This window comes from Malaya genurostris, chromosome 1 (genome assembly GCF_030247185.1).
Source record: "Malaya genurostris strain Urasoe2022 chromosome 1, Malgen_1.1, whole genome shotgun sequence".
Lineage (NCBI taxonomy): Eukaryota > Metazoa > Arthropoda > Insecta > Diptera > Culicidae > Malaya > Malaya genurostris.
The window spans coordinates 141,218,320-142,287,898 of NC_080570.1; the positions used below are offsets into that span (position 1 = coordinate 141,218,320).

The 1,069,579-nt window shown below is 37.5% G+C and overlaps 27 protein-coding genes, 2 long non-coding RNA genes and 1 other non-coding gene across 52 annotated transcripts; 19 read left to right on the top strand and 11 right to left on the bottom strand.

Moving 5' to 3' along the window:
• Window positions 1–4,218: 4,218 nt before the first annotated feature.
• Window positions 4,219–5,837, top strand: LOC131425348 (uncharacterized). Its single transcript, XR_009228980.1, has 4 exons — window positions 4,219–4,370; window positions 4,431–4,483; window positions 4,544–5,302; window positions 5,369–5,837. It is a non-coding gene; the product is annotated as an uncharacterized LOC131425348 (long non-coding RNA).
• Window positions 5,838–28,010: 22,173 nt separating this feature from the next.
• On the top strand, window positions 28,011–545,789 carry LOC131425966 (cadherin-86C). 6 transcript variants are annotated; one of them, XM_058588302.1, is made up of 15 exons: window positions 28,011–29,455; window positions 173,546–174,146; window positions 484,311–484,546; window positions 484,622–484,866; window positions 491,092–491,175; window positions 491,256–491,381; window positions 514,586–514,735; window positions 514,799–514,913; window positions 514,984–515,176; window positions 515,291–515,534; window positions 515,598–516,662; window positions 516,724–516,854; window positions 529,645–529,735; window positions 530,236–530,567; window positions 541,970–545,789. In XM_058588302.1, the coding sequence occupies exons 2-15, from the start codon at window positions 174,124–174,126 to the stop codon at window positions 544,380–544,382; spliced, it is 5,448 nt and encodes a 1,815-aa protein (XP_058444285.1). In that variant the 5' UTR covers window positions 28,011–29,455; window positions 173,546–174,123; the 3' UTR covers window positions 544,383–545,789. The 6 variants fall into 6 exon arrangements, with proteins under 6 accessions (XP_058444285.1, XP_058444284.1, XP_058444288.1 ...); XM_058588301.1 differs by having other exon boundaries at window positions 28,011–29,451; XM_058588303.1 differs by lacking the exon at window positions 28,011–29,455 and adding an exon at window positions 74,700–75,315.
• On the bottom strand, window positions 179,635–185,988 carry LOC131425968 (uncharacterized). Its single transcript, XM_058588307.1, has 2 exons — window positions 185,620–185,988; window positions 179,635–185,493 (listed from the first exon to the last, which is right to left on the bottom strand). The coding sequence occupies exon 2, from the start codon at window positions 185,472–185,474 to the stop codon at window positions 181,272–181,274; it is 4,203 nt and encodes a 1,400-aa protein (XP_058444290.1). The 5' UTR covers window positions 185,475–185,493; window positions 185,620–185,988; the 3' UTR covers window positions 179,635–181,271.
• LOC131425969 (uncharacterized) lies at window positions 295,808–324,541 on the top strand. Its single transcript, XM_058588309.1, has 2 exons — window positions 295,808–297,424; window positions 324,321–324,541. Exons 1-2 carry the CDS (start codon window positions 296,212–296,214, stop codon window positions 324,386–324,388), a joined length of 1,281 nt encoding a protein of 426 aa, XP_058444292.1. The 5' UTR covers window positions 295,808–296,211; the 3' UTR covers window positions 324,389–324,541.
• LOC131425970 (uncharacterized) lies at window positions 345,874–346,713 on the bottom strand. Its single transcript, XM_058588310.1, has 2 exons — window positions 346,648–346,713; window positions 345,874–346,581 (listed from the first exon to the last, which is right to left on the bottom strand). The coding sequence occupies exons 1-2, from the start codon at window positions 346,658–346,660 to the stop codon at window positions 346,040–346,042; spliced, it is 555 nt and encodes a 184-aa protein (XP_058444293.1). The 5' UTR covers window positions 346,661–346,713; the 3' UTR covers window positions 345,874–346,039.
• A 4,305-nt stretch (window positions 545,790–550,094) lies between the features above and the next one.
• On the top strand, window positions 550,095–555,673 carry LOC131425971 (uncharacterized). The gene is made up of 2 exons (XM_058588311.1): window positions 550,095–550,257; window positions 550,384–555,673. Exon 2 carries the CDS (start codon window positions 550,403–550,405, stop codon window positions 554,594–554,596), a length of 4,194 nt encoding a protein of 1,397 aa, XP_058444294.1. The 5' UTR covers window positions 550,095–550,257; window positions 550,384–550,402; the 3' UTR covers window positions 554,597–555,673.
• A 16,068-nt stretch (window positions 555,674–571,741) lies between these two features.
• Window positions 571,742–574,319, bottom strand: LOC131428312 (uncharacterized). Its single transcript, XM_058592177.1, has 4 exons — window positions 573,396–574,319; window positions 572,803–573,330; window positions 572,437–572,741; window positions 571,742–572,191 (listed from the first exon to the last, which is right to left on the bottom strand). Exons 2-4 carry the CDS (start codon window positions 573,161–573,163, stop codon window positions 571,742–571,744), a joined length of 1,116 nt encoding a protein of 371 aa, XP_058448160.1. The 5' UTR covers window positions 573,164–573,330; window positions 573,396–574,319.
• An 8,276-nt stretch (window positions 574,320–582,595) lies between these two features.
• LOC131428315 (uncharacterized protein K02A2.6-like) lies at window positions 582,596–583,060 on the top strand. Its single transcript, XM_058592192.1, has one exon. The coding sequence runs from the start codon at window positions 582,596–582,598 to the stop codon at window positions 583,058–583,060; it is 465 nt and encodes a 154-aa protein (XP_058448175.1).
• Window positions 583,061–583,759: 699 nt separating this feature from the next.
• Window positions 583,760–588,429, bottom strand: LOC131425972 (uncharacterized). The gene is made up of 2 exons (XM_058588312.1): window positions 588,301–588,429; window positions 583,760–588,183 (listed from the first exon to the last, which is right to left on the bottom strand). The coding sequence occupies exon 2, from the start codon at window positions 588,162–588,164 to the stop codon at window positions 583,935–583,937; it is 4,230 nt and encodes a 1,409-aa protein (XP_058444295.1). The 5' UTR covers window positions 588,165–588,183; window positions 588,301–588,429; the 3' UTR covers window positions 583,760–583,934.
• Window positions 588,430–593,484: 5,055 nt separating this feature from the next.
• On the bottom strand, window positions 593,485–598,393 carry LOC131425973 (uncharacterized). The gene is made up of 2 exons (XM_058588313.1): window positions 598,065–598,393; window positions 593,485–597,929 (listed from the first exon to the last, which is right to left on the bottom strand). The coding sequence occupies exon 2, from the start codon at window positions 597,910–597,912 to the stop codon at window positions 593,758–593,760; it is 4,155 nt and encodes a 1,384-aa protein (XP_058444296.1). The 5' UTR covers window positions 597,913–597,929; window positions 598,065–598,393; the 3' UTR covers window positions 593,485–593,757.
• Window positions 598,394–600,462: 2,069 nt separating this feature from the next.
• LOC131425974 (uncharacterized) lies at window positions 600,463–641,703 on the top strand. 5 transcript variants are annotated; one of them, XM_058588317.1, is made up of 4 exons: window positions 638,241–638,673; window positions 638,731–638,792; window positions 638,850–638,906; window positions 638,973–641,703. In XM_058588317.1, exon 4 carries the CDS (start codon window positions 639,070–639,072, stop codon window positions 641,614–641,616), a length of 2,547 nt encoding a protein of 848 aa, XP_058444300.1. In that variant the 5' UTR covers window positions 638,241–638,673; window positions 638,731–638,792; window positions 638,850–638,906; window positions 638,973–639,069; the 3' UTR covers window positions 641,617–641,703. The 5 variants fall into 5 exon arrangements, with proteins under 5 accessions (XP_058444301.1, XP_058444300.1, XP_058444298.1 ...); XM_058588315.1 differs by having other exon boundaries at window positions 638,731–638,788; XM_058588318.1 differs by lacking the exons at window positions 638,241–638,673; window positions 638,731–638,792 and adding an exon at window positions 600,463–600,481.
• An 8,758-nt stretch (window positions 641,704–650,461) lies between these two features.
• LOC131425975 (uncharacterized) lies at window positions 650,462–652,804 on the top strand. The gene is made up of 2 exons (XM_058588319.1): window positions 650,462–651,796; window positions 652,468–652,804. Exon 1 carries the CDS (start codon window positions 650,620–650,622, stop codon window positions 651,730–651,732), a length of 1,113 nt encoding a protein of 370 aa, XP_058444302.1. The 5' UTR covers window positions 650,462–650,619; the 3' UTR covers window positions 651,733–651,796; window positions 652,468–652,804.
• Window positions 652,805–673,395: 20,591 nt separating this feature from the next.
• On the bottom strand, window positions 673,396–678,288 carry LOC131425976 (uncharacterized). Its single transcript, XM_058588320.1, has 2 exons — window positions 678,141–678,288; window positions 673,396–678,051 (listed from the first exon to the last, which is right to left on the bottom strand). Exon 2 carries the CDS (start codon window positions 678,024–678,026, stop codon window positions 673,770–673,772), a length of 4,257 nt encoding a protein of 1,418 aa, XP_058444303.1. The 5' UTR covers window positions 678,027–678,051; window positions 678,141–678,288; the 3' UTR covers window positions 673,396–673,769.
• Window positions 678,289–679,050: 762 nt separating this feature from the next.
• LOC131425355 (uncharacterized) lies at window positions 679,051–681,285 on the bottom strand. Its single transcript, XM_058587183.1, has 6 exons — window positions 681,004–681,285; window positions 680,536–680,943; window positions 680,151–680,483; window positions 679,789–680,089; window positions 679,297–679,722; window positions 679,051–679,242 (listed from the first exon to the last, which is right to left on the bottom strand). Exons 1-6 carry the CDS (start codon window positions 681,223–681,225, stop codon window positions 679,115–679,117), a joined length of 1,818 nt encoding a protein of 605 aa, XP_058443166.1. The 5' UTR covers window positions 681,226–681,285; the 3' UTR covers window positions 679,051–679,114.
• Window positions 681,286–683,755: 2,470 nt separating this feature from the next.
• On the top strand, window positions 683,756–684,867 carry LOC131428322 (uncharacterized). Its single transcript, XM_058592206.1, has 4 exons — window positions 683,756–683,983; window positions 684,104–684,267; window positions 684,401–684,771; window positions 684,855–684,867. Exons 1-4 carry the CDS (start codon window positions 683,878–683,880, stop codon window positions 684,865–684,867), a joined length of 654 nt encoding a protein of 217 aa, XP_058448189.1. The 5' UTR covers window positions 683,756–683,877.
• A 41-nt stretch (window positions 684,868–684,908) lies between these two features.
• On the top strand, window positions 684,909–686,883 carry LOC131425359 (uncharacterized). The gene is made up of 2 exons (XM_058587197.1): window positions 684,909–685,346; window positions 685,400–686,883. Exons 1-2 carry the CDS (start codon window positions 684,932–684,934, stop codon window positions 686,512–686,514), a joined length of 1,530 nt encoding a protein of 509 aa, XP_058443180.1. The 5' UTR covers window positions 684,909–684,931; the 3' UTR covers window positions 686,515–686,883.
• Window positions 686,884–692,624: 5,741 nt separating this feature from the next.
• Window positions 692,625–694,855, top strand: LOC131425368 (uncharacterized). 2 transcript variants are annotated; one of them, XR_009228982.1, is made up of 6 exons: window positions 692,625–692,812; window positions 692,873–692,926; window positions 692,987–693,776; window positions 693,838–694,138; window positions 694,206–694,631; window positions 694,686–694,855. It is a non-coding gene; the product is annotated as an uncharacterized LOC131425368 (long non-coding RNA). The 2 variants fall into 2 exon arrangements; XR_009228981.1 differs by having other exon boundaries at window positions 692,625–692,926.
• Window positions 694,856–718,216: 23,361 nt separating this feature from the next.
• LOC131425978 (SRA stem-loop-interacting RNA-binding protein, mitochondrial) lies at window positions 718,217–718,696 on the top strand. Of its 3 annotated transcripts, none has more exons than XM_058588322.1 (2): window positions 718,217–718,354; window positions 718,415–718,696. In XM_058588322.1, exon 2 carries the CDS (start codon window positions 718,421–718,423, stop codon window positions 718,694–718,696), a length of 276 nt encoding a protein of 91 aa, XP_058444305.1. In that variant the 5' UTR covers window positions 718,217–718,354; window positions 718,415–718,420. The 3 variants fall into 3 exon arrangements, with proteins under 3 accessions (XP_058444305.1, XP_058444306.1, XP_058444309.1); XM_058588323.1 differs by having other exon boundaries at window positions 718,223–718,334; window positions 718,394–718,696; XM_058588326.1 differs by having other exon boundaries at window positions 718,223–718,334.
• A 63-nt stretch (window positions 718,697–718,759) lies between these two features.
• On the top strand, window positions 718,760–719,523 carry LOC131425977 (acyl-CoA-binding domain-containing protein 6). Its single transcript, XM_058588321.1, has one exon. The coding sequence runs from the start codon at window positions 718,760–718,762 to the stop codon at window positions 719,513–719,515; it is 756 nt and encodes a 251-aa protein (XP_058444304.1). The 3' UTR covers window positions 719,516–719,523.
• Window positions 719,524–720,147: 624 nt separating this feature from the next.
• LOC131425377 (mitotic spindle assembly checkpoint protein MAD2A-like) lies at window positions 720,148–721,059 on the top strand. The gene is made up of 2 exons (XM_058587220.1): window positions 720,148–720,335; window positions 720,402–721,059. The coding sequence occupies exons 1-2, from the start codon at window positions 720,269–720,271 to the stop codon at window positions 720,956–720,958; spliced, it is 624 nt and encodes a 207-aa protein (XP_058443203.1). The 5' UTR covers window positions 720,148–720,268; the 3' UTR covers window positions 720,959–721,059.
• A 10,163-nt stretch (window positions 721,060–731,222) lies between these two features.
• On the top strand, window positions 731,223–731,903 carry LOC131428324 (mitotic spindle assembly checkpoint protein MAD2A-like). Its single transcript, XM_058592219.1, has 2 exons — window positions 731,223–731,289; window positions 731,353–731,903. Exons 1-2 carry the CDS (start codon window positions 731,223–731,225, stop codon window positions 731,901–731,903), a joined length of 618 nt encoding a protein of 205 aa, XP_058448202.1.
• Window positions 731,904–740,394: 8,491 nt separating this feature from the next.
• On the top strand, window positions 740,395–740,574 carry LOC131426780 (U12 minor spliceosomal RNA). Its single transcript, XR_009229197.1, has one exon. It is a non-coding gene; the product is annotated as a U12 minor spliceosomal RNA (small nuclear RNA).
• Window positions 740,575–770,780: 30,206 nt separating this feature from the next.
• On the top strand, window positions 770,781–984,536 carry LOC131425983 (muscle-specific protein 20-like). Its single transcript, XM_058588330.1, has 4 exons — window positions 770,781–771,323; window positions 878,106–878,317; window positions 971,321–971,441; window positions 984,020–984,536. The coding sequence occupies exons 1-4, from the start codon at window positions 771,300–771,302 to the stop codon at window positions 984,209–984,211; spliced, it is 549 nt and encodes a 182-aa protein (XP_058444313.1). The 5' UTR covers window positions 770,781–771,299; the 3' UTR covers window positions 984,212–984,536.
• Window positions 819,160–840,341, bottom strand: LOC131425981 (circadian clock-controlled protein daywake-like). The gene is made up of 5 exons (XM_058588329.1): window positions 839,941–840,341; window positions 839,744–839,836; window positions 821,068–821,218; window positions 820,865–820,998; window positions 819,160–819,527 (listed from the first exon to the last, which is right to left on the bottom strand). Exons 1-5 carry the CDS (start codon window positions 840,017–840,019, stop codon window positions 819,211–819,213), a joined length of 774 nt encoding a protein of 257 aa, XP_058444312.1. The 5' UTR covers window positions 840,020–840,341; the 3' UTR covers window positions 819,160–819,210.
• LOC131425984 (myophilin) lies at window positions 856,654–866,030 on the bottom strand. Its single transcript, XM_058588331.1, has 3 exons — window positions 865,787–866,030; window positions 857,639–857,959; window positions 856,654–857,562 (listed from the first exon to the last, which is right to left on the bottom strand). Exons 1-3 carry the CDS (start codon window positions 865,790–865,792, stop codon window positions 857,380–857,382), a joined length of 510 nt encoding a protein of 169 aa, XP_058444314.1. The 5' UTR covers window positions 865,793–866,030; the 3' UTR covers window positions 856,654–857,379.
• Window positions 895,614–900,127, bottom strand: LOC131425979 (uncharacterized). The gene is made up of 2 exons (XM_058588327.1): window positions 900,059–900,127; window positions 895,614–900,000 (listed from the first exon to the last, which is right to left on the bottom strand). Exon 2 carries the CDS (start codon window positions 899,987–899,989, stop codon window positions 895,697–895,699), a length of 4,293 nt encoding a protein of 1,430 aa, XP_058444310.1. The 5' UTR covers window positions 899,990–900,000; window positions 900,059–900,127; the 3' UTR covers window positions 895,614–895,696.
• Window positions 924,019–929,052, top strand: LOC131425980 (uncharacterized). Its single transcript, XM_058588328.1, has 3 exons — window positions 924,019–924,141; window positions 924,323–924,448; window positions 924,575–929,052. The coding sequence occupies exon 3, from the start codon at window positions 924,600–924,602 to the stop codon at window positions 928,800–928,802; it is 4,203 nt and encodes a 1,400-aa protein (XP_058444311.1). The 5' UTR covers window positions 924,019–924,141; window positions 924,323–924,448; window positions 924,575–924,599; the 3' UTR covers window positions 928,803–929,052.
• Window positions 984,537–989,908: 5,372 nt separating the features above from the next.
• On the bottom strand, window positions 989,909–1,026,282 carry LOC131425985 (mitogen-activated protein kinase kinase kinase 15). 6 transcript variants are annotated; one of them, XM_058588332.1, is made up of 10 exons: window positions 1,026,094–1,026,282; window positions 1,024,388–1,024,925; window positions 1,001,285–1,004,012; window positions 996,302–996,466; window positions 995,978–996,085; window positions 995,684–995,789; window positions 995,136–995,601; window positions 994,632–995,064; window positions 994,269–994,565; window positions 989,909–990,783 (listed from the first exon to the last, which is right to left on the bottom strand). In XM_058588332.1, the coding sequence occupies exons 2-10, from the start codon at window positions 1,024,452–1,024,454 to the stop codon at window positions 990,468–990,470; spliced, it is 4,686 nt and encodes a 1,561-aa protein (XP_058444315.1). In that variant the 5' UTR covers window positions 1,024,455–1,024,925; window positions 1,026,094–1,026,282; the 3' UTR covers window positions 989,909–990,467. The 6 variants fall into 6 exon arrangements, with proteins under 6 accessions (XP_058444315.1, XP_058444318.1, XP_058444317.1 ...); XM_058588335.1 differs by having other exon boundaries at window positions 1,024,388–1,024,952; XM_058588334.1 differs by having other exon boundaries at window positions 1,024,388–1,024,986.
• Window positions 1,026,283–1,029,963: 3,681 nt separating this feature from the next.
• LOC131425986 (uncharacterized) lies at window positions 1,029,964–1,031,343 on the top strand. The gene is made up of 2 exons (XM_058588339.1): window positions 1,029,964–1,030,250; window positions 1,030,308–1,031,343. The coding sequence occupies exons 1-2, from the start codon at window positions 1,030,125–1,030,127 to the stop codon at window positions 1,031,130–1,031,132; spliced, it is 951 nt and encodes a 316-aa protein (XP_058444322.1). The 5' UTR covers window positions 1,029,964–1,030,124; the 3' UTR covers window positions 1,031,133–1,031,343.
• Window positions 1,031,344–1,031,959: 616 nt separating this feature from the next.
• LOC131425987 (phospholipid-transporting ATPase IF) lies at window positions 1,031,960–1,065,330 on the top strand. 6 transcript variants are annotated; one of them, XM_058588343.1, is made up of 11 exons: window positions 1,044,999–1,046,044; window positions 1,052,040–1,052,247; window positions 1,060,675–1,061,804; window positions 1,061,873–1,062,173; window positions 1,062,234–1,062,662; window positions 1,062,735–1,062,894; window positions 1,062,956–1,063,436; window positions 1,063,504–1,064,202; window positions 1,064,266–1,064,411; window positions 1,064,472–1,064,801; window positions 1,064,925–1,065,330. In XM_058588343.1, exons 1-11 carry the CDS (start codon window positions 1,045,943–1,045,945, stop codon window positions 1,065,166–1,065,168), a joined length of 4,230 nt encoding a protein of 1,409 aa, XP_058444326.1. In that variant the 5' UTR covers window positions 1,044,999–1,045,942; the 3' UTR covers window positions 1,065,169–1,065,330. The 6 variants fall into 6 exon arrangements, with proteins under 6 accessions (XP_058444327.1, XP_058444326.1, XP_058444325.1 ...); XM_058588342.1 differs by having other exon boundaries at window positions 1,060,675–1,061,289; window positions 1,061,347–1,061,804; window positions 1,061,873–1,062,662; XM_058588344.1 differs by lacking the exon at window positions 1,044,999–1,046,044 and adding an exon at window positions 1,031,960–1,032,536 and having other exon boundaries at window positions 1,061,873–1,062,662.
• The last annotated feature ends 4,249 nt before the right edge of the window (window positions 1,065,331–1,069,579 follow it).

Below are 1,069,579 nucleotides of genomic sequence, written 5' to 3' on the forward strand. Positions count from 1 at the left end.
GATCGGATGAAGCAAAAACCATTCAGCTTGTGGCCGGTAAATTCTTTCAGTGCAATGGATTTTTTTTAATCAAAGGAAACATTTGAGAGAAAAACAATAAACTTAATCGTTCATAGCTGTCATGACAAACCCCGAGTATAATAGAATAACAAACCGGATGCAGAAAAATATTTTATTTTGTTACAAGAAACAGAAAAAGAACTAGTTTTGGTTCCAAATCCTGAAAAAAGTAGAAGGTAACAAATTTTGATATACACTTGTTATCAATAATCGGAATGGTAAACATACAAATTTGCTACACATTTGATAGTTGCTATCAACGGAAAATATAAAGAAATAACTGAGTTCTAATTATGGGTTATCTTTCAAATTTAATTATGTTAGTTTTTATTCTTACCAAAAAATATTACCGACAAATAAAAACGATAATTTTGTTTTATTTCATTACGAGTGCCGGTTTACTATCACAAACTCTTTTATCTGAAACTTAAAAAAACATTTGAAGATTTATGCTAGTCTCTGAAGTTTTAAAAATTTCCGTATGACTCTTACAATTATTGATTGATATGCTGCTAATATCTGTAGTTATTTGTACTTTTTAGTCGACTTGAGTACGAAACTTACAAATAGAGATGAAATTTAGTATTTCGTTTACCTGCCTTATTGTCATGTTCACACATTGTCTTATTGTATTGTTTATCTTAATGATTCGACATAAGGAGCTGAACTCGTATAGAAATAAATTATTAAAAACACGCTCTGAATTCAATTCCTGTCCTACAATGTATATGTTATCATACTCATCGGTTAGAATATTCTGTATTTGAAAGAAACAATTGTTTAAAAATATGAAAGAATCATCATATTTGAATTTTTCACATGTTAATTTGGTGCAATACCTGATTCCTTTGAAGGAAAACTTACTGTGATATGAAAAATTAGTAGCAACAATATCTTTATCTAGCATTTCTCTGTCTGCAACGAACTTAAATCTTGAATCATATCGCAAACGAGGAAGTTTTAAATTAAATTTTGTTTTTTGAATCGTTCCTTTGGAGGCAATTCATTGATTACCACAAATAAAGGATACATAGGTGTTTTCATTGAACACTCAAACACTTCTACACCATCCGTATTCACTGATAGAGTTATAAATCTTCCGTCTTCATTATCGATAATCTCTTTTGCAACATATCCGTTTCTTATATCACTGAGGTTATATTTTGATATTTCTTTGGAATATTGTTGTATTTCTTCCTCTCCAAAGAAATAATTCAAGTGTGAAGTTTCACCGGTTGAGCTAAGTTCTTCGGACACCTCTGATTCCCCAAACGATGTGTGTTGTGATAAAATCACTCCGTCTCTTTGATTTTGATTTTGCTACTAGGTGTACCGATGCATATTACTTGAGATGCTGTAAAAATAGATTAGCACACATAATCATTATACTTATTTTACAATATTTTGAAAATTTCCTGAACAGTTATTGGAAATCGACTGTATTTTAAATCAAATAGAACGTATGGATCTTCTGTACGTACTAGCATTCTGTTCCCAACTAAGTTCATCCGAAGCAATGTCACTCAATGACAAATTTGGAATCCTCGATGTGTATGGATGACTTTCTACGTCATTGATAACACACATGTTTCGTGTGCGTCTCTGCGGAAGATCAAGATAATCATAAATTAATTGAGTTTTCAGTTCAGCCTTAAGTCACTTTGCTAGATTTTATGAGAAAAATAACTGGTTAACCAGAAGCCTGCTATGTAGAAGAAAGCAACATTTGAAAATATTTTCCGGATAGATATGTTTGACGATTTTGTTTACATATCAATGAATTTATAAATTGTATACGCACGTACACTAAGGTTTTTATTTTCAGGCAAATCACTCAATCAAAGTGTATTGTACATTGTAACTTACACACATATTTTACATATTTCTTGCCGTACCACGGAGAACTGAGAAAATAATGTTTAGGACGACGATTGCGCATGCCAACGAGTAATTGATTGCCTTTATTAGAACTTATTATTACATAGGTGTTCCACAAATGGTAGAAAACGAATATGAATCAGTCCTCTGACGGGTGATCAAGAATCATAATATTTAAGAAATTGGGGTTGGAACCGATTTGTTTACTATAGATGTTCACTACGTTCAAATTAGCTGCAGCGCAGAGATGCCAGGTCAAAATTTCAAATATCTGCAGACAAGGACTGTAAATTTGAAAAAAAAAATCTGCCGTCAGCAAGTATGTCTTGCTGGCAGCATTTTCTCTATAAAGTATGACACGCAAAAATGACTTGGCAAGCAAAAAAAGTCTGTAAATTTGGACGAAAATCTGCGAGAAACTCGATTTTTAAAAGTCTGCACAACAAAAAATGTCTGCAGCACTATACCCGAAATCTGCAGATTTACAGACAAATCTGCAGATCTGGCATCTCTGCTGCAGCGGCATATTCTTGTCAATGAGCTGATATAAATAAATAGTATGAGCCAGGGATGCCATGTCATGTTGTACCAATATCTGTGAAGGTAAAGAAGGCTTTAAATTTTGCTTGCTAAATCGATTTTGCCGAGCTAAAGGTTTCACGATTGTGCACCATCATATAATCTGTTCAAATTGGTGTTAAATAACCAAAATCTGTGTTTACAATTGAGATCTCTGAGCAAATCTGTGAGTCTCATAGAAATCTGTGTCACAATTCGAAAATTTGTGTTGCACAGATTAATCTATGATACTGGCATCTCTGGTGCATGCATATGTCAATTCAGAATACACGCTATCTGAAAATATTCATATAATGAGTAGTTTATTAATTATAGCCAGAGAAAATGAGTTCAGTCAGAATTAAGATATGAATTAGATAAGTTATTTCGATCTTTTTAATGTGTGGATATGTGAGCTAGTTCTGGAAAACTACACGAAAGTGACGTGCTGTTTTATATTATATATTCGCATATATTTCGTTGTTATATTATACAAAATGGTTTATACAGTGCTTCATAACATATGACTTATCTATTAACGTTAGTGAATTAATACACTGAAGATCTTTCGTCGTGAATACGACTTACTTACTATGGGAAGGCCTTTTCAAAATTTAGCCTGTACAAGAATGGGTAGAACTTTATCGCGAATATCTTAACCCAACAACATATGTTTTCTACAAGCTATCGGAAATGTGATCAGGAATTTGTGATAAAATTTGGCAATAGAGTTTTTGAGTTTTGTTTAGTTCTTGAATCGTGGTCCAGTTTTTGAATTCTAAAAATCGGTTCTTTTTAGAACTATTAACATATTTCTAAAGAGCTATACGAAGCTTTCCTACTATGTAAATCTATCATTCCAGTTGGTTCAAGTCCAGAGCTCAATTCCAGTTACAGTATCAATAATTCAGTTCAGTATTGAATCAATTGCTGGACGTTTGCAGAACCAGTTTCCCTTCAACGAAGATCGATTGCGTCATTCAGCTGCAGGTCGTTTGCATTGGAGCAAAATACAACAAAAAGCGGACAACAATGGGGAACATTATGCAAAATCAGCCCTTTCAATGGCTCCAAATGTTATCTAAAGAACTATAAAGATTGTTTCTTTGCAAATCGGAGATTAAAACTATCAGTGTAGTGCAAATCTAGAAAAATTTTATTAGCTTTATGCAATTTTCTAAAGCAAAATTTGCAACAGTGTTGGCTATCGTTTATATCCGAACAGTGTTTAAGATTATAGAGAACTACACAATTTGGCCCTTCTGGATGTCAGAGATTCCGTACAGTATTTTGATAATTTCTGTACTGAAATATGCAAATCCGAAATGGAATAATCGACATCAAAATTCCGTATGTTGCTATTTTTGACTTCGTTTGTTCCACATTATTTAATTGTAAGATAGAAAATATTTGTTGCCAATAACTCAATATTTAGTAGAAATGCACCTTCAATTCTGGAAGTAGTAAAAGTTGCGAAATTCACACAATCAACTAATACTTCGGAAATCCGCATAAAAGCAAATAAAAAATCTCAGTGTGCCTCTTTTTTGCAGAAAATTGCGACACTTCGATTGTGCATATCATATTTTTAACTCCTTTTGGTGGATAACTAATTGTTAGCAAATATTTTTAAAATTCAGAAATTCAAGGAGAAGAGTACATATCACTTAAAATTCTATATATTTAATTTAACGTGCATAATTAAAATTGTCGGAAAAACAACGGTCACGTTTTCCTATCGTGGTCAGTTTATCAACTTGTGCAGCATGAAGAAGAAAAAGACCAGAGTTGTGAAGCAAAATACAAACCTGCGTTTGGAATCGAACCGTGACAACATTGCATTTGTCGCTGAAATAATTCGATCTGAGCAAGAGGTAAAATTATTTAATTATTTCGAAAAACTATCAACTATATATAACCTCACTTTTTCGCAGAATGTTCATCAGCACAATGTTTCAGATGCACCGGAAAGTGCGATTCCCCTCAGGTTTGTAACAAAATTATTGTTGTACGTCTTCGTTATACTAAGTATTGTTCATTTGTACAGAAATTTCCAAGAAAAACGGCCATAGAATCTGATTGTAGTAAACGGTCTCCAAAACAAAAACAAACAGAAAGTCAACATCCTATACCAGCTACCGGCTCCCGATCAAGTGGAGCTCGCTTGCAACAACCTGATTTAAATAGCTCAAAGGAAAGTGTATGTTCACCAAAAAAGAGGTCGAAGTTGGACAAACTATATCTCGATAACCATTCAGAATCTAATAAAGAATGCGAAATGGAAGAACGGAGAACGCAAAATTGTAATATACCTGGCATACCGATGTCTTGCAGAGTACGGCTACAAAAGAAAAGACAAATTTGTTCATGCACACCATGCATTGCAAATCTATAGATCTATTGGGAGAAACGAAGACAAGTAGTAGTTGGAAAACATCCACCGGTAAATTTACTTAAGTGAAAAATAGTTATAGTTTTTTAAGTTTCGTGTAGAATATTTGCAGATTAACAACTCTTCTGTCACTAATAATGCGAAAGTTGTCACAAGAATAGAATCAAAATAAATGGAATCTTCGGATACAGACTTTACGTCATTGGATGATGTCAACGGTGAATATTTCGTTTCTCGTTCTAAATTACCTATATCTAAAACAATTCGAACAATCATTAGAGATACCACAAAGAAAAAAAAATCGTATGCAGTCTATATTGACCCCCTTAAGTAATAGGGTATCTCCAGCAACCAACAGCTTTACAGATTCCTCAACTGACGATATGGCTAACGTTGGCGATTACTCTTCAAAAGGTTATTAAACCCATTTTTTATAGTATCATTGGTTAATTTTCTGATTAATCACTTAATCGATTTCAGGTTGCGTCAATTGTAAGATACTTAGTAAAAAAATTCTAAGTTTAACAAAACGTTTAACAAATAGTGATAGATTTCATTTTCATTAAACTTGTAATGAAAGAACTCTGGCCACAGGGATTTCACGGCAGAACTGTAACTGGTAGAGCATCTAATAATTCTTCAGGTCGATCGATTGATGTCAGCAATGCTAATTCATCAGTTAATATGCCCTTGGCAAACGATAGTTCTGGGAAAGAACCACTTGAGAAAGAAAAGGTCAACTATGTTAAAGGCAAAATTTTTGAAGTGTACATGAGAAAATCATTTATGTTTTTACCTGTTTTAGAACGCCTTTATGAAAGGAAAATACTGACTGGAATGGATCCAACGACTGCTGCACAAGAATCTGCGAGACAATCAGAAAGACATATGGCAAGAGTAATTGCATATTATGCCAAAATGGGACATTTTTGAAGTTGAATTATAACAAATAATATGCGTTGAAATATTACTTTAATAAATGGATTGAAATACAAATTTATATTGTTTGACTTGAAACAAAATTTGACATATTAAACCAAAAACAAAATAAGTTATATTTCTGTTACTGATCATAGCATAAAATAACAAGTTTCTAGCAAAATTTGTTATCACACGCAAATCTGAAATTGTTCCTATTTTGTTACAGATGTATTAACTTTAGTTATTTTTTTGATAAGTTCCATGAGTTTTTTGTTATCAGTTATGTTATTTAAGCAACTAACGGATCCTCAATTATAACAAACTGTGTTACTGAAACAAAGTAGCAAAACATGTTATTATTTTGCTACTTTATTTTGCTCGGGACATCATTAAAGACATCGGTTGTGACATCGCGCTAACGCCTAAAACTTTTGTACACGGTGACTTAAAAGCACTCGAATGGAGCAGGAAATTGCTATTATCAAAACATATGAGCTCACATAATCTAATAGCGGCTAGAGTATTGCTGCGAACGGGGTAGCGAACCCTACAACATCTAAAAAGGCATGCGTTAAGAAAATTTGCCACATGAATGATTAGTGTTGCCGCTCCTTCTTATTAAATTCAACCGCATTGGAGGCTTTTTTGTATCCCCTAACCTAATGACATGATTTCAACCACCAATTCCGACTTAAGTTGACCATCTGTCAATCTCACACTTCGCTTGAAAACGAGCCTAATGCACTCAGTTTGAAGAGCCAGCCTACTTCGAAGGTGACGAGATCGCAAAAAAAAAAACAGAAAAATGACTGCACCGTGGCTAATTTGATTGCCGTCATTAGGTCTCAAATCGGACACTCTCGAAGTTGCGGTTTTGCATCAATGACAGAAGTATCGGCAAAAATATGCACATATGTGAGTGATTGCACCAGGCGGCAGTTTTGCAGCTCTGGGCCCCCTTCATCGCAAGTGATACGGCGCAGTCGTTAATTAACCACGGTGGAACTTCTTCCACACATTTGAAATGAAATGCTTGATCTCGCGAATTTAACGTCACTGGGGCTCATACCGAGGTTGCAGTGCTGGCTGTCACCCCACCGGCCGACCACGGATTGCGCCGATGCCGGTCAAATGCTTCAAATTGTTCAAATACTGTCACATAGCAAAGCAAGCTAACCGTGCCGTTGCAAACTCCGAAGAAAAAAAAACTGCCTTGATCTGTTCGTTTTCGGTCGCCGTTTTCTGTTAAATAATTCATTTCTAAGAAGAGTAAAAAAAAAGACTTGCACTGTTTATGTCTCCTTCACACGCATGTGGGCCCTGCGCAGTGAGCCTGGGCTCTCCGGTTGAAGTGACTTGCATTGCAAAGTGGCCGAACGAAACGAATGAACAGTGGGACGGACGGACGGACGGAGGAGAGCGAAAAAAAAACGGTATTGAGAGGTAGACGTGGCTATCATAATTATGAAATATGTGATTCGTATGTCGTCTATCCGCCACAGCTACCCTCGGCTGAGCACCGACGAACGTAGATCGACCAACGTGAAAAAAATCCGTTGCCAACACCGGGACGGATCGTTCCGTGAGTTTGGAAATTGGCCCATATTTTGTAGCACATAAATATGACAGCTGTATAAAATGTGAACACATGAATGTCACTTTAAAAGATACTAACAGAGCAGAGAAAGATTAGATAAAAGAAGTGGAGGGCTGCTAGTTCTCCCATTTCTCGATAGAGGGATTTGGAGCTCAAAACCCAAATGAAATCGATATCTATTACATTGAATTCAAACTGTATTAGAAGCTCTTTTAGCATATATTTGAAGCATATCCTTCCGTACTTTTCAATTCTTTTTAAAACAATGTATTCTGTTCTCTCTAATCTCCCGTGTTTTGCAGAACGACGCACCATTGCGGCAACCGCATAGCAACCATACCATGGTGTAAACACATTGAAATGTTGTCAATTTACGATCGTCCGTATCGGCAATCGAAAGTCCTTTAAACGCTTTAACAGTCCTGTTACGTGACAGATAGTCGTAATTAAAAATAGATTGGAACCGGTGTGGTTTATGACAACCATATAAGCGGTTGTCGGGCAACACGACGGCTCGGACTGTTGTTCGCACACCGATCACACTGGGGCCGAATCTAACCTCCTCATCGGCGACGACTCGCGTGTGAGACACCCCCCTGGACCGAGGAGGCGGGAATGCAAACAGCGAACGCAGCAATCGCAGTAAGCCACGAACGGTTCGATTATCGAGTGTGTTGCCTTTTATTTTCAATAAATACGGTGAGAGTAATCACGTACAATAAGTTGCGTTTAAGCACGCAAATTACTCGAATCGATTTTAACTTAATTGGAACTTGGCGGGCGGGTTATCGACTCGAACAGTATTTTCCTGTCGGATTCCATGTATTTTGTGGCCTTCAGATACTACGTCAATGGGTTACAAAGAAACTGATTCTCGTGAAAATTTCAGTAATGACAGTACAGGGATTAATCGACTAACGACCAATACTTCATTAAATCATTTTGAAGTCAATTCATGCGGTTTTCGACGAGTAATGAAATTTTTAGCAACACAGAGAACCCGATTAACAACGACGCATTTTAACCCAACATTATTTAAGCATTAAAAGTGGGCGTAAACAAATTGATTAAATGCAACAGAGTAAACTAAGTTTTTATAATGCTACTATTTAGCTGAAAAGGGCGGTTATTAGACTCTTCCCAGTAAATTCAAACATCGGACGTATCGTGCACGAAAGCTACTACAATTGAAACAACAAAAATGTCCGATACTCTTTATTAACTTATCGGGAAGACGTCGGCTCGAAAATGCCTTGTTTGGTATCACTTCGTTCTTTCGCTCTAGCGATACATAATGAAAGCGTAAAGCTTTTTCAGGTTGACGCGGTTAATGGAAATGGTGCAGAATTGTCCGATGACAACGCGCTGGAGGCGCCACGATCGGGCAGATACTGTACTCAATCGGTGCGACAATCGGGCCTTGTACGCGGCGGGCAGATTTCCCCCCAGACGGCTGGTTATGTCTGCCAGAATTCCGGCAAAAGTCTGGTAACAATGCAACAACCGTTTCCGGCAGAGAATTTCGCCTAGCGGTTCTTAACGGCTCTGTTTGTGTCGGATTCTTGCCATACAAGATTGGCAGAACCGTTTTGAATCGGTTCTACATTTTTAGCGTCTTGGTTTTATTTTTTCAATAAAAAATACATATGAAAGGCAATAAGTTATTGCCCTTCATATATACTAATTATGGAAAATGTTATTGCCAATAACATTGCTTTCTCACTACCAAACATACCCATAATTTGATCTCATTTATCTCGTCTTAAGATACGTTTTGTTATGGAAATGCGGGATTGACGAATATCAAAGGAAGTCGAATAAAAAAAGAAAAAAGAAGGAAGAGAGAAATAAACAAGACAAGTACGGCGAGATAATGACGCAATTTCGCCTGGACAATTTTGACAGCAGCCGGAATGCAGCCAGTCTTCTAACGTTTGCCAGAATTCCTCACAAGCGGGTAGTTCTTCACTACACTGTAAATACGTTTTATATTTCTAGGCACACTAAGAAATCAATTACGCTTCATTTGTGCTTTTAAAATTTAATGCATAATTTTAAAGTTTGTCGTCAAGTGCGAGTGTCATTATTTCTAAATCTTATGTATAAGCATGTTGATATCGAATGATTCGAACATAAGACTAAAGTGTGCAACTTTATGACATAAGTCATTGTCAAAACATGTTAGTCACCATAGTGATGTATATATGTCATATCCATAATATTTATTTTCTCCGACAATTACGGCAATATTAAGTGCCAAAAATAAAATAAAAAAGTTTTGAACAAAATAACTGCAAGAAACTTCGTGACCTCAAGTTTTCCATCAAATGTTATAGAAATGTTTTACACAATAGTACATTTATAAAATTGCCGGTGAATTTTAATGAAAAAAAAATTCAGCATGTGATTGCCTTTGATTGGTTTTCTCATCTAAACTCTGTTTATGAAACGAAAACGGGCGATAAAAATTATGATCATATCCCGGCAATCGGAAGAGAAAATAAACAAAGGAAAACTTTTGAACAAAAAAAAAACACGAGATATTTTTTCATTCTAATTTGCATGATTCAAATAATGTTTGTGTTTTCAGGTAATGAAATTGTAGAAGGCCAAATTCGCTCTATCAATTCATGGGATTTGTGTCTAACAACAATGGTGATAGTTATCGTTTTACAATATTTAGAATATAAAACTATATCGCATAACTTCAATACAATCAAGTATGTTTAGCAATTTATTTTTATGACATTTCAATAACAAGTTTTTATGCATTTAATATGAAAAAGTATTCTACATGAGAATAAGTGAAAAGTCAGCTAAAAATTAAGTATTTCGGACAGTTTATATGCATTGGTATGACAACCTCATTTCATGTGTCAAGCCAATTGAATGTTAAGTGGCATATTAATAGAATCAATCTTCGGTTTGCTAGATGGAATGAAAGAGTATTATTTATATGTTTCAATGTGATTTCATTTGAAAAAGATTTCAAGTGATTTACATTTGCAATTTAAGTATCCAATCCAATGCGGCAAAATTAAGTGTAGAACACTTTTATCCAACGTGTCGAATGTAATCAGTGTAATCTTCGGCACACTCACACTATACACTGATAAAAATCGACTCGTTGGACCAAAGTGTTTTACTCTTATTTTCGCCGTATTTGTCTCGACGCTTTAATCGCAAGTGTAAGTCTCTTCAAATGAAATCATATTGAAACCAACAGCAGACAAATTCCGAATGTATAACTTTTAGTATTCAATTTGCATGACACTTGCAGCCGAATTATCATGCAAGTGTATACGAACTGATGTAAAAGCTTAGACTTTATCAGAATGCATTTTCGTATGAGGTGCAAGAAATTTGAAATTGAAATTTACATTATAGTTTATTTACATTATATAATTTTATGATATTGATGTCTTTCCGTTTTCACTGACCTACACCCCTATTGGCACATTGTCGTGAAGCTGATTTACCAGTAGCGACACCTGCCAATGCTGAATGGAACCAAGAAAAGGAGGACTCTTTCGGAAATTTTCATATCGGCAGTAGTGATTTGCAACATTTTTATCGTTTACTCAATAGTACAAATACAAGGTGAGATGAAAAAACTGCAACCAACTTCAGACTGCTGTCATTTCTAAACCGCTCGTCCCACAGCTGTCAGATTTATTCTAGTGACAGCTCATTATATTATTTACAAGCGCACAAAAGCATTTTGGTGGGAATTTTTCAGAAAAAAAGTTATTTGTGATGGAATTCAAGTGTGATAGTGTGATTGCTTTGCATTTGGCTGGAAAACCACAAGTGGCTATCGTTAGAGCCCTCCACCATTTAAAAGTGAATAAATCTTTTGTGTCTCGTACCATCGCTCGTTACCGTGGTACTGGTAGCGTAGCCCGACGTCAAGGAAGTGGACGAAAAAAAACAGCAACATCGGCAGAAATGGTTCGAAAAGTGAAGAAGCGAATTGAACGAAATCCGCGTCGCAGTGGCCGAAAAATGGCTCGTGAGCTGAACATATCGCAATATGCCATTCGGCAAATATTGAAAAATGAGCTTGGACTAAAGCCATTGAAGTTCCAAAAAGTGCAAGATCTTACTGATGCGCAAAAAAAAGTTAGACTCGAAAAAGCTAAAGAGTTGCTTCGCTTGGCCGAAAGTGGTGAACTGCCGAATTTGGTTTTCTCCGATGAGAAACCATTCGTTATCCAGCAGTTTGTAAACAAACAAAATGATCGTGTTTACTTGCCAGAGAGGTCAGCTGAAAATTTGCAACTTCGGTTGGCCACCAGAACTCAAAAGCCGGCTATATAAGCTATAGAAGTACAGAATCACAGAAAATCGACTTCAAAGTGATTACTACTACTTTTTTTTAGTGTAAACTACGATTAAATATGGAAAATCTTCAGAAATGTGTGAAATTGGGTAAGGTTAGGTTTTTTTCGGATCAACATTTTTTAAACAGAAACCAGTGTAATGTTGATTTCTCGAGTACTAGAATGTATAGCGATCGAGTACTATTTATTTTGGATACTTTATTTGTTATTTCCAGGCATTTGAAAAATGGTATCAAACCAAGTTTAATGCACTATTCTAAATAAACGGTAGATTTCGCACAATGAACTAAGATCAACATTACCACCTCAGAGTAAAAACATTTTCTTCAACTCCTACTACGATTTTTCAAATGAATTTGCCCGTTTTCATAAGAAATCGTTGAAAAGATGAAGTATTTACAAATTTTCCTACCGATTTGACAGCTCTTGCTGAAAATATCATCTCTAAACAAGCAGCGCCTCTACATTTCAGTTTTGCGACAATATACCAATACCTTGAAAGAATTGGACGGTTTTGTTTATGAATCCAAAATTCCATTAGCCATTGCATTCGAATTTTTTTGTTTTTATATGCTTGACATTTAGCATTACCGCAATTGTCCAGGAATATATGAGTTACTGAGAAAACATATATACATCAATACAGCACTTCAAACTGACATTGATCTATGTCATAAAGCTACACACTTGAGATCTATGTTCGAAGCATTTGATAATAGCATGTCTACACTTAAGATTAAAATGTGTTGAGATATGATGAAGTCATTTGACGACACACTTTACATTTATGCGCTAATTTTTGGAAGCACAATTGAAGCGTACTTGATATCCTAGTGAGTCTAGAACTTGAAATGTATTTAGAGAAACACATCTTAAAAAGGGTCGATTTTTAGCAGTGTAGTATTAGCCACACTATCACATTCACAATACCCTGTGAATATTGTCGATTATTGAAGACATATACGCAATGAAAACTAACACAATGCCAAGAAAACAGTTAAAAAATCATGAAACTGTTTTTGAAAATCTATAGCATATTATAGAACTGATTTTTGCTTGGTTCATACGTCCATAGCTTACGAAACTATTAATGTTTTTTTCCAAACTGTATGATTATATGTCTTAAATGGTTTTTCATCAGTGTAATATTGAACCCCCAACAACCTTTATTTTCGGCTCGCACATGTTTTCATTTCATATATTATGAATAGATCTGTGCACACTGCATCAGTGTGGGTAGCAGGGTCGTCAAATTGCTCATTGGAAGAAAAGACTCGAAACACCTCAAAATCAAGTTAAACAGCTGATTCAAATGGTATATAACACCATGGGTCTCAAAGGCTCCTTTCGTAAGTTAGTTTTCCAACAATTCAAATAAATTTCTAATACCTTTCTATTGAGAACGGCAAAAGTGAAAACAAATTAAATTTTCAGTTGTCCACACAGTACTTGATTTGCAATTTCCTGTAACAGAACCCGAACCCTACCGATCAAACATACCCGCTCCCAACCCAAACTCGAGAATAAATTTCCATCTGAACCCGAACCCGATCCGTACCCGCTAAAAATAAAAATCTTTACCCGTAACCGACTGGAACCCGAAAAAACTTTGGTAGTCGGGTTCAAATATCCGAAACCCGACAAAATTTTTGTACCCGAACCCGACTCGTATCCGTTTAAAATGAAAAAAAAATCGTTACCCGTACCCGACAAACTATTTTTTTCTGTTTTCGTCCGGTACGGATTTCGGGTATTTTTACCCAAAACCCGACCCGATCTCTAGTGAATAGGCCTACTATGTCAGTTGCTATATCACACGCTTAGTTGCTTCTATTAGGTTCTGATTGAGTAATTGGTCGAATTGATTCACTAAAGTTGTAGCGAACTAGAAAAAAAAACTAGTCTCCCAAGCGCAATATCTGACAACCCTTTGACAAGACGTTTCCATTCAATTTATATCAGCTGGGCTCATTATGCAATGATCTCTCTTCCCTCAGGTATGAGTCAAAAAACCTGTTCATCCATCATGACGAAAAAATGAACGATGCGAATAAAGAGGAATGAAAACATTGCTCAATCATGCCAAGAATCGAGAACGCGATTTTTTTTGTCGTGCTCATTGCACTTAGTACCTAGACATTTACAATTTTCCTCGCGTTAATGACTTAATCAAGTCATCTGCGTGTGAAAATCAAATTAAAAACGTGTCATAGAACCAGATTGCGTGGCATTGACTCATGCCCCCATACACGACTGTTGATAGTTGAAGACAAGAGGAAATGGGTTTCTTTACACTTCGAATATTTTCTGTACAAGTAATTCAACCAACCATAGACACGTTTGATATCTGTAACGGTTTCCGTACGACTCTGTCAAGTGTGTTTACTTTTTTTATCTGTTCAATTTCAGTTCAAACGCAAACTGGAAATACAAAGTAAAACGTTTCCGGCCAATTGGTTGCTAACACTAGGGATTATCATCAAGTGGTCGTCACATGAGCACTGACAAGTGTCAGTACGGAGTATAATGGCATTAATTACGTCATTTATCGCACTCCCATCATCATTACAAGCCAGAATCACTCCTCGGTAATTACAAACACCTCATGCAAGGAACCCTATATGGGAAACATCGAAGGGACATTCACCTAAAATACCGAAAGTTCCTCGCTGCCATCATCATCAACGAATCGATCGGTGGCATTTCGCAGTTATGGCGCTGTTACTCGCAGTGCGCCCAGTAATTACCCGGTTCGTCGCCTGCCGGGCGTTCGCTCGTTTGAGTCTTTTGTTGTTGAGGTCCCAACCAACTGAACGCAAAACAGCCTAGCGTCAAAGTGTCAACCATTTTGACTGTCACTTCACGTTCCTGTGCCAATTTCGATCTGCAACTGATCATGTCGAACCGATCGGTATCAAATTACTTTACATATTGTGATTTTTTTTTCTTCGATCGACGTTCAGACTGGTGGAACTACGGGTGGTATGCAGTTGTTGTTGTTGTTGTTGTTTGCATGTATAAAATCAAAACCCTTGTGAATCGTACTGGCCTGCTGCGATTCAATTTGCGAATGCATCTCAGCCACCCTCCTCGCATGCATCGTTTCGTTCACCAAATAGCTCACGCTCTACGAATATGCAAAATACCATCCCAGGACCCGTCGATTCCAATCAATATCCTCCGAATAGAACGCAATGGTGGTGGACCTCTCCGGTGTATTATTCGGTGGTGCAGTTCGCAATCACCACCGACCCGACCCGGTGCTCAAATTAATTGAACAAATTATTACCGCCGAACGCCGGTTTCCGTCACAGGAATGGCCACCTGGTGCGCCAAAGGTGACAAACAGTACCGCCACGTTGCCGTCAGCGTGCGAATTGCTATATGAGCGTCAATTTGTAGAACAATTTGTTCGACATTCTCAACCGGTTGGGTTCCGAGTTCCATAAAGATTACGAGTTGATTACCGAGATTGCCTCAAGCACCACTAGCTAGCCAGCAGCACCAGCAGAATCATCGCCATCAGGGAGTGTTGAGTTGATTGAGTAATTTCGGTTGTATTGCAGTTTCCTGGTTGCACATTTTTTCGTGGTCAAGTTTCGAGTTTGATCAAAATCTCCTCCAGAGCTGCTGGAGGTATGTGTGTGCAATGTCTGTACCGCTAGCAAAGCACTGTGATCCACAATTGCTTTAATCGCGTGAACCATTTACACATCAGTTAGGGGCGCCATGTCGCGTAAAGTTGTACAATGATGTACAGCAAAAACGGAAAATAGAGACAGCTAATATGAGTTATGTGTATTATTTGCAAATATAATGATATAATAATAGTAACAATAATAAGGCAATGTGCCCTGTACCCGAAGCCAAAGCCGCAGCTGTGACTGAGCAGGACACTGACGGGCCAATAGAGCTGAACCACGAGGGCAGAAAATGAAAAGTGAACAAAAAAAGGCGAGACATATAGCATAATTTGTTTGATCTTCAAGCAGACACAATATTTCATGTACGTCACGTTGTGGTTGGCTTGGTGCGTTGCACTTTTCCACTCTTTGCTCAGGAAACGACGGCACCGAATGTGGTTTCGCGAAAGTACACTCTTAGAAATAAAAAAAAGTACTCTAGAAAAACTTGGACTTTGATCTTGCTGATTGTAGTCCAAATTTTTTCTCTCCAACTTAATTTCACTACACGTAAAGTTAAAACTAGCGTTTATTTGACTTCTTTTTACTTAATTTTGGGTTCTTTTGCATCTTTTCTTTTATTCGTTCCTTGAATTGTTGTTAAAATACAAAGAGCAAAATCACCCAACAGCGAGAGTTTCGTTCAATTAGCTAAAATTAAGTATTTTTTTGCACGTGCCTTACGGAAACTACCTAGAGCCACTTTACCTAATATTAGGTTATAGAACGGAACCCCCAAATTGGGTGGAATGTACTTAAAATTAGGTTGTTTTGCGGTTCCGTGTACTTTTAGTTATTCCTGTACCCAGAGATGCCATTTATACAGATTAATCTATATTATACAGATTTTTATATACGCATACAGATTGGTACAGATTTTCTAAATTTAATACGGATTTCATTAGAAGCAAAAAAAAAAGCTTTTTCGTATGAGCAAACTATTAGTATTTGAGTGCAGTGACAAGAAGCAAAGTCTTGGGATTTAATTCCTTTTGTGGAATTTGACCTTTCTGTTCCAACAGACAGATGGAAAGAATTATTATTATAATAATGTACAATTCTACAGCCATAATGTATTGGACTAACATATTTGAACATCATTTTATTGTTGATATTTAATTTTATTAGAGAATACAGATAATACAGATTTTTATACAGAATACTACAGATTTCCTATGAAAAAATCTGGCATCTCTGACTGTACCCTACTTCTACGCGGCGGGCAGATTCCCCCCCCCCCCCCCCCCCCAGACGGCTGGCTAAGTCTGCCAGCCTGGACAATTTTGACAGCAGCCGAAATGCAGCCAGTCTTCTGACGGTTGTCAGAATTCCTAACAAGCGGGTTATTGCCTTTCATATGTACTTTTTATTGAAAAAATAAAACCAAGACGCTAAAAGTGTAGAACCGCTTCAAAACGGTTCTGCCAATCTTGTATGGCAAGAATCCGACAGAAACAGAACCGTTAATAACCGCTAGGCGAAATTTTCTGCCGGAAACAGTTGTTACATTGTTGCCAGACTTTTGCCGGAATTCTGGAAAATTCTGGCAATTCAATTTGAACTACTCTGCACTGATGACTCACAGACGAAACGTAAAAATAATAAAAACGGTTATGTGCCCTAGCACAAAATTTGGCTAACCCCTAAATGAATTAATTCTAGGTCAGGACTATTGTATTTTGATAAAAAAAATTACAGCAATTTTGGTTGAAATTGAGCCAGTCCCCCTCCGAAAAAAAATTTCTACGCGCCTGTCAGTTACACATGGTTGTCAATTTGTTTTATATATCGATTTCAATGGCATCACGATTTATCAAATCAAGTTTTTTATATATACAATTGTGCTATATTATTTTTTTCTTGAATTTATAGCAGATGGAGAAAAAAAACGGGGACGTCGTTATGCCATACCAAAAACAATTTGCATACGAATCAAATCAAAACTTTTTACAGCAAGCCCTACATATCGGAAGTAAAAGTTGTTTGTAGGAGGATTAAAAAGAACAGCCTCAACTACGAAACAGAGAAGGGCAAACAACAAGCAAAATAAAGTCTGTAGGTAATTGTCCTGGTATTGTAGTTTACCGTAGAGTTAGTCTGTTGAGAGCGTTGGCAGCCCATGTGCGGATATTTTACTTAACTTTTCAAACTACTGGTATTGATTTTTTTTTCGTTTTTTTTTCATTCCGTCGACGATCGTTCTAAGATCGCATTACCATACTAACATTCAATAGTTCGAGGTCGTTACTCCATCCAGTCCACGAACGTGATTAACACCCACTACTGGCTCCAGCTCCGAACACGATCGGAGCTATTGGGAAAAGCTTCCAAAGCTCGCACCCTTCGGTTTGTCGCAGCCAGCAGCAGCAACCGTCGTCCGAGTCTGAATTGGAGCGAAAGCTATGCCCATATGCTGCTCAAACCCGCTGTAACCATCTAACGATCGAGCGGCAGGTCGGTAGGTCGGTCGGGATAGGAATAGAATCCCTCTCAAAACCTGTTTTCCTCTTCTTGGTCGATGACGAAAGAGATCAGCACCATGCTCCCGCTCGGTGGAGTTTCGTTGTTCTCTGCGTGCTGCTGCCGCCGCCAGTGATGTCAGATCGAAGGAATTCGGTTGACAATGTGGGATAAACGAAAAAAACAATTGCGAGCATTTAATTTCGAAACAGTGGATGTATATGTCTTGTAGCTATTTATTTATTTATTTATTTGGAGCAGGAAAAAGCCCAATGGAGTTGAAATATTACAATCACTCACTCCAGCAGGCATAAAACCTCCTCATCGTTTATATCAACAGATTACAACAATCCAACAGATACATGTATGTACTTAATACTATCAATTATCTTTCAAGTTCTCTTCTTTTCACCGATTTTTAGCCAAATTTCTAACAACATCATGAGCAGAGATCAAAATTTTCGTGACGAATAAGACCCGCAGTTCCGGCTCTTCGAGAGATTTTGGGCAATACTGAAACGGAAGCTTAAGAAAAGTGAAAAAAGGGCTCGGGACGCGGAGGTGTGCAGCGTTTGATAGGAAGAATCAAGAAGAAAGTGCGAATTTTCAAAAGTGTGGTTTATTTGTGTAATCATACAACTGAGTTTACTGTTTAAATGAACCGTAATAGTATTATTTCTTATAGAAAAGAGCAGTTTTTCTCTCGAGGATAAAGATTGTACGAGTTTTATAAGTAAAATTCCAGGAGTTTTTCAACAATTTGATTGTATATATTGTTATTTAATATTGTTTTTGAAAATTTTATAACATTACATAACACATTTCCTCAACAAAAATGTCTGATGCAGGATCTCTATCTTGACGGGAATGATGGAGCTGGGAACTCGGATAAAAAATTTCCACTGAGAGAAAACCTAAATAGCGGCCATTTTTCGATTTTAGACTTGTTTATAGCTCTTTTAATTGTTAATGACTTTTTTAAAACACAATAAATCGATTCAAAAAGAAAACATGTATTTCATTTAATTCCACTACATTCTGATAGTCTTAATTTTTTGAAGTGTAGAAGTGTATTCAGGTTTATGGCTATACAAACCAGGTATATTTCGTTTCTTACACTTCTTACTTGTCATGGCACGTGATTTTCTGAAAAGTAAAGATACTACACGGAAAAATGGGAATAATAAAACCAATAATGTTTTTGAGCGTTTTTCTTTTTTCATATAGAAAGGTTACGCAACTCAGTTCGTCGAGTACGCAAAATGTCTGTATGTGTGTATGAAACGTATTTTTGCACTAACTTTTCTCGGAGATGGCTGAACCGATTTTAGATACAAATTAAAGGTCTTATGGTCCCATACTAAATTCCTGAATTTCATTTGGATTTGACTTCTGGTTCTGTGCAAAAAAATAATGAAAATATGTGTTCTAACTAACTTTTCTCAGGCCGATGGCGCGACCTATTTTCACATACTTAGGTTCAAATGAAAGGTCCTGCGGTCTCATATGGAATTCCTTAATTTCATTCCGATCCGACTTCCGGATAAGGAAATATAGGGTAAAGTGCGCAAAAATTTTTTACCATCACTGAAAAGATCGAAAAACCGTAAAAAAAAGTTCTAAATCGTTCTCAAATCTTCTCCAATTGATAGTTTTCTCAGTAGACAGAAAAACAAACCGATTTCGGTTATTTTCTCAAAAATGGAAGAAAATTATTTTGAAGAATACCACGGTATTATATATGATAGTATGATTGATATGAGAAAGTTATCATTACACCACTAGGTGGATTAAAACAGGTTTTTTTTTTAATATTCCTTTGAATCATGTATACAATTTGAGTAGTGCTTGTGTCTCTACATTCTGTATTTTAAGATGCCATAAGCGATTCCTGATTTTAATTCAGATCCAACATCCGGTTCCAGAGATACAGGATACTTTGTGTAAAAAAGTTAATTTCAAGAGTATTTTTTTGTGATAAGTAACGAAATCTTTAAATTGACTTACGCATTTCTGTAGTTTTTAGACCATGATAGTCTGTGATATCAAATCAGATTTTAATAGATTAAAATTTTAATAAAAGATTCATTTTGTTTTTTAATCAGATTCGACTTCCGGTTCTGTAGATACTGGGTGATTAGTGTAAAAGTGTCGGTTTCATATAAGTCAATCGCGTTTCTCGGGTTTGAAAGTTTCGATTCCGGAAGGTATCCAAAAATTTTATTTGAAACGCACTACGATTTCTCTAAGATGGGCACACTGATTTTAAACAATTTCGAATTAAATGAAATGGCTTGCAATTCCTTAGGTGAATTCAAGGGGCGGGTAGGGTCTAACACTTTTGGAAAATCATTTATTATTTTCGTTGTATTTTCTCACAGTAAAATATTTCAAGTATATTCTGTGGAATTTTCAAGCCTATCGGAACAAAACTCAGTAAGTTATGAGCATTTATCTTTATTTATCTCATATTGCGAAAGAGTAGGAGCTCGGAACACAGGCCCAAGATTTCTGTTTCGTTTGACTTGAAAACTTGACAAAACATTCTTGAAATGTTTCATTATAACAAAATATAACAGAAAAACGTGATTAATCCATCTAGCAGTGAGATGATACCTTTTTTTATAAATCCGCATGTGTTTTTTGCATGAATATTCTTCGGTGTTTAAGTTTTCATTACATTATTTTAATGACCGTCGTTTTAAGCGACAATTTGAGATTGTAATCACTCATTACTCTGTAATGTCGAAACTGCAAATCGGATCGAATTTGAATCTAGAAGTGTGATAATCGATTAAACATGCCATGATATGTAAGTTCCACTTTAGAGTTTACGGTAATTTAAGGTTCTTCCAGAGCCGGTATTCAGGAACCAGCATAACCCAAACCGATTCGTATGGCCATATGACGAATAAATTACAGTTTTGAGTACAACTTTGAAGCTTAATTGGATAAAATTCATTATGTTTTGTATGTATGTATAAAACTAATTAATTTTGTATATAAGTTTAATTCAATTTGATTTTTTGTTTTCTGAAATTTGATTAGGCTTTTTTGAGAAAACGATTGAGCTTTGAGAAACGATTTTATACTGGAACCGGAATTCTAAAATCGTTATGGCCGAAGTCAGATAAATTCACCTGAATAGCTGTATAGTTTACATTTGTTTCAAAATATTTGAAAATCAGTGAAGACATCTTTGAGAAATCATAGCACGAATTAAATTTTTAGATGCCTTCTGAATCGACAACTGAATACCACTAAAACTGAAAAAAGTTAATTTTTTTTATCGACTATCCAAATCTGCTAACCCGATAAACCTGATTAATTTATGTGGAATAGACATTTTTATACCAATCACCCTGTATCCCGAAACCGGAAGTTGGATCTGACTGAAGAGCAAGATGTTTTATAGAATCTTGCAACTTTTCATTTGAATCTTAGATCGGTTCAGCCATCTACGAGAAGAATGAGTTACACAATTTTGATTTCGTTTCATATATCATCCTGTAGTTCCGGAACCAAACATAATTCAGGAACTTTGTTTGGGAGCATACGACTCTTCGTATGAATCTGAATTTGAAGAAAATAAATTTTCCGAGAAAATTGAGTGAAATTATTTGTCACACACGCATTTGCTGATCTCGACGAACTCATTCGAATGGTATATGGATGTTATGTTCTTCCAGCATTTATTGCTGTAAGTAGTTTAAAACAATATAATTAAAAAAAAAATCTGCAATCATCTGGTTTATATATGTCATATTCGAACGATTGTGTTGCCAAAAACGAGCCGTGCTAAAATCGGTCCGAGGCAAATTGTCATGAAAAAGGATGTTGTACACAGTCTGTTTGGTACTTAGAAACAATTATACGTAACAGTATAAAAAATCGTGTTTCACGTTGTTCCAAAGCATTGCTTTGTCATACAGCGCTCAAAACTCCTACTGCTCCGTTAAAAATGGACGGATTTTAACAATCTATGGCTTGTTGGATAGGTATTATCGTGCGGAATCTAAGTCTGAAAACATATTCTGTTTTCAAGGTTAATTGTGACAGATACTGTCAAAAACTGAAAATTTTGACATAAAAACTTCTAATAACTCAAAAAGTAAACATCCGATCTCAAAACCATTCAATAGCGTTTTGGGTGACGGGGAGACCTTTCATTTGCGACTAGTTTGATCAAAATCGGTCCAGCCATCTCTGAGATCTCGACCTCTTAGTTGACAACACACACACACACACACACACACACACACACACACACACACACACACACACACACACACACACACACACACACACACACACACACACACACACACACACACACACACACACACACACACACACACACACACACACACACACACACAGACATTTGCTCAGTTCGTCGAGCTGAATCGATTGGTATATGTCATTCGGCCCTCCGGGCCTCGGAAAATTTTTCGAAAGTTTGAGCGAATTCTATACCTATTTTTTATATATATAAAAAAAGGTAAAAAGGTAAAAATGTGATTTTTTGAAAATGTTAGACTCTACGGGCTTCCTTGAGTAATAAATTGTTTCGATTGATTTTATAGACAAAAAACTTGAAACGCGTTTTTATCGAAAGCAGGTTTTGAAAGTCCGTGTTCATCGTCATTCAAAAACTACTGCACTATTTTTTTTTTCAAATTTTGCACCCAACGTTTTCTGTTGTTTGTTACTCCGGGGAGGTTTTACAGTTACAAAATTATGGGTTTTTTTTCGTACAAAATCGTAATTTTCGCTTTGAACAATGATTAAAAATTTAAAAAATCAAACAGAAACGTTGGGGTCTAGAAAAATTTCTACTTTAACTATGCTGCTTAAATTTGTTCACTTCTGATTAGTCTGCGCTGCGAAACAGTGGACACCGCAAATCATGATTTATAAGAAGCGTACTCAAAAAAACCTCTTCACCGGCTTATTTTTCAATATTTTTCCACGAAAAAAATACAAAATGTTGTTCAAATGATGCTTTTTATCGAGCAACATTTTTGAATTTATTTTGTTGAACGATAATTCTGGAAAAAAATGCAAAACTTATGATTTTTTCAACATTTAGACACTACCCCCCTCAACTAACTTCGGCTCACCGGTTTCCGAATGTATCGAAAATACAGAAAGAAGACAAACCCGAATTTCAATAACAAAAATTCAAATTAAACGTCTTATGATCCTATACATCATCTACTCTGACTTCTGGGTGAAAAGTTTTTCATATTGAAACCATCAAAGAAGATGACGATACTTAACATCGAAGAAAAATCCTCAAAGTTGGGCTCAAAACCATTTCGATTTGTTCGTTATGCTGGCCTTTGGAAACCGGTTCCAGAAGTACTGGAAATAATTATTGAAAAAATTTAAAGTGGAGCTCACTTTGACATCTCATGGAATGCTTAATGGATTTTCACACGTATAGATTCATAGCAATAGTTTTATGGTTTTACACAATTTTTGTTTTCGATATGACTTACAGTTCCGGAATTACAGTGTAATTAATATAACGTCATGAAAACTGGAAACACCGTAGAATATTCATGCAAAAACACATGCGGATTGATATAATAAAGGTAACATCTCACTGCTAGGTGGATTGGGCATGTTTTTTTTTTATAACAAACTCCAAAGTTTTGAGTCTATTCCTGGAGACAAACAAAGGTGGAGACGAAAAGGTACACTGAGATCAGTTTTACGCGGCTTTTTTTGGGCGGATTTCCGACGCTCTTTACACAGTTTTACATTTCGAAAATTATGCGTTTTTTTACACGTTTTTTTTACGCGGATTTCCAAAGTTACACAATTTTCTTGCTTTGTCTTAGAAATGCATGAAACGTCGAGATCTGGTTTTATCCCGAATTTTTTTTTCTAAGTCAACTCACTGATAAACAAAAAAAATTTTTTTAAGATTACACGAGATCTCGGCGTTTCATGTATTTCTAAGACATTTGGCATAAAAAATAATTTCGATTTTGGAAATCTCAAAATTTTATAACCTAAGCTCCTAAGTCGATTTTTCTGAGATTTCAACAGATTTTGACGTTTCATGCATTTCTAAGATGTTTGACATCAAAAAGTTGCGCGGTCTTCAAAGTCGATATTTTTTTTGAGATTTCACCAGATCTGAACGTTTCATGCATTTCTTTCTGAAATAAAAATTTCTTTAGTTGATGATGATGATGATGGTCCCACCTCATACCCCTACAAAGGTGTGAGCAGAACGAGTTATCTAAATGATAATTAATATTTTTGCACATATCTTAACCAGTAAACAAAAGAAAACGATCTGATTAATCTAGCAGGTCTAGATTCTTCTTCAAAAGAACGACTGACCACAAAATAACATTCAAATATCTCGGATTTACTATCCAGGGTTAATCAAGAAAATTTCCAACCCGGGAAAATCCTTGATCACATCAGGAATCGAACCCGATATCTTTACCAGTATCAGACAGTAATTCACCTGGCTCCTCCCGCCGGACCAGTTCATCGCTACACACATCAGCTACGATGGAGTAACGAGACTGCGGATGAACAGAGCCAAGCCCAATTCCATCAACAACTGTCGATCCCAATTAGTTTCCCGAATCTATTTCTTAAATTATTAATCAAACCTTGCGATCAAGGTCAAGAGCAAATTTAACACACTGAATGCTAAGGCTCTTCGACCAGTCCTGTTCGCTTTCCAAATAGTCACTACCTGCTTCGCGCGCGAGGCTCAAACGTTTGTAGACTGCTCATTATTTTTAACTCTTAAACAAACTAAAAATCCATCATCATCATACCGAACATAGTAACTTAATTCGTCTCACAATAATATATATATATATATATATATATATATATATAAACAAAAAGAAAAAGAAAATACAATCTTCGTAATACGTAAAAAAATAAAAAATCTAAAAAATTTGAACTAACTAACTAAATATTTGCTTACAAAGCGGACTTTATGTGTGAAATACATAACCTTTTGAACTCCACCAATGTCGCTGCGCGTTTGATTTCTCTTGGCATCGAATTGAAAAAACTTATTCCCTTGTACAACAATGAGTTTTGCGATCTGGCTAACAGAAAGCTTGGTGTTCTAGCATCAGATGCGTTTCTAGTATTGTACCTATGCAAATCAGTTCCTCTTTCAATTCGATCACACAAATATCGAGGCAGCATGCCGTTTAATATCTTGAAAATAAATACCATGGTTAAGTAGTAAATTCTCTGTTTCACTGAAAGCCATTGTAATGCGTTCAGTAGAAAACCTGACGAGGTATATCCACTACATTTTAGAATTAATCGCATGATTTTATTTTGCAGTCGCTGTAATCTCAAGATTTGTGTGTTATTAGCAAGAAACAGAATGGATGGGCAAAAGTCAATGTGTGGTGAAATGACTGTTTTATACAAAAGAATCTTACTATGGGTCGTTAAGTCATTTTTCAAACGACATAATACACCATACTTTTTGGCAATCTTCTTGATGACGTTATTGATATGAGATTTGAATGTTAACTTTTCATCAATTATGACTCCAAGATACTTCATTTCTCTAACGCGATCAATAGTTTCACCATCAATTTCCACATTGGCGTCATGACCGGTGCTAACAGAAGAAATAACCATATATTTAGTTTTCGCGACGTTTAGTTTCAGTTGCTTAAATTTTAACCATCGAACCAGCGAACCTAGATCCTCGTTTAAATGTGCAACAGCTTCATTGAAATCTTTAGCCGTAATGAACAGAACAGTATCATCAGCAAACAAATTTATATCACAGAAACGTAAGACTCGCTTCATATCATTAATATACATGATAAATAGAATAGGACCTAACACACTTTCCTGAGGCACACCAAGTGAATTGCCGAGGGAACTAGACATTACATCGTTAAAAACAGTCTTTTGAGATTTACCACATAAATAGTTTTCAAACCATTCATGTGCCATTCCCCCGATGCCAAAACGCCTCAATGTCTGCAACAATAAAGGTCTTGAAATTGTTTCAGAGGCTCTCTTCAGATCCAAGAACACAGCAAAAATACTCTCTTTGGCTTCGATTTTCTCCTTCCATTTTGCCAATACTAGTTGTGCGGTTTTGTACGCGGATTCCCGAAGTTACGCAGTTTTTTTTAAGTGGTCCGTATCCCCCGCATAAATGGGACCTCAGTGTAATGCAATATACAGTGACAAAAACTCTTCTCAATACAATTTTTAATTGATAAAAATATTCTTAGTTGCTATATTAGACCTTCTTCTCACATACTGAGAAAAACCTGTTGCTTTCGTTGGAAAAAAATACACTGAAAAATAAATCATTTTGGACAAGGAAAAGATTTTTTTAAATAACTTTTTTTTCGTTAAAAGTGCCCACCTTGAATTTTTGACTGCAGGCAGGGAACATAATCAGCTATCTGGTCACAAAGTTTCATCCAAATCAAAAGTGGTTTATTTCTTTCAAATCGACATAAAATTTTCAAAATCGATTAGGATTTTTTTCAATATTTTTATTCAAACACTATTTTTTTAGAAATCACTCATACAACACTTGTTTGTAGTCATTTTTCGAACACAGAAATTTGAAAAAAAAATGATAAAACAAGTTTGGCCCTTTTCAAAAGACAGTCTAGATCACGTCATCAAAGTATGCAAAGTGTTATTTTTTTGTGACTAAGCAGAGATGCCAGATATTTTCATAGAAAATCTGTATTGCTTTGTATAAAAAATCTGTATTAATATGTATTCACTAATAAATTAATGAAATCCCAAAAATGATGCCAAAGATGTTATTCCAATATAACGTGGTTGTAGGATGGTAGACTCAATCAGTCATTGCCGCGCTCACAAGAATATTCAATGACGAAATTTCATAGTTTTTTTTAATTTTTTTTTATCCACAACAATTGAATTGTAATTCCATAAATCTCGGTTGATTTTGCAGAAGGCCGTAAGAGCAAGTGACAGTTATCATTGTTTACTCTCTCTCTTTCGATTATTGTGATGTAATTAAAAAGATTTTTTTTTGGATTTCACAGTTGTTTGAAAGTCGAATGTTTCGGGCATCATTCTATGCAAAGAGTTAAGTAATAAACGTTTAAACCGGTTTGTAATTAATAGAAGAGAAAATGAACAAAGAGAAACTGTCATTTGCTGTTATGGCTTTCTGAAAAATCAACCGAGATATTTATCTAGTTTGAAATTGTTGACTTTATTATTTGACATAAAATTTCAACACCCAATATGCAACGTCAAGTCGGGTCATACAGCTCTCAGTTTGACGGTAAAGTTTCATGATGCCATTACTTCCTTGAATATTAGTTCAAATTGTTTTCAAATTATAATATAAATGGATTTCACAACAGATTTCCATAACAATTTGTGATTTGTCCATTGATTGACAGACTTTTATCTCGTCACTGGAATCAAATTCTGAAAGATAGCTCAGAGAGAAAAGTTTAATTTTTTCTTTCTTACTTTTTGTGAGATCTGAATAAATCTGTATTAAATTGAGGAAATCTGTATAAAATCTGTACTCTGTATGATCATGTAAAAATCTGTATAATACAGATGAATCTGTATAAATGGCATCTCTGTGACTAAGTCTTAATGTACTGCAAGTTTCATTAGAGTCTGATATGGTGCTGCCAACTTTGAATACGATTTAAGGTGAAATTCATTAATAGGTTTTTATTTTTCTTACGACGCGACGCCCTCTGCCGAAATGGCATCACTGTACTCCCACTGCGAAGCAGCCTTCACTCCTTCGCCAAAACACTCACTGCACGAGCGAGAGCAGATTCTGCCACGACAACCACGGTTCAAAAACACGATCATTTCACCATTGTAGCAACGCACGAAGAGAAAGAAGGAGAGAGCGAACGATTTTGCATCAACCACGACTGTGAGAGGAGAGTGCCTACTAAGAGCCTCCTCGCTTCGCTACTACACTCCTTAGTAGGCGGCTGCTGCGATCGATCTTGTTGCTGTTGTTGTTGTTGTTCTTCTTCTCGTTCTTTCGCCAAAGCAGGCAGCGCAACCGAACGAAGAAGGCTAAAGGTTCGTGTGTGCGCGCGCGTTTCATTCGCTGATTTGCCGGCAAACCGATCGGACGCGTTACTCGTTTTTTTTCGGGTGGATCTTTGACAGGGATCACACAAAATCGGACAGGATCGCGTGTTACCACGTCGAACCGTAAACCGTCGTGAGTGTTTTCGTGCGTGCGTGTTGTGAAGAGGTGCCAGAACTAGAAAACCGTTCGAACGGTTTCGGTGAAATTGGATTCAAGCAGTGACAAAACAAGTTGTTCGGCGAGGCTGAAACCGGGGGACAAACCCGTGAAGGAAAGTGTTGATATTTGCTGTGTCCAGTTCTCGAATAAAGGCCTGTCTGCAGGCCTACCTGCCTGCCTGCTGGAAAGCAACGTGTCGAACAAGCTGCGGGAAGCCGCGAAGAAAACACGTTTCGTTTTTTTTATAATTCGACCGATAGTTCTGAATTCTCGATGTCGTGTTCGCGTATTGATGGGCAACTGGATGCGTGGTGAGCCATATTTTTAGTGGTGGGACTCCCACGCACCCCCAAGCGTTATTGTTGTTGCTGTTGTTGCTGTCGAATCGGTTGCTGTTATTGTCGTTCCCTGCTTCGACTGAGTAGGCGCTTCAATCGTAGAATACGGAACGAATGGTTGTTTGTTTTCCGAGTGTGGAAGAGTGTGTCATTTGACAGTGCGTGACGTGCTTCAAGGTGTCGAATGTAATTGCATCAGAAGGAGCATCGATCGATTGGGGTGTCGATATTCGTGGCAGGGCAGCACCACCGCGGAATGTGGTTTTTCGGTTCCCCTGCCCCGGGAAGAAGGTCGTGTGTGCCAAAAGACCATTAGTTGAGACCGGGCCGGATCGGAGTGTGAAATCGGAGGTGCTGGCGGTGGCAGCAGCAGATAGCAGTTAGGGAAGGTTAGAATTTACTTTGTCGCGCACGAGCGACGAGTTACTGCTGCGGCCCGGCGATGGATGGCGTGAAAAATCGAATCGAAGAAGCTGATTAAAGCGAAGAGATTAGAGTGTCAGCTCCGCGAGGCTAAATTGGTTGTGTGGCTGTGGGGTTGTGATGATTTTTTTTTTCGTTCTGTTGTTTTTGTTGTTTGGTTCCATTCTACTCTAGTTGATGAAAGAGTGCAGAAAGAGTGAAGGGAGGTACAAGGTGCTAAAAAAAGGAGCCTGAAGTGAACGACAGAAAATAACAACGGAGTTGGTGGTACCGACGAAGGTAGCAAAATAATAAAAAAAAACGTGATTTTAGCGAAACGGTCCTTGCACACATACTCACACTCATACACACACACAAACGTATAGATATATACTCACACGTATCCAGCGGGAAAGAGGTGGATTCGATTTTTAAACGGTCGTGCTCTCGGGATGGTGGTTTTTTCGAGGAATTCGTTCGAGGTAAACTGATTAGAACGGCTCGAATGGCAAGAAATTGTTTGCTGGTCCGAAGGAAGCAAAGGAAGGCAGGAAGGTTCCAGATCGAAAGGTAGGTAGGTAGGTTTTAATTAGATTCCTATGCCATTTTATTGACGCTTTAAGCGGCGTGATCCGTTGATTGCAAATTGTGGTCTGAACATTGGCAGAACATGGGAAGGATTTGTCCAGAAGGCGAAGGAATTACAATTCTGCCTTGCGGGGTCTTTGACATGCGGGCCTTGGGGATTCCTTTTGGTGATTGAGGAACTGGAGCGTTGTCTGCAACGAATGGACGAGTTGTTTTTTTTGTTCGATTTAAGCTTCAGTCAGAATGTGGTTCAAAAACCTAGCCCCGAACCGAGCCTAATCAAGTCAAGCCGTCTCGTTTTTTTTGTGCCATTTCATGTAATTTGGTTATCTTAAGATGTAAATTACTTTAATCTATTTTTTATTTATTTATTCATTCATTTATTTATGTGAGGCTCATCAACACTTGTTTATGATGAGCCAACTGCTATCTCGAAAAAGCCGACAATAAAATGAATATAAAACGTATGATTGACGCTAATTCCGTTTTTATTGTCACATAAATCTGGTTTTATTTTTTGTTTTCGTCGCTATTCTACCTTTGTTTTTTTTGGTATTTACTCGTACGAGAACTATTCGATGAATTAATTTTTATTTTCAAAATAATTAAACTCAATTGTTTAAAAGTTCTTAAACTTATTTGTGAATTTCCATGATAGCAAATTTTTGTTCTAACTTTTTGAACTGTTTAGGCTACATACAAAAAAAAAGAATGTTACAGATGACTTAATCCGTCTTACCACTTAATGTTGAATGAGACTGAATATTACTCGTTCCGACTGTAATTTCCTGTAATTGGTTAGCAAGCGAGACTATATGAATTTATGTGCATCATTTATCAGCCCAGCAGATGTGTGCTTCTGTGGCTCAGTCGATTAACGGACGTACTTTTTCGATTCAATGATTCTCGGTTCAAGTCGCCGCTGACGCGCTGCTGCTATCAAAGTTTTTTTTTTATTTCATAGAATTTCATGTACATTTTCTTGAACGTAAATTTATGTCGAATGCGTCGCTCCATTTATGTGCATCTCATAAGATGTAAAATTACTATGTTTTTTTTTTCCAAGGTTGTGGACCATCTCGCAAATTATTTTAATTTTTAGTTAAAATTTGACAGTCGAGCAGTTATTTTGTGATTGTCGAAAATAACCCTGCTCGATCGAATGGTTATTCTGGTTTTGACAGATCGATAGTTGTTTTCCGACACTAAAAAAAGGTTTCAGTCATGGAGAATACCTCAATAAAAAGCTTGAATACATTGTCCATCGAAATAAGCTTTTCTCGAAGATTTTCGTACGTTTTTTGTATTTCAATTATAAGACCTCTTGATATCATTTTTTTTTGAAGTGCAAAATAAATCGAAATTTCTTTCCATCCGTCAAATTTTGAAATGAGCCTAAGTGTAATTTTGATTTCACTTTGATTTGAAATGATGTAGTAAACCTCTTTCATACACACTTGAATATTCGGTAAAATAAATGCCGACATTTGTAATCCTAAATTTGTTAACTGCCTATTATTGCCGAAACTTTGTCCTTAGCTCGACAATCAGGATTGAATCATGGATTGTCGAGTCATATCCCAATGCGCTTTACCGCTTTGCGAGTTCAGTTTATAGTGTGCATTTTTAAATTTTTATGATAGAAAATTATTGATCTTATTTTCAATCGGTTTAGATCCTTAAAATTTTCATGTAGTCGGCAGTTAAATTCAGACAATTTCATGTTTGCACATAACCAATTTTAGTTGAACATTTAGGAGTTTTTTTAATATTCAATGGACGAAATCAATTCAGCCATCTACAAGTAAAATAAGTGACTTTACTACCTTGATCGAAAAGTTCCGGGAATTTATTTAGAAAATTTAAACTACAAGATTATTCATCAAAATTGATATCGTCCCCTTCAAAGTACTCTCTATCGACTGCAACAGCGCTTGATCTAATCCTCGTAACCTTTTTTATATGGCCATCAGAGTCATCTGCGACTTTTCCATAATCTCATCTCGGGTGCTGAAAAGCGTTCCACGGAGCGGTTTCTCGAGTCGACCGAATATAAAACAGTCGGAGGGAGCCAAATCAGTTGAATTCGGTGGATGCTGAATTGTATTCGTTCGTATTTTCGAATAGTTTGCCCACAAATCTCGTCTTTTTCGGCGAATTGCTTCACGCAAACGTTTCATAACACCCGAATAATACTCCTTGTTGACGGACTGGCCTTGTGGAAGAGATTCATGATTCACAACACCCTTGTAATCAATGAAAAATGTGAGCATCGCCTACCGCTTCTCTCATCATCATTCGCAGACTCACGGCCACTTCTGAAACGTTCGTGCCACGGATAAACGACTGTTTTCTTCGGATTGTTGCCGAAACACTCTTCTAACATTTGCAATGTCATCGCACCATTGAAACCGTTTTCAAAGCAAAATTTAAGGCAAACTCGTTGAAAATTCAATTCCATTTTGAAAATTGTAAAAAAAACCGAGGACACGCACAATCGCAGATGTATTCAATACAGCGTAACTTTTACAAATGTCCAAATATCAAACTGAAAATTTGATAGAATATCAATGACAGATGTGGCTATCTAAAAAAAATCTAATCGTGTGGCTGAGAGCGTCACACGGTGGTGTTTCCGGGAATTTTTTGATCAAGGTAATATAAGATACAATTTTTAGCAGTGCAGAATAACCAAAAATAACTCAAAATTCAAGTTTCCTGAAACGGTTGGTATCCACGAATGTTAACGAGAAAATCTCCTGATACTTGTTTGTCTTTCTGGTGCTCGGATGACGGTTTTGATGCGGAGAACGACATTGCATTCTCTCGTTACCAACTGGGCAGGCAAAAAATGTAAAAATTGACGCGTTTCGTTTTTGATATTTTCATCCATTGAAAATTATTGTAATTCGTACCGTGTGTACTTCTGCGGGCCAATTTTTTTTACTTTCTTTTACCCTATCTTATTATTTTGTGTGTTACAATAAGTGTAATTATATATCAACTATACATATTCAGAAGTGTGCAGGATAAGTGTTAGTTTTATTCAAAGTCACGTTCACAGCATCTAGTTTTGTCTTTGACATGACCCTCCCACTTTTTTTTCAAAGAGATGTTAGTCTCACATTTTATCTACTTGTACATCTAATATCATTGGAGGTTAATGTTCCAAAAAAATGTTTTGATAACTTTCATTCGTTTTGCTATTCCTTAGCAATCCGGAGATACATCATGTTTGATTTTTCAATCATTTTAAAAATGGGTAGTTTTCTATCCATTCTCAGTTTGTTCCTTCATATAAAACGGGCTAATAAACAACCCAATATTTGACGCATGTTAGCTTTATTCATTCTCGTGAAAATGTCTCTTACCCATTAAATGAGTTTTCCCAGTTGTCTGAAATAAGCCGAATAATCCACATAAATGAGTACTTTATTTTAACCGTGTAGGAACTCAACTTTCAACTTCAGAATTCTGGAACAAAATTCTGCATACGAATGTTAAATCTAGATTTTGGAACTAACTGTTAGATTTCAACTCCGAAACTGACTTCTGAACCACAGAACCAGAATTTAACTTCTTAATTCAGTTTCCGAATTTAGTTTCAAAATTCAGTTTTAGAATTGATTTCCACAATTTAGAACCTGAATGCTGAAACTAAACTCGAAACTAGGATTCTGGAATTAGATTTTGGCACTAGGTTCAGTTCCTTTATTCAGGGTTGGAATTCAAGTTCAAAATTCAGTTATAGAATTTCTGGGTTCTGAAAATGAGTTCAGTTTTATAATTCTAGAACTAAATTCACGAACTCAATTGTTGAATTCAATTTCAGTTCCTGAATCCTGGTCCTGAATTTTTAGTTCTTCGTTTGTTTTAGTTGCGATCATTTACGAATGAGACAGTAAAAAACGAATATGAGGCTGTTGGTTGGATTTTTAATCGGGACACGTGAAATTGAAGCTAAACTTCAATCTTTTCTCCGACAAGTTTCATGGAACGAGTAGTAGTTTTGCTTTAACATGTTTATGAAATAAACCGTTTGAGCAACGTAATTTTGGCTAAGTAGCTACTTAGAGTTTTCAACTCTAAGCTCGTAGATGATATAGAAATGCAACGATAGATTATGATCCCCGAGATGGATCAAACCAGCAAGATTTTTTTAAGCAATGTTTACTCCATCTGGAACGCAGAAATTTTGTTTACCTAAATGGTTATGGAAAAATGAAAAAGTAAACACTTGACATTACTTTCCTTTTGTGGACTTTAGCCTTTCCGTTTCAGCAGACCTGGCACCGATTCATAGCGTACAGAATCATTGCATAGCTAGTACTACGATTCTACTGACACTAAGAATGAAAATCAGTAGATATATTAGTTGAAGCAATAGTATTTTAATTGAAACAACCGGGTTGTGAAACAACAATTGCATTATAGCATTTTTCTTATTTGGCGCTTCTCCGTGTATAGACATGTTTTTCAATGCCGATTCAGAAGAACTACGTCGCCAAATCCATTTTGCCATCTCTGAGACTATTCGAGGGTTGATCAATCTCCGACTTCGCTACGAAGTTTCTTTTCTGGCAAGCGAGCTGTAGGTGTAACAAAATGAGTTAACCCGTGATGACATCTGACAACATCAACGGGTGAATTGTCAAGGTGAAAAGTCCTTTTGTAGAGTGCATTGAAGAGGCTAAGATACTGCTCTTAAATGCATTTTGTCCGGACTTGACATTTTGAAATTACGAATCTTAGAATTGTGCTAAACCAACAATCAAATGCACAATCGAGGTTGTAAATATAATTGGTGCTGGTCGTTCTGTTCGAACACAAAAGAATGTAGAAGACGTACTTCAAGGATTATGAACGGAGGCAAAACGAAGAATAAGTCAGATTGAGATTTTTTTTACGGTGCTGAATTGGAGTTGAAACCAGTACCTGTCAAATATTTACAACACTGCTGAAGGAATATAAAAAAGATGCTTTCATTGAACGTAAGTGGTTAAAATGTGCGACCGTAATTTTTCATCACGACAACGTTTGGTCATATGTTGCGGCTGTTAATTGAAACTATTAGAAATATTTGAAATCAATAGAAAATGGAGCGGTAGCCCAGAATTATCGCCATCTAATTACAATGCCAGGACGAACAGACTCCAACAATATGCAGAATAAAAATATGTAACTATTATTTCACAACAAAAAGGTTCGAAACTTTTTTAAGAGACGCAAGTTTTTTGGTCAGAGCATCATCAAGACAATAAACTTATTATTAATTTCAGAATAAAATTATCAGTCAGCATCATGAGTTGATAAACCAATAACTACAACAGATAGTTCATTTATCTGGGTAGAGAAGGAAATATGGAATAGTGCTAATATAGAGAGATCATCATTTTAGTGAGGCTTGTGTTTGCATTACATTAGTAGTACAACATAATGTACTAATAGTATGGAGAATATGGTTTCAACGGAATCGTTAGAAAATTTCCAAAAACTTCGTACGAACATCGAAATAAAAATGAAAATCCTGTACCTTGTTCTTCTTGACTCCTCGATCGGTTGCGTAATTTACCTTTGTCCCTAATAGTCAAAAAAGTAGAAACAACAACCTAAAACATCAAAGAGCGAACTCGGGCACTGTCTGGCCGTCCGCCGAAACAACTATTAATGTGACTCTCAATCGCCGACGTAATCCGTCCGTCACCTACACTGAATTTCATAAACCACCAGCTCCAAATTGGAGTGCCGCTGTGCTATTGCTTTTTAGCTGCTGGTGCTGCTGCTGGTTTTTAACCGCGTAACAAACAGCCCCCGGTGGTGGTTAGTAGTTACTAGTCAAATGTCGGTCGGTGGCTAGAGACGACGGACCGACCAATCCGATTATTGCCAGCAACAGTAGCCGCCAAACCAACGGAGGAGCGTAAATTGACAAGTTCGAGCCGCGGTAATCCCCGAAAGTAATCCACCGTCCGACTCCACCTGATACCGATAGACCGTCGATTCGTCGTCATCCTCGTGACCTCACCGATCCCACCGTTTTCTCCCCCGTCCACCTAAGGCAGTCTAATTGGATTACCCTTTCGTGAAGCTAATGGGGCGCGCCGAGACAGCAGCCGGAGTGACACACCCGGGCGGGTTTGCTACTGACTGATGGTGGCGGCGCGGCGGCGGCGGCGGTTAAGATGCGGAGAAACTACACGCGTACTTCGTACATGTTTCATTATGGTTGTGTCCACAAGTGGAGGATTTGAACTGGGGCGCGACGGAGGTGGATAATCCCAAGCTGCAATAAGTCGTACAAGTGAACCATTTCGAGAGAATATGTCGCAACCGTATTCGATATCCTACGTTCGGTGACAGTGGTGAAAGGGGGGGGGGGAATCGGTTAATCGGTTCATTGCGGTCAACGTAAGAGAATGTACAGGATATTTCACAAAAAGAAATTGTTTCGGAAGTACCGGAAATAGTGGTCAAAAACTCTAAAACGGACCTTACTTTATTTTATCTGAGATAACTCAACCAATTGGCACAAACTGACACAAACTTGAATTCGGCATTGAAATATGCCTTGTCTATAGTAATGCGTATTGGTGTGGAAAATCTCTTTCGGTACAACTTTCGGGCAGTTAGATGGATTCGGTACCACATGGACACCATTCGCTTCATACCATTCCAAGACCACTTTGGCGTAGTGACAAGATGCCAAATTAGACCAAAATAGCGAGGAAGCGTCATGGCTGGTAACGTAGGAATGATAACAATGATTCATTAGGCATTCTACACGCTATATTTCCATGTTAACCGCTCCGGTATTGATGAAGCTTCGGCTTACTGAACCACAGCTACATATTGCCTGCTAAACAAATTGTTTTTTGAAAGCTGTATAAAGTCTGCCAGCACATAAGTTTCATCATCCATTATCACGTAGGAAAAAACTCGCGTCGAAACTTGTGAACCAGAAGTTTTGGCCTTCACATTCTGTTTAACATTGGGGTTCGATACAGTTTTCATCTTTAACGACTTCGTACCTTGCCGATCTTTGGAAGTTTGCACGAAAGTTGGAGACATTTTTATTTTTCTTGAACAGTACGTACTGAAAGATCTGGTCTCTGGCTGTTGTCAAACGGCGACTTCCGGTTTGTTTACACGATTGCAAAATGGGATGTTTTGGAACGGATTTGATGATCACATGCCGGAAAGCTATGTTCGATGTTACTTAAAATCTAAAATGGCAACTTCCGAGTTATTGATTTGACTTGAAACGCTTACAATATGGGTATTTTCAGAACGATTTTTACGAATGGATAACGGAAAATATTGTTCAAAGTCCATGATGGCAACTTTCGGTTAATCAATATTCCTTGAAAAACCCTTAGGAAATGTATGTTTTCGAAGCGAATTCGATTATTATATTCCGGGAACATGACGTTTGAGTTTATTCCAAAATCCAAGATGGTGACTTCCAGTTAATCGATTTCCAGAAAAACTGTGAAGATAATAAACCGGAGGTTGTCGTTTAGGGTTCTGGATCGAGTTCAAACATCAGTTTCTGGTATCTACTTTTTTATTGCCGTTCCAAAAAAACCATGTGGCAGGGTTTTACGATGAATACTCATTGACAAATGCACAATTATCACATTTCTATGAAATACAATCCCGGTAACCATACTAAAGCCGTATTATGACAGTAAATAATCGGCAATTAGCCTTTCAATCGCTCTTGAGACTAAATTAAGGCCGATTTTGGCAAAATATAGGGCTATTCATAGACAATGCTTATTTATGGCTGGTGTGCGTTCTGAAAGCTAAATTCTGATTGATTTACAACAGATGAACTTGCTGATTGCTGATATAGAGCTATAAGCATTTTTTTGTGCTCATAAAAGGCTATTTTAATGCCATTATTAGTGCTCAGTGGTTACCTGGGAAGTGCTGTCCAGGTGTCCAGCTGTCCAGTGATCAACAAAACCTCATGTGTTAAGGATCTCGGTGCAATTCAAAACGAACAATTGTCAAAGATGGTTATTCAGGACATAAAAGACATACGCTAGTGCACTTCGGTAGCCTGTTTGGCGTTGCTGATGCAGATTCGGTTAGACATTTTTCCATTATTTTATATCAAAACACGAAATTATTACCCAATAATGAGCTGAAGACGGCGACGAGTGCTCTAAAGCAGCCTGAGGGGCTCATTGGATCGGAAAGGGCTGTTCGTAAATGAGACATTCAGTTAACTCTCGTCATTTAAAGTAAGGAGTGTATCGAAAATAAGCTATCCACATACATTTGTGTTGTACGCATGCATTTGTGATGGTTTTTTATGCTCAGATCACAGCATGCTGTGCGTTTGGCTGTCAGCTTTCGTTTGTTTACTTGTTTGTGCGGTTGGAATTCTGCGTTTTCAAAATGTCGCATATTGAAAAGGAAGTGAAAATTAAGGTTCTGGACACATGGCTAAGTGAGAAGAGTATTGCTTTGCGAAAATGGGCAAAGTGGTTTGGATTCCATCATGCCAGTGTTAAAACCAGCATTATTAATTTTGGGGAACTCTATTCCTTTGATGAGCTACCAGGAAGAGGCAGAAAACTCGGTTCTTCCAACCCGAAAATGGACCAGAAAGTGGTATCTCTTATCATGAAGAACAAATCAATGTCAATACGTGATTTTTTCCAAAAAGCAGGAAGGAGTGTCGGAATGATCCAGCGAATAAAGAGGCGAAATCACCTGAAGCAGAAAATCTCGAAACAAAGTGTAGAACAGAAGAGGCGAGCAGCAACAAGGACCCGGAAATTGTATTCGCGTCTTTTGCAGTGTCCGGATGCATGAGTTTTTATGGACGATGAGACTTATGTAAAGGAGGACTCAAAACCCCTTCCAGATCCACAATACTTTACTGTCGTCGTTGGGGAGGATGTGAGCGATGCGGACAGGTCGATTCAAGTGGAGAAATTCGGTCGAAAGGTATGGCTGGTATGGCAAGCAATATGTTCCTGTGGTTTGAAGTCAAACATTTTGTACACTACTTGAACTATAAATGCAGAAATCTATCGATATGAGTGTCTCCAGAACAGATTGCTGCCTTTATATAATAAGCACAGTGCACCTCCACTGTTTTGGCCGGATTTAGCGTCGGCTCACTATGCCAAAACCACTCTCAATTGGCTTACGGAAAAGGATATGAATTTCGTTGAGAAAAATATCAATCCATCAAATTGCCTTCAGCTTCGACCCATCGAACGTTACGAGGCAATCGTGAAGAGCGTCTTCAAGAAGATTGGTAAGGCAGCTGGGAACATGCAGGAGTGAAAAAAAATTAGACTCAAGCGTCCAAAATTTGCGAGGCAACACTTGTCCAGAACTTGATGACGAGTGTTCGATCAAAAGTTCGAAAATTCTTGAAGGAATAACTTAAATTTCATTCGGTTTTCATTATACTCAAGTTTAACCTCGTACAATAAAGGGTAAATTTGTAGATTGAATAAAATATCGTATTTTTTATCATAATTAGAAAAAAAAATGTGTGGATTTTTGCTTATTTTAGATACACTCCTTATTTTGTATACGTCGGATACCGATTTTCACAAACTTTCAAATTTTCACTAAGATTTAAATTATGATCCTTTACAAAACTCCTGAATTTGGTTTTCAGATCCGACTTCCGGCTCCAAAGTTTCGAACCGTCGCACAGTTGGGAAAAAAGGATAAAAAACGCAAACTTTTCTCATTAATTTCATAGAAATCCATGTAAATATTTTCAAAGTGGGAATTTCTTATCTAAAATTGACCGTCGAATCAGTTGATGATAATTACAGTAGCCACAAAATTTATTATAGGGCACGTTTACCACCAGATTCCCACCTTCTTCGAAAAACTGACTGTAAAACTCGGAAAGAAAAATTAATTCGACTAATCGAAAAGGTACTCCTGACATTTTCATAAGTTCTATCAAAGATTGCTGTTAATCAGAACAATCGCAAATAACCGTATTCTGTTTTATCTCAAATCTTTTTCTTCCATAAATTTCTACTGATCGGTGCTTGGGCCAATTTTGGTAAACCAACACTATGTTTCGCATATAAGCGCACAAAGTAATTATCAGATAGTTTACATGATCGTTATCCAGTTTCAGTCTAATTTTCTCTCAAACTTAATTTTGATTTGAATCCCTGAAGCAGATCGTTTATTGTTTATTGCGGAGCAGCGAAAAGCCCACTGGAGCTAGTTTAGTTAAAACTTCCTCTCCAACAGGCATAAAACTTCCTCTTCTTTTGCATCAACAGATTGCAATGATCCAAATGATATATAATAACTTAAAACTAAAAATTGTATAATGATAAGAGCCAATTTAGAATCCAACGAAACTCCTAGATCCACGACTGACGATCTTCGATTTAAAACTGTGTTTGAGATATTATAATCGAAGCTCACGATTGAGTGTTTGCGACTGAAGAAGACGGACGGACCACTTTGCAGAGTTTAGTATCATCTGGTTGACTTCACATCAGTTTGAAAGATTATCCAACTGCATTTGCAAAAGTTTGCAGTTGTGTGTTCAATGGTGTTAAACAGCCTCCGCAAAAGATAGCTTTATCCTTTCATCCATTCTATCGAAAACTTCAAACCGTTTAGATAAGTTAGGAAGAGGAACGGTCCGAGATGACTACCCTGAGGGACACCAGAGCCGTCGGGTGAAAGGTGAAGCCGTGCAGTCTCTGCAAACTTCACTATCAAAACTATGCAAAACGGGTTAAACGGGCTGGCACTGTCAATCCCATTGTATGTACTTGGATCACTGAAGTTTTCCACGTAAAGTGTATCACTATCGATAGGTTGCACAGTGATCCGAAACTGCACAAAAAGGCGGTCAAAAGTCTGTACTGACTGGCACTGGTTTTCACGAACTTACGTGTCTTCGAAGAAGTTTCACAAGATTGTATAACGCCTTTTATGAAAGGAACACAAAAAACGTTTTTTTTTCAACGAAAATTTGTTTATTCTTTTCAATTCTGAAGAAACAATCATTTCGAATATTTTTGTTGAAGATATGAATTAAACAAAAAATGTATTAATTGCGATATATTCGTTTCATTTTAAAAATAGTTTTGATGTGGAACACATCTTTATTAGGGGTACAAATCAGAAACTCAAGAAAAACTACACGTAGAAATGTGGTCAGGTTTTAAACACTTACAGCTCAGTCTGTTTTGTATCAATTATTAATATTATTTCATCATTTGAAAGGAAATATTTCTACGTATTGATTTGAATGTTCATAGCCATGTATTTTGAATTGTATATCATTGAAATGTTGATTAATAGCTAGCAGTGTCCTATTTTGTCTGAAAAAAATCTCCAGCGTACCGGATTTCCCTGCCATAGTCGACGGTTTTGAAGGAGTAAGCGATGTATCAAAGAGAGAGCATCGCTCTGATTGTTCAATCGATGCAAAAGCGAAGCTGTTGGAAGCACGCGAATCTATAAATAGAAGCGAAATTAAAGCTAACGTTTCAGTCCTATTCTTAGCATGCTAGAGATAGGTTGTTGCTAGACAGCAAGACAAAAACGTGCTATAAAACGATTTGAAGCTTCAAGGGCTGCTGCCAGTTGTTAGCGTAAAACCGTGTCGCTCGCTGTGCGTATTACATTTCTCTTCATGCTCTCTCGTAAATGTGTAAAATGACTCTCGATGTGGCCGGGTGGCCAAGAAAGTTTTGATATTTTCGGTTACAAGTTTGACTACATCACATAAAATCCAATAAAGCTACCGCTTGTTTGGCAGCCTTGCTGAGCCGAGTTTATTTCTCTCTCATGTTTCGTTACGTTACCAGGCAGAAATGGTGCCGCCAGAGAAACGTACTTACCATTACAAAAATAACATTCACTTAATTTTTATCGCGACAACATATATGTTTTTATGCACTAATCGCATCTAAACTAAATTATTTAGATATTGTCAGAATAGATTTTTGATCCATGCTTTTGAAGGCGAGATATTCAATAAACAAGTTGAATGTTGCCGTTTTCAGCTATACAATTCTTCCTTCAGAAAAAAGAGTTTCCCGACCACTGAAGTCAATGAATCATTCTGAAATTTTCACAGAATAATCTGAACTAATTTTCTAAGAGATTGTCAGTTGGGTTTTTTGATATTCGTCATCGTTTCTGAAGAAAATCAGATTTGAAGCGTGAAAATAGCCCTTTAAAACGCCCTAAAACACACTGGCCTCAGCCCTTAATTGGTATACTCTGATCGTGTGTCATGCAAGCTCGGAATTCCATGTTATGTCGTTTCCCCATGAGAAATTGACAACTACCTCTGGATAAATTTTGAGTGCTTAAGATTAATTTCTAATTTATATTAGATGAACTCGATTGATAATGAGAAATAGTTTATCGCTTCAACCGAAATCGCAGAATGGTAGAGAAACTTAACGCTAAAAAACTGCTTGCATAAAAAAACTTGAACACAAGCTTGGCGAGGAGAAGCTTAATGATCGAGATCGCAAGTATGTACAAAGATATAATTGCATACATTTGGGATATTGGTGTAATTTCGTCGGTCATAAAACAAATGCAAATCAAGACAAATGATGTTCGGTGTTGGTTCGGATTGATTGAACTTTTTGATTGTAGATCATTAGAAATTTTGGTTGCCTTGTTCCACATCAACGGCTCGAACAACCCCATGGGGCTGATCCTTGTAGTTTTTTTGGTTTTATCTACGTAGATATCATTTGAATAAGTAACTTTTCCCTATACACCGAGTTTATATGACGTCTCTATCGGGACATTGGTTAAAAACCAATCTTACATCGTCTTACACTCAACTTAGACAATTTTATGCGAAAAATAGACGTTTTTCGCAACTGAGTCACACCAAAAGTACTCAAAATATTCTCATTGGTAAATAAATTGTACCAAAAATTATTTTTTGCCACTTTTGGCCAGCTGTTTTCGGGTGAAGGTATATATTTTTACAATATTTCATGATATATTGTTTATTGAAATTTTTTCGTTTTTTCCATGCGTGTTTGATAATTTTCCGGATAATTAAAACGTTGTAAATCGACAGTTCTACTGGTTTTTTAATACGATGCACGGTTTGCAGTCGGCATTCCCAGCTTGGTTAAATGCAGAAGCTCAGGTTCGAGACGCTTTTCTCTTCGATTTTGCGACATTCGGTGTTCGATTTCCTCCCGATTCCGTCTTCCTGGCGTTCGACAAACGTTCTCCGAATACTTTCATCGCACTAGTAACAGTAAATTTGGCAACATTCATTAATTTCGACTACTTTCCGCGCGAGTAGCTGGGATTTTCGAAATAGACGAGCAAAATTTAAACGTTATGGCAAAATGTACAGATATGTTAGTTAAATCAATTACATTTTAGTTGAAAAAACTAGAACATGAAACAACATTTGCGATATAGTAATTTTGTGATCCGGGGGCTCTTCGTGTTTACTTCCACCCAAGAATTTTCATCAGTTATAAAATTTTATTCCGTAGATCGTATCTACATGAATATTTATTTCCAGTTATTCGAAATTCCTACTGTGTTTACTGTGTTTCTGCGAAAATTAAAACACGAGAAAGTATTTCGCAAACGGAACCGCACCGATGCGAAATTGAATTCCCGACGCAATTTCGATTCACATCACGCGCCGTGCCCCTGCTGCTGCTGCAGCATTTGACGTTCTCGGACTTCAACGCCCAGAAATAATGGCATTCGGGTGCGCATAAGGCGGGCGAAACGGGCCTGCTGCTAGTCCCATAGGGCACCCACATACGGAACGGACTGGTTGGTCACTGTTCCACCCCCCTCCTCCTCCTCCTCCTCCTCCTCCTCCTCCTCTGTTGCCTGCTTCCGAAACAAACCACTCACGGACTCAGTAATCGAAATGTAATTGATTTTCCATAACGACGACACACACAACACTCAACAACGGGTACGATGTGCCACCTTCGACGAATCGAACCGAGAAACTGACCGAACCCCGTCCCGCTGCAGGATGTTACCGTCTGGGAACGCAGCACAGCATTCTCTTCGGGGACTTCTTCGCCAGAGAGCCTTCAACGTTGTCGTCGTCGTCGACGACAACAACGGCGACAGTGCCATAAATTTAACGACTCATTCGCGGGGACGACTCCCCGGGTATCGAGCAGCAGCCGTTGCGGGGGACGCCAGTCGCGACCATAGAATCTGCGACTATGATTAATTGATGTCTTATACCCGGGGGATTAATTGGACACGGGTTGGAATTTCTGGTTTGCGACGATTTCAGATAGACCGAGAAAGAGAGAGAGAGGTCGAGAGGCTTTTAGGCAAATTTCAAAATTCATCCGATTAGGGATTGGCACCCATCAAGCAGCAGCAGCAACAGCGAGGTCGTCGTCCTTCCTTCGGGACGGCATCGACTGCAAGAAACATGGCTGCAATTAAATTCGAATGGTGATTTATGATGGATGTAAAATTTTTGACCAACTCGATGACAGTTGGTCGGTTACACAACCAGATCCGAGCGTAGCTGTGGACTCACTTCAAAGAAACAAAAAGAAAAAACTAAACTGCATCCTTTCCCCGTTAGGTAACAAAAGTGCGAACCGGCGTCGATAACCGTTCTCCGTTTGCAGTCAATGCACTCGTTCTATGCGATTATATTCCTGCTCATTGACCACCGGGCTAATCAGTTACGATTGGCGGTAGGGCTTCTTCTTCTTCTTCGCGAGCCGCTGAACTTAGCATAGCTAAGTGCATCGAAAGTCCGCCCCAAGCGCCCCATTCCTTTCCCAAGTGCCGATCCGATTGTATGTTAATTCCTCGGTTTCTCATTCTTGTAGTTCTTTTCTCGTGCCACCGTCCGAACAGCACTGGCCGGCCGGTTCAGGCATATAAAATACCAATTCATTACTATTGCTAATCGCGTTACTCATAATTTTATGCCTGTACCGGCCGTGGCTCGTCTCCGGATTCGCCTCCTTCCCCAAGTCCCACCCCCCCCACCGAACGAACGATGCAAGAAAAAAAAAATGTAATCGCACAATTCCAATTTATTTGTTTTCATGCCCATGTGAGTGAGTGAGTGAGTGAGTGCAAGCTCATCTTCGGGAACCACCGGGACATGAACAAACGATAAACGACCTTCCGTGCTTCGTCGACTACTCCCGGCCCCCGGATGCGCTACCGTTCCGGGCAGTTACGGACTCGGATGCCGGCCAGAAGCGGTACGAAAGCAAAGGGCGATCATCGGTACAAACAATCGACTGGATTTGCAATTTGATGGTGGTTAGATGAAGATGGCATTCCACGGGGGTTTCTTCTTCGAAGGTCAACTCGCCGAACTCATTTTGCCGCATATTATAAAAATGATTTGAAGAAAATTTATTAAAATGTTTTTCAAGTTAAGAGTTTTACAAGATTCCAAAATTTACATATTTCCAAAATTTGCCCTTTTGTCGTTCAAAAAGTCCCCGGTCTGACTAACAGATGGCGTCACTACTTAAAAATCCCTTTAGCCCTTGTGGGGATGTCGTACGGATGATGAGCATGAACTTAGCGAGGTATCTCTCGCCGATGATTACGCAAATAGGTGAACAATTTGTTGCTAATTTGTTTCAAATTAGTTACGGAAATTTTGAATTTGTTACTCAATTTGTTTTTATTTTTTTGAGTGCTTCGCTAAGTTCATATAAAGTTAGCGAAGTACTCAAAAATATAAAAAAAAAATGAGCAACAAATTCAAAATTACCGTAACTAACTAGCAACAAATTTTTCAGCAGGCTTCGATTTGTTTTGAAGAATATTTCGTATAAACTTTCATATGAACTTAGCGAAGTACTAAAAAAATAAGAAAAATTGAGCGACAAATTTCAAATTACCGTAACTAATCAACAACAAATTATTCACTGGGCTTTGGTTTGTTCTGAGAAATATTTGGGAGAGGGTTTTCGCTAACTTTATATGAACTTAGCGAGGTACTCAATAAAAATTGAGCCACAAATTTAATATTATCGTCACTAACTAGCAACAAATTAGCAAGAAATTATTCACTGGGCTTCGATTTGTTTTGAGGTATATTTGGAAAGGGGGCTTCACTAATTTCATATGAACTTAACAAAATACTTAAAAAAAAAATGAGCGACAAATTCAAAAATACTGTAACTAATTAGCAACAAATTATTCACTGGGCTTCGATTTGAAAAGATTGTTCGAACGTAATGTAGAAAAATCTACGAATCAACACACCCTATTGCTCCGAAACTGGAAGCATTACCCACAACGAACTCAGGAATTCTGTATGAATATATAAGTTTGTGAAAATCAGTTCAGCCATCTAGAAGAAAAGTAAGGTAGATCCTTTTTGCAGTTTTTGACCATTATTTCCAAACAAATATGACCACAAATTGGAACAGTTTTGAACCTTGAAAATTGAGAAGAAATTTTCCCTCTTTTGCTTCGTCCCTTGAGGTAGCGGTATAAAATTTTTAACGCTTAACCCAGTAATTCCAGAACCGGAAGTCGGACCCAGATGAAATTCAGGAATTTTATTCGGGATTATAACACCTTCTACTTAAACCCAGATTCATGGAAACCAGCCAAACCATCTCTGAGAAAGTAGTCTGAGTTTCATTTTGGAGTTTTTAAACACTTTTTTACTTTCGATGCTTCCGGAATCGGAAATCGGCAACCAGGACAGCCGGAATTAGTTTGATAGGCTGTCTGCTAACAATGACTAACGGTTGAAATAGTTTCGAGTCCAGCTTAGAATTTTTTCACGTTTTTAGCTTAGCTGCCCAAAGTGACGCTATACATTTTTTTTAATACTTTTCACCCCGTAATTCCGAAACCGAAAGTTGTAATCGGATCGGAGCTTTGTATGGGAACATAAGACCTTTAATTTGAATTAAAGTTTTTGGAAATCAGTCACCCTAAATCTTAGGAAAGTGAGTTAGTAATCAACTTAGGTGTTGGTTTTCGTTTTCTTTATAGCGTGTACGAAATTGAAATTGAGTCCGCCGTGTGCATCCTTTGTAAAAGCGAGTTGTGTTTTCTTCTTCCGTGCCAGCACGTACCGGTGCGTAGCTGCTTTGTATCGTCATTTTATCTGGTGGATTGAAAGCTTTGACACTCATCGCCCTATAATTTCGGAAGTCAGATCCGGATGTAATTTCACAGTAGTTTTTTAGATAACGTGAGATTCAATTTAAATCAAAATTTGTGAAAATCGGTTCATGCATCGCTGAGAAATCGAAGTGAGTTCTACTTTTGGAGTTTTTCTTCACTGTTTCCGGTACTTTCGGGACAGGAAATTGCAAACTGTTAGTGCCGAATCGAGTGTATATGCCCTCAAATTAATAAGTTCTGCAAACTAGAAGAATTTATCAGTCAATTTTATGCACTTTGTACTTGTTTTTGCCATCGTTTATAAAAAAAGAACATATGAAATCAAAATTTTTACACTTATCGTACCGAAAGTCGAATCCGGATGAAAAGTTCTAGAATTTTTTTAGTAATTTCAAGACCTTTCATTTGAATCTCAGTTTGTGAAAATCGATCAAACTATTTCGGAAAAAAATCGAATGCATATTTAATACCTAATTGTCGCATAGTATCCTATAACTCCGGAACCGGAAGTCGGATCCAAATGAAATTCAATAGCAGGCTATGGGATCATAGGACCTTTCATTCTAAGTTTGTGAAAATCGGTTCAGTCATCTCCGAGAAAAGTGGGTGCATATTTTTGTTACATACTTACACACAGACATTTGCTCAGTGCGTCGAGCTGATTCGAATGGTATATGCAATTCGGCCCTCCAGGCTTTGGTTGATAAGTCCGGTTCCACAGTGATTGCATAGCCTTCCTATATGAGAAAGGCAAAAACAAAAGAAATAAATTTAATCAATATCTAACGAAGAAAACAGATTGAAACAATAATATGCGAATACAACTATGTAATGCAAACCGCGAAAAAGCTACCGCAGAAACGGGACTCGAACCCGTAGCTAGCTCCCGTATCGGGGGTAAATCGTTTTGTCAATTAAACTACCTGGATATAAACCACACGAAAAAACAGATTAATTGAGGACTGAAACAGGTGTCGGAACGATGGCAATTAATATATGAATATATTTGAATACCGGGGCGACCGAGCACAGCGAAGCATGCCCGGTTCTTCTAGCTAATTAGGCTGTTTCTTCATGTGTTTTTACATACTGGGTAGGTTACTCGACAAACCGATTTCCCCCCGATACGAGAGCTAGCTACGAGTTCGAGTCCCGTCTTAGCGGTAGCTTTTTCGCGGTTTTCATTGCATAGTAGTTTTCAAATGGCATTTATTCAACCTCGTTAGATACTGATCAAATTTAAAACTAGCTCAAGGTGGCTCTACGTCTTAGCAAGACTAAACAAATCATTAAAAGGCAATAATTATCAGATGACTTAGTTTCACAATCTCATCTTTTATTTCCCTTTATAAAGGCATTTTTTAATTCAATAAAATCTAAAAAAATACACAAATTCATCAAACATTTGATTGAGAAACGGATATTTTTGATGATGATTTTGTTTTAGTAGAGATATTTATCTTTTTTTTCTAATCCACAATTTCGCACATGTATTTACAGCCACTACGTGTTTTCACCGTTCTTTCTGAACTTTTGTATTGCAGCAAATCAACATTCGGTGTGTTAAAGATTAAAAATTCTGTAGTAATTTGCGAATGTGCAAAATACAGTACAATGCTGTAAAATGCAGTATGTACAATAAGCACTAATAATAGCCTTTTATGAGAACCAGAAATTCTTATAGCTCTATATCTGCAAAATGTAAATGTAAATCAATCAGAATTCAGCTTTCAGAATGCATACTAGTCATAAAGCAGCTTTATTTATGAAGAGCCGTATATTTCGTCAAAATCGGCACTAATTCAGTCTTCAGAGCGATTGAAATGCCAATCAACGATTTTTTGCTGTCATAATGCGACATTAGTATATGCTTTTTAGTTACCTGTGTTAGGTCCACCAAAAAGCAATGTATTTGGTCATCAGACCAAACCAGATCTGCCTAATTGGAAATTTGTACGACTAGTAGAAAGTGCGTTGTTCGATTTCTCAGATTCGTGTAAAGAAATACGCTTTTGAAATTAAAACTTTTATACTTATCAACCTGCCTCTCCGGAACCGGAAGTCATATCTGGACGAAATTCGAAAGAGTTATCGTATCAGATCGTAAGACCATTGCATTGGAATTGAGGTTCCCGAGGTTGGCCGAGCGGTTTGTGAAAAAAACTATGAACTATGAAGTTACAGAGCGTTTTAAATGAACCTGAGTTGAAGAAAATAGGTTTTGCGGTTTTTGGTCTCACTATTTTGAATTTTCTTCACATTTTACTCCCCGTTACACCGGAACCGGAAATCGAACACGCATGAAATTCAATGGCAGGCTAAGGGACCACCACGAGACACCTTTCATTTGAATCTTAGTTAGTTTGTCGTGACAAAATTTACGGGTTGTAGTTCTTTGTAAATGAAAACAATACAATCAAATAACGAATGAGAATTTTATTTCGTATCATAGATAACAGTTCGGCTGAAAAGTTCGTGTCGTTTCTATGAGAGGGCGCCACTAGAATTAAATCCATACCATTTTCAGTTAGTACCAACCTTCAAAAGATACGTGTATAAATTTGACAGCTGTCTGATTATTAGTTTGTGAGATATTGCATTTTTTAGTGTAGCTACTTTTGTTATTGTGAAAAAATGGAAAAAAGGGAATTTCGTGTGTGAAGTGGGAACTTTGGAATGAAGTGATGGAGCCATGTTTCGTCCATTGTTATATATCGACGAAAAAAATCGGTTTTATTTCGATATAACAGCTCCAAACACTGCTCAGAATCATCAATTCGTTGTTGTTTTTGATCGATTGTGAGCTCACGGGGCACCCATTTTGCACAAAGCTTTCTCATATCCAAATATTCGTGAATAATATGTCCAACACGTTCCTTTGATATCTTTAGGGTGTGAGCTATCTCGATCAACTTCACTTTACGGTCATTGAATATCATTTTGTGGATTTTTTTCACGTTTTCATCGGTAACAGCCGCTTTTGGACGTCCACTGCGTTCCTCGTCTTCGGTGCTCATATGACCAGTACGAAATTTTGCAAACCACTTACGAATTGTTGCTTCGCCCGGTGCAGAGTCTGGATAACACTCATCAAGCCATTTTTTGGTATCGACGGCACTTTTTTTCATCAAAAAGTAGTGTTTCAGCAACACATGAAATTCTTTTTTTTTCATTTTTTCACAATAACAAAAGTAGCTACACTCAAAATGCAATATCTCACAAACTAATAATCAGATAGCTATCAAATTTATACACGTATCTTTTGAAGGTTGGTACTAACTGAAAATGGTATGGATTTAATTCTAGTGGCGCCCTCTCATAGAAACGATACGAACTTTTCAGCCGACCTGTTACAATCGAAGAACCTCGATCTTCTTCACGTCGAGCAAACCTGTCAGTAACTTCATCCAAAAAACCGCTTCGAAATTGCAACTGAGACAGCAATTTGTTTTCAACTGCCATAAGCATAAGCCACTGAAGCCTCTCCTGAAGGTTTGCGTACAAGTTCTCATGGAGCCAAACGAAACAGCGAGAACAACATATCTCAGAGCTGAACTGAGTAATTTCTTCTCTTGCTGGAATCTGTGCAGTAACTCATGTGCACGGGAAAAACAATAACACAGCGGCAAGAGATACTTGAAATTTTAAGTTGGATGTATAATATGATTTCGGTGCACAAGGTAAAGGGCTCGAGTTCAGAGCATCACGGCAATGCGATATGAAAAGATCGTTAGGCTGTTATTTTATCCGGATCCAACTTCTGGTTCCGGAATTACGGGGTGGTATGTAAAATAATCAATTTTAAGTGCATGGTTCCATACATGGCAATGTAGAAATGAATGAAATCCTTTGAGCTAGCCATACAGTTCTTATATTGAGTACTCCTTGTTTGTTGATGTTTCGAATGGTGTTTGAATATCATCCGGATCCGACTTCCAGTATTGGAAATACATTTCGAGCGACATTGGAAAAATTATAGTCAATTTAACTCAAAACTGTTTCAACTCGTAGCTTTGTGCCAGTTTACACCAGAGCAAGCATACTTGTTTTTATTCATCACTCAATGAAATGTCTAATTTTATGAGGAAATGAGTAATAAGAGAAAAGCATCATCACACCACTAGATGGATTAAAACAGGTTTCTATATTGTACAATTGGCCGCGCGAAGCTCTCGCAAATGAACCGAAATAGAAGATTCCTTTCAAATTTTAAAAAGACAGGTAAAATTTAAGAGTTTTAGTTTTACTAATTAGGATATTAGGATAAAATTTAAATCCAAAGATTTATAAATGATTCATACTTCATGGTTCGGAGATGTACAATTTACGGTGTGAGATAAAGAATTGGGGAAAAATTTATAATTTCAGAATTATATAAATTGATCAAAGGTTCAATTGCTTTTCGTTGGGGTTCATCTTCAATTCGCCTGTGCCAAGCAGTTTCCATTGAGCTGTTAATGCAGCATCGCAGTTTGGTTTGAACAGCCATGCAAGGGAAAAGTTTGACGCTACCACAGAAACACTAATTTATGTATTATAATTCAACAGAATAAGATTTAACTCGGGTTCTTGTTTTCAATTGAAATCCAATTTAGTTTGTGAAATCTAATTCTAATTGGTGGTTTGCGGATCCCCATCGTTACTGTTTTCGTTACTAAGACGATTAAAATGCAACTGCTGAAATACCCGAAGCGCCCCCCCCCCCCGTAGTTATCCTGAAAATCAAAACCAATCAGCATACTGATGGAACTCTCCGAATGGAGCCTCGCACAGAAGCCGCCACACTGTGATGCAAATCTGACATCCAAGGGAACCCACGGCGTGAGCGGGACACGCACCAGGGAACAGGCATAATTAAAATTCTTGATACATTTGTTCCTCTCACCACCGCTCACCTCCACCACATCACTTGCTGCTACCGAAACACGGTTATTCCCCCTTTTTTCCCGCTGCTACTGCTTTGATCCGATCCGGCCGAGTACCGACATTGCGTGATTGGGGTTTTGGCCGTTTCATCATCAGCCGATCGGACGAACCTCGCAGAGGAACCCCGTGATCATGATCTTATTCGGCGATCTAAATCAATGACTGCGGCCACTGCGTGCGCCCGATCGGGGCCCTATCATTTCCAGTGACCCATCAACGGACGCGGGCTTGGTCCCGGCGGCGGCGACGACGACGACGACGACGACGACATGCTGACGACTGATTACAGAGGCCATCATTATTAGAAGAGCTGTCGTCTCGTCGTCGTCGTGGTCGTCTCCTTCTCCGATCCAAACCTGAATGCACCGCAAGCAAATTTTCGACGAAAGCATCTTGCAGCAGCCTGTTTGCCTTTCCCCCTAATTAATAGTCCGTGTGATGACAGGGGCGAACGGTGAAAAATCGAAAGCCTCGAACCCACCGAAGATGGGAGCGCGTGATTCGAAGCACCGAGGTGGGGAGAAGATAGGTTTCTTCTGTCAGGGGGTTCGAGATTTAGGTCAAGCCAAAGACTATTCGACGATTCTTTGTCGACGTCGTCACGTTCGTTCGGTGTTTTGTGGATGCTGTGAGAGTTCTATTAAATTAGAAACGAAGAGTGTTAGAAACGGATCGCTAACGAGTTCTAACGGGATTCCTTATAGGGAGGCGGGAGGTATTCAAAGATCCGTCACCCTTGTCCGGATGTGGTAATGGGAGCGCTAGATTGGCTCTTTTATGCGGCGGAATGAGGCTCTAATGAGATGAGGAGACAAGTCGATTGATTGTTGAGAAAAATAAAATGGTTCGGTTCGTTTTTTTCCTCCTCTGAATGAGGTGTGTTTCTTTTCGATTAGGAATGTTTAGTAATATGATGCTATAATAAAGGTTGACTAATTATATTTTCAATAGGATAGCCAAATTATACAATTCTCCGTCAGACAGATGAGTGCAGTCAGACCTTTGTCGTTTTTTACAATTTATAACATATTATAAATTTATAATTCGACTTTTGGTTTCATGCAGCTTCATGCAAATTTGATTGGATATCGATCTTTGCAAAAAAATCCCTGATACACCTCAATTTACACAAAAATGTATAGAAATTTCACGTCCATGTTTACAGTATAGAGGACACACTGCTTCAAGAATCTTCGAAAACTTTATAGGACAGCCTCATGGCGCTGTTTGAACTGTTGACGTAGGACTACACAACTTTTGTCAAAATCGCTTACTTTTTCATCAAATCAAATTTTCTTTGAATATTTAGGCTGTAGCTTTATTATTCCATACAGTCTTATTAGTGTTCATGTCAAATATTGATTCGAAAATAGCTTTTTGCCGAATTTGGGATGCCCTGAAAAGGACCGTTCAGTAGGACAGTTTGGGATTAAACTTATTCTAATCCTTCTAGTGGTGCTATGATTCCTTTTTCCTATTAATCATTATCTCTTCTATATCACAGTGGGATAATTTAAAAAAAGTTTGGGAGCTAGTTTTAAAGAATTATTTTGCATAATAGCATAACAGTGAGCTCCATTTGTAAGAATTTTACCATTGTTCCCGTTACTTCTGGAAACGGAAAACCGGAGGGCGGGAATAATGATTCGTTTAACCATCAACTAATCAAATCAAATATTGAAACAGTTTTGAGCCCAGTTTAAGAGAATTTTTAAGTTTTTTGTACCGTTGTTTTTAGTGATGGTTTAAAATTTCAATTATTCATTATCCTGTAATTTAGGACCTGCGAATCAGATCGACACAAAAAATTGTGGAATTTTGTGTGAAACCTTTCCTTTGAATCGATCAGCCCCGCCTTAATGCAATGTTTGCATCAAATGCATCCCAAACATTACAGAAAGACTTTCGATCCGATGCAATTGACAAGCAACCGACGCGTATTTAGTTTATGTTCTTCAGTTTTCTATGAATATTGGTGTCGGGAAGCATCTCAAGTAACAACTTTTGCCGCATAAAATAAAAGTAATTTTACGGAATACCCAAACTAATAATTAGAAAATAAATGGGTTACTTTATCAGGGTCCTGTAGTCCAGGCAAATGTTGGAGAAGAAAATTAGTCGATCTGAAAATAACACTTCACTCAATAAGTCGTGTGACTGACACACAGATGACGCTAACATTGTCAAATCAATATGACGTCAAATTCAGATTAGTCAAAAAAAAGCAACAGCCATTTAAGTGAAGCTGCCTTTGTCATTTTCAAAACAATTTCGTGTGTTGATTTATAATTGCTTCTTGCTTAAAAATAAATACTGTGTAAGCTCAGCAACGGCCTTAAAAGCGCTGAATTTAAACGTGATATTACGGGCACCAAAGATGGTGAACGATCTGATCGTCCATTTGAGGTGGTTACTCCAAAAACACCAACAATGTTCACAAATTGGAAATGTCTAAATGTCAAATGTGAATCAAAACCAACAACGTGTCGAAGATTCAGAGCAGTGCTGTGCCATGTTTGCAAGTAAGAAATCAGATTTTTGTCGTCAATATGTGACAAAGGATGAAACATGGATCCACCACTCTACTCCGGAATCAATACGATCATCATCTGAGTGGACTGCAGTCGGTGAGCCACGTTCGAAAGCTAGGAAGGTTATGGCTTCAATACTTTGAGATGCACATCCAACGTACCTCCAACGACTATCTTGAGGAACGAAAAAAAACAACAATCAATCGCTGATACTACATAGCGTTTTTAGATCGTTTGAATGCAAAAATCAAGGAAAAACAACCTCAAAGGAAAAAACACTGTTTCATCAAGATAGTGCACCTAGTCGATAGAAACGATGGTTACAATGAACGAATTACACTTCGATTTGCTTCCTCATCCACTGTGTAGTCCAAATGTGGCTACTGGTCATTCGCTGTTCTAATAAAATGCCCATTTGAGGCAAAAAACTTCGGCATCAGTTTCAGGCAGACTTAGAATTTAGTTCAGGTAGTATTCAGGTTCAAAAATGTAGACTCAGACTCTGCAACTGAATCCTAGCTCTAGATTTTGGAACTAGATATTCGAAACTGATTTCTTGACAAGTTTCTGGAACTGAGTTCTGTGCCCTGATTTAAGTTCGTATTTCGTATACAACATTCTCATTCAGGAATTCTACCTCAGGATTCTAGAACAAAAAATAATTCAAGATATGAATTCTAGATTTGGATTCTCAAACAAAATTTTCGATTTGAGCTCCGAACTAGAATTTTGGAACTGCCTGCCGAACCAGAATTTAATTTGATTAATTCTGCATTCAGTTTCCGAATTCAATTCGGAACCAAACTAATTAATTTTATACTGTTAAATTCACTCAAATTTTAAATAAATAAATTTTATTTTTTTAAATAGAAAATTTAAGTAGAAATTACTCAAATTCTGACAACTTTGTTCTTAAACTCAAAAATAAGCAGATGGCTGGAAATTGAAATTTTTACTAAACATATGAACTGAGTTCTTGATCTGAATTCCGAACCCAAATTTTAGCACTAAATTTGGAACCTCCCACAGGTCTCGAATTTAGTTCTTTAATCCAGTTCCAGTTCTTAAATGTTCAGAATTCTGGGCTCTGGTGTAGATGAATAGAAGGTTACAAAAAGTACTCCACTGTTGCTATTGATACTGGGAAGTGTGAAAAGGGAATGTAAGTTTAATTCGTACTCACTCCCCGCAGTAATGTCTCTGCCATTACCCATCCACCTTTTTTTCGGTTTTCTGAAGTTACGCGGAATTTCGAAGTTACGCTGTTTTCTACGCGAATTTTCAAAGTTATGCGGTTTCCTTGTTTTATCTAAAAAATGCTCGAAATTTTTTCTCATTAACACGTAGAAAATTTTCGATTTTTGTTAAAAAAAATTTAAGATTACACCAGATCTCTACGTTTCATCCATTTCAAAGACAGTTGGCATCAATCTAATTTTTTCCAAAAAAAATCAATCAAATTTTTTTCCAAAAGAATTTTTTTGTGAGATTACACCAGCTTTGGACGTTTCATGCATTTTTTAAGATATTTGGCATTAAAAATTATTTAGTTTTTTTTAGACATCAGTGTATTTTGCGTTGCTGGGTAACAATCCATAGGAAAATGCCGTGATCTGTAGGGCAAATTGAGTTTGAATTGACCGTTTGTTTGGAAGATGCAGAGATTTTTCTTCAAAATGTATTTGTTAGGGGTTTTTTATGCTCAGATCACAGCAGGCTATGCGTTCGGCTGTCAGCTTTCGTTTGTTTACTTGTTTGTGCGGTTGAAATTCTGTGTTTTCAAAATGTTGCGTATTGAAAAGGAAGTGAAAATTAAGGTTCTGGACACATGGCTAAATGAGAAGGGTATTACTATGCGAAAATTGGCGAAGCGGTTTGGAATTCATCATGCCAGTGTTAAAACCATGAATAATAAGTTTGGGGAAGCTACCAGGAAGAGGCAGAAAAACCCGGTTCTTCCAAACCGAAACTGGACCAGGAAGTGGTATCTCTAATCATGAAGAACAAATCAATGTCAATAAGTGATTTTACCAAAAAAGCAAGAACGAGTGTCGGAATGATCCAGCGTATCAAGAGGCGAAGTCACCTGAAGACCTACAAGAAGCTAAAAATCTCGAAACAAAGTGTAGTACAGAAGAAGCGAGCAGCAACAAAGGCCCGGAAATTGTATCCGCGTCTTTTGCAGTGTCCGGATGCATACGTTTTGATGGACGATGAGACTTATGTAAAGGAGGACTCGGGTTTTAGAGTCCAGGTCCACAATACTTCACTGTCGTCGTTGTGGAGGATGTGAGCGATGCGGACAGGTCGATTCAAGTGGAGCAATTCGGTCGAAAGGTATGGCTGGTATGGCAAGTAATATGTTCCTGTGGTTTGAAGTCAACCATTTTTTACACTACCGGAGCTATAAATGCAGAAATCTCTCGATCAGAGTGTCTCCAGATGAGATTGCTGCCTTTATATAAGTATATATAAGTTTATATAAGCATAGTACAACTCCACTGTTTTGGGTGGATTTAGCGTAGGCTCACTATGCCAAAACCACTCTCAATTGGCTTGCGGAAAAGGGTATAAATTTCGGTGAGAAAAATATCAATCCACCAAATTACCCTCAGCTTCGACCCATCGAGCGTTACTGGGAAATCGTGCAAAGGGTTCCGAGAAGACTGGTAAGGCAGCTGGGAGCATGCAGGAGTTCAAAAAAAAAATTGGGCTCAAGCGTCCAAAAATGCGATGCAACACTTGTCCGGAACTTGATGAAGAGCGTTCGATCAAATGTTCGCAACTTCGTGAACTTAAATTTCCTCCGGTTTTCATTATGCTCAATTTTAACCTCGTACAATAAAGGATCAATTTCAATCAAATGTGTTTGTGGAAGTAAGCTAAAACTAAAATAATTTTTCTCGTGCAGTTTTCAGGAAAACAGAAGAGTTTGGGACTAACATATCCGCTTTTCTTGAAAAGCAATTCTAAGCTGGATGAACTGATTTGTTTATTTTTCGACCATGTGGAAGAGTTATCGGATAAAATCAGTAAAAGAAGCGCAGGAATCTGTTTTACGCACACATTGTTGACATTACTCATACGCTTGCAAAGTGTCTTGCCCCTTAAGCGCTTATTTTCGCACGATTTCAGAATGGCTCAATCGGCAGAGCGTTTGCTCGGTTAGGAAAAGATTTGCGGCTATTTTATGCTTCTACCGTTTTTGATCTTTATTCTTCATTCAATTTGGCACTGCATGTTTTGTGCCATAAATAAATGCTGTAAAAATGGTCAAATACAACCATTATTCTGAACTTCATTATTGCGATTTCTTTTGAACTAAGAATAATGTTTGAAGATGCCATCTGCAACTTAGAAAAAGATCTTGATCCTAGCTTAATTGATACTCATTCGTAGTTTCATGGGCCCAATGACAGCCCAGTTTGGTTGAGGAAGCTTCTGTGCTAGATGATCATGCGCGTGGGACCACCCTTGAATCGTTTCCGTAGACTCTCTTACGACCCGTAATGAGTTCTACAGTCGTTAACATGACGGACGACCGCAAATCTTTACGGTTGATCTACCCAAACCCAAAACCAAACCGCCGAGGATCACGCACGGTGTAATTAAGATGTTTACGTTCGTGGGCATTCGTTCCAATCAAAAGGTCAACATGGTTTACTTGGGGCGTACAACGTAGCAATGAAAAAAAACTCATTCATCATGTGGGACTCTTGTCTAACGGTGCTTTAATCACCCACCCAAATCTCCCCAAAACTTCCGATGCAATGACCTGTGGGGGTACTTGAAAATCAAATTACAAACAAAAAAAAAAACAACCCGGCCAGTTCATTAAACCTCATTTATGCGGTCTCTCCCTCTCTCTGACTCGTCTCGCCTCGTCTTCCCGATGATGGATGCTTCAATCTAACGAACCCAAAACGTTCCTTTTATTATCTATTACTGGGCAAACTGGCAGGGTCATGTGCCACGGATTGCAAGACAACCGGGCGCAGACATTATTTGATGAGTTGAACAAATTATAACGCTCATAAATAACCGGCAATCAAAGCAGTCTCCCGAGGCCCGTCCCTCGTCTTCCGTCTCAACGAAATTCCCCAGAAAGGAAAATAATTCTTCTCCAGAAATCGCATCCCAATTGTTTTCCTAATCTTCAACCTCAACCGCAATCCGTTCGGTCGGAGCCCGGATCCCCACTCCCTCGGGCTACGGGCTTCAACCGACGGCGACAGCGCGAAGATGCTAATGAAACGAACGAAACGGTTAGAATGAAACAACTTCGTCCCCCCCGTCCCAGTCCACGGACTCCCTACACCAATCCTGAGTACCCCACGTTCTCCAGTGTATAAATTTCAATTTCTTCGATCTTCAACGGATCGCGCAAAGCCCGATCCCCGGGTGCTGCGTGTACACACACACACACACGATCCCCTCTTGCTTCTCTTTCTTCTCGAGTCCCGGCCATTCTCTTCGACTCAACTGGCTTTTGTTGTAAATTCCACGTCCAATTAATCTTCTCCCAATCTTATTCTTTCGGTTTGTTCCATTCTGTTTGGGGATCGGGTTTATTTTTTGTTGTTGTTGTTCTGACGCAAGCAGCAAAAAAAAAATTACAATCGAATAGCCTGGCCTTCCAAATCTGGTCGCTCGATCTGACAGTGAGATCATTCTCTTCCGGAACATCAAGCGTGATCGATTTTTTCTTGTTGTCTTTTGCTAGGTAAACACACAAAATGGATCAGTATTCTGTCAACAATCGCACAACCTGAACTGATCCGATCCCCAGTGCCGAGCGAAACAAACGAAACAAACAAACAGAAAAAAATGAATAAAATAAAACAAACCCCCAAAAGAAATGCCAATTTAATTGTTTTCCATTCTGTCTTGTGCACTGTCCCAACCTCGGCTCCTTCGGCTGTTTGGCGTTCGGACATTTTTATTGACAAATGTGTTTGCATTGATTTTTATATCACTTCCAAATCGGAAACTGGTAACCTTCAGAAGGACAAATTATCGCCTTTAGTTGGTTGGTTCGACGACGACGACGAGAAGAAGAAGAAGAAGAAGAGAGGCTTTCGAATTAAAATTCTCATTAAGAAAAAGAGAGAGAGAGAAAGATTAAAAAAAAACCAACGACGGAACAACGACAACACCAGTCCAAGCGATTTTGGAAAACTGCCGTTCGACAATGGACGAATGTGCGCCCCAAAAGAGGGTCCCGGATTGAAACCTGTTTCTCTTTTATTTATTTTTTCGATTTTTTTTCGGATTCGTGATACTGTCTGATCGAAACCAGAAACATGATCACCTTCCAAAAGGTAGGCGTCCGGCGGTCGTCCCCTCGAGCACCCCGAGGCTTTCATTCGACAACAACAGTTACGCAATCCCACGATTCTTGCTGTTTCATGCTCCTAAACCTAGCAGATTGCATTGGCCGAACGCCCCCAGGAGGATGGATGGATGGCAGCCGTAAAAAATGGGACCCGAAGGAATTGGAGTTTAAATTGCGATTTTATTTTGGATTTTAACTTGGAATTTTTCGAATATTAGCGAAATTTCGTCGACAGTTAACATTTTCATTGCGGTCTCGGACTTCACTGGGTTTCGGTAGGAATTCTTGGTGAGGATTAAAAAAAATCCACATTTTTTTCCTCAATTTTCTAGACTGTTGGAGTGCTTAAGTTTCTCGAAAAACTGACGGTATTTACCAAACTCACTGTAAACTAGTTGTTCGTTGAATTTTCAGAGCGTTCGTGAAATTTTGTCTTCACGAAGAAAGTTAGCTCCAATATTTGAGTAAATTTACGTTCCTCTTCCCGAATCTTGTTGAAGCAAACTTCGATCGAAGAAAGTTTTTATTAAGATCAATAGAAAGTTTTTTCCCATCATTTGTTGTTAGGAAAATAGTTATATCACGTGAAAATCCATCGTTCCGAAGGGATAACCTTATGGTTTTGCCCTGAAGATGAAGCAATCACCTTTCGAAACGTTGGTCATTAACGTTTAAAATAGATATTATTAGTACAACAGAAACTCGAAAAAAGCTTTTTTTTTTAAACAAACTCCGAAAGTGGCCTAACTTCGTATTTTGAAAATGACTATCATGGGTCATTGGATATCTTGGAGATAGATATTCGAACTTAAAAAATGAGTCATTTTTGCAGTTGATCCACATATTCAATGCATTTCGACATGCAAATGACATGTAAATTTGCATGTCGAAATGCATTGAATATGTGGATCAACTGCAAAAATGACTCATTTTGCTTGAAAGACGGAGTAAGTTTGTCACAACTCTCAATCATTATTACAAAATTCAGTCATTTTACGAATGATGTTTTTTTGAATGGGTCAGGGTCATTTCGACGAAAGCCGTTTCGCCAAAAGTAATTTCTTTGAAATGGGTCATTTCGCCGAAACCTTCAATTGTCCTAATATCGTACTTGGAATTGCCCGTTTTTGTTGACCTACAATTGTATATACAAATTCGAAATGACTCTTTCAACGAAATGTCCCTTCCGACGAAATGACTCTTTCGGTGAAATGTCCCTTTCGGTGAAATGTCCCTTTCGGTGAAATGGCCCTCTCGGCGAAACGGTTTGCGTCGAAATGACCCGTTCCCTTTATGAACTGTGTCATATATTGGTTGAGTCTCTTATAAATTTCATATATTTTCTGTTTTGTATATCGTTCAAGCAAGCTCAATGTGTATCATTCAGAAAATCGGAATTCGCAGGCTCTCCGATTTATTTGGAGCAATATGAACAGCAAGGTTTTCAGAATGCAAAATCTTCCGATTTTCCTGGGATAGCTGCTTCAAATTGCGGCTTTCCAGCAAGTTTGCTTTTCATGATGGCCCCAGACATTGTCGGTAGGATTTGTGTCAAGAAACTGGAAGGATCAGGAGGGATGTTGTTTTCCCTCTTTTTCGGCACGACAGGAGTGGATTTGTCCTTTCCTTAATGATGCACATCCGTCTCTGGAACATGACCGAACCAATTTTTGATTTTCAGGATATCTGATCTTGAGCCGCCACGCTCGAGACGCTCTGTGCTCCCGCTGCACGCACATTTTTCTTAATTGCCCTCACTCAGCAAGTGCGAGGTCTTCCCCGCAGTCGACCATCTTTTCCAGGTTCTCTGCTGAGCATCACGTAGGCCATTTTCTCTTCTGGCATTCTTGCTTTTCAATGAAATAGAGCCTGCCCTGTCCTGTCCCTTGTCCTGTCCCTTGTCCTGTCCTGTCCCTTGTCCTGTCCCTTGTCCTGTCCCTTGTCCTGTCCCTTGTCTTGTCCCTTGTACTGTCCCTTGTCCTGTCCCTTGTCCTGTCTTTTGTCCTGTCCCTTGTCCTGTCCCTTGTCCTGTCCCTTGTCCTGTCCCTTGTCCTGTCCCTTGTCCTGTCCCTTGTCCTGTCCCTTGTCCTGTCCCTTGTCCTGTCCCTTGTCCTGTCCCTTGTCCTGTCCCTTGTCCTGTCCCTTGTCCTGTCCCTTGTCCTGTCCCTTGTCCTGTCCCTTGTCCTGTCCCTTGTCCTGTCCCTTGTCCTGTCCCTTGTCCTGTCCCTTGTCCTGTCCCTTGTCCTGTCCCTTGTCCTGTCCCTTGTCCTGTCCCTTGTCCTGTCCCTTGTCCTGTCCCTTGTTCTGTCCCTTGTCCTGTCCCTTGTCTTGTCCTTGTTCTGTCCTTGTCTTGTCCTGTTCTTGTCCATACTTCAACTTGTTACAGAAAAATGCTAATAAAATCAGTCAAAAATTTGGCAGCATTTGCAACCATATAAGCAAAATTGTTGACATAAAATGGAAACGGAGATGACCTCAACTGACTACCCTGTGGAGACTATTAACCTGTATTATTAGTTTAATATCACAACTATAATCAGTAGCATATTTGTTTTCCTTTCACAGAGCTTCTAATTTCTGTTTATTTTTCTGTCTAGTTTACCTACCTGTGCAACATTTATTTGTCAAAAATAACATCTTCATTGATTCATCGATTTACCCCATCGTCTATTTTGCTGGCGGCACCCTTTTCAACGCGGCAACCGTTACGAACTAATGTTTACCGTTGACGCCCGCGATAGATAGTTTATACAAACATGGGTGGCTTTGAAATTTCAGGTGACTCTCCATTCGCCGTTTGGTTTGCGGTGTCGCGGCTACTTCGATGACCTTGACAGACTGGAATCGATAAACATCGGCTTGTTTTTTGTTAGTGCAGTATTCAGGGTTGTGGGATGTGAATTGTTTGGAATTTTGTTATTTTCTGTCGATTAGTAGATAAAATTGTTAAATGATAAAAGTTTTTTCTTCTTTCCTTTTCAGGTAAGCAATTCTGAAGATATTTCCCAGGAGTAAGTTTTCATGAATAGAACTCGAGTGCCCCAAAAACTGACCAAAGAAACCATTGTCCTTGAGTCACATAGCTTTTCCGGGTGATATTTAATTGCTTTTTATGGTCGCTTCCTGTCCGACCGTTTGCTTTCGGATGGAGAAAGTCAAACGCAATTCCATCGGTGTGATGTGGTCGGAGGGGCTGCCGAGCACTAGATACAAACCGTTGAAGCTATTCCCCAAACCTGTACTTTTTAGCTGACCAAAGTAGTCGAATATACCACCAATCCGTGACCGGAAATGAGTAAGCTTAGCCCTCGAACCGCTAGGTCAGACCAACCTCGTGGCATTATCTTTTATGGTGGCATCCGATTCGTCAACAATTTAGGCCAAAAACAAACGGCCGCTGCTGACCTTGGCGGCGTCGTGAAACACAGTTCTTCTGGTGCTCGGTGGGGGCCTGGTTAATAACGGAGTTTCTGGATGATAAAAATCAACTATAACAAATAGAAATTTGTCCCGCCTCTGTTTCGGCATGGTTCGTTTTTCATTCTTCGTTCCATTAGCGGGTGCGACCTTCGACCATGGTGTGGAAACATAACGAAACCCGTTGAGAGTTAGTCCTATTATAAATTCACCATCTCTTCCGGACCGGGGAAAGTGCCCCAGAACCGGTGGCACGTAATCCGGAAGTAGCAGTCGTCGTCACAAACACAAAAGAGAGGCAAGAGCTCGCGATCGTAAAACAAAGTAAACCGGATTTTTCAACGTTACTAACAGGGCTTCCCTCAAGCATTATTCTAAATTCACAAAATTCCTTTTCGTTTAGGTTTTTTTGCCATTCGAATTCGAATTGCAACTAAAAGCAAGGAAACCAGGAAAAATGTGACATTCGTGCCGTGGGAATCAGCTCAAACGTCAAAGCGAGGTCCTTGCGGTGGACCCCCCTCCGATAGGTCACCAACCATTCTCGAAGTAGGCGAAAGCATAAAATTTGTGGTTTCCCTCTTTTTCTGTGCTATATTACCATCGAAGAGAGCATTCAATTCTCGGGTGCTCAGCCTAAATTTGAGTTGCGTGCGGTCGACGATGATGATGCGGCTGTCGATCACGATTGCTTTTCACGCATTCGCGGTGTCAAATTCCGCGCGGTCTTCTGACCACGGGGGCGAATCCATCCATCTATCCATCGAACCGGGAATGGGATGATCTTGAAACACTTACGGATGGGATGGCCGGTCGACCTCACTGATATTATAATTATTTTTTTCCGATACCGACACGCTTTTCGTTATTGACCCGTTTTTCCGGGCTTTTATTGAAACTTTTCTGGTTGACGATTGATGGCGCGCGATAAGACGCGGCGGAAGTTCTTTGTTGGCTTTCCATTAACATTCGAAGATATAAAGTTTAGCGTGTTTTTTTTCGATTTGTGTCAAGGTTTTGCTTTCAATATCCCTTAAGGCAGGTCTGGTTTTTTCATACTAGTAAAGTAAAGCCTGAGTCGTTAAAAATCTGGACATACTCGCCCTTATTCTGAATAACGTCGTATCGTTTTTTTCCCTCGTATTTCATTTGTATTCCCAATAACGCTAGCAAAATCAAAGGTAGCTATGATTCGATCGAACCACATTCGATCGAAAAATCAATACGTCGTTATTCAGAATAAGGGCGACTGTTTATCTGGAATGTTTTGGTAGTTCGATAGGTAAAACGATTTTTCCGGGTTAAAGCTAACTACGGGTTCGAGTCCCGTCTCTGCGGTAGCTTTTTTGCGGTTTTCATAGTTGTATCCACATGTCATTTTTCCAATCTGTTTTCCTCGTTAAAAACCGATCAAATTGAAAGGCGATTCTTCCTCCTAATGCTTTATGTAGCCAGCCTGGGTTTGAGATCCCAACCCCGCACATAGCGTCAGAAAGTTTTTCTGACCCGAAGAGGTGAATGACCTAAAGGTTAACACCTCTATCATCGAAACAGAAAAAAAGCCTAAAAAAGCTTTCCTTCCTGTAATGTTTTGGCGTGATTTGGCATGCTGTCACTATAGAGGGGACGTCCTACTGTAGAGACAACGGAAAAGGATCGGAGTTACAAATAAACTAAAAAACAAAGTAAATGTTTTGCATGAAAAAAACCTACTTTATCCTTCAAAATAATTATCTTAGATTATTGCTTCGCTCCTTTAAATGATGGTAAAATTTGTTTAACACACTTTACCCTATAATTCCGGAACCGGAAGTCGGATTCGAATGAATTTTAGAAGTTTTGTATGGAACAATAAGACCATTCATTTTAATCTTAGTTTGTAAAAACAGTCATTCCATCTATGAAAAAAGTGAGTAAGTAATTTGAAATTGAAATTTTTACACCTTTTCTCGGACTGAACTAACTGAACCGATTTTCACAAACTTAAACTCAAATGTAAGGTCTTATAGTCCTTTACAATACTTCTGTATTTCATTGGGATCCGACTTCCGTGTGTTGAAAGTTTTTTACCATCACTTAAAGAGACGAAACAAAAAACGTGAAAAAAAAAAACTACTACAATCGGTAGTCATTGTTAGTAGAAGGCCTAACAAACCGATTCCGGTTATTCGATGATAATTATTGTGAAGAATACCACAGTATTATATACCTTATGATCAAAAAAGAACCGGAATTTTCATTTTAAAATTCCCGCGCTTGTCCAATCGGTAAACTTTTATTCTCTCAACGTTGGCAACACTTTTGCACACATTCTGTCAAATTTTGACGCATATCGTACGATTAGTTTTTGTTTGGCGTCTATACAAAGAAGTTGAAAAATTTTCGTGTGGCGATTTTTATAATGGATGAAAATTTAGAACAACGGCTCGCCTTCGAAGCGCCATTCGGTCGATTGTTGTGCGGTTTCGACGTCATATTCATAGATCCACACCTCATCACCAGTTATGATGCATTCGATGAATGTTGGGTGACTATCTGCGTTGGAAATCATCTCTTTGGCCACAACAATACGACGCTGTTTTTGAATGAAATTCAGCTTTTTTGGCACCAGCCGAGAAGCGTCGCGTTTCAAACCCAAAACATCAGTTAAAATGTGTTCGGCTGATCCATAAGAGATGCCCAACAACACAGCAATCTCTCTAATCGGTACAGAACGATTTTGCAACACGATTTGCTTCGCCGATTCAATGTTTTATTCAGTAACAGATGTTGTTGGGCGGCCAGGGATCTCATCATGATCCAAGCTTGTACGACCACCTTTGAAGCGTTTATACCACTCGTATGCCTGTGTTTTTCCTAGACACGATTCACCAAAGGCCTTTTCTAACATTTTCAACGTTTCGGAACACTTAAATCCATTTGCAACACAAAATTTGATGCACGCACGTTGTTCTAAATTTTCATCCATTATAAAAATCGCCACACGAAAATTTTTCAACTTCTTTGTATAGACACCAAACAAAAACTAATCGTACGATATGCCTCAAAATTTGACAGAATATGTATAAAAGTGTTGCCAACATTGAGAGAATAAAAGTTTACCGATTGGACAAGCGCGGGAATTTTAAAATGAAAATTCTGGTTCTTTTTTTTATCATAAGGTAAGATAATCCCTACACCACAAATGGTTTGTCATACTAAAAATTGGTGCAAAGTTTCATCGAATTCGGACCATGCTGACAATAGAAGAAATTGATTACACTATGGGTCAAGATGAGGATATATTGGGCAAAAAAGTTTCTTCCTTCTGAAGCTAGATGGATTTTGAAAAATGTTGAAATGATTTTTCACGACCGCAATATACGAAAAAAAAACTCAACATTTTCAATATTAAAATAAACCAAAATTTTTTTGCCAAATATTACAATTTTCGTTTATTTTAGTCAAACCCAGGAAAAAAGGTCTGCCAGCCGGAAGGTTAAACTGAAATTTTCCGTTAATTCTCAACTTACGGTCGTTTTCGGATGTTTTTCGAGTCTTTTCCTGACCTTTGAATAAATTTTTCTGACAGTGTGGATAAGTTTTTACATTTGTAGCAGAAAAAAATGCGATTATCATAAATAAAAATGATTCTCTTTCAAGTTTTCAATCATTCTAATTATTTAAAAATTTGTCGTTTGAGCTTGATTGTTCGACTTCAGTTCTTGAATTAGTGGTTTTTCATGGTTTTAAATCAAGTTGAAGTAGATCGATGAGCAATAAAGTGAAATTGAGTCGGTTAGTGCGGCTTTAAAAAAAAAATCAATCATTTGCAAACATTTATTCGAAATATGTCAATTGGAAAAAAATGAAAATGATCGATTTGTGTTTTAGTCTGTATTAAGACGTAGAGCCATCTTGAGCTAATTTTGAATATGATCAGTATCTAACGAGGAAGGGCAAATTGGAAAATTGACATGCGAACTCAATTATGTAATGAAAACCGCGAAAATGTTTCCGCAGGGACGGGACTCGAACTCGTAGCACCAACCGGGGAAATCGTTTTTCCAATTGAACTACCTTGCATATGAAAACAAATGAAGAGATAACCCAATAGGTTAGAAGAAACCAAGCATGCTTCGCTGTACTTGGTCACCACGGCGTTCACTTGTAGTCCTGTTACTATCACATATTGGCTGAGATCGTCACGTTGGACCACGATAGGTAGCGGAATAGACAGAAATAAATTCTCGAATGTCGGCGGCAAAGTAGAAAGGGAAAATAGGCCTGCGATCAGTGTGTTTGTGTTCTGTTGATGTTGTTTTTGCGTAGATACTACGGACTGCAAATGAATGCCGTGGTGACCAAGTGCAGCGAAGCATGCTTGGTTTCCGTCTAGTCAACTGGACTTTTACTTCATGTGTTTTCATATGCATGGTCGTTTAATTGATAAAACAATTTCCCCGGTTAGGAGTTAGCTACGGGTTCGTGTCCCGTCTTTGCGGTAACATTTTCGCGGTTTTTATTACATAATTGCATTCGCATGTCAATTTTCCAATCTGTTCTTCCCCGTTAGATACTGATTATATTTATTGAAAATTATGTTCCTCAGCCGTATTGCAATGAAATACTCACATTCTAGAGAAAAAATATATTCATGCATTTAGAAATATCTCAAATTCAATCATTTGAATCTAGGTTAGATACAATTGGTTCAGCCATTTCTGAATACATTTGTTATAAATTTTAATCTTTTCCAAATATTGTTCCACAATATTCCAAATTTGAAAAAAAAAATCGGATATTAGAGAAATTTATATATTTTCCTTATTTCAAAAGCGAAAAAAGGCGGGTGGGTAATGTCAGAGACATAACTGGATGTCGTGAATACGAAAACAACTGACATGTTCCTTAACACTTCCGAATATCAATTAGTTGATCAATTGTATGAATTATGCAAGCATTCCCCTTTTCCATATTTTTCGCAAAAACAAAGAAGGCTTCACTTGATCTCGATTACTGTGAATTTCACACTGCGAAAAGTGCACAAATCTAATCAAACTGTTCTAGATTTGCACTAAACTGAGGATATTTACCTTCGATTTGCGAACAACAAATCCTAATAATTCTTTAGAAAACTTGTAGAGCCATTACAACGGCTGATTTTGTGTAATGCTCTCCACTGTTGTTTTTTCACCAATGCAAATGACTGGCAGCTGTGACGTATTTTTACGTGATTTCGTTTGTAGCTTTTTCACTAATGGGCGGTCCTAACGGCTATAAAAATAGCAGCATATATAATTTTAATTTCGATTATTTCATTTCGGATTTGCATTTCATTGAAAGAAACTATTCGGATGCTGTACGGGATTCATTCCTGTCTTTCAGAAGGACCAAATTGTGGAACTCACTACGATATTAAATACTGTTCGGAACATTTTCTCGAACGATTTGTTATACAGCAGCAGATATTTTGTTCTCTTCCTCAGAACGCGTTCTGATTGGCTGGTATTGACATGGGTCAAATGAGACAGGTTTTTCAAGAGTGTGTATTCAATGCTGATGCTATACACGTTTGAGTTGAGAAATTTCGATTCTATTGATAGTTATATTATAGAAATCCTTTCACAGATCACGAGAAAGGCAATCGTGCCTTATGAATTATACCAAACATTTAAGAAAAGTTTAATTTCGATTTATTTGAGATTATGTCACACAACTGAAAATTTTATCATAAAATTGCGATATTTCCGATGGCATGTAGCAAGAATTATGTTGATTCGTTAGATATAACAGGAGATATTCACGATCCAAAACTTATAACTCTCTCAGAGGGTAAAGGCTATAGCAGGATAAGCATGTAAAATCTGCCCCCAAAGGGAATTCATATTGTTATACCACATTCGAAAGGTCATAGACTGGAAACAATTTTCTCAAAGTTTCAACCCTTTAACTGCCATATTGACGGAGCTAGGGTGGTTCTATTGATTTTTATTTTATTTGATTTTTGAAGAAACTGCTTCTCCGAAAAATTTGAAAAAAATCAGGCATGTTTAAGGCATTATGGGGATGCTTTACAATTTTTTTCAAAATTTTCGAAGATGTATTTCTTTTATTAAAAAATACTAGAAATTTTTGAAACATATTTTTTCCCTCTTCCAATTTTTGCACCACCCTGGATTTTTTAGTGATAAATAAAGAATTTTTGGACATGTTAAAATGGTATGTTTTCATATTTTTTAAAAATGTGGACGACCAAAATATTTGATTTTTTCTAAAAAATCAATAACAGTCGACCATGCGTCCCCATCGAATTCTGAGAGAAGGAAACGCATGGTGCTTTATCTTAGCAGTTTCTAGTAGTAGTCGACCATGCGTTCCCATAAAGTTCTCTTAAAACGGAAACGCATGGTGCTTTGTTCTAGTAGTTTATGATGCAACTCAAGCGCAGGGCTTAGAAATCAAAGTAACGAAAAGAAGGAAATGGTTTTTACAGGTTTAATATGGTCAAATATCATTGAGCTTCGTGATATGCTGGTGTAAATGAGAAAGATTTATTCGTATTTTTGTTCGAATTGCGAACGGGAAGTTCTAATAAGATAATATTATCAATCCTTGGATTGGAAAGAGTGCAACAAGTATCGGAATATAGTAGTTCTGGAACAGAAGCTTTCGAAAAGGATGTTCTGCCAAGTAATTTTGGATTTAAAGCTTTATCACGAGATGACCCAATTGAGACACACAGATCACAAAAAAGCTATTCGGGCCGGTAATAAGTCTCATTTTTAAAAGCTTACAAATACTATATCGAGTACACTACAAATTCGACTGGATATTTGGGAATCCAGCGCCGTTGCTGTGAATGCGTTATTGGCAATAGAACTGTTGGTTGCTGTTCACACGAGGCCGCCATTATTCACTACCTTTCCTTATGCTCGGTTTTTATCCAGAATTGTGAGACCGGCGAAAATATTGTCAGAAATGCTTAAATCAGAACAGCTACCAAGTGACGATGATAATTCTATAGAATAAACGAAAAGAATCAGAGAGAAAATGTGTGCATTGAAACAGCAATGTATTTTTATAACATTTTTATCCCATTTCCTATTTAAATGAAAAATACAGTCAATAATTTTCAGAAATTTTTTCGTGACCTTTCTTACATGAAACTTCTTAATCATTTCATAAAGACAATCGAAGTTTCAATTTAATAATTGACCCTTTTGAGTCTTAGTTCTGACTCCTACTGCGTCCATTAGTTCATCCAATAGCAAAATTTTATTAAAAATGATGTGCTGATAAAAAAAAACTCCAAGTGGGTTATGAAATCAACCACAAAATGTATAAAAATTTCAGCTTATTTTAAAATTTATAGGAGTTCATCGTTTGGTTTAAATAATATGATATTTAAAAAATAAGAGGAATATGCTTTATTAAACTCAAATTAATGTTACTATATTAGTATTACATTAGGATAAGAATTCTATGTAAAAGTGATGCCACGGCGAAGAACAACTTATGTAAATTGCCTTAAGAAATAAACGTATTTATGGAAAAACAATTCTAAGAAATCGATTCCAACCTTCATCAGTGGCCACTTTTGTTTGACACCAATATAAAAAAAAGAAAAAATTAAATTCACTGCTGTTTCAACTCGCTATGCATTTAGTGAAATGCACAGAGCTGGCAAAAAGAAAACCGCGTTGTACGAGACCCAACAGTGCAAAACGATTTTACTATTTCATGAAACACTATCGAATCATCGAATTATATACAGTCACTCGCTCTAGTTCTTGGCTGCTGTAACCGAACTGCATATGTGTGATACTCGCAACGTTCATATATTACTACCATTCATATATAAACCACATACCAGTAAGTTTCGCGCTTTGTAGCTTTCTAGGTTGTACCCGAAGTATGATCGTGTATGTATTATGCAAAGGTTGATACTCATTTCCTTCTTTTCGTAACTTTGATTTCTAAGCCCTGCGCTTGAGTTGCATCATAAACTACTAGAACAAAGCACCATGCGTTTCCGTTTTAAGAGAACTTTATGGGAACGCATGGTCGACTACTACTAGAAACTGCTAAGATAAAGCACCATGCGTTTCCTTCTCTCAGAATTCGATGGGGACGCATGGTCGACTGTTATTGATTTTTTAGAAAAAATCAAATATTTTGGTCGTCCACATTTTTAAAAAATATGAAAACATACCATTTTAACATGTCCAAAAATTCTTTATTTATCACTAAAAAATCCAGGGTGGTGCAAAAATTGGAAGAGGGAAAAAATATGTTTCAAAATTTTCTAGTATTTTTTAATAAAAGAAATACATCTTCGAAAATTTTGAAAAAAATTGTAAAGCATCCCCATAATGCCTTAAACATGCCTGATTTTTTTCAAATTTTTCGGAGAAGCAGTTTCTTCAAAAATCAAATAAAATAAAAATCAATAGAACCACCCTAGCTCCGTCAATATGGCAGTTAAAGGGTTGAAACTTTGAGAAAATTGTTTCCAGTCTATGACCTTTCGAATGTGGTATAACAATATGAATTCCCTTTGATTTTACATGCTTATCCTGCTATAGCCTTTTGAAAAGGCACCCCATAATAAAGTAACTCGTATTCACGACAAAAAGATTTGTTGTAATGCGAATGCTGTGAATTTCATGAGTCTAGAACGTAAAATTTTTACAAGGACTTTTCCCTCGCACACTAATATTAGTACAAATACCACATGCCATTCATATCAGGGATGCCAGGTCGAATTTATAGACCGGGTTTTGAAAATTGGTTCTATCTAACTGCTTCAATGACAGTTTTAGCAAGCAAAAATGACCGTCAGATCCTCGGAAAAGTGTGTTTATTTAAGGTTTTATAAAATTAAGTAAAATCCTTAAAACTGTGCGGTACCATAAATATCAGCAACGGTAATCATAAATCTCAAATTTAGAGATTACTCTACAAAACGTGGCACCACTGGTTTTCCTATACTGAGGGAAACAGACTGTGCAAATATTTTTCTTGCACTGTCTAATCAAGTACGATGTGCGTAATAATGCATTCATGATATGACTTCAAAAATTTGCATTAAAAAATAACACCAAATCTTAACGTTTCGTGCACTTCTAAGGGTGAAGCCAGAGTGGGAGCGATAAGCGACGCGAATCGATGCGATGCGAATTATAAAGGACCGCATGGCGAAGCACGACCGAATTTCGTCCATTAAAAAAAAAATAAACATGCATGCCACAGTAAACACGATACGTTGCGTAGCGACGAGCGATTTTCAGCGCGACAAGCGACCAAGCACCACGTGCAAAGTTTGTCATGCGATCTACGAGCGAACAGAGGTTTAATTGATTTTTGTCATGACGGAACAAGATAATTCGATTGATGTTGAAGCGCTAATCGGTGCTATTTTAAAACAAAATGTGCTCTGGGATCAACAATATCGTAATTACTGGAAACAGGTTCCGGTGAAGAAGTTTTGGAAATATTAGGAACTACTGGCTAGTATAGTCATGAAATTTTTGAGAATCTGTGAGCAATTCTTTATACAGATGGTGATATTCACCGAACTTTCTACTGTTTCGATCAATGGAATGAATTCCGAATTCTTTTATGATTTCTAAAGAAATAGTTGCGTACGCCCTCGGACATAAAAAACTCTTCGTCCAAATCCATTCTTTCGAAACTTTAACAACGAATTAAAATGTCAATTTTTTTTTCTCTGGTGATTTTGAGCGTCACTTCTAGTTGCTTTTACTATGGCTACTATATAACATTGAACATTTTCGCGTTACGCATCGCATCGCTTCGCGTCGCTTGTCGCTCCCACTATGGCTTCACCCTAAGACAAGTAGAGATGGGCAATACGGCTCATTTCAATGAGCGGCTCTGAACCGAACGCTCTTTCGTAAGAGCCGGTTCAATTGAACGGCTCATTGGCTCTTTTTCAATAAACGTCAATGTGGAGAAGCGGTTCGAGAGAGTGAGTGTGAGAGACACGGAAATGCATGAGCGGTATGGGCGATCTAAAATTGTGTTTGTTTTTGTTGTTTGTTTGTGCGAGGAAGCGGGATATTGAAATAAATAAGTTGAAATTCCATTTGGAAAAAATCTATTTTTCTTCTCCTATTACGACAGAATTCTTTGAAAATTCACTGCTGAATAAATGTTTCTATGTATTTTTGACAGCTTCATTAGAAAACATCATCGTTTAACCAACAACGCAATCAAATTTGGGCAATCAAACACAGATTTTCCAAGTTGAAACGCAGATTTTAAAATGGCTACTCTGCTTGAGAGCCGCGGTTCAATTTTGAAGAGCCGTGGTTCGTTCGCTCATTGCTACGAGTCGGTTCAAATGAACGGCTCGTGAGCGCTCGCACATCACTAAAGACAAGACGCACAAATTCGCATGAGAAACACATCAAATTAGGCTTGAATGTATCCTTTATTCAAAGTACCGTCGAATATTAGAATAACAACACAAATCCGATTCGATTGAAAAAGGCGGAACGAAGAAAAAAGGAGAAAGAGGAATATTTATTCCTTCGCGCTCGTATCCGAGTCCGATCAAATTTGTTTTGTTCATCGTTCCAACGGCCTTTCGCCGGCTCTGTAGGATGAAATTGTTTTCCTTTCAGGCTTTGCAGCGTTTTTGGAAAATTGAAACAATGCATGAAAGTACACACTGCACTCCTCTCTACCGCCGGATGTTCGTTGACGATGATTTGCAACAGTAGCAGCAGGTTGTAAGTCGACGGGAAATTTGACAGCTGTGGATTGTGGACGAACGGAATTCCGATGCACGTTGTTTCCCACGTTTACACGTGTGTCCCAACCTCGGTCTCGGTCTTTCTTCGTCGCGCGGACGGACGAGGACGACCCGAACAATTGTGTTGGTCAACGTGGTTACCATGGTTTCGTCCTGGACCCGGACGGGACTCGGTTTTCACATTCACCGCCTGCCAACCGAGAGTTGAACGAGGTAGCGAGGTATTTCCTGTTGACATAGTTTCGTCCCCAAAGGGCTGAGGTTTGAATGAAGTTGGTGATGATGAGTCGATTGTTGTCTCTTTTTTTTCTAGAGAATAACTGCACTGGACTTGGAACTTGAATTCTTCTACTGGTCGACTCCGACCGGGTGGCCGGAATCGGTTCTAAGTGGATCAAGTACGAGATTCCAGCTACGATAGCCAGCCGCCGTACTTCCGTTCTATGTGCGGCGGCGAAAGGCGGCTTGAGTCAAAAGCCGACGGCCAACGATGACCAACGGTCAGAAGTTGCTCGACTCCCGTGCGGTTCGGATCGGTTCTGGACGAGCGTCAGTCGCGCGTGCCGCGTTGGGTTTAGAGTGCCGTGCGTGTGTGTGTCTCGCCGGGAAACTTTGTGGTTTAGAGAGCTAAGAACGGGAGGGAATTTACCTGTGCAGTCGGTTTCGAAAGAGGTTAATTGGATTAAGCGGTGGTGTCTCAAAGTTGTCACATTTGATACGAGTGAAAAAAGGATCGGATCGCATGATGTCCAACATTTCTGGTGTCAATTAGAAAGTAAAAACCGCCAGAGGAGAGTTTCTATTAGTCACCGCTTAAATTAATCACTTCAGTCTACCGGTGCAAAGAAACCCGAACGGGGTGCTGCGGCGGACGTCCTTTTTTTGTGTCGCTCCAACAGACAAGGGAAGTTACCGAAAGGGTCAATCACGGCACGACATTTCCTAGCCCCAGTTTATAGACAGCTAAACTCGAACATGCAAACCAACAGTGGACCAAATTGGACCGGCATTATTCAAACTGCAGCAGGACCCTTCTGCTAAGAATAAAGTCCTCCTCTTTTCGGTGCTGCTGCTGCTGGTGGTGGTGGTGGTGGTGGTGGTGGTGACGCACGGTGGTAGCTGGTCAAGAAATCAGAACCATTACTTTCTTGCCTTGTCGCGGTTCCCGGCATCCTCCCCTCGGTCACCTCGGTGGCAGAATCTAGTCCTCGCGCGCGCGTGTTTTTTTTGTTGTTTTCTTCGGACGACGACGAAGGAACTGGTCGCGGTTCTGTTGGTTCTTGAAAACCGGCTACCGTTTTCGTCCGGCTCATCTGCAGTCGACGGGGGAGGGTGGCAGAGAAAAAAAGTGAAAATAAAGAAAATAACCGGGTCAAAGTTGAATGAAATCTTCAGGACGCGCCGGGGTGGGTCCGGCCGTCCGGTTCCAATCGTCAAACAATTACGGCAGGGATGAATTCGCTCGTTTCTTTCGAAGAATAACAAGATTCGGTGTTTTCTTCATCGTACAAACTAAGTTTGACCCTGGAAAAGTGGCACCTAATAATTTTAGACACAGGTGAAGAGTAGTGATTTTTGTGGATGGAATGTACGCCCTAGGGTAGTAATTTTCCGAAATTGCGGTTCATTTTATTTCCGAGATATCCTTTTTATGCCGCAGTGTTTGTGGGCTGTGAATCGTAATTGTGATTGCTGTGATAAATCTGCGGTTGTTTTTCCACACCGAGAACCTTCGCAAGTTGCGAACCAAACAGGTGAGTTCCTTTCCGAAACGATTGGGTACCTATGTTAAATAGGTTAGAGTCTACCATTTAAAACTTTCAATTTCTTGTACTGGGCGAGCTTTCACGAAGGTAATGAGTAATTAACCTGATTTAATGGCAAGATCAAGAACGCAAACTGTGACTGTGTTTGGCAATTTAGATAAACTAAATTGCGGGTGGATAATATCAGTAATATAACCGAAATGTCGTGACTACAGTTCAAATTGTAATATTTTAACGACTTTTTTCATTAGTTTATTGGTTTATTGTACATAAACCGGAGAGAGGGCAGGAATTCAAAATGCCGAGCATCTTCCGAGGCTGGTTTTAAAAAAGTCGATATCATTTGCAGTTGAACTCTGATACATTCAAATAGCGAATCAAATTGATCAGGAAACTTGACCCAAGTGCGTGAGTTTAATACTTAAACATCACTCAATAAGTCGTGTGCCATTTATAAAGTGCCAGCTTTCAAAAAACTAAAACTGTGAAATTACATGACATTTTCAGAACAATGTATGCAAAACAATTTCTTGTGTTAATTGATCATTGCTTCTTGATAAAAAAATAAACCTATTCTTAATCCACCTAGTGGTGCGTATATACCTATTTCTTTCATCGACACAGGCTCATTGAAATATTGTTTGTCTTTTAATTGAGATGATTCCTATTATTCAAATTGTTGCGGCCGCAGGTTCGTACCCAGATAAAATCACATTTACAGTTGTTCGAATTTTCTAACATTTGAATGAAACTTTCTGGACATGTAGGCTTTGTCCCAAAATGTCACATTACATACTTTGTTTTTTTTTTAATTGATCAAGACTTTTTTTTTTGAAAAGGGCTAAACTTTTTTAAACAGTTTTTTAAAATGACAAAGCCTACAAAAATGTATTATGCGAGTGATTTTCACAAAATCATCAATGTCGTAGTTTGTTTGTTATACGGACGGTTCTCTGCTGGGTGGTCGTGCTGGTGCTGGTGTCTACTGTCGTGAAATGAGGCTAGGGCAGTCTCATTCACTTGGTAGATACTGTACTGTGTTCCAAGCAGAAATCTACGCGATTTGGTGTGAAATACAATCGACACTCCAGCAGAGAATCTGTGGTAAACGAATTTATTTTTTTTCCGACGGTCAGGCAGCTTTAAAAGCACTCAGTTTGAATGATGCACGGTCGAATCTAGTGAACAGCCTTTTGGCAATTTTGGCATGTGGCTATCTGATTGTCATAGGTAACAAGTGATTTGCACGGGATTCTTGTATCCTGACCGAATGTCACATAAGAAGGTATAGGCCTCCTCAAGCGTATTGGGACATGGTATGGTGAATATAAGGATCGATGACGCTTGAGGGAAGATCATGCACACGCACTTCTATAGCACTATTTTCCATATACGAGGTCTGTTCAAAAAGTTCCCGGAATTATTTAATAGCGCGCGTCTGGAGAGCCCGGCGGTCAAAATTTTTTTTTGTGTTGTTACATATGTCCCTAATGTATGGTGAAATTTTCAGCTGTATTCATTGTTTACATTTTGCGTGAAAAATGAAATAAAGTGTAACCAAGTGTGCGAAATGTTACAGAGAGCCTACGGTGAGTCTGCTATGAAAAAAAAACAAGTGTTTACGAGTGGTATAAGCGTTTCCAAGATGGCCGCGAAGACGTTGAAGACGACAAACGCTCCGGTCGACCCAGCACGTCAATAATCGATGAAAATGTGGGAAAAGTGGAAAAAATGATTATGGATGATCGCCGAATCACTATTAGAGAAGTTGCTGATGAAGTTGGCATATCAGCTGGCTCATGCCATCATATTTTTTCAAATGTTTTGGGCATGAAACGAGTGGCAGCAAAATTTGTTCCAAAACTGCTGACTTTTGATCAAAAAAACAAACGCATTACCATCGCTCAGGAGCTGTTAAACGACGTCAACGACGATCCAAATTTACTTGAAAGGGTCATAACTGGTGATGAAACATGGGTGTACGGTTATGATGTCGAAACAAAAGCACAATCGTCCACGTGGAAGCTCCCAACGTCACCAAGACAAAAATCGCCGAGCTCAAAAGAACACGTCTACACCAGCCGCTACAAGACAGAATGTAAACAATGAATACAGCTGAAAATTTCACCATACATTAGGGACATATGTAACAACACAAAAAAAAATTGTTGACCACCGGACTCTCCAGACGCGCGCAATTAAAAAATTCCGGGAACTTTTTGAACAGACCTCGTATACTGGAATGTTGTACTTGATATTTTCATACTCCACATAGTGCACATTATTATTGTCTTTAGCGAATTGAATTGCATCAAACTCTTTATAGAACTGGATATAAACAACGTTATTGGTCTTATTGCATTGAAGCAAATGCACACGTTTAATGTCAAGATGCATTTGCTCCTTAAGCAAACCTTCAAGTTCTCGGCCTACTTAAGGTCAATATGGGATGCCGAATTTACTTCTGCTCGTGTTTACTGCGAATCGTTCTGTATTCTTCCGGGAATGTAAAGTTTGTAAAATCCCCAAGTCATCTCGGGGGTTGGAGGTTTTATTGACTGTGCATTTTGGTACTTGCAGATCGTTCTGCATCCTTTCGGGGATGTTTTGTGCTGTTTCCCCATCTCACCCACTTCACAATTCCCTTCCATGCTCCGTTTATCCGTCCTTTCCCATCAGAAAGTTGACGAGAAGCTATGGCAAGAGACAAACCTCCAAATAACTAGGGGAACGTGCCACCTGAACCAATTAGTTCGGATTTCTGATTGTCCTAAAATGTCACATTACTTGACATACACATACACACTTTGTTTTTCCTAAATTGATCTAGACTGTCTTTTAAAAAGGGCCAAACTTTTTTAAACATTTTTTTTTCAAATGACAAAACCTACAAAAAAGTATTATACTAGTGATTTTCACAAAATCTATCAAATTTTCCAATAGAAATACTGTAAAACTCCCATATTGAATTGACTTTGAAAATTTAAAAACAATTCTCAAAAAAAAAACATTTTTTTATAGAAAAAAAATTTTGTTGATTTTTATCAAAAACTAAACTAATCTAAAAGTCATCATTATCCAAGTATTCAATGGATCTCATCAAAAAAGTTTTACTAAAAACACTTTTATCACAAAACTGCCAGCTTGCGGTTTTTTTCAGTTTAAGATTCGAATAGACGAATTTCGCTCAAAATCGTTTTCGTAGTTGGCAGCATATATACTATATCACAAAAAGTCACTTTTCTTACCTTATATTTTTTCAAAATTTATAAAGACTGCTATCTTATTTTAATAGGACTAGATATTTTCACCAATATTTGGAGAATAATTAGAGTATAAAATGACAAACCCTACAAAAAATGGTTGTGCTGGCGATGTTCTCACAATAGGTCGAATGAAAATACTAAAAAACTACTAATCGAATTTTACACTGAGAAAAATCGATTTTAAAAATTTCCGTAGTTAACGTGCTTTTTTCGATTTTCTTTAAAAAATACTTTTTTGGTATATTTATAACTTTTGAACCACTCGACCGATTCCGCTAATTTGTGGTTTATTTGTCAAGAAATGTCTGCAGTTTTTAGGAAAAATATGTGAATTTGACAAAAATGTTCAGCTTTCAGAGAAAAATAAAAAATGACAAAGTGCCTATTGGTTGCAAAGAATGAAAACTGTTAAAAAGTTATACAATTGACTATTTCAAACAGAAAACTTCAACTTTACAATATTCGCATATTTATCCTAAAAGCAGTAGGCATTTATCGGCATTAAACTCGGCGAACCACCGACAAATCGTTGCTTTTGATGGGCAAGAGTCCGGATAACATTTTTCAAACCATTGTTTTGCTTGCACGGTGTTTTTACCCATTAAAAAGCAATGTTTTATCAAAACACGAAACTCGGGTTTTTTCATTTTTTAAACAAACTACAAAACGACTTTACTCCAACCTCGATAACTCAGCTGTTTCTGGTCGGATCGACTTAATATTTTGACCCGTTTCAAGCAAAGGTTAGTACTCTAGAAAGACGTGGTGACTGATTTACTACGAGCGCCATCTCTGCTTTAGTCTCGAGACTTATTGATCCATGTGTTAAATCGGTCGAGATGAAAAAAAAAGTATGAAAAACGAAAAAAAATCGACAAATAAATGCTCGCCCTAATGACAAAATAAAAAATGTGGGTCTAATATTTTTCAAAGGGTTTTCTGAGAGATCGTATATCAGTTTCTCAGGGCATTGCTGCTATAATGCATGTCGATTGCGTCACTTGTACGATTATATCTCCGAAACTTGAAATATCAGCCAAATGATCTTCGAAATCGACTTACGGTTCAATTTTATTCTCGAACGAGTCTTAAATCATTGATATCGATTAATCCATATATACGAAAATTGAGTGGTTATTAGCTTTGACGTGTACGTCACTTATACCATTATTGCTCCGACACCGGAATCGTCGAATCCAATAGTAGCTTTGAACAAGCTTAAGATTACGGTTCAAATCGGTTTGATCATATCCATAAAAATTAATCGAACAGAAAAAGATTACGAGTTGTCGTTTACGTCATTTGGACCATTTCATCTCCGTGGCTGAAAGTGCCAGCCGTTCGATCTTTGAGATTGAACAATGACCCAATAGTAACTTACAAACGAGTCTGAGATTGCAGAAATCGATTCATCCTTCTCCGAAATTCTGTGCAAATACACACACAGAAGAGAGAGAGAGAGAGAGAGAGATTTTCCGATCTTGTTGAGCTTACTCGCATGGTAGGGCTTATTCGGGGCTTTGAACGAAAGTCGGCTTTCCAGTCGATTGTCTATCTTTGATATAGAAAAAGGCAAAAATTTCGCAGTAACTAGAAAAATTTCAAATCGTTGTAACTAGAAAATTTAAAATGGCAAAAATATTTGTATCCGAGAAGAAGTTGCCAAAAATCATGTGGAAACTCAAAGTATATATGCACTAAAAACAGATTAACGGTTTTGCTATAATTAGAAAATTAGCGGAAAAAAATACAGCAAATAAAAAGCATCTCGCTTTACTTTGAATATTTTTCTTACTAAAACCAACACTAGGTATTAATGCGATTGAAACAAACACTTTTGAAATTATCCGAAAGATGTTTGATCCTAATATCAGAAATTGGGTACTTCTAGAGGACATTTACCGGATGTCTTCTCCTGAGCGAAATAAAAAATACAAACATTCTCGGTAGCCAGCTGCCCCGAAAAAAATCACATTAGCTGGGTGTAAAAATTCAGAGAACTGCGCGTGGTTTACCTTGGTTCTAGAATTCACTAAATTTTTTATTCATTCTAGTTCACTAGACAAGGACACTAGGACCTGTGTCGGACTGTGGTTTGAAAACAACTAATTCCGATTAAAATATTTAGCTCGATTTGCTTACAAACCACACGTTTTTTTTGCAGAACCAGCTGCGCCCTCCCATTCGTACGTCGGGAAAGAAGTTAATTTCATAATAAATCAATTATATGTGCGAAACGTGATTTTATTTTCGTCCCTCCCCATTGGACTGACCCTCGAGTCCCGTCTAGAATATGGGCTCCGGTTTTTTCTTTCTCTTTCTATCTACCATATTTTGCTTCCAACAGTGCATCGTTTTTAATTTTCGCGCGTGATTTAGAAATTTGTCCGATTGAATCTGAAGTAAATGGCCACCGGTGTTTGAAGCTGTTTTTCACGCGGCTCTGTCTAGCGAGGTTTCCACGACTGCCCGGACAGCATTTAGTACGTGAGAATAATCTACAAACAGGAAATTGACTCATATTTCTCCGGATTGCCACCAACAACTCGGCAGCGGATAGAGGCGGCAAATGGAGACCTGGCATCCTGTTCCAAGTGGCCCGGCTGGTAACCTGGGCAACCACCGGGTAAACGACGCCGAACCCAAACTAGGTCAAATCAGAAATGCGGCACGCGGAATTCGACCCCGGCTGAAATTTGAATATTTATGTACTTCTCTATGACTAGCAAATCGATTCACGGCTTCGCGTCATCATCGATCGAAGGAAACGGAAACAAACGGAGGAGCGGTGAACTTGGTAATGCGTGTGTAAAAACAACTTTCAGAAGGTTCATTGATCCCACCCCCCCTCCGACGCCTTTTGCGCTCACGGAATTAAGTGTTTGGTTTTTCTGATAGGGCAGTGATTTGCTTGAGCAATTTTGTACCAATTAATTCAGGGTGGCATTGCAGTTCGACATGCGGAATGTCGATGATTGTGGACGCCTGTTTCGGGTAATAAACAGGGTTTTTGCTCTTTTCGCCGTTGTTGAGCGGAAATCAAATTACTACAGGGACACGCAAAATTTTTGCAAACATTTTTTGGAAAATACAGACTTTTTGATTTGGCAATATGCAGAAATGTGTTTTCTTTGGACATCAAAATAGACGAAACAAGGAAACCACACAAATTTGAGAATTGGCATACAAATTTCACATTGAAAACCCGTTTAAAACATCGGGTGGATGATGTCAGAGACCTAGCTGGTTGACGAATAAAACTGACATACTTTTTTCCGAATCGCCTCTTTTTACGTAACTCTTTTTACGAACCAAGTTTTTAAGGAATATCGACAAACCGGAAGTCGCCATCTTGGATTTCCGAACTACTTCAAACATCGTTTTCCGTCATCTACTCATTAATTCCGGTTCGAAAATACACACATTGTAAAGGTTTTTAGGAAATATCGACAAACCGGAAGTCGCCATCTTGAATTTCCAAACCACTTCAAACATCGTTTTCCGTCAACTACTCATCAATCCCGTTCCGAAAATACCCACATTGTAAAGGTTTTTAGGAAATATCGACAAACCGGAAGTCGCCATCTTGGATTTCCGAACCACTTCAAACATTGTTTTCCGTCAACTACTCAGTCCCGTTCCGAAAATACTCACATTGTAAAGGTTTTTAAGGAATATCGACAACCTGGAAGTCGCCATCTTGGATTTCCGAACCACTTCAAACATCGTTTTCCGTCAACTATTCATCAGTCCCGTTCCGAAAATACCCACATTGTAAGGGTTTTTAAGGAATATCGACAAACCGGAAGTCGCCATCTTGGATTTCCAAACCACTTCAAACATCGTTTTCCGTCAACTGCTCATCAATCCCGTTCCGAAAATACCCTTATTGTAGAGGTTTTTAGGGAATATCGACAAACCGGAAGTCGCCATCTTGGATTTCCAAACCACTTCAAACATCGTTTTCCGTCAACTACTCATCAATCCCGTTCCGAAAATACCCTTATTGTAGAGGTTTTTAGGGAATATCGACAAACCGGAAGTCGCCATCTTGGATTTCCGAACCACTTCAAACATCGTTTTCCGTCAACGACTCATCAGTCCCGTTCCGAAAATACCCACATTGTAAAGGTTTTTAAGGAATATCGACAACCTGGAAGTCGCCATCTTGGATTTCCGAACCACTTCAAACATCGTTTTCCGTCAACTACTCATCAATCCCGTTCCGAAAATACCCTTATTGTAGAGGTTTTTAGGGAATATCGACAAACCGGAAGTCGCCATCTTGGATTTCCGAACCACTTCAAACATCGTTTTCCGTCAACTACTCATCAATCCCGTTCCGAAAATACCCTTATTGTAGAGGTTTTTAGGGAATATCGACAAACCGGAAGTCGCCATCTTGGATTTCCGAACCACTTCAAACATCGTTTTCCGTCAACTACTCATCAGTCCCGTTCCGAAAATACCCACATTGTAAAGGTTTTCAAGGAATATCGACAAACCGGAAGTCGCCATCTTGGATTTCCGAACCACTTCAAACATCGTTTTCCGTCAACTACTCATCAATCCCGTTTTGAAAATACCCACATTGTAAAGGTTTTTAGAGAATATCGACAAACCGGAAGTCGCCATCTTGGATTTCCGAACTACTTCAAACATCGTTTTCCGTCATCTACTCATCAATTCCGGTTCGAAAATACACACATTGTAAGGGTGTTTAAGGAATATCGATAAACCGGAAGTCGCCATCTTGGATTTTGAACCGACCCCAAACATCATTTTCTTGCACCGACTTATCACATCCGTTCCGAAAATGGCCATGTGATTGGAGGTTTCCACATTCATTACACAAAACTTTTTTTACGTAGTAAATTCAAAATAACGTAAACTTTTTTTACGAACCAAATCCCAAATAACGTAAACTTTTTTTACGAACCCCCGTTTAGTTCGTAAATGGAGGTTTCGGTGTAACATGTCCCACTTTGAGCAACCATATCTCAGGAACAACTCGATGTGCTTGCATAACATTTTCCCAGTAGTAGTTTCTAATAGAGAATAATAACTGTTGGCAATTCATAGTTGTTTTAAATTCACGCTCAAAATGAAGGAACGAAAAATGCCGTTTACAGGAGAAGCTTCCCTTAAACTAATGATTTTTGTAATATATTTCAGTGTTAGCCAGACATCATCAGAAACTTTTCGCTTTTTCGAAACCGACCAATACGAATTGTGATCGAATTTCTACATTTTTGAGCTCCATAAATGGATAGAACTATGAACTTCCCGAACAACAAACAGTGATCATAGTCAAAGTTTCCGTGTTTTTTTTTAAACAACTCAATTCTTTTATTCTGTTATTTTTAGCCTCGACGTATAAATAAGCATTCATCATTCATTCTGTTTTATTTTTATCTCACGTACTAGACTATTTATTCTTATATGAGTGTTTTTTTTTCGAAGAACGATAATCTGTTTTCCCCCTGAAGAATACATCAACCAACAACGTCGAAACGTTGGGTGTTGGAACGAATGTGTTCGTTTTAATCCACTGTAAAGTCGCTAAATTACACGAAACATTTTCTTGGTCTAAACTGTTGGTTAAAAATGAATGGGACCTTAGCTTAGCAGGAACAGAAAGTGTGTTAGTGGTTACGTAACAAATTGGCTCCAGCAGCACGTTTCCTTGATTTTTTGAACATTTCAGAATCACTTGAGACATTTTTAACTCATCTTTGAAATAACTTTCTAATAGATTTCAGATCATTCTCAGATAGCTTAAACTATTTTTGTTTTCTGCTTCCAAATATCTGATTTTTCTAATACTAAACCGCAATGCACGGTTGCGACTACGACCAATACAAATTGTGATACGATTTCCACATATTGGAGTGAAGTTCTTTCGGTGAACGGAGAAGTAATTCGAAACTGTTGAAACTTTAAGCCTGTCCCACAATTGTTGATCAAATAATAAGTAATGTCAGATTACCGAGAACAGAAAAGGGTCTGGTTCAAGTGGCACGTTTCTCTGTTTATTGGAACTTTTCCAAATTGCTTGAAACATTTTTAACGGCTTTAATTTTTAAACAATTTTCCAATACTTTGGCAGACCATTCTCAGACAAGTTTTAATTTTTTTTCCTGTTTCTAAACAACAGTGTTTTTTTGTACTAAACAGCAATTCTCGATTCCCACATATTTGAGTGAAGCTCAGGATAGAAGTGTAATTTGAAAATATTGAAATTTTTGCTCGGCCACAAAAATGGTAGACCAAAACATAAAAAAATAGTGTCAGCTCAGGAAGGACAGGAAGTGTTTAGGCGACTTCATAACAAATTGGTTCAAGTGGCACGTTCTCGCTGTTTATTTGAACATTTGCGAATTATTTGAGACAATTTAAGCTCTAAACCATTTCCAATTTCTAATATGATCCTAATATCCAGTTTTTCTTATACTAAATTGCAATGCCGATTACCGACCAATACAGATTGAGACCTAATTTCCACATATTTGAGTGAATCTTCATCGAAGAAGAGAAGATTAATTTGAAAATATTGAGGCTTAGTCCCATGACTGTTGCTAAATAAGTAAGTAGTATCAGTTTAACCAGAACAGGAAATGTCAGAGTGATTTCATAGTAAATTGGCTCAAGCGGCGCGCTCCCGCAGTTTATTTTAACATTTCAGAATTACTTGAGATAATTTAAACACATCTTTTGAAGAATTTTCCAGTACTTGTCAGACCATTCAAAGGAAGCTTTCAGTTGTTTTTTTCTGCTTTTAAACATCTCATCTTTCCTACATTTTTACCAATTTGAAATCGACCCACGTATTTGAGTAGGGCTCGATCGGAAAACAGAAAAATTCTTGCAAATTATTGAAACTTTGCCCCAAAAATACTGGTCCTGGAAGAAAAGTAGTCTCAGCCAAACAGGAACCGACAGCGCAGTGGGTGATTTCATAACAAATTGACTCAAACGGCACGTTCCATCTGTTTGTTTTGGGTTGCTGAATTATTTGTGATATTTTAACGCATCTTTTGAACCGTTTTTTCTAGTAGTTGTCTGATCATTCTCATACCGTTTCAGTCGATTGGTATTGAGTTTCAGCAGTATTTTCCGAAATTTCCTAAACTTTGATCGAGGACGAATTAAGTTAGCAGAGTTGGGTAGTTGAATTTTTTCGAAGCTATCCTTTTTTTCTGATACGTTTGGTTGCACCTCGGTAGATAATCTGAATACAAGCATTTCTTGGCAAGAAAGTGAAACTCAATCTTCACCGTAATTCAGTATCCCCGTCGTTGTCGTGTACTTACAATTGACTTATGAACATGCTGCGAATATGAATTGTCATCATAGAAGACGAGAAAAAAAAACAACCACACTCCGGCGAATCCGATCGCGAGCAAGCGAAAAACGTTCTCCGTGGCTCATGCTGAAAAAAAAATAGAGACAAACAAACGGCTGAGACGACAGCCGCGACAAGTGACGCAACAACACGCACTTCACAAGTCATAATTTTCCCACGCAAAGTAGCAAGACGAAAAAAGAAGAAAAAAAAACAATCACCATGTCGAATACATCGTCGAATCGAACGATCCCTGAGAAGTGTCCAAGTCCTGAGTCGAGGGTGTGTCAAGGGCTGTAGGGAGAAAAAGTTTATTTCAGCTTTTGTGCAAGTCGCTTGATTTGTGTTGTTTCGTTACGTCAGTTGTGAACATTCCCGGAGCCACTTTTGGCCGGAGAAACCACGGAAACTAATTTTATTCATGACAACTCAATTCACCTGAATTGCAGACCGGAGTCGGAGTGTTTGCCAGGTGACACCGATGATTGGAAAGCGTTTGATTTCTTGTCCGTCGAAGAGGGGCGTTTAAAATTTACGCTCTGTTGTATACATTTCAACTGGACTGTTTTAGAAGAAGGCATTATTTTTCTTCTGCTAAGGTGAAGCGTATTCCGGAAAGATTGTTTGGCACCGATTGTACCGAATGGTGATCCAATGGCGTCCGGCCAAGACTGAAGGCAAAATGTCGCATTCGCTGAAACATGTGGACAAGCGTTGTCGAGATGAAAAATTACGGATTCAATTTAAGAACAAAACCAAAAATTTCTTAAAAAACGATTATTTGACGCAAAATGTGTCCTAAAAAATATTTTTATAGAAATACACAAATATGATAATGCAATATCACGAGTAAATAGCCGCACTTGCAAAATGACACTTGACAGTTTGCACTCCTGCCTGAGTTCTACTAAGCATCTATGAGAAAAGTGAAGCAAAGTATTAAGAAACTGACCAAACTTAAGTTTCGTAACGTTTCGTCTTCGATTCGTCGGTGCAAAACAGTATCACCTAGTGGCTCAACATAAACCGCTAAGCAAACGTAAAGTCTCTACTACAGGGTCCGGCACTCGAAGTGTAACCAACTTCAGACCGCTCGCGCAGCTGACGCACGGGCATCAGCTCTCTAGAAATTTGCTAAATGACAGTTCGGAGTTGTATTGTTTACAAGCGCAAGAAAGCATTTTGCCAAAAGTGAATGCGAAAAAAAAAATCTTGACTTGAGAGAGCGAAGGGGTTGCTTCGTTTGGCCGAAAGCGGTCAATTTCCGAACATTGTATTTTCTGAGGAGAACATTTTTCCAATTGAGCAATTCGTAAACTCTCAAAACAATAGGGTTTACTTGACCGACCGGTCATACAAGAATTTGAGTCATCGATTGGCCACAAGGAGGCAGCACCCGCAACAGATAATGGTTTGGGCCGCTGTAACCGCAGATGGGCGCTCTCCAATCGTTTTCATCGAGCCTGGCGTCAAGGTAAATGCGACATATTATCGGGAAAGTATTCTGGAGGTTGCTTTGAAGCCGTGGGCAGACAAACATTTCGGTGGCAGACCATGGACGTTTCAGCAGAACTCGGCACCGTCTCACAAAGCTCGAGTGAACCAAGAATGGCTGAAAATCAACGTTCCGAACTTCATCACGTCCACACAATGGCTCTCGAATTCACCAGATGCGAATCCAATGGATTATTCTCTTTGGGCCATTTTGGAGAGCAAAGTCCGAACTAAAAGATACACCAGTCTCGAGGCGCTGAAAAAAGTTATTGTCCGCGAGTGGGCCTAAGTACCTGCAAGTCACATTCGGCAGCTTGCGATTCGTTTTTTGACCGTCTCAAGACCATAGTCAAGGCAAAAGGTGGTCATATCGAGCAAAAGTGAATTGATTCTGAATTTTGTATTATTTTTACACTTTTTGTACTTTGAATTAAGTAAAAGTAATTTTCCAAACTGAATTTATTGCCTTTTTTAATTGGTTACACTTCGAGTGCCTGACCCTGTATGAATTATGAAAGCATTCCCCTTTTCCACATTTTTCGCAAAAACAAAGAAGGCTTCACTTGATCTCGATTACTGTGAATCTCACACAGTGAAAAGTGCACAAATCTAACCAAACTGTTCTAGATTTGCACTAAACTGAGGATATTTCCTTCCGATTTGCGAACAAAAAAACCTAATAGTTCTTTAGAAAGCTTTTAGAGCCATTAGAACGGCTGATTTTGTTGCTTTTTCACCAATGCAAATGACTGGCAGCTGTGACGTAATCTGTGACAACTGATTGGCTGGTGTTGACATGGGTCAAATGAGACAGGTTTTACAATAGTGTACTATTGAAATACTTCAATGCTTTTGCTATACACGCTTAAGTTGAAAAATTTCGATTCTATTGGTAGTTAGATTATATAAATCCTTTCACAGATCTACTGAGCCATGAGCTTTAAAAATAAGAGAAAGGCAAACGCGCCTTATGAATTATCCTCTTTGATACTCGTTTGTACCAAACATTTCAGAAAAGTTTAATTTTGAATTATTTGAGATTATATCACACAACTGAATATTTTATCATAAAATTGTGATCATATTTCCGATGGCATGTAGCAAAAATTATGTTGATTCGTTAGATACAACAAGAGATATTCACGATCAAAAACTTATCACTCTCTCAGAGGGTAAATTTTTAAAAGGCACCCCATAGTAAAGTAAGTCCTATTCACGACAAAAAAACGACAGGTCTTATGGTCGCATGGTTCGCCATTGAATTTTATATTTATCTGACTTCCGGTTCCGGAATTACAAGGCAATATGTGCAAATTTAGGAAAAAATGCGCACTCAATTTTCTCGGAAGTTTTTTAACCGATTTTTACAAACTAAGATGCAAATGAAAGGTCTTGAAATTTTTCAGAAAGTCCCCGAAAAGTTTATCCAGATCCGACTTTCGGTTCCGGTGTTACAAAGCGATTACTAAACAATTTCAATTTCATGAGCAATTTTTCAAAAGCGATGGCGGAACGAGGTGCACATTTTTATAAAATTTACTGGTAAATTCATCTGGTTGGTAGACAGTTGGTGGATATATAAATCTACTTTGTGACTACTAGTGCACGGTTTCCGCTTCCGAACGCACCGATAAGAAACGCTCCAAAAACGGAACTCGCTTAGATTCCTCAGTAACGGTTAGTCGGATTCACACAAATCATGATTCATATTGAAGCTCTCATTGTCTAAAAATATACTGTACATTTTCATCCAAATCCGACTTCCGGTTCCGTAATTATAGGGCTATTAGTATCAAAACCTTAAAATTGTCATACAAAATGATACAAAATCGGTACGCATCGGTACGTACTGATACGGAAGAAGAAAACGCCACCGCCTAGCACACAGCGTGCTTTGTACAATTTTGTATAGCGTGCAGAGTTGCTACATTTAAATCTATATTAATTTGATATAACTGTTTACAAATTGAAAAGGTTATGGTAGTTTATACCCAAGGGTAGTTTTTTATTTTATTCAAGTTTGTATGCAAATATGTTGCTAGAATCTTCTAGTGATGTTTTTGAAATTATAAGTACTATGAGAAGGGCATCATTACACTACAGGGTGGACTAAAAAAGGTTTCTTGTCTGAAAATCATTTGTGAAAAATTTCAGCCGCGATTTTCGAAATTTTGATTTTTTCCAACACTGCTTCAAGATATTGAATTTTTTTTTGAAATTTAACTTATAAAACCATTATAATCACAAAAAAGTAGTCTGTCGGGTACAGCAAAAGTCTCGAAGACATCAGATTTTTAAGATGACAATTGCTTCCTGCTAAATTTGCTTCTTGAACCACTGTAGTTTGTCTTTAAATAATACGGGCAACGTTCAGATTGAGCCAATCTATTCAAATTTTGATCCTGTTCCCAGAAATGAAGCAATATCTAAGATATATTCAAAATATGGTGAAGAAAAAAAATTAGAAGCAATATAGACCAACAGATGTTCTAAGCTTTTCAAAACCTCAGACCCTCACTGGGGCTTCGCCACTCCACCGTTTGTTCTGACTCGAACTGAATTTACCTTAAAAGCCTATAAAGCCAACCGTTCTACTCTCCGGGTTCTGTCACTGGCCTGGCCCAGTTCAACATTATATTGGTTGGCTTTTAGCACTGATCTACACCTAATCACTGTCCGGGCCTTTGGCTGGACCGCCGACCGCAGCGTACCACAAAAGGGTAGGGACATGTGCGCGGACAAACGGCGAGGTGGTAAGTCTGTGGTCGGTCCATGGAAACTGGTTCGACCAGCAGCTGCATCTTGCATCGGTAAGACAAACACCACAACCGCAACCTGGCCGCCATCGCCGCCGCCGCCGCCAAAGCAAGGGTTTTAGCCCAATCTCTAATAGGGATATTAATGTACGCGGACATGACTGGCGGCGGCGGCGGCGGCTGCGGCCGCTGGGTGACCGCACATCAGACTGCAAAAAAAATGGGCAACCGCCGTGCGACACACCGCGGTAATACGATTGCGGTTTTTGATTAATGTCGATTCGGATCGCCATCAGCCGCAAACGGTGCGCCGGTAGGTTTGCTGTTAGGTAACCAATTGTCCGATGCCACGGAGGAGGCGATGTCCCTCGGCATCCCGGATGGATTAGGAATTTCCTTATTTCCTGCTGCTGCTGCTGTGATGTGATCAATCATCGGAGCGGAGGCGATCCCGAGCGCGATTTAGTTTCGCGGGCGAACTTCACATGTCAAACCAGTTCGAGGCTGGGCACCCATCGAACGCCACCGAATGAAGCGGGCAACATCCATTCCGTTATCCTATCCTGTTCGGTTTCGTTATGGTCGTGTTCTGATTTTTTTTTTCAGCCGTCCCAGGTCGGTTGAGTGTCTTCTTCAAAGTGCAGATGCGATAGTCGGAATTGGCAAGATAAACATCTGCCTTCGGTCGGCAAAGGGGTGTTGGTGGAAGGCAGCCTGACTACTCTGGGAAGAATTGCTGGAACTGCTAACCTAGTTTACGTGACAGAAATGTTGCTCCCGTCATCGGCGGGACCAGCGGAACCGTCGGCGGTGTCGGCGTTGCGCGCTTGGATCTTCGCCAGGAGCAAAAAAAAACGGCAAATGACATTTATTTGAACTACTTTCCGCTCAAGTAGGAAGCTGTCAGTTCTTCGAACCACGCGGTATTTACTGGTTTTTTTTCGCGCTCTCTCTTTCTCTCTCTTTCTCCTGAATCTCCCCCGTGTTTGTTCCCTTCGCGGCAGTTCTCACGATTGTCACTTGTTGCAGCACGTAGAGGCGTAGCAGCAAGCAAGATGATGCCTCTTCTGATGGCAGCCGATTTCGGCATCTGCCCTTCGAATCGGTGTGAGGCACCAATCAACCGCCCCGCGACCTGGTCGGAATAAATCAACCTCTGCTTAGAGCATCGATTTCCTACGGCACATAAATTTGCCGCGAGCCGCGAGGCGTCTTCGGCTCCGATAGTTAGTTTCGCTAGCCGAACCAAGAAAATCGCTGCACTTATCTTCTATAAATCATTTCACTTCGACCGCCGTCGCCGCAGCCGCCGCCGCCTCGCACAACCTTCCATTTCGTGTCCTAGTCCTCCTGTGTCTTGCCGTTTTCTTTCGTAATCTAGAACTTTAAAACACCAGCAACAACAACAAAAAAGGTCCATCTCCCGGATAGCAGAAAAAAAAACACAAAAGAAAAGAGGTCACGTACCTCCTCGAGGTGAGGTGAGATCCGCTGCAAATCGCTCGGGAACTTGGAACGCGCGCGAGTGGCCACCAATCAGGCGGGCGGGAATGGTGCTTTTTGCTTCCCCCCTTCTTCTGATGATGGCTATTACGGGGCCATCCGAAGGTGTAGATTGTCTAATAAATCTCGTCTCTAGAAGAAAATTATGAACTGTTGGGGTCTGGGTTTTTAAGGTGCAAGTCGCGCCCGGATGGACTGCTGCCGTATTGCAGCTGCCCTCCTTCCTTCCCAGTAGTAGAGGTGGTAGTTCTGGCGTGGAGGGGCGGTGGTGGAAAGCTGGTGATGCTACAAAGTAATGAGCGTTCTTGAGCGATGTTCGTGTACGCCGCCGCCGCGGCCGGCCCCAGGCGGAGAATGCATTGTTGTTGTTATTCACAGGGTCTGGGTTCTTCAGAGACGCTATCGCCAACTAATTTATGATGGAATGATTACCGGTGGTGTGTTGTTTCAGCACAGTTCGCTCGCACCTTGATCCCGATCGAGTCGTTCGCACTCGGGAGGACACTTCGGATTGATTTCCGGCCGAGGTGAAACCCATTCCGATCTGGTTTATCTGTTTGGAAATCAGTTCATTGCTGCCACCTAGCGGAAATTAAACAAATTGATACTTAACTTTTAATAAGTTTTTCCCAAGGAACGATTGACTGGACAATTATGGAACCGGAAAAAGGTGGACCCTAGAGGCAGAAATACAACCCTTGGAAACGTTCTGCCAATTGAGCTACCGTCAATTTTTCGTCTTACTCCAGTGACCAAGTCGTGCCAAATTAAACTTAAGTTCATGATGACTTTTACGTCGGAACTCTTAAATTAAAATAACTCACTTGAAGTTGAGCTTCTAATAGTAATAATGAAATTCGGAAACATCTGACCGTGTCCGATAGTCAATTGACAGTGGCTCCAACACGGTTCATCCATTCACTTTCTTACTATGGATGTTATAAAAAAATGAACAAAAGGGGTTGAGCGAATATGTAAGAAGAGTCACTTACGCGCATTCCAAGGGCAAAACCTATACTCTCTCAGCCATAAACATGCTTGAATCCGCCTGACCATTTTTACGGCCATGAAAGTTTTGTTAGTGATAATTCCTAGAAAAAATAAAACACTTCATCCATCTAGTGGTGAGATAAACAGTCTCATTAACATTTTTGTTCATGGGGATAATTTTGGACTAAAATTCATTCCAATTGATTTGGGTAGTTCCCTAAAAGCGCACATGAACGCTTACGTAGCAATCCTGACGGGAGCGGGTCATTCCGCCGAAAGCCATTTTGTCGAAGTTCGTTTCGTCGAAAGGGTACATTTCATTGCAAACGAGTGCGGCAGTCTCTTTAATAAGAACGGATGTTTCACTACCCGCTTCGGCTACTCGAATACTGATTTTGTGGATCAGGGTCATTTCGCCGAATGCTATTTTGCCGGAAGAGTCATTTCGCCGAAAGTCGTTTCGCCGAAAGGGTAATTTCGTCGAATGCGTCATTAGTCTTAATATCGTAATTGGAATTGATAAAAAAAGACAAATAAAAAATGATTATGTTTACTCCCGTTTTGTTGACCTACAATCGTACTTCTGATATGATCCAGAGACATGAATAATTTTTGTAGGTTTATTCATGATCCTTTGAACGAGATTCCCAAAATAACTTGTTGACATTATTAGTGCGCAATTGTTTGCGGAATTTTCCGATAACTGAGTGCAAATGGAAAAATTATCTAATGCGGCTTCGCCACATCGTTTTGTTCGTATGCTATCCGACCTCGCTACCGTTCGTTCGGACCTAACTGAAGCAAAGAAATCCAGCTTTGAGTAGACCGGGCAAACGAGGCGGTTACAGGTTTGTATGCAAGAGGTCGCCGCTTCTGACGGCGGGTCGGCGACCAATTCAGCTCGGCTTTGTGCCACCGAGCCATCTTGGCTTCGGTTATGTGGCAGCGCCACATGCGGAGATATAAAAACAAAAAAATATTTTTCACCCTAAAAAATGACCCTTTCGGCGAAATGGCTTTTTCGGCGAAATGACATTCGGCGAAACGACTTTCGGCGAAATGACCCGCTCCCGATTTTGTTTCTGATGATTCTCATACCCGAAAGCAAGGATGGCTTTTATCGTATCAAAGAACGCTCTCTAGTAACTTTTTACACGATTCAATCAGTGCCATCAAAGAAAGACGGATATCATCGCCGCAACAAAAAACCGGCATAATTCATTTAACATAGAATGGACACCAATGCGAGAGCGAATTTCTCTCGATGATCTGTCTGAGCATCACGAGTTAGCACGCTGCCGTGGGGATTCTCTCTGAAGCAACAAACGGTCGCTTGTTCTCGTTTCGTGATCCGATTCTGTATGGATTGTGGATAATTGCGATAGAATCATTTTACTATTGCCGCTTATTCTAACTATGTTCATATAACCTTTGTACAAGTTGTGTCAAGGGCTTTTAAATATTGTAACCTAGTATGAGAATCATCAAGTCGAATCATCGATTCGATTTTCTGCGATAATTGTCAACTTCTCTCTAGGTAAATTCCACACAGCACCGATCATTATCAGACTGTAATTTTTTGTTAAGGGCCGTGAAATACTCAGAGTATGAAGTGGAGCGAAAAATAGTAGAAGAATTCTCTCGTGGTTCATGCATTGAGAGACTCGAGTTCTTGTAGCATATTCTACCGGATTGAAAATGTTGCATACAATATAGATAAAAATCGAGCCAATCACCAACACTGATTGTGGTCATATCTAATTCCTGAGCGTCTGCGGAGAAATGATATGACGGAGCATTTAGAGGCGTTCAATACCATCTCGTTGGAGTGACACACTAGAGGTGGGCAAAACAGTTTATTTCAAAGAACCGTTCAGTGATGCAGAGTTCTATTAAAAGAACTAGTGCTCGAGAGCCGTTCGTTCGTTCTTTTCATAGTTAATTTGCTTATTGAATAACTAACCGAGATTCCAATTAAAACCAAGACTTCGTATTTTTCTTATTAAACCGTTCTAGAAAAAGATTGAGCGAGAAGAAAAAGAAAAAAAAGGTCCACGGCTTTGAACTGAAGAACTATCGTTTTAAAAAAAAGAACTATTGGTCATTCATTCTTTCAAAAGAACTAGTTCTTTTGAACCGTTCGCGAACGAATTGCCCATCTCTAAGTGACGCCATTCCACGAATGTATCTAATTGAGCTTGCAAAAAGCGTGCATCTTCTTGTTGGTAGATGGTAGAGTTTGAAGTCATCCGCAAATGATAGTTTGAAACATATCAGTAAGAAGCGCAAATCATTAAGGTAGAGTGAAAATATATACGGTCCGAAATGACTTCCTTGAGGTACTCCAGAACTCATTGCAAACGGTTATGTTGTACAGTTTCCTATTTTTACCGACATCTCACGACCAGTAAGATAAGCAGATGATGCAGATTTTCCAGTATAAGCTCGACTGTGACATGCAACTATTATGTTGCCGAAAAAGAACCGTGCGCTAAAAACAAATCATGCCAAATAGGGACGGGTATAGCGTGATGGGATAGTCGATGCCTATCACGCAGCCCGCCTGGGTTCGATTCCCAACCCCGCACATAGGGCCAGAAAGATTTTCTGGTCCGAAGAGGCGAATGACCTTAAGATGTTAAAACCTCTATAATTGAAACAAAAAAAAAATCATGCCAAATTAGGATGTTGAAGAATACTGTATTCAAACTTTTGATAAAACAGGAACACGTGTATTGAAAATTGTGTCCAATTTTGATTCCAAGCGTCATTTATTCGTGCTTCGTTGAAAACCCCTACTTTTGGAATACACTGAGGTCTTCTTATACGCGGATGACCTAAGTTACGCGGATTTCCGAAGTTTCATGTTTTTTTTTGTTTTGTCTTAGAAATACATGAAACGTCAAGATCTGGTTTTTTTCAAGTCAACTCTCTGACACTTAGGAAATTTTCGATTAAAAAAAATGTTTTATTCAGATTACACCAGATCTCGACTTGTCATGCATTTCTAAGACATTAGGCATAAAAAAATATTTTTGATTTCGAAAATCTCAAAATTTTTCAGTTCCAAAGTCGATTTTTTTCCGAAATTCTTTATTTGGATTATACCACATCAGAGTAATTCAGGCGATTCTAAGATATTTGGCATTAAAAAAAATTACTTTAGTTTTGCGATTTTTTTACGCGGATTTCCGAAACTACGCGGATTTCCGAAGTTACGTGAATTTTCAAAGTGACGCGTTCTTTTTACGCGGTACGTATCTCCCGCGTAAAAAGAGACGTCATTTATTCGTGCTTCGTTGAAAACCCCTACTTTTGGAATACACTGGGGTCTTTTTTTAAGCGGATGGCCTAAGTTACGCGGATTTCCGAAGTTACATGTTTTTTTTGTTTTGTCTTAGAAATAAATGAAACGTCGAGATCTGGCTTTTTCAAGTGGTTCAAATGTTGTAATGTGATTAAGGCTTGTTCGCCTTGATGGTGGCCTCCGTTCGCTTTAAACCATTCCACAACATCTTTGGCGTAGTGGCACGCTGCCAAACCAGACCAGAAAAGCGAGTGGGAGCGGGAGCGTCAGGGACAATCGCTTCTTTAGGTATTCTTCGCGTTATATTTCTTTGTTTTGATAGTGAAGCTGCTTTGGTATGCTCGACCAGAGCTGCATATTGCCAGTCAAATCAACTATTTTTTGGGAAACAGGAGGTAACGTTTTTAGAGGGGCGACAAACCAATCCTTGGGACTTTTTTTTTCATCGTCCAAGTAATCTTTCTGAAGAGGGAGTTCAGCTTTTTTTTGTTCACTAAACCAACGATGGGGGCGGCAGGAAATCTTTTCTTCCAATTTTCCTACTGACAGATCCAGGTTTTCATAGCGATTGCGTATTCACTAGCTCTTCTTTCGACGCCATCTTCGATCTAAAAGCAACTCCACACCAAACATTGATTTTACACAATAAACAGTTTGTGAAATATTTCACGCATAGATGAAATATTTCCAGAGTTGTACACATTTTTAGGGGTGTCCAGATATTGTTACGAACAAGTGTTATATTGAGTAGCGATTCTGTTCAGTTTTTGTCAATCCTCTATTTTTACATTTATGAGTAAATATTTTTTTAATGAATTGATTTTTCTCCTCACTTTCAGGGCTTTTGCAATTGGAATACCATTCTTTAGTTACAAAAATCAACAATTATTTTAGCATAATCCGAAATCATTTTCCTGAAAACATTCACAACCATCCGTCAAATTTCCCAGTTGTCCGTATCCGTTCCGGTGTGTTTCAGCGTCGAGAACGCGAGAATAAACGGAAAGCATTCAGCATCGTTAACCCTGCTGGACGATAATTAGTATGTCTGTCCGTTTTGAATGTCTCGGCACCGTGGTTGGAGCGTAGGACGAGGACGGCACACGGGAAGCCACCCATCAAAACAACTTAATCTTCCAAGGAATGCCACACCGGACAGCATGACGGACGCGAAGATTTGTGTCTATTTCGTCGCAAGGCTCCAGCGACAGCCAAGAATAAACACATTCCAACCGTTTGGTTGTTGGCGGCGGCGGCGGCTGCTGTCCAATTGTTCGTCAAATTGAAGTTCGTCTCGCGCGATGTCGGATCGATCCTCCGGACTGAGCCGCGTCACAAAACGCACCCAAGAGACGACCAGTCGGATGGACTGCAAATTAGCTGCACTGTGTGAGACCGATCTGCGGCAGCATCACCAGCCGTCGGTGTGATAATTCTTGCGTCCAGTGCCAGAGCATTTCAATCAATGCGCTCGATGTCACACCGCAAACAGAGACGACAACGGATCTAACGTTCCTTCGGCTTCGGTCGGTCCCATCGGGTTTCGAGCAAGGATTTATCGTCGGCTCAAAATGGAATTCTGTTCGATTGTTTCAGTCGTCTTGCCAATCAAGTGGCCACGATCGATTAGACTTTCGTTTTCCCTGCGGGAACCTCGGACAGATGAAGGAGACTGCAGAGGTCTAAGGGCACCGGGAGTCTTCGAACCCGGTAACAGGTTTAAACTTTAGTTTTTTCCTCCCACCGAAACGTTATCGTTCCGTGTTCCAGCAGCACCAGCACCAGCAGCAGCAGCAGCAGCTCCAGCAAGGAACGTGATCGATAATTATAAACGGGAATGACGGCGTCACGATCCTGCCAGGGACCGGAACGTTTCGGTCGCGGTAGAATTGCTTGAATCCGATACGGTGATGATTGTGATCGGAGTTGGCATTTAGGCGTTGGTCACCGATTTGGACCGTACCGGCCCCCATTTTTTCTGTCGGGATTTCAGAAGCTTAGTTTCAGTGGATGGGCGTGCGAATCATGAATCGGAAATTGTGCTAGAGTTTTGTGGTGCAATGGCTAACTGGAAAAATAATAGAAATAGACCTTAAAAAGAAACAAAAACATGAAGGTGGTTCGAATAATGCCTATGGTTTTGGTGCTGCCGAGAATTTCAAGCTTTTCGTCACACAGAAAAAAAAAACAAAGCTATTCGTATTTATTCGAATTTATAAGTTTAGTTTTTAGGTAAGAAATTATTCAAAATAGGATCTGATAACGGGGTTTGTTCCACGATGGAGGAGAATGGATAGAAAAAAAACAAGGTAATTAGATTGTCTCTAAACTTTTCAAGAACTTTCTAATTCTTACGAATCCATCGACCAACTAAGACTGAGCTAGTAACAGGGACAGAAGTGATTCAAACGCTAACCAGTGACGAACCTTATCGGGCTAGAGTAGGATAAATAAAGTTAAAAAAACATTAACCAACATATCATCACAATAATTTCAAACTTAAACAGAACACCTCAAAATCTAGAACGAAGCGTGATGGAGCGGGAACCGAATCGAAATAGGTGTATGAGAGAGATAGAGCAAAACAGACAGCACAGGCAGCTTCTTTCTAAGCCGGGCGGCCTCTCATAAATTATTCAAATTCACGACCCGGGACCGCGGTCAACATTTGATTATTCAAAGTAGCCGTTTATCCAATAAGCAGTTATTATAATCCGACCCATTTGGATCCGTCCGGCAGCTCGTTTCAGGTCGACCCGATCGGCTAACATGGATGATGATGGCGATGATGATGCGTTCGGTATTCCCATTCCGAATGTAGTTTAAAATTCGAACCGCGTTTGCTGCACGCTACCGAGAGTCGTTTAGCGACTGTGCTTTCGCGGCGGTGTGTATTTTCACAGCCCGGTGCCGTTACTGAGTAACAACAAGCGGTGTTACGACCAGCCAGACAGAGGCACTTTTGTTGGTCGTTGGTCGTTTATTTTCCCACAGCTGGGTGACACTGTTTTCGGTTTGTTTTGTCCGGTTTTGACGACCCAACCAAAGCCCAGCAGTGGACTGCAGCTGCAGTTTGCAGTGCGGTAATTATTGCACAGTATCGCGATTTAAGCGAACGGTTAAGGAGCTCGGTTGGTGTTTACTATTTTAAGGAGTAGAAAGAGCTACCGAGAGACGACTACAACGACGACGAACGCTAGATCGACACCGTTAGGGACAAAATGGGGCATGGGCTGCAGGCTGTTCGAGTTAACGCCGTTGCTCATAAGCGTGCGAGTAAAGGAAATTGACCATTTAGTTGGAATCTGATAAGTGTTTCATTTTAGAAACTGTTGTTTGACATTTCACCAGGAAGTAAGAATTACTATGCATTCGTTTGTTTGAAATATAATGCTATTGCTAATGGGTATTCCTAATTCAGACAGGCAACTGTAATTAGATGTCCAGCAAAAAAAAGCTCGATGCTTAAAAAACAAAAATAATTTCAAATAGTCTGAAATAATTTTGAAACATTTCACTTGCTCCTCATGATTGAAAAAACACCTCTTGGGCGCCACTAGCACGTCTCTGGTGTTAGAAAACTCAAGTATCTTTGACAGTGGTCTGTTTACATTTGTATAGAGACCAACTAGGGCAAGAAATAACGTCAAATGAAACTCGAAAAATGAAAATGTATTGTGCACAAGTACCACCTATGAAATCCAAAGTACTCCGTTTCTACTCTGCCTAAGATGTTAGAAGATGCCTACAAGGAGACCCTGATGTTCGAAAGGAAAGCTACGAAAATGCTGGAACCAGGGATCGGTTAGCGTTGCTCGCCTTCTGTTTTGACGAAACCTACTGGTCAAACTCGATTTTAAGTAGCTTCCGGGTCAAAAGTTTTGCTTCGTCACTGGATGTGCCGAGAAGATGCCAGGTCATGTTTGCCGACAAATTCACGGAGATGGTCATGATTTGGCAAGCGATTTGCAGTTGTGGTCTGAAAACGAAACAATTCCGCACAGCTCGACGATGACGTTCCAAGTTTACATCGAAGAATGTGTTAAAAAGCATGTTTTGCCATTTTTCCGCAAACATAGGGACAAAGTCATCTTTTGGTTCGATTTCGCCAGCTGCCACTACTCAAAGGAGGTTCTGGTATGACCAAGATCAATTTTGTTCCGTTCTAATGTATTTTTGAAACTGTCCGGAATTTCGACCAGTCGAAACAAGGAAATTTTACCTTATGAAGCTATTAAACAAAGCAGGCACGTACCCAGAAAGAAATTTTGGAGGGGCTTTCAGACTCTACAAAGCCCACAAAAAAGTATTACACTAATGATTTTCACAAAATAAGTCAGATTTTCGAATAAAAATATTGAAAAACCTCCATATCGAGTTTGAAATTATATTACAAAACGAAACATCATTTTAGTTTTTTGATGTTACTTTGTAACAAGACAGGTAATTTGTTGTTGATAAGTTGCTCATTTTTTTCGAGTACTTCGCTGAGCTCATATGAAGATAACAAAAAATTTCTTCTAAATAGGCTTAAAAACAAAGCAAAATTCGGATGATTATTTGTTGCTAAGTAGTTTAATTAATTAACGGTAATTTTGAATTTGTTGCTCAATTGTTTTCGAGTACTTAGCTCACTAATTAGTAACTTGCCAGCACCAAATTATCCACTGGGTTCCGATTTGTTCCTAAGTTAATTCAGGAGGGGTGTTTCGTTAATTTCAGATTACCTTCAAAATTACCCACAGGATTCTGATTTGTCTTCAAGCTTATTTAGAAGGGGTGCTTCGTAAAAGTCATATGAACTTTTCTAAAAAAATTGAATAAAATTGAGCAACAAATTCAAAATTATCGTAACTAGTTAGCAACTCATTAGCAACAAATTATCCACTGGATTTCGATTTGTTTTAAGCTTATGTAGTAACTAATTCAAAACTATCATAACTGATTAGCAACTTATCAGCAACAAATTATCCACTGGATATTGGTTTGTTTTAAGCTTATTTAACAGGGGTGCTTTGTTATCTTCATATGAGCTTAGCGAAATGCTAAAAAAATGTAGCAACTAATTCAAAACTACCATAACTAACTAGCAACTTATCAGCAACAAATTACCTATTTGATATCGATTTGTTTTTAAGCTTATTAAGAAGGGGTGCTTCGTTAACTTCATATGAACTTAGCGAAAAAATTAAAAAAAAAAAAATTTAGGAGCAAATTCAAATTTACCGTAACTAATTAGCAACAAACTATTCACCTATTTGCGTTATCATCGGCGATAGGTGTTTCGCTGAGTTCATGTTCTCATGAACCAATGAGCTCAAGTGGCACGTTCATAGAATTAGGATTGCAGCGAGTTATAAAAGAAAATCTATTAAATGATTAGTCAGTCGACTCTACGGTGTAATTCTGCAATGTGTAAGTTTTCTATAAAATTGGCAGGTTACCCTCTGCTTCTCGTATGTCACCATGGTGTTTTGTAATGGGCCAGTATCGCCCTGTCTCATAACGATAGACATAGACAACAGAAATGTTTTTTCGAGAGACTGTCGGTTTGCGCAAACTCAGTCGAAGGCCGATGATTTTTCACTCAATATTTCGCTAGTCCCAATACAAAAGGGACTAACTGCAAATGAAGCGTAAAATAATGTATCAATTTAGTAATTCCCGAAGGTAAAAGTAGTCAAAGAGAAACAGTTAGGACCGTAGGACGCCGATATCGTTTGAACTTTTGCTATGGATTTGGGACTAGAATACTTCTCAAGTCGTGAATAAGCTTCTAGTTAACGAATAACAAATTATGTATTCAATGATTGCAAATACAGCATATCACGCGGAGTGAAGTAATTCATCTCAAAACGTATTCTCCATTGGGAGGGTGTTAACTTATTTAAATTAGTTTAAAAAATACCTTTAAAAAACCCAAAAACATTGCATAACTCTTAAACGTCTTAACGTATCAACATACTTCCTTCAGCAGAATAATAGTATCAAATTAGTTCTACAAGTGTTCCATACATTGTCCTTCCGAGAAATCAGACACAAAAAACTACAGCCGAAAATAGATTTGTTGTAAGTCAACGAACCTCCTGAAACCCAAAAAAATCATTAGTTTAAATTCGGTAAGAAAGCTATGGTCTGGCAAGCAATTTGTAGCTGCGGTAAGATTTCGAAACCCTTCATCACCACTGCTTCAATGAACAGCGAAATAGACATCAAGGAATGTTTACAAAAACGACTTCTATCTATGATTGGAAGCCACAAAAGGATCCTGTTGTCTTCTGGCCAGATCTTGCTTCTTGCCACTACTGGAAATCAACGGTAGAATGGTATACTACCAAAAATGTCACTTTCGTCCCAAAAGACATGAATCCACCAAATTGCCCACAACTTCGACCAATTGAGGAATTTTGGGCATTAACGAAGGCACATCTTAGGAAACATGTCTCGGCAGCCGAAACCATTCAACAGTTCGAAAAAGATTGGAAAAAAGTGTCAAAACTTGTCGCCAAGAAGTCTGTAAGGAATTTAATGAGGAACGTTCGCAAGAAGGTGCGCCAGCTAGTCTACAATGGCTAAGTAGCAAATGTTAAGAATAATATTCTGTTGTTGTAGTCTAATATTATCAGTATATCGAATGAAATTTGAATATCTAACACTTGTGAATCATTTACAGCGAAATTAAAGTGCGTCCATACTTTCTGGGACAGTATTTAGGTACCAGTTTGGGAATCACTGTTATAATCAATTGTCGGACCCAGAGCCGGTGAAACATATTAAGGTGGATAATTATTCGTATCGGGGAGAACGACCCACTATTTTAAAAAATTATTTAGTCGATTTTTAAATAATATTTTGTTTCGATATAACTTTGCATGAGACGCGTAAATTCGAAGCTTGAAGCGTTTTCGATATTTTGTTGTAACACAAAATTGCGCATTTTAGGGTTAAATACAATATCAATCTACAAAATTTCTGCCAGTATTTGTTTGGAATATTAAGTCAGCAGTCTTTTAGGTTCTGTATAAACTTATTTGTGTTTGCAAATTTTCGAAATTATTTCTTTAAGAATTTTGGTTACCCTGATCGTTTAGTTGGTTGGGGTTGATGGTGAAAGATGTCTCGCATGAATCGAAAGCAATGTCTTGGCATTACATTCTTTCTGTGGAATTTGGCCTTTCTTTTTCAACAGACTTCGCAGCCGATTCTTAGCATACAGAATCATTTTATGGCTAGTACTACGATCCTACTGACACTATGAATCATTCCACGTCGGAGCTCGAACATGGCTTATAAGACCAGCGCCGTATACATTGAACCGCAAACCCGGGCGAATCGAACGGTGCACAAAACAAATCCAGCCGCTGATGTGCATAGCACATTGTTAAAAAAAGTCCCGGGACCGACTGAGATGACGTTTGTAATGTCGAACTATCATCATCGTTCAGAAGACAAGTGTTAAATTTTCACGTCAATCGCACCACAAACACTAAACTTCTTACCGACATATAAGTGACGTTACTTTTTGATTTACGAAAACTTAAAAATATCGAATTCCGTTTATTGATAAAACATTGCTTCCTATAAGGAAAAACCGGGCAAGTCAAGCAATGGTTTAAGAAGTGTTACCCGCACTCAGATTAAAAACAAAGATTTGTGGTATTCTGATTTTAACGTAACCAAATTAAGTAGTCATCCGGACAAAATGTGAGCAAGTTTTGAAAATCGTTATGGATGAACACAAAATCAAAGTCCGGCTGAACTGGAAGTGCTGAAGTATGCGAAAATCTGGGCATGAAAAAAATCTTTTCCAAATAGGGGCCTCGTTCGCTCACAATCTGTCAAAAGCAACAACGCATCAACAATCCAGAGAGCTGGTCGGCACTGTTTAGTCGCAATAAAAAGGATTTCTTGCGTTGGTATGAAACAGTGGACGAAACATGGATCTATCTTTTTACTCCGGAGTTGTTCCAACATTTAGACGGGAAAAAAGGAAAAGGTAGCTGCAACAGGTATGGCGTCAGTTTTTAGATGCTCGAGGTATAATTAACATCGACTATCTTGAAAAGGAAGTACCATCAAAAGTTTTTTGTTATTAATGCGTTAGGAGTTATTAATGCGTTTGAAGTAAGGAATCGTAAAAAACGGCCTCATATGAAGCAGAAAAAATCATCTTTAACCATGACAATGCACCGTGCCACAAGTCAATCCAAATAATGGCCAAATGGAACCTGTATAGGGCACCGATCTGTTTCTTCACCCACCATATTCTCAATAACCTAGCCCCCAGCGGCTACTTGTCATTTGATGATCTGAGAGAAATTTAGATAATAAATAAAGAAATTTTGCTCAAGAAATGTTGTTTTCCTAGTTAGTTCCTGAACTTTTTGGACGATGTGGAAGCAACACTCGACACTCAATTTGGTTTTCTGTGAGTAATTTTCTCAAATGCGAACGCACTCATTGTGGAGCAGAAATCATATGGAAACCGTAAACTTATGTATACGAAACCGACATATCAATTAGAGGAATGACAATGGTTTGAAAAACAGGGAGAATTAGACATTGTTCGTGGTTGAGTTGTAGATGTTCAAAACCTAACCACTGTCTATATGGGTTTACTTCTATATTTTGACTTTGTACCCCGGTATAGAAAACAAAAACGCAATCCTACGTCAAAAAATTTTGAGTGATTTCATTTATGTGAAGATAAAGAATGGAAAGAAAGATTTATGTGAAGATAAAGAATGGAAAGGCGAGATGTGACAAGGTTGATTTTAGCAAACTGAAATCTTTTACTAACTTAACTGTCGCAAGAGGAGTTGAACTTAAGAAAGTAAAAATAGCATGATGGGTTTCCCTCAGATAGCGGTGAGTGCAGCGCTACTGAATACCGCTTACAACCTAAGCTAAACAGCCAGCACGCTGTGACTCTGGGGACATAAGCAATAGTTCGAACAAACCTTTCATTCTGATGTTCAACTAGCTGTATAGAGATTGAGAAAAATATCCATACAGTGAAGAACTCAATGTGTATAAGAATGCTGTCGCAAGTAGAAACTGACAGCTTCTGGTAACTTTTCTTTTACCGGTTCGTATAGTAAATGGTAAAAGACCTTTTTCGGTACTTTCCGGCATACCAGAGACTCGAGTGATTTGCATGAATGAGATGCTTAAACTCGACCCCTTTGGTTGAAGGTGAAAGTTTAGTCACTAAACGATTTCTGCTTGCTCTAATGACCATTGTCACGCCTCACCTTTTTGTTGCATATCCTCACATCCTTGCTTTACTTTGAGTACTAGCATTTCATAATTCTGATTTTATTTATTATTCTCAGTTACAATAGAACTATTTTTATTGTTATAAATGATACTAATATTACTATTATTTTTCGTTTCGGGTGGGTAGTACTACCCACCGTACCCACCTCTTTCAACGGCCCTGGTCGGACCCCCGGTAGTCATACGACTGCTGATCTGCTGATACGTAGTGAAATTCTTGCTCCGACACTTTAAATGCAAAGTTATGATCGAAATGTTAATTCTTTGCTTCTTTGTTCCGTTCGGTAGCCCGCAAATCCACTACTGTTCCGATAAGCAACAATGTTCGGAGTGCGAAGCAAACCTTAATTTTTATACCCCTCCGGTAGAACAGTTCGCCACTCACTTCCTTCGACGGTCGTCTGTTCCTGAGAAGCGTCAGTAAGCATTATGATTGCAATCAGGTTTAAATACATTGTTGAAGATACTTTCGAATATAGATTGTGGATATCTACAATCAAATCCTTTCTATTATTCGTTCGATAAGCCTTCAAACGGCACCCAAGGTAAGCGCCGCAGTCACATTAAAAACGAGATAAGACAACAACAAAAAAAAAACACCGAACGGCACCAACAACGATGACAACGTCCGCGTTCGATAAGACTCAATTAGCAGTACGGCGGCAATTTGTAGCGGCATTTTAAATTAATTAAATTTCGCAATCGTAAAGCGGGTCGGGTAAGTAAGTGACGCATAAAAAAAAACACAAGTTGTCTAATAAACGGTCCTCACCCTCCCTGGTTCCAACGCCGGTAGAAAGGAAAAAAAGCGAACGTACTTGTTTTTTTATCCTAGCAGCGGACTGACTTTCCATCTTACGTCGTTCGATACTTGACATGGTTTTTGTTACAGATCTTACACAGTAGCCGCAGCAGCAGCAGTAACAACAGGAAATTGACTTCTCAAATCGTGAACCAATCGTCACTCAAGCGTCACACAGGTAGCCCAATCGGTCGAGCATGGCGCGGTTAATTTTTTTTCGCGAGTTTTCTTCTCATTTTACGGTGGTTTTAGATTTATTAAAATAAGCCAACCCATTCGGTCTGCCTGTGCTTCGACTCCGGAGATCTAAAGTTAATTGATCTACATTAATCGGGCATCAGCGCATTCGACCCAGTTGTAATTGACCGCGCAGCGGTAACCATTTCGGGTTGTATAATCTGCTGACTTTGTTGTTCGGTTCGGTCCAATCACTTTCGATTTTTTCCTTGACACTCGAGCAGCAGCAGTAGCAGCAGAGTCGCAGATGCTCTCGGCGCGTCACGCTTTGGCCGAAAACACAAAAAATCCCTCCGGCACGATTTCCTGGAGCTGGAACCTGGGCCACAGACTCTCCGGACCGAGTAGGTGTCAAAAGGTAACCATCAACTACACGGAAATCGTGTCCACACTTAATCTTTTTTTTTTCTCTGTTCACTTGACGACCGACCGCAGAAGGATAGGGCACCGCCGCAACTCACTCGGCCGCGAAGCTGTCAATCTGTGCCGCAGTGGAGCACTCTCCGGCTGGGCATTTAATCGAGACCGAAACTGCGATTACGTAAAAGGTCATTGTTGAGGATCGCGTTGTACACAACAGCATCCATCGCCAAGGAAAGTTGGCCCGGGGAAAGGGACTTGAACCGATTTGCATGCAGGGAGTGTCACACCTTAGGGAAAGTTGTGACGGACGGTCGGTGAATGGCGATGACTTACGGCGACAGTGTCGTGGTTTGTCACCTTATGGGCTGACAGTTAAATGATTAACATTTAAGTACGAAGACAAAACCGACCGGTGAGAGCCATTTGCATCAAGGAAATGTCCTCATCAAGTCTTTGGGATTTTATAAAAACGATCCCATTCATTTTGGTGGTTCACACTCACTTAGTAGATTTCACAATTCTCGTTTTTCGATCACGTAAAGCATGGTCATATTAGTAGATGGTCATACAAATTTTCTTTGGCTGTACTGGTTTCGGATTCAGGTTCCGGAAGTAGTGACCTGTACAAACAAAATAACGCATGTAACACTTCGTAACGTCTATAGCTTACAAAAAAAGAAACGCTACGTAACGCCTTTAACTTATACAAAAGTAACGCTTCATAACACCTATAACATACATAAAAGTAACGCATGTAACGCTTCGTAACCCCTTTAACTTATAAAAGAGTAACACATGTAACGCTTCGTAACACCTGTAACTTACAAAAAAGTAACGCTTCGTAACGCCTATAATTCACGTAAAAGTAACGCAAGTAACGCTTCGTAATACCCATAACGTACAAAAAAGTAACGCATGTACCGCGTTGTAACGCCTATAATTGGCAGAAAAGTAGTCCATGTATCGCTTCGTAACGCCTATAACTTATTAAAAATTAACGAATGCAACGCTTCGTTACACTTTTAACGTACAAAAAAGTAACGAATGTAACGCCTATAGCTTCCAAAAAAGTTACGCTTCGTAATTCACGAGAAAGTAACGCATGTAATGCTTCCTAACGCCTATAACGTAGAAAAAAGTAACGCATGCAACGCTTCAACTTTCAAAAAAGTAACGATTCGTAAACCATATAACTTACTAAAAGTAATGCATGTAGCGCTTCGTAACGCCTATAACTTACAAAAAAGTAATGCATAGAACTTACCAAAAAGTAACGCTTCGTAACGCTCTATAACGTAGAAAAAAGTAACGCATGCAACGCTTCAACTTACAAAAAAGTAACGATTCGTATCGTAAACCACAACATTCGATTCGTAAACCACAACAAAGTAACGCATGTAACACTTCGTAACACCTATAACTTACAAAAGAGTAACGCTCATAACCTTTGTAACTTACAAAAATTAACGTGTGTAACGCTTCGTAACGCCTATAACTTACGAAAAAGAAACTCTTCGTAACGCTTCGTAACGCCTATGACCTACCAAGAAGTAACACGTGTAACGCTTCGTAACGCTTATAACTTACAAAAAAATAACACAAGTGACGTTTCCTAACGCCTTTAACATACGTAACGCATGTGACGCTTCGTATCGTCTATAACTTACAAAAAAGATACGCTTCGCAACGGGAAGATTTAAAGATCATCCAAAATCGTCACGGAAAACGAAAAATTTCCCGAAATTTTTTCCAAACTGCTGTTAATTTCGGAAAACCACGTAAAAAAATCGCGTAGCTTCGGAAATCCGCGTAAAAAATGCATAACTCTCGAAGCCGCGTAAAAAAGCCTCGTGGCTTCGGAAAACCGCGTAACTTCGGAAATCCACGTGAAAATCGCGTAACTTCGGAAATCCATGTAAAAAAGACGCGTAATTTCGGAAAACAACGTAAAAAAGCCGTGTAACTTCGAAAATCCGCGTAACTTTGGAAATCCGCGTAAAAAAGCCTCGTGACTTCAGAAAGCCGCGTAAAAAAGCTGCGTGACTTCGGCAAACCACGTAACTTTGAATATCCACGTCAAAAAACCGCGTAACTTCGGAAATCCACATAAAAAATCGTAAAACTTCGGCAAACCACGTAACTTCGGAAATTCATGTTAAAAAAGTCGCGTATACTCGGAAAACAATAAAAGCCGTGTAACTTTGGAAATCCGCGTAAAAGAACGCGTTAGTTTGGAAAGCCGCGTAAAAAAGCCGCGTGACTTCGGCAAACCACGTAACTTCGAATATCCACGTCAAAAAATTGCGAAACTTCGGAAATCCACATAAAAAAATCGCGTAACTTCGGGAAACCGCGTAATTTCGGAAAACATTGTAAAAAAAGCCGTGTAACTTCTGCGTAACTTTGGAAATCCGCGTAAAAAAGCCTCGTGACTTCAGAAAGCCGCATAAAAAAGCTGCGTGACTTCGGCATACCACGTAACTTCGAATATCCACGTCAAAAAACCGTGTAACTTAGGAAATCCACATAAAAAATTGTGAAACTTCGGCAAACCACGTAACTTCGGAAATTCATGTAAAAAAAGCCGCGTAAATTCGGAAAACAACGCAATAAAAGCCGTGTAACTTTGGAAATCTGCGTAAAAAAGTCTCGTGGCTTCGGAAAGCCGCGTGACTTCGGCAAACCACGAAACTTCGAATATCCACGTCAAAAAATTGCGAAACTTCGGAAATCCACATAAAAAATCGCGTAACTTCGGTAAACCACGTAACTTCGGAAATCCACGTAAAAATCGCGTAATTTCGGAATTTCGTGTAAAAAAGCCGCTTAACTTCAGAAATCCACGTAAGAAAAGCCTCGTGACTTCGTAAAACCGCGTAAAAAATGCTGCGTGACTTCGTCAAGCCACGTAACTTAGAAAATCCACGTAAAAAACCGCGTAACTTCAGAAATCCGCGTAAAAAAGCCTCGTGACTTCGGAAAACCGCGTAAAAAAAGGCGCGTGGCTTCGGAAAACCACGTGACTTCGGCAAACCACGTAACTTCGAAACTCCACGTAAAAAACCGCGTAACATCGGAAATCCGCGTAAAAATTGCGTTACTTCGGAAATTAGTGCAAAAAAAGCCGCGTAACTTCGAAAAACCATGTAAAAATTGCGTAAAACCATGTAAAATCCGCGTAAAAAAGCCTCGCGACTTTGGAATACAGCATCAAAAAGCCGCGTAACTTCGGCAAACCACGTAACTTCGGACCTACGTAAAAATCGCGTAATTTCGGAAATTCGTGTAAAAAAGCCGCGTAACTTCAGAAATCCACGTAAGAAAAGCCTCGTGACCTCGGCAAACCACGTAATAAACCGTGTAACTTCAGAAATCCGCGTAAAAAAGCCTCGTGACTTCGGAAAACCGCGTAAGAAAAGCCGCGTGGTTTCGGAAAACCGCGTGACGTTGGCAAACCACGTAACTTCGGAACTCCACGTAAAAAATGTAGCGTAATTTCGGAAAACCGCCTAGCTTTGGAAATCCGTGTAAAAAAGCCACATAACTCCGGAAGTCCGCGAGAAAAGTGCCTTAACAAATCGCATAAAAACCGCGTAAAAAAGACCTCAGTGTATATTTCTGAATGGATGGTAATTGAGAGATGATTACATTTGATCAATTTTTATACAATTTATGTTGAAGATTTTATTTATTTGGCTGGTTGCTGGGTGAATAGTTTGGAAATGAAATTTATTTTAATCGAAATCTACGTGGAAACGGAATAAGACACAAGATCATTGTCAAACAACTTGAACTCTGAACGTTCCGAGTGGCTTCCCTGCCCAAGATTCATATACAACTGGTACAAATAAATCTCCCCTGGGTTAGACGCTTTCCACATCCTAATGATTGAAATGAATCCGAAAAATCCACATTTTGTCAGTTAGTTTTTCATTTCGACGGGTCATTCTTTTAATTCAAACATTGCTTAACACCCCCCCCCCTCCCTTCCCCCTTTCCGGGGTCAGCAGCGGTTTTTCGAAAGTATTTATTTATTTACTTTTTGATTCGGTCACGCTGCTTTGCTCTTGATCCGAACGACAATCGCAGCTAGGGCTGTGGTCTAGGGCTTGTGCGAAGGGCGGTCGGTTCTCTACGATTGACAGCACCCAAGGTGGAACCGGAGAAAGGAGGAAGCATAAACATGAAAATAAACACATTATATCCCCCCATTGCTTGTGGACGGAGTGAACCGGAAGGGGGGAACCGTAAGCGCTCGAATCGTTGCGCGCGTTAGCTAATAAATTGAGAACAAAAGTTTTCTTTTTATCGAAGCCGAACTGCGGTTCGTTGTGGAGGTGACGGCGGCGGCGGGAGATTGGCCGGGATCCCGATTACGGAACAAACATCTCTTGCGATCGCATCGGTTAAATGGATTGAACTTTTACTTTTAACGTGTCTGTTGCGGCAACAGAGTCGTCGTTTTCGTTGTTGTTGTTGTCGAGCTGGGAAATGTTGATTCGATTGAACCGATTAAAAACGGTATCTCCTCTGAACGCGGGCCACTTCCGCAGGTAACCAAGCGTTCCGGCGACGACGACGACGATGATGATGATGATGACGGGAAGGTGCGGTTGTGTTAATTGAGAGGTGCCTTAATTACAATAATTTAGAAGCGTTTGAAATGGATCGCTTGTTTGAGCTAACAAAATGAGTCTGAATCGAAGATCGGTTGGAAAGCCGAGGGGAGCCGGAAGCGGAGACGGATCGAAGCAGCCCCTCGCGGGCACTTCCACAATCCAATTAAGCGGTTAATTGTGCGGCTGCGATTGTTGTTTTTTTTTTGGTTTTGTTTTGTATGTTGTGGGTGGGAAATTGAAAAATTGGCGTTTGTTTAACGGCGTTTGGCGGATGGTGAATCGAAAGATGGTTTCGGAAAGAAAAGGGACCGCATAATTTACGGGTTTCGTTTCGTTCGTGCGATTGACAGCCGTTGACAGGGCGCGAGTGAAATTGCTTAATGTGTTCAGATTTAATTTCGAAAGGGGAGGCGTACCTTTTCCTCTTGTGATTGTTTTGGAACTGAAATTGACTTATAGTTTCACGAAGGCGCAGTGATTTTTCTAATTTGCAGACAGATAGGGGAAATTGTGTGAGAAACTTTCTAATGTCGATTAAATGCTAATACATTTTTGTTAGAATTAATATTTGTAATTACGTCAACTAAAATTTTTTTTATCAATTTCTCTTTTTACTTCCTAATCAGGTTCCTGTGCCTTGTTGACTTGGAAACATTTTGTAGACCATGTTCGATGTACGGTCTATCATGCCTAACCGTGTTTTACAGCTGTGCCTATCACAAGGTTTAGGGTGGCGAAATGGTAGCGCGTATGTACGGAATGCATTAGAACGCAGGTTCGAGTCCTGTATCTGAGCGTATCTTTTTCCAAAAAATCATCTTTCCTGTAAAGTTTTTCATTCATTTGGCCTCTCCAATATATGGTTCCACTTAGTTATTGCAAAAACTGAACATTTTGTAGATTTCACCTTGACGGTGCGGCATGACATAGGAATCTATGAGCACTTTGTAATATTGCCATCTTAGTGCTATTTAGCTTGACATCTTGTTCTACTGGAACCCAGAATCGTAGTCTTGTAGCCTCATAATTACTTTTCCGAGTTATACCGACTTCTCGGTGAGGCATGAGATAGAAACTTGTGAGCAGAGCTCATAAAAGTCATTTTCATTGACTTCATCTGCAGACTATGTGAACGAGATTCATGTCCTGTTAACGAAATAGCAGTTTCAAAATTGTGTTCCTTCTTTCATTCACCCTCTTTTATTTTCGGTTTTTAGTGAAAATCGTACCCTATCCAGTATCGATTTTCAACCGAAGCTTCAAGAATCGATAATGACAGAAAACGATTCGCAATGATTTTTACCTGTTGGTGCTCGAACCTCCATTTAGTAGTTTTGGACACTTTTTATACTCAAATTTTACACATTATGATTATATTGAAACAAGAATGAGCATTGAAATTCGATTGATTCATCTTGCAATAGGGGAACGAGTGACGTTGGCATTGCTACTCTCTGTTGTTTCAATCGGAGACGAAATGGATTCGGCTTTCTTCGTTGGTTTTGGATGCGATTGTTTACGAATAAAACAGTTAAAAACGAATATGAGGCTGTTGGATTGGATTCTTTCATTCGAGAGTGCGTGACAGTTTTAAGCTCTGTCTGTGAGCACAATTTTTATGAAAATGTTTTGGATTAAGTCGTTTGTTGAACATTTTTTTAATTGATAATTGACTTAAATATGATTGGAATGAACCTTTCTGGACTTATAAACCTTGTCTTAAAATGCTACATTGCATACTTGTTTTACCTTTTTTTATATATATAAAAAATAGGTACAGAATTCGCTCAAACTTTCGAAAAATTTTCCGAGGCCCGGAGGGCCGAATGTCATATACCAATCGATTCAGCTCGACGAACTGAGCAAATGTCTGTGTGTGTCTGTATGTGTGTTGTCAACTAAGAGGTCGAGATCTCAGAGATGACTGGACCGATTTTGATCAAACTAGTCGCAAATGAAAGGTCTCCCCGTCACCCAGAACGCTATTGAATGGTTTTGAGATCGGATGTTTACTTTTTGAGTTATACGAAGTTTTATGTCAAAATTTTCAGTCCTTGAAAACAGAATATGTTCCCGGACTTAGATTTCGCTCGGTAATACCTATCCAACAAGCCATAGATTGTTAAAATCCGTCCATTTTTAACGGAGATATCGATATTTTTGTGTAAGCCTTATTCCAGTAGAAGGAATTTTGAGCGCTGTATGAAAAAGCAATGCTTGGGAGCAACGGAAAACACGATTTTTTATACTGTTACATATAATTGTTTCTAAGTACCAAAAAGACTGTGTACAGCATCCTTCTTCATGACAATTTGCCTCGGACCGATTTTAGCACGGTTCGTTTTTGGCAACATAATCGTTCGAATATGCCATATGTAAACCAGATGATACCAGCATTATCGAGTTGGAAGTAATTTCATAATTATATTGATTAAAACTATTTACAGCAATAAATGCTGGAAGAACATGACTTCCATATACCATACGACTCAGTTCGTCGAGATCAGCAAATGCGTGTGTGACAAATAATTTCACTCAATTTTCTCGGAGATGGTTAAACCGTTTTCTACAAACTCAGATTCATATGAAAAGTCGTATACTCCCAAACAAGGTTCCTGAATTACGTTTTAATCCGACTTCTGATTGCGGAACCACAGGATGATATGTGAAACGAAATTAAAATAATGCAATTAATTTTTCTCGTAGATGGCTGAACCGATCTAAGATTCAAATGAAATCTAAGAATCATCTATGATTCAAATGAGATGTCTTAAAATCCTATAAAACCTCTTACTTTTTAGTCAGATCCGACTTCTGGTTTAGAAAATGCAGGGTGATTAGTATAAAAATGTTCATTTCACATAAATTAATCAGGTTTATCGGGTTTGCAGATTTGGATAGTCGATTACCAAATAAATTTATTTCAGTTTGAGCGGTATTCGTTTTTGGATTCGGAATGTACCCCCAAATTTTAATTCGCACTACAATTTCTCAAAGATGTCTACACACTCCTCAGGTGAATTTAACTGATTTCGGCTACAACGATTTTAGAATTCCGGTTCCAGTATCGAATCGATTCTCAAAGCTCAATCATTTTCTCAAAAAAGACCAAATCGAACTTCAAAAACAAATATTACAGGACTTAAGGTCCCATACGAAATTGGTGAATTTTATCCGATTCTGGAATTACAGATGATGAGTTTATAAATTTCATGTAAATTGTTTGGCGTAATAATTTATGGCCATTCGAATCATTTTGGGTTATGCTAATTCCTGAATACCGGCTCTGGAAGTACCATAAATAATGACGAAAAACTCTAAAGTGGAACTTACTTCGACATCTCATGGAATGTTCAATCGATTGTCACACGCTAAGATTGAAATTCGATATGTTTTGCAGTTTCGGCATTACAGGGTAATGAGTGATTAAAATCTCAATTTGCCGTTTTAAACGACGATAATTAAAATAATGTCATGAGAACTAAACCACCGAAGAATATCCATGCAAAAACACATGCGGATTGATAAAAAAAGGTATCATCTCACTGCTAGGTGGATTAATCACGTTTTTTTTTTTCAAAATTGATTTGTCTTTTGAAACGTTTTAAACTTTTTTACCATTTATATTCAAATAGTTGACGAAAAAATGACAAAGTTTACAAAAAAGTATTATACTATTGATTTTCACAAAATCAGTCAAGTTTTCCAATTTAAATACTGAAAAACTTCCATATCGAGTTTTACACTGAAAAAAAAGACTTTAAAACTTTTAAATCGTTTTACAAAAAAAAGAAACATTTTATAAAATTATTTATATTTATTATTTATAAAAATGTTTACAGTGTCATAATATTTTATAAACTAAACTGAAAATCATTATCCTTTAAAAAAATTAATGAATCTCAATCTGAGAGGAGATTTCACAGAATACTTGTTGCCCGATATTTGCAAAAAGTTTTAGTCAGAAACACTTTTTTCCGAAAAACTGTCCGCCTTACAATTTATAAACGGTTAGAAGGGAACAGATAATAACCTATCTTGGGACAAAGTTTCATTTAATTCAAAAGTGGTGTTCTTTTTGGTTGTGAACACGACTTACTCACTATGGAGTGCCTTTTCAAAATATACCCTGTACAAGAATGTGTAGAACTTAGTCGAGAAATATCTCTTGTTGTGCTTAAGGCAGCAACATGATTCGTTCTCTATACCAATTTATGAAAAAAAAATCAAAAATAACTCAAAGTTGAAGTTTTCCAAAATGTTTGGTATGAACGTTCATTAAGGTGAACTTCAGTGCCAAATTGAGGTGCACGAAATTCCAAACATACGAATTGGACGAATCATCGCACAAAGCGTATCGTGTAAAACCGACACATAGGAATACGGAATTCTTTGAGCGAATGAGTGCAGTGGGTTTACAACATCTTTTGTTCGCTAGTTACTATGGATGGTTATAAACCATGACTATTTTTGATTAACGAATATGAGTGAACCATATTTGTGCATGTTGTTCAGGACGGTCGATTTGATCATTCAATTTATAACCAAACAGGTTCTTATAATTGATTTTCACACCTATCGCGAAATTGTTCATTTTTTACTACAGATCAAAATCTTTTACCTTAGCTGGGTACTGTACATTCGGTTCATAAGCGAGAGAGATGTGAATGCATCTATGTAATTCCTTATAAACTCAAATTTGACTCATCCATTCAAAACAATTCACTACAATTTTATAAGTTGACGAATCCGCTCAGTTATTATTTTCGCAATTCCAAATTCAAACAGCCAAAATCGAGCATCGAGCAGATTCTAAGAAATTTTGTTTCATTGTATCCTCTTACTGTAAATTTATAATTTATATATTACTAGATAATTCAGATACAACAATTTACCAAATATATTTTGACATTTCGGCATCCAGTTATGTCTCTGACATTACCCACCCGTCGTTTTGTAAGTTGAGCTTGAATTTGGAAAATCAATTTTTTCCAGTGTAGGATTGGAATTGACAAATTTCGCGCAATATCCTATACGGAGTTGCCAGCTTATAAACTTTATCTCAAAAAGCCACTTTGCTAATTTTATTTTTCAAAAATTGATCTAGACTATCTTTTGAAAAGGTCTAGATGATTTTACCAAATTTTCTACAGTTAATTAGAGTAGAAAAATGATAAATCCTTCAAACTTGTGCTGGTGATGTTTTCAAAATAAGTCTAATTTTCGAGTTCAAATTTTACACTGAAAAATTTCGATTTTGAAAAGTCAAGTTACAAAAAAATGCCATTCTTTATTTGAATGAATTTTTTATTTTTCCCAAAGAAAAAAGTTTTTTCAACATTGACAAAAAAGTTTTTTCAACAATGACAAAAAATTTACTTACAAATAGAGATTTTTTTGAGATTACACCAAAATAGATTTAAGCTAAAAAAGTTTTTTTTTGAGATCACACAATATTTTAACGTCTCATGCATTTCTAAGACATTTGGCATCATAAAAAAAATTCTTCAATTTGACGTTTTTGTCGTGAATACGACTTACTTTACTATGGGGTGCCTTTTCAAAATTTACCCTCTGAGAGAGTGATAAGTTTTTGATCGTGAATATCTATTGTTGTAGATATTAGGATTTCGTGCTCGCAAATCGAAGGTAAATATCCTCAGTTTAGTGCAAATCTAGAACAGTTTGATTAGATTTGTGCACTTTTCGCTGTGTGAAATTCACAGTAATCGAGATCAAGTGAAGCCTTCTTTGTTTTTGCGAAAAATGTGAAAAAGGGGAATGCTTGCATAATTCATACAATTGATCAACTAATTGATATTCGGAAGTGTTCAGTAACATGTCAGTTGTTTTCGTATTCACGACATCCAGTTATGTCTCTGACATTACCCACTCGCTTTTTTTCTATGCGGATTTCCGAAATTACGCGGTCTCAAAAGTCCTAAAAACGTTGTTTTTCTCATTTTTTTTTGAGTTTATACCATATTTGAACGGTTCATGCATTTCTAAGACATTTGACAAATCTCAAAGTTTTTTTCAAAGTAAATTTCTCCCAAAATTTTATTTTTAAGATTACACTAGATCTGAACGCTTCATGCATTTCTAAAACATTTGGCATCAATTTTTTAACGATTTATTAATTTTTAGTTTGACGTAAAGCCGCCATAACTAAGTTCAGTTTTTGCAATGACTGAGCGGAAACATATATTCGAGAAGCCAAATGAAATAAAAACCAACAGAAAAGATGATTTTTTGGAAAAAGATACGCTCAGAGACAGGACTCGAACCTGCGTTCTTATGCATTCCGTGCATACGCGCTACCATTTCGCCACTCTGATATTGTTTTAGTCACTCTAAAACGCCAAACAGACATAGTAGAAACGTACATCGAACATGGTCTACATTCTGGCCGTCACTCGACCGCGGTTATTTTTCTTTGCGGTTTTCCGTTAAGTGTTCTTAAAAGTCCCAAAGACGTTGTTGTTTGTTCTATAAAAAAAATATTTTCTGAGTTTATATTATATTTCAACGTTTTATGCATTTCTAAGACATTTGACATAAAATAAAATTTTCGATTTTAGAAATCTCAAAATTTTCCCACTTGGTTTTCCAGAAAAAAGTTTTTTTTAAGATTGCACCAAAATCTATTTAAAAAAAATTATTTCTGAGATTACACCACGTTTCAAGCGTTTTTAAGGCATTCGGCCTCAAAAAAAATTTTTTTTTCTCAATTACTCTATGTGGATTTCTGAAATTACACGGTCTCAAAAGTCCCAGACGTTTTTCTAAAAAACTGCACTAAAATCGACTTAAAAAAAATTAATTTGAGATTTTTCCTAAAATTGTTTATTTTTTCAAAAAAAAAATTTTTTCCAAATTAGTCCAAAATCAATTTAAAAAAATTGGATTTTGGGATTACCCCATATCTTAACGTTTCTTGCTATTCTAGGACAGTTGACATCTAAAAAATATTTCCGACTTCGAAAATCTCAACATTTTTCTCAAAGTAGATTTTTTCCTAAAAATAAATTTTGCATGCATTTATTTATGCATTTTTATGCATTTCTAAGACATTTGGAATTAAAAAAAATCTTCAATTTTGCGTATTTTTTTTTCTATGAGGATTTATCAAAATCACGCGGTCTCAAAAATCCCAAAAATGTTGTTTTTTTTCAAAAATTGTTTGTTTTTGAGAATATACCATTTTATGCATTCCTAAGACATTCAACTTAAAAAAAATTTGATTTCGGAAATCTCAGTTTTTTTCAGTTTTTTTTTCATAAAAAATTTTTGTTTGAGGTTACATCAAAATGATTTATTCAAAAAAAAAAAATTATATTACACCACATCTGAGCTTCTAATGCATTTCAAAGACATTTGGCAACAAAAAAATATTTTTTTCTATTATGCGATTATTTTTCTATGTGGATTTCCAAAGTTGCGCTGTTTCAAAAGTTTCAGACATTTTTCCAGAAAAAATTCCTTCAATTTTGCGGGTTTTTTCCAAAAATATGTTTTTTGGGATTATACCATATTTTAACGTTTCATGCATTTTTAATACATTTGACATTAAAAAATCGATTTCGGTAATCTCAAATTTTTTCCCAAAGTTGATTTGAAAAAAAAATTAGGATTACACCTAAATCCTTTTTTTCCATTTTTTTAAAGATTATACCATATCTTAACGTTTCATGCATTTTCAAGACATTTGGCATCCAAACATTTTTGTATTCAATTTTGCGGCTATTTTGCTCTGCGGATTTCCGAAATGACGCGGTCTGAAAAGTTGCAGAAGTTTTTCAAAAAAAAGTTTTTGAGGTTACACCATCTGATTGTTTCATGCACAAAAATTTTTGTCAAAGGTAATTTTTAAGATTACACCAAAATCGATTTTTTCGAAAAAAAATTTTTTTTGAGATAACACCATATCTATACGTTTCATGCATTCCTAAGACATTTGGTATAAAAAATGTTGTTTACTATTTCGTGGTTTTTTTTTCTATGCGGATTTCCAATATTACGCGGTCTCAAAAGTCCCAAAAACGTTGATTTTTTTCAAAAAAATTTTTTTTTTTGAGATTAGACCAAAATCGATTTAAAAAAAAAGTTTTGAAATTACCCCATGTCTTAAAGTTTCATGCTATTCTACGACAGTTGACATCTAAATTCAATTATCGATTTCGAAAATCTCAAATTTTTTGTTGAAATTACTCCAAAATCAATATCTTCCAAAAAAATTTTTTCCTTATATTACACCATATCTTTTATGCATTTCTAAGACATTTGAAATAAAAAAAATTCTTCAATTTTCCGGTTTGTTTTCTATGCGGATTTATCGAAATTACGCGGTCTCGCGGTCGGTCTTTTATATCACACCATATCTTAACGTTTCATGCTATTCTAAGACAAGTGACAACTAAAAAACATCTCGATTTCAGAAATCTCCAAGTTTTTCCCAAAGTTGATTTTTTTCAAAAAAAATTTTTTTGAAGATTTCACCAAAATCGAATTTAAAAAAAAAATTATTTTGAGATTTTTTTTATTTACACCATATCTCAACGTTTCATGCATACCTAAGACGCTTGGCATCAATAAAAATTTTTTTTTCATATTTGCGATTATTTTTCTATGCGGATTTCTCAAGAGTCCCAGCCGGTTTAAAAAAAATTAAATTACTCAAAAATAGATTTTTTCCAAAAATTTTATTTTTAGATTACACTATATTTTAACGCTTCATGCTATTCTAAGACAGTTGACAACTAAAAAAAATCTCCGAAATTTCCAATTTTTTTCCAAAGTTGATTTTTTCCAAAAAAAATTTTTTGAAGGTTTCACCAAAATCGAATTTTTCAAAAAAAATTATTTGAGATTTTTTTAATTACACCATATCTCAACGTTTCATGCATTTCTAAGACGTTTGGCACCAACAATTTTTTTTTTCAAATTTGCGGTTATTTTTCTATGCGGATTTATCAAAAGACCAGTTCGTTTTTTTTTTAATTTCGATTACTAAAAAATAGATTTTTTCCAAAAATTTTATTTTTAGATTACCCATATCTTAATGTTTTATGCTATTCTAAGACAATTGATAACTAGAAAAAAATCTCGATTTCGTTAATCTCAAAATTTTTCTCAAAGTTGATTTTTTCCAAAAAAAAAATTTTGTTTTTGATTACACCAAAATCGATTTTTTCCGAAAAATTTGCTTGAAATTGAGATCAAAAATCTTTTATTTGATTTAAATTTATAATGGCGAACAAAATTAAAAACGAAATCAATTGTGTTTGTCGAAAAACAATAATAATTTAGTGCTAGCAACGAAATTTTGCGAAAACGTATGGAATTTCTGTCCACTTGAAGGAGAGGCATGCGATAGGAACTTGATAGCACCTAACTCTAGAGGTACATTTCTAGACAACTTGCTTGTCCGGTTGAACTAGTGAAAGCACTATTTCGAATCAAAATCATAGCTCCTAAAGTATTAAATGGTCTGCCTTTTTATAGAAAACTTTGTTTTTAAATATCACATGTAAAGCAAAGCCTTGATATTACATTCCTTTTGTTGAATTTGACCTTCTGTTTCAACAGACTCCACAGCCGATCTCTCAGCGTACAGAAAAATTGCATGGCTGGTGCTACGATGCTATTGATACTGAAAATCCTACCAGGTCGAGGTTCGAACATACGACAACTGGCTTGGAAAATCCGGAATGCCTCGTACATTACATCATCAACCCCGGTCGAAACGTTACAATAGCATCTCAATGACAGAACAACGAAAAAAGAGTACTCAGCCAATAACGTTTGCAAAAGCAACCGGATCAAATTACATCATACCAACTCTGAAACGGTCGCACCAATCTCCGGTTTTGAGGAGAACCGAGGAACCGAGCGGTTCTTTTTTTTTTGCGTAAGAGGATCTTCAGTTTTACGAGAAAAAAACAAGAAGGAACCTTTTCTCCTCAAGCAGCGACGAAGCGACGCGGCGACACTCCGGCACCGGAAGCTGTCGATCATCATTTGTGTGCTTATTTTGTGTAAAATATCCGCCTGTCGCAGAATTGATTCACCAAAAATATACCCACCTTTAAAATGGGGAGAGGCGCGATTTAATTTTCGCCACCTTCGCCAAGGGTTTGAAGCTCCGGTCCTGAGTCAACTTTCATTCGAACAAAAGGTGTCTGGTGCCTGATCCTCCTCCTTTCCTTCAGAACTTCCTGGCTCACCGATGAAAACTCGAGATGCGAGTTCGGTTTCGTAACACAAGCGAAATTATTTATGACGCGGAGAGAGATAGAGAGAGAGAAAAAAATAGCAGAAAGAAACTAAAACATGATTTTTTTTCTGTTCAAAGCGGAACCCCCCCGAACAGCATAAATAAAAGCTGCTGTCCCATTATTGTTGTGCTGTTTGTTGCGATCGGCCGTGGGACCACCGCGAGAGCAAAACAAAAAAAAAAAGAAAAAGAAAAAAGAGCGTGCATATCAATCGATTTCGATCTCGTAAATCACGTGACCTCTTCTGCCGAATCGTTGCGGCGGCGAAAAGCCGTCGAGGGGCGAAGCAAACGGCGGCGAAATCGGGGGAACCCTTTCTAATTTCATTTTTGTTGTTGTTGTTGTTTTGGCTGACGGTTGCTAGGCTTGCTGTTTTTTTCGTTTGTTGCTAACGTGAGTAATGGCGTTTTCGTTTTTAATTTGCACTACACCGGTGCAGTGCTACACTGAGGCATGAATAAACGAACAAAAATGACGAAAACATAAACAGTAACCATTGACTACAATAAACGATTCCATTGCGCAGGGCTACACCAAACTTCTTAAGAGTGCTACACCAGTGGTATCGGTGCAGAAAAAGTGTAGCACTGGTGTAGTGCAATTGGTAAAAACGAACGGTTTCAGTGCAGCTTTCGCTACACCAGTGTAGTGCAATTTAAAAACGAAAACGACATAAGTTCAAACCGTTCGATTACGATCTTGCGATTTTGGTTTGTGTGTTCATGAGAAAGACAGAGAGAGAGAGAGATTGATCTCTGTTTTGAAAAATCATGTACACTTCGGGAGCAGCAATGAATGTCTTTTATTAGTGCGATTGGACTTTTGCTGTACTACTGCGTTTTTCTCTCTCTCTTCTGTCAACTAAGTGGTGACTGCGGGGTTGAAAAAAAACAGTCAATCTACGGTTATGAAATGTGTTTGACAAATTTGTCGTTGGAGATGCGAATCTCGTTACGCGGATGCTTTCATTGTGGGAATTGAAGTGGAATGACCGAAACGAGTAAGGAGTGTATCGAAAATAAGCTATCCACATACAATTGTGTTGTACGCATGTATTTGTGATGATTTTTTTATGCTCAGATCACAGCATGCTGTGCGTTTGGCTGTCAGCTTTCGTTTGTTTACTTGTTTGCGCGGTTGAAATTCTGCGATTTCAAAATGTCGGGTATTTTTAATACGCAACATTTTGAAATCGCAGGAAGTAAAAATTGAGGTTCTGGACATATGGCTAAGTGAGAAGGGTATTACTATGCGAAAATTGGCGAAGCGGTTTGGAATTCATCATACCAGTGTTAAAACCATCATTAATAAGTTTGGGGAATACTATTCTTTGGATGAGCTACCAGGAAGAGGCAGACAACCCGGTTCTTACAACCCGAAACAGGACCATGCTCTAATCATGAAGAACAAATCAATGTCAATGCGTGATTTGGCCAAAAATTCAGGAATGAGTGTCGGAATGATCCAGCGTATGAAGAGACGAAATCACCTGAAGACCTACAGGAAGCAGAAAATCTTTGTTTCGAGAAGAACAGAAGTAGCGAGCAGAAACAAGGGTCCGGAAATTGTATTCGCGTCTTTTGCTGTGTACAGATGCATGCGTTTTAGTGGACTATGAGACTTATGTAAAGGAGGACTCGTAAAACCCCTCCGGGTCCACAATGCTTTACTGTCGTCGTTGGGGAGGATGTGAGCGATGCGGACAGGTCGATTCAAGTGGAGAAATTCGGTCTAAAGGTACTGGTATGGCAAGCAATATTTTCCTGTGGTTGAAGTCAACCAATTTTCACACTATCGGAACTATAAATGCAGAAATCTATCAATCTGAGTGTCTCCAGAAGAGATTGCTGCCTTTATATAAGAAGCATAGTACAGCTTCACTGTTTTGGCCGGATTTGGCGTCGGCTCACTATGCCAAAACCATTCTCAATTGGCTTGCGAAAAAGAGTATAAATTTCATTGAGAAAAATATCAATCCACCAAATTGCTTTCAGCTTCGACCAATCGAACGTTACTGGGCAATCGTGAAGAGGGTTTTCAAGAAGACTGGTAAGGCAGCTGGGAACATGCAGGAGTTCCAAAAATTTGGGCTCAAGCGTCCAAAAAATGTGATGCAACACTTGTCCGAAACTTGATGAAGAGCGCTCGATGAAAAGTTCGAAAATTCGTAAAGGAATAACTCAAATTTCATCCGGTTTTCATTATGCTCAAGTTTAACCTCGTACCAGAAAGGATCCATTTTTAGTTTAAATGAAATATCATTTTTTATCATAATTTAAAAGAGAAATTTGTGGATAGCTTATTTTCTATACACTCCTTAATGTCGAATGACGAAACAAGCCCCCGCTCTCTTTGGTATCCATCAACTCTTTCGACGCCATTTTCGATCTGCAAGCTCGTAGTATTTCCAAAAAATTATTTTACACAATCAGCAGAAATATGTTTAGCAGTCTGCGAATTATTTCACGCGTTGATAAAGTTTTTCCAGATAAATCCGTATTAAGGGGTGTCCAGATTTTGTTGCGAACAAGCCTTAGAACTCATAGAAAAAAGCAAGCGAAACTTTTTAAGTGACTTGACGGTTAGGTTGGGGGTACTAATTATTACTTACGCGAGTAACTTCAAACCTTTTGCATGTAAAATGCACGAAAATGCAGTCATTCTACAGCAGAGTATGGAACGATTTGACTAGCATTCTTCGTATGCGATATTCAACTTTTTTTGTTGGGTAAAAACAACACGTCATTATGAAAATGTGTACACCTTTATTTGGACATCTTGCTGAATGATTTTTGACATTTCAATTTCCGGTGCAAGTTGATTGAAATTTAACGAACATTTCTCGATTGATTTTTCATTAGGGCGTATAAGCAAGTGACAGTTTCTTTTTGTATACTTTCTCTTCTAATAATTATCAAGCGGTTTCCACGTTTATCACTCAACTCTTTGCATGAATTGATACCCGAAACTTTCGACTTTCAAACAGAATAGTGATATCAAAGAAAATCTTTTTAATCACATCACAATAATCGAAAGAGAGAGTGATTAAAGAGAAATTGTCACTTGCTTATATGCCCTAATGAAAAATCAACTGAGATTTTTGAAATGATAACCATTCTTGACACAAGAATGAGCAGTGATGCCAACCCTACGAATTATCCGTAGATCTACGGATTTTACATCGTTTCCCCGAAAATTTCCTGATTGCTCATTATTTCTCTACACAGCAATGGAAGATAATTAAAGATACTCTTGAATTAACTACTCAAATACTATTGAGAAATAACTTGTACTTTGAGTAAATTTAGGACCAATTTTGATTTCAGATAATTCTACGCCTGTTTTGGGGTTTTGGGGAATGCTCTGTTACCGCCTTATTTTTCAATATTATTATACAGAAACTTAACTAAATATTCTTTAAATGATGCTTTATAATGTTAAAAAGTTTTGATAAATTTGCTTAAGCTGTTTCTCCGGAAAAAAAAATACAAAAAAAGTGATTTTTGATTCAAATTAACCTTTACTCCCCCCTCAACAACAATAAAAAAGTAAGGTTATTCTGGAAACCGATATGCCATTTTGTACAGTTTCGAATACCCTTTCCAATGGACCCACGTTTTTGGAAAACGGCTGTAAATTGATCCGCGTTAGACGTATTAATATACAAAAAAAACCTGTTTTAATCCACCTAGCGGTGTAATGATGCCTTTCTCATATCAGTCATACTATCATATATAATACTGTGGTATTCTTCAAAATAATTTTCTTCTATTCTTAAAAGAATAAACGAAATCGGTTTGTTTGACCGTCTACTGATAAAAACTATCAATTGGAAAAGATTTGAGGTCGATTTTGAAATATTTTTAAAGTTTTTCCCCATTTTCAGTGATGGTATACAATTTTTAACCCACTTTACCCTATTTTGCCGGATCCATTTGAACCTAAATTTGTGAAAATTGGTCACGCCATCTATGAGAAAAGTTAGAACACATTTTATTTTTTTTTGCACATTTTACCCCATAGCTCCCGAACCGGAAGTCGGATCCAAATAATATTCAGGAATTTTTATGGGACCTCAAGACCTTTCATTTGAATATAAGTTTGTGAAAATCAGTCGCGCCATCTATGAGAAAAGTCAGAATACATATTTTCTTTTTTTTGCACATTTTACCCCATAACTCCCGAACCGGATGTCGAATCGAAATAATATTTAGGAATTTTGTATGGGACTACAAGATCTTTCATTTAAATCTAAGTTTGTGAAAATCGGTTCAGCCATCTTCGAGAAAAGTTAGTGCAAAAAAACGTTGCATACACACATACGCACATACACACACACAGACATTTTGCGTACTCGACGAACTGAGTCGAAAGGTATATGACACTCGGCCCTCCCGGCCTCGGTTCAAAAGTCGGTTTTCACAGTGATTGCATAACCTTTCTGTATGAGAAAGGCAAAACTGAAATTTAATCGAAAAATGAAAAAACGTTCTCCTGCACAAACGATATCACAAAATTACATGAAATGTCGTCAGTAAATGGGTGACCTAATATTCCAACAAAAAACACTACAGATGTCACCACTGAGCAGCAATAGCAGAGATGCCAGATCTGCCGATTTGTCTGTAAATCTGCAGATTTCGCATATAGTGCTGCAGATATAAATAAACGATATAAAAAAAAGTGCTGCAGATATTGTTTGTTGCCATAATTTTTTCGCAGACTTTTGAAAATCGAGTTTTTCGCAGACTTCCGTCAAAATTCACGGATTTTTTAAATTCCCGCGACCTATTTTTTGTTTGCTCACCAAGTCAGTTTAGCGTAGATACTTGCTGACTGCAGACATTTTTTCGGATTTAGTGACTTTGGCAACCATGTCTGATGATATTTAAAATTTTAACCTGTCATCTCTGAGCAATACACGCTTAAAAATAGTTACTCAAAAATGAGTAAGATCTCACTCATCTACAGAAAAAGTGGAACAACTGTAATTTAGAGTAACTCCGAAGTTACTCAAATTTGAGTTCTTCCACTGGAAACGATATTTGGGTAAAATCTACTCATTTACTGAGTAATACTTTATTCGTACATGTACAAAAACAGAGTAACTATCACTGAAATTTTGTGTGAAATTTTATTTCACATATACCAAATTTGCAAAAAAATTGCTCCTTTTCTGAGTGTATTGTATTAAAATGTTAAATAATTGAACTCAATACTATATCAAGTGGTGGTCGCTTGGAGTAGTGTGTTATGCTCAGGCACCAATCATACACTTATTCCTCATAAATGACATTTGAGCATATTCGTTTCCATTTTAAAGCACAACACGAAGCAGATCATTCCGGTTTTTGCAGACACAACACCGTTTGCTTTGATCGACTCACCCTCGAAATACGCGTCTCACCAACAAAAAATACAACCTGTTGCTACAAATGGTTATTGAAACTTTTAGACTTATCGCGAATGCGAATAGTAACTATAAAACGAGATTTTGCGTTAAACTCAAATTTAGAGTAGGAGTTACTCAATATCATTGATGATAACTACTCAATTTCTGACGTTTCCATGTATCATTTGAAAATGAATAACTAGTACTCAAACTTTAAGTAACTTTTTCTAAGCGTGTAGCCTCCTCACTAGCAGGGATGTCAGGTTCACAGATTAATCTGTGTTTCACAGATTTTCAATTTTCTGCACAGATTTTTAAAATGACACAGATTTTCACAGATTTCTGAAAATGATCACAGATTTTCGCAGATTTTTTAATAAATCACAGATTTTCACAGATTTTTGAATAAATCACAGATTTTCACAGATTTTGGAAATCGAGCACAGTTTAGCATCAAAAAGTACAGAGCGTTTGAGGAAAACGGTACAGAGCGTGTTGGTAGTGAGACCTTTTTTTTTGCTCACCAAATTGATTTTGAACTGGTATTTTGGTACGAAAAACGATCACAGATTTTCACAGACAGGTTTTGGGTTTCATCGCAGATTTTCAAAAAAAATGACCTGGCATCCCTGCTCACTAGTTATGATTTCATGAGAAGAAGCGATTTGTTTTCAATCATGATAGCGGTGTGGGATTTATTTCGGTGTATCGAAAAAGAAAAAGGATAAATCTACGATTTTGGATATTATATTTTCTCTCTTCGAATTCCCTGGGCTTTGGATGATGAGCTACAGGGCGCGTACCCCCGCTTGTAGGATGGGGGTGGGAATCAATTTACACTTCGCGTATTGACAAAGTCGGATTCTAAAAGGAGGACTATTGTTATCAGGAATAGGAGTAAATTGATATCTTATGAACCGTTTAGGAACTTTCAAACCTTTCCGTTCCGGCTCGGTATCGGTAATGTTTACAAATTGCAATGACGGCGAAACTGATTAATCAGGTGTGAATACACTCTCAAATCGGGAAAAGTTTGAATGTACTTAGATTTCTCCAACTTGGACACACCTTCTAACTAAGAGTGTGCGATGTGTGTTTCTGGAAGAGAACGGTTCACGTGAACCATTTCATCCAATAACACCTAGTATTTCTTCACGAAATACATGTAGTTCTTGTTTACTGGATGCGTGCTCAACACTAGAAGGCCTAAGACTTAGTTTAGACCTAAATTGCTCAAAAGCAGTCAAAATGATTGAAAGAGAGAAAGTCAATAATATAAACTGTGACAGAATAAATGAAAGCTAGTGCAGTGTGCCTAAGTGCATATATCGTTAAATAAAGAATTAGAAAAGTTCACAGAATTTCAAGCTATCCTTCCATTGTTTACATATTGAGACTTTCCTGGGAAAACTAGTGTTAAATGCGCATCCTTACATTATATATATGGAGCCAAAAAATCCTAGGGTGCCACAGGAATACCAAAAGGAAATTGAAAACAAATCAAGAGCCCCAGTAAAACGACGAAAGATTGGTGTTTTCATGTAATAACTCATTTGATGACATATTAACACAGACTAACAGACAGGACACTCAAATTAGATTCTTCAATCATTTTAACGGTCATTTCGAATATTCCTTTATTTGGGACAGTACTCACATGTGTCATGATGGCGCCACGTTACCCTATCAAAAACATCCTGTCTGTCATCTAGACTGTGTTTATTTTTTTTCATTTACCAACAGAGTTGCCATTCATACAAAATTACCTGTAATGTATTGATTTGTATACGTCCATGCGAATTTCATGCAGGATACAGATTTAAAAAATATTGCCAAAACTATATACATAATTGTGCCTATTTCTCATCCTCCAACGCAATACAAAATCGAACCCGTTTTGTTACAATATTTACTTGCTTCTGGTCTGCCGCCACTTAATTTCTGGTGAAAACTACCAACACAATCAAAAATAGTCTAGATGAACAACGTTGAGTCAAATAAATGGTTATCTTCTAACATCGCGAAAATGTTAAATATATTATCAACGTAATCCAATAATTTATTGTGACGATTCATTTTCAAATATTTTGATGAAATCAGGCATCCCTGCAAGCAGCTGATCGGTGTTGACGAACGAGGGGAAATCAACTAGTAAAAAAACTTTTACATAACACAAGGGGTGCACCGATAGTAAATAGTTCGCGCAGTACAATATAGGTGGAGCTAGTGCATCACCAAAAATTATTTTTTATAAGAATTTACTCATACTGTCATGTCTGTTAGTCTGTGATATTAACTTTAGGTAAGTCACAATATTTCTATTTTTATTATTACTTTTATTATTATCATTATTATAATTGTTGTTGTTATTGTATTATTATAAATATTATTGTTATTATTATTGTTGTGATTGTCACTATTATTATTTCTTATTGATATTATTATTGTTATAGTAATTATGATTATTTCTTTATTCTTGATAAATTATCACATTGAGATATTAACAGGTTTCTCCGGCATAGTCAAAAAAGCTATGCAATGGGTAAAAGGAAATGTAACGTAACATCGACAAAGATAGAAACAATCAGAGCAGATTAGAATGGATAGTGTTAGTAGACCAAACATATCTACATCTATTTAGGAACTTTAAAGTAATAATCGTTTGTACCGCTCCAGACATAAAAGACTATATAGGAAAGCAGGGCCAAGACCGAAGCGGATACAAAGCGAAATTTTCCAAAGTCTCATCGACGAGGACATTTAAGACACAGAAGCAGTTGGTAGGATGACAAAATACTAATACGATACAGACGCACGACTCAATGATTGACTGGTTACAGGGTGAAGCACACACTTCCTGCCCAAGTGACAAACTCTCTGGTGAACTTGCAATAGAAGATATTCGTATCTTTCGTTGCAAATTGATAACCGTAAAGGAATCTGTCGCTTGGGTTACATGCTGGAGGGAACCTATCAATGATAGGCCGGTTTCCTCCTTCGTTACTAGTGTTCATTTGGGCACCATAGCCTAGTTCGTCCGGTATGGAAAGTGCGGATCGTTGTAACCACCCCCATCGGCCTGAGTAGCCCATAAAGGGATAAAAAAAAAATATTTGCTCTCTTCGTATTCATACATTTATACATTGAAATAAACCTGAACTTTTCGCACAGAGATCTTCCTACTCGAACCTGAACGCATTCACAAACGATCGCGTAATTTCTTGCTGTTCAGCTAATTTTGCGTGATTTTGTTGATACGATTTCAACCTGCCTAGCCTCATCTGTTCTCGGTATTTAACACATTCACCACCTCCCGAAACTATAAGCTCGTAGCTACCCTTGTTTCCTTGTCTGGCTGTCAGTCCCTTGATTCGATTCTCCTCCATAATATCGAAGGATAAAAAGGTCTGAATCACGTGTACTCCTCCGGTGTTGTTGCCGGTTAAACTAGATTTGTACTTCAGCTCGTGAATCGTGTCCACGGTGACCAGAGTGACGGTTCCTGCCACGCCTACCTCGTCGTTGATTCGCTGCTTTTCGGTAACGGGAGTTCCATCGAACAGAATGTTGAGTTGACGGATTTTTTGGCCGTACTGCTTTTCGAAACTCTTCAGATCCCAATAACTGAGAAAAACTATGATAACCGGGCGCTGGGAATTGACTGCTAAGCAAACTTTGCTGATCAGTTTGTCCAGCTCGGTGTGTTCACCATTGTTCAGAGCACCATAATACAGTTCTTCATTGATCTGCAGCTTTGAACAACCGAACACTGAGGGCATTTTGGTCCATTGTTTGATGCCGCCGAACTGCTGGAAGTACGATTTTTCATCCTGATTGAAACCCATTCCAAATACACCGAACACGAGTGGGAAATCACTAAGGGCGGCGGCTGGGACATCCGAAGGCGGTAAATTTATTCTCAAATATCCATAATTCAGTTTATCCTCGGTCATTGTTGACCTGTCCAATTTTCGTTTGGTTAAATACGTGAATGTATTAAAATAACAAAAGTTCTCGGAAGTAAAACTGGTGTTTCGGTGAACTTTGGCAGCCGATTTAATCATGCTTGTTAAATGCTCTTCGAACAAATTTTTATTTGTGTAGTTCATCGGACAATGATAATAACCGTCTAACATTTTGACTTTTACGTACAATTGATACTGACTACGGCTTGCCAAAAACTTTCTCCAATGCTCTTTCGCTGGGAATCCGGATGATTGGATGTACTTGTAAACACTGGATTTGATGGCAAAAGTGTTAGTACTTTTGGTTGTTAAATCCCATACCATTTCTTGAATTTTATCTAAACCTGGCAGTATGATGACAATTGGGTAACTATAATTGTTACCGGAATAAGATACATCCACATCGTCTATCAATAGCACGGAGTTGTCCAAGCTTCCAGCTATCCGTCGCTTGACCGAAACATCGGCGGATTCCGTACAAAGAACGCGTGTTCCATTCGATAGTATGGGTTGGACAAGTTCGAAATGTTGAAAACCATAATCACAGCTGAAGCTAATACTGTCCTGAACGTCCAATATGGCATAAATTCGGCACAGATCAGCTCGATCTCTTACCGCTAGATCGTTGCTGTAGCACAAAACGCGCACGGAATGACCCGTCAAAGCCAACAAAACTGCGATCAACCGAATAGCCAATGTTTTTCCTTGTCCCGATGGAATCTCGGCAAAATGTTTGGACGCTCCGGTGTTCGAGTCATCGGCGCCAAGCGTCCTTAGAATGCACAAAACCTGATAACTGATTAGTTTGGGTTCCACATCGTTTACCGAAGCAAACCACAAAGCGGCAATTCCGGCAAGCAGTTTTGGAAGTTCGACCTGCTTGAATTGAGCAGTCCATGTGTTGAAATGAAGAATTTTTTTGGTAGCCTTCAAATGCTTTGCTATTCGAGAAACACTTCTCGCTTCGATCAATGGCATGTACTGCCGAAACTGTTCCGAATAATGCGCGAATGCTCTGCGAATTCCTTGCCGATCGTGAAAGCTTTGAAACTGTTCAAACTTTTCCAATGCCGTGTTCAAATCGGTTTCCGTTTCTGTCCAGCCGAAATCGGTCGGAATGGCCTCAATTAGGACTTCAAAATCCGTTGCCGAGCGACTTTCATTAACGATGCTGGTTATTGGATTAACGTTTGCGATCACAAACTCGTCAAACTGCAGACGTTCGTGGAAATCTAGCGAATACCGGAGTCTTTTTGTGAGCACAGAAATTAAAGATGTTGTCGTTGAAATTTGATCTGATTCCGCTAAATCGAGCCCAGAAGCCGCCCATTGGGTTCTAGTCAACTGGTTCAGGATAAGAGAGAGCTGCGACTTCACCAGGAGACTCACGTGGTGCTTCGGAATATCGACACCGCCGTGTAAAATTTGTACAATCGAAGTGAACTTCAACGGCTCTAGCACTCGAAATATTTCCCCACTTTTTCGTTCGGTAACTGATTCGATCAGCTTCAACGGGATCATATGGTGCATGTCGACACCGGGAATGGCTTCGATCATCCAATCCATCGGCACGGCACCCAGACGGACGAGGAAATCGTTATACACCAGGAAAAATTTGGAAACCTGCTCGACTGCCGCTTGTTTGTCCAAAGCCAACAGAGCAACATCAAACAACAGTTTCACGATTTCATTCATCACAGGAAGTTCGATTCTAGCAGGAATCTGACCGATTATGGTTCTTCTGTGATTCCAAAAAGTGACGAACCCGTTGATAACTTCATTGAACCGACCGGTGGTGACAGAGGAACCGACCGAAATCTCCGAAGCCAGGCGGTGAAGCTGCTTTTGTACTATTTTCCTGTCGACCTCTCTCCAATTCTTTCCGTCGTCCTCCGTCGCAAAAAGCTCAACTGTACAAGCGATGAAGTTCGCCAAAGCGTGGGTCACTACTCGAACCAATTCTGCCTGATCCGATTGATTTGCTTCCCGTACTAAGCAGCTATACTTTTGAAGGACATTTTCATAGTTCGTCAGTTGCTTTCTGGTCACAATCGACGAAAGAGCATCGTCCAACAGACAATGCCAAATGAAGGATCCCGGCATGGTTGAACTAGGATCAACCACCAGATTTCCGGAGCTCGCGAAAAGTTCCGGTTCATATTTGAAGGAACTGCGGTCCCCAGACGGACAAAGCTCAAACTGATTCAAAAGTTTGAAAACAAAATTATATCCACGTTCCAAACACTTGCTTGAGTGATCTTCCGTGTTCCACGATATTTTACGTGCCGGTTCCCATTTGCCGTCGTCAGTTCGGATCAGCTCCGAGTGTGTCATGTCCGACTTGAGGACAATTTCCTGTATCATATAAATTAAACTTTTGCAAAGAAGAATGAACATTTGATGATTATTGAATGATGTTTCTTGACTCAAGGGAACTCGGAAAGGTTCAGATTGTAAATTTTTGATGAAACCATCTGTCAATATTTGCAAGGGTCCTAGGAAATGATCTTCATTAACAATATGACCCACATCTGCTAGAAGCTCAATATCACTGACGCTGATCCTCATAATCATTTCTAGCGGAGTATTTTCCAAACGAGGTTGCACATATTTTGGAGCTCGTAGAAGTAAACACCTTCGGTGAACATCGGCTCCGGTGGATTTAATCTCATCCAGAACCTTAGACAGTTCCGATAAATCCTTTTCTGGCCGAACATTACGGCGTACAAAAACCCGATCTCGTTTCTTCAAACGATATTCGACCTCATACAGCTTAGTTGCAATTTGGCCAAGCGATCCAGTAAACATACGATCCTCTTTCGCAATTGTTTCACACATACAATCCCAACCTCTATCTCGCAACATCACTTCCAGTTCCATACAACGCATAACGAACTGACGATCGGTGGCCAATTTCGATCCCTCGTCCTTGAGCGTACTCACGAACTCTGTTCGTAGCTGATTACGTTCCACCAGAAGACCATCGAAGTATACCTCCTCGATCCGAATCTGCTTCAGGAGAACTTGCTTCGCCTGCCCGAAGTCTCGTGTGCCGTCCAACAGTTCCGGTTTCTCGATCACCACTCTTGCCAGCAGGTCGTCGTCGACCAACATCAGACAACCTTCGCTGTGCAGTTTCAGTTCCATACTTTCCACGTTGAACCGAGCGGAATAGTGGAGTTCCCGGATTGTTTTTCCACCGGTTGTCCTTCTCTTTTTGACGAATTCCGTACCAACCGAAGATCGAAATTTTCCCATCTGGTTCAGAGTCAAATTACGGGATCGCACAGAAGCCACAGTTTCAAGCACTGGCAAGTTTTGATTCACTTTCACATAATTTTTACTCCTATTACGCTTGGTACTGTGTTTTGGTTTCATTGCGAAAAAGCTTCGGACTGAAATTTAAAAAAAAAATCTTATCAGCGTTAAGAAGATATTCAAATTCCGTTTGAATTCAATTTTGTATCACTTACTTCTAGGGTATCTTTCCATTCTCGAAATCTGTTGTTGACTTGTTCTAAGCCTCCAAAACGGCAGCACTTCCCGATCGCGAATGAGTTTCTCAATGCCTGCCATCATCATAAATATTCCCTGTTCGGTTTTGTTTACCTATCGATGCGGATGTTTGATCCAGGCCAGGCAGCGGTCACCGATTGTTTACCACTGAATATCTAAACAAAAAAAAAAAAACAACAATGTCCTCTTGTCTGAAGCAAAATCATTCCCGGTTCTGACTACCTAACTTAGGTAATCCACTGTCAGCTTCGGTAGAAACATGTACCGGAGCGCCTTGATGAACTGTCTGACCGCCGTTTTTCTTTTCATTTGATCAACATGATTCAAAATTATTTAACTAATCGTACTCTCCAGCAGGTTAGCTATCAGAATTGTAGTTCTGAATTACCGTTCCGTACGAGCAGGTATTCGGCAGAATATTGTAGAATATTTTCTCTTCTGATCTTCCCGATCTACCCATCGGTTGCCAGAACTCGCTATTCTGTGATGAAACAAGTCTGCACGCTTAAAATTAGTTACTCAAAAATGAGTATGATCCCACTCATCTACAGAAAAAGTGGAACAACTCTAATTTCTCTTCCATTGAAAGTAATGTTTGGGTAAAATCTACTCATTTACTGAGTAATGCTTTATTTGTACATGTGCCAAAAATAGAGTAATTAGCACTCAAATTCTGAGTAAAATTTTATTTCAAATTGATTAAGTTAAATTAAATTAATTGTAGCAATTACGCTAAATATAAGTACAGTATGTATAACTCAAGACGAACCGCAAATTGTGTTATTGCTACTAATAATTTACTTTTTTATCTCTGGAAGCGTTTTCTACTTCTACCTCTGGATGTGAGACATCCCTCCGTAAATTTGCAGCGAATTCACTTATTTTTTTAGTGATTTCTGCCAAGGAAAGTTATGATTTAAAAAACATTGGATTTGTTATTCACGATAAGTAACGTTTCAGGCTTTCAAATCTTTGGTATAGTGAACCACACTCGGAGCACACGAAAGGTTGATCTGATTTCCAGCTGGTATTCAAATTATGGCTCTTTCAATTCTTTCGCTTGTCCATGAATTATCATGCCACAACCTTTTTAATATGGCTCGAAAACCCTAAAAACTTACTCCTTATTCTAGATTTCAAAATTATTTCTTAATCTTTACCTCGCAATTTCCTCGCCGTTGTAGCGTCAATTTCATCCAATATTTTCTGCATTGTATTATTGCAGCCATAGAAATTTCCACAAAATCACCAACGAAGTTAACCACAGATACGTAATATGAGCAATAGAAAATAGGGAATGATATCACAAAATTTTTCGTTCGATTTTTCGACAGTTCGCTTAAATAGTAATTCTAAAATTCGATACATAAAACTCAAATTTAAGTAAAAATTACTCACAATAATCACGGGTAACTACTCAAATTTTGACGTTTCCATGCATCATTTGAAAATCAGTAACTAGTACTCAAACTCTGAGTAACTTTTTCTAAGCGTGTGCTAGCCACAGAAAACAGATATTTCGGTTGATTTTTCAAAAGGGTGTATAAGCAAGTGACAGTTTCTCTTTGTTTACTTTCTCTTCTATTAATTACCAAGCGATTTCCACGTTTATCACTCAACTCTTTGCATGAAATGATACCCGAAACTTTCGACTTTCAAACAGAATAGTGATATCAAAGAAAATCTTTTTAATCACATCACAATAATCGGAAGAGATTAATAGTAGAGTAGTTAGTTATTCTAAGCGGAATCAGAGCTGCCAAATGAGAATCGGTGTTGAATACAAAAATCGTTACCATCGTTACGTATCATCAAGCAAGCAAAAATCTGAGAAAATGTGAAACGGGGCAGGTCGAGCTCTTATTCGCTTATCGGATGTCGTTTCGAGTAGTTGTCTACTCAAACCAGCAGCAACAAGTTATCAGTAATTCCATACAGCTTCTGTATACTAAATTGGGAACCAAATTTTGGATTGAATACTGGCATAAAATTAGAAAACTGAATTTTAAAACTGAGTTTAGAACCTGGAACCTAGTCCACCTGAATTCTAAGTTTAATTTCAGGTGTAAAGACTGTCCCAGAAAATTCCTCAATTGGTCGAAGTTGTGGGCAATTTGGTGGATTCATGTCTTTTGGGACGAAAGTGACATTTTTTGTAGTATACCATTCTACCGTTGATTTAGAGTAGTGGCAAGTAGCAAGATCTGGCCAGAAGACAACAGGATCCTTGTGGCTTCGAATCATGGGTGGAAGTAATTTTTGTAAACATTCGTTGATGTATATTTCGCTGTTCATTGAAGCAGTAATGATAAAGGGTTTCGAAATCTTACCGCAGCTACAAATTGCTTGCCAGACCATAACTTTCTTACCAAAATTTTCGACTTCAATCGATGTCTCGGGCTGGTTTAACACTTGCCCTTCTCGCACCGTATAATATTGTGGTCCCGGCAAGGATTTGTAAAAGAGTTTCACGTAGGTTTCGTCGTCCATGATTATGCAGTTCAAATTTCCAGCAAGAATCGTATTGTACAGCTTTCGAACCCTCGGCCTGATCGATGCTTCTTGTTTCGGACTACGTTTTGGTTGTTTCTGCTTCTTATAGGTTCGAAGATTCAAACGTTCTTTAGCACGAAGAACATTTGACTTCGAAGTGCCCACTTTTTTGGCCACATCCCGAACTGAAACCTCCTTCTTTTGCTCGAACGCCTTCAGTATACATTTATTCAACTGAGGGTTAACAGGACCTTTTTTCGACCCCTTTTCGGTTTATCCTCAAAGGTGTTATCCTCACCGAACTTCCTGATTGCATTTCGCACGGCTTTTTCACTTACTCCTTCCATTTTTGCTATCTTTCTCAGTGACAATCCGAGTTCTGTGCATCATTTGTACACAATTTTTCGACGTTGTTCTGCTGAAAGTCCACGCGTTTCGAAACTAACTAATGAAAACGAATAAACAACTGCACAAGTGGTTAGAGAAGAATGTAAACAACAGAACGCAGCCATAAAAATTGACAGATTCTGAACCATTGCGAAATGGCAGCGGTTTTTGATTGCGTCCATACTTTCTGGGACAGTCTTTAGAGTTTTGTTTCAAAATTCAGTTTCAAAATTTAGGTCCAGATGACAGGTTCAGAAATTTAAACTATGACTCTGGAACTGAACTCTAGCTCCAAATTCCGGAACTGATTTTTAATGTGGAACACATTTTGTCGTGAATACGACTTACTTTACTATGGGGTGCCTTTTCAAAATTTACCCTCTGAGAGAGTGATAAGTTTTTGATCGTGAATATCTCTTGTTGTATCTAACGAATCAACATAATTTTTGCTACATGCCATCGGAAATATGATCACAATTTTATGATAAAATTTTCAGTTATGTGACATAATATCAAATAGTTCAAAATTAAACTTTTCTAAAATGTTTGGTATAAACGAGTATCAAAGAGGATAATTCATAAGGCGCGTTTGCCTTTCTCGTATTTTGAAAGCTCATAGCTCAGTGATCGGTGGAAGGATTTATATAATCTAACTACCAATAGAATCGAAATTTTTCAACTTAAACGTGTATAGTAAAAGCATTGCAGTATTTCAATAGTACACTTTTGAAAAACCTATCTCATTTGACCCATGCCAACACCAGCCAATCAGAACGCGTTCTGAGGAAGAGAACAAAATATCTGCTGCTGTACAACAAATCGTTCGAGAAAAATGTTCCGAAAAGTGGTGAATATCGTAGTGAGTTCCTCACTTTGGTCCTTCTGAATGCTAGAAACGAATCCCTACAGCATATTGATAGTTTCTTTCAATAAATTATGCAAATCCGAAATGAAATAATCGACATTAAAATTCTGTATGCGGCTATTTTTATAGCCGTTAGAACCGCCCATTAGTGAAAAAGCTACTAACGAAATCAGGTAAAAACAAACCTTCCAACAAAAATTGGTTTAGTTTGGGTTCTATCGCCACTGCGAGCAGATGTGTTTTGTTTCGTTTGCAAAGCTAGTTTTGCTGTGGTGGAGAGCATTACACAAAATCAGCCGTTCTAATGGCTCTAAAAGATTTCTAAAGAACTATTAGGATTTACTATTTTTTAAGATTTGTTGTTTGAAAATCGAAAAGAAATATCCTCGGTTTAGTGCAAATCTAGAACAGTTTGGTTAGATTTGTGCACTTTTCGCTGTGTGAAATTCACAGTAATCGAGATCAAGTGAAGCCTTCTTTGTTTTTGCGTAAAATGTGGAAAAGGGGAATGCTTGCATAATTCATACAATTAATCAACTAATTGATATTCGGAAGTGTTAAGGAACATGTCAGTTGTTTTCGTATTCACGACATCCAGTTATGTCTCTGACATTACCCACCCGCCTTTTTGTTTTCTATATAGGGGTGCAAATTGGAAACTCAAGAAAAATACACGTAGAAATGTGGTCAGGTTTTGAACAATTACAGCTCAGTCAATTTTGTATCAATTATTATTATTATGTCACCATTTGATTGGAAATATTTCTACGTGTTGATTTGAATGTTCATAGCCATGTATTTTTAATTGTATATCATTGAAATGTTGATTAATGGCTACCAGTGTCATATTTTGTCTTCTAAAAATCTCCGGGATACCGGATTTCCCTGCCATAGTCGACGGTTTTGAAGGAGTAAGCGATATATCAAAGGGAAAGTTGTTGTTGCTAGACAGCAAGACAAAAAGTGCCCTAAAACGATTTGAAGCTTTAATTGGTATGCTCTGATCTTGTGTCATGCAAGATTGGATGAAATTCCATGTTATGTCGTTTCGCCTGAGACATTGACAACTATCCCAGGGTAAATTTTGAGTGCATAAGATTAATTTCTAATTTATATAAGATGAACTCGATTGATGATGCGAAAAAGTTTATCGCTTCAACCGAAATCACAGAATGGTAGTAATGGTAGAGAAACGCTATAAAAATAACTGCTTGCATACCAAACTTGAACACAAGCTTGGCGAAGAGAAGCTTAAATATCGATATCTGTAACGCAAGCATGTACAAACATATAATTGCATACATTTGGGCTATTGATGTAATTTCGTCGGCTACAAAACAAATACAAATCACGACAAATAGAGTCTATATTCTGGGTTCGCGTGTTCGGTGTTGGTTCCTAATAAAGATAAATCTAAGCAGACTCTCGTGCATTTGCGGATTCAAAAGTGTGACGACTAATTGAAAATGTCGATCATTAGAAATTTTGGTTGCTTTGTTCCAAGGTTGCGTCATAATTCTTTTACATCCATTTTCAGAATTCAAAACGTGTATGTTGGAACGATATACCCCGAATTTGGATTCTGAAACTAGATTTCGGAATTGAATTCATTTCCTTCAGAACTTCAGTGCAGTTCAGTTTCAGACCTCTAGATCTAAATTCATGTACTGAATTCTTGATCTGGATTCCGAACGAGAATTTCGCAACTGAATTCTGAGCCTGTCCCAGATTTTGAGTCTAGTTATAGAGTCCACCTGCTTGGGCCTCACCCGGCAGTGTCGGGCTAAAAGCAGATGCTGCCATGCTGCAGGATTAAAACTGTTTTGTTTGTAGAAGTTTCTAAGCTTCATAATTCACACATTATCGAACTATTACAAACCGTCTCGTAACGAACCACATCAACATCAACTGGAACATCAACGCCTCCGCGCCGAGATGAGGAGTCGTTTCTGTTTTTTTTTCATTGCGTACGAAACGATCGTTCCGGACGATTGCTTTCCAGAGCAACACTGAAAAGAAAAGCGAGAAACAAAATCAACCACCGAAAACAGAGGGCCCACTCCGTTTGTCATTCGGTGCCGTGCCTTTCGAATGTCGTCGGCCGGCCATTAGTGACTCGTACGGAATACGCACAACGCGGCTACTCTGTTCGAGTTGTCGCTTATTGCCGTTCGGAGAATTGGAAGTTACTTAACTCTCAGCTCACGAGTGCTGCCTTCTTCGTGTACGTGTACGTGTGACGCAATCCGCGGCCCAGCGGATCGTCAATCTGCTCCGCAACAAAGTCACCGACCGAGTTCTTCTCGTCGAGCATGAAGAGCATCTGGCACGGCTTGGTAAGGCAAAACAGGCGGCGGGCGGTCCGGTTCGAGGCGTCCTCATTTGCTGTGACCACCGTCCATCCGACCGGCGAAGATCGTTTAGAATCCAATTAAATTAACGGGGACCGGAGCGTTAGTTAATGAGAAACTAGATCAATTGACTACTGCTGCTGCTGCTGCGATGCATACTAATTTACGTTCGAAACGATGACTAAAACTGATAGCTGATGCAACTTGACTATCGGTGCCGCGATCTCGCGACGATCAAAGCCGTTTTTCCAATAAGTTTTAAAGTTGTTTTGAAAAAAAAAAACGAACTAATTTAGTTTTTTTTCTCCTCTCTTCTTTTTCAACAGGTAAGCACTATTTTTGAAATGGATAGCCGCCGTTACGTTTCGTTTCCATTTCACCGAGAGTGACAGCCTGATGTGCCTGATTTGATCCGTGACCCGTGCGGGCTTTGGAGACCACCAACAGCATTCTCCGGGGATCGGATTTCACTCATTGCAAACGACAGTTGGATCGGCACGATCCACGAAATAATTGCATCTTCACATCAGTTCGAATCCATAGCGATTTAACAGTTCCAATTGTTTGGGAACCCCCGTTCACCAAATGTAACATCTCGGAACACCTTCAAATCATCACTGTAACAACAGTGAAAAATATTGCTCAACCATCGGAAAGAAAATGTTTTCCCCATCGCAGTGACACCCGGTGCTCGGATAAGTAGTCCAACCGCGTTCCGAATCGGGTCCTGGTGCTCGGGACGGTGTGAGCAAAAATGGTGTGAGAAATTCTGCAACCTTCCAAAGTGGGCTAGGCTACGAATTCCGCTGGGAGCTGCCACCTAAGGGCAATTGTCACTTTGTCGGATGACCACGTGTGTGCCTGCTGCTGCTGCTGTGCTGGTTCGGATCCAGTACTGGTCCGTCTGTTCTGACAGCGGTGTGATCTATTGCACTGCGGATTGCGATAGCAGTCTTTAGGGAAATTTTGTCGAGTTGATTGATCGAATCGATTCGAATCGGGCTAAAAACAAACCGAACCCTCAATCTCCCGGGACTCGGACGGACTCAATTTGTTCAGCTTAATTGACAACTGTGGCGTTGACATACGGCCGTAACAGCTCGCCGCCGCCGCCGTTTGTTGGAACTCGTTGGAACATCATCGTTCATCTTCCTCGCATCTTCTCGATGGCCGGGCAACGAAGGATGGACGGCCTCCGCCGTTATCGTCACCGTTCTGCACTTCACAAGCCACCTTTTAGGCCTGCAGGGCTTCTCCAAATCATCATCCGACCGACCGACCGGGGAGGAACGAATACATGAAGGCTAATTTGTTACACTCACGCTTTTTTGCTATCCGTTCTCGGTTCCGTTTGGTGTAGGCTCTCCGATCATGGTCTTCTGATTGCGCGACAGTTGCTCGGAACGAAACGACGAACGAAAGAACGAACGAACGGAGGATATTTTGTCTCGTTTGCTGGTGGTGGGTCTGATGCTGCCGGGCTGATTAGCAAAAAAAAAAATAAGTCCGTAAGCTCAGCAGCATCGCATGGCACGGCACGGCAGGAAAATTATGCAGAGGATGCTGCTTCGGAAAAAGAGGGGTTCGGTTCTGGTGTCACCGGGAAACAAAACAAATGTGCTCCCCCGTTTGTTGCCGACCCAAGATTTGCAGAAGAAAATCCTCGCGTGAGAGATGCAGAGTTCCGATTTCGGAACCGGTGTTGAAGTTTACTGCTGACAAAATGTTACCCACCGTTTCGTGCTTCGAAGGCCTTCGATGGATGAAACGAGAGCAAACAAACACTCAAAAGGAAAAAAACGTGAACCGATTTCAACACAGGAAATATGACGGGTAGCTGGATTATTGGAAGGAAGGAGGAACGGTAAAAACTGCAAAATAGGAAACTGAAAATATTGAGAAACCGAAATGTCTATTTGGAAACTGACTCACATACGTGAGCTGGAAATTTCGATGCTGATGGCGTGTTATTTTAGGGTGTGTTTTAACAGAAGCATTTGACCATAAAAATGTGCATTAGGGTAAAGTACAAGAACTGCATTGTTGCTTCGATTGTTTTGAATAAATATACTAAATTGAGTAAATAGAAAGTTTTCAAAGTGAATACGTCTTACATACATTTTGGATCGTAAATATCTCCAGTTCTACGCAGTGTAACAACATCTTATTTGCGCCAGGGCAACGGAAATATACTCAGTAAGGTTTTATTCAAATTGTCTGTATTATTAGATATTTACAAACAACTCACAATTAGGCCAGTTTCAAAAACGGCTGAAACAAAAAAACCCTAGAAAACCTGTATCTGCTTGGCTTCCATTTCAATTCCATGTCATCAGCTGGGAAGGTATGAAAGACAAAACTTTGATTCGTTAGATCCATCCAAGGATTCAGGTCGCAGATTCATTTTCTTAATCTAGAATGCAGTTTTAGAATCCTGGTCAAGATTTCAGCTTTAGAATCAATGTCCAGAATTCAGTTCCAGAGGTAAATTTCAGAATTCACTTCCAAAATCCTTATCCAAAATTCCGTACCAAAAGCCAGTTCGTTCGTCCAAAATCTTAGTACCACAGCTCAGAATGCAATTCTAGAATCCAGGCCCATATTTCACGTCCCGAATTCATGTCCAAAATTCAAAAAATGATCCAGAATTGAGTTCCAGAATCCAGTATCGAGGCTCAGAACTGAGTTCGAGAATTCACCTGCAGAATCCAGGTCCTGAATTCTATTCCAGATCCTAAGTCCAGCAATTAGTTCCAGAGTCAACTTTCAAATTACTGATCAAGAACTCAGGAAAAAAACAGAATCCTCTTCCCAAATTCAATTCCTGAATCTAAGTCCGGAATTCAGGCCCAAAGTCCAGGTCCAGGTTCAAAACTCATCCCAAAAATTCACTTTCAAAATTCAGATTCAGAATTCAATGGCAGCTCACTTGGAGAATTCAGTTCTAGAATCAAGATCCAAATATTAGCTCCGGAATCCATGTCCAAAATTCAGAAATGTTTTAGAATTCTGTTCCAAAATCGACACAATTCACGTGCAGAATCCAGGTCCAGTTCCAAACACCAAGTCTGGCATTTAGTTCTAGAGCTAACTTTCGAAATCCTGTTCCAGAGCTGGGTGCTAAGTTCCAGTTCCAGAATCAGTATCCTATTACCAGAGTCAGTTCCTGAATCTAGATCCAGAACTCGGGCCCAAAATCTTGGCCCGCAATTCAGATTCAGGATTAAAGTCAAGGTTTCGGTTTAGTATTCTGTTCCAGAATTCACTTCCAAAATAAAAATCCAGCCTTTGGTGCCGAAATCCAAATTTCAGTTCTAGATTCCAGATCCAGAATTTAGTGCGAAAATGCGAAAGATTCAGAATTCAACTGCAGAATCCAGTTCCAAAACACAGTTTCAGATTGTAGGTCAAAAGTTCAGCACAAGAATTTAGAATTCAGGTTTGAAATGCAGATCCAGATTTGTGTTCCTGAATTCATGTTCAACATTCAGGACTGATCACAAATCGGTTCCAGAATTGAGGTTCAGAAAACAGGATCAATATCCAGTTCCAGAATTCACTTGTAGAACCCATGTTCATAATTAAGTTCCAGAAACCTAGTCCAGAATTAGGTTCTAGAGTGAACTTCCAAAATCCAGTTCCAAAATTAGAATCCTGTTCCCAAATTCAGGTCCTGAATCTAAGTCCTAAACTCGGACCAAACTTTCTGGTCCGGAATTCAGCTCCAGAATCAATGATCAAAATTCTGAATTCCAGATTTCAGTTCCCGAGCTCATGACCAGAATCCAAAAATGATCTAGAATTTAGTTCCAGAATTCAAGGCCCGAATTCAGTGCCAAAATTCAGTTTCAGTATTCAGTTCTAGAAGTTAAGTGTTGAATCCAAATCCAGTAATTTGTTCTAGAGCTAGAGCATTCCAAATCTGGATCCAGAACTCAGTACAAAAATCCAGTTCCAAAATGCGAATTCTGTTTCCAAATTTAGTTCCTGATTGGAAATCCAGTTGCAAAATTTAGGTCAAGAATTCAGCTCCAGCGGTTCATTCCAAGAATTTACTTCAGTGTCCAGAATTTAGTTTAAAAATCCTGGCTCAGAACTCAATTGCGGAGTTCACTTGCAGAATCCAAGTTCTGCGTTCAGTTCCAGAATTGAAATTCACAATTCATTCTAAGAACTTATTTCACGGTCCAGAGTGTAGTTTCAAAATCCAAGTTCAGAATTCAATTGAATCCAGCTCCAGAATTCCGTTTCAGAATCTAGGTTCAATATTCTGTACCAGAATTAAACTCCATGTCCACAATTAAAGTTCACAACACACTAAAAAAAATTTACTTCGGGGTCCAGAATGAAATTTCGAAAACCAGGTTCAGAATTCGATTGCAGAATAAAGTTCCGGAATTGAATATCAGACTCTAGGTTCAAAATTCAGTAAAAAATTCAATATTAGAATCCAGTGTAGGAATTCAGGACCAATAATCAGTTCCAGAGTTCACTTCGAAAAATTTAGTATTCAGTATCAAAATTGAGGCTTAGAGTTAGAGAATTTGCTTCTGAAATCCAAATACAGAATTCCGTATCAAAATCTAAGAATTTAGTCCAGGAATTCAGGTCCAGAGTTCATTTTAAGAATTCATTTCCAGAATTCACTTTAGGCTCAGTACTAAGTTTCAGAACTCACTTGCAGAATCCCGACACATAATTCAGTTTCGGAATTCTGCTTCAGAACTCAGTCCTAGAATTCAGGTTCCCGATTCAATGCCAGAATCTAGGTTAAAAATTCAGTTTCAGAATTCAGATTCAAAAAAGAAGCTCCATTCTAAGAACTTATTTCACGGTCCAGAATTCCGTTTCAAAAAATAAGTTCAGAATTGAATGGTAGAGTTCACTTGCAGAACCCAGTTCCAGAATTCAATTTCGAATTCTAGGTCCGTAATTTAATTGTAGAATCCAGATCCAAAATTTAGTGCAAAAACTCTTGGCCAGAATCCATTGTCACAATGCAATACAATACCAGTCCAGAATCCTAGTTCTCCCATGCCTGAATTCGTTTTCAAAATCCATGGTCAGATTTCAGGAACAGTCCAGAATTGAGTCCCAGAATCGAAGCTGATAATTCAGTACCACATTTCATGTTTCAGAATCCAGTTCCAGATTCTAGATCCAAAATTCGGTTTATTGGAATCCAGATTCACAATTTAGGGCCAACATCCAAGTTTAGAACCCAGTTCCATAATACAGTACAGTCCAAGACCAGAATTCAGGTCAAGAATCTTCGCCCAAAATTTGGTTAGAAAGCGCGAACAATGAATGCAGGTTCAAAATTCTGGTTCACTATTCTGCTCCAGAATTCGCTTCCAAAATCAAAGTCCAGACTCTAGTGCCAAAATCCAAAAGTTAGTTCCAGAAATCGAGAGAAAATCTTGAACCGGAATTTAGTTCCAAAATTCTGTTTCAGAATCTAGGTCCAAAATTAAGATCCAGAATCAAGTATTGAAGTGCACAACTCATTCCAACAATTCGCTTCATGATTAAGAATTCAGTTTAAAAATCAGCATTGAGTGTTCAGAGTTCACTTGCAGAATCAATTTGTAGACTCAGATTTTTGGACCAAAAATCCAGTTTAAGAATTCAGATCCAGAACCAATGCGAAGTAGGTTTCAAAATTCATGTACAGAATCCATGTCCACAATTCAGTTCCAGAAGTCTGCAGCAATTTGTTATAGAGCTAACTTTCGAAATCTTGATCCAGAACTCAGTGCCAAAATCTTGTTTTGGGATCAGAATCCTGTTTCCAAATTCATCTAGGTACAAAATCCAGGTACGGAATTCAGTTCCAAATTTCAGGCTCAGAATCCAGGTCCAGATTTCAGTTACCGAATCCATGTCCAAAATTCAGGAATGATCCAGAACTGAGTTCCAGAATTCGGTTCCAGAATTATGTTTCCCAATCGAAGCTGAGAATTCAAGTTTAGTATTCAGTTCAAGAATTTGCATGCAGAATCTAGGCCCAGTATTCACTTCCAAAAACCAAGTCCAGCATTTAGTTCTAGAGTTAATATTTAAAATGTTGATTCGGAACACAGTGTCAACATCTAGTTCCAAAATCAGAGCTCTGTTCTAAAATTCAGTTCAGTTGAACCCGAAATTCTAGTCCGGAATTCGTTTACAGAATTCAGGTCAATAATTCAGCTCAAGAATTCAGTTCCTAATTTAAAGCTCACAATTCATTCCTAGAAACCAATTTTTGGTCCAGTATTCAGTTTTCAAATTCAGGTTCAGAATTCAATTCCGGAGTACACTTGCATAATCCAGCTCTAGAATTCAGTTTCAGAATGCAGGTCAAGAACACAGGTTAAAAATGTAGCTCCAGATTTTAGGTCCGAAACTTAGTTAAAAAATTTATTACCATAATTCTGGTTCAGTAATCAGTTCCAGAGTTCACATCAAAAATTTTGAATTCAGTATCAGGATTGAGGCTTAGCACTTGCAGAATCCAGATTTCAGTTTAAAAATTCAATCTAAGGATCTGAATACCAGATTTCAGGTTTAGAATTCAGTTCCAAATTTCAGCTACACATTTCAGTTCAGATCTAGGACTCTGTTCCAGAGTCGAGGCTCAAGATTCAGTGCCAGAAACCAAGTCTAGCATTAAACTCTAGAGTTCACGTTCAAAAGCCTGATCCAGAACATAGTGCAAAAATCCAGTTTCAAAATCAGAATCCTGTCGCCAAATTCAGTCCTTGAATCTAAGTCCTGAATTCGGGATCAAAGACCAGGTCCTGAATTTAGTTATTCACTTCACGGTTCAGAATTCAGTTTCAAAATCTAGGTTTAGAATTCAATTGAATCCAGATCCAGATTTTAGTTCCCGATTCTATGTCCAAAATTTCTAGATCTCGGTACCAGTTCCCGAATCAAAGCTCAGTACTCGGGACCGGAACTCATTAGTCCAGAATTTGATGTTATAATCCAAAATACAGTTCTTGAATTAATCTTCAGGATGCAGTTTCAAAATTTACTTCCAAAATTAAGTTCCAGAACCCAGGACTAGAATCCACTTTCAGTATTATGATTCACAGTTCATTCCAAGAATTGACTTCAGCATGTTCAGGATCCGATTGCAGAATCCAGTTCCAGAATTAAAATTTAGATTCAGTTCAAGAATTCAGGTCTAAATTTAAGCTCCCGAATTCATGTCTAAAGTTCAGAATTGTTTCACAATTCGGTTCCAGAACCGAAGCTCAGAATTCTGAAAAGTTATAGAATTTCAGAAAAAATAACTTTCGAATGGAGCTCCGGAGATCCATAGTGTTGAATACCATTCGATTCAGCTCGACGAGATCGGGAAATGTCCGTTGGAGTACTTTGCTAAGATTTTTCTAACCGCGCAATTTTGTCAGCGATAACTAATTAAACTTTAACAAACTTAGGCTCGTTTGACAGCTACTTCTAGGATGTAAAGTAAGTTCGAAGATCAATTGTCTGTTCCGGAGATATAATGGAACAAGACTGTCTTGGAGACGACTAAACCATGAATTGTGACTCAAGGTCAAATATCAAGTGACTGCCGTTTCTGGTTTCAGAGATATGATAAAATAAGGAGCGTAATCAGATCAAAAGAGCTATATAACAAGGTGCCGTTATGTTCCAGGTAAAAATATACGAATATACTGCAATCAAACATTAAGAAAACAATTTTGAAAATTGAAAGGTTTCTGAAATTTAAAAAAAAATGAAAGTTTGCTTTTATTTAATACTAGCTGAATGACCCGGCGTTGCTCGGAAATGTTTCGGGAAGAAAAGGCCGAACAAAATTCCCGAAGTTGTCCTACTTAGTGTAATACTCTGAGCAGTTTTATGTTGCTATTCAATCAATTTTACCTTACACTTCCCATGTTTGGAGCAATTGTTGCACTCCCTCTCCCTTAAAATAACCTTTTAATCTACATTGACATAAAAGTAGTATCTGTATTTGTCAAGAGGCATCGTTTCTCGTCGAATAAATTTTATATTGAACTCCCTATTTACTAGTGAACTTACTACAGCTCTCCTCCCTGATAACCCTTATAACCACCTCTTAGTAGTGTACGAAGTATCTGTAACGATAGCAATACTATCTAGTACAATCTCGACATTCTTGCCCCTCTCTTATTTTATAAAAAATTCAAGATGAAAATTGATTTTCAAGATCCCCTTCTCCTAGTCTGAATCCGACCCCTTATCTTGTTTGACGACGAATAAGAAAATGTTACGATAAATCTTTGTCATTAATATCTAAGCTTTTCGTGAACACCCCTGAATGATAAAAAGTACCTTCCACAAATATCCTTAAAACCACATTTAAGTTTTTCAAAATGTATGTATGGTTTTAAAAAGTATCAATTCTCTTTAAATAAGATAAATTTCGACATGGCCTCCTCAAATTAAGAACACTTGCTACACACTCTCTCCCCTGAGAATGTCCTAATGATCATCTCTGAAGAGCAAGAAGTACCAAGTTTGATTGCAATACGTTCAGTAGTTTTGGAGTTATGCCGTTTTAAACATTCTACCCCCCTTTTTAAAGGTACATCCAACCCCCATATAATGCCTACGGAATGCAAAATGTTTCTATGGTTTACAAAAAGTATCGATTCTCGTCAAATTAGACACATTTTTTCATGACAGCCCCCCCCCCCCTTGTTAAAGACACTTGCTACGCTCCCTCCCCCACGAAAATACCCTTATGATCATCTCTTAAGAGCAAAAAGTATCTGCACCAAGTTTGATAGCAATCCGTTAATTAGTTCCGGAGTTATTACATTACAAACATTACAACCCCCCCCCCCCTTTTTAAAGGCACTTGCTACATCCACCACCCATATAATCATATCTAATATCTGCAAACTGTTTCTATGATCTAAAAAACGTATCGATTCTCGCCAAATTAGATTTCGAACATTACACCCCCCTTTTTAAAGCCACTTGTTACATCCACCCCCCGTAAAGTCATATCTAATGTATGCAAAATGTTTCTATGATCTTCAAAACGTATCGATTATTGTCAAGTTATATGAATTTTTTCATGACCCCCTCCTGTTAATTACACTTGCTACGCTCCCTCCCCTATAAAAATGCTCCCTAAACCATCTCTGAAATGCAAGTAGTACCTGTGCCAAGTTTGGTTGCAATCCGTTCAGTAGTTCCGAAGTTATGGCGTTACAAACATACAAACTTACATCCATTTTTATATATATAGATGTCATCTTTTACAAAATCACATCCATATCAAGTAAAAATTTACAAAATGGAAACGTATAATCTAGAAAAAGGTTTTGAAAAGCAAGAATCCTGAGTTAAACTGCAAAGCCACATTGCAATAGTAATTTCAAGCTTGAAAATTCATACCCAATCTACCAGCTGCAAGCTGTGCAACCGACGACGGAGCATAAAAGAAAAATCCTCGACAAGAAGCTGTAAAACAAAGAAAACAAAAACTCAAAACGACCGGAGTCATTAAATTCCGCCTGCGAAAAGTGCTTCCGCGAATCCGTTAAATGAGCGAAATGGGTCTAAGGGCTAAGCCGGTGTCGTTTGGAACCTGCCAGCATTCCAACAATCCGAGACCCGGTACTGCAGCAGCTCCAACCGAATCGGTTCATTTCGAAGCTCGGATGCCGTGCCTTTGACTTTTTTTTTAGTTAGGATGTTCATCTCTCTCCGTCTTGTTTGGGGGTCACGGACGAACTGCACGCTCGGAACAGCTCGCGGAGACATCCGACCAAACCGGCACACGGAAAAAGGGGGAATTAATTTATGAGATTTCAATTAAACGATGCGCGCTCCGAGCTGGGCTCCACGGTAATGAAAACTTCAATTCCGGCTGGCACGATTCCAGGACACGCGATGAGCGGTGACTCATAATTTAGTGGCCGCGGATGCTGTCACCCGTCCCAATTTTCCGCGGGACTGGGAACCGCCTCCGACGATCGAATACGGTTCGCGGAGTTCGCGTTGGTTGGCGGGTCGTGATTTACAATTTCGCCGGGGTGAAATTCCGGAGTTCATCAGCTCATTTGCTATTTTTTTCTGTGTGTTGGCCGGTGAGAACTAATTGTTTGCCGGGTACAGAATCCGACCGTTAATTGAATTCAATCATCGGGTGGTGATCGGGATTGATGCTCTCACTCCGGCAGTCGTGACCGTCGGCGGCTGAAATGACACAATTTTACTTTATTGAAGAGGAAATGATCATTTGAAGTTTTGCTACAAATTATCTATGTTACGTTATAATTCAGAAGTCCTTCATTGAAAGACACAAAAGCTTTGGAGTTCTGGAAAATTGAAATACGGTTGAAATAGGGCTATTGTACCGAAAGTCATCTCATTAGTAAGGTCACTACGTTGTATAAATGTTGCCATTTTACAAATTCTACACGTTTGATAAATTTTACAAATTGTCAAATTATTTTTTTTTTTTAATTTTTCAAACATATATTTTTAAAGGTGCTTCGACTATAGAAAAATTTTACAAATATAGAACCGGGCAGATTTTTTTTACTGGGCAGATAATAAAATTTGCTAAATATTTCCAATACTTTAACATTTTTTTTATAAATTTTCGAATATCACAAGTTTAAAATAGTTTTCACAAAATATCTTACCAACATTACATGCTTGATGAATGGTCTAAAAATCTTCCATGTCTGAAAGAAATACAAACGTTAAAAGACTCAAAAATATTACAAAACCACAGGTTTTCAAAATTTTTCAAATATACAGCATTTTTGTAATCTTTTTCATGCAAGAAAATTAAAAAATATGGAATAACTGTTAAAAATGAGTAACGTCTAAATAAAAATGTTATAAAATCGCATATGAAAAAAGAAACATTTTTCTGGGACGGGCGTAGCGTGATTGGTAAGTCAATGCCTTTCTTCACACAGCCCATCTGGGTTCAATTCCCAATCCTCCCACAGATGGAGCCAGAAAGTTTTTCTAACCCGCCTTTTCGGGTGAAATGACCTTAAGATTTAAAAATGTCATATACCATTCGACTCAGTTCGTCGAGTACGCAAAATGTCTGTGTGTGTAACGTTTTTTTGCACTAACTTTTCTCGTTGATGGCTGAACCGATTTTCACAAACTTAGTTTCAAATGAAAGGTCTCCGGAATTATGGGTTAAATGTGCAAAAATGGTAAAAATAAGTGCACCAACTTTTTTCGGAGATGGTTAAACCGATTTCTACAAACTTAGATTCAAATGAAAGCTCCTTAGGTCCCATACTAAATTCCTGAATATCATTTGCATTCGACTTCCGGTTCTGGAGTTACGGGGTAAAATGTGCAAATAAATGAAAATCTGTTTTCTAGATTTTCTCATAGATGGCGCCACCGATTTTCACAAACTTAGGTTCAAATGAAAGGTCCTGAGGTCCCATACGGAAATTCTTCAATTTCATCCGAATCCGACTTCCGGCTGCGAAAATACAGGGTAAAGTGTGTTAACAATTTTATACCATCACTAAAAAGGGCGAAAAACCGTAAAAAATTTCTAAATCGACCTAAAATCATCTCCAATTGACAGTTTCTATCAGTAGACGGTCAAACAAACCGATTTCGGTTATTTTTCCTAGAATCGATGAAAATTATTTTGAAGAATACCACAGTATTATATATGATAGTATGATTGATATGAGAAAGGCATCATTACACCACTAGGTGGATTAAAACAGGTTTTTTTTTGTTTCCGTCATAGAGATTTTAACCGGAAGGTCGTTCGCCTCTTTGGCCCAGAACAAACTTTCTGACCCCTTCAAGATATTTTGCACTGCTAAGAAAATTTCCTATTAAATAATTTATATCGTTTATCTCTAACCGGCTTTAACCTTTGTGGTTGTTCGCAGGGTAAGAAAATTTCTAGAGTTTTTGATACAAATTTCGGAAGATTTTTGATGTTTGAAATCAATTTATAAAGATACTATTATTTTACAAATTTAATAAAAATTGCAATTATGAAAAGAATCGCTTTACGAAATGATCACTAATTTGAGAATAATCCTGAGTAATAATCGAGTAGGTGGCAGTAAGTAATCTTTCCAACGTAAAGCAAAATTTGAAATTTACACAGGATTTTGAAAAAAAATTAGTTCGAGTCTGTATATCTGGTATCTGTGGTTTAGCGTGTCATACTTCGAATAATTGAATTCTTCAGACATTTCTATCGGATTTACTGACTTTTGCAATCCTGGCTGAAGATATTGGAAATTTTTACTTGGCCCCTCTGGGTAACAATATCCACGATGAGTCATTTGGATTTATTTATTTTATGTGTAATAAAATACAAATAATGGTTTTTAAAAATACAAATGATTGGTTATAGTGAATAAGAGAATATTCTGTGGTCAGTCGGTGTTGAACAGTCGTTCGCACCGCACGCTTATAACTCTTGGCTCAGTCCTGAATCACTAATAGTCTTTTTAAAGACTAACAATTAGTCAGTCTTTCTCAAGGCTACACAAAGATAATATTCTAATATAATCAGTCTTTTTCAAGACTAAGAAATTATTCCGCCTTTTTAAGGTCAACTATTCAAAGAACTATTCTTCGAACTAATCAATCTTTATTAAGACTACCGCAAAATCAGTCTTTATCAAGACTTTTCCAAACTAGGAGTCTAATCGAAGACTAATTTAGCCTAGTTACTTTGATTTCAAATTTTATTCATTTCAAAAATGCCTGCGTCCAACCGGAAAGGCAACAAGCCTAAGGCTAAAAATAATTCAATACGGAATAAATCACAATCCGTTATTCAAGATTTTTCTAATAACATTCACGATCTTATAGAAACTGAATGTAGAAATAAAAGACAACGGACGGATTTCCCTTCCGTTGATCCTATGCCGTCTAACAATGTTTACGAGATTCTTCCTGAATCCGATTGTAGTGACATAGAAGAAAATTCTTCAAAAATTCCCAAAATGGACGCTTGTCGTTCTGGGAAGAAACAACAATCTATGCCACCAGTGACGGTGATGATTTCCGACTTCAAAGCATTCCGTACTGAGCTTTCTACTTTTCTTCCGGAAGTAAAAGTCTCATTTCAAATCGGACGAAGAGGAGAATGTCGAGTCTTGGTTGATGGATTGGAAGATTACGAACGTCTTATTCGATATTTGTCCGAGAAACTACATAAATTTTATTCATATGATATAAAATCAGACAGACCCTTCAAGGCTGTCTTGAAAGGCTTATCAAATGATCAAAGTATTAATGAAATTAAAAATGAAATAAAAGAATTGCTTGGTTTTGCCCCTTCCCAAGTAATACTTATGAAAAAGAGCGAATGGTACTTCTAAACCACGCTCTGGGATTTCCAATGAACTTTATTTAATACACTTCAATCGAAGTGATGTAAACAATTTGAAAACTTTAGGAAAAGTACGTTTCATTTCCCACATTAAAACTCATTGGGAACATTATAAATGGCATAATCGTATTGCAAACTTAACGCACTGTCGTCGTTGCCAAGGCTTCGGCCATGGAACCAAAAATTGTCATATGGATATACGGTGTTTGAATTGTGGTAAATCGCATTCGAAAGACGTTTGTCCAATGAATGAAACCACTGATAAGTTTTCATGTTCAAATTGCGATGGAAATCATAAATCCAATTATTTGAAATGTCCTGTCAGGGAAAAAATTTTAAACGCTCGTTCGCTTAGACAACAAGTCAAATCAACGACCTTAAATTTACAGAACATACCTGAAAATCAAAAACCCGTTACAAATGCCACGCCTAATTCTTCTAAGGCACTTATTTCTTCGAATTTAAAACAAAAAACAGGTACGTCTTCCAATTCGTTTTCTAACGAAAACAATTTATAGACAGGTAGCTCAACCTTGTCATCATCTTCTTCTAATGTCAGTAACGCTAGTGTAACAGTTAGAAATCTACCACTTAATTCTTCTAATGGAAATAATCAAAACACAGGACCGCCTTGCAGTTCATCTTCTAACGAAAACAATTTATTATTAGGTAGATCGGTCAAATCATCCTCTTCTAATAGCTGTTCTAATGGCAGTCTACCTACAAATATTCCTTCAATGCCATTCGCTTCTTTAAATGAAGTCGATTTAGGCGATATAACTGGAAAAAATGAACTACCTACAAGATCAACTTTTTCAAATGAAATCGACTTCATCACTTTTTGAAGCATTTCAAATCGGATGGCAATTTGCAAATAATATTAGAATAAATTTAAAATTTAACAGTGATGTTAAATAATTATTTGAATATTTGAAATTGGAATGCTCGATCTTTAAAATCGAGTGAAGATGAATTTTATAATATTCTCAAAGTTCACAAAATTCATATTGCCATTGTGACAGAAAATTTTCTTAAACCAAATGTCAAATTGAAAAGCAATCCACATTATGTGGTTCATTTCATTTGACAGGTTTACTACCATTTTGGTCCAACGGCAAATTAAACATCGAATTTTACCTTCTTTCAATACTAAAGTTATTGAAAGCTTGGGAATCGAAGTTGAAACAATTTAATTTCTTTAAAGGCGATTTGCAAAAACTCACAATATATCGACCAAAATTTTTCGTAATATTGGACTTAAATGCAAAGTATGTCCAGTGGATTTATAGGCAAAATAACAGTTATGGTAAAATACTCTCTGCTGGTTACTTTACAGTTCTTTATCCCAGTAATCCGACTTGTTTCTCTTCCGTGGAAAACCCGTCTACAATTGATCTGGTTCTAACAGATCAAAGTCACATTTGTAGTGAACCGATGACACATGCTGACTTTGATTCAGATCATCTTTCAGTAATATTCAGACTTTCCAACGAAGCTTTTAATAATCCAATTAGTTCTATATTCAACTATCATAGAGCTAATTGGTTGGATTACAGATCTCACATTGAAAATCATGTGGATCATGAAACTATTCTAGAAAATTCTGCGGACATCGACACAGCAATTGACAATTTGAATCATTATATTATCGAAGCTAGAAATCTTTCAGTTCCCAAAGCTCAAACTAAATTAAATTCTCCTATCATCGATGACAATCTTCAACTGCTTATTCGTTTGATTCGGATGTTCGTCGACGACAATATCAACGTTCTCGTGATCCTGCTATGTAAAACATAGTTAAGGATTTACAAAAAGGAATTAAACATAGATTTACTCTTATGCGAAATGAAAGTGGGGGGGTGGGTGGTGTGGTGCGATTATACTTCATTCGAAAATTGTACCAAAGTAAACTCATGTGTCGAAAGTATGAACTCCTTAACACACCCGAAACCGTTGAATTCCGGTCTCGGAAATGTCAAATCAAATTGCGTCACATCGATGGGTTTCGTCGCCAAGCCGGAAACATTGTCACCTTTCACGTGAAGCATTCAACACAAATGTTGACATGTCAGCAAAGCAAGCCCTCTTGGAAATCATTCATTTTTCGGTTCCTTTTGCCCTCGGACGCTCGATGGGGCCGGATCATTTCGTCGTATGCAAAGAAAGTGAACTTGCAGGCAGGGAAATATTATATCTTTTTCTGAGTCCAACTGGCAAAGAGCGAACGTTGCTCTTTTGCTTCGTTGACGTTCAAACCAAGCCAAACAAAAACAGTCGACGTCGTAGGCGTCGGAAAAGTGAACGAACAGCAGTGCAGTGGAGAAACAAAAAAACCCTCAAGTGAGCTAAACTTGCACAACATAAACCACTGAGTCTGTACTCTATCCTGGTGTGCGCCCCCGAGGTCTACGAGTGCGCAGCTGATCTCAGCCGGAGGGCACCGTGGGAAAAATTAAACGAAACTTTCCGATCAACGCTTCCCGGTTGTCAATCTGACGAAATGTTTCCCTTCCCAAAAAAACCGTTGATAAACAGAACAAATATCTAAGCTTCTAAAGTGCTTCCCTGTAGCGACAACCGCTTCACAATGAAGAACATCGATTCTCTATCGAAAGCGACGCGAACGAATTTCGCAGTGCCCCGATGTGAGAAAACCGTTGCAACATCGTTGGATGGTCATTTCTGTCGCCATTGCTTTTATTACCTCACGTGTTAAAACAACGCCAACCAACAACTTCTGCAAAGTTGGTCGCTTACGACAAAGCTAGGGAACTTTTTATTGCCATTTTTTTTATTCCTGGTGCGCTTGCATGTTGAACCGATTCCTGCGACCCCTCCCATCGAACGGCGAACGGTCGTTAAATGTTTCTTTACCCGATTTTTATTCAATTCCTACGAAACGTTACCAAGGAATGGAACCAGTTTTGGAACGTCCTTCCAGCAGACACACGTCAACCCGTCGACGGATGCAAAGATGTTCTACGTTCTGAAAACTAAAAGTCTCACCGCGAACATTCCTTCCCAATTCGTCATGTTAGCTATCAGAGTCCGAAGATCACACAACTGCTCTTCTTTTCGAATTCCGGGCAAGACGAATTAGAGGAAGATCACACGGATAATAAAAAAAATATTTGGAAAAAGAAACAAAACGATTTGTGCTGTGTCTGCCCACATCCCGAAAAATGCCAGCGAATCAACGTAAAAAATATGCATAATTCAAGATGCAAGATGCAACATTAAAACAACCGCGCGGTGGTCCGGCGGGGCTCCATCAGGCCATCACTCAGCCAGCGACCGCTGGTTACAGGAAAAAAAGCAAAAATGAAGCGAATCTTTTTGTTTTCGATTCTTTGAGTTCGTGCGTACGTACGAGAGGATTTGGTTTTAAAAAGTTTTTGTTCATTCAGAGACATTCAAGTGAGATTTATCGGGCCCTGGAGCTATCCTATTCAATGTTAAAGAATTGTAGATACCAGGTTTAAAAATAGAATAAAAAAAAAACTATTCCGTTTGGCAAGCCATCTGTGTGTGTGGTCAAATCAGTTAAGCATTCATCTCAATCGAGCATCTTATCAAGGAAATCTACATCAGAGAGTGCCTTTAACAATCTCTATTGATGAATTTTGCGCCAATTCGGACAGATTTCACAGCACCCTCTCATGTTCTAATTTAATTTTCTGCAGCTGCAGACTTTGTCAGAAAGAGCCACTGTGCATTGCATGATATTAAAAAATAGTGTTATATCAGTGCTTTTCACAAAATCAGTAAAATATTCAAATAAAAACACTAGAAAAAATTCTAAGCGATTTTTACATTGGTTTTTGTTACCAAATCTTTTTTTTCAGTGTATTTATGAGTAAAAAAAAAAACATGGAATTAGAAATCTGAATTGAAAAACAAATCGAGAAGCGGAATCGGACAACAAATTCAAAAAACAATCGGAAAACGAAAATCTCAAAAAAAAAAACAAGCCAAAAAACCAAGTCGGATAACGATTCTAGAAATTAAAATTGGAAAACCAACCGGAGGGCGAAACGAAAATGGAAAAAAATCAGGAAAACGGAATCGGAAAATAAAATCAGAAAACGGAACAGGAAACGAAATCAGAAAACTGAGTTTCGAAAACGGTATCGGCAAACAAAATTGGAAAAATAAATCAGTAAATGAAACCGAAACAAAAACAAAATAAATAAATCGTAAATAATATCAGAAAAGGAAATCCAAACATGACATTGGAATACAGAATCGGAAATTGAAATTGAAAAACGGTATCGAAAAACTAAATCCGAAAACGTATGAGGAAAAAAAACAGAAAACGAAATCCGAGAAACGAAACGCAAAATCGAGAACCATATCGAAAATGGGAACGAAATCAGAAAAACGGAATTTAAAAACGAAATCGGAGAACGGAACTTGAAAATGTAGTCAATAAACGGGACCTAAGAACAAAACAAATCGAAAAATGAAATTGGAAAACGAAATCAACAAAACTAAACCGTGAAATTAATAATTAAAATTGGAAAACAAATCAAAAAGCAAAATTCCAAAATGAAATCGGACTGCAAAATCGAAAAAAAAATTTAACAGCGAGATCGGAAATCGAAATCAAAAAAACAAAATCAGGAAACGTATGTGGAAAAAGAAATCAGAATGCAAAATCGGAGATCGAAATTGGAACACAAATCGAAAACCGAAGAATCTGGGAACGAAATAAGGTAAAGAAATCGGAAAACGCAGACGAAATGGAAGTGAGATCAAAAAGGAAATCGAAATCGGAAAATCGAATTACCAAAACAAAAATCACAAAACGGAATTGCACAAATAAATCGGTAACGAACTCGAAATGCAGAATCGGAAAACGAATTTGAAAAATTGAATCAGCAAAACGAATCGTAATATCGATATCGTGGAACGAAATTAGAAATCAAAATTGAAAAGCAAATCGAGAAGCAAAATCAGAAAGCAAATTCAGAAAAATTGAGAAATGAAATCAGAAAACGGAATTTGAATACAAGATCGGCAAACGAAACGAAATGAAACAGAAAACGAATTGAAAAACTCAATCAAAAAACGAACTCGGTAAAGATATTGGAAAACGAAATTGAAGAACGAAATTCGAACACAAATCAAAAAACGAAAAACATTAAAATAAAACTAACCAAAAAACGGAAACTGGAAAACAAACCGAAAGGCGAATCGAAACGAGTCAGGAAACGAAACTTGAAATGAATATCAGAAAACCTAGTTACCAAAACGGTATCAGAATACAAAATGAAAATAGAAAACAGAAATCGAAAAAACAGAAAACCAAATCGAAAAAGCTATCAGAAATGAAAGTCCAAAAATCGACTTCGGGATACAGAATCGAGATCCGAAAACGTATGTAAAAAAAAAGAAAACGAAATCAGAAAACAAAAATGTTAAAACACAACTAGAAATCCAAATTACAGAACAAAATGAAACGCGAAAAAACTATGAAAAATGAAATCAAAAATGGGATTGGGAAACAAAATCAGAAAAGTCGAATACGGAATTTGTAGACGAAATCAGGAAACGGAATTTGAATATGAAGACAAAGTACGCTACCGAAGAAAAATCAAAATTGAAAAACAAATCAAAAAGCGGAGTCCTGCAAAATCGAAGATAGGAATTTCACAGCGTGATCGGAATTCGAAATTGGAAATACAAAATCAGAAAACGTATGTGGAAAAATAATGCAAAATCCGTGATCGAAATTGGAACACAAATAGGAAACCGAAGAATCTGGGAACGAAATCAGAAAACGGAAACAAAAAATCGCTAAACATAAATCGCAAAACACAATGCGATAAACGAAAATCACAACACGAAATCCTTAAACGGAAATCGCTATATGAAAATCGTTAAACTAAAGCCGCCAAAGGAAAGTATGAAAAGTTGAAATCAGAATCTCGAAAAGTTGGATTTTAAAATACGAATTCAGAAATCACAATCGAAGAAAATCGGAAAAAACGAAATCAGAAAGCAAAATCACAAAACGAAATCAGGAATTGAAGTTCGAAACCGGAATATGAGAACGGAATTTGAAGGTGAATTAAATAGGAATAACCGAATTGAGAAATGAAATAAGAAAATAAGAATTATTTTCCAAATTGAAAAACAAACAGGCAAACAAAGAAAATACTCATTCTTTTACAGTTTTTAAAAAATATCTATAGACCGGAAGTTGCCATCTGAAATTTTGAAACTATTTGAACCGTCGTCGTTTTTCGACATCTACTCAATCCTGTTCTAAAACCACCCATTTTTAGTGTTTTTAAGAAAAATCGATGAACCGGAAGTCGCCATTTTAAATTTTAGAACGACTTCAATCATCGTTTTTCGACATCTCATCAATCCTGTAAAGAAAAACACACATTTTTTATTGTTTTTGAGAAATACCGATGAACCGGAAGTCGCCATCTTGAATTTTGAAACGACTTAAACCATCGTTTTTCGACATCTACTCATCAAACTCGTTCCAAAAACACTTACATTATAATGGTTTGTAACGAATATCGATAAACCGGAAGTCGCCATCTTAAATATTGAAGCGATTTGGCACATCCTTTTCCGACATTTCGATCCAAAAATATTTATAACACTGTACGTAGGGAAAACTTTTTATGTTGAATATTTCAAATAACGTAATTTTTTCCGTCATGATGCGAATTTACGAACCCACGACTGTCAAATTCGATTAGTTTTTTTTTTCAATTTTAAAAAAGTGTCCCATTTAGCCCCGGCCTTCCCTATTTTAATTTACATCTTTTTTCGCAGCCGTAGACGCGCATAAGACTAGAGTTTTGACAAAATGATATCTTCGAAAGAACCATTTTTTTGGGTGTGAATTCGGATAAAGCGTGCCTGGTTGAGAAACAGTACCGATTTTGCTTAGCGCACTGTCAAACTTTTGATAGAAAAGTATCAACAGTCGCAGAAGATGACTGTTGAACAGAACTAACAGATCGAACATTTTTCTTTTCGTATTCATCAGCTTCCGATCAGATGATATGTACAAAATACCAAGCTTCAATTCCCTTAGCCCAGCTAAAAATCTCTACTTAGTAAAATTTATATGGTCGAAGTAACTTCTAGGGCGTTGGTTCGAGTGAAGCGTGCCTGGTTAGGAAACAAAACCGATGATCATTCATCACACATTTCCAGCTTCCGACCAGGTGTCATTTACAAAATACTGTTAATTATGCTATTACTGGTTAAAGCATGTAATAATATTAATTATCAATTAGATAACTCGTTCAGCTCACACCTTTGTTAGGGGTATGAGGTGGGACCATCATCATCAAAGAACTTTCAGTTTGGCGAAATCTATCAATAATACGTGATCGTGAACTGGATAATTTACCACTCGCTGATGTCAAGCCACTATTTTAACCAACTCTTCCGTAAAAGCTACTTTGCAGGATGAAAAAATGCAATGTTTTGCAAAAATCAAAGGAAAGAAAAAAAAAAGGCGGTAGGTAATGTCAGAGACATAACTGGATGACGTAAATACGAATAAAACTGGCGCGCTTCATTCACACTTCCGAATATCAGTTAAGTAATCGATTGTGTGAAGTGTGCAAACTTTCCTCTTCTACACTACTAAAATTTGAAACATAGCACCTACACTTAAGTACTGATTAGTTACATCAAACATTCTGACATACAATTAAATATTATAAAATATGTATAGTACTTTACAATGAAACAGAACGACATACACGTTAAAACATTTTTTCACTTGATATTGAATTGAAACTAAAAAAATTCTGATTTAATACAAATGTAAATGACAATAAATTATCTTACACCACTTACAGACTCTGAAGTCTACAAAATGCATTCAAACCAATACACACAAAATTCAATTAAAAGAGAACCGAGAAAAAAAAAAATCGAAAATTTTCTAATTTGAACCCAGTAGACTGTTCACTACCGATAAGCATATTTCAACTGCTAAGTAATTCTAATAGTCCTTTAGATAACATTCGAAGGGCTGATTCTTCATAACGATCCCATCGTTGTCCACTTTTCGTTGTATTTTTCTCCAGTGTCAACGACGCAACCGTTCTTTTTTGAAGCGAAACTAGCTCTGCGAACGACTCGCAACAGAACTGTGCAAATTGATTCAATACTAAAGCAACTTTGGGAAAGAATTTTCTGTTTTACGTGATTTCGTTGGTAGTTTAAATGGACGGTTCCAATGGCCACAGAAATAGCAACACACAGAAATTGTGTTGTAGATTATTTCATTTTGGATTTGCATATTTCAATGAAAGAAACGATAAGAAATATGTAAGGTATTCATTTTTGGCATTCAGAAGGACCAAATTGTGGAATTCTATACGACGTTGAATGCAGTCAAATGCTGCCTTTTTTTCGCTCTCGTTTGGTGCGAATTCTGCACAGCACAAAGTGCACAAAGCTAATCGAATTATTTTAGATTTGCACTGAACTGATGATTTTTACATTCGATTATTCGCAAAGTAGTAATCTTTACAGTTCTCTGGATAACATTTTGAGCAATTGGAAGGACTGATTTTGTATAATTTTCCCCATCGTTGTCCATTTTTCTTTGTATTTTGCTCTATTTGGTTACAAACTATCATAATCTTGAAACTAGAGAAATTTACTAGCCCATGGAAGGAATTGGTAACATATGGAACACTTTTTTCGAATTGACATTTTTACACTAAACACCCTATCTCCGGAACCAGTAGTTGAATTTCGATACTCTTAAAAGTTGGAACGGTAACTACGAGCTGTCATAGCTCAGCTGTTTTTGAACGAATCGCAATAAATTTTACACCCTCGAAATTTGTGAAGTTCGTAGATTGATTCAAAAACTTTGTAGCAGACGATTGGTAAATGAAAGCCATTGAAAATTTGATTTTTCCTATTTTCTTTCCTTTGGCATAACCGTCGCATAGAAAATATTGAACATTACAACTTCACCGAGTCATAATTTCGTTGTTAGTCAACCGATTTTCGAAATTTGTTCACCATTGGAAAGGTACTACTTCCAGAAATAAAATGAACTGAAAAAAAACGAAAAATAGGGTTGTCTACCCAAAGTTATAATGAAAACTGCTGATAGATGGCCTCGGAAAAGATGAATTTATAAATATATATGAATTTTTCATTTTTTTTCACATGTTTGTATATAACTTAAAAATTAAAGCGATGTCATGTACATTTTTCTGCTCCAAAATATTGGAATCATTACCAGAAACAATGTATTGATGAACAAAATTATATATCCGTTCAAAGAATATTAAGAAATTTGGTACAAATTCAGAGAATTTCTATTATTGGGGAAATTTTGCCAAACAAAATCAAAACAAAACTTTTAAATTATATGACATATAGTTTTTTATTATTTTAGTTGGAAATTATGAACAAAATTTACAAAAAAAAACTGAAACTTGGATTTCACTGACAATGTTAAAAATTTTGGTAAATATACCTAAACTATAAAAGTAATTATATTTTTGTACTGGACAAAAGATTTAAACAATTTTTATGCAATACCCAAATGCAACTCATAACTACTGAAATTCTGATTTAGTTTTAGGTTTTCCGTGGAATCTAAAAAAATATCGGTAGAAGATCGGAAATTTCAAAATTTTAAAATTGCCATCCGTGTTGATTTCATATATTTCATTGAGATGTAATAAAATAAGTTTTGTAATACAAAAATTTTAAATAATTTCAATGGCTTTATACAATAAGGAATAGAAAGTAAAAATATAAGAATTTTATATACTAACCCATGGCGAAAAAAAAATAACTACAATTTAAAAATAATACATTGCTTGATTTTTGTTTCACAAGCAATAAACAAAAAAATCATATATCAAACGACATCAATTATAATCGACAAAATATTAAAATTTATATTTCACAAGCTTAGAATTATTTCGGAGTGTACAGGATGCGAAAAATATTTGAATTTTCTATTTGTAAATTCTGAAACTGGAATCGCGCCGAGTATTCACTCTGCAGCAGCCTTTGCGATTATCACCAACAGGTTATCTACCTGCAGCTTACAGTTGTTTTCGTCTCCAAAAAACATCCAGTAGCAGTTTTCCAATCAATAATGTGATGTATCCAAAATTACCCTTTCGACTAAACGACTTTGGCATTCGGCAAAACGACCCGCTTTTCGACACCAATATCTGATCCGGCAAAATGACCCTTCGGGTAGGATGGCGTTCGATGAAACGATTGCCGGTTCAATCACTTTTGACAAAATGGCCCGGACGTAGACGGCAAGCACACGCTTGAAATATAGTACCCATTTATGTGTGTTGCTAGTCCGATTTCAGACCAGTTTGAGGAAATTTATCATTTTCTTAATAAATAATAAAGCGACTATGTGTTGAAAATTGGATAGTTTTTAACTCAGTTTTATATGAGGGAAAAAGAACAGAAAATGGATAGAAAATTACCCATTTTTTGAAAGATTCAGCTACCAAACATGACGTGAATGGCCTAAAATTATAAAAACGCATGAAAATCATTTGCAAAATTTATTGGACTATCAACACTAGCCGTGCCTTTAATGTGATGACGTATATCCGACTCTGCAGTGTACGTCGCAATTAGTCCTATATTAAAATAATGTTGGAACTTACTCAAACTAAACGAACAGGCATCCGTTCTCTCGCTTTCTAATATCATTTATTTGATCTAGTCAACTTTTTCGTTGTCCAGAAATATGGATATTGGCAGTATTTCACTCAATTTCAAATGTAAAAATGTACCCTAGTTTCGAAAGCTGAAAGCTTTTGGGTACTTTATTTTAACCGTGTAGCGAACAAATCATGAGCACGTCTTCGTTCTCGAATTCGAAGAAATTCTGCACTCATTTCAAGCAGTTATATAAAAAAATAAAAACCGCGTGAAGCTCCTGAAGTAGCAATAGCTTAGCTTCCGATGCCACCACTACAAATTGCTAACCAAATAAGTTTTTATTTTATGCAACCAATATAAGTGCACAGAAAATTCAAAATCTATGATTCCCCAGCAATGTTATCGTGATCATGCAAATGCTCCACCACTCGGTCGTAGCGATTAATCATGGGTCCAGCCTCGTCCAAGTAATTCTCGGAAGGGCTCGAGCATGAACGCTTGAAGTGAATGCAGTCGCTAAACGAACGGAAAAGGTATCACAGCTAAGAGATTTTTCACTTTTTTGCTGCCGCCGGCTGCACTTCTTTATGACGGCCATAAAGACTGGGATGATGATCACGGGTTATATTTTTGAATGCAGTCCCGTCTGTCTTTTCGACTGTGTTCTAGAGTTTCAAAATTCTACATGAAAGATGAATCCCCCCTCCCCCTCCCGTTTCGGTAACAAATGAGGCAATTTCGAGAGTTAAAGACAACCGAGATCGGGCATCAGGAATCGCGTGTGGGTTGTTTTTGATTTCGTACCTGACCAAGAAAACAAAGTTTTTTTTTCTGATTTCAAACTGACCAATGATGAATCGTTTTCAATTGCCAAAAAAAACACGTTTCGCTAGGTGTTTTAGTGGAGCTTTTGACTTTTTTACGTGTGCAGGACACAACTTTGACCTTTTACCAAGTGAACCCTCGACAGAAGTAACACGTTTGGTTTAGATAATTCGTAGCATCCTGTCCCGATGCGCAACAGACCGGGAAGGCGAATTGACCCCTTTTCGATTATGCTGCGTCAAACCAAAATTAGATAATCACCGATGCATGAGGTCGCTCTTTTTTTTTGGGGGGGTCACAAGGTGAACTCGTTTCGACGACCTGTCGATTCGGTGATTTATGACAATTGGTTTGTGACCTTTGTTTCCAGCAACAACAGCCAAGAAGCAAATGTACTTCGAAAGCATCCATCGCACTTTCATGACTAGGACAGTTCTCGGAATCAATTTTCGCGGTACTGCGCCTAAGATCACTATTTATATGACCTAACTGATTTATGTTTTCCAAGTCCTTCTCGAGCCATCGCCGTGGGTCGTCGAAAATTCACTGTTCTCTACCCGGAGAGAATCCGGCACCAAGTTCTTCTACATGGGTGTGTGCGTTTTATTTATTTATTTATTATTTTCCTTTTTTTTTGTTATTATCACCCTCAGACTCCGGTACACGTCAAATTTACGATGTCGCCTGTGAAATCGAAATCCGTTCGTTCAACTCCTCCCCCGCAGCAAACGGGAGACCGCAGCAGACGGAATATGGTTCGCAGCGGTCATAAATTGCTTCCCGCGCGCTGGCCGTCGTCTGGCTTCCAGTGCGGGTGAAAAAGCGGGTGGGACCTGGCCAGCGAACGGAGTTGGGAGTTTGTTTTCCGTCCGTTACGGCTGCAGCAGAAATTTGATCCGAACCGATGAATTTTACCATTTTGCTGGAAACGGAAGAATGGGAGGGGAATTTTTGAATAATTCGGTTACTCCGAGTTTTGCAAATTTCGGAAATTAATCGTTGTTTTGCACCGAGTTATCACACAAAAGTACGGACTAGTGACCTCACAAGCCGAGGTCAGCGGAGATATTGTTAGCCTTTCAAATGTACTGTCAAAAGTGGCTCCAATGTGCTTGTTTACAATTGCCTTGTTGCTCAACTTGTATTCGAAAAAAAACGTTAAATAATTTACATATCTGGATAGAATTTTTATTACGACCTAAATGCAAACGACATACTCTCTTTCACTTATTGCAGTACTCTTGGAAATCTTTGTCTCTAACAATTTGCTAAGAATAATAACTAAAATTGTTATCCGGTAAACTTGCGCTGAAAAAATCACCGAAAATGCAAGAATATTCCGTAACAATTGAAACGAGAAAGTAAGCATAGAAAATCAAACTTTTGCTTACCAAAACAGAGTAGATGTCGAAAAACGATGGTTGAAGTCGTTTTAAAATTTAAAATGGCGACTTCCGGTTCATCGATTTTTCTTAAAAAAACACAAAAAATGGGTGGTTTTAGAACAGGATTGAGTAGATGTCGAAAAACGACGACGGTTAAAATAGTTTCAAAATTCCAGATGGCAACTTCCGGTCTATAGATATTTTTTAAAACTGTAAAAGAATAAGTATTTTCTATGGTTGAAGTCGTTTTAAAATTCAAGATGGCGACTTCCGGTTCATCGATTTTTTTCAAAAAAAAATAAAAAGTTGGGTGTTTTTGGAACAAGATTGATGAGTATATGTCGAAAAGCTATGGTAGAAGTCGTTTCAAAATTCAAGATGGTGACTTCCGGTTCATCGATTTTTCTTAAAAAACATAACAAAATGAGTGTTTTTAGAACAGGATTGATGAGTACATGTCGTAAAACGACAATTAACATAGCTTCAAAATTCCAGATGGCAACTTCCGGTCAATAGATATTTTTTTAAAACTGTAAAAGAATGAGTATTTTCTATGGTTGAAGTCGTTTTAAAATTCAAGATGGTGACTTCCGGTTCATTGATATTTCTCATAAAGAAAAAAATGGTCTTCTTGGGAAAAGATTGATGAGTAGATGTCGGAAAACGATAGTTAAAATAGTTCAATATTCAATATCATGACATCCGGTTCATCGCAAGTATGGCTACTGGTAGGATGGTAAAATTACTTCAAACAGTGCTTTTCTACATCAACTCTTCAAACTCGCTTCGAAAATATGATATTACGATGGTTTGTAACGAATATCGATCAACCGGAAGTCGTCATGTTGAATTTTGGAACGACTTCAAACACCCTATTCCGGATTTTGTTTCAAAATCTGTTGCCCTCATTTTACAAGGTTGGTTCGTAAAAAAAAAGTTTACACTATTTTGAAGTTACTTCACAAAAAGAGCTACGTAAATGGAGATTGAGCTGTTCCGTTCTCGATTCTGAACGCCCTGGCTGAACCAAATAATTGATGCTGAAACTGACTTTAGAGTCTTTATTGGAGACTATTTGATTGTTTTGCTTGAATTTATAGTAAGTCCAGTTTTATTATGCGAAAAGAATTAGAATAGCAATATAGATATAAATGTTTTGGTATGTTTCAATAATTCCGGTCCGGTTTTGCACCGCACAGACAATTCATTTTCGAGACACAATGATAGTTTTACCTTCCATTTAATCAAAAACACTCAATAATCATTGAATTCAGCTCTAAATAAACTTTTAAAATCACTAACTAGACCGTCATTACGATGCATTGGAATTATCCTTGAGAAAAAGGCACCAAACACGGTCGAAACGTTGGACAGTTTATAAAAATAAATTATTAATTTGTATCACTGAAAAACAGTTCATTTTAGTCTTAGAAACATTTCCCATTCGTTTAACAATAGATCGAAATCAAATGTTCCCGAAAAAATCTGAAAATTTCAACAACAAAAAATTACAGCTGTGGCATCTGTCAAGGAAGTGATTTTTTTTTCTATCACAGACACAACGGTTTTCCAAACAAAAACAAAAAAAAAAACCCTTCTTAATCCACCTAGTGGTGTGATAATGCCTTTCTCTTCTTTCATAACAGTCTCATAAAAATATGTTTCATACATTTATTAAATAATTTTAGACGCCAATTCATTCAGATTGACTCGAGTAGTTCACAAAAGCATGCTTCAGTGTTTATGTCACACAGTCAGCATCATTTTTCCAAACTAGTGCTTGACATTTGCGTTGCCTATTTGTATGAGAACAGTGATGCTAATCTAAAAATACCTTTCTATAGAGAAAGGCAAAAAGCCTTCTTAGTCCACTTAGTGAAATTTTCATATATCTTGAAAAATCACCATAGGGGGGAGTACATGAAATTTTCGAAATCGAAAAAAAAATTTTTGATGCCAAAAGGCTTAGAATTGCATGAAACGTCGAGATTTAGTGTCATCTCGAAAAAAAATTTTTTTGAAAAAATCGATTTTTTGGGACTTAGAAAAAATATGAAAATTTTTCTAAGTCCCAGAAAGTTGATTTTTTCAAAAAAATTTTTTTTTGGGATGACACTAAATTTCGATGTTTTATGCAGTTTTAAGAGTTTTGGTATCAAAAAAAATTTTCGATTTTGGAAATTTCATGTACTCCCCCCTATGGTGCTTTTTCAAGATCGATAATTGTCAAACCTTTACCACCGGGCAGCACCCCTTAAGCATGTCCGATTTAGGTCAAATTTTGCATGAAGGCTTTTTTCGAGGTGCTTAAACTTTTGAGCACTAGAACTTTACGAAAATAGAGTTGATCCCAAAATTTTGGCACCCTTATATATACAAGAGCGGTAAAAATCAACGTGTTTTGTCGGTTACGTCACTTATACAATCATATATCTGGAACCAAAAGTCACAACCATTTGATCTTCGAACTTGATCAACGGCCCGACAGTAGCTTTCAAACGAGCCCAAGTTTGTTAAAATCGGATCAGCCATCTCTGAGAAAATTGAGCGCGTTCAAATACAACGCTTTTTGTCGGTTACGTCACTTATACAATCATATCTCCGGAACCAAAAGTCACAGCCATTTTATCTTCGAACTTGATCAATGCCCCGATAGTAGCTTTCAAACGAGCCCAAGTTTGTTAAAATCGGTTGAGCCATCTCTGAGAAAATTGAGCGCGTTCAAATATCTTCGAAAAGTGCACACACATACACACACACATACACACACACACACACATACACACACACAGACATTTTCCGATCTCGTCGAGCTGAGTCGAATTGTATATAACACTATGGGTCTCCGAGGCTCCGTTCGAAAGTCGGTTTTTCCAGCAATTCTAATACCTTTCTATAGAGAAAGGCAAATAGCCTTCTTAGTCCACTTAGTGATGTTTTCATATATCTTGAAAAATCACCAGAGTACATGAAATTTTCGAAATCGAAAAAAAATTTTTGATGCCAAAAGGCTTAGAATTGCATGAAACGTCGAGATTTAGTGTCATCTCGAAAAAAAAATTTTTTGAAAAAATCGACTTTTTGGGACTTAGAAAAAATATGAAAATTTTTCTAAGTCCCAGAAAGTTGATTTTTGCCTTTCTCTATAGAAAGGTATTAGAATTGCTGGAAAAACCGACTTTCGAACGGAGCCTCGGAGACCCATAGTGTTATATACCATTCGACTCAGTTCGTCGAGATCGGAAAATGTCTGTGTGTGTGTGTGTGTGTGTGTGTGTGTGTGTATGTGTGTGTGTGTGTATGTGTGTGTGTGTGTATGTGTGTGCACTTTTCGAAGATATTTGAACGCGCTCAATTTTCTCAGAGATGGCTGAACCGATTTGAACAAACTTGGGCTCGTTTGAAAGCTACTGTCGGGCCATTGATCAAGTTCGAAGATCAAATGGCTGTGATTTTTGGTTCAGGAGATATGATTCTATAAGTGACGTAACCGACAAAAAGCGTTGTATTTGAACGCGCTCAATTTTCTCAGAGATGGCTGAACCGATTTGAACAAACTTGGGCTCGTTTGAAAGCTACTGTCGGGCCATTGATCAAGTTCGAAGATCAAATGGCTGTGATTTTTGGTTCCGGAGATATGATTCTATAAGTGACGTAACCGACAAAAAGCGTTGTATTTGAACGCGCTCAATTTTCTCAGAGATGGCTGATCCGATTTCAACAAACTTGGGCTCGTTTGAAAGCTACTGTCGTGCCATTGATCAAGTTCGAAGATCAAATGGTTGTGACTTTTGGTTCCAGAAATATGATTGTATAAGTGACGTAACCGACAAAACACGTTGATTTTTACCGCTCTTGTATATATAAGGGTGCCAAAATTTTGGGATCAACTCTATTTTCGTAAAGTTCTAGTGTTCAAAAGTTTAAGCACCTCGAAAAAAGCCTTCATGCAAAATTTGACCTAAATCGGACATGCTTAAGGGGTGCTGCCCGGTGGTAAAGGTTTGACAATTATCGATCTTGAAAAAGCACCATAGGGGGGAGTACATGAAATTTCCAAAATAAAAAATTTTTTTTGATGCCAAAACTCTTAAAACTGCATAAAACATCGAAATTTAGTGTTATCCCGAAAAAATTTTTTTTTGAAAAAATCAACTTTCTGGGACTTAGAAAAATTTTCATATTTTTTCTAAGTCCCAAAAAGTCGACTTTTTCAAAAAAATTTTTTTTCGAGATGACACTAAATCTCGACGTTTCATGCAATTCTAAGCCTTTTGGCATCAAAAATTTTTTTTCGATTTCGAAAATTTCATGTACTCCCTCCTATGGTGATTTTTCAAGATATATGAAAATTCCACTAAGTGGACTAAGAAGGGTTTTTGCCTTTCTCTATAGAAAGGTATTAGAATTGCTGGAAAAACCGACTTTCGAACGGAGCCTCGGAGACCCATAGTGTTATATACCATTCGACTCAGTTCGTCAAGATCGGAAAATGTCTGTGTGTGTGTGTGTGTGTATGTGTGTGTGTGTGTATGTGTGTGCACTTTTCGAAGATATTTGAACGCGCTCAATTTTCTCAGAGGTGGCTGAACCGATTTGAACAAACTTGGGCTCGTTTGAAAGCTACTGTCGGGCCATTGATCAAGTTCGAAGATCAAATGGCTGTGATTTTTGGTTCCGGAGATATGATTCTATAAGTGACGTAACCGACAAAAAGCGTTGTATTTGAACGCGCTCAATTTTCTCAGAGATGGCTGAACCGATTTGAACAAACTTGGGCTCGTTTGAAAGCTACTGTCGGGCCATTGATCAAGTTCGAAGATCAAATGGCTGTGATTTTTGGTTCCGGAGATATGATTCTATAAGTGACGTAACCGACAAAAAGCGTTGTATTTGAACGCGCTCAATTTTCTCAGAGATGGCTGATCCGATTTCAACAAACTTGGGCTCGTTTGAAAGCTACTGTCGTGCCATTGATCAAGTTCGAAGATCAAATGGTTGTGACTTTTGGTTCCAGAAATATGATTGTATAAGTGACGTAACCGACAAAACACGTTGATTTTTACCGCTCTTGTATATATAAGGGTGCCAAAATTTTGGGATCAACTCTATTTTCGTAAAGTTCTAGTGCTCAAAAGTTTAAGCACCTCGAAAAAAGCCTTCATGCAAAATTTGACCTAAATTGGACATGCTTAAGGGGTGCTGCCCGGTGGTAAAGGTTTGACAATTATCGATCTTGAAAAAGCACCATAGGGGGGAGTACATGAAATTTCCAAAATAAAAAATTTTTTTTGATGCCAAAACTCTTAAAACTGCATAAAACATCGAAATTTAGTGTTATCCCGAAAAAAATTTGGCCCGCCAGTAGCTTTCAAACGAGTCCAAGTTTGTTCAAATCGGTTCAGCCATCTCTGAGAAAATTGAGCGCGTTCAAATATCTTCGAAAAGTGCACACACATACACACACACATACACACACACACATACACACACACACAGACATTTTCCGATCTCGTCGAGCTGAGTCGAATGGTATATAACACTATGGGTCTCCGAGGCTCCGTTCGAAAGTCGGTTTTTCCAGCAATTCTAATACCTTTCTATAGAGAAAGGCAAAACGCAATCAAAACTATCCGAACCAAACCAACACGCAGTTGCCGCAGACACCGAACAAAAAAGGGCAGTGCATATCTCACACGGCTCAACACCTTTCGGTATGGTTACCAGTGACAACCGTTCGATGCAAGGAAAGCTACAACAGGGCAGGCGGTGTCACTTTTCTCGGTTTCTTGGCTTTCAAGCTGTGGAAGGCTTCACATTCCATCACATGACTGTTTTTTTTCCTGTTTTTTTTCTTATCAACTACCAATGAGGAAGAGTAAAAAAAGCTGCTACTTGCCGATTGCCGATATGGAATTCAACTGATGCACGTCGCAGCAGGTTGTGATACTACATTTAATCGCGCCATTTTTTTCCCCTGTCAACGTTTGCCGCTGACAGTTGTAGAATATGGCTAAACGTGGGGGTCCATTACGATCAAACGGCGGACAGGATTGAGTCATCACATGGGGACAAGAATTTTTTGTGCACCTTTTCAACTGACAGCATCGTACACCGAATTTAATCCGACCGTGACCCGATCATTACAGTCCCGTACAGCTGTCAAACTGTTTTAGCGCTACGAACCACGGGATGTCGCAATTAATTACAATTGCTCCCTGCCCCTCCTTTGCCGGACTTTCAACCCAACCTCGACCGGTCGACTGATAGGTGTAATTGATTTGGGTGAACTTTGTAGTAGAATGTTGAATTTGTTTCTTTTCCACCGCCCTGTCAGTTGGGACAGCACCGCTGTCAACTGGATCGTACTGTAGCATGTATGCGGCGATACTTGTTCCGAATCGCACACGATTGACGGCGTCATTTTACAAACGGCACGGAAAATGTCTATTCGGTTTTTCTCCGTCCCGGCCAATGAGTCACTTTACAGGGACTAGCCTGCCTGAATGCCCTGGTAAACAAGTTATTTTTTTTCTACTTCACTCAAATCAAATCACTGCAGCCCGAACGACGACGACGACGACTACGACTTGCGGAGATCGGTTCGCTAGATGGCGTCTGATTAGCATAAACATACCCTCGTGAGAGATTCGAGGCTCCATCTGTCAATCGCCGAACTGGCGGTCGCTTTCAAAACAGAAAAACTCACAGTCCGATAAGATCTCCGGTGTACAGCGTGAACAATCAAATGTTAATTGTTTGTTTTGGTTTTTTCTTCTTTTTCTTCTCTCTTCCAGATGCTGTCCCCGCTGAAGCGCCACTAGCGGTCGATTGCGAAAGCGCCAAATATAAACAACAACAACATCCATCGAATGCTGTCAGTGGAAAATGGGTTAACCGTGTGCATGTCGTCATGATTTCGAAACCAGTGTGAACCCGTCCAGTGGGTGCGCGGTGAACAAACAAAAAAAAAATAAAAACAAGCAAAACAAGCACACCGGCAAACACTTAATTAGAACGAAAGCGAAAATAAAAACACGGACGGAGGTAGAAATGTTCTCATGGAGTCGCCATTTTTGCTGTCGCTTGTGGTTTCCAGAGTGCTGCTAAACGACGTCACCGCGTGACGTCAAATAAAAGAAAAAAAAAACACTCACAGAAAACTAGTGAAAGGATCACGTGACGGTTGGTAATTAGTTAGCTAGCTAGATCCCGGTTTTTTTTTTCGGTGTACCGTCGGTCGGCCGCCGCGTTAAATGGAAGTGCACTCAACGAGAATTCGATGTTCAGTAGCGTGCAGATCAGAACGGTGGGCAAGTGAGTGAGCGGCCGAAAAACAGCTAGGAGCGCAGAAGAAAGGGAAAGCGGAAGCAGTATGACTTGTGCAGCAGAAAAAAGGTGAGTTGTGGGTTTTATCGTCATCAAAATGAAAAAAGACTGGTGGGTAATGTCAGAGACATAACCGGATGACGTAAATACGAATAAAATGAATGATTCAGTTTCTTTGATATTGAAGAATGTGAATTTTGGACTTGGTTTTGCTGAACCAAATTTTGAAGCCGACTGCTAGAACTGAATTTTGAATCTGGATTCTCAATTTTGATGCTAGGTTCTGGAACTGAGCTCCGAAACTGAATTGTAGAACTTAACTCTGGATTGCTGAACTTATTACTGAATCTGTGTTGTGGAACTAAATTCCAGAACAGGATTTTGGCTTGGCACAGAATTCTTAATTAGAATCCTAGTAATGTACTCTGGACCTTTATTCTACAGCTGAGTGTTAGCTACTGAATTCCGGTTCAGGATTCAGTTTTAAAATTCGAATCCCGAACTCAGCTCCGAAATTCAAATTAATTTAGTTCAAAAATGTTCAGATTCTATTTCCTGATGTCAGTTATTCATCTAGATTGTAGAACTGAATTATTGAACCAAATTGTAATCTTGCACTGGACTGAATTCTGAACATGGAATTTGTAGTGTATTTTTGAACTGAATTCTGGAAATACAATCAAATTTTGAATCAGAATTATAATTCTAGATTTCGATCTGAAGGTTCTGAATCCAGTTTCAGGATTCTGATACTGAATGCTGAATTCCGGACATAAATTTCGAAACTAAATTCTGGCCTGATACGCATCTAAGTGCAGAATTCATTTCTGATATTTAGTTCGATAGCCCAGGTCTCAAAACGAGACCATGATCTCAGTTCCAGAATACAGGCGCAGAATCAAGTTCTAAAATTCGGTTTCAGCTACATATTCAGAATTCACTTTTTCACTTATAAAATAGTTAGGAAACATGCTATTCAAATTAGAATTATTTGTGGTTACCTCATGCTACTGAAAATTCTAACACACATTGCTGGTCATGTCTTCAATGATATGGAGAGGAAATTATCTAATTAGAATCTATCAGAGAAAATTTTCTAATTAGAATCTATCACACTGTAAACCTTCACTAAACTAATTATGTTCACTTCCGATTTGTATATTTCAACAGATAAGTTATTCTAAAAGTTCTTTAAATGACAAATTAGAGCCCTTCGAAGGTCTGATTTTGTGGATGTTCCCAATCTTTGTTCCCTTTTCGTTGTATTTTTCTCCAATGCAAACGACCAGTAGCTGGGTGACACAATCGCTCTTGTTTGAAGTGAAACTTACACTGGAAACGATGTACAAAAAAACCGCCACGCAGCTGAACTGAATACTTGATGTGTTGCGGTTTGTACGCAAAGCTAGTTTCAACTAAAACAAGAGCAATTGCATCATGCAACAGAGCTGCTGGACGTTTGCATTTGAGAGAAAGAAAACGAAAAGTGGACAACATTATATAAAATCAGCCGTTCTAATGGCTCTAAATGTTATCTAAAGAACTATTAAGATTACTTCTTTGCAAATCGAAGGTAAAAATCATCAGTTTAGTGAAAATCCAAAATAATTTGATTTCCTTCGTGCATTTTTTGCTATGCGAAAATCGTTCGAGGAAAAATAGCGAGCTGTGCTAAATATCGTAGAGAATTTCACAGTTTGGTCCTTCTAAAAGGCAGAAATGAATCCTGTACAGCATCTTGATAATTTCTTTCGATGAAATATGCAAATTCAAAATGAGATGATCCACTTCAAAAATCGTTTGAAATTCTAGTAGTGAAAAGGGGGAAAGTTACACAATTTACACAATTCGAAAGGAATCGTGTCAGTCTTATTCGTATTCACGACATCCAGTTATGTCTCTGACATTACACACCCGTACTTTTTTTACGACGAGATCAATTTATGGGAAATATTAAAATGGTTTAGACTTTTTTCAAACATTCTACAAATAAAGAGTTTCGCGCTAACTCGAACAAATTTTAACAGCACCCTATCCTATTTTAATGACACTTTCTGAACCGGTAGGCTTTGTTTTAAATAGCAAAATCAGTTATATCTTCCAAATAAGCTATCCACAAATTTTTCTTTCAAATTATGATAAAAAACGATATTTTATTCAACCTAAAAATTGATCCGTTATTGTACGAGGTTAAACTTGAGCATAAAGAAAACCGGATGAAATTTAAGTTATTCCTTCAACAATTTTCAAACTTTTGATCGAACGCTCTTCATCAAGTTCCGGGCAAGTGTTGCATCGCATTTTTTGGACGCTTGCGCCCAAATTTTGTTGAACTCCTGCATGTTCCCAGCTGCCTTACCAGTCTTCTTGAAGACCCTCTACACGATTGCCCGATTGTAACGTTCGATGGGTCGAAGCTGAGGGCAATTTGGTGGATTGAAATTTTTTTCAACGAAATTTATACCCTTTTCCGCAAGCCGATTGAGAGTGGTTTTGGCATAGTGAGCCGACGCTAAATCCTGCCAAAACAGTGGAGATGTACTATGCTTCTTATATAAAGGCATCAATCTCTCCTGGAGACACTCAGATCGATAGATTTCTTCACTTATAGTTCCGGTAGTGTAAAAAAGGCGAGTGGGTAATGTCAGAGACATAACTGGATGTCGTGAATACGAAAACAACTGACATGTTCCTTAACACTTCCGAATATCAATTAGTTGATCAATTGTATGATTTTTGCAACCATTCCCCTTTTCCACATTTTTCGTAAAAACAAAGAAGGCTTCACTTGATCTCTATGTGAATTTCACACAGCCAAAAGTGCAAAAATCTAACCAAACTGTTCTAGATTTGCACTAAACTGAGGATATTTCCTTTCGATTTGCGAACAACAAATCCTAATAATTCTTCAGAAAACTTTTAAAGCCATTAGAACGGCTGATTTTGTATAATGCTCTCCACCGTTGCTTATTCACCAATGCAAATGACTGGCAGCTGTGACGTAATCGCTCTTGTCGGAGGCGAAACTAGCTTTGCAAACGACACAAAACAGAGAATCCAAACTGATCCAATTTTTGTTGAGAGGCTTGTTTTTACCTGATTTCGTTTGTAGCTTTTTCACTAATGGGCGGTCCTAACGGCTATAAAAATAGCAGCAAATAGAATTTTAATTTCGATATTTCATTCCGGATTTGCATTTCATTGTAAGAAACTATCCGGATGCTGTACGGGATTCATTCCTGCCTTTCAGAAGGACCAAATTGTGGCACTCACTACGATATTCACCACTTTTCGGAACATTTTTTTCGAACGATTTGTTGTACAGCAGCAGATATTTCGTTCTCTTCCTCAGATCGCGTTCTGATTGGCTGGTGTTAACATGGGTCAAATGAGACAGGTTTTTCAATAGTGTACTACTGAAATACTTTAATGCTTTTTCTTTACATGCTTAAGTTGAAAAATTTCGATTCTATTGGTAGTTAGATTATATAAATCTTTTCACAGATCACTGAGCTATGAGCTTTGAAAATACGAGAAAGGTAGACGCGCCTTATGAAACGGCTTTGATACTCGTTTATACCAAACATTTCAGAAAAGATTAATTTTGAATTATTTGAGACTATGTCACACAACTGAATATTTTATCATGAAATTGTGATCATATTTCCGATGGCTTATAGCAAAAATTATGTTGATTCGTTAGATACAACAAGAGATATTAATGATTAAAAACTTATCACTCTCTCAGAGGGTTCATTTTGAAAAGGCACCCCATAGTAAAGTAAGTCGTATTCACGACAAAAAATGGTTGACTTTAAACCACACGAACATATTGCTTGTCATACCAGCCATACCTTTCGACCGAATTTCCCCACTTGAATCGACCTGCCCGCATCGCTCATATCCTCCCCAATAATGACAGTTAAGCATTGTGGACTTGAAAGGATTTTTGAGTCCTCCTTTACATCGTCCCATCGTCCATCAAAACGCATGCATCCGGACACTGCAAAAGACGCGAATACAATTTCCGGGTTCTGCGGGTGCTTCTTGTAGGTCTTCAAGTGATTTCGCTTCTTGATATGCTGGATCATTCCGACACTCGCTCCTGCTTTTTTGGCCAAATCACGTATTGACATTGTTTTGTTCTTCATGATTAGAGATACCACTTTCTGGACTAGTTTCGGGTTGGAAGAAACGGGATTTCTTCCGTCTTCCTGGTAGCTTATCCAAACAAAGTGTTCCCCAAAGTTATTAATGAAGGTTTTAACACTGGCATGATGACTTCCAAACCACTTTGTCTATTTTCGCATAGTAATACCCTTCTCACTTAGCCATGTGTCCAGAACCTTAATTTTCACTTCCTTTTCTATACGCGACTTTTTGAAAACGCAGAATTTCAACCGCACAAACAAGTAAACATACGAAAGCTAACAGCAAAACACACAGCATGCTGTGATCTGAATATAAAAAAAAAACATCACAAATACAGATAGCTTATTTTCGATACACTTCTTAAAACACTGAAAAAATTCTTACAACAAAATGACGCTAGAAAATGATATTGTGGTTGTAGGATGGTAGATTCAATCAGTCATTGCCGCGCTCACAACAATATTCAACGACGAAATTTCATAGTTTTTTTTAATTTTTTTATCCACAACAATTGAATTGTAATTCCATATATTTATCTGGTTTGAAAATGTTGACTTCATAATTTGACATGGAATTTCAACACTCAAAATGCAACGCCAAGTCGGGTCATACAACACGCAGTTTGACAGTAAAGTTTCATGATGCCATTATTTCCTTGAATATTAGTTCAAATTGGTTTCAAATTATAATATAAATGGATTTCACAACAGATTTCCATATTAATTTGTGATTTGTCCGTTGATTGATAGACTTTTATCTCGTCACTGGAATCAAATACTAAAACATAGCTTAGACAGAAAAGTTTAATTTTTTCTTTCTTACTTTTTGTGAGATCTGTATAAATCTGTATTAAATTGAGGAAATCTGTATAAAATCTGTATGAGCATGTAAAGATCTGTATAATACAGATAAATGTGTATAAATGGCATATCTGTTGGAGACCCTGTTATATTCGGAGACGCACGAAGAGGAAGCCGACAAGAAACCAAACGAACCGTCAAACGTTGAACCAACCGAGCAAAGTAAATAAATAAACATGGGTTTTTGATGAACATTTCAATAGGAGTATTGTTACTTGAGTTAAAAAATAATTAACCAAGGAATTTTATTAATAAAATGTGAAGGGTCTAAGACTTTTGAAAAATGATTAATTTTTTCTTTATATTTTCTTATAGTAAAACATTTCAAAAATATTCTGTGATATTTTCAAACCTATTGAAACGAAACTTGGGATCTGAAAAAAAAAACATCGGCTACAACTATTCTGCTTTGATTTGTTCACTTCTGATTATAGTCTCCGCTGAGATACAGTGGACACCGCCAACCATGATTTCCGAAGGGTGACCTCAAAAATACTCCTTCACCGACTTATTTCTCAATATTTTTCCACGAAAAAATTACGAAATGTTTTGCGCATAATGTTTTTTATTATTCAAAACATTTGAATTTATTTTTTGGAACTCCGTTACCGGTTAGTTGCTTATGAAAGTAATCTGTTGTTCCAACATTAACAACAAACTTGTCAATAAATTTCATCCCTAATTAAGCCTTCAAGTATGTAATTAAGATCTTTCCCCAGAATTATATTTTCTTTTTTTAAATTTCCTACGCCTAAATGTTGGCTATAAATACATTCAGTTTGTGATTCTATTTTATGATCAGCACGACTAAATCGTACTAATAAAAATTGGGTACAAATAGACATGCAAAAAAAAACAAATAAACTAATATTCTTGTGGTATTGTTTAGGTATCTTAAATAGCTTAACCTTTTTTGAATCCGGTATGAAAAAAGCAAAGTTTTGGCATTACATTCCTTTTGTGGAATTTGGCATTTCTGTTTCAACAGACTTCGCAGCCGATTCTTAGTGTACAGAATCATTGCATGGCTAGTACTATGCATCCTACTGACACTAAGAATCCTTTCAGATCGGGGCTCGAACATACGACAACTGGCGTCATATGCATTGAACCGCCAACGCGCCCATTGAATCTGGTATGAATGGTGTGAGTTTTTGGTATTCAGTTTTGATATTTTAGCTCTTAGTTCAACCTCACCAATACCAAATAAAACCTATTTTGCTATTCTTAAAAAAATTATATAATATGGCTCTTCTGATCGGGATGTGAACAAGGCAAAAGTGTAAAGAATGAATTTGAATTGACTGGAAACCGTCTTCGAAGTAATACAATTTTGACGCTGTTTGGTTTTTTGCAGTGGCGTCTCGTGACAAAATTTACTGGTCGTGCACTGCTCGTGTGATATGGATATCAGATGTAACAGCTCGTTGTAAGCGAAAACTAAATATTGAGGATTGGATATTCGTTTATGTTTTTCAATGCAGGGAAATAACGACATACTTTTGGAAGGGATTGTTTTTAATTAAATTTATTTCATTTCATCGATACAATGGAAGAATTCGGCACACTGCACGTCCAGCAAATTGGTCAATAACTTTATAAATAAAACCGCTTCGACGTTGCAACTAAGACAGCAATTTGCTTTCAACTGCCAGGAGCATAAGTCACTGAAACCTCTCCTAACGGTGCCAAAACGTGACTGTGAGAACAACAAATCTCAGAGCTGAGCTGAGTAATTTCCTCTCTTCTTGAATCTTTGCAGTCACATATTGTGCTGTGAACAAAATTGCTTATTTCATATTCGGCACCATCCGACCTACTTTCATCGATAAATAGAACTTCTAAAAAAAAAAAAATGAATGCAACTGGTTCCTTCAATTTGATCGTTTGTGCAGTTTACGAGGTGTACAGGAGGACGAGACGCTACTGGATTTTTGCAATATGAAGTTTTCTGGGCTTATTTGGAACGTAAGGAATTACCAAGAAAAACGCTTTTTTACATTCCTGATTTAAATTGCTTCTGAACACAGGAATATTTTCTACTTTATTTTCAATATTTTTTCAGTACTAGATGGATGACGTCGGTTTTTTTCATGCATTGATTCTAAGGTGATGTGGTTTTCTTTGCTCGGAACGTATTCGCTTTATGAATATTTTTTTTAATGTAAGAAAATCCGTTTATTTAAAACTTGAACGTATTCACAAATGTTCGCAAAATCTCTGTTTGTTCAGTTAGTTTAGAGTGAGCACTTGGCAAGGATTTCAAGTAGTCCTGAATCATTCTCTCTCTTTCTTTATTCATTTCATCGTACGAATTAGTGTCACTAAAAATAACTATTTCGTAGCTTCCTTGGTTCCCGTGCCTGGCAGTCAGTCCCTTGATCTGATTCTCCTCAGTGGTATCGAAGGAGTAAAATGCTAGAATCACGTGCACTCCCCCGTTTCTTTCTACGGTCTCACTGGATTTGTAGTCAAGTCCTGGAGCCATTTTGCACTCTACTAAGGTGACGGTTCCTGCACCACCGATTTCATCAATAATCCGTTGCTTCTCTTTATTGGGTGTATCTTCGTACAGAAAGTTAAGCCGAGCGAAATACTTCCCGTAGTTGTTTTCGAATCTTTTCATTTTATCTTTCCTATAGAAAACTATTATAACCGAACGATGGGAAACGATAACCTTGCGAGCGCTGTTAAAAATTTTGTCCAACCAAGAACTTTCATTGGTCGTCGAATAATAGTTTGCCTTCTTGTCGAATTGAAGTTTCGAGCAACCGAAAATCGAGGGCATTTTAGTCCATTTCCTGATGTCGCAAAAGCTTTCGAGGTAAACCATTTCATCTTTGTGAAACTTTTCTCCAAATACCCCAAATACGAGAGGGAAGTCGCTGAGTGCTGTGATGAAATTCAAACCAGGTAATTCCATCATCAAAAATCCATAATTCATTTTATCTCCGGTTTTCGGTGAAGTTTGCGATTTCTCATTAGCTAAATAGTGGAATGTCTTATAATAACTATACAGATGGTACCATCTGTTCCCTCTGTTAACTGCATGAGCTGCGCTAATCATGTCAGCTAAATGTGAATCGAACAACTCTCGATTTGTGAAGGATATTTCTTCATTGTCTTTCGAGATCCATTTACATTCACCTGGCAGTGACAAAAAAGTCTTCCATCTATTTTTTTCTGGGAACTCAGACGATTCAATATATTCATATATACAATACTTGATGACGTTTTCCTCAGTTGATTTGATTGTTAATGTCCATATTTTAGCTTGAATTTTATCGAGTCCTGGTAATATGATAAGCAAATATTGGTAGTAGGCAAAATATCTCCGAAACACATTTATATCATCAATCAAAAGCACGGAATTATCTAAGGATCCTGTCATCGCTCTCTCAGGTGAATTCTCCACGGATCCCGATGAAAGGACACGCGTGCCATTCAATAGCACACTACCAGATCTATTTAAATCCTCAAGAGTGCTGTAGCTAATACTTTTTTCGACATCCAAAATTGCAAAAACTCGATTCAGATCAGCTCGACTTTTTTCTTTTTGATATCCGTTCCAGCAAAGCACACGCACTGAGTGCCCCATCAAAGCCAACAAAATGGCGATCAATCGAATAATCAACGTTTTGCCTTCTCCCGGAGGAATCTCCGAAAAATGTTTAGAAACTAGGCGTGGACGACCCACGCCTAACATCCTCAGAATGCACAAAATCTGGGAACCGTACAGTCCGTGATCTTCTGCCAGATTAGGAAATTCTACCGTTTTAGGTATTGAAGTAAACCACAAAGCTGCGATTCCAGCAAGGATTTTCGGAAGCTCGACCTGCTTGAATTGAGTATCCCAAGAATTTAAATGACGAATATTTGTTGCTTTCAATTTCTCTGCAATTTTAGCGACTCTGCTCTCTTCTTTCAAAGATACGTATTGATGAAACTGTACCGAATATTGAAGGAATGCTTTGCGAATCGCTTTTTTATCATTGAAGCTATTAAACTTATCAAATTCGACAAACGCCAAATATAAATCGGCTTCGATTACGAAATCGCTTGCAGATTTACTTTCATTGACAATTTCAACTATTGGTTCAATATAAGTAGAGAAAAAGCTATCAGGGGAATCGTTTTCAAGCTGTTTTCGGATATTCTTCGAACTCAGCATACATTTTTGAAACATTAATATCAAAGTTGTTGTGGTTGTCAACTGATCGGATTCAGACAGTTCGAGTCCAGATGACCACTGCTTTCGATTCAGCTGTTGCATGATTAGAGATAAGTACACTTTCGTAATGGGAATCTCTTGGTGTTTTGGAATCTCTGTATCGTTATACACTAATTTTAGCATTTGACTGAATTTCAATGAATCTGTCACACGGAATGAGCCTGGAAATTTATCATTGGTCATTGTCTCGATCAATTTTAATAGAACAATTCCCTGCATCTCAACTCCAGGAATTGATCTGATAATCCAATCAAATGACACAGCATCAAGTTGAAGCAGCAAAACGTTATATGCTTGATAAAATCTCAGAAACTGTTCCACTTCCACATTTTTTTCTGAAGCCAACAGAACGACATCGAGCAATTCTTCCGATATTTCTTTCATTGCTGGAAGATTAATTTTAGCAGGAATTTTTGCAATTATATCCCTCTTGTAATTCCAAAATGCTATGAAAATTCGGACCATTTCGCTGAATTGATTCGTTGTCGAAGAGTCAAACGAAATTTCTGACATGAGTAAATGAAGTTGCTTTTGCAGTAATTTCCCGTCGACCACCGAGTTGCTTTCTTCGTCCTTCTCCACCGATTCAACGGTACAAGCAATGAAGTCTACCAAAGCATGGCTCACGACTCGAACGAATTCCAACTGATCTCGGTTTGCTTCTTGAATTAAAGCAAAATATTTCCCAAGAACATTTTCATAAACTGTCAGTTGGTTTCTGTGCAAAATCGACGAAAGTGCGTCATCGAATAGACAATACCAAATGAAGGATTCCTGCATGGTTTGACTGGGATCAATCACTAGATCATCGCTTCCGGAACATCCGAAAAGTCTCGGTTCGTATTCGAATAATTCACAGTCGACGTTTGAACCAGGTTCAAAATACTTTAGTAGATTGAAAATGAAAAAATATTGGCGTTCCAAACACTTTCTTGAGTTACCTTCAATTGTCCACGTGATCTCGTTGGTCGGTTGCCAACCAGTTTGGGTGTCAATTTGAATAAGATCTGAATGTTTGGTGTCAGAGACTTCTACAATTTTTTCTATTAGGTCCTTGAGACTTTTGCACAGAAGAATAACGAATGGATTGTTTAACGGATTCGTTTGACTAAATTTGTTGAAATCAAAACCATTCACTAGGGCAGTGAAGCGACTTGCCAAGTTTTCCAAAGGTTTCTGGAAATTGACACCTTGCAAAACGTTTCCCACATCGGAAAGTACACTAACATCATTGGCACTGATTAAAAAGATTCTTTCAGGGGAAATGTTTTCCAAATGAACCGATAAATATTTTGGAGAATGTTTCAGTAAACACTTTCTATGGACATCACTTGCTGTTGACAGAATTTGCTTCAGAGCTTCGAGCAACTTCGACAAATCCTCTTCCGGTGGAGTCGGAATGCATGGAAAAAGTTCACATCTTCTTTTTAAAGCACATTCTACGTCATAAAGTTTGGTTGCTGCGTTGGTGAGGTGCACGGAAAACGAACCACTTTTCATAATTATTTCACACAAACACTGAAATCCTGACAGCTGGCAACCCTCGTCATGTGCTAGAATTCTCTTCAATAAAATACAATCCATTGCGAAGTGACGATCGATTACCACTTTCGATCCCTCATCTTTGAGAGTATTCATGAGTTCAGTCCGAAGTTGATTTCGTTTCGAAAGAAGTTCGTCGAAATACACTTCCTCAATCCGAATCTGCTGCAGAAGAACTTGCTTCGCCTGTTCAAAATCTCGCGTTTCATCCAACAGCTCCGGTTTCTCGATCGTCACTCTTGCCAGCAGATCATCATCGACCAACATCAGACGGCCTTCACTGTGCAGTTTTATTTCCCAGGTTTCCACTGTAAAACGGGCGGAAAAGCTAAGTTCACTGATTTTCCCGCCGGTTGGCTTTTTCTTCTTGATGAATTCGTTGCCAACCGAGGATCGAAATTTTCGCACTTGTTTCAAGGTTAAATTGGAAGATCGACAGACACATGTTTCACTTTTATTCCCGTCATCGGTTAGACTCACACTATGAAGACTCTTCGCAGTTGTTTCAATCCGCATCGAAATTTGATTCACTTCCATTTCTCGTAGTTTATGCGGTTCGGGAACGCATTCCGCTCTGGTTTCATTCGCTTCATTGTTCCGCACCGGCTCCATTACCAGAAAGTTTTCGGCTCTGAAATTTAATTGGAAATTTTGTTCTAAATGTTAAGACTTTGTAGATTGATGTTTGATTATTTAGCATTGATCGAAACCAATTCACAAATTCTATCCTAAATCCTCGAATTCGAGTGAAACTTACCTTTCTGAAATAAATCCTGATTCGAACACAGTTTGCAAGCAGCCAAAAATTGATTCTCTCGATAACTCGTCAACTGATTGTTTTCAACTTCAGCGCAGCTCCAACGGCTAATGAGATTGCAGTTCGCTACCGTCAGCATAAATATCCGATTTCTTTGCTTTAATCGTTTACCCACAGAAGAATGATGCCTGGACGAAGAGGCAAACAACGAAGGCGCGAATGTTTACCTATATTTTCAAAAGGATTGTCACTATGGAAACTAAATTTTGTTATCTAAGATGTGCCCCGATGGGAGTATACGTAATATCGATCGATTAATCGAGTAATAATTTGGTCTTTTAAGATGACCGTGGACAGAAGCCAAGGAAAATAAATGTAAAAGTATTGGTGAAACAATACTTTTTCATGTAGTAATAGTATTTGTGAGTAGAGAGGAATGAAATAATAATATTTGTGTGCTGAAAGGAATATAGGTGCAAGAACAAAATGTAAACATTGAAACTATTCAAATCACCTAGCAGAACAGAGTGGACTTATCTCATCTGCATGCTCATTCTGCAGTTAACAAATTGCAATCATGCGACCAAAATAATTGTGCCAAAGAAGATAGTTTACTGTTTGCCCTCGTTTGGTTCTTGGCATTTTTCTTACATTACAAAGTAAAAAGAAAGCTGTTACATTGATGGATTAAGTATAGTAACACGAAATCAGAAAAAATTCTGTTGCAATGGCTTTTTATATTAATTTTAATTTTTCAATATGAAGCTCCCATATTCAAAACATACAAACAAATTCTACATTTTCCGTTTTGTCGACAACATCATCGTTTTCGGATAGGAAAGCAACCTCACCCAGTGAACAGTCAAGTGGCACTTGACGAGAGGGCTTGATGACAAATCGGCTATTTGCTCTTAAAAGATTTATCATGCAAATTTGAAAATATAATTTCATATGTTGACGAAAATAGTTTAGAACTTTACCTATTGATACCAAATTATTGGATCCAGTACAGTTTCTAAATTCTGTGATATTGTTTTGAACCGGTACATCTGGCAGTTCTTCCACTGTTTGAACTGATGAGTCCCGCACATACTCGCTACCCAAAACACACTCTATCAACATATTTTATCTATTTTTCTATTGATTTTCACGAATGAGCGCTGCTATCTTCTTCTTATATGGACGAGGCATTTCGAAAAAATTGCAATACTTGAACTGTTTGTTTATTTTTTGCATTCCATAGCGACGGTAAATAAGACAACAGGGTTGCGGATAACTTGGAGGGGAAGCAATGTTTGAAATGGCAATAAGGGAAATATTAGACTTTAAAAAAAATATATTGAAATTTCAGATGGTGACGTACGAAAGTAGTATTGATCCGTAATTTTAACTATATCAATGTGCGACTAATTGAAAATAATACCATTTTTAGTGCATTGCAAGGTGTTTTTCTCTAATTATGTATAGCATCACTACCAATATAAAAGGGTGGTACTACCAATACTGAAGCAGGTCGGCAAATTTTTTATCGTGGATTTTTGGAAACCAGAACTGTGAGTTCTTCAAAGGTTTTATAATAAAATGTTTAGAGCAGAGGATAAGTTTACCGGTGAAGAACAACTCAAAGTGTTTTTGATAAAGCTTACTTATGTCACAGAGCTATAAACAGCAGTTGAAATCTTGAGGTGAGTGAAAAATAATAACATTCTAAGAAGAAACCTTCTAATGAAGGTTCGAAAAAGTTTTGCACAAATCATTTTTCAGAATTGATAGTATATCGTAAACATATATCAATACGATGAGTGATTATGTCACCAAATTGCGGTAGCAATTCTACGCAACATATCTACCCCTACGCGTAAAAAAAATATGTTTCATGGTTTGTTTACATCAAGAGCATGGCAAAATAGCGGAAGGTGGAGTGGGAGAGTAGGTGGTTTCTTGGTTGCCATTTGTGGCTCGCTTCCATGGTCACCTTAATGCATGAGTTTTTTTTTATTTAAATTGTTAAAAAAACGTTAAGGTGTCGCAAAAATGGTGCCCAAAATTTTAACCACTGGAGCTGAACGAATCGTCGCACAGTGAATCGAATCAATAAAAACGTGGACATAAATCAGTAGCTGCCAAACCGTTCTTTTAATGCATATAGTTGCTTTGAAGAAATTATTTACAAATATATACCGCGTAATTTGATCCTATCATTAATTGTTCATGGCCTACTTTGACAAAAAAATGTAACCATAACTTATTTTTCTGAAGAGATAGAAATATTTTTTCTTCTACAAAGTTTTAGAACTATTAAAAATAATTTACTTTGTCAAATGTACCAAAAGTCTAGGTCGCACCGTTTCGGATACACAAAGCGTTTTTATGGCAACCTACTTAAAATCAGTTTTTTATTCATAAATTGTTTCGAATTACTTTGTTATGCATACTTTGTTTGGAATAATTGTAGAATTTATAAAATCGCATATTTTTGTTGAAGGTAGTGCATAGGTTTGTTCTTTCCTGGCAAAGTTATGCAACATTTTACCTTTTTTTTTACCTAGGATAAAACCTTGCACCGAAGCGAAATATGCAACTTTATGCAGCTGATTTTTACAAAATTTGTAGGAAAAGATGTGCCCAATATCATAAAAGAAAATCTAAGTGGAACTCGGTGGAACTTTTTTTTAGGTCTTTTCAAAGTTAGTTTTAATTACTGAATTATGGCAACCCGGTTAAAACTAGTTTTCTAGTCATAACTTGTTTCGAGTTAATTTTTTATGCACGGAACGACCGAAATCAGCATTTTCGCGAAAAATTTAGTTGATTTGCTGATTTCAGTTAGTTATTTTTTGAGACAACTAAAAAAATCTTACTTTTGCTGATTTAGATTTTTTATTCTCATTCTCTTAATAATAATAAAATATTTGTTGAAATGACTATTTTTTTTAGTTGAATTCACAAATTAAACGTACTGTCATTTCTTAGCTAAGGCACACTTCATATCCAGTCAACTAATTTTTTAGTTGAATTAAAGAAATATAATGTTGTTTTCAACCAATATGAATGGTTGAATTGGCTTCTGCAATCTGCAGCTATATGGCGCCCTGTCACCGAAACGGTAACACCTTAATGACTACTAGCCACTAGATGGCACACTACTGCCGAAAAAAATTCAGACGCGGTTGTCTTTTCTATATTGGCAGGTATAAATACGATGTTGTGTTGGAGAAAAAGACATAAGCGAAACATAGACTTCTTTTGAAAATTTTACTTCTAAATCGTTGTTTTCTTCATTCGACTTCGCGAAATCGACTCTCTCACTGAAAACTTTGAGCACTCGGAAAACAAAAACCGAATACAAGTAGTACACCGGAAGGCGTAGCCCGGAATGAGAAGATACAAAAAACATCATTTGACGTGTACAATTAGAGTGCAACATTCGAAACTCACTTCACTGTTTCGCGTAAAAACATTATTATCGCTTCAACTGCGCACAAATTCTGAATAAATACACTTTCCACTAACAGTTTACGTCATTTTTATATATCGTAACACATGCGAAAAACATCTAAACAATTTGCGAGCAGTTTCAACAAGACTGTCCCTTTTAGCTTTTGAATGGATTGTTTTGCTTTGACACTGCTGTCCTTCAGTAATGACGGTGATAGATAAATAGAATCAAAGTTTCTGATTTTAATAACGAAATTAGTTGTCAATGAGAATTTCGTGTTGGATTGAAATATTGCTGGTTTGTGTCCAGAATATTCGCCAACTAAACACATTCTCTAAAAATAAGAGTTTTTTTCAGCACAGTAAATTCTAAATTTTAACTAATTTTATAGTTATTTTGGAAATTTTGTTGTTGAAATCAACTAATTCAAAAACAGTAATACGAATTAGGCGCAGAGCTAATTTCGGGCGTTCCGTGTGCATACTTCGTTTGGAATAATTGTAGAAAATATAAAATTTCATAATTTTGTAGAAGCTAATGCATAAGTTTATTGCTTTCTGGAAAATTTATGCATAATTTTACCTCTTTTTACCTAGGAAACCTTGTGCCGAAGCGAAATATGCAACTTAATGCAGCAAACTTTAATAATACTTATAGAAGAACATGTACCTTATCCAATTTATTTTCCAATGAGAATATCTTGAGTACTATTCGTGTGACTCATTTTCACTATGGCCATGCTGAAATCATGAATGGTTAAGAAACAGAGGGTGCGTCTGCTATTCCTGTAACTCACTTCTGCAGTGAGCGTCGCCCGATCAACATTTCGTCTTAAAAATCGTGTTGCTTCGTGATAACTCAATTTATTTACACGTTTAAACATGAAATCACTTCGTAAAGGTTTGTACTTTAACAATACTTTATCATATTTTGTCTAGAAAACATTTTTCCATTTTTTAAATATGTGTTGAAGTTTTGATAATTTTTCGGATTTTCAATAATTAAAACTAAATTTGAAAAGGCCTAAAATTGCATCGAGTTCCACTTAGATTTATTCTAATATTGTCATTTGTAAAAAGTAACAAAATAAAAATCGCAACAATTTGCTTAAGTTGCGCGTGCAAGCATGAACTTGTTTATGCGTGTTTACGCGCGTCCAGACTGGTAGTCAGAAATAGGATTCATATATTTGAATACGTGCATAGCATGTATAGTAATAATCCATGGGGTATTTCACACAAAGCCTTTTTTCAACAGCCTGTTAAATATAACAAAGATACAAAAATTCGCCCAAGGCATGAATGTACGGTTTTTTCTTAGGTTTCAAATAAGCGATTCCATAAAACAACCTTTATAGTTTATTGAATGAAAAAAGTTAAAAATTAATAAACAAATAAAAAAATTCAAACTTGGGCACGAGGAAAAACAGCCGTGAAAAAACGATGACAGATGTTTTTTGTAGACTCCTAGTAGCGTCTGACCCACTGATTTCGAATATTTATTACAAACCTATCAAAACTGAAAAGAAATTGTCACTGGAAGCAATTGATATGCTAGAACTTACAACAGAACAAGAAATTAGCGATACGGAAAACTCGGACGATAGCGTGACTGATACTGATTGATCGAATGCAATGCAACTAAGTGACATATTGTAATGATTTATTAGGTAACATTAACTACCTAGTTGATTGATTAGGTTGTGAAAAGTATTGGGAAAAGTTACTCATTTAAATGCTAACTTTGTAGTAGATACTTAGTTAATAGAGATAAATTCTATGTAGGTAAATCCAAAAAAAACTGTTTTTAAAATAAAGCGAATATCTAAAAAAATATTTTTTTATATTATTCATATCTTAAGAAAAAATACTTGAAATGTTTTTTTCTTTGAAATGAGATAGAAAAAAAAATTTTTTCTTCAAAAACAAAATTATTTTTTTTCGAAATCGGTACTACCCCCTTAACAAAAATTAAGGTGCTACTTTAAAAAGAAGCGTTATATAATTTTGTAAAACTTCTTCGAAGACACGTTAGCTCTTAAAAATCAGTGAAAGTACAGACTTTTGACCGTCTTTTTCCAGTTTTGGACCACTGTGCGCCCTCTGCTTCTTAACCATTCATGGTTTCAGCATGGCCATAGTGAAAATGAGTCACACGAATAGTACTCAAGATATTCTCATTGGAAAATAAATTGGATAAGGTACATGTTCTTCTATAAGTATTATTAAAGTTTGCTGCATTAAGTTGCATATTTCGCTTCGGCACAAGGTTTCCTAGGTAAAAAGAGGTAAAATTATGCATAAATTTTCCAGAAAGCAATAAACTTATGCATTAGCTTCTACAAAATTATGAAATTTTATATTTTCTACAATTATTCCAAACGAAGTATGCATAAAAAATTAACTCGAAACAAGTTATGACTAGAACACTAGTTTTAAGCGGGTTGCCATAATTCAGTAATTAAAACTAACTTTGAAAAGACCTAAAAAAAAAGTTTCACCGAGTTCCACTTAGATTTTCTTTTATGATATTGGGCACATCTTTTCCTACAAATTTTGTAAAAATCAGCTGCATAAAGTTGCATATTTCGCTTCGGTGCAAGGTTTTATCCTAGGTAAAAAAAAGGTAAAATGTTGCATAACTTTGCCAGGAAAGAACAAACCTATGTACTACCTTCAACAAAAATATGCGATTTTATAAATTCTACAATTATTCCAAACAAAGTATGCATAACAAAATAACTCGAAACAATTTATGAATAAAAAACTGATTTTAAGGGGGTTGCCATAAAAACGCTTTGTATATCCGAAACGGTGCGACCTAGACTTTTGGTACATTTGACAAAGTAAATTATTTTTAATAGTTCTAAAACTTTGTAGAAGATAAAATATTTCTATCTCTTCAGAAAAATAAGTTATGGTTACATTTTTTATCAAAGTAGGCCATGAACAATTAATGATAGGATCAAATTACGCGGTATATATTTGTAAATAATTTCTTCAAAGCAACTATATGCATTAAAAGAACGGTTTGGAAGCTACTGATTTATGTCCACGTTTTTATTGATTCGAACCACTGTGCGTCGCACAAAGCAGAACAGACAGAACCGACACACTGAATATTCTCAGCGTTTAAGCACAATGTGGATTTGCCACACTTTTTTTTTTGGCTTGTAGAAAAGACTTTACACTTTGAATATATTCTAATTCAATCTTTATTGTTTTTGATTACTATTACTATTCTGATCCTAATATGAAATAGTTGAGGACCTTTAAGGAGCGGGTAAGGATTGACATTTTTGAAAAATCTTTTCTTTATATTATCTTCTTAAACATTGGTGTCTGATATTTTACATGCTGAAAAAGCGTGAAAAAAGATGGTGAAGTAGTTTTGAAATGACGATGAACACGGACTTTCAAAACCTTCTTTCGAGGAAAAAGGCGTTTAAAGTTTGTTGTTCATGAAATCGACGGAAATGATAATTTTTTCTAAGAAATGGCTAGGCTTTCGAAAAATCTGATATTTTCTTTGTATTTTGTTATAATAAAACATTTAAAAATTATTGTGTCTAGTTTCCAAGTCAACCGAAGGGTTTTTCTCGAAAGTTTATAAACCACGTAGACCAAAATCTGGTATTTTTAAATAAACCCCCCCCCCACCACTTTCCCCTCGTAGACTTTCAAATTACCCCCTCCTCCTCTTAAGAGATCTACGTAGATTTTTCTTCGTCACAAAACTATTTTTTAATCATTTTTCAGTGAAAGGACTCTAAGTCTTCAATCACTGATAGATTATTATAGTTTACATTCTGTAATAAGAATAAATAAAATCTGATCCAGTACCGTTGTCATAAAGTCTTAGTTATTCATGATATTCAAGAGAGAGGTAAAGATATACAATAAATCTCAAACAGCTTCTCTGGATGAACGATAAGAAAGCAAATGTAATTAAAATCACATATTATGTAAACAACCGTTCGTGGGCATACGATTTTTAGACGAGGAACGATAAAATAGTGAGTTAACACACAGTTTTAATCGTTTAGGGGTTAGCCAAATTTTGTGCTAGGGCACATAACCGTTTGTAACGGTTTTGTCTTTGACTCATCAGTGCAGAGTAGTTTAAATTGAACTGCTTAGTGCTAAACTCGGCAGTTCAATTTGAACCGCTAAGCAGACGTAAAGTTTCTGCTACTTACAGAACACTTTTTGTTTTGCAACGGAGTGCAATGTCTTTTCTGACGTGCCGAACGAATGTTTGTGATTTCAAATGTGTTCGTTCTTGTTTCGTACACGGAACGACCGAAATCAGCATTTTCGCGAAAAATTTAGTTGATTTGCTGATTTTAGTTAGTTATTTTTTGAGACAACTAAAAAAATTGTCTTTTGCTGATTTAGATTTTTTATTCTCATTCCCTTAATAATAATAAAATATTTGTTGAAATGACTATTTTTTTAGTTGAATTCACAAATTAAACGTACTGTCATTTCTTAACTAAGGCACACTTCATATCCAGTCAACTAATTTTTTAGTTGAATTAAAGAAATATAATATTGTTTTCAACCAATATGAATGGTTGAATTGGCTTCTGCAATCTGCAGCTATATGGCGCCCTGTCACCGAAACGGTAACACCTTAATGACTACTAGCCACTAGATGGCACACTACTGCCGAAAAAAATTCAGACGCGGTTGTCTTTTCTATATTGGCAGGTATAAATACGATGTTGTGTTGGAGAAAAAGACATAAACGAAACGTAAACATCTTTTTGAATTTTTTTTTTCTTCTAAATCACTGTTTTCTTCATTCTCACTGAAAACTTTGAGCACTCGGAAAACAAAAACCGAATACAAATAGTACACCGGACGGCGCAGCTCGGAAGGTTTGAAGATACAAAAAAACTTCATCACAATTAGAGTGAAACATTCGAAATTCACTTCACAGTTCCGCGTAAAAACATTATTACGCACATTCGCTTCAAATGCGCACAAATTCTGAATAAATACACTTTCCACTAACAATTTACGACATTTTTACATATCGGTTTAGAAATTTAAACAAAGATATATCGAACACATGCGAAAAACATCAAAACAATGTTCAAGCAGTTTCAATAAGACTGTCCTTTTTAGCTTTTTAAAGGATTGTTTTGCTTTGACACTTCTCATGAGTTTTTGGCTAATAAACTTGTTAATAATACCCATTTCAGTTTTGGTTTTTTTGTGCTGTCCTTCAGTAATGATGGTGATAGATAAATAGAAACAAATTTTCTGATTTTAATAACAAAATTAGTTGTCAATGAGAATTTCGTGTTGGATTGAAATATTGCTGGTTTGAGTCCAGGATATTCACCAACTAAACACATTCTCTAAAACTAAGAGTTTTTTCAGCAAAGTAAATTCTCAATTTTAACTAATTTTATAGTTATTTTGGAAATTTTGTTGTTAAGGTAGCGCTTCGCCGTGGTCAGGTCGAAGCGAGACAACTCACTGCTTCCTCTTGCTTTGTCGCCGAAATTTCACCCTAAATTGCGAATTTCTCCAATACTATCCCGATTCACGGAAAATCAAAAACATACGATTGTAGGTAAACGATTTTACTATGCATTTGGCGAAAAATATCAGTTAGAAAGCTTTTCTTTCGCGAGATTTCGTGCGAGTTTTGTAAAACGTTTTGTTTTCTTTTTTCCTTTACTCATTTATTTTTATAACTCGCACGAAATCTTTCGATAAAAACGTTTATCAGGCACAATTTATATACGAATCGATAGAAAAATTAATTATCTAGAATCGCATGTTCTTGGAATTTCCGTTTTCTTCCCCGTTTTCTCACAATTTTGGGTGAATTGCGTGAAACCCCGGGATAGGCAGCGAACTCCCGTGACCACGGCGAAGCGCTACCTTAAAATCAACTAATTCAAAAACAGTAATACGAATTAGGCGCAGAGCTAATTTCGGTCGTTCCGTGTACACAATTAAAACCAAAACCATAAACGCCACGCCCATAGCTACTTTTGGGCGAGCACCCGAAACAAATCTACAGTGTTGTTACAGATCGAATAGTTTTGGGGAATCATTCTGCCAACTGAACTACTGCGGATGTGATATGATACACAGCTCGGAAGACTTCCCGGTAGAAAAGAACCGGGTCCTTAGAGACAGTCAGCATGGGTGAGTATAATTCACAGTAATTCAACCCGAGAAACTTCACGTCTGCTAGCTTTCCGAAGTTTACGAAACCTGAAATTGACATACTAAGTAGCAAGTGAGCAATTTTCTTCGGGAACCTTTTTTTCTAGGTGCGTAATCTTTAGTCGCAACGCCCCGGCCCAACCCCTTTATGATGGCAATCAAATGTCACCTCCTGAATGGCCACCGTCGTCCGGATCAGCGCCGTTTTTCTAGCAAAATTACCAAGTTCGTGCACATTAGGAACACCGTTTAGTAGCAACCTTTCAGCAACGCCACGCCAGCAGCGTGTCCCTCCCCTTGCCAGCCGTCTTCTCTATTTTGGTTTACCCGTTTTTTTTTTCTTTCCTGGTGTTCCGAAGCTTGGCCGCTGGTGCTGTTGCTACCGCAATCCGATAGACTCCGGAGCGAAAGGCGTTGTGAACGTTGTTTCTATTTTGCTCTACGCGAAGCAGCAGCACCAAATGTGAGATGTCAATCGGCAGTGGTGTGTCCTTTTATCCGCTACGTCCTACGAGGGACCGGCCGTTTTGCAGAATTTATCCAGAATTCCGAAACGATTTCGATCGTCCCGCGATATCAGTGGTTATCAGAGCAGTTTACCAACAGTGCAAACAAAGCCTCTCGGTTGGAGGTAGCTGTCAAATGTCATCGATTATGAGCTCGGTCGACATTCGAGAGAGAGAGAGAGAGAGAGAAAGAAAGAGAGACGGCAGAAACCGCGCCGGGAACCGATGGTTCGGAAATTTTCACCGCCTGCTGCTGCCTGTTGTTCGTGAGTTGCTTACAGCAGCGCAAACAGTTCAGCTGCATTTAACTTGCCACCCACCGGCGACCAGGTTTTCGTTTCGAGTTTTTTTTCCCCACTCTGTTCCAGCGATCAAACAAGGTGGCGTCGCGTGAACAAATTGAAAATCGCTGCTACCTTTGCTGTGTGTTTTTGTTTTTATTTTTATTCTCTATACACTGTCATATGCTGGCCAACCGAACCAAGCCCTTGCCTGAACGAGGACGAGGACGGTTTAGGGCCTTTCTTGTGGTCCGACGGTTACGTAAAAGAAACCCCCCGAGCCTAAACTACTAGCCAGCAGCAGCAGCAGCCGTGCTAAATGCTGGCTTTTTTCCGGCTGCTAAGGAGCTAATTCGGCGCGGCTGGCTGCCACCCTCCCTCGTGGTTGACGGAGGGATGGAAACGGCAAAATGAGACAGAAGGAGTGAGTGAAACGGGGAGGGAAAACAGCCAAATGTAAAACTACGGACCGCGAGACTATTACCGACCATGTAGGAGACCACCAGTCACATTAAAACCCGACCGATCCGTGTGTGTTACGTCGGAGTTTATGTGAAGAAAAGAGTGACCTTTCCATAATCGGTCCTCGACAATCAGGGAAAAAAAACGAAGGGCTGGGCTGGGCTGCAAGTGGAGTGGAGCAGGAGCTACTCCCTTCACAGAGTGTGTGGTTTGTGTTAAATTATGTATGTAAATGTGGACTATTGTTAGGGCCGTAACTGGGTGATAGTTGAGTGCCGGGCGACACGAATTTTTGTATTTCGAAATGATATATGGAGTGTACTTCCAACCAAATTGCATTATCACTAGAAACGACTGACTGTTTACAGCTGAATATTTAACCAAACTTTGCCTAAGCTCCTGATAGATAACAGAAAAATCAGTGAAACAATTAACGTTTTCAAACACAAAAAGCTGTAACTTAGATATTATCATACTTTTTTTCTGTGAAGTATGTGATTTTTTTTTCTAAAACTTTGAATATTTTTACGGGAGATGTTTCGATTTGTGGATTGATTTTTGAACCACGCTTTCTTGTGACGGACAGACGTTAGACGTTTGCTGAATCGTTTGCTTAATCAATTCACTGTGGCACCAATCATGTTCGTGCCAAAACGTGTGCGAATCGTCACTGAAATATTTTTTATTATGTTTTCTGATTTTCTAGTATACCCTGAGGTCTCTTCATACGCGAGGGTTCCGTACCGCGTAAAAAAAACCTACCATGACCTTTTCAATTTGTAAACAGTTATGTCAAGTTGTTGTTTTTTTAATATCTTTTTATTGGAATATGAGTTAAAATTAAATTATTAAGATTTAAATTGTGTGTTCAGCCACAAGTGGTGACTTTTCAGCCCTATTGAATACATGATTTGGTTATTACCATGAGGACATTATTTGCTTCCGCAATTCTGAGATATTTGTATAGGGAAAATTCTAAACCTACTCGTATTGTGTAATGTGGAAAAGGAACTTATATACTAACTTACTAACTAATACAGAGAGCGAATCGATTCAATTGAAGATTGCATCGTTTTTTGTCGGAAATTGCTTATAATATTATGTGACATTACATCTAATGGTTCTATATTTGTGAGTCTGTGTAACTCATTTGTACTAAACCAGGGAGGACGCTTCAAAATCATTTTCAGAATTTTATTCTGAATCCTTTGAAGCGTTTTCTTCCTGGTGGAACAACAGCTTGACCAAATTGGTACCGCATAAAGCATGGCTGGTCTGAAAATTTGTTTATAAATTAACAATTTGTTTTTTAGACAGAGCTTAGAATTTCTGTTTATAAGAGGATATAAACATTTAATATATTTATTACACTTTGCCTGGATTCCTTCAATGTGGAGAACCCAGAAGATTCATTTACTTTTATCATGTTCGCTACTCTGACAAGTTGATGAGTAGTTGAATGTTCATGACGAAATCCAAACTGCTCTGGTAAAAAAATTGAATTCTCATTTATATGAGACATCATTCTCAACAAGAAAATTTTTTTCAAAAAGTTTACTGATAGAAGAAAGTGAGCTAATTGGTCGATAACTTGATGTTTCTGCTGGGTTTTTATCAGGTTTCAGGATAGGAATTACTTTAGCGTTTTTCCATCTTTTTGGGAAGTAAGCTAATGAAAAACACTTGTAGAAAATTTTAACCAGGAATCTCAAGGCAACATCGGGAAGATTTTTAATAAGAATATTAAAAATTTCATCATTACCAGGAGCCTTCATGTTTTTAAGTTTCCTAATAATTGATTTAATTTCATCAATATCCGTCTCAATAATGTCATCTTGTGATAACACTTGGGTTGAAATATGATCATATTTCAGTAAGACTTCATTTTCAATAGGACTCACAACGTTCATATTAAAATTGTGTACACTCTCGAACTGCTGAGCAAGTTTTTGAGCCTTTTTTTGCCATTTGTAAGAAGTATTTGATTTCCTTCCTTGAGAGCAGGAATTGGTTTCTGAGATTTCTTAAGAACCTTAGAAAGATTCCAGAAAGGTTTAGAATAAGGTTTAATTTGTTCAACTTCTTTAGCGAAATTTTCATTTCGCAAAAGAGTAAATCTATGTTTAATTTCTTTTTGTAAATCCTTAACTATGATTTTCATAGCAGGATCACGAGAACGTTGATATTGTCGTCGACGAACATTCTTCAACCGAATGAGCAGTTGAAGATTGTCGTCAATGATAGGAGAATTTAATTTAGCTTGAGCTTTGGGAACTGAAAGATTTCTAGCTTCGATAATATAATGATTCAAATTATCAATTGCTGTGTCGATATCCGAAGAATTTTCTAAAATAGTTTCATGATCCACATGATTTTCAATGTGAGATCTGTAATCCAACCAATTAGCTCTATGATAGTTGAAAATAGAACTAATTGGATTAATTATAGCTTCGTTGGAAAGTCTGAATGTTACAGGAAGATGATCTGAGTCAAAGTCAGCATGTGTAATCGGTTCACTACAAATGTGACTTTGATCCGTTAGAACCAGATCAATTGTAGACGGGGTTTTCACGGAAGAGAAACAAGTCGGATTACTGGGATAAAGAACTGTAAAGTAACCAGCAGAGAAAATTTTACCATAACTGTTATTTTGCCTATAAATCCACTGGACATGCTTAGCATTTAAGTCCCCTATTACGAAAAATTTCGGTCGATATCTTGTGAGTTTTTGCAAATCGCCTTTAAAGAAATTTAATTGTTCGCCGGTGCATTGGAATGGCAAATATGCTCCAGCGATCAAATAAATTCCATGAATGGTTTCAACTTCGATTCCCAAGCTTTCAATAACTTTAGTATTGAAAGAAGGTAAAATTCGATGTTTAATTTGCCGTTGGACAAAAATGACAACTCCACCACCCATTCCAGTAAATCTGTCAAATCGATGAACCACATAATGTGGATTGCTTTTCAATTTGACATTTTGTTTAAGAAAACTTTCTGTCACAATGGCAATATGAATTTTGTGAACTTTGAGAAAATTATAAAATTCATCTTCACTCGATTTCAAAGATCGAGCATTCCAGTTTAAAATATTCAAATAATTATTTAACATCACTGTTAAATTTTAAATTCATTACAATATTATTTGCAAATTGCCATCCGATTTGCAATGCTTCAAAAAGTGATGAAGTCGAATTCATTCGGATGATCATTTGAAAAAGTTGATCTTGTAGGTAGATCATTTTAGTTTCAGTTATATCGCCTAAATCAACTTCATTTAAAGAAGCGAATGGCATTGAAGGAATATTGGTAGGTACACTGCCATCAGAAGAAGATGATTTGGCCGATCTACCTATTAATAAATTGTTTTCGTTAGAAGATGAACTGCAAGGCGGTCCTGTGTTTTAATTATTTACATTAGAATAATTAAGTGGTAGATTTGTACCTGTTATACTGACATAAGTGACATTAGAAGAAGATGATGACGAGGTCGATCTACCTGTCAATAAATTGTTTTCGGTAGAAAACGAATTGACAGGCGTACCTATTTTTTGTTTTAAATTCGAAGAAATAAGTGCCTTAGAAGAATTAGGCGTGGCATTTGTAACGGTTTTTTGATTTTCAGGTATGTTCTGTAAATTTAAGGTCGTTGATTTGACTTGTTGTCTAAGCGAACGAGCGTTTAAATTTTTTTCCCTGCCAGGACATTTCAAATAATTGGATTTATGATTTCCATCGCAATTTGAACATAAAAATTTATCAGTGGTTTCATTCATTGGACAAACGTCTTTCGAATGCGATTTACCACAATTCAAACACCGTATATCCATATGACAATTTTTGGTTCCATGGCCGAAGCCTTGGCAACGACGACATTGCGTTAAATTTGCAATACGATTATGCCGTTTATAATGTTCCCAATGAATTTTAATGTGGGAAATGAAACGTACTTTTTCTAAGGTTTTCAAATTGTTTACATCACTTCGATTGAAGTGTATTAGGTAAAGTTCATGGGAAATTCCAGAGCGTGGTTTAGAAGTACCATTCGCTCTTTTTTTCATAAGTATTACTTGGGAAGGGGCAAAACCAAGCAATTCTTTTAGTTCATTTTTAATTTCATCAATACTTTGATCATTTGATAATCCTTTCAAGACAGCCTTGAAGGGTCTGTCTGATTTTATATCATATGAATAAAATTTATGAAGTTTCTCGGACAAATATCGAATAAGACGTTCGTAATCTTCCAATCCATCAACCAAGACTCGACATTCTCCTCTTCGTCCGATTTGAAATGAGACTTTTACTTCCAGGAGAAAAGTAGAAAGCTCAGTACGGAATAGGTTGAAGTCGGAAATCATCACCGTCACTGGTGGCATAGATTGATGTTTCTTCCCAGAACGCCCAGAGCGTCCATTTTGGGAATTTTTGAAAAATTTTCTTCTATGTCGCTACAATCGGATTCAGGAAGAATCTCGTAAATATTGTTAGACGGCAAAGGATCAACGGAAGGGAAATCCGTCCGTTGTCTTTTATTTTTACATTCAGATTCTTTAAGATCTTGAATGTTATTAGAAAAATGTTGAATCACGGATTGGGATTTATTCCGTGTTGAATTATTTTTAGCCTTAGGCTTGTTGCCTTTCCGGTTGGACGCAGGCATTTTTGGAATGAATAAAATTTGAAATTAAAGTAACTAGGCTTAATTAGTCTTCGATTAGACTCCTAGTTTGGAGAAGTCTTGATAAAGATTGATTTTGTGGTAGTCTTAAAAAAAGACTGACTAGTTCGAAGAATAGTTCGTTGAATAGCTAGCCTTAAAAAAGGCTGATTAATTTTTTAGTCACTCTAATATCACTCTTTGTATAGCCTTGAGAAAGGCTGACTAATTGTTAGTCTTGAAAAAGACTGTTAGTGATTCAGGTAGCCTTAAAAAGAAGGAAGCCTTGAATCAATGAAAGTCTAGGTAGCCAGAACAAATTTCCAGGTGCCAAAAGCTATATGCGTGCGGTGCGAACGACTGTTCAACACCGACTGACACTGAAAGACATGATTCGCTGTTCTCTCTATTCATACCCAAAATAAGACTCTTTCTAAACAATTTAAAAACAAGCTTGCTTTTCATCCAACGGAATTCAATCCGATTACACAAGACGAAGTAATAAGAAGATTTAGAGTTTCCAGAAGTGAATATAGGGGACCAATGTGATAAATGGAATTTCGATAGGTCGTCAATAAACAGGATGATTACACGATTGGTTTAGTGATGTGTTGGATATTTATCGTTTATTATTACAACATGTGCAATCATAATAATTGTTTTTATGTTTTTGAATCCATTTCAACAAAAAAATTATTTGTTAATGAATAGAAAACAATTACTCAATATTTTCTATACAAATATGAATAAATTGTTTTCCTTATTTGTATTTCAAAACTTCACCAAATTTATGAATATTTCTTGGTTTGACTGCCTTTTGAAAATATGCTACAAAGTATATAAGTTTTATGCTGCTTATTGGCATTTTACCAAGATTTTTTTTTTCAAAATAAAACGAAGGTTGTTTATTATTTGATACTCAGACGAAGGAAATATTGTTTCATGAGTTCACCATCGCTCATAAATGGCGCTGGTAGCAGTAAACAGTGATGTGATTTTGCACAGTACAACGATAAATGACCGTAGTACGAATATCACCATTGTATCATGATGCTCGCCTGATACCACCGTGATTCAGGGTGACAAACATGTGATTTCATGGTGTACAGTGATACCGATACCACATGTCTGTCATAAGCATACTCTGCATGCGAAACACACGAAAAAATAGACTAACTGAGGGCGGAGACAACTGGCGTAAAGGTTGCTACAGAGAAATGACTACAAATGAACGCCGTGACGCCCAAAGCACCGCTGAACATGCTCGATTCTTTTGTTCAATGAGACTGTTTCTTCGTGTGTTTCAAATGTAGGATAGTTTAAGTGGCAAAACAATTTACCCGGATAGATGCTAACAACGTGTTCGAGTCCCGTCTCTGCGGTGGCTTTTTCGTGGTTTTCATTACGCAGTTGTATTCGCATGTCATTTTTTCAATCTGTTTTCCTCCTGAGATGCTGATCAAATTTATTTTTGTTTTTTATTCACTATTTTTACAAAAAAAATGCAAAATGTACTGCCTTTTTTGAATTTTTACGCTAAATGTACTGTCAAAAAAAATATACGAGCATTAAGTCATGTCAAACTAGTCAAACAACACTCCAAGTCTTAATCTCCATTTATTTTCCACTAATCCGACGGGTTTTGCCTTCGAAAGGGGAACCATTTTCGGTTTGGAGACCATTCTAAAACTGCAATCCACATTTTTGCGGGGTTTTCGTTTTATTTCTACCGTCTCTCCAAGTGAGTGGAAAGTCATACATTGTTACAACGGCTTGTTGTGTAAATTATGCAATTCCATATTTGTGGTGTACACGAGAGAGCTGCCAGGTTTCTATTATCGGCTGCAGCCATGTCACATCGTCACGACTGGCGATGGGTTGCCCGAAAACAAAGCAACAAAATGACAAAAAAACAACAACAACAACAAGAAACGTCATTTGCTTTTTCGAACGGAGCAATCATTTCCAATCGGAAAGGTTAACGGTGGTGCCTGGTGGTGACCTTGCTCGGGACCGACCGAATCTAAAACCTGCCATTTAAAGAGCCGCCACTGATTCACGGCTTCTCGGGGTACCAACCGGTAAATTTGCCCTGAAGCTCTGCGTGGCAACGGGAGAGTGTTTCCTCGGTTCCCCTTCGTTGGATGGTCGATCGAGCCTTTTTTCATTTGGTAGTTTCTGTTGAAATTTCAATTTTATCAATTCCGTTATTGGCCCTGGGAATCTGCGAGCTGCTATTGAACTTCAAACTAGCCCGAAAGAAGACACGACTGCATCCGAGATTAGAAATGCAGGTTTTGACGTTAGGGAAATTTCGATTGAAACCAAAACAAAAACAAATCTATGAACGTTGACAACTTTCGCCTGTTGACATTAGGACAATTTGATCCATTTCAAAGCCCGAGTTCCTGTTGCGTGACAAAGGAACTCCCGTAATCAAAACCAACAAAAGGTCATCGAAAATCGATTCACATTTGTGCTCCGTCCTCATCCATCACATGTCATCGTCGGGTGCCGCCTACCTTGCCCTCCCCTTCCCTATACGAAAACAGTACGGTTCCCGGTTCATTCCCATAACCTCAATCCATCAGTCCCACCCGGTCGAACCGGATACGATGGCTTTGTCCCACCACGACACAATGACCCAGTTTACTCGGTCCTTTGGTCCTTTCATTTGTGTGCATGTGTGTGTGCGTGTGTGTTTGGATGCATAGGTATGTGACACCAGAGGACACCAATGCAACAGCTCCCTCCATTGCATTGGGTTTCGTTCGGGAACAGGGGGAAGCGAGGCTATTTACAGTCGGAACCGGTAACCGTTTCGCGAACGTAAAATATGGGACCCTATTTACGGACACATTGACTATCGTGTTTAACTTTATTATGTTCAAACACGCAAGTAACTGCAGTCCAACTGCGAAGGGGGAGGCATGACGGCCCAGGAGTTGAAATCGATTTACGTCAACCGTGCATCAGAAATGAATGTTGGAGTGATTGGAAGGAGGAAAGGGTCGATAGAAGGATTGTCGTAGGAGCGTAGTACTCTCGGAAGTGGCTGAGAATTATTTTGGTTTATTTATGACGGTGGGGAAGAGTTCTTAAAATAAAGTGCGGTATAAATATTCCCTATAAACCAAAAGAAATCTCAAATCTGAACATTCCACTGCCATTTGGGCTTATGTAATATGAGCATGTAACATTAAATCTTTCACACATTTCAGACCATGTAAAATATTCAAAAGTAAATCTTTCCCACACTTCAACTGACACTGACAAATTTCCATAAAACACGTACTCGACAAATTTCCACTCGACACCAAGTCATGAAGCCCAGAAACCCACTTGAAATATAAACTTCACCTACATAAGACAATTAAATTGTCAGCACTTACTTCAGCCCAACGAAAAATATCGCATTCATACGACAAGTACAAACACGGAAACTTAAGCATCAAATATCAACTAAAAACAATTCAGTTATGTCATTTCCCCGCTTCTCCACTTTCCACACCTCTACACCTCTCTCAAACAGTGCCATATGGCATGACCTAGAATAACGGTAACCCAGGAAAACACACTGACTCGAACCGACACTCACGAGAATTAAACCTGACTACTCTCAACCTCCCCTCTCTGTATCACACTCACACACTTGTCTAGAAACATTACTCACTCTCTCCTACTCAAATACAATACAATGACCGAGACATGTCATTGGTTAAATCGGATTTACGCTGCGCGTTCTAACTCCTCCCCCGGATTTTTAGCAATCCATACTGTAAATTACAACTAGCTAAGTTAGGAGAGGATAGGATATAAATAAGTAAATTTTAAAATAAAGAACACAGATTACGTTTTAAACCGAAACCGTGCGTTATTATTAAACTTATTTATTGCAATCAAATCAGTCGAGAGGCAAATTGGAAGAATATTTTAGGGGACAAAATTACAACTGGTTCAGTATGATCTCGTCTTTCACACTATGCCTATCTGGGTTCGAATCCCAATCCCGCAAATAGGTTTAGGAAAATATTTCTGACTCGACACACAGATAAAAATATTTTGTGAATTTACATTTATTTTCATGCACATATTTGGAGCCGGTAATTGAATGGAAAGTTACATTACAAAACTAAGCGATTTGTAAATATACAGCCTTGTTCAATGAAAAAGTAAATGCATTTCAATGTAATTTTACATCAATCAGGGTTTTAAATCAGATTTTCGTTTCAACTGATGTCTGTTTATTGGTTTACATGTCATGTAAATTTCATCTTTTCTTTCTGTGCAGGTCAGGTTTAAACGGAATAAAAAAAAATTTGAATTTTTTCCACTTATTCGTTTCGTGATAAAATAATCTTTTTTAATCCACCTAGTGGTGTAATGATGCATTTCTTATATTACTTATATTTTCAAAAATATAAATTTTAATGTGGCAACTCTGCATGCAATACGAAATTGAACAAAGCACGCTGCGAACGGAGTAAAGCCGCACGTACCGTCGCTTACTAGATTTGCATCGTCATTTTGAATGTGAGCGGGTCATTTCGCCGAAAGCCATTTCGCCGAAAGTCGTTTCGCCGAATGCCATTTAGCCGAAAGTCGTTTCGCCGAATGGGTCATTTCGGAAGCGGCGGCCGCCTCTTGCATACAAACCTGTAACCGCCTCGTTTGCCCGGAGTCTACTCAAAGCTAGGATTAGATATTTTTTCATCTGCACTCAGTTATCGGAAAATACAGCAAACAATTGCCTGATAGGTACACTTAAAAAGTCAATAAGTTTTTTTTTGGGAATTCCGTTCTGAGGATCATCAATAAACCTACAAAAATTTGTCAAGTCTCTGGATCATTTCAGAAGTATGATTGTAGGTCAACAAAACGGGAGTAAGCATAATAACTTCTTATTTGTCTCTATTTTATAAATTCCAATCACGAAATTAAGACTAATGAAGAGTTTGGCGAAATCACCCTTTCGGCGAAATGGCACTCGGCGAAACGGCTTTCGGTGAAATGGCTTTCGGCGAGATGGCTCTTTCGGCGAAATGGCATTCGACGAAACGGCTTTCGGCGAAATGAACCTGATCCATTTTGAATTACGATTTGAATGTTTTAACACTCATCGCCCTCTAATTTCGGAAACGGAAGTCGGATCATGATGAAATTGCACAGTATATTTAAAGACAATGAGAGCTTTTATCTTGAATCATGATTCGTGAAAATCGGCTTAACCGTTGCTGAGAAATCGAAGTGAGTTCCGTTTTTAGATATCTACTTCACTATTATCGGTGCTTTCGGAAGCGGAAACCGAGGACTAGTAGTCCCAAAGTAGTTTTATATAGTCACTAACTAACAAGTTCTACCAACTAGATGAATTTTGCAGTAAGTTTTATTAAAATGTGCACCTCGTTTCGCTAACGCTTGTAAAAAAATACTCATGAAATTGAAAATTTTCGCACTGTAATACCGGAACCGGAAATGGATGAACTTTTCGGGGACCTTTGAAAGAATTTCAAGACTTTTTATTTGATTCTTAATTTGTGAAAATCGATTAAGAAATTTCCGACAAAATTGAGTGGGAATTTTTTAATAATTTTACACATATTTCCTTGTAATTTCGGAACCGCCAGTCGGATCCAAATGAAATTCGCATTCTATGAGACCTTTCATTTGAATCTAATTTTGAGAAAATCGGTTCAGTCATCCCTGAGAAAATTGATTGACATTATTTGTCACATACACAACATTTTGTGATCTATACAAACTGAGTCGAATGGTATATGACACTCGGCTCTCCGGGCCTCGGTCGTAAAGTCGGTTTTCACAGCGATTGCATAGCCTTTCTGTATGAGAAAGGCAAAAATAGATAGACGAAGAATTCAATTCTACTTTGATTCCAGTCCCAGCTCCCAGTCCCAGGTCCCAGGTCTCAGGTCTCAGGTCCCAGGTCTCAGGTCCCAAATCTCAGGTCTCAGGTCCCAGATCCCAGGTCCCTGATCTCAGGTCCCTGATCTCAGGTCCCTGATCCCAGGTCCCTGATCCCAGATCTCTGATCCCAGGTCCCTGATCCCAGATCCCTGATCCCAGATCCCTGATCCCAGGTCCCTGATCCCAGGTCTCTGATCCCAGGTCCCTGATCCCAGGTCTCTAATCCTAGGTCCCTGATCCCAGAACCCTGATCCCAGAATCCTGATCCCAGGTCCCTGATCCCAGGTCCCTGCTCCCAGATCCCTGATTCCAGGTCCCTTATTCCAGGTCCCTGATTCCAGAACATATACATGTAACAAGTTTAAGGATATTGCACCAAGGTTTGCACCTTTTTTTTCTGACGAGTGTCGATTGATTACTGGTCGCCGCAGAATGTGTACATTTAGTGGCTTATACCGGAGTAGAACAATTGTTCTATTCCCAGGTAATTTTCGTAGGGGCGTTGCATGTCCCCTTCATCATGTCAAAATAGAATGATGATAATCGGATTGTAGAGGAAGTAAACCATTCAGGAGTTTACCTCTCAAGGCTTGAGGATAAAAGTATCAATTGGTCAGGTTAATATTGAGCTTCCAGGAGCTTTTTTTGTGGCAGCAAGTTTTTGGCGAAAAAGAGAGTATTACAATCAGTAGAAATACTTTTAATTGTTGCCAGGCCAGAGATATGTGACGTGCTCTATACGGTTAACGATACAAACAACAGTAACAACTGTGGCACTAAAAGTAGATAGCCGTTGTAGGTTTATTTTATTTTTAGTTCCGTGTGTTCGCCCGTCCGTAGCTGATCCACAGTCCAGCTTGTGTAGGAGCAGCAGTAACAGCAGCAGAAGATGCCAGGAAAGACGGGCTCAAAGCCATCGTCAATATGCAAACCGTGACCGAAAAGTGGCTACAACTAGACTAGGTCCCGCAGGGCCCCGAAGGAAGGGAATGTGTTTTTTTTTTGCGCCGACCGAAACCGTTATGTTATGATGAAATTATTGAACGGCATAAAAATATTATTGCCCGTTCGAATCGTGCGCATGCTGTAAGGGAAAATTTCCCCCTCCCCCCCTCCACCGATCGACCGAACGGACCCGCCGTTCCGGGGGCCGGCTGCATTTGACCCTGCGGGAGAAATTCTTGTCCTTCCTGCGCCCCCCCCATTCGCTTGGGCTGGCTCTGTCCTCGGTCGTGTTCTTCTAGCCCATGCCCGATGGAGTTCATTTGCAGTTATTCTCGCTCGAGGACCACGACGACTTGTGTTGTGCATATTTTATAGTTTTCTGTTTTCGGATCGAAGAATAGAGTCAGGAACGGAGCTCACGTCTGGATCCGGTGGAGGACGCATGTGGCTCGGATGAATCTATTTAAGGTTTGTGCTTGTTTACGACCGAGCGAAGGCGATATTGAACTGAATCGAAAGACTCGTAAATTTTCCGGTATGCGGAAATTGCTGGCTTGGCACCAAGTGGCAGAAGCACTGTCATTTTTAAAATCCCAAAATTCAGAACTCGGACGGAACTAACCATTACAATTGGGGGTAATAAATCTGGCAACTGCCAATTTTCGATTTTTTCCTCCATTGCAGCGAGCAACCAAAACGCAAAAAAAAGCCCGGTGCAAGACGATGAAAATTTAAACTCTAACGAGCACTAATTACAGCATCCCGATCGTCTTCTGTCTTCTTCAGTCCGGGCGAAAGATCATGAATATGTAAATGTTGCCGAGATTCGTCGGAAGTTTTCCCAGTCGCGCTCTCCTTTTGCTTAACGACAGCACAGCAGCTGCCGTAGGAAATGAGAAAAATTTGAATTTTAACTCACCTTCAAGTACCGAATTTACGACTTTCCTGCCGGGTTTGACAGTCAAATGACTGTGCAGCTAAGGCTGAGCGAGAGTCCACAGAAAATCATAATAAACAAAGACGAAATCGGACAAAGGCGAGCGGAGGTCACTTGGATCGGTTTGACTGCCGTCAACAATCGTTTTTTTTTTTCAGTGGGTCAAAAGCGGCGCCACAAATGTCACGAGACTTTGGCGCTAGCCCGAGTGTGATGGAACATGACCGAAAATAACAGCGCCCAACTAAACAATTAATCAAAAACACCGTATGGTTGGTCCTAGGTGACACATTTTTGAAACAACAGACGACGAAACGCGTGCGAAATATGGCCGATGCTGTCAGCGGCGCCGCTTTTTTTCAGTTGACAGATGATCTACTTTGTCGTGTGAGCGAAGAACGCGGGCGCGCGTGCGGGTTCGCTTCGACCTCCACATGTTCCGTTTCGGAGGGTTTGGGGTCCTTGCTGAAGCATTTGTTTTTTTTCGTTCCTGTCCTTTTAAGGAAAGTTGACTTCGAACGTTTTTTTTTCTTTCTATAGTTGACAATCTGGTAACTGGTTTTCTCTCTCTCTCGGATCGAATTCGAAAGGTTGACCTTCGCTGGTATGCAAACATCATTGGACCGAGTTCGAGTGGGCAGGAAACCCCTCGGGGCCACACGCAAAACTACGATTCCGATGGGTACCCGACGAACACGACGTCGTGGACGCTTCACTATATTGGACCTCGAGGGGAGGGGGAATGCGCACAGCGCTCAACATCGGATGGATCAACAGTTATCTGCCCACCGCTTGTCATCTCCCTTCTCTTTCCCGTTCCTACCTATCCGACCAGCGTCTAATGTGTACTTCCAAACTACTCCAAACACGCTCAGCCGTTTTCCGCCGCCCAAGGGCCACAGGGCGATTGTGTAATTTTTATGCAGACCGACCGACCGACCCCCCTTCGGGAGTTCTTACTGGTCATCATCATTATCGGGCATGCATGCATGACTGTTGCTGTTGCTGCCGGGAATCTGATTGCGTTTTCGAATGATTCGACTAATAAGGCCCTCGATTTGCTGATCGATCTTTCTCTCGAGCTTGCGCAGCTTTCCGGGATGGCCGACTGGCCTTCGGGGTCCCGATCGCCACACGCATAATTGCGCAATTGGCCTCCGACGGGGAAGGTGGTACGTGGCTAATTTTTACCGTTAGGATATTTTTGGGACTTTCTTTCCGCCAGTCTCCAGTCAGTTCAGTTGGTGATGGCTGGTTTGGTGAATGGTGATTGGATTGTTTCTATTAGTAGTTTCCACTGTGGAACACTGGTTTGGACACTGGGATTTACATCTTCGATGATTACGCTGACAAATTTAGAGCCGGTATAATTAGAGGTACACGCCTCGTCCGGTAGCATTTTGTTTTCCGGGGGAAAAATAATCGATAGGCCTGTCAAATCATACACTAATTGTGTTGTAATACCAGTAGCAGTTCTGTTGAAGATTGTCCCAGAAAGCACGGACGCAACCAAAAACCGCTTCCATTTCGCAATGGTTCAGAATCTGTCAATTTTTATGGCTGCGTCCTGTTGTTTACACTCTTTTCTAACCACTTGTGCAGTTGTTTATTCGTTTTCATTAGTTTGTTTCGAAATGCGTGGACTTTCAGCAGAACAACGTCGAAAAATTGTGCACAGAACGCGGACTGTCACTGAGAAAGATAGCAAAAATGGAAGGAGTAAGCGAAAAAGCCGATCAGGGGTTCGAAAGCTGTACAATACGTTTCTTGCTGGAAATTTGAACTGCATAATCATGGACGACGAAACCTACGTGAAACCCGATTACAAATTCTTGCCGGGACCACAATATTATACGGTGCGAGAAGGGCAAGCGTTAAAACAGTCAGAGACATCGATTGAAGTCGAAAAATTTGGTAAAAAAGCTATGGTCTGGCAAGCAATTTGTAGCTGCCGCAAGATTTCGAAACCCTTCATCACCACTGCTTCAAAGAACAGCGAAATATACATCAAGGAATGTTTAAAAAAACGACTTCTACCTGTGATTCGAAGCCACAAGGATCCTGTTGTCTTCTGGCTAGATCTTGCTTCTTGCCACTACTCGAAATCAACGGTAGAATGGTAACATACTACCAAAAATGTCACTTTTGTCCCAAAAGGCATGAATCCACCAAATTGCCCACAACTTCGACCAATTGAGGAATTTTGGGCATTAACGAAGGCACATCTTAGGAAACATGTCTCGGCAGCCGAAACCATTCAAAAGTTTCGAAAAAGATTGGAAAAAATTGTCAAAACTTGTCGCCAAGAAGTCTGTACGGAATTTAATGAGGAACGTTCGCAAGAAAGTGCGCCAGCTAGTCTACAATGGCTAAGTAGCAAATGTTGAGAATAATATTCTGTTGTTGTAGTCTAATATTATCAGTATATCGAATAAAATTTGAATATCTAACACTTGTGAGTTATTTACAGCGAAATTACTTTTTTTCGACCCGTTTTCGGTTTATCCTCAAAGGTGTTATCCTCACCGAACTTCCTGATTGCATTTCGCACGGGTTTTTCACTTACTCCTTCCATTTTTGCTATCTTTCTCAGTGACAGTCCGCGTTCTGTGCACAATTTTTCGACGTTGTTCTGCTGAAAGTCCACGCATTTCGAAACAAACTAATGAAAACGAATAACCAACTGCACAAGTGGTTAGAGAAGAGTGTAAACAACAGGACGCAGCCATAAAAATTGACAGATTCTGAATCATTGCGAAATGGAAGCGGTTTTTTGTTGCGTCCATACTTTCTGGGACAGTCTTTATGGTATAAGTGACGTAAACAACAAAACTCATTACCGCTCAATCATCAAGTGGCAGTGCGCAAACGCATTCTATACGTCGCGACAGCTTGATCCAAATTTGGTCGTTACGCGGTCTTACCAAAAAACTAAAAGTACCGTGTTTCGTAATTGCCAATAATTTGACCAGCGTGTGACTGTGGATGGGAAGATTTGAAGTGGTAGAAATTCGAAATGTTCGATCCCGACAAACGGTAGTCATTATTGAAAAACAAAATCCCAATCGTACTGTGCGAAATGTGGCTTGCAAAGTTCGAAAGTCAAAATCAAAAAGTTCAAAAAGTGAAGCAGTGGCAAGGACTGAAGGCGTACTAAATACGAAAATGTGCCAAACCGTGATTTTCGTTATAAACAGTCGTTTATACTATTTTTTGGCAATAATATTCTTATATCATAAAACACGACGACGAAACTCGACTTGCTCGAAGATTTTAAATAACTTCCGGGAATTTTACACAGCAATGAGCATTTCCGGACGAAGAAAGTGTCCAAATTCCCGAAGAAGTATTTGATTTGGCAGGCCATATGTAGCTGTGGTCGAAAATCTAACAGTTCTGTTTCTACCGGCACAATCAATTGGGATGCGTATAAGAAAGAATGTCTGCGAAAGCGATTGTTACCATTTATCGAAACTCTTCATCGGCTCTGTTTTGGCTTAATTTGGAATCTAGTCACTGTGTGAAATCCTTCCTGAAATGGTCTAAGGTACAAGAGGTCTTCGTCCAATAGTGAAGTACTGGGCTAGGATTCTTCCATGAAATGTGTATGTCGTTTAATTCTACCAGCTGCTAGCATTATAGACAGAGTAGAGACCAATCAACCATGGACATAATTCATTATTGATTTAAAGCCATAAGAAAAAAGCTCCGATGTAACAATTCACAACAATATTGACATGACATAAAACCATGCCCTCGGCATCTTATAGCTTAACGCAATGTGCCTTAAAATATGTTATTAAATAAAAAAAAAAAAAATGACATAAAACCATGACGATTTCTCAGTGCTTCTTCTGGAGTAGAAATATGGATGAAACAACCATATGCGTTTGAACATATATACATCTTATTTTATATGAGGCACCATTTTAAAGCTTTTGTTCGTGAATATCTCTTGTTTTATTTTACGTATTAATCTTATTTTTTTTCACGTCATCATTGGTGTGATCTGCAGTTTGTGATAGAATTTTCAGTATTTCTTTCTTTATTTCTTTATTATGGAGCATGAAAAAGTCCACTGGAGCTAGATAAATTCAAATTTTTTCTCCTACAGGCATAAAACCTCCTCATCTTTTGCATCAACAGATTACAGTGATCCAAATCATACATAGTAAACACTTAAAACTATCAGTAGTATGAGATAACCACGAATAACTTGAGATTAAAGTTTTCTAAAATGTTTGATAAGTGAAGAAGCCAATTCTAGAGTTCAGAATAAATACCGATAACTCATGGATCGTACAGATAAATCCCGATTTTCGTTGATAGCTTGGATAGACAGGAGAGAAGGTTGCTACGAGACCTTTTTTTGCTCACTAAAATGAGCTTTGGTGACATTTCCGTGACCTCATGTTGACGAGATTCTGATACCGATATGGTACAGATAGGTTTTTGCGGCGAATACAGATTTTTGGAATAATGACCTGGCAACGCTGGTACGGCCAAAGTGTCTGCCAAATGAGATACTCGATAGTTCAATGACCAAGTAGAAGTATACTCAGTCAAAGACAGACGACTTTTTTCTTTTCTCTCTCTCATTTTTCTATTCCCTGTTGAAATAAAAAAAAATCCATGAGAGTACTAACATAAACATAAATTGATAAACTTCATTGTTCTTTGCAAAAAGTCATCGGATTTCGGAGTTTATTGGTGTAAATGAATTTAATTCAATGTTTATGCTGTTTGATTAATATTTAGTCACATCGTAATCAAGCAGTAACAGGAGAATTAAAGATAATATCAATCGAATCGGCAATACATGAGCGTCCTGGTGAGTATAATATCAAGAGAATTTAAGCAAAGACATCATAATAACAAGATATCCAGCTCTAACATTTCCCGAACAAATCATTGGCAACATACTTTTTTACGAGCATGGCGCCCTCAAGCGAGTCCGCATCGAATCTCGTACATAGAAGTAGAGGAGAGAAATGTCAAACTCGTGCGCGCCAAAATAGCAGCACTGCGCACCCATTCAATTGACATGATATGTTGAATGTGATGCCGTGCGATGGCGTTCCTATACTGAATATTCATTTTGCTCCAAGCTGACAGGGTCTGATTTAAGTTATGACAGATCGGATCTCAGACACTCAATATATGATGATTGGTAGAGCCTGGTTGGCAGCAGTCCAGTGACATAAAGTTTCCAATCTTCGTCGTGCAAAGTTGCTAGTTGATAGTGACCCGGGATGCCAGATCTGCAGATTTGTTTGTAAATCTGCAGATTTCCTGTATAGTGTTGCAGACATTTTTCGTTGTGCAGACTTTTGAAAATCGAGCTTTACGCAGACTTTCGTCCAAATTTACAGACTTTTGAAATTGCCACGACCATCCTTTTTTTTTTGCTCGCCAAGTCAGTTTTGCGTGACATACTTTATAGAGAAAGTATTGCCAGCAAGACATACCAGATTTTTTTAGATTTAGAGACTTTTGCAACCCTGTCTGCAGATATTTGAAATTTTTATTTGGCATCTCTGATAGTGACATTTAGCAGCTCCGCCTGGAAGGATGCTTTGCGTCAGTAGGATCCTATAGTAGCCATGCCATGATTCTGTTCGCTATGAATATCGCTGCGAAGTCTGTTGAAATAGAAGGTAAAATTCCACAAAAGAAATATAATTTTAAGGCTTTGGTTTTTCTCTAAGCTTAGATATTAGAACCGAAATCTAAAATTGAGATCACGATCTTGATTCGAGACCTGCACACTCTGGAACTAAATTTTGGAAATATATGCTGGGCTTCGATCTAAATGTTGAAACACAATTCTGGATCTGAAATTGAGGCTGTCCGGAATTTAGATTTACAATTCAGCCTCTGAGAATCTTAGAACCAGAATTCAGATCCAAAAATCAGTTGTCTTTCGAGAATTCAGTTCTAAAATGCATTCCAGATTCCAGGTTCAGAAATCAGTTCCCGAATGTCGCTCTAGAATATGGTTCAACAATTTAGTTCCACATAATTGAAAGTGTTCCACATAATTGAAAGTGAACTCCGAACTAAATTCCGCATCTGGATTTTAGCACTGAGTTTCGTAGCTGATTCCGAATTTGAAAACTTTATCTTGAACCGGAGCTCTGAAACTAAAACTAAGCTACAGACCAGAATCCAAGGCCCAAGGAGTTGTTCAGTGCTAGGATTCAGGTTCTGAATTCAGTTCCAAGCAAGAATCCTGCTCTAGAATTCAGTTCCAAAATTCAGTTCCAGAACACAGGTTCGGTGATCAGTTCAACAATCCAGATCCAGAGTTCAGTTCAAGAATTCAGTATCAGGATTCTTGTCCAGAGTTCAGGTTCGAAACACATTTCCAGAATCTAGCATTAAAATTTAGTTGCAGAATTCAGGTCCGCAATTCTGTTCTAGCCTACGACTCCAAAATACAGATTCTTTAGCATTAAAGAAACTAAACCATCCATATTGTTAGTGTTCTCGTCGTCCTTTGACATTTTCCACCCGTCAAAATTGTGGATTGTGCTATTTTAAATTTTAAAAATAGATGTGTTCCAATTTTGAACGATTTTTTTTTGTGTCCAAATACCTCCCCCCCCCCCTCATCACACCCCCCACCCCCCCAATCTAAAAGTTCTGTTTCTACCGGCACCTGTTTTTGTTTCTCGTTGAATACTAATAAAACCTAAATCTAAAGCTCAAGACTAGACAAAACTAAAACAAATCGTTAAAATACTGACCAATTCCAAATCAAGGCCAACTTGATACATCGGCAAATTTGGATTTTCTTTTAACTTATTCAATTTGCCGTATTACGTATCAGTTTGAAACATTTTTGCAGGGTTGCCTACTTCGTTGATTGGAACATTTGACCGACACCACGGGCGCTTCCAACTAACCGAAAAATCCTTAGCCCATTTGCATCCTTGACCAATCGGACCCTCGTCCAATTTGCTCATGTTCATTCAAATGGTTATTTTTTCGAAGATTTTTTTCCGGTAAAAAGCAAGAAAATAATTACAACTCAAGCCACATCCATCACCAGCTGTCAGTCTTCTCGAACCGGCAAGAAGCAGCTTCCAACTCATTCTCCACCCTGTCCTGCCGACGAAAATCCCATGTCGGAATACCTATAATTAGTGTTCAAGTCGTTTTTCGCGTTTCGTTTTCGCTGTCGAGTTCCGGTCCGGAGTTTTTGGATGCAGTCGGTTATGTGCACTGAAGCCCGGGACCCGACGGCCTTGCATCTTTCGATGGTTTGGATCAGGTTTGTTTTTTTTTGTTGTCTGTCTCCGTGTTGCTTTGTCTTCGGCCGTTTTCCGTAATCTCCGAGACCGAGAAAATATTACCAGTTCGATCCTTCTCGAGAAAAAAGTGAACACTTTCGCTTGTGTTTTTTTTTTTGGTTTTCGCTGCGGTGTTTTCTTGCTCCAAACGTTGGGGTAAAGCGGTTCGGTTTCAGCTGCCCTTTGGTATTTTTTCTCTGCTGGATCGTTTCAAGTTGTTTTTGCGAACTACAGTCTAAATGAATTCGGTTCAAAACAAAGGCGTCATTTTGTCGTTTTTTTCTGCAGAATGTTATTTGAATTTGATATGCTAAAAATGTTCTCAAAACAACCCAAATCTAATGTAACTTTTAAAGAAAAATAGTTCTTCTAATGAAATCTTTTTCCCATCCAAATTGAATTTTGTTTCCAGTGTCGTTTCATCGGAAACTAAGCTTCCAGTTTAGCTTAGTCATAATCATTCCAAGAGTCCAATTAAACACAATTTGTGAACCGTTAGGTGGCGTTAGCAGTTCAACATAAACTGCTGACGCACTGATGAGCTGAATGCGAAACGTAAAGATTATCAATTTGTGAGCAAATTTCACAGAATACTTCACCGCCAGGGTCGAATCGTACTCAGAGTTGGCAGCAGATTTGAATGAAACTTTTTTGATTTGAAGACTCGGGCACAACAAAGCCACTTTGAATAAAACGTTTTCGGAAGGAGAAATGAAAATTCCCTGAAATTCCACTACGAAAATTTTAAAATTTCTTTTCTAAAACGGTTTAGTTTCATTCCACCATACCGCTCAAACCATTGACATTGAGTAGTTTGTTTTGTTTTCTCGAAAATTTACCAATAAAAAAAACAATAGGAAAACGAAAAGATAACGATTGAAAAACGATACGAAAATAATAGAAAGACGATAAGAAAACGATACAGAAACGATAAGTAAAGTAAAGTAGGTGGAAAACGTTGGGAAAACGATTAGATAATGATACGAAAGCGATAAGATACCAAATGAAAACGATAGGAAAACGAAAATAAACGATAGGATAATGGTATAAAAACGATAAGAATGCGATTGAAAAACGTAATGAAAATGATAGTAAAACGATAACAAAACTATGGGAAAACGATAAGAAAACTGATGAAAGACGAAATATTAGATGACGATAGAAAAACGATAAAATAGCAAATGAAAACGATAGGGAAACGATATGAAAAAAGAAACCGATAGGAAAAAGAAAAAACGACAAGAAAACGATAAAAATGAGATCGGAGAACGAAAGGAAACCGATAATAAAACTAGAAGAAAACGGCAGGAAAACGTTAAAATAATAGTAAAAGGATCGGAAAACGGCAAGAACCCGATTGAAAAACCAAAACAAAGCGATAGGAAAACGATAAAAAAACAGTAAGAAAACGACATGAAAAAGATAGGATAACGGAAGAAAATCGAAATAAAAACGACAAGTAAACAAATGAAAAACAAAAGAAAGTGATAAGTAAAGGATAAAATACGGTAGGAAAATGATAGATACGATAAGTACACGAACGGAAAACGATAAGAATGCGATAGGAAAACGATAAAGATGTGATTGAAGAACGTAAAGAAAACGATATAAAAATTATGCAAAACGATAGCAAAATTATAGCAACGTTAGAAAAACGATAGGAAAACGAAAGCAAAACTATGGGTAAACGATAGAAAAACTATAAATAAACTGATGAAAAACGATAGGAAAACGATTAGATAACGATATGAGAACGATAAAATAGCAAATGAAAACGATATGAAAACAAATGAAAACGATAGGAAAATGGTAATAAAACGAAAGGAAAGCCATAGTAAATCGACAATAAAAACAAAACGATGAGGATGCGATTGGAAAACGTAAAGAATACGATAGAAATTGTATGGGAAAACGATAGCAAAATGATAGCAAAACGATAGGAAATTAGTAGTAAAATGACTGGAAAACGATAGAAAAACTATAGCAAAGCTATGGAAAAACCGACAGAAAAACGATTAGATAACGATAAAGATAACAAGTTGAAAACGATATAAATATCAATCGGGAAAAGATAAGGAAGCGATAGGAAAACGACAAAAAATGATAGAAATTCGATAGGAAAACGAAACATAATCGAATGCATAAAGGATCGAAATACGATTGAAAAACTAGAAGAAAGTGACAGATAAACGATAAAAAACGGTAGGAAAACGAAAGAAAGTCGAAAAGAAAACGATAAGTCCACGAACGGAAAACGATAAGAATGCGATAGGAAAACGATAAATATGCGATTAAGAACGTAAAGAAAACGATACAAAAATTATGGGAAAACGATAGCAAAATGATAGGAACCATAGGAAAACGGTAGAAGAACGATTGTAAAACTATGAAGAAAGGGTAGAAAAACTGATTAAAAAGGATAAAAAACATAAGGGAAACGATTAGATAACGATAGAAAATCGATAATATATCGAATGACAAAACGATAAGAATGCAATTGGAAAACGAAAGGCGACGATAATAAAACTAAAAAAACCTTAGCAAAATGACAGGAAAACGTTAAAAAATATAGGAAAACGATAAGAATACGATTGGAAATCAAAAACAAAGTGATAGGAAAGCGATATAAAACGGGTCGAAAAAGAAAAAAAGGGATAGAAAAAAAGAGTATCGAAAAGAAAACGATAAGTACATGAACGGAAAACGATAAGAATGTGATAAAAAACGATAAAGATGCGATTGAAGAACGTAAAGAAAACGATAAAAAATTACGGGAAAACTATAACAAAATTATAGGGACGATAAGAAAGCGGTAGAAAAACGATTGTAAAACTATGAAGAGAGGGTAGAAAAACTGATTAAAAAGGATAAAAAACATAAGGGAAACGATTAGATAACGATAGAAAATCGATAATATATCGAATGACAAAACGATAAGAATGCAATTGGAAAACGAAAGGCGACGATAATAAAACTAAAAAAACCTTAGCAAAATGACAGGAAAACGTTAAAAAATATAGGAAAACGATAAGAATACGATTGGAAATCAAAAATAAAGTGATAGGAAAACGATATAAAAGGCAGAGATCGCGGCGATAAAAAATCGATAGAAAAACGAAAGAAAATCGAAAAAACGATAAGTAAACGATTGGAAAATGATAAGAATACAAATGAAAAACGAAAATAAAGTGATAGGTAAACAATAAAAAACGAAAGAAAATCGAAAAGAAAATTAAGAAAACGATAAGAATGCGAATGAAAAACGATACAAAAGTTATGAGAAAATGATAGCAAAATGATAGGTAAATGATAGGAAAACAATAGAAACACGATAGGAAAACTATTACAAAACTAATGAAAAGTTATAAGAAAACGATATTAAAATGATTTGATAATGACACGAAAACAAAAAGATACCGAATGAAAACGATAAAAAAAGAAAATGATAGAGAAAAGAAAACACGATAAGATAATGATATCAAAACGATAAGAATGGGATAGGAAAACGGAAGAAAAATGATAGAAAATTTGTGGGAAAACGAGAACAAAACTATGGGAAAACGATAGAAAAACTATAAGAAAACTAATGGAAAATGAAAAGAAAACGATGGGGAAACGATTAGATAACGATAGAAAAATGCTAAGATAGTGAATGAAAGCGATATGGAAACGATACGTAAAGAAAAAGAAAAAGATAGGAAAAAGAAAAAAAAACGCCAAAAAACGATAAGAATACGATTTGAAAACGAAATAAATTGAGAGGAAAACGATGAGTAAGCGTTTGGAAAACGATAAAAATACAATTGGAAAACGAAAAAAAAGTAATAGGTAAACAATAAAGAAGGGTAAGAAACGATAGGAAATCGATATGAAATCGGATAAAAAATCGAAAGGAAAACGATAAGAATACGATTCGAAAACGACAAGAAAGTGATAGTCGAACGAAAAAATAAAAGGTAGGAAAACGAAAGAAAAACGAAAGGAAAATGATAGGAATACGTTAGTAAAACGAAAGAAAAACGAAAAGGAAGCGATAGTAGAAAGATAGGAAAACGGTAAGAATATGATTGAAAAACGGAAAGAAAGTAACAGGAAACTGATAAGAAAACGATGGGAAAGCATTGGAAAAATGATAGGAAAATTATAGGAAAACGATGAAATAAGAATTCACACGATAGCAAAGCGACGAAAAGTCGACAGGAAAACGATAAAAAAGGAAAATAAACGATAAGAAAATTATATAAAACGGATAAAAAAATGATGAGAAAACGATAAAAGACGATTAGAAAACTATAAAAATAATAGGAAAACAATAAGATAACGAGAGAAAAACAGTGAGATAATAGGGGGCAATAAAAAAAATGACTAGCAAAACTACAGGAAAACGATGAAATCGATGGAAAAATAATAGGAAAACGATAAGATAACAAATGAAAACGATAATAAAACAATAGGAAAACAATAGAAAACCGACGAGCAAACGATCACAAAACTAGAAAACGATATTATAAAATTAGGAAAACGATATTATAAAGATAGGTAAACGAGAAGATAATGATAGAAAAATGTTAAGATAACGAATGAAAACGCTAGGGAAACAATAGGAAAAGGGTAAGAAAACGAAAAGATAATGATAGGAAATCAATAGAAAACAATTGGATAACATAAGAAAATAATAGATTAACGACACAAAAAAGGTAGGAAAATTACAGCAAAACGATAAGAATGTGATAGGAAAATGATGAAAAGCTATAGGAAAAAGATTACAGGAAAAAATTACCGGAAAACGATTGGAAAACCATAAGCAAACGAAAGGAAAACGATAGAAAAATGATAAAAAAAACGGCCAAAAACGATATAATTACTTGTCGTTACTTTGCAGACGATAGGAAACATTTAAAGCGACAGGAAAATGATAACAAAACTATAGGAAAACAATAGAGAACCGGCAAGAAAATGGTAAGAGAACTATAGAAAAACGATATTAAAATGAAAGGATAACCAATAAAAAAACGATAAGGATATATTTTCAAAATTTAAATACTCACGCCAAATAAATCTCAAAACCCACCGCGATAGCGAAACTCAACCCACTGACCTAGATCTTCACTTGCCGTGGAGTGCAGAAATCCCCTCCCGGCGGCAGGAGATTGTTCCAAGCATCCATAGTTAGCCCCGCCGTAGCCGCCACATTATCGACAAATGCCGGGCGGACAAATTCTCGACTCGACTTCAAATGCCACTGAAAGTGGATCGGATCGTGAGTAAAATGTAGCCCGGCAGAGTCGCGTTCCCCCGTGTTCGATCGGAAAAAAACCCTTGCTTTTTCGCAGAGATAGGAAAACTCGAACTGTGAACCGATCCGGCAAAGACTGACTTCAAAGAACTGTGAGCTCACAAAAAAAATGATGGAAAACGGCTCCCGAGTCAGTCCCCACAACCAGAAATGGAAGCCAGAGAAGCGATAGACAAGGGGAAAGTCAAAGCGTCACCGGAGAGGTGGGGGAATTTGATTAAGTGCGGTAATAAGTAAGACATTATGATTATTATACATCTGTTTTTTTTATAGTTTTCCTGGTTCTCCCGCTGTCACGGCCATAGGACGGTAGATCGCGATGTTACGTATGTTGGCGACTTCGCTCGAAATCGTGACTTCGGGATCTGGGGCTGCAATTTCTATTCGGTGAAGTGGCACACCATTTTGTGGAATTTATCAATGCTTCAACGGTGACAATCGAGATGGGCGAATGGTGCTGTTTAGTCTCTATTCTATTTGGTTTATGTTGCTTTCGGCAGTCGGCTGCCGAGAGATAGAAAATAGAATGAAATCAAAATTTCACAGGAAGCAAAATTCTCTAGAATCAAGGCGCCTCATAAATCATCACGGCTTTATTCGCAATAGTTTACCTATTATTACCATTACCGGACGTTGACATCCGCCCCAATAAAAAAAACAAGCAGGTTTCTATTTTTTTCATGTTCACTCCCGACTAGTAGTCCATTTGCCTACTACAAATTCACTCATGTATTCTCAGGCAACCGTCGACAAAACTTATTTCGATTCGAGTCGTAACAAATTATTTCACCGGTTCCGAGTGGTTAAATCATTTACCTTATCCTTAGACTAGCCAGGCTCTCGTGGACTTCAAAGGCTTGGATATAAATTAATAACAATCATCACATCACCACAGTCCGAATATTCTCCCGAAACGGATTCCCTACCGGGTTTCGGAAATATCGGCCTCGGCAGGCAGTCTAAGGAATGGAAAATTCCTTCATTTCAAACCGTTCTTCTGGGTGAGGGTTAACGAAAGAACCAAACCATGTGAAGCACAGTAACCCGCTTAGCATGCAGCGGAACTCCGGTTGATTCTTTTCTTTTTGTTTTTGGGTCGATCCCACTGTTGAACGGTTGGCGGCGAAGAACCCCTTCGAAAAGGGGAAAACGGGGGATATAAATATTAATTTATGGAAAAATCCGCACAGGGAAGTCATGTTTTCTGGTGAATCTGTTCTTCGGAATGAATTAGAAACGTTGGATCCCGTGCTGCCTTGTGTGCCTTGGACTTGTGTGCTAGGTTTTCGTGCGGAGACCAAGGACCGAAGGACGAAGCTAGAGAAAACGGAACCGAAGCGACTCGACATCGTTCCATCGAATGCAGGTCACTCAGACAGGCAAGAGTTCGCTTCTTTCTGGAAGTCAGTCGATCGTTTAGGTACGGAATTAAAATATCACGCCTACCGAAAATTGCATTTTAAAATTGTTTGCATTTTTTGTTGCGAAGAATGAAAACGGACACCGAAAGGCCGCGGCGGTAGAAGATTGATGGCCCATTTGTGGAGGCAATTTCGCTTAGTTTGGCAGGCGATTTGGAAATAGAAAAAATTTGATTGAAAAATGTTGGGTTTGGTATCGTCTCGGTTATTCTGATGAAAATCTTCATTCGATCCCTTCGCCACATTGAAAAGCATAGACCAGAGTGGGGAATGCAGGAAAACAAAATGCTGTTGAGATATTTTAGACTATCAACCTGTCTACCAAACTATTCTCATTTCCAATAAAATCAAACAAAACAATAAACGAATTATTTCACATTGATTGTTTTTTTTTATTGCATCCCATGCATTAATAAGTTTCCTTTCTTTCTTCTTTTTTTCAGGTAAGTTGCAGCGTCGAGCTTTCAGATTTCTCACGACATTAAGAAATGCAGTAGTTTTTGTAAGCAAAATCACGCGTCGGTTAATAAGTCCCCGATCTGACGGACAGATGGCGTCATTAACACCCAAACGCTCGGGTAGGGATTTTCAACGAACTTTTTTTTAAAAAAAATCATAACTCTTAATACCGTAGATCAATTTGGATGCGTCCAGTGTCAAAAAAAAAAAAAAAGATTTTCTTCTAGTCCATGCTGACTCATACGGAGTCGCAGCGGTCCAAAAACACCGGAGTTATTCCAGATCGCGTTGGGGTATGTCTGTTCTGCCGTTAGAAGTATGCTATGAAGGTGGCTAAAAGTAGTTGATCAAACAGCTCTAAGTGGAAAGTACTTTGAATTTACATCTCGAAAATCTGCAGATCAGCTAACAAATACTAAACTGGAGTTCCCAAATTAGTTTTGAAAGCCTTCCAACAACTTGAGAAGTCCTCAGATGAAATGCCATGCCAAATTTCAAGCACAATTCTATGGGACCACAATCCGGATTTACCGGAATTGGACATTGCATTTTATGAGTTCTAGTAAGTCCTTCACATTTTATACAATTTCCGTATTAATCTCATACTTATATAAAATTTTATGTATCAAAAACTTCTAACGACAGAACAGACATATCCCAACGCGATCTGGAATAACTCCGGTGTTTTTGAACCGTTGCGGTCCCGTATGAGTCAGCATGGACTAGAAGAAAATCTGTTTTTTTTTGACACAGGACGCATCGAAATTGATCAACGGTATCAAGAGTTATGATTTTTTGAAAAAATAAATTCGTTGAAAATCCTTACCCGGGCGTTTGGGTGTTAATCAAAAATTCCTGTTGCCTTCTAACGACAGTTCGACATATAGATGGTGCTGTTGTACAAACGATGATGTTTTCGAACGAATCTGTCAAAATACATAGGAATGTTTATTCTCCTGTGATTTTTTATTTATTTGTATTTGAAAAAAAAAACTTTGATTTCTATCAATTAGAATTTCAAACAATATTTTTAATACTCCGCTTGAGAATAAATATAAGTTTTTTATTCTTTCAGAATGACCTACAGATTGATAATATTGACTTTACTCCTTGACACTGCTCTGAAATAATTGGTCTGGCCGTTTATTCCCCCCAGTAGTTGTTTAAACCTTTAATTTCGATTACGAAAATTGATAACATAACCTCACTTAGCATTAATATCCAAGTATAGTTTAGTTATGAAGAAACTAAAGGCTTACTTTTCATGCAAAAGTTGAAAGAATGCAAAAGTTTTACCCAATCCGTAGGTTTGTTTAAGGAAAAATTACTATGTTAGTAACTATTTCCGCCTTTAATACTCGATTTCTATATTGCTCTGATTGATAATTTGCTTACATCATCGTTTTCTTGATCCATATAGTGAAACATAGAAGGCGCGGAGTTGATTTGAGTTTTGCGTTTGAAAGCCAATTGACAATCTAACGCAAGACTAATTTTACCTGACACGCCATCTAAGTTTAATTATTTGAACCTTTCTTAGGATGACGATTGCATTGTAGTTATTTAGGATCTGTTACAAAAACTGTTCATTTGAAAATGTAAGAAAACTGGTTTTCTTTCACTTTTTGTAATCATTTTTGATACCTTTGATCATGTTATAAAATGAGTTGAGGCTATTTTGAACTCTATAGAAACAAATGAAATGGTGGTAAAACACTATTCCTCATCCGACGCACAGTGGGGAAAAAACGACCAAAAACGCGAATTTGTTCAATAATTTTATAAAAACCTAGGCAATTATTTTCAAAGTTAGTATTTCTTATGCAAATTTTTCCGTAGAATCGATTTATTATTATCACCGCAAAATTCACTTTCATGCCCGCTTCGCTCCAATTACTCTTTTTTCTGACTTTACTTCGAAAACTAACTGTGAAACTCAGGAAAAAATGCAATTCGACCAATCGGAAGATATTTCTGATATGCTCATAAGTTATATAAATGGATTGTTTTTAATAAGATTGACTACAAATAACTATATTCTGTTTTACCCCCAGTCATCTTCTTCCATGAATTTACAGAAAAAAAAAGTTCTACTGATCGGTGTTTGGACCAATATTGGTTAAACAAAACAGTTCTGTGTTTCGCATATAACCTCAAATTATAATTAACAGATAGTCTTCATGATCGCATGCGTCGTGCTACATCGTTTTACTCCAATTTTCCCACAAATATAATTTTATGTTGAATTCAGATTTACAATCTCGTAGCAGATCCAATATGACCTAACAATATTGGTTCATATCACGTACAAAACATATGTAATCCAATCAAACACAATGGGAATGACAGTACTAGCCTGTTTAACCCGTTTTACCCCAATTTATTCCATAAGTCGTTTTTCTGGTTAAACGTTCTTCTGCATACCGTAAGCAGGCTGATTGCGGTTGATGAAAATCGATTGATATTACGAAGAAAGACCTGAAAATTGGATTACAAAAGAATTTAATGTGAAGCAAAATCTTAAGACTCAGTTAAAGGATACATTGAGGTATTTATTTATTATTTATTTATTTCATTCCTCTCTACTCACAAATACTATTACTATATGAAAAAGTATTGTTTCACCAATACTTTTACATTTATTTTCCTTGGCTTCTGTCCACGGTCACCTTAAGACGAGATGTTGATCGGGCGACGCTCACTGCAAAAGTGAGTAACAGAAATAGCAGACGCGTGGCGCCCTCTGTTTCTTAACCATTCATGGTTTCAGCATGGTCATAGTGAAAATGAGTCACACGAAGAGTACTCAAGATATTCTCATTGGAAAATAAATTGGATAAGGTACATGTTCTCCTATAAGTATTATTAAAGTTTGCTGCATTAAGTTGCATATTTCGCTTCGGCACAAGGTTTCCTAAGTAAAAAAAGGTAAAATTATGCATAAATTTTCCAGAAAAGAATAAACTTATGCATTAGCTTCTACAAAATTATGAAATTCTATATTTTCTACAATTATTCCAAACGAAGTATGCATAAAAAATAACACGAAACAAGTTATGACTAGAAAACTAGTTTTAAGGGGGTTGCCATAATTCAATAATTTAAACTAACTTTGAAAAGATCTAAAAAAAAGTTCCACCGAGTTCCACTTAAATTTTTTTTTATGATATTGGGCACATCTTTTCCTACAATTTTTGTAAAAATCAGTTGCATAAAGTTGCATATTTTGCTTCGGTGCAAGGTTTTATCCTAGGTAAAAAAAAGGTAAAATGTTGCATAACTTTGCCAGGAAAGAACAAACCTATGCACTATCTTCAACAAAAATATGCGATTTTATAAATTCTACAATTATTCCAAACAGAGTATGCATAACAAAATAACTCGAAACAATTTATGAATAAAAAACTGATTTTAAGGGGGTTGCCATAAAAACGCTTTGTATATCCGAAACGGTGCGACCTAGACTTTTGGTATATTTGACAAAGTAAATTATTTTTAATAGTTCTAAAACTTTGTAGAAGAAAAAAAATTTCTATCTCTTCAGAAAAAAAAAGTTATGGTTACATTTTTTGTCAAAGTAGGCTATGAACAATTAATGATAGGATCAAATTACGCGGTATATATTTGTAAATAATTTCTTCAAAGCAACTATATGCATTAAAATAACGGTTTGGCGACTACTGATTTATGTCCACGTTTTTATTGATTCGAACCACTGTGCGCCATCTAAGTTTCAATATTTGAACCTTTGTTAGGATGACATTTTACACAAGCTCCTACGGGGAACGCATATAATTTGAATTATATTGTAGAATTTTAGGATCTGTTACAAAAACTGTTCATTTGAAAATGTAAGAAAATTGGTTTTCTTTTATTTCGTGTAATCATTTTTGATTTTATAACATGAGTTGAGGCTATTTTGAATGCTATAGAAACAAATGAAAAAGTGTTAAAACACTGTTACTCATCCGAAGGTTCGATTTGCGCATCTGTACGGTCCTTCAAGTGACATTTCAAGAAGTATGCGACGAATAAAATCATTTGAAAATGATCAACAAAACATTTTCTCCCATGCTAAAATAGGAACTGAACATTTTAATCGTTTAAATCCGAACCTTGGGTGCTGCAAAAAAAAGCAGAGGTGGAAAATGATTTTTCTCGCACTAAAATTAACTTATGATATAATTATAGTTTACAAGAGGAAATTTTAATTCCCTTGCGTTTTGACAGCCTCTAGCTAGATCGATTCACCAACTTCAATTTAATATACTTTTTTCAAATCAATACATAACCAAAGCGATTTGTTTCAAGACAGCATGTGAAAATTCACTAAGATGCGAGATTAGATTATTTTTCACTTAGCTTTGATGTGTTTTTCCTTTGGATGTGATGTGTTTTGCTATTGAATCGAACTACATGTGTTCAACACTTCATTTTCTAGTGGAAATGAGTACAGCACAAATGTATGTGCAAAACACTTGAATCAATTGAAATCTATGTGGAAAACAATGTGACATTCACATGAGATGCATATAGAATCTAGAGGTAACGATATATCTGATCGTTTTTAAGTGCATTTCATATAAACATAGCATGATTTCCAATAAACATCAACAGTTTTTACACACATTTAATGAGTTAAGTGTTTATTTTCATGAATTTCATGTGTTCTACAAGCAGTGATGGACAGAGATGCCAGGTCATTTTTTCAAAAATCTGTGGCCAAATCCAAAACCAGTCTGTGAAAATCTGTGACCGTTTTCCGTACCCCGATAGCAGTTCAAAATCAAATTTGGTGAGCAAAAAAAAAAAAAAGGTCTCACCACCCATTTTCCGTTCCCATTTCTGCTGATCGAATTCAATTTAGTGAGCAAAAAAAAAAAAGGTCTCACAACCAACACGCTGTAACTTTTTGGTGCTAAACTGTACTCGATTCCCAAAATCTGTGAAAATCTGTGACCATTTTCAAAAATCTGTGAAAATCTGTGTCAGTTTTAAAATCTGTGCAGAAAACTCAAAATCTGTGAAACACAGATTAATCTGTGAACCTCACATCCCTGGTGATAGATCAAATGTTTTGCGATGCTAGCGTGCTAATTATTTTCTATGTAGTGTGTTGCAGGGTTACCAGATATTCGGATTTTTCAGTATGCTACTGATTTTAAAGTACATTGGTAAAATTTTATGGTTTTTAAACGAATTCAAAAAAAATACTGATTTTATACAGATTCCTTAGAAGGTGGTGTTTTGTTTTCAACAATTGGCACAATGACGCTGCAATGAAATGCAGAGGCGCTGCTTGTTTAGAGATGATACTTTTAGCAAGAGCTGTGAAATCGGTACGAAAAATTTTAATTACTTCACCTTTTTGACGATTTCCCATAAAAACGGGCAAATTCATTTAAAAAATCATAGTAAAAGTGGAAGAAAAGGTTTTTACTCTTAAGTGGTCATGTTGATCTTAATGTATTGCGTGAAAAATAAAGTTCATGCGATTGCTAAACATTCTAGTACTCGAGAAATAATAATTGCGCTGGTTTCTGTTTAAAAAAATGCTCGTCCGAAAAAACCTAACCTTACACAATTTCACACATTTCTGAAGATTTTCCATGTTTAACACTAAAACCAGTAGTTGTAACCATTTTGAAATCGATTTTCTTGTACTCCGAGTTTGTTTACATTGCTGATATCTATCAGTACTATTGAATAAACAAAACAATCGTTGGAAATCACTACTGCCGATATGAAAATTTTCGGTAGAATCCTCCTTTCTAGGTTCCATTTTTCATTGGCAGGTGTCGCTACCGGTAATTCAGCTTTACGACAATGTGCCAATATAAGTAATATTACAGAAGTTTTCTCCTGCTCTATCTTATGATGACAGGTGAACGTGATCGACCGGTTCGACAATCGGACAGATTTCGGCCGATAAATTTTACTGGATTAAATAATTGAAAGTTGAACTCACCCAATAAAAAATTTGACAGTTCTCAACTTTCTCCATCCACCCTAAGTCAAGACCTGACAACTGGCTTCTTCTTCTTCCTTCCGAATCATCCTTCTTGTCATTTTCGCTCTGTGGAATAAATACCACACGCTCATTCAATGTTACTCTCAAATAAGTAATTAGTACTCACTTTTGCTTATTTAGTTCAAATGCCGAAAAGTGAGTAATATTGATTTAGAAGACTGAGTAATTTCTACTCAGTTTCTAAATTGACTACAAGTTTTACTCACAGTGTTTTGAAAACGTTATGAGAAAATTTACGTTCAATGATTTTTGTTTAAATATTAAAAGGAAATTTGAAGTAAAATGGAGAAAGATCATTTTCAACTTTCTATGGAAAAACTACAAAATGTAAATAAGAAAACATTAAAAAAAGTTGCATTGTTGTTAATTTTCACGCAGTTTTGTTTAAAGTAAATAATTCTTCAGGTAATTCAAATGATATTGAGTAATATTTACTAACTCGAGCTAATTTTCCCGTTGGTAGCACTGAGTAACTATTACTCATAATTTGACAACTACCATATTTACTCAAAAGTGAGTAAACAAGCTTCACTCACTATAGAGTAATTCCACTTTTAACGAAAGTAAGTGAAATTGTACTCACTTTAGAGTAACATTGAACGAGCGTGCAACGTATCGGCTACAGTGTAGCTATATTTACAGTTTTTTTAATTAGTTTTTGCTGAGCAAAATATATTTATTTAATTTAAATTTTTAGACTTTTTTTAGAGGTTTTTGATTTGAATTAACATGAAAAATGTTTTGTTGTATGCATTTTTGTTTATTATATATTAAATTTGGTTTCAGCCATAGGATAGAGTAATCAATTTTTTTCAACTTTTTTCGCCTTAACGCATTTATCGCCATATGTCACTTTTATCGATGGAACATTAGTAAAATAATCTGACTATTTTCCATTTGAGAAATTAAACTTTAAAAAAATCTTGTTATTATATGTCATTAACATTTTTACAGTTTGACTTACGCCATTCTCTTTCCTGCTTTGATGACACAACACGAAATATCGCATGTTCGACGCAAAACCGAATCCATTGTTGACGTATTACCGTATCTTTGGAAACCGGAAAAGAAGTCAAGTTTGGATAGAAATGCTTAGTGCGACCACAGTGTGGAACGTAACAGTTCATTCTGCTCGTAAAACTAAACACAGTTTACACTAATTCAACAAATCTTTTTTAAGTTACACTTTAATTCACTAAAAAGAAAAACGGCTTGATGTTGATTTTAAATACACAGCGCTGCCATTTTAAACCTTTATTACAAATGAGATTGAAAAAAAGGTGAAACATTCTCTGAAAATTTTCATTTCCATTGGTGAGCAAAAATTATACATTTTGATAAACTTGTTTTCTGATTTTCTTTATACTTGGCATCATTGCTCGCGTACCCTGCAAACCCAACTCGTAAAAATTGTCATATACCATTCGACTCAGTTCATCGAGCTGAGCAATGTGTGTGTGTATGTGCCAAATAATCTCACTAGGTTTTCTCGGAGATGGCTGAACCGATCTTGACAAATTTAGATTCAAATGGAAGGTCTTACGGTCCCATGCGAAATTCCTGAATTTCATCCGGACCCGACTTCCGGTTCCGAAGTTATAGTGTGTTAAATATTGTACACCGTCACTTAAACCGGCGGGACAAAAACCGTTAAAAAAATTTCTAAACTGGTCTCAAAACTAAACAAATCGATTGTCATTATCAGTAGGCAGCCAAACAAACCGATTCCGGCTATCCTGGTTCCCGGTCTCCGGTTCCGGAAGCACCCGATATAGTGGTTATATATTCCAGAGTGGATCTCACTCACTTTTCTCAGCGATGGTTTGAACGATTTCCACAAACTTAGATTCAAATGAAAGGAACACGAAATTGGTTTTTGATCCATTGTTCTGGAAATATCAAAAGTAGCATCACACTAAGCTCAATAACTCACAAACGAATGAATAGAAAATCATGAAATTTTACCAGCTGTCTTTTAAAGGTTAATATTTACTGAAAAAGGGGACTGTAATGAATCTAACGCCATCTATATGTAAGTCGTGAGCTCGTCGTACTTTAGTATAGGTGCTCCGGAACAATTCAGGGGGATAAATAAATAAAACCTTGCACAATTCACACAATATCCCGCTGACATGTGCCTGTCAGATTTCCCTCCCAGACACCTGGCAGCGTCTGCCAGAAGGTTTTGCCGGAATGCTGGCAGAATTCCGACAAGAGTCTGGCAACAATGCAACAACCGTTTCCAGCAGAGAATTTCGCCTAGCGGCTATCAACGGTTCTGTTTCTGCCGGACGTTTGCCATATAAGACTGGTAGAACCGCATTGAATCGGTTCTTCATTTTAGTGTCTTTTTCCTTTAGAAGCTTAAATAAAGGGCACTAGCCGAGCTTTTGCACTACCAACCATGATATGCGAAGCTTCATCTCTAAATATACCAGTATTTGCATTTTATTCATTTCTCATGACATGATTGAGAGAAAAAAAAGAAAGAAGAGCGATCTCGATAGACACCACGTGGCGTGAGAATGACGCAATTTTGCCTGAAAAATTTTGACAGTTTCCGGAATCTTGCCAGGCTTCTGCCAGCTGCCAGAATTTCTCACAAGCGGGATATCACTTTATGAGAACGATTTGAGATATTCACAAGTGGGATTCGTATTCACGTCATCCAGTTATGTCTCTGACATTATCCACCCGTTTTTTTTACTCCCTGGAAATTTGATTATAATCAGACAAAAACTCGAATTTTAAGTGTGAACCTATTAAACTCGTCGTTGCCGGAATTCGTCCAGCCAAATTTAATGAATCAAATTAAAAACTAATTGACTGAATTAACGAAGCGCGATTAGCGGTAGTGTCACAGTAATTCTGATTGACACCCAATTGGCAACCGGGCCAAATCCGTTGATAAATTCCGTATACGCGTTTGTTCGATTCAACAGGAAACGTCTCCGCATTCCAGTTTCCTAACAATTCAAGGAAAACACTGTCTGTCTGCGGCAAATGGAAATGTCAAACAAAGTAGGCCGCCGAAGCTTTTACGGTTGTCAGTTCAAGCACACCGCGGTGACATTAATCAGGTTGCTTTGTTTTCCGAATGTTTTATTGTGCTATAAAAACTATACGACGCGAATCCGAATGCAAATGTCATTACCAAGGTTTCTGCGCGGATTCGCTTTGGGGTAAACGAAAACAAAAAAAATTCATCAGTTTGTGTAATAATTCCGATCAGAAAAACGTCCCTCCCTTTTTCGAGTAATTACTGTTGTATGATTTAAGGTTGCATCAGTGGATAAATGAGTTCCACTCGGTTTGCGCATCAATCAAGCGCCGCGTTGCCAACTGTTTTTTTTTTCTTTCATCTTTTCTTCCCGTCAATGGCAATGGCGATGATTTCAGCGCAGACATTTTCAAATTAAATTCTCTCGGAGACACACACGGCTTCTGGCTTCTCGCCTGCGACTATCGAGTCACGAAAAATGACAACACATTTAATTTCGAGGTCCACCGAAAAGGAAACGATTCGCCACGGCAGGTTTTCATCCCCTCGCGTGACAGATTGCTGTTAGACTGGTAAGGAAACTGACTTGTTTTTAGTTTATGATTGGTTGCTTTGTTTTTTGTTTTGGGTCGAGTTTTGCCTCAGTGGTCGTTTTCGAGAGGGGTAATAAGATAACAATTTTAAGTGGTTTTTGTCCAAGTTTCGATCACAAAAACATATGTCAAGTGATATTTCAACCGAATCAAAACATGCTCTCGGTTAATTAGAATTCGAGCGTGGAAGTTTCAGATCAGAACTCGTTCCGTCGCGCTTGACCAGCCCGCTACGGCAGCGGGAGCTGGGTGCTCGGTGGCATTTGTTTGACATTTCGATATGCCACAAACAGCTGGCACAGCAGTAATGCCCGCACTGGCATTGCATAATGTCGCCTGCTTCGCCTAATTTGCTCAGTAGGACAGTGGCTTTCTTTTGCCATTTTGGTTTTTCTTTTCCTTTTCTTCATTGCTCTGCTCTGCTCTGTTCTAAGAAAAAAGAGGGCGCGCTCGCGATCACACACAAACCACCAATCGCAATTGTATTCAATTTCAAAGGTCCCATACAATAAATTTTTACCCATATGGAGTTGCGCTCATTTCGCCGCTTCCATCTGGCAACAGCAGCCGCCCGCGGGCACTGCAACAGTGCCCAAAGAAAATATCGAAAAAAAAAAATAAAAATAATAAATCACCCGCATTGAGCAAATAAAATCGATCGAAATTGCTGAATCGTAGTAGCCCTTCGGGAGGGGCAAGCGAGCCCGGGGGCGGTGACCCCTTATTGAGCAAGCGGCACTCACAGAAACGCGAAAATCGATATTATGGAAAACCGATAAATAAAATGCCAATGCCATAAGTTTTCGAAGCTGGCCCCACAACCGGGGTGCAGTCTGTGGCAACTTCGGAACGACGGCTTATCTAACGGTTGGGGCGAAGCGAATGTACGTTACCAATTCTCGCCACCGATGGTGGCGCCATTTTGACAGCTTTCGAACCATTCCTGGCAGCGATAGAACAATTCAACAGTTTTGAAAAGAAAAACAGAAGTCTTATCGATATTTCATTCAGCCTGTCCAATAAGCCGCCAGCACACCGAGTTCTTACGAAAATATCTCGATTGCTTTTGGGCTGGGGCTGGGCGTCCGTTGGCCAGTGGCCAGTTGAGTTATGAGTTTTAATGTCTCATTAAATTCGATAAGCTGCTTGCCGAGGCGACCACTGACTACGATCGCACCGAAGGGGAAATCCCTTGTTTCCGTCTCGATCAGACTGTTCCAGGGCTATCGATCGAAACCGTTTCCTTCTGCTGTACCCGGAACCGAACTGAACCGGGCAACCAACTACGGCTATCGATCGAACGATCGATCGAACGGTTGGCTTCGTTACTTGGTATGCAATCATATTTTATATTATCTTTGGGTTTGTTGTTGTTGTTATGGCAACGGCTGCTGTTGTTGGTTCTTATTATTCGAAGGGGAGGCCCTTTCGTAACCGGAGCTGTCGGGATGGTGTCGGTAGGGGTGGACCGCCTGCCAGGTCCGGCAGAGTTCTTTACCGATCACGGGTGAAAACTCGCTGTGGGTTCTCCGCGAACCGGTGAGGGTTTTTTTTTAGATAGAAAACAAACAGAAAAGTCGACAGCAGCGTCGTGGCCGTGGTCGTCGTCGTCGTCGTGTCGGTTTATCTCCGAAGAAGATTAATGTTTTCCGATAAGATGCAGCGAGAGAGAGAGAGAGAGTCGTCTTTGGTCGATCTAGTTGCTGCACAAGAATTTCTTTTCCAACCAACCACGGGTTGAGTATTTCGCCGGTGCTAATATTGAGTAAGTTTCAAACTACGATGCAGCACGATTAGATAAAAGGGCTGTCAATGTGCTGTCAAAAAAAATAGATGCTGGGTAGTGGAAAACGGTTCTGTCAGGAATTCGCCTTCCTCGTTCGGTTCAGAGAAATTCTAACTGCCTCCGGTATGAAGTGAAAGTTTTTGTTTTCGTTACAAAAAACTCTTATTTTAAATGAGCAAATAATGTTTTTTCTAATGATTGGCTGCTTTTGGTCCAATTTTATGTCAGAATGGACCAGTTTCCGGTTGGCTGATTTTGATGCTGCTACCCGCACCTTGTGTAAAGTAAAAACTTTTGCAGGGTACGCGAGCAACGATGCCAAATATAGAGAAAATCAGAAAAGTTTATTAAATTTATAATTTTAGCTCACCAAGGAAAATGATGTTTCATCATTTTTTCAACCTCATCTGTTATAGAAATAGAGACAGCACTGTGTAATTAAAATTATCAATTATCATCAAACCATTTTTCTTCTTTGAGTGAATCAAAGTGTTGCCAAAAAAGATTAGTGTTAATTCGAAAGTGTCTTTACGTTTACGAGGAGAATGAAGTGTTGTGTTGGATACTGTGGTCACAATTTAAACATTGTTTAATGAGGTAATTGTTTTTAGGCGTTAATAAATAATAAAAATAATTCATTCATCGAACAATTTTCAAATCAAAAACCGAGCTTAAAAATTTAAATTAGAATTTTTTTTTCGTTATTAAAAAATCTGTAAATATGGCAACACTGTAACCGATAGGTAAACAGGCAGTTGGTATTTACTCAACAGGGCGGAGATGATGAGAAGGGTGACTCGGAAGGAAGAATAAGAAGCCAGTTGTCAGACAGCGATGTCAGATCTACGGATTCGACCATTTTCTACGGATCCGTAGACAAAACCAACGGAAATTGGATTTTTTCTACGGAAATCTACGGGAATTTGAATTTATCAACGGAGAACTACGGAAACTAGTTTTGTCTGACGAGCAAAAAAAAAAGCTTTTCACCGCCAGAGCTTCCGAGAAAAATGTCAATCTACGGAAATGACACTACTACTATCTGGCATCGCTGTAATGTCAGGTCTTGTCTTACGGTTTGAGCGGTTAGAGGAATGAAAAGAAAAGCAAAGTTCCCTCTCGGAACGACCGAAATCTGCTCTGTGGCTAATTCGCATGATTGGTTTTGAATTAGTTGATTTAAACAAACAAAATGGTCAGAATAAATAACAAGGAAGATAATATTCAGAATTTTATTTTTTGAAAAAAAAAAAAACAAAAAAGCTTTTGTTTTTAGATAATATGTTTAGTTGACGAATGTCCAGCACAATTTCAATTTACACAAAATTCCCGTAAGCAACTACCCACATTTCGAATCAATTCCGAACTGGCGAGAAATTTTCATTCGGAATTCCACGTGAAAATCATAATGAATTCCGCATAAATTCCAACTCCAGTGCAACAACCGATTCCGAATGAACTTCGCCTCCAACCGGTTGATTCAGAAATCTGTCGGAATTGAGCGAGAAGATGCGGACTGATTTTTTAATTCGTTTTTTTCTTATTCTTTCCCAATTTCGCCCGTTTTCGTGTTAATTTTCAGTTTATTTCAGAATAAAAAAAATATATAACTGAATATATACATTTAAATCTTCAAATGTTTCGGACATACATAACTAGTAAATAATCAGTTCTTAGAATTCCAGCATGAACTGTTGAAATTCGCTGGAAATTAACAAAAAGGCCAACCTTCTTAGTTAGCATCATCCATACTTCTAACTGGAGTGTAATGAAATATCGCAGGTCGCCTGGATTTGACATTAACACATTCATAAAATGAGCGAAATATCAATGACATTTGTAGTAGGATCACAATAGTAATTGTAATCAAAAACAATAAAAAATGAATTAGGATTTATTGAAAAATCTATTAAGTGTCTCTTTTATAAGCCAACAAAACGTGTGGCAAACCCACTGCGATTAAACGCTGAAAATATTCCAGGTTTCTGTGTGTCGGTTTTGCCTGTTCTGCTTTGCGCAACGATTCGTTCAGCTCCAGTGGTTAAATAGGTATGCCCGTGTGTGTGTGTCTTGTCAACTAAGAGGTCGAGATCTCAGAGATGGCTGGACCGACTTTAATCAAACTAGTCGCAAATGATAGGTCTCCCCGTCACCCTGAACGCTATTGAATGGTTTTGAGATCGGATGTTTACTTTTTGAGTTATACGAAGTTTTATGTCAAAACTTTCAGTTTTTGGACAGTATCTGTCACAATTGACCTTGAAAACAGAATACGTTTCCAGACTTAGATTTCGCTCGGTAATACCTATCCAACAAGCCATAGAATGTTAAAATCCGTCCATTTTTAACGGAGATATCGAAATTTTTGTGTAAACGACTTTTCCCCTTATTCCAGCAGTAGGAGTTTTGAGCGCTGTATGACAAAGCAATGCTTGGGAGCAACGGAAAACACGATTTTTTATTCTGTTACATACAATTGTTTCTAAGTACCCAAAAGACTGTGTACAACATGATATTTCACCTCGGATCGATTTTAGCACGGATCCTTTTTGGCAACATAATCGTTCGAATATGCCATATGTAAACCAAATGATGGCAAAGATGGCAGCATTTTCGAGTTGAAAGTAGTTCCATAATTATATTGATTTAAACTACTTACATCAATAAATGCTGGAAGAACATCACACCCATATACCATTCGAATCAGTGAAATCTAAGAATCATCTAAGATTCAAATGAAAAGTTTTAAGATTCTATAAAACATCTTGTTTTTCAGTCAGGTCCAACTTCCGGTTTCAGAGATACAGGGTGATTAGTATAAAAAATTCAGTTTTCGTTTCGGAAGGCACCCAAAAATTTAATTCGCACTACGATTTCTCAAAGATGTCTACATTGATTTTCAAACATTTTGAAACAAATGTAAACTATACAGCTGCTCTGGTGAATTTGTCTGACTTCGGCTACACCGAATTTCGAATTCCGGTTCCAGTATCGAATCGTTTCTCAAAGCTCAATCGTTTTCTAAAAAAAAGCCAAATCGAATTTCAGAAACAAAAGTTCAAATTAAAATAAATCCAATTTTATCCAATTCTGACTTGCGATTCTGGAATTATAGGATGATGAATTTTCAAAATTCAAACCTACATAGAAGATGACAATCCCGAAAAGCTTGAAAGTTGAACTCAAAACTGTTGCAATTCATTCGTTATATGGCCATACGAATCGGTTTGGGTTATGCTGGTTCCTGAATACCGGCTCTGGAAGTACCTTAAATTTCCCTAAACTCTAAAGTGGAAATTACTTCGACATATCATGGAATGTTTAATCGATTTTAGATTCAAATTCGATCCGTGATTAAAGTGATTAAAATCTCAAATTGCCACATAAAACGACGGACATTAGAATAATGTCTTGAAAACTGAAACACCGAAGAATATTCATGCAAAACACACATGCGGATTGATAAAAAAAGTATCATCTCACTGCTAGGTGGATAAGGCACGTTTATATAACAATTTAAATAAAAAAAAACTCATACATAAAAAGACCAAATCATTACTCGATTAATCGATCGATATTACGACATCCCTACTCCCATCCGGGCACATCTTAGTTAAAAAAATATAGTTTTCGTGGTGACAATCCTTTTGAAAATATAGGTAAACATCCGTGCTTTCGTTGGCAACGAATTGTTGCCTGCCTCTTCGTCCAGACATCATGCTTCTGTGGGTAAACAATTAGAGCAAGAGATGCGAATATTTATGCTGACGGTAGCGAACTGCAAACTCATTAGCCGTTGGAACTGCGCTGAAGTTGAAAACAATCAGTTGACAGTTATCGAGAAAATCAATTTTTGACTGCTTACAAGCTGCGTTCGAATCAGGATTTATTTCCGGAAAGGTAAATTTCACTCGAATTCAAGGAATCAGAACCGAATCTGTGAATTGATTTCGATCGAGGCTAAATAATCAAACATTTATCTACAACGGTTTGAAATTTAAAACTAAATTTCAAATTATATTTCAGAGCCGAAAACTTTCTAGTAATGGAACGAGTGCGGAACAATGAAGCGAATGAAACAAGGTCGGAATGCGTTCCTGAACCGCATAAACAACTAAAAATGGAAGTGAATCAAATTTCGATGCGGATTGAAACAACTGCGAAGAGTCTTCAAAGCCTGAGTCTGACCGATGATGGGAGTGAGAATGAAACAAGTGTCTGTCGTTCTTCCAATTTAACCTTGAAACAAGTGCGAAAATTTCGATCCTCGGTTGGCAACGAATTCATCAAGAAGAAAAAACCAACCGTCGGAAAAATCAGTGAACTCAACTTTTCCGCCCGTTTTACCGTGGAAACCTTGGAAATAAAACTGCACAGTGAAGGCCGTCTGATGTTGGTCGATGATGATCTGCTGGCGAGAGTGAGGATCGAGAAACCGGAACTGTTGGATGAAACGCGAGATTTTGAACAGGCGAAGCAAGTTCTTCTGTGGCAGATCCGGATTGAGGAAGTGTATTTCGACGAACTTCCTTTGAAACGAGATCACCTTCGGACGGAACTCATAAATACTCTCAAAGATGAGGGATCGAAAGTGGTAATCGATCGTCACTTCGCAATGGATTGTATTTTATTAAGGAGAATTCTAGCACATGACGAGGGTTGCCAATTGTCAGGATTTCAGTGTTTGTGTGAAAAAATTATGAAAAGTGATTCGTTTTCCGTGCGCTTCACCAACGCAGCAACAAAACTTTATGACGTAGAATGTGCTTTAAAAAGAAGGTGTGTACTTTTTCCATGCATTGCGACTCCACCGGAAGAGGATTTGTCGGAGTTGCTTGAAGCTCTGAAGCAAATTCTGTCAACAGCAAGTGATGTCCATAGAAAGTGTTTACTGGAACATTCTCCAAAATATTTATCGGCCCATTTGGAAAAGGTTTCGCCCGAAAGAATCTTTTTAATCAGTGACAGTGACGTTGGTGTAATTTCAGATGTGGGAAACGTTCTGGGAGGTGTAAATTTCCAGAAACCTTTGGAAAACTTGGCAAGTCGCTTCACTGCTAAAGTGAATGGTTTTTAAATTAGAGAATTCAAGCAAACAAACCCGTTTATTAATCCATCCGTTATTCTTCTGTGCAAAAGTCTCAACAACCTCGTAGAAAAAATTGTCGAAACTTCTAACAACGAACATTCGGATCTTATTCAAATTGACGCCCAAACCGGTTGGCATCCGACAAACGAGATCACGTGGAAAATCGAGGGTAACTCAACAAAGTGGCTGGAGCGTCAATATTTTTTCATTTTCAATCTACTAAAGTATTTTGAACCTGGTTCAAACGTCGACTGTGAATTATTCGAATACGAACCGAGACTTTTCGGATGTTCCGGAAGCGATGATCTAGTGATTGATCCCAGTCAAACCATGCAGGAATCCTTCATTTGGTATTGTCTATTCGATGACGCACTTTCGTCGATTTTGCACAGAAACCAACCGGCAGCTTATGAAAATGTTCTTGGAAAATATTTGGCTTTAATTCAAGAAGCAAACCGAGATCAGTTGGAATTCGTTCGAGTCGTGAGCCATGCTTTGGTGGACTTGATTGCTTGTACCGTTGAATCGGTGGAGAAGGACGAAGAAGGCAATTCGGCTGTCGACGGGAAAATACTGCAAAAGCAACTTCATTTACTAATGGCAGAAATTTCGTTAAACTCGACTTCGACTACGAATCGATTCAGCGAAATGGTTCGAATTTTCATAACATTTTGGAATCACAAGAGGACTATAATTGCAATGTTTCCTGCTAAAATTAATCTTCCAGCAATGAAAGAAATATCGGAAGAATTGCTCGATGTCGTTCTGTTGGCTTCGGAGAAAAATGCGGAAGTGGAACAGTTTCTGGGGTTTTATCAAGCATATAACGTTTTGCTGATTCAACTTGATGCTGTGTCATTTGATTGGATTATCAAAGCAATTCCCAGAGTTGAGATGCAAGGAATTGTTCTATTAAAATTGATCGAGCCGGTGAGCAATGATCAATTCCCGGACACATTCCGTGTGATAGATCCGTTGAAGTTCAGTGAAATGCAGAAATTTTTTTATAACGAAATGGAGATTCCAGAACACCAAGAGATTCTAATCACGAAAGCGTACTTAGCTCTAATCTTGCAACAGCTGAATCGAAAGCAGTGGTTATCTGGACTTGAACTGTCTGAATCCGATCAGTTGACAACCACAACAACTTTGATATTAATGTTTCAAAAATGTATGCTGAGTTCGAAGAATATCCGAAAACAGCTTGAAAATGATTCTTCTTACTTTTTTCCACTATTTCTATTAAATCAATTGTTGAAATTGTCGATGAAAGTAAATCTACAACCGATTTTGAGCTTCGAATTAATATCTGGACTGAAATCGAAACCGATTTCAATTTTTCGTTTGCCGAATTCGATAAGTTTAATAGCTTCAATGATAAGAAAGCGATTCGGGAAGCATTCCATCAATATTCAGAACAGTTTCAGCAGAGTATGTCTTTGGAAATAGAAAGCAGAGTCGCTCAAATAGCAAAGAAATTGAAAGCAACAAACATTCGTCATTTTAATTCTTGGGATGCTCAATTTAAGCAGGTCGAACTCCCTAAAATCCTTGCTGGAATCGCAGCTTTGTGGTTTACTTCAACACCTAAAACGGTAGAATTTCCAAATTTGACAGAAGCTCACGGACTGCATGGTTTTCAGATTTTGTGTATTCTGAAAATGCTAGGAGTAGACGACCCAAAAACGGGAGTTTCTAAACATTTTTCGGAGATTCCTCCGGGAGAAGGCAAAACGTTGATTATTCGATTGATCGCCGTTTTGTTGGCTTTGATGGGGCACTCAGTGCGTGTGCTTTGCTGGAACGGATATCAAAAAGAGAAAAGTCGAGCTGATCTGAATCGAGTTTTGGCAATTTTGGATGTCGAAAAAGGTATTAGCTATAGCACTTTTAAGGATTCAAATAGATCTGGTAGTATGCTATTGAATGGCCCACGTGTCCTTTCATCGGGATCCGCGGAGAATTCACCTGAGAGAGCGATGACAGGATCCTTAGATAATTCCGTGCTTTTGATTGATGATATAAATGTGTTTCGAAGGTATTCTGCCTACTACCAATATTTGCTTATCATATTACCAGGACTCGATAAAATTCAAGTAAAAATATGGAATTTAACAATCAAATCAACGGAGAAAAACGCGATCAAGGATTGTATATATGAGTATATTAAATCGTCCGAGTTCCCAGAAAAAGATAGATGGAAGACATTTTTGTCACTGCCAGGTGAATATAAATGGTTCCCAAAAAACAGTAAGGAAAAATCCTTCACAAATCGAGAGTTGTTTGATACACATTTAGCTGACATGATTAGCGCAGCTCATGCAGTTCACAGAGAGGATAGATTGTACATTCTGTATAGTTATTTTAAGACATTCCACTATTTAGCTAATGAGAAATCGCAAACTTCACCGAAAACCGGAGATAAAATGAATTATGGATTTTTGAGGATGGAATTACCTAGTTTGGAATTGATCACAGCACTCAGCGACTTCCCTCTCGTATTTGGGGTATTTGGAGAAAAGTTTCACAAAGATGAAATGGTTTACCTCGAACAGTTTTGCGACATCAGGAAATGGACTAAAATGCCCTCGATTTTCGGTTGCTCGAAACTTCAATTCGACAAGAAGGCAGACTGTTATTCGACGACCAATGAAAGTTCTTGGTATGGCAAAATTTTCAACAGCGCTCGCAAGGTTATCGATTCCCATCGTTCGGTTATAATAGCTTTCAAATGGGAAGTGCAGATGAAAGATTTCGAAAACAACTACGGGAAGTATTTCGCTCGGCTTAACTTTCTGTACGAAGATACACCCAATGAAGAGAAGCAACGGATTATTGATTAGATCGGTGGTGCAGGAACCGTCACCTTAGTAGAGTGCAAAATGGCTCCAGGAGCTGACTACAAATCCAGTGAGACCGTAGAAAGAAACGGGGGAGTGCACGTGATTCAAACATTTTTTGACTACGATACCATTGAGGAGTACCCGATCAAGGGACTGACTGCCAGGCACGGGAACCAAGGAAGCTACGAAATAATTACTCAGAGTGGCTCCGAAATAGTTATTTTTAGTGACACTAATTCGTACGATGAAATGAATGAAGAAAGAGAAAGTAGGATTCAGAACAAATTTAAATTCCTACAAAGTTCTCACTCTAGACTAACTGAACAAAAAGAGGTTTTGCGAACATTTGTGAATACGTTCAAGTTTTAAATAAACGGATTTTCTTACATTAAAAAAAATATTTACAAAGCGAATACGTTCCGAGCAAAGAAAACCCCATCACCTTAGAATCAATGCATGAAAAAAATTAGAGGGTTGTATGCAAGACACGACCGAGCACAATAACATTAAAAATGAAATGTTTTTAGGGTTCCCATAATAAATACGAAAATAAAGATGATAATGATGATGATACACCAAACTAAAAACTTATTCAATTGACTAATTACAAACTTGCTCTAGTTTAAGCGCTTAGATTGTTAGCGAATGATAAAATTGACAATTAGATTCTTTCTTGATAATTGATTCTATTCAATTTTCATCTTTTTCCACAAATTTTTACATTGTTAAGTTTTTGAATAACGTCCTTTAACTAGAAGTCAATTATGATGAATTCAAAGTTTGAAGTAAGCTCAATTTTAGATACAAACAACCTAAAGATTTAAACCTGGACAAATGAAACGATTTTATTTTATGATATTAATTTTTGAAAAACTTACAAACTTATTTATTTTATAAACAGTTAATCGATCCGAGGAAGAAAATATGTGAAACAATCCGCATAAAATAGTTACTTGCTTACATTGATTTTCGCTTTGGCACATTTGGAATATACGGAATGGATACTCAAAAAAACTCCGAAATTTGGTTCATGTTGTAACTTGATGTTATTAACACATGAATGAACATTGTCATAGTTACAACGCGTGTAGCCATCAGACGCTTATTGTTTTGAGGCAAATAATAATTAAACTGAAACTGGCGGTTAACCAAGTTCTACGAGGGTTCCTATTCAAACGATACATGTAAAATCGCAGGTAAACTTGAGTTTATCTTTGATACTATATGATATTGCATCTAATTGTACTTTATATGTGAGCCTGTGGAACTCATTTATACTACTAAACCGAAGAGGCCGCTTTTAGATAATTTTCAGAATTTAATTTTGAATCTTTTGAAGCATTTAATTGCTGGTGGGACAACAACTTGTTCAGTCACATTGTCACGTTTTGTTCGTATGGGAATGGAGACTTAAGTATACAAACCCATCCGTTGACAAATTAAAACATTTTTAAGGTTACAATATTGATGCTTTGGAATCATTTAGGTTAGGAAAATCCATTAACAAATCATCGAGGAACAAGCGCTGCAAATTAGATCCGAAAAATCAATCGCCGATAATTCTAAATTGGCCTGATAATTACCAGAGAACCAAAATAAAATACTACCATTTTTTCAATGGGATTCAATTGAAATATTCAAATATCGTTATATCATAATAGGCATTTTTAATGGTAAAATCGACCAAAAATTTGCTAAATACATGGGATATTTCGAAAGAATCGGTAAACACGCTGATTCGGTTCTTCAATAGCTAGATGATATATAAGATACTCAAGCGAACACGGTGTTGCGCAGACAACCGGAAATTTCACCAACGCATAATGCAAAAGCGTCAATCCAGCAAGTGAACGCATATACAATCCAGTCATCAGCTCACTGGACGAGCTACTTGTTTCATTCGCAGTCAAGTATCGACTAGGCAAAGAAATATTTCGCAGCATATATTTATAGATTTTTCTTTATACTACGCATAACGATGCGGTGTGTTTCATGCATGACGCAAAGCCTCCTATGCCGAACAAGAAGTTGACGTCATTTTGCATCAGGGATTGGTGGATGAAAACATAGGTCGATTCCAACCATTTTTTTAATAGTATGCTATTGAAATACTGAAACGACGTCGTCATACATGTTTAAGTTAAGAGTTTCCGAATCGATTGGTTGTTAAATTATAACAATCCATCAACAAATGACCGAGTTATTAACGTTCAAAATTATGACACAAAAAGGTTACGCGACTATTTTTGAAACTTTTAATTGACACCCGGCCCCATAAAGTGAAGAGTAAGGCATTTTTAATGCCAAAACCGACGTCATCCATCTAGTACTGAAATAGTATTGAAAATAAAGTTGAAAATATTCCTGAGATTAGAAGCAATTTAAATCACGAATGTAAAAAAGCGCTTTTCTTGGTAATTCTTTACGTTCCAAATAAGCCCAGTAAACTTCATATTGCAAAAATCCAGTGGCGTCTCGTCCTCCTGTACACCTCTTGAACTGCACAAACGATCAAATTGAAGGAACCAGTTGCATTCATTGATTTTTTTTAAGTTCTATTTATCGATGAAAGCATGTCGGATGGTGCAGAATATGAAATGAGTGATTTTGTTCACAGCACAATGGCCCTTATTCTGCGAGTCGAGTGAGGTGACTCGACAAATCTCACCTCGCTGTCACGTGACTGTACTCACCCTATTCTACGAGTCGACTCGGGTGACGTGAGAGGTTCATTCCATGGTGAGTGAGAAGATGTACCTCAAGCGACAAACGATTCATTTCCCAAACGTCAAAACAATTGAAGGATCGCCTGTAAATTATTTATTTCGATTGAAACTTATTCAATGAAAATCTTGGGTTGTTGTTGTTGTTGGTTGTTTTGGGTTTGCTAATTGCATGCGTTATTCTAATATAAGAAATAATCTGAGTGAACTAATATAACAAATACGCTAGTGCATACTCGCGATAAATGTTCCAGCATCGAAAATGATTTAGAACACAGTTGAAATTTGCCTAATGGGCCGTGGAAGCCGCTAATAGTTCATGCCAAAATATATTTGATTAGTTTCCTTCATGAATTTGGTTACGATGACCGGTACACTCGATTTTACTACGTGTTTCGATAAACTGATAGCCAGTGACGCTGTGAAAAATTAAAAGAGCAAATTGTTGCAAAACACAACCGCATTAATTAGCGTATCAAGTTGATTGTCGTATGTTGGCGAAGTACGCTTCCGACGATGGCCAGGAGGTGTGTACGATATGATTTTGCTTGCAATTAAATATTGGTTCTGACAGATCAAGCAGGAGTTGTAGCCGCCAAAAGTAGCAAATTCCATAAGTTAAATGCAGGTATTATTTAAGTTGACATGAAAAACTTCAGCCCAACTGTCTGAAAGCGGTTTACAGAAAAAAGATTGCTTTATGTATTTTTTACACAAACAAATCTACTCCTAGATTCGGAAAGGTGAACGAACTTATGAATGATATAGGGCACATCCGAACATCATTCGGTTAGACGAAATAATACTAATGGTCTTGATATTAATAATCATAGAAAAGTATTCCAAAATTATTTATGAATAAAATGATAAGATCGTGTAGTAACATAGTGTACTGTTAAATTGAATTTAGATCAAAATGGTTTTTGATTCACAAGGTCAAATGTTTGATAAAATCAGATTAGGACTCATTTTGCATGAATACTTTTGAATTGATTTCCACAAATGTTGGATATAATGAAAAGTCTCATGGTTCAATATAGCCTGCTATTGTACCGGATCCGGATCTATGTTCCGTTCTGATAGACAATGTAAAAAAAGCACTTTTTAATCTTAATATATCAATATCAAGGTACGCCTAGTTTGGCTTCTCTGCGTAGCTTTGATCTCACTATTGTGACTTTGAGAAAATTGAGTGACAATATACATAACAACATAATAACTGCATCAAAATAGGACTAATTTCATTAGGCGATACAAAAGTACAAAAATAAATTTTAATGGAACAATTATTCCTTTAATTGTATGTTGCGTTTTACAAAAATGTTTCCTGTGGCAGTTGTCCGGAACCATAACCGTGATCAAGGAAAAGATTTTTGTCAACACTTTCGCAACCTTTACATCAATAATCCTCTATATTTTTACTTGTGACATTATTGTTGTAACACCACATATCTGGAGGACATTGGAAAGGTTGACGATCATTGATGCCACGGCTATCTGAAGCTAGTTCATCTCCTTTAGTGATCTCCTGGCATACTGGGCCTTCACCAGATCCGGCCAAAAGGGGCATTCTCATCTCTCTGATCGTCAGCCACAGAAAGACCTTCGTCAGGAACTTGATATGAAAAATACATTTGGTGTCCACGATTTCCTTCTGGTGGGGTACGTTAAATATCAGATTCTCTAACAGTTTTCGCGTTTAGTTAAAAAAAAAAGATGTTAAATGTTCTGACTATAATTTTCGGTTGTTGTTTTGACCGTTATTTGTGGTTCAGAATTCAAGTATCGGTATTGCCAAAGTGATTGTTTTTTCGTGCATCAACTAACCTTTGAATAATACGCTCTTCTTTATATCATACTAGCTGAATTACCCGGCGTTGCTCGGAAATGTTTGGTGAATACAAGGCCTTAAAAACAATTTTAGAAATTGTTCTGACCATTGAAATACTCAGAGCGTAGTGAAACACAGCTTATTTCCACATAATTGCATAAGATTGTGATAATGATTATTTTATAACGAAAGGCTGTTCATAACTACGTTAGATAATACTTTCGTTCTATAGAATAACGATTCAGTTAATTCAAATGCACATTAATTTTATGATTTCTTCAACAATTCAGATTTTACCTCCCTTGGTTAAGAATATTTATTCCCCTGCCTCTTGATTTGATGTGAAGGTAGTATCTGCATTAATCAAGAAGTATCGTTTCTCGTTCGATGAATTTTACATTGAACTCCTCTTTTGTTAGTGAATTTGCAACAGCTCTCTGCCCTCTGAGTAGTGTAAAAAGTATCTGTGCTCGTCAAAAAAGAGAGGGGGGATGAAAATTGATTTTCCAGACTCTTTTCTCCTAGTCTATATCCTTCGACTTCCCTCGTTTGTCGACAAATAAGATAAATTCAACAATAAACCTCTTTTTCGAGGCACTTGCTACAAACTCCAACCTTTTGTTCACCTGTGCAATGAATATCTGATCTCGACAAGAAAAAATAGTTTTATTACCATCTCCGAATTGCAAAATGTACCTCTGCCAAGTTTGGTGAGTTGTTATGTAATTATTCCGATATTTACAAACAATTGAGCTGAGATCTTCTTCAATTGACACTTGTTATCTTTTCACGCGTATAAATATCCTTACGATCATCTCTTAGTTGTAATAAATATCTGTGCCTGTCGAGAAATTTCGATTTCGTAAAACTCGAAACATTTTGCCTCAAATTCCCCCTGTTAGCAAACACATACTGCAACCACCACCTCTCCCACCCTCTCCTCTTTAAAATATCTCTTATAAGAACCTATGAACAGCAAGAACTACTTGTGCCAAGAAAGTTAATAATCTACTGGGTCCGGCACTCGAAGTGTAACCAATTAAAAAGGCCATAAATTCAGTTTGGAAAATTACTTTTACTTAATTCAAAGTACAAAATGTGTAAAAATAATACAAAAATCAGAATCAATTCACTTTTGCTCGATATGACCACCTTTTGCCTTGACTTGATGACTTGAGAGAGCGAAGGAGTTGCTTCGTTTTGCCGAAAGCGGTCAATTTCCGAACATGGTATTTTCTGACGAGAAAATTTTTCCAATTGAGCAATTCGTAAACTCTCAAAACGATAGGGTTTACTTGACCGACCGTTCATACGAGAATTTGAGTCATCGATTGGCCACCAGGAGGCAGCACCCGAAACAGATAATGGTTTGGGCCGCTGTAACCGCAGATGGGCGCTCTCCAATCGTTTTCATCGAGCCTGGCGTCAAGGTAAATGCGACATATTATCGGGAAAGTATTCTGGAGGTTGCTTTGAAGCCGTGGGCAGACAAACATCTCGGTGACAAACCATGGACGTTTCAGCAGGACTCGGCACCGTCTCACAAAGCTCGAGTGAACCAAGAATGGCTGAAAAACAACGTTCCGAACTTCATCACGTCCACACAATGGCTCTCGAATTCACCAGATGCGAATCCAATGGATTATTCTCTTTGGGCCATTTTGGAGAGCAAAGTCCGAACTAAAAGATACACCAGTCTCGAGGCGCTGAAAAAAGTTATTGTCCGCGAGTGGGCCAAAATACCTGCAAGTCACATTCGGCCAAACGAAGCAACTCCTTCGCTCTCTCAAGTCATCAAGTCAAGGCAAAAGGTGGTCATATCGAGCAAAAGTGAATTGATTCTGATTTTTGTATTATTTTTACACATTTTGTACTTTGAATTAAGTAAAAGTAATTTTCCAAACTGAATTTATGGCCTTTTTAATTGGTTACACTTCGAGTGCCGGACCCTGTATTGAGTTGTTTTGGAGTTATGTTCGATCATATATACCTTTGCATGTTTGAGTTTGATCTCCTGTTGAAGACCCTAGCTAGGCCTCCTTTCCCATAAAAATACACTTATGACCATCTCTGAAGAGCAAGAAGTATCTGTGCTAAATTTGATAGCAATCCGTTCCGTAGTTTCGGAGTTATAACATTAAAAACATTACACCCCCCTTTTCAAAGGCACTTGCTGCATTCACCCCATATCTAAGATATGCAAAATGTTTCTATGGTCTTAAAAAACTATCGATTTCTTGTTCCCCCTCTCCATCATCCCCCGGTAAAGGACACTTGCTACGCTCTCTCCCTTTTATGACCATCTCTGAAGAGCAAGAAGTATCTGTGCCAAGTTTGGTGGCAATCCGTTCAGTAGTTTTGGAGTTATGCTGTTACTAACATTACACCCCCGTTTTGAAGGCACTTGTTACATCTACCCCTCGTCAATTCTAAGGTATGCAAAATGTTTCTATGATCTTCAAAACCTGTCGATTCTCGTCAAGTTATATGAATTTTTTCATAACCACACAGCCCTCCCCCCCCATCACTTCTTTTTGTCCCAACCATTTAAAAACATCCCAAGGACCATCTCTAAAAAGTTTGAATATTTGATTGCATTTTAGCGCCACCAAATGAAAGAATTTTATTAACTCCAATCAACGACGTTATAAATCATCACGTTTCAGAGATATAGCGTAATATGTCTTCTATCAGAAACTTTCGAGCGCTGTAGGAGCGCTTGGCCAATAAATTCCTAACTAACATATTTTTCATACTGTAGACCTTGACATCCCGCACAACTTTCCTTAAAAAAAAGCTTTGAAGATTTCAGGTTCTGAGCTAGATCATATTATAGTCAAATATAGTCGATATAGTACAGAAATTTTGCATTAATATTTGAAAAATTTAGAAAACTAGTTTGAAAACCCTATTCTCTAAATAATCAGATTTCCATGAATTATCTATGTTTAATTCATGTTATCTGAAGCAAGCAAATGAATTGCTTAATGTTCGCTCCAAAATTAATCTTCATCGAATGATCCCGAATTTAAGTCTACACCAGAATTAAAAACTTGCTAAATCAGTGTGATGCTGTCTGTGGGCAGAAGTGAGATACTCGTTCATTGTCCCAATTAGTCGGAATAAGTAAGATATTTTGTTTGGAATCGAAATAACATATGATCTGGGATTGCTTATTGTCAGATTCCTAATGCACGTCTCCAGTAAGCCTTTGCTGTAAAAGACTTCACTCTGAAGCGCTCGCTCTTCCGAGCCTAGAAATTCGTATTTCAAAGTGATTACATACTCGAGTAGTGTGAGATCAAATAAATAACTCAATTTGATATTATGATGTTCACATGCTACAGCTTCTGGATACGAGAAAGACAAAGACCACATTTTCATACCTATCAAATAGCCGCACTGCCATTCACGATGGCTCCATCTACTTACAGCTTAACGTCACAGTCCATAGCATTCGCAGAGAGTTCGAAATCCAAATCACCTAGGTTCGAAACCCAAGTCTCTCTCTGTGGAGGTGTTGTGCTTCTTGACGCTTTTTTATTGTTGCAAGTAATATCGCCTAAAGGTATACTATCCCGGGTCTTTTGCCCGATCTATTTTTAGCTTATGATCGCGACTTGTTTGTTTTCAGTAATGTCTTTTTAAAGCAAATCAATAACTGATTATGCATTCCAGGTTTGTTTTCGTTGTTTGATAATAACTTCAAATTGAAAACTAGTTTTGCTATCAACAAGAAAAAATCTATATCTTATTTAGATTTCAGTTTGCGTTCGCTGTTAGCAAAAATAGTTTTCTTTTTGCTATCATCGGAATATCTTTTTGCTTTCGATTTTGATGTTTTGCCACTTAAAACGACCAAAACAACAGCAAATTGAGTAATCGATAAATGCGAACATCACAACATCAAAATGAGTTTTCTATTTGATCTCACACTCTGCTCGGCTATAGCCATTCTGTATGAGAAAGGCAAAAATATACCAAACTTGACTATCACAAATAGGCGAACAAGGATACTCATTCCGATCGAGCGCATATTTTGAGAAAAGCTAAAAAGATTACCAATTTCGTTTTTTTTTCCTAAAAAAACAATTAAATCCTTTTCCGTACATCATTCACCTTTTAATAGCAGAAATTTTGAAAATCTCCATTTTGCGTTTTATATTTCTACTGTCACTTAACTCACAGTCACTCGACTCGCAAAATAAGGACCAATATGTGACTGCAACGATTCAAGAAGAGAGGAAATTACTCAGTTCAGCTCTCACAGTCACGTTTTGGCACCGTTAGGAGAGGTTTCAGTGACTCCTGGTAGTTGGTAGCAAATTGCTGTCTCCGGCCCCCTGTCACGACGGCATCTTGATGACATCAAAATCGGAACTTCAAAATCAGCTGATTGCAACGTAAACAAACAAGCAGTAATACATTTGTTTTACGCGTTTACCTTGTTTAGTGCACGAAAATTAGTGAATTTTGGGTCGACTCTCTCACAATAACTCGTCGGTTTACCTAAAATACAGCAGACAGTGTTTTGGGACATCAAGTGGAGAGTATTTTCACAATTTGAGAGTCGCGATGAGTATCCAAACATCGCAGGGCTCAACGTAATCGGTGTACTTTCAAATGGCTGGTGCTCACATACCGGTGTCAGATGGGTGGGTGTCTCAGTTGCAACGTCAAAGCTGTTTTATTTATGAAGTTATTGACAGATTTGCAGGACGTGCAGGGTGCCGAATTCTTTTATTGTATTGAAGATATGAAATAAATTTAATCAAAAAATAGAACCCATTCAAAAGTATGTCGTTATTTCCCTGCATTGAAAAACATAAACGAATATCCAATCATCAATATTTAGTTTTCACTTACAACGCGCTGTTACATCTGATATCCATATCACACGAGCAGTGCACGACCAGTAAATTTTGTCACGAGACGCCACTGCAAAAAAACCAAACAGCGTCAAAATTGTATTACTTCGAAGACGGTTTCCAGTCAATTTTAATTCATTCTTTATACTTTTGCTTTGCTCACATGGAAAAGGCTATGCAATCACTGTGAAAATTGACTTTTGAATCGTGGCCTGGAAGGTCAAGGGTGGAACAAATGTTCGTGTGTGTGTCATTCACATTTTTATCTTATTGCCTTTCTTTATTGATCAGAAAATGTCTGTGAGTGTGCATGTGTCGAAGATTTTCTCGGAGATGGCTGAACCGATTGCTGCAAGTCTGCAGGGCTCGATTTTCAAAAATTAAGATGCAAATAAAAAATCTTGAAATTCCTTAAAATCTCACCGAAAAGTGACTTTCGGTTCCGGTGTTACAGTATTATTGTTTTATTTCGCACTTTTAGTTAGTTCTATCTAACAATAGTAAATATTGTAATAATCTCAATTTTTATTACTCCCCTTCTTAAGGTAAGGTAAAATAAAAAAAAACCTGTTTTAATCCACCTAGTGATGTAATGCTGCCTTCCTCGTACTATTCATTTTCTCCTATATATTCCAGCAGGAATCCTCCGAAACTCCACAATTTTAAAACGTTTAGAAAAGAATTTTGAAGATTTCTATTGCATAATTCATTTTTTTTTATCTCTTCATGGGCTACTCTGGCCGAGGATGGGGGTTTCAAGGCTCCACAGTTTCCATACCGACCGAAGTAGGCTATGATGACCAAATGAACACTAGCAACGAAGGAAGAAACCCTTTGTAACCTAAGCGACAGATTTATTTGCGGTTACCAATTTGCAACGAAAGATACGAGTATCTTTTATTTGCAAATTTGCCAGAGAATTTGTCACTTGGGCAGAAAATGTGCTTCAACTGGTAATTAGTCAATCACTGGGTCGTGCGTCTGCATCGTATCGGTATTTTGTCATTCTAAAGCTTGCTTCAGATAGAATTGGAACAAAGACAATTGCCTGTATTTCAGTTATTTATTATTGAATTCAAGATCTTTTTTATACAAATGTAGCATTTTCTTCATACTTTTAAGAAAAAATACGGATAAAATTATTCGTCACGGTTTCGAAGGAATTCTCGAATTTTGCCAGTAACACGGCTCATTAGGCGGCGCACACCTTCTTCGTCCAACGTTTTAGCTATCTTATTCAACCAGATCGTCATCTGATTGATGTCTTTGACTACCTTTCCCTTTGCCTTGAGTCTCCTCTTCATGATTGCCCAGTATTTCTCAATAGGGCGGAACTGGGAGCAGTTTGGTGGGTTAAGGTTTTTCGGAACAAACTGGACCCCTTTCTCTGCATACCATTCTTGAACGACTTTGCTGTAATGACAGCTTGCCAAATCTGGCCAAAGCATTACGGGATGAGCGTGGGATCGAATGAACGGCAAAATTCGTTTTTGGAGATACTCTTTTTGATATAGTTCCGATGTCATTGTTTTATTTGTAACGAAAACTTTCGTTTTTTTTTTGCCCAGCTGCAAATGCCCTGCCTAATCATAAATTTTCTTCCAAATTTGTCGGCAAAAACAAATTTAAATTTGGCTGGAACGTCACCCCGAGCCGTTGCCAAGTAAAATTTTTGACCTGGGATTTGCCCGAAGTCAGCCTTAGCATAGGTTTCATCGTCCATCAGAAGACACCCATCGAACTTGGTCAGTACTTGGTCATATAGTTTCCGAGCACGTATTCTGACCATACTATTCTGTTTTATGGCCCGATTTGGCTGTTCGCTAGCTCGATACGACTTGATTACTTCCCGAAGTCGAGCTCTCCTCACGGTACTATGGGCAGCACTGAATTTTCTGGCCAAATCACGGTCCGACAGATTAGGATTCCTCTCAATCGTCTTCAAAATCTTGCCACGCAATTTTTTGGTCGACAATTCCACTCCGACGATTGGCTTGAGGCTTCCGAATCATCGTCAGTGTTTCCTTATACCGTTTGATAACGCGCCATACGGTATTTATGGGCAATTTCAGCTGTTTAGCAAGCCTAAAAGCAGACCACAATGGATTTTCCAAATAACTGTTCACAATTTTTTCCCTTCTTTCGGCTTCCATGTTGATTGTTTACAAAGTACAGTTGATTTGCGGAATATCATACGAAGCTGACAAAATTCCCGTCACGTGGGCGCCAAGAACTCCCAATTCCGTCCACCAGGAGCGTCACAATATGAGCAAAAGTTTGTTCCAATTCTAAATGAAGCAAGCTTTATCAACTGCTTCTGTGTTTTCGATGTCTTTGTTCATGAAACTTGCATTGTATCCGCTTCGGTTTTGGCCCTACTTTCTGATATAGTTCTTTATGTCTGAAGCGGTACAAACGATTATTATTTTAATTATCGAGATATATCTAAATGATTGGTCTACTAACACTAACTGTTCTGATTGTTCCTATCTATGTCGATGTTACACATGTGAATATATCAGAAAATTTATAAACAAAATAAAGAAATACACAATCTACAATCTTGAAAGTGAAAATAAATGTATGTATTTTTTTGTATCCCCATAGTGGGATAGGATAAAAATGATGATTGGTAAGTGAGTAGTGCATTAGTATGGAACTGCGTGAAAATAACGAATGTCTGAGAAAGTACCAAGCATTTTACAATGCAATCTAACAGAGAGCTACATTTAACATGCAACTAAACTACTAGGTGTGGAGAATTTGGACGACCGTTGTTCACACCGTTTGCAGCTCCCCTAATTTTTTTTTCTTTTTTAAGTTGTTTTTAGTTCAACATAAATTTTGATAAGTAAAGATGATTTTGATAAACATAAATTTCCTAGGATGTGCCTTCGTTAATGCCCAAAATTCCTCAATTGGTAGTGGCAAGAAGCAAGATCTGTCCAGAAGACAACAGGATCCTTTTGTGGCTTCGAATCATGGGTAGAAGTCGTTTTTGTAAACATTCCTTGATGTATATTTCGCTGTTCATTGAAGCAGTGGTGACGAAGGGGTTTCGAAATCTTACCGCAGCTACAAATTGCTTGCCAGACCATAACTTTCTTACCTAATTTTTCGACTTCAATCGATGTCCCGGACTGGTTTAACACTTGCCCTTTTCGCACCGTATAATATTGTGGTCCCGGCAAGGATTTGTAATCGAGTTTCACGTAGGTTTCGCACCGCAGTTCAAATTTCCAGCAAGAATCGTATTGTACAGATTTCGAACTCTCGGCCTGATCGATGCTTTTTGTTTCGTACTACGTTTTGGTTGTTTCTGCTTCTTATAGGTTCGAAGATTCAAACGTTCTTTAGCACGAAGAACATTTGACTTCGAAGTGTCCACTTTTTTGGCCACATCCCGAACTGAAACCTCCATCTTTTGCTCGAACGCCTTCAGTATACGTTTATCCAACTGAGCGTTAGCAGGACCTTTTTTCGACCCGTTTTCGGTTTATCCTCAAAGGTGTTATCCTCACCGAACTTCCTGATTGCATTTCGCACGGCTTTTTCATTTATTCCTTCCATTTTCACTATCTTTTTCAGTGACAGTCCGCGTTCTTCGACGTTGTTCTGCTGAAAATCCACGTATTTCGAAACAAAGTAATGAAAACGAATAAACAACTGCACAAGTGGTTAGAGAAGGTGACCGTACCACCTTTAGTACCAGATGTTGATAGTGGTATATGCATAATTTGATCGCCTCGCGGTATAAGTATTAGATGTCTTGGAAACTACAAATATCAATCAAAAGCTCGGTTTTCTATGAATTTTAAAACGAATTTAAATCGAAAAAAAGTGAAAGTTTGAAAGAAAACAAACTTAAATCTGAAAAACAAACGAAAATATATAATTATAACAAACCAACGTGTTAGTTGTAAAAACTAGATTTAAGAGCTGAGCTGAGCTGAAGTAGATCGCTCGTAGTTGCATTTCGTGATTGACCGAATGAGAGGAAATGTACAATGAACCAAGAAAATGAAGCTTGGGAGAAGCAAATCTTTTTCACTGTACATACCCACTCACTCTTAACTTTTTATTAAATGATCAATAACGACGCTGGCCTCGACCAAAGGCTGTGCTACTGAGGGAAAGGAAGGAATGTTAGTCCGATACTCGTTGTTTCCAGAGACCGAGGGTACCACTGTATCTCCACGAGCATCACGGGATAGGAGATTTGTTAGTAGGGAGGGAAAGAGATCCGGATATGTTTTGATAAACAATATGATCTCAACAAAACCTGATTTTCGATACTCAGGAGAAATATAATAAGTAAGAAAAATATTAAATATCTCCAAGGAACGATCTCACCAGTATCCCTTTTCGCCTGCTCCCTTTGCTGTCAGCAACGGGAGATGAAACACGATCACTGAAAGAATAAAATAAAACTGACAATGACATGCAGACGGCGCTTCGATCGGTTAATAGGTTAACATAGTTGAATTTTGGGGCGGTAAATTCACAGTTTCCACCGCTTGAGCATCTTGTTTCGCGGATCAATATTATGCAATAAATAGCACTCTCACTACTAAACACACACTTGCCACACCTGCACTATCACTCAAAACAACTATTTCAACCGAATTTTTAACTATACGTATCAAACAACACATTGAAATTATACTTTTTCGAGAGCAGCACCAGGACACCGCATCACACTCCCAGTGATGCCAACTCTCCCTCCATTTAAACAACCAGCTGTAAACTATAAAAAAAACTAGGAAATTTTTTCAAATCGTACCGAGACGCCTGTGACATTTACAATCTTTCTCATTTTTTGATTCACAACTGCAAAACGGCACACAATGAGTTCAACAAATTTTCACTAATATAATATGACCATTGTATTGTTTGGTTGGTCACCAACTGCTCATAAATAATTAGTACTCGGTACAATAATTAGGCACATTGTGCGCAATAATTAGCTCAACAAATCTTCTGAAGACGGTTTTCTCGTAAAACTGTTCACAAAAAAAGGTAGAACAAAAATGGTGATTTTTTTAGAGCCACCCTACTTTTACTCAGGCAAATTGATGTAACTCGATCAAATGAAGAGGTAGGAAGATGACTTCTTCAGCAAAGAAGCTCAAAATAAAATTTCCTACAACTTTGCTGTGAACGGTAACAATCTTTAAATTCAATTAAGAAAGTTAGAATCCAGATGCAAATCCGACCATGGACCACCCTAATGATCTTTTACATCAAGAGATGCACCAGTTGAATACAAACAACTTTTGTGAAGACACCAACTACAAAAATCCATAAATCATGCCTGATATTGTCCCACGAATTCGTTTGCAATCGGTGAAAGTCGACGGCATAAGATTTGGGAGAGTACCTTGTAGGCGGCGTTCAGCAGAGTTATCGCGCGGTAATTGCAGCATTCTAGCTTATCGCCCTTTTCATAGATGGGACACACGATTCCTTCTATCCATTCCTCCGGTAAAATCTCGTCCTCCCAGATCTTGGTAACGACCCAGTGCAGTGCTTTCACTAGTGCATTACCACCGTGTTTTAGTAGCTCGCTTGGTAGTTGGTCAGCGCCAGCGGCCTTATTATTTTTCAACCGGCTTACCACCTCCTCCACTTCTTGGAGGTCTGGGACCGGCAGTCTATCGTCCTCCGCACGCGTTCCCAAGTTCGTGACCGCGCCGCTACTTTCGTATTCCGCCACATCGCCATTGAGGTGCACGTCGAAATACTGCCGCCACCTCTCGATCACCTCACAGTCGTTCGTGAGAAGATCCCCGTTGGTGTCCTTGCACATATCGACCTGTGGCACATGGCCTCTGCGCGAACGGTTCACCTTCTCGTAGAACTTCCTTGTGTCATTAGCACGGAACAGTTGTTCCATCGCTTCGCGATCTCGGTCTTCCTGTTGGCGCTTTTTTTTCTACGGGATACCGAGTTTAGTCTGTTCCGCGCCTGTCTGTATCGCTCCTCGTTTGCTCTCGTCCGGTGTTGCAGCTTACTCGCCCAAGCTGCATTCTTCTCGGCCACTAACTGTTCACATTCGTCGTCGAACCAGTCGTTCCTTACGTTCGGTGCCGCCGTACCTAGCGTTGCTGATGCAGTGCTACCTATGGCAGAACGGATGTCTCTCCAGCCATCTTCAAGAGTAGCTGCATCCGTTGGTAGTGCCACTGCCAACTGCTGCGCGTAATCTTGGGCTACTCCAGCATCCCGGAGCCGCGCGATGTTAAACCGCGACGTTCGGTTTCGACGTTGGGTAGCCACCGTCGAAAGTTTTGAGCGCATGCATACAGCAACCAAGTAGTGGTCCGAATCTATATTCGCACTGCGGTAGGTGCGAACATTGTTGATGTCCGAGAAAAATTTTCCGTCAATCAAAACGTGGTCGATTTGGTTTTCGGTCTGTTGGTCAGGTGTTCTCCAGGTAGCTTTGTGGATATCCTTGCGGGGAAAGAAGGTGCTTCTGACTACCATTCCTCGGGAGGCCGCAAAGTTGACACACCGTTGGCCGTTGTTATTCGATGCGGAATGCAGGCTGTTCGGCCCGATTACCGGTCGGTACATTGCCTCCCTTCCTACCTGGGCATTCATGTCACCGATGACAATTTTTACGTCTCTCCGTGGGCAGCCGTCATAGACTTGTTCCAGCTGCACGTAGAACGCTTCTTTCTCGTCATCGGGTCTCCCTTCATGTGGGCAGTGCACGTTGATGATGCTGTAATTGAAAAAACGGCCTTTAATTCTCAACTTACACATCCTAGCGTTGATCGGTTGCCACCCAATCACTCGCTGGCGCATCTTGCCCAGCACTATAAAGCCAGTTCCCAGCTCGTTCGTTGTGCCACAGCTTTGGTAGAAGGTAGCCGCTCGATGTCCGCTTTTCCACACCTTCTGTCCCATCCAACAAAGCTCCTGCAGCGCTACGACGTCGAAGCTGCGAGGATTTAGTTCGTCGTATATTATCCTGTCGCAGCATGCGAAACCTAGCGACTTGCAGTTTCATGTTCCAAGTTTCCAATTGTAGTCCTTATTTCGTCGCGTGGGTCTATGCCGATTGTTTCGGGTCGTATTCTCTCCTGTATTATTCGTAATACATGTTTTACGGGCGGCTTATCAGGCCTACGCCAATCCCCTGTCTCGCCGGAGGACCATCGTGCTTGCTCTGTTTAACGTCCCAACTAGCACTAGGAGGATCCCGTTGGTGGGGTTGCCACCTTGGATTTAACTGGACGGGATACAGCATTTCATACTCAGCCGCTGGATACCAGAACAGACGCTGTTTGAAGCCGCTCCTAACATGGAGTACAGACGCGCAGACATCCTCTAAAGAGAACCCCCTTCCCTGTCAGCATACGACCAACGTTCCACCGGGGTTGGTTACCCGATCTTTTTCTTATGGTTGCTCGTACCCCAGCCGGCACCGAGGGGAGGTAGGGATAGGAGTTACTGGACAAAAGGCTAAGAGCCACATTGGGACCTGAATTGTCCAGTCGTTTACCAACCAACGTTTGAAATGTTACTTTGATTATTAACAGTTGTTACTTTTCTGCTGCTTACCAAAATATTGTGATGCGACACACAAAACTGTAGCTTCTTTGAATAATCTCTACTGTTGAGTAAAAAATACTCATTTATTAAGGTACTTTTCACCCAAAATAAAAAAAAAAAACAATTGTGATTAGGTAAATTTAACTCTACCCTTGGGTTTTTTTTGTCAGCGTGTAGATAATTTTGCCATTCATGTTAGGGTATGCTCGCATAGTTTCGTCACGTAAAATATTCAGTTTGACATTGGAAATCATTTTACGTGATTTTTCAAGTAAATCAGACGTCATACGAGTGAAGCTAGTCTCCCGCTTCCAGCAATACTAGCCGTGCTCCCAGTTTCCTGCGAACAACAATAATTCAAATGTCATCTAGGTTTTGCGGTTTTCTTTCGAATGTCGTCGAAAACTTCGATGAATCACCGGAATCGGTGGCTGACTGACCACCCCCCATTCAATGCGGTCAATCACCTCTGCTTCGAGGCGGTGGCGCAGACGGAGCTTGCAGAATCGGGAGAATTTCTGTGGCAAGCTAAAACCAGAACCCAAAACCGTTGTCGTGTTCTCCCCGTGTTGTCGGAGAACCGGTCACATTTCGCCCCACCGCCCACGTTTACGCTTAGCATATATGCAAATGTCGCCGAGAGCATGTTCAGCAGCGATTTGCTAATCGACCGAAACTAGAGAAGGTTCCATTTTTTCATTGGTTTTATTGGAACAGAGAAACATTTCGCATTTTTTTTTTTGGGTTGCTGGGGCTGGTGGAAGCAAACATGGAAGACTATTAAAGTTCGCACTTCCAGTGTCGCTGCGTTGATGGTCAATGGCACACGCCACGCCAGGTTGCTTGGATTTCTGGATGTTTTTTTTCTTCTGTAAATGCGGAAACCAGTTTTTGTTTTCGGTTCGTTTTCGGGAATTGCGTTTTCGGGTTGAAACGGCTGGCGACGGGTTCGTTGTTTGTTTTCTTTTTTTGTTGTTGTTTTGGATTCTTCTTATCCACTTCAGTGGTGTGCGCGAGTTGATATGTTTTTCATTAGTCTGGTTACTGGCTGCCGTCTGGTGTGACCTTGATTATCTACGATCTACGGGCGTTTCAGTCAGTTTCGGCTTTGCATAAATTAGACATAATTTGCGCTGCGAGGCGTGAGTGTATTCATTAATCAAACTGATCCTGCCGTTGCCAAGAGATCCTATTCTTCTAATGGGGCGAACCGAAGGTGCTGGCCATAAATAATTAGATTAAATCAATGATCGGGTAGTGAAGCAAAACAACAACAAAAAAAAAACGACCCGAAAGCTGAAGTAAAAACATCGGCGCAAATGATCAGGTAATTTTTTTTTTTATTGGCGAGGAAAACTGACAGATGGTGACAAATTCGATAGATTGACGGATCTTAACGAGCTGCCAGTTTGATTGATTCTAGTGTCGGGTGGCATTCGGGGAAACTGACTGTACTCCTGGCTAGGACTGGACTCAGCTAGGCCTCCGAATCCTAATACCTAATAAAAAAGAACAAAACCAGAAGATTGCTTACTCACGATCGCGGTGCCAATTTTAGCATAGCCGAAGGACCGAATAATAGCCTGCAGCCATGTGGTTGTTGCGGCACAGTTCGGCTGCGGTGGAGGAAGAAATCCGCCGAGATTCAGTACGGTTCGCAATGCGTCATAAAAATAATTCATATGCATTTCAGCGACTGTTTCGTTCGGTGCATAATTGCCCATTCGGTTTTGCGCGCATGTGCAAATGTCAAAGATCGTTTTCTCACGCGCAGTAGGCGCGACGAAGTCAGCGGAAAAAAAATATAATAAAAACGGGGCGTCGACAGCGCTCTGATTTCCACCATTACCGCCGTCATCACCACCATCATCATCATCATCATCTGCATCGCGTTACGGGATGATGCGCGGGCGGCGAACGGTGATAAATGCTTCACTCACGAATCTTACCGCAAACGAGGCGGGGCCGGGCCGGGGCCGGGTTGAGGGTTTGTGGCGCCACAATTATATATGTTCATATGTTGTCACCTATTATGCTAAAGGGGGCTTTCAAGGTGGACCACCACCGGCGCGCGAAATCGCGTTTCATCTGCACTCGTTCGCTTGTCTCGGTACCATTTTAATCGGTTTCGGGCTTGCTTTTATAAATAATGCAGTCGGTGAAGAGATTACGCGTGCAGGTATGTCGCAAACGAGACCCCGAGATGACCCGAGGTAGTTGTTTTGATTTACATTTGACTCAAACCGGGGACCATTTAACTGTTCTGAGTCGCAGAAAACTACTCTAACAATTATCGTTAGCAAGCCAATGAAAACTTCTGTTTATTTGTTTTTTGGGCGGCTCAAAACAACGTTTAGTTCAAAATAGACGGCTTGAGAAGGAAGGTGTTTTCTCTCAGGAAGGGACAACCCTTCTTGAGCGCAAGAATCAGAACAGATACAAGAAAAGGAATACGAAAATTAGTTGAATTTTTGTTCTTAACACCCGACGTTTCGACGCGATTGGTATTCTGCTTCTTCAGGGTATGCAAACCTATTGATCAACCTTGAGCATGTGGACAAAAGTCAGGACAAAAAAAACATTTGTTTTGAACCTTTATTAATAGAAACATCGATTGTCGAAGATTAGGAAAACGTTTCTTTTTGTTAACAACAATTTTCCCAATGAGTAGAGAAACATACAACTTGCATTAAATTGTGTCTATTTTTGCTTCCAGAACAAAAAAAAAACAAAGCTTGTAACAGTGCTAATATGAAAATGAGTTTAATAGTAGGAAACTTACTGTTGCAAAACAATTTAAAGTCAGATTCTCCTCAAAAGCGTGTTTATTTTACACAAACAAAATCATTCATTGCATAAAAATATTTCAAAATAAAACATTCTTATGTATAAAAGTACGTATATTCAACTACTTAGAAAAATTACATTTTTTATTTCCAGTATGGCGGCTCTGAAAAGCGCTGCTCGAACTCGTTCGATTTGTTGGTGGCTGTCATCATTTCTTGGAAACGGATTTTTCGAAACCCAAAAGTAAAACAGTTTCATATTTCTGTTTCGAGCTGGCTCTGGCCGGTCGGTACCGCAATGAAAAATTTTTCTCGATATAGCGGATAATCGCCCTTATTCTGAATAACGACGTATTAATTTTTCGATCGAATCATAGCTACCTTTGATTTTACTAGCGTTATGGGGAATACATATGAAATACGAGGGAAAAAACGATACGACGTTATTCAGAATAAGGGCGAATGTTCGACCCGTCTTTTTCCATTTTTAATTTTTCAAACTACATGGAATGAGAAGTCCCGGACCTAACAAAGAAAAATTCAATTTTTTGCCGTGAAAACTTTTTTTTTACTTTTCACTATAATCGCCATCTAGAGCGATGAATTTGACCCATCGATCCTCCAACATTTTGATGCCCTTTAAAATAGGCTTCCGTTTCTGCAAGCGACTTCAGCGAATTCGACGAAAAGTTTCTTTCCCTGAAGAAACCTTTTCCGGAAATAGAAAATAGTCGCTGGGGGCCAGTTCTGGAGAATACGGGGGATGGTGGACCAAATCGTACCGCGCAAGTCATTTAATTCTACCGTTACTTTTATTATCAGGACACGGAACTCGTCTTTTTCCATAGCTTGATGAAAACTAGAACTCGTCTGACACAATCAGCTATTATTCAAACACGATTTTAGTCGATAGATTCTCATGAAATTTGGTATTGGGCCATCTAGAGGCTTGTTCTCAACAAAAATATACACGGTTCGAAACTAGGCTCGGGAGTTTCCATTCCATCTAGTAACTTTCCTTTGTTTGTTTTCCAGTCATCATACTTCACATGTTCCGATCGGTCTGAAACTCTGTACACGTTTCCAGTGTGACAAACTATTGATTTTGGTTACTAATGACTGATTTTCGAAAAGGGGTAGGTGTATTTTTGGGTGCCTATTCTCTCTGTTACAAAAATCAAACATTTCACCACATTCTAAACGAATATTTGACCATCGAATTTTTAGCAAATGAAGAGTACAAACAAATATATTTGTCTCCCAACAAATATCGGCTATTGATTTACATCTTCTCTTTCAGAGTGAATTCGTTCGTTTTTTTTTCCTGAGAACAAAGAAGCGAATCAATAGTATCGACACGTTGGAGGCGAGAAAAAAAAATTCAAAAAAATATTGATTGCTCATTTTCTTGTTTCTGTTTCCTGTTACTGTACATGTTCTTGTTCCGGTTCCTGTTTCTGTTTTCAAGTTTTTGTGCTCTTCTGTTTGCAGTTTATCTGTTATCCGTTTTTCTATTTTTCTGATAGGCTGATTTTCTAGTTTTCTGATTTACTATTTTCTATTGCTGTTTATTGTTTTTCTGTTTTCCTATTTTTCTGTTTTCGATTTTTTTTCTTTTCCTCTTTTTATATTTTTCTGTTATCTGTTTTCTAATTTCCAGTTTTTCCTATTTTTCTTTTGGTCTGTTTTTATTTTTTTTTGTTTGTTTGCCGTTTTCGTTTTGCCTTTCTCATATAGAAAGGTTATGCAATCACTGTGAAAACCGACTTTTGAACCAAGGCCCGGAGAGCCGAGTGTCAAATACCATTCGACTCAGTTCGTCGAGTACGCAAAATGTCTGTGTGTGTAAGTGTGTGTAACATTTTTTTGCACTAATTTTTCTCGGAGATTTTCATAAACTTAGATTCAAATAAAAGGTCTTGTGGTCCCATACAAAATTCCTGAATATTATTTAGATCCGACTTCCGGTTCCGGAATTATGGGGTAAAATGTGCAAAAAAAAGAAAATATGTATTCTTACTTTTCTCATAGATGGCGCGACCGATTTTCACAAACTTAGTTTCAAATGAAAGGTCCTGTGGTCCCATACGTAATTCCTGAATTTCATCAGGATCCGACTTCCGGATCCGGAACTATAGGGTAAAGTGTGTTAAAAATTTTATACCATCACTTAAAATGGAGAAAAACCTTTAAAAAAATTACTAAATCGACCTCAAATCTTTTCCAATTGATAGTTTTTATCAGCAGACGGTCAAACAAACCGATTTCGGTTATTCTTTTAAGAATCGAAGAAAAATATTTTGAAAAATACCACAGTATTATATATAATAGTATGATTGATATGAGAAAGGCTTCATTACACCACTAGGTGGATTAAAACAGGTTTTTTTAGTTTTTAGGTTTTTCTGTTTCTCTGTGCGTATGTTTTTCAGTTATTTTTGTTTGTCTGTTTTTTTTTTGTTGCTCTATTTTATTTTGGTTTTCTGTTTTATTTTTGTTTTTCTGTCTTATGTTTTCCTATTTTTCCATTTTAAAATTTTCTGTTTTTCTATTATTTCTCTTTTTCTTATTTCTATTTTTTGTTGACCTTTTTTTTGTGCTTAATAATCTTCAGTTTACTAATTTTTCTGTTTTTCCTTTTTTTTGTATTTCTGTAATCTAAAGGTTTTGGTAGCGCATGAGAACCGTTTTGTGCTTGTTGTATTCATAACTATTTTCTATTTCTACATTTCGCTTTCGGCTCATCAAATTTCTGCATTTCCGAATTTCTGTATTTCTTCAATTTCTGTCTTCCCGTAATGATGTTTTTTGTATTTTTGTTTTTCTGTTCCCTGTTTTTCTGCTTTTCGGTTTTGTTTTTTCTGTTGATCTGTTTTTCCGTTTCTGTTTTTTCCTGTTTTTCAGTTTTTCCGTTTTTCAGCTTTTCAGTTCAGTTCTTCTGTTTTTCGGTGTTTTCTTCAGATTTTTCTTTTTCGTGTTTTTCAATTTTTCAACTTTTTAGTTTTTCTGTTTTCCAGGTTTTCTGTTTTATTGCGTTTCTGTTTTTTTTGTTTCTCCTTTTCTGGTTATCTGTTTATGTTTATTTTCTGCTTTTCTGTTTTTTTTCCTTTTTGCTTTTGTTCTGTTTTTCGTTTTTCTGATTTTCTGTTTTTGCCGTTTTTCTATTTTTCTGTTGTTGTTTTCTTATGTTTTCTGTTTTCAGATTTTCTATTTTTCTGTTATTTGTTTCTCTGTTTTTGTGGTTATCTGTTCTTCTGTTTCTTTCCTTTTAGTCTTTTTCCTGTGTTTTCAATTTTCACTTTTCTATTATTCTATTTTTCTCTTTTTTCGTTTTTCTGTTTTTCTACTTTTCTGTTTTTCTGTATTTCTCTATTTTCTCAGATTTTTCGTTTGTTTTGTTTTTCCGTTTTTCTGTATGTCAGTTTTTCGGTTATTCAATTTTTCTGTAATTCTGATTTCCGGGTTTTCTGTTATTTGTTCTTCTGTTTCCACATTTTTTAGGTTTTCTTTCTTTTCTGTTCCTTATTTTTGCAGTTTTTTTGTATTTCTTTTTTTATGTTTACCTGTTCACTAATTTTTAGTTTTTATATTTTTTCCTGTTCACTAATTTACAGTTTTTTAGCCTTTTAGTTGTTCTGTTTTTTCTTTGTCTGTGTTTCTGATTTTTTCCACTTCAGCTTTTGTGTATTTTTGTTTTTCTTTATTTTCAGGTTTTCCGATTGTTAGTTTTTGAGTTTTTCTGCATTTCTGTATTTTTTTTTCTATCTCTGTATTACTATACTGCTATTATTATTACTGTTTTTCAGTTTTTCTCTATTTTTTATAAATCTTTTTTTCAGATTTTCCGTTTTTTTTTCAGATTTTAGTTTTTCTATCACACTGAGGTCTTTGTTTTTTTTACGCAACTATTTTATGTGAATTTTCAGAGTTATGCCGTTTTTTCTATGCGAATTTTCAGAGTTATGCGGTTTCCCTTCTGTGGTTTATTTTTATGCGAAGTTTCAGAGTTATGCGGTTTTTATGCGAATTTTCAGAGTTATGCGGTTTTTTATATGCGGTACGTAAATTCGCATAAAAAAAGACTTCAGTGTATTCTGTTTTCCGTTTTTTCTGTTATTTGGTATTCTGTTTCCTTTTTTCCAGGTTTTCTTTTTTATTCTTTCTGTTCCTTATTTTTCAATTTTTCTTTTATTCTGTTGCTCGTCCAATAGTTTTTAGTTTCTCTTTTTTTCGTTTTTGTGTTCACTGATTCCCAGTTTTTTTCTGTTTTGCAAATTTTCTATTTTTCAGATTATCAGCTTTTTATTTTTTTTGTTATTCCGTTTCCTGTGTTTCTTTTTTCCAGTTTTTCTGTTTGTCAGTTTTCAGTTTTGCTGTTGTTCCGTTTTCTGATTTTACGTTTTCCAGCTTTCAGTTTTTCATTTATTATGATTTCTGTATTTTGTTTTCATTTTTCTGTTTGTCAGTTTTCTGTTCCCGTTCGCGTTTCGATTTCGATTTCGGTTTCCCGTCCTCTTCCCGTTTCTGTTCCCGTTCCTGTTCTTGTTTCGGTTTCTGTTCCAATTTCTGTACTTGCTCTTGCGTCTTGTTTCGATGGCTGTTGAATGTTCAAAAGGCAGATTTCAAATGGAAGAAATAATTAAACGTACGATCTGTCGTACAAAAACAATGGAACGGAAGACTTCTGAACTCATCGGACGCAAGATTACATGAGTGCTCGACGTATTGCTGAAGCTTTTTCATTACTGTATTATTCTTAAGTCCAGTTGTGAAAAAAAGTTTCGTTCCTGGAAGCATGTTCGATCCTTTTCATTAGAAACTTTTTTTTTAATAAACTCAACAGAAAGATACGTGATGTTTAATATTTCACAAATCATTCCTTTGAAATCACATCTCGTTCCTGTAAAATCCAAATCGTTCGTGCAAATTTCAACTGTCGTGTAGAACTACGCGAAACATCGCATTTCTTGACGTAATTTTACATGGATTTTTCCAACTGTGTACGTAATTGTTTTTCAATATCCATAAAGTGAATTATTTTTAGTGGCTGTATTAACGTCTCACTTCCCAAGAGTTAACTAACCAATGCCCTTTCTTTGTCATCATCGACCAATTCGGATTGGGTAACATTCGAACATGGAATGAACGGTGTTTCGTAGTTCGAACTAGAAACCAACGCTGTCCATTTGTCAAATTCTCGTTAGGCCAACAACGGACGGTATCTGTTTTGCGGTCCCAAACTGCGGGCTGAGGACACCAACCACACCGATAAATAACACTTCCGTGCCCGAGGCGCCAAACGCAATCCTGACATGGCTATTCTTTTTTAAAGTGTCAAAAACCGCATCGCCTGCTGTGCCTCGCTCATCTTCGTCCGATTAGATGGTGAACAAAAAAAAAAGCATTCATGCCTGGTCCCGCTAGAGGTCTCTCTCTCTGTCCCTCTGTCATTAGCATCTTCGCATTAATAATCGATAATCAGATTCGATCGGCGGGGTCACACACACGGGCGTGTTTGGGACGGGGGGGTCCTTCGATGTAACAATTTTAACACGCTTCAAGATTTGAACGGTGAGACCCTCGGGCAGCTGCTGACCGAACCGAGGCTTAATTACAGCCCGCTGTTTACCTACATCTGTCAACCGACGATTCAGCGAAGGTGTGAATTATTGTGGGATCGATTCGAAATTCGATTCGATTTGTGGGGGGGCCTTGCGTGAGTTATCGATTCATGTTCGTTCGGTCGCTCCTAATGTGGTCGTAATTTCGTCACCCCGTTCAGAGTTCCTAATTTTTTTTCAACAGCATAATTTATTCAAATTACCAATCTAATCGTTGGATGTTGTTTTCTTTCTCTCCCTTCGCAGGTAAGCAACCATTTCTCGACTTGCGGAATCCGTTACGTGCCCTTTTGTCCCCGTTCCGTTGTGGTCCATCGACGACGACGGATTCCGAGGCAAACCACCGACAACTCAACCAACTAACCCCGTTTTTTGCACGTAAGTACGGATGCCGTTAGTTCTCAGAGAGACAAATTAGGCAAATCAATCCGCGGTCCGAATCGGGGGTCCGAAAATTGTCCCGCCGAAGATTGGATTTTTTTTGTTCCCGGTTTGTTCGACTGTTCGTTCGTTAGTTCGTTCGCTTGATTGATTGTTTGATTGTGTACAGAAACGGAGAGGTCAGTCTAATTGAGCCTATTTGGGAAGATACAGTTATGTCATCTCATCCCATTGCTGTTGTTGTTGTTGTTGGGCTATTCCAGTGAATGGGACCCACTCCCGAATTGCTGCGTGATGACTGCCATTACTGTTGGAATGTTTGCCGGATTACTCAATTAATCTCTAAATCCAATCATAAAAACTGAGCATTTTCCCGATATGATAGCAACACTCAGCCCAATTGATTCGAATCGGATATTTCATCTTACGATTTCATCAGAAATATTTATCAAAGATACCACGGAATGTTATTGAATTATTAATGATCAATTTTTTTTACCAAATTCTCACATATTTTTTTTTTGTAAGAATTCGATTCACGAAAAAAAAAAATAACAAACTAGCTTTTGTTTAGAATCTTCAAATAAAATTATCCCCATTGCATAGTTCAAACGACGACACGACCTGCCACTCGTCTATCTAAACTGTATCGAAAATTTAACTACCCCTCAGTAACTGGTAATGTCAAAACGAAGTTGCTTGAAAATCTATTGAAACTGGCAACAAAAGTAAAAAACTGTTGATTTTAGATAACAGTTACCATAACCTTGGCTACGTATGTTTTTTAATGGAACGGACTATATAAATAATCTCAAAACAAAAACAAATTGTTTCTGTGAACCAGAGGATATGCGGATTTCTGATTCTTTCGGACCTCCTATGTACGATGATACGGAACGTGATTTCGTGAATCACGCCGATCGATGCGTCAATCTCTTTTGAAGCTACTATCAAGCGTGCCGTGTACCGGTCATAGTGGACGTATTGTGGAGGATAGTGATTGTACACGTTCTACCTTGAATAACCGTTGTGCCGGGACCTTCACGAAATTGGAGCGCCATTCTACCGAACGAGAATGGGGGAACCTATGTTTGAATCAGGGCGCGGGTTGGCCTAAATACATTCTAGAATTCAATCCAGACCGTCGGGAACAATTTTTTTTTATTTTTGTATCCGTATTCTACATCATTACCGTTAGAACATTAAAAAATGCTCGATCGATAAATTGTTTATATTTCTCGATCATGAATTTGATTTTTTACGAAACCATTGCAGCTAGGACATGTTGACTGGTTAGCATTTCCATTGCGTACAATGGAAAGATGACCTTCTTTGGATTTCACAGTAGAAGTTACTGAAATATTGAATAAAATCTGTAAAAATATGTACCATTCGCGTATCTTTTGCGTTTTTTTTAATTGTTTGTTTATTTACTTTCGAGCTCCTTGGTAACAAGTTCGTAGCAACCTAAACAGTGTTGCCCAAGAAGATTATTTTTATCATTATCAAGGGGTCGCTATATTTGCGGTAACTGGCGGTGAATCGTTAACAGACAATTTCATTGCCAATTTTTCTTCGGAGTGCCTGGTCGTGTCGTCGGTTCAAAGCTCGCCGCTTGAGCAGCGTAGCGATCGCAGAAGAGTAGGCTGGATTCTTCAATTGCCATGCACGCTCATTGAACGTAACTGAAGATTTGAATTGTGTTTACTCAAATACTTAAACTAGAACGATATGTCCAAATTTGTGTTTCGGTTGCGTTAAGCTTCCAAACTCGAGTGAAAATAATACTTTACGATCTCGTGTTTTGATATCGATATCGTTCTGTGGAATCCGAGAATGTATCGTTCCCCATTGGCCTTCAAACGCAAAACTCAAATCAACTCAAGGTGCGGATTCTATGTTTCACTTTATGGACCAAGAAAACGATGATGTTAGCATATTATCACGAAGAGCAACAACAGGAATTGATTGTTAAATGCGGAAATAGTTACTAACATAGTAATATTTTCTTAAACAAACCAACGGAGTGGGTAAAATTTTTGATTTCGTTAATTTTTTGCATAAAAAGTAAACCTTTAATTTCTTCAATACTAAACTATATTTAGATATTGATGCTAAGTGAGGTTACGTCATCAGTTTTCATAATCAAAATGAGAGGGTGGACTAAACGGCCAGAGCAGTGTCAACAACTAAAGTCAATATTATCAATCTGTAGGCCATTCTGAGAGCGAAAAAACTTAGATTTGTTCTCAATATTTTGAAAAATAGTTGAAGTTCTAATTGATAAAAATCAACGGTTTTTCCCCAATTACAACACAATGGTTTTTGATTATTCGAATTTCAATTACAAATGAATAACGAATCACTGAAGAATAAACATTTCTATGTATTTGACAGCTCATGGTTTGAACCACAGCGTCCACCAATTCGACCGCCCCACGACAAAAGGGCCTAACTGTCTCATTTGCAGTTTGTCGTGTCTAGACAGAGATGCCATTTATACAGATTTATCTGTATTATACAGATTTTTACATACGCATACAGAATACAGATTTGATACAGATTTTCTAAATTTTATACGAATTTTCCAAGAAGCTAAAAAAGCTTTTTCGTATGAGATATCTATTGGTATTTGAATTAGAGATGGGTAATTCATTCGCGAACGGCTCACAAGAACTAGTTCTTTTGAAAGAATGAATGACCAATAGCTCTTTTTTTTTGAGAACGGTTGTTCTTTAGTTCTAAGTTAGAACTCTTTTGCCCATCTCTAATTTAAATGCAGTGACGAGAAGCAAAGTCTTTGCATTATATTCATTTTGTGGAATTTGACAGATGGAAAGAATTATTGCTCATTGAATCTACCATTCTAAAGCCATACTGTGTTGGTATAACATCTTTCAACATCATATTATTGTTGCAATTTAATTTTATTAGTGAATACAGATAAATACAGATTTTTTATAGAAAGTAATACAGATTTCCTATGAAAAAATCTGGCATCTCTGTGTCTAGATCCTATGCTCCAGAGTTGCCCTGTTATTTTTTTCAGAAATCTGTCTCTGACTCGAAAATTTATCTGGATTTGTTTGTGTCTAACTATGTACCAGGAAATTTTGACCGGGTTTCATTTTCCGTGAGCAAAAAAAGACGGGTGGGTAATGTCAGAGACATAACTGGATATCGTGAATACGAAAACAACTGACATGTTCCTTAACATTCCGAATATCAATTAGTTGATCAATTGTATGAATTATACAAGCATTCTTCTTTTCCACATTTTTCGCAAAAACAAAGAAGGCTTCACTTGATCTCGATTACTGTGAATTTCATACAGCGAAAAGTGCAAAAATCTAACCAAACTGTTCTAGATTTGCACTAAACTGAGGATATTTCCTTTCGATTTGCGAACAACAAATCCTAATAGTTCTTCAGAAAACTTTTGAAGCCATTAGAACGGCTGATTTTTTTTTGTAATGCTCTCCGCCGTTGCCTTTTCATCCATGCAAATGACTGGCAGCTGTGATGTAATCGATCTTGTCGGAAGCGAAACTAGCTTTGCAAACGGCACGAAATACATCTGCTCGCATTGGCGATAGAATCCAAACTGATTCAATTTTTGTTTGGAACTCTCTTTTACGTGATTTCGTTTGTAGTTTTTTCACTAATGGGCGGTCCTAACGGTTATAAAAATAGCCGCATACAGAATTTTAATGTCGATTATTTCATTTCGGATTTGCATAATTTATTGAAAGAAACTATCAATATGCTTTAGGGATTCGTTTCTAGCATTCAGAAGGACCAAATTGAGGAACTCACTACTATATTCACCACTTTTCGGAACATTTTTCTCGAACGATTTGTTGTACAGCAGCAGATATTTTGTTCTCTTCCTCAGAACGCGTTCTGATTGGCTGGTATCGACATGGGCCAAATGAGACAGGTTTTTCAATAGTGTACTATTGAAATACTTCAATGCTTTTGCTATACACGTTTAAGTTGAAAAATTTCGATTCTATTGGTAGTTAGATTATATAAATCCTTCCACAGATCACTGAGCTTTCAAAATACGAGAAAATCAAACGCGCCTTATGAATTATCCTCTTTGACACTCGTTTATACCAAACATTTAAGAAAAGTTTAATTTTGAACTATTTAAGATTATGTCACACAACTGAAAATTTTATCATGAAATTGTGATCATATTTCCGATGGCATGTAGCAAAAATTATGTTGATTCGTTAGATACAACAAGACATATTCCCGATCAAAAACTTATCACTCTCTCATAGGGTAAATTTTGAAAAGGCACCCCATAGTAAAGTAAGTCATATTCACGACGAAAAGGTCTCATCACCTATCGTCCAGCGGAAAGATTCAGTGAGATCTGACGAAATCTGGTAAAATTTGTAAAATCTGGCAAAAGATCTGGTTAGCTAGAGTGTCTGGTGAAGCGATAAGAATTATTTGCCTGATAAATCTGGTAACCTGGCAACGCTGATTGGAACAATGACATTAAAATAAAATGTAGAGGCGCTACTCGTTTAGAGGTGATACTTCCAACAAGAACTGTCAAATGTCGGTGAGAAAATTTTGAATTAGTTCATAGTTTTAGCGATTTCTGATGAAAACGTGCAAATTCATTTAAAACTATGGCAGAAATGGACAAAAAGAGATTTCACTCTGAAGTGGTAGTGTCAATCTTAATTAATTGTGCGAAAACTAAAGTTTGTATAGAACGGAGCATTATACTTGGTTCAATACTAGTTTTCAAAAGCCCTGGAATAACAAATAAAACATCCTATGTCAATTATACTCGACCGCTAAATATTCTAGTACTCGATATGTCAACTTTACTCTGGATTCCGATATCAACGTGTAAGGAAATGTTATGATGATCATTTTCAAATCATTTTATTCGTCGCATTCATTACGAAATGTAACTTGAAGAACCGTAAAAATGCACAAACTCAATAAATGTGTGAAATTATGATGAAAAATAGCATTTTACCATTTTTTAAATTTATTCCTCCAGCGTTCAAAATATCCTCAATCGAAACTAAAAAAAACGAATTGCAATATTGGTCAACATATCATCTTACAAAATTAAAAATGAATATTCGAAACAAAAATTTTTTCCCGCAATTTCCAATGAACTGTTCATGTAATATATCCTAAAATTCCACATAAAAATTAAAATGATGAGTTTTCCAAAGCAGCCTGTACAAAAATTCAATCGTTGACACAAGAAAGGTTCAAATAATGAAACTTTGGTGGCGGGTTAAGTAAAATCCCGATCAAGCAAGTTTACAACGAAAAGCTATTTTCGTAGCAAATGCCGACATAAGCCGGGTATCGTTAGTAAAATGAAATATCACAATTTTCTAACAAGATTCAAAAAGAGTGCTGTCTATAAATAAGATCTGCTAACCCTGTACAAGTCATGTGATTTACATGTAATCTTCGAATGATAAATCCCGTACTCTTTTTTTTTTCTTCTAACGCTTACAACAGGAGACCTCCTTGAAAGTTCGTGTCCGTCGTTATTTATAAACTACTTCACCAATTATTTACAAATTTTGCATACACATTCCACATTCGAAATACCCATCCTCAACGTTTGCCTTTTCGTATTTCGTTACTTTGGAGAGATTTTACTGTTACAAAAAGGTGGATTTTTTCATAGAAAATCGCAGCTTTGACTTTAAACAAACGTCAAAAAATCAAAAAATACTACCTTGATTAAAAAAGTTCCTGGAATTTTTTATGAAAATTAAAATGCAAGATTATTCATCAAAATCGATATTGTCCCCGTCAAAATACCCTAACTTTAAGGTTTCATACAACTTCTATCTTTGATTCGGTTCTAAAATTTGTATAATTAACAGATCGGCTGAAAAGTTCGTATCGTTTCTATGAGAGGGCGCCACTAGAATTAAGTCCATACCATTTCAGTTAGTATCAACTTTCAAAAGATACGTGTATAAATTTGACAGCTGTCTGATTATTAGTTTGTGAGATATTGCATTTTGAGTGAAGCTACTTTTGTTATTGTGAAAAAAATGGAAAAAAAAGGAATTTCGTGTGTTGATGAAACACTACTTTTTAATGAAAAAAGTGCCGCCGATACCAAAAAATGGCTTGATGAGTGTTATCCAGACTCTGCACCGGGCGAAGCAACAATTCGTAAGTGGTTTGCAAAATTTCGTACTGGTCATATGAGCACCGAAGACGATGAACGCAGTGGACGTCCAAAAGAGGCTGTTACCGATGAAATCGTGAAAAAAATCCACAAAATGATTTTCAATGACCGTGAAGTGAAGTTGATCGAGATAGCTGACACCCTAAAGATATCAAAGGAATGTGTTGGACATATTATTCACGAATATTTGGGATATGAGAAAGCTTTGTGCAAAATGGGTGCCGCGTGAGCTCACAATCGATCAAAAACAACAACGAAAAACCATGCTGAAATTGAACGAATTGGGCTTCGAATTGCTCCCTCATCCACCGTATTTTCCAGATTTGGCCCCCAGTGACTTTTTCCTGTTCTCAGACCTCAAGAGAATGCTCGCTGGTAAAAAATTTAGAAGCAATGAAGAGGTAATCGCTGAAACTGAGGCCAATTTTAAGGCAAAGGACAAATCGTACTACAAAAATGGTATCGAAAAGTTGGAAGATCGCTATAATCGCTGTATCGCCTCTGATGGCAATTATGTTGAATAATAAAAACGAATTTTGGAAAAAAATGTGTGTTTCTATTAAACGATACGAACTTTTCAGCCGAACTGTTACGTTCATGAAAACTAAATACAACGAAGAATATTCACGCGAAAAACACATGCTGATTGATAAAAAAAGGGTATCATCTCACTGCTAGGTGGATATAGCACGTTTTTCTCCAAATGAAATTGCCTGCTACAAAATGAATTGTAGTGACGTATTCTATAAATTATCTCAAATCATTTTAAACCATTGATTTATTATTAACCGCGAAAAATGATTAATTCGTTATATTGGTTGATCTGGGCAGCCGGCTACCGAGAAAAAAAAATTTATCAAACAAACAAGTATTTTCCTACCATTTGTTAAATATACCGATTTATGTTAGTTCTGCTATTACGTTTTTAATATTAACGAAGATTCGTTGTAATTCTTATCATTCAATTTTGAATCTTGATATTCATAGGTTGAATGAAGAGATAATTTAGTAATCAGATGTAAAACATTGAAAAAGTCAGATAACTGAAGGAGACTCCTGCAATTGTCGCCTTTTACGACATGGAAGAAAGAACCCAGTGGATCTAATCTTGATTAAGTTTTTTTTCATCGGATTTCAGACGGCATCTAGACTGGTACTGTCCGAAGAAAGATAATAGGTACTTTAAAACTTCTAGTGAACTCCAGCCCTTTTAAGAACGAAAGTCTTAGGCAAAGCAAAGTCTTGGCATTACATTCCTTTTGTGTAATTTGACCTTCCTGTTTCAACAGACTTTGCTTGGCTAGTACTACCATCATACTGACACTATGAAACGTTCCAGTCGTTCGGGGCTCGAACATATGACATTGCCAACCTGGGGTGAGTCGTAGTACTACGTTAAAACTACAAAAAAAAAACACCTCGAAAATTGGTGAGAGGTAAAACTGAATAGTTAGTTCCGGGCAGAGATGCCAGGTTTATAGAGTTTGAATATGCTGCACAGATTTAATAAATGACACAGATTTTCACAGATATCTGAAATCGATAATAGACTGAAAACAAGCCCCCCAAAAGTCTTCAAATTGCTAGGAAAAAGTGTCAAAGCGAGACCTTTGAAAGCGAGATTTTTTAAATAAGTAACCTGGCATCCTTGGTTTCGAAATGCATGACCAACAGGGTTGCCACATATACAGATTATTCTGTATTTTACAGATTTTTCAGATAAATTTGTGACCAAGATTCTGTACATACAGTGAACAGATTTTTGTCAAGAAATTTTACTGATTTTTTATAGCGCGGATTATAAATTGAACAGTGATTGAGTTAAAATATATTAAATAATGGTACTGATTTTTCTCCAAATAAATCCACTATCCTAATGTTGCGTTAATTATAAAGAAGACAATTCTTGCTAAACAAGTTTTTCTTGCAACTAGTGTAGCGTAATTCCTTATGCTCTCAAAAAATGCTTTTGATAAGATAGAAAGATTGCATTATACCTAATAAACGGAAGTGAAAATAATTAGACTATGTTCTTACATTCAGATTAGATTTTAAAAGTTTTTCATTAAATCATCATTTCGAGAGGCTCCAACACAAAACTGATTTCTAGCGTTTTTTTTTCAAATATATTACAGGGTCCGGCACTCGAAGTGTAACCAACTTCAGACCGCTCGCGCTGCTGACGCACGGGCATCAGCTCTCTAGAAATTTGCTAAATGACAGTTCGGAGTTGTATTGTTTACAAGCGCAAGAAAGCATTTTGCCAAAAGTGAACGCGAAAAAAAATCTTGACTTGAGAGAGCGATGGAGTTGCTTCGTTTGGCCGAAAGCGGTCAATTTCCGAACATTGTATTTTCTGACGAGAAAATTTTTTCAATTGAGCAATTCGTAAACTCTCAAAACGATAGGGTTTACTTGACCGACCGTTAATACGAGAATTTGAGTCATCGATTGGCCAAACATTTTCTAAACGGAATTTATGGCCTTTTTAATTGGTTACACTTCGAGTGCTGGACCCTGTATATATCGATATGGATCACCTTGCGATTCACGACGAACATCACAGGAACGTTACGGTAGCAAGCGGTTACTATTATACTGCTAATTTTTTTATACACATGTGACAGCTTTTCCAATCAGTATACTGCATCAAACAACCCCAAATATATAATACATTTCTCCAAATGCACTGTACAGAAAAGAAAGAAACTGTAAATACGACATGAAATAAAATCTTTTACTAATTCGAAAGGGAATACGTTGTTAAATCAAAAATCCCTTTTGATATAAGGGTCTAAAACTCTAAATGTTAACGCAGAACGAAACGAATTCATCGTAATGCTAACTCCAGAATTTCTCCAACATATCCGAAGAAAGTATTAAAATTTCTTTATTTTAGAAATAAATCCACTAACTCAGGTTTATGATCATCATCATTTCCGATTCCAGGGATATAAATACACTCGTTTTATTTTCAGAAAAGTTGAACACCACTTTATCACTTTAGACTGTGAAGACGATAAGTTTAATTCTAATCCTGCACAGAACTTGGGACGCTTTGTTGTTTTGATTGTAGTATTGTTTATACGTGATATTTCCTTCCATTAAAAAAAAATGCGGGTGGGTAATGTCAGAGACATAACTGGATGTCGTGAATAAGAAAACAACTGACATGTTTCTTAACACTTAACACTTAACATTGATATGTGAGGATCCGCGGAGATCAATTGTATGAATTATGCAAGCATTCACCTTTTCCACATTTATCGCAAAAACAAAGAAGGCATCACTTGATCTCGATTACTGTGAATTTCACACAGCGAAAAGTGTACAAATTTAACCAAACTGTTCTAGATTTGCACTAAACTGAGGACATTTACCTTCGATTTGAGAACAACAAATCCTAATAGTTCTTTATAAAACTTTTAGAGCCATTAGAACGGCTGGTTTTGTGTGATGCTCCCCACCGTTGTCCTCTTTTCGTTGTTCGAAACTGGCTTTGCAAACGACACACAATACATCTGCTCGCAGTGGCGAAAGAATCCAAACTGATCCAATTTTTGTTGAGAGGTTTCTTTTTACGTGATTTCGTTTGTAGCTTTTTCACTAATGGGTGGTCCTAACGGCTATAAAATACAGAATACAGAATTATAATGTCGATTATTTCATTTCGGATTTGCATAATTTATTGAAAGAAACTATCAATATGCTGTAGGGATTCGTTTCTAGCATTCAGAAGGACCAAATTGTGGAACTCACTACGATATTAAACACTGTTCGGAACGTTTTCTCGAACGATTTGTTGTACAGCAGCAGATATTTTGTTCTCTTCCCCAGAACGCATTCTGATTGGCTGGTGTTGACATGGGTCAAATGAGACAGGTTTTTCAAGAGCGTACTATTGAAATACTTCAATGCCTTTTCTATACACGCTTAAGTTGAAAAATTCGATTCTATTGGTAGTTAGATTATAAAAAGGATTCACAGATGACTGAGCTATGAGCTTTAAAAATACGAGAAAGGCAAACGCGCCTTTTGAATTATCCTCTCTGATACTCGTTTATACCAAACATTCAAGAAAAGTTTAATTTTGAATTATTTGAGATTATGTCACACAACTGAAAATTTTATCATAAAATTGTGATCATATTTCCGATGACATGCAGCAAAAATTATGTTGATTCGTTAGATACAACAAGAGATATTTACGATCAAAAACTTATCACTCTCTCAGAGGGTAAATTTTGAAAAGGCGCCCCATAGTAAAGTAAGTCGTATTCACGACAAAACAACACTTAAAGTATAGAAAAGTTCCCACCTCTAGGTAGGTGTCACGTGCGATGATGCGAGCTTCGACATTTCAGATTTTCGTACATGCTAAACGCAAACTATTAAACAATATCGAATTAGTAACCTTTTCCGTCGCGAGATAAAGTCTTTTTCGGTTTGTATTGGATTTCCTGGGGTGATCAATATTGGTATATAATATATTTGGTTTTTCCAACTACATCATAAAGTTGCGGTTTCTTTAAATTTGGGTTCTAAAGACTTTTTCATTCCGTTGTGCTTCGATTTCTTATCACATCCATATGCAGATTTTCAATACAGGTTTTTTATCCACCGTAACAGATTTACAGATTTTTCTTCTGAAAAATGCAGATTTCCATGTGGCAACCCTGGTGATAAAATAGAGTAAAACAAATTGGGTAAATCTTAACTCATTCGTTGTTTTTTTGCTTGAAAATTTCGTGAAAAACCGATAATCGGTCTAATTTTTGGTGAGTGTAAATATGTGTGTCAGGGATGCCAGGTTCACAGATTATCAACTTTCTGTACAGATTTAAAAAATGGTAGAGATTTTCACAGATTGTTTAAATCGATCACAGTTTAGCACCAAATGGTACAGAGCGGTTGTAAATAGTGAGACCTTTTTTTGGCTCACCAAAATAATTCCGATCGGCTATTATGGTACGGAAAACATGCACAGACAGGTTTTCAGCTTGATCACAGATTTTTGAAAAAATGACCTGGCATCCCTGATGTGTGTTCCATTTTTATCCCACACACCCTTTCACTGGAAACTGTTAGCGATGAAAAATGTGCGAATTAGACAAGGAAAACAAATAACGAGTCATTAAAGGTGCGCCACTATTAAAAAATATCCTCTTTTTCTCTGCTGGTAATCGCCCCAGCATTGGCTGTAAATCAATTTTTCTCCGATTTCCTGCTCCACGTCCATGTGATACAAAACTTCCGGGTTCGGAGTCGCGAGAGACACGGCGCCAACCCGTTCAGTTCGATCGGATGGAGCTGGAGATTCGTTTTCGCACAATTCAACACAATGCTGACCTTCCACCAGCACCCCTCGAACTCTCGGAGCAAATGCAAAATGCTTCCCCGTCCCGGTCTTCCATTACCGAGTTCTGACCCAGATCGCGAACCGAACGTCGTAAGCTGCTTGAGCTGATCGAGCGCCCACGCGTTCCGATGGCTTCTCCGATGCACACGGCAGCGATGAATTCAATTCACACTTCGACTTCGACTTCGACAACTGGCGCGCGATGTGAACCAATTGAAACTCGTTTCCCCTCGCCGCATCTTGCACCCGCATCGAAAAAAAAGGGCAATGGTTCGGTTTTGGGATTTTTTTTCCCGTAACTTCTCCGGACTTGGACTCGGAGTGTCTGTTGGGACCACCGACCCTAGAGTACCGTTCATTTCTACCGGTGGTAAATTCAGTACAGTTTTATTTTTTTTCGTTTCGGTTGTTGCTGATCCAGATCACCATAAAGCACCAAACAAGGGGCACTGCCGTCGTCTCGGCCCCGCGAAGCCGGTGGGGAAACTGGGAGTCACTGATGGCAATCGATGTCGTAGGCAGGAGGGAAGGAAGCAGGCTCGTATTCTCAATTCTGCATGCGATTGCTACTTGAACTTTGGGGTCAAAACGTTTCGTTTCGTTTTCGTTCCCGTAGGTCCTTCTTTCGACCCGATAGGACCAATGTTCCAATGACCGATGTGCATCGGGACCACAGGTTAATTCAAATGCAAGTTTTTTTTTGTCCCCCCGTCTGTCAGACAAAGGTTAAATCATGTAGGCTGATAATAATAATACAAAAATAGCTAACATGACTCGACGGATTCCGTCAAGGGCAGCTCGCTACGGAATAGTTTAACAATTTAATTATTATTTATACGACCCCATCAAGCGTCTAGCAGGGCCCCATTTCGACGCTGGTAGCTACCACGGTTCATCGAAACATCACAAACGGCACCGTGCCCTCTCAGCCTCCAACCAAAGCCAAATCGGGAAGACACCACACCTCCCAGGCTGACGACAGTCGGCTGCGGTTTGCTATTCGGATTCGAATACACGTTCTTCGAAATTTATGACAGAACCGAACCGGACAATGTAAAGTGTTTTTAATTGTTCGTCAGTACAACTCTGAAAATGGTTCGATCAAGGGCAAACGGAGGTAGCCGCCGCTGCTGGGTAGGAGCGAATTTGACACACAGCCTGACAGCATGGCATTGACTCTGGCCGGTTTGAAGTGATTTTTGTGTGTTTGAGTCTCACCAGGAAATCTCTTAAGCCTACTAGAAATTTCATTGTTCATCAATGACACGATGGCAAAAGATCAGTTTTCCACACCATCTGCGAAACCCTACGGGTTTCGGACGGCATCATTCGAAGAAGCAATTTTAATCAGGAAATTCCTGACGGACAAAGGAGAATTCTAACCTGGCACGACAGCTGCGCCGTGGCCGCACTGATAGAATCCCATAAATCAGCATCAGCGGCGTGAGTTACGAGTTGCTGTGCGTACATACGTAATCATGATTTGCTCTCTGGGTACGGATGGGATACCAGGCGTAGGAATGAACCCCTGGCCTGGCCAACGCTCTCAGCACCCTCGAAGAAAGGACCGATCGTGGCGGGGTCAGTTTTTGTCTAGCACTGTGTCGATCGGGTAATTGAACATCTTTTCTTCTTCTTTTCTCGATATTGATTCGTTGCCGCGCCAGCGTGACAGATGGGGTAAAACATTCGGCGGGGAATGATGTCATATACCATTCGATTCAGTTCGTCGAGTACGCCAAATGTCTTTATGTGTGTGTGTATGTAACACTTTTTGCACTCACTTTTCTCGGAGATGGCTGAACCAAATACAAAGCTACTGAATTTTATTTCGATCCGACTTTCGGTTCTAGAATTACAGGGTGATTAGTGTAAAAATTATTATTTCAAATTACTTCCTCAATTTTCTCAGAGATGGCGTGACCGATTTTATCAAAATTAACTTCAAATGAAAGATCTCATGCTAGCATACAAAACATATATTCAACCGGATCCATCTCCCGGCTCCGGATTTATAGGGTAAAGTGTGTTAAAAATTTGATACCGTCACCAAAAGCGGTGAAACGGAAAACGTTAAAAAAAATCTTAGTTGGCCTCGAAACTACTCCAATATGTAGAGCCAATACCTGTGGACAACCAAACAAACCGATTCCGGCTATCCTGACTCCAGTTTACTGATTCCGGAAGCCCCGGAAATAATGGTTATATTTTCCAAAATGGATCTCACTCACTTTTATCTGCGATGGCTTGACCGTTTTGCACAAACTCAGGTTAAAATGAAAGGTATTAAATTTCTGAATTTCGTCCGGATTCGACTTCCGGTTCCGGAATTACAGGGTAAACATTGTTAAAATATGTATACCGTCACTAAAAGCGGCGATCGTAAAATAGTTTCTAAGCTCGCCTCAAAACTATTCCAATCGGTAGTCATTGTCAGTAGACGACAAAAAAAAACAATTTTTCCGCTTTCCTGGTTCCCGGTATTAAATTAAGGAGAGTATCGAAAATTAGCTATCCACATACATTTGTGTTGTACGCATATATTTGAGGTGGTTTTTTGTGCTCAGATCACAGTAGGCTGCTGAGCGTTTGGCTGTCAGCTTTCGTTTGTTTACTTGTTTGTGCGGTAGAAATTCTGCGTTTTCAAAATGTCGCGTATTGAATAGGAAGTGAAAATTAAGGTTCTAGACACATGGCTAAGTGAGAAGGGTATTGCTTTGCGAAAACTGGCAAAGTGGTTTGGATTTTATCATGCCAGTGTTAAAACCATCATTAATAAGTTTGGGGAATACTATTCTTTGGATGAGCTACCACGAAGAGACAGAAAACCCGGTTCTCCCAACTAGAAACTGGACCAGAAAGTGGTATCTTTAATCACAAAGAACAAATCAATATCAATACGTGATTTGGCCAATAAAGCAGGAACGAGTGTCGGAATGATCCAGTGTATCAAGAGGCGAAATCACCTAAAGACTAAAGCAGAAAATCTCGAAACAAAGTGTAGAACAGAAAAAGCGAGCAGCAACAAGGGCCAGGAAATTGTATTCGTGTCTTTTACAGTGTCCCGATGCATATGTTTTGATGGACGATGAGACCTATGTAAAGGAGGACTCAAAAACCCTTCCAGGTCCACAATATTCTACTGTCGTCGTTGGGGAGGATGTGAGCGATGCGGACAGGTCGATTCAAGTGGAGAAATTCGTTCGAAAGGTATGGCTAGTATGGCAAGCAATATGTTCCTGTGGTTTGAAGTCAACCATTTTTTACACTACCGGAACTATAAATGCAGAAATCTATCGATCTGAGTGCCTCCACAAGAGATTCCTGCCTTTATATAAGAAGCATAGCACACCTCCACTGTTTTGGCCGGATTTAGCGTCGGCTCACTATGCCAAAACCACTCTCAATTGGCTTACGGAAAAGGGTATAAATTTCGTTGAAAAAAATTTCAATCCACCAAATTGCCCTCCAAATTCCAAATTCGACCCGTCGAACGTTACAATCGGGCAATCGTGAAGAGGGTCTTCAAGAAGATTGGTAAGGCAGCTGGGAACATGCAGGAGTTCAAAAAAATTTAGGCTCAAGCGTCCAAAAAATGCGATGCAACACTTGTCCGGAACTTTATGAAGAGCGTTCGATCAAAAGTTCGAAAATTCGTGAAGGAATAACCTAAATTTCATCCGGTTTTCATTTTGCTCACGTTTAACCTCGTACAATAAAGGAACATCGTTTTTTATTATAATTTAAAAGAAAAATTTGTGAATACCTTATTTTCGATACACTCCTTAACGACCTAAGGTTATAGCCGGTTCCCGGATTCCGGCATTATGAGTACCTCCAACAGTGGAACTCAGAGATGGCCTAACCAACCAGAGTGCTGTTTCACTCTGTAGGTTAAAGACTGTCCCAGAAAGTATGGACGCACTTTGATTTCGCTGTAAATAACTCACAAGTGTTATATATTCAAATTTTGTTCGATATACTGATAATATTAGACTACAACAACAGAATATTATTCTCAACATTTGCTACTTAGCCATTGTAGACTAGCTGGCGCACCTTCTTGCTAATGTTCCTCATTAAATTCCGTACAGACTTCTTGGCGACAAGTTTTTCCAATCTTTCTCGAACTGTTGAATGGTTTCGGCTGCCGAGACATGTTTTCTAAGATGTGCCTTCGTTAATGCCCAAAATTCCTCAATTGGTCGAAGTTGTGGGCAATTTAATGGATTCATGTCTTTTGGGACGAAAGTGACATTTTTGGTAGTATACCATTCTACCGTTGATTTCGAGTAGTGGCAAGAAGCAAGATCTGGCCAGAAGACAACAGGATCCTTGTGGCTTCGAATCATGGGTAGAAGTCGTTTTTGTAAACATTCCTTGATGTATTTTTCGCTGTTCATTGAAGCAGTAGTGATGAAGGGTTTCGAAATCTTACCGCAGCTACAAATTGCTTGCCAGATCATAGCTTTCTTACCAAATTTTTCGACTTCAATCGATGTCTCGAACTGGTTTAACACTTGCCATTCTCGCGCCGTATAATATTGTGGTCCCGGCAAAGATTTGTAATCGAGTTTCACGTAGGTTTCGTCGTCCATAATTATGCAGTTCAAATTTCGAGCAAGAATCGGCTGGGTCCTCGAACCCTCGGCCTAATCGATGCTTCTTGTTTCGGACTACGTTTTCGTTGTTTCTGCTTTGCATAGGTTCGAAGATTCAAACGTTCTTTAGCACGAAGAACATTTGACTTCGAAGTGCCCACTTTTTTGACCACATCCCGAACTGAAACCTCCTTCTTTTGCTCGAACGCCTTCAGTATACGTTTATCCAACTGAGGATTAGCAAGACCTTTTTTCGACCCGTTTTCGGTTTATCCTCAAAGGTGTTGTCCTCACCGAACTTCCTGATTGCATTTCGCACGGCTTTTTCACTTACTCCTTCCATTTTTGCTATCTTTCTCAGTGACAGTCCGCGTTCTGTGCACCATTTGTACACAATTTTTCGACGTTGTTCTTCTGAAAGTCCATGCATTTCGAAACAAACTAATGAAAACGAATAAACAACTGCACAAGTGGTTAGAGAAGAGTGTAAACAACAGGACGCAGCCATTAAAAATTGACAGATTCGGAACCACTGCGAAATGGCAGCGGTTTTTGGTTGCGTCTATATTTTCTGGGACAGTCTTTATACTAGTCTATGGACCAACCTTTTTGTTTTTCAAGAATCAAATAAAATTATTTTGGAGAGTACCGCACATTTATATATGAGAGATATGAGAAAGGCATCATTACACCACTAGGTGGATTAAAATAGGTTAGTTCGCAGTGATAGCAAAAAGTCAGGAGGATTAAATTAACCATGGAGAAATATTTTCATCGACATAATTCAACAGTTCGCGAAGAAATAAATTTAAAAAAGTGTGATAAATGAAATAGCAGCAATGAGAGCTTGCAAAAATAATTTCGGAGACGATTCTCGAACCCTAAATTTTCAAGTGAACTATTCCAAATATGGTGAATCACAAATCAGAAAGCAACCCAACTGAGCAGCACCTACGTACCTGTTCTAACTTTGCACGGCCGGTGCGTCGCTAATTTTTCTAGCCTCGTCCTGGAAAAGTTCTCTCTGTTTTGAAAATTTTATTTTCACAGTGTTGTGCGAAAAGACAACATGATTCAACCAACCATGCAAAAAATTCATAGCGATACAAATCGATAGTACAAAAGTATTTGTAAAAAAGTAGGTTACAAGTTTATATGATGAATGTGATGAATTAAGTGGTAGAAAAGATAATTTGCCTAAAAAAATCAGACATAATTTTCCCAATTTTCTTTTTTTTTCAAGAAAATTGTTCATCAATTGAACCATTCGAAATATATTGAAACACATATCAGAAAGCAACCGAACTGAGCAGAACAGTCGTACCGGCTCACGGAATTTTGCACGACCGATGGGTCGTTAGTTTTTTCCCGTCTCACACAGAGCAAGCCTTAGCATGAGACACCCTGTCGTTCAGTTCTCCTTTTTGAAAAATCGATTTTCACATTGCCATGATTGCAAAAAGTTGCAGAAATATTCATGCATCGATTTGACAACTTCATCTGAGAAACGTGCCTACCTAAAAAGAACAGTTAATAATTTTATAGGTTAAACCTTCTAGCCGTGTTGGAAGAGAAATGAATTGAAAATCGAGTGATGATTGAAGTGGCCGAAATGATTGATAATTTACGAAAACATAATTTCAGATACGAAAATGTACTTTTGTTCAGAGGAAATTATTTCACCGATTGAACTATTCCAAACATGGTGAATCACAAATCAGAAAGCAACCCAACTGCGCAGAATCTTCGTACCTGTTTCGACTTTGCACGGCAAAATCAAAAGTGATTGCACGAAATAAAAGAAAGTTAATTACACTTTCAAATAAACAGTTCTTTTAGTAGTTCCTAAAATTCTACAATATAATTGAAATTATATGAGTTCCACATAAGAGCCGGTGTAAAAGTCGATCGTCATCCTAAGAAAGGTTCAAACAACGTTTCTAAACCTAGTCAACAAAACTATATATTGTCCATGTCAATGTAATTAACTACGTTTAATGCTTAAAAATGCTATAAAAGGCGTCCTAAGTTCAAATAACTGAATAATTAGACTAAGACATTTTTTTGCTTTCATGCACACATGCAAATTTGCTTGAAGTGTGTCCTTGCTCAGTTGCACGAGTGACACCTCATTGAAACGTTTCGTTACTTGTTTGTGGTGTGTGTTTTTGCTGGATGTCATTGCTAAACTGCCAGCACGATAAATAAAAAAATGACAGTTTAGTTCAAACAACAATCGTTTAGTTGTACCAAATTTTAACCAATCAAATTCAGAAAAAACAACCAACATTTTAGTTGTTGGCGATGAGTGTAGTTACAAAAACATTTACAGACAAATCTGCAGACCTGGCATCTCTGCTCGCAACCGAAATTTACACGGAATATAAAAACTACCTATTATTTTACTTCTTTTTACTTAATTTTGAGTTCTTTTGAAGCTTTTCTTTCACTCGCTCCTTCCATTGTAGTCAAAATAGTTTCGTTCAATAAGCTAAAATTAAGTAAACCGTATAAATCTGAAATTGAGTCAATACGACTCAACTATAGACTAAATACAACTCATCTTTAAGTATTTTTTTGCACGTGCCTTACGAAAACTACGTAGAGCCACTTCACCTAAAGTTAGGTTATTGAACGGAATTGGGTGGAATGTACTTAAAATTAGATTGTTTTGCGGTTCCGTGTAGTCAATCGTCAGAGTTGTCATGCTATTTTTTTTTCGAAAATCTGTCTCTGACCCAAAAATCCGGATTTGGAGAAATTTGTAAAATCTGGTAAATTTTGTAAAATCTGGCAAAAGATCTGGTTGGTTAAAGTGTCTGGCGAAGAGAGAAAAATCGGGCATTTGTAAGATAAATCTGGCAACCTGGCAACGCTGTCAATTGCGCACGCCGCCAAGTTCGACGTGGACATTTCATAAGGGCACATAAACCAATGAGAGATTCTCTTTGTTTACTTTCTCTTCTGTTAATAGCACCTAAATTTTCACGTTCACTTGCCAAATTTGCATATAGAATGAAAGAAAATATCTCCAGCTTTGTAATAGTATCATACATGTAACGAACAATTGCGTAATAACGCAGATATAATCGAAAGAGAAAGTAAACAAAGAGAATCTGTCAATTGTTTTAAGGCCCTTTTGAAATGTTCACGTCGAGTTGTGAGTGCGATCACTTGTACACGGCGGGCAGAGTCTGGCAACAATGCAACAGCCGTTTCCGGCAGAGAATCTCGCCTAACAGTTGTTATCGGTTCTGTTTCTGTCGGATTCTTGCCATACAATATTGGCAGAACCGTTTTGAATCGGTTCTACATTTTTAGCATCTTGACTTTATTTTTTCAATAAAAAGTACATATGAAAGGCAATAAGTTATTGCCCTTCATATATACTAATTATGGAAAATGTTATTGCCAATAACATTGCTTTCTCACTACCAAATATATACCCATATTTCAATCTCTTTTACCTCATCTCAAGATTCGTTTTTTTTTGTATGTACATGCGGGATTGACGAATATCAAATGAAGTCGAATAGAAAAAAAAGAACAAAGAAGGAAGAGAGAAATAAACAAGACACGAACGGCGAGATAATGACTCAATTTCGCCTGCACGCTTAAAAATAGTTACTCAAAAATGAGTAAGATCTCACTCATCTACGGAAAAAGTGGAACTACTCTAACTTAGAGTAACTCCGAAGTTACTCAAATTTGAGTTCTTCCACTGGAAACGATATTTGGGTAAAATCTACTCATTTACTGAGTAATACTTTATTTGAACATGCACCAAAAATAGAGTAACTATCACTCAAATTTTGAGTGAAATTTTATTTCACATATATTGTTTGTAAAAAAATTGCTCCTTTTCTGAGTGTATTGTATTAAAATATTAAGTAATTGAACTCAATACTATATCAAGTGGTGGTCGCTTGGAGTAGTGTGTCAATCGCAAATTAACATACATGTCAGTTATGCTCAGGCACCAATCATACACTTATTCCTCATAAATGACATTTGAGCATATTCGTTTCCAGTCTAAAGCACAACACGGAGTTTATCATTCCGGTTTTTGCAGACACAACACCGTTTGTGTTGAGCGACTCACCCTCGAAATACGCGATCTCACTAACAAAATATACAACCTGTTGCTACAAATGGTTATTACAACTTTTAGACTGATCTTGCGAATAGTAACAAAAAAAACGAGTTGTTAAACTCAAATTTAGAGTAGGAGTTACTCAATATCATTGATGATAACTACTCAATTTTTAACGTTTCCATGTATCATTTGAAAATGAGTAACAAGTACTCAAACTCTGAGTAATTTTTTCTAAGCGTGTGGACAATTTTGACAGCAACCGGAATGCAGCCAGCCTTTCTGACGGTTGCCAGAATTCCTTACAAGCGGGTTATAGAAAGTGCCACATTCTTTTTTTCAAATGTTCTTCGTCACATTCAGGACTTTAGTTTTTATTTTAGGTACTAGTTTATGGTAAAGTTAGATAATATTTTCAAACCAGTTATAAATATTGAATACAACAATGCACAGGGTAATTTTTACGTAGAACTACGTCTTTTTTCACTGTACTCAACTGGGTGCATTTTCAAAACTTTACAACTCGAGAGTTTCACAAAATTTCTACAGATTAGATTTCCTAAAAACTTTTTCCCTGTTTAGGTATTTACTTTAATTGTTGTTTATTGTCTAAACGTTGTTTGAATACTGAAAAACTAGGTCCAAACACAAACCATAAAAATCCACCGAATCTATTGGCCTTCGAACGACAGTTCGACATGTAGATGGCGATGTTGTACAAACGCCGATGTTTTCGAATGAAGCTGTCAAAATACATAGGAATGTTCATTCTCCAGAGAATTTTAATTTATTTGCGGTTGAATTTTCTTTTAGAATTTGGCTGCTTCGCGTTCGAAAAAAAATACTCAACATCGTAGAGAAGTCCACAATGCTGATTTTCTGAATTCACCTCCTGGCTGGAGTGGCCGTTTTAAGCCATTTTCCTCCGCGAGCACGAACTTCAACAATCCCCGAGAAGTGAAACGACTAGAAAAAAAAGCGGAAGCCAATGGCTATCGAAACCAATCACCATATTGCATATGCTAAAAAGCAGTACTTTTATGCTGTTCTCAGTTCCAACGATGACTCAAACAAGAAAATGCGCATTTTATTTGCGTTTCCCCCGCTCTCTCCCTCGCTTCCGTGTGGGGCCATCCGTTCCCCTCCTCCCCGCATGATTTTTCTATTCTTTTTGAACGAAGGCAAATCGGGAGGCAGCTGTGTGATCTTCGACTTCTTGTGTGCAGAAAGGAGACGATCATTAGAATCGAAGAAAGAATGTTATGTGATCTCAAGATCCAACACTGCCTCCAACCCACCGTGATCAACCTTTTTCCGCTCGCACAGTTCAGTTCATTAAACCTAACAATAACAAATTTATGAAAATGTATGCGAAAATACTTGAGCACTAAGTTGTAATAAAAAAAAGGTTCTCCGTGGCCCACTGGAGGTCGGTTTCGGTTCGGTTCGATTCGCAGAGCACTTATTGGTTTGGTGTCCGGTAGGTTTCCCGTTGCGTCCCGATCCCATCACAAAATCAACAATAGAATCGTACACCCGCTCGATCCTCGCCGGACAAGATTTACCCTGCCCTGCCCTGCCCTTCCCGTCATCTGATTCCGTCTTCTTGACGCGATCCACCAGCAGGCAGCAGCTGAAACAGCAGCAACAGTAGAACTGTGATTGGGAAGACATTTCAACAACGACAACGGTCCCGGTCAATATTGACCCGTTCCACGACTTCCCCCCGCGTCCCCAGTAGCGATCAGCGGAGGTTTTCGGATTGCATCGGGGCGCGATTGGGGTCCGCGTACGGAATCTGCATCACTCTTTGCGCGCCATTGGTTGATTATTGACTGCTGAGTTCGGGGAGTTCGGGGGTGGTATTATGCAAACAATCGATGGCACTGAAAGTCTATCGAGCGACTTGACGAAGAACGTTGTTCGTGAAGATGACATTCACATTTAGACATAGTCATATAGCGCACGACGTTGACGTTGTCCCGTTTCGAGTTTCGAGTTGGTTGGCAAGGATTTTCATTTCCTTTCTGCTATTCTTTTCTCTCGGATGATGGTCGTTGACGGTGACTACGAAGTTCCAGAAAAGAAGGGAGGCGTTCCAGGAAGGGTCTAAGAAGACATCTTTCTTTTGTGCCAAGTCACGACATACCGTCTCGTGGATCGCGTTTTGTGCGCAGGTCGATGATCTTCTTCTGAACTCCATTGGAACTGGGGGGGTACTAGAAATAGGTGGCCATACTTGACGCGGAATTTCTGGGGCCGATTTGCATTTGATGGTGGGTGATTTGTGGGATTGTCATCAATCGACAGCCTAGCAGTTACTGGTTTGCAAAACAAGATCCAAATTGTTTCGAATAGCCTTCGTTAGTCAACGCAAACAATTAGCCCTTGATTGATTTGGGAGCTGCAAAATGTTCCCTGAATCTGGTGTTCTTATATCTCTATCTTCTTTTTAGCCAAAGTAGATTTCATTAAGTTTTAAATTAATATGCGCATTGTCGAAACGGGCGGTATCTTGTTCTGCACCAAACTCTCCTAAGAATATAGTACAGTTTACAGATACTATTATATTCTGAATATTTTTTGAAATTCAGTAATAAACGGTTCAATACTGAAAAGTTAGGATGATTTATAATAAATATAAGCTAAATTTGGTTTTCAATACAAGTCCACCATTTTCAGTACAGAAATTGTAGTTTTGTTTCTTACCTTTATTTTGTATATTTTTCCATTGTATTCTAATTGTTACATAAAGTAAGGAAAACTTCACATTATTATTCTATTTTCATTGTATACATACAACTTATCAATCACAAATACACAAAAAAAACACTGATTTTCAAAAAGGAAAACCTATTTGTTAGATCATAAAAAAAAGTTCAAATTAATATTGTATCCCAGTGTGATGGACCGTAAGCCGAAAAACCACTCAAGAATGCCAGTCAATTGGCTTTTTCGAAATTAATCTCCCTTCACATCTGTGCAATCGAAATGCTTTGATGAAAGTGTAAAACTTTAATTTTGGTTAGGCGAACAAAAATATAATCTTTATTCTACAAAAATAGGTGTAAAATCTTTGGATATCCACAAAATAATCAGCTCTTCTTCTTCTTCTTCATCACTTCTGGTGGCGTCACCTCACTTGAGATGACGCCGATTGATGGCACAGCGATTTAGCTATATTGCCAGTTAGCTTTCGTTTATAGTCCAATGAACTTTCTTTTCACTGGACTACAAGTGAAACCCTCGCTATGTGACAACGTGGAGTCACCGAAGTACGGATGAAAATCCTTTCTTTCTCGCGAAATACTCGAATTTTCACCGCACTAACACGATACGACGTGTTCACTCGTTGAGGGTTTCACCGGAAGTGATAATCAGCTCAATTCCGAAGATGAATTATAAAAAGTGCAACATTAACGAGAATTTGAAGGTTCTCGAGAAATCTGTTGATGGTGGCATCCCTGAATAAGAACGTCATCGTTACTCACGATGCATAAATGTACAGGTAACAAGATTTTTTTATTGCGTGTTAACATCGGAACTAGTACTACAGTTGCTTTAAGTTTCCCATAAAAAATCGTTTCTTACTGTCTGACTATGTCGGAATGCTATTGTTTTTTTTTTCGCTCTGATTATAAAAGCCAGAAAGAGTCTGAAAATTTGTGCGGGGTTGGGAAACGAACCCAGATGGGCTGAATGGCAGGCATCGGTTAAACCATCACGCTATGCTGATGGGCCCCAATGGTATAGTGATGGACGAGCGCTCACGAGCCGTTCATTTGAACCGACTCGTAGCAATGAGCGAACGAACTACGGCTCTTCAAAATTGAACCGCGGCTCTCAAGCAGAGTTGTCATTTTATAATCTGCGTTTCAACTTGGAAAATCTGTGTGCTTGTGTACGCTCAAATTTGATTGCGTTGTTGGTTAAACGATGATGTTTTCTAATGAAGCTGTCAAAAATACATAGGAACATTTATTCAGCAGTGAATTTTCAAAGAATTCTGTCGTAATAGGAGAAGAAAATAGATTTTTTTTTCCAAATAAAATTTCAACTAATTTATTTCAATATCTCGCTTCCTAGCACACGGACACCTCTAGTTGTGAAACACAATTTTAGATTGCCCATACCGCTCATGCATTTCCGTGGCTCTCACACTCACTCTCCCGAACCGCTTCTCCACATTGACGTTTATTGAAAAAGAGCCAATGAGCCGTTCAATTGAACCGGCTCTTACGAAAGAGCGTTCGGTTCAGAGCCGCTCATTGAAATGAGCCGTATTGCCCATCACTACAATGGCATGGTAAAGTAAATTTACCATTTTATTAATTTATAAATTACTTTTAAATGTTTATTATACAGATTAAATGTTTTTATTTTAAATATAAAAGATTTGACCAATACCATTGGCATATTGTCGCAAAACTAAAATGTAGATGCGCTGCTTGTTTAGAGATGATTCTTTCAGCAAGAGCTGTCAGATCGGTAGGAAAATTTCTAATTACTCCACTTTTTCAACGATTTCTTGTGAAAACGGGCAAATTCATTTGAAAAATCATAGTACAAGTTGAAGAAAAAGTTTTTACTCTGAGGTGGTTATGCTGATCATAATTTATTGTTCGAAAACTAACGTTTATTTAGAATGGAGCATTAGACTTTGTTGAATACCATTTTTCAAATGCTCGGAAATAACAAATATTGATATTGATATTCTTCTACACCGAGTTTACTTTTATTACTGATATCTATTCTTAGTATTGAATAAACGAAAAAATCGTTGTAAATCACTACTGTCGATATGAAAATTGTCGAAAGAACCCTCCTATTCTTGGTTCCCTGGTAATTCAGTTTTGCTGCACTGTTCCAGTTGACAAATTTACTTTGGCTATGCTGGTTTCGGATTCAGGTTCTGGAAGTAGTGGTTTGAAATTCCAAAACGAAACTCACCTGAATTTCTCAGAGATAAATTAACGGTTGATTTTAACCATGGTAGCGATGCTCATGTGCTTCATGCCATTCTGATTTGACTTAGTCCTCCAAAAGTATACTATGCCGATCCCAGGAATCTGACATTGTGATCTTTCCATCCCATTCAGACGCCCTTCGAGGCACTCGTGCTTTAATCTATTGTCGGGTAATCATTTTGTTCTCTGGTGTATAATAATGGATGCAGCCAAACATGTACTCGAAGTACGCTTGAGTTCGTCGTTCTAGCCCTAAATTCCGGGATCCAGAGGCAGTATGTCTTGCTCGCGCACTTTCTCTTTCCGGTCGTCCAGTATAATTGTATGTATATATTATTATTATTGTCATTTTTTTACCCCGGTTTCATTCTCCATTTTTAGTGGTTTGGACTCTGTTCCACTTCGTAGGACCTGTCGCTGAGTGCTTTATCGGCAGGCAGCCCCATAATATTTCTCAGGATCCCTCGCCTTTCCTCATTTAAAATATTGAACTCGTTGAATCATGTGAAATAACATTTCAATTAACTGAATACTGTTATATCAATGAAAAAACTACCCAACGCATTATATCATTGCACATTTACAACTTTAGTATGACATCGATAATGTAGAAGCACGTAAATTCAACATGCTTTAAAGCAGCGTGCAAAATATAATGATGCATTATCTTAAAACAGCTTTTTGTCATCCGATATATTGGCATTTTATGCTATATTTTATTGCAATCGGTAAAACAGAAGTAAAATGTATCACCGACATTCACTTACATAGCGCAGATAGCAGAAAATGTAGAGATTTATTTACAGAGAAGTGCGTATGAGCTACCGGACTACAAATGCATGTTACCGTGATCAACTCTAGAAAATGAGTATATTCTAAAAAAAAAATAAACAAAGCTAAATGTTCGATCCCAAAATACACATTACATGTGTGATGGAAAGTAAAATATGTGCCGTTCATTTTTTTTTTAAATTCGCATAACATATTTTATTTCCCAAATTCCAAATTATGTTTCAAGTTTTTCAATGAATTGCTTATGTTTCATAACATCTTTAGTTACAAGTCCTACATACATTACATAAACAAATATAAAGCAGACATACGACTTACTGGTTTTATATCTGTCTTGCGTGGATTCGCAGTGTTTATAAAAGGTTTGATTGTTATTTGGGATGCAATGATTAAATCGATAAAGAATCATGAATGCAATTAACATGCTATACACATATTATCTTTTAGGAGTCCCATAAGTGCCCATTTCCACGTTACATTTACTTTATAAAAGTTTTTAATGTTTTATGGCATTTATAGAGAGTCGGACGGAATTTATATAAGGTGAAATTTATGTAGCTATATAATGCGTTGTGGTAACTTGGGTGCACATCAACAGACAAATGTAGAACAGATTTTAAATCTTCGCGTTGAAATCTTCAAGCTCGAGTTTTATTTTCGACAGTTTCCAATTGTACGACAGCCTGTCATTTTAGAACTGTTATCCATCACAGCGTTGCGAATAACCCCTAAGAACCCACATTATCTTAAATACGGATTGAGTAATGCTTTCTTACTCGACTGCTCGTTTCTTGGTGCTCGATCAACCCGGTTTACAGTGACGTTATAAATGTCATCGAATTTTGACTCATTTTATTAATGTGTTAGTGTAAAAGTTAGGCGAAATACGCCATTTCAATACACTCCAGCTAGAGGAACGGATGATAGTGACTGAGGTAGGCATTCTTGTTAATTTCCAGCGAATTTCAACAGTTTATGCAGGAATTACAAGCAGAACTGATTAACCACTAGTTCTGTATATCCTGGAATCTTGAAGATTAAAATTTATACAGTCAGTTATTTAATTTTTTTTTTCATTTAGAAATAAACGGTAACGAATAAGAAGAAAACGAATTAACAATTCAGTCCGCATCTTCTCACTTAATTCTGACAGATTTCTGAATCAACCGGTTGGAGGCGAAATTCATTCAGAATCGGTTGTTGCACAGGATTTGGAATTTATTCGGAATTCATTATGATTTCCACATGGAATTCCAAATGATAATTTCTATAAATATAGGTAAACATTCACGCCTTCGTTGTTTGCCTTTTCGTCCAGGCCTCATTCTTCTGTGAGTAAACAATTGGAGCAAGGGAATCGGATATTTATGCTGACGGTAGCGACCTGCAAACTCATTAGCCGTTGTAACTGTGCTGAAGTTGAAAACAATCAGTTGACGAGTTATCGAGAGAATCAATTTTTGACTGCTTGCAAACTGTGTTCGAATCAGGATTTATTTCAGAAAGGTAAGTTTCACTCGAATTCGAGGATTTAGGATAGAATTTGTGAATTGGTTTCGATCAATGCTAAATAATCAAACATCAATCTACAAAGGCTTAACATTTGAAACAAAATTTTAAATTAAATTTCAGAGCCGAAAACTTTCTAGTAATGGACCCAATGCGGAACAACGAAGCGAATGAAACAAGGTCGGAATGCGTTCCCGATCTGAATAAACCAGGAGAAATGGAAGTGAATCCAATTTCGATGCGGATTGAAACAACTGCGAAGAGTCTTCATAGCCTGAGTCTGACCGATGATGGGAATGAGAATGAAACAAGTGTCTGTCGATCTTCCAATTTAACCTTAAAACAAGTGCGAAAATTTCGATCCTCGGTTGGCAACGAATTCATCAAGAAGAAAAAGCCAACCGGCGGGAAAATCAGTGAACTCAACTTTTCCGCCCGTTTTACAGTGGAAACCTTGGAAATAAAACTGCACAGTGAAGGCCGTCTGATGTTGGTCGATGATGATCTACTGGCGAGAGTGACGATCGAGGAACCGGAGCTGTTGGATGAAACGCGAGATTTTGAACAGGCGAAGCAAGTTCTTCTGCAGCAGATTCGGATTGAGGAAGTGTATTTCGACGAACTTCTTTCGGAACGGGATCACCTTCGGACGGAACTCATAAATACTCTCAAAGATGAGGGATCGAAATCGGCAATCGATCGTCACTTCGCAATGGACTGTATTCTATTGAGGAGAATTTTCGAACATGACGAGGGTTGCCAGCTGTCAGGATTTCAGTGTTTGTGTGAAAAAATTATGAAAAGTGGTTCGTTTTCCGTGCACTTCACCAACGCAGCAACCAAACTGTATGACGTAGAATGTGTTTTAAAAAGAAGGTGTGAACTTTTTCTATGCATTGCGACTCCACCGGAAGAGGATTTGTCAAAGTTGCTCGAAACTCTGAAGCAAATTCTGTCAACAGCAAGTGATGTCCATAGAAAGTGTTTACTGGAACATGCTCCAAAATATTTATCGGTTCATTTGGAAAAGGTTTCGCCCGAAAGAATCTTTTTAATCAGTGACAGTGACGTTGGTGTGCTTTCAGATGTGGGAGACGTTCTGGGAGGTGTAAATTTCCAAAAACCTTTGGAAAACTTGGCAAGTCGCTTCACTACCCAAGTGGATGGTTTTGATTTCAACAAATTTAGTCAAACGAAACCGTTTATCAATCCATCCGTTATTCTTCTCTGCAAAAGTTTCAAGGACCTCGTGGAAAAAATTGTCGAAGTCTCTAACACCGAACGTTCGGATTTTATTCAAATTGACGCCCAAACCGGTTGGCATCCAACAAACGGGATCACGTGGAAAATCGAGGGTAACTCAAGAAAGTGTTTGGAGCGTCAATATTTTTTTATTTTCAATCTTCTAAAGTATTTTGACCCTGGTTCAAACGCCCACTGTGAACCATTCGAATACGAACCGAGGCTTTTCGGATGTTTCGGAAACGATGATCTAGTGATTGATCGCAGTCAAACCATGCAGGAATCCTTCATTTGGTATTGTCTTTTCGATGACACACTTTCGTCGATTTTGCACAGAAACCAACTCACAGCTTATGAAAATGTTCTTGGAAAATATTTGGCTTTAATTCAAGAAGCAAACCTAGATCAGTTGGAATTCGTTCGAGTCGTGAGCCATGCTTTGTTGGACTTCATTGCTTGTACCGTTGAATCGGTGGAGAAGGACGAAGAAGGCAATTCGGTGGTCGACGGGAAAATACTGCAAAAGCAACTTCATTTACTAATGGCAGAAATTTCGTTTGACTCTCCGACTACGAATCGATTCAGCGAAATGGTTCGAATTTTTATAACATTTTGGAATTACAAGAGGAATATAATTGCAAAAATTCCTGCTAAAATTAATCTTCCAGCAATGAAAGAAATATCGGAAGAATTGCTCGATGTCGTTCTGTTGGCTTCAGAGAAAAATGTGGAAGGGGAACAGTTTCTGAGATTTTATCAAGCATATAACGCGTTTGTGCATCAACTTGATGCTGTGTCATTTGATTGGATTATCAGATCAATTCCCGGAGTTGAGATGCAAGGAATTATTCTATTCAAACTGATCGAGCCGATGACCAATGCAAAATTCCCGGGCACATTCCGTGTGATAGATCCGTTGAAGTTCAGTCAAATGCTAAAATTAGTTTATAACGATGCAGAGATTCCAAAACACCACAAGATTCTCATCGCAAAAACGTACTTATCTCTAATCTTGCAACAGTTGAATCGAAAGCAGTGGTCATCTGGACTAGAATTGTTTGAATCTGATCAGTTGACAGTCGCAACAACTTTGATATTGATGTTTCAAGAATGTATGCTGAGTTCGAAGAATATCCGAAAACAGCTGGAAAACGATTCCCCTGACAGATTTTTCACTACATATATTAAATCAATTGTTGAAATAGTCAATGAAAGTAAATCTACAAGCGATTTCATAATCGAAACCGATTTAAATTTGGCGTTTGTCGAATTTGATAAGTTTAATAGTTCTAATGATAAGAAAGCAATTCGCAAAGCATTCCATCAATATTCGGTACAGTTTCATCAATACATATCTTTGAAAGAAGAGAGCAGAATCTCTACAATAGCAGAGAAATTAAAAGCAACAAACATTCGTCATTTCAATTCTTGGGATGCTCAATTTAAACAGGTCGAACTCCCGAAAATCCTTGCTGGAATCGCAGCTTTGTGGTTTACTTCAACACCTAAAACGGTAGAATTTCCAAATTTGACAGAAGCTCACGGACTGCACGGTTCCCAGATTTTGTGCATTCTGAGGATGTTAGGCGTAGGCGATCCAAAAACGGGAGTGTCTAAGCATTTTTCGGAGATTCCTGCGGGAGAAGGCAAAACGTTGATTATCCGACTGATCGCCATTTTGTTGGCTTTGATGGGGCACTCAGTGCGTGTGATTTGCTGCAACGGATATCAAAAAGAAAAAAGTCGAGCTGATCTGAAGCGAGTTTTTGCAATTTTGGATGTCGAAAAAAGTATTAGCTATAGCACTCTTGAGGATTTTGATGGATCTGGTAGCTTGCTATTGAATGGCACACGTGTTCTTTCATCGAGATTCGCGGAGAATTCACCTGAACGAAAGATGACAGAATCCCTAGATAATTCCGTGCTTTTGATTGATGATACAAATGTGTTTGGGAGGTACTGCCCACAGTTGGTTATCATATTACCTGGACTCGATAAAATTCAAGTTAAAATATGGAATTTAACAATCAAATCAACTAAGGATACCGCTATCAAGAATTGCATATACAAGTATATTGAATCGTCTAAGTTCCCAGAAAAAAATAGATGGAAGACATTTTTGTCACTGCCAGGTGAATGTAAATGGATCTCAGAAGACAATAAGGAAATATCTTTCACAAATCGAAAATTGTTCGATACACATTTGGATGACATGATTCGCGATGCTGGAAGAGTGTACAAAAATTACGATAGGAAATGGGGCTGTAGTTATTATAAGACATTCCACTATTTAGCTAATGAGAAATCGCGAACTTCAACGAAAACCGGAGATAAAATTAATTATGGATTTTTGATGATGGAATTACATGAATCGAAATTCATCACAGCACTCAGCGACTTCCCTCTCGTTTTCGGGTTATTTCGAGAAAAGTTTCACAAAAATCAAATTAATTACTACGAAAAGTTTTGTGACATCAAGAAATGGACTAAAATGCCCTCGGTTTTCGGTTGCTCAAAACTTCAATTCGACAAGCAGGTAAACTTTTATTCGACGACCAATGAAAGTTCTTGGTTAGACAAAATTTTCAACAGCGCTCGCAAGGTTGTCGATTCCCATCGTTCGGTTATAATAATTTACGAATGGAAAGATGAAATGAAACGTTTTGAAAACAACAACGGGAAGCATTTCACTCGGATTAACCTTCTGTACAAAAATACACCCAATGAAGAGAAGCAACGGATTATTGATGAGATCGGTGGTGCAGGAATTGTGACCCTGGTAGAGCCGGAAATGGCTCCAGGACTTGACTACAAATCCAGTGAGACCGTAGAAAGAAACGGGGGAGTGCACGTGATTCAAGCATTTTTCTCTGACTACGATACCATTGAGGAGAACCAGATCAAGGGACTGACTGCCAGGCACGGGAACCAAGGAAGCTACGAAATAATTATGTGGAGTGACACTAATTCGTACGATGAATTGAATGAACTAAGAGAAAGAAGGGTTCAGAACAAATTAAAATACCTACCAAGTGCTCACTCTAAACTAACTGAACAAAAAAAGGTTTTGCGAACATTTGTGAATACGTTCAAGTTTTAAATGAACGGATTTTGTTACATTAAAAAAATATTTATAAAGCGAATACATACCGAGCAAGGAAAACCACTTCACCTTAGAATCAATGCATGAAAAATCGACGTCATCCATCGAGTACAGAAGTAATATTGAAAATAAAGTTGAAAATGTTCCGGGGATTTGAAGCAATTTAAATCACGAATGTAAAAAAAAGAGTTTTTCTTTGTAAAGCCCATACGTCCCAAATAAGTCCAGTAAACTTCTTATTGAAAAAATCAAACATTGTCAAAATTATATTATTTCGAAGAAATTTCCAGTCAATTCAAAATTCATTCTCTTTTACTTGCTTTTACTTCCTTGCTCACATGGAAAGGCTATGCAATCACTGTGCAAATCGACTTTTGAACCAAGGCCAGGAGACTCATAGTGTGCTATACCATTCTACTCAGCTCGACGAGATCGGAAAATGTATGTGTGTGTGTGTGTGTAGGAAATATTGTCACTCACTTTTCTAGGAGATGGCTAAACAGAATGTCATCACCATGAGAGTCTGTAATTAAATGAACCATTGATAGTTCCTGAATATGCTGAATTTTATCCAAGTCCGACTGTTGGTACATTTTTTGTCGTGAATACGACTTACTTTACTATGGGGTGCCTTTTCAAAATTAGCCATATGGAAGAATGGGCAGAACTTAATCGCGAATATCTCGACTTGTATTAATGGTAGCAACATAATTCTTTCACCATTTCATCAAAAATATGATCAGGAATTCAGGATAATATTTTGAACAGTGTGCGATAACCACAAACAACTCAAAAATTAAGTTTTCTTAAAATTTGAAAACAACGCGGAAAACTTTTTACTTTCGCTTGGGTTTTTCGCGCAAGGACGACGATTTTGAGATAGTCAGGCACATATCTTCAACTGAATGCGTATAAAAGGGGAACCGTGGTCGAAAATCGATCATTTCTTTTCGTGCGTTCGATGGAAGCAGACGTCGTGGGAGTGGAATCATCAACCAGCAGCGAGAGAGAATGCACCTTCTGCGTGGTTAATAAAAACCTCAAACGCTCAGGTCGCATCTCTCATTCGCTTGCTGGCCATCGAGGCGCGAGGACCAGCCAGCAGCAGCAGCGAGAGTTAAACTTTCCACCAGCAGCGAGAGAGAATGCACCTTCTGCGTGGTTAATAAAAAGGCGGGTGGGTAATGTCAGAGACATAACTGGATGTCGTGAATACGAAAACAACTGACATGTTCCTTAACACTTCCGAATATCAATTGTATGAATTATGCACGCATTCCCCTTTTTCACATTTTTCGCAAAAACAAAGAAAGCTTCACTTGATCTCGATTACTGTGAATTTCACACAGCGAAAAGTGCACAAATCTAAGCAAACTGTTCTTGATTTGCAGTAAACTGAGGATATTTCCCTTCGATTTGCAAACAACAAATCCTAATAGTTCTTTAGAAAACTTTTAGAGCCATTAGAACGGCTGATCTTGTGCAATGCTCTCCACCGTTGTTTTTTTCCCAATGCTAATGACTGGCAGCTGTGACGTAATCGCTCTTGTCGAAAGCGAAACTAGCTGTGCAGACGACACAAAACACATCTGCTCGCAGGGGCGATAGAATCCAAACTGATTGAATTTTTGTTAAGAGATTTCCTTTTATGTGATTTCGTTTGTAGCTTTTTCACTAATGGGTGGTCCTAACGGCTATAAAAATAGCCGCATACAGAATTTTATTGTCGATTATTTCATTTCGGATTTGCATAATTTATTGAAAGAAACTATCAATATGCTGTAGGGATTCGTTTCTAGCATTCACAAGGACCAAATTGAGGAACTCACTGCGATATTCACCACTTTTCGGAACATTTTTCCCGAACGATTTGTTGTACAGCAGCAGATATTTTGTTCTCTTCCTTAGAACGCGTTCTGATTGGCTGGTGTTGACATGGAGCAAATGAGACAGGTTTTTCAATAGTGTACTATTGAAATAGTTCAATGCTTTTGCTATACACGTTTAAATTGAAAAATTTCGATTCTATTGGTAGTTAGATTATATAAATCCTTTCACAGATCACTGAGCTATGAGCTTTAAAAATACGAGAAAGGCAAACGCGCCTTATGAATTATCCTCTTTGAAACTCGTTTATACCAAACATTTCAGAAAAGTTTAATTTTGAATTATTTGAGACTATGTCACAAAACTGAAAATTTTATCATAAAATTGTGATCATATTTTCATGTCGGCATGTCGCAAGAATTATGTTGATTCATTAGATACAACAATAGATATTCACGATCAAAAACTTATCACTTTCTCAGAGGGTAAATTTTAAAGCGGCAGCCCATAGTAAAGTAAGTCGTATTCACGACAAAAATGGGTTGTATAGAGGTACAGTAAAGTAAATTCCGCATAATTCTTTAGGAGTATTATTATGGTTTTAAGAAGAACCGAATAGAAGTCTGGAATAGAGAACTGGACCCTGAGTTCAAGACTTAAATTTAGATCCAATAACAGACTCAGAATCCAGTTTCAGTCGCTGCTGGTTCTCGCCTTGGTGGCCAGCAAGCGAATGAGAGATGCGACCTGAGCGTTTGAGGTTTTTATTAACCACGCAGAAGGTGCATTCTCTCTCGCTGCTGGTGGAAAGTTTAACTCCCGCTGCTGCTGCTGGCTGGTCCTCGCGCCTCGATGGCCAGCAAGCGAATGAGAGATGCGACCTGAGCGTTTGAGGTTTTTATTAACCACGCAGCAAAAGCATTGAACTATTTCAATAGTACACTATTGAAAAACCTGTCTCATTTGCTCCATGTCAACACCAGCCAATCAGAACGCGTTCTAAGGAAGAGAACAAAATATCTGCTGCTGTACAACAAATCGTTCGGGAAAAATGTTCCGAAAAGTGGTGAATATCGCAGTGAGTTCCTCAATTTGGTCCTTGTGAATGCTAGAAACGAATCCCTACAGCATATTGATAGTTTCTTTCAATAAATTATGCAAATCCGAAATGAAATAATCGACAATAAAATTCTGTATGCGGCTATTTTTATAGCCGTTAGGACCACCCATTAGTGAAAAAGCTACAAACGAAATCACATAAAAGGAAATCTCTTAACAAAAATTCAATCAGTTTGGATTCTATCGCCCCTGCGAGCAGATGTGTTTTGTGTCGTCTGCACAGCTAGTTTCGCTTTCGACAAGAGCGATTACGTCACAGCTGCCAGTCATTAGCATTGGGAAAAAAACAACGGTGGAGAGCATTGCACAAGATCAGCCGTTCTAATGGCTCTAAAAGTTTTCTAAAGAACTATTAGGATTTGTTGTTTGCAAATCGAAGGGAAATATCCTCAGTTTACTGCAAATCAAGAACAGTTTGCTTAGATTTGTGCACTTTTCGCTGTGTGAAATTCACAGTAATCGAGATCAAGTGAAGCTTTCTTTGTTTTTGCGAAAAATGTGAAAAAGGGGAATGCGTGCATAATTCATACAATTGATATTCGGAAGTGTTAAGGAACATGTCAGTTGTTTTCGTATTCACGACATCCAGTTATGTCTCTGACATTACCCACCCGCCTTTTTATTAACCACGCAGAAGGTGCATTCTCTCTCGCTGCTGGTGGAAAGTTTAACTCTCGCTGCTGCTGCTGGCTGGTCCTCGCGCCTCGATGGCCAGCAAGCGAATGAGAGATGCGACCTGAGCGTTTGAGGTTTTTATTAACCACGCAGAAGGTGCATTCTCTCTCGCTGCTGGTTGATGATTCCACTCCCACGACGTCTGCTTCCATCGAACGCACGAAAAGAAATGATCGATTTTCGACCACGGTTCCCCTTTTATACGCATTCAGTTGAAGATATGTGCCTGACTATCTCAAAATCGTCGTCCTTGCGCGAAAAACCCAAGCGAAAGTAAAAAGTTTTCCGCGTTGTTTTCAAATTTTAAGAAAACTTAATTTTTGAGTTGTTTGTGGTTATCGCACACTGTTCAAAATATTATCCTGAATTCCTGATCATATTTTTGATGAAATGGTGAAAGAATTATGTTGCTACCATTAATACAAGTCGAGATATTCGCGATTAAGTTCTGCCCATTCTTCCATATGGCTAATTTTGAAAAGGCACCCCATAGTAAAGTAAGTCGTATTCACGACAAAAACAGAACTGAATTGGCATATTGTCGAAAAACTGAAATGTAGAGGCGCTGCTTGTTTAGAGTCGATACTTTTAGCAAGAGCTGTCGAATCGGTAGGAAAATTTCTAATTTCTCTACGTTTTCAACGATTTCTTATGAAAACAGGCACATTCATTTGAAAAATGTCGAAAAAAATGTTTTTACTCTGAGGTGGTAATGTTGATCTTAGTTCATTGTGCGAAATCGACCGTTTATTCAGAATAGAGCATTAAACTTGGTTTGATAGCATTTTTCAAATGCCTGGAAATAACAAAAAAAGTATCCAAAATAAATAGTACTCGATCGCCATACATTCTAGTACTCGAGAAATTAACATTACCCTGGTTTTTATTCAAAAAAAATGTTGATCCGAAAAAACCTAACCTTACCCAATTTCACACATTTCTGAAGATTTTCCATGTTTAATCGTAGTTTACACTAAAAAAAGTAGTAGTAATCACTTTGAAATCGATTTTCTTCTACTCCGAGTGTACTTTTATTGCTGATATATATTTGTACTATTGAATAAACGATACAAATGTTGCAAATCACTACTGCCGATGTGAAAATTTCCGAAAGAATCCTCCTTTTCTTGGTTCTATTTTTCATTGCAGTAAATCAATTTATCGACATTAAACCCATCCTTCCCTTCGAAACCAGTTTATATCGATCAATGATTAGTAGAATTAAACAAATGACAACAGACGAACTATAGGTGAATAAATCGATTGAAATTATTTTGGTTTTACCAAAGTAGACTAAATCATCTGATAAATATGATCTATGATTTCAATGAAATCAGATGGAACAGGTTCGCCTCAAATTTTAAGGCATTCTGGATTTAAAAATTGTAATAATTTTAAGTAATTCATGTTATTCATTAACCGTTTTCGTCGGTGAAATTAGAGAACTGTCTGATTTTCATTTGGTTATAAAAACCAAAATTAGCTTTTGCAATCTTCAGCTATATGGCGCAATCCAACAAAAAAAAAATGTTAACACTGTGATGACTACTAGCCACTAGATGGCACACTATCAACGAAACGAATTTTGCAGCTGTGGTTGTCTTTTATATATTGGCAGGTATAAATACGATAGCGACTTTTCGTGTTGTATTGGCGGAAAGGACATTCACTTATGTAATCTGCTATCACCGTAACTATTTTTCGTCTTTTTTTTTCGTCGTCTTATTGTAATTTGAGTTGAAATTAAATTATTAAGATTTAAATTGGGTGTGCAGCCACAAGTGGTGACCGCCTACTACAGTATTCAACACAAACTGTGAAGGATCTTAATTTCTTGATACAAAACTATGTTTTGAACAATCATAAACTTACCTTTCTTTTTGTTTCGATATAGCTTTCAGTTGAGAAAAACTCGCTTCACTGTTCCACGTAGAAAAAAACATTATGTACAATTGCTTCAAATGCGCATAAATTCTGGATAAAAACATTTTCCAATAATAGTTTACGACATTTTGACATATCGGTTAGGTAAATTTTAAAAATGCATATTTCATAACACATGCGAAAAACGTCAAAACAATTTGCAAGCAGTTACAACTATTTATTTTAGCTTGCAATGAATGGTTTTACTTTACACTTCTCATGAGTTTTTGGCTAATAAAACTTATTTCATTTTTGGTTTCTTTGTGCTATCTTACAGCAATGATGGTGACAGATAGGCAGAGCCAAATTTTCTGATTTTAATCACAAAACTTTGCCAAAAAAGTTGCAATGAGAATTTCGTGTTGGATTGAGATTTTGCTGGTTTGTGTTGAGGATATTCGCCAACTAAACACATTCTCTAAAAACAAGAGTTTTTTTCCGGCAAAGTAAATTCAAACTTTACGGAAACACGAATTGAGCGAAGAGCTAATTTCGGTCGTCATGTGCCGGAATCAAAAAGCAAATCCACTCAAATACGGGAGTTCAACCTCAAATTGAATAAACAAAACTAAAACGTTGAGTGAAAGCGGACCCTGTCAGCTTGGAGCGTAATCAATCTTCAGTTCAGCAACGCCATCGCACGGTGTCTCATTCAACATATCATGTCAATTGTATGGGTGCGCAGTTCTGCTATTTTGGCGCGCACGAATTTGACATTTATCTTATCTGTGTACGAGATTCGATGCGGACTCGCTTGAGGGCGCCATGCTCGCAAAAAAATGTTGTCGCCAATGATTTGTTCGGGAAATTTGAGAGCTGGATATCTTGTTAATATGATGTCTTTGGTGAAAGCCTGCTAACCAGAGATGCCAGGTGAAAATTTCAAATATCTGCAGGCAGGGTTTAAAAAGTCTGTAAATGTGAAAAAATCTGCAGTTAGCAAGCATGCCTTGCTGGCAGCAATTTCTTCTATTAAGTATGACACACAAAACTGATTTGACGAGCAAAAAAAAAGGTCGCGGCAATTTCAAAACTCGATTATCAAAAGTCTGCACAACAAAAAGTACGGGTGTGTAATGTCAGAGACATAACTGGATGTCGTGAATACGAATAAAACTGACACAATTTCTTTACACTTTCGAACTCGAAATATAGTTGATCGATTGTGTGAATTGCGAAACTTTCCCCCTTTTCACTCCTAAAATTTTCAACGATTTTTGACGTCGATTATCTCATTTTAGCTTTGCATATTTCATTGATAGAAACTATCAAGATGCTGTACAAGATTCATTTCTGCCTTTTAGAAGGACCAAATTGTGGAATTCTCTACGATATTTAGCACAGTTCGGGACATTTATCTCGAACGATTTTCGAACAGTAAAAAGTGCACGAAGCAAATAAAATTCTTTTGGATTTTCACTAAACTGATGATTTCTACCTTCGATTTGCAAAGAAGTAATCTTAATAGTCCTTTAGATAACATTTAGAGCCATTCGAACAGAACCGGAAGGCAAATGAGAACTACGATCTGAGCGTTTGAGGTTTTTAACCACGCAGAAGGTGCGCTCTCCGATGCCGCTGTTTGAATGCGTCTTCTCGCCCCGACATCTGCTTTCATCCATCGCACAAGAAGAAATGATCGATTCTCGACCACGGTTCCCCTTTTATAACGTTCAGTTGAAGATATGTGCCTGACTACCTCAAAATCGTCGTCCTTGCGCGAAAAACCCAAGCAAAAGTAAAGAGTTTTCCGCGTTGTTTTCAAATTTTGAGAAAACCTAATTTTTGAGTTGTTTGTGGTTATCGCACACTGTTCAAAATATTATCCTAAACTCCTGATCATATTTTTGATGAAATAGTGAAAGAATTATGTTGCTGCCGTCAATACAAGTTGAGATATTCACGATTAAGTTCTGCCCATTCTTCCATATAGCTCATTTTGAAAAGGCGCCCCATAGTAAAGTAAGTCGTATTCACGACAAAAATGTCCGAAATCTGCAGATTTACAGACAAATCTGCAGACCTGGAATCTCTGCTGCTGACTATTTATTTTATTCGGCCCATATACACTGAAAATCATTTCTACCTATTTTTTGAGGCGAAATCACCCAAAATTAGGTCGTTATCTACTCAAACTTAGAGTTGATCGGTGGGTACCGTGCTTTGTTAACACCGTGGCATAACACTTGTACTAAACTTACATTTACCTAAATTTTGAGATCATCACTCGTTACCCAAAACTTGGGGAGATGCACTTTAGTTGATTTTGGGCAGGTTTTGACCAGGAGCCAAAATGATATGACGTCATATAATTTTAAGGATTGAAGTAAGTTTTCGAAGAGGAATTGAAAAATACCAATGGCTCATTTTTTAAATTCGAAACAGTTCGTTTTGCAGCATATAAAGCATTTATTTTAAACTGTTTTGTCATTAGGTTCGAAAATGTTTCAATTTTTCTATATTTTTACGAACCACTGCACTTCGTTTATCCGTTTGCTTTCGATTCATTTTTGATTTAAGAAACTTTTGTTCTTTGATATTACGTTTAAAATTTCTTACACGAATGTTGATCTTAGTTTTAATAAACTGCTTGATGACCTGGTTATTAACATTGGGAAATCTTGCTTGCAAAACTTTAGCACTAACTTGCCTAAAATTTCTCTTTTGCCGAAATACTGAATTTTGAGAGTCGTGTAAATTGTTAAATACTGAATCCATATTTCTTGCTAATTCTAGCCAGTTTTCTGTTGGTTGTGTCAGCCCACCGTGGGACAGATCAGTTACGTAAGAGGTTTTGAAGCCACTCACAATCGATTCGCCTTGTGATTCTTCTATTTTGTACGTGTATGATCCAATCTGAGGATGGGTATGTTTGAGCGAACGAGCTACGAAACCCATAGCATATGTAAACCCATCTTCTTCTTCGAGTGTACGATGTTTAGTTTTTTCTACTTGGCTGCAATTATGAAGATAACTTGAAATATCGACATCGTCTGATTCCCCATTTTCTGAAAAAATACGAGCTTCTTTGAATATTCGACAAATGGCGAAATCTTCTTGAATGCGTATTTCCTGGGAATTTTGATTATTACTAAGTTGATACTTTAAGCCTCTCCCTAATATTATGAGTCTTAAGCGGTTTAATGCGTCCAACGGTGATGGATGATTATTTGGTTCTCCATTTTGACGTATTTGTCCAAACAAATTTTCCAAACAATCTTGATTGACTTTGTAGGTCATGATGAAGCGTATTCCATACCGATATTTCATATCGCTAAAAAGACATTTAATTGAGTTGATCGACATTAGCACTGCTTTTTGAAAAACCTGCTTGAATATAAAATGATTAGAGTTACATATAAATCGAATAGTTTGTCTCTACCTGAACAGATCGTTGTGCTTGTTTATGAGATTTTAACACTCTCATTGAAGATATAAAATATGTCATATTATTCAGTATTTGTTCTTGTTCTTGAATAGCTTCCCCAAAACATTTCTTAGAAATTATGGACTCATTTAAACTATACGAGTTCATTGTATTAAACCACGAATCGATAAGATCGATTACGTTTGCTAGTAATGAAGCATCTTCATGTTGTGGGAAATGTCGTCTGACATTAACGGCGGTAGTGTGGCTAAGAAGCTCGACAGCGAGTCTGACATTCTGCCTCTCTGTTCCGATGCAATGAACATGGCGCATAGACAGTTTAAACAGAGAATTATAATCTGACGTATGCGAGACGGATGGATTCGTATCAGTCGCCTTAGATATGAGTTTATCCAGTAACCCTCTAGTAATTAATTTACCTAAAATTAAAGATAATTAATTGATTGGTTTTCATAAATGAATACTCATTGTAATGTTTTTCGGGGAAATTCATTGTTTAATTACCATTATAAACAAAACCGTGATCTAACAACCAATTTCGTATCAGTTTGAGTAAATGAGGAACATCCGGAAAAAAATATATGTCTTCACCGTTGATAGGATGTTTGATCGGAGTATGTGTATGATCTCTCATTATATCAATACCACATTCTCTCCAGAGGCCTTGATTTGATCCATCGCAGTCAGATACACATCCTACAACTGTATATCCTTGTTTATGTAACTCAATTATCGCATTATTCAGTATTTCACGAGTCATTTTTGTATCAAAAGCAGCAAATATTGGTTGCTTCCAGTTTGCAAACAAACCGCGGGCCATTATAACTTGCAAGTTTTTGTATGGACCTACGATACGATCGTTTCTAGAATCATACTCAACAGTTTCTTCAACTGACATTTCATCAAATAATAAAACTGTTATTTTTTCCACTGAGCTCATTTTTCCTGCAGCAACCTTCATCAGTCCAATAATCCGATGTCCATACGAATTCTACTACTCCACTTACGAAGCGTTTGAATACACGGTAGAGGTATTTTCAATTCTTTTTAAAGTAGATTCCATACATTTATTCCATGGTATCTGAAAATAGATAGTAAATTTCTACAAAAAATTTAAAAATCATCTTGAAGAGTGTACCTATTTGTAAACGATAGCGCGATTTCTTCGGACGACCAATGAACTTTTTGCTTGCGTCCCATCAATAAATCGATTTGATTCGCAGTAAATACTTTACTCAGCTCAAGCCTAATTCGCCTTATAATTTCTTCCTCTTTCATTTCTTGAAGCTAATCGCAAGCTTGACGAAGATCTAGAATCGCCTTATTCTTTTCATGTACTTCCAGGCGAACTGCTTTCATAGAAAGTTGCTGACTTTTTTGTTCCTGATCATAGCTCGTATTCAGTTCCCTACTCTCCTTTTCTGATTGATCGGGCGCTTTCACTGAATATGTGTGATCAGATTTTTGGGGCGAACAGAATGATGCAATGGAATTGATGCTAGTGTTTGAAGGATACTCCTGTAGAAGCTCACTAGTGTCCGTTTCTTCATTGGTGAATGTAAACTCACCGTAAATTGTCAATGGAAATCTTTCAAAAGTATGACTGAAATTTGAGTCATAAAAACCAGCAAAAGGTTGTGATGGAGGTGGTAATGCATTAACGGATAATTGAATATTAGTTTATTTATTCTCCTTAGACGATGCATTCAAAAGATCTGCAATCAATAATTTCTTATGTCTTCTTTCAGCACGCTTAGTGCGCATCGAAACAAGATCCGGTACTCGGATGGTAGGAAGAACTGAAAACGTAAACATTATCTGGGTTTCGTGAAAAAGAACAGAATAATATACATACCTCCTTTTCTTAAAATACGACGAAAATTGACTTATCCCATTGCTAGTTGTAGTTCTGAGTTCCGTTCGAAAGAATCATCACTAAAATGCTTGGAGCAAATGAAAATTTGCCTTTTCGTGTACGGAGGAAGACGACAGAAACGCAACCAAATATTTCTTTGATTGTTTTCCTTCGGGGCCCGGTGAAACGAAACGGAGGTAGAAGCTGTTTCTTTTCCATTGGATGCACATTTTGGCACAAAACATTTCATTTTGTCAGTGGTATTATCTCACGTTTTAGAACATTTTATCGTCATTTAGATATGAACACTTCTGTGATGAAAATTTGTTGTGACGACACATTTTTTGTTGTATTTTTTAAATTTTGCCGAAAAATTGACAACCACACCACCACATACGCATATGTTCCCACCCTTTATCTATCATCCTGGGTTTGACCCAATATTAGGTAGCGGCTGGTAAGAGTGTTGCAATAACTTCGAACTCTTTTACTTATTATCAAGTTTGCTGCTTGCAACCCTTCCAAAAGGGCTTGCGTGCAGAGATGCCAGGTATGCAGGTTTACCTTCAACATTAAGCTGCAGACATGGTTTTGGTGCAGAATTTTGAAAATAATGTTTTTATTTTTGCACACAAAAGAATTTCGCGTTCCTTTCTCTATAGAGAACTAGATTCCACAGGCTCAACTTTTTTTTTTGAGTTTACAGACTTTTTCAAATCCTGCTTGAAGATATTACAAATTTTTACCTGGTATCTCTGGTGTGAACAATTGAACAATCCAATCAGCGTGGTCACCACGAGATAGCGTTATGGTGATTGTTTTGACATATCCCATGTATTTAGAAAAAAATTTGACGAATTTTTCAATTTACTTAAGTTTGAAAGAATGCAGATGGCAAAACCTTACAAATATGGGTAAGAAAAACAATTATTCACGTGTTGTCATCGAATATATGATTTCAAATTGTCCTATACTCTTGACAATCTAGGATGGAATTTGAAATTTTCAGTTCACATACAGATTTGATTTAGATGATAAAACATGAGCCAATAGACTAGTCATAAAACGTTTGATCATAATTTATCAATTAATCTCAAAATCCAACCCAAATAACAAAGAATATCCCAGATATGAAAACAGTACCCAACCCCACTTCTTCGAATGTGGTATTGCATCTTACGATTTCTCCATAAATATCAATCAAACATACCACGGAAAGTTACTGAATCATTAATGATCGATTTTCTTACCAAATTTTCACACGTTTTTGTAAGTTAGTATTCGATTCATAAGAAAAAAAATAAAACCCTGCTTTTTGTTCGAATCTTCAAGCAAAATTTGAAAATTATCACCATCGCTTAGTTCAAAGCTCGCCACTCGGGCAGCGCAGCGATCGCAAAAGAGTTGGTTGGATTCTTCAATATTTTTGGCTACTTGGTTTGGGTATTTTGCTTTTCCATCTCTTTTAGTAAAATGTCTGTTTTATCTCTTGAAATTAACCGAGCAAATATTACTTATATATTAGTTTCTGTAATCGTGGAAATAATTGTGCAATTTATTAATGTCTAGCTTGGACTTTTCGTAAGCTACAAAGAGCTTTTAACATGACGGTTTTTTTTTCTGCATCCACGATCCGAATCTAAACACTAGCGTACACAATCTTCAACCTTTGGGGTCCCGACGACTGCCGGAGATTGTGCCCTGTGCGTCGGTGACGCAACCGAGTGCAATCATCTGAGTTCAGGCGTCGTTTCGCCACTCGCCCCCGACAGCGAAGAAATCGAAACCGATTTATCATATCGCATTTCGCAGAGGGACTACGAAACAGCCAAATTCGTGATCCCAGTGCCCAGACAAATGTCCAACCGAAGAGTCACGCAGCTGGCAGTAGCTACATGAACCAGATCGTGCCGTGCAGTGCCAGATCCAGAGGGGCAGGCCTTGCCCTGGGACTCAACAAGTTCGTATCTTTTTTTTTTTGTATATGGGGTCGTGTTGGTTGACCAATTCCGAAAGAGAAAGTATTTACGTAGGTGCCGTTTTGCCTTCTGCTTCTGGCTTCGTGCGTCGGTTTTTTTTCTAGGACTTCTTGGTGGTGATGTTGGTGGTTCTTTCGATGTTGATTGGTTTTGTTATTGCTGTTTCACGCGAGCCGATCGGGTGAACCATTTATCTCGTTGCAATAAAACTCGATTGTCATCTCGGGCAATGTTGGCAATGCGGAGGTCATGCGACCTTTTAAAACAGTACGCAGCTGCTGGTCACGTTTCAACAGTTGGAATCTGCTTTGCGAAACTTTACAAAAAAAATGTGACACATGATGTTATTTAAATGTTCATAATCGAGAGGGTCATTATAGTAAAGCCGAAACGCACAGGTGCTAAGTGACTTCCTTGTGGAAAATTGCAAAATTTCTAATAGATTTCATTGGAACATTTTACGGCTACCGTGGGATAAATTCGGTTCATATCAATCTAAATCGCCCTGTCTTTCAGTCTTTCGGACGGAACTAGCATTTTGCAACGATTCATCTTCCAATTCAATTGTTCCCGATCGTTACTGGCCCCTACCACATTCGATACGAACCGGTTGTGCCTCCCACGACAATTTCGCAACTGTCGACGACGGTTCCATCGTCCATCGAGCCGCAAACTGACCCCCGACTGCAACAACAAAATGACCTACAATTGACCGGTTCGATTCGCTCATGCAGATATCCTTTTTCGTTCGAACCAGACGAGGACACAGCACCGTAACGGATGACCGATTTCACTGTCCGTCCGTCCAATCACTGAAATGACACTTTAGATCACCGGGAGATTGAGGAGCGCCATAACAAGCATCGTAACGGCATCCGTCCCGTCATTGTCTGCGGGTCCAAATTTCACAACTCATCTCTCGCATCGACTCTGGTTCCGTCAGTCAGTCAGTTTTTTTGTTCGCATTGCCATACCAGACCAGATCCCAAACCGAAACGAAATCGAAACTTCATCCTAAAATTGTTTGTCAGTTGTTTTTTTTTTGGTTTCTACCTTTTTCGTAATCGATACGTACTCCGCCTCCTGTTCCGCCCACCCAATCAACACCGACCGAACGGGTTTTCATTCCATTCTTCAAACAGACCATATGGTGCTGATTTTGCGGTTTAACCTCAACGGAACACAGCCCAACTCCCCGGTCGAATTTGCATACGCACTCGGGAGAGTTTAAAAAATCCGAAACTGCTTGCTCGCTTGGGAACCTTGGACCATCTGCTGTTTGTTGACCACCGGTGAGGGCCCTCGAATCCCACACAGCACCAAACGTCGATGAGTCGGTAGATTATCAAGTTACTTTACATTGATTCCGCAAACGACTCGATTGGAAGAAAGTCCGTTCGTTAAACTAAACCGCGAAACTGCCTGAATGAACGCACCAACCGAGGGCTCGCGGGATCCAAATCGTTGCCAGTTATGTCACACTTCGTGGTTATAATTTCTGTTTCTTTCTTTCTTCCTTTGCTCTCGACGCCATTCGAAACTGGACCCGAACGGCATTGCCGTTTATGGTCATGAGTAAGTTTCGGAGTAGTTGGGCAGCAGCAGCGGAATGCGTTCTCGTGATGGAACATGTCCAACAAAAAAAAAACTGATGATAAGTTGGTCGACATGAAAAATAAAAAGATGTTTTCGAGAGGGTCCGTTTTTTTTCGTTCGTGTCAGGAATTATGGTAAATTCAGTCTAGACTGGTTTCAGCTAAGTTGAAATTGACTTTTTTGAGCTTTGTTGAAAACGAAACACGGTGCCAGAAAATAATTATTTGGCAAGCAATTTGTATGGACAGCTACACCAAAAAGCTTGGAGTATCTAATGTCAAAGACAAAAACACAAGATTGACGTAGGACTGCATTCGAGATGTGTACAGACATTAACTGACTTGAGATTAAGATATTGACACATTGTCGCAAAACTGAAATACCGGTAGTGACACCTGCTAAAGAAAAATAGAACCAAGAAAGGGAGGGTTCTTTTGAAAATTTTCATATCGACAGTAGTGATTTGCTACCATTTTTACGTTTACTCCATACACGCTTAGAAAAAGTTACTCAGAGTTTGAGTACTAGTTACTCATTTTCAAATGATACATGGAAACGTCAAAAATTGAGTAGTTACCATAAATAATAATGAGTAACTCTTACTCTAAATTTGAGTTTAACGCAAAAACTCGTTTTAAGTTACTATTCGCAAGATAAGTCTAAAAGCTGTAATAACCATTTGTAGCAACAAGTTCTATTTTTTGTTAGTGAGATCGCGAATTTCAAGAGTGAGTCGCCTAATACAAACGGTGTTGTGTCTGCAAAAACCACAATTTTTAGACTGTCCTCTTGGTTGTGCAATCGACGCAGTTATTGTGTCCAGAAGGAATCCGTACTGTGCTTCAGAATGGAAACAAATATGCTCAAGTGTGTCATTTATGAGAAACAATTGTCTGATTGGTATCTGAGCAGTACTGACATGTATGTTAAGCTACGATTGACACACTACTCCAAGCGATCGCCACTTGATATGATATCTCGAAGTTAGAAATCGGAATAATAAATAAACACAGTATGATTATTTTATGTATTGCGTGTCAATTACTTAATATTTTAATACAATACAATTAAAAAAGAGCAATTTTACGCAAATTTGGTATATGTGAAATAAATTTTCATTCAGAATTTAACTAATTACTCTATTTTTGGTTCATGGGCAAATATAGCATTACTCAGTAAATGAGTAGATTTTACCCAAAAATCGTTTCCAGTGGAAGAACTCAAATTTGAGTAACTAAGGAGTTACTCTAAATTAGAGTTGTTCCACTTTTTCTATAGATGAGTGGGATCTTACTAATTTTTGAGTAACTATTTTCAAGCGTGTAGTACAAATAGATATCAGCAATAAAAGTAAACTCGGAGTAGAAGAAAATCGATTTCAAAGTTATTACTACTACTTTTTTTTAGTGTAAACTACAATTAAACATGGAAAATCTTCGGAAATTTGTGAAATTAGGTAAGGTTAGGTCTTTTCGGACCAACATTTTCTTTAAAGAAACCAGTGTAATGTATATTTCTCGAGTACTAGTATGTAAAGCGATCGTGCACCATTTATTTTGGATACTTTATTTGTTATTTCCGGGCATTTGAAAAATGGTATTGAACCAAGTATAATGCTTCGTTCTAAATAAACGTTAGTTTTCGCACAATAAATTAAGATCAACATTACCACCTCAGAGTAAAACCTTTTTCTCATCAGTTTCTTGCTGGACATGTACCATCACGAGATTGCATTACGCTGCTGCTGCTTTTCTTCTACTATGATTTCTCAAATGAATCGGCCCGTTTTTTATAAGAAATCGTTGAAAAAGATGGAGTAATTAAAAGTTTTTCTATCGATTTGCCAGTTCTTGCTAAAAATATCATCTACAAACAAGCAGCGCCTCTAAACTTCATTTTAACGTCTTTGTGCCAATTGGCCTTCTAACGACAGTTCGACAAACAGACAGCGCTGTAGTTCAAACGATGTTGTTTTCGAATGAAGCTGTCAAAATACGTGGTAATGTTAATTGAACAATCCAATCAGCGTGGTCACCACGAGATAGCGTTATGGTGATTGTTTTCACATATCCCATGTATTTAGAGAAATTTTTGAAGAATTTTTCAATTTACTTGAGTTTGAAAGAAAGCAGATGGCAAAACCTTACAAATATGGGCAAGAAAAACGATTATTCACGTGTTGTCATCAAACATATGATTTCAAATTATCCTATACTCTTGACAATCTCGGATGAAATTTGAAATTTTCAATTCACATACTGATTTGATTTAGAAGATGAAACATGAGTAAATAGACTAGCCATAAAACTTTTGGTCATAATTTATCAATTAATGTCAAAATCCAACCCAAAAAACAAAGAATATCTCAGATATGAAAACAGTACCCAATCTCACTTCTTCGAACTTGGTTTTTCATGTTACGATTTCTCCATAAATATCATCAAACATACCACGGAAAGTTACTGAATCATTAAAGATCGATTTTTTTACCAAATTATCACACGTTTTTGTATGTTAGAATTCGATTCATAAGAAAAAAAATAAAAACCCTTCATTTTGTTCGAATCTTCAAGCAAAATCTGAAAATTATCACCATCGCTTAGTTCAAAGCTCGCCACTCGGGCAGCGCAGCGATCGCAAATGAGTTGGTTGGATTCTTCAATTCTTCAGTGAATTTTCATTTATTTGCGTTTGAAATTCGAATGGTCGAATAATATTTTTTTAGAATAGTAAGGAAAAAAACATTGATTTCTTTTAATTAAAATTTTAATCAATTTATTTAAATGTTTCACTTGAGAATCAATCTTATTTTGCTGCATTCGCAATGGCCTACAGATTGATATTGTTGATTTTTCTTTATTGCCTCTGTACTAAAATAATAGGTCGGTCGTTTATTCCATACAGTAGTTGTTCAAACCTCTAATTTCGGTTACGAAAATTGATTACATAACCTAGCTTAGCATCAGCATCTAAATATAGTTCAGTATTAGGTTTTTTACCATCACTGCTAACCTTAATCAAATGAACACATTTTGACAGTTCAGCAGTACTGTTTGTAAACATAGATGTTTTTGTTTGTCTGTTGACAAATTGAATGATACCATTTTCGATCCATATCGCCTAACTAAAGTTTGAAAACATTTGTTCACGATTGAATACGGTTTGTTTTTGAGATTAAATCAATAAAAGTGACTAGTTGCAAAGTGTAAAGATGATTGTTTTAGATGTGCTCTTCGATTTCTGTTTAAGCTTGTTTATAAACAGTACCGCTGAACTGTCAAGGATGAATACTTGTTCATTTGTGTCGTCACGATAAAAAACCTAATGAAAAATGTTGAAGGTTTACACTGAAAACCATTTCTACCTATTTTTTGAGGAGAAATCACTCATTGTCGAGCTCTTCTATAAGCTACCCAAAATTAGGTCGTTATCTACTCAAACTTTGAATTGATCGGTAAAAATGGGTAGCGTGCTTTGTTATGGCATAACATTTGTACTAAACTTACAGTTACCTAAATTTTGAGGTCATCACTCGTTACCCAAAATTGGGGAGATGCACTTTAGTTGATTTTGGGTAGGTTTTGACCCAAAATTAGGTAGCGGCTGGTAAGAGTGTACATAGAAGGCGCTGAGTTGTTTTGAATTTGGAAGCCAATCACGATGAAGAATGTCCTATTGAAGAATCCAACCAACTCTTTTGCGATTGCTGCGCTGCCCGAGTGGCGAGCTTTGAACTAAGCGATGGTGATAATTTTCAGATTTTGCTTGAAGATTCGAACAAAATGCAGGGTTTTTATTTTTTTTTTTTCTTATGAATCGAATACTAACATAAAAACGTGTGAAAATTTTGTAAAAAAAACAGATCAATAATGATTCAGTAACTTTTCGTGGTTTGTTTGATTGATATTTATGGAGAAATCGTAACATGAAATACCAAATTCGAAGAAGTGAGGTTGGGTACTGTTTTCATATCTCGCATATTCTTTGTTTTTTGGGTTGGATTTTGAGATTAATTGATAAATTATGATCAAAAGCTTTATGACTAGTCTATTCACTCATGTTTCATCATCTAAATCAAATCTGTATGTGAACTGAAAATTTCAAATTTCATCCGAGATTGTCAAGAGTATAGGACATTTGAAATCATATGTTTGATTACAACACGTGAATAATTGTTTTTCTTACTCATATTTGTAAGGTTTCGCCATCTGCATTCTTTCAAACTCAAGTAAATTTAAAAATTCGTCAAAAATTTTTCTAAATACATGGGATATGTCAAAACAATCGCCATAACGCTATCTCGTGGTGACCACGTTGATTGGAATAACATCTTTTAACATCATTTTATTGTTGAAACTTAATTTTATTAGTGAATACAGATTTTTTTTTATACAGAGTAATACAGATTTCCTAAGAAAATATCTGGCATCTCTGGTTTTGAGCTTTAGTTTTTTGGCTACAGGGTTGTAGCTTTGAGTTCTGAGTTTTCAGTTTGGAACTTTGAATTTCCGATTTTTTTTTAATTTGAGATCTGATTTCATTTTGGTTCTGAGATTCGAATCTTGAACGTAGATTTCTTCCCTTTGCTTTTTTTTGTCTTTTAAGGTTGAATGTCGCGTAATGCGCACGAAATTTCTGTTTCAAATGACTAATTTTCGAAAAACCAAAAAAAAAAAACATTTAGGTTTTCTCAATTTTATTTATCACAACTAAGGCTGTGAAACATTTCGCGGTTAATTTTAACTTTTGGGTAAAATCTGACACTCGAGCGGTTAATTTGCTGTTGTCGAAAATAACCCTGCTCGAGAGCATGGTTATTTTTGACAGATCGATAGTTATTTTCCGACACTGAAAAAAATCTTGCAATGAAAATTCTAATATTAATTCTTTGGTTGAAATTATTTCCAGTGAAATATAAACCCGAATAACTTTCCGTCTGTCAAATTTTGAAATGGGCCGCAGTTTTAATTAAATTTAACTACTCGACACAAAATAACCACTCAAGTGTCAGATTTGACCCAAAAGTTAAAATTAACCGCGAAATGGTTCACAGCCTAAGTATTCTTAGAATTTTGGGGTGGTGGGAGAAGTGCTCGGTGGGTTCGGTGGCATTAAATCGTGAGCAAAATTACCTATCAAATGATGACACTAAATTCATGCAATATTGGGGTTTGTGTTGAAATAACAATGAGTTGAATACATTAAAATGGGTGCTCTAAGAAATCGTTCATTTTGTAAGTAACTGTCGTTAATAATACCATTTATTTGGTACAATTGTTTTCGTTGTCTAAAGACTGTCCCAGAAAGTATGGACGCAACCAAAAACCGCTGCCATTTCGCAATGGTTCAGAATCTGTCAATTTTTATGGTTGCGTCCTGTTGTTTACATTCTTCTCTAACCACTTGTGCAGTTGTTTATTCGTTTTCATTAGTTTGTTTCGAAATGCGTGGACTTTCAGCAGAACAACGTCGAAAAATTGTGTACAAATCGTGCGCAGAACGCGTACTATCACTGAGAAAGAAAGCAAAAATGGAAGGAGTAAATGAAAATACCGTGCGAAATGCAATCAGGAAGTTCGGTGAGGATAACACCTTTGGGGATAAACCGAAAACGGGTCGAAAAAAAGGTACTGCTAACCCTTAGTTGGATAAACGTCTACTGAAGGCGTTTGAGCAAAAGAAGTAGGTTTCAGTTCGGGATGTGGCCAAAAAAGTGGGCACTTCGAAGTCAAATGTTTTTCGTGCTAAAGAACGTTTGAATCTTCGAACCTATAAGAAGCAGAAACAACCAAAACGTAGTCCGAAACAAGAAGCATCGATCAGGCCGAGGGTTCGAAAGCTGTACAATACGATTCTCGCTGGAAATTTGAACTGCATAATCATGGACGATGAAACCTACGTGAAACTCGATTACAAATCCTTGCCGGGACCACAATATTATACGGTGCGAGAAGGGCAAGTGTTAAACCAGTCCGAGACATCGATTGAAGTCGAAAAATTTAGTAAGAAAGTTATGGTCGAATAAAATTTGAATATGTAACACTTGTGAATTATTTACAGCGAAATCAAAGTGCGTCCATACTTTCTGGGACAGTTTTTAGTAGAATGCTAGTACATAAAAGTTGTTTTATGGAATAGCTTTGATAGAAGACTATAGTGGTAATGTTATGTGAGTATCATTGGGTGGTAAAAGTATGAATTCTTTGAAGGTCTCTTTATTCAACATATTTTAAAAATTTGATTTGTGTATTCGTTTCCGATTGATTGGCAAAAACTATGATAATTTGTAGGTCATTTAGGGTGGGACGAAATTTTGATTTCAGCTCCGCCAAACTTTTCGTGTTCCTTTTGTGTCCCATAAAAACTATTCAAAATTGTAATTCGAATGGAACGGAAACTATATTTTCGCGTCCGAGGTTCAAAGTTTGTATGGGGAAACTGAGTTTTTTTTTCAAAATTATTCGGCTGGAGGTCACCCTACAGACTCTAAAAATCTGTGCATGTGATATTTTCGTAGAAAATTTAACGAGGAAGAAAACCTCCCAAGACCACAAAATAATCTGATATTTGTAGAAAAAGCTATTAAAGGAAAACCGCCACAAGGTTCGAACAATAGCTCATTTCCTACACTGAAATGAAAATCTTATTTATAATCATCAGATTTGTCATATGAATCATATGCAGAATATAATTTATAGAAGTTACATGGAAACTTATAATCTTTATTTAAAGTGTATGTTAAATCTAAATAGACGTTACCATAATGAAAGTTATGAGAATATCCCATATAATGTATATGAAAATCCGATGAAACCTAACTCGTTACATAATTTATATTCATTAGATGTGTCTTATGAATCGTACACAGATGGTATTTCACAAAAGACATATGACAACTTATGACCTTTAATGGAACTCTACATAAAATCTAAATGATGTTCAATAGATTTTATATCGTCATAATCTTTATGATATTGATAAAAATACCATATACAAGTTGAAGCTGAAGAAGTTGTTGTGTCCTCGATATTCATCAACTGCTCCAGACAGTTTTTCAGGAAGTTCCGTTATTCTAAATCACTGACACGACAGCTCATTCAATTTCGTTCAAGGATATGCCTTAACGGATTATGAAATAATTACCCGATACGTCTCATCATTCTTTCTGTCTAATAAGACGATTTAAATTATTTATTTATAGTTTCGTGATCCTACTTCTCCATTGCGAATATCATAACGACTAGTATAGCTCAATTCCTCAATAAAAGAAGTAGTTTCCGATTCGTTGCGCATCTGATTGCACAGTGGTCTGGTAACAGTAAATATCCGATGAAATCAGCCAGTTCCAAAGAAGTAAGTGTAGTTGAAATATTAAAATAAATTTTCATTATAAAACTCTTTAAATATTTATTGGTTTTGATTCCCTTAAGCACCATTATCCCAGTATTTTAATTAATTTGAATCTTATATGTATCACTCACACAAATAACAAAAATTTCATCTATATATAACTGCTATATAGAACTGGGATGACCTTCATCAAAAGTTATATATAAATTTTATGAAACTAGTCATATGGTATAGATAAACCTATCTATATTAATTCGAAACTAATATAATATGCGCTTCATAAATTGTTTCCTTGTATGTTGTGCGGATATCTAGTAATGGTTATAAGACGCGCCAATAAATTTGACTCAGACTGGAAATTTCATTCGTGATATGAAAATCTTGTAAAAATAACGTCACGAAGAGTTTTATGTTTCATAAGATTATCTTATATATTTGACATGATGTTGAATACACTTTGTAGCTATCAATGGAAATGTTAATAGTGAAAAATCATTAGAATATCATATAATGTGAAAATGAGAATTTAGCTCAGTGTAATATATCCAGCACCACTGCTGCTAGTGATCGTTATATGCAGGGATGCCAGGTTCACAAAGATTTTCACAAATTTCTGAAAATGATCACAGTTCAGCACCAAAAAGTACAGAGCGGTTGGAAATAGTGAGACCTTTTTTTTGCTCACCAAAATGATTCCGATCAGCTATTATGGTCAGAGCTGCTAAATGTCACTATCAACGAGCAACTTTGCACGACGAAGATTGGAAAGTTTATGTCACTGGACTGCTGCCAACCAGGCTCTACCAATCGTCATATATAGAGTGTCTGAGAGCCGATTTGTCATAACTATTATCTTCATTTATCCTGTCACTGCTTGATTACGATGTGATTAAATATTAATCAAGCAGCATAAACATTGAATTAAATTCATGTACACTAATAAACTCTGAAATCCGATTTTATCAATTTATGTTTATGTTAGTACATTCATGGATTTTTTTTTACTTCAATGAGAGAGAGAACAAAACGCGTCACCTGTCTTTGACTGAGAATACTTCTACTTGGTCGAGTATCTCATTTGACAGACACATTGACCGTACCGATTACGGTTGACGATGATTTTAGTCAGTCTGTCAAGGTCATTTGACATGACTGACAATTTGCAGCTCTGATTATGGTACGGGAAATGTGCACAGATTTTGCACAGACAGGTTTTTGGCTCGATCACTGATTTTTGAAAAAATGACCTGGCATCACTAGTTATATTATTTTTTGTGTCTTTAGAGTGAGTTTTAGAACATGATTTGTCACTTGAAAAAAACCCTCATACTAAGCAGTTCGCTTGGTTCCGGAATTACAGGGTGATATGCACCGAAGTGAAAATAATGTCACCGATTTACACCATCCTAAGAATATCCTGGTTCCGGAGGTAGGGTGCTCAGGGTAAAAATGTCAGTTCGAAGGATATTTTTTCGTGAATACGACTTACTTTACTGTGGGATACCTTTTCAATATTTACTATTCCAGTAATAACAAATATTCGAAAGTGGTAAAGTATAGTACATTTCACATTGTAGCATATTAGTTATAAAATTTTAGTAATTTAGTTAAGAAATATGAAGGATTACGGAGATCAACTACGGGGATAACAGAAAAAAGTTATATCATAAGATATCTCTAGCAAATTTTCTAATATTTATTCCAGTTGTCAAAATATTGGGGGGGGGCGTCATGGCCCCTCCAATAAATCTTTTGAGGGGGCAAAATGTGCCTTGCTCCCCCCCCCCCCCCCCTCATAGTTGTCGCGCCTGGTTGTATCTAGAGATATTTGAAATTTTTACCTGGCTTCTCTGGGCGACATTCGCCGTTTCAATACACTCCAGCTATAGGAACGGATGATGCTGACTGAGGTTGGCCATTTTGTTGATTTCCAGCGAATTTCGACAGTTTACGCAGGAATTATAAGATGAACTGATTAATTACTAGATTTTGAAGATTAAAATTTATACATTCCGTTTATATTTTTTTTATTTAGCAATAAACTGAAAATCAGCACGGAAACATGCAAAATCGGGAAAGAATAAGGAGAAAACGAGTTGACAATTCAGTTGATTTGGGATTCATTCCGATCTGATAATGAGGGTAGAAGCACATTTTTAATGTTTCCATGGTGGCAATCCTTTCGAAAATATAGGTAAACATTCACGCCTTTGTTGCCTGCCTCTTCATCCAGACATCATTCCTCTGTGGGTAAACAATTAGAGCAAGGGAATCGGATATTTATGCTGACGGTAGCGACCTGCAAACTCATTAGCCGTTGGAACTGCGCTGAAGTTGGAAACAATCAGTTGACGAGTTATCGAGAGAATCAATTCTGGACTGCTTGCAAATTCCGTTCGAATCAGGATTTATTTCAGAAAGGTAAGTGTGACTCGAAACAGAATTTAGAAATGCTTCCGGTTTTGATCAAGACCCTAATAATCAAAAGACCATTTACAACGGCTTGACATTTGAAACAAAATTTTAAATTAAATTTCAGAGCCGGAAACTTCCTAGTAATGGACCCAATGCGGAACAACGAAGCGAATGAAACAAGGTCGGAATGCGTTCCCGATCTGAATAAACCAGGAGAAATGGAAGTGAATCCAATTTCGATGCGGATTGAAACAACTGCGAAGAGTCTTCATAGCCTGAGTCTGACCGATGATGGGAATGAGAATGAAACAAGTGTCTGTCGATCTTCCAATTTAACCTTAAAACAAGTGCGAAAATTTCGATCCTCGGTTGGCAACGAATTCATCAAGAAGAAAAAGCCAACCGGCGGGAAAATCAGTGAACTCAACTTTTCCGCCCGTTTTACAGTGGAAACCTTGGAAATAAAACTGCACAGTGAAGGCCGCCTGATGTTGGTCGATGATGATCTGCTGGCGAGAGTGAGGATCGAGAAACCGGAGCTGTTGGATGAAACGCGAGATTTTGAACAGGCGAAGCAAGTTCTTCTGCAGCAGATCCGGATTGAGGAAGTGTATATCGACGAACTTCCTTTGAAACGAGATCGCCTTCGGACTGAACTCATTAATACTCTCAAAGATGAGGGATCGAAAGTGGTAATCGATCGTCATTTCGCAATGGATTGTATTTTATTGAAGAGAATTCTAGCACATGACGAGGGTTGCCAGCTGTCAGGATTTCAGTGTTTGTGTGAAAAAATTATGAAAAGTGATTCGTTTTCCGTGCACCTCACCAACGCAGCAACCAAACTGTATGACGTAGAATGTGCTTTGAAAAGAAGGTGTGAACTTTTGCCTTGCATTGCGACTCCACCGGAAGAGGATTTGTCGGAGTTGTTCGAAGCTCTGAAGCAAATTCTGTCAACAGCAAGTGATGTCCATAGAAAGTGTTTACTGGAACATTCTCCAGAATATTTATCGGTTCATTTGGAAAACGTTTCGCTCGAAAGAATCTTGTTAATCAGTGAAAGTGACGTTGATGTACTTTCAGATGTGGGAAACGTTCTGCAAGGTGTAAATTTCCAGAAACCTTTGGAAAACTTGACAAGTCGCTTCACTGCTAAAGTGAATGATTTTGATATCAGTAAATATAATCAAATGAAACCGTTTATCAATCCATCCGTTATTCTTCTGTGCAAAAGTCTCAAGCACCTCATAGAAAAAATTGTCGAAACTTCTAACACCGAACATTCGGATCTTATTCAAATTGACGCCCAAACCGGTTGGCATCCGACAAACGAGATCACATGGACAATCGTAGGTAACTCGCAAAAGTCTTTGGAGCGTCAATATTTTTTCATTTTCAATCTATTAAAATATTTTGAACCTGGGTCAAACGTCGACTGTGAATTATTCGAATACGAACCGAGACTTTCCGGATATTCCGGAAGCTATGATCTAGTGATTGATCCCAGTCAAACCATGCAGGAATCCTTCATTTGGTATTGTCTATTCGATGACGCACTTTCGTCGATTTTGCACAGAAACCAACTGGCAGCTTATGAAAATGTTCTTGGAAAATATTTGGCTTTAATTCAAGAAGCAAACCTAGATCAGTTGGAATTCGTTCGAGTCGTGAGCCATGCTTTGGTGGACTTCATTGCTTGTACCGTTGAATTTGGGGAGAAGGACGAAGAAAACAATTCGGCTGTCGACGGAAAAATACTGCAAAAGCAACTTCATTTACTAATGGCAGAAATTTCGTTAAACTCGACTTCGACTAAGAATCGATTCAGCGAAATGGTTCGAATTTTCATAACATTTTGGAATTACAAGAGGAATATAATTGCAAAAATTCCTGCTAAAATTAATCTTCCAGCAATGAAAGAAATATCGGAAGAATTGCTCGATGTCGTTCTGTTGGCTTCAGAAAAAAATGTGAAAGTGGAACAGTTTCTGAGATTTTATCAAGCATATAACGCTTTTGTGCTTCAACTTGATGCTGTGTCATTTGATTGGATTATCAGATCAATTCCCGGAGTTGAGATGCAAGGAATTGTTCTATTAAAATTGATCGAGCCGATAATCAATGTCCAATTCCCGGACACATTCCGTGTGATAGATCCGATGAAATTCAGTCAAATGCTAAAATTTGTTTATAATGAAGCAGAGATTCCAAAACACCACGAGATTCTCATCGCAAAATCGTACTTATCTCTAATCTTGCAACAGCTGAATCGAAAGCAGTGGTCAGCTGGACTCGAATTGTCTGAATCTGATCAGTTGACAGTCGCAACAACTTTGATATTAATGCTTCAAAAATGTATGCTGAGTTCGAAGAATATCCCAAAACAGCTTGAACATGATATCCTTGACAGTTTTTCCACAACTTATGTTGAACCAATAGTTAAAATAGTCAATGAAAGTAAATCTACAAGCGATTTCATAATCGAAACCGATTAAAATTTGGCGTTTGTCGAATTCGATAAGTTTAATAGTTCTAATGATAAGAAAGCAATTCGAAAAGCATTCCATCAATATTCAGCGCAGTTTCACCAATACATATCTTTGAAAGAAGAGAGCAGAATCGCTAGAATAGCAGAGAAATTGAAAGCAACAAACATTCGTCATTTTAATTCTTGGGATGCTCAATTTAAGCAGGTCGAGCTCCCGAAAATCCTTGCTGGAATCGCAGCTTTGTGGTTTACTTCAACACCTAAAACGGTAGAATTTCCAAATCTGGCAGAAGCTCACGGACTGCACGGTTCCCAGGTTTTGTGCATTCTGAGGATGTTAGGAGTAGACGATCCAAAAACGGGAGTTTCTAAACATTTTTCGGAGATTCCTCCGGAAGAAGGTAAAACGTTGATTATTCGAATGTTCGCGGTTTTGATGGCTTTGACGGGGCATTCAGTGCGTGTGATTTGCTGCAACGAATATCAAGAAGAAAGAAATCGAGCTGACCTGAATCGAGTTTTTGGTATTTTGGATGTAGGAGAATGTATTAGCTATGGTACTGCTTGGAATTTCGGTTACTATCATACCTTGCTATTAAATGGCACTCGTGTACTTTCATCGGGATTTGCGGAAAATTCAGCTGAGAGACTGATGACAGGATCCTTAGATAATTCCGTGTTTTTGATTGATGATATAAATGTGTTTGAAATGTCTATTCCCTACTACCTACATTTTGCTATCATATTACCAGGACTCGATAAAATTCAAACTAAAATATGGAGTTTAACAATCGAACCAACTGAGGAAAACGCAATCAAGAATGCTATTTATGAGTATATTGAATCGTCTGAGTTCCCAGAAAAAGACAGGTGGAAGACTTTTATGTCACTGCCAGGTGAATTAAAATGGATCTCAGAAGACAATGAAGAAATATCCTTCACAAATCGAAAGTTGTTCGAAAAACATTTAGCTGACATGCTTCGCGATGCTAGAATGGTTCACAAAAATTACAAATATTACGATGAGAATAGCTATTATAAGACATTCCACTATTTAGCTAATGAGAAATCACAAACTTCGCTGAAAACCGGAGATAAAATGAATTATGGATTTTTGATGATGGAATTACCTGAATCGAAATTCATCACAGCACTCAGCGACTTCCCTCTGGTTTTCGGGGTATTTGGAGGAAAGTTTCACAAAGATGAAATGGTCTACCTCGAACAGTTTTGCGACATCAGGAAATGGACTAAAATGCCCTCGATTTTCGGTTGCTCAAAACTTCAATTCGACAAGGAAGCAGATTTTTATTCAACGGAGGACTTGGATGAGTGGTTGGACAAAATTTTCAACAGCGCTCGCAAGGTTGTCGATTCCCATCGTTCGGTTATAATAGTTTTCGATTGGGAAAAGCAAATGAAAAGTTTCGAGAACAACTACGGGAAGCATTTCACTTGGATTAACTTTCTGGACAAAAATACACCCAATGAAGATAAGCAACGGATTATTGATGAGATCGGTGGTGCAGGAATTGTGACCGTGGTGGAGTGGGAAATGGCTTTAGGACTTGACTACAAATCCAGTGAGACCGTAGAAAGAAACGGGGGAGTGCACGTGATTCAAGCATTTTCCGACTTCGATGCCATTGAGGAGTACCAGATCAAGGGACTGACTGCCAGGAACGGGAACCAAGGAAGCTACGAAATAGTTATTTGTAGTGACACTAATTCGTACGATAAATTGAATAAACTAAGAGAAAGATGGGTTCAGAACAACTTAAAATATCTACCAAGTGCTCACTCTAAACTAACTGAACAAAAAGAGGTTTTGCGAACATTTGTGAATACGTTCAAGTTTTAAACGAATGGATTTTACTACACAAAAAATATTTGTAAAGCGAATACGTACCGAGCAAAGAAAATCACATCACCTTAGATTGTATGCATGAAAAAACGATGTCATTGATCTAGTAGTGAAAGAATATTGAAAATGAAGTTGAAAATTTTTCTGGAATTGAAAGCAATTTAAATCATGAATATAAAAACGTGTTTTTCTTTGTAATGTCCATACGTCAAGTAAAATTCTTATTGCAAAAATCAAACATTGTCAAAGTTATATTATTTCGAAGAAAATTCCAGTGCATTCAAAATTCATTCTCTTTTACTTTTGCCTTGATCACATGGAAAGGCTATGCAATCACTGTGAAAATCCACTTTTGAACCAAGGCCTGGAGACCTATAGTATTCTTTACCATTCCACTCAGCTCGACGAGATCGGAAAATGTCTGTGTGTGCACTTTTGAGCCGATTGTAACAAGTCTAAACTCGTTTGAAAGCTTCCATTGGACAATTGATCAATTTTGAAGCTCATATGTTTTTCACTTCTGGTTCTGAAGATTTAGTAGGATAAGTGAAGTAACCTACTAACCGTACAATTTTCATCGGTTGAATTTTCTCGAAGATGACTATACAAATCTCAATAAACTTATTTGAAATCAAAAAATGTCAATGAAATTTAGAAGGTTTATGGCGAACATTTCCGGTTCGAGACGTAACCGACAAATCCCAGTGTTTTTGAATGCAGCAAAATTTCTCGGAGATGAAAGAATCGATTTCGACACGTTTGAAAGCTACTTTAAGGTTTTTTGTTAAGCTCGCAATGCTAATGGCCGAGGATAAAATCTTACAAATGTTTTAATGAAACTATCTAAACGACAAGAGAAAGGCATGATCACAACACTAGGTGAATTAGGAAAGGTTTTTTTTCTATAAGCATAAAAAATAAGTACAAACTTTGGAAAAACTCTCGCAGGCCCAAGTGTCATATACCAATCGAATCAACTCGACGAACGGAGCAAATGTCTATCGGTGTGTGGCGAATTTTGTCACTCACTTTTCTCGGAGTTGACTAAACAGATTGACATCACCATGAGAGTCTCTAACCAAATAAAACATTGATAGTCCCATAAATGATTTGATGTATTTTATCCAAGTCAGACTACCGGTTCAAATCAGAGAGATCATAGAGAATCGTTAATAAATTTGTAGGTCATATTAGCGTTGAATGGTTGAATGAATCGAGTGTCACTCTTCCGATATCCAGCTTTCGGTTCCGGCAATACCGGCGCACATATGATTGAATAGATTTTAAATTAAAAACTTATGTAACAGAAATCTTTAAAACTCTTTTTTAAACTTTTTTAAAAATTGTAGTATTTCGCGGAATTTCTGCTGTAAAATATAGAGAATAAAATTGAGAAAAGCATCATTACACCACTAGATGGATTAAAACAGGTTTTGTTTTGTAAGATTGGTCTTTTTTCGACTACAGTCATTTGAATGAAATCGTAGAAAACATTTTGGCCCTTTCCGACGGAATTCAGTTTTAGAAAAGCAAAGTATTGCATAGTGACATTTTATGAGTCAAGTCTGCAAGTCCAGAAAGTTTCATTGAAATCTGAAAGGGAGCTCCCAACTCCGAATACGATTCGGTGCGAAGTTCGATCCAAAATGGTTGATCGCAACCTATCAAATAGACAATTATGACAGGGTTGCCACATTTAGGGGAAAGTGTTATAAAGCGCCCCTGCTGGCCAAAACGCACACCTTCCTTTTTTAAGTATTCAAGACTTTTCTAAACAAAAGTTTTATATTTAATGTTATCTTTTCGTAAGATCCTTCTGGTTTGCAAGTTTGGCAGTTGTGGTTTGTTGGAAAATATGAAAAAACTGAAAATATCATTAGATAGCTTTTCGATGTCAGGTTTTGCTTCTACTAAACAAGCATTTTAATCGTGTAAAACGTCTAATGGTCGGTTGCAACTTAGTAAATAACTTTCAGCAATGCTAATGTCTCTATATACAGTATAAATGTCTAGAGAAACAAAGCCATTTCTTTGATATACGAATTTTCTCATAACTCTCACTCTTTGGACATTATGCCCCACCTTCGATTCAACAGTATGCTTCGAGTTAAAACACTGTTTTAAAGATTTATAACGGTTATTAAAACAAAAAGTAGCGTTGGGAGGATAAAAAATGTTGGTTTCCAATTGTAATTAATTGATTATGCAATTGATTTCTGATGCAAAGAATATCTTCTTTATCTGCTTTTCTTCTATACCGACATTTGCATCGTTGTTGTGGGGCATACCACTGATTTGCTGTGAGGCATATTATACGGTTGCTGGGGCATTTTGCCAACGGCAAGCGAAAAAACTGAGAATGTGGTCGTTTTGGAAAATGTGTTTGTATCAATCAATTCTCATCGCTTCTCCCGAAATCATTGAAAATTATGTTCCTCAGACGTATTGCAAAGAAATACATACATTCTCGAAGAAAATATATCAGTACATTTATAAATATCTCAATGTTTTCTTAAGGGGGGCATATCAAAACACTTTACCCTAAATCTGCATTTTTCAGCAGAAAAATCTGTAAATCTGTATCGTGGGATCAAAAATCTGTACTGAAAATCTGTATATGAAAATGATGAGAAATCGAAGCATAACGAAATGAAATAGTCTTTAGACCCAGAATTTAAAGACACCAAAACATTTCCTCATCATTTTTGCGTTTGAGCGTCAAAAAAAAAATGTTTTGATGAAAAATATTCAAAATCCCATCTGAAAATGAAAACTTATTCTGTTTATTTTCACTTTCGTTTATTCAATCAGCAATTCCATGAGAAAATGATATACGATCTCTCTGAGTTTCGTAATATTTAGAAGAATCGTTATTCATCGAAAAATGTTAGACCCGTGTTTTTTATTTTGCCATTAGGGTGACCATTTCCCTGTTAGGGTGGCTCAAAACATCGATTTTTTGTCGTGACTTACTTTACTTTGGGGTGCCTTTTCAAAATTTACCCTCTGAGAGAGTAATAAGTTTTTGATCGTGAATATCTCTTGTTGTACGAGGTCTATTCAAAAAGTACCCGGAATTCTCATTTTTCTAAAAAAATATTTATTTATTCGTCTACATCTATATGGTCCCCTTCAAAGCACTCCCCCCTAGATATAATACACTTATGCCAGCGTTTTTTCCAGTCTTCGAAACACCCCTGATAGTCACTTTTTGTAATGCTCTGTAGCACTCTAAGCGATTCTGCCTTTATCTCTTCAATCGATGAAAAACGCTGTCCTTTCATGGGTCTCTTCAACTTTGGGAACAGGAAAAAATCACACGGAGCGATATCTGGTGAATAAGGAGGTTAGGGCATGATTAAAGTCTTGTTTTTAGCCAAAAAATCACGAATAAGCAACGATGAATTGGAACGAATTTTGCTGCCACTCGTTTCATGCCCAAAACATTTGAAAAAATATGATGGCATGAGCCAAGTGATATGCCAACTTCATCAGCAACTTCTCTAATAGTGATTCGGCGATCATCCATAATCATTTTTTCCACTTTTTCCACATTTTCATCGATTATTGACGTGCTGGATCGACCGGAGCGTTCGTCGTCTTCAACGTCTTCGCGGCCATCTTGGAAACGCTTATACCACTCGTAAATACTTGTTTTTTTCATAGCAGACTCACCGTAGGCTCTCTGTAACATTTCGCACACTTGGTTACACTTTATTTCATTTTTCACGCAAAATTTAATACAAATACTTTGACTCTTCAATTCTTCCATTGTTTAAACTAACAAAAATCGCCGAGCTCAAAAAAACACGTCTACACCAGCCGCTACAAGACAGAATGTAAACAATGAATACAGCTGAAAATTTCACCATACATTAGGGACAAATGTACCAACACAATTAAAAAAATTTTGACCACCGGACTCTCCAGACGCGCGCAATTAAAAAATTCCGGGAACTTTTTGAACAGACCTCGTATCTAACGAATCAACATAATTTTTGCTACATGCCATCGGAAATATGATCACAATTTTATGATAAAATTTTCAGTTGTGTGACATAATCTCCAATAATTCAAAATTAAACTTTTCTGAAATGTTTGGTATAAACGAGTATCAAAGAGGATAATTCATAAGGCGCGTTTTCCTTTCTCGTATTTTGAAAGCTCATAGCTCAGTGATCTGTTGAGAGGATTTATATAATCTAACTACCAATAGAATCGAAATAGAAAAAAGCATTGAAGTATTTCAATAGTACACTATTGAAAAACCTGTCTAATTTGACCCATGTCAACATCAGCCAATCAGAACGCGTTCTGAGGAAGAGAACAAAATATCTGCTGCTGTACAACAAATTGTTTGAGGAAAATGTTCCGAACAGTGTTAAATATCGTAGTGAGTTCCACAATTTGACCCTTCTGAATGCTAGAAACAAATCCCTACAGCATATTGATAGTTTCTTTCAATAAATTTGTAAATCCGAAATGAAATAATCGACATTAAAATTCTGTATGCGGCTATTTTTGAAGCCATTAGGACCGCCCATTAGTAAAAAAGCTACAAACGAAATCACGTAGAAAAAAACCTCTCAACAAAAATTGGATCAGTTTGGATTCTAGCGCCACTGTGAGCAGATGTATTTTGTGTCGTTTGCAAAGCTAGTTTCGCTTCCGACAAGAGCGATTACGTCACAGCTGCCAGTCATTTGTTTGCATTGGTGAAAAAGCAAGGGTGGGGAGCATTACACAAAATCAGCCGTTCTGATGGCTCTAAAAGTTTTCTCAAGGACTATTAGGATTTGTTGTTCGCAAATCGAAGGTAAATACGCTCAGTTGAGTGCAAATCTCGAACTGTTTGATTTGATTTTTGCACTTTTCGCTGTGTGAAATTCACAGTAATCGAGATCAAGTGAAACCTTCTGTGTTTTTGCGAAAAATGTGGAAAAGGGGAATGCTTGCATAATTCATACAATTGATCAACTAATTGATATTCGGAAGTGTTAAGGAACATGTCAGTTGTTTTCGTATTCACGACATCCAGTTATGTCTATGACATTACCCACCCGCCTTTTTTTTCATAAGCTACCTCTTTATATTGGCTAGTGAATTTCTCTAGTTTCCAGAACATGAGAGTCTGTAACAGAATAAACCAATTAATTCCTTTAATCATGTGCTTTAATCATTAATTCCTTTAATCATGTGCTGAATTTTATACCAGTCTGACTACTGGTAATTTTTTTCCGAAAATTCAAATCGTCATTGAAAATTGTAAAATAAATTGTAGGTCTCATCAAGGGTCAAATCACTCTAAACTTTGTCTGAACTCAAACAAGTTTTACCGGGAGTAAAAAAGTTTAGCAGGGATCTCGCTGGATTAGAATGGGATTAGAGAAGTTTAGCCGAGATCTGGAAAAGCATTATTTTGACAAGAGAAGCTGTAAACGTCGGAGCAGAGATGCCAGATATTTTCATAGAAAATCAGTATTGCTTTGTATAAAAAATCTGTATTTATCTGTATTCACTAATGAAAGGAAATTTCGGAAATAAAATGATGTTTAAAGATGTTATTCCATTAGATTATTGTTATAGAATAGCAGATGCAAGGAGCATTCCTTTATATCGTAAGTCCTTGCCGCACTGACAAGAACATTCAACGACGAAATTTAATTGTTTTTGTTATCAACCACAATTGAATTGTAAATCCATATACTTTTCTCCTTTGAAAATGATAACTTGGAATTCATTTTCATTTTTTTTTTCATGAATTTCATTTTAATATTTTAATATAATAATCAAACACGCTCAGACGGAAAAGTTTCATTATTTCTTTCTTACTTTTTGTGGTATCTGTATAAATCTGTATTTAATTTGAGAAATCTGTATTAAATCTGTATGCGCATGTAAAAATCTGTATAATACAGATAAATCTGTATAAATGGCATCTCTGCGTGGGAGCTCGAATGACAGATACACTTCAAACAAGATTAGGCAAAACTAGGTTGGATTAGTTTTAAGTTACCCAAACTTATCTAGACTAGTTGGGATTAAATGAGATTAGAGAAAATTATTTTGGAATGACATTAGTTTATTAGTATGAGATTGTCTGGAGTTTAGAGTGATTTGCCCCTTGGGTCTCATTATTACTATGCCGATATCCAGCTATTGGTTCCGGAAGTACCAACTATCATTTCTTTTGAATTTAAGGTTTTGGAACTGTGATAAGTTCTATTCCAGAAAAGATTTTTTTCGCACAAAGAAATGCCTTTTTCTCTACTCCACCGATCATTCGTGGGTCTGAAGGAAAAGGACGAGGGGGGGGGGGGGGGGGGTGTACGGTACTTTAAAGCACGTTACGCGCGCGCGATCATTTCCCCATAAGATCACAATCTCGAGCAAACGTTCACACGCTTATGAATTCACGCTTTCCCGCCGCGGTACCGCGCGAGGTAGCACGCAAAGCAGCGGAGAATAATTTCGAATCGGTTTGGAAATTTTTGTGTGCTCGATTCGGTCGGTCGGTCGGTCGGTCGGACCACTGCTCGATCGCGCAAAGATCAAGTTACCCGGGAAGGCAGGCGACTTAACGCCTCGGCGATGTGAACGCGAACGCGAACGTTATGTCATCACGTATTTACCTCTTTTTTTCCTCGCTTTTCAACGGAGGTTGGAGAAAAAGAAAATGACCGAACCGGGTGAAAACGTGCGTACGGAATGTGTCACACCGTGTCGGGTTGGGGGGGATCGGTTCTGGTTGGCAGCGTGAAAACCTTAGAAGGCAGCCGGTCTTGTTGCACTGGGCAGGGGCAGGCAGGCAACAATTAATACGAAACCCCGCGCACAGCAAGGACACACCCTTCGGTGCAGGCGGCACTGGGCCATTAGAAGGCTGAGAAGGCTCGCCACGCGGAGAGAAAATGTGACAGCCATCTTTCCAACCGACCTCACCGGTTGTTGTGCCTTTGGGGACCGCAAGGGTGAAGAAATGTGCGCTCACCGCTTCGGTTGATTAGTGACCGGGGAATTCGCGGAATCTGCTGAGCTAGTGACGACCTAGTTTCGGATGAGACGCGGTGGCATTCGACGACGACGACGGCGACGCGGCAGTGGTTTAGAAGCGTTGATTTTTTTTCTGTCGAGTGAGCAAATCGCGTACAAGCTCTGTTAGAGATCACATTTGAACACAAAGCATGCGGCCACTACAATGGCGGCCCCGCTTCGATCTGTCCTCATCGACTAATTAAACTAGCCGAAGGCGACGCCTTTTTTTTGCATCGCCCTCTCGATCTTTCGCACTCCATTAACAGGTTCGGTTCGGATGCAAATTTTCGCGCCCAGCTGACGCCAAGTCGTGTGTCAATCAGAGCTCAGAGCCTGGCCAAGATGACAACAGCAAAAAAAAAAAACAATGGAATTTGTTGACGCGCAGTAAGCCGCCTCGCCGACGAAGGGTCGACGGATGGCGTCGGAATTGATTATCCGAGCAGCCCCCCGAACGATCCAACAACAAAAGCCAGACTGTAATAATAGCATTCTGTCACATGTGGGCGGCGGACTACAACCAGTTCCGCGAGTGATCCACGTCACAAGGGTTTACTCGGAGGGGCCACACAAAAACAAAAAAAAAACAGCACGCGGTGGTTGGGGCTAATTTGAGTGGTTTTCCGTCCGCACCAAGCCGGTGGTGCTCTCGGAATCTTCGAACAAAAAAAAAAAAACCCACAAACCTTGAGGCCGGAGAGACCTGAAGTACTCGAGACAGCCCGATCTTGGCAGATTCAATGATTAGCCCGATCTGATTAGGCAGTGACCTTAGCCGGTGCCATGTTTTTTTTCTTCTCTTCTCTCTGGCAGACAGCCGTCGGTCGATCGTCGTTTTGGTGCATTCCAAGCTGCAATCAACCAGCAAACCAATTGCAATATTCATGAGTGCATGCTGTGCAACCGCCGGAACCCGACCGGTGGTGCATTACATCCGAATAATTACTCCGATTGGTGGACCCCGCGTGTTCGCCGCGGTGGCACGTAGGAAGATTTACTCTTCGGTATGGCAAATTAAAATCTCCAACGCTGCTGCCGGTCCCGATCTCGGTCCTCCCCAGAGGGAGAAGGACTGTGTTCGTGATTCGTGGTTGGGCAGCATTCTTGCGCCCAAGCCCACTTTGTTTCATTATGCAACGGTTGACCATTAAACTGATAAACTTACCCGGCTTGGCTGGTCTCTGCTCCGAGAAAAGCCGGGGACTGGAATTACCATACAAACGGCAGCGAGCAGCATATCACCCGCTAAGAGACCGCTAAGTTGCGAACTATCTCGGACGGGATGCAATCAACCTGAACCGGCAAACTCCGGCGATGATAATAAATCGATTTCCATAACCGGCGGAACAAATTTTCCGTGCACAAAACCAGCCAAGTTACAATTCTTCACGGGGTTCTGGGGCAAGGGGTTTAGGGTTTTCTGAACAGAAGGGCATCATGTTTTGACGTTTCTTTGTCATTGGGTACGTCTCCGGAGGAAAACACAAACAATCACTCAATAGTCCAGTGAACACCGATTTGAGTGCTATTAATAATTCATAATTTTTGCATATTTCCCTCCCCCCCCCCTCGTGTAAGAATCGCTACACTGGCGTTGCAAGTTTCGTATTTTTTTTTTGTTGCCTGTAGATCTTGAAGATCCGATAAGAACACCGCCTCCTAGAGATCTCGCTCGGAACCGCTGGAATACCGTGGATAGTCCATTGTTAAGTCTCACGACGGCCATGAGATTCTATCGGGGCAAGGCCTGGAACTGGTCTTTGGCAGGCGGAACGCGAAAAACCGCGTGCATCGGCAAATGGAACTGGTCTGGTCTGTGATCGGCTCGGGCCGATAGGACCCACGATGATCGATCGGGGCCGGGTTGCGGTTGTGCAATCGATTCTTTTGTTTGCAGAATATCTATGCATTTCAGCTCACGAGAATGGTCACGACGACTGGCATTCACTCGAAACTACCAACTTGTTGCTGCTGATGCTCGAACAAACAGCTCGGTCGGTGGGCAGGCAGGTACCGGCACGCTAATGTCCCTGAAATAGATACAGATTATACAGCGATTAGTATCGTGATTATCCAAGCCCCTCGGAAATCAGACTTCAAACATTGAAAATCGGATATTCTAAAACCAAAATCAAGAACTGTGGAGCAATAAACTTATGTTGATCCAAGAGGTGGCATGAGAAGTCCAATATAATCCGTTAATGCACTTCAAATCTTAACGTCTGAAAATGTGAATTTTTTAAAGTCTCAAAGTCAGTCATAAAGTTTACAAGTCTTCAAGTCTTAGTCTTAAAATTTTGAAGTTTTTTGTGATTTAACAAAGTCTAAACGTGAAAAATCAATAATTTGAGAAGTCAAAACTTAAAATACCTATAAATGCCAAACGGCAATAAGTACAAAATTCAGAAAATTGAAATCAAAAAACCAAAGAGTAAAAATTTCCAAATGTCAAAATATCAAAATGTCAAAAAAAGACTAAACGTCCAAAGGATAAAATATTTAAAAGTTAAAAAATTGAAAAGTTTAAATGTTCATAAGTTCAAGAGTTCAAAAAAATCAAAAGACAAAAATCAAAAGTCATTAGTCAGAAGTCAATTCTAAAGTCAAAAATGTCAAAAATCAAAATTCAACAATCAAAATATCAAAATGTCTAAAAAGTCAAGAAATGTCAAGAAATCAGAAAATCAGAGATTCAGGAAGTGAAAAATTAATAAAGTCAACTAGTCAAATAGTTACAATTTCAAAAAGTCGAATAAGTAAAAAAAGTCAGAATAAATCTAATAAGTAAAGAAATTCAAAAAAGTCGAAAAGATAAAAAAAAGTAAAAAAGATCAAATATGAGAAAAGGGTTAAATAAGTGAAAATGACAAAAAAGTAAAAAAATCGAAAAAATAAAAAAAGAAAAAAAGTCAAATGTAAAACAAATAAAAAAAATTAGTCAGAAAAATCGAAAAAGTAAAAAAAAGTCAAAAAAGGAAACCCAAGTCAAAAGAGTAAAAAAGTGTCCAAAAAGTTAAAAATACAAAAAAGTCAAATGTCAAATAAATTTAAAATGTAAAAAACTTTAGTCAGAAAAATCGAAACAGTAAAAATTGTTGAAAAAGAAAAAAAAACAAGTAAAATAAGTAAAATAAGTAAAAAAAAGTAAAAAAGTCAGAAATTAAAAATTAATTAATTCAGAAAGCGAAATGTCTAAGAGTCATATTAAGCAAAATATTAAGATACCAAGAAGTCAAAATATTGAGAGGTCAAAAACGCTACAAATCAAAACCTGTAAAAGTAAAAAATCACAAAGCCAAAGTCAAAAATTTAAAATGTCAAAAAACAGAAAGTCGAAAGGACAAAAAATAAAAGTCGACATAACAAAAAGTCAATAAATAAAATAAGTCAATAATCCAAAATTCGAAAAACCAATAACCCAAAATGATAAAAAATCAAAAGGTTAAAAAGTGAGAAAATCAAAAAACCTAAAAGTCAACAAGTCAAGTCTTCCAGTCTTAAAGGCTTAAAGTCTTAAAGTCTTAAAGTCTTAAAGTCTTAAAGTCTTAAAGTCTTAAAGTCTTAAAGTCTTAAAGTCTTAAAGTCTTAAAGTCTTAAAGTCTTAAAGTCTTAAAGTCTTAAAGTCTTAAAGTCTTAAAGTCTTAAAGTCTTAAAGTCTTAAAGTCTTAAAGTCTTAAAGTCTTAAAGTCTTAAAGTCTTAAAGTCGTAAAGTCTTAAAGTCTTAAAGTCTTAAAGTCTTAAAGTCTTAAAGTCTTAAAGTCTTAAAGTCTTAAAGTCTTAAAGTCTTAAAGTCTTAAAGTCTTAAAGTCTTAAAGTCTTAAAGTCTTAAAGTCTTAAAGTCTTAAAGTCTTAAAGTCTTAAAGTCTTAAAGTCTTAAAGTCCTAAAGTCTTAAAGTCTAAAAGTCTAAAAGTCTAAAAGTCATAAAGTCTAAAAGTCCAAAAAACAATAAAAAAAGAATAGTTAAAAAGTCAAAGTCCAAAATCTTAAAAAGTTAAAAATTTAAAAAGTCAAAAACTGAAAAAGTTGAAAAGTCAAAATAAAAAATTCATAAAGAAAAAAGAAAGAATGTCAGAAGGAGATAGAGTCAATATTTCAAAAAGCCGGAAATTCATAAAGTCAAACAGACAAAGAATTAAAAAGTCACGAATTCTAAAAAACAGAAAGTCTAAAAGTCTAAAAGTCTAAAAGTCTAAAAGTCTAAAAGTCTAAAAGTCTAAAAGTCTAAAAGTCTAAAAGTCTAAAAGTCTAAAAGTCATAAATTTATAAAGTCATAAAGTCATGTAGTCATGAAGTCATAAAGTCATAAAGTCATAAAGTCATAAAGTCATAAAGTCATGAAGTCATAAAGTCATAAAGTCATAAAGTCATAAAGTCATAAAGTCATAAAGTCATAAAGTCATAAAGTCATAAAGTCATAAAGTCATAAAGTCATAAAGTCATAAAGTCATAAAGTCATAAAGTCATAAAGTCATAAAGTCATAAAGTCATAAAGTCATAAAGTCATAAAGTCATAAAGTCATAAAGTCATAGTCATAAAGTCATAAATAAAATCAAAGAATCATAAAGTCTAAAATCTTAAAGTCGTAAAGCCAAAAAGTCAAACAGTCAAAAAGTAACCAAATCAAAAAGCCACAGACAAAATTTCAAAAAGTTACATGTCAAAAGCAAAAAATTTAAAATTCAAAAAATCAAAAAGTTTCTAAATGTCAAAAAGTCAGAAAATTAAAAAGCCAAAATGTCAAAAATTCGAAAAGTCAAAAAGTGAAGAAATCCAATATATCAAAAGACAAAACGTTCAATAGTCAAAATTCAAAAATTCAAAAAAATTATAAGTCAAAATGTCATAAAGTCAAAATGTCCAAATGTCAAAATATTAAAATAATAAATATCAAAATGTCACAAAATCATAACGTCAAGTTAGTGCCAAAATAGTCAATAAGTCATAAATAAAAAGAATTCAAAAGGTTAAAAATTCAAAATATCAAAAAGTCAAAAATATAAAAAGTCTAAAAGTATAAAAGTCTAAATATCAAAAGGTAAAATAGTCTGAGTCTAAAAAAGTGAAACGTCAAAAAGTCACAATGTTATAAAGTCAACAAGTACAAAAGTGAGAACGCCAAAAAGTCAGAAAATTCAAAAGTCAAAAAGTCAAAAACTCAAAATGTCATAAATACAAAAAGTGTAAAAGTCAAAATCAACGATTCAAAAAGTAAAAAAGTTAGAAAGCCAAAAAGTTATTGTCAAAAAGTCAGAAAGTCAACATGTCAAAAATATAAAATGTCTAAATCTCAAAAGATAAAAAAGTTTGAGTTAAAAAGTCAAAAAATCTAAAAATTTTAGTCAAAAAAAAAAAAAATAAAAAGTCACAGTTAAACAGTCAGTTACAAAAATATAAAGTTAAAAAGTGAGAAAATCAAAGAATTGAAACGTTACAAAGTTCAAAAATTTTAAAGTCTAAAAGTAAAAAAAACAAGTCAAAAAGTCAAATATTTTTTCTCTTTACTCTTTAGTCTTTAGTCTTTAGTCTTTAGTCTTTAGTCTTTAGTCTTTAGTCTTTAGTCTTTAGTCTTTAGTCTTTAGTCTTTAGTCTTTAGTCTTTAGTCTTTAGTCTTTAGTCTTTAGTCTTTAGTCTTTAGTCTTTAGTCTTTAGTCTTTAGTCTTTAGTCTTTAGTCTTTAGTCTTTAGTCTTTAGTCTTTAGTCTTTAGTCTTTAGTCTTTAGTCTTTAGTCTTTAGTCTTTAGTCTTTAGTCTTTAGTCTTTAGTCTTTAGTCTTTAGTCTTTAGTCTTTAGTCTTTAGTCTTTAGTCTTTAGTCTTTAGTCTTTAGTCTTTAGTCTTTAGTCTTTAGTCTTTAGTCTTTAGTCTTTAGTCTTTAGTCTTTAGTCTTTAGTCTTTAGTCTTTAGTCTTTAGTCTTTAGTCTTTAGTCTTTAGTCTTTAGTCTTTAGTCTTAAGTCAAAAATCCACAGTCTAAAGTCTATAATCTAAAGTTTAAAACCTGAAAACTGATGGTCATTTGAAAGTTTTTGGTAGCTCAAATATCAAAAATTGAACGACAAACATCGAAAAACAAAAGTGCAGAAGTGTAATGTCTCAATCAAACCGTAAAATTTAAAAACCAAAAAACACAAAGTCTAAAAGAAAAAGAAGTCGAAATGTAAAAAATTCGAAAAGTTAAAAAGCCAAAATCGTTTAAAAACCAAAACTTCGGAAGGTCATAGAGTCAAAAAGTCAAAAAGTGAGAAAAAAAAAGGCGGAAAGTTGAAAACTCGAAATATCAAAAAGTCAAAAATCTAATGTCGCTTATAACCTGCAATCTAATTAAAGCTATGTTAGTAAAAAAAGTCAACATGACGTTTAGTCACAAAAAAAATCAAACAGTCAGAAAGTCAAAGAATCATAATGACGAAGGGTCAAAAAGTCGAAAAGTCAAAAAATCATAAAGTCAAAATGTCAAAAAGTCTAGAAGTCTAAAAACCAAAGAATCATAAAGTCCTAAAATCTTAAAGTCGTAAAGTCAAAAAGTCAAATAGTCAAAAAGTAACCAAATCAAAAAGCCACAGACAAAAATTCAAAAAGTTTAAATGTCAACAGCAAAAAATTCAAAAATTTGAAAAGTTAAAAAATCAAAAAGTTTATATATGTCAAAAAGTATGAAAATTTTAAAGTCAAAATGTCAAAAATTCGAAAAGTCAAAAAGTGAAGAAGTCCAAAAAATCAAAAGGCAAAACGTCCAATAGTCAAAAGTCAAAAATTCAGAAAATTGATAAGTCGAAATGTCATAAAGGCAAAAAGTCAAAATTTCCAAATGTCAAAATATCAAAATAAAAAATATCAAAAAAACATAATGTCAAGATTCCGAAAAGTCATAACAACTAAAAGTCTGAGTGCCAAAATAGTCAAACAGTTAAAAAGTTAAAAGCATAAAAAGTTCAAAAATTCAAAAGTTCATAACAAGCTAAAATGTTAAAATGTGAAGTCAAAAAATCTAATAGCTTAAATGTCAAAAAAGTAAAAAGTCCAGAAGTATAAAAGTCTAAATATTAAAAGGTAAAATAGTCTGAGTCTAAAAAAGTGAAACGTCAAAAAGTCACAATGGCCAACAAGTAAAAAAGTGAGGAAGTCAAAAAGTCAGAAAATTCAAAAGTCAGAAAGTCAAAAAATCAAAATGTCATAAATACAAAAAGTGTAAAAGTCAAAATTTCAAAAAGTCAAGAAATCAACGATTCAAAAAGTGAAAACGTTAGAATGTCAAAAAGTCAGAAAGTAGAAAAACCTAAGTCAAAAAGTCGGAAAGTCAAAAAGTCTAGAAGTAAAAAATTCAAAATGTCAAAAAGTTTGCGAATAAGAAATTAAAAATGCCAAAAAATTAGAAAAAAAAAACTCAAAAAGTTGACAAGTCTTAATAGTCAGAGCCAGAAAGTCAAACAGGCAAAAATTAAAAAGTCAAAATTTTAAAATGTCAAAAAGACAGAAACTAATACATTCAAAAGGTTAGAAAATCAAAAAGTTATAAAGCCAACATGTGGAAAAGTCGAAACGTCTAGAAGACAAAAAGTCGAAAAGTCAGAACAGCCAAAATGACAACAAGTCAGAAAATCAGTCGATAGTCGAAAGTCAAAACGTCAAAAAATCCAAAATATCGCTAGTTGAAAGTCCAAATACCAAACCATTTGGTATTTATAAAATTTTAGGCCAATCCAGATTCTTCTTACAGTAAAATTTTAAATGTTAAACGAAAGCAAACGAAAACGCTCCAATGTTTGTTTTAAAGCGGAATTGATTCCATTGACTGGTTCTAAAAATATCGTTTGTTGTCTCACAGTTGAGAAGAACTTACGAGATTTCAAAGCTAAGAGTGTAATAGTGCAATATTTTGTTTTGATTGCTATCGCAATTGCTAATTATTAAGATGAAAATAGGACCAACGGTAGGTTATATACAAATCCATTTAGATGAAATTAGGAACAGAGTGGTGAACATTTCAGAAGTGTTTTAAGAAATATGAAATAATTTTAGTGGCAAAATCAGGTTTTTGAAAATGAGATGAAATAGAAAGCCGTTCCCCTATAATATATTTAGCTTTATGATGAACTTCTAGTACACGTTTTTCTTCAGTGTAAGTTCGAATTGAAGTGATTACGGATAATAATAAGTTTTTTTTTCTGTAACGAATTTTCTTAATTATATTTCTATAAAATTATGGACAGTAATAATGAATTAAAAGATCGGTAGGGGCCACAAAAGCTCGAAACGTAATGTGCAGGGAGAGTGAAAATGCCAACCTATTGCTGTTGTTACTGTATTGACGATGGACTATTTTCTTTATTGCACTTTTTTCATAGAACTGTTCGAGACGGCAATGATTTGAGATTGTAGAGCGATTTGATCAGTAAGGTTAATTAATCTACAGTTGAATAGAAAATGCAACAATTTAGTACAGTGAAGGACTACAAACTTTCTAACTCATTCCATTCAAACACAAACACAATTTTCTCACGCCTTCTTCCGAGCCGGGGGCGGCTTCTAATTAGCTGTTAGTTGTGTCGATTCTTGCCATTCCCATTCCTTTTTCGCAGTGTTTTCCAATCTTCCCATCGCCCCTAGTCCTAGACTCGATGGCTAGTTCCCATCGATTCACAACAAACGAACCAAGTCAACATCACGCAAAAATGTAACGAACCGATAAATGTTGGCATCGGTGGCCACCACCGAAGCTGTGTGTGCTCTTGTTGAATTAGGTGCAAACAAAACTTTCTGCCTCTCCGTCCCCGATCGGGGACGGAAGGAAGCTCTCGGAAGAGTAGAGCACAGAAACGAAACAAAAACCAAAACAAAAAAAAACAGCAGTCAACCGGTGAAGCTCTCGCTCGATTTGAGCGGTTCGAATTTCAACACAGATATCCGCTCGCACGGTCGCATCAAATCACATACACACATATTCGGGGCGGAGGTGAGAATACAGTTTTTTTTTGAGATTGAAAGAGATTTAAGAACTTATCATCGCCGGTGAGGCTGGTGGACACCGAAAAAAAAACGGATACTCTGCTTTGGCTGCTGCTTCTGCTGCTGTTGGTGGTGCGGATCGAACCGAACCGAGCCAACAAACAAACAGGGAGAAAACTCATCCCTCTCGAGAGTAGAGTTTGTGCGACCCGCGCGCGGCCATGTGTGTCTCTCTCTCTCTCTCTCTCCGGGAGCGGTGGCGGGTGATGTTCGCCACCGTTCAACTCGAAGATCTGCGAGAAATTCTCGAATCCCTCATCAACTGTGGCTGGCCGACCAACCGACCGACTTCCTCTCGGGGAGTCGAGCGGGGAGAGTTTCGTACGGTTTCACATCTACGGGCTAGACTCTCGAAATTTGAGTTTCGAAAAATTTTTGAACTCACGCGCGCGTGATCTTCGCGGTGAGAAGACCCCGGCGGCGGCGGCGACGGCGACGGCGACGGCAGTTCCTCCTAGCAGCGGCGGAGGCCAAACCTCATGACATGAACTCCTGGTAGCATCGGGACCGAATTCTCTCTCGAGTTAGTGTGCATGCGAGAAAGTGTATTGACTGACTGCCTACTGTCTGGCGTCGATTGGTTGCCTGGCTGGCTTCCTCCTTTCGGTCACATCGACTTGTTTTCCGAATCTCTGAGACTTCTGACTCGGAGGGGCGACTTCGTGAGAGGATTTTCTGCTAATGCGGGCGGGTCCTGGCGGCGGAAAGAGTGTGTGTGTGTTCTGAGACTGTCGTTTATGTTCATAATTAGCGACAAATCTTTTCCCATGTATGGACGCAGGATGCATAATTTAGCAGGTCACTTGCGCTCGGTTAGGAACCGACCGCTCACCATCATCATCATCATCAAACGATGCCGGGTGCAATTAAGAAGAGAGAGAGAGAGAGCAAAAAAAAGCCTGTCATCGTGAACTGCCAATAATGGTAAAAAATCTTCCCTTATTAGTGTCCGTAATTATTTTTTTCATTCGTTCTTCTAAACTCATAGAAACAAATCGTGATCGGATTTCGTTGCACGCCGTGAGCTTCTTTGCCGCGACGTTCTTCCCGAAATGGAAGGCTTCAAATTCTAAATTCCGGTCTCGCAAATCCGGCGTTTTTTTCTTCAACTCATCGAATCACCCCCATCCTCGGAACAACTGTCCGTCCAGGTCCAATCGTGCACGCAGGTTTGCTGTCGAAAGCTGAAGGTGGTCTCCGGGGCACACGGCCTAGCCAACGGAGCGTACAGGGTCGGATTGATGTCCAGCGGGCGGCACTGGCAGAATTTTTTCGGCTCCTTGTGACACGCCAGTCGGTTAATCTCCTGAGGCGTCCCACACCGTACCGGCGGATCTTCGCACAGTTCGTCCAGCTCCGTCAGAATCCGATCCGTACAGTCGTCGTCTTTTGCGGTGTCCGAAGGATGAACGCACACCTGCTGGCGGAAGCTGAAAACGGTTCCGATGGCACACGGCATCACCTGAGCTACCCAAAGTCCGGTTGGACTCGGTCGACACTGGCAGAAGTAGGTTGGCCGGGTGTGGCACCACAGGGTGTTGATGTGTTGGAACGTCCGGCAGGATATTTCCGTGCAGTCTTCGACGGTTTCGGCTGCGCCAGTAAACACCAGTCCAAGCAGCGGAAGCAGTAGAGTTAAAATAAGTGCTGAAATTGAAGGAAACATGACTAGTCAGTAAAAAAACACCGAATTTAAACCTATTTAATTCCTACCAAAACACTTCATGACCAAAAAAAAAAATCCGTGCGGCTACGGTCGAAAGTCTTCTTAAAATAACATTAACACAACGATATGCTGCCCAGTTTTATAGAGGTATCTTTTATCTTCCCGGTGATCACGGAGCAGGTTGACGCCAAAGATTATAAATTTTTCGGGAAGCCAAAGATAACGAACGGGGATGTAGGGGAGCTCCCGGTTGGTAACTATTTCATTTGAGTTAAGTCCCAAACAAGCAAACGTCACCTTTAAATTTATAGCCGAAATCCCCTACAACCAGATTCTACCGAATCTGAATTGATTGGCAAGCAACCTCAATTGCCAGGGAGAGGGACCATTGGAAACAAGCAACTGCTTATCTGGATTATAATTCATCTTTGTTTTTTTCCTTATAACATTTTAACTGTCACACAGCAATAAATTGTGTGTGGAACTGCACTTCAAACCTAATCTGGAACGGTTTTTGTTTATGCTAAATGTGCGCGTTACGTTCCTACGTTCTTTGCATTAGCAGTTTAGATTGTGATAACTGCAAGCCACCTTTGCACAGTGGTTCAAAAGCGCAATTTTACACTCTTAATTGATAACTCATAGGATCGTGGTTTTTGAGATACAGTATCTTCAGCAAAGTTTCTCAGAATGATAGACGCCATCTTTTGGCAAATTTTATTTATGTAATTAATTCCCCGAAAAGTGAGCTAAAAAATTTAATTTTAGCTCAGGGCCAACATAGGGGCTAAGTTACTTCGACAAAGTTGTGCAGAAAATTATTTCAAACAAGTTTGCCGAAGGTACTATTCCCGTAACTTGAGTGTAATTCATGATCAGAGATGCCAGGTCTGCAGATTTGTCTGTAAATCTGCAGATTTGGGGTATAGTGCTGCAGACATTTTTTGTTGTGCAGACTTTTGAAAATTCTCGCAGACTTTTACAGACTTACAGAATTCTCGCAGACTTTCGTCTATATTTACAGACTTTTGAAATTTCCGCGACCTTTTATTTTTTTTTGCTCGCCAAATCAGTTTAGCGTGTCATACTTTATAGAGAAATTGCTGCCAGCAATACATACTTGCTGACTGCAGATTGTTTTTAAGATTTACAGACCCTTTCTGCAGATATTTGAAATTTTTACCTGGCATCTCTGTTCATGATATAATGTATTTTCTGGAAAGGGTGTCTAAAAACCAGTTTTTGTAAGAAAACATATATATTTTCAATTTATATGAGTTTTTCATAACATACAAAGCTTTTCATCTTCAAAAACTACACAACTTTCTCAAACATACTATGCTGCTATCATTTCAGTTTAATGAAATAGAGCAGTTTTTCAGGTTTTTTCGAATAAAATTCTAACTTGTCTATTATCAAAAGGCGCAGGAAGGTGCAGAAGAGATCACTTACATATTGAACTACTTTAAAAGAGCTTTCATACCGTGGTTGAGTTACTCGTCTGCGATCGTCTGCAGGCGAGATATGTTCTTTTCAAATATCCTTGTCCTTGACATTTGCAATGATTAGATTCATTGTATTTCAAATCAGATTTCAGTATATATTCATTACTATGGTACTTGCGACAAAATATGATTTTTTTTACACATTGAAGTCTATAAATTGAATAGTTTAGTAACTGTTTTGTAACGACTTTTAAAAAAGCCATCATCAAATCGAATTGAATTATGTCATCTTCTGAAAAGAGAAAAGTATTATCAAAACTCATTTTTTTAATTATTTGTATTTATTTTATGATAGCTGACAATGTTCTTAACCAACTAAAAGACTCTTAGCATCGTTCGACAGATTCTTTTTGGAATGTTTTGGCCATTCACGAATATGTGTAACCAAAGGATCCAATGAAACTAATTACCAATTCATGTCGAAGTAACTTAGCCCCTATGTTGGCCCTGAGCTAAAATAAAATTTTTTTATAACTTTTAGGGGGATCAATCACATAAAGAAAATTTTCCAAAAGATAGCGTCTATCATTCTGAGCAACTTTGCTGAAGATACTGTATCTCAAAAACCACGATCCTATGAGTTATCAATTAAGAGCGTGAAATTGCGCTTTTGAACCACTGTGCTTTGTAGTTCGCCAACGTGGCTCGTTCGCAACGGTCATAAACCGTTTTACGAGTGGAATGATAAAATCGAAGTGAAAAAAGAGTAAGACTTTGTTCATAATTTCAAAATTCTTCATTTATTCTTCCAAATCTATTTCGTCCCCCTCAAAGTAATTCAATATACAAATTACCAACACGAGTAAACTAGGTTTACATTTGATCCCTAAACCCGTCTGGCGTTTATTCGCATCTGTAAACACTGATCGTAATATGATTTGACTGGTGTTGTGCTAGATATAAAGGGTGTTTTTTTGTGGTATTATTTTGGCAACACTATTTTTGACCGATCACGCGTGTATCGTGTCTTGTGTCATCCCAATCAGATAGTCGAAACAAGTTTATACCAAATCAGTCGGTGTTGAACAGTCGTTCGCACCGCACGCGTATAGCTCTTGGCTCCTGGAAATTTTTTCTGGCTACCTAGAGTTTCATTGATTCAAGGCTTCAGTCTTTTTCAAGGCTACCTGAATCACTAACAGTCTTTTTAAAGACTAACAATTAGTCAGCCTTTCTCAAGGCTTTACAAAGAGTGACTAAGTGATACAAAGAGTGACATTAGAGTGACTAAGAAATTAATCAGCCTTTTTTAAGGCTAGCTAGGAGTCTAATCGAAGACTAATTCAGCCTAGTTAATTTAATTTAAAATTTCAATCATTTCAAAAATGCCTGCGTCCAACCGGAAAGGCAACAAGCCTAAGGCTAAAAATAATTCAATACGGAATAAATCACAATCCGTTATTCAACATTTTCCTAATAACATTCACGATATTATAGAATCTGAATGTAAAAATAAAAGACAACGGACGGATTTCCCTTCCGCTGATCCTATGCCGTCGAACAATATTTACGAGATTCTTCCTGAATCCGATTGTAGCGACATAGAAGAAAATTCTTCAAAAATTCCCAAAATGGACGCTTGTCGTTCTGGGAAGAAACAAAAATCTATGCCACCAGTGACGGTGATGATTTCCGACTTCAAAGCATTCCGTACTGAGCTTTCTACTTTTCTCCCGGAAGTAAAAGTCTCATTTCAAATCGGACGAAGAGGAGAATGTCGAGTCTTGGTTGATGGATTGGAAGATTACGAACGTCTTATTCGATATTTGTCCGAGAAACTTCATAAATTTTATTCGTATGATATAAAATCAGACAGACCCTTCAAGGCTGTCTTGAAAGGCTTATCAAATGATCAAAGTACTGATGAAATTAAAAGTGAACTAAAAGAATTGCTTGGTTTTGCCCCTTCCCAAGTAATACTTATGAAAAAAAGAGCGAATGGTACTTCTAAACCACGCTCTGGAATTTCCCATGAACTTTACCTAATACACTTCAATCGAAGTGATGTAAACAATTTGAAAACTTTAGAAAAAGTACGTTTCATTTCCCACATTAAAATTCATTGGGAACATTATAAACGGCATAATCGTATTGCAAACTTAACGCAATGTCGTCGTTGCCAAGGCTTCGGCCATGGAACCAAAAATTGTCATATGGATATACGGTGTTTGAATTGTGGTAAATCGCATTCGAAAGACGTTTGTCCAATGAATGAAACCACTGATAAATTTTCATGTTCAAATTGCGATGGAAATCATAAATCCAATTCTTTGAAATGTCCTGTCAGGGAAAAAATTTTAAACGCTCGTTCGCTTAGACAACAAGTCAAATCAACGACCTTAAATTTGCAGAACATACCTGAAAATCAAAAAACCGTTACACATGCCACGTCTAATTCTTCTAAGGCACTTATTTCTTCGAATTTAAAACAAAAAACAGGTACGCCTTCCAATTCGTCTTCTAACGAAAACAATTTATTGACAGGTAGATCGACCTCGTCATCATCTTCTTCTAATGTCTCTTATGTCAGTATAACAGGTAGAAATCTACCACTTAATTCTTCTAATGTAAATAATCAAAACACAGGACTGCCTTGCAGTTCATCTTCTAACGAAAACAATTTATTAATAGGTAGATCGGCCAAATCATCTTCTTCTAATGGCAGTCTACCTACAAATATTCCTTCAATGCCATTCGCTTCTTTAAATGAAGTCGATTTAGGCGATATAACTGAAAATAAAATGATTTACTTACAAGATCAACTTTTTCAAATGATCATCCGAATGAATTCGGTTTCATAACTTTTTGAAGCATTTCAAATCGGATGGCAATTCGCAAATAATATTATAATGAATTTAAAATTTAACTGTGATGTTAAATAATTATTTGAATATTTTAAATTGGAATGCTCGATCTTTGAAATCGAGCGCAGATAAATTTTATAATTTTCTCAAAGTTCACAAAATTCATATTGCCATTGTGACAGAAACTTTTCTTAAACCAAATATCAAATTGAAAAGCAATCCACATTACGTGGTTCATCGATTTGACAGGTTTACTACCATTTTTGTTCAACGGAAAATTAAACATCGAATTTTACCTTCTTTCAACAATAAAGTTATTGAAAGCTCGGGAATCGAAGTTGAAACCATTCATGGAATTTATTTCATCGCTGGAGCATATTTGCCATTCCAATGTACCGGCGAACAATTAAATTTCTTTAAAGGCGATTTGCAAAAACTCACAAGATATCGACCGCAATTTTTCGTTATAGGGGACTTAAATGCTAAGCATGTCCAGTGGAATTGTAGGCAAAATAACAGTTATGGTAAAATACTCTCTGCTGGTTACTTCACAGTTCTTCATTCCAGTAATCCGACTTGTTTCTCTTCCGTGAAAAACCCGTCTACAATTGATCTGGTTCTAACAGATCAAAGTCACATTTGTAGTGAACCGATTACACATGCTGACTTTGACTCAGATCATCTTCCAGTAACATTCAGACTTTCCAACGAAGCTTTAATTAATCCAATTAGTTCTATATTCAACTATCATAGAGCTAATTGGTTGGATTACAGCTCTCACATTGAAAATCATGTGGATCATGAAACTATTATAGATTGGCGCCGTGAATATTCGGTTTTGTCTTCGACGAAGTAGCATGCCCGGGCTTTTCCCATGATTTTCTGCGTTTAGGATTATCGTATCGAACCCACTTTTCATCACCGGTTACGATTCGATGTAAAAACCCCATACGATTTTGTCTTTGAAGCAGTTGCTCACATATAAATAGACGGCGCTCGATGTCCCTCGGTTTCAACTCGTACGGCACCCAGTTTCGTTCTTTCTGAATCATGCACAGGGCCTTGAGACGTTTTGAAATGGCTTGCTGACTCACTCCCAACGATTCGGCAAAGCTCTTCTTGGGTTTGGTACGAACCTTCATCAAGCAATGCTTCTAGTTGTTCACCTTTGAAGGTTTTTTCTCTTCCACCACCATGTTTGTCTTCGACCTTCGAAATCGCCATTTTTAAATCGTTGAAACCACTCCCGACACGTTCTTTTACTCAGAGGCCATTTATCAGGCCGTAAGTTTCCGAGAGCATTCGATGCGCTTCAGTTGCATTTTTTTGCGAATTGTAACAGAACTTATCCTCTGCATCGAATGGAGGGTAACTAACTCTAGCGATCATTGTAGCGGCTTCGGCTAGTGTTTCACTTTTAACGCGGTTATCGGAATCACCATCTTCTTTCTCGTCAGCGTTCATCACTTCAGTATCGCTGGATTTAAATCGGTCAAAAACTGTGCAAATAACGGATTTGCGCGTTTAACTGATACAATTCGACGTACGATATAACAGCGTATATTCGCGTGTTAAAATTATCAATCGAGCGTCGGGGTCACCAAATTTTGGGGTATTTTCTTTGCTTCGATACAGAAATACGCGGACACGGCTGAATAGATTGAGATCAAATTTATTACTACTATGTACAGAAGATTATCGATAGGATGCTTGTTTGAACGTGAGTGAGTGAGATACAATGACGAGTGTGTCAATACAATTGATAAGCATGTGTGATCAGTGCTGGGGTTTTCTAGGGTGATGTACCTGTTGACACCACAATTGGATCAGTTTGGATTCTATCGTCACTGCGAGCAGATGTATTGTGTGTCGTTTGCAAAGCTAGTTTTGCTTCCGACAAGAGCGATTACGTCACAGCTGCTAGTCGTTTGCATTGGTGAAAAAACCTCTTGAAATCTATGGTCCTTTTCAGCACTATAAATCTTAAACGGTTAAACGGTATCAAATATCTGTACACATGCAGTCCTACGTCAATCTCGCGGTTTTTTCTGGGGCATTACCTACTCCAAATTTTGAATAATTGCTGTCTTCCTATATTTTTTCATTTTTAGCGAAGTTTCTTTTTTTGAGATGGCTAAAATTTATCAATTTACGAAATCATGTCACACAGCATCATTTGTCCGAGTATTCCGTATTATAATTTGTATTTGATACCAGTTTTCGAAATGATCTAACCAACCAACGTTAGGGACAGTTAAAAAAACACCAAAATACATCACCATCGAATAGTTTTGACTGGAAAAATTTGCTAATTGACCAAAATTGTTTAGCACATCCCAAAAGCGGCCAATTCGCGCCAACGACCGGGACCAAGCCCAAATCTCGGCATATCAAACACTATGTTCTATACGGTCAATCTAACGGTATCTCACCCGTAGTTCCTCGTAGTCAGTCAGTCAGTCGATCGGTCGTTTGGTCCAAACTTCACGAAGCTAACAATATCAGCTTCGATCCTGTACCGTGTCGGGGGGAGAAGGGAATCTCGGGGCAAGGGAATGCAGAGATAAGATAAATCACAACATTCGACTCGACATCGACGGCTATTGGATGAAGGTTCGTTTTAGCCTCGCAGCAACATCAACAACAACAACAACAACAACGACGACGACGAGCGCAGCTTGTACAAATAATAATCAACAATCTGTTGTGTGTTGGACCAGTGCCGTGTTCGGAACTGAGTCAACATCCACCAACCGGCAGAAATCCGGGAGAGATCCGAAACGGAAAAGGGTTTCGCGCGCGCAATTAGACTCGAAGGAAGACCATTGAGGGATCAGTGGGCGCGCACAAAAAGAAGAAGAGGGACAGAAAAAACACATCGCAGTAAAACGGTAGCTCTTTGGACGGTTTCGATACACGATGACAAACACACGTGCAGATGTATCGGAATCCACTTCCCTACCCTCCCTCCCCCCGGTCCTTCACAGTCTCTCCCTTTTAAGAACATAAAGAAAGGAGCCTTGCGAAACATTGTGTGATTGAGATGAATTTGCTAAAACATGGGAAAGATTTATCCGACGATGCGCGCCGCACACGCACAAGACACTAGTGGGGGGGGGGCTGGCAGGAGAAGCGGAGAATTACCGTCGATCGGGATCGAGTTTGACCACGGTTCGGCCCGACGCTTGATTGGACCTTCAATTCCTGTGTGAATTTGCTCGGTGCGTGATGTGGCACGAGAGATAGGCAGGAAGAAAAAAAAAAACAGAACCAGGAATCAGGAATCGGTTGTTCTTTGGTGGTTGGAGGCCATACCGTTTTCTAGTCGCGGCACTTCGTCCCCTGCTGCCCCTGTTAGCGGCTGTGATTTTCTCCGGTGAATAGATTTGTCCGGTCCGATGTCTGGTTTCATGCGGGGAGTCCAGAATTACCAATTAGGTGAGAGCAGGAACAATATTTTTCTTTTCATTGATTTAATTTAATGATAATGCAGATTAGACTAGCTTGTAAAAAAGCATCCTTTGAAATTATAAGACTATTTGAAACACGAATTTTGTTATTCGTCTTCGACTAAATCCGTACATTAGCAGTTTTTTGTTGGTTCAGTAAAAACCGCTAAACAGATGTCAAGTTGATGTTTATTGCAAAACAGTAAAACAGTAACAGTTCGGCTGAAAAGTTCGTATCGTTTAATAGAAACACACATTTTTTTGCCAAAATTCGTTTTTATTATTCAACATAATTGCCATCAGAGGCGATACAGCGATTATAGCGATCTTCCAACTTTTCGATACCATTTTTGTAGTACGATTTGGCCTTTGCCTCAAAATAGGCCTCAGTTTCAGCGATTACCTCTTCATTGCTTCTAAATTTTTTACCAGCGAGCATTCTCTTGAGGTCTGAGAACAGGAAAAAGTCACTGGGGGCCAAATCTGGAGAATACGGTGGATGAAATAACAATTCGAAGCCCAATTCGTTCAATTTCAGCATGGTTTTCATCGACTTGTGACACGGTGCATTGTCTTGATGAAACAAAACTTTTTTCTTCTTCAAATGAGGCCGTTATTTTTTTGAAATTTCGTCCTTCAAACGCTCTAATAACGCTACATAATAGTCACTGTTGATGGTTTTCCCTTTTCAAGGTAGTCGATGAAAATTATACCATGCGAATCCCAAAATACAGACGCCATAACCTTACCGGCCGATTTTTGAGTCTTTCCACGCATTGGGTTCGGTTCATCGCGTGCAGTCCACTCAGCTGACTGTCGATTGGACTCCGGAGTGAAGTGATGGAGCCATGTTTCGTCCATTGTTATATATCGACGAAAAAAATCGGTTTTATTTCGATATAACAGCTCCAAACATTGCTCAGAATCATCAATTCGTTGTTGTTTTTGATCGATTGTGAGCACACGCGGCACCCATTTTGCACAAAGCTTTCTCATATCCAAATATTCGTGAATAATATGTCCAACACGTTCCTTTGATATCTTTAGGGTGTCAGCTATCTCGATCAACTTCACTTTACGGTCATTGAAAATCATTTTGTGGATTTTTTTCACGATTTCATCGGTAACAGCCTCTTTTGGACGTCCACTGCGTTCATCGTCTTCGGTGCTCGAAATTTTGCAAACCACTTACGAATTGTCGCTTCGCCCGGTGCAGAGTCTGGATAACACTCATCAAGCCATTTTTTGGTATCGGCGGCACTTTTTTTTCATCAAAAAGTAGTGTTTCATCAACACACGAAATTCCTTTTTTTTCCATTTTTTTTCACAATAACAAAAGTAGCTTCACTCAAAATGCAATATCTCACAAACTAATAATCAGACAGCTGTCAAATTTATACACGTATCTTTTGAAGGTTGGTACTAACTGAAAATGGTATGGATTTAATTCTAGTGGCGCCCTCTCATAGAAACGATACGAACTTTTCTGCCGATCTGTTAAAACAGTAAAACAGTAAAACAGTAAAACAGTAAAACAGTGAAACAGTAAAACAGTAAAACAGTTAAACAGTAAAACAGTAAAACAGTAAAACAGTAAAACAGTAAAACAAGAAAACAGTAAAACAGTAAAACAATAAAATAGCTAAAACGGTGAAATAGTAAAAGTGAACAAAAAAACAGCAAAGCAAATAAAGAAATAAAAACAGCGAAAGCATAAAAAAAGTAAAACATCAAACACAGTAACAACAATAAAAACAGGGAAAATGTAAAAACACTTAAACAGTGAAATCGCAAAACGGAGGAAGAAAAACAAAATTATTAAACAGTGTAAAAAGCAGTTAAAGAGTAAATGTGTTCAAAACAGCGAAAAGCAATGTGAAGAAGTAAAACGAAGTGAAATGCCGCAGAAACAGTCAACACAATGAAAAATTTAAGTGGTGTAATTATGCCTTTCGGATTTTTCATGGTGGCAAGTGAATTAACGATTTCAATTTCCCGTTTTTGTTTTTCTCGGTGCTCGATATAAAAAATTCCCAGTTCTTAGAACAGGTCCAAACAGCCTACGTTCAATTTTTTTTTTTAATGTTTCTCTCATTCAAACTTTGAGTAGAAATCCGATGTCCAAAAGAACATCGAGGTATTTTCGGGAATTTTCTCCTTGGAACTACGTTTAAAAATCTCATCCACCGTTCGTCCAAACGTTCATCTTCTAAGGAGACAGTACCATCCAGCTCAATGTAAGGAGTGTATCGAAAATAAGCTATCCACAAATTTTTCTTTCAAATTATGATAAAAAACGATATTTTATTCAAACTAAAAATTGATCCTTTATTGTACGAGGTTAAACTTGATCATAATGAAAACCGGATGAAATTTAAGTTATTCCTTCACGATTTTTCGAACTTTTCATCGAGCGCTCTTCATCAAGTTTCGGACAAGTGTTGCATCGCATTTTTTGGACGCTTGAGTCCAAATTTTTTTGAACTCCTGCATGTTCCCAGCTGCCTTACCAGTCTTCTTGAAGACCCTCTTCACGATTGCCCTGTAACGTTCGATTGGTCGAAGCTGAAGGCAATTTGGTGGATTGATATTTACTCAACGAAATTTAAACACTTTTCCGCAAGCCAATTGAGAGTGGTTTTGGCACAGTGAGCCGACGCTAAATCCGGCCAAAACAGTGAAGGTGTACTATGATTCTTATATAAAGGCAGCAATCTCTTCTGGAAACACTCAGATCGATAGATTTCTGCATTTATAGTTCCGGTAGTGTAAAAAATGGTTGACTTCAAACCACAGGAACATATTGCTTGCCATACCAGCCATACCTTTCGACCGAATTTCTCCACTTGAATCGACCTGACCGCATCCTCCCCAACGACGACAGTAAAGTATTGTGGACCTGGAAGGGTTTTAGAGTCCTCTTTTACATAAGTCTCATCGTCCATCAAAACGCATGCATTCGGACACTGCAAAAGACGCGAATACAATTTTCGAGTCCTTGTTGCTGCTCGATTCTTCTGTTCTACACTTTGTTTCGAGATTTTCTGCTTTTTGTAGGTCTTCAGGTGATTTCGCCTCTTGATATGCTGGATCATTCCGACACTCGTTTCTACTTTGTTGACCAAATCACGTGTTGGCATTGATTTTTTCTTCATGATTAGAGCATGGACCACTTTCTGGTCCAGTTTCGAGTTGGAAGAACCGGGTTTTCTGCCTCTTCCTGGTAGCTCAGCCGAAGAATAGTGTTCCCCAAACTTATTAATGATGGTTTTAACACTAGCATGATGAATTCCAAACCGCTTCGCCAATTTTCGTATAGTAATAGCCTTCTCACTTAGCCATGTGTCCAGAATCTTAATTTTCACGCGACATTTTGAAAACGCAGAATTTCAACCGCACAAACAAGTGAACAAACGAAAGCTGACAGCCAAACGCACAGCATGCTGCGATCTGAGCATAAAAAACCATCACAAATACATGCGTACAACACAAATGTATGTGGATAGCTTATTTTCGATACACTCCTTATTCCATCTTTATTTTGTCTGTTACTACGCCAGTAACTTCGATGTAACAACAGAATTGAAACAAGAAACATAACTGAACATGAACATCAAAGCATCAAAGTTATTGCAATTTTCTCGAAAAATCAACACATTTTATTCAGACTGTCTTCTTGCTTTTTACAATAATGCTCTCAAGCGCAGTTATTTGTAGGTTTCCAGAAATATCATCAGCCATTTTACTTAAAGCCTATCAATCAGCCTTATCAAGCTTTTAAAGGTTACCTGGTAAATCAGGCCTTCTTAAAACTTATTCAAATTAAGGAGTGTATCGAAAATAAGCTATCCACATACATTCGTGTTGTACGCATGTATTTGTGATGGTTTTTTTTATGCTCAGATCACAGCATGCTGTGCGTTTGGCTGTCAGTTTTCGTTTGTTTACTTGTTTGTGCGTTTGAAATTCTGCGTTTTCAAAATGTCGCGTATTGAAAAGGAAGTGAAAACAACGGTTCTGGACATATGGCTAAGTGAGAAGGGTATTACTATGCGAAAATTGGTGAAGCGGTTCGGAATTCATCATGTCAGTGTTAAAACCATCATTAATAAGTTTGGAGAACACTATTCGTTGGATGAGCTACCAGGAAGAGGCAGAAACTCCGGTACTTCCAACCCGAAACTAGACCAGAAAGTGGTATCTCTAATCATGAAGAACAAAACAATGTCAATTGGTTCAGGGGACTGGATGTGAGTAGAGATTTCATTCGTGTGATGTCCAGACTCATGTCCAATCACTACACGTTAGATGCACATCTCCTTCGAATTGGACTTTCCGAGACTAATCATTGTGCTTGTGGCGAAGGTTACCGCGATATTGACCATGTTGTTTGGACATGCGTGGAGTATCGTGATGTCAGATCTCAACTAATAAATTCCTTGCGTACCCAAGGTAGACTATCCAATGTCCCAGTTCGCGACATTCTTGCTTGTCGTGACGTTCCTTACATGAAACTTCTTTATTATTTCATTAAGTCCATTGGAGTTCCAATTTAAATTTTATTTTATGTTAGATTGTTTTCTCTTCCATGAGCTCAACCAATAGCCAGCTATCTTATATTAAATAAAAGTGATGAACTGATACAAACAAACCTGAAATAGTTATAAGATCATGTACAAAATAAATGTATTTCATTTAATGTAATTTATAATAGCAACTCGCTTGATAAAAACAGTGTTTAGATTAACTAATGAATACCAACATACTAATAGGATATTCGAAATGTATTAGGTTTAAAGTACTATGTATTGTAGATGCCACGGCGAAGAAAAACTTATGTATATTGCCTATGAAATAAACGTATTTATGAAAAAAAAAAAAAAAAAAACAATGTCAATACGTGATTTTGCCAAAAAAGGAAAAAAAGAAGGAACGAGTGTCTCACCAACTTTGAAAAAACAATTTTAGCTGTCAAAGAAGGAAATCAACTACTCCTTGCAAACGGTGGATAAGGTGAAAGTCGACTTTGAAACATAAGTATTGTCACAATTTGACATTACTGAGACGAATTTTAGCTGGCACTTAAAAACATGAAGAAAACAATAAGAATTCTTTGAAAAATTGTTAAACATGTTACCTGATGTTAATTTAACCATTATGCATACTTATTCTGAAATTTAATATAAATCCAGTAGAAGCATCCAAATTATCTTTTTTTCTTCTTAATTAGCATTCATTGTGCTGTTATTGATGACAACTAAGAAAGCTCTTATTGATTTAAAATCACTGTCAAACCGATACAGAAAACCGTTGAATGAGAATGAAGTGTTGGCCCTATTTCCAATGGATTGTGTACCAATGAACTTGTTTTAAAACTTGTACTGAACTTCTCGTTCAAACACAAAATTGAGTATCTACTTCCAACTTGTCATTTTTTGTATCAGGATTGGTATATGATGCTTAGGCTTCCGAGAGGTTTTCCAAAGTTTGAGCAAATTTTGTACTTATTTTTTATGCTTATAGAAAAAACCTTTCTTAATGCACCTAGTGTTGTGATCATGCCTTTCTCTTCCGATTTAGATAGTCTCATTAAAACATTTGTAAGATTCCATTCTCGGCCGTTAGTATTGCGAGTTTATCAAATAACCTAATAGTACATTTCAAACGTGTCGAAATCGATTCTTTCATCTCCGAAAATTTTTTGCTGCATTCAAAAACACTGGGATTTGTCGGTTACGTCTCGAACCGGAAATGTTCATCATAAACCTTCCAAATTTGATTGACATTTTTAGCTTTCAAATAAGTTTATTGAGATTCGTATAGTCATTTTCTAGACTTATACTATTAAATCTTCAGAACCAGAAGTTAAAGACATTTGAGCTTCAAACTTGATCAATTGTCCAATGGAAGGTTTCAAACGAGTTTAGACTTGTTAAAATCGGCTCAAAAGTGCACACACACAGACATTTTCCGATTTCGTCGAGCTGAGTGGAATGGTATAGAACAGTATGTATAATTTTGACAATGTTTGATTTTTTTGCAGTAAGAAGTTTACTGGGCTTATTTGGGACGTAGGGGCTTTACAAAGAAAAACTCTTTTTTTTCAATCGTGATTTGAATTGCTTCAAATCCCCGGAACATTTTCAACTTTATTTTCACTATTACTTCAGTACTCCATGGATGACGTCGGTTTTTTCATGCATACAATCTAAGGTGATGTGATTTTCTTTGCTCGGTCCGTATTCGCTTTACAAATATTTTTTGGTATAAGAAAATCCGTTTGTTTAAAACTTAAACGTATTCACAAATGTTCGCAAAACCTTCTTTCGTTCAGTTAGTTTAGAGTGATCACTTGGTAATGGTTTTAAGTTTTCCTGAATCCATTTTTCTTTTTTTTTATTAAATTCATCGTACCTCATATTAGTGTAATTCCAAGTAATTATTTCGTAGCTTCCTTGGTTCCCGTGCCTGGCAGTCAGTCCCTTGATCTGATTCTCCGCAATGGTATCGAAGGAGTAAAATGCTTGAATCACGTGCTCTCCCCCGTTTCTTTCTACGGTCTCACTGGATTTGTAATCAAGTCCTGGAGCCATTTCCTGCTCTACCACGGTCACAATTCCTGCACCACCGATCTCATCAATAATCCGTTGCTTATCTTCATTGGGTGTATTTTTGTCCAGAAAGTTAAGCCGAGTGAAATGCTTCCCGTATTTGTTTTCGAAACTTTTCATTTGCCATTCTAAAACGACTATTATAACCGAACGATTGGAATCGATAACCTTGCGAGCGCTGTTGCAAATTTTGTCCAACCACTCATCAAAGTCCTTCGTTGAATAAATATCTGCCTCCTTGTCGAATTGAAGTTTTGAGCAATCGAAAACCGAGGGCATTTTAGTCCATTCCTTGATGTCGCAAAACTGGTCGAGGTGATTAATATGATCTTTGTGAAACTTTCCTCCAAATGCCCCGAAAACGAGAGGGAAGTCGCTGAGTGCTGTGATGAAATTCAAACCAGGTAATTTCATCATCAAAAATCCATAATTAATTTTTTCTCCAGTTTTCGGCGAAGTTTGCGATTTCTCATTAGCTAAATAGTGGAATGTCTTATAATAACTATACCAATCACAATATTTTTTCTCTCTGTGAACTGCATCAGCTGCGCTAATCATATCAGCTAAATGTGTATCGAATAACTCTCGATTAGTGAAGGTTGTTTCCCAATTGTATTCTGAGATCCATTTAAATTCACCTGGCAGTGACAGAAAAGTCTTCCATCTATCTTTTTCTGGGAACTCGGATGATTCAATATATTTATATATACTATTTTTGATGGCGGTTTCCTCAGTTGATTTGATTGTTAATTTCCATATTTTAGCTTGAATTTTATCGAGTCCTGGTAATATGATAAACAAATATTGGCAGTAGAGAAAATACCTCCGAAACACATTTATATCATCAATCAAAAGCACGGAATTATCTAAGGATCCTGTCATCGCTCTCTCAGCTGAATTCTCCGCGAATCCCGATGAAAGGACACGTGTGCCATTTAACAGTACGGAATTGGACCCATCAAAATTCTCAGCATTGATATAGCTAATATATTCCCCTACATCTAAAACATTAAATACTCGATTCAGGACAGCTCGATTTCTTTCTTCTTGATATCCGTTCCAGCAAAGCACACGCACTGAGTGCCCCGTCAAAGCCAACAAAATGGCGATCAATCGAATAATCAACGTTTTGCCTTCTCCCGGAGGAATCTCCGAAAAATGTTTAGAGACTCCCGTTTTTGGGTCGTCTACTCCTAGCATCCTCAGAATGCACAAAATCTGGGAACCGTGCAGTCCGTGATCTTCTGCCAGATTCGGGAATTCTACCCTTTTAGGTGTTGAAGTAAACCACAAAGCTGCGATTCCAGCAAGGATTTTCGGGAGCTCGACCTGCTTAAATTGAACATCCCAAGAATTGAAATGACGAATGTTTGTTGCTTTTAATTTCTTTACTATTTGAGCGACTCTGCTCTCTTCTTTCAAAGATACGTATTGATGAAACTGATCCGAATATTGATGAAATGCTTCTCGAATCGCTTTCTTATCATTGAAGCTATTAAACTTATCGAATTCGGCAAACGAAAAATTAAATTCGATTTCAGTCCAGATATTAATTCGAAGCTCAAAATCGGTTGTAGATTTACTTTCATTGACAATTTCAACAATTGCTTTAATAGAAGTAGTGGGAAAAAAGTAAGAAGAATCATTTTCAAGCTGTTTTCGGATGTTCTTTGAACTCAGCATACATTTTTGAAACATTAATATCAAAGTTGTTGCGACTGTCAACTGATCAGATTCAGACAATTCGAGTCCAGATGACCACTGCTTTCGATTCAGCTGTTGCAAGATTAGAGATAAGTACGTTTTTGCGATGAGAATCTCGTGGTGTTTTGGAATCTCTGCTTCGTTATAAACAAATTTTAGCATTTGACTGAATTTCATCGGATCTATCACACGGAATGTGTCCGGGAATTGGACATTGATTACCGGCTCGATCAATTTTAATAGAACAATTCCTTGCATCTCAACTCCGGGAATTGATCTGATAATCCAATCAAATGACACAGCATTAAGTTGAAACACAAAAGTGTTGTATTCTTGATAAAATCTCAGAAACTGTTCCACTTCCGCATTTTTCTCCGAAGCCAGCAGGACGACATCGAGCAATTCTTCCGATATTTCTTTCATTGCTGGAAGATTAATTTTAGCAGGAATTTTTGCAATTATATTCCTCTTGTAATTCCAAAATGTTATGAAAATTCGAACCATTTCGCTGAATCGATTCTTAGTCGAAGTCGAGTTTAACGAAATTTCTGCCATTAGTAAATAAAGTTGCTTTTGCAGTATTTTTCCGTCGACAGCCGAATTGTCTTCTTCGTCCTTCTCCCCAAATTCAACGGTACAAGCAATGAAGTCCACCAAAGCATGGCTCACGACTCGAACGAATTCCAACTGATCTCGGTTTGCTTCTTGAATTAAAGCATAATATTTTCCAAGAACATTTTCATAAGCTGTCAGTTGGTTTCTGTGCGCAATCGATGAAAGTGCGTCATCGAATAGACAATACCAAATGAAGGATTCCTGCATGGTTTGACTGGGATCAATCACTAGATCATCGCTTCCGGAACATCCGAAAAGTCTCGGTTCGTATTTGAATGATGTACAGTGGATGTTTGAACCAGGTTCAAAATATTTTAGTAGATTGAAAATGAAAAAATATTGGCGCTCCAAACACTTTCTTGGGTTACCTTCGATTGTCCACGTGATCTCGTTTGTCGGATGCCAACCGGTTTGGGTGTCAATTTGAATAAGATCTGAATGTTTGGTGTTAGAGACTTCTACAATTTTTTCTATGAGGTCCATGAGACTTTTGCACAGAAGAATAACGGATGGATTGACTAACGGTTTCGTTTGACTAATTTTTCTGAAATCAAAACCATTCACTTTAGCAGTTAAGCGACTTGCCAAGTTTTCCAAAGGTTTTTGGAAATTTACTCCTTCCAGAACGTTTCCCACATCTGAAAGTACACCAACGTCACTGTCACTGATTAAAAAGATTCTTTCGGGCGAAACCTTTTCCAAATGGACTGAGAAATATTTTGGAGAATGTTTCAGTAAGCACCTTCTATGGACATCACTTGCTGTTGACAGAATTTGCTTCAGAGCTTCGAGCAACTCCGACAAATCTTCTTCCGGTGGAGTCGCAATGCAAGGCAAAAGTTCACATCTTCTTTTCAAAGCACATTCTACGTCATACAGTTTGGTTGCTGCGTTGGTGAGGTGCACGGAAAACGAACCACTTTTCATAATTTTTTCACACAAACACTGAAATCCTGACAGCTGGCAACCCTCGTCATGTTCGAAAATTCTCCTCAATAAAATACAGTCGATTGCGAAGTGACGATCGATTACCACTTTCGATCCCTCATCTTTGAGAGTATTAATGAGTTCAGTCCGAAGTTGATTTCGTTTCGAAAGAAGTTCGTCAAAATACACTTCCTCAATCCGAATCTGCTGCAAAAGAACTTGCTTCGCCTGTTCAAAATCTCGCGTTTCATCCAACAGCTCCGGTTTCTCGATCGTCACTCTCGCCAGCAGATCATCATCGACCAACATCAGACGGCCTTCACTGTGCAGTTTTATTTCCCAGGTTTCCACTGTAATACGGGCGGAAAAGTTGAGTTCACTGATTTTTCCGCCGGTTGGCTTTTTTGTCTTGATGAATTCGTTGCCAACCGAGGATCGAAATTTTCGCACTTGTTTCAAGGTTAAATTGGAAGAACGACAGACACTTGTTTCATTCTCATTCCCATCATCGGTCAGACTCAGGCTATGAAGACTCTTCGCAGTTGTTTCAATCCGCATCGAAGTTTGATTCACTTCCATTTCTCGTAGTTTATGCGGTTCGGGAACGCATTCCGCTCTGGTTTCATTCGCTTCATTGTTCCGCACCGGCTCCATTACTAGGAAGTTTCCGGCTCTGAAATTTAATTGGAAATTTTGTTCTAAATGTTAAACCTTTTTAGATTGATGTTTGATTATTTAGCCTCGATCGAAACCAGAAGCAGTTCACAGATTCGTTTCTAAATACTCGAATTCGAGTGAAACTTACCTTTCTGAAATAAATCCTGATTCGAACACAGTTTGTAAGCAGTCAAAAATTGATTCTCTCGATAACTCGTCAACTGATTGTTTTCAACTTCAGCGCAGCTCCAACGGCTAATGAGTTTGCAATTCGCTACCGTCAGCATAAATATCCGATTCCCTTGCTCCAATTGTTTACCCACAGAGGAATGATGTCTGGATGAAGAGGCAGGCAACAAAGGCGTGAATGTTTACCTATATTTTCGAAAGGATTGTCACCATGGAAACTGACTTTTTAACTGAGATGTGCTGCGTGAAATTTTCATTAGGAATTCCATGTGGAAATCATAATGAATTCCGAATAAATTCCAAATTCGGTGCAACAACCGGTTCCGAATAAATTTCGCCTCCAACCGGTTGATTCGGAAATCTGTCGGAATTGAGTGAGAAGATGCGGACTGAACTGTCAATTCGTTTTTACTTATTCATTCCCGTTTATTTCTAAATATTAAAAAAATATAAACTGAATTTATAAATTTTTATCTTCAAAATCTAGTAATTAATCAATTCATCTTATAATTCCTGCATAAACTGTTAAAATTAGCTGAAAATTAACGAAAAGGCCAACCTCAGTTAGCATCATCCGTTCCTCTAGCTGGAGAGTATTGAAACGGCGTATGTCGCCCAGAGAAGACAGGTAAAAATTTCAAATATCTTCGGACAGGGTTGCAAAGTTCAGTAAATCCGAAAAAAGTCTGCAACAAACAATGTCTGCAGCACTTTATACGAAATTTGCAGATTTGCTGGCATCTCAGATTTCGCCTAACTTTTACACTAACACCAGAGCTGCCAACTGCTTTTTTTTTTTCAAAAATCTGTATTTGGTGGAAAAAGTGATTGTATAGCGCTTCTATATGAGAGAGGCGAAACAGTGAAAACAGTAACTTAGTAGAAATAGTGAAAAGAGTAGAAACAGTCGAATGAGTAAAAAAGTAAATACAGTAGAAACAATAAAAACAATAAAACAGTAAAAGGAGCAAAAATAGTACAAAACCATGAAATGCATTAAAAAGCAGTTGACACCGTGAACATAGTAAAAACAGTATTAACATTAAAAACAGTAAAAAGCTCAGTAGAAAACAGTAAGATTAGAAATAACTGTAGAACCAGAAAAAAAACAGCCAGAACAATAAAAAGAAGAAAAGTAAAAGTAACGAAAAAAAATAAAAAAAACTGCTATCTCTGCTTAGTAGTTCCATTTTGAACCGCTAAGAAGACGCCGCTTCACCGTTCACCGTGAAGACATCGAAGCGAAATATGCACTTATTGTATAAACCAAAACCCCCTAATTGAGGACAAAGAGTAGAAACAGCTGCAAATCTGTTGGAAAATTTTTGTGGAACAGTTGTACAGTAATCGTGAAACAGTGGCATAACAGTTCCAAAACAGTAATGAAACCGCTGTAAAACAGTTTTGAAACATTTGTGAAGCAGTTTCAAAACAGTTGTGATTTAGTTTTGAAACAGTTTAAAACATTTGTCTGACTTTTTTGAAACAGTTGTAAAACTGTTGTACATGAGCTGTTAAGTTGTTGTAAAGCTGTTTTAAAACAATTTGATAATGTGTTGAAACAGCTGTGAAATAGTACTGAAACCGTTGAGAAACAGTTGCAAAATAGTTTTGAAATAGGTGTAGAGCAGTTGTAATAGTTTTCAAACTGTTTTTTGAAATAGTTTTCAAACTATTTTAAAATAGTTTTAAAACAGTTGTAAAGTTGTTGTAAAACTGTCCTAAAACATTTGTCACACTGTTCTGTAAATTAGTTTCAAAACAATTTCGAAACAGTTGAGAAACAGTTGCAAAATAGATTTTAAATAGTTTTAAAACTGATGAGTAACAGTTGTAAAACTGTTGTACAACAGTTGTAAGACAATTGTAGAACTGTTCTAAAATAGTTCTAAAGCAGTTGTGAAATAGTTGTAAAATAGTTTAGAAACAGTTGGGACAAAAGATTGAAACAGTTAAAAAACATTTGTCAAACTGTTTTAAAACATTTGTCATACTGTTGTGAAACAGTCGTAAAAGACTTTTCAAACAGTTGTAAATTAGATAAAATTTTCCTAAAACATTTGTCAAACTGTTTTATAACAGTTGCAAATTAGTTTCAAAACAATTTTAAAACAGTTTTGAAACAGTTGTAAAAATATTTGAAAACAATCCGGAAACAATTATGAAACAGTTGCAAAATAGTTTAAAAAAGGAGAGTTGTAAAACAGTTGTAAAATAGTTCTGAAACAGTTGAGAAATAGTTGTAAAATAGTTCTGAAACAGTTTTGAAATAGTTGTAAAACAGTTGGTTGTTTAAAAATGTTCCCTCAACATTTGTCAAACTGTTTTGTAACAGTTGCAAATAAGTTTCAAAACAATTTTGAAACAGTTGAGAAACAATTATGAAACAGTTGCAAAATAGTTTAAAAAAGGAGAGTTGTAAAACAGTTGTAAAATAGTACTGAAACAGTTGAGAAATAGTTGTAAAATAGTACTGAAACAGTTGAAAAACTGGTTTAAAACAGTTGTAAAATAATTCTAAAATAGTTATGAAATAGTTTTAAAACAGTTGGTTGTTTAAAAATGTTCCCTCAACATTTGTCAAACTGTTTTGTAACAGTTGCAAATAAGTTTCAAAACAATTTTGAAACAGTTGAGAAACAATTATGAAACAGTTGCAAAATAGTTTAAAAAAGGAGAGTTGTAAAACAGTTGTAAAATAGTACTGAAACAGTTGAGAAATAGTTGTAAAATAGTTCTGAAACAGTTTTGAAATAGTTGTAAAATAGTTTTAAAACAGTAGTACAGTTGTTTCAAAAATTTCCTAAAACATTTGTCAAACTGTTTTGTGACAGTTGTTAAGTAGTTTCAGAACATATGGAAACAGTTGTAGAAAGGTTTTAAAACAGTCGAGAAACATTTGTAAAATAGTTTTGTTGTAGTTGTAGAACAGTTGTAAGACAGTTGTAGAACTGTTCTAAAATAGTGCTAAAGCAGTTGTGAAATAGTTGTAAAATAGATTAGAAGCTGTTGGGAAACAGTTAAAAACAGTTAAAAAACATTTCTCGAACTGCTTTAAAACAGTTGTAAAACTGTTGTACAACAGTTTTAAGACATTTGTAAAACGGTTATAAAACAGCTTTCAAGTTGTCGTAAAACTGATTTAAAACATTTGTCACAGTCGAAAAAGCCCGTTCGCCGTTTGAAACAGTTGCAAGTAAGTTTCAAAACAATTTTGAAACAGTTGAGAAACAGTTGTTCAATAGTGTTGAAACATTTGCAAAATAATTTTAAAACAAATGAAAAACAGTTATAAACAGTTGTGGAACAGATGTAAAGCAGTTGCAAAATAGTTTTGAAATAGTTTTCAAATTAAATTAAGTAAAGTGAACGTATCCCAGTTGGGTTTCACACGATGACATCAAACGAACGGTAAATCTAGTCCACCTTTGACGTTTATTGATGGTTTGTGTACAATAGATTACTGTGGAATGGGATAGAATATTGTAGGATAGAATAAAATAATACAGACTGAACAAATGAGCAAACCACTGATAGCTGTCAAAGGATGTTCATCCAGCTCATTTTGTGAGGTTGTGTCGTTTTCATGTGAGACCTGATGGGTGAGTTGATGTGTGAGTGAAGTGTAAGAGGAAGTGTATGCAAGAATGGTAATAAAGACCACCGCTTCAGCTCAGGACTAACGATCGACCAATTGGAGAATTAAAAGTAGGGTAACGGTATCCTCATTTATCTCAGCTCCATTAGTCATCTCATATATGAAAGCCATTAGTTAGAGTGAGATCTGTTGTCTCTGTTCGATAGACTGACTTCAAAAGTAAGATGAAATTAGGAGCATTCGCTTCAAGTTTTCGCGTCGCTATAACAACAGTATTGAACAATTTTCGAACTACTTTTTCTGCTAGTGGTAGTGCTTCACAAGTCCGAAGCAAAGATATTGTATTCGATTTGATCCCTAGTCAGAATCTATTAGAATAGAAACAGTAGTTCAATGTAACGATGTTTGCTTGTGGAGTGCATGTATGTAAATTGAATGTGAAGATAATTACTAACTCAACATTTCTATTCCATATGACATTAATTCACACTGAGAAAACTGGAAAATAGAGCTAAGAGAAGTTCTTAAACAAATCGGATCGAATTCGAATCTAATCGTGTGATAATCATTTGAACATTCCATGACATGTCGAAGTAAGTTCCACTTTAGAGTTTGCGGTTATTCAGGAACCAGCATAACCCAAACCGATTCGTATGGCCATATAACGAATGAATTGCAATAGTTTTGAGTCCAACTTTCAAGCTTTTCGGGATTGTCATCTTCTATATCGGTTTGAATTTTGAAAATTCATCATCCTACAATTTCAGAATCGGAAGTCAGAATTGGATAAAATTGGATTTATTTTAATTTGAACTTTTGTTTCTGAAATTCGATTTGGCTTATTTTTAGAAAACGATTGAGCTTTGAGAAACGATTCGATACTGGAACCGGAATTCGAAATTCGGTGTAGCCGAAGTCAGACAAATTCACCAGAGCAGCTGTAAAGTTTACATTTGTTTCAAAATGTTTGAATGTAGGGCGAACTAAATTTTTGGGTGCCTTCCGAAACGAAAACTGAAATTTTTATACTAATCACCCTGTATCTCCGGAACCGGAAGTTAGATCTGACTGAAAAGCAAGATGTTTTATAGAATCTTAAAACTTTTCATTTGAATCCTAGAGAAAAATGAGTTACACAATTTTAATTTCGATTCATATATCATCCTATAGTTCCGGAACCAGAGGTCGGATCCAAACATAATTCAACCATGTTTGGGAACATACGACATTTTATATGAATCTGAGTTTGAAGAAAAGAAATTTTCCGAGAAAATTGAGTGAAATTATTTGTCACACACGCATTTGCTCATCTCGACGAACTGATTCGAATGGTATATGGGTGTTATGTTCCTCCAGCATTTCTTGCTGTAAGTAGTTTAAATCAATACACAGTGGTTTGAATCGACAAAAACGTGAACTTAATTCTCTAGCTGCTAAACCGTTGATCCGATATACATAGTTCCTTTGGAGAACTCATTCACAAAAATATACCTCGTGATTTGATTACAATAAAAAATGTGCAAAGCCTACTACGATAAAAGTTCATTTCAACAACTTTATTCCCCTAAGAGATAGAAAAATGATGACTTCTACAAAGTTTTAGAACTTCTAACGAGAAAAAACTTTGCCGAAGAAGCTAAAGGTCTAACGCATGTTGTTTCGAATATATGAAGCATTTTCTTTTGAAACCACTTAAAATCAATTTTTTGTACATAACTTTTTTCGCAATTACTTTCAGTGTCTACTATGTTCGAGTCAATTACTAAAAACGTAAATTTACACATTTTTGTTGAAGACTGTGCACGGTTTGGTCTTTTCCCTAAAAAGTTATTTAACATTTAAACTTTTATACACACTAACTTTAACTACTAATAGGAAGCAGGGTCGCAGACAAAATGGCACATACATATACTTTTTGGAAAGTTCAAATCAAGTTATATAAAGTTCCGAAGTGTGTAGCGTGGCCTTTTTAAATTGAGTGAATGAGAGAACAAAATATAGAGAGCTTTTTTGACCATTTTCTTAGGAAAAACGCACATTTATAAAATTGTTTATCTTCATATCACGCATTATTTGTGATATCGACCGAGTTACCTTTAGGCAAAAACTTTTGCAAGAAATTGCAGTCCAGGTATAAAAAATAGAACATTCGTTTTAACACTTTTTTTTACTAAAACGACTATATTTTGTTTGTTAAAAATTATTATGGAATGGCTATCAACTCGAAAATGCGATTATGTTGCCAAAAACGTGCTAAAAACGGTCTGAGGCAAAACGACATTAAAAAGGATGCTGTACACTGTCTTTTTGGTACTTAGAAACAATTGTATGTAACAGTATAAAAATCGCGTTTCACGTTGCTCCCAAGCCTTGCTTTGTCAAACAATGCACAAAACTCCTACTGCAGGAATAGGTGGAAAAGTCGCTTACATAAAAATATCGATATCAATCTATGGCTTGTTGGATAGCTATTAACGTGCGGAATCTTCTGTTTTCAAGGTCAAGTGTGACAAATGCTGTCAAAAACTGACATAATTTTGACATAAAACTTCGTATAACTCAAAAAGTAAGTAATAGGTGTATGGTATAATATTGAGTATTTCCGTTCATCACGCACACAATCAACCACCGAATTATTTCAAACCTTGTCTGCACAAAAGCTGTCAAATCATTGGTGCCTTTGTAACACTTATTGGATTTGCATTCAAAGCGTGGACGCTTTTTGTACACTGGAATCAATTCTTATTGTGGACAATATAATAGGTATGCGGATAGTATTGTTTGGTAATTACTCTTTCCTATTTCAGTAAATGATCTAATCAAATAGGTTTGTATTCTTTAATGATGTGAATTGCTACTAAATGCTAAAAAATAACGTCTCTTAATAGAATGGGTCGTGCGTCTCATTGTACTGAGTTGGAAAGATTTTTGGTGAAGAAATTACGAGCAGAAGGTAAAACTTACAAAGAAATTGCAAAAACACTGGAACGTTCCGAAAACTTCGTCACAAATGCTTTGAAACCTTTAAAAGAAACGGAAACACGCGGGAAACCTAGAAAAACTTCGGCAACAACCGATCATCGTATAACTTTACTAGCAAAATCAGATCCTTTCGCATCATCTAGGACTATTGCAGCAGAGATTGGAAACGTTGTAAGTTCGAGAACAGTTCGTCGTAGACTGCAAGATGTAAACCTTCCTGGCAAGATTGCTAGAAAGGTTCCTCTTTTGCGAAACAAAAACCTCCGATCGAGAATGCAATTTGCTATCGAACATCGATCGTGGGACGGTTCGAGCGGAAGGAAAAAGTGGCGAAATATTCTTTGGAGCGATGAAACATAGATAAATTTGTTCTGCACAACGAAATGTTAGAAGGCCACCAGGTAAAGAATTTGATCCAAGATACACACAAAAAACTGTTAAGCATGGAGGCGGTAACATAATGGTTAGGAGTTGTTTTTCTTGGTACGGTGTGGGTCTGATTTTCCGCATCAACACCACAATGACCAGATTCGAATATAAAGCAATTCTCGAGGATGTCATGTTACCCTATGCCAAGGACCACATGCCTATTATATGGCATTTTCAGCAGGATGACGATCCGAAACACACATCAAAGTTAGTTAAACAATGGTTTCGTGATAATAATGTATCTGTTATCGTATGGCTTAGCCAATCTCCCGACATTAACACAATAGAAAATCTATGGAACATACTTAAAAAGATATTATCTGGTCATACTTTCTCAAATAAGAACCATTTATGGGATTTTGTTCAAAAGGAATGGTATGCTATTCTTACGGAGACATGTCAGCGTCTGGTCGAATCAATGCCAAGAAGAGTGAACAAAATATTGCTGAATAAAGGAGGATACAATGGATACTAATTATCATTTAATGAATCAAATGTTTTTCTTTATAATTCAAAGAGAAGAAGTTTTCTTTTGTTATACACCTATTTCACTGTCCAAGAACATTTGAAATTATATAACAATGAGAAAGTCACAGTAGTGTGATACGTATAATCAATGAACTGAATTGTTCGTTTTCCCATAAACAATTGATTACAATAGTTTAGACAAAGTACTCATACGCCGAATAAAATTATTTTTTTCCAATTATTTCATGTCACACCTGTTTTAATGACCAGCAGTGTATATGTATAAAGGAAAAAGAATGAATTTTGAATTAACTAGACGTATTGGCTCTTCAAAGAAAAACTCTTTTTTCTACATTCATGATATAAATTGCTTCAAATCCCCGTAACATTTTCAACTTTATTTTCAATATTACTTCAGTACTCGATGGATGACGTCGATTTTTCATGCGTACAATCTGAGGTGATGTGATTTTCTTTGCTCGGTACGTATTCGTTTGATAAATATTTTTTTTGTATAAGAAAATCCGTTCGTTTAAAACTTGAACGCATTCACAAATGTTCGCAAAACCTCTTTTTGTTCAGTTAGTTTAGAGTAAGAACTTGGTAGGTATTGTAAGTTGTTCTGAATCCTACTTTCTCTTAGTTTATTCAATTCATCGTACGAATTAGTGTCACTAAAAAAAATTATTTCGTAGCCAATCTGAGTAATTATTTCGTAGCTTCCTTGGTTCCCGTGCCTGGCAGTCAGTCCCTTGATCTGGTTCTCCCGAATGGTATCGAAGTCGAAAAATGTTTGAATCACGTGGACTCCCCCGTTTCTTTCTACGGTCTCACTGGATTTGTAGTCAAGTCCTGGAGCCATTTTGCACTCTACTAATGTGACGGTTCCTGCACCACCGATCTCATCAATAATCCGTTGCTTCTCTTCATTGGGTGTATCTTCGTACAGAAGGTTAAGCCGAGTGAAATGCTTCCCGTAGTTGTTCTCGAATCTTTTCATTCTATCTTTCCTATAGAAAACTATTATAACCGAACGATGGGAATCGACAACCTTGCGAGCGCTGTTGGCAATTTTGTCCAAATAAGAACTTTCATTGGCTATGAAATAAACGTTTACCTTCTTACCGAATTGAAGTTTCGAGCAACCGAAAACCGAGGGCATTTTAGTCCAATCCTGTTCGAGGTATTTAATGTGATCTTTGTGAAACTTTTCTCCAAATGCCCCAAATACGAGAGGGAAGTCGCTGAGTGCTGTAATGAATTTCAAACCAGGTAATTCCATCATCAAAAATCCATAATTAATTTTATCTCCGGTTTTCGTTGAAGTTTGCGATTTCTCATTAGCTAAATAGTGGAACGTCTTATAATAGCTATTCTCATCGTAATATTTGTAATTTTTGTGAACCATTCTAGCATCGCGAAGCATGTTAGCTAAATGTTTTTCGAACAACTTTCGATTTGTGAAGGATATTTCTTCATTGTCTTCTGAGATCCATTTTAATTCACCTGGCAGTGACAAAAAAGTCTTCCACCTGTCTTTTTCCGGGAACTCCGACGATTTAATATACTCATAAATAGCATTCTTGATGACGTTTTGCTCCGTTGATTCGATTGTTAAATTCCATATTTTAACTTGAATTTTATCGAGTCCTGGTAATATGATAACAAAATGTTGGTGGTAGCGAATAAACATATCAAACACATTTATATCATCAATCAAAAGCACGGAATTGTCTAAGGATCCTGTCATCAGTCTCTCAGCTGAATTCTCCGCGGATCCCGATGAAAGAACACGATGGCCATTTAATAGCACGCTACCAAAGTAACCGAAATCCCAAACAGTACCATAGCTAATACATTCTCCTACATCCAAAATACCAAAAACTCGATTCAGGTCAGTTCGATTTCTTTCTTCTTGATATTCGATGCAGCAAAGCACACGCACTGAGTGCCCCGTCAAAGCCATCAAAATCGCGATCAATCGAATAATCAACGTTTTGCCTTCTCCCGGAGGAATCTCCGAAAAATGTTTAGAGACTCCCGTTTTTGGGTCGTCTACTCCTAGCATCCTCAGAATGCACAAAACCTGGGAACCGTGCAGTCCGTGAGCTTCTGCCAGATTTGGAAATTCTATCGTTTTAGGTGTTGAAGTAAACCACAAAGCTGCGATTCCAGCAAGGATTTTCGGGAGCTCGACCTGCTTAAATTGAGCATCCCAAGAATTAAAATGACGAATGTTTGTTGCTTTTAATTTCTTTACTATTTGAGCGACTCTGCTCTCTTCTTTCAAAGATATGTATTGATGAAACTGTACCGAATATTGATGGAATGCTTTGCGAATCGCTTTCTTATCATTGAAACTATTAATCTTATCGAATTCGGCAAACGCCAAATTTAAATCAGGTTCGATTTCAGTCCAGGTATTCATTCGAAGCTCGAAATCGCCTGTAGATATACTTTCATTGACTATTTTAACTATTGGTTCAACATAAGTAGTGGAAAAACTGTCAAGGGAATCGTTTTCCAGCTGTTTTCGGATATTCTTCGAACTCAGCATACATTCTTGAAATATCAATATCAAAGTTGTTGCGACTGTCAACTGATCAGATTCAGACAATTCGAGTCGAGATGACCACTGCTTTCGATTCAACTGTTGCAAGATTAGAGATAAGTACGCTTTCGTGATTAGAATCTCGTGGTGTTTTGGAATCTCTGCATCGCTATAAACTAATTTTAGCATTTGACTGAATTTCATCGGATCTATCACACGGAATGTGTCCAGGAATTGTTCATTGGTCACCGGCTCGATCAATTTTAACAGAACAATTCCTTGCATCTCAATTCCGGAAATTGATCTGATAATCCAATCAAATGACACAGCATCAAGTTGAAGTAGCAAAACGTTGTATGCTTGATAAAACCCCAGAAACTGTTCCACTTCCGCATTTTTCTCCGAAGCCAACAGAACGACATCGAGCAATTCTTCCGATATTTCTTTCATTGCTGGAAGATTAATTTTAGCAGGAATTTTTGCAATTATATCCCTCTTGTAATTCCAAAATGCTATGAAAATTCGAACCATTTCGTTGAATCGATTCGTAGTCGAAGAGTCAAACGAAATTTCTGGCATTAGTAAATGAAGTTGCTTTTGCAATATTTTCCCGTCGACCATCGAATTGCCTTCTTCATCCTTCTCCACCGATTCAACGGTACAAGCAATGAAGTCCAACAAAGCATGGCTCACGACTCGAACGAATTCCAACTGATCTCGGTTTGCTTCTTGAATTAAAGCAAGATATTTCCCAAGAACATTTTTATAAACTGTCAGTTGGTTTCTGTGTAAAATCGGCGAAAGTGCGTCATCGAATAAACAATACCAAATGAAGGATTCCTGCATGGTTTGACTGGGATCAATCACTAGATCATAGCTTCCGGAACATCCGGAAAGTCTCGGTTCGTATTCGAATAATTCACAGTCGACGTTTGACCCAGGTTCAAAATATTTTAATAGATTGAAAATGAAAAAATATTGACGCTCTAGACACTTTCTTGAGTAACCTACGATTTTCCACGTGATCTCGTTTGTTGGATGCCAACCGGTTTGGGTGTCAATTTGAATAAGATCTGAATGTTTGGTGTCAGAGACTTCTACAATTTTTTCCATGAGGTCTTTGAAACTTTTGCACAGAAGAATAACGAACGGATTGATAAACGGTTTCGTTCGACTGAATTCGCTGATATCAAAACCATTCACTTTTGCAGTGAAGCGACTTGCCAAGTTTTCCAAAGGTTTCTGGAAATTTACACCTTCCAGAACGTTTCCCACATCTGAAAGTACACCAACGTCACTGTCACTGATTAAAAAGATTTTTTTGGGGGAAACGTTTTTCAAATGAAGCGATAAATATTTTGGAGAATGTTTCAGTAAGCACCTTCTATGGACATCACTTGCTGTTGACAGAATTTGCTTCAGAGCTTCGAACAACTCCGACAAATCCTCTTCCGGTGGAGTCGCAATGCAAGGCAAAAGTTCACACCTTCTTTTCAAAGCACATTCTACGTCATAAAGTTTGGTTGCTGCGTTGGTGAGATGCACGGAAAACGAAACACTTTTCATAATTTTTTCACATAAACACTGAAATCCTGACAGCTGGCAACCCTTGTCATGTTCGAAAATTCTCCTCAATAGAATACAGTCCATTGCGAAGTAACGATCGATTACCACTTTCGATCCCTCATCTTTGAGAGTATTCATGAGTTCAGTCTGCAGTTGATTTCGTTTCGAAAGAAGTTCGTCGAAATACACTTCCTCAATCCGAATCTGCTGCAAAAGAACTTGCTTCGCCTGTTCAAAATCTCGCGTTTCATCCAACAGTTCCGGTTTCTCGATCGTCACTCTTGCCAGCAGATCATCATCGACCAACATCAGACGGCCTTCACTGTGCAGTTTTATTTCCCAGGTTTCCACTGTAAAACGGGCGGAAAAGTTGAGTTCACTGATTTTTCCGCCGGTTGGCTTTTTCTTCTTGATGAATTCGTTGTCAACCGAGGATCGAAATTTTCGCACTTGTTTCAAGGTTAAATTGGAAGATCGACAGACACTTGTTTCATTCTCATTCCCATCATCGGTCAGACTCAAGCTATGAAGACTCTTCGCAGTTGTTTCAATCCGCATCGAAATTTGATTCACTTCCATTTCTCGTTGTTTATGCGGTTCGGGAACGCATTCCGACCTTGTTTCATTCGCTTCGTTGTTCCGCATTGAGTCCATTACTAGAAAGTTTTCGGCTCTGAAATTGAATTTAAAATTTTGTTTCAAATGTCAAGCCGTTGTAAATGGTCTTTTGATTATTAAGGTCTTGATCAAAACCGGAAGCATTTCTAAATTCTGTTTCGAGTCACACTTACCTTTCTGAAATAAATCCTGATTCGAACGGAATTTGCAAGCAGTCCAGAATTGTTTCTTTCGATAACTCGTCAACTGATTGTTTTCAACTTCAGCGCAGTTCCAACGGCTAATGAGTTTGCAGGTCGCTACCGTCAGCATAAATATCCGATTCCCTTGCTCTAATTGTTTACCCACAGAAGAATGATGTCTGGACGAAGAGGCAGGCAACGAAAGCGCGAATGTTTACCTATATTTTCAAAAGGATTGTCACCATGGAAACTGACTTTTTAATTGATGGATGGATAAAAAAGTGGAAACATTTAAAATGTGCTTCTACCCACATTATCAGATCGGAATGAATCCCAAATCAATTCCGAATGGACGAGAAATTTTCATTCGGAATTTCATGTGGAAATCATAATGAATTCCGAATAAATTCCAAATTCTGTGCAACAACCGATTCCGAATTAATTTCGCCTCCAACCGGTTGATTCGGAAATCTGTCGGAATTGAGTGAGAAGATGCGGACTGAATTGTCAATTCGTTTTTACTTATTCATTCCCGTTTATTTCTAAATAAAAAAGGCGGGTGGGTAATGTAAAAGATATAACTGGATGTCGTGAATACGAAAACAACTGACATGTTCCTTAACACTTCCGAATATCAATTAGTTGATCAATTGTATGAATTATGCAAGCATTCCCCTTTTTAACATTTTTCGCAAAAAAAGAAGGCTTCACTTGATCTCGATTACTGTGAATTTCACACAGCGAAAAGTGCACAAATCTAACCAAAATGCTCTTGATTTGCACTAAACTAAGGATATTTCCCTTCGATTTGCGAGCAAGAAATCCTAATAGTTCTTTAGAAAACTTTTAAAGCCAATAGAAAGGCTGATTTTGTGTAATGCTCTCCACCGTTGTTTTTTCACCAATGCAAACAAATGACTGGCAGCTGTGACGTAATCGCTCTTGCCGAAAGCGAAACTAGCTTTGCAAACGACACAAAATACATCTGCTCGCAGTGGCGATAATATCCAAACTGATCCAATTTTTGTTGAAAGGTTTGTTTTTACCTGATTTCGTTTGTAGCGTTTTCACTAATGGGCGGTGCTAACGGCTATAAAAATATGCGCATATAGAATTTTAATTTCGATTATTTCATTTCGGATTTTCATTTCATCGAAAGAAACTATCCGGATGCTGTACGCGATTCATTCCTGCCTTTCAGAAGAACCAAATTGTGAAACTCACTACGATATTCACTGCTTTTCGGAACATTTTCTCGAACGATTTGTTGTACAGCAGCAGATATTTTGTTCTCTTCCTCAGAACGCGTTCTGATTGGCTGGTGTTGACATGGGTCAAATGAGATAGGTTTTTCAATAGTGTACTATTGAAACACTTCAATGCTTTTGCTATACACGTTAAAGTTGAAAAATTTCGATTCTATTGGTAGTTAGATTATATAAATCCTTCCACCGATCACTTAGCTATGAGCTTTCAAAATACGAGAAAGGCAAACGCGCCTTATGAATTATCCTCTTTGATACTCGTTTATACCAAACATTTCAGAAAAGTTTAATTTTGAATTATTTGAGATTATGTCACAAAACTGAAAATTTTATCATAAAATTGTGATCATATTTCCGATGGAATGTAGCAAAAATTATGTTGATTCGTTAGATACAACAAGAGATATTCACGATCAAAAACTTATCACTCTCTCAGAGGGTAAATTTTGAAAAGGCACTCCATAGTAAAGTAAGTCGTATTCACGACAAAAAATTATAAACTGAATGTATAAATTTTAATCTTCAAAATCTAGTAATTAATCAGTTCATCTTATAATTCCTGCATAAACTGTTAAAATTCTCTGGAAATTAACGAAAAGGTCAGTCAGCTTCATCCGTTCCTCTAGCTGGAGAGTATTGAAACGGCGTATGTCGCCCAGAAAAGCTAGGTAAAATTTTTGAATATCTTCGGACAGGGTTGTAAAGTTCAGTAAATCCGAAGAAAGTCTGCGAAAAAAGTCTGCAACAAACAATGTCTGCAGCACTATATACGAAATCTGCAGATTTGTCACCTAGCAGTTCAACATAAAACGCTAAGCAGACGTTGGATGTTGGCAATAAACTGATAGCGTTCCAGAATGGATCTGAAATCGTAACGCGAAGCTACTGAACTTGGTTATGTGCCCAAGCATAAAAATAGATTAACCAGTTTCGAAACCAGTTTGAAAAAAGTGTTTAAAATTGATGTACAACAGTCAGAAAACAATAAGCTTGTAAAACATCTGAAACACTTGAAACGGTAAAAAAATCTTTATACAGTTCTTTTTCAATTAAATCCGAATTTAAAGCGACGATTTCTCTCAGGCTAGCATTGGACCCTGGCCCTGGCAATCCAAAGCACCAGCATCGTGATGTCCCAAAAAGAAAAGAACCGTTGACCGTTTCGAAAGTATCGAATCTCGCCGATGTCGGCGGTGTGCGCGCCCGTCGTGTGTGTCTCGAGTTATTCAAATTGAATGCTAATTAACACCCGGCATCACCTGCGTTCATAAATCAAAACAGGGTTACCGGTTTCGTTCTTTTTTCATCTTTTCGTCGTCGTCGTCGTCGTCGTTGCACCTCCGGAGAACAACCTCGTCGACGGGAAATGCCACTTTGCACCCGCAGGCGATGAAAACTATTACATCTGACCGACCACAGAAATGTAATCTATGACCGCCCGGTTGTTCCCTCCTAGAAGAGAGGAGACTTCAGAATGGATCTGATTTATCTCGGTCCTGTTTTCACGTTATCGCTGCAATTTAATCGCACCATCAATCTGCTCGTATATCCAGAGGGAATACGAAGCTAGTGAGTTCCGGCTTTGATGTTTGCGTTTCAGTCCCCGATGAGCGAAGGTCGCTCAATGGCGGCACATTTCGCGCATCGCAGCTGGCGTTGAAGTCACCCACGCCTTTCGATCCTTGCGATCGCCACATTCAATCGACCAATGCCGAGTAGCCCCTTCAAATAGAAGAAATCATCACTGCGTCACTGCATGATGAATGATCTTTTGTGAGTGGTCTTCGAGCGAATGAGGCTTGCGTGTTTTGTGTAAATTGCATAACCGGCTTTGTTTTGCTTTGGGACAATCCACGACCACTCGACCGCTGCCTGAAACCATAATCTTATTAGCTTCTATTCAAAGCACACAACACACAGCCGAAATCAAATGGACCGCGCGAACACACAAAACAAAAAAAAACACAATAAAGTTATCGATTTATTACAAACTCGAATGGCCGCGGGAGCCGGACCCTCGAAAGGCGTCAAAATTACCAATGTTTCCAAACACCACCGGGTTAGCTCCTTAACGAGGCGCTATTAATCATGCCTTGAGCGATTTTCAAATATTACTTCGCTTCGTTTTAAGTGGGCATCATTTATGATTATTTTAAAGTAAACTGAAACTCCTTCTCTTACCATTTCTCATGAACGAGCGATTGAAACATTGACCTATATTACGACCCGAAGTCATCAACGGACGTAAATTCTTGGTGAACAACAACCATCCGTGATATGATGGTTTGACACACGATTGACACGCACCAAAAGCCTCCCCCCCCCCTCCCGGAAGGTAGGCAATAGGCATTCAAGTTCTACTTGCTTGCTTGCGTGCGTGCGTTCGTGTTCTGTGTGACGAAGCATGTATCACGCGCTGCCTAGCTTGAAGGCGTTGTTCCTTCAATCGAGCGGGCGGCTGTCGTGCACCAATAAGTTACCGAAAGTCATCGCCGGTTGGCCTCGGTTTGGCCTCAATTGTCAGTGCGGATTGTTGTTTTCTTTTTCCTGCTCGTCAAATATCTGTGTGTGTGTCACATGTCGATTTTCTCATAGATGGCGGAACCGAATTTCACTCAGATTCCAATGAACGGTCTTATGGTCCCATAGACTGTTATTAAATTTTGTGCTGATCCGACTTCCGGTTCCGGAGTTACAAGGTAATGTGAGGTCTGTTCAAAAAGTTCCCGGAATTTTTCAATTGCGCGCGTCTGGAGAGTCCGGTGGTCAAAAATTTGTTTTTATTGTGTTGGTACATATGTCCGTAATGTATGGTGAAATTTTCAGCTGTATTCATTGTTTACATTCTGTCTTGTAGCGGCTGGTGCAGACGTGTTCTTTTGAGCTCGGCGATTTTTGTTAGTTTAAACAATGGAAGAATTGAAGAATTTCTATTAAATTTTGCGTGAAAAATGAAATAGATTGTAACCAAGTGTGCGAAATGTTACAGAGAGCCTACGGTGAGTCTGCTATGAAAAAAACAAGTGTTTACGAGCAGAGATGTCTATCTCCTCTGTGTGACGAAGAGCAAGCAAAATTTCTCCCCTCGCACTGACAACTTCAACGAGAGCTCTTCTCTTTCACATTTATACACCACTGTTGTATAAAGTGTGCACGCATCATGAGTGCGTTTGTTTATTTCCTTTTACCTCTTCCACTGAATCGCACCAAAGTGCTAGAGCATTAGCTAATAAATTCTCTGAGGTGGATGCAGATACTTTCACAGAGGTGTACACGCCGGTGAGCACTCTGCTGTATGGTTTTCGTAGATGAAGCGTGGACACGCAAAATCAGCAAAATAAAACAATTTATCGTAAAATTTTCGGTTTTCCTTGCAAATTTTTCATAGCAAGGCCAGATCTACTCTCTATTAATTGAAGTTCACAGAAGTGTTCGCTCACAATCACGCGCCAGTGGTCACTTGGGTGTATTTAGACGAGAGCGCGTGTGAGCGATTCATGCGAAGAGAATGTGTTTCACTCGCGCCAGCTGCTTTAACCACAAGCACACACTCAAATGCTGTCTATTCGACACTGAGAAGAAGTGCACTTTCCTCTTTGTGCGGTGCTTCGTTTTTTGCATCCTCGGTGTGGCAAAAATCTGACTCTAGCGTGTATAATCTGGTGAAATGCCATCTCTGTTTACGAGTGGTATAAGCGTTTCCAAGATGGCCGCGAAGACGTTGAAGACGACGAACGCTCCGGTCGACCCAGCACGTCAATAATCGATGAAAATGTGGGAGAAGTGGAAAAAATGATTATGGATGATCGCCGAATTACTATTAGAGAAGTTGCTGATGAAGTTGGCATATCAGTTGGCTCATGCCATCATATTTTTTCATATGTTTTGGGCATGAAACGAGTGGCAGCAAAATTCGTTCCAAAACTGCTGAATTTTGATCAAAAAAACAAACGCATTACCATCGCTCAGGAGCTGTTAAACGACGTTAAGGACGATCCAAATTTATTTGAAAGGGTCATAACTGGTGATGAAACATGGGTGTACGGTTATGATGTCGAAACAAAAGCACAATCGTCCACGTGGAAGCACCCAACGTCACCAAGACAAAAATCGCCGAGCTCAAAAAACCACGTCTACACCAGCCGCTACAAGACAGAATGTAAACAATGAATACAGCTGAAAATTGCACCATACATTAGGGACATATGTACCAACACAATAAAAAAAATTTTTTTGACCACCGGACTCTCCAGACGCGCGCAATTAAAAAATTCCGAAAACTTTTTGAACAAACCTAAATTGCAGATACTTCGGGTAGCGAAAGATATACTCGCATAAGTGACTCAACCGTCCTAACGTAGTGCACTTTTTCAGCAAGTGACCAATCAACAAGTTCAAAACGGATACTTCTGGTTTTGAGAATGTTGTGTCGAAAATCAGTCCAAATTCAAGGACACGAATGTTTGAATGGCAAGAGAAGGATTTAAACATACCACTACGTGGATTAAGCAGGGGTTTTTAATCGATAATCGTTTCGTTAATAAGCTGCTTAGATATGCAACCTTTGACAAATAAAGTATTTTCTATACGCTCCGTCTTTGACTTATCAGTACATAACAGTTCAAGTTGAACTGTTATGCCACCTAGCAGTTCAACATTAACCGATAAGCATATGCAATGTTTCTGCTACTAGTAGAACACTTTTTTTTATTTTGCCCTGTAGTGCAGGTTCTTCACTGACGTGCCGAATGATAACATGCTTTCGACTATGACTATGGAGTTCAATATAAATCATGATAAAATTTCAACGCCTTCTCGGTAGCCGGCTACCTAGAGCAATCGTTCCTGATCGATAACGGAGTAGCAAATACTCGGGTGATTCTACCATAAACTTAAGTTCAAATTTCTTAGACTTAAACTGACACAGAAGTAAATTAATTAAGCGATGTTATAATCTGTCAACCAATCAGTAAGTCATCCGACGAAATCAGCTTCGATTCAAAGTAGTAATTTGACCATCTTCACACAAGGGAAGCCGCACCTACGCTTCGGTTCAAAAAGTCGTAAATTGTTCAATCGCCTGTCAAAACAATAATTAACACTAAATTACTACCTTTCTAATGTAAGTCTCGCTGTGAAGCGTGCAACCAAAGGCACGGTATCGATACCGGGGTGGTATTCGCCAGTCCAGTGTCCAGTGCCGCGAGTCCTAGGCTAGCCAAAGTCGAAGGAGAACTATGATGAAATGGAAATAAATTACCGTGGGCACTTTTGTCACCACGGTGCGGGCCCGAAAAAGCCTCGAATGGACTCAACGGCTTCCTATGGACCTACCTATGGCTAGGAAATGGTGAACCAGGCCGCCGTTGCCGCCTGGAGGGTGGACGGACGCCTTATTCGAACTGCTAGAGAGTGCAGCGAACCGCGAAACAGTGTGTCATTAAGTGCACTATTTTACGACTTCGGGTGACCATAGTTTGAGCTTTTATTATCAATTCAAATTCAACACCCCCGCTCTGCCGCGAGAGGCGGTGGGGTGAAAGACCCGAAAACGAACAAAAAAAAAGTTCGGACCTCCAACTGCTCTTTCACTTGGAGTCTGTGTCTCTCCGTTGTATCACCGAATCGAGTCGAGTTCCTTGCAACAGCATTAGAAAGGAGTTATGTCGCCCTGCTGGGAAGTATTATCTCCCTCCGGGTCCCGTGTGTGCTTGGTGCTTGGTCGAACGCGAACCTGAATGGCACTGGGCGTTTGCCTTCCCGTTTTCCGCACCACCACCACCGCACATCGAGATCTACATCGGAGGAGACCGAAACTGAGCTCACACAGCTGGAGTCTGTCTAAAGGCTTTCGACGCGGATCACCATTTTTCGTTGTTGTTGTTGTTGTTGTTGCTCGAAACCGTGCACGGGAGTGGTGCGAGACTGTGGATTTATGTACAACATTGCATTGCATAATCCGCAATTCTGCTCCACTCGGTTCGGATTGGTACCGTTTGGGACCCCAAACGGAGTACGGAGTTTTTACTTTCATTACGATCTGAGCGGCGTAAAAGTGATAAAGCGTTCCAAGCAAAAAACCCGAAGCCCGAAGCCCCCGGAGACTTGGCTAGGCTAGACTAGCTAGGACCGATGCACTGCAGCAGACAGCTGAGATCCGACCTTGGTCCATTAGGTGTCCGGGCGGTCGATTGCTGTCTAATGAGCTACCACCAGCGCCAACTCCACCTTCTCCACCGGCTGCATGTGTTGTCACCCCCAAGCCTCAGTCAAGATAATCCGACGACCTAAATTAACATCGCAGATAGCTACTTCTGAAGTACGGCGGCGGCGGTGGCAGCGGCCTCTGTGATGGATTTCGCATTCGCATAAAAGCTCCCGTAATTAACACATCCCGGCCCGTTCACAGCCCAAGACCTCTCTTTGGCAAATGAGCTGATCGGAATCGAGTCAGTTGCATCATTCGAAGAGTTTAATTTAGTAGTTCGTGCCGCCGGTTGATGTGTTTGCTGACGCCATTCTTGCGGAGATCAATCGACGGAATCGGTTCAGTTTTCAGACTCGTTAACCTGAAGCCAAAAAGGCCACACGGAGCCTACCGTTGTTAGTTTGCGAGATCCACGGTTCCACGGAGAGCACTTGGCAATTAATTGACATGAAATCTCGATGCGATGTTTTCGATGAATTAGTATTGGTTGTGCTACGAATTTGGGATTCAATCGGAAAAAGGAACATTCGAAAGCAATTTACAAAATTTGCCATCAAATTTTGTAAACCCGATTTTCCCAGTGCATATGTTTATTCGTGAAAACATCTTACTTTACTATTGAGCGTCTTTTCAAAATTTACCCTCCGGGAGTGTGATAATTTTTTGAAGGTGAATATTTCTTGTTGTACTCCTCTTAGAAAAAAAAAGTTCAACGGTGTTCTTTCATTGGTCCAATACGTTGAATCATTGGTCCAATGAACGTCCAATCAACCGTTCAACGGGAGGCCAGAAACAGACCGTTGAACCGAATGCTATTTTTTTCGTTCAACAAACCCGGCAGACAGAGGTCCATTGTTGAGCCATTTTTAACATGAGGAGTTGGAGCCCCGTTGGACTAGTTTTACTGGAGAATTTCTGAAGTTTTTTCCACTTATTTTTTTTTAACTAACACTACATACCTGCACAATACTTCTACTTCACGTAGAATAACAACAAATTTTCTTTCTATGTAAGGGTAATACTTAATTTTCACACTATTTTTGCTAGAGGAAAAACAAAAACAAATCGTTCCAGCAAATTGAACGAATATTTCGTGCAATATGTCGTTCAACAAGCGCTCAAAGACCAACTAAATAGAACGGCCTGCTGAGAGGGACCTATCAGAACAAATTGGCTCAAGCAGAAAATTCATGACGGGTGTTTGCCGATTTGTTGCTTAGCTTTACACGCTTAGAAAAAGTTACTCAGAGTTTGAGTACTTGTTACTCATTTTCAAATGATACATGGAATCGTCAAAAATTGAGTACTTATCATCAATGATATTGAGTAACTCCTACTCTAAATTTGAGTTTAACGCAAGAACTCGTTTTTTTGTTACTATTCGGAAGATCAGTCTAAAAGTTGTAATAACCATTTGTAGCAACAGGTTGTATTTTTGTGTGAGTGAGTCGCTTAACACAAACGGTGTTTTGTCTGCAAAAACCGGAATGATAAACTCCATGTTGTGCTTTAGAATCGAAATAATATGCTCAAATGTCATTTATGAGGAATATGTGTATGATTGGTGCCTGAGCATAACTGACATGTATGTTAATTTGCGCTTGACACACTAATTCAAGCGACCACCACTTGATATAGTATTGAGTTCAATTACTTAATATTTTCATACAATACACTCAGAAAAGGAGCAATTTTTTGCAAATTCGGTCAATATATGTGAAATAAAATTTCACTCAAAATTTGAGTGATAGTTACTCTATTTTTGGTACATGTACAAATAAAGTATTACTCAGTAAATGAGTACATTTTACCCAAATATCGTTTCCAGTGGAAGAACTCAAATTTGAGCAACTTCGGAGTTACTCTAAATTAGAGTTGTTCCACTTTTTCTGTAGATGAGTGAGATCTTACTCATTTTTGAGTAACTATTTTTAAGCGTGTAGCAAAGAGACGTCAGATGACAGCCAGATGGTATGAACTGACATAACGAGAAGGCAGAAAAAGGACAAAGTGTGTGTAAAGGCAGTCGAGAATTTATCAACGTTTATTTAACGGAATATAATTAAATCTAAGTTTAACCGCTAATTATCGTTCGGAATTCGAAAACTCGTAAACGAGTGAGAAAATTGTTTGGTCAAAGAAACCGCGTGAACAATATTGAACAATATCATTAATTTTTGAGCTGCACGCTACGGTCTGCTTCAAAAAAGTGGTTTCTCTTCTAACATTTGATCTGAACACTGCTGATGCACGGATTTTGTAAAATTTCTCCCGATACCTACGGAAAATAATGTTTTCTGATATCGTACAATAAGCCTGTCAACATTCACTTTAAAGTAAGATTCTGTATGATTTGGCGTTCACTGAGAGCCGTTCATAACACAAATAGCATGCCTTTATGATTTAGTACTCTAAGCTGTTATTTTTTGTAAATATACACGTAGGAATACACATAAAACCAAAACTACGGATTTGACCTCAGGGAAAAGTGACATCACTGGCGACAGCAATCAAAACAAAATATTACACTATTACACTTTCAGGTTCAAATGTCAGAATTCTTCTTAAAAACTGCCTAATGCCAACTATGAGACAACACACGATATTTTTGGAATTAGTTGGAAATCATTTCAACGTTTAAAAAATTTTCGATCGTTTCCGTCACCTTTCGCTTTAAATTTCAAATTTTACTGTAAAGTTAATTTGGTGAACTTTAAATAAAAACAAAAAAGGAATTGTTACTATTTAGGCATTCAGGAATCAGAACAAATTGGCTCAAATGGCACGTTCCCCTTTTACCATGATTTGTATTGATGTGTATTTTCTACTAAAAATACTATGCACGAAACGATTACTCTTCGAAAATCGCAGTGCAAAACAAAAAAGTGTTCTACTAGTAGCAGAATCATTGCGTATGCTTATCGGGTAATGTTAAACTGCTAAGTGGCATAACAGTTCAACTTAAACTGTCATGCACTGATGAGTCAAAGACAAAACGTAAAGAAAACACTTTCAATTGTCAATGCAACCTTTGACAGCTATGCAACCTCTAAGCAGCGATTAAAAACCTCTTCTTAATCCACCCAACGGTATGTTTGAATCCTTCTCTTGTCATTCAAACAGTCTCATTAGAACAAGTTTTTTTTTCATGAGGATAATTTCTGACGCAAATTTGGACTGATTTTCGACACAACATTCTCAAAACCAAAAGTATCCGTTTGGAACTTAATCATTGGTAACTTTCTGAAAAAAAGTTCATCACGTGATATCGGTTAAGTCACTTATGCGAGTATATCTTCGGCCACCCGAAGTATCTGCAATTTGATCTAAAGACTGTCCCAGAAAGTATGGACGCAACCAAAACCCGCTGCCATTTTGCAATGGTTCAGAATCTGTCAATTTTTATGGCTGCGTCCTGTTGTTTACACTCTTCTCTAACCACTTGTGCAGTTGTTTATTCGTTTTCATTAGTTTGTTTCGAAATGCGCGGACTTTCAGCAGAACAACGTCGAAAAATTGTGTACAAATGGTGCACAGAACGCGGACTGTCACTGAGAAAGATAGAAAAAATGGAAGGAGTAAGTGCAAAAGCCGTGCGAAATGCAATCAGGAAGTTCGGTGAGGATAACACCTTTGAGGATAAACCGAACACGGGTCGAAAAAAGGTCCTGCTAACCCTCAGTTGGATAAACGTCTACCGAAGGCGTTCGAGCAAAAGAAGGAGGTTTCAGTTCGGGATGTGGCTAAAAAAGTGGGCACTTCGAAGACAAATGTTTTTCGTGCTAAAGAACGTTTGAATCTTCGAACCGTTTGAATTCGTGATGGAAATTTGAACTGCATAATCATGGACGACGAAACCTACGTGAAACTCGATTACAAATCCTTGCCGGGACCACAATATTATACGGTGCGAGAAGGGCAAGTGTTAAACCAGTCCGAGACATCGATTGAAGTCAAAAACTTTGGTAAGAAAGCTATGGTCTGGTAAGCAATTTGTAGCTGCGGTAAGATTTCGAAACCCCTTCAATGAACAGCGAAATATACATCAAGGAATGTTTACAAAAACGACTTTTACCCATGATTCGAAGCCACAAGGATCCTGTTGTCTTCTGACCAGATCTTGCCACTACTCGAAATCAACGGTAGAATGGTATACTACCAATAATGTCACTTTCGTCCCAAAAGATATGAATCCACCAAATTGCCCACAACTTCGACCAATTGAGGAATTTTGGGCATTGACGAAGGCACATCTTAGAAAACATGTCTCGGCAGCCGAAACCATTCCACAGTTCGAAAAAGATTGGAAAAAAGTGTCAAAACTTGTCGTCAAGAAGTCTGTACGGAAATTAATGAGGAACGTTCCCAAGAAGGTGCGCCATCTAGTCTACAATGGCTAAGTAGCAAATGTTGAGAATAATATTCTGTTGTTGTAGTCTTATATTATCAGTATATCTAATAAAATTAGAATATCTAACACTTGTGAATTATTTCCAGCGAAATCAAAATGCGTCCATACTTTCTGGGACAGTCTTTACGAATTTGATCAATGCTCCAACAGTAGCTTTCGAACGAGCCTAGGTTTTGTTGAAACCGGATCAGCCATTTCTGGGAAAACTGCGTTTTGTCGGTTGCGTCAGCTATGCCATCACATTTCTGATGTCGAAAGTGAGAGCCATTGGATCTTCAAACTTGATTCACAAACAAAAAAATAGCTTTCCTAAGAGCGTTAGTTTGTAGAAATCGGTTTAGGTCATCTCGACAAAAACTAAGCAAAGTGAAAAAACGCGTTTTGTCGGTTACGTCATTTATACTATTATATCTCCGGAACGGAAAGCAACTGCCCTTTTATCTACGAACTTGTTCAAGACGATTTTTCCAGCAATGCTAGTACCTTTCAATAGAAAAAGACAAAAATAATGCATATTGAATGTCATATACCATTCGACTCAGCTCGACGAACTGAGCAAATGTCTGTGTCTGTGTCTGTATGTGTGTGTATGTTTGTATGTATGTGTGTATGTGACAAATAATGTCACTCAAGTTTCTTTGAGATGGCTGAACCGATTTTCACTGGACTCAGATTCCAATAAAAGGTTTTAAGGTTCCATAGATCGATATTGAATTTTATCCCGATCCGATTTCCGGTTTCGGAATCACAAGGAAATATGAACAAATTTATAAATAAATGCGCACTCAAATTTTTCCAAAATTTCTTAACAGATTTTCACAAACTAAGAAGCAAATAAAAAGTCTTGAAATCCTTGAAAAAGTCCCCGAAAAGTTGATTCTGATCCGTTTTTTAGATCCGGTATTACAGTTCGATTATTGAAAATTTTCAATTTCTTGAGTATTTTTTCACAGGCGATAGCGAAGTTTTTTATAAAACTCACTGCTAAATTCATCTAGTCGGCAGATCTTGTTAGTTAGTTAATATATAAAACTTTAAATTTACTAGTCCTCGGTTTCTGCTTCCGAGCAAAGCAAAGTCTTGGCATTACATTCCTTTTGTGGTATTTGACCTTTCTGTTTCAACAGGCTCCGCAGCCGATTCTAAGTGTACAGAATCGTTGCATGGCTAGTACTATGGATCCTTCTGACACTAAGAATCCTTTCAGGTCGGGGCTCGAACATACGACAACTCCGAAAGCACCGATAAAAGTGAAGAAAAGCTCCAAAAACGGAACTCACTTCGATTCCTCAGTAACGGTAAAACCGATTTTCACAAATCATGATTACAATTCAAGCTCTCATTGCCTGTAAATATGCTGTGCAATTTCATTCAGATCCGACTTCCGGTTCCGAAATTATAGGGCGATCAGTGTCAAAACATTTAAATCGTCATTCAAAATGACGATGCAAAACTGGTACGCGACGGTACCAGTGCGGCCTTGCTCCGTTCGCAGCGTGCTTTGTTTAAGTTCGTATAGCGTGCAGGGTTGCCACGTTTCAATCTGGTATATTTTTTAGGTGAAAATATGCAAATTCGTAAATTTTTTATTCAATTTCTACTTACTTGCTAGTGTTTTTACGGGGGCGGCCCGTTTGGCATAATTCCGTTTGGCATAACGCCGTGTGGCATAATGGTTATTTGGCATAATGGCCATTTGGCATAATAATTAGAATAATTGGATTCGTAACATTTTAATTTAATGTAAATTTTCGTTTATTTTTCGATCGAGTGATGTTTTGCAAGGAAAACTCGAACGAAAAGTGTGAATTTTATATTCGGTCCGAATATTTTAATAATATTACGTGAAATAGCATTTTTTTTAAATTCTGTAGTAAATAGCACACTGTCATTTTATATAAGCAACTAACTTAGTGCTAGCACAATCTTCTGTTCGTCATAGATGATTGAGGTCGAGATGGCCGAAGGCCGCGAGTGCGCCACTCCGGTTGGGCAGCGCCCCCGCAGAAATCACGCCTGTTTAGTTGCGGGCGTTTGCCCGGATTACCCAAAGTTAGGAACCATCCCTCAGTTAGGCAGCGGCAGCGAGGTCGGACAGCAGGTCATTAAAAACGATAAGGCGTAGCCGCATTAGACCTTACAAAATTTCAGTAAAGAAAAGCAATTTCCATTAGGCAGCATGTTCATCTGTTATGTCAAATAACGGTTATGCCAAATGACCATTATGCCAAATAACTATTATGCCAAACGGCGTTGTGCCAAACGGTATTATGCCAAACGACTTTATGCCAAACGTGGTAGCTTCCAGTCACTTGAAAAATTGACTGGTGAAAATTGGCCCGGATGTCTAAGTTGTCTATATAATTCGACACAGTTCATCGAGCTGAGCAATGTATTTGTATGTATGTATGTGTCAAATAATGTCACTCATATAATAAAAAATCTCATAGTCCCAAAGGTTGCTATTGAATTTCATCATGCTTTCATAGGGTAAAGTGCGTTTAAATTTGCATACCGTCATTTAGAGCGAAAAAGGCAAAAAAAGGATAAATTTGTCTAGATTTGGCCTAAAACTGATTCAATTTGTAGGCTATATTAGTTACTTACGAATCGATCCGATTTCGGCTATACTGGATCCAAGCTCCCGGTTCCAGAAGTACCGGAAATAGTGGTCAAAAACTCTAAAAAACGTGACTCACTCAATTTTCTCAGAGATGATTTGATCGATTTCTACTAACTTAGGCTAAAATAAACCTTCCTCAAAGGGCAAAGTGTGTTTAATCATTTAGTGCGATGATGCAAAATAAAGCAAAAATTTTTATCAACTTGACATAAATGTTTGCGAAATGAAAAGGTTATGTTAGTTCTTATCCGTAGAAAGTTTCTTAATTTATTCAAGATTGATTTCTTGACAGAACCTTCTAATGCTATCACTGGAAATATAAGTAATATGAGAAAGGCATCATTACACCACTAGGTGGATTAAAAAAGGTTTTTTTCCCGTATATATGCGATGAAATACGATGCGCAAAGGGAATTGAGCGAGCCACGTGGTCGATTTAAAACTCAACACGCGACCCTCTGTCCTCAGACCACATAACTGTGAAACCAGACTAGCCTACACTCAAAAAAATCCACACGCTAACCTTATGTGAAAAAACACGTAGATTCCAAAAATGGCTTTGTCATCGGAGTTTACGTGATCTTCTTAACTACTAGCGGATCATGATTGAACATGAAATGAACCATATGTCAGAATTATTGCTGTTGTCACATATATTTTATGTGTCACGCACTTACTTGAATTCATTTCGTCATGTTCATTTTGTGCTCGCAATATGGCGTCAGTTGAAAAACCTAGAGCATACAACATAGGCCAAATCCCTTTTGACCCTTCTAAGGTATTTATCACAGTGATTTTAGGGTAAATAAAATACGAAACTGGAACACAAAAACTGCTCCAAAAATACGAAACTGAAACACAATTCAATTTTGTTTCTTTCTACAGCGGAGTTCAAAAGGCAAAACCTCTAGATTGTGTTCCAGCACATCAATCACATCTTGAACTACTAGTTCCAGCTGAATGCATTCCTTAAAGGGAACAATGTTTGCTTCAGTTTAGCTGCTTCGGAGAAAGGATTTAGAACAATGCATTCCTTATTTTTGATATTTTTCACCAGTGATTCAACAGAAATGGATTCGAAAGTAAAATTTTCAGAATGTCTGCATGGGAACAAAATTTATCGGAATGTTATGTCCAACAGACTATGTAATCTATTAGTTTTTAGTACCAATACACATTATTACAATTCAATATAGAACTTTATAGTAACAATTACATGAAAATAATGTGACTATTTTGTAAAGTTTTGGTAAAAAGTAAGTTCAGATGAAATAAATTTCACAGTACAATTTAAATGAACTTTGTATAAATTTCACAAAGTTATTCTATGGAATCTACGAAAAAAGTGACGTAGATATTACGTGATACAAATGTGGACTAAGAGTTCATGAGTTCATTCTGTGCTATCTATACTTCACATAAGTATTACAAGAAAAGTTCTATGGATAAAAATCACATACGTTTTCACGTAGCATTGAAGTGAGGATTTTTCTGAGTCTATAACTCCGCGTGGAATCGTAATAACAAATTGGCTCAAGTGGCACGTTCCACTGGTTGTTTGAAGATTTAAGCCATTCATTTCACAGCAGTTGCGCAGAACTGAGGTGGGGTTTGCTTCAAACGTAAAACGTAATAAAACTATAAGGACCAAGCCCTTGTTTTAAAAAAATGAATTGGTTCAATTCAAAGAAAGATCAAGTAAAACTCTGAGCGATACAAAGTACGCGTAGTTTTTTTTACTGTCAAGAGACAACCGTTCAACACATCAATCTCACCGCCTACTACACGAACAATAATTTTCATTTATCAATGTTGCAAGAAAGTAACCGAAAAAGAAAAGCAATCATCAACAGATCCTGTTCCGTCCGAGACCCGCAATAAAAGCCGTAACCTTCCCGTCACGGTAAAACCTTCCTTTTGCCAGTCCAGCATCGAAGGCTCACAAACCTACTTACGACGTGCAAAGAAAATAAATGAAACTCAACCGCCATCATTATTAATCAAATTTTCGCCCTCACAACAGCAAACGTCAAATTACTGTCCGGGTCTGTAAGCTACACCCACCAACTCAGGCGCTCGTTAGTTGCCATACGGGAGGGACCAGAGGAGGTAGCAACAGGGTTACATCACATCATTCCCCGGAACCCTTCTCGCAGGACGCAAGACACACAAACGACGTCGTCGTCGTCGTCGTCGTGGTCGTCATTTTTGAAACGTACGACGTCGTTCGACCGAACCGAGCCGGACCGGACCCCGCAAACAAACTAGGAAGCACAATCGTACGCCCAGGTCGCGGGCCAAAAGGAGTTGCAGCTACCGGTAAATTATAGGTCTCGAAAGTGGTGACCGCGTTTCTGTTTTTCGTCGCGGTTTGCATCCAGTCAAGTCCTCATTAGACCCGGCGAGGGTTTGTTGTGCGGCTGGCATATTTAGTTTTTTTTCGGCAGGGTCTCTTCCAACCATTCGACGACCCGAAGAAAGGAATTGTGAAAGTCGTTGAAGGCTTGAGTTGTGTGTGGAATTCCGCGGGGAGGTTCTGTGAGTTGAGCAAGGTGGTGGTGGAGGACGTAACAAGCAATAAATCAAACGAAAAAGTGCTGCTGATTTGATTGATTTGTGCGCGGATTATCGATCGGATGAAGTATCGCGGTGGTTCGGTGGCAGAAAATTAAGACATTTGGCCTGGGTTGATGCAATCAAAGCTATCCAACTCAAACAATACAACCGTATTCACCAGGATTTTTCCACATTGAAATCTTTGACATTTTCAGCGAAGGTGAGAAGATGAAAACGCTCGGCTAACTTAGATACAGGCGACTTTGTTTTGTCAAATTGGATTTGACAACCGTCACTGGATCAACTTTGTTAGCCGTCTGGTGGCCATGGCAGCCCAGGTAGCCAAAACGCTATGCGGGTATGTTTATAGCCTTAAAAAATAAATATAAATATAAGAAGGCGTTGGAAATAGTGGGTAACTATATGAGATATCTTTAAGGAACGATCTCCCCAGTATCCTGTTTCCTACTCGCATTACTGTTCAGGAGCAAGACTCTTTATGCAAGCGTAATGTCAACAATGTGTGCGTAAAAACAAATTCCGGCGCTTCTTTTCCTGACTTTAATCAATAAATCTTCGATATGGTTGAAAAAGTAAACCAGTTCATTCTGCTTGAAATAGCAATTCAATAAGAACGACAATCTTTGTCTAATACTCTTACGTTTTCCTTAAAACTGCTCAAGAAAAATAATTTCAGTTTCAGCTTACTTCCACTGACACATTTGATTAGCAACAAACACATTCCTGTAAGGATTTCCTCTTGCAGAAATTATTGCGATATAAAGATTTGCGTACCTTCTGTAAGTAAACCCGCAAAATAGGTAGGGCAACGGCTCCCTATTTCATCTGAGCTCCTATTTCCATCTCATCCCTTCACCTCATTACTTTGAACATGAATAATATTCTAAAACCTACCTGAACCAAACTGTGAAATGTTTTAAAATGATTATGAAAGCTGTTGTCACACTTTCCTATTGAAAGAAATGGTTTTAAGTTCTTCGTGTATCGTTTTTTTCATTTAAAATAAACTCATTTTTCAATTTAGGACACATTTTCGTCTCAAGATTTACAGTTCGTCATTTTTTTTTTTTTTTATTCAATAGTAACATGTTTGAAGGCACACTGCTTAAGCTCTTAGATGCCAAGGGCATTTTCTTATTTTAAATTAAAACTAACTTAAAACTAGGGTATTATCATTAGGGTAGTGGCGAATTCCGGTCGCAATGGTCGATTCTGCAAATTCAGTCTGCAGCTGGCGATCGGCAATGGTCGGTGGATTAAATATGGCATTAGTTTCTTCTAGATGACGATTATACGTTTCAATGGGTCCGCGGGAAACACCCCCAGGTCACAGAGACCCAGCGGGTGGCCCGCATGTTGTTCATCGATTGAAGCAGTTTTCCCGTGGGCGATGCCTTTGCCTAAGAGAATGAAAGAAGTATAGAGAAGTAATTTTGTGGAAAACGGGATGAAAAAGGGGGGATGAGAACGAATGACCAAACACGATAAAGATCTAATTAGTTGACATCGAGATGGTGGAGAAACGGAAAAAGGGGGAACGAAGAAGTTAGTGACAGCAAAAAGATCTTGTTATTTTATACAAAGATGGTGGACAGGCGAGGGATTTGGAGAATCGGGCGAATGTTAGTCTCGAACCTGCAGGTGAAGATTATTCTTAGCCTCGACAAGAGAGAGGAAACTACGGATTACACTTGTATATTAATGTGTTTAAGGTACTGGTATATGAGAAGCATATATAAACTATCCCGACTCGCCAACACATCCCGAACCGGAACATTGGACGGTCTACCTCGGGCCCTAAGGGATTCCAGTAGCTCCGACCTGACGTCGCGATACTCTACGCACGACCACACGACATGCTCGATGTCCTGATAACCGTCGCCACAGGTGCAGAGACCGCTCTCCGCGAGCCTAATACGCCGGAGATGTGCGTTGAAGGTGTAGTGATTTGACATGAGCCGCGACATAACACGAATGAAATCGCGACTCACGTTCATCCCCCTGAACCAAGGTTTCGTCGATACCTTAGGGATAATGGAGTGTAGCCATCGTCCCAGTTCGTCATTGCTCCATGAAGTTTGCCAACTTTCGAGAGTTTTCTGACGAGAGATTCTGAAAAATTCATTGAAGCATATTGGTCTTTCATAAATATCACCTTCTAATGCGCCCACTTTAGCCAATGAGTCTGCCTGTTCATTGCCTGGAATGGAACAATGCGATGGGACCCAGACTAAGGATATTAAATAAGACCGTCCAGATAAAGCTCTCAAGTGTTCCCATATTTTCCCCAGAAAATAGGGGGGATACTTTCCTGGCTTCATTGCCCGGAGAGCTTCTATTGAACTTAGACTGTCCGTGACAATGAAGTAATGATCTTTGGGCAAGGTTTCAATGATCTCAAGAGTGTACTGAATGGCAGCTAGTTCTGCGACGTAAACTGAAGCTGGATCACTGAGTTTGTAAGAAGCGGTGATGTTTTGATTGAAGATGCCGAAGCCTGTGGACTCGTTGATGTATGATCCGTCAGTGTAGAATATCTTTTCACAGTTGACTGTTCTGAATTTGTTATAAAAAATATTGGGGGCCACTTGAGGGCGTACGTGATCCGGAATTCCACGAATCTCTTCTCTCATGGATGTGTCGAAAAATACAGTGGAATCAGAAGTATCCAAGAATAGGACACGGTTGGGCACAAACGAAGAAGGGTTAATATTCTGAGCCATGTAATCAAAATACAAGGACATAAAACGGGTCTGAGAATTGAGCTCGACAAGCCTTTCGAAGTTTTCAATCACTTTCGGATTCAAGATTTCGCATCGGATTAGCAATCGATATGAGAGATCCCAGAATCGGTTTTTCAACGGTAAGACGCCCGCCAACACTTCGAGACTCATCGTATGAGTTGACTGCATGCAACCTAAGGAAATACGCAAGCAACGATACTGGATTCTTTCCAGCTTGATGAAATGAGTGTTCGCCGCGGATCGGAAGCAAAAGCATCCATATTCCATAACGGACAATATCGTTGTTTGGTACAACCTGATCAGGTCTCCTGGATGGGCACCCCACCACGATCCGGTTATCGTACGAAGAAAGTTGATTCTCCGTTGGCATTTTTGTTTCAGATATCTAATGTGACATCCCCAGGTGCCTTTGGAGTCGAACCAGACCCCGAGATATTTAAATGTGAAGACCTGAGCTATGGTTTCACCCCCTAGTTGAAGCTGTAATTGTGCTGGTTCTCGCTTCCTTGAAAATACAACTAGCTCAGTTTTCTCCGTAGAGAAATCGATACCCATTTGAAGAGCCCATGTCGACAAGTTGTCGAGGGTATCTTGTAATGGTCCTTGGAGATCGGCAGCTTTGCGTCCTATAATAGACACAACGCTGTCGTCGGCAAGTTGTCTTAGCGTGCAAGATGTGTTGATACATTCATCAATATTGCTTACGTAAAAATTGTATAAAAGGGGGCTTAAGCATGAGCCCTGAGGAAGACCCATGTAACTGAATCGTATTGTCGACAAATCACCATGCGCGAAATACATGTGTTTCTCAGACAATAGATTATGTAAAAAGTTGTTCAAAACTGGCGAAAGACCATGCTGATGCAGCTTCTCAGATAGGATGTTTATGGAAACTGAGTCAAAGGCCCCCTTGATGTCGAGGAAAACTGACGCCATTTGTTCTTTACGAGCAAATGCCATTTGAATTTCTGTTGAGAGCAACGCAAGACAATCGTTCGTTCCTTTGCCCCTGCGGAAACCAAATTGTGTATCTGAAAGCAAGCCATTAGTCTCCACCCAATTGTCAAGACGAAAGAGAATCATTTTTTCGAACAATTTCCGGATGCAGGAAAGCATAGCAATCGGCCGATACGAATTGTGATCGGAGGCTGGTTTTCCTGGTTTTTGGATGGCGATCACTCGCACTTGTCTCCAGTCGTGTGGGACAATATTACCCGTAAGAAACTTGTTAAATAAATTCAACAAGCGCCTTTTCGCAGGGTCAGGGAGATTTTTCAACAAGTTGAATTTAATTCTGTCTAGCCCCGGGGCTTTATTGTTACACGACAAGAGTGCGAGTGAGAACTCTACCATCGAAAACGGTGTTTCGTTTGTATTTGATGTCGCGGCGCGGGTGGTCTTCTGTTCCGGAACAGAGTCTGGGCATACTTTTTTAGCGAAATCGAATATCCAGCGGTTGGAATATTCCTCGCTTTCATTCGTGGCGTTTTGGTTGCGCATTCGTCGGGCTGTGTTCCAAAGAGTGCTCATCGATGTTTCTTTTGATAATCCTTCAACAAACCGTCGCCAATAACCAAGTTTTTTTGCTTTGACTAAGTTCTTCATTTGCTTGTCTAACGCCGCGTAATTCCGATAATTATCGGGTGTTCCATTTTTTCTGAACTTTTTGAACGCTGAAGATCTTTCCGCGTTCAGTGATGAGCACTCTTTGTCCCACCACAGGTTAGGAGGACGGATGTTGGTTTTCGTGCCAGGTACACGTTTCGTCTGAGCTTGAGTCGCGGTGTCGAGAATCAAGCCAGCCAACAACGTGTACTCTTCCTCCGGAGGAAGTTCTTGTGTTGATTCTAGTTTCTCAGATATCGAATTTGCGTAGTATTTCCAATCAATATTTCGTGTGAGGTCATACGAAACATTGATTGTCTCCGATGGTCTTAATCCGTAGGCGATTGAAATTACGATAGGTAGATGGTCGCTACCGTGGGGATCGGGGATCACCTTCCACGTGCAATCCAACCGTAGCGAGGTCGAGCATAAGGATAAATCCAGCGCGCTTGGTCTTGCTGGTGGTGCGGGAATCCGTGTCATTTCTCCGGTATTCAAAATAGTCATATTGAAGTTATCGCAAAGATCATAGATCGCGGTTGATCTGTTGTCATCATGAAGACAACCCCATCCCGCACCGTGAGAGTTAAAGTCTCCTAAAACTAACGTCGGTGCGGGAAGAAGTTGCATGATACTGCTGAGCCAGTGGTACCCAACTGAGGCTCTAGGGGGAATGTAGATGGAAGCAATGCAAAGGTCCTTGCCTTTCATTGTGACATGACATGCGACAACTTCAATACCTGGTATCGATGGGAGGTTAATTCGATAGAAGGAATAGCACTTTTTGATCCCCAAAAGTACTCCTCCGTAGGGATCGTCTCGATCCAGGCGAATAATGTTAAAATCGTGGAAGTTCAGGGAAACATCAGAAGTTAGCCAAGTTTCGCACAATGCAAATGCGTCACATTTCAGATTATTCACAAGAATTTTAAAAGAATCTATTTTTGGGATGATACTTCTACAATTCCACTGTAAAACAGTGATTGAATCCGTGACCTCGGTGGATGAGTTAGCCATCGAAGGATACGATCGCTGAAAGAAGGGGCCATTTTGCAGTCAACTGCTTCAAAAAAGTTCTAACTGTAGGTATCAAAGCCATAAACAGGCTTTTAAGAGGATCAGAAATATTGAAGGTGTTAAAAATCCAGTCCACAACATCAGAGAATTTTATGAGCCCAGCACCCAGCTGGTTCTCTGTTGGGTTTTCAGGGGCACTTGGGGATTTTGGTGTCCCGGGAAGTGGTGGGAATTCCTTCTCAGAATTGAGTTTTCCGAGACCAGGAACTGTTTGCTTCGGAGCTTTGTCTCCACTACTTCTAAACATAAATGTTGGAGGCCCATTGGAAGACAACTTCGTACCCTTACTAGGGAGCTTAGGAGAGGATTTGTTTACTCTTTTCCTATAGCTATGAGGGGCCGCTGAAGATGTACCTTCTAATGGGTCGTCAAAATCGCTCTCGTCAGTTGACAAGCAGGTATAGATGTTCGTTGATTGCTTAGGGGGGGTGGCACTCTTGAGCATGTCAGCAAAGGAACGCTTGGAGTGTTCCTTCAGGGAACGTTTCAAACCATCCTTGCGCACTTTGTACGCGGGACATGCCATCAGGTCATGCGAACCCTCCTTACAGTAAAGACACTTTGCAGTACCCTTACCGCAGGAGCCATCCGCATGAGCCTCCCCACAATTAGCACAACGGGGCTTATTGCTGCAATGGGACGCTGTGTGTCCCAGTTGCTTGCAGTTGGTGCAGTTCATGATACGTGGAACATAGAGACGAACAGGGAGGCGAACTCGGTCCAGGAGGACGTAGTTAGGTAAAGCCGAGCCAGCGAATGTCACCCGATACGAGTCTGATTGGGGGTATGATTTGGTACCATCCCCCGCGATCGACACTGAATGCAATCGCTTGCAATCCAGTATCTTTACGTTCTTAAGTAGGGGGTTTTTAAAGCAACCCATCCCGTACTTAAGAACGTCATCGCAAGTCAAACTGGCATCGGTGACAACGCCGTCAATTTCGACTTCACGAGCTGGGATGTACACACGGTATTCCCGCGTAAAAAGCTCACCCTGAACGATCTCGTTAGCCTGTTTTGAGCTGGTTAACGAGACCCTAAGCTTGTCCGGGCGTACTTTGTCAATACTCTTGACAGTAGAGTATCGCTTCGACAGCTCTCGCGATATATGGAGACAATTTAATTTTTTTCCATTTAATTTGGGCCGGAAATAAACCGTGTACGGTCCGGCCGGGAGTGCAAGTCCGTCGGGATAGCTCTTAATGCGAGTTTTGCTATCGACAGTTGTCTCCATTTTATCATCTGGTGGGTCAGGGTTTGTCATGGCACGGAATTGTATCCGCACGGGTTAGAAATCTGGGATACCACCAGATAATTTCAAGGACAGAAAAAAAGGAAAAGAGAATGATACTTAGCTTAATAATGGATAGCCACCAATGCCTGGCCTTGGCTAATCGGTGTGCTACGAAACTCGGCCGCTGGGGCCACGCGTTGGTTGAATTGTTGTTGTATCTGTGTGCCAAAAACCTCTAAGAGGAAAAAAAGCACACAGCACCGGGTCACGACACTACTCCAAATGTTCACTATTCAAAGTCTATACACTGCACTATTGTATTATGTATGAAAACCTCTCAGCGGAACGAGCACCATTGTCTATTATACAATAACGGTACAATGTCGATTGTCCGATCGCTTTATCACACACGGCACTGGTTTTCAGCGTTTCGCAGTTCACAAAAGCACGTCTGTTCGCTCGGAAGGTTGAAACGGCAATGACAGTTCGTCATGTTTCTGATTATCTACTAATCGATTCGTCTCAAAACATGATCACTTTTTCGCACAATTACACTACCATTGAATGCTGGATGACTTCATAATTAGTAATGTTCACTTGCCACTTGTTTAATTAATGATTTAAAACTTCAAGAATTACCCGACAAACAATAAAAGTCTTCAAAAATATAAGATGAAAGTTTTTCACTTAGTTCACTTGATTGCGTTTTGTTTTCATCTCATTTGGTTTCGCAAAGTTGCCAAGTTATCTCATATTGTTACAAAAAATAAATTGTTTTTCTTCTTCAAATTATTACCAAAAAGTATGTTTTTGGTATCCGTGACATTAGTTTAATTATATTATTGATATTAATATTTAAATAAAACTGTTTTGGCTTCGAATATTACCAGAAAGAGCGTGTTAAATACTAATGAAATAACCATCGTGGCAAATCTAGTAGCACTGGTTTCATTCCGCTATACGCCAACATAACGCTGTGAAGTGTGTGTGTGTGTTTCATCGGCTGTATACAGAGATGCCAGGTATTTTCATAAAAATATGTATTACTTTGCACAGAAAGTCTATATCTGTTCTATCTGTTTTCACTAATAAAATGATGTTAAAAGATAGTTCTTTAGATCTCCGTAAGTCATTGCCCCATTAATTAGATAATTCAACGAGTAAATTTTTTTACCAATAATAATAATGTGGAAAAATCCTGGTGGGTACGGTTGTATCGTTTGAGTTGTATATCTGGCAGCGGTAAGGCAGTCGGTCACCAGAATGTCTGCAAGCCATATTTTTCCAGCTGGCAGCGTTTAGTCAGCCATCTGGCAGCCATGCGAATGCGGGTGAGAGTGTAATAGTGGAATATTTTGTTTTGATTGCTGTCGCCATTGCTAATTTATAGGATGAATAAAAGATCAACGATAGGATGAATAAAAATCCATTGAGATGAAATTAGGAGCAGAGTAGTGAAAACATCATTAGTGTTTTTAGCTGTTTTATAAACATTAGTTCAATTTTCAAGAAATGTGAATCAATTTTCAACGTGGAGCAAGGCGAATGAAGCAGTAATATGAAATAGTTACAGTGATTTTAGTGGCTAAATCGGGGTTTGAAGGCGACGTCCTTACAAATGAGATGAAATAGGGAGCCCTTACCCTACCTTTAATTTAACGCGCGAAAGGCAACGGATATGGAATGTTGTCGTAAAATTTTATTTATTTTACTGGAAAATTACTTTCGTAACAGAAAATATTTAGTTTTGTTTATTTTGTGTAGCGCAATCTAATACCAATGCATTGAAGCGGTGTTGTAGGGAATTAAAACTACATTCATAAAATGTAATCAATTTTCCATCAAACGTTGGCGAAAAATTGTTCAAAACTGATATTTTATCCAAATAGTTTCATTTACGATACGTTTCATATTCGACTCTTCAATGTGTAACAATTTATGTTGAATTCCTTGATTTTGCAAGTAGTATAAACTTAATATCATCATATCGACTTATGTTGAACTGCTAGGTGGCATAGCAGTTCAATATAAACTGTTTTGAACAGAAAAGTTACAGTCGAATCGCATAGTAAATTAAAATCATACCTCGAGCGCATAGCACAAAGCTAGGCTGAAGACGTTTGTCAAGTTTCATCCAAATCGGATTATGTGAAATCTGATAACTTGCTATTTATTTTTGAAATTGTTGTGAAGATAATCAATTTTCATTTGGATCAGCCCCATGGGGTTGTTCGAGCCATTTATGTGGAACAAGGCAACCAAAATTTCTAATGATCTACAATCAAAAAGTTCAATCAATCCGAACCAACACCGAACATCATTTGAAGACAAACACGAGAAAAGGTCCTAAGTGCAAATGACAGTTTCTCTTTGTTTACTTTCTCTTTCGAGTATTACGGTCCAATCAGCAATCTTCCCATCTAACACTTCACATAGGATTATAGCAAAAACCATCAACTTTCGATATGCACTGTAGAATTTGTTGGAAATTACTGGAATTTGCCGTAATAATTGAAAGAGAAAGTAAACCAAGAGAAACTGTCACTTGCACTTGGGACCGTTTCTAATTTTCATCGAGATTTGTCTTGATTTGCATTTGTTTTATAACCGACGAAATTGCACCATTATCCCAAATGTATGCAATTATATCTTTGTACATACTTGCGATTTCGATAATTAAGCTTCTCTTCGCCAAGCTTGTGTTCAAGTTTTTTATGCAAGCGTTAAGTTTCTCTACCATTCTGCGATTTCGGTTGAAGCGATAGACTTTTTCTCATTATCAATCGAGTTCATCTAATATAAATTAGAAATTAATCTTATGCACTCAAAATTTATCCAGGGGTAGCTGTCAATTTCTCATGGGGAAACGGCTTAACATGGAATTCCGAGCTTGCATGACACAAGATCAGAGCATACCAATTAAGGGCTGAGACCAGTGTGTTTTGGGGCGTTTTAAAGGGCTATTTTCACGCTACAAATCTGATTTTCTCAGAAACGGTGACGAATATCAAAAAACCCAACTGACAATCTCTTATAAAATTAGTTTAGATTATTCTTTGAAAATTTCAGAATGATTGTTTGACTTTAGCGGTCGGTAAAGTCTTTTTTCTGAAGGAAGAATTGCATAGCTGAAAACGCCGTCTTTCAACTTGTTCATTGAATATCTCGCCTTCAAAGCATGGATCAAGAATCTATCCTGACAATGTCTAGATAATTTAGTTTGGATGCGATTAGTGCATAAAAACATATATGTTGTCGCGATAAAAATTAAGTGAATGTTATTTTTGTAATGGTAAGTCCATTTCTATGGCGGCACCATTTTTTTCTGCTCTTGTATCCTGGTAACGTAACGAAACATGAGAGAGAAAAAAAATCGGCTCAGCAAGGCTGAATTATGTTTGGATCCGACCTCTGGTTCCGGAGCTATAGGATGATATATGAAACGAAATTAAAATTGTGTAACTCATTTTTCTCTAAGATTCAAATGAAAAGTTTTAAGATTCTATAAAACAACTTGCTTTTCAGTCAGATCTAACTTCCGGTTTCGGGGATACAGGGTGATTAGTATAAACATTTCAGTTTTCGTTTCGGAAGGCACCCAAAAATTTAATTCGCCCTACGATTTCTCAAAGATGTCTACATTGATTTTCAAACATTTTGAAACAAATGTAAACTATACAGCTGCTCTGGTGAATTTGTCTGACTTCGGCTACACCGAATTTCGAATTCCGGTTCCAGTATCGAATCGTTTCTCAAAGCTCAATCGTTTTTCTAAAAAAAAAGCCAAATCGAATTTCAGAAACAAAAGTTCAAATTAAAATAAATCCAATTTTATCCAATTCTGGCTTCCGATTCTGGAATTGTAGGATGATGAATTTTCAAAATTCAAAACGATATAGAAGATGACAATCCCGAAAAGCTTGAAAGTTGGACTCAAAACTATTGCAATTTATTCGTTATATGGCCATACGAATCGGTTTGGGTTATGCTGGTTCCTGAATAACCGCAAACTCTAAAGTGGAACTTACTTCGACATGTCATGGAATGTTCAAATGATTATCACACGATTAGATTCAAATTCGATCCGATTTGTTTAAGAACTTCTCTTAGCTCTATTTTCCAGTTTTCTCAGTGTGAATTAATGTCATATGGAATAGAAATGTTGAGTTAGTAATTATCTACACATGCAATTTACATACATGCACTCCACAAGCAAACATCGTTACATTGAACTACTGTTTCTATTCTAATAGATTCTGACTAGGGTTAATGTACCAATAGTCATCTCATTAGTAGAGTCACCATGTTATTTTAACGGTTACTCGACTTTCAATTAATGCATTGTGATCAAATCGAATACAATATCTTTGCTTCGGACTTATGAAGCACTACCACTAGCAGAAAAAGTAGTTCGAAATTGTTCAATACTGTTGTTATAGCGACGCGAAAACTTGAAGCGAATGCTCCTAATTTCATCTTACTTTTGCAGTCAATCTATCGAACAGACACAACAGATCTCACTCTATCTAATGGCTTTCGTATATGAGATGACTAATGGAGCTGAGATAAATGAGGATACCGTTACCCTACTTTTAATTCTCCAATTGGTCGGTCGTTAGTCCTGAGCTGAAACTGTGGCCTTTATTACCGTTCTTGCATTTCACTCACACATCATCTCACCCATCAGGTCTCACATGAAAACGACACAACCTCACAAAATGAGCTGGATGAACATCGTTTGACAGCTATCAGTGGTTTGCTCATTTGTTCAGTCTGAATTATTTTATTCTATCCTAAAATATTCTGTCTCATTCCACAGTAATCCATTGTACACAAACCATCAATAAACATCAAAGGTGGACTAGATTTACCGTTCGTTTGATGTCGTCGTGTGAAACCCAATTGGGATACGTTCACTTAACTTAATTTCCACTTCACATTGGTAAGAAGGGCCGGTAGTATGAAAATGAAACATAAAACAGAGCTCAGCTAAGCCCTACCGGCCTCTCCAAACCCCGGATGTTTGAAGCGTAATGCAATCAACATCTTGATCAAATCGGTCCATATTCCATTCATTAAACTCAATAATGAAGCTAAGTGCTGTTACACATTTCTATATTAAACTATATCTGATGATGTTTGCAATACTGTCAAAAGCCCACCAACCATGGGAACGAAATATCAAGAACAGTTTTACATCCTTGCACCGTTACTTTGAATTTTTTCATAGACCTATATCTTCGGAACCACAAGTTCTGTATATCCTGGAAACTTGAAGCAAAAAATGTATACATTTAGTTATATAAATATTATTTTTATCTAGCACTAAACTGAAAATCAGCACGGAAACGTGCAAAATCGGGAAAGAATAAGGAGAAAACGAGTTGACAATTCAGTCCGCATCTTCTCACTCAATTCCGACAGATTTCCGAATCAACCGGTTGAAGGGGAAATTCATTCAGAATCGGTTGTTGCACAGGATTTGGAATTTATTCGGAATTCATTATGATTTCCACATGAAATTCCGAATGAAAATTTCTCGCCCATTTTAAATGTTTCCACTTTTTTATCCGTCCGAGCAGAACTCAATTAAAAAGTTAGTTTCCATGGTGACAATCCTTTCGAAAATATAGGTAAACATTCACGTCTTGGTTGCCTGCCTCTTCGTCCAGACATCATTCTTCTGTGGGTAAACAATTGGAGCAAGGGAATCGGATATTTATGCTGACGGTAGCGACCTGCAAACTCATTAGCCGTTGGAACTGCGCTGAAGTTGAAAACAATCAGTTGACGAGTTATCGAGAGAATCAATTTTAAACTGCTTGCAAACTGTGTTAGAATCAGGATTTATTTCCGGAAAGGTAAGTTTCACTTGAATTCGAGGATTCAGAATTGAATCTGTGAACTGCTTCTGGTTTCGATCAAGGATAAATAATCAAACATCAATCTACAAAGGCTTAACTTTTAGAACAAAATTTCCAATTAAATTTCAGAGCCGAAAACTTTCTAGTAATGGAACCGGTGCGGAACAACGAAGCGAATGAAACCAGAGCGGAATGCGTTCCCGAACCGCATAAACTACGAGAAATGGAAGTGAATCAAATTTCCATGCGGATTGAAACAACTGCGAAGAGTCTTCATAGCCTGAGTCTGACCGATGATGGAAATGAGAATGAAACAAGTGTCTGTCGATCTTCCAATTTAACCTTGAAACAAGTGCGAAAATTTCGATCCTCGGTTGGCAACGAATTCATCAAGAAGAAAAAGCCAACCGGCGGAAAAATCAGTAAACTCAACTTTTCCGCCCGTTTTACAGTGGAAACCTGGGAAATAAAACTGCACAGTGAAGGCCGTCTGATGTTGGTCGATGATGATCTGCTGGCGAGAGTGAGGATCGAGAAACCGGAGCTGTTGGATGAAACGCGGGATTTTGAACAGGCGAAGCAAGTTCTTCTGCAGCAGATTCGGATTGAGGAAGTGTATTTTGACGAACTTCTTTCGAAACGAAATCAACTGCGGACTGAACTCATGAATACTCTCAAAGATGAGGGATCGGAATCGGCAATCGATCGTCACTTCGCAATGGACTGTATTCGATTGAGGAGAATTTTCGAACATGACGAGGGTTGCCAGCTGTCAGGATTTCAGTGTTTGTGTGAAAAAATTATGAAAAGTGGTTCGTTTTCCGTGCACCTCACCAACGCAGCAACCAAACTGTATGACGTAGAATGTGCTCTAAAAAGAAGGTGTGAACTTTTTCCATGTATTGCGACTCCACCGGAAGAGGATTTGTCGAAGTTGCTCGAAGCTCTGAAGCAAATTCTGTCAACAGCAAGTGATGTCCATAGAAAGTGTTTACTGGAACATTCTCCAAAATATTTATCAGTCCATTTGAAAAACGTTTCCCCCGAAAGAATCTTTTTAATCAGTGACAGTGACCTTGGTGTACTTTCCGATGTGGGAAACGTTCTGGGAGGTGTAAATTTCCAAAAACCTTTGGAAAACTTGGCAAGTCGCTTAACTGCTAAAGTGAATGGTTTTGATTTCAGAAAAATTAGTCAAACGAAACCGTTAGTCAATCCATCCGTTATTCTTCTGTGCAAAAGTCTCATGGACCTCATAGAAAAAATTGTAGAAGTCTCTAACACCAAACATTCAGATCTTATTCAAATTGACACCCAAACCGGTTGGCAACCGATCAACGAGATCACGTGGATAATCGAAGGTAACTCAAGAAAGTGTTTGGAGCGCCAATATTTTTTCATTTTCAATATACTAAAGTATTTTGAACCTGGTTGTGAATCATTCGAATACGAACCGAGGCTTTTCGGATGTTCCGGAAGCGATGATCTAGTGATTGATCCCAGTCAAACCATGCAGGAATCCTTCATTTGGTATTGTCTATGCGATGACGCACTTTCGTCGTTTGAGCACAGAAACCAACTGACAGCTTATGAAAATGTTCTTGGAAAATATTTTGCTTTAGTTCAAGAAGCGAACCGAGATCAATTGGAATTCGTTCGAGTCGTGAGCCATGCTTTGGTAAACTTCATTGCTTGTACCGTTGAGTTGGTGGAGAAGGACGAAGAAGGCAATTCGGTGGTCGACGGGAAATTACTGCGAAAGCAACTTCATTTACTCATGTCAGAAATTTCGTTTGACTCTTCGACTACGAATCAATTCAGCGAAATGGTCCGAATTTTCATAGCATTTTGGAATTACAAGAGGGATATAATTGCAATGTTTCCTGCTAAAATTAATCTTCCAGCAATGAAAGAAATATCGGAAGAATTGCTCGATGTCGTTCTGTTGGCTTCGGAGAAAAATGCCGAAGTGGAACAGTTTCTGAGGTTTTATCTAGCATACAACGTTTTGCTGCTTCAACTTGATGCTGTGTCATTTGATTGGATTATCAGATCAATTCCCGGAGTTGAGATGCAAGCAATTGTTTTATTAAAACTGATCGAGCCAGTGATCAGCGACCAATTCCCGGACACATTCCGTGTGATAGATCCGTTGAAATTCAGTCAAATGCTAAAATTTTTTTATAACGAAGCAGAAATTCCAAAACACCACGAGATTCTCATCGCAAAAACATATTTATCTCTAATCTTGCAACAGCTGAATCGAAAGCAGTGGTCATCTGGACTCGAATTGTCTGAATCTGATCAGTTGACAGTCGCAACAACTTTGATATTAATGTTTCAAAAATGTATGCTGAGTTCGAAGAACATCCAAAAACAGCTTGAAAATGATTCCCTTGACAGTTTTTCCACTACTTATTTTGAAGCAATAGTTAAAATTGTCAATGAAAGTAAATCTACAAGCGATTTCGTAATCGGAACCGATTTAAATTTGGCGTTTTTTGGATTCGATAAGTTTAACAGCGTGAATGATAAGAATGCAATTAGCGAAGCATTCCAACAATATTCACAACAGTTTCATCAATACATATCTTTGCAAAAAGAGAGCAGAGCCGTTAAAATAACAAAGAAATTAAAAGCAACAAACTTTCGTCATTTTAATTCTTGGGATGCTCAATTTAAGCAGGTCGAGCTTCCGAAAATCCTAGCTGGAATCGTAGCTTTGTGGTTTATTTCAACTTCTAAAACGGTAGAATTTCCAAATCTGGCAGAAACTCACGGACTGCTCGGTTCCCAGATTTTGTGCATTCTATTAATGCTAGGAGTAGACGACCCAAAAACGGGAGTTTCTAAACATTTCTCGGAGATTCCTCCGGGAGAAGGCAAAACGTTGATTATTCGATTGATCGCGATTTTGATGGCTTTGACGGGGCACTCAGTGCGAGTGCTTTGCTGCAACGGATATCAAAAAGAAAAAAGTCGAGCTTAACTGAATCGAGTTTTTGCTATTTTGGATGTCGAAAAATGTATTAGCTATAGCACTCTTAAGGATTTTGATAGATATGGTGCCGTACTATTAAATGGCACACGTGTCCTTTCATCGGGATCCGCGGAGAATTCACCTGAGAGAGCGATGACAGGATCCTTAGATAATTCCGTGCTTTTGATTGATGATATAAATGTGTTTCGGAGGTATTTTGCCTACTACCAATATTTGTTTATCATATTACCAGGACTCGATAAAATTCAAGCTAAAATATGGAAATTAACAATCAAATCAACGGAGAAAAACGCGATCAAGGATTGTATATATGAGTTTATTAAATCGTCCGAGTTCCCAGAAAAAGATAGATGGAATACATTTTTGTCACTGCCAGGTGAATTTAAATGGAATTCAGAAGACAATAAGGAAAAATCCTTCACAAATCGGAAGTTGTTTGATACACATTTAGCTGACATGATTAGCGCAGCTCATGCAGTTCACAGAGAGGATAAATTGTACCTTCTGTATAGTTATTATAAGACATTCCACTATTTAGCTAATGAGAAATCGCAAACTTCACCGAAAACCGGAGATAAAATGAATTATGGATTTTTGATGATGAAATTACCTTATTTGAATTTCATCACAGCACTCAGCGACATCCCTTTCGTATTCGGGGTATTTGGAGAAAAGTTTCACAAAGATGAAATTAATTACCTCGAACAGTTTTGCGACATCAAGGATTGGACTAAGATGCCCTCGGTTTTCGGTTGCTCAAAACTTCATTTCGACAAGAAGGCAGATTTTTATTCAACGGAGGACAAAGATGATTGGTTGGACAAAATTTTCAACAGCGCTCGCAAGGTTATCGATTTCCATCGTTCGGTTATAATTGTTTTCGATTGGGACTATCGAATGAAAATTTTCGAAAACAAATACGGGAAGCATTTCACTCGGCTTAACATTCTGTACGAAGAAAAACCAAATGAAGACAAGCAACGGATTTTTGATGAGATCGGTGGTGCAGAAATTGTGACCCTGGTAGTGGCTCTAGGACTTGACTACAAATCCAGTGAGACCGTAGAACGAAACGGGGGAGTGCACGTGATTCAAGCATTTTTCTCTTACTACGATACCATTGAGGAGAACCAGATCAAGGGACTGACTGCCAGGCACGGGAACCAAGGAAGCTACGAAATAATTGCTTTGGATAACAAAAATTCGTACGATGAAATGAATAAAGAAAGAGAAAGTAGAATTCAGAACAACTTACAATACCTACCAAGTGCTCACTCTAAACTAACTGAACAAAAAAAGGTTTTGCGAACATTTGTGAATACGTTCAAATTTTAAACGAATGGATTTTACTACACAAAAAATATATTTATAAAGAGAATACGTACCGAGCAAGGAAAATCACACCATCTTAGATTCTATGCATGACAAATCGATGTCATTGATCTAGTAGTGAAAGAATATTGAAAATAAAGTTGAAATTTTTTTCTGGAATTGAAAGCAATTTAAATCATGAATATAAAAACGTGTTTTTCTTTGTAATGTCCATACGCCCAGTAAAATTCTTATTGCAAAAATCAAACATTGTCAAAGTTATATTATTTAGAAGAAAATTCCAGTGCATTCAAAATTCATTCTCTTTTACTTGCTTTTACTTCCTTGCTCACATGGAAAGGCTATGCAATCACTGTGAAAATCCACTTTTGAACCAAGGCCTGGAGCCCTATAGTATTCTTTACCATTCCACTCAGCTCGACAAAATCGGAAAATGTCTGTGTGTGCACTTTTGAGCCGATTTTAACAAGTCTAAACCCGTTTGAAAGCTTCCATTGGACAATTGATCAAGTTTGAAGCTCAAATGTCTTTCACTTCTGGTTCTGATGATTTAGTAGTATAAGTGAAGTAACCGACTAACTGCACATTTTTCATCGGTTGAATTTTCTCGAAGATGACTATACGAATCTCAATAAACTTATTTGAAATCAAAAAATGTCAATGAAATTTAGAAGGTTTATGGCGAACATTTCCGGTTCGAGGCGTAACCGACAAATCCCAGTGTTTTTGAATGCAGCAAAATTTCTTGGAGATGAAAGAATCGATTTCGACACGTTTGAAAGCTGGTATAAGGTTATTTAATAAACTCGCAATACTAACGGCCGAGGATAATATCTTACAAATGATTTAATGAAACTATCTAAATGGCAAGAGAAAGGCATGATCACAACACTAGGAAAATTAGGAAAGGTTTTTTATAAACAAAAAAATAAATAAAAAAAATTCGCTCAAACTTTGGAAAAACGGAGGCCCAAGTGTCATATATCAATCGATTCAGTTCGACGAACGGAGCAAATGGCTGTCGGTGTGTGGCGAATATTGTCACTCACATTTCTCGGAATTGGCTAAACAGAATATCATCACCATCAGAGTCTGTAACGAAATAAACCATTGATAGTTCCTGAATTTGCTGTATTTCATCCAAGTCCGACTACCGGTTCAAATCAGAGAGATCATAGAGAATCGTTAATAAATTTGTAGGTCATATTAGCGTTTAATGTTTGAATGAATCGAGTGTCACTCTTCCGATATCCAGCTTTCGGTTCCGGAAGTACCGGTAATCAAATGTGATAAAACGGAGCTCACTTCAATTTCTCACATATGAATGAATAGATTTTAAATTAAAAACTTACCTTATGATCAAAAAAGAACCGGAATTTTCATTTTAAAATTCCCGCGTTTGTCCAATCGATAAACTTTTATTTTCTCAACGTTGGCAACACTTTTATACACATTCTGTCAAATTTTGACGCATATCGTACGATTAGTTTTTGTTTGGCGTCTATACAAAGAAGTTGAAAAATTTTCGTGTGGCAATTTTTATAATGGATGAAAATTTAGAAATTGTGTTGCAAATGGATTTAAGTGTTCCGAAACGTTGAAAATGTTAGAAAAGGCCTTTGGTGAATCGTGTCTAGGAAAAACACAGGCATACGAGTGGTATAAACGCTACAAAGGTGGTCGTACAAGCTTGGATCATGATGAGATCCCTGGCCGCCCAACAACATCTGTTACTGAAGAAAACATTGAATCGGCGAAGCAAATCGTGTTGCAAAATCGTTCTGTACCGATTAGAGAGATTGCTGTGTTGTTGGGCATCTCTTATGGATCAGCCGAACACATTTTAACTGATGTTTTGGGTTTGAAACGCGTCGCTTCTCGGCTGGTGCCAAAAAAGCTGAATTTCGCCGGCTCACACATCGTTGGTTGTGTCGCAGTTTTTGGCCAAAAGCTCAACCAATATCATCAACCAAGCACCGTACTCTCCAGATATGGCCCCGTGTGACTTTTTTCTCTTCCCCAGACTCAAATTGCCATTGCGGGGAACGCGTTTTGAGACCATAGAGACCATAAAAGAGAATTCGCTGCGTGAACTAAAGGCCATACCTTCGGCGGCCTATAAAACTTGTACGGAAAATTGAATCAAGCGTTGCCATGCATGTATTGCCGCAGGAGGAGAGTACTTTGAAGGCGATAATAAAGAAATTTATTAAAAATTGAAATTTTGCGTTTTTTTAATAAAATTCCGGTTCTTTTTTGATCATAAGGTATGTAACAGAAATTTTTAAAACTCTTTTTTAAACTTTTTTAAAAATTGTAGTATTTCGCGGAATTTTTGCTGTAAAATATAGAAGAGAATAAAATTGAGAAGAGCACCATTACACCACTAGAAGGATTAAAACAGGTTTTGTTTTGTAAAATTGGTCATTTTTCGACTACAGCCATTTGAAAGAAATCGTAGAAAACATTTTGGCCCTTTCCGACGGAATTCAGTTTTAGAAAAGCAAAGTATTACATAGTGACATTTTATGAGTCAAGTCTGCAAGTCCAGAAAGTTTCATTGAAATCTGAAAGGGAGCTCCCAACTCCGAATACGATTCGGTGCGAAGTTCGATCCAAAATGGTTGATCGAAACCTATCAAATAGACAATTATGACAGGGTTGCCACATTTAAATCTGCATTTTTCAGCAGAAAAATCTGTAAATCTGTATCGGGGGATCAAAAATCTGTACTGAAAATCTGTATATGAAAATGATAAGAAATCGAAGCACAACGAAATGAAATAGTCTTTAGACCCAGAATTTAAAGACACCAAAACATTTCCTCATCATTTTTTGCGTTTGAGCGTCAAAAAAAAATGTTTTGATGAAAAATATTCAAAATCCCATCTGAAAATGAAAACTTATTCTGTTTATTTTCACTTTCGTTTATTCAATCAGCAATTCCATGAGAAAATGATATACGATCTGTCAAAGCTTGGTAATATTTGGAACAATCGTTATCCATCGAAAAATATTAGACCCGTATTTTTTATTTTTTGTTTTTTGCATGGATATTCTTCAGTGTTTTACAGGGTCCGGCACTCGAAGTGTAACCAATTAAAAAGGCCATAAATTCAGTTTGGAAAATTACTTTTACTTAATTCAAAGTACAAAATGTGTAAAAATAATGCAAAATTCAGAATCAATTCACTTTTGCTCGATATGACCACCTTTTGCCTTGACTATGGCCTTGAGACGGTCAAAAAACGAATCGCAAGTTGCCGAATGTGACTTGCAGGTATTTAGGCCCACTCGCGGACAATAACTTTTTTCAGCGCCTCAAGACTGTTGTATCTTTTAGTTCGGACTTTGCTCTCCAAAATGGCCTAAAGAGAATAATCCATTGGATTCACATCTGGTGAATTCGAGAGCCATTATGTGGACGTGATGAAGTTCGGAACGTTGTTTTTCAGCCATTCTTGGTTCACTCGAGCTTTGTGAGACGGTGCCGAGTCCTGCTGAAACGTCCATGGTCTGCCACCGAAATGTTTGTCTGCCCACGGCTTCAAAGCAACCTCCAGAATACTTTCCCGATAATATGTCGCATTTACCTTGACGCCAGGCTCGATGAAAACGATTGGAGAGCGCCCATCTGCGGTTACAGCGGCCCAAACCATTATCTGTTGCGGGTGCTGCCTCCTGGTGGCCAATCGATGACTCAAATTCTCGTATGAACGGTCGGTCAAGTAAACCCTATCGTTTTGAGAGTTTACGAATTGCTCAATTGGAAAAATTTTCTCGTCAGAAAATACAATGTTCGGAAATTGACCGCTTTCGGCCAAACGAAGCAACTCCTTCGCTCTCTCTAGTCAAGATTTTTTTTTCGCGTTCACTTTTGGCAAAATGCTTTCTTGCGCTTGTAAACAATACAACTCCGAACTGTCATTTAGCAAATTTCTAGAGAGCTGATGCCCGTGCGTCAGCTGCGCGAGCGGTCTAAAGTTGGTTACACTTCGAGTGCCGGACCCTGTAGTTCTCTTGACATTATTTTTATTATAGTCGTTTCGAACGGCAAATTGAGATTTTAATCACTCATTACCCTGTAATGTCGAAACTGCAAATCGTATCGAATTTCAATCTTAACGTGTGACAATCGATTGAACATTCCATGAGATGTCGAAGTAAGTTCCACTTTAGAGTTTTTCGTCATTATTTAAGGTACTTCCAGAGCCGGTATTCAGGAACTAGCACAACCCAAAATGATTCGAATGGCCAAAAATTAATACGCCAAACAATTTACATCTTCTATATCGGTATGAATTTTAAAAACTCATCATCTGGAATTCCAGAATCGGATAAAATTCACCAATTCTGTATGGGACCTTAAGTCCTTTAATATGAATTTTTGTTTTTGAAGTTCGATTTGGCCTTTTTGAGAAACGATTCGATACTGGGACCAGAATTCTAAAATCGGTGTAGCCGAAATCAGTTAAATTTACCTGAGGAGTGTGTAAACATCTTTGAAAAATTGTAGTACGAATTAAATTTTTGGGTACCTTCCGAATCGAAAACTGAATACCGCTTAAACTAAAATAAATTTATTTGGTATTCGACTATCCAAATCTGTAAACCCGATATACCTGAATAATTTATGTGAAATTGACATTTTTATACTAATCATCCAGTATCTCCTAAATCGGAAGTCGGATCTGACTAAAAAGTATGAAATTTTATAGGATTTTAAGACCTCTCATTTGAATCACAGATGATTCTTAGATTTCATTTGAATCTTAACAGATCGGCTGAAAAGTTCGTGTCGTTTCTATGAGAGGGCGCCACTAGAAATAAATCTATACCATTTTCAGTTAGTACCAACCTTCAAAAGATACGTGTATAAATTTGACAGCTGTCTGATTATTAGTTTGTGAGATATTGCATTTTGAGTGAAACTACTTTTGTTATTGTGAAAAAAATGGAAAAAGAAGAATTTCGTGTGTTGATGAAACACTATTTTTTGATGAAAAAAAGTGCCGCCGATACCAAAAAATGGCTTGATGAGTGTTATCCAGACTCTGCACCGGGCGAAGCAACAATTCGTAAGTGGTTTGCAAAATTTCGTACTGGTCATATGAGCACCGAAGACGATGAACGCAGTGGACGTCCAAAAGAGGCTGTTACCGATGAAAACGTGAAAAAAATCCACAAAATGATTTTCAATGACCGTAAAGTGAAGTTGATCGAGATAGCTGACACCCTAAAGATATCAAAGGAGCGTGTTGGACGTATTATTCACGAATATTTGGATATGAGAAAGCTTTGTGCAAAATGGGTGCCGCGTGAGCTCACAATCGATCAAATGCACCGTGTCACAAGTCGATGAAAACCATGCTGAAATTGAACGAATTGGGCTTCGAATTGCTCCCTCATCCACCGTATTCTCCAGATTTGGCCCCCAGTGACTTTTTCCTGTTCTCAGACCTCAAGAGAATGCTCGCTGGTAAAAAATTTAGAAGCAATGAAGAGGTAATCGCTGAAACTGAGGCCTATTTTGAGGCAAAGGACAAATCGTACTACAAAAATGGTATCGAAAAGTTGGAAGATCGTTATAATCGCTGTATCGCCTCTGATGGCAATTATGTTGAATAATAAAAACGAATTTTGGCAAAAAATGTGTGTTTCTATTAAACGATACGAACTTTTCAGCCGAACTGTTCGATCGGTTCAGTCATCTACGAGAAAAATGAGTTGCATTATTTTAATTTCGTTTCACATATCATCCTGTGGTTCCGCAATCAGAAGTCGGATCCAAAAGTAATTCAGGAACCTTGTTTGGGAGTATACTACTTTTCATATGAATCTGAGTTTGTAGAAAACGGTTGAGTCATCTCCAAGAAAACTGAGTGAAATTATTTGTCACACACTCATTTGCTGATTTCGACGAACTGAGTCGAATCGAATGGTATATGGGAATAATGTTCTTCCAGCATTAATTACTGTAAGTAGTTTAAATCAAAATAATTATGATATTACTTTCAACTAGAAAATGTTGTCATCATCTAGTTTACATGTCATACTCGAACGATTATGTTGCCAAAAACGAACCGTGCTAAAATCGGTCCGAAGCAAAGTGCCATGAAAAAAGATGCTGTACACAGTCTTTTTGGTATATAGAAACAATAACAATATAAAAAATAGTGTTTCATTTGTCTTCGAGACAGCGCTTTATCATCAAACGCGTAAAACTCCTACTACTGGAATGAGGCGAAAAGTCGTTTACACAAAAATATCGATATCTCTGTTAAAAATGGACGGATTTTGACAATCAATGGCTTGTTGGATAGCTATTATCGTGCGGAATCTGAATCTAAAAATATATTCTGTTTTCAAAGTTAGTTGTGGCCGATATTGAAAATTTTGACATAAAACTTTGAATAACTCAAAAAGTAAACATCCTATCTCAAAACCATTTAATAGCGTTCTGGGTGACGGGGAGACCTTTCATTTGCGACTAGTTTGATCAAAATTGGTCCAGCCATCTCTGAGATCTTGGCCTCTTTGTTGACAACACACATACAGACACACACACACGGGCATTTGCTCAGTTCGTCGAGCTGAATCGATTGGTATATGACATTCGGCCCTCCGGAAAATTTTTCTAAAGTTCGAGCGAATTCCATACCTATTTTTTATATAAATAAAAAACCTGTTTTAATCCACCTAGTGGTGTAATGATGCCTTTCTCATATAAATCATACCATCATATATAATACTGTTATAATCTTCAAAATAATTTCCTTCGATTCCTAAAAACAATAACCGAAATCGGTTTGTTTGACCGTCTGCTGATTAAAAATTATTAATTGGAGAAGATTTGAGGTCGATTTAGAAAACTTTTTACGGTTTTTCGTCCTTTTCAGTGATGGTATACAATTTTTAACACACTTTACCCTATATTTCCGGATCCGGAAGTCGGATCCGCATGAAATTCAGGAATTACGTATGGGACCACAGGACCTTTCATTTGAACCTAAGTTTATGAAAATCGGTCGCGCCATCTATGAGAAAAGCTAGAAAACATATTTTCATTTTTTTGCACGTTTTACCCCATAACTCCGGAACCGGAAGTCGGATCCAAATAATATTCAGGAATTTTGTATGGGACTACCAGACCTTTCATTTGAACCTAAGTTTATGAAAATCGGTCGCGCCATCTATGAGAAAAGCTAGAAAACATATTTTCATTTTTTTGCACGTTTTACCCCATAACTCCGGAACCGGAAGTCGGATCCAAATAATATTCAGGAATTTTGTATGGGACTACCAGACCTTTCATTTGAACCCAAGTTTGTGAAAATCGGTTCATCCATCTCTGAGAAAAGTTAGTGCACTTATTTTCACAATTTTTTGCACATTTTACCCCATAATTCCCGAACCGGAAGTCGGATCCAAATAATATTCAGGAATTTTGTATGGGACCACAAGACCTTTCATTTGAATCTAAGTTTGTGAAAATCGGTTCAGCCATCTCCGAGAAAAGTTAGTGCAAAAAAACGTTACATACCCACATACGCACATACACACACACATACACACACACATACACACACACATACACACACACAGACATTTTGCGTACTCGACGAACTGAGTCGAATGGTATATGACACTCGGCCCTCCGGGCCTCGGTTCAAAATTCGGTTTGCACAGCGATTGCATAACCTTTCTATATGAGAAAGGCAAAAAGGTAAAAATATAAAATTACATATTCCTATTTGTCTACCTACCATGAAAACCGTTAAAAGGGTATACAAATGATGTTCTAAAACACAAAACTCCAACTTTGTAATATTCACATACTTTTCCGAAAAACTGCAGACATTTCTTGACAGAATATCCACAAATTAGCCGAATCAGTCAAATGGTTCAAAAGTTATAAATTTCATAAAAGATGTTTAAAGAAAATCGAAAAAACACATAACGTTTCTAGAAATTTGCGATGCGTTATTTTTTTTGTTTTTGAGTAAGAATTTTTTGAAAATTTCAAGTTTTCATAGTTTCCACGTTTTTACGTTTAATCTGTATATGTGGCAACCCTGCTCGTAATGACATCTGAAATCGAATCCAGGAAACAACGTCGCCTACTTCGATCGCGTTCCCAGGAGGGAGTCTGCTCAGGCGGCTGCCTGCCCTGGCCTGGTGTCGGAAAAGACCACACAGCCACAGTCTGTAAGCAATTTCCTCCCAATGTCACTTCGACACCGCTAACAGCATCTGGCAGTTAAATGGTAATCAGTTACTAGCCGATAATTCAATTCAATTGTTTTAATCCTTCAGCCGCCTACTTCTACGAACCGGGCTGCGAGCGCTGCGCCTCGCGAGTCAGTCAGTCGGATTGTGATTTCGCAAGTCAGTTCTAGATAGATGTAATGGGAGCGATTAATTTTGCTATATGACCTATAGTTAAGGAGTCGTCGCGTTGATTTCGCAGTGCCATTTGTGTTAATTGGTTTTTTTTTCTCTCTCTCTCTTGTTTTTCTTTGTTCGCAGGTAAGCCATTCTCGACATCCCCGGGAGTTACGAGCCTGTTAAGTAAGTGTGGAACTGGCATGAGCTAGATAACAAATGTCGTTTGATTCTAGCAAATGACAAGTGTTCATTACGCGAACCAATCGAATCGATTCATCGTGTGACCCCTGGCGAGGTGTTACTTTTGTAAACAGACCATGGACAACCGTAAGGGGGGAGGGGGAACCCGCCTAATGGGTCTCGCACTCACCGCCAATCGCTCAACACCAACTGCAACGATCGTAAGTCGGAACGTTCCCTGAACTTTAGCTCGCTTCGGTACACGACAGTTTTGGCTCGGGGCGTTCAGAACTTGTTTATTGATAATTGATTATAGTATAATTATGGTACTTTATAGTAGGTAGAGTTCCCGATATCGGGACGCTGATGTGATCGATCTCTGCCTATCGAAACAGTACTGTAATGTGAATGCCGGCAGGAACCAGGATGGGAAAGGGATAAAAAAATGGTACAGAACCGGACGGTAATTACACCACCCGAGAAGCACCAGCGGATGACCAGCGTCCATACCGTCCCTGGGTCCGGAGTCCGCAGTCAGGTCTTCCCTCCTAGTTTTACACTTTTATCGCGGTGACGGGCACTAGGATAGACTTCGATCGATCGGAGGTTCGTGTTATATTTATCACTTTATCAGCGAGCGGCCTCAGGCCGGATGGAAGCGAAATGTCGAATGGCGTTGAACTTGCCCGACTCGGCGGATCAACGTCCTGGATCTAGAGGCGAGGCTCATATAGTTTTCAATTCGAATAAAGATGTGTATCGAGTTTAGATTCGGAATTTGTTGAGTTGTGTGCAATTTTGTACTTCCCAAATCAAAAAATTAGCGAAATTGATATTGTTTAACTTTATTTTTGTACAATGAAGAAATTATTTACATAATTGAGGATTAGGAAAATTTTTGCTCATTTTTCAAACATTTCAATATCGATAAATAGTTGGCAATTAAAGTCTCCCTATTGAGAACGCTTTCATCTGTTGTTGTGCCATATTTTTCTTATATTTAAGGTTATGATGACGTTTTTCGAAACGAATGCTTCGGTTCTGCACCAGAACCTTACCTTCTGAACCACCGTCCCAGATCATGATATAATCTTTTTCTTTGCAGCTGTAGAATATTTCCTGTTTCCTCCAACAGATGGCATTCTACGTTATGTGTCATTTAATTTCGCGGTGCGAATTGTCGTTGACGTGTATTCTCACCAGTTCTTCCAATTGGCAGACGAACCAAATTTTGAGCACATGCGCCATGCATTGCTTTGCCAGCACAAGACAAAAAAGCGTGGATTCGCAAATTCTAAGAGGGCGTTGGAAAATACTTGGCATAAAAAAGTTATAGCTTTATTTGCAAAAAGAAATTTAATTTGAAATGCACCTGGTAATTGCTTCATGTCACGTTATTTCCTTATATTCTATTCATGTCATACGGATCGAATATCTGACTCGTGTCAGGGTGATTTCCTCGAATAATATTCCGCCGAAAGGGTCCTTCCCGATCATATGCACATAACAAAATCATAACACAAGTATCTCAACAGTTGATATGTATAACAATTTCTGTTATTTTAAGATATTTAACAAATGAAAACAGTTGAAAGTTAAATCTTATGATAACAAAATAATAACAAAATCAGTTATGATGTGTTATTTTCATTAGCAAGACTCATGATAAAGTTCATTTATTTAAAGAATGAATTTTTCCGTTGCTTCATATCGAAATATAATTATCATAATTTTAAAGAACTCAAAGAAGAAACTAGATCACTAAATAAATTATTCATTTAATAAAAAAATCATTCAACAATTTTGGATTGGAACGATGCTAAAAGTTAACTGTGATATAGTTTTTCTGTGTTAAATTTGCTATCTAATTTTTAACAACTATTGTTATAAATTTCTACTTTCGGACTTCTGTAGGTATGTCAAATTCAATAATAATTGCGATTCAAACGTTCCAAAATCTGTTACGATTTTGTTCCTGCTAGAGTCTTTTTTGTTATGATTTTTGTTATTTTAACAGCTTACCAGCCAAAAATATTTCAAAATTTTGTTACAAAATATTTCTGAAATAAATTAATCCCGTTGTTATAATTCTGTTATTACCATCTGATCGGGTTGTCTTAGTATCGTATTGGAATTGATTAAAACAATTGAGAAAAGTTTATTTGTCGAAACGCATTTCGACGAAACGAGTTTCAGCGGAACAACTTTCAGCGAAACGACTTTTGGCGGAACGGTTTTTGGTGAAATGACTTTCGATGAAACGACTTTTAGCGAAACGACTTTCGGCGGCACGTTTTTCGGCGAAACGAGTATCAGCGAAACGAGTTTGAGCGGAACGATTTTCAGCGAAACGACTCTCGGTGGAACGGCTTTCGGTGAAACGACTCTCGGTCGAACGGCTTTCGGTAAAACGACTTTCGGCGAAATGACTTTCGACGAAAAGTCTTTCACCGAAACAATTTCCAACGAAACGACTTTTGGGCCTAACGACTTTCGGTGAAGCGACTTTTGGCGAAACGACTTCCAACGAAACAATTTTCAACGAAACCATTTTCAGCGAAACGATTTTTGCCGAAACGACTTTTGGTGAAACGACTTTCGGTGAAACGGCTATCAACGAAACGACTTTCAACGAAACGGCTTTTGATGAAACAATTTTCGGTTAAACGATTTTCGGCGAAAGGACTTTCGGCGAAACGTCTATCGACGAAACGACTTTCGACGAAAAGTCTTTCACCGAAACGATTTTCAACGAAACGACTTTCGGCGAAACGACTTTTGGTGAAGCGACTTTTTGTGAAACGACTTCCAACGAAATAACTTTCGACGAAACCATTTTCAGCGAAACGATTTTTGCCGAAACGACTTTTGGTGAAACGACTTTCGGTGAAAAGGCTTTCAGCGAAACGACTTTCGGTGAAACGACTTTCGGGCGAAACGACTTTCAACGAAACGACTTTCAGTGAAACAACTTTCAACGAAACAATTTTCGGTGAAACATTTTTAGGAAAAACAAGTTTCATCGAAACGACTTTCGGTGAAACGGCTTTCAGCGGAACGATTTTCGGCGAAACGACTTTCGGCGAAACGACTTTCGGCGAAACAACTTTCGGCGAAACGACTTTCGGCGAAATGACTTTCCGCGAAACGACTTTTAACGAAACCGTTTTTAGCGAAACGGCTTTTGATGAAACGACTTTTGGTAAAACATTTTTAGGAAAAAGAAGTTCCATCGAAACGACTTTCGGTGAAACGACTCTCAACGCAACGGCTTTTAGTGAAACAACTTTCAACGAAACCGTTTTTAGCGAAACGACTTTTGGTGAAACGACTTTCGGTAAAACATTTTTAGGAAAAAGAAGTTCCATCGAAACGACTTTCGGTGAAACGACTCTCAACGCAACACTTTTAGTGAAACAACTTTCAACAAAACCGTTTTTAGCGAAACGGCTTTTGATGAAAGGACTTTTGGAGAAACGACTTTCGGTAAAACATTTTTAGGAAAAACAAGTTCCATCGAAACGACTTTCGGTGCAACGGCTTTCAACGAAACGACTTTTAGTGAAACAACTTTCAACGAAACCGTTTTTAGCGAAACGGCTTTTGATGAAACGACTTTTGGTGGAACGACTTTTGGTGAAACGACTTTCGGTAAAACATTTTTAGGAAAAACAAGTTCCATCGAAACGACTTTCGGTGAAACGGCTTTCAACGAAACGACTTTTAGTGAAACAACTTTCAACGAAACCGTTTTTAGCGAAACGGCTTTTGATGAAACGACTTTTGGTGGAACGACTTTTGGTGAAACGACTTTCGGTAAAACATGAAACCAGTTTCATCGAAACGACTTTCGCCGAAACGATTTTCGGTCAAGTAAAATTTCGCGAAACGTATATGTATATGGATATATTCGTTGCCATGGAAATTGTATCATCGAAGCTTCTGAATAGACATGTTTTGTCATGTGTTTTATTTATTTATTTTTTTTTTGAAAGCGGGAGAAGAAGCCATGACTTTGAAAAGGGTAATCATAAAATTGAATTAAGCTATGTCATCTTCTGGTAGAGGAAAATAATATTAAAACTCATTTTTTTAGAAAGAATTCTTCATTGTACATCCATAAAAATAACAAATATATTCTCGTAATCGTAAACGTTTTCAAACTAGCTTCCAGAAAACAAACAAATAATCTGCGTCCCACTGAAAATATCAACCAGCTTTCAGTCATTCCGATTGACAAACAACGATGAAATATAATAATCTAGTTTGAAAATGTTGACCTGGAAGGATTCTTAGTGTCAGTAGGATCCATAGTACTAGCCATGCAATGATTCTGTACGCTAAGAATCGGCTGCGAAGTCTGATGAAACAGAAAGGCCAAATTCCACGAAAGGAATGTAATGCCAAGACTTTGACTTTGCTTATCTAGTTTGAGAATTTAGACTTCATAAGTTGACATAGAATTCCAACGCCCAATAAGCAAAGTTGATCTTATCCATTGTTTGCAGGAAGTGTATGATTTTCTTCCCTAAGAGCTGAAACTTGTTTCTGATGACCAGTATTCCTATGTAGAATATGGTTTGATTTGTTCAATGAATTTATGTTTAAATTTCTTTTAAAGGTCCTCAACTATTCCATAGTAGGATCACAAGAACGTTGATATTGATGTAGATGAAGGAGAATTGAATTTAGTTTGAGATTTTGGTACTGATACACTCCTAACTTTAATAATGTAATGATTTAAACAATGTATGGCTGTATCAATATTTCTCAAAGCAATTTCATGTTTCACATTGCTTCCGATATGAGGATTCTAAGGTGGTGAAATATATAACTAGTTGAATAAGGCATTGCTTAATTTGCAATCCTGAAGTCAGTTTGAGTAATGAAATGTGACATTGATCTTCTAGAACTAGATCAATCGTAGAAGGATTTCCTAGAGAAGAAAAATTAGTTGGGTTGTTTGGAAATAAAATTGGTTAAAAACCAACGGAAAGTTCATCATGAATAACTCGCACTTTCTGAATGTTGTTCTGATTACTTCTCTCGTGCTTAGCATTTAGAATCATATTAGGAAAAATAGATCGATATCTAGTCCGTTCTTGCAGCTATCGTTTGATATATTTGCTCATCAACGCATTGAAATCGTAACCATCAAAAATGGGTTAACATGAAATTTCCGAACTCGAACATTTATTCTTCTATACCAAATGTCTTAGAATCGCCTGAAACGTCGAGATCTAGTGTTATATCCAAATTTTTTTTTGAATTTCGAGATATTGTGATCATTGTAAAAAGTCTGAACTTTTCTTAGGTCATCTGTCTACAGTATCCATTATATTTTTTGATAGACAACCCTATTTTTCGTTTGTATCAATGAATCTTATTTCTGGAAGCAGTACCTTTCCAATAGTGAACAAATTTCGAAAACCGGTTGAACGTCATTACTCGGTAATTTTGAAGTTCTTAATATTCTATATTCGACCTTGGCCAAAGGAAATAGAATAGGGAAGCAAATAGGGCATATTGTGCGCGTGAAAAAACACCTGAAACGGAAAACATCAAATTTTCATTGGTTTTTCTTAATCAATCGTCAGTTATAAAATTGTTGAATCATTCTACGAACTTCATGAAATTATTAAAATTCGATGAAAAATAGCTGAGCTGTGACAGCTCGAACTTTTTGTTAGGATTGGTATTTCTTGTGTTAAAAAATAACTAGAAAGAGGCGATTCTAGCCAATTTATCTCGCAACACGGGAAAATGAAATCGGCAATTCACTGGCCACCCTGCTTCATCATCATCAATCGAACAAACTTGCCGTTTACATTATATTTACATCCGTCCTAGTTAAGCACGGTTGAAGAAATAAATTATCTGCACGGTTATAAACTTCACGTACCCGTCGTAAACGTAGCGTTTAACCCGTAGAAAAATAAAAGATCAAATGTTCCCCGAATAATCGACAGAGTTTAGTCTGGCACGATTTTTAGTAAGGAAAAAGGCGGGTGGGTAATGTCAGAGACATAACTGGATGTCGTGAATACGAAAACAACTGACATGTTCCTTAACACTCCGAAAATTCTCGATTACTGTGATATTCACACAGCGAAAAGTACACCAATCTAACCAAACTGCTCTAGATTTGCACTAAACTGAGGTTATTTCCCTTCGATTTGCGAAGAAGAAATCCTAATAGTTCTTTAGAAAACTTTTAGAGCCATTAGAACGGCTGATTTTCTGTGATGCTCCCCAGTGTTGTCCTCTTTTCGTTATTTTTTCACCAATGCAAATGACTGGCAGGTGTGACGTAATCGCTCTTGTCGGAAGCGAAACTAGCTTTGCAAACGACACAAAACACATGTGCTCGCAGTGGCGATAGAATCCAAACTGATCCAATTTTTGTTAAGAGATTTCTTTTTTTACGTGATTTCGATTTGTAGCTTTTTCACTAATATGCGGTCCTGACGGCTATAAAAATAGCAGCGTATAGAATTTTAATTTCGATATTTCATTTCGGATTTACATTTCATTGAAAGAAACTGTCCGGATGCTATACGGGATTCATTCCTGCCTTTCAGAAGGAGCAAATTTTGAAACTCACTACGATATTAAACACTGTTCGGAATATTTTCTCGAACGATTTGTTGTACAGCAGCAGATATTTTGTTCGCTTTTGTGTTGACATTGGAGACAGGGTTTTCAGTAGTGTGCTATTAAAATACTTCAATGCTTTTGCTATACACGTTGAAAAAATTCGATTCTATGGGTAGTTAGATTATATAGGTAAATCCTTTCAGAGATCACTGAGCTATGAGCTTCAAAAATACGAGAAAGGCAAACGCGCCTTATGAATTATCCTTTTTGATACTCGTTTATACCAAACATTTAAGAAAAGTTTAGTTTCGAATTATTTGAGATTATGTAACACAACTGAATATTTTATCATAAAATTGTGATCATATTTCCGATGGCATGTAGCAAAAATTATGTTGATTCGTTAGATACAACAAGAGATATTCACGATCAAAAATTTATCACTCTCTCAGAGGGTAAATTTTGAAAAGGCACCCCATAGTAAAGTAAGTCGTATTCACGACAAAAATATGAAAAGATTGTAAATAAGAAAAAATATATCTAAGAAACCAGTTTTAAATTTTCCAACTGAAAATTTCTTCCTACACGAAGTAGGGATTTTTTTATATTTTTTTAACTCTCGTTTTCCCTTGTGGAAAACGAGCTCCTTCCAAACGAAGGGATTTCTTTCTTATCGTCAAAAAGAAACACGAGTTGTTTCCTAACTAAAAACAGACTACTTTATTATTTCCATCTTACATCTATATGTACACTTTTCTTATTCTATTACTACACTTCAAACCTCAAAAGGGACAGACAAATATGCTAATTTTACCTGCTGATTTACCTTTATCTTTGCGCGTCTCAATAGACCAATTGATATGGGTTTTCCCATTCAGAGGAGATGCAAAAGAAATAATATATTTATTTCCTGTCTATACTGTGCGCCGATTTTGTCTAGACGCTACATCCTAACAAAACATTATACAAATTTTATAACTCAGCCTATTATTCTAGGATCGGCCTGATTTTACGATTCTACTTACGGCCGTCTCGTCAGAAGAAATCTTCCATAAATTTTAAAATTAATTCGAGCGTCCGCGACATTCCGGGGCCCGTAAATCATCCGCGTGGTGATTTACCGATTTAACTCAATTGTTACATGATTGATTCTTCATTTAGATTAGATCTCCTCATTTGTAGCATACTTATAAGTGACTGTGGCATTTCTAACATGTTTTGTTGATTATTACTATTGCTACTCTGTCTTCTATTTCTTCGAAAATATATGTAACAGAATATAATGATTAACGTAATTATGATCGTACTAGTCGCTCCTCCTAAAGCATATAAATGTTTTTCATATGGACGGTTTTCTGAAACCCTTTCATCTATGATATTTACTTCTTCATACGGATTTTTAGGTAACGTCATGTTACTTTTAACTAATTTCTTTTGATTAACTTCAATTTCGTAAGGTAACTGATCGATAGATTTAAAGAATGATTTAGTTCTATAGTTTACGCCTGTAATTTGTGCATACCAAACCTGCTTTTTTGCCAAAATTTTACAATCGGAAGTTAATTCCACCATAGCAACCTTGTACGGAGGATTTATAATCACATTATCACAATGGACAATTATGTTCCTTGGTTCGTTTGTTATATAAACAACCGTATTTTGATTGTTCATTGGTATTAGCTGAATATAAGTTTCATTTAGCTTTTTCGACAAACATTTTTCTTTTGTAACCTTATGAAGGATGGCAGCCGCAACGCAGTCAACTGTTTTTGTCAGTATAGGTTGATTTACCAGATAGTGGCTCTCGTTAAATTGAATCAAGTTTTCATTAATATAAAAGAATTCTTCCAAATGGTTGATAGCGATTATTGGATTATCTACTTCAATCACGCTTCCATTACTTGGAACTGGTATAACTTTGAATACTTCAAAGTTATCCTTATTTATTATTACATTCTCCATTAAAATATTTATGGAGTTATTGCAAAGTTTTACTCCGAATTTAATAGCAAGTGGGTCCCGCAGGATTGTATAACCCGCAGGTAGTTTTTTCTTAATACTGTTGAACACTTCCTCCAATTCGTTTTTATTCAAAGGATCTTGACGAATTGAACGATATTTTTGAATTATTCCTTCAGCTAACTGAGATGCTAACATCGTTGCTTCAAGAAGTTTCCTGGAGAATACTTCAATCTGCGTGATAGAATACCGTTCTTTTAAGGATATCATGCCTGTATTCAAATGGTATATCCTTTGATTCAGATCGTTGCCCATAACCTTTGCCTTTTCGTTTAGAATTTTCATCGTTTGAGAAATTTCATGAAGTTTCTGTTCCTCATGAATTCGCAACGATTTCAATTCTTCTTCCACATCGTCGCCCCCAAAAAGGAGATCTTTAAGGAATCCGAGTATTCCTCTGCTTCTTTTCTGACGCGCGATTGCTTGAATTTCAAGAATAGCGTTATCACATTGTCTTTCAATAGAAGCTGCTAGCTCCTGCTCAGTGGGATTCGGCAACTGACAGTAAGAACGCGGTATTCTTAATGATTTTACCTTTTCGAGTCTTGTTAACCAATTTTGCCAGTTTTCCTTGATTTCAACTGGAACTGGTTCGTCCCATCCTATTCCGGTTTTCCAAAGTTCTTGTATTAAAACTCGTGATTGGACGGTAATGTTTGACAGTAGACCTAAGGGGTCATAAACGCTCATACTTTGCGAAAGTAATTGACGTTTAGTAAATTCTTGTTCTTTAGGAATTTTGACCTTGTATCTAAGATAGTCGGTATCGGTTTCACAAAATACTCCTAACACTTTCTCATATGATTCTTCATCATTTCCGAGCAACTTTGTTTTATCGTCTGATCTATTTTCTTTCGGAATATTTTCCAGCAGCCTTTTCGAATTTGAAATAAAGCTGCCTATATTGAAATGCCCATGTCTATGGATTTCAATGACCTCATTTATCACCTTTGATGCTGCTTCAACACTCTCGAAGCTATCGAGATAGTCATCCACATAGTGATTCTTTTCTATTTCTCTAACAGCATCTGGTTTTGTCTCTTGAAAAATTCGTGCGTTTGTATTTTTTACAAATTGCGCACATGCTGGTGAGCAAGTAGCCCCAAATGTCATTACTTGCATAACGTATATATGGGGATCAGCTTCAAAGTCTGTTCTAAATAAAAACCTTTGAGCGTTTTGATCCTCTTTTCGTATTCTTACTTGGTGAAACATTTCTTGTATATCACCGGTTATAGCAAAAATACCTTCTCTAAACCTTATTAGTATTCCTAACAAGGAAGCAGTTGCATCAGGCCCGGACAATAATTTTGTGTTCAATGATTCTCCGTTTACCTTCGCAGCCGCGTCAAACACCAATCTAGGTTTTATTGGTAATTTATTTTGATTCACTACTGTAAAGTGAGGCAGATAAAAAATTTTTGGATTATACTCGCCTGCCTCTGACAGCGTAAGCTTTCGCGCATAACCTTTTTGTACATATTCTTCTATTTTGTTTATGTACCAATTTTTTAACTCAGAATTCTTGAGCATCTTTTTCTCTTGATACTGTAACCTTTTTAGGGCAGCATTAAAACTGTTTGGGAATTGGACATTGTCATCCTTCCAAAGTAAGCCAATTTCATAGCTTCCTTCTTTATATTTTATTGTGTCATTCATGATGGAGCTAGCTCTACTAGTTTCCTTTGACACTAATGTCTTCTTCGGCACCATCACTCCGAATGCTTCTGTGCTAAAGTATTCTTCCATTTTTCTGTTAATAGATTCTACTGTGATAATTTCTTTATTCATCATAACATGATTGTTACGATTTGGTTTACCCAGTACCCGTCCTGATAAAATCCAACCAAGCTTGCTCTTTTGTGCAACTGGCTCATTGAATTTACCGGTTTTAATTTCATCTGAAACTATTAGGTATGAATGTGGCAAACCTAATAGTAACGTCGGAGTAGCATTATTGTAAGCCTGCAAATCAATATCACTGATGTAAGGATATCTTTGTTTTAGTTCCTGAACCTTGAGCGACTGTGAAGGAAGACTTAATTCCGATACACTCCTGATATGTTTGAGGATGTATGGTTTCTTATCTTTCCCTGATATTTTCACAGATATTTCTACACTTCCCATTTCTTGTTGTAATTCCCCGTTTGTCCACGAAAGGGTTAATGGGTTATTTCTCCCTTTAATTTTTAATTTTGTCCTTATATCGTCCCGAATTAGGCTTACCGATGATCCAGGATCAATAAAGGCGAAAGTGTGAACCTTATTATTCTTGTTTTCTAAAGTAACTGGAATAATTTGGTATAAAATTGAATCTTTTGCCTTCGTATGAAGATTAACTCGGTCCATATTCATGGCGTCATTATTCAAGTTCTTGTGTAGTAATGAATGATGTCTTTTTTGACATTCATTCGTGCCACATTTTTTGAACAATTTACATTCGCTTGCTTTATGATTGTTATACGTACAACAAGCGTAACATAATCCGTGTTTGTTCACCAAGGTGTATCTCTGATGAATGTCCATCCCCTTAAATTTGGAACAATCAACTGTTCTATGTTTGTCTTTACATACAAAACATAGAACAGCTCTTTTAACCCGCGAAATTTCGCTATTATTTGTTTTCTTTTCATGAACGAGTATTCGTTCATTACGTATTGGCTTCTCACTTTTTTCAGAGAGTAGCATTGTCGCCAATCTTTCATGGGGTTTCAACCAATCGTTGAAATCTTTTAAATTAGGGATGAAAATATTATCATCACTTAAATCTTTTATATCAGCAATGTATTTCAACCATTGTTGATGCAGATTACTTGGCAACTTGGCCACTAAATCACGAATCAATCTTGGATCGTTCAAATATTCTTCGTGTTTTATTACAATCATATTATTAACCAATCGGTCAATAGACGTTATAAAGTCTATGACAGTTTGAGGTAATTCAAACTTCGGATTCCTTTGAGTAAGGACATCACTTAGTAGATTGGAATAGATAATTTCTGGACTTCCGAATCGCAGATTTAATTTTTTCATTATCAGCTCTGCATTGCCTTTATCAATGAGCAAGGTACTCACTAATTTTAAGGCGTCTCCTTTCAAATATTTTTGGAGACGATTCAAATTTTCTAATTGAGAGAAACCACCTTCTTTTGTAGTTTCTTCGAATGTGGCTTTAAAACGAGGCCATACCTTGTATGAGCCATCGAAATACGGCAGCTCCATCAAGGATTGCCTTTTGAGAATACTCAGGACATTATTCTCTTGTGGTTCAATTTTGATTTCTTTAATTGAATCCACCAAATTTTTCATTGAATCCCTTTGGATTCTCAACATTTCTTCAAACCCTGAATGGGGAGAAGAGTCTCTTTTTTTTAAGCTAAGAATTTCTGATTCGATGGTTTTGCATTTAATACATAACCATCGTTCAGATTTTCCCGGTCTTCTAAGTAGTTTAGCACATGACAAATGAAACCAACGGTCACATTCGTCACATGCCACTAAATCTTCTTTATTGTCGGGTTCATTGCACAATCTGCAATGCCCGTTCTTATTGACTACAAATGGATGCGTCATTTTAGTAGAGCAGTTACCTTACGAAGGTTAATCTCTACTTTTTCAATATTATTACAAAAAGGAAAAACTGATATTTTTTTTTTTCTTCTAGCTTTCGAATTGAGATTCGAACGAAACCTGGCTTCCTAGCTTAGATACTTTAATGTAAACACATACCTCTATTTAATTTATCACCCGTCGTTTTTGTCGGTCGAATATCTCCAGCCGTTTGCCGGTTGAATTCTCCAGCCGTATCTCGGTTGAATATCCTTCACCAGCCGTTTGCCGGTTGAATTTTATTCACTACCCGCTGCCGATCCTATTTTTCGCAGGCCGTTTGCTGGTTGAATTCACCAGCCGTTTGCCGGTTGAATATCCTTCACCAGCCGTTTGCCGGTTGAATATCCTTCACCAGCTGTTTGCGGGTTGAATTTTCTTCACTATCCGCTGCCGACCCTATTTTTTGCCAGCCGTTTGCTGGTTGAATTCACCAGCCGTTTGCCGGTTGAATATCCTTCACCAGCTGTTTGCTGGTTGAATTTCACTCTTGCAACTACGAACTTTCGCGTAAAGAGCACATCAAACACTTGTCACCGCATTGGAAGTATACTTTCCAGGATTGCCGAATCACGTCGGATTTTTCACTCTTGCAACTACGAACTTTCGCGTAAAGAGCACATCAAACACTTGTCACCGCGTTGGAAGTAAATTTATATACTTTCCAGGATTGCCGAATTACGTCGGATTTTTCACTCTTGCAACAGCAAACTTTCGCGTAAAGAGCACATCAAACACTTGTCACCGCATTGGAAGTAAATTTATATACTTTCCAGGATTGCCGAATCACGTCGGGTTTTTCACTCTTGCAACAGCAAACTTTCGCGTAAAGAGCACATCAAAACATTCGTCACCGCATTGAAAGTATACTTTCCAGGATTGCCGAATCACGTCGGATTTTTCACTCTTGCAACTACGAACATTCGCGTAAAGGGCACATCAAAACTTGTCACCGCATTGGAAGTATACTTTCCAGGATTGCCGAATCACGTCGGAATTTTCACTCTTGCAACTACGAACTTTCGCGTAAAGAGCACATCAAAACATTCGTCACCGCATTGGAAGTAAATTTATATACTTTCCAGGATTGCCGAATCACGTCGGGGTCACCATTTAAATTTTCCAACTGAAAATTTCTTCCTACACGAAGTAGGGATTTTTTTATATTTTTTTAACTCTCGTTTTCCCTTGTGGAAAACGAGCTCCTTCCAAACGAAGGGATTTCTTTCTTATCGTCAAAAAGAAACACGAGTTGTTTCCTAACTAAAAACAGACTACTTTATTATTTCCATCTTACATCTATATGTACACTTTTCTTATTCTATTACTACACTTCAAACCTCAAAAGGGACAGACAAATATGCTAATTTTACCTGCTGATTTACCTTTATCTTTGCGCGTCTCAATAGACCAATTGATATGGGTTTTCCCATTCAGAGGAGATGCAAAAGAAATAATATATTTATTTCCTGTCTATACTGTGCGCCGATTTTGTCTAGACGCTACATCCTAACAAAACATTATACAAATTTTATAACTCAGCCTATTATTCTAGGATCGGCCTGATTTTACGATTCTACTTACGGCCGTCTCGTCAGAAGAAATATTCCATAAATTTTAAAATTAATTCGAGCGTCCGCGACACCAGTGTCCTGCTTCTTCTATTCGCATTATGAAAAAAATAAAATAAAATAAAATAAACACTCGCGGATGGCTTTACTGTAGACCAATTTTAGATCTTCAGTTTAAATCTCACGATTTACTTGTAAATTTTCAACAATGATATGCAGATGGCGCTTTGATCGGTTGATGTCATCTATTATTTCGGTGGCAAATTCACATTGTTGACGTCGTTTAATTTTGAGCGGTAAATTCACAGCTTCCGTCGCTGGAATATTTTTCATTTTCGCGAATTAGCAAAGTTCAATGAATAAAAACCTTGTCACTTCCGGTGAAACTCTCAACGGGTGAGCACGTTGCATCGTGTTAGTCCGGAGAAAATTCGAGTATTTCGCCAGAAAGAAAGGATTTTCAACCGTACTTTGACGATTCAACGCAGCCACACAGCGAGATTTTCGCTTGTAGTCAAGTGAAAATAAAGTCCATTGGACTATAAACGAAAATTAACTGGCTATATAGCCTAAGTTGCTGTGCCATCAACTCGGCGTCATCTCAAGTGAGGTGACGCCAACCAGAAAGAAGAAGAAGAAGAAGAAAAACCTTGTCAATAAACAACACACACTTTTCACAGTTGCACTATCACTCAAAATAACTGTTTCGATCAATTACTTTACTATAAGTTGCCTGAAAAACACATTGTTATTAAACTTTTTGTTTTTGAGAGCAACACCAAGACATCGCATCGCACTTCCAGTGATGCCAACTCTACGGGCTACAAGTTTTGTTCAAAAGATTTGAAATTCAGCCAGTTTATTAGCATTGATTTGAAAAAGGCTTCACGAGACTTGTATCTTGCTCTATTTTCCGGCGTTCTTCTGGTGTCCCTGCTATTCAACGTTCAATGTATTGTTTGCCGACTTGATTACTTTTCGTATGTTCCGTTTTTATCTATCTTCATAACTCAAGCATTTGTGCCAGTTTGTGCCCGGCCTGAAGAATTTATCTAGCGGCCATTGGCTTTTCTGGACCAACATCAGCAACAGCTCGGCACGGGACATTACATTACAAAACATTACGAAACGGCTCAGGCTCCACATCACTGACATCCACACTGCCATTGTCCTTTGCTCTAGCGAAACCAATTATTTCCACCGTTGCAATCGGAGTTCTTTTTTTCCCGAGCAAAGAGCAAATCGTCCAACCGGGGCATGCAACTGCCAGCAGCATAATTGGATATACAACTCAATTAATCAATTTTTTTTTGCTTTTGCCTGCAATGAGTCCTTCATCCGATTGGCACACATGCATATATATACGGAAAAGAACCTTTTAAATGCATTTGTGTTTGGATGTGAGTGTGTCTGCAAATAATCAGAACAAAACATCTCAGTACCGGAGCGGACTACAATAATTTGCGGATTGTATTTTGCAACCAGAACCGAGCAACAAATTGCAAGACCCGAGTGCATCTGGTCTATAATGAAACGGCAACGGGTAATCGTTAATGGCAATCCAGCTGGTGGTTCCGTGGTTTGGAAGCACCCAGTCAGTCAGAAAGGACCAATAAGTTCTCTTCTAATCGGCCGCCCGTCATCGGTTCTCATTTCTCGCTGTTTCTCGGCTGACAGAAACCTATCTGATTGAGAAGAGGATACCACTAGGATGATACAATTTTGCATGCGAAGCAATTTGTTCTTGTGAGTTGTTCGGTATTATTATTATTATTATTATTCGCTTCCTCTGCATGTCGTGTTCCGCCCTGTGCCGAACGGAATGACCTCCCAATGATTGACCGGGAGAATTTTCCATCGTCACGCACAGCGGGCAGTGGCATTCCAGTGCGGGATTGCGCACTGCCAGCGGCGAAACTTCAAACTAATCCTGCTGACTGACAGCTCGTCCAGAATCCACGCGGATTGTAGGTCGATCGACAAACGGCGACCTACATCTATTATCCAACGGCTCGGCTTAGCTCGGCATGATTCGTCAGAAACAACGAAAAAAACAAAAATGACGAGCTCTCAACTCTTCAGAACCCGAGGCTGATTGGCAGATTATGCCACGCAAAAACGTGAAATAAAATAAAATCTTAACACGAAGGGCGTTGAATCTCCCGGCAGCTCTTCGATTGCTGTGCTGTGCTGTACTCTAACTACGGGTTGTCTGCAGATTGCGTCCGCTGTGGTGGTTTAGAGTTCCCCCTCTATGCAAATAATCCGGACAGGCTACGGCAATCATAACTCGCACTCCCTCGGTCGGTTGCCCGGCGGCGCTTGACGGTGGAAACCGGTAGAATGAATGCCGTTCCATTGGAATCAAATTGAATCTGATAGCCCTGGCGTCGACGATCCCCTGCAGGCTCGCGCGCGGCCAGGTGCCGCGGACCGGGTTATTAGAGTTGATTCTAATGAATTGCTGATTTTGGCCCTCGAGGGCGGCAGAAAGCAGAAATACGCGCGCAATCGTGCCCAAAATTACCCGTGATATCCAACCCAGCCGGGCTTCGAGATTGTGGTTCGCTGGAAAATTGAAGCTTTCCGTGGTTGTGGTTTCGCTTCACTGGGGGCAAGGAAATGTTACGAACAAGATTGTCTCGAAAAAAACATAGAATTAGGTAATCTTGACGGCTGATCTTGCCCAGACAGTGGAATGGAAGAAGAGTCTCCAGTTGCAATACTAGTATATACGATTTGATCCCAGTTGAATGAAATTGTGTGCCTAGAAATCGACAAAATGTTTTGTTTGTGGGTTCGAGTTAATCGTGTCTGGTTGGGAAACATTACCAAGTTCGTCAGGCAAAACCAAGTCTTCTGAAGTTGGTCGACGAAATGTTCGATCCAGATAACGGAAATTAGGTTCTACAAATGCCCAAGAACCAGAAACATCAAGGCTGTCGCATAAAGTCCATAAAGGCAAATAGTATCGTTTGCTATGAGCTCTTCTCCATGCCTGAAGGCATTCTTCTATTTACTGTTATTAGTCATTCTTCCAACCTCAACTGAAAGTCTAAAGATTATTCGTGAAAAAATCTGAACATAAAACAAATTTGTTAGATCTAATTGTACATTATTAGTCATCTTAAAACTAGTTACAGTTACTTAATGTGGCCGCATGAAGAAACTACTTAAGCCATAAGGTTCTGGGCAGACTTCTCTGCAACCGATTTAGCTGCTTTTGTCCGATATTATCGAAATTTTTCTTCATTTGTAGCTTGTTGTTTATATTGGGAGAGTTCCCTCTTCACAACTGTCACAACTCCGGACAATTAGGTGGATTCGCCTCTTTCGGTACAACATGGACTCCATTCGCGTTTTACCACTTCGGTGTAGTGACAAGATGCCAAATTCGGCCCCAGAATAGCGAGGGCTGCTTAGGAATGGTAACAATCGCTTCCTTAGGCATTCTTCACGGTATAGTTCATTGTTTACCGTTCCGATAGAGATGAAGCTTAGGCTTTTCCGCCCATCAGCTGCAAATTGCTTGCGAAATCCAATGTTATTTTTTTTGGAAACTCTTTTTCTTTAACCTGCAATGCTTTTCTAAAAACGAGCTGTAGTATGGTATGTTACTATATCGGTCCATTTGGTCGTTTCGAACAGGAGTCCTTAAAACTACACTGAGTGGCGTTCAATCAAAACCTATTGGCCCATGACGGAGCGATAGTTTATAGAGATCAAGGTAAGAGGTGAATAAAAGCAAGAAAAAAGTCCCGGATACGACTGTACAAGCTCTAAGCGATGATGTAAAGTGTAAGTCTAGAGACCTTTACTAATAAATTTATAAGCAACCGTGTAAATCTGATTACAATCCGATAAATTCATGAGATTTCAGGATAAAAATTATTCAATCGCGTCATTGACTCAGAATACCAAAAAAATGCTTTAAGTTGTGTGCTGAGGGTTAGAGATGGTCGGGTATCGGGTATTTTACCCGAAACCCGACCCGTACCCGTACCCGACGGGTTTTTGGTCGGGTACGGGTAAAAAATTTTATTTTCAATCGGGTACGGGTCGGGTACGGGTAAAAAAAATTTACTGCTTACTCGGGTACGGGTCGGGTCGGGTAAAAAAATTTACTACTCACTCGGGTACGGGTAGGGTACGGGTAAATTTTTTTTTCTGATCGATTACCCGACCATTTGTACTTCACATAAATATGTTTACACGTTGACGAGAATTTTTTATTGCAAAACAGTTGTTCCGAAAAATAAACAATTTGATTCAAGGGGTTTTGACATTCGCGCCTAGAACCAGACCTGAAAACTGGCATCTTTTTCCAGAAAAAAACATTTTTTTTTCATTTAAAAAAAACGATCAATCATAGTTACGTGAAAAGTTATGTGAATATTTTCCACCCTACTTTTTTATAACATATTTAATAAGACACACTGCCTTAGCTCTAAGATGTTGCGGCCAGACCCTACTTTTCACGTAGGTTTTAATGGACTGCCATTTTAAAGCTGTTTAATGCACAATCCAGTAAAAATTATTTGATTAATATATAAAATGTAGTGTAGTACTCATATCACATTCAGATACCAGAAAACTGTTATTTTAAATATTGGTTGGAGATTTTCAAAATTTACATATAAATCATTAGGATTCTACCCATAAAAACATGAACATTTATTTCAGAAAATCTGCATAGAAGTTCTTCTTATTCTTCCCTTTTGGGTGGTGTCACCTCACTTGAAATGACACCGATTGATGGCACAGCAAGTTGAGCTATATTGCCAGTTCGATGTCAACATTTCATAAGGGCACATAAACCAATGAGAGTTTCTCTTTGTTTACTTTCTCTTCTGTGAATATCTCCTTAATTTTCACGTGTACCTACAAAGTATTCGTGTAGGATGAAAGATAATATCTCCATGTTTCAAACATTACCAAAAATGTAACGAACGTTTGTTTAATAACGCAGATATAGTCGAAAGAGAAAGTAAACAAAGAAAATCTGTCAATTGTTTTTAGGCCCTTTTGGTTGACGTCGAGTTAGTTTACGTTTCTTTTCACTGAAAATCTCGATGCGTGACAGTCGCAAAAGTACGGGTGAAAATCTTTTCACGCGATATGCTCAAATTTTCACCGTGTTCACTCGTTGAGGGTTCCAAGAGAGGTGGAACAGAAGTTCAATGGCTGTAAAAACCACCAGCTCCCGTTAACATCGTTGGTGTGGGTTTGTGAGGTTTACAAAACGGGCATATTTGACAGATAATTTAAATCAAAATCATAATTAATTTTGCTTTGTAGTAAAAAAAATGTAACCAAATTCTCACAAATGTTCAAACTACTTACACTTGAAGGACTCACAGTTCACCATATTCAAAATTGAATTTTTCACACCGGGAATACACGTGAATTATTTGATGTTTGGTCAATTCACGTAAACGAACCGATGATACTCTATTAATTTTAGGGGATGTTCGTGATTTTTCAAGTGATTTTAATGTGAATTTTTATTTGTGTGTCAGGATAATAAGCACGCTTACTTGTGATTCTAAAGAATTAGATCAAAAGTCGCACTGTTTCGTAAAAACCATACTTACCCAAAATTGAATACAACGGGTATTACGACATTTTGGATCAATGAGCTTCTCGAAAAATTTGAGTAGATATTACTCCCTTTTGTTGACATTTGTAAATGAGTATAAAGTACCAAAGACATTGGAAATCTATTCACAGTGTATTTATATGTTCAAATGTAAACAAGCATTTTAATGTATTTTACTTACAAACTAGAGCCTGATACGCTCTATCTAGCTCGCTATCTAAAACACTTTATTTTTTCCATCCTGAATTTTGGTAAACTTTTTACTACTCATTCGGGTCGGGTACGGGTACAGGTAATTTTTAATCGGGTTCGGGTAAAATTTTTTATTTTTTATCGGGTACGGGTCGGGTAAGGGTAATTTTTTTTAATTATTGATCGGGTACGGGTCGGGTACGGGTAATTTTTTAAATTTTTAATCGGGTACGGGTCGGGTACGGGTAATTTTTTTTGCTGATCACTCGGGTACGGGTCGGGTTCGGGTATAAGAATTTCTATACCCGACCATCTCTACTGAGGGTGATGGGTTTGAATCTGGATTCTAGTTCACATATTCAATACCAGAATTCCTAGATCTAGAATCTGGTTTCAATTACAGAATCCAACTTAGTTCTCAAATTCAATATCAGAATCTAGCTTCAGAATTTAGGTCTAGAACTATAATTTTCAAATTTGGTTTAGAATCCAGCTCCAGAATTCAGATCTAGAATTTAGTTTTGGAATGGGACTTGAATTAAATCGAAGACATGCACTCCGGAAATTTTGGGGTTGAGTTCTAGAGCTGGTTTCTGGAACTAAGTTCTTGGCTTTAACTCTGCTCCTGGTCCACGATAGAGTTCCTACTTCAGAATCCAGCTCCTGAATTCAGTTCTCGAATACAGCACTGATTCATAAATTAAGTTCCGCAATTCAGTTGTAGCTCCCGAGTGCCGCTCAAGATTCATCTCTAGAATCCAGCTCCAGTTCGCGAATTACATTTCAGAATCCTCTTCCAGAATTCCAGAATCCAAGCTTCAGATCCCAGTTCTGGAATTCTGCTTCAGTTCTCAAAGTTAGTTCCAGTTCATGAATCAAGCTTGTGTTCAGTTCTAGTACTCAGCTTCAGCTATCAAATTCACTTTCAGGACTCAGTACCCGAATCCAGCTCCATAATTTGGATCTAAATCTCAGTTTCATTTCTTGCATTCTGCTCAAAATACTACAAATCTCTGAACTCTGAAACTCAATCCTAGTGCTGAATTTTGGAAGCCTAATTCTGAACCTGGATTCTGAAACTTAATTCTAGAACGGAAGCTAAGTTCTACAGTTAGATTCGACAGCTGAGTTCTGGAGTAGGATTCTGGAGCTGGAACCCGATTTTGGATTGTAGAATTCTTCAACTGAATTTGAGACAGATGCTTCTAGAGTTGAGTCATGAGCTGGACTATGTAATTCTGGAAACGAATTCTGAAACTGAATTGAGAACAGGAGAGCTGAACTAATATTCAGCTCTAGAATTCTGTCCTACTCTTAAATTTCATTTCAATTCCCGAATTCAGGTCATGATTCTGTTCTAGAAATCAGCTTTAATTATCAAATTCAGTTCCAGAATTCCACAATCCAAATCCTGAATTAGGGTCCAGGGGTTCTGAATTCAAGCTCCTCTAGTTCTGAAACTCAGTTGTAGTTGTAGAATCCAGTTCAACCCTTGGAACCCAATTTTGGACTCTGGAATTCGGGAAGAGGATTCTGAAACTGAATTAGATATTTGGAGCTTAATTTTGGAATTGAACCACGAAATGGAACTGAGTTTGAGAACTGAATTCTGAAGCTAAACTCTGGAACTAGAACCCAATTTTGGATCTAGAAAATGGATTCGAGAACTGGAAAGCAGAATTCCAAAACTGAGTTTTGGAACTGCATTCTAGATCTCAAATTCAGTTTCAGAATTTCAGAAAGTTAGTTTCAGTTATAGAATCCATCTCCTGAAATTCGTTTTAGCATTAAACTTCAGTTCTTAAATTCAATACCAGAATTCAGCTTCAGAATTAAGGTCTAGAAGTCAGGTCCAGTTCTTAAATCCAGCTTCAGAATTCTGTTCCGGAATGGAACGAAAACTAAATCCTTGACCTGTATTTCGGAAATTCTGGGGCTGAACACTGCACTTGGTTTCTAGAACTGAATTCTACGATTTATTCTGGTTCAGGTTTAAAATTCAGTACCTGCTCCAGAATCCAACTCCTGATTATAATTCTAGAATACAGCTCTGGCTCTGAAATGCAGTTTCAGAACTCAGTTGAAACTCCAGAGTTCCGCTTAAGACTTATTTCTAGAATCCAGCTGCAATTCTTGAACTCAGTCAGTCAGTTCTCAAATAAAGATTCACTTCTAAAATTAAGCTTATGTTATCGAATTCAGTTTCAGAACACAGTTTTAGTATTAAGCTCTAGTTATAAAAGTCAATTCCAGAATCCAACTCCGAAATCCGGTCTCTGAGTGAAACTGGAACTTACTTCAAGACCTGTATTTCGAAAATTCTGGGGCTGAGTTTTTGGAACTAAATTCTTTGCCTGAATTCTGGTCCAGGTGGGCCAGAGTTCAGTTCCAGCTTCAGAATCCAGATCCTGAATTTAGTTTCACAATCCTGAACTGAGCTAAATTTTGAAGCTGGACTCCGATTATGGAACCCAATTTTGAATTCTAGAACTCTGGGAATTTCGGATTCAGCTCACGAATCCAACTTGCATATCAATATTAGAATCCAGCTTCAGTTATCAGTTATTTAATTTCAGAGTTCCAGAATCTTAAATTTGGTTCCAGTTCTAGATCTTATCTAGAGCTTACTTCTAGAATTCAGCTCCAGTTCTTCAATTGAATCCCAGAATCCTGGTTCAGAAACCCGCTACAAAGTTCAAATATAGAATTTAGCTTCAGAATTCAGATTCTCGCAGTTCCGGAATGGAACGGTTTCAAAGCTCACTTGTAGTTCCAAAATCCAGCTCGAAACTCATTACTAATACTGAACTGGAACCCAATTTTGGATGTGAGAACTGAATTTGATAACTGATGCTTGATCCTATAATTGAATCACGAGCTGATTTCGTTCCAGAATTCCGCAAGCTGATATTTGTTTCCAGTTCCGGAATTCAGCTCCAGACTCTAGTTCTAGAACTTAGTTGTGGAGTTCAGCTCCAGTTCTCCATTTTAGTTCCAGCTCCAGAATCCAGCTGTTAGTTCTAGAGTTCAGCTCCAGATCTAAAGTTCAATCCCAGAATGCAGATCCAGAAATCCGCTACAAAATTGAACTTCAGAATCCACGTCCAGAATTTAGCTTGATTTCCAGAATGCAGCTCCTGAATCTATATCTAGAAGGAACTGGAACAACATTCATGATGAGTATTTTGTAAATATTGATGTTGAATTTTGAACATGATTTCTAGTACTACATTCTTCATCCATCTTCAGAACGTAGTTCTAGAATTCAGTTCCAGTATGAAACGTGAAATACATTCAAGACCAAGGTTTTTGATTTAGATCCTAAAACTGAGTTCTTAGTCTGAACTCTGGTATAGCTAAAGAATCCAGCTTATAAACTTAGTCGTAAAAATCCGCTTCAGTGCTTAAATTCACTGTTTCAGAATTCAATTGCAGTTCTAACAAACTAACATAATATATCAAATAATATAATAAGAAATAATATAATATAATTTAGCATAATATAACATAACATAATACAATAGAACACAATACTTATACTTATAATATAATATAATAAAATACAATATAATATGATATAATGCAATGCAGTATAATACCATACAACATAACAAAATATAATGTAATAAGATAATATATGAAATAATATGCTATGATACAATCTATAACAGTTGCTTTCGCAATGTAAGTTATGCTCTTCTTTCGTCGCAGTTTTGCAGGAAATATATTTCTTTTTTAATAATAATAATAATAATAATAATAATAATAATAATAATAATAATAATAATAATAACAACAACAACAATATATAATACAATGTAATATAATTCAATTCAATATGTAACAAACAATGCAACAAACAACATGTTGCAATATACTATGATATAGCACTTTAGAATGGGCTTCAAATTACAATCCATTTCGCATCCTCTCATTCTGCTACTAACGCAGAAGGCGATAGCACCCAGTCGACGCCGTTCTATTGACCAAATGTCATCATAGACGCTCGGGGAGGCATGAGATAGGAACTTGTGAGGACTTAGTTATCTCACCATTTGACGACCCTTAAGACCAAGGTTTTTGATTTATATCCTAAAACTGAATTCTTAGTCTACAGAATCCAGCTTCTAAACTCAGTCCTAAAATTTCACTCCTGTGCTTAAATTCACTGTTTCAGAATTCAATTGCAGTTCTAGAACACAAACTAAAGATTCATTTGAATAATTCAGTTCTTACTTGATTCAATTTTAAAATTCAGCTTCAATTATCAAATTCAGTTCCAGACCCCAGTCCTGGAATTCTTGAATCTAAAATCGGGTTCCAGCTCCCGAATCCAACTCCAGAATTCAGCTTCAGAATGAAACGGGAACTAAATTCAAGACCTGGACTTTCGATCTAAGTCCTGGAAATGAGTTCTGTAACTGATTTCTGATTCCGTTCTATAATTCAGTTTCAGCTCCCAAGCTCGGTTCAAGAATTCAGCTGTCATTCGAATGGTCAAATTTCGTTTTCAGATTCCAGCTCCGGACCTCCAGAATCCAAAACTGGGCTCCAGTTCTCAAATTCAGTTCCAAAATGCACATCCGAAAACTCAATACAAGCTTCAACTCCAGAATTCAGTCCTGGATTTTGGATCTAAGCCGAAGCTGAGTTCAGCTTCTAGTTCTTGGAACTGAACTTTTAGTCTAAATTATGGAATTAAACTTTCGAATTTTGTTGTAAAGACTGTCCCAGAAAGTGTGGACGCACTTTGATTTCGCTGAAAATAATTCACAAGTGTTAGATATTCAAATTTTGTTCGATATACTGATAATATTAGACTAACATACAACAACAGAATATTATTCTCAACATTTGCCACTTAGCCATTGCAGACTAGCTGGCACATCTTCTTGCGAACGTTCCTCATTAAATTCCGTACAGACTTCTTGGCGACAAGTTTTGACACTTTTTTCCAATCTTTTTTAACTGTTGAATGGTTTCGGCTGCATGTTTCCTAAGATGTGCTTTCGTTAATGCCCAAAATTCCTCAATCGGTCGAAGTTGTGGGCAATTTGGTGGATTCATGTCTTTTGGGACGAAAGTGACATTTTTGGTAGTATACCATTCTACCGTTGATTTCGAGTAGTGGCAAGAAGCAAGATCTAGCCAGAAGACAACAGGATCCTTGTGGCTTCCAATCATGGATAGAAGTCGTTTTTGTAAACATTCCTTGATGTATATTTCGTTGTTCATTGAAATAGTAGTGATTAAGGGTTTCGAAATCTTACCGCAGCTACAAATTGCTTGTCAGACCATAGCTTTCTTACCAAATTTTTCGACTTCAATCGATGTCTCGGACTGGTTTATCACTGGCCCTTCTCGCACCGTATAATATTGTGATCCCTGCAAGGATTTGTAATCGAGTTTCACGTAGGTTTCGTCGTCCATGATTATGCAGTTCAAATTTCCTGCAAGAATCGTATTGTACAGCTTTCGAACCCTCGGCCTGATCGATGCTTCTTGTTTCGGACTACGTTTTGGTTGTTTCTGCTTCTTATAGGTTCCAAGATTCAAATGTTCTTTAGCACGAAGAACATTTGACATTTGAAGTGCCCACTTTTTTGGCCACATCCTGAACTGAAACCTCCTTCTTTTGCTCGAACGCCTGAAACTGATTTCTGATCTTGGATTCAGGCTTTTAATTTTGAACCACAGTAACTGAATTGTGGAATTGAATTCTGAACCTGTATTCTGTGTCAAAAATAAGGAACTGAAAGGTCCTGAATTAGGTTTCTGAATTGAGCTCCCGAATCGAAAGAAAAAAGGGTGGTTTGTTGGGTTGTACAAAAAGCACATGTTTATTTCGCTTACGGCAGTTTAAATTGAACTACCATCTCCGCCCAAACCGCTAAGTACCATTCTATCGAACCCAAAATAATTCGTTTGAAACTGGAATTCATGGGAAAATGACAAGAATATAACGCACGCGTTCCTAATATTGTCGTGAATACGACTTACTTTACTTTTCAAAATTAGCCATATGGAAGAATGGTCAGAACTTAATCGTGAATATCTCGACTTGTATTAATGGCAGCAGCATAATTCTTTCACTATTTCATCAAAAATATGATCAGGAATTTAGGATAATATTTTGAACAGTGTGAGATAACCACAAACAACTCAAATATTAAGTTTTCTCAAATTTTGAAAACAACGCGGAAAACTCTGTACTTTTGCTTGGTTTTTTCGCGCAAGGACGACGATTTTGAGGCAGTCAGGCACATATCTTCAACTGACTGCGTATAAAAGGGGAACCGTGGTCGAAATTCGATCATTTCTTCTTGTGCGTTGGATGCAAGCAGACGTCGTGGGACCAGCAGCTTCGGAGAGTGCATCTTCTGCGTGGTTAAAAACCTCAAACGCTCAAGGCGCTACATTCACTTGGACTTCAGTCGTCGGGAGCGCAGCGGTCGTCAATAATGAGAGCAGTTCTCATTTGCTTTTCGGTAGTCGTAGCGAGAAGTCGTCTTCAAGTTTCAGATTTTAGTTCCGGAATATAGGTTTGGAATTTAGAGCCTGCGTGCTGAAACTGGATTCCGGAGCTGATTTCAGTTTCGAAATTATAGTTTTAGAATTGCAACTGATCTCTGAGTCTGTTCTTGGTTCTAAATTTAGTTCTTGAACTCAGGTCCAGTTTCTTATTCTAGAATTATTCTATTCGGTTCTTTTTAGAATCATAATAATACTCTCAAAGAATTATGTGAAATTTTGCTTTACTCTATACAACCCATTTGATGGTCGTGGCGAAAAATCGTCTTCAAGTTTCAGAGCTTAGTTCCGGAATATGGGTTTAGAATTCAGAGCCTGTGTGCTGAACTGGATTCTGGAAAAAAATTTCGGAGCTGATCGCAGTTTCGAAATTGTAGTTCTAGAACTAAAATCCAACTGAATTCTGAGTCTGTTCTAAATTCTGAATTTAGTTCTCGAACTCAGGTCCAGTTCCTAATTCCAGAATTCTTCAAATAGGTTCTTTTTGTCGTGAATACGACTTACTTTACTATGGAGCGCCTTTTTAAAATTAGCCATATGGAAGAATGGGCAGAACTTAATAGTAAATATCTCGACTTGTATTAATGGCAGTAACATAATTCTTTCACTATTCCATCAAAAATATGATCAGGAATTTAGGATAATATTTTGAACAGTGTGAGATAACCACAAACAAATAAAAAATTAAGTTTCCTGAAAATTTTAAAACAACGCGAAAAACTCTTTACTTTTGCTTGGGTTTTTCGCGCAAGGACCACGATTTTGAGGTAGTCAGGCACATATCTTCACACAATCGATCAACTATCAATTCGAATTCAAAAGTGTAAAGAAATCGTGTCAGTTTTAATCGTATTTACGACATCCAGTTATGTCTCTGACATTACACACCCGTACTTTTTCATCACGACAACTTCACTGCTTGACCGAGAGCATGATAATAGTAATTGGAAAATTTGACCAAATTCGTTCAATTGTGTTTGCGAATTTGTTTTGATTCTAAATTTGCAAATTGCCAACATGAAGGAAACAAGTTGTTACTTCCGATGGCCATGGCTCCGGAATTCGGCGAAAAATGTTACGATTTGGATCGTGTTCGATTAGACAGCATGGTGATAAATGGAATGATGTCGCGGATGGTATTGATAAATGGTTCGAAAATGAAAGGAACAAGAGTGAAACCATGTACCGATCACAGATGAATCTTGAAAACTGATCATGATGTCAAGCAAATCAGAGTTTTAGATTTTAGAAACATTGCAAATTGAGATTGCCTGATTTTTTTTTGTTTTCGGAACCCATAACTCCAAACGAACCGAATAACTAATGGTGGTCAGCCAAAAGGCAATAAATCATCAATTCCTTCGCGCGAAAAAAAAGAAAACCTCAACTTCGTCTATGGAATGTAAGCTCAACGCTCACGCGTTACCTAGTTGTGATGCCATAAACTAACCTCTTTGGCACCAGAAATAGAAATACCAACAAACTCCTACTGCTCTCTGGACAAAGGTGTAGGTTTTGCTACGGTCTCGCAACTATTAATGGAAATTGTTATGATTTATCACCTGGTCCCGTCGGTCTCGGTGTCGGAGGCCATGTTGGCTAGAGTAATAAAAGCACCACGCGGGTTCCGAGTTCCGACGAGTTGACCGAAAGACGATAGGACGTTTTTGACCGCAAAATCGATTTCGGTTCCTCCTTTGAAGATCAACTACCGGCACAGGCGCGTTTGAGATTGAACAATTCAGTTTAATTTTGTTTCATTTGTTAGCCCCGGAAGTAGAAAATCTTTGCGCTCATATAAAAAGGCCCAATCAACCAACAAATCAATTTCAGTGTGTGCACCCCTAGAATTGATTTATTTATGTTTTGACTGATTGACAGATTGACAGTTGACAGATGACTTACCGAGAACGGCTCACTTTCACTAGACGAAACCATTTTATTAGCAAAACCTCTTCCTCGGTTCGGTACCACGAGTCTGACGTCCCGGAAGAAACGGGCAAATCGTTTTTTTTCTCTTGCTACTCATTCGCCTGTTTATTAGTCTTACCGCGAATGTTTACGAAAACAAACCAATCAGCTTACAGCGCGCACGCCATATGTTAGCTTATATTGTCCAACGTCTCGGAAACTCTACGCTGTGCCCGGGTGCCAGTTGAAAGTGAAACACGGTAACATAATTTTCCACTTAATGACCGCACAAAGTTCCCTTTCAATTTCCGTGCACGGGGCGAGCAAAGTCCGCTCACGGTCGTTCACTAATGGGCTCCGGTGGTGCAGGAAGAATGTGTTTGGCCTCGTCTCCCAACGACGACGGGAGTAATTATTGGAGTGCACTGTTTTTGTTTTTTCATTCCGTCCATCCGTCCAAAAACCATCCCATCGAAGAAAGTTCTGTTCTGATTTCCGACGGTTTTTTATGTGCCACATTCTAACGGTCATGCAACACCGCACAGACCCCTCGTCTGCGTCCATCCCCCGCCGGCAACTCGGCCTCAACCCGTTTGAAATCTGGACCGCTCACCTGTCCGATCGATCGTGTGCGAACTAAATGCACCTCCGGCCTCAATCGTGGAATAATTAAGATAATATTTTAGATAAACTTATTGCTTGGACTTACGTGTAAGCCCGGAAAATTTATTAACTACGGCTCCCATTTAAATAACAATAACGCAAAGCTTACGGGCTCACATGGTCACGCGGATCTTCCAAAGCGGTCCCCTGGTCCTCGTCCGAACGTTGATTAGCACCACCGTCGCCGGGTCCGTCGAGAGCAATGATTGGCTGCAAATCGCCCGTAAATTATATCAATCCAATGCACCGGACAGCTTTGCTCGGGGATTGGCGTCTGCAAAGGGAACCAACCCGGCGCAGTTACGTTGTTGAAACGGTTCAACGTTTTTTTTTTGTCTTGTTTTGAGTAGCTACAGCCGCTTACAGAATTAAACGCTAATAACAGTCTCGGTTCTGATTTGTTGCTTTGACAATAAATTACAAAACTGTTCACCGTCAAGTACATTATTTTTACTCGGAAGGATTACCGTGGAATTCCGATCCTGAATTGCCGGGACAATTCAGCGTAAATCAGTGCATCAATGTGGCAATTATCCGGACGTTCGGACGAGTCAATGCCTCCGAGCGTGTCAAGGTTCGTCCGTTTTCTAACACACGATAACGATCATCTACCCCGTCACTGTGCTGCTACGGAAATCCGCTCCAATTGATATCCGTCTATCTCTTTCTCTAATCGGTCTTAAGAGCCAATCAACGTGCCGGCCTTGCGCGGCCTTCTTCCGAGACCGAGAACCGGTCGTCATCATCTCGAGATTTATTTTTTTTCTGTTTCGTCCAAACCACGGACGCCACGACGTCCGTCAGTCCGTCCGTTCGCACTTCAACTTCGTCGTCATCGTCGTCAGGTGCAATCAAAGCAGCCCATGGCGCACCGGTAATTACCTGCGTTGCGCGAAATGACGCGCAAGAAACGTTGCCAGACTACATGCGTGCGGCAATTGCTCAAGTTGCTCCTCGATTTAATTAGGAGCAGGTTTTGAAGTACCCCACTTCGGCGGCCGCCCGAGTGGCCCGGCGCTTCCAATAAGGCTATGTGGGACGAAATTATGGGCAAGGTCATCCGCTGCTGCTGCTTGTGTTATGCCCTTAAATGGAGTGGAACTTCTTCGCGGTAAATTTCTGGCGAACGGACTGGTTATGCGCGAGGACGAGGACGAGAACAAAATTGCAACACAAACTGGTGGGTGCAGGGGTGCGTGCGATGGAGAACGGCTCCAAACTGAATGGTTTAGAGTGGAACAAAACAAAAAAATAACAATGATGACTAGATTGCTCGTTCTTCGATGGGCACGAAGTCACGCAATGGCAGTATTTTTTTTTTTTTCACTGTGTTATTAAGCTTGAATTCATGGAGGATAAATACCATGTTCAAGTCTATACTTTTGTTTTAAAACTTCTTAGAATGCACTCTTTCGTCGAGCATTGTCCGATTGATCCTCAATCTATGTTCAGAAATTATTCCATCGAACTGGTTGACTTAAACAGCCTGGAAGCTCATTTAAGCTTTTTTCACATAGACAGAAGCGCAATGGGTAGGGAGAGTGGAAATGCCAACTTCATACCAAGTTCTTTCCTATTTGTTGAAACTCTTTTGGCTTTCATGAAAACTGCTTTATCGATCGATTCCTGCAAATTATTTGCAATTTTCAGTGCTTTTTCTCTGGGCACCTCTCAGCGTCTAACAGTGATATCATTGATAATCACTTACCATAAAAATTATTGACGTAAATACTGCGTTTCGACTTACAACGGCGCAGTAGTATGAGATAACCTCGAAAGCTCAAAATTCAACTTCTTAGGATTCACCTTCGGTTCCGGGTACAGAAATAGGTTAAAAAATTCTGCTCTATATTCTGTCCCATTCCTGGAATCTAGTTTCAGAATCCAGCTCCCGGATTTAATTTCTAGGAGTTGTTTCCACAGAAGTCAGTTCGAGAGTTCAGTTTCAGAATTCGGGTGCACAATCCAGTTTCAGAGTCCAGGTCCAATAATCAGTTCAGAAATTGAATTCCTGAAACCAGGTCCAAAATCCAGTTCTTTTCCAGTTTCAGACGGCAGGAAGAGAATATTTTTGAAAAGAGTAAAAATTGTATATAAACAATAGGAAAAGAAGTAACGAAAATTAGAATATATGTTATTTTTTATCGCCAGAAATAAGACGTAGGAAAAAAGGAAATGGAAAATAGAAAATACAAAATTGGAAATAGAAAATAAAAAATAAAAAATGGGAAATGAATAATAGGAGATGTGAAATAATAAATAGAAAATAGGAAAAAAATGATAGAAAATGGTAAATGGGAGAATAAAATAAGAAACTAGAACTTAAAAATTGGTAATTGGAAATGAAGAATGGCAAATACGAAATTGAACGTAGGACATTGGAAGTAAAGAATATAAAATACTACAAAGGAAATAGAAAATAGGAAAAATGGAGTAGAAAACAGGAAACAGGAAATTCAAAATAGAAAATTGCAAATAGAAAAAGGGTCACAGGAAAAAGAAAAAGGAAACAGGAAATAGGACATAGGAAGTAAGTTATAGGAGATATAAAATAAGAAATTGGAAATTTGGGAATTTGGAAATGGGAAATAGGAAATAAGAAACAAGAAAATAATAAATGGAAAATAATATATAGTAGATTAAGAATAGGAAATATGAAAAAGGAAATAGATATTGAGAAATAGGAAACAGGAAATAGGAAACAGGAAATAGGAAATAGAAAATAGGAAATAGGAAATAGGAAATAGGAAATAGGAAATAGGAAATAGGAAATAGGAAATAGGAAATAGGAAATAGGAAATAGGAAATAGGAAATAGGAAATAGGAAATAGGAAATAGGAAATAGGAAATAGGAAATAGGAAATAGGAAATAGGAAATAGGAAATAGGAAATAGGAAATAGGAAATAGGAAATAGGAAATAGGAAATAGGAAATAGGAAATAGGAAATAGGAAATAGGAAATAGGAAATAGGAAATAGGAAATAGGAAATAGGAAATAGGAAATAGGAAATAGGAAATAGGAAATAGGAAATAGGAAATAGGAAATAGGAAATAGGAAATAGGAAATAGGAAATAGGAAATAGGAAATAGGAAATAGGAAATAGGAAATAGGAAATAGGAAATAGGAAATAGGAAATAGGAAATAGGAAATAGGAAATAGGAAATAGGAAATAGGAAATAAGAAATAGGAAATAGGACATAGGAAATAGGAAATAGGAAATAGGAAATAGGAAATAGGAAATAGGAAATAGGAAATAGGAAATAGGAAATGGGAAATAGGAAACAGGAAACAGGAATCAGGAAATAGGAAACAGAAAATAGGAAATAGGAAATAGGAAATAGGAAATAGGAAATAGGAAATAGGAAATAGGAAATAGGAAATAGGAAATAGGAAATAGGAAATAGGAAATAGGAAATAGGAAATAGGAAATAGGAAATAGGAAATAGGAAATAGGAAATAGGAAATAGGAAATAGGAAATAGGAAATAGGAAATAGGACATAGGAAATAGGAAATAGGAAATAGGAAATAGGAAATAGGAAATAGGAAATAGGAAATAGGAAATAGGAAATAGGAAATAGGAAATAGGAAATAGGAAATAGGAAATAGGAAATAGGAAATAGGAAATAGGAAATGGGAAATAGGAAACAGGAAACAGGAATCAGGAAATAGGAAACAGAAAATAGGAAATAGGAAATAGGAAATAGGAAATAGGAAATAGGAAATAGGAAATAGGAAATAGGAAATAGGAAATAGGAAATAGGAAATAGGAAATAGGAAATAGGAAATAGGAAATAGGAAATAGGAAATAGGAAATAGGAAATAGGAAATAGGAAATAGGAAATAGGAAATAGGAAATAGGAAATAGGAAATAGGAAATAGGAAATAGGAAATAGGAAATAGGAAATAAGAAATAGGAAATAGGACATAGGAAATAGGAAATAGGAAATAGGAAATAGGAAATAGGAAATAGGAAATAGGAAATAGGAAATGGGAAATAGGAAACAGGAAACAGGAATCAGGAAATAGGAAACAGAAAATAGGAAATAGGAAATAGGATATAGGAAATAGGAAATAGGAAATAGGAAATAGGAAATGGGAAATAGGAAACAGGAAACAGGAATCAGGAAATAGGAAACAGAAAATAGGAAATAGGAAATAGGAAATAGGAAATAGGAAATAGGAAATAGGAAATAGGAAATAGGAAATAGGAAATAGGAAATAGGAAATAGGAAATAGGAAATAGGAAATAGGAAATAGGAAATAGGAAATAGAAAATAGGAAATAGGAAATAGGAAATAGGAAATAGGAAATAGGACATAGGAAATAGGAAATAGGAAATAGGAAATAGGAAATAGGAAATAGGAAATAGGAAATAGGAAATAGGAAATAGGAAATAGGAAATAGGAAATAGGAAATGGGAAATAGGAAACAGGAAACAGGAATCAGGAAATAGGAAACAGAAAATAGTAAATAGGAAATAGGAAATAGGAAATAGGAAATAGGAAATAGGAAATAGGAAATAGGAAATAGGAAATAGGAAATAGGAAATAGGAAATAGGAAATAGGAAATAGGAAATAGGAAATAGGAAATAGGAAATAGGAAATAGGAAATAGGAAATAGGAAATAGGAAATAGGAAATAGGAAATAGGAAATAGGAAATAGGAAATAGGAAATAGGAAATAGGAAATAGGAAATAGGAAATAGGAAATAGGAAATAGGAAATAGGAAATAGGAAATAGGAAATAGGAAATAGGAAATAGGAAATAGGAAATAAGAAATAGGAAATAGGAAATAGGAAATAGGAAATAGGAAATAGGAAATAGGAAATAGGAAATAGGAAATAGGAAATAGGAAATAGGAAATAGGAAATAGGAAATAGGAAATAGGAAATGGGAAATAGGAAATAGGAAATAGGAAATAGGAAATAGGAAATAGGAAATAGGAAATAGGAAATAGGAAATAGGAAATAAGAAATAGGACATAGGAAATAGGAAATAGGAAATAGGAAATAGGAAATAGGAAATAGGAAATAGGAAATAGGAAATAGGAAATAGGAAATAGTAAATAGGAAATAGGAAATAGGAAATAGGAAATAGGAAATAGGAAATAGGAAATAGGAAATAGGAAATAGTAAATAGGAAATAGGAAATAGGAAATAGGAAATAGGAAATAGGAAATAGGAAATAGGAAATAGGAAATAGGAAATAGGAAATAGGAAATAGGAAATAGGAAATAGGAAATAGGAAATAGGAAATAGGAAATAGGAAATAGGAAATAGGAAATAGGAAATAGGAAACAGGAAACAGGAAACAGGAAATAGGAAATAGGAAATAGGAAATAGGAAATAGGAAATAGGAAATAGGAAATAGGAAATAGGAAATAGGAAATAGGAAATAGGAAATAGGAAATAGGAAATAGGAAATAGGAAATAGGAAATAGGAAATAGGAAATAGAAAATAGGAAATAGGAAATAGGAAATATGAAATATGAAATAGGAAATAGGAAATAGGAAATAGGAAATAGGAAATAGTAAATAGTAAATAGTAAATAGTAAATAGGAAATAGAAAATCGGAAATGGGAAATAGGAAATAGGAAATAGGAAACAGGAAACAGGAAATAGGAAACAGGAAATAGGAAATATTAAATAGGAAATAGCAAATAGGAAAAAATAAATAGGGAATGCAATAATGGAAATAAAAAAGGGGTAAATAGAAAAGAGGGCACAGGAAATAATTAATAGGAAGCAGAAATAAAAAAATAGGAAAATAACACGTTTTCGAATTCCAATTTTTATTTTCTGCTCAAATTTCCGAATAGAAAATGAAAAGTGGGAAATAGAAAATAACGAATAGCAAATAATAAAAAGGAAATAGGAATATAGAAGATAGAACTTAGGATTTAAGAAACTGGAAATTAGAAAATGGAAATTGGAAATAGAGAATGGGAAATTTGAAATAGGGAAAATGGATTAGAAAATAAAAACTAGGATATTCAAAATAGAAAATAGGGAATAGGAAACAATGAATAAGGGAAAGGTAATAGGAAATTGCCAATAAGGAATAGGTAATAGGGAATGGGAAATAAGAGATAGGAAATAGATGGTGCGCATAGTAAATAGGAAATAGAAAATAGATGTTTAGAATAGTGCATAGAAAAAAGAAAATAGGAAATATAAAATAAGAATTAGGTAACAGGTAATAGCAAACGGGAAAAAAGAAATAGAAAATAAGAAATAGCAAACAGAAAATAGTGTAATATGAGCATTTAACAATAAATCTCCACACACATTTCAGACCATGTAATATGAATATTCAAGACTAAATCTTTCTCACACCTCAGACCACACGCACTTGACAAATTTCCACAAAAACACCATTCCACGAAAACCTAAAAACCTACATGAAACAAATACATTACCTACATGAAGGCAACTGAAATATCAACACTTGCACTTTACGCTGACCCAAAGAAAAAAAAACTACGTAGACATAAATTTTGACGACCGAAATGAGTTTGCATCAGGTTTCAATTCGTTATGTCATCACAGTACATTAAAATTAAAACAAACAAACATAAATAACTGGGTCACTTCTCCTCCTTGACACCCCTCAGGTCCGCAATTGAAAAACCAAGCGACATGACCTAGAATGATAATCACTCAAGAACACACACTAACCCAAGCCGACACTCACGAGAATAAACCAACCTGCTAGCGCCCTCTCCTCTCCGTATCACACCCGCTCACTCTCACCAAGAAGCTTATCTGCTCTCTTACTCACAAAGTATCCAATGGCCGACGTGATACAACTGATCCCATTGGCTAAACCTGACTTACAATGCGTGTTATAACTCCTCCCACCTAGATTCTCACCAATTGTAAAAGTAAATAGAATTAACTAGCTAGATCAGGAGAGAATAGAGTATAAATTAAGAAAACGATAAAATAAATTATTCATTCTTAATCGCAAGATAAGACTGTTAGTTATTCAGTTTAAAATAGGTAAGAGAATAAACGGATTAGGAAATAAGTAAATAGAGAAAATAGGAATAGGAAATAATTGAAAGGGTAGTAGAAAACATTGGAAAGAGGATAGAGCAAAAGGGAAATGGGAGATAGAAAAAACGTTAAAGGGACGAAGAAAATAGAAATTTTTGAGAGAGAAAATATGGGAAAGCCAGAAGAATATTGCGAATAGGAATTAAATAATAGTAAACAAATAACATGAAATTGGAAATGGGAAGAAATTAGGATATATGAAGCAAGACACAGAAAATAGCCCATGGAAAATTAGGAATAGGTAATAGAAAATAAGAAAATTCACAATAAAAAATAGGAAATGGGAAAAACAAAATATGGAATAGGAAATAATAAATTGGAAATATAAAATGAGAAATAGGGAATAGTTGGAAATAAAAACTAAAAAGTGGGAAACAGAAAATAAGATATAGCAAACAGAAAACAGGAAATTGGTAAGAGAATAAACGAACTAGGAAATAAGTAAATACCTAAAAAAGGAATAAAAAATAAGTGAGAGGGTAAATAGAAACATTGGAAAGAGGATAGAGCAAAAGGAAAATAGGAGATAGGGAAATCGTTAAAACGACGAAGAAAATAGAAAATTGGAGAGAAGAAATAAAGAAAAGGAAAAAGGGTATTGGGAATAGGAAATGGGAATAGCAACCACGTAACGCGAAATTGGAAATGGGAAGGAAATAGGACCTATGAATCAGGATGTATTTTCTACATGTACATAGGAAATTGGGATTAGAAAATAGGAAATTAGAAATAGAAAATATGGAACAGAATATGATAAATTGGAAAAAATGAGAAATAGGGAAAAGAAAATTGAAAATAAAAGGTCGGAAAGAAATTAAGAATTCTGAAATAGAAAATAGGAAATAGTAAATAGGAGAGAAGAGATATTAAACAGGAAATATGAAATAGGAAATAGGGAATTAAAAATCGAAAATTGGAAACTGGAAACAGGAAATACGAAATAGAAAATTGGAAGAAGGAAGAAAATAAAAAAGAAATTATTTAAAAGAAAATAGAAAATAGTAAAAATAGATTAGAAAATAGAAAATTCAGAATGGGGAATAGGAAACAGCAAACAGGAAACAAGAATATATACATTTTTCCTATAGAAAGAATATAGAATTGTTCAAAGACCCGAATTCAATCGAGACCGCGTCTCAGATATAGTGACGTAAATAGCTAGACAAGCAAGTTTTGACTCGTTCGATATCTACGTCTGAGTCATTAATCAAGTTCAAAGTTTCAATAACGTAGATGGAACCAAAATACTGGTATATTGAGAGATGAAGCTTTGCGTATCATGCTTGGTAGTGCAAAAACTATGCTATTGCCCTTCATTTAAACTTCTAATGGAGAAAAAATAAAACCAACCAAAGGCGCTAAAAATGAAGAACCGATTTGAAACGGTCCTGCCAGTCTTGTATGGCAAAAATCCGGCAGAAATAGAACCGTTAATAACTGCTAGGCTAAATTATCTGCCGGAAAGGGATTGTTGGATTGTTGCCGGAATTCTGACAGTGTTCCAGCAAAACCTTCTGACAGACATTGCCAGGCGTGTAGGGGGAATCTGCCAGGCACATACAAGCGGGTAGGAGTGATTCGCAGTGAAATAAACAGTGTGTCCAGATTTTAAATGATTCGTATGTCTGCCTAATTGAACAATCCAATCAGCATGGTCACCACAAGATAGCGTTATGGTGATTGTTTTGACATATCACATACATTTAGAAAAATTTTTGACTATTTTTTCTATTTACTTAAGTTTGAAAGAATGCAGATTGCAAAACCTTACAAATATGAGTAAGAAAAACGATTATTCACGTGTTGTCATCAAACATATGATTACAAATTGTCCTATACTCTTGACAATCTAGGATGAAATTTGACATTTTCAGTTCACATACAGATTTGATTTAAATGATAAAACATAAGTAAATAGACTAGTCATAGAACTTTTGATCATAATTTATCAATTAATCTCAAAACCCAACCCAAAAAACAAAGAATATCCCAGATATGAATACAGTACCCAACCTCACTTCTTCGAATTTGGTATTTCATGTTACGATTTCTCCATAAATATCAATCAAACATACCACGGAAAGTTACTGAATCATTAATGATCGATTTTTTTTACCAAATTTACACACGTTTGTGTATGTTTGTATTCGATTTATAAGAAAAAATAATAAAAACCCTCCATTTTGTTCGAATCTTCAAGCAAAATTTGAAAATTATCACCATCGCTTAGTTCAAAGCTCGCCACTCTGGCAGCGCTGCGATCCCAAAAGAGTTGGTTGGATTCTTCAATTCTCGGTTGTTTTTTCAGAAGGCCGACAGTTTCTCTTTGTTTACTTTATCTTTCGGTTATTATGATGTGATTATAAAGATTTTCTTGGATTTTGCAGTTTTGTTTGAAAGTCGAAGGTTTCGGGTATCATTCTGGTGATAAACGTGGAAAGCTCTTGGTAATTGATAGAAGAGAAAGTAAACAAAGAGAAACTGTCACTTGCTCGTACGGTCTTCTGAAAAATCAACCAAGAATTCAGTGTTAATTAGCGGCCTTTACACGAGAATTATTTTTGTTATTTTCAATGATGACTAAGTAATGATGTATTTCAAATTTTATTGAAAACTCGTCATTACTGCACCATAAACGTTCATTAAAATGATATTATTTTTTAGTAATGACATTTTTAATGACTCGCATAAGTGCTGCTATTGAGGAGCACCTTGACACATTATCTCAGTTTCACGTAACCACTTTTAAATTGTAGATGTCGCGACTGAAATTCTTATTTACTTGTGAAATGTCTTGACGTCCATTGAACATTTCAACTTCGTAGTACAATGAACTGTACTGTTTTTTTGAAATCGTTTGTTCGAGGCTTCCTAAAAATGGCTTACAGTAAAAAAAAACAAAGTCAAGAATCTTGAAATTTTGGAACTAGGACGTGTGAGTTAAGTCTGACCAACATCCTCCGCCTGTTCGATTAATTCCAAAACTTTTAATTCGCCGCAAAGCATCCGATCACCGTTGCCGCAACGCCGCTAATCCTCCATTGCTCGGATCGACGTAGCTGCGCCGTAGTTACGGATCGAGATTCCTGACAAGGCCGCACGCCACTTTAGGGTAGTTGCTGTTGTCGCCTTGCCCCCGTCGACTAATCGTCGTTCTAGCATAGAATGTCACTTTTTTCCAACCGAACCTCGAAGTGAGTACAAATTGCAAATTCACGTTCACCGCCGCCGCCGCCGCCATCGGATCTCGATTCGAGTGTGTCCACCACTTGGTGGCGTGGTGGAAGCAGTGCGGCGTTAGTCCGTCCGTCCGTCGATATAAATTAACGGTTGGTGCGTTTTTTTTTTGTATGTTCTCCGAGTCGCTGTTGCTCTGCTAGTAGAGTAAAGAAAGAAAAACACAAATGCCGGTGACACTCACCACTCCATCCACCGCCGTCAACCGCGCAGGCTGGCGTCACACTGCCATGAGGTGTGTTAGAATATTTGAAAGATTCATGTGTAACCAGTTCTATTACCATAAGCCGTGCGGCCGCGTCACCACCGCCAACCAGAGTAGCTTGGCTTTTAATTTATAGGCTATTGCTTTTAGTTACTTTGTTACGCATGTCCTTCCTTCCCCGCCCGATCCTCGTTCCGATCGTGCTAAGTGCAACAACTCTCGAGAACAAGATTAGATAAAGAACTGCCCATATTGGACGTCAACTTCAACTGGGACGACAGAAAACAAAACCGAACCACCGGAACGCGCGGTGTTTTGGGCTAGGGTTTCGCTCGCGGAACGCTGACTACACGATTAGTATTGAAATTGGCGCGTGAAAAGCGATGTTAAAGTTGTCATTCCATTCCGAGATTAGCGCGCGGTCGGAGGAGTTTGGTGTGCTTTGAAAGACCTGGTCTGCCAGGCAACCTCCAACCAACCAACCAACCGCGATCCACCCACTTCTGCCGTAGCAATCGACTGGTAGTTTGACTATTTTGATCGAGTGATCGGTAATTAATTCGACCGCCACAGGCTCTGTTTTTTTCTTCTTATCTCCTCTAATAGACCCGGTTATTGATGGTATTTAAAGTGGCTGATTGAAATTAAACCGATTAAGCGATCGATAAGCGTAACCTACGGCGTTCGGGTGGGGGAGGAATTCCAGAGATAATCCTGAGTTATCTTCCGGAAGAACTGGGTTACGAGTCTTAAGCCGCTAGTCGATCGGGAGATTAGCGGTAATTTTTTTTTAACCTGAATGTGAGCTTCGATCCCCCTTCGCTTCCTCCGCCAACAAGGAAGTAACGAGACCGAACCGAGGATCAAGCGATAAATTATCCAACCTATGGCAATTTTGAGCGCACACCGCAGGCGTCATTTCACAGCGAATCCATCAGCACTAATCGCCACGGTGATCAATCAGCTTCGGGAGAGGGATTCAGCACACCACACCTTTCGGACCGGTTCTAAGTCGTGTCTCGGTTAATATGTTGCATCCAACCCAAATGGAACAAGGTTGTTCGTTATCTCGTTCTCCGCGTGATCCGATGTCTGCTGGGCACCACTGTCAAAGTGCAACCGGCCATCATCGGTCATAAGAACGTTACGACCCGACCCCGGTCCAGACCTGGAATCACACACAGATCAACGGCGATACAACGGTCTCCGTAAGCTCTTGCCACTGACGGCTGCCTGCCAGCTGATTTCTCGAACTGACCTCGATCACAGCGTTCCGAACCGCGAATCGCACGCAGGGTTCGAACCATTTATCAAAGCTCTATCCGACGGTTTTGGAACGGTTACCGGCGGCAGTAGGAGCTCGTTTGCGACTGTCAGCTTTAGCAAACCACAAAACCCAGCGGTGACCCAAGTGGTCAACCGCGACTCCGACTGAATCCAACGCCAGAAGAATGCGACCAGCTGCTGCAACTATGTCCTGCGGTGGTCTCAAAGGCGGTAAACCGCCGTGTGACGCCGGTTAGAATTAAGAGCAAAAAAAAACTAATAATAAAAATCCACATTTGCAATAATCGTAAATCAAAACCCGGCGCTCGAGATCGAACCGAAGAAAACAAGTGACAGTTATTACAAATTGCCACTGAAATATGGCGTCGTACCCGGGAATGGCCGGTTGGATGAGGCCATCTACCGGAATGATCGCCCCGGAGCTTCGGCGGTTGCAACAAAGTTGCAATTAATGGACTTCTTCTTCGGTTGAATCACGAACACGGAAATCATGTTGCTCTATTCAAATCAATCGATTCCTGGCGATGTAAGAGTAACTTGCAATTAGTTGTTTGTACCATTTTTAGACGATCTCGCATTTTAGTCCCATATGGAATCTTCTTGATTTGAATTATTTACATTTGGCATTCAGCTCATCAGTGCATTAGCAGATTATGTTGATCTACTAATGCCACCTCGCGGATGTGCCAATCACGATGCAGAATGTACCAAAGATAAACTCAAGATTGGAAAACGACGGTAAAATTTCATAGCAACAACACCAGTTTGGAAGGTTGTAAACATACCGCGCACAATACTTTGTTACTTCCATCCACTTTAATGCCTCGTAAAATAAGAATATAACAAATCAAATAGACTCTTTGTAATAATTCTAATTGATTCTTGCTTTCCTCTATCAAGATCCACTCGATATACAGCGAAATATCGCGATTTCTTTCAGATTGCACCTTAAGGTGAAATGTAGCGTCATAAAATGCGCGCAAAATTTTATCCGCTTCAGTTGAACGAACCGTCGCACAAAGCATACCACGAAAAACGGACAAATGGAAACAAGAACTTTTTACAATGATTGAGCGCAGTGGGCTTAGCTCTCGTTATATTGGCTTATAAAAAAGACTGGACGTAATGGATTTTTGAATTCTTCACACTTTGAATATATCCTAATTCAATCGTTATTGTTAGTGATTACTCTTACACTAGAGCTATAAATCATGAGTAATTATGAATGACTAACATGAGGTTATATGTATATGTATTGACCAACTTGCTAACCATGTATATGCCTGTTGTTTTTCAATGTTTATCACATTGTTTGTATCACGATAATACTTGGTTTGTATTTAATTCAGTAGCTTGCCAATGATGAAGTTATAGTTTTGCTATAAAAATTGCTACAATCTAAAATAATACCTGTTATACGATATCACACAGCCAGGCTTTATTGCTTCAGCAACATCAATGCATTGAACTCAACAGAATTGGACATTATTAGCATTATAAATGACAGTTACTTAGAAAATAAACAATTTCTTACAATACCCATTTTATTGTATTCAACTCGTTTCTATTTCAGCACAAAACCCAATGCTGCATAAATTCGCGTCATAATTTTATATGTAATTTTTGCTCACGATATAATGCCACTGTGTCTACCGTGCATTTCTCACACCACCTCAATACGAAACAGCAGCGCGCAAGCAATAAAAAAAATGCAAAAAAGTTTATGTAAACTTTTTCAATTTTCGGTTGTTTTAGCTAGAATTTTATAATTTTGAGTTGCATTTTCAGATTCTTTGTGAAATTCTGCTACAAACACTACTTTTCAGTTCTAAAATCTACCCCGTGGGACGGAACAGTGTTCGTTTATACATTTCAAAAACCAATTACGGCTCGGCAAAGCAAAATTTCAAAATTCTAAGAATACTTAGTTATGTTAAATTTGATTTCGAAAACTTAAGTGTTTTTGGTTTTTCGAAAATCGGTCTAGTTTTTGAATAATTGATCAAAAACGCGATTTTCGCATTCCGCTACATTTCACCTTAAGGTCTGAGGACAGTGGGCCACGTGTTGAGTTTTAAATCGACCACGTGGCTCGCTCAATTCCCTTTGCGCGTCGTATTTCTCTTGTACTCTCTCGTATATGAGCCAACTGTACCGGGCTGCCAGCATACATTTTATTATGTTGATGGGAAGTTTTATCACTTAAATCTATCGTATGGGTTGGACTTTACATGGATTGTTTATTCCAGGTGAACATATGTTATATAAATTTGTTTGTTTGCGTACATGTATATACATATATGCGTGTGAATATTGGTGTGTATTCGCATGTGTGAAAGTAAGCATGTTTTGCATTATTTTTTAGCAAGGCTCTATAATCACCTTGAAAACCGACTTTTCAACCGAGGCGCAGAGGGCCAAGTATGAAGTTTATTTTTCACAAGTTCACAAGAATGCTGTGAGAGTGGGAAAGCTTCACAATCAAAATATTGCACCATTTCTGAAATTCAAAATTGAATTATAGAATACAGGGAATGCAATTAAATTGAACAGACATTTCTTGAAATCCGTTCAGTTTTGATATAGTTTTTGCTGAAAACTAAGAAAATGCGATCATAGACTCAGGATTACTTCGATAACACCTAGTAACAAAAATATTAAAAAACTCTTTGATTGGAAAAAATTCTCAAGGATTATTAGAATTATAAACCGAGTTTGATTCACTCACTCCCAAGGTTTTCATTTATTAAACTTATACTTTTTCGTTGATTGCGCATCTGAAGGCCTAAAAAATTCCTAAAATTTGAGTGATGAACATCGTTGAGCTCCATGTGATTATTAGTGCTTTTATTCGAATTCTGTGTGAAATTTACGTCAGTTTATTTCATTGATACAGATCCCGAACAAACATAAGTTACTCTGCTATACATTCTAATGAACAATAAAAAAATTTCAAACTTTCACAAAGCTTGAATGCGAAAAAAAAGTGTTTATATACAATGAAACGTCTGTGTGTTTGGCAGCCTTGTCGAGCCAATTTTATTTCTCTCTCCTTTTTCAGAATGCTATCAGGAAACCAAAGCGAAAAAAATGACGGATGCATTGAAACTGACTTTGTTTCACAGAAAAATACAAGACTTTATTTTTATTGCGATAACATATATGTTTTTATGTACTAATCGCATCTAAACTAAATTATCTAGACTTTGTCACGGTAGATTTATGATACAAGCCTTCAAAGCCGAGATATTCGATGAACAAGTAGAGTTCTTCAGTCAGAAAAATATACAACACGACCGCTAAACTTAATGAATCATGTTGAAAATTTCACAGAACATTCTCAATTAAATTTTGAAGACATTGTCAGGTGGGTTTTTCTATGTTCTGAACCGTTACCAAGAAAATTTAATTTGAAACGGGAAAATAGCAAAAAATCTACCACTTTACCCAAGCAACATTTCGAATGCCTTATGGTTTTGATTATAATTTATAGGTGTTTTGTAATTGATTTTTCAATCACTACCTGTTTTATGACAACTATAATAAGTGTCTCTTTTAACCAGTAATATCATAGTTTTCAAAGCTTCTATAAAACCCTTTACCTACACTAACAACAGAACCAAAAATAAAACAATTTGTACTAGAATAAAACCATGCAAACACTCTTAATATTGCCTTCAAACATTTTCTTTAAAACATTGTCAGTTAAATTCTTCCATAAATCTAGCTTTGTGTGTGTGCGTGTTCATTGGATGACAACTTCACTCAGAGCAAATTTGAGGGTTCTGGAGTACATTTATGACACATTAGTTGTAGGCTATTTGATTTATTGCTTCTTAGGTTAAGCGTAATTTGCATTAAAGAAAATTTCATGGCCGCCATTATGATATTCTTTGCCGTAGCATTTATTGACATCAAATAAGCTTTGAAATGCAAAAACGAGGAAATATGATGGACTTTCATGATTTGTTTTCAGAATGTATGCACAAGTTTTAACGCCACGAAATAGTTTTATACAAAAATGACGATGAATCACCAAAAAATAATTTTCATAAATCATCAAGACTTTCGCAAAAACCGTATTTATTTCAAGGCGATTAGTTATAATTCTTATTTTTATCCTTACATTCACGATAAAAATAAAAGCGCATGAAGTTTTTACGTTCGGAAACAGCCTCAAACTCGTTAAAATATCTAATATATTCTTACTGATTGCATTCAAAGTAGACATGACACACACGTAGTCAAGAAAAATATGATCAAAATGTCAGTTTATTCATAGCGAAATTCATTCCATCCAAATAACTTTAATGTTGATCGTAAAGCTGGTTTCCAAATTTTCTTGAATTTCCTTTTTTACTTTACGAACCTTATGAAGAATGGTCCACTTGGCAGGAGAGGTTTTCAGTAGGCTTTCGTGGAGTTTAAAGTTTTATTGCAAGATTTATTATGTAGCATGGAAGACAGCTACTAGTATTTATTAATATTAAAAATGTTACTTGGATACGGTACTGTCCTCAGCCCTGATTAATTCTACATAAACAAACATTGCCACAGTTACGATGCATGTGGCAATTCGACGCGCAGCGACGATTCCGAGCGACGTCAGTTGAACTGTCATGAGCTATTCATCAACTGATAGAACCATATTACATCATGTATATTTTGTTGTATTGATTATGAACCACGTGCTTTAAAATAAATGAATAAAATTTCTTGACTCCACTAACGGAGCACGTAACAAAGGAGTATCACTTTCTGTATGCACTTTAAGTTGATAATGTACGTTTAGGAATCAATTGGTTTGAGATTGAACGTTACGAGGTAGTGAAATTTCTAGTAATTATGAATGATTAATATATTGCATGGCAGTCTACATAGCATTGGTGAACAATGAACTTCGCTGGAGGGATATCATCAGGCGAGGGAGACGTCGCTTCTGATTTTTTTTCTGCAAGTACAATACTTAAACTGCAACTGACGGTGAACCGATTTCATCGAGGGGTCCAATTTTAATGGTATATGAAAATTCATAGATTATTCCATCTTGAGGTTATTTTTGAATGTACTATTGATCACACCAGAGATGCCAGGTAAAAATTTGTAATATCTTCAAACAGGATTTGAAAAAGTCTGTAAACTCAAAAAAGTTGAATCTGCAGACAACTGCAACAAACCCATGTCTGCAGCTTAATTTTGTAGACTAACCTGAATACCTGGATAATAACTAAAAGAGTTCGAAGATATTGCAATACGGGCCGAAATAAAGAAATAGTCAGCAAGGTTTTACTCAACGTTTGAGATTTTTTTTATTCAACTTGAGGTTGAACCACAGACTAACAGACATGATACTATGGGTAAACTAGCTGAATTACCCGGCGTTGCTCGGAAATGTTTCGGGAAGGGAAGGTCGAAAAAAATTCTCGAAGTTGTCCTGCTTAGTGAAATACTCTGATTGTAGTGAAACATAACTTAGACGGCAACCCGATTCAACAATACTCCGTTCATGTTCAGATTACGAATGATCAGTGTCCCATCTCAGATCTCCCAATAATCATAATTTCCATGGTATTCTCGACAAATTGGGTTACCCCAGTAACCCCAGAGTTTCATATATATATATATATATATATATATATATATATATATATATATATATATATATATATATATATATATATATATATATATATATATATATATATATATATATATATATATATATATATATATATATATATCGATTGTCATCAAATTAAATAAATTTTTTCATGACCACTGTTAAGGATAGTTGCTACGCTCTCTCCCCCATAAAAATACCCTTACAACTATCTCTGAAGAGCAAAAAGCTGCTATGATTGTGTGATAGCAATCCGTTTAGTAGTGTCGGAGTTATGCCGTTACATCCTCCTTTTTTAATGCACTTGCTACATTTACTCCCCATATCTATCATATCTAAGGTATGGAAAATGTTTGCATGATCTTCAAAAATTATCGTTTCTTGTCAAATTTATGAATTTTTTCTCTTGACTCCTCTTGTTAATGATACTTGCTACGCTTCCTCCCCTATAAAAATACCTTTATGACTATTTCTGAAGAGCAAGAAATAGCTGTACCAAATTTTATAGCAATTCGTGCAATAGTTCCGGAGTTATGCCGTTACAAACATTGCACTCCTTATTTAGAGGCACTTACTACACCCTCTCCTAACAGAATATCCTTGTAATCTTATCTAAGTTGTGCAAAAAGTGTCTTCAAAAAGTACCGATTCTCGTCAAATTAGATAATTTTAATAACCACCTTTGTTAAGGACACTTGCTACGCTCCCTCCCCCCATGGAAATATTCTTATAATCATATCTGAAGAGCAAGAAGTACATTTACCAGGTTTAATAGCAATCCGTTAAGTAGTTTTGAAGCTATGGCATTACAAACATCACACCCTTTTTAAAAACACTTGCTACATCCATCCTCTATTAAATCATATCTACGGTATGCAAAATGTTTCCAAGATCTTAAAAAAATATCGATTGTCGTCAAGTTATATGTACTTTTTCATGACCCCTCCTTTGTTATGACACTTGCTACGCTCCCTCCCCCCATAAAAATACGCTTATGACTATCTCTGAAGAGTAAGAAGTACATGTGCCAAGTTTGATAGCAATCCTTTCAGTAATTCCGGAGTTATGCCATTACAAACATCACACCCCCCTTTTTAAAGGCACTTGCTACATCCACCCCCCATATAATCATATCTAATATATGCAAAATGTTTCTATGTTCTTAAAAAAGTATCGATTCTCGTCAAATTAGACAAATTTTTTCAAGTGCTCCCCCTGTTATGAACACTTACTACGCTCCCTCCCCCATGGAAATATTCTTATAACCATCTCTGAAGAGCAAGAAGCACATGTGCCAAGTTTGATAAGAATCTATTAAGTAGTTTCGAAGTTATGTCAATACAAACAATACACCCCCCTTTTTAAAGGCACTTGCTACATCCATCCCCTATTAAATCATATCTACGGTATGCAAAGTGTTTCCAAGATCTTAAAAAAATATCGATTGTCGTCAAGTTATATGTACTTTTTCAAGACCCCTTCTTGTTAATGACACTTGCTACGCTCCCTCCCCCCATAAAAATACGCCTATGATCATCTCTGAAGAGCCAAAAGTACATGTGCCAAGTTTGATAGCAATCCGTTCAGTAATTCCAGAGTTATGCCATTACAAACATTACACTCCCCCCCCCCCCTTTTTTGAAGTCACTTGCCACATCCACCCTCCCTATAATTATATCTAATATATGCAAAATGTTTCTACGGTCTTGAAAAAGTATCGATTCTCGTCAAATTAGACCAATTTTTTCATGACCCCCCCTGTTAAGAACACTTACTACGCCCCCTCCCCTATTAAAATACCTTTATGACATTTTCAAAAGAGCAAGAAGTATCTGTGCCAAGTTTGGTGGCAATCCGTTCAGTAGTTTCGGAATTATGGCGTTTTAAACATTACACCCCCTATTTAAAGGCACTTGCTACATCCACCCCCCATATAGTTATATCTAAGGTATGCAAAATGATTCTACGGTCTTCAAAACGTATCGATTCTTGTCAAGTTATATGAATTTTTCCTTGACCCCCCCTTGTTTATGACACTTGATACGCTCCCTCCCATATAAATATACTCCAAACCATCTCTAAAATACAAGAAGTACCTGTGCCAAGTTTGGTGGTAATCGGTTCAGTAGTTCCGAAGTTATCGCGTTACAAACATACAAACTTACATCCATTTTTATATATAGAAGATAGATTATTATAAAAATAAATTTTCGTTGGACACTAACTCCACCTATATTGAACTGCGCGAATTATTCACTATCGGTACACCCCTTGTGTTATGTGAACGTTTTTTTACGGCGCGCCGGGAATCAAGTATGTACCATTTCAGATCGGGATTTCACTTCTAAGTTACTCCAGTTGTCGCGCAGCCTGGCGAATCTTTGGCACTAATTGAAAATCTGGACATTTTTTCTTCAAGGGCTTGCAAGGTAACGTCGAAATATAGAAAATTGTACACACATCCGATTCTGTTCATTCCGTTGGAGGAAGGATTTGGCGGATCGCACAGTTGTATCTATTACAGTTATTATGGATAACGGAGTGATTGTGCTGTGGGTGGCATTTCAAATGCAGGTGATGAAAACGATTGAAACATCCCGGAACAAAACACCGCATTTCACTGTCAATATTTTCGCAAACAGAATTAACTCTAAATATTTTCATAAAAGCAACTCCCGGAACGTCATTTGTTTATGTTTCTCTGTTATTCCAAAATAAAAAGACAACCGCACTAACACATAGAAAAACGTGATCACCAGGGTATTTTACATCCTGAATCAAAACGGTGTAATCTACAGGATTGGCAGCCCCATAATATTTCTCAAACTTTTTTTTGTTTTTGTTTCTGATTTCGGGAGGGGCCCTCTGAGTACGTGACTAACAACAAGTTTAGAGTAAAAACTTTTTCTTCAACTTCTGTTATGATTGTTCAATTGTATATGCCCGTTTTGATCAGAATTTTTTGAAATAAATTTTTCTTCAAATTTCCCTACCGATTTGACAGCTCTTGCCGATAGTGTCATTTCTAAGCGAGCAGCGCCTCTGCATTTCATTTCAACGTCAATGTACCAATTATTTTAGTGATCACGTTTCTCGGTCGATTTTTCATTAGGGCGTATAAGCAAGTGACAGTTTCTCTTTGTTTACTTTCTCTTCTATTAATTACCGAGCGGTTTCCACGTTTATCACTCAACTCTTTGCATGAAATGATACCCGGAACATTCGACTTTCAAACAGAGTTAATCACATCATAATAATCGAAAGAGAGAGTGGTTAAAAAGAAACTGTCACTTGCTTATACTCCCTAATAATGAAAAACCAACCGAGATTTTATGGAAAGCACGTCTTTTGCAGACATTTGCAAACTCAAATTACCGCTATCTTGTTTTTTTTTGCTCGTCAAACCAATTCATGCATCATTCTTTCTAAACAATTCCGTAAGTCCGCCATTTTTTTTATCCAGTTTACAGACTTTTCCAAAAATATTGAAATTTTCACCTGACACCTCTATGATCATGAGTGCAGTACTAATGTCGTTTTCGCTTGAGAACACTGACACTGACCCAGGGTAGTTTCATTAAACAAACACTTTTCACGAAACTGTGTTGATTTAGCACTTAGCAACGGGGGTTTGAGCAAACCTGATATAACAACCAGGTTCGAAACTGACTCGATTTTCAGTTCAACAACGTTAAAACTAGGTTCGAAACTAGCTTCAAACAAATGGTGTGACAGCAGTTAGAGTGGAAACTGGGTTAGGTTTGGCATCAAGCGAGAACGACATAATGCTATGGGGTTGTTATTTCTAAAATTTGAGAAAACATGTTTTCGACAGATTTCGAAAGATGGTAAAATGTTTTCAAATCTCGGTTGATTTTTCTGAAGGCCAAGTAAGAGCAAGTGACAGTTTCTATTTGTTTACTTGCTTTCTTTCAATTATTATTTCGATGTGATTATAAAGATTTTCTTGGATGTCTGTCTAAAAGTCGAAGGTTTCAGGTATCGTTTTATGCTGTGAGAGTTGAGTGATAAACGTGGAAACCTCTTGGTAATTGATAGAAGAGAAAGTAAACAACGAGAAACTGTCACTTGCTCTTAATTGGCCTTCTGAATAATCAACCGAGAAATGATGCCAGCAAGTTTTCCGATCTGGCTTAAAAATGATAGAATTTCGAAACAATTTGTTTTGCGGTTTTATAAATTTTAAGTCTATGGAAAAAATGTCGAGGAATTCTAGAGCATTTTACATAAAAAAATAACTATTATCTATTAATTATTCTTTCCTTATTCATAGTTGGTTCATCTCGATCTTGTTATTTGAACGATGGTCGCTTGTTGTATTAAAATCTGAAAAACGACCAAATCCGTTAAAAAAAATTAAATCAAATGCAGTGACAATACAAACAGTCTTCGGTGGTTTCCTTGGGAAATTCCGAAAAACTCAGCCAATTAATGATAGAATAACAATGAATTTTTAATCGTCAAGTTTCAAAAATCAAATAATTAAATCAATAACAACTGTGAACCATTTCGTGGTTGATTTTAAATTTGGTTGAAATCTGACACTCCAGTGGTTATTATGATGTTTTCAAAAATAACCTTGCTCGACAGCATGGTTATTTTTGACAGATCGATGGTTATTTTCCGACACTGAAAAAAATCTTGCAAAGAAAATTCTAAAATCCATTCTTTAGTCAAAATTATTTCCAGTGCAAAATAAACCCAAATAACTTTCCATCCGTAAAATTTTGAAATGGGCCGCAGTTTTAGTTAAATTTAACTATTCGACACAGAATAACCAGTCAAGTGTATGATTTTAACCGCGAAATGGTTCACAGCCTAAGTTGCACATTTGAAACAATGGAAGAACGCTCGAGACGGATAACAAAAACAGACAGCCCTGTATTATCGTGTATAATCAATACTTCATGACAACCGGATTCTTGTTCTAGGTCTCTAGCAGTCAGCGCACTCAGCGCAGATGTCAAAGGTTTTCCCACTGCCACTAGTGCTTTCTTCTCGGTCGATTATGTACAAGCTTTCGCACTATTCCGGCTAATGGCAGAGTCATAAATACACTGGCAACCGCTGGCAGAAGCTTCGGGCCCTGTCAAGATAGTGAAAAATGCCGGGACCCGTTTAAGAACAATGCAAGATTAATGCCTTTTCAGCTCTCGGGTCGGGTCCCAGGTCGGCGGTTCCCCGGGATGGTGGCATCTATTTCTGTACCCGATAGAATGGAAGAATTTAGTCACTTATCTTCATCCGGTGAACACGACTGGATGTTTCCAACCCCCTTCCTCTGCTCATCCTGTCGGAACCGAGAACCCGGGTGGGATGGCAACGAACGACCTTTTCCCAACTGTTCGGGGTCAGTGAAACCAGCACCGACGTACGGCAAACTACCGCGGCTCCGAACCCATCCCGGTTTTGATGCGGTCCCGGCCGGTTCCAAAGTTCTGACGCTGCGAACGACACCGGAGACGTCACCCGGAGCGGGGTAAGTCTCGGCATAATTATCACCTTCTCGGATCAGGCCCACGAGTCCCGGTTTGCTGAGCCGAAGCCAAGGGTCACGCCAGTCGGAATTTTGATGAGGATTGTTTCCAGTCTTCACTGCTGATTGAATTACGGACGCCGGACACGATTAGGCCTCAGCGGCAATCTTCTCTTCCCGCTCGCGCGGATTTCCTCCGGTACTCGGTTGACCTTTGGCGTCCTTTTTTCTACTTTTTGTTATTTTCGCTCTTTCGCTCAAATCGCTAGCCGCCTTCGCCTTCGCTTCTCGTTCGGCTGTCCTCATTGTTGGAAGCGCCGTCGGACCGGGCACTGCAATTATCTATCATCTACCAGCGAGATCCATCCCCGGCCATCCGTCCGCGATGGGAAATGACCGTTCTGAACAGAATTAACGGCAAGTAATTCACTCCGGTGCACTTTTCGCCATCGGTTCCCTCACCACTCCGGCCACCCCTGGTCCCGCGACCTCCCGCCTGGTGTAATCGATCTCAACTTTGCTTTCCCCGAGTACTGCAAGTCCGGGAAAACAATCTGTGCGCAAATCATACCCTGGTGACGTTTGTGCTGTGGTGTGGTGGAAAAATTATGAGAAAATGTTCGTTTTTTTTTCGCCGAGCTGGAATGTCTTCGACGACGGATTCTGAGCACAAACAAGAAGAAAAAAAACGCTGAATCGGAATATACCAGGTTTTCCTATTCAATAATTTTTTTTTCGACTAAATTTCTTAGCTTATCATATTTAAAATATTCAAAAGATACCCCTCGGGTTCGGGTTCGGGTTCTGGTCGGGTTTCTGGTGTTTTACTTTGCTTTGCTTTGGCTTTGCTTTAACTTTGCTTTGACTTTGCTTTGGCTTTGCTTTGGCTTTGCTTTGGCTTTGCTTTGGCTTTGCTTTGGCTTTGCTTTGGCTTTGGCTTTGGCTTTGCTTTGACTTTGCTTTGGCTTTCATCATTTTATCATTTTAGAACAAAAAATAACTATTTTAACGTTTAAGATATGATTTGCAAATTTACGCCAAAAATAAACTCGGGATGAATAAATTTCAAGTTTGACAGCTATCAGTGGTTTGTTTATATACTCAATTACATAAATTTTATCTGTAATGGATATGTAAACATACCACCGGTAGTTGTTAAATCTCGGTTGATTTTCCAGAAGGCCGTAACAGCAAGTGACAGTTTCTCTTTGTTTACTTTCTCTTCTATTAATTACCAAGCGGTTTACACGTTTATCACTTAACTCTTTGCATAGAATGATGCTTGAAACGTTCCACTTCCAAACAGAACTGTGAAATACAAGAAAATCTTTTTAGATCACATCACAATAATCGAAAGAGAGAGTGAACAAAGAGAAACTGTCACTTGCTGTTACGGCCTTCTGGAAAATCAACCGAGAAATGGCATTTGTTCAGCTTATTTTGTGAGGTTGAGGCAATATTCGTGTAAAGCCTACTAGATCACTACGAAAAAGAAACCTTCTAGCGCAAAACTCAATTATCAGTAGCGACACCTGTAAATGAAAAAATGGAACCACGAAAAAAAGGATTAATAAAAGTAATAAAGTAGGAGTAATAAAATAGAATTCGGAGGGGAAAATGGATTTTCAAAGTGAATATTAAAACTTTTTTTTAAAAACATGTAAAATCGTTAGAAATGAAAAATTGGGTTAGGTGATTTTTTTACGGACGAACTTTTCTTTAAATAAGAACCATTGTAATGTTAACATTTCGAGGACTAGAATGTTTAGCGATCGAGTACCATTTATTTTGGATACTTTACTTGCTATTGCCAGGCTTTTGAAAAATAGGGAATCGAAACAAATACTTTAGTTTTCACACAATGAATTAAGGATCGACATTACCATCTTCGAGTAAAAACTTTTTCTTCCAATTTTGCTATGATTTTTCAAATCGATTTGCCCGTTTTTATCGCAAATCGTTAAAAACATTAACGATTTGACAGCTCTTGCTAGAAGGATCATCGCTAGAGATGCCAGGTAAAAGCGGACCTTACACGGTCATTAAAAGTGTCATTACTAAAAAAATAATATCATTTTAATGAACGTGTATGGTGCAGTAATGACGAGTTTTCTATGCAAATTTGAAATATCTTTATTTAGTCCTAGGACAGGACCAGACAACTGGCTTCTTTTTCCAGAAAAATATTCCTCTTCTTATTCCGGTTGCTCCGTGCTGTAAATAATAAATGCCTCGCGATCACTGCTGCCAGTAGAGATAATTGTTCATTCTGAAAACTTTCTCCCCTTATAACATGTAATTATTTATCATTTGAAAACACTTAGACAAGTGTTATATCGGTCAAAAATATAGCTCTGGATTCATTTTGATCGGATGTTTGTTTTGAAGAAAACGTTTAGTTGAAACAGCTTAATAAAATTTTTCTAAAACACTCATTTTTGAGTAATTAATTTTTGCAGCTTTATTAACTAAAGTATTCAACATATTCTTTTTGAGAAAAATAATAACATACAGAAGTATCCAAAGATTGGGTGCTATTCTCAACCAACATAATCAATATTCTCGTCCATATCACACTTCGTGATTTCAGGCTTTCTCTTTGTATCATCCAGTGATTGTTAAATGTACTCGTATACTTTCCGCATTGACAGAATTTAAAAACAAATTGAACTTAAATCCTATTGAAATCAATAATTTTGAAAAGATGACCCGAAAAATAAAATATCCAATATCAAGCTACATTGTTACCGACGATACTGACAACACTTTTTCTACTACCCTGCAGTAATCTTGATTTCAACAACTTGTACTTGCTTATGTCAGTTTCAACCAATCACGAGCTGGTCCGAAATTGGTCCTAAAAGTGGATTAACAATTGTCAGGTCCTGTCCTAGATTTAGTCATTATAAATTACAAGAATAATTCTCGTGTAAGAGCCGCTAAAAAATTCAAATATCTTCAGGCAGGGTTGCAAAAGTCTGTATATCCGAAAAAAAAAATCTGCAGTTAGCAAGTATGTCTTTATTCCTCTATAAAGTATGTTACGCTAAACTGAGTTGGCGAGCAAAAAAAAACCGGTCGTGGCAATTTCAAAAGTCAGTAAATTTTTACGAAAGTCTGGGAAAAACTAGATTCTGCACACCAAAAAATGTCTGCTGCTGACTATGTACAAAGTCTGCAAATTTGCAGACAAATCTGCAGATCTGGCATCTCTGATCATCGCTAAACAAGCAGCCCCCTGCATTTAATTTCTACGTGAATATGCCAACTGGCTGTCAAACGCAAAACTCGAAGTAACTCAGTGTCTTCTATGTTTTAATTTAGGATCCAAGAAAACGATGATGCTAGCAAATTCTCGGTTGAATTTTCAGAAGGCCGTAAGAGCAAGTGTCAGTTTCTAGAATCTAGAAAACAATGTTTTTGTCTCGATTTTAAAAGAATATTCTTCCATCATTCGAACTTGAACCGCAAATAAATGAAAATTCATTGGATAACAAACATTTCTTGAGATTTTGACAGCTTCATTCCAAAACATCATCGTTTGAACTACAGCGCTATCTATTTGTCGAACTGTCGTTGGGAGGCGATCTAATGTTGTGTTTCACAGCTAGAGGCGTACGCGTGCGACGATAATGACTGCAATTTTAGCTGTCAAAATACAAGGGAAAACAAATTTTCATTTGTAAAATCATTTATTGCTTATTTACAACGCCATTTGTTTAATTGAAAAGTTAATTTTAGCGTGAAAAAAGTCATTTTCTACCTCTGTTTTTTCGCATTACCAAAGATTCTGTTTTAAACAATGATAATTTCAATTGGCATATTGTCGCAAAACTTAAATGTAGAGGCGCTGCTTGTTTAGAGATGATACTTTCAGCAAGAGCTGTCAAATCGGTAGGAAAATTTCTAATTACTCCACCTTTTCAACGATTTCCTTTGAAAACGGGCAAATTCATTTGAAAAATCATAGTAGAAGTTGAAGAAAAAGTTTTTACTCTGATGTGGTAATGTTGATCTTAGTTCAATGTGCGAAATCTACCGTTTATTCAGAATAGAGAATTAAACTTGGTTTGATAGCATTTTTCAAATGCCTGGAAATTACAAATAAAGTATCCAAAATAAATAGTACTCGATCGCTATACATTCTAGTACTCGAGAAATCAACATTACACTGATTTCTGTTAAATAAAATGTTGACAAAACCTAACCTTACCCAGTTTCACACATTTCTGAAGATTTTCCATGTTTAATCGTAGTTTACACTAAAAAAGGCGGGTGGGTAATGTCAGAGACATAACTGGATGTCGTGAATACGAAAACAACTGACATGTTCCTTAACACTTCCGACTATCAATTGTATGAATTATGCACGCATTCCCCTTTTTCACATTTTTCGCAAAAACAAAGAAAGCTTCACTTGATCTCGATTACTGTGAATTTCACACAGCGAAAAGTGCACAAATCTAAGCAAACTGTTCTTGATATGTAGTAAACTGAGGATATTTCCCTACGATTTGCAAACAACAAATCCTAATAGTTCTTTAGAAAACTTTTAGAGCCATTAGAACGGCTGATATTGTGCAATGCTCTCCACCGTTGTTTTTTTCCCAATGCTAATGACTGGCAGCTGTGACGAATTCGCTCTTGTCGAAAGCGAAACTAGCTGTGCAGACGACACAAAACACATCTGCTCATAGGGGCGATAAAATCCAAACTGATTCAATTTTTGTTAAGAGATTTCCTTTTATGTGATTTCGTTTGTAGCTTTTTCACTAATGGGCGGTCCTAACGGCTATAAAAATAGCCGCATTCAGAATTTTAATGTTGATTATTTCATTTCGGATTTGCATAATTTATTGAAAGAAACTATCAATATGCTGAAGGGACTCGTTTCTAGCATTCAGAAAAGTCAAATTGCGTAATTCTCTACGACATTAAACTCTGGAACATTTTTCGCAAAAACAAAGAAGGCTTCACTTGATCTCGATTACTGTGAGTTTCACACAGCGAAAAGTGCACAAATCTAAGCAAACTGTTCTTAAATTGTAGTAAACTGAGGATATTTCCCTACGATTTGCGAACAACAAATCCTAATAGTTCTTTAGAAAATTTTTAGAGCCATTATAACGGCTGATATTGTGCAATGCTCTCCACCGTTGTTTTTATCCCAATGCTAATGACTGGCAGCTGTGACGTAATCGCTCTTGTCGAAAGCGTGCAGACGACACAAAACACATCTGCTCGCAGTGGCGATACAATCCAAACTGATTCAAGTTTTGTTGAGAGGCTTGTTTCTACCTGATTTCGTTTGTAGCTTTTTCACTAATGGGCGGTCCTAACGGCTATAAAAATAGCCGCATACAGAATTTAAATGTCGATTATTTCATTTCGGATTTGCATATTTTATTGAAAAAAACTATCAATATGCTGAAGGGACTCGTTTCTAGCATTCACAAGGACCAAATTGAGGAACTCACTGCGATATTCACCACTTTTCGGAACATTTTTCCCGGACGATTTGTTGTACAGCAGCAGATATTTTGTTCTCTTCCTTAGAACGCGTTCTGATTCTTATCACTCTCTCAGAGGGTAAATTTTGAAAAGGCACCCCACAGTAAAGTAAGTCGTATTCACGACAAAAATGGGTTGTATAGAGGTACAGTAAAGTAAATTCCGCATAATTCTTTAGGAGTATTATTATGGTTTTAAGAAGAACCGAATAGAAGTCTGGAATAGAGAACTGGACCCTGAGTTCAAGACCTAAATTTAGATCCAATAACAGACTCAGAATCCTGTTTCAGTCGCTGCTGGTTCTCGCCTTGGTGGCCAGCAAGCGAATGAGAGATGCGACCTGAGCGTTTGAGGTTTTTATTAACTACGCAGAAGGTGCATTCTCTCTCGCTGCTGGCTGGTCCACGCGCTTCGATGGCCAGCAAGCGAATGAGAGATGCGACCTGAGCGTTTGAGGTTTTTATTAACCACGCAGAAGGTGCATTCACTCTCGCTGCTGGTTAACTCCCGCTGCTGCTGCTGGCTGGTCCTCTCGCCTTGATGGCCAGCAAGCGAATGAGAGATGCGACCTGAGCGTTTGAGGTTTTTATTAACCACGCAGAAGGTGCATTCTCTCTCGCTGCTGGTTATGCCCCGTTTACACTTCTGCTGGCTGCCAGCATGCTGGCGTCATTGTACTGCCCTCTTAGGAAAAAACGTTCAACTGTGGTCCAATGATCCAAAGTATTAGACCAACGAAGGACCATCGTTGAACGTTTTTTTTCCTCAGAGGGCAGTACACTGACACCAGCATGCTGGCAGCCAGCAGAAGTGTAAACGGGGCATTAACTCCCGCTGCTGCTGCTGGCTGGTCCTCTCGCCTCGATGGCCAGCAAGCGAATGAGAGATGCGACCTGAGCGTTTGAGGTTTTTATTAACCACGCAGAAGGTGCATTCTCTGTCGCTGCTGGTTGATGATTCCACTCCCACGACGTCTGCTTCCATCGAACGCACGAAAAGAAATGATCGATTTTCGACCACGGTTCCCCTTTTATACGCATTCAGTTGAAGATATGTGCCTGACTATCTCAAAAACGTCGTCCTTGCGCGAAAAACCCAAGCGAAAGTAAAAAGTTTTCCGCGTTGTTTTCAAATTTTAAGAAAACTTAATTTTTGAGTTGTTTGTGGTTATCGCACACTGTTCAAAATATTATCCTGAATTCCTGATCATATTTTTGATGAAATGGTGAAAGAATTATGTTGCTACCATTAATACAAGTCGAGATATTCGCGATTAAGTTCTGCCCATTCTTCCATATGGCTAATTTTGAAAAGGCGCCCCATAGTAAAGTAAGTCGTATTCACGACAAAAAGTAGTAGTAATCACTTTGAAATCGATTTTCTTCTACTCCGAGTGTACTTTTATTGCTGATATCTATTTGTACTATTGAATAAACGATAAAAATGTTGCAAATCACTACTGCCAATAGGAAAATTTCCGAAAGAATCCCCCTTTTCTTGGTTCCTTTTTTCATTGGCAGGTGTCGCTACCGGTAAATCAGCTTTGCGACAATGTGCCAATTGGCTCTCAAACGCAAAACTCAAATCAATGCCGCGCCCTCTATCTTTCACTTTATGGACCAAGAAAACGATGATGTTAGCAAATTATCACATAGAGCAATATAGGAATCGAGTATTAAATGCGGAAATAGTTACTAACATAATATTTTGTCGTGAATACGACTTACTTTACTATGGGGTGCCTTTTCAAAATTAGCCATATGGAAGAATGGGCAGAACTTAATCGTGAATATCTCGACTCGTATTAATGGTAGCAACATAATTCTTTCACCATTTCATCAAAAATATGATCAGGAATTTAGGATAATATTTTGAACAATGTGAGATAACTACAAACAACTCAAAAATTAAGTTTTCTCTAAATTTGAAAATAATGCGGAAAACTCTTTACTTTCGCTTGGATTTTTCGCGCAAGGACGACGATTTTGAGGCAATCAGGCACATATCTTCAACTGAATGCGTATAAAAGGGAAACCGTGGTCGAAAATCGATCATTTCTTTTCGTGCGTTCGGTGGAAGCAGACGTCGTGGGAGTTGAACCATCAACCAGCAGCGACGGAGAGTGCACCTTTTGCGTGGTTAAAACCTCAAACGCTCAGGTAGCAACTCTCATTTGCTTTTCGGTAGTCGTAACGAGAAGTTCAAATTTCAGATATTAGTTCCGCAATATAGGTTTAGTATTCAGAGCCTGCGTGCTGTTTCTAATTTCAGTTTCGAAATTGCAGTTCTAGAATTCAAACTGGATTCTGAGTCTGTTATTGGTTGTAAATTTAGTTCTTGAACTCAGGGTCCAGTTCTTTATTCCAGACTTCTTCTATTCGGTTCTTTTTAGAACCATAATAATACTCGTAAAGAATTATGCCGAAATTTACTTTACTGTACTCTATACAACTCATTCTGGTAGTCATGGCGGTCTTCAAGTTTCAGAGCTTAGTTCCGGAATATGGGTTTAGAATTCAGAGTCTGCGTGCTGAACTAACTCAACTCGTCACTCTTCATCACGAACGCTTTCATAAAAAGTTCTTTTCAGAGCCACCATTTTTTATTATAATGAACTATACTGCTTATTTCATAATATTTAATTGCGTTTCAGAATGTTTAATGTAACTAATATGTAATTTAGTCTAGGCGCATCGTTTAAATTTCTAGCAATGAAAGAGGGGAAAGTTGCACAATTCAAACAATCGATCAATTACCAATTCGAATTCGGAAGCATGAATAAAGCGTGTCATATTCGTATTCACGACATCCAGTTATGTCTCTGACATTACACACCCGTACTTTTTTTTCCTTGAACAAACCTACGGAATGGGTGAAACTTTTACATGAAAAGTAAACCTTTAATTTCTTCAATACTAAATTATATTTAGATATTGATGCAAAGTGAGGTTATGTCATGAATTTTCGTAATCGAAATTAAAGGTTTAAACAACTACTTGGGTGGAATAAACGGCCAGACCAACTATTTCAGAGCGGTGTCAACGAGTAAAGTCAATATTATCAAACTATAGGTCATTCTGAAAGCAAAAAACTTGGATTTTTGCTCTAGCGGAATATTTAAAATATTGGTTAAAAATCTAATGGATAGAAATCAATGTTTTTTTCCCTAATTACAACAGAATATTCGTTGATTATTCGAATTTCAATTACAAATAAATAAAAATTCACTGGAGAATTAACATTCCTATGTATTTTGACAGCTTGGTTCGAAAAAATCATCGTTTGTACAACAGCACCATCTACATGTCGAACTGTCGTTAAAAAGCGAATTTTAGCTGTCAAGATACAAGGGAAAACAAATTTCCACTTGTAAAATCATTTATAGCTTATTTACAACGTCATTTGTTGAAGTGAAAACTTAATTTTAGTGTGAAATAAAATCATTTTCTACCTCTGTTTTTTCGCAGTATCAAAGATTGTGTTTTAAACAATGATAATTTTCAGTTTCGATTTTAGCATGCGATAAAATGTAATGTTGATCATTTTAAAATGATTTTATTCGTCTCGTACATTTTTAAATATTACTTTAAAAACCGTACAGATGCGCAAACCTAACCGAATATGCGATATTACGATGAGAAATAGTTTTTTACCGCACGTTGAATTCATTCCTCTAGCGTTTAAAATAACTTCAACCGAATCGAACTAATTCCAGATCTCGATATTGGTCAACATATGATCTTATAGAAACAAAAATGATTACACAAAAAAAACAAAAAAAGTTTTTTCTTACATTTTAAAATAAACAGTTCTTAGGACAGGTCCTAAAATTCAACAAATAATTGAAATTATACAAGTTCTCCATAGCAGCCTGTATAGAATTCAATCGTCATCCTAAGAAAGGTTCAAATAATGAAACTTAGATGTCGCGTCAAGTAAAATAAGCTATGCGTTGGATTGCCAATAGAAATGATAAAGACTGTTCCACAAAGTATGGACGCAACCAAAAACCGTTGCCATTTCGCAATGGTTCAGACTCTGTCAATTTTTATGGCTGCGTCCTGTTGTTTACACTCTTCTCTAACCACTTGTGCAGTTGATTATTCGTTTTCATTAGTTTGTTTCGAAATGCGTGGACTTTCAGCAGAAAACGTCGAAAAAATTGTGTAAAATTTGTGCACAGAACGCGGACTGTCACTGAGAAAGATAGCAAAAATGGAAGGAGTAAATGAAAAAGCCGTGCGAAATGCAATCAGGAAGTTCGATGAGGATAACACCTTTGAGGATAAACCGAAAACGGGTCGAAAAAAACGGTCCTGCTAACCCTCAGTTGGATAACCGTATACTGAAGGCGTTCGAGCAAAAGAAGGAGGTTTCAGTTCTAGATGTGGCCAAAAAAGTGGGCACTTCAAATGTTCTTCGTGCTAAAGAACATTTGAATCTTCGAACCCATAAAAAGCAGAAACAACCAAAACGTAGTCCAAAACAAGAAGCATCGATTAGGCCGTGGGTTCGAAAGCTGTACAATACGATTCTTGCTGGAAATTTGAACTGCATAATAATGGACGACGAAACCTACGTGAAACTCGATTACAAATCCTTGCCGGAATCACAATATTATACGGTGCGAGAAGGTCAAGTGTTAAACCAGTCCGAGACATCGATTGGAGTCGAAAAATTTGGTAAGAAAGTTATGGTCTGGCAAGCAATTTGTAGCTGCGGTAAGATTTCGAAACCCTTCATCACCACTGCTTCAATGGACAGCGAAATATAAATCAAGGAATGTTTACAAAAACGGCTTCTACCCATGATTCGAAGCCACAAGGATCCTGTTGTCTTCTGGCCAGACTTTGCTTCTTGCCACTACTCGAAATCAACGGTAGAATGGTATACTACCAAAAATGTCACTTTCGTCCCAAAAGACATGAATACACCAAACTGCCCATAACTTCGACCAATTGAAGAATTTTGGGCATCAACGAAGGCAGATCTTAGGAAACATGTCTCGGCAGCCGAAACCATTCAACAGTTCGAAAAAGATTGGAAAAAAGTGTCAAAACTTGTCGCCAAGAAGTCTGTACGGAATTTAATGAGGAACGTTCGCAAAAAGGTGCGCCAGCTATTGTACAATGGCTAAGTAGCAAATGTTGAGGATAATATTCTGTTGTTGTAGTTTAATATTATCAGTACGTCGAATAAAATTTGAATATCTAACACTTGTGAATTATTTACAGTGAAATCAAAGTACGTCCATACTTTCTGGGATAGACTTTATACACCGAAAATGAAAACTACCTATTATCTACCTCTTTTTACTTAATTTTAAGTCAAGTTTCTCTTGCATCTCTTCTTTCATTCTGTTCTTCCATTGTTGTCAAAATACAAAGAGCGAAAGAACCCAACAGCGAGAGTTTCGTTCAATAAGCTAAAATTAAGTAAACTGTCAACATGAAATTGAGTCAGTACGACTCAACTGTAGAGTAAATATAATTTCCCATTGAGTAGATATAACTAATTTTTAAGTTATTTTTTGCACGTGGCTTACGGAAACTACCTAGAACCACTATACCTAAAAAGTAGGCTATTAAACGGAACTCCCAAATTGGGTGGAATGTACTTAAAACTAGGTTGTTTTGCGATTCCGTGTAGAATTTCAGAAAAACTGACTTTTGATCGGAGCAGAGTGGCCAGGTTATTTTTTCAAAAATCTGTCAAAACTCAAAAATTTATCTGGATTTGTCTGGGTCTACTATATACAAGGAAATTTTTGCCGGGCTTCATTTTCAGTGAGCCAAAAAAAAGGTCTCCCCACCTATCGTATAGAGGCCAAAACCGTAAAGATCTAGTAAGATCTGACTAAATCTAGGAAAAATGAAATGTCTGGGAAAATTTGGAAAATCTGGCAAAAGATCTGGTTAGTTTGAGTGTCTGGCGAAACGAGGAAAATCTGGCATTTGCCAGACAAATCTGGCAACCTGGCAACGCTGGATCGGAGCTCCGGAGACTTTTAGTGTTATTTAGCATTCGACTCAGTCTGACGAGATCGGAAGTGCTAATGCAGCTGTCAAACAAATTTCACTAAACTGTGAATGCAACTCTCAAAACCCGTTCGGGAATTCCTCGAATCAAATCGAACAATCTCGAATTAATTTGTGTCTATTTTGCGAGAAAATTCGTGTCAAAAATTATGTACAATGAGACTGTTTGAATGACAAGACCACCAGGTGGATTAAGAAGAGGTTTTTGTATATGATGAGATAACTACTGGAGCCGTTACCCTACTATGCATTTTTCAAAGATCATCACCAATTTATGACAAGTCATAAATTTCAGTAGCAAATTATTTCCTGTTGTTTCATAGCTAATTAGTTTAGTAAACCATTTGAAAGATGCGTTCTAAGAAGATCTGTCGTATCCGGAGCGAGCAAAAAAAAAGTAAATAAAAATAAACACGGGCTCTCAAATGACCTGCACTTTGATTAATCACCCGAACGACAGGACAGGAACTACCCACCGAGCGAGCTTGGGTTTGCGAGTCATCAAGGTCGGGTGTCAGTTTCTTTCTGATTGCCCGCAGCTGACCGGTAAAGCTGACAGTAATCGACAGAATGATCGATTGAATTTGACTGCCAGTATTATGCTATAGTGAGTACTGTCAAACGGGATGCCGGCCAGCTGCTTCTTGTCGTCGGTGGTACGAAAAAAATACAAACGTCCGAAGGGCAGCTCGAAGCAGGCGGCCCGTGTGAGGTGTTGAAACAATCGCAGCCGCCTTCGATCGCCTATCGCCGCGATAATCGCATTTGCCGTGAAATTATGTCTGGTATCATCAAATATTTCGCTCCTAAGCTTACCTCTTCCGTACTCTTCCACCCGATATGGTTATCCGCGTAACCATAAATCCCGCCTAATTGGCGATAAATTACTGCATTAATAATAAATATTTATACAACTTATTTTTCCGTGCGATTTCCATAAGGCGTGTGCAGGGCGCCCAGAGTGCCTTCCGTTTGCCTGCGAGCGCGCGCGTATTCACAATCGCCCATTAGAAGGAGGCGTTCGGGAGATAACTTTGGGCCGGCTGAATGTAATCAAATGACACCGGAGTCGGGTTGCAACTCGCTAATGTCTTCATTAGCGACTAACCCCTCCCGCCGATTGGCGATCGTAAACAAAGCTACTTTATGGTGCAGTGTGACTACTTCTAATGCAAGTCATTTTTTTTCTTGTCCGCAGAATGTTTCACCGGGGAGCCAACGCTGCCACAGCAACCGCCATCTGGTGGACCAGCTGCTGTTGGGTACTGATCGGTACCCTGATCCATCGGACAGCCGGGCTGGACCCGAAATTCGATCCGTCGACCCGGATGCGGCTGGTACTGGTGCCAGCGGATGCCACCGTCGGTTCCATCATCTACCGGTTGCGGGCCACCGACGAAGAGTTCGAGTATCCGCTACAGTTCGAGTTGGTTGGTAAGTAGTGAAGCTGGGAACCACGGACCACGCAACGTTCGGATGGTAATGCATCTACTTCTCCGGCGCTTCCAGGTGACGCCTCGGCCTCGACGGTCCAGATCGAGACTCTACCGTGCACCAAGTTCAACTCGATCTGTCAGGCCAACGTGATACTGACGAGACGGCTCGAACCGGGCCGGTACTACGATTTCCAGGTTTCGGTGAAGGACACCAAGGGGGGCATGTCGGTGCAGAGCTGCTCGATCACGGCCACCAATTTCACCACGCCGCACGATCTCATATTTCCGCACAAAACCGGCATCATCATGGTACCGGAGGTGAGTTCATTTTGGGAAACCAAAACTTTGGGAGGGATATTCTAAAAATTGTGCAAAAACTAGGATTTGGGAAAAAGAAAATTTGCCATTATTCACAATTTTTCTGGATACCATTACCGAAAGCGGATACTTTGGTTTAAAACAATGTTTTAGTGGATGGGTTGATCAGCTTGTTAATGAATAATTATGATTCTCAAATCGAGTAATCTGATTTGCAATCGAAATGGAAGCTTTACCAGAGATAAATTACAGACATGACAGTACCTATCTTTTTTTTTGTCACACATCCACGGTCCTTCGTGAAACTGGCAACCATGATAATAAACTGGTTGCACTGCTGACCATTCACCATACACGCTTAAAAATAGTTACTCAAAAATGAGTAAGATCTCACTCATCTATAGAAAAAGTGGAACAACTCTAATTTAGAGTAACTCCTTAGTTACTCAAATTTGAGTTCTTCCACTTCCACGATTTTTGGGTAAAAACTACTCATATACTGAGTAATGCTTTATTTGCCATGTGCCAAGAATATAGTAATTAGTTAAATTCTGAATGAAATTTTATTCCACATATACCAAATTTGCGTAAAATTGCTCCTTTTTTTAATTGTATTGTATTCAAATATTAAGTAATTGACACGCAATACATAAAATAATCATACTGTGTTTATTTATTATTCCGATTTCTAACTTCGAGATATCATATCAAGTGGCGATCGCTTGGAGTAGTGTGTCAATCGTAGCTTAACATACATGTCAGTACTGCTCAGGCACCAATCAGACACTTGTTCCTCATAAATGACACACTTGAGCATATTTGTTTCCATTCTGAAGCACAGCACGGATCCCTTCTGGACACAATAACTGCGTCGATGGCACGACGAAGAGGACAGTCTAAAAGTTGTGGTTTTTGCAGACACAACACCGTTTGTTTTAAGCGACTCACTCTTGAAATACGCGATCTCACTAACAAAAAATAGAACCTGTTGCTAGAAATGGTTATTACAACTTTTAGACTGATCTGGCGAATAGTAGCAAAAAAAAACGAGTTCTTGCGTTAAACTCAAATTTAGAGTGAGAGTTACTCATTATTATTGATGGTAACTACTCAATTTTTGACGTTTCCATGTATCATTTGAAAATGAGTAACTAGTACTCAGACTCTGAGTAACCTTTTCTAAGCGTGTATGTACAATGCAAATGTCAAACCATTAGAGCCGTTCTGACTCGTTGGCTTATTTATAAACACCAACCCGTGGACAACTTGACAGCTCCTATACATCGAGAATATAAGTGAAAGTTTTGGTTCTCTGGTTCCACAATGGCGTCGTAAATAGAATAACATTTGAAAATCAGTGATCTGCGAAAGGATTTATATAATCTAACTACCAATAGAATCGAAATTTTTTCAACTTAAACGTGTATAGAAAAAGCATTGAAGTATTTCAATAGTACACTATTGAAAAACCTATCTCATTTGACCCATGTCAACACCAGCCAATCAGAACGCGTTCTGAGGAAGAGAACAAAATATCTGCTGCTGTAAAACAAATCGTTCAAGAAAAATCTTCCGAACAGTGTTTAATATCGTAGTGAGTTCCGCAGTTTGGTCCCTCTGAAAGGCAGGAATGAATTCCGTACAGCATCCTGATAGTTTTTTTCAATGAAATGCAAATCCGGAATGAAATATCGAAATTAAAATTCTATATGCTGCTATTTTTATAGCCGTTAGGACCGCCCATTAGTGAAAAAGCTACAAACGAAATCACGTAAAAAGAAACTTCTTAACAAAAATTGGATCATTTTGGATTCTATTGCCACTGCGAGCAGATGTATTGTGTGTCGTTTGCAAAGCTATAATCGCTTCCAACAAGAGCGATTACGTCACAGCTGCCAGTCGTTTGCATTGGTGAAAAATCAACGAAAAGAGAACAACAGTGGAGAGCATCACAGAAAATCAGCCGTTCTAATGGCTCTAAGTTTTCTAAAGAACTATTAGGATTTCTTGCTCGCAAATCGAAGGTAAATATCCTCAGTTTAATGCAAATCTAGAATAGTTTGATTAAATTTGTGTACTTTTCGATGTGTAAAATTCACAGTAATGCGATCAAGTGAAGCCATTTTTAGTTTTGCGAAAAATGTGAAAAAGGGGAATGCTTGCATAATTCATACAATTGATCAACTAGTTGATATTCGGAAGTGTTAAGGAACATGTCAGTTGTTTTCGTATTCACGACATCCAGTTATGTCTCACACATTACCCACCTGCCTTTTTTTAAACTAACACTACGTACCTGCACAAAACTTCTACGTCACGTAGAATAACAACAAATTTTCTTTCTAAGTATAGGTGACACTTAATTTTCACACTATTTTTGCAAGAGAAAAAAACAACAACAAACCGTTCCAGCAAACTGAACGAATATTTCGTGCAATATGCCGTTCAACAAGCGCTCAAAGGCCAACAAAATAGAACGGCTTGCTGAGAAGGATGGTTGTGTTTGACTGACAATTATATCCAGAGATGCCAGATCTGCTGATTTGTCTGTAAATCTGCAGATTTTGTTTGTTGCAGACTTTTAAAAATCGAGTTTTCCGCAGACTTTCGTTAAAAATTGCAGACTTTTAAAAATGCCGCGACTTTTTTTTGCTCGCCAAGTCATTATTATACTTTATAGAGAAACTGAAGCCTGCAGGCATTTTTTTCGAATTGACTGACTTTTGCAACCCTGTCTGAAGATATTCGAAATTTTTCCTGGCATTATTTTTTTTAGGGAAGCATGTTTTAAAATTAATATAACGATCCTGAATATAAAGTAACGCGACAGGAAAATCTGTTATTTAGCCTAGAACATGAAATCAACAGTGCCTATTTATCCGAAAATTATACATTTTTGGTCAGGAATACTTTACCCTGCATTGCTTCGTTGTTTTATTAGGCGAAAGTACAAACATTAGAAACACTTTCTTCAATCCGAGGAAAACATTTTGTGAACTGAGCTAATCTGGATCTGGATTCAGGCTTCGTACGGTAGGTGTGCGTAAAATTTCAATATCGCCCATGCGATTCAATTTTTTATCAACACCAGATCCCGTATAGTGAAGAGTGATCCTTAAATTTTATTATGTTTGCAAAAACGGAGAAACGATAAAGCAATATCTTCTTGATTTAATTAAATTTGTCACCGGAATTGCGGAATAAAATAGAAAGAAAAAAGTAAAGTCAGAGACATAACTGGATGTTGTGAATACGAAAACAACTGGCATGCTCCTCAACACTTCCGAATACCAATTAGTTGATCAATTGTATGAATTATGCAAGCATTCCCGTTTTTCACTACTATAATTTGAAACGATGCACCTAAACTAAAGTTCAGATTAGTTACATTAAACATTCTGAAACACAAATAAATATTATGAAATAACCCGTATAGATTTTTATAATAAAAATACAGATTAATCTGTATACGTGGCAACCTTGTTTCGCACGGCATATTTCCAAACGACACCCTTAATAGTATAAAAATGTGTTCTATATCAACACTTTCATTTTTGCATTGCGTGATTCGTAATTGAATGTATTAGTGACGGTGCAAACTTTGTCTAGTTTTATTTTGATAAATCTGATGCTTTTGGTACGAAAGAGTAAATTCAAATCATTCATTATGATGATCTGTAGCACTAAAAAGTGCTTTGAATTGTCACGATCACAGCGAAAAATGCACAAATCTAACCAAACTGTTCTAGATTTGCCTTAAATTGGAGATTTTTACCTTTGATTTGCGAAGAAGAAATCCTAATAGTTCTTTAGAAAACTTTTAGAGCCATTAGAACGGCTGATTATATGTGGTGCTCCCCACCGTTGTCTTCTTTTCGTTGTTTTTTTTTTCACCAATGCAAACGATTAGCAGCCAAACTAGCTTGGCAAACGACACAAAATACATCTGCTCGCAGTGGCGACAGAATCCAAACTGTTAAATTTTTTGTTAAGAGGTGATAGTTAATAGTGAACTATTGAAAAACTTCAATGTTGTTGCAATACTTAATTTTGAACTATTTGAGATTATGTCACACAACTGAAAATTTTATCATAAAATTGTGATCAGATTTCCGATGGCATGTAGCAAAAATTATGTTGATTCGTTAGATACAACAAGAGATATTCACGATCAAAAACTTATCACTCTCTCAAAGGGTAAATTTTGAAAAGGCACCCCATAGTAAAGTAAGTCGTATTCACGACAAAAAACCTCTATGATAAATTTTGTCAACCTTCAATCCCGGGACATGATCGACTACGCGATCGACCGTTTCCGCCTGTCGCTCGTACCGATATCGTACCGCCAACTCATACATCAACGTCACCGATGCCGATTATCGCCAGTGAGCACACAGCGACCAGGCCAACCAGCGACAAGATCTCGGAAAAAGGTTTCGCGAGATCCGATGATCGCGATTGTATGTCTAATGTACTCTTTGCAACGCCAACTTCAACGCCACGCGATCCACAAAGCGCTAACGGTACCCGACGGAAAAAAAGCGACGACGACGACGACGACGATCCTCTATTGCCGATAGCCCTGTTTCTGCGGTCCAGCCTGGCTCGAGGCTGAGCGAACGCGACGGTTCGCGCGTCATTCCCAATGCAATTGCCATTTTCTGCCGTGTGTCAGCCGTCGTCCTCACCGCCAACAGCCGCACCTTACCGGTGCATATCTCACGGACAATTGCAAATAAATAATAATCATAATGAATAGAACAAAGCCCATCATCGCCTTAGGGCGTTGCTCCGCACCGGGAACCGACGCGGACTCCAGTGCCCTTCTACGTTCGGTGAAGTTTTCCGCGCGTGGCCTCGATACCTGTTTGCCCTACTTGCCATGGCAGTAGGCGCTGCCACAGCATCAGCACCAACAACAACAACAACAGCAGCAGTGGCCTATGATAAATGGGTTATCGTGGATAATTTACTCGGCCTGCGCTGACCATCCGCGCGAGAACGCGGAAATGACGGCGCGAAATTCATGAGCCACGTAAAATACGGGGACAAAAATGGAACCCACGGCTTGTGCGGCTGGCCAGGGGGAGCCCTGCTTACCTGAAAAAAAGAAAATATGGGAAGAATCGAAGGTTGAACGGTTTCGGTTAGGCAGAAACCAAGTTAAAATATATTGCTCAAGAACATAAAAGGGACAGAAATTTATTGCGACCTCGTCGAACATATGTTAAACCGGGTCAGGGATGTATCATCGGAACGTGAGCTTCATCCACCTACCATAACTGAACACGTCCTCCAATTATAGTCATAAAGTGTGCATGTTCTTTCCGCAGTTCTGCTCCGGCGACCCACGTCCTATAGAGTGCCCCGTTAGTAGGCCGTGGAATTACGACTCACCGAAAAGCAGAGCATCATCCGCGTACTGTCACCGAGTCCGAGGGCGACAGCAGCAGCAGCAGCAGCCCTCCAAAGAGTTAAAGCGAGAGTTATGTTCGTGTCAGCCAAGCCGAACCTAACCGACCAGGAGTGCGGAACGGGTCCCGGGACCCACTAGAGGACAAATACGTCACGAACGATGTGCACCAATTTAGGGTGATGAGATCGGGGTCTGCCGCGCAACAACCGGAGCCTTAACTTAACGGGGCCTGGCTTCCGCGAGCGCGGACATGAACCCACCAGCCCAATATGTGTCACCTTGATCGTGTCCCGTGGTCCCGGCGAAAGCCAGGTAGTGGCAGCGAATTGATGATGCGGTCGTTTACGTAATAAATTTACCACCGGCAGTTTCCTGAAGCTCCTTACATGGGCCTGCATGAGCACTGGTCCGAGCGGTGCAGCCCGGCCTAAGCGGCTTAGGTGACAGCCTAATGGTAATGGTGATGCTTGTAGAATATAGTCATGGACATATTTTATATGAGCTTTTCCTTCATTCATTTTGTGCGGTAATGCGTCTGTCAGCACCGCCACCACCGGTCATGGATTTGCCCGTCTGTCGGTTTGATGCTAATAGTGCTGTCATGTTGTGGGGGCGACCAGGAGGGGGGAGGGGGAGGTAATCTACATCCGATGTGATGGGTTACTCCCGGCGACCGCAGTCTAGTTTGCATCTAAGCGTTCAGTAATTTATTTAATTTCTTTGCTCTTCTAGTCCAACAAGGTTCCGGCGACGAGCAAAGCAATTAGTAGCTAAATTAATATCGCTTTCTGTTTTCCACCACTCAACAGGATGCCAAAAAGGGTACCGAACTAGATTACGTGCTGGCCAACAGGAATCCTCTGCAGCAGAAACCAGTTTATCTTGAACTTTGGGTAAGATTTTCGCCGGCTTCCGGACCGAGTGACGGATTGGATTTAATCACGTATTTGTTTTGTTTTGTTTTTATTTTCAGGGCTCACCACTGTTCGCCATTCGACAGAAAATCGTTTCCCCGGAGATGACCGAGGGCACCATCTTTCTGCTGGGACCGCTGGACTTCGAGCGGCAAGCAATGTATCACCTCACCGTACTGGCCAACGTAAGTTCGATAATCGCTTATCGCAATAGCGGCCCTTACACGTGACAATATTATTGTCAACCCAAAGTATTGTCAATACTTGAGTACGAATAATGTATGTGTGTGCACTTTTCGAGGATATTTTTACCGCGCAAGTTTCTCAGAGATATGATTGTATAGGTGAAGTAACCGACAAAATGTGTTGTATTTAGACGCGCTCAATTTTCTCAGAGATGGCTGAACCGATTTTAACAAACTTGGGCTCGTTTGAAAGCTACTGTCGGGCCATTGATCAAGTTCAAAGATAAAATGGTTGTGACATTTGGTTCCAGAGATATGATGGTATAAGTGACGTAACCGACAAAACACGTTGATTTTTACCACTCTTATTTTGGGATCACCTCTAATTTCGTAAAGCGCTATTGCTCAAAAGTTTATGCACCTCGAAAAATGTCCTCATGCAAAATTTGAGCTAAATCGGACAGGTGTAAGGGGTGCTGCCCGGCGATTAAGGTTTGAAAATTTTCGAACTTGAAAACACATCATAGGGGGGAGTACATGAAATTTTCGAAATCGAAATTTTTTCTGATGCCAAAAATCTTAAAATTGCATGAAACGTCGAGATTTAGTGTTACCTCGAAAAAATTTTTTTTTGAAAAAATCGTCCCAGAAAGTAGGCAACGCAAATGTCAAGCACAAGTTTGCAAAAAATGATGCTGACTGTGTGACATAAACACTGAAGCATGCTTTTGTGAACTACCTGAATCAATCTGAATCAATTGGTGTCAAAATTAGTATCCGAAATTATTTAGTAAAAGTATGAAATATATTTTCATGAGACTGTTACGATACAAGAGAAAGGCATTATCACACCACTAGGTGGATTAAGAAGGGTTTTTGACATTTTTGATTTACCGGTCAATGAAAAATGGAACCAAGAAAAGGAAAAAAATTTCTTTCGGAAATTTTCATATCGGCAGTAGTGATTTGCATCATTTTTATCGTTTATTCAAGAGTACAAATAGATATCAGCAATAAAAGTACACTCGGAGTAGAAGAACAGCGATTTCAAAATGATTACTACTACTTTTTTAGTGTAAACTACGATTAAACATGGAAAATCTTCAGAAATGTGTGGAATTGGGTAAGGTTAGGTTTTTTCGGATCAGCATTTTTTTAAACAAAAACCAGTGTAATGTTGATTACTCGAGTACTAGAATGTAAAGCGATCAAGTACTATTTATTTTGTATACTTTATTTGTTACTAGCTGAATTACCCGGCGTTGCTCGGAAATGTTTCGTGAAGGGAAGGTCGAAAAAAATTCTCGAAGTTGTCCTGCTTAGTGAAATACTCTTGTAGTGAAATATAACTTAGACGGAAACCCGATCGAACAATACTTCGTTCATGTTCAGACTGCGAATGATCAGTGCCCCATCTCAGATCTCACAATAATCATAATTTTCATGGTATTCTCGACAAATTGGGTCAGTTTTATATTTAAACCTTTTTGTTAGAAACATTTAAAACACCTTTCTCTCTATAAATACCTCCTTAGTAACCTCCGAGTTTCATATCTATATGTGCTTGTAACGTACTTCCGTACTTCCTCGTCACATTCGATCTACAAGACCTTTGGCTTCCAGGGCCATAATCACTTGTTCCTCTTTAAAAAAATTTATAACATCATGAATTGTTCAAAATTTTCCATCTGATAATGATTATTTTATAACGAAAGGTTGTTTAACATCATAACTACATTTGTATTATAGAATGACGTTTTTATATAATTTATTTTACCAAGGTTTTAACCATTTTGGTCGTTCATCGGAGAGGAAAACCTATACGAGGTCTGTTCAAAAAGTTCCCGGAATTTTTTAATTGCGCGCGTCTGGAGAGTCCGGTGGTCAAAATTTTTTTTTATTGTGTTGGTACATATGTCCCTAATGTATGGTGTTTGTTTACAGTCTGTCTTGTAGCGGCTGGTGTAGACGTGTTTTTTTTTGAGCTCGGCGATTTTTGTCTTGGTGACGTTGGGTGCTTCCACGTGGACGATTGTGCTTTTGTTTCGACATCATAACCGTACACCCATGTTTCATCACCAGTTATGACCCTTTCAAGTAAATTTGGATCGTCGTTGACGTCGTTTAACAGCTCCTGAGCGATGGTAATACGTTTGTTTTCATTTTTTCCTCTTTTCCCACATTTTCATCGATTATTGACGTGCTGGGTCGACCGGAGCGTTCGTCGTCTTCAACGTCTTCGCGGCCATCTTGGAAACGCTTATACCACTCGTAAACACTTGTTTTTTCCATAGCAGACTCACCGTAGGCTCTCTGTAACATTTCGCACATTTGGTTATACTTTATTTCATTTTTCACGCAAAATTTAATACAAATTCTTCAATTCTTCCATTGTTTAAACTAACAAAAATCGCCGAGCTCAAAAAAACACGTCTACACCAGCCGCTACAAGACAGAATGAAAACAATGAATACAGCTGGAAATTTCACCATACATTAGGGACATATGTACCAACACAATAAAAAAAAATTTTGACCACCGGACTCTCCAGACGCGCGCAATAAAAAAATTCCGGGAACTTTTTGAACAGACCTCGTAGAATAATGATTCAGTTTATACAAATGTTGTTTTAATCCTATTTCCATCACCTTGAGTTGACAGTTTTCTCAATTTACATAATAAAATGAACATTGATTTTATGATTTCGTCAATTCAGATCAATGGTGAGAATACTTATTTCCCCTTCCTCTTGTGAGTATTTTTGTGAACCTCTCTCAGTTGCTAGAAATATACTGTACTCGTAAAGATGTACCAATTTTTCGTAAAAACTTCCTTTTTGTCAGTGAACTTACTACAGATCTCCTCTATGATTACCCTGAGTAGTGTAGTGTATCTGTGCTTTTCAAAAAATATCGATTCCCACCTTTGGTACATGTGTCAAACTTTGTGACGATTCGTTTAGTTGTTTCGTAGTTATGCTGAAACATAAATTCACTCGCGTTCATAGACAGATAAATATTATTTTCCCTTAGCTCTTTGAATTCCCCGGCAAAATAAAACCAGATCCTTTAAAATTATTCAAAGAAAAATACGACCTTAAAATTTTTTCCACTCTCTTGTTTTATCAAAAATGGGAGATTAAAATTTATTTTCAAAAATCCCTCCTTCTAGTCTAAATGTCGATTCAATTCAAATTTCGTCATTGACGCTCTCCCCCCCCCCCCCATGTTGAGGACACTTCCTACACATTTTCCTCTGTGAAAATGTCCTAACGATCATTTCTGAAGAGCAAGAAGCATCTGTGCCAAGTGTGATAGCAATCCGTTCAGTAGTGTCGGAGTTATGCCGTTACATCCCCCTTTTTAAAGGCACTTGCTACATTCACTCCCCATATCTATCATATCTAAGGTATGGAAAATGTTTCCATCATCTTCAAAAATGATGGATTCTTGTTAAATTTCATGAATTTTTTTTCTTGTTAATGTTGCCTCCTGTTAATGATACTTGTTATGCTTCCTCCCCTATAAAAATACTTTTATGACTATTTGTGAAGAGCAAGAAATAACTGTACCAAATTTTATAGCAATTCGTGCAATAGTTCCGGAGTTATGCCGTTACAAACATTGCACTCCTTTTTTAGAGGCACTTACTACACCCTCTCCTAACAGAATATCCTTGTAATCTTATCTAAGTTGTGCAAAAAGTGTCTTCAAAAAGTACCGATTCTCGTCAAATTAGATAATATATTTAATGACCACCTTTGTTAAGGACACTACCCACGCTCCCTCCCCCCATGGAAATATTCTTATAACCATATCTGAAGAGCAAGAAGTACATGTACCAGGTTTAGCGTTCCGTTAAGTAGTTTTGAAGTTATGCCATTACAAACTTTAAACCCCCCTTTTTAAAGGCACTTGCTGCATCCATCCTCCATTAAATTATATCTACGGTATGCAAAATGTTTCTAAGATCTTAAAAAATATCGGTTTTCATCAGGTTATATGAATTTTTTCAAGACCCCTCCTTGGTTATGACACTTGCTACGCTCCCTCCCCCCATAAAAATACGCTAATGACCATCTCTGAAGAGCAAGAAGTACATGTGCCAAGTTTGATAGCAATCCGTTCAGTAATTCCGGAGTTATGCCATTAAAAACATTACACCCCCCTATTTAAAGGCACTTGCTACAATCACCCCCCATATAATCATATCTAATATATGCAAAATGTTTCTATGGTCATAAAAAAGTATCGATTCTCGTCAAATTGAACAAATTTTTTCATAAGCTCCTCCTGTTAAGAACACTTACTACGCTCCCTCCCCCCATAGATATACGCTTATGACCATCTCAGAAGAGTAGGAAGTATCTGTGCCAAGTTTGGTGGCAATCCGTTCAGTAGTTTCGGAATTATGCCGTTTTAAACATTACACCCCCCTGTTTAAAGGCACTTGCTACATCCACCCCCCATATAGTCATATCTAAGGTATGCAAAATGGTTCTACGGTCGTCAAAACGTATCGATTCTGGTCAAGTTATATGAATTTTTCCATGATCCCCCCTTGGTTATGACACTTGCTACGCTCTCTCCCATATGAATATAATCCCCAAACCATCTCTGAAATACAAGAAGTACCTGTGCTAAGTTTGGTGGCAATCCGTTCAGTAGTTCCGAAGTTATCGCGTAACAAACATACAAACTTACATCCATTTTTATATATATAGATTTCCAGGCATTGGCAAAATGGTATCAAACCAAGTTTAATGCTCTATTCTGATTAAACGGTAGATTTCGCACATTGAACTAAGATCAACATTACCACCTCAGAGTAAAAACTTTTTCTTCAACTTCTGATATGATTTTTCAAATGAATTTGCCCGTTTCCATAAGACATCGTTGAAAAGGTGGAGTAATTAGAAATTTTTCTACACTCTCATTGAACATAACTCAAAATTGAGTGACACACCACTCAAATTCATTAAAAAGTGCACGTACTCTAGGCTTGAGCTACCACCTATCTACTCATTTTTGAGTATGGGACGAAGCTGCCAAAATTTGAGTATATTTTACTCAAAATAAGAAATAAATATTTTTTTCAAAATTTGAGTTTTTTGCACTCAAAATAAAATAAATTCTTTTTCGTTATTGTTTATATAAAAGAATTCCCTAATTAAAATCATTCTTCTTTTTTTTGAATAGGAAGGGCAAAAAAGTGATTGAAAACCGTTCAATTTGACCGCATTGGAGTCAAAATTAAACGATTTTGATATCCTTATGTAGGATCTCTCACTTAGCATAATTGAAACTACAAAATTACTATTGAACACATCTATAATTGATGATTCATGATTTCAAAAGCCGTATCTAGAAACGGTAATGAAAAACGGCGTATTCTTGCATTCTTAAATTTGATAAGAATATTCCGATAAAGAAAACGCACTGAACTGCTAGAAGTATTTTTTTCACTGAAATGTTTTTTTTTTGTTTCGATTATAGTTAAAACCTTGAGGTCATTCGCCTCTTCGAATCAGAAAAACTTTCTGACCCTATGTGCGGGGTTGGGAATCGAACCCAGGCGGGCTGCGTGAAAGGTATGGACTTACCCATCACACTATACCCGTCCCCACTGAAATGTTTGAAAACTCAACTTTTTCTCTAATGTATGAATAAATGCGAGAGAACTCATGACCTTAGTAAATGTTACTCAAATGCATACTCAAATTTTGACATATTGTTCCAGTTTATGAATTTGAGTAAACGCAACTCAAACCATGAGTAGTTATGTTCGAAGAGCGTGTACCGATTTGACAGCTCTTGCCCACATTATCGAAATGACGGAATGAGCAATGAATTCTTACTCGACTGCATGATTTTTTAGTGCTCGATCGGTTCAGTGCTAGAATTTTCGCCTGAGTTAGCTGCTCGATCAACCTGATTGACAGTGACATTATAAATGTCATTGAATATTCGCTCATTTTATCAATGTGTTAGTGTGAAATTTAAGCGACTTAAGCCATTTCACTGCACTCCAGCTAGAGGAATGGATGATGCTGACTAAGGTAGGCCGTTTTGTTAATTTCCAGCGAATTTCAATAGTATATGTTGGGATTCTAAGAAGAACTGGTTATTTACTAGTTCTGTATATCCGAAAAACATGAAGATTTAAATTTGTATATTCAGTTATATAATGTTTTCGTTTAAAATTAAACTGAAAATCAGCACGAAAACGTGCAAAATCAGGAAAGAAGAAGAAGAAGACGAATTGACAATTCAGTCCGCATCTTCTCACTCAATTCCGAATGATTTTCGAATCAACCGGTTGTAGGCGAACCGGTTCATTCGGAATCGGTTGTTGCACTGGAGTTGGAATTGATTCGGAATCCATTATGATTTCCACATGAAATTCCGAATGAAAATTTCTCGCCGATTCGGAATCCATTCGGATCTGATAATGTGGGTGCTGAAAGTATCATCTCTAAGCAAGCAGCGCCTCTACATTTCAGTTTTGCGACAATATGCCAATACTCCCCACTTGTACGCGACGGGCAGATTTCCCCCCAGACGGCTGGCTATGTCTGCCAGCCATTTTTGCCGGAATTCTGCCAAAATCCCGGCAAAAGTCTGGCAACAATGCAACAACCGCATCCGGCAGAGAATTTCGCCTAGCGGTTATTAACGGTCCTGTTTCTGTCGGATTCTTGCCATACAAGATTGGCAGAATCGTTTTGAATCGGTTCTACATTTTAAGCGTCTTGGTTTTATTTTTTCAATAAAAGATACATATGAATTGCCCTTCATATATACTCATCATGGAAAATGCTAATGTCAATAACATTGCTTTCTCACTATCAAGCATACCCATATTTCAATCTCATCTAGCTCGTCTCAAGATTCGTTCTTTTACGCACATGCGGGATTAACGAATATCAAATAAAGTCGAATAAAAAAAGAAAAAGGAGGGAAATAAACAAGACACGTACGGCGAGATAATGATAATGATGCAATTTCGCCTGGACAGTTTTGACAGCTGCCGGAATGCAGCCAGCCAGCGATGCCAGATAGCAGTAGCGTCATTTCCGTAGATTGGCATTTTTCTCGGAAGCTCTATTTTTTTTTGCTCGCCAGACAAAACTAGTTTCCGTAGTTCCCCGTTAATAAATTTAAATTTCCGTAGATTTCCGTAGAAAAAAAACCCAATTTCCGTAGATTTTGTCTACGGATCCGTAGATCCGTAGAAAATGTTCAAATCCGTAGATCTACGGAGATTTCCGTAGATCTGACATCGCTGCAGCCAGCCTTCTGACGGTTGCCAGAATTCCTCACAAGCGGGTCCCACAGGAAGCATAAAAGTAAACAAATCGAAAAAGGGCGAAACTCTTTATGTTAATTTATTCAGTAGATATAGAAAGAAAGTTGTGAAATTTGCAAAACAAACAGATCATCGACGAGCAGATCATCGAGCAATCAAAAATTGATCGAAGAATATACGATGATTCCTAAATACGACTCGAAACCAAAGTCGAAACATTCATCGACGCTTTTCTTCATTCGATGTCAATGTTAGATTCGCCCTTCTTTGAAAAACAGCTGATTTACTGTACGACCTAGCGTTGCCAGGACATTTTTCCAAAAATCTGTGATCAATCCAAAAAAAAACTGTTTGTGCAAATTCTGTGCACGTTTCCCGTTACATAATAGCTGATCGGAATTATTTTGGCGAGCAAACAGAAAAGGTCTTCCAACCGCTCTGTCGGATATTCATTTCCTCTTAGTTTTCCCTAGCAAATTGAAGATTTGCAGGAATGTGTTAAAATCTGTGTCATTTTTAAAGATTAATCTTTGAACCCGGCATCTCTGCCTGCAACCGAATGTTCGTGACAGCGATGCCATCTTTGAGGTTTCACTCAACTTTCAATACACGTCGAGCAAAATAAAAATGAGTTTGATAGATTTAAAATTTTACGCAATATATTCAGTGTTTTTTTTTCGATTAATAAAATTTCACGGAATATTTCAGTTGTGCAGTAGTACAATACACAACAAATCATGAAATTTACAAGTGACGTAAATCCACCTAGTGGTAAGATAATGTCTTCATCTTTTATTTAAACAACCGTTCAATCTTTGAACTTGATCAATGGCTCAATACAACCCGTTTTTACCCAATTTATTTACACAGTTGTATGGTTTCAAGCTACAATTCTCAATTTGTGACTTGGAAAAACAGGCATTGATTTTTGTACCAAGTCACGATGCAGTGACCAACCCAAAATCCAATATTTTGGGAACCGCGGGGCTAAATCGAATTATAAAGTTTTACACGAAAATAAAAAAAAAACGAATTCAGTAGAGTGCCAAAACTTAAGATAACTTTATAATTACGGAAGAAACTAAATCGTGAATCTTCAGTCTATTTTGGAGATTATTTGATTGTTTCGGTGCATATAATGAACGATTTGCTCAAATTTATAATGAATCTTGTTTTAATACGCAATAAGAAGTAGAATAAAACTATAAATATCAACATTTAGGTATGTCCGTTGAGAATTTCATGTCGAAAATTTGGTACCCGGTTGCACCCCACGTATTTTGTCCGGCTTTGCCCCGCACAGATGATTCATTTTCGAGACGCAAGACAAAATTTATTTTCCACGTAATCAAATGCACTCAAAAATCACGAAATTAGCATTTGAAAGCATCAACCAGACCGTAATTACAGCGCACAGAAATCAAACATACACAGAAATTAGACAAATTTAAAAAATCAGTGAAAAACGTACATTTTTCGATACGAACACGATTAACGTCAAACTAAGGTTGACTCAGCATCATCCAGCAAACTGACATCTGTCGGTCTGTCTCATGAATGCGCATTTACAAAGTCAATCCGTGGATAATTCGATCCAAAGAAGAAAAAGTATTTTTTTTGGTTACGTCAGTTATTGAGGTTTCTATGCCCGGTGAAAAATGAATGGCAGCCCTAGTGAAAAATGGGTGGCCAACACGTTTCCTGATGAAAACAAAACAGTATGTAGAAGCGATTCACACGCTGCATCAAGCGACAATCACCTGCATGGAACGATTACGGAACAACAACATTAATTGTAAGCAATTCATATGAAAGGACACTACATCAAGTTCACGGAACATTTTAACGTTGGATACGTGAGCAATATTCGGCTAAAATAATTAATAAATTAATCAGGACGTCGAACGAAGTTGATTGATCGTCTGAATCGTGTTTAATGGATGCGTATCCCAGGGTGGCAAGTGAATTATCGATTTCAATTTCCCGGTTTTTTCCCGGTTTTCCCGGTGCGCGAGACTAAAAATTCCCGGTTTTTTAGCATGTCCAAAAAACCTTGCGAGAGTTGAGAAATGAGCATTTTTCGGGTATCTCCTTGGAACTACGATTAAAACTCTCATCCACAGAAAAGCGCTTAATATTTATCTTCTGAACTAACAATACCATCGAGCCCAATGTATTCCATCTTTATTTTGTATTCTACTTCGCCAGTAACTTCGATGTAACAATAGGATTAAAACAAGAAACATATCTGGCCAACGGTGATGAAAGTGATCAGTCTTGCATTTCACGAAGGAATAAAGCATCAAAATTCTTGTAATTTTGTTGAAAAATCAACACGATTTTTTTGAAACTTCTTGCTTTTTCCAATAATGCTCTTAAGCGCAGCTTTCACATCATATTCGACGATTATTGGTGGTGTTTTGTAGTTTTCTAGAAATATCATCAGTTATTTGAAAGCCTAATGATGAAAAATTAAATTTAAAGTCTTACAATTAAAATAAAATAATTATTTTTCAAACTATTCAATCTTTTTCAAGACTACCACTGAATCAGTCTTTTAAAGGCTGGAAAACTTCTTAAAACTTATGCAATTTAGGAGTGTATTCTGGAAATGGGCAAAACCGTTCATTTCAAAGAACTGTTGAAAACTTGATAGTTGTACCGAAAGAATTAGTTCTATTGAACCGTTCTTTCATTTTTCTGAAACTTTGTATGTTTCTTCGAAAATAATATGAGAGCTATAAATTATATTTTGTAGTTAACAGATTCAATAATAATAAAGTCTTTTTGCATTTTCAAAGTTCGCGAAATTCTACCAGATTCCTCAAACCAGCAAACGTTTTGAAAGACTATTCTATTGAGAAGAATAGTGAGCTATCATTCTTCAATAAAGAACACCAGTTCACTCAATCTTCGAGGAAAACTCGTTCTGTTGGACCGCACTCGGACTGACCATCTCTAGTGTATTCCATTTTTGCCTTTCTCATATAGAAAGTTTATGCAATCACTTGAAAAACCGACCAGTGAAAATTAGCCCGGAGGGCCAAGTGTCATATACCATTCGACTCAGTTCATCGAGCTGAGCAATGTCTGTGTGTGTGTATGTGTCAAATAATCTCACTAGGTTTTCTCGGAGATGGCTGAACCGATTTTGACAAACTAGGATTCAAATGAAAGGTCTCGTGGTCCCATACGGAATTCCTGAATTTCATCCGGATCCGATTTCCGGTTCCGGAGTTATAGGGTAAAGTGTGTTCAATATTGTACACCGTCACTTAAACCGGCGAAACAAAAAACGTAAAGAAATTTCTAAACTGATCTCAAAACTACACAAATCGATAGTCATTATCAGTAGGCAACTAAACAAACTGTTTCCGGCTATCCTGGTTTCCGGTATCCGGTTCCGCAATCAAAGCACTCTTTTATTCTGTATGTTATGCATAAACAATCTCTTGGTTTCTTTCAAAACTCGAAGAGAATTTTTTCGAATAGAATACCACAATATTATATGTACATGAGAAAGGCATCATTACACCACAAGGTGGATTAAAACAGGTTTTTTAGTTTGGTATAGTATAAGGTTAAAAAGGAAAAATAAATGAACTAAAGCCCAACACTCCTCCCTCAAACCCGATTACTTCTAACAACCAGTGGCGTCTCGTGACAAAATTTACGGGTTGTGCACTGCTTATATGGTATGATATAAGAACCGTTTCGACGTTGCAACTGAGACAGCAATTTGTTTACAACTGCCATAAGCATAAGGCACTGAAACCTCTTCTGAATGTGTGCATACAAGTTCTCACAGAGCCTATTTGACCAGTTGTGCAGTGCACGAGGTGCACATGAGGACGAGAGACCATTGCTAACAACATATACGATATTCTTTCAGAGTTGGGTTTTGGCGAGAGAACAAAATCCTTCTAGAATTCTAAAAATGTACGCTTGTCACTATGCCTCTATGTGATTGAGATGATCTAAATTTGATTATCCTATCATCGACACTGAACAGGCTCTTACGAACTCTGGAAAACCAATTTCAGCTGAAGGAAGGAAATCAAATACTCCTTGCAAACGGTGGATAAAATGAAAGTCGACAGCTCTGTCGATTTTGTGAATCCTATTGAAATCAATACCAAGATTACTAAACAAGTATTGTCACAATTTGACATTACTGAGACAAATTTTAATGAAGTTAGGGAAATTATTGGCTGACAACTAAAAACACGGCCCCTAAGATTTCTTTAAAAAATTATCAAACATGTTACCTGATGTTACTTTTACTATTACGCATACTTATTCTGAAATTTGAAGAAAAACACTAGAAAAGTTCCTAAGTGTAAATGACAGTTCCTCTTTCTTTACTCTTTCTTTCGATTATTATGGTCCTATAGGCAATCATTCTATCTTACACTTTGCGTAGAATAACGACTGAAACTATCAACTTTCGATCTGCTGTTAAAAAAATACAGTAATAATTGAAAGAAAAAATAAACAAAGAGAAACTGTCATTTGCACTTGGAATCTCTTCTAATATTTGTCGAGATTTAATAGAAATCCAGCAGAAGTATCCAAATTATCCTTATTTTTCATTATGAGCATTCATTGTGCTGTTATTGATGTCAACTATGAAAGCGCTTATTGAATTAAAATTGCTGAGGTGTTGGCTCCATTTTCAATAGATTGTGCACCATTGAACCTGTGAGGGACAATAAGAAGTTTCAAAACTTGTACTGAACTTCTAGTTCAAACACAAAATGGCCTTCATCATTTCATTTGTTGTATCAGGAAAATCATGATGCTGAAAATCGTTACTAAGATTAGGACTAGTAAATTTTTTCCCGGATTTGCACTAAAATTCCCGACTTTTTCCCGGTTTTTCCCGGTAAAACCCAATTCTCGACTTTTTCCCGGATTTCCCGATTTTCCCGGTCACTTGCCACCCTGGTATCCTGATGAAAACAAACCAATCTCATTCGCATTTGTGGTTGTAAGTGAGCTGTCAGAGAGCCTAATACCTTTATTAATTCCGTCCGTTTTTTTTCGTCCATCGCCAGTTACAGCTTTTTCCACCTTTCAGGTAATTTTCGAATTCCATCTCGAAAAAATATCTCATCTTTTGAGGGGATCAAAGTTGGAAGCCAATGTTCAATTTCTACGAAAGAAGTAAATCGAAGGCCTGTCTGATAGTACTGCATCCGTCGAAAAAAAAAACAGTAATCAGCAGGAGCAATGTCAGGAGTCAATGTCAATGTTCCAAATTTGTTTCCACACTTTTGTGACATGAGGCTGAGCGTTGTCACACAAGACAATAAATTCATCATTCTTGAAACGTCGAAATCATTCTCTACATGATCCTTACCTACAACATCCTCACCATAAACATAATTAAGTACTTTTCTTCTAATACAAACAGAAAACTAAAACCATGCGCAAATGCTGCTTAGTTGACATAATATTGCTCATAATTAACACAGTGAAAAACAAGTTTGAAAAAACTCGAAGCAAGATAAATTGAATATGATTGACAGTTTTTTTTTAATTTTAATAGTCTAATTTTGAAGCATACAGCTTAAGATACCGAGGGCAAATAATGACAGATGTTTAATCTCTTGCAACTATCGACATCAATTGTCACTGTTCAATATTCATAACAGCCAGAGCCATCTTTTGAAAACGGACCGAACTAATTTGTGCTCCCAATAACCCTAGAACCCTCCATTTGATTTCCGAACTTGATCAATCATCCAATAGTAGTTTTTAAACGAGGTTGTTGAAATCGGTTCAGTAATTTTTGAGAAAATCGAGCGGTAAAAATATTTCTTCCGTATTCCGAAAGGAGGACGATTGCACGAATTGTTTGATACTGTTTTACCTTACCTGGTTTTGCTTATGTCCGTGATATGCATCAATATTGATGGATCACATTGGACCCAGCTCAGAATTCCAAATCAGTTTTCATCGTAAAGTTCCGCTCTTGAACTTATTTGTTACCTACTTTATAAGGTTTTCTTACCTTAACCCTCCGTCTGACAGATATTTTTATACCTTCGGTCTTTTCACGCATTAAATTAGAAGTGGATTCTTGTATGTATTATAAATATTTATTTATTTATTTATGTATTATAAATATGTAAAATTGATGGTAAAAAAACGAAAAAGGTCTGGCTGGACCCATCAGTTAGACGGAGTAAAACAGGATAATGTTATGTGCACTCCTTCTGATAAACAGCAAACCGTTCGTTGGAGTGATTCGCATTCCAGAAATTCAGCCAATCTTCGTAGAAAAGTAAGAAAGTTTTTCGAATATTCTAACTATTATTAAACGATTCTTCTGGAATATTTGCCTAAAAAATACCGTCTTCAAAAATATTTCCTTGAATTTCTATGCAATTGTTGAATAAATTCGCATTTTAAATTCCTTTTTCTCAGCTGGCAATTTTTTCAGAAAAAAATGACACCAATGTGACACAGTTTCAGCTCAGTTCAGTATGGATAACATATTAATCCGTAGAGCTACGAAAAAAACACGCAAAGTTGGCTTCACTTCTTTATTATTTAATTCGACACCCGATTGAACCGATTACCGAATCGGAAGAATGCGAAGACGGATATTAAAAAGAAGTAGAAAAAAACACGAAAACAATCCAAACAATAATCGATCGAATTCCGTCCGGCACAGACCGCCACCACCCGCATTCCCCCCGTTGTGTTCGAATTCGGTAATGTCTGCGTCGAATGTGGGTCAACGAACGTACTTTTAATGACCATACGAATGACCAACCAAAAGCGGAACGCACACAAAAACATCCACCGAATCGGCAAGGCCTACTTCGTTCGGTCCGAAAGGGACACACGAAAACGAAAACGTAGCAAGAAAAAAAACTCACTTTCCGTTTCGACCAAGCTTTTGTTTTGGTCGTACCAGGCGGACAGCCAACGGTCGGAGGTTTGCTCGGGACTGCGGCCGGTCGTTCGTTTGTTTTGGTTTTCGAGTTTGCTGCGGGTGTTAAATTTGGTCAATTAGCACCTCGCACTCACGAAACGAGATTATCCGGTGGGACAAAACAATAAATATTTGCTGTTTGCGGTAGGCTGCGTGGAGCCTCCGGAGAGCATTTGTGGAATTATGACACCTTGGCTTCAACGACGCCGCCGCCGATTTGACTGATTAGGATCTCTCAATCAAAGCGTAATCAGTAACTGATTAACACATGTGCGACTCAAACAAGCACGTTCGGGGTTTTTCGTTATTTGCCAAGAAGAGTTACAACTGGCGGCGTCGGGTTCAAACGACTGTCTTCTAGTTTTCGAGTAGATGACGCTTATCTTAAGCCCCACGGTAGTTCATGTTATCAGTCAGAAACGATTAGTTGTGATTGATTTAACAAATTTTTATCGTGTGAAAAGCAATTTACTTTTGCTTCATCGATATCTGTGGAGCTTAAAGCCTTCATAGATCAATCAACTGAGCCGGACAAAACGTGACATCTATTCAATAGGGGGCCAAATTGTGGTGCATTTATAGCCAATGAATGATTTATTGACTTTATGTGAACACCCAAACAAGTCATAACAATTCAATGGAAAATTTATGGACACAATCAACGTACAAAGCAATCATATAGCTTCAGAACAAATTCAGCAGCTGGAAGTTTTATATGGGAACTCTATAATAGAACTGAAACTGGAACAAACATATCCCCAGCAAGCCGTTTTAGTTTTATTCACTCGAACAGTTTCTCTGTCAAAACTGTTAAAACTGGCATTCGCTGTCTGGGGAGTTGGCATCACTGGGAGTACGATGCGGTGTCTAAGTGCTACTCTCAAAAAAGTCTAAAAAGTTAAAAATTTGGTCGAAACAGTTATTTTGAGTGATAGTCCAGCTGTGACAAGTGTGTGTTTAGTAGTGAGAGTGCAATTAAATGAATAATGTTGATTTGCGAAACTAAAACTGCTCAAGCGGCGAAAACTAATTACCACCCCGAAATTCTACGATATTAACCGATCGAAACGCCGTCTGCATATCATTGTCAGTGTTATCAGATTTCTCTGGAATGTGTGAAAATTAACAAGTCAATCGTCTTACAAGATTGGTCTTCCTTCTTTTTGCCTTTCTCGTATAGAAAGGTTATGCAATGACTTTTTTGTCATATATCATTCGACTCAGTTCGTCGAGTACGCAAATTTTTTTGCACTATCTTTTCTCGGAGATGGCTGGACAGATTCTCACAAACCTAGATTCAAATGAAAGGTCATGTGGTACCATACAAAATTACTGAATATTTTTTGGATCCGACTTCCGGTTCCGGAATTATGGGGTAAAATGTGCAAAATCTCGTTATCAAAAATAACCCTGCTCGGTTAAAATTAACCGCAAAAGTTAAAATTAACCGCGAAATGATTCACAGCCAGTGGTGGTAAAGCATCGATTCCGAACACGCAAAACGTGTTCGTTCCGAACCAAAAAGCGAACCACCATCGCGAGTATAAATTTGTCAGTTTGGCATTCGCTTCGAGCAATCATCACCGAACCTAGGACAGGACCTGACAATTGTTGATCCACTTTTAGGACCAATTTCGGACCAGCTCGTGATTGGTTGAAATTGATATAAGCAAGTACAAGTTGTTGAAATCAATATTACTGCAGGGTGGTAGAAAAAGTGTTGTCAGTATCGTCGGTAACAATGTAGCTTGATATTGGATATTTTATTTTTCGGATCATCTTTTCAAAATTGTTAATTTCAATAGGATTTAAGTTCAATTTGTTTTTAAGTCCTGTCAATGTGGAAAGTATACTAGTGCATTTAACAATCACTGGATGATACAAAGAGAAAGCCTGAAATCACGAAGTGTGATATGGACGAGAATATTGATTATGTTGGTTGAGATTAGCACCGAATCTTTGGATACTTCTGTATGTTATTATTTTTCTCAAATAGAATATGTTGAATACTTTAGTTAATAAAGCTGCAAAAATTAATTACCCAAAATTGAGTGTTTTAGAAAAATTTTATTAAGCTGTTTCAACTAAACGTTTGCTTCAAAACAAACATCAGATCAAAATGGATCCAGAGCTATATTTTTGACCGATATAACATTTGTCTAAGTGTTTTCAAATGATAAATAATCGCATGTTATAAGGGGAGCAAGTTTTCCGAATGAATAATTATCTCTACTGGCAACAGTGATCGCGAGGCATTTATTATTTACATGAATGGTTCATGAACTATAGGCTGTTGCTTCGGATGAACCGAACTTTGTCAGCTGCGGCTGGACGTTTCAGTGTTTGGGTAGATTGAAAATAATAAATTGAAAATGTTTTGACATTTGCAAATTTGATATTGAATACATTGGTGAGTCAATAGCAATTAGGTTTTTTACCGTCACTGCTAACCTCAATCGGATGAACACAGTTGACAGTTCAGCAGTACTGTTTGTAAACAGTGATTTTTTTGTTTGTTTGTTGACAAATTTGATCAAACTATTTACGGTCCATATCGCCTAAATAAAGTTTTAAAACATTTGTTCATGATTGAATACGGTTTGCTTTTGAGATTTATTAAATAAAAGTGACTATTTGCAAAGTGTAAAGATGATTGTTTAAGATGTGTTCTTCGATTTTTGTTTAAACTTGTTTGTAAACAGTACCGCTGAACTGTCAAGGATGAATGGTTGTTCATTTGTGTCGTCACGATAAAAAATCTAATTAAAATTGAATAATTTGGGCATTTCCAACGAGCGTTGGGTGCCTGTATATGGAAATTAGAATTTTTTTGACTAATGTCATTTCGATGCTGCGATGCATTTATTGGTGAAGCAATGGCAATCGAATGGAATAATTTTTTACATTCTCCGTGAGCGTAGGGTGGCGAAATATGTGAATATGAAATCTTGTAAATGTTTTTTGTTTTACTAATTTGATATTTTATTAAATATTGAATCAAAAGCAATTAAAATTTAACAGTTTTGGACATTTTCAGCGATCTTAGGAAAATTTACATAAAATGAATCTTAGACTAATTCGATGGTCTGTTGATTCTGGAAACAATAGCAGTTCGAGTTGGATATTTTTTTACATTTTTGTAGAGCGTAGAGTTACATATGAAAATTTGTAAATATTTTGACTTTTGCTGATTTCATGTTCCATTTAATAGTGAATCAAGAGCAATCAAAATTCGATAATTTTGCACATTTTCGACGACCGTAGGGTGGTGCTATTTGTAAAATTTTAAATTTTTTGACTAATGTAGTCAATGTTCCTTTAATTGGTGAACCAATAGCAGTTCCAATAGGGCATTTCCAGCGAACGTAGTGTGGTCCTATTTGAAAGATGTTAGTATTTGAATTTGCAGATCCGATGCTTTATTGATTGGTGAGTGAATTAAATTCGAATAGGATAATTTTGGACATTTGTAGTGGGAATATTTTACCTTTTGCTAATTCAATGTTTAATGGATAGCAATTGAAATAATAGAATTTTAAGCATTTTGTTCGGAGATAAGGCAACTATATATGAAAAATTGTGAATTGTTTTGGCAAATTGGATGCTGTTTTGATTAAAATATCAATAGTAGTGGTGGTGAACCACCGCATTTAAACATGCAACTCGTCGAATTGCCTGTGATTTTGACTGTAGTTTTTAACGTGCTATTGCTTTGCTCATCAACTGAAATAGAATTTTCAGATGCTGTAGATAGGCATGTCATTGAACCATAAGTAATAAAACTAAGCATCGAATAGAGCTCAATTGACCTTCGCCGATGGACTTCCAACTGAATGGTTCGGAACATTTTGCTTCGCTGAGCAGCAAGCGAATTCTACCGTAAGCCGAATGAACAGCTTTAGCATATTTTTACTATGAAAATAAAGACTGTCCCAGAAAGTATGGACGCACTTTGATTTCGCTGTAAATAATTCACAAGTGTTATATATTCAAATTTTATTCGATATACAGTATTGTACAGCTTTCGAACCATCGGCCTGATCGATGCTTCTTGTTTCGGACTGCGTTTTGGTTGTTTCTGCTTCTTATAGGTCCGAAGATTCTTAAGCACGAAGAACATTTGACTTCGAAGTGCCCACTTTTTTGGTCACATCCCGAACTGAAACCTCCTTCTTTTGCTCGAACGCCTTAAGTATAAGTTTTTTCGACCCGTTTTCGGTTTATCCTCAAAGGTGTTATCCTGATTGAATTTCGCACGGCTTTTTCACTTACTCCTTCCATTTTTGCTATCTTTCTCAGTGACAGTCCGCGTTCTGTGCACAATTTTTCGACGTTGTTCTGCTGAAAGTCCACGCATTTCTAATCAAACTAATGAAAACGAATAAACAACTGCACAAGTGCTTAGAGAAGAGTGTAAACAACAGGACGCAGCCATAAAAATTGACAGATTCTGAACCATTGCGAAATGGCAGCGGTTTTTGGTTACGTTCTTACTTTCTGGCACAGTCTTTATTTCTGAACAAATTTGTACAAAGCATCGGTGTTTGGTTCTAACTTTACCACCACTGGCATGGAATTGGAAATGGTATAAAAATCACAATTTTCTATATTAAGCCATCCAGCTTTCGCTGAGAATTTCCAATAATTAACAAACTTTAATTGCAATTAATGCACTAATGAATATAGCATCAAACATGTAAAAGTCAAAATGTTCATTATTTTTCATATTGAACCACCCTTAACCGCTCGCTAAAAACGTCCAGAATTATCCAATTCTACCTGGTACTGATTCGCCCATCAATTGAATATTAAAAAAGCGAAAATCCAAATATTTTAATTTTTTATATTAACCCCTACGATCGCTGAAAATGTATAACATTATCTTATTTGAACTGCTTTTGATTCACCAATCAATAGAGCATCGAATTGACATTAGTCAAAATGTTTACAATTTTACTGGTAGAACCACCCTATGATTCCCGAAAATGTCAAAAATTAGCTATTTGTAACTTATTATTAATTAGAAACACCCTACGGTGGCGAAGAATATCCAAAGGTTTTTCATTGTTTATTAAAACATCGAATTAGTTAAAAAAAATCCAAATTTTCAAACTACTCTTTGAAATTATCCAAATCGAACTGCTGCTGATTCACCAATCAATAGAACATCAGATTGGCATTAGTCAAAATATTTTCCATTCACAGGTACCCTACGCACGTTGAAAATGCCTGAAATTACTCATTTTTATTTGCTATTGACTCACCAATTTTTTAACATCGAAATTTCAAAAATAAAAAAAAAATCCCTTTTTCATATTGAATTGTCAAATTGCAGTCAAAAAGTTTACAAATTTTGCATATTGAGCCACCATGCGCTCGCTGGAAATGTTCCAAATTATTCAATACCTATTGTTTTTGATTCTATAACCAAAAACCATAAAATTTACAAAATATCAAAAACTTACTGTTTTCCCTACGTACACTGATAAAGACTGTCCCAGAAAGTATGGACGCACTTTGATTTCGCTGTAAATAAATCACAAGTGTTAGATATTCAAATTTTATTCGGTATATTGATAATATTAGACTACAACAACAGAATATTAACCTCAACATTTGCTACTTAGCCATTGTAGACATTGGGAACGTTCCTCATTTAATTCCTTACAGACTTCTTGGCGACAAGTTTTGACACTTTTTTCCAATCTTTTTCGAACTGTTGAATGGTTTCGACTGCCGAGACATGTTTCCTAAGATGTGCCTTTGTTAATGACCAAAATTCCTCAATTGGTCAAAGTTGTGGGCAATTTAGTGGATTCATGTCTTTTGGGACGAAAGTGACATTTTTGGTAGTATACCATTCTACCGTTGATTTCGAGTAGTGGCAAGAAGTAAGATCTGGCCAGAAGACAACAGGATCCTTGTGGCTTCGAATCATGGGTAGAAGTCGTTATTGTAAACATTCCTTGATGTATATTTCGATGTTCATTGAAGCAGTGGTGATGAAGGGTTTCGAAATATTACCGCAGCTACAAATTGCTTGCCAGACCATAGCTTTCTTACCAAATTTTTCGACTTCAATCGATGTCTCGGACTGGTTTAACACTTCCCCTTTTCGCACCGTATAATATTGTGGTCCCAGCAAGGATTTGTAATCGAGTTTCACGTAGGTTTCGTCGTCCATGATTATGCAGTTCAAATTTCCAGCAAGAATCGTATTGTACAGCTTCCGAACCCTCGGCCTGATCGATGCTTCTTGTTTCGGACTACGTTTTGGTTGTTTCTGCTTCTTATAGGTTCGAAGATTCAAACGTTCTTTAGCATGAAGAACATTTGACTTCGAAGTACCCACTTTTTTGGCCACATCCCGAACTGAAGCCTCCTTCTTTTGCTCGAACGCCTTCAGTATACGTTTATCCAACTGAGGGTTAGCAGGACCTTTTCTTCGACCCGTTTTCGGTTTATCCTCAAAGGTGTTATCCTCACCGAACCTCCTGATTGCATTTCGCACGGCTTTTTCACTTACTCCTTCCATTTTTGCTATCTTTCTCAGTGACAGTCCGCGTTCTGTGCACCATTTGTACACAATTTTTCGACGTTGTTCTGCTGAAGTTTTGAGTTAAGAAATTGGGTTCTGGAGCTGAACTTAGTTGCTTAATTCTAGTTCAGAATTCAGTTGCAGAATAAACTTAAATGCTGGATTGTGGAAATGAGATCAGTTCCAGAATTCTAGAACCTAATTCGTGAATTGAATTCTTGATTCGGAAACTGAATTCGGAATCAGTTCTAGTTGAATCCAGGTCCAGAATTTTGATTCTGGTAAAAATACGTAAATGGTGTCAAAAAATAATTGTAAACACCGAATAAATTGACATTACCCACTCACCTTTTTTTAATCAAATTTTTATAGTTATGTAACTTTTTAGGCGATTTTTCTACGTATCTTTCACACCAAAAAAGAATACTCCAGTGTACTTTTTCAGAGTGAAGCATAACTCAGAAAGCAACCCATTTGAACAGCCATCACCCGCATGTTCAGCTTTGTGTGGCCGCCAAGAAGTACAATTCAAAGTTTCGCTCCGTGACACCATCCTGTGAGAGAACATTCCACATACAATCACCAATCTAATTTACCTACTGTCACTCGTATTAGACACAGATATGTGAGATTTTTTTTCGTTTGTTTTTTTTGTCACTGTTTGTATGATAATGAATATCTCTTGTTCCGCGTACACTTACTATTATAGTAGTTATAGTAGTTACTTACTATCAATGAAGTAAATTTAGAACGAAGGATTGATTCTCTGAAATCATTATGTGATGAGAGTCGTTATCCGCACAGTTGGAGCCACTGAACGTAAATTAAATGTCAAACAAAGAAAAACCAAAAATTCTGTCAACTGTCAAACATTTGTTTGTCTGAAGAAATAAATCTTTGAGTTCTGGCTCGCGCAGACGTGTTTATGCTTTCGTCGGACAAACCCCACAGCGGCTGGACATGGCGCGTATCCGAAGTCAAACATTAATCACAGGCCGCAGCCCCGATCGCCGATCAAATCAAGCGCCTCGAAAGCCGGTTAAAAAGTTGTTTTCGATTAGAGTTTATGGCGCCCTGTCAGAATTGATCCGTGCAATCATCTGACCAGACGCGATTGGTTCGCCGTGGATGGAAGGAACGTTGAATGCATGGACCATGGGATTACCGGAGCGCACAGCTGCGCATTGTGGAGTCCTACGGTGGACACCCGGGAGGTTGGGTCCGGGGTTTGTGTTCTTGCTGCAGCCCCGATGCAGTCGTCGTCGTCGTCGTCGTCCGACTGCATTGCCAAATGCTTTTGCATGTTGTTGTTTTTTTTCGCGATTACTTTGTCACTTTGTTTACCTTTTGCATGACTTATGAACGAACGGCCGGGAGTTTGCTTCGGATCGGTCGGTGGTCCGGCGGTTTTGAGCGTCACGTGTGTTGTTGAGTGTTGGCCTCGGTCGGCATTTTCCGCTGATCGTCGGAATCGTTCTGACAGATTTCGGATGATTGATGGTTGACGTGTTGGCAAAAGTAAGGCGACTCAAAAAAAAAAACGACGATGGAAACACTGCTGACAAAACGGAAGGCGTTTTGCTTTTGTGTACAAATACTCAATATAAACAGACACCGCATCGAGGCAATGAGTCAGCAATTAAAGAAATTGACAGGGCAAGAAAAAAAGGGGGCTAGGTCTGACTTTACGACTTTACTTCGGATCTACATCGTTTGTCATAAACTGCGCCACAGCAAAAAGTGGTTGTACTGTGGGAAAACCATAAACCAACTCACCGCAAACTTGTCAATCGATTCCTCGCGGTGAACCTCGCAAACCGGATCTATCAACTGTAAACTCTGCCTGCTGCATGGCCTACTTTTCGATCGAGAGCGAATGTTTGGGAGGTACAAATTTGTACCGCAATCGAAACAATCGGTCCTGAGATGGCGCCAGCAGGTCGTTGGTTCTCCTTCGCGATGCTGCTCCGATCGGTGCTAATTACGCGAACAAACAAAATCCGGAGCCAATCGGTTTGCAAAGCGCCCGAGCGACGAGGGCTAAAAGAATCAATAATGTACAACGATCCGCATAAATTTACATCGCGCTTACTTTGAATAATAATCTGCCGCCGATCGTGATCGATCTGCGGAACGGAACGTTTATGGAACTGGTCCCAGATCACAACACACAATAGCTTCTCACCGGGCTGGGAAGAGTTATGGCACGTAGCCCAGTAATTAATGATCAATCGGCCGTGCCAATGCTCGTTAAAACGAAACCAGATCACGTTTCGTGCCCGTCGACAGCCTTTCCTGCCGAACGACGGGGTCCGCGTCCGGCTTAATACGATTTAATTAAGATTTATCGATCGAGCTACTAAAATGTGAAATGTGGTCTACATTTTTTTTTCTTCTCACGTATATCGACAGGACGCCTACGCGGAACCGGGACAGGATTCGCGCAACATCGCCGGTCTGGAAGTGGTCATCATCGTGGAGGACGTACAGGACGTTCCGCCCGTATTCACGGTGGCACCACCCGTCACCCGACTGCCACCGGGTTTGATTCCCGGCGATAAGGTAATTCGTATTTAAATCGATATCTTAATGGTACTAGTTCTGGAAAAAAAATCTCAATTCTAGGTCCTGCAAGTTCACGCCGAAGACGGTGACAAGGGCGTACCGAGAGAGATCCGCTATGGACTTGTTTCGGAGGGAAATCCTTTTACGTCGTTCTTCGAAATCAACGAAACTAGTGGTAAGTTTTGTTTGAACCGTTCCTCTACAATGAATGCGATTCTAATCACCGGTGGTTGTCCCTACAAAAGGTGAAATCTCTCTTCTTCGTCCGTTGGACGACATCCTGGCGCTGACGCACGTGGGCGACCCGGTCCTGCTGACAGTAATTGCCGAAGAGGTCAAGGTCGCTCGCGATGAACCACCGGCCATGGCAACAACGGTGCAACTGGCATTTTTCCTCCCGGAACGGAGCAACTCCCCGCCATACTTTGAAAATGACCAGTAAGTACCGGGGCGGAGGCAATTTCCGACACGCAATCTTTTTGTCTGTCTTGAACAATTTGCCGAACGCATTGACGACGACTGACTGACGGGGGTTTTGTGTTTCATTCATAGCTACGTCACCCGTTTGGAGGAGAATTCCGCTCCGGGGACGACATTGACCTTCACCGATCCGTACACGCCACGCGTCATGGACGATGACGCCGGTAAAAACGGAGTCTTTTCGCTGACGTTGATTGGCAATAACGGAACGTTCGAAATATCACCCAACGTGGCCGAAGGACACGCTAATTTCGTGATCCGCGTCCGGGACAACTCTCTACTGGACTACGAAACCGTGGAGTTCGTTCACTTTCAGGTAGAGTACATTTCCAACTTAAGCTTCACAAACAAAGTCACTAACGCACTGTGATCACCTTAGATTCTCGCCCAAGAGCTCGGACCGGCCACCAATCTGTCGACGTCGGTGAACGTAACGGTTTATCTTTCGGACATCAACGACAACCCACCGGTGTTCGAGCAGAGTGACTACATCGTGGATCTTCCGGAGAACATGACGGCCGGAACGCGGGTGGTGCAGGTACACGCAACCGACGTCGATACCGGTTTGGGCGGAAAAATCCGATACACTCAGATTCTGGGCCCGCAGAATACTTCCCTGAATCTGGATCCGATCTCCGGTGTGATTACGGTGGCTACCAACAACCATGGTTTCGATCGGGAAGCCATGCCCGAGTATCATCTGTACGTGGAAGCACGGGACGACGATGGGATCGGTAATCGTGCGCAGGTTCTGCTGGTCATCCGGCTGATAGACGTGAACGACGAAACGCCAATCTTCGAGAAAAGTCTGTACGAATTCATTCTCTCGCCGAGCCTGCGAAATTTCACCATCCCAGCGTTCATCAAAGCAACCGACGGCGATGCCGAGGCACCCAACAACGAGGTTCGCTACGAACTAATCTATGGCAACTACGAAAACAAGTTTGAACTGCATCCGATTACGGGCGAGCTCAAACTGACCTCAGCCCTTGTCCGGAGGGGTAAAAACGCTCGCCAGAGACGCCAAGCTAGTCAGCAGTCTACAACGGATTCGACGGAATCGGATATGTTCGTCCTGACGGCCCGGGCATTCGATCTGGGCGTTCCGGTGCGATTTTCCACCTGCACCATTCGTGTGTACCCACCGGAAAGCCGAACGCGGACGATGACTTTCATCGTGCCGGGACACGATCCAGACCGGGCGCGGGTTCAGGAAACCCTGGCCGATGTGACCGGTGGCCGTGTCATAATTCAGGAAATTCGACCGTACAGTGGAACGGTTCCCGGTGCCACCGATATCGGTGGAAACAGTAAGGATCGCAGCGTAGTCCTGGCCACCATTCTGTACGACGGTGATTCCGTGGTCGACATCGGTCGCATCCAGCAGAGACTGTCCGCCAACGGTACGGTAATCAGCAGTCTCAGTCAGGATGAACGTAGTGCGGTAGGTGTTCGGATTAAGCTAGATGAGAGGATCACAATTTTTGAACTGTTTTAATTTTTAGATCCTCTACAAAGCGGAGAACCGGGTACTGTTCTGGTTGTTGATCTTCCTAGCCATACTGCTGGCACTGGGCATACTGACCCTGTTGCTGTGCTGCATTTGTCCCTGGTGTCCGCTGTACGCCGCCACGAGGTAAGTCCCGGCATTGGCAACTGTCAGCCAATCGAAGCCAAACAAATCTGACTCTGTTCAGGACGGTTGAAATATTCTCCTGCTAATTTTCCACCTCTCACCTCTGCACTAACCGAGCATTGCACGTAATCTACGTAATGTCCCCGATCAATGGTAGGCTACCGGAATAAGGCTAATGTGATTTTTCATACTCATTTAGTATGCTAGAATTGTTTTTTTTTTTGAAATTGTTTAGTTTTGTTGAATCAGCAAACCTTCTCCTGCCAGTAGAACTGTTCTACCGGTTGAGCTAGACTGGAGACGCGTCGAAATACTTCTCGAAATAGCAACCGGATTGAACCTGGTTGGATTGGTTTACTTTAAGCATTGTTCCGTTGTTTTTGTTTTGTTTTGTTAACTGCGGTATCGAGAATAGCTCACAAAAATTTCTGTTTGGCTCTTTGAGAGCTCATCATTTACAACCACAACTGCTAAGTCGTCATTTTGAATCGTTCTTTAGCTGAAAAACATGCTTGTTTTCATTAAAAAAAAACCATATGGTTTTGAGTTACTTCTCTTAGTAACAATGATTTGCCGCAATGGTATAGCATGGTCATTCCAGCGTGTATGCTTCGGATCGTTGTGCTCCCTGAAATTTATGTTCAGGACCCATCTGGAACAATGAACTCTCAAAATTTTCCCGAAGGATGCGGATGCAAATGTCAAATTTTCTGAGACTTCCCAAAAAAAATTCCTCCAGACCACAGGTTTGAGAAATTTTTGCAGAATTCAGCAATTTTTTGACGGATTTCACAGTCTGTGATCGTTTTTGGAAATCTGTGAAAATCGGTGTCACTTCTAAAAATCTGTGCAAAGAGTTGAGTGATAAACGTGGGAACCGCTTGGTAATTAATAGAAGAGAAAGTAAACAAAGAGAAACTGTCACTTGCTTATACGCCCTATTAAAAAATCAACCGAGAAATGTCAGTTCCACGGCGTGGAAACTACACGCTCATTCAATGTTATTCTCAAGTGAGAAATTTGTACTCACTTTTGCTTATTCAGTTCAAATGTCAAAAAGTGAGTAATATTGATTTAGAAGACTGATTAACTTCTACTCAGTTTCTAAATTGACTACAAGTTTTACTCACAGTGCTTTGAAAACGTTGTGTGAAAATTTACGTTCATGGATTTTTGTTTATATATTAAAAGGAAATTTGAAGGAAAATGGAGTAGGTTGGAGCCGCGGTACAAGCTCATTTTCAACAAATTCATAAACTAAATACGAGCAAAAATGAAGTACTGCCGATCAAATGTTCGGAATGTGGAACTGTATACAGAAGTTTTTTTTTAATTCATATGCAGTTTTGTTAGAAGCAAAGAATTCCTTAGATAATTCGAATGATATCGAGTAATATTTACTCACTCGAGCTAATTTTCCCATTTCCCACATTATCGAAATGACGGAATGCGTAATGAATTTCTACTCGACTGCATGATTTTTCAGTGCTCGATCGGTTCAGTGCTAGAATTTTCGCCTGAGTTGGCAGCTCGATCAACCTGATTGACAGTGACATTATAAATGTCATTGAATATTCGCTCATTTTATGAATGTGTTAGTGTAAAATTTAGGCGACTTAAGCCATTTCATTACACTCCAGCTAGAGGAATGGATGATGCTGACTAAGGTAGACCGTTTTGTTAATTTCCAGCGCATTTCAACAGTTTATCTTGGAATTCTAAGAAGAACTGGTTATTTACTAGTTCTGTATATCCGAAAAACATGAAGATTTCAATGTGTATAATCAGTTATGTAATGTTTTCATTTAAAAAAAACTGAAAGTCAGCACGAAAACGTGCAAAATCGGGAAAGAAGAAGAAAAAGACAAATTGACAATTCAGTCCGCATCTTCTCACTCAATTCCGACTGATTTCCGAATCAACCGGTTGTAGGCGAAATTCATTCGGAATCGGTTGTTGCACTGGAGTTGGAATTGATTCGGAATTCATTATGATTTCCACATGAAATTCCGAATGAAAATTTCTCGCCGATTCGGAATTGATTCGGAATCCATTCGGATCTGATAATGTGGGTTGTAGCTCTGAGTGCAATTGTACTCACTTTAGAGTAACATTGAATGAGCGTGTAGGATCAAACGGTTGGGCAGTAGTAAAGTGTTTCGTAACGCTGTTTTATTATGTATGGATTGATCTGGTTTAGATCTACGACTAAGCTATGTTAATCGCAATGCTGAGATCTAGTTCTATTTTTCGAGCACAAATTTGAAACAGATTTAAAACTGTTCGACGAATTTGTTTCAAATTAATGAAAATTTGAAACACGAATAGAACACTGTTTTAAATTTCTTGCGTGGGTGTGTGTAGCGAGATCTGACAGGCGAAACGTCAAAGCGTCGAATGACATATCAAAAATTGTTAATTTAAGCAGGAAGTGTTTTAAATAGGCTAATACAGTATTATTTAAAAGCTTTGTAGCTCACTATCATCGTGAAATTTTCTTTAGAAATTTGTGACGAAAATTTATATCGTTTTCGGGATCATTTATTTTGTTTGTTAGTTTCTGTTTTGAAACATTACAGTGAGTTGACATAACACAAATACATTAACAGACTAATGTAGGACAGATTATAAATAGCATTGAGATCATCAAACTCGATTTATTATTTTTGACAGTTTTGAATTATACGACAGCCTGTCATTTTAGAACAGAAGAAATTTGACAGACAAAATGTCAAAGTGTCGAATGACATTCCAGTAACCTACTCATTTTTGAGTTAAGGGACGAAGCTATCAAAATTTGAGTGTTTTTTACTCAAAATAATAAAAAATTTTTTTTCAAAATTTGAGTGAGTTTAACTCAAAATTTGAGTTTCTTGAACTCGAAATAAAGAATTTCTTGTTTGTTAATGTTTATAAAAATGGATTTCTAGTTAAAGTCATTCTTCTTTCTGTTAAATGGAAAGCGCAATGAAGTGATTCAAAACCATTTCCTTTTGACCAGTTTGGAGTCAAAATTGAATGATTTTGATATCCTTATGTTAGACGTCTCACTCAGGCTTCCCAAATGTACCGCCGCGCGACATTATTATTGAGGATGTCATGCTACTCTTTCCATGACAGCCTTGTGATAGGTTTCATCACGACAGCCCTTAGACAAATAGTTCTGTACAGCCAACGTTGCCGTCATTCACTTCGTTCGACAGTTCATTCCATCTGAAGACATTTTGTCGTGGTCCACGACAGCCGAAGAAGCATGAAGTTCTCGCTATTGCGACATTAAACTTCGGGTATCAGTCACTGCGTTGTTTCTGTCGAGAGCAAAATATTACTCTCCCTTGACCAGGTCTGCGACAGTAGCCGGTGCGGTTCAAATTTGTTGCTCTTGGTTTGCCATGAAGATTCGAGGCAAGCATGTGGGTTTTAGTTTTGCCTTTGGTGATTGCTTTGCGCAGCGGTTGATCATTGCGCATAGCAATCACCGTTGGTAGGGCATTGATAACAATATAATTAATAATTAATAATATACGAAATTACTAATACGAAACGGATTGAAGAACGGACTTTGGTTTTAATGAAAGTTAATTTTTATATTTTGGTCGATCTTCTATGAGTCGATCGATCGATTAATTAAAGAGCAATGTATTTCAATAGCTGAGACAGTTCGGCGTGCTCCTTTCAGGCAGTTTGCGGTCGGTTTGTGGGCTGTAACATTCATAGTGTATACGCGTACTGATGTGCGTGGAGCATTATTTTCATCCTCTTTATCTCTTCCTTCAGGGTAGTAAAGGCGCGATCTTTCCTTATACAAGAGTGTATAAGCCAATTGAATCAGATTTTAGATTTATATGTTAACGGTAAATAAATGTTCGTAGCGAAAGATATATATATATATATATATATATATATATATATATATATATATATATATATATATATATATATATATATATATATATATATATATATATATATATATATATATATATATATATATATATATATATATATATATATATATATATATATATATATATATATATATATATATATATATATATATATATATATATATATATATATATATAAATCAAAGATTCCATATTCGATACTCGTTAGTGTTAGCTTTGCAGTCGACTTGTAAGTCTACGGGACTTTTGCATGGCCAGTGCTGCAATACTACGGACACTAAGAATCCTTTCAAGTCAGGACTGAAACATATAAAACCTGGCTCGTTAAGTTCGTTATACATTGAACCACCATTCGAATAAAAACCTTGAGTGAAAAATTTGGAGTCGGAATTTGCAAGGCAAAAATCATTCAGAAACATCTTATTTTCAGGTACCGTACAACAAAGCTTTGAATGCAAAAACTGAATGGAAAATTCCGGTTCTTCCAAAAAATATGTTTCCAAGCGTGGAATGCAGCATGGTTGCCCGTAACAGATTAGAATGTTTATTTTGTTTTATTTAGAAAAAAAAGTTTTAATTCCCCAAGTTATGTAATAATGTCTTTCTTGAGTAATGTGGTCTCAAGCTTTCCAGACATATCAAGTTCTCTTCTATATATGAATAGTATAGTGTTTCTATTACCCTGGAATATATTCCAAAATACATATCGGGTACTGTACGGTTACTTATATGATATAGGGTTGTGCTGATAATCTGCTGAATCATTTTCTTCCTGTTATGCATAGAATTATCTTATTTCCAGAAACAGCATATTAACTATTACATTATTTTGGTCATAGCCAAGGGTGGCAAAAACTCGCTCATAAGATTTGATTTTTTCTATTCATCAGCTCACCACATGATTTACGATGCAATCCGAAAAATGATGGTAAAGATGAAAATCATCGCTGATTTAAACAAACACACTCACCTATACAGAGCACCGCTGACATCAAATTATGATGGTATTGATGGTTCTCAGTTTTGATTTCATAGCATTTAACTCTCATTCCTAGTTTTAAAAAGTGAGTACTGAGTTTAGCATCACTGTACTGTACCACTGTACACCGGTGAGTGTATTCTTAAACCACAGAGCTGCCAACACAACCCAGATTTTCGGTTTTGTTTTTGCTGGTACTCAAAACGAACACGAGCATTAATGTACGAAAACAAATGTCGAACCGTAGTGTGATGTATACCATAAACAATTGAATTTCATGTCTCGAGCTAAACACAACTGGCTACTGGAACGAATGCGTTCTGCAGCATGCGAGAACATGTCTTCAGAAATGGATTGAAATGGCATCGATTCGAACATTTGCCGCCCATGGCAACTCTGGTGGGTGGGGAATACAAGCGAGACAGTTTCATAAGAATCTGATTCAATGTGTTGATGTACAAACACATCAAATCACAACTCACAAATCGTCTCTCAGTGGGTTCTAATATTTGATGAGCAGTCAGCGCTCATCTGCTGATTGCTTGACACTACGATGTTGAGACGATGTTTTCTCTATACAAATGGTTACCCAGTTACTCAACTCGTTCAGCGATGCTTTTGAAACCGATTTGCAGGTGAGCTGAACTCGGTGATGATGAAGTACTGAGTTGATTATTGCCAGCCCTGGTCATAGCTACCAGAAGTTCGCGACTTTTACGCACGTTGAAACTGTCACTTTACATTGTAAAATTTAAAACTCGGTTAAAGCGTATCTTTCATCAAGTAGAAGCTTGTGTTCAGTATATTTTGAATTCTTTAACTTAATGTCGTTGTTTGCCACAAAACTTGCTATAAAAGTAACAGAGGCCCAAATTTATATCTACAGTTAAAAGGACAATTTCATGTAAACTTCTGGAAGTATCTCAATCATTTCCTTTATGTGCTTTTACGCTCAATCCAATTTTGGAAATGTAGATGTTGCAATCACGAGCCGCACGCAGAAGAAGATGCGGTGCATTGAAATTTCAAACAGCACATCCAGTTTATATGCGCTTGCTACAATTTTCGTACACATTTTTGGTTTTCTGTTTGAGTCGGCTCTCACGGAAAAGGAAAGTTATTCGTGAATAGCAAAGCGAACTATTGAATTTAATTCGGATCCGACTTCCGCAGTTACAAGTCTAATAATGTCGAAAATTTTCTAAAGTCGAATTGGCTAAGTAGCTTGTGTCTGCATTTAAAAAAAAATCAAACGTTTGGAACTGTAAATATTGTAACTAAATAGTGAGACATTCTGAGAGCCGAGTTCATTGCAAATATTTAACAGTTTTCTTTCTGAAAAGAAATTATGTTCTGAAAAATGTAGGTGTAAATCTCCGGTGTACAATTAAGTTTGAAACCGGGAATAAATAAAAGACATAATAAAAATAATAATAATAATAATAATAATAATAATAATAATAATAATAATAATAATAATAATAATATTAATAATAATAAAAATATTAATAATAAGAATAAAAATAATAATAATAATAATAATAATATTGTAACAGTCATTTCCGGCCCTAAGAAACTCATTGTTTTAGTTATCCTAGGAGAAACAGAAGTATATGACACGAATTTGTCTTTCATTTATTTAAATTCAAAAATTAAATTTTTAAATTCCCAGTTTTGGTACTGATCATCCCTTAATTTCAAAACAAGAAGTTGGATATGGATGAAACTAAATGGAAGGCTTTTAATTAAATGATTTGCGATTTGAAAATTTCTTCTGAACTTTTCTTCACATAAACAGCCATCTTTTGAACTACTTTTCATCTGAGGGCTCCCCCAATCAACTTCATGGTTGCGGACCCTGTATTTGTGTAGATGGTACTAAAAGATCTACCACCTCAACCTCAATTACAAGGTCCGGGGAGTACATAGAAACTTGCAATGAGAGCAAAGGGAAAGTCAATTTAAGCCGCAATGAAGCTATATTAATAGGCACTGAATTCCATATAAAAAATTTATAAACTTATTTTTCTAGTTTAGTGATATTTATGAAAACAAAAGAAGTTTATTGAAGATCGGTTCTCAAAGGTAGTAACAAATTAAGAACTCAACGTTTTTATATTCTCATTCCTTCAACTGCTGGCAAAACCTATGTGAATGTTAAATGAACAACTAAATTTAAGCTATTTTAAATAAATTTAAGCTATTAGTTGATTGATTCCTATGTGAAAAAGAACAATTGAGAATACTAAATTTGTAACAAAGTTTGGGGTAAACCAAAAAAATTGATGCTTTTGGGAAAAATAATGGTTTCATTATATTTTTCTTTTTAAAACACTTTTATCGAAAATCTGAAAGCACATGTTCACATATAAACATAAAAGTTGCTCATTCAATTTTATGGTCCAAAACTATTCAAAGTGCACCAAACATCTTATTTGGGTTCAGAGTATCATATTCTATAGTTTCAACGAAATCGGTGAGGCACGGGTACCAAAGTTTGCCGACAATTGGTGGAGTAACGTTAAATACACTAAATAATTAAATAGTTGTGAAAAGTAGCTACGATTCGATCCAAAAATCAAACGTCATTATTCAAGATAAGGGTGCATAAGACATTTTCGGAGTATTATTAATGAATGGAAGTGTATCTGTTTCTTTAGGAATAAGAAGGAAGCACTAAGGATGAATACTTTAGAAATTCATATATATGAGCCGTTACACAAAACTCAGTGCTTATCTTTTAATATAGTTATTAAAATGCTTTGCCTTCGCCGACAGTATATATAAATCTAAAACAATTTCTTTATTTCACAATGGTAATGTGTAATGAAACCCTAATGTTTCCTGCAAAGGTAATCCCAACAACGCAATCGTATGTACTAGTACCGTTTCATTGAGGCAATCGAAATAGTGCGAGCGCACCACAGCACGTCTCCAGAAACAGCCGGTTTATTGCTTCAAGAGAAATTGATGAGACAGCCGGCCTGCGACAGCCCTTCGTAACAGTAATTCCCTAAAAATCAAAGGATGTCTTCGATTTTCAAAGGATGTCGCCGTAACAGTTCATGCGAATGAGCTAACATAAAGAAACAGGATACAAACAGCCCGTTCTGTTTGACTACTCTCCGGATAGAATACTCTCATCAATCTGGCGAGTACAAACTGTCCCAGTGACAGCATTCATTTAGGCATGCGAGCGCTGTTGCCATTACAGTTCGGCGTATGCTTCACACATATTGTAGACTGAGCTTTCGACTTTGCGCTCAGACAGTTCATGCTATCTCGTGGCGGATGTCATTGAAAAGCAGTACTGCTGGGAAGCCTGGTCTCACTAAGCACAATTGAAACCATAAAATTTCTATTGAAAACATCTATGATTGATGATTTCTAGTTTCAAAAACCGAATTTAGAAATAGAAATGAAAAAGGATGTATTCTTGCATTCCTAAATTCGATTAGAATATTCGAATAAATTTACTCTAATGTATGAATAAGTGCGAGAGAACTCATGGCCTGAATAAATTTTACTCAAATCCATACTCAATTTTTGACATATTGTTCCCGTTTATGAATTTGAGTATTCGCAACTCAAACCTTGAGTTGTGTTCAAAGAGCGTGTAGGAGCATCGTGGAGGAAGTAAAACACAAAGTGCACTACACGGAACTGCGAAACAACCTAATTTTAAGTACATTCCACCCAATTGGGGGGTTCCATTCAATAACCTAATTTAGGTATAGTGGCTCTACATAGTTTCCGTAAGGCATGTGCAAAAAATACTTAAAGATGAGTTATATCTACTCAATGGTAAGTCATATTTACTCTACAGTTGAGTCGTGTTGACTCAATTTCAAGTTGTTACGGTTTACTTATTGTTAGCTTATTGAACGAAACCCTCGCTGTTGGGTGGTTTTGCTCTTTATGTTTTGAAGGAGCGAATGAAAGAAGAGATTCAAATGAACTCAAAATTAAATCAAAAGAAGTCAAATAATAGGTAGTTTTTATTTTCCGTGTACCAGTCGTGGCCATTAATTTTGTTTTAATGTGAGTTCAGTCGTCTCGTCGTCTATCACCACCACCGCCACGTCGCGATTCGCCGGGAACTGATAAAGCTGTCAAATTTTGTCTGCTGACTTATGGGTTACTACGATTGATATTGCATGGGTGATTTCGTCAGTGCCGGTGAAGGTAAACCCATGACCAATCGGCAATGTTTGTCCACTTTTTTAAATGCAAACGTTAGGCAATCTGAAATTCAACAAACCTAAATTTTTAGCAAAAAGTTTACTGCTGGCTCGGCATAACCTTTACTGAAGCTGTGAATCATTTCGCGGTTAATTTTAACTTTTGGTTGAAATCTTACACTTGAGCGGTTATTTAGTTAGTTAAATTTAACTAAAACTAATTTGGGTTTATTTTCCGCTGGAAATAATTTCAATTAAAGAATTAATATTAGAAGTTTCATTGCAAGATTTTTTTCAGTATGGGAAAATAACCATCGATCTGTCAAAAAAAAACCATGCTCTCGAGCAGGGTTATTTTTGACAACATCAAATTAACCGCTCGAGTGTTAAAATCAAAATCAAAAGTTAAAATTAACCGAGAAATGGTTCACAGCCTGAATGTTCGGCAAAAGCAATTTATGAATTACTGAGCCTTATTTAGAATGGAGCATTAAACTTGGTTTAATCACTTTCTCAAATGCCTGGAAGTAACAAATGAAGCATCGAAAGTAAATTGTACTCGATAGCCAAACATTTTAGTACTCGAGAAATCCACATAACACTGGTTTCTGTTGAAAAAAATATGGGTTCGAAAAAAACTAACCTTACCCCATTCTACACATTTCTGAATATTTTCCATGTTTAATGGTGATTTACACTAAAAAACAGTAGTTGTAATCACTTTGAAATCGATTTTCTTCTACTCTGAGTTTACCCTTTATTGCTGATATCTATTTGTACTATTGAGTAAACGAAAAAATCGTTGCAAATCACTACTGCCGTTATGAAAATTTTCCGAAGAACCCTTCTTTTCTTGGTTTCATTTTTCATTGACAGGTGTCGCTACCGGTAATTCAGTTTTGCAACAATGTGCCAATGAACACCGAAATATTTCGTCAGAATATGACTGCGTAGTGCCAAGCAAAAATGTAAAACGTAAATGACAGTTATCTTGCCGGCAAAAGTTAATACATATTTCGAAACTTTGGCAAACGCATTTGCTGATTTCGGGAGGAAACTAAACGAATCTCGGAAAAACATACTATAGATGACTGAGCAAACAGCAAAATTGTGTGGTGCCGATCTGTTTCGGCATTTCATTCGGAAAAACAAGAATTCAAACAAATTCTTGAACAAGAATTGCACAGCCGAGGGCTCGGTAACCGGCATTTCTAAACTGTCAATTATTGCCGAATTTCTCAGCAGTTTTGCTGTTAGTTCGGCAAAAGCGATCGGGATCGAATCATGGATGACCGAGTAATCGTAATAATCAGTAAGTAATCAGTAATCGAGTGTAGGAAGGATTTTGCCTTATTATTGCACGAAAAACGTATCACGAAATCCAAGTTAGGGGAATGAGTGTTTTTTATTAATGCTCACTTTAATTTTGAAAAAATTCAAATATCGAAAAGAAATATCACCGATAAAAACAAGTCGTTTCTAGTCTAGACCTGGAAATAAACAAATATTCAAAAGTATATATAAAAAGAACATTTTGATTCCACTTAACTCTCTTTCATTCGCCGAATTCGTGTATATTTTTTAGCTCCATGAGAAATGGCGACGTCCGGTGCTGTACAAAATCGATTGGTGACATTCGATGGCAAGTGTCGCGCCGAATTTCAATAAAAGCTAACACACTGTTCGAAATCTTGGTATATTTATTGTTTACTTGGTATATTTATTGCGCTTTACCGAGACATCTGAGCTTTACAATAACGAATTTCGGCAATTAGCATGTGAATTACTGAACAATCGGTAAAATTTCGTGTTGCCGATCTAATTCTGCATTTCATTATGCCGAGCTCGAGAAACGGTTCTAAGTGTGTAGGACTACATTCGAGATGTGTATAAATATTCAACTGATTTGATGCCGTTTAAGATTTTGTAGTGCCATTCGATTTCAAAAGATTGCGTTTGTATTCCAGTAAGTAGGGCGGCAGTTTAAAACAGTTTTCCAAATAAGTTCTACACGTTACTTTTCAATGTGAAAAGGACCGGTACGGGGTTTTGGAGTTCTGGAAACGACTATTTTGTTACGGATGATTACGTTTGTACTCCAGGAAGTAGCCCTAGAAGATATCATTACATGAATATAATCGTAATTTGAGTGAAAGAAACTATTAAAATACTATATGGGATTCATTTCCTTTCTTTTAGAAGGGCCCATTTGTGGAATTCTCTACAATATGAAGAACATTTTTTTTTTCGAAAGCGAAGCAGCCAACTGTTAGCTTTATTTGCGCTCGTTTGATGCGAAATTCGCCAGTGAAAATGACACAAAGCTAATCAATTGTATAGTTGTATAATGTTCCCCATCGTTGTCCACTTTTCGTCGCGAAACTCACACTGCGAACGTCTAACAGTAGATACGCTCACAGAAGAACTAGTTGTTGTTTTTCTGTGATTTGGCTTGAGGAACGGAGCCTCATATTCGCCATTGACTGAAGCACCAGTTGCCGGGTGAAGTTCCACTGTTTTGACGTAGATGGCAGTCTGCGCACTATCATAGACTGAAGCTAACAAACGAGCAACCGAGTCTATTCATAGATTCGATTGATTTCGAGGTCTCGTATTTGAAATTAATTAATTTTTCACAATTTAAAGAAAATACTCGAACAGGGAAAAGTTACGAGAAATCAATTCTGTAGTAATTTCGTTACGCTTTCGTGTAACGTGAAATTTTGAAAATGCACACAGATAAAGAAGGACGTAGTCCTACGTTAAATGGTTACACTGAAATTTCAGCATAAGTTTCAGATCCAGTATTCCAATTAGCAGATTTGTTTTTAAAACAGCTTACACTTCGGTCGTTTTCAGTTATAACTAACTCAGTTCCAACCCTAACTGCTGTCAAATCCAAACATTTGACAGCAGTGGGGGCCGAAAACGTCATCACACGTTTCATTCAAATCTCAATCGTTAATTCTTAGAAATGTTTTCCCAATATAGTTTTTTTTAAATCTGATAAATGATGCTGTTAATAAATTTGAATCGATTTTCCGTAAACAGCAAGTTTAGTTGACCAGCTAATTCCAACCATTCGATTCAAAGATCTCAATTGTATCTTTCCAAAATTTGTATATGACTCGTAAGGAGCGGTTCATTAATCACTTAGAACTATAAGACGATAGTTCAGAAGCCATGGTTTTTTAGGGGAAATCTCCGTAGCCTTATTCAGTTCTGTTTTTTTCTGTGTTTTGCCATTTTCAAATAACGTAAAATGCGTACTATTTAAGTATTAGGATGTTCTTAGTAGAATTTTATATTACACCATATTTTATTGATACTGTTTTGGGGACATTCGATTTGTTTTTTTTCTCACTAACACACAATCCTGCTTGATTCACTCTGCACTAAACTCACTTCCGGCTTCACTTCTACGCACGCAACTACACACCACGGTGAATATTTCATCACTTTCTTAAACTGCTATTATCACTACCACCACCACCACCACCACCACAACCATCAACCATCATCGTCTTTCCATCAACCAAAACATCACCATCATCATCGGTCAAGTTGCCAACACTGCCACCGCCACACATTAATCAGTCGTGAATCTGCACCCAGAACTAAAACAATAATCGTTTGTTGTTCTCTTGTTTTTTTTCTTCTCTTTTTATGACGTAATCTTCTCCCTCCGAAAAATAAAAAAAATCAAATACACACTCTCGTAGAAAAAGAGTAATTAGAGTCAATAGTATCGAAGATGATGTTCATCTTGTTCATAGAGAGCAAGTCATTGGAAAACAGTCAAAATCTGTTCAGGTAGTGATGTGTGATTTCGTACTTTTTTCTATGTTTCTCTCTACTATCTTTCTATCACTGTTCTTATGTTGTTTTTTTTTTGACGTTTCACCCCCCTTGTACCTTCCCTGTCTCCACGTTCCACAACAAAACGCATCCTACTGTTATGATTTCTGCTTGACTAAATCTGGCACCTAATGATATATATTTTTCACTGTCACTAACCCACCCCCCTCTAATCCTCCAGCACCCAGTTGCTTGATCTTCATTTGCTTCTAACACCTTTACTGTGAGGCTCGTATTCTCGTCGCTTCCTCAGTTTACTTTCAGGCTGTTCGGTAAAGGTGTAACTTCCGTTTCGAACCGCAATGTTGCTCTCACCTGGCCCACGGTACTAAACGAGTTTCCTATTCTTTCTCTTTTATTTTTTTTCCCTTTCCGTTTGTTTCCGTTCCACGTTCGTCCGTGTTTCTACTTCCTTCTCAACCATGTGCGCCATTCTGCATCTTCACCGCGGACAGGTCGCGGAATGGATGGGACGAAGAGAAGCCTGGTCGGCGGATCGATCGTCCGATTCCCGTACCAAACCGACGCGTTGGGAATTTAGAGGAAGACGACACGCTAACAAAGCCTCACTAGCGGCGGCGTCCTCCACGGCTTCCGGCCGCGACAACCAGGGACTCACGATTGACGATGATGAAGATGGCAGCGGCGGCGGCGGCGGTGGTGGAAACAGCAATACTAGAAGCGGCGGCGGTGGTGGTGGTGGTGTAGGACGTTTGCCACCGCAAACTGACAAGAAGACGATGACCGATGGCGGTGGAAAAACGAAAGAGCAGACTGTTAAAATTAGGTTAGTAGAAGCTCCTCCGGTGCGGGTTGTGGTGGTGCGGTACTAGTTTTATTTATAAAGATTTTAAACTAATCCTAATTTCAAGTGATTTTATCCAATTTGCGGGTTGTGTTCAGTAACCTAACTCTAGGTAATGTGTTTCCTAACAGTTTCCATAAGGCCCTTGGAAAAATGTACTGCAACTAAGGCATATCACAAGCGAATTTCCAGACATGACAGTCACGATCTTTTTTTGGCGCACATCTACGGTCTTCCGTGAAACTGGCACCAATGGTGAAACATTCATAACGCAAATGTCAAACCGTGAGAACCTGTTCGATTCGGTAGCTCATTTGTATATATTGAGATTTTATGGCACACTTTGGTTGAAATGATAACAATGCAATTAATCTCGCGCTCCACCCTGCTTGTGAGGAATTCTGGCAACCGTCAGAAGGCTGGCTGCATTCCGGCTGCTGTCAAAATTGCGTCATTATCTTACCGTACGTGTCTTGTTTATTTCCCTCCTCTTTCTTTTTTCTTTTTTTTATTCGACGTCATTTGATATTCATCAATCCCGCATGTGCGTACAAAAAAACGAATCTTTAGACGAGGTAAATGAGATTGAAATATGGGTATGTTTGGTAGTGAGAAAGTAATGTTAATGGTAATAACATTTTCCATAATTAGTATATATGAAGGACAATAACTTATTATTATGTATCTTTTATTGAAAAAATAAAACCAAGACGCTTAAAATGTAGAACCGATTCAAAACGGTTCTGCCAATCTTGTATGGCAAGAATCCGACAGAAAAGAACCGTTAATTACCGCTAGGCGAAATTCTCTGCCAGAAACGGTTGTTACATTGTTGCCAGACTTTTGCCGGAATTCTGGCAAAAGTCCGGCAAAAATGGCTGGCAGAAATAGCCAGCCGTCTGGGGGGAAATCTGCCCGCCGCGTACAAGTGGGACCAAGCGAAAGTACCGGGAACGAACCAGATTTTTTTTTAATATTTGTAAGCACATACATGTCTTAATTATTTATCTTTGGACATATCTACTCAAAATTCTTATGATTCGCATACGATATTTTAGTGGCAAAAAACTATACGATATCGTAATGAAATTCCACTATTCCACATTTTTCATCGTTTATTCAATAGTACAACTAGATATTATTAATAAAAGTACACTCGGAGTAGAAGAAAATCGATTTCAAAGTGATTACTACTACTTTTTTTAGTGTAAACTACGATTAAACATGGAAAATCCTCATAAATGTGTGAAATTGGGTAAGGTTAGGTTTTTTGGATCAACATTTTTTTAAACAAAAACCAGTGTAATTTTTTTTTTCTAGAGTACTAGAATGTATAGCGATCGAGTACTATTTATTTTAGATACCTTATTTGTTATTTTCAAGCATTTGAAAAATGATATCAAACCAAGTTTAATGCTCTATTCTGAATAACCGGTAGATTTCGCACAATGAACTATGATCAACATTACCACCTCAGAGCAAAAACTTTTTCTTCAACTTCTACTATGACTTTTAAAATGAATTTGCCCGTTGAAAGGTGGAGTAATTAGAAATTTTCCTACCGATTTGACAGCTCTTGCTGAAAGTATCATCTCTAAACAAGCAGCGCCTCTACATTTCAGTTTTGCGACAATATGCCAATAACTCGAGTCCGAGTTTTGCGAAAAATTCAAGCGTTAAGGATCAAGAGTAAACCAAGTTAACTTGTGTTGGTAATTTGTGTATTACGTACATTTTTTTTGATACGTATGCCATAGATCTCTGTGTTCATATATGCAGTGCACCGGGTTTATCAAAGTGGATAGCACGATTGAGTTTCAAACAATCTTTTTTCATAATAAATAATTCTCAAATGAATGTTAAGCCTGACATCTTGGATGAAATATCAGTTTTGATCAATTTTTCACCAACGTTTGATGGAAAATTGCTTACATTTTATGAATGTAGATTTTAATTCCCTAATAAAAACAGTTAGCAACACTGCTTCAATGCATTTGTGTTAGGTTGCGTTACACAAAATTAACAAAACTAAATATTTTCTGTTACAAAAGCAGTTTTCCGGAAAAATAAATAGTTTTACGACAACATTTCATATCCATTGCCTTTCGCGTGCTAAATTAAAGGTTACTTTTTTGCGGGTTTACTTATAGAAAGTACGTAAATCTTTATATTGCAATAATTTCTGCCAGAGGAAATCCATATAGGAATGTGTTTGTTGCTAATCAAATGTGTCAGTGGAATTATGCTGAAACTGAAAGAATTTTTCTGGAGCAGTTTTAAGGAAAACGGAACAGTTTTAGACTAAGATTTTCGCTTTTCCTGAATTGCAATTTTAAGTAGTATGAATCGATTGGTTTGTTTTTCAACCATATGGGAGATTAATTGAGTAATATCAGGAAAAGAAGCGCCGGAATTCGTTTTTACGCACACATTGTTGGCATTACTCATACGCTTGCAAAGAGTCTTGCTCCTGAAGCGCTTTGAATATTGCAAAAGAATATTAAAATATTGAGAGAAGAGGTCATTGCACATATTTAACAGTTTCTCTCTGGAGAGAAAGTATTGTTGGATTGATGAGCAGTTTGGATTTTTTGACAATATTTACGTCAATCCAATGAAGTTTCCATTACACGGTCAAAAGCAAGGATGCCAGGTTCACAGATTAATCTGTGTTTCACAGATTTTCAATTTTCTGCAGATTTTAAAAATGACACAGATTTTCACAGATTCTGGGAAAAATCACAGATTTTTGAAATCGAGCACCGTTTAGCACCAAAAAGTACGAGGAAAAGGTACAGAGCGTGTTGGTAGTGAGACCACAAACGAATTTCCAGACATGACAGTTACGATCTTTTTTTGGCGCACATCTACCGTCCTCCGTGAAACTGGCACCAATGGTGATAAATCATACATTCATAATGCAAATGTCAAACCGTGAGAACACTTTCGATTCGGTAGCTCATTTGTGTATATTGAAATTTCATGGCACACTTTGGTTGAAATGATAACAATGCAATTAATCTCGCGCTCCACCAAGCGGTGAGTGCGGTCATTTCAGAAGGTACCGGGAACGAACCATATTTTTTTAAAATATTTATAAGCACGTACATGTCTTTATTATTTATCTTTGGTAAGACCTTTTTTTTGCTCACAAAATTGATTTTGATCTGCTATGCTATTATGGTACGGGAAACGGGCACAGATTGTCACAGACAGGTTTTTGGCTTGATCACAGATTTTTGAAATAAATGACCTGGCATCCCTGGTCAAAAGTACTGTCAATTGGCGCAAAACTGAAATGTAGAGGCGCTGCTTGTTTAGAGATGATACTTTCAGCAAGAGCTGTCAAATCGGTAGGAAAATTTCTAATTACTCCATCTTTTCAACGATTTCTGATGAAAACGGGCAAGTTCATTTGAAAAATCATAGTAGAAGTTAAAGAAAAAGTTTTTACTCTGAGGTGGTAATGTTGATCTTAGTTCATTGTGCGAAATCTATCGCTTATTCAGAATAGAGCATTAAACTTGGTTTGATATCATTTTTCAAATCCCTGGAAATAACAAATAAAGTATCCAAAATAAACAATACTCGATCGCTATACATTCTAGTACTCGAGAAATCAACATTACACTGGTTTCTGTTTTAAAAAATGTTGTCCGAAAAATCTTAACCTTACCTAATTTCACACATTTCTGAAGATTTTCCATGTTTAATCGTAGTTTACACTAAAAAAAGCAGTATAATCACTATGAAATCGATTTTCTTCTACTCCGACTGTACTTTTATTGCGGATATCTATTTGTACTATTGAATTAACGATAAAAATGTTGCAAATCACTACTGCCGATATGAAATATTCCGAAAGAATCCTCTTTTCTTTGTTCCGTTTTTCATTGGCAGGTGTCGCTACCGGTAAATCAGCTTTGCGACAATGTGCCAATACTCCTTGTATTAACAATAACATTGTCTCGTGTAAGGGCCGCTTATTATAATTTGTATTTGGGTTTAGTTAAATTTAACTACTCGACACAAAACGACCACTCATGTGTCAGATTTAAACCAAAAGTTAAAATTAACCACGAAATGGTTCACAGCCTCAATCCACCAGACGATTTATTCCCCCATTCGCTCTAATGATTGCTAGTAGGGATGGGTATCGATACTGCGATACTTCAAGGTATCGATACTTAAGCCTAAAGTATCGAATTTTTTAGGATCGATACTGTGCAAAGTGGTATCGCGTGGTATCGATATTTTCATGGTCGATACCTGTCGATACTAGCTTGGAGTAAACATTATCTAGATTCCACTCTAATAGTCAACCAAAGAGCAGCCAGCGACACCCAAAAGCGAAGTTCTTTAAGAGCATATAATATAAAATAATTTATCTAACTATTAAAACTTATTATTTTATTCCAGGAATTACAAAACAGCGACCTCTCTTATGTACCTAGCATATCAGATGAGGAAACGATCAAAATAGCTGACATAAGCTCGAATTTGAATGCGCAACTATTGTTGATTCAAGCAGAACTTGTAAAAATTTTTAAACAAGAAGCCAACAAAGCTGCAATTATGAAGACGTCGAGTTCGTTCCTTAACGGAGATGCGACCAATGAAAATCTATGAAACTCGCATGGTACGGTTTTGAGTAATCGGCATCCGGACGACGACTTCTCAAGCGAGGCTCGTTCTGAAATGAAGGCTTTTTTTAACTAGAAACCCGGTACCAAGAGCTTGAAACCCTCTGCATTCATGGGAATCGATTTGCCATCAAATCCCTCATTTGTTTCAATTAGCAAATAATTTCTTGCAGTATTGGGGACCTCAGTACCCGAACGCCATTAGCCGGGTGACGAAAGTTGTCTTCTGACGTCTGAACACTTTCAACGAGTGTTCTTACCTAGTTTGGATAACGAATTATGATTTTTATTGAAGAAACAGACTGAATCAACCAAGATGTTAAATGATACCGTTAACCGTCTATAACTTGAAAGATGAACGAAGGATCTCAAAACCAATCATCAGCGTTTTGGATCTTTAGGGAGGTCCTCCATTTGAGACTAGTTCAATCAAAATCGACCTACCTTTTATTTAGGTATCGATACCGATACCGATAGCAAGTATCGATATTTTTCCTGTACTATCGATACCGATACCTGAAAAGACAAAACGGTATCGCGATACCAAGTATCGATACTTTACCTCTCGATACCCATCCCTAATTGCTAAAAAAAAGCTGTAAACTTCAGTGCAACAGACAGCGAAGGGGTTGAAACAAGGGGCAAATCACTCTAAACTCTAGACAATCTCATACTAATAAACTCATGTCATTCCAAAACAATTCTCTCTAATCTCATTTAATCCCAATTGAAGAATCCAACCAACTCTTTTGCGATCGCTGCGCTGCTCGAGTGGCGAGCTTTGTACTAAGCGATGGTGATAATTTTCAGATTTTGCTTGAAGATTTGAACAAAATGCAGGGTTCTCATTTTTTTGTCTTATGAATCGAATACTAACATACAAAAACGTGTGAAAATTTGGTAAAAAAATCGATCATTAATGATTCAGTAACTTTCCGTGGTATGTTTGATTGATATTTATGGAGAAATCGTAACATGAAATACCAAATTCGAAGAAGTGAGGTTGGGTACTGTTTTTATTTCTGGGATATTCTTTGTTTTTTGGGTTGGATTTTGAGATTAATTGATAAATTATGATCAAAAGTTTTATGACGTCTTTTTACTCTTGTTTTATCATCTGAACCAAATCTGTATGTGAACTGAAAATTTCAAATTTCATCCGAGTTTGTCAAGAGTATAGGACAATTTGAAATCATATATTTGATGACAACACGTGAATAATCGTTTTTCTTACCCATATTTGTAAGGTTTTGCCATCTGCATTCTTTTAAACTCAAGTAAATTGAAAAATTCGTCAAAAAATTTTCTAAATACATGGGATATGTCAAAACAATCACCATAACGCTATCTCGTGGTGACCACGCTGATTGGATTGTTCAATTAGTCTAGATAAGTTTGGTTAATTTAAAACTAATCCAACCTAGTTTTGCCTAATCTTGTTTGAAGTGTATCTGTCGTTCGAGCTCCCACACGCTTAAAAATAGTTACTCAAAAATGAGTAAGATCTCACTCATCTTCAGAAAAAGTGGAACAACTCTAATTTAGAGTAACTCCGAAGTTACTCAAATTTGAGTTCTTCCACTGGAAACGATATTTGGGTAAAATCTACTCATTTACTGAGTAATACTATATTTGTACATGTACCACAAATAAAGTAACTATCACTCAAATTTTGAGTGAGATTATATTTCACATATACCAAATTTGCAAAAATTAAAAATTTCAATTTGTAATAAAATATTAAATAATTGAACTCAATACTATATCGAGTGGTGGTCGCTTGGAGTAGGAGTCAAACTCTGAGTAACTTTTTTTAAGCGTGCACGCAGAGATGCCATTTATACAGATTTATCTGTATTATACAGATTTTTACATGCGCATACAGATTTAATACAGAGTACAGATTTTATACAGATTTCTCAAATTAAATACAGATTTATACAGATACCACAAAAAGTAAGAAAGAAATAATGAAACTTTTCCGTCTGAGCGTGTTTGATTGCCCATATTAAAATGAAAATTTTTTCGTGCAGCTGTTTAATGATGAACATTTATATCATAATTTGTAACCAATTTTAACTGATGTTCAAGGAAGTCATGGCGTCATGAACCATTATTGTCAGATTGAAGAGTTGTATGACCTGACTTGACGTTGCGTATTGGGCGTTTGAATTCCATGTTTCAATTCCAAGTCATCATTTTCAAAGGATATGGATTTACAATTCAATTGTGGTTGATAACAACCACAATTAAATTTCGTCGTTGAATGTTCTTGGCAGTGCGGCAAGGACTTACGATATAAAGGAATGCTCCTTGCATCTGCCATTCTATAACAATAATCTAATGGAATAACATCTTTAAACATCATTTTATTTCTGAAATTTCCTTTCATTAGTGAATACAGATAAATACAGATTTTTTATACAAAGCAATACTGATTTTCTATGAAAATATCTGGCATCTCTGCTCCCACGTTTACAGCTTCTTATGTCAAAATAATGCTTTTCCAGATCTCGGCTAAACTTCTCTAATCCCATTCTAATCCAGCGAGATCCCTGCTAAACTTTTTTACTCCCGGTAAAACTTGTTTGAGTTCAGACAAAGTTTAGAGTGATTTGCCCCTTGAGTTGAAACAACCGGCCTGCTGTTCTATTTTGTAGGTCTTTGAGCGCTTGTTGAACGACATATTGCACGAAATTTTCGTTCAATTTGCTGGAACGGTTTGTTGGTATTCTTTCTCTTGCAAAAATAGTGTGAATATTAAGTGTTACCTTTACATAGAAAGAAAATTTGTTGTTATTCTACGTGAAGTAGACGTATTGTGCAGGTATGTAGTGTTAGTTTAAACATATAGGTGGAAAAAACTTCAGAAATTCTGCAGTAAAACTAGTTCAACGGGGCTCAAACTCCTCATGTTAAAAATGGCTCAACAATGGACCTCTGTCTGCCGGGTTTGTTGAACGAAAAAATGGCATTCGGTTCAACGGTCTGTTTCAAAATCGGCAAACGGAGGTCCCGTGTTGGCATCCCATTGAACGATTGATTGGACTTTCATTGGACCAATGATCCAACGTATTGGACCAATGAAGGACTACCGTTGAACGTTTTTTTCTAAGAGGGAACTGTCCAACTCCTGGCAGAGATGCCAGGGAAAATTTTCACGTCGGCATACTAGAAATCCGCCAATGCAAGTGTTAAATATTATAAGAGGCCCAACGAAATTTTAAAAGTTTGTAAATTGGACGATTGTATATAAAAGTTTCAAAAACCTGTAAAAAGTTGCTGTCTTCTGTCGCATTCTATGCCCCGCGGAAAACCATTAAGTACGATTCAGGCGGTCCGTGTCCTTTCCGCACCGAAACGTCAGCCTCCGTCATAATTAGTTCAATACTTTCTTTACCGAACCGTTCACACGTTCCGGCCGTCAAGACGTCTCGTGACGGTGACGTTATGTGTGGATGTCTCCATAAAAATGCATTCAACTAATTTTGACGGTCAATCGTGCTTTATGCACTATTCAGACGGTCCGTCTTCTTCCGTCACCGTCACCTTCCAAATTAATTACATGCATTCTTAAGTACGATTCAGACGGTCCGGGTTCTTCCGTCACCGTCACCGGAACGTCAACGTACGTCACCGTCATTCTGATTCACACGATCCGGTTTCCCTCCGTGTCCGTCATGTCATTTTCTTACACGTAGAATTTGAAAAACTTAGATTCGCACAATTTTATTCCACTAATACAAAATCTGGGAGCTTTTGAAGCCAATCGATCTGTTGCTTTCCTACCTTTTAATCGAATAAATAACTTTCAAAATTAACTAGAAAGAGGAAAAAACAAAACAATCAGCTCCACTCAACAACGTAACGTTCTTTGCAAATCTACTGATAAGTTTAATTACTTATATGTGGTATATTTCGTTTAAGAGTGGGATCTTGACACCGAATACATACATACACTCAAAATAATAATCATATTATAGTTACGTGAAAAGTTATGTGAATATTTTCCACCCAACTTTTCACGTAGGTTTTAATGGACTGGCATTTAAAAGCTGTTTAATTCATAATCCAGTAAAAGTTACGTGTTTCATAGGTAAAATGTGATGTACTGTTCATATCACATTTATCTACCAGTTCATATCAAATTTAGATCCCAGAAAATTACTATTTTATATATTGGTTGAAGTCAAAAGGGAAATTTCTGATTTTGATATAAATCTATGAAATGAAAAATGCCATGAAATATAAAGCATTTATTCCAGAATATTGTCATATAATTCCAATGGCTTAAAAAGCAACTAATAACGTCGTGGTATTAAAATCGACAAGCCTCCAGAAATCGTTTTTGTTGTCACTGCCATCTAACCGAAGCCGAAGTCGAGATCCAAGAACTCCCACAACACTACCGATGCAGGTTGAAGTCGCATTACATGGTTCCAGTGTCTCTAGCTTCATACCGACGGCCTGTTTGAAGCATTCGGCTGGAGCGGGTAAACTTCCGGACTTACGCAGGCACTCGGTCCAGTTGAACACATGGAAACTTTCATACTAGAATGATCCGGCCGATGGAGTAAAAAATTGTAATTAAATAACTTTTCTCACAAATATTTACACTACTTACACTTCGAGGGCCACTGCTCGCCATTTTCAAAATCGAGTTTTTCACACTGAAAATTCACGTAGATTGTTTGACGTTTGGTCAATTCACGTAAACATTATGTGATGACTCTAGTCATTTTAGGGGATGTTCGTATAACATTCATTTTCGTCACGTAAAATATTCAATTTGACATTTGAAACCATTCTACGTGATTTTTCATGTGAATCGAACGTGAATTTTTATTTGAGTGTAGCAAATGTCAGCTCAATACCGCAATCCACGACGTAAAATACACTGGTGGCGTGATAAGACAGTTTTGGTTGTGTTGGTAATTTTCTCACGATATTAAGTATGGCGCGCCGGGATTCAAGCATGTAAACATAAACAAACGTCCAGTTCAGATCGGGATTTCACTTCTAAGTTACTCCAGTTGTCGCGCAGCCTGGCGAATCTTTGGCACTAATTGAAAATCTGGACATATTTTCTTCAAGGGCTTGCAAGGTAACGTCGAAATATAGAAAATTTAACACACATCCGATTCTGTTCATTTCGTTGGAGGAAGGATTTGGCGAATCGCACTGTGGTATCTATTACAGTTATTATGGATAATGGAGTGATTGTGCTGTGAGTGGCATTTCAAATGCAGGTGATGAAAACGATTGAAACATCCCGGAACAAAACACCGCATTTCACTGTCAATATTTTCGCAAACAGAACCAACTCTAAATATTTTCATAAAAGCAACTCCCGGAACGTCATTTGTTTATGTTTTTTCTTGTTCACTTCTCTCTGTTATTCCAAAATAAAATGACAACCGCACTAACACATAGAAAAACGTGATCATCAGGGTATTTTACATCGTGACCGTAATTATATGAATCGTGCATGTGTGCGATAATCACAGACCGTCAAATATTCTTTCGGGGAAATGTTGACAGAGCTTGCCGTTGACGTTCCGGATCTCTGCTGGATCGTGTGAATGCGCAAAAGGAAAACTCATTTGACTAATTTTGACGGAGGCTGACGTTCCGGTGACGGTGACGGAAGAAGCCGGATCGTCTGAATCGTACATTATGGAGACATTCACACATAACGTCACCGTCACGGAACGTCTGGACGGACGGAACGTGTGAACGTTCCGGTAAAGAAAGCATCAGATTAATTTTGACGGAAGCTGACGTTCCGGTTACGGTGACGGAAGCAGGCGGACCTTTTGAATCGTACATTATTCTGATTCCCCGAACGCACTTACAGAATGTCCTTGACCTAATTTTTCGCCGACCTTGAATGCCTAAACTTCTTATAGATGAATTGGAAGTTAGTCCCAGAGCTAATAAAAGTCATTTTCACTCAAAATTGACGAAAATGACGAGAAATTACTGTCACTCTCAGCTTCGCTTGCAATCTATGAGAACGAAATCCATGTCCAGTCAATGACATAAGCGGGAGAGTAGTTTTAAGATTGTGTTTTTTTCTTTTATTTGCCTTTCAGCCATTTGCTGTTTTCAGTGAAAATCCCATAGCATGCAGTGTCGATATTCAACCGAAGATGTGAGAATTGAAAATGACAGAAAACGGTTTCACAGTAACTTTTACCTGTAGGTGCTCGAATTTGTAGTAGTTTTGGTTTCCAAAATGGTTCTGGGATGTAATTACTTCGATTTGTCATATTTTAGTCACTATACGCTTGGCTAGTCACAGATTTTCAATACATCGACGAAAGAATGAGAATTGATATTCTGCTGATGCTCCCTGAAGACGTTAGTTTGGTTTCGTCTTGTCATAGAGGAAAGAGTGACGTTGGCAACTATACTCTCTCATTTTTTCGATCAGAAACGAAAATGCTTCGTCTCTCTTCGTTTGTTCTGGTGTCGGTCATTTACGAATGAGACAGTAAAATATTGGAAATGGGGCTGTTGGATTGGATTCTTTCATTGAGAATGCGTGACATTTTTAAGCTCTGGTTAGTCCTACTTTGCTCTATCATTAACGAACCATAATTTGCATAAAGAGGCTTACCGAGAAAGACATAATTATATAACTAATATTTGCATTTCGTTTTCGGCTCCTTTCGGAGCTCTAAATATTCATCAGACAAATTTATGTACGATGTCCTCTTTTTTTCTTTCTTCATACAGAAACGAATATAAATCCAAATCGGCCAAGGAGCAGCAGCAGCATGTTACAGGAGTTGGTGGCGGCGGCGGTGGTGGTGGTGGTGTGGGCGACGGGTTGCACCGTTCCCGGAGTAATCTGTTAAACAACGAACAACGCACGGACATGTACATCGAGGACGTGGACGATCAGGACGATCCCGAGTATCAGTCGTTGCGGCGCGTCCATCATCATCAGCAGCAGCAGCACCACCACCACCATCAGACACAGATCGATGACGATTCGATGCGACGGCACGAGATGGACCGGGGGAGTGATTTGAACTACGAACGGCGGGGTAGCTTCAAGCGACAGGGGGGACTGGGTGGTAATGTTGGTGGGCTGGACGACGGGATCGAACCGCGGGATCAGTATTATATTAAGGATGGGAATGCGGAGATTCTCCGGTTGATTACCAGGGGCAGAAACGAGGAGGAGAACATCTATGTGAATGTTCCCCAGCGAGGTGGCGGTGGAGTTGGTGGACAGGGTCCGAATCAACCGCAGTACATCATGGTGGACAATGGGGGGAAGGAGATTCTGATGAGACGATACATTGAAGAGCAAGCGAACGGAAAACAGATAATTCGGGAGCACTATCAGTTACTGCCCGGGGCCACTTTCATACAGACCATCCCGAATGAGGTTCCCACGGGGTACCGAGGGGAACATGTAACGGAGGTCAAAGTTGGTCTTGACCAGAAAACGGAGAGGGGTTCCGCCCGGGATGTCGATGATGACGAAATTCAGATAACGCATGCCGTTTCGAACCACTCGCTGATACAGCAGGAGTTGGAGAATTCGCTCAAGCAGCAGAACGCTTTGTTGCGACAGATTCTGCTGGAGAAGGAGAAACTGGAGGAGAAGTACAACCAGCAGGATCAGGCACTGGAAACCCAAAGTTTGCCATGCCAATCGATGGCGGTGGTTGCTGCGACACAAACCGACTGCGAAACGGCGACACAAACCGAACCGATCCGGATCGAGAGAAGAAGAACCAAAAGCGAAAACGACGATTCGCTGTCGGAGGACGAATACGAGTACATCAAGTACAGTCCACCGGACAGTCCGGATGGTGTTTATTTGATCAAGCGGAAGCGTACCCGAAAGAAGACCAAATATAAAACGGACGGAGAGTCGAGCGAAGGTCGAACGGGGCGGAGATTTATAACCGTGGAATCGGTGAAGCGAAAAATACGGACCCCAATTCAGGAGGAGGAGGAACCCAAAAGATCACCTCCGAAGCATGCAGAAACGAGAGCCAGCATACTGAGACGGAAGCGAAACGAGGAGAGACTGAAGAAGGATGTGCTTATGGAAATTTCCGACTCGTTGGAAGACAAAGACACCAAAAAGAAGGAGAAACGTAAGAAAGTCTACAAGAAGAACGTGAAATACTACGAGGATTCCGATGGATCCGACAAGGAGGTAATGGCACAGAAGTACTTTTCAGCGGATAGTTTGGATGAGATGAATTCCGACGTCGAGGACTACAGTTATTCGGTGACGAAGAGCTCCAAATCGGTCACGGTTTCGCCAAGGGCTGGGGTACAGCAGAGAATATCCAGGCGGGACAACAAGACAACGGAAACGACGACCACACGAATACGGTTGGCTACTTCGGAGTCACCCTCCCGGCCCTACAAGGGCCCCGCACCGAAGCCACCTCGATTAACGAAATCTCTGTCGAAGGAAGGCTTGGAAACACAGGACGGACGAGACATCCCTGCCAAGTACATGGATTGGTACTACAATCTCGGGAAAGACGATTCGTTGGAAAAGAAAGGTAGAAAGTTTGCCAAAAAGAAACAGACCTCATCGTCTTCCAAAGAGGATGATCCGAAGTTCAAACCGGAACCGATGCCACGAACGTCTCCTCCGAAGGATGCACGTTTGCTGAAGGAAGACATTCAGCTGGCCAAGCGTGTTCAATCGCAATCCTCCAGCGAACAGACCAGCCATCCCCTTTTGCAGCACTCCGAACATCGGTTCGAAGCCGAATATGATCCCCATTCGCAGGTACATCCGCCGCCTGACAAACTACCGCACTACCTGTACCCGGAGACACCACCGATCGTAAACCGGGACAATAAGGTTCAGATCAAGATTGTCGATTCTTCCTCCGCGAGTAAACCATCTCCGATCAAGGAGCATGAAGTCAAAGAGTCCCGCTCCCGACCGGTCGATCCGGCGATGCCCGGAAACACAACCACAAAAACCCTGAACGCTTCCACACTGGAGGACGATCACGATTCCGGCATTGCGATGAACTCGTTGCTGCACAACAAAAGCAAACGGCACCCGATCACGGACAAGAAAAGCATATTCACCATCGCGTACGACGACGTACGCATCCGGCAGATCCGGTCGGAGAGTGACACGCCGCCCTTTTCCTAACAGCGGCCGCAGCAGTCTACTGACGGCAAACGGCAACAGCAGCACAGCCGGCGGCTACGGAAGCAGTACAACGCTCCGGCCGAACAGCAGCACCAGCACCAGCGGCGAACTGGAAGCGGGAAGCTGGTGCTGCCGTACCGAAATAGCGACTGATGCGAGCGATCCGGAGCCTCCGTAGGCTGAGTTTCGAATTACGTTCGATAGTTTGAAGAACGATCGAAAGTGCTTCCCCTACGTTTTGTGATCAGTTCAGAAGCGTGTGAACATTTAGACAAAATTTTACAGTACAAACTAACCGTGGACACATTTGGCCTAACAGAAGCATTTTCCTCGTTGGTGACAAATATCAAAACCGGTGCCGCTTGGACAACCCCCTCCCCCCTTATTGTTCTCCCCTTTACGATGTAAGTTTATCCTCATGTTCTAAAGTTGGAGTAAACGCGAAACTGCCATAAGAGATAAGTTCACACTTAAGTAAATAGCGCCATTTTTCTTTTCCTATATGAATAAGTATATACATGATATTTAAAAAAACACATAAAAGAAGAAGAACGGATCAATGGTTAAAGAATCAAGCGAGCAAAATTGAAGTAGTTTAAGCCACTTTAATGATCCGGCGCCGTCTTCTTGTCGAACGGTGCAGCCCCATCGAGCGCCCCAATGTTAAACATTCTACAACAACCAAGTGTCATTCCGATCGTGCTAAGTTTCCTATCCCTTTAAGAACTTGTACAGAGTAGCTGTTTCGTTCCGCGTTTAAGTTTTGTGTATATTAGTAGGACCATAGTCGTGATTTTAGTACAAGGATTTTTGCCCTCCGCGGACTACCTTCTAGAAAGCGGATAACCCGTTGTTTTTCGCGCCCTAGTTATCAAATAACTAGTCTGTTTTAGGTTTATGTTGAGTTACGCCCACACGTAGTGATATTTTTCTTCCAAAAAAAAAAAAAAACAAAACAAACAAACAATAAAGAACAAGACGAAATGGATGGTGTTTCGTCATACTCATTGCCTATAGTTGCTTTCGATAGAAGCGATCTTCCACGAACACGGCTGAAAATATCGAAGCAACCTGCGGTTGCCTAGCAGCCCTAGTTGGGGACTCATTCCAATGTTGTGTTAAAATAACTCATTTCGGACACTCTTCTCTATCCTGTGTTATAAGTTTAAAATAGCGGTTAAGGTGTAGTTTAGTTGAATCGGTTGCGATCGAGGTTGCAGCAAGTTGTAAAGTTGACTGTAAGTACTATGAATGTAAACAGGAGAGAAAAGGCGTAAGTAAATTTGTAGCCAGAACCAGACTCTATTCCTAGCCCTGTGTATAAGCAATCTGTAGTTATTAATCCATCGATCGAACCGAGTGGAGTTCGGTGGGTTATAGAAGTTTAAAGAAGATATTTTGAATAATTCTGGGAATGTTTTTATTTCTCCGAAATTGTCCTACCTAGTTTGCTTTTTTCTCGCTCCGCCAGACACTCTAACTAACCAGATCTTTTGCCAGATTTTACAAATTTTACCAGATTTTTCAAATCAGTTTTGTCAGATCTCACTAGATCTTTACGGTTTTGTGGCCTCTGTACGATAGGTGGTGAGACCTTTTTTTTTGCTCCTGAAAATGAAGCTTCCGCCGTTTTCCGACAGGTGGCTGTACCGGCTGAGGCTGGTCAAAATACATAGATGTTAGTGCCTTTAAAGTGAGTGTCTACAGTGCCTAACGAATTGTCATCGCCGTTTCAGTGAGAGTTGTTCTTGTTTTCGTATTATTCACGCTCGAAAATGTCTGTTTATGTGCCCAATTCTCGCCATTTGCGGGAAGTTTAACTTTTCTGTTACAATCCGAAAAAAATGCAACTGAAGCGCATCGAATGCTCTCAGAAACTTACGGTGATGCTGCTCTGAATAAAAGAACGTGTCGGGAGTAGTTTCAACGATTTAAAAATGGTGATTTCGATGTCGAAGACAAACCTTCAAAAAACCTTCAAAGATGAACAACTAGAAGCATTGCTTGATGAAGATTCGTGCCAAACCCAAGAAAAGCTTGCCGAATCGTTGGGAGTGAGTCAGCAAGCCATTTCAAAACGTCTCAAGGCCCTGGGCATGGTTCAGAAAGAAGGAAACTGGGTGTCGTACGAGTTGAAACCGAGGGACATCGAGCGCCTTCTATTTTTATGTGAGCAACTGCTTCAAAGACAATATCGTAAAGGTTTTATTACATCGAATCGTAACCGGTGATGAAAAGTGGGTTCGATACGATAATTCTAAACGCAGAAAATCATGGGTAAAGCCCGGGCATGCTGCTTCGTCGAAGGCAAAACCGAATATTTACGGCGCCAAGGTTATGATTTGTATTTGGTGGGATCAGCTCGGTGTGTATTACTACGAGCACTTACAACCGAGTGAAACCATCACAGGAGATCGCTACCGAACGCAACTGATGCGCCTTAGTCGCGCGCTAAAAGAAAAGCGGCCACAATATCAAGAGCGACATGACAAAGTCATCCTCCAACACGACAATGCTCGGCCTCGCGTCGCAAAAGTGGTAAAAAAGTACCTGGAAACGCTGAAATGGAAAGTCTTGCCCCACCCGCCGTATTCCCCAGATGTCACCCCTTCTGACTGCCACCTATTCCGATCGATGGCACACGGTCTGGCAGATCAACATTTTCAATCCTTCGAAGAGTTGGAAAAATGGATTGCTTCATGGATAGCGTCAAAAGAGGACTCCTTTTTTTCGAGCCGGGATCCGAAAATTGCCGGAAAGATGGGAGAAAGTTGTCGCTAGCGACGGACAATATCTGTAAGCATTTTTTTTGCAATAAAGCTTTTAACTTTGGAGAAAAAAAACGGCGGAAGCAAAGTTGTACACCTGATAATTAGACCCAGACATAGCCAAATAAATTTTTGAGTCAGACAGGATTTTGAAAAAATAACATGGCAACTCTGCTTCGTTGTTCCCAGCGGTATTGTCATTTTCACTGGTAGTTAACGAAGATTGCGATGCGACAAGATAGCGACAAAAGGCCGCAATGATAGCGAAACTGCACTCAAAAGATCATTCACGTTCGATTCACTTGAAAAATCACGTAAAATGGTTTCAAATGTCAAATTGAATATCTTACATGACGAAAATGAATGTTGTACGAACATCCCCTAAAATGAATTTGAAAATGGCGAACAGGGCTAAAGTGTAAGTAGTATAAATATTTGCGAAAAATGTTAATTAGTTACAGTTTTTGACAACATCGTCCGGACCATTCCAGTATAAAAGTTTCCATGTGTTCAACTGGACCGAGTGCCTGCGTGAGTCCGGAAGTTTGCCCGCTCCTGCCGAAACAGGCCGTTGGTCTACCGAAAAACGAGTTCGGAATCGATATGAAGCTAGAGATACTGGAACCATGTAATGTGACTTCAACCTGCATCGGTTGTGTTGTGGGAGTTCTCGACTCTCGACTGCGGTTTCGGTTGGATGGCAGTGACAACAAAAACGATTTTTGGAGGCTTGTCGATTTGAGATACCACGACGTTATTAGTTTCTGTTTAAGCTATTGAAATTATATGCTAATTTTCTGAAATAAATGTTTTATTTTTCATGGTATTTTTCATTTCATAGATTTATATAAACATCTGATATCTCCCTTTTGACTTCAATCTGTATATAAAATAGTAATTTTCTGGTGTCTAAATTTGATATGAACTGATAGGTAAATGGGATATGAACAATACATTACATTCTACCTATGAAACACGTAACTTTTACTAGATTATGCATTAAACAGCTTTTAAATGCCAGTCCACTAAAATCTACGTGAAAAGTAGGGTGTAAAACATTCACATAACTTTTCACGTAACTATAACATGATTATTATTTTGAGTGCAAATTTACATTAGTCCCACTTGTACGCGGCGGGCAGATTTCCCCCCAGACGGCTGGCTATGTCTGCCAGCCATTTTTGCCGGAATTCTGCCAGAATCCCGGCAAAAGTCTGGCAACAATGCAACAACCGTTTCCGGCAAAGAATTTCGCCTAGCGGCTATTAACGGTTCTTTTCTGTCGGATTTTTGCCATACAAGATTGGCAGAACCGTTTTGAATCGGTTCTACATTTTAAGCGTCTTGGTTTTATTTTTTTCAATAAAAGATACATATGAAAGGCAATAAGTTATTGCCCTTCATATATACTAATAATGGAAAATGTTATTGCCAATAACATTACTTTCTCACTACCAAACATACCCACATTTCAATCTCATTTACCTCGTCTCAAGATTCGTTTTTTGTACGTACATGCGGGATTGACGAATATAAAATGAAGTCGAATAAAAAATAGAAAAAAGAAAAAGGAGGGAAATAAACAAGACACGTACGGCGAGATAATGACGCAATTTCGCCTGGACAATTTTGACAGCAGCCATAATGCAGCCAGCCTTCTGACGGTTGCCAGAATTCCTCACAAGCGGGGTGCTGCTGACTTTTGAAAATCGATTTTTTTCCAGACTTTCTTCGGATTTACTGACCTTTGCAACCCTGTCTGGAGATATATGAAAATTTTACCTGGCTTCTCTGGGCGACATTCGCCGTTTCAATAAACTCAAGCTAGAGGAACGGATGATGCTGACTGAAGTTGGCCTTTTCGTTAATTTCCAGCGAATTTCAACAGTTTACGCAGGAATTATAAGATGAACTGATTAATTACTAGATTTTGAAGATTAAAATTTATACATTCAGTTTATATATTTTTTAATTTAGAAATAAACGGGAATGAATATGTAAAAACGAATTGACAATTCAGTGACAATCTTCTCACTCAATTCCGACAGATTGCCGAATCAACCGGTTGGAGGCGAAATTTATTCGGAATCGGTTGTTGTACTGGAGTTGGAATTTATTCGGAATTCATTATGATTTCCACATGGAATTCCGAATGAAAATTTCTCGCAGCACATCTCAGTTAAAAAGTTAGTTTCCATGGTGACAATCCTTTTGAAAACATAGGTAAACATTCACGCCTTCGTTGTTTACCTCTTCGTCCAATTTTTTTCAAAAATCTGTCGAAACTAAAAAATTTATCTGGATTTGTCTGGGGCTGGGTCTGGGTCTGTATATAACAAGGAAGTTTGTTTGAATTCGACGTTTTTTTGCTTTCTACCGAAGAAGCCCGAACCCCAAGTAGGCATGTGTAGGTAGACTTAGTAAAGCTAGTCAGCAGAAATTTCAGATGAAATGTAGCGAAAGAATTCAATTGAAATAAACCAGCGTCGCGAACGGACCGTTGTGCTATAAGGGAACGCTATCCTAATAAAGTTTTTCGGTTAAGGGTGCCTTCCATCCTAATTCCGGTTCTTATTTCACTGGTTCCCGAAATATTCCGTTTTGTGAAGTTCAGAATCGTACAGAGCAGTTTCGTGAGTTACATGCTGCTCTTTAATTCTGCTGTCGCATAAAGATGATGAATGCCGCACATCGCAGCTGGGATTGTTAAGACATGACGCGATAGGGTCCAACAAAGTTTTTGCCGGGTTTCATTTTTAGTGAGCAAGAAAAAGGTCTCCCCACCTATCGTATAGAGGCCAAAACCGTAAAGATCTAGCGAGATTTGACAAAATCTAGGAAAATCTGGCAAAAGATCTGGTTAGTTTGAGTGTCTGGCGAGAAAAATCTGGCATTTGCCAGACAAATCTGGCGACCTGGCAACGCTGCTTCTGTGGGTAAACAATTAAGGCAACGGAATCGGATATTTATGCTGACGGTAGCGAACTGCAAACTCATTAGCCGTTGGAACTGTGCTGAAGTTGAAAACAATCAGTTGACGAGTTATCGAGAGAATCAATTTTTGACTGCTTGCAAACTGTGTTCGAATCAGGATTTATTTCAGAAAGGTAAGTTTCACTCGAATTCAAGGAATCAGAACCGAATCTGTAAATTGGTTTCGATCGAGGCTAAATAATCAAACATCAATCTAAAACGACTTAACATGTAAAACAAATTATCCAATTAAATTTCAGAACCGAAAACTTTCTAGTAATGGAACCGGCGCGGAACAATGAAGCAAATGAAACAAGGTCGAAATGCGTTCCCGAACCGCATAAACAACGAGAAATGGAAGTGAATCAAATTTCGATGCGGATTGAAACAACTGCGAAGAGTCTTCATAGCCTGAGTCTGACCGATGATGGGAATGAAAATGAAACAAGTGTCTGTCGATCTTCCAATTTAACCTTGAAACAAGTGCGAAAATTTCGATCCTCGGTTGGCAACGAATTCATCAAGAAGAAAAAGCCAATCGGTGGAAAAATTAGTGAACTCAACTTTTCCGCCCGTTTTACCGTGGAAACCTTTGAAATAAAACTGCACAGTGAAGGCCGTCTGATGTTGGTCGATGATGATCTGCTGGCAAGAGTGACGATCGAGAAACCGGAACTGTTGGATGAAACGCGAGATTTTGAACAGGCGAAGCAAGTTCTTCTGCAGCAGATCCAAATTGAGGAAGTGTATTTCGACGAACTTCTTTCGAAACGAAATCAACTTCGGACTGAACTCATGAATACTCTCAAAGATGTGGGATCGGAATCGGCAATCGATCGTCACTTCGCAATGGACTGTATTATATTGAGAATAATTTTCGAACATGACGAGGGTTGCCAGCTGTCAGGATTTCAGTGTTTGTGTGAAAAAATTATGAAAAGTGGTTCGTTTTCCGTGCATCTCACCAACGCAGCAACCAAACTTTATGACGTAGAATGTGCTTTGAAAAGAAGGTGTGAACTTTTGCCTTGCATTGCGACTCCACCGGAAGAGGATTTGTCGGAGTTGTTCGAAGCTCTGAAGCAAATTCTGTCAACAGGAAGTGATGTCCATAGAAAGTGTTTACTGGAACATTCTCCAAAATATTTATCAGATCATTTGAAAAACGTTTCCCCCGAAAGAATCTTTTTAATCAGTGACAGTGACGTTGGTGTGCTTTCAGATGTGGGAGACGTTCTGGGAGGTGTAAATTTCCAAAAACCTTTGGAAAACTTGGCAAGTCGCTTCACTGCCCAAGTGGATGGTTTTGATTTCAACAAATTTAGTCAAACGAAACCGTTTATCAATCCATCCGTTATTCTTCTGTGCAAAAGTTTCAAAGACCTCATGGGAAAAATTGTCGAAGTCTCTAACACCAAACATTCAGATCTTATTCAAATTGACGCCCAAACCGGTTGGCATCCAACAAACGAGATCACATGGACAATTGAAGGTAACCCAAGAAAGTGTTTGGAGTGCCAATATTTTTTCATTTTCAATCTACTAAAGTATTTTGAACCTGGTTCAAACGTCGACTGTGAATTATTTGAATACGAACCGAGACTTTTCGGATGTTCCGGAAGCGATGATCTAGTGATTGATCCCAGTCAACCATCCTTCATTTGGTATTGTCTATTCGATGACGCACTTTCGTCGATTGCGCACAGAAACCAACTGACAGCTTATGAAAATGTTCTTGGGAAATATCTTACTTTAGTTCAAGAAGCAAACCGAGATCAATTGGAATTCGTTCGAGTCGTGAGCCATGCTTTGGCGGACTTCATTGCTTGTACCGTTGATTTTGGCGAGAAGGACGAAGAAGGCAATTCGACTGTCGACGGGAAAATACTGCAAAAGCAACTTCATTTACTAATGCCAGAAATTTCGTTTGACTCTTCGACTACGAATCGATTCTGCGAAATGGTCCGAATTTTCACAACATTTTGGAATCACAAGAGAGATATAATTGCAATGCTTCCTGCTAAAATTAATCTTCCAGCAATGAAAGAAATATCGGAAGAATTGCTCGATGTCGTTCTGTTGGCTTCAGAAAAAAATGTGGAAGTGGAACAGTTTCTGAGATTTTATCAAGCATATAACGTTTTGCTGCTTCAACTTGATGCTGTGTCATTTGATTGGATTATCAGATCAATTCCCGGAGTTGAGATGCAAGGAATTGTTCTGTTAAAATTGATCGAGCCGGTGACCAATGAACAATTCCTGGACACATTCCGTGTGATAGATCCGATGAAATTCAGTCAAATGCTAAAATTTGTTTATAACGAAGCAGAGATTCCAGAACACCACGAGATTCTCATCGCAAAAGCGTACTTATCTCTAATCTTGCAACAGCTGAATCGAAAGCAGTGGTCATCTGGACTCGAACTGTCTGAATCTGATCAGTTGACAGTCGCAACAACTTTGATATTGATGTTTCAAAAATGTATGCTGAGTTCGACGAATATCCGAAAACAGCTTGAAAATGATTCCTTTGACAGTTTTTCAACTACTTATATTGAACCAATAGTTAAAATAGTCAATGAAAGTAAATCTGCAAGCGATTTCGTAATCGGAACCGATTTAAATTTTTCGTTTGCCGAATTCGATAAGTTTAATAGCTTCAATGATAAGAAAGCGATTCGGGAAGCATTCCATCAATATTTGGTACAGTTTCATCAATACGTATCTTTGAAAGAAGAGAGCAGAGTCGCTCAAATAGAAAAGCAATTAAAACAAACAAACATTCGTCATTTCAATTCTTGGGATGCTCAATTTAAGCAGGTCGAGCTCCCGAAAATCCTTGCTGGAATCGCAGCTTTGTGGTTCACTTCAACACCTAAAACGGTAGAATTCCCAAATCTGGCAGAAGCTCACGGACTGCACGGTTCCCAGGTTTTGTGCATTCTGAAGATGTTAGGCGTAGACGACCCAAAAACGGGAGTTTCTAAACATTTCTCGGAGATTCCTCCGGGAGAAGGCAAAACGTTGATTATTCGAATGATCGCAATTTTGATGGCTTTGACGGGGCACTCAGTGCGTGTGCTTTGCTGCAACGGATATCAAGAAGTAAGAAATCGAGCTGACCTGAATCGAGTTTTTGCTATTTTGGATGTCGAAAAATGTATTAGCTATAGTATTGATGTGGATTTTAGTTACTTTGGTAGCGTGCTATTTAATGGCACACGTGTTCTTTCATCGGGAGTCGCGGAGAATTCAGCTGAGAGAGCGATGACAGGATCCTTAGACAATTCCGTGCTTTTGATTGATGATAGAAATTTGTTTTGGGATTATATTTCCTACTACCAACATTTGGTTATCTTATTACCTGGACTCGATGAAATTCAAACTAAACTATGGAATTTAACAATCGAATCAATTAAGGAAAACGCCATCAAGAATGCTATTTATGAGTATATTGAATCGTCCGAGTTCCCAGAAAAAGATAGATGGAAGACATTTTTATCACTGCCAGGTGAATATAAATGGATCTTGAAAGACAATGAGGAAATATCCTTCACAAATCGAAAGTTGTTCGATACACATTTAGCTGACATGATTCGCGATGCTGGAAGAGTGTACAAAAATCACAAATGCGAGCGTCAGAATAGTTATTTTAAGACATTCCACTATTTAGCTAATGAGAAATCGCAAACTTCAACGAAAAACGGAGATAAAATTAATTATGGATTTTTGATGATGGAATTACCTGGTTTGAATTTGATCACAGCACTTAGCGACATCCCTTTCGGATTCGGGGTATTTGGAGAAAATTTTCACAAAGATCAAATTAATTACCTCGAACAGTTTTGCGACATCAGGGAATGGACTGAAATGCCCTCGGTTTTCGGTTGCTCGAAACTTCGATTCGACAAGGAAGCAGATTTTTATTCAACGAAGGACTTTCATGAGTGGTTGAACAAAATTTTCAACAGCGCTCGCAAGGTTGTCGATTCCCATCGTTCGGTTATAATAGTCGTTTTAGAATGGCAAATGAAAAGTTTCAAAATCAAATACGGGAAGAATTTCACTCGGCTTAACCTTCTGTACGAAGATACACCAAATGAAGAAAAGCAACGGATTATTGATGAGATCGGTGGTGCAGGAACCGTCACCTTAGTAGAGTGCAAAATGGCTCCAGGACTTGACTACAAATCCAGTGAGACCGTAGAAAGAAACGGGGGAGTGCACGTGATACAAGCATTTTACTCCTTCGATACAATTGAGGAGTACCCGATCAAGGGACTGACTGCCAGGCACGGGAACCAAGGAAGCTACGAAATAATTATTTGGAGTCACACTAATTCGTACGATGAAATGAATAAAGAAAGAGAAAGTAGGATTCAGAACAACTTAAAACACCTACCAAGTGCTCACTCTAAACTAACTGAACGAAAAGAGGTTTTGCGAACATTTGTGAATACGTTCAAGTTTTAAACAAATGGATTTTACTACACAAAAAAATATTTGTAAAGCGAATACGTACCGAGCAAAGAAAATCACATCACCTTATGGCGTTTTCGTTTTCAATTTGCACTACACCGGTGCAGTGCTACACTGAGGCATGAATAAACGAACAAAAATGACGAAAACATAAACAGTAACCATTGACTACAATAAACGATTCCATTGCACAGAGGTACACCAAACTTTTGATGAGTGCTGCACCAGTGGCATCGGTGCAGAAAAAGTGTAGCACTGGTGTAGTGCAATTTAAAAACGAAAACGACATTAGATTGTATGCATGAAAAATTGACGTCATTCATCTAGTAGTGAAAGAATATTGAAAATAAAGTTGAAAATTTTCCTGGAATTGAAAGCAATTAAAATCATGAATATAAAAACGTGTTTTTCTTTGTAAATATATATTATTTCGACGAAAAGTCTAGTCAAATCAAAATTCTTTTTTTTTACTTTTGCCTTGCTCACTCGATCACAAATCCTTGCCGGGACCACAATATTATACGGTGCGAGAAGGGCAAGTGTTAAACCAGTCCAAGACATCGATTGAAGTCGAAAAATTTGGTAAGAAAGCTATGGTCTGGCAAGCAATTTGTAGCTGCGGTATGATTTCGAAACCCTTCATCACCACTGCTTCAAAAAACAGCGAAATATACATTAAGGAATGCTTACAAAAACGACTTCTACCCATGATTCGAAGCCACAAGGATCCTGTTGTCTTCTGGCCAGATCTTGCTTCTTGCCACTACTCGAAATCAACGGTAGAATGGTATACTACCAAAAATATCACTTTCGTCCCAACAGACACGAATCCACCAAATTGCCCACAACTTCGACCAATTGAGGAATATCGGGCATTAACGAAGGCACATCTTAGGAAACATGTCTAGGCAGCCGAAACCATTCAACAGTTCGAAAAAGATTGGAAAAAGTGTCAAAACTTGTCACCTGTACGTCTGTACGGAATTTAATGAGGAACGTTCGCAATGTCTACAATGGCTAAGTAGCAAATGTTGAGGTTAATATTCTGTTGTTGTAGTCTAATATTATCAATACACCGAATAAAATTTGAATATCTAACACTTGTGAATTATTTACAGCGAAATCAAAGTGCGTCCATACTTTCTGGGACAATCTTTAGCAGAATGCTAGTACATAAAAGTTTTTTTATGGAATAGCTTTGATAGAAGACTATAGTGGTAATGTTATGTGAGTATCATTGGGTGGTAAAAGTATGAATTCTTTGAAGGTCTCTTTATTCAACATATTTTAAAAATTTGATTTGTATATTCGTTTCCGATTGATTGGCAAAAACTATGATAATTTGTAGGTCATTTAGGGTGGGACAAAATTTTGATTTCAGTTCCGCCAAACTTTTCGTGTTCCTTTTGTGTCCCATAAAAACTATTCAAAATTGTAATTCGAATGGAACGGAAACTATATTTTCGCGTCCGAGGTTCAAAGTTTGTATGGGGAAACTGAGTTTTTTTTTTTTTCAAAATAATTCGGCTGGAGGTCACCCTACAGACTCTAAAAATCTGTGCATGTGATGTTCCCGTAGAAAATTTAACGAGGAAGAAAACCTCCCAAGACCACAAAATAATCTGATATTTGTAGAAAAAGCTATTAAAGGAAAACCGCCACAAGGTTCGAACAATAGCTCATTTCCTAATATATCCAGCACCACTGCTGCTAGTGATCGTTATATGCAGGGATGCCAGGTTCACAAAGATTTTCACGAATTTCTGAAAATGATCACAGTTCAGCACCAAAAAGTACAGAGCGGTTGGAAATAGTGAGAGTCATATATAGAGTGTCTGAGAGCCGATCTGTCATAACTTAAATTCTCTTGATGTTATACTCACCATGACGCTCATTGATTGCCGATGCGATTGATATTATCTTCATTTCTCCTGTCACTGCTTGATTACGATGTGACTAAATATTAATCAAGCAGCATAAACATTGAATTAAATTCATGTACACCAATAAACTCCGAAATCCGATGACTTTTTACAAAGAACAATTAATTTTATCAATTTATGTTTATGTTAGTACTCTCATGGTTTTTTTTTTACTTCAATGAGAGAGAGAACAAAAACCGTCACCTGTCTTTGACTGAGAATACTTCTACTTGGTCATTGAACTATCGAGTATCTCATTTGACAGACACATTGACCGTACCGATTACGGTTGACGATGATTTTAGTCAGTCTGTCAAGGTCATTTGACATGACTGACAATTTGCAGCTCTGATTATGGTACGGGAAATGTACACAGATTTTGCACAGACAGGTTTTTGGCTCGATCACTGATTTTTGAAAAAATGACCTAGCATCACTAGTTATATGATTTGATATTCCTTTGTTGTGTTATAACGGTAAATGTCTTCACGATACTTACGTAGCATAGTGTAGAGATTTTTCTTAATTAACAAAAAATGTTTCAAAGTTTAGATAAAAAACTCAAATAAATTGACATTATATGTGTTTTCATACAAAAACTGGTTTTAGGACACCCTTTTCAGAAAATACATTATATCATGAATTACACTCAAGTTACGGGAATAGTACCTTCAGCAAATTTGTTTCAAATAACTTTCTGAACAACTTTGTCGAAGTGACTTAGCCCCTGTGTTGGCTCTAAAATAAAATAATATTTTTATCTCACTTTTAGGGAAATTAATCACATAAATAAAATTAGCCAAAATATGGCGTCTATCATTCTGAACAACTTTGCTGAAGATACTGTACCTCAAAAACCACGTTCCTATGAGTTATTAATTAAGAGCGTGAAATTGCGCTTTTGAACCACTGTGCGTTGGTCTACCGAAAAACGTGTTTAATCCACCTAGCAGTGAGATGATACCTTTTTTTATCAATCTGCATGTGTTTTTTGCATGAATATTCTTCGGTGTTTAAGTTTTCATGACATTATTTTAATGACCGTCGTTTTAAGCGACAATTTGAGATTTTAATCACTCATTACTCTGTAATGTCGAAACTGCAAATCGAATCGAATTTGAATCTAGAAGTGTGATAATCGATTAAACATGCCATGATATGTAAGTTCCACTTTAGAGTTTACGGTAATTTAAGGTACTTCCAGAGCCGGTATTCAGGAACCAGCATAACCCAAACCGATTCGTATGGCCATATGACGAATAAATTACAACAGTTTTGAGTTCAACTTTGAAGCTTTTCGGGATTGTCATCTTCTATATCGGTTTGAATTTTAAAAATTCATCATCATGTAATTCGAGAACCGGAAGTCATAATTGGATAAAATAATTAATTTTTGTATATAAGTTTGTTTTAATTAAAATTTTTGTTTCTGAAATTTGATTAGGCTTTTTTTGAGAAAACGATTGAGCTTTGAGAAACGATTTTATACTGGAACCGGAATTTTGAAATTGGTGTGGCCGAAGTCTGATAAATTCACCTGAATAGCTGTGTAGTTTACATTTGTTTCAAAATATTTGAAAATCAGTGAAGACATCTTTGAGAAATCATAGCACGAATTAAATTTTTAGGTGCCTTCTGAATCGACAAAAAGTTAATTTTTTTTATCGGCTATCCAAATCTGCTAACCCGATAAACCTGATTAATTTATGTGGAATAGACATTTTTATACCAATCACCCTGTATCCCCGAAACCGGAAGTTGGATCTGACTGAAGAGCAAGATGTTTTAAAGAATCTTGAAACTTTTCATTTGCATCTTAGATGATTCTTAGATTTCATTTGAATCTTAGATCGGTTCAGCCATCTACGAGAAAAAATGAGTTACACAATTTTGATTTCGTTTCATATATCATCCTGTAGTTCCGGAACCAAACATAATTCAGGAACCTTGTTTGGGAGCATACGACTTTTCATATGATTCTGAATTTGTAGAAAAGAAATTTTCCGAGAAAATTGAGTGAAATTATTTGTCACACACGCATTTGCTGATCTCGACGAACTGATTCGAATGGTATATGGATGTTATGTTCTTCCAGCATTTATTGCTCTAAGTAGTTTAAAACAATATTATTAAAACAAAAACTGCCATCATCTGGTTTATATATGTCATATTCGAACGATTATGTTGCCAAAAACGAGCCGTGCTAAAATCGGTCCGAGGCTAAATGTCATGGAAAAGGATGCTGTACACAGTCTTTTTGGTACTTAGAAACAATTGTATGTAACAGAATAAAAAATCGTGTTTTCCGTTGCTCCCAAGCATTGCTTTGTCATACAGCGCTCAAAACTCCTACTGCTGGAATAGGGGGAAAAGTCGTTTACACAAAAATTTCGATATCTCCGTTAAAAATGAACGGATTTTAACAATCTATGGCTTGTTGGATAGGTATTATCGTGCGGAATCTAAGTCTGGAAACATATTCTGTTTTTAAGGTCAATTGTGACAGATATTGTCAAAAAACTGAAAATTTTGGCATAAAACTTCATATAACTCAAAAAGTAAACATCCGATCTCAAAACCATTCAATAGCGTTCTGGGTGACGGGGAGACCTTTCATTTGCGACTAGTTTGATCAAAATCGGTCCAGCCATCTCTGAGATCTCGACCTCTTAGTTGACAACACACATACGGACACACACACATACACACACACACACACACACACACACACACACACACACACACACACACACACACACACACACACACACACACACACACACACACACACACACACACACACACACAGACATTTGCTCAGTCCGTCGAGCTGAATCGATTGGTGTATGTCATTCGGCCCTCCGGGCCTCGGAAAAATTTCCGAAAGTTTGAGCGAATTCTATACCTATTTTTTATATATATAAAAAAAGGTAAAACGAGTTCGGAATCGGTATGAAGCTAGAGATACTGGAACCATGTAATGCGACTTTAACCTGCATCGGTTGTGTTGTGGGAGTTCTCGGATCTCGATTTCGGCTTCGGTTGGATGGCAGTGACAAAAAAACGATTTCTGGAGGCTTGTCGATTCGAGATACCACGCCGTTATTAGTTGCTTTTTAAGCTATTGAAATTATATGCTAATTTTCTGAAATAAATGTTTTATTTTTCATGGTACTTTTCATTTCATAGATTTAAATAAAAATCTGAAATATTCCCTTTTGACTTCAACCAAAATTTAAAATTGTTATTCTCTGGTATCTAAATTTAATATGAACTGATAGGTAAATGTGATCTGAATAGTACATTACATTTTATCTAAGAAACAGGTAACTTTTACTGGATTATGCATTAAACAGCTATTAAATGCCAGTCCATTAAAACCTACACGAAAAGTAGGGTGTAAAATATTCACATAACTTTTCACGTTACTATAACATGATTATTATCGCATCGATTCAATCCCTTTCGAGACCACAAACCAGATAAGAATTTTTTTAAAAATTGATTGTTAAATGACAATTGTTTTTATAGCCAGAATAATTATACAATGACACTTTGTATTAATCGACATATTTGTCTTCAAAACCTCGTGTTTGACTCGAAACATTATCAATATTAACTATAAAAATAAATTGCTATAAACAATTGTAAATCGTCTACTCTTGATGCTTTCATTTAACCAAACAAATAATTCTTGTTGCTAATAAATGTAACTTTTTTAAATCTGCAATTGCCTTCAATCCTGCAGACGATTTATTTCTCTATTCGTTCTAATTCTTGCTATTAAAATTATGTAAACTTCAGTACAACAGGCAGCGGAGGGGTTAAAACAACTGCCAAACTCCTAGACAGAGATGCCAGGTAAATTGTCCACGTTTGCACTCCAATGCAAGTGGCAAATTTTATAAGTATGACGAGAAAAACCAAACAAGAAGCCTAACGCAATTTGAAAAGTTTCTAAATTTGACGACTGTATATAAGAGTTTCAAAAACCTGTCAAAAGTGTGAAAAATGGCAGAGTGTGCTTACAAAAGAAATCGGCAAATTTACATGCAAATGTGCAACCTGGCACCTGTGATTCTGACGTTCATAGTTTTGCTATTCTGCCGCGATTCCGTCGCATTCTATGCCACGTTGAAAACCACAATACTTGCTCAACTGCCCGCTTATGAAAAATTCTGGCAACCCTCAGAAGGCTGGCTATATTCCGGCTGCTGTCAAAATTGTCCAGGCGAAATTTCGTCATTATCTCGCCGTACGTGTCTTATTTATTTCTTCTTTTTTTATTCGACTTTATTTTATATTCGTCAACCCCGCATGTACATACGCAATAAAACCAAGATACTAAAAATGTAGAACCGATTCAAAACGGTTCTGCCAATCTTGTATGGCAAGAATCCGACAGAAACAGAACCGTTAATAACCGTTAGGCGAAATTCTCTGCCGGAAACGGTTGTTGCATTGTTGCCAGACTTTTGCCGGAATTCTGGCAGAATTCCTGGAATTCCGGCAAAAATGGCATGCAGACATAGCCAGCCGTCTGGGGAGAAATCTGCCCGCCGCGTACAAGTGCCCACATTATCAGATCCGAATGGATTCCGAATCGGCGAGAAATTTTCATTCGGAATTCCATGTGGAAATCATGTGGAATTCCGAATCAATTCCAACTCCAGTGCAACAACCGATTCCGAATGAATTTCGCCTACAACCGGTTGATTCGGCAATCTGTCGGAATTGAGTGAGAAGATGCGGACTGAATTGTCAATTCGTCTTCTTCTTTTCCGATTTTGCGTTTTCGTGCTGACTTTCAGTTTATTTTTAAATGAAAACATTACATAACTGAATATACAAATTTGAATCTCCATGTTTTTCGGATATACAGAACTAGTAAATAACCAGTTATGCTTAGAATTCCAACATAAACTGTTGAAATTCGCTGGAAATTAACAAAACGGCCTACCTTAGTCAGCATCATCCATTCCTCTAGCTGGAGTGTAGTGAAATGTCTTAAGGCGCCTAAATTTTACACTAACACATTCATAAAATGAGCGAATATTCAATGACATTTATAATGTCACCCTCTCAGCAGGCCGTTCAATTTTGTTGGTTTTTGAGCGCTTGTTGAACGACATATTGCACGAAACATTCGTTCAATTTGCTGGAACGGTTTGTTGTTTTTTCTCTTGCAAAAATAGTGTGAAAATTAAGTGTTACCTTTACATAGAAAGAAAATTTGTTGTTATTCTACGTGAAGTAGAAGTATTGTGCAGGTATGTAGTATTAGTTAAAAAAATAAGAATTCATTACGCATTCCGTCATTTCGATCATGTGGGTGGGTGATATCTCCGTACACGGAAAATAAAAACTACCTATTGTTTGATTTCTTTTTACTCTATTTTGAGTTTTTTGGAAACTTTTCTTTCATTCGCTCCTCCAATTGTTGTCAAAATACAAAGAGCAAAATCACCCAACAGCGAGAGTTTCGTTCAATAAGCTGAAATAAAGTAAACCTTAACAACATGAAATTGAGTCAACTGTAGAGTAAATATAACTCATCTTTGGGTATATTTTTGCACCCGCCTTACATTAAGGCAAAAAATATATGGAATATCATAATGATTTCGTATGGTTTTAAGCCACAAGAATATCGTAAGTAAATCATAAAACTGCCTTATGAAATCACGAAAATTGAAATTCCAATAAAATGCCTTATGAAATTCATACGAAATTTTCACGAACATTGTGCGAAATTTCTATGACAAACATAATTTCTCTCATATATTGTGGAGTTCATAAGTTGTTCGTATGAAAACTATAATAGTGATAGATCAGATGTATATTGCAGAGTTATATTTTTCATATTAATGTTATGAAATTTTGATTTTGGTGATTTTTGATGCTTCATAAGATTTGCCTACTACTAAATTGACTAGAGTGTACGGAAACTACCTAGAGCCACTTTACCTAAAATTAGGTCATTGAACGGAACTTAAAATTAGGTTGTTCTGCGGTTCCGTGTAGATTTAGATGCGAACAGTGATTGGGCGCCAAAAGATGACGGAGTTGATAAAAATTTGTGGAACAATTTTTAAAAAATTGATTTTTTACGAATTTTTCTAGGAAAGCTATTTAAACTTGATTGAGTTTTAAATTAGTATAAAACTGTTACAAAAATCCGATGAGATACCGTCGTAATCAGCATCATATATTTACATGAACGTGCAACTCTACAGCTATTTAAAACAAACACAGCACCGCATTAAAAATTTCGAATATCTTCCGACAGGGTTGCAAAAGTTAGAAAAGCCAAAAAAAAATGTCTGCTAACTTCAATTCCTCTAGAAAGTAAGATACGCTAAATTGACTTGGCGTGCAAAACAAAACAAAAAACAAAGAACGTCACGTCAAATTCAAAAGTAAATTTTGACGAAAGTCTGCGAACGAATCGTTTTTCGAAAATCTGCAACAAACAATGTCTGCAGCACTATATACGAAAAGTGCAGATTTACGAACAAATCTGCAGACCTGCTCATGAGCACGAGACCAAAGCAGTGTCGTAGTGAGAGTGGGGCGATCGCATCGGGCACCAACTGATGAATTTCATCCGGATCCGACTTCCGGTTCCGGAGTTATAGGATAAAGTGTGTTCAATATAGTACACAGTCACTTAAACCGGCGAAATAAAAACCGTAAAAAAAAATTTAAAACTGCATTCAAAACCGTTCTTCCCATTCTTAGGGTCAAATGAAAGGTCTGATGGTCCTTTAAAAAATTACTGCATATATTCGGATACAACAAAAATTTAAATCGTCGTTTAGAGTACGATAGTTTGAATACAAACTAGTAGAGTTTGTACGTCATGTTAGTTGGTGGCCTTACGAACCGACTTAGATTATACCGGTTCTCGGGTTCCGGTGCTGGAAGTACCTATAATAGTGAACCCACTTCGATTTCTTAAGGATGAGCAAAGCATGGTTTCATTCTGTATGTTAATGCACAAACAATCCCCTGGTTCCTTCCAAAAATCGAACAGAAACGTTTTGAATAGAATACCACAATGATATATATGAGAAAGGCATCATTACACCACTAGGCGTTTGGGTTTTGTGTTTAGACCAATTGTCTCACCCTTCCAACAACGTTTGCGTAATGAATAAATGATATTGACAACAATCTTACACCTGCTTTCATTCGATACGTGAAAGAATTAAAGAATTGTTGAGATATTTTGAAAATTCACCCAGGTGAGTATCGTAACGAAAGACGTAGTCCGACGTCAAAAACGTACTGCCTGTCAAGAAGACCTTTAATTGTTCGGTCCAAATCGGTCCAACTGTCTCGGAGATCAACGTCCTTTTCTACTGCAAACACACGCACAGCCATTTGCTTAGTTCGTCGAGCTGAATCGATTGGCATATGACACTTGGGCCTCGGAAATTTGAGCGAATTTTGTATCTATTTTTTTATTTAAAATAATCTATTTCTCTTGACATTTAAATAGTCTCAATAAAACATTTCTAAGATTCTATCCTTGGTCATCAATATTGAGCTTATCAAATAACCTTAAAGTAGCCTTCAAACGTGTTTAAGTCTTTTGAAATCGATTCCTTCTTTTCCGAGAAATTTTGCTGCAATAAAAAACACTGGGATTTGTCGGTTACGTCATAACCCTTCTAAATTTGATTGGCATTTTTAGCTTTCAAAAAAGGTTTTCGAAATTCGTTGAGTCATCTTCGAGAAAAATCAACCGATGACAAATGTGCGGTTAGTCGGTTACGTCACTTATACTTTTAAATCTTCAGAACCAGCAGTGAAAAGCACTTGAGTTTCAAACTTGACCAATTGTCCAACAGAAGCTTACAAACGAGAAATTAAGAGGTAACAAAGTCTTCGAGAAGTGCACACACAGACATTTTCCGATTTCGTCGAGCTGAGTGGAATGGTATAGAACACTATGGGTCTCCTGGCCTTGAATCAAAAGTCGATTTTCAGAGTGATTGCATAGCCTTTCCATGTAAGCAAGTCTAAAATAACAAAGAATGAGTTTAGAATTGACTGGAAATTTCTTCGAACTAATATAATTTTGACAATGTTTGATTTTAGCAATAAGAAGTTTACTGGGCTTATTTGAAAAACACGAAAATCCCAGGAACATTTTCAACTTTATTTTCAATATTTTTTCTGTACTAGATGAATGACGTCGGTTTTTGGTGTGATGGTGTGATTTTCCTTACTCGGTACGCATTCGCTTTATAATATTTTTTTTGGTATAAGAATATCTGTTCGTTTAAAACTTGAACGCATTCACAAATGTTTGCAAAACCTCTTTTTGTTCAGTTAGTTCAGAGTGATAACTTGGTAATAATTTTAAATTATTCCGCATCAATCCTTCTCTTGGTTTAATAAATTCATCGTACGAATTAGTGTCATCCCTAATAATTATTTCGTAGCTTCCTTGGTTCCCGCGTCTGGCAGTCAGTCCCTTGATCTGGTTCTCCCGAATGGTATCGATGTAGTAACATGCTTGAATCACGTGCACTCCTCCATTTCTTTCTACGGTCTCACTGGATTTGTAGTCAAGTCCTGAAGCCATTTTATTCTCTACCAGGGTCACAATTCCTGCACCACCGATCTCATCAATAATCCGTTGCTTGTCTTCATTTGGTTTTTCTTCGTACAGAATGTTAAGCCGAGTGAAATGCTTCCCGTATTTGTTTTCAAAACTTTTCATTTGCTTTTCCCAATCGAAAACTATTATAACCGAACGATGGGAATCGATAACCTTGCGAGCGCTGTTGAAAATTTTGTCCAACCAATCATCTTCGTCCTCCGTTGAATAAAATCCTGCCTCCTTGTCGAATTGAAGTTTCGAGCAACCGAAAACCGAAGGCATTTCAGTCCAATCCTTGATGTCGCAAAACTGTTCGAGGTAATTATTTTGATCTTTGTGAAACTTTTCTCCAAATGTCCCGAATACGAGAGGGAAGTCGCTGAATGCTGTGATGAAATCCAAACCAGGTAATTTCATCATCAAAAATCCATAATTGATTTTATCTCCGGTTTTCGTTGAAGTTTGCGATTTCTCATTAGCTAAATAGTGAAATGTTTTATAATAACTATATTTACGCTCCTGCGATTTATCATGAGCTAAATAGTATAATATCTTGTAATAACTAAGACCCCATATTGAATTGTGATTTTCGTGCACTATTCCAGCATCGAAAATCATGTCAGCCAAATGTGTATCGAACAACTTTCGATTTGTGAAGGATATTTCCTTGTTGTCTTTCGAGATCCATTTAAATTCACCTGGCAGTGACAAAAAAGTCTTCCATCTATTTTTTTCTGGGAACTCAGACGATTCAATATACTCATAAATAGCATTCTTGATGGCGTTTTGCTCAGTTGATTCGATTGTTAAATTCCATATTTTAACTTGAATTTTATCGAGTCCTGGTAATATGATAACCAAATGGGGGCGGTAGTAAAAATAATTTCGAAACACATTTTTATCATCAATCAATAGCACGGAATTATCTAAGGTTCTTGTCATCAGTCTCTCAGATGAATTCTCCGCGAATCCCGATGAAAGGACACGTGTGCCATTTAATAGTACGCCATTAGACTCATCAAAATCCCGAGCAGTGCAATAGCTAATACATTCTCCTACATCCAAAATAGTAAAAACTCGATTGAGGTCAGCCCGATTTCTTTCTACTTGATGTTCGTTGAAGCAAAGCACACGCACTGAGTGCCCCGTCAAAGCCATCAAAACGGCGATCAGTCGAATAATCAACGTTTTTCCTTCTCCCGGAGGAATCTCCGAAAACTGTTTGGACACTCCCGATTTTGGGTCGTCTACTCCTAGCATCCTCAGAATGCACAAGATCTGAAAACCGTGCAGTCCGTGAGCTTCTGCCAGATTTGGAAATTCTACCGTTTTTGGTGTTGAAGTAAACCACAAAGCTGCGATTCCAGCAAGGATTTTCGGGAGCTCGACCTGCTTAAATTGAGCATCCCAAGAATTGAAATGACGAATGTTTGTTGCTTTTAATTTCTTTGCTATTTGAGCGACTGAACCCTCTTCTTTCAAAGATATGTATTGGTGAAATTGTGCCGAATATTGATGGAATGCTTTGCGAATCAAAAATTTATCGTAAAACCTATTAAACTTATCGAATTCGTCAAACGCCGATTTGAAATATGATTCAGTTCTAATCCAAAATTCAATTCGAAATACAAAACGATTTGCCGTTAGAAGTGGATCTCGTTTCAAAGGAAGACCATCTGAAAGCATTTTCTCAACGCGGAGCTGATCCAGCAAAACTTCCTTTGCCTGTTCAAAATTGCGTGTTTCATCCAATAATTCCGGCTTCTCGATTGTCACTTTTACCACTAGATCGTCTTCCACAGACATCTGACCATCTTCGCCTAACAATTTCATCTTCATGGATTCCAAGCCTAACCAGGCGGAAAACCCGAGTTCGTTGGCCTGTCCGGTGCTGTAGTCTTTCCTGATATATTCTTTACTATCCGATGAACGAAACTCTCCTACGTACTGAAGAGTGCAGTCTAAATACTTCAGTGCTGTGTTCAATTCAGAAAAGTCCGTTTCCGGTGTAATAATAATTGGTGGAAAAAGTTCAGCTCTTTTTTTCACAGCGCATTCGGCATCATACAATTTAGTGGCGATTTTTCGAAGTTCCACAGAACACATCCGTTTGTCAATAACTGTTTTACACACGATCTGATAATCAGTTCGACTGTAATTTTGCAGAATTTTCTTCAAATTAATACAGTCCGTGACTAGCTGAGAATTGGCTTTCGATACTATATCTTTAACAGTTTGTCGGAATTCTGTTCGTAGTTGGTTTCGACTTACTAAAAGACCATCGGAAAGCACTTTCGTAACCCGAAGCTGATCCAGCAGAACTTTCTTTGCCTGTTCAAAATTGCGTGTTTCATCCAATAATTCCGGCTCCTCGATTGTCACTTTTGCCACTAGATCTTCGTTCACCAACATTAGATGACCTTCGCCAAACAATTTCATCTTCATGGATTCCGAGCTTACGCAGGCGGAAAATCCGAGTTCGTTGGCCTGTCCGGTGCTGTAGTCTTTCCTAATATATTCTTCACCATCCGGTGATTGAAACTGTCCTACATAGCTTAAAGTGAAGATCGAAGGATGCAAACGACAGTCCATTGAATCTTCGAACGAATCTTCGTGGGTTTGTAAATTCTCGTGTCTGTTTCGATTCGGGCTAAATGTTGAATGATCGTTCGATTGATCCTCCGCCGGGGTGTTGTCTTTTCGCTTATTCGGTCTAACGGTCACTGATTCCATTGTGAGGTGGTTTCCTGTGCACTTTCAAACAAAATCTTGTTATCAAAGTTATCTTGATTGAGATGTAGTCAGAATTAGGATATTTTTACAGTAATACCCACGAGTTGTGTTTGATTTGTCAGGCTTCCTTTATCCTAGCTCCAAGTCTCGGCCGTTCTCGATTACGAGTAAGTCGAAGATAAATGTTTATAGATGAGGAAATATTACTACTTTATTTCGTAGCGTAGATCAACGTCGTCAGTGTGGATCTCTTCACGATGTTTGGAACTGTAAAATTGAAATTTAAAAAGGTATATCAGGAACGAATTAACTTTCAATTGTATTATTTAATGTGGCGTACTTTCTCATGACAACGTCTTGACAAGACTGAAACAAATCATTAGAAATATTAAATCGTTTACCAAGACTCAAGCCTTAGGCGGAGAAAAGAAGGGAGAGGTGTATCTTTCGCTGGTGAGTTAGTTTCTCTTTTTGTTTAGAGCGATTCCAAGATCTTATATTCGCCCAACAAATCCGCGACACCCATGGAAGAGTCAATGTCCTTCCGTGAAGTCGGTGGAATAATTCGAAGTAATCGATCAAACTAAAGGGTGATTTTTTAAGAGCTTGAGAACTTTTTTAAACAATAAAACGCATAAAATTTGCAGAAACTCATCGGTTCTTTATTTTAAACGTTAGATTGGTACATGACATTTACTTTTTGAAGATAATTTCATTTAAATGTTGACCGCGGCTGCGTCTTAGGTGGTCCATTCGGAAAGTCCAATTTTGGGCAACTTTTTCGAGCATTTCGGCCGGAATAGCCCGAATTTCTTCGGAAATGTTGTCTTCCAAAGCTGGAATAGTTACTGGCTTATTTCTGTAGACTTTAGACTTGACGTAGCCCCACAAAAAATAGTCTAAAGGCGTCAAATCGCATGATCTTGGTGGCCAACTTACCGGTCCATTTCTTGAGATGAATTGTTCTCCGAAGTTTTCCCTCAAAATGGCCATAGAATCGCGAGCTGTGTGGCATGTAGCGCCATCTTGTTGAAACCACATGTCAACCAAGTTCAGTTCTTCCATTTTTGGCAACAAAAAGTTTGTTAGCATCGAACGATAGCGATCGCCATTCACTGTAACGTTGCGTCCAACAGCATCTTTGAAAAAATACGGTCCAATGATTCCACCAGCGTACAAACCACACCAAACAGTGCATTTTTCGGGATGCATGGGCAGTTCTTGAACGGCTTCTGGTTGCTCTTCACTCCAAATGCGGCAATTTTGCTTATTTACGTAGCCATTCAACCAGAAATGAGCCTCATCGCTGAACAAAATTTGTCGATAAAAAAGCGGACTTTCCGAATGGACCACCTAAGACGCAGCCGCGGTCAACATTTAAATGAAATTATCTTCAAAAAGTAAATGTCATGTACCAATCTAACGTTTAAAATAAAGAACCGATGAGATTTTGCAAATTTTATGCGTTTTATTGTTTAAAAAAGTTCTCAAGCTCTTAAAAAATCACACTGTAGAATAGTTTTTCGAATCAGTGGACCGACCATTCTCATACTATTACATTTTCACTAGTTTTAAAAAGAGATATTTGACCTTCAAATTACTGATTTCCGAAAGAAAATAATTCCAGACCAGTACAGTTTTGAGTTTGCTTGACGAAAATTCCTTCAAAGCTTTCATAAAATTGAATCATAATTGGGGATTTTTTTTCCAGTCTGTCCCCAAGAATCGAAACCTTGTTCTCGGTTTGCCGATTTTCTTCTGGTCTAAAATCGCATTGCACATCACTCGATTGATCATTGCAAGGACTGATTCCCGCCAGTTGGCCCGCAAGTCCGTATTCGATTTCGAGAATTCCACTTTTAAATTTTGAAAAGTGTTATTCTTTCTACGCAATTCCACATTCGAGTAGTTAGCTTATGACGTGAATACGTTTTACTTTACTGTGGGGCGCCTTTCCAAAATTTAACCTCTAAAAAAAGGGATAAGTTTTTGATTGTGAATATCTTTTGTTGTCTCTAACTTATCAAGATAATTTTTGCTACATGCCATCGGAAATATCTCGGTTGATTTTTCATTAGGACGTATACGCAAGTGACAGTTTCTCTTTAATCACTCTCTCTCTCTCTCTTTCGATTATTGTGATGTGATTAGAAAGATTTTCTTTGATATCACTATTCTGTTTGAAAGTCGAAAGTTTCGGGTATCATTCCATGCAAAGAGTTGACTGATAAACGTGGAAACCGCTTGGTAATTAATAGAAGAGAAAGTAAACAAAGAGAAACTATGATAATAATTTAATGACAAATTTTTACAATTACATCTATATATATATATATATATATATATATATATATATATATATATATATATATATATATATATATATATATATATATATATATATATATATATATATATATATATATATATATATATATATATATATATATATATATATATATATATATATATATATATATATGCAGAGATCATATTTTGTAATCGCATAAGGATAGTCCGTAAGAACGGATGGACGGATATAACATGATTCTTTTTTTGTTTGATCAGTTTTTAGTTTTTCGTACATCAAAAAAATTAGGAAAACTTGCCGGAAAAAAGGGAAAAATCCCTAAAGTTGTTTTGTATGGACAATGGAATTTTCCACTGAAAAAGTCGCCTATGATTGCTAGATGTACGATTGATGTTTGGCGCATAAAGAGTTGAATAAATTCTTGGCCGCCGAAGAAAGGAATACTAGATCGTTGAAAGAATCTTTTGGCGCGCAACGAGTTGTTTTGTGTGAAGCAGAGTTATAAATATTCATTTTCAATGACTGAATAATATGCACCTTCAGTTAAATATTACTGAGCATCACTTCTATGCAAGTCGCTGGATTACTATGATGAATATTTTAATTTTGAAAGGGATCCGAAGTACATTCGGCTGGGGTTTATTCATATTCACTATGAAATGAATACACTGTTCAACTCATCAATGAAGAATTGATATTCGAAACAGTGCACTGTTGCTAGATTTGAATTTGTACTAGTGATCATTTTTTTCCATCTGTGCTGACTTTCTAGAGAGGTTACATTAACATACGTCTATGTGTAAGAAAGTAATATTTATTCTGTTGATACATCATTTTCGTTTCCGGTAGAAGGCAATAGTTGATTAATTTGATGTGTAGAGCATTTATTTATCTACTCTTCATTGTCTCAATACATTATCGTTAAGTGGGACGCTACTTTTTTCGATTGATCGGTTATCTTCAATTTTGTAACGTACGGGGTAGATTTCCTTTCGAGCTGCAAATATTTCTAGAACATTACACATTTCCATATGTACGTAGACGTTCTAAGAACAGAATAAAACGCACCTTTGCATTACAATGGGTTGCGTGCGTGTATTTTTGTGAGAAAATTTTTTGAAATATTCACCTGGTTGCGGTTTTCTTGTATGACAAATAACCGAGATGAGAAAACAAATACAAAAATTGCAAACGTCCAATGATTTTGATTATGTGATTGTGTCACCTTACTTTCAACTTGAAAACAATTTCAGATCGTCATCATCAACTCAACCAATTGAATAAATAAATTGACAATATTATGAAATAAAATGAAAATTCGAAAATTTCTTATGATTTTTATGGAAAAATATTCTGAAAAAAAAACTTGAATAGATGGGGATGGGCATAGCGAGATGAGTATGGGTCAAGTTTTCCATACTTGAGAACCAAATGAGTATAAGATTTGAACCTTCATAATCGAAATAAAAAAGCATAGGTGCGTTTCGGAATACACTCATTTTTAGACAATTGTTGAAGAAAACTGACGGAAAGCTTATCTTTTTGAGACAATTTTATTTTACTTACTGGGGTGACATTATTGTGTCAAAAAGACTTCTGTTCAACTTTACAAGAAGAATGTTTCTCAAATTTTCTTCGCTGATTCCCGAGCGACGATCGGTCATGATCAACGGCAATGCGCTAAATGACCTTTCCACTGACACTTGGTTTGAAGGTGTAGCTAGAACAACCGAGGCTACGGCAGAGAGTTCAGGGTGTGTGAGATGTCTATCCATCCAGTGCTTCCACACATTGTATGCATGATGTTGTCTAGGTTCTACATCAAGAGCTTTGAGTTGCTGTAAGAATTGTGTTCTTTCCGTTGTTCCCGAGGAGGTAGCACATTCGCCGAACATTGCTGTGATGAATGAATCGAAATCATCTTTCTTTGTGGACGCTGATATCTCCAAAGCTGTTAACGGAGTACTCTTTTTGTACGAACGAATCTTGTTGTACGTTTCAATCACGTAACTCTTAAAATTGAATGGATTATAAAAAATATATATATATGACTTAAGCACGAATTTCTTTATCTTCAATATAAAAAAAAATCGTGCTTAAGTCATATATATATATATATATATATATATATATATATATATATATATATATATATATATATATATATATATATATATATATATATATATATATATATATATATATATATATATATATATATATATATATATGACATGAAACATTTTTCTAATCCTACCTGTATCTGCTCTTTTTCTTCTGCTTTAAATAAATGTGATCCCATATAATTCATTCGAGGATCCAAATAAAGGGCCATTTTGAAAACTCGTGAATGGCATAGATTTTTCAACCGATTCGTTAGTGCTTCTGTCAATGGTGTCGAGAAAGGATTATTTAGTTTCGATACTTCCATTATAGCCATGAGCCAGTGCAAGTAGAAATCTGGTAATGAAACATGTTCTGCCTGCATATTTACAGTGCATGAGTATAGAGGCTTGAAAGCTTGCTCGTAATTTTTAATAAAGTCCCACGAATCATCAAGCTCTTAAATAAATGTATAATTTCGTACAAGTTGAACATTAGAAAACTTATACTAATAGCTTACCTAACTCTGGGAACTGTTGTGCCAACTGTTTGAAAAAACTTTCTTGCTGAAGAAAACTCAGCATCATTCTATAAATTCCTCCCCATCGGGTCTGTCCCCAAATTGGAGGATATGTTGCATTCGACAAAACAAAATTTGGCTTATATTTCATATGCCTAATTTTTTTTGCAATTTCAGTAACTGCTTTCACTGAAGAATTCGATTTGTCAACTACATCCAGTATAGCTAACTGTAGGGTATGAACAGCACAACGAACCAGATTTAAATTTTCTTGCAGTTCATTGCTTAAAGCAAATGTGAAGTTATGTAATTTTTTATCTTCTTCTTCAGTATCGTAATCATCATTTGAACAAGCGGTCATTAGTTATACTTCTTCCTTCAGGTGACGTACCGTTGCCAACATGTTGGCCCCATTATCACACGTGATAGAAAATATTTGATCAATTCCTACTCTGAAGTTTTGAATTATCTCCAAAATTTTAGTTTTTAAAAAACGCGCTGTCTGACGTTCTTGAACTTCTATCATATCTGGAATAAATTTTCCTTGTATTTGTGATTTAATAATTTATTTGCTCATTTTTGTGAAAACTTACCCAGGGTACGGATTACTATCACGTCATTGATGGCATACTGGGCATTTACGCCTACGATATGACGATTTTGCCGAGACGCAGAATCAATTTTAAGGCTCAGTAATCTGTTTTGCATTTCTGAACTGATTTCAGCGCGAATTCTTTGTGAAATTTCTTTTAGAAAAGCTATCATGTTGCCAGTATTTATGGTAACACCAACAGCAGACGCCAATGGATCAATTATTTGCTTGAAACCATCCCATTGGAAACATTGCAGCGGAAGATTGTGAAATGTTATCATTTTCAACAATGAATCCATCAAAAGCTGCTTGTCGATAGCCACCATTCGCTTAGCAATAACTCTCTGCTTCTTCATTGACACCTCTTGATCTCTAATTAATCCGTTTGTCTTTGCGAATTCAAAGTGTCGGGTTCGGAAATGACGGATGAAGTTCTGGATGTCAATTTTTTCCTGCGCATACTGACAGTCACTTCCGGCGTCAATACAACATGAAGCTTTACCATTTGTGTGGCCAACGAACCTAAGTGCAATTCCGGCCAAAGTTGTTTTCTCCTTATTTCGTTTCTGTCCTCTATTTGAAACAGGTAAAGCCGTTGAAGTTTCATCTAATGTGCACATTTTTTCGACAGGCTCAAGCATCTTCGAATATAACACCGTTTATATAGAATCAAAATTTTCACTGAAAGAAATTTATTTTATTCAGATGACGTTCTTCAGTTAAAATATTCAGCGTGAACTATGATTGAAACCCGCATATGAAGAGCATATGAATGCATTTCTCGATGCCTGGTCTAAGTATCATTATTTAACTGTTTCAAATCAAAGCAGTCTCTGTATTTTCGCTTGCTGAAAATGCTTGAGCAATGCATGAACGAAAATCAATCAATTTCGTTATTCATTGATAGTGTTCGAAAATTGTTGACACTGATCGTAATGCAAAATCAACAACTTTTTTAGTTGAAATCTGTTCGCGTCGCTTTAAAATGTCAATGAAATCGATGGTTAAAGCGTTTGGTGAAATTGTGTTCATTCGATTTGAGAAATTTATGATAACAAGTGTTTATCTAACAGCGGTGTTGTGATAAAGTTAACCTTGTTTAAGATGAAAAAGATTTGGTGACAAATTAGAAAATGTTAATGAATGATCATCCCGTAATCTTTCAGGTATGCGCAAAAATTTTATGCTTCAAATTCGATCATTGACTGTTTTACTTCCAGCTGTTTGATACCGATGATGATGTTCATGCATTAGCAATAGAACGCTTTTTGACATGAATTTAATTTATAAAAGTAACAGGAGCGAAGGCTTTCAAACACACAGAACGCGCTGCGATTGAATGGCGCGTTTGAATTGCCGTCGCAAAATTCCTATTTCCAGCGGTTCATGCACCCAAGCTCTTATAAATTGACTAAAATTATCAGTGCATAACTTTAGTTCAACCGTTTGAAGGCATCATCTTTCAATACTCATTTTAGGTGAATTTAATAATTTCACTAATTTACTCGCCCCTCCGTGCACTTTTGCTGATTAAAAACAATTTTCTACATCAATAATTTCCGATCAAATCAGAAGTATTTTTTTAGAATTTAGATCTTCACTGATCTCGACTTGACATGATCATGATCATACAAAAATCAGATCAGTTCTGATTTCGTAATGATAATTTATTCCTTGGTTAAGATCACTTGAAATCAGCAGTGATCGGTGATTTTCCCAGCCCTGTTAATAACTAATGATATTACATATCAATATTGTTTCTTACTCGACTGCTCGTTTCTGGGTGCTCGATCAACCCGGTTTACAGTGACGTTATAAATGTCATCGAATTTTCACTCATTTTATTAATGTGTTAGTGTAAAAGTTAGGCGAAATGCGCCATTTCGCCAATACACTCCAGCTAGAGGAATGGATGATGCTGACTAAAGTAGGCCGTTTTGTTAATTTCCAGCGAATTTCAACAGTTTATGCAGGAATTACAAGCAGAACTGATTAACCACTAGTTCTGTATATCCTGGAAACTTGAAGATTAAAATTTATACAGTCAGTTATTTAATTTTTTTTCATTTAGAAATAAACGGTAATGAATAAGAATAAAACTAATTGAAAATTCAGTCCGCATCTTCTCACTTAATTCTGACAGATTTCTGAATCAACCGGTTGGAGGCGAAATTCATTCGGAGTCGGTTGTTGCACTGGATTTGGAATTGATTCGGAATCCATTGATTTCCACATGAAATTCCGAATGAAATTTTCACGCCGATTCGGAATTCATCCGCATCTGATAATGTGGGTAGAAGCACATTTTAAAAGTTTCCATTTTTTATCCGTCCGCGCACAACTCAATTAAAAGGTCAGTTTCCATGGTGACAATCCTTTTGAAAATATAGGTAAACATTCACGCCTTCGTTGTTTGCTTCTTCGTCCAAACCTAATACTATGTTCACACTACGAGTTAAAACATGTTATAACTCCGATTTCATGTTTTAAGCGAAATAACATGTTTTTCCTTTGCGTTATTTCATATTCATAAACGTCACATTAAAACATGTTTTCCCGAAATAACATGATAGAATTGTCAGTAAAGCACAACCCTGCTAGCATTTTCCATCACTTTTCGACTATGTCAATTGACAAGCTGTTCAACAACAGCAGTTTTCCATCAAAGTAGCCATGTAATCATAATAAAACAAAACTGAAAACTGGTACCAACGTTGCCAGGTATACCGATTTCTCGGTATTTATACAGATTTTTGACCTCTATATCACAATACAGATATGTTCTCCCAAAATACCGATAATTCACGGATCACACAGATAAGTACCGATTTTGGTTTTTAGCTTGAATAGACATGAGAAAAGATTGTCGTGGGACCTTTGTTTTCGCTCACCGTTTCTACTACTTAGGTAGAAGAGATATTGATACCGATATGATGCAGATAGATTTTGGCGCCGACTACATATTTTTGGAAAAATGACCTGGCAACGCAGATAGGTACAACCATTTTTCTTAGTGGTGAACAGTGCGGTTTTAACTTTATATTATATACTATCGTTAAAACATGTTATTTTCGGCCAGTGTGAACATAGTATAAGACAAGACCTGACAACCAGGGTTGCCACATTTAAATCTGCATTTTTTTGGGCAAAAATCTGCAAATCTGCATTTTTGACAGAAAAATAAATAAAAAATCTGCATTGCAAACTTGATTTTTTTGACTAGAAAAACTATCATGTAACAATAATATATTTCAAAGAATTTGTTGCAAATAGTGCAATGGACGATCATTAAACTGATGAAATAACGATCGAAAACACTTTCATGATAAGACGAGGATTGTTGCTTGCACAAAAAGTTACAAAACATTTTATTACAAACTTATTTATATTTAGAAACTGTCGAGCTTGAAGATCTCAACGCGAAGATTTAAAATCTGTCCTACATTTGTCTGTTGATGTGCACGAAAGTTACCACAACGCATTATATAGCTACATTAATTTCACCTTATATAAATTCCGTCCGACTCTCTATAAATGCCATAAAACATTGAAAACTTTTATAATGTAAATATAAAGTGGAAATGGGCAATTATACGACTAATAAAAGATTATATGTGTATAGCAGGTTGATAGCATTCATAATGCTGAAATACAGTATATAATTCTTCTTTATCGATTTAATCATTGCATCCCAAATAACAATCAAACCTTTTATATACACTGCGAACCCACGAAAGACAGATATAAGACCAGTAAGTCGTATGTCTGCTTTATATTTGTTTATGTAATGTATGTAGGACTTGTAACTTAAGATGTTATGAAACATAAGCAATTCATTGAAAAACTTGAAACATAATTTGGAATTTGTGAAATAAAATGGTGTGAAATAGTGGTGTGATAATGCCTTTCTCTTCTTTCATAACAGTCTTCTGAAAATATATTTTATACTTTTATTAAATAATTTCGGATACTAATTTTCACACCAATTGATTCAGATTGATTCGAGTAGTTCACAAAAGCATGCTTCAGTGTTTATGTCACACAGTCAGCATCATTTTTCCAAACTAGTGCTTGACATTTGCGTTGCCTATTTGTATGAGAACAGTTATGCTAATCTAAAAAAAGCCTTCTTAGTCCACTTAGTGAAATTTTCATATATCTTGAAAAATCACCATAGGGGGAGTACATGAAATTTTCGAAATCGAAAAAAAAATTTTGATGCCAAAAGGCTTAGAATTGCATGAAACGTCGAGATTTAGTGTCATCTCGAAAAAAATTTTTTTTGAAAAAATCGACTTTTTGGGACTTAGAAAAAATATGAAAATTTTTCCAAGTCCCAGAAAATTGATTTTTTCAAAAAAATATTTTTTTGAGATGACACTAAATTTCGATGTTTTATGCAGTTTTAAGAGTTTTGGCATCAAAAAAAATTTTCGATTTTGGAAATTTCATGTACTCCCCCCTATGGTGCTTTTTCAAGATCGAAAATTGTCAAATCTTTACCACCGGGCAGCACCCCTTAAGCATGTCCGATTTAGGTCAAATTTTGCATGAAGGCTTTTTTCGAGGTGCCTAAACTTTTGAGCACTAGAACTTTACGAAAATAGAGTTGATCCCAAAATTTTGGCACCCTTATATATAAGAGCGGTGAAAATCAACGTGTTTTGTCGGTTACGTCACTTATACAATCATATCTCCGGAACCAAAAGTCACAGCCATTTGATCTTCGAACTTGATCAATGGTTCGATAGTAGCTTTCAAACGAGCCCAAGTTTGTTAAAATCGGTTCAGCCATCTCTGAGAAAATTGAGCGCGTTCAAATATCTTCGAAAAGTGCACACACACACACACACACACACACACACACACACACACACACACACACACACACACACACACACACACACACACACACACACACACACACACACACACACACACACACACACACACACACACAGACATTTTCCGATCTCGACGAACTGAGTCGAATGGTATATAACACTATGGGTCTCCGAGGCTCCGTTCGAAAGTCGGTTTTTCCAGCAATTCTAATACCTTTCTATAGAGAAAGGCAAAAATTGAACGGCACATATTTTACTTTCCATCACAGCTGTAATGTGTATTTTGGGATCGAACATTTAGCTTTGTTTATTTTTTGCCTTTCTCATATAGAAAGGTTATGCAATCACTGTGAAAACCGACTTTTGAACCGAGGCCCGGAGGGCCGAGTGTCATATACCATTCGACTCAGTTCGTCGAGTACGCAAAATGTCTGCGTGTGTATGTGTGTGTGTATGTGCGTATGTGTGTATGTGTGTATGTAACGTTTTTTTGCACTAACTTTTCTCGGAGATGGCTGAACCGATTTTTAAATGAAAGGTCTTGTGGTCCTATATAAAATTCCTGAATATTATTTGGATCCGACTTCCGGTTCGGGAGTTATGGGGTAAAATATGCAAAAAAAAGAAAATATGTGTACCAACTTTTCTCATAGACGGCGTCACCGATTTCCACAAACTTAGGTCCTGTGGTCCCATGCGTAATTCCTTAATTTCATGCGGATCCGACCTACGGATCCGGAAGTATAGGGTGAAGTGGATTAAAAATTGTATACCATCACTGAAAATGGGGAAAAACCTTTAAAAATTTTCTAAATCGACCTCAAATGTTTTCCAATTCATAGTATTTATCAGTAGACGGCCAAACAAACCGATTTCGGTTATTCTTTTAAGAATCGAAGAAAATTATTTTGGAGAATACCACAGTATTAACACACGAGACTAAAGCAGAGATGGCGCTCGTAGTAAACCTATAGCATATTTGATGGATGTCGTGAATACGAAAACAACTGACATGTTCCTTAACACTTCCGAATATCAATTAGTTGATCAATTGTATGCAATTGTATGTAGAATTTGAAACGATGCACCTAAACGAAAGTACAGATTAGTTACATTTAACATTCTGAAACACAAATATTATGAAATATAGTTCTGTATAATTAAATAATGGTGGCTCTGAAAAGAACCTTTTATGAAAGCGTTTGTGATGGAGAGTGATGAGTTGAATACGAATTCCGATGGATGCCGCTGACTTCCTTCATCTAATTCCAGGCTAAACTGTTGTACGTGGGTGCAATACTGATATGGTTGGTGTAGGTGTAGCGTTTACAACCGATTATAATCTTCCAATAAAGAAAACATTAATTCGCTGGGTTGATCAATGATACAATAGGCCTAATTTATTAAACGAAACTATAAATATGCTATAGGGATTCGTTTCTAGCATTGCGTAATTCTCTACGACATTGAACTCTGGAACATTTTTCGCAAAAACAAAGAAGACCTTCGATTTGCCAACAACAAATCCAAATAGTTCTTTAGAAAACTTTTGAGCCATTATAACGGCTGATTTTGTGTAATGCTCTCCACCGTTGTTTTTTCAACAATGCAAATGACTGGCAGCTGTGACGTAATCGCTCTTGTCGGAAGCGAAACTAGCTTTGCAAACGACACAAAATACATCTGCTCGCCGTTGGCGATAGAATCCAAACTGATCCAATTTTTGTTAGGAGCTTTCTTTTACGTGATTTCGTTTGTAGCTTTTTCACTAATGGGCGGTCCTAACGGCTATAAAAGGAGCCGCATACAGAATTTTAATGTCGATTATTTCATCTCGGATTTGCATAATTTATTGAAAGAAACTATCAGGATGCTGTAGGGATTCGTTTCAGGCATTCAGAAGGACAAAATTGAGGAACTCACTACGATATTCACCGCTTTTTGGATCATTTTTCTCGAACGATTTGTTGTACAGCAGCAGATATTTTGTTCACTTCCTCAGAACGCGTTCTGATTGGCTGGTGTTGGCATGGGTCAAATGAGACAGGTTTTTCAATAGTGTACTATTGAAATACTTCAATGCTTTTCTATACACGTTTAAGTTGAAAAATTTCGATTCTATTGGTAAATAGAATATAACATTACACCTTTCGAACCGGCCAATGTTCGCCATAAAAAAAGCCTTGGTTTTACATTCCTGTAATGGATATTGACATTATGTTTCAACAGACTTCGCAGCCGATTCAGAGTGTACAGAACCATTGTATTAGGTTTTTTACCGTCACTGCTAACCTTAATCGGATGAACACTTTTTGACAGTCCAGCAGTACTGTTTGTAAACAGAAATTTCTGTTGTTTGTTTATTGACAAATTGGTTCCGACCATTTACGGTCCGTATCGCCTAAATAAAGTTTTGAAACATTTGTTCACGATTGAATACGGTTCGTTTTTGATATTTATTAAATAAAAGTGACTAGTTGCAAAGTGTAAAGATGATTGTTTAGATGTGCTCTTCGATTTTTGTTTAAGCTTGTTTGTAAACAGTACCGCTGAACTGTCAAGGATGAATACTTGTTCATTTGTGTCGTCACGATAAAAAACCTAATGGCTGGCAGAGCTTTCACCATTCATTCATCAATGCGAGGGACTTGCAACAAAATGGTTCAGCGCAGCTACAGCACTCATACCAACAGACTGAGTTACCGGCTTCGATGCAGGAAATATTAGGTTTTGCACGAACATGACATAACCTCGCAAAAATGAACAGAATGAACTTTTTTTGACAGTCGACGTGTACTTGTTTACAGTTTAAAAGTTCATCAGAAGTTCATCGTTCGAATGTAAAAATTGCAAGTCGCCCCACACTCAACAGATTCATACATATATCGCTCCTTGTTGCTGGAAACACATACCGGGCAATCTTTTTAGTTATTTTCACTGTGGAATACGTTTTTAACAGGCACTTTTTCGTCATTTTTTCAATTTTTAACTTGCAGTCGCAAAACAAAACAAGTACACGGCAACTGTCAAAGATGTACTTGATTCATCGGCAGCTCATTTGTGTCGTCAGCGTGCAAAACCTAATTAGGTTTTTTACCGTCACTGCTAACCTCAATCGGATGAACACTTTTTGACAGTCCAGCCAGTACTGTTTGTAAACAGAAATTTCTTTTGTTTGTTTATTGACAAATTGGATCAGACCATTTACGGTCCGTATCGCCTAAATAAAGTTTTAAAACAATTGTTCACGATTGAATACGGTTCGTTTTTGATATTTATTAAATAAAAGTGACTAGTTGCAAAGTGTAAAGATGATTGTTTTAGATGTGCTCTTCGATTTTTGTTTAAGCTTGTTTGTAAACAGTACCGCTGAACTGTCAAGGATGAATACTTGTTCATTTGTGTCGTCACGATAAAAAATTCAATACACGAGCGAACAGATTGGAGAACGAACCATTCCATACATACTTGCCGACGAGCTTGCCGTATTACGTTTATTACTATTGAACCTTTCTGACAAAGAGTATGCAGTATTCTCTTTTCTCTCAAATTAAGGCAATTCGTTCAAATAATTCATCGGTAGTATAAGTGATTCAAGCACACTATCGCTGGTGAACCATTCATCTTCAAAGAATACTGTTGAATTTGAATGTAAAAATAATTTATATCATTAAAGTATTTAAGCATAAAAAAATTAAATTTAGAAGGTTTCACGCTGCTGTAGAATAGACTTTCCACGTCATCTTCCACTGCCAGTAGCTATAATTCATATTTTTGTGTCAGTTAGAGCTTGTGTTACTTCAAGTGTACGGAATAAGGAAAGTTTCGTAATGAATGGGCACTGCACTGAAGCATATTTCTCTCATTTCGGAAGATGATAAGTTTGATCGATAATGTTGCGCAAAACGGTTTGCTTCAATGCATCGACAGTGACATTGAAGACTTCGTCAAACACTGCACGCCATGTTTATTAGCAGCCAAGACTCCTACAAAGACGACATTAGAGTCGTGGCCGATTCCTGCCAAACCCTGGTCCAGAATACATATCGATTACGCAGGTCCCGTAGATGGTGTCTATTTTCTAATAATAGTTGATCCCTTCTCTAAGTGGCCTGAAATACATCCAACAAAATCCACGACAATAAAAACCACCATCAAACTACTGATTCAAACTTTTGCAACATTCGGCAATCCAGATGTAATAGTGTCCGACAATGGAACTCAATTTTCCAGCCACGAATTTCAAGATTTTTGTACAGCTTAAGGAATACGTCATATTCGTATCGCTCCGTACCATCCGCAATCCAACGGTTTAGCCGAAAGATTCGTGGATACTTTGAAGAGGAACCTTCGAAAAATGCGCACGGGAGGAGAATCACTCGAAGAAGCACTGTACACCTTCTTGAATGTTTACCGCTCTACTCCAACCAGTGACTTGAACGGCAAAGCTCCCGCTGAATTGATGTTCGGCAGACCAATACGTACCGTATCGTCATTGCTCAAACCGACTGAACGTTCCACTGACTCCACATTCAGAAACAGGAAGAATCAGAACAACTCATTCAACAAAAAGCACGGCGCAGTCAAAAAGGCATTTCAGCACGGAGATACCGTCTACGTAAAGGTACATCGAGCGAATTCATGGCAGTGGCAACCAGCAACCGTGATCGAGAAAATCGGAACCGTGAACTACAATGTCTTCCTGGAGGATCAACATCGCCTGATACGGTCACATGCAAACCAACTCAACGCTCGAGTTCCTGAACCTAGTACAGTAGGTAACCCAACACCGCTTTCAGTATTTTTCGATGGTTTCGGATGAACGGCTCCAAAAGCTCTCAATGTTCCTGTTGACAACCCAGAACCACAGTTGTTAGAAGAACCCGTGTTGGACGAGTTCAATGAAGCTAGCCTAACAAATGATTCTTCAGAAGATGAAGTTGTGGGAAATGAAGAATCCGTACCTGTACAATCAACAACACCAATCCTAGAGAGAGGTCGACGAATGATTCAACTTCCAGCCCGGTTCAAGCCCTACTGGATTGACTTCCAATAAAGTAACAGCTAGATGTATTCAATCCGAAGTTTCATTCCGGGAGTTTTCGGATACAACAATTGGCGAATCTTGTATCCGAAAACTCCCGGAATTAAACTTCGGATTGAATACTTCTAGCTGTTACTTTATTGGAAGTCAATCAAAGAATGAATAAAATAAGATTCATGTCAGCTGTCATATGATCGTTGGTTGCTATGATCCAACATGAACCAAATCCATCAGACCAGAAGTGGATGATGAATGGTTCAGTTGCTAGTACATTCATGAACCAAGAAGCGCATGAAGGATATTCACTCTAATTCGGTTCATTCGTTTTCCAAGCACTGATGGCTGGTGCTACGACCCATCTGACACTAAGAATCTTTCCAGACCAGGCTCGAACATACTGGCTTGTAAGACCCGGGACGATGTTCGCCATAACCCTTCCAAATTTGATTGACGTATGGGCATTACAAAGAAAAACGCTTTTCTTACATTCGAGATTTAAATTGTTTTAAATCCCAGGAATATTTTAAACTTTATTTTCAATATTTTTTCTGTACTAGATGGATGACGTCGGTTTTTTCTAAAATGGTGTGGTTTTCCTTACTCGGTACATATTCGCTTAATAATATTTTTTTGTACAAGAAAATCCGTTCGTTTAAAACTTGAACGTATTCACAAATGTTCGCAAAACCTTTTTTTGTTCAGTTAGTTTAGAGTGAACACTTGGTAAACGTCCTAGGCTTTCCTGCATCCTTCTTTCTCTTGCTTTATTAAATTCATCGTACGAATTTTTGTAATCCCACAAAATTATTTCGTAGCTTCCTTGGTTCCCGCGCCTGGCAGTCAGTCCCTTGGCCTGGTACTCTTCAATGGTAAAGAACTCGGTAAATGATTGAATCACGTGCACTCCCCCGTTTCTTTCTACGATTTCACTGGATTTGTAGTCAACTCCTGAAGCCATTTCCCACTCTACCACAGTCACAATTCCTTCACCACCGATCTCATCAATAATCTGTTGCTTCTCTTCATTGGGTGTATTTTTGCACAGAAGGCGAAGCCGACTGAATTGCTTTCCGTATTCGTTTTCGAAACATTTCAATAGGTTTCCCCAACCGAAAACTATTATAACCGAACGATGGGAATCGATAAACTTGCGAGCGCTGTTGAAAATTTTATCTAACCACTCATGAAAGTCCTTCGTTGAATAAAAATCTGCTTCCTTGTCGAATCGAAGTTTCGAGCAACCGAAAACCGAGGGCATTTTAGTCCATTCCCTGATGTCGCAAAACTGTTCGAGGTAATTAATTTGATCTTTGTGAAAATTTTCTCCAAATACCCCGAATACGAAAGGGATGTCGCTAAGTGCTGTGATCAAATTCAAACCAGGTAATTCCATCATCAAAAATCCATAATTAATTTTATCTCCGGTTTTCGGTGAAGTTTGCGATTTCTCATTAGCTAAATAGTGGAATGTCTTATAATAACTGTTCTGACGCTCCCATTTGTGATTTTTGTACACTCTTCCAGCATCGTGAATCATGTCAACCAAATGTGTATTGAACAACTTCCGATTTGTGAAGGATTTTTCCTTATTGTCATCTGAAATCCATTTAAATTCACCTGGCAGTGACAAAAATGTCTTCCAACTAGCATTTTCTGGAAACTCGGACGATTCAATATACTTATATATACAATTTTTGATGGCGGTTTCCTCCGTTGAACCGATTGTTAAATTCCATATTTTAGTTAGAATTTTATCGAGTCCTGGCAATATGATAACCAAATGTTGGTAGTAGGAAGTATAATTCCGAAACACATTTTTATCATCAATCAATAGCACGGAATTATCTAAGGATCCTGTCATTAGTCTCTCAGATGGATTCTCCGCGAATCCCGGTGAAAGAATACGTGTGCCATTTAATAGCAGGATACCAACGTAACTAAAATCCACTTCAGTACTATAGCTAATACTTTTTTCGACATCCAAAATAGCAAAAACTCGATTCAGGTCAGTTCGACTTTTTTCTCTTTGATATTCGTTGCAGCAAAGCACACGCACTGAGTGCCCCGTCAAAGCCATCAAAATCGCGATTATTCGAATAATCAACGTTTTGCCTTCTCCCGGAGGAATCTCCGAAAAACGTTTTGAGACTCCCATTTTTGGATCGTCTACTCCTAGCATCCTCAGAATGCACAAAATCTGGGAACCGTGCAGTCCGTGATCTTCTGCCAGATTCGGGAATTCTACCATTTTAGGTGTTGAAGTAAACCACAAAGCTGCGATTCCAGCAAGGATTTTCGGGAGCTCGACCTGCTTAAATTGAGCATCCCAAGAATTAAAATGACGCATGTTTGTTGCTTTTAATTTCTTTACTATTTGAGCGACTCTGCTTTCCATTTCCAAAGACATGCTCTGCTGAAACTGTTCTGAATATTGATGAAATGCTTCCCGAATCGCTTTCTTATCATTGAAACTATTAATCTTATCGAATTCGGCAAACGCCAAATTTAAATCAGGTTCGATTTCAGTCCAGGTATTAATTCGAAGCTCAAAATCGCTTGTAGATTTACTTTCATTGACAATTTTAACTATTGCTTCAGTATAAGCAGTGAAAAAACTGTCAGAAGAATCGTTTTCCAGTTGTTTTCGGATATTCTTCGAACTCAGCATACATTTTTGAAACATTAATATCAAAGTTGTTGTGGTCGTCAACTGATCAGATTCAGACAATTCAAGTCCAGATGACCACTGCTTTCGATTCAACTGTTGCAAGATTAGAGATAAGTACGCTTTTGCGATGAGAATCTCGTGGTGTTTTGGAATCTCTGCTTCGTTATAAACCAATTGTAGCATTTGACTGAACTTCAACGGATCTATCACACGGAATGTGTCCAGGAATTGTTCATTGGTCACCGGCTCGATCAATTTTAACAGAACAATTCCTTGCATCTCAACTCCGGGAATTGATCTGATAATCCAATCAAATGACACAGCATCAAGTTGAAGCAGCAAAACGTTATATGCTTGATAAAATCTCAGAAACTGTTCCACTTCCACATTTTTTTCTGAAGCCAACAGAACGACATCGAGCAATTCTTCCGATATTTCTTTCATTGCTGGAAGATTAATTTTAGCAGGAAACATTGCAATTATATCCCTCTTGTGACTCCAAAATTCTGTGAAAATTCGGACCATTTCGCAGAATCGATTCGTAGTCGGAGAGTCAAGCGAAATTTCTGCCATTAGTAAATGAAGTTGTTTTTGCAATATTTTCCCGTCGACCACCGAATTGCCATCCTCGTCCTTCTCCCCAAATTCAACAGTACAAGCAATGAAGTCCGCCAAAGCATGGCTCACGAGTCGAACGAACTCCAATTGATCTTGGTTTGCTTCTTGAATTAAAGCAAGATATTTCCCAAGAACATTTCCATAAGCTGCCAGTTGGTTTCTGTGCAAAATCGACGAAAGTGCGTCATCGAATAGACAATACCAAATGAAGGATTCCTGCATGGTTTGACTGGGATCAATCACTAGATCATCGCTACCGGAACATGCGGAAAGCCTCGGTTCATATTCGAATGGTTCACAGCCGGCGTTTGAACCAGGTTCAAAATACTTTAGTAGATTGAAAATGAAAAAATATTGGCGCTCCAAACACTTCCGTGAGTTACCCTCAATTTTCCACGTGATCTTGTTTGTCGGATGCCAACCGGTTCGGGCGTCAATTTGAATAAGATCTGAATGTTGGGTGTTACAGACTTTGACAATTTTTCCTATGAGGTCCTTGATACTTTTACACAAAAGAACAACGGATGGATTGATCAACGGTTTCGTTCGACTGAATTCGCTGATATCAAAACCATTCACTTTAGCAGTGAAGCGACTTGCCAAGTTTTCCAAAGGTTTCTGGAAATTTACACCTTCCAGAACGTTTCCCACATCTGAAAGTACACCAACGTCACTGCCACTGATTAAAAAGATTCTTTCGAGGGGAACGTTTTCCAAATGAACCGATAAATATTTTGGAGAATGTTCCAGTAAATATTTTCTATGGACATCTTTTGCTGTTGACAGAATTTCCTTCAGAGCTTCGAGCAACTCCGACAAATGCTCTTCCGGAGGAGTCGCAAGGCATGGAAAAAGATCACACCTTCTTTCCAAAGCACATTCTACGTCATACAGTTTGGTTGCTGCGTTGTTGAGGTGCACGGAAAACGAACTACTTTTCATAATTTTTTCACACAAACACTGAAATCCTGACAGCTGGCAACCCTCGTCATGTTCGAAAATTCTCCTCAATAGAATACAGTCCATTGCGAAGTGACGATCGACTGCCGATTTCGCTCCCTCCCATTTGAGAGTATTCATGAGTTCCGTCCGAAGGTGATCCCGTTCCGAAAGAAGTTCGTCGAAATATACTTCCTCAAATCGGATCTGCTGCAGAAGTACTTGCTTCGCCTGTTCAAAATCCCACGTTTCATCCAACAGTTCCGGTTTCTCGATCGTCACTCTCGCCAGCAGATCATCATCGACCAACATCAGACGGCCTTCACTGTGCAGTTTTATTTCAAAGGTTTCCACTGTAAAACGGGCGGAAAAGTTGAGTTCACTGATTTTTCCGCCGGTTGGCTTTTTCTTCTTGATGAATTCGTTTCCAAGCGATGATCGAAATTTTCGCACTTCTTTTAAAGTTAAATTGTAAGATCGACAGACACTTGTTTCATTCTCATTCCCATCATCGGTCAGACTCAGGCTTTGAAGACTCTTTGCAGTTGTTTCAATCCGCATCGATATTTGATTCATTTCCATTTCTCGTTGTTTATGCGGTTCGGGAACGCATTCCGACCTTGTTTCATTCGCTTCGTTGTTCCGCACCGGCTCCATTACTAGGAAGTTTCTGGCTCTTAAATTGAATTTGAAATTTTGTTTTAAATGTTAAGCCGTTGTAAATGGTTTTTTGATTATTAGGTCTTGATCGAAATCGGAAGCTATTCTAAGTTCTGCTTCGAGTTATACTTACCTTTCTGAAATAAATCCTGACTCGAACGGAATTTGCAAGCAGTCAAAAATTGATTCTTCCGGTCGGTCTTTTTTGCGATAACTCGTCAGCTGATTGTTGCCAGGTCATTTTCTCAAAAATCTGTGACCAAACAGTAAACAATCTGTGCAGAGTCTGTGCGCGTTTCATTCGGGTGAGCAGAACAAAGGTCTCGCCACTCCCAAGTAACATTTTTAATATTAATAAATACTTGTAGCTGTCTTCAATGCTACATAATAAATCTTGCAATAAATCTTTAAACTCCACAAAAGCCTACTGAAAACCTCTATAAGAGCATGTTCCTGCCAAGTGGACCATTCTTCATAAGGTTTATAAATCAAAATGAAGAATCAGCATAAACCTGCTTTAAAACTCCAAATTCAAGAAAATTTTGAAACCAGCTTTACGATCAACATTAAATTTATTTGGATGGAATGAATTCCGCTATAAATAAACTGTCGTTTTGATAATATTTTTCTTGACTATGTGTGTGTCATGTCTACTTTGAATGCAATCAGTAAGAATATATTAGACTTTTTTACGAGTTTTAAGCTTTTTCCGAGCGTAAAAACTTCATGCGCTTTTATTTTTATCGTGAATGTAAGGATAAAAATAAGAATTACTAAGAATAACTAATCGCCTTGAAATAAATGCGGTTTTTGCGAAAGTCTTCATGATTTATGAAAATTATTTTTTGAGCTTCATCGTCATTTTTGTATAAAACTATTTCGTGGCGTTAAAACTTGTGCATACATGCTGAAAACGAATCATGAAAGTCCATCATATTCCCTCGTTTTTGCATTTCGAAATTTATTTGATGTCAATAAATGCTACGGTATAGAACATCATAATGGCGGCCATGAAATTTCCTTTAATGCAAATTACACTTAACCTAAGAAGCAATAAATCAAATAGCCTACAACTAATGTGTCATAAATGTACTTTAAAACTCTCAAATTTGCTCTGAGTGAAATTGTCATTCAATGAACACGCACACACACAAAACTAGATTTATGAAAGAATTTAACGGACAATAATGTTTTAAAGAAAATGCTTGAAAGCAATATTAAGAGTTTTTGCATGGTTTTATTCTAGTACAAATTGTTTTATTTTTAGTTCTGTTGTTAGTGTAGGTAAAGGGTTTTATAGGAGCTTTGAAAACTATGATATTACTGGTTGAAAAAGAGACTTATTATAGTTGTCATAAAACAGGTAGTGATTGAAAAATCAATTACAAAACTCCTATAAATTATAATCAAAACCATAAGGCATTCGAATTGTTACTTGGGCTTCCTACCACTTTGTCGGATATTCATTTTCCCCTTGGCAAATTGAGGAATTTTTGGGGTTCACTGTCAGACTGTGATAAATTTCAGAAATCTGTGCCATTTTTCAAATTTGTGCAGAAAGTTGAAAATCTGATAAACCCAAATTAATCTGTGAACCTGGCATCACTGATTGTTTCCAAACTTCAGTCAGAGATGCCATTTATACAGATTTATCTGTATTATACTGATTTTTACATGCTCATACATTCATACAAGTTTTTATACAGATTTCCTTAATTTAATACAGATTTAAACAGATCTCACAAAAAGTTAGAATAAAAAAATTGAACTATCAGAGCTATCTTTTAGTATTTGATTCCGGTGACGAGATAAAAGTCCATCAACCAACGGACGAATCACAAATTAATATGAAAATCTGTTATGAAATCCGTTTATATTATAGTTTGAAACCAATTTGAACTGATATTCAAGGAAGTAATGGCATCATGAAACTTTACTGTCAAACTGCGAGTTGACGTTGCATTTTGGGCGTTGAAATTCCATATCAAATCATGAAGTCAACAATTTCAAACTAGATAAATATATGGAAATACAATTCAATTGTTGTGGATAAAAAAATTTAAAAAAAAACTATGAAATTTCGTCGTTGAATATTGTTGTGAGCGCAGCAATGACTGATTGAATCTACCATCCTACAACCACAATCTATTTGAATAGCATCTTTTGGCATCATTTTGTTGTAAGAATTCCATTTTATTAGTGAAAACAGATTAATACAGATTTTTTTACAAAGCAATACAGATTTTCTATCAAAATATTTGACATCTCTGACTTCAGTGAAGCTCCAACCAGGGATGCCAGGTTCACATTATAATCTGTGTTTCACAGATGTTCAACTTTCTGCACGCTGCCAAAAAAAACCCAACGGTAGAGTTGAATTTACCTAACATTAAGTAATCACGATTGATTTTTTTGTGTTGGGTGAAAAGTACCTTAATAGAGGAGTATTTTTTACTCAACAGTTGAATTTATTCAAGAAAGCTACAGTTGGGTGAAAATTTTTTGTGTGTTGCATCACAATATTTTGGTAAGCAACAGAAAAGTAACAACTGTTAATAATCAAAGTGACATTTCATACGATTTTTTTTAATATAATTATGCACGATAATCTGTCGTTATTTGTAGCGTAAGTATCCTTGTACTGTAACGTTAATAATTTTAATTAATTTATTCTGTTTTTTTTTGTCGCGAATACGGCTTGCTTTATTTAAATTTACCCTCTGAGAGGGTGATAAGTTTTTGTTCGTGGATATCTCCTGTTATATCTAATGAATCAACATAATTCTTGCTACATGACATCGGAAATATGATCACAATTTTATGATAAAATTTTCAGTTGTGTGGTATATTCTCAAATAGTTCAAAATTAAACTTTTCTGAAATGTTTGGTATAAACGAGTATCAAAGAAGATAATTCATAAGGCGCGTTTGCCTTTCTCGTATTTTTAAAGCTCATAGCTCAGTGATCCGTAGAAGGATTTATATAATCTAACTACCAATAGAATCATTTTCAACTTGAATGTTTATTGCAACAACATTTAAGTTTTTCAATAGTACACTATTGAAAATCCTGTTTGATTTAACCCATGACAGCACCAGCCAATCAGAACGCGAGATGTCTGCATCTATACAAGAGCATCCATATAAAAGTGGAGTGGTTCATTTTTCCTAGCATTTGCTGAACAAATGTTCCCGAAACAAGACACACGAGAGCAACATCGAGGACCTGTCGTTTCACTGTTTTCCGTTCTGCGTACAGGAAAGGAATTCTAGCAAAGGGGCTGTCCATACACCGCTGCCAGTAGCAGGTATAAAATGAAATATGATGTGAGATATAGCGTCATTCAAGTTAAAGCAGCTACTCGGAACGTACGAGACACCGTCAGCACGATGGCACCGTAAACCGGTAGAAAGGCAGATTTGTACCGTCACTAACACATTGAATTACGAACGGCAATGCGAAAGCGAAAGTGATGATGTTGAACATATCTTTATACTAGTATGGGGTCGTGTGAAAATATGCCATGCGAAACAGGGTTGCCATATATACAGGTTAATCTGTATTATTATTATTATTATTATTATTATTATTATTATTATTATTATTATTATTATTATTATTATTATTATTATTATTATTATTATTATTACTATCATTATTATTATTATAACGACTCTTGCATACCGAATATCGTCGATACATTTCAGACCAGGCCATTGAAATTGTCTCGCAATGAAATTTCGAGAAGAATCAGATATATTAGCAAATTAAAAAGGAATTATTTCAAGTTTGGAATATATAGTTGTAGAATAGAAGCTGTATAATGTAACTAATCTATACTTTAATGTAGGTGCATCGCTTCAAACTCTATTAGTGAAAAAGAGGAAAGCTTGCACAATTCATACAATAATTCAACTAACTGATATTCGGAAAAGTTATGGGAGCGTGTCAGTTTTTCCGTATTCACGTCATCCAGTTATGTCTCTGACATTACCCACCCGCATTTTTATTTTGAGACAATGGAAAATATTGAGATTCAATCAACCGTCTCGACAGGTCAAGAAAACAGCTCCTGTAGCTTAAACCAGCAGCCCCAGCAGTGCAAAGGTAAGCCAATAATAATAATAATCACTCGAGAAAAAATCTTTACGTTAAAAACACCCAAATTGATCGCCCTTTCGGTTGAGTAGTTTGAACCCAATCAGTACTATCCTGTTCAAACGCAGTTTCTCAAAAATAAGTACTCTCGATTTTACCGAAAATTACCTTCCTGCATGAACGTTGGCAAATAGGTGAAAAAACTTAATTTGGAGTTTTTTTGGCAATGTGTGCGCAGATTTGAAAAATGGCACAGATTTCTGAAAATGATCACAGATTTTTGAAACCGATCACAATTTAGCACCAAAAAGTACAGAGCGGTTGGAAATAGTGAGACCTTGTTTTTTTTTTGTTCATCAAAATGATTCCGAAAAACTCGGACTCAAGTTATCAAACCAATTGGATTGATGGTATTGACAATACTTTGGATTGACAATAATATCGTCACGTGTAAGGGCCGCCATAAAAATAGCAGCATATAGAATTTTAATGTCGATTATTTCATTTCGGATTTGCATTTCATTGAAAGAAACTATCCGGATGCTGTACGGGATTCATTCCTGCCTTTCAGAAGGACCAAATTGTGGAACTCACTACGATATTAAGCCCTGTTCGGAACATTTTTCTCGAACGATTTGTTGTACAGCAGCACATATTTTGTTCTCTTCCTCAGAACACGTTCTGATTGGCTGGTGTTGACATGGGTCAAATGAGACAGGTTTTCAATAGTGTACTATTGAAATACTTCAATGCTTTTTCTATACACGTTTAAGTTGAAAAATTTCGATTCTATTGGTAGGGAGATTATATAAATCCTTTCACAGATCACTGAGCTATGAGCTTTCAAAATATGAGAAAGGCAAACGCGCCTTATGGATTATCCCCTTTGATACTCGTTTATACCAAACATTTCAGAAAAGTTTAATTTTGAATTATTTGAGATTATGTCACAAAACTGATAATTTTATCATAAAATTGTGATCATATTTCCGATGGCGTGTAGCAAAAATTATGTTGATTCGTTAGTTACAACAAGAGATATTCACGATCAAAAACTTATCACTCTCTCAGAGGGTAAATTTTGAGAAGGCACCCCATAGTAAAGTAAGTTGTATTCACGACAAAAAAACGGATAGATGTTCTAGATTGAATCGGTTATAAATTTAGAATTCATTTCTTCTTTTTACTGTTACTATGTCATAAAAAAGCAAGTATAAATACATCGTTTACCTTCATGTTGGAAACTATTTATTGAAGCCATTAAAAATAACATAAAAATTGGTAAATTTTGTACATTTCACATACTAATTTTGCTGCATTATTGCTTCTTTTAGATAGCAACTTAGGTTTCGGCTCTGGTTTCAACGCAATCCTCCGGTTGTAGTAGAATAATCGCCAAAAATCAGCTGAGCAAAAATGGTACAATTACTTTCTGTTTCCCAACGGAGGTAATCATTTCGTCTTGAAAAACTTGAATCGTTTTTCGTTTGTTTAAAACTTGAACACATCCACCATCGATCGCAAAACCGCGTTCTGTTCGGTAAGCTTAGAGTGAACTCTTGGCAGCTTCCTTAACCTGTTCTGGCTTACCCTCGTTCTACTCGTGTTACATTCATTGTAGGAACTTTTACAAAAACCAGACGTTGCTGTGGTAACTATCAACTCATAACTTCCTTTGTTGCCACGCCGGGCTGTCAGTTTCTTGATACGATTCTCCTCCGTCACGTAGGCGGAGAAAAACGTTTGAATCACGTGCACTCCCCCGGATTTTTCCACGGTCCTACTGGATTGGTGGTCCAGACCCGGAACCATTTCCCAGTGTACCAGGGTAACGGTTTCGGCCACGCCTACCTCGTTCAGAACTCGCTGCTTTTCGACGTTGGGCGTACTTTCGGAGAGAATGTTTACTTGACTGAGTCGATTGCCGTATATGTTTTCGAACTCGGTTAGGCGCTGTTTGTCGACGAAAACTATCAAAACCGACCGATGAGCCTTGACTGCCGTTTTTGCTCTACGGAAAATTTTATCCATCCAGTCGAATTTATTGTCCAGACAACAGAAATTAGTATCCTTGTCAAATAGAAGCTTCGAATCACCGAACACCGACGGCATTTTCGTCCATTGTTTGATGTTGCCAGTCTGTTCGAGGTAAGACTTCTCCGCTTGGTCGAAAGTGGTCCCGAATACCCCAAAAACGAGTGGAAAGTCGCTGAGTACTGCTGAGGGATCTAAAGAAGGTAATTTGATTGTCAGATATCCATAATTGATTCTATCTCCGAATACCGGAGATGCGGCCGGTCGATCCTCGGTTGCTAGATACTTGAATACCTCGTAATACGAGCATCCATTGTCACGTAAGTCCTTTCTGTGCACTTTGCCAGCAGCCTGGATCATCTCAGTGAGATGCGTTTCGAACCAACTTTCGGTTGTGTAGGATATTTTCTCATCGTCTTCCGACAGCAATTGAAACTGAACTGGTTTTATCAAAAATTTCTTCCAACGATCCTTCTCTGGAAACTCTGACGACTGAACATACTCATAAATACGGTCTTTGATGGAGTCAGCACCAGTCGTTTCCACCGTTAAGCTCCATATTTTGGCTTGAATTATGTCAAGTCCAGGTAATACTAAAGAAAGCGAGTTCTGATATGCCACATGATTGTAAAAACAGCGGAAAATATTTGCATCATCTATCAAAAGTACGGAACTGTCCAAATTCCCTGTCAGAATTCGTTTCGCAGATGCCGAATACTCATTCGAATCTTCGGCGAATCCCGACAAATAAACGCGTTTACCATTGAACAGTACGGGACTGGACCCGATTAGGTTCTTAACGGTGCTGTAGCTGATGCTTTCGTGAATATCCAAATCGGCAAAAACTCGATTCAGGTCAACACGATTCCTTTCCGTTTGAAATTCGTTACAACAAAGTACTCGTACCGAGTGCCCGGTTAGTGCCAGCAAAACCGCGATCAGTCGAACGATCATCGTTTTTCCTTCTCCCGGTGGAATCTCCGAAAAATGTTTACACACTCCCGTTTCTGGATCATCAACGCTGAGCAGTCGCATGATGCTCAAGATCTGATAACTGTGCAGTTCAGGGGACTGTTCCACATCCGGATCGAAGTGCTCAAAAGTGAAGGTACACCACAGGGCAGAGATCGCAGCGAGAATTTTCGGTAGCTGGTCTTGTTTGAACTGAGCACACCAACAGCTGAAATGAAGCATTTTTGTGGCTTTCAATTTCCGTACAATTAGAGCGACTCTGGACTCCTCTGCCATCGACATGTACTGCTGGTACCGCTCCGAGAACTTCTGCAGTGCGTCTCGAAGCAATTGCTGATTGGGTAGCTTGTTCAAATCGTCACATTTTTTCAACGATTTGCTGAAATCTTTTTCGGTTTCAGTCCACGTTTGACTGAGTTCCTTTCTATAGATTTGAAGCTCAAATTCATTTGACGATCTACTATTTCTAACGCTGTCGGTTAGTGAGTTTTCATTTGCTGGGAAAAAATAATATTTCAGTTCTTCCTGAAGATCTAACAGCCGTTTCGTGAGTGTTAAAATTAAAGCAGTTGTTGTTGTAATCTGTTCGGATTCAGACAGACCGAGTCCCGATATCCACCTGTCCCGAACCAACTGTTGCAAAATAAGCGACAGGTGTTCCATCACGATGAGCCACACCTGGTGCTTTGGAATGGCGGCATCACGGTGTAAAATTTGTAAAATCGGAACGAACTTCGGCGGATCCAACACACGAAATATTCCCACATCTTTTTCGTCGTCCACTGGCTCGATCAGCTTCAGTAGGGTGATTGCTTGCATCTCGACACCGGGAATTGATTCGATGAGCCATTCAAACGGCACGGCCGCAAGTTTGAGGACATAATCATTGTAAACATAAAAAAAATCTAAAAATTCGTCTGCTTCCGCATCTGTCTTCGAAACCCACAGAACGATGTCCAACAAAGTTTTCTGGATATCGCTCATCTCTGGAGCGTCGATTTTAGCAGGAATCGTAGCTATTATGTTTCTCCTGTGATTCCAAAATGTGGTGAAAATTTTAACCATTTCGCAGAATCCAAATTTAGTCGAAGAGTCGAATGATATTTCCGGTATAAGCAGTTGGATTTGCTTTTGCAGTATTTTACTGTCGATCTCCAAATCGATCGCCTCGACGGTACAAGCGATGAAGTCCGCCAAAGCATGGCTCACGACTCGAACGAATTCCAGCTGATCCCGTTTGGCTTCGTGAATTAAAGAAACATATTTTTGAAAAATATTTTCATATTTCATCAGCCGGTTTCCGGGCGCAATCGACAGTAGAGCATCATCCAACAGACAGTACCAAATGAATGATTCCGGTTGGGTTTGACTGGAATCAATCACTAGGCTGTCGTTTTCGCAGCCCACAAAAAACCTTGGTTTGTGTTCGAACGATAACCAGTCGACGTTTGAACCAGGCTCAAAATGTTTCAGGAGTTTGAAAAGAAAATAATATTGACGCTCCCAACATTTGCTCGAGTTACCTTCGATATTCCACGCTATCTCGTGTGCCGGTTGCCAACCCGTGCCGGTGTCAGTTTGAACCAGATCCGAATATGTCATGCCTGAGTTTGACACAATTTCTCGTAGCAGCCCTTTCAGGCTTTTGCACAGAAGAATAAAAGTTGGATTGATTAGTGATTTCTCCAGGCTAAAATCATTGATAACAAAATCATTCACATTAGCAGTGAAGCGACATGCCAAGTTCTCCAAAGGTTTCCGAAAATCTACCCCATCCAGAATGTGTCCCACATCGGTAAGAATCCCAACATCACCGCTGCTTGCCAACATAATTTTTTCGGGTGAAACACTTCCCAAACGACCCGATAAATATTCGGGAGCTTGTTCCTGTAAACGCTTTCTATGAACATCACTGGCTGTTGACAGCATCCGCTCCAGAGCCTCAGGGAACTCCGACCAATCCGTTTTATGTGGAGCTCCGATGCAGGGAAGAAGTTCACCCCTTCTTTTCAGAAAACATTCGACGTCATACAGTTTAGCGGCGGCGTTGGTGAGCTGCGCTGAAAATGTCTGATTTTTTACAATTTCTTCACACACATACTGATAATCCGGTCGCTCGCAATCGTGCATCTTTTCTAACATTTTCCTCAACGAAATACAGTCCATAGCGAAGCGACGGTCGGTTGCCGATTTCATTCCCACATCTTCGAGAGTACTGATGAATTCCCCGCGTAGTTGGTTTCGTTTCAAAGGAAGACCATCGAAAAACACCTCCTCAATCCGGATCTGCTCCAGCAGAACTTTTTTCGCCTGTTCAAAATCGCACGTTTCATCCAACGAATCTGGCTTCACGATCGTCACCCTCGCCAGCAGATCGTCATCGACCAACATCAGACGGCCTTCACTGTGTAGTTTTATGTCCAATGCTTCCAGCGTTAAACGGGCAGAAAAGTTTAGATCACTGATTTTCCCACCGGTCTGTATTTTCTTCTTGATGAATTCGTTACCGACAGAAGATCGAAGTTTTCGCACCTGATTCAGCGTTAAATCAGCAGATCGCAAAACGCTTGCCTGATGATCCTCAGTCATCTCCTTCTTGTCTGGCTCCATCGAATTGTGCTTGTTGGAATCCAGAACCATTGCAGAACAGTTTTCGGCTGAAATTTAATTCGAAATTTGGTTGTAAACAACATGCTACTGCAGATAGTGGTGACGATTTTATCGAGCAATCGTTCGTAAATCGTAAACTATTTCAAAAATTTACTGTTTCGAATAGCCGTTTAATTACCTACCTTGACGTTTAAAAAAAAACTTTATTTTCGATGCATTCGAACTAAACTGCACTCCGTTGTTGGGTAGTTTCTTTCTCCAATGTTTTGTGCTGACTCCTTAGCTGACCGTTACTGACTCCTAACCTCGTCACTTTCTATTGTTGAAAAAAGCTCACAATCCGCAACCGACAGCATAAATATCTCTCGTCCGGTTTGTTTACCTGTTGCGCTACTGGAGCACACGATGTAACGCACACTGATGCATAGTGTGTATGTACACTGAAAATCAAGCTTACCTCTTCTATAAGCTACCCAAAATTAGCTCGTTATCTACTCAAACTTTGACTTGATCTTAAAAAATGAGTGGCGTTCTTTGCCATGGCATAAAACTTTGGGTTAACTCACATATACCTAAATATTGAAGTCATCACTCGTTACCTAAAATTGGAGAGATGCACTTTAGTTGGTTTTGGGTAGGTTTTGACCCAAAATTAGGTAGCGGCTGGTACGAGTGTACACTCTTACCAGCCGCTACCTAATTTTGGGTCAAAACCTACCCAAAATCAACTAAAGTGCATCTCCCCAATTTTGGGTAACGAGTGATGACCTCAAGATTTAGGTAACTGTAAGTTTAGTACAAATGTTATTTTACGTTTCGCATTCAGCTCATCAGTGCATTAGCAGATTATGTTGACTGCTAATGCCACCTCGCGGATCAACATAATCCGCTAAGCAGACGTAAAGTCATTGCTATTTACAACGCACTTATTTACACCGAAGTGCTATGTCTATCCTGACGTCCCAGGCGAAAACGAATTCACGACTTTATGGCCGCAAACATATTTTAGTCATTTTGGTTTTGGTACCTCGTGGGTACCGATTTGTGCAGAAGTGTGCAGATGTTGATCCGCGAGGTGGCATTAGCAGTCAACATAATCTGCTAATGCACTGATGAGCTGAATGCGAAACGTAAAATAATCAAAACAGTCATGTGCACTTCTGCACAAATCGGTACCCACGAGGTACCAAAACCAAAATGACAAATGTTATGCCATAACAATGTAAGCTACCCATTTTTACCCATCAACTCAAAGTTTGAGTAGATAACGACCTAATTTTGGGTAGCTTATAGAAGAGCTCGACAATGAGTGATTTCTCCTCAAAAAATAGGTAGAAATGATTTTCAGTGTAAGTATCTGCTTACACGCAGAGTTGCCATGTTATTTTTTTTTTCAAAAATCTAACTCTGACTGTCTAGAACAGAGATGCCAGGTATTCTCATAGAAAATCCGTATTCTTTGTATAAAAAATCTGTATTAATCTGTATTCACTAATGAAATGAAATTCTTCCAACAAAATGATGATAAAAGATGTTATTCCAATAGATTGTGGTTGTAAGATGGTAGATTCAATCAGTCAATTCAACGACGAAGTTTCATAGTTTTTTTTTATCCACAATTGAATTGCAATTCCATATATTTATATAGTTTTAAATTGATGACTTTTTAATTTGACATGAAATTTCAACGCCCAATATGCAACGTCAAGTCGGTTCATGCAACTCTCAATTTGACAGTAAAGTTTCATGAAGCCATTACTTCCTTGAATAAAGTACTGTCTCTGATCGTATCTTTTTCCAAAAAATCATCTTTTCTGTTAGTTTTTCATTCATTTGGCTTCTCTAATATATGTTTTCACTCAGTCATTGAAAAAAATTGAATAGCATTTCAAATTGGTTTCAAATTATAATATAAATGGATTTCACAGATTTTCATATTAATTTGTGATTTGTCCGTTGATTGATAGACTTTTATATCGTCACTGCAATCAAATACTAAAAGATAGCTCAGACAGAAAAGTTAAATTTGTTCTTTCTTACTTTTTGAGACATCTGTATAAATCTGTATAAAATTTAGAAAATCTGTATAAAATCTGTACTCTGTATTAAATCTGTATGCGTATGTAAAAATCTGTATGATACAGATAAATCTGTATAAATGGCATCTCTGGTCTAGAATATGATTGTTCTAAACCATTTTCTCCCTTCAACATCAACAAAGATCTCTGTTCAATGTGAATAAATATTTTGGTCTTGCCAAACGAAAAAAATAATTGTTCCAGCTGATTTTATTGTTGAAATAATTCATCAATATATTGCGTATCAACAAAAGCAGAGTTTATTTTATTGGCAATATCTATGTTGATTCAATTCTGCTTTATCTTTATGTTAAGAACAAAATTTATTCATTTTATCTGATGTCTTATTTGTGTAATGATACAACAAAGTTTATTGTTCAAAAGAACCGTATCAGTTCTATTTCTTATAAACCAGAACTGTTTTTTCAATCGTGAATGAACAGAAAAGTGTTTTACGCGTTTCAAAATGAAAAATTCCATCTGCTTATATATTTTTCATCGGGCTATTCATCAATCCAAGCGTAAGTATTGATAGTTAATAATATTAGAAACTGCAATAACAAGTTTTCTTAACAACATATATTTGATGCAGGTCAAGGGGCAAATCACTCTAAACTCTAGACAATCTCATACTAAAAAACTCATGTCATTCCAAAATAATTTTCTCTAAGCTCATTTAATCCCAACTAGTCTAGATAAGTTTGGGTAATTTAAAACTAATCCAACCTACACGCAGAGAAAAAAATTGCAAATATAACCGAATTTGGGTTTCACGCAACTATTTTTTTAGTTAAAATAGTGACAAAAGAAAATCTGGTTTGATTTAGAAAACATTGCTGCTTGAAACTACAAAATATAATAATCAATTTTACTCAGTGGGTTAGTTTGTTTCAAACGGCATTTTGATAAAAATCTCGAATATTTTGCTTATGCGTTCCTGTCAATTTCTTGACAAACAATTTCACAGTGAATTCAATTTGAAAAATTCGTTATGAATGAACGAACTTTCGATAAAGTTAAGAATTGTTGCGCTTTAAATTCACAAACATTTTAGTTGAATAAATTACCTTAAATTTAGCTATTTCAACTAACGCTTTTCTTCGTCTTCAGAATAAAATGATTTCTTTCAAACTAATAATTTACAAGGTAGTTTTAGATATTACTTTTATTTATATTTGTATTCGTTTTAAAACTCCTGAAAAAAACAATTATTTTAAATTTTGGAATGTTTTAAGACGTTTCGTCATTGCCGTTGCTAGATGGTCGATTCACATACCACAATTCGGTTCGATGCTCTATCAGTCCGGCCAAAATAAAGATCCTCAATCAAATAATTTATGTAAAAAAATGTGTTATGCAATGATATACAAATTTCTAAAAGATTCCTAATTATCAATACGTACAATTGAATTGTTGAAAACCTCCTAGGAAATGAAAGAATGCTTTGGTTTATGCGCGCGAGAAAAAATTGCTCTGGTTTATATGAAAAATAAAACTAATATGGTCCATTTAAATAGTAAACTTAGTTGTATCATTACACAAATAAGATCATAGATCAATTGAACCAATTTTTTTCTTGATATAAAGGTATAGCAGGATTGAGTCAACAAGGACATTGCCGATAGCATTAACTAAACTTTGGTTGACATACAATAAATAGTTAGTTTATTTCAACAATAAACTTAGCCTGAACAAATATATTTTTCGTTTGATTGAACCAAAGTTTTGATTCAAATAAAACAAAGATCATTGTTTTTGTTGAAGGGAAATATTGGTTTGTAACAATTATATTCTAGCTTGAAATGAATATAAATCAAATTTTAAAAACTACTAACTGTTTTGTTATTTTAAACATACTCAATTTCTCTGAGTGTAGTTTTGCCAAATCTTGTTTGAAGTGTATCTGTCATTCGAGCTCCCACACGCTTAAAAATAGTTACTCAAAAATGAGAGTAACTCCGAAGTTACTCAAATTTGAGTTCTTCCACTGGAAACGATATTTGGGTAAAATCTACTCATTTACTGAGTAATACTTTATTTGTACATGTACCACAAATAGAGTAACTATCACTCAAATTTTGAGTGAGATTTTATTTCACATATACCAAGTTTGCAAAAATTAAAAATTTAAATTTGTAATAAAATATTAAATAATTAAACTCAATACTATATCGAGTGGTGGTCGCTTGGGGTAGGAGTCAAACTCTGAGTAACTTTTTTTAAGCGTGCACGCAGAGATACCATTTATACAGATATATCTGTATTATACAGACTTTTACATGCGCATACAGATTTAATACAGAGTACAGTTTTTATACAGATTTCTCAAATTAAATACAGATTTATACAGATACCACAAAAAGTAAGAAAGAAATAATGAAACTTTTCCGTCTGAGCGTGTTTGATTGCCCATATTAAAATGAAATTTTTTTCGTGCAGCTGTTTAATGATGAACGCTGAAATACATTTGTATCATAATTTGAAACCAATTTTAACTGATGTTCTAGGAAATCATGGCGTCATGAAACTTTATTGTCAGACTGACTTGACGTTGCGTATTGGGCGTTTGAATTCCATGTTTGAATTCCAAGTCATCATTTTCAAACGAAAAAAGAATATGGATTTACATTTCAATTGTGGTTGATAACAAAAACAATTAAATTTCGTCGTTGAATGTTCTTGTCAGTGCGGCAAGGACTTACGATATAAAATAATGCTCCTTGCATCTGCCATTCTATAACAATAATCTAATGGAATAACATCTTTAAACATCATTTTATTTCCAAAATTTCCTTTCATTAGTGAATACAGATAAATACAGATTTTTTATACAAAGCAATAAAAATTTTCTATGAATATATCTGGCATCTCTGCTCCCACGTTTACAGCTTCTTATGTCAAAAAAATGCTTTTCCAGATCTCGGCTAAACTTCTCTAATCCCATTCTAATCCAGCGAGATCCCTGCTAAACTTGTTTACTCCCGGTAAAACTTGTTTGAATTCAGACAAAGTTTAGAGTGATTTGCCCCTTGATGCAGGTTATCTCTGTCTTCACCGGAAGGGCACCGGGAAAGGGTACTGAATCATTGGATACTATAAAAAGTAATATTGAATTGATTGTGGTATGTAATTCAAAGCACTATAAATATTACCTTTTTTCCAAAATTAATTCATTTTAAACTGATTTTACAAGTTAAATTCACTTTGAAATTGTTTATCAAGAGATTGACAGCAACGCACGAGTAAAATATTTGTTGGCATTATCAAAACATTTATAGAAACAAACTAATCCACTGAGCAAAATCAAATGCCTAGTTTTGTTGTTTCAAGCAACAATATTTGCTATATTAAACCAATTCTTCTTTTGTCACTATTTCAACAAAATAAATCGTTACGTGAAACCCAGATTTAGTTACATTTACAGTATTTTTCTCTGCGTGTACAAGGAAATTTGACCGGGCTTCATTTTTCGTGAGCAAAAACAAGATCTCACCACTTATCGTCTAGAGGTCAAAAGCGTAAAGATTTGGTCAGATCTGACGAAAACTAATTGAATTTGTAAAATCTAGCATAATTTATAAAATCTGGCAAAAGATCTGGTTAGTTAGAATGTCCGGCGAAGCGAGGAAAATCTGGCGTTTGCCAGATAAATTTGGAAACCTGGCAACGCTGTTTACACGACAAAAGATTGCGTGCAAGCAAAGACATCATATTACCAAGATATTTAGTTTTCACATTTTACTCGAAACTCGTACATCCACGAAGGCGAGAAAAATGTCAGATTCGGCGCACACTCAGGCATAAGATGTGTAGAATTATAGAATATACAATATATAATAATCTATCTATATACACACACTTAATTTCCTTTACCGAACTCAGCAATATTTTTACCGACTTTTACACAGCTGAACGTCCCGCAATCAGATCAGTAATTTATTTATTGACGAACGTTCAGTGAAGTTGAAGTTTGTTCGAGCTGTCATTTTTAACCATACTGATCAGTAATTCGTGATGAGGAATCGGTAAATGTTATACTGTTTGGCCAGCACGGAAAGATTCTAAAACAACCGATTAGTTCAGTAATTCCTAATGTTTGAAATTTCAGAAAACCAAAAACAAAATAATTAAACTTCGAATGCATTTTACTATTTAATTGAAAATATATGTTATTTTTATATGAATTCCAAACTTCGTCGGAAATATTACCCAGTTGTGTAGTTAGCATTCGGATTCCAAATATTGTATTTATTATGAACAAATAAAACATTTTATCTGTAGAGTGGCTTGCATTTTCATGGAACCAAAGTGCTTGAGGAGCATCGCCTGTCGCTGATGCAAGAGCCGGATATTTAGAAACGAGAGCCTGTGCTGGACACCTGCGGAAAAGCACCAGAATTATAATCACTTTAATCATCATTGTGTTCAACTTATAATTATAATCCATAATTAACTCGAAGATAATCGCTTAACACGAATAACCAATAACGAAGCATCTAGACATTAAATTGAAATGGATTGACTCCATTTTACTCAATTTGATCAAATTCAACTAAAAAACAATATGGCGTGCTGACAATGGGATTCGTTATTATTTACCGAACGATCCGGTAAAAACTGATAAACTGCTGATCGTTCAGTACTATTGCTGTCAAATCTACCGATTTATTTCAAAGTGAAAACTGTTTGGTACAAAATTACCAAGTTTCCAGTATACGTACTTTAGACAGCCGAATTTCAGTAAAAAGCTAAGCGGAATACGTCAATTTATGTAAGCATAGCGGATAAATCGGTAAATTCGATTAAAGTGATGATTTTTTTCGTAAAAACATTACCGAACTGAAAATCCGCAAAGAAGTGTGTACATAAAAATGCAGAGATCATTTTTTGTAATCGCATCACTTAAGAACGGATTTAACTGATTCTTTTTTTGTTCGATCAGTTTTTACTCCCTCCGGGTTCGTACATCAAAAACGTTAGGAAAACTTGCCGGAAAAGTGTGAAAAATCCATAAAGTTGTTTTGTATGGACAATGGAATTTTCCGTTGAACGTGTCGCCAATGCTTGCTAGATCATCGATAGGTATTTGACGCATAACGAGTTGCATAAGTGTTTGACCGTCGAAAGAAAGAGTACTAGATCGTTGAAGAAATTGTTTGGCGCGCAACGAGTTGTTTTGTTTGGATATTCCACATGCATACTTGATCGCACTGCAGCACGTTCGTCGTTATCATCAATCGACATCCTCGTCGCCAAGTTAACTATTATGACCAAGAGGGAATTGAGGACTCAGAATGGATTTAAATAACGAATATTGTTTGCGATTACGGTTTTATTCACGTGTTATTCAGTTGTTGTTTTTTTTATACACTGATCAAAATGCTACTGTCAGAAGGACAGGAAATGCAAGGCAGATAATATCAAGGTTTATACATTTTCTTAGGTTGGTTGTACAAGATGATGGTTGTTAGGGTGAATCGATAACAATATCCTATTTTTACAAATTAAACGATTACTAAACATTCGGTTCATTTGTTTTTGAATCAGAATCCAGCAGAATCCAGAAGCAATTTTCCCTTTAAAAGGAAGAATATAGCTTTAGTTTTTGTTTAAAATTCTAACACTTACTTTGAAGATAGTACTTTATTTTAATAAAACGTTTTCACTAGTTTATTTAAAACCTGAATTTAAGTAAAACCCTTTGAATATTATTTATTTGATCAAACAGGTCACGTTCATATGTAATCGGCGGTTTACTCATTCTCCTTGATTTATCACATTGATTGTACGATGGTTGCCGAATAGTTCCGCACCCAATTATCAACTCGTAGCTGCCTTTGTTCCCTTGCCTGGCAGTTAATCCCATGATCTGATGCTCCTCACAGTCATCTCGAGAGAAAAATGTTTGTATCACGTGCACGCCTCCTGATTTTTCCACGGTCGAACTAGGCTTGTAGTCAAGTCCCACAATCTTCTTTCTGGTTACCAAGGTGACCATTTTTTCAGTGCCTATTTCGTCGATAATTCGCTGCTTGTCGGTATCGGGAGTACCATCGGAGAGAACGTTAAGATGGGTCAATCTGTAGCTGCACGTTTGTTTGAATGTATGCAAATCGGAGTCCCCCCAGAACACTATTATAACCGAACGAAGAGAAGCTACAACTTTGCGTGTGGTTTCGAATGTTTTCTCAATCCAGTTCAAACGACAGAAATCAACTTCTTTGTCGAATTGAAGCTTCGAGCAACCGAACACTGAAGGCATTTCCGTAAATTTAAAGATGTTACCAACCATGCGGAGGGACGATTTATCTGCTTCATTGTAAGTCCTTCCAAACACGCCGCATACAAGTGAGAAATCCTTGATTGCGGTTACGAAGCTCGATTTAGATTGTTTTATCATCAAATATCCATAATTGATTCTATCACCGGTTATCGTTGAAGCGTGCGATTCCTTCTCTGCCAAGTACTTGAATACGTTGCCATACCCACTTAAATGTACCATACTCTCATTTCTGTGCACACGTCCAGCAACGTTTATCATTTCGGTTAAATGCATTTTGAACAACTTTCGATTCGTGTAGGATCTGTATTTGGTGCTTGCAAGGGAACGATCGTGAATTTGATCTAACAGGCGGTATTCATCCGGATTGGCCAAAAACTTCTCCCAACGATCTTTCTCTGCAAACTCGGACGATTGAATGTATTCCAAAATGCAATTATTTATGAATTCAGCAGCGTTTTTCCGGGTAGTTTTGGTGGTTAAGTTCCATACTTTTGCTTGAATATTGTCTAGTCCGGGCAGTATCAAAGCTGTTGAGGTGTCATATACACTTTGCCAGTCAAGAAAATCTACGTCGTCAAGCAACAGCACCGAGTTATCTAGGTTCCCGGTCAGTAGTCGTCTAGCGGATGCCGGGAACTTTGCCGAATCATCTGCGAATCCCGTCGCAACGATACGGTTGCCATTCAAAAGAACCGGTTTATCATAGTTAAAATCAAAAACTGTGCTGAAACTAACACTTTCCTGAACATTCAAAATGGCGACAATTGGATTCATTTCCGCACGATCTCTTCGAATAAGTTCCTCGTTGCCGCAAACGATGCGCACTGAGTGACCCGTCAAAGCCAGCAAAATTGCGATCAATCGAACAACCAAAGTCTTTCCTTGTCCCGGTGAAATCTTCGTAAATTGATTGTACACGTGTGACTCATCGACGCATAATAGGCTCAAAATGCACCAAACTTGAAAACGATGAAGTTTCGGAAATTGTTGCCCATCATTGTGAAAAGTAAACGTAAACCACAAAGCTGCGATTCCAGCGAGAATTTTCGGAAGCTGGACGTGCTTAAACTGAGAATCCCACGAGCGGAAATGAAGAAATTTTGTCGCTTTCAGCTCCTCTGCTATTCGAGTGACTTGCCTCCGTTCTGCCAAAGCTACATACTGCTGATACTGTGCTGAATAGTATCTGAATGCATTTCGAATTATTACCGTTTCGCGAATGTTGTTCAACTCTTTGAATTGTCGAAACGCCATTTCGAAGTCACCTTCAGGTTGAACCCATATGCCATTGAGTATTTTCTTTCTTAGCCGTATGTCGAAATCAGCTGTGGACTCACTTTTATCGATGTGGCTGATTAGAGGTGCCACATATGTAGCGATAAACTTGCTACCTGATTCAAATTTCAGTTCGTCCTGGCGATCCAGCAGCTGTTTTGTGAATAGTGAAATTATAGTTCCCGTGAACTTGATTTGATCTGACACTGATAGATGGAGTCCGGATGACCACCGTGTTCTATTTAACTGCTGTAGAATAAAAGATAAGTACGCTTTCACAACGAAAACCACGTGGTGCTTTGGAATTTCAGCATCGGTGTTTAAGGTTTGTAGAATCGAAATGAACTTCAATGGATGCCTCACTCGAAATGCTCCCGGGTAGTGTTTGTGGTTCACAGGCTCGATCAGGTGCAACTGAATAATTGCTTGCAGATTAACTCCAGGAACTGAGTGGATGATCCAATCGAATGACACAGCATTCACACGTACCAAAAAATCGTTATATGCATGGCAGAACTCCAAAAGCTGCTCAACTTCCACGCGTTTGTCCGAAGCCAACTGAACGACCTCCAACAAGGCTTTATCTAGTTCCTTTAATCCTGCGAGATCGATTTCGGAAGGAATCTTCGCAATTATACTTTTTTTAAGATTCCAAAACATGACGAACGCATTCACCATTTCGCGAAAGCGGTTTCTTTTTGAACAGTCGAAAGAAAACTGTGAAATAAGTAGACGAAGTTGTTTTCGCAGTGCGTCCCGGTTGAACATCAAATTTTCTGCCCCGTCCGTCCGTCCGTACAGGTCAACGGTGCCAGCAATGAAATCCACCAAACCATGACTGACAACTCGAACGAATTCTAGCTGATCAGGCTGATTTGCTTCTCTACTAAGCGAAACATATCTTTGAAGAACATCTTCGTAATCCGACAGCAGGCTGTTCCCGGTTGTGATCGACGAGAGAACATCATCCAACAGACAGTAGCAAATGAAAGATTCTTGCCTAATTTCTCTCGGATCCACTATTAGTGTGCTGTTCTCGGAAAAATCCTGCTCGGAACATCGAAAGAACACCGGTTTATATTGGAATGGTTTACCACCGGTGCTTGAACCAGGCTCAAAATGCTTCAGAAGTTTAAAAACAAAATAATATTGGCGCTCCAAACACTTTCGTGAGTTACTTTCGGATTTCCATTTTAGCTGGCGGGCCGGATGCCAACCGATGTTGGTGTCAATTTGCATAAGATCCGAGTACTTGAGGTCAGAGTTTTCGACAATTTCCTTCATGAGATCCTTCAGACTTTTGCACAACAGAATCAAAACTGGATGAATCAATGTGTCCTCTCGACTAAATTTACCCACAGTGAAAGTATTTACTCTCCTTACGAAACGATGTGCTAAGTTCTCCAATGGCTGTTGGAATACTGCTTCACTAAAAGTGTCCTCCAAGTCTGCAAAGAATTCCACATCGCTTCTGCTGATCAACATGATTCGTTCGGTGGAAACCCTTTCCAAAAGATTAGATAGATATTTCGGAGATTGATCGATGACACACTCCCTGTGAACATCGCCTGCTTTCGCTTGAATCTGTTTCAGGGCTTGGAGCAATTCCGTGAAAGTGCCTTTCGAAAAATTGGGCATCGCTTCAAATTGTGGAAAAAGTTCACTTCTATCATTCAAAGATCGTTCGACTTCATACAATGCAGTTGCAAGTTTGGAGAGCTGCACTGAAAATGATCGAGTTTCCACAATTTTTCTACACACACACTGGTAATCCGAAAGCACGCCATCATCGTTATTCTCCAGGATTTTTTGCAACGCAATACAGTCATTCGCGAACTGACGATTAACGGCCGATTTTTCTCCCATATCCTTAAGAGTATGCACGAACTCCGCCCGTAGTTGGTTTCGATTTGTCAGAAGTCCATCGAAATAAACCTCCTCGATCCGAATCTGTACCAGCAGAACTTGCTTTGCCTGTTCGAAATCTCGCGTTTCATCCAACAGTTCCGGTTTCTCGATCGACACCCTCGCCACCAGATCGTCGTTCACCAACAATAGCCGGCCTTCGCTATGCAGTTTTATTTCCAAGGTTTCCAGTGTAAAACGGGCGCAAAACTGGAGTTCACTGATCTGTTCACAGGTTGTCGTTTTTTTCTTGATGAATTCGTTGTTGCCAACCGCGGATCGAAATTTTCGCAAATTTTTCAGAGTTAAATCGGAACACCGCAGAACACCTGCTTCACACTCGTTGGAATCAGTGGTCAAACGGTGGCTACGAAGATCTCTCGGCATCACTTTTAACCCAGCTGAATTGCTGCGGTTCTCTTCCAAATCTACTCCACTCGATCGGTTCGGTTCCGTCATCGTTTGGGTTTCGTTCGAATCGGAAACGTCAACCGCACACTTTTTTTTCTTCCGACTATTTTTTCTCGTCGGTTTCATGACAGAAAAGTTTTCGGCTGAAATTGATTTCAAAATTTAACTATTAACGAAGATTCACATGAATTGTTTGATTACACGATCGAGGTTGTTACTAATGTCGTTTTCGTTTCACTCGAAACCTAACCCAGTTTCCAATCCAACTGCTGTCACACTGTTTGTTTGAAGCTAGTTTCAACATTATTGAACTGTTAATCGAGTCAGTTTCGAACGCTGAAACCTCCGTTGCTAAGCGACGAAACCAAATCAGTTTCATGAAAAGTGTTTGTTTGAGGAAACTGTCCTGGGTCAGTTTCGGTTTTCTCCAGCGAAAACGACATAACTAAGTATCGAGTGACACTTAGCTCTAAATATATCTAATTAAATCTGTCAAGCCAAGGTACACTTAATATCGGTTACTTCAATCTCTTCTGGTGACTGTTTTTAGCTTTAAACTTGAACCATTCCTCGATGGAGAATGAATTTCCCGCTTGCTGCCATCAGCATAAATATTTTTGGTTTGTTTACCTATTGGATGGACCGATAGCGAGATAAGCCGTTTTTTATTGTGGCTGTATGGCACCGGCGGGATCAATACACGTAAACGTCGGAACAAAACATAGCTCAGAATACTGCTGCCAAGAAGATATACAAACGGCCTACTATTTATATTACTGTTAGTCTGTTTACCTACATTGACATTTTCTATTATTCGTACTTTTTCCAAACTAAAATACTGCTAAAGTTGGCGTGCAAAGCAGTAAAGCGTAAAAAAGCCGCCACCACAGCCTCTTGCAGTAGGTAGAAATGATATATTTTTACATGTACTTCTGTGCGGTAGAAAAATGTACTTTACCGCGGTAGTTAACCAATGTGTCAGAAACAGGTGGGGCAGAGCATGAGGTATCTAGTCGTTGAAAGGTATGACGTCACACATGAAAAACAGATTTGTGCTTGGGGGCTGTCCATAAAAGACGTCACGCTTTTTTTGACGATTTTTGACTCCCCATCCCCCCTTTGTCACAAATTGTCATAGAAGCAAAGACTGTTTCTGTTTTAGGTAAAGAATAATATTTCCTTAGTAGCTGAGAAAATCAAGGCCAAAACCTCATCAAAACGAGATCACTGCCGGAGAATCTTTTCGCATTTATTCCGATAAAACTCCAAAACAGTCGATATATACACACTTCATGATCAGTTGATCAGTGAATTTTAAATCACATCGATCAATATCGGTACTGATCTTCCGTCACACAATGGGTAGTGATTTTGAGCTAAAATGATTCTTGATTTATGTAAGTTCAATCATTGGATGATTCGATAAGCTTTGATGTTGGTGGAGGAAAATCACATATGATCTAGATAAGACATGACATCTACGTCTGAAATCGTTGATCTCCCGCCCTTTTTCAAAAGGAGTACAATCGAATAAACTGCATCAGAATCAGATAAGAGAAATTCTTATGATATACTATTATCAATGCTAGAAAATCAAATTGCTAAAAAAAATGTCAGTGCATAACTTAAGTTAAATCTTTTGAAGACATCTTTTTCTTTTTTACTCATATTAGGCAAAATTTATTAATTTCGCTAATTTAATCGCTCCTCCGTGCACTTTTGCTGATCACAACAGAAATGATTTCCTGTATCATTCATTTCCGAATTTACAAGAAGAAGCTTTTACCTTCCGAAAGAGAGTTCCTTCGTACAGGTTTAGTTACGAGCTACTAATGCAGGACTTTTAAGAACTAGCGTTCGTTTTGCGTTTGTTGGAAAATCATTCAGAAGGATACGAGCAATGTAATCAGATATATATTCGGCGATCGTTCTTTTCGCATGTAACTCCAAAAAATTTTCCACATCGATAGCTTTAGAATCACTGGTTTATTCGCCCTTTGAATCTTTCATACGACATTTAAACAGTTTAGCCACGACAAATTCCTAGCCAAGAATATCATCTGGAATATTCTGATTTCTTTTGAATTGATCATTAAGATTTTTCCGAAAATTATCAATCGCAGTTGTTCTAAAGCTTGAGGAGGGGGGGGAGGTCTTCGGAACGGCTATTAACTGAGAAAATGTAACGCTACGTAACGCTTATAACTTACAAAAAAGTAACGCATTTAACGCTTCGTAACGCCTATAACTTACAAAACAGTAACGCATGTAACGCTTTTAACTTACAAAATAGAAACAAAATACGCATGGTACGCCTTGTAGAGTCATAACGCTAAAAAAAGTAACGCGTCGTAACGGCTATCACTCACAAAAAAGCAACACATGTAACACTTCGTAACGCCTATAACTTACAAAAAAATAACGCATGTAACGATTCGTAACGCTAATGATTCACAAAAAAGTAGCGCCTATAACATGCAAAACATTAACACATGTAATGCCTATTACTTACATAAAATTAATAAATGTTACACTCACTTTGTAACGCTTATAACTTACAAAAATGTGACACTTCGTAACGTCATAACTCACAAAAACGTAACACATGAAACGCTCTGTAACATCTACAGCTTGCAAAAAAGTAACGCATGTTACAATTCTCCGTAACGCCTCCAACTTACCAAAAATTAACGCGTGTAACGCTTCGTAACACCTATAACATACAACAAAGTAACGCATGTAACGTATCGTAACGCGTATGACTCACAAAAAAGCAACACGTGTAACGCTCCATAACACCTATAACATACCAAAAATAAATTTATGTAACGCTTAGTAACGCCTATAACTTACAAAAAGTAACACATATCTCGCTTCGTAACGCGAATGACTCACAAAAAGAAGCACTTCATAACGGCTATAATATACAAACAAGTAATGCATGTAACGCTTCGTAACGCCTATAACTTACAAAAAGTAGCACATATCTCGCTTCGTAACGCAAATGACTCACAAAAAGTAGCGCTTCATAACGGCTATAATATACAAAAACGAGCTTAATCCACCTAGCAGTGAGATGATACCTTTTTTTATCAATCCGCATGTGTTTTTTGCATTAATATTCTTTGGTGTTTTAGTTCTCAGGGCATTATTTTATTGACCGTCATTTCAAGCGGCAAATTGAGATTTTAATCACTCATTACCCTGTAATATTGAGTCTAAAATTGTGACAGTTGATTGAACATTCCATGAAATGTCGACGTAAGTTTCACTTCAGAGTTTACAGTTATTTAGGGTACTTCCAGAGCCGGTATTCAGGAACCAGCATAACCCAAACCAATTCGTATGGCCAAAAACGAATAAATTGCAATAGTTTTGAGTCCAACTTTCAAGTTTTTTGGAATTGTCACCTTCTACATCGGTTCGAATTTTGAAATTTGATCACTCTGTAATTCTAGAATCGGAAGTCAGAATCGGATAAAATTGACCAATTTTGTATGGGACCGTAAGTCCTTTAATTTGAATTTTCGTTTTTGAAATTCGAGTTGGCATTTCTTGAGAAAACGAGTGAGCTTTGAGAAACGATTCGGACTGGAACCAGAATTCGAAAATCGATGTAGCCGAAGTCAGTTAAATTCACCTAAGGAGCTGTACAGTTTACATTTGAATCAAAATGTTTGAAAATCAGTGCAGACATCTTTGAGAAATCGTAGTACCTTCTGAATCAAAAATTGAAAAACACTAAAACTTAAATAAGTTCATTTGGTTATGAATTATCCAAATCTGCAAACCCGATAACCTGATTAATTTACGTGGAATAGACATTTCTATACTAATCACCCTGAATCTTCTAAACCGGAAGTCAGATCTGAGTAAAAAGCGAGATGTTTTATAGGATCTTAAGGCCTTCAATTTGAATCTTAGATGGTTCTTAGATTTAATTTGAATCTTAGATCGATTCAGCCATGTACGAGAAAAATTAGTTATATTATTTTAAATGGATCCAAATGAAACTCAGGATGCTTGTTTGGGAGTATACGGCTTCTCAGATGAATCAGAATTTGTAGAAAACGGTCGAGTCACCTCCGAGAATATTGAGCGAAATTATTTGTCACACACACATTTGCTGATCTCGACGAACTGATTCGAATGGTATATGGGTGTTATGTTCTTCCAGCATTTATTGCTGGAAGTAGTTTAAATAAATTTAATGATGGCATTGTTCTCAACTCGAAAATGCTGCCATCATCTGGTTTATATATATATCATATTCGAACGTTTATTATTGTTATTGTTGCCAAAAACGAACCGTGCTAAAATCGGTTCGAGGCAAATTGCCATGAAAAAAGATGCTATACACAGTCTTTTTGTTACTTAGAAATAATTGTATGTAACAGTATAAAGAATCGTGTTTCACTTTGCTCAGAAAAATCGCTTTATCACTAAGTGCGTGAAACTCCTACTACTGGAATATGTCCTACCCAAAAATATCGATATCTCCGTTAAAAATGGACGGATTTTGACAATCTATGGCTTGTTGGATAGCTATCACCGTGCGGAATCTAAGTCTGAAAACACATTCTGGTTTCAAGGTCAATTGTGACAGATATTGTCAAAAAACTGAAAATTTTGACATAAAACTTCATATAACTCAAAAAGTAAACATCCGATCTCAAAACCATTCAATAGCGTTCTGGGTGACGGGGAGACCTTTCATTTGCGACTAGTTTGATCAAAATCGGTCCAGCCATCTCTGAGATCTCGACCTCTTAGTTGACAACACACATACACACACACACACACACACAGACATTTGCTCAGTTCGTTGAGCTGAATCGATTGGTATATGTCACTCGGCCCTCCGGGCCTCGGAAAATTTTTCGAAAGTTTGAGCGAATTCTATACCTATTTTTTATACTTATAAAAAAAGGTAAAAAGTAACGCATGCAACGCCTCGTAACGCCTATAACTTACAAAAAGTAGCACATATCTCGCTTCGTAACGCGAATGGCTCACAAAAAGTAACGCTTCATAACGGCTATAACATACAAAAAAGTAACACTTCATAATGCTTCGTAACGCCTATGACATACAAAAAAGTAACACTTCGTAATGCTCCGTAACGCAAGTAACGCTTCGTAACTCGTATAACTTACTAAAAAGTAACACATGTAAAGCCTATGACTTACAAAAGAGCAACGAATGTAACGCTCCGTAATGTCTATAACTTACAAAAAAATAACGCATGTAACGTCTATAGCCTACATAAAAGTAACGCAGGTAACGCTTCGTAACACCTATAACATGCATAAAAGAACGGCATGTAACGCTTCGTAATGCCTATAACATGCAAAAAAGTAACTCATGTAACGCTTCGTTATGCCTATAACTTACAAAAAAAGTAACGCATGTAACGCCGATTACTTACAGAAAAGTAACACATGTAACGCTTCGTACCGCCTATAACTTACAAAAAAGTAACGCATGTAACGCTTCTTTACACATATAACTTGCGAAAGAGCGATGTATATAACACTTCGTAACACCTACAACTTGCTCAAAAGTAACGCATCGTAATACGTTTATCGCAAGAACCTAACCCTTATACCGGTTTTTAGCGTTCATAATTCCCTCTCAGCAGGCCGTTCAATTTTGTTGATTTCAGAGCGCTTGTTGAACGATATATTGCACGAAATATTCGTTCAATTTGCTGGAACGGTTTGTTGTTGTTTTTTCTCTTGCAAAAATAGTGTGAAAATTAAGTTTTACCTTTCCATAGAAAGGAAATTTGTTGTTATTCTACGTGAAGTAGAAGTATTGTGCAGGTATGTATTGTTAGTTTAAACAAATAAGTGGGAAAAACTTCAGAAATTCTGCAGTAAAACTAGTCCAACGGAGCTCCAACTCCTCATGTTAAAAATGGCTCAACAATGGACCTCTGTCTGCCGGGTCTGTAGAACGAAAAAAAAATGGCATTCGGTTCAACGGTCTGTTTCAAAATCGGCAAACGAAGGTCCCGTGTTGGCCTCCCGTTGAACGATTGATTGGACTTTCATTGGACCAATGATCCAACGTATTGGACCAATGAAGGACCACCGTTGAACGTTTTTTTCTAAGTGGGTTTCCTCAAAATATCTCATGTGATTTGTAACCCTCAATTTAAGAAAATTATCGTATGCAACGCTTTCTAGCTTCTTTAACTTTGCAACTTCAACGTAACACTTCACATCTCACGATAATATCGAGTGAAACGCTTCGTCAAATGGAACATTTTTCCACATCGGGGACGGGTATAGTTACCATAATCACAGATTTTTCTGTAAAACCACAGATATTTTGCCTATTTTTCCACGCACAGATTCTGTGTCACAGAACACAGATTTTATCAAAATTCACAGATTTTTATGAAAATTTCGTAAAAATGACAGATTTTTAAAACGTTTTTCACAGATTTTCACAGATTATGATCGAAAATATGCAACACAGATGGTACACAGATTTTTCAAGTTGAAACACAGATTTTAAAATGGCAACTCTGTTCCCGACCCCGCACAGCTGTTTCTTCACCGAATGGAATAAGCATAGATAAGGGCCCATAACTTCCAGCGTGTTTTGTTCCAATAGGATGGAAAATTACACAGAATATGTTTGACCGTAAGAAAATAATGATTTTTCAAAGTGTTAGACCCTATCCGCCCCCTAATTACATTTCTTGGCTAATTTTTTTAGCTTTGATAACAATACTTCTCCGGAAATCTGTAGCAACAAATAATGTTAATTTACTTTGCTCGTTTGGTTCCTTTTGGCTACATGGTCTCTACTTAGGAGGATAACTACATACAAATCGGCGCCTTTAGAGTGGCATTTGCAGGCAAATTTGCATGCACTGGCGGGACTTTCTCTCCGTGTCTGTCTTTCGCAAGGTCACTCAATTGGCTATGTGAAAGCGCAAGTGTAAGTAACGACAGTGAAAACGGCTATGAGAAAGGCACCGCTAGCTAGGATCAGAACAAATTTTTATGAGATTACCGCAAAACGGCTGGCTCGGATTCGCAGTGTGAAAGTGCAACTCATCGAATCAACCCCATCCCTGTTCTGCTCGGCTGTTAGCTGACCGGTGCGAAAAAGAAGGCAAAAAGAGGCAACACTAATTTCAAATCCAACACAGCAAAACCAGAAAATAATGAAACACCTCCTGCTAAAAATCGGTGACGTTTTGCTTGCTCTACTCGCACAACAAAACAATCGACGGACCGTGGTGAAATGGTGAAAAGTGGGAAGTGTGAGGAATAGCAAACTTTTAAAACCATAAAAAAAACAGCGACTGAAGTGAGGTAGCATGCTTTCCTGTTGTAAAAATATTAGACTGCATTTCAACTTTAAAATTTCTACAATCCACACTCTGTCACAGATCTCCTCTACTGACGAACAAACATTATTTAGCTGGCGAAACCGCTTCTTCGGGTTGGTCCTTGGCCAACAGCAAATCGTCAACCACTCGCTCACTCACTTTACTCACTCACCTTACTCACTCACTCACTTAGACCCGTCCGTTCCGTTCGTCGTGGTTGCGGCATTAGCACTAGAGGCGCCTTTAGGGAGGGTACAGTAAAGACATGGGTTCCTGATATTGTTCCGACAAAGAATACGTTTCACTGCTCTACGTAGTACTACTACTCTCTACAGGAACTGTCACAGCACCCGGCGGGCACCAGCGGCAACAGACAAGAAAGAGTTCTTCGGTTCAGGAAAGACCCATTGTTCGGGCTGCCACTTTGAAGTTTTGGATGGTTGTTTTTTTGTTACCCCGGACGGAGGCATCGATCGCAGAGCTATGTGAGATTGAGATTGGAAAAAATAACAATCTTTTGCAACCATCGAAGATACCGACGACATTCGGGAAGATGTTTGTTGGAAACAAAACGGCAGTGACGCCGATGCATCGCATGCTGCATCGTGCATGGCGCATGCAAACTCAAACTCGTCGTGGTCGTCCTTCTCGCGATTTCCAAGTCCCCAAACCCCGCACGCACCCATTTCGAAAGGCCGGACCAGCACATGTTGATTGAATTTATTGAATTCATTCGTGTTCCCATCGAAAATTAATTACAAACAAAAATGCAAAAAACCGCGCGCACACACACACGGAGCCGATGGTCAGCTCCCGATCGGGATCCCGGCCGCGTAGTTCGAAATATCGGTGGTATCAGGGTTGGGGAGGCTAGGGGATACTACATTCCGGGAGCCAATTCGGGTTTTGCAATCAATGAGGGATATAGATTTTCGGCAGAGCCCATCTCGCTCCCGCTCGCGAGCTGCATTCGGTTCATCGGTGCCGTGCACCTTAGCGTTCATATGCGACGGAGACGGAGGCGGCGGCGGTCAGTGATGCAACGATACACCGTCGACGAGGATGGCGCGCGCGGTACAATCCGCGAACTGCGAGTGTGCGTCTTGGAACCGGTCGCATCTTAGTGCATCATCACCGTCATCATCGCCGTCATCGTCACTGGAGAGTGTGTGCGTAGGAGTGCGTTTTCTCGATTACTTGGCCCGGTAGGCCCTAAGACGGCGACATTTTTTTTTTTCACGCATCGAACCCATCAAAGTAAGCCGAGCCAGCAGCAATTTCTTCCGACGGCCGGCAAGGCAACCCGGGTCATCTCGTGAGGAGATCGATGGCGAGAAGAAAAAATGTAGCACTCGTGTGCCAGTGTCTTCAATTCGCTCATTTCCACCAGGCCGGCAGACTCGATAGAAAGCATGCGCTGCGCTTGCTGTGTTTCGCTATTTGTGTTGTTGGAAACCGGTTTCCCGCATGCTGTCTGGTGCTAGCAGTGCTTCGTTGTGTGACGTGTAACGGTGAATGTCAGATGGAGGGAATGCCGACAAGTTTGCCGGTGTCGGTGTACTCACACAACACAACGTTACGGGTTTACAGTGTTGGAAGAATATTCAGGTCGTGTGCTGCAAAAGCAGGTGGTTCAATACAACGTGCGCTAGGCTTACCAGCCAGTGGTTCTAAGTTCGAGTCCCGATCTGAAAGAATTCTAAGTGTCAGTAGGATCGTAGCATCGGCCATGCAGTGGGTCTGCCTCCAAGTTTGTTAAAATTGAAGTTAAAAATCGACAAAAGGAATCAAGTTGCAAGGCGGTAAAATCGACAGATCAACGGATCGAAATGAATTTTGAGCGGATTCTATGAATTTTGAGCTCATATCGACCGTCCCACGATCAGGGCTTGTATTGTGAATCCTCAAACGAACGCAGCAACAAAAAAACATCAGCTGCACGGAAAGACCGAAATCAGCATTTTGGCGAAAAAATTAGTTGATTTTCTGATTTTAGTTAGTTATTTTTGGAGACAACTAAAAAAATCTTACTTTTGCTAATTTAGATATATTATTTCTAATTCCCTTAAAAATAATAAAATATTTGTTGAAATGGCTATTTTTTTAGTTGAATTCACCAATTAAACGTGCTGTCATTTCTTATCTAAGGCACACTTCATTTCCATTCAACTAATTTTTTAGTTGAATTAGAGAAATAAAAAAGGCGGATGGGTAATATCAGAGACATAACTGGATGACATGAATACGAATAAAATGGATCGTTTAGTTTCCTTGACGTTAAAGATTCTGAATTCTTTAACTGGAATTCAGGAACTGAATTTTTTGATCCGATTGCTAGAATTAAACTCATCACTGAACCTGTGTTGTGGAACTGAATTCAAGACCAGGATTCTTTTTCGGCTCTGAATTTTGAAAATGAATCCTAGCACTGAACTCTGGACCTGGATTTTGATCCACAGCTGAATTTTAGTGACAGAATTCCGATCCAGAATTTTGTTTTCAAACTTGGAGTTCTGCTCAGAAAATCCAGAACTTTGTTCAAAGATCTTCCGAATATAGTTCCTAAGTTCAGTTACTTTTTTAGAATGCTAGAACTGAACTTTGGAACCAAATTCTAGTAGAATAATATTTTAACACCATTCAATTCTACTATACCTAGTAGAATTGAATGTATGCCAAATTAGTGACCAAATTCTAGATTTGCATTCTGGTCTAGAACTTCCAACCAGGACTCTGGAATGCAGTGTAGAACTCAATTAATGACATACAACTTAATTTTGGATCTGAGTTCTGTTCCTGGATTTCGGTCTGAAGATCCAGAATTTCATGTTCAGAGTTCTGAAACTCTTAAATCCGGCCAGGAATTTCCGAACTGAGTTCTGATCTGAACCACTATTCCAAAATTCAGATCCCAAGTCCAGGTCTCGAATTAATCCTGATCTTAGACCAAGATTTCGGTTTAGAATCAAGCTCTTAAATTCGGTTTCAGTTTCAGAATTATGGTACTTCATTCTGGCCTTGGATTCTGGGCGAGGAACCAAATTTTAAATCTTGGTTCTTAGAATGAAAAAATATCAGGTATTGAATTCTGAAACTGAATTTCAGATATAAACCCTAGAGTTGGATTCTGATCTGGACTGAACGACTCAACTGCGTAGGCAAGAATAAATGAAGCATCTATTAGAAGGGTTGATTTTGTATAATGTTCCCCATTTTGCTCCAATGCAAACGACCAGCAGCAGGATAACGCAATCGCTCTTGTATGAAGTAAAACTGCGAACGTCCCGCAATTGATTCAAAGTTGAACTGATTTCTTGATACTAGAACCGTAACTGAGCTTTGGACCTGAACCAACCGGAATGATGCACTTGCTTTACTTCCTACTCGTGTAGTTGACTGACGTGTAGATTAGAATGAACGAAATATATCTAGTGTTAACCATTTTTTATATTATTTATTTTACCAGGTAACCTTTTATACCTACCCAGGTACGAGAATGGCGTCATTCTTTCATTATCGTTGATACTAAACATTTTAGAAAACTTTAAATTTGAATTATTTGTGATAATATCATACAACTGAAAATGTTATCGTAAATTGTTAATCATATTCCCGATGGCGTGTAGTAAAAATTATGTTGATACGTTAGATACAACAAGAGATGTTCACGATCAAACACTTATCACTCTCTCAGAGGGTAAATTTTGAAGAGGCGCCCCATAGTAAAGTAAGTCGTATTCACGAACAAAAGTTGTTTTCAACCAACATGAATGGTTGAATTGGCTTCTGCAATTTGCAGCTATATAGCGCTCTGTCACCGAGAAAATGTTAACACCGTCATGACTACTAGCCACTAGATGGCACACTACTACCGAAAAAAATTTCATACGCGGTTGTCTTTTCTATATTGGCAGGTATAAATACGATGTTGTATTGGAGAAAAAGACATAAACGAAACATAAACTTCTTGAAAATTTTTCTTCTAAATCACTGTTTTCTTCATTCGACTTCGCGAAATCGACTCTTTCACTGAAAACTTTGAGCACTCGGCAAACAAAAACCGAATACAAGTAGTACACCGGACGGCGTTACTCGGAAGGTTGGAAGATACAAAAAACATCATTTGACATATACAATTAGAGTGCAACATTCGAAACTCACTTCACTGTCCCGAGTAAAAACATTATTACGCACTTTCCACTAAGAGTTAACATCATTTTTACATATGGGTTTAGAAATTTATATATCGATATATCGTAACACATGCGAAAAACATCAAAACGATTTGCAAGCAGTTTCAACAAGACTGTCCTTTTAAGCTTTTCAATGGATTGTTTTGCTTTGACATTTCTCATGAGTTTTTGGCCAATAAACTTGTTAATAAAAAAAATTTCATTATTGTTTTCTTTGTGCTGTCCTTCACTACTGAAGGAAAAAATATGATTTTTTGAAAATGTTAGACCCTGCGGGCTCCCTGGAGTAATTAATTGTTTCCATTGATTTTATAGACCAAAACCTTTAAACCCGTTTTTCTCAAAAGCAGGTTTTGAAAGTCCGTGTCCATCGTCATCCAAAAACTTAAGAACGGATGGACGGATTTACATGATTCTATTTTTGTTTGATTAGTTTCTACCCCCACCAGGGTCGTACATCAAAAAAATTAGAAAAATTATCCGGAAAAGAGGAAAAAATCAGTAAAATTGTTTTGTATGAACAATGAAATTTTCCGTTGAAAAAGTCGTCAATGATTGCTAGATCGATTGATGTTTGGCGCGCAACGAGTTGCATAATGTAGCGTTTACACTATTGCTGGTTGCCAGCATGCTGGTGCCAGTGTACTGCCCTCTTAGGAAAAAAACGTTCAACGGTGTTCCTTCGTTGGTCTAATATTTTGAATCATTGAACCACAGTTGAACGTTTTTTCCTAAGAGGGCAGTACACTGACACCAGCATGCTGGCAGCCAGCAGAAGTGTAAACGGGGCATAAGTGTTTGGTCGTCGAAGAAAAGAATACTAGATCGTAGAAAAAATCGTTTGGCGCGCAACGAATAGTTTTGTGTGGAGATTTCACATGCATACATGTTATTTGTCGTTTCGAGTCACGTGCCTAATTCGACATCACAATTATTGATTGCCAAATGACTCAATAACGGAATGCATATGACTGTTCTAGAAAACCACTGTAGGCAGGAGAAAAAGTTCTGGTATCGTTTACCAGTTGATGGATTGTGTGTAATGGAGTTAGATAAATGATATTGGTCATCGTGAGCGCGAGTTTAACAAATCAGAAAATTTTTGATTGAATCAATGAAAAGATTGTTCTGTAAGAGCGCTAATGTCAAACTAATAGATTTTCCTTACTTCCTAATGATTTACGGCACACAATAAATGGTTATTAGATATCAATATTCAATATGATTATCATAATGGATTTATACTGCCATTTTAAATGCATATTCTGAGGAGAATGTTCAAATTTAAAAGATCAATATCAAATTAAAATTTAAGCAACGTCTCTCTAATTAATCAAAAGTTCCACAGTACCTGACAGGCTCGTATGGGGTTTCAAGAGAGGGTTCAAAGGAGTGTTCAAAAGAAGGGGGACAGGTGTTCAAGAGGGAGCAGGGGTAAGGAGGGTGGAGATTCAAGGGTGCGGAAGGCGCACAAATTTAAAAGAAAAGTCAAGTTATTTGCACTTTTATATAATAGGTACTCTATTGTTCATGGAACCAAATGTCGAATAATCTTCCATTGGGTGGAGAAGGAAGGGAGGGGGGGTGTGTAGTTGTTAAAACCCCTAAAAAACGCCTGCGCACAGGCCTGGTACCTGAACAATATCCACTTTATTGAAGCCCTAAAGTACGCGTGGCACTTTTTGGCAACTTGAATATACAGAACAAATTCTGAGAAAACTTTCTCGCTGCTTAAAAACTGTGCAAGGAACTGCTTTAAAGTTAAGTCTGTTGCGTCGGGTGAACATTCAATTATGAGTATTTCCTTAAAACGGACTGTTCAGAATGGTTTGTATGCTTTGTATGTATGTGTTAAGTTTATCAATACAAAATTCTGGTTAGTGAGCTTTTTTATCCATTACCAAAAGCAAGAATCACTTCTGGAAGAGAAAGCGTGGCACCTTATATCCATTATGTCGAAGCCATTAGAGAGAGATTCTTTATTGACTCAAAGGATGGGATGGCAATCTGTGCATTTGGTCAAGTTTTACTTAACAGAAGTATTTCACATTTTCACATTAATTTTTGGTGATATTGGTTTTTGAGCTAAATCGAATGTGTGTCGAATTCCATTGATTGTAGGATAAGGAATCTAAAAAATGATGGAGATAAACGTTAACTACTTAGTCGTTCGACAATTCTACTGTCCGAAAATATAAATTCGAACAAAAATTTTTTGGGAGAGACGAAGTTCGACGGGCCAGCTAGTCCATATATAAAATTCTAAACTGATATGTAAAAATGACGTAAACTCTTAGTGTAAAGTGTATTTAATCAGAATTTGTGCACATTTAATGGAATTGTGCGTAATAATGTTTTTACGCGGAACAGTGAAGTGAGTTTCGAATGTTGCACTCTAATCGTATATGTCAAATGATGTTTTTTGTATCTTCCGACCTTCCGAGCAACGCCGTCCGGTGTACTATTTGTATTTGGTTTTTGTTTTCCGAGTGCTCAAAGTTTTCAGTGAGAGAGTTGATTTCGCGAAGTCGAATGAAGAAAACAGCGCTTTAGAAAAATTTTTAAATGAAGTGGCTAGTAGTCTTTACGGTGTGAACGTTTTTTCGGTGACATTGCGCCATATAGCTGCAAATTGCAGAAGCCAATTCAACAATTTATGATGGTTGAAAACAACGTTTTATTTCTCTAATTCAACTAAAAAATTAGTTGAATGGAAATGAAGTGTGCCTTAGCTAAGGAATGACAGCACGTTAAATGGGTGAATTCAACTAAAAAATAACCATTTCAACAAATATTTTATTATTATTAAGGGAATGAGAATTAAAAAATCTAAATTAGCAAAAGTAAGATTTTTTTAGTTGTCTCAAAAAATAACTAACTAAAATCAGAAAATCAACTAATTTTTTCGTCAAAATGCTGATTTCGGTCTTTCCGATAGGTGAGATGTGAAAACGATTCCGCAATTGTTCATTTGATAAAATGCTGAATATTTTATAATTATTCCGGCAACACCGGTCACTAATACCAACTAATAGTGCCTTTCGCATCCATATGCTATCACGTAACTTCGTTGACTGACAGACAGCAGCAGCATTGTGGTAATACCTGCTATGTTCGCAATACTAGTTACGGTATGGCACGGTGTTGTTGTTCACCGTTAATCATATTGCTTCGCACTTGCCTGCGAGAAAAAAAAGAATGTATAAAAGTGACAACGGCCAAGGCTGTGCAAAAAAATTCAAAACAGTTTCACACAGCGAATGGGCTCTGTACTGGCTGTGTACCGTTCCTAGAGAGAGGTAACGACGTACCACCTCACATGCGGTGAGGTTTGTATACGAATATGGTCGCAATGGCCTTTTCGGTTGACCGTGTACCATTACAATGTAACGAAATGATCTTCAACCAGTTCACGTGTATCCGGGCCGCAGCAATCGCAGTAAGCGAAGCCGTTCGACCGACCGACCGCACCAGCGTTGGCGGCATTGGACGTGTACCGACCGGCCGGTGCTCTCCCCTGCCCACTTCTCCCGTCTATAGGTCCATTGGGTCGACATGACACCCGGATAGATGCCAGCGACAGTGGCGTCTCTGGTGTCATCTGTCAATCCGTCAGTGTGTTTGGGTGTGGTAGTGTTGTCGGTGCCGGTAGGTTCAAATGTAGTAGGTTAGGTATGCTGCTAAACGACCGAGGCTTTCCTGCAAACACGTGCTGCTTTCCGTTCGTTCACGTTTGCACACCTCCACGGAAAGATGAGAAACGAGAAAAAAACATAAACACAGCACCTTCTCGTCGCCTATCGGCTCCTGTTCGAAAATAAGTTTGTGTATCATAATACTTGTTTATTTATTTATTTTAATTTGTTATTATAACAAACAATAAAACCAACCGGTGGCAGTCATTATCGTGTTTACCGCGTGTGTTCGTTTTGTGCATCGTGTACGTGAGTGGGTACGAATAGTACTTACCATTGGAATGAGATAGCAATTAAGTCCAATGACTTTTCCAATAGATGTGTGATGTGGATAATCAGCAGAGTTATAATAGTCACCCAAAGCAAAATACAACCATAAACCATTAATAGACACAGGCCGAGGGATACCTCTTCGGAGCGAACGCCCGGCGAAGCTACCCTCCTAGTACGTGGACTTAGATGTTTCCAGTGCCAGGCCGGCAGCTAATCGCTCTAGCACTATGACTATGCGGCAGGAGGTGTTTTCTATGCTTCTCGACCGAATGCCTTCGCTCATAGACGGGAAACCCGTGGCACCGTCTGTGGTTATGTTGCTCTATTGCTTGGGAGTTGTTTTTTGTTAGAAAAATGTTTGTTGTGTCCTTCCCCAACCAACACAACACCAGAGGCCCGTAGCAGATAAAAGAAGAAAAACAACAATCAGGTCCCCCGACGACTTTGATTGCATTGCTGAAACAGTTCTCTCTGTTCGGCGGCTGCATGGCAAACTTTGCCTCGCAGTAGCCAGCAGTCACACATTCCGTCTCGCATATGTTCGGGCTAATGTGAGATTTCTAATGCGGAAAATACACACATACGGTTTGGGGCCACTGCTTCCACTGGGGGGACGACGACACATTCTCGCATATGTGTGATATGTGAATTAGAAACCTGAACATGTGTATTTCTTACTAGGATAGCATACATTCGGGGGAGCACGTTTCTAACATATGCTTTTCCAACCCCCCAAGGCAACCGAAAACCAACAACAACGACGACGACGGTTGGGGCTTCCTTGAAGAGAGAGGAAAGATGCTCTGCAGGAAACACCAAACATTTCTCTAGTGCCATCGAGTTGGGGGCCGGAAATATGTTCCCGCTAACCTCATTTTCGGAACGACCGATGTTCCCGATGCTTACGGCATCGAACTCCTGTGAATGGGGTTTGAAGGGGGGGTGGGGACAACAATTTTCTAATGTCGAGTTAGAAAACGGGTTGAGCACGTTCAGTAGGAGAACAGAATTCCGTGGAGCAGCAAAAGCATAACGGCTAGACCTCGCATCCTCTCTAATGTTCGATGTAGCATCCGAGTTGGCCATGGAAAAGAAAAGTACACACACGCGACTGGTGTGGTACGGTTGGCCTAGACACACACATGATCCTGACCGTCGCCAACCAAACGGGCCGTGCTATAGATAGACAGTACGGCGGCTGTCCTGCCCGAACCGAGAACCGTGCAGTCAGAAGACGCCTGAATAAGGGATTCCATACGAGCTGGGCTGGGCACGAGCCAAACCGTACCGAACCGAGTCGATGCTTACTTAGATGGAAATTTATTAAAGTTAGTGAAATATCAAAAACAAAATTAATTTAAATTTTTTTCCCGCTGCTGTGAAAGCTATATAGAGTTCATCAATGAAACAAAAAAAAACGTGCTCAATTCACCTAGCAGTGAGACCTTTTTACCTTTTTTATAAATATAAAAAACCTGTTTTAATCCACCTAGTGGTGTTATGATGCCTTTCTCATTTTTTTTTCAATCTTGAATAAAATAAGAAACTTTCTTTGGGTATAAACTAACATAACCTTTTCAAATTCTAAACAGTTATGTCAAGCTGATAAGAATTTTTCTTTATTTTGCCTCGTCGCACTAAATGATTAAACACTCTTTACCCCATGGTTCTGGAACCGGAAATCGGACCCGGATTAAATTAAACAGCAACCTATGAGACTGTAGGAACTTTTATTTGAGTCTGTTTGTGGAAATCGATCAGATCTGTAATCGATCTGAGAAAATAGAGTGTGCCTCGTATTCAACTTTTTGACCACTACTTCTGGTACTTTTGGAACCAGGAACTTGGAATCACACGAAAAGACTGAAATCAGCATTTTGGCGAAAAAATTAGTTGATTTTTTTATTTTAGTTAGTTATTTTTTGAGACAACTTAAAAAATCTTACTTTTGCTAATTTAGATTTTTTGATTCTCCTTCTCTTAATAATAAAAAAATATTTGTTAAAATGGCTAGTTTTTTAGTTGAATTCACCAATTAAACGTGCTGTCATTTCTTAGCTAAGGCACACTTCATTTCCATTCAACTAATTTTTTAGTTGAATTAGAGAAATAAAACGTTGTTTTGAACCAACATAAATGGTTGAATTGGCTTCTGCAATCTGCAACTATATGGCGCTCTGTCGCCGAAAAAACGTTAACACCGTAATGACTACTAGCCACTAGATGGCACACTATTACCGAAAAAAATTTATGTCGCGGTTGTCTTTTCTATATTGGCAGGTATAAATACGATGTTGTATTGGAGAAAAACGAAACATAAACTTCTTGAAAAATTTTCTTCTAAATCACTGTTTTCTTCATTCGACTTCGCGAAATCGACTCTTTCACTGAAAACTTTGAGCACTCGGAAAACAAAAACCGAATACAAGTAGTACACCGGACGGCGTTACTCGGAAGGTTGGAAGATACAAAAAACATCATTTGACATATACAATTAGAGTGCAACATTCGAAACTCACTTCACTGTCCCGAGTAAAAACATTATTACGCACAATTCCATTAAATGTGCACAAATTCTGAATAAATACACTTTCCACTAAGAGTTAACATCATTTTTACATATGGGTTTAGAAATTTATATATCGATATATCGTAACACATGCGAAAAACATCGAAACAATTTGCAAGCAATTTCAACGAGACTGTCCTTTTAGCTTTTTAATGGATTGTTTTGCTTTGACACTTCTCATGAGTTTTTGGCTAACAAACTTGTTAAAAAAACCAATGTCATTTTTGTTTTCTTTGTGCTGTGGTTCAGTAATGATGTTGATAGATTAATAGAAACACATTTTCTGATTTTAATAACAAAATTAGTTGTCAATGAGAATTTCGTGTTGGATTGAAATATTGCTGGTTTGTGTCCGGGATTTTCGCCAACTAAACCCATTCTCTAAAAATAAAAGTTTTTTCAGCAAAGGAAATTATCAAGTTTAACTAATTTCATAGTTATTTTGGAAAATTTGTTGTTAAAATCAACTAATTCAAAAACAGTAATACGAATTAGGCGCAGAGCTAATTTCGGTCGTTCCATGTACTATTATATCTTCAGAACGAGAAGTGAAAGGCATTTGAGCTTCAAACTTGATCAATTGTCCAATAGAAGCTTTTAAACCAGCCTAGACTTGTTCAAATTGGCTCAAAAGTGCACATACATACACATACACAGATATTTTCCGATCTCGTCGAGCTGAGTGGAATGGTATAGAACACTATGGATCTCCTATGGGATTTTCAGAGTGATGGCATAGCCTTCCCATGTGAGCAAGGCAAAAGTCAAAGAGAATGAATTTTGAATGCACTGGAATTTTCTTCGAAATAATATACCTTTGACAATGTTTGATTTTTGCAATAAGAATTTTACTGGACGTATGGACATTACAAAGAAAAACACGTTTTTATATACATGATTTAAATTGCTGTCAATTCCAGAAAAATTTTCAACTTTATTTTCAATATTCTTTCACTACTAGATGAATGACATCAGTTTTTAATGCATAAGCATAGAAGGTGATGTGGTTTTCCTTGCTCGTTACGTTTTCGCTTTATAATTACTTGTTTTGTTTTTGGTGTAGCAAAATCCGTTCGTTTAAAACAGGGGTTCCCAAAGTGGTCGATATAGACCCCTTGGGGTCGATATCCTTCTTGCGGGGGTCGACGTAAACGAAAACTGACTATGGGGGTTGACGAGGTCTAAAAATCGACCCCCTATTGTTTGATACAAGTTGTTATTTGAAATATTAACACTAAAAAAGTAGTGTTTTATTGACCATCCGCAGAAATTGGTAATTATTTTACATCAATAATAAAAAAACAAGAAATTGAAATATAGAAGGAATTTCTTGATGGGGGACTGAGGCCTCAGTTAATTGTAGTAAAGGGGTCTATGACCCAAAATAGTTTGGGAACCACTGGTTTAAAACTTGAACGCATTCACAAATGTTCGCAAAACCGTTTGTTGTTCAGTTCGTTTAGAGTGATCACTTGGTAATGGTTTTAAGTTTTCCTGAATCCATTTTTCTTTTGTTTTATTATATTCATCGTACCTCCTATTAGTGTAATTCCAAGTAATTATTTCGTAGCTTCCTTGGTTCCCGTGCCTGGCAGTCAGTCCCCTGATCTGGTTCTTCTGAATGGTATCGATGGAGAAAAATGTTTGAATCACGTGCACTCCCCCGTTTCTTTCTACGGTCTCACTGGATTTGTAGTCAAGTCCTGAAGCCATTTTCCTCTCTACGACGGTCACAATTCTTGCACCACCGATCTCATCAATAATCCGTTGCTTCTCTTCATTGGGTGTATCTTCGTACACAAAGTTAATCCGAGTGAAATGCTTCTCGTATTTGTTTTTGAAAAGTTTCATTGGCTTTTCACAACCGAAAACTATTATAACCGAACGATGGGAATCGATAATCTTGAGAGAGCTGTTAAAAATGTTGTCCAACCAAGAACTTCCATTGGTCGCCGAATAAAAATCTGCTTCCTTGTCGAATTGAAGTTTTGAGCAACCGAAAACCGAGGGCATTTTAGTCCAATTCTTGATGTCGCAAAACTGTTCGAGGTAATTAATTTGATCTTTGTGAAACTTTTCTCCAAATGCCCCAAATACGAGAGGGAAGTCGATGAGTGCTGTGATCAAATGCGATTTAGGTAATTCCATCATTAAAAATCCATAATTAATTTTATCTCCGGTTTTCGTTGAAGTTTGCGGTTTCTCATTAGCTAAATAGTGGAATGTCTTAAAATAACTATTCTGACGCTCCCATTTGTGATTTTTGTACACTCTTCCAGCATCGCGAATCATGTCAGTCAAATGTGTATCGAACAACTTTCGATTTGTGAAGGATATTTCCTTATTGTCTTTCGAGATCCATTTGAATTTACCTGGCAGTGACAGAAATGTCCTCCATGTATTTTTTTCTGGGAACTTGGACGATTCAATATACTCATATATACAATTTTTGATGGCGTTTTCCTCAGTTGATTTGATTGTTAAATTCCATATTTTAATTTGAATTTTATCGAGTCCTGGTAATACGATAACAAAACATGGAAAGTAATATACCGCCGAATAACTAAAATAATTCCAAAACAATCATCAATCAATAGCACGGAATTATCTAAGGATCCTGTCATCAGTCGCTCAGGTGAATTCTTCGCGAACCCCAATGAAAGAACACGTGTGCCATTTAATAGTATGGTATTAGACCCATCAAAACCCTCAAGAGTGCTATAGCTAATACTTTTTTCGACATCCAAAATAGCAAAAACTCGATTCAGGTCAGCTCGATTTCTTTCTTCTTGATATTCGTTGCAGCAAAGCACACGCACTGAGTGCCCCGTCAAAGCCATCAAAATCGCGATCAGTCGAATAATCAACGTTTTGCCTTCTCCCGGAGGAATCTCCGAAAACTGTTTGGACACTCCCGTTTTTTGGTAATCTACTCCTAGCATCCTCAGAATGCACAAGACCTGGAAACCGTGCAGTCCGTTCGATTCTGCCAGATTGGGGAATTCTACCATTTTAGGTGTTGAAGTTAACCACAAAGCTGCGATTCCAGCAAGGATTTTCGGGAGCTCGACCTGCTTAAATTGAGCATCCCAAGAATTGAAATGACGAATGTTTGTTGTTTTCAATTTCTTTGCTATTTCGACGACTCTGCTCTCTTCTTTCAAAGATATGTATTGGTGAAACTGTTCTGAATATTGTTTGAATGCGTCCCGAATTGCTTTCTTATCATTGAAACTATTAAACTTATCGAATTCGACAAACGCCAAATTTAAATCGGTTTCGATTTCAGTCCTGTGAATTCGTAGCTTGAAATCGCTTGTAGATTTACTTTCATTGACTATTTTAACTATTGGTTTAATATATGTAGTGAAAAAACTGTCAGAGGAATCGTTTTCAAGCTGTTTTCGGATATTTTTCGAACTCAGCATACATTTTTGAAACATTAATATCAAAGTTGTTGTGGTTGTTAACTGATCGGATTCAGATAATTGGAGTCCAGATGACCACTGCTTTCGATTCAACTGTTGCAAGATTAGAGATAAGTACGCTTTTGCGATGAGAATCTCGTGGTGTTTCGGAATCTCTGCTTCGTTATAAACAAATTTAAGCATTTGATTGAATTTCAACGGATCTATCACACGGAATGTGTCCGGGAATTGGTCATTGATCACCGGCTCGATCAGTTTGAATAGAATAATTCCTTGCATCCCAACTCCGGGAATTGATCTGATAATCCAATCAAATGACACAGCATCAAGTTGAAGCACAAAAGCGTTATATGCTTGATAAAAACTCAGAAAATGTTCCACTTCCGCATTTTTCTCTGAAGCCAACAGAACGACATCGAACAATTCTTCCGATATTTCTTTCATTGCTGGAAGATTAATTTTAGCAGGAAACATTGCAATTATATTCATCTTGTGATTCCAAAATGTTATGAAAATTCGAACCATTTCGTTGAATTGATTCTTAGTCGAATTCGAGTTTAACGAAATTTCTGCCATTAGTAAATAAAGTTGCTTTCGCAGTATTTTCCCGTCGACAGTCGAATTGCCTTCTTCGTCCTTCTCGTCAAAATCAACGGTACAAACAATGAAGTCCAACAAAGCATGGCTCACAACTCGAACGAATTCCAACTGATCTTGGTTTGCTTCTTGAATTAAAGCAAGATATTTCCCAAGAACATTTTCATAAGCTGTCAGTTGGTTTCTGTGCAAAATCGAGGATAGTGCGTCATCCAATAGATAATACCAGACGAAAGATTCCTGCATGGTTTGACTGGGATCAATCACTAGATCATCGCTTCCGGAGCATCCGAAAAGCCTCGGTTCGTATTCGAATGATTCACAGTCGACAATTGAACCAGGTTCAAAATGCTTTAGTAGATTGAAAATGAAAAAATATTGGCGCTCCAAACACTTTTGTGAGTTATCTACGAATGTCCACGTGATCTCGTTTGTTGGATGCCAACCGGTTTGGGTGTTAATTTGAATAAGATCCGAATGTTCGGTGTTAGAGACTTCGACAATTTTTTCCACGAGGTCCTTGAGACTTTTGCACAGAAGAATAACGGATGGATTGATTAACGGTTTCGTTTGACTAAATTTTTTGAAATCAAAACCATTCACTTTAGCAGTGAAGCTACTTGCCAAGTTTTCCAAAGGTTTCTGGAAATTTACACCTTCCAGAACGTTTCCCACATCTGAAAGTACACCAACGTCACTGTCACTGATTAACAAGATTCTTTCGGGGGAAATGTTTTCCAAATGAACCGATAAATATTTTGGAGCATGTTTCAGTAAACACTTTCTATGGACATCACTTGCTGTTGACAGAATTTGCTTCAGAGCTTTGAGCAACTCCGACAAATCCTCTTCCGGTGGAGTCGCAATGCAAGGCAAAAGTTCACACCTTTTTTTTAAAGCACATTCTACGTCATAAAGTTTTGTTGCTGCGTTGGTGAGATGCACGGAAAACGAACCACTTTTCATAATTTTTTTACACAAACATTGAAATCCTGACAGCTGGCAACCCTCGTCATGTTCGAAAATTCTCCTCAATCGAATACAGTCCATTGCGAAGTGACGATCGATTGCCGATTTCGATCCCACATCTTTGAGAGTATTCATGAGTTCAGTCCGAAGTTGATTTCGTTTCGAGAGAAGTTCGTCGAAATACACTTCCTCAATCCGAATCTGCTGCAGAAGTACTTGCTTCGCCTGTTCAAAATCTCGCGTTTCATCCAACAGTTCCAGTTTCTCGATCGTCACTCTCGCCAGCAGATCATCATCGATCAACATCAGACAGCCTTCACTGTGCAGTTTTATTTCCCAGGTTTCCACTCTAAAACGGGCGGAAAAGATAAGTTCATTGATTTTCCCGCCAGTTGGCTTTTTCTTCTTGATGAATTCGTTGCCAACCGAGGATCGAAATTTTAGCACTTGTTTCAAGGTTAAATTGTAAGATCGACAGACACTTGTTTCATTCTCATTCCCATCATCGGTCAGACTCAGGCTTTGAAGACTCTTTGCAGTTGTTTCAATCCGCATCGAAATTTGATTCACTTCCATTTCTCGTTGTTTATGCGGTTCGGGAACGCATTCCGACCTTGTTTCATTCGCTTCGTTGTTACGCATTGGGTCCATTACTAGAAAGTTTTCGGCTCTGAAATTTAATTGGAAATTTTATTTAAATGTCAAGCCGTTGTAGATTGATGTTTGATTATTTAGCCTCGATCGAAGCCGGAAGCAGTTCACAGATTCAATTTTAAATCCTCGAATTCGAGTTACACTTACCTATCTGGAAGTAAATCCTGATTCGAACGCTGTTTGCAAGAAGTCAAAAATTGATTCTTTCGGTCAATCAGTTTTGCGATAACTCGTCAACTGATTGTTTCCAATTTCAACGCAGCTCCAACGGCTAATGAGTTTGCAGTTCGCTACCGTCAGCATAAATATCCAATTTCCTTGCTCTAATTGTTTACCCACAGAAGAATGAAGTTTGGACGAAGAAGCAAACAACGAAGGCGTGAATGTTTACCTATATTTTCAAAAGGATTGTCACCATGGCAACTAACTTTTTAATTGAAATGTGCACGGATGGATATAAAGAATGGAAACATTAAAAATGTGCTTCCCGAATGAATTCCGAATCGGCAAGAAATTTTCATTCGGAATTTCATGTAGAAATCATAATGAATTCCAATTAAATTCCAACTCCAGCGCAACCACCGATACCGAATGAATTTCGCCTTCAACCGGTTGATTCAAACCGGTTGGTGAAAATCTGTCGGAATTGAGTGGGAAGATGCGGACTGAATTGTCAACTCGTTTTCTCTTTATCCTTTCCTGATTTTGCACGTTTCCGTGCTGATTTTCATGTTATTTCTAAGGAAAAAAATATATAACTAAATGTGTATCAAAATCTAGTAATTAATCAAACTGTTAAAATTCCCTGGGAATTAACAAAAAAAAGACCCTGTCAGCTCGGAGCGAAATCAGTCTTCAGCGTCATCACACGGCATCACATTCAACATGTCATGTCAGTTGTATGGATGCGTATTGCTGCTATTTTGGCGCGCACGAATTTGACATTTCTTTAGCGGCCCTTACACGAGCCTTAAAAATGTCCTTAAATAAGTAATGATATTCCAAGTTTGCATGGAAAACTCGTCATTACTGCGCCATACACGTTCATTGACACTTTCAATGATCGTGTAAGGTCCGCTTAAGAAACAATAAATCAAATAACCCACAACAAATATGTCATAAATGTGCTTTCTTCTTCTTTCTGGTTGGTGAGATGACGCCGAATTGATGGCACAGCAACTAAGGCTATATTTTCGTTTATAGTCCAATGGACTTTATTTTCACTTGACTACAAGCGAAAATTTCGCTGTGTGGCTGCGTCGAATCGTCAAAGTACGGCTGAAAATCCTTTCTTTCTGGCGGAATACTCGAATTTTCTCCGGACTAACACGATGCAACGTGCTCACCCGTTGAGAGTTTCACCGGAAGTCCCTAAATGTGCTTTAGCACAATCGAATTTGCTCTAAATGAAACTGTCATCTAATGAACACGCACACACCCAAAACTAGATTTATGAAAGAATTGAACTGACAATAATGTTTCAAAGAAAATGAATGATAGCATGTTAATCTTTGGTTGACGGTAACCCCACGCGTATCTTCGGATACGTAAAGAATGAAAACCAAACGGCCAGTGGTGATGCGGATTGAATGTAATTGGAGGTTTTCTTGGAAAACAATCAAATTAACAGTTTGCATATTGTTTGAAATACCACGTGTACAATAAATTCAATTGTGGGTCGTGGAAACAATATATTGAATCGGTGGAAATGGAAAAAATCTTGTCAAGATACAATAAAATGTATTGTAACCCATAGACCTAATTGTGAATCAACTCTTTAGACTGTAAAATCAATGGTTTATTTTTTTACGGGAATCTTTCTAAATATCAGCTGTTTTTCAAATAAGAACGAATCTTATAAAAGTAGACAAATCGAGTTTTCTCTCTGGTACCAATAGATGTATCAAAATCCTATAATTTTGCATAAAAATTCGGATTCAACAAAAATCTCAATCTTAGTAGTACGAAGAACTATAAAGGGCGAAACTGTCATTCCATTTGTTTACGTAAGTTTCTCCCTCCGTGTTTCATGCCAACAAACAGGTAGATCATTGGTCCAATGAAAGTCCAATCAATCGTTCAACGGGAGGCCAACACGGGACCTTCGTTTGCCGATTTTGAAACAGACCGTTGAACCGAATGCCATTTTCTTCGTTCAACAAACCCGGCAGACAGAGGTCCATTGTTGAACCATTTTTAACATGAGGAGTTGGAGCCCCGTTGAACTAGTTTTACTGCAGATTTTCTGAAGTTTTTTCCACTTATTTGTTTAAACTAACAATACATACCTGCACAATACTTCTACTTCACGTAGAATAACAACAAATTTTCTTTCTATGTAAAGGTAACACCGATTGGAACCGACCAGAGATGCCAGGTCACTTTTCCAAAAATCTGTGATCAAACCCAAAACCTGTCTGTGAAAAATCTGTGACCGTTTTCCGTACCCCGTGAGCAAAAAAAAACGGTCTCACCAGCCATTTCCCGTACCATTTCAGCTGATCGAACTCAATGTAGTGAGCAAAAAAAAAGGTCTCACAACCAACACGCTTGTACTTTTTGGTGCTAAACTGTACTCGATTTCCAAAATCTGTGATTTATTCAAGAATCTGTGAAAATCTATGATCATTTTCAGTAATCTGTGAAAATCTGTGTCAGTTTTAAAATCTGTGCAGAAAACACAAAATCTGTGAAACACAGATTAATCTGTGAACCTGACATCCCTGGAACCGACTCATAGCAATGAGCGAACGAACCACGGCTCTTCAAAATTGAACCGCGGCTCTCAAGCAGAGTTGCCATTTTAAAATCTGCGTTTCAACTTGGAAAATATGTGTGCCTGTGTACGCCCAAATTTGTTTGCGATATTGGTTGAACGATGATGTTTTCTAATGAAGCTGTCAAAAATACATAGGAACATTTATTCAGCAGTGAATTTTCAAAGAATTCTGTCGTAATAGGAGAAGAAAAATAGATTTTTTTTCCAAATGGAATTTCAACTTATTTTTTTCAATATCCCGCTTCCTCGCACACGTACACCTCTAGTTGTGAAACAAGATTAGATCGCCAATACCGCTCATGCATTTCCGTGGCTCTCACACTCACTCTCTCGAACCACTTCTCCACATTGACGTTTATTGAAAAAGAGCCAATGAGCCGTTCAATTGAACCGGCTCTTACGAAAGAGCGTTCGGCTCAGAGCCGCACATTGAAATGAGCCATATTGCCCATCACTAATTTCGTGCAATATGTCGTTCAACAAGCGCTCAAAAACCAACAAAATTGAACGGCCTGCTGAGAGGGATATGGCGCATGTAGCACTATCGCGCTACCTCGTGGTAAACACGCTGAGTAATGCTTTATTTGTACATGTGCCGAAAATAGAATAATTAGCACTCAAATTTGGAGTAAAATTTTATTTCAAATTGATTAAATTTATTTTTGTAGCATTTACGCTAAATATAAGTACAGTATGAATAACTCAACACGAACCGCAAATTGTGTTATTGCTAATAGTAATTTATTTTTTTTTATCTCTTGAAGCTTTTTTTACTTCTACCTCTGGAAGTGACTCGGAGCACAAGAAAAGTTGGTCTGATTTCGAGCTGGTATTCAAATTATGCCTCTATCAATTCTTTCGCGTGTCCATGAATTATAATGCCACGACCTTTTCAATATATTGATATATTTACCTCGCAACTTTCTCGCCGTTTTAGCGTCAATTTCATCAAATATATTCAGCATTGGTTTGTTGCTGCCATAGAAACTTCCGCAAAATTACCAACAAAGTCAACCACAGATACGTTATTTGAGCAATACAAAATAGGGAATGATATCACAAAATTTTTCGTTCGATTTTTCGACGGTTCGCTGAAATAGTAATCCTAAAATGATTGGTAACGTAAAACTTAAATTTAGAGTAAAAGTTACTCATAATAATCACGGGTTAGCAGTTAAATTTTGACGTTTCCATGAATCATTTGAAAAAGAGTAACTAGTACTCAAAATTTGAGTAACTTTTTCTAAGCGTGCACTTCTCGGGTAATTTTTCAAAAGGGCGTATAAGCAAGTGATAGTTTCTCTTTAATCACTCTCTCCCGCTTGTACGCGGCGGGCAGATTTCCCCCCAGACGGCCCAGGCAATAAGTTATTGCCCTTCATATAAACTAATCATGGCAAATGTTATTGCCAATAACATTGCTCTCTCACTACTAAACATATCCATTTTTCAGTCTCATTTACCTCGTCTCAAGTCTCGTTTTGTATACGTACATGCGGGATTGACGAATATCAAATGAAGTCGAATAAAAAAAAAGAAAAAAGAAAGAGGAGGGAAATAAACAAGACACGTACGGCGAGATAGTGACGCAATTTCGCCTGAACAATTTTGACAGCTGCCGGAATGCAGCCAGCCTTCTGACGGTTGCCAGAATTCCTCACAAGCGGGTAATACTGCACTGCATGGATTCAGAAAGACTCGAAATGCACAGACACAACAGGGCTTTATAGCAAGTCCCTGCTAGGCCGCCATGTTTTCGTGACCATCATCTTTTCCGCAAAGACGAAAACAACGAAGAAGTATATAAGTTCGTTGTTGCTAAATATCTGTGATATTTAGCTTTGAAAGTTGATTTTTTTATGTTTGATTATGAATGTGATTTCGTTTTGAAACGTGCGCTGCCAAATTGTAATACTGACTTTCACAATCAATGAAGTGGTGTATTTTACTTCATTTTGTTTACTTTGCTCTCACTGACTTGCTAGCTTTGGTGGCCCCGAAGGACTGAGATGTTGGTTACGATAGCACTAGCTGGAGCGCCTTATTGTTGCCACCGGGCTGCTTTATAGTCTTAGCAACTCAGCCCTTTACAAAGAGCTCAAGACTTCAAAAGTCAGCTCACCAGAGAAAAGAAGAAGAAGAAGACATCACTATTCTGTTTGAAAGGTTTGAAAGTCGAAAGTTTCGGGTATCATTTCATGCAAATAGTTGAGTGATAAACGTGGAAACCGCTTGCAAATTAATAGAAGAGAGAGTAAACAAAGAGAAACTGTCACTTGCTTATACGCCCTTTTGAAAAATTAACCGAGAATTGTCAGGTGCTGTCTTGGGGTAAACAAACAATAGAGCATTTCATATCGAGTAAAGTCTTAATTTTCTTTATCGTAGTGATGTTATTCTGATCGATAATTTGTGGGGAGGTGTGGTAAAGGGTACTGAATAAACAGTAAGTTAGTAATATCCAAATTTTTGTTAGCTATTCTTCTTCATTTTTTTTGTCTTTGCAGAAGGATGCTGACCACAGTTACATGACATTAGAAAAGTGCTGATTCCTGCGCACAGAGGTAAACCTAAGAAAATAATAGGAAAAAAAATTTGGATGTAAAGTGAATCAATTTGAATGTTTCCAGCTGTTGCGTGTCTCACTTGACGGAAAATCAATCAAGTGCAAACGATAAAATTCTGGCTGTGTTTAAGCTGTAAAGCGACTTTTATTGTTTTGTCACCATGGAACCAATACGAGGTGACGAATGCGTCGAACCGGCTGAAGATTCACCTAATGAAATTTCGGTTGCACGAGGAAACGAAGTGACTGCCGTGACTAATCGACCGTGCAACAATGTCGACGTCAACGATTTGAGTGGATTCAACGCTTCAGTTTTGCGATGTCCCGACGATGCAACTTTGAACCAAGTGCGCTTGTTTCGACCGTCAACGGGTTATGAATTTGTGAAGAAAACCGAACAAACTCCTGGCATTATCGAGGAACTCAATTACTGCGCCCGTTTAACTTTGAATGCGATGGACATAAAACTGCACAGCGAAGGCTGTCTGTTGCTGGTGAACAATGATCTTCTGGCAAAAGTAACTATCCAACAACCACAGCTACTGGATGAAACAATTGATTTTAAACAAGCAAAACAGGTTTTGCTGGAGCAGATTCGAGTGAAGGAAGTTTATTTCGATTATCAACGGTCGAAACGAAATCAACTGCGAACCGAACTTATGAACTGTCTGACCAATGTAGGATCGAAATCCGCAGCCTACAGTCAGCTCGTGTTGAGCTGTTTTGAGCGTGGAACAATCCTAGAAAATGCTTCCTCCGACAGTGACCCGGTTGATTGTCGTCGTGTGTGCGAAAAAATTCTCCAAAATCAGAATTTTCCCACGCAGCTCTCCAGCATTGCAACCAAACTGTATGAAGTTGAATGTTTTCTCGCGAGGAGAGACGAAATTTTTCCATTGCTCAGTACTTCGCCGGAATTGGATTCTTCGGATTTGGTCGAGTATGTAAAGCAATTTCAATCAACGGGAAATGAGTTTCACAAAAAGTATTTACTGGAGCACGCTCCGCAATATCTTTCGCATCATTTGGAGAATGTTTCTCTAGAACGAGTCATGCTTATCAGTGCCAAAGATGTGGAGTTTTTCGCAAGCTTACTTGGTGCTCTAAACAAGGATCTATTCCGAAAACCATTGAACAATTTGGCAAGTCGGTTCGTTTCTAAAGTAAATTCGATGCAAAATTTCGACTGCGTTGGCGGAAATTTGTTTACGAATAACAATTTTATTCTGCTATGCAAAAGCCTGCAAGATTTGATGCATGAAATCAGCCAGCAAACTTATCTGAAACCATCGGAGCTTATTAAATGTGATGCCACCGGCTGGCATCCAGTGACAGCGTGGTATGCCGAAAGCAACTTGACAAAATGTTTGAAACGTGAATATCTTTTCATGTTTTTACTGCTAAAGCACTTTGAGCCTGGCCCGGCCATCGCCAGTAGACGTTTCGAGTATGCACCGAATGTGCTAGTGAATCCTCCGGGAAATTCTGTTCCGCTCTGTGATCTAGTGGTTGATTCTCGTCAAGCCACGGAACAGTCATACGTTTGGTACTGTCTGATGGATGATGTTCTGTCATCGATTACAACCAGAAGCAAACTTGCCGACTATGAGGATGTTCTGGAGAAATTGACTTCGCTGCTTCGTCGAGCTGACGACCATCATCAGTTTGAAAATGTTGGAAAAATGATTCACGCTTTGTTGAAATTTATCTCCGGTTCCATTAAAATTTGCGAACAGGGTGAGAAACAAAACTCGAAAGTCGAGAAGCAAATATTGCAAGACCAGCTTCGTCTTCTCGTTGCCAAGGTTTCATTCGATGCTGTTGCTATGAAACAGTTTTGCGGGCTGGCCGATGTGTTCGTCGAGTTTTGGATTAACAAAGCAAATATATTGGCCAGTATTAGTCCGAAAATGAGTCTTTCAGACATGAACCAAATTGAAAATGCGTTACTGAATGCGGTTTCTGTAGCGTTGGGAAAGAATGTGGAGAATCAACAACTGCTGGAGTTCTTCAATGTGTACAACGATTTTCTGAAACGTCTTAACGAAGTGTCATTCGATTGGCACATCCAGGCTATTCCCGGTGTCGATATGAAAAATTTGCTTTTAATTCAACCGAGACTGTTGAATAGGATAGAACATGTTGGTGCTGGTGTGCTATTTTATCAAATAACGGACCCGGCGAAGTTCGTTCAAATTCTACCAGTTTTATATAAAGATGCTGAAATTCCAAAGCATAGAATCTCTCTCGCTGTAAAAAAGCACTTGGACTTGATTGTGTTTCAGTTGAAGAGAAGCCAATGGCCTTCCGGACAGGATATATCGGATTCGGATCAGATTACAACCACTATATCGTTGATTTCAATGGTGGCAGATCGGTTGCCGGACCTGAACAAGCAACTGGATTGTGATTCAAGTGAGGCTTCTCTTGCATCGAATCTTGACTATTTGAGCACTGCCTTGAAAAACAGCAATTCTAAAAATGAGTTTAAAATTCGGGTTTGGGTTAAGGAATGGCTAGAAAAAAATTGGTTTTATATAATTATAATTTTTCTTCTGAGTTTTGCTTTATTGGTAGATGTGTGGAATGATCTAGCTTCCCGGAAGGAACCTGAATCTAATTTTTACAAAAGACAAATGAAAAAAATTTTACACTCGTACTACGGAAAAAACGCAGTAGTCGACTGGTTTTACGATAGCGTGTTATAAACATAATTTTATTTTGAAATATTGTTGACATTTGGACGGATTTCCATATATCGTAAACGAATAAAAATAATACTGCAATAATATGAATAGTTCTGTAGTTTTTTTAGAGTATTTTTGTTTTTATCGCAGAAAACCCTTCACACAAATAAAAATTCTGTAGCATGATTTTCACTAAATATCAACAGATTTACATTCATTTTATTAGTTAGGTGCAAACCCGAATATTCGGAACCATACCAAATACAAATAATAATACCCCTAAGTCCCATACGAACGAACCGCCAACGTTTGGTTCACAGCCTGAACAAGTAAGCCTAGAAAATTACTCCCTTTCATTGCAGTTTGAATTCAGTTTGAAAATGTGGAAGGAGATCGTTTCTGGCAACGCTTTATGCTAGTTGCTACGGTGCAAAACAAACTTGTTTGTTTATGTTTATCGTTGCAGTATTAAACTGCAGCAATCAGTCTAAATATCACCGGCACTAGCACAAAAGATGAAAAATGAACACAAATCAACAAATATCAATACAGCTAGTAGTATATTCATGGTGGCTTAACCATTCTAGATTATTGTTTAACTTACATTTAGCTTGTGATCTTGATTATCAGATAAAAACTGTTTATTTATTTTTCACTATAATAAACAGTGACTATGGTGAACTTGTTCTTACCCTTCAGTGTTGCTAGTTTTATAGAAAACTCGTTAAGGTAGCGCTTCGCCGTGGTCAGGTCGAAGCGAGACAACTCACTGCTTCCTCTTGCTTTGTCGCCGAAATTTCACCCTAAATTGCAAATTTCTCCAATACTAAGCCGATTCACGAAAAATCAAAAACATACGATTGTAGGTAAATGATTTTACCACGGACTAACAGACATGACAGTATGAGTAAATTCCTATAAAAATAATTTTTCGTGATGCACTAGTTCCACCTATATTGTACTGCGCGAACTATTTCCTATCGGTACACCCCTTGTGTTATGTAAATTTTTTTTACTAGTTGGTTTCCCCTCGTTTGTCAACACCGATCAGCTGCTTGCAGGGATGCCTGATTTCATCCAAATATTTGAAAATGAATAGTCACAATAAATTATTGGATTACGTTGATAATATATTCAACTTTTTCGCGATGTTGGAAGGTAACCATTTATTTGATTCAGCGTTGTTCATCTAGACTATTTTTTTATTGTGTTGGTAGTTTTCACCCGAAATTAAGTGGCGGCAGACCAGAAGCGAGTAAATATTGTAACAAAACGGGTTCGATTTTGTATTGCGTTGGAGGATGAGAAATAGGCACAATTTGTATATACACTGAGCAAAATACCATAGTAACCGTAGCCTGTTTTCCATTGTCATTTCAACTATACGCTTAAATAGTAGCAACAATCATGATATATGACTATTCACCATCTGTATTGTATAAATTACTAGACAACAAAGACTACGACTTGACTAAACTATTTGTATTTATGACTTTTCTGGCCTGGTCATACTGACAATGGTAGTCATCTCAAATATAAGAACAAATAGTTAAACTCACAATTCCTAGTAAGGTGAAATTGCTCTTGAGCCTTGATATATAAGAAGCGAATTAGTTATTGCTACCATGTGAATATGTTGACAGTATAATAATGTTACCATAAATAGATACATGGTTTGATAGACGATTATGAAGTTTGAAAACACTATTCATGTAGTCCATATCAACAGAATTTATGTAGTAATCACATTATCGTGTATTTTTTGTTTTTTAACCGACTATGTATTTCATTTGTACTGACTATACAAATTGTCAATAAACGAATGTTCTATGTTATTGTCACATAAAGTTACAATATAACAGCAAATTTCGTACGGGGGTAACACATCAGTGATTGATATGAAAAAAATTATTTTATATGATGACTTTGTGTAATTTGGTAGGTCTTGCAGGTGAGTAAAGTTTGTAGCCTTACTAGTTTCCGTCATTGAAATTCAGTTTTTCAACCATTTTTCTGGCACCGGCTACGTTTTCCAGTGAAATCAACGTCTCGTATACGATTTATTATTCATTATCGGTCGCTGTAGAAACAACATCCAACATATCGCAGGTGGGTAACGAGGTTTACATCTGGACTTGGCTATTAATTTCTTTCATGCTGCTCATTCCTGCTTCAGGAAAACTCCACCGGACATCAGAGCCTTTGATCAACTGCTGCTACCAAACAATGCTCCTCAGTGTCTACGTTGCTATTCAACATTTCACTAGGCATGTCATCATTTAATTTGATGTGAAAATAAAATAAAATTCCATGAAACTATTTTGTTGTTCTTGTTCTAGAAATCAAATTCATAAAACTTTTTAACATTAGCTCATGTTTTGCTGATCTTCAGCATTGTTGAATCAACCACTGCCTTTAGTTTCGAAATAACTAGAAGTGAAATGTTAAAAATACCATGGCTCTGGTTATAGCGAAAACTACCATGTAAATAAAGATTCGGTCATGGTTAGCATACCCATCTCAATCGTATTAGTTATTCATACAATATACTGTTCAATATTACTATTCTAGAGCCGATACCATTTATAGTAAACATGAACTTGACTATTGTTGAAATCATCTGATTTAATAGTCGGCTGAAAACCACTATACTCGCATGGTCAGGTTGGCCCTCTATATAGTAACTGTTACCATAATATTTTTCTGAGTGTAGTTTTGGCAATATGTATTCAATCTGTATCCTGCATGAAATTCGCATGGACGTATACAAAACAATACATTACAGGTAATTCTGTATAATTGGCAACTTTGTTGGTAAATGAAAAAAATAAACACAGTCTAGATGACAGACAGGATGTTTTTGATAGGGTAACGTGGCGCCATCATGACACATGTGAGTACTGTCCCAAATAAAGGAATATTCGAAATGACCGTTAAAATGATTGAAGAATCTAATTTGAGTGTCCTGTCTGTTAGTCTGTGATTTTACTATGCATTTGGCGAAAAATATTAGTTAGAAAGCTTTTCTTTCGCGAGATTTCGTGCGAGTTTTGTTAAACATTTTGTTTTCTTTTTTCCTTTTCTCGTTATAAACAACTCGCATATGTAGGGATGTGCTACGTTTTCAACAAAGCGTCAAAGCTAGTAGCGATGAAAATCATTACTGATTTCTGGTTCTACTGAAACATGAATAGACATTATTTTACAAAGTAGTAACACTTACTTACATTTTCTACTCATCTATATTCAACGTTTACGCAGAGAGAACAAACAACGAAAACAAAAGAAATGTTGTTGGCGTCTACCGCATGTGACATTTTGCACACCCCAATGCATGCGTGGACATTGTGTGCGTGCGAAAAAATAAGGAAAAACTCATTTATTTTTATAACTCGCACGAAATCTTTCGATAAAAACGTTTATCAGGCACAATTTATATACGAATCGATAGAAAAATTATTTATCTAGAATCGTATGTTCTTGGAATTTCCGTTTTCTTCCCCGTTTTCTCACAATTTTGGGTAAAGTGCATGAAACCCCGGGATAGGTAGCGAACTCCCGTGACCACGGCGAAGCGCTACCTTAAAGTACATTGTCACTCTGACAGTGTATCATCACGATGCAAAATGTGTCCTTGAAAATTTGTCGAAGTATTCCGTATTATAATTTGTATTTGACCATAAGCGGCCCTTACACGAGCAATAAAAATGTCATTTTAAATGATGACTAAGTAATGATGTATTTCGAATTTGTTAGAAATCTCGTCATTAGTGCACCATTACACGTTCATTAAAATGATATTATTTTATAGTAATGATATTTTTAATGACTCGTGTAAGGGCCGCTATACCTTTACGTCTACAGGAATGGTATTTCGAGGATAAAATCTCGGTTAATTTTTCAAAAGGGCGTATAAGCAAGTGACAGTTTCTCTTTGTTTACTTTCTCTTCTATTAATTACCAAGCGGTTTACACGTTTATAACTTAACTCTTTGCATAGAATGATGCTCGAAACGTTCGACTTTCAAACAAAACTGTGAAATCCAAGAAAATCTTTTTCGATCACATCACAATAATCGGAAGAGAGAGTGAACAAAGAGAAACTGTCACTTGCTGTTACGGCCTTCTGGAAAATCAACCGAGAAATATTGTTCCGTTTCCTTTTCTCTAATGGTTTAGAAAACGATAAATCAACGTTTCGGATAATCTTATTTATTTTTTCCCTTGTGGTCAGGCCCGATCTTACAATAAACCGAATAGACTGTTAAGTAACGTTACCATAAAAAAATGCCAATTTTCTCAAAAAATTTTCAGCAAAAACGATAAAAGAAATGGTTTGTTTATAATCCATTTTAGTATAGCGGCCCTTACACGTGACAATATTATTGTCAATCCAAAGTATTGTCAATACCGTCAATCCAATTGACTTGGTAACTGGAGTCCACATTTTTCGAACAAATCAAGCGTTTGAAGCTTCAAATTAGGTTTTTTACCGTCACTGCTAACCTCAATCGGATGAACACTTTTTGACAGTCCAGCAGTACTATTTGTAAACAGAAATTTCTTTTGTTTGTTTATTGACAAATTGGATCAGACCATTTACGGTCCGTATTCGCCTAAATAAAGTTTTGAAACATTTGTTCACGATTGAATACGGTTCGTTTTTGTTTTTTTTTTTTAAATTAAAGTGACTAGTTGCAAAGTGTAAAGATGATTGTTTCAGATGTGCTCTTCGATTTTTGTTTAAGCTTGTTTGTAAACAGTACCGCTGAACTGTCAAGGATGAATACTTGTTCATTTGTGTCGTCACGATAAAAAACCTAATATTAGGTTTTGCACGAACATGCCCTAACCTCACAAAATGAGCAGAATGAACTTATTTTGACAGTCGACGTGTACTTGTTTACAGTTTAAAAGTTCATCAGAGGTTCATCGTTCGAATGTCAAAATTGCAAGTCGCCGCACACTAAACAGATTCATACATATATCGCTCCTTGATGCTGGAAACACATACAGGGCAGTTGTTCTTTTCACTGTGGAATACGTTTTCAACAGGCAGTTCTTTTCACTGTGGAATACGTTTTCAACAGGCACTTTTTCGTCATTTTTCAATTTTTAAGTTGCAGTCGCAAAACATAAGAAGTACACGGCAACTGTCAAAGATGAACTTGATTCATCGGCAGTTCGTTTGTGTCGTCATCGTGCAAAACCTAATTAGATTTTTTATCGTGACGTCATAAATGAACAAGAATTCATCCTAGACAGTTTAGCGGTACTGTTTACAAACAAGCTTAAACAAAAATCGAAGAACACATCTCAAACAATCATCTTTACACTATGCAACTAGTGACTCTCATTTGATAAATCTCAAAAACAAACCGTGTCCCATCTGTGACCTGTTATTCGTTGGTCACAATGTTGTTCCTTTGGTCACTGAGTCCAGCTTGTATATATTTTTCAAATATTGTATATTTTTGTTTATATCAATTGTCAGTAAATGTCTAAGTAGAATTTAAATGTCAATCGCGTTTCTACTTCGTGTTTACACGTTTGAGTCACGTTTAAGTTCTGCTTAATAGCAAAGGTTGGTGTCAAAAAGTAGGGTTTTGTTGATTTATTTATTTATTTCCATTTGTTTATTTATTAGTTATTCATTCTATTTATTATTTATTTATTCTATTTATTATTTATTTATTTACATTTATTTATTATTTATTTATATATTTACAATCATTTATTTACACTATTTATTTATTTATATTATTCATTTAAATTCATATAATTGTTTATACAAATTTGTTTAATAAATTATGATTATTTCGGTTAAAGGAAACAAGTGTAGTAGGTACAAATATAATCCAAGACACCAACCTGAAACACAAACGATAAATCATTGTAACCGTCATCTGTCCACACACTGTCATCATCCTCATCATCGTCATCATCGCAGCATAAAATGCGGGGTGGCCTGCTTTGAAGGTGGCGGGGGGATTGGGATGGAAAATGGACAGCAAGCCGATAAAACCGCGGGAAAACCCTTAAGCAGAGACTAGTATTTTCAGACCCGGAAGAGTGAAGATCGCAGCAGCGAGTCACAGGCAAGAAGTGACAGTGCGTTTCAAAAGCCATCCGTAAAGTTGATCCAAAGGGATCTTAAACCGTTCAGAAGATCCACACGAACGTTAGTTTCTGTTCGGTGAGTCGAGTTGGGATCAGTGTGGTTGCCGTTTCCTTGAATCGTACGCCGCGAGTGCAATAGACGGTCAGTGTTGGCAAAACCAAAGACGCCAATTACGACGCCACTATCCACGTATTGGCTGGGTTTGGCGGGAAAGACCGATCAAGTTAAAAATCCCACTCGACTTCGCGTTAGACACTCGTGATAATTTAAGTGCACGTGTACCACTCTCCGGGTTGTTTGTGAAACGCAGGCCTCCGTTACAAATAGGCCGAGTTGCTGCATCGTCTGGATACCCTGGTCATCACATCACGGTCCCATCGCCCCGAAGTCAGCGCCGTCCCGCCCGTCATCGCCCGCCGAGATCACCAAAGTCGACCAACGATCATCACGGCCGCAACGGAGCGTCGAAGCTAAGACTTTCACCAAATAAACTTGCGCAAGTAGTAAAAGTATATTCTTTTGTGTTTATTTTATAAAATATAGTGTTTAAAGATTAAAATTGTACGGTCTTTCTTTTATATACAAGCTGTGTCGTCCATTTTGTTGAGTTTTTTTGTGTAACTTGTTTCCGCCGAAAAACGATTCGCTCAGTGACCACAGGTGGGAAGAAAAGTCCGCCCAAAACCGAGTAGTGAAGTGGAATTTCTTCGGAGACCAAAAGGTAAACGACCCTGAACTGGTGGTCCGGTGCTGGAAAGCAGCCACCAGGAGCATGTACAAAACGATACGTAACACATCGTGAACAAATGTTTTAAAACTCTATTTAGGCGATATGGACCGTGAAAGGTCTCATTCAAATTGTTAACAGACAAACAAAAAAATCTCTGTTTACAAACAGTACTGCTGGGCTGTCAAAATATGTTCATTCGATTGAGGTTAGCAGTGAAGGTGAAAAGGGCCGCTTATAACTCCCGCTCAGTGAAAAGCAACCCTTACACGAGACAATATTATTGTCAATACAAGGAGTATTGACAATACTTTTGATCGTGTAATGGAAACTTCATTGGGTTGACGAAAATAGTGTCAAAAAAATCAAAACTGCTCATCAATCCAACAATACTTTCTCTCCAGAGAGAAACTGTTAAATATGTGCAATAATTTCTTCTCTCTATATTTTAATATTCATTTGCAATATTTTAAGCTCCAAACGCTTGATTTTCTCGAAAAATGCGGACTCAAGTTACCAAGTCAATTGGATTGACGGTATTGACAATACTTTGGATTGACAATAATATTGTCATGTGTAAGGGCTGCTAAACATTCCCCACAGTTTCAATACCACAGCACCCGCATGATTAAAAATAGCAACTGGTATAGTTCAAATTATATAAAAATCTTTTGTGTTGTGGTAACCTCATTTGTTATTGTATGTGTTTGATTCGGGCTCAGTTTCATACTTGAATATCAGTTCAAATTAATTTCAATTTACAAATGTATTTTATTTTCCATCATCTGCATAAAATATCTCCATTTCAATGTTTTATTTGTCTGTTGATTAATAAATTTTTATCTCTTCACTGCAATCAAATACTAATAGATACATTCAGGGGTTTTGTTGATTCTTGCAAAAAGCACATATTTTGTTTCTATTTTTACGCGTTTCGGTTTCGGTTCGTCAGTGTTGAAAGCATTTCACAGTTTTTGCACAAACCAACAAAACCCCTAAATGTATCTAGTATTTGATTGCAGTGACGAGATAAATTTATTAATCAACGGACCAATAACACATTGAAATGAAGATCTTTCATGCAGATGATGAAAACTAAAATACATTTATAATTTCAAACCAATTTAAACAGATATTCAAGGAACTCATGGCATCATGACGCTTTGTCAGACTGAGATTTGTATGACCTGAAACCAATAGATAGCTCAGGCGAAATCACTTCAAACAACATAAAACAACCGATTTTGAACTCGTTTTTCGGTGGACCAACGGCCTGTTTGAAGCATTCGGCAGGAGCACTTCCACACTTCCGGACTCACGCAGGCACTCGGTCCAGTCATGGAACACATGGAAACTTTCATACTGGAATGGTCCGGTCGATGTAGTAAAAAATTGTAATTAATTAACATTTCCCGCAAATATTTACACTGTTCGCCATTTTCAAAATCGAGTTTTTCACACTGGAAATTCACGTAGATTGTTTGACGTTTGGTCAATTCACGTAAACCTTAAGTGATGACTCTATTCATTTTAGGGGATGTTCGTATATTGTTCATTTTCATCAGTGTACAATATTCAATTTGACATTTGAAACCATTTTACGGGATTTTTCAAGTGAATTGAACGTGAATTTTTATTTTAGTGTATAAAACAATGAAAACAAGTTATCAGAGTGTTAGAGACGCGAATACCATCTTGTGCGTTTATCGGTTTATCCTGTTCACGATTGTAAATGGACAGGTGGCAAAGGTTTTCTATGTGTTAGTGCGGTTTTCATTTTTGTTTTGGAAAAACAAGAAAATATGGGGAAGAAAAGTGTAAACATCGAGCGTTTCAGGATCATCCATTGAATCACGCCCAGTTACTGTAACCGAGAAAAAAGTTTTATTTCATATTTACTAAGCCGGGAATACTTGATAACTTGGAGAAATTAAACTACATACCTTGCTTGGATCCCGGCGCCATACTTAATTTCGTGAGAAAATTACAAACACAACCAAAACCGTCCTATCTCGCAACTAGTGTAAATTGTACATCGTGATCCTGTTGTTGCAGGATTTTCATTCTAGTCCAGACATTGGGAGTAAACCTTTTCGATTGCAAACCAACAATATCAGTGAATTCTTCGAGGGAGTCAGTTGAAAATTGTAATTTGGTGGTTGTTCCTCGTCCAACAATGGAAGAGTCGTACATTTGGTGCTGTCTGCTGGAAGATTATCTTCTGTCGCTTACCAACATCAGCAACGTTTCGGACTATGTGGATGTTCTGATAAAATCACTTCCCCTGATTCAAGATGTGAGCCCTGATCAAATGGAAGCGGTTCGAGGGATGCTTCATAGTTTGTTGAAGTTTATCGTCTGCACGATTGAAATTTGTGAGAAGGGCTTGGATATCGAGAGGCAGATACTGCGGAGACAGCTTCGTCATCTTCTTCCGGAAGTTTCATTCGATCCATCTGCTGTGAAATATTATCGAGATCTGACAGATGTTTTCATTGAGTTTTGGAATAAGAAATGTGACATAATAACAAAGATTCGTTCCAAAATGAGCCCTCCTGACATGAACGAAATAGAAAATGAAGTGATGGATGTGGTGCTTGTAGTGTTGGATAAAAATGCAAAAATTGAGCAATTGTTGGAGTTCTTTAATGTGTACAACAGTTTTCTAGAACGTCTTGATGCGGTGTCATTTGACTGGTTGATCCAGGCTATTCCCGGTGTCGACATGCAAAATTTACTTTCAATTGAACTGATCAGTCAGGTCTTCCCTCAGTCCGCTTCGAACAACAGAAAACAATCGGGTTTGAATTATCACGCTTATCAAGTAACAGACCCGGAGAAGTTCGTTCAGATGCTGCCCGTTTTACATAGAAAAGCAGAGATTCCAGCACATAAAATCGCTCTCGTTGTGAAAAAACAGTTGGCCTTGATTCTGTTTCAGCTGAAGAGAAATCAATGGTCATCTGGACTCGATATATCAAAATCCGATCAGATTGCAACCACGGCAACGTTGATTTCAGTGGTGGCAGAACGGCTACCGAATCTGAACAACCAGTGGAAATATGATTCGAACGAGAGTTTCGTGGCTGCAAACGTGAAATATTTGAGCTACGCTGTGAATGACAGCAGCAGCACGGACGATTTTGAATCACGCATTAGGTTTAAGGATATGTTCATTAAGAATATTTTTTATCTGTTCATTATTTTGTTGGTTCTTGGACTATCGATTGGTAGAATATGGCTGAATGAGATCTTTGGCAAGAAACCCGATAATTATAACGTGCGTTAGATTTAAAGAAAACATATGGATTCATATAATGAAAAATACGCAGTAATCAACTGGATGTGTGATCGTAAGTTTTTTTTTTTCGTGTAATAACTAAAGAAGGGAACACTGACGAGACTTGATTCAAAAATTTCCGCCTGCTTTGGAAATGCAAACGATAAGTTTGCGTCAGGGAGGAATTTTATTCAAAAAATCTGGTTGCTTTGCTAGATGTTTAACATATATCAAAAGCCTTATGTCGTTTTTCATTGAGAACACTCGTGGAGTGTTTCGCTCATTTCGTGCAGTCGGGCAATCAAAACAGGTGCACTGTGTTTCATTGATTTGCACCGCACGAAAAAATGCACTTTCGGGGCAATTCGCGGGCAACTATTTTGCACCCGTTTTCTTTCCCGAGCAGCATGCGTGCAAACCAAATTTTACAAAACCGTTTCATTGATCGGCTGTCAGGGCGAAACACTGACACCGAGCGAGTGGAATCAATGAAAAACGACATTAATTTAACCATTCAGTACAATAGAAATAGGTTGAAAATTTTGAAGTGTGTTGTGATCTATAGCTGATAGATTAATGGTTCAACAACATTGATAAACGGGATCAAGTCGCCTCAATTTTCCTCACCGATTGGAACCAAAAATAAATTAACAAAGCGGGACTCCCTTTTGAACATAGCTTAGTTGTTTAGATTCAGATTTGCAAAACATCTAATTCCGGTTTTTCCTTTCTCAACTTTCCCAGGTTATTTGTGGTCCTGAAACGACTGGATTGACATTCCAGAAAGTAGGGCACCAATCCATGTCAGTTGTCGTATGTTTGGGCCTCGACCTAGAAGGATTCTTTGTGTCAATAGGAACGTAACGCACCGTAAGCCATGCAACAATGGCTTCTGTGCGTTGGAGATCGGCTGTGAAGCCTATGGAAGAGCAAGCGGAGGAAGGTCGAGCTCTGCACCGGATGGCAGTACCAAAAATTATCTTTGAGTGTTGACAAGAAATTGGATGATCCACGTAAAAAAACCCGTTATCAATGGTCAAATGTTGTATTTGTGTCTGGATCTGAAAATAAATAAGTGTTATCGGATGGTACTGATGTATTTGTCCATGAGAAAGTCTCGTATGTGGAAGGAAGTGTGACACGATGATGTTTTCACTTGATAGTGTTCTATTTGCATTATACTCAAATAGCGATAAAAGTCCCATCGGCATATACCGTAAGAAATCCGGCAAGTGCTTCAAACTAGTTTAATTTTGTGCCGTGCCCAAAGATTGCCTGCATACAATCGAGAAATTCGGTAGGTTATTTTCTGAACAGGTTCGTAACCGTATAATTCTTGTTCAACATGTTCGAAAATGTACTCAACAATTTGAGAGTAATTCTGTAGCACTATGAGAAAACAAAAGATTCCAAAGCTAAGTTATCGTGAAGGATCCAATACTCGATCATTATTTCGTGAAGTCAATCTGAGTCGAAACGCAAATATACCCAATTAAATCGTCTTAAATAAGAAAATTCATTACGATTCTTAGATGGATTCCGATTCAAGTGCAAGCTGGAGAGCGAAGCGAATAAATCTTCGTTTCATTTTCGTATTCGAAATGAAATGATTCTTTTTGGTATTAAAATGACTTATTCTTCACTATACGGGACCGGGTGTCAATTGAAAGTTGGAAAAATAGTCGCGTAACTTTTTTCCGGTTTTAATTTTGAACGATAATAACTCAGTCATTTGTTGATGGATTCATATAATTCAACAACCAATCAATTCGGAAACATTTAACTTATACCGTTTTCGTTTATTGATCAGAGCAGCCCGAAAGCTGACTCAGAGTCGCCCAAACAACTTTTGATATGTTTGTATGAGCAACCTGGGGTCGCTCTAGATCGGACTCCAATCGCGTAGTTTCGCTCTGAAAATTTTCTCGGGTCGCACCACGCATCCATGCGAGTTTGTTTATTTTTCTTTTTTTGTGAGTTGTTGTTTAAGGTGCGTACCACGTGTTCGTTTTACTCGGAGTCAGAGTCACCCGCGTGTAGGTTCAAAAACGAAAATGGTATAAAAAATTAGGTTTTTTACGTCACTGCTAACCTCAATCGGATGAACACATTTTGACAGTTCAGCAGTTAGGTTTTGGACGAACATGCCATTAGGTTTTGCACGATGACGACACAAATGAACTGCCGATGAATCAAGTTCATCTTTGACAGTTGCCGTGTACTTGTTTTGTTTTGCGACTGCAAGTTAAAAATTGAAAAAATGACGAAAAAGTGCCTGTTAAAAACGTATTCCACAGTGAAAATAACTAAAGAGATTGCCCTGTGTGTGTTTCCAGCATCAAGGAGCGATTTATGTATGAATCTGTTGAGTGTGAGGCGACTTGCAATTTTTACATTCGAACGATGAAGTTCTGATGAAATTTTAAACTGTAAACAAGTACACGTCGACTGTCAAAAAAAGTTCATTCTGTTCATTTTTGTGAGGTTATGTCATGTTCGTGCAAAACCTAATTAGGTTTTGCACGATGACCACTCGATTGAACCACAGACTAACAGACATGACAGTGTGAGTAAATTCTTATAAATTTTTTTTTTCGTTATGCACTAGCTCCACCTATATTGTACTGCGCGAACTATTTACTATTTGTACACTCCTTGTGTTATGTAAAAGTTTTTTTACTAGTTGGTTTCCCCTCGTTTGTCAACACCGATCAACTGCTTACAGGGATGCCTGATTTCATCAAAATATTTGAAAATGAATCGTCACAATAAATTATTGGATTACGTTGATAATATATTTAACTTTTTCGCGATGTTGGAAGGTAACCATTTATTTGACTCAACGTTGTTCATCTAGACTATTTTTTATTGTGTTGGTAGTTTTCACCCGAAATTAAGTGGCGGCAGACCAGAAGCAAGTAAATATTGTAACAAAACGGGATCGATTTTGTCTTGCGTTGGAGGATGAGAAGTAGACACAATTATGTATATAGTTTTGGCAATATGTATTAAATCTGTATCCTGCATGAAATTCGCATGGACGTATACAAATCAATACATTATAGGTAATTCTGTATGAATGGCAACTCTGTTGGTAAATGAAAAAAATAAACACGGTCTAGATGTCAGACAGGATGTTTTTGATAGGGTAACGTGGCGCCATCATGACACATGTGAGTACTGTCCCAAATAAAGGAATATTCGAAATGACCGTTAAAATGATTGAAGAATCTAATTTGAGTGTCCTGTCTGTTAGTCTGTGATTGAACTACCAATGAACTGCCAATGAATCAAGTTCACCTTTTGACAGTCATCAATGGTTTGTTTACATATCTATTAACACGTATTCAAATTAGAATGAACGCAATGAACACATAAACAAACCACTGATAGCTGTCAGAATTGATTCATTTGGTTCATTTTTGTGAGGTTATGTTATGTTCGTGCAAAACCTAATTAGGTTTTTTACCGTCACTGCTAACCTCAATCAAACGAACACGTTTTGACAGTTCAACAGTACTGTTTACAAACAAACTTAAACAAAAATCGAAGAACTCATCTTAAACAATCTTTACACTTTGCAACTAGTCACTTCTATTTAATAAATCTCAAAAGCAAACCGTATTCAATCGTGAACAAATGTTTTAAAACTTTATTTAGGCGATACGGACCGATGATTGTCATGTATGCACACTTAATTTCGTTCGGTAATTCTTACCTCTTTTGACGAGTTTTCATCAGCCAAACTACCGAATATTTCCATTCTACTGATATATCAGCACAAATGAACATTTGTTGACAGCAGTACCTCAAGGTACCGCAGTGATAAAACGTGAATTTTACCGATAAAATCACCTACCGAGATTTGAACAGCTGAGGTCGGTAATCCAATTTAAGTGTGTGTGTTTCCAGCATCAAGGAGCGATATTCGTATAAATCTGTTTAGAGTGAGGCGACTTGCAATTCTCGGTTGATTTTTCACTAGGGCGTATAAGCAAGTGACAGCCTCTCCTTGTTTACTTTCTCTTCTATTAATTATCAAGCGGTTTCCACGTGTATCACTCAACTTTTTGCATAAAATGATACCCGAAACATTCGACTTTCAAACAGAGTAGTGAAATCAAAGAAAATCTTTTTAATCACATCACAATAATCGAAAGAGAGAGTGGTTAAAGCGAAACTGTCACTTACTTATGCGCCATAATGACAAATCAACCGAGAATTTTTAAATTAGGTTTTGCACGAACATAACATAACCTCACAAAAATGAACAAAATGAATCAATTTTGACAACTATCAGTGGTTTGTTTATGTGTTCATTGCGTTCATTCTAATACGTGTGTAACGATGATAAAATGACGAGAATCACCGATCGATACATGGTTGAGAAACACCCTGTAACGAACGAGGACAGTGTTCGGAATAAGTGAACGATGATGGGTCGATGAGCGGAGTGTAAGCAAGGACCGAGCCCAGGGGATTCGGTCTACAGCAGCAGAGAGCGACGGACGTATGAGCTGGTACTGGGCTTACACGCATTTCACGAGAGACGGTTGGACGTAGAAACACAGTCACAACGTGTTAATAGATATGTAAACAAACCACACACTTAAATTGGATTACCGACCTCAGCTGTTCAAATCTCGGTAGGTGATTTTATCGATAAAATTCACGTTTTATCACTGCGGTACCTTGAGGTACTGCTGTCAACAAATGTTCATTTGTGCTGATATATCAGTAGAATGGAAATATTCGGTAGTTCGGCTGTTGAAAACTCGTCAAAAGAGGCAAGAATTACCGAACGAAATTAAGTGTGCACTGATAGCTATCAAAAGGTGAACTTAATTCATCGGCAATCCATTCGAGTGTTCATCGGCCCGGGTTGGTGGTTCAATACATAGGGCGCTGGTCTTACAAGCCAGTTGTCGTATGTTCGAGCCCCGACCTGGAAGGATTCAGTCAGTAGGATCCATAGTACTAGCCATGCAATGATTCTGTACACTAAGAATCGGCTGCGAAGTCTGTTGAAACAGAAAGGCCAAATTCCACAAAAGGAATGTAATGCCAGGACCAGTGTTGCATCCAGTATCCGTAAACAGAGAATATTCACTGACGGACACAAGCGTTCCTACAAGCATCGTTTCTCTTGCAAGCTCTCTCACTGAGAAGCTGCATGTACTGTCATTACTAATGTATGAGTTTCACTGAGAGAGATATTCCGTCAGTTCAGTCTGATGCTCACTTGGAGATGAATCAACATGACTGAAATCTTAGATTGACGGTCAATTTTTAAAATTTCCGTCGTGATCATCAATTGCAAGGACAACGTTTTCTCGGTTTGACTTAGTTCTTAGAAGGAAAATAAAAGTGCATTCGCAATGATGTGATGTCAGAAAATGATAATGAAAATCAAAGTATTATCATTTTTAATTCACTATAAAACTATAAACAGACCGTTTTAAAAACAAACAGAGAATGACCGATCTGTTCTCTCATTCGAAATATTTTACTCTCTGCGTATTGCCACTCTCGCGTCACTGTTGTTCGTGTTTGCCGTACGCTACCCATGGCATGAATTCGATTAACGTTGAATGACGATCATTTTGGTTCGTGACGGAACTACTTCGTATGATTTGACGTGTGGATGATGATCACGACTCAGTGCAACTCTCGCCAGGACTTTGCTTTTACACATTTTTAACAGGCACTTTTTCGTCATTTTTCAATTTTTAACTTGTAGTCGCAAAACAAAACAAACCACTGGCAGCTGTCAAAGAAGAATTTGATTAATCGGCAGTTTATTTGTGTCGTCATCGTGTAAAACCTTATTAGGGGGTGGTATGAGGGGGGCTTGAGTATATTGGATACCGATCGGCTGTTGATTCTACGGGAACTAGCAGGCCAATTCAGAACTATCAACAGTAGTGCTTAACTAATTTGAAGCGCTTGTATCTCGGCGATTCGATGATGGATTTGCAAATTTAACTTGATTCGAAAGCAACATCAACATTGTACGCTTAGAAAAGGATTGGTTTGTCGACGGGTCGTATACAAACTGGAATCTCAATTTACGAGCGAAACAGTGGCTTGCAAATGGATTTGCTTCATAGTTGTGTAATGAAGATAATCATAGATACTTCTTTTTCATTGTAACTACAATGAACTCAAATGAATAGTTAGAAATTGATATAGTCTTATGAAGCATAATATTTGCATTAAGGCAAAGACACCATATAAACAAGATATCCAGCTCTCACATTTCCCGAACAAATCATTGGCAACATCCTTTGTTGTGAGTATGGCGCCCTCAGGCGAGTTCGCATCGAATCTCGTACATAGAAGTAGGGGAGAGAAATGTCAAATTCGTGCTCGCCAAAATAGCAGCACTGCGCACCCACACAATTGACATGCTATGTTGAATGTGTTGCCGTGCGATGGCATTGCTGAACTGAAAATTGATTTCGCTCCAAGCTGACAGGGTCTGATTAAGCGCTGAGGCCAGTGTGTTTTAGGGTGATTTAGAGGGCCATTTGCACGCTTCAAATCTTGATTTTCTCAGAAACGGTGACGAATATAAAAAAAAACCCAACTGACAATCTGTTAGAAAATTAGTTTAGATTATTCTGTGAAAATTTCAGAATGATTCATTGACTTTAGCGGTCGGGAAAGTTTTTTTTTAAGGAAGAATTGCATAACTGAAAACGCAAGGTTGCCAAACAAGCGACAGCTTTATTGCATTTTATGTGATGTAGTCAAACTTGTAACCGAAAATATCGAAACCTTTTTGGCCACCTGGCCATATCGAAAGTCATTTTGCACATTTGTGAGAGAGCATGGAAAGAAATGTAATACGCACAGCGAGCCACGTGGTTTTACGCGACCTACTTGCACTGCAATTTGCTATTAATTTTGGTTCACCGGTTGCATAAAACATTGTAATTTTAAACGGTGATTTAAGGATTGAATTTTTTTTCGAAGAACGTAAGATGAGATTCTAAGTGTAAATGACAGATTTTCTTCGCTTTCTCTTTCAATTAATGCGGTACTTTAAGCAATCCATCTTTCGAACTGTTTGCTGAGATTAATTAAAAAAAACTATCATCTTTAATTCAGCACTAAAAAACAATCGAAAAATATAGAAATATTTTGTAATAATTGAAAGAGAAAGTGAACAACTGTCATTTGCAGTTGGATACAAATCTAATCGATAGTCCCACGACAAATAGGGCCTAACTGCAATCGAAAGCCTCTCTTTGTTTACTTTCTCTTTTGATAATTACGGAGCCATTACTGCAATTTCTTGAAAGTTTCCAATATAAATCGAAAGCATGTGGTTTTAACTTGAAAGTTTTGCTATTGAATTTCATCTCTATCCGACTTCCGATTCCGGAATTACAAAGTAATATGTGGAAATCTATCAGAAAATTCGCAATCAATTTACTTGGAAATTTCTTAACCGATTTTGATAAACTGAGATGCAAATTAAGGGCATGGAATTACTTCAAATAAGTGAACAATTTTCAATTTCATGGGTTTATTCACAAGTGATGAGTGTCAAAACTTCCAAACCGTCATACAAAATGACGATGCAAAACCGGTACGCATCGGTGTGTACAGGTATGGAAGAAGAAAACACCACCCCTTTCGAACACGCAGAAAAATAAGGCATGTTTAAAATAACAAAACTAACTAGAATATAACTTTTTGGAACGAATTTCTTTCTTCAACATCCACAATGTTCTTTGTTTGATGTAAATAAAAATTTTGGTCTAGTCAAACGAAAAACAAAGAAATTTGCTGGCATATTAAATTAAAAGAAATTATTTCATTCTTAAAAACAAACAAAAATATGTGATTATAACAAACAAAAACGCTAGTCGAAATAGCTAAATTTAAGTGCATTCATTTCAACTAAAAAGTTTGTAAATTTAAAGCGCTGAAAATAAAAAAAAACTTCAATCAGAGTTCATTCATAAACTAATTTTTCATATTGAATTTACTGTGAAATTGTTTGACAAGAAATTGACAGGAAGGCACAATAAAAAAAAATTCTCATTTTTATCAAAATATTGATTGAAACAAACTAATCCACTAAGAAAAATTAATGATTATATTTTGTAGTTTTAAGTAGCAATAATTTTCAATATCAAATCAGATTTTCTTTTATCACTGTTTCAATATAAAAATTCGTAGTGTAAAAACCAAATTTGATTATTTTTACAATAAAGCACGCCGTCTGCCTGAACGAAGCACACAGCGTGCTTTGTTCAATTTCGTATAGAAAAAGCGAAACGAAAAAGTTATTAAGTCAAATCTGATAATGACAGCTAATGTAAGTGCAAATTGTTTCTTTTTACTATCTTACATTATGGCCATCTTCGAAATTCGCTCAAATAATTGCAAAAAAAGCTAATGTAGGTAAACCGTCATTAGCCATTTTTTTTGTTAACCATCTTTGATATTCTCTTGTTAGTTGTTAGTATTACTTGTTAGTATTATCACAAAATCACGATAACGAAAGGTTGAAGCGGTTAGTTTATACTCAAAGTTAGTTTCTAACTTTATTTAGGTTCGATAAAAAATTTCTTGACATAATGTTCAAGTTGTTATTTTTGAAAATGTTACACAACTAGGTGGGTTTTTCTTAGATAACTTATACGTGTTTTTTAATTTCAATGTAAAATTTTTGCAATGTGTACGTCTCATCGGTTGTCAAAAACGCCAACAAGAAAATGACTTCATTTTCTTAGATAAAACCCACCGAATTTTCACAAACTTAGAATCAAATGAAAGGTCTTACTGTCTTCTAGAATAAAATTGAATTTCATCCGCATCTGACTTCCGGTTCCGTAGATACAGAGTGAAGTGTGTTTTAAATTCAAAATTGATGCAAAATTTAAAGAAACGGTACAAAATAACGAAAACTAAATGTAAAGCTTATTAAATTATTATTCTAATTACTTTTCCGGAAGGACTGTAGCTTGCCGGACATGATTTCACAACTAGGGATGTCGTAATTCATATTAATCGATTACTCGATTAATTTTTCGATTATTGTTATTGAATTTCTTTGAATACTACATTAGTTTAAGAATCGAATATTAGTTTCAAACTAATCGATTAAATTTTACTCGATTATCAAGATTATTAATTGATGACTCGATTAATCGATCGATATTACGACATCCCCAATCACAACAGGAAATGAAAAACAGAATGTTTTCTCCTTCGTACTGATTGGCCATCGATTGTCTTTAATTTCTTTTCAACAAACGCGCGTATGGCGACCGTCGAACAAAGCTTCCAAGGTCGGAAGCTTTTCTGCTGCTGTTGGGTGAATGGATGGGACTGCACCCAGCAGTGACTGGGCACGCAGTACCGGTCCCAAGAAAAGGTGTTGTTATTGGTAGGCTCCATCGCGGTGGAGCCTTCTCGCTGCGGGCGATGAGTTGGGGCAACCGAGTAGAGCCACCGCCGAGCAGTTGACCTCTCTGGTGGGCTGGGATCCTAGACATTTTTTCCTGTCCACAAAAGTTGTTTGAGCCATAAAAGGAAATCACGAAGAGAGCCACCACACGGCAACGCATCCGAGATGACATGCAGCCAACAACCCCACAAGCCAAGTCATGGATGTGGTTGCGGAACGGTTTTAAAGCTACACGTGCTTTTCTGATTCAAGCCGCCGTAGGGTAAAGCATCACTTGGTTTGCTGTGTACTGTAAACACCGACTTGTATTAACAGCAAACATCGTTTTACCCTACACCAGGCGCTCTCCATCGTTGCGCTGCGATTGTTTCAGGAATGACAGCTTCACGCGAGCATGACCTCCCGTTCAAATATTGAGAAATTGACCTGCACTACGACGGAATACTATCAGTTTTATTACGCAATTCCGTAGTGTCTCATTGAGGGATTCACGAAATCTGGAACCGTCACGCGATCCGCCGTCGTCCATTGTCATCTGGCGTAAAACCGGTCCCCATCAGCAATCGTGTAGACTTTTGACAATCACCTCGTCGTCTCACTGTGTCACTGTCATATGACATGACTGACGACTCTGACTGGCAGCCTTCTCTGTAGGAGGGATTTCTCGAAACCGTGTACGGATACCGTCGGTACCGGACCGGTTCCGGGCTATAGTGGGACCCCCGAGCATGTGTGTCAGTAGTATTGACCTGAAGTGGCAAAGATCTTAACCAAGGTTTTAACAGGTATTGTAATGGGATCGCAGCTCCAACCGGCTGTGAACACGCTGCGTCCGGTTGCCAGAAGTCACAGCGCCGCCAAAACACTGGGCTGACTTGGGCGGCCACGCAGTCTACCGCTACCTAGCGGTTATGGCCTCCTGATACCATTTCGTCAAATTGTTCTTGTTCTACTACGCTGCCATTTTGTGATAGCGGCAAAATGGATGCGCTACTATCAAGCAGCAGCAGCAACATCAGCTCGGTGTGCAAAGCAGCCCCCAGTCATTTTTTTTTTAGCGGAACCAAAGATGGCGAGCGATCGAGTTTGAGCCTACTGTGCAAACATGGCTGCCGTAAATGTTGCCCCATCATTGCAGGAGGGCACCACGGATCGGACATTTTGCCCGTAGTGGATGATTTTGACAGCTGTGTGGCGGTATCGCAACCGATAGAGGCATCCAAACCGACAAAGATGCCGTCCATTATTCTCAATCATACCGAAAATTGTACCAGGAACGCAGGTCAGCCGCATCCGTTTTGCGGGTTATTCAAACAACTACCGTGAGTGGCGGCAGTGCCGTGCTATCGCATCCAAAACTGTTGACTGAGCAGTCAGTGTTGGAGCACTGACTGGCACGTACGTACTGCATGACAGATGATGGCTGGTAGCTGACAAGTTTTTCTCACACGAGCCGAAGAGAAGTGCGCTAGCCGGTTGAGTGGAGGAGCGCCCCGAGTGCGAGATGAAAGAAAAATTAGCAAACAAAACAAAAAACACTTTATTCTCGTTCGTCGAGAACAGGGAAGCAGACCAACGGTGGTTGCGTGTACTGACACAGGTCTGATAGGAGGTGTACCGAATAGAGCGTCGGTAGGAATAATTCATATATTAGGGTAGCACTGGACTTTCACTACGATCGATTAATCATGAAAACAATTTTATATTGAGTTATTCCGTTATGATTTCTAATGAGACTAGGATAGCGGTACTTTTAACGTGTTGAAACATACACAGAAACATTGACATCAATAGTACTTTAAAATAGACATCAGTTGAATCGAAAATCTGATATAAAAGCACAATCGGTGTAAAATAAAATTGGAATTCATTTGTTTTTAAATGAACAAGACAGTATATTTCAAAAACCACTCTATCTTGCTTTCAAAGTATAAGGAAATATTAAGAACTGTAAAGTAATAAGAAATTTGAAGTATAGTCACAAACTATGTTCATTTGTGTATGATAAAGTTTAGCAAAACATTATCTATAATAAACACCGATGGTTTATAGGATTATAGTAATGAAAAGGTATGTATGTTTATTAGAAATAGTAAAGAAATAGACTTTAGTACATAATTAATATGTTCTATAGTTGCACTATTTATATACCATTTAATTCCACTATTTCACTGTCACGTTATTACACTTTCACAAAGTCACTATACTTTAAAGAAGCATAACAAACGTTACAATACAGGTACGCGTATTTTGGAATGTTATTTACATCCTTCTTCAGTGTATCGGTTTTATAAGTTTGTTTTAACTTATACAAACTACATGAATACTTAAATAGTGCAACTATTGAATATATTCCGCTAATAGCTCCAGGTAAAAATAGTGAATATGTTCTAGTTTCGTGTCCGAACAAATTATTATTTTGAATTTTCAAATACGAGTATGAAACTGAATTTGGTAATACTGATTATTTAATGATTAAAAAGTGGGTGGGTAACGTCAGAGGCATGACTGGATATCGAGAATACGAATAATACTAACACGTTTCTTCATACTATCTAAAATCGTTCTCATAAGTTGATATATTATTGTGAGAGATCGTCAAGGTTTCATTTCTTCAGTCCAGAATTGTAACGGTACACTTATACAAAAGTACGACGAACTCACGACACACTTATTTTAACACAAATAATAAGAATGTGTCGAAACGAAGTGTCAAATTCCCCCAGAAGGAATGTAATATCAAGGCATAATATGAAACATTTTAGAAAACTATAGTTATTGAATTATTTGTGGTTATTTCATACTAATGAAAATTTAATTATAAAATGCCGTGTCATATTTCCGATAGCATGGAGACAAAATTTAGTTGTTGGGTGAAGTACAACAAATGATATTCACGATTAAGTTCTACCCATTCATGTACAGGGTAAAATTGATTACAATATCTTCGCTCCGGCTCTAAGAATGTGGATCAATTCGCGAATTTTTTTTAACTTTTGACAGTCTGGTAGTAATTTTCATCGAGTAGTTATATTGAACTAAAATCAAATACAAATTATAATACGGAATACTTCGACAAATTTTCAAGGACACATTTTACATCGTGCGGTACACTGTCATAATACACTGTCAGAGTGACAATGTACTTTAACGAGTTTTCTATAAAACTAGCAACACTGAAGGGTAAGAACAAGTTCACCATAGTTACTGTTTATTATAGTGAAAAATAAATAAATAAACAGTTTTTATCTGATAATCAAGATCACAAGCGAAATGTAAGTTAAACAATAATCTAGAATGGTTAAGCCACCATGAATATACTACTAGCTGTATTGATATTTGTAGATTCGTGGGTGTTTGTGTTCATTTTTCATCTTTTGTGCTAGTGCCGGTGATATTTAGACTGATTGTTGCAGTTTAATACAGCAAGGATAAACAAAAACAAACACATTTTCAAACTATCGCAATGAAAGGGAGTAATTTGCTAGGCTTACTTGTTCAGGCTGTGAACCAAACATTGGCTATTCGTTTGTATGGGACTTAGGGGTATTATTATTTGTATTCGCTAAAACTGCGGCTCTTTTAAAAGTTTGACGTGGAATTACACAGATATTATACACGCAGAGAAAAAAGTTGTAAAAATAACTTGTTTCGGGTTTCACACAACGAATTTTTTTATTGAAATAGTGACAATAGAAAATCTGGTTTGATATAGCAAATATTGATTCTAGAAACTACAAAACTTGACAATTAATTTTTCTCAGCGGATTAGTTTGTTTCAAACGACGTTTTGATAAAACTAACAAATATTTTACTTGAGCGTTCCTGTCAATTTCTCGACAAACAATTTCACGATAAATTCAATTTGAAAAATTAGTTTTACATTAACGAACTTTAGATGAAGTTAATAATTTTTCCGCTTTAAATTCACAAACCTTTTAGTTGAAATAAATTTCCTTGTGCCTAGTTATTTCAACTAATGCTTTTATTTTTTTTTTGAAATCATTCATTTTTGTTTGTTTTTGAGAACAAAATGATTTCGTTTAAACATATTTACAAGGTAGATTTTGATACCACTTTTATTTTAATTTAAATTCGTTTTCAAATTTCTGAAAATCATTTTTTGAATTGATTTTTTTCTACATTTAACCGTTCTGTCGCAAGTTGATCGATTTATTCCCATGCCACAATCAAATCCAGTTTATTTGTTTAATTGTTGTAGCATCCAACGATTCGGTGCTCCATCAGTCCGGTCAAGGTAGAGATCCTGCATCAAGTATTGTTTTTTTCTTGAAAATTTGTTATGTAATGTTGTGCAATTTTCCAACATATTCTTAAATATCAATACAATTCAATCGTATGTATGGTTGAAACGAGGAAATGAAATTTTACTTAGAAAACGCGTACAAACTTTTTCGCCGCACAAAAAATGCTGTGATTTATTCACGCGAAAAGAAATCGCTCTGATTTATAAGAAATAAAACCGTAAACGGTTCATTCAAACAGTAAACTTAGTTGTATCATTTAACAAATATGGTCTTTGATAAATTGAATCTATTTTTTTCTTGGCACAAAGATATATCAGAATCGAATCAACGTGAACATTTCGATAATATCAAATCAACTTTGGTTGACACATAATAAATAGTTAGTTTTTCGTTCTCTTCCGTAACATCACCATCATCGCCCACCAAAGACCGCTCCAGTCGAAACCCAGCATGCGGGCCTACTCAATTCATCGACCACTGCGATCGCCAGCTGAAAGCTGGATTTACGAGAACCCGACATGACATAGTCTAATGATACTATTCTAGTTTTAAGTTAGTCGTTAGTTAAGATTAGAAAATACCCTTGGCATCTTAGAGTTTAAGCAATATGCCTAAAATTATATAACATTATTGAATAAAAAAAATAATTAGTTTATTGCTACAAAAAATTCAGCATGAACAAATATATTTTTCGTTTGGTTAAGCCAAAATTTTGATTCAAATCAAATAAAGATCGTTGTTGATGTTGAAGGGAGAATTGGGTCAAAACAATCATATTCTAGTTTGAAATAAACATAAATCAAATTCAAAAATCTACTAACTGTTTTGTTATTTTAAACATGCCCCATTTCTCTGCGTGTACAGAGAACATACACGGAGAGAAAAATATTGTAAATGTAACTAAATTTGGTTTTAATGCAACGATCTATTTTATTAAAGTATTGACAAAAGAAAATTTGGTTTACCATTGCAAATATTGTTGCTTGAAATAGATATTCGATTTTTCTCAGTGGATTAGTTTGTTTCAATAAATAATTTGATAAAACTAACAAATGTTTCACTAGTGCGTTCCTGTCAAGTTCTGAACAAAAGAGTTTCATAGTAAATTCAGTCTGCAAAATCAGTTTAAAATGAACAGGCCCGTACCCAGGATTTTATTTCGGGAGAGGCCCGAAGATTAAAAAATAATGTTATTGAAAATTGCTCATGTACCTAATTCTCGGTGTGCCTTTTACAGCTGTTCTTGACATACACTTTAAACTCTTCCACTGGAACTGATATTGTATTACATTTCATTACGTTTACTGTCTTGTTATTTCTGTAACACATGTCTGAGACATTCTAAATAACTATATGTTTTTCATTTCAAGAGGGGCCATGGCCCCTTGCCCCCCCCTTCTGGGTACGTGACTGAAAATGAACAATCTTTAGATAAAGCAAATATTTGTAGGGCTTTGAATTTATAAATTTGAGGGTTGAAATAATTGGTAAGATTTAATCCTAAAATGATAAGAATTTTTACTAACGCTTTTGTTTGTTCAAATCTTATATTTTGTTTGGCTTCTAAGAATAAAATGATTTCCTTCTAAATAATTTGGAGAGTTGTTTTTGATACAGTTTTTCTTCGCTTCATATATATTTTAGCAATTCCTAGTACTCACATTTGTAAAAATCCAATTAATTACATACCAAAACTAAGTCCTTGTATATTACTTTCTATAGTGGCCAATCTCTTGGTGCCCTTGCAGTCCAATCAAGATAGAGAAATATTCATGATTAATACTTATGCTTGGATTGTTGAAAAATCCCAAGAAAACTGAAAAAGAAGATATAATTTCACTTTTTGGAATGCGTATAAACTTTTCTGTTCATTCACGGCAGACAAAATTTCCCTGATTTATTTCTTATAAAACTGATACGGTTCATTTTAACAATAATCTTTGTTGTAACATTATACAAATAAGATCATAGATAAAATAAATCAAACTTTATCTTAACATAAAAGTAAAGCAGAATTGAATTAATATAGATATTTCCAATATAATCAAATTGTGTTTTAGTTTTTACATATTTTTTCTCTGTGTGAACTTGTAGAAAATGGTCTTACAAAACTTGAAAACAAAATGAATTAGAATGTTCGGAAAAAATTACAGGACACTATTTTAAACTGTTTGATTATTCTTTTTTGCCATGCAGAATTTTTTGTCACTGTAAAAGAATATAAGAGCAACCCACATATTATTATTCGATAGATAGCAATACTTTTCCATTAGGCCGCCACCCCGGCATGATGAATTAAAAAAACCGCTTTAAAATCAAACCTCTCGCCAACCATTTGATCCTGTTCCATTCGAATGAAACGAATTTGCTAAGTTTTATTTGAAAATTTAAAATATTTTAAATTTAAATCGACCGACCAACCGCGCACTGGCTCCACGTAGGTTTTGTTCCGTTCGTTCCTGGTGCTTTTTTGTTATTGCAAGTGTCGTCGTCGCTGTTGACGGGATCTCCCGCTGTTTTCGACCGACATACGCGAAATATTAAATATCTTTTCGTTTCAACAGGAGAGCAGTACTTTTTGGCGCGCGCGCGCGTGTAGCGTAGCTAATTTAAAACACCGTACCGTCACTGTCGGCGGTTTCGACCGCTAGGAAAAGCTGCGCTCCTGTTGCATTCTGTGACGAAAACTACTTGTTAATGTTTTTAAAGGATTTCGCGACTCTACCGCGGCCGGTGCTTTATGGGGTACATACATTTTGCGTGGGATTTACGAGTGTTTGCTTCTTGTTGCTTGGCGACGACACACCACAACTCGAATGTCACACGAGGCGTGCCAAGTAGAATTGCCGCCGCAGGTTGGATGCACTCTTGGCGGTCGGTGCTACAGCGGCCGACGAAATAGTTGCAATTGATCCCGGCGTCGTCGTCGTCGTTGTCATCGTTCGTGTGTTGTCTCGCATCCAACGAAACCAATCAACCGCGAAAAAAAACAAAGAATCTCAACTCCAATCGAAGCTCGATGTTTTCTCACCATTGTGCGGCGACGACCATCATCGAGATTGGAAGGGACAATTTCCCGTAATGGGTTTTTTCGAACGGCCGAAGAAGGGCCAAGGCGGGGGCGACGAAAACCAATTTAATCAATATATTGGAATTGATAGGGAATGGAGATTTAAAGCCATCGACTCGTTCGATTTCCAACAGGGGTTCAGGAATTCGGCCCGGCAAAACTGTTCGATCGATTTGGCGCTAACACCGGAGCCGTTGCCAACGCACCACCAGAAAACGACGGCTCACTTCGATGTTCGATAACACCGGTAGACCGTCCCAAACCATCGGCATCTTCGTTCATGCTCGAGTGAACCGCAGGCGTACACACGCACCGAATTGCCAGTTCGATTTGCTTTCTTTTTTTCAAATTTATTATTCTATCACCACCATCATTCCTTCTTCCCGCTTCTTCATAGTGGAAGGATGTGTTGACCTCCTCGCGCGGGGAACAGTCCACACACTACACACCATTGGAGCTCGGTACAACCGTTGCTGGAACAGGCAAATTTCGGTACCTAGGCAACAACGCTAGCCCGAACCGAACCCCGTTGCCCGACGGCCATGTTTTGGCGGGGGTCTCTTCGAAAAAAAAAATCACACTGCCATCGCTACGGTGCTTCCCGGTTCTTCGCTCCCCTTACAAAGTTGGGATGGGTTCGAAACTCTGCGCAGTTGTGCGCGGTGTTCAAACTCGATCTGGTGATGCCTCCTCGCTCTAATAAAGCATGCTCTGTGTGACTGTGTGTGCGTGCGTGTTTGTTTTGATTATCATTCCATCGTACCCTTTCGTTTAGCGTTTTGACTTGCAAGTGTGTAATTATAAACAGCATCATCATCCAAACCGACGGATGGAGCTCGGTGTTCCACCGTTAGCACTTGGGCTCCTATTACTCGGTTTGACAGCGGGGAGCACTGCAGTTAGCCAGAGTAGCGCTCCAGGGCTTACTCAAACCGCACAGTGCCGAGATAACTCGGAGCGCTAGGTTAGCTCGTCTGGTGCTCGGAGTTGTTGGAATCGTTTTAAAAGTTCTTATATTCAACAGAATCGAAATCTTGAGGAAAGTGAAATAAAAGCAACTAATTTTGACGCAAGATGAGATCCGCTGGAATTTGTGTATTGGTATTCGATCAGTAATCAAACAGTTGTTTAAAAAAAAAAAAAGAATGAATCTAACATTAGATTTTTTATCGTGACGACACAAATTAACAAGTATTCATCCTTGACAGTTCAGCGGTACTGTTTACAAACAAGCTTAAACAGAAATCGAAGAACACATCTTAAACAATCATCTTTACACTTTGCAACTAGTCACTTTTATTTGATAAATCTCAAAAGCAAACCGTATTCAATCGTGAACAAATGTTTTAAAACTTTATTTAGGCGATACGGACCGTAAGTGGTCTGATCCAATTTGTCAATAAACAAAAAAAATCTCTGTTTACAAACAGTATTGCTGAACTGTCAAAATGTGTTCATCCGATTGAGGTTAGCAGTGACGATAAAAAAGCTAATTGACAGTAAAGTTTTTCAAACATCGATGAATGTTTCGACTTTGGTTTCAAATCCGGGTTTAACCCGGGTTGGCGGTTCAATGCATAGGGTACTGGTCTTACAAACCAGTTGTCGTATGTTCGAACCCCGACCTGGAAGGATTCGTAGTGTCAGTAGAATCGTAGCACCAGCCATGCAATGGTTCTGTACACACTGAATCGGCTTCGAAATCTGTTTAAACAGAAAGTCAAATTCCACTACAGGAATATAATACCTAAGCTTTGCTTTTTTCAAATCCCATTTAGAAATTATCGTATATCAGATCAATTTGTGATAAATCGGTTTATCTTTAACATGCAATTTTGTCCACTTTTCCTCGATATTCACTAAATAAATCACGAAATAAAAAGAGTTTCGCACTTTTTCAATTTGTTTGTACTTCTATGCTCCCTGAGTGAATTATGAAATTACGCCCTAGCGCATTTTTCGTGCAATTGGCTGATTCCCGCGACTAAGACAAATCTGCGGGTAATTTTACCGTCTCATTTACTACCAATGAACTGCCGATGAATCAAGTTCACCTTTTGACAGCTATCAGTGGTTTGTTTACATATCTATTAACACGTATTTAAATTAGAATGAACGAAATGAACACATAAACAAACCACTGATAGCTGTCTAAATTGCAAGTCGCCTTACACTCAACAGATTCATACATAAATCGCTTCTTGATGCTGGAAACACATACAGGGCAATCTTTTTAGTTATTTTCACTGTGGAATACGTTTTGAACAGGCACTTTTTCGACATTTTTTTCAATTTTTAACTTGCAGTCGCAAAACAAAACAAGTACACGGCAACTGTCAAAGATGAACTTGATTCATCGGCAGTTCATTTGTGTCGTCATCGTGCAAAACCTAATAAACTGCCGATGAATAAAGTTCATCTTTTGTCAGTGGTTCGTTTACGTATCTATTAACGCGTATTCAAATTAGAAATAACGCAATAAATACATAAACAAACCACTGGTAGCTGTCAAAATTGATTCATTTTGTTCTTTTTTGTGGGGTTATGTCATGTTCGTGCAAAACCTCGTAACGATTTTTTATCGTGACGTCACAAATGAACATCCTTGACAGTTCAGCGGTACTGTTTACAAACAAGCTTAAACAAAAATCGAAGAACACATCTCAAACAATCATCTTAACACTTTGCAACTAGTGACTTTCATTTGATAAATCTCAAAAACAAACCATGTCCCATCGTGAGCAAATGTTTTAATACTTTATTTAGGCGATATGGACCGTAAATGCTTTCATCCAATTTGTCAACAGACAAACAAAAACATCAATGTTTACAAACAGTACTGCTGAACTGTCAAAATGTGTTCATTTGATTGAGGTTAGCAGTGATGGTAAAAAACCTAATAGTTCCTTGTATTACTAAAATTGAGACTTTTGCAGAACCCGAATGTTTAGGCAAAATTGCAGGATTTTGAAACATTTATTCATACACGCAGAGAAAAATATTGTGAAAATAACCATATTTGAGTTTTACACAACGAATTTGTTTTAGTGGAATAGTGACCAAAAAAAATCTGGTTTCATATTGCAAATATTGCTGCTTGTAACTACAAAATGGTTAATTTATCTCAGTAGATTAGTTTGTTTCATTCAATATTTTGACAAAAATAACAAATATTTTACTGGTGTGTTCCTGTCAATTTCTTGTTAAATAATTTTACAGTAAATTCAATTTGAAAAATTAGTTTTAAATGAACGAACTCTAGTTTAAGTTAATTATTTTCAAATTTACAAATATTACATACTTTTTAGTTGAAATAAATGAACTTCAATTTAGCTATTTCAAATTAACGCTTTGGTTTGTTATAATCACATATTTTTGTTTGTTTTTTTAAGAATGAAATGGATTTCTTTTAAATAAATTTGCAATGTAATTTTTGATATTACTTTTATTTCGATTAATGCTCGTTTTCAAATTTTAAAAAATTTTCTCATGCCACATTGAAGCCCGGGTAATTTAATTAGTATCCAATGTTTTGGTCTCTGAATCAAGTAATTGTTTTGTGAAAAAATGTGTTATGTAATGTAATGAAATTTTCAAGAATATTATAAATTATCAATACATACGCTTGTATTGTTTAAAGCCCCTATAGAATGAAAGAAGCAAGTTGGACTCAAAACTATTACAATTCATTCGTCATATTAATTTATGGCTATACGAACTATTTTAGGTTATGCTGGTTCCTGAATACCGGCTCTAGAAGTACCGTAAATAACCGTAAACTCTAAAGTGTAACTTACTTCGACATCTCATGGAATGTTCAATTGATTGTCACACGTTTAAATTCAAATTCGATCCGGTAATGTCGGAATGACTGAAATCTCAAACTACGTCTTAAAACGACGGTCATTCAAATAATGTCCTGCGAACTAAAACACCGAAGAATATTCATGCAAAAAACACATGCGGATTGATAAAAAAATGTATCATCTCACTGCTAGGTGGATTAGGCACGTTTTTCTCTAAGCACCCTTTCACCGGAACCGAAAGTTGGATTTGAAAAAAATATCGGAATATTCCTATGGGTATTGAAGACCTTTTCATTTTATAATTTTTCATTTTATAATTGACTTCAATATTACGAATTTCGCACTAAATCATATTCTCAGGTGGTTTATCTTAAAATTTCACATTGCATACTTTGTTTTTCCAAAATTGATCTAGACTGTCTTTTAAAAACGGGCGAAGTGTTTTTTAGCCATTTTTTTATTTCAAATAGCTGATGAAAACTGACAAAACATACAAAAAAGTATTATACAATTGATTTTCACAAGATCAATCAATTTCACTGAAAAAGAATTGATTTCATAAATCAACTAACAAAAAGAAACCTGTTTTAATCCACCTAGAGGTGTAATGATGCCTTTCTCATTTTTATTTTCTCCTGTATATTACAGCAGAAATTCCCCGAAATACTACAATTTAAAAAAAGTTCAGAAAATAGTTTTGAAGATTTCTGTTGTATTTGAATTTAAGTTAGTGAAAATCTATTCAATCATGTGAGAAAGTGAAGTGAGCTCCATTTTATCATATTTCATTATTATTGTCGGTACTTCCGAAATCGAAAACTGGATATCGGCATAGTGACATTCGGTTCATTCAACCATTCACTAATATGACCTACACGTTTTTTCACGATTCTCTATGATGATTTGAATTTCGGATTTTAATAAAATTCAGCAAATCATTTACGGGACTATCAATGGTTTATTTGGTTACAGACTCTCATGGTCTGGAAACTCTAGCCAATATAAAGAGGTAGCTTATGAACAAAGTATTCCTGAAATTGACGTTTTCATACCGAATGAAAATTTGGATTATTCTTATGGTTATTCCGCATTTTTGGGGCATATCACCTTGCAATTCCGGAAGCGACATACAGACAGTTTTCGTACTCCAGGAACTGATTCGACCCTCGACCTTCCAGGCCTTGGTACAAAAGTCGATTTTCATTTTCATGGGTTTGATTGGTGCAGTATTTGGTTTACTGGGCGTAAGTGAGACGTATGGACATTAACAAAGAAAAACGCGTTTTTACATTCGTGATTCAAATTAACTTTATTCCCAGGAACATTTTCATCTTTATTTTCAATATTATTTCAGTACTAGATGGATGACGTTCTTTTTCATGCATAGAACCTAATGTGGCGTGGTTTTCCTTACTCGGTACGTACTCGCTTTAAAAATAATTGTTCTATTTTTGGGCGTAGCAAAATCCGTTCGTTTAAAACTTAAATGTATTCACAAATGTTCGCAAAACCTCTTTTTGTTCAATTAGTTCAGCGTGCTCACTTGGTAAGGATTTTAAGTCGTTCTGAATCGCATTTTCTCTTTCTTTAATCAATTCATCGTACGAATTTTTGGCATTCGAAATAATCATTTCGTAGCTTCCTTTGTTCCCGCGCCTGGCAGTCAGTCCCTTGTTTCGGGTCTCCTTAATGGTATCGTAGGTAAAAAATGCTTGAATCACGTGCACTCCCCCGTTTCTTTCTACGATCTCACTGAATTTGTAGTCAAGTCCTGCAGCCATCGTCCAAAATACCACGGTCACAATTCCTGCACCACCGATCTCATCAATAATCCGTTGCTTCTCTTCATTGGGTGTTCTTTCGGACAGAAAGTTAATCCGAATGAAATCCTTCCCGTATTTGTTTGCGAAACTTTCCATTTTACTTTGCCAATCGAAAACTATTATAACCGAACGATGGGAATCGATAACATAGCGAGCGATGTTGAAAATTTTGTCTAAGTAAAGACTTCCGTCGATCCCCTTATAAAAGTTTGCCCTCTTATCGAATTGAAGTTTTGAGCAACCGAAAACAGAGGGCATTTTAGTAAATTCCTTGATGTCGCAAAACTGTTCGAGGTAATTAATTTGATCTTTGAAAAACTTTTCCCCAAATACCCCGAAAACGAGAGGGAAGTCGCTGAGTGCTGTGATGAATTTCGATATAGGTAATTCCATCATTAAAAATCCATAATTAATTTTATCTCCGGTTTTCGTTGAAGTTCGCGATTTCTCATTAGCTAAATAGTGGAATGTCTCAAAATAACTATTCAGACGCTCCCATTTGTGATTTTTGTGCACTCCTCCAGCATCGCGAATCATGTCAGCTAAATGGGTATCGAACAACTTTCGATTTGTGAAAGACATTTCCTTATTGTCATCTGAGATCCATTTAAATTCACCTGGCAGTGACAAAAAAGTCTTCCATCTATTTTTTTCTGGGAACTCGGATGATTCAATATACTCATATATACAATTCTTGATGGCGTTTTCCACAGTTGATTTGATTGTTAAATTCCATATTTTAGTTTGAATTTTATCGAGTCCTGGTAGTATGATAATAAAATGTTGGTTGTAGGAAATATGACTCCAAAACACATTTATATCATCAATCAAAAGCACGGAATTATCTAAGGATCCTGTCATCAGTCGCTCAGGTGAATTCTCCGCGAATCCCGAAGAAAGGACACGTGTACCATTTAATAGTACGGCATTAGACTCATTAAAATCCTTAGCAGTGCTATAGCTAATACTGTTTTCGACATCCAAAACATTAAATACTCGATTCAGTTCAGCTCGATTTCTTTCTTCTTGATATTCGTTGCAGCAAAGCACACGCACTGAGTGCCCCGTCAACGCCAACAAAATGGCGATCAGTCGAATAATCAACGTTTTGCCTTCTCCTGGAGGAATCTCCGAAAAATGTTTAGATACTCCTGTTCCAGGATCGTCAACTCCTAGCATCCTCAGAATACACAAAATCTGAAAACCGTGCAGTCCGTGAGCTTCTGCCAGATTTGGGATTTCTACCGTTTTAGGTGTTGAAGTAAACCACAAAGCTGCGATTCCAGCAAGGATTTTCGGGAGCTCGACCTGCTTAAATTGAGCATCCCAAGAATTAAAATGACGAATGTTTGTTGCTTTTAATTTCTTTGCTATTTGAGCGACTCTGCTTTCCATTTCCAAAGACATGCTCTGCTGAAACTGTTCTGAATATCTATGGAATGCTTTTCGAATTGATTGCTTGTCGTGGAAATTATCGAATCCAGCAAATGCCAAAATTAAATCCTTTTCAATGCTAATCCAAGTGTCAATTCGAAACAACTCAAAACCATTTGCAGATTTATTTTCTATAAAGTTGCTGTTTAGTAATTCCACATTAGCTGCTAGAAAATGGTTGAAAGAATCGTGTTCCAGTGAATTGCAAAAATCCTCCGATTTCATCAGCCATTTTGTGAACGTTGAAATCAAAGTTATTGTGGTCGTGATTTGATCTGATGCTGAAAGATCGAGTCCTGATGACCACTGTTTCGGATTTAGCTGTTGCATGATAAGAGAAAGACACGATTTCATAATGAGAATCATTTGGGGCTCAGGAATTTCAACTTCGCTATGAAATATTTTCATCATCTGAACGAACTTCAACGGATTTAACACGCGGAATGTGTCCGGAAAGCGTTCTTGGTTCAATGATTCGATCAACTTCCATGGAATCATATTTTGCATCTCAACCCCGGAAATGGTTTTTACGATCCAATCAAATGACAGAGCATCGAGTTGAAGCACAAAAGCATTGTATGTTTTGAAAAACTCCAAAATCAATTCAAATTCCTCACTTTTCTCCAAAACCATCTTCACGACATCCAACAATTTTTGCGCGAGTTCGTTCATCTCTGGAAGATCAATTTTAGAAGAAAACTTTGCAATTATATCCTTCCTATAATTCCAAAATAAAATAAAAACGTCGACCATTTCGTGGAATCGATTCGTATTTGAAGAGCCAAACGACATTTCTGGAATGAGTAGATGAAGTTGTTTTTGCAGTATTTTCCTGTTGACCTTCAAATTGTCTTCTTCGTCCTTCTCCACAAGTTCAAGGGTACAAGCAATGAAGTCCACCAAAGCATGACTCACGACTCGAACGAACTCTAGCTCATCTTGATTTACGTTTCGAACTAATGAAACATATTTTTGAAGAATTTTTTCATAAGCTTTCAGTTGATTTCTGGTCGCAATCGAAGACAGAGCATCATCCAACAAACAGCACCAAATGAACGAGTCCTGCATGGTTTGACTAGGATCAATCGCTAGATTGCAGTTTTCGGAGCTCACAAAAAGCTTTAATTTGTATTCGAATGATTTGCAGTCAGTGTTTGAACCAGGCTCAAAATGGTTCAGCAGTTTGAAAATGAACAAATATTCGTGTTCCAAACATTTTCCTGAATTACCTTTGATTTTCCAGGTTATCTCGGATGTCGGATTCCAAAAGGTGTTGGTGTCAATTTGAATCAAATCTGAATACTTCATGTCCGAGTTTTTGACGATTTTTTGCAGGAGATCCTTCAGGCTTTTGCACAGAAGAACAAAAGTTGGATTGATTAATGATTGCTCTACACTAAATTCACTAATATCAAAACCATTCACATTAGCGGTGAAGCGACTTGCCAGGTTTTTCAAAGGTTTCTGGAAATCAACTCCATTCAAAATGTTTTCCACATCGGCAAGAATCCCAATATCTCTGCTGCTGATTAACATGATTCTTTCGGGTGAAACATTTTCCAAATCACTCGATAAATATCCTGGCACTTGTTCCAATAAACACTTTCTATGAACCTCACTTGCATTTGACTGAATCTGCTTCAGAGTTTCAAGCAATATCTGAAAATTCTTTTCCGACGGATTCGCAATGCACGGAAGAAGCTCATTTCTTCTTTTCAGAGAACATTCGACATCATACAACTTTGTCACTGTGTTGGTGAGCTGCACTGAAAAAGACCGACTTTTCATAATTTTCTCACACACACACTTATAATCTGACAGCTCGCAACTAACGTCATCGCCAAAAATGGTCTTCAATGAAATGCAGTCCATTGCGAAGCGACGATCGATTGCCGTTTTTGATCCCACATCTTTGAGAATATTCACGAAATCCGTTCGTAGCTGGTTTCGTTCCAAAAGAAGACCATCGAAATACACCTCCTCAATCCGAATCTGATCCAGTAGAACTTGCTTTGCCTGTTGAAAATCACGTGTTCCATCCAACAGTTCCGGTCTCGCGATCGTCACTCTTGCCAGTAGATCATCGTCCACCAACATCAGCCGACCTTCGCTATGGAGTTTTATTTCCAAGGATTCCAGTGTAAAACGGGCAGAAAAGTTGAGTTGGCTGATTTTCTTACAGGTTGACGTTTTCTTCTTGATGAATTCGTTGCCAGCCGGGGATCGAAATTTTCGCGCTTGACTAAGAGTAAAATCGGAACACCGCTGAGTGCTGGTTTCACATACATTGGAATCAGTGGACAAAATCCCGCTACGAAGATCCTGCGACATCGTTGTGCACCCAACTGAATTGCGGTTTTCTTCCAAATTTCCTCCACTTGATCTGTTCGGTTCCGTCATCGTTTGGGTTTCGTTCGAATCGGAAGCGTCAGCCGCACAATTTTTTTCCGCTTCATCATTCCTTACCGGTTCCATGACAGGAAAGTTTTCTCAGGAAAGGCTGAAAATCATTTCAAAATTTGATTACAAACGATTATTTTTACTAAGTAAAACAGCTTAGCTACGAACTAGCGTTTGAGTGATACTTACTTCTAAAAAAAAGTCCTTTTAGCAATGGGTTCTGACTCCTGCCAAACCGAGATGCACTTAATCGATGTTTTTAGTTTACTTCAATCCTTTGTGGTGACTGTTTGTAACTTCTAACTTCAGCCTTTCTACGATGGAGAATGAATTTTAAAATGCGTGCCTCAGCATAAATATTTCATGTTGGGTTTGTTTACCTATTGAAGGCGGTTTGGTCCAGGCGTTCTTCAATAGGTAAACAAACCCAACATAATGCATTTAAGCTGACGGTAGCAAACTCATTGTCCGTGTCTGCGATCGCAAAATGTTTGCCTGTTTCTTTTTATAAGTTACCTGTATCTGATCAAACTTTCTCCTTTACTTCCTTCCAGTCAACTCGTCTGGAATTTGATTTTGAATTCTGTACCATTTCCGAAAGGATTCAAAATCAGATGCAAAAAAACGACCCGAGTAGAAACCCTACGGATACGAGGATCAGTAATGTCATTATGACCAAGTAATTATGACTTTTAATGAACGTGTGAGAGTAGTACTGATGAAACTGGACACAATATCTGCGTCGATTGCACAACCAAGAGCACAGTTTATCATTTCGGTTTTTGCAGACATCCCGAGCAAAATAAAGTAGCAAAATAATAACATGTTTTGCTACTTTGTTTCAGTAACACAGTTTGTTATAATTAAGGATCCGTTAGTTGCTTAAATAACATAACTGATAACAAAAAACTCATGAAACTTATCAAAAAAATAACAAAAGTTAATACATCTGTAACAAAATAGGAACAATTTCAGATTTGCGTGTGATAACAAATTTTGCTAGAAACTTGTTACTTTATGCTATGATCAGTAACAGAAATATAACTTATTTTGTTTTTGGTTTAATATGTCAAATTTTGTTTCAAGTCAAACAATATAATTTTGTATTTCAATCCATTTATTAAAGTAATATTTCAACGCATATTATTTGTTATAATTCAACTTCAAAAATGTCCCATTTTGGCATAATATGCAATTACTCTTGCCATATGTCTTCCGGATTGTCTCGCAGATTCTTGTGCAGCAGTCGTTGGATCCATTCCAGTCAGTATTTTCCTTTCATAAAGGCGTTCTAAAACAGGTAAAAACATAAATGATTTTCTCATGCACACTTCAAAAATTTTACCTTTAACATAGTTGACCTTTTCTTTCTCAAGTGGTTCTTTCCCAGAACTATCGTTTGCCAAGGGCATATGAACTGATGAATTAGCATTGCTGACATCAATCGGTCGACCTGAAGGATTATTAGATGCTCTACCAGTTGCAGTTCTGCCGTGAAATCCCTGTGGCCAGAGTTCTTTCATTACAAGTTTAATGAAAATAAAATCACTATCTCCAGCGTGATTCGAGAGCTGAGTTAATTTATCCGCAGATGGATATCCGCGAACTGTCTTAAAATTGAAATTGTCTTCACTTGGCAATAGACGAGATGTTAATGCACATGCTAAACGGTTTGATTTTATGCGTAAATCACGATATGCTGTCGTAATCTTTGTTAAACGTTTTGTTAAACTTAGAATTTTTTTACTAAGTATCTTACAATTGACGCAACCTGAAATCGATTAAGTGAATAATCAAAAAATTAACCAATGATACTATAAAAAATGGGTTTAATAACCTTTTGAAGAGTAATCGCCAACGTTAGCCATATCGTCAGTTGAGGAATCTGTAAAGCTGTTGGTTGCTGGAGATACCCTATTACTTAAGGGGGTCAATATAGACTGCATACGATTTTTTTTCTTTGTGGTATCTCTAATGATTGTTCGAATTGTTTTAGACATAGGTAATTTAGAGCGAGAAACGAAATATTCGCCGTTGACATCATCCAATGACGTAAAGTCTGTATCCGAAGATTCTATTAATTTTGATTCTATTCTTGTAACAACTTTCGCATTATTGGTGACAGAAGAGTTGTTAATCTGCAAATATTCTACATGAAACTTAAAAAACTATAACTATTTTTCACTTAAATAAATTTACCGGTGGATGTTTTCCAACTACGTTAGCTGTCTTCATTTCTCTCAATAGATCTGAGTCACATATCGAATTCGTAATAGCTGATCGTCGCGAATTAACTGTGTTCAGTTTGGATTTTCCAGCAAATATGCCTTCAAACTGTTGATTTGCCTCTAAATTCATCACGGCCGTCTCTTTTATGTCGCTGGGATAATCAGAGTTCAGATATCGTTGACGCAGTTTATCTGATTTTACTGTAATATTTTTATTTACAGATTTAGTCGTTGGTTTTGCTTCAGTTGAAATATCAGTAGAATCAAAATCTTGAAGCCTCACCAAAGCGCTTTTAGAAAAACTCTGAACAAAACAAATGTTGTAAATGTTATGTATGGAAAGTTTTTTTACATACCTCCACTGAAGAACAGCGAATCAAGGTTTTCGTAATTTTAGAATTTCGATTAAATTCCGAATTTTGATTTGCAATGCATGGTGTGCATGAACAAATTTGTCTTTTCTTTCGTTGCCGTACTCTGCAAGACCTCTTTATGCCAGGTATATTACAATTTTGCGTTCTCCGTTCTTCCATTTCGCATTCTTCATCAGATTCTGAATGGTTATCGAGATATAGTTTGTCCAACTTCGACCTCTTTTTTGGTGAACATACACTTTCCTTTGAGCTATTTAAATCAGGTTGTTGCAAGCGAGCTCCACTTGATCGGGAGCCGGTAGCTGGTATAGGATGTTGACTTTCTGTTTGTTTTGGTTTCGGAGATCGTTTACTACAATCAGATTTTATGGTCGTTTTTCTTGGAAATTTCTGTAGAAATTAACAATACTTAGTATAACGAAGAAGTACAACAATAATTTTGTTACTAACCTGAGGGGAATCGCACTTTTCCGTTGCATCTGAAACATTGTGCTGATGAACATTCTGCGAAAAAGTGAGGTTATATAAAGTTGATAGTTTTTCGATAAAATTAAATATTTTTACCTCTTGCTCAGATCGAACTATTTCAGCGACAAATGCAATGTTGTCACGGTTCGATTTCAAACGCAGGCTTGTATTTTGCTTTACAACTCTTGTATTTTTCTTCTTCATGCTGCACCAGTTGAAAAACTAACCACGATAGGAAAACGTGACCGTTGTTTTTTCCGACAATTTTAATTATGCACGTTAAATTAAATATATAGAATTTTAAGTGAAATGTACTCTTCTTGAATTTCTGAATTTTAAAAATATTTGCTAACAATTAGTTATCCACAAAAAGGAGTTAAAAATATGATGTGTACAATCGAAATGTCGTAATTTTCTGCAAAAAAGAGGTACACTGAGATTTTTCATTTGCTTCTATGCGGATTTCCGAAGTTTTGCGATGCGTACCTTCCAGATAAAGGGAAGTGAGTAATATGACAGACATAATTGGAGGACGTGAATACGAATAAAAATGTTAATCGTTCGTATTTGTTGAATGTGTGAATTTCGCAACTTTTAGTACTTCCAGAATTGAAGCGGTGCATTTCTACTAAAGATTGAGTTATTGGCAACAAATATTTTCTATCATACAATTAAACAATGCGGAACGAACGAAGTCAAAAATAGCAACATACGGAATTTTGATGTCGATTATTTGCATATTTCAGTACAGAAATTATCAAAATACTGTACGGAATCTCTGACATCTAGAAGGGCCAAATTGTGTAGTTATCTATAATCTTAAACACTGTTCGGATATAAACGATAGCAAACACTGTTGCAAATTTTGCTTTAGAAAATTGCATAACGCTAATAAAATTCATCTAGATTTGCACTACACTGATAGTTCTAATCTCCGATTTGCAAAAAAACAATCTTTATAGTTCTTTAGATGACATTTGGAGCCATTAAAAGGGCTGATTTTGCATAATGTTCTTCATTGTTGTCCGATTTTTGTTGTATTTTGCTCCAATGCAAACGCAGCTGAATGACGCAATCGATCTTCGTTGAAGGGAAAATGGTTCTGTAAACGTCCCGCAATTGATTCAATACTGAACTGAATTATTGATACTGCAACTGGAACTGAGCTCTGGACCTGAACCAACTGGAATGATAGATTTACATAGTAGAAAAGCTTCGTATAGCTTTTTGGGAATATATTAATAGTTCTAAAAAGAACCGATTTTTAGAATTCAAAAACTGGACCACGATTCAAGAACTAAACAAAACTCAAAAACTCTATTGCCAAATTTTATCACAAATTTCTGATCACATTTCCGATAGCTTGTAGAAAAAATATGTTGTTGGGTTAATTACATCAAGAGATATTCGCGATAAAGTTCTGCCCATTCTCGTACAGGCTAAATTTTGAAAAGGCACCCCATAGTAAGTAAGTCGTATTCACTACGAAAGATCTTCAGTGTATTAATTCACTAACGTTAATAGATAAGTCATATGTTATGAAGCACTTTATAATCCATTTTGTATAATATAACAACGAAATATATGCGAATATATAATAAAACAGAACGTCACTTTCGTGTAGTTTTCCAGAACTAGCTCACATATCCACACATTAAAAAGATCGAAATAACTTACCTAATTCATATCTTAATTCTGACTGAACTCATTTTCTCTGGCTATAATTAATAAACTACTCATTATATGAATATTTTCAGTTAGCGTGTATTCTGAATTGACATATCCATGCACCAGAGATGCCAGTATCATAGATTAATCTGTGAAACACAAATTTTCGAATTGTTGCACAGATTTCTATGAGACTCACAGATTTGCTCAGAGATCTCAATTGTTAAACACAGATTTTGGTTACTTAACACCAATTTGAACAGATTATATGATGGTGCACATTCGTGAAACCTTTAGCTCGGCAAAATCGATTTAGCAAGCAAAATTTAAAGCCTTCTTTACCTTCACAGATATTGGTAAAACATGACATGGCATTCCTGGCTCACACTATTTGTTATCAGCTAGCGATGTCAGATCTACGGAAATCTCCGTAGATCTACGGAACAAACATTTTCTACGGATCTACGGATCCGTGGACAAAATCAACAATTGGGTTTTTTCTACGGAAATTAAAATTTATTAACGGAGAACTACGGGAACAAGTTTTGTCTGGCGAGCAAAAAAAAAGCTTTCGTTTCCGAGAAAAATTCCAATCTACGGAAATGACACTACTACTATCTGGCATCGCTGTTATCAGCTCGTTGACAAGAATATGCCGCCTCAGCTAATTTGAACGTAGTGAACATCTATAGTAAACAAATCGGTTCCAACCCCAATTTCTTAACTGTTATGATTCTTGATCACCCGTCAGAGGACTGATTCATATTCGTTTTCTACCATTTGTGGAACACCTATGTAATAATAAGTTCTAATAAAGGCATTCAATTACTCGTAGGCATGAGCAATCGTCGTCCTAAACATTATTTTCTCAGTTCTCCGTGGTACGGCAAGAAATATGTAAAAAAGGTGTGTAAGTTACAATGTACAATGCACTTTGATTGTGTGATTTGCCTGAAAATAAAAACCTTATTGTACGTGTGTATACAATTTATAAATTCTTTGATATGTAAACAAAATCGTCAAACATATCTATCCGGAAAATATTTTCAAATGTTGATTTCTTCTACATAGCAGGCTTCTGGTTAACCAGTTATTTTTTCTAATAAAATCTAGCAGTGACTTAAGGCTGAACTGAAAACTCAATCAATTTATGATTATCTTGATCTTCCGCAGAGGCGCACACGAAACATGTGTGTTATCAATGACGTAGAAAGTCATCCATACACATCGAGGATTCCAAATTTGTCATTGAGTGACATTGCTTCGGATGAACTTAGTTGGGAACAGAATGCGAGTACGTACAGAAGATCCATACGTTCTATTTGATTTAAAATACAGTCGGTTTTCAATAACTGGAAATTTTCAAAATATTGAAAAATAAGTATGATTATGTGTGCTAATCCAATTTTTACAGCATCTCAAGTTATATGCATCGATACACCTAGTAGCAAAATCAAGATTCAAAATCAAAGAGACGGAGTGATTTTACCACAACACACATCGTTTGGGGAATCAGAGGTGTTCGAAGAACTTAGCTCAACCGGTGAAACTTCACACTTGAATTATTTCTTTGGAGAGGTAATTATTAATTATGTTTCCCAAATTTGCATGAAAACAAAATTGGAGAGCACATTTGAACTCAGGAATATGGAATACCTAATACTCATTTCAGAGGTTTCAATAATATTAAAACGAAGCATTTCTATTACAGGAAGTGTCTGGAAAATTTAATGAGGTTTTGAAACTGACGAATAGCTTGCAAACTTTCGATGTTATGTTTATGTTGCTGAACTTCTATATAAGACATCAATTGACCCAACAAGCATTGGAAGATCTACTGTCAATGATGAACATCATCGTCGGCAAGAAAATTTTTCCAGAAACCTTTTCAAGTTTTACATCTGCATTTCCCGATAAATATGACGCAACAAGGCTTTATTTTTGTAAGAATTGTCAATCCAATCTTGGAACTAAAAAACCTGTTAAAAATTTCCGTTGCTTTATGAATCAATGTTATAGTCAAGAATTTGACTACTTCATAACATTCCCGATCGAATGTCAAATCCGTGAAACAGTCCAACGGTATGAGAAAGAAATACAACAATATTCCAAAGAAATATTAAAATATAACCTCAGTGATATAAGAAACGGATATGTTGCAAAAGAGATTATCGATAATGACGACGGAAGATTTATAACTCTATCAGTGAATACGGATGGTGTAGAAGTGTTTGAGTGTTCAATGAAAACACCTATGTATCCTTTATTTGTGGTAATCAATGAATTGCCTCCAAAGGAACGATTCAAAAAGCAAAATTTAATTCTGGCTGCATTATGGATTTCTAATGGTGAACCGAACATGCCACTTTTCTTTCAAAATTTTTGTTTAGAAATGAGGAAACTTCGTGAAGGAATGTTCATAGACAATATTTTATACAAGATTGTAGTTCTCCAGTGTTGTGTCGATTCAGTTTGTCGATGTAAAATCCAAAACATGAAACAATTCAACGGCTATTTCGGATGTAGTTTATGTCTTCATCCAGGAGTAGCAATCGGTAAACAAGTTCGCTATCCATACCGAAAATGCCAAAAAAGGGATCACAGTAGTACTAAACAACATATGATGATTGCACAGGATACCGCCAAAGAACTGTTTGGTATGCAGAGATGGTAATATTTTAGTCGTATGTACAGAAACTTTATTTTTCAGGTATAAAGGGTTTATCTGTCTTGTTAAGTCTACCGAACTTTGACATTGTTCGCGGATTTGGTGTTGATTATATGCATGCTTCGCTCCTAGGAGTGACCAAACAAATGTGGAATCAGATTGTGACATGTGACCTAGGAATCAATCGAAACGTAGTTGAGGAAAGACTAATCAGCATAAGATTTCCTAGCGTTTTCCCACGACATCCGCGAAAACTTAACGAGGTAGCAAAATTTAAAGCTAGTGAATGGGAGTGCATCGCATTATACTGTTTTTACCCTTGTTTTTATGGTTTAATACCAAAAATCAACATGGAACATTTCATGAAGTTTTCATCGAGTTTATTTCAATTGCTTGAAACAAACATTTCAGTTGAAACTCTAAAAACATGTGAAACAACGTTAGTGGAATTTGCTCAAGAATTTGCACATCTTTATGGCACTGATCAAGAGGTTTACAATGTTCATTTACAAACGCATTTATCAGATGTCGTTAGGAATCTGGAAGGCTTGTGGAATAGTTCACTTTTTCCCTATGAGTCTGGAAATGGAATGTTATTAGATTTAAAAACAGGTCATAACCATCCTGTCATTCAAGTAACTAAGAAATATTGTTTAAAACGTTTTTGTCATTATACACCAATGCCTATTAACTCACCGATCAAGAATTGGGTGTATAATCTATGGGAGCCACGAAAACTTCCTCGTTTGCGATATGATTCAAGATTTAAGTTCGTTGCAGACAGAGAAATACTAGATAAAGATATTGTTGCTACTAATTTTTCATATCACAGTAAGTTTTCCTTCAAAGGAATCAGGTATTGCACAAAATTAACGTGTGAAAAATTCAAATATGATGATTCTTTCATATTTTTAAACAATTGTTTCTTTCAAATACAGAATATTCTAACCGATGAGTTTGATAACATATACATTGTAGGACAGGAACTGAATTCAGAGCGTGTTTTTAATAATTTATTTTTATACGAGTTCAGCTCCTTATGTCGAATCATCAAGATAAACAATACAATAAGACAATGTGTGAACATGACAATAAGGCAGGTAAACGAAATACTAAATTTCATCTCTATTTGTAAGTTTCGTACTCAAGTCGACTAAAAAGTACAAATAACTACAGATACTAGCAGCATATCAATCAATAATTGTAAGAGACATACGGAAAAATTTAAAACTTTAGGGACTAGCATAAATCTCCAACGGTTTTTTAAGTTTCAGATAAAAGAGTTTGTGATAGTAAACCTACACTCGTAATGAAATAAAACAAAATTATTGTTTTTATTTGTCGGTAATATTTTTTGGTAAGAATAAAAACTAACATAATTAAATTTGAAAGATAACCCATAATTAGAACTCAGTTATTTCTTTATATTTTCCGTTGATAGCAACTATCAAATGTGTAGCAAATTTGTATGTTTACCATTCCGATTATTGATAACAAGTGGATATCAAAATTTGTTACCTTCTACTTTTTTCAGGATTTGGAACCAAAACTAGTTCTTTTTCTGTTTCTTGTAACAAAATAAAATATTTTTCTGCATCCGGTTTGTTATTCTATTATACTCGGGATAACACCGTTTGTGCTAACCCGAGTATAATAGAATAACAAACCAGATGCAGAAAAATATTTTATTTTGTTACGAGAAACAGAAAAAGAACTAGTTTTGGTTCCAAATCCTGAAAAAAGTAGAAGGTAACAAATTTTGATATCCACTTGTTATCAATAATCGGAATGGTAAACATAAAAATTTGTTACACATTTGATGGTTGCTATCAACGGAAAATATAAAGAAATAACTGAGTTCTTTTATTATGTTAGTTTTTATTCTTACCAAAAAATATTACCAACAAATAAAAACGATAATTTTGGTTTATTTCATTACGAGTGTAGGTTTACTATCACAAACTTTTTTATCTGAAACTTAAAAAAACATTTGGAGATTTATGCTAGTCTCTAAAGTTTTAAATTTTTCCATATGTCTCTTACAATTATTGATTGATATGCTGCTAATATCTGTAGTTATTTGTACTTTTTAGTCGACTTGAGTACGAAACTTACAAATAGAGATGAAATTTAGTATTTCGTTTACCTGCCTTATTGTCATGTTCACACATTGTCTTATTGTATTGTTTATCTTGGTGATTCGACATAAGGAGCTGAACTCGTATAGAAATAAATTATTAAAAACACGCTTTGAATTCAATTCCTGTCCTACAATGTATATGTTATCATACTCATCGGTTAGAATATTCTGTATTTGAAAGAAACAATTGTTTAAAAATATGAAAGAATCATCATATTTGAATTTTTCACACGTTAATTTTGTGCAATACCTGATTCCTTTGAAGGAAAACTTACTGTGATATGAAAAATTAGTAGCAACAATATCTTTATCTAGTATTTCTCTGTCTGCAACGAACTTAAATCTTGAATCATATCTCAAACGAGGAAGTTTTCGTGGCTCCCATAGATTATACACCCAATTCTTGATCGGTGAGTTAATAGGCATTGGTGTATAATGACAAAAACGTTTTAAACAATATTTCTTAGTTACTTGAATGACAGGATGGTTATGACCTGTTTTTAAATCTAATAACATTCCATTTCCAGACTCATACGGAAAAAGTGAACTATTCCACAAGCCTCCCAGATTCCTAACGACATCTGATAAATGTGTTTGTAAATGAAAATTGTAAACCTCTTGATCAGTGCCATAAAGATGTGCAAATTCCACTAACATTGTTTCACATGTTTCTAGAGTTTCAACTGAAATGTTTGTTTCAAGCAATTGAAATAAACTCGAAAACTTCATGAAATGTTCCATGTTGATTTTTGGTATTAAACCATAAAAACAAGGGCAAAAACAGTATAATGCGATGCACTCCCATTCACTAGCTTTAAATTTTGCTACCTCGTCAAGTTTTCGCGGATGTCGTGGGAAAACGCTAGGAAATCTTATGCTGATTAGTCTTTCCTCAACTACGTTTCGATTGATTCCTAGGTCACTTGTCACAATCTGATTCCACATTTGTTTGGTCACTCCTAGGAGCGAAGCATGCATATAATCAACACCAAATCCGCGAACAATGTCAAAGTTCGGTAGACTTAACAAGACAGATAAACCCTTTATACCTGAAAAATAAAGTTTCTGTACATACGATTAAAATATTACCATCTCTGCATACCAAACAGTTCTTTGGCGGTATCCTGTGCAATTATCATATGTTGTTTAGTACTACTGTGATCCCTTTTTTGGCATTTTCGTTAGGGTTAACGAACTTGTTTACCGATTGCTACTCCTGGATGAAGACATAAACTACATCCGAAATAGCCGTTGAATTGTTTCATGTTTTGGATTTTACATCGACAAACTGAATCGACACAACACTGGAGAACTACAATCTTGTATAAAATATTGTCTATGAACATTCCTTCACGAAGTTTCCTCATTTCTAAACAAAAATTTTGAAAGAAAAGTGGAATGTTCGGTTCACCATTAGCAATCCATAATGCAGCCAGAATTAAATTTTGCTTTTTGAATCGTTCCTTTGGAGGCAATTCATTGATTACCACAAATAAAGGATACATAGGTGTTTTCATTGAACACTCAAACACTTTTACACCATCCGTATTCACTGATAGAGTTATAAATCTTCCGTCTTCATTATCGATAATCTCTTTTGCAACATATCCGTTTCTTATATCACTGAGGTTATATTCTAATATTTCTTTGGAATATTGTTGTATTTCTTTCTCATACCGTTGGACTGTTTCACGGATTTGACATTCGATCGGGAATGTTATGAAGTAGTCAAATTCTTGACTATAACATTGATTCATAAAGCAACGGAAATTTTTATCAGGTTTTTTAGTCCCAAGATTGGATTGACAATTCTTACAAAAATAAAGCCTTGTTGCGTCATATTTATCGGGAAATGCAGATGTAAAACTTGAAAAGGTTTCTGGAAAAATTTTCTTGCCGACGATGATGTTCATCATTGACAGTAGATCTTCCAATGCTTGTTGGGTCAATTGATGTCTTATATAGAAGTTCAGCAACATAAACATAACATCGAAAGTTGTCAAGCTATTCGTCAGTTTCAAAAACTCATTGAATTTTCCGGACACTTCCTGTAATAGAAATGCTTCGTTTTAATATTATTGAAACCTCTGAAATGAGTATTAAGTATTCCATATTCCTGAGTTCAAATGTGCTCTCCAATTTTGTGTTCATGCAAATTTGGGAAACATAATTAATGATTACCTCTCCAAAGAAATAATTCAAGTGTGAAGTTTCACCGGTTGAGATAAGTTCTTCGGACACCTCTGATTCCCCAAATGATGTGTGTTGTGGTAAAATCACTCCGTCTCTTTGATTTTGAATCTTGATTTTGCTACTAGGTGTACCGATGCATATAACTTGAGATGCTGTGAAAATTTTTATTAGCACACATAATCATTATACTTATTTTTCAATATTTTGAAAATTTCCTGAACAGTTATTGAAAACCGACTGTATTTTAAATCAAATAGAACGTATGGATCTTCTGTACGTACTCGCATTCTGTTCCCAACTAAGTTCATCCGAAGCAATGTCACTCAATGACAAATTTGGAATCCTCGATGTGTATGGATGACTTTCTACGTCATTGATAACACACATGTTTCGTGTGCGCCTCTGCGGAAGATCAAGATAATCATAAATTGATTGAGTTTTCAGTTCAGCCTTAAGTCACTGCTAGATTTTATTAGAAAAAATAACTGGTTAACCAGAAGCCTGCTATGTAGAAGAAATCAACATTTGAAAATATTTTCCGGATAGATATGTTTGACGATTTTGTTTACATATCAAAGAATTTATAAATTGTATACACACGTACAATAAGGTTTTTATTTTCAGGCAAATCACACAATCAAAGTGCATTGTACATTGTAACTTACACACCTTTTTTACATATTTCTTGCCGTACCACGGAGAACTGAGAAAATAATGTTTAGGACGACGATTGCTCATGCCTACGAGTAATTGAATGCCTTTATTAGAACTTATTATTACATAGGTGTTCCACAAATGGTAGAAAACGAATATGAATCAGTCCTCTGACGGGTGATCAAGAATCATAACAGTTAAGAAATTGGGGTTGGAACCGATTTGTTTACTATAGATGTTCACTACGTTCAAATTAGCTGAGGCGGCATATTCTTGTCAACGAGCTGATAACAGCGATGCCAGATAGTAGTAGTGTCATTTCCGTAGATTGGAATTTTTCTCGGAAACGAAAGCTTTTTTTTTGCTCGCCAGACAAAACTTGTTCCCGTAGTTCTCCGTTAATAAATTTTAATTTCCGTAGAAAAAACCCAATTGTTGATTTTGTCCACGGATCCGTAGATCCGTAGAAAATGTTTGTTCCGTAGATCTACGGAGATTTCCGTAGATCTGACATCGCTAGCTGATAACAAATAGTGTGAGCCAGGAATGCCATGTCATGTTTTACCAATATCTGTGAAGGTAAAGAAGGCTTTAAATTTTGCTTGCTAAATCGATTTTGCCGAGCTAAAGGTTTCACGAATGTGCACCATCATATAATCTGTTCAAATTGGTGTTAAGTAACCAAAATCTGTGTTTAACAATTGAGATCTCTGAGCAAATCTGTGAGTCTCATAGAAATCTGTGCAACAATTCGAAAATTTGTGTTTCACAGATTAATCTATGATACTGGCATCTCTGGTGCATGGATATGTCAATTCAGAATACACGCTAACTGAAAATATTCATATAATGAGTAGTTTATTAATTATAGCCAGAGAAAATGAGTTCAGTCAGAATTAAGATATGAATTAGGTAAGTTATTTCGATCTTTTTAATGTGTGGATATGTGAGCTAGTTCTGGAAAACTACACGAAAGTGACGTTCTGTTTTATTATATATTCGCATATATTTCGTTGTTATATTATACAAAATGGATTATAAAGTGCTTCATAACATATGACTTATCTATTAACGTTAGTGAATTAATACACTGAAGATCTTTCGTAGTGAATACGACTTACTTACTATGGGGTGCCTTTTCAAAATTTAGCCTGTACGAGAATGGGCAGAACTTTATCGCGAATATCTCTTGATGTAATTAACCCAACAACATATTTTTTCTACAAGCTATCGGAAATGTGATCAGAAATTTGTGATAAAATTTGGCAATAGAGTTTTTGAGTTTTGTTTAGTTCTTGAATCGTGGTCCAGTTTTTGAATTCTAAAAATCGGTTCTTTTTAGAACTATTAATATATTCCCAAAAAGCTATACGAAGCTTTTCTACTATGTAAATCTATCATTCCAGTTGGTTCAGGTCCAGAGCTCAGTTCCAGTTGCAGTATCAATAATTCAGTTCAGTATTGAATCAATTGCGGGACGTTTACAGAACCATTTTCCCTTCAACGAAGATCGATTGCGTCATTCAGCTGCGTTTGCATTGGAGCAAAATACAACAAAAATCGGACAACAATGAAGAACATTATGCAAAATCAGCCCTTTTAATGGCTCCAAATGTCATCTAAAGAACTATAAAGATTGTTTTTTTGCAAATCGGAGATTAGAACTATCAGTGTAGTGCAAATCTAGATGAATTTTATTAGCGTTATGCAATTTTCTAAAGCAAAATTTGCAACAGTGTTTGCTATCGTTTATATCCGAACAGTGTTTAAGATTATAGAGAACTACACAATTTGGCCCTTCTGGATGTCAGAGATTCCGTACAGTATTTCGATAATTTCTCTGCTGAAATATGCAAATCCGAAATGGAATAATCGACATCAAAATTCCGTATGTTGCTAATTATGGCTTCGTTCGTTCCGTATTGTACAATTGTATGATAGAAAATATTTGTTGTCAATAACTCAATCTTTAGTAGAAATGCACCGCTTTAATTCTGGAAGTAGTAAAAGTTGCGAAATTCACACAATCAACTAATACGAACGATTAACATTTTTATTCGTATTCACGTCCTCCAATTATGTCTGTCATATTACTCACCTCCCTTTATCTGGAAGGTACGCATCGCAAAACTTCGGAAATCCGCATAGAAATTACGACACTTCGATTGTACATATCATATTTTAACTTCGTTTGGTGGATAACTAATTGTTAGCAAATATTTTTAAAATTCAGAAATTCAAGGAGAGGAGTACATTTCACTTAAAATTCTATATATTTAATTTAACGTGCATAATTAAAATTGTCGGAAAAAACAACGGTCACGTTTTCCTATCGTGGTTAGTTTTTCAACTGGTGCAGCATGAAGAAGAAAAATACAAGAGTTGTAAAGCAAAATACAAGCCTGCGTTTGAAATCGAACCGTGACAACATTGCATTTGTCGCTGAAATAGTTCGATCTGAGCAAGAGGTAAAAATATTTAATTTTATCGAAAAACTATCAACTTTATATAACCTCACTTTTTCGCAGAATGTTCATCAGCACAATGTTTCAGATGCAACGGAAAAGTGCGATTCCCCTCAGGTTAGTAACAAAATTATTGTTGTACTTCTTCGTTATACTAAGTATTGTTAATTTCTACAGAAATTTCCAAGAAAAACGGCCAAAAAATCTGATTGTAAACGGTCTCCGAAACCAAAACAAACAGAAAGTCAACATCCTATACCAGCTACCGGCTCCCGATCAAGTGGAGCTCGCTTGCAACAACCTGATTTAAATAGCTCAAAGGAAAGTGTATGTTCACCCAAAAAGAAGTCGAAGTTGGACAAACTATGTCTCGATAACCATTCAGAATCTGTTGAAGAATGTGAAATGGAAGAACGGAGAACGCAAAATTGTAATATACCTGGCATATCGAGGTCTTGCAGAGTACGGCTACGAAAGAAAAGACAAATTTGTTTATGCACACCATGCATTGCAAATCAAAATTCGGAATTTAATCGAAATTCTTAAATTACGAAAACCTTGACTCGCTGTTCTTCAGTGGAGGTATGTAAAAAAACTTTCCATACATAACATTTACAACATTTGTTTTGTTCAGAGTTTTTCTAAAAGCGCTTCGGTGAGGCTTCAAGATTTTGATTCTACTGATATTTCAACTGAAGCAAAACCAACGACTAAATCTGTAAATAAAAATATTACATTAAAATCAGATAAACTGCGTCAACGATATCTGAGCTCTGATTATCCCAGCGACATAAAAGAGACGGCCGTGATGAATTTAAAGGCAAATCAACAGTTTGAAGGCATATTTGCTGGAAAATCCAAACTGAACACAGTTAATTCGCGACAATCAGCTATTACGAATTCGATATGTGACTCAGATCTATTGAGAGAAACGAAGACAGCTAACGTAGTTGGAAAACATCCACCGGTAAATTTACTTAAGTGGAAAATAGTTATAGTTTTTTAAGTTTCATGTAGAATATTTGCAGATTAACAACTCTTCTGTCACCAATAATGCGAAAGTTGTTACAAGAATGGAATCAAAATTAATATAATCTTCGGATACAGACTTTACGTCATTGGATGATGTCAACGGCGAATATTTCGTTTCTCGTTCTAAATTACCTATGTCTAAAACAATTCGAACAATCATTAGAGATACCACAAAGAATAAAAATCGTATGCAGTCTATATTGACCCCCTTAAGTAATAGGGTATCTCCAGCAACCAACAGCTTTACAGATTCCTCAACTGACGATATGGCTAACGTTGGCGATTACTCTTCAAAAGGTTATTAAACCCATTTTTTTATAATATGATTCGTTAATTTTCTGATTAATCACTTAATCGATTTCAGGTTGCGTCAATTGTAAGATACTTAGTAAAAGAATTCTAAGTTTAACAAAACGTTTAACAAAGATTACGAGAGTATATCGTGATTTACGCATTAAATCAAACCGTTTAGCATGTGCATTAACATCTCGTCTATTGCCAAGTGAAGACAATTTCAATTTTAAGACAGTTCCCGGGTATCCATCTGCGGATAAATTAACTCAGCTCTCGAATCACGCTGGAGATAGTGATTTCATTTTCATTAAACTTGTAATGAAAGAACTCTGGCCAAAGGGATTTCACGGCAGAACTGTAACTGGTAGAGCATCTAATAATCCTTCAGGTCGACCGATTGATGTCAGCAATGCTAATTCATCAGTTCATATGCCCTTGGCAAACGATAGTTCTGGGAAAGAACCACTTGAGAAAGAAAAGGTCAACTATGTTAAAGGTAAAATTCTTGAAGTGTACATGAGAAAATCATTTATGTTTTTACCTGTTTTAGAACGCCTTTATGAAAGAAAAATACTGACTGGAATGGATCCAACGACTGCTGCACAAGAATCTGCGAGACAATCCGGAAGACATATGGCAAGAGTAATTGCATATTATGCCAAAATGGGACATTTTTGAAGTTGAATTATAACAAATAATATGCGTTGAAATATTACTTTAATAAATGGATTGAAATACAAATTTATATTGTTTGACTTGAAACAAAATTTGACCTATTAAACCAAAAACAAAATAAGTTATATTTCTGTTACTGATCATAACATAAAGTAACAAGTTTCTAGCAACATTTGTTATCACACGCAAATCTGAAATTGCTCCTATTTTGTTACAGATGTATTAACTTTTGTTATTTTTTTGATAAGTTTCATGAGTTTTTTGTTATCAGTTATGTTATTTAAGCAACTAACGGATCCATAATTATAACAAACTGTGTTACTGAAACAAAGTAGCAAAACATGTTATTATTTTGCTACTTTATTTTGCTCGGGAAGCGACTCACCCTTGAAATAAGCGATCTCACTAACAAAAACCTGTTTTAATTCACCTAGTGATGTGATAATGCCTTTCTCTTTTTTCATAACAGTGTCATGAAAATATATTTCAAACTTTTATTAAATAATTTCGGATACTAATTTTGACACCAATTGATTCAGATTGTATGAGAACAGTGATGCTAATCTAAAAAGCCTGTTTTAATCCACCTAGTGGTGTAATGATGCCTTTCTCATGTATATAATATTGTGGTATTCTATTCAAAATTTTTCTCTTCGATTTTTGAAAGAAACCAAGAGATTGTTTGTGCATAACATACAGCATAAACATACAGCTTTGATTGCGTAGGTCATTCTTAAGAAAACGAAGTGGGTTCACTATCAGGGCCGGTGAAAGAGGTGGGTACGATGGGTAGTACTACCCACCTAAAAATTCCAAAGGTAGGTGATTAACCACCTGAAATTTCTAACGAAAAACAATGATAATATAAGTATTGTTCATGAATATCGAAGGTTCAAGAATAAATGTTATTTATAACGATAAGAATATGTTTAATGTTACTTGGAATAATTAATAAAATCAAAATTATAGAACCCTAGTACTCAGCTAGTAGAGTAATGGTGTGAAGATATACAGCAGAAAGGTAAGACGTGACAAGGATCATTTGAGTAAGCAGAAATCTTTTAGTAACGTAACTTTTACTTTTTTCCAACCAGAGGAGAGCATCTGATCAATGAATCACTCGTGTATTGGAAAGTACCGATAAAAAAATTACTCAAAATCTTTTGACGTAGGGCTACGGCCTTGTTTGCTATACCGAGGTGCAAGTTCAAAATTCAGGAAATAAAACTGTACAAACAGTGGTTTGAACATTTAAATCTCAACTATTACAACTACAACACATACTGCTTGGATATACTTTTTTCGCAACGATTCGAGTAGATAAATCTATATATTCTAGATAAATGGTGATTCAAACTTCAATGTGTAACGAACCATGTCTGTCATTTTTCTTGTTTCCCAAAACATTTTATCAGAATTTCCCCGGTTTTCACGTTCCTCTTCCTCTTCCGTAACAGCACCATCACCGCCCACGGAAGACCGCTCCAGTCGATGACCAGCATGCGGGCCACCCGCCGGGCCTTCGTAGGACAAGTAGTCGCTTGGGGCTAGGTTATTGAGAATATAGTGGGTGAGGAAACAGAACGAAGACCAATCCGTTCAATTTGGCCATTGTTTTCATTGACTTGTGGCACGGAGCATTGTCTTGGTTAAAAATGGTTTTTTCGATGTCGCATTACAAACGCATCAATAATTCAATGTAATAATAATTTTCAATATAGTCAATGTTTATTATACCTCGAGTATCTGAAAACTGACGCCATGATTGTTCCAGCTATCTGTTACATTTTCGGACGACTTTCTCCGTATGAATGCTAATATGACTCCGGAGAAAAATGGTGGATCCAAGTTTCGTTCACTGTTTCATACAAACGAAAGAAATCCTTTTTATTGCGACTTAACAGTGCCAAACTGCTCTCTGGATCGTTAATGCGTTGTTGCTTTTGTTCGATTGGAAAAAACCTTTTATATGCCCAGATTTTCGATTAAGATAATAAAAGCGTTTCCAGTTAATGTCCCAACCTTTTCAGCATATTTAATTTTACTAACTTCAACTTTGCGTTCATTCATCGCGATTATCAAAACTTGCTTGACATTTTCTGACGATTGCAACATTTTGTCCCGTTTGAAATCAGAATACACACAAATCTTTATTTTCAATGGACCCGAGTGCGGGTAACACCTCTCAAACCGTTGCTTTATCAGCATACAGAACTCGTTATTTCCATTTTTCCATAAGTGAACAAGTAACGCCACGGTGAGATCAAGGTGAAAATTTGACATCTGAAGGTTGGTTCTCTTGATAAATGAGGTAAGTTTGACATTTGTGTCAGTCATGGGACTTTTTGAGTAATGTTTTATGCACATCAGCGACTGGACTGTTTATGGATTTGTTTTATGCGCAGTTCGCTTCGCACGAGACACATTTTGATCGAAAATCGGCAGGATGACATGCGCGAATTCAGCACCTTCCATCATCAGTCCCAACGAACTTAACGGTCAGAGTAACTAAAATTCCTACAGAATCAATTTCGAAAATTCGCACACACAAATAAGTTTATACGGAACAAGACAAGGCCACTGCCCTAATACTCAAAACAAATATAGGCAGTGATTTTGAATCTAGTTGGGGAGTCCTATGTCAACAGTTCGAATAACCCCACAATAGTTTCATGGCGTATTTAATCCTTAAATGTGCAATGTGCTTCAAACTTCGAATTTACACGTTTCAGGCAAATTAATAACGAAACAAAATATTGTTAAAAAATCGAAAAACTACCCACCTGGGCTTAATATGTTTCACCGGCCCTGTTCACTATTATATGCACTTCCGGCACCGGAACCCGAGAACCGGTATAATCAAAGTCGGTTCGTACGGCCACCAACTAACATGACATACAAACTCTACTAGTACGCACTCTAAATTACGATTTAAATGTTTGTTGCATCCGAAAATATGCAGTAATTTTTGGTAGGACCATAAGACCTGCCAATTGACCCTAAGATTGGGAATAACGGTTTAGAGTCCAGTTTATAACATTTTTCACGGTTTTTGTTCCGCCGTATGGGACCGTAAGACCTTTCATTTGAATCTAAGTTTGTAGAAATCCGTCAAACCATCGCTGAGAAAAAGTAAGTGAGATCCATTTTGCTATATATGACCACTATTTCCGGCACTTCCGGAGCCGGATACTGGGAACCAGGATAGCCGGAATCGGTTTGTTTAGTTGCCTACTGATAATGACTATCGATTTGTGTAGTTTTGAGACCAGTTTAGAAAAATTTTTACGTTTTTTGTTTCGCCGGTTTAAGTGACGGTGTACAATATTGAACACACTTTACCCTATAACTCCGGAACCGGAAGTCGGATCCGGATGGAATTCAGGAATTCCGTATGGGAGCACGAGATCTTTCATTTGAATCTAAGTTTGTTAAAATCGGTCCAGCCATCTTCGAGTAAACCTAATGAGATTATTTGACACATACACACATAGAGAGAGAGAGAGAAAGAGAGAGAGAGAGAGAGAGAACAGACATTGCTCAGCTCGATGAACTGAGTCGAATGGTATATGACACTACTACACTGGTTTTCACTAGTCGGTTTTTCAAGTGATTGCATAACCTTTCTATATGAGAAAGGCAAAAAACATTTTAATTGATGATAAAACATTTACTGGATTCCTTTCGTGACCGTCGTATCGATCGGATGGTAGTTTGCATTAGAGCAGCTGTGCGTTAATCCATTCTAATCCGTTTCAAGGTCATTTAATATCAGATCTTTTGTCGTGAGCTTGTGCGGTAGATCAATACAGTATAAACAATAAATACCGTTAGACAGTGCCGGGTGCTATTGTGTTAAAACAATAAGAACAGTGAATCGACGTTTAGTGTGGTGCCGTGAACCGGTGCTGTGTGCATATTTATTCTCGGAGGTCGTTGTAACTAACGCTTGGCCTCAGCGGCCGAGTTGCTACGGATCATTAGCTAAGTATAATATTTTTTCCCTTCGTGTCCCTTTATCGTCCTATATTTTGACTCCCCCTATAATTTGCGCGGAACCTCAACCGCGCTATGGCAAGTCCATTAAATTCTCCCCTGTCCCCCGAAGATAAAATGGAAACAGATTTTAAATCTGCCCCAAATAGTAAAACTCACCGGGTTAAACAGTATCCCGAAGAGCCTTCACCCTCGACCGGCCTTTATGTGGTTTATTTTCGGACCAAAGAGAAGAATAAACCGCTTAATATTTTGAAAATATCTAAAGACTTGGAGTCGAAATATGCAACATTGAAATCTATTTCAAAAATTCGTCCCGATAAGCTCAGGGTCTCGTTGACCAGTCTGAAACATGCTAATGAGATCGCTCGAAACGACCACTTTACGCGGGACTACCGCGTCTACATACCAGCTCGCGAAGTCGAGATAGACGGAGTGATCACGGATCCAAGTCTGACATGCGAGGACATTCTCAAACATGGGGTCGGATGTTTTAAAGATCCCTTGCTTAAGAATGTCAAGATACTGGACTGCAAACGTTTGCATTCAGTATCGATCGCCGCGGATGGGACAAAGTCTTATCCCCACTCGGACTCGTATCGGGTGACCTTCTCCGGCTCGGCTTTGCCGAAATTCGTTCTCCTGGCCAGGGTTCGTCTACCTGTACGACTTTTCGTACCACGGGTAATGAATTGCACTAGTTGTCAACAACTAGGACACACAGCTTCCCATTGTGGAAATCGGCCCCGCTGCTCGAAGTGTGGAGAGAGTCATGCGGATGGCGTTTGCGACAGAAACATTGAAAAGTGTCTTTATTGTGGGGCGGCCCCGCATGACCTCACAGCATGTTCTGCGTATAAATTGCGTGGAGATCATTTGAAACGATCTCTCAAGCAACGATCAAACCGCTCGTTCGCAGAAATGCTGAAAATCGCCACACCACCTGAACAGAACCCCTACACCTGTTTGTCTACGGACGATTGCGACTCTGACGATCCTCAAGAAGGTACATCTTCAACTGTCCCTCGTAGTTTTAGGAAGAGGAAAAATATATCATCTCCTAAACTCCCTAGAAAGGGTTCGAAGATATCTCTTGAAGGCCCTCCAAAAGTAACAGCAGAAGGAAGTGTTGGTAAAAAAAACGAAAAGAAGAAGCCAAAAGCTCCTAGTTCCGGAGACTTGAAATCGGAGAAAGAATATCCAACACTTCCGGGGACACCCAAAACCCCGAAAGTCCCCAAGGAACCAGAAAACACATCAAGTGCTGGACTTGTAAAATTCAGTGACATTGTGGACTTTATATTTTCCGTCTTCAACATTTCTGACCCCCTAAAAGGTATTTTGATGACTTTCCTGCCAAAAGTTAAAATGTTTTTGATGCAGCTGACTGCAAAATGGCCCCTCCTCTCAGCAATCGTTTCCTTCGATGGCTAATTTTTCGAACGAGGTCAAGGATTCGATCACTGTTTTACAGTGGAACTGTAGAAGTATCATCCCGAAAATAGATCCTTTTAAATACTTAGTAAATAATCTGAAATGTGACGCATTTGCATTGTGCGAAACTTGGTTAACTTCTGATGTATCACTAAACTTCCACGATTTTAACATTATTCGCCTGGATCGAGATAATCCCTACGGAGGAGTACTTTTGGGGATCAAAAAGTGCTATTCCTTCTTTCGAATTAACCTCCCCTCGATATCAGGTATTGAAGTTGTCGCATGTCATGTCACAATTATAGGCAAGGACCTTTGTATTGCTTCCATCTATATTCCCCCTAGAGCCTCAGTTGGGTACCACTGGCTCAGCAGTATCATGCAACTTCTTCCCGCACCGACGTTAGTTTTAGGAGACTTTAACTCTCACGGTACGGGATGGGGTTGTCTTCATGATGATAACAGATCAGCTATGATCCATGATATTTGCGACAACTTCAATATGACAATCTTGAATACGGGAGAAATGACACGAATTCCCGCACCACCAGCAAGACCAAGTGCGCTGGACTTATCCCTCTGCTCGACATCGCTACGGTTGGATTGCACGTGGAAGGTAATCCCTGATCCCCACGGTAGCGATCATCTGCCTATCGTAATTTCAATCGCCAGCGGATTAAGACCATCGGAAACAATCAATGTTTTGTATGACCTCACACGAAATATTGATTGGAAATGCTACGCAATATCGATATCTGAGAAACTAGAAACAACACAAGAACTTCCTCCGGAGGAAGAGTATACGTTTATGGCTGGCTTGATTCTCGACACTGCGATTCAAGCTCAGACGAAACGTATACCCGGCGCGAATACTAACATTCGTCCTCCCAACCCGTGGTGGGACAAAGAGTGCTCATCACTGAATGCGGAAAGATCTTTAGCATTCAAAAAGTTCAGAAAATATGGAACACCTGATAATTATAGAAATTACGCAGCGCTAGATAAGCAAATGAAGAACTTAGTTAAAGCAAAGAAACTAGGTTACTGGCGACGGTTTGTTGACGGATTAACAAAAGAAACATCGATGAGCACTCTTTGGAACACAGCCCGACGAATGCGCAACCAAAACACAACGAACGAAAGCGAGGAATATTCTAACCGCTGGATATTCGATTTCGCTAAAAAAGTATGTCCTGATTCTGTTCCGGAACAGAAGATATCCCGCGCCGCGACTTCGAATACAAACGAAACACCGTTTTCGATGGTAGAGTTCTCACTTGCGCTCTTGTCGTGTAACAATAAGGCCCCGGGGTTAGACAGAATTAAATTCAACTTGTTGAAAAATCTTCCTGACTCTGCCAAAAGGCGCTTGCTGAATTTGTTTAACAAGTTCCTCGAGGGTAATATTGTTCCACACGACTGGAGACAAGTGAGAGTTATCGCCATTCAAAAACCTGGGAAACCAGCCTCCGATCACAATTCGTATCGGCCGATTGCTATTCTTTCCTGTATCCGGAAGTTGTTCGAAAAAATGATTCTCTTCCGTCTAGACAATTGGGTCGAGACTAATGGTTTACTTTCAGATACACAATTCGGCTTCCGCAGGGGTAAAGGAACGAACGATTGTCTTGCGTTGCTCTCAACCGAAATTCAAATGGCATTTGCTCGTAAAGAACAAATGGCATCAGTATTTCTAGATATCAAGGGGGCTTTTGATTCAGTTTCTATAAATATCCTATCTAAGAAGCTGCACCAGCATGGTCTTTCGCCGGTTTTGAACACCTTTTTACATAATCTATTGTCCGAGAAACACATGTATTTTGCACATGGTGATTTGTCGACAATACGATTCAGTTACATGGGTCTTCCTCAGGGCTCATGCTTAAGCCCCCTTTTATACAACTTTTACGTAAACAACATTGATGAATGTATCAACACATCTTGCACGCTAAGACAACTTGCCGACGACAGCGTTGTGTCCATTATAGGACCCAAAGCTACCGATCTCCAAGGACCATTACAAGATACCCTCGACAACTTGTCGACATGGGCTATTCAAATGGGTATCGAGTTCTCTACGGAGAAAACTGAGCTGGTCGTATTTTCAAGAAAGCGAGAACCAGCACAATTACAGCTTCAACTAGGGGGTGAAACCATAGCTCAGGCCTTCACATTTAAATATCTCGGGGTCTGGTTCGACTCCAAAGGCACCTGGGGATGTCACATTAGATATCTGAAACAAAAATGCCAGCAGAGAATCAATTTTCTTCGCACAATAACCGGAACTTGGTGGGGTGCAAACCCAGGAGACCTGATCAGGCTGTACCAAACAACGATATTGTCCGTAATGGAATATGGATGCTTCTGCTTCCGATCCGCCGCGAACACCCATTTCATTAAACTGGAAGAATTCAGTATCGTTGTTTGCGTATTGCCTTAGGTTGCATGCAGTCGACTCATACGATGAGTCTCGAAGTGCTCGCGGGCGTCTTACCGTTGAAAAACCGATTCTGGGATCTCTCATATCGATTGCTAATCCGATGCGATATCTTGAATCCGATGGTGATTGAAAACTTCGAAAGGCTTGTCGAACTCAATTCTCAGACCCGTTTTATGTCCTTGTATTTTGATTACATGGATCAGAATATTAATCCTTCTTCGTTTGTTTCCAACCGTGCTCATTTCTTGGATACTACTAATTCTACTGTGTTTTTCGACACATCCATGAGAGAAGAAATTCGTGGAATTCCGGATCACGTGCGCCCTCAAGTGGCCCCAAATATTTTTTATAATAAATTTAGAACAGTCAACTGTGAAAAGATGTTTTACACTGACGGATCAAACATCAACAGGTCCACAGGCTTCGGAATCTTCAATCAGAACATCACCGCTTCGTACAAACTCAGTGATCCGGCTTCAGTCTACGTCGCAGAATTAGCTGCTATTCAGTACACCCTCGAGATCATTGAAACCTTGCCCAAAGACCATTACTTCATTGTCACGGACAGTCTAAGTTCAATAGAAGCTCTCCGCGCAGTGAAGCCAGGAAAGTATCCCCCATATTTCCTGGGGAAAATACGGGAACATTTGAGAACTTTATCTGAACGGTCTTATTTAATATCGTTAGTCTGGGTCCCTTCGCATTGTTCCATTCCAGGCAATGAAAAGGCAGACTCATTGGCTAAGGTGGGCGCATTAGAAGGTGATATTTATGAAAGACCAATCTGCTTCAATGAATTTTTCAGTATCTCTCGTCAGAAAACTCTCGAAAGTTGGCAAACTTCATGGAGCAATGGCGAACTGGGACGATGGCTGCATTCCATTATCCCTAGGGTATCGACGAAACCTTGGTTCAGGGGGATGAACGTGAGTCGTGACTTCATTCGTGTGATGTCTCGGCTCATGTCAAACCATTACACCTTCAACGCACATCTCCGGCGTATTGGAATCGTGGAGAGCGGTCTCTGCGCTTGTGGTGACGGTTATCAGGACATCGAGCATGTCGTATGGACGTGTACGGAGTATCGTGACGCCAGGTCTTTATTAAAGGACTCCCTAAGGGCCCGAGGTAGACCACCTGAAGTTCCGGTCCGAGATGTGTTGGCTAGTCGGGATATCTCTTATATGCTTCTTATATACCAGTACCTCAAACACATTAATATCCAAGTGTAATCTGTTATACCTCGCTCAGAAAGTATAATCTCTACCTACAGGTTCGACACTAACATCCGCCCGATTCTCTCGATCACCGTCCCTGTCCACCATCTTCATTGGAACTAACAAGATCTTTTTTTGTCACTAACTTTTCGTTCCCCCCTTCCATGTCTCTTCACCATCTCGATGGCAACTAATTAGATCTCTGTAGTTTTCAGACATTTTGTTTCCATACCCCCTATTTACCTCGGTTTTCACAATATTTACTTTTTTATTTTCTCATCTCTTCGTAACATCACCATCACCGCCTACGGTCCTACGCTCCAGACGATGACCAGCATGCGGGCCACCCGCCGGGCCTTCGTAGCCTGGGGGTGTTTCCCGCGGACCCACACGGACCGAAGGATGCGGCCAACATGGACATTTGCAAACGCCATATGGGAGACCCTCATGCAATATCCAATTCACCGGCATTACATAATGATACTATTCTAGTTTTAATATAATCGTAATTAAGATTAGTAAATACCCTTGGCATCTTAGAGCTTAAGCAGTGTGCCTTAAAATTGTATTATAATATTGAATAAAAAAATAAAAAAAAAACATTTACTGTGCTTTTTATCGAAAACTAATCTTAACTAAAAGTCATTATAATCCAAGAATTTAATGAATCTCAATTTGAGAGGAGATTTCACAGAATAGTGTCGGCTCGATATTTGCAGAAAATATCAACAATTGGCTAGAAAAAGTTTTAGTAAGAAACACTTTCTATCTTAAAACTGCCCACCTTACAATACATCGACGGTTATCTCACTTTACTTTCCCAAAATTGATCTAGACTATCTTTTGAAAAGGACATTTTTCTGCAGGTAAAGTAGAAATTCAATTTTTTTGCAATTAATTAAAGTAGAAAATGACAAATCCTACAACCACAAAATTTGTGCAGGTGATATTCTCAAAATAAATCTAATTCTCGAATGAAAATACTGAACTAATTACTAATTGAGTTTTAAACTGAAATTTTTTTTTGGACCAACATAGATAATCATGTTCCCTGCCAACCTTCCATATATTGTAATATGGGCGTTTTCCGAAAAAAAAATTGTTTCTTATCCAGCACTGATATTTTCGGCAAACATCGGGCAACTAGCAACATTCGGTGAAATTTACTCAAAAATTGAGATTCATTGGAATCTTGAATGATTAAGCAGAGCTAATAAAAGTCATTTTCATTGACTGAAAAATAGACGAAAATGTCAAGAAACTACTGTCACTCTACGCTTCGCTTGCAAACTATGAGAACGAGATTCATGTCCAGTCAATGACATAAGCGGGACAGTAGTTTCAAAATTGTGTTTTTTCTTTCATTTACCCTTTCAGTCATTTGCGGTTTTCAGTGAAAATCCCATAGTATGCAGTGTCGATATTCAACCGAAGCTTTGAGAACCGAAAATGACAGAAAAAGGTTTCACAGTGACTTTTACCTGTTGGTGCTCGAATTTGTAGTAGTTTTGGTTTCCAAGGAGGCTCTGGGATGTAATTACTTCGATTTGTCATATTTTAGTCATCCTTTTTAGCCAAGCGTCACAGATTTTCAATACATTGATATGAAAGAATGAGAACTGAAATTCTGCTGATGCTCCCTTCAGACGTTAGTTTGGTTTCGTCTTGTCATAGAGGAAACCGTGACGTTGGCAATTATACTCTCTCATTTTTTCAGTGAGAAACAAAAATGCTTCGTCTCTCTTCGTTTGTTCTGGTGTCTGTCATTTACGAATGAGACAGTAAAACATTGAAAATGAGACTGCTGAAATGGTTTCTTTCATTGCGAATGCGTGACAATTTTAAGCTCTGTGATTAAGTCTTTCAGATTAGTTTTGTGTTTAATAAAAATACACTGCATAAAAAACTCAGTGGGGACACGAAATAGTTTTTGTTTGAAAAACTTTTTTTCTATGAATGTGCCCATCTTGCAATGTATGATCGATTGGTTGGGAACTTAATCGACTGTCTTGGGACAAAATTTTATCAAAATCAATAATGGTTTTGTGTTGTAACTTTTAAAAATTTTGTGAAAATTAAAAATTTTCAAAATTATTTTTTTCAGTGTAGACTCAATAAGTTTTTTTACAGCATTTTTATTGAGAAATTGGACCACCTTTCTATAGGATTTATCATTTTCGACAACAGCTCTATGAAAAAACCAAATGGTTGAAAATGTTTAGCCCTTTTCAAAAGACAGTCTGGGTCAAATTTGGAAAAATAGAGTATGCAAAGTGATTTTTTGATACAAAGTCTACTTGTCCAGAAAGTTTCATTCATTTGATTCAATTATTTTGTACAATTTTAGAACCTGTCCTAAGAACTGTTCATCGTAAAATGTAAGAACATTTATTTTCATTTTTTTCGTGTTTGTTTTTATAAGATGATATGTTTCCCGAATTAGTTCGATTCGGTTGAGGTTATTTTGAACGCTAGAAAAATAAATCCAAAGTGCGGTAAAAAACTCATAATTTCTCAACAAAATATCGCATATTCGGTTAGGTTTGCGCATCTGTACGGTATTTCAAGTAATATTTCATGATGTACGCGACAAATAAAATCATTTCAAAATGATCATCGCATGCTAAGATCGGATCTGAATTATCATTGTATGAAACAGAACCTGGGGTACTGCGAAAAAAACAGAGGTAGAAAATGATTTTTCTCACTCTAAAATAAACTTTCCACTTGAACAAAAGACGTTGTTAGATTTTGCAAGTAGAAAATTGTTTTCCCTTGTATTTTGACGGCTAAAATTTCAATCATCATCCTCGCACATGTACGCCTCTAGCTGTGAAATACAACGTTAGATGGCCCATTAGTTGTACCAATTTTTTAATAATCGAATTAAGAAAACCAACTAATATTCTAGTAGTATTGCGAGATCGCGGGTGGTTCCGTGTGTATGCGCAGATTTACACCAAACGATCTTTTTATCGGTTCCGGAAACCGTTCATCTCGAATTAACAAATTAATTAAATTGACTGCAAAATTCGAAATAATCTAAACTGACATTCAACATGGCAGTTGGCATATTGATCGATCTGAACCGATCGATACAAAATTAGGCCGATCTTCTCACGTCAAAAAATATCGAACGAAAAAATGAACTAGGGAAACCAATATTTGATTTGAACCGAACAGGGCACCAGCATTTTCTTGTAGATGCTGTCAGTCCCAATAACCATGCGCGACCAAATTATTGATCCGAAAGTCAAGCACAAACCTTTCTGTCACCCTTTCTATCATTCTCCACCCAAGTTGGTGGCAATCAATTGCAGGTTAACTTGTCGTAATGGTAGGTGTGTCCTCCGTATTCTCACATCGGCCAATGATTTTCTGTCATCGACGATCAAACGCAGACGAACTCTTAACCGACAGACGGAAATGTTCAAACGCAGTAACCCGTTCGTAGCGTAACAGGTGACAGTTCTGGTAAATCATCACCACGTGGTTTTGCTTCTTGCTCACTCAGACCAATAATGCGTAGATGCTTATGCATCGTCATCAGGTCAACCAACTTCTCGAAATTCAATCACCGATTAATTTCTCCTTCTGGGATGGTAGAATTATGGATGGTCGGCTGCGCACTTTCTCTTTCTCTCTCTCACTCTTTCTCCCCCACAGGACAATGCAGCAGGTGAACCCCGGTTGCGATCGATAATATGTCCGCGCAGCGGAATTTCGTTTCGGAGTCAATCCGGCACGTGCTTTCCGGCACCGGGGTTCGGGTGTTGATTATCGATCGTTTTCCATTCCCAATGTGTTTCTCATTGCATCCCGACGACGACGGCGAGGACGATGATGATGACGATGACGACGAAGGTGGTGTTGAATGTGTTTACAATTTATCAGCCGGATGTTCCAGCGGGCTGTTGCGCGTTTGGTCTGCTGTGATATTGGAGTTTTATTTTTCGTAATTTGTTTGGTTTCGCTCTGCTTTACGTGGCAAGGATGGGGGTACAGAAACCGGTGAAGATTGCAGTTCGATTTTGTTTACGCTGTACCGAATTCGGTGTTGCCCGTGAACTAGTCGGGTGTAGGTATGTGTTGTTCGATTGGTACATCTCTTCTGTGCCCATCGATTCCTGTTATTTGGGAAGACACGCGCATTGATTTTTCTGTCCCATTTTTCTAAAGTTTTTCTTTAAAGGCGTGTTCGCTGCGGATCTTTCTTTTTAATTAGGTTTACTTAAAGTGTAGGGTTTGAATTATTGTAATTGGGTTGCATTTTTAATTTTGAAAGTTTTCTTTATTTTTTCAATTCAAAATTTAAATTATTCTTAAAATCCATTAGATTTTCAAAAAAATGATTCATTTTGAAAAAATTATAAATAAAGAGCACATAAAAATATCCTAACCCTCATCTCAAATGCAGAATTTCTCCGATAAATTATTAGTAGCTTGAGCGAAGGAGGCTGGTCAATTCTTCTTTTTTTGGGATTTATTATCACAAGAGTTCGAGAACAGCGGCATGACAGCTTTACTTTTTTCCTGATAGCCTGATCGAATGTGTACATGTTTTACTCAGTTTTGTGGTCCCAGAAAAACAAGTGTGATGATAAAAAATGAATAGTAAAATTTTCATTAATTTTTTGCTTTTGTTTCGTTACCACTAGAAACTTTTTTTCGATACTGGAAGAATAGAAAAATCATATTATTAGTATTGTAAGTTTATTTCACCTCGACTTTAACCATATGGTCTTTCGCCGAGGCAGACAAATAATATTAACGGATGTCGGTAAAACTTTCAAACAGCTGAATGCTAAATACTGCCAAATAGCGACAGTTTATTCAAATGTGTTTCTCTAAATAAATTTCAAGTTTTAGACTCTCTAACATAAGAAGTACGCTTCATTTGTGCTTCAAAATATTACCACATTAAACATTGCCGTCATATAACTCAATCAAATGTCATCATATGTTAATCTTAAGTGCAGACCTGATACACTGAGCCAAAATCTCCCATTGGATTTACGTGAAAATCACATACTTATTGAAAAAAGCCCACCACATTATATTCATATGCATCATGTAACATTTATATGTTAATTTATAATATTTAATTGAAATCTCGATAACTTTTAAGTGTACAGCATTTACGCCTTATGTGTGAAGCACGTAGGTAGATTTCATGTGTAAATTACGTGATTGTAAGCTGTGAAAATTGTTTGAAATAAAAATGGCGGTAAGTAACGAAGAAAAAAGTGCTCGCAGATTTAGGATTAGAAATTATTTCTTTGAGCTTTTACGTAAGTTTATACGAGCTATCAAAAAAAATTCTAAAAATAATTATATTTAACATTTTCTAGAATGCTATATAGCTCAACTGCGAACAATACGGTCGAACAACAGCGACTTTTTCGTTTCATGTCGGCAACGGAATGCTACTTTTATATGGACGCTACACTGTGTCAGTTATTATAAGTATCAATTTAGCTTATATATTCGTTATTATAAAAATTAGAAAAACTCATTTTAAATATATAAAGGAAACGTAAAATCATTTTCATTCAATAAACATCAGTCATTCTGCCAATAAATCACAGATGAGCGTTTGATCACCATTGGAAAAATAAATGGAAGTTAAATGAAATACAGATAAATAAAATATGGATTTCATATAATAACACATGTGATATACTAATAATATGAAAGTGAAATTCACATAAAACTTACGTGTTGTCAACATTGATTTTCATTATGTGGGACACATGGCTGTCATATATGGGAAAAGTAAGTTTTACGTGCAAAGTATTATGGAAAATAATCATATGTTTTTGAATTTGAATACTAAGTGATGTTTACTTTGAGTGTAGAATACTTTGAACATACGACAACTTCATGGCAGAGATCAAAGTCACAACATATCAGTTTGAAATGTTTTCTCAATAATCCTTATATTCCCTGACAATTGCAGCAATACTAAGAGCAAATTCAGCAGCTAGAAGTTCTATATGGAAGATCGTTAATATAACAGAAACTGGAACAAACGTATCCCCAGCAAGCCGTTTTAGTTTTATTTATTCGACCAGTTCTTCTGTCAAATTTAAAACTGGTCTACGATGCCGTTTTATTTCTTGTATATTTGAAACACAAGTAAAACACTGCTGGGGCTGCCAATTTTTCTTGTTATAAAATTCTGATTTAAATTTTGTAACTGACATAAATTATGAATCTAGAACTAGAACACTACTGAACATGCCCTAAGGGCATGTTCTGAAGTGTTCTAGTTCTAGATGTATAATTTATGTCAATTCTAAAATTTATATCCGAAAATTTATGAACGAAGGAAACTGGCAGCCCAGCAGCGACACTCGTGTTTCGAATATAGAAAAAATAGAACGGCAACGGATAGCAGTTTTAAATTTGACAGTAAAACTGTTCGAATAATTAAATCTAGAACGGCTGGCTGAGGGCATGTTCAGGAGTGTTCCAGTTCTAGATGCACAATTTGTGTCAGTTTTGAAATTTAGATCTGGAAATTATAACAAAAAAAACTGACAGCCCCAAAAGCGATTTACTCGTGTTTCAAAAATACAAAACATGAAACGGCAGCGTATACCAGTTGTAAATTTGACAGTAGAACTGTTCGAATAAATAAAATTAAAACGACTTGCTCGAGATACGTTTGTTCCAATTTCAGTTCTATTATAGATCGTCCATTTAAAACATCCAGCTTCTGAATTTGCTCTAAATGTCAAGCATATAATAAAAAAGTTTTGAACAAAATGACTGCAAGAATCTTCCGTGAGACTGATTGGATCAGTGTTTCAATCACATATTCCACATTGATTGCCCTGGCCCCAACCAAAATCAGAAAAAAGTTTTAGAAATATAATGTTGATCCAAAGCAAAGAGCTTGTTGACCCCCCCAAAACATTTTTTGGAGTGACAATGACAACCCCCCCCCCCTCCCCTCTCCTACCAAAATTTTGGCAACTGGAATAAATATTAGAAAATTTGCTAGAAATGTCTTATGATATAACACTTTTTTCTGTTATCCCCGTAGTTCGTCTCCGTAATCCTTTATATTTCTTAACTAAGTTACTAAATTTTTTTAACTAATTGGCTACAATGTCAAATGTACTATACTTTACAAGTTTTCGAATATTGGTTATTATTGTTTGTGATTTTTACTTAGTTGGTTTTTATTTGCTTTAACCTCTCCGATTCCTTTATAAAAATGCTTTATATATTGCAAAGTTCAATGATCTGTAGTAAAAATTTTTCGTGACCCCCCCTTTTTTCCGAAATATTAAACATTTTTTTATCAGTCTAGTTTTTCAAAACAAATTGACACTGAATTCCGACCTTTCATGTAATTCTGAAAAAAAATCGAAATTTTTTTCTTCGATTTCGATTCCCAGAAAGTCGATTTTTTTCGAAACAAAATTTTTTTCGGGATGACACTACCCAAGTGACCACGACGCATTATAACTTTACATTAATTCAACTTTAAAAATTCGCGTAAAATTTGATTAAATACAGCGGAGTTACATATGATTTTACAATTCTATTATAAAGCTGTAAAGGGGCGATTATTAGACTCTTATAGGATTATTACTCTTATAGTTTTTTACTAAAGTTTCGTTGCTCTAAAATATAGCATTAAATGTCGATATATAGCACGGCGGAGGGTTGTTGTAAAATAATGCTCAGTTGCGTTTTGAATGCAAATTTCATGCACATTGCTTTAAAGAATGTAGGATTAGTGTAATTATACCTTAACAATGTAAAAATAGAGTTGTAAATGTGCATATGGTTACTTGGAAAGTTTGTATGGGATTTAATATGGAGAAATTGACTTTCAACGAAAAAAAATCGGCTGGAGACCAACCTATGAACTCCCAAATGCAGTGCATGTGTTATTTTCGTAGGAAAATCAGCGAGAAAGGGGGGGGGGGGGTAGGTTCTAAACGATGAAAAAAGTCATCATTTTTGCGATTTTTTTCCAGAATTATCGTTCAACAAAATAAATTAAAATGTTTTGCATGATAAAAAGCATCATTTGAACAACATTTTGTAATTTTTTCGTGGAAAAATATTGAGAAACAAGTCGGTGAAGAGGGTTTTTTGAGGACGCTTCTTAAAAATCATGATTTGTGGTGTCCACTGTATTTCCTATTTGTATTTGACCTCGGGTTGGTGGTTCAATGCATAGGACGCTGGTCATACAAGCCAGTTGTCGTATGTTCGAGCCCCGATCTGGAAGGATTCTTAGTGTCAGTAGGATCCATAGTACCATGATTCTGTACACTAAGAATCGGCTGCGAAGTCTGTTCAAACAGAAAGGTAAAATTCCACAAAAGGAATGTAATGCCAAGACTTAAGATTGTATTTCAGGGCAGACTAATCAGAAGTAAACAAACGAACGCAGCATAGTTAGAGTAGAAGTTTTTCTAGACCCCAACGTTTCTGTTTTATTTATTTTTAATTTTTGGTGGTTGTTCAAAGTGAAAACTACGATTTTTCGCGAAAAAATCCGCCATTTTGTAGCTGTTAAACCTCCCCAAAGTAACAAACAATGAAAAGAAAACTGTTGGGGTCTGGTTTTTTATATGTAGAAAGTGTGTGAAAAATTTGAAAAAAAAATGGTGCAGTAGTTTTTGAATGACGATGGACACGGACTGTCAAAACCTGCTTTTGAGAAAAAACGGGTTTGAAGGTTTTTGTCTATAAAATCAATGGAAACAATTAATTACTCCAGGAAGCCCGTAGGGTCTAACATTTTCAAAAAATCATATTTTTTTTATAATTTATTATAACGAAACATTTCAAGAATGTTTTGTCAAGTTTTGAAGTCAATCGAAGTAGAAATCTTGGGCCTGTGCGCCGAGATAGCCATAGATAAAGGTCCATAACTTCCAGAGTTTCGTTCCAATAGGCTTGAAAATTTCACAGAAATTCTTCAAATGTTTACTATAAGAAAATATGAAGAAAATAATAAATGATTTTTCAAAAGTGCTAGACCCTACCCGCCCCTTAAGGACCTCTGCACAATCCGATATTTGTAAAAAAGAAGTTGTTTGATTCTTCAAGAGCTATAACTAAAAATGGGGTGACACTCCAGTGCTCCATGATGGAATCCTACTAGATTAAAATAAACCTTCATTCTTCTATTTTCCTATGCCGTGTTTGGTTTCTTCCAGTGTAACAGGAGAACAAATTGTTTCAGTGTACTTTGCGCAACCCTGTATGTAGCGAAACAATCAAATAGTTTTATATAAACACTCTAAATTCAGTTTCAATATCAATTATTTGGTATTGGTTTCGGCAACCATTCAACAGTTCGAAAAAGATTGGAAAAAGTGTAAAAACTTGTCGCCAAGAAGTCTGTATGGAATTTAATGAGGAACGTTCGCAAAAAGGTGCGCCAGCTAGTCTACAATGGCTAAGTAGCAAATGTTGAAAATAATATTCTGTTGTTGTAGTCTAATATTATCAGTATATCGAATAAAATTTGAATATCTAACACTTGTGCATTATTAACAGCGAAATCGAAGTACGTCCATACTTTCTGTGGCAGTCTTTAAATACCCAAATGATTAAAAGAATCAAGCATGCTTCGTTGTACTTGGTCACCTCGGCATTCATTTCTTTTGCGCTAACCAAGTTCTCTTAAGATTTGATACCCTACTGTATTCGTTCTTCATTTTTGTATGAAATTTTATAGTTCGGTTTAACCCCGCGAATCTTGAAATATTCGATTTGGTTGGTGACTTCATCGTGACTTGGCACAAAAACTAATGCATGTATATCCAAGTCACAAATTGTGAATTGTAGCTGAAAGCTTAGCCGGCTCTCTACTTTCGGAACCGGAACCGTGGCACTTTATGTTGATCCGTTAGGTGTCGTTAGCAGTTCAATATGAAGTGCTAATGCACTGATGAGTTGAAGACAAAACGTAAAAATTAGAATACAGTGAATTAATTATAAAGGTGAACTACAGATGTAGTGAATTTCTACAGCAATAATTGAGAACAAATTAGAATTGTTCAAAACTCCTGTTTCAAATTTACAACAATTTTTCTCAACACTTCATTTGAATTTTAGACATTAAGAAAAACTCATACTGGAAATACTGATTTTAATAATGAATCGAGGGTTGCTTGTCAAATTTGAATATATGGCAACACTCATTTAAATACGTAGAATCTGAATCAACATCGTATAGTTGAGTGTTTGAGGTGGTATGCGCGTCCGGGAAGCTACTATTCACGATATAACTTGCGAGTCCGGGCACGAAACGAGTCCGGGCACGAAACTTGAGGACGTTTTTATTTTTCAACCTACAGTATGTACCGAAAGATCTGGTCTCTTCAGCAATATCTGTTCCGTTGCTAATCTTCCTGGCTGTTGCCAAACGTGTATCGAAAGATTTAGAAACGTTATGGAAAGTGCTTGCAGGAGAACCAAGCTTTTCTGTAAGTTTTCTTACGGACTGATCAGGATTTACATAGCGACCGCACACAACTGCTTTTTGCACTTGCTTTTCCTTCAGCGCCATCTTCGATCTAACAGCTTGTAGTAAATAATCCTAATTATTTATTTATTTAATTTAATTGATTTTGATGTTCTTTTTATCAATCCATTTTCATTACATTTAGCCATATAATGATCCTGCACGCTAGGAAGTCTGTTGAAACAGAAAGCCTAATTCCACAAAAGAATTGTAATGCCAAGAGTTTGCTATTTTTTCATCTAAAGAGATGAAAACATCATTAAAAGCTATTCTCAAAAATATATATTCTACATTTTCTTAGGGTGCCATATCATAACACTTTACCCTAATAAATAATCAATGTGACGCATTTTAAACGTGACAGAACATGCGTCAGAAAGTTATTGTGCGCGCGCTTCTTGTACTCTCAGTCGCCGCCTGGTAGGCAGCTCGAGCGAAGTGCGCAGGCAGACGGCAAACAAACCCATTCGGCGTTCCTGTATTCCCGTTACTGTTCGGTGTTGGAATATTGATTCGAACCAAATCCTAGTGGGAGCGAAATTTTTCGGATAGTTCCCGGCGGCGACCGTTCCCGAACCGCCCGAATCCGGATGGTTGTGGTACGAACGGAACACGGACACACTAGCGGCCGAACGAACTGTGCGTGCGTATGTGTGCGCCATAGCGACGACTATCGCGCAGCCACCAAACTTTGGTTGCACAGGTACCAGGAGGCCATGACGGTTACCGCTGAGCTGGGATTAAAGAAGCTACATGCGCAATCGTATTGCATATGCGTTGCCGTTTTATTTTTTTCCCACTCGTCTAGAGAGAGGGAGCGCCCCTGACCTACGCGAACAAATTAGCAGTTGAAATTGCTCTAAAAATTAAGTAATATGTTTTAAAAGTAACAGGGCGACAGAAATTCGGGGGTACCCGGTTAAACACGCCAGAGGCGCACCGGCGTTTTCGCGCAAACCGTCCAACCAATCCAGAAAAAACACGGGCGACTCAAGTGAAAACTAAATCAACTCAAACAGCAGGAGTACAGCCCGATCGGAGACATTCGGAGTCAGGTCGGCTTAAAACCGAACCGACCGATCGTCATTCGAGAAGGGAGATGCAAACGGTATACAGTGCCGTGATATTCGCCCTCCTCTGGCATATGTATTCCCGTTCGACTCGAGGCAAAAAATCGATTGCTCCTGCGGCAACGATTAAGCCGATTTGCTTCGATTCGAAAATCAAAACAATGAACGCAGCCGCTTGTGGGTCATCGTGGCACGTGCGGCGCTGCGTCGCGCAATGCATGGTGCCGGAGAATGATTATTTCGTTGAGGAGGAACACATCCCAGCTTTACAGAGAAGAAACGCGAAATGCACAGTAATGTGGGCTGTGTTGGAACATTTATCTCCGTAGGACAGGACCTGACAATTGTTATTCCACTTCGAGAGCCAGTTTCGGACCAGCTCGTGATTGGTTGAAATTGACATAAGCAAGTACAACTTGTTGAAATTAATATTACTGCAGGGCGGTAGAAAAAGTGTTGTCAGTATCGTCGGTAACAATGTAGTTTGATATTGCATATTTTGTTTCTCAGACTATCTTTTTAAAATTATTAATTTCAATAGGATTTAAGTTCAATTTGTTTTTTAGTCCTGTCAATGTGGGAAGAATACGAGTACATTTAACAATCACTGGATGATACAATATTGATTATGTTATTTGTACTTTAGAGTAGCACCAAATCTTCGGATACTTCTATTTGTTAGTATTTTTCCAAAATGGAATATTTTGGATACTTTAGTTAAGGGGCGAGCAGGGTCTACCATTTTTGAAAAATCATTTATTATTTTCTTTATGTTTTCTTATTTCAAGAATATTCTGTGAAAGTTTCAAGCCTATCGGAACAAAACTCAGGAAGTTATGGGCCTTTGTCTTTGCTTATCTCATACAGCGAGAGTAGTTCGCCCAAGATTTCTTCTTAAAAAAACTAAAAAACAACATAATATTCTTGAAATGTTTCAATATAACAAATTATAAAAGGGGAAACTGGGGACGGGTATAGAGTGATGGGATAGTCGATGCCTTTCACGCAGCCCGACTGGGTTCGATTCCCAACCCCGCACATAGGGTCTCGTCGGTAACAATGTAGTTTGATTTTCTGGTCGAAAGAGGCGAATGACCTAAGATGTTAAAGCCTCAATAATTGAAACAAAAAAAAATATAAAAGAAAGAATATGATTTTTTGAAAACGTTAGACCCTATGGGGTCCCGACTTATTTCTCAATATTTTTAAATAAATTGGTATTAAAAGGATTTTTTCAAACCAATTTTCACTAACCGCTCAAAACAGTAATTTTAAAACAAAGTGGATGTTTTCAGTAATTGTGGAACTTTTGGTTGCTTGGGGGCTTATAAACATATCACCTAAAATATCTTGCTTATGATTTAGCTTCATTTAAACTGCCGTTGAACGGCTTGGTAAAATTTATTGAAGTTCTGTATTGCGGGAAGGAAACAATTTCCAGTCTAACAGTAGTCAAAAAATAGAAGTGTTCTCAAGTAACCATATGCATCACTGCACATTAACAACTCTATTTTTACATAGGTAATGTATAACTACACAATTTTCAATCAAAACGTAACTAAGCATTATTTTACAACAACCTTCCACCGTGCTATATATCGACATTTAATGCTATATTTTGGAGCAACGAAACTTTAATAATAACTATAAGAGTAATAATCCTAGAAGAGTTTAATAATCGCCCTTTTCAGCTTTATAATGGCATTGTAAAAACATGTGTAACTCCGCTGCATTTAATCAATTTTTAAGCGAATTTATAAGGCTGAATTAATGTAAAGATATAATGCGTCGTGATTACTTGGATTATGTTCTATCTTTTATGAAAGTGCCCATTATATTATTCATAGCTTTCCTGCATTTTCTTTCAGAAGTAAATGTTGATAGTCAGTTCATTAGCCGTTATCAGAAAATAAACGGCATAACTCTAGTTAACAGTTTATGTACAAACTCACGTACAACGGGTTTTGGAATAGTTTTATGTATCCCAATAATATTATTTTAAGATTAAAGCACAGATAACAACCCAAATACAGGCTACATATGAACTGTGTGTAGAATTTGCTCCATCAGCGTGGCGAACACTTGCAAATGTCACCACGATTTTGGGTGCAACATTCACTTCACGCTAGATTTTTGTTTTGCTGTTGATTTAAAACGGTAAGTTTATTTTGGTTTTATTCCGATCGAATTCTCGTGTGATTTATGCGATATGGTAATAAAGTTATCTTCAACACTAAGGGAAATCGTGTGATAAGTGTTAAAATTGTTGTAGTTGGAATATTTATATAACAGAAAGGAGGATTTTGTTATCGTTTCGGAACGTAGTGGAACGTTTTGAAAGATCGCGGCGAAGTAGTGCTTCCAACGTATAGCAAATTTGAAATTCACACAGGATTTGTAAAATTTTGTTCGAGCCTTTATATCTGTTATTTGTGATTAAAGGCTTTATTGTAATTGAATTATCATAGGGAAGACGTGCAGAAATCAAAGAGAAAGATTTAAACGGAACGTCAGCTCAGTACGCTATCCCTCATTCATTTTCGACATTAGCTATGAATTTTCCTCCAAAATCGGTTTTTGCATTCGATTTCTCATTTGTTTGCAATCCATTATGAATTCCACATCGAATTTTGATTGAAAATTTTATTCATTCCAAATTGCTGGATTATTGAAATATACTCGTTTTATGTGATAATTTAATGCAGCGTGTAGTACAATATTTCGTACGTTTCTGAAGGGATTAAACGTTGACGTTTCATTGCACGCGGTGTGCATCTCACCGTGTGATTTTTTCTGCAATACAAACAAAGTTCGATTTTTGGGAATAAGTACTATTGCTTGATTCTACGCTGCATAGAAACCTGTAAGGCAGTTGTTTTCCATGTTAGCTGAACATTTATTCATAACTAACATCGTAATCAGTTTGTTTTCTTTAATTACTAGCCGGACATGGCACCAGGAGTTAGTGCAGCAGCCGCCGCCACACGTTCGTTGAAAATTTTCGTCGGAAACGTTCCCTGGACGGTTGGACATCGCGAATTGCGTAACTATTTCGCCCAGTTCGGGCGTGTCACCTGGGCCCAGGTTATATTCGACCGTCGAACCGGTTTATCCAAGGGCTACGGATTTGTGTCGTTCCAGAAAGCAGCGGCATTGGAGAACCTGCAACAAACGCAAAAGCACGTCATCGAGCAGTCGTCCATTTTCTATCAACTGTCGGATTAGACGATTTGTCTTTAAAGAGTTATCGTAGTTTATTAGCTAGAGTAGACCGGATTAGTGTAAGAAATGTCTGATTTGGAAGAAGATGAAGTCGACTTGTTGGAGGAGGAATTTGCGAGAGCAACTAAATTCATCGAACGCAATCACGATCAATTGGTTCAGCAAGAATTGCTAAAGTTTTACGGATTTTATAAGCAAGCAACCGTCGGAAAGTGTAACGTTCCGAAACCCGGAATTTTCAATATGAGCGGTCGCGCCAAATGGACAGCCTGGAACGATTTAGGAGACTTATCGAAGGAGAATGCAATGAAAGGCTATATACAAAGTTTGACCAATTTTAAACCGGATTGGAATCAAGCCGACGAAGGAGACGATTTTAAGTCTCAGAAGGGTTCTTGGGTATCGGTTTCAACACATGCAAGCCGAGAAAACGAGGATGAATTATCTAACGAGAACAAGACGTTAGTTGATTTCATTAAGGAAGGTAATCTGACGGAACTGAAAACTGCATTGCAATCCTCGGACGAAGATGTAGGTTCGTTGGTGAATGGGCTCGATGACGACGGACTCGGTGCCATCCATTGGGCTGCCGACCGAGGGAATGCAGATGTATTACGGCTGCTGCTCCAGGTTCCAGGTGTGAAGGTTGATTTAAGGGATTCCAGTGGACAAACCGCGCTACATTTTGCCGCCAGTTGTGGCAATCGGGAATGTGTCCAGTTACTGCTGGATTACGGTGCCGATCGTATGCTTTTAGATGACGAAGGAGCATCTTGCATTGACCTTTCGTTTGATGCGGAAATAAAACAAATGTTTCTATAAAAGTGGGATTTATATCTTGTTTCAACATTTTGAATGACAAAATTCCTGGATTTAAGTTTTACGGACAGTTTATTTTTTTCCAATTTGAGTCGGAACGGAATTGTGCGCAATAAATTCGTCTAAAATTTGAGACGAAATTCATTACGATTTCTACCTGAATTCGGTACTAACATGTGATTAGGGCATATCGTGCGATATGCCCTTTTGAAAGTTACGAAAAATAATGCTCATTACTCAAGTTTTAAACATGAAATTCAAGTATATTGCGCACAATTTCGTAGATTGGGCTTCTATCTACGAGATTATATCGATTATTGTGTAAATGGTGGTTGTAGAACCGAGCAATGATCATTATATTTTGTAACATTCGCAGGGGCCTATCGTGCGATATGCCCTAATCACATGTTACTACCGAATTATGATTCAGGAGCAAAAGTTTGCGATTCGACTTAGATTGACGGAGACTGCAGCTATAATGAATGTAATAACTTAGCCTCGATCATCTGAAGTTTAGTGTGTATAACTTCGATTAAATCAAAGCGTTACAAATGTTTCCAAGCCAGCTGTCATCGCAGCTGTTCCGTTCAAAATAGAGGAACAAATTGAAATTGAAACATTGCAAATCAGTACCGTGCATGGAAAAGATCGTTGGAAAACAAATATTTTCTAAAAACTGAATATCACTGGCAAATTCAATAAATTTTCTGCCGAATAATCTGTAGTTAAACCTAACTGGTGTTATTCTCGTGCAGAATGGCCACGTCGACGCAAAATGCAATCACCCTCAAAGGTTCGGCTGCCATCGTTACGGAATACTTGAGTAAGTAAATTTTCTTTCAGCCGTTTCTTTGTCATCAGTGCTCAAGAATGTTTTGTTACATTGCAGATTACGGCATAAATTCCATCCTTTTCCAGCGTGGTATCTACCCACCGGAACAGTTTACCAGCGTACAACAGTACGGTCTTACGATTCTAATGTCAACGGACGAGAAAATCATTGCTTTCCTGCAGAAAGTTCTTGGCCAAGTGCAGGAATGGCTCGGTCGCAACGAGGTGGAAAAAATATCCATGGAAATTACCAACGTGCACACGAAGGAAGTTCTCGAACGGTGGGACTTTAAGGTACACAACGAGCCACCCGTGAATGGCGAGACAAAGATGGATCCCAACAATCCCGTTTCTTCCAAGGAACTGAAAAAGATACAGGCCGAAATCCGGGATGTCATGCGACAGATAGCGGCTACCATCAGTTATCTTCCGCTGATTGAATACATTTGCACGTTTGATGTTCTGATCCATACCGTAAAAGGCTGTGAAGTTCCGGAGAAATGGAAAGAAACGGACGAGGTCGGAATTCAAAATGTCCAAACCGTGCAGCTTAAGTCGTTCTCTACGGGATTGCAGAAGATTGATACGATTGTTAATTATAAGATGACAGATTAGAGACGAAAGGTAGTCATATTTTTTTCCGGGAGATTGTGTGTGAGGTGGTACAGCAGTAAGGCTAGCATTTTTATAATGAATTAGAAATATGTTTTTAACTATGCAATGTCTTTTAACGTTTGTGATGCAACAAGAAAATTGGTCCGAAAACTCCAGATTTCATACTTTTCGTGAATCTCTTTTAGGACATTTTAATAATAAACAAATAAAGATGAGCATCCGTATTGATACATTATTAATCAATAACCGCAATTTGAGCATAAGATGCTGATCTTTTCCAAGCCAGCTGTTGTGTGGTGAAGGGTTCTTCATGTCATTGGGATATTTTGTTGTTAAGTTTTGGCCTCGAATATTCGCCATTAATTATTGGGTTTGGTGGCACTAGCCATCTATATTGATTTGTGCAAGTAGCGAAACAATGTCAAAACACTTGTTTTCATCCCTTCACATATTGGTGTGATATGGCCTTTCTCATTAACATTTCATGAAGAATCGATGGTTGTTGCATATATTGTAGTTTTCGCTTGGCGGATCCCGAAATTGTTATAGTCGTAGTCAGTTTTTACTACTGTCAATTAGCAAGACCAACAGTTTTAATTTAGTTTTACATGTTTTGAAAATGTCGTACCTATTTGTATCATCGATTAAATGACGGTTAGATATTCATCTCCCTGTACTTTCGGAACCGATGGTTTGGTACAGATAGAATTCAACCGCATTGTGATCAAGAGGTGAATCACTTCTGATTTTTTTAATATATTTAAAAATTAAATTATATGAACTCTGAATTACGGTATCTTTTGAGCTGCGTGTGCCACTTACAATTAATTTTTCTCAGTGCGTGTATCGCGTTGACTTTAAACAGTCCCTGTCAGCTTGGAGCGAAATCAATCTTCAGTTCAGCAACGCCATCGCGCGGTATCACATTCAACCTATCATGTCAATTGTATGGATGCGCAGTGCTGCTATTTTGGCGCGCACGAATTTGACATTTCTCTCGTTTACTTCTACGTACGAGATTCGATACGGACTCGCCTGAGGGCGACATGCTCGTAAAAAAACGATGTTGTCAATGATTTGTTCGGGAAATGTAAGAGCTGGATATCTTGTTAATATGATGTCTTTGCTTTAAATTAACTGCACATTTCACACCAAATTTCTCTTCCGATGTTCAGTAATTATTCTTACGGGTATTGGTCTACTATATGTAGTTAAGGCCATCGTCCAAGTACCATGCGCGCGGGTGGTTTTAGGAAATTTTCGATGGAAATTTCGAAAAATTTGCCAAAACCAAAAACATACAGACCTTTGAAATACATTTATCTATCTACAGGGTGAAAATGGCTGGAAAATTTGGAGGATTTTCCGAGTCTTATCAAAAATAGCTCTGAAAAATGAGTGTTTTTGTGATCTTTCACAATTATCTGGAAAAATAAAGCGATGACATAAACTTTTTTTTTCAAATAAACTTTATTATGGATACAAAGATTACATTCGGACACATTTTTGGAAAACCTTTTCACGCTTTTCATAGAAAATCCACGAATTTCAAAAATTTCCACGAAATCGGTTATATGAAATTCGTTGATTTTCCATGAAAAGCGTGAAAAGGTTTTCCAAAAATGTTTTCGAATGTGATCCTTGTTGCCAGCATGAGGTTTTTTTTGAAAATAAAAATTCATTCCATCGAATTATTTTTTCAAATAATTGTGAAAAATTACAAAAACAGCTCATTTTTTCAGCGCTATTTTTGATAAGACTCGTAAAATCCTCCGAATTTTCCAGTCATTTTCACCTTGTAGATAGATAAAAGTATTGCAAAGGTCTGTATGTTTTTGGTTTTGTCAAATTTTTCGAAATTTCCATCGAAAATTTCCTAAAACCACCCGCGCGCATGGTACTTGGACGATGGCCTTAAATGTGCAAGTTAAATATTGTCGCTGCAGCACTAATCTGCAATTCGCTGGACAGTCCAGCGCAGCAATGTTGCCGAGCGACGTCAGTTGAACTGCCATTTCCTATACATCAACTGATAGAATCATGTTACTTTATACATATTTTGTTGTCTTGTTTATGAACCACGTGCTTCAACATAAATGAATACATTGTCTTGCCTCCACTATCGAAGCACATAACGATGGAATATCACTTTCTGTATGCGCTTTAAGTTGATAATGTATGTTCACAGACTAACAGACATGACAGTATGAGTAAATTCTTATAAAAATAATTTTTCGTGATGCACTAGTTCCACCTATATTGTACTGCGCGAACTATTTACTATCGGTACACCCCTTGTGTTATGTAAAAGTTTTTTTTACTAGTTGGTTCCTCCTCGTTTGTCAACACCGATCAGCTGCTTGCAGGGATGTCTGATTTTATCAGACTTTGTGTAATATTAGAAAATGAATCCTCACAATAAATGATTGGATTACGTTAATCATGTGTTTAACTTTTTTAGCGATGTTGGAAGGTAACCATTTATTTTTCTCAACGTTGTTCATCTAGACTATTTTCGATTGTGTTGGTAATTTTCACCCGAAATTAACTGGGGGCAGACCAGAAGTAAGTAGATATTGTATCAAAACGGGTTCGATTTTGTATTGCGTTGAAGGATGAGAAGTAGGCACAATTCTGTATATAGTTTTGTCAATATGTATTAAATCTGTATCCTGCATGAAATTCGCATGGACGTATACAAATCAATACATTACAGGTAATTCTGCATGAATGGCAACTCTGTTGGTAAATGAAAAAAATAAACACAGTATAGATGACAGACAGGATGTTTTTGACAGGGTAATGTGGCGCCATCATGACACATGTGAGTACTGTCCCAAATAAGGGAATATTCGAAATGACCGTTAAAATGATTGAAGAATCTAATTTGAGTGTCCTGTCTGTTAGTCTGTGGTATGTTTAGGAATCAATGGGTTTGACACTGAACGTTATAAGGGAGTGACTTTTCGTACAATTATGAGTGATTAATATATCGCATGACAGTCTACATACCATAGGTGCACAGTGAACTTCGCTGGAGCAACATAATCAGGCGAGAGAGACGTCGCTCCCGATTTTTTCTGCATGCACAATATATGATAAACATAAAAAAATGTGTTGTACACACTTAATCTCGTTCGGTAATTCTTGCCTCTTTTAACGAGTTTTGAACAGCCGAACTACCGAATATTTCCATTCTACTGATATATCAGCACAAATGAACATTTGTTGACAGCAGTACCTCAAGGTACCGCAGTGATAAAACGTGAATTTTACCGATAAAATCACCTACCGAGATTTGAACAGCTGAGGTTGGTAATCCAATTTAAGTGTGTGGAACTAATTTCTAACTAACTAACCTAAATTCTGAAACGGGAAATTGGAACTTAAAGCAAAGCCTTGGTATTACAGGGTCCGGCACTCGAAATGTAACCAACTTCAGACCGCTCGCGCAGCTGACGCACGGGCATCAGCTCTCTAGAAATTTGCTAAATGATAGTTCGGAGTTGTATTGTTTACAAGCGCAAGAAAGCATTTTGCCAAAAGTGAACGCGAAAAAAAAATCTTGACTTGAGAGAGCGAAGGAGTTGCTTCGTTTGGCCGAAAGCGGTCAATTTCCGAACATTGTATTTTCTGACGAGAACATTTTTCCAATTGAGCAATTCGTAAACTCTCAAAACGATAGGGTTTACTTGACCGACCGTTCATACGAGAATTTGAGTCATCGATTGGCCACCAGGAGGCAGCACCCGCAACAGATAATGGTTTGGGCCGAGGTAACCGCAGAAAGTATTCTGGAGGTTGCTTTGAAGCCGTGGGCAGACAAACATTTCGGTGGCAGAACATGGACGTTTCAGCAGAACTCGGCACCGTCTCACAAAGCTCGAGTGAACCAAGAATGGCTGAAAAACAACGTTCCGAACTTCATCACGTCCACACAATGGCTCTCGAATTCACCAGATGCGAGTCCAATGGATTATTCTCTTTGGGACATTTTGGAGAGCAAAGTCCGAACTAAAAGATACACCAGTCTCGAGGCGCTGAAAAAAGTTATTGTCCGCGAGTGGGCCAAAATACCTGCAAGTCACATTCCGCCAAACGAAGCAACTCCTTCGCTCTCTCAAGTCATCAAGTCAAGGCAAAAGGTGGTTCTATCGAGCAAAAGTGAATTGATTCTGAATTTTGTATTATTTTTACACATTTTGTACTTTGAATTAAGTAAAAGTAATTTTCCAAACTGAATTTATGGCCTTTTTAATTGGTTACACTTCGAGTGCCGGACCCTGTACATTCCTGTAGTGGAATTTGACCTTCTGTTTCAACAGACTTCGCAGCCGATTCAGAGTGTACAGAACCATTACATGGCTGGTGCATACGATTCTACTGACACTACGAATCTTTCCAGGTCGGGGCTAGAACAAACGACAACTGGTTTGTAAGACAATTGCCCTACGCATTGAACCGCCAACCCGGGATAGAATTTGGAACTGAGTTCAGTTTAATTCAGAATTATTATATTTATTCAAGTTCTTTTCAGCGCACTGAGGTCGCGGTTTTTTATGCAGATTTTTTTACACGGATTTCCGAGGTTATGCGGTTTTTTGCGTGGTTTCTCTACGCAGTACGTATCACTCGTGTAAAAAGAAATCTCAGTGTAATTATACAATTTGCCGAGGTGTTTACCGAGCACTCGGCTGTGCAAATCTCGACATTTTTTTTTTGTCGAGATCCAACAATAAAATTCAAGTGTACACGTACAGTTAGCTCGTACATCTCAACCAAGTCAGTCGATAAACCAAAACCGCCTACGTTCGGGACAGAAGAAACCAAGTACAGTATTGTGTAGTGTACAATAGAACGATCTCGAAATGAGTAAACCAAACGAACAAAAGCTACCGCCGCACAGTGGATCGAATCAATAAAAACGTGGACATAAATCAGTAGCTGCCAAACCGTTCTTTTAATGCATATAGATGCTTTGAAGAAATTATTTACAAATATATACCGCGTAATTTGATCCTATCATTAATTGTTCATGGCCTACTTTGACAAAAAATGTAACCATAACTTTTTTTTCTGAAGAGATAGAATTTTTTTTCTTCTACAAAGTTTAAGAACTATTAAAAATAATTTACTTTGTCAAATATACCAAAAGTCTAGGTCGCACCGTCTCGGATATACAAAGCGTTTTTATGGCAACCCCCTAAAATCAGTTTTTTATTCATAAATTGTTTCGAGTTATTTTGTTAAGCATACTTTGTTTGGAATAATTGTAGAATTTATAAAGTCGCATATTTTTGTTGAAGATAGTGCATAGGTTTGTTCCTTCCTGCAAAGTTATGCAACATTTTACCTTATATGCAACTTTATGCATCTGATTTTTACAAAATTTGTAGGAAAAGATGTGCCCAATATCATAAAAAAAATCTAAGTAGAACTCGGTGGAACTTTTTTTTTTAGGTCTTTTCAAAGTTAGTTTAAATTACTGAATTATGGCAACCCCCTTAAGACTAGTTTTCTAGTCATAACTTGTTTCGAGTTATTTTTTTATGCATACTTCGTTTGGAATAATTGTAGAAAATATAAAATTTCATAATTTTGTAGAAGCTAATGCATAAGTTTATTCTTTTCTGGAAAATTTATGCATAATTTTACCTTTTTTTACCTAGGAAACCTTGTGCCGAAGCGAAATATGCAACTTAATGCAGCAAACTTTTATAATATTTATAGGAGAACATGTACCTTATCCAATTTATTTTCCAATGAGAATATCTTGAGTACTCTTCGTGTGACTCATTTTCACTATGGCCATGCTGAAACATCTACAGCAACTAGCAGCAAAAAGAAGACGGAAATCGACAACAATACCATCGATGCGGCAATGGATGACGAGACGAACCACGAACATACTGCCCCTCAATCCTCGCAGGAGGAAAATGGAAGCTCTTCTCCCCCTAGAAAAAGGGTGACAACGAGATCCAATACAAAAAAAATTTTGTCTGAAAACTCAGCTAAATCGGCCACGTAAAGCTTGTACGCAAATAGGCCTGAATAAAATATGTTTTAAATAAAAAAAAATTGTGCACGTTCTCCAGTTTTGTCTGTGACATTACCCCCCCGCTTTGTTTCAAATTTAAATGACTTTTGTTTGGTCAGCCTTTCTCATATAGATGCCCGGTGCGCGTGCAAAATGTACACTCACTTTTCTCTGAGACGGCTGAACCGATTTTCACAAACTTAGACTCAAACGAAAGGTAATATTGTTCCATAGATTTTTTTCAAATTTGGTATAGATCTGTCCTCCGGTTCCACAATTATAAATTGAAAATGCACGAAAAATTGCTCAAAATATGTTGTGTCATTCGGGTTTAAAGAAGACAATCGCGTTTACATTCACGAATTTTATTGATTAAAAGAGCGTTATAAAAAACTATGCAACCGTACTTGTGAAACTTTTATTTTATACTACTAGAAAGTGTTGTTAGAAACCATGCGAAATTAAATGACTTCATAAAAAAGCATATACAAAAAAAAATATGCACTTACTTTAATTTTCCAAAAATAGTAAATCAGTAAACGCCCTTCATTCGTTTCTCTTTCTACCGAAGCTCAGTTTAACCATCGTCAATTTGTCTCTTGAAGTAACAAAATATCTCCTACAATTGAATGAGACAGTGGCCTTCAAGCAGAGATGCCAGATATTTTCTGAGAAAATCTGTATTACCCTGTATAAAAAATCTGTATTTATCTGTATTCACTAATGACATGAAATTTCTACAATGAAATGATGTTGAACGCTATCTCAACAGATTATGGTTACAGAATGAGAGTTTCAATGAGCATATATTTTTTATCTTTGTAGTTCACAAAAATTTGTAAAGACAAAATTTAATATGAATGGTTTTTCAACCACAATAAAAAATTCAATTTCATATACTTTTTTAGATTTAAAAGTTGACTTAATATGACAGTCAAGTCATACAACTATCAGACCGCAGACAGAATAAACGCAAGAAGCTGAACCGAGCTGGTGGATGACATCAGCAGACCAAAAGGGGAAAGCATACTTTTAGCAAGCCAAAGGGGCCCTATTAGAGTGCAATCGATAAATCTGCTCAGCTTTCTCTTAGACAAGGTCCTTTTAATTTACTGTAAGTGCATTACTCGCTTTGGTCAGTACCAAGTTTGGCTCTGCTTTCTCGTGCTCACTCTGTCTACGGCCTTAGCCTAACAATAAAGCTTCAAATTGTAATATGAATGTTTTTTTTCTGTGTTGATCATCAAATATCTGCACACAATTTTTTATTTTAATTTGGGATTTATCCGTTGATTAATAAACATTCATCGCGTCACTGCAATCAAATACTAAAAGATAGCTCAGATGAAAACAGTTTAATTTTTTTTACTTCTTGTGAAATCTCTATAAATTTGTATTAAATTTAGGAAATCTGTATAAAATCTGTATTCTGTATTAGATCTGTATGAGGATGTAAAAATCTGTATTATACAGATAAATCTGTCTAAATGGCATCTCTGCCTTCAAGTGAGGTTGGTTCAAGATAATGGATGATAGGTAAACCAGTAATGATAACTCAATTATCAATTATAAAATAAACCTCAATTAAGTGTTTCCTCTTTCAGCTTTCATTTTTATTATTTCGAAACACATCTCAATACATTTCAAACAGTCGAAACTATCGATTTTAACTTGGTGGACACTCAAATGAGAACCGCCGCCCTCAATTTATCATTATGGTCGGAGACAGTTTTGGTTATCGAGCATTCATTCGCACTTGCTCACTACCCACAGTGAATACAAGGAAGACAATGACCCAGGTAGACTACTTGGCACTACAAACTGAGCTAGCAAAACTTCAAGTGACTAGGTACGGTTATTCAATTGACGATGAACTCAGGGAGCTTAGGCAATAAAAGTTAAATTAATGTGAAGGGATATGCTGACAGTCAACGGTCACAAATTTAATTTTCATCTAATAATATTAGATTGGAATGAAGTTTTACCGCACTGCTTCCAGCTGCTCTTACAATTCTTCTAGTGAAGCATAGCCAGTTCGCTACATTCACACAACTAGTACGTACGATTATCGATATTCGAAAGTTTGAGATTACTCTGACATTACCCACCAGCCTTTTTTGCCGCTGGTCCTCAAGGTTGGTCCTGTACGAAAAAAGATAACAGGTACTATCAATCTCATGTTGGACTCCAGCCCCTTAGATCCTGAACTAAAAAAACAAAGGTCGAATATTTACAACTTATCTAAAATTTCTGACATTTAATTTTGAAAATGAATTTTGGAATTACATTCTGAAACTGAATTCAAGAATTAAATTCTTGTGCAGAACAAGTCAGTCCCGAAACTCAGGTTTGGAATGTCAATTCAACGACCTTAAATTTACAGAATATACTTGAAAATCAACAAAATGATAAAAAAATGCCATGCCTAAGTCTTCTGTTGCACTTATTTCTTCGAATGTAAACAAACAAAAAAACCAGGCACGGCTTCCGCTTCGTTACCTAATGAAAACAATTTACTAACAGGTAAATCTGTTCCGTAACCTTCTTCATCTGGTGTCAGTAACGCTAGTGTGACAGGTTGCCAACTACCAACTGCCGACCCTTCAACGCCATTCGCTTCTTTGAAACGAAGTTGATTTTGGCAAGATAACGGAAAATAAAATAATCTACGTACGAGATCAGCTTATTCAAATGATCATACGAATGAATTCGACTTCACAACTTTTCGAAGTATTCCAAGTTGGGTGGCAATTGCCAATTAATTTGCAAATAATATTATACTGAATTTAAACCAAATTATTTGAATATTTTAAATTGGGATGTTCAATCTTTAAAATCGAGTGAAGATGAATTTTATAATTCTCTCAAAGCTCACAAAACTCATATTGGTATTTTGCCGAAACATTTCTTAAACCAAATGTGAAATTATAAAAAACAACCCGCATTATGTGGTCTATCGATTTGACAGTTTTACTGGAATTGGTGGTGGAGTTACCATTTTTGTCCAATGGCCAATCGAACATCGAATTTTATCTTCTTTCAGTCCTGAAGTTATTGAAAGCTTGGGTATCGGAATGTAAACCATTCACGGAATTTATTTTTATCGCTGGAGCATATTTGCCATTCCAAATGCATCGGTGAACGATTAAATTTCTATAGAGGCGATTTGCAAAAACTCATCATCCAAATTTTTCGTAATAGGGAACTTAAATGCAAAGCTTGTCCAGCAGAATTGTAGGCAAAATAACCGTAATAGAAAAATACTTCATAATCAACTCTCTTCTGGAAAGAACTTTACAGTTCTTTATCCCATTAATCCAACTTGTCTCTCTTCCGTGAAAAATCACTCTACAATTGATCTGGTTCTAACGGATCAAAGTCACATTTGTAGTGAACTGATTACTCGTGCTGACTTTGACTCAGATCATCTCATCCTGTAACATTCAGACTTTCTAACGAGGCTAAAATTAATCCAACTAGTTCTATATTCAACTATCATAGAGCATCATTGGTTTGAATACAGATCTCCCATTGAAAATCACGTGGTTCAGGGGCGCAAGTTCCATGAAATATTGAGGGGGGGAGGCACAAAAAATTACAGATCATTGAACTTTGCAATATATATATAAAGCATTTTTATAGAGGAAACGGAGAGGTTGGAGCAAATAAAAAGCAACCAAGTAATAACCAATCTTCGAAAGTGGTAAAGTATAGCACATTTCACATTGTAGTAAATTAGTTTAAAAAAATTAGTAACTTAGTTAAGAAATGTGAAGGATTACGGAGACGAACTACGGGGATAACAGAAAAAAGTGTTTTATCATAAGACATTTCTAGCAAATTTTCTAATAATTATTCCAGTTGCCAAAACATTGGGGCAGCATGGCCCATCCAATAAATCTATGAAAACAGTCAAATCTCATGGCGGTTCGGGTCACTTTGGTCACATCTGATACCTACAGCTGCCAAGGTAACCAAAACGCCGTTCGGATTATCCTTGCCGCCAAGCTAATTTTGAAGAACCGTGGTTCGTTCACCGTTTGCTACGGACTGGTTCAAATGATCGGTTTCTGAGCTTCTGCTCATCACTTAATCAGTATTGTGCATCGAAAAGATCGTTGTATCATTTTCAAAAAAAAAATCGAACATCAGTATCAAATATGACTCATTTACTGTTCAATATTGTAGTTAAAACTTAAAACTTGACTGGTGTGCTTCTTGAACAGAATGGCCACTTCGACACAACACGGAATCACTCTCAAGGGTTCGACTGCCATCGTTAGAGAATACTTGCGTAAGGGAATTCCTTCGGCGCATTATAAGTCATTGATTCTCATCATATTTATTACTCTTGCAGATTATAGCATGAATTCGATCCTTTACCAGCGAAATGTCTACCCACCGGAAAAGTTTACAAGCAAGAAACAGTACGGTATACCAGTTCTAGTTTTGACGAATGAGGAAATCGTTTCTAAGCTGAAGGGGACTCTTGACAAATTGGAAAACTGTATCAATTGCAACAATGTTAGACAAATAATCCTGGCAATCACCAACAAGCAAACGACGGAAGTTCTCGAACGATGGGAATTTGATATACACAACGAATCACCCGCGAATAATGCGACAAAGATGGACCAAAGCAATCCCGTTTCAACCAAGGAACTGAAAAAGATTCAGGCCGAGATCAGAGCTGTCATGTTGCAAATAACGAGTAGCGTAAGCTTCCTTCCACTGCATGAATGTAGTTGTGCGTTTGAAATTCTGGTACACTTTCGTGGTGAAACACCACCGGGATGGTCACCAAGACCGAATTCCGAAATTCAAGACGCCCAAAACGTACAGCTGAAGTCATTCTCTACAGGTTTGCATAAGGTCGATACGACTATTCAATATAAGAATGTCGATTAGAGATCTTGGCATTACATTCCTTTCGTGGAATTTGACCATTCTGCTCCAACAGATTTCGCAGTCGATTCTTAGCGTACAGAATCATTGCTGGACAAATACCACGATCCTATTGACATTTATGACGTTTTCGCTTGATGCCAAACCTAACCCAGTTTCCACCCTAACTGCTGTCACACCGTTTGTTTGAAGCTAGTTTCGAACCTTGATTCAACGCTGTGGAACTGAAAATCGAGTCAGTTTCGAACCTGGTTTTTATATCAGGTTTGCTGAAACCCCCGTTGCTAAGGGCGAAATCAACACAGTTTCGGGAAAAGTGTTTGTTTGATGAAACTATCCTGGGTCAGTTTCAGTTTTCTCAAGCGAAAACGACATTAGTTTGTTTCAATTGACATTCCCTATTGAAATTACAAATGTTTTAGTTCTGCGAAATGATTTAGGATCAGTTTTTTTTAATTTTAACAATTAAAGAATTTTTATACAGATTTGAAATTTCAATTGAAACATAAATATGATATAGTATAATATAAGGAGTGTAAATGATGATGATCGCCAGCTTTCCGAATAATGCTTTAATATATGATACTAACAAATAAATAAAAAAAACCCTTCTTAATCCACCTAGTGGTGTGATAATGCCTTTCTCTTCTTTCGTAACAGTCTCATGAAAATATATTTCATACTTTTATTAAATAATTTCGGATACTCATTTTGACACCAATTGATTCAGTTTGATTCGAGTAGTTCACAAAAGCATGCTTCAGTGTTTATGTCACACAGTCAGCATCATTTTTCCAAACTAGTGCTTGACATTTGCGTTGCCTATTTGTATGAGAACAGTAATGCTAATCTAAAAACCCTTCTTAATCCACCTAGTGGTGTGATAATGCCTTTCTCTTCTTTCATAACAGTCTCATGAAAATATGTTTCATACTTTTATTAAATAAATTTGGATACTAATTTCCCAAGTAACAATTTATGTTATGCTAGCTTATTTATGACTAGTTTGCAACCAGAAATTTGAGTTATTGTTACTAAAATCTAACCACTTGCGTGACTCAAAAAGCGCAGTTTCTACTAGTTTCTATGTCTGGTAAAAAAAAGTTGTCGTTACGTTGTAATGCCATACTGAAATAACTTATTTTCCATAACTTGAAAATAACTTATTTACAAGGATACTAATTGAAACTTTGTTGCCATCGACATTATCAAAGTTATTGCTATATCAATTCACAGTAACGATTCACATATACGTTAACGTATTTATAATGGTTTCGCAATGGAAAATAAACCTTTTTTCAACTAGTAGCTAAAAGCATAGCTGTGATTAAAGACATGTTAGAATTAAGTAACGATAACTTACAAGTTCAATGTTTACGTTATAAAGAAACACTGCTGTCACCTTGTTTTAACCAGTATAACATAAAAAAACATGTTCGTGCTCTTGTTGCAACACAGTTGGGTTAAGTGGTATCAAAACTAGTTACGGGTTGCTACTATTGAAGTCAAATAAACTTATTTTCAACTAGTAACTAGAAGCATTGTTGTGATTAAAGGTATGTTTGGATTAAGTAACGATAGCTTATAAATTATATTTAATTCAATATGACACAAAGATGTTATGATTGGAAACCTAAATAATTATTTCGTAACTAGTTATGTTATGATGAAACATTGCTGTCACCATGTTTTAACCAGTATAACATAAAAAACATATTCGTGCTCTTGTTGCAACATAGTTTGGACTTTGTCGTATCAGAACTAGTTGCGGATTGTTACTTGGGTTTGACATCAATTGATTCGAGTAGTTCACAAAAGCATGCTTCAGTATTTATGTCACACAGTCAGCATCATTTTTTCAAACTAGTGCTTGACATTTGCGTTGCCTATTTGTAATCAGTGATGCTAATCTAAAAAAAAAGCCTTCGTAGTCCACTTAGTGGAATTTTCTTATATGTTGAAAAATCACCATAGGGGGGAGTACATGAAATTTTCGAAATCGAAAAATAATTTTTGATGCCAAAAGGCTTAGAATTGCATGAAACGTCGAGATTTAGTGTCATCTCGAAATTTAGTGTCATCTGTCCCAGAAAGTTGATTTTTTCAAAAAAATTTTTTTTTGAGATGACACTAAATTTCGATGTTTCATGCAGTTTTAAGAGTTTCGGCATCAAAAAATATTTTCGATTTTGGAAATTTCATGTACTCCCCTCTATGGTGCTTTTTCAAGATCGAAAATTGTCAAACCTTTACCACCGGCCAGCACCCCTTAAGCATGTCCGATTTAGGTCAAATTTTGCATGAAGGGTTTTTTCGAGGTGCTTAACCTTTTGAGCACTAGAACTTAACGAAAATAGAGGTGATCCCAAAATTTTAGCACCCTTATATATAAGAGCGGTAAAAATCAACGTGTTTTGTCGGTTACGTCACATATACCATCTGGAACCAAAAGTCACAACCATTTGATCTTCGAACTTGATCAACGGCCCGACAGTAGCTTTCAAACGAGCCCAAGTTTGTTAAAATCGGTTGAGCCAACTCTGAGAAAATTGAACGCATTCAAATACAACGCTTTTTGTCGGTTACGTCACTTATACAATCATATCTCCGGAACCAAAAGTCACAGTCATTTGATCTTCGAACTTGATCAATGGTACGACAGTAGCTTTCAAATGAGCCCAAGTTTGTTAAAATCGGTTCAGCCATCTCTGAGAAAATTGAGCACGTTCGAATAAAATGCTTTTTGTCGGTTACGTCACTTATTCAATCATATCTCCGGAACCAAAAGTCACAGCCATTTGATCTTCGAACTTGATCAATGGTACGACAGTAGCTTTCAAATGAGCCCAAGTTTGTTAAAATCGGTTCAGCCATCTCTGAGAAAATTGAGCACGTTCGAATAAAATGCTTTTTGTCGGTTACGTCACTTATTCAATCATATCTCCGGAACCAAAAGTCACAGCCATTTGATCTTCGAACTTGATCAATGGTACGACAGTAGCTTTCAAATGAGCCCAAGTTTGTTAAAATCGGTTCAGCCATCTCTGAGAAAATTGAGCACGTTCGAATAAAATGCTTTTTGTCGGTTACGTCACTTATTCAATCATATCTCCGGAACCAAAAGTCACAGCCATTTGATCTTCGAACTTGATCAATGGTACGACAGTAGCTTTCAAATGAGCCCAAGTTTGTTAAAATCGGTTCAGCCATCTCTTAGAAAATTGAGTGCGTTCAAATACAATGCTTTTTGTCGGTTACGTCACTTATACAATCATATCTTCGGAACCAAAAGTCACAGCCATTTGATCTTCGAACTTGATCAATGGTCCGATAGTAGCTTTCAAACGAGCCCAAGTTTGTTAAAATCGGTTCAGCCATCTCTGAGAAAATTGAGTGCGTTCAAATACAATGCTTTTTGTCGGTTACGTCACTTATACAATCATATCTTCGGAACCAAAAGTCACAGTCATTTGATCTTCGAACTTGATCAATGGTACGACAGTAGCTTTCAAATGAGCCCAAGTTTGTTAAAATCGGTTCAGCCATCTCTGAGAAAATTGAGTGCGTTCAAATACAATGCTTTTTGTCGGTTACGTCACTTATACAATCATATCTCCGGAACCAAAAGTCACAGTCATTTGATCTTCGAACTTGATCAATGGTACGACAGTAGCTTTCAAATGAGCCCAAGTTTGTTAAAATCGGTTCAGCCATCTCTGAGAAAATTGAGCACGTTCGAATAAAATGCTTTTTGTCGGTTACGTCACTTATTCAATCATATCTCCGGAACCAAAAGTCACAACCATTTGATCTTCGAACTTGATCAACGGCCCGACAGTAGCTTTCAAACGAGCCCAAGTTTGTTAAAATCGGTTGAGCCAACTCTGAGAAAATTGAACGCATTCAAATACAACGCTTTTTGTCGGTTACGTCACTTATACAATCATATCTCCGGAACCAAAAGTCACAGTCATTTGATCTTCGAACTTGATCAATGGTACGACAGTAGCTTTCAAATGAGCCCAAGTTTGTTAAAATCGGTTCAGCCATCTCTGAGAAAATTGAGCACGTTCGAATAAAATGCTTTTTGTCGGTTACGTCACTTATTCAATCATATCTTCGGAACCAAAAGTCACAGCCATTTGATCTTCGAACTTGATCAATGGTCCGATAGTAGCTTTCAAACGAGCCCAAGTTTGTTAAAATCGGTTCAGCCATCTCTGAGAAAATTGAGCACGTTCAAATAAAATGCTTTTTGTCGGTTACGTCACTTATTCAATCATATCTCCGGAACCAAAAGTTACAGTCATTTGATCTTCGAACTTGATCAATGGTCTGATAGTAGCTTTCAAACGAGCCCAAGTTTGTTAAAATCGGTTCAGCCATCTCTGAGAAAATTGAGCACGTTCAAATAAAATGCTTTTTGTCGGTTACGTCACTTATTCAATCATATCTCCGGAACCAAAAGTTACAGTCATTTGATCTTCGAACTTGATCAATGGTACGACAGTAGCTTTCAAATGAGCCCAAGTTTGTTAAAATCGGTTTAGCCATCTCTTAGAAAATTGAGTGCGTTCAAATACAATGCTTTTTGTCGGTTACGTCACTTATACAATCATATCTTCGGAACCAAAAGTCACAGCCATTTGATCTTCGAACTTGATCAATGGTCCAATAGTAGCTTTCAAACGAGCCCAAGTTTGTTAAAATCGGTTCAGCCATCTCTGAGAAAATTGAGCACGTTCGAATAAAATGCTTTTTGTCGGTTACGTCACTTATTCAATCATATCTCCGGAACCAAAAGTTACAGTCATTTGATCTTCGAACTTGATCAATGGTCCGATAGTAGCTTTCAAACGAGCCCAAGTTTGTTAAAATCGGTTCAGCCATCTCTGAGAAAATTGAGCACGTTCAAATAAAATGCTTTTTGTCGGTTACGTCACTTATTCAATCATATCTCCGGAACCAAAAGTTACAGTCATTTGATCTTCGAACTTGATCAATGGTACGACAGTAGCTTTCAAATGAGCCCAAGTTGGTTAAAATCGGTTCAGCCATCTATTAGAAAATTGAGTGCGTTCAAATACAATGCTTTTTGTCGGTTACGTCACTTATACAATCATATCTCCGGAACCAAAAGTCACAGCCATTTGATCTTCGAACTTGATCAATGGTACGACAGTAGCTTTCAAATGAGCCCAAGTTGGTTAAAATCGGTTCAGCCATCTATTAGAAAATTGAGTGCGTTCAAATACAATGCTTTTTGTCGGTTACGTCACTTATACAATCATATCTCCGGAACCAAAAGTCACAGCCATTTGATCTTCGAACTTGATCAATGGTTCGACAGTAGCTTTCAAACGAGCCCAAGTTTGTTAAAATCGGTTCAGCCATCTCTGAGAAAATTGAGCGCGTTCTAATATCTTCGAAAAGTGCACACACACACATTTTCCTATCTCGTCGAACTGAGTCGAATGGTATATAACACTATGGGTCTCCGAGGCTCCGTTTTAAAGTCGGTTCTTTCAGCAATTCTAATATCTTTCTATAGAGATAGGCAAAACCAATTACGGCTCGGCAAAGCAAAATTTCAAAATTTTAAGAATACTTAGTTATGATAAATTTTATTTCGAAAACTTAAGTGTTTTTGGTTTTTCGAAAATCAGTCTAGTTTTTGAATATGTGATCAAAAACGCGATTTTTGCATTCCGATACATTTCATTTTAACAGATTGAATAAGTCATAGTCAATAAGAAATCTCACCTCTCACTCAGTAGGCTAAGGTGCATTCAGGGATGCCACTTTTGCAGATATTCTACAAATGTGGCATAATAATGATTCGCAGACAAGTTAGTTCGCAAGGCGTTGTTCTTTATACATCAATGATTTCGATCATACATATGAAAGAAAAACGGCGCTCAAAACTAACCTTCAGTTCAATCTAAATGAGCTGATACATTGAATCGGTTCATTTTAGTGAGCTGATCGGTTCGGAGCTACTCACCGGTATGACCAGGGTTGCCACATATACAGATTAATCTGCATTTTACAGATTTTTCAGATAAATTTGTGACCAAGATTATGTATATGCAGATTAAAGATTTTTGGCAAAAGTACAGATTTGTACAGATTTTTGATAGCGTGGATTAAAAATTGCTTATGCTTTCAAAAATTGCTTCTGATAAGATGAAAAGATGGCCATAACGTAAGGTAGTAAAGAAAAAAGATTACCAATTGATCAATCAGATTAAGTTTCACTTTCAGATTGTATTTTGAAAGTTTTTCGTCAAATCATTATTTCGAAAGGCTCCAAAGCAAAAACAACTTCCAGCGTTTTTTCAACTACAAAATCATAAAATTCAGACTAAGAAAAGTTTTGGTTTCTTTAAATTTGGGTTCTAAAAACTTTTTCATTCAGTTGTGCTTCGATTTCTTATCACTTCTGTATACAGATTTTCAATACAGGTTTTTGAGCTCCCGATACAGATTTACAGATTTTTCGTCTGAAAAATGCAGATTTAAATGTGGCAACCCTGGTGGTAAGTTTAATAAATATTACCCCCTATTACCGATCTCACTTCCACTTTCACATTCACTTCACTTACATGTCACTTCACTTATTTCCACCTATTACCAGTATCACACATAGTGAAGTGATCACTGTGGAGGAAAAAACTACTTTTTTCAACAAAATGTTGGTGGCGTAATGTTTATCATGACATCAAGTTCATCCAAGTACTTACTTTTGTCTCTGAAGCGACTTCCGTAATAAGAACCTACATTCACTTTTTTTTCATTTTTACCGTGAAGTGATGCCGGTAATAAGGGCCATTAGGCTCTCTGACAGCTCACTTACAACCGCAAGTGCGAATGAGATTGGTTTGTTTTCATCAGGAAACGCATGCACTAAACACGATTCAGACGATCAATCAACTTCCGTCGATGTCCAGATTATTTTTATTAATTTTTGTCGTGAATACGACTTACTTTACTATGGGGTGCCTTTTCAAAATTAGCCATATGGAAGAATGGGCAGAACTTAATCGTGAATATCTCGACATGTATTAAAGGCAGCAACATAATTCTTTCACCATTTCATCAAAAATATGATCAGGAATTTAAGATAATATTTTGAACAGTGTGAGATAACCACAAACAACTGAAATATTAAGTTTTCTCAAATTTTGAAAACAACGCGGAAAACTCTTTACTTTTGCTTGGCTTTTTCGCGCAAGGACGACGATTTTGAGGTAGTCAGGCACATATCTTCAACTGACTGCGTTTAAAAGGGGAACCGTGGTCGAAATTCGATCATTTCTTCTTGTGCGTTGGATGCAAGCAGACGTCGTGGGACCAGCAGCTTCGGAGAGTGCACCTACTGCGTGGTTAAAAACCTCAAACGCTCAGGTCGCAACTCTTATTTGGACTTCAGTCGTCAGGTGGAGTAGTCGGCAATGAAAGCAGACTTTTTGCGTGGTATAAAGCCTCAAACGTTTAGGTCGTGCTTTCATTTGGACTTCAATCGTCAGGTGGAGCAGTCGTCAATGAAAGCAGAACTTCTGTTCTTTGTTCTAAATTTAGTTCTTGAACTCAGGTCCAATTCGTTATTCTCCAATTCTATTCGGTTCTTTTTAGAACCATAAAAATACTCTCAAAGAATTATGCGAAATTTTGCTTTACTGTACTCTATACGGCCCATTTTTATTGTAAAGAACTATCTAGTTATTTCATTATATTTAATTGCGTTTCAGAATGATTAATGTAACTAATCTGTAATTTAGTCTAGGCGCTTCGTTTGAAATTCTAGTAGTGAAAAAGGCGAAAGTTGCACAATTCACACAATCGATCAACTACCAATTCGAATTCGGAAGTATAAAGAAAGTGTGTCAGTTTTATTCGTATTCACGACATCCAGTTATGTCTCTGACATTACACACTCGTACTTTTTTTAGACGAATACTGCTCACGTATCCGACGTTAAAATGTTCCGTGAACTTAACGTAGTGTCCTTTCATATGAATTGCTTACAATTAATGTTGTTGTTCCGTAATCGTTCCATGCAGGTGATAGTCACTTGATGCTGCGTGTGAATCGCCTTTACATATTGTTTTGTTTTCATCAGGAAACATGATGGCCACCAATTTTTCAGTAGGGCCACCGTTCATTTTTCACCGGGCATAGAAACCTCAATAGTTAGTTAAAATAAACCGACAGATTGACAACTCAGTATAAACGAACACGCGCGCGAAACACTCGAGTTTACGTCCACTAAACTTACCCTATTTACTCACACACACGCACTAATATGAACAACAACACAATAGAGTTTCTAAATGATTGCATACTTCATAAGAAAAACCTTTACTTCATTTTATTTAGCAGTTTTAATGAATCAACAAAAGATTTTCCAATGTTGTCACTCACTGAGCACATCCATCGCTAGTACACCCAGTTCCATCCCGGTGGCATCCGTTCGGGTCGCGGTGAACGCTTCGTGCCTTAAACTAATGAGTAAGGAAAATTACGAACCTTGCTGACGCTTGGTTCAGCTTCCGTACTGCAACCGGCAAATCCGGCTGCGTAAGCATTAATTTTTCCTCGAGGCACAGGTCGTCCCCTTGTAGCTGTCCTGCCTACTTTTGCAGGATACTCGGGCGTGCTAGCGATCTGCCTCTCGCGATGGAAAACCGGTGCAGGGTGGGTAAAAAATGCTTGTGCGGGGTATTTTCTCAAGGCAATGGATACATTGCATAGTGGTTCAAAACTGTGATTTCATGCGTTTAATTATGTTGCGGCTTTATCATAAACTTTTTCTTTTAATTGTCTTCGACAAAAGTTGTTGGGGGAATTGAAGCGGCTTTATGAGAATCAGCGACCATGTTCCAGCACGCGTGGAAAGATAACAAAATTAACTTTTTACTGGAGGCAGATAGAGAGTTTTCGTTTTCGTCAATATTGTAGACATTGTAATTTCTGCTAACTTTTTCAAAGAAACTGATTCGCTTGCTGTATCCGTTGATTTTTTATGCAGATGGTTTACTGAAAGGGTCCCGAAAATCACTTTTTTAATTCTAACTTTTTTCACGTTTATTTCAGAAAGATAATTTGTTCCACAAAGTGAAATATTTTGAAAAAATACCTAAAATTGTAGAGCGTTTTAAAATACTATATCTATTTTTGTTTTCAAATATATATTCGTGTACATAAGGACAATTCACAAGTTCACAATCGTCGTTGATACTCACCAAAGTTTTTGCACCTGGTGAAAGAGATTTCATTGCTTTTTTGGCAGTTTCCGCAGACTTGTTACAACGGGATCGGATCACCAAAGGAGTCGCATAAATAGTTATGATAATTTATTTTTTGTCCAGATCCAATTGCTTATAGAATCGTTTGAGCACACTCACTTCAATGCCGGTTATCTCGGCTGTTTTTGTTTCAGCAAAGAAGAAAAATTTCCGTGCCGAATTTCCATCGTTCGACGTTACCAGAATCGCCTGCGCGTTGTGTTTTCGATTATAAGCCCCATATCGGTTTTAAAAAAGAAGTTCAATTTGAGATTTTCTTACTTTAAACTTTGGACGATTTGTTCCGCGCACCTGCCATGATTTAAATCGATTTGCATAATGAAGGAAATACTCCATGAATCTTATAACAGATCGGCTGAAAAGTTCGTATCGTTTCTATGAGAGGGCATACCATTTTCAGTTAGTACCAACCTTCAAAAGATACGTGTATAAATTTGACAGCTGTCTGATTATTAGTTTTTGAGATATTGCATTTTGAGTGAAGCTACTTTTGTTATTGTGAAAAAAATGGAAAAAAAGGAATTTCGTGTGTTGATGAAACACTACTTTTTGATAAAAAAAAAGTGCCGTCGATAACAAAAAATGGCTTGATGAGTGTTATCCAGACTCTGCACCGGGCGAAGCAACAATTCGTAAGTGGTTTGCAAAATTTCTTACTGGTCATATGAGCACCGAAGACGATGAACGCAGTGGACGTCCAAAAGAGGCTGTTACCGATGAAAACGTGAAAAAATCCACAAAATGATTTTCAATGACCGTAAAGTGAAGTTGATCGAGATAGCTGACACCCTAAAGACATCAAAGGAACGTGTTGGACATATTATTCACGAATATTTGGATATGAGAAAGCTTTTGTGAAAAATGGGTGCCGCGTGAGCTCACAATCGAACAAAAACAACAACGAATTGATGATTCTGAGCAGTGTTTGGAGCTGTTATATCGAAATAAAACCGATTTTTTTTCGTCGATATATAACAATGGACGAAACATGGCTCCATCACTTCACTCCGGAATCCAATCGACAGTCAGCTGAGTGGACTGCACGCGATGAACCGAACCCAAAGCGTGGAAAGACTCAACAATCGACCGGTAAGGTTATGGCGTCTGTATTTTGGGATTCGCATGGTATAATTTTCATCGACTACCTTGAAAAGGGAAGAACCATCAACAGTGACTATTATATAGCGTTATTATAGCGTTTGAAGGACGAAATTACAAAAAAACGGCATCATTTGAAGAATAAAAAAGTTTTGTTTCATCAAGACAATGCACCGTGTCACAAGTCGATGAAAACCATGCTGAAATTGAACGAATTGGGCTTCGAATTGCTCCCTCATCCACCGTATTCTCCAGATTTGGCCCCCAGTGACTTTTTCCTGTTCTCAGACCACAAGAGAATGCTCGCTGGTAAACAATTTAGGAGCAATGAAGAGGTAATCGCTGAAACTGAGGCCTATTTTGAGGCAAAGGACCAATCGTACTACAAAAATGGTATCGAAAAGTTGGAAGATCGCTATAATCGCTGTATCGCCTCTGATGGCAATTATGTTGAATAATAAAAACGAATTTTGGCAAAAAAAATGTGTGTTTCTATTAAACGATACGAACTTTTCAGCCGAACTGTTACATGCGTGTAATGTTGACAAACCGAACTGAAATGTATTCACAGTACGATTTTTACTTTTTGGAGTAGCTTGACAAACGTAACATTTTTGTGACGTATTAGTATTAGTTTTACCGTCAACCATTGTTATCACCATTCTGTAGTGAAAAATGGTGTGTCTTGATTAAAAAAAACAATTGTTGGTTTTAAATTTCCGATCTGTTGATGTAGCATCGTTCAAAATCCTACCCTCAGTAGAGTTTTACCCCTCGAAAAAAATTTGCATTCACTGTCACTTTATTAATGTAACGTTAGAGTGTATCGGGGAAACTTCTCGAACAAGAGCCAGTGACCACTTCCCTTTAGCGATGTCAGATGTACGGAAATCTCCGTTGATCTACGGATCCGTTGACAAAATTTACGGGAATTGATTTTTTTCTACGGATATTTAAATTTATCAACGGCGAACTACGGAAATAAGTTTTGTCTGGCGAGCAAAAAAAAAACAGCTTTTCACCGTGAGCGCTTCCGAGAAAAATTTCAATCTACGGAAATGACACTACTACTATCTGGCATCGCTGCTTCCCTTCGAAACGTGTAAAACATTCTCGACCAGGCCACCAAAGAATAAAGTTCGTTCGGTATTTTATCTACATTGAAGTAAGAAACGTGTTTAACGTAAAACCGCGTCCGAACGTTACGTAAAATGCGACATTAATAATATTAATTTCTCTCGTGAATTAAAATTTCGAAGGATTCTTTCACAAATTGTATCCGAATGTATGGGTTTTGAAACAATACCTTTCCGTTACTCGCTGCTACTATTGGGACAATGAAGATCATAAAAATAGTTCCGTTAATTTTGAATCCATCGCCATCTCCAATTTTTGCTCATCATCATCATCATCATCTGCTAAATGAGCTAGCTTATAACTATCAGCTTCAACTAATCTAGTGGAGGTATGATTTTTTTAAACTTTTTTTCTGACATGATTTGAACATAAGAAGGATACATATTGACGTGTTTCATTTTTGCTACATTTCGAATAATAGTATAGCCTCATTTTGTAAGGTTGCACTCAACAATAAAAGATAATGCCTCAACACCTGTGTATTGAACTAAATCATGCCTTTGAGTTTCCTTCCATGCCTAACTGCCGAAATTTCATCTGCATCGCAAACACTAATTCATCAGTCGAATGTTTTGCTCTTAAATCTCGGTTGATTTGTCATTAGGGCGTATGAGCAAGCGACAATTTCTCTTTAACCACTCTCTCTTTCCATTATTGAGATGTGGTTAAAAGATTTTCTTTGATTTCACTACTCTGTTTGAAAGTCGAAAGTTTCGGGTATCATTCCATGCAAAGAGTTGAGTGATAAACGTGGAAACCGCTTGGTAATTAATAGAAGAGAATGTACACAAAGAGAACCTGTCACTTGCTTATACGCCCTACACCCTCATTGAACATAACTCAAAATTGAGTGACACATCACTCAAATTCATAAAAAGTGCACGTACCACAAACGAATTTCCAGACATGACAGTCACGATCTTTTTTTGGCGCACATCTACGGTTCTCCGTGAAACTGGCACCAATGGTGGTAAATTGGTTGCACTGCTGAGTTCCCATCATACATTCATAATGCAAATGTCAAACCGTGAGAACCCTTTCGATTCGGTAGCTCATTTGTATATATTGAAATTTTATGGCACACTTTGGTTGAAATGATATGGATGCAATTAATCTCGCGCTCCACCAAGCGGTGAGTGCGGTCATTTCAAAAGGTACCAGGAACGAACCACATTTTTAAAAAATATAAGCACGTACATGTCTTTATTCTTAACCTTTGATTTACCTTCGATTTGCGAACAACAAATCCTAATAGATCTTTAAAAAACTTTTAGAGCCATTAGAACGGCTGATTTTGTGTAATGCTCTCCACCGTTGTTTTTTCACCAATGCAAATGACTGGCAGCTGTGACGTAATCGTTCTTGTTGAAAGCGAAATTAGCTTTGCAAACGACACAAAATACATCTGCTCGCAGTGGCGATAGAATCCAAACTGATCCAATTTTTGTTAAAAGGTTTCTTTTTACGTGATTTCGTCTGTAGCTTTTTCACTTATGGGCGGTCCTAACGGCTATAAAAACAACAGCATATAGAATTTTAATTTCGATTATTTCATTTCGGATTTGCATTTCATTAAAAGAAACTATCAGGCTGCTGTATGGGATTCATTCCTCCCTTTCAGAAGGACCAAATTGTGGAACTCACTACGATATTAAACACTGTTCGGAACATTTTCTCGAACGATTTGTCGTACAGCAGCAGATATTTTGTTTTCTTCCTCAGAACGCATTCTGATTGGCTGGTGTTGACATGGGTCAAATTATCCTCTTTGATACTCGTTTATACCAATCATTTCAGAAAAGTTTAATTTTGAACTATTTGATATTATGTCACACAACTGAAAATTTTATAAAAAAATTGTGATCATATTTCCGATGGCATGTACCAAAAATTATGTTGATTCGTTAGATACAACAAGAGATATTCACGATCAAAAACTTATCACTCTCTCAGAGGGTAAATTTTGAAAAGGCACCCCATAGTAAAGCAAGTCGTATTCACGACAATTTTTTAGAAAATTGCATAACATTACATAACGCATTCTTTTAACAAAAAATATTAGATGCAGGATAAGATAGAGACCGGACTGATGGAGCACCGAATGTTTAGATGCTATAAAAATTTAAAAACCAGGGCTTGATTGTGGCATGTGAATAATTCAATCGTCTAGCAACGGCAATGACAAAACGGCTAAATGTCTTTAACCGTTGTGCACTCGAAAAAAAAAAACACCTTTAACCACCCGAATGGGTACCCGGGTACCCATTTTTTTAAATCGCTGTAAGTTGAGCATTTTTCAACCGATTGAAGTAATTTTAGCACTGTTGGATTCAGGAACTTAAGCTCTTTGGGATTGGTACCCATAAAGATGGACATGGTGCTCCTGGTTCCCAGGAACCCGGATATCCTAAATGAGTTCCGACATCGAGGCATTTATATTTATTATATATTTATATGGTGGAAAACACAAGTGTCGGAACATTCTACGGAAATCCGGATTAACGGGAACCAGAAGAACCTACTACAGCAATATACACGGCCATCGAAAAGTGGATAAATTTCTGAATTTACCCGTACTGAAAAAATTCAAATCGGATGGAATTTGCCTTAGTTACAAGCATTTTTATTTGTGGGTACCCGGGTACCCATTCGGGTGTTTACGTAATAAAAAAAATTTGAGCCCCCCCATTCGACCCCCCTTACTGTAAAATGAAAAGTCAAAGCATGAGAAGTTATGGTCCAACTAGTTCTTGGAATTGACCGAATTGCAGAATCTTAGTTTAAACCTAACTCAGAAATTTCTTATTTTGAAATTCGAAAAGGTACCCGGGTACCCATTCGAGTGCATAAGGGTTAATTTTAAAATGAAATATAATTGTTATTTATGAATTTTGGAACTAATATAAACCGAAAAAAAGTAGCATCAAATATTTCTGTGTAAATTAGTTAGAACGATATCATTTTATTCTTACACGGAAAGACCGAAATCAGCATTTTGGCGAAAAAATTAGTTGATTTTCTGATTTTAGTTAGTTATTTTTTGAGACAACTAAAAAAATCTTACTTTTGCTAATTTAGATTTTTTATTTCTGATTCTCTTAATAATAATAAAATATTTATTGAAATAGCTATTTTTTTAGTTGAATTCATCAATTCAACGTGCTGTCATTTTTTAGCTAAGGCACACTTCATTTCCATTCAACTAATTTTTTAGTTGAATTAGAGAATTAAAACGTTGTTTTCAGAAATTACAATTATTTCCAAACCACAATCATGGCGCGATGCCCTCGCAGATCGATTAAAATAGAGATATCCTGAAACAATTTTTTGTAAAGAAAACGTGTTATGTAATAATATGAGGTTTCTAATATTACTGATTATCAATCTTATACTTACGCTTGGATTGTTGAAATGTTCCAGGAAAGAGAAATGAGCAGACGAAATTTCACTTTTTGAAACACAAACAAACTATTTTGTTTATTCACAGTTGAAAAAGTTTCGCTGGTTTATAAGAAATATAGCTGACACGGTTCTTTTCAACAATAAACTGTGTTGTATCATTATACAAATTAGACCATAGATGAAAGGAATCAAATTTTTTATTTACATAAAGATCAATTAGAATAAAATCAACAAAGATTTTGCCAATAAAATCAACTCAACTTTTGTTGATAAGCAAAAAATTGGTAGTTTATTTCAACAATAAAATCAGCTGGAACAGCAATTTTTTCCGTTGGGTTAGACCAAAATGTTAATTCATATCAAACAGAGATTATTGTTGGTGTTGCAGGGGGAAATTGGTTTGAAACAATCATAGAAATATAGATAGAAATGAACAAAAATCAAATTTAAAAATCTACTAATTGTTTTGTTCTTTCAAATAAGCTCCATTTTTCTGCGTGTACCAAAAATTAGGTTATTGAACGGAACCCCCAAATTGGGTGGAATGTACTTAAAATTAGGTTGTTTTGAGGTTCCGTCACCGGAAATCTACGTAGATTTTCGGATCCGAAGATTTCCTACAGACCTACGGATCCGTAGACAAAATCTACGGAAATTGGATTTTTTCTACGGAAATTAACGGAAACGTGAGCTTCTCAACGGAGAACTACGGGAACTAGTTTTGTGTGTCGAGCTAAAATAAAAAGCTTTTCGCCACGGGAGCTTCAGAGAAAAAAAATTGCCAATTTTACTACTATCTGGCATCGCTGTTTGCTCGTTTTCGTGCTGATTTTAAGTCGATTTCGAAATAAAATTTTCATGCAACTGAATATATAAAATTAAATCTTCAAGTTCTTCGAATATATAGAACTAGTAAATAAACAGAATAAACAGAACAAACAGAAATAGGGGCTGGGGTCCACTAGGAGATTGATAGTACCTATTGGCTCTCTCCGTACTGTACCAGCCTAGATGCCGTGTGGAATCCGGCGGAAAAAAAATGAACCAAGAATAGATCCACTGGGTTCCTGCTTCCATGTCGTAAAAGGCGACAATTGCAGGAGTTTCTTTTTCCTTTCAGTTATCAGATATTTTCAATGTTTTACTTCTAATTACTCTATTTTACTAAATCATCTCTTTATTCAACCTATCAATTTCCGTATAGCTTCTTAGAAAAGTTTTATTAGGAATGATTTCTTCTTCCATGTTATTGACTGTCTTTCAGGATTATAAAATGAATGATAAAAATTAACCATTGCGCAAATCCGTTTATATTACAAAGTTAATAACAGAGATGACATGTATCGGTATATTGAATACATAGTAAAAAACACTTGATATTAATATTTCAAACAGTAAATTAATATTTTTCTCGGTAGCCGGCTGCCCAGATCAACTAATATAACCAATTAATAATTTTAATAAATAATTAAAATAATAAAGCGGAAATAATAAAGAATCAAGACACGTGTGAAATCTGTTGACCTTTTTTTGGTGATTTAAAATGATTTTATAATAACTGTTTAGAATATTTCAATGCAATGAATCAACTTTTTTGTCTAAATCCTATTCGCTCGTTTATTTTGTATCACGTAGTTTCATTTATAAAAACGTGCTTAATCCACATAGCAGTGAGATGATACCTTTTTTTTTATCAATCCGAATGTGTTTTTTTGCATGACTAAAAAAACGCGAAAGGTAGATGCATAAACGAGTGACTGCATACTCGACAGCCGGCTGTCCGGAGTTTTGTCAATTTCGGAGATTGACTGTTTCGTGCATTATATTGCCAGCACAAAGTAACACATAAAACGATAATACTTTAAAACATTCTTGGTAGCCGGCTACCCAGAGCAATAAACACATGATAACATTATTAAAACATTTACTAACAAAGTATCCTCTCCTGTGATGCATGTGGGAATGCAGAGGATTCCTCGGTTCTTAGTAGCAACATGCATCGAACTAACAATCCTTTCCCTCCCAAGTAGATCTGCATTCGGACGTGGCCGGCGTCGGTATTGATCAGCATGCATGGTTCAATACAGTTTGCACAGTGTGAACCAATGTGTTATTCCCAAACATGTTACTTCAAAAAATCATTTTGCAATCTCAATTGGTCCAGATCAATAACGGAGTAGTAACACACGGGCGGTCTCTAATGCTAATGCTAATGCTAGAATAAACAGAACAAACAGAAATAAAATTCCCGGGTTGGCGGTTCAATGCATAGGACGCTGGTCTTACAAGCCAGCTGTCGTATGTTCGAGCCCCGACCTGGAAGGATTCTTAGTGTCAGTAGAATCCATAGTACTAGCCATGCAATGATTCTGTACACTAAGATTCGGCTGCGAAGTCTGTTGAAACAGAAAGGCCAAATTCCACGGAAGGAATGTAATGCCAAGACTTTGCTAAATGAACAGAATTCTGGCATAAACTGTTTGAATTCATTGGAAATTAACAAAACGGCCTACCTTAGTCGACATCATCCATTCCTCTAGCTGGAGTGTAATGAAATGGCATAAGTCGCACATAGTCAGACATTCATAAAATGAGCGAAATTTCAATGACATTTGTAATGTCACTGTCAAGTGGGTTAACTGAGCACCGCGAAATCACAGAATTCCGAATCAAATTCCAAACAAGTTGACTGAGAAGTTTCGAGCACGATGTGATAGCTTCACGACGCCTACTTTGATGTCACTTTCCTCCTCATTGACATGACAATCGGTGTAATCTAAAATTGACAAGCCTTTTCATGGTTTGAAGTCCGTTCTTTTTTCTGTAACCTCTCTTTTCCCAATGTTTAATGGAACCACTGATTGCGACTGACGCAAAGCATTACATTTTTTTTTACCCATTTCGAAAGCAGTAATTTATCAACAAGCGGGGCATGTAATGACTATAGTTACTAAACAGTGATTACTAACTGATCCGGTTTAGGCGGAACACCAACTTTTCTCATGCGGCTCACGCCGGGATGCGTACTTTCGATCTCCGATGCGAATAAAGAATACATCGTGATGGATGGCAAGCGCGCGCAATTCACCTTAAAGTGCCAGACCAGACTTGGACTTTGATGTGTCGAGAAATCTCCGGCCGTCGATCTCGGCTTGGCACTTCGGCTCGATCTGCTTCCGATAGGTTCTGCCTGAAACGCTAATTAATGTTGTGAAAAGGAAAATTACGCGGGCGGGGGTGCTGTTGAAACAAAATTAATTGAAGTAACGCGTATTAGAAAATCATTTCGCATAAACAATCGAATCAACGATGGTACTCTTGTATATACATATTGATAGATGAGGCCTCTTTAACTTGGTGCTAGAAATTACCGGTCCCTTTGCGAGCACAGATAGGTGAAAAGACGAATCAGTACCTTTTATTTAAAAGTGACAGATTTGAATATTTTTCGTTACAAACCAACCCTGATTTTGACAGTTCGACTGCGCCTGCTAGGGTTGTTCGTAAACATTTTTCTATGATTGTTCAAAGTGCACCATCAGGTTCAATGGCCGTCTATGGCCGTATCAGAAGGTTGGAAACACTCGCGTCAATGTGCATATATGATAAATATATTTTCCACCCGAACGCCCATCTCTCTGTGAACCGTTGCAGCAAGTAAACACATTAGCTCACGCATTCATTCTTTCCTCGGCAAACCAACACGAGGAGTGTACATCGCCCTTAAGCTTGTTTTTTTTTGTTTTGTTGGCTTGAATTTTGATACGCTTTCTCACATTCGATTCCGATTGCCTTTGGCAGCTGACGAATGCGATTGAGACGAATCAGGAAAAAAAAATGCATTTAAATGCATCGTCGCTGATGGCATCGAGACAGCTACGAAACGAAAAAAAAAATCGATTATGAAAAATGGGGAAAATTTTGCTATTACAATCAATCAGCGAAGAACATTTACATATAATGGTTCCATTTGTGATAATTTACAACCGGTGAAGGGACTTTCGTTTTCCGCCGAGATTGTTTCAATTCAAGCAAACCGGCACGGACTCTCGCTTTCTGTTTGGAACGTGAGGATTTGAATATGCTGGCAACTTCAATTGACGCATCACTTTGCGATCATCGAATCAAAAAAAAAAATGACGCATTCAATGAACTCAGCGAATCCGATCCGCTTGAAGTGTTATTTCTCGTGAATCGAATCTAGCGGAACCGATTCCAAAATGGATTCAGCCGAAAGATTCCAGTTATTCCTGGAATTCATCTGTTGGCCATCATCGGAACGCAAGAAAAAGATGGGTGGACAATAACAGTGACATAACCGAACTGACGGGTAGGGTAACAGAGGTATTTTGGCCCACTTTAGGATTGATTTTATTTTGACCCACTTTGTAAAAAAATCCACCAAATGTTGTAATATCTTTGAAAACTCCTTCCGCAATAGGTAATTTGATGTGATTAGCTCCAAATTAATGTAACATGGGATACTTATCATCGATTAAATCCATAAAGTTTGTTAGGTGGGCCAAAATATATGAAGTGGCCAAAATACCTCTGTTACCCTATACGAATGGAACTATATGAAATATTTTTATACTAACAAATATCAACTATATTCAGGAATTCTCGATCATATTCCGTTTAATGATTTATGAGTAGATCAATTGTTGTTAAAACTGCACATTTGAACCCAATTCTTGAGCACGGTGAAGTGAATAAATTGCTGATTTTTTCGGCAAATTACATCTTTTTGTCGCGATCTGGAAAAATCTTGTGCTGAGCTCATCGGTGATTAACAAATGTCCCGAAATCAGAAAATGCGTTTGCCGAAATTCTGAAATATGTGTAAGCGTTTTGCCGAAATTCGGCTGGACAGTTGACAAGTTACTCAAAGTTTGAGTACTTGTTACTCATTTTCAAATGATACATGGAAACGTCAAACATTGAGTAGTTATCATCTATGATATTGAGTAACTCCTACTCTAAATTTGAGTTTAACGCAAGAACTCGTTTTTTTTTGTTACTATTCGCAAGATCAGTCTAAAAGTTGTATTAACCATTTGTAGCAACAGGTTGTATTTTTTGTTAGTGAGATCGCGTATTTCGAGGGTGAGTCGCTCAACACAAACGGTGTTGTGTCTGCAAAAACCGGAATGATAAACTCCGTGTTGTGCTTTAGAATGAAACCGAATATGCTCAAATGTCATTTCTGAGGAATAAGTGTACGATTGGTGCCTGAGCATAACTGACATGTATGTTAATTTGCGATTGACACTCTACTCCAAGCAACCACCACTTGATATAGTATTCAGTTCAATTACTTAATATTTTAATACAATACACTCAGAAAAGGAGCAATTTTTTTGCAAATTTGGTATATGGGAAATAAAATTTCACTCAAAATTTGAGTCATAGTTACTCTATTTTTGGGCACATGTACAAATAAAGTATTACTCAGTAAATGAGTAGATTTTACCCAAACATCGTTTCCAGTGGAAGAACTCAAATTCGAGTAAGTTCGGAGTTACTCTAAATTAGAGTTGTTCCACTTTTTCTGTAGATGAGTGAGATCTTACTCATTTTTGAGTAACTATTTTTAAGCGTGTACATTTTCGCTTGGCATTACGCTGTTATTTTCTGACAAAATATTTCCGATGGTCATCAGAAAAAGATAGAATTAGTGTAAAAGCGAGACGCGAGACTACCAATAACTACAAATTATTGTTGATTACGTAAGCTCATTACTTACAATTATTTACGATCGGGAATTTTCTCAGCACAATAAACTCGGCCGCAGCGTTCGTGAAAAAAGAACACAATATAATGCATCTATTATCCGTAGCTCTACAAACATCCGCCCAATTCTCGAACACGCGTCGGTAATCTGAAGTCCGCCTCAAGTATCGTGGAGCCTTAGAATTGAACGCTCGTAGAAACGATTTGTTCGTTTGGCATTATGAAATTTGCCGTGGAAAGATCCAGTAAACTTGCCACCATATTCGGATATATGCCAATCGTTGGGAATCGACTCGTAACAGCGACGTAGAAAAGCTTTATAATTGCTAAGTTGCTCAACGGATAGATTGATGCTCCTGACACCTCCTTTATGACCTTAGAGCAAATTCAGCAGTTGCAAGATTTATGTGGGTGGTCTAAGGAGTGTATCGAAAATAAGCTATCCACAAATTTTTCTTTCAAACTATGATGAAAAACGATATTTTATTCAAACTAAAAATTGATCCTTTATTGTAAGACGTTAAACTTGAGCAAAATGAAAAACGGATGAAATTTAAGTTATTACTTCACGAATTTCCGAACTTTGGATCGAAAGCTCTTAATCAAGTTCCGAACAAGTGTTTCATCGCATTTTTTGGACGCTTGAGCCCAAATTTTTTTGATCTACTGCATCTTCGCAGCTGCCTTACCAGTCTTCTTGAATGGGTCGAAGCTGAGGGCAATTTGGTGGATTGATATTTTTCTCAACGAAATTTATACCCATTTCTGCAAGCCCATTGAGAGTGATTTTGGCATAGTGAGCCGACGCTAAGTCCGGCCAAAACAGTGGAGGTGTACTATGCTTCTTATATAAAGGCAGCAATCTCTTCTGGGCACACTCAGATCGATAGATTACTGCATTTATAGTTCCGGTTGTGTAAAAAATGGTTGACTTCAAACCACAGGAACATATTGCTTGCAATACCAGTACCTTTCGACCAAATTCCTCCACTTGAATCGACCTGTCCGCATCGCTCACATCCTCCGCAACGACGACGGTGAAGTATTGTGGACCTGGAAGGGTTTTTGAGTTCTCCTTTACATAAGTCTCATCGTCCATCAAAACGCATGTATCCGGACACTGCAAAAGACGCGAATTCAATTTCCGGGCCCTTGTTGCTGCTCGCTTCTTCTGGTCTACACTTTGGTTCAAGATTTTCTGCTTCTGGTAGGCCTTCAGGTGATTTTGCCTCTTGAAACGCTGGATCATTCCGACACTCGTTCGTGCTTTTTTGGCCAAATCACATATTGACATTGATTTATTCTTCATGATTAGAGATACCACTTTCTGGTCTAGTTTCGGGTTGGAAGAACCGCGTTTTCTGTCTCTTCCTGGTAGCTCATTTAAAGAATAGTGTTCCCCAAACTTATTAATGATGGTTTTAACACTAGCATGATGAATTACAAACCGCTTCGCCAATTTTCGCATAGTAATACCCTTCTCACTTAGCAATGTGTCCAGAACCTTAATTTTCATTTCCTTTTCAATACGCGTAATTTTGAAAACGCAGAATTTTAACCGCACAAACAAGTAAACAAACGAAAGCCGACCGCCAAACGCACAGCATGCTGTGATCTGAGCATAAAAAACCATCACAAATACATGCGTACAACACAAATGTATGCGGATAGCTTATTTTCGATACACTCCTTATAATATAACTAAAACATAAACAAACGTATCCCCAGCAAGCCGTTTTAGTTTTATTTATTCGAACAGTTCTACTGTCAAATTTAAAACTGGTATACGCTGCCATTCTATTTTTTCTATATTTGAAACACAGATAAAACGCTACTGGGGATGCCAGTTTATTTTGTTATAATTTCTAGATTTAAATTTTAAAACTGACATAAATTATGCATCTAGAACCAAAACACTTCTGAACATGCCCTTAGGGCAGTAGTGTTCTAGTTCAAGATGCATAATTTATGTCAGTTACAAAATTTAAATCTGGATTTAATAACAAGAAAAACTGGCAGCCCCAGCAGTGTTTTACTCGTGTTTCAAATATACAAAAATAAAACGGCATCGTATGCATGTTTTAAAGTTGACAGAATAACTGGTGGAATAAATAAATCTAGAACGGCTTGCTGGGGATACGTTTGTTCCAGTTTCTGTTCTATTATAGATCTTCCATATAGAACTTTTAGCTGCTGAATTTGCTGAATTCTTTCGAATACCGAATCACCGAAGGTAGTTATCGTCAGACCCTGTCAGCTTGGAGCGATCTCAATCTTCAGTTCAGCAACGCCATCGCACGGCGTCTCATTCAACATGTCATGTCAATTGTATGGGTGCGCAGCCCTGCTATTTTGGCGCGCACGAATTTGACATTTCTCTCCCCTACTTCTATGACATGCTCGCAAAAAAGGATGTTGCCAATTATTTGTTCGGGAAATGTGAGAGCTGGATATCTTGTTAATATGGTGTCCTTGTTATCGTGTAATTGTTTGTGATTGTTTTTAAAAGATAGTGGTTGTTATGTTCTAAGACAAGGCGAGATAGTTGGCTTCCTATTCTTATTTTGTTTGTTTTCCATGCGCCCTGCTGAATTATTAATGATAGTTGACTGTATGTGACTAGCGACATTGGCAGCAGTGATGTCAACCCTACGGATTTATCCGTAGATCTACGGATTTCTGCCTTTTCTACGGATCTACGGATGAATCATATGAAATCTGCGGATTTGGCATTATATCTCTTGATTTCAAAGGAATATAATTAAATATTGTTACATCGTCTGCATATATTTTTTTTGCTTGTCCAATTAAAATTGTAATCATGCATCTATTAGCCATCGATCTGTCATTATCGAAAGCCTGCTTTTGTGGATTAGAGCTTAAAGCTGTTAAGTTTATGTAAATGTACTAATATAAGTATACTTGAAACCAAATCTACGGATTTGACTTCTACGAAAAGTGACATCACTGATTGGCAGTGCAGCCAATTTCGTTTATATATCTCGGTTGACTTTTCATTAGGGCGTATAAGCAAGTGACAGTTTCTCTTTAATCACTCTCTCTCTTTCGATTATTGTGATGTGGTTAAAAAGATTTTCTTTGATATCACTATTCTGTTTGAAAGTCGAAAGTTTCGGGTATCATTTTATGCCAAGAGTTGAGTGATAAACGTGGAAGCCGCTTGGTAATTAATAGAAGAGAAAGTAAACAAAGAGAAACTGTCACTTGCTTATACACCCTAATGAAAAATCAACCTAGATATATTAATGTATGTTATTTGCATTCCATTATTCAAACAAAAATACTTATCCTATTAACAAAAATTTCGTTATATTTTGTGTGGTATTGAGGAATCAGGGTCATTTCGCCGAAAGCCGTTTCCCCGAATGACATTTCCCCGAATTCTTCATTAGTCTTAATTTTGTAATTGGAATTGATAAAAAAAAGACAAATAAAAAATGATTATGTTTACTCCCGTTTTGTTGACCTACAATCGTACTTCTGATATGATCCAGAGGCTTGAATAATTTTTGTAGGTTTATCCTCAGAACGGAATTCCAGGCAATTGTTAGCGGAATTTTCCGATAACTGAGTGCAGGTAAAAAAATATCTAATGCGGCTTCGCCACATCGTTTTGTTCGTATGCTATCCGACCTCGCTACCGCTCGCTCGGACCTTACTGAAGCAAAGAAACTCAGCTTTGAGTAGACCGGGCAAACGAGGCGGCTACAGGTTTGTATGCAAGAGACCGCCGCTTCCGACGGCGAGTCGGCGGCCAACTCAGCGCGCCATCTTGGCTTCGGTTATATGGCTGCGCTACATGTGGAGATATAATAAACAAGATATTTTTAACCCTAAAAAATTACCCATTCGGCGAAATGACCCGCTCCCGTATTGAGCTATCCAACATTTGGAGGTTTTTTAAATATTTATTTAGAGTACCTCATAACAGGAAGCAATAAAAGCATCTATAACTTATTGGTATCTTGTAGTACGTTGACTGTTGAGGCTGATTCGCAAGCTGTATTGAATATTTCAGAATACGAAAACAATTATTGCATTGTTAAACTTTGATTTGTTTTGATTTTAAATTTCCTTTCGGGATTTACACTAATTTTGCTACAAACACTGCGAAATACGATGATAATAATCCTGTGGTAACGGAAACAGTACAAGACCAAAAACGTCAAATGGGCTCCCAGGCTCGGAGCCAAACCCGTAACGCGAGCTGTCTGGTCTTGTTTTAGGTTACGCCTATCTGAGAATGACATAAATTGATGGGATTTTTCCCACTCTGTTAGTCCATTTAGACATTTGTCCGATGGATTTTGATAAATAAATAAATAAATCAATAAATAAATAATAAAATAGTTAGATATATATTTAAAAAACTAAATTAATAAATTAATTCAAATATATATGAACATACAAGTAAATATAGGATATGGCGAAGAACTTCAACAACTTTTTCGACAATCGACATTTAGTCCGGAGTAAACAGTTACGGAAAATCGTTTTTTTACATATTCTTGTAGTTTAACGTTTTGAAAAAAATGAGTCAAAATTTCAAATCAATCAAAACAAAACTGTCAAAATACTTATTGAGAAGAAAAAATTCAAACGCGTTTTTCTGAAAACAAATTTTGTGAAGTCCGTGAACACGATCCTGCAAAATCTACTGAACCGATTCTGTTCAAACTTGGAACATCATGAACAAACATGAAATGCCCCCCCCCCCCCCCCCCCCCCTTCCGGTTTTGAAATATTTCCATTTTCATATTATGGTAGTTTTTCACCTCAAATATGGCGGAAAATTTAGCGTAAAATCGCGGTTTTTGCTTATATATATGCTACGAACTGTTAAAAAATCGAAATAATAACTTGAGAACGACGAAGGGAGAAATAATAACTCGTACTTTAAGTAAATTTGAGAACATTTTTGATTTCAGATAATTCTACGCCGTGTTCACCGCGCAACGTGGTTCTCAGAAGAGGTTTTGGGGAATGCTCTGTTACCGAATTATTTTTCAATATTTATATAAGGAAATTTTACTAAATATTCTTTAGAAGATGCTTTATAATAAAAAAAGTTTGAATAAATTTGCTTAAGCTGTTTCTCTGTAAAAAATTACAAGTTTTGCCTTTCTCTATAGAAAGGTATTAGAATTGCTGGAAAAACCGACTTTCGAACGGAGCCTCGGAGACCCATAGTGTTATATACCATTCGACTCAGTTCGTCGAGATCGGAAAATGTCTGTGTGTGCACTTTTCGAAGATATTTGAACGCGCTCAATTTTCTCAGAGATGTTTTTTTTCGAGATGACACTTTTTTTCGAGATGACACTAAAAAAAAAATTTTTTTCGAGATGACACTAAATCTCGACGTTTCATGCAATTCTAAGCCTTTTGGCATCAAAAATTTTTTTTCGATTTCGAAAATTTCATGTACTCCCCCCTATGGTGATTTTTCAAGATTTATGAAAATTCCACTAAGTGGACTAAGAAGGCTTTTTTTAGATTAGCATCACTGATTACAAATAGGCAACGCAAATGTCAAGCACTAGTTTGGAAAAATGATGCTGACTGTGTGACATAAACACTGAAGCATGCTTTTGTGAACTACTCGAATCAATCTGAATCAATTGGTATCAAAATGAGTATCCAAATTATTTAATAAAAGTATGAAATATATTTTCATGAGACTGTTACAAAAGAAGAGAAAGGCATTATCACACCACTAGGTGGATTAGGAAGTGTTTTTTTATTCAAACTATCCTTAAAAAGGGACGATGCTTGGCAGATACTATTAAAGAACTTGTACCGAATTATGTAGAAAGTATTGAAAATACGACGGCCTAAACAAAATTTCATTTTGATCAGCCTCCGTTCCAATGGAAAATTAGATCTCACCATTTGAGAGCCATAAGTCCACTAATATTCAAGCACTCATTGACCGACACATTGTTGTTAATCAAAGAACCTCCTGATCATTTAAACAAAACAATGCGCATAACCCGCACTTCGTTGAGTTTCCGGTAATTAGATATATATTTCGAACAATGTGAGAAAAATATGGTAAAACTAGTACTCAGAAACGTCTGTAGGATCAGGAAGTTCAGCACAATTTATGTGTGCTTTGAAATGCCGGGAACTACCAAATGTAGAATCTTTTTTCCAAGAAAAAAATTGCTGCCGGGCGAGGGAGATCATCATACTATGCTGAACACACGTTAAAACTTTTTGCCGACAATTTCGGTAATAACTGACGGTTGTCAAATTTGAGATTACCCTCTCAGCAAGCGGTTCTATTTTGTTCGTCGTTGAGCGCTTGGTGAACGACATACGGCACGAAATATTCGTTCAGTTTGCTGGATCGGTTTGCTGTTGTTTTTTCTCTTGCAAAAATAGTGTGAAAATTAGGTGTTAGAAAGAAAATTTGTTGTTATTCTACGTGATGTAGAAGAATTGTACAGGTATGTAGTGTTATTTTTAAAAAATAAGTGGAAAAAACTTCAGAAATTCTGCAGTAAAACTAGTCCAACGGGGCTCCAACTCCTCATATTAAAAATTGCTTAACAATGAACCTCTGTCTGCCGGGTTTGTTGAACGAAAAAAATGGCATTCGGTTCAACGGTCTGTTTCAAAATCGGCAAACGAAGGTCCCGTGTTGGCCTCCCGTTGAACGATTGATTGAACTTTCATTGGACCAATGATCCAACGGACGAAGGACCACCGTTGAACTTTTTTTCGAAGAGGGTTGCGAAACAACTACTGGGTCTGTAGAATTGATTACTGAATACTTAGTACCGAGATTCTGCGAAAAAAAGTGTGTAGATTTTGGCGGACATATTTGCATTCAATTCTTCTAAATTTTCTTCGCGGGATATAAATGCTAAATTTTCTTTGTGTTTCCGTAAACTAGCGTTTCAAACAATACGTTGAATTCTGACGAAATTGCCCTACACCTCACAAATCACAACACTCCGGAATAAATAGCTCGAAATCCATATCCTTTTCCAAGTTCATACACGGAAAAGCCAGCGATCGCAAAACAGCTAAAATATTAGTTGTTTTTCTGTTTTTGATTGGTTAAAATTTGGTACAACTAATCGACTGTTGTTTTAACTAATTTGTCATTTTTGATTTATCGTGCTGGCAGCTTAGCAACGACACCCAACAAGTGATGAAACGTTTCAGTTGAGCAATGCCAAACACCCTGAGCGAACAATGAAACGTTTCAATGATATGTCGCTCGTGCAATTGAGCAAAGACACAATCCCAGCAAAGTAACTTGTATGCATGAAAGAAAAAAAATGTCTCAGTTGTTTCAACCAATTATTCAGTTATTTGAACTTAAAACGCCAATTGCAATAAATATTTTTTACTGTTAGCCTCTTCGAGGGCAGCTAATCGTTCACTGCTTGAACAGCTAAATTTTACCTAATTAACTGCTTATATCTTTGTCACTAAATTCACAAAGGATATGGAAATGAATCAAAAGATTACAATTCTTAAAAGAGAACTCACCAGAAAAATGGTCATAGGGAATTAGGAAATTTTTCCTTCACTTGCAGAATGGCTCGCTGGTAAACCTAATGCTAGAGATACACTTTCAAGAAAATACAAATAGTACCACTTCACTTTAGCAGCAATTTTTTAAGCATTAAGTGGTTTTAATAACATTAACATAAACTGTCCTAGAATATATTACTCTCAGATGAAATTAAAACATTTATACTGTAAGAATGTCACATGGAAAACTTGTTTTACAATTAACTGTTGTATTCTTCTGCATACTTTCACTTACATAAAACGACCACTACGTAACTAACATAAATGACGTTCATTTACCATTGAAAATTTTCAATATGAAACGCTTCTGGTGAAATGAAGAGGTTTTTTGTTCTGCATTTTGCTGTCTTCGTTCTCCGCCAAGTGACAGCATTTGAATACAACAATTTCGGTTACCTGAATGGTTATGTCAAAATCAACAAATATGTTAGTTAAATCAACAACATTTTAGTTGAAACAACCAGGGCGTGAAACAACAATTGCAATATTGTAATTTTGTGATCTGCGAGTTCTCCGTGTAGTTTCCGCACCCCCAAATTGCCTTCGATATGTCAACTAAGGAAACAAGTTGTTTACAACGTCCACCGCTCGTAAGAACGAAATCCCTTCCTTGTGCATTCGCATTCCATGAAATCTCACTCGAAACCATTGCGGACAGTTCAGGGACGCAGAAAGTCCACCATTCGTCACCGACTTAATCTGGTTCAATGTCGCATATTCCGGGGGAGTGAACGCAAGCGTATTTGAAAATAAATTTAAAACAGAAACATGCGGCATGACGAATCAATTTCCAAAAATAGAATTCTGCCAATATTTCCATTTCACCGTGGTACGAACCTGAAACATGTGTTCGGTTGATCTGAGAATTGAATGTTCCAATCCGTTTTGGACTAACTCTTGCTTCATGGTTCTGATAGGCTTCAAAAGAAGACTAAAATTAATACAGTTTTTTGACATAACAACACTGATTTTAATGTTCTAGAGGTGACTACCGAAAGGTACGTCACGAAAGTAATTGCCTCACCTGGTGAGCGATTCCAGCCTGTAGAAGGCAGGTACGTTTCTTCAATTTTTTTCTCATTCTTGCACCCGTTGCCAACTTATTTTTAGAAACGAAAAGAAGACGGTTCGGATTTTCCAATCTGCACAGCTTTAATTATGTGTCCAAATATTTTAATACGGAAACAAGAAATGGTAATGAGTGGAATGTAATGTGATTTTAATATTTTAATGCACGCTAAATCATGCGGTCAAAAAAATAGCAGCTGATCCCGAGTTTCGACCCAGGTCCAAAGCCAAGTTAAGAATTCAGATCTATTATTCTGGTCCAGAACTAAGATCCAAAATCGGAATCCAGAATAACACACACAGGTCTGAAATTCTGGTTTAGGTTCAGCTACAGAATCCGGGTTCAGAATCTAGCCCTTTCCCTCGTGAAATTAGAAACAGAAGCGAAAGAAAAGTTTGAGGATTATTATGGGTCAGATGATCCTATACACTCAAAATAATAATCATATTATAGTTACGTGAAAAGTTATGTGAATATTTTGCACCCTACTTTTCACGTAGATTTTAATGGACTGGTATTTAAAAGCTGTTTAATGCATAATCCAGTAAAAGTTACGTGTTTCATAGGTAAAATGTAATGTACTGTTCATATCACATTTATCTATCAGTTCATATCCAATTTAGATACCAGAAAATTGTTATTTTATATATTGGTTGAAGTCAAAAGGGAGATTTCAGATTTTTATATAAATTTATGAAATGAAAAATGCCATGAAATATAAAACATTTATTTCAGAAAATTGTCATATAATTTCAATGGCTTGAAAAGCAACTAATAACGTCGTGGTATCTCAAATCGACAAGCCTTCAGAAATCGTTTATGTTGTCACTGCCATCCAACCGAAGCCGAAGTCGAGATCCAAGAACTCCCACAACACTACCGATGCAGGTTGAAGTCGCATTACATGGTTCCAGTGTCTCTAGCTTCATACCGACGGCCTGTTTGAAGCATTCGGCAGGAGCGGGTAAACTTCCGGACTCACGCAGGCACTCGGTCCAGTTGAACACATGGAAACTTTCATACTGGAATGGTCCGGTCGATGGAGTAAAAAATTGTAATTAAATAACTTTTCTCGCAAATATTTACACTACTTACACTTCGAGGACCATTGCTCGCCATTTTCAAAATCGAGTTTTTCACACTGGAAATTCACGTAGATTGTTTGACGTTTGGTCAATTCACGTAAACCTTATGTGATGACTCTATTCATTTTAGGGGATGTTCGTATAACATTCATTTTCGTCACGTAAAATATTCAATTTGACATTTGAAACCATTCTACGTGATTTTTCAAGTGAATCGAACGTGATTTTTTATTTGAGTGTAGATTACACCGTGAGTGTAGAGGCACAGACTAACGGACAGGACACTCAAATTGGATTCTTTAATCATTTTAACGGTCATTTCCTTTAGTTGAGACAGTACTCGCGTATGTCATGATGGCGCCACGTTACCCTATCAAAAACATCCTGTCTGACATCTAGACCGTGTTTATTTTTTTCATTTACCAACAGAGTTGCCATTCATACAGAATTACCTGTAATGTATTGATTTGTATACGTCCATGCGAATTTCATGCAGGATACAGATTTAATACATATTGCCAAAACTATATACAAAATTGTGACTACTTCTCATCCTCCAACGAAATACAAAATCGAACCCGTTTTGTTACAATATTTACTTGCTTCTGGTCTGCCACCACTTAATTTCGGGTGAAAATTACCAACACAATCAAAAATAGTCTAGATGAACAAAGTTGAGAAAAATAAATGGTTACCTTCCAACATCGCTAAAAAAGTTAAATATGTTATCAACGTAATCCTATAATTTATTGTGAGGATTCATTTTCAAATATTATGATGAAATCAGGCATCCCTGTAAGCAGCTGATCGGTATTGACAGACGAGGAGGAACCAACTAATAAACAACTTTTACATAACACAAGGGGTGTCCCGATAGTAAATAGTTCGCGTAGTACAATATAGGTGGAACTAGTGTATCACGAAAAATTATTTTTATAAGAATTTACTCATGCTGTCATGTCTATGATAGAGGTTTTGAGAGTTACGTGAGATTGTCAAAAGTCCACAGCCGATAAATCACGAAGCAGAACAGAGTCAAAACCACATAACTAGGAGGATAAAACTGGGATAAAATAAATGACAATAACATTAATACATAGAATACATAAAATAGTAGTTTGGTTTTCGAAGCCATATATGTTACGTAATTTTTTTGAAGCCTATCTGAGTCAACGCCTGAGTAAAGGGAGTAAGGAAATTTTTTTCGTCCCAATTTTAGAAGGTTTAATCTCTGCGGGCTAGAAAAACTTTCTGGCCCTACGTGCGGGGTTGGGAATCGAACCCAGGCGCATTGCGTGAAAGGCATCGACTTACACATCACGCTAAACCCGTCCCTAACCTATGGAAAAATGTTCCATTTGACGAAGCGTTTTACTCGATATTATCGTGAGATGGAAAGCGTTACGTTTAGTTAAAGAAAGCGTTGGATACGATAATTTTCTTAAGTTAAAGTTTACAAATCATATGAGTTATTTTGTTGGAATTATAAACAATGAATGAATTTATGCTATAAGGGTTAGATTCTTGCGGGAAACGTTACTGTTTTTTAAGTTATAGGCGTTACGAAGCGTTACATGGGCTACTATGTTGTAAGTTATAGCCGTTGCTTTTTTAAAAGTTATAGACGTTACGAAGCGTTACATGCGTTACTCTTTTGTAAGTTATAGGCACTACGGAGTGTTACATGCGTTACTTTTTTGTATGTTATAGGCGTTACGAAGTGTTACATGTGTTACTTTTTTGTCAGTCATTAGCGTTACATGCGTTACTTTTCAGTAAGTTACAGGCATTACGAAGTGTTACATGCGTTACTCCTTTGTTATTTATAGGCGTTACGAAGCGTTACATGCGTTACTTTTTTGTGAGTCGTTAGCGTTACGAAGCGTTACATGCGTTACTGATGTGTAAGTTATAGACGTTACGAAGTGTTATATGTGTTACTTTTTCGTCAGTCATTAGCGTTACATGCGTTACTTTTCAGTAAGTTACAGGCATTACGAAGCGTTACATGCGTTACTCCTTTGTTATTTATAGGTGTTCCAAAGCGTTACATGCGTTACTTTTTTGTATATTATAAGCGTTACGAAGTGTTACATGCGTTACTTTTTTGTATGTCAAACGTTTCGAGGCGTTACAAGCGTTACTTTTTGTAAGTTATAGACGTTACGAAGTCTTACATGTGTTACTTTTTAGTGAGTCATTAGCTTCACATGCGTTATTTTTCAGTTAGTTACAGGCATTACGAAGCGTTACATGCATTACTCGTTTGTTATTTATAAGCGTTACGAAGTGTTACATGTGTTACTTTTTTGTAAGTCATAAGCGTTACGAAGTGTTACATGCGATACTGATTTGTAAGTTATAGACGTTACGAAGTGTTACTTTTTCGTCAGTCATTAGCGTTACTTTTCAGTAAGTTACAGGCATTACGAAGCGTTACATGCGTTACTCCTTTGTTATTTATAGGTGCTACGATGTTATTCGTGCGTTACTTTTGTGTATGTTATAAACGTTACGAAGTGTTACATGCGTTAGTTTTTTGTAAGTTATGGGCGTTACTAAGCATTATTTACGTTACTTTTTTGTAAGTTATAGACGTTACGAAGCGTTACATGCGTTACTTTTCTGTAAGTTATAGGCGTTACTAAGCGTTACGTTTTTGAAAGTCAGGCGTTACGAAGTGGTACATGCGTTACTTTTTTATGTTATAAGCATTACGAAGTGTTACATGTGTCACTTTTTTGTGAGTCATTAGCGTTACGAAGCGTTACATGCGTTAGTTTTTTGTAACTTATGGGCGTTACTAAGCATTATTGATGTTACTTTTTTGTAAGTTATAGAAGTTACGAGGCATTACATGAGCTACTTTTTTGTAAGCTATAAGCGTTCCGAAGCGTTACAGACGTTAATATTTCGTAATTTATAGGTTTTATGAAGCGTTCCATGCGCTACTTTTTTGTGTGTTATAGGCATTACATTACTTTTTAGTTATTGCGTTATTCTATCATATTTTCAGCTTGATACGTGTACATTTGGAAAAGTTACGCTGTATTATTTAGCACATCTGAGATTGTGCGTGTCCTCGATTTAGCACAATTTTCAAAATGGAATTCGATTTGCAACAACTAGTTTGCATTAAATTTTGCGTTAAAAACGGTTTTCGATACTCTGAAAAAAAATAACAGTTGTTTATCAGTAGCACGAACGTTTCAGAAGTGGCCACCTCGTTTTCAGTCGAAAATGAAGGCGATGCTAACAGTTTTCATTGATTACTAGGGTGTTGTATATCATGATGTCCTTTCACAAGGCCAGAGCGTTAACTAGGAGTATTATTTGGGCGTTATGTGACGTTTGCGTGGAGCGATTCGCCGATGAAGACCAGATTTGTGGGCAAACAACTTGCGGATCTTGCACCACGATAACGCACCGTCACACAATGGCATCGTTATCCGTGAACGTTTGGCAAAAAAACGAAACGAAAACCATTCAGCAAACCACCGAATTCACCTAATTCGGCTCCCTGCGACTTTTTCCTTTTCGGTCGGCTCAAGAAACTGCTCCGTGGAACACGTTTCAGGACCCGAGATAAGATTATGAAAAAATTATTGCTGGCTCTGATGGTCATACCAAAAACTGAATATAAAACCTTTTTTTCAATACAACTAGTGGTGTAATGATGCCTTTCTCATATTACTTTTATTTTCAAAAACATCACTGTCAAGATTTCTTGTGCAAACTTCAATAAAATCAAAAATTTTCTTTGGGTATAGACTACCATAACCTTTTCAATTTGTAAACAATTATGTCAAGTTAATATAGATTTAAATGTGGCAACCCTGCACGCTATGCAAAGTTGAACAAAGCACGCTGTATGCTAGCATATACCGATGCGTACCGGTCTTGCATCATTTTGTATGACAGTTTGAAAGTTTTGGTACTAATCGCCCTATAATTTCGGAACCGGAAGTCGGATCTGGATGAAATTGCACAGTATCTTTTAAGACACTGAGAGCTTTAATTTGAATCATGATTTGTGAAAATCGATTCAGCCATCTCTGAGAAATCGAAGTGAGTTCCGTTTTATTAAGTTTTTTCACTATAACCGGTGCGTTCGGAAACGGAAACCGAGGACTAGTAGTATAAAATTAATACAGATTACTATATATACTTACTAACAAGCTTTGCCAACCAGTTAGTTCTATAGAAATTTACACCTCGTTGCGCCAGCACTTTTGAAAAAAAATACTCATGAAAGTGAAAGCTTTTCACTTATCGTGCTGTATTACCGGAACCGAAAGTCGGATCTGGATTAACTTTTCAGGGACTTTTTAAAGAATTTCAATATTTTTTATTTGGATCTCAGTTTGTAAAAATCAGTTAAGAAATTTTCAAGAAAATGGAGTTCGCATTTCAATTTTTCAATAGTGAGCTATGAGACCATAAGACCTTTCATTTGAGTCTAGGTTTGTGAAAATCGGTCATGCCATCTCTGAGAAATTCGAGTGCCATTATTTGTCACATACAAACAGACATTTTGTAATCTCGACGCACTGTACTTTGAAGGGGACAATATCGATTTTGATGAATAATTTTATATTTTTAATATTCGGAATAAATTGCGGGAACTTTTTGATCGAAGCAGTACAATTGCAATTTAAGTGTCGAATTGCATGCGGCGAAATTAAGTGTAAAACGCTTCAGTCCAACGTGTAGATTTTTATCAGTGTATTTTTGACATGGACAAAACTGTCCAATTTTCCCTATCAATCTAGGACAGCATCTGACAATTGTTAAACCACTTCTAGGACCAGTTTCGGACCAGCTCGTGATTGGTTGAAATTGACATAAGCAAGTACAAGTTGTTGAAATTAATATTACTGCAAGGTGATAGAAAAAGTGTTGTCAGTATCGTCGGAAACAATGTAGTTTGATATTGTTTGATTAATTTCAATATGATCTAAGTTCAATTTGATTTTAAGTCTTGTCAATGTGGAAAGTATACGAGTACATTTAACAATCACTGGATGATACAAAGAGAATGCCAGAAATCACGAAGTGTGATATGGACGAAAACATTGATTATGTTTGTTGTACTTGAGAATAGCACCTAATCTTTGGATACTTCTATTTGTTAGTGTTTTTCTCAAATTGAATATTTTGGATACTTTAGTTAATAAAGCTACAAAAGTTAAATACCCAAAAACGTGTTTTAGAAAAATTTGAACTGTTTCAACTAAACGTTTTCTTTAACACAAGCATCTGATCAAAATAAATTCAGAGGTGCATTTTTGACATTTGTCTAAGTATTTTCAAAATATAAATAATTGCATGTTATAAGGGGAAAGGGAGAAACTTTTCAGAATGATTAATTCTCGATGAACATTAGAAAAGGTCCCAAGTGCAAATGACAGTTTCTCTTGGTTTACTTTCTCTTTCAATTATTACGGCAAATTCCAGTAATTTCCAACAATTTCTACAGTGCATATCAAAAGTTGGTGGTTTTTGCTATTATCCTATGTAAAGTGTTAGATGGAAAGATTGCAGATTGGACCGTAATACTCGAAAGAGAAAGTAAGCAAAGAGAAACTGTCATTTGCACTTAGGATCTTTTCTCGTGTTTGTCTTTAATTATCTAACAGGGAGCAAACGGAAAAAGAAGAGAAATATTTTCCTGGAAAAAGAACTATTCTGGTCCTGTCCTAAACTATAAGTGAAAATAATTCTCCAGGGATGCCAGGTTTCAAAGATTAATCTTTCTTTCGCAGATTTTTAACTTTCTGCATAGATTTTAAAAATGGCACAGATTTTGACAGATTTTTGAAAATGTTGACAGATTTGCACAGATTCTGCAATCGATCACAGATTTTCAGAAATTTAGAAATTCAGTTTAGCACCAAAAAGTACAGAGCGGTTGGTAATAGAAAGACCTTTGTTTATTTTTGCTCACCAAAATGACTCTGCTCGGCTATTATGGTACGGGAAACGTGCACAGATTTTGCACGGACAGGTTTTTGGCATGATCAGATTTTTGTCAAAATGACCTGGCATTCCTGTAATTCGCAAGATGGTTCCCAGCATTAGGCTATTCGCAACGCTGTGGTGGATATCTGTTCTAAAATGACCGACTGTCGTATAATTTAAAACTGTCAAAAATAAAATTCGAGCTTTTATTTTTTTTATTTAAAAGATATTTTTCATTCAGGCCGTACAAGCTTTACGTGGCCGATTGAGCCGAGTTTTTAAATAATTTTTTTTTGAGTTGGATCTCGTTGTCACCCTTTTTCTAGGGGGAGAGGAGCTTCCATTTTCCTCCTGCGAGGATTGAGGGGCACTTCGTTGGTGGTTCGTCTCGTCATCCATTGCCACATCGATGGTATTGTTGTTGGTTTCATTGCTAGTTGCTGGAGATGAGCCTTGTTGTACATTGTTTGCAGTTGCTGGTTGGTTGGATGGTAAGTTGTTCACTGCAACTAATGTACTTTGTTCTATAGGGGATGCGTTGGATGGTTTCGTCGAAGGGGATGCTTCACTGTTGTTGGTGACTGTTACAGGTGTAATGGGGTTGCTTTGGGTTGGTGTGACGGAAGCACTGTTGTCCTTTGGTGTAGTTGTCTCCTTGTCCAGTTTATCATATGGCTTACCGTAGTGAACAGCTTTTTGACAATACTTACATGTGGCCATCTGATTGTCATAGGTAACAAGTGATTTGCACGGAATTCTTGTATCTTGTATCAAGTGTATGCGTAATACACGTACGCCATTTAGAATACCGGGGAAAAAATTCTTCCACTTTTCTTTTTCGATAGAGAGAATCTCTCCGTATTGGGACATAGTTTTGCGAATATAATAATCGGTGACGCTTGAGTGAAGATCATGCACACGCACTTCTATAGCACTATCATCCATATATACTGGAATGTTGTACCTAATGTTCTCGTGTTCCACATAGTGCACATTGTTATTGTCTTTTGCGAATTGAATTGCATCCAACTCTTTATAAAACTGGATGTAAACAACATTATTCGTCTTATTGCATTGAAGTAAATGCACACGTTTAATGTCCAGCTGCATTTGCTCCTTAAGCAAACCTTCAAGTTCTCGTATCGAAGGTCGAATTTTGCACTGCCTGAAGTCAACAACAATTGTATTCTTTCGTGTCGGCGGTAGCGTTTGTTCGTTTGGTTCACTCATTTTCGAGGTCTATTGATCACTACACAATACTGTACTTGGTTTCTTCTGTTTCCAACGTAAGCGGTTTAGTTTTATCGACTGACTTGGATGAGATGTAAAACCGAACTGAAAACTCGAGCTTGATGATTTCAACGAAAAGATTTAAAATCTGTTCTACATTTGTCTGTTAATGTATTGGTGTTATGTCAACTCACTGTGATGTTTCAAATCAGAAACAAAATCAATTATTTCTAAAACGATATAAAGTTTTGTCACTAGCTTCTAGAGAAAATTTCTCGATGATAGTGAGCTAGAGTGCTTTTAAATAATACTGTATTAGTCAGTGCAAAACACTTCCTGCTCATATTAACAATTTCTGATATGTCATTCGACGCTTTGACGTTTCGCCTGTCAGATAAAGCTACACGCACACGGGCGAGAAATTTAAAACAGTGTTCGATTCGTGTTTCAAATTTTCATTAATTTTAAACAACTGCTAGAATTCCTCACAAGCGGGCGAGTAGAGTTATTTTTTACATTTTAATAAGTAACTATTCGACTATCATATTTTGACCAAAAATTAAAACTATTCGCTTTAGGATATGCAGTATTATTTCTAAAAATCGTGCATTCAATTCAGTCGTTTTTTTTTTATCAATGGTGGAAATCTCATGGCTGGTTAACTAGATAAAGTAAGCCTAATCTCTGATAAAATCACAGATAAGATTCAACAATTAGCCTTACAATATCTGCCGTGAAGAAACCTTCGGTAACTCTTCGTCCCTTTTTCCGATCGGTGTTCGGCATCGTGCGATGAACTCTCAATTGTTCGGATTGTTTTAATAATACTCTTTCCACATCGCACCTGTATGAAAGCTAGGGATGCTCACTAGCAGATGATGAGTTCCAGTAAGGTCGGTTGCTTGATTGTTTGATGGCAAAATATAGTCCTACGCAAATCCTACAGGTTAAAAAAAATATGTGCTAGAACTTCTGACTGTCGACTCTTCCACACGTATTTTCCTCCAAGCATGGTGTGAACTTGAAAACATGAGCTCCGCCCGATAATCACCTCAAGTCCAATGAAAAACTGAACCACTTCGGGTTTCTCTTCCATCCGACTGCACTGGATGTTACGGTCATGAAATACTCGCAGACAAATGGCTACGTACGGTACGCGGGTGCTCTTTCGCTCCAATCGTCTCGGGAAAAAAATCGGATCGGAGCGCGGCGCGGAAATGAAGGAAAACTCATTCAATGAAGCTGTGTATGCCGTTTTGTCTATATATATAACATGTGTGGCCCTCCATCGGCACAGGTATTCCATTCTCATCCTTCGTCCTCGTTAGATCGCATTGGCGTACGAGCTAATCGCTTACAATCCTTCGCTACAAGTGGCAAGTGACCAAACCGTAACAAAACCGCGCGTGTTTGTTCGTGATTTGTGACATCCCCGCCGTCCGTGTCAGCAAGTGTTGTTGTTGTTGTTGTTGTACCTGGTTGATCGAAGCAACCGAAGATTACAAAATTCACCAAAGAAACCAAAGCATCTTGGCTAGAATTCTAACTTGAGGCACCTGCTAACTAGATCGTGTTTTAGTTTGTTTGTTTTTTTCTTTCTCCCCTGTCAAAGTGTGGTGTAAGTGTTCTATACTTGAGCTCCTTCTTTCTGTGCGAAGCAAACCTTGGAGCACGCGTCGCCGCAATTCTATTAAATTACCAGTGCTTACCATATTGGGGGAAAAACGAGCGGTCGTTTTCCTTGTCGTAACCGTAACCCTGCAACGGCCTCACTATTTTCCTAATCAACTACAACAGCAGCAGAATGCCGGGTCGTCCTCTGTGGCAGGTTAGTTTTCTGTATGCCCATACGAGGTGGCGCTTGCTGCCTCCAAACCGTAAATGGGCTATTTGATATCTGGGTTTAATTGAGGAGTGCAGCACGATCGAGAATGCGATCGAAATGACTACGGCTTTGTGGACTGGAAATGGTGCGGAAACTCGTTTGCTGCCGATCTGCTCCTACTAACCGCAACGCATTATCGCGTGCGTTCTAATCATGACCGAATCTGATGAATCACGAAAATAAGTTGTTCTGTTTCTGGTTCTGTTGGTGTTTGGAATACAGTTGCAAAAGCTCGGTGAATTTTTTTCGATCCCATCTGGAATTCGTTCGGAAACAGGTGCAAATACGAACGCGACGACCAGACGCGTGCTGGGTGATCGTAATGCGACACATTGGGATTTTGATCTGTGTAAAAATATTTGTAGATGGACAAGTTCAAGGATGTTTTTACGTTGTTTTTTTAGCCCCGAACACTAGTAAAAAGCATGTGAAAGTGAACTTCTATAATGCATTCAGAGATCTCGGTTAATTTTTCAAAAGGGCGTATAAGCAAGTGACAGTTTCTCTTTGTTTACTTTCTCTTCTATTAATTACCAAGCGGTTTCCAAGTTTATCACTCAACTCTTTGTTTGAAATGATACCCGAAACTTTCGACTTTCAAACAGAATAGTGATATCAAAGAAAATCTTTTTAATCACATCACAATAATCGAAAGAGAGAATGATTAAAGAGAAACTGTCACTTGCTTATACGCCCTTTTGAAAAATTACCCGAGAGATAACAGATGTTTCCTGACACACAAAAAATGACAGCTCATAAATTGTGCGCTCATCCGGTGAAACAAACTATTAATATGCCGACTGAATCGGATGACGTTTTTGACAGCATTCAATTAGTACAGAGTAAGATACATCAGATTATAGTTTCTGGTAAATGGCTTGTCAAATGTCTGTCGAACATTCACGTCGAAGAAGCATTCCAGATGAGCTATGATCAAATCGAGTTCGAATGTAACCATTGAACGAAATAGTATTGATTGTATGAATTTACGAACTTCGTTGAATTACAGTCGGTTATTCGTTTCGACTCAAACCGAATTCGTTAGTGACGAAATCGAGAATATAAACAATCAGGCCCGTACCCACGATTTCATTTCGGGAGGGGCCCAAAGATTAAAAAATAATGTTACTGGAGATTGCTTATGTACCTAATTCTCAGTGTGCATGTTTTTAACATAGACTTGAAACTTTTCCACTGGAACTGATATTGTATTACATTTGATTACGTTTACTGTCTTGTTATTTCTGTAACACGTCTGAAACATTCTAAATAATTATATTTTTTTGATTTCGGGAGGGAAAAGGTTTCCTTATTTCCAACCACTCGGTTCTTTTTTGGTACTAAACTGTGATCGATTTCAAAAATCTGCGATCGATTTCAGAATCTGTTAAAATCTGTGATTGTTTTCAGAAATCTGTGCAATTTTTAAAATCGGTTGATAATTTGTAAAACACAGATTAATCTGTGAACCTGCCATCCCTGCTTACCCACTTGTACGCGGCGGGCAGATTTCAAATCAGCTGTTTTTCAAAGAACGGCGAATCTAACATTGACAGCAAATGGAGAAAAACATCGATGAATGTTTCGATTTTGGTTTCAAATCGTATTTAGAAATTATGCAAATTTTACCACTTTCTATCTATATCCACTGAATAAATCAACATAAAAAGAGTTTCGCCCTTTCTCGATTTGTTTACTTTTATGCTTCCTGAGTGAATGATGAAGTTACGCCCTTGCGCATTTCTTGTGAAATTGGTTGGTTTTCGTGCCTAAGATAAATATGCGGGTAATTTTATCGTCTCATTTACTATTTTCAGTAGTGAACGGTTCGGAAACCATCAAAAATAAAGAAAACAAATAGTTTCGCCCTTCCCTGCTAGTAATTGAAGTATCGCCCTGTTTCTTTGTATGGAACACGGAGGGCGGAACTTGCGTAAACAAATGGACTGACAGTTTCGCCCTTTATAGTTCTTTGTATTACTAAGATAGAGATTTTTTTAGAATCCGAATTTTTAGGCAAAATTGCAGGATTTTGAAGCATTTATTGGTAGGAGGGAGAAACTCGATTTGTTTACTTTTGTAAGATTCGTCCTGCTTTGAAAAACAGCTGAAATGAAGTCGAATAAAAAAAAGAAAAAAGAAAGAGTAGGGAAATAAACAAGACACGTACGGCGAGATAATGACTCAATTTCGTCTGGACAATTTTGACAGCAGCCGGAATGCAGCCAGCCATCTGACGGTTGCCAGAATTCCTCACAAGCGGGTAACTGCATTGAACCGGCCTCCTGTCACGACGCCATTTTGATGTGATCTAAATCGGAACTTTAAAATCAGCTGATTGCAACGTAAACAAACAATCAGTAATGAAATTGTCTTACGATTTACCTCGTTTAGTGCACGATAATTAGTGAATTTTGGGTCGACTCTCTCACAATAACTTGTCGGTTTAGCTAAAATACAGCAGACAGTGTTTTGGGACATCAAGTGCAGGTAATTTTCACAATTTGAGAGTCCCGATGAGTATCAAAACATCGCAGTGTTTGGAGCTCAAAACGCGAGGGGCTCAACGTAATCGGTGTACTTTCAAATGGCTGGTACTCACATACCGGTGTCAGATGGCTGCATTGAATGTGCACCCAGAGATGCCAGATATTTTCATAGAAAATCTGTATTGCTTCGTTTAAAATATCTGTATTTATCTGTATTCGTTAATAAAATGAAATTTCTACAATTCAATTATATTATAAGGTGTTATTCCAATAGATTAGGGTTATAGAATGGTACACACTTAGAAAATTTCACAGAATTCGGTAATTTTTTACCGAAATTTCAACAGCTGAACGTTCGGTAATCAGTTCGGTAATTAAATTGATTACCGATCGTTCGGTAATTGCTGAACTGTCAAACAACTACCGTAAACTGTAAACCAAATGGATCTAACGGATTGTTAGGTAATATTTTGTTTATTCGTTTTCCTTTGGTTAAAATTCTGGATTTTCGGAGTTCAAAAAACAATACAAATTCACAAAAACGAATGAAGGAAATTCCAACCTGTTGTGGCTATGGTTTTATTCCACGAAAAAAGGGTCAAATGTTCCGGCTCACCCGTTGAGAGTTTCATCGGAAGTGAGTGACGGAATCAAGAATATAAACAAATATATTTTACACCAATATGAATCACTCTGACGAACACCACACAATTCGAAAAAAAAACATAACCTGCTCTGGTGTCCATAAAAGGTTACCAATTCGATGATGTTTGCTAAATTGCATTTCACGTGCACCGTAAATTTAACACTGCTAAAAATCGACACCGCTTTAAAATGTGTTCACCCAAATCCATATCAACTTCTAGACTCACTAGCATATCACGCGTTTTTGTTTCAGAACGGCCAATAAGCCATCCGTCAACATTCACTTTGAAGAGTAATTTCGAATGGCCAATGATATTTCATGATATTGATTTATGGGATAAAGTTATACACTTTAGTCTTACACGCTTATAAAAAGTTACTCAGAGTTTGAGTACTAGTTACACATTTTCAAAGGATACATGGAAACGTCGAAAATTGAACAGTTATCATCATTGGTAATGAGTAACTCTTACTCTAACTTTGAGTTTAACGGAAGAACTCATTTTCAGGAAAATATTTGTAGCCATGGGCACCAATTTTTGTTAGTGGGATCGCGTATTTTTAGTTGGCTGTTCATTGGTATATTTTGCAAGGGTGACTCACGTAACACAAACGGTTTTGTGTAGAAGAGTAAAAGAATTCAGAAACTAGATTCTGAAGGTTTTTGAACTAAATTCTGGATCTTGATTGAGGAACTGAATTTCGAAGCTGAGTTCTGGACCCCAATTTGAGAACTGAGCTCTGGACCGGCATTCTGTGATTAAAATTCTGCTGAATCCAGTTTCAGAGTTCAGTGCTAGGATTCAGGCTCAGAATTCAGTGTCGAACCAGAATCCAACCGTTACCTAATCGGTTGTAAAGTTACTGAATTTTTGTTTTTAAATTTAGGCTGTGAACCATAGCGCGATTAGTTTTAACTTTTGGTTAAAGTCTTGAGTGGTTATTTTGTGTCGAGTAGTTAAATTTAACTAAAACTGCGGCCCATTTCAAAGTTTGACAAATGGAAAGTTATTTGGGTTTATTTTGCACTGGAAATAATTTTGACTAAAGAATTGATATTAGAATTTTCTTGGCAAGATTTTTTGGCAAGAATTTTCTTGGCAAGATTTATATTCAGTGCAAGATAAACCCTAATAACTGTTCATCCATCCAACTTTGAAATGAGCCGCAGTTTTAGTTAAATTTAACATGAAAGTTAAATTGATACGCGAGAGTCATAATAGTTCACGACAGAAAGACTTTTCTTTTTTTAGCCAATTTCTCGAAAAATGCAAGAAGATTATTGTTCAAAATCATAATTGTACTATAAATAACCTACCATCTACATTTATATGAAAAAATAACAATGAAGATTCATTAAAGTTGGAACCTAAAATATCAGAAAAAAACGCATTTTGTTCTTCACATTGTTGATAAATTTTGCCTAAAAAAATACTTGGAAAACTAGTGCCGGTTCTGTTTAAGAATTAATCCACGTCGAATAAACCAGCTATTCATCAAAGAAGACCGAAACCAACATGAACAACAAATGGAGAAAAACATCAAAGAAGGTTTTGAATTTGATTTCATTTATGCCTTTCTCTATAGAAAGGTATTAGAATTGCTGGAAAAACCGACTTTCGAACGGAGGCTCGGAGACCCATAGTGTTATATATCATTCGACTCGGTTCGACGAGATCGGAAAATGTCTGTGTGTGTATGTGTGTGCACTTTTCGAAGATATTTTTACCGCTCAAACTTAGGCTCTTTTGAAGGCTACTGTCGGTCCATTGATCAAGTTCGAAGACCAAATGGCTGTGACTTTTGGTTCCAGAGATATAATGGTATAAGTGACGTAACCGACAAAACTCGTTGATTTTTACCGAACTTATATATAAGGGTGCCAATATTTTAAGCACCTCGAAAAATGTCCTCATGCAAAATTTGAGCTTTATCGGACATGCGTAAGGGGTGCTGCTCGTCGGTAAAGTTTTGAAAATTTTCATTCTTGACTTTTTCACCATGAAATTTCATGTAACCAAAAAACAGTTTTGTCTCTTCTTGATTTTCTACATCTATTCTCCTTATCGCAATAATGAAGTTACCACTGGGAAAGTGGTTAGATCTTTGATGGGAGTTGAGCGTTTGTTGGACGACATACTAAACGAAATATTCGTTCAGTTTGTTGGAACGCCAATAGTCTGTTTCAAAATAGGCAAACAAAGGTCCCGAATCGGCCTCCCGTTGAACGATTTTTCGGACCAACGGTTCAACGTACTGTACTACGTACTTTTTCTTAGAGGGTAGGCAGCCAAGCCAACGCGGGCGAAGTTCTGACGTTCAAAGTAAAAAACTTTTGAAATTGATTGATTGGGAAACACAGTAGGCTCAGTCGACTCATTGCGGGTGAGTTTGATACTCTATAATACCGACTGACAGTAGTCTAATTTCGATAGATAGGACACAAGCCCGCATAGCGTTTTGGCTACCTGGGCAGTCATGGCCACCAGAAGGCTACCAAAATTGATTCAGTGACGGTTGTCAAATCCAATTTGACAAAACAAAGTCGCCTGTATCCAAGTTAGCCGAGCGTTTTCATCTTCTCACCTTCGCTGAAAATGTCAATGTTTTCAATGTGGAAAAATCCTGGTGGATACGGTTGTATTGTTTGAGTTGTATTTCTGGCAGCGGTGAGGCAGTCGGTCACCAGAATGTCTGCCAGCCATATTTTTCTAGCTGGCAGCGTTTAGTCAGCCGTCTGGCAGCCATGCGTATGCGGGAGTTAGTGATCCTAACGTCAACACAAACTATCCCATTTCGACGGTTGCAGGGAAGCGTGAGCACAAACAATTTTCTGTATGATATTTTTATTTCCCATCTGTCAGTCTGACAAACCGAGCAGTCAATAAATCAAATTGATGTCTTCTTCATAAATTTTCATCACTTAGACGGTGGTTGCATGAGAAGTGCAGGCATGGTATGAATGAGTTATGCTTGAAGGAATATGCGCGATCCGCTTGGTTTTGCTGTTCCATTGTGTGTATGTGTGCGTGAAGGTGTATGTATGTTTCTGCTCGATGGCTGCACCTTAGGCGTAGAAAGAAGCAACCGAAAGCAATCTATGTGATAATTGAGAATTGCATACCGGCTAAGAGTGCACGCAGCATTGTGCACTCATTCAAAACAATTGAATTCACTGATATGCATGTAACTGCGGACGGGGTATGGTGATATTCCGATTTTCCGTTATCGGACTCGTGAAAGTTCGGTATGCCGGGTATTCCTGGGACCACCGCAACAGTCCGTCGAATTAGAAAAGGAAAATGCAAATCTGGCAACCATTAGATTCAACGCGTTTAGCTGGTTTTACATTGAATGAAGTTAATTTATTACGGATTTTAATAACGTTGAAAGTAGGACATAGCCGGATCCATAGAAAAATGTGAGGTTATGTAATATTTTATATTTCTAAAGAAAATTCTTAGATAAGAAATCCAACGAAAGTAAGTATTTCAAAATCAATTTTGATTCCATTCAATATTTTTTTATATATATTTAGATTATTGAAGAATGATGGATCGACCGTTCTGATATTTAGCAATAATTATGGTTTCGGCTTTCGCGGTATGTTAAATAAGAACGGCTGTTGTATACTGCCCGACGTTTCGTCCACTGGTTATGGTCCTTTTTAATTTGTTTCAAGAAATATCTTATCGTTCCTCGTCTTAAAATCGTATGCCCATAAACGGTTGTTTACATAATAATACAATTGTTGCAGTAATAACGTTTCTTTTCGACAAGGCTAATGTTTAAAAGCCCTTGAAAAAGACCATAACAAGTGGTCGAAACGTCGGGCAGACGCACCAACCGCGAAAGCCGAAACCATATTTGTTTCAAAATATTTAGACTATAATTTTTGGATCTCTCAGTCACTTTCACTTGATTTTCTCAGTCACTAAGTTTTCTTAGAGAAGGCTAAACCGATTTTCACAAGCATAAGATCAAATGAAAGGTCTTGTGGTTCCGCACGGAATACCTGAATTTTTCGTTTGCATCCGGCTTCCGGGTCCGGAATTACAGGGTGAAGTGTATTAAAACTTGTATACCGTCACTTAAAGCGGCGATCAAAATACATAGAACCAAATTTAACCTGGGTTCAAAACTATTCCAATCGGTAATCATTGTCAGTGGACGGCCAATCAAAACGATTCCGGCTATGCTGATCCTCTTTTTCTTGTTTTTTTTCACAACTAGAGGCGTGAAAATGATGCTCACTTGATGCCCACCTGATGCCCACTTGTACGCGGCGGGCAGATTTCCCCGTAGACGGTTGGCTATGTCTGCCTGCCATTTTTGCCGGAGTTCTTCCAGAATTTCGGCAAAAGTTTGGCAACAATGCAACAACCGTTTCCGGCTGAGAATTTCGCCTAGCGGTTGTGTTTCTGTCGGATTCTTGCCATACGAGATTGACAAGACCGTTTTAAATCGGTTCTACATTTTTAGCGACTTGGTTTTATTGTTTTCAATTAAATTACATATGAAAGGCAATAAGGCCATTCATATATACTATTTATGGAAAATGTTATTGCCAATAACATTGCTTTCTCACTGCCAAACATACTAATATTTTAATCTCTCTTTACCTCGTCTCAAGATTCGTTTTTTCGTATGTACATGCGGGATTGGCGAATATCAAATCAAGTCGAATGAAAAAAGAAGGAGGAGTGAAATAAACAAGACACGTACGGTGAGATTAGAGTGCCTATAATCAGAGTGACGACATCTCATCCGTAATGTTGGCAACAATTCAAAACATTCCATTAGCTTCACATTGAATTGACAGGTCGTTTGCTCGTTTGGAACTGGGAGCTGTCATTCCAAACGAACAGCTGTCGCCACTCTGATAATAGTCACTCTAGGTGAGATAATGACACAATTTCGCCTGGACAATTTTGACAGCAGTCGGAATGCAGCCGGCCTTCTGACGGTTGCCAGAATTCCTCACAAGCGTGATTGCAAGTTCATAGGTCAAAATGCAAGGGAAACAAATTTTCACTTCCAGATAATCCACAAGTTATTTATTGCACATTTTATACTTGATTAGACTCCTGCGAAAAAAATTATTTGCACAGTCCACCTCTCGCAGTACACACATACAAATAAGCCCAGTATTTGAAGACTAGTGATGCCACGTATGCAGATTTATCTCTGAATTTACAGATGTCTGATAAGCGCTGCAAATATTTAGGGATTCTACTTATTAAATGTTAAATGAACATTTATGAAATTTTCATCTATAGAGTATTCCACTTTCGTCTTTGCTCGCTAAACAGTGTCACTGAAACAGTTTATTGCATAAACTCTTTTAAACCTGCTTGAAAATTTTGACCTGGCATCCCTGATGTGAACGGCATATAGTATTTCTCGGTTGATCTTTCAAATAACCGTTTGAACAAGTGAAAGATTTTCGTTGTTTACTTTCTCTTTCGGTTATTGTGACGTGAATATAGAAGTTTTCTTGGATATTACAACTATATTTGAAAGTCGAAGATTTCGGGTATCATATTTTACAAAGAGCTGAGAGATAAACGTGGAAACTGCTTGGTAGTTAATAGAAGAGACGACCTTTTGAAAATTCAACCGAGATTTTTACTAATATTAGTGTGTGAGCAAAAAGTTCCTGTCTAAATTTTTAGAGCTATAGTCTAAAAATTCATAACAATGGCAGTATATCGTTTGTTCATGCGAAAAGTTTGTTTTCGTGCAAGAAAATTCATTTTCACCTCTTATCCATGATTCTTTTTTTTTATTCAATATTATAATATAATTTTTAGGCACACTGCTTAAGCTCTAAGATGCCAAGGGTATTTACTAATCTTGATTATGACTAACTTAAAACTAGAATAGTATCATTATGTAATGTAGTATCGGGGTAGCGGATTCTCGACAATTCAGCTTTCAACTGGCGATCGGCAGTGGCCGGTGAATTGAATATTGCCTGAGGGATTTCCATATAGCGTTAGCGAATATCCATGTTGGCCGCATCCTGCGGTCCGTGTTGTTCCGCTGGAAACACCCCCAGGCTACGAAGGCCCGGCGGGTGGCCCGCATGCTGGTTTTCGACTGGAGCGGTCTTCCGTGGACGATGATGGTGATGTTGCGGAAGAGAATGAAAAAAAAAGTAAATATTGTGGAAACGGTGTAAAAAGGGGATGTGGGAACAAAATGTCTGAAAACGATAGAGATCTAATTAGTTGCCATCGAGATGGTGAAGAGACAGGGAAGGGAGAACGAAATAATTAGTGACAAAAAAGATCTTGTTAGTTCCCATGAAGATGGTGGTCAGGGACGGGGATCGAGAGACACCCATGATTCTATTTCAAACAACATGATTCTATTTTTCTCTAACATGTGAGAAATTGTTACGTAGATCGTTTTCAAATAGTTTTTATTGTCACATACATTATAAAATACAGGGACCATACAGATGCACAAACCTAACAAAATACGCGATGTTGTGATAGAAAATAGCTGTTAATTGACTTTTGATTTATTCCTCTAGCGTTCGAAATAACGGCAAGTGAGTCGAAACCAATTCCAGATTTCGATAATGGTCGAAGAAAATAAATTTTCTAGCATTTTCCAAAGAACATTTTTCGTAGCAGATCCTTAAATTCTTCAAAATAATTAAATTATATTCAATCATCATCTTAAGAAAAGTTAAAATAATGAAATTTAGATGGCACATTAGATAAAAAATTAGTTCTTCCATAGATAACAGATATAGAGGCTCGAAACTAAATATTTCAAAATCCTGTGTAAATTTGTAATTTGCTATACGTTGGAAGCACTATTGTCACCTATTCGACTATTCGCCGCGATCTTTCAAAACGTTTCACTACGTTCCGGAATTATAACCAAATTCTCCTGCCAGTTAAAGAAATATTCTAACTACAATAATTTTAACACTTATCACACGATTTCCCTAAGTGTTAAAGATAACTTTATTTCCATGTCGCATAAATCACACGATAATTCGATCGGAATAAAACAAAAACAAATTTGTCATTTCAACCAACAGCAAACTAAAAATCTAGCGTGAAGTGAATGTTGCACCCAAAATTGTGTCTCATGTGAAAGCGGCACCCAAATCGTGGCGGCACCTCGTGTCGATCGTTGTGACATCTGCAAGTGTTCGCTACGCTGGTTGAACAAATTTTACACACAGTTCATATGTGAGCCTGTATATCTGTGTTCTGTGAAGATAGGATTACTTCCGAAACGAAATTATTGGACGGATTGTTGAACATAGGAATCAAATGGAGAACGGCATGAAATCTTTATTGGTTGTATATAATTTCAGTAACGATAAAATTGATATGCGAATAATTTGAGGTTCGTTAATTAATTAAATGATCCATGCTGGAACATGGTGCTGAATGGTTTGTTGGAGGCAAATGATGAATCGTGCGCAGAAGAGGCAGACTTTGCTTATTATAATGATTGAACGCCCGAAGTATGAAATGGGATGTTGTTACATGGCACGCGAATGTAGTTAGGGATTTCGCAACAGACACTGCTCCCTTGATGCAGTTTTGCGACGAAAAAGAGAAAAAAAAGCAAACGGACGAAACTCTTCCGACTAAACGAATTTCTTTCGCGTTAGCATTCTACCGAATTCAATTCGAAACGAACATTGTTTTCGTATGGGTCTCGTTTTGAACGACGATTCATTGCTCGTTGGGTCGACCAAAACAATCCAACGTAGAACCGCTTTAATCCAACGTTAAATCTCGATGAACATTAGAAAAGGTCTCAAGTGCAAATGACAGTTTCTCTTGGTTTACTTTCTCTTTCAATTATTACGGCAAATTCCAGTAATTTCCAACAAATTCTACAGTGCATATCGGAAGTTGTTGGTTTTTGCTATTATCCTATGTGAAGTGTTAGATCGAAAGATTGCTGATTGGACCGTAATACTCGAAAGAGAAAGTAAACAAAGAGAAACTGTCATTTGCACTTAAGACCTTTTCTCGTATTTGTCTTCAAATAAATCATTTATCGAAACCTCGGACGCAGCAGCCAGATTCCGCCTCAGACGACTGGCTATATATGCCAGATTTTGACGTGAATGCGCCTTTTCAAAATGCACTCTGTGCAATAATGGGCAAAACTTAATCGTTAATATCTCTTGTATTTAATGCAGCAACATATATTTTTATCCTTACTATCGGAAATATGTTCAGCAATTTATGAAAAAAATTTCAGTAGTATGAGATGACCACAAATAACTCAAAATCAAAGCTTTCTAATAATCAGAGAACATCGAGCGGTAAAGGAACAACGTAGTTTGTCGGTTACGTCACCTATACCATCATAGCTTCGGAACCGAAAGTGAAAGTCATCATTTAAAAATGATTAAACATACGTTTGTTTTTTAAATTTAGTGTTTCGGATGATTTTCTAATTCTAATACTTCTACTTCACGTAGAGTAACAACAAATTTTCTTTCTAGGGCAACGGCTCCCTATTTCATCTGAGCTCCTATTTCCATCTCATCCCTCACCACTTTGAACATGAATAATATTTTACAACCTACCGGAAGCAAACTGTGAAATGTTTTAAAATGATTTGAAAAGCTATTGTCACACTTTCCTATTGAAAGAAATGGTTTTAAATTCTTCGGTGATCGTTTTTTTCATTTTAAATAAACTCACTTTTCAATTTTGGACACACTTTCGACTCAAGATTTACAGTTCGTCATGTTTCTGAACATTTACTAATCGATTCGTCTCAAAACATGATCACTATTTCGCACAATTACACTACCATTGAATGCTGGATGACTTCATAATTAGTTATGTTCACTTGCCACTTGTTTAGTTAACGATTAAAAACTTAAAAATTTACCCGACAAGCAATAAAAGTCTTCAAAAATATGAGATGAAAGTTTTTCACTTCGTTCACTTGATTGCGCTTTGTTTTCATCTTATTTGGTTTCGCAAAGTTGCCAAGTTATCTCATAATGTTACAAAACAAAAATTGTTTATCTTCTTCAAGTTATCATCAAAATGTATGTTTTTGGTATCCGTGACATTAGTTTAATTATATTATTGATATTAATATTTCAATAAAACTGTTTCTGCTTCGAATATTACCAGAAAGAACGTGTTAAATACTAATGAAATAACCATTGTGGCAAATCTAGTAGCACTGGTTTCATTCCGCTATACGCCAACATAACGCTGTGAAGTGTGTGTGTGTTTCATCGGCTGTGCACAGAGATGCCAGGTATTTTCATAGAAAATATGTATTACTTTGCATAGAATATCTGTTCTGTTTTCACTAATAAAATGATGTTAAAAGATAGTTCTTTAGATCTCCGTAAGTCATTGCCCCATTAATTAGATAATTCAACGAGTAAATTTTTTACCAATAATAATAATGTGGAAAAATCCTGGTGGGTACGGTTGTATCGTTTGAGTTGTATATCTGGCAGCGGTAAGGCAGTCGGTCACCAGAATGTCTGCAAGCCATATTTTTCCAGCTGGCAGCGCTTAGTCAGCCATCTGGCAGCCATGCGAATGCGGGTGAGAGTGTAATAGTGGAATATTTTGTTTTGATTGCTGTCGCCATTGCTAATTTATAGGATGAATAAAAGATCAACGATAGGAAGGATAAAAATCCATTGAGATGAAATTAGGAGCAGAGTAGTGAAAACATCATTAGTGTTTTTAGCTGTTTTATAAATATTAGTTGAATTTTCAAGAAATGTGAATCAATTTTCAATGTGGAGCAAGGCGAATGAAGCAGTAATATGAAATAGTTACAGTGATTTTAGTGGCTAAATCGGGGTTTGAAGGCGACGTCCTTACTAATGAGATGAAATAGGGAGCCCTTACCCTATATGAAGGTAGCACCTAATTTCCACACTATTTTTGCAAGAGAAAAAATAACAAACCGTTCCAGCAAACTGAACGAATATTTCGTGCAGTATGTTGTTCAATAAGCGCTCAACGACCAACAAAATAGAACCGTCTGGTGAGAGGGTTGTAGATCAATTATTATTTGAAAAAAAAACAACAACAAGTGTCGAATCGCTACATGCGTCGTAACTATGACAATGTTTGTTTCGTGGCATTTTGCTGCATATCGAGTGGATCTTGACACGACATAAGAATCTATTTAATTTGTTATATTTACTTCCTTCCAAACTTGTATTGTTGGTATGGAATTTTACCGTCGTTTTTCAATGTTTATCGACGCTAATTACCGAAGGGTCAACAACATTGCATTATTACTAAGTTCACTGGTTCACGATTACTGATCCAACATTTGTTGATGAACTGTATGGGACATTGTAATCTTGAGTTTATCTTTGTTTTAATTATATGTAAAAATTACTTGTTTATAAGTTTATTTTACCATTTCCCATGAATTTTCGATGGAAATATAGATTCTTTTTGTCCGAGCTTGGCGAGTGGATATCAATAATTCGAAGTTTTAGAATTCTTAAAATCCAAGATGACGGCTTCCAGTTTGTGGATATTCTTTCAAATCGCTATATAATTTGTATTTTCGGGATGGGTTTGACAAGTAGGTTATTGAAATAAACCCTATACATTTTTACTCTCGTGTGTATCGCCTCATATTCGCACCGTTACAATTGAGCAAGTGAAGCAAACTTTACAAACTAGTACGTGCGATAATCGATATTTGGAAGTATGGAAAGGCATGTAAATTTTATTAGTGTTCGTGGCAGCCAGTTATGCCGCTGACATTACCATTCGCCTTTTATTTGTCGGCATTCTGCCAGAGTTCCAACAAAAATTCACCATCCCTTACCGGCAGAGACTTTCGTTATTAACGGTTCTGTTCCAACCGGAATCCTGCCATACAAGATTGGCAGAACCGTTCTGAATTGGTTCGACATTACTGATCTTTTGACGTAGGACTACGTCTTTAATTTCTATATAGGGGTGCAAATTAAAAAATACGGAAAACAAAACAATACAAATAGTGATCAGATTTTCAACTCAACCAATTTTGAAAGGATAATCGATTTCTTGACACCTGCTGCTTGGAAATATTTCTACGCATCGATTTGAGTAGATAAAACTATCTTAGATAATTGATAGTCGAAATTTCAATTAAAGGTCTAATTTCCCCGACTCTCAAGCCGTAATCACTGTTTCTTCATTGTTTCCACATTTTCTCGATGATGGAGTGCTGGTTATAAAATCCTTATTCGGAAAAAAATGGAACAACACTGCACTCCCCAAGTAACATTTTTAATTTTAATGAACACTTGTAACTGTCTTCAATGCTACATAATGAAACTTTAAACTCCACGAAAGCCTACCGAAAACCACTATAAGGGCGTGTTCATGCCAAGTGGACCATTCTTCATAAGGTTCGTAAAGTAAAAAAGGAAATTTGGAAACCAGCTATACGATCAACATTAAATTTATTCGGATGGAATGAATTCCTCTTTTTCCGAACGTAAAAACCCCATGCGCTTTTGTTTTTCTTGTGAATGTATGGATAAAAATAAGAATTATAACTAATCGCCTTGAAATAAACGCGGTTTTTGGCGAAAGTTTCCATGATTTATGATATTATTTTTTGTTATTCATCGTCATTTTTGTATAAAGACTGTTCCAAAAAGTATGAACGCAACCAAAAACCGCTGGCATTTCACAATGATTCAGTATCTGTCAATTTTAATGGCTGCGTCCTGATGTTTACACTCTTGTCTAACCACTTGTGCAGTTGTTTATTCGTTTTCATTAGTTTGTTACGAAATGCGTGGACTTTCAGCAGAACAACGTCGAAAATTTGTGTACAAATAGTGCACAGAACGCGGACTGTCACTGAGAAAGATAGCAAAAATGGAAGGAGTAAGTGAAAGAGCCGTGCGAAATGCAATTAGGAAGTTCGGTGAGGATAACACCTTTGAGGATAAACCGAAAACGGGTCGAAAAAAAGGTCCTGCTATCCCTCAGTTGAATAAACGTATACTGAAGGCGTTCGAGCAAAAGAAGGAGGTTTCAGTTCGGGATGTGGCCAAAAAAGTGGGCACTTTGAAGTCAAATGTTCTTCGTGCTAAAGAACGTTTGAATCTTCGAACCTATAGGAAGCAGAAACAACGAAAACGTAGTCCGAAACAAGAAGCATCGATCAGGCCGAGGGTTCGAAAGCTGTACAATACGATTCTTGATGGAAATTTGAACTGCATAATCATGAAACTGAATTACAAATCCTTGCCGGGACCACAAGATTATACGGTACGAGAAGGGCAAGTGTTAAACCAGTCCGAGACATCGATTGAAGTCTGAAAATTTGATAAGAAAGCTATGGTCTGGCAAGCAATTTGTAGCTGCGGTAAGATTTCGAAACCCTTCATCACCACTGCTTCAATGAACAGCGAAATATACATTAAGGAAAGTTTACAAAAAACGACTTCTACCCATGATTCGAAGCCACAAGGATCCTGTTGTCTTCTGGCAAGATCTTGCTTCTTGCCACTACTCGAAATCAACGGTAGAATGGTATACTACCAAAAATGTCACTTTCGTCCCAAAAGACATGAATCCACCAAATTGCCCACAACTTCGACCAATTGTGGAATTTGGGGCACATCTTAGGAAACATGTTTCGGCAGCCGAAACCATTCAACAGTTCGAAAAAAAAAAATGGAAAAACGTGTCAAGAAGTCTGTACGGAACGTTCGCAAGAAGGTGCGCCAGCTAGTCTACAATGTCTGAGTATTCTGTTGTTGTAGTCTAATATTATAATATAATATTATGAATTATTTTTTACTTTTTTATTTATGACTTCTGGTCAGTCAGTATTTTTTAATTTTTTTTGTTCGGTTTTTTAACGATATCAAACTAACTAGAGATTATAAGAGGAGAAAGAATATGAAATCATAGAGCCATAGTACTCAAGGAAGAGCAAGGATGTGAAGAATAAAGTGCGGAAAAGTGAGACGTGACAAGGGTCATTTAAGTAAGCAGAAGGCTTCTCGTATCTAAACTTTTACCTTCTACCAGAGGAGTCGAACTTAGGCATCTTAGCGATACGAGTCATCCGAGTCTCTGATATGTCAGAAAATAAAGGCAAAGGTCGTTTGCCATTTACTGTCCGAACCGGCAAAAGTAAAGTTACGAGAAGTTGTCACATTCTGCCCACGACAGTTTCTCACACAAAGTGTTTCATTGTGTTGATGTTTTCTCATACAGTTAGTTATAACACCGGAATGGAAGATTTGTCCGAAACTATTGCTTAGATACGAGAAGCCTTCTGCTTACTTAAATGACCCTTGTCACGTCTCACTTTTCCGCACTTTATTCTTCACATCCTTGCTCTTCCTTGAGTACTATGGCTCTATGATTTCATATTCTTTCTCCTCTTATAATCTCTAGTTAGTTTGATATCGTTAAAAAACCGAAAAAAAAATTATGAATTATTTACAGCGAAATCAAAGTGCGTCCATACTTTCTAGGACAGTTTTTACACTGTAAATGTGTGTCCGTCTGGTAGTTCTGAGAAGTGTTCCCAGCAGTAGCAACAGCGAATTATGTTCGACATCATAACAAAGATAAACTCAAGATTACAATGTCCCATACGATCCATTGAAAAATGTTGGGTCAGTAATCGTGAACCAGTTGGTTCAGTAATAATGTTATTTTATTGACCCTTCGTTAATAAGCGTCGACTATTTCCGACAAAATGCCATGCAAACAATACAAGTTATGAAGGAAGCAAACATATGTTTACATTCAGCACATAATGATTACTTGCCTCAACTTAACACTTTAATGCTTTATGGGATGATGCAATATCAAACTAAATAAATTCTAGACAATGGGTTTTGAGTAGTTTTTACTTTCTTATTGTAAGAATCACTGGATGTGAAGCAAAATTGCTCAATATCGTTTATACTGTAACTTGACATTGTTGCAAACATTAACAATCATTGTCATGGTTACGATGCATCTAGCGATCAGACGCTTGTTGTTTTGCTTCAAAATACTGAAACTGACAGTGAAGCGAGCTCATCGAGGGGTCCTATTCAAATGATGCATACGAAACCGCAGACCACTCCATCTTGAGTTTATCTTTGATCATGAATCGAATGCAACTTGTACTTTAAGGTCTGAGAACAGAGGGTCACGTGTTGAGTTTTAAATCGACCATGTGGCTCATCAATTCCCTTTGCGCATCGTATTTCTCTTGTACTCTCTCGTATATGAGCAAACTGTACCGGGTTGCCAGCATACATTTGATTATTTTGATGAGATGTTTTATCACATTAATCTATCGTATGGGTTGGACATTACATGGATTCCAATGAACAATGAAAAAATATTCAACTTTCACAAAGATGTGTTTGGCAGCCTTGTCGAGCCAATTTTATTTCTCTATCCTTTTTCAGAATGCTGTCAGGAAATCAAAGCGAAAAAAAAGGCGGATGCATTGAAACTGACTTTGTTTCACATAAAAATACAAGACTTTATTTTTATCGCGATAACATATATGTTTTTATGTACTAATCGCATCTAAACTAAATTATCTAGACTTCGTCACAGTAGATTTATGACACAAGCCTTCAAAGCCGAGATATTCGATGAACAAGTAGAGGTATGCATTTCCGAGCGTTCCAATTTTCAGCAGTTCTTCAGTCAGAAAAAAACACAACACGACCGCTAAACTCAATGAATCATTCTGAAAATTTCACAGAATATTCTCAACTAAATTTCGAAGACATTGTCAGGTGGGATTTTCTATATTCTGCACCGTTTCCAAGAAAATTTTATTTGAAACGGGAAAATAGCAAAAATCCTACCACTTTACGGTACTGTCCTCAGCCCTTAAGGACCTGGACCATTTCGCGAATTATTTTAACTTCTAGTTTAAATTTGACAGTCGAGCAGTTATTTTTTGGTCGAGTAGTTAAATTTAACTAATACTTCGGCTTATTTCAGAGTTTGACAGATGAACAGTTATTTGGGTTTCTTTTGCACTGAAAATAAAATTATATGAAGTTGTATAATAATTGCAACACAGAACTTCGAGATAAACTTACTTCGTTTGACAATGTATTGGAGTGTTTTATTGGGGTACTTTCTGAAAAGACTGAAAGTATAAATAGAAATCACACAAAAAAAATTTTACTAAAGGTTTGACATTAGAATTTTTTGCTAGATTTTTTTCAGTATTGGCAAATGACTATCGAGTTCTCGGTTGATTTTTAATTGGGGCTTATAAATAAGTGACAGTTTGTCTTTAATCACTCTCTCTTTCGATTGTTGTGATGCGAATAAAACGATTTTCTTTGATTTCACTACTCTGTTTGAAAGCCAAAAGTTTCTGGTATCATTTTATGCAAAGAGTTGAGTGATAAACGTGGAAATCGCTTGGTAATTAATAAAAGAAACAAAGTAAACAAAGAGAAACTGTCACTTGCTTATACGTCCTAATGAAAAATCAACCGAGAGTTGTCAAAAATACCCGTGCTTTTGAGCAGGGTTATTTCTGACAATGACAAACTAATCGGTCGACTGTCAAATGTTAACTAAAAGTTACAAACGTTAAAATAATTCGCGAGATGGTCTAAGGAAAAACAGCCATTTGTTGAAAAACGAAAAAGTACTTTTCTTCGAAAGACTTGTCCGTTTCTCTCTGTGATGTAGAGTGCGTTCGACTGTTTGAATCAATTTCAAACAGAAATTGGAGACGTTTCAAAACCACGTTTTGCTTCACAAATATCCTACAGAAACCGAATCGCTACGCTGGAATGCAATTGGGTTGCAAACGACCACTGCTATTTGCACCTAATTACGTTTTCCATTCGCACATTTTTAAGTGTCAATAAACGTATTGAGCACATTTTCTATACGCTTCGGCAGTGCAGCCAGCCCATCTTTCATTATTTTCCCTTTCGTTAAGTTTCTCAGCCCCCATCGGTAACGATAAGGAATGTTAGTAGTGAAGTCTCCAATGAAAATCTCCGTTGCTTCTCTCTGCCAAACGACCAAATGCACTTGTTTTATTGATTGTTATGATTTTCCAGATGCGAACAGATACTCCCCCTCTCCTATCCAACGATACACTTTTGCTATAACGCGTTTATTGCCGTTTGCGGTCCGTCCGTCCGCTCCGAGATGATGCGCGATTAGTCAAATGACGATGATGCGATCACTGATGCGAGTGCAACCAACTTTTCACACTGCATCTGTTTGAATATTTGCGGACTCACTTCTGCAGGGCCGCACTTACTCAACCGGCAAAGCAAAAATAAAAATGCATTTTTGCCTACCGGCGGCTCCAGCCCGTCATCCTCCGGCGTACCCCTCACGGGAGCATCCGACTATCTGGCAATATAATAATGATGCGTCAATTTATCGCTTGGCTTGTCTGGCGAACGAAATGAGGATTTCTAATTGAGTTGTTTTACGTCTGTTACCTTTCCACCCGGGGCCGAGCCGTTACGGAGTCATCTGGACAAGATATTATCTGCTCCGAACGAACCGAAGATAGAATTGATCGATAATCCCCCGGCGAAAAAAAAAACCCCGTTTCGAGAAATGACACAAAACACTCCAAAATTAGCAAATCAAAGTGAATTTCGTCTCGCATCTCACCAAGATGTTATTGCTTATATTACTCATATCGACCGAAATAGAAAGAAGAGTGCACCTTTCACGGACTTGCTTACCGCCATGGCAACCAAGCAGCAGGCCTGCTACGCACACCAAACAAACCGAAAAATCAGAAATCGCGATCATCGGAATATTTTTAGCATGGTTCCAATCTGAGTGTTGATATGACCTTCCCGTGTTTGGTGTTCAAATCTGACCCGAGATTCCGTTCCATTCGTTGGATGGAGAAATTCACGTCGAAGGAAAAGCATCATTTTGAAAGGTGTTTATTTACACCTGCCCGCACGTCGTGACAAATGTGTGACCGTGGTAGCGCGTGTTCACGGTTAGGGTTTCTGTTTCGCTGTTTGGTTCGAGAAACGGATTGAGTCATCAATTACAGATTTTCACAGCCGCTCCGGGAATGTTTGTGAAGTCCGCGAGACGAGAAGCAGCAACTACAACGCCATGTTCCGTTCCAGGCGTGAGCCTCGAGTGCGTCCAAAATGAATTCGCATTATCGTGCCCATTAGTCCATCCGGAAGTTATTTGAAAGCTTTGGCACTAATGCACACAACAACTTAGCGCATGAACGAAATGATTGATCACCGCCTAGTTGTCTGGGCGAAAAGAAGAACTATTAATTAAGGTAATTCTACGGTAATACTGGCTGAACTGATTTTCACAAACTTAGATTCAAATGAACAGCTTGCAATTGAGTATCTGACTTCCGGTTCCGGAGTTACAAGGTAATATGTGCAAATCTACGAGTAAATGCGCACTCAATTTCCTCGGAAATTTCTTAACCGATTTTTACAAATTAAGATGCAAACAAGAGGTCTTGAAATTCTATAAAAAGTTACCGAGAAGTTGATTCTGATCCGACTTTCGGTTTCGGTACTACAGCGTGATAAGCGTTTATGAGACATTTTTCAGAAATCGTTGCGAATCGAGGTGCAAATTTTTATAAAACTTACTGGTAAATTCATCTTGTTGACAGACCTTGTTAGTTGACTAATCGCACATCAGCTAATCCTAACGCTCGTATCCGTACTGTATTTTACAGTATTGTACTGTATTTTCGACCCAAATACTGCGTACTGTTTTTTACCCTCTAATGTACTGTATTTTAATTTGTACTGTATTTCTACATTAAAACGTACTGTATTTTACACACTAAAAATTAATATAGAATTTTAAGTCTTTAACGCATCGAATTTCAATTTGTGGTAGTACAAAACGTCGGAAATAACAAATAATAGACAGAATAATAGACAAAACACATTTTTTCAATATTCATTTTTTTTCAGAACGTAACAGAACAATTTAGCGAATTTCTGATGTTTAAAAAATAAGAAAAATGACTCAATCAAGACGAATCATACGCTTCCCAAAAAATGTTTGATGAATCATTCGTACATTTTTTGGTTTTTATTGAGATTATTAAAAAGAATCATTTGATATTTATTTGCTTTTAACCATTTGTTTAGCCTTGTTAAGGCGTAGAGCCGTGTTGAGCTAGTTTTACATTTGGTCAGTAAAACAAATTTATTAAATGAAATGCGAATACAACTGAAAACCACAAAAAAGCTACCGCAGAGACGAGACTCGAACCCCTTTATCTAGCTCGTATCCGGGGAAATCGTTTTGCCAATTAAGCTACCCTACATATAAAACACACGGAAAAAAACAGACTAATTGAGGACTGAAAGAGTTGCCATAGAAAAATGACTTCAAATGAACACCGTGGCGTCCGAGCACAGCTGAACATGCACGGTTCTCTTGTTCAATTAGACTGTTTCTTCGTGAGTTTCATCTGCATGATAGTTTAATTGGCAAAACGAATTACCCGGATAGGAGCTAGCTACGGGTTCAAGTCCCGTCTCTGCGGAGGCTTTTTCGCGGTTTTCAGTACATAGTTGTATTCACATGTCATTTTTTCAATCTTTCTCCTTGTAAGATGCTGATCAAATTTATTAGCTTTAGTGAATAATTTTTATAAAAATGCGTACTGTAATATGTACTATTTGTTCAAAGTCTCTGTACTGTATTTTCTTGATTTTTACGCCATATGTACTGTTTTTCTTCAAAAAAAATATCCGAGCGTTAGCTAATCCGTATAAATCTACTTTGGAACTACTAGTCGCCCTAGTGATTAGTGAAAAAAAGATCCTAAAACAGAACTCACTTCGATTTCTCAGCAACGGTTGAACCGATTTTCACAAATCATGGTTCAAATTAACGCTCTCGTAGTCTTAAAAGATACTGTGCAATTTCATCCAGATCCGACTTCTGGTTCCTAAATTATAGGGCGATGAGTGACAAAACTTCCAAACTGTCATACAAAATGACGATACAAAATCGGTACACATCGATACGTGCTGGTACGGTACAAGAAAACACTTCCGCCTAGCACACAGCGTGCTTTGTTCAATTTTGTATTGCGTACATTTAAATCTATACTTACTTGACATAACTTTTTACAAATTGGAAAAGTTATACCCAAAATTTATACACAAAGTAAGTTTGAAAAATCATCTTGACAGAATCTTCTGGTGATGTTTTTGAAAATATAAGTAATATGAGAAAGGCGTCATTACACCACTAGGTGGATTAAAAAGATTTTTACTTGGATTTCCAAAGTTTCTCAGTTTTTTTAATGCAACTTTCGCTAAGTTACGCGGTTTTTTAATGCGGATTTCCAAAGTTCTTAGTATTTTTACGCGGAAATACACTTCTGCAGTACTTGTCTTATCGCGAATATGTGATCCGTAGTGCCGCGGTCTCCAGTAAATCCCGCTTGGTACGGCCCTACGAATTCCTTAGCTATTGGTGATAGACGACGGCAAAGGATTTGGGAGAGTACCTTGTAGGCGGCGTTCAGCAATGTGATTGCGCGGTAATTGCAACAGTCTAGCTTATCGCCCTTTTTGTAGACGGGACATACCACTCCATCCATCCATTCCTGCGGTAGAATCTCCTCCTCCCAAATTCTTAGAAATCATCCAGTGCAGCGCTCTAGCCAGTGCCTCTCCTCCATGTTTCAGCTTGCCGATCTCCTCACTTATCTCCGACAGATCAGGGGCTGGGAATCTATCGTCGGCTGAGCGTGCACCCAGATTGATTCCTGTGTCGTTCTCTGTATCCTGTGCTTCGCCATTCAGATGCTCGTCATCGTACTGATTCCACCTGTCGATCACCTCACGTTCGTTCGTGAGCAGGTTACCACTGGTATCTCTGCACATTTCGGCCTGTGGCGTGTAGCCTCTACGTGAGCGGTTCACCTTCTCATAGAATTTCAATGTGTCATTTGCCCGGTACAGCTGTTCCATGTTTTTCGCTCATTCGCTCTCTTGCGGTGTTGCAACATCCTCGCCCTTGCTGCATTCTTCTCTACGACCAACTGCTGACATTCGCCGTCAAACCAGTCATTTCTTCGATTCGATAACCTCGTACCTAGAATGGTTGCAGCAGTGCTACTCACGGCGGACCTTATGTTCCTCCAGCCGTCTTCAAGAGTCGCCGCGCCAAGCTGCTCTTCCGTTGGTAGTACTAGCTTCAGTTGTTGCGCGTATTCCTCTACAGTACGAACGCTACGTAGCTGCTTTAGATTGAGTCCCGGCGTTCCTGTTCGATGAGTGTTGTGCACCATCGATAGTTTTGAGCGCATACAAACCACGACAGGGTAGTGGTCAGAATCAATGTTGGCACTGCGGTAAGTGCGGACATTGATGACGGTGATAACATGATCGATTTGATTTTCCGTATGTTGATCAGGTGATCTCCAGGTGGCTTTGTGGATATCTTTGCCGGGGGAAGAAGGTGCTTCGAACTACCATTCCTCGGGAGGCTGCAAAATTCACGCATCGTTGGCCGTTGTCGTTTGTTACCGCGTGCAGGCTCTCCAGTCCGATCACGGGCCTATACATTGACTTCCGGCCTACCTGACCATTCATGTCGCCGATGACGAGTTTTACATCCCGCCGTGGGCAGCTGTCGTAGATTCGTTCCAACTGCGCGTAGAATGCTTCCTTCTCGTCATCGGGTCTCGTCTCATGTGGGCAGTGCACGTTGATGATGCTGTAGTTGAAGAAACGGCCCTTTTTTTTAATAACTGTTTATTGGAATATGAGTTAAAATTAAATTATTAAGATTTAAATTGGGTGTTCAGACACAAGTGGTGACTTTTCAGCCCTATTATATATATATATATATATATATATATATATATATATATATATATATATATATATATATATATATATATATATATATATATATATATATATATATATATATATATATATATATATATATATATATATATATGATTTGGTTATTACCATGAGGACATTATTTGCTTCCGCAATTCTGAGATTTTTGTGTAGGGAAAATTCTAAACCTACTTGTATTGTGTAATGGGGAAAAGGAACTTATATACTAACTTACTAACTAATACAGAGAGAGCTACCCCCTGCTACACGCTAACCCAATCATATACTCAATGTGGATATCACCTAATTCAGGATACCACAATCATATTTCAGTGAGACTTCATTTTCAATAGGACTCACAACGTTCAAATTAGAATTGTGTACACTCTCGAACTGCTGAGCAAGTTTTCGAGCTTTTTCGCCATTTGTAAGAAGTATTTGATTTCCTTCCTTGAGAGCTGGAATTGGTTTCTGAGGTTTCTTAAGAGCCTTAGAAAGTTTCCAGAAAGGTTTAGAATATGGTTTAATTTGTTCAACTTCTTTAGCGAAATTTTCATTTCGCAAAAGAGTAAATCTATGTTTAATTTCTTTTTGTAAATCCTTAACTATGTTTTTCATAGCAGGATCACGAGAACGTTGATATTGTCGTCGACGAACATTCTTCAACCGAATGAGCAGTTGAAGATTGTCATCGATGATAGGAGAATTTAATTTAGTTTGAGCTTTGGGAACTGAAAAATTTCTAGCTTCGATAATGTAATGATTCAAATTGTCAATTGCTGTGTCGATGTCCGCAGAATTTTCTAAAATAGTTTCATGATCCACATAATTTTCAATGTGCAAATATGCTCCAGCGATGAAATAAATTCCATGAATGGTTTCAACTTCGATTCCCAAGCTTTCAATAACTTTAGTATTGAAAGAAGGTCAAATTCGATGTTTAATTTGCCGTTGGACAAAAAATGGCAACTCCACCACCCATTCCAGTAAACCTGTCAAATCGATGAACCACATAATGTGGATTACTTTTCAATTTGACATTTGGTTTAAGAAAAGTTTTTGTCACAATGGCAATATGAATTTTGTGAACTTTGAGAAAATTATAAAATTCATCTTCACTCGATTTCAAAGATCGAGCATTCCAATTTAAAATATTCAAATAATTATTTAACATCACTGTTAAATTTTGAATTCATTATAATATTATTTGCAAATTGCCATCCGATTTGAAATGCTTCAAAAAGTGATGAAGTCGAATTCATTCGGATGATCATTTGAAAAAGTTGATCTTGTAGGTAGATCATTTTAGTTTCAGTCATATCGCCTAAATCAACTTCATTTAGAGAAACGAATGGCATTGAAGGAATATTGGTAGGTAGACAGCCATCAGAAGAAGATGATTTGGCCGATCTACCTATTAATAAATTGTTTTCGTTAGAAGATGAACTGTATTTTGATTATTTACATTAGAAGAATTAAGTGGTAGATTTCTACCTGTTATACTAGCATAACTGACATTAGAAGAAGATGATGACGAGGTCGATCTACCTGTCAATAAATTGTTTTCGTTAGAAGACGAATTGGCAGGCGTACCTGTTTTTTGTTTTAAATTCGAAGAAATCAGTGTCTTAGAAGAATTAGGCGTGGCATTTGTAACGGTTTTTTTGATTTTTAGGTATGTTCTGTAAATTTAAGGTCGTTGATTTGACTTGTTGTCTAAGCGAACGAGCGTTTAAAATTTTTTCCCTGACAGGACATTTCAAATAATTGGATTTATGATTTCCATTGCAATTTGAACATGAAAATTTATCAGTGGTTTCATTCATTGGACAAACGTCTTTCGAATGCGATTTACCACAATTCAAACACCGTATATCCATATGACAATTTTTGGTTCCATGACCGAAGCCTTGGCAACGACGACATTGCGTTAAGTTTGCAATACGATTATGCCGTTTATAATGTTCCCAATGAATTGAATGTGGGAAATGAAACGTACTTTTTCTAAGGTTTTCAAATTATTTACATCACTTCGATTGAAGTGTTTTAGGTAAAGTTCATGGGAAATTCCAGAGCGTGGTTTAGAAGTACCATTCGCTCTTTTTTTCATAAGTATTACTTGGGAAGGGGCAAAACCAAGCAATTTATTTTATTTCATTTTTAATTTCATCAGTACTTTGATCATTTGATAAGCCTTTCAAGACAGCCTTGAGGGGTCTGTCTGATTTTATATCATATGAATAAATTTTTTTTTTTTTTTTAAATAACTATTTATTGGAATATGAGTTAAAATTAAATTATTAAGATTTAAATTGGGTGTTCAGCCACAAGTGGTGACTTTTCAGCCCTGTTATATATATATGATTTGGTTATTACCATGAAGACATCATTTGCTTCCGCAATTCTGAGATTTTTGTGTAGGGAAAATTCTAAACCTACTTGTATTGTGTAATGGGAAAAAGGAACTTATATACTAACTTACTAACTAATACAGAGAGCGAATCGATTCAATTGAAGATTGCATCGATTTTTGTCGGAATTTGCTTATAATATTATGTGACATTACATCTAATGGTTCTATATTTGTGAGTCTGTGTAACTCATTTGTACTAAACCAGGGAGGACGCTTCAGAATCATTTTCAGAATTTTATTCTGAATCCTTTGAAGCGTTTTCTTCCTGGTGGAACAACAGCTTGACCAAATTGGTACCGCATAAAGCATGGCTGGTCTGAAAATTTGTTTATAAATTAACAATTTGTTTTTTAGACAGAGCTTAGAATTTCTGTTTATAAGAGGATATAAACATTTAATATATTTATTACACTTTGCCTGGATTCCTTCAATGTGATCCTTGAAAGTGAGTTTTTTGTCATACGTTAAACCTAAGTATTTAGCTTGATCAGACCATGTCAATTCCAAGCCATTCAATTTGAGAATGTGATTATTGTTTGGTTTAAGAAATGAAGCTCTTGGCTTGTGAGGAAAGATAATTAATTGCGTTTTTGCTGCATTTGGTTTAATTTTCCATTTTGACAGATAATCACTGAAAATATTTAAACTTCTTTGTAGGCGACTGCAGATCACTCTTAGATTTCTACCTGTGGCTAACAGACTTGTGTCGTCACAGAATAGCGATTTCTGACAACCAACGGGTAGATTTGGAAGATCAGAAGTGAAAATATTATACAAGATTGGAGCTACGCTCGAACCCTGCGGAACACCGGCTTGTACGGGTTCAAGATTCAGATTTACAATTCCGATAGCTAACCTGAAGAGTACGATCAGTTAAATAATTTTGAATCATTTTGATCAAATAAATAGGAAACTAGAAATCAGACATCAGAGGCACAAATCTCCAAATATCAAGGGGAACGTGCCATTTGAGCCAATTTGTTCTGATTCCTGATGATTCCTGACGATCAGTTAAATAATTTTGAATCATTTTGATCAAATAAATAGGAAACTAGAAATCAGACATTTTTTTTGCTATTAAACCTTTGTGCCAAACACTGTCGAATGCTTTTTCTATGTCTAGAAGAGCAACTCCAGTGGATAACCCAGAAGATTTATTTGCTTTTATCATGTTCGTTACTCTGACAAGTTGATGAGTAGTTGAATGTTCATGACGAAATCCAAACTGCTCTGGTAAAAAAATTGAATTCTCATTTATATGAGACATCATTCTCAACAAGATAATTTTTTCAAAAAGTTTACTGATAGAAGAAAGTAAGCTAATTGGGCGATAACTTGATGTTTCTGCTGGGTTTTTATCAGGTTTTAGGATAGGAATTACTTTAGCGTTTTTCCATCTTTTTGGGAAGTAAGCTAAAGAAAAACACTTGTTGAAAATTTTAACCAGGAGTCTCAAGGCAACATCGGGAAGATTTTTAATAAGAATATTAAAAATTCCATCATTACCAGGAGCCTTCATGTTTTTGAGTTTCCTAATAATTGATTTAATTTCATCAAAATTCGTCTCAATAATGTCATCGTGTGATAACACTTGGGTTGAAATATGATCATATTTCAGTGAGACTTCATTTTCAATAGGACTCACAACGTTTAAATTAAAATTGTGGACACTCTCGAACTGCTGAGCAAGTTTTTGAGCTTTTTCACCATTTGTAAGAAGTATTTGATTTCCTTCCTTGAGAGCAGGAATTGGTTTCTGAGGTTTCTTAAGAACCTTGGAAAGTTTCCAGAAAGGTTTAGAATATGGTTTAATTTGTTCAACTTCTTTAGCGAAATTTTCATTTCGCAAAAGAGTAAATCTATGTTTAATTTCTTTTTGTAAATCCTTAACTATGTTTTTCATAGCAGGATCACGAGAACGTTGATATTGTCGTCGACGAACATTCTTCAACCGAATGAGCAGTTGAAGATTGTCATCGATGATAGGAGAATTTAATTTAGTTTGAGCTTTGGGAACTGAAAGATTTCTAGCTTCGATAATATAATGATTCAAATTATCAATTGCTGTGTCAATGTCCGCAGAATTTTCTAAAATAGTTTCATGATCCACATGATTTTCAATGTAAGATCTGTAATCCAACCAATTAGCTCTATGATAGTTGAAAATAGAACTAATTGGATTAATTATAGCTTCGTTGGAAAATCTGAATGTTACAGGAAGATGATCTGAGTCAAAATCAGCATGAGTAATCGGTTCACTACAAATGTGACTTTGATCTGTTAGAACCAGATCATTTGTAGACGGGGTTTTCACGGAAGAGAAACAAGTAGGATTACTGGGATGAAAAACTGTAAAGTAACCAGCTGAGAGTTGATTATGAAGTATTTTACCATTACTGTTATTTTGCCTACAATTCCACTGGACATGCTTAGCATTTAAGTCCCCTATTACGAAAAATTTCGATCGATATCTTGTAAGTTTTTGCAAATCGCCTTTAAAGAAATTTAATTGTTCGCCGGTGCATTGGAATGGCAAATATGCTCCAGCGATGAAATAAATTCCATGAATGGTTTCAACTTCGATTCCCAAGCTTTCAATAACTTTAGTATTGAAAGAAGGTAAAATTCGATGTTTAATTTGCCGTTGGACAAAAATGGCAACTCCACCACCAATTCCAGTAAACCTGTCAAATCGATGAACCACATAATGTGGATTACTTTTCAATTTGACATTTGGTTTAAGAAAAGTTTCTGTCACAATGGCAATATGAATTTTGTGAACTTTGAGAAAATTATAAAATTCATCTTCACTCGATTTCAAAGATCGAGCATTCCAATTTAAAATATTCAAATAATTATTTAACATCACTGTTAAATTTTAAATTCATTATAATATTATTTGCGAATTGCCATCCGATTTGAAATGCTTCAAAAAGTGATGAAACCGAATTCATTCGGATGATCATTTGAAAAAGTTGATCTTGTAGGTAAATCATTTTATTTTCAGTCATATCGCCTAAATCAACTTCATTTAAAGAAGCGAATGGCATTGAAGGAATATTTGTAGGTAGACTGCCATTAGAAGAAGATGATTTGGCCGGTCTACCTATTAATAAATTGTTTTCGTTAGAAGAAGAACTGCAAGGCGGTCCTGTGTTTTGATTATTTACATTAGAAGAAATAGGAGATAGATTTCTACCTAATATACCAGCATAACTGACATTAGAAGAAGATGATGACGAGGTCGATCTACCTGTCAATAAATTGTTTTCGTTAGAAGACGAATTGGCAGGTGCCTTAGAAGAATTTTCAGGTATGTTCTGTAAATTTAAGGTCGTTGATTTGACTTGTTGTCTAAGCGAACGAGCGTTTAAAATTTTTTCCCTGACAGGACATTTCAAATAATTGGATTTATGATTTCCATTGCAATTTGAACATGAAAATTTATCAGTGGTTTCATTCATTGGACAAACGTCTTTCGAATGCGATTTACCACAATTCAAACACCGTATATCCATATGACAATTTTTGGTTCCATGACCGAAGCCTTGGCAACGACGACATTGCGTTAAGTTTGCAATACGATTATGCCGTTTATAATGTTCCCAATGAATTTTAATGTGGGAAATGAAACGTACTTTTTCTAAAGTTTTCAAATTGTTTACATCACTTCGATTGAAGTGTATTAGGTAAAGTTCATGGGAAATTCCAGAGCGTGGTTTAGAAGTACCATTCGCTCTTTTTTTCATAAGTATTACTTGGGAGGGGGCAAAACCAAGCAATTCTTTTAGTTCATTTTTAATTTCATCAATACTTTGATCATTTGATAATCCTTTCAAGACAGCCTTGAAGGGTCTGTCTGATTTTATATCATATGAATAAAATTTATGAAGTTTTTCGGACAAATATCGAATAAGACGTTCGTAATCTTCCAATCCATCCACCAAGACTCGACATTCTCCTCTTCGTCCGATTTGAAATGAGACTTTTACTTCCGGGAGAAAAGTAGAAAGCTCAGTACGAAATGCTTTGAAGTCGGAAATTATCACCGTCACTGGTGGCATAGATTGATGTTTCTTCCCAGAACGACAAGCGTCCATTTTGGGAATTTTTGAAGAATTTTCTTCTATGTCGCTACAATCGGATTCAGGAAGAATCTCGTAAATATTGTTAGACGGCATAGGATCAATGGAAGGGAAATCCGTCCGTTGTCTTTTATTTTTACATTCAGATTCTATAAGATCGTGAATGTTATTAGAAAAATGTTGAATAACGGATTGTGATTTATTCCGTATTGAATTATTTTTAGCCTTAGGCTTGTTGCCTTTCCGGTTGGACGCAGGCATTTTTGAAATTAATGAAATTTTAAATTAAATTAACTAGGCTAAATTAGTCTTCAATTAGACTCCTAGCTAGCCTTAAAAAAGGCTGATTAATTTCTTAGTCACTCTAATATCACTCTTTGTAACACTTAGTCACTCTTTGTATCACTTAGTCACTTAGTTAGTGATTCAGGTAGCCTTGAAAAAGACTGAAGCCTTGAATCAATGAAACTCTAGGTAGCCAGAAAAAAATTCCAGGAGCCAAGAGCTATACGCGTGCGGTGCGAACGACTGTTCAACACCGACTGATGAATAAAATTTATGAAATTTCTCGAACAACTATCAGATAAGACGTTCATAATCTTCCAATCCATCAACCAAGACTCGACATTCTCCTCTTCGTCTGATTTGAAATGAGACTTTTACTTCCGGGAGAAAAGTAGAAAGCTCAGTACGGAATGTTTTGAAGTCGGAGAAGAAATGGCCCTTGATCTTCAATACGCACATTCTATCACTGATTGGCTGCCACCCAATCACGCGCTGGCGCATCTTGCCCAACACAACGAATCCCGTTCCTAGAACGTTGGTTGTGCCACAGCTCTGGTAGAAGGTAGCCGTTCGATGTCCACTTTTCTACACCTTCTGCCCCGTAACATGGAGAACAGACGCTGTTTCGAGCCGCCCCAACATGGGGAACAGACGCTCGGGTAGGCTCGCTCTCTGTAAAGAGAAGGCCCTGTCAGCATACGACCAAGGTCCCACCGGGGTTGGTTACCCGATCTTTCCTATGGTTACTCGTACCCCAGCCGGCACCGCAGGGAGCTAGGGATAGAAGTTACTGAACAAGAAGCTAAGAACCACATTGGGGCCTGAATTGCGGATTGTCCAGTCGTTTAACAACCCGTTTCTATATTTGAAAGGCAAAAAAATGGTTTTGGGCTCCCTAGACTAATAAATTGTTTCCTTCAATTTAATTGACAAAACACTTTATACACATTTTTCTCGAAAGCAGGTTTTGTAAGTTTGTTCAATTTTTTTTTCGAATTTTGCACACACTTTCTAAAAGGTGATTTTTTTGAGGTTAGGATTTTCATGCATTAGTATTTGCTCAGATTTTTTGAGGTTATGATTTTCATGCATTATTATTTGCTCAGTATGCTTTGACATTTCATCATGAATAGACTTACTAACGAGCAACGCTTGCAAATCATTGAATTTTATTACCAAAATCAGTGTTCGGTTTCCGCTTTTTTATCGACAAATTTTGTTCAGCGATGAGGCTCATTTCTGGTTGAATGGCTACGTAAATAAGCAAAATTGCCGCATTTGGAGTGAAGAGCAACCAGAAGCCGTTCAAGAACTGCCCATGCATCCCGAAAAATGCACTGTTTGGTGTGGTTTGTACGCTGGTGGAATCATTGGACCGTATTTTTTCAAAGATGCTGTTGGACGCAACGTTACAGTGAATGGCGATCGCTATCGTTCGATGCTAACAAACTTTTTGTTGCCAAAAATGGAAGAACTGAACTTGGTTGACATGGGGTTTCAACAAGATGGCGCTACATGCCACACAGCTCGCGATTCTATGGCCATTTTGAGGGAAAACTTCGGAGAACAATTCATCTCAAGAAATGGACCGGTAAGTTGGCCACCAAGATCATGCGATTTGACGCCTTTAGACTATTTTTTGTGGGGCTACGTCAAGTCTAAAGTCTACAGAAATAAGCCAGTAACTATTCCAGCTTTGGAAGACAACATTTCCGAAGAAATTCGGGCTATTCCGGCCGAAATGCTCGAAAAAGTTGCCCAAAATTGGACTTTCCGTATGGACCACCTAAGACGCAGCCGCGGTCAACATTTAAATGAAATTATCTTCAAAAAGTAAATGTCATGTACCAATCTAACGTTTAAAATAAAGAACCGATGAGATTTTGAAAATTTTATGCGTTTTATTGTTTAAAAAAGTTCTCAAGCTCTTAAAAAATCACCCTTTACATGTACAATACCAAACCCCAACGCCTTCCTTTTTTTCGTTTGTTAGTTTGGGAAGGTTTTACAGCTCCAAAATGGCGGATTTTTTTTCGTGGAAAATCGTAGTTTTGACAACCAACAAAATAAAAAATTGATTTTTAGTTTTCAATAACTGGTGCTTTTTTCATAACCTAAACCCTTCCTCCCCCTTAACTCAAACATGTAACACATGGATCAATAAAGTCCCGAGACTAACAATGGAAACAACATTTTTTTTGCAAATTTTTTTTTTATTCATCAACATAATCACCTTTTAGGGTAATACAATGGTTCCAACGTTTTTCCAATTTTTCAATACCATGTTCATAAAAAAATTCATCTTTCGCTTCAAAATAAGCTTCAGTTTCAGCGATGACCTCCTCATTTGAGCCAAATCTTTTTCCCTGGACCATTTCTTTAAGATCAGCAAAGAGCCAGTAGTCACTGGGGGCTAAATCTGGCGAGTATGGAGGGTGGGGAAGCAGATCAAAGCCCAATTCGTTCAATTTCGCCATTGTTTTCATCGACTTGTGCCAGGGTGCATTTTGTTCCATCGAAAGCAATCGCGACACCCACTTGGAAAAAACCTTTTTCATGCTCAATTTTTCATGAAGGACTTACTTCCATATGATATCTGTGTCATCTCAGCAATCTCACGGAGCTTCACTTTATGATCTTTCATTATAATTTTTGTCACTTCACTCACATTTTCCGGTGTAACGGCTTCCACAGGTCTACCCGAGCGTTCCGCGTCATTTGTGTCAGTACGACCACGTTTAAACTCGGCGAACCACCGACAAATCGTTGCTTTTGATGGACAAGAGTCCGGATAACATTTTTCAATTCATTGTTTCGCTTGCACAGTGTTTTTACCCATTAAAAAACAATGTATTATCAAAACACGAAACTCGGTTTTTTCCATTTTTTAAACAAACTACAAAACGACTACTCCAACCTTGATAACTCAGCTGTTTCTGGTCGGATCGACTTAAAATTTTGACCCGTTTCAAGCAAAGGTTAGTACTCTAGAAAGACGTGGTTACTGGTTTACTACGAGCGCCATCTCTGCTTTAGTCTCGGGACTTATTGATCCATGTGTTATGCTAACGTCGTTTCAGTATCTCAATAGTACACCATTGAAAAATTGGGCAGACTATCTTTTCAAGAACCAATCATAGCACACCAGGTTGATGTCATCCTCTTGATTTTTCGTGCACGGCCGACGGTTTCGATCGTTGGTCTACACCTATTTGCTATTTATAGGAAGTTTTCTAAAGAAATAAACCCAAATAGCCAAATAGTTCTTAAAAGTAGATCCGTTGAGAAAGCAGAAATTCTTAGATTTGCATCTGCATCTGGAAATTTTCTCATTAGGCTTGTCGGAAACACCAATCTGTTGTGGACTTCACGTAGGACCATTATTCAACGTTACCCAATAATGTGCAAACAAATTACCGGTTGCGCTTGTCGTGAACAGAAATCTCAATTTACGAAAGGAAGTCGAAGTTTGCAAAAACAAACAAAGAATATTGTTAAAAAGTCTTCTTGAACGCAGTTGACGATAATACATTCGTAACTGACTGACTGATGGTTCCGGTTCCCTAAATTTAGCTCTAGAATCCTAATTAGTGTTTGACGATTATTTGCCTATTTCTTAAACTTGAATCTGTTGATGAGAGAGTTTGATGTCTCGTACACAACCCTATAATTTTAGACGTGGCTAAATTAAACTTAGGCCTGTATTACACCAGCCAAATTGACAAAACGATTCAAACAGAAATGAAAAATGAATTTGAAATTGAAAGAAAAGGCCAATAGTGACACTTCAACACATGCATATATTTCTCGCTGCCTAAATACGAAAAATGAAATAGAACAAGCTATCATCCTAAATTGAACCATTATTTTTCTTTTCTCAAGTGGTCTTGCAATTTTTTCAGACCCATTTTGATAGCTAAATAAGCAATGATAACAAAATAAAACTGTTGTTGGTTTACTTTTCTCTTCTACTCGGGAATAGCAAAACTACTTTGCAATTCCTGATAGTTCGGATAAGATAACCGCTGATACCCGACAATCTAGAAAAAGTTTGGTGAGTGGAATCGATAGCACAGAATTGAGATTGCGATTAGTCATTCTTTGGTGGTGATACGTGAAAGGAAAGAAAATACTGAAAATGTAAGAAACAATTATGCTTACCATTATGTAATACTAAAAAATTGAATGAATTACAACCTTTCAGAGCTGCATAGTTAAAGCAACTGTAAAGACGGGAAAATTTGAACAACTTAGTAAAAAACTCGATCGAGTAATCAAACAACCTCCTCCAATAGCCAATCGTTTATAATCCAAATTTTGAAATGATTTTCAGCCTTTCCTGAGAAAACTTTCCTGTCATGGAACCGGTAAGGAATAATGAAGCGGAAGAAAATTGTGCGGCTGACGCTTCCGCTTCGAACGAAACCCAAACGATGACGGAACCGAACAGATCGAGTGGAGGAAATTTGAAAGAGACTCGCAATTCAGTTGAGTTCACAACGATGTCGCAGGATCTTCGTAGCCGGCTTTTGTCCACTGATTCCAATGAATGTGAAACCAGCACTCAGCGGTGTTCCGAGTTTACTCTGAGCCAAGCGCGAAAATTTCGATCCCCGGCTGGCAACGAATTCATCAAGAAGAAAACGTCAACCTGTAAGAAAATCAGCCAACTCAACTTTTCTGCCCGTTTTACACTGGAATCCTTGGAAATAAAACTCCATAGCGAAGGCCGGCTGATGTTGGTGGACGATGATCTGCTGGCAAGAGTGACGATCGAGAGGCCGGAACTGTTGGATGGAACAAGTGATTTTCAACAGGCAAAGCAAGTTCTACTGGAGCAGATTCGGATTGAGGAGGTGGTCTTAGATGGTCTTCTTTTGGAACGAAACCAGCTACGAACGGATTTCGTGAATATTCTCAAAGGTGTGGGATCAAAAACGGCAATCGATCGTCGCTTCACAATGGACTGCATTTCACTTAAGACCATTTTTGGCGATGACGTTAGTTGCGAGCTGTCAGATTATCAGTGTGTGTGTGAGAAAATTATGGAAAGTCGATCTTTTTCAGTGCAGCTCACAAACACAGTGACAAAGTTGTATGACGTTGAATGTTCTCTGAAAAGAAGGAGTGAGCTTCTTCCGTGCATTGCGAATCCGTCGGAAGATAATTTTCCGATATTGCTTGAAACTCTGAAGCAGATTCAGTCAAATGCAAGTGATGTTCATAGAAAGTGTTTATTGGAACAAGTTCCAGGATATTTATCGAGTGATTTGGAAAATGTTTCACCCGGAAGAATCATGTTAATCAGCAGCAGAGATGTTGGGATTCTTGCCGATGTGGAAAATATTCTGGATGGAGTTGATTTCCAGAAACCTTTGAAAAACTTGGCAAATCGCTTCACCGCTAATGTGAATGGTTTTGATATCAGTGAATTTAGTCTAGAGCAATCATTAATCAATCCAACTTTTGTTCTTCTGTGCAAAAGCCTGAAGGAGATCCTGCAAAAAATCGTCAAAAACTCGGACATGAAGTATTCAGATTTGATTCAAATTGACACCAACACCTTTTGGAATCCGACATCCGAGATAACCTGGAAAATCAAAGGTAACTCAAGAAAGCGTTTAGAACATGAATATTTGTTCATTTTCAAACTTCTGAACCATTTTGAGCCTGGTTCAAACGCCGACTGCAAATCTTTCGAATACAAATCCAAGCTTTTTGTGGGCTCCGAAAACTGCAATCTAGCGATTGATCCTAGTCAAACCATGCAGGAATCGTTCATTTGGTGCTGTTTGTTGGATGATGCTCTGTCTTCGATTGCGACCAGAAATCAACTGACAGCATATGAGAAAATTCTTCAAAAATATGTTACTTTAATTCGAAAAGTAAATCAAGATGAGCTAGAGTTCGTTCGAGTCATGAGTCATGCTTTGGTGGACTTCATTGCTTGTACCCTTGAACTTGTGGAGAAGGACGAAGAAGACAATTTGGAGGTCGACAGGAAAATACTGCAAAAACAACTTCATCTACTCACTCCAGAAATGTCGTTTGGCTCTTCAAATACGAATCGATTCCACGAAATGGTCGACGTTTTTATTTTATTTTGGAACTATAGGAAGAATATTATTGCAAAGATTTCTTCTAAAATTGATCTTCCAGAGATGAACGAACTCGCGCAAAAATTGTTGGATGTCGTACAGATGGTTTTGGAGAAAAGTGTTGAAGTTGAACTGGTTTTGGAGTTTTTCAATACATTCAATGCTTTTGTGCTTCAACTTGATGCTCTGTCATTTGATTGGATCATAAAAGCCATTTCCGGGGTTGAAATGCAAAATATGATTCCATACAAGTTGATCGAACCATTGAACCAAGAACGCTTTCCGGACACATTCCGCGTGTTAAATCCGTTGAAGTTCGTTCAGATGATGAAAATGTTTCATAGCGAAGTTGAAATTCCTGAGCCCCAAGTGATTCTCATTATGAAATCGGGTCTTTCTCTTATCATGCAACAGCTAAATCGGAAACAGTGGTCATCAGGACTCGATCTTTCAGCATCAGATCAAATCACGACCACAATAACTTTGATTTCAACGTTCACAAAATGGCTGATGAAATCGGAGGATTTTTGCAATTCACTGGAACACGATTCTTTCAACCATTTTCTAGCAGCTAATGTGGAATTACTAAACAGCAACTTTATAGAAAATAAATCTGCAAATGGTTTTGAGTTGTTTCGAATTGACACTTGGATTAGCATTGAAAAGGATTTGATTTTGGCATTTGCTGGATTCGATAAATTCAATAGTTTCCACGACAAGCAATCAATTCGAAAAGCATTCCATAGATATTCAGAACAGTTTCAGCAGAGCATGTCTTTGGAAATGGAAAGCAGAGTCGCTCAAATAGCAAAGAAATTAAAAGCAACAAACATTCGTCATTTCAGTTCTTGGGATGCTCAATTTAAGCAGGTCGAGCTCCCGAAAATCCTTGCTGGAATCGCAGCTTTGTGGTTTACTTCAACACCTAAAACGGTAGAATTCCCAAAATTGGCAGAAGTTCACGGACTGCACGGTTTTCAGATTTTGTGCATTCTGAGGATGCTAGGAGTGGACGACCCAAAAACGGGAGTGTCTAAACATTTTTCGGAGATTCCTCCGGGAGAAGGAAAAACGTTGATTATTCGACTGATCGCCATTTTGTTGGCGTTGACGGGGCACTCAGTTCGTGTGCTTTGCTGCAACAAATATCAAATAGAAAAAAATCGAGCTGATCTGAATCGAGTATTTAATGTTTTGGATGTCGAAAACAGTATTAGCTATAGCACTGATAAGGATTTTAAAGAGTCTAATGCCGTACTATTAAATGGCACTCGTGTCCTTTCATTGGGATTCGCGGAGAATTCACCTGAGCGACTGATGACAGGATCCTTAGATAATTCCGTGCTTTTGATTGATGATAGAAATTTGTTTTGGAATTATATTTCCTACTACCAACATTTGGTTATCATATTACCAGGACTCGATAAAATTCAAGTTAAAATATGGAATTTAACAATCAAATCAACTGAGGAAAGCGCCCTCAAAAATTTTATTTATGAGTATATTGAATCGTCTGAGTTCCCAGAAAAAGATAGATGGAAGACTTTTTTGTCACTGCCAGGTGAATTGAAATGGATCTCAGATGACAATAAGGAAAAATCCTTCACAAATCGAAAGTTGTTCGATACACATTTAGCTGACATGATTCGTGATGCTGGTTTTGTGCACAAAAATTACAAATTATATAAGAATAGCTATTATAAGACATTCCACTATTTAGCTACTGAGAAACCGCAAACTTCAACGAAAACCGGAGATAAAATTAATTATGGATTTTTGATGATGGAATTACCTAAATCGCATTTGATCACAGCACTCAGCGACTTCCCTCTCGTATTTGGGGTATTTGGAGAAAAGTTTAACAAATATCAAATTAATCACCTCGAACAGTTTTGCGACATCAAGGAATGGATTAAAATGCCCTCGGTTTTCGGTTGCTCGAAACTTCAATTCGGTAAGAAGGTAAACGTTTCTTTGGCAACCAATGAAAGCTCTTATTTGGACAAAATTCTCAACAGCGCTCGCAAGGTTATCGATTCCCTTCGTTCGGTTATAATTGTTTTCGAATATGAATATCTAATGGGTGATTTCAAAAACAACTATGGGAAGCATTTCACTCGGATTAACTTTCTGTGCGAAAAAACACCCAATGAAGAGAAGCACCGGATTATTGATGAGATCGGTGGTGCAGGAATTGTGACCGTGGTAGAGAAGAAAATGGTTCCAGGACTTGACTACAAATCCAGTGAAATCGTAGAAAGAAACGGAGGAGTGCACGTGATTCAAGCATTTTTTACCTACGATATCATAGAGGAGACCCAAATCAAGGGACTGACTGCCAGGCTCGGGAGCCGAGGAAGCTACGAAATAATTACTGATGATACCAAAAATTCGTACGATGAATTTAATAAAAGAAAAGAAAGTTGGATTCAGTCCAACCTAAAATGCTTACCACGTGATCACTCTAAACTAACTGAACAAAACGAGGTTTTTCGAACATTTGTGAATACATTTAAGTTTTAACCGAACGGATTTTGCTACGCCCAAAAACAGAACAATTATTTATAAAACGAATACGTACCAAGTAAGGAAAACCACATCAGCTTAGGTTCTATGCATTAAAAAAGAACGTCATCCATCTAGTACTGAAATAATACTGAAAATAAAGTTGAAAATGTTCCTAGGATTAAAGTTAATTTGAATCACGAATGTTTGCGTTTTATCTTTTTTATAAATATAAAACGTGATTAATCCACCTAGCAGTGAGATGATACCTTTTTTTTATTAATCCGCATGTGTTTTTTGCATGAATATTCTTCGGTGTTTTAGTTCTCATGACATTATTTTGATAATCGTCGTTTTAAACGGCAAATTGAGATTTTAATCACTCATTACCCTGTAATGTCGAAACTGCAAATCGTATCGAATTTGAATCTAAAAGTGTGATAATCGATTAAACATTCCATGATATGTCGAAGTAAGTTCCACTTTAGAGTTTACGGTAATTTAAGGTACTTCCAGAGCCGGTATTCAGGAACCAACATAACCCAAAATGATTCGAATGGCCATAAATAATACACCAAACAATTTACATCTTTTATTTCGGTATGAATTTTGAAAACTCATCATCCTGTAATTCCAGAATCGGATAAAATTCACCAATTTTGTATGGGACCATAAGTCCTTTAATTTGAATTTTTGGTTTTGAAGTTCGATTTGGCCTTTCGAGAAAATGATTGAGCTTTGAGAAACGATTCGATACTGGAATTCTAAAATCGGTGTAGCCGAAATCAGTTACATTCACCTGAGTAGTGTGTAGACATCTTTGAGAAATTGTGGTACGAATGAAAATTTGGGGGTACATTCCGAATCCAAAAACGAATACCGCCTAAACTGAAATAAATTTATTTGGTATTCGACTATCCAAACCTGAAAACCCAATAAACCTGATTAATTTATGTGAACTGGGCATTTTTATACTAATCACCCTGTATCTCCCAAACCAGAAGTCGGATATAACCAAAAGTAAGATGTTTTATAGGATTTTAAGATCTCTCATTTGAATCATAGATGATTCTTAGATATCATTTGAATCTTAGATCAGTTCAGCCATCTACGAGAAAAATTAATTGCATTATTTAAATCTCGTTTCATATATCATCCTGTGGTTCCGCAATCAGAAGTCGGATCTGCCAATATCTGTCACAATTGACCTTGAAAACAGAATATGTTTTTAGACTTAGATTCCACACGGCAATAGTTATCCAACAAGCCATAGATTGTCAAAATCCGTCCATTTTTAACGGAGATATCGATATTTTTGTGTAAACGACTTATTCCAGTAGTAGGAGTTTTACCCGTTTGATGATAAAGTGCTGTTTCGGAGCAAAATGACACACGATTTTTATACTGTTACATACAATTGTTTCTGAGTACCGAAAATAATGTGTACAGCATCTTTTTTCATGACATTTTGCCTCGGACCGATTTTAGCACGGTTCGTTTTTGGCAACATAATCGTTCGAATATGACATGCAAGCTAGATGATGGCAGCATTTTCAAGTTGAAAGTAATTCCATAATTATTTTTATTTAAACTACTTACAGTAATTAATGCTGGATTAATGTCGAGATCAGCAAATGCGTGTGTGAAAAATAATTTCACTCAAGTTTTTTCGGAGATGACTCAACCGTTTTCTACAAACTCAGATCCTTATGAAAAGTCGTATACTCCCAAACAACGTTCCTGAATTATGTTTGGTTCCGACCTCTGGTTCCTGAACTACAAGATAATGTGTGAAACGAAAATAAAACTGTGTAACTAATTTTTCTCGTAGATGGCTGAACCGATCTAAAATTCAAATGAAAAGTTTTAAGATCCTGTGAAACATCTTGCTTTTCAGTCAGATCCAACTTCCGCTTGTGGAGATACAGGGTGATTAGTATAAAAATGTCTATTAAACATAAATTAATAAGGTTTATCGGGTTAGCAGATTCGGATAGTCGATAACCAAATAAACTTATTTCATTTTTGGTTGTATTCAGTTTTCGTTTCGGAAGCACCCACAAATTTAATTCCTCAAAGATATCTACATTGATTTTCAAACATTTTGAAACAAATGTAAACTATACAGCTACTCAGGTGAATTTTTCTGACTTCGGCTACACCGAATTTCGAATTCCGGTTCCAGTATCGAATCGTTTCTCAAGGCTCAATCGTTTTCTCAAAAAAAAAAAAGCCAAATCGAATTTCAAAAACAAAAGTTCAAATTAAAATAAATCCAATTTTATCCAATTCTGACTTCCGATTCTGGAATTGTAGGATGATGAATTTTTAAAATTCAAAGCGATATAGAAGATGACAATCCCGAAAAGCTTTAAAGTTGGACTCAAAAATATTGCAATTTATTCGTCATATGGCCATACGAATTATGCTGGTTCCTGAATACCGGCTCTGGAATTAGCTTAAATAACCGTAAACTCTAAAGCGGAACTTACTTCGATATCGCATGGCATGTTTAATCGATTGTCACACTTTTAGATTCAAATTCGATCCGATTTGCAGTTTCGACATTACAGAGTAATGAGTGATTATAATCTCAATTGTCGCTTAAAACGACGGTCATTAAAATAATGTCATGAAAACTGAAACACCGAAAAATATTCATGCAAAAAAAACATGTGGATCGATAAAAAAAAATGATCATCTCACTGCTAGGTGGATTAAACACGTTTTTGCGTAAATTTCCGAAATTACGCGTTTTTTTCTGTGGATTTCCAAAGTTTCTCAGTTTTTTTATTTGAGTTGCCGATGTTTTTCAGTTTTTTAACGCAAATTTCCGAATTTTCTTAGTTTTTTACACAAATTCCGAAGTTGTTCAGCACACCAAAAAAAATTGAATAATACAGGTGACTTAATTCCTCATACGATGTAATTCATAAAGACCTAATTCGTCAAATGACGGAAAATTTCATGTGTATTGACTTAAAGTTAGATTAGCTTGAATTTTACTGGTTTCGACTGTAACTTGCATTATGCCAGCAGGTGCGACTGTATGAATTTAAATGCGCCTTTTACCAACCAAGCAGATGTATGCTTCTGTGGCTCAGTCGATTAACAGACGTACATGCGATCCAATGATTCTCGGTTCAAGTCGCGTCGGTTGCTATCAGTATTATTTTCTTATTTCAACGAATTTTATGTCAAGGAGCTTTAGACACTATATTAAATGTTCTTCCACGTGAATTTGCGTGAATGGCGATGCATTTATGTGCATCTAATAAGATGTAAAATTACAGGAATTGTTTTAAGTGTGAGTTTTTTACGCGGATTTTAGAAGCTACGCGTTTGTTTTCACCTGAATTTTGAAATTAACGCGACTTTTTTCGCGGATTTTCGAAGTTTCCCAGTTCCTTTTACGCGGTTTTCCGAGGTTCTCATTTTTTACGAAAATTTTCGAAGTTGCACGGTTTTTTTATGTGAATTTTAGAAGTCACATATTTTTACGTGATTCTTCGAAAAAATGGGTTTTTTCGTCTATTTCCGAAGTTACGCGTTTATTTTTACGCGAAATTTCGAAGTCTCGAATTTTTTTTGTGGATTTCCGAAGTTTCTCAGTTTTTACCGTGGATTTCCGAAGTTTCTCAGTTTTTTTACGTGGCATTCCGAAGTTTCTCAGTTTTTTTAACGCGAATTTTCTAAGTTTCTTAGTTTTTCTACGTAGACTTCCTAAGTTTCCTAGTTTTTTACGTGAATTCCTGAAGTTATGCGGTTTTTAGGCGAATTTCCGAAGTTTTTCAGTTTTTATTTTTTTCCCTGGATTTCCGAAGTCTTTCAGATTTTTAACGCAAGTTTCTCAGTATTTTACGCGGTTTTTTTTAATGCGGATATTCGAAGTTTTTTGATTTTTTTACGTGGATTACCGAAGTTTCTCAGTTTATTACGTGAATTTCCGAAGTATCGCGGTTTTTGTACGAAGCTTTTCGAAGTTATTCAGTTTTTTACGCGGATTTTAGAAGCTACGCGTTTGTTTTCACTTGAATTTTTAAAGAAACGCGGCTTTTTTAGCGGATTTTCGAAGTTTTCCAGTGTTTTTTTTACGTGGAACTCGGTTTCTCAGTATTTTAACGCGAGTTTTCAAAGTTACGCGGTCTTCCGAAGTTTCTCAGTTTTTTTTTATGTGAGTTTCCGAAGTTCTTCAGTTTTTTGACGTAAATATCCGAAGTTTCTTAGGTTTTCTCTTTGAATTTTCAAAGTTTCTCAGTTTTTTTACGTTAAATTTCGATGTTTCCGAATTTCCACAGCTACGTGAGATTCCGATGTTTCTTAGTTTTTTAACGCAAATTTCCGAAATTTCTTAGTTTTTTACGAAAATTCCGAAGTTATTCAGTTTTTTACGCGGATTTTAGAAGCTACGCGTTTGTTTTTACTTGAATTTTTAGAAGCAGCGCGGCTTTTTGCGCGGATTTTCAAAGTTTCCCTGTTCTTTTTACGCGTATTTGCGAAACTTCTCTGTTCTTTTCACGCGGTTTTCCGAAGTTTCGCAGTTCTTTATACGCTGTTTTCCGAAGTTTCTTAGTTTTTTATGTAAATTTTCGAAGTTTCTCAGTTTTTTTACGTAAAATTTTGAAGTTTCTCAGATTTTTTTTTAACGCGAATTTCCGAAATTTCTGTTTTTGATTTTAATTTCCGAGATTACGCGGTTTTTATATGGATTTCCGAAGTTTCTAAGTATTTTTAACGCGAATTATCGAAGTTACGCGGACTTTCGAAGTTTCTCAGTTTTTTATGTGAATATTTGAAGTTACGTATTTTACCTGGTCTTCTGAAGTCAGGCGTTTTTTTCGTGGACTTCCGAAGTTTTCACGAGAATTTACAAAGTTTCTCAGTTAATTTTTGGTGGATTTCCGAAGTTTCTCAGTTTTTTAAACGCGAATTTCCGAAGTTACTCGTTTTTTTACGCGAACTTCAGAAGTTTCTCAGGTCCTTATGCGGATTTCCGAAGTTTCTTAGTTTTTTACGTAGCATTCCGAAGTTTCTCAGTTTTTTTAATGCGAATTTTCGAAGTTTCTTTAGTTTTTCTACGTAGACTTCCTAAGTTTCCTAGTTTTTTAAGTGAATTCCTGAAGTTTTTCAGTTTTTTGATTTGAATTTCCGAAGTTTCTCAGTTTTTTAAACGCGAATTTCCGAAGTTACTCGTTTTTTTACGCGGACTTCAGAAGTTTCTCAGGTCCTTATGCGGATTTCCGAAGTTTCTTAGTTTTTTACGTATCATTCCGAAGTTTCTCAGTTTTTTTAATGCGAATTTTCGAAGTTTCTTTAGTTTTTCTACGTAGACTTCCTAAGTTTCCTAGTTTTTTAAGTGGATTCCTGAAGTTTTTCAGTTTTTTGATTTGAATTTCCGAAGTTTCTTAGTTTTTTACGCGGTTTTTTTTAATGCGGATATTCGAAGTTTTTTGATTTTTTTACGTGGATTACCGAAGTTTCTCAGTTTATTACGTGAATTTCCGAAGTATCGCGGTTTTTGTACGATGCTTTCCGAAGTTATTCAGTTTTTTACGCGGATTTTAGAAGCCACGCGTTTGTTTTCATTTGAATTTTTAAAGAAACGCGGCTTTTATCGCGGATTTCCGAAGTTTCTCAGTGTTTTTTTTACGTGGAACTCGGTTTCTCAGTGTTTTAACGCGAGTTTTCGAAGTTACGCGGTCTTCCGAAGTTTCTCGGTTTTTTATGTGGGTTTCCGAAGTTCTTCAGTTTTTTTACGTAAATATCCGAAGTTTCTAAGGTTTTCTCTTTGAATTTTCAAAGTTTCTCAGTGTTTTTACGTTAAATTCCGATGTTTCCGAATTTCCGAAGCTACGTGAGATTCCGATGTTTCTCAGTTTTTTAACGCAAATTTCCGAAATTTCTTAGTTTTTTACGCAAACTCCGAAGTTATTCAGTTTTTTACGCGGATTTTTAAAGCTACGCGTTTGTTTTTACTTGAATTTTTGAAGTAGCGCGGCTTTTTGCGCAGATTTTCGAAGTTTCCCTGTTCTTTTTACGCGTATTAGCGAAATTTCTCTGTTCTTTTCACGCGGTTTTCCGAAGTTTCTCAGTTCTTTTTACGCTGTTTTCCGAAGTTGCTTAGTTTTTACGTGTATTTTCGAAGTTTCTCAGTTTTTTTTACGTAAAATTTCGAAGTTTCTCAGGTTTTTTTTAACGCGAATTCCCGAAATTTCTCAGTTTTTTTAATTTCCGAAATTACGCGGTTTTTATATGGATTTCCGAAGTTTCTTAGAATTTTCAACGCAAATTATCGAAGTTACGCGTACTTTCGAAGTTACGTTTTTTACCTGGTTTTCTGAAGTCAGGCGATTTTTTCGTGGACTTCCGAAGTTTTTACGAGAAGTTACAAAGTTTCTCAGTTAATTTTTGGTGGATTTCCGAAGTTTCTCAGTTTTTTAAAGCAAATTTCCGAAGTAACTCGTTTTTTTTACGCGGACTTCAGAAGTTTCTCAGATCCTTATGCGGATTTCCGAAGTTTCTCAGTTTTTTTTAATGCGAATTTTCGAAGTTTCTTTAGTTTTTCTACGTAGACTTCCTAAGTTTCCTAGTTTTTTAAGTGAATTCCTGAAGTTTTTCAGTTTTTTTTCATTTGAATTTCCGAAGTTTCTCAGTTTTTTACACGGTTTTTTTAATGCGGATTTTCGAAGTTTTTTGATTTTTTTACGTGGATTATCGAAGTTTCTCAGTTTATTACGTGAATTTCCGAAGTATCGCGGTTTTTGTACGATGCTTTCCGAAGTTATTCAGTTTTTTACGCGGATTTTAGAAGCTACGCGTTTGTTTTCATTTGAATTTTTAAAGAAACGCGGCTTTTATCGCGGATTTTCGAAGTTTTCCAGTTCTTTTTACGCGGATTTCCGAAGTTTCTCAGTGTTTTTTTTACGTGGAACTGGGTTTCTCAGTGTTTTAACGCGAGTTTTCGAAGTTACGCGGTCTTCCGAAGTTTCTCGGTTTTTTATGTGAGTTTCCGAAGTTCTTCAGTTTTTTTACGTAAATATCCGAAGTTTCTAAGGTTTTCTCTTTGAATTTTCAAAGTTTCTCAGTTTTTTTACGTTAAATTCCGATGTTTCCGAATTTCCAAAGCTACGTGAGATTCCGATGTTTCTCAGTTTTTTAACGCAAATTTCCGAAATTTCTTAGTTTTTTACGCAAACTCCGAAGTTATTCAGTTTTTTACGCGGATTTTTAAAAGCTACGCGTTTGTTTTTACTTGAATTTTTGAAGTAGCGCGGCTTTTTGCGCAGATTTTCGAAGTTTCCCTGTTCTTTTTACGCGTATTAGCGAAATTTCTCTGTTCTTTTCACGCGGTTTTCCGAAGTTTCTCAGTTCTTTTTACGCTGTTTTCCGAAGTTTCATAGTTTTTTACGTGAATTTTCCAAGTTTCTCAGTTTTTTTACGTAAAATTTCGAAGTTTCTCAGGTTTTTTTAACGCGAATTTCCGAAATTTCTCAGTTTTTTTTTAATTTCCGAAATTACGCGGTTTTTATATGGATTTCCGAAGTTACTTAGTATTTTCAACGCGAATTATCGAAGTTACGCGGACTTTCGAAGTTTCTCAGTTTTGTATGTGAATATTTGAAGTTACGTTTTTTACCTGGTCTTCTGAAGTCAGGCGTTTTTTCGTGGACTTCCGAAGTTTTTACGAGAATTTACAAAGTTTCTCAGTTAATTTTTGGTGGATTTCCTAAGTTTCTCAGTTTTTTGAACGCGAAATTCCGAAGTTACTCGGTTTTTTACGCGGACTTCAGAAGTTTCTTAGTTTTTTACGTGAATTTTCGAAGGAACGGGTTTTTTATGCGGATTTCCTAAGATCCTCAGTTTCAATAAACCAAACAAGTGCATTCTGGTTCGGGTTCGAAGAAAATAATCACATCACACATAAAATTAAATCGCACCACGCAAACTACCAGCTTGATGATGATAGCAATAATCCAACCAAAACACCCACACATCGACGCCATGTGTCCGTCCATCCATAGTCGCCACACGCGCGCCACACTGTTGTAGTCTCTTTCGTACAATTTCTCATGACCGGCCAGGAGCCGATGCGAAACCGGCAACTGAACAAAGCAAAGCAGCATGTGCAACTTTTCCCGCCAACGCTCCTGGCTCTGGTCGTCGGACGGCGGCGGAGACTACTGCGACTAGCGCGCGATGGCCATGAAAATGGCCTCCACAGAGTTCTTCGCTGAACCACAAAAGTGAAATCGAAATCATCTGAAATTAACAGGCTGACATGACCGGGGCAGAGTTGAATCTCGCGCACCGTGATGAACTTCCATGTGACGGTGGTAATTCAAGTTAGTTTGGTACTAAATTTGTCGAACGGGGAAGATTTTCGGTTTAAATTAAACTAGCAACGGTTTTTTTTACACACAAAAATATGATACTGATTTTATTTACAAGGGGAAAACAAAACAAAAGCAAACCTACCCGGAGCGCGGCAAATCCGCAACGAAGTACTCGGCCGGAATCTGGTGGAAGATGCTCTGCATTATCGCCAGCAGGATGTCCTCGATGGTTTTGGCGATAATCGGTTTCAGCGCTTCCGAAACGGGCCGCCAGTTGTCGTTCAGGTACTGATTGGTGCTGTCCTCCAGGACTTTCACTCCCTCGAACAGATTGCCCATGTGCAGCTTCAGGCCGGAAATGGTGTAGTCCACCTTACTGTCGGTAACATTGTAGAACACGTGGTTGTCCCGCTCGTACAGATTGGTAGTCGTCTTCATCACGATGTCCATTCCACCTGTGCGCGGGACGAGGGGCGGGGAAATGGATAAACGGTAAATAATTTGTTTTATTGACGTCGAGTAAAATCAGCTTCTATCTACTTCCTACTTCGGAGGGAAATAATCAACGGTTCTGAGAGTCGATGATGAAAAATTCATCACGATTTCATTAATGAAATCGTACGGATTTTGTGAGTAAATTCGTTAGGTCATTCCTGAAGCAAGAGGGCAGCAGGCAACAACAACAACAACCGATACTCTCCCCGGTGACTAGGGAAACAAAGCCAGCGAAATCATTTGTGAACACACGTCGGATTTTAACAGGGAAACTCCCTCGTTACGAGCTATAATGGAAATGAACCGTAGTAATGCGCCTGAACAGCACTAGCATCAGCCCAAGCCGGATCGTGACTTATCGGTGAAAAAAGCGTATGGAAAGATGACAATACTTCCCCTCCCCGGTCGGTCATCGGGCAACGGCACACCACCGGACGGGCATGGCCTCCTGGGAGCGTCACTTTACGAATGTATAAAATCACTGTTGGGCTGTGTTTGTGTTGTTCCTCTTTCTCTTCGTTCGTTTCGCATGTTCAGCCAACAAAGTTTATTTGACCCGAAACAACAGCCCTCCTCTCTAAACTGCTTCATTATTCACGACGATTTACTTTGCATTCACGGCAAAATGATCATTAGTTGTCATTAGATGGGTGCTACAGCATTTTCTTGCTATCGTAAATATCGACAATTTCCGGTAGATGGTTTATGTTAATAGAAATTATGGACATTTTTGAAATTGAAGTTTTCAAAAGAGTAATTCGACTAAAAACAAAGTTATGAAACCAAAAATAGGAAAACCCTTTTTTCGGACGGAACGATATTCTTGCGATATTCCGCAAACGCCCGAAGTTAGGCAAACTCCACGCACCAGAGTGCACAGAAGAGACACTTTCGCCTAGCCGAGTTTGGTACAAAACTGCCAGCTTCATACGCTTCCCGCCTGTTCGACCGTAGCAGTAAAATCCGTTCATCACACTCTTCGTCGGTCGGGTGATACGCGTGCGAAAAGTTTCGAGCGCCAAAAGGCGGCGGCTTGACAAAACCGCAATCGAGCGCCTTCGCTGGCAACTGCGCTCCTGGTGCGCAAACGTACTCGGCGCAATCTATTGAACTTTTTGTTTTGCCCCTTCCCAGCAGCGTAAAACAGAAAAAAAACATATCAGGCCTGCTGCGATGTCTGCCGACGGTGGTGCGCGTTCGTGTGTCAATACGTCAAAAGCAAACGCACCGAATTGCGTTCTTTTGTTTTGTTTTGTCACCTTAAAAAAAGTGAAAGATAGCAATTATGCATACTCACTCGGTTCAAACCAGCACTTGCCGTGACCGTTCAGCGGGATGACCAGGATACGACCCTGCATCAGATAGTTTCCCTCCAGACGCATCTTGGGCAGCTGAATGTGGGTGTCCCAACTGAAGTCCTTGCTGTTGACACTACGGATGGAAATCTAAAGATGTACAAATCACTTCGGCAAATGCACTGCCGGGAACGGGCGAACTTACACGTTGCGGACCACTTTCGTCTGAGCAAATCCGGTCACGATCACCTTCGACAGGGACGCGTTCACACTAACCGGGCCGTCTCCCTGCAGGATGCGAATCTTGCTGATCTTCATCGGGTCAATGGTTCCGACGTGTTCCAGACCTTCTATGCCTGTAGGTGATGGAAAGAAAATTGCTTTTTAGTAGTTTCATGTAATTCAAATTTTCACAGTAACTTATATTTGTCCAAACATGGCACAAGCTTTAAAAAACTGTTGGCATGGCAACAGTTACTTTGACAACATTCTTGCACAGTTGTTCTTTATGCCGAAACTAGGTCAGATCAAGTCGTACGAATGACCACATTGGGCAACTCCTTCAATACACTGAACGGTAGAAAACTGTCTCCAAGTCACGAGGCTAATGTCACATTCTAGCGCAGAACAGTGTAGGTCAAACCATATCTGGTGAATGGACTGATCTAAAAGGCTGAACTGTTCAGTCCACAGTGGTCCACTTGGCAGTACTTTAGATAGATCTCTGATAGAATCGTATGATCGTGAGTTAGATTGCGGATTAACACAGAGAATGTCCGTTCACTTTGAACACTGTTAAACTTAATTTTGATTTCGTCTAGAAAAAGATGCCGAAAACGAACGGCGAAGCGATATTTTACCGAAATTTCGGCAAAGATATCTTTTTACAAAAAAATCGGTTAATTTTTTCCGGTTTTCTTAGAAATTCAATTGATCGTTTTGTCGAAATCAGCAAATTAATGATATCAATTTACCGAAAGCTCGGCAAATAGCTTTTAGACAACCGAAATGCAGTGGTTCTTCAAAGTGATCATTTTTGTGCAAAACTGAGCGATGCGGATAAGTGCATATGCGGAATCAGTTGCAACTAAAAATTGTATCCGAATGAAGCGATATGTACCGTGATTAAAACAAATTGTCCTATATTTGGCGATTATTCGTAACAAGAAATCTCCCATAAAACCCCAACGCACATGCGATAATATCCTAGTAACGCGCTAATCTACTGCATGAAATTATTGATTGAATTCCGGTATGATATGTTTTCTTGAATATTCAATGTTTTGTTGAGCCATTAGTTTCGTTGTAGCCGCAATCTGATTTTCTGCACGAAATCAAATTGTTTTACAGTATTCTCTTCATCTGATATATTGTTCCGAGCCTATCCCAGTTCAACCCGCAACATAATGTAGAAATCAATAAATCTATGATAACGAGTTGAAGATCTCGGTAATTTATAGTCTTCCCAAAACCGAAAGTTTCGGTGAATTACTTGTCAGATGAAAAATACCGAGGATTTCAGCTGTTTTAAAGTTTGCCTCGGCTGCTCAAATCTCGGTAAAGTTTTGACGCAATTCAGCAAAAAAAAATAGAGTGAGTGGGATACTGCCCGGTAAATTGCTCAAGGTCTGAGGACAGAGGATCGCGTGTTGAGTTTTGAATCGACCACGTGGCTCGCTCAATTCCCTTTGCGAATCGTTTTCCTCTTGTACTCTCACGTATATAAGCAAACTGTACCGGGTTGCCAGCATAAATGTTATTATTTTGATGAAAAATTTTATCACATAAACCCGAACATTACATAGATTCCAATGAGCAATGAAATAATATTTAACTTTCACAAAGATTGAATGCGAAACAAAAAACGTGTTTGTATACAATGAAACGTCTGTGTGTTTGGCAGCCTTGTCGAGTCAATTTTGTTTCTCTCTCCTTTTTCAGAATGCTATCAGGAAACCAAAGCGAAAAAAAATGGCGGATGCATTGAAACTGACTTTATTTCACAGAATATGTTTTTATGTACTAACCGCATTTAAACTAAATTATCTAGACTTTGTCACGGTAGATTTAAGATACAAGCCTTCAAAGCCGAGATATTCGATGAACAAGTAGAGGTATGCATTTCCGAGCGTTCCAATTTTCAGCAGTTCTTCAGTCAGAAAAAAATACAACACGACCGCTAAACTCAATGAATCATTCTGAAAATTTCACAGAATATTCTCAACTAAATTTCAAAGGCATTGTCAGGTGGGTTTTTCTATATTCTGCACCGTTTCCAAGAAAATAAAATTTGAAACGAGAAAATAGCATAAAACCTACCACTTTACGTTACTGTCCCCAGCCCTTAAATAACTGCCCGATAATCTCCGGAATCCGAAGTCGAATTTGAATAAATTTCAATAGCAATTATTACACAACCAACATACACTACATTCCAAATTGATAAACTGCTCGCAAAAGTACTTGACTAAGGCTCTGAACCATTTCACGGGTAGTTTTAACTTTTGGTTGAAATCTTCACTCGAGCGGTTATTTTGATGTTGTCAAAAATAACCCTGCTCGAAAGCATGGTCATTTTTGACAGCTCGACGGTTATTTTCCGACACTGAAAAAAATCTTGCATAGAAAATTCTCATACCAATTGTTTAGTTAAAATTATTTCCAGTGCAAAATAAAACCAAACAACTTTTCATCCGTCAAACTTTGAAATTGGCCGCAGTTTCAATTAAACTTAACTACTCGACACCATATAACCACTCAAGTGTCAGATTTCAAACAAAAGTTGAAATTATCCGCGAAATTACTCAAAGCCTAACTACTGCGAAAAACTTCATGAAAACTATTCGTCAAAATTTTGAAAAACTACCCAAAAACTTCTAGAAAAACAACACGAAAAGTCAGCAGGAAAAAAAGATCTTGAAAAACTGTTCAAACACCACTATGCGAAAAATTGCACGAAAAAGTATTTGAAAATAATGGAAGGGGAGCACGAAAACTGCTCGAAACAACTTCTTGAAGAATTACTTGAAACTAGAAAAATTACACCAAAACTGATCGATAAACTGCTTCTAAAATCTGAAAATTGTCCGATTCACGGCTTTAAGAACTCCGATAAACTCCCGAATCCGAAGTTTACTAAATTTCAATTACAAATATTATATATATACAAGAAAACTGCGTGCAAAAAATGTATACAAAAACTTCTCAAACCTAATGTACGAAAAACTATTTGAAAAATTGCTTGAAAAGACAGCGACAGCAGCAACGAAACAGTATAAAACTACTCAAAAGCGTACTAGAAAAAGTAGTCGAAAAAACAGTACAAAAAAACTGCTCGAAACAACTACACGAAAAATTACTCGAAAAACTGCTAGAAAATGTTTTCGAAAGCTTACTAGAAAAACTGCTCGAAAAATCAGCTAGAAAAACTGCTTGAAAAGTACGCAACAAATACACAAAACTACTGGAATAAAATTTCCATATTGATAAACTGCTCGATAAAACTCTAAAAAAAACTTACAAAATACTACTCGAAAAACTGCTCGATAAAACTCTAAAAAACTGATAAAAACATCTCGACAATCTACTCGAAACATTACTTGACAAACTGCTCATAAACTACCCGAAGAATAGCTCGACACAACTCTGAAAGACTGTTCGATATTCTGCTCTAAAAGCCTGATGAACAGCCCGATAAACTGCTTGAATAACTTCCGAATAATCTCCGAAATCCAAAATCGGATTTCAATAGGATTTAGTATCAGGTTGTTATACAACTCCATATTAAAAATCTGCTCGAAAAAAGTTTTTGAAGAACTGCTCGACAACACACTTTGGAATTCATCAGCAATTACTATGATATCTAATATTTTCCTTAGTAGAATACTGCTCTAGAAAGTAGCACAAAAATTCGCTAGAAAAAACTGCATAGAAAACTCCCTGAAACACTCGAAAATGTACCCGAAAAACTGCTAGAAAAGACAACACGAAAACCGTTTGGAAATAACTTTCCGGGAAATTGGTCGAAAACCTACTAGAGAAACTGTTCAACAAAGATCTTCGAAAAACTGCTCGAAAAGTCAGCATTGAAAAAGTGTTTCAAACAAGTAATTTCTATCAATCGCCAATCGAGAAGACCTACAAATCAAGACAATTTGGGGCATATTTCTCAAGATTACTCTCTTCTTGTGTTCAGTACCAAATTGACATACTCTAACTGCTCGAAAAGATAACACGAGAAACTGTAAAAAATACTTGAAGAACAAAATTGAAATAACGGCTCAAAAATCTGCTGCCAAACTCTTTCAAAGTCTGCCCAAAAACTTCTCGAAAGGCAGCCAAGACGGCCATGAAATTTTTTTACAATCAGCCTGATAAAATGCTCCACAGACTGCATCAAAAACTGCTCGATAAACTCCCGAATCCGGAGTAGAATTTAAATTATTTTCAAAAACTAACTGCTATCCTAACAGAAATCTTCAAAAATCTGCTCGACAAACTGGTTTAAAAACTTCAATTCGCCAAAAATGTGCTCGAAAAACTTTTCCGAAAAAAAACTACATAAAAAATTAAATGAACTGCCCGATGACTGATTGATAAATTGCTTCAAAAACTACCCGATAGATTCCGGGATCTAAAGTTGGATTCAATAAAATTTATTAGCAGTTTAAAACCCCCCCACCCCCCCCCCAACCCCCCCCCCCCCCCCCCGCCTCCATTGTCCCATATTGACAATTTTCTCGAAAAGTACGTAAAAAAACTAGTCGAATAACTGTTCGACACAGCCTTGAAAAATAGGCAGAAACCTCTTTGAAAAAAACTGCTCAAATAAACAGTACGAAAAATTGCCTGAAACAATACTTGAACAATTGCTCAAACTACTCGAAAAATTGCTCGACACAATTCTGAAATACTGTCCAACAGACTGCTTCAAAAATCTAATAAAATTCACTAGCCAATATTCTACTTCAAACACCTTAAATGTAAGAAAAATGCTCGAAAAGACAGTACGATAAACAATTCGAAACAACTGCACAAAAGACTGCTAGGAAAACTACTCGAAAATGTGCTTGAAAAACTGCTCGAAACAAACTCTTGATAATTGTTCAAAAACATATTCGAGAAAGTATTCGAAAATTGCACCAATAACTTAAAAAATAACTTGATAAACTCGAGAAACTAATCGAAAAACTGCTTGAGAATGTACTTGAAAACTTCTTAAAAAGACAGCAACTGTTTGAAACAGTTCCTCGAAGAAGTATTCAAAAAATTACTCAAAATAGTAGTGAAAAAGACAGCGCAAAAAACAAAAAACTGTTAAGACGTCCGAAAAACTCAGGAATCCAAAGACGAATTTCAATAAAAACTAATAACAATTATTTTGCTACTTCATACACGTCCTTTCTTACAAGAAAACTGTTCGAAAACGATTTATTAATTTTAGTTTGACGTAAAGCCGCCATGACTAAGTTCAGTTTTTGCAATGACTGAGCGGAAATATATATTGGAGAAGCCAAGTGAAAGAAAAACTAACAGAAAACATGAATTTTTGGAAAAAGATACGCTCAGAGACAGGACTCGAACCTGCGTTCTTATGCATTCCGTGCATACGCGCTACCATTTCGCCACTCTGATCTTGTTTTAGTCACTCTAAAAAAAACTGTTCGAAAAGACAGCACGAAAAAATGCTCAAAACAACTCGCAAAACTTTTTGAAAACAGGCTTGAAAAGACAACACGAAAATTGTTCGAAACTGGTGTCTGGTTACTTAGAACGACAACTTGATGAACACATAGTTTGTTGTACGGACGATTCGTTCTGTTGGATGGTCGTGCTGGTGCAGGTGTCTACTGTCGTGAAATGAGACTAGAGCAGTCTCATTCACTTGGTGGTTATTGTACTGTATTCCAAGTAGAAATCTACGCTATTATGTGTGTGGTATATTGATACTCCAATAAAATCCGGACTCCGAAGTAGGATTTTCAACAAACTCAAATGCAGTTATTTAACTATCCCATACAGTAACTCGTTAGTCATTAAGTTTCCAGTACGCAGTGAGTATGTGAAAATAAATCTTTTCTGTACGGGGATACTTCTATTACATACTTATAGAAACTATAATGAAACAACCAACTCCCTGCTGTGAATGGTGAAACAGAGGATTCAAAAGTCAAAGAATGATCATATTAATTTTGCAGTGTAAATACAATGTACAACAAAACTGTTCAATTAGTTTGAGTATGACTGTGTTAGTGTGTAAACCGCGTGGACGAATGCTGGTGGATGACGGACAACAGTGGAAATGGTGGTGGGTGTTTACAAAAGAATTGATATCCGCGTTTTCCAAAATATCACTTTACTAAAATCCGCTTAGGCTGTGAATCATTTCGCGGTTAATTTGAACTTATGGTTAAAATCTAGGACAGGACCAGACAACCGGGTTCTTTTTCCAGAAAAATATTTCTCTTCTTATTCCGGTTGCTCCCTGCTGTAAGTAATAAATGCCTCGGGATCACTGTTGCCAGTAGAGATAATTATTCATTCTGAAAACTTTCTCCCCTTATAACATGCAATTATTTATCATTTGAAAACACTTAGACAAATGTTATATCGGTCAAAAATAAAGCTCTGGATTCATTTTGATCAGATGTTTGTTTTGAAGAAAACGTTTAGTTGAAACAGCCTAATAAAATTTTTCTAAAACACTCAATTTTGGTAAATTAATTTTTGCAGCTTTATTAACTAAAATATTCAACATATTCTATTTGAGAAAAATAATAACAATCAGAAGTATCCAAAGATTCGGTGCTATTCTCAACCAACATAATCAATATTATCGTCCATATCACACTTCGTGATTTCAAACTTTCTCTTTGTATCATCCAGTGATTGTTAAATGTATTCGTAAACTTTGCGCATTGACAGGACTTAAAAACAAATTGAACTTAAATCCTATTGAAATTAATAATTTTGAAAAGATGACCCGAAAAATAAAATATCCAATATCAAGCTACATTGTTACCGACGATACTGACAACACTTTTTCTACCACCCTGCAGTAATATTGATTTCAACAACTTGTACTTGCTTATGTCAATTTCAACCAATCACGAGCTGGTCCGAAATTGGTCCTAAAAGTGGATTAACAATTGTCAGGTCCTGTCCTAGGTTAAAATCTGACACTCGAGCGGTTAATTTGATGTTGTCAAAAATATTCCAGCTCGAGAGTTATTTTTTACAGATCGATGTTTATTTTCCTACACTGAAAAAAATTTTGCAATGAAAATTGTAATATTAATTCTTTAGTTGAAATTATTTCCAGTGGAAAATAAACCCAAATAACTTTCCGTCCGTCAAATTTAAGTTTTAGTTGAATTTAACTACTCGACACAAAATAACCACTCAAGTGTCAGACTTCAACCAAAAGTTTGAATTAACCGCGAAATGGTTCACAGCCTTAGAGAGAAACTTTTTCTATCGTATAGCGGCCCTTACACGATCATTAAAAGTGTCATTACTAAAAAGTAATGACACTTTTAATGATCGTGTAAGGTCTACGAGTTCAGTAATGACACGAGTAATGATGGAATTCCGGATTTTCGATCATTAGCGGCCCTTACACGAGCAATAAAAATGTCATTTTAAATGATGACTTAGTAATGATGTATTTCAAATTTGTTAGAAATCTCGTCATTACTGCACCATTACACGTTCATTAAAATGATATTATTTTTTAGTAATGACATTTTTAATGACTCGTGTAAGGGTCGCTATTATCAACATTATTTCTTCTTCTTATTTTTTTTGTGGAAGTGCTGAATATCGTCAGTTGTATTAGATGAGAAAATTTGACAACCATGAAGTAAACATTCTCTTCAGAACCAGGGATGCTAGGTTCACAGATTAATCTGTGTTTCACAGATTTTCAATTTTCTGCACAAATTTAAAAAATGACACAGATTTTCACAGATTTTTGAAAATTTTCACAGATTCTGGAATAAATCACAGATTTTCACAGGTTTTTGAAATCGAGCACAGTTTAGCCCCAAAAAGTACACAACGGCAGAGGAAAAAGGTACAGAGCGTGTTGGTAGTGAGACCTTTTTTTGCTCACCAAATTGATTTCGATCTGCTATTATGGTACGGGAAACGGGCACAGATTTTCACAGACAGGTTTTTGGCTTGGTTACAGATTTTTGAAAAAATTACCTGGCATCCCTTGTTCAGAACTATAAGTGAAAAAAAACTCTGCAAATGGCAAAGTGTAGATTTAAATTATTATTGTTTCATTAACCTTAACGTTGCAATGGCAAATCAAATTATTTTCAGCTAAACGAAGATAAAGAATATTGCTAATATTCTTTAATTACTAAGAGAAAGTTATTCTGGTTGCAAGCCCCGTGCTGGAGTAGTTACAAATACTCATCATTAATAATGAACGTGTAACGCTAAAAAGTAATGATGTACAGTAATGCAGTAATGACGAGCGTTTGAGCAGAAGTGTCATTACTTAGTTACACACTCTCAAAAAAAGTACGTCGCTTCCGATTTTTTCGTAAATCCTATTCCAATGGAAGTTTTTAAGAAAGAATAAAATTTATTCAAATATAACTAGTCAAATCTACACATCAAAAAAACTTTTTTGAGCGGTTAGTGGAATAAACTTAATTGTTTTAAAATTATTTCCAATTTATTTCACTATAAAATCTTCACTATCTCGTCATTAGTGGTGAGATACTAAAGATTTTATAGTGGAATTAAATGGAATTAATTTTCTTCTTAGGCGATACACTTATTTAAAGAATGCTAATTATTATTTATATTTTTTCTTCGCTTCTTTTTCAGGTAATTGAACTATTTTTAATCACTGGAGTCGATGGTGAGTTTTAAAGGAAACACCAAATGAAACAATCGTCTTATTTAACATCCTGCAAGATGCGCATAAGAGGAGCGTCAAAGTTAATCAAAGTTTACATGTAAGTAAACGCAAAAGTACGTCTGGTAATGATTTAGCTAAACTGGTAAATGCAATTCTGTTTGCATGCATATTTTTCACCTCGAAGCAAGAGACACAATCTTAACTCCAGCCGACATTTCTGCAATGCAAGCCTCTACGCTTTTCGTTCTAGTCACGAGTGCAAATACCAACGAAGTTCTAACCATAGCATGTTTTGCACATATGGTTCCAAAGTGTCATTGTCAACTGACTGGTCTCAAACTGGTTGCCATGGTTAGTAGCGCTCCAGCGGACTCCAATTACAGTCAACGGCCAACTTGATCTGCTCGCAATTGAGGTTATGTATGCGCCCGCATGTGAAGTAAGCGAACGCGCAAAACAAGTAAACATTGGCAACACACAACCGACCGACCAACTGCAGTGTTTATGCTTATTGATATATGAAAAATTTTGCGGAAATCCGATTCTGGCTGGCTGTGGTCGATCAGAATGCAAATGCAGTACACCAGTTTATGGTGCACACGATGCTGTATGCCAGCTATTCTCCGCCGTGCCCTGGCAAGGTTACGCAATATGTTGAGAAGAGACTGTGATCAGATACTCAGATGATCGGAATTGAGGTCAGTTCTTCGGGGGCGCTCGATCATCACATGGCAACGGAATCGAGTAGAACTGCAGTCGCAGAAGTGGCGATTGTGCAATCTCGTTGAAACGTAGCCTCACCTGCCGTAGCCATCCGATGATCCGGAGTGGGTTTTTCACGATCAACGTACAATGTTAGGGTTTAATTACTGTGCTTTATGTGTGTATGTGCATGGTTGTGCTGTGTACGAGTGTGTGTTAGTCAGTTGTTTTGAAGGTAGCTATTTCCGCGCTGTGTTCAAACGTTTTTTTTTTGCAAGTTGTCCAGTTAAATAATAAACAATCAACCTATCCCGTAGAGTTGCACTCAAATGACACCGTTAGAGACTGTAAGTCATCTACAGTCACCTCATACTCAGTAATTTTTTCTGTTACTCATGCCCGACGAACCACGATTGAAGGCAATAATAATCGGTTGCGTTTGGATATTTGTTGTCACAGTAGGAATTATTATAGTGAGCTAAATGTGGGGAATTCCTTTTATTGTTTTTGATTTTGTTTAGAACCAGTTCATCTTCAAATGCAATCTGGAAAAACTTTTCCATTATAGGTTTACTTAACTCGAAAGAAAGTTTTTCAACTATTGAGTTTATCAACGAATTAAATTGAGCTTCTTTGATTCTACGCATCATACAGTAAATTTTCAGTTATTAGTTAATGAGTCAAAGATTCAAAGATTCAAGGTTCAAAGATTCAAAGATTCAAAGATTTAAAGATTCAAAGATTTAAAGATTCAAAGATTCAAAGATTCAAAGATTCAAAGATTCAAAGATTCAAAGATTCAAAGATTCAAAGATTCAAAGATTCAAAGATTCAAAGATTCAAAGATTCAAACATTCAAAGATTCAAAGATTCAAAGATTCAAAGATTCAAAGATTCAAAGATTCAAAGATTCAAAGATTCAAAGATTCAAAGATTCAAAGATTCAAAGATTCAAAGATTCAAAGATTCAAAGATTCAAAGATTCAAAGATTCAAAGATTCAAAGATTCAAAGATTCAAAGATTCAAAGATTCAAAGATTCAAAGATTCAAAGATTCAAAGGTTCAAAGATTCAAAGACTCAAAGATTCAAAGATTCAAAGATTCAAAGATTCAAAGATTCAAAGATTCAAAGACTAAAAGATTCAAAGATTCAAAGATTCAAAGATTCAAAGATTCAAAGATTCAAAGATTCAAAGATTCAAAGATTCAAAGATTCAAAGATTCAAAGATTCAAAGATTCAAAGATTCAAAGATTCAAAGATTCAAAGATTCAAAGATTCAAAGATTCAAAGATTCAAAGATTCAAAGATTCAAAGATTCAAAGATTCAAAGATTCAAAGATTCAAAGATTCAAAGATTCAAAGATTCAAAGATTCAAAGATTCAAAGATTCAAAGATTCAAAGATTCAAAGATTCAAAGATTCAAAGATTCAAAGATTCAAAGATTCAAAGATTCAAAGATTCAAAGATTCAAAGATTCAAAGATTCAAAGATTCAAAGATTCAAAGATTCAAAGATTCAAAGATTCAAAGATTCAAAGATTCAAAGATTCAAAGATTCAAAGATTCAAAGATTCAAAGATTCAAAGATTCAAAGATTCAAAGATTCAAAGATTCAAAGATTCAAAGATTCAAAGATTCAAAGATTCAAAGATTCAAAGATTCAAAGATTGAAAGATTGAAAGATTGAAAGATTCAAAGATTCAAAGATTCAAAGATTCAAAGATTCAAAGATTCAAAGATTCAAAGATTCAAAGATTCAAAGATTCAAAGATTCAAAGATTCAAAGATTCAAAGATTCAAAGATTCAAAGATTCAAAGATTCAAAGATTCAAAGATTCAAAGATTCAAAGATTCAAAGATTCAAAGATTCAAAGATTCAAAGATTCAAAGATTCAAAGATTCAAAGATTCAAAGATTCAAAGATTCAAAGATTCAAAGATTCAAAGATTCAAAGATTCAAAGATTCAAAGATTCAAAGATTCAAAGATTCAAAGATTCAAAGATTCAAAGATTCAAAGATTCAAAGATTCAAAGATTCAAAGATTCAAAGATTCAAAGATTCAAAGATTCAAAGATTCAAAGATTCAAAGATTCAAAGATTCAAAGATTCAAAGATTCAAAGATTCAAAGATTCAAAAAGATTCAAAGATTCAAAGATTCAAAGATTCAAAGATTCAAAGATTCAAAGATTCAAAGATTCAAAGATTCAAAGATTCAAAGATTCAAAGATTCAAAGATTCAAAGATTCAAAGATTCAAAGATTCAAAGATTCAAAGATTCAAAGATTCAAAGATTCAAAGATTCAAAGATTCAAAGATTCAAAGATTCAAAGATTCAAAGATTCAAAGATTCAAAGATTCAAAGATTCAAAGATTCAAAGATTCAAAGATTCAAAGATTCAAAGATTCAAAGATTCAAAGATTCAAAGATTCAAAGATTCAAAGATTCAAAGATTCAAAGATTCAAAGATTCAAAGATTCAAAGATTCAAAGATTCAAAGATTCAAAGATTCAAAGATTCAAAGATTCAAAGATTCAAAGATTCAAAGATTCAAAGATTCAAAGATTCAAAGATTCAAAGATTCAAAGGTTCAAAGATTCAAAGACTCAAAGATTCAACCATTTGAAAATTCAATTATTTAAAGGGTCAAAGTTGGAAGATTAGTTTTTGATTGTAAATTTATAATAAATATTTGAAAATCAGCCATGTAATTTGAAATGATATTTACAAAATTGTATACTTATAAAAATCGATGGCAAGATTCCGGCAGCTGTCAAAATTTTGCATACGAAATTGCGTCATTCTCCCACCACGTCACGTCTTGGAAGATCGTTCGTCCTTCTTTTTTTCTGTTCGACTTCATTTGATATTCGCCAATATTGCATGTAAAATAAAAACGAGTTTTAACACTAGGAAAATGAAATGAAAATACCGGTATATTGGGGAAACAAAACTTTGCATATCGTGTTTGGTAGTGGAAATGTTATGTTAGAACTAGAACCAAAGACACTAAAAATAAAGAGCAGATTCAAAATGCTCGTACCATCCGACTGAGACAGAATTCTCTGCCAGAAACGGTTGTTGAATTGTTACCAGACTCTTGCCGGAATTCGACCAGCATTGTGGCAAAATCTTCTGGCAGGAATCAGAACAAATTGGCTCAAATGACACGTTCCTCTTGATATTTGGAGATTTGTGCCTTGCCATCAATATGTTTTTAGCATCATTTTCCCGATGTATAAGAGGGAAGGATTGAAGGGAAATGGTAAGGTTTGGACTAGGAGGATGGGGAAAATTGACAACAAAAAACACAAAGAAGCAGAAGTAAATTCTGCACCACTAAGGGATGCTGAACAATCTGCTAGGGATCACATTTAGTGGAAGCAGAAGTAAATTCTGAACCTCTACGAGGTCCCGAACAGTCTGCTGTTAATAAAAACTCCAACCCTCGAGAGGATTCAGAGATCTTACAAAAGCAACACCATTCTGCACTCCCGGAAGAATGCAGAACGATTTGCAGTATGTACGAGCAGAAGTAAATTCGGTACCCCCTAAAGAAAGCTAAACAATCTGCTAACCCCTATTTAAGGTGAATACAGAAAGGATTCATTCACTCTAGGAAGAACGATGAACCCTTCTGACTATAGCTTCTTACCACATTGGGTGAGAAACGAGAGAATATCCTTTAATTTTAGCTCCGCATACACAGACTCAACCATGTATGGAGAACCAAAAACCCGGATACGTAGCTGCGTCAATGAGGGACAGTTACAAACCAGATGATATGAAGTACCGTAATCGCATTCACACAAATCACACGAATAATACTCAGCACGTTGAATAGTAGCCATGTGATAATTGAGCTTGCAATGTCTAGTCAGAGCTATGACCAGAATACTGCAATGATGCTTGGAAAAATGCAGTAGACACTTTGATATTTTCAGATTTAAATCTGGTAGAAATGCTTTTGTCTGAGCGCAAGTTTGCAAGCTGCGCCAGTAGCGGACATGTTTGGATGCAGCCAAGAACTAATCTTGTGCTTTATCCAACTAGTTGAAAGTGGTAAAGCTGGTTCAGGACCAACGAAATCATTCGTTGCACCAGCTCTAGCCAACTCATCAGCCCACTCATTTCCAGTAATACAAGAATGGCCGGGTACCCATAAGAAGTAAACAGCATTTGAAATGTTGAGGTCTTCAATTTGAGTTCGACATGCGATCACTAGATTCGACCGTGAATCATTCGAACTGAGTGCTTTTAAAGCTGCCTGACTGTCGGAACAAAAATAAATTCGTTTACCACAGATTCTCTGCTGAAGTGCTGATTGTATTCCACCCAGAATCGCGTAGATTTCTGCTTGGAATACAGTCCAGTATCTACCAAGTGAATGAGACTGCTCTAGTCTCATTTCACGACAGTAGACACCAGCACGACCATTCAACAGAGAACCGTCCGTATAACAAACTATGTGTTCATCAAGTTGTCGTTCCAAACAACCAGACAACCATTCCTCACGAAGAGGATAGCTCACATTGAATGTTTTGAAAGGAAAACTGCATGTGAGAGTTAGGTCACTAGGAGCAAGTAAATACTCATCCCACATAACCTTTTGAGACGAGACGAGTTTTGACACTAGGAAAATGAAATGAAAATACTGGTATATTGGGGAAACAAAACTTTGCATATCGTGTTTGGTAGTGGAAAACTTATGTTAAAACTAGAACCAAAGGCACTAAAAAAAAAACCGATTCTAAACGCTCCTACCATCTGGCTGAGACAGAATTCTCTGCCGGAAACGGTTGTTGCATTGTTGCCAGACTCTTGCCGGAATTCTCTCAGCATTCTGGCAAAACCTTCTGGCAGACACTGGCCAGGTGTCTGGAGGGAAATCTGCCAGGCACATGCAAGTGAGACATAGAATATATCACAGTGCTGCACTATTTTGGCGAGCACGAATTTGACATTTCTCTCATTTCTTGTATGTACGAGATTCGATGAATGTCGCTTACGATTTGTTTGTGAAATGTGAGAGCTGGATATCTTGATAATATGATGTGTTAGCTAGAACTCAAAACCGCAGGGGTATTTCGAATGATGAAAAAAAAACTTTATATTTTATTCGGCTGAAGTACGCTCCACACGTTATATCCGATGACCGTTACCGGCTAGGAATGGCAGAGGAAAGGAGCAATTATTAACAATTTTAACACGCTATCTCAACCTCACGGATCGTTTTTACATCCGTTTTTTATAATAAAAAGTCGGTTATTCCAGCAATTCTAATACCTTTCTATAGATTTCTCTATAGAAAGGTATTAGAATTGCTAAAAAAAACCGGCAAAACCTAAAACAAATCTAAACTACCGACGAAGTCCCGTTAACGCTGATGGAAGTTTACTGAACGTCTGAATCGTACTTAGAACTGTTTGAGGGTAGGTGTTTCGTAATGAAAACAAATAGTTTAACGGAACCGGTCACTCTAAATGGTGAGATCAGTTGTTCGATCTGTTCGATAGATGAACTTCAAACGTAAGATGAAATTTGGGAGCATTCGCTTCGAGTTTCCGCATCACTATATCAACAGTATTTAACGATTTTCGAACGCCTTTTTCTGTGGTATTGCTTCTTGTAGCCGATGCAGCAAAGATATTGATATTTTTTCCGAAAATTTTACCGATCGTACAACCGCTGGAATTTCGGAGACAAAAGAACCGAGAACTGTAATATATTTTAAGTGCGTACATTCTACAATAATTGTGACAACAATACCCAGCATATGATGCCGAGACGATGAGACGAAACGTGCCAGTTGAACCAATTTATTCTGATTATTTTAGATGCTCGAATACTTCTGGCTTAAAAAACGTACCTTTTCACGATTGTTTCGAAAAGTGTAGATTCAAGAGCTGATAGAATCTAGACATGTAAGCATCATGTTTGAAAAAAATCACATGAAAATTCCACTTAACTCATAAAATTAGTGTAAAAACGGTTGATTTTCAATGGAAAAACGGTCATTTATTTTTTGTTAACTTGAATTTGACGATCATTTTATGATTTTTGTGAGTTCTTGTGAAATTCGTGCCATTAATAAGAAATACTCAACTTGGCATGCCGCTTTATTGTGAATAAGCTTATGCATGAACAACTATTTCAAAGCAATGAAATTTATCAATATTCGTGCTATGCGAAAAATATGTACTGCAAGCCACATCAGTTTACTTCTTTCACACTCTATTGCTAAACATAGGTTCAAAAGTTCATGTCGATTACTCAATTATGGCGTTTTCTACACACATGAAGCTTAATTTTGATCTCGGCTAAAAAAGATGCCGAGAACAAACGAAGAAGCGATCTTCTACTGATATTTCAGCAAATATAACTTGTTTTTTTTCCAAAGTAGTCGGTTTATTATTTTCAATTTCTCGACAATTCGAAATGTTAAACTGATATTTGGTTTAGTAAATTATGGTGCTTACCAATAATCAGTCGGTTTTCCGAATTGAGTAAATTAATGACATCCAACTTACCGGAATCTCGGCAAACAACTTTTAGACAACCGAAATTCGATGATTTATCAAAGTAGCCATTTCTCTTCGGTGCAAAACTAATGGCATTTTCGTTCTTAACGGGTGTAGGGAAGAAAAGGATGCCTTGATTACACCCAAATTGAAGCGAATATAAAGACTGTCCCAAAAAGTATGGACGCAACCAAAAACCGCTGCCATTTCGCATTGGTTCAGAATCTGTCAATTTTTATGGCTGCGTCCTATTGTTTACACTCTTCTCTAACCACTTGTGCAGTTGTTTATTCGTTTTCATTAGTTTGTTTCGAAATGCGTGGACTTTCAGCAGAACAACGTCGAAAAATTGTGTAAAATTGGTGCACAGAACGCGGACTGTCACTGAGAAAGATTGCAAAAATTGAAGGAGTAAGTGAAAAAGTTCAGTTGGATAAACGTATACTGAAGGCGTTCGAGCAAAAGAAGGAGGTTTCAGTTGAGGATGTGGCTAAAAAAGTGGGCACTTCGAAGTCAAATGTTTGTCGTGCTAAAGAACGATTGAATCTTCGAACCTGTAAGAAGCAGAAACAACCAAAACGTAGTCCAAAACAAGAAGCATCGATCAGGCCGAGTGTTCGGAAGCTGTACAATACGATTATTGCTGGAAATTTGAACTGCATAATCATGGACGACGAAACCTACGTGAAACACGATTACAAATCCTTACCGGGACCACAATATTATACGGTGCGAGAAGGGTATTAAACCAGTCCAAGACATCGATTGAAGTCGAAAAAATTGCTAAGAAAGCTATGGTCTGGCAAGCAATTTGTAGCTGCGGTAAGATTTCGAAACCCTTGTTCACCACTGCTTCAATGAACAGCGAAATATACATCAAGTAATGTTTACAAAAACGACTTCCACCCATGATTCGAAGCCACAAGGATCCTGTTGTTTTCTGGCCAGATATTGCTTCTTGCCACTACTCGAAATCAACGGTATACTACCAAAAATGTCACTTTCCTCCCAAAAGACATGAATCCACCAGATTGCCTACAACTTCGACCAATTGAGAAATTTTGGGCATTAACGAAGGCACATCGTAGGAAACATGTCTCGGCAGCCGAAACTATTCAACAGTTCGAAAAAGATTGGAAAAAAGTGTCAAAACCAAGGCCAAGAAGTCTGTACGGAATTTAATGAGGAACGTTCGCAAGAAGGTGCGCCAGATAGTCTACAATGGCTAAATAGCAAATGTTGAGAATAATATTCCGTTGTTGTAGTCTAATATTATCAGTATATCGAATAAAATTTGAATATCTAACCCTTGTGAATTATTTACAGCGAAATCAAAGTGCGTTCATACTTTCTGGGACAGTCTTTATAATTTCCAAATAAATTTTTAACAAGATGCAACAACCGATTTCGATTCAGATCGGTTAGGAATCGGTTGTCCTATCCGATTCGGAACCCATTTGGAAATCATACTGAATTCCGATACAAATTCCAGACGAGTTAACTGCATGGCTAATGTTGAAATCAATAAATCTTTGACAAATTTCAATTGCGCACAACATTAAAAAATTCCACAAGAAATTACACGATGTCCTAGAAAGGGTAGGTAGGTAAGGTAGAAGCCTCCCTCATTGTAGTTTTTTTTTGTGTTATGAAAATCGGGCACACTTTCTTTTAACACAAACTATACTTAACTTAAACTGAGCATATTCGCGTCACTACACAATCACAGCCATAGAGGCGGAGCATACGAAAGCAATACTATAAACTATAAACAAAAGAAGGAGTGTTTGTTGGTCGATTGATTTTATATAAAATAAAATCAAAATTATTTTTTTTGTTAGAAATGTATTGGTGCATCAAGTTTTGTTCATTCGTTCATAGTGTATATTTTGGAACGTTACCTCAATTCAAATTGGGATTTATAATTCCTACATTAGATTGGCTATGGGAAAAATATTGTAAAAATAATTTCCGGGTAATTCTAACTAGTTTTTGATTTGTTATAGACGAATTTTGCGCTAAATCGTATTCAGAGTTAACAGCACCCTCTCAGCTTTCACCGAAACTTGTACATGAAAACTTTGTCACAAAAAAAAACACATACTTGCATACTTAATTTTATCTAAAAATGATCTAAAAAGAATGATTTGATAAGGGCCAAACTTTTTTTACCATTTTTTTTATAATGACTGTAGTCGAAAACTGACGAAACCTATAAAAAAGTGTCGTATGCGCAGTTTTTACAAAGTTAAACAAGTTTTTTAATGAAAAAATATTGAGAAAAATTCTAATCGACTCATAGAGTCGATAAGAAAAAAAACAATTTTTGATTTTAATGACAATCAAACATTCACGTTGGACACAGATAAGGAAAAAAAGGTATTCGAAAAAAAAACTTTTCCTTGTCAAAGCTTTGCAGATCGACTTCCAATTTTCAAAATCGATATTTTTCAGTGTAGGAGTCGATTAAGATTTTTCCATGTTTTTATTCGAAAACTTGACTTATTTTGTAAAAATCACTCATACAGCATCTGCGACATTTGAATTTGTAGCAATTGTTTTTTTTATGTGGTGGGTAACTAATCATTTTTTTGTTTTTTTACAACCAGGATTTTTCTGAAAGATGGAGTCTCAATTCACTTCGTGTGTACGGTAAATTTCTGACATCTATTGTACACATGATTTCTAATTTGATTCATTTATTCAATCAATAATTTTGACAGTAGAAAAGCTTAGAGTGCAGCATTTACAAACATCAATCTGAAAACTTAACGTACCTGTCACCAGCTTGTCAAACAATCCCTGCACGGACTCGGTGGAACATCCGATGAAGTCCTTATCCGCAAAACGGCATGTTTTAATGAACTCGGCTATACAATAAATTAAGCAAGAGAAAAAAACAGTACAACCTTCAATCGGATCGATCTTTTGCGGAGTAAGTCGGCCGAAAGCAAAAGCAAAAGCAAAAACCTACGCTTCACGTCAAACTTCATCGCCCAGCACAGCTGTCCCAGGAACAACACCGCCATCCACCGCATCGTGACACTTTTCATTTTTCGCACACTTTCACGCTCGCCGCCGCCAAAATTCTCAACTGTTACCGATATTGCACCGTTTCGGTATTGTTGTTTTCTTTTCTTTATGGCTATCACCTTCTGATCTGTGGCGATCAGGTTTTCGCACAAACCGTTGCCAATCCGGGAGCAACCTTAACGGCGAACCGGTTAATTTATTGTACAGAACCTTTTCGGAGTAACGTCTCGCGTCAGACCTTCAGTTCTATTGCACTCTTGCGGAGTGCCACGGACCGTTCGAGTACCGAAAACTTTCTGTTAGGCTGCAACAGATCGCAAGTCATTAAATAAGTAGTCTCGGCTAGGCTAACAACCGGTAATACTAACTACCGACCCGAAGCTGATTATTTGATCTACACGGCGGTGCAGTTTAGAACTCGCATATGACTTCGCTGGTACACCGAACGAAGTTTGTTTCCGAGCAACGGGGGAGAGGGTTCCCACTGACAGCCACTCAAAGTGCAGCTTTCGATGGATGCTATGACGGATATCCGAGTAGGCTTCATCGGAGACGGTATGCCATTGGGTTTTTTTTTGTGACAGATGCATTTTATTTTTCCTGTCACTATACGTTAGATTATGTGCCTACGGACTGATGATTGTGTGATAACTGAAATTACCTTTGGTCAAATAGCCTACTGTGTTAAAAACCCAACGATTATTTGCCACTAATGCTACTTTACTTGCACTGAACAGCTGCCTAAAGGTTCACAACTTATTTAATGATATTTTTACATTCGCGTGCAACGTAGTTTTTCAACGAATTGCTATTGTGGCTGGTATTGATTTGTTTGGGTGTAAGTAGGCTTCATACTAGCGATAGCCGTTTAGGTTATCTTCACCAAACTCGATCGGTCTACTGTCAAATGAAGATGATCTTCATTTTAGATCATTAAAAAGTAAAAAACCGTAGCAAACGTAGATTGTGAAGCAATGCGTTTTTGACAACTAAATTGTCAAACAGTCTTAATCGTATCGTCCCGCAAGCCCCACGTTCAGTCTGGCTGCGGCTTTATGACAAGCAAAAAGCGAACGCGTAAAAGAATTACAGACACCTACGGAGATATAATATGCTGATCGATGCAATTGACCGAGTTAATTGATTTTCTTCCGAATCACAAACAAGTCCAGCGAAACAAAGCAGCTTCGTGTAGGGGATCGTTTCCGTTTTGGGAAGCAGGTTGTGTTATTGCTCTTCAACCTTTGCTCTGTGCTATTTTTTTTACATTGAAACAATGTAAGAAGTCATATAGTCGTATACACGAAATCTACAGAAAAAGTGGAACAACTCGAATTTAGAGTAACTCCGAAGTTACTCAAATTTGAGTTCTTCCACTGGAAACGATATTTGGGTAAAATCTACTTATTTACTAAGTAATACTTTATTTGTACATGTACCAATAATAGAATAACTATCGCTCAAATTTTGAGTGAAATTTTATTTCACATATACCAAATTTACAAAAAATTGCTCCTTTTCTGAGTGTATTGTATTAAAATATTAAGTAATTGAACTCAATACTATCTCAAGTGGTGGTCGCTTGGAGTAATGTGTCAAACGCAAATTAACATACATGTCAGTTATGCTCAGGTACCATTCATACACTTATTCCTCATAAATGACATTTGAGCATATTCGTTTCCATTCTAAAGCACAACACGGAGTTTATCACTCCGGTTTTTGCAGACACAACACCGTTTGTGTTGAGCGACTCACCCTCGAAATACGCGATCTCACTAACAAAAAATACAACCTGTTGCTACAAATGGTTATTACAACTTTTAGACTGATCTTGCAAATAGTAACAAAAAAACAAGTTCTTGCGTTAAACTCAAATTTAGAGTAGGAGTTACTCAATATCATTGATGATAACTACTCAATTTTCGACGTTTCCATGTATCATTGGAAAATGAGTAACTAGTACTCAAACTCTGAGTAACTTTTTCTAAGCGTGTAACTTCAGCAATTCGACAAAACCCCTCTGATGTTTTCGAAGAGGCGAATATCTATAGCCCGAGAAACGAATTTGAAAAAAAAACATGCAACGAATTCGAATTCTGAAAAAAAAACTCGGTTTAAAGGCAGAAAACTCCACAATTCTGCAAAAAGCTACAGAATTAATAAATATCAGTTTTTGTAGGAATACGAACATTCACTAGTAAATTCGTTTCCTAAACATTTAGAGGTTTTTTTGGTTACAAAGTAACCGGTTGGTGTAAAAAGTTCAAGTTAGAACTGCTAGAGCACTGACCCGCTTGTGAGTAATTCTGGCAACCGGTAGAAGCCTGGCTGCATTCCGGCTGCTGTCATAATTGTCCAGGCGAAATTGCATCATTCTCTCGCCGTACGTGTCTTGTTTATTTCCATTTTCCTTCTTTTGTTTTTCCTTCGACTTCATTAGCGGCCCTTACACGATCATTAAAAGTGTCATTACTAAGTAATTACACTTCTGCTCAAACGCTCGTCATTACTGCATTACTGTACATCATTACTTTTTAGCATTACACGTTCATTATTAATGATGAGTATTTGTAACTACTCCAGCAATATCAATAGCAATATTTTTATTTTCGTTTAGCTGAAAATAAATTTGATTTGCCATTGAAACGTTAAGGTTAATGAAATATTAACAATTTAAATCTACACTTTGTCATTTTTTCGCGTATAGTTCTAAAGATATTCAGCACTTCCACAATAAAAAAAGGAGAAGAAATAATGTTGGTAATGATGGAAAATCCGGAATTCCATCATTACTCGTGTCATTACTGAACTCGTAGAGCTTACACGATCATTAAAAGTGTCATTACTTTTTAGTAATGACACTTTTAATGATCGTGTAAGGGCCGCTATTCTATATTCGTCAATCACGCATGTACATACAAAAAAATCTTGAGACGAGGACAAAATCGAATATGAGATTGAAATATGACTATGTTTGATACGGAGAAAACAATGTTATTGACAATAACACCCGTTTGCATGTGTCTGGAATATTTCTCCTCAGGCGCCTGGCAGTGTCTGCCAGAATATTTTGCCGGCAAGAGTCTGGCAACAATGCAACAACCGTTTCCGGGAGAGATTTTCACCTAGCGGTTATCAACGGTTCTGTTTCTGCCAGAATTTTACCATACAAGACTGACAGGACCGTTTTGAATTGGATCTTCATTTATAGTGCCTTTGGTTTTAATTTTTTCATCCGAAAATTTGATTGAAGGGCTATATCAAAGCTTTCGCACTACCAAACATGATATACATAGCTTCTTCTCTAAATATCCCAGTATTTTCATTTCATTAACCTGGTCTGAAGACACGTTTTTATATTTGGATGTACGTGCAAGATTGACGAATTTCAAATGAAGTCGAAAAGAAAATAAAGAAGGAAATGCGATCCTCTCAAGTCGTGATGTGGCGAGAGAGTGGCGCAATTTCGCCTGCAAAATTTTGACAGCTGCCAGAATTTCTCACAAGCGGGCATTTTCCATAATTAACACATGGATCAATAAGTCCCGAGACTAAAGCAGAGATGGCGCTCGTAGTAAACCAGTAACCACGTCTTTCTAGAGTACTAACCTTTTCTTGAAACGGGTCAAAATTTTAAGTCGATCCGACCAGAAACAGCTGAGTTATCGAGATTGGAGTAAAGTCGTTTTGTAGTTTGTTTAAAAAATGGAAAAAACCGAGTTTCGTGTTTTGATAAAACATTGTTTTTTAATGGGTAAAAACACCGTGCAAGCGAAACAATGGTTTGAAAAATGTTATCCGGACTCTTGTACATCAAAAGCAACGATTTGTCGATGGTTCGCCGAGTTTAAACGTGGTCGTACCGACACAAATGACACGGAACGCTCGGGTAGACCTGTGGAAGCCGTTACACCGGAAAATGTGAGTGAAGTGACAAAAGTTATAATGAAAGATCGTAAAGTGAAGCTCCGTGAGATTGCTGAGATGACACAGATATCATATGAAAGTATATTTACTATCCTTCATGAAAAATTGAGCATGAAAAAGGTTTTTTCCAAGTGGGTGCCGCGATTGCTTTCGATGGAACAAAAACAGCCTGCCACAAGTCGATGAAAACAATGGCGAAATTGAACGAATTGGGCTTTGATCTGCTTCACCACCGCCCATACTCGCCAGATTTAGCCCCCAGTGACTACTGGCTCTTTGCTGATGTTAAAAAAATGCTCCAGGGAAAAAGATTTGGCTCAAATGAGGAGGTCATCGCTGAAACTGAAGCTTATTTTGAAGCGAAAGATAAATTTTTTTATAAACATGGTATTGGAAAATTGGAAAAACGTTGAAACCATTGTATCACCCTAAAAGGTGATTATGTTGATGAATAAAAAAAAATTTGCAAAAAAAATGTTGTTTCCATTGTTAGTCTCGGGACTTATTGATTCATGTGTTAGTGTATGTGAAGGGCAATAACTTAGAGCCCATCATATGTACTATTTTGTTGTTAAATAACAAAACCAAACCGCTAAGAATATAGAATCGATTCGAAATGGTTTCGCCAATCTTGTATGGCAGAAACAGAACCGTCGATAACCGTCAGGTGAAATTCTCTATCGGAAACGGTTGTTGCATTGATTCCAGACTTATGCCGGAATTCTGACAGAATTCCGACAAAAATGTCTGGCAGACATACACGATTTAATTGAAGTACCCATTTTTGACAAAACTGGGAAATCTTATATAATGGGTAAAAATCCTCTTCTCAATAATGGGTGAAGCAAATATGTGTCAAAAATTGGGTGATTTACTATCTAGTTTTAAAAGATGGAACGAACCGAAACTGGGAAGAAAATTACAAATTTTTCGAATGATTCAGAAATAAAACAGGATGCATTTTTTTAATTGCATCACCCGGCTTTGAAGAGCACGTTGTAGTTAGTGCACGGAAGCGCCAAATGTGAGAACACTGTTGAGGTGAACTTTTCTTTAAGAAAATAAGTGAACTGCTGAAACACGAATCGAACATGATAAACCGGAATAATGCTAGAACTAGATATTGAAACTGAACAAATAGGCAAGCAATGCAAAAATTCTGTTGATTTTCAAAACACCAGTCTCTCAGTTCCAAGAGGCAACCAAAACTTTCTCAACCTCTTATGTGTATTATTTGACTCATTTATTTCGTTAACGAACAATATTGATGTATGTAATATTTCACTCAGTTCTACAAGTCAAAAAGTACCCACCTTTTGTCAGTTCATATTGAAGTCGAAAATGAGTAATTGTGGTGCTCATAAATGGGTATTGTATTTTAACCGTGTAGCCTGCCGCCTGGGGGTGAATCTGCCCGCCGGGTACAAGTGGGGTCAAGCCCAGAGATGCCATTTATACAGATTTATCTGTATTATACAGATTTTTACATGCGCGTACAGATTTAATACAGAGTACAGATTTCTTAAATTTAATACAGATTTATACAGATTCCACCAAAAGTATTAAGGAAAAAAATAAACTATCTATTAGTATTTTAGCTATCTATTAGTATTTGATTGCAATGACGAGATAAACGTTTAGGAATCAACGTACAAATCACTTAGTAAAATATATATTTTTTGTGCAGATATTTAATGAAGAACACTGAAATCCATTTATATTAAAATTTGTAACTAAATTGAGATTAAAAGTTAGACAAGTCTTGGCATCATGATTCATGAAACATTATTGCCAGACTGACAGTTCGTCGATGAATATAATATAAGATATGAAATTTAATCTACCACTCTATAACCATAATCTATTGGAATAACACCTTTTAACATAATTGTATTGTAGAAATTTCATTTTATTAGCTAATACAGATAAATACAGATATTTTACACGAATCAATACAGATTTTCTATTAAAATATCTGGCATTTCTGGTCAAGCCAACGGCACCACGTGAAACAAAAACGTTTGTTTCGATTGGTTGTCCCGTCCCGGGTTCAAAGGTCGACTTCCGGTAAAACTCTCAACGGATGAGCACGTGGTATCGTGTTAGTCCGGAGAAAATTCGAGTATTTCGCAAGAAAGAAAGAAAGGATTTTTATCCGTACAGTGAAAAAAAAATGCATTGGACTATAAACGAAAATTAACTGGCAATTTAGCCTAAGTTGCTGTGCCATCAAATCTGCGTCATCTCAAGTGAGGTGACGCCAACCAGAACAATAAGAAGAAGGGTTCAAAGGTTCAATGCATAGGGTGCAGTACTAACAAGCCATTTGTGGTATTTTCGAGCCCCGACTAGGAAGGATTGGCACATTGTCGCAAAGATGGTTTACCGGTAGCGACACCTGCCAATGAAAAATGGAACCAAGAAAAGGAGGACTCTCGGAAATTTTCATATAGGCAGTAGTCATTTGCAACATTTTTATCGTTTATTCAATAGTACAAATAGATATCAGCAATAAAAGTACACTCGGAGTAGAAGAAAATCGATTTCAAAGTGATTACTACTGCTTTTTTTAGTGTAAACTACGATTAAACATGGAAAATCTAGAGAAATGTGTGAAATTGGGTAAGGATAGGTTTTTTCGGATCAACATTTTTTTAAACAGAAACCAGAGTAATGTTGATTTCTCGAGTACTAGAATGTATAGCGATCGAGTACTATTTATTTTGGATACTTTATTTGTTATTTCCAGGCATCTGAAAAATGGTATCAAACCAAGTTTAATGCTCTATTCGTTAAAAAGGTGGAGTAATTAGAAATTTTCCTACCGATTTGACAGCTCTTGCTGAAAGTATCATCTCTAAACAAGCAGCGCCTCTACATTTCAGTTTTGCGACAATATGCGAATTCCTAGTGCTGAAGAAGATCATCACACCAGTCAAACATTAGTTCCTCTAGGAAAAACACGTTCTAAATTATCCAATTCACCTAATCATCATTAGCGTTGTTGTTGTGGTTGTCCGGAGTGAATAGATTATAATGAATCAACCAGTTCAGGAATTGAGTAGCGAAACAATGGAAGAGATTAATTTTGTAGTTTTAGCGATAAAAAAACGAGTTAGAAACAATTTCGAAATACTGTTTATTTTGTCAAATGTTTGTGAAAGCTTCCTAACTGTGCTTGATTCCGGCAACTGTCAAAACCAGTGCTAATAAAAGTCATTTGCACTGACTCAAAAGAGACGAAAATGACGGGAAAAAGGTCACTCTCAGCTCCGCTTTGGAAAATCATGAGAACGAGATCGATGTGTCCAGTCAACGACATAAGCGGAACAGTAGTTTCAAAATTGTGTCCTTTCTTTCAATTTATACATTCAGTTCCTTTCGTTTTTAATCAAATCTTCAAGAATAGATGATGACAGGAAACGATTTACAATGGTTTTCACCTGTTGCCGCTCGAATTTGTAGTAGTTTTGGTTTCCAAGAAGTTTTGTGGTATATTTACTTCGATTTATCATATTGTAGACACGCCAATCGTCACTGATTTTCCATATTTCGCCGAAAGAATGAGAATTGATATATTTTGGTTTCGTGTGGTCACGAGTGACGTTGGAATTGATACTCTCTGTTGTTACAATGAGAGACGGAAGTGCTTCGCCCCTCTTCGTTTGTTTTGTATGCGATAGTTTACGATAGAGACAGTAAACAGAAACGTATATGAGGCTGCCGTTTTTATTGAGATATTGTTTGTATTTCCAGTAATTTTGAATTTTCTACTGATTAGGACCAGAAGGCTGAAATTTCTGACAAACGCTGTTACCCCCTGTTGTAGTTCGGAATGAATTCCAAATCAAGTCCGAATGGACTGATGATTTTTATTCCGGATTTCAGTGAGCAAAATAAACAAGTACCAAAATTTCAAAAGTTTGTAAATTTTGATTGTCTGCAAAACAAAGCGATTTTGGAAAGTCACCTAAAAAGTCTACAACAAAAGAAAAAAAACGTCTGTAGTTTCTTCAAGAAAGCTGCAGATTCACAGACAAATCTGCAGACCTGGCTCCTCGATTTCGAATGAATTTTACCGTCAACCGATTGCAGCGAAAATCTCTCGGAACTGAGTGAGAACAAGCGAACTGCATTGTCAACCAGTTTCTTCTTCTCACCCTGATTAAACATAACTGAAATTCACAAAAAGTGCACGTACTCTAAACTTGAGTTACCACCTATCTTCTCATTTTGATTTAAGAGAAGAAGCTTTTAAAATTTGAGTGTTTTTAACTCAAAATATGGAAAAAAAAAATTTCCCAAAATTGAGTTCCTTGCATTCAAAATAAAGACATTCTTATTCGTAAATGTGTATATACAAAATCATTCTTCTTTCCCAGAAGAGTGATTCAAAATCGTTTCCTTTTGGCCGGTTCGGAATCTAAATTGAACGATGTTAATATCCTTATGTTGTACTTCTCACTTAGCATAATTCAAAATGGTTTTGGCATAGTGAGTCGACGCTAAATTCGACCAAAACAGTGGAGGTGTACTATTCTTCTTATATAAAGGCAGCAATCTCTTCTGGAGACACTCAGATCGATAGATTTCTGCATTTATAGTTCCAGTAGTGTAAAAAATGGTTAACTTCAAACCACACGAACATATTGCTTGCCATACCAGTACCTTTCGACCGAATTTCTCCACTTGAACCACCTGTCCGTATCGCTCACATCCTCCCCAACGACGACAGTAAAGTATTGTGGACCTGGAAGGGTTTTTGAGTCCGGACACTGCAAAAGACGCGAATTCAATTTTTGGGCCCTTGTTGCTGCTCGCTTCTTCGGTTCTACACTTTGTTTCGAGATTTTCTGCTTCTTGTAGGTCTTCAGGTGATTTCGCCGCTTGATAAGCTGGAACATTCCGACACTCGTTCCTACTTTTTTGTCCAAATCACGTATTGACATTGATTTGTTCTTCATGATTAGAGATACCACTTTCTGGTTCCGTTTCGGGTTGAAAGAACCGGATTTTCTGCCTCTTCCTGGTAGCTCATCCAAATAATAGTGTTCCCCAAACTTATTAATGATGGTTTTAACACTGGCATGATGAATTCCAAACCGCTTCGCCAATTTTTGCATAGTAATCACTTAGCCAAGTGTCCAGAACCTTAATTTTCACTTCCTTTTCAATACGCGACATTTTGAAAACGCAGAATTTCAACCGCACAAACAAGTAAACAAACGAAAGCTGACAGCCAAACGCACAGCATGCTGTGATCTGAGCATAAAAAACCATCACCAATACATGCGTACAACACAATTGTATGTTGATAGCTTATTTTCGATACACTTTTTATTAGTGTTATAAGTCTTTCGTGTACCACTTAGATATTGTTATTCTGTCGGTATAAAAATATGAGGAGGTTTTATGCCTGTTGAAGAAAGAGCTTAGATAATTTTAGATAGTAAGAAATTTAAGTGATTACTTAGTAGCAATTCGTTTTTAGAGGGGCATTGGGAGGCTCAGCAATTGCTTGTGAGCGGTTGTGTACGCAGTGGTAATTTTTAACGAATTTTCACTTGTTTGCTGGGTACAAACGCTCATGCCCACTCATGTACGTAGCGAGCAGATTTCATCCAAAAAACTTGCTGTATTTGTCAGAAATGTTTGCCGACAATTCCAGCAATAGCCCGGCAACATTGCAACAATCGTTTTCGTCAGAAATGTAGAACCGATTCAAAACAGTTCTGTCAGTCTTGTATGGCAAAAATCCGGAAGAAACAGAACCGGTAATAACCGCTACTAGAAATTCTCGGCCGGAAACGGTTGTTGCATTGTTGCCAGACTCTTGCCGGCATTCTGGTAGAATGGCGGCAACAAAATCTGGCAGACATATGTCGTCGTCTGGGGTCTTGCGAGTGGGGAATTCCGTCCACACGGTTAAACCCATTTTTGTGTATTATTAGATCTATCCCACACAAAGATTGACCAAACCACGAACCGAAACAATGTTGTAACAAATTCTCAAAACTAATAAATAAACCGAATCCAGTGCCGCCAAGGAGCGGGCAGTACTCTGTACTCATGACGGCCTACTCAGCCGAAAACTAAACACCCATCCGTTAGTGCCAAAGAAAACATCGTTAGACATTCCCGTGTGTGTTTATACGGCTTCGATACGGCGTTTTTTTTCTTCAAAACTAAAACAATTCCCGCATCGAAATTTTATTCTTATTGACCGGTGACCTTCACCAAACCAAACGATACGGCGGACGGATGGAGCGCCATCCTCCGCTTGCGTGGGAGGATCGTACGAGCGACAGTGTAAAGCAGACGGTTTCGGAGGAAAATTGCACGATCATCGCCACCCATCATTGACCGAGAAAAATAGCAACTGTTTAGAAGGGGCGACCATGTTCATCATCATATACATAGCATGGTTGGTTTGGCACGTGTGATGCAACAAATAAATGAGTGTTTCGCGTTCTGCCGGCCGCCCATTTTCCTTCAGCTGTCATCCCTCGGCGACTTTTCCGTTCGATCGTTACAGTATGGCATCGCTAATCCGGTTCTAGTGAATACTCTGCCATCGGACAGAAGCTGCTGACGAGTTGGTTTTACTGTTTGAATACCGAGAGCATCATATTCATTTCGACATTTCACCGGGAAGATACTCCGCCAATGCCGGATTAACCGGGATCTACCGGTTAGATTTTGATTAGAGGTTTACCACTTCGTAACTTATTGGCCAAGGCCGCGTAATCTCTGCCTTGTGTGTTTTGATGGGCGGCTATTCTTAGCAGTGACCAACTCCATCAACACATACGGCGAGCGAGCATCGCTCAAAAGGGCTAACCTTGAATTTATCTTCGGTGTGTTTTTGTTGCTTGACCCTCATGGATCAGAACGAGATGATGAGGGTAGGAACAGAGGATTTTTTTCATGGATGACAAAACGAGCATCAAATTGGAATACAGTTTGGAAAACCGGTTTAGGTAATACCAAATCCGAATAAAAACGTTTTAAAAGAACCGCATTTATCCGTTTCCTATATTCAAGGTTATTACAAAAGGATGCCTCTGAAAGATTTTACTTTTAGGTTTTCAAAACAAAGTGGCACTTACGACATTTTTGCATTCAGTCGTCCAGATCTAAGCAACCTGAAGTTCCACAATTACTGAAAGTTTCCTGTCCCGATTTATATGAATTTTTGGTTAGTTTGGGACGGTATCCCGGCTGTTATCCTAAAGGTATGTTCAAGATCTCTTCAGATCTTTATGTCAAAATTTGAGTAAAATTTACTCAGTCCATGAGTTCGCTCGCATTTATTCATACAATATAGTAAGAGTTGAATTTTCAAGCATTTGAGTGAAAAAATACTTCTTGCAGTTCAGTGCGTTTTCATTCTCGTAATATTCTTATCGAATTTAAGAACGTAAAAATACATAGTTTTTCATTACTGGATCAAGGTTTTTGAAACCATGAATCTTCAATCATATATGTTTTCAATAGAAATTTTATTATTTCAACTACGCTGAGTTAAAAGTACAACATAAGGATTTTGACTCCAAACCAGTCAAAATTAAATTACTGAATCACTTTTTTGCGCATCCCATTTTAAAGAACGAAAAATGACTTTAACTAGTGATGCCATCAGTGTTGGTGATTGCCGAAATCTTGACAGAAGCTGCTCGATTTTTATCTATATTGTATACAACATTTTCAATCCGGTAGAAGATGCTACAAGAACTCGAGTCTCTCAATGCATGAATCGTGAGAGAATTTTTCTACATTTCCTCGCTCCACTTCATACTCAGAGTATTTCACGGCCCTTAAAAAAAGTTACAGTCTGATAATGATTGGTGCTGTGTGGAATTTACCAAGAGAGAATCGCAAGTTGACATTTATAGCAGAAAATCGAATCGATGATTCGACTTGATAATTCTCATACTAGGTTGCAATATTTCAAAACAAAACATATTTCAAATGTATTCACATACATTTTCATAGACACAACTTATACAAAGGTTATATGCACATAGTTAGAATAAGCGGCAATAGTAAAATGATTCTATCGCAATTATCCACTGCCTATACAGAATCGGATCTCGAAACGAGAATAAGAGAGAATCCCCACAGCAGCGCGCTAACTCGTGATGCTCAGACGGGTCATCGAGAGAAATTCGTTCTCGCACTGGTTTCTATTCTATGTTAAATGAACCATGTCGGTTTTTTGTTGCTGCGATGATATCCGTCTCTCTTTGATGGTACTGATTCAATCGTGTGAAGAGTTGCTAGTGAGCGTTCTTTGATACGATAAAAGCCATCCTTGGATGCCATGTATATAAACTTAAACAAAGAGGAATTTCGTTACGCTCTTAGAAAAAAACGTTCAACGGTGGTCCTTCGTTGGTCCAATACGTTGAATAATTGGATAATCCAATGAACGTCCAACGGGAGGCCAACACGGGACCTTCGTTGGCCGATTTTTAAGCAGACCGTTGAACCGAATGCCATTTTTTTGTTCAACAAACCCGGCAGACAGAGGTCCATTGTTGAACCAATTTTAGTTTTTTCCACTTATTTTTTAAGCTAACACTACATACCTGTACAATACTTCTACCTCACGTAGAATAACAACACATCTTCTTTCTATATGAAGGTAACACGTAATTTTCACACTATTTTTGCAAGAGAAAAATATATTTCGTGCAGTATGTCATTCAACAAGCGCTCAACAACCAACAAAATTGAACCGCTTGCTGAGAGGGTATTTTGAGTGCAAGGATCTCAAATTTTGAATCAAAACCGCCCTATCTCGCCACCATTGTTCATTCTACATCATGAGTGTTGGTGATCCAAAGTTTTCTCTTTCGTCTGGTGTTAAATTTAATACTCTATCTTTCATAGCTCGCTTGCAATTTCTTTCGAAAGTGGAAGTTGACAGGTAGCTTATTGGGCGTTCTCAAAAAAACGCGTGATTTGAAAACACTTAGACAAATGTTATATCAGTCAAAAATATAACTCTGATTCTATTTTGATCAGATGCTTGTTTTAAAGAAAACGTTCAGTTGAAACAGTTTAATAAATTTTTCTTAAACAAATATTTGGGTATTTAATTTTTGTAGCTTTATTAACTCAAGTATCCAAAATATTCAATTTGAGAAAAATACCAACAGATAGAAGTATCCAAAGATTTGGTGCTATTCTCAAGTACAACTAACATAATCAAAGTTTTCGTTCATATTCCACTTCGTGATTTCTGGCTTACTCTTTGTATCATCCAGTGATTGTAAAATGTACTCGTATACTTTCCACATTGACAGGACTTAAAAACAAATTGAACTTAAATCCTATTAGCGGCCCTTACACGATCATTAAAAGTGTCATTACTAAAAAGTAATGACACTTTTAATGATCGTGTAAGGTCTGCGAGTTCAGTAATGACACGAGTAATGATGGAATTACGGATTTTCCATCATTACCAAAATTATTTCTTCTTATGATTTTTTTGTGGAAGTTCTGCATATCGTCAGTTGTATTAGATGAGAAAATTTGACAACCATGAAGTAAACATTCTTTTCAGAACTATTCGTGAAAATTTTGGAAATGACAAAGTGTAGATTTAAATTATTAATGTTTCATTAACCTTAACCTTTCAATGACAAATTTATTTTCAGCTAAACTAAGATAAAGAATATTGCTAATATTCTTTAATTGCTGAGGGAAAGTTATTCTAATTACAAGCCCCGTGCTGGAGTAGTTACAAATACTCATCATTAATAATGAACGTGTAACGCTAAAAAGTATTGATGTACAGTAATGCAGTAATGACGAGCGTTTAAGCAGAAGTGTCATTACTTAGTAATGACACTTTTAATGATCGTGTGAGGGCCGCTATTGAAATTAATAATTTTAAAAAGATTATCCGAAGAACAAAATATGCAATATCAAGATACATTGTTACCGACGATACTGACAAAACTTTTTCTACCACCCTGCAGTAATATTAATTTCAACAACTTGTACTTACTTATGTCAATTTCAACCAATCACGAGCTGGTCCGAAACTGGTCCTAGAAGGGGATTAATAATTGTCAGGTCCTGTCCTAGAGTGTAACCAAAAAAGATTAGTTAAATTAGTGTAAGTTCGAAAATAATGAAGTGTTGTGTTCCACACTGTGGTCGCATTAAGGCTGTGAACCATTAGCGACCTTTACACGAGAATTATTAATGTCATTTTTAATGATTACTAAGAAATGACATTCCAAATTTGTAGGGAGAATTCATCATTATTGCCCCTACACGTTCATTAAAAATAACATTACATTTTAGTAATGACACTTTTAATGATCGTGTAAGGGCCACTATTTCGTGGTTAATTTTAACTTTTGGTTGAAATCCGACATTCGAGTGGTTATTTTGATGTTATCAAAAATAACCCTGCTCCAAAAGCTTGGTTATTTTTGACAGATCGATGGTTATTTTCCGACACTGAAAAAAATCTCGCAAAGAAAATTCTAATATCAATTCTTTAGTTAAAATTGGTTCCAGTGCAAAATAAACCCAAATAATTTTCCATCCATCAAACTTTGAAATGGGCCGCAGTTTTAGTCAAATTTAACTACTCGACACAAAATAATCACTCAAGTGTTCGATTTTAACCAAAAGTTAAAATTAACCGCGAAATGGTTCACAACCTAAGCATTTCTATCCAAACTTGACTTTTTTCGGGTTTCCAAAAGATCCGGTATTACGTCAACAATTTCGTGTTTCTGGAACTGAATTCAGTGCTTCAAGTCATGTTCGAAATCCAAGTTCAGTATTCAGTTCTAAAATTAATCTTGGATCCTGGATTGTGAGTTCAGTTCCAGAATTCTAAGAAATTCCAGAAATGATTTCAGTTCTAAAATTCAACAACTAATATAATGAACTGAATTCTTGATCTGGATTCCGAACCTGAGCATCTTTAAAACATCTTGCTTTTCAGTCAGATCCAACTTCCGGTTTAGAGGATACAGAGTGATTAGTATAAAAATGTCTATTTCACATAAATTAATCAGGTTTATCGGGTTCGCAGATTTGGAGAGTCGTATGTTCGAGCCCCGACCTGGAAGGTTTCGTAGAGTCAGTAGAATCGTAGCACCAGCCATGCACTGGTTCTGTACACTCTGAATCGGCTGCGAAGTCTGTTGAAACAGAAGGTCAAATTCCACTACAGGAATGTAATACCAAGGCTTTACTAGATTTGGATAGTCGATAACCAAATAAACTTATTTCAGTTTTAGTGGTATTCACTTTTCGATTTGGATTTAATTCGCACTACGATTTCTCGAAGATCTACACTGATTTTCAAACATTTTGAAACAAATGTAAACTATACAGCTACTCAGGTGAATTTATCTGACTTCGGCTACATCCGGTTCCAGTATCGAATCGTATTTCAAAGCTCAATCTTTTTCACAAAAAAATCCAAATCGACAAAGACAAAATTAGATAATTTTATCCAATTCTGACTTACGATTCTGGAAATAAAGGGTGATGAATTTTTGAAAATTCAAACCGATATAGAAGATGACAACCCCGAAAAGCTTCAACGTTTGACTCAAAACTATTGCAATTTATTCGTCATATGGTCATACGAATCGGGTTGGGTTATGCTGGTTCCTGAATACCGGCTCTGGAAGTACCTTGAATAACCGTAAACGCTAAAGTGGAACTTACTTCGACATATCATGGAATGTTCAATGTTCAAACTTTTAGATTCAAATTCGATCCGATTTGCAGTTTGGACTTCACAGAGTAATGAGTGATTGAAATCTCAAATTGCCGCTTGAACGACGGTCATAATGTCATGAGAACTCAAAAAACCACAGAATATTCACGCAAAAAAACACATGCGGATTGATAAAAAAAGGTATTATCTCACTTCTAGGTGGATTAGGCCGGTTTTTTACCTCAGAATTTAATCGATGTTCGACGGAATCAAAATTGATTTTCGTCGATTCCGGTAATATTAATAGAGATATTAGAGTTAAAAAGTACTGGCATTACATTCCTTTTGTGGAATTTGGCCTTTCTGTTTCAACAAACTTTGCAGCCGAATCTTAGTGTACAGAATCATTGCATGGCTAGTACTATGGATCCTACTGACACTAAGAATCCTTCCAGGTCGGGACTCGAACATACGACAGCTGGCTTGTAAGACCAGCGTCCTATGCATTGAACCGCCAACCCGGGAGATATTAGAGTTGCATATTTCATTTAAAACTATAAAATCTTTAGTGGTGTGCGAAACAAATAAGGCCTTATCAGTGATCTGTAATTGAAGAAAATTGCACCGTAGAACTTCAATCAGTTTTCCACAATCTAATTGAAACAAAATGTCTAGATCTAGAAGCCCATTATCGATGGCGGCAGATGCTGTGGTAATTACAGTAATAAATGAACATGTAATGCTATTTGCGAATAGCGATGGTCATCATATTATTGACATTTGATACCTCCATAGGTAGCTGTTCTTTGGAAATAATGTTCGGATGATTGAATTACTTTGCACTCCCTTGAATTGAGAACAATTTCTAATACTTTTTATTGATACTTTCGAAATTAGGCCACGCAAATTCTATATTATTGAATGGCAATGTCAAGGAAGTAAAGTGTATCGCTAATTAGTTTTACTCCATTCTAACGCAGTACTCATTGGAAGTGATCGGTAAAATAATCAAAACAACTCGGATCCTAATTCATTATCAATACTTTATTTTCACAATCTAAAAATAATGAATAATAATGATAAAGCACGTAGGAGTTCGCAACGAGATGACATAACTCCTAACCCCACTATAAAAAATATATCGTGAAAGCGAAAATGTCGATCAAACGCGGCAAAAGTGAAGTAGAAATATCAGGACGCACACCGATCGGTACAAACAGAATAACAAACTAACACAATATTTCTGTACGTGTGTTCATCTGAAAGTTTGTATAACATTGCGGCGCGTGGGCAGAACGAAACGAAACCAGCGTCAGATGCATGTTGGCCCTTCTAAAAATAGCAATGACTGCAAATTCGGCTAACATTCACCCTCTCGAATATATAGATTTTCTTGCGGTCAAAAGATCGTGTTATTTTGGAATAAAAAAAAATAAATATCGTTCGCATTTGCAAGTCAATCAAGACTGCCTGATGCGATTCGAGTGTGTGGGTTTTTTTTCTTAATTCAGCATGAAATAGCAGGTCAAAAGTAGCAGCGGTTTTCTTTTCTATAAAATTTCGTTCACGAAAATAGTTCCGACCGAAATTTTGTGTTTTTCGTCCACTAAATGCAGAGTTCCACCACGCAAACGCAAATCATGTGACACATTTTGTTTTTTTTTTCGAACGCATCGCTCAAAACGGTGATGATGAGTGAATGAAAATGACAATCGCTCAGCGCCTGCTACGTCCGTTGGCTGCTGCGTTTTACATGTGACGGGTGTTGCCGAACGAACCGAGTCCGGACTGGGAGGCACCCTTGTTGTAACCCATCTGCAGGTTCAGTTCACCCTCGTGGGCTCGCAGCTGCTCCTCGGTGAAGGTACGTTCGTTCTTCTCCGCCATCTTGGGACCCAGGGTGGGACCGTTGTACTCCGGGTGCTTTTGGGTCTACAAACAAACAAACAAACGAAAAAGGAATTTAGTTTTGTTCCGGGATAGCTGTTCGTAATGTTCGCATACTCACAATTCGTCCCAGCGAGTACAGACACAGCGTGACCTGGGGGATGTTACGACGTTCGAACAGATCCGCCGTCTGGAAGATTTCCTCCTCCGGGACGCCGTACTTTTTGATGGCGGCCTGGAACCGCTGGATGTTTTCCATCAGTTGGAAGTTGGTACCGCGCTCCTGGATCTTCTTTACCGAACCGGGAGCCAGTTTGTTGGCCAGTTTGCACAGTACGATACCATCCTTGAGCACATCCTCGTAGGCACCGGCCGGCAGCTTTTCGCCCAGCACGGCTCCGATCCATTCGAGAACCTCCTGTTCCTGTTGCTTGTTTCGGGGCTGTAATGAAAAAAAGAAAAACCGTCAGATTCAAAGATTGCAAAACCGTTACATCAAAACAACTTGAGGTTAATGAGTCGCTGGAATGTAGTCGCAAAACGCAGCAGGCCTAGCATCTTTCAATAACATCAAAATAAAAACATTATACCGAGCATGTTTGGCACTTTGGCAGAACCAGTCGACTTCGAGGTGCACACTTTCGGCAATACAATTTAACGTCTTTAGTTTCATTCACTGAAGCACAAGTTCAAAATAACAAAGGTTAATTTTCGGCGAGTGGTGATTAGCGATTCTTCTCTTTCTAGCGGTTCTTCAACTGTGCTCACGTGTGCCGTCGAGCAATTACCGACTTTTATCTGGATATTCGATCGCAGTGTTCAGCCGGCCTCAACAAGTTAGCGAAAATGTCGGTGTACTGTTCGTCAGGTGCTCGGCTCGGGAAAAAGGGTCAACGGTCACGTTTTACTGGTTTTCCGTTACTCCGTTGCCGCTATCAATACTGTTACTGAGCTGTTTCTGTTTACAGTTTTCGACCATGTCCATGAGTGATCGACTTTGCCAGAATGTCAGTTATCTTCTGCAATAAATTTAACTGGTTTATCACAATCAATCGATGATGCCAGGTCATTTTCTCAACAATCTGTGATCAAGCCAAAAAACTGTCTATGCTGAATCTGTGCGCATTTTCCGTAACATAATAGCTGATCGGAATCATTTTTGATATTCATTTTCTCTCAGTAAAACCTAACGAAATGTTGAGCAAATTCATACGGAAGTTTTCTCCGCTATCGCTAGATAAATCTTTGTGAAATTAAAACATTCTTTTTGACGTGAATATGTCTTACTTTTCTATGGGCGTCTTTTCAAAATACGTCCTGTACACGCAGAGAAAAAAAAAAGTAAAAATAACGAATTTTTTTGTTGAAATAGTGACAAAAGAAAATCTGGTTTGATATTGCAAATATTGCTACTTGAAACTACAAAACATGATAGTTTATTTTTCTCGTTGGATTAGTTTGTTTCAATCAATGGTTTGATAAAAATAACAAATATTTTACTTGTGCGTTCCTGTCAATTTCTTAACAAACATTTTCACAGTAAATTCAATTTAAAAAAAAATAGTTTCGAATAAAACGAACTTTAGTTAAAGTCAATAATTTTAACGCTTTAAATTCACAAAACCTTTTAGTTGAAATGAATTTCCTTGAGCTCAGTTATTTCAACTAACGCTTTTGATTGTTGAAACCATACACTTTTGTTTGGTTTTAGGAATAAAATGATTTCTTTCAAACCAAGTAATTTTTTATACCACTTTAATTTTTTACCAATTTCCTAATATACAATTTTTTTTAAATTTTGAATTTTTCCAAGACTTTTAGCTGTTTTGTCGCTAGACGATCGAATTATTTACATACCACAATCAAGCCCAGATTTTTTAATTTTTATTGCATCCAACGATTCGGTGCTCCATCGTTCAAAATAGAGATCTTGTATGAAACATTTTTGGCAAAGAAAATGTGTTATGTAATGTTATGCAGTTTTCAAAATATTCCCAATTATCGATACATACGCTTGAATTATCGAAAATCCCCTAGGAAAATAAAGAAACAGAGAAACGTTACTTATAGAACTTGAAAAAAAAACATTATCCGAGAGAAATTAAAAAAATGCCCTGGCGGGAAAAAATACTCTTGTTTGTTAGAAATAAAACGGTTACGGTTCATTTGAACAGTAAACTTAGTTATATCAGTACACAAATAAGATCATAGATAAATTGAACCTATTTCTTTCTTGAAACAAAGATTCAGCTGGGTTGAGTCAACATGAATATTTCGATAATGTCAATTCAACTTTGGTTGACATGTAATAAATAGTTAGTTTATTTCAACAACAACAAAATCATCGGACACTAATATATTACTCGTTTGGTTCAACCAAAGTTTAGATTCAAATCAAGCAGTGAGCATTTTTTTTTTATATTTAAGGGAGAAATTGGTTCAAAACAATCATATTCTAGCTTGAATTGAACATGAATCATATTAAAAATTCTACCAACTGTTTTGTTATTTTAAACATGCTCTATTTTTCTGCGTGTAGAAGAATGGGTAGAACCTAATCGTAAATATTTCCAGTTGCACTTCACGAAACAACAAAATTCTTTCTCCATACTATCAGAAATATGATCAGCAATTTATAAGAAAAATTTCAACAGGGCGAGATACTCAAAAATAGCTCATCACGCAATTAAGCAATTATTCGCACTCGGATGACGGTTTTTAGGTAGTCAGACACGCATGTCAGTCCCGACAGTCAGCTGTTCAAACCTCGGTAGCTGATTTTTCAGCGATTTATTAATTTTTAGTTTGACGTATAGCCGCCATGACTAAGTTCAGTTTTTGCAATGACTGAGCGGAAATATATATTGGAGAAGCCAAGTGAAAGAAAAACTAACAGAAAAGATGAATTTTTTGGAAAAAGATACGCTCAGAGACAGGACTCGAACCTGCGTTCTTATGCATTCCGAGCATACGCGCTACCATTTCGCCACTCTGATCTTGTTTTAGCCACTCCAAAACTCGAAAACAGACAGGTTCGAGTCCTGTCTCTGAGCGTATCTTTTTCCAAAAAAATCATCTTTTCTGTTAGTTTTTCTTTCACTTGGCTTCTCCAATATATATTTCCGCTCAGTCATTGCAAAAACTGATTTTTCAGGAAAAATAACATTACCGAAATTACGGATTGAGTAATGAATTTTCACTCGACTGAATGATTTTTCAGTGCTCGTTCGGTTCAGTGCTAGAATTTTCGGCTGAGTTGGGTGCTCGATCAACCCGATTGACAGTGACATTATAAATCCCTCTTAGGAAAAAAAACGTTCAACGGTGGTTTTTCGTTGGTCCAATCAAAGCAAGGCAAAGCAAAGTCTTGGCATTACATTCCTGTGGTAGAATTTGGCCTTTCTGTTTCAACAGACTTCGCAGGCGATTCTTAGTGTACAGAATCATTGCATGGCTAGTACTATGGATCCTACTGACACTAAGAATCCTTCCAGGTCGGGGCTCGAACCGACGACAGCTGGCTTGTAACACCAGCGTCCTATGCATTGAACCGCCAACCCGGGACATGAATCAACCGTCCAATTAATCGTTCAGTGGGAGGCCATCACGGGATCTTCGTTTGTCGATTTTGAAACAGACCATTGAAACGAGCGCCATTTTTTTTTTGTTTCCGTTCAACAAATCTGACAGACAGAGGTCCACTGTTGAGCTATTTTCAAGATGAGGAGTTTGGCTAGTTTTACTACAGAATTTAGGAAATTTTAATTCACTTATTTTCTTCAATGAACACTACATACCTGTAGAATACTTCTACTTCATGTAGAATAACAACAATCAATCATAACAATCTTTCTATATGAAGATAACACCCAATTTCCACACTATTTTTGTAGGAGTAAAAACAACAACAAACCGCTCCTGCAAACTGAGCGATTATTTCGTGCAGAATGCCGTTCAACAAACGCTCAACGAACAACAAAATATAATCGCTTGCTGAGTGGGATGTCGTTGGATATTCGCTCATTTTATGAATGTGTTGGTGTAAAAGTTAGGCGACTTACGCCATTTTACTTCACTTCAGCGAAATTAAGTAGTTTATGCTGAATATTATGAATATTAAGAAGAACCTCTTTATTTACTAATTCTGTAAATCCGAAAAACTTGAAGATTTAAATTTATATATTTAGTTATATAATGCTTTTATTTAAAAATAAACTGAAAATCAGTACTAAAATCACATTGCAAAATTGGGAGAGAATAAGAAGAAAACGAATTGACAATTCTGTCCACATCTTCTCACGCCATTCCGACAGATTTCCGAATCAACCGGTTGTAGGCGAAATTCATTCGGAATCGGTTGATAATGTGGAACTAATTTCGACTATACCGGTCGCTGGATTCCGCTGTCGGAAGTACCGGAAACAGTAATCAAAATCTCCAAAATGAAACACAACCATTTCCACACACCTCAACCCAATTCTCGAGCTCGGTAAATTAAAATGCCGAAACTGATCGGCAACACACAATTTTACTGATTTGCTTAGTAATCAATATTATAGATGTAGATTTACTGATATTTCGGTAAATCCGAAATTTCGAAATAAGTGTTAGCTTTTGCCGAATTTCGGCAAGACAACTGTCATTTAAGTTAAGTTTAAGTCAGCGTTTGGTCCGAATTATACATTTTACCATTGTACGTCCTCGAAATATAAGTAATGTAATGTATATTTTTTGTATGTTCAAACGAAAAAAAAATAAAATTTTGATCCGAAAATGAATGTTTTTAATTAGGAAAAAACGAATTCTTTGTTTACCTTCAATTGCTGAAGGCTAAGTAATTCCGAAGTTTTCACTTCGTTGCTTTTTCCGAACAATCAGTAAAGGTTATGCCGATAAGACAGTAAACATTTTGCTGACGATTTCGGTAATAACTGACGTTTGTCACATTTGAGATTGCCGGGACTCCGTAATTTTATCTTTTGCCGAAATGATTACCGAGTAGTCGGCGGTGCAAATCTCGGTAATTATTTTGTCGAGATTCAGCGAAAAAAATCTCGGTTCATTTTTCAGAAGGCCGTTACCAAGCGGTTTACACGTGTATCACTTAAATCTTTGTTCAGAATGATGCCCGAAACTTTCGTCTTTCAAACAGAACTGTGAAATCCAAGAAAATCTTTTTAATCACATCACAATAATCGAAAGAGAGAGTGAACAAAGAGTAACTGTCACTTGCTCTTACGGCCTTCTGAAAAATCAACCGAGAAGCAAAGGTAAAATTCAGACTGACGTTTAGAGCAGCGATGCCAAAATCGTTGAAATTGTTATAAATTGGCAAGAATAAGAATAGTGCTTTCAGTGGGCAATTATAACATTTAAAGTATGGTAAATAAACAAATGAGCATTATAAATCGAGTAAAATCTTGATATGTGGATCTGCATGAGATAGGTTTATTATACGAAATGTAACATTTAGTCTCAAACCCATTGATTCCTAAACATGAACTATCAACCTAAAACGTATCCAGAAAGATATATTCTGTTGTTATGGGCTCTTGTAGTGAAAGCAATACAATTTATTAATTTGTATGAAAGCACGTTGTGTGGTTTCATCAATTGAATCATAGGAGATGACAGTTCAACTGACGTCGCTCTGGATCAGAGATGCCATCTTTAGTATTTTATTGCAGTGACCAGATAAAAGTTAAATAATCAACGGACAAATAGTAAATTAAAATGGAATTTTTTTGTGTAGATATTTGATGATAGGCACTGAAAAACATTTATATTATAATTTGAAACCAAATTGAACTGACATTCAAGGAAGTCACGCCATCTTCCTTACTTTATTGTCAGACTGAGAGTTGTATGACCTGACTTGACATTGACATAAAGACTGTCCCAGAAAGTATGGACGCAACCAAAAACTGCTGCCATTTCGCAATGGTTCAGAATCTGTCAATTTTAATGGCTGCGTCCTGTTGTTTACACTCTTCTCTAACCACTTGTGCAGTTGTTTATTCGTTTTCATTAGTTTGTTTCGAAATGCGTGGACATTCAACAGAACAACGTCGAAAAATTGTGTAGAAATGGTACACAGAACGCGGACTGTCACTGAGAAAGATAGCAAAAATGGAAGATAACACCTTTGAGGATACACCGAAAACGGGTCGAAAAAAAGGTCCTGTTAACTCTCAGTTGGATAAACGTATACTGAAGGCGTTCGAGCAAAAGTAGGAGGTTTCAGTTCGGGATGTGGTCGAAAAAGTGAGCACAGTAACTTCAAATGTTCTTCGTGCTAAAGAACGTTTGAATCTTCGAACCTATAGGAGGCAGAAACAACCAAAACGTAGTCCGAAACAAGAAGCATCGATCAGGCCGAGGATTCGAAAGCTGTACAATACGATTCTTGTTGGAAATTTGTACTGCATAATCATGGACGACGAAACCTACGTGAAACTCGATTAGAAATCCTTGCCGGGACCACAATATTATACGGTGCGAGAAGGGCAAGTGTTAAACCAGTCCGGGACATCGATTGAAGTCAAAAAATTTGGTAAGCAAGCTATGGTCTGGCAAGCAATTTGTAGCTGCGGTAAGATTTCGAAACACTTCATCACCACTGCTTCAATGAACAGTGAAATATATATCATGGAATGTTTACAAAAACGACTTCTACCCATGATTCGAAACCACAAGGATTCTGTTGTCTTCTGGCCAGATCTTGTTTCTTGTCACTACTCGAAATTTCGGCGATAATGACTTAAAAAGATATGAAGAACCTACAACCATAATCGATTGGAGCAACACCTTTCTATTTTAAAAATTTCATTTTATTAGAGGATACAGATAAATACGGTATTTTTATGCGAAACAATACAATTTTTTTATGAAAATATCTTGCATCTGTGTTCGGGATCTTCACTGAGCTGGACCGTCCAACGAGTTGCAAGTTAGTGCTGCAGCGACAATATTGTTCAACTGATTCCGTCTATTCGAATCGAGGAACCGATTTAATCCATCGAAAGGTAAAATATTGAAATCTAGTTGCAACGATAGAATATGAACTGTTTCTGGGATCAATTTCGTCGGTTGTTGCGTCGGTGGTCGTCTGTGTGAAATTCACATAAGAGTAAGTGCAACAATTCGATAGTCCCACGACAAAAGGGCCTGCAAATGAGAGCCTCTCTTTTGTTACTTTCTCTTTCGATTATTACGAAGCAATTATTGAAATTTCTTCAGAGTTTTCAATATCGATCGAATGTTTGTGGTTTTGGCTTGGAACTTATGCGAATAGTTAAGTTTCGAAAAAAAATCAACCTGATGATTCGCGAAAGAAAAAGTAAACAACGAGAAAGTGTCATTTGAAGTTAGGCCCTTTTGATCGTAGAATCGAATTTATAAATTAGTCTGCTTTAAAGTCGGTAGATTGATCCGACCAAACCTGATGTAGTCTAGGGGATAATCGGAACAATGTTTTATTGGGCTGTTCTCATCCAAACGAAATGCTTAGAAAAAGTTACTCAAAAATGAGTAAGATCCAATTCATATTAAAATAATCGAACAAGTCCACACATTATGGTGCTCTCAGTAGTTACTGAAAATTCCCTCCTCGGACTAAAAAGTTACTCAAATTGGGAGAAGAAATTACTCATGATCATTGAAGGTAACTGAGAGTAAACTACTGAAATTTTGATGTTTTCATTTATCATTCGAAAATGAGTAATATCATACTCAGACTTCGAACAACTATCGTTTAGCGTGCACAGTGTTATATATGAGTTATATGAGAAAGATGTCATCACACCACTAGGTGTATGAGAACAGTACTTTATCTGTAATCTATTTGAAATGGAAATTTAAATACTCTTCGATCGAATTATTAACACTGAATAATCAATTCAAACAAACATCACCGATTTCAGTTATGATAATTTAAATTCAGGTTTCATATTATTTCCCCACCAATATAGACCCTTCTGAAAAAGTTATAAGAGCCTGATCTGGAAGATCCTCGACGATTATGAACACACGTCTAAGACTGACATTTATCAAGGAAAAAAAACTTTCACAAGAATAACAATGATGAGAATTTTCTAACATCAATCATTTTTGTCCTTCAGCCGATTATTGAGATTAATTATTTTTTTCGTTTTTAATTTGGCACTACATCCTAATAAGTGCTATTTTCAAAAGCAACGTACCACTCTTTGCCAAAACTGCTCTGATTTAGAAACAAAAAATCTTCTTCTAATTACTAATAAATCATTACCGCCATGCTTTCTGCTGCAATTAGTCGTCGCTTTTACACTGCTAATAAATATCACTCGAATCGAATCGACTGTCGGAAATACTATTTGGATGTTGCTGCCCAACGTCGGAGACGCTTGTTCCTGGCGTTGATCGGTTCGTAAGGAGAAGCGCGCGCGCAATTTTGACACTTGAAGTAAAATATGGAAGGTGTGTTCACCGCCCGTTCGCACCGAATTCTACGATCAGACTAACCGCGAGAGCGGCTGAAAATTCGCGAAATTAGTTTCATCTTGGAGGATTACCGACTACCGGCCCTACTCAAAACAACCCGCACACATTCACATGCTGGATATGGGAAACGACGGACGCCTGAGCATAGAGGTGTGCTAGACGGAGAAAAGCCGAAAACGCGACTTTTCTAAAGCGGGGCAAAGCGGACTTTCGGTGTTTCGGTCCGAGGGGTGTCTCGCATCTAACGGTCCACCACGTTAGGGTGGTGTTGATGGATTCGTGTGGGCATTTTTTTCCGTCGCCACATGACGGTGGAAAATTATCATCCATCAACGACCAAGTGGGAATTAGTGAATTGGTTGTTGACCGTTGGCTGAAGATTGATTGTAATGTGGTTCCATGGTATTTCGGGGTCTTTCGTTAAAAAAAAAACACTCCATCAATCGTTTTGACAGATACAACAGAAATCTAGTAGGCCGGTTTCGCATCGAACCTAATTTTGGATCGTGATTTCTACAACCAAATCAACAAAGTTATTTCGTATGAAAAGCTCATGTAATACGAAATTTATTTTCCTTATTTTTCTATCAAAGCACCGAAAAATGATATCTACCTGAACCTAAAAAATACAAACCCGATTCATTTTCCATCCTTTGAACCTGCACGCGCTCGACCGTTAAGATCGAAACATCTACAACTTGCTTGATGTTTTTACAACATAGCAGTACAGCTTAGGGTAAATGGCTCGAATATGACCTAACAAAATTAAGCACTTGTTGATTTCTAATTCTAAACTTCATTACTATTGATTCGCAATCGAGATTTGTTAAAGAATTAATTGTTTTGTCTCCCCTCAATATAACTTCCAATCGACTGAATGACATGTGCCACACTTGGCTGTTTGACCCTACCCTCATAACGAAAACTGCGTCGGTGGGTAACCAACATTAGCTACCAGCAAATGCCTGTGATTTACAGTGGGCGACTCGTACAACTTAATTCGACTGACGACCATCGAAAACAACGCAAAACTCTCTCCTTCTCTCTCTCTCTCTCTCTCTTTCCAAGCAGAAGCACCGTTTCTGTTCTGTTGTTTATAAATATTTATGTCCGTTGTTTTGTTTTGTTTGCTACTCCTCGGCTTGGAAGATTTTCCGTTGGATTAATAAGTTGCCGCAATCAATTTACAATCATTTTACCTCTTGCAAGGTTCAAAATGTCGCTGGCGATTTTGACATTGATCGCTTTCTTTTTCGACATACAGGGTCCGCCATCTAACATTTTTTTTTTGAACTAGCGGTTATTTCGACCTTGGTAACCTTAATGTCACTTCTGATTTGACAGAAACTTATTTTTATCATTCCGCTGAACGAAAATAGTGCAGTTTTACTTTGAACATCATGATAATGTTGCGGAATGTGTGCCAAAAATCATCTTCTTAAGCATCATGTTAATAAGTTAATGTTAATGATTGTCGCATCTGGGGACGGAAAACCCGCACGTTATCATGGATGATCATTTGAAAAAGTTGATCTTGTAGGTAGATCATTTTATTTTCAGTTATATCGCCTAAATCAACTTCATTTAAAGAAGCGAATGGCATTGAAGGAATATTTGTAGGTAGACTGCATTAGAAGAAGATGATATGGCCGATCTACCTATTAATAAATTGTTTTCGTTAGATGATGAACTGCAAGGCGGTCCTGTGTTTTGATTATTTACATTAGAAGAATTAAGTGGTAGATTTCTACCTGTTATACTAGCATAACTGACAATAGAAGAAGATGATGACGAGGTCGATCTACCTGTCAATAAATTGTTTTCGTTAGAAGACGAATTAGCAGGCGTACCTGTTTTTTGTTTTAAATTAGAAGAAATAAGTGCCTTAGAAGAATAAGGCGTGGCATTTGCAACGGTTTTTTGATTTTCAGGTATGTTCTGTAAATTTAAGGCCGTTGATTTTTACTAGTTGTCTAAGCGAACGAGAGTTTAAATTTTTTTTCCCTGACAGAACATTTCAAATAATTAAATTTATGATTTCCATCGCAATTTGAACATAAAAATTTATCAGTGGTTTCATTCGTTGGACAAAAGTCTTTCGAATGCGATTTACCACAATTCAAACACCGTATATCCATATGACAATTTTTGGTTCCATGGCCGAAGCCTTGGCAACGACTACATTGCGTTAAGTTTGCAATACGATTATGCCGTTTATAATGTTCCCAATGAATTTTAATGTGGGAAATGAAACGTACTTTTTCTAAGGTTTTCAAATTGTTTACATCACTTCGATTGAAGTGTATTAGGTAAAGTTCATGGGAAATTCCAGAGCGTTATTTAGAACTACCATTCGCTCTTTTTCTCATAAGTATTACTTGGGAAGGGGAAATTCTTTCAGTTCATTTTTAATTTCTTCAGTATTTTGATCATTCGATAAGCCTTTCAGGACAGGCTTTTTTGATTTTCTATAATATGAATAAAATTTATGAAGTTTCTCGGACAAATATCGAATAACACGTTCGTAATCTTCAAATCCATCAACCAAGACTCGACGTTCTCCTCTTCGTCCGATTTGAAATGAGACTTTTACTTCCGGGAGAAAAGTAGAAAGCTCAATCCGGAATGCTTTGAAGTCGGAAATCATCACCGTCACTGGTGGCATCGATTGTTGTTTCTTCCCAGAACGACAAGCATCAATTTTGGGAATTTTTGAAGAATTTTCTTCTATGTCGCTACAATCGGATTCAAGAAGAATCTCGCAAATATTGTTAGACGGCATAGAATCAACGGAAGGGAAATCCGTCCGTTGTCTTTTATTTTTACATTCAGATTCTATAAGATCGTGCATGTTATTAGAAAAATGTTGAATAACGGATTGTGATTTATTTCGTATTGAATTATTTTTAGCCTTAGGCTTGTTACCTTTCCGGTAGGACGCAGGCATTTTTGAAATGAATGAAATTTTAAATTAAATTATCTAGGCTAAATTAGTCTTCGATTAGACTCCTAGTTTGGAAAAGTCTTGATAAAGACTGATTTTGTGGTAGTCTTAATAAAGACTGATTAGTTCGAAGAATAGTTTTTTGAATAGCTAGCCTTAAAAAAAACTGATTAATTTCTTAGTCCCTCTAATATCACTCTTTGTCAATCCTTGAAAAAGGCTGACTAATTGCTAGTCTTTAAAATGACTGTTAGTGGCTAGCCTTGAAAAAGACTGAAACCTTGAATCAATGAAACTCTAGGTAGTCAGAAAAAATTTCCAGGAGTCAAGAGCTATATGCGTGCGGTGCGAACGACTGTTCAACACCGACTGATGACAGAAACTTAATTTTATCATTCCGCAGAACGGAAAAGTGCAGTTTTACTTTGAACATCATGTTGTGGAATGTGTGCCAAAAATCATCTTCTCGGATGAGGCACATTTTCATCTCGGCCGGTATGTTAATAAGCAAAATTGTCGCATCTGGGGACGGAAAACCCGCACGTTATCATGGAGAAGCCGATGCATCCTCAGAGAGTGACGGTTTGGTGCGGATTTTGGTCTGGCGGCATCATTGGGCCATTTTTCTTCAAAAATGAAGCAGGAGCCGCCGCCAAGGTCAATGGCGAGTGCTACCGCGCCATGATTAGCGATTGGTTCATCCCGTTACTTGAAGAGGAAGACTTTGATACCATTTGGTTCCAACAAGACGGCGCTCTGTGCCACACAGCCAAATGTACTAAAATGTACTAAAAAACTGGACCGACCGTACACACTTATTTTCGGATTTTCAGTTCGGTAATATTTTTACTGGAAAATTCGCTATTTTTATAAAAATTACCGATTAGTCTGCTGTTCTTATAAAAATTGACGTATTCAGCATATTTTGTTACCGAAATTCAGCTCTTCAAAAACATGTACTGAAAATTTGGTAATTATCTACCGAACTGTTTTCACTTTGAAATTATTCGGTAAATTTAATAGAAATCGTGCTGATCGATCAGTAATTTATCGATTTTTAGCGAATTGTTCGGTAGAGTACCGAATCAATTTGTAAAACGCAAGCACATAGCACGCCATATTGGTTTTTGTATACTGTGATCGAAGTGAGTAAAATGGAATATATTTCCTGACGCTGTACGTTACGACTGTACATGTTCGAAATGTAATATGCGTTATAGTCGGTTCTACTCTTTAAAAAGACATATTTTTTATAAACATCCCCAATCGTCGTGGTCAGGTGGAAGCAAGACAACTCACTGCTTCCTCTTGCTTTGTCGCCGAAATTTCACCCTAAATTGCAAATTTCTAAAATACTAACCCGATTCACGAAAAATCAAAAACATACGATTGTAGGTAAATGATTTTACTATGCATTTGGCGCAAAATATCAGTTAGAAAGCTTTTCTTTCGCGAGATTTCGTGCGAGTTTTGTTAAAATTTGGTTTTCTTTTTTCTTTTTCTCGCTATAAACAACTCGCATATGTAGGGATGTGCTACGTTTTCAACAAAGCTTCAAAGCTAGTAGCGATGAAAATCATTACTGATTTCTGGTTCTACTGAAACATGAATAGAAATTATTTTACAAAGTAGTAACAGTCACTTATATTTTCTACTCATCTATATTCAACGTTTACGCAGAGAGAACGGACAACGAAAACAAAAGAAATGTTGTTAGCGTCTACCGCATGTAGCATTTTGCACACCCCAATGCATGCGTTGACATTGTGTGCGTGCGAAAGAATAAGGAAAAACTCATTTATTTTTATAACTCGCACGAAATCTTTCGATAAATATGTTTATCAGGCACAATTTATATACGAATCGATAGAAAAATTAATTATCTAGAATCGTATGTTCTTGGAATTTCCGTTTTCTTCCCCGTTTTCTCACAATTTTGGGTAAAGTGCCTGAAACCCCGGGATAGGCAGCGAACTCCCGTGACCACGGCGAAGCGCTACCTTAACTGGAAGGATTGTACTTTAATATGAAAAAATATATTTTGAATTCGGATGAACCGTTTGTGTTTTATTGCATATTAAAAAAAAGTTACATGGCGGACCGTGTACGTTGGCTTTAAAGGGTGTGCCGTTTCAAATCAACACACACTCAAAATACTTCAACTTTTGACCCATTAGCGGCCCTTACACGAGCATTATTATTGTCATTTTTAATGATGTCTAAGTAATGATGTATTTCAAATTTGACACAAATCTCGTCATTACTGCACCATTACACGTTCATAAAAATGACATTATTTTTTAGTAATGACACTTTTAATGATAGTGTAAGGTCCGCTATTGGCACCTCAAATTAGTTGAAATTTTCCGTAGACAAACACACTGAAAAAAACATACGGAATTCGGTAAAACAAATTACCGAACATAACCAGTAATACGAAAAACACCGAAGGGTCCGTGATTTTTTTGAAAACGTCTATCGCCTAAACGAATTCTGTAAACTTCATTACCGAACTAGTCGGTATTGGAACATAGTACTGAAATCTGTAATCATATTTACTAAAAGTGTTGTACTTGAAAAAATATTTTGTTTTCCCGCGGAAAAAGTTGTTAAGTGAAAACTAAAGTTGTCAAACTCAGTCTATTAAAGTGCGTAAATTAATTAAAATGGATGACATCATTCAACGCATGAAAGATCAGGAGGTAGTCAACTACATATGTAAATGAGTCTGTATTATTTATTTTACAGGCAGTAGACGAATTACTAAATGAAGAATTTCCCCCTAAACTATTCTTATGAGGCTCCTTTTTGCAGGATTGAAAAGATTGCACAATATGCATTGAAATGCACAGAATTCCTGTTCTGCTAGGGTTGAGATCAGCCCGGAAACCGATAAACAGTGTTTATTTTTTATTCAAAGTGTTGTACTGGGTGCACTTGGCACCACTGGAAAAAATTTGGTGCACTTGGCACCACTGGAACAAAATTTTTACATGGACTTCATAATTAGGCACTATGGCTTACTAATTCTGTTGTTAGTTTGTGAAGCATTTAAAAAGTTAATGTTGTTTTTAGAAAAAGTCATGTTTACAGTATATATAATATATGTACAAAAATACAGATATATTTTACAGAGCGATTCGGTATATTTGACGTTCATTTCAACTGGAATACATATATGGAATAACATTTGACAAAAAAAAACTTTCAAGGTAAAACTACAATCTTTCGATTTTTATTGGAAACTCTAGAAAATTTGCAATAATGGTTTCGAAATAATTAAAAGAGAAAGTAAACAAAAAGAGGCTCTCATTTTAAGTTAGGCCCTTTTGTCGTGGGACTATCGAAATATTAAAAAAATAGAACGGCAACGGAAAACTAAATTTGACAGTAGAACTGTCGACCATAAAAACTAAAACGGCTTGCTGGGGATACATTTCTCGATGAACATTAGAAAAGGTCCCAAGTGCAAGTGAGTTTCTCTTGGTTTACTTTCTCTTCCATTTATTACAGTAAATTCCAGTAATTTCCAACAAATTGTACAGCTTCTATCGAAAGTTGATGGATTTTGCTATTGTCCTATTTGAAGTGTTAGATGGAAGTATTGCTGATTGAGCCGTAATACTTGAAAGAGAAAGTAAACAAAGAGAAACTCTCATTTGCACTTAGGACTTTTTCTCGTGTTTGTCTTCATTTGTTTCAGTTTCAGTTACTCTCGAAACTCGAATCCACTCAGCGCCTTCGATGTTTTACTTTATGAACCAACAAAACGATGATGTAAGCAAATTCTTGGTTGAATTTTCAGAAGGCCGTAAAAGTAAGTGACGGTTTCTCTTTGTTTTCTTTCTCTTTCGATTATTGTGATGCAATTATAAAAACTTTCTTGGGATTCACAATTCTGTTTGAAGGTCGAAAGTTTCGGGGATCATTTTATGCGAAAAGTTGAAACGTTGAAACCTCTTGGTAATTAATAGAAGAGAAAGTAAACAAACAGAAACTGTCACTTGCTCTTACGGCCTTCTGAAAAATCAACCGGGAAATGTGTAATTCTCGGTTGATTTTTCATGAAGGCGTATAAGCAAGTGACAGTTTCTCTTTAATCACTCTCGCTTTCGATTATTGTGATGTGATTAAAAAGATTTTCTTTGATATCACTATTCTGTTTGAAAGTCGAAAGTTTCGGGTATCATTTCATGCAAAGAGTTGAGTGGTAAACGTGGAAACCGCTTGGTAATTAATAGAAGAGAAAGTAAACAAAGAGAAACTGTCACTTGGTTATACGCCCTTTTGAAAAATTAACCGAGAATTGTAAAAGTCATTTTATTACACTGATAAAAATCGAAACGTTAGATATTGCTCTTAAATCTCATCCATCAAACAGTACATATCATACCCATACTCAGGATTTCGTTTCAGGAGGGGCCAGTTAACTTTACCAGCTCCGAAAATACCGGAAAAGTGATCAAATACGTCGAAATTGAACTCAAGCCGATTTCTCCGATATTGGTTGGCCCATCTCACGAGTTTATATTCAAATGAAAGGTATTATCATGCCGTATGACATTCAATTCCATTGGGATACAACTTCTAGATCGGAAAAATACAGGGTGGAGTGTGTTGAACATTTCAAATTAGAAGTAACGATGCATCAAAAACCGAAAAATCTTCTCCACTTGGTTTAAAACTTTTCCATTTTCAAGATCTTTTAGGTTGGTTTTTATACAAAGCATCCAAAAATTCCAAAACAGAACGCACATCGATTTACCTGAGATGACTTGGCCGATGTTCATCCAAATCCGATTTCTGGTTCCGGAAATACAGTATTTCACAAAACCAAAATCACAACCAAGTTATACGTTTATATATTCGTTGACTTCTATTAGAGGTGAAGATGCGCTCGTCTTTTCTGCAGAGTCATAGAGTCGTCTTATTTTTAGTCATCCAGTACAAATATATTTTTACATATTACTATTGTCATTTATTCGGACTCGGTTTTAATCTCCATTTGATGTAGCTTTGACACAGTGGAGTTTCGACCGTCATGAAGCTTTTGAAACCATTATCTCACAATGTAAGGTGCAGAATCAAGAGCCCCACAATATTAACTAAACTTTTCTTTCACACTTGTAATTTGGACAATGGTTATATTTCAACAGATTTTACACTTAACTATCATGTAGAACTCATTTTTATATTAAATGCACTTATTATTTGTTATTGGAATGTCATCAATTAGATAGTAGGTTTCAAATTACACGATAAATATGATTTATTCCTCGAAAATAGATTAGTTTTGTCCTCGAAAATAGATATCTAGTCGTTCGAATTCGGGTTAAATCAGTAGCGAATCCGCGATCTTTCAAAACGTGCCACTACGTTCCGGAACGATAACAAAGATCTTCTGCCTATTATAGAAATATCCCAACTACAATAGGCTGAACATTTCTCACGCGTTTTCCATCAGTGTAAAATACAACTTTATGTCCATTGTGGTTTCTATGCCCGGCGAAAAATGACTGGCGTCCCTACTGAAAAATGGCCAACACGTTTCCTGATGAAAACAAAACAATATGTAAAAGCGATTCACACGCAGCATCACGCGGCTATCACCTGCATGGTACGATTACGGAACAACAACATTATTTGTAAGCAATTCATATGAAAGGACACTACGTCAAGTTCACGGAACATTTTAACGTCGGATACGTGAGCAATATTCGGCTAAAAAAATTAATAAATTAATCTGGGCGTCGACCGAAGTTGATTGATCGTCTGAATCGTGTTCAATGCATGCGTTTACTGATGAAAACAAACCAATATCATTTGCATTTGTGATTGTAAGTGAGCTGTCAGGAAGCCTAATCTGGAGACTTAGAGCAAATTCAGCAGCCAGAAGTTCTATATGGAAGATTTATAATAGAACAGAAACGTGAATTCAATTTTTACCAACAAAACAACAAAATCCTAGCGTGCCGTGAAGTGAATGTAGCATCCACAAGTAGTTTTGCAATGTGAAAGCGGCACCCAAAATAGTGACATCTACAATTGTTTGTCACGCTGAATGAACAAACTTTACACCCAGTTCATATGCTCTACCATAAAAAAAATCCCCACCACAAGTATCTCACACGTGACCACACAGAACATAAAGTTCAGAATACCGACAGAAACAGGTGGTGATACATTATCTGTCAGAGAGAATGTTTTTGCTCATTACCGCTTCCCGGGAAATTTATCGGCGGTGGCACCTTTCCCAATTTTCTGAAACCGTTAAATAAGCTACCCGGTAATCAGACCGTAGGTACTGCTGACGATCAAACTGTAAATATAGAGCTGGTTGTTTTACAAATTGATACGATCAGTCGTTCGGATGGAAACACAAATCGGCAATTTCCAAGATAGAAAACAGACCGTTTTCAACTGAACCGGGAAGCCGGCCTTGATGCGGTGACAGTCAAGGCTCCGGTTGAACGATGCTTACTCTATTTTTCTTGTCGATTGTTAGCTTTTCCAAGCTGTACACTTGATGTAAACGATCGGCCTCTGTTCGATTGACGTCATTCTGAAGTAATGCCAAAAGCCGTCTCAAACGAGGAAAGTCCGAAATATCTGGCCGTAGATATGCGGCCATTGAAAAAATAAAATCTACCATAATGCGAAGGAAATAATGGAAAACAGGAAAAAAAAATCGCGAATTGCCATGTGTCCGGTAGAAAAATTAGCAGTTTTATTTATTCTGCTGTAGACGCGTGGTACTTTGATGCAGTTAATGGTGAAAATAGGTCTGTTCAAAATTTGTTTATACTGTCGGTGCTGTACACAACAGTGGATTTGACCGTGCGTGGCCTACTGATTGCCAACGGGCGAAATTTTATTACCAAACCGTCAGCCAGAGAGCTTACCCGAGTCATGCCGTAAATTATATTTGTCTCGGCCGCGCACGGATCTAGTTGGCGGCGTCGGTAGCGGTGGCAATTTCGTTTTTTTTTCTCTCTAGAAGAGATATTTTTGGGCCATGGCGTACATCGCGTCATATGGCGTTCCGTTAAGTCCAAACTGATGGTTTTCCATTTCGACCCACTTGAAAGCATATATAAATATATCAGATGTTGAAGAGTGTAACTTTCGACAAAGTGGCTACACTGCCTTCAGCGAAATATAGTTAAAGAGATGACGATACAAAGAATCAAAGAGTAAAAGAGTCAAAGAGTCAAAGAGTCAAAGAGTCAAAGAGTCAAAGAGTCAAAGAGTCAAAGAGTCAAAGAGTCAAAGAGTCAAAGAGTCAAAGAGTCAAAGAGTCAAAGAGTCAAAGAGTCAAAGAGTCAAAGAGTCAAAGAGTCAAAGAGTCAAAGAGTGAAAGAGTCAAAGAGTGAAAGAGTCAAATAGTCAAAGAGTCAAAGAGTCAAAGAGTCAAAGAGTCAAAGAGTCAAAGAGTCAGAGAGTCAAAGAGTCAAATAGTCAAAGAGTCAAAGAGTCAAAGAGTCAAAGAATCAAAGAGTCAAAGAATCAAAGAGTCAAAGAGTCAAAGAGTCAAAGAGTCAAAGAGTCAAAAGAGTCAAAGAGTCAAAGAGTCAAAGAGTCAAAGAGTCAAAGAGTCAAAGAGTGAAAGAGTCAAAGAGTCAAAGAGTCAAAGAGTCAAAGAGTCAAAGAGTCAAATAGTCAAATAGTCAAAGAGTCAAAGAGTCAAAGAATCAAAAAGTCAAAGAATCAAAGAGTCAAACAGTCAAAGAGTCGAAGAGTCAAAGAGTCAAAGAGTCAAAGAGTCAAATAGTCAAAGAGTCAAAGAGTCAAAGAGTCAAAGAGTCAAACAGTCAAAGAGTCAAAGAGTCAAAGAGTCAAAGAATCAAAGAGTAAAGAGTAAAATTAAAGATTACAGAGTAAAGAGTAAAGAGTAAAGAGTAAAGAGTAAAGAGTAAAGAGTAAAGAGTAAAGAGTAAAGAGTAAAGAGTAAAGAGTAAAGAGTAAAGAGTAAAGAGTAAAGAGTAAAGAGTAAAGAGTAAAGAGTAAAGAGTAAAGAGTAAAGAGTAAAGAGTAAAGAGTAAAGAGTAAAGAGTAAAGAGTAAAGAGTAAAGAGTAAAGAGTAAAGAGTAAAGAGTAAAGAGTAAAGAGTAAAGAGTAAAGAGTAAAGAGTAAAGAGTAAAGAGTAAAGAGTAAAGAGTAAAGAGTAAAGAGTAAAGAGTAAAGAGTAAAGAGTAAAGAGTAAAGAGTAAAGAGTAAAGAGTAAAGAGTAAAGAGTAAAGAGTAAAGAGTAAAGAGTAAAGAGTAAAGAGTAAAGAGTAAAGAGTAAAGAGTAAAGAGTAAAGAGTAAAGAGTAAAGAGTAAAGAGTAAAGAGTAAAGAGTAAAGAGTAAAGAGTAAAGAGTAAAGAGTAAAGAGTAAAGAGTAAAGAGTAAAGAGTAAAGAGTAAAGAGTAAAGAGTAAAGAGTAAAGAGTAAAGAGTAAAGAGTAAAGAGTAAAGAGTAAAGAGTAAAGAGTAAAGAGTAAAGAGTAAAGAGTAAAGAGTAAAGAGTAAAGAGTAAAGAGTAAAGAGTAAAGAGTAAAGAGTAAAGAGTAAAGAGTAAAGAGTAAAGAGTAAAGAGTAAAGAGTAAAGAGTAAAGATTTAAAAGTAAAATTAATGTTTTGGGATTATTGAAAAGAACCGGAAAACGTTTCATTCAATTTCTGCCCGATTGTTCTCCACTGGGTAAAATGATTATCGTTGATGAAAATAATTCCTATAATATATATATATATATATATATATATATATATATATATATATATATATATATATATATATATATATATATATATATATATATATATATATATATATATATATATATATATATATATATATATATATATATATATATATATATATATATATATATATATATATATATATATATATATATATATATATATATATATATATATATATATATATATATATATATATATATATATATATATATATATATATATGATAGTTCCAATCTGGACAGGAAAATCTACTACTTTATTCACTAGAAAACTCAATAAACAGTACTATTAATAAATTGTATACATCACAATCTAAAAAAAATCGCAAATTATATCTTTTTCAATCAAAAATGAATTAGTTATGAAACCCAAACAAACTAACTTTCCCTATTCTTTTTTTGTTTTACCTTCCGAACAGGTCGCCGGAAAGCGCGATAAGGACCAGGAACGCGAAGCGCAACACTGGATCGAAACACTGCTCGGTGAGAAGTTTCCCGCCGGTTTCGCGTACGAGGACTGCCTCCGGGACGGTATCATCCTCTGTCGGTTGATGAACCGATTGTCCCCCGGAATTGTGCCGAAGATCAACATCAGCGGTGGCGACTACAAGATGATGGACAACATCAGTCAGTGAGTAACGAAACGTCATTTCTAATTGCCGCTTACACTTTTACCCTATCCATATGGACTCCGTACGGGAACGGGGCTGAACATCTGAACGCTTTCTGTCCGGCGTAGTGTGCGGTGCTTTTTACTGCCACCGCGAGACCAGCACGGCATGCTGTGCTCCTGGTCGGTCGTATCGTGGCTGACACTGTTTGATTGCGCGCGCGAAGCACCGTTGTCGGGTTTTTGCTGCTAGTCAGTCTCTTTCACCGTCTCCGTCCATTTCCTTCCCTTCGCAAATCCACCAGCAGACTAAACGAATTGAAATTGTGCGCGCGATGTTGCCTAGATAGCAGCAAAAATCACACGACACTCGACTGCTGAAAAATCACACGATTGGCTACTGCTGCTATGGTTTTAGTTTTTGTTGGCTCGACGAGTACACGTTGTTCGAAACTTGAAACCCGAAGAAGCACAATAAACACGAACGGAACCCTAACCCTACCCAACACTAAAAGTGTGAGAGAAATGTGCTATAAGTTTTTGCTGCTGGAACCAGGATCGCATGAACGAATGAGAGAAGCGGTGACAAGTTGGCAGTGGTTTCGTGAGAAAGCACAGACAAAAGCGCGCGCCGGTTTCGATGCAGTGCTATCAGATTCAATTATATTGCATACGAGAAACAATCTTCAGAGACGATATCAAATGGAAAACAAATAATTATTTTTAATTTTGTCAATCATTATACAACCATTTTCGATCACACATAGAAAATTTTTAATAAACTACTTTACGTTTCATAAAAAATACTATAAACAACAGTTTCATACTTTCGATGAACGATTTTCGAAGTTAAAACCGGTAAAATAAACGATGAAACTAAAATTAGTTTATTTTATAAGGAGAACTGTGTTGTAAATCGTGATGCATATGAGCATACCATTTGAACCAAGGGTTTATTTTTAGTAGAAATATGATTTTTATTATTATTTAAATAGATGAATATATAGGGGAGAGGGCAGGGTTGTGAACCCAACCAACTTTCGGTAAATTTCTGCGACCGATTTTCAGAAGACGCGGTTTTTGGCTGTTTCAAATAAGTGACTGGTCGGCAAAATCCTGATGAAATTCGGAAGGATCGAAGTTAAACACTCATCACTGTTTGTAAAGCGAAAAGAGCATACATTTACAGGTTCGTTTTCAGCAATTTTAGGAATCTTCATCCGATGGTTCTGAAAATGTTTATTTTGGCATTAAAAATGCCTTACTCTTCACTATACGGGGCCGGGTGTCAATTAAAAGTTTCAAAAATAGCCGCGTAACCTTTTTGTGTCATAATTTTGAACGTTAATAACTCGGTCATTTGTTGATGGATTGTTATAATTTAACAACCAATCGATTCGGAAACTTTTAACTTAAACATGTATGACGACGTCGCTTCAGTATTTCAATAGCATACTATTGAAAAAATGGTTGGAATCGACCTATGTTTTCATCCACCAATCCCTGCTTTACAAAATGACGTCAACTTCTTGTTCGGCATAGGAGGCTTTGCGTCATGCATAAAAAACACCGCATCGTTCTGCGTAGTATGAAGAGAAATCTATAAATATAGGCTGCACAATATTTCTTTGCCTAGTTGATGTTTGACTGCGAATGAAACAAGTAGCTCGTCCAGTGAGCTGACTGGATGTTATATGCGTTCACTTGCTGGATTTTCGCTTTTGCATTATGTGTTGGTGAAATTTCCTGCTATCTGCACAACACCGCTTCGTGTTCGTTTGAATATCTTATATATCATCTAGCTATTGAAGAACCGAATCAGCGTGGTTATCGGTTCTTTTGAAATATCCCATGTATTTAGCAAATTGTTGGTCGATTTTGCCATTAAAAATGCCTTACACTTCGCTTCCCGAGGCTGGGTGTCAAATTAAAACATGCAAAACTAATCGCTTAACATTTTCTGCCATAATTTTGAACGCTCATACCTCAGTCATTTGTTGATGGATTTATATAATTCAACAACCAATCGATTCGGAAACATTTAACTTAAACTTATGAGAAAACGTCATTTGAATATTTCAATTGCATACCATTGGAAACTTGGTTTGAATTTAGTGTTTTATTTTGGTTCTCTGGTAACTATCAGGCCAATTTAGAATTATCGGCCAAAGATTTTTCGGATCTAATTTGCAGCGCTTGTTCCTCGATGATTTGTTAAATGATTTTCCTCATTTAAATGATTCCAAAGCCTCAATATAGTCAGCTTAAAAATGTTTTAATTTGTCAACGGATCAGTTTGCATACTTAAATCTCCATTCCCATACGAACAAAAGGGTGGCGCGAAAATGGATTCAGTATAAAGTTGTGTTATTATGATAATCATAGAAACTTCTTCTTTATTATATGTGACTGAACAAGTTGTTGTCCCACCAGGAATTAAACGCTTCAAAAGATTCAAAATTAAATTCTGAAACTTATCTAAAAGCGGCCTCCTCGGTTTGGTAGTATAAATGAGTTCCACAGGCTCACATATACAGTACAATTAGATGCAATATCATATAGTATCAAAGATAAACTAAAGGTAAGTTTACCTGCGATTTTACATGTATCGTTTGAATAGCAACCCTCGTAGAATTTGGTTAACCGCCAGTTTCAGTTCAATTATTATTTGCTTCAAAACACGCGTTGTAACTATGACAATGTTCATTCATGTGTTAATAACATCAAGTTACAATATGAACAAAATTTCTGAATTTTGTTGCGTATCCATTTTGTATATTCCTAATATGCCAAAGCGAAAATCAATGTGAGTAACTAAATATTTTATGCGGACTGTTTCACATTTTTCTTCCTCGTATTGTTGCCATATTATTTACCGACACTTTCCGAAGATTATCGACGATTTTGAAGAAGGATTAATAAAATTACACTATTACTGAGCTAACTGGTACAACTTTTTTCGTTAAAATAAATGAAATCTTCTCTTGGATCGATTAACTGTTTATAAAATTAATAAGTTTGTACGTTTCTCGAAGATTATTGTCATAAAATAAAACAGTTTCATTTGTTCAGGATTAAATCTTTAGGTTGTTTGTATCTAAAATTGAGCTTTCAAGTAACTTTGAATTCTAGTTAAAGGACGTTATTCAAAATCTTAACAATGTAAAAAATTGTGGAAAGGGATCAAAATTGAATATAATTAATTATCAAGAAAGAAACTAATTGTCAATTTTATCATTCGCCAACAATCTAAGCGCTTAAATAAACCGGGTATAAATAAACGATATAATAATAATAAGCGCTTAAACTAGAGCAAGTTTGTAATTAGTCGATTGAAAAAGTTTTTAGTTTAGTGTATCATCATCTCTTTATTTTTGTATATATTATGAAGACCCTAGGAACGTTCCATTTTTAATGTTATTGTGCTCGGTCGTGTCTTGAATACAACCCTCTAATTTTTTTGTCTCGGGACGCTTGGCCGTTGGTGGCAGTGTCTTTGCTTTCACTGCCTTTCCTGATGGCTTTAGCCGTTCAAGTACACCACAATCCACTTTCGATATTGATTTTTTTTCCTAATGTTTTGATTTTCAGTTTAACGATTTGCCTCGAAGAATGCTTACCGCGAACCTCTGCAAAAACTCGCTCCGGGTGAGGGGCCATAACTCAAACAATATTTAATATTTTTTCAACAGATTGTCTTTCGTTTGTTAAAAAAAATCGAATATTATCCCAGAATAAATTAGCATACTTTGCTCTGTCGTTTCTCTCAACTTTGTATATAACCTGGTAATTTGAAAAAATAATAATGATTGGTTGTATCAGATACCACCCTATAATCCCGGAATCGGCAGTCAGATCCGGATAAAATTCAGGCATTCCGTAAAGGACCACGAGACCCTTCATTTGTATGTAAGCTTGTCAATATCGGTTCAACATCTCCGAGAAAACTTAGTGAAATTATTTGACACATACACAAGTGATTGCATACCTTTTTCATATGAGAAAGGCAAAAAACTATTCATACAAACTAGAATAGTCAGAGAGCAGATTACCGATGAAGATTGGCTGAATACCTCCAGTGAAAATATTCAAAAAACAGATGAGCATAAGGCTGAAAAATGCAATCAAGATTTGTCTTACGTTCTTGAATCGTTGGATAATGTAATCGAATTTTTAAAAGACGACACACGAAACTTGAAAAAGCAAATTGATTGAAAATTATGATTTAAACTCTTTATGTGTTGCAACAACAAAACTAAGATGAATTGCTAGCGGATTTTTTCTCATAAATACCCCGAATCAGATTTGTTGACCCCTTCATCATGATGGCGTTCAAATGTCAATATACTTTTGACAACAGATTTTGACAATGCAGTACTTTTTGATTGGATCATGTTCTAACAAACAAACACCACCCTATTAAAGAACACTCCTACGAATGGGACTCCAACTAGCCAACTAATTCCGGCGGTATTAGTGTTAATTGCATTAAAAAAAATTAGTTTCAATTGAATCACAATTTACTCCTTCATACAAATGGTTTGTGGAGAAACAATTCTAAATAAGTTATGAAACTTCAAATCTTATAAACAACTCCTATGTAAGAAAAAGTTATAACAAAGGGTTTTCAAAATTACACATTTGGAGTTGGATAAACACCAGTTATGAATGATTTATGAATTATGAATTTGATAGAGAATTGACTGCTGTAATTTTAATCAATACCTGTCTTGTAGCTTGATCTTGTGACTGATGGTAGCTCAAATTACCCTGCGGGATAGCATACGAAGAATCTCACATCGACATGGATTGCAGCTGGTTCCAAAATGTAAGTTTCGATACAACCGGTATGTTACACTCACCAACACATAAACGAATTGAATTTTCAAACGAATATGTTCTGTCGTCCGCACGAGTGAAATTATATCCTCTTGTACTACAAGAACAAAGGGCTTGATGGCAATGCTATGTTGAGAACTATCCCAGTTACAATTTATAGTGCTCGAGTTATGAAAGGTTGCCGTACCTGCTTTTTATTCTTGAAGGATCGTTTATAACATTCGATTTGGATTTTATTTACTACTATTTTATTTATTTCGTTGGATTTTATTTACTACTATTCGTCATTTGTCATTCGACTGTTCATCGGTAGCAAAAGGGAACTGAAACAGTTTCCTCAGGAATTCATATTCCGAATTTAGTTCCAGCATGCAGGTTCTGAATTCTGAAACCAGAATTTAATTTAAATTTTAGGATTTAAAACTTAAATTAAATTCTGGTTCAAAAGTAACTTCCAAAAATCCAGATTCGGATTCCAGATCTTAAATTCATAACTTGAATTTTGATCAATTCCTAAATCAAGATTCTGGAATAGAGTCAGATCCAGTATTCAGAAGCTGAATGCGATTACTGATAATCTGTACTTACTGCTGCTGTTTGTGGCAGATATCTGCACAAAGACGTTCAGATTCGTCCAAAGCACAAAAGGAAATAATCGACTTTCGACCTTTTACACTTGTCCAGTTGAATATCGGAACTAATATGTGCCTGACTATCGCAACATCGTCGGCTCGCTTACGAGAAAGGCAAGCAATCGTTTTTGAGTTATTTATGTTTTTTCGCATTATTGAAAATAATATTATGAATTACTAATCATATTCCTGATAGCATGGAGAAATAATTATGTTGTTGCGTTCAGTACAACTCGAGATATTACCGATGAAGTTTTAATCAAATCAAATCAAGTTTCAATCAAATTTATTACAACTACTAGATAATTACACAACATACATTGGGACAATCTATGAAGTGTATATTGTATTCGATCCGAACTTATATAGATAGGTTCATGTAGAATATATGGCTTGTTTTATAACATTTATAAAGGGTGATTTTTTAAGAGCTTGAGAACTTTTTTAAACAATAAAACGCATAAAATTTGCAAAATCTCATCGGTTCTTTATTTTAAACGTTAGATTGGTACATGACATTTACTTTTTGAAGATAATTTCATTTAAATGTTGACCGCGGCTGCGTCTTAGGTGGTCCATTCGGAAAGTCCAATTTTGGGCAACTTTTTCGAGCATTTCGGCCGGAATAGCCCGAATTTCTTCGGAAATGTTGTCTTCCAAAGCTGGAATAGTTACTGGCTTATTTCTGTAGACTTTAGACTTGACGTAGCCCCACAAAAAATAGTCTAAAGGCGTCAAATCGCATGATCTTGGTGGCCAACTTACCGGTCCATTTCTTGAGATGAATTGTTCTCCGAAGTTTTCCCTCAAAATGGCCATAGAATCGCGAGCTGTGTGGCATGTAGCGCCATCTTGTTGAAACCACATGTCAACCAAGTTCAGTTCTTCCATTTTTGGCAACAAAAAGTTTGTTAGCATCGAACGATAGCGATCGCCATTCACTGTAACGTTGCGTCCAACAGCATCTTTGAAAAAATACGGTCCAATGATTCCACCAGCGTACAAACCACACCAAACAGTGCATTTTTCGGGATGCATGGGCAGTTCTTGAACGGCTTCTGGTTGCTCTTCACTCCAAATGCGGCAATTTTGCTTATTTACGTAGCCATTCAACCAGAAATGAGCCTCATCGCTGAACAAAATTTGTCGATAAAAAAGCGGATTTTCCGAATGGACCACCTAAGACGCAGCCGCGGTCAACATTTAAATGAAATTATCTTCAAAAAGTAAATGTCATGTACCAATCTAACGTTTAAAATAAAGAACCGATGAGATTTTGCAAATTTTATGCGTTTTATTGTTTAAAAAAGTTCTCAAGCTCTTAAAAAATCACCCTTTATATAACGTTTAATGGAGATCGTTATAGTTCCATAAACTAGTAATGTATAGATCAAATGATTATTATTCAATTAAATCACTTGATGCGAATATGCAAATTACATTGTGCAAAACAATGACCTTATTATACGTACAGGAATCAAAAGCTGCAATAAAAAATTATTATGAAAACTTTGTCACTGTTTATTTCATATCGTTTTATGTAAAAAAAACCTTTCTTAATCCACCTGTGATAATGCCTTTCTCTTCTTTCATAACAGTCTCATGAAAATATGTTTCATACTTTTATTAAATAAATTTGGATACTAATTTTGACACCAATTGATTCAGATTGATTCGAGTAGTTCACAAAAGCATGCTTCAGTGTTTATGTCACACAGTCAGCATCATTTTTCCAAACTAGTGCTAGACATTTGCGTTGCCTATTTGTATGAGAACAGTGATGCTAATCTAAAAACCCTTCTTAATCCAACTAGTGGTGTGATAATGCCTTTCTCTTCTTTCATAACAGTCTCATGAAAATATGTTTCACACTTTTATTAAATAATTTTGGATTCTAATTTTGACACCAATTGATTCAGATTGATTCGAGTAGTTCACAAAAGCATGCTTCAGTGTTTATGTCACACAGTCAGCATCATTTTTCCAAACTAGTGCTAGACATTTGCGTTGCCTATTTCTAATACCTTTCTATAGAGAAAGGCAAAAAGCCTTCTTAGTCCACTTAGTGGAATTTTCATATATCTTGAAAAATCACCATAGTCATCTCGAAAAAAAATTTTTTTTTAAATCAACTTTTTGGGACTTAGAAAAAATATGAAAATTCCCAAAAATTTTGGGACTTAGAAAAAATATGAAAAGTCCCAGAAAGTTGATTTTTTCAAAAAATTTTTTTTTGAGATGACAATAAATTTCGATGTTTTATGCAGTTTTAAGAGTTTTGGCATCAAAAAAAATTTTCGATTTTGGAAATTTCATGTACTCCCCCCTATGGTGCTTTTTCAAGATCGAAAATTGTCAAACCTTTACCACCGGGCAGCACCCCTTAAGCATGTCCGATTTAGGTCAAATTTTGCATGAAGGCTTTTTTCGAGGTGCTTAAATTTTTGAGCACTAGAACTTAACGAAAATAGAGGTGATCCCAAAATTTTGGCACCCTTATATATAAGAGCGGTAAAAATCAACGTGTTTTGTCGGTTACGTCACCTATACCATCATATATCTGGAACCAAAAGTCACAACCATTTGATCTTCGAACTTGACCAATGGCCCGACAGTAGCTTTCAAACGAGCCCAAGTTTGTTAAAATCGTATCAGCCATCTCTGAGAAAATTGAGCGCGTTCAAATACAACGCTTTTTGTCGGTTACGTCACTTATACAATCATATCTCCGGAACCAAAAGTCACAGCCATTTGATCTTCGAACTTGATCAATGGCCCGACAGCAGCTTTCAAACGAGCCCAAGTTTGTTCAAATCGGTTCAGCCATCTCTGAGAAAATTGAGTGCGTTCAAATACAACGCTTTTTGTCGGTTACGTCACTTATACAATCATATCTCCGGAACCAAAATTCACAGCCATTTGATCTTCGAACTTGATCAATGGTCCGATAGTAGCTTACAAACGAGCCCAAGTTTGTTAAAATCGGTTCAGCCATCTCTGAGAAAATTGAGCGCGTTCAAATACAACGCTTTTTGTCGGTTACGTCACTTATACAATCATATCTCCGGAACCAAAAGTCACAGCCATTTGATCTTCGAACTTGATCAATGGCCCGACAGCAGCTTTCAAACGAGCCCAAGTTTGTTCAAATCGGTTCAGCCATCTCTGAGAAAATTGAGCGCGTTCAAATACAACGCTTTTTGTCGGTTACGTCACTTATACAATCATATCTCCGGAACCAAAAGTCACAGCCATTTGATCTTCGAACTTGATCAATGGCCCGACAGCAGCTTTCAAACGAGCCCAAGTTTGTTCAAATCGGTTCAGCCATCTCTGAGAAAATTGAGCGCGTTCAAATATCTTCGAAAAGTGCACTCACATACACACACATACATACACACACAGACATTTTCCGATCTCGACGAACTGAGTCGAATGGTATATAACACTATGGGTCTCCGAGGCTCCGTTCGAAAGTCGGTTTTTCCAGCAATTCTAATACCTTTCTATAGAGAAAGGCAAAAACGCTTAAGAATGATTAACACTTCAACACTTACTCTAGTTTTAATTTACTTGTGATCATATGAACCAGAAAAACCAAAAAGGAAATATCCGATGTCAATTATGAACGAAAATCTAATGCATAAGTGATTAAACAAACTTGTGGTCGTTTGAGCATCTCAGTGCCGACGAATAAAATGCTGTCATGCCACCATTTTTATTATTTTCGAGGCTCGACACGACAGCACTAACATTAGTTTGCGAAGAGCTTCCGATTTTCGATAACAGAGCAATGAGTCTAATTTACCCACACTATCGACTTTGCACCACATTTTACTCTACGTTTCGCTGGTTTATAGTTCATCGGATAATTAGCATTTTTCCATTTCTTAGAGTAATCGCTATAAGTTCATAATTTATAACCTTTTAATGCAATGAAATTGGTTCGAAAATTTATTTTGGAAAACAAGAAAAATTCAAGGACATTGTTTCTAAAGTTAATGCTTACATTTTATAGTAGAAAAATGCTCAGGCAGCCAGTACAATACGATCTCGCAATTTGACACAAAATTTGAGGGATTTCATTTCCTTTTTACTTTAAATACCATCATTAATGGAATATATGGCAACGCTGTTTGCATAACCCATAATTCACAGCAGCAGCTACTCGGTAGTCGGTACTCACAGCCAGCTGTGCCGCGCTACAGTGCATGGCAACCGGTCGGTTCGATGGTCGCTTTACGGGAGTCTGATTCGTCGGACGGGATCGCTTCTGTCAGCATGCGCTCCTGTTCTCGCATCACGGCCATTCTTGTTGATCAGGTGTATTGTTTGTGGACTGGCTGTCGGTCTGTGTCACACTCACTCATTGCCGAACCGACCTTCTTTTTCACAGCCTGACGAGATGCTAGTCGGTTCAGGTTGCATCACAGCGTGGCAAACACCTCCCGCGTACGATCTGCGCTCCTGACACGCTGTGATGATTCGCGTGTTACGGATATTTTCGGGAACAAAGAAGGCCCCCTGAAAATGCTGCATGGGGACCGACCAGCTATCTTCTTTCTTATTGTTTTTTTTTTGTTTTGGCAGTTCCGTGACGGGCGGGTTTCGCGCCAACCGACATGTGACCCTGGTGCAAACTTTGGTAAAAGTACTACCACTGCGCGAAGTCTGAGTGTGGAAACTGAACGTCGTCGGTGTCCCTCGGTCTTAGTGAAATGACAATCGTTCAGAACGATTTTCGTTTGACGACAAACAGGACACAGTAATCGAGCTCAGCACCACCGGATATGTCTGCTGTCTGCGAACGGGACCGGTTCCAAACCGTCGTCGTCGTTGTCGTGTTCGCACATGTGTCAGTCAGTCGCCGTCGGATGGTAACGTGACTTCGTTTAGCGGTGATGCGTCGGTTTTGCGGTTTGTTCGCGATAGTCAGTAAAATTTTGACATTTGAACAGGGGTGCAGCCCCACGAGAGTTTGCCGTGTGAAATAAAAACGGCAACTTTTACCGAACTTAATCGATTGCTTCTCGGACCGAAGTAAACCCAAATACAGTGCAGCCTAGGGATGCCTATTACGGTGGCCTGGAATCCTGTTAATAAGCAATCAATCACCGTCAATGCCGGTGATAATGTTTTCCCATCATGAATGAGCGCCCTCGTTCGTTGATTGCACTCGATTATGACTCCTTCGATTGACGATAATCATCGCCCGTGTGTATTTTCTTCGGCTCGCCCACGACGTCATGACGACCAACCAACAAACCAACCAACCAACGAGGGGAACCCACGACGATGGATGATCGAATCCGAATCCAAATTGATACTCATCATCATTAGCTTCAATCGACGCTGCATGCCTTCAATCCTGGCATCGTTGCGGATCCTTTTTGTGCTGCTGCTCTCTCTGGTTTGCTGTGTTTGTGTTTTTTTTTCTTTCAAGTCGGAATGATACCATCAACTGTGTTACTGCCATTATCGTTGTCGTCCATCACTTTCGGCAGCAGCCAGCCAGTCAGCAGCATCTCACAAATCCGGTGAGGATTCCGTTATGAGAGTTCACTTTACCCGGGAGCAGGAGGGAAGGATTTGTGGTGGAACTTCCAAAGGGTCCGGACTCGCGTACCGAATCACGTGCTCTCCCATCCCATGCAGCGAAGAGGGTTCCATAATAGAAGTCGTTGCCAAGTCGATGTCACAAAGCCTTGGTAGCGCACGCAAACGGAAGTTTTCCTCCTGCCCATGCTGCGCTCCCGTCTGCTTCGTACAAAATGCGGTGCACCAAAAACAAAATGAGCCGACTCCCCAGAACGGCCAAACGGACACACGGGACTGAACATTTGGGCACACTAGGCTTGCTGAAAAGACCACGACACCGGTGGACCGGAGGAGTCGGATAGCGTTCTCCGTGCGAATCCGTCGTTAAGGGGCCGGGGTTTGTACACTGAGAACCACGCTCGCGCCCATCGTCATTGTCGTGCCAGCAGATTTTATATTAGTTTCACAGTTAAGAAAGAACATAAAATAATTTCCGATATTCTTAGTGTACTTGTAAAAGCTTCGAACAGGAGACCATCCACCGACAGGATGATTTTTTTGTCGTGAATACGACTTACTTTACTATGGGGTGCCTTTTCAAAATTTACCCTCTGAGAGAGTGATAAGTTTTTGATCGTGAATATCTCTTGTTGTATCTAACGAATCAACATAATTTTTGCTACATGCCATCGGAAATATGATCACAATTTTATGATAAAATTTTCAGTTGTGTGACATAATCTCAAATAGTTCAAAATTAAACTTTTCTGAAATGTTTGGTATAAACGAGTATCAAAGAGGATAATTCATATGGCGCGTTTGCCTTTCTCGTATTTTGAAAGCTCATAGCTCAGTGATCTGTGGAAGGATTTATATAATCTAACTACCAATAGAATCGAAATTTTTCAACTTAAACGTGTATAGCAAGAGCATTGAAGTATTTCAATAGTACACTATTGAAAAACCTATCTCATTTGACCCATGTCAACACCAGCCAATCAGAACGCGTTCTGAGGAAGAGAAGAAAAAAGCTGCTGCTGTACAACAAATCGTTCAAGAAAAATGTTTCAAAAAGTGGTGAATATCGTAGTGAGTTCCTCAATTTGGTCCTTCTGAATGCTAGAAACGAATCCCTACAGCATATTGATAGTCTCTTTCAATAAATTATGCAAATCCGAAATGAAATAATCGACATTGAAATTCTATATGCGGCTATTTTTATAGCCGTTAGGACCGCCCATTAGTGAAAAAGCTACAAACGAAATCACATAAAAGGAAATCTCTTAACAAAAATTGAATCAGTTTGGATTCTATCGCCACTGCGAGCAGATGTGTTTTGTGTCGTCTGCACAGCTAGTTTCGCTTTCGACAAGAGCGATTACGTCACAGCTGCCAGTCATTTCGATGGATGAAAAAGCAACGTTGGAGAGCATTATAAAAAATCAGCCGTTCTAATGGCTCTAAAATTTTTCTAAAGAACTATTAGGATTTGTTTTTCGCAAATCGCAGGTAATTATCCTCAGTTTAGTGCAAATCAAGAACAATTTGGTTAGATTTGTGCACTTTTCGCTGTGTGAAATTCACAGTAATCGAGATCAAGTGAAGCCTTTTTTTGCGAAAAATGTTCCGAGTTTAATATCGTAGAGAATTACGCAATTTGACCCTTCTGAATGTTGGAAATGAATCCCTACAGCATATTGATAGTTTTTTTTCAATAAATTATGCAAATCCGAAATGAAATAATCGACATTGAAATTCTATATGCGGCTATTTTTATAGCCGTTAGGACCGCCCATTAGTGAAAAAGCTACAAACGAAATCACACAAAAGGAAATCTCTTAACAAAAATTGAATCAGTTTGGATTCTATCGCCACTGCGAGCAGATGTGTTTTGTGTCGTCTGCACAGCTAGTTTCGCTTTCGACAAGAGCGATTACGTCACAGCTGCCAGTCATTTCGATGGATGAAAAAGCAACGTTGGAGAGCATTATAAAAAATCAGCCGTTCTAATGGCTCTAAAATTTTTCTAAAGAACTATTAGGATTTGTTTTTCGCAAACCGCAGGTAATTATCCTCAGTTTAGTGCAAATCAAGAACAATTTGGTTAGATTTGTGCACTTTTCGCTGTGTGAAATTCACAGTAATCGAGATCAAGTGAAGCCTTTTTTTGCGAAAAATGTTCCGAGTTTAATATCGTAGAGAATTACGCAATTTGACCCTTCTGAATGTTGGAAATGAATCCCTACAGCATATTGATAGTTTTTTTTTCAATAAATTTGCAAATGCGAAATAAAATAATCGACATTAATATTCTGTATGCGACTATTTTTATAGCCGTTAGGACCGCCCATTAGTGAAAATGCTACAAACGAAATCACGTAAAAGAAAGCTCCTAACAAAAATCTAATCAGTTTGGATTCTATCGCCAATGCGAGCAGATGTATTTTGTGCCGTTTGCAAAGCTAGTTTCGCTTCCGATAAGAGTGATTACGTCACAGCTGCCAGTCATTTCGATGGATGAATAAGCATCGTTGGAAAGCATTATAAAAAATCAGCCGTTCTAATGGCTCTAAAAGTTTTCTGAAGAACTATTAGGATGTGTTGTTCGCAAATCGAAAGAAAATATCCTCAGTTTAGTGCAAATGTAGAACAGTTTGGTTAGATTCTTGCACTTTTCGCTGTGTGAAATTCACAGTAATCGAGATCAAGTGAAGCCTTCTTTGTTTTTGCGAAAAATGTGGAAAAGGGGAATGCTTGCATAATTCATACAATTGATCAACTATTTGATATTCGGAAGTGTTAAGGAACATGTCATTTGTTTTCGTATTCACGACATCCAGTTATGTCTCTGACATTACCCACCCGCCTTTTTTTCATTGCGACACGTCCAGGTGTATGCAGTGCAGAAAACGCTGTAAACTGAAACCAGCAGAGATGCCAGGTAAAACTATCTACTATCTTCAGATTACTCTACAGTTGAGTCGTATTCACTCAATTTCAAATTGGTACGGTTTACTTGATTTTAGCGTATTAACTGAAACTTTCGCTGTTGGGTGGTTTTGTTTTTTGTATTCTGACAACAATTAAAGGAGCGAATGAAAGGAAAAATTCAAAAGAACTCAAAATTAATTAAAAAGTAAAAAGTCAAATAATAGGTTGTTTTAATTTTCCGTGTATGTATGTGATACGGTAAACTGATTTTGTTTGACGAAAGTCTGCGAAAATCTGCAGATTTGCTGACCTGGCATCTCTGGAAGCCAGTGCAAATCGTAGCACACCGAAAAAAAACATAATAATTTCATAAGCTGTGACTTATGAACCAGCACAATTTTGATTTCATTGAAGACTTATGTATTCAGTAAGCACACATATGAACTTCATAAGCATAACTTATGAAAGCGCACCATCTGAAGCGTGCAAAACACATTTTCAGAATTCGAAATTACAATTGATAGAGTGTGGAGATGAGGACATAAATTCGTTGGCTTCAAAATATCTCGTTCTTTCAGAAATTGTTTGGAATTGGATTGCGGATTGAAGGGAAAGAAATGTGAGTCTCTATTCATTATTTTATTTCATGACAGTAACACTTTGTTTATGCATGACGCAGCAAGTAGAAAATATTGCGTTTGTGGAGGAAAATCTTGTTCATCCGGACTCGTTTTAACATGACTTGAATATATACTTTGGAAAGATTTCTAAGAAATCCCAATATGTAGAAATTCATCATTTGCTATCCACGAAATAGGAAATTATTATCTATTCGGACTAATTGAAATTTTTTGTAGTAGGTAGGTGCTTTTTGATTGATAAATAGTCTAAAAAATAAATTCTGTATTATGAAAATTTTAAGTGTTTTTTAGTTATATATATATTCAAATCAGTAGCAATCGTCATCGAAACCAATAAGAAAGTGGCGATGAATTTTATAAGTTCGGGTAGGGGTATATAAATAACTTATTACATTCATATCTACATTTCTACATTAATCATAAGTCTACCTCACGAACTTCATAAGTATGATTTATGAAATCCATAAGTAGGTCAATGAAATTTTTTTTCTGAAGATCATAAGTTTGACTTATGATTTTCAAATGGTACACTTGTAGCGAAATATCATAAATGTTTCTTATGGCTTTTTTGCGTCCGATCGCATATGGTAAAGAAAAAAGTTTTGGTTCATTAAGTCAACGCTCCGTGTCAAAAATTATTCAAAACAATGGCAAAACTACATGAACTGAACTTCGAATTGCTCCCACATCCACCGTATTCACCAGATTTGGCTCCCAGCGACTACTGGCTGTTCGCAGACCTGAAAAAAAATGCTCACCGGTAAGAAATTCCGCACGAATGAAGTGGTTATTTTTGAAACTGAGGCAAAAGATTAATCGTTATACAAAAGTGTTATTGAAATGTTAGAGCGGCGCTGGAATGATTACACTGCTTTTGATGGAGATTACGTTGATGAATAGAGTTAATTTTGAACCAAAAAAAAATCATGTTCTCTTTGTTAGGCCCGGGACTTGTCAGTCCATGTGTTAAACTAATAAGACCTGCATATTGGAAGAGTTTACAAGCTGGTTCTGAAGGAATTTGTTCCATTTTCAGTACCCACTAATAACAAATTCAATGGAAAAATTATTTCAATCTGAATATTGATTATAAAGACAAAGATTTTGTTATAATTTAAAAAAAAATGCGATTCGTTATTTCTCATCTTACCTCGGCCAAACCAATTATTCGAAAACAAACGAATCAAGCGAAATCCTGCACTTCTGTTACTTTTGTATATGAATTTCTAGCTAAACAGTTCATTAGTTTTGAATCAGCTGCATAAACTATGTTTTGTGTTTGAACTTTCAATCAGTCCCGGTCACAGCGTGCATGTAAAATTTATTTGTAGTTTTCATTGACATCACAAAATCACCGGTACGATATTACTGTACTACCGGCTGTAAAAATTTCATATACTTTTCAAATAAACTTCAATCTATTGAAATTTGTGACCTGATTTCTTCAAAACGGTTGAAAACTCGTGCACATGCATGCTCGGTGCCGTTGGACTCGGTGTTGGTTTTCATTTTCATAACCGCGTGTACGAAATCGATCATTGCACAACACAGCGAGCATCGTTCGTAAAGACGGTGTAGTATTTTCTGTTTCCGTATCAGCGCATATACGTACCGGTGCGCTTCAAAGGACGGTTTGAAAATTTGGACACCCATCACCTTGTAATTCCGAAACCGGAAGTCAAATCGGCTGTGCCATCTCCGAGAAAAGCAAGTGCACAAATTTTACTTTTATTGCACATTTTACCCCCGAACTCCGGAACCGAAAGTTGAATTCAAACAAAATTTAGGAGTTCTGTATGGAACCATTGAAAATTTGAATCTAAGTTTATGAAAAAAAACCTGTTTTAATCCACCTAGAGGTGTAATGATGCCTTTCTCATTTTCATTTTCTCCTGTATATTACAGCAGAAATTCCCCGAAATACTACAATTTAAAAAAGTTCAGAAAATAGTTTTGAAGATTTCTGTTGTATTTGAATTTAAGTTAGTGAAAATCTATTCAATCATGTGAGAAAGTGAAGTGAGCTCCATTTTATCATATTTCATTATTATTGTCGGTACTTCCGGAGCCGAAAGCTGGATATCGGCATAGTGACATTCGGTTCATTCAACCATTCACTAATATGACCTACACGTTTTTTCACGATTCTCTATGATGATTTGAATTTCGGATTTTAATAAAATTCAGAAAATCATTCACGGGACTATCAATGGTTTATTTGGTTACAGACTCTCATGGTCTGGAAACTAGAGAAAATCACTAGCCAATATAAAGAGGTATAAATATAACGGTAGTATTCCTGAAATTAACGTTTTCATACTAAGCACCCTATCTCCGGAACAAGGGATTTAATCCGAATGAAAATTTGGATATTCTTATGGCATCTTAAGAACTTCAATCTTCTAGAAAAATGAGTGACATTATTTTCACATTTTTGGTGCATATCACCCTGTAATTCCGGAAGCGACATACAGACAGTTCTCGTACTCCAGGAACTGATTCGACCCTAGACCTTCCAGGCCTTGGTTCAAAAGTCGATTTTCCTTTTTTTTCACTGTTTGATTTTTGCAGTATTTGGTTTACTGGGCGTAAGTGAGACGTATGGACATTAACAAAGAAAAACGCGTTTTTACATTCGTGATTCGAATTAACTTTATTCCCAGGAACATTTTCAATTTTATTTTCAGTATTTTTTAGTACTAGATGGATGACGTTCTTTTTTAATGCATAGAACCTAAGGTGATGTAGTTTTCCTTACTCGGTACGTATTCGCTTTATAAATAATTGTTCTGTTTTTAGGTGTGGCAAAATCCGTTCGTTTAAAACTTGAACTTATTCACAAATGTTCGAAAAACCTCTTTTCGTTCAGTTAGTTTAGAGTGTTCACTTGGTAATGGTTTTAAGTTTTCCTGAATCCATTTTTCTTTTGATTTATTAAATTCATCGTACCTCCTATCAGTGTAATTCCAAGTAATTATTTCGTAGCTTCCTTGGTTCCCGCGCCTGGCAGTCAGTCCCTTGATCTGGTTCTCCCGAATGGTATCGAAGTCGGAAAATGCTTGTATCACGTGCACTCCCCCGTTTCCTTCTACGATTTCACTGGATTTGTAGTCAAGTCCTGCAATCATCGTCCAAAATACCACGGTCACAATTCCTGCACCACCGATCTCATCAATAATCCAGTGCTTCTCTTCATTGGGTGTATCTTCGTACATGAAGTTAATCCTAGTAAAATGCTTCCCGTAGTTGTTCTCGAAATTTTTCATTTGCACTTTACTAAAGCAAACTATTATAACCGAACGATGGGAATCGATAACCTTGCGAGCGCTGTTGAAAATTTTGTCTAAGTAAGAACTTTCGTCGATCGCCTTATAAAAGCTTGCCTTCTTGTCGAATTGAAGTTTTGAACAACCGAAAACCGAGGGCATTTTAGTCCATTCCTTGATGTCGCAAAACTGTTCGAGGTAATTAATTTGATCTTCGTGAAACTTTTCTCCAAATACCCCGAAAACGAGAGGGAAGTCGCTGAGTGCTGTGATGAATTTCGATTTAGGTGATTTCATCATCAAAAATCCATAATTCAATTTATCTCCGGTTTTCAGCGAAGTTTGTGATTTCTCATTAGCTAAATAGTGGAATGTTTTATAATAACTATATTTACGCTCCTGCGATTTATCATTAGCATAATTACTCCATATTGAATTGTGATTTTTGTACACTCTTCCAGCATCGCGAATCATGTCAGCTAAATGGGTATCGAACAACTTTCGATTTGTGAAAGACATTTCCTTATTGTCATCTGAGATCCATTTAAATTCACCTGGCAGTGACAAAAAAGTCTTCCATCTATCTTTTTCTGGGAACTCGGATGATTTAATATACTCATATATAGCATTCTTGATGGCGTTTTGCTCAGTTGATTCGATTGTTAAATTCCATATTTTCGTTTGAATTTTATCGAGTCCTGGTAATATGATAAACAAATGGGGGAAGTAATGTACCGTAGTCCAAAAATCAATACGATTAAAAAACACATTTATATCATCAATCAAAAGCACGGAATTATCTAAGGATCCTGTCATTATTCGCTCAGGTGAATTCTTCGCGAATCCCGATGAAAGGACACGTGTGCCATTTAATAGCACGCTACCAAAGTAACCGAAATCCCAAACAGTACTATAGCTAATACATTCTCCTACATCCAAAATTCCAAAAACTCGATTCAGATCAGCTCGATTTTTTTCTATTTGATCCAAATAGCACCCGCAATGCACCCGCACTGAGTGCCCGGTCAACGCCAACAAAATGGCGATCAGTCGAATAATCAACGTTTTGCCTTCTCCCGGAGGAATCTCCGAAAAATGTTTAGATACTCCTGTTCCAGGATCGTCCACTCCTAGCATCCTCAGAATGCACAAAATCTGAAAACCGTGCAGTCCGTGAACTTCTGCCAGTTTTGGGAATTCTACCGTTTTAGGTGTTGAAGTAAACCACAAAGCTGCGATTCCAGCAAGGATTTTTGGAAGCTCGACCTGCTTAAATTGAGCATCCCAAGAACTGAAATGACGAATTTTTGTTGCTTTCAATTTCTCTGCTATTTCAACGACTCTGCTCTCTCCTTTCAAAGATACGTATTGTTGAAACTGCTCTGAATATTGATGGAATACTGTTCGAATTGATTGCTTGTCGTGAAAACTATTGAACTTATCGAATCCATTAAATGCCAAAATCAAATCTTCTTCAATTCCAATCCAAGTGAAATCACTTGTAGATTTACATTCATTAATTTTGCTGTTTAGTAATTCCACATTTGCTGCTAGAAAATGGTCGAAAGAATCGTGTGAATAGCAAAAATCCTTCGAATTCATCAGCCTTTTCGTGAGCGTTGAAATCAAAGTTATTGTGGTCGTGATTTGATCTGATGCTGAAAGATCGAGTCCTGATGACCACTGTTTCCGATTTAACTGTTGCATGGTAAGGGAAAGACACGATTTCATAATGAGAATAATCTGGGGCTCAGGAATTTCAACTTCGCTATGAAACATTTTCATCATCTGAACGAACTTCAACGGATTTAACACTCGGAATGTGTCCGGAAAGCGTTCTTGGTTCAATGGTTCGATCAACTTGTATGGAATCATATTTTGCATCTCAACCCCGGAAATGGTTTTTACGATCCAATCAAATGACAGAGCATCAAGTTGAAGCACAAAAGCATTGTATGTATTGAAAAACTCCAAAACCAGCTCAAATTCCACACTTTTCTCCAAAACCAACTGTACGACATCCAACAATTTTGGCGCGAGTTCGTTCATCTCTGGAAGATCAATTTTAGAAGAAAACTTTGCAATTATATTCTTCCTATAATTCCAAAATAAAACAAAAACTTCGACCATTTCGTGGAATCGATTCGTATTTGAAGAGCCAAACGACATTTCTGAAATGAGTAGATGAAGGTGTTTTTGCAGTATTTTCCTGTCGACCTCCAAATTGTATTCTTCTTCATTCTCCACAAGTTCAACGGTACAAGCAATGAAGTCCACCAAAGCATGACTCATGACTCGAACGAACTCTAGCTCATCTTGATTTACTTTTCGAACTAAAGAAACATATTCTTGAAGAATTTTCTCATAAGCTGTCAGTTGATTTCTGGTCGCAATCGAAGACAGAGCATCATCCAACAAACAGCACCAAATGAACGATTCCTGCATGTTTTGACTAGGATCAATCGCTAGATTGCAGTTTTCGGAACCCACAAAAAGCTTGGATTTGTATTCGAATGATTTGCAGTCGACGTTTGAACCAGGCTCAAAATGGTTCAGAAGTTTGAAAATGAACAAATATTCGCGTTCCAAACATTTTCCTGAATTACCTTTGATTTTCCAGGTTATCTCGGGTGTCGGATTCCAAAAGGTGTTGGTGTCAATTTGAATCAAATCTGAACACTTCATGTCAGAGTTTTTGACGATTTTTTGCAGGAGGTCCTTCAGGCTTTTGCACAGTAGAACAAAAGCTGGATTGATTAATGATTGCTCTACACTAAATTCACTGATATCAAAACCATTCACATTAGCGGTGAAGCGATTTGCCAAGTTTTTCAAAGGTTTCTGGAAATCAACTCCATCCAAAATGTTTTCCACATCGGCAAGAATCCCAATATCTCTGCTGCTGATTAACATGATTCTTTCGGGCGAAACATTTTCCAAATCACTCGATAAATATCCTGGCACTTGTTCCAGTAAACACTTTCTATGAACATCACTTGCATTTGACAGAATCTGCTTCAGAGTTTCAAGCAATATCGGAAAATTCTCTTCCGACGGAATGCACGGAAGAAGCTCATTCCTTCTTTTCAGAGAACATTCGACGTCATACAACTTTGTCACTGTGTTGGTGAGCTGCACTGAAAAAGACCGACTTTTCATAATTTTCTCACACACACACTGATAATCTGACAGCTCGCAACTAACGTCATCGCCAAAAATGGTCTTCAATGAAATGCAGTCCATTGCGAAGCGACGATCGATTGCCGTTTTTGATCCCACATCTTTGAGAATATTCACGAAATCCGTTCGTAGCTGGTTTCGTTCCAAAAGAAGACCATCTAAAACCACCTCCTCAATCCGAATCTGCTCCAGTAGAACTTGCTTTGCCTGTTGAAAATCATTTGTTCCATCCAACAGTTCCGGCCTCTCGATCGTCACTCTTGCCAGCAGATCATCGTCCACCAACATCAGCCGGCCTTCGCTATGGAGTTTTATTTCCAACGTTTCCAGTGTAAAACGGGCAGAAAAGTTGAGTTGGCTGATTTTCTTACAGGTTGACGTTTTTCTCTTGATGAATTCGTTGCCAGCCGGGGATCGAAATTTTCGCGCTTGGCTCAGAGTAAACTCGGAACACCGCTGAGTGCTGGTTTCACATTCATTGGAATCAGTGGACAAAAGCCGGCTACGAAGATCCTGCGACATCGTTGTGAACTCAACTGAATTGCGGTTCTCGTCCAAATTTCCTCCACTCGATCTGTTCTGTTCCGTCATCGTTTGGGTCTCGTTCGAATCGGAAGCGTCAGCCGCACAATTTTCTTCCGCTTCATTATTCATTACTGGTTCCATGACAGGAAAGGCTGAAAATCATTTCAAAATTTGATTATAAACGATTGGCTTTTTTTTCGAGTTTTTTACTAAGTTGTTCAAATTTTCCCGAGAACAAACACCGTCTTTAATGTTGCTTTTACTATGCAGCTCTGAAAGGTTGTAATTTATTCAATTTTTCAGTATTACATAATGGTAAGTATAATTGTTTCTAACATTTTCAGTATTTTCTCTCCTTTCACGCATCACCACCAAAGAATGACTAATCCTTACCAAAATTTTGTACTTTCGATTCTTCTCCCTAAAGTTTTTTTTGATTCGCTATTATCAGCGGTTATCTTATCCGAAATACCTGGAATGGCACAGCAATGTTTTTGTTATCATAGTTGTTTTGTTATCATTGCATTTTATCATTAGCCATCGAAATGGTTTCGAAAATCTTGACTTAAGAATAGACAAATAATGTTTAAATTGTGGATGACAGCTTGATACATTTTAATATTCGTATTTAGACAGCAAGGAATGTATGCATGTGTTAAAGTGTCAACCTTTTCTTTCAATTTTTGCATAGTTCAAAGAGACTATTTTCTTAAGGTAAGTTTCCTTTAAAAAAAAGTGTTTGTTTTTAAAACAATTCCACTTATACTTTTCTTTTTCTTTTTTAATATGCCGCCTCTGGAAATAGTTTCTCGTTCGATTGTTTGTTTGGTGGGTGTTATTCTTTTTTGGAAACTAGAGATGGTCGGGTATTTGTTCCCGAAACCTGACTGGTATTGATCGGGTGAGGGTACAGAAAAAAATGTTTGTCGGGTTCGGGACGGGTACGGCTCCCGATTTTTTTTTTTATTTTGAACGGTACGGATCGGATTCGGATTAAAAAAATTGGTCGGGTTATTACATGACAAATTTTTGAATATAAAGTCGTTTGTTGGAATTTATCCTGTTTACAATTGACTATCATAAAATGTCTAAAGAAAAGAGTTTTTATAATATAGGGGAGACCGGAACTGAACCGGACACTTTTTGGAAATTGAAAAAAAAAACATTAATTACAACTAGGTTTTTACCCAATTTATCATCAAAGTCAATCCATGGATCGAAATAATTGCTGGTTTATAAGATATTTAAGCTGTCCGTTCAAGTCCCGGTCTCGCCTAATAATTTCTTGAGCATCTCCCCTTACTCTGTTTACGCACCTGTGCCGAATAAATAGTACATTCTAGAAAAAAAATTAAATCAACAAATTTCTCACATCAATGAAAACTGCTTTTGCAAACAGAATTTGATATCGACAAAGTTTAAACTATTAAACAAATGAAATAAAAATAAATTTGTGAAATATTCAACAATTTGTTTCAGACGTAGTGCCGTCTTGAGATAATTTCAAATTTGATCAGTGTCTAACGGGGAAAACAGATTGGAAAAATGACATGCGAATGCAACTATGCAATGAAGACCGTGAAAATGTTACCGCACAGACGACGGATCTCGAACTCATAGCTAGTTTCTAATCGGGAACATTGTTTTGCCAATTAAACTTCCCTGCATATGAAAAAAGCACATGAAGAGACAGCCCGATTGACTAGAGGAATCAAGCATTCAATTGTAGTCCTATATCGATGGAAACACATTTGACAGAAAACAAACACACACCGCATCACAAGTCTATCCTCGCTATTCTGCTTTGCCGCCAAGCTACTGATTCGAGATTATTTGAACGAAATTTGATTCCTAAGGTTGTGGTAATTTTTTTTTTTGAATTTTCAGATAAGTGAAGGATTACAGTTTAAAGTCTAAAAATTTTTGAATAAGAAATAATCTCTCCATATCCTCTCAAAGATAGGGTATTGTAAACTTTCTTTTTTTCCTTCCATACAAAATATATGGCGCAATGAAGATGTTTTGCGATTAGAGTTCTATGTAGGTAGGAAAGGGCTGCCACTGTTCAATAGTATTTGATTTTATAGCATTTTGTCGTGAATACGACTTACTTTACTATGGGGCGCCTTTTCAAAATTTACCCTCTGAGAGAGTGATAAGTTTTTGATCGTGAATATCTCCTGTTATATCTAACGAATCAACATAATTCTTGCTACATGCCATCGGAAATATGATCACAATTTTATGATAAAACTTTCAGTTGTGTGACATATTCTTAAATAGTTCACAATTAAACTTTTCTGAAATGTTTGGTATAAACGAGTATCAAAGAGGATAATTCATATGGCGCGTTTGCCTTTCTCGTATTTTGAAAGCTCATAGCTCAGTGATCTGTAGAAGGATTTATATAATCTAACTACCAATAGAATCGAAAATCTTCAACTTGAACGTGTATTACAACAATATTGAAGTTTTTCAATAGTACACTATTGAAAAACCTGTTTGATTTAACCCATGACAGCACCAGCCAATCAGAACGCGAGATGTCTATATCTATACAAGAGCATCCATATAAAAGTTGAATGGTTCACTTTTCCTATCATTTGCTGAGCAACTCTTCCCGAAACAAGACACACGACAGCAACATCGAGGACCTGTCGTCTCATTGTTTCCCGATATGAATGCACGAGACACCGTCAGCACAATGACACCGAAAAAGGCAACCAAAAAGTCCAGCAAGGCCCATTGCCGAAACAAGACACACACGAGAACCATCTCAGATCTCAATATTTTCTACCAAAAGATTCATCAAGATGGGAGTTAAAATAATTTGCACCGTCACTAACACATTCAATTACGAACGGCAATGCGAAAGCGAAAGTGATGATTTTGAACACATCTTTATACTAGTTTACAAATATGCCGTGCGAAACAGAGTTGCCACAGATCAATATGTATTTTTGTCGCGATTACTTTAGTATGCGGCCGAAAACAAAAATTGTTAGAACAAATGTTTCCACTTGATTTGCGCATTCTACTTTCCAGGCTTATCAGAACTGGCTAAACTTAAAGCAATTCTAAATATTTCTTTATCACAGTGATGTGGTCATCCTGAAAAGGACGGGGTTTTCAACGGATGGCCAGCTGCATATGGCGAGGGATGATTTTCGTTTTCGTTGTCATGGGCAGCGTTACCGGTCAACTCCAACACTTCGGCAACCAAGTACTCCATCACTGCCGCCAGATAGACCGATGCACCAGCACTGACACGCTCGGCGTAGTTCCCCTTCCGAGGCAAACGATGGATTCTGCCGCCAACTGGGCACTTCAGACCAGCACGGTTTGAGCGGGACTTTACCTTGCCCTTAATTGTTCCTCCACAATATGCTGTTAACAGCTCGACGACCCATTCAGTATTACTGGCTGCCGCTCATTTTATTTTTTTTTTAATTTTTTTATTGCATAAATATCTGTTTATTAATCTTATTTTTGTGTATTACATCAACATTTTACAGTACAAGTGTTTTGACCCTTTGGCCTTTCATCTTTGTTGTTCATACGATTCGTTATTAATAATAGGTGTTTTAGTTACTCTTGTTTTACATACTAATGTTTAATCATAATATTTATTTTAATTATTAATAAACTATCTACCTACTTATAACTATCCCTAACCTAATACGTACAAATTTTGAATTATTTGTATTTCAGAAATTGAGCACCTCTCTTCAAATTTCGTGCAGTATTGTTCGAATTTTTGTTCTAGTATATCCAGGGAAGCCATCTCATGTACTTCACTAGTCCTTGTCCAAGGGGGTAGATTTAGAATCATCTTTAAGATCTTACTTTGAATGCGCTGAAGCCAAAGTTTGTGTGTTCGTGCATAGCCCCGCCAAACAGGGACTGCGTATTCAATTGCGGGGTAGATGATTTGTTTATAGACAGCCATCTGATTCTTCAGGCACAGTTTAGATGTTCTACAAATCAGCGGATACAGAGACCTAATGAGTATGCTGCATTTTTGAACGATTTTGTCAACATGTGACCTGAATATCAGATGTCTGTCAAAGGTGAGTCCTAGATAGATAACTTCATCGGACCATTCAATGACCTCATCACCGAATCGTATTCTGCATTCGTCTGATGGAACAAGTTTTGGAGATCTTGAATGTGGAAACAAGATGACCTGAGTTTTTGCTGCATTGATCACAATTTTCCAGCTTGTAAAATATTCCGTTAAAGCGTCCAGACCTGTCTGTAGTTTATTTTTCAGAGCATTAATGACACGACCTTTGTAAAGAATGGCAGTATCATCAGCAAATTGTGACAGAACACCACCACCTGGAAGAGGTGGGATGTCTGATGTGAAAATGTTGTATAGAATGGGACCTAGGATACTTCCCTGGGGTACACCAGCAGGAATAGTAAATCTTTCTGAAAGTGCATTATTCAGAGAAACCTGGAATGCTCTATCTGCAAGATAATGTTTGATAATTTTAATAAGATACATGGGAAAATTATACCGATGCAGTTTGAACACCAGTCCATCGTGCCACACATTATCGAATGCCTTTTCAATATCCAATATTGCCATGGCAGTCGTTTTGGACACTGATTTGTTTTGCTGGATGACGTTGTTAACCCTTGTGAGTTGGTGGATGGTGGATCTTCCTTTCCGGAACCCAAACTGTTCTTCCAGAAATATATCCTGTTCATCTGCGAAAGCAAGAATTCGCCTTTGTATTGACTTTTCAAACAGCTTGGATAGGGCAGAGAGTAAGCTGATGGGCCGATAGCTCTTGGAAAAGGAAGGATCTTTCCCCGGTTTCAAAACTGGGATAACTTTAGCTAACTTCCACATTGAAGGGAAGTAACCAAGCTCCCAGCACCTGTTAAAAATTTTAGCTAAGAAGACAAATGAGCGAATACTCAAATGTTTCAGCTCAATGTTGAATGTGTTGTCGAAACCGGGGGCCTTCATATTTTTGGATTTTTTCACAAAAGCCATCAGCTCATTCGCAGTGACTCTACTTTCCTCCGGAACCAAGCTGTCTGATTGGTCAACCTCAGCTACGCTATCAGCAACGGCTCTTTCATATGGACTAACAATGTTAAGTCCTAAATTGTGAGAACACACAAACTGCTGGCCTAGCGCATTTGCCTTCTCTACTGGTGTGATTAAAGGTATTCCTTCAGCTGCGTCCTGGGGTGACATCAGAGGAGGAATAGGCTTCGGTTTTTTCTTAAGCACCTTCGTTAAGGACCAGAAGGGCTTTGAATGTGGGAGAATTTCTCGAAGCTTTTGCTGGAAGTTCCTGTTGTGAAGCTCAGATATCCTTTCCTGGATTATCCTAGTTAAGTTGTTATAAGTAGTCTTCCTATCTAGAATGCCAGTTCGTTGATACTGCCTCCGGTAGATATTCCGAAGTCGGATGAGTTTCTTGGTGACACTGTCGATTTGAAGAGAGGAACTCGGCATATGTTGTACTGGAACCATCCTATCACGAGCGACTGTGATTGAATGCTGGAAGGAAGATAGGGCTGCATCGATTTTCATCGGGGAATCAAGTGGCAAATCGATATTAATAAGTTGGTCGGCGATATGTTGAAATTGGACCCAATCGGTGCGATAATAGTTCCTCCGAGGTTGAATAGGCACTGTTTCTGGAGAAGATCCCAACGTTAATATTACTGGAAAGTGGTCGGAAGAGAGCTCGTTGAAAACAACCGGAGAGCTGTCTATGGCGATGTTGCTGATGAATATATCCAAAATGGAATGAACTCCCGATCTGGAAAGTCGCGTTGGTTGATCCGGAGCGAAGATGTTGTATTGTCCAGCTTCGTAATCTTCGGCAAGTACGAATCCGTTTCGATTCTGTCTTCTGTTTCCCCACAGCTCATGCCGTGCGTTCAGGTCCCCAGCAATGATGAATTTGTTCTGTCGTCGAGTGAGCATAGCCAGATCTCGCTTCAATGATGCACACGTACCATCTCGAAGATTGGTTTGTTTGGGGCAGTACGCTGCAATGATGATGATGGGTCCCATCGTCGTTGTAATCTCAATTCCGATGGCTTCTATGAGTTGCAATTTAAAGGCTGACAGAAGCCTGTGCTGAATGGATCGTTTAACGGCAATGGCAACTCCCCCTCCTCTGGTAGTTGTCCTGTCGAGCCTGTGAATCCTGTAATTGGAAATAAAAATAGAAATTTCAGGTTTAAGATGAGTTTCAGTTAAAATAGCAATATCGGCATTCTTCTCTTGAAGAAAGTCGGACAATTCAGCAGTTTTGCTCCTGAGTGAGCAAGCATTCCAATTTACTATAATCAACTCATTATATTGCATATTCGATGATGAATTTGCCTAAGGCGTTGATTTGATCTAACCGCGTTCTGCAGTTTCGTAGTTTTGTTGTCATTGTTTCAAAAATGACGATCAGTTGTTCAGCAGAGAATAAATCACCAGAGTCATCCTTTGCTTGTGGTTGATTATTGCCCCATCCAGGAGGGATTCTTGAGGAAGATTCTTTTTGAGATCCAGCGGCTGAAGTCTTTGGATTGCTGCGAGGAAGTGGCGGCAAATTCGGAATATCCCTCTTCGGTGGGAGCCGTGGGAAATTAATTTCATCCTTCTGTGGAACATTCTTGCGCGTTGATTGTTTACGGGAAGCCTGTTGTCGAATTTTTGTGAACTCAGCACGTTTGGGACACGATTTGCTAGTAGATGGATGGTCGCCATCACAGTTCACACATTTTACAGCGATGTCATCTAGTAGGCAATCGTTGGTATTGTGTGGTTCGGCACATTTCCCGCACCGACTTTTCATGTGGCAATTCCTCGCTCCATGGCCGTAGTTCAAACAGTTCGTGCACTGTGTGACATCCCGATGTACCGGTTTATACTTTTGCCATTCGATGATTATGTGAAATAACGATTTAATCGTTTTCAGTTGACTCATGGTGATGGAGCCCTTCTCCAGATGAATCAGGTACAGTTGATCTCTGAACTTTTTGTCCGTATTATGTCGCTTCATTTTAAATACCATCAAAGGCTTTAGTCCAGCCTCCGACAGTGCCTGCTTTAGTTCGGCTTCCATCATGTCGGGTAGTCCCCGAAGTACAACCTTCATAGGTTTGTTGGCGGCAATATCGTGTGTGAAGTATTCCGCTTTTGTCTGCTTCAGATAGCATTCCACTCCTTTGTAGTGGTTCAAAGCCGGAACAGTTATTTTGTAGCCTTCAGTACATAAACGGATTGTTGCCTGTAGTCCTTTGCTGATCAGTGTGTTGAAATCCGAGCGTAGAGTTGGTGAGAAGCCCTTCAGGTAGAAAGGCGGCATTTTTTCCTTCTTCTGCAGTTCCTCTTCGACATCTACTGGCAGATCAGCATATTGGTTTTTACTCAGCAAACGGTCGTTTACCTGTACATCACTTGGCTTCAGACGCTTAGCATCCTTTGGATCCTTCTCGGATCTATGGCGGTTTTTACCCATAGCTTGGGTAGGTAGACAACTGCGAATAAAAAATAAAACAAAATCGAAATTAGTCGTAGTAGGTTATTCGTCTATCCACATCGAGTGTTAGATGACGAATTTTGGCTGCCGCTCTGCTAACTCTCTCTTTTATATCGTTTCACTGTTTCCCGTTCTGCGTATAGGAAAGGAATTCTAACAAAGGGGACGTCCTACCGTGCTACCACTAGCACGTATAAAAGGAAATGTGATGTGAGAAATAGCGTCATTTAAGTTAAAGCAGCTACTCTGTACGTACGAGACACCGTCAGAACGATGGCTCCGAAGACAGGTAGAAAAGCAGATTTGTACCGTCACTAACACATTCAATTACGAACGGCAATGCGAAAGCGAAAATGATGATGTTGAACACATCTTTATACTAGTATGGGGTCGTGTGAAAATATGCCATGCGAAACAGGGTTGCCATATATACAGGTTAATCTGTATTATTATTATTACTATCATTATTATTATTAGAATCACTCTTGCATACCGAAGATCGTAGATACATTTCAGAACAGGCCATTGCAATTGTCTCGTACTGAAATTTCGAGAAGAATCAGATATCTTCGAACTTCATAGCTTCAATAAAAATAAACTACAATTTGAACCTGGTACTGTAAATACCGACTGTAAATCATTCGAATACGAACCGAAACTTTTCCTGCCTTCCGAGAATGACGTTCTAGCGATTGATCCCAGTCAAACCATGCAGGAATCGTTCGTTTGGCTGTATCTGTTGGATGATGCACTTTCGACGATTGCAACCCGAAACCGACTGTCAATTTATGAAAGTATTCTTCGAAAATATGTTTCTTTAATTCAAAAAGCAAACCGAGATGAACTAGAATCCGTTCGCGTCGTGAGCCATGCTTTGGCGAATTTCATCGGTTGTACCTTTGAAGTATTGGCGGAGGACGAAGAAGAACATTCGATGGTCGACAGAGAAATACTAAGAAAGCAGCTTCATCTACTCATTCCGGAGCTGTCATTCGATTCTCCAACTACGAATCGGTTCTGTGAAATGGTTAATGCATTTCTTATCTTTTGGAAACTTAGGAGGGACGTACTTGCAGTGATTGCCTCCAGAGCAGGTCTTCCAGAGGTGAGCGATGTAACAAAATCGTTGTTGGATGTCGTTCGGTTGGTTTTGGAAAAAAATGTGGATGTTGAAGAGATCCTGAATTTTTTCCCACTGTATAACAACTTTGTGCTCAAACTCGGAGCTGTGTCACTCGAATGGATCATCAAAACCATTCCCGGTGTCGATATGAAATATATGATTTCATTAAATTTGATCAAGTCAGTGCATTGCGATCAGTTTCCGGGCATATTCCGGGTAATCGATCCGCCGAAGTTTGTTCAGTTGCTGAAAATTTTCCATAGCTCGCTTGAAATTCCGAAGCACTACGTGATTCGCATTGTCTTAGAGTTCCTGGCTTTTATTGTGCAGCAATTGAATCGGAAGCGGTGGGCTTCAGGAATCAATCTGTCTGAATCGGATCAGATCTCATCGACGGCAGTTTTAATTTCCGTACTCACCAATCGGCTTCCGAATCTTCACGAACAGCTGAGATATGATTCATTCGAAGATTTTGGTGCGACAAATGTGGAACCTTTATTTAGCGACATTGAACGAAGTGAATCGGGCAGTGATTTGGAATTTCAAATTCAAAACAAACCATTCCACATGCCATGGACTACAGCCAAAGTCGGTGTAAACATGACTTTTGCCCAATTCGATGATTTAAATGGTTGCCAAACAATTCGAACTGCATTCCAGCATTATTCCGAACAATATCAGCAGTACATGTCTTTGGCAGAGGAAACTAGATGCACTCTGATTGTACGGAAATTGAAAGCGACGAAAATTGTGCACTTCAAATTCTGGGATGCTCAATTCAAGCAGGTCGAGCTACCGATAATCGTCGCTGGGATCACTGCTTTGTGGTTTACTCTCACAATCGGAAATGAACACGATGTCGAACAATGTTCCGAACTGCACAGTTTTCAGGTTTTGTGCATTCTAAGGATGCTAGGCGTCGATGAAACGGAAACAGGACTGTCTAAGCATTTTGCCGAGATTCCGACAGGACAAGGAAAATCGTTGTCCCTACGATTGATCGCGATCTTACTGGCCTTGACGGGTCACTCCGTGCGAGTCCTTTGCTGCAGTGCATCTCTAGCAGAACAGAATCGAGCAGTGCTGAGTCGAGTTTTAGTTGTTCTAGATATTCAAGAAAGCATCAGTTTCAGCACTGTTGAGGACTTTCGGAACTATAGTCCTGTATTGCTAAACGGCAAACGTGTTCATTTGTCGGGATTCGCTAACGATTCGAAAAAGTACCCGACATCCGTGAAGATAGCGATAACAGAAAAACTGGATAATTCCGTTCTGTTGCTAGATGATGTCAACGTACTGCGCACAAATATCTCCTATGACAGCTCAATTGCCATAGTGTTACCCGGGCTTGATAAAATCCAAGCTAAAATATGGAGTCTGACAACAAAACCGGCAGATCCTGTTACAATACGGAATTATATTTGTGAGTGCATCCAATCGTACGAGTTTCCAGAAGCAGATCGGTGGAAGAAGTTTTTGACAAACCCAAATCAGTACAACTTGCTAAGTCAGACTACTTTATTCAGATCAAACCAAAAGGAAATATCCTGCACAAATCGAAAGCTGTTCGAAAATCATTTAGCTGAAATGATAGACGCTGCTGGAAAAGTTCACCGAAAGGACAGTGATCTCCAGCGGATTGGCTACTGCAAGATATTCAGGTATTTGGCAAACAAGAAATTGCACGCTTCCGCGATAACAGGTGGTAAGATCAATTACGGATACTTGATGATAAAACTGCCCTGTTTGGAATGCGTAGCATTTCTCAGCGATTTGCCACTAGTGCTAGGCATATTTGGAACAATTTTCAGCCAGGACGAGAAGTCCTGTCTCGCACGGGTTTGCAACATCAAAAACTGGACGAGAATGCCGTCAGTGTTCGGTTGCACGAGACTTCAGTTCGATGAGAATGTAGACTTTTGTCAGCTGGACAAGCAACTTGACTGGATGAACAAAATTTACGAAAAAGCGCGCACGGCTGTCGGCTGTCACCGTTCGGTTATAATAGTTTTCGAAAGTAAATGTCATCTGATTGATTTCGAAAGTAAATACGGCCAACAATTCCTTCGGTTTAGCACTTTATCCAGTGACACTTCGGATGCCGAAGTGCAGCAAATTACCAACGAAGTAGGCGTTGCCGGAACCGTCACCCTGGTAACCAAGGAGATGGCTCACGGAATTGACTACAAATCGAGTACGACGGTGGAAAAATCCGGTGGAGTGCACGTAATTCAAACATTTTTCTCCGATGATGTCATGGAGGAGAATCGAATTATGGGACGGACTGCCAGGCAAGGAAACAACGGCAGTTACGAGTTGGTAGTTACAACAACAACAGGTATTTGTAAAAGTTCGTACAATGAGTGTGCGAAAGAGAGAACGAGTAGAAGTCGGATCAGCTTGAACGAGTTACAAAGCGATCACTCCAAGCTAATCGAACGGAAAGAGGTTTTACGATCGTTTTTGAATGGGCTCAAGTTTTAAACGAACGTTGGGACTCCGATGACGACAAAAAAACAACATCCGTTTGGCCTCAACAATTGACAACCGCCTAACGAAACTAAGAACATATTTACAAAATATATAGCTTTTATTGTTAGAAATAAAGATTACAGCAAAATTAATGATTCTGTGAGCGTTTTTGTAAACTTAGTCCAACTTATCCAGTACACGATTCTGTCAAATTTTTCTACGAAAGTTTACAACGATAGAAACATTCGAAAACCGTGGAATCCTTATTTTTTTATAAATATTTATTGAATTATGAGTTAAACTTAAATTATTTGAATTGGGTGTTCATCCACAAATGATGACTTTTCAGCCCCATTATATACATGCTTTGGTTATTACCATTAAGGCATCATTTGCATTTGCATCCAAAATTTTGTGATTTTTATGTAGGGAAAATTGTAAACCAATTTGTATTGCGTAATGGGGAAAAGAAACTTATATACTAACTTACTAACTAATACAGAGAGAGAGAGCGAATCGATTCAATAGAAGATTGTCGATTTTTGTCGGAATTTTCTTATAATATTATGTGACATTACTTCTAATGGTTCTAAACCAGGGAGGACGTTTCAAATTCATTTTCAGAATTTTATTCTGATTCTTTTGAGGCGTTTTTTTCCTGGTGGAGCAACAACTTGACCAAATTGGTACTGCATAAAGCATGACTGGTCGGAAATTTTTTTTATAAATTTATTCTTTAGACAGAGCATAGAATTTCTATTTGTAAGAGGATATTTATAAAATAATATATTTATTAAATTTTGCCTAGATTCCTTCAATGTGATAATTGAATGGGGGTTTTTTGTCATACGTTGAACCTAAGTATTTTGCTTGATTAGACCATGTAAAATTCCAAGCCATTCAATTTGAGAATGTGACTATTGTTTGGTTCAAGAAAAGAAGCTCTTGGCTTATGAGGAAAGATAATTAATTGCGTTTTTTGCTGCAATTTTCCATTTTGACAGATAATCACTGAAAATATTTAAGCTTCTTTGTAGGCAACTGCAGATCATTCTGAGATTTCTACCCGTGGCTAACAGACTTATGTCGTCACATTTTTACCGTACTTTCAAAAATTGCAAAAATAATTTGTGGTGTAAGTTCAGTAAAAATTGAAAAAAAACCATCAAGTCGGATCTGTCCCGTATGGAAAGTACTCGCATATTTGTCCCACGCATTAAAAACACGTTCTAGTAACTAACAAATGTAAAGGTTGCATTAGTTCTTTTTCTGGCCACTGTACCAATATTCAGTGCTGGCCAGAGATGCCAGATATTTTCATAGTAAATCTGTATAATTTTATATAAAAATCTGTATTTATCTTTATTTACTAATAAAATTAAATTTCTACAATAAAATGATGTTTAAAGATGTTATTTTAATAGTTTATTATTGAAGAATGATAGATTCAATGAGTATCTTCGTAAACCATTGCCGCACTCACAAGAACATTCAACGACATTTCGACGTTTTTTTTACCGCTCATTTTTTTCGGAAATAGCTTAACCGATTTCAACAAGCTCAAGCTCGTTTGATAAGTACTATTGGATTCTTGATCAAATTTAATCTTCAAACTATCATAAGTTTGATTGTGGCTATCACTTCTGTTTCCGAAGATGTAATGGTATAATTGGCATAACCAACAAAATACCCGTTTTTACCACCTAATTTTCTCGAAAAGGATTAAACCAATATTGGAAAGCTTAGGTTCGTTTGAAAACTACTATTGGGCCATTGATCAAGTTCGAAGATCAAATGACAATCACTTCTGGTAACGGAGGTGTAATTGTATAAGTGACGTAAACGACAAAACGTTAATTTTTTTTTACCGCTGAACTTTCCCGGAGATGACTGAGCTGATTTCAACAAGATTGAATGGTCCGAAGATTGAATGGTCCCAAGTAGCATGTTAAGTTGATGTCCTGTATTTTTCTACTGATTGTGCAATTTATCAAGTTAGTTTATATTACTATTCTGGTAACTGTTGTGTTATGGAAAAAGCGCAATTTTTCTGTGTTGTGCAACACAGTTCATTCGTTATTACGAACATTTATTCACAACGATTGTGCAACTGATACAAAAACTCATACCTCGATCCCATCACAAAGGCAGTAATAAAATCAGCGAAAAAACAACTGTGAAACTCGTGAGAACTACTACGTAATGTAAACAAGAATTGGTATAACGTTTACAAAAGCATGCAAACTTAATTTCGAATGAATAAGTTTCACATTTGATTTTCAATACAACTGCTCTTAACACAAACATGGATCTTGTAAAATAATCTGCACATGAAAAATGATAATTTTGTGTTTTTGTAATTGAAAAATCGACAACGAACTGCATTTTTATGGTGAAACATGTATTCGTACGGCCGAAATTTTCAAGCGCCTTTGAATAACGGTGTTTTGATGATTCTAAATCAATTTCTGTGAAAATAACAGTCTATTATTTTTAATGAGAATCATCGGAATGGTGTTTAAAATACGTGTATTCAAACATTCATAAAATTTTCAGACGATTTTTATCAAACTAATGTGTAATTAAACCTGAAAAATCTCGAAATGATTTTTGCTTAAATATTTTCCAATATGACATCGATGGTAACAGTGAGTTGAATAGAAAATGGTTCACCCAACGTAATATATTTTCTAAATAACAGGAAACTATTAACATGTTAATATTTCGGAAAGAAATGCTCTACGTTTAGTTTTTATTATCAGTAATCTTCTATTTAAATTAAACAACAATACAGTATAGCCATTCATCATATCAGGCCCGACTTTTGTGATGCGCACTGTAGGTATTATTTTGGTAAAATGTCCATGTGCTGGAGTTGCAAAAACAAGTTGCACAAGCGGTAATATATAACTATGAGAGTAACTATGATGAATGAACTTTCGGTTCAATTTTTTGAAAAAGTGCTGTCAGGTCTGCTTATTTTTTTCGCGTGATGAAAACCGAATACAAATTATCTGATTGATTTTTGTTTTCATTGCGTGTGTAATGCTGTATTCCTGCAGCTTTTATGATAATAATCTCATGTCTGCAAGTTTTGCGTTCAATTCAAACAGATAAATCTTGCACAACTTTTTTGAAAGTTTTAAATTTAAAATCATTGTTTTTCTAAAACTGAAGAAAACTGCACACACTGACCTAAAAATTCATGAGGCAGACAAAACTATGCTGACTCAGCAAAAACATATCTAATCAATCATTTTTTGCCTTGCGGAGAGCATCACTCATTTCACTAGTTTTTCTTTCACAAGAGATTTAAAGCAATTTCGATGTATATTGTGTCCGGTAGAATTATGACAGCCGTTTGGAAAGTTTTTGATAAGTTGCACAATTGTTCTAGTTACTCCCGTTTCACATGACGATGTGAAATTTTTTGCAGAACTTCTAGTGAAACATTAACAAGTTGGTGATTTACTGCACAATTGTTTTAGATGTACTTAAAGTTGTTCTACAGTGATTTTTTCGGTAATATTGTGAAACTTAACAGAGATAAGTTGCACAAGCAATTTTAATATATTTAAAAATCTTTCTGAACATATCTAACATAAATAACATTTCTAAATCAATTGTAAAACATCTTGAAAGTTCAATAAGTTACATTTGCTACTTGGGGTATAAATGACCAGAGCTTAAAATTGTCACGCATTCTCAATGAAAGAAACCATTCCTGCAGTCTCATTTTCAATGTTTTACTGTCTCATTCGTAAATGACCGACACCAGAACAAACGAAGAGAGACGAAGCATTTTCGTTTCTCATCGAAAAAATGAGAGAGCATAATTGCCAACGTCACTCTTTCCTCTGTGACAAGACGAAACCAAACTAACGTCTTCAGGTAGCAATAGCAGAATTTCAATTCTCATTCTTTTATCGATGTATTGAAAATATGTGACGCTTGGCTATAAAAAGTGATTAAAATATGGCAAATCGAAGTAATTACATCCCAGAACTTCTATGGAAACAAAAACTACTACAAATTCGAGCACCAACAGTTAAAACTTATTGTGAAACCTTTTTCTGTCGTTTTCAATTCTCACAGCTTTGGTTGAATATCGACACTGCATACTGTGGGATTTTCACTGAAAACTGCAAATGACTGAAAGGGCAAATGAAAAAAAGAACACATTTTTGAAACTACTGTCCCGCTTATGTCATTGACTTGACATGGATTTCGTTCTCATAGTTTGCAAGCGAAGCTGAGAGTGACAGTAATTTCTTGTCATTTTCGTTTATTTTTCAGTCAATGAAAATGACTTTTATTAGCTCTGTAAATGACATAACCGTCAAAATACCCGTTTTTTGCCACTCAATTTTCTCGCAACTGTCGGTCACTTTCACCGACCAACCGGTGCCAACCTCGTAAATTACCGTTTATCTGCCATTACACCCCACCGCGAGCGCACCGAAAGTTTATCGTTTAAACGTCAATTAAGACATTAATACCGTTTTTGTTTTTGAACCTAGACGCGGACGACTCTGACTCCAAGTAAAACGAACACGTGGTACGCGCCCTAAACAACAGCTCATGAAAAAAAAGAAAAAATAAACAAACTCGCATGGATGCGTGGGGCGACCCGAGAAAATTTTCAGAGCGAAACTACGCCATTGGAGTCCGATCTAGAGCGACCTCAGGTTGCCAAAACGTTGTTTGGGAGACTCTGGGTGAGCTTTCGGGCTGCTCTGATCAATAAACGAAAACGGTATAAGTGCATTGCAAATCTCTGCCAACGGGCATGGCTTCCTTTGATCTCCACTCGACTTGAGTTTGAGACACAGAAAAAGGCGGAAACATTCGCGTTTTTAAGGACACCGATTTCTCCGTATTTATATTTATGTTTTCCCTCTATATTGCAATGAAGATATGTTCTTCTAAAATACCGATAGTTCACTGATCATACAGAGATATTCAAAACTTACAAAAATGTTTATTGTGGAGCAGGGAAAAGCCCAGTGGAGCTAGTTTAGCCAAAACTTTCTTTCCTACAGGCATAAAACCTCCTCATCTTTTGCAATGATCCCAATGATACATAATACATAGTAACTTAAAATTAAAACTTAGAAATTATACAATGATGAGAGAAAACTAATACTAAATTCAGGCACGTACCCAGAGGGGGGGCCCGAGAGGCCCTGGCCCCTCCCAAAATGAGAAACAGAAATAAAAAAAAATGTTTGATTCGAAGCGAACAGTGTCAAAACTAAATAAAATGAAAATTAAATACGGGGCAAAATGAACGACAATAATAAAAATACACTTAATTATTATGGACGACTGGAATATGAAAGTGCGCGAGCTTACCATAGTTGAGCAAGATTCTGCAAGGGGACGGGTATAGCGTGATGGGTAAGTCGATGTCTTCCACGCAGCCCGCCTGGGTTCGATTCCCAAACCCGGCGAATGATCATAAGGTTAAAACATCTATAATTGAAAAAAAAAGATTCTGCAAATTAGAAAGATATCCTGTTGCTGGATCTCGCACATACTTATTTAGGACTAAAAAGACAAACGCAAGTGCACTTCGAGTACAAGTTTGGCTGGATCTATTATTATACGCCAGAGAAATGAATGATTAAACGACAATGGACTGAAGTCGTCGCGGCATGAGTGCCTGGAAGGGAGGCTTAATGGGTCGGAAAGATCATGATGCCTGTTTTCTGGGATTGTCATAGTATAGTTTTGGAGTACTAAATTGATTAAAGACCGAAATCGCTGTGAAAGGGTCTTACATGCAGCACATGAGCATCGATACCATAGTTAAAATCAACGATTTAGTGCTCCAATTAATTGCCCATCCGCCTTGTTCACCTGATTTGGTCTACTCGAACTGTTATCTATTCCCAAACCTAAAGACATCTCTGAAAAATCGATGTGAATTTCGTTTTGGAATTTTAGACCGCTACTTTCGGGACCTGATACCGAAACCTGTATAGCTAAAGTAAGTTTGAATGACCATCAACCAATATGACCTACAAATTTAGAAGATGCTTTCCGTTCTCCACGAATCGAAGTAAAGGATCTATCTCGGACGACTGGGATTGGAATGGCATAACATTAAACGTTAAGAAATGTAATATAATAACTTTCTCTCGGTCATAAGGAGTGTATCGATAAGTAGTTAGCAATATTCAAACAGTTACTACTCTGAAATTTCTTTCTTCTTTAATTTCTTGCAGCGTGTTTTGCTGTGACATGTTTGTTTACATGTCAATAACAGCTGCGCAATCGATTGTCAAAAGTATTATCGAGAAGTTCGGTAAGACCCTTTCCATGAAGGATTTACCCCGATCCGGTAGGAAAACGGGTTCTAGCCAGCCCGGCCGGGACTTGAAAGTGGTTGAGTACATCAGTAAAAACCCATCGGCGTCGACGCGGGATTTGGCCAAGCAGTTCAACACCAACATCGGGATGATTCAACGGATCAAAGTTCGGAACTCCCTGAAATCGTACAAGAAACAGAAGGTGCCGAAAAAGTCCCTGGTACAGCAAGTTCAGGCCAAAACAAGAGCGCGAAAACTGTATAACCGGATTCTACAGAATAAAGACGGATGCATCCTGATCGACGACGAAACCTACGCCAAGGAAGACTCTCGAGGGCTGCCCGGACCGCAATATTATACGAAATCGGAGTACCAGGACCTGGACGACGCGGACACCACGGTGGCGATGGAAAATTTTGGGCAGAAGGTGTTGGTCTGGCAAGCAATTTGTACCTGTGGTTTGCGGTCGTCGATTTTCTTCATGAAGGGCACAATTAACGCCAAGGTGTACGAGGAAGAAGAAGAATGCTGCCACTGTACAGAAAGCATAAGGCTCCTCCTCTCTTCTGGCCGGATTTGGCTTCATCCCACTACGCAAACTCCGTTCTACAGTGGTTGTCAAAAAATAATGTACAATTCGTGGAAAAGAACATCAAACCACCGAACTGCCCGGATCTTCGGCCAATTGAAAGGCATTGAGCAATTGTCAAGCGGCACTTTCGGAAGGAAGGTACAGTGTCCCAAAACATGCAGGAGTTAAAAAAACTGGATAGCTGCCGCCAGGAAAGTCACAAAAGTAACTGTGCCAAATTTAATGAAGAATGTCAAGTCCAAAGTGCGAGCGTTTCACAGAAACTAGGATTTTCTTCAATATAATCAGCGAAATGCATAAAAATGTAATTTTTCTACAATATATCGAAAACTGATGTCAAAATATGTTTTTTTTTCGCTTTTTTATTCAATAATCAATGTTGCTAACGACTTTTCGATACACTCCTGAGTCACAAATTTTATTTAAATATCTAATAATGATAGTTTCAGTGTAAAAGTTTAAAGTGTCTGTTAAAAACGCCAGTAAATGGCACACCGGAAATTATCTGCTTAAGCAATTTTCAGTAACATTATTTTTCCATTCTGGGCCCCTCCCGAAACCAAATCCTGGGTACGGGACTGACTAAATTTACTATTCTAGTTACTAGAACTATCGAGACAGATAACTGAGAAACAGCTTTTTTAGAACATTACGAGAATGATGAAGGTCAAATACATTGGAGCAATTATTGAATAAGCGGCACAAACATACTAGTCGAAAGTTCGTAATAACCGTAGTTAGTTCTAGATGAGGGTATTCTAAGAAATGGGTGAAAACGAAGCGTACGGCGATGAATATCTATGTGTAACAATTGTAGAAGATCTGACCAGTCTATACGAGCTTGTAGTAAATCGAACAGAGAGCAAATCAAGGTCAATCAACTTGCAACGATACTCGTAACGCGGAAGGTTTAATGGGCCTCTCCACGGAAGACGACGAAGTGCAAAACGGGCTAATTTGCGTTGGATTGATTCTAGGTGTTGAATGTCTCGACGGTAAAAAGGTGACATAACATTTCCCGCAAAATAACGTTTATTTATTGAAATATGAGTTAAACTTAAATTATTAACATTTAAATTGGCTGTTCAGCCACAAATGGTGACTTTTCAGACTTTTTTTTTATATACATGATTTGATTATTGCCACGAAGACATCATTTGCTTCCGCAATTCTGTGATTTTTGTGTAGGGAAAATTTTAACACCTGCCCTGTGAAAGTACGATCAGTGAAATAAATTTGAATCATTTGGTTCAAATAAACAGGAAGTCGGACATTTTTGCTATTAAACCTTTGTGTCAAGCACTGTCGAATGCTTTCTCTATGTCTAGAAGAGCAACTCCAGTGAAGAACCCAGAAGATTTGCATTTGCATTTATCATGTTCGTTACTCTTGCAAGTTGATGAGTAGTTGAATGTTCATGACGAAACCCAAACTGCTCTGGTTTTTAGTTGAATTCTCATTTATATCAGTCATCATTCTCAACTAGATACTTTTGTCAAAAAGTTTACTGATAGAAGAAAGTAAACTAATGAGTCGATGCTGGATTTTATCAGGTTTTAGGGTGTGAATTACTTTAGCGATTTTTTCCATCTTTTAGGGAAGTAAGCTAATGAAAAACACTTGTTGAAAATTTTAACCAAGAATTTCTATACAACATCGGGAAGATTTTTAATAAGAATATTAAACATTCCATCATTACCAGGAGCCGTCATGTTTTTAAGTTTTCTAATAATTGACTTAATTTCATCCAAATTCGTCTCAGTAATGTCATCTTCGTGGGATGGAGATAGGACAACACTATACAAATGACAACAAATACAAATGGTTCGCTCTATTCTTGAATATTGCTCAGTGGCATGGAACCCTTACTACACGCTTAGAAAAAGTTACTCAAAGTTTGAGTACTAGTTACTCATTTTCAAATGATACATGGAAACGTCAAAAATTGAGTAGTTATCATCAATGATATTGAGTAACTCCTACTCTAAATTTGAGTTTAACGCAATAACTCGTTTTTTTTTGTTACTATTCGCAATAGTGAGGTCGAATCGCGTATTTCGAGGGTGAGTCACTCAACACAAACGGTGTTGTGTCTGCAAAAACCGGAATGATAAACTCCGTGTTGTGCTTTAGAATGAAACCGAATATGCTCAAATGTCATTTATGAGGAATAAGTGTATGATTGGTGCCTGAGTAAATTTGCTTTCACCACTTGATATAGCATTGAGTTCAATTACCTAATATTTTAATACAATACACTCAGAAAATGAGCAATGTTTTGCAAATTTGGTATATGTGAAATAAAATTTCACTCAAAATTTGAGTTATAGTTACTCTATTTTTGGTACATGTACAAATAAAGTATTACTCAGTAAATGAGTAGATTTTACCCAAATATCGTTTCCAGTGGAAGAACTCAAATTTGAGTAACTTCGGAGTTACTCTAAATTAGAGTTGTTCCACTTTTTCTGTAGATGAGTGAGATCTTACTCATTTTTGAGTAACTATTTTTAAGCGTGTACCTTAATGGTGTCAATCGGATCGAATCGCACTGCACTGCGCCTTGGTTGCCTTGGAATGATCCACAACAACTCCCGAGTTATGAAAGTTGAGCGATGCTAACTGGAATTGACACACTGCATGTTCGACGTGATTTATCACGAACAATGGCAATATCTGATATTTTAACTGATGGAATCGATTGCCCCGCACTTCTTAGCGAAATCAACCTAAACGTTCGATCGCGTGTTCACCGTAACAGTTTGTTCCTTCGCTTGCCATTTCGTCGCACTAATTATGGAACTAACGGTGCAATTACTGAAACGCAGCGGATCTTCAACAGAGTTTCATCGGGATTTGATTTCCATCTGCCACGCCGTGCCATACGATCTAACTTTTTAAATATACTAAGAAATAACCATTTGGACTAAATTATGTCTGTTGATTCAAATAAATAAATAAATAAATAAATAAATAAACAAGCTTAAACAACATCGAGGAACACATCTCAAAAAGTCATCTTGACACTTCACAACTTTTATTCAATAAATCTTTAGAACAAACCGAATCGAATCGTCAACAAATGATTTTAGCTCTATTTGGGACGAGATGGACTGCGAACGGTCTTATCCGTTTGGCAAACAGACAAACAAACAAAAACTCTGTTTACAAACAGTACCGCTAAATTGTCAAAATGCGTTCATCCGATTAGCATTTATACCAAACAATTCAGAAAAGTTTAATTTTGAACTATTTGAGATTATGTCACACAACTGATATTTTTATCATACAATTGTGTTCATATTTCCGATGGCATGTAGCAATAATTATGTTGATTCATTCGATACAACAGGAGATATTCACGATCAAAAACTTATCACTCTCTCAGAGGGTAAATTTTGAAAAGGCACCCCATAGTAAAGTAAGTTGTATTCACGACAAAAGGACAAAAATAATTCTCGTGTAAGGGCCTAGGAAATATGAACACAATTGTATGATAAAATTATCAGTTGTATGACATAATCTCAAATAGTTCAAAATTAAACTTTTCTGAATTGTTTGGTATAAACGAGTGCCAAAGAGGATAATTCATAAGGCGCGTTTGCCTTTCTCGTATTTTTAAAGCTCATAGCTCAGTGATCTATGTAAGGATTTATATAATCTAACTACCAATAGAATCGAAATTTTTCAACTTAAGCATGTATAGCAAAAGCATTGAAGTATATCAATAGTACACTATTGAAAAACCTATCTCATTTGACCCATGTCAGCACCAGCCAATCAGGACGCGTTCTGAGGAAAAGATTAAAATACATGCTGCTGTACTACAACTCGTTCGAGAAAAATGTTTCGAAAAGTGGTGAATATCGTAGTGAGTTCCACAATTTGGTCCTTCTGAAAGGCAGGAATGTCCCGTACAGTACCCTGATAGTTTCTTTCAATGAAATGCAAATCCGAAATGAAATAATCGACATTAAAATTCTGTATGCGTCTGTTTTATAGCCATTAGGACCGCCCATTAGTGAAAAAGCTACAAACGAAATCACATAAAAAGATAGCTCCTAACAAACATTGGATCAGTTTGGATTCTATCGCCAATGCGAGCAGATGTATTTTGTGCCGTTTGCAAAGCTAGTTTCGCTTCCGACAAGAGCGATTACGTCACAGCTGCCAGTCATTTGCATGGATGAAAAAACAACGGTGGAGAGCATTACAGAAAATCAACCGTTCTAATGGATCTAAAAGTTTTCTAAAGGGTTTGGTTGTTCGCAAATCGAAAGGAAATATCCTCAGTTTAGTGCAAATATAGAACTGTTTGATTTGATTTTTGCACTTTTCGCTGTGTGAAATTCACAGTAATCTAGATCAAGTGAAGCCTTCCTTGTTTTTGCGAAAAATGTGGAAAAGGGGAATGCTTGCATAATTAATACAATTGATCAACTAATTGATATTCGGAAGTGTTAAGAAACATGTCAGTTGTTTTTAATGATGACTAAGAAATGATATTTCAAATTTGTGTAGAAAACTCGTCACTCCTGCACCATACACGTTCATTAAAATGTTATTATTTTTTAGTAATGACACTTTTAATGATCATGTAAGGTCCGCTATTGGGGTTAGCAATTACGGTAAAAAACCTAATGAAGATTTCTTTAGTGCTACCCTCACACGTTCATTAAAAGTGCCATTACTTGGTCATAATGACATTACTGATCCTCGTATCCGTAAGGTTCCTACTCGGATCGTTATTTTTTTTTTTTGCATCTGATTCGGAATCCGTTCGGAAATGGTACAGAATTCAAAATCAGATTGCAGAAGAACCGACTGGGAAAGAGAATGGGTCGAACGTTCAAAAAAAAGTTTGATCAGATACAGGGGTTGAATCACGTAAGGTGATTATCATCAAGTGATTATCACTTTTGAAAATTTGGAATCATGTAAGGTGATAATCACCAAGTTCTGTCACCACTGCCGAAAGGCTAACATCACTATCAAACGTTGGCATTACGTAAGGTGATAGTCACCACGATTTAATCACCTTCATGTCAAAAAGAAGGTGATAGCAATTTAGCTATCACTTTTAGTAGTGATTTGATTTTTAGAGAAGTGGCTTTATAAATTATTGTCCGTTAGGTGAATTTTAAGCCACTGATATAAACATAACCTACCAAAATTGGTCGGAGAGTATATTTTTTTAATAAAATTCGTACTGATATTGTGTCAAAATTAAATACCAAAATGAAAAGTAATTTTGTTTGTATAGTTTAAAGAATTCATAGAATGAATGGTAGTATTTATCAATTAAATCAATTCATTTATGTTGTAATTATTATTTGAAGGAATATCATTGGGGTATTCGTAGAGTCACAGATAAATTGCTTCCTGGAAAAGTGATAAGTTTATGAATGTAGACATCTCCTGTTGCACATAACGTAACAACATAAAAAATCTATGCTAACATTTTCAGTAACATTAGTGAGCGACATATCATTCTCGTTCAACTGAACGAGTAAAAAAGATTAAACTGCGTTTGTAATTTTCTTCTTGTGAGTTGAACTAAATAAGGCAATATTTTTGGACAATTAGTTGTTAATCATAGTGGATATTCGTAATACCGGTGGGTAAAATTTCCAAAATGGAACTAGCATTCGGCAGCTCTGTGATCGTGGTATTCCAAGAAATGCCATAATCGTAAAGTGAATAAAAGCTATACACAAAATTATTTAACGGATATTTCTCATTCGAGAGGAATGCCATCCGTTGTTAAACATCAAGAAGATCTAACGATTCGTGTCATTTCAAAGCCAGCAAATTTATCCCAAAGAACTGACTGTGACATTGATTTCCATTGAAAAATAAAAATCGGCACTAAATTAAACCAACAAGTGAGTTTTTTATTTGTTTGTGCGCAGTTTGACATACTCGCGAGAAAATATTTTCAACGTTACTCTTCGATCCATACAAATCATCATTGATAAACATGACTCGAATTAATGAAAAGGATTGAAATCTATAGGAATAAAAATTTAGTTTTTAAATATTATATGGGTATACGCCACTTTCATATGTTGCTCCTCCTAATATCAACGGAATACGCCACATTCATATTTTACAGATGATAAATAGAGTGAAGTTGGCTCAATCACCGGTGATGGTGATAGTAAAAGTGATCACTTTCGCTGATTCCAAATATTCTGGTAATCACCTCTTTATCACCAGGAGGTGATAGTCACTTATCGCCTTACATGATTCCACCTCAGATAACATATAAAAAGAAACAGGTAAACTTTTTGCGATCGCAGACACGGATAATGAGTTTGCTACCGTCAGCTTAAATGCATTATGTTGGATTTGTTTACCTATCGAAGAACGCCTGAACCAAACCGGCTTCAATAGGTAAACAAACCCAACATAAAATATTTATGCTGAGGCACGCACTTTAAAATTCATTCTCCATCGTAGAAAGGCTGAAGTTAGAAGTTACAAACAGTCACCACAAAGGATTGAAGTGAACTAAAAACATCGATTAAGTGCATCTCGGTTTGGCAGGAGTCAGAACCCATTGCTAAAAGGATTTTTTTTTTAGAAGTAAGTATCACTCAAACCCTAGTTCGTAGCTAAGCTGATTTACTTAGTAAAAAACTTGATCGAGTAATCAAACAACCTCTTCCAATAGCCAATCGTTTATAATCCAAATTTTGAAATGATTTTCAGCCTTTCCTGAGAAAACTTTCCTGTCATGGAACCGGTAAGGAATAATGAAGCGGAAGAAAATTGTGCGGCTGACGCTTCCGCTTCGAACGAGACCCAAACGATGACGGAACCGAACAGATCGAGTGGAGGAAATTTGGACGAGAACCGCAATTCAGTTGAGTTCACAACGATGTCGCAGGATCTTCGTAGCGGGATTTTGTCCACTGATTCCAATGAATGTGAAACCAGCACCCAGCGGTGTTCCGATTTTACTCTTAGTCAAGCGCGAAAATTTCGATCCCCGGCTGGCAACGAATTCATCAAGAAGAAAACATCAACCTGTAAGAAAATCAGTCAACTCAACTTTTCTGCCTGTTTTACACTGGAAACGTTGGAAATTAAACTTCATAGCGAAGGCCGGTTGATGTTGGTGGACGATGATCTGCTGGCAAGAGTGACGATCGCGAGACCGGAACTGTTGGATGGAACACGTAATTTTCAACAGGCAAAGCAAGTTACACTGGAGCAGATTCGGATTGAGGAGGTATTTTTCGATGGTCTTCTTTTGGAACGAAACCAGCTACGAACGGATTTCGTGAATATTCTCAAAGATGTGGGATCGAAAACGGCAATCGATCGTCGCTTTGCAATGGACTGCATTTCATTGAAGACCATTTTTGGCGATGACGTTAGTTGCGGGCTGTCAAACTATCAGTGTGTGTGTGAGAAAATTATGAAAAGTCGGTCTTTTTCAGTGCAGCTCACCAACGCGGTGACAAAGTTGTATGACGTCGAATGTTCTCTGAAAAGAAGGAGTGAGCTTCTTCCGTGCATTCCGTCGGAAGATAATTTTCCGATATTGGTTGAAACTCTGAAGCAGATTCTGTCAAATGCAAGTGATGTTCATAGAAAGTGTTTATTGGAACAAGTGCCAGGATATTTATCGAGTGATTTGGAAAATGTTTCACCCGGAAGAATCATGTTAATCAGCAGCAGAGATGTTGGGATTCTTGCCGATGTGGAAAATATTCTGGATGGAGTTGATTTCCAGAAACCTTTGAAAAACTTGGCAAATCGCTTCACCGCTAATGTGAATGGTTTTGATATTAGTGCATTTAGTGTAGAGCAATCATTAATCAATCCAACTTTTGTTCTTCTGTGCAAAAGCCTGAAGGATCTCCTGCAAAAAATCGTCAAAAACTCGAACATGCAGTGTTCAGATTTGATTCAAATTGACACCAACACCTTTTGGAATCCGACACCCGAGATAACCTGGAAAATCAAAGGTAATTCAGGAAAATGTTTGGAACACGAATATTTGTTCATTTTCAAACTGCTGAACCATTTTGAGCCTGGTTCAAACGCCGACTGCAATTCATTCGAATACAAATCCAAGCTTTTTGTGGGTTCCGAAAACTGCAATCTAGCGATTGATCCTAGTCAAACCATGCAGGAATCGTTCATTTTGTGCTGTTTGTTGGATGATGCTCTGTCTTCGATTGCGACCAGAAATCAACTGAAAGCTTATGAAAAAATTCTTCAAAAATATGTTTCTTTAAATCAAAAAGTAAATCAAGATGAGCTAGAGTTCGTTCGAGTCGTGAGTCATGCTTTGGTGGACTTCATTGCTTGTACCGTTGAACTTGTGGAGAAGGACGAAGAAGACAATTTGGAGGTCGACAGGAAAATACTGCAAAAACACCTTCATCTACTCATTCCAGAAATGTCGCTTGGCTCTTCAAATACGAATCGATTCCACGAAATGGTCGAAGTTTTTATTTTATTTTGGAACTATAGGAAGAATATAATTGCAAAGTTTTCTTCTAAAATTGATCTTCCAGAGATGAACGAACTCGCGCCAAAATTGTTGGATGTCGTACAGTTGGTTTTGGAGAAAAGTGAGGAAGCTGAACTGGTTTTGGAGTTTTTCAATACATACAATGCTTTTGTGTTTCAACTCGATGCTCTGTCATTTGATTGGATCGTAAAAACCATTTCCGGGCTTGAGATGCAAAATATGATTCCATACAAGTTGATCGAACCATTGAACCAAGAACGCTTTCCGGACACATTCCGAGTGTTAAATCCGTTGAAGTTCGTTCAGATGATGAAAATGTTTCATAGCGAAGTTGAAATTCCTGAGCCCCAGATTATTCTCATTATGAAATCGTGTCTTTCCCTTACCATGCAACAGTTAAATCGGAAACAGTGGTCATCAGGACTCGATCTTTCAGCATCAGATCAAATCACTACCACAATAACTGTGATTTCAATATTCACAAAGTGGCTGATGAATGATTCTTTCGACCATTTTCAAGCAGCTAATGTGGATTTACTAACCAGCAAAGTTAATGAATGTAAATCTACAAGTGATTTTAACACTTGGGTAAGAATTGAAGAGGATTTGATTTTGGCATTTGTCGGATTCGATCATTTTCACGACAAGCAATCAATTCGAAAAGCATTCCATCAATATTCACAAGAGTTTCATGAATACGTATCTTTGAAAGAAGAGAACAGAGTCGCTGAAATATCAGAGAAATTGAAAGCAACAAACATTCGTCATTTCAGTTCTTGGGATGCTCAATTTAAGCAGGTCGAGATCCCGAAAATCCTTGCTGGAATCGCAGCTTTGTGGTTTACTTCAACACCTAAAACGGTAGAATTTCCTAATCTGACAGAAGCTCACGGACTGCACGGTTTTCAGATCTTGTGCATTCTGAGGATGCTAGGAGTGGACGACCCAAAAACGGGAGTGTCTAAACATTTTTCGGAGATTCCTCCGGGAGAAGGAAGAACGTTGATTATTCGACTGATCGCCATTTTGTTGGCGTTGACGGGGCACTCAGTGCGTGTGCTTTGCTGCAACGGATATCAAATGAAAAAAAATCGAGCTGATCTGAATCGAGTTTTTGATGTTTTGGATGTCGAAAAAAGTATTAGCTATTGCACTGCTTGGGATTTTTTTAGATATGGTGCCGTACTATTAAATGGCACACGTGTTCTTTCATCGGGATTCGCGAAGAATTCAGCTGAGAGACTGATGACAGGATCCTTAGATAATTCCGTGCTTTTGATTGATGATAAAAATGTGTGTCTAGGATATTCCTACTACCAACAATTTGTTATCATATTACCAGGACTCGATAAAATTCAAACTAAAATATGGAATTTAACAATCAAATCAACTGAGGAAAACGCCGTCAAGAATTGTATTTATGAGTTTATTGAATCATCCGAGTTCCCAGAAAAAGATAGATGGAAGACTTTTTTATCACTGCCAGGTGAATTTAAATGGATCTCGGAAAACAACAAGGAAAAATCCTTCACAAATCGAGAGTTATTTAATACACATTTATCTGACATGATTCGCGATGCTAGAATAGTGCACCAAAATTACGGTTGGGCATTTGGCTGTAATTATTATAAGACGTTCCACTATTTAGCTAATGAGAAATCGCAAATTTCAACGAAAACCGGAGATAAAATGAATTATGGATTTTTGATGATGGAATTACCCCGTTCAAAGTTATCCGCAGCATTCAGCGACTTCCCTCTCGTTTTCGGGGTATTTGGAGGAAAGTTTCACAAATATCAAATTAATTACCTCGAAAAGTTTTGCGACATCAAGGAATGGACTAAAATGCCCTCGGTTTTCGGTTGCTCAAAACTTCAATTCGATAAGAAGGCAAACTTTTATCAGGCGATCGACGAAAGTTCTTACTTAGACAAAATTTTCAACAGCGCTCGCAAGGTTATCGATTCCCATCGTTCGGTTATAATAGTTTGCTGTTCTAAAGAGCGAACGAAAATTTTAGAAAACAACTACGGGAAGCATTTTACTCGGATTAACTTCATGTACGAAGATACACCAAATGAAGAGAAGCAACGGATTATTGATGAGATCGGTGGTGCTGGAATTGTAACCGTGGTAGAGAAGAAAATGGCTTCAGGACTTGACTACAAATCCAGTGAGACCGTAGAAAGAAACGGGGGAGTGCACGTGATGCAAATATTTTTTACCTACGATACTATTGAGGAAACCCGGATCAAGGGACTAACTGCCAGGCACGGGAACCAAGGGAGCTACGAAATAATTACTTCGCATTTTACAAATTCGTACGATGAATTGAATAAAGATAGAGCAAGTAGGATTCAAAGCGACTTAAAATACATAGCAAGTACACATTCTCAACTAACTAGAAAAAAAGAGGTTCTGCGAACATTTGTGAATACATTTAAGTTTTAAATGAACGAATTACAATAGATTGAAGTTTATTTGAACAGTATATGAAATTTGTACAGCCGTTAGTACAGTAATATCGTACCGGTGATTTTATGATGTCAATAAAAACTGCAAATAAAATTTACATGCACACTTTGACTAGAACTGATTAAAAATTCATACACAAAACATGGTTTATGCAGCTGATTCAAAATTAATAACCTGTTTAGCCTGAATTTCATATACAAAAGTAACAGAAGTGCAAGATTTCGCTTTTTTTTCATAAATTCGTTTATTTCATAGGCAATATACATAAGTTTTTCTTCGCCGTGGCATCCACAATACATAGTACTTTAAACCTAATACATTTCGAATATAATATTAGTATGTTGGTATTCATTAGTTAATCTAAACACTGTTTTTATCAAGTGATTTGCTATTATAAATTACATTAAATAAAATGCATTTATTTTGTACATGATCTTAACTCTATTTCAAGTTTGTTTGTATCAGTTCATCACTTTTATTTAGTATAAGATAGCTGGCTATCGGAAGAGTAAACTGTCAAATACATAAAATAAGATTTAAATTGGAACTCCAATTGACTTAATGAAATAATAAAGAAGTTTCATGTAAGGAACGTCACGACAAGCAAGAATGCCGCGAACTGGAACATTGCATAGTCTACCTTGGGTACGCAAAGAATTTATTAGTTGATATCTGACATCACGATACTCCACGCATGTCCAAACAACATGGTCAATATCGCGGTAACCTTCGCCACAAGCACAATGATTAGTCTCGGAAAGTCCAATTCGAAGGAGATGTGCATCTAACGTGTAGTGATTGGACATGAGTCTGGACATCACACGAATGAAGTCCCTACTCACATCCAGTCCGCTGAGCCAAGCCTTTGTCGATATTTTCGGAATAATTGAGTGCATCTACCGACTCAGATCATCTCTATCCCAAGAAGCTTGCCAGCTGGCAAGTGTTCTTTGGCGAGACGCGCTATCGAATTCGTTGAAAGCATTCGGTCGCTCATAAATTTCACCTTCAATAGCACCACGTTTGGCTAAAATATCGGCTCTTTCATTGCCTGGAATAGAGAAATGAGCCGGGACCCAAACTATTGTGATTTGATAATTATTATTCAATATGACGTTCAGGCCCTGTTTTATTTTTCCCAAGAAAAACGGTTCATTTTTTGCCAGCAGCGTATGAGTGATTGGCTTCAATTGCACTCAGACTATCTGTGAAAAGAAAATAATGGTTTGCACATAATGGGACTATTACACTCAAACTATAATGAACTGCTGCTTGTTCTGCTATATAAACAGATGCAGGTTCTTGAAGCTTAAATGAGACCGAAACATTATTGTTGAATATACCAAACCCAGTAGCCTCTTCAATTCGTGATCCGTCCGTGTAAAATATTTTCTCAGAGTCAATATGCCTGAACTTACTTGAAAATATTTTTGGGATTTCCGTCGAGCGTAGGTGATCCGGGATTCCACGCACTTCGCGCTGCATGGATGTGTCGATAAATAAAGTTAAGTCAGGGGCACTTAGGATGCTGACACGGATAGGAATATATCTTGATGGGTTGATTTCCTGTGAAATGTGATTAAAATATACTGTCATGAATTTTGTTTGAGATCGAAGCTCGACTAGTCGTTCGAAATTATTAATTACCATAGGATTCAGCACCTCATATCTTATTAGCAGTCGCGATGAAAGCTCCCAAAAGCGATCTTTCAATGGAAGAACTCCCGCCAGAACTTCAAGACTCATTGTATGTGTCGAGTGCATGCAGCCTAAAGCAATTCGCAAACAACGATGAGTTTGCAGCGGAACGAAAGCAAACGCACCCATATTCCATCACTGAAAGTATCGTTGTCTGATACAATTTTATTAGATCTTCCGGATGAGCACCCCACCAAGATCCTGTTATTGTTCGAAGAAAATTTACTCTTTGTTGGCATTTTGTTATCAGAAACCTAATGTGTCCTCCCCACGTGCATTTGGAATCAAACCACACCCCAAGGTATTTGAAAGTCAAAACCTGTTGGATCATTCTGCCCATCATATGAAGCTGAAGCTGCGCGGTATCATGCTTTCTTCAAAAGACGACCAGCTCTGTTTTCTCCGCAGAGAATTCGATACCCAGATGGACAGCCCAAACGGACAAGTTATCTAAGGTATCTTGCAATGGTTTTTGCAGATCAATAGCTTTGGGTCCAGTAACTGAAACTACGCCATCATCTGCCAATTGTCTTAGTGTACATGGGGTTACTAGACAGCTGTCAATATCATTCACGTAAAAATTATAAAGGAGCGGACTGAAGCATGAGCCTTGCGGTAGACCCATGTAGCTAATTCTTAATGTTGCCAAATCGCCATGTGAAAAATGCATGCGTTTCTCTGACAAAAGGTTGTGCAAATAATTATTTATAACCGCTGGGAGTCCGTGTTGGTGGAGCTTGTCTGAAAGAACATCAATGGAAACTGAATCAAATGCTCCTTTAATGTCCAAAAATACAGATGCTATTTGTTGCTTTTGAGCGAAGGCAATTTGGATGTCAGACGAAAGTAATGCAAGGCAATCATTCGTCCCTTTATTTCTACGGAAACCAAACTGAGTATCTGACAACAAACCGTTCGTCTCGACCCAAGTGTCGAGACGTCGTAGAATATTTTTTTCGAACAATTTTCTGATGCAGGACAACATTGCAATGGGTGTATATGAGTTGTTATTGGAAGAATGGCGATAACTTTCACTTGCACTCCAGTCAGGTGGGATATAACTGATATAACGTTCGCTTAGACAACAAGTCAAATCAACGACCCTAAATTTACAGAACATACCTGAAAATCAGAAAACCGTTACAAATGCCACGCCTAATTCTTCTAAGGCACTTATTTCTTCGAATTTGAAACAAAAAACAGGTACGCCTTCCAATTCGTCTTCCAACGAAAACAATTTATTGACAGGTAGATCGACCTCGTCATCATATTCTTCAAATGTCAGTTACGCTAGTGTAACAGGTAGAAATCTACCACTTAATTCTTCTAATGCAAATAATCAAAACACAGGAACGCCTTGCAATTCATTTTCTAACGAAAACAATTTATTAATAGGTAGATCGGCCAAATCATCTTCTTGTAATGGCAGTCTTCCTACCAATATTCCTTCAACGCCATTCGCTTCTTTAAATGAAGTCGATTTAGGCGATATAACTGAAACAGGTTAACTACCATTTTTGTCCAACGGCAAATTCAACATCGAATTTTACCTTCTTTCAATGCTAAAGTTATTGAAAGCTTGGGAATCGAAGTTTAAACAATTCATAAAATTTATTTTATCGTTGGAGCATATTTACCATTCCAATGCACCGGCGAACAATTAAATTTCTATAAATGCGAATTGCAACAACTCACAAGATATCGACCGAAATTTTTCGTAATAGGGGAGTTAAATGCAAAGCGTGTCAAGGCAAAATAACAGTTATGGTAAAATACTCTCTGCTAGTTACTTTACAGCTCTTTATCCCAATAATCCGACTTGTTTCTCTTCCGTGAAAACCACGGCTACAATTGATCTGGTTCTAACGGATCAAAGTCACATTTTTAGTGAACCGATTACACATGCTGACTTTGATCTAGATCATCTCCCTGTAACATTCCGACTTTCCAACGAAGCTATAATTAATCCAATTAATTCTATATTCAACTATCATAGAGCTAATTGGTTGGATTACAGATCTCACATTGAAAATCATGTGGATCATAAAGCTATTTTAGAAAATTCTGCGAACATCGACACAGCAATTGATAATTTGAATCATTACATTAGCAAAACTAGAAATCTTGCAGTTCCCAAAGCTCAAACTAAATTAAATTCTCCTATCATCGATGACAATTTTCAACTGCTCATTCGGTTGAAGAATGTTCGTCGACGCCAATATCAACGTTCTCGTGATTCTACTAGGAAAAAATAAGAAATTAAGCATAGATTTACTCTTTTTCGAAATGTATATTTCGCTAAAGAAGTTGAACAAATTAAACCATATTCTAAACCTTTCTAAGGTTCTTAAGAAACCGCAGAAACCAATTCCTGTTCTCAAGGAAGGAAATCAAATACTTCTTTCAAATGGCTAAAAAACTTCAAAACTTGCTCAGCAGCTCGAGAGTGTCCACAATTTTATTTTGAACATTGTGAGTCCTATTGAAAATAAAGTCTCACTGAAATATGATCATATTTCAACTCAAGTGTTGTAACAAGATTGTGGTATCTGCCGATGGAACTTAGGGAATCACTCCTCACATCAGGTTCACCGAAACCACGTCTTACCTTCTCAGCGGCTTGTAATCGAAAGAGGCCGATGTCAGTCGCTGCTTGCTCTCGTTCGTGGTCAAGGCTTGCTGCGCAAATAATTGGTGAATGCACCTGCTGACGCTGACGTAGCTGTCAAGTATAAAAACCCTTCAGACTTGTAGAAGGCGCATTGATCATTTGTATAGTGTTGTCGTATCTCCATCCCACAAAGATGATCCTGATAATGACGGAATGTTTAATATTCTTATTGAAAATCTTCCCGATGTTGCCTTGAGACTCTTGGTTGAAATTTCCAACAAATGTTTTTCATTAGCTTACTTCCCTAAAAGATGGAAAAAATCGCTAAAGTAATTCCCACTCTCAAACCTGATAAAAACCCAGCAGAAACATCAAGTTATCAACAAATTTCTAGTTGAGAATGATGACTAATATAAATGAGAATTCAACTAAAAACCAGAGCAGTTTGGGTTTCGTCATGAACATTCAACTACTCATCAACTTGTAAGAGTAACGAACGCAAAAGCAAGTAAATCTTCTGGGTTCTCCACTGGAGTTGCTCTTCTAGACATAGAAAAAGCATTCGACAGTGTTTGGCACAAAGGTTTAATAGCAAAAATGTCTGATTTCCAATTTCCTATTTATTTGATCCAAATGATTCAAAATTATTTTACTGATCGTACTTTCACAGGGCAGGTGTTACAATTTTCCCTACACAAAAATCACAGAATTGCGGAAGCAAATGATGTCTTCGTGGTAATAATCAAATCATGTATATAAAAAAAAAGTCTGAAAAGTCACCATTTGTGGCTGAACACCCAATTTAAATGTTAATAATTTAAGTTTAACTCATATTTCAATAAATAAACGTTATTCTGCGGGAAATGTTATATCAGGGAAATGAATTCTTGGAAAACGTTTTCTAAAGAATGGTTTATAACCTCAGTTAGTTTTATAAAAAAACAGAACTTTTACAGAAGTGCTGGACTGGTTGTTTTGATCTTGAACGAAGCTTCAAAGTTGCATGTTGCCAAAAATATGTTAGTCCTAAGTTAACTTGTCCCGAGACTTTTAGATCCACGTGTTATATGAGATAGGTGAGTAATTTATTAAATTGAAAATAAAATATCTTGGCTTTTGTAATCCTTTTTGTAATCACTTTGCGCAAACCATAATCTGTTTCTTCGAATTCGATAAGATCGGAAATTTTTGGTTGCGTGATTATCGGTGATTAGCAGATAAGATTAGAGAAAAATATATAAGCTTTTTGTGTAACTCGTCGATATTAAAACCAGCCACATTCGGTACCAACCGAAAACATTCGTTATTAAGTAGTGCTCAGATTCGGTCGATGTAGTAGAAGAATCCAGATTCCAAGGTAAACCCGAGAAGTGTTCCAGTGATGTGCTTTGTGAGCTTCAAATCAAACTACGAAGTGCAAAATTTATTCACGAACATTGTTCATCGGTGCGGCTATTCGTCTTCTGGTAAAAAAAAAACTGAATGACAAAACTCAGTACAGTCCTGCACAATCGTCGGTAATTTTACGAATAAATATTGGTTTGTGAAAGAAACCTTAAGTTAGTTACGGAAGAAATGAAATAGTTTCAACCAAATTTAGGTTTCAATGTTTAGTTTGAAGAATTTTCTGTGCAGAACAGGTTTTACTACGGTTTTTGTCGAGCGGACATTCCACTGAAGTGTGAATCATCACTGATTGTCCTTCGAAGCAGCCATTTTGAGCTAGAGCTTGACCGACCTCCTCTGGTTGCCACTCCGTTACTGATCCGGATCAGCTGAAATTGTACAGAGAATTTCTAGATGCTGAATCCTGGGATTGGCCAATCATCCTTCAATGTACATCTTCTGGTAACCTCAGAATAGAATGATCAGTTCCGGCCAAGTAGAATAACCAGGTGCGAGGTCCAACACTAACTAGCGGATTCTTTCAGACGCAAAATAATTACCCGCGAATTGGGTTTAGCATTAGCAAGAGTAATTACAGATCGCCCGTGTGCTGCTACTCTTTCATTGATTAGAGCCAATTGAGCTTGCAAAATGTTTTCCTGAAACAACGTGCTTGGAAATGGCACGCAGTTTTAAATTGTGTTGAATTAAACTGCATTGCTGATCAATAACGACGCCGGCCACGTCCGAAAGCAGATCTACTTGGAAAAGGAAGGATTGTTAGTTCGATGCATATTTCGACTAGAAATAGAGAAATCATCTGCATTCCGACAGGCATCACAAGAAGGGATAGTTTGAATAGTATTATCATGTGTTTATTGCTCTGGGTAGCCGGCTACCGAGAATCCGTTGAAATTTTACTGTGTTTTGTATTTTGTATTCCTACTAATATACAACGCATAAAACTCCGGACAGCCGGCCGTCGGGATGATTGCCATCAATTCAGATATCACTCGATCATATTGAAAATCGACAAGTTGAGAAAAAGATGAATACATATTTCGGTAATAATTCGCTTTTTCTTCGTGATCAGTGAAACTGTTGACTTACTTAGGGCATATTCAGTAGTGTTTTAGTTATAGATGCATAATTTATGTCAGTTACAAAATTTAAATCTGGATTTTATAACAAGAAAAACTGGCAGCCCCAGCAGTGTTTTACTCGTGTTTCAAATATACAAAAAAAAATAGAACGGCATCGTAGACCAGTTTTAAATTTGACAGAAGAACTGGTCGAATAAATAAAACTAGAACGGCTTGCTGGGGATACGTTTGTTCCAGTTTCTGTTCCATTATAGATCTTCCATATAGAACTTCTAGCTGCTGAGTTTGCTCTTACATGAATTACATAATAAAATCTGTTACGCAACTAGATGAGACCCAAGTAATTTTGATAACAAACGAAACGATATACCGGTCCCATCTTAGCATGCTATGCTTCTCTTGCACGTGGCAAAATTTCATGTTTGATTTTCCATTCGTGTGAATCATTTTTCACGATTGAGTTTGTGATATCATGTCAGGTCCTGAGGCAACTAAATTGTATGGTGGAGACTAGGGGTGGACAATTTAACAATAAAAACTGTTCAAAGTTTCATAGTTCTATTGAACCGTTCTTTAGTTCTTATGGAACTTTGCATGTTACTCAAAAAAAATATTTTGTGGTAATTAAATTCAATAATAGTTAGTGCATTGCGGTATTTTTATCAATAACTATTCCTTATTCAATAACTTTTGAAACTTTTACCATGTCCCTAAAACCTGCGACTATTCTAAAATACTTTGTAGGCTTCAGTGCCACCAACACCCAAGAGAAATATTCCGAAATCTCTCGTTCAGCACCGTACGTTCGAGATAATTCCAATTTGAAATATTCGCATAAGCCTACATCTGATTTAGGTCAAAGTTACGGCAAAAGAGCAGCAATCTTTTCCCTAGAGTTGTTGCTTCGGAGAATGAAATTTCGACTGTAAATGGAAGCAATAGTTTTGATTTTGAAGGAAGCTATTTTGACGAGGAACTTAGAATAATCGCACCGGCTATATCCATAGATCGAGTCAAAGATAGTTCATCTTACATTATCTAAATTTTTGCATTCACTGCCAGCACTGCCACTCATAATAAAAAAAAACAGGATAAATTAATTAAAATTATTAACGTTATAGTACAAGGATACTTACGCTACAAATAACGACAGATTATCGAGCACAATTATATCAAAAAATCGTATAAAATGTTACTTTGATTATAAACAGTTGTTACTTTTCTGCTGCTTGCCAAAATATTGTGATGCAACACACAAAAAATTTTCATCCAACTGTAGCTTCTTTGAATAAACTCATCTGTTGAGTAAAAAATACTCATTTATTAAGGTACTTTTCACCCAACATAAAAAAAACAATCGTGATTACTTAATGGTTTTTTTTTTTTTGGCAGCGTGTAGAAAGTGTTTTTTAGTGCGTGGGACAAATATGCGAGTACTTTCCATATGGGACAGACCCGACTTGATATTTTTTTTTATTTTTACTGAACTAACACCCCAAATTATTTTTGCCATGTCAAAATGGAAAATTGCACCAAATGCAGCAAAAAACCGCAATTAATTATTTTTCCTCATAAGCCAAGAGCTCCTTTTCTTAATGTCCCGGGTTGGCGGTTCAATGCATAGGGCGCTGGTCTTACAAACCAGTTGTCGTATGTTCGAGCCCCGACCTGGAAGGAAGGATTCGTAGTGTCAGTAGAATCGTAGCACCAGCCATGCACTGGTTCTGTACACTCTGAATCGGCTGCGAAGTCTGTTGAAACAGAAGGTCAAATTCCACTACAGGAATGTAATACCAAGGCTTTTTTTTCTTCTCTTAAACCAAACAATGATCTGATCAAGCAAAATACTTAGGTTTAACGTGTGATAAAAAAAATTCACTTTCAAGGATCACATTGAAGGAATCCAAGCAAAGTGTAATAAATATATTAAATGTTTATATCCTCTTAAAACCACAAATTCTAAGCTCTGTCTAAAGTACAAATTATCAATTTATAAACAAATTTTCTGACCAGCCATGCTTTACGCGGTACCAATTTGGTCAAGTTGCTGTTCCACCAGGCAGAAAATGTTTCAAAAGATTCAGATTAAAATTCTGAAAATGATTTTGAAGCGTCCTCCCTGGTTTAGAACCATTAGATGTAATGTGCCACATACAAGGGTGGCAAAAACTCGCTCATAAAATTCGATTTTTTCTAATCATCCGTAAAATCTGTATAAAATGTTCAAAACGACGTATGTAACAATGAGATATTCTCTTTGTTTACTTTCTCTTTTGATTATTACGGCACTCTTAGCAATCCTTCTCTCCAATTATTTACCGATAATAATAACTAAAGCTATCATCTTTTAATCTGCTCTGGAGAAATTACCGAAAAAAAGCAGGAATGTTTCGCAATAATCGAAAGAGAAAGTAAACAAAGAGAATCTCTCAATGTTACATACGTCGTTTTGAACATTTTATACATTTTATGAAACTCATCGCTGATCTAAACAAACGAAACACACTAATCTATACATAGCACCGCCGACGTCAAATTATGATAGTATTGATGGTTCTCAGTTTTGATTTTATAGTATTTAACCAAAGATAAATAATAAAGACATGTACGTGCTTATAAATATTTTTAAAGAATGTGGTTCGTTCCCGGTACCTTCTGAAATGACCGCACTCACCGCTTGGTGGAACGCGAGATTAATTGCATTGTTATCATTTCAACCAAAGTGTGCCATAAAATCTCAATATATACAAATGAGCTACCGAATCGAAAGGGTTCTCACGGTTTGACATTTGCAGTATGAATGTATGATGAGAACTCAGCAGTGCAACCAATTTATCACCATTGGTGCCAGTTTCACGGAGGACCGTAGATGTGCGCCAAAAAAAAAGATCATGACTGTCACGTCTGGAGATTTGTTTGTGATTTAACTTTAATTCCTAGTTTTAAAAAGTGAGTACTGAGTTTGGCATCACCGTACCGAGCTACACCGGTGAGTGTATGCTTATACAACCGAGCTGCCAACACAACCCAGATTTTCGGTTTTGTTTTTGCTGGTACTCAAAACGAACACGAGCATTAATGTACGAAAACAAAAGTCGAACCGTTTCCGTTACCATAAACGATTGAATTTCATATCTGGCTATTGAGCCGAATGCGTTCTACAACATACGAAAACGTGTCTTGAGAATCGGATTGAAATGGCATCGATTCGAACGTTGGCCGCCCATGGGAGCTCATAAAAATCTGCTTCAATCAGCCTCCTGCTATGACGTCATGAAACTGTGGCCAGCATCATTCTGCAAAAATCAAAACAATGAAGAAGAATGGCTAACAAAAAATTCGATATTAGGCTCTCTGACAGCTCACTTACATCCACAAATGCAAATGAGATTGGTTTGTTTTCATCAGGAAACGCATGCATTAAACACGATTCAGACGATCAATCAACTTCCGTCGACGTCCAGATTATTTTTATTAATTTTTTCAGCCGAATATTGCTCACGTATCCGACGTTAAAATTTTCCGTGAACTTGACGTAGTGTCCTTTCATATGAATTGCTTACAATTAATGTTGTTGTTCCGTAATCGTTCCATGCAGGCGATAGTCGCTTGATGCTGCGTGTGAATCGCTTTTACATATTGTTTTGTTTTCATCAGGAAACGTGTAGGCCACCCATTTTTCAGTAGGGCCGCCGCTCATTTTTCACCGGGCATAGAAACCTCAATTACAAACTACTTGTTTATTCAGTACCCTTTACCGCACTTCCCCGCAAATTATCGATCAGAATATCATCACTACGATGAGGAAATTAAGATTTTACTCGATTTGAAATGCTCGAATGTTTGTTTACCATGCTCTGAGCGTTCTGATTGCCCACCAAATGCCCCAGATGTTGGCTACGATAGCACTTGCTGGAGCGCCCTATCCTTGCCACCGGGCTGGATTCAATGCGTTGAAGTCAAGTCCCTGCTAGGCCGCCATGTTTTTGTGACCATCATCTTTCCCGCAAAGACGAAAACAACGAAGAAGTATATAAGTTCGTTGTTGCTAAATATCTGTGATGTTTAGCTGTGAAAGTTGATTTTTTTATGTTTGATTATAAATGTGATATCGTTATGAAACGTGCGGTGCCAAATTGTAATACTGACTTTCACAATCGATGAAGTGTTGTATTTTACTTCATTTTGTTTACTTTGCTCTCACTGACTTTACTAGCTTTGAAGGCCCCGAAGGACTGAGATGTTGGTTACGATAGCACTAGCTGGAGCGCCTTATTATTGCCACCAGGCTGGTTGAAGTCAAATCACAACTCTCGGTTGATTTTTCATTAGGGCGTATAAGCAAGTGACAGTTTCTCTTTAATCACTCTCTCTTTCGATTATTGTGATGTGATTAGAAAGATTTTCTTTGATATCACTATTCTGTTTGAAAGTCGAAAGTTTCGGGTATCATTTAATGCAAAGAGTTGAGTGATAAACGTGGAAACCACTTGGTAATTAATACAAGAGAAAGTAAACAAAGAGAAACTGTCACTTGCTCATACGCCCTTTTGAAAAATTAATCGAGAACTCACAAATCGTCTCTCAGTGGGTTCTAATATTTGATGTGCACTCAGCGCTCATCTGCTGATTGCTTTGATACTACGATGTTGAGACGATGTTTTCTCTACACAAATGATTACCAAGTTACTCAACTCGCTCAGTGACGCTTCTGAAACCGATTTGCAGGTGAGCTGAACTCGGTGATGATGAAGTACGGAGTTGATTATTGCCAGTCCTGGTCACATAATATTATTAGCAAATTCCGACAAAAATCGATGTAAATAGAACTCCAAAAATGGTTATTCAGAAGCAACAACTTAATAACTTGCATCAAAATAGGACTAATTCAATTAGGCGATACAAAAAGGCAGAAATAAAATTTAAAGGAACAATTATTTCTTTAATTCTATGTTGCGTTTTACAAAAATGGTTCCTGTGGCAGTTGTCCGGAACCATAACCGTGATCAAGGAAAAGATTTTTGTCAACACTTTTGCTGCTTTTACACCAATAATCCTCTATATTTTTACTTGCGAGATTATTGTTGTAACAGTTCGGCTGAAAAGTTCGTATCGTTTAACAGAAACACACATTTTTTTGCCAAAATTCGTTTTTATTATTCAACATAATTGCCATCAGAGGCGATACAGCGATTATAGCGATCTTCCAACTTTTCGATACCATTTTTGTAGTACGATTTGTCCTTTGCCTCAAAATAGGCATCAGTTTCAGCGATTACCTCTTCATTGTTTCTAAATTTTTTACCAGCGAGCATTCTCTTGAGGTCTGAGAACAGGAAAAAGTCACTGGGGGCCAAATCTGGAGAATACGGTGGATGAGGGAGCAATTCGTTCAATTTCAGCATGGTTTTCATCGACTTGTGACACGGTCTTTGATGAAACAAAACTTTTTTCTTTTTCAAATGAGGTCGTTTTTTTGAAATTTCGTCCTTCAAACGCTCTAATAACGCTATATAATAGTCACTGTTGATGGTTTTTCCCTTTTCAAGGTAGTCGATGAAAATTATACCATGCGAATCCCAAAATACAGACGCCATAACCTTACCGGCCGATTGTTGAGTCTTTCCACGCTTTGGGTTCGGTTCATCGCGTGCAGTCCACTCAGCTGACTGTCGATTGGACTCCGGAGTGAAGTGATGGAACCATGTTTCGTCCATTGTTATATATCGGCGAAAAAAATCGGTTTTATTTCGATATAACAGCTCCAAACACTGCTCAGAATCATCAATTGTGAGCTCACGCGCACCTATTTTGCACAAAGCTTTTTCATATCCAAATATTCGTGAATAATATGTCCAACACGTTCCTTTGTTTTCTTTAGGGTGTGAGCTATCTCGATCAACTTCACTTTACGATCATTGAAAATCATTTTGTGGATTTTTTTCACGTTCTCATCGGTAACAGCCTCTTTTGGACGTCCACTGCGTTCATCGTCTTCGGTGCTCATATGACCAGTACGAAATTTTGCAAACCACTTACGAATTGTTGCTTCGCCCGGTGCAGAGTCTGGATAACACTCATCAAGCCATTTTTTGGTATCGGCGGCACTTTTTTTCATCAAAAAGAAGTGTTTCATCAACACACGAAATTCCTTTTTTTCCATTTTTTTCACAATAACAAAAGTAGCTTCACTCAAAATGCAATATCTCACAAACTAATAATCAGACAGCTGTCAAATTTATACACGTATCTTTTGAAGGTTGGTACTAACTGAAAATGGTATGGATTTAATTCTAGTGGCGCCCTCTCATAGAAACGATACGAACTTTTCAGCCGATCTGTTAGTATCACCTAAAGGTATACCATCCCGGGTCTTTTGCCCAATCTATTTTTAGCTCGCGACTTGTTTGTTTTCAGTAATGTCTTTTTAAAGCAAATAAGTAACTGATTATGCATTCCAGTTTTGTTTTCGTTGTTTGATAATAACTTCAAATCGAGAACTAGTTTTGCTATCAACAAGAAAAAATCTATATCTTATTTAAATTTCAGTTTGCTTTCGCTGTTAGCAAAAATAGTTTTCTGTTTTATATCATCGGAATATCTTTTTGCTGGGCCAACTGACGGGATCAGTCCTTGCAATGATCAATCGAGTGATGTGCAATGCGATTTTAGACCAGGAGAAAATCGGCAAGCCGAGAACAAGATTTTGATTTTTGCGGACAGACATAAATTGGTACTTTGTACAAGTTTGACTGGAAAAAAATCCTAACAATCAATTTTATTAAAGTTTTGGAGGAATTTTCGTCAAGCAAACTCAAAATTGTACTGGTCTGAAATTAATTTCTTTCGGAAATCAGTAATTTAATGGTCAAACATCTATTTTTAAATCTAGTGAAAATAATAAGTAATAGTATAAGAATGGTCGGTCCACTGATTCGAAAAACTATTCTAGTTCGATCGATTACTTCGAATTATTCCACCGACTTCACGGAAGGACGTTGACTCATCGGACTCTTCCATGGGTGTCGCGGATTTGGGCGAATATAAGATCTTGGAATCGCTCTAAAAAAAGAGAGAAACTAACTCACCAGCAAAAGATACACCTCTCCTTTCTTTTCTCCGCCTAAGTCTTCATCCAAAAGGAATGTTTTTTCCAAAAGGGCTTAAGTCTTGGTAAACGATTTAATATTTCTAACGACTTGTTATAGTCTTGTCAAGCCGTTGTCATGCGAAAGAACGCCATATTAAATAATACAATTGAAAGTTAATTCGTTCCTGATTACGTCTTCAATTTCAATTTTACAGTTCCAAACATCGTGAAAAGATCCTCACTGAGGACGTTGATCTACGCTACTAAATAGAGACAGTATGAAGTAATATTTCCACATCTATAAACATTTATCTTCGACTTACTCGTAATCGAGAACCGTAGAGACTTGGAGCTAGGATAAAGGAAGCCTGACAAATCAAACACAACTCGTGGGTATTACAGTAAAAATATCCTAATCCTGACTACATCTCGATCAAGATAATGTTGATAACAAGATTTTGTTTGAAAGTGCACAGGAAACTAACTCACAATGGAACCAGTGACCGTTAGACCTAGTAAGCGCGAAGACGACACCCCGGCGGAGGATCAATCAAACGATCATTTAACATTTAGCCCGAATCGGAACAGGCACAGGAATTTACAAAGCCCCGAAGATTCGTTCGATGGTTCAATGGACTGTCGTTTGCATCCTTCGACCTTCACTTTACGCTATGTGAGAGAGTTTCGATCACCGGATGGTGAAGAATATATTAGGAAAGACTACAGCACCGAACAGGCCAACGAACTCGGATTTTCCGCCCGCCTCAGTTCGGAATCCATGAAGATGAAATTGTTTGGCGAAGATTGTCAGATGTCTGTGGACGACGATCTAGTGGTAAAAGTGACAATCGAGAATCCGGAATTATTGGATGAAACACGCAATTTTGAACAGGCAAAGAAAGTTCTGCTGGATCAGCTCCGCGTTGAGAAAGTGCTTTCCGATGGTCTTCCTTTGAAACGAGATCAACTTGGAACGGAATTTATGAATACTCTTAAAGAGGTGGGATTGAATTCGACAATAAGTGACTTTAAGCATCGAATCGTTTTGATTCGAATTGAGAAGAAATTGATTTCTGCTTTGGCCGGATTCGACGAGTTCAATAGTTTTAATGATAAGAAAGCAATTCGAAAAGCATTCCATCAATATTCAGCACAGTTTCATCAATACGTATCTTTGAAAGAAGAGAGCAGAGTCGTCGAAATAGCAAAGAAATTGAAAGCAACAAACATTCGTCATTTCAGTTCTTGGGATGCTCAATTTAAGCAGGTCGAGCTCCCGAAAATCCTTGCTGGAATCGCAGCTTTGTGGTTTATTTCAACACCAAAAACAGTAGAATTTCCAAATCTGACAGAAGCTCACGGACTGCACGGTTTCCAGGTTTTGTGCATTCTGAGGATGTTAGGCGTAGACGACCCAAAAGCGGGAGTTTCTAAACATTTTTCGGAGATTCCTCCGAGAGAAGGAAAAACGTTGATTATTCGACTGATCGCCATTTTGTTGGCGTTGACGGGGCACTCAGTTCGTGTGCTTTGCTGCAACGAATATCAAGAAGAAAGAAATCGAGCTGACCTGAATCGAATTTTTGATGTTTTGGATGTGAAGGAATATATTAGTTATAGCACTGCTGCGGATTTTGATGTTTTTAATGCCGTACTATTGAATGGCACTCGTGTCCTTTCATCGGGATCCGCGGAGAATTCATCTGAGCGACTAATGACAGGATCCTTAGATAATTCCGTGCTTTTCATTGATAATATAAATGTGTTTTGGAATTATATGGTTTGCTCGATACATTACTTCAGACATTTTTTTATCATATTACCAGGACTCGATGAAATTCAAACTAAAATATGGAATTTAACAATCAAATCAACTGAGGAAAGCGCCATCAAAAATTTTATATATAAGTATATTGAATCGCCCGAGTTCCCAGAAAAAGATAGATGGAAGACATTTTTGTCACTGCCAGGTGAACTGAAATGGATCTCGGAAGACAATAAGGAAATATCCTTCACAAATCGAAAGTTGTTTGATACCCATTTAGCTGACATGATTCGCGATGCTGGAAGAGTGTACAAAAATCACAAATGGGAGCGTCAGAATAGTTACTTTGAGACATTCCACTATTTAGCTAATGAGAAATCGCAAACTTCAACGAAAACCGGAGATAAAATTAATTATGGATTTTTGATTATGGAATTACCTTATTTGAATTTCATCACAGCACTCAGCGACTTCCCTCTCGTTTTCGGGGTATTTGGAGAAAAGTTTCACGAAGATCAAATTAATTACCTCGAACAGGTTTGCGACATCAAAGAATGGACTAAAATTCCTTCGGTTGCTCAAAACTTCAATTCGATAAGAAGGCAAACTTTTATAAGGTGATCGACGTAGATTCTTACTTAGGCAAAATTTTCAAAAGCGCTCGCAAGGTTATCTATTCCCATCGTTCGGTTATAATAGTTTTCTGTTGGAAAAATGAAATGGAAAGTTTCGAAGAAATATACGGGGAGCATTTCACTCGGTTTAACTTTCTGTACGAAGAAACACCCAATGAAGAGAAGCAACGTATTATCGATGAGATCGGTGGTGCAGGAATTGTGACCGTGGTAGAGAAGAAAATGGTTCCAGGACTTGACTACAAATCCAGTGAGACTGTAGAAAGAAACGGGGGAGTGCACGTGATTCAAGCATTTCACTGCTACGATATCATTGTGGAGACCCAAATCAAGGGACTGACTGCCAGGCGCGGGAACCGAGGAAGCTACGAAATAATTACTCGGAGTGCCAACTCGTACGATGAACTTGAAAAAGAAAGAGAAAGGTGGTTTCAGAACGACTTAAAATCCTTACCAAGTGATCACTATGAACTAATTGAACGAAAAAAGGTTTTGCGAACATTTGTGAATAAGTTCAAGTTTTAAACACTTTTGTATCTAAGCTATTACTGGCTGAATATGATGTTCCAGATCTTCTATCACAGATTAATCTGTATGCTCCAGCACGTGTTCTTCGGCCTCGATCATTACTGCACACTGATCTGCGGAATACCAACTATGCTAGCAACATCCCGATTTTGGCAATGACTCGCCGTTTCAACGAATTCAGCGATGTGTTTGACTTCAATATGACCTCTTTACAGTTTCATCGTCGGTTGCTATAGTATAAGTTTAATTATTACCATTTTTAATTAGTTTTATTAGTTTATAGTCTAGTTCATTAAGACTTGTCAGATGAGCATTGTCCTAATAATAAACGAACGGATTTTGCTACGCTCAAAAACAGAACAATTATTTATAAAACCAATAGGTATCGAGTAAGGAAAACCACATCACCTTAGGTTTTATGCATGAAAAAGAACGTCATCCATCTAGTACTGAAATAATACTGAAAATAAAGTTGAAAATGTTCCTGGGATTAAAGCTAATTTGAATCACGAATGTAAAAACGCGTTTTTCTTTGTTAATGTCCTTACGTCCCACTTACGCCCAGTAAACCAAATACTTTCGAACCAAGGCCTGGAAGATCGAGGGTCGAATCAGTTCCTGGAGTACGAAAACTGTCTGTATGTCGCTTCCGGAATTGCAAGGTGATAAATCAAAAATGTGAAAATAATGTCACTCACTTTTCTCGGAGATGGAAGTTCTTAAGATTCCATAAGAATATCCAAATTTTCATTCGGATCAAACCCCTTGTTCCGGAGATAGGGTGCTTAGTATGAAAACGTTAATTTCAGGAACACACTTATAGTATGTTCACATTAGCGCAGATATCAAGTGATATACGGATTTACTTGATATCCGATGATATCATGTGCGATATGACTTGATATCCCATACAATTCGATGTCAACGCTTATCACCATTTTGGCATGATATTCGGGATATCATGTACGATATCATGTCGAGTTGTCAAAAATCGCAATTAGCAACACGGATAATGGCATTGAACGCACTAATTTATGAACGTCACTTTGAGAGTGACAATAAACAATCATTATAATTTTGATTTTATCAACGAATATTATCGTTCGGAGACCGATAAATGCGAGACTTGATTGAATTTTAGGAGAGAAAAGCAATATTATTCATCTTACTTCTAATGGGAACATTCTATATGACAACTTGACTGCCAAACGATATCATTTCGATCATATGTGAACACTTCGACATGATAGGCATATCATCTCGGTATATCAAGTAATATCAGCGCGAATGTGAACATGGTATTAAAACCATTTCTTGAGCTCGGCATAATAAAATGCCGAAACTGATCAGCAACACGTAAATTTGCTGATAGCTCAGTAATCAATACGCATGTTTCTGAACTTCGTTAAATGCATTCACTGATATTTCGGTAAAATGCTTCTTTTTGCCGAAATTTGGCATAATTGCTTGCTGAATTTATCAGTAAACAACAGATATACCGACATCAGCAGAGACGTTTGCCGAGATTTCGGAATATGCGCTAGCTTTTGCCGAGATTCAGCACAACAGCTGTCATTTATTGCCGCGTTTCATTTTCGCTTCGCATTGTGCGATTATTTTCTGATGAAATTCTCGAGTGAAAAAATGGTTAATCTTCGAAGAAGCGTGGAACCACTTGCAAGTAAAAATATTGAATAAATATAGTGATATGTTTCGCTTTATAAAAAGCGACTTTAGCAGAATACGATTATAAGGGAAAACACCCAACACGGGGCTCAAAGCGTCCTCGAGACAAAACTTTGGGGGATATGCGAAAAAATAACCCAATGCATGGAATAATTTAATAAATCAAAGTAAGTTTATTTTTTTAACAATACCGTATATGCATAATTGAATATTGAACATTTTTGTAAGCAAGGTGGCCGCATCCGGAAACGCCGCTTTTTTTATGCTACATGTTTTCAGGTAGAGGCTTTAAGCACTACTGGCAACAAATTTGTAAGCCTCCTTTAAGTGTTAATAAAATGAATTTTTGATCCTGAATAGCGTGTTTATAATGTTGAGAAATCACAAACAAAATCAATTGACTAGATTTTTAATTACTGATGATTCGGTAATTTTTTTTTTTCATTTTTTCGTTTTATTGGATTGCCGAATATCCAGTGAACGTTTCACTGAGCAAACAGTAAATCTTATGCTGACGATTTCGGCAATATTTGACGTTTATCAAATTTGAGGGTGCCGAGACGCTCACTAATTTTATTTTTGCCGAAATGATTGCTGATTACTCGGCTGTGCGAATTTCGGCATTTTTTTGCCGAGACTCAGCTAAAAAATTTAAGTGTGAATACTACCTTTATATTTATACCTCTTTATATTGGCTAGTGATTTTCTCTAGTTTCCAGACCATGAGAGTCTGTAACCAAATAAACCATTGATAGTCCCGTGAATGATTTTCGGAATTTTATTAAAATCCGAAATTCAAATCATCATAGAGAATCGTAAAAAAAACGTGTAGGTCATATTAGTGAATGGTTGAATGAACCGAATGTCACTATGCCGATATCCAGCTTTCGGCTCCGGAAGTACCGACAATAATGATGAAATATGATAATATGGAGCTCACTTCACTTTCTCACATGATTGAATAGATTTTCACTAACTTAAATTCAACTACAACAAAAATCTTCAAAACTATTTTATGAACTTTTTTAAATTGTAGTATTTCGGGGAATTTATGCTGGAATATACAGGAGAAAATGAAAATGAGAAAGGCATCATTACACCTCTAGGTGGATTAAAACAGGTTTTATTTCATAAACTTAGATTCAAATTCAATGGTTCCATACAGAACTCCTAAATTTTGTTTGAATCCGACTTTCGGTTCCGGAGTTCGGGGGTAAAATGTGCAATATAAGAAAAATTTGTGCACTCGCTTTTCTCGGAGATGGTAGAACCGATTTGACTTCCGGTTTCGGAATTACAAGGTGATGAGTGTCCAAATTTTCAAACCGTCATTTGAAGCGCTCCGGTACGTATATGCACTGATACGGAAACAGAAAACACTCCACCATCTCTACGAACGAAACACGCTGTGTTGTGTGATGTTCGATTTTGTACACGCGGTTAAGAAAATGAAAACCAACACCGAGTCCAACGACGCCGAGCACGCATGTGCACGTGTTTTCAACCGTTTTGAAGAAATCAGAATCACGGCACAGGCACGAATTTCAAATATTGAAGTTTATTTGGAAAATATATGAAATTTTCACAGCCGGTAGTACAGTAATATCGTACCGGTGATTTTATGATGTCAATGAAAACTTCAAATGAATTTTACATGCACGCTGTGACAGGAATTGGTTGAAAATCCAAACACAAAACATAGTTTTTGCAGCTGATTCAAAACTAATGAACTGTTAGAATTTCATATACAAAAGTAACAGAAGTGCAGGATTTCGCTTGATTCGCTTGTTTTCGAATAATTGGTTTGATCGAGGTAATATGAGAGGTAACGAATCGCATTTTCTGAAATTATAACAAAGGCTTTGTCTTTCTAATCAATACTCAGATTGAAATAATTTGTTATTAGTGGGTACTGAAAATGGAACAAATTCCTTTAGAACAAGCTTGTAAACTTTTCCAATATGCAGGCCTTATTAGTTTAACACATGGACTGAAAAGTCCCGGACCTAACAAAGAGAGCACGATTTTTTTTTGGTTCAAAATTAACTCTATTCATCAACGTAATCTCCATCAAGAGCAATGCAATCATTCCAGCGCCACTCTAACATTTCAATACCACTTTTAAAGAACGATTTATCTTCTGCCTCAAAATAGGCCTTAGTTTCATTCGTGCGAAATTTTCTACCGGCGAGCATTTTTTTTTCAGGACTGCAAATAGCCAGTAGTCACTGGGAGCCTTTTTTCTTTACCATATGCGATCGTTTCTTTGCAATTCAACCGCTTCAATAACGCTATATAATATTCACTGTTAATGGTATTTCCTTTCTCAAGATAGTTGATAAATATTACACCACGCACATCCGAAAATACCGAGGCCATAACCTTTCCAGTTGATTGTTGTGCTTCGGACGAGGTTCACCAGTTGCTGTCCACTCAGATGTTGATCTTTTTTGATTCCGGAGTTAAGTGATGAATCCATGTTTCATCCATTGTAACATATTCACGCAAAAATTCCGGTTTGTTACGTTTAAACATGGCCAAACACCGCTCAGAATCATCAACACGTTCTCGGTTTTGGTCAACAGTGAACAAACATGAGTGAGCAAACCACTTTGAACAGAGCTTTTTCATAGTTAGATGCTCATGCCATATAAAGCCAACACGCAACTTCACTTTTCGACACATTTCTAGCATCATCGGTGTCTCTACGACCACGTATGAAGTCAGCAAACCAACGGTTTATTGTTATTTCTGATGGAGTGGAATCTTCATAACACTTTTCAAGTCTTTGCTTCGCTTGAAGGGTATTTTTTTAATCAAGATGCAGTGTAAAATTAAATCACGAAATTGTTTTTGATCCACTGTTCTGAAAATAACAAAAGTAGCGTCATGCTGAGTACAATAACTTACAAACTAATAAATAGAATATCATGACATTTTAACAGCTATTTTTTTGAAAGTTAGCATTAACTGAAAAACCTGTTTTAATCCACCTAGTGGTGTAATGATGCCTTTCTCATATCAATCATACTATCATATATAATACTGTGGTATTGTTATTGCAAGTTACCATCTTGGATTCAAGAACCACCTCAAATATAATTTTCCGACGTCTACTTTTAAATCTCTTTCCGAAAGTACCCATATTGTAAAGAGTTTTCAAGGAATATCAAGAAACCGGAAGTTGCCATCTTGAATTTCAAAACTACCTCAAACATCATTTTCTGACATCTACTCAACAATTCCGTTCCGAAAATACCTATATTGTTAGGGGTTTTAGGCAATCTCAATAAACCGGAAGCCGCCATCTTGGATTTTGAATCGAGCCCAAACATCATTTTCTTGCATTTACTCTTCACATCCGTTCCGAAAATAAACATATGATGCGCGGTGTCCACAATAATCACACAAAACTTTTTTTACGAACCAAATCCCAAATAACGTAAACTTTTTTTACGAACTACCTCTTTTTACGAACCCCCGTTTAGTTGGTAAATTGAGGTTTCGGTGTATAGAAGAAGATAATAGCATATGATTTTCAAAAAAAAAAAACACACAAAAAATATGAAATCTTCATTGAAATCGATAGAAAAAAAAGGTTCTTTCCAACTTATCCACTGGTATTTGAAGACAAACACGAGAAAAGGTCCAAAGTGCAAATGAGTGTTTCTCTTTGTTTACTTTCTCTTTCGAGTATTACGGCTCAATCAGCAATCCTTCCATCTAACACTTCGCATAGGACAATAGAAAAAACCATCAGCTTTCGATAGATACTGTGGAATTTGTTGGAAATTACTGGAATTTACCGTAATAATTGAAAGAGAAAGCAAACCAAGAGAAACTGTCATTTGCACTGGGACCTTTTCTAATGTTCATCGAGATTTCACGAATAAAGCCACCGGCTCATAATCCACTCGAAACAGTGACTTTTTTGGGATGCATTGGTAGCTCTTGCAATGCTTCTGGCTGGTCTTCACTCCAAATGCGACATTTTTGCTTGCTGCCGTTTCTATTGAAACCAGAAATTAGCTTCGTCGCTAAACACAATTTTTCTATAAAAAAGTGGATCTTCCTCCAACTTTGCCAGCGCCCAAACATGATTAAATTCCAGACCAAACTACGATTCATGATTAAATTATAGATCAAACTAAACATGTTTGACAATGTGTGTCAAACACGATTCACACGCTTAGAGAAAGTTACTTCAAAAATAGAGTAGTTACCATCAATGATAATGAGTAACTCTTATTCTAAATTTGAGTCTAACGCAGTTTTTAATCTCGAAGTTGTACAAACCATTTGAAAGAACAGGTCCTTTTTTTTTCTTTATATATATATATATATATATATATATATATATATATATATATATATATATATATATATATATATATATATATATATATATATATATATATATATATATATATATATAATAGGTATAGAATTCGCTCAAACTTTAGAAAATTTTTCCGAGGCCCGGAGGGCCGAATGTCATATACCAATCGATTCAGCTCGACGAACTGAGCAAATGTCCGTGTGTGTGTGTGTATGTGCTTGTGTCTGTATGTGTGTTGTCAACTAAGAGGTCGAGATCTCAGAGATGGCTGGACCGATTTTGATCAAAGTAGTCGCAAATGAAAGGTCTCCCCGTCACCCAGAACGCTATTGAATGGTTTTGAGATCGGATGTTTACTTTTTGAGTTATACGAATTTTTTTGTCAAAATTTACAGATTTTGGACAGTATCTGTCACATTTGACCTTGAAAACAGAATATGTTTCCAGACTTAGATTTCGCACGGTAATAGCTATCCAACAAGCCATAGATTGTTAAATTCCGTCCATTTTAACGGAGATATCGAAATTTTTGTGTAAGCGACTTTTTCCCCTATTCCAGCAGTGGAAGTTTTGAGCGCTATCTGGCAGAGATGTCCATCTCCTCTGTGTGACGAAGAGCAAGCAAAATTTCTCCCCTCGCACTGACAACTTCAAAGAGAGCTCTTCTCTTTCACATATATACACCACTGTTGTATAAAGTGTGCACGCATCATGAGTGCGTTTGTTTATTTACTTTTACCTCTTCCACTGAATCGCACCAAAGTGCTAAAGCATTAGCTAATAAATTCTCTGAGGTGGATGCAGATACTTTCACAGAGGTGTACACGCCGGTGACCACTCTGCTGTATGGTTTTCGTAGATGAAGCGTGGACACGCAAAATCAGCAAAATAAAACAATTTATCGTAAAATTTTCGGTTTTCCTTGAAAATTTTTCATAGCAAGGCCAGATCTACTCTCTATTAATTGAAGTTCACAGAAGTGTTCGCTCACCATCACGCGCCAGTGGTCACTTGGGTGTATTTAGACGAGAGCGCGTGTGAGCGATTCATGCGAAGAGAATGTGTTTAACTCGCGCCAGCTGCTTTAACCACAAGCACACACTCAAATGCTGTCTATTCGACACTGAGAAGAAGTGCACTTTCCTCTTTGTGCGATGCTTCGTTTTTTGTATCCTCGGTGTGGAAAAGAATCTGACACCAGCGTGTATCACTCTGGTGAAATGCCATCTCTGCTGTCTGGCAAAGAAATGCTACATTGATTTTCAAACATTTTGAAACAAATGTAAACTATACAGCTACTCAGATGAATTTGACTGACTTCGGCTACACCGAATTTCCAATTTCGGCTCTAGTATCGAATCGTTTCTCAAAGCTCAATCGTTTTCTCAAAAAAATCCAAATCGAGTTTCAGAAACAAAAGTTCTAATTAAAATAAATCCAATTTTATCAAATTCTGACTTCCGATTCTGGAATTGTATCGGTTTGGGTTATGCTGGTTCCTGAATACCGACTCTGGAAGTACCAGAGCGTCGTTGTTGCCACTTAAAACGACGACGGACATTAGAATAATGTCATGAAAACTGAAACACCGAGAAATATTCATACAAAAAACACATGCGGATTGATAAAAAAAGGTATCATCTCACTGCTAGGTGGATTAAGCACGTTTTTGGTAGTGAGATCGCGTATTTCAATACTTTCATTTTTTCACTTAGCACAAACGGTGTTGTGTCTGCAAAAACCGAAATGATAAACTGTGCTCTTGGTTGTGCAATCGACGCAGATATTGTGTCCAGTTTCATCAGTACAACCCTCACACGTTCATTAAAAGTGCCATTACTTGGTCATAATGACATTACTGATCCTCGTATCCGTAGGGTTTCTACTCGGGTCGTTTTTTTTGCATCTGATTCGGAATCCGTTCGGAAATGGTACAGAATTCAAAATCAAATTTCAAACGAGTTGACTGGAAGGAAGGAAAGGAGAAAGTTTGATCAGATACAGGTAACTTATAAAAAGAAACAGGCAAACATTTTGCGATCGCAGACACGGATAATAAGTTTGCTACCGTCAGCTTAAATGCATTATGTTGGATTTGTTTACCTATCGAAGAACGCCTGAACCAAACCGGCTTCTATAGGTAAACAAACCCAACATAAAATATTTATGCTGAGGCACGCACTTTAAAATTCATTCTCCATCGTAGAAAGGCTGAAGTTAGAAGTTACAAACAGTCACCACAAACGATTGAAGTAAACTAAAAACATCGATTAAGTGCATCTCGGTTTGGCAGGAGTCAGAACCCATTGCTAAAAGGACTTTTTTTTAGAAGTAAGTATCACTCAAACCCTAGTTCGTAGCTAAGCTGATTTACTTAGTAAAAAACTCGATCGAGTAATCAAACAACCTCTTCCAATAGCCAATCGTTTATAATCCAAATTTTGAAATGATTTTCAGCCTTTCCTGAGAAAACTTTCCTGTCATGGAACCGGTAAGGAATAATGAAGCGGAAGAAAATTGTGCGGCTGACGCTTCCGATTCGAACGAAATCCAAACGATGACGGAACCGAACAGATCGAGTGGAGGAAATTTGGACGAGAACCGCAATTCAGTTGAGTTCACAACGATGTCGCAGGATCTTCGTAGCCGGCTTTTGTCCACTGATTCCAATGAATGTGAAACCAGCACCCAGCGGTGTTCCGAATTTACTCTTAGTCAAGCGCGAAAATTTCGATCCCCGGCTGGCAACGAATTCATCAAGAAGAAAACGTCAACCTGTAAGAAAATCAGTCAGCTCAATTTTTCTGCCTGTTTTACACTGGAATCCTTGGAAATTAAACTTCATAGCGAAGGCCGACTGATGTTGGTGGACGATGATCTGCTGGCAAGAGTGACGATCGAGAGGCCGGAACTGTTGGATGAAACACGTGATTTTCAACTGGCAAAGCAAGTTTTTCTGGAGCAGATTCGGATTGAGGAGGTGGTTTTAGATGGTCTTCTTTTGGAACGAAACCAGCTACGAACGGATTTCGTGAATTATCTCGAAGATGTGGGATCGAAAACGGCAATCGATCGTCGCTTCGCAATGGACTACATTTCATTGAAGACCATTTTTGGCGATGACGTTAGTTGCGAGCTGTCAAATTATCAGTGTGTGTGTGAGAAAATTATGAAAAGTCGGTCTTTTTCAGTGCAGCTCACCAACACTGTGACAAAGTTGTATGACGTCGAATGTTCTCTGAAAAGAAGGAGTGAGCTTCTTCCGTGCATTGCGAATCCGTCGGAAGATAATTTTCCTATATTGGTTGAAACTCTGAAGCAGATTCTGTCAAATGCAAGTGATGTTCATAGAAAGTGTTTATTGGAACAAGTGCCAGGATATTTATCGAGTGATTTGGAAAATGTTTCACCCGAAAGAATCATGTTAATCAGCAGCAGAGATGTTGGGATTCTTGCCGATGTGGAAAACATTTTGAATGGAGTTGATTTCCAGAAACCTTTGAAAAACTTGGCAAGTCGCTTCACCGCTAATGTGAATGGTTTTGATATTAGTGAATTTAGTCTAGAGCAATCATTAATCAATCCAACATTTGTTCTACTGTGCAAAAGCCTGAAGGACCTCCTGCAAAAAATCGTCAAAAACTCGGACATGAAGTATTCAGATTTGATTCAAATTGACACCAACACCTTTTGGAATCCGACACCCGAGATAACCTGGAAAATCAAAGGTAACTCAAGAAAGCGTTTAGAACATGAATATTTGTTCATTTTCAAACTTCTGAACCATTTTGAGCCTGGTTCAAACGCCGACTGCAAATCATTCGAATACAAATCCAAGCTTTTTGTGGGCTCCGAAAACTGCAATCTAGCGATTGATCCTAGTAAAACCATGCAGGAATCGTTCATTTGGTGCTGTTTGTTGGATGATGCTCTGTCTTCGATTGCGACCAGAAATCAACTGAAAGCTTATGAGAAAATTCTTCAAAAATATGTTACTTTAATTCGAAAAGTAAATCAAGATGAGCTAGAGTTCGTTCGAGTCGTGAGTCATGCTTTGGTGGACTTCATTGCTTGTACCGTTGAACTTGTGGAGAGTGACGAAGAAGACAATTTGAAGGTCGACAGGAAAATACTGCAAAAACAACTTCATCTACTCATTCCAGAAATGTCGTTTGGCTCTTCAAATACGAATCGATTCCACGAAATGGTCGAAGTTTTTATTTTATTTTGGAACTATAGGAAGAATATAATTGCAAAGTTTTCTTCTAAAATTGATCTTCCAGAGATGAACGAACTCGCGCAAAAATTGTTGGATGTCCAACAGATGGTTTTGGAGAAAAGTGTTGAAGTTGAACTGGTTTTGGAGTTTTTCAAAACATACAATGCTTTTGTGCTTCAACTTGATGCTCTGTCATTTGATTGGATCGTAAAAACCATTTCTGGGGTTGAGTTGCAAAATATGATTCCATACAAGTTGATCGAACCATTGAACCAAGAACGCTTTCCGGACACATTCCGAGTGTTAAATCCGTTGAAGTTCGTTCAGATGATGAAAATGTTTCATAGCGAAGTTGAAATTCCTGAGCCCCAGATTATTCTCATTATGAAATCGTGTCTTTCCCTTACCATGCAACAGTTAAATCGGAAACAGTGGTCATCAGGACTCGATCTTTCAGCATCAGATCAAATCACTACCACAATAACTGTGATTTCAATATTCACAAAGTGGCTGATGAATGATTCTTTCGACAATTTTCAAGCAGCTAATGTGGATTTACTAACCAGCAAAATTAATGAATGTAAATCTACAAGTGAATTTAACACTTGGGTAAGAATTGAAGAGGATTTGATTTTGGCATTTGTCGGATTCGATAATTTTCACGACAAGCAATCAATTCGAAAAGCATTCCATCAATATTCACAAGAGTTTCATGAATACGTATCTTTGAAAGAAGAGAGCAGAGTCGTCGAAATAGCAAAGAAATTGAAAGCAACAAACATTCGTCATTTCAGTTCTTGGGATGCTCAATTCAAGCAGGTCGAGCTCCCGAAAATCCTTGCTGGAATCGCAGCTTTGTGGTTTACTTCAACACCTAAAAAGGTAGAATTTCCTAATCTGGCAGAAGCTCACGGACTGCACGGTTTTCAGATTTTGTGCATTCTGAGGATGCTAGGAGTGGACGATCCTGGAAAAGGAGTGTCTAAACATTTTTCGGAGATTCCTGCGGGAGAAGGCAAAACGTTGATTATTCGACTGATCGCCGTTTTGATGGCTTTGACGGGGCACTCAGTGCGCGTTTTTTGCTTCAACGAACATCAAGTAGAAAGAAATCGGGCAGACCTCGATCGAGTCTTTACTATTTTGGGTGTAGGAGAATGTATTAGCTATTGTACTGCTGGGTATTTTAAAGAGTCTAATGCCGTACTATCAAATGGCACTCGTGTCCTTTCATTGGGATTCGCGGAGAATTCAGCTGAGCGAATAATGACAGGATCCCTAGATAATTCCGTGCTATTGATTGATGATAAAAGTGTGTTTGTAGGATGTTCCTACTATCAACATTTCGTTATCGTATTACCAGGACTCGATAAAATTCAAGTTAAAATATGGAATTTAACAATCAAATCAACTGAGGAAAACGCCATCAAGAATTGTATATATGAGTATATTGAATCATCCGAGTTCCCAGAAAATGATAGGTGGAAGACATTTTTGTCTCTGCCAGGTGAATTAAAATGGATCTCAGATAACAATCTCGAAATATCTTTCACAAATCGAAAGTTGTTCAATACACATTTAGCTGACATGATTCGCGATGCTGGAAGAGTGTACAAAAATCACAAATCGGAGCGTCAGAATAGTTAATATAAGACATTCCACTATTTAGCTAATGAGAAATCGCAAACTTCAACGAAAACCGGATATAAAATTAATTATGGATGTTTGATTATGAAATTACCTTATTTGAATTTCATCGCAGCACTCAGCGACTTCCCTCTCGTATTTGGGGTATTTGGAGAAAAGTGTCACAAAGATCAAATTAATTACCTCGAACTGTTTTGCGACATCAGGGAATTGACTAAAATGCCCTCGGTTTTCGGTTGTTCAAAACTTCAATTCGACAAGAAGGCAAACTTTTATTCGTCGTATGATGAAAGTTCTAATTTGGACAAAATTTTCAACAGCGCTTGCAAGGTTGTCGATTCCCATCGTTCGGTTATAATAGTTTTCAATTGGAAAGATAAAATAGAAAGTTTCGAAAACAAATACGGAGGGCATTTCACTCGGCTTAACTTTCTGGACGAAGATACACCAAATGAAGAGAAGCAACGGATTATTGATGAGATCGGTGGTGCAGGAATTGTGACCGTGGTATTTTGGACGATGGCTCCAGGACTTGACTACAAATCCAGTGAGACCGTAGAAAGAAACGGAGGAGTGCACGTGATTCAAGCATTTTTCTCTTACTACGATACCATTGAGGAGAACCAGATCAAGGGACTGACTGCCAGGCGCGGGAACCAAGGAAGCTATGAAATGATTATTGGTGATAACACTGATTCGTACGATAAATTGAATAAAGGAAGAGAAAGTAGGATTCAGAACACCTTAATATTATTACCAGGTAAGCACTCTAAACTAACTAAACGAAAAGAGGTTTTGCGAACATTTGTGAATACATTTAAGTTTTAACCGAACGGATTTTGCTACGCCCAAAAACAGAACAATTATTTATAAAGCGAATACGTACCGAGTAAGGAAAACTACATCACCTTAGGTTCTATGCATTAAAAATGAACGTCATCCATCTAGTACTGAAATAATACTGAAAATAAAGATGAAAATGTTCCTGGGATTTAAGTTAACTTAAATCACGAATGTAAAAACGCGTTTTTCTTTGTTAATGTCCATACGCCCTACTTACGCCCAGTAAACCAAATACTGCAAAAATCAAACAGTGCCAAAATGAAAATCGACTTTTGAACCAAGGTCTGGAAGGTCTAGGGTCGAATCAGTTCCTGGAGTACGAAAACTGTCTGTATGTCGCTTCCGGAATTGCAAGGTGATATGCACCAAAAATGTGAAAATAATGTCACACACTTTTCTCAGAGATAGCTTAACCGATTTCCACAATCTTAGATTCAAATGAAAAGTTTCATTGTCTGATATAAAGTTCTTGAATTTCACTCAGTCGATATCCAGTTTTCGGTTCCGGAAGTACCGACAATAATAATGAAATATGATAAAATGGAGCTCACTTCACTTTCTCACATGATTGAATAGATTTTCACTTACTTAAATTCAAATGGAGTGTATCAATGTAGTAGTATGATGCAACAGAAATCCTCAAAACTATTTTCTGAACTTTTTTAAATTGTAGTATTTCAGGGAATTTCTGCTGTAATATACAGGAGAAAATGAAAATGAGAAAGGCATCATTACACCTCTAGGTGGACTAAAACAGGGTTTTTTTCATAAACTTTTCAATGGTCCCATACAGAACTCCTAAATTTTGTTTGAATTCAATTTTCGGTTCCGGAGTTCGGGGGTAAAATATGCAATAAAATGAAAATTTGTGCACTCGCTTTTCTCGGAGATGGCACAACCGATTTGACTTCCGGTTTCGGAATTACATGGTGATGAGTGTCCAAATTTTCAAAACGTCCTTTGAAGCGCTCCGGTACGTATATGCGCTGATACGAAAACAGAAAACACTACACCGTCTCTACGAACGAAACACGCTGTGTTGTGCGATGTTCGATTTTGTACACGCGGTTAAGAAAATGAAAACCAACACCGAGTCCAACGGCACCGAGCACGCATGAGCTCGAGTTTTTAACCGTTTTGAAGAAATCAGAATCACGGCACGGGCACGAATTTCAATAGATTGAAGTTTATTTGAAAAGTATATGAAATTTTCACAGCCGGTAGTACAGTAATATCATACCGGTGATTTTGTGATGTTAATGAAAACAGCAAACATGCACGCTGTGACCGGAATTCATTGAAAATTAAACACAAAACATTATTTATGCAGCTGATTCAAAACTAGATTTTCATATACAGAAGTAACAGAAGTGCAGGATTTCGCTTGATTCTTTTTACCTTTTTTTATAAATATAAAAAATAGGTATAGAATTCGCTCAAACTTTAGAAAAAATTTCCCAGGCCCGGAGGGCCGAATGTCAAATACCAATCGATTCAGATCGACGGACTGAACAAATGTCCGTGTGTGTATGTGTGTGTGTGTTGTCAACTAAGAGATCGAGATCTCAGACATGGCTGGACCGATTTTGATCAAACTAGTCGCAAATGAAAGGTCTCCCCGTCACCCTGAACGCTATTGAATGGTTTTGAGATCGGATGTTTACTTTTTGAGTTATGAGAAATTTTATGTCAAAATTTTCAGTTTTCTGCCAATATCTGTCACAATTGACCTTGAAAACAGAATATGTTTTTGTACTTAGATTTCACACGGTAATAGCTATCCAACAAGCCATAGATTGTTAAAATCGGTCCATTTTTAACGGAGATATCGATATTTTTGTGTAAGCGACTTTTCCCCTTATTCCAGTAGTAGGAATTTTTAGCGCTGTATGACAAAGCAATGCTTGGGAGCAACGTGAAACACGATTTTTTATACTGTTACATACGATTGTTTCTAAGTACCAAGAAGACTGTGTACAACATCCTTTTTCATCACATTTTGCCTCGGACCGATTTTGGCACGGTTCGTTTTTGGCAACATATTCGTTCGAATATGACATATGCAAACCAGATGATGGCAAAGATGGCAACACTTCCGAATTGAAAACAATCCCATAATTATATTGATTTAAACTACTTACTGCAATAAATGCTGGAAGAACATAACAGCCATATACCATTCGAATCAGTTTGTCGAGATCAGCAAATGCGTGTGTGATAATAATTTCAAAATAAATAATTTCACTCAATTTTTTTCGGAGATGACTCAACCGTTTTCTACAAACTCAGATTCATATGAAAAGTCGTATACTCCCAAACAAGGCTCCGACCTCTGGTTCCGGTACTACATGATAATATGTGAAACGAAATTAAAACTGTTTAACTCATTTTTCTCGTAGATGGCTGAACCGATCTAAGATTCAAATGAAATCTAAGAACCATCTAAGATTTAAATGAAAAGTTTTAAGATTCTATAAAACATCTTGTTTTTCAGTCAGATCCAACTTCCGGTTTCGGAGATACAGGGTGATTAGTATAAAAATGTCTATTTCACAAAAATTAATCAGGTTTATCGAGTTAGCAGATTTGGATAGTCGATAACCAAATAAACTTATTTCATTTTTGGTTGTATTCAGTTTTCGTTTCGGAAGGCACACACAAATTTAATTCGCACTACGATTCCCCAAAAATGTCTACATTGATTTTCAAACATTTTGGAACAAATGTAAACTATACAGCTACTCAGGTGAATTTTTCTGACTTCGGCTACACCGAATTTCGGTTCCAGAATCGAATCGTTTCTCAAGGCTCAATCGTTTTCTCAAAAAAAGCCAAATCGAATTTCAGAAACAAAAGTTCAAATTACCATAAATCTAATTTTATCCAATTCTGACTTCCGATTCTGAAATTGTAGGATGATGAATTTTTAAAATTCAAAGCGATATAGAAGATGACAATACCGAAAAGCATTAAAGTTGAACTAAAAAATATTACAATTTATTCGTCATATGGCTTCCTGAATACCGGCTCTGGAAGTACCTTAAATTACCCTAAACTCTAAAGTGGAAATTTCTTCGACATATCATGGAATGTTTAATCGATTGTCACACTCTTAGATTCAAATTCGATTTGCAGTTTCGACATTACAGAGTAATGAGTGATTGAAATCTCAAATTTCCACTTAAAACCACGGACATTAGAATAATGTCATGAAAACTGAAACATCGAAAAATATGTATGCAAAAAACACATGCGGATGGATAAAAAAAAGGTATCATCTCACTGCTAGGTGGATTAGGCACGTTTTTTTCGAATAATTGGTTTGGTGGAGGTAAGATGAGAGATAACGAATTTTCTGAAATTATAACAAAGACTTTGTCTCTACAATCAATACTCAGATTAAAATAATTTTTTCATTGCATTTGGTATTAGTGGGTATTGCAAATGGAACAAATTCTTTCAGAACCAACTTGTAAACTAGTATCTAGTATGCAGGTTTTATTAGCTTAACACATGGGCTGAAAAGTCAGTTTTTCGATTCAAAATTAACTTTATTCATCAACGTAATCTCCGTCAAGAGCAATCCAATCATTCCAGCGCCGCTCTAACATTTCAATACCTCTTTTGAAGAACGATTTATCGTTTGCCTCAAAACAGGCCTCAGTTTCATTCGTGCGAAATTTCTTACCGGCGAGCATTTTTTTCAGGTCTGTAAACAGCCAGTAGTCACTGGGAGCCAAATCTGGTGAATACGGTGAATGTGGGAACAATTCGAAGTTCAATTCATGTATTTTTGCCATGGTTTTTTTCTCAAGATAGTTGATAAATATTACACCACGCACATCCGAAAATATCGAGGCCGCAACCTCTCCAGTCAATTGTTGTGCTTTGGAAGAGGTTCACCAGTTGCTGTCCACTTAGATGACAATCCTTTTATATTCCGGAGTGAAGTGATGAATCCATGTTTCATCCACTGTCACATATTGGCGCAAAAAATCCGGTTTGTTACGTTTAAACATGGCCAAACACTGCTCAGAATCATCAACACGTTCTCGGTTTTGGTCAACAGTGGGCAAACATGAGTGAGCAAACCACTTTGAACACCAGTTTTCGATCATTCAAAATATTTTTTTTTATGTTTTTTGGTATTACCGCCTCATTTGGACGTATAGCAATATTGTTGAGAATATAAGTAGTATGAGAGGGGCATCATCACAACCAGAGCTAATAAAAGTCATTTTAGATTACTCAAAATAGACGAAAATGACGAGAAATTAATGTCATCCACAGCTTCGCTTGCAAACTATAAGAATGAAATGCATGTCCAGTCAATGACATAAGCCGAACAATAAATTCAAAATTGTGTTCTTTCTTTCATTTGCTCTTTCAGTCATTCGCGGTTTTCAGTGAAAATCCCATAGTATGCAGTGTCGGTATTCAACCGAACATTGGAGAATCCAAAATGAAAGAAAAAGGTTTCACAATGACTTTTACATGTTGGTTCTCGAATTTGTAGTAGTTTTAGTTTCCAAAAAGGTTCTGGGATGTAATTACTTCGATTTGTCATATTTTAGTCACTCTTTATAGCTAAGCGTTACATACATCGATGCAAGAATGAGATTTGAAATTCTCCCTGCAGACTTTAGTTTGGTTTTGTCTTGTCATAGAGGAAAGAGTGACGTTGGCAATTATACTCTCATTTTTTTTCAATGAGAAACGAAAATGCTTCGTATCTTTTAGTTCTTTGTTTCTGGTGTCGGTCATTTACGAATGAGACTGTAAAATATTGAAAATGAGGTTGTTGGAATGGTTTCTTTCATTAAGAGTGCGTAACAATTTTAAGTTCTGGTCACACCACTAGAAATAAAACAGGTTTTTTTATACCTATAATCTTGTAGCTCCGGAACCTGAAGTCTGATCCAAATGAAAGTGAAATTATTTGTCGCACACACAATTGTTGATCTGGACGAAAAGATTCGCATGGTATGTAGGTGTAAGAAATTCTGCTCATCCAGTAATTATTTGTTATCAGCAATTTGAATAAGTATAAATATGAAGTTGTTTTGAATTCGTCATCTTCCCAATACAAATGTCATACACGAACGATTATGTTGCCGAAAACGAACCGTGCTAAAATCGAAACGAGGCTGTCATGAAAAAGGTACAGCGCTTCCAAACATCGCTCTATCGTGCAGCGCTCTAAACTCCTACACTGAAAATAATTTGCACGCTAGCATCATATGCAAAGCATTTGAAATATCACTACTTGTAGAACACATGAAGTTCATGAAAACATATACTTAACTCATGAAACGAGTGTAAAACCTGTTGATATTTAGTGGAAATCATATTACATTTATCTGAAATGCACATAAAAATGATAAGATATATCGTTAATTTTAGATTCTATATGAATTTCATATGAATGTCACATTGTTTTTCATATAGATTTCCATTGAAACACAGTTGACTGAATCAAGTGTTTTTCACATACTTTTCTGCTGTACTCGTTTCCACTTAAAAATGAAGTGTTTAACACATGTAGTTCGATTCAATAGCAAAACACATCACATCCAAAAGAAAAACACATCAAAGCTAAGTGGAAAATAGTCTCATCTTGTATCTTAGTGAATTTGCACATGAAATATTAAAACAAATCGCTTCGGTTATGTATTGAAATGAAAAACCTACAATCGAAACAAAAAAAACAATAAAAAGTATATTAAATTGAAGTGCTGTTTACATATGAATCGATTGTACGAATATTTATCAGTGTACTGCTGGAATAGGGGGAAAATTCGCTTACCCAAAAATACCGGTATCTCCGTTGAAAATGGATGGATTTTAACAATCTATGGCTTCTTGGATAGCTATTACCGTGTAAACAGAGATGCCAGATCTGTAGATTTGTCTGTAAATCTGCAGATTTCGTGTATAGTGCTGCAGGTATGTTTTGTTGTGCAGACTTTTGAAAATCGAAGTTTTCGCAGACTTTTGTAATTGCCGCGCCCTTTTTTTTTCTGCTCGCCAAGTCAGTTCTGCGTGTCATACTTTATAGAGAAATTGCTGCCAGCAAGACATACTTACTGACTGCAGATTATTTTTAGATATACATACTTTTGCAACCCTGCCTGCAGATATTTGAAATTTTCACCTGGCATCTCTGCGTGTAAAATCTGTGTCTCAGAACATACTATATTTACAACGTCAATTCTCGGTTAATTTTTCAAAAGAGCGTATAAGCAAGTGACAGTTCTATTAATATATCTGGCATCTCTGCTCAATATATACAAATGAGCTACCGAATCGAAAGGGTTCTCACGGTTTGACATTTGCATTATGAATGTATGATGAGAACTCAGCACTGCAACCAATGTATCACCATTGGTGCCAGTTTCACGGAGGACCGTAGATGTGCGCCAAAAAAGATCGTGACTGTCATGTCTGGAAATTCGTTTGTGGTGAGAGTCGCCCGCGTGTAGGTTGAAAAACGAAAACGGTATAAGATACAGGCGACTATGTTTTGCCAAATTCGATTTGACAACAGTCACTGAATCAATTTTTAGTAGCCGTCTGGTGCCCATGGCTGCCCAGGTAGCCAAAAGGCCGTGCGGGTCTTTTGGCTACCTGCAGTTCATCTTAGTCGGTGGATATGGAACCGACATGTGGCAGGTGATAAATTTATTTTTTTCAGAGAATTCCGATCATTTTTATTCCCAAATAGGACTTAGGCTGTGAACCATTTCGTGGTTAGTTTTAACTTTTCGCTGAAATCTGACACTCGAGTGGTTATTTTGATGTTGTCAAAAAAAACCCTGCTTGAAAGCACGGTTATTTTTGACAGATCGATAGTTATTTTCCGACACTGAATGAAAATCTTGCAAAGACAATTCTAATATCAATTCTTTAGTCAAAATTATTTCCAGAGCAAAATAAACCCAAATAACTTTCCATCCGTCAAACTTTGAAGTGGACCGCAGTTTTAGTTAAATCTAGCTATTCGACACAAAATAACCACTCAAGTGTCAGATTTTAACCAACAGTTAAAATTAAGCGCGAAATGGTTCACAGCCTTAATATGTGACTTTTCTTTTGAAGAACTGGAACAGTTTCATCGCAGTCGCCGAGAGGAGTACACAATTGTTGTAATCGAACGGAATGAACCGTCCAAGTATGATGTAGCTGGATCTGTGTCTGTGGGGAGAATATACGATAACAGATTTGACACTCAAAACAATTGTTTTATGTAACTAACGATAAACTATGTTATCTTGAAAAACCTTTACTCGTAGAGGAAAAAAACATATGTTTTCACTAATTTTTCTCTGATCTTTCAAAATTGGATTCGCTGCTACTGTGGTTCTCTATGCCTAACAAAATTTATATTTAAAAAAACGATCTAAAAGACATAATTACTATAACATAAAAACTAATCGTTCAAAATACCTCTCGATCCCCGTCCCTGTCCACCATCTTCATTGGAACTAACAAGATCTTTTTTTTGTCACTAACTTTTTCGTTCCCCCTTCCCTGTCTCTTCACCATCTCGATGGCAACTAATTAGATCTCTATCGTTTTCAGACATTTTGTCCCCACATCCCCTGTTTTACCCCGTTTCCACAATATTTACTCTTTTTTTTTCTTCATCTCTTCCGTAACATCACCATCATCGTCCAGGGAAGACCGCTCCAGTCGAAAACCAGCATGCGGGCCACCCGCCAGGCCTTCGTAGCCTGGGGGTGTTTCCCGCGGACCCACACGGACCGAAGGATGCGGCCAACATGGATATTTGCAAACGCCATATGGAAGACCCTCATGCAATATCCAATTCACCGGCATTACATAATGATACTATTCTAGTTTTAATATAGTCGTAATTAAGATTAGTAAATATCCTTGGCATCTTAGAGCTTAAGCAGTGTGCCTTAAAATTATATTATAATATTGAATTAAAAAAAAATCGTTAAAAATACGTTGTCAGAAACGCCATCCTTGAAAAACTTGTACTGAGGAGGTTGTGTTCCAAAAAGAATCATGCATTTTTCGATACATATCGTGTCATACTATACAAGATCATCGAATAATTTTGAAAATGTGCGTATATTTTCGACATTGCTATGTTCATTACAACCAAAACCTTTGTAATAATTATAAATGTGGAAAAATGCAAAAACAGTGGAGTTGAATTATTTTATTTCTAATTACTAACAATTTAATCGTAATTTTTACACTGGCTAAACACCACGATTCCATTGATTTTTAGAAGATCTGCAATCTGAACAGTTTTCTACATTGGACTCGAGTGTCTGATTTTTTCGATATGGTTTGATAACAAGAGAACTGGACCATGACTGGTGATACTGCTGTACTTGTGGGCTGTTTATGTCCAACTTCAGGAGCATTTTCGAATATGGCAAACTGCAAGGAATGGAAAACTGTATAAATTGAACGAAAAAATATCCAAAATAGAGGCTGTTCAAAATACTACATGCAATGTTGTGCTTGTTTACATGCAAAAGAATTCAAATAGGAATCCACAGCTAACTTACTTAAACCTGTTCCATTTTATTTTATTATAGCTTGCACTGATGATAGCTGTAGAATTTGTTTGATCCACAATTTGGATTTGCTCTCAGAAATTCACATAGGTACCGAAAAACACAAAATTTTGTACTAATGCAACGATTTCACATCTTCCTCAAATCACTTGCAGGGTTGTTACGAAAAATTTACGAAATCCGCGCGAAGTTGAAAACTAAAACGCGCGATATTCGAGTGAAGCGTTAAACAACTATTTTTATGGAGGTGATACTTCAAGCAGTACTTGAAAATTCACTTAAATATAATTTAAAAAACTGAATAAGTTTTTCATATGAACACAATAAATTACTCCGCATACAGCACGTCACTTCGAGAAACCCCATGAAAACGACTTCATTTTTATTCTCCATCTTTTTCGATGCCCTTAGTTAAGGAGCAATACTTTTTGCAAGGGTATGAGTAATGTCAACAAAATGTGCGTAAAACAAATTCCGGCGCTTCTTTTCCTGATTTTAATCAATAAATCTTCCATATGGTTGAAAAATAAACCAATCAGTTCATTCTGCAATTCAAGAAAAGTGTCTTAGTCTAGAACTCTTCGGTTTTCCTTAAAACTGCTCGAGAAAAATTATCTCAGTTTCAGCTTACTTCCACTGACACATTTGATTAGCAACAAACACATTCCTATATGGATTTCCTCTTGCAGAAACGTTTTTCGTAGCTTCTATAAGTAAACCCGTAAAATAAAAACCTTTAATTTAACATGCGAAAGGCAATGGAAATGGCATGTTGTCGTAAAACTATTTATTTTCCCGGAAAACTACTTTTGTAACAAAAAAAATTTGCTTATTTTGTGTAGCACAATCTAATACAAATGCTTTGAAGCAGTGTTGCCAACTTTTTTTATTAGGGAATTAAAATCTACATTCATAAAATGTAAGCAATTTTCCATAAAAATAAATTGTTCAAAACTGATATTTCATACAAAATGTCAGGCTTAACATTGATTTGAGAATAAATTATTGTTAAAAAAGATTGTTTGAAACTCAATCCTGCAAGTCACTTTAATAAACTCGTTGCACTGCATATATCAATCTATGACATACGTACTGAATAAAATGTACGTAATACACAAATTACCAACACAAGTTAACTTGGTTTACTCTTGATCCTTAATTAATACTCTCTGATGTACGGAAAATGTTACAGTAAAAATAAAAATGCTTACAATTGTGAATTTAAAAGAAGTTAAACAGATTTCATCGAAGATATTTTTTCTGTTTCGACATCTTTTTGCTTGGCAAACATTTCCTTCTTGGTAAGAAGAATTTTAAGGTAGACCACATCAGGATGATCTGATTCACTCTTTTTGATTTCAGTTTCAAATATAATAGAGCCTTCTTCTGTTGTCAGATTTTACTCTGAATGTCTTTCTTTTCCTCCTCATCTTTTATTCTTTTATTTGGATCAGAGAAAAGCCCACTGGAATTAGTTTGTGTCAAACTTGTTCTCCAGTAGGCATAAAACCTCCTTATCTTTTGCATCAATAGATCAAAATCATCCAAATGATACATTTCCTTAAAACTAGTGCTTCTATAGTAACTAAATCTAATGAGACAGTAACATAAGAAACGATTTTTTGATAACATTACGTGATAAATGAAAGTCGAAGGAATTGAAACATTTGTTAAATATGCGGCAAATGCTAGCAATGGGCTCGGTATATCCATAATTAACATAGTTCTAACATAGGGAATTCGAAGAAAAAAATAGGAAAACTACGACGTCGAATGTCAAATTGTAACAATTGAAAGCTCTATGTGCTCTTTAACTTTGGTTTCCAGAACACCAGGTCCTTAACAGACAATGCGCGTTCGAGAACAGTTTGTGGCATATTATAGTCAAACATGAATACAGACTTTTTGCTACAAAAAGAGACGACGGAGCATTTAGTGGCATTTAAACAATTTTTGAAATATGGAATACGAAAGTCATCGGCGAACAATAGTTTCATACACTTGATCGAAAAATTTAGATCGTTGAGATACAATAAAATTATGACGAGTCCAAGGTGACTTCCTTGAGGAACTCCAGATGTAACAGCACATGGTGAGGTTGTACAGGCGCCTAGACTTCGCTTCGTTAGCATGCCGTGTAAATTTTTCTTTAAGAATGCGATTTTTATCATACACAAAATTTGTTACCATATTATTGAAGAATCGCATTCCATTTATTACGTTCTTTGCATTATTGAATGCATTATCACTGAGACTATATCTTCCATCTGACATGATTGAGTGCAAAATGTTGAAATAGCAACTTGTACCACTCGAGATCGAAAAGCATAAAATCGAAATTTTGTCCACTGAAGAAAACATTGGCTAGAACCGGCTTCTAGTAAATTTTAGTTTTATCAAGGTGCAAATTCGGCCATCTCGACCAATTGCTGAAACGTTCGCCCATCTTTATTTTTTTAGGGTTTCAGAAAACTCATGTTTCAAAAATTTGCAAAAAATTTTGTGGAATGATGTTTTTTTGAAATTTGCGCGATCAAAATCTTAGCAGAAACCGCGCCAAATCCGAGAAAACCGCGAAATCCGCGCGACCGTAACAACCCTGCACTTGTTTATTTATTCGGGTGTTCCTTGGCAACGAGTTCGTAACAACTAAACAGTGATGCCAGAGAAGTTTATTTCTATGATTATCAAGGGGTCACTGTATTGTTGGTAACTGACGGTAAATCGTTAACGAACAGTTTTAATGGTAATTTTTCCTCGGAGTGTCTGGTCGTGTCGTCAGTTTCTCTTTGTTTACTTTCTCTTCTATCAATTACCAAACGGTTTCCACGTTTATCATTCAACTCTTTGCAAGAAATGATACCCGAAACTTTCGACTTTCAAACAGTACAGTGATATCAAAGAAAATCTTTTTAATCACATCACAATAATCGAAAGAGAGAGTAATTAAAGAGAACCTGTCACTTGTTTATACGCCCTTTTGAAAAATTACCCGAGAATTTTTCAAATGCTAGAATACCGTTATAGACACGCTCATAAGGCCATTTGAAAAAATCAACCGAGAAATGTTGTGTTTTTTTCTATAAACCGATGTCGTAGCGCAGCAGAAAATTCTATTACGTTACCAAACAATGCAACAAAAACATTTTCGTGTGATACAAGTCTGTGATTGTTTTTCAAGTATTGTGAAATGTGAAAATTCCCAATCGATTCGAGCAAAACTGCAGTAGTAGCTAAAGATGGTGTTTTAGGTTTGGCTTATTCAAAGTGAAGTCGAATTCAGTTAAACAAAAAATAAAAAAAAATAAAAAAGAAGCCTTCCTCCCTGCAACAGCCATCATCACGTGGTTTCGAGCGCTTGTTGTATAACACTACCGGCATCTAGTGCGACAAAATGGCGTGTTTTGTTGTAAACCGCACCTAGAGAGGCGGCGAACATACGCGGACGCAACAAAATCTGGCTCGCATACCAGTGCGAGCAATAAGATAAAAATTACGTACCACCAAAGAAGTGTCGAACTGTCTCCCAACATCACGAATGATTGAAATTAAATTGCATTAAAGTAAAACATGCTCTCAACAGTTGGAATTGGAAAGGAAGGTAAACTTGAACTGAGATCGTTTCGTGCAGGAAAACCCAAACGAAAAATTGATTGTGTTGCATCATCGAAGCACAAACCCCCAGCAGCTACCCGTCCGTACTCTGCTGCAAAACCCCGTTACACCACACACGCACACACCGCTCACGGTTGGCTTGGCGTTCCTTTGCAGTGACTTTCGCAACGGTTTGTTTTTACTCTTTCTAGCCGTGAGACCGCCTGGTAGCTGAAAATAGGAGGTAGAGCTACCACGACATCAGACCGACCAGGAGCTAGCTGGTAGAATCATCAAACACCAGCCTGGTACCGAAAGCAACTGCGAAGTGGAGAGTGCCAACCGGCGATACGTTGCTAAAGCTACCGAAGCGACGCCAGTAAATCATGATCGTACCATTGCCTTACCGTGAGAGATTGTCTTGCGTACCGGGTTTCGATTCTGCGAGTGAGTTTGATGTCTTGTCATTGGGCATATCTTTGACCGTGTGTGCGATTTGCTGCCGTGCGGTGAAACACTTCCCGGCGATGCTGTTCGCCTGTGATGCGTATTATCGATTGCTCTCATTGATGTCTACTTATGATGTCTCGTGATTTTGATGTGCGCTTTTTATTATTGAAAATTGTACATGGCGGCCGGGCCACCGGTCGCCATTGGCAGCAACCATTGTCACCGACAACCATGCTTTTTATTCCCGTTTTCAAGATGGCCTTGCCATCACCAGCTCCCATTGCGAATCCTTGTCTGATGGCGTTTTTTTTTGCTTCTCTTTCTCCCTTTTCTCCACGGCAGATTCCAGAAGGCTTGCATCAAGTACGGCGTCGCGGATGTGGACCTGTTCCAGACAACCGATCTGTGGGACAAGAAGAACATCGCCTTGGTTACGACCACCATATTTGCCGTGGGCAGAACGGTAGGTGTCAAGATTGTATCGGTTGTAGGGTAGTTACTTCATTTATTATTCATTATTCATCACATAATTATTTCAAATTTCGTCAATTTTTTCGACTTCATCCTCCTACTATACTGTCTTGACACAATCGAAGCAGGTATAGAGGTGAGCGAGCACAGTGAAATCGAAAAGCACATGGCCGATGGTGACGTACGATTTTCAGTTCCTCTTTCGCATCATACTACGCTGCTGTGTGGTAAGGGACAAGCAATCGCTAACGAAACCAGTCTACCAACGGTTGATCCGATCGGGCGAATGTTGGTTCGAGTACGCACCAGTAGGCCGTTAAACTGACGGTTCTACAATTCAAAAACCAAGTGATGAAGTTGGGTTATGAAATCGGCTGATTTCGCTCCGCTCGCTGTTTGTCACCTTGCCAAAGGAAGGCAGACAGTCGAATATCTGATGGTTTTTTTCGGTGCGTCTGAAAGACGACTGCTGCAGCAGCATTATTGCAATTGCTGCAGTCAACTAACTGACTTTTTACAACTCGGGATCGAAAGCCGTGATTGACATAATCGCGGAGTTTTCAATCCTTGATGATTCTTAATCATATACGAATATTATTACTTATTACGCTTTTGGGGCAGAAAACATTACTAAGATACGTTTTGCAGAGGATGTTCTCCCTATTCTTTTGTCGTGAATACGACTTACTTTACTATGGGGTGCCTTTTCATAATTTACCCTCTGAGAGAGTGATAGGTTTTTGATCGTGAATATCTCTTGTTGTATCTAACGAATCAACATAATTTTTGCTACATGCCATCGAGAATATGATCACAATTTTATGATAAAATTTTCCGTTGTGTGACATAATCTCAAATAATTCAAAATTAAACTTTTCTGAAATGTTTGGTATAAACGAGTTTCAAAGAGGATAATTCATAAGACGCGTTTGCCTTTCTCGTATTTTGAAAGCTCATATCTCAGTGATCTGTGGAAGGATTTGTAAAATCTAACTACCAATAGAATCGAAATTTTTCAACTTAAACGTGTAGAGCAAAAGCATTGAAGTATTTCAATAGTACATTATTGAAAAACCTCTCTCATTTGACCCATGTCAACACCAGCCAATTAGAACGCGTTCTGAGGAAGAGAACAAAATATCTGCTGCTGTACAACAAATCGTTCGAGAAAAATGTTCCGAAAAGTGGTGAATATCGTAGTGAGTTTCTCAATTTGGTCCTTCTGAATGCTAGAAACGAATAACTACAGCATATTGATAGTTTCTTTCAATAAATTATGCGAATCCGAAATGAAATAATCGACATTAAATTCTTTATGCGGCTATTTTTATAGCCGTCAGGACCGCCCATTAGTGAAAAAGCTACAAACGAAATCACGTAAAAGAAAGCTCCTAACAAAAATTGAATCAGTTTGGATTCTATCACCAATGCGAGCAGATGTATTTTGTGCCGTTTGCAAAGCTAGTTTCGCTTCCGACAAGAGCGATTACGTCACAGCTGCCAGTCATTTGCATGGATGTAAAAACAACGGTGGAGAGCATTACAAAAAATCAGCCGTTCAAATGGCTCTAAAAGTTTTCTGGCGAACTATTAGGATTTGTTGTTCGCAAATCGAAAGGAAATATCCTCAGTTTACTGCAAATCAAGAATAGTTTACTTAGATTTGTGCACTTTTCGCTGTGTGAAATTCACTGTAATCGAGATCAAGTGAAGCCTTCTTTGTTTTTGCGAAGAATGTGGAAAAGAGGAATGTTTGCATAATTCATACAATTGATCAACTAATTGATATTCGGAAGTGTTAAGGAACATGTCAGTTGTTTTCGTATTCACGACATCCAGTTATGTCTCTGACATTACCCACCCGCCTTTTTATTTAACGTAACAACATAATTTTTTCACCCCGTCTTCGGAGATATGATCAAGAATTTGTGATAGAATATAGAAATCAGTTTCCGAATTCTGGGAATGAGTTCTGAACCTGAATTTCTGGAACTTCAGACCGAGATCCAGGACTAAAAATTGGTTATATTTTCAGAATCCAGGTTCAGAGCTCAGTTCCAGAATGTAGGTCTAGAATTTAATTCAAAAATCCAGTTTCACAATTTTAGAAGTGTAACTGAGGAACTAGATTCTGAAGATTGTTTAACTAAATTTCGGAGCAGCATTCTGGATCCGGGACCAAAATTCAGTAACAAAAATTGAGCTACAGACCAGAAGTTTAGTGCTAGGATACAGTACAGGCTCAACAATGCAGAATTCAGTTACCGAATTCAGTTCCTGATTCTAGCAGAACAATCGCATTCCAAAATCCAAATTCGATACTCAGTTTCCAAATTCAGATTCTGAATTCAGTTTCCGAGTTCATTCCTTAAATCCAGGTCCGGAATTCAGGCTTCAAAATTGGGGGGTTGGGTTTGATAATTTGCACACCAATTTGGTATATGAGCAATTCCAGAAATGCTTAGCAGATCATCAGACTCGACCTTCTCCGATTTGGATGCAACTTTGCACATCGCTTCAGTATGGCAAACCATAAGTTTTGAACCGATGGAGAGGTCAATCCTACTCACGACTGATTTTTAAAAAGGGCGTATGTATTTTTGCATCTCACAAAAATTGCCTTTTTCAAATCGTTGTAACTCGGACACCGTTGATTGTGCCAAAATGGCGTTCAGGAAGAAGTTGTAGGGAATCAATAGGGCACTTTAAAAAAAATATACACTGAAAAAATTTTTTGATTTTTATTCTTAATAATTTCAAAATGAACCAAAAAAATTAAATTGGAATAAAATCAGGGTTTCTATTTTTTTTTGATAATTTTTATTTTAAAGCTCTTATTAAAACCTACAGATTGATGGCTGTCCCATCCGTGCCATTTAAAAAATGAAGAAGTTACAGCTAAACAATTTACAGATATATTAGAAATTTCAAGTTCTCGTTGAAAGATAATCATTTAAACAGTAGAATATTATTCTACAGGTTAAAGGCAATAAATTTTTTCACGATATCCTTTCTTCTAAAAGATGCTGTTCTTGAGATACTTGGATATTTAATTATAACATCATTTTTTATATTTCCATTGTTTATTTGCTTGCTATATCTACAATTATTACATGTACATGAATAATTCTTAATTATATTTAAGGTTTTATTTATGTATCTGTAAATTTAATACAATGTATAACATTGATGCTGAGTGGCATTTTTGCAACTTCTCATGATAAAGGACCATGTGATGCACTCGGGGGTAATTTAAAGCGAATGGCACGACGTGAAAGCTTGGCTAAACTACATGAACACCCAATCACAACTGCAAAACATTTATATATGAATGAGCAGAGCAGGCCATGTCTTTTTGTTACGTGTCACAAGAAGAATATGAACGGGGTGTGACCGAGTGGAGTAATGTTTATAAGGATACCAAAATGATTCCAGGCACACAGAAATACCATTCTTTCGTTCCGATTTCAGAAACCACAATCGTCACAAGACTGTATTCGAATGACGATGCACGTAGTACTCATACAATTTTCAAAAACTTAAAACCTTAAATATAATTAAGAATTATTCATGTACATGTAATAATTGTAGGTCGTTATTGTCAACATGCGATAGCAACTTAGCGGCCACATTATGGACGAATGTAATTTTATATTCCATTGATCAGTTCGTACCAAAAAGACAACACCGCAAACCAGCTTATCCCCCTTGGTCCAATCGTACTTTGAAGCAATATAAGTGCGCCAAGAGATCTGCTTTGAAAAAACTCTCTAAACGTCCATCGCTCCAGCTGAGATCTCATTATATGTAGGGTAAGGGCTCCCTATTTCATCTGAGCTCCTATTTCCATCTCATCCCTTCACCTCATTACTTTGAATATGAATAATATCTTACAACGTAACTGAACCAAACTGTGAAATATTTAAAAATGAATATTTAAACTATTGTCACACTTTTCCATTGGCAGAAATGGTTTTAAATTCTTCGGTGATCGTTTTTTTTTTCATAAAACAAACTCACTTTTTGATTTAGGACAAAATTTCGTCTCAAGATTTACAGTTCGTCATGTTTCTGAATATCTACTAAACAATTCGTCTCAAAACATGATCACTGTTTCGCACAATTACACTACCATTGAATGCTGGATGGCTTCATAATTAGTAATGTTCGCTTGCCACTTGTTTAATTAACAAGTAAAAACTTCAAAATTTACCCGACAAGCAATAAAAGCCTTCAACAATATGAGATGAAGGTTTTTCACTTAGTTCACTTGATTGCGCTTTGTTTTCATATCATTTGGTTTCGCAAAGTTGTCAGGTTTTCTCATAATGTTACAAAACGAAATTGTTGTTCTTCTTCAAATTATTATCAACAAAAAGTTTTTCTTTGGTATCCGTGATATTAGTTTAATTATATTATTGCTATTTATATTTCAAAAAAACTATTTCGGCTTCGAATATTACCAGAAAGAGCCTGTTAAATACTAATGAAATAACCATTGTAGCAAATCCAGCAGCACTGGTTTCTTTCCGCTATATGTCAACATAACGCTGTTAAGTGTGTGTGTTCCATCGGCTGTGCACAGAGATGCCAGATATTCGCCCTAATTCTGAATAACGACGTATTGATTTTTCGATCGAATGTGGTTCGATCGAATCATAGCTACCTTTGATTTTGCTAACGTTATGGGGAATACAAATGAAATACGAGCGAAAAAACGATACGACGTTATTCAGAATAAGGGCGATTTTCATAGAAAATATGTATTACTTTTCATAAAAAGTCTATATCTGCTCTATCTGTTTTCACTAATAAAATGATGTTAAAAGATAATTTTTCATATCTGCGAAGATTTCCATTTTAACATGCGATTTGTCCGTTGATTACTGAACTTTCAAAGAATTACTGCAATCAAATAGTAATAGATACTCAGAGTGAAAAGACTAATGTTTTACTTCTCACTTTTTATGAACCTGTACAAATCTGTATTACATTTAGGAAATCTGTATAAAATCTGTACTCTGATTTAAATCAATGCAAAAACCTATACAACACAGATAAATCTGTATAAATGGCATCTCTGGCCTGCATTTTGTTTTTAGAAGGGCTAATGCTTAAATAAAAACAATTCCTTTTTAGTTTTTTTGTTAAGTTTACCTAATTAACTCTAAAGTAAAATTTTAAAGGTTAAACGAAAGGTAACGAAAACGACCCAAACATTTTTTAACGTCAAAATGATTCAAAACTGATTCTAAAAGTATCCTGTATTATCTTATAGTTGGCATCAGGCCATTTGTAAGATAAATTCGGACATTTTGAACCTGAGAGTGTAATAGTGCAATGTTTTGTTTTGATTGTGTTAATAGGATGAATAAAGGACCAATGATAGGATGAATAAAAATCCTTTGAGATGGAATCAGGAGCAGAGTAGTGAACATATCAGAAGTGTTTTTAGCTCATTTTTTGAATATTATTTCAATTTCCAAGGAACGTAAATCAATTCTCCATGTGGAGCAAGACGAATTAAGCAGCAATATGAAAAAATCATAGTGATTTTAGTGGCTAAATCGTGTTTTTAATGTAACGTTCATACAAATGAGATGAAATAGGGAGCCCTTACCCTATCTTAATAGTCGCTAGAAACGACTAAACAAAATTTTGCATCACGCTTATTTACTTCGTGTGCAACGAAATTAGAAAAAATAATCCTAAAAGCTTTTGCAATCACGTTAACGAACAGCGTAATGAAATTGGATTACCAACTCATATGGCACTCGGTGAACTTCAGCCATCAACCCTAGTCGATACCTGTAATCTATTTCGAAGGCATTTCAGTAGCGTTTTCTCTAAAGAAGTCCTCAACAGTGATCAGGTATCCGAAGCAGTCATTAACGTTCCTCGTCGTTCCCCTATTGGACCTCACCCTCGTATCACAACGACCATGATTAATACGGCTTGTTTCAGTTTGAAATGTTCTACTATTGCTGGACCAGATGGTATTCTTTCAATAGTATTGAAAAGATGCCTGAACAGCCTCCTAACACCACTGACAATACTTTTCAACGCATCTCTCGAGTCGGGAGTATTCCCCGATTCCTGGAAGAAGTCATATATCTTCCCAGTGTTTGAAAAACGTCAACAAATCCGACACAACTAACTATCGCGGAATTGCTTCACTTTGCGCTGTCTCAAAGTTATTTGAAAAAAATATTCTTGACTTTTTAACTCACAATTGCAACGATTGCATATCTGAAACGCAACACGGATTTATGCCTAAACGATCAACATCTACAAATTTAGTATCCTTCACTTCATTTATCATCCGATCCCTACAATCACGCAAATCAGGTCGAGCGTTTGATAAAATACACCATCAAATAGCAATAGCCAAACTTGACAGACTTGGCTTTAATGGTGCTCTACTGGAATGGATACAGTCATATCCAACTAGTCGTGAGATGTCTGTGAAAATAGGAAACAGGATAACAACACCATTTGCTGTTAGTTCTGGAGTTCCTCAAGGAAGTCATTTAGGACCGTTCATATTTTCACTCTATCTCAACGATCGCAACTTCACTGTAAAATGTTTCAAGCTATCATTCGCTGATGATTTCAAACTATATCATTCGATAAATGGTCTGGATGACGCATGCTTTCTACAAGCCCAACTTGATGCTTTCGCAAAATGGTGTCATGTCAACAGGATGGTACTGAATACCTCCAAATGTTCCGTTATATCCTTCTCCCGAAAGCGCTTAGTAATTTTGTATGACTACAACCTCTCGCACAGCATTCTCAAACGTGAATCGTTTGTGAAAGACTTAGGAGTAATCTAAGACAGCAAACTTGATTCCAAGAACTACGTCGATTACGTCGAATTGCTAAAAGTTTTCGTAACATACATTGCTTAAAATCCCTTGATTGTGCACTGGTCCGGTCAATCCTCGAATATGCAGCTATTGTTTGGTCACCTCATTACCAAACTGACATCGATCGTGTTGAAGCTATTCAACGTAAATTCATTAGATTCGCTCTTCGCAATCTACCATGGAGTGATCCATTTTACCTTCCAAGCTACGTGGATCGCTGCCGCCTTATTGACTTGGATCTGCTGTCTGTTCGAAGGAATGTTCACAAGGCCTCTTTCATAGCGGACTTAATACAATCGCGTATCGATTGTGCTGATCTCTCACGGTTGGTCAATTTCGACATTCATCTTCGCAGTCTTCGTTCACACCCGTTTCTTAGAATTCCCGCTGCTAGAACCAACTGCGGGTATGATGAGCCTTTTTCCAATATGTGTCGTTTATTCAATAGTTGCTCCGATGGTTTTGATTTTTATCTATCTCGAAATGCAATAAAGCGATAGTTCCGTGATTCCTTATTTATTTATTTATTTATTTATTATTTGATAATGCTCATCTGACAATAAGTCTTAATGAGCTACTAAAAGCTACCTAACAAGTTATCTTAACGGAATAAAAAAAATTATGAACAACTTAGTGCCACAGTAACCTGTGACGAAGCTGAGATGACGTTGTGACGAAGTCAAACAAATCGCTGAACTCGTTAAAGCGGCGGATCATTGCCAAAATCGGGCTGTTTGAAGCGTAGCTGGTATTGCGTAGATCAATATGTAGTAAAGGTCGCGGTCGAAGAATACGTGTAGGAGCATACAAGCTCACTTGGGATAAAAGATTAGGAGCATCATATTCAGCCAGTAGTAGCTTAGATATGAAAATCGCTTGTGATGCATGTCGTCGATCGGCTAAAGATTTAAGTCCTAATAGTTGACGACGATCCTCGTACGGCGGTAAACTCAACGGGTTGCTCCAGGGCAGTTCACGTAATGCATAACGTACAAATTTTCGTAGAACAGCTTCAAGTCTTTGAATCCACGTGACGTGGTAAGGGCACCAAACAACATTAGCAAATTCTAGCTGCGATCGTACCAAGGAACAATATAGCGCCTTTAAACAGAGTGGATCACGAAATTCTCTTGAGATTTTGAATATAAATCCGAGTAACCGATTTGCTTTGTCAATCGTAGCCGTAAGATGACGAGTATATGTTAGTTTCTCATCCAGAATAACACCTAAATCCTTGATGTGGTCCACACGTTGCAGTTCAGTGCCAGCCACAGTATAATTGAAACTAAGTTTGTTTCTCGTACGATAATAGCTGATAACATAACTTTTTGTAACACAGAGAACCATCATGTTTCGTATACACCATTCAAAAAACATATCAATAAGATGCTGCAATTCTTGGCAATCAGCTTCTTTGCGAATAACGAGGAATATTTTCAAATCATCGACGAACAATAGCTTTTCACCATGCCTTAAGACAAAGACAACATCGTTAATAAACAGCGAAAAAAGAAGTGGTCCAAGTGTGCTTCCTTGAGGAACTCCGGAACTGTTGGTAAATGAATTAGATACCGTGCTTCCAATTTGTACTACAACTTGACGGTTGACGAGATATGATCGAAGCCATTGACAAAATCGAATCGAGCAACCTAGCTTAGTAAGCTTAGTAAGTAAAATTTCGTGGTTAACTGAGTCAAAGGCAGCCTTAAGGTCTGTGTAAATCACATCAATCTGGTATTTTTTAGACATTTGCTCGGTGCAATAAGACGTGAAACTAACTAGATTAGTCTCAACCGATCGACCGGGAAAGAATCCATGCTGGCAATTGCTTATATAATGACGACAAGTTAACAAAAGATTTGCATTGATAAGTGATTAAAAGATCATAGATTCAACGCACAGCGACGTGATTCCTCGGTAATTGACAACGTTACACTTGTCACCTTTCTTATAAACCGGGAACATAACGGAATTTTTCCAATCAGTAGGGAATGTTTGGTGCTGAAGCGACAAATTGAATATATATGTTAGTGGGACTGCTAAAATATCCGAACATTTCTTCAAAATTGCAGAAGGCATTGCGCTTCGACCTGGTGTAAATACGGATTTCACATTCCGGATGGCAGAAAGTACCATTTGTTCTGAGATAACAAAAACATCCATATCGATGACATCAGCAGGAACATCACGGACAGCGTTTTCAAGCTCAATAGCAGATAATGAGTGAGATGAAAAAACACTGGCGAAATATCTAGCAAACAGTCCACATTTGTGAACTACAGTCGTAGCTTCATCGCCGTTGTAGAAAATCGTAGATGGGAGACCAGTTTCCTTCCTCTTCGTATTGACAAATGACCAGAAGCTCTTCGGATTTCGCCTTAAGTTATGTTGCATACGGTTAACATAGCGATTGTATAAGAACTTATTGTAGTTGCGGTATTCGTTACTGGCTATTGTAAAGTGACGTTTAGAAATAGGACATCGCCTATTTGTATAACTACGTAGGGCTTTAGCACGAATACGCTTAAGATTCCGTAATAAAGCGTTAGTCCATGGCGGTTTCCTCGGTGGTTGACACTTAGGGACTGAGTTCTCGACACAATTATTTAACAAACGATTGTAGTATAAGACAGCAGCATCAATATCGTCGTAATCATGTAACGTTCTCCAATCGATTTGCAGCAACAAGTCACGCAATGTGGACAAATTTGTTTTGCGAAAATTTAAGCGATCAAATGAAATCGATTCATCGTATAGCATCGAACCTTTGATCGAAATATCGATATCTAGCGCCGGATGATAGGCATCACACGGAACTATAGCATTCAAAGCTTCTGAGACAGTGCATTCGGGTAAACCATCGTCGTTAACAAACACCAGATCAAGAAATCGTGATTGGTGATTCGAAACCCTACTAATTTGATGAAGTCCATTAAAGGCAAGTCCATCTAAGAGAATTCGGCTGGCGGTGGTCGTTGTCGAGGCCATAGGGTCAGGGTAAGCGTAACCATAATCCGACGATATCCGGCTGAGACCGGGTTGATTGAAATCCCCAAGAACAATAATCACATCGTTACCATTTGACTGAGACGAAACACGTTCGATAGCATCGAGAAGTTGTTGCATAATACCACAATCATGACGCTTTTCCGGAGGGATGTAAACAACTCCAATGAAGTAATTCTTAGTTGGTGCAGATATCTTAGTCCAGACAGACTCAATCGTTAAGCAATCCAGAATGACCTCACTAGAGGTAAGTGTAGCGGAAGCAGCTAATAAAACTCCACCACCACGACTGCGAGAGCTATTGGTAGAATTGCGATCAGCACGATAAACCGAGAAAGCAGCTCCAAAAAGTTGCAACGAAGTTGTTCTAGAGTCCAACCAAGTCTCGGTGAGAACAAATATATCGTAGTCACCGTCAATAGCAGCTAAGTATACATCGTCGATTTTTGAGTTTATTCCTCTAACGTTTTGGTAGTACAATCTAAATACTCAGTGCTAGCGACGGGGGCAACCACGTCATCATCATGAGAATGCCTACTGTGGTAAGCAATGCGACTATTAGGCTGCAATACAGGACGATGGAATGATGAGGTTGTCGAAATAGTTGAACAATACTCGCCTGTGATGGGAACCAAATGGTTCCCACTGTCCATTAAAGAGCTCGTTGATTCTAGGTCCACGTCGTCTATTGAAGCATTGGTGTACTTAGAAATGAGGCATCCGTCCGTTTTCGAAATTTTGGAATAGAGTAATCGAGAAATTCGCGAAACATAATCCCTTCAGGCCAAGTCGATGGGTCTAAAGCAGCTGCTTTTGAAGCCGGATCTAGGCCGACTTTAAACGATATGTAGCTCATATTGCTAAAATCGGTTCCTTTTGCCACCAACTTTACAACATCAGGATCCTGGGTCATCGCAAGATTGGCACGAACCATCGCAGAGATTTGTTCATTGGATACATCGGGGCGAATTCTCGAAAGGTACAGCCAAAATTTGTTTGACGGTTTGACGCTGGGAACAGATACTACGTTTGTCCCCAAGTGCTTCATGCCGGTTAGACACTCTTCAACTTTGTTATCTGATTCAGGACCGCGGGGTCGCTTAGCAGCGCGGCGGGGTATAAGTCGAGGCCATCGATTGTTAACAGGTGTAGAATCAGGAGCATCTGGTTTCGATAACTGTTTCAGTTCAGTTTGTAGGTTGTTTATAGCAGTCGTTAGCATAGTTAGAGGTGACTTTTCATCAGCTATTTTGGTTATAGAGCGGAGATGCGAATTATCAAATAAGTCGGCACAGTTGTCACACATCCAAAACAAATTTTTACGATGAGTTGTGAAATAGACCATAAGAGCGCGCGAGACACCAGAGCAAGTCATATGGAAAAAACCTCCGCAGTAACCACGACAAGCGATATATTCAATGCCGGTAATTGATTGGCTGCATTTGGCACAATTCTTTTCCATGACGATTGTAGCAGCCGATTTGATAGCACAGCGCAAATGCGATAGATGTTATTGTTTAGTGTTAGCACACAATAGGCCCTCGAAGTGAGAAATGCGATACCCGAAAAATAGTCTAATACACGGTTGAATCAGTAACTCGGTAGCGAAAACGGTTTATACAGGAACAGGCGGTTATGAACTAATAAACGCACAATAATTCAGAATCGTCACAATGCAAAAACAAATTAAAATTCAGTAAAACAGGAGCTTTAAAAATCTTCAAGCAAAACTCGGCAGTGATGCCAAAAATACATCTATCTAGTTGTAGAGCCAGGGCAATTTTACAAGCAAATACTATACAGCTATTTGTAATGTAATTCAGTTTAATCGAAGTCTTATATTGTACCACACGTTAACTAACTAATTAGCTCGCCTAAATAAAAAATGGTGTTAAAATTAAATGTCCGAGAATCTCAAGAACAGTTACTTTTAGAAGAAAGGATATCATGAACAAACTTATTGCCTTTAACCTGTAGAATAATATTCTACTGTTTAAATGATTATCTTTCAACGAGAACTTGAAATTTCGAATATATCTGTAAATTGTTTTAGCTGTAACTTCTTCATTTTTTAAATGGCACGCATGGGATAGCCATCAATCTGTAGGTTTTAATAAGAGCTTTAAAACACAAATTATCACAAAAAAATCGAAACCCTTTGATTTAATTTTGAAAAAAACAAATCAAAAATTTTTTCCAGTGTATATTTTTTTTTTTTTTGAGTGTCCAATCGATTCCCTACAACTTCTTCCTGGACGCCATTTTTGTACAATTAACGGTTTGAAAAAGGCAATTTTTGTGAAATGCAAAAATACATACCTCCTTTTTAAAAATCAGTCGTGAGTCGGATTGACCTTTCAATCGGTTCAAAACTTATGGTTTGCCATACTGAAGCCATGTGCAAAGTCACTTTTTCGACTACTCATTCCTGGAATTGCTCATATAATAGTTGGATCCGTAGATTTGTATGGACAATGCCGATAAACCGTAGATTTAGGATTCGCCTACTCAGTTCCAACAATCAGTGGAGCAAAGAAATTCCGTAGATCCTTGCATCGTTGAATTTGCCCGTTGACTCGTGGTATAGTTTCCAAAAAAAAATTGCAATGAGTAGTAATTTATTTTCCAAAGTTTCAACAATGTCCTCAAAAATTTTAACCTGTTTCCACTTTCTTCTTTCCCTCTCTACACGCAGTGCTACCGTCACCCGGAGTTCCGTGGCCCGTACCTTGGCCCGCGCCCATCGGAGGAAAATCGACGCGAGTTCACCGAGGAACAGCTGCGTGCCGGCGAGGGGCTCATCGGGCTGCAGGCCGGTTCGAACAAGGGTGCAACCCAGGCCGGTCTGAACTTCGGAGCCACCCGGAAGATTCTGCTGGGCAAGTAGGTGATCAGTCGTAAGCAGATTCGAGTCCTTGTGGGACCGTAGCCCATCGTGCGTCGCATTCATAAACTACAGAAGGCTTTCGTTGTCCGTTCGTTGAACGCTTGTCGCCGGCTGCGGTGATTTCGATAAGTTTGTTAAACATTTATTTATTGATTGGTCCATCCGTACGATATCACCTTTTATTTATATTTGTCAATTTATAGCGTCTAGGCAAAGCGAGTATTATTTACGAATTTCTAAACTTTTTTTTAGCTACTTTTCTTTTACTTGAAATCGATATTGTATTCAGTGCAATGAAATAAATTACAATAACTAACGTAACAATGCTGACCGTGTTTGGCTTTCCTTGGCCTAATTTGAAGAAATCATTCGAAGACAATTGTATATTTAACCTGAACATTTCGTCTAGATAGGGAAAAATCAAAATTTGACTACACTGAAAGAATTTACCGGCAACAAGCTGAATGGTTTTTGCTTCATCCGCTCCCCATAACGATTTTCAGATGGTTTTAATAAGTCGGCCATTCAATTTCCCTTCTGTCAAAAACAAATTGATTTGTATGAATATCATTGAAAGTTTGTTTGAAGCACATCTATATATATATATATATATATATATATATATATATATATATATATATATATATATATATATATATATATATATATATATATATATATATATATATATATATATATATATATATATATATATATATATATATATATATATATATATATATATATATATATATATATATATATATACATATATATATATATATATATATATATATATATATATATATATATATATATATATATATATATATATATATATATATATATAATAGCGAAAAAAGTGTGTGTTGCTAATGTTCTCTGGTATGCGTGGGCCGATCTTCAAATGATTTTTTTTTGTTCGAAAAGTGACGTTTATGCGGAGGTTTTAGGCTATAGTACATAAGAAAAATCCTTCGGGAAAGTAGAGAAAAACTAGAAAATTGGTTCGTTTAGAATTGGAAATTTTCCTTTCAATGCATGCTAGATCAAAATATGAATACTAGATTATTAATAAAACCGTTTGGCGCCAAGCGAGCTGATTTGTGCAAAAATTTCACTAAGCCTACTTGATTCACGTGTTTCTTTATTTCGAATCACATGTTCAATTAGGTAAGGGGCTGTCCATAAAAGACGTCACGTTTTTTTGGCAATTTTTGACTCCCCACCTCCCCCCCTTTGTCACAAATTGTCACAGCAGCAAAGACCCCCCATCCCCCCTATGTCACATGTCACGAATTCAAAATGAATAAAATTCATCTCAATACATATTCAATATGTATGACAAACCATACAAATATGAGGAAAAAATCGATTTATTACATGCTGGCAGTATCACTATCATTAAAACTACAAAGCCATCGAAATTATTGTATTAGTATTAATTATATAATTTAATAAAAGTGTTTGATTGGAATTGATGAAACATTCAAATCATCTGTTTTAATCCTCCTAGGGGTACACAGATATATTATTTCTTTAGCTAAGGAATAATATTTAATAAGGGCTGAGAAAATAAAGATCACTTCTGATCTGATCTTTTCAAGATCAGTTGACCAGTGATCTTTAAATCACATCGATTGAAATCGATACTCATCTTCCGTCACACAAAATCGGTAGTGATTTTGAGCTAAAATGATTCTTTATTCAATCTAATCATTGGATGATTCGATCATCTTTGATCTATCTTGGTGAAGGAAAACCACATATGCTCAAGATAAGACATGACATGATCTACGTCTGAAATCGTTAGTTACTTCTGTGTTTGATATTCAAGCTAAACTGGGTAAATTATTCAGCAGCATGACATGCTTTATGATTGAACATGTTTTTCTTATCATTATAATTATTTCCGAAAGTTAAAAAATCCATAATTCCAAGCGGTTGGTGCACCCAAACTCATATGTACTGACTAAAATTGTCAGTGCATAACTTAAGTTAAACCGTTTGAAGGCATCTTTTTTTACTCATATTAAAGACTGTCCCAGAAAGTATGAACGCAATTTGATTTCGCTGTAAATAATTCACAAGTGTTAGATGTTCAAATTTTATTCGATATACTGATAATATCAGACTACAACAACAGAATATTATTCTCAACATTTGCTACTTAGCCATTGTAGATTAGCTGGCGCACCTTTTTGCGAAGCGAACGTTCCTCATTAATATCCGTACAGACTTCTTGGCGACAAGTTTTGACACTTTTTTCAAATATTTTTCGAACTGTTGAATGGTTTCCTAAGATGTGCCTTCGTTAATGCCCAAAATTGCTCAATTGGTCAAAGTTTTGGGCAATTTGGTGGATTCATGCCGTTGGGACGAAAGTGACATTTTTGGTAGTAAACCATTCTACCGTTGATTGCGAGTAGTGGCAAGAAGCAAGATCTAGCCAGAACACAACAGGATCCTTGTGGCTTCGAATCATGGGTAGATGTCGTTGTTGTGAACATTCCTTGATGTATATTTCGCTGTTCATTGAAGCAGTGATGATGAAGGGTTTCGAAATCTTACCGCAGCTACAAATTGCTTGCCAGACCATAGCTTTCTTACCAAATTTTTCGACTTCATTCGATGTCTCGGACTGGTTCAACACTAGCCCTTCTCGCACCATATAATTTTGTGGTCCCGGCAAGGATTTGTAATCGAGTTTCACGTAGGTCCATGATTATGAAGTACAAATTTCCAGCACGAATCGTATTGTACAGCTTCCGAACCCTCGGCCTGATCGATGCTTCTTGTTTCGGACTACGTTTTGGTTGTTTCTGCTTCTTATAGGTTCGAAGATTCAAACGTTCTTTAGCACGGAGAACATTTGACTTCGAAGTGCCCACTTTTTTGGCCACATCCCGAGCTGAAATCTCCTTCTTTTGCTCGAAAGCCGTTTATCCAACTGAGGGTTAGCAGGACCTTTCGGTTTATCCTAAAATGTGTTATCCTCACCGAACTTCCTGATTGCATTTCGCACGGCTTTTTCACTTACTCCTTCCATTTTTGCTATCTTTCTCAGTGACAGTCGGCGTTCTGTGCACCATTTGTACACAATTTTTCGACTTTGTTCTGCTGAAAGTCCACGCATTTCGAAACAAACTAACGAAAATGAATAAACAACTGCACAAGTGGTTAGAGAAGAGTGTAAAAAACAGGACGCAGCCATAAAAATTGACAGATTCTGAACCATTGCGAAATGGCAGCGGTTTTTGGTTGCGTCCATACTTTCTGGGACAGTCTTTAGGCAAATTTATTAATTTTGCTAATTTACCCCTCCGTGCACTTTTGTTGATCACAACAGAAATGATGCCCTGCGTTATTCATTTCCGAATTTACAAGAAGAAGCTTTTACATCAACAAATAAACTTTTTCCTATAGAATGTAAACGTTTATTGTGGAGATTTTTTCAGGAAATAGGGCAAAGCAGTAATATAATTAGGCATTCCAAAAATGCGTTCATTGAAAATATTGGACGTCACATTCCAACAACCCTCCCCCCTTCCCTCTGTCACAAAAGGTCACGTTTTGTGAAACACCCCCCTTCCCCTTGCGGTGTGATGTCTTTTATGGACAGCCCCTAAGGGCGCCAAATGAACAGCATACAGGTTTCCATTTTCCGATCAATAAATTTGGGTTCAATGCCGTGAAGTCAAATTATAAAACGACTACAAGAAAAGAAAGTGATTAACGTTTTTTTATGATTCGTTGTTTTCCTAAAATTCCAGAAATGTGGATTTCATCTTGATAGATATAATTATTGCTTTCACAATGCACTGATACAACAGGATCAGCACACCTCAGCTGTCTCTTCAAATTAAGACCGTTAACTCAAATACCAAAACTATTCGGCTCTCTGCTTTTTGGAACGATTCCATTTTTTTTTTCGGTTTAAATTTTTCATAAATATTTTCCGTGCTATACCTTTCAAGTATTTTTTGGACCGGATTTTGTGTAAATTTTTCTCGAAACGACCTCAAAATTTCGACAATTGCTTCAAATTGCAAGTTCGGTTATTTATTTTAGTCCAAACGTCTTCAATTGGCCCAAACGCGATTCGAATTATATCAACCCAGAGTACTTCGAAATTCCAAATTATTTGCATTTGAGTAACTATGAACAGTTTCGTCCAATGTACTCGAACCATCCCGTTTGGCTCCTGTTTTTAAATTACATCGATTGAACCGAGATTTCTGGAACTCATCGGCATGTTTTACCTATTCGAATGATTCACTCTCTTGCTCATAAACCGTCAAACTGATTTTGGTTGTATTTTGCTTGAATCATTCGGGACTTTTAAGAGCAGGAAAAAACTGCTTTAAAGTGCGAAGTGTGCGTGTGCACCTGATTTGGGGAAATGATCAGATGATTCTTTTTTACAGAACATTCTACCATTCTACTTCACTGATCGCGAGCAATCATGAGGGTCGTTTGATTATTCTAACTTAAGAGTGTTCGAAATAATTTCCATCCAAAGGTAATTTTTGAGCTGTGAGAACTTCACCGGGACAGCTACAGGTACATAAATAAAAGGAACAAGTACAGAAGCTAAGTTCAGGAAAAAATAAAGAAGGTACAGGAACAAGTGCAGAAAGTACAAAACCAAATACAGAAATAAGGGAAACAAGTATAGGAAGTACTGGCACAATTGAGTGCAGAAAAAGGTACAGAATGTGCAGATGGTACAGATATAAGTACAGAAGCTACAGGACCAAATACAAAAAATACTGGTACAGGTACAGAAAGTATAGGAACAAATTCTGATACAAGCATAGAAAGTACAGGAACAAATACACAAATTACAGAACCAAGCACACAAAGTACAAAATAAAGTGCAAAATATAGAGGAACAAGTACAGAAAAAAATTAAAAGTTCAAAAGTTAAGCGCAAATGTTGTCGAGACAACAATTTTGAATGGCAAATTAGAAGAAAAAGTTTTCATTCCACGCATTCCAACTAGAGATGTCGGAATTTTCGAATTACTCGATTATTTAATAATCGAGTATAAATTTGAAACTAATCGATTGAAATTTATTCGATTATCTGGGTTATTAATCGATTACTCGATTATTTATTCGATTATTACTATGGGATTTTTTTAATTATTCGATTAGCTCTGTAATCGAATATTAGTTTTAAGCTAATCGATTAAATATTACTCGATTGTCTGGGTTATTAATCGATTACTCGATCGATATTACGACATCCCTAATTCCAACGATACCAACTGCTATGCCATTTCAATTTGAACGTCATTCTCTCATCCGTTTAACTTTTCTGTTACCGTCAATAATGGTTATGAGTCTGTAGCATGCATTTTGAGTTTTTTGTGATGGTAAATTGTACGCTGCCTGTTTGCGTTTCGGCAAACCATCGGTTTTATATATTTTGTCCTGTCGTCCGCGATATAAAAAGGTTCGGGCCACTATCATAGAGCATTATAATGATTTATTATCAATAATCATTAAAATTGATAAGTAGTTTTGATTTTCTACATCTAATCTAATATTATTGCGCTACGAAGTGTGCAGGGGTCCGCTAGAAAGATATAAAAAAAAATAGTTGTGGAAGTTAAGTGGAACAGCCAACAATAGCATGTAGGTGCGGTGATATTTTCACTCGATTTTCAATGACAGAAAGAAAACCCGATATTAACCACTTGATGCGATAACGATTGCATTCCCACAAACAAGCTGGGACATAGTTTATTGCAAAAACACTTATTCACTATTCACTTATGTCTGTTTTGGACGCATGCGTGGTACTGGGAAAAAAATATATGGCAACTAACTAACTAACAATTATTGTGCAACCTATTCAGATTTTATCTTATTTGTAACAATAAAATATCAACGATTTTAGATGCCAGAACGATTTGGAAGGGCATTTGGAACACTAACTTTAAAGTAACAAGCTACGTTTGTTTTGATAGAGAGGAACACTTCCCGAAGTAGCTGCGTATCAAACAAATGTGATTTTTCAGGATTGTGGCATATCCGGAGTAAATATTGCTTACGATCTAGTAAACACTAACTAATTCGAACTTGTCGCTGTTCCCCTTCATGAGTGAGACTGAATGAGGAGAGCTCTGACCTTAAATATCTAGGGGTTGAGCGATCACTGGGTTGATTATTGCCTCATGGTTTTCTCTTGTCTAGTATTGCTGGCGGCAGTAGCCTGATTGGCGGAACGTTTCCGCCCGGCGTTACCTCAGGATGAATCCATTCCCGAGCAGGAATCGTACTCGGACGAGGCGTTCGTTCCGAGCGAGTGGTTCGAATCGTAGCTGCTCGAGTTGGAGATCGGTTTCAGCTGCTGTTGGCGTGGCTCGTCCGGAAATCCGACACCGTTGCTGAGCAGAACCGTTGCCAGTGAGGAGGAAGAATTCGACGGAGGAGACAGGACCGGAGTCTCGTGTTGGCTATGGTGGTGCTCTTCCAGTGGAAACGGTGACCAGGATGGACGGAGAGGATGTGCGCGTCGATGATTGCGAAGCTCGCGCCACAGCCGGATCTCGGTGCCGACTCTGCAGGAGAGATGGTTGACGTTGGTTAAATAATTGAACATACATGCGGTAGAGGGAGATTTTCGACTTATTGCTTGATGAGTTTGCTATTATTTAATGACAAGAAAACCAGTCTTTTTCAATAAACACATATTACCAAAACCAGGCTAATAGTACGTTCACATTAGCGCTGATATCAAGTGATATACGGATATACTTGATATCCGATGATATCATGTGCGATATCACTTGATATCCCATACAATTTGATGTCAACGCGTATCACCATTTTAGCATGATATCCGGGATATCATGTACGATATCATGTCGACTTGTCAAAAATCGCAACTAGCAACACGGTTAATGGCATTGAACGCACTCAATTCTCGGTTGATTTTTTATTACGGCGTATAAGCAAGTGACAGTTTCTGTTTGTTTACTTTCTCTTCTATTAATTACCAAGCGGTTTCCACGTTTATCACTCAACTCTTTCATTAAATGATACCCGAAACTTTCGACTTTCAAACAGCGTAGTGAAATCAAAGAAAATCTTTTTAATCACATCACAATAATCGAAAGAGAGAGTGATTAAAGAGAAACGGTCACTTGCCTATACGCCCTACTGAAAAATCAACCGAGATTTATGAACGTCACTTTGGGAGTGACAATAAATAATCATTATCATTTTGATTTTATCAACGAATATTGGCGTCCGTTAAAAGTGAAACTTCAATTATTAATTGGATTGTAGGAGACAAAAGCAATATTATTGATCTTACTCCTAATGAGAACATTCAATATGACAACTTCATTGTCAAACGATATCATTTCGAACATATGTGAACACTTCGACATGATATGCATATCATCTCGGTATATCAAGTGATATCAGCACTAATGTGAACATGGTATAACATCAATTGAAAAGTCAGTCGCAAAATATTGAAAAAAAACTAAAACTATAATTATGGGAGCTCGATCATAGCAGGCCGGCGTGTTGGTCACGAATGCACTCCGCTTGCATCGAAGTTTTCATTTCTAAAATTCGCATTTGTTTTGCATTTCTCTATAGAAAGGTATTAGAATTGCTGGAAAAACCGACTTTCGAACGGAGCCTCGGTGACCCATAGTGTTATATACCATTCGACTCAGCTCGACGAGATCGGAAAATGTCTGTGTGTGTGTGTGTGTGTGTGTGTGTGTGTGTGTGTGTGTGTGTGTGTGTGTGTGTGTGTGTGTGTGTGTGTGTGTGTGTGTGTGTGTGTGTGTGTGTGTGTGTGTGTGTGTGTGTGTGTGTGTGTGTGTGTGCACTTTTAGAAGATATTTGAACGCGCTCAATTTTCTCAGAGATGGCTGAACCGATTTTAACAAACTTGGGCTCGTTTGAAAGCTACTGTCGGGCCATTGATCAAGTTCGAAGATCAAATGGCTGTGACTTTTGGTTTCGGAGATATGATTGTATAAGTGACGTAACCGACAAAAGGCGTTGAATTTGAACGCGCTCAATTTTCTCAGAGATGGCTGAACCGATTTTAACAAACTTGGGCTCGTTTGAAAGGTACTATCGGGCCATTGATCAAGTTCGAAGATCAAATGGCTGTGACTTTTGGTTCCGGAGATATGATTGTATAAGTGACGTAACCGACAAAAAGCGTTGTATTTGAACGCGCTCAATTTTCTCAGAGATAACTGAACCGATTTTAACAAACTTGGGCTCGTTTGAAAGCTACTGTCGGGCCATTGATCAAGTTCGAAGATCAAATGGTTGTGACTTTTGGTTCCAGATATATGATGGTATAAGTGACGTAACCGACAAAACACATTGATTTTTACCGCTCTTATATATATATGGGTGCCAAAATTTTAGGATCACCTCTATTTTCGTTAAGTTCTAGTGCTCAAAAGTTTAAGCACCTCGAAAAAAGCCTTCATGCAAAATTTGACCTAAATCGGACATGCTTAAGGGGTGCTGCCCGGTGGTAAAGGTTTGACAATTTTCGACCTTGAAAAAGCACCATAGGGGGGAGTACATGAAATGTCCAAAATCGAAATTTTTTTTGATGCCGAAACTCTTAAAACTGCATGAAACATCGAAATTTAGTGTTATCTCAAAAAAAAATTTTTTTGAAAAAATCAACTTTCTGGGACTTAGAAAAATTTTCAATTTTTTCTAAGTCCCAAAAAGTGGATTTTTTCAAAAAAAAATTTTTTCGAGATGACACTTAATCTCGACGTTTCATGCAATTCTAAGCCTTTTGGCATCAAAAATTTTTTTTCGATTTCGAAAATTTCATGTACTCCCCCCTATGGTGATTTTTCAAGATATATGAAAATTTCACTAAGTGGACTAAGAAGGCTTTTTTTTTTAGATTAGCATTACTGTTCTCATACAAATAGGCAACGCAAATGTCAAGCACTAGTTTGGAAAAATGATGCTGACTGTGTAAAATAAACACTGAAGCATGCTTTTGTGAACTACTCGAATAAATCTGAATCAATTGGTGTCTAAATTTATTTAATAACATATGAAACATATTTTCATGAGACTGTTATGAAAGAAGAGAAAGGCATTATCACACCACTAGGTGGATTAAGAAGGGTTTTTATAAGTTATATTTTTTGATGCGGTTTCATAAACAAAACCTTTTCTCAATCCACCTAGTGGTGTGATAATGCCTTTCTCTTTTGATCGACTTAACCTCATGAAAACATTTTTTGCCTTTTTCTTTTATTAAGATAACTTCTGACACTGATTGGTCTCATTTTTTCATTCAAATTAATTTGGGTACTTCACAAAAACATATGCTTCTGTGTTTATGCCACATATTCGGAAACATTTCTCAAACCAGAGGTGAGATAATGTATCTCGATTCGACTAAAATTTTTTCGAACTTCGTTCTACTTCATTCGAAAAAGTCTTAAGTTCATCGAAGAGTTTTTGGCATTTCGAAAACAAACCAATCGAAAATTGGACAAAAACTCGACCATGAATGGATCAGCGGCTTTCCGATGTATGTTTAATTTAAACCAACGAAGAAATCGTAGTCTAATATCAAATTCGAGGAAGTGAGATTGGGTGCTGTTTACAAATATGGAAACTTCTCAGTTTTTATGGTTGATTTTGGAGACTGATAAATTATGATCCAAACTGACTTTATTATTTTACTTGCACGTGTTTTATCATCATGTTAACGAAGTAGCTGCTAAGTTACGGCGACCCCAACTGTCGTCAACAGTAACAACTATAACAACCGTAGAGAAGCAAAACTTTTTATCAGTACAAATTTAACCACCGATCAGAACAGTTCAGATATAAACTACTTTCAATCGTTTCCCTCCGGATCTTGCTTACTGCACTCTGTAGACAAGACAAGATGATATATTTGAAATTCTGCTAGGAAAAATCTCGCCTCGTTTCTTGTCGAACAAGCAGTACTATCTCCAAAAAATCACCGAGTACAGCGCAAAAGATTATGCCAATTTTATCATGGTTAGAAAATACACACCTTAATCCAATGCGTCGTAGATCGTCCTGGTCCATCTCGAAGATGAAATCGTCGTAGGTAAAATCATGCCATTGGATGACTCTTCGAACAGTTTCATCGAATCCATGCTGAATCAGCCACTCGTCTAACCTAGCGTCCGGTACGGTGACTCCATCGGCCGAAACAGCTGCGTCGCGAGTTTCACGAAATGGAATTGCTCGAACCGACGACGGCTTCCGGTTTGGCCGAAGAAAATTATTGTTGGAAGCGTCTGTTTCGTCTGCGATACCTGGACTATCGGTCAGATCGCTGGCGTACCTGAAAAAATATATATATTTATATGCTTCATGAATGTTCCTTCGAAAAGAAACCAATCCGACTGACCCTTGCGAAACACGACTCTCGTAGCGACCGGCCATCGACACCAGCTGCGCTGCCAACGTTCGTACCATATCTACGCCGGTCGTCTGCCCGTCCAGAGCCGTCCGGAACACACCGTGATACGTCTTGTGAGATTCATACAGATCTTCCATCAGTCTTATATTCTCAGCCCGCAGTGCCGTAATCTGGTCGTGCACTGCCTTGGTTCGGCTTAGTTTGGCCGGTTTGGCCAGCGTCACCGAATTGACGGTACCCACCCCCGAAGTCGATAGTTCACCGTCGTCATCTTCGTCGTCGATTGCAGCCCCGTGACCACCATCAATTCCGACACCGGCCACACGTTCCCGTCGTGCACCACCCGGAATCCCATTGATGTCGTCTTCATCGTCATCATCTTCATCGTTACGGAACTTACCGGCCAAATTTCGACCCAGTTCTGTGAAGGTAAACAAACAAAAAAAAAAACAGATTGAATTTTCCCCAATGTCAATGCACAAAGTTACCAACCTGGAGACAGAATCATAATCGCTGCCTGGACGGCACTTTTCACCAGATTGTCCAACGCAAACATCCAATGCGGTTTGATGTTATGTGATCGCAAAACCGAAATAACCGCATCCTGAAACGAGTACATCGCCAGATGCAGATGATCGATTGCCGTCGAATCGAAGTCCAAACTTTTCTTCAACCCACTGATGGCCGTCTCCAGTTGTTCCTTCTTCTGTTCGGTGATGTAAGTTCGCAGCGCCCGAATCAACGTTTCCAGATGGGACAGACTGATGACGACGGCTTCCTTTCGGTCGGAAACGATTTTCTCCATCCACACCTGGCAGATTTTTCGTTCGTCGTGTTCCAGCACCCGGTGAAGCGTAGCGCGCCGCTGGGAGTCTTTCTTGAGCAGATAAAACCCGTCGCTTTCGTTTGCTTCGCCATTCAGCAGCGGTGATTTGCTCGAACTCGACAGAAGTTCCACCTGACAAATACTTCAATTTAGGATCACAGAAGCAACAGAAGAACCATCCCCGTCCCCCGCCCCCGGAAGTGTTGATACAAACCTCTGGAGAAAGCAAGCCACCAGAGGAACTCCGGCGGTTCAGCTGAAAGCCGGCCGGCGTTGGATCGATGGCTTCAATTTCCAGCGAAGGAGTTTCGGCGAGATTTCTAAAAAAAATTAAGGAAACCGATTGTAAGACAATACCAGAAAGTAGTTGAAAATACAACACAAAATCAAATCGTTATCATAAGTCATAAGAAAGGAAAATTTAATAAAAATCAAACACTGTCCGAGTCAGCTCCATCTGTAAGGCGAGCGGGTTGAAATAAGAAAAACACAACAACTAAACACTTACCCTATGCTACTGAGGTGATTGGGCATTTGAATCGGTGTCAGGTGGGCGAGATGTTTGTTCTTCCGGATGGAGGCTGATCGGGTCGAGGCGAATATTGGCGGTGAACTACTACTCACAGTTATTGTTGGTGAGGTGGAAAAGTAGCAAACGAACAGAACAGAAACAGTAGCAAAAACGACAGAAACACAACGAAGAAAAGAAGAAAAAAAACGATTGTTAAACATAAACAAACTTATGGAAATGGGAACTGAACTGCAACGGATGATAACAGAATACTTAAAACGAACATCTAATTTTTATACTTCAGCCTAAATAAAAACTTACCCTTCTTCCAACGTGGCGGTTGGAGTATTGCAACTGGCGGTGCTTTGTTGGGAGCTGAGTGTTTTGCTGGTGTGACGGTCCGCCGGCATGCTGACACTGCGCGAGAACTCAGCCGTACTCACGGTGTTCGGAATGCTGATGGAGGCGCGCATCTTTTTGTGCTTGCTGCAATTTTCAACGTAAAAGCCACATTATTAAGCTTTTCATTATTCGGTTTGTTTGTTTTGTTTTAGGTGGATTAAATCGTAAGGGGTATATCAGTGTTGCCGTTGCGTTGAGAATTAGTTCAAGAACAAAAAGGCGGGTGGGTAATATCGAAGACGTAACAGGACGAGCATTTAAATGCTGAGGCCAGTAGGTCGCGTAGTAGCAAATGGCTCGCTCTGCGTATTACATTTCCCTCAATGCTCTCTCGCAAATGTGCAAAATAACTCTCGATGTGGCCGAGTGGTCAAGAAAGTTTTGATATTTTCGGTTACAAGTTTGACTACATCACATGAAATCCAACAAACCTACCGCTTGTTTGGCAGCCTTGCTGAGTCGATTTTATTTCTCTCTCATGTTTCGTTACGTTACCAGGATACAAGAACAGAAAAAAATGGTGCCGCCATAGAAATGGACTTACCTTTACAAAAATAACATTCACTTAATTTTTAACGCGATAACATATGTTTCTATGCATTAATCGCATCTAAACTAAATTATCTAGACATTGTCAACATAGATTTTTGATCCATGCTTTTGAGGGCGAGATAGGGTAAGGGCTCCCTATTTCCTCTGAGCTCCTATTTCCATCTCATCCCTTCACCTCATTACTTTGAATGTGAATAATATCTTACAACGTAACTGAACCAAACTGTGAAATGTTTAAAAATGAATATTTAAGCTATTGTCACACTTTCACATTGGCAGAAATGGTTTTAAATTCTTCGATGATCGTTTTTTTTTCATTTAAAACAAACTCACTTTTCGATTTAGGACACATTTTCGTCTCAAGATTTACAGTTCGTCATGTTTCTGAATATCTACTAAACAATTCGTCTCAAAACATGATCACTGTTTCGCACAATTACACTACTATTGAACGCTGGATGACTTCATAATTAGTAATGTTCACTTGCCACTTGTTTAATTAACAAGTAAAAACTTCAAAATCTACCCGACAAGCAATAAAAGCCTTCAACAATATGAGATGAAAGTTTTTCACTTAGTTCACTTGATTGCGCTTTGTTTTCATCTCATTTGGTTTCGCAAAGTTGCCAGGTTTTCTCATAATGTTACAAAACGAAATTGTTGTTCTTCTTCAAATTATTATCAACAAAAAGTTTTTCTTTGGTATCCGTGATATTAGTTTAATTATATTATTGCTATTTATATTTCAAAAAAACTATTTCGGCTTCGAACATTACCAGAAAGAGCCTGTTAAATACTAATGAAATAACCATTGTAGCAAATCCAGCAGCACTGGTTTCTTTCCGCTATATGTCAACATAACGCTGTTAAGTGTGTGTGTTCCATCGGCTGTGCACAGAGATGCCAGATATTCGCCCTAATTCTGAATAACGACGTATTGATTTTTCGATCGAATGTGGTTCGATCGAATCATAGCTACCTTTGATTTTGCTAACGTTATGGGGAATACAAATGAAATACGAGCGAAAAAACGATACGACGTTATTCAGAATAAGGGCGATTTTCATAGAAAATATGTATTACTTTTCATAAAAAGTCTATATCTGCTCTATCTGTTTTCACTAATAAAATGATATTAAAAGATAATTTTTCATATCTGCGATGATTTCCATTTTAACATGCGATTTGTCCGTTGATTACTGAACTTTCAAAGAATTACTGCAATCAAATAGTAATAGATACTCAGAGTGAAAAGACTAATGTTTTACTTCTCACTTTTTATGAACCTGTACAAATCTGTATTACATTTAGGAAAACTGTATAAAATCTGTACTCTGATTTAAATCAACGCAAAAACCTATACAATACAGATAAATCTGTATAAATGGCATCTCTGGCCTGCAGTTTGTTTTTAGAAGGGCTAATGCCTAAATAAAAACAATTCCTTTTTTGTTTTTCGTTAAGTTTACCAAATTACTCTACAGTGAAATTTTAAAGTTAAAACGAAAGGTAACGAAAACCACCCAAAAATTTTTTAACGTCGAAATGATTCAAAACTGATTCTAAAAGTATTCTTTATTATCTTATAGTTGGCCATTTTTAAGAAAAACTCGGACAGTTTGAACCTGAGAGTGTAATAGTGCAATGTTTTGTTTTGATCCTATTAACAGGATGAATAAAGGACCAACGATAGGATGAATAAAAATCCTTTGAGATGGAATTAGGAGCAGAGTAGTGAACATATCAGAAGTGTTTTTAGCTGATTTTTTTAACATTTTATTTTCCAATGAACGTGAATCAATTCTCCATGTGGAGCTAGACGAATTAATATGAATAAATGAAAAAATCATAGTGATTTAACTGGCTAAATCAGTTTTTTAATGTAACGTTCATACAAATGAGATGAAATAGGGAGTCCTTACTCTATTCAATGAACAAGTTGAAAGACGGCGTTTTCAGCTAAGCAATTCTTCCTTCAGAAAAAAAAACTTTCCCGACCGCTAATGTCATAGAATCATTCTGAAATTTTCATCGAATAATCTAAACTAATTTTCTAAGTGATTGTCAGTTGGGTTTTTTTTCTATTTTTGAGAAAATCAGATTTGAAGCGTGAAAATATCCCCCTAAAACACACTGGCCTCAGCCCTTCAGGTGAAATGTAGCGTCATAAAATGTCATGAATCCTTCACACTTTGAATATATGTTAATTCAATCGTTATTGTTAGTGATTACTCTTACACTAGAGCTATGAATCATTTGTAATTTTTTTTAACCTCTTCATTCGTGCGAAATTTCTTACCGGTGAGCGTTTTTTCCAGGTCTGCAAACAGCCAGTAGTCGCTGGGAGCCAAATCTGGCAAATACGGGGGAGAAATTTGAAGTTAAACTCATGTAGTTTTGCCATTGTTTTGATTGATTTGTGACATGGTGCGTTGTCTTGATTAAACGAAATTTTGTTCTTTGCCATATGTGATCGTTTCTTTGCAATTTCAGCCTTCAAACGCTCCAATAACGCTATATAATATTCACTGTTAATGGTGTTCACTTTCTCAAGATAGTCGATAAATATTACACCAAGCACATCCAAAAATACCGAGGCCATAACCTTTCCAGCCGATTGTGCTTTCGGGTGGTTTGGACGAGGCTCACCAGTCGCTGTCCCCTCAGATGACGGTCGTTTTGATTCCGGAAGTGAAGTGATGAATCCATGTTTCATCCATTGTCACATATCGACGCAAAAATTCCGGCTTGTTACGTTTAAACATGGCCAAACACTGGTCAGAATCATCAACACGTTCTCATCTTTAATCAATATCATTTAATGATCATGCCCGTTCATTTGATATCTTTACGCTAACTCACGCAACTTCACTTTTCGATCATTCAAAACGATTTTGTGGATTTTTTATGTTTCCTGGTGTTACCGCCTCATTTAGACGTCCACTGCGTTCTGCATCATCGGTGTCTGTCGTTTGAAGTCTGACGAATCGGAGTCTCCATAACACTTTTCAAGCCATGGCTTCGCTTGAACGATTACTGCACCATAAGTCGTATTCGTCGTGTTTAAAACGGTTTTGTTTCAGTTTTACCTGATTGTTCTATAGCAAACAACCCTGTTTTAAGCGAAATAACATCGTTTACTTTTGCGTTATTTCATATTCATTAATGTCACATTACAACTTGTTTTCCCTAAATCTCGGTTGATTTTTCAGAGGGCCGTAAGAGCAAGTGATAGTTTCTCTTTGTTTACTTTCTCTTTCGATATTGTGATGTGATTATAAAGATTTCACAGTTCTATTTGAAAGTCGAAAATTGATGCAATAAGATGAGTGATAAAAGTGGAAACCTCTTGATAATTGATAGAAAAGAAAGTAAACAAAAAAAACTGTCACTTGTCTTACGGCTTTCTGAAAAATCAAAACCGAGATATAGGGAAAACATGTTTAATGTGACATTAATGAATACGAAATAAAGCAAAAGTAAAACATGTTTTTCGCATTTTCCCTGATCAATGCAGAATGATTTGCAAAATGTATGAGCAAAAGTAAATTCGGTACTTCATAAAAGATTTTAAAGTCAATACAGTAAGGATTCATTCATTCCAGGAAGAATGATGAACTCCTGTGACAGTAGCGCCTTACCACATTGGGTGAAAAACGATACACGGAGAATAGAAAACCCGGATACTTAGGTGCGTCAATGCGGGACAGTTATTTACAGTTAAGTTGAGAATCGCTACCAACAATACACGGTTATCTAGGCTACTCGAGAAGGGAAGTTAATATTGAAGGTGAATTTCCATTGGTGGCTGAGCAGCCATTTAAACTAATTGTACCAATAGTCATCTCATTAGTGAGGTCGCATTATAATATTCGACTTTTAATCAACGAATTATTATAAAATCGTATACTATATTTTTGCTTCTGCTCTAAGAAGCATTACCGCATAAAAAATAGTTCGAAAACAGTTCAATACTGTTATAACGAAGTGAAATTACCTTAAGATCAATATATCGAACAGAAACAGCAGATCTTACTCTAACTAATGGTATATGAGATGACTACTGGAGCCGTTATTCTATATAGAGAGATGACTCATTCTAACATGAATTGCAATATCGTTATTATGTATTGACCAACTTTTTAGAGTTTTTATGCGGTCAATTTCTAATAAACTTTACATCTTTCTACCAAATAAAAATACATTCATTTCGGTGATAGAGCTATGAATTTCTCAATAGTTTCAATTTCAATTTCGTTGATAAATTTTAAGTTTATACACGATCAAAAACAAGAGTTTCAGAACGTTTTCCATACTATTTAAATTAAATAATTCTAACCGGCTACTCACTCTGACAGGAAGGGATCCTCCAGCAGTTCAGCCGCCGTCGCCCGTTTGTCCACGTCCACCTCGAAGCAGCGTTTGATGAAATTTTTCGCTATCGGCGACAGTTCGGCCGGTATTTCGGGGTGCTTTTTGTAGAAGCCAACCTTGAACATGGCGGCCTGCGGTGATCCCAGCTCAACGAAGGGTGGCTTTCCGGTGGCCATCTCGACGACGGTACATCCGAAAGACCAGATGTCAGCTGCCGGTCCGTAACCGCGAACACCCTGATCGATAACCTCCGGTGCCATGTACTGCAGCGTTCCGGTGAAAGTCTCCGTGACTGGATTGATTCCGGCTAGCCGTTTCGACGTTCCAAAGTCGGATATCTTCACGACACCACTGTACGTGTTCACCAGTACGTTGTCCCCTTTGATATCACGGTGCACTATCTTTTGGTCATGGAGATACTTTAATCCCTCCAGGATCTGTTTGGAGTAGAATGCGATAGTCGCTTCGTTGTCTTTGAGTGGTCCCCATTTTGATCGGAGTAAGGCCGAAAGTGATCCTCCTGGGACTTGCTCCATGAAGATTTTGAAATAATTGTCTTCCGATTTTGAGCCCCAGTACTGTACTATGTTCCGGTGGCGTAACTGCGAATGCAGTTTGATTTCTTCGTGCAAAGGTTGGACTTCGTGACTGAACTTTTCCGGCACTTCCTTAACGGCAATTTTCACCTGGGTATTGAGATCCCGCGCGGCATAGACGGTACCGTAGGTGCCTCGCCCCAGCACGATTCGGCGAGTTTGATCGTCCATTTCGTACTCGTAATTAATCTCATCACTGGTCGTCTCCGTCGATAAGTCTATAAAACCGCACCCTTGTTCGGCCGTCATTTGCAGAATCAAATCATAGAACTGCTGTCGACACTGGACCGACGGAAAGTACATCTGAAAGTCGTCCGAGTTTTGCTGCACGTACAGATAGGCACATCGTTCGTCTCGTTTGTACAAACTGACGGATTTTATCTGACTGGCTAGGAAATTGAAGTTGTGAACCTTCCGGCACTTTTCCTTCTCGTGCTGCTGGCAGATATTGGTGATGTCGATGGACTTTTGTTCCGCGTTCATGTGCACCGACACGTACGATGGCATCAGAATCTTTTGCGTTTCTTGGATCAAAATCGGAAACCGAACCGTAGACGATGGTTCGGCGTTGGTGGCTTCGATGAAAAATTCCATCCAAAATTGAAAGATTTGCTGCTCGATCGATGCCAACGATTCTTCCGATTTGCGCCGGGAACAGTCGATCAGTGTGATGTTGCCGATGGTAGATTTCAGGTACCATTTGGGTGGTTTCAACCGGAACATGCACTCCGCCGCTTGGATGGCCTTTGCGTAGTTCTCGGCTAGTACGGAGATTTCGAAGAACGTTGCCACGTTCCAGTAGTCTTTGATCGATGAGAGCGACCCTTTTTTGCCGATCAGATTGTTCAGCACCATTCCGATGTGCTGCAGTTCCATGTCCGTGAAATCTTTACCTTCGATCACCAGCAGGGTGGCCAGATTGATACCGGCAAACTCGTTCGGCTGGATTTCGAAACTTTTCCGGTACCACGTAATGGCATTCTGCAAAGATTCCATGTCGGTTCGACTGGATTCAACGAAAATATCTTTGTAAATTCGACCGCACAGGCACAGCATATCCGGAAAGTGGTTCTCTTTCTTCTCCAGAGCTTTGATGCAGGTTTTCAGTGCCGCATCACGATCGCCCTCCTTGTTTCGCCGGTTCAAAGCGAACGCGTACAGGTAGTTCATATTGCCGGTGTTGATGTAGTTTTGCTTATTCGGTACGGTTTGTAAATCGTCCACCAGCATAACCATCGCATCGTAGTCTTGAACATCTCGCAACGATAGCATGTAGGTTTGTACGATCTCTTTCGACAGGACATGTGGGTCATCCAGTCTTTTTCTCATGTTTCGCAGCATTTTTTGCAGTTCTTCTACGTTTCCTGCATACTGATCCCGGACACCCCTCAGGTCCGCCAGGAACTTTTCCCTCAGATGGGCCTTCGATTGGATCTCTACATCTTGAAAAATCTTCCTCAGTCGGCCCAAAAGACTGATCTTCGATTCCATCTCCTCCAGGTAACCTCCCTTTCCGGGATTTGTCACCACACAGCTTCCACCTTCCGCCACTCGATAAGGCACGAACGTATAATTCCCACACGAGATTTTCATTCTCAGAGTAGCCTCACTCTCCGCGTCGTTATAAATCACAATATTCTCCTTCATTTCGAAGCTCTCTCGTACCCCCAAATGGTAGCTCAGGGTACTCTGCTGCGCCTGGACACTGAGATCAACGACGGCTACGTCCGCACTGTAGAAGCTATCCACCGTGTTCAGTTCACCGAAGTCCAACTTTTCGAATTCCAGCAGCTGAAGATTTGCGCAAGCCTGCAGACAAGCAAGTTTCACCTCTTCGAAAGCCACCTTGCGCTGTGCCAGGTGCGTATCAATCACACACGCTATATCCATCCGGGGACGACTGGATCCAGCCTGGGATCCATTTCCACCGGCACCACTGTTGTTGTTGTTGTTGTTGTTGTTGTTGTTGCTGGAGCCAGCCGTTCCCGCACCTGCCAGACCACCGACGACGTTTCCGTTCAGTACGGCCGTGTTGGACGAAATGTCACTCAGATTGGACATACTGTCCGCGAAGGAGGTTGTGGTGATTCCCGGCGAGGGGAGCGGTTCTGCAATGGAAGTAAAAAAGAAAAACAAATGTCACTTTATTTGCATTCCAAGGAACTATATAAAGATTACTTTTTATTTACTGTGAAGTCGCACCAGCTTCAGTGAGATTCACAAGCGTCATAAAAAGTAAACAAAAAGATTTGCCCGCGATGTAAACAAACTTCGAGAGCATCTGGAATTTTGTGACTCATGGTTTGAAAGATTGTGTCAGGTGGAAACATTACCAAGATGAGATCCCCACGGTAGAAAATTTTCAAATAGATAAGTACCTCTTTTTAACAGCAGCCATTGTCAGCTTGGGCGGCTGGCCTGATAGATGCAATTTTCAATTAGCAATTCATCAGTACCTTCTACAGACCACTTTTGAAGACAATTATTCACTTTATTCATTACAAGTATGTTAATCTTACAAGCTATAAAATTATGTACAAAATTTGATTAAAAAAAACATTTGATTTTTTCCTCTAAACTTCAGTTTGACAGCGGTTTGAACAGATGACACGTTGATTTGCATGACGCAGAACATCTCAGCAAACATTGGTTTGGTAAGCTTGTTTCGCTTTCATTTTACCTTTTTTCACTGATGGGACTGACAATCGATTCACAACAATTGCCTTCGAACGGAAATCACAGCAACACGAGAATTTCGTGGCCTTGTCGGGACTTTGTCACTTGTGGAGTGTTGTAACCGTCTATCGCAAACATGTTTACCCTTTTAGGTACTTTAAGTTCCAATGTGTTTATAATTCTCGGAGTGTGATTTGATCAAGACTTGCACCCATCCGCGCGATCATACTCAGATACTGATGGAAAACAGTTCATGAAACAGGAACATCAAACAAACGAAGAATCATTTTATCTAGAAATATGGATTCGTAATATTGATACCAGGTTTGCAGATCTTTTTACATAAGTTAAGTTATTATGTTTTGTTGTCTTTTTACATAAATTTCCATAAACAATCGTCTAACTTATAGACTTTTGAAATTGCGTTACAAAACTACGTTACAAAATTACAAAATTCACTTGAATTTGAAGCATTTTTAGTTCACAAATGCGCGAAATTTCAACTCTTAGGGCATGTTCAGGAGTGTTCTAATTCTAGATGCATAATTTATGTCAGTTACAAAATTTAAATCTGGATTTTATAACAAGAAAAACCGGCAGCCCCAGCAGTGTTTTACTCGTGTTTCAAATATACAGAAAATAGAACGGCATTGTAGACCAGTTTTAATTTTGACAGAAGAACTGGTCGAATAAATAAAACTAGAACGGCTTGCTGGGGACACGTTTGTTCCAGTTTCTGTTCTATTATACAGGGTGATTTTTTAAGAGCTTGAGAACTTTTTTAAACAATAAAACGCATAAAATTTGCAAAATATCATCGGTTCTTTATTTTAAACGTTAGATTGGTACATGACATTTACTTTTTGAAGATAATTTCATTTAAATGTTGACCGCGGCTGCGTCTTAGGTGGTCCATTCGGAAAGTCCAATTTTGGGCAACTTTTTCGAGCATTTCGGCCGGAATAGCCCGAATTTCTTCGGAAATGTTGTCTTCCAAAGCTGGAATAGTTACTGGCTTATTTCTGTAGACTTTAGACTTGACGTAGCCCCACAAAAAATAGTCTAAAGGCGTCAAATCGCATGATCTTGATGGCCAACTTACCGGTCCATTTCTTGAGATGAATTGTTCTCCGAAGTTTTCCCTCAAAATGGCCATAGAATCGCGAGCTGTGTGGCATGTAGCGCCATCTTGTTGAAACCACATGTCAACCAAGTTCAGTTCTTCCATTTTTGGCAACAAAAAGTTTGTTAGCATCGAACGATAGCGATCGCCATTCACTGTAACGTTGCGTCCAACAGCATCTTTGAAAAAATACGGTCCAATGATTCCACCAGCGTACAAACCACACCAAACAGTGCATTTTTCGGGATGCATGGGCAGTTCTTGAACGGCTTCTGGTTGCTCTTCACTCCAAATGCGGCAATTTTGCTTATTTACGTAGCCATTCAACCAGAAATGAGCCTCATCGCTGAACAAAATTTGTCGATAAAAAAGCGGATTTTCTGCCAACTTTTTGGTAATAAAATTCAATGATTTGCAAGCGTTGCTCGTTAGTAAGTCTATTCATGATGAAATGTCAAAGCATACTGAGCAAATAATAATGCATGAAAATCATAACCTCAAAAAATCTGAGCAAATACTAATGCATGAAAATCCTAACCTCAAAAAAATCACCTTTTAGATCTTCCATATAGAACTTTTAACTGCTGAATTTGCTCTTATGTTTTATAATAAACAGGGCCACAATTTTTTCTCATAGTAGTTTATGTTTATAGCTGATATCGATAATGTTTCGAATAAAGCACGAAGTATTATTGTATAATTATTCTGGTTATAAAAAAATTGTCATTGTAACGGTCAATTAAAAAAATATGTTTCCGGATTGTGGTCTCTAGGAGGTTGAATCGTCTCAAATGACAGTTTCGCTATCTTTGCGATCCCCAGTGAAAATTGCAATACTTCACTAGGACCGTCGCACAGTGGTGGGAAGACTCAATCATTTATGCTGGTTATCCTACATTTGAATACGACTTACTTTACTATGGGGCGCCTTTTCAAAATTTACCCTCTGAGAGAGTGATAAGTTTTTGATCGTGAATATCTCCTGTTGTATCTAATGAATTAATATAATTCTTTCTACATGCCATCGGAAATATGATCACAATTTTATAATAAAATTTTCAGTTCTGTGACATATTCTTAAATAGTTCAAAATTAAACTTTTCTGAAATGTTTGGTATAAACGAGTATCAAAAAGGAAAATTCATAAGGCGCGTTTGCCTTTCTCGTATTTTGAAAGTTCATAGCTCAGTGATCTGTGGAAGGATTTATATGATCTAACTACCAATAGAATCGAAAATTTTCAACTTGAATGTGTATTGCAACAACATTGCAGTTTTTCAATAGTACACTATTGAAAAACCTGTTTGATTTAATCCATGACAGCACCAGCCAATCAGAACGCGAGATGTCTGCATCTATACAAGAGCATCCATATAAAAGTTGAGTGGTTCATTTTTCCTACCATTTGCTGAGCAACTGTTCCCGAAATAAGAAACACGAGAGCAACATCGAGGACCTGTCGTCTCACTGTTTCCCGTTCTGCGAACAGGAAAAGGAATTTTGGCAAAGGGGCTGTCCGTACATCGCTGCCAGTAGTAGGTATAAAATGAAAAAGAATGTGAGAAATAGAGTCATTTAAGTACGAGACATTGTCAGCACGATGGAACCGAAAACCGGTAGAAAGGCAGCCAAAAAGTCCAGCAGGACCCATTCAAAGCACTTTTCAGTGCTAAAGATCATCCTAAAGAACTAGTTGAATTTTGTCGCTTTCCTACCATTTTCTGAGCAACTGTTGCCGAAACAAGACACACACGAGAACCGTCTCAGATCTTAATGCAGATTTTGTTGATTGTGACAATTCAAGGCACTTTTTAGTGCCACAGATAATTATTAAGAGTTAATTAAACTTTCAACATTTCCTACCAAAAGATTTATCAAGATGGAAGTTAAAATAATTTGCACCGTCACTAACACCTTCAATTACGAACGGCAATGCGAAAGCGAAAGTGATGATGTTGAACACATCTTTATACTAGTATACAAAATATGCCGTGCGAAACAGAGTTGCCACGTATACAGATCAAAATGTATTTTTGTCGAGAATACTTTAGTATGCAGCCGAAAACAAAAATGAACAAATTGTTAGAATAAAGGTTTCCATTTGATTTGCGCATTCTACTTTCCAGGCGTATCAGAACTGTCTAAACTTAAAGCCTAAACTTGAAGTTTCTGCGTAAAAATTCCACAAGATGCTGTTAACAGCTAGACAGCCAAATCAGTATTCTTTCATATCGTCTCACTGTATAAAATGAAATGTGATGTGAAAAATAGCGTCATTTAAGTTGAGGCAGCTATTCTAGGATTAATCTGTATTATTATTATTATTATTATTATTATTATCATTATTATTAAAATAACTCTTGCATACCGAAGATCGTCGATACATTTCATACCAGGCCATTGCAATTGTATCGTACTGAAATTTCGAGAAGAATCAGATGTCTTCGAACTTCATAGCTTCAATAAAAATAAACTACAAATTGCTCGATCCTAGCCTTCTATATTAGCAAATAAAAAAGGAATTGTTGCAAGTTTGGAATATATAGTTGTAGAATAACAGCTGTTTAATGTAACTTATCTGTACTTTAACTTTAATTCATACAATCAATCAATTAACTGATATTCGGAAAAGTGATGGGAGCGTGCCAGTTTTTTTTCGTATTCACGACATCCAGTTATGTCTCTGACGTTACCCACCCGCCTTTTTTTATTGTCGTGAATACGACTTACTTTACTATGGGGCGCCTTTTCAAAACGTACCCTCTAAGAGAGTGATAAATTTTTGATCGTGGATATCTCTTGTTGTATCTAACGAATCAACATAATTTTTGCTACATGCCATCGAGAATATGATCACAATTTTATGATAAAATTTTCCGTTGTGTGACATAATCTCAAATAATTCAAAATTAAACTTTTCTGAAATGTTTGGTATAAACGAGTTTCAAAGAGGATAATTCATAAGACGCGTTTGCTTTTCTCGTATATTTAAAGCTCATAGCTCAATGATCTGTGAAGGGATTTATATAATCTAACTACCAATAGAATCGAAATAATTCAACTTAAACGTGTATAGCAAAAGCATTGAAGTATTACAATAGTACACTGTTGAAAAACCTGTCTCATTTGACCCATGTCAACACCAACCAATCAGAACGCGTTCTGAGGAAGAAAACAAAATATCTGCTGCTGTACAACAAATCGTTTGCGAAAAATGTTCCTAACAGTGTTTAATATCGTAGTGAATTGCACAATTTGGTCCTTCTGAAAGGCAGGAATGAATCCCGTACAGCATCCGGATAGTTTCTTTCAATGAAATGCAAATCCGAAATGAAATAATCGACATTAACATTCTGTATGCGGCTATTTTTATAGCCGTTAGGACCACCCATTAGTGAAAAAGCTACAAACAAAATCACGTAAAAGAAAGCTCCTAACAAAAATTGGATCAGTTTGGATTCTATCGCCACTGCGAGCAGATGTATGTTGTGTCGTTTGCAAAGCTAGTTTCACTTCCGACAAGAGCGATTACGTCACAGCTGCCAGTCATTTGCATTGGTGAAAAAACAACGAAAAGAGGACAATTGGTGGAGAGCATTACACAAAATCAGCCTAATCTAATGGCTCTGAAAGTTTTCCAAAGAACTATTAGGATTTGTTGTTCGCAAATCGAAGGTAAATATCCTCAGTTTAGTGCAAATCTAGAACAGTTTGGTTAGATTTGTGCACTTTTCGCGGTGTGAAATTCACAGTAATCGAGATCAAGTGAAGCCTTCTTTGTTTTTGCGAAAAATGTGAAAAAGGGGAATGCTTGCATAATTCATACAATTGATCAACTAATTGATATTCGGAAGTGCTAAGGAACATGTCAGTTGTTTTCGTATTCACAACATCCAGTTATGTCTCTGACATTACCCACCCGTATTTTTTCCTAGGTTCCTCATACTATCTTAATCAAAAAGTTACCGGAATCACCACCGTGTGACGCTGCTCTCAATCATCCGATTAGATTTTTTATAGGTTGCCACATCTGTCATGGAAATTCTGTCGAATTTTCAGCCTAATATTGTAATTTTCATTGGCGACTAACAAAGATTGCGATGCGACAAGATAGCGCCAAAATGCCGCAAAGACAGCGAAACTGTCGTTTGCATAGACTCAACCTCTTAGAGACAACAAACCAGAATTTTTTTTTAATTGACCGTAAAATGACAATGTTTTTATAAACAGAATATATATACAATAATACTTTGTATTAATCGACGTCTTTGTCTACAAAATTTCGTGCTTCACTCGAAACATTATCAATATTAACTGTAAAAATAAAACTACTAGATAAAAATTGTAAATCGTCTACTTTAAAAATTTAGTCGCCTTTGACAGATACATATTTGATGATGCTTTTAGTGAACAAACAAATAATTCTTGTCGCTGGAGAATATTACCTTTAAAATCTGTTATTGCCTTCAATCCACTAGACGATTTATTTCTCTATTCGCTCTAATGCTTGATATAAAAATACTGTAAACTGAAGTACAACAGACAGCGAAGGGGTTAAAACGACTGTCCAACCCCTGGCAGAGATGCCAGGTAAAATTAATACTAGAAATCCTTTAATACAAAGGGTTAAATTTTATAAGTATGACGAGAAAAACCAAATAAGAAGTCCGACACAATTTTAAAAGTCTGTAAATTGGACGACTGTATATAAAAAAACGTGTTTAATCCACCTAGCAGTGAGATGATACCTATTTTTATCAATCCGCATGTGTTTTTTGCATGAATATTCTTCGGTGTTTAAGTTTTCATGACATTGTTTTAATGACCGTCGTTTTAAGCGACAATTTGAGATTTTAATCACTCATTACTCTGTAATGTCGAAACTGCAAATGGGATCAAATTTGAATCTAGAAGTGTGATAATCGATTAAACATGCCATGATATGTCGAAGTAAGTTCCACTCTAGAGTTTACGGTAATTTAAGGTACTTCCAGAGCCGGTATTCAGGAACCAGCATAACCCAAACCGCTTCGTATGGCCATATGACGAATAAATTACAACAGTTTTAAGTTCAACTTTGAAGCTTTTCGGGATTGTCATCTTCTATATCGGTTTGAATTTTAAAAATTCATCATCATGTAATTCGAGAACCGGAAGTCATAATTGGATAAAATAATTAATTTTTGTATATAAGTTTGTTTTAATTAAAATTTTTGTTTCTGAAATTTGATTAGGCTTTTTTTGAGAAAACGATTGAGCTTTGAGAAACGATTTTATACTGGAACCGGAATTCTAAAAGCGGTATGGCCGAAGTCAGATAAATTCACCTGAGTAGCTGTACACTCTACATTTGTTTCAAAACATTTGAAAATCAGTTAAGACATCTTTGAGAGATCATAGCACGAATTAAATTTTTAGGTGCCTTCTGATCGACAACTGAATACCACTAAAACTGAAAAAAGTGAATTTTTTTATCGACTATCCAAATCTGCTAACCCGATAAACCTGATTAAATTATGTGGAATAGACATTTTTATACAATACCCGAAACCGGAAGTTGGATCTGACTGAAAAGCAAGATGTTTTATAGAACTTTGAAACTTTTCATTTGAATCTTAGATGATTCTTAGATTTCATTTGCATCTTAGATCGGTTCAGCCATCTTCAAGAAAAATGAGTTACACAATTTTGATTTCGTTTCACATATCATCCTGTAGTTCCGAAACCAGAGGTCGGAACCAAACATAATGCAGGAACTTTGTTTGGGAGCATACGACTTTTCGTATGAATCTGAATTTGTAGAAAAGAAATTTTCCGAGAAAATTAATTGAAGTTATTTGTCACACACGCATTTGCTGATCTCGACGAACTGATTCGAATGGTATATGGATGTTATGTTGTTCCAGCATTTATTGCTGTAAGTAGTTTAAAACAAAATAATTAAAAAAAATTCTGCCATCATCTGGTTTATATATGTCATATTCGAACGATTATGTTGCCAAAAACGAGCCGTGCCAAAATCGGTCCGAGGCTAAATGTCATGAAAAAGAATGCTGTACACAATCCTTTTGGTTCTTAGAAACAATTGTATGTAACAGTATAAAAAATCGTGTTTTCCGTTGCTCCCAAGCATTTCTTTGTCATACAGCGCTCAAAACTCCTACTGCTGGAATAGGGGGAAAAGTCGCTTACAGAAAAATTTCGATATCTCCGTTAAAAATGGACGGATTTTAACAATCTATGGCTTGTTGGATAGGTATTACCGTGCGGAATCTAAGTCTGAAAACATATTCTGTTTTCAAGGTCAATTGTGACAGATACTGTCAAAAAACTGAAAATTTTGACATAAAACTTTGTATAACTCAAAAAGTAAACATCCGATCTCAAAACCATTCAATAGCGTTTTGGGTGACGGGGAGACCTTTCATTTGCGACTAGTTTGATGAAAATCGGTCCAGCCATCTCTGAGATCTCGACCTCTTAGTTGACAACACACATACGGACACACACACACACACAGACATTTGCTCAGTTCGTCGAGCTGAATCGATTGGTATATGTCATTCGGCCCTCCGGGCCTCGGAAAAATTTTCGAAAGTTTGAGCGAATTCTATACCTATTTTTTATATATATAAAAATAGGTAAAACATTAAAGTCTGCAAAATTACAGAGTCTGCTTACAAAACAAATCGGCAAAATTACATGCAAAACTGCAACCTGACACCTGTGATTCTGACGCTCATTATTTCGCTATTCTGCGATGATTCCATCGTATTCTATGCCTCGTTGAAAACCACACTACCTGGACATTCGTAAAAGTTACGCTGTATTGAGTACATCTGTGATTATGCGTGTTTTCGATTTTGTACAATTTTTAAAATGAAAACGAATTTGCAACAACGTTATGAGACGTTAGCGTGACGACGAAAAAGACCAGATTTGTAGGTAAACAACTCGCACAAGCATCGTTATCATGATTTTGTAATGACACTAACAAGTAGTTTCAAATGAAATAAAAGATTAACAAATTTACAATTTTTTCACGGCCAGGCCAGGCTGTAGACCATGTTCGATGTACGCACTATTGTGTCTGTTTGGCGTTTTAGAATGACTAAAACATGATTCAGAGTGGCGAAGTGGTAGCGCGTATGCACGGAATGCATAAGAACGCAGGTTCGAGTCCTGTCTCTGAGCGTATCTTTTTCCAAAAATTCATCTTTTCTGTTAGTTTTTCTTTCATTTGGCTTCTCCAATATATGTTTCCGCTCAGTCATTGCAAAAACTGAACTTAGTTATGGCGGCTTTACGTCAAACTAAAAATTAATAAATCACTTTTAAATGGTTTTGAGATCGGATGCTTACTCTTTGAGTTATGCGAAGTTTTATGTCAAAATTTTCAGTTTTTTGACAATGACTGTCACAATTGACCTTGGAAACAGGATATGTTTTTAGACTTAAATTTCGCTCGAAAATAGCTATCCAACAAGCCATGGCAACACAATCGTTCGAATATGACATATGTAAACCAGATGATGGCTGCATTTTTGAGTTGAAAGTAATTCCATAATTATATTGATTTAAACTACTTACAGCAATAAATGCTGGAAGAACATAACACCTATATACCATTCGAATCAGTTCGTCGAGATCAGCAAATGCGTGTGTGACAAATAATTTCACTCAATTTTTTCGGAGATGACTCAACCGTTTTCTACAAACTCCGATTCATATGAAAAGTGGTATGCTCCCAAACAGGGTTCCTGAATTATGTTTGGATCCGACTTTTGGTTCCGGAACTACAGGATGATATGGAAATCTAAGAATCATCTAAGATTCAAAGGAAAAGTTTTATGATCCTATCACACATCTTGCTTTTCAGTTAGATTTTCCGGTTTAGGGTACTCGAGGTTATTAATATGAAAATGATTTTTCACATTAATTAATCGGGTTTATCGGGTTTGCAGATTTGGATAGTTCAGTTTTAGTGGTATTCAGTTTTCGATTCGGATTTAATTCGCACTACGAGTTTTCAAAGATGTCTACCCTGATTTTCAAACATTTTGAAACAAATGTATACTATACAGCACCCCAGGTGAATTTATCTGACTTCGACTACACCGATTTTCGAATTCTGGTTCCAGTATCCAATCGTTTCTTAAAGCTCAATCGCTTTCTCGAAAAAGCCAAATCGACAAAGACAATATTATTAACTGTAGGCTTGATACGCTCAACTCTGGAGTATGCATCATTTTTACCTTCAAGACATTCAACGCCTTGAATCAATCCAACGCAAATTCGTCCGTTTTGAACTTCGTCGTCTTTCGTGGACCTTCCGAGCTACGAAGATCGTTGCAAGTTGATTGACCTAGATTTACTCTCTGTTCGACATGACGTCTGTAAGGTCATTTTTGTCACTGATTTCGTATAGACTGTTCAGATCTTCTACAATTGTTACACTTAGATAGTCATCGCCGTACTCTTCGTTTCCAACCATTTCTTAGAATACTCTCATCTAGAGCTAACTACGGTTATTACTAACCATTGATAATTGCTCCAATGTATTTGACCTTCATCATTCTCGTAATGCTTTAAAAAAGCTGCTTCACAGTTATCTGTCTCGATAGGTTCTAGTAACTAGAATACTATATTTAGTTTTAGTTTTCTCTCATCATTGTATAATTTCTAAGTTTTAGTTTTAAGTTATTATGTATTATGTATTATTGGGATCATTCTAATCTGTTGTTGAAAAAAATGAGGAGGTTTTATGCCTGTTGGAGAGAAAGTTTTAACTAAACTAGCTCCACCTTAAATAATTGTAAACTCATTGTACCGTGAACCGATTGTCACACTTTTAGATTCAAATTCGATCCGATTTGCAGTTTCGCCATTACAGAGCAATGAGTGATTAAAATCTCAAATTGCCGCTTAGAACGACGGTCATTAAAATAATGAAATGAGAACTAAAACACCGAAGAATATTCATGCAAAAACACATGCGGTTTGATAAAAAAAGGTATCATCTCACTGCTAGGTGGATTAAGCACGTTTTTTAATAAAATTCCGGTTCTTTTTTGATCATAAAGTACTGTAGTAAAACCAAGAGGGATCAACTAATAAGCGTCGGTTCGGGAGTTTTTCTGTCGTCGGGAAACTCTCTGTCGGCATAGTCTAGATCTCTCTTCGGGAATCAGACGCCCTGGGCCATCGAAACACCAGCGAACCGGAACCGTCGGACCGACCCCGACACACTACTGGTCGATCCCCTGGAGTGAAGCGAGTGACTCAAAGTCCTGAACGAAAGGGCTCAACGAATAGACGAGAAACTGGCGTTGCACAAAGCCGGGAAGGGTGTCGTGAACACCGATAGCCTTCGACTCCAAAGTAAAACCTAACGGTGGTACCAGGGAGGTAGGGTACATATTTCAAATTCCGCTTTCAACTGGATTTCATCGAAAAGTGTTTACAAATTACTTATCGACAAGTCACTATAAAGCTACTTCAACAATTCCTTGAAATCCTTCTAATACTATTTTAATCAAATAAGTAAAGATATGCCCGTGGAACCCCCCGCTTTCGCGGTTCAAGATAACACAAACTGCAATCACTTGGCAGAATTCCTGCGTTCGGCCTCGCCTCAAAGAACGGAATGTGTTATCGGACATTTTAACTGATCGTCTTATCATCGTCATCATCATCATCAAACAATGCGACTTACTTTTATATAACTGCACAGGATACATTCTCGGTATCAGAGGAATATCTCGTTTCCGGCGATCTCACCGTCGAACCAAACACACACACACAAAAAAACGAGACCAGGAGTGGCAGGCGCTTCAGCAAAACGAAATATTTATAACCAAAACAATTCTATTTCCGGATGATGATCACATCGTCAAACATTGATTTTCTTTTTTTTATTTTTATAGCCCAACAGGCCGACAACGTAATTTCTCACAACGCACAGGTAAGTTCACTACCGATACCGGTGCTCTTTCGCGGCAGGTGACGGAAAACGCGCATTGACACAAAACCCGATCGATTAGGACAACGCGATCATAAGCTGTGACGTCACTTCGCCCCCATCGACTGACCGAGATAGATTTTTAGTGTAATTCTTTAACCAATGACTAATGATCGCCGTCGACGGTAACAAACTTGAACTTGAACCTCTTCAGTTCTTCTCCACCTACGGTAATGATGAGAATAAATGGTCGAACATAAAAAAAAAACGCCGGAAACCTTCCAAAAAACACGTCCGCCGCCGTACGCTCCGAGCAAAAGACTGAGTGAATTGAGTGAAACCCGCGCATTGGTTCTGCAGCAGAAGCTCTCTTTCTCTCTCTCTCTCTCTCTCTCTGGATTTGGCCCTAAACTGTGGAGGCTTCACAAATCAGCGTTTGATCAGAAGGAGGCGAGAGAGAGAGAGAGTAAAAAATGGGATTCATCCAGGCGCGAAATCCGCAAGCACATGCGGATTTCGTGCGTCGATGACCCGCAAATGGTGCCGCCGCACTGTAGATGACCGCGTATTTACCTGAATGGCTGGCGCACCGGTCGTCACTGTCGGTTTAAGCTTGAATGAAACTGTTTTGAATTAAGAGAAACGTGAAGAGTGACATCATCTTCCAGGATCTTGGGTTGGCTACCGAAAGTGTTTGTGGCTAAGTTTCGAACGATTTCCAAGCTAACGATGTTTCAGATTGTAGCCGGACAGGTTCTTACTAGTATTCTCTTCCTATGCTATGCTTGATCGGGATAAATTTTATTGCAGGAAAAAAATCAGTTTTCTTATTGGGGACCAGAAAAACTTTGGTTCTTTTAGTTGAGTTTCAAGGTAAATAAGATTATTTGTTCATTTATTTTCATTCATTTTACGTTTCGTTTTCGACTTATCAGTGCATTTCCATTTTGTGTTGAACTGCTAATGCCACCTCTTTGGTTATTACACGCAGAGAAATCGAGCTCGTTTAGAATAACAAAACAGTTGGTATATTTCTAAATTTGATTTATGAGCAATTCCAGCATAGCAAACCATAAGTTTTGAACTGATGGAGAGGTCAATCCGACTCACGACTGATATTTAAAAAGGGCGTATGTATTTTTGCATTTCACAAAAATTGCGTTTTTCAAATCGTTGCAACTCGGAAACCGTTAAATGTACAAAAATGGCGTTCAGGAAGAAGTTGTAGGAAATCGATTGGGCACTCTAAAAAAAATATACAGTGAAAAAAAATTTTGATTTTTTTCTTAATAATTACAAAATAATTCTTAATAATTACAAAACAACCCGAAAAAGTTAAATAAAAAAATCTGAGTTTTAATTTTTTTTGATAATTTTTATTTTAAAGCTGTTATTAAAACCTACAGATTGATGGCTATCCCATCCGTGCTTTTTGAAAAATGAAGATGTTACAGCTATAACAGTTAGTTCTTCTCATTGTAATTCGGAAACCGTTCACCATACAAAAATGGCGCCCAGCAAGTAGTTGTAGGGAATCAATGGGGCACTCTAAAAAAATATACACTGAAAAAAAATTTGATTTTAATTCTCAATAATTTCAAAATGAACCAAAAAAATTAAATTAAAAGAAAATCAGGGTTTCGATTTTTTTTTTGATAATTTTTATTTTAAAGCTCTTATTAAACCTACAGATTGATGGCTTAAGAATTATTTATGTACATGTAATAATTGTAGGTATAGCAATAAAATAAACAATTCATGGAAATACAAAAAATGGTGTTATAATTAAATATCCAAGTATCTCAAGAACAGCTACTTTTAGAAGAAAGGATATCATGAACAAATTTATTGCCTTTAACCTGTAGAATAATATTCTACTGTATAAATGATTATCTTTCAACGAGAACTCGAAATTTCGAATATATCTGTAAATTGTTTTAGCTGTAACTTCTTCATTTTTCAAAAGGCACGGATGGGATAGCCATCAATCCGTAGGTTTTAATAACAGCTTCAAAATCAAAATTATAAAAAAAATCGAAACCCTGATTTTATTTTAATTTTATTTTTTTGGTTCATTTTGAAATTATTGAGAACAAAAATCAAATTTTGTTTTCAGTGTATATTTTTTTAGAGTGCCCTATTGATTCCCTACAACTTCTTCCTGGACGCCATTTTGTGTACGATGAACGGTTTCCGAATTACAACGAAAAGAACTAATTAGTTACGGAATTTTGAATTTGTCGCTCAATTTTTTTTAAATTTTTTTGAGTACTTCGATAAGTTCATATGAAGTTAGCGAAGCCTCCCTTCCAAATATGCTTCAAAACAAATCGAAGCCTTGTAAATAATTTGCTGCTAATTAGTTACGATAATTTTAAATGTGTTGCTAATTTTTTTATTTGAGTACTTCGCTAAGTTTATATAAACTTAAGTAAAGTAAAGAAGTACTAAAAAATTAAAAAAAAATTGAACAACAAATTCAAAATTATCGTAACTAATTAGCAACAAATTATTCACTGGACTTCGATTTGTTTTGAAGCATATTTGTAAGGGAGGCTTCGCTAACTTCATATGAACTCAGCGAAGTACTCAAAAAAATTTAAAAAAATTAAGCAACAAATTCAAAATTACCGTAACTAATTAGCAACAAATTATTCACCTATTTGCGTTATCATCGGTGAGGGGTGCCTCGCTAAGTTCATGCTCATCCTAAACTCTGAGTTTGTGCCCTTTCATTTGATCCTGGGCGCTTGCTACTGAAAACCCAACCAAAATGCACACTCAGAATTTAGGAAAATAATTGAAAAGGTTATTTGCTCTTATTTGCATGTAAACTTTATCAAACTCTAGAAAATTTTTCTACTATCTTTTCTGGGTACTAGAGAAGTATTTATTTTTCGGTGCTTCCAGTTAGCGTAGCAGATTTATAATATCAGTAAAACAATTATTAAAAAAAACTTTTCGATACTTTCTTCCATTATTGTGATTCGTACCGTGTGTACTTCTGCAGCCGAACTATTCACACAATTTATCAACTTATGAGAACGATTTTAGATATTCAGATGTGTAACGAGACGTGTTATTTTTATTCGTATTCACGTCATCCAGTTATGTCTCTGACATTATCCACCCATTTTTTTAAATTATCTCAAATTTGAATCAAAATTTTAGGAAAAAAGTTGTTTCTGCGGATTTTTTGATGTTGAAATAAATTGCCTGTTGATTGCATATCAACAAAGGTAGACTCGATTTAAGTGTTTTTTTTTGTTTCAATTATAGAGGCTTTAACATTAATGTCATTCGCCTCTTCGGGCCAGAAAAACTTTCTGACCCTATGTGCGGGGTTGGGAATCGAACCCAGGCGGGATGCGTGAAAGGCATCGACTTACCCGTCACGCTATACCCGTCCCCAGGATTTAAGCGGTAATATCTATTCTGCTTTACCTTTACGATATTATTTGTCTGATACAACAATGATTATAGTTTGAATGCACCGTATTAGTTTTGTTTCTGGTTTATAGACCAGAGCATTTTTTTCACCCGTGAATGAACAGAAAAATTTGTACGCGTTTCATAAGTGAAAGTTTTATCTGCTTAGTTCGTTTTTCTTTGAGCTTTTCAAAAATCTAAGCGTAAACATTGATAATCAATAATATTAGAAACGGCATAACATGTTTTATTTACAAATTTCTCTTTCTTAACCGGACTGAAAGAGCATCGAATTACTGGATACTATGAAAAGCAAAATACCAGTACTCGATCGTTGTATGTAAATAAATGGAAATTTATAAATGTGAGTAATTGGAGCTCCTAAAAAGATATAAATCGAAAATGTGTTAAAAACAAACTTGTTTCAACGATTTTTCTTTCAAATGGCTTTAGTTTAATACTGACATATTTCCACAAAATTATTGAAGTTTTCGAATGTAAATATTGATAAAATTCTTCATCGACCCCTTCACTGTAAGAAATAGATTTCAAGCTTCGGCTGATTTTTAACACAAATTCATTCAAATTATTTCGGTTAGTTCGGAAAAGCGCGACTCAACGCTTACGTCAAATATTTGATAGCATTTCGTTTGTTATAAGTAATAAGTGTTACGAAGCGTTAAACGGAATTTATAGGCATTACGAAGCGTGACATGCGTTACGTTTTTGTAAGTTATAGGTGTTACGAAACGTTACATGATACTTTTGGAGTTTTAGATGTCACAAAGCGTTACATACGTTACTTTTTTATAATTTATAAGTGTTACGAAGCGTTATATGCATTACTTTCTTGAAATTTATAGGTGTTACGAAGCTTTAGTAAGTTATAGGTGTTACGAAACGTTTCATGTGGTACTTTTGGCGTACATACGTTACTTATTCATGGCGTACATACGTTACTTATTTATAAGCACATATAGCTCATTCATGAGTTAACGAAGCGTTACACGTGTTATTTTCTTGAAATTTATAGCTGTTAGGAAGCGTTACATGCGTTACTTTTTTGTAAGTTATAGGTATTACGAAACGTTATGTGTGTTATTTTTTACAAAAAAGTAAGTATGTGTTACTTTTTTTTAATTATGAGTTTAACGAAGCGTTACACGCGTTATTTATTATAACTAATAAGTGCTACGAGTGCGTTACTTTTCGTGATTTTACGAAGCGTTAAATGTGTGACCATTTTAGAATTTATAGGTATTACGAAGCGCACATGCGTCACTATTTGTATGTTACAGATGTTACGAAGCGTTACATGCGTCAATTTTTTTTCAAATGATAAGTATGCGTTACTTTTTTATAAGTTATGAGTGTAACGAAGGGTTACATGCATTACTTTTCAGAACGTTACGACGCGTTACTTTTTTGAGTTATAGGCGTTACGAAGCGTTACATAGGTTACTTTTTTGAAGTTATAGATGTTCCAAAGCGTTACATGCGTTATTTTTTGTGAGTTGTAAGTATTATGAAGCGTGACATGCGTTCCTTTTTTGTAAATTATAGGCGTTACGAAGCGTTACATGTGTCACTTTTTTGTGAGCTCTAGGTGTTACATGCGTTACTTTTCTGTAAGTTATAAGTGTTACGAAGCGTTACATGTGTAACCTTTTTAGTAAGTTATAGGTGTAACGAATCGTAACATGCGTTACTTTTTTGTGAATTATAAATATTACGAAGCGTTACATGCGTCACTTTTTTGAAGTTATAGGTGTTCCAAAGATTACATGCGTTATTTTTTGTGAGTTCTAGGTGTTATGAAACGTGACATGTGTTACTGTTTTTGTAAATTATAGGCGTTACGAAGCGTTACATGTGTTACTTTTTTGTGAGATATAAATATTACGAAGCGTTACATGCGTCACTTTTTTGTAAGTCACAGGTGTTACGAAGCGTTACATGCGTTACTTTTTTGGAATTGATAAAAGTTACGAAGGGTTACATTTTAGAAATTTATAGGTAATACGAAGCATTGCATGCGTTACTTTTTTGTAAGTTATAGGTGTGACGAAGCGTTACATATCTTACTTTTTCGCAAGTTATAGATGTTACGAAGCGTTACATGCGTTAGTGTTCAGGAATTTATAGGTGTTAGGAAGCATTTCTTTCCTATTTTGTAGGTTTTAAGTGTTACATGCGTCACTATTTGTATGTTGCAGGTGTTACGAAGCGTTACATGCGTTATTTGTTTATAAATAGTAAGTATGCGTTACTTTTCTGTATGTTATAAGTATTACGAGCGTTACATGCGTTACTTCTCATAAATTTGAAGGTGTTACGAATGATACAAACGTTACTTTTTTGTAAAATATAGATGTTACGAAGCGTTACATGCGTTACTTTTTGTGAAATTTATTGGTGTTACGACACGTTACTTTTTTGTGAGTTATAGGTGTTACGAAGCGTTACATGCATTATTTTTCAGAAATTCATAATTGATACGAAGCGGTTCATGCGTTATTTTTGTGAGTTGTAGGTGTTATGTTTTTTTTTGTAAATTATAGGCGTTACGAAGCGTTACATGTGTCACTTTTTGTGAGTTATCGATGTTACATGTGTTACTTTTCTGTAAGTTATGTGTGTTACGAAGCGTTACGTGCGTTACTTTTCTGTAAGTTATAAGTATTACGAAGCGTTACATGTGTTACCTTTTTGTAAGTTATAGGTGTAACGAATCATAACATGCGTTATAGGTGTTACGAAGCGTTGCATGCGTTACTTTTCTGGATTTTACTCTTTTTGAGTTTTAAATATTATGAAGCGTTACATGCGTCACTTTTTTATGTCATAGGTGTTACAAGGCGTTACGTTTTTGGAATTTATAGATGTAACGAAGCGTTACATGGGTTACATTTTAGAAATTTATAAGTATTACGAAGCGTTGCATGCGTTACTTTTTTGGATTTTATAGGTGTTACGAAGCATTCCTTTCCTATTTTCTAAGTTTTAAGTGTTACATGCGTTACTTTTTTTTAAATGTATAGGTATTACGAAGCGTTACATGCGTTACTTTTTTAACAATAATAAGCGTTACGAAGCGTTGTGTGCGCTACTTTTTTGTAAGTTATAGGTATTACGAAGCGTTACATACGATACTTTTTTGTAAGTTACAGGTGCTACAAAGCGTTATTTTTGTGAGTGTTGAGAAGCATTCCTTCCCCTTTTTGTAAGTTTTAAGTGTTACATGCGTTACTTTTTTTTGGAATTTACAGGTATTACGAAGCGTTTTTTGTAAGGTTTTTTTATATAGTTGAATTAAATGGAATAATTTTTCTTTTAAGGGTGACGGGGGAAAGAAAGAAACGGTATCGGAAAATTGTTTTTTTTTAAATTTTCTTGTAGTTTAACATTGTGTCCAAATTTCAAATCAATCGGAACAAAACTATCAAAACACTTTTTTAAGAAAAAAATATAAACGCTTTTTTTTGAAAACCAATTTTACGAAGTCCGTGAACACGATTTTGCCAAATCTACTGAACCGATTCTTGTCAAACTTGGAACATACTTTCTTACTATAAAATGCCTCCCCCACACGTTTTTAAAATTTTTCCATTTTCATATTATGCTCGTTTTTTACCTCAAACTCGTACTTTAAGTAAATTTAAGAACATGCTCAAAAGAGGTTTTGGGGAATGCCCTGTTACCGCCTTATTTTTTAATATTATTGAACGAAAATTTAACTAAATATATGATGCTTTATAATGTAAACAAAATTACAAATAATAAATTTGCTTAAGCTGTTTCTCCGTAGAAAATTATGTGTGAAAAAAATGTGTTTTTTGATTCAAATTATCCCTTACTTCCTCCTTAAAATCGATTTCAGTTCATTTCCTTAACCGCATAAATACTAATCTTTGTAATGCTATCGAATTTTAAACGAAATTTTGTTGGAAATATTATAAGCATGAGTTCTGTTTGAGGTATTATCAGTTGAAAGATAATTTACCAAGTTGTTGAATAATATGTAAAAATGTTCTTGACGAAGAAACAGCTGTAGAGCCTTCATCTGATATGTGTTTTATCACACTCAACAGAATTCAAATGGCAGAATGTTTTAAAGAATTTCTTGCAGATTACAGTTCAGTCATTTCTGGATCCTACCACTAGCCATTTAACTGCCCGAAACAATGATACATTTGTGGCAAACTCCTTTGAAGTAGAAGGTTAAGTTCCACATCTGAATGTATTAGTCTAAATTTGCTTTTCAAATCATAGCTATCGTATGATTAAGTCGAACTGCAACAGCAAAAACACCAGCACTTCTTGGTTATCATATAAGTCAAGATATTTGCTCCGCTAAACTAAACCTACTCGTTAAAAAAAAACATTTTTCTACTTATGGAATCAGTTGAACGAGAATAAACAACGAACGAACATTGTCTGGCCGTCCAACGAACTCTGATCTGTTATAAATGATCATTCCATATAAAGACACGTGTTGGCCGGCAACGGGAACGAGTGGAAAATAAAACCGCTGCGACTCGACCATTGAAGGAGTAAATTGTTCGGAAAACAAAATCCCAGCCTACTATTAGCGAATTGTAGATTACATATTATCGTTGAACATGTGATGCCGGGTGCAAAAACACCGATAGAAATGTGTGCAGTAGTTTGAAAATACATGATGCGTTTTTATTCAAAATCGAAAAACGTTGTTGGGTGGTAAAACTATCTTTTCAACCATCAACCCTTCCTGATTGGTTCTTTGTCCACTTTATCATGTTTGCACGGTCAAGTACGCGCGACTTGAACCCACCGTTTCGCAATCAATTCAAAACAAAACTTTACATTCTATAAATAAATCATCGCAACCAGACGGCTCTGCCGTCGTGCGATAATTACCTACACCGCACCGAACTAATGTCGTTTTCGTTTTTAAATTGCACTACACCGGTGTAGCGAAAGCTGCACTGAAACCGTTCGTTTTTGCCAATTGCACTACACCAGTGCTACACTTTTTCTGCACCGATACCACTGGTGTAGCACTCATCAAAAGTTTGGTGTAGCTCTGTGCAATGGAATCGTTTATTGTAGTCAATGGTTACTGTTTATGTTTTCGTCAGTTTTGTTCGTTTATGCATGCCTCAGTGTAGCACTGCACCGGTGTAGTGCAAATTAAAAACGAAAACGCCATAAGAAAACAGACGGCAAACAGCAACAACAACAAAAAAAAAACCCGTCCGTTTATACAAACACTCGCATATGGCCATACAGGTACATACTTGCACGGCACTTACCTGTATCTTCTATCGTCCCCGAATCCAACACCAACTCCTCCGTCACGGCCTCCACCGCCGGCTGCATCGCAATTTCCGGTTCGGTCGCCAGTTTTGCTGTCAGTTTGTTTACCGGGGGTTTGCTGCTTTTTGCTGCTGCTGAAATCTTCGCCGACGCGAAAATTCCGAATGCCTCTGGGGTCTCCGTGTGTTCTAGGGGAAAATCGCACCCATAACCGGCGATCGGTGTGTCCTCGATGCTACATCCGGATAGTCCGATTCTACTTCGAACAGAGTCGTTCAAACTTTAATGGCTAATTTATGTATTTCACTCGAAGCGCGAGAGGGATTTCCTCCCACAACAATACAAGTTATTTTTTTTTGTGTCGATCACTTTTTGTTATTCTTTGTGTTTGCAACGATCGCAACGAGTGCGAATGAGTGGAAGTTGTTGACACCCACGTACACTTACTGCGCCATGGCGGTCTGCACTGTCTGGAGCACACAGGTTATGCCCCTTCAACTGCTTGCTTACTTACTTACTGACATTTAGGAAAACCTAAATTAAAATGTAACACTTTTAATCCTAACAAGAAAACTTGTCACTACAAAACTTCTGGCTGCGAAATGAAACACGATATAATCTAGGTCAACGATTGCGACAGATTCGTTCGAATCCGAAGATCGGCTAATCGCGGCGAACCCACGAAACTATTGAACGTTCTTCTATACACTTCACTATCGGCCGAGGTACCAGAGGAGACTACATCGATGGCTGGCAAGGAGATGGAGATACGTTCTGTGTATACAGCCTTTAGCTAAACCGCCGTCGTTGTAGTCGTGTTTCGTACAAGCAATTTTAGCCTTTCTTTTTGTCTGTTCTACGGTCCCCACAGCAGCGCACATAACGTGGACCTCGCAAATTTAAAGTGCTACCCGAATGAGGTACTGTGGCGAACTAACCTACTACTTCATTAGATAGAGTAATTGAGAGCATGTCGAACAATGATCTGAATTCTTGGATATAATGTTGAGTTACTTTAACCACGTTTGTCTGTTATTCATCTCAGCTGACAATATTCTACAAACGGATTTTGAGCTGCTTTCAAAATTGACAGCAGCTTTTATGTATGAAGCAATATTTGAACAACCCGAATCTCCCCTACATAATTACTGACACCAATACCAACACAAACATGTATTGAAAATATTGGCAATGAAAATAAAAAAGAATATGATTGCAGTTGGCAGGAAAAAAAGATCTTTTATTTGTTTACTACGATTGAAACGAACATGGAATAAATGACGTTTGCCGCTCAATTAACACAATGTTTCGTAATAATGACTGTGGTCAAGAACACGAAATAATCCAGTAATTTGTGAATGTACAGTATCATGTTTGTTTTTGTTGCAGTAGCCGAACTACAAACACTAATCTCTATTGAGTTCAAACACCACTTGACAACGGGGGGAAAAAGCTCACGCAACAAGACGTGAACCTAAAACGAACAATATTATAATTGAACTACCGGTCAATTGAGTGCTTCGGTTATGTCAAACCAAAACTATTTTTGTTTCTCTAACCGAATGAATACAAATACAGGCACAGTTTCTAGTCTCACACTTGGTATGTTATGTCACAGCGTTTCAACAACACGACCACAACCGATTGCAAATTCCTTCTACTCTCGTGCACCAACGTAAATGAGGACCACACTGTTGAATACCTTCGTAGGAAGCCAATTTTTTTCACGAACCCGTGGTAGATGAAATTACGGTTATAATCAATGCTAATGCAACCAGAACAACTTGAAATATCACACGACACTATTTACAACCGGCTTCGGCGAAAATCTTCGAACAAAAATTACGGTTTCCCGAGCGGTCCAAAACAAGTACACCATTTGAAGATTACGATCGACTGCAACACATTGTCGGGGATGCCAGGTTATATTTTTTCGAAAAACTTCGTTCAACACAAAAATCAGTCTGTGCAAAATCTGTGAATATTGTAAAATAGGATCGTTTTCGTGAGCAATATAAATAGGCCTCGTCACGTACGAGTGCAATCTCGAAAATACACTTTGGCTCCGTTTGCCCCAGAAATTTGAAAAATTTTGAGGTAATGAAAATCATAAGGCAAATCTTATGATGCATAAAAAAACCATTTCGAAATGTTAACATTAACAATTACCTCTATTATAATTTTTATGACTCAGAAATATACATCGCATCTATTACTATTACAGTTTTCATACGAACAACTTATGAATTCCACAGTATATGAGAGAAATAATGTTTGTCATAGAAATTTCGCACAATGGTCCTCAAAATTTCGTATGAATTTCATAAGGTTTTATATTGGAGTTCTAATTTTCTTGACTTCATAACGCGGTCATATGATTGAACGATGTTCTTGTGGCTAATAACCAAACGACATCATGAAATTCTATATATTTTTTGCCTGAAAGTATTTATAAAATCGGTGCAACACATTGATTAATCTGAAAAACACATTTGATCTGTGAAACTAGCACCTCTGCACACTACCTGATCAATTGAATACTGGGCTGCCAGATTTCGAAATTTTAAAATCTTTGGAAAAATTAAATCAATTAGGTTCAGAAAACACAGAAAAAAGGTTGACATTTCAGTCCTTAAAACAACGAAAATTTTCTACATTTATAACACTCCGTGAAAAATTATGAAAGGTCAAATTGGCATCCTTGAGTTGAGAGTAAGTTCTAGCCAGAGATGCCATTTATACAGATTTTTACATACGCATACAGATTTAATACAGATTACCCAAATTTAATACAAAAGTAGTTAGAAAAAAATGATGAAACTTTTCCGTCTGAGCTATCTATTAGTGTTTGATTGCCCATTTTGAAATGAAATTTTTTTTCGTGCAGCTATTTAATGATGAACACTGAAATACATTTATATTATAGTTTGAAACCAATTTGAACCGATGTTCAAGGAAGTCATGGCATCATGGAACTTTATTGTCAGACTGAGAAGTTGTATGACCTGACTTGACGTTGCGTATTAGGCGTATGAATTCCATGTTTGAATTCCATGTTTGAATTCCAAGTCAACATTTTAAAACGAATAAGGTATATGGAATTACAATTCAATTTTGGTTGATAACAAAAACTTTTAAATTTCGTCGTTGAATGTTCTTGTCGGTGCGGCAATGACTTACGATATAAAGAACCCCCCTGCTATGGAAATTGGTTCCTGAAACCGACGCATTTTGTTTTGGTGGCGTTGTTGTCAACAATATTTTAAGTTACGTTCATACCATACAATCAAACCACACTGGTGTCAAAATTTTATTTTTCAAACCCAATATAAATATAACTCTTGTCTAGTATTCTCTGCAAAAAAAGTAATTTGACTTTTTTTTTAATAAGAAAAAAAAGTGGTTTGTTATAGTTTGAATATATTCCACCGAAATCATTTCCTTATGTTGGTGCAACCGCATGAAGAAAGATGTGAACACTGCTTAAACACAGCATTTGACAGAGAACTAGAACAAAAAATTTCGGCTTCAAGCCAATTGCATGCAGATGATCGCACCCCGGGTGATTTTTTATATAAAGCAATACAGATTTTCAATGAAAATATCTGGCAACTCTGGTTCTAGCTTTGCTGTGGTAGTGTCACTTTTCAGCCTGCTTCGTGGTTAATTAAGCCCACGATGAACTGTGTATGGTGATCACATTCCCCCATTTTAAGCCTATCACGCAGAGAAACAGAACGTTTTTGTCTTCAAAACCTCGTGCTTCACTCGAAACATTATCAATATTAACTATAACAATAAACTACTATGAAAAAATTGTAAATCGTCTACTCTAAAAATTCAGCAGCTCAGTCTTTGACAGATACATACTTGTTGATGCTTTTATTGAACAAACAAATAATTCTTGTTGCTAGAGAATATTACCTTTCAAATCTGCAATTGCCTTTAATCCACTAGACGATTTACTTCTCTATTCGCTTTTATTCTTCATATAAAAATGATGTAAAAACAACTGGTATTTTGCATGTAGAAAGTGTGTGCGAAATTTGAAAAAAAAAAATGGTGAAGCCCTTGCTCCTCTGCAGGATGAGATAAGCAAAGATAAGGGCTCATAACTTCCAGAGTTTTGTTCCGATGGGCTTGAAAATTTCACACAATATTTTTGAAATGTTTTACTACAAGAAAATACATAGAAAAAAATGATTTTTCAAAATTGTTAGACCCTACCCACCCCTTAAATTTTTTCAATATCAATCGAAAGCTTGTTTTTTATGAATTTGAAAACGAATGTAAATCGAAATAGTAGTAGTATCAAAAGTTACATTGCAAATTAGTGTGACAGAAATCATTTACATTCAAATTGATTTTTCAAATTGAATTCAATGTATTTGTCAAGAACGCACAAGTAAAATATTTGTAATTTTTATGAAATTATTGATTGAAACAAACTAATCGCCTGAGAACAAATAATTATCTTGTTTTGTAAATAATTATCTTGTTTTCGCATGAGAAAACTGAAACTGACCCAGGGCAGTTTCACCAAACAAACAATTTTCACGAAACTGAGTTGGTTTCGCACTTAGCAACGGGGATTTGAACAAACCTGATTTAGAAAACAGGTTCGAAACTGACTCGATTTTCAGTTCAACAACGATAAAACTAGGTTCAAAACTAGCTTCAAACAAACGATTTGATAGCAGTTAGGGTGGAAGCTGGGTTAGGTTTGGCATCAAACGAAAACGACATTAAAGATTTGAAACTGTACGGAGACACTGACAGCGCTTCTAATGAGAACGGGAGTACTTTTTTTCCAATAACTATTGTGGTTGGGTGAAGCGCGCCAGCAAATTTATATATACTTTTTAGAAGCATTTACAAACCCATGGTGGCACTTTTGGTGTCACAGGCTGCTCAACTACATTACTATTGAACTGGCGAATCTAGATGTATTTTATTTATGTTCTTACCCACTTGCACGCGGCGGGCAGATTTTCCTCGCAGATGACGTCTGAAAGAATTTATGTCTGCTAGATGTTTTTGCAACAACCATTTCCAGCAAAAAAGTTGACTTAGCGGTTATCAACGGTTCTGTTTCTACCGGATTCTTGCCATACAAGACTGGTATAATCGTTTTGAATCGCTTTTTAACGCCTTTGGTTTTGTTTTTTTTCATAAGAAATATTTATATATATATATATATATATATATATATATATATATATATATATATATATATATATATATATATATATATATATATATATATATATATATATATATATATATATATATATATATATATATATATATATATATATATATATACATATATATATACATGATCACAGCTTTCTCACAACCAAACATGTAAATTCATTTCTTCAAATGTGCCCATTTCAATTAATTGGATTCGAATGTGAATTTTTAAATATATGAGGAAAATACGCAAAGCTTTTTCATTTCCAGCTGATACAAGAGGAACTTGCCCCTTAAAAGTTGTTCGGCCTTGGATGGGCAGTTCAAAATGAGACAAACTGAAATGCTCATAAGCGTCTTTCTCTGTGGTGTTCTGTCAAATTAAATTTGTTTGTATACATGTTACCGTCTTCCTGAATTTTATTTTAAACATTCCTACGAATTTTAATGACTATTTCATTGAATTCACTTGTAAAAAACAGCAACGTACCGAGCTAAGGTCAATTCTCACATCGCCATATCGAAGAACCGTCAATAATGGATCCGTTAATGTGTCGCCTCTGTCTTACGCCGAATTCCGGTACGGTTGCCCTGTACAACCAACGCACAATGGAACCGAACATCCTGCTCATTCAGAAGGTGGTCGAGTGTACCTCCATTAAGGTAAATGTTTGACCAGTTTCCAATTCTACCAGCTACTGATGTTACGAATGATTACAGTTAAACGTAACAGACGACTACCCGTCGTCGGTTTGTTCGGATTGCATTCAGAAACTAAACGAGTGGTCCACGTTCAAAATTCAATGTATCGTCAACAATGATTTTTATCGGAAGAAACAGGCCGAATTGCGAAAACACATGATTAATATTAATCAACAAGCAACGGAAGTCGTCTGTTTGGATGACGATAGCGACGATGAGCTGCCACATGCAAAGGAACCGCCTTCCAAAAAACCTAAGGTCGAGGAAGGCATTCTGGTCGCCGATGACGATGAGAGAGATGCTTGTGGAAAGGGTCAACTCGTTGCCAATCATGGATCTGTCAATCCTATGTTCTACGGAGAAGATTGCGGTCAACCGGGTATGGACCCGTATGACCAGGATGATGCATCACTGGATGACTACGAACTCGTTGAAGGGCAAGAAATAGAGCAATATCCACTGGAACAGCAGTATTCGATGGACAGTACTGCGATTCTTTCTTCGATTCTACTGGACGATGAAGATAGCAGTGGTTCCCTGCAGGAGGCCGAGCCGGGTCTGTACGAGAAAGATCTTTATGGGTGCAACTATTGCAAACGACGCTATTCCTCCGAACGGAAGCTAAGGACACACGAGAAGTTACACGCCGAAAACCGTATGAAATGTCCCGTGTGCGGAAAATGGATCGTACTGCAGCTGGTGCGCCATCTGCGGTCACAACACCCGGGACAAGTTTTCCCGGAACCGGTACGCTGCTGGCACAGTAAATGCGTCCACTCGCCTGTCCTGTATCGCGACGTCGAAGAACTGCTGGCACATATGGACACTAAACGGCGGAAGTAGAGCCGAGAGAGAGAGAGAGAGAAAAACTGTGCGCCCAGGTTTACACCCTGGTCTAAATAGTATTATCTGCTGCAATTACGAATACTCGCGCTTAACCGGGTTCGGTTATTGTGCAATCCTTATTTTTACAGACATACGAACTGTATAACTACGTTTAAAAGCTTGTAAGACTAGCGAGAGTAAACAATAAAAATTATATATTGACTAATGAGTAAGCTCCGTTTTGAACTTGAACGAAAAATTGCAGGTACTGTTCGAGGAAATCGATCGTTATCAATCTGCCCGTTATCTACACCTTGCTGTAAGATTCAATTTGGCACTGAAAACGTTGATAAGTCGATTTCGTTTGGTCTAATCATTATTCAGTAATGAATACAATGTTTGAAAATATCTTGTTTCCTTCCTATCGATTTGGGTAAATTGACTTCCGAAATTTAAAACTATCTTCAAAAAAGTACAAATTTTGCACGAATTTAGAAAAACTCAATTTGCTCTCCCGGTGCAGACGAACCTAGCGAAACTTTTGCCGTGTCATAGCAGATATCGTCCCCCCAATATAAAGAGAGCGCTTCAACCGGTTCGGTTTGATTGATAAGAAACCTAAAAAAATATTGCGCCTTCTTATCAATCGGGCGGTGTTGGTATTCGCGGGTTGCGTTCAGGCTTGAACTTGGTGGACCCACCTAGCCATGCCCATACAACGATATTACCGGGAACGGTATCGATTCAATTACGTGCCAATGCTTGCTCAGAATGTGTGTTCGTAAAGTGAGTGATCTTTGCGTTGTGGGCAGCGCGGAAGCCTCTGCTTCGCTGAGTTCATCCTGAGACTGCTAGACGGAAATCGGTCGTTGTTGGTTGTTGGTGAAATCGAACACGTCGTCTTCCGTAAAACAAAAGATTTTTCGCCTAGTGCGATTGGTATTGGCTAGAATCACTTTCGGTTGTAGTTGATGAAATTAGGTAGTGATTGGTCGTGAAAAGGATCGTTTGTGATTTCCAAGAGAACGCGCGCGTGCTACTCATTACGATCGGGCTATTATTGTTGTGAAATTAATGAATCAACGAAATATCCATTCTAAGGTTTGGAACTGAATGAATTTCATTGTTTTCTACTCAGTTGTGTGTTGAGCGGTGGTGACAGCAAAACTCATCGAACGTAGGATCAACATCAGATTCGATCAATGAACGAGTATTCCTAGAATGTGCTAGTATGAATGTAGCTTCAAGATTGTGAAGACTAGTTTTTTTTTTGAGTAGGTGACCAACGTAATTCAAACAGTTTGAATGTTAAAAGTTTTGGTGTACGGAATGATATTAAGGTTGCAAAATCAATTCAACGAACGAGTAGAAACTAGATTATGAGTGATCGTTATAGTCATTGCATCAGAACAAAACAAAATGGTAAGTCAAATCATAAAAGTTTAGAGTAAACTTTGAATTCTTCAGATATTTTCTTTCAATTACTATTTCGATTTTTACTTCAATAAATATATTAATAAAAATAATAAATATTTTACCTGTGCATTTCTGTCAATTTTTTGACAAACAATTTTATAGTAAATTTAACTTCAAAATGAACTTACTTTCGATAAAGGTAATATTTGTTTTGCTGTGAATTTATAAACTTGACAGTTGATGATGTTAACCACAGATATTGTGGTTTTCATTGGGGCTTAGGATGCGTTGTAATCCTCGCAGAATAGCGAAATAATGAGCGTCAGAATGACAGATGTCAGGTTTGCAAAATGTGTAGTAAATTTGCTGATTTCTGTTGTAAACAGACTTTGCAGATCGCAGACTTTCTACAGATTTTCGAAATTTTAATAGACAATTGTCCAGTTTAGAGACTTTTAAAATCACTAAATTTTACCTGGCATCTCTTCCAGGAGCTGGATAATTTGATCAAGATAGAGTAGTCTACGATTTCTTTTACCGTTTTCGTTTATTGATCAGAGTAGCCCGAGAGCTGACCCAGAGTCGCCCAAACAACTTTTGATGTTTGTTTTAGCATCCTGGGGTCGCTCTAGATCGGACTCCAGCCGCGTAGTTTCGCTCTGAAAATGTTCCCGGGTCGTATCACGTTTATTTTTTTCTTTTTTATATGAGTTGTTGTTTAGGACGCGTACCACGTGTTCGTTTTACACGGAGTCAGAGCCCCTCGATGAGCTCGGTTCACTACCAGTTTCAGTCTTTTGAAGCAAAATAACAAGCGTCTTATCGCTAGATGCGTCGTAACTATGACAATGATTGTTTATGTTTGGAAGAATATTAAGTTACAGTATAAACGATATTGAGCAATTTTGCCTTATATCCAGAGATTCTTACAATAAGAAAGTAAAAACTACTTAGAACCATTAGCTAGAATTTATTTAGCTTGTTATTGCCTCATCCCATGAAGTATTAAGGATCAAAGGTAAACCAAGTTAACTTGTGTTGGTAATTTGTGTATTACGTACATTTTATTTGGTACGTATGCCATAGATCTGTGTATTCATATATGCTGTGCACCGAGTTTATCAAAGTGGATTGCACGATTGAGATTCAAACAATGTTTTTCGTAATAATTTATTCTCAAATGAATGTTAAGCCTGACAACTTGTATGAAATATCAGTTTTGATAAATTTTTCATCAACGTTTGATGGAAAATTGCTTACATTTTATGAATGTAGATTTAAATTCTCTAATAAAAAAAGTTAGCAACACTGCTTCAATGCATTTGTATTAGATTGCGCTACACAAAATAAACAAAACTAAATATTTTCTGTTACAAAAGCAGTTTGCGGGAAAAATAAATAGTTTTACGACAACATTCCATATCCATTGCCTCTCGCATGTTAAATTCAAGGTTCCTTTTTTGCCGGATTACTAATAGAAGATACGTAAATCTTTATATCGCAATAATTTCTGCAAGAGGAAATCCATATATGAATGTGTTTGTTACTAATCAAATGTGTCAGTGGAAGTAAGCTGAAACTGAAATAATTTTTTCTCGAGCAGTTTTAGAGGAAAACGGCAAAGTTTTAGACTAAGATTTTCGCTTTTCTTTAATTGCAATTGTAAGCAGTATGAACCGATTGGTTTATTTTTCAACCATATGGAAGATTTATTGAGCAAAATCAGACAAAGAAGCGCCGGAATTTGTTTTTACGCTCACATTGTTGGCATTACTCATACGCTTGCAAAGAGTCTTGCTCCTTAAAGTCAGTTATGGAAAGAAATCGTTATGTGGTGAATGTAAACATATGTTTGCTTCCTTTGTAACTTGTATTGTTTCCATGACATTTTTTCGGAACTAGTCGACGCTTATTAACGGAGAGTCCATAAAATTACATTATTACTGAACCAACTGGTTCATGATTACTGACCCAACATTTTTCAATGAATAGTATGGGTCATTGTAATCTTGAGTTCATCTTTGATTCGATAGTCCCACAACAAACGGACCTAACTGCAAATGAGATCCTCTCTTTGTTTATTTTCTCTTTTGCCATTACTGCAATTCCTTGAATGTTTCCAATATAATTCGAAAGCTTGAGGTTTTAACTTGAAAGTTTTGCGAAGAGTAAAGCGTCACATATATTTCGATGAACATTAGAAAAGGTCCCAAGTGCAAATGACAGTTTCTCTTGGTTTACTTTCTCTTTCAATTTTTACGGTAAATTCCAGTAACTTCCAACCAATTCTACAGTGCCTATCGAAAGTTGATGGTTTTTGCTATTATCCTATGTAAAGTGTTGGATTGAAGGATTGCTGATTTAACCGTAATACTCGAAAGAGAAAGTAAACAAAGAGAAACTCTTATTTGCACTTTGGACCTTTTCTCGTGTTTGTCTTCATATCACGCGTTTTGTTTTTTTTTGAGAACGGCCAATAAGCCACCTGTCAACTACCACTTTCGAAAGAAATTGCAAGCGAGCTATGAAAGATAGAGTATTAAATTTAACACCAGACGGAAGAGAAAACTTTTCTCTGCCGTTTACTATTATGACTTACTCTCAGCGAGTGCCGAGTCATTCGAAATTACTCTTTAAAGTGAATGTTGATGGATGGCTTATTGGCCGTTCTAAAAAAAAGGCGTGATCTAATCAATCCAGTAAATCGTGCAAGAACAAATAAACAAAGCGAATCTTTCATTTGCAGTTAGGCCCTTTTGTCGAGGGACTATCGAGTTGTTTTAACCGCTTCGCTGTCTGTTGTACTGACATTGAGAGCATTTTTATCACAAGTATTAGATCGAATAGGAGAAATTAATCGTCTGGTGGATAGAGGACAATCACAGTTTTTACAGATAATATTCTCTAGCGACAAGTGTTATTTGCATCAACAAATTTATATCTGCCATGACGACCAAATTTCTAGAGTGTACAATTTTTATAGTTAAAGTAATTATTTTTATAGTTTTAATCGATGCTGAAGACAAATGAGTCTCTATATTGAGGTTTCTATGCCCGGTGAAAAATGAACGGCGACCCTAGTGAAAATTGGTGGCCAATACGTTTCCTGATGAAAACAAAACAATATGCAAGGACGATTCACACGTGGCATCAGGCGAAAATCCTGGTTCAATTGAGGTTTCTAGGCCCGATGAAAAATGAACGGCGGTCCTAGTGAAGAATGGGAGGCTAAAACGTTTCCTGATGAAAACAAAACAATATGTAAAAGCGATTTACACGTAGCATCAGGCGACTATCACTGGCATGGAACGGTCGCGGAACAACAACATTAATTGTAAGCAATTCATATGGAGGGACACTACGTCAAGTTCACGGAACATATCAACGTCGGGTACGTGTGCAATATTCGACTTAATAAAATTAATAAATTAATCTTTACGTCGACCGAAGTTGAATGATCGACTAAATCGTGTTTAAGGCATGCGTTTCCTGATGAAAACAAACCAATCTCGTTTGCATTTGTGGTTGTAAGTGAGCTGTCAGAAAGCCTAATAGTTGGTCTGCTGAGAGGGGAATCAATTCCGAATCGGTGTGAAATCGAGCAAAACACCCTCTCAGCAGGCCGTTCAATTTTGTTGGTTTTTGAGCACATGTTGAACGACATATTGCACGAAATATTCGTTCAATTTGTTGGAACGGTTTGTTGTAGTTTTTCTCTTGCAAAAATAGTGTAAAAATTAAGTGTTACCTTTACATAGAAAGAAAATTTGTTGTTATTCTACGTGAAGTAGAAGTATTGTGCAGGTATGTATTGCTAGTTTAAACAAATAAGTGGAAAAAACTCCACTTCTCCAGTAAAACTAGTCCAACGGGGCTCCAACTCCTCATGTTAAAAATGGCTCAACAATGGACCTCTGTCTGCCGCGTTTGTTGAACGAAAAAAATTCGGTATTCGGTTCAACGGTCTGTTTCAAAATCGGCAAACGAAGGTCCCATGTTGGCCTCCCGTTGAACGATTGATTGGACTTTCATTGGACCAATGATCCACTGTTGAACTTTTTTTTCTAAGTTGGCAGTCAGGCGAAAATTCTCACACTGAACCGATCGAGCACTGAAAAATCGTGCACTCGAGTAAGAATTCATTGCCCATTCAGTCATTTCGATAATGTGGGAATTTAAGCATTCATTCAACTTCTAGGATTTTGAACATAGCGCCATCTGATGATAATCAGATGAAAATCAGATTGGTGAACATTTGCTCACAAAATAAGGCCGTATTGCTACACGGGGAAGAGTTGACTTAGTTTGCAGCAGCTGATTAATTTCAAATTGTATTCAAATTCAATTATAAATCGAGTTTATTATAATTTCACCTTTACACATCCAGACAATTCTATTCGACGTTGAAAATGTTACGGTTAGCGTGTGGTGGATTTCTAGTGCAATATAACCAACTATTGATTAGATTAAGAGGTACTGTAAAGTATCTTTTTAATCACCACTTATCAGTAATTATGTGCTCGCCACCTGGTAACGAATGACGTAAATCCAGTGCAATTCGGAATAAGGGCTTGACCAATCGAATAATCGAATCGGCCTATGGCTCCTGGAAACTCTTGCGCAAATGCAAATTCCCCTCGGGTAATATCAAATTTTACTATAGTTATCTTATTTGCGAATTCAACGAAGATAAAGAAAATCGTTCGTTAAAGTATCGTAAGTTGCCAGGAATTTGATTGCAATAGTCGGGTTTGTTTATGTTAGTTCATGCATTTATATCGTTATAATATCAGTTTGGATTGAATTTTCAAGACAGGGATGAAATGTAATGACACAGTAGAATCTGTTATTCTGAAATAAAGGAGTATACCTACAAGACACGAATGGCAGTTATTATGACAGCTGCCCGTATGCAGCCAGAATTCAGATTTTTTTCCCCAGGCAAGTAGGCGAGAATCTCTGCGCTGTTCGCTGGAACAGGCTTGACAGATTTCCCTCCAATGTTGCTAGAGAAATGTTTCTATTCGACTAGACATCATAAAAATCAATTTGAAAGCGATTTATCAAATATGTGAAAAAAACTCATTTTGCAGTGCATACAAACGACTCTAGCAAATGGATTACATTAACGGTGAAAATCCGAGCCTTTTTCCTAGTAGTTGTCACATATTCCGATCTAAAGTGCAAATATAATTATTAATTGTTGACTTCCGTTCGTCCCTCTGTACCATTTATAGCAGGTTTAACGTCTCGCGGAGGTGCCCTGCTGTTTATGAAAATAACTGTCACGATTGTAGTGATTTATCACACCGTTCAAGTGTAATCGATGCAAGTGCACTTGAATACACCTTACATAATATAGGCAGAGCTTTCCACAGAAAACAGATATGCAAGCTGGCATATGAACTGAGGGTAAAATTTTGAATGAGTAGCGTCTCGAAAACTTTGCAGATGTCATCGCGATCGACACTATTTTGGGTGCTGCATTCACATCACGCTAGGTTTTTGTTTTGGTTAAAATAACAAGTTTATTTTTGTTTTATTCCCATTCAATTCACATGAGATTTAAACGACTGAAGCTGTCTTTTACATTTAGGGAAGTCGTGTGAAAAGCGTACAATTTATTGTAATTGGAAAAGTTCTATAGAAGAATTTTGCTATCGTTCCGGAATGTTTTCGAAGAACTTTTTTTCGAGGCGATTTGGCTGAGATTTCCAAGTTTTTGACGTACCACCAACGACGTCACACCACTCTCAGCCTAATCATTCTAAATCATTTTCGAACCGATCAGTGTCTCCGTTACCAACGAAGAGCTGTCCAGATTTGTTGACAGCTTGCGGTCATAAATTCAATCATTACCACTTGCTGTGATAACTAACTAAGCGGTAAAATAATGCAGCGAAAACGTCGCTCCTCCGATCCGTTCGTACTTTCCTCCTTCAAATATGAGCGCCCAGTTGTCGAATGTCGTTTAATTCAACTTTTTAGATTTCCATCGCAAAACGCATAAAATATTGCCCCCTCGTTCAATCAATTCAAATCAATTAGATAGTGTGGCAAATTTGCACCATCGATTCGGCGCCTCGACTTGTGGATGGCGTGTCTCGAATTCCAGTCACCGTGCCCGTACCTATCATATTACTATGTCGGTATACCGAATTGGACGTGTGCCGTGCCTGCACCTTAGGACGACCAGACACGACTGATTAACTAACGGGACGTGAATAATGTGTTTCAATTATGCTCCTAAATATAGATCATTGGCACCTTGCATTACGTACAATTATTTTTCGGTCGGACGTGAACATGACTTGCCAAAATCCCGGACTAGGGATGCATTCCGACTGTATTATGTCGAATATTGGAATCCATCGGTTTATTCTTTATTCGTAGTATAGCAAAAATTACCTGATCGATGACAAAAGGCTTTATCAAAATAATCTTTAGAAGTATGAACTGCGTTTTGTATTAGTATAAGAACTGATATCGACTTATCGTGAGTTTTTTGACATCCGGAACGTACCTTATCACTTGATATCTCGTGTAACTCCATGTCATTTCATATCGTCATTCTAATCTGATATCCGGGATAACATGAACAGAATCAAAACAAATTGTCAAAAGTTTGGACTGATGGCAACACGGATAGCGGTATTGAATGTGTCATCTAACGAATGATGTACTTAAATTGTTGCCAATCGTAGTTGGCGTAGTTGCTCGGAGTAACCAATAACGGAAACCAACCAGTTTAATGGGATTCAGTTGTTTTGCAAAGAAGAACGAATTTTACAAAAGAAAACAAATCTAGTTTCTCCTGCCTACGAATAAATTCATCAAAATCCTACAATTTTACCTAAAAATTCGGATTCTTCTACATTATCAGATTCGAATGTATTCCGAGTCAATTCCGAATCGGCGAGAAATTTTCATTTGGAAATCATAATGAATTCCGAACCAATTCCAACTCCAGTGCAACAACCGATTCCTAATGAATTTCGCCTACAATCGGTTGATTCGGAAATCCGTCGGTATTGAGTGAGAAGATGTGGACTGAATTGTCAATTCGTCTTCCGATTTTCCACGTTTTCGTGCTGGTTTTCAGTTTATTTTTAAATGAAAAAAATTATATAACTGGTAAATAACCAGTTCTTACAGTTCCAGCATAAACTGTTGAAATTCGCTGGAAATTAACAAAACGGCCTACCTTAGTCAGCATCATCCTTCCTCTAGCTGGAGTGTAGTGAAATCTCGGTTGATTTTTCATTAGGACGTATAAGAAAGTGACAGTTTATCTTCAATCACTCTCTCTTTCGATTATTGTGATGTGATTAAAAAGATTTTGTTTGATTTCACTACTCTGTTTGAAGGTTTCGGGTATCATTTTATGCAAAGAGTTGAGTGATAAACGTGGAAACCGCTTGGTAATTAATAGAAGAGAAAGTAAACAAAGAGAAACTGTCACTTTCTTATACGCCCTAATGAAAAATCACCCGAGAAATGGCTTAAGTCGCCTAACTTTTACCCTACCGCATTCATAAAATGAGCGAATATTCAATGATATTTATAAGTCAATCGGGTTAATCGACCAACTTGTACGCGGCGGGAAGATTTCCCCTATATCTGCCAGTCAGTTTTGCCGGAACTCTGCCAGAATTCCGGCCAAAGTCTGGCAACAATGCAACAACCGTTTCCGGCAGAGAATTTCGCCTAGCGGTTATTAACGATTCTTTTTCTGTCGGATTCTTGCCACACAAGGCTGGCAGAACCGTTTTGAAGCGTTTCTACATTTTTAGCGTCTTGGTTTTAGTTTTTCAAAAAAAGTACATATGAAAGGAAATAAGTTATTGCCCTTCATATATACTAATTACGGAAAATGTTATTGCCAATAACGTTGCTTTCTCACTACCAAACATACCCATATTTCAGTCTCATTTACCTCATCGCAAGATTCGTTTTTTGTATGTACATGCGGGATTGGTGAATATCAAATGAAGTCGAATAAAAAAAAGAAATAAGAAGGAAGAGAGAAATAAACAGGACACGTACGGCGAGATAATGACGCAGTGTCGCCTGGACAATTTTGACAGCAGCCGGAATGCAGCCAGCCTTCTGAAGGTTGCCAGAATTCCTCACAAGCGGGGAGCAGCTTACAGCTTTTACATGCGCATACAGATTTAATACAGAGTACAGATTTCTTAAATTTAATACAGATTTATACAGATTTCACCAAAAGTATTAAGGAAAAAAATTAAACTATCTATTAGTATTTGAGCTATCTGTTAGTATTTGGTTGCAATGACGAGATAAACGTTTATGAATCAACGTACAAATCACTTTTTTAAATATATATTTTTTGTGCAGATATTTAATGAAGAACACTGAAATCCATTTATATTAAAATTTGTAACTAAATTGAACTTAAAAATTAGTCAAGTCTTGGCATCATGAAACATTATTGCCAGACTGACAGTTGTATTACCTGACTTGACGTTGTATATTGGGTTTTGGAAATCCATTTTAACTTATGAAGTGAACATTTTCAAAATAAACAAGTATATGGCACCATAATTCAGTTGTTGTTGATAGGAAAAAAAAAACTATAAAATTTCGTCGATGAATATAATATAAGATATGAAATTTAATCTACCACTCTATAACCATAATCTATTGGAATAACATCTTTTAACATAATTGTATTGTAGAAATTTCATTTTATTAGCGAATACAGATAAATATAGATATTTTATACGAATCAATACAGATTTTCTATGAAAATATCTGGCATCTCTGAGTTTGACGGATGGAAAGTTATTTGGGTTTATTTTGCACTGGAAATAATTTTAACTAAAGAATTGATATTAGTATTTTCTTTGCAAGATTTTTTTCGGTGTCGGTAAATAACCATCGATCTGTCAAAATTAACCATGCTTTCGAGAAGGGTTATTTTTGACAACATCAAAATATCAACTTGAGTGTTAGATTTTAACCAAAAGTTAAAATTAACCTTGAAATGGGTCACAGCCCAAATAGCTTCTCATTAATATATTAATATCACCTTATTTACTTCTATCTTGATATTATTAACACTTGATTCACCTGTAAGTGAAATAATTCCTTTCCAATATATTTAAATTTAAATGGCTTTTCGGTCAGTTTGCTTTTTTGAATCAAATATTAACTTTGCATTGCTGGTTGACGTTTCTCAAGTCTATGTCATCTCCTTCAAGGTAGAACGATCCAAAATATTCTTCGTCAAGTTGGGTAAGGTAGCATAAAATTGTATCTGTGGATTAGCTTAAATTTCCGAAGTCATCGTTTGAATCTTTTGGTAATAGCGTCAAATTTTATAATACATGAGTTTTCCATGAATTCTTCTGGAAGTGGGAAATAATACAAAATTTTCACTTCTCAAATGGTTACCGAAACTTAGCACAAAAATATATGAAGAATGTTTTGGAATTGATCGGAGTTTTCTTGGAAACCATTCAACAATGGATATTGTTTGTATTTGCAACATGAAATGAATGTGCCACCCATAAATAAACACTCTTTGTTGAATACCTGATGTGAGTTATTTCCAGCATCAATTGCAATATTTTGTTATGCTGATGCGTTTCATATAATGCACTGTTAGGTGAACTACGAAACTATGCTTTTGAAACGTTCATGAGAATCATGCAATGCAATCATAAAATTATGACTTAAACCACAGATCACAGATGTAAATTTCAAATTTGCTATACGTTGGAAACACTACTGCCACCTACCCGACTGTTCGCCGCGATCTTTCAAAACGATCCACTACGTTCCGGAACGATAACAAAATCCTCCGGCCTGTTATAGAAATATTCCAACTACAACAATTTTAACACTTATCACACGATTTCCCAAAGTATTAAAGGCAACTTTATTTCCATGTCGCATGAATCACACGAGAATTCGATCGAAATAAAACAAAACTAAACTTACATTTTACCCAACAGCAAAACAAAAATCTAGCGTGAAGTGAATGTTGCACCCAAAACTGTGGCTCATGTGAAAGCGGCACCCAAATTGTGGTGGCACCTCGTGTCGATCGTGGTGACATCTGCAAGAGTTCGCCACGCTGATTGAGCAAATTTTACTCACAGTTCATATGTGAGCCTGTATATCTGTTATCTGTGGTTTCGGGTATCATTTTATGCAAAGAGTTGAGTGATAAACGTAAAAAACCGCTTGGTAATTAATAGAAGAGAAAGTAAACAAAGAGAAACTGTCATTTGCTTATCCGCCCTAATGAAAAATCAACCGAGAAATAGATTTTTTACCGTCACTGTTAACCTCAATTTATTTGACAATTGAGCTGCACATAAGAGATTCTTTTAGGAACTGGACATAACATAAGACAAAGTCCATGGATGCAGTGCTGCTGTACTGTCAGGAATGAACGCTGAATATAAGCACTACACTCTGAAGGAAAAATGAATATCAAATTTTGGGCAAGTATGAGAACAGTTACGCAAGGTTGACACTGTCCAGTGATGCTCTTATATTGACCATGTTATACTCTTATATTGACATGGACCTAAAGACTGTCCCAGAAAGTATGTACGCACTTTGATTTCGTTGTAAATAATTCACAAGTGTTAGATATTCAAATTTTATTCGATATACTAATAAATTTAAACTACAACAACAGAATATTATTCTCAACATTTGCTACTTAGTCATTGTAGACTAGCTGGCGCACCTTCTTGCGAACGTTCCTCATTAAATTCCGTACAGACTTCTTGGCGACAAGTTTTGACACTTTTTCTAATCTTTTTCGAACTGTTGAATGGTTTCGGCTGCCGAGACATGTTTCCTAAGATGTGCCTTCGTTAATGCCCAAAATTCCTCAATTGGTCGATGTTGTGGGCAATTTGGTGGATTCATGTCTTTTGGGATGAAAATGACATTTTTGGTAGTATACCATTCTATCGTTGATTTCGAGTAGTGGCAAGAAGCAAGATCTGGCCAGAAGACAACAGAATATTTGTGGCTTCGAATCATGGGTAGAAGTCGTTTTTGTAAACATTCCTCGATGTATATTTCGCTGTTCATTGAAGCAGTGATGATGAAGGGTTTCGAAATCTTACCGCAGCTACAAATTGCTTACCAGACCATAGCTTTCCTACCAAATTTTTCGACTTCAATCGATGTCTCGGACTGGTTTAACACTTGCCCTTCTCGCACCGTATAATATTGTGGTCCCGGCAAGGATTTGTAATCGAGTTTCACGTAGGTTTCGTCGTCCATGATTATGCAGCTTTCGAAACCTCGGCCTGATCGATGCTTCTTGTTTCGGACTACGTTTGGTTGTTTCTGCTTCTTATAGGTTCGAAGATTCAAACGTTCTTTAGCACGAAGAACATTTGACTTCGAAGTGCCCACTTTTTTGGCCTCATCCCGAACTGAAACCTCCTTCTTTTGCTCGAACGCCTTCAGTGTACGTTTATCCAACTGAGGGTTAGCAGGATATTTTTTTCGACCCGTTTTCGATTTATCCTCAAACGTGTTATCCACACCGAACTTCCTGATTGCATTTCGCACGGCTTTTCCACTTACTCCTTCCATTTTTGCTATCTTTCTCAATGAGAGTCCGCGTTCTGTGCACCATTTGTACGCAATTGTTCTGCTGAAAGTCCGCGCATTTCGAAACAAACTAATGAAAACGAATAAACAACTGCACAAGTGGTTAGAGAAGATTGTAAACAACAGCACGCAGCTATAAAAATTGACAGATTCTGAACCATTGTGAAATGGCATCGGTTTTTGGTTGCGTCCATACTTTCTGGGACAGTCTCTAATTATCGACTAATCCTTTAATTTCTAGTCATAATCGGTTGTTGCTGTTAAATCGGAATTCATCTAGGAATCGTAATGAATTTCTTCTCCAATTTCGGAGGATTTAAATTGCTCTAACTCCGTTTTACCTTATATTGAAAAAAAAAAACTGTCCGTGAAACTGAACGGGCCTTTATGGAATAGAGTCTGAAGATAAGCAAATATTTAGTCTTTGTAGGGGAAACCCTCCCATTGATCAGAAGTCCAGTTATGTGAACCTACACGTAACGCTGGAACCCAAATGTCTTCTGTTGGAAAGTTTTAATACAAACTATAGTCTCGGTTTCGGTCTCGATGAGCGAAAATAAATGTTACGTTTTTGCAAACAATTTGTTGTCTAAGTAGCATCCGAATCTCACCGACCAATTAGCTAGAGCGGAGTGATGACGCGGGTTCGACCGAAAACCAAGCCCCCCACCCGCACACTACATTCGCAGGCCGGCTTCCGTATCGTTTGCCAATTACTGATGCTGACGCTTTGATCTCCAAATATTGGAACGTCTTCGTCGTTGTCGTCATCGTGTTGTTCATTCTTTCCCTGCGACTATGCCATTCCATTAGTGAAGTCCCCACGTCCCCAAGTCGAGATCGCGCGGTTCAGTTATCAAGTGGCTGTGAACTTGAAATGATTTCACTGCGACAAGCGACACCGCAAATCACAGAGTTTGGATGTGTGAACGCGCGAACAATCGATACCGTTTTGATCTAGCAGGCTGGGAAGTGCTTTGACGGTGCCGGTGTCGATAAATAGAACAAAGCTGGCTCTGTGTTTTAGGGATGATTCTCATTCATCGTCGATCATCCACCTAGCGGGAATGGAAGGAGACGCGTTGTGGTTTGTGAAACTACTTCCAGCGAACACCCCAAAATGAGTCCAAGTGTTGTGGCGTAAAACAAGCATAGCCAAATTTTTAGCATGTGTAACAAGGTAAACATTCTTTCCCAACCGGTAAACAGCAGTTCGCATAAGTGACGTATGTGTTATCCGCACAGTAAAAGAGTGGCAAAAATTTCGCGTCTTATCTTATCTTCGCGTCGGTAAATGTGTCGCAACGCGATTCAGCGATTCAAGAGGGTGGTCGGACGAATTGTTATCTTTTTGCTGTGATAGTGCGGGGCCGGTTACAGGAAGTTTCCAAGAATCGACTTAGCCCATCGGGCCGTTATCCGATCGACGGATGTCGGTAGCTTCGGGGAACGGTATCAGTTTCCCGATATTCGCGCTGAAGGTCGGTTCGACGACGCCGTCCGAGGAAGAAACGTTCATTTCTGGTATCACACGTTACGCGAATATGCGCTCAACAAGGTGCTAATAACTCTGTTTATTGGCTGTAACAGGCCACGGATTGTTAGCCGTGTTTGAATTAAAATGGTACCCCCGTCAAAGTCGTACGGTGGAAAATATTTGATCCAGTGATTAGCGAAAAGTGAAATCGGTTCGTGCGTCGATCGAGCCCAGCTGCGTAATTCGCGTGTGTGATCGTGGAAGCCGTGATTGGCCACGGATCTCAGGAACTTATTGCTAGGGAGTTTGGACACGAACGGGAATGGCTCTGGAGCTGACGGAAGATGAGCTCGGTTTGAATGAACTGCCTGCGGTGGCACAGGGACAGGCGTACCGGAGGACATCGTTTTGGTGCTGGGGAAAGGTAGGCACGATAAGAAATTGCCGCGGGGAATGATGTCATCAATTTGGGACGATTTCGGTTCAATACACAACGTCAGACATTGGTTAATTGTTGTTTTTGCTGGTGGAAAGACGTTTAATTTTTTTCGAAACCTTTCAGCAAGCAACGTCGAACTATAGTGATGAAGCATGTAGCCTTGCAAATAAAATATCCATAATGTTATCTTATCACCTGGTTGCTGGGTTACATTCATAAAGGGTTGTTTGCATGATTCGTTCGTGTGATTAGGCAACACTAACAGTGTTTGGACAAAATCATTTTATGAAAAGAGTTGAGGGATAAACGTGGAAACCGCTTGGTAATTTATATAAGATAAAGTAAACCTGTCACTTGCTCGTACGGCCTTCTGAAACTTAACCGAGATATTTGCCTGAATACACGCTTAATAATAGGAACTCAAAAATGAGTAAGATGCCACTCATCTACAGAAAAAGTGGAACAACTCTAATTTAGAGTAACTCCTTAGTTACTCAAAGTCGAGTTCTTCCACTAGAAACGATGTTTGAGTAAAATCTACTCATTTACTGAGTAATGCTCTATTCGGACATGTGCCAAAAATAGAGTAATTAGCACTCAAATTTTGAGTGAAATTTTATTTCACATCTACTAAATTTTGCGTAAAAATTGCTCCTTTTCTGAGTGTATTGTATTGAAATATTTAATAATTGACTGATCTTGCAAATAGTAACATAAAAACGAGTTCTTACTTTAAACTCACATTTATGTTAGAGTAAGAGTTACTGATTATGGTAATTACTTATTTTTTTACGTTTCCATGTATCATTTGAAAATGAGTAACTAGTACTCAAACTCTGAGTAACTTTTTCTAAGCGTGTACCTCAAAACTTTCATTGCGAATATGAGAAAGCAACGACATCATATTAACAAGAAATCCAGCTCTCACATTTCACGGACAAATCATTGGCATCTTTAAATTTTTTTTTTGCGAGCATTTCGATGTGGTTTTTATTTGGTTCCATGTTAAAAAGTACTCAACAGCAAGTTGGTTCTAGTCAAGAGTGCGGTTCTTTCTGTTCAACATTAGTTGGATGCAGTTTACCTAATTCAAAACTCCCTCATTGAACTCCCGTTATTGGGTGGTTTTTCTCTTTGTTTCAAGACAAGAATCGAAGGCGCGAAAGAAAAGTGACAGCTTAAAAAAGTCCATGATAGGTGAAAAAAACTTAACCGTTGCGTATTATTTCCTCTCCATGTGAATGTTGCCAAAAAAACTCAAAATTAAGGATTTATTAATTTTAGTTGGTTTGACGTAAACCAGCCATAACTAAATTCAGTTTTTGCATTGACTGAGCGCAAACATATATTTGAGAAGCCAAATGAATGAAAAACTAACAGAAAAGATGATTTATTGGAAAAAGATACGCCCAGAGACATGATTCTACCCTGCGTTCTTATGCATTCCGTGCATACGCGCTACCATTTCGCCACTCTGAATCTTGTTATTGACACTCTAAAACGCCAGTCGGACATGGTAGAACGTACATCGAACATGGTCTACATCCTGGCCGTCACCCGACCGATACCATACATCCAAACATCTTCTCTGTCCATCAAACACTAGTCTTCTCGCTTTATACCTATTTCTCCGATCAAGCATTGAGTAGGAGAGTGTATTTATAATCGCTTGTCACCTTCTTTTACTGGTGCCAGTCGCTGGCTGGACATCGTCAAATCTCAATATTTTTCATTGTCTCAAAATAAAAAAAACAGGATAAATTAATTAAAATTATTAACGTTATAGTACAAGGATATTTACGCTACAAATAACGACAGATTATCGTGCACAATTATATTAAAAACTCGTAAAAAATGTTACTTTGAATATAAACAGTTGTTATTATTCTGCTACTTACCAAAATATTGTGATGTAACACACAAAAAAATTTTATCCAGCTACTTCTTTGAATAAACTCAAAAATACAAATTATTAAGGTACTTTTCACCCAACATAAAAAAAACAATCGTGATTACTAATTGTTAGGTAAATTTAACTCTACCGTTGGTTTTTTTGCAGCGTGTAGGTTTTGCTAAGGGAAATCTAACGTAGTGCCTCACTTCTAGAGGCGCTCGTGTGCTATGATGATAGTAGCAGTTTCTTCTGTCATAGTTCAATTTAAATAATAATTTATGGTCCCTTCTGCCCACGGTAGCAATGTTCATAGATTTTTCCAATCATTTGATTACCACTGATCATGTTTTTTATTGAATATTCCAAGAAACTGACAATTTTAAAGACATTTTGCAATTTCGTTGTACGTGACACCACTTTCTGAGCACCAAGTGTTCAGAATTTTTTTCGCGTTTCCGGATTAATTCGACTCATCATTAAAACGATAAACCGTACCGAAACCAATCGATTGCGCAGCTGTTATTGACACGTAAACAAACATGTCACCGCAAAACACGCCTGAAAAAATTAAGCTATTTCAGAGTAATAACTGTTTGAATGTTGCTAACTACACACTTAGAAAAAGTTACATCTTTATAGATGCACATAAAAGGAGCGTCGCGATTCACTTACTTTCACAATACAAAGCATGTAAAGATAAATCATACCATTAACTTCGTAGTTGATTTAGGTGAAACTGACATCGATATAGACGCGAAATTTATGTTTACATGTTAGTAGATGAAATATTGTGGCATCACCGAAGAAATTATGGCATACTCGAATTTACGTCAAGCGTAAATTTCATTTTTTCCAAGAGTGTACTTATCGATACACTCCTTATTTGCGATTGAGAGAACGCAGGTTGAAATCCTTGTCCTAGGCCCTTTTTTTCACCTATGCCTTCTATACATTTTCCAGTGGTCTTTCGTTCTCTAGCCATTGTGCTCTAGAAAAGAGAAATAAATAAGTCTATAAAAGCAATACGCGTTGGACTAACATTCTTTTCCAACATTCCTCAATCATTCAATCTAAGTTCTGGTCAGGTTGGCGCATGTGCTGATAAAAGATTTCTGAGATCGGTGAGGAGTTGTACTTTTACGGATGATGATTGACTATCTTGTGATTCCCATTGAAATTTGTTATCGAATAAGTGTTGAGCAATGGATCGTATTTTTACCTCTGCGGAAACTCATTCACACTTGGATTTTTTTCCCGAATCTCGGCAAAACTTTGCAGAGATTCAAACAGCCAAGTACTCGCACGGAAAGACCGAAATTAGCATTTTGGCGAAAAAATTAGTTGATTTTCTGATTTTAGTTAGTTATTTTTTGAGACAACTAAAAAAATCTTACTTTTGCTAATTTAGATTTTTTAATTCTAATTTTCTTAATAATAATAAAATATTTGTTGAAATGGCTATTTTTTTAGTTGAATTCACCAATTAAACGTGCTGTCATTTCTTAACTAAGGCACGCTTCATATCCATTCAACTAATTTTTTAGTTGAATTAGGGAAATAAAACGTTGTTTTCAACCAACATAAATGGTTGAATTGGTTTCTGCAATTAGCAGCTATATGGCGCTCGTTAACACCGTAATGACTACTAGCCACTAGATGGCACACTACTACCGAAAAAAATTTCAGTCGCAGTTATCTTTTCTATATTTGCAGGTATAAATACGATGTTGTATTGGAGAAAAAGACATAAGCGAAACATAAACTTCTTTTTGAAAATTTTACTTCTAAATCGCTGTTTTCTTCATTCGACTTCGCGAAATCGACTCTCTCACTGAAAACTTTGAGCACTCGGAAAACAAAAACCGAATACAAGTAGTACACCGGACGGCGTAGCCCGGAATGAGAAGATACAAAAAAACATCATTTGACGTGTACAATTAGAGTGCAACATTCGAAACTCACTTCACTGTTTCGCGTAAAAACATTATTACCCACAATCGCTTTAACTGCGCACAATTTCTGAATAAATACACTTTCCACTAACAGTTTACGTCATTTTTACATATCGGTTTAGAAAATTATATAGGGATATATCGTAACACATGCGAAAAACATCAAAACAATTTGCGAGCAGTTTCAACAAGACTGTCCCTTTTAGCTTTTTAATGGATTGTTTTGCTTTGACACTGCTGTCCTTCAGTAATGACGGTGATAGATAAATAGAATCAAAGATTCTGATTTTAATAACGAAATTAGTTATCAATGAGAATTTCGTGTTGGATTGAAATATTGCTGGTTTGTGTCCAGAATATTCGCCAACTAAACACTTTCTCTAAAAATAAAAGTTTTTTTCAGCTCAGTAAATTCTAAATTTCAACTAATTTTATAGTTATTTTGGAAATTTTGTTGTTAAAATCAACTAATTCAAAAACAGTAATACGAATTAGGCGCAGAGCTAATTTCGGTCGTTCCGTGCGGCAATCATCTCGGCAAACATTACAACATGTGAAATTCTCGTTATTTTTCATTTGACAGATAATTTGCATGTGAGTGTTTATGCAAGTGAATTAATGCCGAGATTTTAAGCAATTAATAAAAATAAAATATTATATTTAAAATAAACATGATTTTCCGTAGAAAATCAGATTTGATTGTCTAAAAGCTGTTTACCGAGATTCCGGTAAACTGATATAATTAATTTGCTGATTTCCGTAAAACGACCAATTGCTGGTAAACACGGTAATTTACTAAATCGACTATCAGTATAACATTTTGAATTGCCGAGAAATCGGAAATAATAAACTAAGAGTAAATTCAGCAGCTAGAAGTTCTATATGGAAGATCTATAATAGAGCAGAAACTGGAACAAACGTATCCCCAGTAAGCCGTTCTAGTTTTATTTATTCGGCCAGTTCTTCTGTCAAATTTAAAACTGGTCTACGATGCCGTTCTATTTTTTGTATGTTTGAAACACGAGTAAAACACTGCTGGGGCTGCCAGTTTTTCTTGTTATAAAATTCAGATTCAAATTTTGTAACTGACATAAATTATGCATCTAGAACTAGAACACTACTGAATATGCCCTAAGTATTTTGGAAAAAGCTATTTTTGCCATTCTATAAAATATCGCTTTGTCGTTCGTTTTCGGAATATTTTTTCGCCGAGATCAATTTTAAGTTTTAAGTATGTACAAATACATAGGAGGCATTATCCAAATTACGTTGTCTAGACGAAAACGAATCATTTTATTGAACAACTTGAATCGTTTCTTCGGTTCCTAGTGGGACAATAAGGTGTCAGTATTTTGTGTAGACGCATCCATGAAAAACGACAATAGACAGAATTGACAATACTGACACAAAAAAATAAATTCCCGTAAATACTCATCCATGATGAACTTGCAGAAATGATATATCACAATCGACCCAGTTCTTATCAGTTGGAAACCCGAGTTGCTATCGCAGCGTAAACCAACGTGATCTTTATCTTGTAGATGCAATTTCGTACTCGTTTACCACACCTTGCCGTAACACCGTTGTGAGATCAGCTATTTTTTTTATTTCGAAAAAAGACGCGCTCAGCCTAATGACAAATCAACAATGCCCATCCCCATCGACAGAACAGTCGGGGCAAGTATCGCCCGTACTCCGTGTCAGTTCCGTGCGGTGACGAACGCCAATCAGTCGATAGTAACTTGCAAACATTTCCCGTACTCACGGTTGTACGGCAAAGCCGGCAACAAAATGGTTGGTTCTTTCCCGGCAGGGTTTAACGGGCCTATTCAGTAGTGTTCTAGTTCCAGATACGCAATTTATGTCAGTTTAAAAATTTAAATCAGGATATTATAACAAGAAATACTGGCAGCCCCGGCAGTGTTTTACCCGTGTTTCAAAAATAGAAGAAATCAAACGGCTGCGTATGCCAGTTTTAAATTTGACAGAAGAACTGTTCGAATAAATAACTTGTTCCAGTTTCTGTTCTATTACAGATCTCCCATATAAAACTTCCAGCTGCTGAATTTGCTCTAACATTGTTGCGCACAACTAAAACAATCATCTCCTAACGTCATTTGTTTTGTTTTCGCAGGGTAACCGAGTGTCACAGGAAGCTGACTCGCTCAGCATCAAAGTAGGCGGCGAAAACCATGACAAGAAACCGAAGGCGCACGAGACGAACCGCATCAAGTCGACCAAATACACGTTGCTGACGTTCCTGCCGTTGAACCTGGCCGAACAGTTCCGGCGGGTGGCCAACTTCTATTTTCTCTGTATGACGATCATCTCCATAGTGATAGGTAAGTCCGGTACCGGTGCGCGCGTGTGCGTATACGGCGCACTCCACGAACATTGATCACAACGGGTCTGAATGAGATTTATTGTTTTTTAAATTGTGTGTGTCAACTGCCGAGCACGTGTCGCGGTAATAACCCTTAACGTATCAACTTATTGTGACAATAATGACAACCACGACTCTTGAAAGCATGAGCTGTCATAAATCCTATAGGGACCAGCAGGTGTTTTGATAGGTTATGTCAACAACGAAACAAAGAGATTGAGGAAATGAATCAAGGTGCTCGAAAGTATTCTGACCATGCTCGAACTGTCAATAGTAGTCGAAATTGGAGCAGAAAGAATGGTGGCAGTTCTCTTGCACTGGCCGTCATCCACGACGAATAATTTGCACTCATCTTCGGTATCCAGCAAGTGGTTGACTGACTCGACCGGCAGAGGCACGATACTTATAAGTTCAATGTCAATGTTTGCATCGTTACGTACAATAAATATTTGTTTTTTTTTGCACGGAACGCTTCGACGAGAAGCTATTTTCTCCATTCTTCCATAACGGAACGAAATGTTTGATGCTGCTGCTGCTGGGATGGTGGGTGATGTAAGTCAGGAACGGACCCAAACCAGCTGCTTATGGAGATGCCCGGTAGAGAAATAGAGATGATAGCTGTGTAACTATGGCAACAGTTTTGTTGATACAATTAACTAGCTGCCGGAGAAGTCACGTACTAAGTCATGAATGCGATTCATTAGAGTGACTTTTATGTTTCAATTTTGTCGACACCTTAAAGTTCTCTAAACTGATGTCATCGCAGAGAGAAAGATAGATAGAGAAACGACGACGCCATCGGTTAGAACAGTGAATGAGAGAATGTTTTGCTGACAGAATTAAAAAACAGGATTTTTTTACTGTTTGAATTTTGACGTCTATCATTCTGTTCTGACCACGCGTGATTTGTAGCAAAATAAAAAATTGCTCTATTATACGTCAAATCTTATACGTGAAGTGAGTTCCGAATATGATATTCAACAGTGTCAACAAAAATAAGAGAATTTTATCAATAGTCATCTCATTAGTCGAGTCAGCATATAATTTTGCTCACTATTCGGCCCACAATCAACGGATTGCGTTGTTATCGGTCGATTTACATTGGTTTCGGTTCTAAGGCTGTGAACCATTTCGCGGTTAATTTTAACTTTTGGTTGAAATCTGACAATTGAGCGATAATTTTGCGTCGAGTAGTTAAATTTAACTAAAACTGCGGCCCATTTGAAAGTTTGAAGGATGGATAGTCATTTGGGTTTTTTTTTCACTGAAAATAATTTTAACTAAAGAGGTGATGTTAGAATTTTCTTTGCAAGATTTCGTTCAGTATCGGAAAATAACCATTGATCTGTCAAAAATAACCATGCCTTCGCCAAACATCAAAATAACCACTCGAGTGACAGATTTCAACCAAAAGTTCAAAAATTAACCGCGAAATTATTCGCAGCCTAAGTAGCAATATTACTGGAAAATTACAGAGCAAAATGTGTAATAGTGAGGTGAAAGTTAGAAGTGATCGCTCGTATTTTTATTTAACCCTTTTGAGTCATTGTATTAAACAGAAATGACTGATCTCACTCTAACTAATGATTTTCCTTCATTAGATAAATGATGGAACTGGAGATGAATAAGGATGCAGTTACCCTATATTGATTCGGTACCGATCACAGGTTTTAAAGGGTATACACTCCATCTTCATCTAACTTTTGATCCGTTTGAAATTTTGAGTTGACATAGTTTAATGTGTATTGTTTACATTCTGTGAGTTGATTCCACGGTGTCCTGGTATCACAAAACGGTTCAATGAATGTGGGACTGTTAATCAGAAGCGAAGATCCGTAGAAAGCGGTTAAGACTACGCGAGAACGATCACAACCGGGTATTCGGGGTCTTTGAACAGAACCCGAACGCCTTATTTCGAGATTTGACTAAAATTTTGTAAGTGAGCAAGACTTTCGTACAGAACACCAAAACTCGAACTGGACTACGAACACTTAGGGTTTAAAAGTCCCTAAACCATAACGAGAAGCAGAATACGGGTGCCCGGAAGTTTCACGACCAGAAAACAACGAAACCACACTGCTATGTAATGGATGATGTGACATATGTAAGGGTGAATCTATTGGAGTGTCTAAAATTCGTTACCCTAGCACCGCCATGGTGCATATGGAAGAGTATCTCCAGAAGCGACTCCTCCTAAAGACTCACGATTTTCTGGTTGGATTTTGCATCATGCCAGTACACGAAGGACGCGCTGAAGTGGAGATTTAAACCCCCTAACACTCCGCGACTGTGTCCAATAGAAAATACTAAGCAGTTATGAAAGAGCACCTAAACAACCTAAAGTAAGAATGTAGAAGAAATGAAGAAAGCATCGATTCTGAGGACCTGCAGCGAAAGATAAAATCAAGGTTCGCGCACTCGGATACAAAGGCGAAATTAATTAAATGAATGATGTCAATACTAACATTATTTTTTATATTTGTCATATTACTCCCTAAAAATTTAATGATAATCGGATAAAAACACAAATTTCGAAAATGAATTTCGTGCGTGCGGATTTTGAACGATACACCCTTTATTTGATTACTCGCACGGAAAAACCAGCGATCGCAAAACAACTAAAATGTTAGCTGTTTTGATGAATTTGATTGGCTAAATTTTCTCTAAGGCTGTGGATCATCTTGCGAATTATTTTAACTTTTCGTTAAAATTTGACAGTCGACCAATTATTTTTCCATTATCAAAAACATCCCTGCTCGAAAGCATGTTTATTTTTGACAACTCGATAGTTATTTTCCTACACTGAAAAAAGTCTTGCGAAAAAATTCTAATTTCAGTCTAAGAAAGTATTCCAATGAAAAATTCCAATTCATTGTCAAACGAAGTAAGTTTATCTCGAAGTTCTTCTAATTATTATACCACTTGATATCATTTTATTTTCAGTTCCATCCGTCAAATGTTGAAATGAGCCGAAGTATTAGTTAAATTTAACTACTCGATTGTCAAATTTTAGCTAAAAGTTAAAATAATTCACAAGATGGTCCACGAACTGAACTATCATTTTTGACTCAGTATGCTTGCTGCTTAGCAATGACATCCTCACCAATCGACCGACGAAAAATCAAAGTTGAAAAATGACATATGCTCCGAAACGAAAATGAAACGATTCAATTTCAAGCAATTCGATGTCATTTGTACAATTGAGTAATGACCAATAATTCGCTTATTTGATCTAACATTTCTATTGTAATAAATATTTGTTAACAGTTAGTCTCTACGAGATATTTCGTGATTTAATTCAATTGAAAACAATTTTCATTTGCAAGACTAGAAATTTAACTTGGGATAAATTTTTTTCGAAAAGTTTCATTTAATCATGACAATTTTTGATTAAAAATGGTAGTGAAACAATTTAATTTAAATGGTAGTGAAACATTTAAACAACGCAGTTTTTTTAGCTTCCCATAGTTAACTTCAAACTCGTAGATAATAAAAAATACAGCTAGAGATTGTACTTCCTGAAATGGAATTTTGATAGCAAAATGTTCCCAGGCTTTAGGCTGTTTTTACTCCACCAGCGAAATGACTGGAAGAGCATTTTTATTTTCATTTTCGGTATGTTGCTGATGAACTTAATTCTAGGAATGCACTTTCGAGAAAATGCAAAACTATCACTTCTCTTTTGCAGCCATTTTCAAGCGCTAAGCATTTTAAAGCAATGTACTTAAACTGTTCGTAAATGCACTACTCAAACATCAAATTGAACCATTTATATCACAGAAACATTTAGTCAGCTGAATGGATACTAGTTTCACAATGTATTATCCTGCTGTTTTCTGTACTTTCATTTACACGAAACGGTATTTATTTATTTGGAACAGGGAAAAGCCCACTAGAGTTGATACCTATTCAGTCTCTCCAGCAGGCATGAAACATCCTAATCTTTAGTACCAACAGATTAAGTAGGTAACTTACATAAATGACATTCAACCGTCATTTGAAGCGTTTATCAAGAAACGTTTCTAGCAAAATTAAGGAGAATTTTTGTTGTGTGAGTTGCTATCTTCATTCTCAGACAACCGATAGCATTGGAAAATAGCATTTTTGTTTACCCAAACGGTTGTAAGAATATCAACAGACGCAAAACAACAATTGCATTATTGCAATTTTGTGATCGGGGGGCTCTCCGTGTGTGGAAGATTAATATGTAGTAAAACTGGCTCAAGAGCTGAAGTCAAAACCTAGGCCAGGACCAGACAACTGGCTTCTTTTTTCAGAAAAATATGTCTCTTCTTATTCCGGTTGCTCCCTGTTATAAACAATACATTCCTCGTGATAGCAATTATTCATTCTGAAAAGCTTTATATATGTTATATCAGTGAAAAATACAGTTTTGAGTTCATGTTGATCAGATGGTTTTTTTTAACGAAAGCGTTTAGTTGAAACAGTTTAATGAAATTTTTCTAAAACACATATTTTTGGGTGATTAATTTTTGCAGCTTTATTTACTAAAGTATCCAAAATTGAGAAAAATATTAACAAATATCAATATCACACTTCGTGATTACAGGCTTTCTCTTTGTATCGTCCAGTGATTGTTAAATGTACTCGTATACTTTCCACATTGACAGGACTTAAATACAAATTGAACTTAAATCCTATTGATATTATTAATTTTAAAAAGATGATCGGAAAAACAAAATATGCAATATCAAACTACATTGTTACCGACTATACTGACAACACTTTTTCTAGCACCCTGCAGTAATATTAATTTCAACAACTTGTACTTGCTTTTGTTAATTTCAACCAATCACGAGCTGGTCCGAAATTTGTTCGGAAAGTGGATTAAAAATTTGTCAGGTCCTGTCCTAGGTCAAAACAACCTACCGCAACGTCAAATTACAAATATTTCAACTGTTTTTCGAAGAAGGGTGAATCTTACAAAAGCAAACAAATCGAGTTTCTCTCTCCTACGAATAAATGCTTCGAAATTCTACAATTTCGCCTGAAAATTTGAAAGCTACAAACGTCTCAAGCTTAGTAATACAAACAACTATAAAAGGCGAAACTGGCATTCCATTTGTTTACGTAAGTTTCGCGATCCGTGTTTATTTTCGTTGTGTTAGATGGTTTCCGAACTTCTTAACTACTGGAAATAGTAAATGAGACGAGAAAATTACATGCAGATTTGTCTACGTCGCGAAAACCAGCCAATTTCACGAAAAATGCGCGAGAGTGTAACTTCATAATTCACGCAGGGAGCATAGAAGTAAACAAATCGAAAAAGGGCGAAACTCTTTTTATGTTGATTTATATAAAGAAAAAGTGGACAAAATTTCATACCTTTTAAAGATAAACCAACAGTTCCCTAGCAACCAGAAGTTCCACAATTACTTGCTGCTTAAAAGTACACGCGGAACTTTTGAAAACTTGAAGGTACAGATCGAGTTCCGCGTGAACTTTCTAGCTGCTTAAGAAAACACGTGGCAATTTTTGACAGTTCGAAGTACAGAACAAGTTCCGCGTGAACTTTCTCGCTGCTTAAGAGTGCACGTGGTACTTTTAGCAACTTGAAAGTACAGAACAACCCACATTATCAGATCTGAATGGATTCCGAATCAATTCCGAATCGGCGAGAAATTTTCATTCGGAATTTCATGTGGAAATCATAATAAATTCCGAATCAATTCCAACTCCAGTGCAACAACCGATTCCGAATGAATTTCGCCTACAACCGGTTGATTCGGAAATCAGTAGGAATTGAGTGAGAAGATGCGGACTGAATTGTCAATTTGTCTTCTTCTTCTTCTTTCCCGATTTTGCACGTTTTCGTGCTGATTTTCAGTTTATTTTTAAATGAAAACATTACATAACTGATTATACACATTGAAATCTTCCTGTTTTTCGAATATACAGAACTAGTAAATAACCAGTTCTTCTTAGAATTCCAACATAAACTGTTGAAATTCGCTGGAAATTAACAAAATGGCCTACCTTAGTCAGCATCATCCATTCCTCTAGCTGGAGTGTAATGAAATGGCTTAAGTCGCCTAAATTTTACACTAACACATTCATAAAATGAGCGAATATTCAATGACATTTATAATGTCACTGTCAATCGGGTTGATCGAGCAGCCAACTCAGGCGAAAATTCTAGCACTGAACCGATCGAGCACTGAAAAATCATGCAGTCGAGTAAGAATTCATTACGCATTCCGTCATTTCGATAATGTGGGAAGTTCCGCGTGAACTTTTTCGCTGCATAGAAGCTGAACAATGTATTCTAGAAGCAGCTTAGAAGTTCGTTCCGCTGCGTCGCGCGAACTTTCAAGTGTGGATAATTCCTCAAAAAATGCTATTGATTAACCTTGAGAGCTGCTTAACCTAAATCAGTCCCTTTTATCCGAACTTTTGGTTAGTTGGGTTCATAGATTTATCATTAATTGATCTGATAATATACGATTATTTCTAAATAGGAATTGAAACTAAAGTCAAAACATTCATCGATGTTTTCTCCATTTGCTGTCAATGTTATATTCGCCCTTCTTTGAAAAACGGCTGAAATGTCAAAAATACCCACATTATCAGATCAGAATGGATTTCGAATCAATTCCGCATCGGCGAGAAATTTTCATTCGGAATTTCATTTGGAAATCATAATGAATTCCGAATCAATTCTAACTCCAGTGCAACAACCGATTCCGAATGAATTTCGCCTGCAACCGGTTGATTCGGAAATCTGTCAGAATTGAGTGAAAAGATGCGGACTGAATTGTCAATTCGTCTTCTTCTTTTACGATTTTGCACGTTTTCGTGTTGATTTTCAGTTTATTTTCAAATGAAAATATTATATAGCTGAATATATTAATTTAAATTTAAAGTTTTTCGTATATAGAGAACTAGCAAATAATCAATTCTTCTTAGAATTCCAGCATAAACTATTGAAATTCGCTGGAAATTAACAAAATGGCCTACCTTACTCAGCATCATTCATTCCTCTAGCTGGAGTGTAGTGAAATGACTTAAGTTGCATAACTTTTACACTAACACATTCATAAAAAGAGCGAATATTCCATGACATTTATAATGTCACTATCAATCGGGTTGATCGAGCAGCCTACTCAGGCGAAAATTCTAGCAATGAACCGATCGAGCACTGAAAAATCATGCAGTCGCGTAAGAATTCATTGCTCATTCCGTCTAAAAATGAGAACGAGTTTTGGGACCATGTAAATGAAATGAAAATACTGGAATATTGAAGTATTGCAAATCATGTTTGATAGTGCAAAAGCTATGTTATTGCCCTTCATTTTATCTTCTAATGGGAAAAATAAAACCCAAGGCGCTAAATAGAAGAACCGATTCAAAACGGTTCTGTCAGTCTTGTATAGCAAAAATCCGGTAGAAACAGAACCGTTAATAACCGCTAGGCGAAATTCTCTGCCGGAAACGGTTGTTGCATTGTTGCCAGACTCTTGCCGGAATTCTGCCAACATTCCGGCAAAACCTTCTGTCAGACACTATCAAGCGTCTGGCGGAGAATCTGCCAGGTACATGCAAACGGGTAGACTCTTCAAGATTTAAGGTTTTCTATTATGTTGAAATAAAATATCGCCTATAAACAAAGCGACATTCAAAAGAACAAACCATTCAAAGTTCTGTGTACAATTATTATTCAACTTATCGTATTCACATTCGAAAGTTATGAAGTGGGATTGTAATTTAAACCACCTGATATTGGGTAATTATCCTACCACTGGTATCGGAAATCATCATCACAATAAACCGGAATACAAATTGAAATTAGCTTTAAGATGAATTCGTTTGGTTCGACGATTACATTTAGAGGTTTACGTAGATTAATACATTTATATCACTTAACCCATGTTTTTAGTTTTTTTTGTGCAGTGCATATGGAGAAACGTTTTATATATTTGTGGTTGATTGATTCAGTGTATTTTCTGGAAAAACTGTCATTTCAGTATACAAAAATTTATAGTGTATTAGTAACTTTTTTCGCCACCGCAATGTTACTGTGATGTCGCTAGTGAATCGCAAGAGTGTTCCATATTAATATATAACATATTGGTTAAAAATTTATTGAATGTAGTATCACTTCACGCTGTCAAGAACAAAAACATTTTTTTCTTATTTTGAAGTACAGAATGATTGATTTTCTTACCACAGATTTTACAGAGTTTCAGTGCTAAGAAATTTAGTTTTACGATGAATGTACTTTACACACTCGAAACAGCACTCCATGATTTGGCAAGTAATCTGGAGGCGTGGTCGAACTTGAATTGTGATATTCTAAATTTCTTTTTGTATTGCTTAAATTTGCAATTAACAACTTTAAATGCTTTTAATTTTTTCATTTCCGCAGACAGTCCGGTATCGCCGCTGACCTCACTGGTACCGCTGGTGTTCGTCATTTCCGTGACCGCAGCCAAACAGGGTTACGAGAACTATTTGCGCTACCGGGCGGACAACATGGTCAACTATGCGCTGGTGACGGTGGTTCGCAACGGCATCGAGATGGACATCCGCAGTCAGGACATCCGCCAGGGGGACATCGTTATGACGGCCCGGGATTGTGACATCCCGTGCGATCTGGTACTGCTGAAGGCATCCGATGATAGCGGGAAGTGTTACGTAACGACGGCAAACTTGGACGGTGAAACGAATCTGAAGACGATGACGGTACCGAAGGGAATTCCGGATTTGGCCGTAGACAAACTGCATACGCTGGGAAGGATCGAATGTGAGTTGCCGAAAACGGATCTTTACACGTTCAATGGTCGGATCGAGCTAGCCGAGATGCACTTGAGGCAGGATCTGACGGTGGTTGAAGGAGTGGAAACGGAGTTCCACGTCGTACCACTGATGGCGGAGAATCTTCTGCTGAGAGGATCGCGATTGAAGAACACGGAATGGGCGATCGGTTGTGCGGTTTACACCGGACAAAACACGAAGCTAGCACTGAACAGCAAAATGACGAGTAACAAGATGAGTTCTAGTGAAAGCTTTATCAACAAGTTCCTGGTGTTCTTTCTAGTTCTGCTGGTCGCGATCGTAACGGTATCGTTCTTCATGAAGCGATACAACGATCGTTATCACCAAGGGCACAATCGCTACCTGGGCGAATATCTTATGACCTACCGAGTGTCGCAGTTCTTGCAGGATTTCTTTTCGTTTCTGATTCTGTTCAACTACTTGATACCGATTTCGCTGTACGTCACCATTGAAATGGCCAAATTTCTTGGTGGATTCTATCTGGAATGGGATCTGGATTTGTTCGACGAAGAAACCGATCAACCCTGCATTGTGAATACCTCGGATATTAACGAGGAACTGGGTCAGGTTTCGCTGCTGTTCTCCGATAAGACCGGCACGTTGACCAAGAACATCATGATCTTCCAGCAGTGTTCCATCAATGGTAAAATGTACAGTCAAAAGGGACGGAGACTTCAGGAGGTCGGTCGGAACCATGCGCTGAAGATCAATGAATGCTCGGTAAATAGTACATCTCAGCTCCTTCGATCCTATCCGATATCGATTAACCTTAATTAACTTGTTTTCAGCGTCACGTGTACAACTTTTTCGAAGCATTGGCCGTTTGCCATACGGTGCAGGTTGCAGGGGACTACACAAACGAGGCGGATGATTCCGATGCCGACAAGGAAACAACGGAAGATGCTGATCAGATTGTGGAACTAAACAATAACCGAGCACTTCGGAACTTTTCGAATATATCTGAGGAAATTGAGGCAAGCCTAAATAACCGTGGAAGCGCTGACGAAACGGATTTTATCCAACTGAAGCATCTTGGCCTAAGGAATAGAACTTCCATCGTCGAACAACCGCACAAAGATGTTGGAAGCGGTGAATTCCTCAATCCTTTGCTATATAAAGCCAATGAGCAACCGAAGATTTCCATTTTAGAGAATGCATCTGCTCCCAGAGGAGAGCAATCCGGCGAACTCGGCGTCGAATTTAGACCGATTAGTGAACCCGCAGTTCGGCGGACCGGGAGCATATTCTCCGGTCCGGACAACCGAGTGCATCCGGTATCGCTGCAGATTCCGCCATTTAGTCGGTCACATTCCAACGAGTCGTCACGGCGGTCGTCTCGACCGCAAAGTTTGGTGGAGTCCACCACATCCGAGGAACCTTCGCCCGGTGATCGTCCCCGGGACTGCAGTGTTCTGCAGAACGGTAGCAATGGCTATCTGAACAGTTCCCTGCAGTCGATGGAACTGAAGCGGGCCGTATCGGCGTACGAGGAAAAATCCGAGACTGACCGGGCAGTGAAGACACACCGGCGTACGCAGTCACACATTCCACCGGGAATGGCCACCCGGAGTAACGGTGGTAAGCGATGATCGGATTTCGATTTCGGTGCCCCCACATTCTATCGAGACTCTCTCAATTTCTGATTTTCAGTTGCCGGAACGGGCCGCGGATCGATTTCATTCAAACGGGACCGCTACTCGATTCGGTCGACAGCCAGAGAGTACTACGCCGCTCCGTCCTACACGGAGGCTTCCTTGATCGAGCGGCAACAGTCAATGATGAAGCAGGAGGAGGTGGTCTCCTTTATTCGGTAGATTTTCACTACAACCGATGAGTTTGCTATCTGACCATGATGAATCTTTTTTCCGCAGGAAAATGGACTATCAAGCATCCAGTCCGGACGAGAAAGCCCTGGTGGAAGCCTGCGCCAAAATGGGTCTCGTGTATGTCGGCGATGATTCCGATGTGTTGAGCATCAAGCTGCGAGAGTCGTGCGTGAAGCGGAACGTCAAATCCGTGTACGGAGAGCTACCGAAAGAAGAGCTCGTGAAATACCAAAGACTGGGTGTCCTGGAGTTTACCTCCGACCGGAAGCGGATGAGTGTAATCATTCGCGATTCGCAGAGTCAACTGTGGCTGTATACCAAAGGAGCGGAAAGTCACGTACTGCCGCTGTGTACCAAGACCTCTTCCGGGATGGTGATATCGACGCAACGGCACATTAACGAGTTTGCCAAACAGGGCCTGCGGACGCTGGCCGTAGCTAGACGAAGACTGACGCAGCTAGAGTTTGCGAATTATAGGAACGAATTGATACTGGCCGGTAGTTCGTTGACGGATCGTGTCGCAAAGGTTAGTTGGTTTGGGGCGTTTTCGCTTGAGTTTAGGAAAATCATTTGTTGTCATCCATCTTTCCTAGGTTGAGGAATGTCAACGTAAGATCGAGACGGGACTGGAATTGCTGGGAGCAACCGCCGTCGAGGATGCCCTACAGGACGACATCCGAGATACGTTGGAGTCGTTACGGAATGCAGGCATCAAAGTGTGGGTTTTAACCGGTGATAAGGTGGAAACCGCCCTGAACATTGCTCTCAGCTGTGGACACATTCCGGTGGATGCTTTCCGGTACTTTGTCACCGAATGTACCACGGTGGAACAGGTTCAGCAGCACTTCGATGTGTTTTCGTTCGAGATGTTTCGAGCGCCGGAGCGCGAGTATGCGCTACTCATCGATGGGGCAAGCTTGACCATTGCGTTGACACACCTGAAGGAAGTGTTCCGGGATGTTTCGATCAAATGTCGGGCGGTGCTTTGCTGTCGCCTTAGTCCCCTGCAGAAGTGTGAGGTGGTACAGCTGATGAAAACCGTGGAGAGTAATCCGGTGACGGCGGCCATCGGGGACGGAGCGAACGATGTTTCGATGATCCAGGAAGCACACGTTGGCATCGGAATTGTCGGCAAGGAGGGACGACAGGCGGCCAGATGTGCAGACTACGCCTTGGCTAAGTTTTGCATGATCAAAAAGTTACTGCTGGTGCACGGGCACTTCTTCTCCACACGACTGTCGATCTTGGTGTTGTATTTCTTCTACAAGAACCTGATTTTCATGGGTATTCAGGTACGTACGGCTACGGAGTTACTTGTTGCTAGGTTTGGGCTCTAATTCTGAATCGCTGTTTAGTTTTTCTTTCAAATACACAGTTTGTTTTCATCGCAATCAGTTTACGATTCCGTGTTCCTAACGCTGTACAATGTACTGTACACGTCACTTCCGGTGCTAGTCCTATCATTAACTGAGAAACCGTACAAAGAGGAAATCCTCATGAAGTAAGTTACGTTCTTTAACTATGGGAAAGTTTCCAACGGTGGATGTCTTCATACTTTCAGAGAACCTTCACTCTACCAGCGAGTAGCCGGTAATAAGCAATACGCCTGGAAGTACTTCATTGGATGGATGATTCTGGGTCTGTACCATTCTACCATCATCTACGTCTTCTGCTGGGCTATTTGGGGCAACAATCCGGCCATCTATGCCTGGTGGCCTTCGACGGTTAATTTTGCCTGCTTCGGCACGATGATGATCCACAATGTGGTCGTTCTGGCAAACCTGAAGCTTCTGCTAGAAGCGATCTACAGAAGCTACATCTTTATCGCCACTATTCTGCTGTCGATCTTCGGTTTCATGGGGACAACCTTCATCTACAACCTGTTCCACTTGTAAGTTTGACGTTTGCTTGAGCCTAATGCTTTCTTTTTGCACTGTTTGTTTTGTCCTACGCTTGATTCTAACTTCTGCTTTGCCTGTGTTGCCACACATCATACGCCGTTCGGAAACGTCAGATTCGGATTAATTTCCAGCAACTACGACGGAGATATGCTGCAGGTGTACAACAATCTGCTGTCGTCGATGACATTCTGGGTGCTAAGCCTACTGATTCTGGTGGCCGCATTCATACCGGACTTCACCTTGTTCGCGGGGCGCTCGATCGGTATTAAGGTGGGCCATATCTTCCCCGGAGGAGCCAAGTACCGGAGTGCATTTTTCCAGCGTCGAAATCCGGGCATAGAGAGTACGTACCTGTGATGGATGTGCCGAGGTTTGGGGGTTCGGCACCCTTCATGACATCTGCCAACGTGCCAAGTTAGGATTAGTGCCTTAATTTATGACTGCTGAAGCAATTGATATCCGTGATAGATGATTCCTAATAAGTAACCAGTATTTTAAAAATACACGTTTTAGTGAAAATGTTTATTGAAATGATACTATTTCATACATATGTGTATTCGAAAGAAAACTTCTATTGGCGGAATTTGTGCTCAACTATCCTGCTTCAAACTTCAAAACCAAAGTATGCATAAAGTTCATGTTGGTAAAGTCAACCTCCAGTGGCAATAATTTATTTGCTCTGGTTTCATGCTCCAACGGCACGCGACAAATGTCAGTCGCATGTGGGATACAGAAGCAACAAGCAAAGCTTCTCTCGTTTCCACTAGTTTCGACCACCCATCAGTTAGCCAGTGCTAGCTTTGAAACAACTTGCCTTGCATGTACCGACCACATTTGTTTACACGCACATCTTCGAATTGGCAAACAAACACCAACATGACGCGACAGCGCAACATGTGCTTCCCAATTCGACTAGCAGTAGGCCATGGCTAAGGCGGACCAACACGTGAGAAACGCTCACAAAACTTACTCACTTTTTTTCTCTCACGGTCGGTGAGAGCTTTTAAGTGAGAGGTAAGCCTGTATATTAACGTCGGAAGAGCTTCCACAGGATGTGGCATTACTGGATCACGGTAATCGGGTGAGTAGTTCCGGAGCAGCATTGCTGCCGAATTCACCTCTATATTATTTGCAGTTCAAGACAAATGTTCCTTCAATATTACTCCCAATTCATCGCATTTTTACTCATTTCCCGAGTAACATTTTTAACATTAATAAATATTTGAATGCTATATCATAAATCTTGCATTAAAACTTTAAGCTCCACGAAAGCCTGCTGAAACCCACTATAAGAGCATATATTCCCAAAGACAAATAATAAGACATGAAAGTACCGAAGAACAATTGTGATTCATTGTACAGTTCTTCCGGTACCTTATAAATTGACAGTACTCTTCACAAGGTAGTGCATAAATATGATTGCTTTGACAGAATGTCGATTGGGATTGTACCAAATGCAAATAATAATACCCCTAGGTCCCACACAAAACGATCGCAATTGTTTGGTTCACGAGATGAGCAATTTACCTTAGCCCAATATACTATTCTACTCCAACAAGGAAGACTTGACGAGAATGCTTCTAACTGGCCAACTTTTATTGATGTGTGGTTATTTTAGTGTCGTTATTTTACAACTCTGACAGATTCCATTTTTGAATATTGAAATATAATTGTAGTGTAAAAGAACCTTGAGATGATGAGCTGAATGAAAATCTACCACGTTTTCAAAGAAATAGGCGTCTAATGTCACTATATAGATGAAATTCATCCTTCCTCAGAAACACTGACGTGTATATTCAAAAAGATACGAACAGATTTTCATCGTCATAATTTTTTTATTGACCAAATGATGGAGTGGTTGAGTACAGAGTGTTTTTCAATGACAAGTCTTATTTAAAGTCGTATTCAGTTGTCGCTAGCTATTTAGTGGTAATTTCTTTGGAAAGAGAGAAAACACGTCGATAAGTTTAAAATTCAGATATAACAATAGTCAACTCTCATTATGTAACCGAAAACGGTTTCAAACGAGACAACGATGAGTTCTGAGTGGATTTCATGAGCAGTACTTCTTCATCCGATTGTCTTGATGATTCAACCATTTTCTGTTATTAAGACAAATTAGACAGCGCTGGAACCAAAAAAGTTATACTTTATCAGCAAAGTAATTTTTAAAAGTAGAATAAGGGTCTGGGGTCCACTAGAAGATTGATAGTACCTATTAGCTCTCTCCGGACTGTACCAGCCTAGATGCCGTGTGGAATCCGGCGGAAAAAAATGAACCAAGAATAGATCCACTGGGTTCCTGCTTCCATGTCGTAAAAGGCGACAATTGCAGGAGTTTCTTTTTCCTTTCAGTTATCAGATATTTTCAATGTTTTACTTCTGATTACTCTATTTTACTAAATCATCTCTTTATTCAACCTATCAATTTCCGTCTAGCTTCGGAGAAAGGTTTTATTAGGAATGATTTCTTCTTCCATGTTATTGATTGACTTTCAGGATTATAAATTGAATGATAAAAATCAACCATTGCGCAAATCCGTTTATATTACAAAGTTAATAACAGAGATAACATATATCGGTATATTGAATACATAGTAAAAAACACTTGATATTAATATTTCAAACAGTAAATTAATATTTTTCTCGGTAGCCGGCTGCCCAGATCAACTAATAGAACCAATTAATAATTTTAATAAATAATTAAAATAATAAAGCGGAAATAATAAAGAATCAAGACGCGTGTGAAATCTGTTGACCTTTGTTTGATGATTTAAAATGATTTTATAATAACTGTTTAGAATATTTCAATGCAATGAATCAACTTTTGTGTCTAAATCCTATTCGCTCGTTTATTTTGTATCACGTAGTTTTATTTATAAAAACGTGCCTAATCCACCTAGCAGTGAGATGATACCTTTTTTTATCAATCCGAATGTTTTTTTGCATGACTAAAAAAAACGCGAAAGGTAGATGCATAAACGAGTGACTGCATACTCGACAGCCGACTGTCCGGAGTTTTGTCAATTTCGGAGATTGACTGTTTCGTGCATTATATTGCCAGCACAAAGTAACACATAAAACCATAATACTTAAAAACATTCTTGGTAGCCGGCTACCCAGAGTAATAAACACATGATAACATTATTGAAACATTCACTAACAAAGTATCCTCTCCTGTGATGCATGTGGGAATGCAGAGGATTCCTCGGTTCCTAGTAGCAACATGCATCGAACTAACAATCCTTTCCCTCCCAAGTAGATCTGCATTCGGACGTGGCCGGCGTCGGTATTGATCAGCATGCATGGTTCAATACAGTTTGCACAGTGTGAAACAATGTGTTATTCCCAAACATGTCACTTCAAAAAATCATTTTGCAATCTCAATTGGTCCAGATCAATAACGGAGTAGCAACACACGGGCGGTCTCTAATGCTAATGCTAAAGTAATTTTTAAAAGTAGAATACTAAATGCTTTTAATGTGGAACACATTTTTGTTAGGGGTGCAAATTAGAAACTCAGGTTTTGAACAATTACAGCTCAGTCAATTTTGTATCAATTATCAATATTGAATGTTCATAGCCATGTATTTTTAATTATGCATCATTGAAATGTTGATTAGTAGCTAGCAGTGTCTTATTTTGTCTGCAAAAAACTACAAGGATCAGCCTCATGGGGTTGTTCGAGCCATTGATGTGGAACAAGGCAACCAAAATTTCTAATGATCGACATTTTCAATTAAACGTCACACTTTTGAATCCGCAAATGCACGAGAGTCTGCTTACATTGATCTTTATTTGAAACCAACACCGAATACGCGAACCCAAAATATAGACTCTATTTGTCGTGATTTGTGTTTGTTTTATAGCCGACGAAATGACATCAATAGCCCAAATGTATGCAATTATATAGTTGTGCATGCTTGCGATACGGATATCAATATTTAAGCTTCTCTTCGCAAAGCTTGTGTTCAAGTTTTGTATGCAAGCAGTTATTTTTATAGCGTTTCTCTACCATTACTACCATTCTGCGATTTCGGTTGCAGCGATAAACTTTTCCTTATTATCAATCGAGCTCATCTTATATAAATTAGAAATTAATCTTATGCACTCAAAATTTTCCCTTGGGTACTTGTCAATTTCTCAGGCGAAACGATATAACATGGAATTTCATCCGAGCTTGCATGACACAAGATCAAAGCATACCACCCACCCTCTTTGCTAATAAGCTTCACAAATGTGCTCGTTTGTATATCGGAGAAAAAACGGTACGAGAACAGAGTAAAGCGCTATCCACACTAGGCCGTGACCTATCCGAAACGGGACCGCAACGTGCCGGGATTTGTTTGTAAAATATTCTCATCATACCGTGCACTTTCCGTGTCGCTACCGTTGCTATTAGTAACATACACAATCGTTGCATTTGATGTGCTTCTGTTCCTCACGAAAATGGCACATTTTTACAACGAAGAATTGGCCAGAATTGCAATTGCTCTGAATGACGAAGATAATCAGCAGTTTAAAAACAAAAAAAAAAGAAAGAAGATTTGGATGCAAGAACTTTGGCGAAAAAGAGCAGTTGAGGGTGAATTCACCACCTTATATAAGCAGCTTGTGAATGACTAGATGAAGGAATATTGAGTAAAATTCATCCGTGTCTTTAAAAGCATGACACTACATTTCGATTAGCAGTGACTCCCGAGAGGCTGGCAGTTTGCTTAAGGTATTTTCATTAATTTGTTTAGAAGATTTCATTGTAAATGTGAAG

Bases quoted from the DNA above. Each gene is read 5' to 3' on its own strand.
- LOC131425975 (XM_058588319.1), top strand. From the start codon at position 650,620: ATGGAAGAGTCGTACATTTGGTGCTGTCTGCTGGAAGATTATCTTCTG.
- LOC131425971 (XM_058588311.1), top strand. From the start codon at position 550,403: ATGGAACCGGCGCGGAACAATGAAGCAAATGAAACAAGGTCGAAATGC.
- LOC131425979 (XM_058588327.1), bottom strand. From the start codon at position 899,989: ATGGAACCAGTAATGAATAATGAAGCGGAAGAAAATTGTGCGGCTGAC.
- LOC131425977 (XM_058588321.1), top strand. From the start codon at position 718,760: ATGTCTGATTTGGAAGAAGATGAAGTCGACTTGTTGGAGGAGGAATTT.
- LOC131425980 (XM_058588328.1), top strand. From the start codon at position 924,600: ATGGAACCGGTAAGGAATAATGAAGCGGAAGAAAATTGTGCGGCTGAC.
- LOC131425973 (XM_058588313.1), bottom strand. From the start codon at position 597,912: ATGGTTCTGGATTCCAACAAGCACAATTCGATGGAGCCAGACAAGAAG.
- LOC131428324 (XM_058592219.1), top strand. From the start codon at position 731,223: ATGGCCACTTCGACACAACACGGAATCACTCTCAAGGGTTCGACTGCC. The intron at 731,290-731,352 runs GTAAGGGAATTC...TTACTCTTGCAG, and splicing joins CATCGTTAGAGAATACTTGC to ATTATAGCATGAATTCGATC.
- LOC131425969 (XM_058588309.1), top strand. From the start codon at position 296,212: ATGGACCCAATGCGGAACAACGAAGCGAATGAAACAAGGTCGGAATGC. The intron at 297,425-324,320 runs GTAACTCAAGAA...TCGAAAATATAG, and splicing joins GATCACGTGGAAAATCGAGG to GTAAACATTCACGCCTTTGT.
- LOC131425981 (XM_058588329.1), bottom strand. From the start codon at position 840,019: ATGAAAAGTGTCACGATGCGGTGGATGGCGGTGTTGTTCCTGGGACAG. The intron at 839,837-839,940 runs GTAGGTTTTTGC...TTTATTGTATAG, and splicing joins GATGAAGTTTGACGTGAAGC to CCGAGTTCATTAAAACATGC. The intron at 820,999-821,067 runs GTAAGTTCGCCC...TTCCATCCGTAG, and splicing joins ACGAAAGTGGTCCGCAACGT to TGTCAACAGCAAGGACTTCA.
- LOC131425978 (XM_058588322.1), top strand. From the start codon at position 718,421: ATGGCACCAGGAGTTAGTGCAGCAGCCGCCGCCACACGTTCGTTGAAA.
- LOC131425983 (XM_058588330.1), top strand. From the start codon at position 771,300: ATGCCGGGTCGTCCTCTGTGGCAG. The intron at 771,324-878,105 runs GTTAGTTTTCTG...CCTTCCGAACAG, and splicing joins CGGGTCGTCCTCTGTGGCAG to GTCGCCGGAAAGCGCGATAA. The intron at 971,442-984,019 runs GTAGGTGTCAAG...CTCTACACGCAG, and splicing joins TATTTGCCGTGGGCAGAACG to TGCTACCGTCACCCGGAGTT.
- LOC131425984 (XM_058588331.1), bottom strand. The intron at 857,563-857,638 runs GTGAGTATGCGA...GTTTGTTTGTAG, and splicing joins TGTACTCGCTGGGACGAATT to ACCCAAAAGCACCCGGAGTA.
- LOC131425359 (XM_058587197.1), top strand. From the start codon at position 684,932: ATGAAAACACCTATGTATCCTTTATTTGTGGTAATCAATGAATTGCCT. The intron at 685,347-685,399 runs GTATGCAGAGAT...TTTATTTTTCAG, and splicing joins TACCGCCAAAGAACTGTTTG to GTATAAAGGGTTTATCTGTC.
- LOC131425974 (XM_058588318.1), top strand. From the start codon at position 639,070: ATGGAACCAATACGAGGTGACGAATGCGTCGAACCGGCTGAAGATTCA.
- LOC131428315 (XM_058592192.1), top strand. From the start codon at position 582,596: ATGCGCACGGGAGGAGAATCACTCGAAGAAGCACTGTACACCTTCTTG.
- LOC131428312 (XM_058592177.1), bottom strand. From the start codon at position 573,163: ATGACCGCTTGTTCAAATGATGATTACGATACTGAAGAAGAAGATAAA. The intron at 572,742-572,802 runs GTAAGCTATTAG...CATTTATTTAAG, and splicing joins ACAACAGTTCCCAGAGTTAG to AGCTTGATGATTCGTGGGAC. The intron at 572,192-572,436 runs GTAGGATTAGAA...TTCAATTTTAAG, and splicing joins AAGAAAAAGAGCAGATACAG to AGTTACGTGATTGAAACGTA.
- LOC131425972 (XM_058588312.1), bottom strand. From the start codon at position 588,164: ATGGAGCCGGTGCGGAACAACGAAGCGAATGAAACAAGGTCGGAATGC.
- LOC131425986 (XM_058588339.1), top strand. From the start codon at position 1,030,125: ATGGATCCGTTAATGTGTCGCCTCTGTCTTACGCCGAATTCCGGTACG. The intron at 1,030,251-1,030,307 runs GTAAATGTTTGA...GAATGATTACAG, and splicing joins TCGAGTGTACCTCCATTAAG to TTAAACGTAACAGACGACTA.
- LOC131425985 (XM_058588332.1), bottom strand. From the start codon at position 1,024,454: ATGCAGCCGGCGGTGGAGGCCGTGACGGAGGAGTTGGTGTTGGATTCG. The intron at 995,065-995,135 runs GTTGGTAACTTT...TTACCTTCACAG, and splicing joins GATTATGATTCTGTCTCCAG to AACTGGGTCGAAATTTGGCC. The intron at 990,784-994,268 runs GTGTGTATTTTC...TCTCTCCTGCAG, and splicing joins CTACGACGCATTGGATTAAG to AGTCGGCACCGAGATCCGGC.
- LOC131428322 (XM_058592206.1), top strand. From the start codon at position 683,878: ATGTGTGTTATCAATGACGTAGAAAGTCATCCATACACATCGAGGATT. The intron at 683,984-684,103 runs GTACGTACAGAA...CAATTTTTACAG, and splicing joins TAGTTGGGAACAGAATGCGA to CATCTCAAGTTATATGCATC. The intron at 684,268-684,400 runs GTAATTATTAAT...TTTCTATTACAG, and splicing joins TGAATTATTTCTTTGGAGAG to GAAGTGTCTGGAAAATTTAA.
- LOC131425976 (XM_058588320.1), bottom strand. From the start codon at position 678,026: ATGGAACCGGTAAGGAATGATGAAGCGGAAAAAAATTGTGCGGCTGAC.
- LOC131425968 (XM_058588307.1), bottom strand. From the start codon at position 185,474: ATGGAGCCGGTGCGGAACAATGAAGCGAATGAAACCAGAGCGGAATGC.
- LOC131425966 (XM_058588302.1), top strand. From the start codon at position 174,124: ATGACTTGTGCAGCAGAAAAAAG. The intron at 484,867-491,091 runs GTGAGTTCATTT...ACCACTCAACAG, and splicing joins GCATCATCATGGTACCGGAG to GATGCCAAAAAGGGTACCGA. The intron at 516,663-516,723 runs GTAGGTGTTCGG...TTTAATTTTTAG, and splicing joins GTCAGGATGAACGTAGTGCG to ATCCTCTACAAAGCGGAGAA.
- LOC131425377 (XM_058587220.1), top strand. From the start codon at position 720,269: ATGGCCACGTCGACGCAAAATGCAATCACCCTCAAAGGTTCGGCTGCC. The intron at 720,336-720,401 runs GTAAGTAAATTT...GTTACATTGCAG, and splicing joins CATCGTTACGGAATACTTGA to ATTACGGCATAAATTCCATC.
- LOC131425987 (XM_058588340.1), top strand. From the start codon at position 1,045,943: ATGGCTCTGGAGCTGACGGAAGATGAGCTCGGTTTGAATGAACTGCCT. The intron at 1,061,805-1,061,872 runs GTAAATAGTACA...ACTTGTTTTCAG, and splicing joins TGAAGATCAATGAATGCTCG to CGTCACGTGTACAACTTTTT. The intron at 1,062,895-1,062,955 runs GTAGATTTTCAC...TTTTTTCCGCAG, and splicing joins GAGGTGGTCTCCTTTATTCG to GAAAATGGACTATCAAGCAT.
- LOC131425355 (XM_058587183.1), bottom strand. From the start codon at position 681,225: ATGAAGAAGAAAAATACAAGAGTTGTAAAGCAAAATACAAGCCTGCGT. The intron at 680,944-681,003 runs GTTAGTAACAAA...TAATTTCTACAG, and splicing joins AAAAGTGCGATTCCCCTCAG to AAATTTCCAAGAAAAACGAC. The intron at 680,484-680,535 runs GTATGTAAAAAA...TGTTTTGTTCAG, and splicing joins TTCGCTGTTCTTCAGTGGAG to AGTTTTTCTAAAAGCGCTTT.